We start from the raw sequence: 1,133,584 nt of genomic DNA on the forward strand, positions 1-1,133,584 counted from the left end.
GCTGGTACTCAGGGATGGCACAGCAGGGGGGGCAGCCTCAGGGGCACCTAGATCACCAGCTTTTAAATAAATGGCTTCAGAGATTAGCAGAGCGAGAAGAGCATGAAGCTTAACAGTGTCACCATCTCTCCTGCCTGCTGAGGGACATTAAATTAGCCCGGAAATGACACATTTGACAATAAAGGACATGAAGAGTTGGTGCCTGGTCACTCCGGAGAATTTGACGTGCACAGGTTCCTAAGTGGACACTCAAGTCCCTCGCCTCTCTCGGTGGCTCTAAATCGTCACTGAGGGGTCACCAGCACACAACAGTGGTGGGCTCCCCAAACCCATCACGGGGACCCTGCACCCCACACGCTGTCCCTTAGTGGATCGCCCCTGTCCCCGCACAGCCCACCATGTCGCCCAGCGGATCCAGAGCAGCTTCCAGTGTGTGCCCCGCCCCCGGCCGTTCCCAGGTGTAGTGGGCGGGGCCCCGTGGACACCTGTGGGCAGGTGGGAGCCGCCCAGGCAGGGCCTCCTTCCCCCCTGGCCCCGAGACTGGGTGACTTCTCAGGAGGGGGCCCTCCCCTCACACCAGGCGACTCTGCAGCGTCACCCGCGTCCTCCCACCAGCCTCCTGGGCCTCCCAGGGCCTCCAGCGGAGGCTCCCACGTGTCAGCTCCCGTGTGAGGCGAGGCAGGAGGAGGGGGAGAAGGGTGAGCGGCGAGAGCCTCAGCGGTCAGTGGCCGAGTCCCCTGTGGGAGTCACTGAGTGGGAACTGGAGGGCGCGGCCAGGAGGGGCATGGGGCGTGGCTCTGGGCGTGGCGTCTGGCCCCTGGAGACCCCGCCCTGCCCTCCCTCTCCCTCTCTCCTTTCTGATCATCCTGCGAGCCTCTTCCCTCTCACACTCTTCCACCGTGATGTCCTGGTCACCTTGAGCCTCAAGGAAAGTCACCTGCTGTCTATGGACTGAGACCTCTGAAACCCTGAGCCCCCAAATAAACTTCCCCTCTACTGTGGGGAGCCTCATGGAGTCACCCCGCCTTCCAGTGCTGATGCAGCAGGTCCCAGGGGTAGTGCCATCAAGGGTGATTCCTGTCTCCCGCTCCCCCTCCCCACCCCTCCCCCTCCCCCACCTCCCCACCCCCCTCGGATAGCAAGGCCAGCCTTCTGAGTAGCCATACCCCTGGGTTGAGCGACACCCACCTGTTCTTTTGTAATCCTACCCCTTTGCCCTGTTTGGGATAGAATGTTCCATGGAAAGGCCCTTCGTGTGTCCCCTTCTCCTGCTCTGCCTTCGGGTGTGGCCTTCCTAGGTGTCAGTCAACTGCTGACAGCAGACGTCAGGAAGCGAGACTCAGCCCCTGAAACCGACCCCTTGCCTCATTTGAATGGCTCCTCCCCTATAAAAGGGTTCATCTCTCTTTCCCCCACCTCTACGGTCAGAAGAGCATCCCAGGACCCAAAGGAAAAGGTGTCTCTGTCTCTGTGTGACGATTTCATGCAGCCCAGGTCACCTGGAGTGACCCTGAGTGTTTTAGTGGTGAAGAACCCGACATTCTACCATTGTTCTGGTCGAGTCTTTTACTCACAGCCGTGAAAAAGGGTCTAAAACACCACCAGGACCTTCTTGGGTTCTATCCTGTGGTGGACACTCACAGACCTCAGAGGAGCACTTGACCGACACTCACTCGTTTGTTACTCACAGATGAGGAGATGCTTAGGGTGAGGTGTGGGGAAAGGGGCATAGAAATTCCATGTCCCATCTAGACCCACCACCGTCCAGGACCCTCCTTATGTTCACTGCCTGGAAGTCCTCCCAACCCTGTGCAGTTGGATTTTTATGGAGGCCTCATGTCACCGGCATGACTGATTGCATGGGTTTATGTCTTAATCCAGTTTCTGTTGCTATAACAAAATACCTGAGACCAGACAATGGGTCAAGATAGAAGTTTATTTGGTTCATGGTTCTGGAGGTTGGGAAGTCCAAAGCACAGTTCTGGATTCTGGTGAGGGCCTCTCTGCTGTGTTGTAACACGGTGCCCAGCATCACAGGGGAGACAGAACAAGCATGCTGGCCCAGGTCTCTTCTTTCCTTATATAGTCACTAATGCCATCATGGGAGGTCCCATCTTTATGACTTCATCTAACCCTAATTACTTCCCGAAGACCCCACATCCAGATACCATTAACACAGGGATTAGGAGGCTAGATTCCCAGCATATGAACCTTTGGGGCACACATTAGTAGTTCATCAATTTGACCTTCAGCCCCTCTGCCCTGACTCATTTGTTATGGAGGCGCAGGGGTTGGGGGTCTGAAAGTTCCACCTTCTGATCACACATTGGTTTCCCTGGCAACCAGCCCCCATCCTGAGGCCCACAAGCCCCAGCCATCAGACACCTCATTCACACGCAAAATGACACTTATCAGCCAGGCATGATGGCACACACCGTAACCCCAGAGGCTCAGGAGGCTGAGGCAGGAGGATCCCAAGTTCAACTTCGTGAGGCCCTAAGCAACTCAGTGAGACCCTGTCTCTAAATGAAAAGCATCGCCATCTACCCTGGCTGGGGACCTAATGCTGGGTTCACAAAACCTGACTATTCCAGTAAGTTAAGAAAAACGGCAAAGCAAGCACAACAACATGCAGAATCGCCTTTTCAAAGCCCATGACAGCTCTCCGACGTTAAAGGTCCGCGGAAAGAGAGCGGGCCACCGGGATTCTTTATTCTTATACAGGGGACACACAGGGGAGGCTCCAGGGACTATTCTATCCCCAAAAGGGCAAAGGGGTGGGACCACAGAGGAACAGGTGAGTGGAGCTCAGCCCCACCAGGTGACACCTGCTCCTGGAGCCAGGCCCCACTATCGGAGCTGGGGCGATACCCACGTTATTGTGGGGCGCGGTGACGGCTCAGCATCTCTTGCTCAGGACTTAAGGGCGTGTATTTCCAGAGCAGCTCCCGACAAATCCCCAGCACCAAAACCCCAAAACACAAAGACACATCCCCTCATCACCCTGGAGATTCCAAGAGTCACAGGGGTTGTGTGTGTGGGAACAGGGGAGAGAAAAGACGGAGCACCGTGTGTATCTGTTGTGAATCTCAGTGTTGATGGGGACAGAGGAGGCGGGCACTGGAGGAATTTTCAGGAAGCAGGTGAATTGAAGCTGTGCAGCTGATGCCTGAAAAGTCTCTGGTCCCCAAGTCTGGAAATCCTGGGAGAGTCACGCTCAGCAGGGCGGTCACATGACATCGGCAGGTACAGGCAGGTACTCTTTGTCCCATATTCTTAGGTCAATCAGAGGTTTCACACGTTTTTACCAAGAAAACAGAGATGGTATCTTTAGCATAGCAACAAGCTCTCTCTGAGACAGAATCCATCACACCTTTTGTCTGTAAACCTGGCATGAACAAGAAAGCTCCCAACCACACTGAACTCTCTGCAGAAGCCTGTGAACTCTTGGTGATACTCTTTGTAAAATCCTAGAGACAAGAAGTGTATTTACGGGGAAGGGATTTTTAGTTTTTTTGTTGTGTGTGTGTGTGTGTGTGTGTGTGTGTGTGGTGCTGGGATTGGACCCAGGGCCTCAGTGCCTGTGGGCCCAGCCCTCTACCAACTGAGCTACATCCCCAGTCCCTATGGGGAGGGTCTTTGGAGAAGCTTAACTATGGTAAGGGTCTTTTGTGCAGTGGGGGATACTTGGTCCGCTTCAGTATCAACATCTGAATCAGATCAAGTTCTCCCCTACTCAGAATCCTCCCATAGTTTCCACTCAGAAAAAGACAGAGTGCCCCCCTATGGCCCAGGATGCCCCCACTGCCTCCTCACCTCTCCGAGTATTGTTCCTACCACTCTCCATTTTGCTCCAGCCCCATGGGTCTTCTTGCTCCTGGCTCCTGCCACAGGGCCTTTGCACTACCTCTTCCCCAGATATCAATTTGGTTTAATCCCTTATCCCTTCCAGATCTCAGCCCCAAAGTCAGCCTCTCAGTGCTGCCTTCTCTGACAGCCCTGCCTGAAACTGCAACCCCTCCCCCCATATTTATCACCCATAAATTTGTTCGCTCTCTCTCTAGTACTTACCACCCTTCTAGATTCTATTTATTTACATCCTCCCTTATCTATGGTCTCTTTTGTCCTGCAGAACATCAGCTCCAGGAAGGCACACACTTTGCCTGTCTCTTCCACTGCTCTGTCCCCAGTGCCTCGCCCGGGCCTGGCAAATATGTGGTGCTCAATAAATGCTTGAGGAATATGTGAGCAACTGTGTCACTTCCTCATAGTGTCATGGTTCCGTTGAACTAGGGGCTGCATGGGTCGGCCACGTAATGATAGTTATGCGCTCCGTCAGGAAGCCATTGCCCGGCTCAGAAGCAAACGGGGTGTCCTGTGTTGAACCCAGGAAGTACGTGAGCTTCTGTCAGAAGACCAGTGACTTGCCAGCTCCGCAGGGGTGAAAGGCCAAGGTTGGTCGTGGGGGATTAAAATGGACACACAGACAGCAGTGACAAAGATGAAGCACCTTACTGCAAACTGCTCTAGCTTACATAGAAAGTGAGAGTCAGTTGTCTTAAACGAGGAAGCTCCCGGGGTCAATCATAGTAAAGGTCAGGTCATCCCCGACGGTGCACGCCCGCCCGCCCCGCATAAGACTCATGGGGGGCACGAACTGTCCACGGAAAGACAGGGGGACCAATTAGAAGGTTTTCAGAACAACTTGTTATCCGCCCACTGGCAACTTGCCCACCGCCATGTTGCATTAGGGGCTCCTTATCTGAAAGGCCCGGGAGTTCTCAGGGAGACTCCCAACACGGGTGGCTCTGGGTGCACGGCCTCCAGATCCAGGGTCCCTGTCCCCCACACTGGCACCGTGATGCCTCAGTGAAAGAACTTGGTGGCCCGGGGAAGCCAGCTTCTGGTGGGAATTCTGTCCCTGGTATGTACCGCCACTGAGGAGACCCTCCGCCTTCCCCCCAGGGACTTGCCTGAACATCTTATAAGCCTCCTTCCATCAGATCTCTTACCTCCCCTCAATTTAGGGATTGCTACTCTCCCATTTCACAGATGGGAAGGCCGCAGCCCACCGCTGCTGAGGGAGCCAGACCTGGATTCCCGAGGGCTGCACCTGAACTGGCTCTTCCTTGCTGTTGGCTCATCTGGTCACTGGACAAAGGAGACAGTCTCATTGACAGGAGGGTTAAGTGGGAGCAGGTGCCCTGGGGTCTTGGTCCTTCCCCACCAGAAATCCGTGACCTTGGCACAGATCAGTAGGGGCGGCTAATAATCCCCCTGTTTCAGTTTTCAAGTGGGGTCCTTGGCTGGGGCTAGGAAGCAAATCGATGCAGGGCAGATTGACAGGAGAAAAACAGGTTTTACTTGGCACCCACACAAGACAGCAGGAACCTCAAGAAACGGACGGAGCCGAAACTTTTGTACTTTTTGCAAAAAGAATGATACATTTTGTGAAGAAATCACAAGACAGAGGAGTGTGGGCTACGGATGGAAATTCAGGGGGCCCCTAGGAGACCTATGGAGGGGTGCAAGGCAGTGGGGGAAGGGGGGGTTCACCTACCCACTCCCACTGCAGCACCGATTCTCAGTCACTCGAGATAAGTGTCACCTTCTAGAGTTGGCCCAGGGGAGGCAGCTTCCTCATAAGAATTTTCACAACTTGCTGAAGGTAGGAAAGGGCCGGCCAGAGGGTCCCTGCTGAGAGCCAGTTGCTCACGAGCTTGCAGCTTAAAATCAAAGTACCAATTCAGAACATTCTGGAACAGATCATTCCTGACTCCTTGTGGGCCTCAAGGAATTGTTACAAGTGTAGACTGAGAAGCCAGAGTGGAACCCTGGGGACTTTTGTTGATTTTGCTGTGTCTTGGTTTGTTTGGGGTTTTTTCTCTGTAAAATGGAGTTAGTGGTATTGAGGTCCAAGGGCTGTTCAGGAGGTTCAGGTTCATGAGGGCAAGAATTCGGAGAGAAAGTGGAAACAGCTGGTGAACAGAACCAATGATCCGGGCCCTGTTCTGTCCTGGCTTCGGGGGTCAGTCTGGCTGGGCCTTGAGGACTCACCTCCCCTGGGAACTGGACACTCCTGCCTGCAGTAGGCACCATCTTTCTCCTTCCACTTTGCAAACCCCAAGGTTCCAAGTCAGCGGCCCACACTGAATCCCTGCTCTCTCCCAGGGCAGGGTCAGAATGCACCAGCGCAGGTGTGATAACTCGAGGAGGTTAGTTTAGAGCACCTGCCAGCCAGCACCAGGGACCTCCTAGCACTCAGAAGAGATGAGTCAGTCTGAGGATTCTGAGCTGGTTCTCATCCCAGGAAGCACTGCTGAGGTTATTTTGAGTGTTACCTATTTTTAAGTATAAAGGAGACTGTGTTAGTCAGCTTTCCGTCACCGCAACAGATTACCTGAGAGAATCAACTTATAAGAGAAGAGGGTTATTGTGGCTCACAGTTTGGGAAGTTTTAGTCCCTGAGGGCCTGGCCCCATTGCTTTTTTTGAGTGACCTGATTTTTTAAAATATGTAAAAAAAAAAATAATAATATATATATATATATATAGATAGATAGATAGATAGATAGATATAGATATAGATAGATATAGATAGATATAGATATAGATATATTAGTTGTTGATGGACATTTATCTTATTCATTTATTGATATGTGGTGCTGAGGATCGAACCCAGTGCCTCACACGTACTAGGCGAGTGCTCTGCCCCTCAGCCCCAGCCCTGTCCCCGTTGCTTTTGAGCCTCCCACAGGCAGAGCGTCGAGGTAGCAGTGCGTGGCAGGGTGGGATGGCTCACCTCGTGGCTGGGAGATGAAAGACACAGAGGAAGAGGCCGGCTTCCCACTGTCCCTTCAAGGGCACTTCCCCAGTAACTTGGGGACCAAGGGTCAGTCCTGCTCTGACCTATGAGGCCCCACCTCGCAGAGATGCCACCACCCCCCACTTGTGCCTTGCTGGGGACAAGCTTCCAACACGTGGGTCTCTGGGAGACACTTAGGACCCAAACTTCAGCAGACACCAAAATATCTCTCCCTAAAATCTTGAGGACTGTGGAACTGAAGATAGTTAAGGGAGTCCTGTGCCTTTCCTCTGCCTGCCCCCAGCAGGACAGCAACTCACAAGAACAAAGGTCCCCCTACCTCCCTCCCCTCGCCCATCTAAAGACAGAGATGTCCTGTGTCGCTTGCTTATTAGCTCAGATCTGGGAACAGAATTTACTCCTCCCCACGGTGCTCCTGTCTCTGGAGCTGAGTGGACACTGTGCTTAAGATTGATTTATTGCTCTTTAAAATACTGTTATTTAAATACTACTTAAGGTGGGACCGGAAGCCACTGCTTTGAGTTTTTGTTGTTGTTGTTGTTGTTGTTGTTTTGTTTTGTTTTTTGTCCTGGGGATTGAACCAAGAAGCATCACTGAGCCACATCCCCAGACCTTTTTTTTGTCTTTTATTTAGAGAAAGGGTCTCACCGAGTTGGTTAGTGTCTTCCTGAGCTGCTGAGGCTGGCTTTAAACTCGTGATCCCCCTACCTCAGCCTCCTGAGGTAGGAGTGCTTTGGGTTACTTTGGAACTGAGGCTTCCTCCTGGGGTGGTGAAGGGGGAGGAAGCCTGCGCAGGCTCCTCCCCCTGCTGGGGAAGACGCCCCGCCCCCTCATGAATATGCATCACCATCCAAATGTCCTGCCCCTCCCCAGCTTCAGGCAGGTACAATTTGGGAAGTGATTTCCCTCCATCTCCTCATTCACTGCAAATAAATGTCACTCTATGTGACCCTGTACTTGGTGTCTGCTTCCTGATCCCCTCCTAGAGGCAGAGCCACTGAGCCTCTGACAGTGTTGGGAGGCCTGGGAGATGACTGCAGGGTCCGGCCTCTTCCTCCTTTTCTGTTTCCATTTCCCAGCCAGGAGGTGAGCCCGGTGCTCAGGAGAGCACTCCTGCCACAGTAAGCTGCCTCCCCACAGGCCCAAAGCCAGGAAGCCATTAGATCATGGAGGGAAGGAAACAGCCAACACTGGGACCCATTTTTTTTCTCTTTATAAGTTGATCGTCTCAGGTATAACTAGTTACAGTAAGGAAAGGCCGACCTGGACCAACTGCAAAAGTAGTGTTTCCCTGACCCTCTCCCCTCCCCACGGAGCCCAACCCCATTTCTGCCTCCTCTGCCTCTCCCAAAACACAGGGAGGGTTTTCTTAGTTTTTCCCAGAGTTCCCTTATCTGACTAGAGGAAACTCGTCCGGAAGGACTGAGCTGTCTGCAGCCCCATCCGGGCATTCCATGCAATGGGAAGGTCAACCCTGAAGAAGAAGAAACTGAAAGCCATCACCCAGAACCGGGAGAACTTTGTCCCAGGCTATGGCCTGTTCTTTGGGAGCTGCCTACGTATCTTGAAAAAAATCCCTAAGTAAAATTGCCTATGGCCCCACCCCTTCCCTCTGGGAACCAGGGCGCGGGGAAGCTTCTGTGGCTTTAGGATCTTGGGTGCTACTTTCCCCTCGGGCTCCCTGTACCTGCTGCTTTTCTCCTGTCCCCTAGGGTCAGTATGTTTAGTGGCCTCCATGACCTGTAATCCCAGCAACTTGGGAGGCTGAGGCAAGAGTATAGCAAATTTGAGGCCAGCCTCAGCAACTTAGTAAGATCCTGTCTCAAAAAAAAAAGGGGCTGAGGATAGGGCTCTATGGTTGAGACCCCCAGGGTTCAATCTCCAGTAACAATAGTCATAATCATAATGAACTGAAGTTTCTCCTGCAAAATGAGCACTGAATATAATAAGCTTATTTGGTTTTCTCTTTGTTAATCTGCCTTTTGTTACAAGAGTTTTATCCCATACAAACATATGAGGGTTAGAGAAAAACAGTATATTTCTTCTCTTCAAGTATAAACTACAGAAAATGACCAAAAATAATATTCTAGAGATACCTATGGATCTAACATTCAGATTTAATATGATCAACATTCTAACATATTTTTCTGTTTTCTTTTTCTAAAATAAATAAAGTTCCAGAGACATAAACTCTGTGTGAGTCAGCTTTCTGTTACTATAACGAAATACCTGAGATCATTAACTTATACAGAGAAAAGACTGATTGTGTCTCACCATCATGGAGATTTCACTCCATGGCCAGGTGGTCCTGGGGCGTTGGGCCTGTGGTGGAACAGCTCATCACAGCTTGGAGTCACAGAACTGCTCACCTCATGGACAGGAAGCAGAAAGAGAAGGAAGATGGGGTCAGGCTCCACAATAGCCTTCAAGGGTGTGTCCCCAATGACCTAAAGACCTCCTATTAAGCCCCACCTCTCAAAGGTTCCAAGAATCGAACACCCTTGGGAGACCTCCTAGATCCAAACCACAGCACCTTCTCTTCTCCCACCCGCACCAAGGCATAACCACTGTCCTGAAATAAATGGAAGGATGCACATTTCAGGAGTGTTGTCCTCTTGGGGTGACTGCCCCACATTTATGGCACAGCACTGTTGCGTGTGCCTCTATATAAATTTTGTATAAATGGCAGGGGGTGGTCACCACCTGCGCCTTCACGTTGGTGCTGAGGATGTGCTATCTGGATCCGTCCGTGTGGCCATCGGGGGACCCCGTGTTCTTGTGTCACAATATCACCAGGTCACCCAGGCACCACTCTCTGTCCATGCGGTTCACCGAGCTCTTCTTCTGTGCTCTTTAGTAAAGTTTATACATAAAGTCTTGCTCCTTTTCTACTGGGTTCATACTGCACTACCTTAAAGCTACCATTGCTTCTAGAAAAATGTCATTGTTACTCTTTTGCAAATAAAAGTTTTAATCGTGGTCAAATCCAGATAAGATAAAATTGACCATTTTTACCATTTTCAGGTGTGAAATGTGCTGACATCACTTTGTAGAAGGCTTCCCTCCTGAAGAACTGGCCCTCGGTCCCCATTACCAACACGGCCCCCTGCTCCCTGGGGGGACAACCACCTTCCAGGTCTCTGTCCCCCGAGTCCTCTAAGTTCTGCACACGGGGACAGACTCTGACTCAGACACAAGGACGTCCTCAGGCTCCCCACGCTGTCGCCTGTCCCGATCTCCTTCCACTCAGGGCTGAATCCTGCTGGTGGACCCTGGGCTGCTGCCCCTGCTGGACTGATGTCTCCCCAGAGCAGGGCCTGGCTGTTCAGGACCCTGTTCTCATTCTGAGGGGGAGAAACCAAGAGGCAGAATCGCCGGATCTTGGTGGCAGTCTGCCACGACCCGCCCGGGGGAGGCGACCTGGTTCAGAAGAGCCGGCTGCGACGTTAAGCTCAGAAAGCGGCGGAACCAGGCGACACCGAGAGCCCTTTTCAAATCAAGGGAGGGACCTGTGCGACCTTAGGGGTCAGCTCCCCGCTGGAGAAGAGCGTGAGCCGCGTTTTCTTTATTGTGTGGTGGGGACAGCGCCGGGGACAAGGCTTCGAGGGCGGAGCCTGCTCGGGGATGTCGGTGTCAGCAGGTTGATTGACACCTGGGCAGCCCCCCATCTCAGTGCTGGGCGGGGTCTCGGGCCGAGCTGGACGGGGAGGGGCACTGCATCAGGCCCTGACAGGGAGGTCCAGAGCCAGGCCTGTCCCCTCAAGGGGCTCCTGCGGGCAACACGATCCACACCCAGCCCCCAGGTGGCCGCTGACCTGGAAGTCAGATATTCCAACCTGTCGGGGCCTCCCTCCTTCCCTCTGCAGGGCAGGTCACGGAGCCACCGAGCTGACCTAGGGGACAGGAGAAAAGCAGCACCTTTATCAGGTACAGGGAGCCCGAGGGGAAGTGGCACCCAAGATCCTAAAGCCACAGAAGCTTCCCCGCGCCCCGGTTCCCAGAGGGAAGGGGTGGGGCCATAGGCAATTTTACTTAGGGATTTTTTTCAAGATACGTAGGCAGCTCCCAAAGAACAGGCCATAGCCTGGGACAAAGTTCTCCCGGTTCTGGGTGATGGCTTTCAGTTTCTTCTTCTTCAGGGTTGACCTTCCCATTGCATGGAATGCCCGGATGGGGCTGCAGACAGCTCAGTCCTTCCGGACGAGTTTCCTCTAGTCAGATAAGGGAACTCTGGGAAAAACTAAGAAAACCCTCCCTGTGTTTTGGGAGAGGCAGAGGAGGCAGAAATGGGGTTGGGCTCCGTGGGGAGGGGAGAGGGTCAGGGAAACACTACTTTTGCAGTTGGTCCAGGTCGGCCTTTCCTTACTGTAACTAGTTATACCTGAGACGATCAACTTATAAAGAGGAAAAAAAATGGGTCCCAGTGTTGGCTGTTTCCTTCCCTCCAAGATCTAATGGTTTCCTGGCTTTGGGCCTGTGGGGAGGCAGCTTACTGTGGCAGGAGTGCTCTCCTGAGCACCGGGCTCACCTCCTGGCTGGGAAATGGAAACAGAAAAGGAGGAAGAGGCCGGACCCTGCAGTCCCCTCCCAGGCCTCCCAACACTGTCAGAGGCTCAGTGGCTCTGCCTCTAGGAGGGGATCAGGAAGCAGACACCAAGCACAGGGTCACATAGAGTGACATTTATTTGCAGTGAATGAGGAGATGGAGGGAAATCACTTCCCAAATTGTACCTGCCTGAAGCTGGGGAGGGGCAGGGTATTGCATATTCATGAGGGGGCGGAGCGTCTTCCCAGCAGGGGCAGGAGCCTGCGCAGGCGCAGTCTGGCTGTGTGCTTCCCTTTCCCGGTTAGGGGAGGTGGAGACCAGGGTGTGTTACAGCCAGACCGAGTTCTTGTACTCCTTGGGCAGCTTGTGGAACATTCTTTCTAAGAAAATGACTTGATTTGCAGGATTAAAGGTACCAAGTGGGACAACCTCTGCTAACACCACCTTTTTTAAATATCTATATTTTTAGTTGTCCATGAACCTTTATTTTATTTATTTATGTATTTTCTGCGGTGCTAGGATTCCAACCAGGGCCTCACTCCTGGCCCCACCACTGGGCCACAGCCACAGCCCCTCTCACTCCACTTCTGAGAGGTTCTAAGACTTTTAGGGACCTCCAGAGGGACAAAGGGGACCTGACCCTTCACTTGGCCTGCTGGTGCCGGCGGGTAAGAGCGGTTTGAAGCGTGGCGTCTCCGCCTGGGCTGGTCCTGTCTCGTCTTCCCTTGACCTTGGGGTCAGGTCCCTGCTGCGCTCTGCGTGTGGCCTGTCAATCATCCAGGCCCTGTTCATCCAAAGCCCAAGGCACCGAGATCAGAGTCCTGGCCGCATTCTCAGGATTTGCAGGGACATCCAACGGCCGCCTCATACGACCTCCTGCCCAGACCCACTGGAGTGGCGCCTGGAAGTCCTCAGTCCTGTGCTGCAGAAAAACGGAGCCCCCCAGGCAAAAGGTCAGCCCATTGAGAGACCACAGCCCCCCAGCAGAAGCAGTCACCTCATGGGGAAAGAATGGCCCCCCTCCAGGTCCCAGGTCTGAGACATAAACAGCCGCAGAACAAATAAGAGGAGATTGTCCCTGGAGTGCTGAGGACTTGTCCAGAGCCACCTGGCAAACCCAAAGTGGCAACACCATTAGCCCCGCCCCAGCCCACCCGGCACCAGGGCGGCTCCTCCTGTCTTTGGCCAGCAGCCCAGCCCCTCCCCCCCCACCTCTCTCTCTCTCTCTCTCTCTCTCTCTCTCTCTCTCTCTCTCCTGTCTCCCTCTGCGTTTCACCCCATGAAAGCTTTGCGGGGCCCATGAAAGCTTTGCCGGGTGGTTTTAGATTCCTGACTCGGTTTCTGTTCCAGTGACACCAGGTCAGAAGTCCCCATCTCTGACATCGTCACCTCCCAATAGTGCCACACCAGGGACCAGGCCTTTAACACAGGGGCCTTTGAGGGACATTTACAGATCCAAGGTGTGACAATGTCAAAATGTCACACTTTGGGGTACCATTTTCTGAACCCACAAACTTCTACAGGTACCAAAAGTAGGGAGAACAGCATGATAAACCAGGAGCCCTGGAGGCTCAGAGTCAGCCATTGTCACTTAGAGCCAGGCTTCATTTGGGTTTCTGTCCCTTTGCTTTATTTTATTTTTTTCTTATTCTTTTTAGTCCTAGGGGTTGAACCCAGGGGCACTTTACCACAGAGCTACATTCCCAGGCCTTTTTTATTTTGAGACAGGTTCTCATAAATTTGCCAAGGCTGGCCTCAAACTTGTACAGTGAGCACCACCGCATCCAGCTTTAACCTTTTATTGAAGTGTAATAGGTGGGGAACACGCTCACCTACTCACACTCAAAGAATGGGCTCAGAGGCAGGGGGGACAGTAAAAATAGACTTTAATGACGGTCTTGCAAGATCCGGTGCCCCATGGTCAGGGACCCCCAGAATGGTCACAATCAGCATTTTATCCCCTGGTGTGCAGGGTCGCTCCCCCACTCCTCACTGGCTGAGTACTATGGGGTGCAGAGTCTTCTGGAACATCACCTAGGTTTTAGGGTCTCCCTTTGGGTTATGTGAAGAGCATACCTTTGGTTGTCCCTGTCTCCCTTTGTTCTCTGTGGTGGGAAAGCCTTCTTGGGTGAGTGTATTCCGACACAATGCACCTCTTACTTCCTTGTTTTTATATATATTTTTTAGTTGTAGATGGACACTTATTTTTATAAGTGCTGAGGATTGAACTCAGTGCTTCACATGTGCGAGGCAAGTGCTAGGGCCCAGCCCAGCCCCAGCCCAGCCCCAGCCCAGCCCCAGCCCAGCCCCAGCCCCAGCCCCAGCCCCAGCCCCAGCCCCAGCCCCAGCCCCAGCCCAACCCCAACCCCGGCCCCAGCCCCAGCCCAGCCCCAGCCCCAGCCCCAGCCCATCCCCGCCCCAGCCCCAGCCCCAGCCCAGCTCCAGCCCCAGCCCAGCCCAGCCCCAGCCCAGCCCCAGCTCAGCCCCAGCCCCAGCTCAGCCCCAGCCCAGCCCCAGCCCCAGCCCCAGCCCCGCCCCAGCCCAGCTCCAGCCCCAGCCCAGCCCAGCCCCAGCCCAGCCCCAGCCCCAGCTCAGCCCCAGCCCCAGCTCAGCCCCAGCCCAGCCCCAGCCCCAGCCCCAGCCCCGCCCCAGCCCCAGCCCCGCCCCAGCCCCAGCCCAGCCCCAGCCCAGCCCCAGCCCAGCCCCAGCCCCAGCCCCAGCCCATCCCCGCCCCAGCCCCAGCCCCGCCCCAGCCCAGCCCCAGCCCCGCCCCAGCCCCAGCCCAGCTCCAGCCCCAGCCCAGCCCAGCCCCAGCCCAGCCCCAGCCCCAGCCCAGCCCCAGCCCCGCCCCAGCCCAGCCCCAGCCCCGCCCCAGCCCCAGCCCAGCTCCAGCCCCAGCCCAGCCCAGCCCCAGCCCAGCCCCAGCCCCAGCCCAGCCCCAGCCCCAGCCCAGCCCAGCCCAGCCCCAGCCTGGCTCTGACTTCCTTCCCCAGGTTACTATTTCCTAACAGAGGCCCCTGTCCCTGCTGGTCGGCCGACCCCTCCCCCCTCCTGTTTCTCCAGGGGCTGTTCAGAGCCTGGACTTTGGATCTGCCACATGGTGGGCTAAGCAGCTACTGGGGGACTTTCCCTTCTACTCCATGTCCCCTCCCCCTGCCTTTCTTACATCCCAAGTTTACATTTAAGGCTAAATACTCTATCCTAAAAATGGACCACCAGACTTTCTGTTTCTCACACAATATACGTACAGAAAAGCCAAACTGAGCCTGTCTCTAGCCATCAGTGAGGCAGTGTCCCCAGGACAACTATCATCCTGGCCCCTAACATCACTCTTTTCCTAAATATATTAACGGAAATCACAGCATGTGCCGGGTGCAGTGGTACAATCCTAGCAGCCCTGGAGGCTGAGACAGGAGGATCATGAGTTCAGAACCAGCCTCAGCAATTTAGCAAGGCCTAAGCAACTCAGTGAGACCCTGTCTGTAAATAAAACACACAAAAGGCCTGGGGATGTGGCTCGGTGGTCCAGTGCCCCTGGGTTTCAATCCCCAGTACCAAAAAAAAAAAAAAAAAATCCCATCATGCTCCTCCTTTGTGTCTGACTTATTTCCTTAACTGTCTGCTTCCAAAGTCCATCCACTCTGTATTTAACTGAAGCTGGTACCTTCTCATGGCTTCACAGTGTTGATTGATCCATCTGCTGTGGGAGGACATTGACTGATTTCCAATTTGAGACTATGAGAAAGAAAATTGTCGTGGACATTCTCCTGTCCGTCTTCTGTCTTCTGTGCAGAGGAGCTCACATGTACACCCAGGAACGCCCCCAAGGTCACGGCCAGGCCTGCCTCCCGTAGGTGCTGCTTAGCAGTTTTCCAAGGCACAGGACAGTAACCCCGCTCCCACAAACCCTTTCAAAGGGCGCCTGTTGTTCCATGTTCTCACCAACAATGAGGGTTTGTTGGTTGGTTGGTGTTTTTAGCCATTCCAGATTCCAGTGTATGCGTAATCCTTTCTTCCAATTTGCATTCTTCTGCTGACTGAAGGGGCTGAGCGCCCTTTCCCGGGTTTTATTGGAGCTGTCAGATAAAGTGGGTAGGCGGCTGTTGGTCTGGGCCGAGCTCCTGCCCCAGGCCCAATGGACCAAACCAAAATGGAGTCACTCATGCTGAAACATGAATGGAAACTAAGTTGTTTATCTGATCTTCCAGGAGAGAGAGAAAGAGAGAGAGATAAAAGTCAAATTCCAAAAGGGCCAGTTTTCCTGGTCCTGATAGGGAACTCTCTGCTGTCACCTTTGCAAGGAAAGTAACTGAGAAACCCGACCCACCAGTCTGCTTTCTGTTGCGTCTCTCCTCGACTCTTTCCTGCCTATGAAATCAGCCCCTCTGCTCAGCTCATCCCATTACTCCATCTTGGTGAGCGAGTGTCCAAAGCAGGACACCCCTAGGAGTGGCCGTCCTCATCCCTGGAGTGCCATCAGCATTACCATGTGCTGGTAAAGGTGATCCTATATATTAAAAAACACTAATAATTCTTGTGACAACCGTATTGTGGTTACATTTTAAGAGGGAGACAGAATCTTTATCTTTTAAAGATATATGCTGAAATAGTTTTAGAGGAGATGATGCATCCTGGATTGCTTTAAAATAACCCAGTGGTGGGCAGGGGCCATGCCTGTTATCCCAGTGGCTCTGGAGGCTGAGGTAAGAGGATTGAGAGTTTGAGGTCAGCCTCAGCAATCTAGCTGGGCCTTAAGTAATTTAGCCAGACTCTGGTCTCAAAATAAAATGTAAAAAGGGATGAAAATGTGGCTCAGTGGTTAAGCACCTCTGGGTTCAAACCCTGGTGCCAAAACAAAACAAACAAACAAACACAAACACACAAAAAAAACAACTCAGTGGGGGATTGGGTGGAAGGATATATTTACAAAAAAAAAAAAAATTGATCATGAGGTTTCTTCCAAAAGACAAAACGCCAGGCATGGTGGACACCTGTAATCCCAGCAACTTGAGAGGCTGAGGCAGGAGGATCATGAGTTCAAAGCCAGCCTCAGCAACTTAGTGAGGCTCTAAGCAACTCAGCAAGGCCCTGTCTCTAAATGAAAAAAAATATTTAAAAAGGACTGGGGATGTGGCTCAGTGGTAAGTGCCCCTGGGTTCAATCCTGGGTACCAAAAAAAAAAAAAAGTGTGTGGCTTTTGTGGTCCTGGTTTGGTCTGAAGCGCTGTGCTGGAGGCTGGGTTGCACATGGGACTGAGCCGTCTCACACTCAGGTTCTCTGGGTCTCCTTCCTCTCCAGGGGACTCACACCAAGATGGTGCTCCTTGACTGACTCTCTGGGGGAGGAGTTTGAATATATACCACCACCTCCTCGGCCCACCTGCCCAGGCTGGTTCCTTGGGTCCTTCCTCTCGGGCGCTGGCCTCTTTCCAAACCCCTTCCCTGCCTTCTGAGAGCAGAGAAGGTTGGATGCTATTTAACTGTTGCTTCCAACCCTCGCAACACAGAAGTATCTATTCCTAGTTGTGTTTCTAGTCACACATACGCGACACACGGGCTGGTAACTGTGGGCTCTGGGGAGAAGGCCGGGCAGGGAAGCTGGGGAGACGGAGCTCCCTGGGCCAACGGGTGTGGCCCACTTACTTCCCAACTCCCAGGTCCAGGAATTTTCTACTTCTGCAATCCAGACAGGCGGGATTCTCCCTCCAGCCTCCCACCCATGCTCCAGCAGGGATCCTGCCCTGCACCGCCCCCCCCCTACTTTTCCCTCACCGTCCTTGTTGATCCAGCTCGTGGGAGCCAGTGACCTTGATTTCCAGCCAATAATTCTGCACATCTCCTCTCCTACCTTGAAATGAAGTTCTTAAATTACAAAACCTGTTTTCATGGGTAATTCTTCAAATGTTAATAAAATGACCTAACTATAGCTAAGGGCAAAATAAAAGGAGAGAAAATTTGTACTTCAAAGAATAGGTGCATAGATCAACATGCAAGAGAGACTTGTTTTGATATGATTATGACTCAGGTACCTCCTGGGAATGTGTTCCAAATGCAGACCTCAATACTCTGAACCTGTGCTTTTAGTATATCCCCAGAATGTTTGCCCTTTTATGTAGAATCCCTGAAGCAACAACTCTGTAAAACCCACAGCTGGTATGCCTACATGAGATGTTTTACTGAACAGAAGGATGTATTAGTCTGTTTTCTATTACCATAATGAAATACCTGAGGCTGGGTACTTTTATAAAGAAAAGAAGTTTGTTTTGGCTTTCATTCTGGAGGTCCAAGGTCTGGAGCCCATATATGGCCTTCTTGCTGGCTGCTTCTTGAGTTGGCACAGAAAATCACAAGGCAAGAAACAGAAAATGTGGGCTGGGGCTGTAGCTCAGTGGCAGAGCACTTGCCTAGCACATGTGAAGCCCTGGGTTCAATCCTCAGTACCACATAAAAATAAATGAATAAAACAAAGGTATTGTGTCCATCTACAACTAAAAAATATTAAAAAAAAAAAACAGAAAATGTGTGTGTGTGTGTGTGTGCGCGCGCGCGCGTGCATGTGCACATGCATGTGTCCTCTGGTTTCTCTTTTTATAAAGCCAGCAGTATAATCATAGGGGCTCCACCCTGATAACCTTATCTAATCCTAATCAGCTCCCAAAGGCTCCACCTCTAAACAGAGTCAGATTCCACCTTCTTCTTTTTTTTTTTTTTTGGCACCAGAGATCAAACTCTGTGCCAAAAAAGTTGTGCAAAAAAAGTGCCAAAGAAGCTGGCTTTGCTGAGGTTGGTTTTGAATTTGCAATCCTCCTGGCCGCGGGGATCACAGGTGTGCACCACCATTAAGAAGATTTCACCTTCTTAATTCCTTGCCATGGCGATGAAATTTCAATACATTGTTAAATAGGAAAGGACCAATAGTCCTTTCCAGGGGTAAGAAAGGGGGTGGGGATTGAACTCAGGGACACTCAACCTCTGAGCCATGTCCCCAGCCCTATTTTGTATTTTATTTAGAGACAGGGCCTCACTGAGTTGCATATCACTGAGGTTTAGCACTTAGTTGCTGAGTCTGGCTTTGAACTCATGGTCCTCCTGCCCCAACCTCCCCAGCCACGGTGATTAGAGGCGGGCACTACCTCACCCATCTTAAACTGATACTCTTGAGAGACAGGGAGATTTCCCAAATAAAAAATGTTTATTGAGCCAGATGCAGTGTTGCATACCTGTAATCCCAATGGCTCCGGAGGCTGAGACAGGAGGATTGCAAGTTTGAGGGTAACCTCAGGAATTTATCTAGGCCCTAAGCAACTTAGAAAAACCCTGTCTCAAAATTAAAAATAAAAAGGGTTGGGGATGTGGTTCAGTGGTAAAGCACCCCTGGGTTCAATTCCTGATACAAAAAAAAGAAAAAAAGAAAGATTTATTGAGCCTCTACAGATGCTAGCCAGAAAGAAGGGACTAGTCTAGTCCTAGGACAAGTTTCTGCAGCCCCCAGCAGTAAGGTCATGTAGCAGTTGGGAAAGTGTCCACTGAATCTAAACAACAGAGTACTTAAAAATGAAAATTTGGATGGTGGAGGTGGCCCATGCCGTAATCTCAGGGGCTCAGGAGGCTGAGACAGGAGGATCGCGAGTTCAAAGCCAGCCTCAGCAACTGCAAGGTGCTAAGCAACTCAGTGAGCCCCTGTCTCTAATAAAATACAAAATAGGTTTGGGGATGTGGCTCGGTGACCGAGTGCCCCTGAGTTTAATCCGCAGTACCAAAATAAATAAATAAATAATAAAAAGAAAATTTGGGGAAGGAAGATTTTAAATGTTTACATTGACCCCACTTGACTACAGGTCTACAGATGAGAAGGATGTTTACACAGAGTGGGGAAAGCTTTGGGATAGGAGGGACGTCCATAAGAAGCAATTGTTTCTGCATCATTTGGGTTATGATAGGATGAATTAAGGTGTTGTGATAGGATGTATTAAGTTTTTCTATTGTTCTTTTATGGGGGGGGGTTTGCAGTGTCAGGGATTAAACCCAGGGGTACTCTACCACTAACTAAATCCCCGGCCTATTTTATTTTGAGACAGGGTCTTGCTAAATTGCTAAATTACTAAGGAGCCTAGGCTGGCCTGGAACCTGAGCCTCTCCTGTGGTTGGGACTGCAGACTGCACCCCCACACCTAGCCAACGAGTTAAGTTTTTAATACAAATTCTAGAATGTGTATGTGACTCTGTTCAGCCCATAGCTTTTTAACTGGTCATCCTCCCCCATACCTCCTCCCTTTCATCCTCTGGCCCTTTATAATTAAATTTAAGACATTTCATAATTTTTCTTTTATCAACATAAACCTTCAGGGGACATATTTAAACCATGACCAAACCATAGCAGAAAAAACAAACAAACAAACAAACAAACAAAAACTGATAAAAGTCCCAAGAAAAGCCAAGGACAATCTTCATTCAGTGAACCTAGTATTTACATTTCTAGAAAATTCAGCATCTGTTAACACCTTTGACATTGTTGGGTTCAGATTGACAGCTTTCCTCTGTAAAATAAAATGCAGAGGGACCATTGTCTGGATTGAGCTCAAGAGACCAACCAAAGTGGAGCCACTCATGCTCAAGTCCCAAGCCACCAAGCTGACCCTGAGCTGTGGTCTTACTTCCCAGCCATCAGGAAACTGAGAGAGAAGAGCCGAATCCAGGAATCCCTTTGCTTTACAAGACAAGGAACTTTGAAACAACCACTCTGCCTCACCGTTCCTGGACTCCTGGACTTTGTCTCTCCTATCAACCAAACTCCTCTGCTCAGCTGACTGGAAAACCCATTCTATTTTATAGGCCGAGGCGTTACCAGATTCTAGACTTGCAAAAACAGCCAGTAGAGATCTTGACACTACAATTTGTCATGATTTTGTCTTTTGACACCTCCTCCATGAGAATGCACAGGGCATGGAATAACAGGAGTGTGACAGAGCCCCCTTTGGAATGGAAAGCTGAGTCCTCAGTTTCCTGATAACCAGTATCTCTCCATCCCAGCTCTCTCACACTGAGAAGAGAAACGGAAAATCTGCCCCACTGGGTGCCAATGAAACCACAATTAGAACAGATCTAGCTAGCGCCGCCGACCTCATCTACATATGCAGATTTCCTGGCTTTTGTTTCTATAAATTGCAATACTTCTGTAGGGGCCTGCAGAGGTAGGTTAGCTCACTATTGACCAAACTGCAACTTTTTCCTTGGTTACTTGTTTCTTACGGGGACGGGAGAGTGAATCCAGTCTGTGGGGACTCCAGCCTAGGGTGCCATGACTGTAGGAATTGGGACAACTCTCTGGGTGTGACCTTCCATGGGACCCAAACAGCACCCTCCACTACCCTGACCCATAACTTTCTCAAATGGCCCCTAGGTGCCTTGCCTCCTCCCCTCCCCTCCCCCACCCCAGGGATCATCACTTTCTAACCATTATATTCTAGGAACTAGAACCTTCTTGAGCTCATTCCTTGTTTTCCTTTTCACAGTGTAGCCTGGGATGTCACTGCAGAAACTGACAGAGGCCACCTCTGGGGAGGAGAATTGGGGACTGAGAGAGAAGGACTTTCCAGCCTCTGCCCTTCTGTCCCACTGAGATAGGATTTTAGGAATGTGTAGAGAGGTGTCCATGTTGCAATGCGGACCGGCTGCTGAGGGCAGCTGAGTCCAACAGAGGAGCCTCAGGGATGGAAAGAGACCTTTGACCTTGTGAAGCTAGGGGCTACCGTTGACTTGGACCATGAACATGACCCGTCAGCCACAGATGCGAGCTGAAGCCATTTGCCTGGCCAGCACCCGCAGTGGGGAAACTCCTTCTTGCTCAATATATGCCGTCCCAAGGGAAGTCCCACCACTGATCCCGCTTCCCCACAGGTTGAAGTTTGAACGTTAGAGAAGCGCCCAGGCAGGGTTTATTTAGAAAGGGGGTCACATAGACTTCTCTATGGGGGCCACAGCTGGTATCCGGGTATCCCCAGAAGCGAGGTGCTCTGCCCTTTTTATATGTCCTAGGCTTCCTTTGTTCTCCTGCCCTCTTCCCGGTGCACTGTGACTCAGTGCGGTGGCCAAAAGGTGGGAACCAGGTGGGCTGGAGCGGCCCAGGACACATTAATCAACCACCTTATAGCTCCCTTAGGGAGGGGCAATTCCTGGGACAGGTTACCTTGGCCACAGGCTGGAGAGGGGGAGGTTCTGGATAAGGGTGGAGGAAGGGCTCTGGAGGAACTAAATTTCAATCCCTGGGGGACAGCCTCCAACTTGCCAGATTCACTCAGAATTGGCCTCCTTGACCCTCCTGGCTGATTTACCTGTCTGTACTGACTGCTGTCTCATTCCGGCTTCAACACTCCAGGCCAGACCTATCCCACCTAATTCCATGCTCTAATAGAAACCCTGACCCTAAGCCTGGCCAGTGTCTCACTGTCGCGAGAGCAGCGCGCTCACCTTTCACTTCCTGGTCAAGCTCCTCCTCTCTGGTAAAACCCACCCATCCTTAAACTCTCCTCTGTGATGTGTCAGGAGCCTGGAAGATCTGAGCAGAGCCCTCCTTCAGCCCTCGAAAGACCTCCTCCCGCTCCCTTCCTTCCTCAAGCCTCATGGTGACAACATTGGTTTGTTTGTGGCAGAGAGTGAAGCCAGGGGTCTCCACCACGGAGCCATAGCCCCAGCTACTTTGAGACTCTGCCTGTAATATTTCATCAACCAGAGGCACAATTTTAAAAGATTTTTTTATTTCTTGTGCAAACACCCTGGCCTTGGGGAATGGGGGCTGAGTTTACCCCAGGAATTGCTGTGGATGCTGTCATCCTGCAGACACCCTGGCCTTGTGACTAGACCGAGCTGTTCAGCTGCTCTGTGGGCCCACGGTGGGGGTGGAGGAAGGCACACACCGTGCTCTTAACAAATAACAGGTTAAGGGCTCGGGAATGCATTTCTTTCTGTCCTTTTGTGGCAACCCACAACAGTCTCATTCTCTCATTCCAGTTCGTCCCTGGAGATGCTAAGTCAAAGGCATCACAGCTTTTATTCTGCACTTGGTGCGAAGATTGGAGTGAGGCCAGGAGCAGGCCTGTAATCCCAGCAATTTGGGAGGCTGAGACAGGAGGATCACGAACTCAAACCTAGCCTCAGCAACTTAGCACAAGGCCCTAAGCAACTCAGCGCTACCCGGTCTCTAATAAGATATCTAAAAAGGCTGGGGATGTGACTCAGTGGTTAGGTGCCCCTGGGTTCAATCCCTGGTACAAAAAAAAAAATTAAGCTTGGGAGTGAGAGAGAACTTAGGCCATCCTTTCCAAGGGTCATGAATTGAGTGCATCTACCTTCAGTCCCAATGTCCTTCACATTCCTGTTCCACTCTAAGGGATCAGCAGGAACCCAATACAATGAACCCCAGGAATCGTCCTCCTGCCCCACCCTAAATAACCCAGACCACTGCTCCAGCCCATGGCTATTTTCTGCTCGGAAAATGAGCCGTGCTAGGGTTCCACCAATTGACTCTGCCGCTAAATACTGGTGAAGAGAAGCCTGCTGACCCCAGGTCTGCCCCAGCACACTCCGCCTGGCCTTGCCCCACCCCCTTCCCTGCTAGGTTTCCACAGCTTTGATCACTTCCTAGCACAGGATGTCCATTACTCATTGCAAGTTGGTTCTTCATGGCCGATGTCCTCTATGGTCTGGCTCAATGCTACTCACTTTTAAAGCTTTCATTCTTTTCCACATTTGTGGAGAGTATTTGGGGGGGAAACTGGTCAGAGGTCTTATTTTTAATTTCCCCAGTGCTATATAATTCGCTTATTATGTCTGTTTGTTCAGATACCTCTCGCTCTAGAAGGAAAGTTCCAGGTGGCCAAGAATCCATGTCCAGTTTTGTTTGTTGGTGTTTAAAATGACATAAATGACTCATCGTGACTTTGATTGAGGAGACTGTGATGCTAAGTGAAATGAGCCAGACCCAGAGAGGCAAAGGTCCAAGGCCTTCTCTGATATGTGGGAGCCAGTCCAAAATAAGGAGAGCAAGAAAGTGCAGAGGGGCAGGGGAGACTCCATCAAAATAGAAAAAGCCCCTGGGCTAGAGGAAGGGGAAGGGGGCGGCGCTGAATAAGGGAAGAACCGAGGAATCAATCTGACCTAACTTTCCTATGTCCTTTTATGAAAGGCACCACAGTGAGTCTTACTATCATGGATATCCAGAAGACATTAATAAAAAAAAAAAAAAATCTAAGAGTAAATAACAGAAAGATGGAGAGAGAAGGGAAAAGGGAAAGGGAAATACTGGGAACCAAATTTGAACAAATCATAGTCTGCTTTTTTAAGTATGTAAAACTGAATCCTGATGTCATGAATAACTAAAAAGAAAATTTAAAAAACTTATTGAACAGAGCTGATACATGGGTTAAAATCGGGGATTCTGGAGGTAGACAGCGGGGTTCAATTCCCAGTTCTGTCACTACTAGTCTGGTGACCATGGGCAAGTCCCTTGGCTTCTGTTGAGCCTGTTTTCTCATCTGTAAAATGGGAACAGAGCAGTGCCTACTTCATGGGATTGCTACGCGGGCCCGCAGTGAGACTGTCCCTAAAGACTGTCTGGTGTTTGGGGTTAGAACGCTTATTTTTGGCGGTTGGAGTCTGTTTTTTTTCCTGGGGGAAGAGGATAACCATGACCCGCCTTAAAGGTGATGGAAAAGTTTAAACGAGATAACGCAAGGAGGTCTCCTGCCCGCATGCTGGACCGAAATAACCGCGGTTGCTCAGTGCCAGGCGCCTTCTGCAGAATTAGGGACATTGCAAGGTGCGGATCGCGAGAGACAGAGCCCGGATTCCCGCCGCCGGTTCCCCGCCGCGTCTGCGGTGTCCCAGGGGCTGAGTCGTTCCCCTGCCGCCCGCAGCCTGCGGGAAGGAGGTGGGTTTGGAGAGGAAGGCACCGGGGATTGGACCGCGGCCGGCAGAAGTGCGCCAGCCAGAGGGGAGGGGCCGGCGAGTAAAAAGGGAGCGGGAGGCAGAGCGCCGCACCGCGCGGCCCACGCGAGGGACATCGGCGGGCTGCGGGGTAGGACTCGGGGGACAGTTGGGCCACTAGGGCGGGCTGGATGGCGGGGAGCTGTGAGCGAGATGGGGGTTGGCGAGGAGGGGCTGAGGGTGGGGACCTGGGGACACGTGGGGGTGCGAAGGGTGGGCGGGAGGCTCTGAGTGCTTCGGGGGCTGTTCCGACTCCGGGACGCGCGCCCGGCAAGGGCGGGGCCGGCGGAGGTGGCGCGCCGCGGAGGCTGCCGGTCCCTGACGCCCTGACCCTTTCTCCCCGCAGCCGCAGCTGGCTCCGGCTGGGGGACCATGGGCGCCTCCGCCTCTAGGGGCCAGGCCACCCGGGTCCCCGGGCCGAAGCTGGACCTCGAGGAGACGCTGGACCTGAGCCAACTGCCACCCGAGCTGCTCCTGGTGGTGCTGAGCCACGTGCCCCCACGCACGCTCCTCACCCGCTGCCGCCGGGTGTGCCGGGAGTGGCGGGCCCTGGTGGACGGCCAGGCCCTGTGGCTCCTGATCCTGGCCCGGGACCACGGCGCCGCTGGCCGCGCCCTGATGTCGTTCGTCCGCAACTGCCTGCCCCCTGCTTGCGTCGCCAGGCCTTGTCCTCTGGGCCGCTTCTGCGAGCGCAGACCGTTGGGACGCAACCTCATCAGCAACCCATGCGGCCAGGGTGGGAGCGCCGGCCGGGAGCTGGAGGGGCGGGGTCCTCAGGGGGTGGGGCGGGGCGGGGCCTGCAGGGAGCTGGTGGGAAGGGGCGAGGTCCGCCTGGGCCTGCGGGCGGGGCGGGGCGGGGGCGGGGCCTGCAGGGAGGGGGTGGGAAGGGGCGAGGTCCGCCTGAGCCTGCGGGCGGGGCGGGGCGGGGGCGGGGCCTGCAGGGAGCTGGTGGGAAGGGGCGAGGTCCGCCTGGGCCTGCGGGCGGGGCGGGGCGGGGGCGGGGCCTGCAGGGAGCTGGTGGGAAGGGGCGAGGTCCGCCTGGGCCGGGGGCGGGGCCTGCATGGAGCTGGTGGGAAGGGGCAGGTCCACCTGGGCCTGGGGGCGGGGCGGGGGGCGGGGCCTGCAGGGAGGGGGTGGGAAGGGGCGAGGTCCGCCGGGGGCGGGGCAGGGGCGGGGCCTGCAGGAAGCTGGTGGGAAGGGGCGAGGTCCGCGGAGCTGTGAGCCGGGCTGGGGCGAGGCAGTGCTCAGTCTCCCGTGGGAAAGTGGAACTTGGACCCAGGCCTCAGGGGTTTGGGAGGCTTTGTTTATTTGTTTGTTTTTCCGGTACTGGGGATTCCATCTTCACTAAACTGCATCCCCAGCCCTTTTAATTTTTTTTATTTGGGACGGTCTCGTTAAATTGCCCAGGCTGGTCTCAAACTTGCAGTCCTCCTGTGTCAGCCTCCAGTAGCTAGGATTACCATCCTTTTATTTAACAGAAGGCCTCCGGAAATGGATGGTGCAGCACGGTGGAGACGGCTGGGTGGTGGAAGAAAACAGGAGAACTGTGCCGGGGGCCCCTTCACAAACCTGTTTCGTTACTTCCTTCCGGTGAAAGCCCCTTCTCTCCAAGGACTGGGAGGTGGGGGAGGAGAAAGATCTGCTTGTTCTCATGGACCCTTCTCCCACGTTCCTAGTTGGTGCCGCAAGAAGCAGGTCTTGGACCTGGAGGAGGAGGGTCTGTGGCCAGAACTGCTGGACAGTGGCAGGATTGAGATCTGTGTCTCTGACTGGTGAGTGTGGTAACAAGCAGCCCCTGTCTAAGACTGGCTGCCTGTGGCTTGGCCTTTGATGGGCAGCTTAATATGGGCTCCTAACAACCCCTTACAGATGAAGGAACTGCAGGTCAGGGAGGAAGAGGCACTCCTACCCTGGAGCCCTTTCCTCCTCTCCAAAGGGGTCTGGATTGGAAAACATGCGATTGGATCCAGTACTGGGCCTTGGGCCCAGCTCAGTCTTGTTGAAACAGAAGTACATGAAGATTCCCCCGGGGCGGGGGTTACATGACTCAGGTGATTCTAAGGAAGCCAAACCCCATAGTCTCTGTGGCTGTATATCGCCTATTCTGAAATTCATCTGCTGCAGATCCTGTCTGTGGTGGAAAGATCATGGTTGTTTTTTCCCTCTCTCTTCCTCAGTTCCCCTTCTTCAGCTTTACAAGGGAAGAAAAAAAGTCCTCACTGTCGTTTGTGGTCCCCAGATGTAAAGACTAATGGGAATCCAGGCCAACTGACTTTGGAATTTGGGGTCTTAGCAATTTCACTTATAGTCAAGGCAACATAACCCCTACCTGAAACTTAGATAAAAGATACGTTCCCAATAAATTTTATTTTTTATTTAATTACTATTTGTCAAATTGTGATACCTGTCTCTTATGATCAGGTACATCATTTGACTGTAAAGAATGAAGCAGGGTGCTCACCTGTAATCCCAGCGACTCAGGAGGCTGAGGCAGGAGGATCTCAAGTTCAACACCAGCCTCAGCAACTTGATGTAACTCAGTGGTAGAGCACTCACCCCCCAGTACCACGAAAAAAAAAAAAAAAAAGAAAGAATCAGTGGGTTCCAAATTTCTCTGCACATCACCCAGGTGGCTTTTCAAACTCCTGCATGTCCATTAAATCATGTTTCTGAGGGTGAGTGCCAGGCATCAATGTCTGTGAGAATTTAAAGCCAAGAGTTAGAAGGCACTGTCCCCAAGACCACCCTCACTTTTAATACCAGCTTCACGTTTAGAGGACTCCCAAAACCACTCTCACTAATTCACTTAAAGGACCCACAGGAAACTATTGTACAATCATGGTTTATTGCAAGGAAGATACAGAGTAAAATCAGTCAAAAGAAGCACATAGGGCCAGGCGAGGCGGCACAAACTTGTAATCCAGCAACTCGGGAGGCTGAGACAGGAGGATCGTGTTCAAAGCCAACTTAGTGAGGTCCTAAGCCACTTGGCAAGACGCTATGTCAAAAAAATTAAAAATAAGGGCTGGGGTTGTGACTCAGCTGTAGAGCACTTGCCTAGCATGTGTGAAGCATTGGGTTCGATTCTTAGCAACACATAAAAATAGGTAAAGGTCCAATGACAATTAAAAAAATTAAAAAGATGAAAGAAAAAATTAAAAATAAAATGGGCTTGGGGAAGTGGCTCAGTGGTTAGGAGCCTCTGGGTTCAATCCCTGGTACCAAAAAAGAAAACAGAAATTCCCTTGGTCTTTTCCCCTGCAGTTAGTACTTGTCACCCTCCCAGCACTGATGTATGACAAGACTCATGGACTCTCACCGTGAGTTTCATGGTGAAACTCAGGAGGCTCACTGAGTTTCATTTAGAGTTTGTATTGGGACTTCATCTGATAGGCATTATTGATTCACCGCCTGACCGTGTGGTTAATCTCAGCCTTCAGATCAATTGACATTGACTCAAAGCTACCAAAGCCTCATTGTTGGTCTTTCTGGAGTGACCAGCTCCCACTCTGGAGTGACCTGTAGCTATAAAGGCATGACCAGCCCCTGCCCTATGACACTAGTACCCTCAAGTCTCCGTCAAACAAAGACACCTCTCAGACACGGCGTTCCAGGGGTCCAGAGGTCACTCAGAAGAACACTGAGGAGCTGGATTTGTATATTTGGGGAAGGCCTTCAGGTAGCAGACACCCAGAGAGATGGAGGGGCAAGTCCAGCCTTCAAGGGCTCTCTCTTTCCACAGGTGGGGAGCCAGACATGACTGTGGCTGTATGTATCGACTCCTTGTCCAACTTCTAGACGCTAACCAGATCGTCGTAGATACATTCTCTGCTGTGCCTGACCCCATCGAGCAGTGGAACAACAATATCTGTTTTCAGGTGAGTCTGACGGGGTAGGGAAAGGATGGTGGGGTCCATACTGGTTACTTATTGCTATGTAACAAATCACCCCAAAACTTAGTGACTTAAAGTCAACAGCAGTCCTTTTGTTGCCTCTCACATCTCCTGAGTCGGTAGTTGGAGAAAGGCTGAGGTGGGCCGTGCTGGCTCCAGGCATGCTCAGACAGTGGCCTGCAGATGAGGCCTGGAGCTGAAGGGCAGGGGCAGGTGATGTGTGTGGGTGGCAACTGGTGACTGGCCAAGAATCTCTGTTTTCATTGAGTCCCAGAGCTTCCCGGGGGGTCTCTGGGCTTGGACTGCTTTGGGCTTCCTCACAGTATGGCGGCCTCAGGGCAGCAGGCTGCTTCCATGGTGGCTCAGGGGTGAGGTGCAAGAAAAGTGAGTCTGTCACCTTTTCTGACTTAGCCTGGGAAGTCACTTGGCCAAATCTACTCAGCATCACTTCTACCAAATTCTTGGTTCTAAGCAAACCCACCCAAATCCCAGGAGAAGGGGATTGGATTCCACCAATTAATGAAGGAGTAGCGAGATTCTAGAAGAACATGTAGGATGGTAGATGATGTTGCTGCCATCTTTGGAAAATACCACCTTCCAGAAGGTTCTGCCCGCCATCTCAGCCATCACATAACAGTACCAACCCCTTCCTCTATCTACAGGTCACCTATGTGTTCTCCAACATCAATACAGGCATCCGTTTCGTGTCTTTCGAACACTGGGGGCAGGACACGCAGTTCTGGGCTGGCCACTATGGAGCCCGTGTGACCAACTCCAGTGTGACCATACGAGTCTCTCAGCCCTAGTCAAGGGACGCCTGTCTTGTGAGAGAGCCTGACCATGCTGTCTAGGCGCCGGGACGTTTGGCTGGGACCCCTCGTTAACCAAGTGCTTCTACCTCCTGGCACCCTGAGAACCTCAGGGTCCAGCCAGGGTCCTTCTGGAGACCACTGGAAGCCTGGTCTTCCATCAGGTCTACCTACGGCGCTGCTTGGGTGGGCCCAGCACTGCGCAGTGGAGACCCACAGGCGACGCCTGAGGAGGCCTTCTCACCCCTCTCCCCCACCAGCAGTTCAGCACAGCCCCCTCTGCCCCGTCCCCTCTGTTGGTCTCTGTCCCCTCTCCTTTCTGCTTCAGGGCCTTAGCTGTCCTTCAGGGAAGCCCTGTACTGAACTCTGAACTCTTTCTAGCCAGATTCCAGCTGCCTTGGGTGGTGAACTTGACCTCTGGGGCCTTCTGAGCTGCAGGGCTGGACCCAGGCCTTGAAGCTAAAGGTCACCTTGGTTCAAACAGGATTTGGAGATAAATCTGCCCACACTGACTTCCCTGGGAAATGAGGAGGTACCTCAAGTCCAGCCCCGATCCTCAAGGACCTCTGTAATTGTGTGATATTTAAAATGATTTTATTTTTCATTTTGACATTTTGTTTTCCCGAACAGCAAGAGAGTAATGTCAGCTATAATATATAACGTATCTAGGAGTATCTGGTGATCATATATAAATAAATTTATTATTTTGCCAAAAGTGCCTCAGATCTTTGATTTTTGGTTTTTGGTTTTGGTACCAGGGATTGAACTCAGAGGCACTCGACCACTGAGCCACGTCCCCAGCCCTGTTTTGTGTTTTCTGTAGAGACAGGTCTCACTGAGTTGCTTAGCGCCTTGCTTCTGCTGAGGCTGGCTTTGAACTTGTGATCCTCCTGCCTCAGCCACCCTCGTCGCTGGGATTACAGGCGTGGGCCACCGCACCTGGCTCAGATCTTTTTAATAGATATATCATGTCACTGCCTAAGTTAATGACTTGGTTCAGAGGAACCAAGAAAATGTTTGCAGACAAAAATTTCCAGTCGGTGTCCTTGCATTAGGCAGATGGTGGGTGGGAACCAGATGGAGGTAGGGTCAAAGTGACACCGTATTCATGGCCTTAGTCATGAAGGTGACATGGAACCACACAGTGGCAGGATGGGGCCATTCCAGGGTCACTGCTAACTTGGTGCTGGGTGGATAAATGAGGTGTTTGAGGCCTGGTCACCTGAGCAAAGGCACTGTGCGGTGGCTTTTGATGTATTGCACAACGTCCACCTAATCTTGAATGGCTCAGACGTCCAGTCTCACCTTGCAATTCAGATGCTCTTTAAAACGTCAGATGGCTCAGTGGTAAGAGTGCTTGCCTAGCAGGTGGGAGTCCTGGGTTTCATCCCCAGGACCGAAAAAAAATCACAATGGGGCTACCCAGTGTAAATTGATACCATCAATCAAATATGCATTGACTGTACCTAATCTATGGAGCATCATGGCTTAGCAACAGCACAGTGTAGGCGCTCTCCATTGTTTTCTCTCCTGATTGTGACCGGGAGCTGCGGTCCACCAGCAATGCCCAGCATGAGGAGAGAGTGTTGGATCGCCCATGGCTAGTCCGGGGAAAGAGAATTCCAAATTCACAGCGCGCCTTCTAATGCATAGTCTCTTATGCCATTATAAAGTAAAAATAATAAATAAATAAAAATAAGCCAATCCATTGCAAGTCGGGGGCCAGAGTGGGGGAAGGAGCAGGGCGTGCTCCACTGAAGAGCCAACCCAGATGTGGGGAGTTGCGCCAGGATCATGAACAGGGGATTGTGGCAGTGTACAGCAGACCCAAAGGTCCTAACCACATGTGGGGGGTGGTCCCAGGGTACCCAGTTCCGCTCTAGAGGACATTTGTGGGTGAGGGGGGAATTTGAAAAGGAAGAAGGAGGTGAACCTTTACAGGAAGGGAAAGAGGGAACCCACTGCCTGGAAGACGTGTCTGTCACGTGCATTCAGTTTGCATTGTCTCATGCATTTGGGCTGCTGTCCCCAAGGACACAAGACTGGGTGACTTGTGACTTTTTTTGGTTTTTTTTTAGAGAATTTTTTTAATATTTATTTTTTAGTTTTCGGCGGGCACCACATCTTTGTTTGTATGTGGTGCTGAGGATCGAACCCGGGCCGCCTGCATGCCAGGCGAGCGTGCTACCACTTGAGCCACATCCCCAGCCCAGAGACTGGGTGACTTATGGACAACGGAAACGTGCTCAAGGTTCTGCAGACGGGAAGTACAAGATCAAGCTGCCCTCGGGTCTGTGTCTGCTGAGGGCTGGCTGTTTTCAAGATGGCGCCTGTCCTTGTCTGTCACAAGCTGTCCTGGGCTGTGTGTGTGAACTATTGTGCATCGTGGCCTCTTGAGGGGCTAGGCCTGCACCGTGGGCTCCCTGTCTGATCGCATGATGCAGGTGCGCCTGTCCCTCCAGCTCTGCCTAAGATCCCACGCGGCACCTGAGATGGGGGTGACTGCCCAGATGTCAGTCAATCTGCTGACCACAAGACATCAGGAAGCAAGACTCCACCCCTGAAACTTTATCCCTGACTCTGATGCCCCCTGCTATAAGATAAAGGAACCTTGGGCAGCGCTCTTGTTCCAGCGTGGAAGCTGACCTTTAATGTCGCAGAGCCATCCTGCCCTTGATTTGAAAAACTTCTGTCTGTGTTGGGTGATTTTTCGCCACTTTCTTAGTTCAAGGTTGCAGCCAGCCCTTTTAAACCCAGATCATCTCATCTGTGCGGATCATGGGCCAGACTTGTCTCCTCACTTGTTGGAAGGAGCCTGGGGCTTGCTCGACCCCTTTATAAAGGCACTAATCCCATTCATGAAGGTGGCGCTCTCATGACAATCCCAAAGTCCCACCTCTGAATACAATCACATTGGGTATTAACTTCCATGCTGCAAATTTTGGGGGGTACATAAACATCTAGACCACAGCAGGAATGTATGCACACACATGCGTGTTACACTGCATGAATATATATGGTGGTGACATTTTTGTATTTATTAGTGATTTTGCTTATCTATGTTTCTAAAGTTCTGCGTGTGTGTGTGTGTGTGTGTGTGTGTGTGTGTAAATACAAGGCTACAGATAGAGCTAAAGCACCCACAGTGCCATTTCCTTTCTCTTCCAGAAGTAACCCCATCTAGAAGACATCTTTGCTGACCGAGCTTTCTGTTATTTTATTTTGTGATTATGGAGAATTCCAAATACAAAACAAAGTAGAAGAGTGTGATAACCTCTACCGGTCTTTTGCCCAGCCATAGTAGTTGTCAATTTATAACCTATCCCTCTCTTTCTCCACCCGTCCCCTATCGATTCCCCCTATTATTTTATTCTTTTACATATATGGTATATATTAAAGAAGTGCATGGCACAAAGAGCTTTTTCCTTTTCTTCTTCAGTCCTAGACATGGAACCCAGAGCCTCATGCATGCTCAAGTATTAGAAGTGCATATCCCACTTGTTGCCTTATCAATCTCTCTATAAAATTCTTCACTGTATTTCCTTTTTTCTATATATTTTTAGTAGTAGATGAACACAATACCTTTATTTTATTTATTTATCTTTATGTGGTGCTGAGGATCGAACCCAGGGCCTCAGAATGTGCTAAGTAAGCACTCGGCCACTGAGCCACCACCCCAGCCCCTCTGCTGGGTATTTTCTACAAATAAAGCCGTCCTCCTACAGAATTACAACACAGCCATCAAAATCAGGAACCTCACATCAATTCACTAACCACCTGTTCAGAAAAGGATCCACAGAGCAGGTCCCAGGGTCCATCCTTAGAGAGGCCTGCGGGCAGGGTTGGCCCGTGGCTGGCATCTGGAAGATTCAACTTGGAAGTTTCCCACTGTTCTTCCCTGCTAAGGAGAGGGGCCTTTGTGACCAGTCCCCAGGAAGAGCTTTGGTTGTTAGGCCTCCAATGACCTTCCCTGAAAGTCACACACTCGTGACCTTCCTGGGAGACAGAGGTCAGAAGCATCTGAGTGTGGATTCCTCCAGGTTCTGCCTTGTCTTAAGACCCTGACTAACTAGAATATGCCTATCCCACCAGTGAAGGGAGAGGAAAACAGGGAGACGGAGAGGACACAACCCCATGCTCCAGTGGCCGGGAGGTTACCCATGCACCAACCTAGAAACTTCAAGAAACGAGTTCTGGGGCTGGGGCTGGGGCTCAGTGGCAGAGTGCTTGCCTCGCACATGTGAGGCCCTGGGTTGGATCCTCAGCACCACATGAAAATAAACAAGATATTTAAAAAAAAGAAAGAAAGAAATAAGTTCTTTCTGTTATTTCTTTCTGTTCAGGATACACACCTTCTGGCCATAGGTGTAGCCAGGCAGCCGGGAGAGGAGAAGTTTTTGTTTGTTTTTTGTTATGGTACCAGGGATTGAACCCAGGGGCACTTAACCCCTGAGCCACATCCCCAGCCCTGTTTTAGTGTTATTAGAGAGAGACAGGGTCTCACCGAGTTGCTTAGGGCCTTGCTAAGTTGCTGAGGCTGGCTTTAAACTCACAATCCTCCCGCCTCAGCCTCCCGAATCACTGGGATGACAGGCGTGTGCCACCAGGCCCAGCAGATGGAGAAGATTTTAAAGACAGAGAAGAAGTCCACGTAAGTCATTTCAAAACCAAAGTCACAAAGACTGAGGGCTGCAGGGAAGTTGGCGATCGCGGGAGGCTGACCACAGCCCTTGCGGGTGAGTGTTCGCGTGCACACAGCCTGTCAGAACGGTGCCTCTTGGGGAAGTTGGGTGACGATGGGAATCCTGTGGTAAGTCCTGTCATGGGAGTACGTGTCTGGGGACTTCCTTCTCAGGCCTCTTGTTGGATGTGCACTGAAGTGACTTTTACAATGGTATGAAACAGCGGGTGAGCTGCCGGTGGCAGGAGGCAGATATGACCTAGGGAACTTAAGACCATGGATTCAACATCTGGAGCCATGACACACGCCACCGTGGCCCATCTGGGTGGGAGCTCACTCAGAAAAAAACACAGTAGGGGAGGCCTTTGGCCCAGTCCCTCTCTGTCCCAGGAGGGAAGCAAAAGAGGTCAAATGCCCCCCACTGAGTTTTAGATGAACTAAATGTTAAAAGGTTGCATTGTTCTCCTCCAAATGAGAAGGAAAATGGTTAAAACCATTTGCAAGGGGCTGGGGCTGCAGCTCAGTGGTAGAGCACTTGCCTAGCATGTGTGAGGCGCTGGGTTGGATTCTCAGCACCACATAAAAATGAAAAAAAAAAAAAAAAAAAAGGTCCATTGACCACTAAAGAAAAAACTATTTTTTTAAAACATATTATGTCCATCTACAACTAAAAATTTTTTTTAAAAAAAACACACTACCTTTAAAAAAAAATTGCAAGGCTGGGTCCATACTTTAGATAACCCAGATGGAAAGAAAAAACAAAAAACAAAATAAAACACACACGATTGCAGGGATTTCCTCAGCCTTAGAGGCTGCTGAGCCCTCCCTCCTCCCAGCTGAAATCTCTGGGCCATTATGAACTCTGCCAAGTGTTTACGGCAAGGTGGGTGTGCAGCTGTGCAGGCCTGTAATCCCAGTGACTCTGAGGCAGGAGGATCGTCAGTTCAAAGCCAGCCTCAGCAACTTAGCCAGACCCTGTCTCAAAATAAAAAATAAAAAGGGATGGGGTGTGACTCAGTGGTTAAATGTCTCTGGGTTCAGTCCCCAGTGCCCAAGCCAAAAAAAAAAAAAAAAAGTTTACTCTAAACTCATGAGTAAACTTGCAGTGGGAACAGAGGAAGAGGAAAAATTGAAAAGCTGCCCTGGGGCTTGGGCTGGGAATGTAGCTCAGTGTGAGGCCCCAGGTTCAATCCCCAGCACACAAAAGAGTTGTGCTTCTAATGCACATTAGAGGTCACCTGAGCAGAGAGACCTGCAAGAGCAATCTGAGGGTGTGGCCTCTGCCTTGCTCTTTGCCACCATGAGAGGATTGGAATTTGAATAATCGAATGCTGTGCTGGTCTTGAGAACAAGTGCCAGTCTCCGTCAATGACGGCTTTACCATAATTCTGGCCTATTGGAGCCTTTGGGGGGAGGGAGACGATGTGAAGAGACATAATCTCCAGATGGGAATTCACTTTTAGAGTTTATTTATTTTTTTTTTTTAATTTTTTTTTAGAGAGAGAGAGAGAGGATGAATTTTAATATTTATTTTTTAGTTTTCGGTGGACACAACATCTTTGTTTGTATGTGGTGCTGAGGATCAAACCCGGGCCGCACACATGCCAGGCGAGCGCGCTACTGCTTGAGCCACATCCCCAGCCCTCACTTTGAGAGTTTAGAAAAGCAATTTAGAGCTGGCTAATGAGCCCCTGTTAAAAATCAAATGCCCGACCCCTAGAGGATGGTCATTTTCCAGGCTAGTGAACATTCTTTCTATTTTTTTTTTTTCATCCTAACTGCAATTTTTTTTTTTAACCTTTTTTTGTTTATTTTTTTAGAGCAGTTTTAGGTTCACACACACAAAAAAAAGAGTGGAAGGCACAGAGTTCCCAATATATATACCTCTGCCCGACACGTGCACAGCCTCTCTCCCATTAGCAAATCCCACTGGGGTGGTACCTTTGGTACCATCAATGAATCTACGTTGACAAATTATCACCAAAGTCCACAGATTGGTTCACTCTTGGTGTCGTACATGCCATGGACCTTCACAAACACATAATAATGGCTGGGGATGGTGGCACACATCTATGATCCCAGCAGCTGGGGAGGCTGAAGCAGGAGGATTGCAAGTTTGAGGCCAGCCTCTAAAATTTAGCAAGGCCCTAAGTACTTAGTAAGACCTTGTCTCAACATAAAAAATAAAAAGGGCTGGGGATGTGGCTCAGTGGCAAAGTGTCTCTGGGTTCAATCCCCAGTACCAAAAAATAAAAATAAAAAAATTTTTAAAAAGAAAGAAAAAATACACACACACACACACACACACACACACACACACACACACACAGAGTATCATGAAGAATGGTTTGACCATCCTACAAATGCTCAATGCTCACATATTCATCTCCCTTCTCTCAAACCCTGGCAGCCATGGATCTTTGTTCTCTCCCTAGTTTCACCTTTTCCAGAATGCCATACACTTGGAATCACAGAGCATATCATCTTTTCAGATTAATTCTTTCATTTAGTAATCAACTGACAGGAGAGAAAAGGTGAGTGAGGGCAGCCATGCGCAGCAAGGAGACTTGGAGCACAGCCTCTGGCCTGCAGCCTCTTGGCTTTGCTGCTGCTGAAGAGGAGCCCTGACTCTTCGCCTCCTGCAGCCGCGGTGCTAACTGCTCGCCTGGCTCCGGCCACAGCCTTCTGTCTGCTGTGGGCTCAGCCTCGGCAGGTGCTGTGCTAAGTAGAAAGCAGGCACATGCCAAAGAATAGGACTTAACTCTGAGACCCTCACAGATTTAGACAGCCCTCCGTGGGACCTATGCTGTGAAATGCCACAAGAGGTCCCTCGGGAACTTCTTCTACCTCCCCCCCATCACCCGGCCTCTGGTCAGGTTAAGTTGCAAGAGGCTCATGAAGTTGGTTGGACCCATAATGTATGCTAATGGCTTTGATCACTTGGTCCTGGGGGTATTTGCTGGGATTTTTCACTGTAAAACTAAGATGTTGCTCTTTGTTAATTGTAGGTCAGAGCTGGACCAGGTGGCTCAGGCAGGAAGACCACAAGTTCAAAGCCAGCCTCAGCGATGTCAAGGCCCTAAGCAACCCAGTGAGATCCTGTCTCTAAGTAAAATACAAAATAGGGCTGGGGATGTGGCTCAGTGGCTGAGTGCCCATGAGTTCAATCCCTGGTGCCCAATAATAATAATAATAATAACAACAACAACAAGTCAGATGGCACAGGGTGTGGGCAGAGATAGTTTGAGAGCTGCTAAATGAACATCCTACTTTCCATTCAACTGTCACCAAATGCTTTTAGCATCTTTAGAGAGACCAGTCTGCAAGGCCAGCTCCTGGCTGACATCTGGCACCTTGGATTCCAGGACTAATAAGCGAGTCTCACGTTGCCAGGGTTGCGTAAGCAATATGGTTTAAGTGCCCGCCCTTCTGGGAGTCTGCGCTCTTCGTGCACTCAGTGATCAGCCTGAACCACTTTGTTTGCACAGTCTAGTCACAATAAACTACCTTATCAGTCAGGGAGTGGTGGGAGCGCTTCCAAAATCCAGGCTTCCTGATGCCAGCCAAGGGCCAGCCTTGGCAGCATGCCCTTCTAAACACTGAAGCCTCACTGTCGGGGCCGGTGGCCCACGCCTGTAATCCCAGCAGCTCCGGAGACTGGGCAGGAGGATCACAAGTTCAACGCTAACCTCAGCAACTTAGGGAGGCCCTAAGCAACTCAGTGAGACCCTGTCTCTAAATAAAATAGAAAAAAAAAGGGCTGGGGATGTGGTTCAGTGGTTAAGCACCCTGGTTTCAATCTGCGGAACTAAAAATTAATTAATTAATTAATTAATAAAATCAAAGCTCATCTGGGCACAGTAGCAATACCTATGGCCCCAGCTACTAGGGAGGCTGAGATAGGAGGCTCACCTGAGCTCAGGTGAGCTCACCTGAGATCCCGACCCACCAAAAAAGATAAGAAACTTCAAGCTTGTATGTTGACTCTCTTCTGCACACTTCCAAATTGAGTTTCATGTGAAATGTGAACCTAGCTATACCCCAAATTTCTTTGATTGCTCTAAATATGTAGAACTTCCTCCTTTATCTGTCTGATTCTTAATTTTTTTTTTTTTTTTTTTTTTTTTTGGTACCAGGATTGAACTCGGGGTCACTCAGCCACTGAGCCACATCCCCAGCCCTATTTTGTATTTTATTTAGAGACAGGGTCTCACTGAGTTGCTTAGGGCCTCATTGAATTGCTGAAGCTAGCTTTGAACTCGCGATCCTCCTGCCTCAGCCTCCCCAGCCACTGGGATTACAGGTGTGCACCACCGTGCCTTGCTTGATGGTTGATTTTATATGTCCACTTGACCTGCTAGGGGATGCCCAGCTAGCTGGGAGGACTTGACGTCTGGGAGGGTGTTTCTGGAAGAGACCTGGCTTGACTTGGCAGGCTGAATAAAGAAGACCACCCTTGCCAATGTGGACAGGCATCACCCAGTCCATAGAGCAGAGGGCAGGCAAAGGGCCGACTCCCCCTCCCTGGGTGAGCTGGGACCTCCATCTTTGGCTCTCAGACATTGATGCTCCTGACCCTTGGTCCTCTGGACCCTGGTCAGGACTTTGACCATCACCTACTTTCCCTCCCCCAGCCCCCCGCTGTGCTCCAGAGTCCCAGGCCTTTGGACCCAGACCACATCCCCAGCTTCCCCGGTTCTCAGCTTGAGTAGGGCTTCCTGGCTCCATAAGCACTGAAGCCAGTTCCCACAGTGCATGAATCAGCACATGCATCCGCCTGCGGTCCTGTGTTCCATGCTGACGTCCCGTCAGCCAAGGACTGCACACACTTGGTGTCTCACAGAGTCTCACTGCCTGTTAACATCAGAGGTGCCTTAGTTTGCTAAATTCTCTCTGATGTTCACACAACAAAATCACCTCAGGATGCAGTTCCTAGAATGTCACGTCGTCAAGCAACGCATGACTATAAATAAAATGTATCTGATCTCCCGTTAGCTCTGTTTCTCTGAAGAGCCCTCACGAGCACAAACAGTATGTACCCCAAAAGGAGTTTCTCTAAGCATTTGCCTAGAAACCTAAAAGCTCAGGTGACCAAAGGTCTGATAACCTGATTATCACAGAAGACGTTTCTACAGTGTGTGTGTGTGTGTGTGTGTGTGTGTGTGTGTGTGTGGTGCAAAGGACGGAACCCAGGGCCTCTCGTGTGCCAGGCAAGTGCTGTACCACTGAGCTACACCCTTGGCCCCAGAACATTTTTCTTGACATAACAAGTCACCAGTGTGTCACCCTCAGTACCGGGTCTCTGCCTTCTGAAGACAATGTTTGTTTATTTTAATGCTTTGGAGTTAGCATCTCACTTCTGATATCAGTTTCTATATTCATTAAGTTGCAGGCAAGGCTGCCGGAACAAGCCCTCCAAAACCCAGAACCTTCAGTAGCAACAAACACATCTAAAGTTGAATGCCCCACAGGTTGGTGGGCAGGCTGGGCAAGTGGGCAGCACTGATCCTTGATGGGTCTTCTACCACGTTCCAACTCTAGGTTTAAGGAAACGATTGAAATCATTGCTATTTCCAATCCAGCAGGGAGAGGGCGACGAGGAAGTGTGGGAAACTGACTCGGTTTTAAAGCGGGTGAACTGGAAGTCACCCAAAATATCTCCACATCCATTGGCCTGGACTTAGTCACATGGGGACATCTAGCTGAGAGGAGCCTGGGAACTCTTACTGGGTGGCCCACTCAATACTGATGGCTTTTATGGGTGAGAGGAAGAAAAAGAAAACAGATGAAGAAACTGATGGAGGTAGCAGTTCCTGTCACAGATGGTGTGGGGTGACCCACCCGACGTCCTCTGACGTCCATTCTCGCCTATCAGTAGAGCAATAGAAACCATAACAATATCTCTGGCTAGAAAAATCTCCCTGGAATTAAAACTACACTTCCCAGCTTCCCTTGCATTTGACTTAAGTTCTGGTAATGGAATTTGGGGAAAGCTACTGTGGCTTTTGGGGGGGACGGCCCACTTTCCACCTTCTCTTCAACACTCTGGGTGCTTGGAATGAGTGTGTGATGGCCGGAGCTCCATTCTGGACTCTGAGGAGAGTAGGCCCTGAGGAAAGCCACATCCAAGGAACCGCAGAGAGAGGAGGCAGGCGCGGGTGAAGACAGCAGTGACGTGATCTTCTGTAGGGTGCTGTGATCTTCCTCGTCCGTCCGTTCCACATGGCCAGACCCAAGTCCAAGTGTAACAGAATGTCACCTTCATGGGTCTCCGGCAACTTGTTTTCATTCAATGTTACACTTTCCATCTTCAAACGTATTGAATTAAATATGTTGAATTCGTATTGTTTCTTTCTCCTTCTTTTCCTCCCCTCTTCTTTCTTCCTATTATTATCATTATTGTATTTTTTATGTGTTTTGTTTTTGATGCCAGGGATTAAACCCAGGGCCACGGTCCTTAATCACTGAGCCACATCCGCAGCCCTTTTTTATATTTTATTTAGAGACAGGGTCTTGCTGAGTTGTTTCGGGCCTCACTTAATTCCTGAGTCTGGCTTTGAATTCAGGACCCTCCTGCCTCAGCCTCCCAAGCCACTCACTTTTTTTTTTTCTTTTTGGTGGTGCTGGGGATCAGGGTCTTGTGCATGCGAGGCAAGCACCCTACTGACTACGCTATAGCCCCAGCCACTTTCTTTTTTAACATGATAATATATATATAAAACATTTAACCATTTTAAGTGTATAATCCAGAAGAGGCCTAAACCACACTGACAACACGGTGTGACCGTCCCCAGGATCCACTTCCAGAACTCCTTCATCATCCGGACAGAAACTCTGTTCCCACTACTAACCCCCATCCCACTCCACCCGCCTCCTGCTCTCTGGCTCCCCCTGTTGGCCTGTTCCAAGGACCTCGTAGATTCCTCGTGGGATCATACATTTTGTCCCCTCTGGTCATGGGTTTTTTTTTTTTTTTTTTTTTTTTTTTTTAGGTTTTTTCATGGGTCTTTTTTTGTTGTTTTTTATTTCATACTGAAAAAGTCCCCTGGGCTCACTGGGGCTCCCCACACTCATGGCTCCTTTCCCCAACATTCACTAGCCTTCTCTCCATAGCAAATCTATTTCAAGGAAAGCACTTTTTTTTTTTTTTTTAAATGAACAATTAACATTGAGTCTTGCTCTGCAGAACCAGAGGGCCTATCTGCTCTGTGTCCATCAACAGCCTCTTTATCCACACTAGGCATTTGTCTACAGAGCTGAATTAGAACCCCTTATCCACTTCCTCCCCCTCACATCTCCCCACATTAGCCACTGGGTTAAGAGGGAGGATTGTCAGGAATGTTTTTATCAATTCTAAATCCCAAATCTCCCACCCACCCTCTCAACCCCACCCATGAGATTTCATTGAGATTTCTCAATGAAATTATTTGGAAAAAAAGGCAAAACAAAAAAGGTTCAAGGTCTTAGTGCTCAGCCCAAGGGGCTCCATGGGCTGGGACACCAATGGGCAGGGGATTCTGCCTCTCCAGCCCGCGCCCAAGCCACCTCCTGACCCCTGGCTGCAAAAGCATGGAGGGGCAGGAGCCAGCACAGGACCCAGGAGGGCAGCGTCTCAGGATCTGGCAGAGCCCTGGGCAGCGTCATTCAACTTGGCCACCCGCAAGCTTGCTGGTGACGAGTGAGGACTTTCTCTGGGGCAGATCCTGTGGGGTGGGGATGTGGTCACCAGTCACCAGGTTCTTGTCTGGTCCTGCACTCGGCAGCTGCTTATTCTTCATCTTGGCTTTGGCCATGTTGTGGTCTCCTGAGTCAAAGCACTTTTGCCCTTTTTGAAGTTTCTTCATGAGGAACTCAGAACCTCCAGGTTTTTGTCCTAGATTTGGATATTTGGCCTTTAGCTTTGCCTCCTCAGCTCTCTCAGGGAGAATACCTTCTTTCTCGTGCGAGTCCTGCTTCTCCTTGCCAGTCTCCTCCGCAGGGTTCTCTTCTTCTAGTTTCTGGGACATGACGGGCCGGGACTGTGGAGTGTAGGAGACCCGGGTAGTTAACCGGAGAAGGAAGGGGGAGGGGAAACGGGGACAACCCGCCCTGCTGCTTGGGGACAACCTGCGCTGCTGCTTGGGCTCCCCTCGGGTCATGTTTAACCCGTCCACTTTGACTCCTCTGGGATGGGACAGGTCTCCTTTGTTAGTTTATCTTTGTCGTCCTGTGATAAGGCTCAGAGTTTAGTCCAAAAGAACAGGAAATCTTTTCTTGGCGTTTGGGCTAAGCAAACTTTGTGTTTTAGAAGAGAATAGAGGGGCTGGGATTGTGGCTCAGCGGTAGAGCGCTCCCCTAGCACGGGTGGGACCCGGGTTCGATCCTCAGCACCACATAAAAATAAGGGCATTGTGTTGTGTCCATCTACACCTAAAAAAATATATTAAAAAAAATAAGAAAATAGGATCTTTTTTAAAAAAAATAATTATGCTTTATAATTGTTCTGCTGTTATAGAAGTGCTATTGGATGTTTTTCTTAATTTGACCTTATATTCCGCAGACTTGCTGAAGTTTTGTGTTAATGCTTTAAGGGGATTAGTTTTCTCCTTCCTTCCTCCCTCCCTCCCTTTCTTCCTTCCTTCCTTTTCTTTCCCCCTCTCCCTTTCCTTCTCCAGTACTGGGATTGAACCCAGGGGTGCTTTACCACTGAGCCACATTCCCAGATCTTTTTTTTTTTATTATTATTTGGAGGGTCCCACTAAGTTGCTTAGGGTCTTGCTAAGTTCCTGAGACTGGCCTCGAACTTGTGGTCCTCCTGCCTCAGCCTCCGAAGTTTCAAGGATGACAGGCGTGCACCCCATGCCTGGCAAGGGGGATTTTTTAAATTAAGTTGGGCATTGGTTACTGAGTTTTGATAGGTTCTTTTCATCAGATGAAGATTCTCTCTCATTCCTAGTTGGCCGTCACTATTTACTATAAGAGAGTGTCAACTTCTATCAAATGTGTTTTTCTACTTTAATTTGTAAATATGGCATATTATATTAGATCTTTTGAAATTTCTTATAGGGAAACATGTCACAGGCACAAAAGCACAGTGTGTGCCGCCACGTGCCACACAGACCGCTTTCAGGTCTGAGGCACTCTTTCCCCCAGCTGCTGGAGTGTCGGTGGTTGGTGGCTCAGCTGTGCCTGTCTCAGGGCGTCCCTGCAGCCAGAGACAACAGTCTGGCTCAAGCTCACGACCCATCCCCAGGGCCAGCCACGTTCTATGTCTGTTCAGAAAAGTGTACAAAAGTCTGACGCCATTCCCCAACTGGGGACGACTCAGAGGGCTGTCCCCAGTCCCAAGTCCTGTAGGACTGGCTGAGGCTGGGTGGCACTGTACCTCCTCCCCAGGCCCAGAAGCACCCCCTTCCATACAAGCGTCACCCCACAGAGCCCCCCAGAACCATCTGCCTGTGAGTCCCCAGCTCAGAGTGTTTCCCAGGAAACCCTACATAAGAAACAAGCTCTGTGTGTGCGTGTGTGTTGTTCATGGTTTCTTATTTTTAAACAATAATAAAATACATACTTCCGTGTCCACTAAATAGTGACCGGTGCCTCAGAAGCCCACGGTGGGTCCTGCCCCTTTTGCCCTACTCAGAGATTGTCACTATCCTGAGTTCTGCAATAATATCTCTCCCCACCCCATTAGTGTTCTACCCTACAGTTTGTGTGCATCCATTTACACCAAGTTCAAGAGCACCAATGCCATCCATGAATTGTGTACCTGTGCACATGTACCTGCACGCACACACACTGGTCTACATGTATCATAGATGGCTTTGCCTGCTTGTGAACTTGATGTAGATGGTGGCTTCTTTCATTCAACATCACCCTGAGTCCACCCGCTTTGGTGAAGATAGCTGCTGTTCACTAATGTCCATCACGCAACTGGACTACGGTGTGGGAAGCCGTTCTCGCAGGTGATTTGAGCTACCTCCCTGGCCGGATGTGAGGCACTTAGACACACTGTGTCAGAGCCTTCCCCACCCTTCCCCAGGTGCGAGGGCTGGTCCGTGTGGGGGTGTGACTGACCACTGACCTGAAAACCAATCACTGACCCTGACCTTGGAATGCTGCCCCCCTGGACCTTCATTGGATGGAATTTTTTGTTCCCCATTAAAGCTCACTCCCTGGCGTGTTTCCCTCTCTCTTGCTGGCCTCTTGTGTAAGCCTCGCCACCGCATCAGGTGGCTGGAGGCAGGAGCTGGGAGGAGCGGTCCCTGAGCTGGGCATAAAAGGTAAATTGAGAGTCATGTGTCTTTGATTTGATCACTAGTTAATTTCTGTGTTTCGAACCTCTAGTATGAAGCTAGCGTGCTGGTCGCGTGGCTGCCTACGGGGTGTGCCACTCTTGACCACACACCGCGCTGTGGGCAACTCGGGGACGATGACTCATCCCGCTTCCGTGGCTGTTCCCTACATGCCTCTGTCCCAAGGGCGTGACAGTCTCTAGGACAGCGTTTCTCAGTCTTGGTCCTATTGACCTTGGAGGCTGGATGATTCTTGGCTGGGAGGGCCTGTCCTGGGGCTGGTCAAATATTTAACAGCATCCCTGTGCCCTCCTCACTACATGTCCGGGCCTCCCTTCCTCCTAATGTGACAACCAAAAATGTCTCCAGATGCTGCCAGATCCTCCTGGGCCCTGGGTGGGGCAGACTCACCCCAGTGGAGACCCGTTATCTTGGGCAAACCTTTTTGTTGGTCCCAGGAATTGAGCCCGGGAGCCCAGCCCAGACCTTTTCTGTAGGTCATTTAGAGTCAGGGTCTTGCTGAGTTGCTTAGGGCCCCACCGTGGCTGAGGCTGGCTTTGAACTCTCAATCCTTCTGCCTCAGCCTCCCGAGCCTCTGGGATTACCAGCATGTGCCACCGAGCCCGGCTGGCAAGCCACTTCCTAAGGGCCTCCTCCCCTCCACATAATGATGGCAGGGTCTCCCATAAGCTGCATCCTGTCCCCGGCCTCTCTAACAGGATGCAGGCTGCGGGGATGTGCGTGATACGCTGAGAACGAGCCTGGCTCAGAGGGATGATGGCTGATTATGGTAATTATAATTACTGCATGTAATTAATATCATGCACATCACAGATACGCCGGAAAGTGGAGGTGCATGCCAAGTGCGAAGGCGCAGCCTAACTCCTCTGGGGAGTCTGTTCCCTCACACAGACAAGCGCCATGTCCTGCTGTATGAACGTCCCCAGGGGACTGCAGAGCCACAGGGGAAGAGGCTGGGCTCTTGACTGACTTCCTGGGGATCTGGAACAGAGCCAACAGGTGGTTCAAATATGAAGGTCCTCTACACTGGTGGGGGACTGTCCACGGCCAAGCGCCCTCCTTTGTTCCCTCCTCAAGGTCCCCTTGACATCCCACCACCAAAGGGCCACCTTAGGAGGCTTCTGGAACCCAGTCAGTTGCTCCAGGCTGCATCAGGATTGATGGTCGCTGCTACACCACGTGGGAGATCCTGTTAACAGAACCCCACTTTTAATTCAGTGCAACAATACGTCCAGCCTCAGGCAATGAGTTGGAACCCTCCATCCATGGCTGCAAGGCTGCCTGCTCTGGTTTGGATCGTGTGTGTGTGTGTGTGTGTGTGTGTGTGTGTGTGTAATTGAACGTGCTGAAATTTAACTGGCCCATCTCACATGGCCCCACGCATTCTTAGCCTGTCCTGCCACTCCTGTAGCACGTGAGTAGAGCACACATGGTCCTCAGTCATCTCCAGCCACTTACTTATAGACTATCACACAGTGTCCTATCTCTGAGTCAGAATCTTTTAGGGACTCCTTGTTGCTGTAATTTACCTTGCTTCATTTTTATTTTATTTTACTTTTTACTTTTTATTTATTTATTTTTTTTTGTGTGTGTGTGTGTGTGTGTGATACTGGGGTCCTCTGCCACTGAGCTACATCCCATCTTGTATTTTTTATTTTGAGACATGATCTTGCTAAATTGCCCAGGTGGGCCTTGAACTTGGGATCCTCCTGCCCCAGCCTCTAGGGTCCCCAGGATTATAGGCATGCACCACCATGCCCAGCCAATTTTTAAAATATAATATGATAGAAAACATCAGAATACACTGCGAGGGGTGAGTCCTGCTGCAAAACTTCTGTCTAGTGATCTGTGGGTTGATTGTTCCCTCAGTGCGTTCCTTGCTCAGGTGATGGTGACAAAATCCAGACAAAAGGTCGGCCTTGAAGTTCAGAGCATGAGCCCAGAAATCTGATTTTGCGCCTCTCTGAACCAGTCCTTACCTGTTCCCTCCCCTCTCTAGGGAGATGTGTCTTCTTTTAGCCAACTGCCCTGAGCAGAGGCCCTGGCCTCCTATGTGGGTCCCCGCCCGTCCCTCCTGTCCTTCTCACAGTAAATCCAATTCGACAGCAAACTCTGCTGATTTTCCTTCAGAATTTATGCATAGGCTGTCCCACTTTTGCCACCTGTATCTACAACCCCTGGTTGACAGCTCGTCTACCTTCAGGAGGGGACCCCTGCACCCAAGGCTCTGCATATAATAGGTGCTGCCAATCACAGGTGCTCCTCCCGGGCTGATTGACAGCAGGGCTGGCTTTGGAGTCCTTTGGCCTGACATCTGATCTCCCCCAAGTGGGCCCCTGGCCTCCCCCTCCATTCCTCCAGCCTGTGGGGCCTCTGAGGTTTTAAGAAGTGGAGCCGGGGCTGGGGGAGGTCTGCCGGGGCTGGGGGAGGTCTGCCGAAGCTAACACACTGGATGGGGTGGGGGTGGGAGCCTGGTGGATTTCAGACTCTTGTGCTGTCTCCACACTCTGATGACACAGGGCGGGAGCTGAGCTCTCCTGGTGACAATCTGTGCCACCCCTGAGGGACCCTCAGAGCTGTGCCTGCTCCTCTCTGGGTCACCGTCAGTGACTTCAGCGCGGCCAGGAGCAAAGCCAGGCAAAGGGATTTGGAGCCCTATCATCAGCACACTGGGTGTCATTTAACTGTCCCCAGGGGTTGTTGCTGGACCCGACTGAATGAGACTGAATGTGGAAAGAATTTAAAGTAGCTTTGGGCAGTACTTGGACCAGCCCGTGGCCATCCAGGGTGAGTCACGGAGGGAGAACTTCACACATCCCCCTGATGTCACTGTTATGGGCCAGTCAGCAGCCCCCTACCCACTAAAATAGGGCAGATTCACTCCTGGGCCTTAACTCATGGCTTGATAGTTCTGAAAAGCATGCTATGGCTGGGCAATCCCAGCGGCTCGGGAGGTTGAGGCAAGAGGGTCGCAAGTTCAAAGCCAGCCTCAGCAAAAGCAGGATGCTAAGCAGCTCAGTGAGACCCTGTCTCAAATAAAATACAAAATAGGGCTGGGGATGTGGCTCAGTGGTTGAGCACCCGAGTTCAATTCCTGGTACCCCCTCCCCCCACCAACAAAGAAAGCACGCTACGTCCCTTTCCCTACCCTCTCACTCAGTCTCTCCCAAACTGCCGTATCAGTTCAGAAACCAGGGACACCATTAAAGCCAGGATCGCCTCACCAGGACTCTCCAAGAAGAAACAACATAAAGAATAAAACTATTGATTCCCAGCACTGTGGCCCACCTTGCAATCCTAGAGACTTGGGAGGCTGAGGAAGGAGGATTGCAAATTGGAGGCCAGCCAGAGCATCTTAGCAAGGCCCTCAGCAACTTAGTGAGACCCTGCCTCAAAATGAAAAATACAAAAAGTACAAAGGGCTGAGGATGTGGCCTCGGAACCAAAAAAAAAGAAGAAAAAAAAAGCTGTTGAGTTGACACCCAAACAGCAAATTCCCAGAATTCTTGACTTCTGTTAACTGGCAGGGTTTGAGCTTGCTCCTCCTCCCCCATGTGTTCTCTAAACAGCTGTAGCCACTCACCCTTTTCACAAGATAAATGTGAGGATTCAGGGAGAGAGAGACATTTGACCCAGGCTGACCGCCCCTCCCTCAAGGTTAAAGTGTTTACACCTCCCCCACACACACACACAAAACCACCTTAGGAAATGTGCACAAAGCCAGTTAAAATTCCTAGGTCTGCCACCCTGAGATCCTCACCCAGGAATAAGGGCCAGCACCTCCCCCGTCGGGCCATGCTGTGTCACCACGCTGCTCTATCGGAGTCCCAAGAAAAACCTTGTCCCTGGGTTTGTGCCTCCATCTGCCTCTTCTGCTAGAGAGCATGTGACTCAGGAGCCAGTCCTGGTTGGAAAACTGAGGGGACGGCACCCCAGAACCTGGCATGCAGGCCGCGGCCCAGACCCTGGCTGCCCAGGAAGTCCTTTCTTTAGGGTGACCACCGAAAAAGGACTCAGTCCGTGTCTTTCCATAACTAGGAAATCAAAGTCTCCCCTCCGGCTCCCGATCTCTGACCAAGAACGAACCTCCTCCCCGCACCGGGGTGAACTGTTTTCCTAAGAGCCTCTTTCCATGGGAGGCCCGGAAGGGAAGCGTGACTTTGAACAGAGGAATTGAAAGCAAGTGAAAGAGGATACAAAAAGAAGAGGAAAGAGAGGCCACCCTCAGCAGATCGCGACACTTTGTTCCCAGCCCTTTTTTGTATTTTATTTAGAGACAGGGTGGCACTGAGTTGCTTAGGGCCTCACTAAGTTGCTGAGGCTGGCTTTGAACTCGCGATCCTCCTACCTCAGCCTCCTGAGCCACTGGGATTACAGGCCTACGCCACCGCCCTGCTGGTCAATTGGTTTTGGTGGGTCAGGTTCATGAGCTCCCTTTTTCCCTGAGGGTTTTGTAAGTCTCTGTTTCCTTCAGGGATGACGGGAATCAAACCCACAGAATAAACACTTTTGTGTAATATATTTAAGAAACATTTGGGATGGTTGGAATTAAAACTATTTGTTAAGAAAATCCAGTACTGGGCGCAGTGGTGCACACATGTAATCCCAGCAGCTCGGGAGGCTGAGGCAGGAGGATCGCGAATTCAAAGCCAGCCTCAGCAACTTAGTGAGGTGTTGAGCAAATCAGTGAGCCCCTGTCTCTAAATAAAATACAAAAAAGGGCTGGGATGTGGCTCAGTGGTTGAGTGCCCCTGAGTTCAATCCCCAGTACCAAAAAAAAAGTGTGACAAATGTGAACCATAAATGTACATCTTCCCAGCTAAATTGAATAATTGAGTAATTCATTATTTTAGATTTGAGGGTTTTTTTTTCCACTGAAACATAAATAAAAGAGGTTCTCGGTCTAAGTTAGTAAAGGAAACTAGAATGCTTAACAGATCTTGATATGTTTAATTTATTATAAGCATTAAGTGCCTGGGCAGGTATTGCTTCTTAGAAACTTCTGTTGAGCTTCCGGAGAAAAATCGAACAGTTTAAATTTGCGAAAGCAGAACATTTCAGGGAATTTAATTAGCTAAGATTTTAAGTGGGATGTGGGGTTGTTGAAGCTCGAGTTGGTTGAACATTAATCAATCAGCTCCTGAAAGTGGCTGTTAAAATTTCTTAGGTTTATAAATAGAATTAATCCTTGTAAATAGAACTTGGAAGCTTACGGAAGACAATGTTTTAATTGGTAGCTTTAATACCTTGGAAATTAACTTCAAATATGAAGGCATGAGGCTTTCCTTGGCACAAACACCTCACCCTATAGCACCAGGAAGCTCACGGGGTCACTGTGGTCACCGTTGGGGTCTAGAAACATCGCTGTCCCCTGCATACATTCAACTGATTTTCCCCTTAGAGAGACAGTTCGGTGCTAGGCACAGTTAATAGTCCCCATCTTGCGACTCCCTTTTGTCCACAGTTGTAGGAGACAGTGTCTATCTGGGAGGGCGCTCAATGACCCCCACTTCCTGGTATCCCCGCCCCCCCCCCCGCCCCAGTGTGAACTGTACCTAGTGACTCACTTGTAACAAAAGGAAAGATGGCAAAATGATGCAGTGAGACTTCAAAAGGACAGTGACCTGTGTGTGTGTGTGTATGTGTGTGTGTGTGTAGTCTGACATGGAAATATATGTATACATGCATAATGATCAGATCAGATCAGGATGATTAACATATCACCATAAACATATACCATTTTGCCTGGTGAGATGGCACACTGCTGTAACCCTAGCAACTCGGGAGGCTGAGGCAGGAGGATCATGAGTTCAAAGCCAGCCTCAGGAACTAAGCGAGGCCCTAAGCAACTCAACAAAGCCCTGTCTCTAAATAAAATACGAAAGAAGGCTGGGGATGTGGCTCAGTGGTTAAGTGTCCCTGAATTCAATCCCTGGTACCTCCACCCCCCAAAAAAAATACCACCCATATTTGTTGTTTGTATTGAGAACATTCAAAACCCTCTCTCCTTTGTCAGCCTATGATTTCTGTCTTACTGGCCTTCTCTTGCTGACTCTCTTATTCTGTGGAGAGCCACATGGCAGTTTGCCCGATGGAGAGGCCCGTGTGGTAAGGAACTAACATCTGGCCAATAGCCAGTCAGGACCAGACGCCTGCCAACAGGCGTGCTAGTGATCTTGGAAAAGGATCCTCCCAATTGATTTGAAATGCTCGAAGTCCCAGCTGACATCCTACTTGTATCTTTGAAAAAGACCCTAATTCAGAGGCATCAGATTTCTGACCACAGAAGATGTCAGATAAAAATTATTGTTTTAAGCCACTATTTTGGGGGGGAGGGTAATATGTTACACAGCAGTAGCTAACAGATACAGAGTCCCCAACTTATGGTGGCAACATTTTTTAATTTTACCGTGGTGTGAAGCAATATGTCATCACTAACATATTTTAAATTTTGCATTTTGATCTTTTCCTGGACCAGCAACATGTGATGTGACAGAGTGGCAGCAAGTTACAATTCAGGGACCTAGGAGAAGCCCAGGTCCCTGAGTCACTTCTTGAACCAAGGCCATTTTATCAGTCTGGAGAGGAGTAGAGAAAGAGAAATAAACTTTTAAGTTGGATGCCTGTTACAGCAACTAAATTTTGTTTTTTTCCAAACTCCCATGAACATACCCTCTTTTTTTTTTTTTTTTTTTTTAAATCAATCCTGTTCTGATCAGTGATTAGCAAGTTCTTACCGATCTGGTGTGTTCAGTAAATTTTTGGCATTTCCCCCCAAAACAGAGTTCAATTGTTAATGAGTAGAGACTCTTTTCTGGAAATCATAAGGCAACTGTATTAGTTGGTGTCATGTCACTGAAATGAAATACTTGGCACAGGCTACTTAAGAAGTTTCTTTTGGTTCACTGATCTGGAGGTTCAAGTTCAAGATCAGGCGGCCCATTGGTGTGGGCCTTTGGTGAGGGTGGTGCATCATGACCAGAGCATGTGCCTGAGCAAATGTTCACATCTGGGTCCAGAAAGTGGAGAAAGAGAGGAAGGCAAGAGTCCACCACCCTCGCTGAGGGCATGTCCCTAACAACCTAGGGAGGGAGTCTCACTAGGCCCCACCTTTTACAGTTCATAGCACCTCCCAACAGCGCCACCTTTTTCCTACAGATTTGGGGGGTGGGGACACATCTAAACCATAGCAGCAAACCACCACCAGTACACATTCCACCCATCCTGTAAACACCTCTCCTATTTCTTTCCCTGGAGAGGTATCGTTTATGAAAGCTAGATCCTGTTTTCAAATTCTTTTCATGTCTTTTGAAATTCTCTTCTGTTAGCCGGCAGCCCTCTGGCAACCCACAGCCCCCTGGTGACTCAGCCGGCTGAACAAAAACCATCCCGCCGACTCTCTTCCCTGGTCTAGTTCTTCAAAGGAGACCCAGGCTGTTGAGTACTAATCACCCATCCCAGGTATTTTGTGATAGCAGCACAAATGGCCTAAACAGTCCTGTAGTACACTCTTACCTACACAGAGTGATGGGGCATCAAAGGACCATGGCAAAGAGATTGCAAAGGAGACCCTATTTGTTTTCCCACTGCTGTCATAACCAATCGCCTAACAAGGTGTGTCGTTTTTTGTAACACATTATCACAAATTCAGTAGCTTGAAACAACAAAAATTGTTCTTTTGCAGTTCTGGAGTTGGGAGTGGGACATAAGCTCCCCTGCTCCAATGTCAAGGTGTCAGCAGGGGCTGCCAGATGTGGTGGCCCACACCTGAAATCCCAGTGACTCAGGAGGCTGAGGCAGGAGGATCACAAGTTTGAGGCCACCCTGGGCAACTTAGCAAGACCCCCTATCAAAATAAAAAATAGAAAAAGGGCTGAGGATGTAGCTCACAGGTAAAGCACGCCTGGGTTCAATCCCCAGCAATTCTTCCTCCCTCTCCCCCACCAAAAAAGGTGTCAGTAGGCTGGTTCCTTCTGGAAGCTCTAAGGAAAGAATCCATGTTCTTACCTTTTTCAGTTTTTTGGGGTTTTTTTTTGAGGGGGGGGTGATTTTGTTGTTGTTTTTTGTTTTGTTTTGTTTTCTCTTTTCTTTTAAGAGACAGGGTCTCACTCTGTTGGCCAGGCTGGTCTCAAACTCCTGGACCCAAGCGCTTCTCCTGCCTCGGCCTCCAAGTAGCTGGGTCTGCAGCAGCGCGTCACCAATCCTGGCTTCCCTTTTCAGTTTCTAGTGACCCCTGCGTTCCTTGGCTTGTGGCCTTCTCCTTCTTTGAAGCACATCCCTCCGGCCCCGTTTCCACTCTCAGTCCACACCCCTCTGCCTAACTCCCCGGGTCCCTCTTGGAAGGAACTTTGCAATCTCATTCAGGACCCACCAGAGAATCCAGGATAATCTCTTGATCGCAAGATCCTTAACTTGACACATCTTCAAAGTCCCCTTTGCCGTGTAAGGTGATGTATTTGCAAATCCTGGGGCTCGGGGTGTGGATCTTTTCGATGGGCTGTTATTCAGTGGACCCCGGAGACCATCCGTGAATGAGAGACACCAACAGAACACATTTCTGGTAGACGAATCAGGTGGAGACAGCGACACGACGACATTTAGGACGGGGCTCAGGCATGAGAAATAGAAAGTCTGGGGGTCCCTCTTGAAGACGTAATACAGCCTTAATTGGAGCCAATTGGAGCCCTTCCCTTTTGCCCGCCCTAATTCTAAAGTTAGCCAATCACGGAGACTGAAGCCCGGAGCTCCTCCAATCAGAGTGGAGGGCTGCGCTGCGCTAGGTTTGAGGTAAGAGCTGGCAAACTGCCCGCCCAGGACCCTCCCTCGCAGGACTCCGGCTGTGAGCGGGCTTTCTGCAGAAGTGCATTTGCCTTGACGACCCGCTTCCCAGCACTTATATGATTTCTTGAGGATCGTTGTTGTCATTATTACTTTTTTTTTTTTTTTTGGTACCAGGGATCGAACCCAGGGGCGCCTAACCACTGAGGGACATCCCCAACCCTTTTTGTATTTTATTTAGAGACAGAGTCTCGCTGAGTTGCTTAGGGCCTTGCTAAGTTGCTGAGGCTGGCTTTGAACTTGGTATCCTCCTGCCTCAGCCTCCGGAGTGGCTGGGATTACAGGCGTGCGCCATGGTTCAGAGCTCACTCCTCATTATTTCTAACATGGGAATAGGGAGCCCAGAATGACCCAGGTTGTGGAAAACAGACAGGAATGCGACAATGGAGACAGAATGGCACCAATGATCGTCAGTCTGAGCTTTCCGCCATCTCCCTCCCTCTTCCCCAGGGCACAGGCCACCCAACATTCAGGAAAACCAGAGCTGAAGGGTGGTTTCCTAGAGACTCAACTCTACTGTCCCAGGTGGTAACTAGGGTGGATGCTGGCATCTGAAATGGAAAAGAAAAAAAAAAAACCCGGCAACCAGCCCTATCCCTGAAATTGTAGCAGAAGGAAGGGAAGCCAGAGAGGAGTTCCAAGACTCTCACTCACCCAAGGGAGTGACCAGCGCAGCAGCAAGCCTCACCCGCAGGCTCAAAGCACCCATTCATACTGCAATCCAGGGTAGAGACCTGGTGCAAAAACAGCCCACTATTAGCAACAGGAAATGCACCTCCATCACCCGCAGACACCAACTAGGTTCCTCTGAGAATACCAAGGGACAAACCCAGATGGGAACAGAAAATCTGCACTGAGCAGGAGAAAGCCTGAATCAAGGCTACTTCAGGACCCAATCGGGTTGCAACAACCATATTTGATTGTTATGACTCTCTGATCTCTTTTTTGGTTTTCATGTTAACTCTTTTTTGGGGGGGGCGGGGGTACCAGGGATTGAACTCAGGGGCACTCAACCACTGAGCCACATCCCCAGCCTTATTTGTATTTTGATTATAGACAGGGTCTCGCTGAGTTGCTTGCCATTGCTGAGGCTGGCTTTGAACTCCTGATCCTTCTGTCTCAGCTTCACAAGCCTCTGGGATGACAGGTGTGCGCCAGGGCACCCAGCCATATGTTTGAAGAGTCCTGGCCAGTTGTCTTGGGGACGTCTCCCATTCTCAATACCTGATTGTTTCCTCATTGTTAAATTGAGGGTCAACACTTTTTCTTTTCCTTCTGAAATAAAGAAATTCCTTGTCTCAAAGTTCCAGATGGTAGAAATGAAATCAAGGTATCATTAGGGCCATGCTCTCTCTGATGGCTCTGGGGAAGAATCCTTCCTTGATTCTCTGGATTCTGGTGTTTACTGGTAACCCTTGGCATTTGTTGGCCTGTAGGTGCGGTACTTCAGTCTCGCTGCCATCTTCTCCCAGTGTATCTTCACATCATCTTTCCTATACTTTCTCTGCACAGGGGATGTAGCTCAATGGCACAGAGCTTGCCCAAACATGCAGGGGGAGGCACTGGGAACCAGGATCGGTGGCACATGCCTGTAATCCCAGTGGCTCAGGAGGCTGAGGCAGGAGGATGGCAAGTTCAAAGCCAAACTCAGCAATTTACTGAGGCCTTAAGCAACTCAGCAGTGCCCTGTCTCCAAATAAAAAATAAAAAAGTCTGGGGATGTGGCTTAATGGTTAAGCCCCTGAATTCAAAAAAGATCTGCCAGATGCATTTGAAGTCAGGATGTCCCACTGTTGGGGACATCAGTTGGCCAGGAGGTGTCTTGCCTACCTCTCCCCACTCCACTAGAGAGGTACATCCTCCCAACACACACACCTTTGTAATGAAGTCATCTGTTGTGAATTTTGGACCGTTCCCTAACAACATTTTACCCATGGCTTTACCATCCATTGATGATTCCTTACTGGAATGAGGACTCCCCTGTGTTGTTTCTAATTGATCTGTAATAAATAGCTATTGTCTGTAGAAGTAAATAATTTAGTGACTGTTGTAAAACTATGTAGTCTGAGCTGGGCGCAGTGGTGCAAGCCTGTAATCCCAGTAGTTCTGGCAGCTGAAGCAGGAGGATCCCGAGTTCAAAATCAGCCTCAGCAAAAGCAGGGCGCTAATCAACTCAGTGAGCCTCTGCCTCTAAATAAAATACAAAATCGGCCTGGGGATGCGGCTCAGTGGTCGAGTGCCCCTGAGTTCAATCCGCAGTACCAAAAACAAAAACAAGAAACAAACAAAAAGCTATGTAGTCTGCTCCTGGTTCACAGACTCTGCTGGGCCACCGACGAGCTGTGCAGGGCCGCGGGATCTGAGCGACGCTGTGAATGGCGGAGGCGGCTTCAGCCCCGAGGCCCCTGAGAAGGGCTTGGGGAGCCGGGGAGCCCGGCGCAGCGCCACCGCGGGGGCCTGGGGGCGGCGGAACCCGCCGAGAGGAGGTGCCCACGGTGCGAACCCGGGTCCCGGATCCCAGGCAGCCACGTGGGGACAGCGAGGCTCCCGGGATCTCGAGCGCGGGACGGCTGCTGGCCCGGCCCTCCCTCCGCGCGGCGCCCGCCGCCCTCCGATCCCGGCGCCGCCCTCGCTGGCTCCAGGCGCAGCCGCCAGGGCAGGGCCACCTCCCGCCCGCCGGCCACCGCGCTCGGCCGCGGGTCCCGGCTCCGGATTGCAGCCGCCGGCCCCGCGGAGAGGACCGGCTGCCCAGAGCCGGGTCCCGGGGCTCCCTGGGCAGGCCGATCCCGGGGAGCCCCCCGACTGCCTCCCGAGCAGGGCGGGAAGACGATCCTGGTCCCCAGACCCCTGCGAGCGGGCCGCCCGGGGAGCGCCGGACAGGTAGGGACCCAGGTGTGGCCGAGGGCTCCGTCCTCACCCGCAGCGGGGCGCCCCCGGGGTGGGGTGGGTCCCCGGGCGGCCCTGCGCCCCCTTCCCAGGCCCCCCCTCCATCCCAGCCCCCGAAAACTCAGAGTTTTGCAAACGCTCGTTAGAAAGCCCCGCACGGTCCTGGGCTTTGCTCTTAAAACGGGCCCCCAACGCGCACCCCGCCACCCCGACCCCTCCGCGGCTCCGCGGTGTCGCTCTTCAGTACTCGTTGGACCGCCCCGGCCGACCCGTGTTGGCGGCTGCCTGCGGGCCCCTGGCCGCCGGTGCCCCGGTCCCCGAGGCTGCGCGTTAGGAGCCCGGGCCTCGGCCTGGCTCACGGCCTGGAGGGCGGCGGTGGCCACGCCTCCGCTTCTGAGTTCGCCCAAGTTACTTTGCAAAGCTCAGGATTTTTTTTTTTTTTTTTTTTTTTTTTTTCTCAATGAACGTTCTCCTTGTTCCCTCAACTTCAGACAGCATCTGTTTGCTTCCCACTTTGAGAGAGTGAAATATTACGAATGGGTTTTTAAATAAACAGTAATGGTTTAAATGTCCTGGGAAGCCACCAGAAGAAAAGACAGTGGGACCCAGGGAGCCTCGGAGCTGGGGTGGTGAGGGGGGACAACAAACAGCCGTTTAAATATTAGCTGCTCTCCTGCTGGGCAGAGATATCTATAATTTTTTTTTTTTTTGTAATTAATTTACTTTTCAAAAACGGATAAAGTAACTCGTAATCGATCATGCATATTTTTTAACTTTTTCTGCTATGTATTCCTTGGGTAAATGCTTCCAAATCTTAAAAGCAAACTTTTGGATTATTTCTTCATTTTTGAACTCTTAAACAATGTGTCCATTGACCCCTTTCTTAAAATAGGAGACGACTTTCATCAGCTCCACACTTCCTGTCTTTTCCATATAATCATAACATGATTCTTAATTTCTCTATTGACTACTTTCCTAACATAAAATAATTTCTTAAACTTTTGTATTTCTAGGTTAGGGGGATGGCTCAGTGGGCAAGCACTTGTCCAGCATGTGTGAGGCCTCAGGTTTCATCCCCAGCACCACAATAAATAAATTAATTAAAAAATGAACTTGTATTTCTTATTCCCATAAATATACCCAGTATCTGTTGATACCTCCTCTTGGTAAGGCCTGGCTAAGGAGCATACTTTAAAAGATACATTTAAAAAAAAATAAATGGTCTAAATATACATGTAAATTATAAAATGTTTTTAGCCAATCAGGTTGTATATACAGCTCCTAAATCAAATAGAAGATGAGCCTACCAACTTTTTTTTTTCTGTGATTAAAAAAATATAATTTCTTTAAGAAAAAATGAAATGGGCCGGGCATGGTGGCACACACCTGTAATCCCAACGGCTCAGGGGGCTGAGGCAGGAGGATTGCGAGTTCAAAGCCAGCCTCAGCAACTCAGCAAAGCCCTAATGAAGTCAGTGAGACCCTGTCTCTAAATAAAATATAAAAAAGGCTGGAGATGAAGCTCAGTGGTTAAGTGCCCCTGGGTTCAATCCCTGGTACCAGAAAAAAAAAAAAAAAAAAAAAGAAGAAGAAGAAGAAGAAAGAAAAATAAATAAAATAAATAAATGATAGTGGTTTGAATTAAGAAAATCAGAGCTGGGCACAGTGGTACAAGTCTGTAAACCCAGCAACTTGGGAGGCTGAAGCAGGAGGATCACGAGTTTAGGGCCAGCCTGGGTGACTAGTAGCGTAAACAGAGAGAGTACAGTATGGCAAAATGTTCATTTTACTATTCTTCAAAGTTTTCTACATGATGAAAATGTTAAAAATTGGGAAACATAAAGCAAAATTATCTAGAAATGAAGAAAGAGATAGAGGAGATTCATATAGTGGCACAATCTACAGATCCTGTACATTAGGATTCAAGTCCTGGCTCTTAAACAAAATGATGGGAGTCCTGAGCTAGGCCCCAAGGGACAGGACCCAACCAAAATGGAGTCACTCATGGCAAATGCTACATTATCACGGAAACTTTTAAAGAAGCAGATGAAACCCCAAACACACCATTTTTCCTAAAAAAAAAAAAACCCCAGACATTCCTGTCTACCTGAGTCAGTGTGTAAGGAAGTCCCCTTTGCCATAACCCCTCCAGAATGTATCCTAAATAGCATGATGTTGGCCAATCAGCTTCTTGGTCCTACTGTTTTGTTCCCTCAATCTCACCTTACAAAGCCCACTCTTCTCCCACGGCTGGTAGGACCTCACATTCCCTACTGTAGAATGGAGGCTGCCAGAGCCGTGCACAGAGGCCCGTAATCCCAGCAACTCAGGATGCCGAGGCAGGAGGATCTCAAGTTCAAGACCAGCCTCAGCAACCTAGCAAGACTGTTTCAAAATAAAAAATAAAAAGGGCTGTGGATGTATGTAGCTCAGTGGTAGAGTGCCTCTGGGTTTAGATCCCCAGTAACACACACACACACACACACACACACACACAAGGCCACCCTGATTTATGACTTGTGAATAAAAACTAAATCGATCTATAACTAAATGTGTTGTAATTTCGTCTTTCACCATGGCTCTACCACAGTCTTGCCAGGTGACTTTGAGCACGTAGCTTCTCTCCTCCAAATCTCAGTTTCCCCATGGGGAAAGCCATGTCCACCTCATGGAGTTGTTGGTGAGTTTTCCCTGAGGTTTTGTAAAGTACTTCCCACCAGCCCAGAGCACAGTAAATGCTCAGCTAACAGGAGTGTTTATTACTTGGTGAAGGAGTTTTCTCGACCACCACCCTCTGTTGCCTGTGAACACTGGTGACATCATGACCACTGTTGGGGACTCCCTTCCACTCTTTTTTGCTTGGGATGGGTTTTTGAACTGGGCATTTTTTGTCTTTTTTTTTTCCTTCTTAAAATTCCCGGTGTGGTTTTGATTGTGCCCTAGGGACAGTTCTGGGTCCTGCTGTGTTTCATCTGGTGATTTCCTAAGGCGTCTCCCTCCCACATTCCTCGTCAGAGTTCCTGTGAGGCATGATTCCCACACATGGAGGCCCACGCCGGGGCCCTAGCTGCTAATCATAGTAACACGCTCCTACCCGCAGCTAACATTTGTTGAGGGCCAGGCCCTGATCTCATCTGATTTCCCCACAACCCTGAGGCGAGGGAGTTACTAGAAGTCGGCTGGCGCATTTGGGAAACTAGACTTTTCCAAGATTAGGCAAATCCTGATAACCAGGAGCCCTGGGCAACCAAACACATTCATAGAGGGGTCCTCCTCCTCCTCCTCCTCTGCACTTTTGCTTGTTATGGTTACAATTACCCTATGTCAACGGCAGTCAGAAAATATGAAATGGAAAATTCCAGAAATGAGCAATTCACGAGATTGAAATGGCATGCTGGTCTGAGGAGCATGGCGAACTCTCTTGACATCCCGCTCCTTCCTGCCTGGGACGCAGATCCATCCTCTGTCCTGTGTTCGCAGCCCCCTCTTAGATCATTAATGATCAGGTGGCTTGTGGCAAAATCCCAGTGCTCTGTTCAAGTCGCCCTTACACAGCAGCCTAGGGTTGGGCCATGATGCCCGATGCCTGCTCTTTGCCTCTGTTCATCTTATCAGGCAGGCACCACGGCATCTCACAGGATGACAGAAGGCGAGGACAACCCCATGCAGATCGGAGAGAGACTGCATTTGAAACCGGCTCAAGGGCGCCTATCTGTGATCCCAGTGACTCGGGAGGCCGAGGCAGGAGGATCGCAAGTTCGAGGCCAGCCTGGGCAGATCCTGTCTGAAACTAAAATTGAAAAGGCTGGGGTTGTAGCTCAGTGGTAGAGCACCCTTGGGTTTGATCCCCAGTACCGGGGCAGGGAGGGAGAGGAAAAAAGACAGAAGCTGAGTTCAAATCACTTTTAAGACTTGGTGTTGTTAAAACTGTTGTATTTTATTATTGGTTACTGTTTTAATCTCTTACGGTGCCTAATTTATAAATTAAACTTTACCGTAGGTGTGTGCCCAGGAAAAAACATAGTGCATATAGGTCCGAGCACCATCCCTGGTTTCAGGCACCCCTGGGGGTCCAGGCCCCCCACCCATAAGGGCACTCCTGGATTTCTTCAGTGAAATGCCTGCTTGTCCTCGGGAAGACCCAAACCTCATGGCACTTCACGTCTGCCCCTGCCACCAAATGGGTCTGGGAATAACTCTTCAGTTTTCAGAGCTTTTGGGTTTGGGGGTTGGGGACATTTCCCACTTAACAGAGGACAAATCTCACACTCAAGAAAGGGAAAGCCGGTGGGGTGTGGAGGTGCGTGTCTGGAATCCCAGCCACTTGGAGGCTGAGGCAGAGGATCCCAAGTTCAAGGCCATCCTGGGCGATTAGCAAGATTCTGTCTCAGAATATAAATACATAAACAGGACCAGAGCTGTAACAGTCGTCGATTGTTCTGGGGCTCAAACCTAGTACTGCCCTCTCCCCCAAAATGTGTGTAAATAAATAACTAAACATCTCTCTATAAAAGCCACACAAGGCTGATCTGCCCAGGATGACCTCCTCTGCCACCTGTCATCAGCAATTCCCCAAACCCATGGCCCTGGCTAGCCCCGTGATGCCCTCCTGCCCAGAAATTTCCCAGGACTGAGATGATGCACATAAAGAAAGTCCTCAACAAATACGGATGATCGTTATTTCCACTAAGATACAATTAGACATGTCCTTCTCTGGTTTATATTATCCTGGTGTTCATGGATAGCACTATTTTTCTTAATTGCAAAATATAACCTCCATACAGAAAAGGGGCTAAATCCTGCGTGTACAATTTAACAAATACTTATAAAGCCACTACCTGAGGAACCTGCGTCCAGGTCAACAGGATCGTGGCTAGCTCAAGTTTTCCACTTGCTCCTTCTGGTTAGGAACCCTCTCTCTCCCCAGGAACCCACCTTCTGGACTTTGAGGGATCACCCTAATGACCCTGGGACGATAGGTTTAGCCTAGGAAGTCTGTGGGATTCTTCTGTTTAACAGCCTTATTAAAGGTGAAATTTAAAGCCGGTGCTGTACATCCCAGTGGAGAGGCTGAGGCAGGAGGATCATGAATTCAAAGCCAGCCTCAGCAACTTAGAGAGGCCCTAAGTAACCCAGGGAGATCCTGTCTCTAAAATAGAATATAAAAAAGGCTGGAGGTGTGGTTCAGTGGCTGAGCACCCTGGGTTCAATCCTCACTACCACAAAAAGAAAAAAGAGGTGAAATTTACAGACTTACGAGCTATACGTCAGCCCCCTTGAGTGGAAAACTCAGTGACTTTCAGTGATCTTGCAGTTGCTACAGCCATCATCACAGTTTAAGAGCATTTCCGTCACCTCCAGAAGCTCCTTTTGCCTATTTGTAGTCACTCTGTTCTCCCCCTGGCCCCACTGCAAAAAGGCAGTGTCTGTATCTATAGACTTGCCTTTTTCTGAACATTTCATTTAAGTGCTTGTGTAACAGGGAGTCTTCTCTGACTGGCTTCCATTTAGCACACTGGTTTGGGGTTCATACTGTAGCATATTTGTTCTTTTTTACTGATGAATAGTACTCCATTGAATGGACATACCACATTCTGTCTAGGTCACCAATGAATGGACATTTGAATTGTTCCTGAATGTTCAATGCTGATATGAACAGTTGCATCTGAGTCTTTGTGTGGATGTCTGTTTTCATTTATCTTGGGTAGAAAATCTACTTGGAATTGTTGGATCTCATGGTAAGTTGATGCTTAGCTCTTTTTTAAAAAAATATTCAATTTTTAAAGAAGGTTAAACATGGATATACAGGCTTACATTCCCACCAGGTCCCAGTCGTCTCCAGATCCCCCACAACACTTGTCAACAGTGTCAGTTTAAATAATAGACATTGTAATGCCTGTGAAGTATCTTCTGGAGATTTTTTTAAAAAATATTTATTATTTTTTAGTTATGGTTGGACACAATATCTTTATTTTATTTTTATGTGGTGCTGAGGATCAAACCCAGGGCCTCACACGAGCTAGGTGAGCGCTCTACCACTGAGTCACAACCCCAGTCCCTCTTCTGGAGATTTTAATTTGTATTTTCCTAATGCCTAATTCCATTAAGCAACTTTCATCTGCTTCTTAGTCATTCCTGCATCTTTTTAAATTAATGTCTATTCAAATCTTTTATCCATTTTAGTTGGTCTGTCTTGTTAGTGAATGTTCAGTGTTCTTTACATATTTTGAATACAAGTCCTTCATCTTTTTTGCAATCTGATTTGCAATTTTTTCTGCCGTCTATAGCTTGTCGTGTGTGTATGTGTGTGTGTGTGTGTGTGAGTGTGTATGTGTGTGTGTGTGAGTGTGACCAGGGATTGAACCCATGGTCTTGCCCATGCTAGGCAAGGATTGTTTCATTGGGCCATACTCTTTCTCTTTTCATTTTCTCAAAGGTTTTGTTTTGTTTTCTTGGTAGTGGTGCTGGGGCCGAACCCAGGCATGATGGGCAAGTGCTAATGGGGTCTTTTGAAGTACAAAAGTTTTATTCTTTTTATTTCTTTATATTTTTATTTAATTAGGCTTCTTTTTTGGGGGAGGGGGTGTTCTAATTAGTTATCCATGACAGTGGAGTGCACTTGGACACATTATTCGTAAATGGAGTGCAGCTTCTCATCCGTCTGGTCTCATCTGTCTGGTCGTATGTGATGTAGAGTTGCACAGGTCGTGTACTCATATATGCACGTAGGATGATAATATCTGATTCATTCTTCTATCCTTCCTACCTCCATGCCTCCTCCCCTCCCTTCACTCCCCTCTGGCTGGTCTAAAATACCTCTCCTCCCCGTCCCTATTGTGAATTAGCATCCGCATATCAGAGAAAACATTCAGCCTTTAGTTCTTTGGGATTGACTTATTTTGTTTAGCATGATATTCTTTATACCTTTCATTTTTTTTTAAAGAGAGAGAGAGTTTTAATATTTATTTATTATTATTTTAGTTTTCGGCGGACACAACATCTTTGTTTGTATGTGGTGCTGAGGATCGAACCCAGGCTGCACGCATGCCAGGCGAGCGCGCTACTGCTTGAGCCACATCCCCAGCCCCTAGCATGATATTCTTTAATTCCACCCATTTACCCTCAAATTATGTCATAATTTCATTCTTCTTTAAGGCCGAGTAATACTCCAGTGAGTATATATACCACAATTTCTTTATCCATTAATCTGTTGAAGGTCACCTAGGTTGGGTCCATAGTCTAGCTCTTGTGAATTGAGCTGCTATAAATGTTGATGTGACTGTGTCCCTGTAGTATACTGTTTTTAAGTCCTTTGGGTATAAACTGAAGAGTGGGATGACTGGGTCAAACGGTGGTTCTATTCCAAGTTTTCTGGGGCATCTCCATACTGCTTTGCAGAGTGGTTGCATCTATTTGCAGTCCCACGGCAAAGTATTAGTGTTCCTTCCCCCACATCCTCACCATCGTTTATTGTTGCTTGTATTCTTGGTGATTGCCATTCTGACTGGAGCAAGATGGAATCTCAGTGTAGTTTTGATTTTTTTTTCTTTTATCTTGGTGACTGGTTTGTCTTTTTTTTTTTTTTCTTTTGAAATTCATATTTTTGGGCGGGGAAGGTGGCATACTCCTATAATCCCAGCAACTCAGGAGGCTGAGGCAGGAGGATTGCAAGTTCAAGGCCAGCTTTAACATCTTAGCAAGGCCCTAAGCAACTTAGTGAGACCCTGTCAAAAAAATAAAATAAAATAAAAAGGCCTGTGGATGTGGCTCAGTGGTAAATCCCTGGGCTCAATTCTCAGTACAAGAGAGAGAGAGAGAAGAGAAGAAAAGAAAATCACACCCTTGGTATTGTATCTAAAAAAAATCTTTGCCTAAGTTGAAATCACAAAATTTTTCTTTCTAATAGTTCTGCAGTTTTAACTCTCCGGGTGGGCAGTGTGGTGCTGGGGGTGAAAGCAAGGGTCTCACACATGCTAAGCACATGCTCTACCTCTGAGCTGCACCCCCAGCCCCAGTTTTAACTCTGAAGTTTAGGTGCAAGATTAATTTTGAGTTGATAGAGTGTGAAGCAATGGTCTAAAATTCAGCTCTTTGCATGTAGATTTTCAGTTGTCCTAGTACCAGTTGTAGAAAAAGACACTCCTTTTCCCATGAAAACCAATAAACAAGCCGGGCAAAGTGGTGCACCCCTGTAGACCCAGAGACCCAGGAGGCTGAGGCAGGAGGATCGCAGGTTCAAAGCCAGCCTCAGCAACTTAGCGAGGTCCTAAGCAACTCAGCGAGACCCTGTCTCTAAATAAAATATAAAAAAGGGCTGGGGGTGTGTCTCGGTGGTTAAGTGCCCCTGCATTGGATCCCCAGTATAAACAAACAAACAAATAAAACAATAAACAGAGCCACTGTAAAGAGAACCCTCCTAGTCTCCAGGTCAAAACGATCCCTTTTTTAAATTTGTGGCCCTAGGGATGGAGCCTGCCAGTCCAGGGCTCTACCCCTAACTCACATCCCCATCTCTGAATCCTTTTTTCCTGGGCTGCATTAAACAGATTTAACACAAATAAGGTTTTAGTTTATTTCTCGAATTCTTGAAGGTCCCTGGTGGAGCTCAGGAGTGGAGAACGTGCCCAGCTCACTGAGGCCTTGGGTTCCGCTCCAGCCCTGCACCAGAGAAAAAGATTCTGGAGACCAAGGAATCTGTGAAGTAATGAGCCGTGTCAACTGCTGGCCAGAAAGGGCTGGTTTGGGGACAAGTTCCAGGAAGACCAGCAGCTAGGCCAGGTAACAGCTCAAAACCCACCCACCCACCGGAGCTGGCAGCCAGGAGCATCCCTGTGACTCTTGGGGAGCGAGGGGTGACCGTTTCCACTGAAGCCACCTGGGATGCGGTGGCCCAGCAGAGGGTTGGGAACCCAGGACCGACTGTGGGACGTACCTGTCGCTGGGTTGGGTTGGCTGCAGGCAGGATGCAGGGTGCCACCTGGTGTTTGAGTTAGGATTTCAACATCTGGTCTGGAATGTGGGGCTGGTGATTTTGCTGGTTTGGCCCCAGCTGTTAACCGGTGAGTGTCCCTTATCTCTCCTCCCCTCTGCGCTCTGGCCCTTAGAATTAACACCTCACATTTTTTTCCTCTTATTATTCATTGATTAATTAATTAATTATTCCCTTCTGCGAGAAGCTTCTTCCTGTTAGTAATCATCCAATCCACTTCTTGGATCTCTGTTCCTTCCCTTTATAGTATCGGCTGCCTGTTCTGTTGAGCACGTCTCAACCTAAGTGTGTTTAGGACTAGCTGCATCGTTTACGGGTCCCTGGGCAAAATGAAAATGTGGGGCCCCTTGTTCAGAAATTAGTTTACCTGTAATCCCAGCAACTCGGGAGGCGATTACAAGATCCAAGCCAGCCTCAGCAACTTAGTGAGGCCTTAAGCAACTTAGCAAGACCCTCTCTCAAAGTAAAACATAAAAAGGGCTGGGGATGTGGCTCAGTGGTTAAGCACTCCTGGGTTCAATCCCTGGTACCAAAAAGAAAAAGAAGAAAGATTTAAGCTGGGTCTGGTGGCACACACCTGTAAACCCAGCAATTCAGGAGGCTGAGGCAGGAGGATCACAGGTTGGAGACCAGCCTGAGCAATTTGGTGAGACCCTGTCTCAAAATAAAAAGGGCTGGGGCTGTCACTTGGTGGTGGAGCTCCCTGGGTTCAATCTCTAGACACACACACACACACACACACACACACACACACACACACACATGGGGCAGCAGCAGAATGTTAAACAAGCCTGGGCCCTTGTGCAGGTCCAAAGCCCAGGAGGCCAGCCCTAGGTGTCCCGTGAAGGCTTTTTCTTCTCTGTTTCCTCTGCATTGTCTCTTTGTCCTCTGGGGTCAGTTCTGCTTGTGGACTTCCGTATTCGGTCAAACGGCTCCTGTGCAGGTCACCACTTCTGGTGATCCTTGCTGTCCAAACACTTTTCCAAACAAGAGGCTGGGTGTCAGGTCTGGGCTTCTGTGTGTTTTGTTTTTGACGTGGAGCTATTGTAACAGAGTCCTGCTCCCCCACGCCCCTTGCTCAGGTTCAAAGGACGACTGAGAACTGTGTTTTGCAGGGGGCCCTGTTGGTGCGAGCGTGGAAGAAGCCTGGCTTTCCATCTTACTTCCTTTCTTCCTTTCTTTATTTTTGGCACCAGGGAATTGAACCCAGGGATGCTTAACTAACAGTGAGCCGCATCCCCAGCCCTTTTTATATTTTATTTAAAGTCAGGGTCTCACTAAGTTGACTTTGAACCTGCGATCCTCCTGCCTCAGCCTCCTGAGCCACAGGGATTATAGACATGTGCGCCACCACGCCTGGCTTGGAGGGTGACCTTTAAGAAGGAGGCCACACTGCCCAGACTCCAATCCCCACTCCCCTCCACTGCTTGGAACCCCCGGTCAGTTCCCGGGTCTGCAGATACATGTCTTATCTGGCCCATGTTGTACTTCGATTTTCTAAGATTTATCTTTATATTTAAAATTTGAGTGATTTCACATAAAAGCTGGGATTTCTGGAGAAGCTGGAAGATGCAGCCAAGCTGAGGAAGACCAGCAGCTGGTGAGCCCCGGTCCCGGCCTGCCTCAGGGCGACCTCTACTCCAGTGGGTCTCTGAACTTGGGGTCCCTGAGATAGCGTGTGGAGAGTCTGGCACAGAACCAGGCACATAAGAGGTGAGCCGGGGTGTGGGATCAGGGGTTCCCTCTGATCCCAGGCACCCACATTTGGTTCCTTAAAAACATGACGTGTCCACAGGCTCACACAGGCTGTGACACATCTTGATTATCAACAGCTCAGTTTGCCTTCTTGAAGGGGAAGCCATGCTGAATCTTCAAACATGTAAATCCTCCTAAAGAGAAAGGAATCTCAATCTTGTCTTACTGATGACCTCGTGTAACCATCTGTAGCAGGCTAGAAACACCACCAGCGACCATGGTGTGGTGGCACAGGCCTGTGATCCCAGCGACTCAGAAGGCTGAGGCAGGAGGATCAAAGTTTGAGGCCAGGCTCAGCAACTTAGCCATCCCTTATTTCGAAATAAAAAATAAATACAAAGGACTGGGAGGTAGCTCAGTGGTAAAGCATCCCTGCGATCAATCACAAGTACCAAGGGGAAAAAAAAGTTAAATATTTACCCCATGACCCAGGAATTCTACTGCTAGGTATTTACTCAAAAGAAATGCAAATGTATGTCCACACGCGTGTGTAAGGAATGATCATAGCAGCTTCATTCATAACAGCCTCAAACTGGAAACAACCCAGATGAGTGGACAGATAATGGTTTATCTGTTCAATGGAATACTACTCAGCAATAAAAAAGGAATGAACTACCAACGAACACACCCAACAATGTAGATGAATCACACAAATGTTATGCTGAAGGAAGGAAGTAGATGTGAGGAAGCACGCATTATATGTGTCAGTCAGGGTCCAATCAGGAGACTGAAACCACAGAGGAATTTGAACAGAGAATGTTTAAGCTACAGAATTATGAATTATAACAGGGAATCCGAGTGCAAGCGATTGGCTGCTAAAAAACAAAGAGAAAGAACAGTGATGAATATAAAAATAGCAGATTCGATGCTGGGTGTACCTGTAGCCCCAGCCACTGGGGAGGCTGAGGCAGCAGATCACCTTGAGCCCAGGAGTCTGAAGCCAGCCTGGGCCACGTGGTGAGACCAGGTCTGGGGGGGTGGGGGGGCGAGGATTAAAGAAAGAAAAAAGAAAAATAAATAGTAGATAAAAAGAGCAGCACGTCTAAGTCAGGGAGAGAGGCAGAGGAGGGCAGCCCCGGGAGAGATCTTGACCTTGTTGGAGCAGGTTGGCTGCAGCCATCCGAGGCAAAGGCGTCCCTGTAATGGGATTTGCGGTCCTCGGGGGAGTGAGCGCCACTGTCCGCCCCGCGCCGCGGGACCCACCTGACGCTGCGGCCAGGGAGCCGCCCGCCCCGCCCCGCCCCGCCCGCCCCGCCCCGCCCCGCCCGCCCCGCCCCGCCCCGCCCGGCCTCCAGCGGCGCCTCTCTGGCGCCATCTACTGACAAAACGTAGCATCGCGTCCGCTGCCCCCGGGAAAAAGATTTAAAGGGCCCCCTCCCATTTCGCGGCTTGGAACCAGGAGGCAGTCAAATGATACCCGGCACACTCTGTCCTTCTATTGCCATGGAATTATAGAAAGGAAAAAATCCGACTTCCAGCGGCAGAAAGCAGATTAGTCGTTGCTTTGGAATGGCAGTGGGGGGTTCACTGGGACGGGGCAAAGCCGCTGGATGGCGGCAGCCTCTTGAGCGTGGTCAGGGTTTCACAGCTGCCTTCTTGACCTGTGTGCGCTTTGGTGAAGGTCAACTACACATCAACGAAGCTCTTTTTTATTTAGCGGTGCCCATGCTAGGAAGTATAGGATCCACGTGCAAAGGATAAATGAAAAGATTTACACGGGCATGTGTACACACCCCAAGTCCCACCACCACCCAGCTTTCACGACTGTGATGCAACTCTGCAGGGTGGGTGGGTATTGATGGTGGTTTCTGGCTCGCTCACTGCTCTCCCTGATGGGTTCATGGTGTACACAGGGACCCACCTCCTCTTGCCCCCTTCCCCAGGTGAATCATCAGAGAGCATCTCACTTTCAGTTCTTTATTTGAGGGGGGGTACTTGGGATTGAACTCAGGGGCACTCGACCACTGAGCCATATCCCCAGCCCTATTTTGTATTTTATTTAGAGACAGGGTCTCACTGAGTTGCTTAGTGCCTGGCTGTTGCTGAGGCTGGCTTTGAACTCATGATCCTCCTGCCTCAGCCTCCTGAGCAACTGGGATTACAGGCATGCGCCACTGCACCTGGCATGAAATGACATTCTAAGGACAAAAATGTATAATATCACATCAAGTAAAAACATTTCTAATCATACCAAGACTATACGCAAGTTATTCTAATGGTTGTTAGCTGATACAGTTAATAAAAATAAAACTTACAAAGTAAAATCAGGACTATAGACAATGAAGGTGGTGTGTTGGGGATGCTGTCTGAATTTGGGGCAGGAGAATTCTTTGCTGGTGAAACCTGCCCAGTGCAATCAGCCTTGCAAATGAAATTATGTTAATTGATCGTTTTTGAAAGTGAACAGAAAAGCCTGAGAACAAGCACCAGCTCTTCTTGTCTTCCCATCCCAGGTGCAAGGAAACCCTCACTGACCCTGCCCCAGCCACTGTCTGGCACAATCTAAGCAGGGGTTACTCAGAGGAGCCCATCCCATCCCCAGAACCATTCATAAATAAATAAATAAAAATGATCATTACTCTTAAGTTTCTCAAGCAAAAAAAAAAAAAATTATTTAAACAAGCCAAAACAAATGCATCAATACTCATTGAGTAATAGGTATTTTTGTGCAAAATTTCTTAGTCACTATTAAAAGGTCTCTGGCTTCCATAACCTATACAAGTTAAAGAATTGTTAGGTAAATTTTAAAAATATATATTTCTTAGTTGTAGATGAACATAATTATTTTGATATTTTTTTATTTTTATGTGGTGCTCAGAGTTGAACCCAGTACCTCATATATGCTAGGCAAGCGCTCTACCACTGAGCCACAACCCCAGCCCCCTAAGTAGATTTACATGATGTTAAACTGTTCCTATGGATTCCTTCATTATAAAATAGTCTCATCTTTTGTTCACCATTTTGTGTGTGTGTGTGTGTGTGTGTGTGTACCAGGGATTGTATCCAGGGGCACTTGACTTGGAGCCACATCCCAAGCCCTTTTTATATTTTATTTAGACACAGGTTCTCGCTGAGTTGCTTAGAGTCTTGCTAAGTTGCTGAGGCTGGCTTTGAATTTGCAATTCTCCTGCCTCAGCCTCCCGAGCTGCTGGGATTACAGGCTTGAGCCATCACACCCAACCACCTAGCGAATCCTAGTGAATCTTGAACATGTAACCAGCCCTCAGATCAAGAAACAGAAAAAAAATATATGCTTTCTAAATAAGTAGACCTCTGCCCAGCTTGACATTGTAATGCTCTCAAATTCTCTTGGAAGGGAATCATTTCTGCTGTGGTTCAGCACATACCACCATCTCTTGAGATCCCCAGGAGTTGGTTCCAAGATCCCCTCCACTCACCCAAGGATACCAAAATCCTGGAATGCTCAAGTCCTTATAGGAGAGAGTGGAACTGGAGATGTCCCTCAGGGGTAGAGACTTGCCTAGCTTGCTTGAAGACCGGGTTTGATCTCCAGCACCACCAAAAAATAAATCAAGCAGCACAGAACTTATGTACACCTCCCTGTAAACCTTAAATCATTCCTAGATCACTTATAGTTCCTAATGCAGTACAAATGCTATATAAATAGTTGTTGTATTGTTTAGTGAATAACAACAACAACAAGATATGTCCTTCCCGCCCCCCCCCAAATATGTACCATTAGTGCTTGTTGAGTCCAAGGATAGAGAACCCATGAAGACAGAGGATAGACTCTCCATTTATGGAGAGTCATTGACCACATTCTCAAGAGACAAAATATCCAATTCTAGATTTTTAAATGAAATGAAACAAAGAAAGATATTACATAAACAAAAATAGCAGTCGTAGTACTTAAACCAACATTTTTAAAAAATCATGCTATTCCTGACTTATATTTACAAGGTACAAAGGAAATAAATATTTTTTCCCCAAATCACACAGGGGAGATTTGGATTTCCCCAAATCACACAGGGAGTTGCATCAGGATTTGAATTCAAATAGGTCTAAGTTTGGACACCCACTGTTTCTTATTGGGGGCTACTTCAGGGGTCTCCATCCCACTCAAGGTAGGTCCCCAAGCATAGTTCCATCTAGCTAGTGCTGCATAACAGCCTGATGAACAACAATTCAGGCCAGGCAAGGTGGTGCACACCTGGAATTCCAATAATTTGGGAGGCTGAGGAGGAGGATTGCAAGTTTGAGGCCAGCCTCAGCAATTTAGCAAGACCCTTTGTGACTTAATGAGAACCTGTCTCAAAATAAAACATAAGGGCCAGGCATGGTGGCACACGCTTGTAATCCCAGTGGCTCAGAGGCTGAGACAGAAAAATCACGAGTTCAAAGCCAGCCTCAGCAAATGTGAGGTGCTAAGCAGCTCCGAGAGACCCTGTCTCTAAATAAAATACATAAAAGGGCTGGGGATGTGGCTCCAGGGTCAAGTGCCCCTGAGTTCAATGAAATTATGTTAATTGATCTTTTTTGAAAGTGCAAACAAACAAATAAATAAAACAAAACATAAAAAGGTCTACGGTGTGGCTCAGTGGTAAAGCACCCCTTGATTCAATCCCCCTGCCCCAAAAAACTGTTATTTTATTATTATCTTTTATGGTTCTGGAGACTGACTGAGCCCAGCTAAGTGGTCCACATTTTGGGGGGAGAATCTCATGCAGTTGCCATCAGACACGGGCCAGGGCTGGGCCTTCCCAGGGCTTCTTCATTCCTGCATCTGGCGATGGGGAGATTGAAACAGCTGGGGCTGGAGCAGCTGGTACCACCTCCCTGTCTCCATCTCTCTGTGCATGAGGACTTCAGGGCACCCAGGCTTCTGCCATGACACGTGCAGCTTGCTCTAGCTAAGTAATTGTGCAAATCTCTTTCGAGCTCATTCCAACCCCACAGCTCAGGGATTTCACTTGGGCCGTTTGCAATCAGCCTTGGTGGGTATGATTTACCCCACGGAAAGCCACAGTCTATAAATCCAAGCTCTTCCCCACCCGGCTCCTAAGAGCCAGTTGTTAACCATTAGCAGCACACCCCTGGACTCAGGGCTCCAAAGGAGGGCCCATCAGGCAGGGGCCTCTTTGAGGTTTTGGAAATCCCTGGGCAACATCACTTCCACATTGCTCTGGAAGCTGAGGTGGTCACAAAGACCCTGCAACGTAATGAGAAATTATAAACTTGGGAAGAACATGTCAGCAGGGAAAGTCATTGTAGTTATTTGGGGCAAGTAGGGCAGCAGGAAGTACCAGGCTTGAAATTGGCCTTGAGGCTGCAACATGTTGGATATGAGGGACCTGGTGTGTCCTGAGCAACTGCTTGTGTGGTTTGTGTAGGATGGCTGAGAACGCAAGAAGTGCGTCTTTATATTGTTTGCTTTGGTACCAGGAATTGAACGCTAACCCACTGAGCCACATCCCCGGCCCATTTTTGTATTTTATTAGAGACAGGGTCTCACTGAGTTGCTTAGGGCCTTGCTAAGTTGCTGAGGCTGGCTTTGAACTCATGATCTTGCCTCAGCCTCCTGAGCCGCTGGGATTACAGGTGTGGGCCACCGTGCCCGGCAAGAAGCGTATCTCTTGGAGGTCTTTGCACCTTAATAGTGTCTGAGTGCCCTCATTGGCTGAGACAGTCACCCCAGCCCCAGATTGCCAAAGACCAGGACACTCCTAAGAAGAGTGGACCTGGTTGGTCTCATATCCCTGCCAGGCAAACTGGTGGCTGGTTTAGGAGTCACAGATAATTATGAATGCAACTAATAACCAAGTGGAGAAAAGCACAAACTAATCTCTCTAAAATCTGTCTCCATGACTTCAGTTCTTCTGTAGCGGGGATAAAGATGGTATCAGAGCTGGGTCTGATGATGTATACCTGTCATCCCAGCAACTCAGGAGGCTGAGGTAGGAGGATCATAAGTTTAAAGCCAGCCTCAGCTACTTACCGAGACCCTATCTCAATATAAAAATAAAAAAGATATATTAGAATTTTTGCTCTATCCATAGGACACCTGCCTGATAGAATCTTTTCTTTTTTTCAGTGCTGGGGATTGAACCCAAGGCATTGCACATACCAGGCAAGTGATCTACCATTGAGCTACATCCCCAGCCCTCCAGTCCTCTTTTCTTTCAAACAAAACCTTAATCAATCTGCTTAAAAATAATAATAGCTGACATGAACTGAGCACTTCCTGTGTGCGCCCATATGACAAGCATTAGCTCATTGGAGCCTCTTAACCCAGGGCGACCTCGGAGGATTGTTTCGCCTGTTAACAAGATGATCAGATTCAGTGAGATGATCCAGCTTAGACGCACAGTACCATGGCTTAATTAGGGCCAATAAATACACTGCATGAAAATATCACAGCTGAATAGTTGCTTGTTGCTTTTTTGTGAAGCGTAATAATAGTATTAGCAACTGACATAATTTGATGCTTAATATTAAATTAATATCACTCTTACTTATGAGCCCCCACAGGCTTTTCATAAGCACTTTATAAATAAATATTGATTTGCTTTATCCTCACTATTGCCCTATAAAGTTGGCACTTTTTTTTTTTTTTTTGGTGCTGGGGATTGAATTCAAGGGCACTTAACCACTGAGCCATATCCTCAGTCCTTTTTAGTTTTTATTTAGAGGCAGGGTCTCACTGAGTTGCTCACAGCCTTGCTCAATTGCTGAGGCTGGCTTTGAACCTGTGATCGTCCTGCCTCAGCCTCCCGAGCCACTGGGATTACAGGCATGTGTCACCACGCCCAGCAGAAGTCAGCACTTTTAACATCCCATTCTCAGAAGAGGAAACAGGTAAAGAGAGGAAGTTTGCCCGTGATCCTATAACTAGCTGGAAGCTTAGCTGGGACTTGGACCCAGGCAGGATGGGTGGGTGACTCTGTGCTTTCCCTACTAGAGGGATCTGCCTCAGGGTATGAAGTGAGTTTTGACTAGACCTTGAGCTAGTCACTGAGTTCTTGTTAAATAAATGTGTCCCACCTGGTTACACATGTGTGACATCAGTTCCCTCATCCGCGAAATGGTTTTGCTTGTATTTTTGTGGGGTTTTGTTTTGTTTCGTTGTTGGCAGCCATGAGGATAGAACCCAGGGCCTGACACATGCCAAGCAAGCGCACAACCACTGAGCTGCACACCAGCCCATTCGTCCGTTTAACATTCTCTTTATTGAATACTTAGTATGCATCAGGCACTGTTGTAGGCACTGTGGTATGCCATGTGCAAAAGAAACAATTTCTGTCCTCATGATGATTACGATATGGTAGGAAAGACAGATATTAAAGAGGATTAATAAGTTAATTGCATAGTCATTCTTGTTTTCTGTTAGAAGGTAATAGGTGCATTAGAGAAGTGTTAAGTGAGGAGAAGGGAAGGGGCGCAGGTAGTGGTGGTGATGCCCTGAAGTTGTAAATAAGGTTGTCAGGGAAGGCCCCATGGAAAAGCTGACATTTGAGCAAAGACCTAAAAGCATATTTGGAAGTAAGCAAAGAAATCATCTGGATCCAGGTGGAGGGGACAGCCAGGGTGAAGGCCCAGAGGCACGGAGGCCCCAGAGGCACAGAGGCCATTGTGGCTGGGGCAGAGTGACTGAGAGGGACATGAGAATAGAGAGGATGAAGCAGATCACAGGGGCCTTGTGGACCACGGGGAGAACTGAGCTTTCACCTAGAGTGGGATGGAGTCACAGGAGAGCTCCAAGGAGGGCAGGGCAATACCTGTGACTTGGATGCTTGTGAGGAGCAACCATGGAGGAGAGAAGCAAGGGGGAGAGGGATGGCAAGGATTGATAGAGAAGAGTTTCAGAGGCCCAGCTCCGACTCTGTGAGATCAGAGAGAAGAGAAAGAGCCAGCCAGGGAGACTGACAAGAAGCCACTGGAGAGGACAGGAGTCCAGAGGGGAGGTGGGGTGAATAATCAGCAGATGCTGCTGAGGTCAAGCAAGGCCACCAAGGGACAGTAACTAGGCCTCGCATCCTGGAAGTTGCTATTACCTCAACATCTCAGCCCAGGGCAGGGAGCAAGGCCAGACTAGAAAAGGTTGGCAAGAGAATGAAAGCTGAAGATGTGAGGTGGTGAGTCTAGACAATTGTTTTGAGAAGGTTTTTGTTTGTTGAAGATGGAGCCTTGCACATGCTGGGAGTGCTCTACCACGCTGGTTCCCGCGTTTTCTTTTCTTTTTTTTGGTACTGGGGATTGAACCCAGAGGCTCTCAACCACTGAACCAGTCCCCAGCCCTTCTTATTTATTTATCTTGCTGAGTTGTTGCTTAAGGGCCTCGCTAAATTGCTGGAATTACAGGTGTGGGCCACGGCACCGGCTTTTTTTTTTTGAGACTGGGCCTCTCACTAAGTTGCAAGAAGCTTTACTATAAAAAGAAACAAGGAAATGGGGCTGGGCCGGGGATGTAGCTCAGAGGAAAGCACATGCCTAGCATGCTTGAGGCCCTGGATAGAAAGCCGTAGCTGGACGAGGTGGGAGAGAGTGGTCAAGGGAAGGTTGGGGTTAGTTTTCCGCTGGGAGGGGTCTGTATCTTAGGGTTAGTGCGCGCCGGATGGGAGCTAGGGTTAGCGGCCTAATGGAGTCAGTCGGCCCAGGGAGGGGTCTTTTGCCCCCGAGGGAAGGAGGAAGAAGTGAGGGTCTCTCTTTCTCTATCAATGTTCAGAGCCAGGAGGCTGGAACCGAGTTCGTAGCTTCGTAGCTTCCGCGGCGTGGCAGCCCCTGGGTCGCTCAGGGACCCCATGACCTTGGCGCTGACTCGCCGCCCCCTCTCGACCTGCAGGACGCCGGCGGCGGGAGATGGGCGCTCGGCCGTCGCGGCGGCGGCTGCCCGTAGACCCGCCCGTAGCCCTGGATGTGCTGCCCCCGGAGCTGCTCGTGCAGGTGCTGAGCCACGTGCCGCCGCGAGCCTTAGTGACCCGCTGCCGCCCGGTGTGCCGCGCCTGGCGCGACGTGGTAGACGGGCCCACCGTGTGGCTGCTTCAGCTGGCCCGCGACCGCAGCGCCGAGGGCCGCGCATTCTACGCCTTGGCCCAGCGCTGCCCACCAAGCGACGACGAAGAAGAAGAGCTCCCGCTCTGCGCCCTGGCGCGCTACTGCCTGCGGGCGCCCCTCGGCCGCAACCTCATCTTCAACTCCTGCGGAGAGCGTGCGTGCCGGGGGCGGGGCCGGGCGGGGGGCAGGGCCGGGCGGGGGGCGTGTCCGGAAGATGTGGCGGGCCGGGGGGCGGGGGACTGTGGAGACCTGTGGAGTGTGAGGCCCCGCGAGACTGAGGGGAGGGCGGGGCCAGGGCAGGGCTGTGGGCAGGGCCTGAGATGTAACCAATAGGCAAGGCGGCTGGAGGGCCCAGGAGGCGGGGCTGAGACGGGAAACTGGAGAGGTAAGCCCGGTGGGCGTGGCCTAGGAAGTGGAGCCAGGGGCTTGCTGGGCAGAAGCCAATTGAAGGCTGGAGGAGGCGGAACTTGCCTAGAAGGCCTGGACCACCTTGCAGGGGCTGGAAACCCGGAGAGTGGGCGGGCGAGGAGGGAACCTGGGCTGTGCTGGTAGCTGCAGAGATTAAGGGGAGGGCAGCAGAGGGGCGGGACCGAGGAGGAAGGACCGAATGGGGCTGAGAAGCTGAGTGGACGGGCGGGTTGTGGGACGAGGAGTACCACTTGCCGGGTCTGGTGGGCGGGGCAAGTTGGGTGTTGAGGGGGACTCTGCCCGGCCACCTGGCCTGAGGCTGTCTGTTATTCAACTCTGTTGTGTTCTCACAGAGGGCTTCAGAGGCTGGGAGGTGGAGCATGGAGGAAATGGCTGGGCCGTGGAAAAGAACCTGACCCTGGTGCCAGGGGCCCCTTCCCAGACCTGCTTTGTGACTTCTTTCGAGTGAGTGACCCTTGTTCGCGGGGCAACGGCCTAAAGAGGGAAAGGGACCCGATTCACCATCCTTGTCCCTACCTTCAGTCTCTTTCCTCTTTCATCCATTTATGAAACGTTTGTTGAAAGCCTGCCAAGTACTCAGGTTCCAGGCAGTTTTATAGGCCAGAGATACAAGGAAAAATCAGAAACGTTGGCAATGTGCCCGTTTTTCTTTTTCATTTTAAATGTAGAGTTGGGGGGACAAACACAAACAGTAACATAACAACACAACAAGCATTTTAGAGGGGTTAGCCTATGCTACACGCTTTACATGTAACTCAATTTTGGCAACAACCCTATGACACGGTTGTTGTCCCAACAACCCTTGGGACACTTTATAATAGGACACTGAATCTTAGAGAGAAATTAATATCTAGTGATGGAGCTGAGATTTGCACCCAGGTGATATGGTCCCAGAGCTTCTGATTGTGATAAATACTATGAAGACATCAAAACTATTTGATTAATTAGTTGATTCTCTCTTGTCCTCGCCCCCCCACCCCACCCCATACTCATTCTGCTTGTCCTCTTCCTTTAGGTAAACGTTCCCATGTGACATTACTTAGCTTTTTAGTCATTGCCACTACATATGGGTGAAGTGATATCTCTTTGCTTACTTTGCATTGTTATGTTTACTAATAATGAAGCATATCTTCATGTGCTTGCTAGCTTTTAAAATTCATTCTTTTGTAAATTGCCTGTTCATATTTTCCATTAGGACTGAAATCTTTTTCCTAAAACATGCAAGAATTCCTTGTAGTCTTGCTGGGTGTGGTGATGCACGCCTGTAATCCCAGCAGCCTGGGAAGCTGAGGCAGGAGGAAGGCAAGTTCAAAGCTGGCCTCAGCAACTTAGTGATGCCCTGTCTCAAAATTTAAAAAGGGCTGGGGATATGGCTTAGTGGTTAAATGGCCCTGGGTTCAATCCTCAGTGAAGGAAGGAAGGAAGAGAGGGAGGGAATTCCTTGCAGTCTAGATGTCCCTTGTCCATTCTGGGAATGGCAGAAATTTTTTCCCAATCTGCCATCTCTTCTGTGTTCTTTGTTGGCAGAAATCTGTTATTTCTTTGTGATCTAATCTCTCTCTTTTTGCTTTAGAATATGTATTCTTGGGCTGGGGGTATAGCTTAGAAAGAAAGCAACTCTCTAGCATACATGAGGCCATGGGTTTGATACTCAGAACAGAAAAAAAAATTGTATTCTTGAAATTTTGTTTTAAAACAATTCCTCACCACCCTAGACCTTTTTTTTTTAATATTTATTTTTTAGGTGTAGATGGACACAACACAATGTCTTTATTTATTTATTTTTTTTATAATAAATTGATTATGTCTTTATTTTTATGTGGTGCTGAGGATCGAACTCGGGTCCCACCCATGCTAGGGGAGCACTCTACTGCTGAGCCACAATCCCAGCCCCCCACCCTAGATCTTGACAATGGTCTTTTATATGTCTCTTATATTCTCTTCTAGTAACCTCACAGCTCTTTACATTAGATCTTTACCCCTGAATGTGCTGTTATGTAAGGACCAACTCCCCACACACCATATTACTGAGCCAGTTTTCCCAGCACTGTCTGCTACAGAATCCTTCCATTCCCCATAGAATGGTGTTGCTGTCTATATCATTTATGACGTCCACATGTATACCTAGATCTGTCCCTCACACTCTTCTGCTCCACAGATCAATGTCTGTTGTATTCTCAAAGAGGGCTACACTATTTCTGTTATTATCTTACATTCAAATTAGGAAAAGAAACTGTTTGTAAATATTGGGCAGACTACAGGGGATCCTACCGGACCCCAGGGCTGGGCTAGTAATGAAGAAGAGGAGGGACATTGCCACCTCCAGCCTTCAGGGGAAGGGAGGAAGCAGCTATTAAAAAGGACAGAGAAGGCTGTAAGCAGAGGGTGCTGAGGGGCTGTGTCTTCCTTTGAGAGACACAGCTGTCCCTCAGGATGGACCCAGTAGGATTAGCCTGACTTTTACTCTGTTCCCTTCCTTGCATCTCCTGCTGCAGCACCCCATTGGCCCACCATCAGGAAGCAGAAAATAAGGGTGACAATGCCATAAAGATCATGTGACCTTGACCCTGGGACCCCACACATTTTTATTTTTCTTTTTGATTGAGACTGGATCTTGTCTCAAACTTCAGGTTGGTCTCAAACTGGGCCCAAGCAATCCTCCTGCCTCTGCCTCCTAAGTAGCTAAGACTACAGGTACCCACCACCATGCCCAGTGGGCCCCCACATTTTAGGAGGCCCAGGAACTCCCTGCTTGTGTGTCCACTGTGTGACCTCCATTTGCACTCATACCCCAGTCCCCCACAAGCACTCAGTGCCGCTGGTATATAGATCAGCCTCCTGGAGCCCTGAATAGGGTGGAAAAAGAGAGGGGATCTGAGGCACAAGGAGAGATGCCCAGCACAGTGACGCAGTGACACAGCCTATCGGGCATCTTCCTATCCTGGAAAGCACCCCTGAGCCGCTACTTAGGCATGGTGATCCGAGGAAGCGTCCTGGAGGAGGTGATTTCTAGGTGCAGCTTGGAGATCAGCACTGTGTGCTCCATCTCCTGCGTCTCCCCTCCCAGATGGTGCTTCAAGAGGCAGCTTGTGGACCTGGTGATGGAGGGTGTGTGGCAGGAGCTGCTGGACAGCGCCCAGATCGAGATCTGTGTGGCCGACTGGTGAGTGGAGTAGCAGTTTGCCTTGGAGCCACGGAGGTGAGCCACTGTGGTGGCCCAGCAAGACCTCAGTTCAGGCCTCCATCGGAGGTCAGGCTGGAACTGTGCACTCTTCGGGTGAAGCAAGACTGTCCTAGTTGCACAGCCAGGGAGGGGCGGACCCTTGGTGAGCCCAGGGCACCGGCTATGCCCGCCTCCCCACCCTCTTCCCAGCAGACCCCCTGGGTTGTTCACATGAGTCCAGCAACTGGTCTGATGTCACCATCATCCCCAACTCTGCGTTGACCCTAAGAACTGACGTTCAGAGGAAGCACAGTTGGGGTGGGGACCATGAGCTTATGCGTGCTCCCTCCTTCCAGAGCACCCAGGTTCCCCACACAGCACTCTGTCTCTTCCCTGGGGCTTCAGTTCTTTCTCCAGATCTTCGGGTTCCTCCCCTAAGTTGTGGCTGGGGCCCGGGGCGACACAGCCCACGCCCCCTAGTCTAGCCCCCCCCCACGGCCCTCCAGGCTCCACTCCACTCCGGGGGCACCCAGGCTCCCCCCACGGACTCTGGCTCCATCCCAGGGCCAGGCTCCGCCCCCCGAGATGCCCAAGCCGTGTAAGTGCGTAGGACCCTCATCTGGGTGCAGAGAAAACCAGCCTCAGCCTCCCTCCTTGATGCCCAACCCAGAAAGAGCTGGCTGGGTTGCAGGAGCATCAAGGCTCACTGCCATCCGGCAGGTGGGGCGCCCGAGAAAACTGCGGCTGCATCTACCGGCTTCGGGTCCGCCTCCTGGACATATACGAAAACGAAGTGGTCAAGTTCTCAGCGTCCCCCAACCCAGTCCTTCAGTGGACCGAGAGGAGCTGCCGACAGGTGGGTCCAGAGCGCCTTCCCCTCACCCTCGACCCCCTCCCTCCAAGGCCCACCCGCCCAACCTGTCACCCTGTGGGGCTCCCCTTCTCCGCTGTCATCGGCTGGACACCAGTAGTAATAGCTGAAGATTTCTGAACCCTTTTTACATCACATCCCAGGCCTCGTTCCAGGATGTTTGCAGATGTATTAGCACAACAGCCTTCAACAAACATTGAGCGCCTACTGTGTGCAGGGTACTGTTAAGGTGAACCACAGTCCTTACCCTGTGTGCTTGTCTTTTTTGCTGCTGGCCTCACTGCTGTCCCCCAGCAGGGCCCAGAGGTGCCTGCTGGGTATTCGGGAGCACCTACTGAGGCGATGAAGAGGCGAGCACAGGAACCCTCCTTTCCCCTCCCGCAGGTCTCCCACGTCTTCACCAACTTCGGCAAGGGCATCCGCTATGTGTCTTTTGAGCAGTACGGGAGAGACATGCGTTCTTGGGTGGGACACTATGGTGCCCTGGTGACCCACTCCAGCGTGAGAATCAGGATCCGCCCGTCCTAGTGACCAGCCTGACCCCGCAGTCCAGACTGCACTGCCACCTGCTGGATGCTGTCAAAATCAAGGGTGGCTTCACATCCCAGAGCCGGAGGATACTCAGGGAAAGTGGGTGTCCATTGTGACTTGTTCGGGGCACACCTCCCATAACCCACTTGCTGCTGCTTCAGCATGGCGGTCCTCATGCTGTGTGACAAACCAGGGACCCAAGGGGGCTCCTTAGAGCTTCCTCAGCTCCCCAGCTGGGGATGTCGTAAAAGTAACTGACATTTAGTTGGTTCATGTCTATAAATTATTTCCTCATGTGATGTCAGTGGGTAAACCATTCCCTGGTGACTGGTCTGCATGTTTTGGGGGAGCTGACTGCCGGCAGGGAGCAGAGGCTATTCAGAGCATCTGACCTGGAGACCAGCAAAGACCTCAAAGAAATCCCATTGTGGTTTGGGGAGTCTCTGGGATCCAGCTGTGGGGCTGTGAACCCGCCACTGCTGAGCAATGTCCACCCCGCTGCCCATCAGCACCTCCCCTGGGGCCAGGTCCCTGCCCTCAGCTCCAGCAGGATCCACCCTCCTTCCCTGCACTCACACCGTCTTGTATAGAGACTTCTTGAGCAAGGTGTGCCAGGAGCTCTTTCCCCATTTCTGGGCATGGCCAACCAACCAACCAGCTCAATAAAACTGGTGCTAAACATGAGGTAACGGGTGTTTTTTGTCTATAATCAGTATAATGGTTCATCTCCAGCTCTGGTCTTTTAAAGGACCCGTAGTTTCATGTTTACAATCTTTGGGCATGCTTCCGGCACAAAGATGAGCTTCCAGAACCCAGAGGGCTACAGCTGAGTGCCTCCCAGTTCTGCCCTCAGGGGTCTTCCCAACAGCTCTCATGCAGGTGTCCTTATCAATGCCATTTAAATGACCTATTATTATAGCTCACCAGGCCAGTGCAGGGGAGGCCTGGGCTCCAGAGCCCAAGGATGAAAACACAACTCCCACAGCTTAAATTCAAATATGGCCAGGCCTGCAATCCCAGGGGCCGCTACAGCTGAACCCAGGCGTGTGAGTCACTACATCGGGTCAGGCAGCACACCCCGTTTAATCCTTTTTCTTTTTTAAAGATGTAACTGGCTTTTGTTAGCAATTCATGGACCAGGCAGCATCCTCTCTACAGATCCAGCAAGATGCTCTGCTGAACTGAGGGGCTGTTAAACCCTTTCAGCACCCTTCGACCTCAGTGCTACAATGGCTGCCACTGCCCAGGTGCCCACGCTCGAGGGTGGGGCTGTCTGTGCCCTGCCCCTTGCTCAACCCGTGGAAAGGGTTTCAGTGCCGCCTATTTGACTTCAAAGCTTAAAACAGCCCTACACACATGCACTGTACACAGAGGCATGTAGTTTAATCTTCACCAGATGAAACTGCAAATGGGATTATTTTTTTTGAAGAGCAAACTGAGGCCCAGAGAGGATGGCAGCTGCCAGGGCCGCAGTGAGAAGGCAAATGCTGCACAAAGGTGGGGACGGTTTGCATCACAACCGTGGGGACCTGTGTGCTTCCCAGCAGAAGAGGCCCCTCAGGCCAACTCTAAACACGGAAGCCAAGGGTGCTGACAGCACCCAGGGAACCTTACGGGCTATGGTGGTCCTGAAGGAAGAGGCAGAGCTGGGCTTTGAACCCAGGGCCAGCTGCCTCTAGAACAGGAAGAGCTGACCTTGAAGGACCCGCTGGAGATCCCACAAGGAACGTCCCTGTTCTGCAGGTGCCCAGGCCTCAGCGCACTGGCTGGTCACTTCTTCTTCTGCACGTGGCCACAGTCATACTTGCCCCGCACAACTTTGAGCTTGACTCCCGGCAGGTCTTGGGTGCGGCCGCCCTGCACAAGGACAACGTGGTGCTCCTGCAGGTTGTGGCCCTCCCCGGGGATAAAGCAGACAGCCTCGCGGCCTGTGCTGAGCCGGACACGGCAGCACTTGCGGTTGGCTGAGTTGGGCTTCTTGGGCTTGCGGATGAACGTGCGCAGAACAACGCCCTTCAGCTGCGGCCGGCCTTCCGTGGGGCCCAGGCGCAGGGGTGGCCGCTTTGGGGGCCCCAGACGGTGCATCTGGTTCAGTGTAGCCATGGGGCGGGTGGCGCAGAGCTGGGGTACCAGGGCCAGGCCTGGAAAGACACAGCGGGGAGAGTGGAAAGGGGTTACCACCCCAGCACACAGATGACGGCATCCTAACTCCACGCTGGTGTCCTGGCATCGCACTGGCTTACCTCTGGGGGCATTAGGGACAACAGTGATGACAGCTATTTATTGAGCAACCACCTCCCATGAGATTGTTTTAAGCATTTTACATAAATTAACTCATAATATCCTTCCAAGAAGGGGCTCATCTGAATGCTGCTTAGACATGGTGACACGGAGCACAAGCACTTACACCGTGTTGCAGGGACAGACACTGTGCCATCGCTGCCGCTGGGTATTCCTGGAGGTGTTGTGACCCTCCTCTCACACTCCTGCCCAACCTGTGGGTACACCCTGGCAGTTCTGCCTTCACCTCAGGTCAGAAACCACCAGCTCTCTCCCTCCTGCCCACGCCCATCTGAGTCTGCCCCAGCCTCGTCCTCAGCCTGGGCTAATCGCACCTCCCCTCTCCCAGGTCTCCCTGCATCTGCCGTCTGCTCCTAAACACGCAACCAGGGGGAGTCGGAACGCAAGTCAGCTCATATCCCTACCCTATTCAGATCCCTGAGGTGGCTCCATCACCATCAGGGAAAGGTGACCCACAAGGTACAATCTGCCCATTACTTCTCTGCCCACTGGCTCATTTTCTCATGCCGCTCCAGCCAGGTCCCCAACACCAACAGAGCAGAGACCATTATGACTGTGGTGTAGTCTAAGAAAAGGCAGGTGGTAGGGGAGGTAGATATATTTCTAATAAAGACCACCAGGATTTACTCATAGACTCGATGTACAATATAAGAAATTTCAAAGACAACTGGCTTCTCAGAAACAAAATTTCACTGAGCACCTACTATGTCTTGGCCCCAATGATACAGACATAGCAGCAATCAGCAGTGGGCTGAGGTTACAGTGTCATACATCTATCCACCTCCTCTTCCTCTCTGTCACTAGCATAGATGCCCCATCAGCAGCACAACTTCATATTCCATATCCAGCAGGCCCTCGATCTTTTGTCAACTCCCGTGTCTCCTTCTGTAAGAGTGACAGTAGAGGGCTGTGTAGCTCAGTGGCAGAGTGCTTGCCTAGCTAGCACATGTGAGGCACTGGGTTTGATCCTCAGCACCATAGAAAAATAAATAAGTAAAATAAAGGGAATATGTCCATTTATAACTTAAAAAAAAAAAGTGACAGTAGAATCCTCAAAAGGAATGAGTCGTTTCTAGAAGTGACTGACTAGTGATGAGTCCTTGAGCAAGATTCTTGGCCTGTCAGTGCCTCGGTTTCCTCATCTGCATCCTGGGCACTATGACCATGTCTCCTCCTCAGTAGTGTGTATGAAACTCCCACGAATCAATGCATTTCCAGCTAGCTCTGATTCCCAAGGCAGGGAGCAGGCCTGTCCTGCCCACCTTTGTGATCCTCGGGGAATGGCAAACAGAGGGGCTTAAGAAAAGTGGGCACAGTAAATAGGTGAATGAAATGCCTCAGAGGGCAGGATGCCTGAGAAGTTCCTTCAGTGCTTGGCACCTAAGTAGGCTCAAGATAAACATCAATTGAATGAATGGCTAAAGGCCTTGCTTGGATGTCTAACCCATGAGAGGTATTTAATAATAACTTGCAGAAGGAATAAATATAGTCAGGTGAACTTAAGTGAGAAGACATTGGCCACTTATTCTTCCCATTGGTACAAACGACTGAACCTGGGGTGCTCAACTACTGAGCCACATCCCTTCCTTTTTTATGTTTTATTTTGAGACAGAGTCTCAGTAAATTGCTCAGGGCCTCGCTAAATTGCTGAGGCTAGCTTTGAATTCACAATCCTCCTGCCTCAGCCTTCCAAGTCTCTGGGATTACAGGTGTATGCCACAGCGCCCAGCATGGTAGCCAATTTCCTTGTTGTGCGATCTTATGTTGTTCTTAAACTAAGAAGGCTAGGACATCACCGGGCAATATAATCTAATGGGATCACCACTGCGTATGGTCCTCAACGTCGTTATGCGGGGCATGACTGGAATTAATAGTCACAGTAAATATCAGTGCGTCTACCTCCCACCACCTCTTGCTCTTGCACCCACAGCCCCGCCAAAAGCGGACCAGGTACGTACTGATTTAAACTCACTGATTCCATCGGGGCTCTGACAGAGGCGCGCAAGTCCCAAAGAGGAGAACTCTGTCCCTGCAGCCCAAGCCCCCAACTTACCACGACTTAGGGACATGTTGAGACCACGGAGAAGATGAGACCAGGACATGCCGCCGCTTGGTGCGTCCCTGTGTTAGGGATTAAGAGACTCAGAAAGGAGGATAAAGTGGCCGTAGTCGCAAAAGGTGTCAGACTCTCCCAGTCCCGCTCTCAGAACCTAAGGAGCCTCCTCTAAAGGTCTAACCACACAGCCAGAGTCCTTTCGCAAATTTAGCCTCGCTCTGACCAGGATCCCCGGGACCCAGACGCCCTCGTCCGCATGCAGAAGGAAAGGAGAAACTGGGCCGGGGAGGTTGGCAGGAGCTAAGGACAGCACTGACCTCACCGACCCTCGCACCGTCTGCAGACACGCTGAACAGTGCTCAAGCCCTTTCCGGGTGCTACCGAGGCAGTGATTGGCTCGTTCGTCCCTGACGGGGTGGGGCTCAGACGATGATTGGACAACAGAAGAGTCTATCCCAGTCCACGTTCCCCATTGAACAGTTTTTAAGCACTGGAAAGATAATGTCTTCCAGAGTCTGATTGGCTCATCCCGAGCAGTAGAGCTGCTTTTTAATTGGTGTAAATGCGGAGTGGGCGGGATAAAGAGTGCGTGACTCTTTGTTCCCAGTCCAAGATGGCTGCGTCCATGGCTCGGCGTTTGTGGCCTTTGTTGGCTCGTCGAGGGCTTCGGCCCCAGGGAAACTGTGTCTCCAGCCAGAACCCAAGGAGGAGTTTCGCTGCAGAGAAACGAGACCGGAACCTCCTGTACGAGCACGCGCGCGAGGGCTACAGCGCTCTCCCTCAGCTGGATATGGAGCCTCTGTGCGCATGCCCAGAAGAGGTCGCGCGTGCCCTGGACCTCCGCAAGGGGGAGCTGCGGCCGGCTGACCTGCCCGCGATCGTGAGTGCGCTTGCGCCGGCTGACTGGGCTTGCAAGACGTGCTTTCGGTGGCTAGGGGGCGCCGGGGGCAGCTATTTGCGGGAATTTTTAGTTTCTTTTCGAGTTGAGCCAGTACGTTGTGCTTGGCACTCACTTATGTGGCGCTTGTCCCTGCTGTATGCTAAGACCTTACTATATGCCAAAGATGCCTTCTGTGCCATCTTGCGTCTGTTTCGTAATGTGCGCGGGGTACCCACTGTGCTCTCGGAATTGACTCTGTAGTCCAGCCTCTCGCCGGGCTTGCTCTAAGTCCGCAAAGAAAAATTAGGGACGGGGTGTGAGTCAGATGGGGATGAGGGGTGAAGCTCTTGGGGAGAGCGAGGAACGAGCAGGTGAATAGAGTTTAAGAAAGGACGGTTCCCCGGGCGCGGTGGTGCACGCCTGCGATCCCCGCGGCTTGGCGGCGGGGAGGTCAGGGGGATCGCGAGTTCAAAGCCAGCCTCAGCAGTTTGGCACGGTGCTAATCAACTTAACAAGACCCTATCCCAGAAACGTAAGCAGAGCTGATGTGGCTCAGTGGTGAGTGCCCCTGGGTTTAGTCCCTGGTTCCAAACCAAAGAATGAGTGAATGGTTTCATTGAGCAGGTGTTTTAAGCAGCGCCTACTGCGTTTCAGTGTTCCAGGCCTTGAGAAAAGGCGGTGAATGAATACCAACGTCACTCGCACTTGTATAGCATTACAGGCTAGGAAACTAGACCCAGGGTCACCGTATCTCTAGTGATGGGCTGAATATAAAGAGGTCCCCAAGTCTTACCAGCCTTTCTTGGATTCTTTACTAGCTTGTTCTAAATGGTTTTTAGACTTTAGCCTCACTTAATTTTGCAACAGCCCTATGAACTAAGTGCTGTTATTTCCCTGATTACATCAGAGGGGAAACTAAGGCTCAGAGAGGTGAACTTACCCAAGATCATGACGTTGGGAATTTTGTGTCGTGTTCTTTTTCTTCTCCTTTTTTTTTTTTTTTTTTTTTTTTTAATGGTGCTGGGGATCGAATCCAGGCCTTGTGCATGCGAGGCAAGCACTCTACCAACTGCCCTATATCCCCAGCTTCATTTTTTAAAAAATTTTTAGTTGTAGTTGGACACAATACCTTTATTTTATTTTATATGTGGTGCTGAGGATCGAACCCAGTGCCTCATATGTGCTTGGCAAGCGCTCTACCACTGAGCTACAAGCCCAGCCCCAAACCTGTGTTGTCTTGACTCCAGAATCCAGTCTTTGCTCCATTATTCTCTCCCATGAGTAAGATGATCCGAGTTCAGTCTAGTAAAAGAAGTATTTCACATACAGTTATAAGTACGTAATTATAATCTGTGATAAGTGCTGTGGAGGCAAAGTAGAGCATGCCTGAGAGGGCTCAGGAGGTGGGTGGCATTAGGTAAAGATCAGTGGATTGCGTGAGATCCAGAAATTGAGGGAACAGGTGTGTTCCAAGTGGAGGGACCAGTGTTTACAAGAGCCAGTGCGTAATGGAAGGTAACTTAGAGTGTCCCAATCTTTGGTAGGGTTTTCCAGTCTTTGTGGCCAAAAGTAAGAAATACATTTCACACACCCACAGTTGAAACCAAAGTTTTCTGCTCTTAGCATGTGTGAAGAATTTTTTGTTTTTTAATTCTCTTTTGTTTTTAAAGTGATTGATTAGACCCTGCTATGATCTGGATGTGGTTTGTTCCCTCCAAAACTCATGGTGCAAACTGATCCTGAGTATAACAGCGTTAAGAGGTGGGGGACTTCCAGAGGCGATGACATTAAGAGGGATTAGTACTTTTCCCTCCAGAATGGGTCAGTTATCTTGAGAGAAGTTTGTTTTTTTGTTTTTTTGGTTTTTTTTTTTGGGGGGGGGGCGTACCTGGGATTGAACTTAGGGACAATCAACCACTAAGCCACATCCTCAGCCCTATTTTGTATTTTATTTAGAGATAGGGTCTCACTTAAGTGCTTAGTGCTTCCCTGTTGCTGAGGCTTGCTTTGAACCGGTAATCCTCCCGTCTCAGCCTCCAGAGCGGCTGGGATTACAGGCGTGAGTCACTGCGCCTGACTTGAGAGTGGGTTTTTAAAATATTTTTAGTTATCTATGGACACAATTTCTTTATTTAGCTTATTTATTTTTATGTGGTGCTGAGGATCAAACCCAGGGCCTCACATGTGTGAGGAAGCGCTCTACCACTGAGCCCCAGCCCCAGCCCTTGAGAGTGGTGTTTATAAAGACAGGCCACCGCTCCTGTTTGTCTCACTCACACCCACTCGCCCTTCCACTTTCCTGCCAAGTTGTGCCACAGCTCAAGGCCCTCGACAGATGCTGTCATCTGATTTTGGACTTCCAGCCTCTGGAATCATGACTGCTTTCTGTTATACATGACCTAGCCTCTGGTATTCTGTTATAAAAGCAGAAAGTGGACAGATGCCCTTTAGGATGGCTGTTTAAGAACAAAATAGGACTGGGGTGGAGCTCAGGGTAGAGAGAGCATTTTCCATTTCTCCATCACGGGGTGGGGGGGCAGAAAAATAAACATTGTCAAGAATCATGTTAGGAGGAATTAGAGTCCTCCACAACACAGATAGAAGTGTAAAACAGTGAGCTGCCACAGTCCTGTTGCCAGTTTTCAAAAAGTTAAATACAGAATTACCACGTGGTCCAGCCGTTCTACTTCTGTGAAATGCCTGGAATACTTCACAGAGACCGGGCCTGGGGTGAGGGCTGGGATGGGGAGTCCCTGTTCAAGGGTTTCAGTTGGGAAAAATGGAGCCACTCTAGAGCTGGATGTAAGTACACCCCAGCAGTGTACTTAACCTCACTCAGCCGTACACTTCTAAATGGCAGTAGTCTGGGATGCTGTAACAACACACAGACCTGGGGGCTTATATAAACAAATTTGTTTCTCAGTTTTGGAGACTGGGAAGTTCAAGATCAAGGCACCAGCAGATTTGGTATCTGGTTCCTAGATGTCATCTTCCACGTCCTCTTGGTGGGAGGGGAGGGAGCTTCTGTGATCCCTTTTACAAGGGCACTAACTGCACTCCTCAGGACTTCCCAAAGGCCCCACCTCTAATACCTTCACGTTGACATTTAGGATTTTCACGTGAATTTTGGGGACCGGGGACCCAGGCTGGGTGCAGTGGTGCATGTCTGATCCCAGTGACTCAGAGGCTAAGGCTGGAGGACCCCAAGTTTGAGGCCAACCTGGGCAGCTTTGTGAGACCTCAAAATTTTTAAAAAGGGCTGGTCATGTAGCTCAGCGGTAAATACCTCAGGGTTCAGTCCCCAGTAAGTACCAAAAACCAAAAAACCTGGGTCAGGGGACACTGACGCGCAGTCCACACCCGTTACTCTGGGTCACTCCTTAAGCCTGGAATCGGTTTCTGCAGGGGTCGGCCCTTCTCCGGGTCCATGGCCTAATCCAAGGGGATTGAGCAAAAGAAAGTCCGGGGTGGGGTCTTTATCTTTAGGGAGGTGACCCAAGAGTCACAGGCACGTCCATGTCTTGGTCACGCGGACAAGAGCAGCTGCCAGGGAGGATGGAGCTTTGTCTTCGTTGGGGCGCCACGGGCCACCAAAACATCAGGTCCCTTCTGAGTGGGGGTGGGGAGAAAGGCTGCTGGGGACAGCGGGGGCTCTGCCCGGGAACACCCCCGGGCCAGGTGACCAGCAGGGCGAGGCCGCAGAGAGGAGCCAGGGCTTCACCTTTTCTGTCCCGCGTCCACCCCCAGATTGCAGTGTGGCAGGAGCTGAGGCAGCTGCGGGAGCAGATCCGGAGCCTGGAGGCAGAGAAGGAGGCTGTGACAGAGGCCGTGCGGGCCCTGCTGGTGAGCATGGGCCCTGAGCAGGTGGGGAGCGGCAGTGAGGGTCCCTCCCAGTGCAGGCGCTTGACAACAGTGGCCAGGACCCGGCATCCCTAGGGGTGACTTAGCAGCTCTTCCCCGCGTCCTGCCAGGCCCTGGTCCCTCTGCACCTTCAGCATCGGTGCCCTGCCTGCCCTCGGTCTCTGTCCCAGCTCCATGGTGGCTGCCACAGTGCGCCATCACCTTGCTTGACTCCGCCAGGGGAGGAAATAGACTTCTCTGGCCTGATGCCTTTTCCAGGAGCAGGGAGACGGTTCCCTAAGCAGAGACCCCTCAGTCTCCTGGGCCAGGCCCCACCCCACACCCGTCATCAGCAGAGGGATGGAGACCCTGCTGCCCGCCTAGGCTGCTCCGAGTCGGCCTCAGCTGGATGCACCATCGACTGCCTGGGGAGGGCCCAGCGGAGCAGGTTCCATGGGGAAGGGGAAAGCAGGGATCCCGAGTTAGGAAACCAAGAGGTTCTGCCACAGCAGGCTGCAGCTCAGTGGTAGAGTGCACGAGGCCCGGGGTCCCGTCCCCTGCATTGCAGACATTACAGAGCCTTCAGTGCGCACCAGGCACTGGCCGGTGCTGCCCAGATTCCTCATCCGGGCAGCAGCTCTGCGACAGGAACAGTGCAAGCCCAGGGTTTCATCTGGGGAGACTGAGGCCCCAGAGGCAGATGTGCCTCAGTCCTGCAGTCAGGAATTGGAGAGACCTCGCCCCCCGGGGATTCCACCTCCCTGTGCAGGGCCCTGGGCTGTGCATGAGGCAGGTGGCCACAGACAGCGGAGCTCACCGCAGTGTTCAGGGAGAAGCTGCCCGGCTCCCTGCCAGGGAGGGCCTGCCATCGTCTCACCTCACAGATGGGGCGACTGAGGCCCAGAGAGGGCAAGAGATTGGCCTGAGGGCACAGCACTGGTGGGCACCTTGGCGTTTAGACCCGCACCTGTTGATGCCCTTAGCTGCTCTGGATCATGGAAAGTTCAGAACATCCAGGGCCCTTGGGGGCAGGCCTCTGGGTCCACATTCTCAGACTTTTCCTTCCCTGAGCCTCAGCTTCCTCATCTCCAAATGGGGATCACGTTGCGCCGGCCTCACAGAGTGGCCGTGAGGTAAGGTCATGTGAGGCCTGTCACCCAGAGCCTGGCAGGAGGGGCAGGTAACAAATGCAGCTGCAGCCGGCCGCTCACGTACACTGCAATGCCAGATGTTCAGGAAACTGAGGCAGGGGGATCTCAAGTTTAAGGCCAGGCTTGGCAACTTAGCAAGAATCAAACTAAAAGGTAAAAAGGGCTGGGGACGTGGCTCAGTGGTAGAGCCCCCCCCGAGAAAACTAAGGTATGCCCCAAATGAAAAACACATAAATAAACAAACACAGCCGCAGGTGTGGTCACTGTCGCCTGGCCTCTGTGGCTCCCAGCAGAAACTGGGGGAAGGCCCCAGCGGAGCAGTGACAGCAGAGCTCAGACCCCTTGGCCTCGGCTGACCTTCACCCTGCAAGTTGATCCTGCTAATCCCCCATCTCTTTCCACCAGGTGAAGCAGGACAGCAGCCAAGTGCAGCAGGTACCCAGGGCGTCCACCTCGGCCTGGTGGGTGGGCAGGGAGGCACCATGGTGGTAGTGGTTCGGGGGAGAGCCCAGCTCCTCGACTCCTGAGACTCCGAAGCCGCCTTCAGGTGTGGCTGCTGTGCTTTCCTGGTCCCCAGCCCAGCATCGTCCCCTTGGGGAAGGGGACGAGGGGTCAGGCACACAGTCCTGGTGGCTCCAGCCAGGTCCTGGGGTCGGGTCGGTCTCATGAGTTCATCTCAGGTCACATGTCCGTCTTGAGCCTGTCCCGGTGGCCAGAGCAATAGGATGTCCCAGGGTCCAGATGTGAGCCTCAGCCCGGGAGCTGCTGTGCGGTGGGGGAGGTTCCTGAAAGGCGGCTCAGGATGCGGGGCCAAAAGAAGTGTCCCATAGACCCTGCGGGAGGACTGAGGTCAAACTGGCTGGGGGACTCCACTCTGTCCTGGGCTGACCCCCTTTCCCTCCCCAGGACCCTCAATACCAGGGTCTACGGGCACGTGGCCGGGAGATCCGGAAGAAGCTTGCGCCCCTGTACCCCAGGGAGACCCAGCTCGAGGAGCGGTTCTACGTGCGGGCGCTGAGGCTGCCCAACCAGACCCACCCAGACGCCGTGAGTGCCGTGCTGGGTGGCGAGGGAGGACCAGCCCCCAGGCCGCCCCCCGCAACACCCTGTCTCCTTGCAGCCCATCGGGGATGAGAGCCAGGCCCAAGTGCTCCACGTAGTCGGGGAAAAGCCAGGTGGGCCATGCCCCAGGCCCAGGGCGCTGTCTGGGCCGGGCGCTTGGGGGGGCAGCACGTCTTCCCGTCTTGAGGGCTTGGGTGTCTGGGCAGTTGTCAGTTGTCAGCTCCTTCCCCCTCCCCTCCCCCAGACCTACACCCCTCCCCCACCCCATCCCCCCTCCCTCTCCCCCATCACCCCTCCCTGCCTCTGCGCTCTCCCCCTGCCTGATTCACTCTCCCTTCCTGTGCTTCCCTGTCCTTCCATGTCCCTGTTCCTCAGCTCTTCTCCCCAGCCTTTCCCCTGCCCTCCTCCACCCCTGCCCCGCTTCCCCCAGCCCTCCCCCCTCCCCCATCCCCCTGCGTCCCACCCAGCTGGTCTCCCCCCTTCCTTCGCTGGCCTCCCCTCCCCTCCCTTTCTCCACCCGCTCTCCCTCCTCCCGGACCCTCCTCCTCCCCCCACCCTTCCTTCCCCCTCACCCCTCTGCTTTCCACCCACATCCAGCTTTCTCCTTCCAACCCCGGGGCCACCTGGAAATTGGCGAGAAGCTCGACATCATCCGTCAGAAGTGAGGCCCTGTCCCTGCACCTGCCGTCCCCACCTGGCAGCTGGCAGCCGCTCCTGCCCGGGGCCCTGCCCAGCATGAATGTTTGATGCCAGCCTGCCTGGCAGCTGGGCCTCCCCAGGCGCCGAGCCCCCCCCACCAGCCCTGGCCCATGTGCACCCACTTGTCTTTTGTCCCCCAGGCGCCTGTCCCACGTGTCCGGCCACCGTTCCTATTACCTCCGCGGGGCAGGGGCCCTTCTGCAGCACGGTCTGGTCAACTTCACCCTCAACAAGCTGGTCTCCCGGGTACGGGCCAGGAGGGGAGGGCCACCTGGGGGACTCAGGGTGCCCGGCAGCAGTCGCCGTTCTGGGAGCCCTCTTGCACTTGGACAGACTTAATTGCTGTGATTACCCAATGAGCGAGTGCTGTCACCCCGCGTTAGAGACGGGGAGGTCGAGGCCTGGCGGGGGAGGCCACGTGAGCCCTGGACTGCTGGGCAGCTGCACTGTAGCCCTGCCTCTCGCTGCCCCTGTACGTGGAGGGTTTGGGGAGCCTGGGGCAGCGGGCTGATTGCAGGGGTGTTGGCTCTGGCGAGGGACTGGCCCTCTCCTGAGGGCACTGGGGAGGGCACAGTCAAACCTGTGCTTGTGAATGACAGCTCCAGCCGCCCCGGGTGGGACCACCAGGGGGAAGTGGAGCTGAAGGGACTGCAGCCGAGAGCCCCAGCACGGGGACACCCGGCCCAGGCCCCTGCTCAGGCCTTCAGCAGTTCCCTGCAGTGGGGTGGGCTTGGGGGTGACAAGGGGCGCCACCGGCTCACTCTGCAATGTCCCTCCTCTGGACTGAGCTTGGGTCTGCGGGGATCCTGACGCGATTACCACCCCCCCAGGGCTTCACCCCCATGACGGTGCCAGACCTTCTCCGAGGAGCCGTGTTCGTGAGTGAAGCCCTGGGTGCAGGCCCTGTGTGGGGGTCCCGAGGCAGGGGACCAGCAGCCCCCCTGAGGACAGTGCCCAGGGCTGAGTCCAGGGGGTCAGGCCATAACTGGGAGGCCAGGGTGATTCCTGATGCTTCTGTGGGGGACCAGGGGCTGTGACTTTGGACTAGGGGAGACCCAGGTTGCCTGACCCCATGGCCTTCCCCCAGGAAGGCTGTGGGATGACGCCAAATGCCACCCCGTCCCAAATTTACAACATTGACCCCTCCCGCTTCGAAGACCTCAACTTGGCTGGCACGGCTGAGGTCGGGCTCGCAGGTGAGCGCCTACCCGGATGGAGCGGTGAGGAATGGCAGGATTGTCAGGGGACACACAGTGATGGGGGAAGCTTGCCCAGGACAAGGCCCAACATGTACAGTTGTGTAGGTTGTTTACTGCTCAACAGAACAGTGACAGTCCAGCCACATACTCTGACCTGGCATTGCTTCCAGAGGAATGCCTTTCTGAATGTCACCCTGTGGGTGGCTGCAGCCTTGGCTGACCCCATCCTGCCCCCTTCTCCTCCCAGGTTACTTCATGGACCACACTGTGGCTGTCATTGACCTGCCAGTCAGGTGACACTCAGTTCCTTTAGACCCTACCCAACCTGTGATGTTCACTCTGCCCTGCCTGGTCTGACCGCACCTGTTCCCCACCAGGATGGTCTGTTCCAGCACCTGTTACCGGCCCGAGACGGACACGGGGAAGGAGCCCTGGGGGCTGTACCGCGTGCACCACTTCACCAAGGTCGGCACAGCTGGCACTGTGCAGGGGTGTCACCCACCCAACCCTGGCCTCCTGCCCCCTGTGCCCTCCCCCCTGGCCTCCTGACCCCTGTGCCCTCCCTGCCCCAGGTGGAGATGTTTGGAGTGACAGGCCCCGGGCTGGAGCAGAGCTCGCGGCTGCTGGAGGACTTCCTGTCCCTTCAGGTGGAGATCTTGACGGAGCTGGGCTTGCACTTCCGGTGCGGAGAGGGCCACTTCTGGGGGGTGGCGGAGGGCGGGGCTGAGGAGGACAAGGACCTGCTGGTGCCCCCATCTGGAGCCCCCTCTGCTCCTTTTCCTGAGTGAGGCTTACAGGACCACGTCCAGGACGTCTGTCTGTCTCTGTCCTCCTTCCCCGGAGCAGACGGGGCCTGGCTGCTCCCGTCCCCAGGGCCCTGCCTCCATTGCAGGCCCAGGACGCCTCTTTCCCACCCAGTGGAAAGCAGGCAGAAAAGGGAGGACCCAGGCGTCACTGTCCCCGTGTCCCTAAAGCTGAGAAAGGCACTTTTTTCCGGGTGACCGTTATAGAGCTGGGTGCTCCTGGGGGAGGTGGCTGCGGGGCTCGGCCTTCTCTCCCTCCACCAGTCCCCCGCCCGGCCCTCCTCCTGTGCCACCCGCTCCCACACCACTGCCCACCCCTTCCCCTCTGCCACTGCCTGTCCTCCGTCTGCTGCCCTCTGTCCTCCGTGGCCTCTGCTGCTCCCTCAGCCTTCCTCAGGCCTTGCCCTTGGCCGCAGGGTCCTGGACATGCCCACCCAGGAGCTGGGCCTTCCTGCCTACCGCAAGTTCGACATTGAGGCCTGGATGCCCGGCCGAGGCCGCTTTGGGGAGGTGAGCCCTCAGGCGGGCGCGGGAGGACAGGCCAGCCCCTGTGGCCACCTTCTCAGCCCCCTCCCACCCCCAGGTCTCCAGCGCCTCCAACTGCACTGACTTCCAGAGCCGCCGCCTCCACATCATGTTCCGCACCGAGGCCGGGGAGCTGCGGTTCGCGCACACGGTGAGGGCCGCCCGCCCAGAGCCGCCCCAGCGGCCTCCCGGCCAGGGCGAGGGGTCCGGGGCGAGGGGCCGGGTCTGAGCCGTCTCTCCCCAGGTGAACGCCACGGCCTGCGCGGTGCCGCGCCTCCTCATCGCCCTCCTGGAGAGCAACCAGCAGAAGGTGCAGGTCCAGCCCGAGCGCCAGGGAGGGGGCCGGCTGGGCAGGGCAGTGTCCTGAGGCCTCCTCTGTCCCCAGGATGGCTCCGTCCTCGTGCCCCCTGTGCTCCAGCCCTACCTTGGCACCGATCGGATCACGGCCCCCACCCACGTGCCTCTCCAGTACATTGGTCCCAACCAACCCCGGAAGCCCAGAGACCCTGGCCAGGCGGCCTCCAGCTGAGAACGTCGCACACCAGCGGTTGTCACTGCTGCCTGGGCTGCAGAGCCCCGGCCGGGGACCTGTTTTCCTGAACCTTCCTCATGGCTGAGTCACTCACACCCAGGCTCCAGGCTTGATCCCCCCCCACCCGCCCTCTCTGAGTCCCTGGGTGACCTGTTGCTCCTGGGTCCCACAGCAGGAGGCAGGATGGCTGGGACGGGAGGAGGACAGACAGACTTCTGTCCTCCGTCTTCCTTTCCTCCCTCGTGCTGGGCAGAAGGTCCTCAATAAATGGCCAGAACAGGGACCTCTGTGCGGCTGTGAGCAGGGGCAGAGCCTGGGCCGCCCGGGAGGCGCTGGGCAACGGCAGGGTCTGTGGCTGCGAGGACTGGGCTGGCAGCATCCAGCAACCCCAGACCACAGGCAGGTGCCAGGCCCCCAGGAGCTGCGAGGAGGCCGAGCTCGTCCCCCCTCCCCAGGGCAGGCCTCTGCTGGCCACTGGAACCCACCTCGCTTCACCCCCGTCCCCGGCTCCAGCATCGACCCTGAGGTTTCCTCAGCAGTTTTTCCCATGTCCCTGTCCAGCTCATTGGTGACCTTGGCCGTCCACCTTCAGAATCTTGCCACAGCCTGTCCACTGCCCTCTCCTCCCTGCCCGCTGCCAGTCCTGCTGACCAGTGTCTCCTACTTGGATCACCACAGAAGCCGGCTGTCTCCTTGACTCCCTGTGAACCCCCAAGTCAGGGCCTGCCCCTCCCTCCCCAGAGCCCCCACGGCTCCATCAGAGTAAAGGACGAAGTTATCATGGCCCCACGACTCTGCTCTGTCAAATTCACTGCAGTGTCCTCTCCTTCCCTGCGTAACCTGTGTGTATGTCGTTGTCACCCCTTCTCCAGTGTCAGGACTCGGGTGTTGGCCAGGTTATTCACTGCTGTGGCCTCAGGGCCCAGGAGGGGAGCTGGCCTGTAGAAGATGCTCAATAAAACTGAGTGGACTGGTGCGCAGACCCTGCAGTCCCCCGCGCTGGGCATTGCCGCACGAGCCGTACACACTATTTCACCCTCACCAGCAAGCTGTGGAGTGGGTTGTCACCAACCTTGGTTTATAAACAGAAATGCCAGAAGTTAAGCCATTGTCCCTGGGCTGCGTGTCTGGCAGGTGGCAGGACTGGAACCCAGGCCAGAGCCCAACTGCGGCCTCTTGAGCCAGTGGGGTTCCTTCCTAGATGAGGAGGATGGTTGCCGAGATGGGTCTGAGTGGCTGTCCCTGGACTCAACCCAGGGCCTCCTCCCGCTGGGGCTGGTAAGAAGCAGCCCCTGTGTCCGCGAAGAAGAGCACACAGCGCTCCAGGCCTGGAAGCTGCGGGGGCAGTGTGCAGGGCAGGTCCCATGAATAATTGAGGGTCTGGGGCAGGCGGGCTGCTCCACAGCTGTCCCTGTGCCACAGGCTGGGAGGGGTGGAGCAGGGTCACTCCCTTCCTTGCGGGGAGCTGCACTGGTTATAAGGCTCTGGCACCTGGCCCTACAACCAGGGGCCAGGGACATGTGTCCAGCCCAGCCCGCCTCCGCCATGCTCCTGCTGATGCTGCCCCCGCTGCTGGCACTGCTGCTGGTCCCTGGTGAGCACCAGCATCCCAGGGGTCAGGGGGTGGGTGGCCTTGGCGCTGGCCCAGGGAGCGGGGCCTGGGGTGGTGACCCCAGCGGTTCCGACTGGACTGCGGGTGGGGACGGTGCACCTGGCAGGCGGGCTGGGGAGGGTGAGGTGGTCGGGGAGCTGGTCAGTACCCAGGACGCATCACCCTTCTTCACAGCCACAGCGGCTCCCCTGGCACCAAGGCCCTCCAAGGAGGAGGTGAGACGTGTGGACCCCCCCATCCTCTGGGTTCCCCCCTCCCAGCCTCCTCCACGTCCCCCACTGCCCCCGTCCTCCAGTCACTCTCCTCCCGCCTCCGCTGCCCTCCACCTCCCCCCTGACACCTTGCCCCATCCCCAGCTGACCCGCTGTCTGGCAGAGGTGGTCACAGAGGTGCTGACCCTGGGCCAGGTCCAGAGAGGACCCTGCACAGCTCTTCTCCACAGAGGTAAGGAGGCCCAGGTCCCCCGGAGCCCGCTTCACCCCACCGGGGCTCTGCCCGGGTCCTCCCGTCCAGGGCTCCCATCTGGCCGAGCCTGGCCTGGTTACCCTGCAGGCTTCCCGCAGAGGGACGGGCTGGGCCAGGGACAGCCCCGCAGCTGGCCCCTCTCCCCATCCTGGACAGTCCCCCTGCGGGTTTCCTGGTGTGCGGCACAGAGAGCACCGTCTCTTTCTGCCAGAGATGTGTGACACTGAGCCCTACGGCTGCCGGTCACCTGAGGAGAAAGCCTTGCTGGGTGGGGACTTCAAGAAGCGGGAGCCTGGAAAGACACGGAGCAGCCAGGAGGTGAGGGAGGAGGAAGAGGAGGAGGCGGCCGAGAGGAGCCACAGGTCGGAGGTCCAGGAGCAGCTGCACAGCCGGCTCCGGCAGGAGGAGAAGGAGGAGAAGGAGGAGAGGGAGGAGAAGGAGGAGAAGGAGGAGAGGGAGGAGAAGGAGGAGAAGGAGGAGAGGGAGGAGAAGGAGGAGAAGGAGGAGAGGGAGGAGAGTGGCCCCGTGGAGACCTTCGAGAACCTGTGGAAGCACCAGCTGGAGGGCAGAGGGGGCCCCCAGAGGCAGGTGACAGAGAAGGCCAGTGACGAGGAGACGGCCCAGTTCGAGGCAGAGGAGAAAGGGCTGAAGATGCTGGGTGGGCACCGCGGCCTGTGGCAGGGGGCCGAGGTGGGCAGAGGAGAGGAGCACAGGGACCCGCCGCGCCACCATCACCAGCAGCAGCAGCCGCCAAGCCCTGGGGCCAAGCAGGAAGAGGCTTCAGAGAGGGAGGTAAGTGCTGAAGGGGGGGTCTCCAAGACAGGTCACCAAACAAGCTGCTAGTGCTGGGCCACATGGCAAGACCCACCGCCAGACGTGGTGGCCCCGCCTGTTATCCCAGCCGCTCGGGAGGCTGAGGCAGGAGGATCCCGGTTCAAAGCCAGCCTTAGCCATGTGAGGCGCTAAGCACCTCAGTGAGCTCTTGTCCCTAAATAAAATACAAAACAGGGCTGGGACGTGGCTCGGTGGCCGAGGGCCCTGAGTTCAATCCCTGGCACCAAACAAAACACAACAAATGCGTCAGAGTGACCAGGACGACACCCAAGCAAGGCCTCCGTTGGGCCACAGTGGCTCCCCTGAGATCACAGTTACCAGAAGGGCCACCATTATTCCCCTGAGGCACCTCAGTTAACCGTCACTGCCAGTCCACAATGCGCAAGCCGGCCACATGAAAGCCGCTGCGCACCTGGGCTAGAGGGGGACACCATTGCCGCGTCACCATGCTTAGTGGTAGTAACCAAAATGGCCATCATATCCCAAATGGGTCACCCAAATCGGGCGCCTTTGCCAGTCCTGTGGCTGCTCCTGTTGGCCGTGACAGTCCATAGGGACCTCCCTGCTGGTCACGTTGGCCAACCTCTCTTCTGGGGTTGTGGCACCAAGATGGATGGGATGTGGCAACAACTGGGATGGCCACAGTGGCCCGTCATCGTGAGCAGAGACAGAGCCTCCATTTACAGGTGACCACTGAGGTGGCCTGCCTGTGACTCCCGGTGTCTGGTCCCACCAGGAACACGACCTGGAGCGGCTGGAGCACGTGCGGGAGGAGCTGCAGAAGGCCGCTGCCATGCTGGGGGAGGGGGTCAGGAGGGAGGGCTGACCCTGGCTCATGCCCCCACCTCACCTGGCACCCCACTCCAGCCCCCACCATGATGGGGGGCAGGGTGTGCTCTGAACCAATCCTGAGGGACAAGTCCAAGCTGGGCGGGGTCTGGGCCGTCTCAGCTCAGGAAGCCCCCAGCCAGCTGGCCCACTGCCACCTCCGAGTGAATAAAGCACAGAGAAAACCACCTCGCCTGGCGTGTGGCACTGCACCCTGACGGCCGGCCCGGGAGAGACTGGACAGCAGTCTGGTCGCTGGTTGTCAGAATTGAGGTTTTATTAAATCAGAAATTATATTAACACAAAAAATCAGACGGGGTTGGGGTCGTCAGGAAGAGGTTTGGACGCTGGGTTGGGAGGTGGCCGGTTTTGGCTCCGGCCACTGTGGACCACGATGTCGTCGTATTCATCCTGGGGGTAGAGGGGGTGGCAGAGGGGCTCAGGCAGCTGCCACCTTGCCCACTGCCCAAGTCACAATACCCTAAGAACTGGGCCTTGGCTGGAAGCCAGTTCCCTTGCTCCTGGCTCTCAAAGCACTACTTAAGGTCATGGCTCCCAGGTGCGTGTCTCCCGCCACTGCCACTGGCACTCTGGCCCAGCAGCTGCTCCAGTATCTCAGCACTGAGGCCTCCCCACCCCGCTGCCTTCACACACTCCCTCAACCCCAGATTCCCGCTGTCTCTCGCCCAACGCCATGTCTGCTGCCGTGTTCCCCAACCCAAGGCCTCACTCCTCACTGCGACTGAGGTCTCCCCCCTCTGCAGTGCTCCCAGCGCTGCCCAAGGTCACCTGCCTACAGCCAAGCTCTGCAACTCCTGCTCTCCAGACTCACTCCCACGCGGCCATCAACCCCTGTGCATGTCACAATCACTGTGACCCAAACCTTTTCCCACGTTCGACTTCTGCAGCTGCCTAACTTTCCAACCTTGGCTGCCCACGTTCTTCCCGCCGCCCCGTCCATCTGTCCTGCTTGATACCCGCAGCCCTCGCGCGGCTGCCCGACTGAGTTTCTTGATAGTGGCCTGAGGCTGGTGTCTGCCCTGCCTAACTATCTCCTCCCCACCTCCAGTGCCAGTTTACCCTGACCCCCCAGCTGGGCTGCCCCGTGTCCCTCCTGACTCACGCCCTCATCCCTGCTGTCACTGTCGCTGTCACTACTGCTGCTGCAGGGGCTGGACTTGTCGTCCTCATCCTCAGGCTCGGGGGCTCCATGTGCACGGAGGAGGCGGGCAAGGATGGGGCTGGGTCGGAGGAGGGCACTGCCCAGGGGGGTGCGGCCCCCATACATGCGGGCAGCAGGGTCGGCACCTGCCCTCAGGAGGATCTCCAGCACCTCGGTGGCTTGTGCTTCCACTGCCAAGTGCAGCGGGCTCCGGCCACACGTGGGCTCCTGTGGGGTGTGCAGAGAGGTCAGAGGCCCCAGGAGGAGAAGCCTGGGCCCAACCATCGGATCCTCCCCTGCACACCTGCTCACCAGTTTGTTGAGGTCAGCTCCTGCATCCCGGAGCAACCGAACCATCTCTGAGTCTCTGTGGATGACAGCCACGTGGAGCGGGGTGTGGCCTGGGAACAGAGCAGCTGGTGTGAGACGATGGGTGAGGGGCCCAGCTCCCCAGTGCCATGAAGCTGGGGGTCCGAGAAGGGTCATGTTTGGGGTCTGGCTCCTGAATTCCTTCCCAGGCACGGCGGGTGGACCCTGAGTTCCAGGCAGGCTAAGTGTGTGGGCAGGTGCCGTTCCTGGGCTGCAGGATGTCTGGGGCCTGTGGGTGAAGAGCCTGGGATCTTGAGCTGTGGGCCCCAGATCTTGAGGCCTGGAGACCTGAGCCTCTCGTCTTATTTCACAAAGGACCTGGGTAGCTGAAGGGCCTGGGATCCAGGCTCTGAACAGTGGGCCCTAAGTGACCTGGACAGCCTGGTCCCAGGTAGCTGGCTTATAGATGGGGGAGCTGAGACACTCAGATGCCAGGAACCTTGGCAGACAAGTTCCTTCCCCATGAGGCCTGGCTGGGGTGGGCTGCCCCTGTAAGTGCTGCCCACAGCTGGGAACCCAGATGCCATAACTGCACAAAGTCTGGGTTTTGAATCCCCAAGTCCTGGCTGGGCTGGGGCCTGAGGCTTGTAGGTAGAAACAGGGATCCTGGATGGATGCACCATGCAGGTGAGAAGCCTGGGTCCAACCACAGGATCCTGGAAGCTCTGGGTGGCAGGTTTGGGTCCCAAGCTACCTGAGACCATTAGATGGAGGTCCTAAGTCCTATATGCCCAATTCTCAATGATCTGGGGCCTGAATGGTTGCAAGGCCAGGGTTCCTGAGGCCTAGGGATGATGATCCAAGGGGCTGGGTCTCAGCCCAGGAAAGCTGAGCCCAAGGCCTGGGACCCTCTCCTGCCTGGGAGCTGGCCTCCTTCCTGCGGGGATGCTCACACTCAGGGGATTCTCACCCTCAGGGGATTCTCACCCTCGGGGGATGCTCACCCCAGGGTGGGGGGTGGGGGATGGTCACCCTGTGGGGATGCTCACCATCAGGGATGCTCACCCCTCGGGGATGCTCACCCTCATAGTTCTCGGCTTCCAGCTGCAGCTTCCAGTCCTCTTCACTCTCCTCCTCCTCCTCCTTCTCCAAGTCGGTTTCAGAGCATAAGGCAACGGGGGTGTGGCTGGGGTTCGAGGTGTGGTCAGGGCTTTCTGCGAGGTAGGTGTCAGGGGCTTCTCGGGGGCGCTGGGGGCGGGGCTGGAGCAACGCGCGTGCGCAGCCATGTGCCCGCATGCGGCAGGCCAGATGCAGGGCCGTGTGGCCCGCGCGCTCTGCCACTAGCAACCTGGCGCCGGCTGCATACAACTTCTCCACCGTGGACGCCTCCCCAAGGATGGCTGCCAGGTGCAGGGCTGTCTACAGGGGCACAGAACAGAAGTTAAGATCACACCGGGACCCTGGTCCCCGTGCCCTACATGGTCCCCAGTGGCTCACTTGGCCTAGGTCATTCTGCAGGTCCAGGTACTCTGTGCCCGCGGAGAAGCCCAGCAGGAAATCCAAGAAGGGTTCATGCTGATGAATCACAGCCAAGTGCAGTGCCCTGGGGACAAAGACAGGGGTTAGTGGTCAGAGGTCACGTGCTCTTGTATTCCTTCACTTAACAAACATGGCGCACTCACTGTATAGTAGGCATGGTGACCAGAAATAGTTTTGGAAACAGTTGTCAGATGTCTGGGAGGATCCCAAAGGGATCCCAATCCAAAAGGATTAGAGGAAAGTACCCATCATTTACTGAGGGCCAGCAAAAGGGCCCATTCCTGCCAGGCCAAAACCTCATAATTAACAGGACACTGAGGAGACTACTCAGAATGGTCTTGCCTTAAGGTGGGGATAATAAGCCCTAGATGCAGAACTGTTCAGCACCAACCTAACAAATCATAAAAGCAAAACTCAAAGGGATCACACTGCTTCCAGTAACTTAACTGCACCCCAGAACAATACTCGGGAATATTTGCAGGAATACCAAACTAACAGCCCAAAAAGTAAAATTCACAATGTCTGGAATCTAAACAAAAATTATCAGGCATGTGAAGAGACAGGAAAACATAATCCATCAAGAGAACCATCGATCAACCCAGAAATGACATAGCTATTAGAATTAGCAAAGAATATTTTAATGTTCTTTTAAAAAAAAAAAGAGAGAGAGAGAGAGAGTGAGAGAGAGAGAGAGAATTTTTTAATATTTATTTTATTTTAGTTATCAGCGGACACAACATCTTTATTTGTATATGGTGCTGAGGCTCAAACCCAGGCCGCACGCATGCCAGGTGAGCATGCTACCGCTTGAGCCACATCCCTATCCCCAAATATTTATTCTTAAGTTTTAGGTGGACACACTATCTTTATTTTACATTTATGTGGTGCTGAGAATCGAACCCAGTGCCTTGTGCATGCTAGGCAAGCACTCTACCACTGAGCCATGACCCCAGTTAATGTTCTTTAATGTAACTTTATTTTAATGTTCTTTAATGTAACTTTATTCCATATGTTCAAAAAATTCAGTAGAGATAAAGATAATAATTTAAATTGAATTCCTAGAAATAAAAACTACAGCATCAGAAATAAAAAAACACACTGGATGGGATTAACAACAGATAACAGATAACAACAGCAGAAGAAAAGATTAATGAACTTGAAGACAAGATGAAAACAATCCAGAATTAAACAGAGAAAGAGAGAGAGAGAGAGAGAGAGAGAGAGAGAATAGCATTCATGAATTATGGGACAACTTCAAGAAGTCTTGTACACATGTAATTTAGGTCTCCAAAAGAAGAGGGAGGCAGAAAAAATATTTTAAGAAATTATAGCTGGAAATTTTCCAAATTTGATAAAAACCACAGGCCCAATAAGCATATGAATCCCAAGGACATAAAGAAAATAAGATTTGTCTTATTTTTTATTTTGCTTATATCATAAGCAAATTATTCAAAACCAGTAATAAAGACAGAAATCTTGGGCTGGGGTTGTGGCTCCGTGGTAGAGAGCTTTCCCAGCATGTGTGAGGCACTGGGTTCCATTCTCAGCACCACATATAAATAAAATGAACGAAATAAAGGTCCATCAACAAATAAAATTTTTTTTTTTTAAAAGACAAAAACTTTTTCAAAGCAGCCAGAGAAAAAAGGCACCATAAGTTCAGAGGCATAAAAATAAAGATGACAGAAGATTTCACATAGGAAATGCACAAGAAGACACAACAGAGACACCCCTTTCAAGTTCAGGAAAATAGACAGTCAACCTGGGATTCATTACCCAGCAAAAATATCTTTCAGAAACAAATACAGGTGACAAGGGCTGGGGGTGGAGGGTAACTCAGTGATAAAGCACTTGCCTAGCACGTGCAAGACCCTGGGTTTAAACCCAGCAGTGGGGAAAAAAGACAAAGATGTTTTGAGATATACAAAGGCTAAAGGCATTAATCACCAGCACACCCATGCTCCAAGAAAAGTTCAAGGAAATCGCAAGCAAAAGAAAAATTATATCAAACAGAAACAATTGATCTACCCAAAGGAATAAAGTAACCCTGAAAATGGTAACTATATGGGTGTGTTTTTTCCTAATATGTAAATATCTCTTTAAAGATACTTTAAAAATAATATCCATGTATGATGGGGTTTATAAGTAAGATGTATGACAAGAATGGCATAAAGACCAAGAGGGGATTTTTTTTGGAGGTGCTAGGGATTGGACCCAGGGCCTCACAAATATTCCACAAGCGCCATGCAACTCAGCTACCTCAGCCATTCTAAGGTTCTTTCCCTCATGCGAGGTAGCACAGGACTGCTTGAGGGACACTGATAAGATCATACATTATAAACCCTAAAGCAAGAGTCAACAAACTTTTTCTATAAGGAGACAGATAACTATTTTAGGCTTTGGGATCATACAGTCTCTTGGGTTTTTTGTTTGTTTTATTTCTCCTGGTGCTAGGGATTGGACCTAGGGCTTCAGGTATGCTAGGCAAGTCCCTACTACAGCTACAGCCGGGCCCTCACAAAATCTCTCTTCACTCCACTGCTGTAGTAAAAGCAGCCAGACAACATGTACATGAATGAGCCTCACCGTATTCCAATACAACTTTATTTATGGAGCCTAAAATTTGAATTTCTTTTTTTAAAATATTTATTTAGTTAGTTAGTTTTATTGATTTTATTTTTTTTTAAATACACGACAGTAGAATGCTTTACAATCCTTATTGCACATATAGAGTACAATTTTCCATATCTTTGTATATAGAGTAAGTTCCCACCAATTCATGCGTTTATATCTGTATTTTGTTTTTTGGGGTTTTTTTTTTTTTTGCATTACAATTCTTATTACACATATATACCATAATTTTTTATATCTCTGTTTATATATAAAGTATGTTGACCCCCAATTCGGGTCTTCATATATGTACACATATGTCCATCACATTCCACAGCCCTTGCTAATCCCCTGCCCCCTCCCTTTCCCTCCCACCCCTCTTCCCTATCTAGATAAAATTTGAATTTCTTATAATTTTCACTTCTCATGAAATGTTATTATGCTGATTTTTAAAAGCCATTTAAAAATACAAAGGACATTCTTAGCTCACAACCATACAAAAGCAGGTGGCTGGCTGGATTTTGTCTGGAGGCCACCGTTTGCCAAGCCCACCTTAAAGCAACCACTAAAATAACAAAACAGTGTGATAGTAAATAAGCCAGCAAAAGACATAAAATGGAATAACAAAAACTCTACTTCCAAAAAGTCAGAAAATGAAGAAAAATAAGGATAAGATACACAGAAACATATAATAGCAAGAAATAAATAACCATATCAATAATTAAATTAAGCATAAATGGTTTAAACAGTCCAGTTAAAAAGCAAAGATTTGAGCCAGGCTGGTGGTGCACCCATGCCTGTAATCCCAGCTATCTGGGAGGTTGAGACAGGGTTGCAAATTTGAGGGTAACCTTGGCAATTTAGCAAGATCCTGTCTCAAAACAAACAAACAAACAAACAAACAAATAAAGGGCTAAGGATATAGCTCAGTAGTAGAGTATCCCTGGGTTCAATTCCCAATTTAAAAAAAAAAAACTATAAAATTAAACCCAAAGCACTCAGAAGAAAGGAAATATAAAAAGTCAGAACAGGGACCAATAAAATAAAAACTGAAAATAGGGAAAATTAATGAAACCAAAGGTGGTTCTTTGAGATCCACTGAGTGCCTCATCCGTCAGACACTCCTTGAGTCACTGGGGATGCTACAGTAAACACAACAAAACCCCCAGGTACAGTCCCTTACATAGGACACTTCCACTTCCCAGGCACAGCCCCTTACGTAGGACCAACCACCCTTCCTTCTGCCTAGAATGTTCTCCTCAGTTTAAAAACTTGTCTCATTTTCCTACCTTTTCCCCAAAGCATTTACTGCCTTTAGACTGAATCTTCCTTTCTTTTTCTGTCTCTCTTCCTTCTTTCTAGCAATCTAATTGTCCTACTAAAATATGTAATCCACAGGACATCGATTTTTGTCTCTTTTCCTCACTACTTATCGCTAGGACCTAAAATAGGTCTGGAGTGGTAGCGTGGAACTTACTTAAGATTGTGTAGATCATTACTTAGAAGACAGGATCATAGATTTGGGGGCAAGTATTTTGGAAATCAACGTCTAAAAAAACAAATCAGGAGCTAAGGATCAAAGATCATATTTGGAGATTAGAGGGCAGAAGGAACCCAAGCCAGAGTTCTAACTAAGGTCTTGGGACTGGGGTCAGGAAGGTTCAAATCGGGTTTGGGGGTCAGTAGATGGGATGTGGATGCCAGGAGCTAAGAACAGAGTTCCAGAAAGGAAGGTCAGAAATTATTGGGATAGGATGAAAGCAGGAGAGTGGTTTTGTCACAAGTTAGAACTTGGGGATTAGGGTCAGGAAGTCCAGCATCGAAGTGAGACTTAGAGTAAAAGGTTAGGAAGCCACAGGGATCCGAGACTAATGGGAAACCAGACATCGGATCCCAGGGCTCGGCTTGGCAGTCTAGGGTTCACTCACGTGTCTCCATCTTCAGTGACGTAGCCAAAGACGAGGGGCGCCCACGACAGCCCCGGGCCCAGCTCCGCGCCCAGCCCTGGTCCTCCGGGAGCCGCTGCGTCGGGACCCAGAGAGCCCAGGCCACTATCGCACCATTCATCCGCGTCCGCAGCCTTCCCCAAGCACGCAACCCCGGCCATGGCCCCGGCCACCTCAGGGGCCCCCGCGGCCGCCGGTCTGTCGTTGGGCTCTGCCAGGAGCTCCGGTCTTCCGCCCTGTGGGGAATTCCCCAACACGCCCCCTCTTTCATCCAATCAGAGCAGGGCAAATCGATCACGCCCTGCCCCCTTACCGTGCTGTGACCAATCAGAGTAGTCAGATGGACTACGCTCTCTAGCCGACCACACATTTTCCGGACGCCCTTTACCAACATGGCTGCCGACTGCCAGGCCCTCTGGGACTCGTAGTTCGGTTCTCGCGTGTCTTCCTTTTTCAAGAACCGAGCGCGCCACGCGACAGCGCGCATGCTGCCGCGATACCTCCTGGGAATTGTAGTTCTCTGTCGCATCCCTGCCCCTCCTATTTCCGGTGCCGTCACGGGACAGAGCAGTCGGTGACAGCCCCGAGGGCCCCCGCCCCGCGCCCATGGCCGAGCCGGACCGTGAGTCGGGGGCCCCGGTGGGAGGGTCGGGCCGCGCCGGGGCCTGGCTGAGGGCTGCAGGCCCCGGGGCCCGAGGGCAGGCGCGGTGGGACGGGAGACAGGGGCTGCTTGAGGGGAGTGGGATTCCGATGGCCGTTGCTAGGTGGTCCACGTTACTAGGTCGGTGGACTCCTGGGCCGCGAAGTTTTAAGGGTCCGCTTAGTCTACCCGTTTGTCGAGTTACTAATGATCGCGTGTTTCTCGCCCCTTGGTTGACGGGGACCCCGTTACTAAGGACATTATGTTGCCGCGGTCCCGGTTGCTAAGGGTACCTGGTGATGGGGCAACTGTAGGGTTAGGGTGCCTGGTGTTCCCCCCTATCTCTTCCCTTTAGTTCCGGTGCCTCTCCTAAACCTACACCGCGCCTCTCTCCCAAACCCGTTTCCTAGCCAAGGTATCCCTTCTGGTCTCTCTTCCTCGCCAAACTTTTCTCTGCCTTGAAACTAACTCCTCCCTGCTCAGGCGCTCACACGGTGGCCTTCCTAACTCCCCTGCGTCTTCCTTCAGCACCCCTACTTCCTGCTCCCTCTTCTCCTAAACCTTCTCCTCCTTGGCCTCTTGGCCCCTCTCTAACCAGCCCTACACTCGAAGGTCTGCTTTGCCCCATCCCCTCCCTCCCTCTACTCCACGTTTACCGCCACCCCTGATTCCAGCATAACTAGGTTGGTGGGTCTTCTTGTCCCAGCCACTGCCACTTTGAACCCCTTCCTTCCGCCTTAACCATTCCCCCCACTGTAACCACCTCTGCTCCCCCTCCTCCCCAGCCTCTGACCCTCTGGAGAACCAGGCAGGGAAGGTGCAGGAGGCTCAGGTGAGATGGGGAAAAGGGTGGAGGGAAGGAGAAAGATGGACTTGTTCCCACATCCCAAACCCCTGGGGAGGTGGCAGAGGGGAGACAGTGACCCCAGGGCCCTCAGCTCATTATCCCAATCCCTCTCCCCAACTGGTACAGCCTCCTGGGAACTGGTGGCTTCTGGGGATTGTCAGGGAAAAAAAAAAGTGTGTGTCTCAACCCTAGGAATTCCCTCCAAACTTTGTTTTTTCTTTAGTGAACCCCCCCACACACCCCCGTACCCCAGTCTCTTTTGAACCTCCTTTTTTACTCATCTAGTAGATACAAGTATCCAAATCCAATTTGGTTCCTAAACTCACAGATCTCATGGATAAATGACAAGAAAGTGATGCTACAAGGTGATTATGAAAGTAGCTTGACACTTTGGGAGCCCAGAGCAAACTTTGTAGGTCACAAAAGGTTCCAAAAGAGGCTCTTTTCTGGAGGAACCCACAGGCTGGTCTAGGATTCAGAGCGATATATAGTCACAATGTAACAAGCGAAGAGTGGATTTCGATTATTTATTTATTTATTAGTACCAGGGATTGTATGCCAGAGCGCTTATCTATCTACTGAGCCTTTTTTTAATATTTTATTTAGAGATGGGGTCTCACTGAGTTGCTTAGGGCCTCGCTAAGTTTGCTAAGTTGCTGAGACTGGCTTTGAACTCGTGATCCTCCTGTCAAGGAGCCTCCCAAGCCGCTGGGATTACAGGCATGTACCACCATGCGTGGCTTGAATTTCTTAGAAACAGTGGGAAGTGATGTCCCGCACAGAGGGTACAGCTCATAGAAAGACCTGGGAGCAGGAAAGAGTGTGATGTGTTTGGTGTGTAATTGGGTAGCTGGAGGTGGTCAGCTAATGATAGCCATGGGCAGCATGTGTTGACTACTTACTCCAGCTGGGCACTCTGATTAATGCTTTCATGCATCATCTCATTTTAATCCTCCCAGTATCCCTATGAGGAGTAAGGCCTTTTTCCAGGTAGGAAAGGCAGAACTGTTGAGTAACTTGTCTTCTGTCCCTTGGGTAGAGAAACAGAAAAGGATTTCAAACCCATAATCTCACGGCCCTGGGCACACTGCCCTCTAGATGCTGCAGGAGAGGCAGACTGGCCTCTTCACAGATGTTTGAAGTCACCCTCCAGCACCTCAGGCCCCCCTACTGGGAAGATCCCATGTCCGACCCCCCACCACAGAGCCTCACTGTCTGTAGCCTGAAAGAATGCCAGCCCAGCCAGACCCTGAGAGTACGCTTCAAATATAGGCAGTGCAGAAGCTGGGATTTCAATACTCCACAGAGGCACAGCAGAGCCGTGCCGAGAGTGTGACAGCCTCCTGTCAGCCTTGGCATCCCCCTCGCTGGGCCCCCACAGCACAACCACTGCCAAAGAAAAAGGTCTCGTGGTAAGAAGGGATCCTCAGTCCCACAGAGATGCGAGGATGTAAATCACAGCATTGTCCACAATAGGGCGAGGTTGGAAGCAGCCCAAATGGCTGCCAGGAGACACCTAAAATGAACTATGGTTCATCTGTACAATGCGATGCTGTGTAGCTGCCTGAAAAAATGAGGTGGCTGCATGGTCTGCTGTTCCATGGAAAATGCTAGATGCAGCCTTGCACCACGATAGGACCGGTTTCTGCAAAAATAGTTTCTATATGCAGAGAAAAGCAATTACCATTGAGCTCCCAGTAGTGATTGTATCAAGGCGGGGGGCGGGGGGGGCGGGGTTGGGGGCAGGGAAATCAAAAGGCAACTGCCCAGGTTATGTGTTTTCTAATGGTCAGAGTTTTTGCAAAGCTTGTGCAATCTTAAAAAGTGATGAAGGGGCTGGGGCTGAGGCCCAGCAGTAGAGGACTTGCCTAGCAAGGTCCCAGGTTCCATCCCTAGCACTGAAAAAAAAAAGTGATAATTGTTTTTAAATATGTTTTGAAGGGAGGTTCTTATTCCAAACTTGGAACCAGAATAGCGAGTGGCCAGGAAGAGGCATTATCTGAGGGCCCTGAAGCTGAAGACTGAGTTGGTCGAGCTGTGAGGATTTGTAGATCCGCGGCAGGGTACGGCCCTGGCCTCTCACAGAACAGGCTTGCATTCAATGGTGGATGGTTCCAGAGGCCCTGCTCTGCCGCGCTCTCAACACAGGCATTCAGTGGTGAACAAACCAAGTCCCGGCCCCTTTGGAATTGACATCACGGGGGACTGTGGATGTGTTTGAGTGGCATGAGGAGCCTGCAGTCACCAGAGAATTCCCTGAAGCAGGGAGGAATGGGTTGACCCAGACAGCCATCACCTGGAGGGTCAGGGTGGTTGGAGGCAGAGACTAAGACCTGGAGTCTAGGAGGAGGCCAGGGAAGGACCCTGGAGAGAGGATTAGGCTGGACCAGGAAGAGCCCTGGGGTGGACAGAAGGGGTCAGTAGAGAGACTCTCAGGAGGCTGAGTGGACAGACCAGGGGCTGCAGGCTGTGCGGGCAGGCAAGGGTGGGCGGTAGGGGTGACTAAAGACGGTGAGATCCACCCCAGGGGGCCTGGGAGGAAGAGCAGGTTTGGGGGAGATGCTGAGGCCAATTTGGGACACAGAGTGAGGGACGCAGAGGTCACCTAGGGTGAGGCCTCAGGAACCCTGGGTCTGATGATGAGGTGGCATTATCAGTGACTAGGCGAGGCCATTGGTATAGATGTGGCAGTAGCCGAGGGAAAGCCAGGAGGGCCCAGGACAGATCCCCGAGAGCACAGTGAGAGGGGTTCAAGCAGGGGGACCCGGGGGTGGACCCAAGGCCTTCTGCTGGCATTGCCCATGGAAATGATTTCCGTGAGCAGGGGCAGCGGGCCACACTCCACAGGACAGGGACATAGGGTAGGCTGTGGATGCCAGGCCTGTGATACAGCAGCAGCCAGCACTTCCATTTCCGGAGCGCCCACTGGCCAGGGCTGTGCGGGCACCTCACCTGTGCCAATTCCATCCTCACGGCAGCCCTGAGCTCCATCTCCACCAGGAGGCACTGAGACCCAGAAAAGTAAAGCCCCTCGCGAGGTCATGCCCACGGAGCAGCAGGCCCAGGGGCCCCTGCCCGCAGCAGCCCATCCCAGCCTTCATGGTGGCCCCAGCACTAGGCCTCTCCTGCTCCTCCTCCCTCAGGCCACTTCCCAGCCAGAACCTTCCCCTCAAACCCAGTGTCACTGCCACGCCCACCCCTCCCTCCCTAACCCACTTCTGGGGCTTGGCCACCCCCACCCCACCCTTCCAGGACTCCGACTCAGACCCTGAAGGAGGAGCTGCTGGCGGAGAAGCAGAGAGTAAGTGTCTTCTTGGAGCAAGGGAGGGCGGGGCTGTGGAGTTAGGAACACTCCTTGGGGCCACCAGGAGTGACATTCAGAGTTTGTAGAAATGGGCAGAGCAGGGTCTGGAGGCCACTGGTTGGGCCAGACACTGTGCCTTCAGTGGAGGGGAGGATTGGGGACCCCAGGGCTGGTTCAGGGCCCTGAGAACATCTACATGCCCTGGCTGAATGCCCACCAGCCGCTGGCTCTCTTCTTTTTGGCCAGTGGATTTCCTGCGGAACTTCTTCTCCCAGACCCTGGGCCTGGGCACCCAAAAGGAGCGCCTGCTGGATGAGCTAACCCTGGAAGGGGTGGCCCGCTACATGCAGAGTGAGCGCTGTAAGTCCGTGTCCCCGCTGGTTGGGCCACTTCTCTCATTCCTGACGCAAATGACTTCATACCTTTTGTTTGTAAATAGTCAGAAACCAGTTCTTGGGGCTGGGCTGGGGCTCAGTGGTAGAGCACTTGCCTGGCATGTGTGAGGCACTTGGTTCAGTTCCCAGCACCATAAATAAATAGTCCATCAGCAACTAATATATATATATATATGAAAGAAAGAAACCCAGTTCTTAAGCAAAAAACAAAACCAAACCAAAAAACTCTGCTGACCCTAGAACCCAGCCTTGAGCACGGCTGGACCTAGGTGCTTCCATGGTCTCAACTCTCTGGTGCTGTTTTCCCCCACTGGGGCGTGAGTGACTCCCCGCAGCTCCAGATGCAGACTCCCCCAGGTTAGCAGCTGCTGCTACTCAAAGAACCTACACTTCAGTGGTTGAGGCAGAACACCAGAGACTGACTCCCATTGGCCCAAGATGGGTCACAACCTGAATCAAGCTCTGGGTCTCTGATTGGCCAGTCCCTTTCCTAGAATGAGGGTGAATAATTACACTTCACGGGGTTAGGGGTGGCGCTGAACAAATTGAGACTTTTGCTTGGAGGCCTGGAACCTAGTGTGGAAGTGTTCGCTGTGGCTGTCACAGGGAGCCTGTTCGGGGAGTGTGTTCTGGGTCACCACAAAATTTATATTTCTTGCAGTAAGTTGAGTCACCAAAGTCTGAGAAATCAGGCTCTCAGCCGTCCTCCAGGGGAACAATAGACCTTTTGAGGGTCCTGAACAGCCTTCTGTTGAGAACGCCTTCTCCAGTTTCCCTGTCCCCAGCTGCTGCCGTCTCCCCAGACCTGCTGTCCCTAGCCCGCCTCACGCCCTCCTCCAGTGTGGGAGGCCCCGAGAGGACCCAGACAGTGGCTGCACAAAGCCTTCATCTTCTGCCCCCCTGCACTGGGTCTTGAAGTGATTGGCACATGCAGGTGGCTGTGAGACCATAATAATCATTACCCCTGTGAGGGCCTCTCGGTGGGTCTTCACAGTCTACCCAGGAGACCATTACTGTAGGAGTGATCTGGACAAAGGAGGAAACTGCAGCCCTGAAAGGTTTTGACTTATTGTAGGATCAAAGAGCTGGCAGGACTGGATCCCAGGTCCCTGAAACCAGAGTACATGATCCCCCTGTTTCAGCCTCCACTGGGTCCAGCCAGGCCTGCTCGGATGGCATCCCAGAGACGAAGTAAGGGCCCAGGCTGTTGCCGACCTTGACCTCGGATTACCCTTTTTCTCTTCCCTTGGATTGGACACCCCAGGGGACCCAGTTCCTGGGGCATTGCACTTGCATCTCTGTGGTAGATGGGCAGGTGCCTGGGTTCCATGTGACAGGCTGTCCCCCCAGCCCTAGCTGAGACAGCCACTGGGCTGTCTCTGCTCAGCTGTGTGCTTGTGGACAGACAGCCACATCTTCCCATCTTCTTTTATGAGAACTGGTAAAAATTATGGAGCAAAATGCTTACAAGGATCCAAATTGTGGGTCTTGAGAAGTTTGGTACAATTGGCTCAAAGAATACGAGTCACACATAGGCAATGTCTGCCCCGTGCCGGGCGCTGATCTAAGCTTTACGTGAATTAATTCATTCTCTGAGCAGCCTGCGATCAGTACTGTAATTATGCTGATTTACAGAGGAGAAAGCTGAATCCTGGGGTAGTAATAGGAGCAGTGTAAGACCCCACAGCCACCAGGGAACAGGATGGCCATGACCTCAAGCCTGTCTCTCCCTATAACTTCGGGAGTGTGGCTGAGATGGCAGATCCTGAGACTTCACCTGAACTTGACCAAGCTTCAAGTGACTGATGTGTGTTTGCCTTCAGAGGAAAGGATATGAAAGAGTCTATAGAATGTGCTAGAAGTACAAGGTTATCCAAGGTTGTGTTCAGAAGATGAGCTGTTACCAGGGTTTGCCACGCTGGGGTGGTACTTAGGCCTTGAGCAGGCTAGGCCAGTGCTTTTCCTCTGTGACATCCCCGGGCGGGAGGCTTATATTAAAGTGCATCTCTTTCCAGGGACCCCGCCTTCTGTCCCCCACCACACCCACAGCTTTCTCAGAGGGAGAAACTTTTACTCAAGAGTCTCCTTCCCAAGTCTTCCTAAATTGGTATCATTTCAAACAGTGCATTCCTTTGTTTAAAAAAATATTTTCTTAGTTGTAGATGAACACAGTATTTTTATTTATTTACGTGTGGTGCTGAGGATCGAACCCAGTGCCTCCCACATGCCAGGCAAGCGCTCTGCCCCTGAGCCCAGCCCCAGCCCCTCAAACAGTGCATTCTTTGGCCCCTTGCTGACTCTTCTTCCCAGTGACTGTGTCCCCCAATCTGAGCCTTGGTTTCCTTGATCCTAACATGACGGTGCCAACACTGTCCCCCTGGAGATGGCTGGGAAGACCATCGTGCATCTGAAGTGCTTGCCTTGCACGGAGAAGCAGTGTCAGGGCCTGGGTGGGTGATGTCGTCGTAAAGGCTGAGCAAACCGTGTCAAGTGACCTTAAACTCCTGTCCTCCAGGCCGCAGGGTGATCTGTTTGGTGGGAGCCGGAATCTCCACAGGTGAGTGTCCCCTTTCCCCAGCCGCTGCCCCAGAAATGGTGGAGCACCTCCCAGGGGCTGGGGAGGGCCCTCTGAGCCCCGCCTGGGGGTATAGATGGGGCTGGTATCACTGATCGTCCCCCATCCCTCCTCCCCCAGCTGCGGGCATCCCCGACTTCCGCTCTCCATCCACTGGCCTCTACGCCAACCTGGAGAAATACCATCTCCCCTACCCGGAGGCCATCTTTGAGATTGGCTACTTTAAGGTATCCGTCTGTCATGAGGGACGGGGAGGGCTTGCCTGGTTCCCACTCATCTCACCTGGGGCATCGGCCCTCTTCCTGTCTTGCCCACAGAAACATCCAGAACCCTTCTTTGCCCTTGCCAAGGAACTCTATCCTGGGCAATTCAAGGTGAGATCTTTTCCTGCAGGGGAGGGTGGGCGAGAGGGGACGTGGAGAAGCCCTCTCCCGGGCCCTCAGCCAAATTTTATAAAGTCCTCAAGTACCTGGACTGCGGGGCAGCCTGCCGGGTTCAACCTCTGGCCCCTCCCTCCCCGCTGTCCCTGCCGCCTCCCCACCACGGGATGTCTTCTTCCTCATCTGGGAAATGGGCTGGTGCGGGGCTCCCTCATGAGGCTGTTGTGATGGTTCCACGAGGTGGAGCAGGCCGAGTGCTAGACGATTGGGGGGGGGGCAGTGCGCGTGGGCGTCACAGCAGCCTGTCCTCATCCCCTCCAGCCGACCATCTGTCACTACTTCATTCGCCTGATGAAGGAGAAGGGGCTGCTCCTGCGCTGCTACACCCAGGTAGGCGGGAAGGCTGAGGGGGCCTGGGGGGGCCGTGCTGTGTGCTAAGAGCTTGGGGGCAACTCAGCCAGATGTGGGGCCACTCTGCTCCCCTGCCACATGACCTACCGTGAGTCACTTCCTCTCAGCCTCGGTTTCCCCTTCAGAAAACAGGCTCCAGAACAGCCTCACCCTCTCAGGTGTGTGGTGAGGAGGCCGTGAATTCCTGTCAGGTCATCCCGTGGTGCTGCTAAAGGGCCCCCACCTAAGGGGACGGCCCAGACACCATGGACGGCCCAGAGTTCCTGTTTGCTTTTATTTATTGATTTTGTTACTAGGGATTGAGCCCAGAGGCACTTAGAGATGGGGTCTCCAAATTGTTTAGGGTCTCACTAAGTTGCTAAGCCTGACTTTGAACTCTCGAATCTCCTGTCTCAGCCTCCCGAGCTGTTGGGATCACAGGTGTGCGCCACCGTGCCTGCTCCTATTTGTTTTAAGAGCTTTCCAGCAGATGACACCGAAGTGATTAGAGCTGGCAAAATCACTGTGACAATTTTCAGGTGGACATTTTATCTTAAGGAAGTGGCACTTTTTATTCATTTGCATAATTATAAGTATGGCATCAAATGTGCCATGGTGTGCACAGGTCAGAGGCTTAACCCAGGGCCTCCTCGTGCCAGGGTACTTGGCAAGGGTGGCTTACACTGTGGCCTTCTGATTACTCCGCGAGATTTGTGGAGTCTTACCCAGTCACATATGTCTGTGCCTCTATCTTTGTTTAATCAGTACGTTTTGGAGTTACATGATGTATTGTAGCAGTGTGCACACACGCTAACCCATACCTCAAACACCAAATTGTAAAACAGAGATATAACACTTGATTACAAGTAGGTGTCATGGTCAGGTGGTGGCACAGGCCTTAATCCCAACAGTTTGGGAGGCTGAAGTAGGAGGATCACAAGTCCAGAACTTCTGGGGACAGGCTGGTTCTCATTGGGGCAGCGGTTAGGTTGGGGCTGTGCCATGAGGCCTGGGAAACTTCAGCTGGTAGCCGTGGGCGGGGTCCCTGCCAGCCCCAGTCTTGGCGGGTGCTTGGACTGTGGCTGTGTCCGTGTGCTCTGACGCCGTCTAATCTGGCTACTGGAATCCCCAGTAGTAAAGTAAAACGCTCAAGGCTCTCCAGCCAGATGATGGCCACACTGACCTTCAGTTTAAGAAAAGCCCTCCTGAGGTCCCTGAAAGGCCATTGCATTTGCCACTGTGCTGTTTTTGATTGGCGCCTTTCTCATTATCAGAGGCTCCCTCCTGCTGTCAGGCTACATTAGCTAAAGCGGGGAGGAGGGGCAGACCAGCGTTCCTGTCCTGGTCATTGGCATTCTGGTGTTCCTGCCAGGATTTTACCATCTGTGCACTGCCTACTGTGCACCTAAAAGCTACCGGGGTTACTCCTATGATGACATTCCAGACTTTGATGACTAACGCTCACTTCAACCCTGAGACAAGTCACAGTGGAATTGAACCCAGCTTTGAGATATTGAACAGAAACTATGGCTAAGGGCTGAGGAATGATGCAGTTTGCAGATGTTTGACAAAACAGTGGCCAGAGTTTGTGGGTCCATCCCAAAAATGTTCACTGAGCTTCCTTAGCTAATTAGGAAACACTGTGTTTTCATCTGGCCTTGGCAAAACTCAACAGGTTTTTCCAGATGAATTTGTATCATGGAAGAATGGCAATGCTAATTGGGAAAGCCAGGAGGTTATTCTGTAGTGGAAAGTGTTACCACTCCCTCCTCTTTAGATTGAGCATTTCTTTTAAATAATCTTCTTTGTCAATTTGTTACTGTAGCAAATGGAAGAGTGGGGTATGTCTAATTTCTTAGTTACTAAGTAATTTATTTTTAAAGTATCAAAAGCTCTTATCCCCTACTCTTAACTCTACCCAATGTACTGGTGGAAGACCTCTGTAAAATCACATTAGTGTGGATCCATCTGAAATATTTTTTACTTTGTTTCTTAGTGTCAGAAACCAGGAATTTTTTGAGCCTCAGAGTAAGTTTTCAAAGTATAAGCACCATCTCTGATACCCAATCCTGGGCCAGCTCTGGGCTTGTTTCCCAGTAGGTTGGCCTGCATATGATTTGGGTCATTCCATCCTTTGTAGATCAAGATGTTCTATATGCCAGGCCTTTAAAGACTGGACATTGGGCTGTTCCCTATTGAAAATGAAGATAAGTGGTTGCTATTCAGAGTGTCTAACCTTATTTCTAGCTCCTGGTACTGGAGGGTCATTCTGCTGAAGATCTCAAGACTTGCCTTAGATCCCTGGAGGACCACATCCTTAGGTTGATTCTGTTTCTTTGCTTGAAAAAAGTCACTTATATTTAAAAGAAATTAAAATGTCAGAATAATAATAAGTTTTAAAAGGCTGGAGACACACAGCTTGGTGGCAGAGCCCTTGCCTAGTAGGTGCCAGGTCCTGGTTTGAGTCCCAGCACTACAAGGTACATAAATAAATCCGTGTAGTCATCTTCCAGCACCCAGTTTGGCACCTGCAGTCTTAAAAACTGCCAACAGGGGGAGCATGAATGCTTAAAAGCGGGGTCCAAATTGCTCAAATGAAGTAGATGGGGGCTGTGGTGGCAGCGGGAGGGCATAGCTTCCTCCTTCCAGGAGCTGTCCAAGCCTAGGACAGACCTGACTCAGAGAGTCCACTTTACTCACAGGACATGATACTAAGAACTGACTTGAAGCCAAGTGCTTGCTTGCTTGCTTTTTCTTTTTCTTGTTTCTTTCTAGTACTGGGGATTGAACCCAAAGGTACTTTACCACTGGCTACATCACCAGCCCTTTTTATTTTTTATTTTGAAACAGGGCCTCCCTAAGTTGTCAAGACTGGCCTCAAACTTACAATCCTCGTGCCTCAGCCTCCCTAGTCGCTGGGATTACAGGCATGCGCCACTGCACCCAGCATAAGCCATGCACTCTTTAAGGGTGTTCACTGGTGCCAACCCAGTGCCAGAAAACAGAGCAGACATTTCTGCCTCTCTCCAGCTGATATTCTCATGTTGTGGGGGAGGTCCCAAGGACAAGATGGAGAAGTCACAGACCTAGTGTGTCAGATGGTGACAGGTCTCTGGGGCACATTTAGAAAGGGAGAAGAATCAGGAGGTTGGTGGTGGAGGTGCTGTTGTCAACAGGGCTGCCAGGAGAAGGGGACATTTAAGCAAAACCTGTTAAGGAGCAGGAAGGAGCCTTGGGGTTACCAGGAAGAGGTTCCAGGCAAAGGGAGGGGCCAAGGTCCCGAGGGGGCTGCGTTTAGTGCACAAAGAACCCCAAGAAGCTGGACTGAGTGAGCCCTGAGGGTAGGAGGAGGAGAGTCAGGGAGGTGACAAGGGCAGATCACACGGGTCTTGGGTCTGCAGAGGAGCCGCAGAGACCAAGCACGAGGAGAGAGTGAGGCCAGCCCTGGGGGCACAGAGAAGGGGGTGGGCATGCACCCGTGTGAAGGTGCTTCCCGGATTGTCTGTGCCAGGGAGGGAGGAGAGTCGGGGCCACCCGTTCTGAGCCGAGCGCCTGCTGCCTCGGGGTTAGAGCTGGGACCCCGGGCAGACAGGTGCAGGGACAGCTGGCCACGGAGCCTGGGTTTGAGCAGAAAGATTCTGGCCAGAGCAGCTGTTGTGGTTGGAGTTACTCATCCAACAGGAGGAAGAACTGAGGCCTCCATCAAAGTCATGTGCGAGGGCCGCTCAGCGTAGCCACTGATGGCACTTCAAGGGCAAAACCCAGCTCTGAATCCGAGCCGCTCCACTGTGGGCTCTTCTCACCAGGACGCCAACATAAGTATGTGTGGGTCGGTGTGAAATTCACAGGCACCCACCTGCTCCCTGCAATTTAAATCTAATTAACTTATTTATTTACTTGAGTTGGGGTCCTGCTATGTTGCCCAGACTGGCCTCTAATCCTAGGCTAATCCATCCTCCTGCCTCAGCCTCCCTAGTAGCTGGGACTACAGGAAACACACTGTGCCCAGCTTCCTGCCTGTGATATTTAATGCATGGATCTCACTCCACATGTAGATTTTAAATGGTTAATTATATAAAATATATCAAGAGTGGGGGAAAAATGTTCCACTCTCATGCTTCATGAAATGCTTCGTGTCGTCCTCTTCTTCCACCTCAGTCCCTATTTGAGTCACTGACCCAGTTTTCTGGAACACGCCATTTTTGACTCCTTCTGAATTGTGATGACGCAGCACTTTGGGAGCTATGTGCAAGGCTATATTTAGCTCAAGGCGCAAGTGCCATTCACACATTAGGACAGTTGTCGCCTTCATTCAAGTCACCGTGATCTCCACAGCAAGCAGCTTCGAGGCCTCGTGAATTATACACCGTGTTCACGCTGGGCTTGAAGTTCCGTATTTGGTTTTTTCCACTGGGCCCTTGTCTGGAAGAACCTTCTGTGTCCACATCCACATAGCAGCTTCATGCTGTTTAAAAGCTGATTCTTCACTACTCAGGTTGCTGCAGCAGAAGGATCACAAGTTCAAGGCCAGCCTGGGAACCTTAGCAAGACCCTGTCTCCAAATATGATGGTCTGGCTTGACTCTGCCGTTGTGAAGTAAAGGCAGCCCCAGGCAACGTGGAGATGAGCGAGCCTCGCTGTATCCCAGTGCAGCTTGATGTATGGAGCCTGGAACTTGAATTTTTTATAACTTTCACTTGCCCTGTACGATCATTATCCTGATTTAAAAAAAAAAAAATGTAAAAATGTAAAAGGTCATTCTTAGCTCACAGCCATACAGAAGCCGGTGGCTGGCTGGATTTTGTCAGGAGGCCACCATTTGCCACCACCCCGCCTCAAAGCAACCACTAAAATAACAAATAAGCAAATAAGCCAACAAAAGAAATGAAGTGGAATAAGAAAAACTGCACTTCCAAAAAAAAAAAGGCAGAAAATGAGGAAAAGGAAATAAAGATATCTAGAATGTGCATGATAGCCAGGTGATCCTAAGATCATATCAATAATCAAGCACAAATGGTAAACAGTCTAGCAAAGATTAGAGCAGGCCACGAGGCATGCCTGTGATCCAGCTAACCAGGAGGCTGAGATAGTGTCATGAGTTTGAAGCCAACTTGGACAAGTTAGCAAAACCCTGTCTCAGTTTTTGTGTGTGTATTTTTTTAGTGGTAGGTGGACACAATATCTTTATCTTTATGTGGTGCTAAGGACCAAACCCGGTGCCTGACCTGTGCTAGGTGAGTGCTCTACCGCTGAGCTACAACCCCAGCCCCCCCACACTCAAAAAAAAAGGGCTGGGAATGTAGTTCAGTGGTAGAGCACCTCCCCGCTCAGTATTTGCAGCCGCTGTGGCGGGGTTAGGTGTGGGGGGAGTATGTCAGCAGACACTTGAGCTGTACCCCCAGGCTGAGTCTCCTTCTGCAAGCACTTCACCCTATTTTCAGATTTAAATACAAACCTCACAGTTGGGGAGAGCCCCCAGCCCCCACTCCACCCTCCTTAATCTAAACTTAGTTCAGTGTGGTGGGAGCGCTGTGAAGGAACGGGCGTATTTTCAAATATGTCAGAAGAATGAACATTCCCGGAGGTGGCAATGGCAGCTCATGCGCTGGCTGCTCCCTATAAGACTGTGCCTGAGCTGGGCGCGGTGGCGCACACCTGTCAGCCCAGCAGCTCCGGAGGCTGAGGCAGGAGGATCCCAAGTTCAAAGCTAACCTCAGCAAAAGCGAGGCGCTGAGCAACTCAGTGAGCCCCTGTCTCTAAATAAATACAAAGTAGGGCTGGGGATGGGGCTCAGTGGTCGAGTGCCCCTGAGTTCAATCCCCAGTACCCCCCCAAAATTGTAATTGGAAAAAAAAGATTATATTGCGTGGCTGGGTGTGGTGACCTGGCCACATAGCAAGACCCTGAAAAAGAAAGGAGGGAGGGAAGGAAGGAAGGAGGAGGGAAGGAAAGAAAGAAAAGAAAAAGGGCTGGGGTTGTAGCTCAGTAGTAGAGCACATGCTCACTACACGTGAACCCTGGGCTCAGTCCCCAGCAGCCCTCCCCAAAGGTCACATAGCCTTAGTGACATTATAGCATAGCGACATTATAGCTATCCTAGTTTACGCAAGTACACTCCATGATCACTTAATAATGCATTTCCCAAAACATATTCCTGTCTCTAAGGGGCACATGACTGTGTTTCCACATCCTATACACACAGCTTTGTTTTTCTGTACCTTGTAACACCTTGGAGAGATCATATCAGTACCTACAGGTCAGCCTTGTTCCTTTTGTTAATTTGTTTCTCTATCAAAAGCGCTGTCGAGGAACAGCACAGAGGTACTGAGGTGCAGTTGTGCTCCTTTATTTTCAGTTTTGCTTTCTGTGGTTTAGGTTACCTGCCTTCAACTTCAGTCCAAAAATGTGAAATGGAAATTTCCAAAAATAAACAGTTCATCAGTTTTCCACTGAGTAGCATAATGGATTCCTTTTTTTTTTTTTTTAGAAAGAGAGAGAGAGAATTTTTTTAATATTTATTTTTTAGTCTTTGGCGGACACAACATCTTTGTTTGTATGTGGTGCTGAGGATCGAACCCGGGCCACAAGCATGCCAGGCAAGCGCGATATCGCTTGAGTCACATCCCCAGCCCAGCATAATGAGATTCTAAGCTGTGCTGCTCCACCCTGCCCAGAACATTCATCATCCCTTTATCTAGCATATCCACATGGTATATGCTACCTTCCCAATAGTCACTCAGTCATCTTGATTATCAGGTTCATGTAACCCTTATTTTATTTGTTAACAGACCCCCAAATGCCAGAGTTATGATGCAGAGAGACACAAGGACATAAAACATGAAAAGACAAATTAATTCTGGTTCTGTGTGGCAAAGCTGTGATGCTGGGCGGCGGTAGCAAGCCATTGCAAGCCACAGCTCCTGGTCAGCCTCATGCTCATGGAAGGCAATGACCAGTGCTGTACAGAGCCTGGGTGCAGCTGTGACGTCCAGCAGGGTACACAGTGCTCTCTCCACCTAGGTTATTTTCACATATGATAGACTTATCAGGACACAGCTTCATCATAAGTTAAAAAGCATTTGTATTTACAGGATTTGACACCATCCAAAATTTCAGTCATCTTCTGGGTCTTGGAACATCCCCCCCACGGATAAGGGGGTGGCTGCTGTAATTCTTGGATCTGTTAATTAGTTATTTGTAAGCACACAGTGTACTCACTCACTAGGGACTCAGACAGTAGACTGAGTCAGTTGCCAAAGGCAAAAGCAGAATTTCTATTACAGTATGGAGCAAGGACACGCCAGGGGTCTGGGAACAGTGGCTCCTGTCTCATGTTATGGGGACAAGCTGATCACTGCAGGGAGCTGAGAGGGGAGTCGGGCCATCTGCCCTTGAAAGGAACCCTTTCCATGGTTTACAGAGTCTGAGAGACCTTGTAAGTTCGGCCAAAGGCTGCACGTGACCAGCCATCCCTGTGTCACATCTTCTGGTGGCCTTCATCAGCACCTGCCTCAACAGCAGTTGTCAATGGGAACTGGGGTTGGTCGTTTCAAGAAAAATGAGAGAACATTCTGGCCAGTTTCATACAAAAATGCCTTAAAAGAATATAGGTTAACATGTCATCTGTGAAACAGACCATAATGCCTGCCAGGTAAGAAATCATTGTGTTTCAAACCAAATAAGCCCTTTTGATTCATTTATTGATGTCAGTGTATGGCCCAGCCACCATGTACAGATGTCCAGGTTGGGTACTACACAAGGATGCCACAACTGAGGAGGCTCCATCTCCAACAGACATTAGAGATTCACACGTTTATTTCAATAAACTTCTGGCAAAAATCAGTACAGTGCCTGGATCTCTTAACCAAATTACTGAAAAGCAGAAGCAGAGTGGCCTGAATTTGCAGAAAAATGTCCTATGAGCTGGTGGAAGCTGGGGGTGTGGCCTTTTGAGTCGTCGTCCCACCCCCCCAACCCCCTCCTCTGACTGTTTTGAATTTTTATTGCTTTGCTTTTGAGACGGGGTCTCGCTAAGTTGCCCAGGTTTCCCTCAAACTTGTGGTCCTCCTGCCTCAGTCTCCTGAGTAGCCCGTGTCTGGCTTGCCACCCCTACTGTTGACCCTTTGGTGGCCCCACTGGATGAACGGGACAGTTTCCAGACTCACCTGCCGCTGGCTCCTCCCTCTCCGGGCCTGTGCCCACCTTTCCACTTGCTCCCTGACTCACGTCCCCGCCATCTCTTTCCAGAACATAGACACCCTGGAGCGCGTGGCAGGGCTGGAGCCCGAGGACCTGGTGGAGGCCCACGGCACCTTCTACACCTCCCACTGCATCAGCCCCCTGTGCAGGCGCGAGTACCCGCTGAGCTGGATGAAAGGTGAGGCGCCAGAGCTCCGCCGCCAGGTGCCCACCTGGCCACTCCTAGAGCCGGAACAGGGTCTCCGCATGGTGGGCAGCCGTTCTGTCCTGCTCAGCTCTTCGGCTCTTTCAGCAGATGATCCCAGCCCTGGGGGTGGGGGGTGGTAGCAACTGTACAGCCAGGCCATGGTGCACGCACGCGGATCCAGAGCAGATTCAGTCACACAGAGACGGTCCTTAAGCGGTCACATGGCCTGTTCTGTGCGGTCACAAAACCCTAACTCTGTGTCCTTTTAAATGCACTGACCCCATCTTACATGAAAGGCCCATCGAGGCAAATTCAGCTGCACCTGGGAACAGCACTGTCCAACAGAACGTTGTGAGATGAGGGACACCTGCTGTGACCACACTCGTAGACAGCCACTTGTACACACAGCTGCTGAGCCCTTGAAGTGCGACTAGTGGAACCGAGGAACTGAATTTTTGGAGTGGGGATAGTAGGGATTGAACCCAGGGGTGCTTTACCACTGAGCCACATCCCCAGCCCTTTTCATTTTTTATTTTGAAACAGGGTCTCGCTAAGTTGCTGAGGCTGGCCTCAAACTTGTGATCCTCCTGCTTCAGCCTCCCAAGTCATTGGGATTACAGTCCTGTGCCACCGCATCCCCAGCCCTTTTTTAAAAATTTTGAGACATGGTCTTGCTAAGTTGCCCAGTCTGGCCTCAAACTTAGATCCTCCTGCCTTAACCTCCTGAATAGCTGTGATTACAGGTGAATGTGGATTCTTTTTTTTTTTTTCAGTTGTTGATGGACTGTTATTTTTATTTATTTTTATGTGGTGCTGAGAACTGAACCCAGTGCCTCACACATGCTAGGGAAGCGCTCTGCCACTGAGCACAACCCCAGCCCAAAAGGTGAATTCCTATTTTTTAATTCTTGTGTTTCTGGGGATGGAACCCAGAGTTTCACGCGTGCCTCACAAGCCCTCCCCACTGAGCTGCACCCCACCCTTCTTATTTTTGTACGGAGAGGGGTTCTCACTCAATGGCCCAGGCTGGCCTCAAATTTGCAACCCTCCTGCCCCAGCTCCCAGGCTGCTGAGGTTTCAGGCAAGTGCCACCACACCCAGCTTTGAACTTCTAATGTTGTTAAATGTTTTATTAATCTAAGTCGCACAGCTGCCTAGTAGCTTTCTTTGACTGCCATAGTGGATGTGCGAGCAGAATCCATGGCGCGGGAGGCTGGGGGCAGGCCTGGTGGGTTAGGGCTGGGGCTGGCGCGAGGGGACAGACCACAGGCTCGCTGGGGCTGTCATCCCTGTTCATGTGGGGACAGGGTCCAGGAAAAATAATGAGCAGTCCACACATCTTGAAGGCAGGGCAACCCTATGTCTGACATTTGGACAGAGAAGCCACCATCCGGCCGGGGGAAGCCATTTCTGGTACTCTCTATGCTGACCTAACAGAGCCTCGGTGTCCACAGCACATCAGGACAGCTGTGCAGTTGTGGCAGAGCCGCTGGGGGTGGCCTTTCTGAGCAGATGCCAGTCGACTGCCCCAGGGCACGCAGCTGGGGTGACACACAATGCACAGCACCCCCTTATGTCTCGCTGCGGGATCTTTTGCATCACCCACAAACAGCATGTGGTCGGTGCAGAAAGAGCCTTGGAAAGACAGCCTTGGAAACGCTGCTCTGAACGAGTGTGTGGAATGAACAAGTGAATAGTTGAACAAACGCGTCCAGTGTGTGGGGTGCAAGGGACAGAAGTGCTTCCCTGTTTCCTAATCATAAACAGCAAAAGGGTGATTGTCACAGGGGTGGGACGGGGGTCTGTCACGGCGCCCGAGGATGGGCAACAGCTGCCCTAAGGTTCTGTCCCATCCCGGGATCATGTGCCTGTCCTTCCCTCTCTCTGCTGCCACCAGGTTTGGGGGTCACCCGGCCTTTGTGACCCAGGGGGGACATAGGGCTGTCCTCCAAGACTCCCTGAGAGAGCTCCACTCCAGTTCCCCGGGCGGGCACCGGGTGGGCTGTGTCTGCTCACATGTTGGGGTTTCCACTTGGTAGCTGTGGGCAGTGGGGCCGCCCCTGGACGCCTGGGGGTGGCGGGACCTTCTCTAAGAGGGGAGGTCTTTTCTGAGCAGGGCAGCCATCCCAGGAGGGTCCCAGTGGCCGGGGTGACAGCCATCAAAACCCTGCTCTGAATGTGTGTGTTCGTGCTGGCCGTGAGGAGGGGCAGAGGGGCTGCGGCCCAGCCCCTGCCGGGTCTCATGTCCCTCTCCTCCTGTCCCTCCTGCCAGAGAAGCTCTTCACGGAGGTGACTCCACGGTGCGAGAAGTGCCAGAGTGTGGTGAAACCTGGTGAGCCCCGGGCCAGGGAGCCTGCCCCGCTGACCTCTCCCCAGCCCCGGCCACTCCTGCTCCCCAGCCAGTGCCCCCATCCGTCCTGGGAAGACTGGGGTTCTGTCCCCCTGCCGTCCCCGCTACTCCCTGACTCCACCCCCAGCCTCGGGTCTGCCTCCCCTCCTGCCTATTTTCTCTGTCCCCGTTTCACTGTGTCCTCCTGTCTCTGTGTCCGTCCATCTGTCTCCACCTCAGACATCATTTTTTTTGGCGAGAACCTCCCGGCGCGGTTCTTCTCGTGCATGCAGTCAGTAAGTGTCCCCGCCCCTGCTCCCCCGTGCCGGGAGGGTCACTTCCCCGCCACCCGAGGGGCCTGCTGCGGGGTAAGCAGAGGCCGAGCTCACTGCCCTCCGCAGGACTTCCTGAAGGTGGACCTGCTCATCATCATGGGCACCTCCCTGCAGGTGCAGCCCTTCGCCTCCCTCATCAGCAAGTAGGTGGGGGTCAGGTGGGGGGACGGCGGGGACGGGCCAGGACAGAGCCTGACCACCCCCCGCCCCCAGGGCGCCCCTCTGCACCCCGCGCCTGCTCATCAACAAGGAGAAGACGGGCCAGGTGGGTCACCAGTCCCCTCCTCCCTCCTCCCGCGCTGCGGGCCTCCCTCCCGCTGGCTTTCTGAGAAGGAGGGGACAGGTCCCTGAGAGAATTCCAGCTGGGGAGTCCTAGGCCTTGGGGGTGCTCAGCTCGGACCCAGGAGTCAAGAATTGGAGCGATCACGTTCCAAGCTGCCCTGACTCCACAGGACTCTGGTCACTCCGGACCCTTTCAAGCAAGCGACAGAGCCCACCTCAAACCTGCTAAAGCCACAAAAGAGGAATGAAGTGCTTCCTGGGACCCAAGAGTCAGGTCCAGGGCCTGTGACTGTGGCGACAGGCCAGCGCAGGCGGGGCTGCCCTCCTCCCCAGCTGTTTCCTGGGGTGGCTGCTGCCCTCGGGGAACCCCAGCTGGGCCTCGTGCCCTCCCAGGGAGGGGTGTCGCCCTGACTGACAGGGGACGCAGCTGCCAGGCCTGAGTAAGCATCCCGTGGGCTACTACTGTTCCCAGCATGGACAGTTGTCCCCAGCACCCCAGGGGGACTGCTCCAGGACCCCTGGTTACCAGAACCCAAGGAGGCTCCAGTCCTTATGTGGAGTGGTAAGGGTTCCCGGGGCCTGCGCTGGCCCTGGGGCGCTTTCCATCCTCTCAGGTGTCTTAGAACACGTCACCGTGTCGGCGCTGGGGAGCGCTGCTGTCGGGCTATTGTTTAGGGAATAATGACAAGAAAATGGGGCTGGACGTGTCCAGTGGAGACGCAGTTTTTAAAAACCTTTTTTGACCCAGTCAGCTGAATCCGTGGCGGCAGCGCCTGCAGGCAGGGCAGGGTGTGTGGCGTTGCAGCCCTCCCCGGGGTGCCAGGACTGTCCCCACCATACAGATAAGGCCCAGAGAGGCCCAGTCACTTGACCAAAATCCCAGAGCTGGGACACCGCCCAGGCACCTGGCCGTGGCTGTGCCCTCAGTCTCCCCTCCCCTGCAGACGGACCCCTTCCTGGGCATGATGATGGGCCTGGGAAGAGGCATGGACTTCGACTCCAAGAAGGCCTACAGGTGAGGCCGCGGGGCGTCAGCCCGCAAGGGACAGTGCTGGGGGGAGGGAGGCAGAAGGCCCAGGGACCCACAAGAACCAGCGGAGGCCTTCCTTGGCCTCAGCCACCACTGACTGTCCTGCCCACACTGCAGGGACGTGGCCTGGCTGGGTGACTGCGACCAGGGCTGCCTGGCCCTCGCTGACCTCCTCGGATGGAAGGTGAGGGGCTGGGGGACCCCAGCCTACCCTGCGCCCAGTCCTTGGACCCCACCCAACCCACGCGTCCTCTGACCCTCTGGTATGTGGTGACCTCTGACCTCTGTGAACTCTGCCCTGCAGAAAGAGCTGGAGGACCTCGTTCGGAAGGAGCACGCCAGCATAGATGCCCAGTCTGGGTCGGGGACCCCCAACCCCAACACCGTAGCTTCCCCCAGGAGGTCCCCACCTCCTGCCAAGGAGGGGGCCAGGACCGCAGAGCCAGAAAAGCCCCAGTGACAGCCCCGACTCGCAGGCAGGACACCCAGACCCTCTGGGACAGTGGAGCCCCAACCAGCGCTGGCCCCTCTAACTCACAGCTCTTTTCTGGGGAGAGCCGTACACCCCCTCAGTCTCCTAATGACTCCCTCCTAAAACTGGGGTCCTAGCCACACCCCACTTTATCCCAGCAAATCTCTAACATCCCCTTAAAGCCAAAGCCTAAGCAGTCTGACCTAACAGCCCACGACCTCTAAGGCGCAGCCTCCCCTAACCTCTAACTGCTCCCAGGAGGCCAGGGGTGCCCCCAAACTTCTAACTGTCACCAAAGGGGGCCAAGGGCCCTCACTCTCTACTGCTTCAGGGACCTGTGGCCAGTAGATCAAACCTAACCTACCCTAGACCAGGGGGTGGCCCTCCCAGGACAGCTCCCACCGTGTGTTGGGGAGGGTCTGAGCCTGATAGGGCTCCTGGGTCTCTGCCTCCAACTCCCAAAGTAGGTGCTGGGCCCCCTCCCCTTGGGACCCACTGCCCACGTGGGGATGGGCAGAGGATGTTGTTTGTTTGGAGACAAATTAAAAAACCAAAACCAACTAACCGTCAGCTGTCTGGTCTCTGTGTTCCTTTCTGGGGGTACTTGAAGCAGCCAGCGGGTGGGCTGAGGTCCTGAGCCACTAAGGGCACAGAGCTTCTCCAGGCTCTTCAGAGAAACAGCCAGGGGTGCCAGGAGGGGACCCTCAGGGTGGATGGGCCTCCTGACTTTGTGCTCTGGCCTCCAAACCTGTCAAAGTCCCTTCAGTGTCCGATCTCCTAAGCCCTGGGCCCCCGGAAAGAGGGGGGAAGGTTGATTTCAGATGCCCCCAGCCCCGCCTCTTCCCCCTGCCTGCTCAGCTTCCTCTCTAGAGGACACTTTCACTTCCTGCTACCCCAGGCATCGGAGACAGGTAGGGCCCCCAGGGACCCAGCATCTGGCATCTGCACCCCAGCTGCCCCCACCCAACCTTGGCCTCCACTACCCACATCCTCCCCCTCCCAGGGGACACCCGCCTCCTGGCTCACCCTCTCTGCCGTCTACTGGACGACGCACACACCTGCCCCTGCCTGCCTCCTTCCCAACCCTGGGCTCTGGGTCAGTGGGACGATTCATTCTCTTAGCTGCTGGTTGTCTGTCACACACCACCTCAGACGGGAAGGGAATCCTCAGCAGGGCCCTCCGTGCTCATCACCCTCCCTGGGGCACCGGCACCTAACTCTAGGCCTGAGCTCAGTCATGTTTTCTCCTTTCTTGTTTCTGGAACTGCTACAGGGAAATACTCAAAAGTGCTCTTCTGAGGGATACGCCCTTTTGGACTCTGTACCTGGGGTCTAGCTGGGTACAGTGACGCATGCCTGTAATCCCAGGCACTTGGGAGGCTGAGGCAGGAGGATCACAAATTCAAGGCCAGCCTCAGCAACTTAGTGAGAACCTGTCTCAAAAGGGCCAGGGGGCTGTGGGTTGTGGCTCAGAGGTAGAGCGCTTGCCTAGCATATGTGAGGCACTGGGTTTGATCCTCAGCACCACATAAAAAGTGAATAAATAAAATAAATGTATAAAAAATAAATTAATTAAACGGGCCGGGATGTAGCTCCTTGGTTCAATCCCCTGTACTGAAAGGAAAAAAAAAAAAAAAAAAAACTGCTGGGGTCTGATGGAGGGATTATGGCTTAAGAAGCAGATGTGTAATAAGGCAAATAGGGGTAAATGTTCACAGTGGATCCCCGCAGTGGGCATTCAGATACACTAAAAAATTCTTTTGAGATTTTCTGTAGGTTTGAAAATTTTTACAAGAAAATGTTGAGCCGGGCCTGGTGGCACATGCCTGTAATCCTGGCAGCTCGGGAGGTTGAGGCAGGAGGATCTAAAGTTCAAAGCCAGCCTTAGCAACCTAGAGGCCTTAAGCAACTCAGGGAGACCTGTCTCCAAACAAAATACAAAGAAAAGGCTGGGGATGTAGCTCAGTGGTTAAGTGCCCCTGGTTTCAATCTCTGGTATGAAAAAAGAGAGAAAAGGTTCAGAAAAAAATATTGTAGGGCCCCTCCGTAGTCTAAGAAGGGAGAAGAGGACCCATGGTCTTACATTGGACAAATGTCGCTGCACTAAGGACAGAGACCTCTTTCAGACCCTGGGTTTTGGCAAGGTCCACATGCAGTCAGTCCACATTGTCACGGCTAGAGCAGTTGAGAAAATCTTGGCATATTCCCGACCACCTGGCAAATAGCTTCTGTTGTGGGTCTTCTCCCCACACCAATGACACTAGCCTTTCTCAGGATCCCCAGATTTCTCCACCATCCAGCAATTAAAGAATTAAAACCTGGGGCACTGGAGTTAGTGGTCATGGAGTCCTTTCTGAATGGTCAGGGTCCCTGCTATACTGGTGGGGAGCAGCCTTGAGCCATATCTCCCTCCCTGTCAGAGGCCAGGCCATGGCTCACTGGCTTCCCATACCCTGAAGGTGGTCCAGCCAGACATGGCCTCCACGGCTCCCACCAGGGGTAGAGGTGAGGGCTGCCAGGGCCAAGGTCTCCATCTCTGGCCCTCGAACCTATAAATCCCTTCCATCTTCTATCCCCATGAGACCCTGAGCCCCGTCTCTGGCCCTTTGTCCCTAGGCTACCCCTGTCTGCACCTTTGACCCCAGCTCCATGTCACACTGCCCACTTCTGATCCCTGACCTCCTGGACTCCGTACATCATGGGCTGGTCCTGCCACAGGCAAATGGAGCAGGCAAGACTCCTCTAGGGGTCCTCGGCACCCCACTTCTTCGCCTGCAGAGGACGCGTGGTGCGTGGCAGGTCCCAGAGTTGGATGCCAATGATGCAAAGGCCCTGGTGGAGCTGTGGCCTCTAGGGGTGAGTCTCAGGGCTGAGGACCCTCCCACGACCCTTGGGACCACCAGGCAGGACCCTGTTGGTTGTGAGAAACGAAAAAACCCAGAAGTAAAAGTAGCTTCTGGAAGGTCTGGATTCTGAGCCTCAGACAACCTAGGACTTTCTCCTCCTCCCATGTCTTGGCTTTGCTTTCCACAGTGGGAACTCTGGATGTTTGGGTCTGTAACAAAGGCTCAGTCTATGGTGGCTTCAACAGACACTTGTCCCTCAACATAACTAGAAAGGCAGCTGCCACTCAGTGACATCAAGGCCAGCTGCTCTACAGTTCTTTAGGACTTCCCCCATGATTCCCCAGGCCCAGCCCACATGTCTTCCAGGCAGGAAGAAAGGAGTTCCCAGATGTGTCTGAATCTTTCTTTTTCCCTTTTTGACCAGGAAAAGCAAAGGCAGAATACCTGGGTTGGGTCCAGATGGCAATATTTAAAAAATCTACCTGGCCGGGTGCAGTGGCTCAGGAAGCTGAGGGGGGAGGATTACGAGTTCAAAGCCAACCTCAGCAACTTAGTGAGACCCTAATTCAAAAAAAAAAAAGAAAAAGAAAAAGAAAGAAAGAAAGAAAAACCAGCTGGGGAGGATGTGGCTTGGTGGTAAAGTGCCCCTGGGTTCAATCCCTGGTACTGATAAACAAATAAATAAATAAAAGCTCACCTGGAGGGCGGGGTAGAGCCCTTGCCCAGCATACACGAGGCCCTGAGTTCAGTCACTGTTGGGGGAGCAGGGGGTAAGGGGGGAACAAGCTCACCTGGGAGTTATATGGTCAAAGCTAAGAGCCACTCCAGTCAGATCATTTGGCCTTTCCTATGGCTCGGCATGCTGATGCATTGAACAAGGAGTTCTGCGAGGAATATGGGCTAGATTCGGAAAGGACAACTAACAGGGTCTATCACATCTTCCTCCTCAGGAGGACACTGTTTTGTGGTGACAAAGATGGTGACAAAGTCCCCAGATCAGCAATCTATCCCACCAACTCAACAACTTAGCAACCTCAGTGTAAAAAGAAATCTTTTGAGGGGTAGCATGCTACCTAACCTGCACAGGGCCCTGGTTTCTATCCCCAGCATTTAGAGAGAGAGAGAGAGAGGGAGGGAGAGAGAGAGAGAGAGAGAGAGAGAGAGAGAGAGAGGAGAGAGGTTTTCCAAAGAGCTCTAGCAAAATTCCCATGGAAGATGTCCACTGGCTAAGCTTGGTCACATGCCCTGAACCAAAAAGTAGGCAGAGAGCAGTCATAGTACTGGTAGGTTGAGTCACAGTCCCACGTCCTGAGGCTTGGGGGAACCAGTCTCACCCACATGGAACTCAGAGTAGGGGGAGAGTTTATATCCACAGGTACGCTTGTCAAGTTGACCTTTGCCTCCACCCCCGCCCCCAGAGTTTCCTGGTCACGGGACATGACCCCAGCCAAGTCCTGGTGTTGAAGACAGGACCTTCACCTGGAGAAGTCAACACCTACAAGATCCAGAAATTGCCTGGAGGTGAGGCACCTACCTGTGATTTCCAGTCCAAATGCATCCCCAGGATCTGTCAGCTTTCATTCCAGAATATCTCCTAAGTCGGCCCCACCCTGCCTACCTCGTCACCTAAGTCTGAGCCCCCATCACCTGTTGCCAGGATCATTGTGGTCTTTCTGAAATCCACTCTGAGCACAGCTACCAGGGTGGTCTTTTCAGACATCACTCGCACTTTGCACAACCCTTCCTAAACCCTGCCAATACCACGCAACATACTTAGATACAAATCTAAGCTTCTCATTGCGGCCTATAAGATGCTGTGCGATGGAAACCTCTACGTTAATGCCCCTCCTGCACTCTGTTCCCGCCATGCCCTGTCCTTTGAGCATGGAAAGTGTTCCCAATGCAGGGCCTTTGTATGCTTTGGGTCTTCCTGGAGTGGCGGATTTTCTTTCTGTCCTTTGGGCCGCTGCAGAAATGTAACCTTTGTTGACTACCAGAGCTAAGATGGTCCCCAGTCATTTTAATCACTGAAAATACACCACAGGAGACAGGAAGCCAGCGAATTTGTCTGCGGAATATTTGTCTGATGACTGAATCCTATTTGGTGGCATCAGTGGGATGCAAGAATCAAGAGGGAGGAAAAGATGGGGACTCTAAGGGATGGAACTGTCCCTGTTCTGAAGGCCCCTGCGGCGGGGGTAGATGGCAGGGATGGTGGTAGAGTGTCCCAGGAGAGACGAATCTGCCAATCCTCCAGTCTTGTTGCTTTTTTTTTTTTATTTTTTCTTTTTTCTTTGTTCTCATCCCTACTTGCTTCCTGCCCCCAGGTGTGTCCCTGGAGTCCTCCAACCTCTGCATGCCAGACCTGCCCCATCTCCTGGCCTTCTTATCAGCTAGCAGGTACCGGTCACCCATCAAAGGGGCTCAGGGGAACTGTCCTTAAGATGCACACTGTGGTTCTCTTCTCTTTTCTCAGGGATGTTTTGCCCAAAACACTGCTCCTGCCCTCTTCTACTCTGGCACCTGGAGAAAAATACAAAGGTAAAGAAGGGCGGGTGGCCTTGCTGGCCCACTACTCCACAGGGACTGGACTTGAGGGACCAGATCACTGGGTTTGAAAGAGGACAATGCCAGGGATCAGAGAGAGCTGTAGGCCTAGATTTGGGGGTCCTTTAGGGAGGCGGGCATGGGATCCTGGACTCCTGAGTCCTAACAGAGGACAGAATTGGAAAAGGAGGGACCCGGGGGCATTCAATTCTTGGCCTAGAGTGATGAAGGCAGGAACTAAGTCTCTTGGTGCTCTGAAGGGACCAGGGCTCACCCCAAGACTTGTGCTGGTCTCCAGATTCTGTGCAGGTTGGCAGGGTACGAGGTGACCCCTCAGGGAGGGTGCTCTCTGTGGTGAACCAGCTCTACCTGGAGACTCATGGAAGCTGGGGAACAGAGCAGAACCCCCAAACGATGGAGCCAGAGACTGCCCAGAGGCATGATCCAGGTGAGTTGGGGCCCTGGGAGAGATGGGGGCCCTGGGAGAGACGAGGGCGCTCTCCCGCTGCTCTGTGGAACCCAACCCTCTCCTCACTTCCAGCGGCCAGGAACCCCGTCCAGCACCGGGTCTCCTGGGTGGAAGGGCCGCTCAGCCCAGAGGTGCGCCCTGCTGGGCCGACTCTGGCCAGTCTGGTGGAGGAGAAAGAGGAGGACGACGAAGACAACGACCCCTACAAAGATGACGTGGAAGCCCCGGAGGATGTGCTCACTGTCCACGTCCGAGCTCTGGCCAGGGCGCGGAGCAGCTACGTGGCCAGGCAGTACCGGGGCTTCCGGGCCCGCCTCACCTCGGATTGCGTGGGTTCCCACAGGCCAGGAGACCCAGCCACCGAGCTGCTGCAGGATGTGCGGCACCTCCTTACTGACCTCCAGGATTACCTGTCAAAAGACCCCGACGTCAGAGCTGTCTTTGGGAACAGGGGCCTGGGGGGCCCCCAGAAGGACGAGGATCTTGGTAATGGGGAGGGCTGGAAGGGAACCCCCACGGCCTCAGGTGCGCATTCACTTGGCCCTACCTATGTGTTCGCATCCACCTTCTTTCTCCTGATCGGTGCGCACACCTGTTCCTCTCCACTCGCTGCCCCCTTCCTGCAAGTCACAGCCCGTTCACCAGCCGGGCGGGGTGGTGCCCGCCAGTAATCCCAGCGGCTGGGGAGGCTGAGGCAGGAGGATCGTGAGTTCAGCCTCAGCAAAAGCGAGGCACTAAGCAACTCAGGGAGACCCTGTCTCTAAATAAAAAGCAAATAAATAAAAGAACCTGTGCACCCCACGCACCGTCTCACACGTGCGTGGACAGCCCTACAATTCGTCCCAGGCGCATGTTCACACCTCTATCTACCCTGAGGGTGACCAGAAGCTGGGGAGGGGTAACGGCCTGCCAGAGTGGGTCAACTGGGTGGCCTGTCCTCACTCGCCCCACGCCCTGCAGGTCCCGCTGTGGAGACGGCCGTTTGCCGGGCGGTGCTGGAGCCCCTGAAGCCTGCACTGTGGACGCGACTCCGCACGCTCCGCGCCCAGGAACTAAGGCGACTGAGGCGGCGACAAATAGCCCTGCGGGTGGGGGCGGGGCCTCCAGGTGCTCAGGGGGCGGGGCTTGAGGGTCCAAGCCCCGCCCCCGCCCTGCGGAGCCGCATCCACGCGCGCCTAGAGCACCTGCACGCCGCGTGCGCGCCGCGCCGCAAGGTGGCGCTCCTGCTGGAGGTGTGCAGCGACGTGTACTCGGGCCTGGCGGGCGGCGACAACCAAGGTAAAGGAGTAAAGGAGCCGTGGGCATCTAACTGGGAGTGCAGTGGCTTAAGGGCTGGGGGAGCCAGGTAGGATGCATCTGTGCGCACGTCGAAGAAGAGGGTGACAGAGGGTGGCGGTCCTGGTAGGAGGTATTTGCATATTGGACAAGGTGGGGTGGCAGCCAGGGCTCGCGGTCCTGGGGATCGAGACAGATGTCTCCACAGCCCCCGCCACCTGAGGACCTGTCCTCTGGCTTTCCCAGAACCCCTGGGGGCCGACGCCTTCCTGCCGGCCTTGACCGAGGAGCTGATCTGGAGTCCGCACATTGGGGAGACACAGCTGGACGTGGAGTTTCTAATGGAGCTCTTGGATCCGGACGAGCTACGGGGAGAGGGTGAGTCCCCACCGCCAGAACACCAAGGCCCAGATATACTCCTCGTGCTGCAGCAGGAAAGGCGGGTGACCGGAAACCCAGAGAGCCACGCTGACCGCCCCTTCTCGTCCCCAGCCGGGTACTACCTGACCACGTGGTTTGGGGCGCTGCACCACATCGCCCACTACCAGCCTGACGCGGGCCGCGCACCCCAGGGGCTCAGCTCTGAGGCCCGTGACTCCCTTCGCCAGTGGCACCGCAGGCGCACGCTGCACGGACAGAACCCGCTTGGAGCCCAGGTGACCGCCAGTCTGGGATGCAGGAGGAGGGGGGAGTGGGACCTGTTTTCCTTCTGACTCAGGCTCCCTGCACCCCACAGGCCAACCTGCCATTTGAGGAGCCATGGGCAGTCGCCACTGTGCCAGGAGCCACTGATGATTAGCCGTCTCAGACCCTCTTTGCTCCTCAAGCAAGATACAAAGGCGGCTGGGACAGTGCGGTTTAGGGACAGCAAGAGGGAAGGGTTCCCAGAAAAAGGGAATGGCCACCTCAGGGCCTTGGCAAGAGCTGTTCCTGCTTCCTGGAGTGCCCTTCCCTAATATCCACAGTGTACCCTCTCTCCCCTCCAGGTCCTTAGCAGATGTCACCTCAGGGAAGCTCTCCCTGACAGTGCTCTGTAGAACCATGTCTACTCCCACCTGACTCAGTGATAGGCAAAATAATGACACCCCGGAAGGATGTCCCAACCTAATCCCCCCAATCTGTGAATATGCTACCTAATACACACAGGTGTGCTTACATCATGGACAGAGTGAGAAGGTTGGCCGTGTGCTGGCTCAAGGGTCCCTATAAGAGGGAGTCAGGGGGCTGGGGAGATAGCCCAGTTGGCAGAGTGCTTACTCCCATGCACAAGGCCCTGGGTTCAATCCCAGCACCAAAAAAAAAAAAAAAAAAAAAAAACGGAGACAGGGATGCTGTTGGCATAAGCCTTTAGTCCTAGCTACTTGGAGTTTAAGGCCCCAGTTCACAAAAAAAAAAAAAAAAAAAAAAAAAAAAAAAAAAAAAAAAAAAAAAAAAAAAAGTAGAGGGAGAGTCAGAGGAGCAATGATGCCAATAGAAATCAGAGTGATGTGGACATCAAGGCGGACACTCCAGAAGTTAAAAGACAAGGTATGGATTGTCCCCTGGGACTTCAGAAGGAACTCAGCTTTTGTTCTGGATTTCTGACCTAGAGAGCTATAAAATAATAAACTTGTTGTTCAAGTCATTGAGATTGTGGTGATTTGTTATAGCAACGACAATTTTTTTTCTTTATTTTTTTTTTCCTGAAGATGTACCATATAATCCAAGCATGGTGGTGCACATCTGTAAATCCAACAGCTCAGCTGACACAGGAGGATCAAGAGTTTAAAGCCAGCCTCAGCAACTTAGCAAGGCCCTAAGCAACTCAGTGAGACCCTGTCTCTAAATAAAATATTTTTAAAAAGGGCTGGGGATGTGGCTCAGTGGTTAAGCACCCCTGGGTTATTTCTACCATAGAACACAATATACTCCCTTTTTGTGTTAATTGTCTTCTGTCCCCGTAGAGTAGCACTTTTCAGTAGAAATACAATACAAACTATGAATAGAATTTTAAAATTTATATTAACTACATTAATAAAAATTAAAACAAAAGCTGGGGTGTAGCTCAGTGGTCGAGTGCTTTCTTGGCATTCCCCAGTCCCTGGGCTCCTGGGTTCCATCCTAGCACAACAAACAATGGGGAGAAAAAAAAGAAAAAAGAAGAAGGAAAGAAGAGAAAAAAAAACTAAAACCAGTGAAATTATTGAGCTATTTAAAACTCATGCTGAACCAGATGCAGTGGCACACAACTCTAATCTTCAGCTCTTTTCATATTTTATGTAGAGACAGGGTCTTGCTGAGTTGCTTAGGGCCCTGCTAAATTGCTGAGGCTGGCTTTGGACTCCCAATCCTCCTGCCTCAGCCTCCCCAGCTGCTGGGATCACAGGTGTGCACCGTTGCACCCAGTGATGGTAAGGATCTTAAAATGGGAGGAGTCTGGGACGGTTTTAGTGAGCTCCAAACTCAACCATGAAAGAGGGAGGCAGAGGGAGATCTCAACAAATAGGAGAGGGTGGTGTGAAGCCAGAGCAGAAAGCTGTTCAGAGGTGCTGGCCTGGGGCTGGGCTGGGGCTCAGGGGTGGAACGCTTGCCTAGCATGTGAGAAGCACTGGGTTCAATCCTCAGCACCACACAGAAATAAATAAAATAAAGGTGCTCGATCTAGAGTGATCCCATGAGCCAGGGATCACCAGAAGCTGTAGCCACCAGAAACTGAAAGGCACAAGGGACCAAGGCACCTCGAGAACTCCAGATGGAACGCAGCCCTGCTGACACCTTCACTTCCGGCCCAGAGATGCTGATTTCAGACTTCTGACGTCCAGAATGGTGAGTGAACACACCTCTAGTATTTGTTTGTTTGTTAATGCCAGGGATTAAACCCAGAGGTGCTTAAACACTGAGCCACATCCCCTGCCCTTTTTTTTTTTAAGAATTTCTTTTTTTAGGGCTGGGGATGTGGCTCAAGCGGTAGCGCGCTCGCCTGGCATGCGTGAGGCCCGGGTTCCATCCTCAGCACCACATATAAACAAAGATGTTGTGTCCGCCGAGAACTAAAAAATAAATATTAAAATTCTCTCTCTCTCTCTCTTTAAAAAAAAATTTTCTTTTTTTATTTGTAGAGGAACACAATACCTTTATTTTGTTTATCTATTTCTTTATGTGGTGCTGAGGATGGAGCCCTGTGCCTCACATATGCTGGGGGAGTGCTCTACCACTGAGCCACAGTCTCAGTATCCACCTACCCTTTTTTTATATTTTATTTAGAGACAGAGTCTCATTGAGTTGCTGAGGCTGGCTTTGAACTCACAATCCTCCTGCCTCAGCCTCCAGAGCCCTGGGATTACAGGCGTGCACCAGTGGACCTGGCATATGTCTACTGATTTAAGCCACCAAAAGTGTATTCATTTGTAACAGTGGCCACTGGAATTTAATAGTATATAAAAAAGAAAAATAGGAGTCCAACGGAGGCTCAATTCAGTCTCGTTGTAGCAACAGGGACATTCATCCACAGGTAGAAGGAAAATTAAGAAAAGCCCTCTCAGCTGGGTGCGGTGGAACACGCCTGTAATTCCAGCAGCTCAGGAGGCTGAGGCAGGAGGATCTCGAGTTCAAAGCCAGCCTCAGCAATAGTGAGGCACTAAGCAACTCAGTGAGATCCTGTGTCTAAATAAAAAGCAAAAAAGGGCTGGGGGTGTGGCTCAGTAGTTAAGTGCCCGTGAGTTCAATCCCTGGAACCCCCACCCCCCACACATATAAAAAGAAAAGCTCCCTCAATTCATCTCACCAGAAATGCACTGCCATTTAGATTTTCCAGTTGATAGAGTGGGGAGAGATGGAGAGAGGATGGTGAAAATTGGACAAGAGAAAACCCTTCTAATGTTCTACTGCACAGTTGGATAATTATGATTGACAACAATTAATTTTATATTTCAAAATAGCTCGTAGATTTTCAATTTCATTATTCCCAACATAGAGAAATGACAAATGTTTGAGATGATAGATGTGCCAGTTATCTGATCAGATCATTACACGTTATAGACATGTGTTGTGATACGACCCTGTACCCTATAACTATGGATAATTATTATGTGTCACATAAAAAGGTTTTAGAAAATTAAAATTTTACATTTTTATAATGATCAAAATCCTGTAATTTAGATGTCAACTAAAAAAGATGCACCAGGAAATAAAGTGTTTCATAATTTTTTTTTATACTTCAATTGCATTGAACCTGGGGCTTCACACATGCTAGGCAAGCCAGGGCTTTATTGCTCAGCTACATTTACAGCTCCCAATTATTTTTTTATTTTTTGATAAAAGTTTGTTCAGATTGAACCCAAGCATGCTTAACTGCTTCCAAGTCCCCAGTCCTTTATTTTATTTTGCGACAGAGTCTCTCTGAGTTGCTTAGGACGTCATTAAGTTGCTGAGGCTGGTCTGGAACTTGTGATCCTCCTGCCTCAGCCTCCCGAGCCACTGGGATTACAGAGGTGTGCCACCACACCCAGACTTGCAATCATTTTTTTTAATATTTATTTTTTAGCTTTGGGTGGACACAATATCTTTATTTTATTTTTATGTGGTGCTGAGGATCGAACCCAGTGCCTCCCGCATGCCAGGCGAGCGCGATACCACTTGAGCCATATCACCAGACTCTTGCAATCATTTTTGAAAACTAAAAAGCTTGAGGGTAGCAGAGCATAGTGGCATATGCCAGCTACTTGGGAGGCTGAGACAGGAGGATCTGCATGTTCAAAGCCAGCCTGACCAAAAAAAAAAAAAAAAGAAAAATCCCAGCAGCTTGGAAGGCTGAGGCAGGAGGATCTCGAGTTCAAAGCCAGCCTCAGCAAAAGCGAGGCCCTAAGCAACTCAGTGAGACCCAGTCTCTAAATAAAATACAAAGTAGGGCTGGGGATGTGGCTCAGTGGTACACATCAGTGATTATGATTACACTGATGTGTACCACTGATTGGCCGACTCGCAGCTGTGGCTTGCTGCCTCAGATTGCACCTTACTGCACCTGGCTAGTCCAGGCAAAGATCAAAATTCAAAATTTAAAGTATGGGTCTGGGGCTGAGCAGTAGAGTGCTTGCCTAGCATGTGTGAGGCGCTGGGTTGGATCCTCAGCACCACATAAAAATAAATAAATAAATAAAGCAAAGCTATTGTGTCCACTTACAACTAAAAAAATTTTTTTTAAAAAAAATCTTAACGTATGGTTTCTACTGAATGCCCATAGTTTTTGCACCAGTACAAAATAAAAAAAAAATCAGGCTGAGGGTGTAGCTCAATGGCAGAGTGTTTGCCTAGCATGCTGGGGGCCTTGGGTTTTATCCTCAGCATTAAAAAATTAAATTAAATTTAAAAATTCTAAGTGAAAGTTACCATCGAATACTAAGTTACCATCAGTCACTTGGGGACTGTCTGAATAAAAAGTTGGTTGCTTCCCTCAGTTCTGTGAGCCATGCTAGCAAATCCATCAGTTCTGAGGAGCAGATCATGGGAATCTCCCAGATGCTTGGTCAGAAGTACAGGTGACAACCTGGGACTCATGACTGGCATCCAAAGTGGGTGCTGGCTTGTAGGACTGAGCCTACAACCTGTGGGATCAGGTGCTCTCTCCAAGTGGATAGTGTCAGAATTGAGTTACATTACAGGACACCCCGTTGGTATCCGCTGCAAAGTTTGTGTGTGAGAAAAAGTCCCCTCCACATCTGGTGTCACAGGGTTAAGTGAACTGCATGGGGTTAGGAGAAAAGTGTGTTCAGAAAATCATAGGGAGAAACCTTCATGACTTTGGCTTTGGTCATAATTTCTTGGTTAAGTTCTCAAAAGAATAGGTCACAAAAGAAAAACTTGGACTACATCAAAAATTTAAAACTGCAGGCTAGTGGTGCACACCTGTGATCTCACCTATCTGGAAGGCTGAGGCAGGAGGATCACAAGCTGGAGTCCAGCTTCAGCAACTTAGCAAGACCTTGTCTCAAAATAAAAAATAATAAGGGGTGGGGATGTGGCTCAGTGGTAAAGCACCTTTGGGTTCAATCCCTAGTACCCAAAATCCAAAAAACAAACAAGAACAACAACAACAAAAAAAACCCCTCAGTTGACCTGACTTGAAAAACTGTGGTATATCCGTGTAATAAACTAGTACTTGGAAGTAAAAAGGAACAGATTATTTATAGACCTCAACATGCATGAATTTCAAGAGTTATGCTGAATGGAAAAGTCAGACATGGAGTACACACTGTATAACTGCATTCGGGAAACATGGACTCACCCTGATGACAGGAAGCAGGTCAGCAGATGTCTGGAGGTGTCAGTGAGTGTCTGTCAGGGGGTGGGGGACAGAGGGTTTACAAGGGGGCTGGAGGAAACTTCTAGAGTGATGGATAGCTTCATTATTTTATGGCCATCTGGATGTGGCAGTAGTTTTACAGGAGTATATGTCAAAACTCCTCACATTGTACAACTTAATTAATTAATTACAGTGCTGGGCACAGAACCCAGGGCCTCACACATGCTAGGGAAGTGCCCTACCACTGAGCTAAGCCCTCAGCCCCCAAATTGTATAGTTATTATTTATTTATTGGGACCAGGGACTGAACTGGGGACAGTCAACCACTGAGCCATATCCCCAGTCCTTTTCTGTATTTTATTTAGAGACAGGGGCTCACTGAGTTGCTTAGGGCCTTGCTAAGTTGCTGAGCTGGCTTTGAACTCACCATCCTCCTGCCTCAGCCTCCCCAGGCTCCCACAGTAGATTACAGGCATAAAGCACTGTGCTGGTTGAGGTTTTCAATTTGAGACCTTGAAGCTATTTCTGCTTGGAAACTGCAGAGGTGAAGAGGAAGAGGAGGAAGAGAATGATGGAGGAAGTGGAGCAGGAAGAGATGGAGGAAGCCAGGCTATTTCTGCTTTGGGGACCTGCCACATTTCTCTCCTGGGTCTCTGAATCCATTGAGAACCAATTTCTTGAATAGTGGAAGAGAACAATAAGACCATCAGCATCAGTCGGTGGAAACATGGCTGCTGGCCTGGCACTGGTGGGCAGGTGGAATGAGAGGGCGAGAGAAAGGGGATGGGATGTGGTGGGAGGTTGGCAGGAAGCAGGAAGAAGGTCACTGCAGGGAGTGAGGATGGGGAAGAAGCTGTTGGAGGTTGGAGGAGAAGGTGTGGTATATCGTACCCCCAAGGCCGGCGACCGGGACATGGGGCAAAGTCACTGAGCAGCATTGCGGGTCCCCTCAAAGTGAGTGAAATGGATTCAAGATGAGGCCAGTAAAAAATTATGTGGCAACATTTTCTCTGTCCATTCAGCTGCACAAATGCAGGCAAGCAGTAGGTGGAGCCTTAGATCCAGCGAAGATCAAGTTTCTGCACAGTATGGTGGGGAGGGGCGGAGGGGAGGAGGAGCAGGGGCAAGTGACAGGCCAGGGCCTTGCTGGAACCAAGCCTCTGAAGAGAAGGAATTGAAAAGACCTGTCATGGACAGAGATCAAATACAGGGACAGAGATTCTGTGAAAGCTGGGCTGCTGAGATGAGGTCTAGGTGTGACTGTGGGAGGGAGGGTCTGGGGGGAGCAGAGTCACTAGAGGAAAGGTCAGGGAACAGAGGCCAGAGAGATCCAGTGACCATTTACCTGGATGAGGAAATCACCTGGAACAAAAACAAGTGGCAAGAGAGACAGCAAGCTGAGAACTGAGATGGTGGAGAAGTGACCATCGTCAGCCTATCAATAGCAAAATATGGCATATCCCAACAGGGCACTATCACTTGGCCATAAAAATAAAAATAATAAAATAGCCAGGTGCAATGGCACATGCCTGTCAGCCCCGCCGCCTGGGAGGCTGAAGCAGGAGGATCGAAAGTTCAAGGCCAGCCTCAGCAACTTAGTAAGGCACCAAGCAACTTACTGAGACCTTAAATAAAAATTAAAAGGGCATAGGATGTGGTTTAGTGGTTAAAGCACCCTGCGTCCAATCACCAATACCTGCCTCAAAAAATACATAGTGACACATCCTACAATGTGGTGGACCTTGGGAACATGTCGAGTAAAAAAAGCCAGACCCAAAAGGTCATGTAGTGTAGGGTTCCAGGAACACTGAAAGTCCACAATATCCCTAGGATAGACTAGAGGTTGCTAGTTCAAAGCCAGCCTCAGCAAGTTACCAACGCCCTAACCAACTTGTTTCAAAATGAAAAATTTTAAAAAGGACTGGAGAGGTGGCTGAGTGGTTGAGCACCTCCAGGCTCAATCTGTGGTACCAAAAAGGGGAAAAAAAATGGTAACTGGGGCTATAACTCAGTGGTTCAGTGTCTCTGGGTTCAAATCCCCAGTGTCAAGGCAGGGGTGGGGGGAGATAAGTTTTGAAAAATAACAGCAGGAAAAAAATAACAACCGAGAAAGAAGTGATAATAAACAATAATGTGACTCATTAAATAAACTGTACCTCTTCTTTGAAGCAGCATTTGTCCTACAGATACATTTGCCAATGTGAAAACTGATAGATAGATATCAGGCCGATCATTTAAGTTCTCTTTGTGCTAGTGAAAGCCTAGTAACCGCCCCCATGGCCACCCACAAAGTAGATTACTGGACATCTTGCAAGAAAAACTATCCAGACATTGAAAAGAAGACGGGCTGGGGAAGTAGCTCAGCAGTAAACAAGTCCAGGCGCAAGGGCACCACACCTGTAATCCACAGGGCAGGCCAGGGCAGGAAGATCACAAGTCTGAGGACTTGGCAACTTAGTAAGACCTTGACTCAAAATAAAAAATAAAAAGGGCCAGGGATGTAGCTCAGTGGTAGAGCACCCCTGGGTTTAAGCCCAAGTAGTGCTCAAAAAGAAAAAGACTTTCTCAGAGACGCCGGCTGGAAACATGTCGTACTCACTAGAAAGCATCACTAGGAATGGGCAAAGAGCTTTTTTTCTTATAACCCAATACCCACTGTCAGAATAGATTGTGTTACATACCTACAATGGGATAATACACAATAATGAAAATGAGTGAACAAAAAAGGATTTAAAAAAATTTTTTTTGTAGTTGTAGATGGACAGCATGCCTTTATTTTATTTATTTATTTTTATGTGGTGCTGGGGTTCGAACCCAGGGCCTCACATGCGCTAGGCAAGCGCTCTGCCACTGAGCCACAACCCCGGCCCTAAAAAAGATATTTCAACCACCCTGGACAAATCTCAGCAGAGCCAGGCACAACGGCACATGCCTGTAATTCTAGTGGCTCTGGAGGCTGAGGCAGGAGGATCATGAGTTCAAGACCAGGCTCAGCAATGTATGGAGGCCCTAAACAACTTAGTGAGACCCTGTCTCAAAGTAAAAAAATAAAAAGGACTGGGGTTGGGTATTTCAGTGGCTAAGCAACCTTGGGTTCAATTCAAAGTACCAAAAGAGAAAAAGGGCTGAGATATAGAGCATGTGCCCAGCACTTATGAGACCTTGGGTCCAATTTAGGGCACCAAACAAAAAAAAAGAGAGGGAAAAAAATTTATGTACATATTTACAACATATGAATGTATATTTGCATGAAATAAATACGTATTACGTATAAATATATTTTATTATTTATTATAAATAATAAATTATACATATATAACATAAATACATATACTTATATATAAATGACTTAACATATTTATAATTTTATATAATTTATTATAATATATACTTATATTTGATAATTTAATTCATAATTGAATATACTATATTTATTGTTATATATAAACATAAACATATTTATATATAATACAAACAATGTGATTCCATTTTATGAGATCTCTGAACAGAAAAGATTAAACAATAAAGAAAAAAAGGTTTGTAATAAAACCAAAAAGAAAAGCAAGTATAATATAAAGACAAATTTCAGGACAGTGATTACTTTTTTTTTTTCTTTTTTGGTACCAGGGATTGAACCCAGGAGCACTTTACCACTGAGCCACATCCCCAGCCCTTTTTTATATTTTAATTAGAGACAGAATCTCACTGAGTTGCTTAGGGCCTTACTAAGTCGCTGAGGCTGGCTTTGAACTTGGTGATCCTTCTGCCTCAGCCTCCAGAGCTCCTGGGATTACCGGTGCGCCCTGCCATGCCTGGCTTAGTGGTCACCCCGTTGAGTGCAGAGATGGCAAGGCAATTCAAGGGAGACAAGGAAAAGGGCCCAAAGACACTAATATTTTATTTTTTTTAGGTGGGTGGGGAATATCTAGGCATTATGTTACAATTTTAAGGTAATGCTTTGGTTTATAAGATTGTTTAATAGTGAAAACAAAAAACAAATAATGAAGCAGTTCTTTATATACAAATACAAAATGATCCTCCAAAAAAAGTCAAAGACCAGAAACATTTGTATGAAATATGGAAAAGGGTATCCTACAATCAATGTCACACATAATCACTCTTTGGTCTACAAAATACCAATAGGCACTGCACATACTTTAGGTGTGTAGGTGGCCATGCCATTCAGGTTTATGTTAGAACATTCCATGATGCTCATGTGACAAAATTGCCCAACCATGCAATTCTCAGAACATTTCCCAAAGTTTCGTGATGGGGGATGTGTTCAAGAATCTGCTCTGTGCATCTAGGATATTTCTGGAAGGACACTCAGGGATTGGTAGCAATGGCTGCCTCTGGAAGAGAAATGAGGACAGGCAAGGAGACTGATCATTCTAAGTTTGATGTTTGATTGCTGTTTGATGTTTGCACCATGTACATGTATTGCCTAATTAACTTTTGTTGTTGTTGTTGCCGCCTAATTAACTTTTTTTGTCGTACTGAGACTCGAACCCAGGGCTCAGCACATCTGAGGCAAACGCTCTACGACTGAGTTATAGCCCTAGCAGGACTTCACTGTGGTGTCTCACACTGGTGACAGTAGCCAAAGTAAGGGGGGGGGGGCTTGGGCACCAGCCACTTTCAACCCCACAGGAGCGGTTTGGAGTCATGGCCCTGCCCATGGGCACCTCAGGGTCTTTACACTGGCTGTCCCTCTGCTTGGAATGCTCTTTTCCCAGTATCCACAATGTCACCTTCCCAAAGAAGCCTCCCCTGGGGACCCCTCTGAGCAGCGCACACTGCCCTCACACAACCCCGGGTCCCCTTCGCCTCATTTTTCTTCCCAGCAGTTACTGCTATCTCACAAGTTTTCCCCATTTATTGTCCTTCGAAAGTCATCCCCGAAGTGTTGATTTTAGCTCTGTTGTTGACATTGATGGTTTTAACCCACCTGCCCCAGACTGTTGAGTGCTTGAATGCCTGCAGAGAGGGTCATTGAGGAATGCGGCCTCACTTAAGCAGGGGAGGCCTCGGGAATTATGCAAACTTCAGTGTACTTACCATGAAGATGGCTGACATTGTTAGGCTAGACCTTCTTATGGGACCTCTGTGGGGTATGCATGCCATTAACCAAAATGCAATGTACAAAAAGGAAAGCATCCAAAATGTCATGTACACCTAAATCCCAGCAACTTGGGAGGCTGAGGCAGGAGGATCACAAATTTGAGGCCAGTATCAGCAACTTAGCAAGACCCTGACTCAAAATAAAATAAAGGGCTGGGCTACAGCTTGGTGCTGGGGCCTGCCTAGGCCCTGGGTGAAAGGAAAAGTGAGGAACCGGAAGATATAGGTGAGCGAGAAATAGATACACAAGAAAGGTAACTTGTCAGAGATGAAGGCCATCTCTCCATAGATGGAGAGACAACAGGCTTGGGATTTGGGACTTTTATGGGGCAGGTTCAGGGATTAGAGCCAGGAGGGTCCTACTGTGGGTGGTTCGGGGTTGGGTTGGTGTGAGGGGGTGATAAGCCTTTCTCAATTAAGATGGCCGTCCAGATGGTAAAGCAAGGACTTTACATCCCCCCCCCCCTTTTTTTTAATTATTGGGCCCCCTAAGGGACACGGACATAGATCAATCTTCTATAGCTTCTTCCTGCTGGGAAGGGGCGGCATCTGGACCCTTGTTAGGGGCGCTAGGTGTCACTGAGGCAATGGTGACAGTCAGGAGGAGCCAGATGATGCTGACCTGTGACAGAAGCCGGCTCATGGTTTGGGTAGAGATCCTTTGAATCTGGCCTTGAATAAATCTAAAGACACAGGCAGTGAGCATCAGCCAAAGGCCTATAAAAAGGAGAGAGGTCAGGAGGGAAGTGCCCACTGGAGAAGGAGGTCACTTAGCCACCATCTTCAGTTCCAATGGCAGTGAGAAGCTTGGAGGCCTGAAGTAGACGTTTAGAGTCTGCGGAGACGTTGAAGGAGGCTCCCTTTGCCAGGGTGACAAATAAAGGCACATCTCTCCATAGATGGAGAGAGGCAAAACAGGCTTGGGGTTTGGGACTTTGATGGGGCAGGTTCAGGGATTAGAGCCAGGCAGGTCCTAATGTGAGTGGTTAAGGGTGGGGTTGGTGATGCTCCCTTGGGCGGGAAAGAATGCAGGCAGTGAAGGGTTGGGTTGGTATGACAGGGTGGTGAGCCTTTCTCACTTAAGATAGCTGTCCAGATGCTAAGTAAGGACCTTACACTGGGTTCCATCCCCACTACAAAAAAAAGAATAAAGTAATGGGATACATAACTTACTTTTGGACCCCAAAGCCTGGACAGGTTCCTATGGCAGAAGAATAAAAAGGTAGTTAAGTGGGGAGCCACGACTAAAACTATGGAGAGCTGACAAGGTCGCACATCCCTGGCATCTTAGCAACTCAGGCTGAGTCAGGATGGCAAGTTCAAGGCCAGCCTCAGCAATTAGTGAGGCCTAAGCAAGACACCCTCTCCAAAAAAAAGGTGTGTGTGTATGGGGGGGATGTGGCTCAGGCACAACGGTTAAGTGTCCCTGGGTTCAATACCTGGTACCCAGACACACAAAAACTGTGTGAAGATTAACTAGGCTGGCACGGTCAAGACCTGACATCCCAGCCGAGGCAGGTCAGATAACAAGGGGCAAAGTGGGGAAAGAACATCCAGGTGAGGGGATCAGCTAAGGCAAAGGCCACAGGCAAGAGTGAACTTTGGCTATTTAACAAATAAAAGGAAAGGCAGTGTTTGTGCCAGGCAGAAAACTAGTAGAAAGGGGGTAGGTGTGGGTTTCCAAGAACCTGAGCAGCTCAGATTTCGCTTGGCCGCTGGGCGCGGAGTTGAGGGGAGTGACTTGCTCTTTGACAGGCGGCCCTGCCGTGGAATTTCCAGCTGTTCCGCGCACTCTGTGGGCTTGTTTTAGGTCATCTGTGAAATGGGGGTAAGCCTCTTAGGTCCCCTTTGTTCCATGCACCCAAGCAGTCCTCACGATCACCCTGGGGAAGGTGCTAGGACTGAGTCCCTAATGGGTGAGGAAACAAGCTCCGGATGGCTAATTCAGTTTCCCAAAGCAGCAGCCTCCTGTCAGAACACGGTACCGTGACCGCCGAGCCTTCCTCACCTCCACCTCTACTGCTGCCCCCAGAACACACAGGCACTGCAGGGCCGGGCTATGCATCTGCCTTGACGTCAGACACACCTGCCCGGGCACTGACACGCTGAGGCGCCTTGGGTCAGTCACTTGCACCCGAGTCCGTTTGGCCATCTGAACCACGCAACCCAACAAACCAACCCGGCACTTGGCTGACCAAGAGGAGGGACGACTCTCTGCCTGCGGGGGTGGGGGTCTGGGGAAGAGGCGCGGAGTTCGAGTGCGGTGTCCGGTGCTCTTCCTACTCCTTTCTGGCCTCGTGGCCTCCTCGGTCTTCCCCGCACACAATTTTATTTTCCACGCTGAAAAGAGGTCGTGGTCCCTTTAAGGCCCGCCCCTCCCTCCCCCAAAACTTCCCAGTGTCTGCTCTTTTCGATCCCGGACGGCCGGCCAGGCTCGCCGCCGAGCTGGTAGGGGACTGGGGCGCGGGGTCAGGGAGGGGCGCGGGGGCACAGGCCAGAGGCGCTACCTGCGGCCGTCCGCGCGGAGGGCTGGGGGTGGGGCGGCGGCCGCGAACGTGGGGTGCAGACGGCGCGGCCGCCGGGTCGCCGCCGTGGGCGCGCGCTGAGGGGAGAGCGGCCTGCGGCGCACGGCGCCCGGACCGGTTCCGTGGCGTTCAGTCGGCGCACGCCGGCGCGAGGGGCGTCCGGGCCGGGCGCGGGGGCGGGGAGGGGAGGGGCCCGGGGTCCTCCCCTCCCCCACCGCATTCCTCTGACGTCTGGGCCCGCGACCCCGCCCTCCTCACGTCACGTGCCCCAGAGGCCGTGGCGCCCTCTGTCCCAGTCCTGCCGGGTTTTGTGATCTTCCGGGTGCGACTTGGCAGTTGATTTTAGGGTCTCCTCAGATACTTTCCCACAAAACTTTAGTCCCCCAAACTGGCACGGTTCCATTCTTTCTGTGCCCTTGACCCCATTTCAAACTTAGTTTCCGCAGGGCGCAGACTGTGGGAACCCCTTCACCCGGGCGGAAAGGTTCCGGAGCACCTTTGGGCCCGTCCTCCGCCTTTCCCACGACCCCTAGACTCGCTTGCCTGCTTCTCATTATTTCTTTTTATTTAATTTTTGGTGATGGGGATGGAACCCTGGGCCTCGAGCAGGCAAAGCGAGGGTCCTACCCTGAGCCACACCCCTAGCTCGTCAGTGCCCCCCGCGGGGGTGGGGTCAGCCCGGTCACTGGAGGGCCCTCCGCGTGGGATCTGGGCCCGGCCCCTTCACTACTGTAACTCCGGCGCCCCGCCCCCGAGCCTCGCTGGAGGGTACCGTGCCGGGAGTCCTTTTAGGGCTGTCCTGTGAAAGCCAGTGGCTTGAGTTATCAGAAGGCAAATCCTGGGGGTCCGGGTGGGTAGGGAGCTGAACTCTCACTGCACCGATAGGGAGTTGACCCTTAGCTTCTATTGGAGGGAGAGCGGGAAAAGTATTCTGCGGAGAGGGGCGCACAAGGGCAAAGATGGAGAGGTGTGGGAAAGCTCCTTCCCCTTCTGCCTACTGAAAGGAGTTACTGTGGCCAAATTTAGAGGTGGAGAAATGACTGACGAACTGACAGGGTGAGAACAGAGTTAAAAAGGGAAAAAAAAAAAAAAAAACCCGGCCGTGAGTAGGTTGGCTGTGAAGAGGTACAAGGTACAGTGATGGGGATGTAGATAGCAGGGAATTGCCCTCTCTGTGGCTCTAGACTTCCGGAGCGGCGAACATCAGACAACCAACAAATACCCTAGATACTCCCGCGATTGCTTCCTTGAAGAGTCGCCCCGCCTCTGGAGGCCCCTAAAAGCACATAGGCGCATGCGTCCTTGCTCAGATCCGTTCCTAGACTGCGCCAAAGAGCGCCTATGGCTCCCCTTTTTCACCCAATCAGAGACCATCTGTAGTCCTACCATCTAGCGAGAGCGTACTCTTTCCACTCTCCATTGACCAATTGGGTGGTGACAGAAAAGATAGGCATCTGTAGTAACCACTGCAAAGAGACAAAAATGAACGCCTTCCTGCCTCCTTGCAGAGTGGCTCTGGAAGGTAGTCGTGACTGGGGAGATTGAAGATTTTCAGTTTGACGGACTAGCGACAAAACCAACGAAAGTGGGAAGGAGGCGGGACTTCTCCCGAAAGTTGGAGAGTCGCTCCTATTAGGCGCTCTTGGTGAGGCCGGGCAATGCCAGAAATCTGACCTATCAAGTTGGGGTTTATTTTAAGGCGGCGGGATTGGAGAAATGACTGGCAGAAAGCCCTGGCCAATAAGGAGTGTTTCAGACAAACGAGGGTGGGCCCTCCTGCAGAACGGCGTGAGCCGTGTCCAATAGTCGTGTAAGGCGTGCAGAAGCTTCCCCTCCCCCCGCGGCGGGGCCAGTGGCTCCCCCTATCGGGTGGGGGCGGCGGGTGACGGGCGGGTCCCTCCCCCAATGAGAGGCGGGGGGAGGCGGGTTCTGCGCCGCCATGTCGCGGAGGCTGCTGCCCCGGGCGGAGAAGCGGCGTCGGCGGCTGGAGCAGAGGCAGCAGCCGGACGAGCAGCTGAGGCGGTCGGGAGCGATGGTGAAGATGGCGGCGGCGGGCGGCGGAGGCGGCGGTGGCCGCTACTACGGCGGCGGCAGTGAGGGCGGCCGAGCTCCTAAACGGCTGAAGACTGACAACGCCGGCGACCAGCACGGAGGCGGTGGCGGCGGCGGTGGAGGAGCCGGGGCAGCGGGAGGCGGCGGCGGGGTGAGGCTAGGGCTTTAGACTCTGGGAAGGGTGGGAAATTTTCGTACTTTCAGGGTATTTATTTTGGGGGGCCCCTCTGCGCAGGCGCCTAGGCCCTCGCGCCGCTGACGGGAGTGGGGGAGGGGCAGGCGTTGGGCAAACGGCGGGGATTGCGCGAGGACAGGCACTTGCGCGTGCGCGCAATCCTGAGCGGGGGTTGAGGGGGTGGAGGAAGCTGCTCGCGTTGCGGGCAACGTATTGCGCAGGCGCCGCGGGCTAGCGTGTGGGGGTCGGGCACGCGGCCGGGCCGTTTTTCCCCCCCTTTATCATTTTCTTCTGTGGCCCGGTGCGCAGGCGCACTTCTCTCGCCTGGCCTCGTGGGCGGTTGGGGGGGGCCATCTCGTGAGCGGGAACGGGTGGGCGGCGGCCCTGCGGAGTGGGGAATTCCGGCCGATCGCTGTCCGATCCCAGTAGCGTCACGCCTTGACTCCCGGCCTCCAGTTATTGATTTATTGAAAAATATACCCCAGCGCAGAATATTTTCCCTATTTTTGTGGGCGTTGAAAATAAGAAGACTTGCGAGAGGCAGATTTAGTTGTCTGGGAGTTGAGCCAGACGTTGGAACCTTGACACGTTTGCTTACGATTTCAATTTCTTGGAGGTTGATAAACCCAGACATTCCCCGGTCGTCTGGCCACGGGAGGAGGGATTCAGCCTCTTAAATTTGCCACCCCCAAAAGAACACCAGTTGTCCCTTGTGGGTCGGGGCCAGCCCCATCCGTGGAAGTTATTAAAGGGCTTCTGCTCGGTCTTCCCGGGCTCTGTTTGACCTGCTCAGAAGTCCAGGAATGGCCGTTCTGTGGGTTTGGGGCAGGTATATGAATTCCCAGTTTCCAGAGAGGAAACTAGCAAAAGATAAGGGAGATTCCATCACATAGCTAATGAGGGACAATTCTGGAATTAGAACTCAGGACCCATAACCACCGGGAAGGGTGTGTCTCCTGTGGCTTGTGTAGTCGGTTCCTGAAATAGAATCCAGTTCTGTCCCTGTTCCATGTCTTGTGCCCAGAGATTTCTCAGACAGGAGGCTGGGCCCAGAGCCCAGGAGAGATGGAGGAGAAAGTTACTTTGCTCCTGAGTCCCAGAGGCTGCTATCTCTGTGACTGGAAAGACACTTCTCCTGAGAAGGAACTTAGTGGTGTGGGTTGAAGTTGCTCTTCTTTGAGTTTCCTCACCCCTTTTTCCCTAGTCCAGCTTAGGCAGATTTTGGTGGGAGCCATAAAAGGCATGAAGGAGTCAAAATTGTCTGATCTTCCACAAGTTTAAGGGCACATACTATTTTGCCCTGGCTGGACTTGGGGATGACTGGTGGAGAACAGTCGTGCCTGGTTTGCTCAACCAGGAAATACAAAGAAGGTGGGGCACATGCAGAAAACAGACTTCTGTTCACACCACAGCAGATAGCTGTTTAAGCCTCGCCTGCTAGGTTGCTTTCTAAGCCACTGTTCTGTGTTTCCTTGATTGAGCAGGAGGAGAGATGGTCCTTGGAGGGATGTAAAAGTTGAGATTTTTCCCTTCCACCTTTTTCCCTTTCTCAGAAGCTAGAGCCAATGGGCAAGTGGCTACCACTCAGGGCTGTTATTCTGCTGGTCCAGAATCCTTTTGGGGTGATTGGGTTGAATTGCTCCCTCTCTTCTGCCCCATGCATCTTTTCTGGGTGACATGTAACTTATTTGACTGGATCTCCAACAACACAGAGGACTATGATCTTGTATGTCACAAAATGAGGTGTTGTTTCTGTTTCCTTTTTCAGGAGAACTACGATGACCCCCACAAAACCCCTGCCTCCCCAGTTGTCCACATCAGGGGCCTGATTGACGGTGTGGTGGAAGCTGACCTTGTGGAGGCATTGCAGGAGTTTGGACCCATCAGGTACTGGGCCCAAAGACTAGGAGCTGGGTCTGAAAAGAAGTCAATTCCCTAGTGTGCTTTTGTGTGTGTGTGTGTGTGTGTGTGCGTGCGTGCACTGAGGATAGAACTTGGGGCCACTTGACCACTGAGCCACATCCCCAGCCCTATTTTGGATTTTACTTAGAGACAGGGTCTCACTGAGGTGCTTAGTCCCTTCCTGTTGCTAAAGTTGGCTTTGAACCCGTGATCCTCCTGCCTCGGCCTCCTGAGCTGCTAGGATTACAGTGTACCACTGGGCCCAGGTCCTAGTGTGCTTTTGTGACACTGGTTTCTGATTGGAAGTAGTGATTTTGCCTTTCTGGTCTGAGGTCCTTTGACTAGGTTTACATCATCTCTACTCCTGGGGTTGAACTTTGGATCCTCTTGTAGCAAGTTCCACATCCTTTCTTCTCTTTTTCTCTGCCTCATACTTTCTAGTCAACATTGCTTTACTCAGCAGCAAATTTTTGTTGACTATTTGGCACATGTAAGGTGGTGGGAATACAAAAGGGAACAAAATTATCCTAGATTCCTTTTTGCAGAAACTTGTTCATCCAGAGAGGTCAGCACTATTATAGGCTAAACTCTTGTGTGTGGGAGGCACCTGACTCAGTCTAGTGAGGAGGAGAGGTCAGAAGGAGGTCCCAGAAGAAGGGATGACTTAAAACTACACCTGTGGCATGGATTATTGGGGTTGGGTCATTTCAAAGAAAACTGGAAGGCATTCTCATAATTTCCATTTCCCCAAGATGATTGAAACCTATGTTCTCTCTGCCAGCTATGTGGTGGTGATGCCTAAGAAGAGACAAGCACTGGTAGAATTTGAAGATGTGTTGGGGGCTTGCAATGCAGTGAACTACGCAGCCGACAACCAAATCTATATCGCTGGTCACCCTGCTTTTGTCAATTATTCTACCAGCCAGAAGATCTCTCGCCCTGGGGACTCAGATGACTCCCGGAGTGTTAACAGTGTGCTTCTCTTTACCATCCTGAACCCCATCTATTCCATAACCACGGTGCGTGTCAGCAGGCATTCCTGTAGGCTCCTCTGCAAAGTGTCCTCCCTTCTTCATCTCCCGTCACTTCCCCACGCCAGACTGATTTCCCAGGACTCCTTCATCTTGCTTGTCTTTGCTTTTACAGGATGTTCTTTACACTATCTGTAATCCTTGTGGTCCTGTCCAGAGAATTGTCATTTTCCGGAAGAATGGAGTCCAGGCCATGGTGGAATATCCTTTATGGGGAAATAGGTGGCTTTTTGGGTGGGGTTCTCACAGGGTGTGGCTTAGGAACATTTTTTTGTCTAGCATGTGTATACTGAATGTCCGCCATATACCAGATGCCTTTATAGAGTTCAAGGTCTGATTAGAGAGATAACTAGAAACCAGACATATGTTGTAACAGTGAAAATCTTAAGAGTGAGTGAACTTTAAGGGCTGGGGTTGTGGCTTAGTGGTAGAGTGCTTGCCTAGCAAGTGATTTTGATTGGGTTTGATTCTCAGAACCGAGTATAAGTAAATAAAATAAAGATCTGTTGACGAGTAAACAATATTTAAAAAAGAACGAAAGGATGAATTGTGAGTTTTGTGAGATTTATGGGGAAAAGAGTATAAAAGGAGACTTGGACAGGTTCCCAAGGAAGGCTGTCCTATTTCCATGAGGAGACAGGAATGGGCATTTCAGGTGGAGGGTAAATGGCTTTTGCATAGGTCATGAGATAAGGAGGGGAGACATGAGGATTTGAAGAGCGTGGAGTAGCCCACAAGGGAGAGGGTTTCCTTTAGAGTATCTTGGACAGTAGCTTTGTCAGGGTTCACTAGGAAGCTGCTAATGGGCTTTTCAGGAGGAATTATAACCTGATGTTTCTGAGGTTACGGCAGCATGAGAGACAACTGGGGCAAAGAAGGTGGTGATGACTTGGCTTGGAGTGGTGGTGCTGAGGAGTTGTTACCATCTCTGATGATGTCAGGGCTAGTGCAGATCATGGGAGTACTCTGGACAGTGGCCACTCCTCCATGGGCAACACTCCAGTCCCATCTCCACAGTTTTGACTTGTCACCTGAGGCTGTGGCGGTAAGCTGACCCCAGAGCCCACATGCACCACAGTCTGAGAACTGTCTTGAACTCATCCCTGAGACAACTGGAAGTCCTTTCCAAAGAGCTTCAACGAGGGAACCTTCCTTAATTAAGCTCACATTTGACTCAGTGCAAAGTGCCCAGCGGGCCAAGGCCTCACTTAATGGGGCTGACATCTATTCTGGCTGTTGCACTTTGAAGATCGAATATGCAAAGGTAGGTTTGGGAAGTGATTGCTCCTTGGCAGCTTCTAGGTGAGAGGGGATGGCTGGTCTCAAGCTTTGTCTTGTCCTTACAGCCTACACGCTTGAATGTGTTCAAGAATGATCAAGATACTTGGGACTACACAAACCCCAACCTCAGTGGACAAGGTAATCCTGACGGCCACTTTGTTCTAAACATACCTGCCTCGCCTTCACTCGACTAGTGCACTTCATAGACCCGGGCTCAGGGTTATGTAATGCCATTGGGCTCCCTATGGACATGGGAGGGCCTTGGGGTCAGTTCTTGAAAAAGACACCCCAGTGATAAGAGGGCGAATGAGGGACCTGTGCAGGTCCTGCCTGGGGCCCTCTGAAGAGCTGAGGGTGCAGAGTCAAGGCTGAGGCTTGGACCAGGTGGGAACCATGGCTTCACTGAGGATGAAGCCTGGCAGGGGCTTAGAACCCAGTAGCAGCTCCCAGTTGGATATTGCTGCTTTCCTTCTAGAGCCTGGTTAGGGTCATTGACTCATTTCCACTGGGCCAGGAATGATCCTCTTGCTCTCTGCTGTTGAGAGGGTCTGGTTTTGGGGGTGACAGATGGAGCAGGTGATGAGGGCTGCTGGACTTTGCAGCAGAGCTTTTGAGCAAGCTGACCTTGTGGAGGTCAGACATTCTGGATTGGACCAGGGCGGACATGCCACACCTCATTTGTAGAGGGGACTCAACAACTCTGCAGGGGGCCCAAATGGACTACCCCCTTCCTAGTGTCTGCCAAGAATGGTTTGCCTTTGGTAGGCGGGAGAGGTGGAGGATTGCCTTTGAAAAACAGCAGCACCCCCTCTGAAAATCAGCAAGACCGTCCAAATCTTGGTCTGATTCGTCGGACTAGGCCATGGGCTGAGGGAGGAGGCTGGTTGCTGACATCGCAGAGGCTCTGGGAGCCAGAGGCCCCACTCCTAGGGAGGCCTGTTTTGCTCGCCTTTGCAGCTGGGAAAGCAGTGGGCAGGGTGGGCTAGACTCTCCCCAGGACCCTCACAATAGGCCCTGTGGGCCTGGCTGCTCCAAAGGTCAGAGACAAATTGGTGACCAAGTGAATGTACCAGAGCGGGCAATGGCATTACATGACTGCTAACAGAAACATGGCAACCAACCATTTCTTCTCCAAGGAACATAAGTAGAAGATGTGCAGACCGGCAGGGGCTAGTGGCAGGGGCTGGCTGTGCATTGGTTTTGATGCCTCTCAGCTTTGGCTGCCCCAAGGCTGGGGCCCAAAAAAAAAAACGAGGGCTGATGAGGTAACCTGGAGTGAGGGCGGTGCTTCGCCACCCCCTCAGGAACCATACTTCAGCGGCTCTGCCTCTGCACATTGCTCACCAACACACAGGGTAGAAAACCACTAGCTCTTCCTGGAGAGAACAGAACATGCAGCCTCCACCACGTCCCCAGAAACAGCCGCAGACTTGAGCTCACTACATCAAGAACACCACACCGCGCTCCAAGGAACAGCTACAAGCACAGAGACAGAGGCAGACAGAGACAAAGAGAGAAAGAAACGCAACATGGCAGCAGACACTGCTTTTTTATTAAACATTAAAAAAAAAAAGTCAAAATCCAAGCAAACTTGAACCCAAGAATGTACACAGAAGTAGGAAACACAGAGAACAGAGCTCTCCCAGCCAGCCAGCGGTGCTCTTTTCGGAGAACGTTTCATAGACTGAAGTAGATTCCATGGGCCTCCAAGACAATAGGATCCTCTCTCCATTCCTCGCCATATGGGTTGCTTTTTTAAGTCCTTTGGTTTGGGGAGGGCCTTCTTTTTTTCTTTTCTGTTTTGATATTTTTATTTTTTCTGCAGTCACCGGCTGCCAACATAATCTGCACCAACTGGAGATCAGAAACAAACCAAAAAAACTTAAACCACAACAAAAAAAAAAATCAAAAAACCAAAACAGACCTAAAACCAGACAGCCAAACAGCTCAGAGGCACACAGTTACCTGCTGGTGGGTAACCAGGTGCGCTCCCAAGGCCAAAAGCGCGGGCATAGTGGGGCCACTGGCACACTTCATACCAGGAGACACGCACATGGAGCGCTACACAGCCAGAAGCACCGCACTGCAGCACACAATGTGAGGAGGTGACAACACGGAGGGACACTACCCACTTCATACACCTTTATTTCCACTTTTCTGATATCTTCTGAGGACAGAACATCTGTGAGCCAATTTTGATTTAATCAAAACATTGACTTTTAAAAAACAATTCTTAAAAAATGTAGCGGATGTGTACCGTAACTTGTATTTATGACTGTAAAACCATGTGATGCAGGGTCGCAGTGTATGTTTGATGGGACGCCATCTTTCAGAACTGTGCTAACTCACTGTTGAAGCGTCCAATGGTAAGAGAAAATACAGATTTGTTTTTTGTGACAAATGGACATTGTACTCTGTACTTCTGCTGTAAGTAGCCCTTTTCCATCTTTGTAATGACTTGACTGTTAAAAAACAAAACCCAGGCCAGGTGGCAGAAAGGGGCATTGGTTTTGAGCCCTGGGTTTTGCAGTCTGCCAGACCCGGTTCAAATCCTGGCCCAGCCACTAACTTGCTTTGTGACCTTGAGCCAAAGTGTCTTTTAACTGCTCAGTTAAAAGGTAACTACTCAGTTTTTTTTTATCTGTAAAATGGGGCTAAAACATTAGTACCTACCTCATAGGGTTGTTGTGAGGAATTCAAGAAGCTGTGATGTCTGTAAAGCGTTTAGCCCAGTGTCTGCCACTTAAGCGCTAAATTAATGGCAGTGGTTATAAACTGCAGCTGGGGTTGGGGGGGTGAATCTGCGCCATTGTTGGGTCTGAGAATGTTAATGCCTTGTACATGACTGCTCACTTGATCTGATTCTGCTGTTGCCCTGCTCGTCAGCTCCTACAGTCTGTCTCCTTGGGCTGGATGGGACTGGGGAGGAGGGTGACTGGGCCCAGGGTTGAGAACAGAGGGACTAGAGAGCATAGGACAAGAGAATGGAACCTAGAGCTCCCAGAGCCTTGGGGTTTTGGTGGCCAGACTTTATCCTGTGTCTGCCCTTCCTTGATTATTTTATCGGCTTTTACCCTTTCCTCCCTTCATTGGGAATTACATTACAAAGCTGCTCTTGGCCCTTCCCTTCCATCAGTTCCATAGTAGCTCACAAGTTCCCCCAGAGGACCTGAGAGCTGGGCTTCCCCAGGAGGCTGGGGTGGGTAAGAGCGTGTAAGCAGAAAGCCTGGCCTTTTCTCTAAGAAAGGAAGCTGGCCTCTTTGTGGGCAGGGGGTGGGGAGTGGGGTTCCAGCCTTAAGGTCTGGGCTTCACGCCCATCCTGGGTTAGGACTTAGGAAGGCATCCCCAGCAGCCCTTGTAAGAAAGGGTTTGCAGTGAAACTCATGGGAGCTGAGCAACTTTGAGATTAGCCTTTCTAGTCAGAAGGGAGAGGGACATCCCTTTTCTTGAGTTCAACTTGTAACTATTTTCTCTATCTGCAGGTGACCCTGGCAGTAACCCCAACAAACGCCAGAGGCAGCCCCCTCTCCTGGGAGATCACCCCGCAGAATATGGTGAGGGCAGGGGGTTCCCCTCCGTGGACTCCCGTGGCTCATGTGCCCCTGCCCGCCGCCCGCCGCGCAAATTCTCACCCGTCCTCCCTCTCTTTCCTTCCCACCCCCCAGGAGGGCCCCACGGTGGGTACCACAGCCATTACCATGATGAGGGCTACGGGCCCCCCCCACCTCACTACGAAGGGAGAAGGATGGGCCCACCAGTGGGGGGTCACCGTCGGGGCCCAAGCCGCTACGGCCCCCAGTATGGGCACCCCCCACCCCCTCCCCCACCACCCGAGTATGGCCCCCACGCCGACAGCCCTGTGCTCATGGTCTATGGCTTGGATCAATCTAAGATGAACTGTGATCGAGTCTTCAATGTCTTCTGCTTGTATGGCAATGTGGAGAAGGTGAGCTTTTGCTGCGACAGTTGCTTGCCTTTAGACCCAGCAGGCCCAAGGAAGGCTCTGGGCCTCAGCTTGCCAGGCAGCGGAGGGGGAAGAGCCAGTGGGGAACAGGCCTACCTCTGAAGTGGGTGACTCAGGCGGCTCAAGTCGTCTTTGCAGATGGGTTTTGTTTTATTCTCGCTGTGTGTCATTGTGGTTTTGGTTATTTATTTGAATTGCCAGTGTCAATCCAGGATTTTATCGTGTTAAAAAAAAGAACTAGGATTTAACCAGTATGTGAACATAAAAATTCAAAAGGTATATAAGAATGTACCCATTAGAACATTAGGTAAGAATTTCCTGGAAAACTTTTAACTGTTCTGACAGTCCTGGGCCTTTTTGCATTCCCTGTGGGCCAGGGCTGAATGTTGGCTGACCTGAGACCAAGTGTGTGTTTTGTTGTTTTTTTGTTCAGACCAACTTGGTCTTAGAAGCCTTTTAAATCTGTAGCCCCTGGCTTGCCCATTAAAGATAAGTGGGCATGGTGGCACATGCCTATAATCCCAGGAACTCAACAGGCTGGAGCAAGAGGATTCCAAGTTTCAGGCCAGTCTCAGCAACTTATTAGCAAGACCCTGCCTCAAAACTTAACCAGCAGCTGAGGATGGGATGTAGCTCAGTGATAGAGGGCCTCTGGGTTCAATCCCTAGTACTACCCAAAAAAAAGGAAAAGGAGTTAATACAAGGCAAGGGTCCATGTGTACAGTTTTGTTGAAGATGTGGAACAGGTAGTAATTTGTTCAGTTTTTACAAACCTTAATGGGACAGGAAAGGATGGAGGTTAAATTACTTCCCATGTTCACATAAGCAGTACTTGGAGCTAAATAGCCTGGCCTCGCTCTCTGCTGCTTTATCTTGCTGCATCTCAGTGCAGTACCCACATAATAGGCCTGCCTTTGGGGCTAGGGGTGCAGCTCAGTGGCAGAGCACTTGCCCAGCACTAGTTTGGTCCCTGGCCCTGCAAAACAAAACATCCTTTACATTGTGACCAGGGCCTGCCTTGCAGTTAGGAAAACACTGCCTATACCCTGCTGCCTGGATTGAGCATGCTCAAAGGCCAGGGAAGTTTTCCAGGTGGCCCTGATTCCCCTCTTATAGTGAGAAAATATTAAGCCCAGAGCCTGAGCAGGCATTATTGTTTCTGACTAACTTTGGAGGGGTAGCTAACTTCATAGCTGGGCAGTAGTGCTGACTGCAGCTGCTTTTCCCCAGGTAAAGTTCATGAAAAGCAAGCCGGGGGCCGCCATGGTGGAAATGGCTGATGGCTATGCTGTTGACCGAGCCATTACTCACCTCAACAACAACTTCATGTTTGGGCAGAAGATGAATGTCTGGTAAGTTCTGTCACGCCAGGCAAAGGAGGGTTGTAGAAAGACCAAGGAGAAATGGGTGGGAGTGGGCCTAGCGGAGGTGTATAATGAGACTGAGATGGGTACTTGGGCTGGAATGGGGTGTGGCATCTGTGTTCTCTGCCCCTCTTCTGAGGCCATGGGAGAAAACAGGTCAGCCTTGCCTCTGCAGTGGAGCAATGTCCCCTGAGGCACACCACATTATCAGACAGGCACAAGGCCCACTGAGCCTCTGAGAGAGACCATAGTAGAAGACTTAGGAGATAACTGAGGGTCTGACAAAGCTTCCCTTTTATTTCTTCCAACAGTGTCTCCAAGCAGCCAGCCATTATGCCTGGTCAGTCATACGGGCTGGAAGACGGGTCCTGCAGTTACAAAGACTTCAGCGAATCAAGAAACAATCGGTTCTCTACTCCGGAGCAGGCAGCCAAGAACCGCATCCAGCACCCCAGTAATGTGCTGCATTTCTTCAATGCCCCTCTGGAGGTGACCGAAGAGAACTTCTTTGAGGTGAGTGCCATGGAGCTTCTCAGGCAGCTCGTCCCTCACCACTGGCAGAGTGCTTATTTTTGTTTTTCAACAAACTATTGAGTTTCTCTGTTGGTCTCTGGGTTGAGCTAGAACAGAGGAGGACAGGTGGGGATCCTTGCTCACAGTCTTGGCATGAGAGAGTGGCACCAAACTTCCAGCATCAGTTGAGTTTGCCTTGATCCTCCTGCATTTTTGGCAAGCTGGAGCTGCTGCTTATTCGCTGGGAAGGTCTTCAAGAGCCTGGTGACAGAATGCATTTTTGATGGATGCCCTGTCTGGGCACCTCAGTGTCTGCATAATACCCAAAGGGAGGGCCTAGATAACTTGGTCAGAGGGAAGTGGGACAGCTAGCCAGAGAGGAGAGCTAAAAGCAAGAGTTCACTTTGGACCCTACTGTGACCTCGGGTGATGCCCTGCACTTTTTCTTGAGCAAACACTTGGAGGATGTTGATACCCATATGGTGACTAAAGAGAGGAGATTAGAAAGGCATATTTTTAGTCAATCTTTAGCTGTGTTGAGAATTGAAAGCTGTGTTTCTTTTCATGTCACAGGGACGCTTTAAAGAATATATGATCGTGCCCTCCATATGTTTTCTTTAAAAAAAAAAATTGCATGAGATTAAGGGGCTGGGGTTGTAGCTCGGTCATGGAGCACTTGCCTAGTAAGCGTGAGGCACTGGGTTTAATCCTCTGCACCATGTAAAAAATAAGTAAAGAAATGTATTATATCCATCTACAACTAAAAATATTTAAAACAACAACAAAAAACTGGAAACCATTCCTCCAGAAACACTCAAGCCCTCGGCCATGTGGGCCCTGGTCTGCTTGAGTTCCCTTTGTGTAGTCCTTGTGCCCTGAATTCCTCCACCCCTCTGTTTCTGCTGCAGATCTGTGATGAGCTGGGAGTGAAGCGGCCAACTTCTGTGAAAGTATTCTCAGGCAAAAGTGAGTTGCAGCCCTGCTTTCCTCCACTGAGTCCTTGGCCAATGGTAGGCCCCTGCTTGGTGGCTGTCAGGTCCACCAAAACTCCTCTGCCTTCTCCTTGCTTTCTACTCAGGTGAGCGCAGTTCCTCTGGACTGCTGGAGTGGGAATCCAAGAGTGATGCCTTGGAGACTTTGGGCTTCCTGAACCATTACCAGATGAAAAACCCAAGTGAGTATCTGTGTGTCCTGAGTCATTCCCCTGGTAGCTTGGCTGGCTTCAGGCCAGAATTGTCCCTCCTGCCTTTGAGACGGGACCCAGGAGATTACCTCCCTGTCACTGGCAGGCAACTAGGACCTGGTCGCCAGGAGAGCAGTCTGATAATGCGTCTCCTGGGAAGGCCAGCTAGGCTGCTTGCTGCCATCCACTGTGCCTGCTTGGGAGTTGTGTGGACTTGTTCTCCAACAAGCTGTCGTTCTTTTTGTGTCAGACTGGCAGAGATGGTACCCCAAAGGGGGCTTCATTTGGCCATCAACTAGAATTTGCTGGGCCAGGCCCCATTGCATAGAACAGCTAATGTGGTAGGAATAAGCTCCTCCATGGGAGTGAAGGAAGAAAAGGGAAAATACCTTGTGTATTTGGATAATTTTTTTAAGTTTCATATCAGGCAGTGACAAGTTTAGACTCTGCACAGTTAAACTGCAGAAGTGGGAGGTGGGTACAGATGAGAACCAGGTCCAGGAGCGTTCCCTGGAGAGCTCAGCCAGACTTCTCTGTCCTTTCCTTTGCAGATGGCCCGTATCCTTACACTCTGAAGTTGTGCTTCTCCACTGCTCAGCATGCCTCCTAATTAGGGGCCCAGGAAGAGTCCCACCCGAGCAGGAAAACGTTTCTCTTTCCTTTATGCCGTTGTTTTTTTTTTTTTTTTTTTTTTTTTTCTTCAAAAGTTCTTGTATTCCTTTTTTTAATGCTAGGTTAGTAGAGGCTTAACCATAATGGAAATGCTGGAAGTCTGGAGGGGGAGGGGAGAGGGGGAACTGATATCTCCCAAGATTAACCTTCACTTTTTAAAGATTATTGTACATGTGATTTTTTTTTTTTTTTTCCTGTTCATACATTTGTGCTGCCCATGTACTCTTGGCACATTTCAATAAAATTGTTTGGAAAATAAACATAGCACTTGCTGGGATTGCAGGGTGTGTTTGCTTCCCTCACTCTTCTGAAGAGGTACTGGCGGGTCAGGGCATAGCCCTCAGGCTCTCAGGAAATGCAGGCCTAGCCCTCAGAAGTAAGGTGGGCTGTAGATGGGAAGGTGCAGAGAATGAAGGAGTCCTGTGGAGGAAAACCCAGCAGGCCTTAGCAGCATTCTTGGAGGGCTGTGCCCAAGCGAGCTCTAGTTGAGAATCATTTTCAGAGTAAGCTGTTAGAGCCCTGCACCATCACCATGGCCTGTTCCAGCTGTGCAAGAGACAGGTGCAGGAGGGTCACTTGAACTACAAGTTAAAAAAGACCGGTCTGGGCAATGTAGACGCCTCCATCTCAAATAAATGGTGTTGAGATTTAGCCCATCCTGGGTTTAATTCCCAATACCAAAAAAAATGTTAAGCTTCAAGGGGCCCTAAGGCCCTAAGCCTTGGAAGTAAATGTCTGCCTTTTTTTTTTTTTTTTTTTTAAATCCACAACTTTTTTGAGACAGGGTCTCAAAAAATCTGTAATCCTACTTGAGCCTCCTGAGACCTGGCCTTACAGACATGCTCCACCATGCTGGACATGTCTACCTTTTTAGAAAGTTGAAAAACAGCTCCAGAAAGTAAGTTCTGCTGAGTCCATTTACTCAATGGTTATGATCCCCACCCCCGTACTGGGGATGAACCCAGGGTGCTGTACCACTGAGCCCCATCCCCAGCCTATTTTTGTTACAGGATCTCACCAAGTTGCTTAGGCTGCCCTCACTTTTTTAGTCCTGGCCCAACTTTCTGAGTTATGTGCCACCCCAGTTTATTAACAACTACTTAGTAATTTTTTCTTAAGGAAGTTGTCATATCTGCATTTTTATAAAAAGAGAACCCTTTGTGCCATTTGTGTTGTGTTCTGAATCATACTTAGTACACAACCATCTCCTTATCTCTACCCCTGTAGAGTATCATTGTGTGGGTGTGTCCTGAAAGTAATTCCCAGGTCTATTTTGCCACTGCAAACATTGCAGGGTATGGTCTTTACACAAATATCTTAGAGAACATCTCTGATACTAATCTGGAAGTAAATTCCTAGCAGTGAAGTTACTTGGGTTAAAGGAGCTAAATGATTGTAGTGAATGGCAGAACTCCCCACTTGGCTATGTGAGCCCAGGAAGATGGCTCCAGTTAGCAGGCAAGGCCTAGGAGTCTGGTTGGTTAAATGACTTTGCTCATCCGGCAGGACAGATCACACTGACAACTTAGGATTGTACATAGGTGTGCTTTACAACCTGCTTTGAAAATTGAATCTGAAGTTTTAAAATTTACATCGTATCTATTGGACCAACCTACTTCACCAAGGAAAGCTCACTCCCAAATCAACTACGGTTTGCTTTTTAATGAAGGGGATGCAAAGTAAATTTTACCAGTTGGTCACCCAGCATCCAGTTTCATTCCCTGTTAGTCTCCTTCCATTGATGGTCCACAGGGGTCTCTTGGATATAAAGCCATTTACAACTATACTTTTTTACTCCAAAGAGTTATACATGTGTTAGGTATTTTTTTTCCCTTACATATTTTTATTTCTGTATAGAGGCTTCAGTGTTTTCCATAGCATGGATAATTAAACAGTCATCTGTTGATAGTTTCTGAATCTGCTTATATAGTCTAAAACTGGCTGGCAGACATGTTCATTAAGAAGGGAAGTTCCCCATAGTCCCACTGGCCCAGAAACATCTGTTCACCACCTTGGTGAGCATCTCCCTAAGCAGCCTACTTAACCAATATTTTTATGCTCTTGGGTGATGCATTTTCCAAGGGATTTTATTTTTTTAAAACAATGTATGAAATGGACTTCCCTGAAAAATGGGACCCTGTAATATTTTATTTTTTTTAGTTGTAGGTGGACACAGTGACTATTTTTTTTTTTTTTAAGAGAGAGAGAATTTTTTAATATTTATTTTTTAGTTCTCGGCGGACACAACATCTTTGTTGGTATGTGGTGCTGAGAATCAAACCCGGGCCGCACGCATGCCAGGCGAGCGCGCTACCACTTGAGCCACATCCCCAGCCCCCACAGTGACTATTTTTATGGGGTGCTGAGGCTCAAACCCAGTGTCTAACTCACGCTAGGCGAGCACTGAGACACAACCCCAGCTCTGGAATATTAAAGGGATGAAATTTCTCAGGGAAGAATGACACAGACAAGTAACTCTCAAGTCTGAGAAGGTTAACAGACATACCAGAAAATTGGGAATTAAAAAGTGGACCAGTCTTGGCCAGACAGGGTAGTGCACTCCTGTAATCCTAGTGTCTTGGGAAGCTGAGTGAGGCAAGAGGATTGCAAGATTGGGGCCAGCCTCCAACTTAAAAGGCCCTAAGCAACTAAGTGAGACTGTCTCAAAAAAAAAAGGGTGGGCGGGGCTGGGGTTGTGGCTCAGTGGTGGAGCGCTTGCCTGGCACATGTGAGGCACTGGGTTCAATTCTCAGAACCACATATAAATAAGGTTCATTGACAACTAAAAATATGTATTTTTTTACAATTATTTTTAGTGATGAACCCAACATCTTGATTTATTTTTATGTGGTGCTGAGGATTGAACCCAGTGCCTCACATGTGGAAGGCAAGTGCTCCACCACTGAGCCACAACCCCAGCCTTAAAAAAATATTTAAAAATTTTTTTTTTTAATTTAGGAGTTTCCAAGGCTGGGATTGTGGCTCAGTTGTTGAGTGCTCGCCTAGCAAATGCAAGGCCGTGGGTTCAATCCTCAGCACCACATAAAAATAAATAAATACAATAAAGATATTGGGTCCAATGACAACTAAAAAAAATATTTAAAAAATTGATGATCTTATAAAAAAAAAAAAAATTAGGAGTTTCCTATATTTTTCCAGGCCTGTCACTCCCAAATTCCTGGGAAATCTATAAATCTACATTTTGTACTGTTAAGAAGAAGTAATTTTTCCCACCAAGAAGTAGAGATATGACATTTTAAGAAGCTTATATTTAAGGGACTTTCTATGGTAATCTACTAATCACATAATGGAGACCACATGAGCCTAAGGACCTGAGAAGGACAAGACCATTGTAAACATCTTTTTAAAAATTGTTTTTAATTTGTTCTAATTAGTCCAGTCATACATGAGAGTAGAATGTATTTTGACACATAGTACACAAATGGAGCACAACTTCTCATTCCTCTGGCAGTGCGTGGTGCAGTCACACCGGTAGTGTCATCATACATGTATACTGGGTGACAATGTCTGTCTCACTCTACCGTCCTTCCTCACCCCTCCCTTCACTCTCCTCTGCCCAATCCAAAGTTCCTCTGTTCTTCTTAACCTGCCCCCCAATTATAGATCAGCCTCTGCTTAGCAGAGAAAACATTCGGCCTTTTTGTTCTTTGGGTTTGGCTTATTTCACTTAGCATGATATTCTCCACCCCCATCCATTTACCTGCAAATGCTATAATTTCATTCTTTAAGACTGACTAATACTCCATTGTATACATATACCTCTTGATATCCCTACATAATGCCCACACTCCTAAGTTTTATTCAAAAGAAGAGCCAGGAACCCCCAAAACACATCCCTCACTTTGGAGGTAGCTGCCTTCTCCCTTGAATGTGTTCTCAGCTTTCCTAAATAAATCTGTACCTCTGTTGACATTTGCTGAAAATTTCTTTTTCATCACGTGTATATGGGAACTCCCCTGAGTGCAGTTCCCTCTCTGAGGACCCTTCTCTGGTGATAACTGCTTCTCTCCCATGACTTCATCTCTTGGCGCCCCAGGTGGGAACCCTGAGGCCTGGACTTTGGAGAGTCTGAGCCCCTCCCTTTCTGCCCGGCTCTGATGTGTGTCGTGGGTGCTCCTTTCTTGGTCTTTCCCTCTGTCTCCTCCACTTCTAAAGACTGAAGAGCCAAACTGGAGTTACCTTACTTGCCATGTTGGATGTCTGGGGAAGCCCCAAGCCACGCAGATTGGAGTAGCAATAGGGGCTGGCTGACACCCACCCAGGGGTCTGGCAGAGTCTTTGAACTCTGAAACCACGAAGAAGCTCAAAGGTCTTTAAGTCTTTTCCCTTCCTCTCTGCTTTTCCCCTGCAGTTTGGAATGGCCCAGTCTCTCCTTGTTGAGCTAGGCTGTCACTGGCCGTGAGGTGCTACCTAAGTCCATTTGAAACCAAAGGCAAAAAGTGTCACTTTTCAATTCAAGCCGCTATAGGACTTGAACAGGTGATAGTTCTCTCTCTTCCTTGTCTAAACCCTTCTGGGCCCTTAGAAGAGAGGGCTTAGGGCTTGTTCATGAAACACTGGCCACAGGAGACACCTCCAGACCACCAGCCCCGGCCCTGGGTGGGTGGGAGGGAGCAGCCGGCACACGAGGGATGGGCCTCCCAGCATTTTGAGTTCCCCCTCAGTTCTTCAAATGTGACACCAGAAAGCAGCCAACCCAGTAATCCCCACAGTAGACCTGTCTTCCGGGTCAGCCTCTTAACTCTGGAAGCCTCTTAGTGATCTGAGTGCCAGTTTCCATGCCACAGCTAAGCCCATCCTGTGCTGCCGCCGTCAGGGGCATCCTGAGCCTGTGCTCTGACTGAGTCACGCTGATTCTTGTGTTTATTTTCACATTCTCTGTACTCAATATTTGAGAAAATAAGTTATTTCAATATTGACCTGTCTCTTTAATAGATATAGCCCTGAAGGAAAAGTGTCCTTCTCTTTGTCCTCTTGTCCTAATTGAGGATCACCCCACCCCACCCCCACCATTGTCTGCCTAAAAATGGTTACACCTTGGAAAAGTGCAGTTGCTATATAGGGTGAGCTACATCCCCATCCCTTTTTAAAATTTTTTGAGGGTTTCAGAAAAATAAATATTTTTTTACTTTGAAACAGGGTCTCATTAAGTTGCTTAAGGTCTCTCATTAAGTTGCCCAGGTTGGCCTTGAACCCGAGATCCTCCTGCCTCTGCCCCCTGATCGCTGGGATTACAGGAGTAGCCCCTGGGCCCAGCTCACTTGCTATACTCCAGATAGTTTTGTTTTATGTCACATCTCAAAACTGGGATCCTCCTGCTTTAGCCTCCCGAGTAGTTGTGGGTGCTCCTGTGGTCAGCTGCTTTTAGGGTTTTTCTTGACAAAAATAATAACTTTGGAATGTTAACTGTGCTTGTCTGACATCTTGGTTTCATGGGTAATCTCCAAATAGCTATTAAAATGGATAAATTAGGTAAGTATAAATAGAATAAATATTTATAAATATATATTTTAAAAGATCTGTGTTGTTTATGACATACTAAATCATCAGTTGCTAAATATAAATCCAAGTACACTTGATTTCATAAAAGACAGTATACTCATGTCTGTCAAATGTTTCCAATCATATACAAATATAATGCACCAATAAAAATATGCAAATTTTTAAGACAATATTGTATATATGTACAAATATGTAACAGCACATCCCACCATTATGTACAACTATAACATGCCAATAAAAAAATGAAAAAAAATAAACCAATTTTTCTTTTGTACTGGGGATTGGGATTGAACCAAGGAGTGAGTTTTGTCCCCAGCCTTTTATATTTTATTTATTTATTTATTTATTTATTTTTTTAAGAGAGAGAGAGAGAGAGAGAGAGGTTTTTAGTTTTTTTTTTTAAATATTTATTTTTTAGTTTTCAGCGGACACAACATCTTGGTTTGTATGTGGTGTTGAGGATTGAACCCGGGCCGCACTCATGCCTGGTGAGCGCGCTACCGCTTGAGCCACATCCCCAGCCCAGCCTTTTATATTTTATATTTTCAGACACGGCCTCACCAAGTGGTTTAGAGTCTCGATAAATTGCTGAGGCGATCTCCAACTTGTGATCCTCCTGCTTCAGCCTCCAAAATGTCTGGGATTACAGGTGTGCACCATCACATCTGGTGATTTGTCTACTTTAAAAAAAATTTTTTCTCTGTATGATTGCAGAAGTGGTGCAACTCTGCATCATGTACAACCAGAGAAATGAAAAGTTGTGGTCCATTTGTATACAATGAAACAAAATGCATTCTGCTGTCACGTATAACTAATTAGAAAAAAATTTTTAATGTTTGGCGTGAACATACTTGATATACAATAGAGTTACGAAAACTTGTGCTGTAAATGGGTAATAATGTGTGTAATACATTCCACTGTTATCATGTATATAATTTTTTTAATGTTTAAAATAAAGTAAAACAACAAAAAAATTTTTCCACATCTAATTTCAAAAAAAAATTTAAGGATTATTTCAAAATATAATTTTTTCTGGTGGTACTGGGGATTGAACCCAGGGCCTTGCATATGAGGCAAGCACTCTACCAACTGAACTATATCCCCAGCTCCTCAAAATATAAATTTTAAAATAATGTTAAGACAAAAGGAAACTCAATAAATAAGAAAATATATTTTTTAAAAATATTTATGGGGGGGCTGGGGTTGTGGCTCACATGTGCTCACTTAGCACAGGTGAAGCACTGGTTTTGATTCCCCAGTACCACACACAAAAATAAAGGTATTGTGTCCATCTACAGCTAAAAATATTAAGAAGAAGCAGCAGCAGCCCCTGCTGCCTGTAACTTGGGGGACTTTCCAATGTTACCTACTGATCTGATAATGGAGGCCTATCAGTTAAGGACCGGGAGAAGGCTGGTACCACCAAAACCATCAGACTGAGGTCATCCCTACATACCTTCCCCTCACTCTCCAGATGGCCCGCATCCTCCCTTGATTGTTTTGGTCCTAGGGACTGAACCCAGGGGGTTGCTTAACCACTGAGCCACGTCCCCATCCACCCTCCCTTTTTATTTTGAAATAAGGTCTCACTAAATTGCTGAGGCTGACCTTGAACCTGTAATCTTCCTGGCTCAGCCTCCCGAGCTGCAGAGATTACAGGCGTGTGCGCCTTGCCTGCTCTCCTTGAATGCGTATCCTTCGCTTTTCTATAAAATCTGTGCCTTTATTGACACCTGCTGAAAAATTCACTTCCATGACTTGTGCCAGGGACTCACTGATCCCGAGTCAAGTTGCCCTCTCTGTAAACTCCTTTGGACCCTCTTCTGGAGACACCAAAAGAGGTGTAAAAAAAAAAAAAAAAAAGTAATATTTTTTCTCTTAGATTAATTTACAAGTAATTTTTTTCCTCTTAGATTAATTTACACATGCAAATATGCACTTGCCGGGCTGCGGCGGCTGTGCTGTGGTTGTGTAACTGAGGCTCCGCTCCCCCACCACGGCCCCGCTGCGCGGCGGTGAACTTCACACACCCAGCGACGGTCGCGGGCGGAGCTTTCTGAGGCCGGGTTCCCACTGGGGCAAAGGGCGCCCTTTTTCCGGTTGCCCTTAGTAAAGATGGCGAAAGAAAGGCGTCATTGCCGGTTAGCCTGCGGCTTCGGTGCCCTCACCCAATGTAGGCTGCTTTGTCCCCGCCCCTTGACTTCCTCCTGTTGGTTACTCCGAAGAACCAGTCCCAGGGACAACGACGATGGCAGTAGCGATGGCGGCTTCTCGCAGTCTCCGCAACCTGCTGATGCGGCGTGAGTCACTCCCGACCTGTGTGGGGTCCGTGGCTGCGTCGCGCTGTCAAAGCAGCCGTAAAGCAGGAAGGCTGTCGGGGTTACCGAGGGTCCGAGCTGCCCGAGGAAGGGCTGTCCCCTGTTGCAAGCTGGCGCCTCGCAGTGTGGAGTCGCTGACAGCTTGTCTCCGTCCTGGGTCATGACCCACAATAAGTGTCCCCCAATCTTACAGCCTGTATCCCTCTAACCCCAGGTCTCCGAGGGCTTGTCTTCTCCCACCTAGAGTCACAGAGGTGTGTGTCCTCTGCTCTTGAAGATGTGATGTCCTCATTTGGGGGTCTTCCTTTCTCTCTGCAGGACTCACAGTTCGCGCCCAGCAGGACTTCAGTGTTAGCCTTCGCCCCCTGAGCTCTGCTGCCCAAGAGCAGGCCTCCAGAGCAGCCCCCTGCGAAGCCTCAGGCCACAGCTATGAGTCCCTTCTGGTGACACCTGCTGAGAAACACATTCTCCATGTGCAGCTAAACCGACCAGACAAGAGGAATGCCATGAACAAGGCCTTCTGGAGGTCTGGCCTGTAGATCCTGGAGGAAGGGGCAGCGGTAGAGGGACCGGTCAGAGTGGCCTTGGGAGAGATGGACATCAGGGCAGGGGGTTTGCACCCCAGATGTAAGCCTTCACTCCGTGCTTCTCCACAGAGAGATGGTGGAATGCTTCAACAAGATAGCTCAAGACTCTGACTGCCGGGCTGTAGTGATCTCAGGTGCAGGAAAGATGTTCTCTTCAGGTACTGTGCTCCCAGCACCCTGCTGCTGACAGAGCAGAAGGAGTGCTTCTTCATTAGGGTTTTAAGCAGACTCTAACTTAAATTTTCATCAAATTTTTTAAAAAACACTCAAATATAGAGGGCTGGGTTGTGGCTCAGCAATGGAGTGGTTGTCTGCCGTGCATGAGACCTTGTGTTCCTTCTCCAGCACCTCTACTTAAAAAAAAAAAAAAAAATGTTATACAGATGAGTCCAACAGAACATGACAGAGTCCTAGGCCCTGAAGTTTGGGTTTCTGTCATGGATCTGTGATCTTGAACAAGGCACTTAACCACTCTGAATCTATTGCTGTGTTAACCAAGTGTGTTATCATAAGAATATGTGTTGGGCATGCTAGTGGACATCTGTAGTTCTAGCAACTCAGGAGGCTGAGGCAGGAGGATTACAAGCTTGAGGCCAGCCCCAACACCTTGACAACTTAATAAGACCCTGTCTTTGAAAAAAGAAAAGGCTGGGGATGTTGCTTAGTGGTAGAACACCCCTGGATACAATCCCTGGTATTGTAGGGCAGGGGGGGAAACCAGGTATTGTGGTGCACACCTGTAATCTCACTGACTTGGGAGGCTGAGGCAGGAGGATTACAAGTTCAAGGCCAGCCTCAGCAATTTATTGAGGCCCTAAGCAACCTAATGGACCCTATCTCTAAATAAAGTATTTTTAAAAAGGGTTGGGGGGGGGGCTGGGGATGTGGCTCAAGCGGTAGCGCGCTCACCTGGCATGCGTGCGGCCCGGGTTCGATCCTCAGCACCACATACAACAGAGATGTTGTGTCTGCCGAGAACTAAAAAATAAATATTAAAAAATTCTCTCTCTCTCTCTCTCTCTCTCTCTCTCTCTCTCTAAAAAAAAAAAAAAAGAAAAGGGCTGGGGATCTGGCTCAGTGGTTGAGTACCCCTGAGTTCAATCCCTGGTACTAAAAACAAAAAACAAAAACAAAAAAATGGTCAATCACTTTGTGCCAAAAAAAAAAAAAAAAAAAGGATGAGGTTTCATTCTGGCTCTCATCTTTCAACTCCTGGCTGATTGTGGCTATCTCTTGCCCTGTGTTTAACAGCAAGCCCTTGAAGGTCAGAAGAAGAAATTCAGTGATCCAATGATAGAATGGACCTTGTGATCCAAGGTCCTATTCTCCGCCCCCGCCTCCCCTGGGATTGAACTCAAGAATGCTCTACCCTGAGCTACATCCCCAGTCCTTTTGATTTGTTGTTGTTGTTGTTGTTGGTACTGGGGATTGAACTCAGGGACACTCAACCCCTAAGCCATCTTCCCAGCCCTATTTTATATTTTATTGAGAGACAGGGTCTCACTGAGTTGCTGAGGCTGACCTCAAACTTGCAATCCTCCTGCCTCAGCCTCCTGAGTCCCTGGGATCACAGGCCTGCACCACCACACCCAGCAGAATCCTTGATCTTAAATCACTGCAACTGTGACCCAGGTGACTGTGGAGCTGGTTAGAAGCAAGGGGTCCAGGGAGTGGTGTGACAGAGGGAGAGTGTGTTATTAGCACAGATTAGGCCCTGGGTTCCATCCCTAAAATCAGAAGAAAAAAGAAAAGGCTCTGGCATTAGGCAGCCCCACTTCTACCACTTGTCATTGTCCCCTCACTTCTCTGCTGCTGGCACCTTATCTGAAGAATATGGATATCCCTCCAGACCAATCTCACTGGGTTTATGAAGATTAAATGAAAGAAGTTGACGTGCAGAACATTCCCATGTGCCCAGCGTCAACACTGCGACCTGTTTATTGCTGTGGCTTCACGGGGGTGAGTGACAGCAGGGTAATGAAGGATGTTTAGAAGTTCCCAGCGACTAACCTGCAGCGTTCTTGCTTTGGAGGGGGACACTTGGTCCCAACACCTGGGCCCTTTATTTCAAGCAGTGGCAATTGCCAGCCTCTGCAGGTCCAACCAGAAGAACTAGGGAGAAGTGGGGCACAACTGTGGTCCCAGCTACTTGGGAGACTGAGGCAGGAGGATGGCGCATTTGAGGCCAGCCTTGGCCACTTAGCATGACCGGGCCTCAAAATAAAAATGAGGGTTGGAGTTGCCACTCCGTGGAAGATTGCCCTGTGTAAAGTCCCTAGTCACACTCATGCACACACGCGCACACACACAGTGGAAGGTGGTGTCGCAAGAGGCCGTTGTACTGGGTTTGTCCTAGCTCTTGATGAGTCATTCAGGCTCCTCAGATGTAGTGTGGGAGCCCAGAGTCGCCAGCAGGCTGGTCAGATGCCGTGGCCTCTGCTGAAACGGAGCACACAGCAGTGGTGACTGACGCTCGGGCCTGTGGGGCTCCATCTCCACCACCTTGTAGCCCCATCTGCCTTCAGAAGGCTTTATTGTTGTTATTTTGGGTGCAGGGTGCTTGACCACTGAACCCCTTCTTTACCCAGAGGTGCTTGACCACCGAACCACATCTCCAGTCCTTTTTACTTTTTATTTTGAGGTAGGGTCTCACTAAGCTGCTGAGGCTGGCCTTGAACTTGCAGTTCTCCTGCCTCAGCCTCCTGAGTTGCTGAGATTACAGGAGTGCACCCCCGTAGGTGTTTTTTGCAGTCCTGGGGGTGGAACCCGTAGCCTAGGGCGTGCAGGTCAGGTGCTGTACTACTTAGCTGTACCCCCGGTGAGGACTTGGGGTTTTATTCTAAGAAAGTGGGATGGAAGGGAAGAAGAGGGGGTTCTAACCTGACTCCAGGCTTCACAGGCTGTGAGTGGGGACCAGCTTAGGACAGGTGGGAACGGGGGACCAGGAGTAGAGTGAGAGAGGATGGCTGGGGGGACAGAAGTCAAACTCAGGATTATCTTGAACGGGAGCCATAATATCTGCTCCATCTGGGTCTTGCCTTCTGAGGCAAGATCACCACCATTGACTCAATTTTGCCATAAAACTTGAGTCCGTGCCCACCTGGGATAAGAGGGAAATGAGTCTTCTGGAACCAGCTGTGTGGTCCCAGGGGTTGAACTCAGGGATGCTTAATTACTGAACCACATTCCAGCCTCTCCCCGTTTAAAAATTTTGAGACACGGGGCTGGGGATGTGGCTCAAGTGGTAGTGCGCTCACCTGGCATGCGTGCGGCCCGGGTTCCATTCTCAGCACCACATACAAACAAAGATGTTGTGTCCGCCGATAACTAAAAAATAAATATTAAAAAAAAAATTTTCTCTCTCTCACTCTCTCTTTTAAAAAAAAAAGAAAAAAAATAATAAAAAAAAAAATTTGAGACAGGGTCTCACTTGAGTTGCTTGGGCCTCATTTGGTTGCTGAGGCTGGCCGTGAACTTGGTGATCCTGCCTCAGCCTCCTGAGTCACTGGGATTACAGGCGTGTGCCATTGCACACAACCAAAACCTCAGTTCTGCTCACAGGCTGGTGGGACTTTAGGTGAGTGTGCACCTCTCTGTGCCTCAGTTTACCACCAGCAAACTGGGTGCGTCCTAGGGTCCACCTCGCTGGGTGGCTGAACAGACTCAGCAGTGCCTTGGTGGCAGTCTTTGTTCAGCTCACGCTCAAGGCCATCCCCTGGGAGTCTGTGGGACTTGCCTTCTGAACTGTGCTGATTTGGGGGTTCCCACCCATGATGTCTGGGTTCTGGCCCCCGCCAGGTGGTGGGTGGGTCCTGGTGGGCTGGGCGAGCCTCCGCCTGCCTCCTCTTCAGGTATCGACCTCATGGACTTGGCTTCAAACCTCCTGCAGCCCGAAGGGGACGATGTGGCCCGCATCAGCTGGTACCTGCGTGACCTCATCAGCAGATTCCAAGAAACCTTCAGTGTCATTGAGAAGGTGACTCGGGGCTGGAGGGCATCCTCTGTGGCCTCTCTCTGTGGCCCACCCTGACCCTGACCCTCCCATTCCCTGCCAGTGCCCCAAGCCCGTGATCGCTGCCATCCAGGGGAACTGTATCGGAGCAGGTGAGCCTGGGCCTCTGCCGCCACCGCTGCCAGGTGCCCACGCTGGCTGGCTCGTGCCCTGCCACCTGGGCCAGGGGCCCCCAGACACAACCAGTACCCTTAGACTTGGCCCCCAGATGCCACCCCACGACCCGCATCGTGACGTTCAGTCTCCCTGCCCCCCAGGTGTGGACCTCATCACCGCCTGTGACATCCGCTACTGTACCCAGGACGCTGTATTCCAGGTGAAGGTGAGTTACCCCTAAGCTCCTGCCCCCGGGGTCCTGCACACCACTGGGCAGTGAGCCGGAGCAGAGCAGGGCCAGGGTGGGCCAGGGGGCCTGCCCTGGGGCGTCCCGGAAGAGGGTCGGAACTGAACCTTCCGAAGCGAGGCTGGGCCGAGAGGAAGCCAGGGGCAGGCGGTCCCCATGAGGTCAGGAGCCGGGGAGGTGGGGTGTGGGGACGAGGTGACAGGCCAGAGGCTGGGGTCACTGCTGGGGGCCTGCGGGAGAGGGTGGGAGGCAGGATGGAGACCCTGATGTGGTAAAGGGGTCAGGAAGGGCGTCGCTCTGGAGAAAGATCTGGCAAAGGGAAGACCTGGTGGGCGGGTAACAGGGCACCTGCCTGGGTGCGCGTGTGGCCGGGGAGCCCCTGAAGGTGGTGTCCTGGGGGGCACCCCTGGCAGAATGACCCATGACACCTCTGTGCCCCCAGGAAGTGGACGTGGGCTTGGCTGCCGATGTGGGGACACTGCAGCGACTGCCCAAGATCATCGGGAACCAGAGGTGGGTGCGGTGAGGGGACCCCGGGAGGGGACCACAGGGCATCTCCCAGATGACAGCCGTCTCTGACCCACGCTTCCCTTTTGCAGCCTGGTCAACGAACTGGCCTTCACCTGCCGCAAGATGATGGCAGACGAGGCCCTGAGCAGTGGGCTGGTCAGGTGGGTGCGGGAGCGCCAGGCCGGGGCCCTGTGTGTCCTCACCAGGATTGTTTCCTTTGGGGGCCAGCACCCTCCTGTCCTCGGGCCCTTTTACTGGGGTCCTTTGTGAGCGGCCACACCCCATCGGCCCTTCCCCAGTTGCCTGTCCCAACCCCTCTTGTCCCTTCGTCGCAGTCGTGTGTTCCCGGACAAGGAGCTCATGCTGGACTCGGCCTTGGCCCTGGCGGCCGAGATTGCCAGCAAGAGCCCGGTGGCCGTGCAGAGCACCAAGATCAACCTGCTCTACTCCCGCGACCACCCCGTGGCCGAGGGCCTCAACTACATGGTAAGGCCGGGGCAGGTGGGGGGTGGGGCTCGGGCTGCACGTGCCTGTCCTCTGATTGGTGCGCGCGAGCCTCGCCTGTCCTCTGATTGGTGGCCCTGTCTGTGCAGGCGACCTGGAACATGAGCATGCTGCAAACCCAGGACATCGTCAAGTCCGTGCAGGCCATGATGGAGAAGAAGGACGCGAAAAGTGTCACCTTCTCCAAACTTTGAGAGCCCTCAGGTCCCCGGCCTGCGGCGCCTGGGGTCCGGCTTCTCTCTGCAGAGCGGATGGGAGATGGTCCCCCAGTGCCCCTCAGTGTATCGCCCTGAGACACCCATTTCAAGCCCAAGGCCTTCTCTTGGCTCTTTGGACAATAAAACATTATAAAGAACCTGTGTCTTTACTGGGAGGGGGCAGGAGGCAGGGCTAAGATGCTCCTGGGGCTCCAGGGAGGACGGTGGTGAAGGTGGTTTAGGGATCTGGCCCGCGGGAACGGTGACCTGCAGCTGCCGGTGGCCAGGGCCAACAGGACGTCCCTGGAGGAGGGAGCCGAGATTGTGGGGTTCCCTGGGCCTGAAAGTCCCCCAAGAACCTACCCCTGGTCTCCTCCCTGCGGTTGGGAGCTGTTCTCTCTGTCTGTGCCTTTCACTCCCCAGCGGAGGGGACCCTCTTTGGCGATAGGGGGATGGAGCCCAGGACCCCCACATGCTGGGCAGGTGCTCCTCCGCCGAGCCCCAGCCCCGCACTGGGTTTTCTTATGGTATATAATCCCAGCCTCCCTGGTTTATGTCCGGAATGAGTGACTAGACCAAACATTAATTGTGCGCCCTCTGCATGCCAAGCTTGCTTTGGGCATTTATTAGTTTAGCGATTCCTTTTAAGGATCTATGAAGTTGCTACTGTCACTTGCTTTTAGCCCCAGGAAAAGGGGCGAATCTGGGGTAAGGACCCGGGACGGCATAGCCGAGAAGTTGCGGAGGCAGGACCGGGGCCCGGAACCCCTGGCTCTGAGTGGGCTCTCACCCACTGTCCCGAGGATGCATCGTACAGCGGGGACCTGCCGGGCGCCAGGACTCGGGCCACCACCCTTCCACAGAGTCGCGAGCTCTGGCTGCTCCCACCGCCCAGCTGTCCAGGCCACTCCTGCGGCCCTGCCCTGGCCCTGCCGCCTGGTCCCACCCTCCTCTGCCAACAGAGTCTGGGCAGGGTTTTATGGGCTCTGATAAGGCCCCGGTGAGGCCGAAGTCTAGGAGCACTTCCTCTTTGGGCCCGGGCAGGTGGGGACGGGTGTCCACCAGGAAAGCCAGTGTGTGCTCAGGGTCCCTGGGAGAAGGACCTCGTGGCCCTCCCTGCCTGCCACTCCCTTTGCCTCTGCTATAAGGGCCACCCACTGCCTGCCACCTGCCACTTTCTCTCTCCTCTAGCTCCTCTCTAGCACAAGCCACCAGCGCAGCCTCTGAAGATGGCCTTTGTCCCTGCGCCCGGCTACCAGCCCACCTACAACCCGGTGAGATGCCAGCCAGGCCCCAGCCCAGGCCCTGGCTTACCTCCTCTCCGAGCCACCTCCAACCCGTGGGGACCCCTGACTGTCAGGCCCTACCATGGGGCTCAGGCTGGCTCTGGGCTCCTTCCCCCAGTTTCCTCACTCCAGTTTCATGTCCCCTGCTTGAGGGACCAGAAGGGGTTTCGGTGAGGGGGAAGGGCTGCGACTGTCCCATGGCCTCTGACACCCCTCACCGACCCATTCTCCAGACCCTGCCCTACAACCAGCCCATCCCCGGCGGCCTCAGCATCGGAATGTCCATCTACATCCAAGGAGTGGCCGATGAGAAGATGAAGCGGTAAGTGGACCCCCACCTCGTCCCACCAGGCTAGGCTGCAAGGGAGCCGGTGCTGCGGCCCACCTGTAGGGGGCCTTCTTCCTTTTCTCTGGGAGGGAGCTTTTTGCCACCTCCAAGATGAGAGAGAGGGAGGAATGGAGGAAGAGAGGAGAGGGAACTGCCAGTGCAAAGGCCCTGTGGCAGCCGGGTCCTGCCCTGTTGGAATAACTTCTGGTGTGATGGGCAGTGTGGAAGGTGCTCTGACCTAGGCGTTCCCAGCTTCTCTGGCTGTGGGTGGGGAAGGACTGTCGGGGTCCAGGAAGGAGCAGAGAAACTCCAGTGGATGTCAACTGTGACCGCAGGAGTCCCCAGAGCAAACAGTTGAAGCTGGGAGGGGTGGGGAAGGTGGTCTCGAAGGAGCAGCGAGCCAAGGGGCTGCTGTGGGAGTCCATCTCTGGAACTCAAGGTCACAACCTCCTCTCCTGGCTTGGTCAGTAGTGCCCGGGGCAGAGAATGTGGGGAGAGGGAGAGGACAGAGCTCCCTGGAGGGGTCCCTGCGGGCCGGCGGGTGTCCTCTGGGAAATCAGCCCTTTGCGTCTCACCAGGTTCCAGGTGAACTTCGCCGTGGGGCAGGACCCAGGGGCGGACATCGCCTTCCACTTCAATCCCCGCTTCGATGGCTGGGACAAGGTGGTCTTCAACTCACAGCAGGGTGGCCGCTGGGGCAACGAGGAGAGGAAGAGGAGCATGCCCTTCAGCAAGGGGGCCCCCTTTGAGCTGGTGTTCATGATCATGGCAGAACACTACAAGGTCTGGCTGGGCGCCTCCCTCAGCCTCCCCGCCCCCAGCCTCCTCCCTGCCTCCCTGCCTCCTTTTTCTTCCGTTTCTTTATTTATTTATTTGGTATCAGAATTGAACCCAGGAGGCTTAACCACTGAACCACGTCCCCAGCCCTATTTTATGTTTTATTTAGAGACAGGTCTCCCTGAGTTACTTAGGGCCTCACTGTGTTGCTGAGGCTGGCTTTGAATCCCATCTTCCCACCTTGGCCTCCCGAGGTGCTGGGATTACAGGCGTGTGCACCGCCCCGGCTCCCTTTCTCCCTTCTTTCTTTTCTTCCCTCTCTTCCTTCCCCCTCCCTGCCTCCCTTTCCCTTTCCTTTCCTTCTCTTCCTGCCTATTCCACCCCTTCTTGCTGCTTCCCTCCTTCTCCTCCGAGTGCTTGCAGATGCAGACTTTCTCTGCTCCTCGCTCTGGACTCACAAGAAAGGAAGCCCCAGGCACAGAGAGCCGAGTGGTGTGTCCCACACCGTGCAATGGCGTCTCCTCCTCTTCCACCAACTCCGCCTCCCCTGTTATTTAAAAGCAGATCCCAGACATTATGTCATTTCATTCATAAACGTCTCCATTTTAAGAGCACAGACACAATGCCACTGTCACACCTAAAAAGGGAAGGTTCTTCCTTAATATCACCTGCCTGTTCCAGCCGTCTCACAATGTTGTTTTCCGATCTGATCCAGGTCCAAAGAGGGTGGGTGCCTGCAGCTGATCAGTCACACACAGGGGTTGTTTTGTTTTGTTTTGGTTTTGGTACCAGGGATTGAACCCAAGTTCACTTAACCACTGAGCCACCTTCCCAGCCCTTTTTATTTTATTTTTTATTTTGAGACAGGGTCTCATTAAGTGGCCTGGGGCCTCACAAAGTTGAAGAGGCTGGCCTCGAACTTGTGATCCTCCTGCCTCAGCCTCTCAGTTGCTGGGATTACAGATGTGCTTGCCTTTGATTTAAAGTATGTACACAACAGCTCTGGGCCACTGCCTTCCATTTCTTTTCTCACTCACCATGTTGTGTGGCTTGGAGCCCCTGGTTGGTGACCTCAAATGGTTGTGCAGGGATCCCTGGCCTCTGCCCTCTGCCCAGGTCCCCTGTGTGGCCAATCTCCTTGTGCGTGTTCTCCTGGACCAGATGTGGTGGGAGACCCCCAGGCCCCAGGCTCTTGTAGACTTTGTCTGAGCACCAGATTTCTTCTTCCTCTCCTTCTCCTCCTCCTCCTTCTCTTTCTTCTTTTTTCCCCCTGTGCTGATTATTGAGCTCAGGAATGCTTAACCACTGAGCCCCAGCCCCAGCCTTTTTTTTAAAAAAAAAAAAAATATTAATTTTTTTTAGTTGTAGTTGGACACAATATCTTCATTTATTTATTTATTTAATGTGGTGCTGAGCCTGGAACCCAGGGTCTCCCATGTACTAGCCGAGCCTCTACCACTGAGCCCCAGCCCCAGCCCTGGCCCTTTTAATGTTTTCATTTCAAGGCAGGATCTCACTAAGTTGCACAGGGCCTTGCTGATTCCCTGAGGCTGGCCCCAAACTTTCGATCCTCCTGCCTCAGCCTCCCAAGCTGCTGGGATTACAAGCGTGAAGCCAAATTCCTAACCTCGGCATCTGGGCTGGGATTGTCCACTCTCAGGTGCCAGCTGGTCACTCTACACCTATAGCCTTCGTTTTCTTGGGCAATGGGAAGGATCCCTGAGCTGCTGAGGTCCCTTGTGGATGTCACCACATCCAGGGCTTAGCATGTGGGAAGTGCCCAGTCCCATGGAGCTGGATCCTGGCCCTGTGCCTGTCACTTAGCATCATGATGGAACCGGACGCCTGAGCTACACCGAGCCCCGGACCCTGGTCTCTACCTGCCTCCGACACACCCTGTCATGTCGGGTTCCTTCTTCCCGACCAGCTCAGATATGAGCAGGTTCCCAATTCACAGATGAGGAAACAGAGGCTCCGAGAGGTAAAGCAACTCACCAGAGGTCACACAGCCAGGGCGTGTCAGAGCTAGACCTTAACCCTACTCATCTGGTGCCAAAGCCAGGCCTCGCGTGTCCTCTCCTGATCTCCATCCCCAGCTAAACCCTCTTCTCTGGACCCCCCACGGCCTGACTTCTGACCCCAGCTTGACCCCTGACCCCTGGACTCCAAGGTCCCTGAGGCCCAGGCTCTCCAGCTACCTCACTGTGACACTCATGACCCCAAGTCGAAAAGAGGACGCCTGTTCCCCGCTCCCTGCCCCCACCTGCCCCGGTCCACCTGCTGACCCCTCTTGTCCCCGCCCCAGGTGGTGGTCAACGGAAACCCCTTCTACGAATTTGGACACCGGCTGCCCCTGCAGATGGTCACCCACCTGCAGGTGAATGGCGACCTGCATCTTCAGTCAATCAACTTTCTCGGGGGCCAGTTCACCCCAAATCAGGTGCGTGCTGGCCCCTCCCTTATTTGCTTCTTTCCTTCCTTAATCGGTCCCCACTGTCCTTCATCACCCAAGCGCCTGCTCTGCGCCAGGCAGGGACGTCATCCAGTGGTCAGGACCCCCGTGGGGAGGCGCGGGCAGAGGGACGGGGCCAGGGCAAAGGACACACAGGGGACTTGAGAGAAGAAACAGCTTCCTGGGGGAGAAGGGTGTAAACGGAGTCAGCAAGTGAGAGAAGAATCTGTGAACAGCAAGCACATTCACGACAGGTTGCTTAACGCCATTTGTCACCTGGGGACCTCAGTCAAAGCCACGAGCTGCCATTACATGCCCGTCAGGCCCTCAGGAGCATTCTGCGGTCAGGTGGGTGGCCCAGCCGGCCCTCCCACGTGGCTGGGAGTGCGGCAGACACAGTGTCCTTGGAAAAGAGCTGGCGGGCCTGGGAGAGCTGGCACACCAACTGCGATGGCCGAGGGACGGCACTCGGGGAACAGTAGGCAAAGGGCGGCCACCGTGCACCCCCAGCAACACCCCGGCAGCACCATTTACAGAAGCCCAGGGCTAGGGAGGCAGCTCAGGGGCAGAGGCTTGCCCAGCCTGTGCGAGGCCTGGGTTCCATCCCCGGCACCCTCAAAAGAAACAAGCCCCAGAGTCAGAGCTGCCCATGTGTTCCCCAACAGGTGACTGAGCAGACAGGGTCCACCACCCAGAGATGGGAGGAACGTTAACAGCTGCACACAGCAGCAGGGGGCTCTCCTCGTCCAATACGGAGTCCAAAACCACAGGCAGCCTCAGAAGAAGGGCACGGTGGCACAAGCAGCTCAGGAGGCCGAGGCAGGAGGATTGCAAGTTTGAGGCCAGCCTCAGCAATTTAGAGAGGCCCTAAGCAACTTAGTGAGATCCCATCTCAAAATAGAAAGTAAAAAGGGCTGGGGATGTGGCTCAGTGGTTAAGCACCCCTGGGTTCCATTCCCAGTAACAAAAAAAAAAGAAAGAAAAAAAGCACAATTTTTTTTTTTTTTTTTTTTTTACAGTTGAAAAAGCACATTTTGTTTCCAGGGGTCTCAAGAGATGTAGGATCAAATCACAGGAAGAAGGAACTCACTGTTGATCTCACTTTGGGTTGTGTCACCTATGAGGAGGCCAAGGGACAGGGTGGGGAGGGCACACTGACAGTGCCACATCCCTTTAATCCTCCCAGTGACCCATGGTGGTGAGATGCGGAACTGAGGCCCAGAGAGCTTTAGTAACAGGCCCAGGGTCACAGAGTGGGTGACAGGCGCAGGGCCTGCTGGGGCCTCCCCTGCCTCCTGTGCCTCTCCCCGGGCAGCATCCATTCCTTTCCAACAGGGAAACAGCTGCGTGGCCATTTTTAAAAGGCTTCAGAACAGGGGCTGAAACCAGAGGTCGAGGCAGAAAGGAGGCAATGAGAGAAAAGGAGGAGGAACCCAGAGAAGGGGGGCCAGGAGGGAGGGAGGAAGGTGGTCTCCTGGCCAGGGGGACAGGGAGCTCCGGGGCCTCCGAGGGCCCTGCCTGCCCAGTGCTGGGCACGTGGATGAGGGGCCATGGCGGCTGGAGATGGGGTGATGGGGTGGCTCGAGAGGCCGGGGCAGGGGTCCTGAGGCGCTTGGACTCTGAGATCCGGCCTCTGGGCTGAGAGGGCAGGACTGGGGACCGGAGCCTGGGCAGCAAGCAGGGAGGCCGGGAGCAGAGGGTCTGGGGGAGGCTCAGGGGAAACGGGGCCCCCTCCCAGGGCAGTCATCTGGGGCCAACCTTGAACTTCAGAGACCCCTGCATGGCGGCCATGGCTGCCCCGGGGCAGGCGCCCTTGGTGACTTCTGTCCTGAATTTGGGGTCCTGATCATCTCCTCCTCCTCTCTCTGCACCCGCAGGGACCCATGGGCCTGCCACCTCACCATGTAAGTACCTGCTGGGGCCAGGGCTCCCCGGGGCGGAAGAGGGGCAGCCAGGGAGGTGTGTGGGCGGCTGAAGGACCCGGTCCCTTACCTCCCCACCCACCCCGCAGGGTCCCGGGCCCAATCACCACCACCTGAGCAGCCTGCCTGTGAGTACCGGGCTGTGTGACCCTCAGGGGGATGGGGACAGTGGGGGCACACTGGGGGGCTGTGGCCGGTCCCACTGACCCAGGGTGGAGAAGGACGTGTGCACAGCGGGGCGTCCTGGCATTTGTCAACTGTCATGGAATAACTTGGCCGCCTCCTCACGTTCACAGACCATGATGGGACCCCCTACCTTCAACCCGGTATGGCATCCTGAGGGGCTTGGGGCTCGGGGTGGGTGGGCTGGGGGAGGGGGACTGGTGGGGGAGGGGCCTCGGAGGTCAGCTCTGTGGTGGGTGGAGGGTGCTTGAGACTGGAGGTGGGAGGGGCGCAGGAACCTGCTTGGGGACATTTCCCAAGAACAAAGAGGGCTGCACTCTGAAAACGGGTCTTTGGACCTGGCTTTTGGGGACTTGCGTGTGGACGGGACCCATCTCTCCTCCCACAGCCTGTGCCATTCACAGCGAAGCTGCATGGGGGGCTGACGGCCCGGAGAACCATCATAATCAAGGGCTACGTACTCCCCACGGCCAAGAGGTACAGAGCCTAGGTCCAGGGGGACCCCAGCCCTCCTCCCTCGGGGACCCAGGAGTCCAGGCACCCATTCCTCCTCCTTGGAGACCCGTCTGACGCTCCTTCTCTGTCCCCAGCTTTGCCATTAACTTCAAGGTGGGGTCCTCAGGGGACCTGGCTCTGCACATTAACCCCCGCATGGGGGAGGGCGCCGTGGTGCGGAACACCTGTGTGAGAGGCTCCTGGGGCTCCGAGGAGAGGAAGATCGCCCACAACCCGTTTGGCCCTGGCCAGTTCTTTGATGTGAGTCTGGGGTCTTGCTGGCAGCTCGGGAGGCGGAGGCAGGAGGACCACAAGTTTGAAGACAGACTCAGCAATTTATCAAGGCCCTAAGCAAATTAGCAAGACCCTGTCTCAGAAAAATAAATAAATAAAAATAAAAAGGCCTGGGGATGTGGCTCAGAGGTTAAGTGCCCCTGGGTTCAATCCACAGTACAAAAAAAAAAAAAAAAAAAAAAGTCTGGGGTCCCCTCCCCCATTTGCTGGCAGAGCATCTGCCCTGCCCTGGCCTCACGCCTGCCCCTTGCCCACAGCTGTCCATTCGCTGTGGCACGGATCGCTTCAAGGTCTACAACAACGGCCAGCACCTCTTTGACTACTCCCACCGCCTCTCGGCCTTCCAGACAGTGGACACGCTGGAGATCAATGGCGACATCACCCTGTCGTACGTTCAGGTCTGACCTGCTCTTGGCGAAACTCCTGGAAAGACAGAAGGATTCCCCAGGACACCTTCCTAACCCCTAATAAAATCTCTGAGGGTGTCTTCTGTGTGGCTGCATGGCCTCCCTCAGCTCTCCCCAGCTGACCGCCTGGCGGGCCACCGCCCATCTACCTGTCACCCATTCTTTCTCTCAAGGTCTCGGCAGCAGTGTGTTCTCTCTCTCTCCCAGTTTCTGGGGATTTGGTGGCTGAGGCTGGCTTTGAACCTGCTGATCCTCCTCCCTTAGCATCCCCTCCCACCCCCACCCCTGGAGCTGCTGGGATTACTGGCATGTGCCACCACACCCTGCCCAGACGGGGTCTTTAGAGGGATCCCCACAGCTATCTCTTGGAGTTCGGGTTCTCGGGAACCCAGTGGCAATGCAGGCAGGGACCTGGGAAGGGGACATCAGGGCTGGAGCAGAACCAGACCATGGGGAGGCGTGAGGCGTGACTGGGTGACAGGTCAGGGGACTTGTGTGGAAATCAGGATCCATCTCTGAGACAGGGAAACAGGTATGGGGCAGGAGGGGAGCCAGGACGGAGAGGATCGGGAGGGGAGGGAGACGTTCTGCAGGTTAGGGTGACTTCAACTACGTGGAGACTGCTGTGTGTCTGAGGTGACTTCCTGGGTGACGGGGCATCCCATGCCCTGGATTCCGAAGTTTTATACATTTTCCAAAACTTGCTGAAGGTACGCTGAAGATTCGTGCATTTTTTTAAGAGTTCTTTTTCTTTTAATTATTTTTTTCGTTGTAGATGGACACAATATCTTTATATTTATTTTTTAACGAGGTGCTGAGGATCGAACCCAGGCCTCATGCATGTGAGAGAAGCACGCGAGCCACAACCCCAGCCTAGATTTGTGCATTTTGATAGTATATTAATTTTGCCACAAAGGAAATTATTATGAGGTTGGGCATATGACTCTATGGTAGACTGCAGGCATGAGGCCCCCGGTTCAATCCCCAGCAGTGCCAGAAAGCAAGAGGGAGAGAGAGAAAATAAATAGATAAATGAAATGAAACTTTTTTCAATACTGGGGATTGAATCCAGAAGTGCTGTACCGCTGAGCCATATCCCCAGACCTTTTTATTTTATTTTTTTTAAATTTTGAGATAGGGCCTCACTAAATTTCATAGGCTGACTTTGAACTTGAGATCTTCCTGTCATAGCCTTCTGAGTCACTGGAATTACAGCCTGGAGTTCCACACCCCACTACTTTTTAAACTTTTGACACTGAGATAAGAACAATTGGGAAAAATATCCAAGATTTTAACAAGTATGTAATTGGCATCTCATGAAAAATTAGAAAGTATAAGTTTTTAAAAGTTATAACCCCTGGACTGGGGCTGTATGTAGCTCAGTGGTAGAGCACTTGCCTCACATGTGTGAGGCCCTGGGTTTGATCCTTAGTACCACATTAAAAAAATAAAATAAAGGTAGTGTGCCCATCTACAACCAAAAGTATTTTTCAATAATGTTTAGTCAGAAATCATGTAAAGAAAGTGAAAATACTAGCTAGAATATATTCAAAATAATACTGAATTGTTGTTAAATTCATGTGTGTGTGTGTGTGTGTGTGTGTGTATTATACAGTTGTTTATGGACCTTTATTTTATTTATGCTAGGCAGATGCTCTACCACTGAGCCACAACCCCAGCCCTTAAGTTGTTAAGTTCTAAACCTGAATCTCAATAAAATTTTAAAGCTAAAATAAAAAAAAAAGCAAATAGAATTCAGCTAAAGCAGTCTTTAGAGGAAAACTTATAGCTTTAAATATGTACTAGAAAGAAAGGGAAGATCCCAGACTGTATCAAACTTTTTTTTTTTTTTTTGTACTGAGAATTTAACCCAGAGAAACTCCACCGCTGAGCTTACATCCTTGGTCCTTTTGTTTTGAGACAGGGTCTTGCTAGGTTGCCTTGGCTGGCCTTTAACTTGGGATCTTCTTGCCTCAGTCTCCTGTGATTATAGGCACACATGCACACAATTCTAAAATTTTTAGAGCAGGAAGACTTAGTTTTAGAATTAGTTTTAGAGCAGGAAGAACTAGTTTGTGAAGACAGATGCAGAACTGATTAGAAACTGTCGCTATGAGCGTGTGGTGGCGAAAGGGAGAGGGCAATGTCCTCTGCCAGGTGCAGTATGAGCATGGCCCACAGCTGTGTTTACCAAATGCCTGGAACTGAACCTAGAAAAGGATGACTTTTATTGTATGTGGACTGGGTCACAAGGTCATTTTTAGGATGCAATTTCCCAGTGCTGTAGACCCCAGGTGTGCTTGTCAAGGCCAAATAAAAGTTAACTTTTAACACCAGCACAGAAGCACTGGGCGCAGTCTCCTGCTGTGAGTCTCAGCAGGGCCCAGGCTCCTGGGTGGGGACACAGCGGGGAGGTCACAGGTGGAGCCAGGATCGACCGCTTGTCCTTGGGGACCAGCCGCAATCAGATTCGGGCTAAGCCAGGAGCCGCTGGCCTGTCCCCCACCGGCTGGGGTCAGTGCGACAAGGTCACTGCCGACTGCCAGGGGGCTGGGCCCCGCCCCGCCGGGAATCTGGGCACAAAGCCCAGGGCACCTCCCTCCAAGGCGCGGCTCAGGACAAATATTCCTGAAACGTGGCTGCCAGACCCAGCTCCAGCCTCCTCCACCCGCGGCCACCACGCCCAGCGTGCAACCACCGCCAGGTGGTGCCGCCTCTCCCAGCCCGCCCTAGAGGGGACCCTGAAGTCACCCCAGGTGGTCGCTCCCCGCGGCCACAGTCTCGGGAAAGGGTCCGCTGGGTTGGAGGGCAGGGCGTGTGCTGATGGGCTGCGGGTCCCCAATGTGGCCGCGGGGAGCGACCACCTGGGGTGACCTTCAGGGTCCCTCTAGGGCGGGCTGGGAGAGGCCGGCACCACCTGGCGGTGGTTGCACGCTGGGCGTGGTGGCCGCGGGTGGAGGAGGCTGGAGCTGGGTCTGGCAGCCCATTTCAGGGTCCTGGGGGCCACAGAGCCACCCCTTCCAAGATTATTGCTGATGCCCAGGAAATCAAGACCCTCCTGTCCCCCCGGCAGGAATTGCCCCAGGGGCGCAGGTGCGAATCCCGAGTGGCCACGGATTCGCTGAGATCTCTGTGTCCTTGTCTTCACCTCTCTGAACCTCAGTGTCTTCATCTGTATTAAGTGGATCCTTCCACCCAGCCTCCCCGCGGCCCCGCAGGCTCTCGGGTTCTGCTCAGGAGACCTTCACTGCCCCAAGCCGCAGGGCACCACCCGCTCCTGCAGGCTCACGCCCACGCTCCTCTGGGACAGTGGCCTCCGTGGGCGATCACCACGCTTTCGGGGCAAGGGTTGGGGTTAGATTCTGGAGACCGACAAGGGGATCAGGCCCTGGGTCTACACTCTGAGTGACTCTGAGAAATCGCTCACCCCGCTAAGCATCAGGTTTCCCTCTAGGAAAACGGGACTCAAGTGGGTTCTAACAGGATCAGATGAGTTTCCACTTTCCTTGGCTCCCACTGGCTGCCAAGTCTTGTCCTCAGGGCTTAACTCCAGGAGCTGCAGCAGAGCACCCAGATCCCTAGTCTGGAGTCCAAGGCCAAAGGCCAAACCCTCACACCCAGCAGAGGGAGGGCTGGTGGACTAATGGCCTTGGATTTCAGATTCCAGATGCACCCAGAAGTTTATGGGAGCCCTGGGCACACATCTACCTAGGCTCAAGGTCTCCTCATTTCCCATGCTCCTGGGAGCTGCCAAGGAGCCCTTTGCTGATGGCCAGATTATTCCTGATGCCCAGGAAATCCCCAGTGCCCAGAAGACTAGGAACAAGACCAGTGACCCCACAATTCCCAGGGCACCCAGACTCCCAGGAGGCCTGAAGTCCTAGACCCAGAAAGTCCCAGGACTGCCTGGGAAGGCTGGTGGTGGCAGCACATGCCTATTATTCCAGCAACTTGCTGAGGCTGATCTTGAACTTGTGATCCTCAGGAGGCTGACCAGACCTCCCAGTGTCCAGCAGGGCCCTGGGACTCCAGGCATGTTTCCAGAGTCTCAGATATTCAGATGCAGAAGTCCTAGGACTATCCGAGGAACCCTGAGGTTGTCCTTGAACCCCCAGATCCTTTGGTCACGGAGAAAGCCAGTGGATATATCGGATTTCTGAATGCGAGCGACGGCCTGGGAATTCCAAGACTCTGATGGGCAGAGACGCGCCTGGGGCCACCACCTCTGGGCTGTGAGAACTGGGGATCCGCTGAGCCTGGAGATTCTACCCTCCTCTCCTGGCAAGGAAGGAGAGAGGGGTCCTGGCTGTTCCGCCCCGTCCTGTGCTAGCAGGGGCTGGGATCTTCACCACTCTGCCAGGGACAGCAGAAATGGTGACCCTGGGCAGGCACACCAATGGGGCTTCAGCAGGGGGCGGGCCGTTCCCCTCTTCCTGGGAGTCAGGACCCCTGTGCTGTTCTTGCAGGACATGCTGGTCTCAGGCTCCTCCTTCTCAGCCTGGAGCCTCCTGCCCCAGCTCCAGGAGACCCCCAGTTTATGGCTCTGTAACAGGACAACAGTAACAAGGACCATCATGTAGAAAAGGCAGCTCCCAGGGGCAGGATGGTGTCCTCTTTGTCCCTTGATGCACCCTGCACTGTGCTGGGCACGTGGTCAGTGCTCGGTGATTGGGAGTGGAACAGGGAAGACAAAGCAACAGCCTCTGGGCTGCCTGGACGACCACTGACCTGACCACAGCATACTGATCGGGGAGCGCCGATCAGCCCATTTTATAGATGGGGAGACTGAGTCTGGATAGGAAGCAATTTACCCAAAGGCAGGAGCTCTTCAATGGTGTGATCATGTCCCAGTCTTCCCTCATCTATCAGGTGTCTCTCTCTCTCTGGATCATTCTGTACCAAATCAATCTCCATCTCTCTCTCTCTCACAAATTTAGGGGTTAGGGATTGAACCCAGGGGTACCCTACCTACCACTGAGCTACACCCCAGCCTCCTCTCCTTTTTATCAATTTATCATCATTATTTGTGGTGCTGGGGAGTGAACCCAGGGCCTTGGGCATGCCGGGCGAGCGCTCTACCAACTGAGCTACACCCCAGCCCTCTCCTCTTTATTTTGAGACAGGGTCTCACTAAGTGGCTGAGGCTGGCCGAGCCCAGGTTGCTGGGGTCCCAGGCACACGTGGCTCCACCGCCCACATCTGTCCTTACTCCTCCTTCCAGAACTGCTCTCATTGTCAACGGGGTGAAGCAGGGAGGGGGAGTCCTAGTCCCAGTCCCAGTCCCCCAACCTCCCAGACAGAGAGTGATTCCCAGTGGGGACCCTGCCTCACTGAGGCTGCGGATGCCCAGCGGGACCTCAGGCAGGAGGAAGCGGGCACTGGCCTTCACTCTGGATCTGGCTCTTTCCTGGCTTGCATGGTGCCACGTGCTTGTTCTGCGCGGAGGTGTGCTCTTCGTCTAAGGAGTGTTCATCGAAAAACTGGTAACACCAGGTTGATCAGTCCTAGATTCACCCGAGGCCCCTTCAAGACTGACACAGGATTTGCAGGGACACTGTCAGCAAATTCTGTTCCGGAAGGGCCCAGATGCCTTCAGGCACCAACCACAGGCCCCGGAGCAGCTGATCCTGCCGGGGGCCACGCCACCACAAGACCCCGCTGAGCACAAGACCCCGCTGAGCCACGCCACCACAAGACCCCGCTGAGCACAAGACCCCGCTGAGCCGTCTGGGAACCCTAACTGCTTCCTTCCCGTTCACTTCCTCCTGACAGATAAATATCTTGAGCAGCAAATGGAGATTGTCCCCTCAAGTGACAAGACACCTTGCGGGTCCACCACTGAAATAATGATCAACCAGACCGCAAGCTGGACAAGTGACCATGCCAACTTCTCGCTCCTGCCCGACTGTCCCACTATTGAAACCTACAGCTCATGTGAGCACCCCACCCTCAGGGTTGGGGCTCCCTCTGCCTTCCCAGGATGGCCAGGCTGATGGAGTGAGGTTCCGTCCTTGTTTTTCTTTTTATTGGTACCAGGGATTGAACCCAGAGGTGCTTAAGCACAGAGCCACATCCCAGCCCCCCACCTTTTTAAAAAATATTATTTTAGTTGTAGATGGGCACAATACCTTTATTTTATTGGTTTATTTTTATGTGGTGCCGGGGATCCAACCCAGGGCCTCACGCAGGCTAGGCGAGCGCTGTGCCACTGAGCCACAACCCCAGCCCCTACCCCAGCCCTTTTTGATGTTTTATTTAGAGACAGGGCCTCACTGAGTGGCTTAGGGACTCACTGAGTTGCCGAGGTTGGCTTTGAACTTGCGATCCTCCTGCCTCAGCCTCCCACGCCACTGGGATGACAGGCGTGTGTCACTGCATCTGGCCCCAGTCTTGCTCTTCACCATTACCTTTTCTTTTTTATTTTTTAATATATATATATATGGGGCTGGGGATGTGGCTCACGCGGTGGCGCCCTCACCTGGCATAGTGCGGCCTGGGCTCGATCCTCAACACCACATACAAAGATGTTGTGTCCGCTGAAAACTAAAAAAATAAATATTAAAAATCTCTCTCTCTCTCTCTCTCTCTCTCTCTCTCTCTCTCTCCTCTCTCTCTCTCTCTTTTAAAAAAATAATATATATGTGTGTGTATTTTTAGTTGTCGTGAATGTTTGTCTGTAGGGCCTCACACGCGCCAGGAAGAGCTCTACACTGCGCTGTGACCCGAGCGCCATCACCATTACCTTTTCTGTGTGGCTTCTGGGCCAAGTGGCCAGGCCTGGGTATTGGACCCCCTCAGAGTCAAGACTCCGGTAACACTGGTCCCAGTTCCAGGCCCCTTGGGCCCAAGGCACCACAAGAAGAATCCCAGAGTGCAGAAGTGGAGGGGGGGCTGAAAGATGTTTCTAGAAGACAGGGAGAGGGAGCCTGGGGGACCTCAGCAGCAGCCTCTCCCAGCAGCCCAGTGGCCCTCCTGTGCTGCCCACTCCACCCCACTGCCCACTCCTGCACCACCCACGGGTGGCCAAGAGCCCTGGGGCCTGCTGGCACCTGCGCCAAGGCGCCCTGACAGGAGCAGGTCCAGTTCAGGGCAGCAAGAGCTCTGAGGGGGAGACTCGGGGATGGGCAGCCTCTCACTGTGGGGGCCGCACGCGCCACTCTGCTGAGGAGAGAACGGGTCCTACAGGGCACTGTCCAGGCCACACAGCAAGGGAGAGGCCAGGCTTGAGCCAGGGTCAGGAGACCCCTGGTGGCTCAGTGTGGATTTCCTGACACAGTGTCAACATAGTGTCAGCCGATGTCATGTAGATTTTGCACAAGTTTGTTTTTTTTTTTTAAGTGCCCTCCCCTGGCCCCAACCCAAGGACTCTTCATTCCTTTATAGGGACACCTCCAACTGCAGTTCACGTTCTCAGGCCTCGGGCTCCGTCCTTCCTTCTGGGAGCTGCTCCAGTTCCCATCACTGACCCAGGGCCACCTCTGCACCCGTCCCTGCCCCCCACCCACCACTTTCCCAACACCTCTGCGTGGCTACCTCCCTTGGGCCCGAGTCCATCCCCTCCTGCCAGCCCTTGTCAGCTGCCTCATCCTGCTCAGCCCTGTCCACCTCGGTGAGCCGGCGCTCAGGCAGCCTCCCTACCCATGACCTCCCTCCACCCGGGGGATGGCCTTGGGAGCTCATTTTTTTGGCAAAAGGAAGAAAGGGAAGGAAGAAGAGGGAAAGAGCTACTCAGTACATTTTACTGTTTGGGCACTGAAATTTACAAGAATCCCTTGGGAAAATGGATGATTCAAACTAAAAAATAAATATAGGGCCCAAGGCCATGGAGCCTGCCTGTAATCTCAGGGACTCGGGAGGCTGAGGCAGGAGGATCACAAGTTTGAGGCCAGTCTCAGCAGCTTAGTGAGGCCCTAAGCAACTTAGTGAGACCCTGTATCAAAATAAAAAATAAAAAGAGCTGAGGATGTGACTCCGTGGCTAAGTACCCTGGGTTCAATCCCTGGAACAAAAAAAAAAAAAAAAAAGACCACTGACTCCAATTAAAATCAAATTAAAGCAAGCTGATTATTTCGACCGGCCGGGCTGCCTCTCCCACCCAAAACGGCGGGAACAAGACAGCCCTGCAGCTTTCCTGCAGCCCAGCTTTACAGTCCAGAAAGTTACACAAAGGGGGGGTTAGAGATAACAGAACTCTGACAGCATCACACGAATGGTAGTTTACATTTTTGTTGTGGCCCCAACATCAGAATTTATGAGGATCATTAGAGCCTCAGAAAGGGTCATTATCTGGCCAGGGAAGGCCAATATTTATGAGGGGTCACTAAAGTTTCAGAGAGGGCTGCTATCTGGTCAGAGAGCCAGGCAGGGGTGAGTTCAAGGCACGGGCAGGCATTCCAAGCAGGTTCAGAATTTGCAGTCATTTATAATAAAGCCAAAATTATCTTTTCATGGCTTTGTGGCGAGATGGCTCCCAATTTTAAGAAGAGATCAGGTTGGGTCTATCACAAGCCCTGAATTTACTGTTACAAAATAAGTAAAAAGTCATGTGCACACTGACTCCAGGGAGCCTGGGGTTAAATTCCTACAGCCACTTGTGTGCAATTAGATGTTTTTTTGTTTTTGTTTTTGTTTTTTTTTAACCTAAATTGTTTCCTGAAAAAGGCCTAAAGTCAGAAAAAGCAGTCTGCCCAGCCCTCTTTATGTCAAGGCAAATGAAACTTCGTGGGTTTCCTCGGGGAGGGGGCGTCTGGCTGTTTGGCTGAACTGGGGAGGTGGTTATACAGGTCTCACACTTGTCAAAACGCATTGAACTATTCTGGTAAAATCAGCACCTTTCAGCCGGACATGGGGCACTTTCCTGTAATCCCAGCAACTGGGGAGGCTGAGGCAGGAGGATTGCAAGTTTAAGGCCAGCTTCAACAATTCTAGGCCAAACAATTTAGCAAGACCTTGTCCCAAAATAAAAAATAAAAAGGAGGCATGTAGTTCAGCACTCCTGGGTTCAATCCCTGGTAAAAGAAAAAAGAAAAAGGATAATTCCTATCTTGTTCCTATCTTGCCTCAGCCTCTTGGCACAACTTAGCTGCTTTTGCCCCTGTGTTCATCCTGATATAAAAACAGGCTTTGGAGCCTGGCGAGGTAGCACAAGCCTGTAATCCCAGGACCCCCGGAGGCTGAGGCAGGAGGATCAGGAGTTCAAAGCCAGCCTCAGCAACTCAGGGAGCCCCTGTCTCTAAATAAAATACTAAATAGGGCTGGGGATGGGGCTCAGTGATTGAGTGCCCCTGAGTTCAATCCCTGGTACCAAAAAAAAAAAAAAAAAAGACTCCAAACCAACAGGTTTTGTCTCGTGAGAGTTCCCTGACATGTGCAACTTACAATAAATGTGTAAGTGCGGAGCTGGGGTGTAGCTCAGTGGTGACAGCTTACACCAGTACGAGGCCCTGGGTTAATTCTGGCACCACCAAAAAGAAAAAAAAAAAAAAGGAAAAAAGAAAGAAAGAAAAGAAAGAAACCATCATTTTTAATGTTCTTCCATTAATCTACTTTATGTCAATCTAATTCTCAGGTCTAGAGGTACAATTTTGTCTTCTTTATAATGGACGTTTGGGTCACTTTTATCTTCTGTCCATGGTGAGTGGCGCTGCTCTGTCCCTCTCATGCCATCATATTGTGTGTGACTAGTTTTCTTCCCTTGGGAACATCCCTGGGGGTACACTGGCTGGCTCCCCAGCATTTCGTATCTTTTGTTTAGCCTACATTATTTTTACCTTTTGCAGAGTTGCCCACCTGACTCAGGAACTGGTAACAGCAAAGAAATTTCAAAGATCTGTCCCGTCCCCCTCTGGGAATTTGAAATCACCCTCCACCCTTTTTGGTTTATATGACACTGATTTTTTTTTTTTTTTGGTCCTGGGGGTTGAACCCAGGGCCACTTTACCGTAGAGCTCTGTGAGCCCATCTCTCCTTGGTTTTGTTGTTGTTGTGTTCTTTCTTTCCCTCGCCTCAGCATTTGTTTACTTATTTTTATTTAGAGACAAAACCTTATGAAGTCACTGACGTCATCACTGATTGCTCAAACTGGCCTCTAACTTGGCGATCCTCGTGCCTCAGCCTTCTGAGTCACTGAGATTACAGGTGTGTGCCACTGTTCCAGGCCTTGGGGTGTTTTCTTTTTAAATATATATTTTTTTTAAAACAATATCTTTATTTATTGTCCCGTGGTGCTGAGGATCAAACCCAGGGCCTCACATGTGCGAGGCGGGCGCTCCACCACTGAGTCACAACCAGCTCCCTTGGGGTATTTTTGATAGTTCAGGTACTTCAAAAACATAGCAGGCTTCCAGAAAATTCTCCAAAGAGCTCACCTGGAGATAATTCATGCATATAAAAGTTCTTTCCTCCTTCCTTTCTTTCTTTCTTTCCTTCTGTGTCCTGCTGATCCTGCTTGGACCTGAAAATATTCCCCGTTACTTTGGGGCCATTTGCAATAGCCCACCCCAACGGGAGGTAACCACCTTTGCCTGGTTTTTGCGGGTGGTCTCCCGGTCACTGGCAGGGCGTGCGCTGCCCCAGAGCCAGCTCAGCCTGTCCACACTCTGAACATAGAACCAAAAAGACTCAGAAAGAACAGCACCCATCGCTGCTCCCATGGGGAATGTGGGGGCAGTTTGCTTTTTCGACCCTTTAAGGCCACAGTCACAGCTATGTCCACAGCGAGGCAGAACCCCCACTCAGGAAAGATCTATCAGTTTCTCCGGTTTCTGCCCTCGGGCTCTCTGTCAGAACATTTCTAAGACCAGAAGAGCAGGGAAGGGGACCAGGGGGAGGGACGGGGCAGAGAAAGCTGAGGTACAGGGTCATGAAACTGGCCACATTTATTTTTTGTTATATTGTGCACATGTATAAAAATGTGACAACTGATCCCACTATTGCATGTAATTATAATGCACCAAGTAAAAAGTGAAATAAAACAAAAAAAATGTGGTCAGTGCACTACCCTGTCTGGTGATCAGTGTAACTTTTGACATGACCGAGGTGTTGTGCCGAGTCTATTTTCTCTCCATGTTAATATTGTCAAAGATACACCCGCATGCACTTTTTTTGTTTTTGTTATTATTTTTTGGTACCTGGGATTGAACTCAGGAGTGCTCAACCTCTGAGCCACATCCCCAGCCCTTTTTTTATCTTGTATTTAGAGACAGGGTCTCACTGAGTTGCTGACAGCCTCGTTAAATTGCTGAGGCTGGCTTTGAACTCTCAATCCTCCTGCCTCAGCCTCTGAGCTGGGAATACAGGTGTGCACCATCTGTCCAGCTGCATGCATTTAAACAGACATTTTTATGAAACAGCAGTCTATCCCCAACACCCTCCAGTTCCCCTCTCTGCAGAGGTCAAATGCTTGCTGTTGGGTCTTTATAGCTCTAAATAATCCATTTATTTCTTCTTCTGAATTTTTCCGTTTGGGGATTACCTGTTGATGTCCCACTAGGAGGAAGAGGATGCAACTGTCTTTCACGGCCCCTCCCAACCCCAATTGTGCCTGTGCCCTTTCTGTCTCTGATAGAACTGTTAATCACTTTGCTGAGCTCTGCGTTCAGTGCTGCAGTGACAATGTTGGCCTCACCCCCCAGCCCTGGGTAGCCTCATCCTGTCTCCTTTCCTGCTTCACTTTTTCCCTGGGGTCACAATCATCTGGTTGCTGGTTGGCTTAGTGTCCTTGGGAACTGAAATCCTGAGCTCACCCTCGACTAACCCTCCTCTCCCTCTCCGCACATTCATATGGGTCAGACGTTCTGGGAGTCTTACCTTCCCAGAGGTCTGGCCCAGACTGTCCCTTATGCCTGCCCTCCATTTCCTACCAGGTGGGAGGGTGGTTGGAGTCCCAAGGCCACTGTCACCCAGAATCTCCCTTCACCACAATCTTGGGGATTCCCTTCATCCCTGTCTCCTGTTTTCTGTACCACTCCCACCAGCATCTGGGGCCACATATTCCTAAGCCATTTGGGAGACTGTGTTAGTAAGTTCTTCTATACTTTTCCATGTCTGGCAAAGCATTCAGTTTGTGGAGTCCACTAAGAAGTTGACTGGTATTTACATTTGTCTCCTTTTTTTTTTTTTTGTCCCTAAGGGTTAAAAAAAAAATACACATGTATTAGACTTTTTTTTGTTACTATAACAATATACCTGAGCCAGGCTAATTTTATAAAGCAAATAGGTCTATTAGCTGACAGTTTTGGAAGCTGGAAGTCCAAACAACATAGTGCCAGTTCTTGTGAGGGCCTCATCGAGGATGGTGACAGTCAATTCCAAGAAGCCATAGAGAGATTGAGGGATCTGGCTTGCTCTTTAACACATTGCTCTGTAGAGAGCTCGGAGTCCCACAAAGGCCACCTTAAATTCCCTGCCCCACCAATGACCCAGTGACCTCACTCAGCCAAGGGAATGGCCTTAGGACCCCATTGTTCAGCAAAGGAAGGACAGGCAGCCAAAAGAGGCGGAGAGAGAGCCGCTCATTATACTTTATTGCTTATGCACTGAAATTTACAAGAATCACTTTATTACTTGGAAATGTTTATTGCAAAATTGAAAAACTGAAAAACGAATACATTATGCAAACCGTACATGCAACTTAAAATATTTAGGAGCGTTTAACCAGCTAAGTTTATAAATGGAACTGCGCACGGCAGGAAAGACTTCCCCTTTGCAGCGACTGGATTGTTCAATTTACTGCATGTCTAAATAGAATCATAAGACTTTAAACTGAAAAAAGAGCTTTCAAAAGGCAGATTTTTAAAATGTGGCATTTTCACCACTGGAATGTTAATTTACAAAACCAAAGCAAGCTCTGAATTCACTGTAGACAAAATGAATAAAAAAAAAAATTCACCTGCAAACTGACCCCGAGGGAGTCCCGAGGTTTGAATTCCTACAGCCACTTGTGTGCAATTAGAATGTTATCACCTAGGTTGTTTCCTGAATGAGGACTAAAGCCAGAAAAATCAGTCTACCCAGCCCTCTTTACTGCAGATGAAATTTTGTGTCTTTATTTATTTATTTATTTTGGTACCAGAGATTGAACTTAGGGCCCTCAACCACTGAGCCACACCCCCAGCCCTATTTCGTATTTTATTTAGAGACAGGGTCTCACTGAGTTGCTTAGCACCTTGCTTTTGCTGAGGCTGGCTTTGAACTTGAGATCCTCCTGCCTCAGCCTCCCCACCTCCCATTACAAATATGTGCCACCATACCCAGCCACTATGTGGCATTTAAATGTCAGGGATGACAGTAGTTTCCTGGGGCAGCGGGAGGGGGATAGCTGTTTGGGGACACTAGGGAACTAGAGATAACACAGGTCTACATGTTTGTCAAAACTCATTAAACTCTTATTTAAGGTGGAGTATTCATATATATACATATATATAAATGAGTATATTAAGAAATAAATTATTTAGAAATGAAAAATGCTCATGGAACTATTGTTCAGCTCTTACAAGAAAGTCCATAATCCCTTGGGAGGGGCCCAGGGGTAGGAAAGATGGAGGAATGAGATGGACGTCACTACCCTAAGTACACGTAGACACGAAGCTGTGATCATGAACTTTGTGTACAACCAGAGACATGAAAAATTGTGCTCTAGGTGTGTAATGTGAATTGTAACACATTCTGCTGCCAAACATAACACATTAGAATTTTAAAAATTAAAAAAAACAGAACTTACAAGGAAGACCATCAATCAAGGACAAAGCATATCTCAATTCCAAGAACTGAATGAGATGACAGGTTAATGCCAACACTTAGCCAATCGCCAAAGGCGAGTTTGGACTTGCAGGAGGCACATGAAGTCATATCCAGCCACAATGGAGAATCAGGTGAGACGGCGAGTCCGTGGGAAACAGAAATAATATAAAGAAGGAGGCATAGAGAAATTGAGACGGTTAGGGACCACCCAGGAGACAGAAAATGAAAAACCCCAAAGGCTTTAGGCTCTGACCTGTGACCCACTAAAAGCATGGTATCTGGAAAGGAGGGGAAATACCCAACTCTTACACCCCGACCTGTTATTCCTTAAAATTGGTATTTTTTTCCCTGTTGTGTCTTTCCTCCTTCCCTCCCAAGTATTTCAACAAGTTTATTGCTAGGACCAGGCAGGACAGACATCAGGTACACCACAAAAGACGGGATATTGGTGCCACCCAATCTCCAAGAATAAACCAGGTAACTACCAATCCGTGTCTTTCACAAGAAAAATATTCCTTATGAGCATACCACACTGATGGTCAATGAGAAATACCTGACCCACCTCAGCAACTCAACAAAAGTTTGTCCCTTCCTTTGTTTGGGGAGAAGCCTGGTCCACCTGGTTATGGTTGGAATCTGGATTGCCCCCCCCACACACACACAGACTCACGTGCTCAGGGGCCATGCTTTTAAGGAAAACTTGGAGCATGATCTGACCTCATCTGTGAATAGTGGAATGTTCTACTAGGAGGTGGGACTTAGTTGGAGGTAGTGGGTCGCTGAGGCTGTGCCCTGGAAGAACTTATCTTCTTTCTTCTTCTCCTTCTTCTTATTCCTGCCTGCCATGAACTGAGCAGCTTTCTTCTACCACACCCTTCCGCCATGATGTTTCTGTCTCAGAAACCATCAGTAGACCACGGACTACAGCTCCTGAAACCATGAACCAAAATGAGCTCTTCCTCCGTTAAGTTGCTCTTGTCGGGTATTTTGGTCACCGTAATGAAAATCTGACTGACACAGAAAATTGGTGCCAGGAGTGGGGTGGTTGCTGTGACTAACTTGACTATCTAGTTCAGAAACCTTTGGAATTGGTTTGCAGAAGGAGTTTGGAAAAGTTTGGAGATGGCAGGCTGGAGAAGATTTAAACTCTTGTAAACAGAGTTTAATGGGCCATTCTAGAGTGACCTAGAATGCTGCTAGGAAGGTGGACAGTAATGATCATGCTCATGGGATTTCAGAAGGGAATGAGGACTCTTACTAGGAGTTGAACTGGAGGCCATTTGTGTTACATTCTAGCTCAGAACCTGTCTGAATTTTTGACCATGCCCTAACACTTTGTGCGAAGGTGACAGACTAATTAATCTGGTGGAGGAAATTTGAAGGCAGCATATTTTTCAGGCTGTGGCATAGGAATTGCTGGCTGTTTTTTTTTTTTTTTTTTTTTTTTTTTTTTAATCAGGTTTACTGTGATTATTGGGAGCAAAAGGCAGAGCAGAAAGGTTTGAAAACTTTTTCATAGAGACTATAGGGAAGATGTCTTGAAGGCATCTCAGCAATCAGCCAGACCTCACCCTTCACAAGTTCAAGGTGTAAAAGTGAAAGTCCTTTTGAAAGATGTTGTTGGAAAAGAGAGCTGGGGTGTGCCCTGCTCCCACAGGCTGACGACGAAACTGTTTTCCTGGGATTTGTTTTGCTGTGTTCAGCCACCCAGGCACTAAGGGGCCACTGCAGCCACCGTCCAAGGAGGGATGGCTGTCACTCGGATCTTGGCGTTATCCATCTGATGCTCGTTTTGCAGGAATGAAAAATGCTGGATTTACAGGGTCGTGGAAGCTTCCACACAGACTGAAAAGGGAGGACACGGAGGCCAGAAAATGTGTGTCAGGGTTGGAATCTCTTCAGGTAGCCCCTGAAAGGATGATGCTTGAAGCTGTGATCATGAACTTGAAGCTCCAATGGATATTCCAGGAAGTCAGAGCTTCCAGGAAGATAGATCATCCGCCCCCAATCCAGGAGAGAGGCCCTGTGGGCCGTGACTGATAAGGCCATAGGGGTGCGGCTGCCATTTGGAACACACATCTCACCACCTTGAACGTCCCCTACGTCCCCTACGGAGCTCTGGGACTTAGCAGGTGCCCCTACGTACCCTACGGAGCTCTGGGACTTAGCAGGTGCCCCGCTGGGTTTCTGTATTGCTTTGGTACCATCCCTTCTCTCTATAGGCCTATTCTTCACTTTCAGGATGGGAGTGTTTGCTCTGTGCCATGGCACACAAGAAACGTGTGGCTTGTAGCTTGCTTTCTGACTGTTAAGGGGCTCACAATGAAGGGTTTGCCTTGAGTCTCAGTAGAGACCTTGGACTTGAACTTTTGAGCTGTGCTGGAACTGTTAAGGTTCCTGGAGATAGACTGAATCCTTCTGCCTTGTGAGATGGGCATGACCCTTTGAGGCCAGGGGCAGCCTGATATGGGTTGGATCTAGGACATCTCCCCAAGATTTATGTGTTCAATTATTTTCGAAAATAATTGGATTGTGAGGACTCTGACCTCATCTGTGGATGAGTCCATTGACAGCTGGATGGGTTCGTGGGAGGCAGGAGCCAGTTGGAGGAAGTGGGTCACTGGGGGTGTGCCCTGGAAGGCCTTATCTTCTCACTCATCTCTCTCTGTTCTCTGGCTGCCACAAGCTGAGTAGCTTTCTTCCACCACACCCTCTGCCATGCTATTGCTGCCTCGGAGACGACAGACCATGGACTGAAACCTGAACTCTGAGCCAAAATAGACCCTTCCTTTGTAAGTGGCTCTTGTTAGACTCTTGCTCCCAGTAATGAAAGCTGACCACCACACACACCCCTCTGCATCGGCTTTACCCTCCTTGCCTTCTGTGTCCATGACGCCCAGCCAGGTCTAGTTTCTATCATTTTGGTGATGACATATCCATCCCTACTACAAAATGTCAAAAGAGTCTGATTTATTTGGAGAATAACACTAGAATAATGGGACCCGCCAGTCACAGAACCACACATTGATGACATTGTACCTGAAACCCCTTGCTTATTTGGATCTGAAATGCACCCCCCCACCATGGCTCATGTGTTGAAGGTTTGGTCCCCAACGCAGCAGGGTTCAAAGGTGAGGCTCTTGGAGGTGACTGGATCATGGGGGCTCTGACCTCATCAGTGGGTTCCCTGTGGGGGGCTATTGGGAGACGGGCCCTTGGAGTCCTGCTCTACAGAGCTCCCCACCATGAGGTTCTGCCTCACCGCAGGCCCAGAGGAATGGGGCAAGGCTGCTGCAGACTGAAACTTGAGACCAGAGACCAAGATTTAGAGGCAAGGAGACCTTCTTTTACGTTATTTTTCTTGGGTATCTTGTTACAGTGACGGAAACCTCAGGAGCACCCCTGCGTCCTCCCGCTCAGTCCTCCGCTCAGGGCCTGGCCTCTTCCTTGCCATCTGGCCTCGGCTGATCTGCACCCCTGTGGGACTCCGTTTTCGCCTCCGTAGAATGGGGTGCTTGCAGCCCCCACAGTGGTGGGGCTGCCCAGTGTCCCTCTTGGAGCTCTTGCCACCATGAACTGGAGCTGCCCCTGGCCGGGGTGCCTTGAGTGGCGATGGGCACAGTCTGGAGGCCTGGGATTGGGGAAGGAGGAAGTGGATTCCCGTCTGCCCCTGCTGCAGGGCTCTGGGCCCCCCATGGGTGGGGCAGGGGTGGGTCTGCTGGGCCGCTAGGAGAGGTCTCTGCTGTGTGCCCCCTCTCTGCTTCTCCCCTGCTCTTCAGAAACTTCTTTCAGCCTTCTTCCTCCACTTCCCATTCTGGGATTCTTCTTCTGGGGCTCAAGGGGACTGGAATTTGGGCGGGTGGCAGGGTCCCCACTTTGATTCCTTCTTGGTCTGGGCAGTGGTGGGGACGAGGACACCCCGAGCCCATTCCCCTGACTGCAACTTCAGTGGAAAGGTGCCAGGAGTTCTGGGAGGAGGAGCAAGCGAGAGCCTTGACGGAGAGAAACAGGACAGATGTGGTGACAGGGTAGGAGGGAGACGGGACAGAGTAACGAGACAGATTCAGAGGCGAGGGGACCTAGAAGTGGTCAGCACGATTGAACAGCTTCTGCCTTTGGGCAAACTGCTTCGCTTCCAGCCTCGGTCTCCTTTTCTCTAAAATGTGGTGCTCTGAGCTGGGTGCACCCCTGCAATCCCAGTGACTCGGGAGGCTGAGGCAGGAGGATTGCAAGTTCAAAGCCAGCCTCAGCGATTGAGCGAGGCCCTAAACAACGTAGTGAGACCATCTTATAATGAAAAACAAAAAGGACTGGGGACTTGGCTCCACGGTAGGGTGCCCCTGGGTTCAATCCCCAGTATCAAACACAACACGAAGGGTGACCAGCGCCCTGTGTGCTGTGGCCGGGTCAGTGGTCTCTTGCCCACCAGGCAGCCCAGAGGCTCTTCCTTTGTCTTCCCTGTCCCACTCCAAGTCACTGGGCACTTACCATGAGCCTGGCACCCTGTAGAAACCCAGGATAAAGCAAGGGACAAGTGGGTACCATCCTGTCCCTGGGAGCCACCCTTCTCCATGAATTAACTGTCACTGTTGTCATACCATTTCACAGCCATAAGCTGGGGCTCTGTGCAGCTGTCCTCAGCCCAGGGCAGGAGGCTCCAGCCCAGTGGGGCCCTCAGGACCCAGCATGAACCCCGCACTTCTGCCTGCCAGGAGCGGGGAGGGTTGGCTGGCTGGTGGCAGTGGGGTGAGCCCCTGGCCCTACCCGGGTTTTTCTTATAAACCTGCCTTTTCTTATAGCACAAGGGGAGCCACAGGGCAGCAGGATCCTGCAGTGAGTGCGGGGGCCAGGCCAGAACCAGGGCCTGCCCCAGACATGCCAGCTTTGCCCCAGGGCCAGGGTCTGTGCCAGGTGTGGGTGATGGGAGGGATGAGTCACGGGGCCTGCCCCACCCAGCCTCTACTTAAGGTCCCCCAGCAGCTGGCTGCCACCACCGCTGCTGAACCACTTGCCAACCATGTCAGGGAGCACTGTGAGTCTAGGGGCCAGGGTCGGTGGGGGCTGTGGGTTTGGACACAGGCTCCCTGGGCCAGGTGGGAGGGCCGAGGCCTGGCTAAGGCCTCCAGTTCCAAGGAGAAAGTGGGTAATGCGCCTGAGAATTCCCCAGGGCCAGGTGTCTGGGCGGACAGTCCTTCCCAGTGATCTCTCTCCCTCTCGATGGCTTCGTCCTGGTTTTTCTCTTGAAACCTTTTTTCTCTGTCCCACCCCCGCTGCTCCCCTGCCTCTGTCTCTTCTCTCCTCTTTCTTGCTCTGAGACCCTTTCTCTTGAGCTTCCTGCCCATCCTGACCCTGGCATTTCCCTTTCTCCGGGTTGGTGGACCCACTTCTGTCTCTATCTCCGGGTTCCCAAGCCTCCCTATATCCGGAATCTTGCAGAACGTCCCCCATAAGACCTCTCTGCCCGAGGGGCTCCGCATAAGCACCGTTATAAGGATTCGAGGAGTCGTCCCTGAGAAGGCCAACAGGTGAGACCCGCTCACAGGAGGAGGGTGGGGACTCTCCAGGCTCAGCCCTTCCCCGTCCCAGTAGCCCAGAGACGGTGCCCCAGGGCGTCTCTGTCCACCAGAGCCTGGAAGTCTCCTGGGGGACCTTTGTCTCACATTCAGAAATCTGAATCTCGTCCACCGGGTGCCTGATTCTCCCTAAGATTCTGGGATTTCAGGGCAACCTCAGGGTTCCTAGGGAGGTCCTAGGACTTCCATGTCTGAGCCTCCAAGACTCTGGAAATATGCCTGGGCTCCCAGAATCCACCTGAGCACCTGGGAGGCCTTGGCAGTCAATCCTATGACTTTCTAGATCTGGGATTTCAGGCCTTCTGGGTGCTCTGTAAATAGTGGGGACCCTGGTACTGTTCCTAGTCTTTTAGGAATTGAGAATTTCCCGACAATCTCCTGGGAATCCGAATCACTCTGGCCATTAGTACCAGGACTCATCGGCAGCTCTTTGGAAATAAGGGGGGCTCTGGCCTAAGCACAGGGACCCTGGTCTAGGGGGATGTGTGCCCAGAAATCCCGTAAACGTCATCGGAATCTGCAATCCGTGGCCTTTAGTTGGCCTCCCCGCCTCGGCGGTGTGTGAGGATTCTGGTCCCTGGAAATTCTGGCGGGGTCTGGAGAGGGGCGGTCCCAGCACAGCCGTCCCTGAGCCCTGTCGCCCACCGTCCCCTGCAGGTTCCACGTAAACCTGCTGTGCAGCGAGGAGCCCGAAGCGGACGCGGCCTTGCATTTCAACCCGCGGCTGGACGCCACCGAGGTGGTCTTCAACAGCAAGGAGCGCGGCGCCTGGGGCCCAGAGGAGCGCGGCCCTGGCCTCCCCTTCCAGCGCGGGCAGCCCTTCGAGGTCCTTCTCATCACCACCGAAGAAGGCTTTAAGGTGCGGAGCACTAGGTCGGCTCTGCGCTGGGGGACAGCTTGGGAACATCGCCAGGAAGGGGCCTACGCAGACCCTCTCCTTGGCTGGGCCACTCCCCCGTGCTGGGCGGTGACAGAGCCAGGGCGAGGTGGACAGAGCCCAAGGGGTGGTGTCTTGGGGGGGGGGGAGTGACCCAGACCAGACATCTTCCACCCTACTCGGGGTCAGTCGTGCCAGATGTCAAGGCGTAATGGCCGGGAAGGGGAAGAGCCAGGGAGCGGCTTGGGGACAGCGACTAGGATCTAGTCCCAGCCGAGAGCGGTCGTTGACTCCTTCCCCAGGCACCCAGAGGCAGAGCTGGAACTTGGACCTGGTGTCCCCAGGCCGAGTCTAACCCCGACCCTCTCCCGCAGGCCGTGGTCGGGGACTCCGAGTACCACCACTTCCGTCACCGGCTGCCGCTGACTCGCGTGCGCTTGATGGAGGTGGGCGGCGACGTGCAGCTGGGGTCCGTGAAGGTCTTCTGAGCAGAACCAAGAGCCTGGGGTCGCGGGAGGCCGGGAAGAAGGATGGAAAATAAAGTATTAGACCCCAGTTCCTGTGTCCGTGTCCTTGCATCTGGATGAAGAAACGGGTTCAGGGGCGAAGACCGCGCTTCAGGGTCGCGCAGGGAACCCGTGTCCTAAGCGGGGTTCGCACCCGCACCCGCTCGGGCAGGGCCTGTCTGCTGGGGCGCAGGAGGGTCCCCATGTGGAGGGGTCGGTCCTGCGGCTGGTCTCGATGCAGCATTTTGCAAAGCAAGACCCAGGTCCCGGGGTCGGAGCTGATGCGCTGGGTCCAGAGCAGCGAGGGGCTCAGCCCATCACCTGGCACCACGTCGCGGGGCCAGCGGACGCCAAAAGTGGGTTCATGAGCAAAATGGGGAAATGATCACTTGGGCACCCTGAAACCACGCGGTGAACGTGTGCATGGCATGTCCCCAGCTCCTCTCTCCCGCCATCTCGTCTCCCCTGGCCCCTGGAAAAGCCGCGGGCGGGCGGGGCTGGGAACCCTAGTGGGCGTCGCCGGCTGCGCGCTGCGCCGAGTCGGGACAGGTCCCAGCCTGCGCGTCCTCCGGGCAGACGCGACGTCTGGCGAGGGCCCCGCAGAGCGGCGGGGATGCGAAGGCGGGTGTAGGGTCCCCGCTGCCAATCACACACGCCGCGCCCTGCCAACCCCACAGCCCGACCCCCGCCCCACCCCGAGCTGTGACCCATGGGAAGCGGCGCTGAGCGCACCCCGGGCCCCTGGCGCGATTTCCAGCGTCCAGGTCCGCGCTGACGGTCCCCTGGGAGAGGCCAGGGCCACCGAGTGCCCCGATCCCTGCACCTGGGCGCAGTGCTCGGTGGTGGCCGCAGGTCTCAGCAGCGGGAGGAGCGAGGCCGGAGGCCCGAGGAGAGACGGCAAGTTGGGTCTGGCAGCCCAGCTTCGGGAATTTTCGTCCCAAGCCACGCCTTGGAGAGACGCGCCTTGGGCTTCGAGCCCAAAACCTGGCCAACAGATGACGGTCCCCCCCTGGCGGCCGTCGCCGACATGGCCATCCCCACAAAGGCGGGCGCAGGACGCGCGGGTAGATTCTGAGCGTGGCGTCCTGGGCACCGAGATCCCTGGACTCCAGCCCTTTCAGCCCTGTGACCTGCAGACTGATCTGTCCCTTTCGATGCCCAACCAGTGGGGGGCGGGTGGGAAGTAGTAGACTGTCCCCTTCTCTCAGTAGCAAAGTCTGAATCTCCCCAGCCCTCCAAGGCTCACTGTTAAGAGGTAACTTTTATTCAGCTATGACAAGTACTTATACACATCTTAAAGTATTTAGATAAAGAGGTCTTCAGGGGAAAGCAAAATAGACAGTGGACATTATTGGCACAAGTGGAGAATAAATGGTAGCTGCCATCTGCCCGTTAGACCTTAGTGATCCATCTGTGTGAGTTCCTGCTTCTCGCTGTTGTCCTGCGATGGGTGTGGGGGAGACTTCTTGTTTGTGTCAAACACACAGTAAAGTATTTGGAGGTGACCAGACAGAGTGTTGGAGACTTATTCAGAAATTAAAAATTAGTAATAATTGCCAAATGTGGTGGTGCTCACCTGTGATCCCAGTGGCTCAGGAGGCTAAGGCAGGAGGATCAAAAGTTTGAGGCCAGTCTCAGCAACCTTGTCTCAAAATAAAAAACAAAAATGGCTGTGGATGTGGCTCAGTGGTTAAATGCCTCTGCATATTTGCTATTTGACACATGTGTACACAATATACATATTCTTTTGGGTACCCATGTTCTCACTTACTGTGAATCCTTCATCAATTCCCCTGTGGACTTCTAAACACAAGCACATATACCATTTTCCCTCCGTGAATTAATGATAGCACCCTCCGGCAGCTCCCCCTCTTGTTTGTCACTTAGACCCAGAGCCCTATTTGCGTTGGTCACTGTGCTAATCATTCTGTGGATCCCCAGAGCAACCCTCTGAACTTCATCCTCTCAGTATGCAATGGTTTCCAAATGTTGACTCTGATGCACCAGAAGGTTGATTTGTTCAAGCTCACACATCATCCAGAGAATATGATTCCACACAGCAGGGTCTAAGTCACCAGACATTTGTGTTTTGTTTAACATCAACTTTATTGCAGCATTCTTTACACACAATAAAATTCATCTTTTGGGGGTGCACAGTTGCATGGATTTGACAAGCAAATTCAGTTGCGTGACCACCACCACTATTAAGTTACAGGACATTTACCTCCCCCCTCTTGCACACTCCTGTCCCTTGACTGCCATCCACCTGCTGTCTGTCCTCATTATTTATTTATTGGGGATTAAACCCAGTGGCATGCTACCCCTGAGTTACATCCTCAGCCTTTTTTGTTTCTTATTTTGAGACAGGAGCTTGTTATGTTGCTCAGGCTGGCTTTGAACTTGCGATCTTCCTGCCTCGGACTCCTGAGTAACAGATTACAGGCATGAGCCACTACACCTGGTTTATCTTCATAATTTAGTTTTTCCTGTTTTCGAACTTGGTATAAAATTTCAGTACTCGGGGCTGGGAATGTGGCTCAAGCGGTAGCGCGCTCGCCTGGCATGCGTGCAGCCCAGGTTCGATCCTCAGCACCACATACAAACAAAGATGTTGTGTCCACCGAAAACTAAAAAAAAAAAAAAATTTTCAGTACTCTTCTCATAAAGGTCTGGTTGTTGCTTTTTGAAATTTTTTCAGATATTTTTCTGTTCAGTGGGGCACAGTGGCGCACGCCTGTAATCCCAGTGGCTCAGGAGGCTGAGGCAGGAAGATCTCAAGTTCAAAGCCAGCCTCAGCAAAGGGGAGACACTAAGCAACTCAGTGAGACCCTGTCTTTAAATAAAATATAAAATAGGGCTGGAGATGTGTCTCAGTGGTTGAGTGTCCCTGTCAATCCCTGGTATCAAAAAAAAAAAAAAAAAAAGAAGGAGGAGGAGGAGGAGGAGAGGAGGAATCTCTGCCCACTTACAGTCACAAGGATTTCCACTGATGTCTTCTTGTTGTAGCTTTATACTTTGATCATTTGTGTTTAGGTCCATGATCTAATTTTAGTTTCCAGTAGTTCAAGTTCAACGTTAGTATATAAAAATACTGGGTGTTTGTGGCTGCTGTAGGTGTTGTCTGTTGGTTGGTTGTTTTTGACTTTTTTTCTTGGTGTGTTGACTTTATATCCTTCGCCCTTGTTATTAACAATTCAGCTCTTGTAGCTTTTTCTGTAGTTTTTTTCCTAAGTTTTCTACAGGTTGACAGTCATGTCACCTGTGAGTTTTACTTCTTGCTTCCTGATCTTTCTTTCCTTCCCTGATTTTACCTGCCTTTTGCACTGGGTAGGACTTTTGGTGTGGGTTACACATTCCCCTCCAAAAAATCCAAATTCTGAAATGCACCAAATTGGAGATTTTTTTAATTTTTTATTATTATTTTTTTTGAGATGCTGGGGATGGAACTCAGGACCTCTTGCGTGCTAGGCAAGTGCTCTACCCCCGAGCTACACCCCCAAACCTCGGTATTTTTTGAGCATCTTGCTCAGGATGGAAAATTCCACATCTGACTTCCAGGCACAGATGACAATAAAAATACAGGCACACTGAGGATGATCCACAGGCTGGGGCTGAGGCAGGGGCTCAGCTGTAGAGCGCCCACCTAGCACACGCAAAGCCCTGGGTTCCATCCTCAGCACCTCAACAAAATAAATGAATAAAATAAAGGTGCTGTGTCCAACTACAACTAAAAAATAAATATTTTTAAAAAATAATACATAGGGCTGGGGATGTGGCTCAAGCGGTAGTGCGCTCGCCTGGCATGAATGCGGCCCAGGTTCGATCCTCAGCACCACATACAAACAAAGATGTTATGTCCACCAAAAAACTGAAATATTAAAAAAAAAAAAAAATCAGGTTTTAAAAAAAAATCTCTCTCTCTCTCTAAAATAAATAAATAAATAAGATAAATTTTAAAAAATAAAACATAATACATAGACTTACCTTTGAGCTAGGTGTATAAGATGCACAGGGAACATATGAAAGAAAATTCCATGTTTAGACTTGGGTCCCATTCCCAAGACATTTCATAACAGACAAAGATTCCAAAATCAAAAAAGAATAAATTAAAAATTCTGGAAATACTCCTGGTCTCAAGCATTTAAGATAAGGGACACTTTTCTTGTCCTGTGCTGAAAAGCTCTGGTAAGAGGAGGTGTCTTTGCCTCGTGTCCGATCGTCGGGAAAAGCATCTTCCTGTTCTCCATGAAGCATGTTGCTCTAGGATTTTTGTAGATGCCCTTAATCGGGTTGTGGGTTTTTTTACTTTGCCGGGAGCCTGCTTGCCTTTCTAGGGATTGAACCTAGGGGTGCTTCCCCTCTGAACCACATTCCCAGCCCTTTTTAAGACAGAGTCTCACAAAGTTGCTGAGGGTCTCACTAAATTGCCCAGGCTGGCCTCGAACTTGTGATCCTCCTGCCTCAGCCTCTCTAGTCGCCGGGATTACAGGCAAGCACCACAGCCCCCGACTTAAGGTTTTGTTTTGTTTTGTTTTTAATCATAAATAGGTTGTGAATCTTCCTCAATACTTTCTATGAGTCTGTTGAGATTTCCATTTGGCTATTTTCATTCCACAGTTTGGATTTCCAGTGTTAAAGCATCATGGCACTTCATGCACACACTCGATTGTACACACAGGCTGGATCCCGTCTCTTAACCTGTGGTTCAGGGTGTCTGCGTCCTTGTTCAGGGGAATATCGATCTGCAGTTTCCTTTTCTTGTGACATCTTTGTCCAATCTTGACTCAGGGCAACAACCACCTCATACAGTGATCTGGGAAGTGTTCTCTGCCTCCATTCTCTGTGTCGAAAGGGTCATTTTTTCCTTTGATACTTGATAGAATTTATCAATACCACCATTTAGACTTTGTCTTTCTTTGTGGAATTATTTTTAAATCACTGTGCTTGTTGTGGATCGATTTGCAAACCTGAGTCAGTTTTGGTAATTTGTGTCTTTCTGGGAATTTGCCTATTTCATCTAAATTGCCTAAATTGTTGGCATAAAGCGGCTCATAATTCTCATACAATGTTGGGGGGGGGGAATGGAAGGAATGGAACCCATAACCTTGTGCATGAGAGGCAACACTCCACCGCTAAGCTACATCCCTACCCCTTTTTATTTTTTGGAGACAGTGTCTCTCTAAGTTGCTGAGGTTGGATTCAAACTGTGATCCTCCTGCCTTAGCCTCTTGAGTTGCTGGGATTACAGGCCTGTGCCACTGTGCCCAGTTAGAATAACGGTTATTATTATTATAGCGGTGGTGATGGTACTGGGGATTGAACCCAGATGTGCTTTACCACTGAGCCCCATCCCCAGCCCATTTTTATGTTTTATTTTGAAACAGGGTCTCACTCAGTTGCTGAGGCTGGCATCAAACTTGCAATCCTCTTGCCTCAGCCTCTCAATTCACTAGGACTACAGGTGTGCACCATAGCTCCTGGCCCAGCTATAATATTTTTGAAAATATCTGTATATCATTAGTATTGTTCCCTTCTTAATTATTATCATTTTTTTTACATTGCTGAGGATTAAACCTAGGGCCTCAGGCAAGTGCTCAACCACTGAGCTGCACCCCCAGCCCTCAAGTAATTTCTTTGTGATTGTGATTTTCAATGTATATATTTCCCCACCCATCTACTATAAATTCTGTAAATTTTTTTTTTTGTCTTAGATCCAAAGTGTGTGTAGTTGTGAGCTGTTAGGTGCAGGACAGGCTGAGTAAGCTGTCTGCAGGGCACACCAAACAAAGTTAGCTGCAGGGTGACCTGCCCTCTTAAAACCTCTGTCTGGTTCTTTTTTTTTTTTTTTTTTTAAAGAGAGAGTGAGAGAGGGGAGGGAGAGAGAGAGAGAGAGAGAGAGAGAGAGAGAGAGAGACTTTTTTAATATTTATTTTTTAGTTTTCAGCGGACACAACATCTTTGTCTGTATGTGTTGCTGAGGATCGAACCCGGGCCGCACGCATGCCAGGCGAGCGCGCTACCACTTGAGCCACATCCCCAGCCCCCTCTGTCTGGTTCTTTATCAACTATTTACTTCAAGCCCAAATGCCCCCCCCCCAAGGCCGAGCACTTAACCCCCATGGGCCAACAAGGCAGCTTGCAGACCCAGAGACCCCATTAGATTTGAGCTATAAAAACTCCCTCCTACCAGGCCCCTCTCTTTCTTCTCTCTTGCTCTCTCTCTCTCTCTTTCTCTTGCTCTCTTTTTATCTCTGTTGCACTGCTGCAATAAAGATCTCTTGGTTGCTCCGAGTGTTGTGGTCACTTTCCTTTTATGAGCAACATATAGATGGCTCTTGCCATTAGTTTTTCTTACTGCATAACAAGTTACCCCCCAAAACTTAAAAACAGAAAAGAAACACTTAGGTGGGTATAGTGGCAAATCCCTGTAATACTAGCAAATAGGGAGGCTGAGGCAGGAGGATTGCAAGTTCAAGGCCAGCCTGGGCAATAGAGTGAGCAGCTCAGTAACTTAGTGGGAACCTGTTTCAAAATGAAAAATAAAAAGGGCTGGGATGTGGCTCAGTGGTGAAGCCCGGGTTGGTCCCCACATGCACACGTACAAAACCACTTATCATCGCACTCAATTTCTAAAATTAAGCCTATGGCAATGGCTACAGCCCAGGATTTCTCAGGAAGTCACAAACTGCCAGTGGCATTTCAATTGAGGAAAAGGGGACTTGGCCCACGGTGGCCATGGGCTGAGTCCACGCCCGGCCTGTGGCTCTTAAGCTGAGCACAGTGTGAAGGTTTCTAAGACGCCAGAGAATCGCCAGAGAAAAATTCAGGTTCATGACACTGGAAATTACATGGAACCCACATTTTAGTGACCATAAATTAAGCCTCATTGTCACTCAACCACCCTCGGTCACCGGCTGTTTTAGTCAGCTTTTCCGACACTGTGACCAAAATATCTGACAAGAACAAGTCATGGAGGGAAAGTCTATTTAGGGCTCACGATTTCAGAGGTCTTGGTCCCCAGACGGCGGCCTCCAGTGCTCGGGGCCAAACAGAGCATCTTGGGGGGTGTGGCCGGGCAGGGAGGATGCCAACCTTGGAAGGTTCCGGAAGGGCCCAGGGACGATGCAGTCTCCCAGGGCAGCCCCAGGGACCCGTCTTCCAGCCTCGCCCACCTGCCCCGAGCCACCCGGTCAGCGGGTTGAGACCTGGACGGGCTGAGGGGGCAGGGGCCCAGGCTGCTCGTTCACCCCATGCTCCTGGGGACAGCCTCACGGCCCAGCTGTAATGTGCAGTCCTGATGGCGGCCCTGGAGCTCCGTCAGTGGTGGCCATCACGAGACTGAGATTGCAAAGTCACCTGCAAAGTCGAACGTGGCCCTTTCCCTGTGGCCCTGTCCTGTGGCCCTCTCCTGTGGCCCTCTGCTGAAAAGGTGCCACCCTTGTTCCATAGGCCTGAGCAAGACGGAAGGACCCTCTTCCAAGATGACACTGTAAACGGCTGTTGACAGGAGGTTTCACTGTCCAGACACCTGGATCGGGGCCAGGGATGTGGCTCAAGCGGTAGCGCGCTCGCCTGGCATGCGTGCGGCCCGGGTTCGATCCTCAGCACCACATACAGACAAAGATGTTGTGTCCGCCGAGAACTAAAAAATAAACATTAAAAAATTCTCTCTCTCTCTCTCTCTCTCTCTCTCTCTCTTTAAAAAAAATAAAATAAAATAAATTAAAAGAGGAAAATAAATAGATATTAATAAGGTTTGTAAATGTTGACCCACAGCTGGGCACAGTGACACACGCCTGTAATCCCAGCTACTCTGGGGCTGAAGTAGGAGGATTGAAAGTTAGAGGCCAGCCTCAGCAACTTATTGAGACCCCAAGCAATTTAGCAAGACCCTGTCTAAAAATAAAAAGGGCTGGGGATGTGGCTCAGTGGTAAGGCACCCCTGAGTTCAATCCCCAGTATCAATAATAATAATAATAATAATAATAATAATAATAATAATAATAATAAGTTTACCCACATATTTTTCATTTCTGGAACCGTTTCTTCCTGTGGTTTTGATTTTATTTGGTGTTCTTTTCTGTGAGTGGGAAGAACTTGATTAAATATTCCTTAAGTCTGCTTGCCATGAATTCTCTCCACTTTCGGTTACCTGGGAATGTCTTTCTTTGGCCTTCAGTTTGGGGTTTGGGTCTCTGTGTTCTGCAGGGCTGGGTGTCCAAGTGTGGAGCCGCAGTTCCGGCCCGCAGGGCAAGCGCTCCACCACCGAGCTACGTCCTCAGCCCCGAATAGGGTTTTCTGAGTGTACAATTATGGGAGAATCTTTGACGACAGTTTGATTTTTCTTTCAGCACTTTCAGCAAAACATTCAGTTGCCTTTGGCCTCCATTGTTTCTATGAGAAGTTAGCCATTAACAGCACAGTTGTTTCCCTGTATATGATGAGTTATTTCCCATTTGCTATTTCTTCTTCTTCTTCTTCTTCTTTTTTTTTTTTTTTTTTTTTGAGACAGTCTCCCTACGTTGGCCAGGTTGGCCTCTACCTCCTGGGCTCAAGTGATCCTCCTGCCTCAGCCTCCCAGGTAGACCGTAGGCCTGAACCACTCACCTGGTGTCCACACGCTATTTTCAAATTTATCTTTGGTATTTTTTTTCAGCAGTTTGAATATAATAAGTCTAGAGAAGAACTACTTTGTCATCCCTTCTTGGAGTTTCTTGATCTTCTTGGGTCTGTAAATCAATGTTTGCATCCAATTTGGGAGTTTCCAGACACTCACGCTCCAACCGTCTATCTGCCCTTTCTCTCGCCTCCTTTCCGGCTCCCTTGGACACACATACAGTCCACTTGGTCTCTTCACCTTCCATCTTGTCTCTTGTCTCTCCAGTCCTCAGAGGTTTCTGGAGTGCTTTTGCTATGTAGCCCCTCTTCTCCAGAACTGTCCTTAGGAAACTTCTTTTGTTTTTGTTTTGGTACCAGGGATAGAACCTAGAGGTGCTGAGCCCCTGAGTCACATCCCCAGCCTTTTTAATATTTTATTTAGAGACTGGGTCTCACTGAGTTGCTTAAGGCCTTGCTAAGTTGCTGAGGCTGGCTTTGAACTGGCGATCCTCCTGTCTCAGCCTCCTGAGCCGCTGGAGTTACAGGCGCGAGGCCACAGGACAGGCCCCTCCCCTGCCTTCTACTTCTGAGCTACCTCCCCAGCACTCCCGACCCCCATGTCCATGTCCAGGTCTGTGTCTGCCTCCCCCTCCCCACTCCCCCTTCTTTAATTTTTGAGATAGGGTCTCCCTAAATTGCCCAGGTTGGTCTCCAACTTGCAATCCTCCTGCCTCAACCTCCCAAGTCACTGGGGTTACAGGCATGTGACACCGCATCCAGCAGAATCGTTTATAAGAATATGATTTACTTTGATTTTGAATGTACCAAAGGTTCCCTGTGGGGGACCCGCGGATGGGAAGTGCTGGGGGTGTCCCTGCTGGCCTCTCTCAGTGGCGTCCCTTTGGGGCCAGCGGCCTTGCCCACAGTTATGCCCCTCCCAGGGGTGGCCCCTGGCCAATGCCCAGAGGATGCCAGGATGCCAAGGCCTCTGGGGGCGATCCGGGGCGAGTCAAGGACCCTCCCACCTCCAGGGCTCCGTGGGGCCTGGCGGAGGCTCTTCCCACCACCAGAGGCCAGAAGGGACACCGTCCTGCCTGGCTCACTTGTTTCAGGGTGTCTCCCCCACACCCCACCACAGCCCTCTGCAAGTGACTTTTGTCTCAGAGACAGTTTCTCAGGAACCCAGTCTATGACACAGAGTGAAAGAAGTACTGTCACTTCAGCTCACACCGGGAGCCACAGTCCTCCCAGGCCAGGATCCACCCCTCCAGGGCAGCCAGGCGGCCGGTGTCCCACCAGAGGCCAAAGGGTCATCTGCTTCCATCAGTTACTTTTGAAAAGCACCTGAGAACTAACTGCCTGATGAAGGTCGGAAGCGGCTTTTCACCTGAGTATGGAGGGGCTCATTCATTCACAGAGTGAGTGTCGAAAATGCGTTCGTCTTGGCATCAGTGGAAATTGGCATCATGTGATGTCAACTAAGATATTTTAAATATTTCCTGCCCTTCTTTAAACGGAGTGTGGGCAGCTGGGTGTGTTGGTGCACATCTGTAATCCCAGCTACTCTGGAGGCTGAGGCAGGAGGATCGCAAGTTTGAGGCCAGCTTCAGCAATTTAGTGAGACCCTGTCTCAAAAGAATAAGGCTTTGGGGTTGTGGCCCAGTAAGGTAAGGGTCCCTGGGTTCAACCCTTGGTACTAAAAATAGATAAATAGATGAAATAAACAGAGTGTGTGCACCCAGTAAACCCACGTGGTTCACTCTCAGGGACAGCACCAGATGTGCGTTCTAGGATCCTGTGGAGCCCACGGTTCTGGACGGCTTGTGGTCAGCCGGTGCCAGTTATAATGCTATGTGCATATGGTCCCCAAGGATATGATGAAGTTCACCTCAAATGAACCTCTTCTTAAATGGGAGGGGAGAGCGCCCAGAGGGAGGGCCAGACCGCTGGGTGCAACCCACAGAACAGGTTGTTCAGCGGTGTCCTGACTGTGTCACCGACGGTTGCTGTATCCCCAGCTGGCCTCGGCTCTGCTGGCCTCTTTGTGGGCTTCATGGCTTATGCTGATCGGGTCCCCCCTCCCCCAGAATCCCTTCTTTTGGGTACATGTCGGTAGCTCCCTAGGCCTGGCCGGAGGTCCCCCTGCGCCCACCTCTCTGCCGGGTGATTTGTGACCCTGAAGCTCTCAAAAGGAATTCTGACACTGTTTGGGTTGGTTTGTTTTTGTAGTGCCGTGGGGGGACCCTTGGCCCTGCAAGCCAGGCGACCAGCCACTGAGCGCCCTCCCACCGCGTGTGTGATGCTCTGGAAACTGGTGAAGAAAGAACCGAGGATTCCTTCCACTTTTCCTTTATGAACTGTCCCTGAGGGAAACAGAGTAGATCAGGGAAGTGTCCCCTGGTGTAACACTCCAGTGGATGACCAGAGAGGACAGGGAGCAGCAGCCCAGCTCTGCCATCACAGCTTACATCAGTGGATGTGGTGATTGGGCACCTGCTGTTTACGTGGAGCCATGTGGGGGGGGCGCGCGCATGCTCGGTGGTAGAGCCTCTACAGGCATATGCAAGGTCTGGGATCCATCCCCAGGGATGGGGGAAAAAAGCATCCATGAGCTACAGTGAACCCATCTAATTTGAGTCCTAGATTGAAACGAAAAAAACCCCAATAATAATTATCATTAAACATGCAGCTCCACATTTTCAACTAACCCATAAATATCATAAAATTACTAGTGGCCTCCCCAGCACTAGTCAACATACCTTTTTTTGGTTTTGTTTTTTATTTGTGGAGCTGGGGTTGGAGTGCGTGCTGGGCAGGCCTCTGCCAAGAACTATAGCCCAGCCCCGCAGGTCCCTTGAGTCTAGATGCTCATTTTGCTGATGGTAGATATTAGAGTTGTTTTTCAGTTTTTTTTTTTTTTTTTCTGGCCTTGTTTTCTTTACAATCCATGCTGCTCTGGACTTTCTTGAACGTGTCGCCTGGGACGCGTGTTTGCATTTCTTTCAGGTACACAGGAGTGTCTGCAAGGGATCGGTTCCAAGGTTGCAAAACCTGCAGATGCCCAAGTCCCGGATGTAACGTGGCGTGTCATTTGCATATCACCTCCCAAGCCCTCCCATTGATTTAAATAATCCCAGCTGACCTCGAACCTAATCCCAGGTAACGCCATGTAACAGTTCGCTGCTGTGTTGTTTAGGGACTAATAAGAATAAAATCCTGGACACATTCAGCACAGTTTTTTTCTCAATCTCTCTGATCTGCCATTGATTTAATCCATGGTGTGGAACCTGCAGAAACGAGGCCAACTGTATACACACCTAGGAATGGAAGGATCCGGGGCAGACATTTACTGAGGAATGTCGAGTTGTCTTCCACAGTGACTGGACCAGGTTCCACCTCCATCAGCTGTTCTTTTCCTTTACATTTCTACTAACAACTGGTATTTTCAAATGTCTTAATTTTTCTTCCTAATCTAGTGGATATGATGTTAGTTCATGGGACCCTACTTAGCATACGGATTATATTTTTTATATCCTTATTGGCTATTGGTACTTTATGTCTTGTCATTTTTCTGTTGGAGTAATTGTTGTTTATTTATAGCAGCTCTTTATATATTCTGAATACTGACTTTTGCGAGGTAAATCAGACTATCTGAATTCAAATCCTTATTCTGTGACTCTGAGAACATGGGAAAATCACCACACTTTTCTGTGCCTCAGTTTCCTCTTGTAAGATGGGAGATCACTGTAAACCCTGCCTCTCAAAGCTCAGACGATGATTAAATGAGACGCTAGGATGAAGGGCTTGGAATACTACTTGGTGCACCGTAGCTCAGGGACCACGGTGTTTAGAGTAAGCACTTAGAACAGCGGTTACTGTATTCATTACCTATACACACTTAATAGTATATGTGTAAAAAATGTCTTCTCTTGGTCTGAGGTGGGTTTTAATGATTATTTTTTACTTTATTAAGCTGCATCTTTGGGTCCTGGGGATTGAACCCACGGCGCAGTCCTGGCTGGTGAAGCTGGAACCCAGCACGGTCCTTGAGAGGATGGAGAGGGGAGGAAGTGGGGCTGAGGCGCTCACCCTTACGAGGGGGCGTGGCCGGGCTGGCGGGGGCGTGGCCCTGGGCCGATTGGCAGGTCGGATGCCCTCCCTTTGGCTGCGGGGAGCGGCGGCCCCGCTGGAGCCTGGTGCTGGCTCTGAAGACCTCGGTGGCACAGCTCTTGCCCAGCAGCGCGAGGCCCGTTCCCTCCGCAGCGAGCAAAACAGCAGCCATCCCTACAATCGCGTCGGTGCGGTTTCTCCCCCGCTGTCCTGGGAAAGCGCATTTGGGGCCTGGTTGTAGGTGGTGTGTAGAACACTCTCCTGGGTGGGGTGTGACCAGAGCCCTGCAGCACCAGGAGTGCCCTTCAGTGAGGGGCAGAGGGCAGGGGCAGGTGGACCTGGGGGCGGAACAGGCAGTCTTTACAGGACAGGTGACTCCTGGTCATTGCAAGATGTCAGTCAGGTTTTATTGAATACTTGCTCCTAGCGTTAGTGGGACCTAGGGGCAAATGGTCGGGGGGAAGCTGGAGGGGTGGCAAGGAAGAGAAGAGACAGCAAGAAGACGGAGATGACCAAGGAAGAGGGGCATAACCGTGAGGGAACCTCAGGATGTGCTCAGAACATCTAAGGTTTATTGAGCAGCTGCTATACCTCAAATGCGCCTCTGAACACACCCCAGTTGCTGTTTACAACAACCCTCTGAGATAGTGCCTAGGATCACCACATGGTACAGATGGGGACACTGAGGCACTGAGGCATGGAGAGCTTAGACACAAGTGCGGGGACCACGTGATGCCTCCTGGGGGCGGCTCTTGGCAGTTCTGCAGGAAGAAAGCCTGCTTCACCACCCCTTTGGGTGGCCGTGCTCTGAGCGCCTGTGGGTGGCATGGGGTATTGTGGGCCCAAGGGACCCTGGCTCCCAGCACCAGACAGGTAGGTGTGGAGCTGCCCCTCTGTGGTCACCCCAGACCCGGCTGTCCACCTTTCCATGGGCTTAGGGGACGTGAGCCCAAGGAGAGCTGGGCCCGCTGTGATAGAGCCACGGGGGGATCACAGGGACAGAGGACAGGGTGGAGAGGCCCCGAGAGTGAGGCAGACACAAGACAGACAGGGACAAGGAGAAGCTGGTGGGCAGGAGGGGATCCACGGGGGCACACGCCCAGGACCCCAGGACCCAAGCAACTGGGAGGCGGGGAGTGGCGGAGGCGGAGGATCGTGATTTTGAAGCCAGACCCCACCGCCTCCGAGAACCTGTCTCAAAATGAATTTTAAAATAAATAATAAAGTAAACTATGAAAAATAAAGAGATTTTAAAAGGACTGGGGATGTGGCTCAGTGGCAAAGTGCCCAGGGTTCAATTCCCAGACAGGAAGGGGGGGACGGGGGTGTCCAGAGATGGTGACAGAGGGAGACACGGGGCGAGGGGCGGGGAGAGAGAGAGAGAGAGAGAGAGAGAGAGAGAGAGAGAGAAGTTCCAAGAGCCAAGAGATCTGAGGGAGACACAGAAGCGAGGTGGAGAAGAGAGGAAGAGATAAGGGAGCCACGGGCAGACAGGAGACAGTGAGATGGGAACACAGAGGTCACCTCGCCTCCCTCCCCATCCCTGCCTCGACAGCCCCACAGGTCACGCAGGCTGAAACACGCCCCCACACTGACCTCCTTCTGGCACTCCCATATTGGCAGCCAGTCCTCCCTCAGCTCTGCCCACCATTCCTCCTGCTGTTGGCCAAGCCCATTAAGCTGCTCTCCTGGCCACAACTGAAGGCCCCACGCCCCGGGGAGGAAACCACTGAAGAGGCGTCCTGCTCCTGGGCACCCAAACCATCAATTAGTGTTAACAAGGGAAGGCTCCTAAAGACCCCCAGCGGGGCGCGGAGGGGACCCAGGCCCCGCCTCTGTGACTCAGGAGGTTAAAGGGCCTGGGCCAGTCTGTGAGATCAGAGTGTCCAGATGGAGTGTGGCAGCAGCAGGAAGGTCACCATCCAGCTGGTGGACGAGGAGGCAGGGCCCGGAGCCAGGGGCCCCCAGCCCTTTCGAGGCCAGGTCTACGAGGCAATCCGAGCAGCCTGCCTGGATTCAGGGGTCCTGTTCCGCGACCCTTGCTTCCCTGCCGGCCCTGATGCCCTTGGCTATGACATCCTGGGACCTGACTCCGAGAAGGCCAAAGGGGTGGAGTGGAAGAGGCCCCATGTAAAGTGGGGCTGGGGCCGGACCCTGGGTCTGAGGGAGGAGGCTGGGTCTGAGGGAGGAGGCTGAGGGCCTGGACCCCTGGGTCTCAGAGCAGGTCCAGCCATCCGGCACTCAGGGAGGCCCAGGGAGGCTGAGCCCGGCTCGGGGACCTGCTGAGGTCCTGGTCAGAGGCCCCGTTACCCTGGAGCAGAGAGGGGCAGGAGGGGACGCAGCATCTGAGCTCCCCGTTCTCCCTCCCTCCGGGGCTGAGGTCTGGCCTCCCCCCAGGAGTTCTGCGCCGAGCCCCAGTTCATCTGTGAAGACATGAGCCGCACGGACGTGTGTCAGGGGAGCCTGGGTGAGACCTTCTCCCCGTCCAGGCCCTGTCCTTGCCTGCCGTCCTGCTCCTCCCTCCCCTCGGCCTGTCCCCTCCTTCCTCCTCACCCAGCCTCCCGCCAGGTAACTGCTGGCTCCTGGCGGCCGCCGCCGCCCTCACTCTGCACCCCCGACTCCTGTGCCGCGTGGTCCCCCCTGGACAGGGTTTCCAAGATGGCTACGCAGGTGTCTTCCACTTCCAGGTAGAAGCCAGGTCCTCTGTGCAGGCCTCTGCTGCCCTGTGGTGACATGGACTTCACAGTGGACACTGTCCCTGTGGGGCTATGGGCCTGGGGCAGCAGGGGCAGGGGTGGGGCTGGGGAGGACTGGCGTTGGGAGCCCGGTTGGAGCCGTGTCCCCTTTCCTGCCAGCTCTGGCAGTTTGGCCGCTGGGTGGACGTGGTGGTAGACGACAGGCTGCCCGTGCGCGAGGGGAAGCTGATGTTCGTGCGCTCGGAGCAGCGGAATGAGTTCTGGGCCCCCCTCCTGGAAAAGGCCTACGCCAAGTGAGGACCCCCAGACCCCACCTGGGCCCCCAAGTTACAGGGACCCCGAGTCCCCAACCTCCAGGGTCCCCCAGGCATGCCACCAAGGACCCCACGCCAGGTCACAACCCCAGAACCCTGCTGTTGCGACGTGCCGATGTTTAGGGGAAGCACTCCGGAGCCCGGCCTTCACCCAGTAGCTCTTTTTTGCAAACACGGAGTTTTAGGTGTCAGTGGACACAGCGCCTTTGTTCCATTCATTCATTTTTATGGGGCGCTGAGGATGGAACCCAGGGCCCAGGTGAGCAAGGCGAGGCTCCACACTGAGCCCTGGCCCGGCCCCCCAGCCCCAGCCCCTCACATAAGTCCCAAGGACCCTGACATCTCCTGAAAGACCCCCGGTTCTCCAAATCTTGTATTTTCCCCCTTGGGGACCTGTGATCTCCGGCCACCTCTCCTGTCTAGGGACTCATCTAGAGAACCTCCAAAACAGTGCATGTAACCCTGGGACCCTCAGAATTTTACTCGCCCATCCCGAGGCTCCGGATGCCTGACAAGCCCAGAAAAATCACCCCAAAGCAGACGTCTCCCCAGAAACTCTGGACACAGGGCCTGGACTCCCAGGACCCGTCACTGCGCAGCCCCGCAGTCCCCAGGGCTCTCTGTCGAGGCTCCGAGGGTTTCTAGCAAGTGTCATGGGTCCCCACCTCAAGCATCTGAGAGTTTCAGGGATAGCCCCTGGGGGTCCCCATAGGGGACAGAGGCCCCAGATGGGAGATTCTCAGTCCCCCGCCCCCGCGCCCACAGGCTCCACGGCTCCTATGAGGTGATGCGAGGGGGCCACATGAACGAGGCCTTCGTGGACTTCACGGGCGGCGTGGGCGAGGTGCTCTACCTGAGGCAGGACACTCCAGGCCTCTTCTCTGCGCTTCGCCACGCCCTGGTCAAAGAGTCCCTTGTGGGTGCCACTGCCCTGGTGAGAGCTGGACCCCCACACAGTCCCCTGTCAGGAGGACCAGAGCAGAGTCGGGGGGGTGCGGTGGGAGGGGAGTTTCCTGTCCTTCTCCTCTCAGCTTCTGCTGCTGGCTTATTCTCTCTCACACATCAAACTGGAGAAGGTTAGATGGAAATGTATTCCCTCTTCTAACTAAAAGCTTCAGGAACAGCTGGATCTAGGTGTTCAGAGGATATTGCAAATGTGTTTTTCTATCCTGGAATGGAGTTAGTCTCACTCTCAGGTAGGCTTTTTAGTCATTGGGATACAAAGGGGCCCCCATAGCTACGGGTATCCCATGCCACCCAAAAGCTCAAAAAATAATAATAAAGAGGGCTGGGATTGTGGCTCAGTGGTAGAGCGCTCGGCTAGCACCTGTGAGGTGCTGGGTTCAATCTTCAGCACCATTAAAAATAAATAAGTAAAGGTATTGTTTTCAACTACCACTAGAAAAAAAAATTAATAAGGGCTGGGAATGTGGCTCAGTGGTAGAGCAGCCCTGTATTCCATCTTCAGTGGCGAAGAAAAAAAGACAAGTTTTGAGAGCAGAAGCCCCAGGATTGATTCTCGTGGGCTTAGCCTGGGTCATCGTGTGTGGAACTGAGACCCCGCCAGGCGCTGGGTTCTCGGACCTACTCACAGCAGCCTCTGCTTGGCGCCTGCTCCTCTGTCTGGGTGTCTCTCCTCCTGGTCTCTCTGTTCTGAGTCTCCCCAGCCTCAGGAGCCTCTTTCCTCTCCCCTTGTCTGGTTCATCTCCCTCCCTCTCCCCCCTCCCCCTCCCCCTCCTGTACTCTCCAACTCCAACGCCCTCTCTGAGCCCCATGCCATTCAATGCTGGGCTTTGGGTGGCAGGAGGTTGGGAGCATGGGGACAGCAGTTGCCCTCCCCCACCCCAGACTCACTGCCTCTGGTCCCCTTCCCAGAGTGATCGGGGCGAGTACCGTACGGAGGACGGGTTGGTGAGGGGACATGCATATTCAGTCACTGGCACACACAAGGTGAGCAGCCCCCACTGGCAGGCTGGCAGGGGGTGTCCAGGTGCCACCCTACCGATACTGCTGTCCTTAGATGTCCCTGGGCTTCACCAAAGTGAGGCTGCTGCGACTGCGGAACCCATGGGGTCGTGTGGAGTGGACCGGGGCCTGGAGTGACAGGTGGGAAGGGCCTGGGGTGGGTGGGTGGCTGGGTCCCGCCTGCCCACCCCTCACACCCCCCTCTCCAGCTGCCCACGCTGGGATGCGCTGCCCGCTGAGTGGCGAGAGGCCCTGCTGGTGAAGAAGGAGGATGGCGAGTTCTGGTGAGTTCTCAGGGACTCAGCTCTGCCTCTAGGAGGGCACTGAATCAGGGGGCTCAGGGTGAGGAGGGACATGGAGATGTCCTTGGAGATGGGGCCTAACAGGGAGACACCGTCATTCTCAGTGGCAACTTGGGAGTCGGCTCTATTTGGCAAAGCCAAGAAGTAGTCGAGGTGATGTTTAGGGAATTGGGCAGCAAAGTCGTCTTTGGGGGAGTTTGGAAGGGATTGGGTAGTATTTAGGGAGGTTAGGTGACATTTGGCATTTCTTAAATTTTGGCAGAATTGAGGATTTGAAGGATACTTGTTGATAATTGGGAGTCTGAGGGTCTCAATGGTTGGGGGTTTTGTAAAGGCAATTTGACCATGTTTGGGGGGGGGGGACTCTGTGAATCTTGGCTACTTGTGGAGCATTTCTGAGGACTTGGAGACATTGGGGGACCTGGAGGCACAGCGATTTCTGGAGATCAAGGGGGTACCTGGCAGTATGTAAGGAATTGCAGGGCTTTGTGATTGCGGGAGTCGCTCTGGGGTCTTGAGCTGTTTGGGGTTGGGACTCTGGGGGTGGCCTGGGTGGCTCTGACTGCTGCCGCGTGCAGGATGGAACTGCAGGACTTCCTCCGCCACTTCAACACTGTCCAGATCTGCTCCCTGAGCCCAGAGGTGCTGGGCCCCAACCCGGCTGGGGGTGGCTGGCACATCCACACCTTCCAAGGTCGCTGGGTACGAGGTTTCAACTCTGGAGGGAGCCAGCCTAGTGCCGGTGAGGCCAAAGCGGGGACCCTGAGAGGCAAGCTGGGGTGGGGGCTTGCACCAGGCGGAAACCCCTTTTTTCTCTTCTCTGTTAGAAACCTTCTGGACCAATCCTCAATTCCGGCTGACCCTGCTAGAGCCTGATGAGGAGGAGGACGATGAGGATGAGGAGGGACCCTGGGGAGGCTGGGGGGCAGGCAGGGCAGGGGGCCCAGCGAGGGGGGGCCGCATCCCCAAGTGCACGGTCCTCTTGTCACTCATCCAGCGAAACCGCAGGAAGCTGAGGGCCAAGGGCCTCACTTACCTCACCGTGGGCTTCCACGTGTTCCAGGTGAGGCCCTGGCAGAGCTGAGGCATGGAGGGCAGGGGATTCTAGGGGTATTGCAGGGGCACGGACGGGACTGGGGATGGGTCAGAGGAGAGAGGGAGCTGAGGGAGGGTGTCTGGGAAAGACTGAAGGGCAGGATGGGGACAGACTGGGGACCAGGAGGGGGACCAAGAGGGCCAAGATGGGACTAAAGGGCACAGATAAGGGAGGGAAAAGTTGGGAAGGAGTCAGAGGGAACCTGGGTCAGGTACGGGGGTCAGAGGTTCAATAAAGGACCAGGACCAAAGAAATGGGAAGGGTCTGGAGGGGCAGGTGGGGGCTCTGAGCAGTGGCACCCCTGCTGCTGCTGAGTCCAGCGGCCACACTCTTCCTTCTTACAGATCCCAGAGGAGGTGGGTCTCGGATGTGGCCCAGCGCCCATCCCTCGACCAGCCCTGCGACCAGCCCTGGGGCTTGGTCGACCAGCGCTGGAGGGGAAAAGTCGGGGTCTGGGGGCCGGGCGGGCTCGGCCAGGTGGTCTGGGGTGCAGTGGGTGGGAGGTCTTGGGGAGGGAGCTCGGGCGGGTCGTGGTCATGCCCCGCTGCCCGCAGCTGCTCGGCCTCTGGGACTCCCCGCGCAGCCGCGCACTCTTACCGAAACTGCTGCGCGCCGACCGCTCGGTCTTCTGCGCCCGTCGCGACGTGAGCCGCCGCTGTCGCCTGCGCCCCGGCCACTACCTGGTGGTGCCCAGCGCCTCCCAGGAGGGAGACGAAGCCGACTTTACGCTGCGCATCTTCTCAGAGCGAAGCCACACAGCAGTGTGAGCCGGGGAGTCCCGCCCGGGACCACGCCCCGCCCGGGACCACGCCCCGCCCGGGACCACGCCCCGCCCGGGACCACGCCCCGCCCGGGACCACGCCCCGCCAGGGACCACGCCCCGCCCGGGACCACGCCCCGCCTCACTCCCGCCCCAAACCGCACCCATCCCACTCGGGACAACGCCCAGCCCCAGCCCCGCCCCACGATCCCAAGCCGGTACCCACCCCCGGCCCGGTCCCGACCCGCAGCCTGGCGGGGATGTGCCTTGAGTCCCAAGACCCCACCCTACCCCGCTGGGACCCCGCACGCCCCGCATCCCAGTCTTGGGGAACAGCCCCCCTCCACATTGCCTGTCCCTAATCTGCAGGGAGATCGATGACGTGATCAGCGCCGACCTGGAGGCCCTCATGGTGAGGGGCTGCTGTGGGAGGGGGCGACGTGGGAGGGATGGGCTTTGGGCTCGGACTAAGCGCCCCCTGTCCCGTTCCGCAGGTCCCCTACAAGCCCCTGGAGCTGGAGTTGGCACAGCTGTTTCTGGAGCTGGCTGGGGAGGTGAGGGGGCCCTGGGCTGCGGGGCAGTCCCTCCCGATGATTTCCTGCTCTCCAGACCCCTCGTCCTAGGCGGCTCATTTTGATTTCCCTCCGGCTCCCCCATGCGCTCTCTCATGAACTTCTTTTCTGGAGATGTCCAAGCCTCTTCCCGCCTTGAGCCTTCCTTCAGCAGTACCCTCTAATTTTCCTTCCTTTGCACCTCCTGCCAGGCTCATGCCTCAACTTTCCAAAGTGCCCTTCTATGGAAGCTGCCCCTGTCACCCAAAGGTGAACCCTGAGAAAGGACAGGCCTGGGGTTCTCCCAGTCTCTGTCACACCCCCAGCCCAGCCTAGCTTGGGGCCTGGCCCAGAGCAAAGGGCCTCACAAGCGACTCTTTCCCTGACCAGGAGGAAGAACTCAATGCCTATCAGCTCCAGACCTTGCTAAGCATTGCCCTGGAACCTGGTGAGTTCTGGTGGAGGACTGCTGGCCAGGGGTCCATACAACCCAGAGCTGGACCCCAGCGCTCCCCATGTGTGCTCCTCTATGATGCTGCTGGGGGTCAGGCCGCCGGAACCTTGGTTCAACCTGGCAGCCTCTCCCTGCACGTGCTCCATGGTGGATTCTGTGGCAAGCCCATGCCAAGGCCACTTGGCTCCCCCTCCTCTGAGGCACGTGTGAGCAGACTGGAGCTCCCTGCCGGGTTCAGACTCCAGCTCTGCTAGTTAGAGCAATCGCAGGCTCTCTGAGTCTGTATAGAATGCCTGCCGTGGGGAGCTATGTCCCACAGAGTGCTCATGATGGCTGGCATGCAAGGATTGATATTTTTCTTCTTGTAGCCAGGACCAACACCAGGGCCAACACCAGGACCCCTAGAGAGATCGGCGTCAGGACCTGTGAGCAGCTGCTGCGGTGTTTTGGGGTACATGGGGCAGTGCATAAGGGGATGTTGGGGGTCTCTCTTTTTTTCTGGAGACATTGATCTTAACCAGACTCCCCCATCCACAGCATGGGCCAAGTTTGGCCCTGCACCACTTCCAGCAGCTCTGGAGCCACCTGCTGGTGTGGCAGGTAAGTTGGGAGGGGGGCCCTGCAGGGCAGCCTCTCCCTGCACAGACACCCTGTGGGCCATCAAGGCCCCAGAGAACGGGGGATGGGGTGGGGATGGGCGGGGACTGGACCACTCTATGTCTACTTGGAGTGACCTGGCTGGGATGTCCCTAGCTGGTCCATCATCGCCCTGTGGTTGCTCTAGGGGCACTGAATGTCTCAGGGATGGAGAGTAGTCTCTGGTCCTGGGTTGAAATCTCAGCTTCCAGCTGAGCCCCTTTCTGGTGGTGACCCCAGCCAAGTCCCCTCCCTTCCTAGGGCCTTTACTTGGCCAGAAAGATCCCTGTGAGGAGGCAGGGATCAAAGATCTCTGCACAGATGACAGTGATAAGTCACCATTTACTGAGCCCTCCCTGCGCCTTTGTGGGTGGAAGCGCGACGTCCTCACAGGCCCTTGAGTTGCTTTTGTTCCCATGTCACAGATGGGGAAATGGAGGCCCAGAGTGGTTAAGCTGCTGGCCTGGAGCCTGTGGCAGGGAGAGCAGCTGCAGCCCAGGCTGTGTGGCCTCGGAGGCCTCGTTTAGCCTCTTCAGCATGCTCAGCCACTGCTCGAGGGCCTGGGCGGGGGGACGACTGACCTCCACTCCCCACCCAGGCCACGTTTGACAAGTTTGATGAGGACTCATCAGGGACCATGAACTCCTACGAGCTGAGGCTGGCGCTGAATGCTGCAGGTGTGGACAGGGTCCCTGGGGTGGCCATGGGGACAGGGCCTGGCCCTCCTCCTTCTACACCAGTCTCAGCTCTGGTGCCACTCAGCTGTGGCCAGTCCTTTGTTGCCATTTCCTGGCAGGGACTGGGCGACCCTGGAAAAGGCCAGATGGCAAGGCAGGGAGGGAGCCCCAGTGTAGTGGGGGGTGGCCTGGGAGGTGATGAGGTGGGTAGGGGTGCTCCAGGAAGGGAAGACTGGCAGCTGGTGCCTGAGAGGCCCTGGCTTTCTGGGCAGTGTGAAGGAATGTTCTGGATTCTGGTGAGCTGAGGTTGGAGTCCTCTGCCAACTTCCTCTGCTTGAGTCCCTATCTGTGACCTGGCGGAGCGCAGGGTGGCTGCAGGAGCCCGTGGAAGTTGGAAAAGCGAGTGAGAGGGCTCCTGTGTAGGGCCAAGGAGGGGTCGGCACTTGGAACCCCCGGTTCCTGAGCCACATCTCGGCCCTTCTGGCACCACAAAGTGGCTGGGTGACTGTGACCCAGTGGGAGTGACAGAGTGAGACCCAGAGTGGGGAGCCAAGTGTTCAGGGATGTGTAGGACAAGATGAGCTAAAGTTGCAAACCAGGGCACCGAGTGTGAGACAGGAACAGAGAGAGAATGACCCAGAACAGGGGGAAGGTCTGACAGTTTGTTCGTTGTCACCGAGTACCTGGTACCTGCCAGGAGTTATTCAAGGCAGAAGAAAACTGACCTCGAGAGTTTCTCTAGTAGGAATTCACACAGAGGGCAACCGCAGGGCCCTGGCTCTTTCTCAGGGCCTTCCGTCTGCCCTGGGCACAGCACCCACCACCCCAACACCTGAGGGCAGATGCCATGTCAGAGAGACCTGAAGCAGGTCACTCGGCCAGGAAGGTTTCCTGGCAAGGTTTTCCTGACCTGGAGACTCAGCTCAGCCTAGCACTACAGAAATATACTTGATAGATGCCTGGGGAGGGCTCTTTTTTTTTTTTTTTTGGTAGCAGGGATTGAATCCAGGGCTGCTTAACCACTAAGCCACATCCCCAACTCTATTTATTTATCTATCTATCTATTTAGAGATAGGATCTCACTAAGTTGCTTAGGGAATCACTAAATTGCTGAGGTTGACTTTGAACTTGCAATCCTCCTGCCTCAGCCTCCTGAGATGGGATTACAGACGTGTCAGGTGCCCATTTAACTACCTGTTAAATGGATGAGTGTGCAGTTAGGTGCAGTGGAAGCTGGTGAAATTGTCCTGGTAACTGTGTACCTGGACATGTAGGGACGGAGGAGGAGAGGGTCATCAGGCAACTCTGAGTGTCTGAGGGATGGAGGATCATGTGGCCTTTTTTTGAAAGGCTCTGTTAAGATTCTATAGCAAAGGTGACTTTGAAACTACTTCTGATGTAGAGCATGGAGAAACGACTGGTGTCAGACTGATGAAAATGTTTGCATACAGTTATTCTCCAGTGCTCAGTGGCAGAGAGAAAGTATTACAGCCCTTAAAAGGAACAAAAAGCCAGTAATGAAAAAGCACAGACATATAATACCAGCAACTCGGGAGGCTGAGGCAGGAGGATTATAAGTTAGAGGCCATCTCAGCAACTTAGTGAGACCCCCATTTTTAAAAAAAAATATATTTATTTGTTTTTAGTTGTAGTTGGATGCCATACCTTTACTTTATTTATTTTTATGTGGTGTTGAGGATGGAACCCAAGGCCTCGCACATGCTAGGCGAATACTCCACAGCTGAGCCACAACCCAGCACTAATGAGACCCTTTCTCAAAATATAAAATAAAAAAAGAGATGGGGATGTGGCTCAGGGTTAAGTGCCCCTGAATTCAATCCTCAGTACCAAAAAACACAGAAACAAACAAAAAAGGAACAATAATAGGTGCCTGCCACAGTAAACATGATAAGCCATTCCATTCTCACACTAGTGTGTAGGTCCAGACTGTCACATTACCCCTTCACAGATGGAGACGGGCTCAGAAGTGTAAGGTGCGGCCTGTGGCCACCCAGCTGGGACTTGAACCCAGGCCACATGCAGAACAAGGGGGAGCGGAGCCCTGTGGTGTCAGCATCTCCCCAGGACTTGGGTGGGCTCACGGGGGCACCTCCCTCTAGGCTTCCATCTGAACAACCAGCTGACCCAGGCCCTCACCAGCCGTTACCGGGACAGCCGTTTGCGTGTGGACTTTGAGCGCTTCGTGTCCTGCGCTGCCCAGCTCACCTGCATCTTCTGTGAGTGCCACCCTGTGCCCCTTGCTTGGGGCACAAGGAGAATGCCTCCCGTGGCTGGGGGACTGGGATGGGGGCATTCACCCGGCCCTTCTCTGCACAGGTCACTGCAGCCAGCACCTGGATGGGGGCGAGGGGGTCGTTTGTCTGACCCGCAGACAGGTGGGCCTGGGCTCGGGTACAGGGTGGCTCTGGTGCCCGCCCAGGACCCTGCCTCCAGCCTGCCTCTTCTTTCTCTTGCCCAGTGGATGGAAGTGGCCACCTTCTCCTAGGATGTTAGGTCAGGAGCACCGGCTGCTGGAGGCAGGGAGACACAAGGCCACCTCTGCTCCGAGCCCTCCGCCCCCCTGCCTGGAGACACCTGCCCTCACTGGGTGGCACCTGAGCATGGCTGAGGCCTGGCCACCAGTGGCTGGCCGAGCACCTCTCTGTGCACCTAGGTCTCCTTGCCTGCACACAGAGCCGGGTCTGCAGGGCCCCTCCTGGGCAGCCTGTGTGGACTGGGCCTGGCTCCCTCCTGGGAATGGAGGGGCCCGTGACACCCTCTTATCTAACTCCTGGATGGGATGGATGGGGACCATGGGCTCCTGTGCTTTCCTGAGAGAGAACAGAGACAACAGAGGGAAGGAGGACACAGGAGGAATCCTTAAAAATATTACATGTTTTATTATCCTGTCCCCAAAAGGGTGGTTTATCCAGAAACCAAGAAAAAAAAATCAATCAGAATAAACTCAAAAGGGGGTGGGGGGACCATCAACTACCAGGCAGCCAGTCCAGCAGCCCACCTCCACCTCAGGAGGCCCCCAAAGACCCCTGCCCAACCCAAACAAGGAGAAAAATCAGTGAGGGACCGGGGAGGGCAGCAAATCAGCTATGTCTTCATTACGAGAGCGAGAGGCGGCAAAGATATGTTGCTAGGTGAATATATATTTATATAATAAATCCGTAAGTTAATAAAGTAAATAGTAATTCTCTGAAAGTTTTTAATTTTTTAGGTTTTTTTTAAAATTTATTTTTAATTTTTTTTTTTTTGTTTTTTGGTGGATTTTAAAATTTTTATTGTTCTGTTTTTGTGGGGTTTTTTGTTTTGTTTTGGTCCTTAGAAAATCTGAGACCAGACCAAACAAGGCCAAGGCCGGCTGGGCTGGTGCTGGGGTGAGGGCCGGCTGCCAGACCAGGCCCTTGGGATCACAGATGGCGGGGAGAAGGGGGGCTGTGGTCCACTGGGCAGCTGTGGTGCCCCCTGCTGGACCCTTTGCAGGGCAGGGCGGTTCCTGGACAAGGCACATGGGGCTTTGGCCTGGATGTGGGAGGCCTTGGAAGGACCTCAGGGGCAAAGAAGGGACCTGGATGTGGAGGTGTGTCCCCAGGGCCCAGAGGGAACCTGTGTTGCTGTGGGGATCCATTGTCCCCTCCACATAGATTAAAAAAAACCAACACATCATATATATTTACCTGACCAGAGGTGCTGACCCCAAAAGTCTCCCTTCCCCCACCTGATGGGGGGACCTCTGGCCAACCAACGAGAGAGGACAGAGCCCGCCCAGCCCCTCCCTGCCCACCCCCACCCAAGGACCGGCAGAGAGTGCTTTGCATAGATACAGAGTCAGGGGGGGCTCCCGGCCCCTCCGGGAGGCCGTGAAGCGGGCGTCGGGGTTCCCAGGCAGGGCCTCACAGGTCACTCTCCCCGTAGAGGGCCGTGGAGAAGGACTTGTAGTCGAGGGCCCCGGGCACAGCATCGGGGCCCTGGTAGGGCGCCATCCGGGCGATGCAGTACTCGGCCTGGTCGGGGGGCAGCTCCCTCCGCAGCTCCTCGGCCGTGATGAAGTTCTGGGGGTGGCAGGAAGGACTCTGAGCCACCCTGTGCCCCAGTGCCAGCTTAGATCCCTGCTGCAGGGAACCCTCCTGCCAGCCCCAGGTCCCTCCAGCATCTTGCTCACCTTGTCCCCGGCCAAGACCTTGAAGGAGGCGATGACCTGGTCAGCGGTATCTGTGTCAGTGGTCTCCCTTGACATGAAGTCAATGAAGGCTTGGAAGGTCACAAGGCCGCTGTGGTTGGGGTCAACCACGCTCATGATGCGGTTGAACTCAGCGTCGCCCTGCGAGGTGATGGGGGCGGGTGACAGATGGCACTTAGTGGGGAAGGGGCACCGGGCTGGGACTGGTGGAGTGGGTCTGAGGAGAAGGGGAGGAGAGCAGGGCTGGAGTCCAGCCTGCCTTAATGGCGTGGGCCAGGCAGAGCTTGCACCTGGCGGCCCAGGGCCAGGCCCAGGCCTCGGTGGCCCCTCTGCCCACCCCATGGCCTCAGGATGCGGGGAGTCAGGGTCTACTGCCCCCCGCCCCAGGCTCACGAGGTAGCTCTGGAGGTGGGGAAGAAAGAAAAGAGAGAAAGAGAAAGGAAAAGGGAGAGAGCGGGAGGGCTGCCCCCCGTCTCTGGAGACTTCTGGGGAGGAGGGGCTGGGGAGTCATCGGAGGGACCCCAGCCCAGCAAGCGCAGCAGTGCAGGACGGCTGTGCCTTCTGGCGGAGGAGTGTCCCCGAGGACATGGAAGCTCTGCAGGCGTGAGGGGGCGGGAGGAGGAGGAGGAGCGGTGGCAGGGGAGGCAGAGGCTGCATACCAGGCTGTATCCTGTGGAGATAAGCAGAGCCCTGAAGTCATCGGAGTCCATGCTGCCTGTCTGCTTCTGCTCCCAGGACGCAGGCATAGCAGAGGAGGCCAGGCCCAGAGGAGGCAAGAAGGGCCGCCCCATGTGCACAGCGGGCAGACAGGACAGTGGCGGGAGCGGGGAGACAGGAGGCCAGAGAGACCAGGTAAGGGGGAAAGTGTCGGAGAGACACGAGGGCAGGGAGGTGGCAAGAGAGCCGTGAGATGGCACACACGATGGCAGGAGAGGCGAAGGGGAGGGGAGGAGAGAGAAGGAGAGAGAGAGCAGTTAATCGCTGTCCTCGGGGGCCCAGGGTGCGCGTACCTGCCGGTCGTTCTCCACGTCGTAGCCCAGGCTGATGAGGCAGGCCTTGAACTCCTCGGGCCCCAGCGCCCCGCCATGGTCCTGACGGGGCCATCCAAGGTGGGAGTGCGGGAGGGGTGGTGTGGAGACCAGGCCGCAGAGGTGGGAGGGGACCCAGCCACATGCAGAGGGCGGGGGGACACACGGGGAAGGGAAATAGAGTTAGAGGCAACACAGATGAGGGTATGGCCAGGGACAGCTGGGGCCTCGGCCCAGGGGGCCTGAGGCAACCAGGGACCTCCCTGGCCTCCTCTGGGCAGTGGTGACAATGAGACCCAGTCCTAGGTGGAGGAGGGAGCGGGGGCTCTTCTTGCCTTTGTGATTTGGGCTAGGAGAGAGGGCCACCAGGGCCAGAGGGGCAGTGCTAAGGCTGGACTCTACACATGGACGCCAGGTGGTGGCACATCAGCCCAGCAGGGCTCGGTGCTTAGGTCCTCTAAAGGACACAGTGTGTGGGGGCCAGATTCCCAGGCCAGGTCTTAAATCCTGGGAATGCTGGGACTTCGTGTGCCGCAGGGTTTCAGCCACAGGCAGCAAGGATGTGCCCACCCCACCCCCCCCCCCCCCCCCCCCCCCGTCACTGGCTAAGATCCCATCAGGCCTGAGTGGCGGCTGATGCTTAGAGATGTGAAGGTACAGACAGATGCAGAGATGGAGGGGCCAGACGGAGTGGTGACAGGGAAGGGAGGGACCGTGGCAGGGGGATGTCCACCTTGTCGAAGTGGTTGAAGGATGCCCGGAATTCTTGCATCTGCTCCTGGCTGATGCCCTTGGCATCCCGGGTGAGGATCTGGTTCTCCACCTCGTTGATAGTGCGGGCGATGGTGGTGAGCAGCTGCTCCCAGCCCACGCGCACGTGCTGGGGAGGGGCAGGGCAGGGGCAGGGCGTGAGCGCAGGTGTGGTGGCTGGTCAGGGTCTCCCCTGGGGCCTCTTGGGGCCTCTCCAGCCCCACACCCTCCTGCATGTGGGGCGTGGGGCCTCCCTGCCGCCTCTGCCAACCATTGGATTCATTCACTCCAGGGATGAACACGGCAGGGGGCAAGGACCTGACACCCTGTGCCAAGATTCACATGGCAGCTCTTTAGAGGCAGGCTGGCCAGTGCTCAACCTTGGCTCTGGGGATGGGAAACAGTGGTTTGTGGCATTTGTGGACCAGCATGATGAGACGCTGTCACCAGGGTTGATTTCAAGCCACTAAGGGGACCAGCTTCAAAACTCTCATCATGCTGGTACACTGCCCTTGCACACAGTCAGGGTCTGGGGGATGCTTCAGGTCCCTGGGTGAGTCTAACCCAAGATAGGTGTTGCCATGGTGATGGGGGAGTACAGATAGGACTTTTTTTTTTTGGTACCGGGGATTGAACTCAGGGGCACTCGACCACTGAGCCACGTCCCCAGCCCTATTTTGTATTTTATTTAGAGACAGGGTCTCACTGAGTTGCTTAGCGCCTTGCTGGTGCTGAGGCTGGCTTTGAACTGATAATCCTCCTGCCTCAGCCTCCCAAGCTGCTGGGATTATGGGTGTGCGCCACCACGCCGGGCTGAACTAGTCTTTAACAAATTTTAAATAGCAAAAAAACATTTCCACTGAGCGGCAGAGCCTGGCTGGGCCTGCGCACCTCCATGGTGTAGTTGGTGTGCTTGTTGTCGAAGATGAGGGCCTCCTGGATGAGCTGGTGCTGCTGCTCCAGCAGGTCCAGGTTGGGCTTGTAGTCCACGATGCTGCGCTCGTACTGCTTCAGGTGGCTCAGCTGGTCCTCCAGGGTCCCGTTCATCTCAATGGAGATGCGTCCGATCTCCTGCAGGAAGGCAGCGCCGCCAGGGGTGAGACCACTCTAGCCAACCCCGGGTGGCTCTCCGGCCTGGAGTCCTGGGCCACAGGACTGCTGACCTAAAGGGGTTACTCGCTCTGGTCCTCCTCTCAGGTAAAAGCAGCCACCATGGGGAGTCCGTGGGCCATGTGCGTCACACTCCTAAGCTCACTGGACCCTGGTCCCTCTGTGAGGCCTGCACCTAAAACAGGCCTGACCACAGACGTGGGAACATGGAAGCTCAAGGGGGCTAGTTATCGCAGTAAGAGGCAGCCAGGATTTGAGCCTGGGCCTGTGGCTCCTAACCGTGGACCCCCAAGTCCAAGGCTCTACAGGCTGCAGAGACAGTGCTGAGCCCCAAGGCTGGCCCTCCTAGGCCCCCTCCCCAGGCTTGCTGAGTTTAAAGAGGCTGCTCACTGTCGGCCTGGTCCACAGCGAACATTCACTAGGAGGTGGTTGGAGTTGCTATCAGCAGTGCCACAAACTCCGTGGCTCAAGAGGGTCCCTAGGGGGCCGCTATGAGTGCAGACTGTCTTGTTCACTGCTCTGTGGTATCTCTCCTGTGGGGCCAGCACAGAGCAGCGGCCAAATGCATTTGCTGGGGGGAATGGAGAGCTTCCACCCCACTCTGGAGACAGAACCAAGGCGCAGAGGTGCGGCTGGCGCGAGGCACAGTGCACAGGGAGGGGCTGCTCTAGCCTCACCTGTCCGAGCCTCGGCCAGGTTTCTGTCCAGTGCTGTCACTTTTGCCCACATAACTTGGTGGCCCTCCTAGTCCTGGAGGGTGATCAGGGGTCCTAACAAGCCCAGGGGCCACAGGGACCTTCTGACCAAGAAGTTCACCCAGGTGCATGCTCTACTCCACCCACGCCCAGGGCAAGGGGGGCACCCTCACCTCCATCTTGGTCTGGATCCAGGGCCCCACCACGTTGGCCTGGCTCGAGAACTGGCGGCGGAGGTGCTCGTTAGACTGCTGCTTGCTCTGCTCTTCCAGAAGTGCGCGGTCCCTCTTTGGCACCAGCTGTTGCACCTGGGGACACGCGGCAGGAGTGGTCAGGGCAGTGGGCTCTCCTGCCTGGCCGGCCCCACCAGCCCTCCCCTCGAGGGGCTCTGGCCCACCTTCTCCCACTTGGAGTTGATGATCTGGGGGGTGACGGTGGTGTAGGGGTTGCTGCCAGACAGCTTGATGTGGTTGCTCTCAGCGATCCTCTGGGCCTCCTTGTGGATGGCCAGGATGGCCTCTCGTTCCCTGTCGGCGTCTGGGAGGGTGGACTTGAACTGGTCGTGGGCTGAGATCAGGCCCTAAGGGAAGGAGTAAGAATGAGGGGGGCAGTCTGGACCTCCTGGGCCCCCAGAAGGGAGCAGGTTCCCGGGGCCGGGCAGACCTCGATCTCCTCGATGGTGTGAACGATGAACATGTCCTGCAGGTCCTCCATGGCACTCTCCATCCAGTTGTTGAAGGGCGCGGCCCGCTTGGCGTACTCCAGGTGCAACTGGTCAATGGTCTCCAGCTGCTTCTCTGTTTTCTGTGATGTTCGGACAGGGACAGAGCCAGGAGGGCAGGTCAGCGGGTGAGTAGAGGAAGGAAGAGTCCAAGGGGCACTAAGGGGGGTCAGGAGAAGCCCCTGGACTTGGGCATCATCCTCACTACCCACCATCCTCAAGGACAGTCAGGGCCCAGGGCTCCACCAGTGACCCAGCCCCTCCTCACCTCCAGGGCTTCCCTGCGGCTGTGGGTCAGAGAGCCTAGGGCGTCCCACTGGTCACAAATCTTCTGACACCGAGTGTTGACATTGTGGGAATCATAGTAATCCAGCTCGCTGTGGGCCAGGCAAATGGCAATGAGACCCCAGATAAGGGGTGTAGCTGTACCCTGCCCCAGGGGTCCCAGGGCCAACACTGGAGGGCAGTAGTAATCAGCTGCCCAGGGCAGGAGGAGTGGCGGGCAGTGCAGCCCTAACAAGCCTGGGATTTTGGCTGTTCCTTGATTTAAAGAACACCTGGCAGAGTGCAGAGGCTCAAACCACGGGCTCTGGAATGTGGCCGATGATGATTGACCCCTAGTGATCCTGGATGAGCATACTCCCTACTCCAGATGCCTCCATTTTCTTATCTGTGACGTGGGATGAGACTATGGGGGTGTCCAGTCAGTTCATGCACATGAAGTGCTCAGAGCAGCCTCTACACCTCGTTAATACAAGAAGCAACAGCTATTCATGAACGATTTAATTCATTTCAACGGGCAGTAAGAAAAAAAGATGGAACTAGCATGCAATCTCATGCTAAGTAACCAATTTGATACTCAAGAAAAAAAGTAAGGTGCCTTAACAGGCAAATAAATAATGGTACTGCAGACCCCTTATCTGAGGTTCGGCTTGCACAGTTATCTGTGACTTGAAAACATCAATGTTGTGACTGTTTCAAGAGAGAATGACCACATCCCTGTGAACTTTACTCCAGTATATTGTCACAATTGTACTACTTTGTTGATAATCTCTTAATGTGCCTGCTGTATAAATTAAATTTCACGATAGGTACGTATGCACAGAAAATATAGCAGACCTAAGGTTGGGTGTTATTCACGGCTTCGGGCATCCATTGTGCCCCTTGGTATGTTCTTGGGCTGTACCCCCGAGGGAGGGGGCTGCTGCTGTTTGGGAACTATTATTTGGATGACTGTGGCATGGACAGCACTCAAAAGACCCTCCCTCTCTCTTCCAGAACAGTTTAGAAAGCCCCAGGCCCCAGGTCAGGGCAGTAGGTCTCATGCAGCTGGCCCAGTCAGCTGGGGGCACCTGCCCAGGTCCCTATAGCCCCTACAGTCCCTGAGGGTACCTGCCTCTGGCCTTGCTGTCATTGGTAGGGACATGCAGGACCCTGGGGGGTACCTGTGGAAGCCCTTCAGCACTATCTGGGGCAGATGGGAAGCCCCAGAGCACCCCACAGCAAGGACAGGGGAGCAGGAGGGAAACCAGGGTGCCCAGTGCGGGGCTCCCTGGCATTAGCCTGGGTCCCCGTCTTCAGGAATAGCAGGACTTTGGGGACAACTGCGGCAGGGTAGGGGTGGCTGTGGAAGAGGCAGCTCTAGCCAAGAAGCCTATTTTTGAGCAGACGGCTATTTTGGGAGGCTTGCGGCCCCTTTAGGGCCTGTGGATTTTCCATGTAGTAATGGCCTGGGCCTCCCACCCGCCGGGCCCTCCCTGCCGCGGCCGCTGCGCTGGTGGAATAAGGCCCCATTCACGGGCTCCAGGGGCTCAGTGTACTAATTGTGCACACAAGTTTATCTGCAGGGTGGGGAAGGGAGGGGCGAGACCCGGCTGCCTGGAAGCCTTCACAATAAGTGTATTCTGAGCAGGAGGGAAGAGGCCGGACGGAACAATGGGCCTACTGTGCAGCCCGGTTCCTCGGGGAGGAGTGGCTGGGAGTGCAACAGACCAGCGGCCCACCCCGCCATGGGCTGGGGGCCTACTTGGTATGGTGGGCAGGGCGGGTGAGGCCTGGGGACCCCTAAGCCTGAGAACTCAGGTCAAGTGGTCAGCAAGCTCTTCTCTGCTGGAGGACCTAGAGTTCCTTGTTCCTCATTCAGGGCTGAGGCAGAAGGGGCCAAAGGTTTTACCCCAGAGGCCCTTCGTGGTATCTAGGAGGTGAAGACTCAAGGGCCCCATTCCAGGCCACAGCAGGCTGGACCCGGGATGCGTCCACCACCCCCCAGGGCAGGGTGTAGAGGGCCCACACATACTTGAGTTCCTGGGCAATCGCTGCAATCTGTTCCACGCGGTCCTGGTGTGCAGCCAGGTCACTCTCGAAGGCCTCGTGCTTGCGGATGAGGGCTTTGATGTCTGACAGGGTGGCTGTCTCATAGTCCCGGTGTTTCAGCATGGCCTCCTTCCCTGGGGGTGGGTGCACAGAGGCACTTGGACAGCAGCCCAGCAGCCATGGGCTGTCTAACTAGGAGGGGAAAGGGGATGTGGACTCCACATCCTTCCTTGCTGAGGGAGGTACTATGAGTCCAGAAACTTCCAGAACCTTCTTCCTTGCCCTCCAGGGATCTCTAGGCCCAGGTATGTTCTGGATGGAGTCTGTGGGCCTGAAAGCTAGACCCCGTTTCTGGTGGGACAGGACCTGGAGAAGCACCTGGGCCCAAGGCCCACTCCCCCAGCAGGGCCAGGGAAGGGGCAGCTTCAGGATCTGGGTTCTCCTGGGAGCCTGGCCCAGAGCCTGCACCACAGCCTTTTGGAGCCAGGCTCCTCGGGTGGTGATCCCACCACCCTTCCCACTGTCCTCTGGCTGTTTATATGCAGTGGGGCGGGGTCGCTGTGAGGCCCTTTGAAGGGAGGAACACTGTTATTAGTCCTGGAGCCTGACTAATGACATACCCAGCACAAAAGCTCAAGCCAACCCTGCAAGCCAGCGAGGTGACTGCAAGGCACAGAGGGGAGTGTGCCAGCCTGCGGGAGGGGAGTGAGGATCCTGCTCCTAAGGGGCCCTGCTTTAGCTGAGCTCTTTTGCTAGGAGTGGCAGCTCAGAGAGCCCCTTCTGGCTCTGCCCAGAGCACCTGACAAACAGCTGCCACCCCGTGTGGTGACTAAGTCTCTGGGTCCCATCCTTCATCTGTAAAATGGGGCCAACAGCAGCAGCTACATGGCATTGGGCTAGTCCAGGCTTCAGCGAGGAGACGTGAGAGTGGCGGGTGCGGAGCCAGTGCTATGCTCATCTCAGCCACCCACAGCCTCTTCTGTCCGGCAACTACCAGCCACCCCTCGGCAGGGCCTGGCACGCAGGCAAGCGGTGGGCTGCCTGGGAGACGCCGCTCCCTGGCCAGCAGCCGCCCCACCCCCTCAGGAGGCCTGACCACAGAGGCTAGCGGGCAGTTCCCCTCTCCAGACCGCCTTCTCCTGGGGTGGGAACCAGAAATAGCAGGTTAGCATTGGGCCTCGGCCATGCTTCAGCAGGCAGCTGGAGGGGCCGCCTGAGGAACCAGGGAGCGGGCCCAGCCACACCGTATCAGATCAGGCCAAGTGGCAGCCAGAGGAGGGACGTGGGGGTTCACTGGTGTTTGGTTTCATTTCCAGGAAATCCAGGTCCCTGTGAGGAGCACCTGCATGGACCCTCAGACCTGCAGCGCTGAGCAGTGATGCTCAAACCAGCCCGAGACCCCTAACTGGACTGAGGAGGTGTCCTGACTGCTGCAGGGGTGCAGGGCACTGCGGGGCCAGCCCCTTCTCTGGTTCAGAGGACAAGCTCTGGTCTCGGGCATGGGAGCTGGCAGGTCTGCCTGGGACTCTGGGCTGATGCAGGGCAGGGCTTGATGCCAAACGCCTGTGGCGGAGGGCACGCCTAGCCAGGCAGGGGTATGTGGAGGCTCCTGGACCAGCCGGGCCTGGGCCCAGGGACTAAGCTAACTTCTAAACTCCTTAGGTGAAGGCCAGACCCAGTCATTCCCAGGGACAGGGCTCTGGTGGGCCATCGCACCCACGCCCCTCAGGAAACCACTGCCCAGGGTTTCCTGGAGCCTTGGAGAGGGCACTGAAAGACGTGCCCAGAAAGGAAACCCATAGGCACGACACCCCAGCAGCCATGGAGGAGGAGCACGTGGAGCAAAACAGCAGGGGACGGCTGAGCCTGAATGCAGGACGTGGGTGCCGTAACTGCTCCTTGGTGTGGCCAGGGGTTCTAGGACAAGGGAAATGCAAACCTTCACTAGCCTGAGCATTCCCCGGGCAGGAAAGCTGCTGCGTACAGGCCTGTCTGGGAGAGTGGCTGAAGACATGTTTACTGAACAAACATACGGACTGAACGCCAGCCTCCTTCCCCAGGAGACGGCAGCAGCCATCATGCCCTCCTCCTAGGTACCACTTTTATGAGGCACAGGAGAGGGGCCTGCACCCCCCGTCCCTGCCTGGCCAGGTTCCTGGCCTCGCCATGTGTCCCCAGCAGAGAGGATCAGGGGATCGCTGTCGATCTGGCACTGCTGTTGGAGAAGAGCAGGCTGAGCTCATGTGCAGGGCATGAGCTGGCCACAGCCAGGGACAGGTGAGGTGGGCACAGGCCTGTGGGTCATGTGGAGCTGCCACGGGAACCTCTTGGGACAGGGGTGGGGTGGCCTGCCCACACAGCAGGGTGGACAGTGGCTAGCAGAGGTCCCAGAGGCTGGACAGAGATTCCGTGAGGAGTGAGGGGCAGAAGAGCCAAGGACCACACCAGGCGAGAAGGGGGATCAGCTGGGCCATGGTGGCAGGAGGGCCAGGAGGGCCAGGAGGGCCAGCAGGGCCAGGAGGCAGTATGGGCCATGAGCAGGAGCGAGGAGCCTGTGGAGGGCTTTTGTGTTTGTCCCCCACATTCCCACCGGCACCAGAGCTGGGGCTGAACCCAGGGCCTCCGTGAACCCCGCCCCTGGCCTGTGCATGCTTTCTTCTCTGGCTTTCCCAGGACTGGTAGTTTTCTGGCCCCTGGAATCTGGAATCTCAACCATGGTGTGGGTCCCGACCGAGGGCCAGGGACGTGATGGAATTCTACATCCTGAGCCAAGGCACAGGCAGCTCAGGGGCCGCCGGGAAATGGGAGGCGACACGAATTCCCTCCAAGTGGACCCATCCTGTAGGGGTCCAGGCCCCTGGCAGGAGGCCCTGAGGCAGGGCAAGGAGGGGCTCCTGCACGTGGCTGGCAGCCAGCGAGCGCCACCGCAGGTCCCGCAGCAGAGCCAGAGGCAGCTGGGAACACGCGAGCTCTTCAGCATGCGGCACCAGCAGTGTGAGACGGGGGCAGATTGTCCCAACACGGTGCCAGGGACAGGAGAGCCCTGCCCATATGCCTGACCTGGATGGGGATGGGAACTGCCCCAGAGAAGCCACGGCAGAGCTATACAGTCACTTCCCTAAAAGCAGGACAGGGCTTGGCTGCATTCCTGGATGACTGACCCTTCACAATCCAGGAAGAGGCCTGTAATAATCTCTGAGGCCAGCGCAGGTTGGGCAAGAAGGAAGACATGGCCCAGGTGCGCCCTGTTGCCTGGGGCTGGACGAGTCCCAAAGCAGCTTTAGACAAGACAGGAAAGGGGATGGACACACAGCCCCTGCACAGCAGGGGCTCCAGGTGTGCGTGCATGTGTGCACCTCTGAGCAGGAATGGGGAAGAGGCCGTACCGTCAGTCCAGGCCTCGTGGATGGAGGCCTTTTGCCGGAACTTCTCCGCCAGGTGGTCAAGCCGCTCCAGCCTGCGGATCTCATTCAGCAGCCACTCCTCATAGCCCTTCTCTGCCTGCTCCAGGTGCTGCCAGCCATTGTTGATGTCCTGTGGGGGCAGGAGAGGGCAGGGCTGTTATAGGAGGCTGCGGAAGGTCAGCGGCAGGGCCACAGTCCTGCCCGACCCCGCCTTGCTGTGTCCAGGTGCCAAGAGCCCAGCACACTCGGTCCCTGGGTTCCTCTGCATCAACTGAATGAGTCTGTGAACTGGTGAGTGAGTGAATGGATGGACGGACAGAGGGATGCTGTGGGTGAGGTTATGGAGTCAGAGGTGACCCCCGATCCTAGGGTTATAGCAGCCTAGGGGTCCAAATTCAAACTTCCATACACACCACTCAAGTGTGACACCAGGGAGTGACCCTCAGCCAGCCTGCCCCAGAGGCCATGTGTTCTGGTTGAGGGAGACATGCTGGCCGAGCAGCAGGCCAAGCCCAAGGGCTGTTCTGAGCTGCCGATGCCCCTCCCAGCTGCTCCTCAGTCCCGCGGGCATGGCCCCCTGGGGCGGGCGCTCACCGAGACCATCCTGCCCTCGGAGGGCATGAAGGCCGGCCGGTTGCTGAGGCGCAGCTTGGTCTGCAGCGTGTTGAAGTTGATCTCCAGCTGGCACTTCTCCTGCACCTTGGGCGGCTTGTGCACGCGCCGGTAGTCGCGGAAATCCTCCAGCTTCTGCTGCATCTCCTGGATGGTCTTCTGGGGCACGCGGTCCTCTAGCCAGGGAATGGTGCGCCGGATCCACTCCAGGAGCTGCGGGCCCACAAGAAGCCGTGGTGACCCTTGCAGGGGGCAGAGTGCCCACGGCCTGCCCCCAGCTATGGAGCATGGGACCTGGACACTGTGGGCCTGCCCCCAGGGCTTCCCCTCCTCCCCAGCCTGGCTCTCCCGTGAGTCCTGTTGGGACCCCACAGCACAGGATTCTGGGAACAAGGCCTCCTGGGAACCCCCATGCTGTTCTTGGCTGTACCTCTTGTCTCTTTCCCAGGTCCACGTGGGCAGCTCAACAAACACCCCTCCTCAGAAGCCCCTTCCTCACTGTCAGGTGACCCACTAGCCCTGGCTTCCCTGAGCTTATCTAAGAGCCTCTCTGCCTGGTTCAGGGATGGTAAATGTCACAAGGGCAGGGGTCCACAAGGGAGCATGGCCTGGGACCCAAAAAACATCAAAAAATTGAAAAAGAAAGTAATGTGTACTCCTAGCAGCTACTCTGATCTTTCTAGGACAATTCTAGGAAGGTAAAGCCAGTTACTGTCTATTGGAGAGCACTTGGGGAAGTGGCTCCAAACGCCAACCCCAGCCAAGTGAGGGGGCCGAGGACAGAGGCGTCTGCCTGAGAGTGCACCTTGACGGTCGGGCAGGGTCCCTCATAGGCAATGGCGTGGGACTCGGGAGCTCCGCTCTTTGCCCTGCCTGGTGTTGGGAAGGACGGCTGCAGCACTGGGGATGGGGGCACAGGCTCGTGCGTGGCAGGCAAGAGCTTGAGTACCGAGCCTCACCCCGGTTTTGCTTTTGTAAAATGTGTAGACTGGTTGTCAGATACTTGTCGAAATCTTCTGGTCTGTGAAATCTCAAAAGCTGGAAACCACTGGCCTCCAAAGAACAGTCACGTGACTGCTGAGCATCTCTGCAGGAAAAGCTGGCTGCGACAGGGACCAGGCTCTGACCCTGTACCACCAGGCCAAAGGGCTGCGCCCCAACCCGGCGACCGCACCCCTGTGCCCTCCTGCGCTCTGCTAGTCCTGCGGCCACACCTGCCATCTCCCTACTAGGGCTGCGGGGACCTCTGGCCAAGAGCAACAAGAGCTGACAGCAAAGTTGCAGGGCCGGCGGGGCAGGGACACAAGTACTCACGTCGCTGGCCAGCCGCTCGTAGTCCTCCATCAGGTGCTCGTTCTCCTGGTTGACGGCGAGCACCTTGCAGATGCGGTTGGCCGCGGTCTCGGCCTGGGACGGGAGAAGGGCAGAGTCAGGACTGCCTCAGGCTTGGGGACCCTCCCGCCAACAGCGCGTCCCTTGAAAGCAGCTTGTCCATGGCCCTCAGAGAACTTCCCGAGGAGGAAGGAAAGAAAGTGCAACTGCAGCAGGACGGCTGGGCCCTGCGTGCTCCTGCGGGAGCCTCCTGTCCTGAGAACAAGCCCTCACAAGAGTCCCCACGAAGAGGAGCACTGGGGCTGCAGTGGGCCCAAGTCCTGGAGGAGCCTCGGGTGGACAATAGCTGGAGGGAGCCACAGGGGGCTCTGGCCCCAGGAGCAGCCAGCGTGTGGGTACAACACGCCCGGTCCCCTCTCCTCCCCTCGGGCGGGTGTTACCACCTCGCGTGGGCAGAAATCAGCTGTGGGCAGAAGGGGCCGTGGCTCTGGAGAACACAGCGTGGGCAGCAGGGAGAGGCCCTGCCTTCTCTGCGGGGGGAGCGCAGGTGTGAGCAGGAGGGAGGTGCCACACCAGGGAGAGGCCAGGTACCTTTCAGGAAGCACAGAAAGGGTCCAAGAGGAGTTGAAACGGCAACAGAACAGGAACAGAAATAGTGAGGAGGGTCTACAGAGCGACGGGAGGAAAACAGAGAGGCTCGGGAGACGGCTCCAGGCACTCGGCCTGGCCTCTCCCATCCATACTGCAGGGCAGGCAGGGAGGGGCGCAGCCAGCCGGGCCAGCGTGAGCGCGTGCACACACAAGGGCACACACCCTGCACCCTGCCACAGGACACGCCAGGGACCTCAGGCAGTGCCCCTCAGAAGTGAGCTCTCAGGGCCTCAGCTGGTGACACCAGCCCCAGCGCACAGGAAGCACAGCCAGGGCAGCAGCGGCAGGGGGGGGGAGGGGGTCGCGGGGTCAGTTTCTGACCCCTAACGGGCAGTGACATCTGGCACCCCAAGCTTAAATCCACTCTCCACCAGGATGCTGCTGGTCACAGGGATGTGGGGTCACTGGATTCCTGGCAGCCAGCCCGGGGGTTGGGGGTCGGGTGCTCAGGGCTGGTGAGTGAACTGAGTGAGTAAAGGAAGAAAGAGCGGTGTTTACGGATGACCAGGAAAGAGGGCCACTCAAGGCCAGGCTGGGGTGACCTTGCAGTTATGAAACAAAACCCCCCAGAAAGCACCCTTAAGAGAGAGATGGGACCAATCTCTGGGAGATGACCACCGCAATAACAGGCATCAGGAGGCGACCTGAGAGGTGAATTCACAGCCCAAGGCCGATGCCCCCTGAGTCTAGCACTCTCCTTCCAGGACAGGCCCGTGTCCTGCAGCGGGGCCCACGTCTCCTCCACAGGAGGGGCTGCAACAAGCTTCTAGGCCCAGCTGCCCAGAAACCTCCAACCACTCTGACCCGCCTTTCTGTCAGCTCCTGCTCCCACAATCTCTCGGAACCCTTGACCACCACCAGAGTCCAGCTCCGAGCACAGGGGCGTTTTAGGAAGAGGAACAGCCACCTGATGAGGGCGGTGTGGTGGGCAGGGAGGACCACAGTGGGCAAGTCCAGTGGGAAGCGTGCGTAGGCCAGTCTGCAATGAGGACCCTCCTCCCAGGGGAGGGTGTGTCTTCCCTGGGTGTCCCTTGCCTGTGCCCTCCAGCAGAACATGGCAGACATCAGCCCCAGTCACAGGCCAGTAGAAGGGAAAGGGGCTCCACCTGGTCATGTGGCCAGGGGGACAGAAAACACCACCTGTGCCCACCTGGCAGGGAAGGGGCAACCCCACTGGCTACTGGAGTCCTTGGCCACTCACGGAACACTGGCTGTACCTGCAGGGCCTTGCTTACCCCAGAACAATCCTGTAAGAGGGGCTACTGCGAGCCCCATTTCATAGATGGGGAAACGGAGGGACGTGCCTTATCCAAGGTCACAATGATACAAGGTGGTCTACAGAAGGTAGCAGGAGCCATGGTCCTGGGACTTTAGAATCCCACTTCTCTTTAAACAAGGACTGATTCCTTGTCCTCTGCACCAAATGCTGACACAAAGTTAGCGGAACACGCCGCTGCCCACGATGCTTCAGAGACCAGGGAGGACACAGAGGCACCAAACGAGAGCCCCTGAGGGGCCAGGGGTGGCATACGGTCAGCAGGCTCAGGGAAAGGTGCCTGTGGGCACCTTTGCCAGCTCTACCCAAGCTGGCTCGGCTTCTGGAGGGCAGGTGGGAGAGCGCGGAGCTCCAGAGAAGGCCAGCCTGCACAGCTGAGCCCGGGTGGGGCCAGGGGCCAGCAGGCGGGAGGCCCTGAGAAGGATGCCACGTGGCCATCCCAGCTCTGCCACCTACTGTGGCACTGGGCTTCTCCTTGTCTGAGCAGGACGTTCTGCCTACTCACAAGGTGGGCTGCGCTCAAACACAGCACATCTGGGGACCCTGCGGAAGTCCCACACAGACAAATGGCAGGAGGCACTGGGGACACCAAGTCAGGGGACATCTGTCCTGGGTGGCCCTTCTGGTGCCCTGCTTAGCCAGGGCTCTGACCATATGTGAACAGACAGTGGTGACGTAGGGTGACAGAGGGCAAGTCCGCAGCCACAGCAGCAAGGGTCCTCCCACCCCGGCTCACCTTCTGGGCCCCCGAGAAAGCGTGGTAGAAGCAGGACACGTAAGTCATGATGGCCTTCTCATCTGGCCTCAGAGTGCCCACAATATCTGCGCAGAGAGAGAGGGAGAGAGAGAGAGAGGCAGAGAGAGTGAAAGACGCAGGCAGGGAGCCGGCGGCCGGAGGCTCATGCGGGAGGAACAGCTTGCTCTGGACTGGAAGCCAGCCCCCCAGGCCCAGGCGGTGCGGCTGCCTGGTGAGCAGAGGGAGAAAGGTCTGGATAAGCTGCTTCCTTTCCAAACCAGGACTCTGTGAAAGCAGCTTTGTTTGGGGCTGGAGGAACCAAGGCAGACTTATTTTCTGAAAATGTAAGCAGGGGCTTACATGTTGGGTGCGACTCCTTACTCCTAGTGTTCTTCTACACCTCCTCGTCCCAGACTATGACGAGCCCCAACAGTCTGGCCCCGTATCTCATTCTTCCCCTCACTCTCTTCTCTTTAGCCTTTCCTTGTAAAAGCTAATCCTCGCCTCAGGGCCTTTGCCTCACTGCCTCACTCTCTTTCTGGAATGCCTTCAACATAATCTTCAGTCCTTCTCCTCACCCCAAGAGCCTGCTCACATCACCCCTTCCTGTTCACGGCCAGTTAAGTCACCACAGCTATCTCTAGGCCACCATCCTGTCCCAAGTCCTCTACCACACTTCTCGCCACATGAAATAATTTTGTGTGCTGATCTATGGTGGTTCAAACAGGGCGTCCCTGCTCACAGAGCAGGGAACCTGCCTGACTGGCAACAACTCTGTCCTCACTGCCTAGAATACAGCCTGGCACGGCCAGGCACCCGACAGACACTAGAGCAAAGACTGAACAGGCAGTGATGCCCAGGAGTGGGGGGGTGGCTTCCAGTCGGAGAGAGGCCACTGCTGTCTGCAAGAGAAATGAGGTGAGCGTGGGAGGCGAGAGGCAGCGGCGGCATTGGGCAACGGCGGCGAGGAGGGCCTGCCCGGCCCTGCCCGGTACCTTCTGCGCTCCTGAGAAGGCATGGTAGAAGCTGGACACATAGGTCATTATGGCCTTCTCGTCGGGCCGGGCCGTGTTCACGATGTCTGCAAGTGAACGACAGGGGTTAAGCCGCCCGAGCAGGCTCCCGAGGCCACACTGTCCTGGGAGAAGGACCCTCAGAACTGACTGGGGCACCCACGGGTCTGGGTGCACCCTCCGCCCCGACCCCCAGGGTCTCAGGAAAGGCCAAGGCTGTGGGAACTGGGTCAGAAGGAGGCCACTTCCTCTCTCAGGGTGGCCTCGAGGGGCTGAAGGACAGTCAACTCCAGGGGCCTCCAGGGGCCACCAGAGGCCAGAGACATGGGTCCTTGTTGGGGGTGGTGCTGGCTGGAGTGAGGCCGGAAAAGGAAAAAACAAAATTCCACCCTGGCGGCCTGGACAGCAGGCGGGGGTGGGGGGCCGGCTGGGCGCAGGAAGCCGGAGCCAGTGCGCCGTGGCCAACCACCCTGCCCCAGGCCCAGAGAGCAGTCCCCCTGCTGCTTCCCTCCCGCCCTTCTCCACCCCACAGAGACCTGGTCGGCTCTCGCTGCCCCTGCTCCGGAACCAGGATGATGCGCCGTCCAGGTGTCCAGTGCACCAGGACTTATTCAGCCCTCACCCGACTCCACCAGCTGAGCTCCCTGAGGTTACCCCCAAGGTCAGGTGAGGCTGCGGGCTCTGGCCCAGTGCCAGGCCAGGCAGGCGAGGTGGGAAAGAAAGGTGGTCACTGAACCAAAAGGACATACTGACCCTCTGCATCCAGCATCTTGGGGATATCGAGGTATTTCTCAGCCACTTCGAAGGCATTGTTCAGGTTGGTGACTGGATCGTCCTGTGGGGGCGAGGGGGACAGGAAGTAGTCAGGGGTAGGACACATGGGCTGAGGGCACAAGAGCTGACCTGGGAGTGGGGAGACCAAGGGCAGGAGTCCCCAGGTGAGCTGTCCAGGGACGGGAAGGCCAATGCTCACCATGGGGCAAACCATGGAACTTTTAAAAACACTTTAGTTGTAAATGGATCTTTTATTTACTTATTTCTATGTGGTGCTGAGGATCGAACGCAGTGCCCCTCACATGCCATTGCAAATGCTCTGCCACTGAGCCACAGCCCAGCCCACCCATGGAACTTTTCCTCCATGAAAATGCAGGCACGCACTTTCCACAGAATTCCCAGCCACCCGTCAATCTGAGATTAACTTCCTGCCCTGAAACCCCACAGGTGCGGCCCAGGCCTGAGAGCGCACCGGGGCAGGTGTGGGGAGTGCCTGCGGCCCACCTCCTGAAGTGCCCCAGCCCCCCGTCCTCGCAGCCCCCCCGTCCTCGCAGCCCCCCATCCTCGCTTCCCCTTGTCGGTTTCTAGCTGGAGCCTGAGTCACATTCTCACTGTGACCAGAGCAGCTGCTTGAGGGCCTGTGTCTGAACGTGCCCTCCTCTGGCCTGAAGCTGTTCCTCCTCCAGGGCCCTCTCCAGCCCCTCCAGCTCAGGGGCACCATCCTTCTGCAAGTGACCTCCCGGCCTGGCTCACGGGGACAGCCTCCTGTGCTGGGTTTGCTGTGGACATGCTGCCCTGCCTTCCCCAGAGCCAGGAGCTCTGAGAGCACGGGGCTGGCTCTCACCCAGGAGGTGCTGGCCGGCGGTGACAGTTCAGAATCCCCCACTGTCCTCCCGGGGGCAGAGGGGGTGCTGCCTAAACCAGAATCCAAGGAAGGGGAGTCAGAAGGCCTGAGGGACAGGCCCTAGGAGCCCTGGCTGCTGCAATACCCATGGAGGGAGACGGGACAATCCCTGAGGGACTCAGGGAGCAAGTCAGCCACCAAGCCAGAGACCTGGGGAGCGGGCACGAGTGCTCCCAGCCTGCCCAACGGAGCCAAGATCCAGCCAAGGAAGCGGACAGCGGATGGCAGCCCAGAGTCAGGGCATCAGACTCAAGTGTGAGAGGCCACTGAGGGCAGCAGGAGACATACCTTTCTCAGCTTGTCGTACTCAATCAGCTCTGGCCGGTGCCGGTGGATCAGGGCATTGAAGGCAAGACCGTCCTTCCAGCTGCAAATGAAAAGCAAAGGTTATCCCAGTGGCTCAGGAGGCTGAAGCAGGAGTATCGTGAGTTCAAGGCCAGCCTCAGCAATTTAGCAAGGCCCTGAGCAACTTGACAAGACCATGTCTCTAAATAAAATATAAAAAAGGACTGGGGAGGGCTGGGGTTGTGGCTCAGTGGTAGAGCACCTGCCCAGCATGTGGGAGGCCTGGGTTCGATTCTCAGCACTGCTTACAAATAAATGAATAAAATAAAGGCCCATCAATATCTTAAATTTTTTTTTTTAAAAAAAGGCAGGGCTGGGATGTGGCTCAGTGGTTAAGAGCCCCTACGTTCAATCCCTGGTATATTAAAAAAAAAAAAAGAAAAGAAAGCAAAGCAAAGGTCACGAGGAGGGTGCCCTCACTGTGGTGGGAACATGGAATGGCACCAAAGCTGTTCGTAATTTCCAGGGTGGTGGTGAGGAGTAAATGAGTAAGTGCCTACACCAGTGTCTGACGCGTGACAAGGACTGTGTGACTGAGATGGCCTGACCCTCTGAGCACTGTACACCCCAGAGCCCTGAAGGAGACGGGCCCACTTCAGAGGAGCCCAGTGCTTGGGCTGTGTGACCCGGCCCCGTGGCTGACCTGACCCACGGAGGGCTGTGGTCAGGGGCTGTGGTCAGGGGCCATGGCGCAGGCCGGCAATCCCAGCTACCAGGGAGGATGAATCGGGATCACAATTTCAAGGCCAAGCCCTGGCAACACAGCAAGACGCCGAATCAAAAATTATATATACCCACAAAAGGCAGGGATGCAGCCCAGTGGCAGCGCACTTGCCCAGCACCCACACAGCCCTGCATTTGAGCCCAGGCCCCCTGTAGGAGCCCGCTGTGGCATGCAGGGTGTCTCTCCAGCAAAGAGATCCTCTACAGAGTCACAAGCTGGTCCTCAGCTGGACTAGCTAGAGTTTCCTCTCTGAGATCCTTAAAGAGCTGGTTCTTTCCAGGGTCAGGCTTGACGTCACCTGCTCAGAACGTCACCCCAGTTAGTGTTCCACTGCCTTGCTCAGTTGTACCGTATTCACATAGCACTTCTCACTCTCTGAAATGGCTACACTGCGCACCTCCAGCTGCTGCTCCCCTTGCCTTGGGGTCAACCGCCCATGGCAGGGCCTCATAGAAGCAGCATGTACTCCACAGATATTCACTGACTGAACACATAAACGAGTGAGAAGATCATCATCTGATGGCGAGGAAAGGAAGGAGACACATAGAGGAGTCATCAACAGAGGGACCACGGCCAGGCAAGTGATGCACACCTGGAATCCCAGCAACTCGGGAGGCTGAGGCAGGAGAATTACAAATTTAAGGCCAGCCTCATCAAATTAAAAGGACCTAAGAAGCTTAACAAGACCCTGTCTTAAAATAAAAAATAAAAAGGGCAGGGCGTAGGTGGCAGCCTGTAATCCCAGCAGCTTGGGAGGCTGAGGCAGGAGGATTGCGAATTCAAAGCTAGCTTCAGCAACTCAGTGAGACCCTGTCTCTAAATAACATACAAAATAGGGCTGAAGATGTGGCTCAGAGGCCAAGTGCCCCTGAGTTCAATCTGTATTACCAAAAGAGAGAGACATACAGACAGGTGGGGGGACCATGGAGCATGTGCTATTAACAGTGGAGTATGACGGGAAAGGTCCTCAATATCCAGCACAGGGATCTGGAGAACATACCAGGACCCCTGTGGAACCTATGTGCCGCCCCAGAAGCTTAGAGGGGCAAAATTACGCACCAAGCAGGACCTGATCTGAGTCTGTGCCCTAACCAGAGGGCCGCCCCACCTCTCGTGCGGCACTAGCCCTGCCTGCCTCGGTCACAGTGACGTCTCACCCTCTCCCATCACAGGGAGCGAGATCAAGCTGGGCCTAGTGCTGCTCTTCTTAGCAGAGAGTATATTTCCCCACCTCTAGATAATAATGAAGGATCAGTCCTCAAGACGTTAATACAGGAGGAGCTTGGTTGTTGTTTCTAAGTCACCTTGCTTGGGGCAGAAGAAGGTTCTAGAAGGCTACAGGAGTGCTGGGCCTGCCTTCAGGTGGCCACTGCTTCCTCCTTGGAGAAGACCAGGGCACCTTCCCGTGGGACCACAGGGGCTGGGACAGGGACATACTGAGGGCTGGTGTCTCATAGACCACAACAAAAACACAGGAAGTGTGGCAGGTGGGAGGAAGCCCCGTGGCTCTGGGGTGGCAACGGGGGTGCCCGAGTCATGTGCTCACCTGATGTGGAAGTTCTGCACGTTGACATTCTTATATGGCGCCGTCTTTCTCTGGCACCAGAGGAGGAGCCCTTCCTTGGCAGAGGTCTCTGCAAAACACAGGGGCGATGAGATGGGCTCAAAAATACACCTTGGAACTTGACCCGCGGAGGACACCTAGCCTCAGGTCCAGGGTAAACACCACCCACGGAGGGAGGATGCCCACCCTTACAGCTGCAGACCCCCGCCCATCCCAGCTGCCAGCCCAGGGCAGTTGACCTCAGACTGGGAGTTCTGTAAGCTTAGGGAACACCTATGTCCTGGTCACTCTGTGACCTAGCACCCAGGAGCCCCCTCCATAAAGTGGCCTGGCAGCTTTTCCCATCCTGTGCTGCACACGGGTAGTTGGAGGGAAGTGAAGCCCATTTCTGGATGGCCGGGGCCGACACCAGGTCCATGAGGACAAGACCCAAGGGTGGGGGGTTGGGCAGAGAGAGAACCAGCCCAGGCCCAACTTGGCACTTAGTCCATGACCAAAGTTCCTAGCTGTAGCTGGGCGTGGTGGAGCATGCCGTGATCCTAGTGGCTTGGGAGGCTGAGGCAGGAGGATTGCAAGTTCAAAGCCAGCCTCAGCAACTTAGCAAGGCCCTGAGTAACTCAGCGAGACCGGTCTCTAAATAAAAAATTGGAACGGGCCAGTCTCCCTTGCCCGCTTCATGGGGGCAGTGTGAGAGTCCACACCCTGGGGACCATGAGAACAAGGCCATGGGAGGGGGTGACAGACTCCTGTGAAAGGCCACCTCTGAATCACCCCAATGAAGCAAGGAAGGGGCCTGAAGCACAAAGACAAAGCTTTGGGAACTGACGTGGCCCGGGAGGTGGAAGGCGGCTGCCACCCTTACCTTCCACGGAGATGTCCTGGATGGCGAACCTGAGGATGATGGTCCAGATCATGCCCAGTGTCATTTTTGCATTGCCGTCTACGATCTCTGCTCGGGGGGGGGGGGGGGGGGGGGGGGGGGCTGTTAGGCTTCAGGGAGGCTCGTCTCTCCCAGGCAGCCTTCCAGCCCCACCGGGAGACCAGCTCAGCTCTCCGCTGGACCGGGGCTGCCCGCCTGCCTCCCTGGGAAGAGGTGCCACGCGCTGAGAAGACTGTTTTAAAAGCCTGCAGCTGCCGGGTGCCTCGCGTCCCCGTGTCTCCTAGGCCATGAAGACCTCTTCCCCAGGGACCGCTCATTGTCATGGCCCAGCTACGGAACTGCTCCGGGAGAACTGTCCTGGGTGTGTGGCCTTCTGCTCACACCTATGCCATGGCACGTAAGCTCAGGCCTGATTCTGCTTGTAAGTGAAGGCCCTGCCGTCCGCTGAGCTGGGCTCTGATGGGTCAGTGCACGGGGGGCTCCTCAGCCGTGCTGGGGACCTGGGCTGCTGCCACCCTTGTTGGTGCCCCTGCCATCTCCTGCAAAGCTGGCCATGCTGTCTCCTCCTAACCCCTACAGTCAGGTCACCTCTTCACAGCAGCCAGGAGAGTCGGATTTGTGTCACACCCCTGCTAAAGATTCCACTGTGCCCGAGATGACCCTGTGTTCCTCAGTGTGGCCCACAGGGTGACTGTCCCTCCCTCTCCTGGAATCCTCTGGCTGTTCAGCAAGCCAGGTTCTTCTTTGCTTCGAGGACCTCACACCTGTTCGGCGATGGAGGATGCCCCTGGGGCCTCTCCTCCCGAGAGCCTTCGCTCACTCACCCCTCACTGCCTGTCTCCAGGAGCCTTGCCCAGCCCCAGCTCCTCTGCTGCCTGCATCTCAGCGGGCCACACAGGGGCCTGCAAACAAGTTCAGAAGACAGGAGAGAGCATCTGGGGGCCGGCAAATGCCGCTGCAGGAGCTGGGGAGGCCAGGCGCAGCCCCCCAGGAACGGAAACCTGAGGGCGGGCGAGGCTGGAGGACGCAGGGGTCAGAAAGTGGAGGGGCGCACCTCCCAGGGGCACACCCGGAAGAAAAGGAGCACTGACAGCCACAGGAGGACAGCAGGTGAACCGCAGCTGACCCCACAGTGGCTCTGGACTTCAGGTTCCAGGATGAGGAAATGCATGTCTGCTGCCCGAGGCAGGGAAGGGACCAGTGTCTGTCCTAATCTTGTCTCAGGGTCCAAGTCCCCAGACACAGACACTGAGCAGAGCCACCTGCTCTCTCCCAGTTGTGGGAAAGGCAGCTCTTCCTTCAGGGCAGCTATGGGGACCGCCACCAAGATACAGCCCTCCAGGGCAGGGGACAGCCCAATCCCACACGCAGCCACTGGAAGTGCAGGCTCAGGACACGTCCACCAGCTGTTGTTTGACCTGCAGCTGTGTGTGCCCGACGGCTTCCCCCTCTCGTAAACCCCACAAAGAAGCCATTCTCCCCCAACTGCCCGGCTATGTGGAGGGGCGGGGGCTGCGGCCAAGGAAGGGCCAAGTTCTCAGATGGATGAGGCTCCACTGGGCTGCCCTCTAGCTTCGTCCCAGGGCCCAGTGGTTATAGGGATTGGAAGGGAACCAATCTGGGCATGAATGGGAACATTTCAGATCAAGTTTTTCTCCAAATGAAACTGAGGCCGCCCGGTCTCTCCTCCAACCCCTTCTAAGTACTAACAGACGCGCATTTGAGCAAAACAAATGCAGCCATGAGCAGCACGGGCTGGAGCAGGGCCCAGGGGAAAGAGCCAGCAGGACAGAACATCTCTGGGCCTGACTGAAATTTTGGGTTTTGATTTTTTTAAACAAACACCAACCACCTCGACTGTGGCATGCAGCGCTTGGCAGCCCTCCTGGGAGAGGTCCTGGGCCGGGGCAGGCCTTGGAACTCCATGTGTGCATTCTGGCCTGGAGCTCTGGCCACACTCTCAGGGCCTGTCATTAATGGCAATTAGTTTTCTTTGTTTTTCTAAAAGCTGGGACAACACGGATGTCAGGGCAAGAAACCCTGCTCTAATGAGCAGAACTGGAGCCCAGGCTGCTGGGAGCGTCTGGGCTCCATCAGGGCTCAGCTCGTCTCCCAAAGCGTCCGGGAGCTCAACCCTGGGGCCCTGAGGACAGCCCGCTGCCCCAGAGGGAGGGTACAGGGCTGGCAGAGTGGGGTCCACGGTATCCCTTCAGAACACAGCGGATCCTGGGGCAGTCCAAAGCCTGCTCTCGAAGTCTGGGCACTGACCTTTGTCCTTGTGTCCTTTCCCAACACCCCGACTGGGGCCACTAGGCCCCTTCACTCCTCTGCAATCCCTCCTGCTCACACATGCCAGGCAGGGCCCTGGTGGAGGTGCTCCTGGCACAGTGGGACCAGGTCACATGTCTGTCACTGTAGCTGGGTCCAGTGCAGGAACAAATGGGGGTGACCAGGGTCTAAGTCAAAGTCATTCCTCGCCCTGTCCCTCACGGCTGGGTCCATTACACTTCCCAGATTTGGACTGTATCCACCTGGACTTCCCTGCAAGGTGTGTGGGGGTTGCTGGGCCCAGTATCCTATGGAGGGCAGTCACTGTGGTCACTGGTGAATACACACTGGGGCTTTAACCCTGAGGGCTCCACCACTAGACCACTGCATGGGCTCAGAATGCAACGTCAGCCTCCAGGTCAGGAACTCGGTCAGGAGCTCACCTTCCGCTCCAATGGAGACCAGTTTGACCCCTTTGCTGGCGATGAAGTCCAGGGCTTTGTTCACGTTGTTGATCTTGTGCACCCGCATCTTCCCACGCTCGGGCTTAGGCAGCCGCTCCCCTGAGAGAAGCACAGAGACGGAGCGGACAGCGCCTTAGTGTCCCCTGCTCTCTGACACCAGGCCCCGCTGGCCCTCCTGGCCACTCTGCACCTGCCCACAGGCCAATGCCCAGACGCCGGTGGCAACGGGCAGTGTCTCTGGGGCCCACTGTGACGAGGCACCAGTCCCTGTGCGGGTGGCACTGCGCCAGTGGGAGGCTCACCTGAAATGACCTCCAGGAGCAGCATGAGCTTGAGGCCATCGCGGAAGTCCTCGTCGATGTTCTCGATCTGCGTGCCCGCCTTCCGCAGGTGGGAGTTACACCAGGCTGTGAAGGTCTGGGAGGTGGGACAGAGGGGCAGGGAGGGTCAGCCGGGCTGGTGTGGCTCTTACTAAAAGCGCAGGCTGAAGTCCAGGCCCAGGAGGGCAGAGGCTACCATGGGACACTGGCTCAGAACCAGGCCCTAGAGCCACCATCTATGTGCACACTGTTTGAGCTTTAGAGTAACCCGAGCAAAAATAAGGAAGCTGAGGTCCACGGCAGGGCTTGCACTTGAACCCACCCCGTCAAGCCTGCAGCAAGCGCCCTTTCCCCCACACGGAGCTCCCGTGAGGGAGCCCACGGTGCACCAGGCAGCAGCGCCCAAGGTGGCTCTTAAGTTCTACAACCCCAATGAAGCAGCAGGCCCTACAGGTGGCAAATGACAGGCAGGTCCCTACCCTCCAAGAGCTCAGGTCCTCATTTCTAGGTGGACATAGCTCCTGGCCAAGTACTGGCTTCTTCCACTGCCTAATGAGAGGCTGCAGAACCCCATCAGTGGCAGACAGGGCATGGCCCAAAAAGCCACCTATAAACATAGTTTCCTCACCGTCTCACACTCAGGGTGGCCCAGAGGCAAGCCCTCCTGAGAGACAGGAATACAGAGCCTCTGAGCCCTGCACACCTCATGTAGTGGGGCTTCCTGTGGCCCAACACCCTGGCCTCTCTCTTCCCTATAGAACGTTCCACGTCCCAAGCTTTTAAACATGTTTTTTTTTTTGGTACTGGCGAATGAACCTAGGGACATTTTACCACTGAGCCATTCCCAGCCTTTTTTATTTTGAAATAACATTTCACTAAGTTGCTGGGATTCTCGGCGTGCACCTCGGAACCCCACTCCCATCCTTCCGAATCAAACGCCTGACTTCTGACTTGTCTTAGAGCGGGTGGGCAGGGGAGTGGGAAGCAGCTACATTTGAAGAGGAATCTCTGAGGATTGGCTGGAAGGTGGGGGCAGGGGGCCCTGAACAGGAAGCCAGACCTGGATGCACCTATCATGATGGCAGAACCCCCAAGGACAGGGCCACTCAGCCCCGCCAGCTGGGGCATGTTATCAGACATCAGTGCCACAGAGGCAGCTCAGACCAGTTAATACCAACATGCCCAGACAACTCTGGGCAAACTGGTCCTTACCCTTCTGCAGCAAGGTCTTCAGAACACCCCAAGCCTCTGCTTCCCCAGGAGCTGCTGTGCCTCATGCCCCAAGCTGCCTCCTCAATCTGCAGGGCCAGCGCAGAAGTGAGCAGACTGCCAGGGACGTGCAAGAGCACATTCTATGCCCAGGACACAGGCAAAGGCCACATGGGGCAAGGGGGCTTCTGTGGGGCCTCCAGACAAGCACCATGTGCTCTGAGGACTCTCACCAAACCTGCTTATTCAGAGCTGATACAGGCCCCTCCCAAAGATGCTGCCTAATCAGCGCGCACCCCATCCAGGGGCCCAGCTCCAGGCTTCAGATCACTCCCCCCTCCTCCTTGCCTGGGAGACAGACGCTGCTGTTTCCCTGGCTACTTTTGCCCTTATCACGCAGCCACCATCGACCCATGCCCAGCCAGGCATGGGGCACACACCTGTGACCCCAGCAACCTGAGAGGCTGAGGCCCTGAAGGGCTTAATGACAGGCTGTCTCAAAACAAAACAAAAAGGGCTGTGGGTGCGGCTGCAGGTAAAGCTGCCCTGGCTCGACCCCCAGGGCAGACCGGACAGTGCCCTGAGGGCAGCTCCTCCTGGACTCCTGCCGCCATCTCCCCAACAGGTGCCGACCCACAACACAGGTGGCCCCGAGCAGACACTTTGTGGCACCTGTGTAGTCTCTCAGGGGACAGGCCACAGGCAGGCTCTCACTGATGAGAATGTCCACTAGCCTTCCCAGCCCTGTTCCCCTGCTGCCCTGTACGACTGACTCCGCATTCAGACAAACCAGGCCTAGCGCACTGGCTGTGGCTCCAGAGGGGCAGTTCCGCAGCCCTGGAAGGTCGCTCCCTCTCCTGTACAGATGAACACACTGCCTGGGTCGTGGTCTGCTCGGGGGCTCCAGGCAAGAAAGCCCACAGAACACACAGAAGGGCCCAGGCGGCAGCTGCTCCCTCCCCGCAGGGTCTCGGAAACCCTCCTGCCTTGTCCAGAGTGCTTGCCCTGTCCCCTGCCTGCCCACACCACCACACGGTCCTTGGCACCTCTCGGGGAGACACATCCTCCAGGCATTTTCTGTCTTAATGCACAGAACGTGCGCAGGAGCCCTCTCCCACCTCGCGGGAATCCCACGGGGCGGAGGTGCTTTCCATGGCTCAGGGCGCAGTGCCTGCGCAGTGGGCAGAGGCCTGTTGTGCAGAGGACAGCAGCAGGAGGGGCTGGGCAGGAAGTGGCTGGGGATGTCCAGCCTCTGCTATTGCCTGTGCCTGAAAGATGCCCTTTGACAACGAAGCGGCCAAGTCACATCCCTCAGCCTGCGGCTGCAAGACGGCAGTTCCCAAGGGTGGACCCTCCTGGTGCTCCCACGCTGCCAGGAGCCCAGGCCTAGGCACCTGTCATCTGCAGGGGATGTGGGGGGGCACATGTCTAAAAGACACTGCTCCTGGCCTCTGCCTGCCTGGGTCACCCCCTGGGAGAGGCAGACCTGGGGCTGAACGCCAGCTCTGACTTCCTTGTCTTGCTTCCAACGGAGTGACTTTACCTACGCAGCCCACTTCCTCCCCCGTGAACTCGGTTCATCAGAGTCCACCTCCTGCTGCTGTTGCATGGATGCCACCGGATGTGGGTGGACTGCACTCAAAGCCTCATCACAGTCCCTGGCCTGGAGTCTGCACCAGGTGAATCCCACACCTGCTCGCTCGCTGCTTCCGACCCAACACCCGGGAAAAGCAGGACCCCACCTCTGCTCTGTGAAGGCCCTCTGCCCTCTCCTGTAGCAGTGTGGAGGGAAATGTGATATCCAGGGCCCCGCACACAGTCCCCATTCCAACCTGTGGAGGCGCTGAGCGAACCTTGCCTCCTCAGGCCCAGGCCATCTGTCCTCCCAGAGCTGCTCACTACCTGCCCTCCAGCACATGCCCACCTCTGCCCGTCTACTCTGGGTAGTAAACAAAAGTTCTGGCCTAGGGATCGTGCAGACCTGGTTCCAGGCTCACCTTTCCCACTGGGGCAGCCGCCATAACCCTGGGCAAACGATGAGCCTTGTTTCCCTGGGTGGTGGTTGGGGACTGGGATCTCTGCTCAAGAGGATTAAACAGGAGGATGAAAGCAAATCACTGAGCACTGCAGCTGGCCCAGGTTAAGCTCTCAGTGTCACACGTGGTCAGGGAAAGGCCCACCTCTAAGTAAATGATAGCGGGCCGCATCTGCCTTCCTGACAGGAAACACGCAGCAGCCCGAGCAGAACACCTCAGGTGCTCAGGAAGACAACCCAGGGCGCTGGGGACAGGGTGGGGAGGAACTCCTTCCCAACCATGGACTCACTCAGAGCCAGGGAGCCCACTGGCGGCCCCCCACCCTCACCCATGCCTTGCTTGGCCGTGTTTCCTCCTCCTGGAAGGTGAGGGGCGCCTACAGACCCAGGGCTCAGGACAAGGACAACATGGGCTCAGGAGGCCACCTCTGGGACAAAGCAACTGTGAGTGCCGCTCCTCCTTGCAGTGAGAGGGCAGGGGCTGGATTTCCAGCAGGACAGTAGAGACTCATTGTTTTTTCTACTTGGTCACAAACATGACAACTCTGCTCAAATCCTTCCTCTTCCCCAGTTCAGAGGAACGTGGGGTGGATGGCTAGGGAGGTGGTTTCTATGCTGGAGGCCTCCTGTGCCCACCACAACCCCGCCACCAGGTGGGAGGCTCAGGGGGAGCTACGGACCCCCTGCTGACAGGCTCTGCCTGTTCCCAGCACCCTAGAACCTGTTGAGCAGACATGTTCCCTCGATAAGCACTTGCTGGGTGTCCACCAGGGCCAGGCCTGTGCCAAGAGCCCAAAGGCAAGCAAACGCAGACCAGCCGCACTCGCCCGGAGCTCCGCACCAAGGAGCGACAGCACTCACGACCCAGCCATGCTCCACCAAGAAAGCACAGCGTGAGGGACAGCGGGAACAGCAGTGGCCACAGCAGATACTCCAAGGCCCAGCTGTGCGCCAGGCACTGGTCTGGGCACTTTGTCCTGTATTAACTTTCTCATGCCCCCACTTTCCAGACGAGGAAACAGAGGGCCTGAGAAGCGAAGGAACCTGCCCGTATTAGTCACATCCCTAGAAAATTATAGAAGCTGGATTTAAAAAACAGGTATTGTGGCTTCAGAGTCCCCCCTTAGGTTATCAGATGGTTTGTGTCCCCTGCCTCATAACAGGAGCTGCAGAGGATGTCCAGCATGGTGGGGGAATGTCTCAGGAGTGGCGAGGGCAGGTGCATCGAAGTTCTCCTGAAAGGTAATTTTCAAACTCTGACCTGACTAATGTTAAGTTCAATAAGACAAAAATAAAGGACGCTCTGCAGAAAATGGGAACAGCATGTGCTAAGGCCCCGCAGCAGTAGGATCAGAACCTGGTCAGAGAAAGGAAAGTAAGAAAGGAGTTAATGGGGCCTTTAAAAGGCTATGCTTGCCAGGTACAGTGGCGTATGACTCAGGAGGCTGAGGCAGGAAGACTGCGAGCTTGAGGTCAGCCTCAGCAACTTAGTGAGACCCTGCCTTGAAACAGAAGGGCTGGGAATGTAGTCCAGTGATAAAGCACCTCTGGGTTCAATCCCCAGAAGGGAAAGAAACTGAGAGCAACTTCTTCCTGCTGGCAGAAAGAGGGGGGCAGAGAAGCCAGGTTGGAGGTACCTGTCCTGATTGAAACCACAAACCCAAGGTCTCAGTTTTGTGAGATCCTGGGAGGAAGTGGCCAGAGCACTGGGAGACAGGCAAAGCACCCGGAGCTCTTCTGGACATCACTGTCATTCACCAGAGAAAGTAGTAAACGTGACCAGCTGGAACAGGACAGTGCTCATCTAATAAGAACTCAGTGCATTCAGCACCTGCTTGGAGGCCCTACTATGTCCTGGACACAGCAGGAAGCCCAGCAGCCTGAACATTAAAGGTAATCACACAATGACGGCTCTCGGCTGCTTCCTATACTCACACATCACCATGATCATGCAGGACGCTATCATTTCTACTGAACAGATGAAGAAACTGAGGCAGGAAGAGTCACATGACTTGCTCAAAATCACACTAACAAACAGGTGGGCACTCACTCCAGGACGTGAGAACAGAGTGCAAGGTACTGGACCAACAGAACCCAGCGGGGAGGCCCAGCAGCTCCCAGCCTGTACCCAGCACCCAGGGGAGGCAGCTGCACCAGGCTCTTGGCCTATCTGGGGGAGGAAGGAAGGATGTGGCTGGTGCTTCACTCACACACACATACACACACGCGTGGAGACCCACAGACAGTGCCGCCTATGGTTGCCAAAACAGCTCGGGGCAAGGGTGGAGAGGGGAGGGGAGGGGCAAGTCTGGGATCCTGTCCTTACTCCATGTGCTCAAGCCCTGGTGGCAAGATGGGTAAGGGGGGTGGGCGGTGATTTCTGCTTTGTCACTCCTGTGTGTTGGAGGGGGCGCTGGCATTACTGGTCATAAAGTCTTTCCTGTGTCACAGGGACCCCTCCCAGCAGCCAGGATGTGGGGTGGCTGGGTGAATGAATGATGGATATTGTTTGGGAGATGACCTCAGCGGCCAGGAATGTGGCAGTGGTGGCTTTAATAAGCCATTCATGGAAGATGCCCTCCCCCAACCAGAGAGCAGAGACCCTCTGCTCTGGGCCATTGAAACCCTCTGCTCTGGGCCATCGATGAATAAGAAATGAGGAAGGCCCAGGACAGCCAGAGGGGCTCGGCGGGCAGCGTGACCCCAGCACAAGCCAAGACCAAGAAAAGACCCGGGAGAAGCTCCCTTCCCTTTCCCTCCTGACTTCCCGTCCCAAGACATGTTCTCGGGCTGGGGTGCAGCTTGGTGGCAGAGCACAGCCTGGCCAGTGCGAGGCCCTGGTTCGACCCCAGCACCACAAAAACAAACACACAAGTGGTGTGAAAGGAAATGCCTGTTGGCAGAAGGAACCCCACTAAAACCAGGACAAGGGGGGCCTCTTGCAGTCAGTCTAGGCTTAGAAGCTGGTCCAGATGCGCAAGGGCAAGGCAGCTGGGCCAGAGGCCTCCCTGCTCCAGGCAGACGCTCCCATGTGGATTCCACTGAGGCCAGGCTTGGTAAGACTTTAGGAAGAACTGCCGGCTGCTTCGAGCCACGCCCCTGCCTTCCACTGTGTCCAGGCTGCCCACCCGCCTGGCAGGATGTCACTACCCAATGCCTGGCAAAGAAGGCCCAGCCCGCAGGTGGCCACAGCCAGCTTCCCCCGGCACACGGAGGCCAAATGGGCCTCCCCAGGGTCCCGGGAGTTTTCAAACCTCATCTCTGAAATACCGTGTTGGGTCTGCCGCTCCGCTGGGGCACCAGCTGCTTTGAGGGGGAGGGCGCCGTCCCACCTCCTGAACTCCCACCTTGCCTGCTATGGCCTCTGCCGCTGCCCATGGCTCTTGCCTCGGCAGGTCCTCAGGAAGGGTGTCGGGGCTGGCACACAGGGGAGGAGCAGCTATTTATTTCTAGGGGAGCACCCACCCTTCTTATCACCCATCTGCCAGATGGCTACTAGGCCCAGAGGGGCACCTTTTCAGTTCCTGAAAGCAGAGACTGCTCCTGGGGCCCAGGTTCCATCACCAACTAAAAAGGTGCTTTCAGGGCCAGACATTCAGCCTTCTAGAATCTAGGTTACCAGCCACCCGGGCAGAGGGGTGATCACCCTGACCAGGAGCCTGAGAAGCTCTGAAACAGCTGGTGAGGCTGTCCCATGAGCCCTGTTTTGAAGATCCATTGCCTTCACTCCATTCCAAAGGAGACCAGAGACCAGAGTGAAATGAGCTGGGGGCAGCAGCTCAGAACAGACAGCCCTTCTGCAGGGGACCAGGGCTGCCCACCCAGGACCTGACTCGGCAAGGAGCAGAACGGGCGTGCCGTGTGCCTGCCCCGTGACAACACAGCCTAACGGAAAGCAATTACTGTGAGACACTCCACCAGGCAACCAGCACACTGGTTTCATTAAAGAGGTTCATGGCATGAAAGTTAACTAGTGAGATCAAAATAAAACACACAGACTCAGTTACCTTTTTCTATGACCAGGTCCGAGACGGCTCCCCCTCTGGCTCACACCTCGAACCACCCGGCGGGGCAGCAAGGCTTACTCAGGGCTAGCAGGGGAGGGAGGGAGAGAGAGAGAGAGAGAGAGAGAGAGAGAGAGAGAGAGAGAGAGAGAGAGAGAGAGAGAGAGAACGCCAGGGAGTGGCCTTTTATTGGGGAACAAGAAATTCAGGGGAAAATTCCATCCAATGAAGGTCAAGGGGGCAGCATTCCAAGGTCAGGGTCAGTGATTGGCCTCACGGTCAATGGTCAGTCACACCCCCACACAGACAGGCTCTTGCACCTGGAGAGGGTGGGGAAAGCTCCGACACAGTTTGGCCAGAGCGCCTCACACCCAATCTGGGAGGTGCCCAATCACGTGCGAGAATGGCTTCCCACAAGACACGGCCCGCTCTGACGTCTGGTCTGAGGTTGCCTTATTCCAAGTTTTCTCAGCCTATATGAAGAGGCCATCTTCCTAGTCGGAGGAGAGGGACAAATACCACGCAGAGAAGCTGTGAGCATTCCAAGGGTCCTGCGTGTCCATCCAGAAACTAGCTCTTCCCCCGACCCCCTCCCAGCAGTTACAGCCTGAGCCCTGGCAACCCTCCTGCGAGGTGCCAGAAAGCACGTGGCGCGGTCCCTCCTGAGTCCAAGACTAGCTCGTTACAGGGCCGGCTATGTGGCTTCCTGCAGGAGACCGCTCAGGTGGCCTTCCCTGACAGCAGCTCCACTGTCCACTGCCTCACTGTTTTGTCCACTGAACTTACTATCAGAAACTGTTAGCTGTTCACAGGCAGTCTCCCTCCTGAGTGTGACACAAGCCCGTGACAGGAGGGCACTGAGGCCACAGGATCCCACTGGCTGGAATGGTGTCTTATACACAGTAGGTGCTCAATAAATCCTAGTGTGAACGAACAGTACAGGACTGGGACTTCTTGGGTCCAGTTGTTATGACTTCATTGTTTCTAATTTAACTTTATACAGATGAGGGTCCGGCTCAGGATGAATCTGCTTGCTCTCAGGAGTCCTCGCAGACACTCTATGAACAGCCAGGGAAGGAAACATGTTTTGGGCTTGTCACCACCGTGGAGAGGAGCCTTGGCACTGCCCTCACTGGGGCTTCTGATCCCACTGAACTAGTGGGGACCCTGGCTGAAGCAGAGCTGGATCCGCACAACAGGTAGCAGCGGCTGGCTGAGTGGACAGACCCTCCAGACATCCCTCTGCCCAGAAAGGACAGAACGGCTCTGTGACCACAGCAAGACTCTGTCTAATCAGACACGAGTTCAAATCCTAGTTTCACCACTTAGTGAACGTGGGTGGATTCAGAAGACAAGGGTCCCCTCTCCAGGCTCCAGCGTTCTCCTTTGTAAATGAGAGTAACGGACACTTGCAAACACTCAAACGGGCAGCAGGGAGAGTGGACACCGCAGCCTGGCAGCAGATGTCCCATCGCCACCCGTCACTCCCCAGCATCAGCACTGCGGCTGGGAAGCCAGGCCTGCTGGGATTCGCCAGGTGGCTGGCTGCACTCTGGTAGCCAACACAAAGCAACTGTCCCCCAAATCTCCTGGCCCTTCAGTGTCACCTCCCGATGACCAAATGACCAAATGAATAAGGGGGAAAAGTTAATAAATAAATGAAATTATGCCCATATTCTTTTCTAAAGATACAGAATTTGAAGAATGAGTCCTGCTTTCATTGGAATATAATCCACGTACCACAAAATCCCATGCATCTTGGTATACTCACAAGGTGGGCCACTGTCACTGCTATCTAATGCCAGAACATTCCCACCACCTCAAATTTGTTAGCAGTCCCTTCCCACTTCCCCTAGCCACCGGAGGCGCACCTCTGCCCCCACCCCTCTGCATTTCCCTGTTCTGGGCATTTCTTACAGATCCAGTATGTGGCCTTCCAAATCAGCTCCTGGCACTCACTCTGCAGGTCTTCAGAGTTCACCCACATAAAAGCATATATGAGCACTTCATACGTCTTATGTCTGAATAATATTCCATTGCGTGGATATACCACATTTTAAAGCTCATTCTTGTTATTTCTACTTTTCAGCAATAGGAATAGTGCTGCGGTCTATATTTTGAAGTTTTGTGAGGACATGTTTTTAATTGCCTTGGACATACCCCTAGGAGTAGAACCGCTGGGTCATGAGGCAGCTCTGTTCAATCCCTGGAAGAAGTGCTGGCCTGCTTCCCAAAGAGGGTGTGCCATTTTACACACCTACCAACAAGGGGACAGTCCAATTTCTCCATATCCTGGCCAAAACTTGACAGTATCTAACATTCTTATTATAGTGGGTGTAAAGTAGCATTTCATGGTGGCTTTGATTTGTCTTCAAGATGCTGAGCATATTTTCGTGAGCTTATTGGCAATTTGCTTTAGAGAAATATGACTCAAATCCTTTGCCTGTTTTTTTCTTTATTTTTAAACTGGGCCATCTTTTGATTGTTGAACTGTCAAAGTTCTTTATACATTCTGAACTTGACCCTTATTAGATAGCTACATGATCTGCAAACATTCTCTCTGGTGGGGGTACTAGGGATTAAGCCGAGGGAGGGGGGGCTTTATCACTGAGCTACATCCTCAGTCTTTTTTTACTTTTTGAGACAGGATCCCACTAAGTTGAAATTTGTGATTCTCCTGCCTCAGCCTCCTGTGTAGTTGGACTTACAGGCATGGGCCATTGCACCTGGCTGCAAATATTGTGTGGGCTGTTTCATCTTTTTGTTGTCTTGTTTTTTGATACTAGGGATCAAACCCAGGGGCACTTTACCCACTGAGTTACTTCCTCAGTCTTTTTTTAAATTTTGAAATAGGTTCCCATTAAGTTGCTGAGGCTGGCCTCAAACTTGTAACCCTCCTGTCTGAGCCTCCCAAATCACTGGGATTATAGGCATGTGCCACTGTGTCCGACTGATTCACTATAATAGTGGCCTTTGAAGCAAAAGAGTTTTTGATTTTGAGGAAGTCTAATTTATCTATTTTTCTTTGGTTGCTTGTGTTTTTACTATTCTATTTAATAAGTCATTGCCTAACCCAAGGCCATGAAGATTAATACCTATGTTTTTTTCTAAGAGTTTTATAGTTTTAGCTCCTACATTTAGGTCTCTGATCCATTTAGAGTTAACTTTTTATACACAGTAAAGCAAAGGCCCAGCTTCATATTCTGCGTGTGGATATCCAGTTGTTCTAGCATTATTTGTTGAAATGACTATTCTTTCCCCCACCGGGATTATCTCACACCCTTGTTAAAAATCCAAAGACAATAAATATATGTGGGTCTTTGGAGATTTTTTAAAAATGACTAAATTTCTTTTTCTCATTTTTTGGTACTGTGGACTGAACCTAGGGGTACTTAACCACTGAGCCACATCCCCAGCCCTTTTTTTTTTTTTTTAATTTATTTTTATGTGGTGCTGAGGATTGACCCAGTGCCTCATGCATGCAAGGCAAGCTCTCCACCACTGAGCTACAACCCCAGCCCTCAGCCCTTTTTTATAGTTTATTTTGAGACATGGCCTCGCGGAGTTGCTTCGGGCCTCGCTAAGTTGCTGAGGCTGGCCTTGACTCGCAATCCTCCTGCCTCAGCCTCCCGAGCTGCTGGGATTGTGTGTGTTGCCCAACTGGACACCAATGCCTGATTTTCACAGGCTTAATGAATCAGACCCCCTGGAGGTAAGTCCTAGACAATGACATTTTACAAACCACATCAGGTGACTGTCACATGAAGTCAGGGTTGAGAACAAGCACTCTAATCCCTTCCTTCTAGAAATGAGGGGTCTAAGGCTTGGTGAACTTGAGAGGCCTTGCCACTGGACGTTAGACTGGACTGGACCAGGAGAGGAGCGGCTGGTAGGAAGATGCTCCCGCTACACCTCTTTTCACACAATCTTTTCCAGAGCCATCCCATACACGGAGAACACACCAACCCAAGCTACTCAGATCACAGTCCCAAGAACTGGGTCCTTCTCAAGAGGGAAGTGCCTGTTCCCATGCAAAGTTCACCTGCACAGGAAGACATGGGTCTGAACTGAGGGCAGGTAGAGCCCACAGGACAGAGGGAGGGGCGGGCTCACCCTCCACAGGAGCTTTCTAACAGGAAGTGGAGATGGGTGAGGCCTACCTCCATAGCTACTTTTAAAAGAGACAACATTCACTCCCAAAAGGCAGTTTTAAATGAGAACAGCAGCAGAGGCTGGGGCTCTGCCCTGCCCCGCCCCACCTCCGCCTCCTCTGGCCCCAGCTGGCATTGTGCTGTGAAGCGATCGGGCACACAGGGCCCTTCACCTGGAGAACAGGGAGTTCAAGCTACAAATACCCGACTTACTTTCAATGCTTACAGCTGAGCTCAGGTTTCCAGATGGGGATGGGGGATTAAAGATCTCCTGGTTTAAACTTTGATCCTTCAAAAAGATAGCCAAGCAAGCCAATGCTGACCTTAAGACTGTGCAGCTTGGAATCCTAACAGGTGCCTAAGAGGCCCAGTGTTCAGAATTAATATTTTAGTCAGGGTGAATCTATCCAGGGACATCTCATCCGGCCAAGAGGCACTGGGATCTAGGGGAAATTGAGTCAGAGAGCTGCCAAGCCTGCCCCCTGCCCTGAACTCGCCCAGATCTTGGAGTGCCACAGGACAGGAAATCAGGAGCAGGGCAGACACTCCCCTTCCTCCCTCCAGCAGGCAGCGTGCTTTCTCCTGGTGCTCACAGCGTCCCCTGCTGGGCCTGGCCGGTGGGAGAGCCACTGTGCCGGCCAGGGGGTGGTCTTGAACAGTGCGTAGTGTTCTGCCTTTGACAACTGAAACTCCTCTTGGGTGATCCTTTTCCTTTTTCCTGTTTTGGGAGGTTCTGCTTCAACAGTCCACCCAGCCAGGTCAGAGCCTTCTGACTCCAGCTCACGGACACGGGCTTGTCTCACAGACATTCCGTCCCCACTGACTTCCCTTATGCCTCCCAGAACTGAGGTAAGACAGGAGCACCGACAGTGCCCCCACCTCTGCGTGGAGTGGCACTGGCAGGGTCTGCCGAGATGCTCAGTACTCCCAAGCCTGTCTGCCCTTCCACCTGACACCCAGCAGGGACTCAGTGAGTACTGGACAAGGGGGTGAAGGAGTCCTTTAGTGAACCTGGGAGGTGACTTGGACCAGAAATTCCAGGCTTGAGGTCTGGAGTTTGCCAAGAGGCAACTGGTGGTACTCAAAGTTATGCATCTTGTCCCCCGCCTCGTGTGAGTGGGGCTGGTACTACCCTCTGGCCCTGGGATAGTGTGGGGCACACAATTTCAGTCAGTTAGGAAAGCACTCTGAGCCGGGGGATCGCAAGTCAAAAGCCAGGCTCAGCAACAGTGAGGCGCTCGGCAACTCAGTGAGACCCTGTCTCTAAAGAAAATCCAAAACAGAGCTAGGGTGGGGCTCAGGAGTCGAGTGCCCCTGAGTTCAATCCCTGGTATCCTCCCCCACCAAAAAAAGGAAAGCACTCTGAGTTTGGGGACTCTTTTTTTTTCTTGATCATATTCGCATCTCTCTCCAACCCCTTGGATATAGAACATAGATGGACAATAGTAACAGTGTCTTGGGAGAATTTTAAAAAAGGAAAAACCAAAATAAGGTTCTACAGTCAAAGAGTAATTACAGGACTGGGAGGAACCAGTAAGGAGAGAGTGAAACCTCTGACTCATAATTACTCCATTAAAAATGGTGAAACCATTTGCCCTGGCAAAGGGACAGGGTTAGACTCCCCCCACCTCACCGGGCTTGCCCCACCTACAAGCCTTCCTGGGCCTGGTATTAAGGCCTGGCAAAGCCACACACAGCAGTTCTAAGGGGTGGTTGTCTCCAGGAGCAGTGTGACGTCAGGAGGAATGGGCCCAGGCGCTCTGGGGGTGGAGCTCACTGTTGGCCCAGAACAATGGGGAGTGGCCTGTGTGGCATGGAGGGCAGGGTGACAGGGAATAAAAGAGGGGTGCACCCTGAGAAATGGGCTCTGTTTTCCAGGGAGTGACTCTTGGTCATTACAACACAGGAGGAGGACTGGGAAAGACCTGGGTCCCTTTCAACCATCAAAGGTACCCAGGGGCTGAGCCTCAATAAAGATGCAAGAGGTGTTCTGTTTTCTCTTTTTTTGAGGGGCGGGGGGTACTGGAAATTGAACCCAGAGAAGCTTTATCACTGAGCTCCAACCCCAGTTCATTTTTTATTTTGAGACAGGGCCTAAGTTGCTGAGGCTGGCTTCGAACTTGCGATCCTCCTATCTCTGCCTCCTGGCTTGTGCCATCATGCCCAGCTAGCTAACGGTGTTTTTTTTACAATTAGGTAGGGCCTAAGGTTTAGGTGTAAAAGTGATCCACATTTATTAAACACTTACTGTATACAAGGATTTCTTCTGAGTGCTGCAATTTTATGGATGAGGCTCCAAATGCTGGAAGGCTCTGCCTGTGGTCACACAGCTACTAGGGGCAGCCCGGATCCTGCAGGTCTCCCAGCTAAGCTGGTGCCCAGCCAGAGCTGCGTTTACATTTCTGGTGCTCACTGTGGGGCCCACGTGAGGCATTTCACATAGCTCCTCTCTACTCTGCAGAAGACGCAAGCCCAAGGGCAGTCCCAGAGGCCCTGGGAGGATTCCAGCAGCCCCAGAGCTAGGGGCCAGGCACTGAGCTTCAGGGTGAGTCATGCGAGAAGGAGGGAGGGTCAGGTGAGCTGGTGAGAATCAGAGCTATGCTGAGGTGGGCCGGTTACCTTGACATTCCTGTGACTCTGCCAAGGTAAAAAGTAACCCAAGGAGTTTACCTTATAAGGGCACAATGACAGATTTCAACGAGACAATGTGTGAACTGACCCGGTATCAAATCCGTTCCCAGGTTGCACAGGAGACGCCTGATAAAGCTGCTCTGAAAGTATAGGAAATAACAATTTATGACAGGCTATTATGACAGGCTATCGCCGGTGACTCATAAAACAAAGCTGAGCTCGCCAGCCTCGGTGTCTTTTAGAGAAGGGGGGTGGCCTCCTGGCCAAGTGAGCAGCTATATGTTCTCCCTTCCATAGCAGTGGGAGAGACCCGGCTCCAGGCAGGGCCTGGAGGAAATCAATTTCAGGCGCAGCTGAATGAAGTATCTTGTGTGGGTCTCCCACCTGCTTGCTCTGGGAGGAGCCCAAAAGGAAGAGGCAAGAGCCACTTCAGGAGCCATTCAGGCCAACAGGGAACTACACAGTCAGGTCTGAGTACAGCGACACCCTCTGAGAACCAAGGAAACCAATCTCCCAGGAGTCCAGAGTCAGCTCAGACTGGCAGTGAACGCGGGCACCCGGCAGCCACCGCCCCCCCAGCTGCTCCAGGCCCCAGAGGGGGAGCTCACTGCTCCGCCTCTGCCAGCCCGTATCCACTCCAACTTAACCCTGTACTGAGGGTCTACCTCAGGCCGCCTGCGATCCTGCCCACGGGGTTAAATCAACACACACCCGTCCCTCCTGAAGCTCGCGTTCCAGTGGGAGAGAGGGCAGGAAAAACTAAGGTGCTTCTACAGAGACGGGTGGACAGGGCAGAGAACCCTAGTAAAGAGTAACTGCAGGAGAAAGAGACTTGAGGTCAGCCAGCCAGGGAAGTCCTCTCCGTAGGAGGAACAAGCAGGAAAAACCACCTGCAGCAGAATGGAGATCATTCTCAGGAAAGGTCCAGGCAGGCAGAGGCCCAGAGGGAGCTGGAGGGATGGGAGGGTGGCCGCACAGAGCTCTATGCCCAGGGCGGGAGCTTGGCTTCATTCTAGGAGCAACAGGAAGCATGGGGAAGGTCTCGCAGGGGAAGTAGCATGACCAGAGATGTGAGAAGAGCTCCTTTGTCCCCACACTCCTGTGACAGGGTGGCAGCTTGGACCAGGTTTCCAGCAGTGAAGATGGAGAGAACTGGGCCATCTGCCACACATTCGCAACACAGAATGGACAGCACCTCCTGCCCTCTCCTCTACGGCACCGTTCTCCCCACCGGGGACAGGAACCATGGGTGACCACTGTCCAATCTAACATGAAGGAAGGTGCAGCCAAAGCATGGCCTCCAAACCCACCTGGCCTGCCATGTGCTCTACCTGCACACGGGCTGGCTGTGACCCACAGTGGACTGCACCCCAACCCCAGCCCCCTGGTTGAGCCAGCAAAGAAGTAGAGGAAATGGAAGTCATATCACAGAGTGATTTTCCTTTTTGCAGGACCAGGGACTGAACCCAGGGCGCTCCACCATTAAACTACATTTAACATTTTTTTAGTTGTCAATGGACCTTTATTTTATTTATAAGTGGTGCTGAGAATCGAACTCAGGGCCTCACACATGCCAGGCAAGCGCTCCACCACTGAGCCCCAGCCCCAGCCCCTCCCCCCAGCCCTTTTAAAATCTTATTTTGAAAGAAGGTCTCATGAAGTTGCCAAGGCTTCGAACCTGCTGTCCTCCTGCCTCAGCCTCCCAAGGAGCTGGAATAACAGACATGTGCACCCGGTGGCACCTGGTGGCAATCTTCAGAGTTCCCCAAGCTCGCTGCCTTGGGGGTCGGGGTGGGTGCTCCTCCACTCACATTCCACCCCAGAGGCTCTTTTATCTCGTGTACCCCACGCCAGGTCCCAGTGAGGCCTGCCTGGAAAAGCCACTGCTGGACTGGAAAGCCGCAGCTCTATCTCTTAAATCATCTCCACAAAATCTGTTCCAAATGGTTGTGGCGCCTGTGTCCCACTGGTCAGGGGAAGGCAGGGCTGTGGGCCTAGCTATAGGAGTGGAAGAGGAGCTTCTGGTTCGCTGCAGTGAAAGCCCTGCCTCCCCTCCCTGCAGAGGCCTGGCTCCGTGGGTGGGCAGGAGGAGGGAGGGAGCAGGCACCACCCGCGGCGCTGCGCCTCCCCGGCTGCTCCTCCTGGCTGAGGTGAGGCCTGCTCCTTTCTAAGAGGGAAGGACAAAGGCAAGACAGGAGGGCCTGGACCCCACCCACCCCCCATGGGTTTATTCATTCAGAGACAGTCGCCAGGTAGAAGCCATTCTCCCTGCCTCAGCGTCTCCAGGCTCCCAGCATCACCTGCGAAAAGGAAGAACCAAGGCAGGAGTAGAAACGCCCCCTGACTTCACCCAGCGCCACTCAGCCGAGATCGGGCTTCAAGCAGCTGCCCATCTCCTGGGCACAAGACCATCGCGACCAGGGTCTGGAGAGAGCCCACAGTCCTTTGCCCTCAAAGCCCAGCGGGAGGGACACGGGTAAGCCAGTTACTGAGGGCAGTGTGACACAAGGACAGCAGAAGCCAGGCGACACCTGATCTGGGACTTGAAAGAGGAACACTGTTGATAGATGGTGACCTGGGAAGAAGGTCATTCCACATGGGGGACACCAAGAGAAAAACAACACCAGTGCAGGAGATGTCTGGGGACCCCAGGAGAAGTGGCGAGGGATGGACAGTGTCGGCTGACGTCAGAGAGGGGAGAGACAGAAGAGCTCAAAATGTGTCCTCTGGGCATTTGGGGATAGAGAAGGTTTCCTCAGAGTGACCTGATTAGATATGACGGAGACTAGAATCAAGCCAGTTAGGAGGCCATGGAGGAGACAGGCACAGATAATGGTGAGAGCCAATATCGGGGCGTCCTGTGTGCCAGACATGACCCTCCCAGAGGGGCAGAGTCATCTTCCCAGAGCCCCACAGCTCGGGGTAGCTGGCAGATAGAGGCCTTGACAGTCTTGCACCTTTTCTAGTTTGTTTTTGTTCTTGGCGATACTGGGGATTGAACCCAAGGGGGCACTACCACAGAGCCACATCCCCAGCCCTTTTTATTTCATTTTTAGACAGGGTCTTGTTAAACTGCCCAAGCTGGCCTTGAATTTGGGATCCTCCTGCTTCTGTCTCCTCAGTAGCTGGAATTACTGGCCCAAGCCAACACACCCTGCTACAATCTGCACTTTTAAAAAGCAACCAATAGGGCTGGGGAATGTGGCTCAAGCGGTAGCACGCTCGCCTGGCAGGCACGGGCGCTGGGTTCAATCCTCAGCACCACATTAAAAAAATATATAATAAAATAAAGATGTTGTGTCCACCAAAAAACTAAAAAGGCAACCACTATGGCTCAGCATGTGGCACATGCCTGTAACCCCAGCAATTTAGGAAACTGAAGCAGGAGGATCACAAGTTCAAGGCCAGCCTCAGCAACTTAGAGAGGTCAAAAGCAACTTAATGAGACCCTGTCTCATAAAAAGGGCTGGGGATGTGGGTCAGTGGTTAAGGCCCTCTAGTACTGGGGAGTAACCACCCCCCTCCCCCCAACACTCAAAAGCAACCACTGTATCCTGAGTTAGGACAATGGCAGGAACACGAACAGGAGGCAGGAATAAAGAATGGCAGGAGGAAAGCTCCGGCTCTGAGAGATGCTTGAGAAAAGCAAATAAGGAAAACTTGGGGTCTGTCACAGGATGATGAGCCAAAGTCGAACTGGGTATGGAGAACCCAGAAAGAGGGACTGGGACCAATAAACTTGAAGTATGTGCTGAGTGGTGGCACATATGAGGACACTGCGGTCTGCAGCTCATTAAAAGGGCATTTGCTCAGCACGTGTTCATTCTGCCACTCATTCAGCCATGTCTTGAACTCCTACTATGTGATGGAGCTAAAGACACAGGAAGAAGACAAGCTTCCTCCAAGAACCATGTGCACGTCTGATGGGGAGGCTGTGGGTCAACACAGGCCGCAGCGGTCAGGAATGCATGTGGGAGCAGCTGCCAAGAAGGATGCTCACGGCCAGAGGAGGGGTTGCCAAAGGCCCCCACAGATAAGGATGTTAGGAGGTGGGGAAAGAGGATTCAGGGAGAGGAGATGAGAAGGAGGAGCTGTAGAAGCAGAAGAGATGTCAAGGAAGCTAAGGGGTGTTTTTGTTTTCCCTCCAGACATGGTCAAAAGCAGTAAATGTCACTGTGGGGTATGTTAAAGAGACACACAGTCACTGGGCATGGTGGTGCCAGCCTTCCATCCCAGCGGCTCAGGAGGCTTGGGCAGGAAGATCGAAAGCTCAAAGCCAGCCTTGGCAAAAAGCGAGGTGCTAAGGAACTCAGTGAGACCCTGTCTTTAAACAGGGCTGGGGATGCGGCTCATGGTCAAATGCCCAGGAATTCAATCCCTGGTACTAAAAAAAAAAAAAAAAAAAAAAAAAAAAAATGCACCACCTAGAGGCTGGGGGTGCAGCTCAGTGCAGACACTTACACAGCAGACACAAGGCTGGGTTTCACTCCCAGTATCACAAAAAATGAAAACAAACAACAAAACACAAAAATGCCCTTATCTACTCAGAGAAGCATGTGTGACGTCTGGGAGGAGTGTGCGGGAAGAAGCTGATGAAACGAGCCTGGCAGGATGTTGACGGTCACTGATGCTGGTGACAGGGACCTAACAGCCATCTCTCTCCGTCATGAGTATTTCACAAGAGTGTGCATGCACGTTCATGAGTGTGCACGTGTGTTTGCGTGTGGTTTAAGTACCCTGCACTGTAGAGAGGCTGCCAAGAGGGAGGCGGGGGCGCCACCCTTAGCACACAACTATGAAGGGCTGGGGTGGAAGGTGGGGGCCTTGAGAGACATCTGGCCTCAGCGGACCTGTGGGGGCTGAGAGGTGAGAAATGGGATCCCAAGCAAAGGCTCTCACATTTTACAAGCACACCAAAGCCCAAGTCCAAGCACAGTTCTTCCCAGGGTGTGATCTGGCTGGTGGCCACACAGCCCGCTTCTATTAGAGGAAGACTCAGCTGCTCTCAGGTAAAAGCTGCACTTCCCACCTTCAAATCCCCGCGGAGTTCCCTGTGTTTTCCTCCCGCATTACCCAGCAGAGGCCAAGGTCACTGGGGCAAAGCTGCACCCTTTTCAAAGGTGCATTGGAGTACACCCACTATCACCACCGAACAAGCCACCTCTTTCTCCTCTCCTACAGAACAAGGTGGCATTTAAAAGGACAGACAGTCTCAGGTTTTGTCTCCCAAACAGAGCAGAGGTCCCAAGGGCAAAGAACAGAGTGGCTGGTTCCCCAGAATCAGTCACCAATGACAGTGAAGGAGGCGCGGAGGGACATGGGAGACAAAGCCCAAACCTGAGCAGAACAGCAGGGAGAAAGGACAGCAGTGTTGTCCTGGGCCCCATGGCCCGGAAAGAGCAGAGGAGCAATCAGATTCTGCTCGGCCACACCTTGGGCCTTCTCCCTTTCATGGTATTGACTTCTCTGCCAATGTCCCATAAATAACAATGGTCACCAACAGCCCAGACGGCCCTTCCCTTCCCAGCACTGTAAGTCTAGCGCCCCAGCCCGACCAATGGGGACCCGCGGGCTGCCCCAGGACACAGCAAGTCAGGTTTCAGGAAGGGGCTAACCAGAGAAGCCACAGGGCTGGCTTAAGGTTCCAGCTCTCCCCAGGAACCAAGCGCTTCACTGTTCCTTCCGCTGGGTGTTGGTTTTCCCTGGAGGTGGCGATTTCTTTTCTATTCCTGTCTTCTCTCCTTTCTTCTTTCCTTTCCTTTTCTCTATTTTCTTTTTTTTTTCTCTTTTTTTTGGGGAGTGGGTAGGTGGATATGTAGGACTGGGCCCAGGAATCCACCACTGAGCTACCTCCCTAGCCTTTTTTATTTTTTGAGACAGAGGATCTAACCTCAAACTTGCAATCCTCCTGCCTCAGCCTCCAGAGCTGCTGGGATTACAGGCGTGCGCCTCCACCCTGGCTTCCTCATCATTTTTTAGACATCATTTCTCGCCTTGCTACATGCAGGGTGGTCATGCCCCACATTTCCAGTCTCCTTTTAACTCTAACTACCCTTTGGTCTCCATCCCCCATGAGACTGCGGGGCCCCTGCCTGGGACAGGATGTTTGACAAGTACAGGAGCCGAAAGGACGCATAAACAGCCAGTGAGACAGGCAAAATGCACCTGCACTCTTCTGTCCATCTCTTGATGGACACTGGAACAGCCACTCGGTTTGGTGTTAAGGGTACAGACTGATGGAGAACCCATGGTCTGTGGGCACTGCCGCCATTACCATCCAGGCCCAGCTCACCTCGGCAGGCCTGTCATACGTACCCCATCTAAAAGCTGGTCATACTGTGTACACTCTGACAGGTCCTACGAAGTCCTCCTTAGAACCAGTGTGACAGCCAGCTGTCTTTGCAGAGTTCTGAAGCAGTTCTGAACCTGCCAATTCTCTGACAAACAGGATTCCTTCCTAGTAAGCACAGCGGGGAGACACCACTGCCACCTGGAGAGCTGGGGAGTTGCTGTTAGTTCATCTTAATTTGTTCAAATATTTGCTGAGCTACATGTTCACATGTTCAGGTATGCCGTGACAAGGGAAGCCCCTGTCCGCAGAAAGGATATGTGACTAAAATGCAGGTGACCATCATTTTTTTCCTTCTTTCTCTCTCTCTCTCACATGAACATGCATGCACACTCTTGTAGAATATTCATGAAAGAGAATATTCTAGGTTCCCGTCACCAGCATCAGTGACCATGAACATCCTGCCGGGCTCGTTTCATCAGCTTCTCTGCACATTCCTCCCAGACGTCACACATGCTTCTCTGAGTAGATAAGGGCATTTTTGGTTTTTGTTTTGTTTTGTTTAAAACTTTTTCCTTTTATGCAGAAATCACTACCTCTAGGTTTGGTATGGTCGTGTGTGCCTGTAATCATAGCGACTTGGGAGGCTGAGATAGGAGGATTGCTAATTTGAAGCCAGGTTGGGCAACCTAACAAGACCCTGTCTCAAAATAAGAAAGAAAAAGGGCTGGGAATATAGCTCAATATAGCTCAGGGGTACAGTGCCCCAGGCTTCAATCCCCAGAACTGCCAAAAAAAAAAAAGGGCAGTGGGGGGAATGTTGAGGATCTGGGTGGGGGTGTGGAGGGGGAACAAGCAGGGGCAGAGGCCGGCATGACGGCCCCAGGCAAGAAAGAGCAGGCCACAGAGGCAGCTGTGTGCCTGAGACCAGAGGGAACAGACCCTGCAGGGCTCTAGGGACGAGGGCCAGGGATGTCCCCTGCAATTTTGAACAAGATGCTGCTTGGCTCCATGTGCAGAATGGGCTGGAGGGGGCCGGGGGTGAAACCCAGCACTGGCACCTGGCCCACAGGGGTTCTCACTGGTGTCAGAACCTGAGCCTGGCTATGCTCTTGCAAAAGGGCAATAAGGCTGCTTCAGGAGAAGTGGTGGGACCTCAGGGCTTCCTCAGATGAGAAGCTACACTAGGGCCCTTCTGGGCTGTCTGTGGTAAAGGGCAGAGGACTGCCTGTCACCTCTGACATAGGGCTGCGGAGGCCCTGCCTGGTGGAAGGCTTCCCAGAGGGAAGAACACATGTGGCTTCTACAGGGTAAGTCATAGTTCAGCGACACTCACATGCACCCTGGGGCCCAGAGGCCTCCCTCAGCGCAGTCTGCATCCCACTCTCAGGACCTGCACAGCATGAGACGCTGGCCTCTCCCATGAAGCCTCCTGCCCAGCAACAGCAAGAGCAGGCCCCCGGCCAAGGGGTTCCACCATAGAGTCTCAGTTGATCGAGCAGAGATGGCTGCTTCTTTCAAGGAACTGCACTGCTGGGAGCCCAACCTCTGACATGCTCAGTGCTTCCTCATCGAGCAGTTGGGACTGTCTGAAACTCAAAGCGCAGGTGGCTTCCTCTCTATTGCTTCAGTTCTTTGGCTGAAGTTTCCTAGTTGAAGAGAGGTTCCCTGACCCCCAAGACCCCAACAAGTAACCCCTACTGGGACTCGAGCTCTCACGGGACAGGGCCCCATAGAGACTCCATCCATCAGCCAGGGGCTGGGAGCGCAGCTCAGGAGCAGACTGCAAGCCTAGCACCCCCAGGCCCCTGTTCAATCCCCAGTGCTGCAGAAAACAGAACAAAAGACTCCATCCTTCCAGATCCCGACCACCTGTGGTGGGGCATTACTGGCCCTGTGGAAACTGAGGCTTCCCTGCCTAGGGTCCCTTGAGCAGTAAGGAGCGGTGCCAAGAAGAGAATCGGATTCTCTCCAGCTTCATGGCGTGTGTTCATGAGAAACCAACAGGCAGCAGCTCAGAGCCTGACAATACCTTGGAACAGCTAGGACAGGTCAAGGGTGGACCCTGATTGGCCCATCTGTTTACTGAGGGACCCCTGCTGCCAGGCCTGCACCCTCTAGCTAGGAGGCCTCTCGCTTGGGTGATGAAGAGCTGGGCCCACCTGGCTGACCTTTCACCAGGACACCTGTCAGCCAAAGCGCACATGATCACAACTCAACTTGGACTTGAGCCCTTCCCATAGCTGCAGCCTCCGCCGTCAGCCCGGAAGAACGCAGCTCAAGGTGTTCAGGAGAGCCTCTCCTTGAGAGAGTCCTGGGCTTGTGAAAAGTAACAAAGTCAAGAAGGCAGCACCCAAGTCAGGTTGGCCACGCTCTCACCATCTGCTTTTCAGACCAGAATTAATTCTTCGGCTGGTTTCAGACCTTCAATTTCAAAAATATCCAGTTTGTGCTTGTCTACAAAGGAATGTGACTGGGCACCTCCCACCAGCAACACAGAAAACAACTCCCACTGCCATCACCTGCTGGAGACCAAGCCACAGACGGACAGGCCCAAGGCGGGTCTGGCCAGAGAGTGAGGCCGACTCTCCGGCGTCTCGCCACAGTTCCGACTGGCCTCCAGACGCCTCAGTGGACCAAATGCTCATCTGCAGCCGAAGATGTCAAGGTGGCGGTAAAATGCACCAAGACTGGCACCCCATGGGCTACCGAGGCTGAGACACCACAACCTCCCTCTCCTCTCCCTGTCCCATCCCACAGGACCTGATGCCATCCCTGCCTGAATTCTCAGAATCACTAGAAGCCCCTGAATTTTAATCTGAGCCTTGAAGTGAGAGGAAAAACAGCCGACGGCTCCGTCATGAAATGGAAAAGTACCTAAAAGGGGGAGAGTCCAGTTCAAGTCTTGGTTCCGTCATTTACAGGCTGAGCACCTGGGGCAAGACAAGAAACCTCTCTGTGCCTCAGTTCCCTCTCCCGTAAGGAGAGGCAAAGTGCCCAGTTGGTGGAGCTCAGCTGAGGCAGCAGCCGGGATGATTCTGGGCTTCTCCGCTGTTACGAACAGTGACGGGAGCACAGGGAGTTATCTGTGGACTGAGTGCTTTCTCATTGCACCCAAAACACAACCCTAGATCCCGCAGGAGGTGCATTTTGGCTGCTGTCACCTCTCTAACCCCACACTGCCCTGTCTGCTTGCTCCTGGGTGCTAGGCACTAGTGTCATTTTATTTGTCTCCTCTCACACACCCCAGGGGCTCCTGCCTGGAGCAATCTTCCCCCTCCCAAGCTGGTTCCTTCTTGCCACCCTCCAGTTTATTTGATGGTAACCACCCCAGACAGGGCACCCCAACAGCGCTATCCAGCTCACACCGCGTCCCCACAGCCCCCGCTGCAGGGCTCTGCTCTTTTCCTTCATGGATGAGATCACAATCTGAGCCAGGTGTGGTGGCACACACCTGTGATCCCTGCGACTCAGGAGGCAAGGGGCAGGAGGGGTCCAAGGACAGCCTAGGCAACTTGGCAAGACACTGTCTCAAAATAAAGAGGGTTGAGGATGTAGCTCAGTGGTACTCTGGGGTTCGACCCCTGTACAGGGTGGGGAAAGTCAGTTCTGAACTCTCTGCCTATGTGAGGTTTCCGTGGTGGTGGTGGTTGAATGCCTCCCTCCCCCACTAAGGCTGCAAGCTCCACGAGGACAGAAAGGGGGACATTGTGTTCACATCTCTTTCCCCAGCACCTTGTGTGTTGTACATAAAGGATAAACGCTCAATGAACACTGAGCAGACCACCTCACCCCGTCCATCAGTCATGCTGGGGTCGACTATTAGGAGATGGTGAGGGGCTTCCTCTCCTGTCAATCTGTTGCCCCGCCTCTCCCTTTCTCCACACATTCTGAATCCACCAAGAAGGACACCGCCCAAAAAATAGAACCTTGCATAACAAATGCAGCTCCATCGCCCACACAGCTGGCAGCAAAGCCCTCTGAGAAGTCCCTGCACTCGGATCCCTACAGTGGAGAACAAGAAACTTTCTCACCCTAATAGCCGCAGCGCAGCGGAATGGTGTGACGGGCAGCAGGGTGAGGACGTCCCCCCTGCCCAGCTGCTCTTCTGGCCACAGAGCCCTTTCCCTTGCTGAGAGTTTCCATCCACAGATAGGCAGTGAGCAATGCAAAGCATCACAACCATTTTTCCTCCAGCTATTTCTAGGCACATAAATAACATCTGAGGACTCAAGGCCAGCCTGAGAAAACAATCGAGCAGGAAATGCTCCAACCAGTGCAAAGGCAACGCGGCCCAAAAAAGCCGAAAGTTGAGGGTGAAGTCTTTATGGAGAGTTTCCTGGCTTTTCCCAGGCAGACAGCTCCAAATGCAAAGTTTGATAAGAACCATGAAGGACCATGGGGCACTAATCCAATCAACAGGGGACTCCATTAGAGCTTGGGGGCGGGGTTTCTCAGGGTCAACTCCCCGCTCCCCAGTCAACAAATTGACTGCACACCCATTACGTCCCATTTTCCTGAAATCTATCAACTCTCTCATTAGAGAGAAATGCTGTGTTTGGGCTTTTCCACACACAAAAGATCTTACCATTGATCTTTTTCACAAAACCTGTACTGCCAACATCTTCCAGAAGTCAAATTTAGGCGACAAATCCTAAAGAAGTATTTCTGTACATCTGCCACTTGGGTGCAGGTTTTGAAGTGGCAGTTCATTTTGAAGGTTGGCACAGTCCACCAGGTTATTGTGCGTTCAGAATAGCTGCCTTCGGACCAAAGTGTTGCTTTCGGCCTTCTAAAACAAACAAACGCAAAACCTTCCCACTATTCTCGTTCATGGAAACATGGAGCCAGATCCTAAAAATATTCGTGGCTGAGAGGAATTTTGAGGAGCCAACTCTGTTATCTAAGGTAACAGATAGGGGGTGGTGGAGGTAGGAAAACATGAGGCACAGACAAGGCAAGCCCCTCCCACCCGCTCCCCCACCCCTTGCCGGGGCACTGTCACTAAGGAGAAAAGAAAATGGATTCTTTCCCTCCCAGTAAGAGGATTAAGCAGCAGCACTTCAATCAAGAAACCAAAGGAGAGGCAGAGACAGAACCAAGACCCTGAGAGGTCAGAGGTCACAGATGGGGAGCTCCTGGAGCCCCATTTTGCATAGCCTGCAGGGGTGTTTTCTTTGGGCTTTTGCTGATTTTCAATTGAATCAATGATGCCATAAAACTCTAGATTTCTAGCTTCTTAGAAACTAAAGTCCCAGGTCCCCATTCCTACCTGGCCACAGTCAGCTGGGGCTGTCTGGGGCTACCAGGCTGCGTCACTGGCTTCTGTCACTTGCTCTGTGATAATCCAGGACCACAGTTTATCAGTCCCAGAAGAAAACCAGGGGCACCTACTTATGTCCATTCCCCTCACAACTGCCCAAATGACAGGACCACCCGGCCCGAGTAACAAGGTACAAGCCAGGTTGTGGCCACCCGTCCCCACAGTTCCAGAGGAAGGACTGTGGACAGAGCTGCTCTGGTTCAGCCTCCTTGAACCTCCCACAGGTGGCCTGAAATCCCAGGTGGGAGTGGGATCACTGACTGCTAGGAATGGCAACCCCAAATTTCCCAGGGGACCTAGGACACGTTCTTTCCTGGCACCCTAGCCAAAAGAGGGGGCTGAGAGGCTGGGATGGGGCAAACGAGGAGAAAGGTGTGGTCAGGAAAATGTTGAAAACGCCAGATACACTGGCTCTGGGAGCCCCTGAGGAGATGAGCCCCTTCAGCTGCCCACACTTCCCAACTGGTGCTCAGTGAATAGCTGTTTCCACCTGATCTTCCTGGTTGGAAGGCTCTGGAGTTTCCGCACATTGAGGGGGAACCTGGGATTCTCGGCTGGCCTCCAGGGCCTCACCCTCCTGCCCAGCTCTGTTTCAGGCTTCTCATGGGCCCAAAGAACCAAACCCCAGGGCTGCAACCATGATGGAGTCGCCCTCGGTACTGTCACCAGTCCATCAAAAAATGGTGCTAATCTCATGGACTTCTTGAGACCACACTGGGCTCAATTTCCTGGCAGTTACCACAAAAATGTGGTTCCAACTGCACCAAGGCAACTACTCAAGCAAGCGGCAGTTCAAGCTATCTAAGAGCAACCATCTTCCTTGGTAATGGATGTGGCTTCTGCCACCCATACCCACCCAATTCTTCTCCAGCTCCTTCCTGGCTGCCGAATATACACACACACAGCCGAGTAAGATCAGCAATCCTGCGACCTCAAGGCTCACCCCTACCTTGACCATCCTCGCCAAACCAGACTGGGCCAACAGTTTTCATTGTGGAAATTCTAGCAATGCCACTGATGGAGGACACCTGCAAACTCAGGCCTCCTTGGCCCAGGTGAGGCATCCTTCTTGTCTAGATCCATCCATCACTCCTTTCCAGCCACAGGTCCCAAGCCAAGAAGAAGGAAAAGGCTGGGATCCCAAGGTGACTTCTCAGCAGTGGAGAGCCCAGGAAACCCACACCACAAACTTTTCACTGAGGACCAACCTGGAGGTCAACCATAAGGAATGTAGCCCTGAACATTTGAGGCACCTCCCTCTCAAATCATGCTCAAAAGACCCTTTCTGAACCCAGGAAGGCAATGTCAATGGGCCTACATAAGTCAGTCGGCATGTGGTGAACCAAGGGCCACACTCAGCCCACTTTCATCATTTAATTCATTATCATCCCTTTCAGAATGGAACTGCTATAAGGACAAGGGTGGGGCTGGTTTTCTTTCTTGCTGTATCTCCAAGCTTAACAGTGTGGTAAATGAAAAATAAGAATATTAACAGATCAAAGGGTGTAAACCACAGGAAACGTGCGGTAGCTCTCCTGTTTAATCTTCAAGCTTCCTTCTAAGGTTGTTAGGATGTGGGGAGGGGCATGAGGAGGAGGAGGAGGGGGCCCTGGAACTGTGTCTGGATCCTGCATTAGCATTTCTGAGGCCACTGGTTCTATCAAGACACCCAACTATGCAAAGCATGAAAGGAGACACCACGTTACAGCCACATCCGGGTAATCGGGTAATTGGCCCTGGTTTATTTGGAATTCTGAAGAACAGACACCTCAAAAGATGTAACTCTCCCTAACCAGGCCTGGATCTTCTTATGACTGCCTTCTGCCATATAAATAGTAAGCCAGCTTGCATATTTTGCATTAATGTCTTCACGCAGGGCTGCTTTGAGTTTATTTTTGTTGCTTTCATTTTAAGACTGTGTTTATGCCTCTCTGTTCGTCTTCCAGCAAGTGGAAAAACGACAAGATACAAAGCTTGTTCTTTTTTTCAGAGACAGTCCAGACGGTTCCTTGAGGCACATGGAAAGATTAACAACTTATAGTTGCCAACTGGCTGGCAATGGGTAGTTTTCCAAACTGTTTTTTTTTTTTTTTTTTTTTGTGTGTGTGTGTGTGGAAGAAGCAAATACATCAAACTAGTCCTGTGTGTCAGCTTCCATAACTTCAGCATGACGGAGTGAGCATTTACCTAGGGCCTAACTGCTACTATGCTGCCTGTGGGCCACAAATTCCACACTGTGACACACAATTACCCAAAGCACTAAATGGGGGATGGCTTAGAAAAGGATGTCTCTGGAAAGCAGCAGCATTTTGAAGAGCAAGAATAGTAAGAGAGGATTTTTTTTAACTTAGAAGAAAAGGTAAGCTGAACCTGGCTAAGACTGTTTCCAAGACTCCCCTGTGACTTCTCTCCCACCCCGCTTTTCACTTGACTTGCTTCTTCTAAAGGCAGCTAAACACACACACAAACTCATTTTTTAATCCCACCAGCCCTCCTCCCCCAAGGTCAAAGGCTTGGCAGTGACAGCCTGGAACAATGACATCACCCAGGTTTGCCTCCTTGGCAGGGTCACCAATATTGTTTGCAGTGAATTTCCTGTAAAGGCCCTTAAGACAGGAAACTAGTCCTGTGCCTCAAGTCCTCCCCTGTTCTGAGCCATCCTGTCAGGTTCAAACAAAGGCTTTTTGTATTTTTCCCTTAAAAAACAACAACAAAACAACTTCCCTGCACTTTTAATGAGCACCTTAATTACAAGCTAAAGAATTAGATATATTTACGGATGACCTCATGCTTGCTGATAATTAGCAATGTGAAAGACCCAGCACGTCACCCCTAGGCCGCTGCTCCCCTCCCCCAACCTTAGGTTAATTAGGAAGCTTGACCTTCCAAAACCAGTAGGCATGGCCCAGCCAGCCCCCTTCCTCCCCTAGGCCTCCTGACACAGGGGGCCTGCTCCTCCTGCCCCCAGTCCAGAATGGAAACTGCTTCAGAGAGGGCTGACTTCCTGGAATAATGATGTAGGAGGGGTGACAGGTTTCTGTGGGGCCCAGGCCCTAAGTGTTGACAAGTTTTAATTAACGCCAGGGATAATTTAACCCTGGCACAGTCAAGGGGAAGAAAACTGCTCATCTCAGAGGCGAGAAGTGTTTGTATGTGCACGGTGCCGCCATGCCATGCCATGCCGCCATGCCATGCCGAGGGGAGGTGGCTGGGCACAGGCTTGTGCTCACAGGGCCGTGAGGAGGAGCAGGCGGCTTGGGCTGCACTTCCCATTCATTCTTTTGCTAGAGAGGTGTCAACAGCCTGATCTGGAAAGCACAAGCCGGGTGGCCCTCCCTCAGGGTCTTGTCCGCTGCCAACAATGGGAGCTCCTGAGCGTGGCTGCCGGCTGGGCCATCAGTTGTCACTGTGCTGTAACATTTTCCAAATTTGTTGTGGGCCTGCGCCCTGTTAGGGGAGAGGCTGGGAGGCGGACATTCTCCTCATTCTTTTGCCTTATTAGGTTGTGGATTTGATTGCTTTTGAGGGGGGATAGGGGCTAAGTTGAGGAATGGCATCAGGAAGTGACCCCATGAAGGGGGGTGGTGGGAGGAAGGAGGAAAGGAGGATGGAGCTGCCCGCTAGAGTCCCACGTTCAGGACGGAAAGCTGGCCACAGGCTCCTGTGCATCTCTGCCCCACTTGACAGACGTCCTGGGCAGTTATTTTGGGGTTATCGCGTGAAGCCCTTCCTGTTTCTACATCACTTAACAGCTGAAGAGAGGTGGCTGGTGCTGGGCTGCTGGCCGCTTCTAACTTGAATGGATTTTTTTTTTTTTTTTTTTGCTTTGGAAGGAAGGGAACAGAAATAAGGGGACCAGAGGAAAGAGCCCCTCAGCTGAGAGCAAACTTAAGAAGTTGACTTACTCAGGAAAGAGTCTCCCTGGTTCTGCCTGTGCCTCACCCAGTCACAAAACTGTTCAGGGCCTGAAACTCTGAAACAAGAAGCCACTTCCCAGATAATCAGGTCCAGATGGATGCAGAGGCCAGGGAAAGGGTTACAGTGTGTCAATCGCAGCCCAAGTACGTGTTGCCACTTGATGGAGGATGTTTCTTTGAAGTTGCTGGCTGGGTGTAGGCTCCAAAACTCCCTGGGGGAGAACTTCAGGAAAGCTGGTAGATGTTTGGGTTTTCCACCCGGCTGCACACTTGGGCAGGCCTTCTCCACCTCTTTGAAGAGACTGGAGCAGCAGACCCCACCTGGGTGCAGGAAGGGAGCCACTAGAATGATCACTGAGCACTCACAATGTGCCAGGCACTCTGCCAAGTACTTTGCACACATTATCTGTTTAATCCTCAGAAACACCTTTCAAAGGAAGATACTGAGGCCCAACCCCTCATACCTCCCCAGGTGGAGGAGAGGTGAGGAGCCCAGCCCTGACCAGCCCCCTGTCCACCCCACACCACCTCACTTCTGTTCTGCTGCCACGGACAAGTGTGGACATGAAGGTGCCATAAGGGCCCCCCTCAGGCAAAGAACACTCTTAACACGGACTCCTGGTGTGCAGCTGCTGGGGCCAGGAGACAGCCTGAATCCCAGTGTCATTTGAGCAGCCTGCAGTGTCTGGGGAGCAGGCTGGGTGCTACGGGCCAACCTGCCAGCTGAGCAGGCGTCTCCTCCAGAATATGGTTCATGCAGGAAAGTGACCCTGAATGTTCTGCAGTTTCTCCCCGAGAATGCTCTCCCAGAATGGAGGTGAAGCAATACACTCCCCAACTATAAGCAATGAGCTCCAGGTTCCCTTCTTGAAAAATACCCACTTCCCCTAACATCTCTGCCTTTCAAACAGGGGTCGGGGGAGAGACACCTCATAAAGACTGTCAGGGAGACCCAGCCTGGAAGCCTTAATGAGGTGCAAAAGGAAATAGAAATTAACTGTGCTAATATTCTTGGGACCTCTCTCCCTAAAGTCACCCGAGCTGCAGAGAGGAGCTTAATCTACACAATGCCAGCCACGCTCACCACCCCCACCAAATCCTCCCACCGAAAGCCTACTGACCCTGGCAGGCTAAAAGATGAAGGCCAAGCTCCACTGGCTGAGTTCAGCCACTACTTCACTTGCTTGAGCTGAGCGATGCCACAGTTTTCATGCTCCAACTGTAGGGGTGGGGACGACACACCTGAAACCACATGGACAAAGAAAGGCACAGCGGGGCTCTGCCTGCCTCCTTTCCCACAGGCCAGGATGCAACTCGAGGCTGTGGATTTGGGGAAAGCACACCAAGGGCACTACGTTATTTGAGCATGTGAATGAATCTTTTGTTTTTTTAAACATAGTGAAATATTTCCTGGGATGTGAATTCTTAGGTTCCACAAGCCAGCTCCATGACATTTACCTTTAAACTAGAGCAGTACCTAGAACCCTCAATGTGGCAGGCAAAATAAACTCTCACGACAGAACGCTTCTGGGCTACCCTCACTGCAGGGACAGCACACAGCCAACTAATAGGCACATGCCTCAGAGTGCAGCCAGAGAAAACTGCCACCTGAGGAGCCTGGCCCCCCATCCCCAGTGCTATCGGTGGAAGTGACAGGACCCATGAGTGGGTTCAGATCCAGAGCCTGGGGGCTTGCTATTTACAGGTTCCCAGGCATGGTGGCGAACACATGTAATCCCAGAGACTCAGGGGGCTGAGTGAGGCAAGAGGGTCGCAAGTTCGAAGCCAGCCTCAGCAACTTGGCAAGCCTATCTCAAAATTTGGGGGGGAAAAAGAGACATACAAAAGCACCCCGGGTTCGATCCCCAGGACCCAAAACCAACCCCAAAATAGAATGAGCATGACTCCTAACTTCTCAAACCTGAAGCTCCCAGAGACTACTGCTCATTGGGGAGGACCTTAGCAGGCTCCTCCAGAGAGGCAGCCAGGTCTCCAGGTTGCACCAGGGACCCTCTAACACTGCTGCTGGCAACCTGCCCGCTGTTGGGGCAAAGGCCCACCCCTCCTGACACTCACCTCCTTTATGAAAGTTTCCATGACTGACCCCACCGGCCCTTAGTCACCCCTTTCCTCTCCCGGGACAGGGCTAGAGTGCTGTGGCTTGTCGGTGTGCCGCTTAGTGTCCTTCTGAGGTCTCATGTGGCTTTGCTCTCTCCCCAACCACACTGAGCTCCTTGAGAGCGTGGGCCAGGTCTCCGGTTTCTCATACCCCCAAAGGCTCGGCATGGCGCTCCGCTCTGCACAGGGGCCGGGCGAGGGCTGCTGGCTGGCTCTGGCGGTCATGTTTCTACCTGAGAGCTGGACTCCAGGGCCCACGAAGCCTCCACTCATGTTACCCGAGAAGCTGGTTGGCTATAAAACACCCACCCACTCTGGTCAGTGGCTCCTCGTTCTGCTACCCAGAAGGTGTCTTCCATGCCTTTACAGTGTGACAGAGAGTGGCAGTTTCTCACACACACCCCAAAGCCTTTTGGATCTGCAGGAACGACATGGAGCAGATCCAGCTGAACTCAAATGCATAATAGGCCACCCACCATGGAAACTGACAGCTGCGTCCCAAACATGGGGTAGGACTCAATAGAATTTGACAGATTTTCCATTTGCCGTACCCTTTTTGCCCATTCTGAATCAATTTTACAAAAGGGAAGCTTTATTTTTGTATTTAAGAGGCTAAGGATACACACACACCCCTCCTACCCTATACGGCTACTTAAAAGGTTTCGCGAGTTCTCCAGGGTCCACAGCGGAGAGCGCAGACCTCGCCATCTCCTCTTCGGGAGGCAGCTGAGCTGGCTCTGCCATTCCAGACCCCTCACTCCCAGCCACTCCTTTCTACTCTGGGACAGGGAAGATGTTTGCTATCAGATCTCCTTGAGGGTAGGGCAGAGAGAATCCCAGTCTGTGTCCACAATATGATCCAGGAACTTAAGTTCTTGCTGGGCACTGCGTGCACAGAGGCAGGAGTGTGTACTGATAGCCCCAAGCTCTCCGTCACTGCTCCTCCCTCCCCAGTAAAAAGCCACATAACTAGTTTGACAAGCTGTGCCTTCAAATGGAGAGCTATGGCCCAGTGAAATCTGGACTGGCTTCTGAGGGACACAGAAAGCTCAGCGTCTCCGGCTGACTCGACTGAACCAGAACCACTTAGCTCCACCAGATCAAAGGAACGAGGCAGGAATAGAGTGGGTGAGCAAGGGGGTGAAGAGCCCAGTTTACGCCAGTTTCAAAAATCAGGCTTCCAGGTCTCCCCGTTTTATCAAAAAACAACAAACAAAAAAGATGCTTCCTAAAGCAAGTGGCACCTCAGCAGGCAGAAATGGCCTCCTGAGGGATGGAACGGGCTAGAACTTACTCATGTGGTAAAACTCAAGCTCTCTGAGAGTCCGCACTACAAAGCCTTGAGGACACAGGCCGTAAAACTCCAGATTCAAAAGTCACCAGGCTTTAATCAAACACAGGTGCCTGCTGCAGCAGTGATCACAGAGATAATTGAGGCTTTTGTCTGTTTTAATGTCTTGCAGTCATGGGGTTCCAACTTGGAAGTCTGGCCTCCTGGGGTGGGGGCCAAGAGGGAAGGGCTGCAGTGCCAGAACACAGGCTCCTGGTCCACCAGGCTCCAGACCTCTGTCAGCGATGACAAAGCTCTGCTTGGGGCTGTGCCTCTCTTCCCAGCCCCTGCTCCTCAGGGGCGCCTCTTGGTTCCCTCTTCCTCGTTTGTTAGGGAACAGCTGAAACGCCATCTCTTCAGAGAGCTTCCTTCCTCTCCCCAAAAGAATCCCACTGCCCTCACCACCCTCTCCCAGTCCTGCTCACCAGACTACAGCGCGTCTGTAACCAGCACCTGGGAAGGCTGAGACAGGAGGATCACAAGTTGGAGGCCAGTCCCAGCAACCCAGGGAGACCCTCAGAATCTTAGCAAGACTCTCAGAAAACTGCAGACTAGGGATGCAACTCAGTGGTAGGGGTCAATCCCCAGTAATAGCCCCCTAACACCACCGCCAGATGTTATGACCATAAACTTGAAAGTCAGACCATCTAGACTTGAATCCTGGCACTATCATTTGGGCTAGTGGCTTTAACGTCCATGGGTCCTTTTCTGCAGGTGTCCTGCAAGAGTAACAACCTTTACCTTATGAGTTACTCTTCAATCCACATGAAACACTTGGAATCCTGTCTCACACAGGTAAAATGCTCACTATTATTAATTTACAGCACATGATTCTGTATGAAAGATCTTGTGTGTTATTTACATGCCTATCTTCCTCTAACCTGTGAACCGATCAAGAACACACAGAAAGCAGACGGAAGCTGGTCTGCATTTGGTCATCTCATTTCCTGGGTGATCACCAGCCAGTCCCAACTCAGGGAGCACACTCCTCAAAGACCCTCACATTTTGACATAATTGAACCCACAGAGCTTGAACTGCTACTTGGAAATCTCATGTTTAAACTATGCTTGGAATGTCTGATAGGAACATGCATTTATTTTTAGGCAAAAAAAAATTGTTTCTTAAGCTAACCCTGTGGCCCTTCAGCAGGCCGTATTTGGCAAGGATTGCTATGTGTTTGTTTATTAAAGAGGCTCAAAACCTTCTCAAGTCCAAGGTAGCTGCTCAGAGAGCCCAGTGCACTGTCTTCTTCTGTTGCTGCTCCTTCTTTTTTTTTTTTTTTGTACTGGCGATTGAACCCAAGGTGCTTTACCCACTGAGCTAAAATCCCAGCCCTTTTTATCTTTTATTTTGACATTCGATCTCGCTAAGTTGCTGAGGGAGATCCTCCTGCCTCAGCCTCCCAAGACACTGGGATTACAGGCATTAGTCTTCTATATTTATGGTCAAAACTTGTTTCCTTTGAATCTCTGCGCAGCAGGAGCTAAGGGTCACAACCCGCTAACCAATCATCTTTAAATTGGTTCACAGTTCTCGACTGACTGAATTCTCTTGCATGAGATGTCCCTTGTCAATGAGTTATGAAAGCTACAAAGGGAAAGGATAAATTAGCTTCAAAAAAATGGCCAAGAAGCCTCACCCCTAACCAGCCTAAGCATTTCCTCTCATCCCACTGGTGGAGACAGTGCTGGGCGACCAAAGCCAATGTCTCTAAAAGACGTCTTGATACAGGCCTTTCTGTGTTATAGAAAGTCAAATTCTACCACAGTCTTGGCAGCGAGGTTCAAATGATCCAAAAAAAAAAAAAGTAACTGCCTCATAATCCTGGTGATGTTTACGTCTGGATACCTTCCAGAACTTGAAAATCTAACCATGACCAACCAGCAAACAGCCTGTAAGAAGGGCCGATTCATCAGACTGCCCTTGAGCCAGCCTGGCAAGTCGCTGTTCCCAGACATTTTGAGTTTTGAACTGAGTTTACTTCATAGGCTAGAACAGGACGACCATACAAGTCTTCAAGCAAAACACGAAACAACAGAGAAAAACTGGCCCTTCCGAATGCAAGCCGGGTCCAGTAACAGCCGAGAAGCACTCTGTGAAAGCATCTGATGGCTACCTCAGACATTCGGTTTAACGGAAAGCCACTCATTTTCTTAAAGGAAAGAAAGTTGGGGGGGGGGTTATAGTGAGAGAAAAAAAAAGTTTATTTATTCTCAGAGTTGGGAGGATGTGGATTTTTAACAAAAGTTATTTGCACTCGGGATTTGCTGGGAACTTTAGAGTTCTTTTTAATTTGTCGGTGTTTGTGAAATCAGGCAAAAGACACAGACACATTTTGCCCTGCTATTAAGAAGTCACATAGCTGAGATTCCAACTCTAAATGCCTAGAGAAAAAGCACGTGGCCTGGCCACAAAGCCATCAGATGCTTCAAATGCACACCCTCATCAATAAAGTAGACTGGCCCAACGTTTCCCCAGGGGACAAGGTCCCTCTTTCCCCCACCTGGCAAGGCCAGTGTGCTTGTGGGCATTTTCCTATGAGGCCACCTGGCTGTCCCTTTTTTCTGACCAGTGTTGCCTCTGAGTATGGTGGCACTCCCCAAATAATAAGCAGGCGACCTCGTTTTCTTTTTCTTTCTTTGTTAGGTACGAGAGACTGAATGCAGGGGCGCTTTATCACTGAGCTACATCCCCAGCCCCTTTCAGTTTTTGAGACAGGGCCTCACTAAGTAATTGAGGACTTCAATAAGTTGCTGAGGCCGCCCTTGAACTCTGGATCCTCCTGCTTCAGCCTCTGAGAGGCTACTGCGTGTGGTGAGACTGTGTTTTCTTGGTGATAGCAACTAAATACCTGTTACTCACTCCCAGATTACATTCAGGACTATAAGCACTTATGTATTAACGTCACATACCAAGGCCCTGATGACACTGATTGAAGTCAGCCTCCAGCACTGCCTTTGGCCTTGGTAATGGAAGGTCTGTCATTCCCATAGAGATATGCAAGCTGTGGACCCGCAATTCTTATTGTGACATCTCCTCAAGCAACATCCCAGCGTGCCTGGATGCTGAAACGATCGCAAGCTTCCTCCCATGATGTTTCTCCTAATCTCAAATTGGCCTTCTCTACCATCAAACCAGAATGTGTGTGTGAGAGAGTGAGAGAGAGTGAGAGAGAACACTGCATCCATTTCCCTTCCTGCTGTGCCCTCCTTCTGGAGGGCTGCTAATTAAGACATTCTCAGAATTGGATCAGTCATTACTACTCAGGAGGTAAGATATAGAAACTTTGTATCTTGGGCTTTTTGGAGACTAAAGAACCAAATGTGCTCCCTTCAGGCTCAGAGGAGGAGGAGGAAGGCAATACCAGCCGCCTCCAATCCACTTCGGCTTCCACCCACTCTTAAAAGCCATTGGGGAGGGAAGAGATGAAAAGAAAAAGCCACTAGAAAGCCAGCGAAAGGCACCGCTCAGCCCCACACCTTTGGGGGAAAACTTTAAAAAGCATAAAACAAACCACAATGTCGGTCTTTATTCCTGCCTGAAGCGGAAGACACAAATGCTATTGTATTGCTGGAGCTCCGCATCCCGCCAGGACTGGCTCACCCTTGCCAGAACTTCCCAGGATGTGCTCCGCAAGGCAGTGACTGCTGTTTCCAGTGACTTTGGCCCGTCACAGTTCTATTGGGAGACAAAGAATCCCTTCTGCTCTGATATTTGGAAGACAAACATTTAAATAAGGTTTCAGAAGGTAGGGTTCACACACCCAGGTGGGCAGCAGCGAGCAGCCAGACCTAAGGTATGTGAGAGACCACGGAGCCTCAGGAAGAAGCTGAGGGAGGGGAAGTGAGCAGCCCACCACGCCGGAGGAATGCACAATGTGGCCTGACGTCACAAAACCCAAAAATCCCTAACATTTGAAAGCAAAGATGAGTCAAGGATCGCCAATCACCAGCAGTGTGTTAGAGCCTGGTGTGGTGGGAGCATGCGCAAAGCAAGGGGCGTGTACTCCCCTGCCTACCTCTGGAAACCCTGCCAGGGTCAAGAAGGATAAAATTTTGTTGTTGCTGTTTTTTCCCCAAATGCTTCACGGGCTCATGGAGATTTTTAAGGAGTACCCACACCCTACATTAAATCTTGACTCACTTGAGGATGTTATTCCTTTTGATTCACTAGTAACCTGATGTCTGGGCTGGGGTGCAGCTAATTGTAGAGCTTGCCTAGCGTGAGGTGAGGCCCTGGGTTCCATCCTCAGCACCACACACAAAGGTAAACTATGAGGACTTCACAGAGAAGTACTGGTAGGTCTTCAGCACCTCACCAACACCTGCCAATTCCCCCCCCCCCTTTTTTTTGATTTGTTTGATACCAAGGATTGAACCCAGGGACACTTTAACACTGAACCACGTCTCCACCCTACCCCTTTTTTGTGGTAGGGGTGCCAGGGATTGAACTCAGGGGTACTCAACCACTGAGCCATATCCCCAGCCCTATTGTGCATTTTACTTAGAGACAGGGTCTCACTGAGTTGCTTAGTGCCTTGAAATTGCTAAGGCTGGCTTTGAACTCACCATCCTCAGGTCTCAGCCTCCAGAGTGCTGGGATTACAGCCTGGCCCCAGCTCCTTTTTAAATATTTCATTTAGAGACATTTACAGAATGGGTCTCACTGAGTTACTTAGGGTCTCCCTAAATTGCTGAGGCTGGCTTTGAACTCATGATCCTCCTGCCCCAGCCTCCTGAGCCACTGGGATTACAGGTAACCACCACCACACCTGGCCCAATCTGCCTTTTAACAAAGGGAGCAGGCCTTAGGCCAGAGTCTTCAGCAAGATAGCACCTGGGTAGAATTTAACAACCCTGTTTTGTTCTCAGTGTGTTTATTTTTGCAGTTGTCTTCTAATTATGGCCAGGGAAGCTGACTTTTCCCTTTACCCATGATTGACACTTAACTTTTCTTTTTAAAATGCAAGTTTAAAAATTCAAATTGACTTAAAAATATGTATTAAGCATATAAAAGTAAAAGCAAGTATGGAAAAAAAAAATCACACTCCAAATTACAAAGCACAGAGATAAGTGCCAGGAGAATGCTCTGACTGGATAACCATCATCCCTCCTAGAAATGCAGAATGGTCTCCCCTTTCTTGGTGGGTGTTGGGGGTGGGGAGTCATCCCAGGCAGACAGGAGCCAGCACAGCAACAGGTGGCAAATAGCAAATCCCAAGTAAATTCAATCCACTGGCTTTTAGATAACACTTCAATAAATCACATCTAAGAAAAAGGGCACTGGCCTCTTCCAGAGTAAATGCTGCTTCAACTAAATGGAAGGCAACAAGCTGCACCCACCAGTTCTTAAAGGTTTTCCATGGACATTCCAAGCTGATGCCTCTGTTGTTTACAGGGGAAAAGAGGAGGGGGAGGGAACACGAGAGAACACCACCAAAAAAGGCACAAGATCAAGACCAATGTCTCGGGGATTTTTATAATCCCAGGGAGACTGCTACTTGGATAAAACTTCCCAAGCACTGATGTGAGGACACTCTTGCCTGTTAAATATATGCAAAGATCTCGCTTTCTGGAAAAGTCGGGTCTTGGCCCTCCCGGCCAGCTGGCTTAGCCGCCCCTCCCCCTAAGATCCCTCTTTAAACTGAAGCTGGAATGGATTTAAAAGGGTTCTGTTCCTCTTGGATTCATTGAACCTTACACTCCAGGATACCTGGGATCCAGCCTAAAATGTAACTCATCAACCTTCACGGAAAGTGATACTTGTGCTACTTTCAGATACTTTATAACAAATCCTGGCAGCCTCCACTGCAACACTGTGAAACTAAGTTTCCTTGTAACTCTTCTTTGATCTTTCAAAGTTTAAACCACCCTAAAGGAGACTAATCTTGAGCTCTCAAACTACCAGTGGGATAAAGACTTCTTTTACATTTCCATAGACGATGGTGTTGGTGTGGGTTTCGGCTCAGGCTCAGGCAGACTTCCGACTCCCCTCTACCGGGTCAGCGTTTCAGCTCCCTGGCCACTGAATTCCCAGGTTGCTATCACTAGCCTCCTATTTCCATGAAAAAAGAAACGGAGAGGGAAAATCTTGAATGAGGTAACCCGAGCATTGCTGTAAACTAAATACTCAAAGAAAGGGAACAGAAGCAAACTGAGGGCAGGGAGCAGAATATGACTGCTGAGCACATGGACATCACCGAGTGAGGAAAACAAGGGTACAGCTGGGGAAAACGATGGCCTAGAATACACTAAATGCCAGGGAAGAGATCAACATGTTGATATTTTGGCTGTTCAAAAAACTTGAATGAGCAAGTGGTACCAAAGCAAACAGCTGTTCACTTAATTTTTTTTTTTTTTTTTTTTTTTTTTTGGCCTTTCTCTCCTTCAAAAGATACAAGCAGCAGCAAGGGAACCATTTTTTAAAGGACAAGCCTAAGAACTGTCAGAGGCTTGTGCAATTCCTAGGACACTATAAATCAGTACCGTCAACGCCCACAGCGGTCATCTCCACAGCCTCCTTTCCTCAGGCCTTCCCAGATCAATTCTTCCTTGGCCCCACTCTCCTGGCTGTCACTCACTGGTCGGCACTGCCAGATGACCTGCGCTGCACACTGGGGCACTGCTGAAGAAGAGCACGGACTGCATGTGTGTTCTCAAGATGGAACTCATGCTCACTCCAGAAGCTCAGCCAGGAATCCAGGCTCTTCCCTGCTCCTTCTGTCACCTAAGACCACCTGTTCAAAGCGCAAGTCTACTTTTTTTTTTTTTTTTTTTTGTCCTGGGGAGTAAATCCAGCAGCACTCAACCACGGAGCCACATCCCCAGCCTATTTTGTATTTCATTTAAAGACAGGGTGTCAGGGCCTTACTAAGTTGCTGAGGATGGCTTTGAACTTGTGATCCTCCTGCCTCAGCCTCTGGATCCCCTGGGATTACAGGGGTGTGCCACCGCACCCAGCAGGTGTGCAAGCCCGTGTTTTAACTGACCTCCCTGAGATGTCTCACCTAGATAGGAAGACCCACCCTTGCTCCCTGGGCTGTTTTCCCCCACTTTCCCCACACCAGGCCAGGCAATCAGCTGCCATTAAAGGAAAGCCTGTAGCACAGGTTCCGACAGGAGGGTGAGTCAGGCCTGCTGCCCAAGCAGCCTCCCTTTGGTCTTGGAAGCCAGAACTAGGGAGGGTGTTTCTAAAGGCAGAGGGTGATCCTGGTCCACGCCCTGAACCGCCTAGGATCAGGTGAAGTGGCAGGCCCCACTCCCCTGGCCACAACAGGATCTCAGCTCTGAGTGCAAGTGACCCTGTGCTTCAGGCCAGCCTCCCACACCTACTTCTTCAGTCATTAGGAAAATTAGATTCCAAAACACATTCTCCAGGAGAAGGAGGGAGGGAACAGAACAGGAGCAGCTGAGGGACTGAGGCGCTTCCCCTCCCCTCTCCCAGGAGGGCAAGTTCACAGTCTCATTTCTAGAGACAACTAAGTTTGGTTACCTTTTTTTTTTTTTTAATGTATGTTATTCAATTTTGACAACTGCTAAGGACCTCTTAGTCTTAGCCAGATCCTAAGAGGCAAGCAATTAGAATAACGGAACAAAATAACAGATGGCTACTTTGGGGCCTCCATCATCAGCCTAAAAAAAATGGGAAAAAAAAAAAAAAAAAAAAGACTTATTTGGAGAAAGACAAAACACCATCAGAACTTCCAAATAATTAACTTACACCGAATACAGCCCAAGCCAAAGGTCAAGGTCTAAACACTCAGGCCCTGTAAATAGTGATGTTTCAATGACCACACAAGTTTAGCAAGCAAGGCCTTTCCCTTTGCTGCTATGAGAAGTTTTGGGGTAACTGTCAAGAGACCTCACCCCTCCATGAGAGCAGGAGTTGGCAGGGCCACTCAGACCCCTTTAGAAATTGAGAGAGGGAACTGCAGACTGTAATTACTCAAGAATTTACTCCCAGCTACCAGAGAGGCTTAGGCGGAAGGATCATCTGGGCCCAAGAGTTTGAGAACAGCCTGGGCAACTGAAGACCCTGGCTCAAAAAAGAAAAATAAATAAATAAACGAATAAGTAAGTCAGAATTTTTCTCAAAGACCAGACCAATCCTCCAATCCCCCAGAGAACACTCAAGGCCTTCCCATGTAAAAACTGTTGCATAACCTACTTATTAGATAATGCCTTGATTAGTATTTAGAGGAACAAAACTATAAACTTCCCTAGGTATGTTATAAAGCCGTTTGAAAAGTAACTCAGAGAAAGGCTCATGAACGGAAACACGGTGCCCAAGTCCCATTCTGTTTTAAAGGATAATAAATACAGATGAGTTTTTAAAATACGTACTGTCTTGGTTATAGGGCCCTAGGAGTCAGGTAGAGGGAAACACATACCCTGACTCAGGCCAATCCCTGCTTGCACTGTTCTGGACATAGACTTTTGTCCAGGACACTTATGTGAGTATATGTGTACGGGAAACTCTCTCTCTGTGCCAGTGTCCTGGCCTTGGAGGCAAGAAGGGCAATCTGTTGTTCATAAAGTGACATTGCAACACAGAAAAAAGTCCAGCAAGCTTGGTGTACCCGTCACCACAGGGACTCAGGAAGGTGGGGCAGGAGGACTGTAAGTTCGAGGCCAGCCTGGGTAACTTTGGGAGATCCGGCCAGTCTGTTGTGGGTGGGGAGATTCTCTTACATGGGACGGAAAGAACACTAGCGGGTGTATTCCCTCGCCTCACTCCTTCACCCATGCCATAATAGATTCCTGCTCCAGAGCGGGAAAGGGCAGAGCTGAAACAACACTTTCCCCCTAAAGAAAGCTAGGCGTGAATATTTGCTAGGGTAGGTATAAAGCAGGACATGCTAGAACCTGGCCCTTCCTGAGAATCTAAAGCAGCTGGTATTGGAGGAGGTCGGGAGCCAGCCTTTCCCTCAACTGTGCTGGCCAGGAGGAAGGCAGTTAGGAAGTAGGAGGAGACAGTGACACATGCAGCAAGGCTCTGGATTCCGGTGAGTCCTGGTTCCCACCCAGGGTCTGAATGTGCCCAGCCTCGCCCTGAGGCCAAGGGAGGCCAAGGGAGACTATGACCACGAGCAAGCACACACCCTAACTCCCAGGAGGGAGTGGAGAGCTAGCAAAGGGAGGCACTGCCAAGTGGGAGACAGAAAAAGGGAAGTCCTGCTACAACACCTGAGAAAACAGGGACAGGAGGTCTCCCCGAGGAAGAAAGACCACTCAAAATCCACCCCTGGGTCCCTGATCCCCTCCCGACTTTCCAAGTGCCTTGGCAATTCTCAACCTTTTTCCACCTGGCACTGACTGTTGAGACTCCAGCCTAGAACTCCCCTTTTCTCTCAAAAGGCATTTTTATGTCAGCAATCTCTATAGGACCACCCTGCAGCAGGTGGAGCAATGGAGGACAACACCCCCACCAAGCCGCTGCCACTCTCCACCCTCATTATGACAGATGAGGACATTCACGCTGACGTTGGTAATTTAGCCAAGGTTATGCCAGGCCCCACCTCAGGCTGCCCTGGAACGGCTGCTCCTCCACCCTCGCCCTCCAGACTGGGCAGCCTGAGCCGTCCCAAGCACCAGCTCGCACCTGCAAAGGGCTTCCGTCACTCTCTGTGCACACCCCTTGAGTCAGCCAGTGGTCCTGAAAAATCTCCCCCAGACCTACTAGGACCTGGCCCTTCCTGAGAATCTAAAGTAGCAGGTATTAGAGGAACTCAGAGTCCTCTCCCCAAGTCCCAACTGCACACAGTCCACCTTTGTGGAATCTCCAAAGGAACTCTCTCTATCCCTTCTCCTTTGAGGAGACAGACTGCCTGGGAGATGGGGGGTCTTGCCCAAGGCCACAGAGACATCAGTAAGAAACCTGGAAAGAAAGCCTAGGCCTCCAGGACACATTAAAAGCTTCTAAATTTGAGTACCTCCGCCCTCTTCCCAGTGACACTGCTGAGCAGCCCCCTCCCCAGGCCGCCCACTCAGCACCTTCTTTCTTTAGCTCTCCCTGCACACACTCAAACCTCTTATGTCACTAAGAGCTCCCCCTCTCAGCCACGCTGATTATCCACCCCACACACCAACACCTTCCCGGGCTCCTACTTACCTCCCTTTCACTAGTGTGGGCCCCCCTAAGTTGTTTCCACACCCCAAAACACACTCACTGTGGGATTCCTTCACCTGTCCTCCCCAACCCCGTCAAAAAAGACACAATTCTGGGGACACTCTCTTCTCCCCAACCTGTTCCCCCATTCCTTCCTCAGTTTATCCATCATCCTAAGGAGACTTTCATTTTCCTAAACTCACCTCCCTCCCACCATCCTCACCTTGCCCAGACCCCATCAAGCCAGGCTCTCCAACCCAGGACTGGGCTTTTCAGCCTCCCACCAATGCTCCAAAATCCTCCCTGTGTCCCCCATGGCTTTCCCTTCCATCAACTCCCCTTCCAGTTGTCTTCCTCTTCCCTTTAGAATGGAGTACCCCAAATAAACCTCACCCCCTTCAAAAACGTCTTATTCACAAGCCCCTAACTCCTCCCCTGAGCACCCTAGTACCCTAGGCCCCAGTCCCCCCAGACCTCCTCAGCACTCCTATCCACCCTCACACCCCATATCCGTGTCTTTTCACACCTTTCTTGCTTAGCCTTGCATCTCCCCAGACTCCCTAATCCTCCCCCAATTCTTCACACCTCACAGTCCCTTTCTGGGTCCCCCCACTCTATCTTCAGACTTCCTGGTTCTTGGTGTCCTTTAGAACTCCCTCACCCTAAAGCTCCCCCCATTCCAATCTTCTGACTTTCGGCGCTCCGAATAATCCCCTCCACACTCGGGCTCCCGAGTCCCACATTCTAGTCTGGCCCACGCATTCCCTTCCCAGGCCCCATGTCTCCCCTTGGCCCTCCCAATCCATTCTGCGACCCTGCAGTCCTGCCTCAGGTCCCAATTCCATTTCAGCTACCCCAGTCCTCGCCCCGGTTCCAATTCCCCGCCCAGACCCTCCGATTCTTCACTAGGCTTCCTGATTCCTTTTTTGCAGATTCCCATATTCCCTACCCCGGCGCCAATTTTTGCAGATTCCCAATTCCTTCCTCAACCTTTAAGATTCCTCTTTGGGACTTCAAAGCCCTTCCTGGGCCCGCCAATTCCTTTTCAGCACCCCCAATTCCCATCACAGACCCCCCAATTCCCTCCAGGACCTCCAATCCCCTTCCCATCCCCCCCAGGAAGACCCCCTCCAGCCTGTCCGGCCCGAGGGCCGCGCACCTTGCGCTGCTGTTTCTCCCAGGCCGGGTCCAACAGCAGGTCTCGGTCCCAGTCGTCCTCCTGGGCCATGTAGTCGCCCATGCCACCCCCGCCGCCGGCACCATTGCCCCCGCTGCTGGGGCCGTACTGGTACGACTGGTTCGCCGCGTGGTAGTCCACCATTCCGCCGCCTCTCGCTCTCCCACCAGCCGGTCCGCTCCCGCCTCAGCTCCCGCCCCTATGCCGGAGCCTCCGCCGCTGCCGCTGCTGCTGCTTCAGCTGCTTCAGCCCGCCCTCCGCCGGCGCCTGCGCACTGCCCGCCGCGCCTGCGTACCGAGCCGCCGCCGCCGCCCTCCCGCGCGCGCGCACCTGATGAATTGATACCACCCACCCGGAGCTCGACGCCTGCGCAGTCCACCTGCTCCTCCACTCGAGTACGAGAGCGCGCACGTCATTCGCGTTGTGGGCGGGGCCAGAGTCATGAATGAATCATCGGTTCTTCATCGTTCGGGGTTGAGAACGTAATCCCCTTTGGGCAACGCCGAACACAACCAGTGTTTATCCAACGCCTGCTGTGTGCCAGACCGTGTTTTATGCCTCGGCACTAAAGGCAGAACGAAATGTTAAGAAAATGTGCATAGTGCCGGGCGCGATGGCGCTCTCCTGTAACCCCAGCTACTCCGCAGGCTGAGGCAGGAGGATCCCAAGTTCACAGGCAGCCTCAGCAATTTGGCGAGGCACCAAGCAACTCAGAGAGACGCTGTCTCAAAATAAAAAATAATAGGGGCTGGCGTTGTGGCTCAGTGGTCAAACGCCCTTGAGTTCAATTTCCAGTAACAACAACAACAAAAAAATGTTTTTGTTTTTTATAAAGGTGATGTGGGGTGCTGAGGATATAGATCAGTCGTAGAGCGCTTGCCAAGCATGTGCCAGGCCCTGGGTTCAATCCCAGTACCAGGAAGGAAAAAAAGTATATAGTATATTCCAACATTGTGGCCAAAAGTCAAACATAAACTAAATGTAAATGAAGTACTCAGGGTAGGTTTCACGGAGAAGCCACACGTTTGTCTGTTTTGTGGCACTGGGGATTGAACCCAGGGCACTTTAATACTGAGCTATATCCCCAGTTCATTTTTCATTTCATTTTGACGTAGGGTCTAACTAAATTGTCCAAGCTGACCTCGAACTTTGTGATCCTCCAGCCTCAGCCTTCTGATTTGCTGGAATCACAGGCCTGTGCCCCCACACCTAGCAAGGATGGCATTTGCACAAGAACCTCAAGGCTTTACAAAATGGACATGGAAGTTAGACTGGAATAGGTACCAGCAAAGTGGGAAGGTAGAGGATTTTTTGGGCTTGGCTACCTTCATCATTCATTCAACAAACAATTAATGAAAACCTACTCTTACCACATACTGTTCTTGGCCTCTGACCATATAGGGAAGAGCATGATATGCCTGGTCAGTTCTCAAGTGGCTATCATTATAGTAGGGAGGGCAACAATAAATAAGCAAACAAATATAGATAAATGATATTGCAGCTGGGGGTGGTGGTGCACCAGCAGGAGGCTGAGGGTAGAGGATCACAAGTTCAAAGCCAGCCTCAGCAACAGTGAGGCTCTAAGCAACTCAGTGAGGCCCTATCTCCAAATAAAATATAAAAATGGGTTGAGGATGTGACTCAATAGTTGAGTGTCCCTGAATCCAATCCCTGGTAAACCCCCCCCCCAAAAAAATGATATTGCCACATTAACAGGCATCTCAAGTATAAATAGTGCACACCTGTTATCCCAGCAACTCAGGAGGCTGAGGCAGGAAGATTGCAAATTCAAAGCCAGCCTGAGCAACTTAGCAAGACTCTGTCTCTAAATAAATAAATATTTAAAAATAAAAGTTAAAAAGGGCTGGGGATGTAGCTCCATGGTAAAACCCCACTGGGTTCAATCCAGAGTTGAATTGATCTGCCCCCCAAACCAGATCACCCTGCAGTCCTCAGTTAATGGCGTCTCCATCCTTCTGGCTATTTAGCAAAAGCCTTACAGTCATCTCTCACTCTCCTGTCCTACCTGCAGACAGTTCTCCGGGAAACTTTGTCATTACATTTTCAAAGTACATGCAGAACCCATCCACTTCAGAGCCCTATCCTGATTCTGCCCACCCTCACTCATCTTCCTTTGGACCTCTGCAGCAGTCTCCTCCCTGTACCCAGCCCCCAGCCTGCATCCTCATATGCTCTTTCCTGTAAGGAGCCAAGTGATGTCCTGAGAGCCTGAGTCAGATCATGTCCCTCCCTCCTTTGCTCAGAACCCACACTCAGAGGAAAAGCAAAAGTCAAAGAAAGGAGGAAAAGACGCAGAGGAGCCTGTGGGGCCCTGCCTGGCCCAGCCCAGATTTTGTAACAGTTCAAAGTCCTGGGGCTTCAGCCAGACCTGGGTCTTCCGTGTCCTGGTCCCCACAGCTCCTAGCTCACCTCCCTCTCCCCCTAGCTTGCTGACCTTGCTGTTCCTCCAACATGCCAGGCTCCACCCTCAGCCTCAAAGCCTTTAAACTTGGTGACACGTTGTTACCACTGCCTGACACACTTTCCCCAGATTCTAGATCTTCGTGGCCTATGGTACCTCTTCTGCAGGTCTCTGCAGAAATGTTTCCTCCTCTGCAAGCGCTTCCCTGACCATTTTATGTAAAATGGCATCCTGGGGCTGAGGGGTGAGCCAGGGGTAGAGCACTTGCCTTGTATGTTCGAGCAGGAGGTTCAACCCTCCTGTACCTTTGTCTACAGTACCTCACCATCTACACACCACCCGACATATTCCCCGCCTTGTATCTTGTGCATTTCTTCTCCAAGAATATCAACCCACAAGGGAGAAGGTCTTGTTTTGGTCCCTGCTGTATGCCTGGTCCCTGAAGCAGTGTCTGGCAGAGTTAGGAGTTCTGAATGAATGGGCTTAAAGCATGGTGTAGAATTTTTTTTTTTTTTTAAGTGGTGCTGGGGATGGAATTCAGGGCCTCTCACATGATGGGCAAGTGCTCTACCAGTGAATTAGACCCTTATCCCAGAATTTTATTCTAAATGCAATGGGAAGATGAGATTTTCAGTAAGAGGCTGGGATGTTATTCAGCTGTTCACGAGGCCCTTTGGCTGCATGAGGGCCATAGAGTGGAGAAGTTCAGGCACAGAGAGCCCAGTGAGGGGGCTGCTGTAATATCAGGATGGAGCTGGACAGGACTAGGGCCAGAGCACAATGCCATAGAGGGAGACATGGAAAGATTTGGGAAAGTGAAGCTTATTATACTGCCATATATTTGGCTTTGTTGGGAGAATCAGGGTGGCTTCCAGGTTTGGGACCTGAGCAAACAGGGAAGTATGCAAAGTGTGAACTTCATTGAAGTAGGAAGGAAATGAGGGGAATGGCTGTTGGGAAGGTGAGGTATGAGTTAAACTACAACAAAAAACTGAAAATGAGCTGAGTGTGGTGGCACATGCCTTGTAAACTCAGTCATTTGCGAGGCTGAGGCAGAAAGATTGCAAATGTGAGGCCAGCCTCAGCAATTTAATGAGATCCTCAGCAACTTAGCAAGACCCTGTCTCAAAATAAAAAATAAAAAGGACTAGGGATGTAGCTCAGCAGTCAAGTGCCCAAGTTCAATTCCCAGCACCAATGAACATATACTGTGTGATAGGAAGGGATTCTGTCCAAGTCCAATTACTTGGGGATAGGGATTAGAAGACAGGGCTCCCTCAGGTATAGGAGCTTCAGGGACCCTGTTCCCTTGTCCCACAGGCATGTGAAGGACACCAAGGGTAAGCAGCCCCAATTGTGGCTTGTTTTCCCAGGGGATGCAGCACCTGGCCGAAGCTCCCAGGCCTTTTTGCTGCTCCCCAAGCTGGGCTGGGGCGGGGCAGCCTCTACCTGCCTCATTTGAACTCAGAACTCTGGCACTGATCTTGGTGAGGAAGGTCGGGGACAGGGATGTCCCTCAGGTGCAGAGCCACCAGTCTCTCCCTACCTGCTCGTGGTGGATACTGAAACCTCCCAGACTAAAGGCCCAGAGCTGGAGCAGGTGACCCCAGCCAGTGAGGTCCTCTTGATTGCCAGCCTTGGGGCTACACCTGGCAGCCATCTGCGGACAGTGTAGTGGTAACAGCTGGCATGTCTAAAGGTCCCAGGGAGGGGGGTTCAAGGGGGCAGGAAGGGGCCAGAAGGGGGTTTAGTTCTCAATTTCTATGCCACTGAGACTTCAGTCAGAACTAATGCTGTTCCATAACCATTGGTGTGGCTCTTTTGGTGCTGGGGACCAAACCCAAGACCTCATACATGCCAAGCCTGTACTCTACTACCGAGCTACACTCCCAGCTCCTGTAAAAAACAATTTTTTGCCATTGTCATTGCAGTATCAGGGATCAAATCCATGGTTCTCTACCGAATAAACCCCACCTTTTTTTTTTTGTACCAGGGTTGAACTTAGGGGCCCCCTGACCATTGACCCACATCCCTAGCCCTATTTTGAATTTAGAGAGGGTCTCACTGAGTTGCTTAGTGCCTCTGTTCTGCTGAGGCTGGCTTTGAACTCGCAATCCTCCTTCAGCCTCTGAGCCACTGGGACTACAGGCGTGCCCGAACCCTTTGAAACAGGGTCTCACTAAATTGCCCAGAGGGCCTTGCACTTACAATCCTGCCTCAGCTTCCCAGACTGCTGGGATTAGAGGTGGACCACAGGGCCCAGCCTCCATGCCATTGTTGCAGCTAGAACGCAGCACCGAGCCAAAGCAGGCACAGAACAATCACCAGAATGGAATTTGGAGAGAGCAATGTTTATGATCTCTCCTAGGTGCCAAATCTGTCCTGAACTCTTTGGAGGCGTTAATTCACAACTTGAGAAGGGGCACAAACCCCAGGCATAGCACTGAGGCACGGGAGAGATGACCCAACATGCCCAAAGCCACGAGGCTTGAGTCTGAGTCCAGGCAGTCTTTAGCTACTGTCAGCTCAGAAGACGCCCCTGTGAGGTGGAGTGAGAGCAGGCCAGACACAGCTTCCGAAGGTCATTCTTTTTTTTTTTTTTGGTACTAGGGCCTGAACCGAGGGGTGCTGTACCACTAAAATACATCCCCAGGCCTAATTATCTTTTAAAATCTGTTAAATTGCTGTGGGCCTCACTAAATTGCTGAGGCTGGCCTTGACTTGTGATCCTCCAGCTTCAGCCTTCTGTCACTGGGATTACAGGTGTTAACCACGTCAGATGGCAAGGTCCTTCGTTCTCATGCAGAGTGGCCATGGCCAGATTTACATGTTGTCTCCTATATGATGGCTCCTGCCAAGTAGGTGCCTGGTGATTGTCACCACACAGAAGGGGTATCTGAATAATCTGCACAGTCCTGTGGGTGGGGGTAGCTCCCAATCCTCTTTCATCCCCTTCCTGGCTCCACAAGTTGCATAAGCAAACATTCACTGTGTCCCCAGGGTCAGGACACTTCCTAGTTCCTGGTGCCTGCACAGGTCTGGAACCAGGGGCAAAGGTGCCAGCCCCACCCTCTCTCCCCAGGACAGGGCCCTAGGAGAAATGCTCAGGGCCAGGTAGCCAAGCGCTGGTGCTCTGCTGCCTCTCCGCAGGCAAAGCTCACAGGCAAGATGGCTCTGCGTCTTCTCTGAGGCTGGATCACCACCATGGCATTTCAGTTCCTCCACCTCCCCAGGACAGACTCAGGGCGGCTGGTCACTGCCAGGATACTTGGAACACCTGTGTGTGCCGCGAGAATGAAAGTCACTCTGCTAGGGATTAAGTGACACGAGCTAGGACTCAGGGAGGATGACTGCCTGGCTCTGACACTTTGCTCTGAGGAGCAAGTCCCAAATGTCTGGTGAAGTCTCTCCGCACAGAAGGTGCTGAGGAATAGTTTGCCACCTTGGTGACAAACCCTTTATGAGTCTGAAATGAACACTGGCTCCCGCTCTTCGAGCAAGACCGCGGGCCCTGGCTTAAGAACTTCACTGAGAGAGCGCCTGAGTCCCGCCCAAGGCCAGCAGAGGGCACATTCTTCCAGATGAGGAAACTGGGGATTAGACAGACAGGGCACTGGCCCAAGGACGCAGAGCAAGCCAGGATGTGGAGAGAGAGAGCTTCCCTGGGCTGCAGGGCTGGGCGCCCACAGCCACGCACACCCTCCCCTCCTGGCTGACTCACCTCGCCTTCCCCACAGAGACCTGACAGGTCAGGAAGGTGGGGGTGGCTGGCTGGCTGCTGTTGGGGTGGGGCCAGGGAGGAAGTGGGGTGGGGGGGTGGGGGGGTGGGAGGAAGGGAGGTAAGAAAAGAGGAGGAAGGCCACAGGTTGCAGGCAGGGCAGAGGCCTCCTCCTGGACTCCCCTGGAGGGCCAGGCAGAGACAGGAAGCCTACAGGGAGGAGGCAGGGCAGGGCTAGGTCAACACATCTTTATTAAATGTTGGCAGTCACTGGGAGGAGGCCATGATGCTGGACACACCTGTTGAGAAAAGAAAGGACACTGGGGTCAACCTGGGAACCGAGGGAGGCAAACTTCCAGCTACCACCCTGGCGTCACTAATCCTCCAGGGGCAGATCACAGTCACCTTCTGGGTTTGGGGTTCCAGCTCAGAGGCAGAGCGCTCACCTAGCATGTGTGAGGCCCCGGGTTTGATCCTCAGCACCACATAAAAATAAATAAAAATATTGGGTCCACCTACAACTAAAAAAAAAACCTTAAAAAAAAAAAAAAAAAGAAAGAAAGAAAGAAAAGAAAAGAAAACAGGACTGTGAAGCAGAGAGGCCTAGGTTAAAACCCCAGCTCGACTATTCACAGCTGGGTGACTTTGGGCAAGTTACATAACATCTCTCTCTGTGCAGCAGTTTCCCCATCTGTAAGAAGGGCCTATCCTTGGGCTAGAACTGTAGCTCAGTGGCAGAGCGCTTGCCTAGCATGTGTGAGGCACTGGGTTCAAGTCTCAGCACCACATAAAATAAATAAAAGAAGGGCCTATTCCACAGGACTATCACTTTAAAAGAAGTCCTTGTGGGCTGGATGCAGTGGTGCACGCATCTTGAGGATCGTGAGTTCAAAACCAGCCTCAGCAAAGTGCCCGATCACGGGCACAGAGAGAGCGGTCACTCAATCCCACTTCATTCAGTTCCAAATTAGTGGGTTGGTTATGGAGAAGCCACACTGTACCAACTCCCATGGCTAAACCACCAGAAGCACATGTAGGAGCTGGGAGGAGACTCGGGCTCAAGAAAGCAGCCCCGTGCTCTGCATAGATGAGGCTGCTCCTTGCATGTGGTGTGTGTGTGTGTGTGTGTACTGGCGGTGATGAACTCAACGCGCTCTGGACTGAATGCCTGGCTTTCTGCTACCTCGCCTCTTGTGCGTGGGGTGAGCAAGGTGAAAGTCACAATGTTGCTCAGCCAATTACAAGAGGGCTGATGTGAGGAGCAAATGGCTTAAGTGTAAAAAACGACAGTGTTTTTCTTAATTATTGTTGCTGTCATCTCCATTTAAAGAATTTTTTTTAGCTGCAGATGGACACAATAGCTGTCTTTGTTTATGTGGTGCTGAGGATGGAACCAGGGCCTTGCCTGTGCTAGGCAAGCGCTCTACCACTGAGCCACAACCCAGCCCTGTCGTCCCATTTTTTACATAAGAAAATAGAGGCACAAGCGGTCAGGTCGCCCCAAGTTTGCTGTTCAGTAGAGACCCCAGAGACAAGGGAAAGCCAAAGGGACAGAGCCCCTGGGGCCAGCAGGTGTGGAGTCACCTGCATGCACCAAGGAAGGCCAGCTGGCATCATGTGGCCGCGCCTCGCTGGGTGGGTAGCCCCTGGATAGATCAAAGGAGCGTGGCAGACACGAGTTCTCCGGCCTGGACAAGAACAGCTCTACCTGGGTTTCGGGGCCCCATTCCAGTGTCTGTCAAAGGATGTCCCCTGAGCCCCACAGCCGAGACCCTGGGCCACTACTCACTGTCAAAGTCAATCTTTTCCACGATGTTCTTGGGCTTAATGCTCTCCTCTTGGCTACAGATGAAGATCTGCCCCGACTCGTCGGCGCTCCAGCCGTACTTGCTCATCCACACCTTTAGCTGATTGTCTGCGAGGAGCACAAACAGGGTGTGAGCCAGCTGGACCCCACAGTAACATGGGGTGTGGGAGGCAGGGGAATCAAGGCTACTAGGCCAGGGCTCCCTCCTTGCCTGGCCAGGCCTGCCATCTCTGGCCAGCAGAGAAGCCAGGTGGGTCTCCTTGCTGTCACCCTGCCCTTTTGTGGCTCATTCCCTACACAGCAGCCAGAGGGCGCCCTCAGCCCTGCCTCCTTCCCATTGGAGGCTTCGGTCTTCACTTCTTTCCTGTCTGGCCCTTCTCTCCCAGGGCCAGTCCTAGTTCTTAATAAGAGCAGTATATTTATTTATCTGCTTTTTGCCACAGAATAGATGAAATGGTTGCAAAACTATATCATCATCACTAACAATAAGTCTTTTTGGCCCTAAGAAAATACACCAGTACGGTGAGGCATATGTAGTCCCAGTGGCTGGGGAGGCTGAGGCAGGAAGACCACAAGTTTGAAAGCCAGCCTCCTTAACACAGCGAGTCCAACTCAAATTAAAATAAAGAAGGGTTGGTGAAGCTCAATGGTAAGGTTCTTCTGGTTTAAACCACCAGCACCATAAAAAGAAAATATGCAGTTACAGGTGCTGCTACAGTGGGGTTCAATTATGTTAAATGATTTCTGTGGAACTATTAGTGTTTTGATAGATTCACCTAATCCTCCTTATATTAAATCCCAAGTTGTGTTTCATATTCTTTTTCTTTCGGGGCGGTGGGGGGGTACCAGGGATTGAACTCAGGGGTGCTTAACCACTGAGCCACTTTTTTATGTGTATGTGTGACAGGGTCTCACTAAGTTGCTTAGAGTCTCACTAAATTGCTGAGGCTGGCCTTGAACTTTCGATCCTACTGCCTCAGCCTCCCAAGTCACTGAGATTACAGGTGTGGGCCACTACTTCCACCATTTTTTTTTTTTTTTTTTTTTAAGAGACTGGGCCTTGCTATGTTGCCTGAACTGGCTTCAAATGATGCTACCCCAGCCTCTCAAGTAGCTGGGACTACAGGTGCACACCACAACACCCAAATTTTAATTTTACTTTTAAATATGCAAAACATCTATCTGATGCATTTAGTATGTGCCAAACATAAAATGTCCAGCAAAATTAGCTCCCACTGGGAAAAAAACAAAAAACAAAAAAACAGACACACACAACCTACATCTAAAGGCAAAAATTCCACAAGAAGATTCTCCCAAGACTCAACCCACCCTCACCTCTCTTCCCCGCCCCTGCCTCCTCTCCCATGTGATCACCCCCTTAGTTTCTTATCTTCCCTTCCTGCATTTTTGGGGGGATCTTTTAAAAACATGGATCTGATCACGGCTCCCTGCTCAGAGGTTCCTATCTATGGTTATTTCATTCAAGAACAAGGAGACACTCATCCTGAGACCCTGCATGGGCTACAGATGCCCCTCTAACCACCTCTCTGCCCTCACGACCCCTCTGCACCCACAGTCACTCTGCTTTGGCCCACAGTGCCCAGGCTGCCCTGTGAATGACAGGCAGGCCGCTGCTCCGAGCCCCTTGTCCAGTCTGCTCTCAGCCGCCCCGTGAGCAGGCTGCTGTCCTCTGCAGCATGAATGGCCACCAGACACACACATGCTCCCTCCTTGAAAACGAACCCGAGCCCTTCTGTTTTGTTCATTGTCACGTGACCAGAATCCAAACAAAATCTGGCACAAAGTTGGCACTCGACCAGTGGATACAGAGGGACTGAGTGGCACAGGGTGTCCCCGAGGAAGGGAACCACCAACACCAGGCCCTGCGTCCTCCCTGGGCTGCACCTCCAGTAATGACCCAGAGAGGCTGGAGTTGGCGGAAGTCCACTGCCCCAACCACCCCCAAACCCCCAGATTGACACAAGGGACCCAGAGGTCTTACCTGTCAGATCCCCAAGCATCTCGGCCAGCAACCAGCGGTCAATGTGCTGGTATGTGATGCCCACGACGTGGCAGATAACTATGGATGAGAGGGAATGATGGAGAGAGACCATCGCCACTCCCCAGCCCTCTCGGTACAGAGCCCAGGCTCAGAAAAGGACTTACACTTCCGGACAGAGTCTTCAAAGCCAGTTATACCTTCCAAGAGGTCCATGTTTTCATCCAGGGCTTGCTGCAGGGGAGGGATGGCAAGCACAGTGTCAGTGTCCCTAAGGACGGCAGCAGCCACCAACACACAAGCGCTGACCTACACACTGCCACCCCGCCACGTGCAACATGTATGATGTCACTGTTCTTAGGCCCATTCCAGACATGGAGACCAAGAGGACTCAGCTGAGAAATGATCCAGGCAGAAGCCAGACACAGGGCAGCTACCTATACTCCTTACCTGTCCTGGCCGTTGTCACAGGGAAAAAGCCAACCTTTCAACCAAGGGCCAGGAGGCCCGCCCACCCCCCACTCATGCGCAGGCACCTCCTCCCTGCTTCCAACGCCCCTCCCCCCCTCAGGCCCTTTGCACTGCTGTTTGTCTGGAACTTTCCTCCTCCACAGCTGGCCCTCCTGCCTCCTGCAGGTTTTTGCTCAAATGTCACTTCTTCATCGAGGGCTTCCTCCAAAAGGAGTGGGAGAAAAGAAGAGCCCCACAAACCCTGAGAAGGGAGGAGCAGCCACGAGGCAGGAGGAAAACCAGGAGGATGCTGTACTGGGAGCCAGATGGCAAAGGGTTCAAGGGAGCGGAGTGTGACCACCTGTGCCAGGGACAGCTGACAGGGCAGGTGACACAGGCCTGACTCTGGCTTATCGGACCCAGTGACATGGTGGTCTCTGTATCTGACACGCAGCTTCAAGGGGCATGTGTGCACAATGGGGGTGGGCTTGAGGTGACAAAGGCCTGAGTGGGTTGACTAGAGCGAGGTCACGCGAACAGGGCTAAAGGAGGCCCGGAGCACAGGAGCCTCTCCCACAAGCAGGTGACCCCCGGGACTGACTCACTTATTTGAAATGAGTTTCCTGAGACAGGGAACTTTCCATTTTGTTTGTTTTTAGCAGAGAATTGTCTGAAACTTCCATGACCTTGCTCTGGATGAAGCAGGACGAGGCCTCAAACCACCTCAGCACTGCTCTAGTCAGCGCTGTGGGAACGCACGGGGCCACGCAGACCCAGCACGCAGAGGCTTGCTAGGGATTTTTGGTCCAGGGAAGAGCTGGGTGGAGTGGCACATGCCTGTAACCCCAGTGACCCGGGAGTCCGGGGCAGGAGGGTTACAAGCTCGAGGGCACCCTGCCAACTCAGTGAGACCCTGTCTCAAAATAAACAACCCAGGAAGGGCAGGTTCTTGTTTGAGGAGTCAGAAGGGCTGGTGTGGCAAGGGGAAGGGGTTCCCATGCTTTAGAGGAGGGTCGCCTCAGCCACTTCACCTGCTGAAACGGCAGTTACGCACTAAGTCACTCCTATGTCAGGGTCTGGGAAAACACGTGAGCTCTGCTCTGCTCTATTTCTATTTCTCACAAGGCAAGAAACCAGACCATGAGCTGAGGTGGGAAAGGGGTGAGAAGGGGACGTGTGAAGGGAGGTCCGTGAGTCCAGGGGAGGAACCGGGGCAGGAAACGAGGTCACTCGGAAGGGCTGAGGACCCGTGCCTTCCCAGGAATCTCGCGCCCCTGGAGTTTCTCTCAGCCATTTATCATTTCAGATGCGGCTGCGCAGGGGTAGGTGGCCATTTCAGAGAAGGGAGCAGAACCTGAGCAGCCCAAGCAGGCCCAGAGCACTGATCAGGCCCAGGTGTTGGTGGGAGAACTCACAGGGTGAGCTGGGGCTGGAGGAGGGGGCCGGTGGGTGGAGTGAATTCAGGAGCAATTGTTGGTGAGGACAAGTCAAAGGCAGCAGCTCCCAGGCTCTGCTCCATGTGGCACCTCCTGGGTAGCCCCTCAGAATCGTAAAGCCCGGGTCACACCCGCATTCCCACTTCAAACCTCCTCAGAGGCTCTGCATGCTGAGAAGAGCTGGCACAGTCATGACCACAGCTCCTCTCAGGCAGAAGATGAGCCAGGAGGACAAGAGGTCACGGAGGGCTGGGGCTGGGGCTCATGGCAGAGCGTTGCCCAGCATGTAGGAGGCACTGGGTGGGATTCTCAGCACCACATATAAATAAATGAGTGAAATAAAGGTCCATCAAAATCTAAATTTAGATATCTATATCTATCTATCTATCTATCTATCTAAAATCTAAAATACAGAGATCATGGAACCTAGAGGCTGGTGTCAGTGGGTAGCCTGTGTGGGTTTTCAAACATCGCAGAATCAGAAGCAGTAGGAGTGACAGTAAGAAGGACTAGATTCTTTAAGAAATGAGGAGCAGTCACCCAGGGGGCTGCTACCAACAAGGCAGGGAAGGTGGGAGCCTCAGAACTTGGAGCAGCGATTTTGAGGAGCAGGGAACTGGCTTTGGGAGAGGCAGTTAGGAGCAAGGAGGCGACCTAGCCTCCCACTTGGAGCCTGTTTGTGAGGGCTGAGCTCTGGATGCCACAGGAAAGAGGGGAGGGCACTGAGAGCATGTGAGGAGCTGGAGGACTTCTGCTAAAGACAGAGGGACTGTACTAGAAGGCCCAGTGGAAGGACAGGAGAAGGGGACAGGCTCAGGCCAAGCCTTGTGGGCACAGGGGCCATCTGAGACCTGGCTCCGTGAGGACGAGCACTGAGGACAGGGCCCTTCGCCAAGCAGAAAAGCAACAAATGCGCACCACAGGGCCAGCCACCACCCTGCCCTGGGCCCCTCTTTACCCAGAAGGCCTGGAAGTGGCAGGTCTCCAGCAGGTCCCCGAGGTACAAAATCTGCCTGATGGGCCGCTCTTCTTGCTAGCAGAAGGAAGCATTAAGGAAAAAGGTCCTGGAGCCTGCATGACTAAATCCTGGTCACTCTCTCCCCACAGCCATCCCCTTCTACCAGAGACAGCTCAGAAACAGAACTGGGAATCGAGGCCATCTTATTTTTGCTGTGGATGTATGGAGAAGAAAGGGTGTTACGGAAGTACTGTTTCTTGTTTTCCTTTTTGGTACTGGGGATTAAACCAGGGGCACTGGCATCCCTAAGCCTTTTTACTGAAGACAGAGGTTCACTAAGTTGCTCAGGGCTTAAGTTCCTGAGGCTGGTCTCAAACTTGTGATCCTCATGCCTCAGCCTCCCAAGTTGCTGGGATTATAGGCACAAGCCACCCTGCCACTGTAGCCCTGTTTGTAAGATTCAAAGGTGAGAAACAATCCAAGGGTCCAACAGTGGGGACAACACAGTAAACTGTGGTCTGCCACATAACTGGGATCAAGTCAAGGCTTATGGACACATCTTATGGACACTTTAGACACAGCTAGCAGAGTAAGTTCAATGAGTCATCTGCCATCTCTTGGTTCACCAACCGATGAGCAGGCAAGTAAGAGGGCTGGGCCCACAGGTTGGGGATTCTGCTGAGTTTGTCCAGTGATCAAATATAAGCTGAAGCGCACCTGGTCAAGCCCCGGATCAGACACCAACCAGTGCCAGGGTGATATTTCCACTCGACATTCCTAAGGATACATGTGCATTAAGTTCCTGCGCTCGGAGCTGACAATATAGTTCTTCGTGAGCCCAGCCAGGCCCTACTGCCTCTCACCCAGTGTCCTCTATGCAGCTGGCATAAATCTGACCACAGCAGCCTGCAGCTGTACAGCTCTCCACATGCCCTGGACCCTGGCTGCATTCCACTTAGAAATCTGTGCTGTCCTAGGTCCCGCTGCTGCTTCTGTCTCTAAAGGACAGCAAGGAGCTCTTTCATCCTTTAGGCCTTTCCGGGATTGCCCTCACTGCCCATCCACCTAGCTTTCACGGGTTCCCTCCAGTCAGGGCCAGGTACCTCTGCTGGCTTCTCTCACCCTACTCCTGACAGCTCCAGCCTGTCACTGACGGGGGACCTGCCTGTCACCTCACTGGACTATGAGAGCTCCACGAGGGCAGGGCCCGTCTCAGTTATGGCAATGTCCCAGCCCTGCCCAGCAGCTGAGTCTGAACTCACAGACCACTCTGCAGGCTCTGCCTCCCACCTCCACTCCCAACCAAAGGATACGTGTGCCTGGTCGATCATGCACTTGCACAGGGTGAAGTCCGTGTGGGGAAGGTTGGTGAGGGCCTTCAACAGGATCTGGGCAGTGACGGTGGTCTGAAAGAAGGCTGGGTTGAACTGGTACCTAAGAAGGGAATAAGATATACAACAGTGGTGATAACTCCAACCCCCCAAACTTCACCAAGTGCCAGGCAGGAGGCCACTGCTTTAGTCTGGAGCCTGGGGTCAAACCTGCCTGGGCTCCAACCCCAACCACATTTTCTGGCTAACCTCCTTGAGCAACTCTGCCTGCTCTGGAGATGGGGATAGTTGATCCTCACAACCACCCCACAGGGCAGACACAGCCACGAGCCTCACAAAGAAATGAGGCTAGAAGCAAGCTTGGCACGGTGCTCATGCCTATAATCCTAGCAACTCCGGAGGCTAAGACAGGAGGACGACAAGTTCAAGTTCAGCCTCAGCAACTTAGTAAAATTCTAATGTCACAAAATAAAAAATAAAAAGGGCTAGTAGAAGAGCACGCCTGGTTTCAATTCCCAGTAGTCAAAAATAAATAAATAAATAAATAAATAATAAAAAGTAAACGAATCAAGGCTAGAAGGAGCAATGTGGAGCAGTGGTTATGGCTCCGCCCCAGGCTCCCTCTCCCAACTCCCACCGCCTGGCCTTGGACTGCCTATTTCAAATTCTCTGTGCTTCAGTTTTCTTTCAATAGAGGACAAAACTGAAGGTGTAGCTCAGCGGTAGTGTGTGTGCTTAGCCTGTGAGCTCTGGGTTCAATTCCTGGTGTAAAAACAAACAAAAATAAGATGAACCCATATCAACCTCCCAGGGCGGCCCAGCAGTGGGCTCGTGCCTGCATCCGCAGCACAGCAGCCGACACGTGGTGAGCACTCGTTCAGCAGTGGCAATCACCAGTAACAACCTAAACCACCCACGGATATAAGTGGTCTCTCCATTTTATAGCCAGGAAAGCTAAAGTTATGCCATCTACAGAAATTACAAGCTGATAGTTGTTAAAAAAAAAAAAAAAAAATCACCTGAGGGAGAAGAACCCAAGTATCCATCAACAAGGAACAGATCATTAGGCCATTAGGACAGTCACACAGTGGAACACTACACAACAATGACAATAAACTGCAACCACACACACACACACAAATGGATGGGTGTCACAAACCCTACGCTTGGTGGAAGGTACTAGGTGCAAAAGGGGACTTGCTGTATGATTATGGACCTGTCAAGGTCAAAGCAAGCAAAACTGAGCTAAGCAGATCCAGATGCAAGCATGTGTGGTAAACAACCATGCAAAGCCACACCATCAGACTATGACAATGGTTACCAAAGGTGGGGGTTTGGTTGGGACAGAGCATATGGACAAAGGGCCTATGGTGCTTCCAACAGTTACACAACACGAACAATGGAAACCTGGGTATTCGTTCACATCCGTTAAACTAAGTGTGTTTTATGTACTACCTTGTAAGTGTTTTGCAATTAATTTTTTTTTAAACTCCCCTCACCCCAAATGTCTCATCTTCCTTGGCTTGCTAGTCTTGCACACGAAAGAGAAGCCACATCCTGCAGGTTACTCCAGACACCCCTACTGCCATGCCCCATACTGGGACTGGAACCCCGCTAGCCAGCCAATAGCATGGGGATAGGGACAGGACACTCACAACTTCAGGACAGCTAGGTTGGCTTCCAGATCATAGGCATTCTCCTTGGCCTGGGTCTCCACATAGCGCTCCAGGGTGGCCAGGTTCTCTGGATTGTATCTAGAGAAGAATTGAAGTGGGTGAATAAAGAGAAGACAGGAGCTGAGGCCAGTCCCTTTGTAGGGCCAAGGGTCCACTGTAATCTGCTTCTCCTTTCTTTCCCCTCTGAATCTGGTCCTGGCCACTGGCTCTACCCAAATAGCAAGTTAGCTTTATAACCTCTAATAAAACCTGTCCATAACCCACACCTCTTGTCTGAGCTCTAAACACCACTGGAGCCCTGGGGCTTGTCTAGCACGTTTCCCAACTTGCCAAGCAGTCACTGTTGCCTGTATACATAGTCTTCTGAAATTCTCTGCTACCCAACCCTGTCAAGCTCCCACCAGTCCAAACCATCCTCTCCTGCCGGGGTGGGTACCTTGTTTCCTCTATTTCAGCAATGAACATTTGGGCCTTTGCTTTCCCCTGACTTGCCCTGACCACTCCTGGCTGTCAGTACTTGTTGCTTGTGTCCCCTCTGATAGGAGAACTCAGTTCATGAAAGCATGTCTTGTGGCTGTCTTGGTCGCCTCTGGTTTCTAACACTACTGAGCACTAACACAATGAAGGTCGGTAAACAGTGTTGAATGAATGACATGAGGGGCAGAGGAGAAAGAAATGCTCCGGCACTGAGACCGAGGAGCTGGTGGAGGAAACTGCGGGGGGCTGAAAGACGGACGGCCGAGGGAGAAGAGGGGAAACTTCAAAGTAATCAAAGACACGCGTGAGCGACAGGCTCTCTTGTTAGGCCTTTCCGGTGCCTTTTCCTTCAACACCTCCTCCAGGACGACCTCCCCACATGCCGAAAGACGGAGAAATCCCGGCCAAGGCAAGCCCAGAACTCGGACCACCCCTTGCGGTCTCCGGAAATCTCCACCCCGCTTGGCTACAGCGCTCCCTCCGACAGAGCTCCGACCTGTCGATACCCTTGAGCAACTTGCCCACGTTCGCTCTCATCTGCTCAAACATGGCCATGACTCCGGGCGCCTTCCACAACCACCGCCGGAGTCAAACACCAGACCAGAGCAGCACCCGCGAGGACCGGAAGAGGAAGAGGTAGTGGAAACGGAAACTACGTCATTGCTCTCGCTCCAGAGCCGGACAACGAAGAAGGGGAAGGCTCTTCCGGCAGCTGCCACGCTTTCCGGCTGCCACGTGATTTCTTCCCAGAAGGCGTAATTGGCGCGTGCGCACTCGCTCCACCCGGCGGAGAGCGCCAACAGCGTGAGAAAAAGCTTAGTCTACCGCAAAGCGCAGGCGCTTACTCTGGGGCAGTAGGCGGGGCTAAGCTTTCCTGGGTTTGCAGGACCCAGTCCCAAGCCTGGGACGCGCGCGTGCACGAATTTTTCGGAAAGGAGACCGAGCTTCCGACGGCGCGCGCGCACGTTGAGTTGCGCACCGTAATCTCACAAACGTAGTAGCCCTCCATTTGAGCCATGGCCAACTCCCTATAGAAATGCTCTTGAAAATCCTTCTTGCCTCAGGCTTGGGCCCCGGAGGCCGGATCCAGCTTGCAGACCTCCCCAGTTTCAAGTCCTGGACCCTTGTCCCCACCTTCCCCCCCAATTCCATGAGTATGGAACCATAAAGCTATTGTGCTCTGCCGGGAAATTCGGGATCGAGCCCAGTCTCCGTTAGGCTCCAGACTGGGGACAGAGGCGACCGCCCATGTGTGCCGTCATGAATTGTTTGTGTACTGATTCTGTGCACTGCAGGCGTGAATGCACAGACATGTACCATGAATGAGTGAGTGTATGTGCTGTGAGGACATACACATGTGTACACACGGGTATTCAGGCATGTGCACTGCCCCTGCACCGCCATGTGCATGCAGGAGCTGACACTTTTAAATGCATGTACTTTAAAGGTGAACAGCATGTGAGCTACGTAGCCTTCCTATGTAGACCTGCAACCTCTGCTTGTGGTCAAACTTTCAAGCACCCAGCAGAGTTCCACTATGGTTTGTAGCCCCACCCAGAACGGGAGCAGGGGGTGCCAGGGCACCCCCTACCTTCAGTAGAATCAAGATTGTTTGCATCTCATTTACATCCAGCCCTGGGCCATAGAGATGAAAACGGGGGTCCCATGGGTCCCCAGGATCTGAGGGCCCAGGGGACAGGGGGGTGGAGCCCGTTGCACAGTTCTGCAGCTAGGGCAGGAAGCGAGAGTGGGGAGGGGGAAGGCCACAGCCCTCAGAGGCAAGGCGGGAGCAGGGCTTGTGGGGAGGGAGGGAGGTGCCAGCGCTCCTAGCTCCAGCCCTGAGGCCCTGCTGGCCCCTGGGCACAGGCCTAGCTCAGGCCTCCAGGGATGGAGCTCGTGGACCCCGACATCTTTAACAAGGATCCCCGGGACCATTATGACCTGCTGCAACGGCTGGGTGGCGGCACCTATGGGGAAGTCTTCAAGGTGAGGAAGCCCCTTGGTCTCCATCACCCTCAAACCAGTGATCTTTAGTTTGAGAATCAATAAGGGATAGGGTGCAAGAGGGTCCCAGTCCTGGCCTTGTGGAGGGATATTGAGAAGGACTCATCGATGGAGGCGCCTAAGAGCCAACTTCCCCTTTTCCAGGCTCGAGACAAGGTGTCCGGAGACCTGGTAGCACTGAAGATGGTGAAGATGGAGCCTGGTGAGAGGGACCCAGAAACTCCTTCCCCAACCCACCCCCACCGGCTGGGGGGGTCCCGTTCCCTTCCAGTGACTCTCTGTCTGAAGCCACCTTTTTCTCCTGCCGCTCCTTGCAGATGATGATGTGTCCACCCTTCAGAAGGAAATCCTCATGTTGAAAACTTGCCGGCATGCCAACATCGTGGCCTACCATGGCAGTTACCTCTGGTGATCAACCTCAGGGACCCAGCCCAGCCCCTAACTCAGAGTCTTCACTTCTGATTAGACACCCCCTAACCTCATCCCCTGTCCTAACTTCCACTTTGACCCAGATACCCTAACCTGACTCCAACCTTGGACTCCCACTTTTAATTGGAGCACTCCCTAGGTTGATCCCCAGACCAAAGTCTCTGACCAGGTCACTCCTAACTTAATTCCAAATTCAGAACTCCCATTTCTGACTCAGGGTCCCCCAAATTGATCCCTTCATATTAACCATATCTGAAATCAACTCCCTTCAAATAAATCTCTCATCATTCTGCCCTTTGGGTTCCCCAGTTTTATTCTTCTCCTTTAATATGAACCCCTAAATTCTCTGACCTCCAAAATAATGTCTCTCCTGCCCCAATAATGACCTCAGTTCCCCAGATCTGACACCCTAGGCCTGTCTGTTCCATCTAAGCCTCCACAACCTGCATCTCAGCTCTGTCTTCTCAGAAAGCCTAGGACAGCAGAAGGTTGCCCTGGATTTGAAGCCCAAAGACTTAGGTCCAAATGGAATTGTCCAGAAAACAGATTTCCTGTCTGACCCCCAATTTCCTTCTCTGTAAAATGGGAATGAAACAGTCTTACTCTGGTGGGCAAGGGGAGACAGATGACACCCGTACATTCAAGTTCTAATTGAACTAGAACAAGACAGTGTACCAGGGGCTCTCTCCTATAAATAATAATATAGTTACTCTTGAACTTTCATAGGTTGCAGAAGCTCTGGATCTGCATGGAATTCTGTGGGGCTGGCTCTCTCCAGGACATCTACCAAGGTTAGAGGAGGAACAAGGGATCTAGGCCCCCTTGACCCTTCAAATCCAGCTTTCCTGTTCAGTGTCTCAGTATTTGGGTTCCTGGGAGCTGTCTTCCTGTTCCACGTTTCATGCAACAAGCCCCTCCCTGTCCTGGGCCTGGCCTGGAGGATGCTGAGGAGCCTGTGGTGACTGAGCAGGTGGGGACCCTGCTGTCCAGGCTCAGTCTTTCTGTATGCAGTGACGACACCCCCTGCCCCCCTCCTCCTTCCCTCGATGTCTCATCAAATGAGTGAATGGATTTCTGGTTCTCTTCCTCAGCCTGCCTTTTAGTCTCAGAAAATTTGAGAATGGGATGGGTGAGCCTCTGATGGCCATCACCTTTCTCTCTTTTTTTCCTTCTTCTCCTTTTTTTTTTTTTTGGTGGTGGTGCGCAGGGAACCCAGGGCCTGATGCATGCTGGGCAAGGGCTCTCCCACTGAGCTACTCCTCTCTGTATTTCTGAGTTTGCTTCTGTCCTCCATGATCCCCTGATTCCCTCTAGCTCAAGACCTCAAAGGTCAGAAAACGAAGGACCTAATTAAGAAGCTCTCAGGGGGCTGGAGGGTAGCTCAGGCGTAGAGGCTTGCCTGGTGGATGGAGGCCCGGGGTTCCATCCCCAGCACCGCAAAAAAAAAACCCTCCGAAGAGGGGGAAACTGAGGCCCACAGAGAGGAAGTGACTCACGCAACAGGTCTCTCAGGCCTGGTTTCTGTGCCTCCCCTATCTCTTGTCTCTATTGTCCCCTCTTTACCCCTCCAATGTCTCTCTCTTTCAAAATGTCTGTCATACCGCGTTTGGTCTCTGCCTGGCTCTTTCTATGTCTCAGTTGGCTCTGTCCCTGTTTCTGTCTGTCTCTGTCGCTCTCTGCCATTCCTCATTTTGCAGGCAATCACGTCACTCTCTTGTTGGGAGGCCTCCCAGGGCTCCTGTGTCCCTCTGAAGCCCCACTCTTCATGGCCTTTTGCCCTGGCCCTGGTCCACCCAAGCCGACCGGCCTTTCTCCGATGGCTTTTCTCCTCCCTGCTCTGTCCCCCCACTTGGCCATTTTTCAGCCCCAGAAACCGTCCTACCCACCCCCCACCCCTGCCCTTGCTATTCCTCTTCTCCCTCTGAGGAGGTCCCTCATGTCCCCCGCTGTCACTTTCGTAGCTTTATGACAAAGTAGTGTAAAATGTCATAGTCGTTCCTACACATATTTCCTGTTATCTTTATCGCTCTGTTTTCCTGTTTATTGTTTGTGAGCACATATATGGGTGCATACCCATGTGCATATATATAAAAATTTCCCCACTGGTGCAGGGGATTGAAGCCAGGGCCTGGCACATGCTTAGCAAGTGCTCTACCACCAAACCACAGGCCCAGCCCTATGTGCTGTGTGTTTTACTTGCTTATCATCTGTCTCCCCCACTGGAACATTCTCTCCACGAGGGCAGGGATGTGTCTCTTGGTCACGGCTGTGTCCTTAGATGCACACAGTAGACGTAAATAACATTCAGTGACTGTCTCCCTCTGGCCAGTGTCCCTGCATCACAATCTTTCTCCCAGCCTCTTGACCTCCCAGCCTCCCCTCGGCCTCCCCTCCGCCTCCCTTGGCCCTCCCTCTCTGACTTCCCACCTGTACTGTCCTGTGCCCCCTCCCTCTTGGGCACTCTCTCAGATGGTGTGGGTAGGTGGAGCCAGGGAACCCCCAACTCCACCCCCACTTCCTGGCTCCCTGTCCAACACCTGGCCTGGCCGGGGTGACCTTTGCAGTGACTGGCTCCCTCTCAGAGCTCCAGATCAGCTATGTCTGCCGGGAAGTGCTCCAGGTGAGGAGGGGGGGGCCTGGGGGCGGGGCTTGCTTCATCCCGCAGGCATTCCCAGCCCCCTTGTCTTCCTCCTCCCCAGGGGCTGGCCTACCTTCACTCACAGAAGAAGATACACCGGGACATCAAGGTGGTCTGGGGGTGAAGGTGACACTAGGGGTGGAGCTCAGGAGGTGGGAGTGGCTTTTGGGGGGTTCAGGGATAGGGTAGCTTGCCCTGTGGAGTGCAGGACCGGGAGATGGGGTAGCGTGGCTGGAGAGGGGGTCTGACAGCATTGCATCCTTCCTCTTGTCCCCAGGGAGCCAATATCCTCATCAACGATGCTGGGGAGGTCCGACTGGGTGAGTGTGGCTGTCGCGAGTGACAGGGAGCTAACTGGCACCCAGGGGTATTGACATGCTGTATCTCTCCCTCTGTCTCCAGCTGACTTTGGGATCTCCGCCCAGATTGGGGCAACGCTGGCTAGACGCCTGTCTTTCATTGGGACACCTTACTGGTGAGGGTTTCCCCCAGACTTGGGGGGTGTTCCTGCCCTGGCTCCTGGGACTCTCCTTCCAGCCTCATTCCCAGCCTGACTACCCCCAGGAGCCTCTTGGCTCTCCGCGTCTGTCTGTCCTTTTTCTGCCTTTTTCACTCTGTTTTTTTTTTAAGAGAGAGAGAGAGAGATTTTTTTAAAAAAAATATTTATTTTCTAGTTTTCGGTGGACACACACATTATTTTATTTGTATGTGGTGCTGAGGATCGAACCCAGCGCCCCCTGCAGCCAGGCGAGCGCGCTACCGCTAGAGCCGCATCCCCAGCCCCATGTTGGTCTTTATCCTGATCTTTTTCTCCAGGTCTATTTCTGAATTTCCTCAGCCTGTGGCTATCTCTGTGTTTCTGTCCCCCACCCCCATAGAATTACTTATTTATTTTTTGGGTGCTGTGGATGGAACCCGAGGCCTCACACATGCGAGGCAAGTGCTCTGCCCCTGAGCTGCACCCCAGCTCTGTTCCTGTGCCTCTCTCTCTTGTCCCTCGGTTGGTCTCTGTCTTCCCGTCTCTCTCTGCCTTTACCTCTTGATGTCCGTCTTTGTTTCTGTGGCCCCTCACCCATACGTTGCCTTCCCCTCCTGTTCTGCTCCACCCTGTGCCATCTCTGGCTCTCTGAGACTCTCTGCCCCCAGGATGGCTCCAGAAGTAGCTGCTGTGGCCCTGAAGGGAGGGTACAACGAGCTGTGTGACATCTGGTCCCTGGGGATCACGGCCATTGAGCTGGCTGAGCTGCAGCCACCACTTTTTGATGTTCATCCTCTCAGGTAGGCAGGTCCCCCTGGTCCCCCTGAAGGAGACGCCCGAGGGTCCCCCAGCACCGAATGCCTTTTCTTCAGCCACCGGGTCTGGCTCCCTTGGGGGTCTGAACCCCATGTGCTTCCCCTGCTATTCTAGAGTTCTCTTCCTCATGACCAAGAGTGGCTACCAGCCTCCCCGGCTAAAGGAAAAGAGCAAATGGTAAAGGAGGTTCATGTTGAGGGACAGGGTGGGCCGGGCCAGGGCTGGAAGGTCTGATGGGAGAGGCCTCTAGTCTCACCCCGGAACCTGGCTTCTTCCTCCAAGGTCAGCTGCCTTCCACAACTTTGTCAAAGTCACACTCACCAAGAGCCCCAAGAAACGACCTGGCGCCACCAAGATGCTCAGTGTAAATCCCCTTCCCTGAGAAGCAGCCCACCCGCTCCCCGGTTCTCCCAGCCCAGGATTCCTTCATTCATAGTTTAGTGCCACAGACCCCCGTGGCCCCTCAAAATTTCCCAGGACCACTCCAGACCCTCCAAATCATATCCCCCAGACTTTTCTGAAACCCCTGATTATTAGAACTCACAAATTCCCAAGGACACTAGGACCCACTCCTGAGAGTCCTCTGGAATTCCAAGGAAAGGCTGGTCTCATCTAAGGCCCCCCTGGAATTCTCCAGGCCTCCCTGGAGGGCCCTGTATTCTTCTAATCCCTTAAAGCTTCTCAGAGTTCCGCAGATTTCCTGCCTTCTCCCCCAGCAGGCCCCTTGGGCAGCTCTCAGGCCCTGTCCCCGCCCTTCCCGCCACGCCAGTCCTGGTCTACTGACTCCCTCTTCCTTCCCCAGCACCAGCTGGTGTCCCAGCCCGGGCTGAGTAGGGGCCTGATCCTAGATCTTCTGGACAAGATGAGGAATCCTGGAAAGGGGCTCCCCATTGCTGAGACTGAAGATGAGGATCCCGAGGTGAGGGTCCTGGCTGCCAAGAGGGCAGGACCCTCCTGGCCTCCACCCAGGCCCATCCCCTGCCGCACCTCCCTTAGGATGGATGGGAAGAGGGCGGGAGGCAGGGAGCTTGGCACAGGGCTGGGTGCAGAGGGTCGTGGGAGAGAGGAAGGCTCACGGCTGGACCCAAGCTGCTGGCGGGGGCTGCTTGGAGGCCATGAGCCCTGATTTGGCACCCTTCCACCCAGCCACCCCCTGCCATCCCTCGGCGTATCAGGTCCACCCACCAGTCCAGCTCTCTGGGGATCCCAGACGCAGATTGCTATCGTGAGTAGAAAATCCTACAGTTGGGGGACATCTGATAGATCCTATAATAGATCCAAGAGACCCCCTTTGCCTACCATCAGGCCACCAGAGACCCTTATCACCATCTGATCTCACAAGAGACCCAAAGAACCTCATCAGAGACCCCAAAGAACCTTATCACCACCTGACCCACATAACAACCATAGAGACCCCCACCCCTCCGAACTGCAAACAGACCTCATGAGGCCTCCCATCCACCAAGGAGACCTCAGGAATCTATCAGAATCCCTGATACCCCAAATGGATTCTTTTTTTTTTTTTTTTTTTGTACAAGGGATTGAACTCAGGGGCGCTTAACCACTGAACCACATGCCCAGCCCACAAATGCATTTTGAAAACACGCTATAATTACTTTGAGTTCTTCTATCTCTCTGATCCCAAATACTGACCCCCAAAGGGAGACCTCTATAAGCCAAGACCCTTCCTCTAAGGGACAGTACCAACCCCTGAGATCCTGACTCTAACCTCCCCCTTCTTCCTCTTCCCTCTGCCGTCTTGCTGCCTGCTCCTGGCTCACGGTTATCTTCCTCACCCGTGCCCAGGGAGGCACATGGAGTTCAGGAAGCTCCGAGGAGTGGAGCCCAGACCCCCAGCCGACAGCACTGTGAGACGCCCTCCCCCTCCCCGAGAGCCCCCTCCCCTGGGCATGGCTTACCCTTCCCTATCCCACAGGCTCGCCTACAGCCACCCGCAGACTTCAGGAGCAGCAGTCCCAGGTCAGGCCCCCTGGGGTGGGAGGGGAGGGCACTGGGTGTACCTGGGAGCTGCCTGAAGCTCATGCCTGTCACTCTTCAGGAGCCACCTGTCAGAGTCCGATGATGATTACGACGATGTGGACATGTGAGAAGCCCAGCCCCAGGCCCTCTCTGCAGCCCTAGCTGCCGACACATGCCCAGTTGACCCTACCTTCCTTACCCCTGGTCCTTGAGCCCTGACCTGACCCCCAGCGCAGCCCCTACCTGCCCTCACCCCAGGCTTTGCCCCAGTTCCCTCCAGGATGTCACCTGCCCCAGTCACACATCTTTCCCCACCTATCCGCTCAGCCTGGTCCTTCAGCCAATCCCAGATGTAGCTCCCAGATGGGTGGGTCCAGCCCCTGGAGCACCCCCGACATCAACTCAGCCCTAGCCCCAGCCTCAGGACCTGATCCTTTGGTGTCTCTCACCCAACCTCTAACTAAAACTCAGTTCCTGAAAAATTTCCCCTGAGCCCCAGACCCAGAGCTGCACCCCAGTGTCACTCCACCTTCCCCAAGCCCCGGCCTAGGGCAGCCCCAAGGCCCATCCTCAGGCCCTCCACATATCTCGTGTGCAGTGGGGGCAGTCGCAGAGTGAGACCTGCATCCCGCCAGGGCAAGCTGTCTGTCACTGGGCTTCAGGGAGTCAGAGGCTCCATGTGTGGCCAGTGCTTCCCGTCCCAGGGTTGCTGTCACTGTGGCTCTTGGTCCTGTAGTCCTCAGCTCCAAGGAGACTTCCTTCCCTTGGAGCTGAGGCCCCCTTCCCTCCTGGCCTCCCAGCCCCAGGCCTTAGCCTTTCCTGCACCCCGCCCACTTCCCCCCATTGTGTTACAGCCCCCCCTCTGCAGAGGACACTCCCCCGCCACTGCCCCCCAAGGTAAGGCCCTGCAGGCCGGTAGCCAGGTCCTTAGATGCAGGGACACTGGGCTGTCCGGGGCTGGGAGTCTGGGAATCCTGGACAGTGGATCCATTCAGACCTAGGTGTCCCTCAACCTAGGGATGGGGTATTTAGCTTGGCTTCGTGGACACTGGTCAGTAGCTGATCCTAGGAGTGCCCTGCCACCCCCAGCATTAACCTTTGGTTTCTGGAGTGCGTTGCTGTCTGGGGATGGGGTGTCCAGGGGAAGCCGGGGTCAGATGCAGGACATGGTGGGGAGGGTCAGAGCCGTGGCTGGTGCGGTCTTGGGGGAGGTAGGGTTGGGTGGAGAGGGGTCCTCTCTCTGAGATCATCTAATGTATGTCCTCCGTGTTCTTCTCCTGTCTCCAAAGCCCAAGTTCCGTTCTCCATCAGATGAAGGTCCTGGGGTAATGGGGGACGAGGGGCAGCTGAGCCCAGGGGTGCTGGTCCGGTGTGCCAGTGGACCCCCCCCACGAACCCCCCACCTTGGTCCTCCCCCAGCCACCCGCAGCCCCCACCTCACTGCCCATTCAGGTAACAGGGTGGACCAGGAATGGAGGGTGAGCAGGGACGGGGGTCCTGGGGCTAATTTCCTCCCACCCCCTCTCAGAGCCCTCACTCTGGAACCCAGCTTCCCGGGAGCCTGACCAGCCCCCACTGCTGCCCCCTAAAAAGGAAAAGATGAAGAGAAAGGTGAGGCCAGCTGTGTGCCTTGGGAGGGGGCCGGGACGCCCAGGCGGTATGGGGGGGCGTTGAGAGGACTAATAATCATAACGAGGGACATTTGTTGTTGAACACTTCTCTTCTTCTGTGCCGAATGCTGATACCTTGTCTTTCCGTAGTATAACCCTTCAGAGAGACAGGCAGTCATCACAGGTCAATGCAGTCCCAGCCATTCAGAGGGTGGGGCAGGAGGAGCATGAGTTTGTGAGTTTGAGGCCAGCCCTGGCAACCGCGTAGGGAGGCTCCAACTTACACACATAAGAAATAGATATCCCAAAGGTAGAGATCATTGCCCATTCACGGATGGGGAAACTGAGGCACAGGGCAGGTAGGTAGCTTGCCCAGGTGGTTTATATAGCAGTGCCCCTGATCCATGGGGGTTATGTTCTAAGACCTTCACGGGATGCCAGAAACTATAGTATCAAACCCCACATATGTATTTTTCTTATATACACAAAATTATGATGTTTAATTGATGAATTAAGACACAGTAAGAGATTAACAACTATAATAATCGACTAGGATAACTTGAACATTACACTGTAGTGAAAGTTGTATGAAACTTGTGATTTCTTCTTTATCCCTGGAATTTTTCATGTCATGTTTCTGGACCATGGCTGGCCATGGGTATCTGAGACCATGGAAAGCAGACCGGGAAGTGGGTGAAGAGGCAGAGGTGGGGTTTGATCCCTGGCACTCTGACGACAGAGTCTTAACCACTGCATCTTCCTGTACCCCGCTCACTTTGGCTGGATCTGCCGTCGGCCCCTCCACGGCCTGCCCAGGGATGTGCCCTTCTCGTAAAGCTGTTCAATGGCTGTCCCCTCCGGATCCACAGCACAGCAGCCTGGACACACCCCTCCACCAAGGGTGGGTCTTTCCTAGAGTCTGGCAGGGCCTGGGGTGGGGTGGAGAGCCAAGGGGTGAGGCCCCCCCACCCCCCCACAGAGGAGCTTTAATGGCAGCTCGAGGGCAGGGACAGGGGAGGGTCTTGGTGGGGTGGGAGTGGCAGGATGGAATTACAGTGGAGACCGCAATTGCATTTGGCTTTGAGGATCCAAGAGGGGAAGAAGAAAGAGGAGTTGAAGAGTTAAAACTGGAAAAATTAGAGTTTGGGGGTCAGGGTACCCAAATCTCACAGAAAGGATAGAGTTTTGGGGACAAGATGGATGTACAGAAGGTCAGCTGGAGGTTCATGATAGACTGTGGTCAGCATTTCGTGGTTAGGAGCTTTAGAGATCAGAAAGCTACAGAGAAGAAGAGTTTGGGATCAAAGATGTAGAGACAAGGGGTCAAAGTTAAAGGAATAGCGTCAGAGTTCAGGGGTGATGCTGGACAGATAAAGTTGCAGTTGAGGTTGTCAGAGTTTGGAGATCAGTGTGAAGACAGATTAGCAGCTGGAGGTCAGAACTGGGGCAGGCTATCTGGGGAGGCAGGTCTAAGGTTGGGGGAAGAACTAAGGAGACAGGGCCAGATTCTGTATGTCAGAGAAGAACCACTTGAAAGTGGCAAGTCACTTTCACTTTCTCAGGGGACCCTGAGACTGGCTTAAGGGACTGGGCAGGGTTTGAGCTCAGATTGGGGGAAACAAAGGCTGGGATGAGAGATAGAGAATAAAGGGCTAGAGCTGCAGCCTCAGGGCCAGTGTTTGGGTTCAGACAGGCGGGGATCTGGGAGGTCCCCAGGATGAGGTAGGTCCCAGTGTCCTCCCTGTCTGTCCTTTCCAGACCAGCACCTGCTCCTGGGGGCTGAAGAAGGCATTTTCATCTTGAACCGGAATGATCAGGAGGCCACGCTGGAGATGGTGAAGGACGGGACAGCCCCAAGGGTTGGGCAGGGCTGGGGGTGGGGGGCACTGGGGTGTTACAGGAGCCATCTCCCCATCCTCTGCAGCTCTTTCCTAGCCGGACCACCTGGTTATACTCCATCAACAATATCCTCATGTCCCTCTCAGGTCTGTCTGTGGGTTGTGGGGAGAGGCGGGTTCAGAAATTAAGGGCCAAGGGTCAGGGGGTTGGGAGGTAGATGAGCAGAGCTTAAGAAAATTTAGGCTGCCCTTGAACTGAGCCATGGCTTCAAATCCCACCCAGTTTTCCACCTTGGACATAAGGCAAGAGCCTCAGTTTCCTCGTGTGTAAAACAGAGCTGGCGCTAGGCCTCAAGTCAGTCTTGAGGTAATTTCTACAATAAATTAGTGTTTAAATAGCTTCAATATTCAAATGGTCATCAGAAGTTATTCTGACTTTATTAAAATAAAACGAGCAAGTTATAGATTTTTAAAAATCTGTGTCATTGTTTTGTAAATATTTTGTGTAAAAGAATTGCTAGTCTTGAGAGAAACACCAAGTCAAATAGGATTCATGAGCCACTTAATGTCACATCTGTTATAACAGACTTTAGAATTTCTAGATTTTTTTTTTTCTTAAACTTTAATATGTGTAACTCCATCTTACTGGTTAAGTGTTCACAGTTTAATTTCTTACGTGGCCACAAGTACTATGAGGGTAGGGAACATATTCAGTACTTTTTACCGGAGCCAAGTACAGCACCTGGCCAACTCTAGGCCTTTAAAATGAGAAAGCAATGAATGAAAGGCGCTCTCTTTGTCTGAACAAACTCCCACAATTTGCAGTTGTGGGAGTTTCAGACAAAGGTCTGGGGCCCCGTGAAGCAATGGGGGGAAGAGGTGGTAGCGGGGTCCTATAACTGCTTCCCCCCACATACACACACACTGCAGGAAAGACCCCCCACCTGTATTCTCATAGCATCCTGGGCCTTTTGGAACGGAAAGAGACCAGAGCAGGAAGCCCCATCGCTCACATTAGCCCTCACCGGCTACTGGGAAGGTAACAGCCCCCAAACGACACCCCAGGCCCTGTGATCTCCCCTCCCCCTGTTGTTCCCACCCATTCACACCTACCTTCTCTTCCAGGAGAAACATGGTCTCCACCAAGATCCAGGACACCAAGGGCTGCCGGGCGTGCTGTGTGGGTGAGCCGGAACCCAAGGGGCGTGCCGGGAGGCGGGGCGTGCCGGGAGGCGGGGCGTGCCGGGAGGCGGGGCGTGCCGGGAGGCGGGGCGTGCCGGGAGGCGGGGCGTGCCGGGAGGCGGGGCGTGCCGGGAGGCGGGGCGTGCCGGGAGGCGGGGCGTGCCGGGAGGCGGGGCGTGCCGGGAGGCGGGGCGTGCCGGGAGGCGGGGCGTGCCGGGAGGCGGGGCGTGCCGGGAGGCGGGGCGTGCCGGGAGGCGGGGCGTGCCGGGAGGCGGGGCGTGCCGGGAGGCGGGGCGTGCCGGGAGGCGGGGCGTGCCGGGAGGCGGGGCGTGCCGGGAGGCGGGGCGTGCCGGGAGGCGGGGCGTGCCGGGAGGCGGGGCGTGCCGGGAGGCGGGGCGTGCCGGGAGGCGGGGCTTGGGCTACATCCTCTCTGGAAGATTGCAGAGTTCGTGCTTTGGGCCTCGCGGGAGGAGAGCTGGGAGGAGAAGGAATTGAACCTGACCCATCCTTGCCCACCCCCACAGCCGAGGGTGCTACCTCCGGGGGCCCATTCCTGTGCGGGGCGCTGGAGACCTCCGTGGTCCTGCTCCAGTGGTACCAGCCCATGAACAAGTTCCTGCTGGTCCGGGTAAGGGACTTGGGACTCCGGGTACTGTGGACTCTGGACAGGCAGTGACTAGGGCCTTCCACCCTAGGAGCTTAGGTGGAGAGCTCCCTGAAGCCCCGCCTCCATAGAGGCCCCGCCCACCCCTCGCACTAAACAGGGCTTCTTGATTCTTAAGCTCCGCCCTTCACACCTGGCCCCAAGGATTTCTCAGACTCTGTGCCCAGCCCCAGATTTCTAAGGAGATCCCATTCAGGACCAGTTGCTTTCTTTGAATATCTAAGAAGACAGGATTTTACTGTCCTTAAGGCCCTGTACCTTGGGGGTCCCTGCCTATCTCCAAGTTTCAATCAAAGCCACACATACTCTGAAGCCACACCCCTCGTTTTCTGAGGAGGCCCCAAACACTCTGAGGCCTCTGACACCTTGAAATTTCCAGATAGCACCTCTCAAGGCTGTGGGCCCAAGATATACTTCATAAGTCCTAGGCCTGCGCAGGCGCTGTGGTGCACGCCTATAATCCAGCGACTCCGGAGGCTGGGAAAGGAGGATAGCAAGTTCGAGGCTAGTTTGAGTAAATTGGCCAGACTTAGCGAGACGGTCTCAAAATTAAAACAAAATAGGAAGGGCAGAGGCTGTGGCTCAATGGTTGAGCGCCCCTGAGTTCAGTCCCCAGTGCGACAAAAAAAAAAAAAAAAAAAAGTCCCTAGCCTTATAGCAACGCAAGCCACTCCCTGCTCCCACTGATCCCGCCCCTGCCCTGTGGCCAGCAGCAGGTGCTGTTTCCACTGCCCACGCCTCTGCCAGTGTTCGCGCTGCTGACCTCGCCAGGCTCTGACCTGCCGGCCGTGTGCATCGGCGTGAGCCCGGGCCGGCTGGCGAAGTCAGTGCTCTTCCACACCGTACGCTTCGGTGCACTGTCCTGCTGGCTGGGCGAGATGAGCACCGGTGAGTGGGTGGAGCTGAATGGGCGTGGGCGGGGCTTATCTTGAGGCCCTACTGACCCAGGAGTGGGACAGTGGGTTTTATTTAAATGGTGAGATTTTCAGGATGGGGCTTGGGTGGTGGGCGGGGCCTGGCCTAATTGCAGGGGACTTGAGCGCTGCCTAGTGAGACCCTGGTCTTTGGGGACCATGTGGGAGAACAGAGAACCGGGTGGAGTTTTTTCTTGACTCCCGTCCTCTAGAGCACAAGGGAGCAGTGCAGGTGACCCAGGTAAAGGAAGACATGGTGATGGTGTTGATGGATGGTAAGAGCCCCTGCCGGCCCTCGCTGTTTCCCTGTCCAGGAACCCTGAGCCCCTCCGGGCCGCGCCCCACGGCTCCCCACCCCCATTTCCTTCTTGGCTTTTCACACTGAATTTATTGCCTGCTCATCAGCGATGCCCTGCGCCCTGCCCTCGGTTCTTAACACCCTCGTTCTACTTGGCCAGGCTCCCTGAAGCTGGTGACGCCAGAGGGGGCCCCAGTCCGGGGACTTCGCACATCTGAGATCCCCATGACCGAACCGGTGGAGGCCGTGGGTATGTGCAGAGGTGGGGGCTCCTGGGGGCGGGGATGAGGCTTGAGTGAGCCCCAGGGGTAATGGCTGCTGCTTCTCTCCAGCTATGGTCGGGGGCAGGCTGCAGGCCTTCTGGAAGCACGGAGTCCAGGTGTGGGCTCCAGGTTCCGACCAGGTAAGCTCCTCCCCTCCACGCCAATCGGCCTGCCTCGGTCAGGGTCATCACTGACATCTAAACATGGGCTTGGCGTCTTGGATGGAACCTTCCTCCAGTTTCAGTGCAGTCAGAGCCCCTTCTCTGCCCCACGGTCTCCCCAAGCCCAGTCTTACCATAACCATGTGATACTGTGCAAGGGAGTTTCCTTCTCTCTGAGCCTCTGAGCCCTGACTGTAAGGTGGGGGCCAAGAGCCTGGACCAGAAGCCTGCACTGGAACCAGCTGAGTGACCTTAGACACATGACTTCACTGTCCTGTGCCCCACTGTCCTCCTTTGGAAAATGGAGGGGAAGTGGGGCTTATCTCATAGAACACGGTATCAGGCTCTACCCTTGCATTTTAATGTTTTGTTTAATCTTTACATTAACCAATCAGATAGGTTCTAAGATTTTGCAGGTTAGTAATCTGAGGCACAGAAAAGTTAAGTAACTTGCCGAGGTCACACGACTGGTACCTGGTGTTGGATCTGATGGCAGACACACAGAAACCTCTTCTTGTTCTCCTTAAGGGAGACGTGTTGGTGGGGAGTGGGGAGGGGTCTTCTGTCACTGACACACTCATTTTCTCCCCAGCTGCTGCAGGAGCTGAGAGACCCAACCCTCACCTTCCGTCTGCTTGGCTCCCCCAGGTACAGTGGTGGGGAGGGGGATAGAAGGTCCAGAGAGGGAGCTTCTGACGTGGAGAGGGCTTCCTGAGGTGTCACAGCCACCCACACCTTTTTTGAGGGGACACAAGGGGGATTGAACTCAGGAGCACTTGACTACTAGCCACATCCCCAGCCCCATTTTGTATTTTACTTAGAGACAGGGTCTCACTGAGTTGCTTAGTGCCTCGATTTTTGCAGAGGCTGGCCTTGAACTTGCAATCCTCCTGCCTCAGCCTCCTGAGCCTCGGGATTACAAGCCACCCATAACTTTGACCTGGACAGTCATGTCTTCCTGCTTCCATCCCTTTTCCCACAGTTTACTCCCTGCACAGCAGTCAGGGGGCATTTTCATTTTGTATTTTTATTTTAACTTTTAAGCCATTAAAATAATCATTTTAATTTTTATTTTGACATAAACTTAAATTTGCAAGAAGTTGGAAAAATAATACAAAAAAAGAATTCCTGAATCCCTTTCACTCAGATTCCCCAAAGAGTAACTTTAAAAAAAAAACAAACAAAAACATCATTTTTGTTTTATCCATTTTTTTCCCCCTTTGATCCTGAGGACTGAACCTAGGGCCCCTCACATATAAGGCGCATGCTCCACCAGGGAGCACAGCTCCAGTCCCCTTCCTCTCTTTTTATTCTTATTTATTTAGTTAGTTATGGGGATTAGCCCCAGGATGCTCTTTATCATTGAACTATATCTACTTTTATTTTTTATTTTGAGACAGGGTCTCACTAAATTGCTTAGGGCCTTGCTAAGTTACTGAGGCCTCAACCTCCAAGTCAGTGGGGTTGCAGGTGCGCACCACCACACCTGGCACCTTTTTATTTATTAATATCAGCATCATCTCATGGATTTCTATTTCACTATTCATCCTGTAATCTATTATAATTTTTTATCTTGAGGCACAAATAGTCTCGGATTTAGCCAATGGGAGGCCCTGTAAGGGGCTCCATTTTTTTTTTTTTTAGATAAAGGAATTTTAATTATCAATCCTTTCAATGGTTACATAGTTCAGAATTTACATTAAGATAATGATTGGGGCTGGGGCTCAGTGGTAGAGTGCATGTCTAACACGTGTGAGGCGCTGGGTTTGAGCCTCAGCACTACGTAAAAATAAATAAATAAAATAAAAGTATTGTGTCCATCTACAACTAAAAAAAAATTAAAAAAAAAGATAGTGACTGCAAAAGGTTGAATGGATATGGATATAGAGATATCTGTTTTTAACAGCTTTACTGAGATATAGTTCTCATAGCATGTTCCCTGTGCTGGGGGGGCCTTTTAACAATCCAGGTCTGACCATCTCACTGTCTCTCTGCTTCAAATCCTCCCGAGGCCTCAAGGGAAACACTCAGTCCTGGCCTCAACCCACAAGTCCAGCCACACCCAGCCTCTCCTCATCAAAGGCTTTGCACATCTGTTCTCTCTGCCCAGAACACTCTTTTTTGTGTGTGTGTGGGAAGATGGGGGTACAAGGGATTGAACCCAAGGACACATAACCACTGAGCACATCCCCAGCCCTTTTTTTTTAAATTATATTTTAGTTGTAATTGGAGACAATATCTTTATTTATTTTTTTGTGCTGCTGAGGATCAAACCCAGGGCCTCACACGTGCTAGGAGAGCACTTTACTGCTGAGCCCCAACCCCAGCCCCCCCCAAGCCCTTTTTATATTTTATTTAGAGGCAGGATCTCAGTAAGTTGCAGAGGCTGGCTTTGAACTTGGATTGTCCTGCCTCAGCCTCTGGAGCTGCTGGGATTACAGGCGGGCACTTCTGCATCTGGCCCAAAACTCTCTTTCTTGTTCTTTTACCGAATTCCCTTCTGAACCACCTCAGGCTCCCCTGTACATTCTTTGGGGGAGCCTTACCTGTCCTCTTGGGATGAGTTTCTCTGCCATGCACCCCCTGATTCTTTGCACCCATGTGATCATTGATTTCTGTTGCCCTCCCTTAGATGGCAGGCTCCACAACCGTAAGTGTGGTCATTGTTCCCCCCAGCATTGGGCCGCAGGTCCCTATTATCTTGTGAATGAACAGATGACCTGCTTCTCCCTCCCCAGGCCTGTGGTGGTGGAGACGAGACCAGCGGACGACCCCACTGCCCCCAGCAACCTCTACATCCAGGAATGACTCTACAGGGTCTTTTCGGAATGGGTCCCTGCATCCACCTCTCCAAAGTACACACTAGTGGTCATGTCATAGCCTCATCTTCTAATAAATGTGACTTTAGCCTCTGCGGTCATCTTGTTTTTCTGGGGGGAGGCAGAATTTCTGGGTGTCCTCTCCCCCCAAATTTCAACAACCCAACAGTGATGCCAGGGGTGTAGCACAGATTTTATTTCTCCAGTGCAAGGTCACCTCGCCCTCAACTTCCTTGAGGGCAGGGGCTGCGGGCTTTCTGTGAGTAAGGCACTTGAGGTAGGGAGGCCCCCGCCTCAGCTGAGCTGGTCCTCGTACTGCTTGCGGAAACAGTCGCCGGCCGGGAAGAAATCCCAGCATCTCTCCTGGTACATCTTCCAGACATAGGACTCCTGGGTTGGGGGAGGAGAAGAGTCCTTTGGTCACGTCTTGATATTGACTTAAGCTTTCTACTGTCACCTTTCATTGGCCTGATAACGTCCCTGCCCATTGTCGTTCATTAGCGCCCCTTACCTGACCCGTGTGTTCCGTTTCGTCCTTGTTTATCAGGTACATCAGGAAAAACCTGAGGGAGGGAGGACACAGGCCAGAACCGCTCTTACCTTCTGATTGGCTGGCGGGGAACCCCACCCACGTGGACGCCACACCCCCTTCCCTAACCCGCCCCGACTCAGTAGCCCACCCCTGGGCCACTGGCCACGCCCCCGCCCTCCCGATTGGCCAGCGGGCCTGCGCTCACATGTAATTGGCCAGGTTGTGCTCCTCCAGCGTGTGGGTCTCAAATCCGTGCGGAGTCGTGTCAAAGTAGTCGCTGCCTATTCCGCAGATGAAGCACTTGGTCTGTAGGTGGTGAGAGACAGCAGAGTTGAGGCCCATTTGGCCACCCAGCATCCCATAATCCCTCTGGGTCACCCCAGAAATGACCCACCTCCATATCCTCCTTCACTTGCTCTTGCTGGTCTCGGAGCTCACCAAAGGCATCGATAATCAGACCTGGGGAGGCAGAACGCAGGTCAGGCAGACCCAGTTCGGACTCCTCCTAGTCCCAGCTACCTACCTTTGGGCCGGGCCTTCTACCCCCTAGCTCCCCACTCTCACCCTACTGGCTAAGAAGAATAAAACTAGGTGTTTATTAAGCACTTACTACAAAACACTTAAAAGGTATGGACTTAATTCTCATGCAACCCGATGAAGTTAAGCACCATTAATACCCCCATTTGGCAGATAGAGAAACTGAGGCCACTTGCCCAGAGTTTCATATAGAGAGAATGTTTCAGAGCTGAAACAGGAATCCACGAGACTGGCTCGTGGTCTGCACTCTTAGCCATGGAGCATCTGGGCATTGAGTGTCCACTCCCACCCACCACCTCAGCCAGCACTGACCTTGGATGATGGCCAGCAGGATGATGATGACGAAGAAGAAGAAGGTAATGTCGAAGACCACCCGGTAGAGCTCGTATTCGTCGCCCGCTGGGTCCTCAATCTCGTCCCCGATGCCTCCGCCAGCCCGGACACCCACATACATGTGAAACAGGTAGCACTGGGGATGGGGGGCATGTGGTCACTCACTCCACTGTGCAGTGGTCATTCACTGAGTACCAGCCAAGGCCCTGGGCTAGGCCAGGCTGGACACCAGCAGTGACAGTGACAGCCTAGAGCCAGTCCTCTAAGGGCTCGTAGATACTGCTTCAGTGACAGCCCAGAAACGGTCAGGGCTATAATAGGCAGGAACAGGTCGAGGCCAGGCCTGGGGGAGGCAGCCATGTGATGAGTGTGAGCTGGAGAAGGACAGGAAGCCTCCAGAGCTCGCTGAGCTCCTGACCCCTTCTCGGTGATCAGTGAGGCTTCCTGGAAGGGGGACGCGTGTGAGTGGAACCTGAAGGAGGTGTGAGGTGCGTGGCTGGTGGGAAAGAGGGTTCCAGGAAGAAAACCACAGGTGCAACATCACAGTCGGGGAGGAAAGGCTCAATCTTGCAGACGGAGGGTGCAGCTCAGGGGAAGAGCACGTAGCCCTCCGTGTGCAAGGCCCTGGGTTCCATCCCCAGCACTACCAAAAATAAATAAAATCTTATTCCCATGGGGAACTGAGAGGTTTGGTGGGTTGAGATGTGGATTTGCTCTGGGCAACAGCAGGGGACAGGAGCAGGAGAGAGATGCTCAATAAAACAGAGTCTGGTCACATGGGCACTACAGGCCCAGGCCCAAGCAGTGGTCAGGGCGGGCTTCCTGGAGGAGACAGCATTTGAGTTGAAAGGTGAGGGGTCATGTGAAGGGATGTGCATGTTGTGCCTGGGATGGGGGCACCGAGAGAGATCAAGTGCAAAGGGACTGAGTCAGGAGGAAACATATGGTCTTAGAGAACTGAAAGAGGAACAGGCAGCCAGAAAGTAAAAAGCAAGAGGGATTGTGGTTAGACTTACATAGAGTAGACTCAGGATTTACCCCTTGCCCCCGCCTTTGTAAGCCATAATGAGGCTTAAGTAAGAGCTAAAATCACTGACTGATGGGAACAAAGCTGTGGGTGGGAGTGCCAGTCTTACAGGGCCTCAAATGTCAGGAGGAGCTGGATTTACAGGTCATTTCCTGAGATAATGCCCTGAAATGATTCTTTTAATTGTGTCCCTGCCTCTAGTAGGTTAAAGCCAATTTGGGTTATGATCACTGTTATTAGAATAGAAGAAAAAATATAACTATCTTCACGCTAGTACTTTTATTTAGGAGCACTTAACCATGGAGTCACACCCCCAGCCCTTTTTATTTTTTATTTTTTGAGACAGGTTCTCATAAGTTGCTTAGGGCCTCACTAAGTTGCTGAGGCTGGCCTCAAACTTGCAGTCCTCCTGCCTTAGCCTCCCTAGCTGCTGGGATTACAGGTGTGTGCCACCACAATCTTGGGCATGCTGGTGTTTTAATTACAGGTTGATAGTGACTAACATCTACGTAATCTTAATGCATGTCAGGCACTATTCCAAGCTTTTTTTCCCTTGGTGGTGCTGGGGATGGAACTCAGCACCTTGCACATGCTAGGCAAGTTCTCTGCCCCTGAGCTGCACCTGCAGCCCAGTAACACATAGTTTTAACGTCTCAAATAATATCAAAACCACGGCTAATATCTGGGGAGCACTAACTGTGGGTCTGGCACCTTAGACATATCAGCCATCCGAGCTGTCTCGAGCCCAGCAGGCAGCTGCTGCTAATAACCCCCTTTACAGACAGGAAAACAGAGGCCAGTGACCTGCGGGGGGTGGGGGTGGGCTCACCGTCATCATATCGTCACACTTCATGTCGGGCTCGTCCTCGTCCTCACTCTTGTTGTAGAACTTGCGGAAGAAGTTGAAGGCCACCACGGTGTACAGGTAGACCACCACAGCCAGGAGGCCCACGGTCATCACCAGCTGGGGGCAGGCAGGGGAGGCTCAGCCCACAGGCCTCGATGCTCCCTGGGCACAGCCCGCCCTGCCCTGCTCCTGCTGGTCCCCAGCCGCCCCATCCCCACAGCTCCACCCTGCTACACTGCCACCCTTGTCCCTCCCAGGTCCTCTCCACCACACCTGCTTCCCGTTGTGGGTGACGGAGGAAAGGATGGTGCGCAGCGTCTTGACTCCCATGGCGATGTCCAGGAGGTGAGCGGCAAAGAAGAAGTTGTTGTAGTGGCCCAGGACGGACATCACCATGTACCAGCCCAGGTACAGGAAAGACTGCGGGCACAGGGCGCCTGGGTCAGGGAGCCTGCAGGCGCTGAGGGACTGGGCTGCCCTCCCTGGGGAGCGGGTGTGTGGAGGGCTGGGGGCCTCTGAGCTGGGGACCTCGGGGGCAGCGGGGACCCTCTGCAGAAGGCAGGGTCTGGGTTCCAAGCTCACCCCGAGGAAGCTCAGGGCTGAGAAAGTACCTTAGGATCACAGGGGCTCAGGAGTCACCCTGAGGGTGGGGACATAGGACTGGAGCCCCCCCCCCACCGCCCCACCCTGCTGGGCCCTCCCCCACGGCCCCTCCTCACGTTGTCCGTGAAGATGACACCGAACTTCCAGATCTGGTACTTGACATCGATGGACATGAGCCTGTGCAGGGGCGAGGAGGGCCGGGATGGCGGGGTGCCTGGGGGGCGGGCGGCCTCCCCTTCCCACCCAGGCCCCGGTCCCCCCCGCTCACCAGGTCAGCAGCCCTGGGGGAGGGTCCGGCTTGCGCTCGTTGTGCGCTGTGATCTCCAGCGTGGCCAGGTCCATGCCCAGCAGCTCCGCAATCCGCTCCCGCCCAAAGATGTCCCCGTGTTTGTCCAGAACCTGCGCGAGAGTGTCAGACCCTGCGATGTGACTAGAGGAGCGGGTGTCACGGTCCCTGGGAGATTCAGGAGACACTCTGAACTTGGTATAAGAAATGGGGGCGCTGGGCTGGGGCTCAGTGGCAAGGCGCTTGCCTAGCATGGGGGAGGCGCTGGGTTCCATCCTCAGCACCGCGTAAAAAAAATAACAAATAAAATAAAGGCATTCTGTCCATCTACAACTACAAAAAAAAAATTTTTTTAAAGAAATTGGTGTACATTTTTCTGAGGAGAAGGGCCGGAGCTTTGTTCAGATAATCACAGTGAGGGATCAGCACGATAAAGGTGCAGCTGATCCAGCAGCCAAATTAGTTGGGATACTTTATTATTTTAGGCAGGCAGGCAGGGAAACCTCTATAATTGGGCCACGTCATCATCTATGAACCTGTTCCCCCCTCATTCACACAGCCACACGGGCCTCCTCCACGTTCCTTAAACCCACCAGTGCATTCTTGCCTGAAGGACTTTGTCCTGACTGATCCGTCACCTAAGACACTCTTCCCCCAATTTCCACCTGGCTCACCTCCTCAATTCCTTATGAATTAGTATGACCTTTTCTGAACCCGTTACATAAAACAGCAACCTCCCCTGGCCAACACACAGGCATGCTCCCCACTCCTCTTGTCTGCTTTATTTATTTGGGGCATTGGGGTGGAACCCAGTGCCTCACACACACAGGGTAAGCACTCTGTCACTGAGCCACATCCTAGCTCTGGGACTTCGTTATTTTTTCCACAGCTCTTATTACCATCTGCACAATATCTCTCTTTGCAAATAAAGTGTCAGAATCACTGTTTTGTTTACTGCTGGAACCCAGTTTCCAAAAACACTTCCAGCACACAGTAGCTACTCAATAAACTCTACTAAGTCAATCAATGATAAGAACAACCTTCACTTATCTTTTGTTTTATATGTGCCTTCTGCTTGTGTACTAGGACATACAATCTTTACAACAATCTTGTGGGGTCGGCCCTGTTATTCCTCCACATTTTGTTTTTATTTTATTAAAATTTTTTTTAGAGCTAGGGTCTTGTCATGATGCCCAGACTGGCCTGACCTCCTGGGCTCAAGTGATCCTCTTGCCTCAGCCTCCTGAGTAGCTGGGACTCCGGGATTACCCATTTTGAATGTGAGGGAAACCGAGGCACAGACAAGCTAGGAGTGGAAAAGCAGGCAGCTCTGAACCCTGAGCTTTCATCAGCGCTGCTACCCTGCTCCTGCTCAGCCCCGTTCAGCGAGCGCTCACCCCGCGCCAGGGGCTCTGCCCTACGTGGTCACCTCGTGTGAGCGGGAAGCGTGACTATCATGCCCCGTGTCCCCATGGCAAACCCATGCTCCTCAGAAAGGCAATGGCCCTTGCCCAAGGTCACGCATGAAGCAAGTCTTTGGCAGGCTAGGATGCCCCGGTGGCAGGAAGGGACCCAGCCCAGAAAGCCCTCCCGATCCACGTCCTCACCTTCCGCTTGACAAACTTGTCCCAGTAGTTGCTGGGGAAGGACCTGCCAAGAGAAAGCACCTGTGAGATGTTCATAGAGAGGCTGGGAGCCTCCCGCCGGGCCGGAGAGACAGGAATCCCAGTGCTGTTCGCCTTAGACTGACCGTTATCCAGGCTGGCCCTGAACTCCTGGCTCCATGGCCCCAGCCTCCGCCCCACAGGAGCTGGGACTGGAGACGGGCACCACCTTCCCAGCCTGTGCTTTTCCCACAGAGGACCCTGCTCAGTGGGGACCCTGCTGCCATGTTTGGTGGAGCCCTGGTGAGGCAGGGGGCTTGTATCCAGAGCCAAGCATGCAAAGACACCAGAACTGCTCCGGGGGAGGCTCTGGGTGGTGACCAGCAGGGACAGCCACATGCTGCAGGGGAATGGCGCACTTCCTCCGGCTGCTTCATACACTGTGCTTGGTGATTCTGGACCTGGGTTTACCAGCTCTCCCAGTGACAAGCCAGAGAGTGCGAGGTGGGAAAGGGGGTGAGGGTGGGGTGGCTAGGAATCCGGGGACCTGCACCTAGATGACGTGTCCAGTTCTGCACTTCCTACTCCTCTGGATGCTCGGATTGTCCTGGTCGTGTCCAGAGTGAGCCCGTCAACCTCCCAGCATGTCACCATTTCCCACGGAGCAGGATCTTGCTTTCTAGCTCAGTAAAATAGCCTCGGCTCATTTTTTGCCTGGCTCCTTCTTTTTTTTTTTTTTTTGTTTTTGTTTCTTTTTTCCTCTCTCTTTTCTTTCTTTTAAAGATGTTTGTATTTATTTATTTATTTATACATACATACATACCAGGGGCTGCATCCAGAGCCCTCCAACACTTATCTACGTCCCCAGTCCTTTCTATTTCGATGGGGTCAGAGCAGTCTCCTTCTACCTGGCTCATTTGCTAAGTTGCCCAAGCTGGCCTCAAATTTTGTGGGGTTTTTTGGTCCTGGGAATTGAACCCAGGGGGGTTTTACCACAGCCCGTGTTATTAATCATTTTGAGACAGAGCCTCGCTGAGCTGCCGAGGCTGGCTCTGAACTCACAATCCTCCTGCCTCAGCCCCTGAGCCGCTGGGAATTTCTTTTCTTTTTTCTTTTCAGTACCCGGGATTGAGCCCGGGGGCACCCTACCACTGAGCTACACCCCCAGCCCTTTCTCTTTGAGACAGGGTCTCACTAAGTTGCTTAGATTGGCCTTGAACTTGCACTCCTCCTGCCTCATCTCCCAAATCCCTGAGATTCCAGGTGGGCGCATGGAGCCCAGCTCACGTTCTTATTTACTGTTCGTGGTACTGGGATGGAACCAGGGCCTCGCCTCTGCTCACCAGGTGCTCTGCCACTGAGCTACACCCGGTCCCTGGTTTTCTTACTCCAGAGATGAGCCCCTAATAGTGCAGCTGGCTGGGGGTGCAGCAGGCAGCCAGAGTCCCCTCACGGCCTCGCACATCCTCTTTCCCTCCCTGGGTCCAGGCTAAAAACCCAATGAGCTCTTATTTCCCACTCCCAGCACCTGGTGAGAAAGGCCCCCAGGATGAGGCTTAAAATACAGTCCCACTGTACACACATTGGCCCACGCCCTCCAGGGTGGCGCCCAGGAACCTCCATGTGCCTTCAGAATGCCCCAGAGGAACTTTTTTTTTTTTTCTTTTGTGGTACCAGAAATGGAACCCAAAGCCACATGTGTGCCAGGCGAGCACTCTACCACTAAGCCACATCCCCGGCCTCCCCTGGGGAACTTGATGCATGGGGAATTCTATTTTATGGGGAATAAAACCAGGCGTGGGGAGAAGCGTCGCGGGGGCTGGAACCTGCTGTCCTGAGCTCTGGGCCTCCACCCCCTGCCCACCCTGGGCGGGCTGGGCCTTACGGTGTGTTGAGCACCAGGCGGTCCCACTGCCCCTTCACGTCGTCATCCTCTGGCTGCTCTGTGATGTAGAGACCGTCGAACTCCAGCTTCCGGGCCAGCTCCTTCTCCCGCTTGAAGATCACCAGGGGCACCTAGATGGTGGAGGGGGACAGAGGGCAGGTGTTAGGGTCTCGAAAGACCAGGGTCTGCAGAAGCCAAGAGGTCCCGCTAGCATCTGCCCAGAGGCTGAAGGGGCCTCCCCAGGATGGTCAGGGCTGAGACAGGAGGTGCAGGCAGAGGGTCACGTCAGGAGGGACCAAAACAGAGGGGCTGGGGAGACCCAGCAGGGGTGCCTGGTGCAAGCCGGGGCTTCTACTCGGACCTTAGGCAGGTGGGAAGGAATGGACGTGGGGCCGGGCATTGCAAGCTGTGGGAACAGCACTGCCAAAGCGCAAGGTCAAGAGAACTCTTGTTCATTTAACAGTAACAAGATTTATGAAAACTGCCAGACCTCATGGAACCCAAATGGACCCATCATAACACACACCCGTGAGGCACTGAAAACCTCAGGCACCTGTGGCGTCAGAGCCCACATCCTGTTGACATCCATGTTATGTCCAAGACCCCAGGGACCCCTAGAGGTCGTAGTTGACCAACTGACCAACGCGCAGAAAGCAACATTCCCAATGACAAGTTTGCTTCCTGACCCAGAAATCATCACAGTCGCACAAGCACGGTATGGAAAATTCTAGACTTGGCTTCGCGGCTTCCGTTCCCAGTTCAAATGCCATCCTTGTTGAAGACCTCAATCCTGCACCCAGTGCCTCAATCTCCAGCCCTCTGTCCTCACCACTGTGACAGCCCCTGCCCCTGTCCCCGCCCCAGCATCCCCACTCCCTCCAAAGCTCTGCCCCAGGACCACGGTCATGGCCCACCTTGAGGCAGTTGTAGCCGATGATGCAGAGAAAGGCCACCAGTGTATGCAGCAGGCTCAGACACCGCAGCGCAGGCGCCATGTAGCCCGTGCTCTCCTCCAGGAAGTAGTACACCATGTTCTCATCCTCGTCGTCCTCCGCCTCCTCCCCTGCTCCCGAGCCCCAGCCAGAGCCTCCACCAGACCCTGCACCCATCAGGTCCCCAGCTGCTGACCCCTCCATGTCGTCCTCCCCTGGTGGAGAGTCTGAGACCTGAGGAGGGGAGAGGAGTCCATCAGGCTGGGGACTCTGGTATCCTAGCACCTCGTCTGCCACAGCCAGAACCCGCTAACACAATTAACAGCCTCCATTCCTGAGGCTGGATTGGGCCCCTATCAGGATCACAGGACTGTCAATCAAGATGGAGGGGAGGGCCCAGGGCTGAGCTTGAAAATCAGACTGTCCTGGGAATGTGCCCATTGAACTGAGCGACAAGAGGACCAAAAACAGAATTGGTTTTTTTTTTTTAATATATATATATATTTATAACTTTATTTAAATTTTTTAATGTGGTACTGAGGATGGAACCCACTGCCTCACCTGTTCTAGGCAAGCACTCTACTACTGAGCCCCAGCCCCAAATTGGTTCATCTTGATAGCAGAGTCCTAAAGAGACTGACCCAAATGACACTAACAGAGATGACTGGTAGCAATTGCTCAGCACTTTCTATATTCCAGGTACTGGGCTAAGTGCTTTGCACATACTAATCATCTTTTAATCCTCACAGCTCTAACTGGTAGACACAGTGACCAGCCCATTTTGCAGATGAGGAAACTGAGGTTAAGCACCTGGCCTACCATCACGCAGCCTCTCTGGCTTGCCTTTCTGTCCTGTTGTTTAGACCCCTGGGAAGATCCCTTGTCCTTCAGGAGGCCTGGTTCTTAGCCCTTGCCGTTCCTTAGACCCTGTGAGTTGCCCACTTGAGCCTCCCCATGAACGTCTCTTTTGGGGACATGAAAGCAGCAACTGTGACTGAGTCAGTGAGTGGCCCAGAGGGAAGGGTCTGCACCTGAGCACAGGGCGGGCAGGTGGCAGAGCTGGGCCAGGAACACAGCTCCAGCTGGCTCCTGCTCTGACACCTGTGGACACTCGGGCCTCCTGCCCAGAAGGACCCAGAAACCACAGCCCACCCCTCTGGGGTCCCGAGATCCACTGTCCAGGCCCCAAGATCTTAGGGTCCCTAAGAATGCTGAGCCCGACACCCTGTCCCTTTGCGGCGGGGGCTCTGGGAAGCTATGGGGGATGGAGCCTCCCGCCCCACACGGCCAGCACCTTGTAAAACAGCAGGATGAAGTTGATGGCAAACGCCAGGAAGAGGGCAAGGAAGCGCAGCGTGTAGAAGTTCCGGGAGAGGTAGTTCTGGAAGGGAGAGAGGGAACTCACAGCCCCGCTTCTTTGCTAGAGAATCCATCCCATCACTTACCCACAATCAGAGCACCCCGTTGCTCAATAGTTGGTGCCACAACTTCCTGCTTATTAAGTACTTGCTGTATACCAAGACCTGGGCTAAGAGCTTTATATAAAATATTGATTAATTCTTATAACCCTATGAAGTGGGTACTGCTCTTACGCCCATTTTACAGATGAAGAAACTGAGGACCAGGGAGGTAGTGTCTTGCTGAAGCCCACATAGCTAAAGAGTGGCAAATCTAGGATTGTGAGTGGTGTGCATGCACACGTGCACAGGCACTGGAATTGAACTCAGGGCCTTGCACACGCTAGGCAAGTGCTCAGTTGCTAAGCTACGTCTCCAGCCCAGACCTGGGATGTGAACCCAGGCAGTCAGACCCCAGAGCCCACCCATCCTCTGAGCTATGCTGCTTCCAGTGAGGTCCCTGTTGGCTTCACCCCAAGCAGGGCACATCTTCTCCCACCTCTCCTTTCTCCCTCCATCCTTTACTCCTACCATGAATCCTCACTGAACCCCCCCATCCATTATGCCCCCCACCCCCTCTCTGGGGTGGTCTGGAGAGGAGACAGGACCCTGCCTCCCAAACACCCTCCCTCCTTCTGGACCGATGAGGAAACGGACCCTGCCCAGAAGATTCGAGAGCTCAGGCCTCCATAGGAGGAGGGAGCTGGGGCGGGTGTGGGGCTCAGACCCAAGAGACTGGCCACGGTGGAGGGCAGAACATGGCCTCAGCTGGGTTTCGCTGTGACTGGAGGCTGGGGAGAGGTCTCCAGATGAGCAAAAGGGTGGAAGAGACAGTGAGGAGCCAAGTGGGGGCCACCTGGAAATGCTGCCTGTACCAGGTCCTGGCTCCTCTGGGCACAGTTTTGCCTTCTCACCAGCCTGGACTCCTCTTGGAGAGGGGCCTGGAACGGTGAGCTCAGGACCAGCATGGGGTCAGAGGCGGCTCTCCCTGGGAGAGGACTTTCAGCAAACCCCTGCGGGGACTCACCAAGAATTTCACCCTCTGCACTTCCAATTCCTCCCAGAATTCCATCCCAGCACTTCCGGCTTCCTCCTTCTTTGGAGGGGGAGGAGGAGGTGCTGTCTTCTTGGGGGGCTCGGGCGGGGGCTCAGGGACTTCTGCCTTCTCCCCGTTCTCCGTACTGCAGGGCAGGACACACACGGAGGTCAGGGAGCACCTGAGCAATTCATTCATTCAAAGCCACTCTCTGGGGGCCCATGCCATGCCGGGTCTGGATGGTGCTGGAGACTAAGGCACCCTCAGGTTCTGCCTTCATGGGCATCCTGCCCAATGGGGTGACGGGTCCTTGGTAGGACAGGAGAAGCTCAGGGGGTGGCGGGAACCTAGAGGAGATACCTGCTCAGCTTAGAGGGGCGGGTGTCAAAGCAGGCCTCCTGGAGAAGGAAGCCTGGGAAAAGTGTTCCAGACAGAGGGAGGCGCACACAGGCTGGCGGCAAGTGGGGAGCAATGTATTCTCTATCTTTTTTTTTTTTTTCAGTGCTAAAGATTGAAGCCAGTGGTGCTCTTCTACTGAGCTACGGGCCCTGTCCTTGTCCAGGGTCTCACTAAATTGCTAGTTGCTCAGGCTGCCCTAGAACTTGCCTGTCCCGGGCTAGCCACAGGGTTGTGAGTGAGCTATGCACACCTGAGCGTATGGGAGGAGCAGCCTGGTGTCACATGTTCTTTGGGCCCTGCAACACACTTGGGCACTTTCCTCTCGCTCTGCCTGTGTTGCCACACAGCACCTGAGATGGGTGTGACTTGCCAAGATGTCAATCAATCTACTGACCACAAGACATCAGGAAGCTAGACTCAAGCCCCTGAAACCTGACCCCTTGCCTTATTGGGAAAGAACATTCCACTGAGTCTCCCTTTGTGTGTCCCTCCCCTATAAAAATAAAGAATCCAGGCGCAAGCTCTCCCTCTTTCCAACGGATCCCCAAGGTCAAGAGCCACCCAGATGTTGAAAAGGCATTCCCGATTTCTGTGTGCTTCGCGCCTTCTTCACCTGGCTATTGATGTAGCCGGATCTTGTGAACCCGGCATAGGCCGCCAGCCCTGCTAGTTGGAGCTACTTGCCACCCTCCTGCTTCGGCCTGCGGATTGTGCCCTGCTTCCCTGATTCCTTCCACAGGTCCCTCCCTGTGCTTGGGTCTGGGCTGGATGATGCTCTGGTCACAAGACAACTTAGGACACGGAACTCAGGAGGCTCCCAGTCCAGAAGGGAAGCAGTGACAGGGGCTGGGACGCCCCAGGGCACTCACTCGGCTTTCTCAGGCTCTGGCTCGGGTTCTGGTTCTGGAGGCAGCTCCTCCTCTTCTCCATCCACCTGGGGATAGGACACAGGTCTAAGCCTTCTCTGCAGTGCTGACTACCTGTCCCCCTCTGTCCCTGCTTCTCACACGGACTGGCAATCCAAGTTCTACACCTGCCTCACCAAAAGGGCTTATGATTCCCACAGTGAAGAGGGGACCAAGGGGACCAAGGGGACCAAGGTGAAGGCCTGGCCCAAAGCCCTGCAGGGTAAGACTGACTCCAAGAGGAGCTCTGGTCGCCTGGGCCTCTCATCACCTCGATACCTGTGGCAGACACCTGCGGCAGTCACCGCTCCATGGGCCTCAGGACACTTTGGGGACCTTTCCCACGTGGGTTGCTTCATTTCCCACAACCATGTGTCTCTGAGAGTCTTTCCCAGTGTCCAGGACTCTTGTCTCGGGCTCTCCCAGACTGGGAGTACCTTTTTCTCTCTCCCAGCACCCAGCAAGCCTTTCTCCAGGTGTCTGTCCCTGAGTCTCCCTGTCCCTGTCTCTAAGGTCCTGGTCTGTTCCTCCTGACTCTCGCCCCCTCCCCGCGTGCTCCCTCCACCCACTCCCTGAGCCTCCTCTCTCCCACCCCCTCTCTCCACACTGACACCCTGCTGTCCCCTCACCCCCAGTTTCCTCTTGAGAATGGGGGAGCCTTCTGGCGTGGGCGGCTCCGCCGGCGTCGTGTCGCCCATGTCCCCAAGACCGCCAGCCCCTTCGGGCCGGAAGGGGCTCCCATCGGCCACGGCCACAGCCCCGTCGGCGCCGCCCGGTCCTGCCTCTTCCGCAGCCACCTCCTCGTCACCGGCGCCCTCGGCGGCGTCGCCCTCGCCCTCGCCCGCGCCCTCGCCGTCCGCATCGCCGCCCGGCCCGGCGGGCTGCTCGCCGTGCACCTCGTCGCCGGTGGGGTCAGGCATGCCCGCCAGGAGCTCGGTCACGGTCACCTTCTTGGCGCCCTCCACCAGGCCGCCGCCGAAGAGCGAGCCCCAGAGCAGGCGCAGCGCGCCCGCCGCCGCCCCGGCGCCCGCAGCCCCCGCGCGCGCCAGCAGCGCCCAGAGCAGCACGGCCACCGCGGTCGCCGCCTCGCGCGCAGTCAGCCGCCGCAGCCGCCGCACGCGCCGCCGCAGGCTCCGGTAGCTGAGGCCTCGCAGCGCCCGGTTCGCCACCGCCCCGAGCCACGCGCTCATGCCCGCCGCCGCCGCGCCCGCTGCGCCCTCGGGGCCCGCGGCGCTCTCCTCTGCGCCCTCGGCCGCCTCGCCGCCCTCGTCTTCGTCCGCCTCGGGCTCGCCCTCGGGCTCCGAGATCTGGGCCGCGATCTGCATCTCGAAGATGGTGTCCTCGCAGAAGCTCACGAAGAGCTCCATCTTCTCGGCCTCGCCGCCCTCGTTCACCACGTCGAAGATGAACTGGCGCTTGGACTCCTTCACCTGCGGCAGCGGAGGGGACAGGAGGGGGCGCCGTCAGTAGGGGCTCCGGACAAGGGTGACCTTGGCAGCGACAGGTTCACTGTGCAGGCACATTCCGACTTTTAAAAAATGATTTTCTACAGGGCATGGTGGTGCACGCCTACCATCCCAGAGACTTGGAGGCTGAGGCAGGAGGCTCGCCAGCCTCGGAAATTTAGTGATACCTTGTTTCAAAATAAAAATAAAGGCTGGGGATGTAGCTCAGTGGTAGTTTGCCCCTGGGTTTCCTTCCCAGTACCACTAGATAATTAACAAATATCGTGTTTGTCACACACACATATACATACAAAACTATGTGTATATTTTTACTTTTAAGAGACAGGGCCTCAATATGTTGGCCAGGTTGGGGTCTAACTCAGTGAATAAAGTGATCCTCCTGCTTCAGCCTCCTAAGTAGTGAGGACCACAGATGGGCATGACTTTGCCTTACCTAAAGATGATCACTAGTGGCCTTTTACAGCGCCCACTGTAGGAAGGCCTATATGCTTCAATAAGAGCCAGGCCCCAAACTAAGCCTTTTAACAAAACTCTAAGGGCCATTGTACAGATGGGAAAAGGGCTCCCAGGGAGTCCTGCACCTAGGGTGACACAGATGAGAGGTGACAGAGGTAGCATTGGCCTCCCATTGGGCTGGCTCCAGAATCGTGTTTTTATTTTCTTCGAGACAGAGCATTGTGGTTGAGGGGGAGAGTTCTAAGTGCTGGGGTTGGATGACGTTGACTGAACTCTCTGGGCCTCAGTTTCCCCCTCTATAAATGGGACGTAAGAGTAGGACCTATAATCATAGGGTTAGTATGGAGATTAAATGAGTTAGTAGATACTTGGTGATTGGAACAGTGCTCCACACCCAGTAAATGCTATGTATTGTCCATGTCCTCGAACTGCCTAGTGAGCCATCTAGGCCACACATGGACGCTTGAGGAGTGGAGGACATAGGAATGAGAAGGAGTGGCAGGATTAGTGTTTGGAGGAATGATACCAAGGGAAACCGGGCACCCTGGGAACGAGGGGTAGGGAGGGGCAGGACCCCCACGGTGTGTACAGGGAGCCAATGTGAAGGCCAGGGTGAGTGGGGGCTTCTTGTAGATGCACAGAAACGCAGACATCCTGGGTACAAAGATGTGCAACCACACAGGGCCCGGATGGGACAATGATGCCACACGGGACATGGGGGAGTGTGAAAGATCTAGAATGTGAGGCACCCAGACCTCAGGGGGGAGGCAGGTGTGAGGAGGCTGTGGTGGCACGGGAAGATGGCGGAAGTAGGAGGCCACAGTCCACATGGAGGACCTGGGCACGTGCGGCAGGCATGCAGGGCCAGGGCCCCTCTGCAGGGCAGCAAGGAGCGTGGCAGGGGAAAGCCTGAAGTATGCAGTCAGTTGCCCTTGGGGCCCGCCATGCAGCTCTGAGCCTTCCAGGGAGACCCGGGGTCAATATAAGAGGCCCAGAGCAGGAGTACAGGGCTCCATGTAGGGCGGGAGCCCACATGTGCCTGAGCCTGGCGACAAGTGTGGACAGATGCGAGGGGCCAGGTAGCTAAGGTGGTGAGAAGTGTCCCAGTCTTGTGGGTGACAAGACAGGATAGATCAAGCAAGAGCACGGGGGAGGTGCCTGCAGAGGCAGGGGCTCCTGCAGGACAGAGGGAGGTGTGGAGGGCAGACAGGGCTGTGCAGGCTTGGCAGGCAAGGTGAGGGCATGCAGGAAGGCCACCAGGGAGACAGGCAGGGCTGAGAGGGTGTGGGGTCACATGGGGAGTGCAGGGGGGATGGGAAACCCCGGGGCTGGATGGCATGGTAGGCGGGGACTCCCCCCGGGTGCGCGGGTAATCGCGGTTGTGCCAGGGCTGCAGTGAAGTCACGTGGGAGATGAATGACACACACTGGGGCTGAGGGAGGTCACAATGACCAGCTTGGGGTAAGTGTGCATGAAATGTGCACCCACGCATGGGCTCAGAATAAATGGGGGCTTCTGAACCGTGTGCTAGGACCCTAGAAGGCGTTTGAGGGCACGTGTGGATTGGTGAGGGGTCACCCATCATATCAGGGTACCCAAGAGCCCCCAAAGTGAGTGTGCAAAAGACAGGAGGCCAGCCAGGGACAAGAGAGAGCCCATCCGGGACTGCTGGGAAGGTGAACAGGCGTGTGAAACCGCGTGAGTTCAAGAACAAGACAGAGTGGGCGTGGCCGCATGAGGGCTATAAGGACGCGCCAGAGCTTCAGGGTAAGTGTGCAAAGGCATGGTGTGCGTGCAAGCACAGAGGGCACATCAATCCTGCCATTGCATGCACAAAGGGTGTACATCCACGTGGGGTCCCGGCGTGCCTGGACCGGCCAGCCATGGGAGGCGAGCAGGCGCACGGGCAGATCTCCCACCTGCGGCATCTCCCACTGGGCGCGGTTGGTCTCCGAGATCTCGAAGTAAATGCGCTCGATGCGGCGGGAGGCGCCCATGATCTCGATGCGGCCCAGGTAGGGCCGGAAGTACTCGAGGATGCTCTCGGCCAGCTCCAGGAAGGTGCGCAGGCGAGGGTCGTGCGGCACGTGCTCGGACAGGTTGGTCAGCAGCACGGCCACGTTGAAGCCGATGTCGCGGGCTGGCTCCTGGAAGCGGTTGGCGAACTCGTCGCAGTTGATCATCTCGTTCTCGTCCGCTTCCGAGCAGGAGAGCAGGAACTGGATCTCGGGCCCGGAGAACTGCTTCTGGCTGTCCATGGCCTGCGGGTGGCAGGGGCGGTCAGTGGGTGGCCTCAGATGGCTCCGTGCTCTTCCTAGAGTAACTGTGGATTTCTCTTAGAGATGGAAAAGTCCAGAATCATATACCCAGCACCCAAGGCTGACTCCTGGCTGGATGATGGCTGGTACCGTCTTCCCTAAGACGGTACCAGCCATCAAAATGTGAAACGAGGCCGGGCGCAGGGCCCACGCCTGCGATCTCAGCTGCTCGGCTGACGGAGGCAGGAGGATTGCGAGTTCAGAGCCAGCCTCCGCAATGGCGAGGCGCTGAGCAACTCGGGGAGACCCTGTCTCTAAATAAAATGCAAATCGGGGCTGAGCATGTGGCTCGGTGGTTGAGTGCCCCTGAGTTCAATCCCCAATACTTACCCCCCAAAAAAGTGAATTGATGTCCCCCAAAAAACAAAAAAAATTCTGAACTGCCATCCACTGTCAGAGACCCTACATTTTCAGAGATGGTAAAAATGTGGAAATTGTGTCCTTTTGCCCATTCCCCACCCTCCCTGGAGGTAACCACTATATTGGTGTGACTTCTTCCAAACCTGTGTCAGTACTTCTATTCCCTACATCCAGTTGTTGCTCACAAAAAGCATGTGATTCTGGGGCTGGGGATGTGGCTCAAGTGGTAGCAAGCTCGCCTAGCATGCGTGAGGCACTGGGTTCGATTCTCAGCACCACATAAAAATAAAATAAAGATATTGTGTCCATCTGAAACTAAAAAATAAATATTAAAAAAAGCATGTGATTCTGTACATTTGTGGCGGGGGGCTACCAGGGATTGAACCCAGTGGTGCTTAACCACTGAGCTACATTCCCTGGCCCTTTTTTATATTTTATTTAGAGACAGGGTCTCCCTGAGTTGCTTTAGGACCTCTCTAAGTTACTGAGGCTGGCTTAGAACTCACGATCCTCCTGCCTTAGCGTCCTGACCTGCTGGGAATACAGGTGTGCGCCACTGTAATTTTAATTTATACAATCACTGTTATAATCATGCAATTTGAAACTTCCTTCTCCCATTCAACTTTATGCATTTAATATTGAGATACAGCAAACGAATTCATTTTCACTGCTATGTAATATTCCTGTTTTATAAATATAACATCTTTATGTTCCCTGTGATGGACGTTTAGATGGCTTCCAGCTGTTTTGTTTTGTTTTACTTTACAGACAACACTTTTATGGGACATTCTTGTGCTGATCTCCTATGCAACCTGGCAAGTGGTTCTCAGCGGCAGTTTTTCAAAGGTTCTTGAGCACACAGCAGTAAGAAAGCATTTTACAATGTGACTCAAAAAAAAAAAAAGTTTCAAGACACAATTCTGACTTTTGCTGTGCATCACACTCTGCAGAGTTCTCTTTTATCTTTAAAGATGCTGGTCATGACTTACTAAGTTAATTTCCTGATCTACAGCTGGGCTGCAAAAGGCAGTCTGAGAAATGCTGCTCTGAAGTCTGAACAGAAGCGAGATCCTGGGGCTGTCAGGAGGGCTTTGTCAAAAGCCAAGAACTCTGCAAAATGCTTTCTAAATGAGTAACACTCTTTGCAAATCATGGAGGGCTCTAGAAACCGCAGAGTGTGGAGACATCATCACACAGGAACTCCTGTCCTCTCCCCTAGTGCCACTGACCTACCTCCCCAAGATAAATGGTGGGACTGCCTCCTCTCTAAAGCCCACGCCTCCACGGGGGGCCTGGGACCCTTTCCCCTCCATTCATTCCTGAACTCTGCTCCTGCGATTTGCTGATCTCTCTGAGTCACCCTCCGTTTGCTCATGGCCTTCATTTGAAATACCTTCTTCTCTAGCTATTATTCATCCTTTGCTGGAGTCTCTCTTCCAGATCTCTAAAGGTTGATGGGATGGTGCAGGTAGGGGATTTGCACCTTCTTCTTCTTTTACTGGGAATTGAATCCAGGGGCCCCTAACCATGGAGCTACAGCCCTTTTACAATATTTTATTTAGAGGCAGGGTCTCGCTAAGTTGCTTAGGGCCTTGCTAAATTGTGGAGGCTGGCATCTGCACCTTCTTCTTGAGATATACATTTTCCAGGAAATAACACTGAGGCCCCAGGCCCTGCCACTCTGCAGTGATGGTTACCAAGTTTGTATCTCTGGGGCCTGAGCGCTCTCCAGAATCCAGACTCTTACAGCAGAAGCCCTACCTGACCTCCCTCTGTAGTGTCTCCCCCACCCCCCAATGGAAGCATCCAGAACTGAACTTTTTATGTCCAGATCTCTCGGCCCACAGTCTTTGGCCCATCCACCTAGGTGCCAAAGCTAAGCTCTTTGAGTCATCCTGGAGTTTCTCTTTTTTCTCACCGCCTACATCTTATCCCTCCGTTGATCTGTCAGTTCTGCTTTCTAAATAGATCCAGGACCCACCCACTTCTGCCTGCTCCAGACTCCCACCTCGGCCACCACAGAAGCCTCCTTCCTCATCTCTGATCCCCCACTGTCCCCACACCCAGTGGGTCACGAGTCCTCCCTGGGCTCCATCTCTGTCAGGGTAACAGTCAAGGTCCCCCTGGAGCCCAGTGGCCCTGTACATCTGTCCCTCTCCCCCCTCAGACTCTCCCTCGTCCCTCCCCTCAACCTCCCCCTGCACCACACTGGCCTCTTTTCTGTCCCTCTGGTTCCATTTTCCTGCCTTTACACTTGCTGTCCCCTTGCCTGGGACACTAGAATGTCCCTCTCCTTCATAGGACACAGCTCCAACACCCCCCTCAGAAAAGTGCCCCCAGCCACCTGGAATGCAGGGCACGCTGCTGCGGGCTGGTCGCCTCCAGACCACAGATTAGAGCCTGCAGTTCTTCTGCTGATTTACTGACTTCAACTGTCCCCTCCCACAGGACTCTCAGGGACTCTCAGCTTCAAGGCAGGGTCTCTGTTTGGCTCACTGTTGTGCCCTGGGGACTAGGGCCGCGCCTGTCACCCAGGATGTATTCACCTAGTGCTGTGGTCTGGAGTGGCCCCCCAAGGTGCTAACGGCTTGGTACAGAGGTGGCACTGCTGAGAGGTAGATGGGACTGATGGGAGGTCCTTGGTCATTGGTGGATACTCTTGAGGCCTTCCTGTCTCGATTTTGCTTCCTAGCTCATGAGGTGAGTGTGCTCTGCCATGTGTTCCTGCCATAATATAATATGCTGGCTTCACCAGAGGCCCAAAGCCACGGGGCTGCTGGATCTTGGACTGGAACCTCCAGAAGAGTAGGCCACAGGAAATCTTTGCTCTTTATAAGTTAATGGCCTCAGGTATTTCATTACAGAGACAGAAAGCTGACTAATACGTTCACATTTGTCTAATGCATGAAGTGTCTTAAAAGTTGAGAAGAGTTTTGAAGTTTATCCCACTTTTTGAAAAGTAGTAAGTCTTGTAAATTCTGTACATGCCTTTTAAACCATAAAGAAATGGAAAAGCAAGTTTGGGGAAGCACAGGATGCTTTGTGTTTGGGAAACCTCATGATGCTTTGTAAACAGTCCAACATTCAGAAATGAGAATATCACCATTTTGCAATCTCTAAGAAGCCAATGTTTATGAACATTGAACATCAACAGCTGCTCACAATACAAAAGAAAAAGTGACCGGAGGGGTGCATCTCCTAACAGATGGACACACAACCACATAAGGATCCCGGCAAACAAACAAAAAACCCTACACACCCCAAACCAGGATCTGATTAAACACCTCCAACTTAAGTTCTAGTTTATAAGAAACAGGGACAGAGGAACATGTGAAGTGAAACCAGGAGGTTGCATCCACCAGACTCAGACCACAGGAAACTCTGCGACTAGGACACCATTAGCCCATGAGAGACGTCAAGGGGAAACAATGCAAAATATCCAATTGATAATTTTGAAATCATGGGCTGGGGTGGTGGCTCAGTGGTATAGCGCTCGCCTAGCACATTCCAGACGCTGGGTTCGATCCTCAGCACCACATAAAAATAAATAAAAATAAAGGTAATGTGTTCAACTACAACTAAAAAAATTAAATAATAATAATTTTGAAATGATGCTTTGGAAATACTAAGTTACACACACATAATTCTTCTTACTCTAAAAAGTGTGGTTACTAAAAAATTTTACGTTATACATGTTGCTCCTACTCTGTTTGTTGGGCAATGCTGCCCTATAGGACCAAGCACCTGGGTGTTCAGCAGATAAAAGGGAAGGACAGAGAAAAGGGCACCAAGGGGGAAGCAATAGATTAAAGGAAATTGAAGGAAACATCAACCAATCACAATGGATAGATGGTGTTTGGATTCCAAGAAACTGAAAAACAGTAGATACAATAGCTGAAAACTTGAATACTGACTAGATATTTGATGATTTAAAGAATTATGAGCTGGCACGGTGGTGCACACCTGTAATCCCAGCACTCGGGAGGCTGAGGCAGGAGGATCCCGATCCAAAGCCAGCCTCAGCCATTTAGCAAGGCCCTAGCAACTCAGCGAGATCCTGTCTCAAAATAAAAAAGTCAAAAGGGCTGGGGATGTGACTCTGGGGTTAAGCACCTCTGAGTTTATCCCTGGTATTAAAAAAAAATTACAGATACTTTTTGTTTCATTTTTATCATTTTGCCTTTGGTTAGCAGTGCTAATGCCATTGTGGTTTGTCAAATTAAAAAAAAAAAAATCTTGTAAGATGACACACTGTAGGACATCATTGATACAAAGTGTCCAGAAAAGGCAAATCTACAGAGAGACAAAGCCCAAGAATGGATTGGGGGGGGGGGTTGGGGGAGAGGTAACAGGAAGTGATGGCTAAAGCCCTGCTAAGTAAAGCAACTGCTGCTAAAGGTGTACTCACAACCACTGCAAATAAATAAATAAAATAAAGGGCATGGGGTTCCCTTTTTTGGGTGCTTAAAAATGTTCTGAAATTAGATTATAGTGGTGATGGCACGATTCTGTAAATACACTAAAAGCCACAGAAAGCACATTTGAAATGGGTGGGTTTGCTGGCATGTGCATTATATCTCAATGAAGATACTTTTACTTAAAATGAAGTCTTTTTTCCTTTGTTTAAAAATTTTTTTTTTTTAGTTGTAGTTGAACACAATACCTTTATTTTATTTCTTTGTATGTGGTGCCAGGGATTGAACCCAGTACCTCATGCAAGCTAGGCAAGTGCTCTACCACTGAGCCACGACTCCAGGCCCCAACCCCCCCAAAAGGCTTTTTAACCAAAGAAGATGTTTTGGAATCTGCAAAGTCCTTCATCAGTGGAGACATGTTTTGTAAACTGTCAAGAACCAGATCAACCAGGAAGAACTTGTGAATTATAAAGCATTGCTATGTTTGATGCAAATTTGCATATGAATGAAATGCAGAAAAAAAAATATCTCGGGGGATATTCACCCCTGTGTAACAATGGCAGCCTTTGGAGATGTGGGATGACATCAGGACTGGAGATGAGGATCAAAGGTGACAGTAACCATGACTATAAATTCTTAACTTTTAAAAGAAGAATGTATTCCTGTTTGGCTAATATTACCTATTTGGTTAAAAATTAATAAAAAATGTTTAAAATATAAGCCAGGTGCAGTGGTGCACACCTGTGATCTCAGCAACTTGGGAGCATGAAGCAAGAGCACTGACTGCAAGTTCAAGGCCAGCCTCAGCGACCTAGCAAAGTCTTAAGTAACTTAGTGAGACCCTGTCCCCAAATAAAATATAAATAGAAAGGACTAAGAATGTGGCTTAGGAGTAGAGTGTCTCTGGGTTCAATCTCTAGTAACAAAAAATAAAAAAATAAAAAAATACAAAGTAAAATTAAATATTTTCCATATAAAAACCAAGTATTTTGCATCACCAAAATAACACCAGAAAGTAAGTCAAAAGACAAGTGATGAATAAAGAAAAATAGACACAACTCCTACCACTAACAAAGTTTTAACCATTCCAGTATATAAAGAGCCCCTGGAAAAAAATACCAATGTTTCAATAGAAATGAGTCAAGATATGGTCAATTCACAGAAACAATTAAGATAAAAGAAATAGCACGCAAAGAGCCTCAGCCGCCTCATGGGAGGGAGACATGCAAGTTAAAATTGCACTGTGACCCTATTTTTTACCTATCAGATTGGCAAAAATCCAAAGATTTGAGAATGCAATCTGGTGGCAAGGCCATGGGGAAATAGGCACTCTCAATGTCACTAATAGGAGGGGAACATGAATGGCAAGATCTGTCCAGATGACAAGTCCATTTATTTTACCCTCGAGCCCAGCAGTCCTCTTGGAAATCTATCCTCTGATATAAACTACTCATGCACAGATGGTGTGTTCTTGAGAGCCGGCACTGCTAGTGGCTCATAGAGCCTTTCTTAGCATGCTCACTTCCACCTGCTGGAGCTTGGCAGTAATACATCGACAAATGTACACTGTCTGTGCTATAAACTGCACCCTTATGCAGTGCACAACTTGCAAAACCATCCATGGCAGCCCTGACTGCCGCATGGGTTGTATTAGTGAACACTAGGAACAAAGCAAGTGTCCCTTGACAGGGAACAGGCAAATAAACCATAATATACACACAAAGTAGAAAATTGAGCACCTGTAAAAAAAGAATGAGGAAGCTCTTCAATCTCCAGAATATTTTGTTAAGTAATACAGACTGGCAAATAGTACCCTATTATGAAAGGAAGGAGGAAAATAAGAGTATTTGTATTTTTGTGGAAAAAATGATGGTAGGATACAAAACTAATAGAAGGGGGAGGGGGGAAAGGGTACATTGAAAAAAAATCAGGTGAACAAATCATTCAAAAATGATGACACAAGAACAACTTCTCAAGTTCTGCATTGGAACTCTGTGAATGTTGAGCTATAAAACGACACCAAACCTCGGATCTGGGAGGCCCCACACCTTGGAGGGATCCTTACCCATTTAAAATGAATGATGTGAGCCAGGCACGGTGGCGCACGCCTGTCATCCCAGCGGCTCAGGAGGCTGAGGCAGGAGGATCTTGAGTTCAAAGCCAGCCTCAGCAACTTAGCAAGGCCCTAAGCAACACGGGGAGACCCTGTCTCTAAGTAAAATACAAAAAGGGCTGGGGATGTGGCTCAGTGGTTAAACCCCGGGTTCAATCCCTGGTACCAAAAACAAACGAACGAATGAATAAATAAAATGAATGATGCGCACTTTACCTCCCTCATAGTGCTTTTGGGTTCTCTTTTTCCTCTTTCCAGATATTTTTCTTTTTCTCTTGCAGCCTCCTTCTCCCAGAACCTCCTGCCAGTCTCTTGAATCACATCCCCAGCCCTTTTTATTTATTTTTAAATTGTGAGACCGGATCTTGCTAAGTTGCTGAAGCTGGCCTCAAACTTGTGACCAGCCAGCCTCCGCCTCCTGAGTCCACGGGACCAGATCCTAGGTGTACTCTGCATCTGGCTCCCTGGGCTATTTATGTATTTATTTATTTTTGTGGTGCTGGGGATTGAACCCAGGGCCTTGTGCATGTGAGGCAAGCCCTCTACCAACTGAGCTATAGCCTCAGCCCCTTGGACTGTTTATTAGACTAGATTAGAAGATGGATCTGGGCCAGTGTACTCTAGTATGGGGCTGTCTAAGTTCTAATCTCAGCTTTGTCACCTAGCTGGGTGACCTGGGCATGTCACATCACTTCCCCAAACCTCAGTTTCCACATCTGTAAAATGGGAAGACAAAGCGGCCCTGACCACCAGGGACTGGGATGAGAATGAAATGAGCTGATTCATTTCCACGCGGGACCTGACATGGAACGAAAATATCATAAATATTAGCTCTTTTCACGACAGTGAAGTGCTCGGGGTCCGTGAGGTTCTTTCCTTTCTGTAGTGATGAGGATGGGACTCGCGGTATCTTGCACGCTAGGCAAGTGCTCCACCACTGAACCACAGTGACATTTACGAGGCTAGAGAGATGGGCTGGGAAGGCGGGTTCCCAGGAGTGTGGGGAGAGGCTAGGGAAGCAGGCATTGCCCTGGGGAGCAGGGGAGGCTCCTGGGCTGGATCTTGACAAAGAGAAAAAAATCTCTTCACCATGAGAGAACTGAATGCCATCTGAGGGTATCACTGTGAGTTGCCTGATTTGCATAATTGTTCTGTGGTTATGTAAGAGAATGAACTTGAGCTCAGGAAATACACACTGCAGTATCTAGAGGTAAAGGGAAATCGTGATGGAGCAAATTTGGTAAAAAATTAACATTCAGGCAGCCTGGTGGAGGGTATGCAGAAATGATGTTTGTGCAACTCATCTATAAACCTGAAGTTATTTCCAAATGCACAATTAAGATGGGGATGGAAGAGATCTGGGGGGCTGGGGGGCCAGCTCAGTGGCAGAACCATGCTCAGCATGCTCAAGGCCCTGGTTCATTCTCAGCAACCCCCGCCACAAATTCAGGCAGTAAGCATAGCAGCCGCCGTCTCTAGGGTGTGCATCGTATCCCAGGGGCTGCTACCTCCACTGTAGTTTCTGTGATCAACCTACTCCCCATTTTACAGAGGAGAAACCTGAGGCTCACGGAAGACAGTGACTTGCCCGGGTGCATTAGGACAGATGGCAGAGAAGCCAGGCATAGTGGTGAACGCCTGTAATCCTGGCAATGTGGGAGGCTAAGGCTGGAAGATTGTGGGTTCAAAGCCAGCCTCAGCAATTTAGCGAGGCCCTAAGCAACTCAGTGAGATCCAGTCTCTAAATAAAATATAAAAAGGACCAGGGATGTGGCTCAGGCATCAAGCATCATGGGTTCAATCTCTGGTACCAAAAAAAAAAGGTCAGATGGCGTAGCTGGCCTGGGAGAGGCAGACAGAGAAGGATCCAGCTCCCGAAGAAGCTGGTTCCATTCCACCCCTCCCAACAACTTCATTCTTCAGACCCATAGTGGCCTAGTTAGTGACGGCTTAACAGGGCAGAGACGAGATCCCTAAATGCAACTCCAAGTTCTGGGTTGGATCCTTGACAAAGTAAAAAGTTTCTTCAGGATGTGAAAATTGAATGAAGGCCTACTCAATTAGACTCTAATTCTCTGGAGGCAGGGGCTGTGTCTGTCTTGGTAGTTGCTGGGTCCACAGGACAGGGCTAGGCTCAGAAAAGAAACCCAGTAAATGTCTGTTGATTGAATAACAGATCCCTGTTCATAATTATGATAATGTTAAAACTATTAAGAAAGATAACAGTAACAATGGTTCTCATTTACGTTACTGTTGATGCATTTCATCCTCAAAACAACCCAAGTCCTGTTCTGTCCCCATTTTTCAGGTAAGGAAACGGAGGCTTCCAGAGAGGTCTCCTGCTCAAGGCAGGGAGCCAGGAAGCCCCGACTGGTAGCTGGCAACCCCCGCTGGACCCAGGGCCCCCCCGCTACCTGGCACCCACCTTCTGGAAGTCCTTCTTGGAGATGAGACCGCGAGGATCGGTGACGTAGTCCTGGAAGGCCTCAGAGCCCACGATGTCCTTGAGCTTCAGGAACATGTCAAAGAACTTGAGGATCATCTCCACGTTGGACGAGGACTCCACCAGCATGTCCACCATCTGCCGGGCAATCATGCCGTTCACCACGTTCCCTGTGGGCAGCCCCAGGTCAGTGCAGCTCGGCGGAACCCCTTTCTGGATTCCCTGGGCTTGTCTCTCTCCTGCTCAGAAGCCACCAGAGGCTCCCGAGGTCCCCGCCTCTATGCAGGTGGAAGCTTCCCCGCCAGCTCCCAAACCTCCCTCCAGGGTCACCTCCTGATCTCCATAAGCGCTACTGGCCAATGGCTGATCTCACCTCCGCCTAGCTCCCTCGCTAGCTGGAGACATCACCAATAAAAAGGGAGGGACACAGGCTGGCAGCGGGAGCCAGAGGCTGCGCAGGTGATGTCCTAGCACTACACCATCTCATGACAGCCTTGTAGGGAAGTGGGTGCTCCTCTCTGGTTTTACAGATGAGAGAACTGAGGCTCAAGAGAAAATCACCCACTCAGGCCACATAGCCAGTAAGTGGGTGGGGAAGGATTTGAACCTAGAGCTAATGACTCACAGCCCAGACAACTAAAGGCTTCACTGGTCCACAGAGGTCAGCCCGGTCCACGGATGAGGAAGGTGGCCCAGGGAAGACAGCAGGGAGAGGTGGAGACTACAGCAAACTGGGACCCCACACTTCCTCTACAGGCAGTGGCTGGAGTGTGCCTCCTATTCATTTTCTCATAGCTTTTCATTATAACATAATTCTAAATTACATAAAAGTTGCAAGAATAGTAAGTACAAGGGACCTTCATATATTCCAGATTCATCGATTGTTTACATTTTGCCACATATGATTTAAAATTCTCTAGGAATGTATGTTTGTGTGTTTCTTAAACTGTTTTATTAATTAGTAAAAATATATGGTTTCAAGTTGTTTTGTTTGGGGGATATCTGTTACACAGCAAAAGCTAACTGATGTTAATAAATAAATATGAATACATTATACAATATGTTGTTACACTTGACAAATAAATATTATATATATAAATACAGTACCCACTTTTATAATAGGCCACACACTTTTTAAGATTTTTCTGGGGACTCAATAAATTAGTATAATACACTCAGGGCCCCCCTATAGTACAAGCTCAGTAAGTGTGTGCTGGGCTTGCTATTGCTTACTGACAGCTTACTGACCCTGACACTAATGTCATCATGTCAGCTAGGGCTGAGAGATGGAGTCTCCCGGTCTCCGAGGGTCAGGTTCAGCCTTGTCTGAACCTCTGTACTGTCCCCACACCCACCCTCTGGCATTTACCTTCCAACAATGACAGCAACATCACCACCATGTCCTTCTGAAGGTCCAGCAGCTCCTTCAGCAGCTCGATCTGGCTGGAGTCCTAGAGATCCCATGTCCCAGGCGGGTGAGAGGGGGCCTCTGCAGAGACACTTCCCCCACCACCAGCTGCTTCTGCCCCCCTCACTTACCCATTGGGGCCTAAGACCCCCTTTTTTCTCCCTTCTTACCTCCGAGGGGACCCGAGTCCAGACATGTTCCTCGGAAGCAGGGGAGGGGGCAGAGAGACAAGATTGTGGGGGTGGGACTGGCACTTGGGGGAAGGGAGCAGGCCCAGCAGATGATGTGACGGGTGTGGGGCTGGCAGACAAGGAGCAGACATTCTGGACAGAAGCAGATGGACAAAGGGAGACACAGGCCCAGATCTGGAAAGGGGTGCCTGGTTGTGGAGGGTGCTGACATGCATGTGTGGAATATAACGTGTGATGGGAAAGGTGGGACTCGGAGTTCAGGAGGAAGGCTGGGGAGATAGCCCCGTGCTTCCTGGTAAGCTCTCTGAGGGGAAGATGGTAGTGCCCCGTGTTCCCTGCCACAGAGCCTGGCGTAGGGCCAACAGAGTCAAATTTCCACCTCCTGGCATTCGCATTAGATTGAGTCACATGAAATTGCCAATACGTGACCATTTGGACACAAAGAATGGTAATGTCATATGGTTCCACCTAAAAGAATGGACAGGACTGGGAGGAGCTCCTTCGTCCTCCACGCTATTCTAGAAGGTGCTGATTCTGATCCTAACATATTTCCATAGTTCCAAAACCCTGCATTCAGATTCTAAGGTTCTGACACTCCAGGACTTCAAAATCCTAAAATGAATGGGTGCCTGCAGTTTGGGTCTGATCATGATCCAGTCCCTCTCTCCTTTTAATTCCTCAACTGGGTGGGGCTCCAGATTCTACTCTCATCCTGGATTCTAGGGGTGGGTATAAGACTAGGTCTGACCAATCAGCACTTTCTTCCCTTTGATTCAGGGATGGGTCATATGACTCAATGTCCAATCAGATGGAAACCTCAGGTCTTTTTTTGGTGCTCTAAGCAAAGAGATGCTCTCTTTCCCACTGGACATGTTAGGGGAAGGGAATCCTGAGGCACCATTTTTCCTGCCCGTGCAAAGAGCCTACCTGAGAATGAAGCCAAAGAGGAGACAGACTTTCCTGCTGACCTCAGCCTAAGCCCAGATCTGTGATGCAAACTCCTAAATTCATTTTCCCACTTTAAGCCCCACTTGGCATTGGATTTCTATACCTTCCAACCTAGACCTAGACCTAGACCTTGGCCAATGAACTAACGCTGCAGGATTTAGAGGTGGACTTCCTCCAGCATTTTAAGATGACAGCAACGTCCTGACACTGAGGAACTGCGCTCCTAGTTGACCTCCTTTCCCAAAGTCAGAGGACAGCGGAAAGGGTTGCTGCCGGCCCCTGTGGCACCTTTGGGTAAATTAGAAAAAGGTTCCCGTCAAGACATTTCCTGCTGGGAAACTGCAATATACAGGATGCTTCACTGCCACCTGCTGGGAACTACTGTAATGCAGACACCGCTATGTGGATGATGTCTAGGTCGAGGACAGTGCCCTTCCTGACGTCAGGCGTCCTGATTCCGCCCAACTCTCTATGGCAGCCTCGAATATGCTTATCAAACGGAAACAGAGCAAAGGAGAAGCGTTGGCAGGGCACTAGCGAGGCTGCGAGGCACAAGGGGGTGGGGAAGACGGGAACGCGCGAGGGTTCTGGGGTTGGGACCTTACATCACCGAGGCCGGGCACAGGCGTCATCTGCCGCAGGCAGGACAAAGGGAGCAACGCTCTTCACCGCTCTGCTCTAGCGGCGCACCCCACCCACCCCAGGGCTCTTCTCAGAGAGAAAAGAACATCGGCCAATCATAGAGGAGCTGAGACCAGAAGGGGTGGAGCCCAGCACGATCAACCAATGGAAGTGCGGGTGGGAAACTGGCGGATTGGTGGGCGCAGGGAGGGGGCGGGCTCATGCGGGAGGCAATCTGGGAGGAAGATGGATCGGGCCAGGGGGCGGAAACCAGTCTGGAACATGCCGGGAGCGTTGGAGAGAGAAATTGACCCAGGCGGCAGGTCTTGGAAAGGGACCAGTCGGAGGATGCCCGGATGCAGGCCGAGGAAGATCAGAGGGGCTCGAACCTGAGCGAGCTTCATCATCATGTGGGCGAACACGTGCAGGAATCCCACCACTGCGTCCCAGAGGCGGCTGTGCGCCAGGCTCTGCTGGTTCCCGGTGCAGGGGCCCTGGGGCAGGGGGCTGCGTGAGCCCAGGCAGGGCACTAGATGCAGGGCTGCCCCCTCCTCCCATCCCCGCGTGCTGGCCCTACCTGTATGTACTCAGTGAGGCTGTTGAACACCTGTTTTGCCACCGACATGGCCTTGGAGAAGTTTCTCTTGCCCTGCTCCTCAATGACATCCTTGCCCGAGTAGTACCAGTAGAAGTCACTGATGGACTCCTGTGGGGTGGGCAGGGTGTGAGAGGTGCTGGGGTCAGTCATGGTCCCACAGCGGCCCTGCGGCAGGTCCCACCTGGGAGGTCTCATCCTCACCTGCAGCCGCAGGAGGTAGTCCACTGTGCAGATGATGATGTTAATAGTGTTCGTGTTCCCTGTCTGTGTCCTTAGGTAGTTTTGGAAATCTAAGGAGATGAAAAGGCATTCATTCATTGAGCACCTAATGTGTTAGGGGAGGTGGACAGGGAATCATTTGTTCGTTGTGCAATAAATATTTGAGTGCCTATGGTATGCCAGGAGGTTAACTAATATAAACTAATTTATTAGTTAATTTTTAACTTTTGTAGTGAGGATTGAACACAGGGGCACTTCACTACTGAGCTACATCTCTTGCCTTTTTAAATTTTTCAGGACAGGGTTTCACAAAGTTGCTTTGGGCCTCGATAAATTGCTGAAGCTAGTAATCCCTTTGCCTCAGCCTCCCAAATTGCTGGGTTTACAGATGTGTGGCTTGTGCCCGGGAAGTAATGAATTGTTTTGAGGCACAGCAGAGATTTTTTTAGAAAAGCAAGAATTATGCACTAGAAGAGAAAGAAAGTGTGAGTTAACTCAAGAGTGAGAAACTTCATTAATTTATTTAATAGCTATATATCAAGTACCTATTATGTGTCAGAGAAAGATGGAAGATTATTTATCTAAAATTACTACTGAGGGCCTACTATATACCAGATATTGTGGAGGATCAATCATTTATTCATTTGTTTTTTTTCCTTAACAAATTTTTTATTGAGCACCTAGTATGTGTAGTGAAAATAAATTTTTTGAGTGCTTACTATCTGTGGGGAAGATGCAAGAGTGGTCATTCATTTATTTATTCAGCAAATATTTATTGAGTGTCTCCTTTTAAAGGCCAGGGGAGATAAGGATTGGCATCAAGGAGATGAGGATCACATATACATGTGTGTGGGGGGTGTACTGGAGATCAAACCCAGGAACTCACACATGCTGGGCAAGCCCTCTACCACTGAGCTACCTCCCAGCAATATTCAATATATTCTATTTGCTAACAGGAAGTGAAGAGTGTCACTTATTCTTTGACACAACAAATTTTTTGAGTGGTCACCTTATGCCAGGCACTGTTCCAGACTCTGGATGTAGAACCGATGAGAAAACAGTCTCAGCCCTTGTGAAGTTTATATTCTTATGCAGTAATTTCTCAGTGTTTCCTAACTGCAATCTACAGCAGGAAAGCCACTTTACATTGAGACCCAGTGCCCCTATTCAATCTGAAATTATATCTGCGTATACTTGAAACAAAGTTTTATATATCCTTTTTGTATGCCAATCCTCTGGCATTTTTTCTCTTCTGTACTGTTCGAATGAACTACAAAAGAATTCCGACCACAGCCCACTAAATCTGTAGTTCCCAACCTCTCAACCTCGGCTTTCAGTGTCTTAAAGCTACACAGGAATGCCAATGGGCTACCAGGAGGGGACACTTCTGCATTAAACTGATTCAGAATTTCAAGTGAGCTGATGTCACTATTTGAAAAACATTGTTCTATTGCATAAAGTTGCTATTTTTTTTTTTTTGGTACCGTGAATGACTAAATCCAGGGGTGCTTAACCACTGAGCCACACCCCAACCCCTTCTTTGGGTTGAGTACCAGGAATTGAACTCAGGGTTACTCAGCCTCTGAGCCACATCCACAGCCCTATTTTTTTTTTAATTTAGAGACAGAGTCTCAGTGAGTTGCTTAGTGTCTTGCTTTTTGCTGAGGCTGGCTTTGAACTCGAGATCCTCCTGCCTCAGCTTCCTGAGCTGCTAGGATTACAGGTGTGCACCACTGCACACAGCCAGAAGTCTGTATTTTCACAAGGACTCTAGGTTAGTATGAAAACCACCTCTGTGGACCCATTTGCCAAATGACCAATTCATTGAATTGTCCAGGCAACAAAAGTGGGCTTCAGTCGAGTCCTTTCGATGTCTGTAGCAATGTCACCTTGTAAGGATGGCTTTCACAGCCCTTGAGAGTCCCCTCCCCCACTAAGTTGTTCTTTCTACCTGATCTCCTTGGGGACGATTCTTAATCCCTCCATCAGGTTGGCTCACCAAAATGCCCACTTTGTCTGGCTTCATGTTATAGAGGAAAAGCATACTCAAATATTCAAGATTTTTTTAAAATAAAAAAACCCAAAAGCACAGCCTTCCCCATCAACTCTGTTTTCTAAGTCCTTTGTGTTATTTTAAATGGCTATATGGATTCATGCTCATTTGAATTGGACTATATGCCTAAATTGTTAGATCTATGCTGCTCTAAAGAATTCATCCAACAGAGAACACTGTCATAGAAAAGGTATAAAAAAAGAAGGGACATAGTGAATACTCAAGATATGCAAGGTGTCTGAGAATTGGAAGATATTTCAAATATGTATTTGATCGAGCTGGTTAGTAAATTTATGAATTTAGGCAGAAGACTGGATTGCAAATTTATTGGGAGATAGAAATCCCACCTGTAAGAACATTCTCACTTTCAAATAGTCACAGCACAGGGATAAAATTCATTTTACACTCAAAGGCTGATTCCACTTTCATTAAAAATTAAAGAATGAGCCAGTACAGTGGCATATGGCTGTAATCCCAGGGGCCTGAGAGGCTGAGGCAGGAGGATTTCGAATTCAAAGCCAGCCTCAGCAAAAAGGGAGGTGCTAAGCAACTCAGTGAGACCCTGTCTCTAACTAAAATACAAAATAGGGCTGGGGATGTGGCTTAGTGGGCGAGTGCCCTTGAGTTCAATCCCTGGTACTAAAAATTAATTAATTAATTAATTAATTAATTAAAATAAAAATTAAAAAATGAGCCAGGCACCGTGGTACACGCCTGTAATCCCAGCAGTTTGGGAGGCTGAGGCAGGAGGATTGCTAGTTCAAAGCCAGCCTCAGCAACTTAGTGGGGCCCTAAGCAGGGCCTAAACAACTCAGCAAGACCCTGTCTCCAAATAAAATATAAAAAAGGGTTGGGGATGTGGCTCTGTGGTTAAGGGCCCCTGGGTTCAATCCCTGGAACCAAAAATTAATAAATACTTAAAATTAAAGAATGAAAATCTTAGTCACATGGCACAAAGATTTTTTTTAAACCTTGAAAAATTTGGATCCGTGAGCTTTTGAGAATGTGGAACAATGGATTGTGTCTTATCCTTTATTGAAAAGGATAAAGGAAATATCTTGGGACTCTAGGGCACTCTGCCACTGAGCTACAGATACAGCCCTTTTTATTTTGAGACAGGGTCTTGTTAAATTGTCCAGGCTGATCTTGAATGGGATCCTATTGCTTCAGCCACCTGAGTCACTGAGATAGATTATAAGCAGGCACCACTGCACCAGCTGGAAGTTAGACTTCTAATCACTCCAATTTTTGCATTGAAAGTTAATTTCCAGGTAGTCTGTGGTTTCATAAGCACCTGCTAAGCATTGTAACCACAATCTTGAGATTGCACATGTTTGTTATAGGAAATGGCCTTGGGTAGAATGTCTGTTGTACAGAATTTTGACTGTTCCTTTAATGCTGCGAACTTTGTGTGCCACATGGGGTTACATGTTCCCATTAGCAGTGTGTTTAATTAACTCACTATGGCATCCTTGATCTTGTTAAATTGACTGAACCAGATCAAAACTCATGGAAACCCTTGCTTATGTTAGGAAAGGATCTGCAGACCTTCTTCCTGGCAGTGCATTTTAGATGCAAAATAAATGAATCAATTAATCAGTTCATTTGAAAATACAGGCAACTTTTTTTCTCCTACAGACCCAAAGTATGGAAATCCGCCCCAGGCTGAACCTTCCAGGCACTACCAAATGCCTATGGGAAAACGAGTGTGACTAACTGCCCATTTGGGCAAATTGATTTGGGGCCAAATTGGATTTTGGCAGATTACATTTGGGGACTCAGAGTGCTGGGGGGAAATGAAAATGAAGTCAAGAGGCTAAATTTCAGGACTTCCAGGGGGATTTTGGAAGGTAGGCAGACTGAGATTAGATGAGGTCTGAATGGCTGGTGAGGCCATCATTGAGAAGGGGAAAGGGGAGCTGGAAATTAACTCAGGCAACCATTCCAGAAGACCCCCAAATGCAGCTTCCTCTGCGCCCCCCCCCCATGTCCTCACCATTGTTGTGTCCCTCGCAGAGCAGCTGCAGGAACCGGAACAGGTCTTGTGTGAATTCATCATCAGCCATGACCTTCTCTCCTGAGTGGAAGGGACAGGGCAGGACCCAAAAGGGGTCAGGTGAAGCCAGCACACAGCACATCCATGCACATGACCCACGCACACTGCACACACATGCGCAAAGCACGGGGGTGCTGGGAGGAGCGGCCACTACTTCAAAGACACTATAAGGGTTGTAGGCATCCATGACACCAAGGGTTTTGACCTCGAGTCCACGACATCGCAAATGGAGACTGGAGGGACCCTGGGTCATGAAGCTGGGGTCTCAAGTGTCTTTCTATAGCATCAGGATCCCTCTGATGTCACTACTTGAGTGACACCTGGGAGTGTCTGCTGACTCCATAGACATTCAGGCAACAGTTATTACCCTCTGTCCCCTTCCAGATTGCTGGGGTTAATGGATTATGGGGGTTGGGGTCACTTTCCCACAAAAGCTCTGAGCAGGGGAGGACTGGGCTGGGATAAGAGATAGGGATTGAAAGCCAGCTGATTGGCCCAGATGCCTCAAAAGTACCAATCCAGGGTGGGTGTGTAAACATGGGCCAATCGGAATGGGCATCTGAGAGAAGCCAATCCTGGTGGGCTGCAAGGGAGGAGCTGGACCGTGAATGGGTCAACCGGCGCAGGCGCGGGGGAGGCAGGCGCAAACCAATCAGAGTGGATGCTGGGGGCAGCCGGTGAGGTTGGTGGATGGGAGATTTGCTGACCCACCAAGCTGGGGTCGGGGCGCAGAGAGCAGAGAAGGTGGGAGTGGGGGGTCGCCCCACACCGGGACTGCGAATCTGGGTCTGGAAGTCCGACAATGTCCAGCTAGAAAAAGACCTTTGCTGTCTTTTCTGGCTTCTACTTTACATATGGAGAAACAGGCTTAGGGAAGATAAAGAGGCGTATCCCCCATGTCCCCCATGCCATGTTTCGTTGGGGACTCATCGGGGCCCTGAATCTTGGTCTCCGAGCTCCTTATCTCAAGACTTTCCTCGGCCATGGTACCCCCACCACTCCCTATGCCCCAGATCCTCAGTCCCCAGGTGGGGGGGTGGGCAGGTGGGGTTAGAAGGGAAGGGCAGCGGCACAGCAAGGCGCGGGCGGGCGGGGGAATTACCGTTCTGGCGATTGATGACTGGGGCAGCCAACAGGATGGGAGGAGGAAGCAGGAGAAAAGAGGGAAAAAAGAAAGACGGAGACGGACAGCAAAACAGGGACACGGTCAAGGACAAGGACAGGGACACACAGAAAAACAGTCCACAGAGAGAAGGAGCCAGAAGACAGAAGGAAGCAGATTAGCAAGAACAAGAGTAGGAAATGAGGGTGAAAGCCAAGGGAGGGGGAGGGGGGAGGGAGGGACGGGGGAGGACAGGTGGAGATGGAGAGGCAGGAGGCGAGGTCAGGGAGAAAGTTAGACACGTCAAAACACAGCAAAGAGGAGACTCCATTAACCCGGATTAGGGACATTAATGAGAGAACAGCAACCAGGGCAGGAGACTGGGGCACGAAGAGGGCGGGGCCGTGTGGTGATGGGTGAGAACACAGGACAGAATGACACCCAGGGGTGGGGACCACGGGGGACAACCCTGGAGGAATGGGAAGCCAAGATGGGGCCCCAGCAGGGAGGAACCCAAGGAAGCTCTCGGGCAGGGGGTGTCTTAGGGGCAGGGAACTCTGGGCGGTGGCCGGGGAGGGGCAGGGGCTTCCTGAGGGAGGACTTCCCAGGGAGAGGGCATCCCGGGAGAGGGTCTCACCAGTTCCGTCCTCGTTCACCATGCCTAGCCCCTCCGCCTTGTTCTGTCTCTCAAAGGCATTGAGATCCAGGACACTGAGGAAAGAAAGGACGACGGCAAGAACGTGATGACACTGAGTCCCCTTGGACCCTCCATGACCTTCGGTCCACTGCCCAGAATCTATAACACAACTCATTCCTGTTTTTGTTGTTTGGTTGGTGGGTTTTGGAACCGGGGATGGAGGTCTGGGTTGCTCTCCTGCTGAGCTACAGTCTCAGTTTTTTGTTTTTTTTTTTTTAATTCTGGGACAGGGTCCCCTCAAGCTGCCCAGGCTATCCTTGAACGTGTGATCCTCCTGCTCCAGCCTCCAGAGAAGCACATCTGGGATTACAGACGTGCGTCAGCGCCCCCTGCAGTTCAACTCACTCTTTTATATTTTCATGAGTTCATTATAGATATCCATGACCTTGGGATTCATTCTGACACAATTACACAGGCATGGAATACAACCCGCTCCGGTTCAGTGTCCACTCCTTCACCCTTCCCTCCCACTGTTCCCTTCCCTCTAGTCCACTGATCTTTCTTCTGTTTGTAGTTTTTAAAATCAATGCCTTATGGACATACATAAAGGTAGAGGTCACTGCCACGTTCACACAGGCACATGTGTGCCTCTCCCATTCCCCCCCCAACTCCACTGACCTCTTCTCTGTTTTCCTGGGATTCCTTCCCCCTTTTATCTCTCTCCTTTTTTCCCTTATTTTGGTCTAGTTTTTGCCCATGAGAGAAAACATTCGATCCTTGACTTGGGATCTGGCTCTTTCACTCAGCATCATGTTCTCCAGTTCCATCCATTTACTAGCAAATGCCATAATTTCATTTTTCTTTATGGCTGAGTAAACTCCATTGTGTGTGTGTGTGTGTGTGTGTGTCACATTTTCTTTATCCATTTGTATGTTGACAGGCACCAAGGCTGGTTCCTCGGATTGGCTACTGTGAATTGTGCAGCTATCCAAGTTGAGTGGCTGCGTCCCTCTAGTATCCATTCTCATTCCCTCTCTCTCTCTCTGGTGGGGGCGGAGCTGGGTACTGGGGATTTTACCCAGGGACACTTAACCACTGAGCCACATCCCTACCTGCATGTTTGCATCAGCGCCTGGATACTCTGGAAGAAGCCAACTTCCTTCTTGTCCTTCAGATAATCCAGCATTTTCTGCAGAGGGAGCAGCAGGGGAGGGGGTCTGGGGGTCACATGGGACACTCCCACCTCTTAGCCCTCCTCCCAAGTTCCTGCACCTTGGTTACCTGCTGCACGTCAGCATTGCCTCCGTTGAGGATGGAGATGCCCAGCTTCAGGGTGGAGGACACCATGGCCCCTGTCTCTCCTGGAGGGAGTGGAGGAGAGGCAAAAGATGGTCCACCCCGCTTGGGGGCACCACCCACCAGAAGGCAGCGTCCCAGGGATGGGAGAGCAGCAGGTGGAGCTGTGTGCCAAGCAAGGTAGGGGCCATGGTGACTGAAGGATGGGCGGGAAATCACAAGGCAAGTGTGCAAGGGGAACTTGGAAAGGCTAGGTGTGAGTGCAAATCCTAGGCACGGCCGCCATGATGGCCAGGTGTGTGTGCTGAGTCCACAGGGAACAGGGCGCTGGAGAGAGCGGACAGGTGGGTGTGCGCAGAGCCCCTGCACTTGCTGCGGGTGGGCACCTTTGCAGGCGCTGATCATCTGGAGCACCATCTCTGCGGCCCCGCGATTGTGCAGGCGCGACTGCTGGTACAGCAGCCTCTGCTTTTCCATCTCCTTCTCCTGCATGGACAGCAGACAGTGGGCCAGTGAGCCCCAGCTCCCAGCCCAGCCCTTCCCCCTCAGCCTCAGCCTCGCCCTGCTCTCCCAGCCCAGCCCTTCCCCCTCAGCCTCAGCCTCAGCCTCGCCCTGCTCCAGCCCCGCCCACGCTAGCACAGGGCTGGGCCTAGGGCAAGATCTACAGGCATCAGGGCTGGACATGGTGCAGCCTTAGCCTGGGCCCAGAGACCGCCAGAGAGTCATTAGATAGAGTCCAGGGCATCTGTGGACTTGGGTGATAACAAGAGTCCCGTGTTCATGTTCACCACCCTCTAAGGGACACTCAGCATCTCTTTCCATTACAGATGAGGCCACTAATCATAGCAGTGTTTGCAGAACCTGTGGTTTTGTCACCAAGAAGACTCAAGTTTCTGCGTCACATTCTTGTTGCTACAGACAACTTGAAATGTCACTTACGTTCATCAGTACTTCGCAAGAACAGTAGGTACTGGACCCACTGCTAGATCTTGTCATTGGATGGATGAATAAAGAAGTGCACGTATTACAAAATCACCACCTTAGTTTCCAAATATCTTCATGACTGTTTCGTGTCTGTTTCCTCTGATATGTGTTTACTTTATACTTTATTTATTTTGTACTGAGGATTGAATTCAAGCGCTTAACCACTGAGCCACCTCCCCAGCCCTTTTTGTATTTTATTCAGAGACACGATCTCAGGGAGTTGCTTAGCGCCTCACTAAATTGCTGACGCTGGCTTTGAACTTGCATCCTCCTGCCTCAGCCTCCAGAGCTGCTGGGATTACGGGCATGTGCCACTGCCCCTGGCTGTTTCACACATTTAAAAACATGATTCTGAGAATCACTTTGCCAGATGCCAGAGGGGACCCTGATATAAGAAAAGTTAAGAGCCTGGAGCAAATGTTAACAGGTTGGCCGGCTGCACATCTGCTCTCCTCTCTGTCTGGCCTTGCATATGCTGTCCCTCTGCCTGGAACATCGGTCTCCTATTCTTCCGCGGCACATTCCCTTTGTCCTTCTGCTTGGACCCCTCCTCCTCTGAGAAGCCCTCCCTGATGCCCTCCCGCAGGCTGGGCCGAGCACTTGCCTGGGCTGCTGTACACCTTTAAGCCCCCCCCCCTGTACCCCTCCACTGCCCCCACACCTCTGTCCCATGGGAAATACCCTGTTACTCTTGGTTGATGTGTCTGTCTCCCCAGCAGGTTGGCTTGGTCACCACCGTGTCCCTAAGAACTGCTCTATGGTCACATGCTGAATGAATGGGAGACAACCACAACCAGGGTCCCCCAACCCTCCCTCTAGGACCTCCTGGTCCCACCTACCTCAAAGGAAACCTCAGCCTCCTCTTCCTCAGCCTCACCGCTCTCCCCTCCCTCCTCCAGGTGGCAGCTCTGGGAAGGGGACATCAGTAAAGGGGTGGTGAGAGGAGAACCCCATCCACTCCTCATTGTGAGTGAACAGGTACTGCAGCTGGGGAGCAGGGTGCCTGCCCTAGCTGGTGAGAGGGCCTCACCTTTGCCATGATATCCGCGTACGCCATGTACAGGTAATCCTCGTCCAGTTTGCTGAGGAAGTGAGCAAGCAGACAGTCAGGGCCAGTGGAGGGGACTCCTATTCTTTTTTTTTTTTCCCCTCTTTTTTGGTCCTGGAGATTGAACTCAAGAGCAGTTGACCACTGAGCCAATCCCCAGCCCTTTTTAATATTTTATTTAGAGACAGGGCCTCACTGAGTTGCTTAGGGCCTCGCTAAGTTGCTGAGGCTGGCTTTGAACTTGCAAACCTCCTGCCTCAGCCTCCTTGACTTCCCAGTGGCCCTTTCAACTAGCAGTGGCCTGAGGTCAGAATGCTGGCCAATGAGCTACGTGGAGAAGTCAGAGAGAGCTTCCATTGCTGGATAAAAAGACCTGAAGTCTTGCTTAAAGGAAAAAAGCCTTTCCCTTTCTTTCTGCCTGGCATGTGGTTGGGATGCATGGAGCTGGAGCATCTATTTTGTGACCATAAGACACAAGCTAAGAATGGCAGAGCAAGAAGTGAGGAAGAGCCTGGGTCCTTGTTAGTGTCACTGTGCCATTTTCCAGCTCCTGGCTGTCCTGCTGCTTCTGACCTTGTATTGTATGAGAAAAATAAATCCCCGTGCCTCCATTTCCCCATCCACAAAAGGAAGTTAGAATATCTACCTCAGAGTTTGAAGATTAAGTGAGCACTTGCACGCGCGCGCGCACACACACACACACACACACACACACGGCAAGTGCTTAGTGGGATGCCCGACACATAATAAGCACTTCATAAATGTTGCCTCCCGTTACTGTTATTATCATCATTATCAGTAGCAGCCTTGCTACCATTTATTCCTGAGACTCATTAGCTCATATGAATGAAAGCTTCAAGTGAATTAGAAAAATCCACCACTTCCTGTGGATCCCTGTGAGAATTAATTGTTTAATATAATTGGAAAGTTGTCATTTTTTTTCAAAACATCCTGATTTAGTTCAAACACGACATTTTTCTTCTATGAAAGTCTATTAAACCCACATTGTCTGGGATGTGAACTGTCAGATGAGACAATCTTGGGACATGTCCAGCTTGCACAGTGGTACGGGGTGGCCCTGCCTAGCAAAGTGACATAAAAGGTCAGACTCCAGGTCTCTTTCATAGGACACGGCATGTGGCTATGATGCCTGGAAGTGCAGCAGCCATCTTGTGACCATAGGATGTACGCTTGTGGTCACTCTATTTTGGCAGGCCCCGTGAGAAAGGAGCTTGGGCCACACTCCCAGGTGGAGGCCATTTCTGAAGCTGGGCAGGGTCCCCACCTCTTTTCAGTCAGGGCAGTGCGACTGAAGTGCAGGACCAGCTGGTGCAGGGGATCTGGCTTCTTCTCCTCCACTTCCTCCTCCTCCTCCTCTTGCTCCCCAGCTCTCTGGGGGAGGGAGAGGGCTTGGTTTGGGGTTTGGGGGAGGGGTTTCTGGAGTCCCCTCCAGTCTCCCCCCTAGCCCTGCTGCTCTGGAGCTTCCCCAGTCCCTTCAATCCTACACCCTGTTTCTACCCAAGCCAGGAGCTCCCATTTTTATCCCCCTCAGTGGGGAGGGCTCCCCTGGACTTATCCAGCCCTGCTCCCGCAGCCCCCAGGCCCCAGCTCACTGAAAGGTCATCTATCATGCGGTCCTCAAAGCTGTGGTCCTCAGTCAGGATCCAGGCGGCCTTGTAGCTCTCCAGGAACATGTTACATGCCCGGTGCCTGCAGAGTAAAGGCCTGCGCTCACCGAGACCTGCCTGACTCCGGCCTCAGCCCCTGAACGGCCACGCACCTGCCACCTCCACCATGCCCAAGACTCCGCGGGGTTGGCACTCTGCCCGCCAGACCCCTCAGCCCCTGTGCTGCCCTGGCGCGTTCCCCGTCCGCCGGGGTCCTTACGTGGGCAGGTTGTACAGGGGCGTCATGCGGAAGCAGGCCACGACGGCCCTCCGACGCTGCTTGGATAACAGCTTGTGCCACACGGCCTTCTTGGACTTGTAGGGGTGCTCAATCTGTGGAGGGGGGCAGTTTGTCATGTCCTCAGACTGAGCCCCTGGCCAGGTTCCTTCCCCCAGCTCTACGTGAAACTGTCCTCGTGCAGGTGGCATGCACCGCCGAGGGACCATCTTGGTTTCACCCGGAGCTAAGGTTCTGGCTCTGCCTCTGGGCCTAAACTTTCAACCTTGGGGTGACGTCTCCTGGAGGCCCTCCGTCTGGCTTCCGGATGCGGGATGCAGCCCCGCCCCCGCTCCCCCCTCCCCCCTGCTCCCCCCTCCCCCCGTTCCCCCCTCCCCCCCGTAGATCCAAGTTTCCATTCTAAGCCCCGCCTCCCACTCCAAGCTCCGGGTCCCCACCCACAGCCACAGACTGCCGCAGGCCCCGCCCACAGACTGAAGGCCAGCCCTAGGCCCCGCCCACAGACTGCCGTCTGGCCACTCAGCAGTCGCCCTCGCGCCCCACCCACCTGGTCCAGGTGGTAGAGCACCGCAGACACCTCCTGCACTCTGCGCACGATTTTCTCGGGGTCGTCGGCTTCCTCCTCGCGGCCCGGGAGGCCCCGGTACAGGGCCATCTGCCAGCGCAGAGACGGGGAGCCTTCGACCTGCGAGGAAAGGATGTCCGGCGTGAGGGCAGCTCCGAAGCCCGCTCACTCCTTGCTCAGCCCAGCTTCTCTGAGGGCGCTCCCCGCAGGGTCAGCCTCCCGGCTGCCCTGCCTCCTCTCCAGAAGGCCAACCTTCCATTGGGTGAGAGCCTGTTAACGTTCTGCGGTGCCTGGTACACAGTAGGCGCTCAAACTTTGGCTGTTATTGCAGTTATCTTCTGACCGAACCTTTTGGTGGCCGATGAGAGGCTTACCTTTCCCTGAAGGTTGAGGTTGTTTTGCAGGAACTCTCGGACCTCCTCATCTGTGTCTTTCTGGAAGACAAGGCCCGCTGGGTCACTCAGAGGCCAGCGCCTCCCTCTTCTAGGCCCGGGGAGAGGTTTGTGTGGGGAGGTCCCTGGGAGAAACTGAGAGGCCCCCCAGGAGGGCAGTGGGCAGTGGTGTGTCCTAGAAGGACAAGGGGGTCACAGGGGCACCTTGAAGGGACAGTCAGGATGAGAAGGGCCTCACGGAAAGTCTGAGAGGAGGGAAAGGGTGACAAGAGAATATCACCAAAGGTCAAATCAGGCCAAAGAGGGGCTGGGGGCGGGAAGAGGAGGGCTGGGGCGGGATGGGCAGATTTGGAGATCAGAAAAGGTGAGGAGGGCTTTGCAGGGAATTGGCAAGGTCAGTAGAGGTCGTAGGGATGAAGCAGGTCACTTAAGTCACTGGTTAAACAGGGTCCAAAGGAGGGTTCAGCAGGGTAGGGGTTACTTCTGGTCCCAAGAGGGGGTTCCTGAGGACCAGTGTGAGCAATCACAGGGCCCTAGAGGACTCTGCAGTCCTGGCAGGACTCACTGGGTCCTAGAAGAAGCTCGAAGTCCTGAGGGAAGGGGATTTGGGAGGCCCAGGAAAGAGGTCCTTGTGATACTAGGGGCCAAGTCAGTGGTTTTCAGGCCGCAGGGTGGGAACCAGTAAATTGCCAGGGGGTTAGCGAATTCTGAAGAAGGTAATAGGAATCCTAGGAGGCGTCCTTAGGGTTCCTGAAGCTAAGAAGAACCTGAGGGGGACTGTCCTTGCTGTCCCATACAAGGGGTGAGCGAGGCCTCCCTGGGGTCCTGGAAGGCTTAAGGACCTGGGGGCCTGGTCTCTTGATGCCTAGGAGACTGGAGTCTGCAGAGGTTTGCGGTGGTCCTGGGGAAGAGGGCCTAAGTAGGATCTCACGAGTTCACTGGGCCCCTGAGAGTCCTTGGGGGCTCAGTTTGGTTTCAACAGAGTCTAAGTGGAGGGGTCAGGAGGGGCCTGAAGGCAAGAGGAAGTGCGCTGGAGGGCGTAGTAGGAACCCACAGGTCCACTCCTGAGGGGTACAGGAGAGGGCAGGGGGCATGAGAAGTTCAAAGGGTCCCAAAGCATCAGGGGTGGGGGTCCTTGGTAGTCCTGGTAGAGGGCTCAGAGTAGTCTGAGAGAGGCTTATGGCGCCTCAGGGGATACCCAGGGTCTCAGCAGACTTGGCAAGGTTCTGGTAGGATTCTTCAGAGCTCATTAGAGTCCCGAGGGTCTTTAGAGTTTCCTAATTAGGGTCCTTAAGTATGTGGAGCCTTGGAAATATGTCGAGTGGGGGTCCTCAGCACCCTGGGGGAGAGCTTGGGGCATCCCAGAGGGCTCAGTGAGTATTCTGCGTCCTGGAGGAGGGCTTAGTAGGGTCCTGAGGGGTTCCATAGGGCCCTGGGAGTTCACTAGGGTCCCCTGGTCCCATGGGTGCTGGGGGCTGCTAGATAAGCACCAGAGCATAGCGGGCTTTGGCTAGCACCATGAGGTCCTGGTCAGTGGGAGCACACATGTTCAGGCCGATGGGCAGCATCTTCTTGAGCGTGGCCACGATCAGCGACGTCTGCACAGAGTACCGGTCCCCCCGGCGCTTCTTCTTGGTGCGTTCCTGATCGGAACCACCTGACTGTGGGGACACAGGGCTCAGTCCCAGCCCAGGCCCCTGCTCCAGCCCCAACTGTATACATTGTCCACACTCCAGCCCCCACCCTTGATGCCAGGCACCCCTCCCCAACTTCAAAGCCCACCTCATTTCTACCCCGACCTTGCTGATCTTGCACCTCCACTTCTAGCCATGAGCACAGACTCTCTCAGACCCAAGCCCCCATTCCACATTCCCAACTTCAATCCCAGCCCTTCCAGATTGTCCCAGATCCTGGGCTTTCCCCAACTTCTGATGTCCCTCCCCAAGAATCCTCTAAGATGTTCCAGTACAACCCCCTCTCCCAGCCACATGCCCAGCCCCACACTTCAGATTCCAAGATGGAGTTCCTGAGAAGGAAATAAAGAAGCAGACCACCCAGAGTCCCAAGAGACAAGAAAAGTTGAAAGAAAAAGAGACACAGAGAGACTGGGACAAACAAGGAGATGAGGGACAGAAGACGCAAGAGAGATCCCGAGGGATCTGGAAGCAGAAACACGGGGCACAGAGTCCCACAGCCGTGTTCTGGAGTCTTGGATGCAGACCCTGGCCAGGGCCACTCCCGTCATGCCAGTGAGAAGCTCCGGGGACAAGCTGCGGCCAGAGCCACATCCACGCCGGCTGGCAACACCGAGCATGACCCAAGTGCCAGGCACTGCTGAAGGGCACACATGCATTTCGCTGAGGCCTCACAGAGCCCAGACGCTGGGGGCCACTGGCTGGATGCCACCAGACGCTTGAAAGATAACACTTGGCCAAAGTCACACAACTAACTACCAACACAGGAGTCTAACCCAAGTCTGTCTGAGTCCAGAGCCCAAGCCTTACACCACCGCACAGAGTGCTGCCTCGCCCACCATGCGCCTCTCCAGCCCCGTTCCCCTTGACCTCAGCCCACGATGCTTTGGGGAAAGCTGAAGTTTGGGGGTTTTTTTGTTTTTGTTTTTTTGGTAACAAAAACAAAAACAAAAACAAAAATTTTCCAACAAATTTGCCAAAAGCTGAGGATTGGGAAGGGAATGGGGGGTTGGGGAGGAGGAAGAGGAGGATGCGGACTGGGGGCTGAGAGGGTAGGAACAGGGGCAGGGGTTCTGGAGAAGTTGGGGTTGGGGTTGGGGGAGGGAGGTCTTAGCCAAGAGCCATGCGGAAGGTTCCAGATGTGGGGCTGACCTGTTCGTCTCCCGCCTGCTTCACCGGGGTGCAGACAGACACAAGAAGGGTTACCCCGGTCCACAGAGGACCCCCAGCCCAATTCCAAAGTGGCAGTCCCCAGCTCCTCTGCCCCACCCTGCCACCCATCCCTTAGCTAGGCATCTCCAGACCCTGGGTGGAGGGGGCTGTTCTTTAATGACCCTGAGGAGGGCATCATCCTGAGAAGGGTGGTGGGGGAAGAAGGAAGGGGGATGGGAAATGGGGAGAGTTGGAGGAGGAGGATGACCAGGAAGGAGAGGGGAGGAGGGAGATGAGGAAGAGATGGAGAGAAGGCAGGGAGGGGAGGGGAGATGGGACAAGAGGAGCTGCCCTAAGAACTGCTCTCTGACCAGGACAGGATGGTGAGGAGGGTCAGGCGGGAGCCCTGGGGGCTGCCCCCCTCCCCCACCCCTCCCCCACCCCTCCCCTTACTGGTCCCCACAGCAGGGCACTCACCTTGGCCATCTTGCTCTTGTTGTCAGCAGTCAGAAAGGACATGTTGTTGATCTCATTCTGGACCACAAAGTTCTGCTCCTCGCGCTTAAAGTTCTGGTGGGGGGAGGCAATGCTGGGGGTCAGAGAGGGCATGGGGGGAAGGGCACCTGTGGACAGCAGCTTCTCTGAGGACAGTGGCATGGCTGGGGACTCACATGGGATTTGGACCAGTAAATGAAGATCTCGCCCACCATCCTGAACAGCTCCTCTGCGTTGGGATTGGGCTCCGTCAGCCAGTGCGCCCTGGGATCAGGGGAAGCGGCAGGTGAAGTGGGGGTCAGGATCTCCAGGGAAGGGGACCACCCAGAGAGCGCTCGGGAGGATTTTTCCAGGGGAATCTGGCCATTCACATGGACTTTTCAAATATTCAGTGACTATTCCTTTTCTAATTCTTTCTCTTTCTCTAACCTCTTCACTGATATACAACACACATGTAAATAAGTATCTACCTGGCCAGCTGTCACAACGGAAAACACCGTCCTCCACCTAGACAAAGGACAGGACATTTCTAGTCCCAGAGTATCTTCATCCTCCCTCTCTGTCATGTCCCTTTCTTTCTCCTAAAAGGGAGACCTCATCTGCTGTCCAGAACACACATTATATTTGTCTATTTTTAAACCTCATATAAATAGACTATTATAGACTATAAATAGGCTATATATTGCTTTTTGTTTGTTTGTTTGGTACCAGGGACTGAACTCAGGGGTGCTTAACTGAGCCACACCTTCAGTCCTTTTTTTGAATTTTATTTAGAGACAGGGTTTTGCTGAGTTGCTTAGTGCTTTGTTAAGTTGCTGAGGCTGGCTTTGAACTTGCGATCCTACTGCCTCAGCCTGCTGAACTGCTAGGATTACAGGTGGGTGCCTCTGCACCTAGCTATCTTCTCTCTCTCTTTTTTCTTTCTGGCTTCTTATACTGGAGCTGGTTTGTGAGACCCATCCACTTCCATTGTCATTGTATGAACAGAACACTGTTCAAATCATTTGAACCTTCACTGCCATTCCTAGCACCCTACCATACAGCAGTGCCCACTCATGAGCATAAAGAGGATGTTAGTAACAAAGAAATCAGAAACAATCTAAATCTCCAACCACAGGAGATCAGTTTTTATAAAAATCAAACTATATCTAACTGCAGAGAATGCAACCCAACTCCCAGTGGATGTGTGAAACCATGAATAACCCAAACTCTCTTATATACTGTGTTTATCCCATGACTGTCAATCTGATGAGCAAGATGGCTAGTGAGTTACTAATGGTGGGTAGCATATTCAACATGGATACACTGGACAAAGGAATGACTCATGTCCTGGGCAGGATGGAGTGGGACAATGGAGATTTCTTCTTGCTACTCAGAATAGTGTGCAATTTAAAACTTAGGAGTTTTTAAATTCTGGAATTTTTCATTTAATTTTTTCTGACTGCAGGTAATTAAAAGCATGTGTAATGGGGGGGATTACTATATATTCTTTTATGGTGTACTGCTATGTTAAAAAAAAAAAAAAGCTGAATGCAGTGGGTGGTACAGGCCTATAATCCCAGCAATTTAGGAGGTGTAGTTGGATCGAAAGCTGGAGGTCAGCCTCTGCAACTTAGGCCTTAAGTAATTTAGTGAGACCCTGTCTCAAAATAAAAAATAAAAAAGGGCTGAGGATGTAGCTCACTGGTAAAGTGCCCCTGGGTTCAATCTCAGTACCCCCCACCCCCCCCAAAAAAAAAGTGTTGGGGAGGATAGAAATGAGCTGCCAGAGCCTTTTTCTTTGATTGGAAGGACCTATGCCTATCAAGTCTTCCCTTTTTCTCCTTAGACATAAAGGGAGAAACAAACTAGAACCAAGCTTATAGACCTGTAGGGAAGTGGAGCTGTTCCTCAGACACAATAGCATGTCTATAACTGAAGGTTTCTAGAAGCTCTCTATTCCTAAGAACAGGCCAGGGTAAGCTGCTGTTTATTTAAGCATATTTTGCTAGTAAAAGTTAAGTAGCAATTGATAACAGTTCAAGTTTAATCGATTCCTGGCACTTATGCTGCGCACACACCATAACTACCCATTTCTGCTCCCGTGGCAGACAGGACTAGTCAATCACAAAGCCCTTGATGCAACATTGGAATCTTTTTCAACTTGAAGTTGAACCGTATTTGCTAACCCTGGGTCAGAGGGTTAATAAGCCTAGGTAGAGGGAGGGGTGAGTGTGGCCCTTGGGTCTGGAGGAGCTTGGAGCAGGTCTGGAAGGGAGGGCCCAGTGGGGTCAAGGAAGCGACCCGCTGACCTGTTATTGTCCACATAGCGGATGAGCAGCGGGTAGAGGGCGTAGAGGTCCCGGCAGAGCACCGAGAACTCGTCGCGCACCAGGAGCTCGCCCTCCTCGGCTTCAGCCTTGGCCTCCAGGCGCAGCTGCTCCTCCTCCGCCACCACCTTCCCCGCGCGCTTGCGCAGTCGCCCGATGGTGGGGATGAAGTGCGAGCGCAGGAGTTCGGGCCTGGCGCGGCTCACGATGGGCTGGGCGAACACTGCAGGGGCGAGGGGTCACTCGCACCTGACCTCTGACCTCCGACACAGCCCCTCACCTCCATTCTCAGCCCGTGACTGCTGATCTATACATCGTCCCAGTGACTATCATTTGACCTAAACCTGGGCCGGGCTTTGTACCCCAGGATTTTCTGATCCCATTCCCCACCTCACTCCTGACCTCTGTCATAGCCCAGAATGCTAATCCTAACCAGGATCCCTGAACTGAACCTGTGACCCAGTCCCTGTCCTGTGACCCCAGCCTGATAGAGTCTCTGACCTCTGAACCCCCCAAACTGAATCCTAACCTGATGTCTTACCCTTAACCAGCGTGACTCCAACCTCTGACCTGGCCCACACCATGTTCTTACTCTGTGATTTCAGACTGGGACCCCTGGCTTCTTATAGAGACCCTGATCTCTGACCCTGACCTTCAATCCACCCCCGGATCCCCAGCTTGACTCCAATCTAAAACCCAATTCCTAACACAGGGAATTTCTGACCCAGGAATCCCAACAATTTAAAGACCGATCTCTGGACCTCTGACCTAGAACCCTAACTGTTCATATCAGGGACCCCAACACCTGATCTAGTCCTCTGATCCTCTGTATAAAGAATTCAGGCTTCTGACTCTGCTCCTAACCTCTGATCTATCCTCCTCCAAAGCTCCAGAAATTCAGAATCCAATGTGGAGGGATCCAGGAACCCAGTCATCCACCCTAGACCCTGTGAACCCTGTGAACCTGTTTCTGACCCATGGCCTTTGACCCGGGAAAACCTACACTCTGACTCCTCCCAACTCCTACAAGGCCACGGGTCCCCAGATCTCCCTCTCAGACTATCTGGTCCAGGGACCCCACCACATTCGCCTCCCCCAGAGGCCTCGTGCCCCACCCACCAGCGAGCCGCTTCATCCACGAGGCCTCGTCAATGCCCAGGTTGTTGACGATGATTCTCAGGATATTCCCCAACAGGGAGTTGAGGTGGTCAGAGGTGACAGCTGTACAGGGTGGGGGGGCGCCGGCGGGCAGCGCAGGAGGGGGTGCCTCAGGGCCGCGTTCCCACCAGCGAGGCAGGTAGCTGCACAGCATGGGCAGTGTGACTTCAATGACGTGTGGCATCTCTGTGTAGCGGGCCCCGGACTCAGCCAGTCCTCCGATTTCTGCCATAAGCCGTTCCAGCACCGGGATATCAGGACACATCTCCTCCACACTGTTGGGGAGCCCCAGGACTGGGGTACAGAGAGAGGTCAGGGCATGCCAACACATCACCCCGGACCTCAGTGTCCCGACCTCCCTAAAACACATCAGGTACCACTGAACTGCCACCCACCTGCACTAGTCTCCCAGTTTCCATTCCTCTGATCCCACCCTCCAACCCCACCACCTCTCACACCCTGACTTTGACACTCAGTGGCCCAAAAACCACACTCCCAAGCTGATCCATTCCTGAAATTGCACCCAAATTCTAGAAACCTCCACTCCTAATATCTCCCATACTGCACCCCAGCTGGGTAGCAAACTCCAAAACAACTCCCTTCCAGCCCAGGTTAGCCCCACTTTTTTTTTTTTTTTTTTGTGTGTGTGTGTGTGTATGTGTGTGTGGCGCTAGGGAAGATCAAAACAGGGCCTGTGTCTCTGTGTCTCCTGGGCAAATGTCTACCACTGAGCTGCATCCCCAGCCCCCTTTTAAAAATCTGAGTCAGAGTCTCACTAAGTTGTCTAGGTTGGCCTCACACCTTGGCCCCCCTGCCTCAGCCTCCAGAGTAGCTGAGGTTACAGGCATGGACCATCTCACCCAGCGAATCCCTCCAACCCTGTGTTCTAAATCCCACCCCCAATTCTGTCCCCTGAAACACATGATCCATGGCTCACTTTTTTGGCTGCCATGGACAAGACATGGTGTTGGGATTACATTAGTGACTCAAGGAACAAGTTTCCTGTCTGGAACTTCTATTCCTGAGACCCATACCTCAGTCCAACCTCTAGACTGAGACCTCGGAGGTATACAGAACTCAGGCTCGCGCCCCCACCCACCAGCAAGCTGCTTCATCCACGAGGCCTCATCAATGCCCAGGTTGTTGACGATGATTCTCAGGATATTCATGAGAATCTCAGGTGCCTAGGACAGTGCCTCATCCCTTGTGGGTGCTCCATAAATATTTGTTAAATGAGTAAATATTGAATGAATGAACCCACACCTTCCCTAATGCTCTCACACCCAAGTGCCCCTCACCCAAAGTGAGCTTTGGGAAGTCCCATTGACCTCATATTTTACTACTTCTAAAATAAACCCCATGGCTCCAAATTCCCTCTTTGACCTCCTAATGCTCCTAATTACCACAGAACCTCAGTGTCCTGTAACAGCCTGGCAACAGGCCTGCAGCACAAGCCACGGCCCCACGATGGAGCGCCCCCACCCTGAGGAATGCTTAGCCCCTCACAGTCCAGATTTGGGAGGCATCTATTCCCAAGGGAGCTTTCCCTGAGCCCGGTGCTGGGTAAGACGCAACTCCCACCGCTGCTCCGACCCCACGCGACTCACTGGCCCGCTCCCGGGGAGACTTGGTGGTGTACACAGAGCAGGCGTTGTACTCGTTCAGCTGAGGCTCCAGGAACGCCACGGGCATGGCCGCTGCCAGGCGGGCCAGGCACTCCCCGAGGGCTGGCCGCAGCCTGGAAGAGAGGGCTATGTTTAATTCCCAAGTGCCTCCTCGGGGTCCTGGGTCCCAAGCCCGTCCTGCACAGAAGCACCCCTCCCACAAACCACCAGCACTCTCCAGCAGCAGTGTCCCTAGGAGGAACTTCTGTTCTGGTTGAAACGGTCCCCCCCACTGGCCCTCGGCATGCTGTGGCTCCTGTGTGCTGCTCCAGTTTCCCCAGGTTCCCCAGGGCAAGCTTGATCCCCAGCAGGAAGCAACCAGGCACCCAGGCCAGTGCCTACTCCCGTAGGCCCCAGATCCAGTGGCCTTCTCCTGGGCGCCCTCAAGTGACCGCCTTGGGAAACTGCAGCTGGCATGGATACTGACTGGTTGTTGAAGATTTTGAACATTTCTCTCTTTATTAAAAAATATATTTTTAATTGTCATTGGACCTTGATTTTATTTATTTATATGCAGTGCTGAGCATCGAACCCAGTGTCCAACACATGCTAGGCAAGCGCTCTGCCACTGAGCCACAGCCCCAGCCCCTCTCCCTTTTTGCTTAAACCCCCATTGTCTCCTGGGCTGCCTCCCTTCCCCTCCAGCTCCACAATACCCACCCCTGCCCCAAACTGTGTCACTTTTTTTCTTACTTTTCCACATAGGGGTTCCTGGTGGTTCCCAGAGAGTAGATACTGCACAGCGTTCGGTAGCAAGAGACCTGGACGTCATCCACTGAGGGAGAGAGGGGGGCTAGGTCTGGGGTGTGCTGCCATACCAGGTAGATCAAGCAGTGGGGAAGAGCAGGGGCTAGTGCCAAGTGCTCTTGGGACATGAGCAATGGCCAACTCTTGGCTCATTTCTGTATCTGTAAATTGGGGATAATTACAGTACCTTCACTAGCACCTTCACCATGGGGTGGCTGTGAGACCAAATGAATTAATTCCTTTTTTTTTTTTTTTTTTGGTATGGGGGATTGAACCCAGGGGCATTTAACCACCGAGTCACATCTCCAGCCTTTTTAATATTTTATTTAGAGACAGGGTCTTGCTGAGCTGCTTTGGGCCTCCCTAAATTGCTGAGGTTGACTTTGAACTCGCCATCCTCCTGCCTTAGCCTCCCAAGCCACTGGGATTATGGGCCTGCGCCACCACACAGGCCAAATGAATTAATTTTTGACAAGTAATTAGAACAGGACACGTAGTAGACCCTCAGTAAAGGCTAACTGGTTTTTCCTTGGATTTCTGATGAAAGCACCTCCTTCAGAAAAATGCAAATACACATGAAGCCTGGCTACAATTTTGGGTTGTCCACCTACCTCCCAGAAGGCCAACTGAAGACCCTCACTGACTTCACAAATGTCATGAGGCCAAAAGAGGGAGGGGCTGTCCTAGATTTAAAAAGAGGCTACAGAGGCCAGGTGTGGTGGAACAAACCTGTAATCCCAGTGGCTCAGGAGGCTGAGGCAGGAGGATTGTGGGTTCAGCAACTTAGTAAAAAAAAAGGGGGGGGCTGGGGTTGTAGCTCAATGGCAGAGCACTTGCTTTGCACATGTGAGGCACTGGGTTCAATCCTCAGCACAACATGAAAATAAATAAAGATACTGTGTCCATATCAAAAAAGATCTTTTAAAAAAAAAAAAAGGCTACAGCGGTATAACCAAATTTGACAGGATTCTGACTTCTTTTTTTATTCTAATGCAATGGCCCCTGCTTCTTTTTTTTTTAAGATTTTTTTTTAAGAGAGAGAGAGAGAGAATTTTTTAATATTTATTTTTTAGTTTTTGGCGGACACAACATCTTTGTTTGTATGTGGTGCTGAGGATCAAACCCTGGCCGCACGCATGCCAGGCGAGCGCGCTACCGCTTGAGCCACATCCCCAGCCCGGATTCTGACTTTTTTTAAAAGTGGGAGATACTATTTAATACAATATATTCATATCAATATAAATGGCAAAAATAGCAATATTAATGGAAGGAATACTAGTGGTAGAAAGTGTAATAACACAAAACACAAATTATTCACTATCTATTGTTTAGAAAAAGTATCAAATGCATGAAAGAATTCACATACATATGATTCAATCTGATATTCGCATATTTCCCCTCTTTCTCTCTCTCTTGCTTTCTTTCTCCATATATACTGGATGTCGTAAATGCCACAGGCAAATTATTTACATTTAAAAAATTTTGAAATCAGATATGCATTTAAAATTAATTACAGCTCGGGGCTGGGGTTGTGGCTCAGTGGCAGAGCGCTCGCCTAACAAGTGCGAGGCCCTGGGTTTGATCCTCAGCACCACATAAAAGTAAATAAATAGGGGCTGGAGATGTGGCTCAAGCGGTAGTGTGCTCGCCTGGCGTGCATGGGGTGCTGGGTTTGATCCTCAGCACCACATTAAAAAAAAAATTTTTTTTTAAATAAAGATGTTGTGTCCACCAAAAACTAAAAAATAAATATTAAATAAATTCTCTCTCTCTTTAAAAAAAGTCAATAAATAAAATAAAGGTATTGTGTCCAACTACAACTAATATATATATATATATATATATATATATATATATATATATATATTTAAAAACTGAGTTACAGCTCACTCTTATAGTTAGGAATGACCTTTTTTCTTACAGCACATCAACTTAAAAACACTTGAAATATTGAGCATTTCCTTTCATAGTGTTGTTTTCAGTCTCCTCTTTATTTTCAAGTCCGTTCAATCTCCTAAAATACAGAGGAGGTTTTACTTCATAATCCTTTAAATGCTGCGTTCTCGCCTTACTCTCAATATTGACTTTTACGAATATTTTTTTAAGTCTCACTTAAAAAAAAAAAAAAAAACAAAGACAAGCCAGATGTAGTGGCTCCCAGCTACTCGGGAGGCTGAGGTAGGAGGAACGCTGGGGCCCAGGAAACGGAGACCAGCTTGGGCAACACATGGAGGCTCTGTCTCAAACAAACAAACAAAAATAAGTCGCAGACACTGTGTGGGTGACAGGGGTCTTTCACGTGATCAGGTTGGTGATGGTGATGCTGCGGTCACGGTGGAAGGTTCTGGTTCCGGGACGCGCAGCCTCAGCATTCAGACATGAGGTGCCACTTACATTCAGAACTTCAAAAATTTTGTAGACATTTTTGTGGGAACCCAACCTTCCGGGTGACTGAGTTACACTCCCCAGCTGGGTGCTGAGGCGCTCAGTCACAGAAATGGGTGTGTCTTGCTACAGCCCCATGGGTGAAGCTACGCTCACCTGTTCCTTTGTAATATAACCCCTTGCCCTGTTTAGGATAGAATCTTCCATGGAAGTGCCTTGTGTGTGTCCCCTCCTCTTACTGTGCCCTTGGGTGTGGCCTACCCAGGTGTCAGTCAACCTGCTGACAGTGGACATCATGAAGATAGACTCAGCCCCTGAAACCTGATCCCTTGCCTCGTTTGAATAGCTTCCCTCAATAAAAGGGGTCAGCGCGTGCCTCGCTCTCTCTTTCTGCAGACCCTTAAGGTCAGAGGAGCTGTCACAGCGACCCCAAGGAAAAAGGTCTTTGTGTCTCTTGTTGGTTATTTCGTGCAGCCCAGTTAGCCCAGTGTAACTAGAGTGACCCCTGAGCCTTTTAGTCGCGAGAACAGAAACCCGGCACACTTTCACTAGTGCAGTGAAAGGTGACGCAGAGGAGAAAACTCTTCTTTTTGACTTTTTTGTTTTTTTTAAAAGTTTCAAATAAAAAGCTGGACCTGGGGGGCTGAGGATGTGGCTCAAGCGGTAGTGCGCTCGCCTGGCATGCGTGCGGCCCGGGTTCGATCCTCAGCACCACATACAAACAAAGATGTTATGTCCTAAAAAATAAACTAAAAAATAAACATTGAAATTCTCTCTCTCTCTCTCTCTAAAAAAAAAAAAAAAAAAAAAAAAAGCTGGACCTGGGGAAGAACGCCATCCAAGTGCTACCTTTCTTCCATTTTTCAGTAGGGGTGTGTGTGTGTGAGAGAGAGAGACAGACAGACAGACAGGCAGACACACACTAGGGATCAAGTCCAAGGGTGCTTTACCATTGAGCTACATTCCCAGCTATTTATAAAAATATTTAAAAATTTTGAGACAGGGTCTCTCTAAATTGCTGAGGCTGGCCTCAAACCTGTGATCCTCCCACATCAGACTCCCAAATAGCTGGGATTACAGGCACATGCCACCAACCTGTTTAGCAACGGACTGTAATTTCAAATAAGCAGTGGGCACAGTGCCTCACTATCTCTCCGTCCCCAGAGCCCACTGGCCCTATGCTCCATAACTGGACAGGCCTCCCTTAGTGTCCCCAGAGGCCCTTCATAACTCCTGTGTCCCAAACCGACTTCAGCATCTCCCCAAACTGGCCACATCTTCCCATCTCCAGCTCTATAAAGGACCCATGTCCCCAGGTCCCCAGTCCCCGGCCTCATTCTGGACACCTCCCTTCCCTAGCCTGTCTTCTCCATCTCCGAGTGTCTCTCCCCTGCCCCTCCTGCCATCCCCCTGGTGCCACCCTGGTCCCAGCCACTTCTTAAAAGGCTCTTTTGAATCCCTGCCCACACGTGTCATGTCAAGCCACCTGGCCTTCCTATGTCTCAGTGACACCGCACTGCATGTCCAGTGTGTCCCACACAGCACAGTCTCGGCTGCGTCATACCCACGTGTGTCCCATGGCCGGACAAACATGCAGACGCTGCTCTCCGACTCTCAGCCCTGCCCCGACCTTCTTTCTCACAGAGACCCCCCATGTTGAGCTCAACACCTGACCTCCAGGAACAAAGGCCTCTTTCCCAGTCTCTTTGGCGGTGACAGGTGGCTACGTGTCACGTTCTGACTAGTCTGACATAAGCAGAAGCGACAGGGCTGCTTCTAGGTGGTTCCTTTAAAAGAACCGAAGTGGGGCTGGGGATGCGACTCAGGAGAAGCTCTTTGGAAGCCGGGCTCCCAGCAGCGGGGCCTTCCCCCACAGCCTCCCCGGGCACAAGCTCCGTCTCTACTTCCTCTCCTCTCCGGCTGCCTGGAGGGAGGTGATGGCGAGCCACCTTGGAACGGCAACATTTCACAGAAGGCAGAGCCGTGAGAGGGAAGGGGCCTGGATTTCTGACCCTGTGACCCACTTACGAGTCACTGTTAGATGAGAAAGGAATGTGTGGCTTCTCCAGGTTCCAGTGACCTGGGGTCTTGGGTCAGAGCGGCTAACGCACATCCTAAGGGACTCATTCTGTTACCTATGACTCAACGACCATGAGCTCTGCTTTCAGCAAGGAACCACACACCCTGCCCCTGGGGACTCTGGCCACCACCTGGGGACTCTGGCCGCCACCTGTGATGGACCCCCGCCCCTGAAGTCATGGCTCTTACGGATGACGTCATCTCCGAACTGGTGCTGGGCGATGTGCTGGAAGAGGGTGGTGAGGACGGGCAGCAGGGCCACCGTGGTGTAGGTGAGGTTCTGGCCCACGCCCTTGACCTGCGTGCGCGCCTGCGACACCTTGCCCAGCCGCAGGTTCTCCACCATCTTCTCGATGTCCTCCGAGGCGCTCTCGAAGAAGGAGCGGAGGCCGGCCTTCACGATCTCGGGGCCTGACTTCATCACCGTCCTAGGGGGGAAGCGGGGACCCGGTTCTAGAAAGAAAGTCTCCATGTGGCGGGTGTGAAGGACAGGGGCTGCGGCTGGCGCAGGATGCAGTGGGTGCCACCCCCCTCACCCTACCTGGCATCCAGGGAGCGGGCCAGGATGTGAAGACAGTTGACCACGGCGGGGGCGTCCGTCCCTGGGAGGGGAAGGTGGCTGAGGGGAGGGAAGGGCCAGAGGACAGCGGCCCCCTGTCTCAGTCACTGCCCTGTCCCCAGGACTACCCAGTCCACATCCAGGTCCAGGAGAAGGACACAAGGAACGTTCCTCAAATGAAGGCCAAACCCGGGAACTCCTTCCTCCAGGGGCTGGCGGGAAGCTCAGGGGGGGGCCACTTACCAAAGAGAGAGACGCGGTGGCGGACAAGGGCCGCGAGTTTGCAGAAGAGGCTGGAGGAAGGGACAGGACAGGGGAATAGAGAGTGAAACCATGGAGACAGGGCAGCGGTGGCACAGAGAAAGGACAGAGAGGACAGGGGAGGGCGGCAGGCAGCCTGAGCAGGAGACTTCAGGAAGGGGATCCAAGGAGTGACTGGCCCGGGAGCCACAGTGGGTGTCTGCCTTCCTAACAGGGTGACCAGTTTGTCCCAGTTTACCTGATATTTTAGGAGACCCTACAGTCTTGCAAACAGGGACAGCTTGTCACCCCAGCCCACCTATTATCTCTGCAGGAAGAGTGACCAGTGCCCAGTACCCAGGACAGAGCCCCCAAAGACCAAGCACAGGAAGTCAGGGGTCCAGGACTATAACCCTGTGAGGTCAGGGGTCAGAGGTCGCAGGCAGCCCACCTGGTGATCATTTCCTTTTCCTTATTGGAGGCGTGGCCACCACTGCCCAGCACTTTGGCCGGTGTGGACAAGAAATAGAGGCAGTGGTTGTTGAAGTACTGATTGATCAAGGGGAGCAGGATCTGCAGGTGGGGAAGGAAGACGGGGTGGTGAAGAGGGGGAGGCCCACAGCTCCTGGCCCCCTCTGCCTTTCCCAGCCCACCTCTCACCTTGGCAAAGAATTTGATCTCCTGTTCATGTGGGGATTTTTCCACTCGTCCACTGCTGACCACGGCCTCTGTCGGGAAGGACAAATGGGGTCACAGAGGGGTCAAGGCTGGGGAATCCAGTGTGATCTGATGGGAGAGACTCTGGGGGAAGGGCTAGGAAATGATGGGAGATAAATTCTTGGTATGAAGTCACTTCTGTTGTCTGTCAGATAAACCTCTCTCCCCTTCTTTTGTCTGATCTCCCCTATCCCTTGATCAAACCCTTCCTGAAACTGAAAATAGGGAGGAGAACAAACTGGAAGGAAGGTGAGGCCATAGACCATCCTCTCCTCATTCATCACAAGCCTTTCTTATTTCTGAACTTCAGTGTCTACCAAGGAGTCAATTTAGATTTAATAAATGAAACAAATGAGACGAGAAGTTGATATAAATACATTAGAATAATTTTTAAATAAAGACCATTTCAGACAAACATGGTAATAGGAATAATTAAGCTATTAAAATAATAATACTGGCTCCAATTATTAAACATTTGATATGTCCCTGGCACTTTGAGAAATGTCATCCTTTTAGAATCTCTTCCCAACTTGGTAGTAGTTGGTCCCTCTCCTCCATTTATAGATGAGAAAACTGGGGTAAAACAATTCACCCTGGGTCACCCAGCCAGTAAGTGACAGAACCATGGCCAGTTATGTTGAACAGTACCCCATATCACAGATGAGGAAACTGAGGTTCAGAGAGACAGAGGTATGCAGCAAGGAGGCTCAGCATGTGGGCCTTGGGGTGAGATTTGTGGGACTGAATCCTGATCTGTCTCTCACCATCAGGAATGTGGGGGTTTGGGGGCTGGGGGGGTCTCTGAGGAAAACTGAAACAGACTGTGGGGGCCCTAGCTGTGACTCTTGGTGATGTCCAAGAAACACCCAAGGGCAGCCCAGCAGTCTCAGCCTTCAAAATAAATCCAGAATCTGTTCAGTTTCGCCCTCTCTGTTCCCAGTCAAGTCAAAAGGACCCTGAACACCTGAGTCAGGTCCCTTCTCTGTTCAGAGGCCTCCTGTGGCTCCATCTCACTCAGGGGAAAAGATAAAGTTCTCACCATGGCCTGCAAAGCTTTACGTGATCTGTCTTGTCACCTCTCTAACATCATGTCCTCTCACTGTCCCCCTCAATCACTCTGCTTCATGGCATCCCATACTAGGGACCCTCCAGGACTCTGCACTTGCTGCTCCCTTGCCTGGAAGGAACAGATGTCTCCAGATGTCCAAATGGCTCTCCAGGAATCTCCTTTAGGTCTTGACTCAGATGTCACTTTTTTTCCCAGTGCTGCTGGGGATGGAACCCAGGGCCTTTGCACATGCCAGGCAAGCACTCTACTACTGAGCCACATGCAGCCCATGTCACACTCTTATCCAAGTCTTCCTTGAATATTCTATTTAAAATTACAATGGGCTTCAGCTGGGGCTGTAGCTCAGTGGTAGAGTGCTTGCCTGGCATTCATGAGGCACTGGGTTTGATCCTTGGCACCACATAAAAATAAACAAATAGAATAAAGGCATTCTGTCCATCTACAACTACAAAATAATAATAATAATAACTATGGGCTGCACACTCCCAATCCCCTTCAACCTGCTCTATTGATTTATTCTTCCCCAAACACTAACATACTAAATGTTATTAATAGTGATGGTGTAAACACCACAGGAACACAGTGGCAGATGGGCTGGATCTTTGTTTTGGTCAGTGTATCTCTGACATCCAGAACAGTGTCTGGCCTAGCAAATAATTAGATGAGGGGCGGAAGGAGAGATCCGGGGCTGGCTCCCCAGGCGCGTCATTGCTAGGGAGGCAGAAAACAGGAAGGGCATTCTTCCTACCCAGGTGGGCGATGAACTCCTGGGAAATGTCCATCCAGCGCAGCAACTGCTGCAGGAAGCCAAACGCAAACCGCTTCTCGATGGAAGATGTGTCCAGCTCCATGTCCTTAAGGCCTCTGGGTGGACAAGCAGAGAGGTCGGCCCAGAAGCAGGGCCTGGGTGCGTTTCTGCTCCAGCAGGTCCTTCCTCATCCCAGGTCCTCAGCTTCTCTCAGGGCCCGCCTCCATGTCCAGGCCCCGCCTCCATGTCCAGGCCCCGCCCCTTGGACTGGCACGGTATGGCCCCGCCCCCGCACTCTGGCCCCGCCCACCCGCCGCCTCCTCCCGCGTGGCCCCGCCCCTGAGCTTGCCTGGTGACCGCGTAGCCGTTCATCTGCAGGAACTTCAGCAGCTCCTGGGCCTTCTCCCGATCTCGTGCTTTCTCCTTGGCCGTGAGAGTGTCGTAGGGCACCAGCAGGGGATGGGACCCACCGCCTGGGGAGGCAAAGACCAGAAACTAGGGGCTGGGGGGGACCAGGCCGCTCCCTGAAGTGGTTCTTGAGCTGAGGTCGCAGGATTCTGGTCATAAAGATGGACATCGTAACAGAAACCCCGCTCTCAGAGGCTCGCCTCACCACAAGCCTGTGGTGGAAACCGCTGTCACCATTTCCAGTCTCCAGGCCAGAAACCCAGGGGCGGAGGCAGTTGTTCAGTCGCACGGGAAGGCACGGTCTGACCCAGGCCCTCAGACTCCGGAGCCTCTGGGGGGGGGACTGCAGGGGCCTTGTGGGGAGCGGGGCCACTCACCCTTGGCCTCCAGCTCTTGCTTCTTCTTCCGCCCCCACGTGTTGTGGTAGTTTTCTGCTAGTTGTTCTGCCATGGCCTGCGGGGGACGCAGACAATCCAGGACAGATTCAGAGAATGCCCTTCCCCAGCAGATGCCCTGGGGACCCCCAAATGCAGGGTCAGAGGTCTCACCTGCAGCTCGCGGGACAGGGTCACTCCGCTGAGGTCGGGGGGCTGGGGGTTGTAGCCTTCTCGGGGGTCATAGGTCTGAGAGGGTAGGGGGAGACGGGGGCTGGATGAGCAAGCAGGAAGCCCCAACCAGCCCCTGCCTGGGGCCCCAGACACCTCCTCTGCACCCCCTCCTTAAGACCCTGTCTCTAAACCACCCCCTCCTCTCCTCTGCCCCATGAGTCTTTAGACCCATGACTCTCCTGTCCCAGACTTCTTGGACTTCTGTCCCTTCTTCTGGCCTCGCCCCTTCTCCTGACTCGTCCTTCTCCTTAGGGCCCCCTCCCCTCACAATCCCAGCCCCTGTCTGGTCCCACAGGCCCCTTACTGGCCACCTCCCTCATGACCTCACCTGGGCAGTTTGAGATATCTTCCGTGTTTTCTTCTTCTCCGTCTTCTCCTCTTCACCCTCCCTCGCCTTCTCTATGGTCCATTCCCAGGCGATCATGGCCTTCAAGGACTCTTTGATGGGCCAGCGGTAAATCTCTTTGTCCTGAAGTGGACAGGAGGGGACAGAGTAGGTGGAGTGGGGCTGGAAGGGGATAGAGGAAGGAGCCCGCAGCCCAGACTCCCTGGCCTCCAGAGTGGGAAGTCCCCACCGGGTGGCTATGAAGTGCTCAGTGGCCCAGCCACCCTGGAACCCAGGTTCTTACCAGTCTGGAATAGAGCATCCTAACCATTCTCTCATTTTACACACGAGTCCCAGTGACGGGACTCAGGGTCAAGGAATCAAACTCAGCTCTGACCCTTTCTAGAGGAGGGGCATTAGGAATCTGGGGCCCTCAGGGGGAGGCAACCCAACCTGAGGGGAGGCAAAGTCCATGATGGGAACCCTAATCCCAGACCTGTCTGATTCAAACCCGTGAAGCTTCCTTATTTCTTCCCTACCCCAGATTTGGGGTTTCATTTTGAACCCCAACACAGGGCCCCAAGGCTTGGTCACCTTCTCTGAAAAAGTCTTGTAGGGCCTCAGCATGGGGTGGGTCTTCAGCTCCTCGTCTACGTTCTCCCCGTAGGACCAGTTGTTCTGGATCTAGAAGTGGAGGCGGAGGACAGGTGAAGGCAGGATGAGGGGTAGCAGCCATGTAGGGCACCCAGCAGGTACCCTGGAGCACTGAGGGCTCCATGGAAATCTGGGGATCCCTGGGAGAGTGGGGGTCCTTAGGGAAGGCCGGAGGCCTCAGGGAAACCTGGGGCCTCAGGGAAGACCTGGGCCCGGGGAAAAGCTGAGGTCTTGAAGGAGGGACACTTCTGGGACTGGGGGACCCTGGTGCCGACCTTGTCAAAGGCCCACTTCTCATGTGTGTACTCTGCAAACTTGTTAATGAAGGAGTCGAGCTTCTCGGGGATGATCACACTGTGGAGGGAGGGATTGGCAGATGTTGGGGCATGGAGAGGGAACCTTCCTCTTCCCCAGCCCCTGAGTTCCACCCCAGGTCTCACTTGAGGGTCTCCACAGGCCGGGGATCAAAGTTGCCTTCAGCGTCCACAGTGGCCTTTTTCTCTGCCTTGGATGAGTACGAGGCATCCACGTAGTCAGGAGGCAGGGCCCCCGCGATGGCACACAGACAAGGCATGGCCATGCGGTACAGCTCCTGGTCGTATTTCTGAGGATGCCAGGGGTGGGCGGGTTGGAGGGTGTCACAACGGGCTTCAAGGAATATCCCAACCTTGGAGTCTCAGAAGTGCCAATCACACCCTCTAATCATCAACCTTCCTCCCTGGACCCCCAAACCCAAATTATGGTCCCTCTCTCTGAAATCAAAACCCTAGACCAAGATGGAACCCCAAATCACCTCCATATTACCCCTTCCAAGCACCCCAATGAAAGGCACATCCCCTCTTCTATAACCCCCAAATTGAATCCTCAACCCATAAATCTTCCTACATCCAAACTTGCAGAGCTGCCTCTCTCCTGGAACCCATCAAATTTGGAGATTTCATTCTGGATTCCCAAGTTTGAGGCCCAACCCTCCCCTTTTGGGTCTCCTGGGTGCCCAGACCTTATGTGCCAGAGAGTCAAAGATGCCCCAGAATAGTTTGCGAGTGAGGTGTAGCTCTTCCTCGGAGGTGACCCCGAAGTTGGCCCAACCCGTAGGGAGGCAGTAGTACTTCCAACACCGCTCATAGTGGTTGGTGAGGAGCTGAGTGGGAGCAAGAGGGGACACACAGGAAGGGGCATAAAGCAGATGGCAAGCAAATGAAGGCCCCAGGAGGCAGAGGGTGCAGTGCTCGAAAACTATAAAGGAGGTGTAGAAAATGCAAATTATATGCTAATAAAGGAGGGCATGGTCTGTTTATTGGGGAATGGTCCTGGATAGTTTATTATGCAAAGTTAGCATTTTAATTTGGAACCAGGATGGTCATTAAACCAGAGCTGGGTTTGTCTGTCTTTTCACATAAACAAGCATGCTTAATAGTCCACGGGTAGGGTGGTGTGCAAATGGGCATATGGATGGAGTGATCTGTGCTTATGCAAACTAGCACGCCAGATAGAAACACAGGCAGCGCTCCATGCAAATATATGGAAATTGAAAAGACGGCCTCCACTATCCAATATGCAAACTTGAAGTAGGGGCTAATTTAAGCATATTATGCAAAATAGCCAAGATATCTGAGTTGGGGGTATCTCCTTATGCAAATTAGCCATGCAAATGAAAAAACAGGAGAGACAGTGTGCAAATATTCAGAATAGCTATGGTTCTGTTTATTCAAATAAACGAACTCATTTGAATAGTGGAAGGCTGGTGGTCTGGGCAAGCGAATAAAATGCTAATTAGGGGAATTGGTGTGCCCCATGCAAATATATGCTAATTTAGGCGGGGGCTGGCTTCGTTTGGTTAGGCAAATTAAGCGCTAATTAGGGAATGTTAGCGGCATCAGTGACGCAAAGTGAATGTCCTGGGAATCCTAGTATGCTGACAGGGATGCCAACTAGCTTCCGTGAATCCGCTGCCCTCACGCGCGCAGGGTGGCTGGGGTGGGCAGCGTTGATACACACGCGCCCCCTAGTCTGGGGCTAGAGCAGGGCGGTGAGTGGGTGAGCTGAGGAGGGTTAGCGCTCACCTTAAGCGGCATCTTGGCGAACTCATTCAGGATGGGCACGTCGAACACCAGGCGCCGAAGCAGGTGCTGCAGCATGGACGGGCGGATGTACCTGCGGGGAGAGCACAGGGCGGGGATCGCGCCTCGAGGCCCGCGCGGCCTGTGGCCCCACCCCGCCCCGGGCCGCACCCCACCTGCAGAGCGCCATGAGGCAGTCCTCGATGACATCGCGCTGCGCCTTGGTGAGCGAGCGGCCCCGGGACAGGCGGTAGATGGTGTGCAGCATGGAGTCCACCATGATGGCGCGGTGCTCGGTTCCCGCGAAGAGTGGCGCACACTTCGTGATGAGCGGCAGCACCGCCAGGCACAGGTAGCGGTTCAGCGCCAGGGCCATCTCCGTGGTGCTGAAAGTGGCCTGCGGCACAGGGCGAGGACATCAGGCCCGCTGCAAACCCTGGGGTGGCCTTGGCAGCCATCCTGGACAACTCTGGCCAACGGACCCAGATCATTCCCCCAAATCCTGCTCCTCGGCTTCTGTACCCCACTCCCACTGCTACCTTGCTGAGCAAAATTTCGAACACACTCAAAAGTCCAGAAGCTAATAATGAGCCCCATTACTCGGATTTGGCTGTTGTGCAGATACTGACCTTGCGTGTGATTTTATTTCCGCTCTAACCTTGACCGTCTGTCTTTCCTGTAACATTTTCATGCAAACCCCAGCCATCTGCCATTGTACCCACAGATGCTTAGCTACACATTTCCATTCAGAAAAGCAAGTCTATCTGACAGTCCAGAAAATACTGCCATATCCCTGGTGACAGAATTAACAATCTCTTGATTTTCCTGATCAACTTTCTCTGGCTGTGGCAAAAACTGCTTTGCATTCAGATGGTACTGTTGAGATCAGGGCCCCAGGAGGGTCCACATGCTGCATTTGGCCGGCAAGTCTCATAGACATTTTCTTTTTTTATTTTTAGGTTTATTTAAATGTAAATTTGTTTTTATTTATATATGACAGCAGAATGCATTACAATTCTTATTACCCTTATAGAACACAATTTTTTATATCTCTAGTTGTATACATAGTATACTCACACCAATTCGTGTCTTCATATATGTTCTTTTGATAGTAATGATTATCCCATTCATTAATAACCCCCTACACCTTCCCTTCCCCTCCAACCCCTCTGCCCTATCTAGAGTTCATCTATTCCTCCCATGCTCCTGCTCCCTATCCCATTATGGATCAGCCTCCTTATATCAAAGAAAACATTAGGCATTTGGTTTTTTGGGATTGGTTAACTTCACTTAGCAATATCTTCTCTAATTCTACCTGCAAATGCCATGATTTTATTCTCTTTTATTGCTGAGTAATACTCCATTGTGTATATATGCCCCATTTTTTTTTATCCATTCATCTATTAAAGGGCATCTAGGTTGGCTCCACAGTTTAGCTATTGTGTGAATTGAGCTGCTATAAACATTGATGTGGCTGTGTCCCTGTAGTATGCTGTTTTTTAAGTCCTTTGGGTATAGACGGAGGAGAGGGACAGCTGGGTCAAATGGTGGTTCCATTCCCAATTTTCCAAGGAATTTCCATACAGCTTTCCAGATTGGCTGCATCAATTTGCAGTCCCACCAGCAGTATATCAGTGTTCCTTTTTCCCCATATCCTCGCCAACACTTATTGTTTTTGTATGCATAATAGCTGCCATTCTGACAGAAGTGAGATGAAATCTTAGAGTGGTTTTGATTTGCATTTCTCTAATTGCTAGTGATGATGAACAATTTTAGACATTTTCATCTTTTCTTTTTTAATGTGATTTACTTGCTGGAGAAACCGGGTCATTTGTTCTGTGATTTTTTTTTTTTACATTTTGGCTTTGGCTGGTCACTTCCTTGTGGTGTCAGTGAACTTGTTCCTTTGTACCCACACTTCCTATAGTGGTTATAGATTCAAGTCCCAGTGTTCCTTTTTCCCAGCTAATATCAAGCAGTTAATTCTCCCCCTTAAGACCTTGCTGGGGTTGACCCCCAGCAGTCATCCCTCCTCTGCCTCCTTCCCCTGCCAGAAACTCCTAAAGAATGGCTGGTACCAGCAGAGGAGGCTGAGGCAGGAGGATTTTAAGTTCAAAGGCAGCCTCAGCAACTTAATGAGATCCTAAGCAGTTCAGTGGGACCCTGTCTCTAAATAAAAATAAATATATAAATAAAAAGGGCTGGGGGTGTAGCTTGGTGGTTAAGGGCCCCTGGCTCAATCCCTGGTACCAAAAAAAAAAAAAAAAAAAGGAATGGCTAGTACTCCATCTCCGATACCTTACCTCCTGTCCCTCTCAAGCCCCCTGCATAAGGCTGTGGCCCTTCACCTTACTAAAACTGCTTGTCAAGGTCACTATGATCTCCATTCCTCTAAGCCAGTGGTCAATTCTCAGTGGTCACCTTCCTTGGCCAGTCACCTTCTGTTACGATCATACGCTGTGGGTGCCCACAGTGCTGAACGAAGAATGATCATTTTCATACCTGGAGGACTCCTACCCACACTCCATCGGTTTTCTGCCTTTCCTGGCTTTGCTCTCTAATACGAAAATGCTGCTGTCACTCTCCCATGACCCATCTCATGTCCTCTATGGGGCAGGGAGAGGGCCAGGGTGGATGGGGCTGCTCACCGTGTCCAGCGAGGCAGCCGCCCGCATGTCAGGAAGGAACCCCACATCCAGCACATGCAGCAGGAAGTCCTGGTTCTCGATGCCGTACACGCGGTCCAGGAAGAGCACCATGGACGCTTTGTGGTCCGGCACAAAGGACGCTGACATCTTTGGCTGTACCAGTGCCCCATCTACGGGAAAGGGGGGTGGGGGGTGTCAGGATGCCCACAGGACCCACTGGCCCCCTCCCCAGCATCTTGCCCTGGCCAGGCCCTGGCCCCTCCTACCTTTGCCCAGGGTGGGGATCTGCAGGGGGAGGCTGATAATGCCCACGAGGTCATCCAAAGGCACGAGGGAGCGTAGGATGGCGCGGATCCTCAGGGCCTCGCCCTTACCGGCTTGGATTAGCTGGGGGGGTGGGGAGGGGGATGGGCATGTTACCCAGCACCCGTTCTCCTTTCCACCCCTTCCTGCCACACCGATGGGTACCGCAGGTCTCCCTCCCAAGGGACTAACTCAGTTCCCTACCCTCCGCCTGTGCTTCCCCATCCCTCCCCTGTCCACTCCATGAGATCGGGGCCTGGGACAGTGCAGGTCACTGTTCTGTCCATGACCACCCACATGGTGAGAGTTCAATCAAGATCACCAATGTCTGAATGCAGGAATTCAAGGTGACCATGCATGCCCATCCCCTCCCATCTGTCCCACCCCAACCTTCCGGGTCTCACATGCATCTCTGGTGCACAGCGTCCCAGCAGGTCAATCAGGGCAGCATAGAAGGACATAATGGCATGTCCCAGGTGCACGCGGTTTTCTTCAGGAGGCTCCTCCCCGAAGCTGTCGCAGGGGGTGGGTGTGAGGGAGGTGGAGGGGCACAGGGAGGGTGGGCTGTCCCGCTGGGGAGGGGAGCAGGAGACTCACTGTTCACGGCGCCGGTCCCTGCGGACACCTGGCCCATCCCGTGCAGGATCCTCAGAGATGCGGATGGCCTCTTCGATGGCGGCCAGCAGCCCTGAGCCACCCTCACCCCGCAGGGCAGGCCCAAAGCACTCGGGCTTGCGGATGAGAAGGCGCACCACCACGTTGGCGTTCTCCTCCACGCTCTCACCTGGCACGCGGCAGGGTCAAGAGGACCCGTGAGCCATTGCCCAGGGACCCCACGCGGCCCCAGGACCTGACACCCCCAGGGGGGATGCCAGGTCGGCCCAGAACCTCTTGGAAGAATCCCTGCTCAGGCCAGGCCCAAGGCGCAGGGTGTGGGCTGTCACCCTGAGGGAGGCTTTGGTCAGAGGCCCCCTGACTCCCACCTGCCACCGCCATCCCCTGCCTCACCATTGACGAAGACAGCGAAGCGCAGGAAGTCCAGGTAGCGCTCACCGCCGCAGGGGTTCCAGCCGATGTCCGGGTACCCTTTGGCCAAGAGCATGGGACAGCTTTGGAGGCCACAGCCTGCCAGGTAGGACACGACCTGGGGGGCAGGAAGGGGATTCAGCCAGAGCCACCCCCTCTTCCCTAGGGCTCAGTGTGCCAGCCCTGAGCTCCCCAGCCCTGTTCATCTCTGGATCCCTGAGCAGAAAAAGCCTGGTCCCACCCATCTTCATCTCAACCTGGGCCACTGCAGCAGCCCGTCTTCCCCTTCCTCTCCTCTCAGTTTGCTCCTCACACACACCGATCAACACCTGAGTCAGGTCATGTCCCTCCTCTGCTCAGATTCTGTGACCTCATCTCATTTAGGAGTCCTTGATCCCACACAAATTCCTACTACTCGTCCCTCACTGCCTCTGCGCCAAAGGCACTCTTCTCTCTACTATTCTGCAAATTCACGAGGCTCACTTCTGCCTCAGGGCCTTTTCACTAACTGTTCCCTCTGCCTGGAATGCTCTTTCCCCTGATATCCATTTGACCCCTCACCTCCTGAGCTTTACTCAAATGTCATTTTCTCAACAGGGCGTTCTCTGACTACTCTAACCCGAACTCAGACAAACATGTGACCCATGATATTTCTCTCCTTTGCTTGCTTTCTTTCTCAACATCTGTTCTAGCTAACACACTAGATGTTATTCCTACAGCATTCATATTATCCATCCTCCCAAATAGAATGTTGGCTACTTGGGAGCAGGAATCAATCTACCTATCTACCTACCTTCCTCTCTCTCTCTCTCTCTCTCTCTCTCTCTCTCTCTGCGTATCAAGAATTGAACCCAGAGATGCTTAACCACTAAACCACACCCCAGCCATTTATTTACTTATTTATTTATATGCCAGGGACTGAACCCAGGGTTGCTTAATCACTGAGCCACATCCCCAGCCCTTTTTCAATGTTTTATTTTGAGACAGGATCTCAGGAAGTCCTTAGGGCCTTGCTAAGACATGCTTTAAACTTGCAATTCTCCTGCCTCAGCCTCCTGAGTTCCCGAGATTATAAGTATGCACCACCACGCCCAGCCCCTTTTTTGTTTATTTTGAGACAGGGTCTTGCTGCTGGGGCTGGGAGACAGATTTTTGTACTATCACTGCTCTGGCCTTGGACAGGTCCTGACATACAGTGGTGCACAAGAAATGCTAACTGGATAAACAGCAGCTAACCATTATTGGTCATGGTGTTTAGTTCATTTGTTTTGAGAAAGGGGGTCTCTCGCCACAGTGCCTGGCTTGAGTGCTGTTTTAGAAATGCTTTTATAGATCATCTCATTTAACCCTCAAAACAACTCTATGCGTTCGTTCCTACCACTGTGTGCACTGTGGAGATGAGGTGGCAGAGGGCCGAAGGAGCTGTCACTTGTCCAAGGCCTCTCAGCAAGGGAACTAGGAAGCTGAACCCAACATGATGAGCTCCAGAGCAAATGTTCACCCCCCTGCACACAGAAGCGGAGGCACAGAGGGCACGACACTCGCTAGGCCACTGGCCAGGCAGCATAGAGCATGGATGTGCTGCAGCCCCACAGCCCCCAGGAGTGACCACGGGTGCTGTTCTCTCCCTGGAAGTTATTCCCGTCTGATTCAGCCATGGACGGTCTAGAATGTTCCCCGTGGGGGCCCATAACCAGCAGCTGTCCCACACTGCCCGGCCTCCCCTCTGCACCTTTTCCAGGTCCTGTTCCTGCAACGCCAAGGCCAATTCATTGTTGTCAATGACAGAGGCGGCAGCCACGTCCAGGGGCGTGGAGCCCTGCATGCCTGTGGAGCGAGAAGTGGTGAGAACACTCTCAGAGCTACGCGGCCACCTGTCTCACTCCTGAGTGTGTCACTCCTCCTTTCCCAGGCAGGACCAGAGGCCTTGTCTCATCTGTGGATCCCCGTCCCAGCCCTGGCCACTCCGGCTGTTGCTGTCTAAGCTGGGGCCGTCTTCCTTAATGCACCGTGAGCCCAGGGAAGGCCATGCAGGGCTGCCTGGGTCACTATGTGTCCCTGCCCTACTCATCACAGGGAGGGTTGAGAGTGTGTTTGTTGAATGACTGAGTGAGTGAGCTGGCAGAGAGGGGGCAAGCCTGGAAGGGCTCTGGGGGCAGGTTCTTGGCTCAGGGGTCTCTCACCCAGGCCAATGCCGCTGTTCTCCAGCAGGTAGCTCAGGTGGTCGAACATGGAGCGCTGGTTCTGCCGGCTGATGCGGCAGAAGTAGCAGAGGAAGCGGCAGCAGCTTGTCACCATCTTGGGGAAGCGGATCTCCTGGGGCAGGCAGGTGGGCTGTGGTTAGTGCCTGCCTTCTGCGGCCCCCTCCTCTCTGCTTTCCAGCCCAGCCAGACCCTTACCTTGGACTCACCACCCCCAAGGACGTTCACCATGACCTCCATCACCGTCTCGTGCATGCCCAGGGCCCTCATCAGGTTCGGGTGTTGGTAGAAGACTTTGTTGTTCATGATGTTCCTGGGGACGGATCAGAGTGCGTGGAGTCATCAAAGGCTGAGTCACCGAGTCCAGGCAGAGCCACTGCCACCAACATGGTCTCAGTCAGCACCTACTGGCCTCTGCCCCCTCCAGATCTGCTCCTGTTCATTCTTACATCCTCTTTAGGAGGCAGGAACTGTGTCCCTATTTCACATGTGAGGAAACTGAGGCCCGTGTCCAGGGTGGGCTCTCCCAGAGTGGAGTTTTTTTTTTTTTTTGAACCAAGGATTGAACCCAGGGGTGCTTAACCACTGAACCATATCCCGAGCCCTTTTTTGATATTTTATTTTGAGACAAGGTCTTGCTGAATTGCTTAGGGACTTGCTGAGGCTGGATTTGAACTTGCGATCACAGGCCTGAGCCACAACATGGGGCTTCAGAGAGCAGACCTCTGTCGCGTTGCCCGCTGTGTTCCTAACGCCTGGAAAGGGCCCAGACATGGTGAGTGCTAGATAAGCCTTTCTGAGTGGAGGAATGAGACTCTTCGACACTCAGTGCTCAATACCACGCCACGACCTGCAGCAGCAGCACGAGCCCCCGAAGCCACACCACTCTCAAGGGGGTAGGTGTGGCCCTTCCCTAAGTTACAGATGAGGAAACCGAAGCTCAAGATGGCAGACCTTGGGCCCAGAGTCATGTGGTGGGGGGGCTGTTCCCAGAGTCGGTGGACAGGCCGATCGCTGAGGGAAGGCGACCTCGCTGTACCTACAGACTCTCCCAGGGGGCCCAGCTGGAGAAGGAGGCCCCCCACCTCCAGGGAAAGGTGCCCAGCACGGACGAGGTGCCTCACCCAATGCTCTGGATCATGAGGTTCTCCTCCTGGGGGCCCATCTGCACGATGAGCAGCGAGCGGATCTGGCCGAGGCACTCCAGCAGGCTCATGGTGTCCTCCACGGAGGACGGCGAGATGGTATAGGCCCGGGGCAGGGCCCGCAGCAGCTCGCCCAGCCCGTCGTACTGCCGGTGCAGGAGGCTGAACATGGCCCGGACCAGCTCGGGGCTCTGCACAAAGTCCTCCTGGGCCCAGCGCACCACCATGTGGGACACCAGCTCTTGCAGGGACCCTGGGAAGTGGAGACAAGCACCCGAACGCTGTACCGGGGCCTAGGGCCAGGACGGGCAGGAGAGGCCCCTCTTCCCAGAGGCTTCTCCGTTGCTAGCAGTCCCCTTCTTCCACCTGCCAAGAGCATGTCACCACGTCCTGGCACTGAAGCGAGGTGTCTGTTCAGAACCTGTGATGTGTGGTCCCACTTCCTTCCCCTGGCCCTATCTGATCTGGCTCTGTGACTTCCCTGCCCTCGGTGCTCACCACGGGCCCCTGGTTCCCTCTGCTCCAGCCACACTGGCCTCTAAATGCACCAGGCACGCCCCTGCCCCAGAGCCTTGGCACTGGCCATTCCCTCTGTGCCAGTCATCCTTCCCCAGGTCCTCCCGTGCCCTGCTCCCTCACATGGACCCCTCCATCTTCAGCCTCTCCTGCCTCTCAGATTGATTGTGTTCTTAGTCTTGAGGACCATCTAACACCGATACATCCCTATCTGTCTCTGTTATACTACTCTAAACCCCCTGGGGACAGGGACTCTGACTTCCTCCCCACTGGCCCAGCCCTGCTGACGGTGCCTGGCCCAGAGCTGATCCAAAAGAGTTTCTTAAATGTCATAGGATAACGTGTGGTGACACACGCCTATAATCCCAGCGACTTGGGAGGCTGAGACAGGAGGATCATGAGTTCAAAGCCAGCCTCAGCAACAGCGAGGTGCTAAGCAACTCAGTGAGACCCTGTCCCTAAATATAAAATGCAAAATAGGGCTGGGGGTGTGCTCATTAGATGTGGCTGATCCAAAGCTCGCATAATGGCGCCTTGGTCCAACATGTATCCTAACGGCTTTTCTGATTCCCTCAGCAGGGAAATCATCTCACCACAAGAGGAAGGAAAATCAAAAGCCACAGGGACACAGAAGTTTAGTGGTGCAGGAGTGGCCACCATCCCAAGGCTGGCGCAGCCCTCTGCTCTGGCCAGCTGTCCCTCTGTCCCTCGCACTGGGCAACACCCAGGGGCAGGCTGCGGCCCCCACAGCGAGCCACAGCTCCAGCTGACAGCCGCTCCCACCCAGCCCTTCCTGTCTCGCTCCTTCCCATCCTGGCCTCCTGCATCCCCCTGTGCCCTGCAAGGAGACAGGATCCCATGCACAGGGCTGCCGCCACTCTGGCCCCGTCCCTCATCCTCACGAGGTTTATGCTCCTCCTGCAGCTCCTCCTCAGATTTTTCTTCCTTCTTCTTCACCAGCCGCACCTTCTCCAACAGGCTCATGAGGCGGCTGCCCAGGGTGGTCTCTTCCTCTGGTTCCTCCTCCTCCCCTTCCAGCTGAATTCCTGAACGTGCACAACAGGGGAGGGAATGTCCCTCAGCAGTTTGCCTGGGCACTTTGTCATTAACCCACCCACGGGCCACTCATCTCTTACTCTGCAGCACTCGGGAGCTTCCCATTTACTTCTTAATATATTCATTTATTGACTCTATGAAGCATTTGCCATCTAAATTGGCTGTGGCAAATATGTTCAAAGAACTAAAAATGTCTGAAGAACTAAAGGGATATGCGATGACAGTAGGGTACTAACCAAGAGCTAAATAACATTTAAAAAGAAACATGAAGAAATTTTGGAGTTGAAAACTATACCAACTTCACAATAATGCTTCAATTAAAGCGTTTTAATTTTAAAAAAGAAAAAATGGAAAGTGCAATAACTAAAATTTTAAAAATCACTAGAGAGGCTGGTGGTGGTGGTGGTAGTGCACACCCAAAATCCCAGTGGCTTGGGAGGCTGAGGCAGGAGGATGGAGAGTTCAAAGGCAGCCTCAGCAACTCAGCAAGCCCCTAGCAACTCAGCAAGACCCTGTCTCTAAATAAAATATTAGAAAGGGTTGGGGATGTGGCTCAGTGGTAAAGTGCCCCTGGGTTCAATCCTCAGTAGCAGAAAAGAAAAAAAAAATCACTAGAGAGGTTCAACAGCTTATTTGAACTGGTAGGAGGAAGAAGCTGTGGAGTTGAAGGTAGGACATAGAGAGTCTCCAGTCTAAAGAACAGAAAAATCAAAGAACCTCAGAGACCTGTGGGCCATCCTCAAGCATGCCAGTATACTCATGGTGAGAGTTCCAGAAGGAGAGGAGAGAAAGGGGCAAAAAAATATTTAAGGGCTGGGGTTGTGGCTCAGTGGTAGAGCGCTTGCCTAGCACGTGCAAGGCCCCGGGTTCCATCCTTAGCACCACATAAAAATAAATAAGTAAAATAAAGGTACTGTGTCCAACTACAACTAAAAATAAATATTTAAAAAATATATTTGATATTTGAAGAAATAATTGCATAAAACTTTCCCAAAGAAATATATTGGTCTCCACATCCAAGAAACTCAACAAACTCAAAATGGGATAAACTCAGAATGACAAGTCATACCTAGATATGTCATAAGCAAACTGTTGAAAGGCAAAGACAAAGAGAAAATCTTGACTATCAGCCAGAGAAAAATGACTTATCATGTTCAAGAGAATCTCAATAAGATAATGTGCTGCTTTATCATGAGAATAACCGAGGTTGTCCATCTGTCCCTCCAGCCAGCTCTCCATCCACTCTCAATCAGCCCTCCATCTATTTTGCTAGCCAGCCAGCCATCTCTTCACCCATTTATTCATCCCTCCATCCCTCTATCCACCAGTTCACACTCCCGTCTACTCACCACCTATTCATCCTCATCCCCGTTCACCCAGATACTCACATAAGCACACCCTCCACGCATGGCCCGTCTGCTCCCCGGTACACTCATGCATTCATGCAACCCATAGTTATCTAACACCAACTCATGTGAGGCCAAGAAATCTTAGAGAAACTTCAGAAGTCTCAAGAGAAAGCCTGGGGAAAGGGCTCCCTGTCCTCTCTCCTCACCGCAGTGCGCCAGCAGGTCATGGTGAAAGTCAAGCAGATCCTGTCGGATCTCTTCAGGGAGGGGGCAATCTTCCTCGTCTGCACCATCCTTGAACTGCAATAGCATGTTGATCTAGGGGAAGGTCAAAGGTCAGAAGGAGAGGTCAGAGACCACAGAGGAAGAACTCTGAGGTCAAGGGTCAAAGATTCAAATCTAAGGCCCTGTCCAAGATAATGAGCCAAAGTGTGAGTTGGTGAAGAACAGCTGGGAGACTAGGGCCAGGGGTCTGGAAGGGGTCAGGGTCAGTCAGGTGACTCCCAGGTCAGGTTGGTTCACAGAGGGATAAAGAGAACATCAATAGGTTCAGAGGTCAAGCACCAGTTTTGAGATTGAGGAACATCAGGGTCTGTGAGGGGAGAGGTCAGGGTTGGGGGTTAGACAGTAAGACAGAGGACGTCAGGGGGCAGAGGACCTGCTCCTGGGGTGGGGAGCGGAACTCGCGGGTACGCCTTGCAGTCTCGGCGGCAGTCATGGTGAAGGCCTTCATGAGGTGGCCATAGCGGTCCCGCTGGTTGGCCTGGAGCTTGTCCACGTAGCGCTCTGCAAAGGCGGCCAGGGACTCCACGCGGTGCTGCAGCTCTTGGTCACAGAAATACTCCAGGAGGTGGCACATCTGGGGGAGGACAGTCATGAGACCACCGGGACTTCCTGAAACTTTTGTTGCTTCTTCCCCATTCCCTGACCCTGCCACGGTCCAGCCACCACCATCTCCTGCTCGGGTCTGAAGCCAGCCTTCTCCGTGGTCTCCTCTCACGTGGCACCAGAGAGATCATTCCAGGCCAGCACGCCCCCACACCGCTTTCTGCAGGTGCAAAGTCCCCCAATGCCTCGGGACACAGTGCAGACTCGAGCTCCTCCAGACCCTGGATCTTCCATCCAGGCAGATGGAGGCAGAAGACGGGCGAGCAGCCCACCTGTAACTTCACGGATTCCGGCAGCTTCATCTGCAGCAGGCCCTCCTCCAGGTCTTCCTCCTTCTCCCCCTCTGCTGCCTCCTCTTCCTCTTTTTCCTCATCTTCCTTCTCCTGTGCCTCTTCCTCCTCATCCTCCTCCTTCTCCTCCTCATCCTCCTCTTCCTCCTCCTCTTCCTCCTCCTCCTCTTCCTCTTCCTCCTCAGTGAACACTTCAGGCTCAATCATCTTCAAGATCTGCTTCACATCCTCATCGCTGAAGACTCCCATCACCTGCAGGACAAATTCTGAGTTCTTCACTATGGCCTGAAAGGCCTCCATGACCAGTCCCCAGCCTCGCTCCCAGCCTCACTCCCAGCCTCGCTCCCAGCCTCGCTCCCCAGCCTCGCTCCTCCTGCCATATGCCAGGTTCTTTCTCACATGGGCTGATGTGATTCCTCCCATAGAAGGAAATGGCCTCCCTCCTTGCCATTGACCTCATTGAAATTCCTCCAGTTCACACCTGTGCCTCGCCCACATGGCCCAGACCACATCAGCACCTCTCCCTTCACAGTTCAGTGTCCTTTTTCCCAAGCCTGAACACATGTGGCTCTGGGGCACCCTACACCTGACACAGGCCCACACAGCTCCCAGCACATGCCACATCACTCTCAGTCAACTCCATAAAGATGCTTCTAGACTGAAGTATGGAAGGAAAGATAGAAGGTAGATTAAAGGGAAGAAGAACGGGGAGAGAGAAAGGTGGAGAGAGGGAGGATGGGGTGGCTCGTGGGTGAATGGACAGCTTGAATGGCAGAGGTCTGGGAGATGAGGGAGTGGATCGTGACGGAGAGATGAAGGGGATGGTGTAGGCAGAGAGGGTGGGTGGGTGGGTGACAGGAAAAATGATGCACAGGTGAGCAGGTAGGTGGATGGGATGGTAGATGCAGGAGCAAGTCAACCAGGGCACTGGGAAACAGTGCAAATCGCTGTGGGAGTGGGCGGGTTAGATGGGTGGCCTTATGTGTGGATGGAGGAGGCTTGCGCACGAAAAGTTGGATGGATGGCTTCTTGGATGAACGGTTCTGCGAGTTTAGGAGTAAAGGAGTACATGAATAAAACCTGAATAGAGGTAGATCGACAGGTAGGTGAATTGGTGTAGATGGCTGGATGTATTTATGAGTACATGGATGGGTGGGTTTATATACATATGGATGAACAGGTGCAGAGATGAATGGAAAGGTAGATGGAGGATGGATGGACCTGTGAGTGGGCATATAGCTGGATACACAGGTGAAGGGAAACTGATGTTGGATATATGAAAGGAAACATATATTAATAATAAATGGGCAGATAAGTGGACGGTGAAGGGACTGATGTGTGAATGAAGGGAAAGAAGGATGAGTGAACACTGAAAGCTGGAGAGGTGGATACATGGATGGATAGATGGATGGATATATGGTGGAGAAGAAAAGAAAAGAAAGACAGACGGACTTTTGTGTGGGAAGATGAGGGCATATGAATGAATGAATGGATGAGAGGATAGAAAGGTGAGCGGAGGGTGGATGGATTGATGGATGGATAAATGACAGTTGGGTGGAGGAATGGGAAGAAGAAAGGTGAATAAACAGATGAACAGAAGACAGATGAGTGGATGGGAGGCAAAGTGCGTGAAGGTTGTAGGTGACGGGAGGCTAAGCTGAAAGGTGGGTGGCGGTACAGATGGAGAGACCTAAGGGTGGCTGGATGCATACATGGGAGGGAACTGATTACCGGATGGATGGGTTATTTTCAAAGTGAAGAATGGGGGAAGGAAGCAGGAGGAAGCCATTACCAGCAGAGTGGACACGAGCTTGAGCACGGGCACGAACTGGAACTCCACCGAGCCCCCGACGGGGTCGCGCGCGTGCTGCCCTCCATCGCGCACAGCCTCCCCCAGCATTCTCAGCGCCTTGTCCCGCAGGGCCTCCAGGGGGATGGCGGGGCTGAGGCGGGCCGGGGCTTCGGTGACCCCAGCAGCTGGCAGGGCCGCCACAAAACAAGGCGGGGAGAAATGGTGTGGGGGCCTTAGGGAGGTCGTGACTCCAACCCCAGGCAGTCCGTGGCGCCGGGGACCATCTTCTGCGCTCCTCCCAGGTGGGAAGAGCGTGATGGCGCGGGTCTCAGGCGTCAGGGGCACGATGTATTCAGAAAGCATGGAGCGCCGGCTGCGGCAGGCACTTTCCAAGTGGATGCTGATGAGGAGGTCATAGTAGCCCGCGCGCAGAGGGCCAGGCAGGTGGGCATCCTCCAGCGCGTGCAGCAGCTGCGCCTGGTCCACGTGGCTGCACAGAGCGTGCGCCACGCGGTTGTTGCCCAGGGCGCACACAGCGCGGTACAGGGAGAGGGTGTGCGAGTGGAAGCGCTGCAGGTCCAGGCGCTCAGACAGCTCCAGGATGTCCATGCACCTGTGGGAGAGGGGAGGGCCACAGACAGGGACAGGACCACAGAGGAGGTGGCAGACAGACACAGACCAGAGAGAGGCAGAGGTGCTTTAGCAGTAAATCCCCGTGTCCTGCAGGTCAGGGCTCCATGGGGGCTTTGGAGCAAAGTCTAGGAGTTTTCCAATGGTCTTGGGAGTTCCCAAGGGGTCTGGGACACCCTGGGAGGTCTAAGACTCTAAGTTTTCTGAGAATCCAGAGAGGTTCTGGTGACCCTCAAATGTATCTGGGATCCCTAGATTGGCAAGGTCAAGGCCTCTGGTTATGTTTAAGTGCCACTAGAATGTTAACTTCACCACAGCTGGACACCTGTGGTACACGGGAAGTGCTCAATAAATATTTGGTAAATGAATAAATGGGAGGGGGCCTGGGGATGGATCTGAGTCCCCCTGGGCAAGTCTGGGCACACTGAGATATATATGAGCATTACTAGAATGTCACTGGGTGTCAAAATCTTGTTGTCATCAGCCTAGAATGCTACCGATCCACATGCCAGAGATATTTGTCAAATGACAAATTAAGGAAGGAATGAATCATGTCAGAAGCCTCCTGGGTTGAGGCTGGGATCCCTGGCTATGCTCAGAGTCCTTAAGAATATTTCTAGCCAAGAGCAGTGGTGCAGGTCTGTAATCCCAATGATTCAGGAGGCTGAGGCAGGAGGACTGCAAGTCTGAGGCTAGACTAGGTAACTTAGTGAAACCCTATCTCAAAATAAAAATAAAAAGAACTGAGGATGGGGCTGGGGTTGTGGCTCAGTGGCAGAGCACTTGCCTAGCACATGTGAGGCACTAGGTTCAATTCTCAGCATCACATATAAATAAATAAATAAATAAAGGTTCATTGACAACTGAGAAAATATTTAAAAAAAAAAAACTGAGGATGTAGCACAGGTGAAGCACCTCATGAGTTCAATCATCCCCAGAATCAATCAATCAATCCCTCTCTCTCTCTCTCTCTCTCTCTCTCTCTCTCTCACACACACACACACACACACACTCACACACAGCCACACAGCATTCCTGGCATTTGTGTGAACACATCTGTAGTCCTGGGTGTGTCTGGGTCCCTAGAATGGATTTTAGATCTCTGTGGGACGGGTCTAAAGTCTCCCTGGGTGTGGCCAGAGACCATGGGGTATATTGAGCCTCTCTGAATAATGTCCAGTTCTTCTGGGTTGGTCTGGGCTTCCTGAGATAGCTTTGGGGCCCTGTAGTATGGGCCTAGATTCCCTGGGTGGGAGGTGGTCCCCCGAGGTGAGTCTGTGGCTCACAGAATGGGTCCAGGGCCTCATAAGGCAGGTCTGGAGCCTCCCAGAGTGTTATCGGGAAGCCTGAGCTGAGTCCAGATCCCCCTGCGTGGATGGTCTGGAGCCCCAGAGAAGTGGTAGGAGGAGGCACTGAGCTGGGTCCAGACCCCAGAGGACTGGCAGCACCTGCCCTGCCCCTGTGCCACCAGCCAGGCCCTGACCTGTTCTCCTCAGGGATGTGGAGTGCCATCATGGTCAGCGGCTCCTGGCACTGCACAGCCCAGCCCAGCCGCTCCCCAGCGCGCCGCATCTCCACCTGCAGGAAGTGGTTGGGCATGCGGCTCCAGGAGACAGGCATGAGCATCTGCACCTCCAGCCGCGGCGGGCACTGGGGGGCTGGATTCTTGCGCTCACTCAGGAACATGGCGGCTGACAGTGGCATGATGTTCTGGGGGTACAAAGGCATGCCTGGGTCAGGGTTCCCAGCCCTCCCCAACCCTCCACCCTACCTCCAGGTGTCCTCCCCACACACCCCGCCGCAGCCTGCCCCACGAGTGCCCCCACTCCTGCACTGTCACCTTCTGCTTTCCCAGCTCGAACTGGACCACATTCTGATGGGTGGGCAGGACAAAGACAGCAGGAAATAGCTTCGTGTTGGGCTCCACCTGGCAGGGGAGCAGAGGACAAGGTGAGGGACAGGGATGGGTTGGCCATGTGGAATCTGGACCTCAAATGCTGGGGCCAAGACTGCACAGTCACATGTGGACATCTAGAGGCTCCCCGGTGGCTCTGAGGTCACCCCTGGGACACACCGGCCAGGCCAGCCTCTTCCAGCTCCCCGGGGCCACCTGTCATCTGCATCTTGGTGCACATCAGGCCCCTCCAGGAATGCCTTTCCAGTTTCTCTCTGAGGTTTTCTCCCAAAAAACCCCACCCCCATCCCCAAACAATACCATCTGTGGAGCAGTCTTGCCAAAGCCAAACCTGGATCTAACTGCTCCTCTAGACCCAACCCCCTGTTTACAGGAAATGCAGGGGACAGGGGAGAATGTTCTAATGAAACCACAGGGACTGGGTCAATGTGCCCTGATGTTAAAGTGCACACGAAACTCCTGGGCTCTCCATGAAATGCAGATTCCGATTCAGTGTGTCTGGGGAGGGGCCTGAGAGTCTGCATATCCAACAAGCTCCCAGTGATGCTGGTCCTGCCTGTCCAGGGACCGCACTGGGGGGAGCACAACAGCCCGATTCCTTCAACCATCACTTCAAAGGGGGAGCAGGTGTGGAAAAGGAAACCGATGTACAAAAAGAAACCTACGGGACTTGGCAACCAATTAAAATACTTTGGGCTGGGGCTGTAGCTCAGAGGTAGAGCACTTTCCTGGCATGTGTGAGGCACTGGGTTCGATCCTCAGCAGCGCATAAAAATAAATAAATAAAGGTATTGTGTCCATCTACAACTAAAAAACATTTAAAAATATATGATCTTAGCTGAGTATGGTGGCGCACGCCTGTAATCCCAGTGGCTCAGGAGGCTGAGGCAGGAGGATAGCGAGTTCAAAGCCAGCCTTAGCCATGGCGAGATGCTAAGCAATTCAGTGAGACCCTGTCTCTAAATAAAATACAAAATAGGGCTGGGGATGTGACTCAGTGGTTGAGTGCCCCTGAGTTCAATCCCTGGCACCAAATTAAAAAAAAAAATATATATATATATATATATGTGTGTGTGTGTGTGTGTGTGTGTGTGTGTGTATAAAATCTTAGATTCCAGTTCAAAAAAAGAAGTGACAAAAAAAAAGACATTTTTGAGGTAACTAGAGAAATTTGAACATGAACTGGACATTTGATGGCGGTTAGAAACTCCTGGTTTGGGGTTTGGGGGTGATAGTGGTATTGTGGTTATGCATTTTAAAAATAATCCTTATCTTTTAAAGATACGTGCTTAAAAGAGATGAAACTACATGATGTCTGCAGTTTCCCTCAGAATCTTCCTGTGGGTGTGGAGGAAGTAGGCGTAAAGATGAAGCGAGATTGGCCGTGAGGGGGTGGAAGCTGAAGCTGTGTGCCAGGAACCTGGCGGTTCGCTGTGCTGTTCCATTTTTGTATATTTCTGAAATTCTCCATTTAACATGAAGTTTTACAAAGCTCACCTTAGTTGAATTAATGGATAGATAGGCGGATAAGTATGTGGTCAAGGCAGGACAGTAAGCATTTAGGATCATTTCTGCTGGTGGCTCTGTGGACAGTTCCTGCACAGTCCCTTCAGGGTTTCTGTGGGCTTAGAGTACGTGCATACTTTTTTGCATAATAAAATATTAAAAAGGAAAAGTCCATGTTAGGATTCTGGCCCTTCTTCGGGTCCTCCCTGATGGGTGAAAAGGTGGCGACTGGTGTCACCCATGAGGGAATATGGTCCTCTCTCCAAGGAAAAGGTTCTACTCTGTCTCCTCCATTCGGGGCCTTGGTTCAACTAGGTGTTCTCTCGGGGCCTCCTGAGGACAGACTAGGAGCTGGTTGTGTCCTATCTCTGTGGGGTCTGGCCTCGGGGACATACTGAAGGGTGGTCCTGGGATGCTGGAATGTGAGGGACTATGGCCAAGTTGCTGAGGGTTGGACTCACCTGGAAGAAGGTGTTGCTCTCTTTGCCATTGGCTGTGAAGGTCATTAGGCCAGTGGCCAAGTCCACCAGGCAGCCAATGACCAGGTCTGTATGGCTGATCCGGCCCTGCTGCCCGGGGCTCACAAAGTCCCCGCCCCACACCATGTAGCAGTTGCTGCACTTGAGGCTGGAGGAGACAGGAGCGGTCACTGCAGGAGTCCTCAGCCCAGGGGCTCCCTGAGCTCTCCAAATGCCATAACCTACAGCCCCGACCCCAATGCCCATCCCCTGCAGACCAGGCCTTGGCCTCTCAGAGCTAGAATTCTTAGGGGCTGGTGGGGCTTCCTGGAAGGAGGAGGAAGAGAAGTACAACAGCCGGAACAACTTGAAGGAAACAGGCAGGAAGAGAGGATGAAGAGGAGAAGGAGGCTTCTGAGCCCGGGGCCCAGACTCCCCAGCTTCCTCTTGCTAGGGGAGGCCTCAGGTCCCACAGCCAGACAGCCCCAGAGCTGGCCGCAAGAGCTCTGGCTCCCCACTGCCTGTTCTCCGTCCCACATGACCTCCCGCGCCCACAGTACCCCCCCACACACACTGGCACCTGCTGTGCACGTTGCCTTGCTCATCCCCCATTGTCACCGTCACAGCCCGGACCTTGCTGAGGTCGAAGTTCATGTCGTGCTGATGGTAGTCAGGGGTGACCCAGCCCACCCATACGCAGCTGGGCTCCTGACCAGCGAAAACTCTCACAGAGTAGTAGTACTGGGGACACAAAGAGGGGACCAGAGATCAGGCAGGGTGACAACATTCCCTGAGCTCTGCTTTGATCTCCTTGGATTCTCAGGGGCCTCTAGGAGTTTAAGAAGTTGCCAGATTCCAGACCCCCTTCATCTGTGTCTCTCTGTTTCTGTGGCTACTGATTTGGAAATCCCTTGGGAATATTTTGTGGTATCCCCACATTCAGGTCCCTCCCTGGTTATAGCAAAGGAATACATGGCCCCCGGCACTACTGCTTTCTCATAACAGATTCCATATTTGGAGGACCCCCAAACTATATTGACATGAATTGCGTATTTTTATACTCAGGAATATTTTAGGGTGGTTATCAAATATGGCTATTGTGTTTATGTGGGCAATTCCAAATGTTGGGGTCCACAGTCTATATTGGTTTACCCTCTGGATTTTGGGGTGCTGGGAGTTAGAGCATTGTGTCTGATAACTTCACTCTGCTCCCTGCCATTTTCAGGCCACAAGGTGTGTGGATAGAGGGGTTTGAAGGATTCAATCATGTGTGCTGTATTTTGTCTAGTACGTACTGGGGTATCCCCAGATATGAGAATTGCAGCACTAAGTTTGGAAACTGGGAGTTTCTATGCTATGCTGTGGAGGGGGCCCCCAAAGTGAGGGTTCCTGGTTCTCACCGTAGTGGTGTTGAGGATGATCTCAGGGTCATCGCGGTCATCCGCAGGCACCACGTCTCGCGGGAGTCGGGGCAGAGGGGGCGTGGCCGGTGGTTGGGTCATCATGGCGGCCTTCTTGGCCTTGAATAAGAACCTGGTGGTGGGAGGAGAGGAGGCCATGAGAACCAGCTCTCAAGTCCAGCCCCGACCTTCCCACCACAAAAATCCTGTCCCCCACATCCATCTTAACCACTCGCTGCTTGGGATACCCAAAGCCTCACCCCTAGAGGGCTGGAGGCCCCACTACCCTACATTCTGCCCACTGCTTGTGGTGTCCTGTCACCTACATTTCTGGGAACATGAAGGTCCCCTTTGGGACGTACAATGGTCCCTTCAATTAGCATTTCTCATTTGTGTTTGGCATAGCCGTGGCACTGTCTTATATGTCGCAAGGCATGAGGAACCCCTGGAGCCCCAGCAGCAGCACCCCCAAACTGTGATAACCAACAATGCTCTGTCATTTCCCAACACCCCCCGAGGGTCAGAACTGCCTCCCATTGAAAACCGCTGCCTCACAGGAGAAATGGAGGTTTCCTTTCAACTCAATATTGTCTGAGGGTCTCCCTGGAAGTTAGTGTTTTGGGGGTTGGTGTCCACTGAGAGTGTAGTACCCTCTGGAGCAGTGGAAACTCTCCCAAGACCCTGGATTCCCCAGTGTTCATGGCTAAGGAAGCCCCTTGGATGAAGCACTTTGGGACCCACTTTGGGGCTCGGGGAGAGGAGAAGTCTGCACACCGTGCTGTAGGGCTCCTCGATTTCACATTCTCAGGGAGATTAGAGCATCCCTGGGAAATCATGGGGACCCTGGAAATGTTAGGATCCCTCAGTGTTCTGACGGCACCTGGCATACAAGGGGCCACTCTGGGAAGCACTGGGGTTCTCAAGTTGGGAATCCCGAGAGGAACCGCAGCCCTCCCTGCCCGCCCTCCACTCACCCTCTCTTCTTGTTCTTCTCTGTGGTAGCGTCTTTCTCATTCTCTGCCCTGGCGGGCTGGGCCTCTCCCCCGGGCTGTGAGGTGCCCCCAGGGGTCCCCTCCTTGGTACTTCCTTCCTTGCCCCCTTCAGCCTCCCCCCAGCGACCAGCTGAGCGGCGCAGGTTTTCGTAGTCAGGGTCCGGTTCCGCTGCCCGGGCCTCGTCCTCCGCAGGGGGCTGCAGACCAGGGGGTGCCAATGGGGTGGCCCCTGCCGTGCAGCGGAAGTGCTGGTAGAACTGAACGGGAAGGCTCAGCCGCAGGAAGAGCATCTCCACCAGACTGTTCTGGGAGCCCCAGGTGCGGTGGGTCAGGCGCAGGCAGGGAGGTGTATCCACAGTGCCGTCCATGCGGGCCACCTGGGGGGGGGGCAGGAAGCACTGAGACAGGCCACTTATCCTATACCTGTGACCTGCAGAGCCACAGTTAGGCCTTAGAGGCCTTGTGTAAGAACTATCTAAAGACACCCCTCCTCTGGGCTGATGAAGCTCACTGAAGGGCACAAAACTTGCCCTTGGGTTGCTTTCAACCAACTCTCTGTCACCTTTGCTGGGTACCTTGAATAGCGGCAGCCCAGTCATACCCTGGAGTCACTTGGGAGAACCTTCAAAACCAAATGGCCCATCCATCTATTCATCCCACAAATATTTACTGAGCATTACTGTGTGCCAGGCCTGTTCTAGGTGCAAGGAATACATTAGCACATAGAATAAAACCCTGCCCTCCTGGGCTCTTAGGAGAGCGCTGCGGGGGAACAACTCGAAAAGGTCAGAATTTTGTAGAGTCCCCAGGTAAATTTTCCTTTATTTTGGTAACACTCAGAACAATGTGTGTATATTAAGTGTGTGGTATGAGTTTTCACACCGTCGACACACCTGTGTGCCTGACACCAGGTCAGGAGAACAGAACAAAGTCCCCAGGAGTCCCTCAGGGGCCTCTTGGAGTCACTACCCTCTTAAAGATAGTAAGGGGTTCTGATGAGGCAAATGTGCCTAACCAAGGAGCAGGAGCCCACAGAGGCCTGACCCAGGTGGTCAAGCTGAACTCACAGAGGTTTTCCAGACTCCATAAACCACAGAGCAGTGTGGACCTCCTCACGACCAGCTGCAGACTTAGACCTCTCTGTTCCTTGGCAGCCAGTGAACTGACCCCAGGACTGTGCCTACAAGATTCCGTGCTCTGGGCTGGTCTGTGGCTCAGTAGGAGAGCACTTGCCTTACACAGGTGAGACCTGGGTTCCATCCTTGTACCACATAAAAATAAATAGAATAAAGGTCCATTGACAACTAAAAAAAAATTTTTAAAACATAGATTCCCTGTTCCCAGATTCTGCAGGGTTTTTTCCCACCCCTCTCTTTCCTCTCTCTCTCCCTTCTCTCTTAGAAATCCTGATTTTGCTTTTGTCCCTTGACAAGAAATGCTCTCCTGTGATTTGTGTGCAATGAAATTAACAATGCCCCCAAGTTATTCTTTCACAGTCACCGATTCTCCATTCGTATCACGGATTAGTTTTGCCTGTTCTGGAACTTTCTATGAATGGAAGCCAGCATGTGCTCCTTGTGCCTGGGTGCTTTCATTCAGCACTGAGTCTGCATCTTCCGCATGGTCATGGGCATGTCAACCCATTCCTTCTCCCTGCTGCATGGCCTTCGGCTCCCTGGTGGCCCTCACCATTTGGCATCAGCGAGGACTAGGAGGTCCCCGTTGCTCCACTTTCCTGTCCCACCTCAGCCATCTCTGGGGCTTTCAGCCTCCACACTTGCCTCCTGTAATCCTCTGTCAGCAGGGGTCTTTCCAAAGCTCCACTCTCAACTGGACATCCCCTACTAAAAACCTTCCACTTTTTAAAAAAATACTTTTTTAGTTGTAGATGATGGACACAATATCTTTATTTATTTATTTGTATGTGGTGCTGAGGATCGAACCCAGGGCCTCCCACGTGGGAGGCAGGCACTCTACCACTGAGCCCCAGCCCCAGCCCCAAACCCGTCCACTTGTGCATAGTTTTTAAATATCCCCCTCCACAAATCGCTTATTAATTACAAAGAGGAAAAATAGTAACTTTACAGTAGAGAAACCTGGCAGATTCCACCTCCCTCAAATAGTCAAGTTAACAATCGGCACAGTTGTCCCTTGAAATCCATAGAGGATTGATGCCAGGGCCCCTGGCACACAGCAAGACCAACTGATGCTCCAGTTCTGTTGTGTTGAGTGGCACAGTATTTGCAGATCCCCTGTGAGCGCCCTCCTGAATGCTTTAAATCATCTCTACACTCCTTACAATATCAATGCTATGTATATTAGCTGTTATGCTGAATCATTTAAGGAATAGTGACCAAAAAAAATCTCTGCATGTGTTCAGTACAAATGCAATTTTTTTTTTCAAATATTTTTGAGCTGCAGCTCATTGAATCTGTGGCTGCAGAACCGCAGATACAGAGGGAGGGCTGACCGTAAGAGACACAGCAACACGCTGTCACGCACCAAGCACAGCACAAGCTCACTTCTGTGATATTCCTGCCAAATATGCCTTGTAGGCTTCTAATCGTGAAAAAGCACCCGACAAACCCAAATTAACTACAAAACAGTTAGCCTGTAGTCCTCAAAAATGTCAATGCCATGAAAGACAAAGAAAGACTTGGAAACTTTCTACATGGAGATCAAAGAGATAAAAACCACATACAACATGCAATCCAGGAGTGGATCCTGCACCAGATAAAAATAAGGGACATTACTTTACAATTTGACAATAACTGGCAAATTTGGGTATGAACTATGGATTACAGAATCATATTATTAGTGCTTCCTTTCCTGATTTTTGTAACTACTGCAATCGACAGAACACACCCTTGTTCTGAAGAAATGCACACTGAAGTTTTCATGTTTTTTTTTTCTTGGTTTGGTTTGGTTTTGGCACCAGAGATTGAAGCCAGGGGCGCTTAACCACGGAGCCACAAGCCCATCTCTTTTTTATTTTTTACTTTGTGAAAAGGTCTCAGTAAGTTGCTTAGGGCCTCTCTAAGTTGCTGAGGCTGGCTTTGAATTCGAGATCCTCCTGCCTCAGCCTCCTGAGCCACTGGGATTATGAGCACGTACCATCACTCCCAGATTCCACACTGAAGTATTCTGGGGTAAAGAGGCACAATATCTTCAATTTACTCTCAAGTTATTTAGGAAAAAAAGAAAGAAGCTGGGCCTGGTGGCACCTGCCTTGTAATTCCAGCGACTCAGGAGGTTAAGGTAGGAGGATCACAAATTCAAAGCCTGCCTCAAAATTTTAAAAGGCTTAATGGTGAAACGCTCAGAAAGAGACTGTCCCATGCCCAAGGTCACACGGAATGCAAAAGGCCAACCCCAGGTCTGTCTGATTCTAAAGTGCCAGCTGAAGCTCAGCCCCCCAGAGGTCAAGTTCTTTGCAGTCTGACTGTGAAAAGGACAACCAATGGCTTTGGTCTTTGTGGGGTGTTTACAGTCAGAGTCTAAACTTGACTTTAACCTTAGGGAAAAAAAGACACTCCAGTCTGAAAATTGAGTTGCTTGGATTAATGAAAAGTAACTAAAAACAAAATAAAATTAAAAATAAAAATAAAAACTAAATCCCAACACACTAATTACAATTAATAAGGAGGGTACCAAGATGTCGCCAGGACACTCAGAGATCTATATTTCTTTTTTTTCTTCAGTACTTGGGATGAACCCATGTCTTTGTGCATGCTAGGCAAAGCTCTGTCACTGAGCCACATCCCCAGCCCTTTTTATTTTATTTTGTGACAGGATCTTGCTAAGTTACCCAGGCGGGTTTTGAACTTGTGGTTCTCTTACCTCTGCCTCCCAAGTTGATGGACTTACAAGCATGCTCCACCATGCCTGGCTGGGTTTATATTTCTTTAAACCTTGCTCTAGGATCAAATAGTATCAGGGCTAGAAATTTCCATCGGGGTCACATTATCAAGCTTCTCTTTTCTCCCTTCTCCCATTTTGCAGGTGAGGCCCCTGGGGCCAAAGTTATACCCTAAAAGGCAACCTGGGGAGCCCAATATCCCGACCCCCACTCCTAGATGGCTCGTGTGCTAACATAGAAGGAGAAACTCGGGGAAGAAAGTTGTGAGAACAAGGTTTGGAGACAAACCAGAAGGTCCATTGCGCTCACCTCATAGTGGGGGTGTTCAAGGGGCACAGGTTCGAACTGAGGAAGGCTTTTGCTGAACCAGGTGGTGACTGGGCGCTGCATGTTGATGGCAAATGGCTCAAAGCCTTCCTGGAGGCCACAGATGGCAAAGAATCGCAGGGAGCTCACATCCTGGCCCAGGTTTAGGTGGCCCACCTGGCCAGGCCCCAAGCTGCAGACTGGGAGGAAGCCTGGGGGAAGGCAATGAATGGGCAGGGGTGAGCAGTGGGCAAGGCAGGGCGGTCACAGGGGGAGGTACTGTGAAAGGGATAAGAGAACCAGAGGCCGAAGGTTCATGGGGAGAACGGAGGAAAACCAGGCAGGCAGGTGAAGGGTCTCACCTTCCCCAATCTCAATCTCCCGGAAGGCTGTCTCGGAGCCAGAGTCCGACATGAGGACCTTGCCATTGAGGGTAAAGATGATGGTGTTCTCCGTGAGGTCGATCATGCAGCCAACAACATCGCCTGACTGCCAGGGATGCCCAAACGGCTCACTGCCCAAGTGCCAGCGCTGGCCCTGTGAGGAGCCCAGAGAAGACACGGTGCTAAGACACAGGGAACCGGAGGGAGGGGGAACAGGGAGAGGGTGACCCACACAACACGTCAGGAAGGGGAAGGAGAGGCACTGGTGCCCCCATCATCCCTGACATCTGCATCCATGGTCCTTGGAATTGCCTTCCTCATTAATCTGTGTCTTGTTCCTTCTACCTGGGTCTTGCTGTTTCTGTGGCTAGGGCGATGGGACCACCAAAGTGGTCGTGAGGTGTTAGGAGAAGCAGTAAGCAAAGAAAGGAGAAATGAACCCATCAGAGTCCTCCATACAGACCCATGTACGCCCACATAAGTCCCCAGAAGAGATGGGTGAAGAATAATGGATGGGTGTACGGCGGATGGAAGTATGGATAGAAAGGTAAGGATCCACATGGGCTGATGGAGGGAAGGAAGAGAGTGTAAGCAGAAGTATAGATGGATAGACGATGAATGGATGGTTGGTTGAATGGATGGATGAATGAATAGATGGATGGATGGGTAGGTGGGTGGATGGAGAGATGAATGGGTGGGTGGGTAGATGGCTGGTTGGATAGATGGATGGATGGATGGATGAATGGGTGAATGGGTAGATGGTTGATTAAATGGATGGATGGATGGATGCATGGGTGAATGGGTAGATGGTTGATTAAATGGATGGATGGATGGATAGATGGATGTATGGGTTGGTGGATGGATAGATGAGTGGGTGGATGGATAGATGGGTTGGTGGATGGATAGGGAGTGGAAGGTGGATAGATGGATGAGCAGGTGGATGGATGAATGAGAAGGATGGAAGACGCAGGGATGGACAGACAGAGTGAAGCACAGATGGAGGCAGGGCTAGAGTGCAGGACTGTGGGAGGGACCACGGGGACTGGCAGAGTGGAGCCCAAGGAGGTACTCACGCGGTGCCCATTGAAGACATAGGCCAGATCATCAGCTCCCAACTCTACATCAGGCCGCAGCTCAGGTCTTGCCCAGCCCACTCGCATTTCGCCTGTGGTGACTGCCTCAAACTCGAAGTACCAGCGCCCACTCTGTACCGCATAGGATTTCTCCGCCCGGAAGATGCGCACCCGGTCCCAGCGAGACTGGCTCTCCACCTGACCTACAGATGAGGCCAGGTAAAGTCAGAAAGGCTGAGTAGAAAGTGGAGGTTAGTGGAGAGACAGAGAAGGTGAGGGTGTTGGGAACAGGGAGAAGAGGGACAATTTCCTGGTGTTAGAGAACTGGAGAACCTTAGGAGTCAGAGGTGGGGAAGATCTATTGAGATAGACCTCCATCTTGTCAGTAGTCAGAGCTCTCAGCCAACAGAGATGCCGACAGAGACACAAAAGGAGAAAGCTGGGTCCAGACCTGGTCAGGGGTTAGGGGTCAAGTGTCAAAATCAAGGGTTGAAAGTGGACTGTGAATCAGAGTCAGAGTCAGGGTCAGGAGGGGCTAGACATTGGGGTTGGGGCCAGGAGTTAAGAATTTGAATGTCGGGGAGCATGGCCAGGGTCATAGGTCAAGGCTGGGATTGGAAATCAGTGAAAGGTCAGGGGTCATTTAGAAGGAGAGCAGAGACTAAATCCTTGGTTGTGTGGCTCCATGTGATGGTCATAGTCCAGAAGTTAGAGGTTAGGGGTCAAAGGTGAAGGCCAGGAACTGGAGTCAGGGTTGGGTCAGCACTCACTGGTCTGACTTCCCAGTGTTATAGCCAAAGCCCAGGCAGGGATTGGGTCAGATCAAGGTCAGTGGTCAGATCAGGGTCAGGGTTTGGGTCAGAAGTAAGGGTCAAAGTTAAGGGGAAGGGTCAGCGCTCAATGACCTCCTGATCACTCCACTCTGTTACAGATACGACTCATTCAAGGACTGCGTCAGGTCAGAGAGCAGGAGTCAGGGCCAGGGTCAAGGCAGGAGTTAGGGTGGGAGCCTCGGTCAACACTCACTGGGCTCCTGGTCAGGTGGCTCGATGTTGTAGCCGTAGCCCAGCAGGGTGCGCACTGCCTGGCAGAGGCTGTCTCGGTTGCTGCGCTTGGTGGCCTCGTCCAGCAGGCGGTAGGGTACGAGGCGAGGGTTCCTTCGTGCAGGGATGTCCTGCACAGCACTGTAGCTCCAGCCCTGGGCCACGCGGTCCCGTGCCCACACATTGTGACCATTCTCTGCCAGCCGATCCACAAGGGTCGTCTGTGCCGGTGTCAGCCGCACGTGGCTCAGGTCCAGTGGAGCCGGCTTGTACCCGTTGCTCATCATGTACCTGCGGGGGTAGCAGGCCACTGGGACGAGGCCCTCCTTCCCCTTTGGGGCTCTGTGCTGAGATCCTGACTTCCAAACCTTGGACCAGGACCCCAGGATGCTTAGCCAAGGGCTTCGGAATTTCTGACCTTTGGTCTCTGCTATCAGGGTTCTAGCACTTTCTAGAATAAGCTTTGAGGTCCCTGACCTCTGACTCTAGGACCCAAAGCAAGGGCTTTGCCAGCACTGATCTCTGACCTCTGTGACCTCTTCATCCTGACTCTAGGAGCTTTATTTTTGACCCTGAAACTCTTTGACCTATGACCTCCAGCTTTGAGGTTTCTTAATTCTGGCCCAAGACCCAAACACCCAATCTAACTCAGGACCTCTAATCTCTCACCTATTGCTCCAGAAACCTCTGGATTCTATCCTTCTGCCACTGATCCCTTGCCTCTAATGTAGGACGTCACCTCAGCTTTCTCAGGGTCCCTGACCCTATGTGCTGGACTTTCTGTCAGTCCCTCTCTCACTGGAACTCCTAACTCCTCAGTCCTGGCATTCACCTCTGACCCCAAAGCCCTGACCCCTGACCCTATGATCTTGACCCTAACCTCTGGCCCCTTCATCTCTGACCTCAGCCTTTCCACAAAGCCCTCCAGCCCCCCTCCCCACACATCCCAACGCCCCCTCCACTCCCCAGACAGGCCGGGGCCCCCGCTCACGTCTTGGGGAGTTTTGTCTTCTTGAGGTTGTCCTCGGCCTTCTCGTCGGCCATGCCCACGTGGCAACCCAGCGCCAGCAGAGTCCTAGTAGGAGCACAGGTGACACGGTCATAGTCCACAGAGCTCCCTGTCCCGTCTCCCCTGCCTCTAGCTCTGCCCCTAGCTCTGGCTGTTGGGGTGTCTGTCCCCTGGCCCTTGGTCTCTCTGACGTCTCTCTGACGTCTGTCTGTCCCTGTCTCTTCCTTTCCGATTCTCTTTGACCACGTCCAATTTCTCCTGTCTGCTTCTCCCTCGGTCCCTTTCTGTGTCTTTCTCCCTTTCCGTTGCTGATTTTCTCTCCCTTTTATTTTTTGAGACAGTGTCTTGCTATGTTGCCAGGCCGACCTTGAACTCCTGGGCTCAAAAGATCCTCCCGCCTCGGCCTCCCAAGTGCTGGGACTGTGGACGTGTGCCACCACGCCCAGCATGCTGCTGATTTTCTTTTGCTGGCTGTTTCCCTTCCCCTCTCTGTCACAATAACTGTCCCCTCTAAGTGTCTGTCTGTCTGCCTTTCTTTTCTCTGTCAGTCCCGGCCTCGCTTTCCCACCTCTTCCTCCCACCAGTGCTTGTTCCACCCGCTGCTCCCACTGGGTGCCCTCACTTGAGTGTCTCCCCTGACATCTGCAGGTTGTAGTTCCTCTCTGGCTCTGGAAGGCTGTGGAAGTCCACAAGACATGGGTGCAGCCTCTTGTTGTCATCCCGAACCTGGAGAAGCCCTGGCGTCAGCCTCTCGGGCTCCCTGCCCCCAACCCAGCACTCCCAGACCTCCCTGGACCACCCACCCCTAGTTCTGCCACCTGTAGCCCAAGAACCCCCTGGTATCCTAAATCCCAGCCACCGGCCCTCTCCGCGGGTCAGCCATTCCTGCCCCTCACCGGCCCGTAGGTCCAGCCCTGTTCGATGCGGGTCAGTGCCCAGAGCTCATGGATGTTCTCCGCCAGCTTCTCCCGAATGCGCTCCAGATGGGGAGGCAGAACAATCTGGGGACAGGAAGACATTCAAGGGGTTCCTGAAATCCCACCTCCACCTCCACTGCGACCTCTCTTCCTAAAACCATGAGTGAGTCCTGGTGTTCAACAGCCCTGCCCCCAAGCCCTCATTTTGATTCCAGGATTAAAGCCCCAATGAGCAAGGATGTAGCATTATCAGAATTAAGGATTATTTGGGGACAGATCTGTCTCCCCCGTGGACTGGGAGCTCCATGGGGGCAGGGCCTCGGCTACCTCAGTCTCTCCCAAGTCCTCGGCCCCACCCAGCCCAGAGCCAGACCCTGACCCAGAGGAGGTGCTCAAGAAATGCCTGCCGAGCTGAGTGGGGTGGCGCACGCCTGTAATCTCAGCAGCTCAGGAGGCTGAAGCAGGAGGATCACAAGTTCAAGGCCAGCCTCACCAATTTAGGGAGGACCTGTCTCAAAATTAAATAAAAAAAGGGCTAGGGATGTGGCTCAGCAGTTAAGCGCCCCTGGGTTCAATCCCTGGTACCCCCTCCTCAAAAAAAGAACATGCAGAAATATCTGCCAAATGAGTGGATGAGTCCCTTTCCTTCTCTGTATAATGAGACTTGCCCCAATGCTTAAATCATAATACTTGCCTCATGAGGATTCAGAGAAACCATTTATGTAAACTACTCAATGTTTACATAAATGTCTGGCACACAGTAGGTGCCTAATAAACATTAAAGCTCTTGGTGTTCTATAGGCAAGAGATAATGATGTTTCGAATCAGGGTGGGCTGTAGGGGGAAATGTGGTAGGAGGGCTAGCCAGGAGGTCAAGGGGACCACCCACTAGGTTGAGAGGTGGGGTGTGGTGGGAGGGAGAGGCGTCCAGGATGAGGCCCAGGGATCCCTCCAGGGACAAGGGATGGTCAGGTCACCCTGAGGTAATCTTACTGCCATTAATAATGGCAAGTGACTGCAGTGGGTGCTCAGGACTATGCTAAACTCTCAATCACGGTACATCTGCCCTCCCATGGGGACATCCTTATAGGGAAAGCAGGAAGTCTGGACTGCACACAAGGAGCATGAGAGGACTGATATGGAAGAGATTCCCCCCAAAACTGTAGTGGTTAAGACCTCAGAAATCGGAGTCAGAGCCCCTGAGTTCAAACCAGCCATGTGACTTGCACAGGATGGGGCAGGGGGGAACTACCAGGGATTGAACTCAGGGGCACTTGACCACTGAGCCACATCCCCAGCCCTATCTTGTATTTTACTCAGAGACAGGGTCTCACAGAGTTGCTTAGCGCCTCACTTTTGCTGAGGCTGGCTCTGAACCTTTGATCCTCCTGCGTCAGCCTCCCGAGCTGTTGGGTTGCACAGGTTTCTTAACCTCTCTGGGCCTTGCTTTACTCAACTATAAATTGGGGGCAATTACTGTTCTTTTTTATGGAGCCACAGAGAAGATTCCCTCTCTGTGGAAAGCTGGGATTCTGCCTTGAAAGAGTCCCTGGCCTCAGTTTTTCTCTCTGTTCAACAATGGGGTTCAACAAGGCCCTGGGTTCAATCCCCAGCACCACGCACACCCCAGCTCCCCACCTCTCCGACTCCTAAGAGAGCCTTCCTCGCCAGAAGACCCTTGTAGGGAAGGCGGTACCTGGACAGTGTCCACAGGGCAGGGCACGAAGTCAGTGTGTGACAGGCAGCGACTGGGGCCCACCAGGTGGGGGCCCCGGGGCCCTTCCCGACGGTACTCCTTGATGGGTTCAAGGCGGAGCCGCTCCCGAGGGAGCACAGCCTCATGGCACGGGGCGTAGCCAGGTGGGGGGAGGAACTTGAATTCGCCATGGCGGCCACCGAGGAGGAACCGCACCCTGGAGGAGGAGAATGGGGATCGCGGGAGGGGCCAGGGGACAGTCCGTGATTGGGGGGATCTGGAGTGATCCTGGGATCCATGGAGGGTTCTGAGGGAACCTGTGGCCCCTGCGCAGGCATCGGGCACAGAGGTCATCTAGGACCAGAAATTCAAGTCTGGGGTCAAAGGAATATCACAAGAGGACCTCACGGAGGACCTAAAGGAAAGTGGGACCATCAGGGAGTTAAGGGTGGGAGGACCTATTGTTAGGAGAGAAGAGCTCCCATCATTGCCAGGTCACGGGAAGGTCCTTTGGAGGAGTCCCCAGGTCACCAAAGCAGCTGGGAATGTTAGAAGGCTCGGTGAGAACAAGATGGTGATGATTTAGAGACACTTGGGATTTGTTATCACCGTTCCACTGAAGGGACACTTGGAGAACTTGGGGTCCCTGGAAAAGGATGGGGTCATTGATAAGTCTTTAAATTAACTGGGCAGTGATTACTGGGCAAGTCGGGGGCTACTGGACCACCTTGGGGAGATGCTGCATCCTAAGAGGTTACTGAAAGAGGATGGAACCATAAGGAGGGTCGGAGGTCATTGGGAGGCTATTGGAAGAGTCTTGGGTCATTGGAGCATCTCTGGATGAGTTTGGGGGTTACCAAAAGGTCACTCTAAGGTCTGGGGATACAGCTCAGTTGGTAGAGTGCTTGCCTAGCATGCACAAGGCCCAGGGTTCAATCCCCAGCACCAGACACACACCAAAAAAGGTTACTGTAAAATTATGGGGTCACTTGAAGGTCATTGTAGAAACATGGGGTTGGGAAGAATCTGAAGTCTTTAGGATCATGCAGAGGTCACTGAGAGTTTGAAATAAGGGCTTCTTGCCAGTCAGTCCTGAGGGTGAAAGGCTGTGTCCTTGACCCATAGGGTGACTGCAGAAGCTTTCTTGGGTCAGACCCCCCAACCCAAGACAACTGGGGCAGGGGCAGGTCCTCACTTGACACCGGCGGAGAAGCTGACAACAGGGAAGAAGAGCCCGTCGAGGTTGAAGGCCTCGAAGACGCCCTGCACAGGACAGCCGTTGATGCGGAATGAGATGGAGGGCACACTGAGGTCCAGACAGCAGCTGACCACATCCTCGGGGGCCAGGAGGTGCTGTCCTGGAGAAGTCACTGGGCGTGCCACGTGTCCTACACCGAGATCACCAGGGAGGGTTCAGAGGTCAGAGATTCCATGGAACCAATGATATCAAGAAGTTCAGATATCAGAAGATCCTGTAGGGACTGGATTTGGGAAAACCGCCCCCCCAAGGACAGGTGATCCCATGGATGGGCCCGTAGGTCTAAAGTTAGGAGCGAGGGTCAGAGTCCCCCTGGAGTTAGGATGCCTGGGAGCCTGATAGCTGCGTGGTCAGAGTTCACCTGAGTTACAATTAGGAACCTTTGAGTACATAAGTCCAAGATCAGAGGTCATAACAATCTGAGCAATCTTCTGGGATCTCTAGGGTCAGAGGTCATGCCTCTTCTGAGGTCAGAGTTTTGGAAATTATGAGGAAACAGGTCAGGGTCAGGATTCTGGAAGCTCTAGGATGAGGGTTTGGGGAAATTAGGAATATGAGTCAAAAGTTCCTCTACTGGGGGGTCAAGATCCTGAGAACCTCAAGGCGCCTAGTCAGACTCTGGAAGATTCTAAGGTCAGTAATAAGGGGTGAGGGTCACCTGGAAGCGTCTAGGTACCTGTCCAGAGATGTAGCCCATCAAAGCCGTAGGAATAGAGGTCATCGCCGACCCCATTGCCGCCCCAGCCCTCGCCGCCTCCAGGGTAGGGGCTGTAGCCCTCAGTGAGGGCCCACCCCACCCGCAGGTGGGTGGCCTGAGCTGTCAGAAACGGAGCCACCTCGTCCACCATCACTTCAAAGTACCATTTGCCGTACTGCGTGGAGCCCTCTGCTCGGCCCACAAAGATGTTGGGGCGGATGCTGCAGGAGAGACGGAGAGGAGAGATAGGTGGTGAGGAGGGAAATAGGGAGACATACATACAGACAGACAGAGAGCAATCAAAGACAGAGACGAGAGATGGAAGAGAGCCAGGGATAAGAAGATGGAAGAGAAATAGGAACAGGCAAAGACAAAAAGAGAAAACACAGACAGAGGCAGAAATGGAGCCCATACGAGAGAACAAGAGGAGTGGGGACCCAAGGAGGAACAGGGCAAGGTGGACCCCTGAGGAGGGTGACGGGAGAGGGACATTCACTTGGGGTGGAGTCTCTGGGTCAGGAAAAGGGTTGAGAGGGTCTGAGCCCAGGGTCAGGGGTTAGAAGCCACACCTGGTGACATAGTTGATGAGGTTTGTCTGTAGCAGAAGCTCACGACCAGGGAGCAAGTTCTCGGTAATGAGATCTTGGTTGGAGCGCACAGCCACACCATTGCACACACAGAGGGAGCACAGCACATCCAGGACCTGGAGGTCAAGGTCAGAGGTAAAGGGGAGTGAGGGTACAGGCAGGGGGGGATATAGGAGGACCTGGATGGGAAGCCAGAAGGCAAGAATGGTGCATCTGGACAGGGTATGAAATTTTTGCCTGAAAGGTGGTGAGAATGGAAAGTCCCCCAGAGAAAGGGGTCAAAGTAGGTCGGGAGAGACTGGATCACATGGGCTGAGATAAGGCATCAGCAGTGTAAGAAAGGACAGACTGAAATCATGAAGAAAGAGGTCAAAGGACATAGTGAAAGGGTCAGTGAGAGACACAAGAACCAAGATGTGATTTTGGATCAGCAGGGTTTGAAAATGTGTATCTTCAGAGGTCAATGGACATGGAAATGTGTGCAATGGTCAGGAATCATGCAGTAGGAACTGGCAGGGCCTATAGCAAACTGCAGAGAATATTTGCAGCCCACCTAACGGCTATATAATTTGAAATTTTTAAAGACATTTCAGAGCCTGGAGGTGTAGTGAATACCCGTAATCCCAGCCATTTGGGAGGCTGAGGCAGGAGGATCATAAGTTCAAGGCCAGCCCAGCAACTTAATGAGGCTTAAGCAATTTAGCAAGACCCTGTTTCAAAATAAAAAATAAAAAGGGCTGGGGTGTGGCTGGGTGATAAAGTGCCTCTAGGTTCAATAACCAATTTTTAAAAATTGGAGCTAGGAGTTTGAACCCCTCCCGCTGAGATGGAGGCATGTGAGGGGAGTCCAGGTAAGAGATGAGAGGGAGGAGAGGAATCCGGGGGCCACAGGGAGAGGTCAGGGTTCTGAGGTCAGGAGGACAGGCTGACCTTGTGGTTCCTCCCGTGCTTGTCCAGGAGGGAGATGATGGACTTGATGTGGTTCTCCTGGATGATGTTCAGGACCTCGGGACTCTCGATCAGGACACAGTACAGCACCTCCAGGATGCCTGCCCGGGTGCCAGTGGGAAGGCATGAGGCGGTGCGCTCTCCCCTCCCCGACCCCCATCCCACTCCCTGCGTTCTCCTACCAGACGAGGCCTCCAGTCGATCCAGCTTGCTGACCAGCCAGTCCAGGTTCGTGGAGAAGAGGGCACAGTTGGTCCGGTTGCCACGGATCAGAGAGGCTGAGGGTGGAAGAGGGGTCAGGCCTAAAGGGATTGGGGATCTGGGGTTCTCTTGAGGGAGTTAGGACGGAAGTCCCTTACCCAGGAGTTCATACAGCAAGTTCACAATCTCTTTCCAGGACTCAGCTGCCTCCTCCCCAGCATATTCGGCAAAGTGGGCAGCCGTGGTGTAGACATTTAGGCGGTCGATGCAATTCAGGACCAGGGAGAGCATCCCCTGGGGCGGGGATACAGGGGTGATCACAACCAGTGTCCAGGCCCTCCCTTCCTTGTCTTTCTTGGATTTACTAATTCATATCCCTTCAACAGCTGGTGGCTGGCTATTTGCTCCTTGATTTAAACCAGCCCCTTTAACCCCATGTCCCCATTCAGTTCCATTATCCTCCCCTCCACCTTGGCTCCCCAAACCCGTCCTTGCCCTCTCTGCCTCTGTCATCAGCATAGCATGCCCTTACTAACATCAGGGCTGAATTTGTGCTTCCCCTTCCCCCTTTCTGTCCCTGTGACTTGCTTCCAAGCAGCCCACAGTTTTGCCTGCTGCTGAACTTGGGACATACAGGCGTTCTTTGGCTCAATGGCTGCATGTGGCTGAAACTGAAACCGGTTTTATCTAAATTTCAGGCATCCACTGGAGGTCTTGGAATATATCCTCTGCAGATAAGGGAGGACAACTGTGGCTACATCTAGAAACCCCTATCGTTAGTAAGAGAAGCAGAGCTTCATGGCAGAGAATACGACCGTGTGGGAGTCTCACTGACTGCTTTCATCTCTCTGAGCTTCAGGAACCCCATCTATAATATGGGAATTACAATCCCCGCACGGGGTTATTGGGAGAATGACGTGGCTGTAGAGCCTTTATCACGTAGTAAGGAATAAATCTAAGGTAAAATAACCACGAATGCTTATGTAGCATCTACACTCCTAGAATTGTTCTAAGCATCTGCATATATTGTGGTAATTCTATCCTGAGGTAGCTTTGTTATCATTACTATTATCATTTACAAGTCTTTTTCCCTGGAGCCCCTGGAGGGTCCGATGCCTTTGAATGGACATGCTCCCTCCACTAAAGAAGGCATCAGATGCCCTGGCCTTTGGCCAGACTCGCCGCCACTCAGACCTCTGGCTGGTAGGAGCCGGCCACACCTCTTCCCTTAGTGTTCTTCTAACAAACTTCCAGCTCCAGACCCCAGGTGAGGTCCCTCCTATGCTCTCTTCCTTGCTGCCCAAGAACAGCCTCTGACCCTGTGCCCGCCACCCTTCTGGCCCGGTCCCCACAGACAGCCCCCAGAGCCGCAGCCCCACCCACTCAGCGTCTCCTCCCCAGCCTCCCCTCCAGGCCTGGCACAGGCCCCGCCCCTCACCTCTCAGCCCTCCCTCCAGTCCCGCCCACCAACTCAGTCCCGCCCCGGAGGCCACGCCCCTGGGGTTGGCTCAGGCCGAGACGTTCCTCGCACTCCTCCCCCGTCCCACCCGGCTGTCTGACTCCCTGTCCCCTGACACTCTGGCCCTGCTTTCTCCTTGCCGCAGCTCCGCCCCAGGCCACGCCCCGTGCCCACAGACCCCGCCCCTCCTACGGTGCGGTCCCACCTCCTCCTGGAAGAGGCTCTGGCGGTTGCGCAGGCTGCGCAGCTTGCTCTGCTTTTCTTCGTGCTGCAGCTCCTCAGAGGGCGGCTCGAAGTAACCGATGAGGTCCTGCAGGCTCAGGATGACTCCCTCGATGGGCAGCGCCGAGCCAGCCGGCGGCCCTGAACCCCGGGGCTTCCCGCTGAAGCTGTCCAGGCCCCTAAGGGGACCACCAATTGTCAGCAGGGCCCCTCACCACCCCACCCCTGCAGGACTAGCCTGGACTCCTGCTTTGCAGAGGGGGTGAGGGAGACAGAGACAGAGAAAGGCCTCAGCCCGAGGTCACAGGGCAAACAAGGACAGAGCTGGGACCGGGACTCACTCCTACGGAGGCACAGGGGGTGATGGAAGGAGCTGGGGAGGTCCAGGATCAAGCATCAGGATCTGGGTGTCAGAGGTGATGATCATGAGGGTGAGGTCAAAGGTCATGGTTGTCTATGGCAGATTAGGGGACAGGGGCTTAGAGATTAGGGGCCAGGGCATGTCGGACAGGGTGGTGGATCCAGAGGCCTGGAGATTACAGTCAGGTGCATGACCACTAGGAGCTGGGCCGCTGGGCAGGGCAGCGCGGCTTACTTGATGAACTGGTTGTACAGGCCAGCAGTGCTGTGGATCATGCGGGCAGCCTGGGACTCCTCCTGTTGGCACCGGGTCAGTGACAGCGCATCGTCCATGTGGCCCTCCTGGTGCAGCATGGCCTGGGTGTGGAGAGGTCAGAAGGGGATCAGCCACCCAGGGCCATGACCCACAGGCCTCTGCCCAGAGTTGAGTCCCACAGCTGCCCCCCATGCCACAGAATCTCTCCGCAAATCTGCCCCGTGTTTCTATTCCCCTTCGTCAGTCTTTCCTTTCCTCTCTCTTGGTCCTCCCCGACTCCGTCTGTCTCTCCCTGTCTCCCTCTTCTTTGCCTCTACCCCACACTCTCTCTCCCTGCCTCTCCCTCTCTTCTCTATTCCCCATCTCTTTCCCTTCCTCCTTGTGATTCCGTCTGGTCTACTCTGTCTCTCTGCATCCCTGTGCCTGTTACTGACTTAACGCCCTCCCTCAGAAAGCTCTAACGTCACCCCAAACTTCATATATCCCAGGCTGAATGTCTGATCTTCACAGTTGACACCCCAGACCTCGTCCAATCCCATGAGTGTAAATAACATCCGCCTGCTGCCAACTCCCACATGTCCCCCTCTGGTCCAGTCCTATCTACATCCTCAGCTTTTATGTCCAAACAAGTATCATTTTGTGTGTGTGTGTGTGTGCGTGCGCTCACATGCACACTCACACTCACACACACACACACCACATACATACGTATATATGTATATATATTTTCTATATCTCCTTCCTTTTTGGTTTTTCTCAGCCTATTTTTCCCTCTTAGTCTCTGTCTTTCTCTCAGTTCCATCTTCAAACTCCTGGAGGCTCAAGCATGACCACCCCAGCCCCCTTCCACCCCTATCTGAACCCCACCCTTGCCCATTCCAGGAGCTTACCTTCTTCTTGAGCACGCCGAGTCTCAGGGCCTTGGGGTCTGGGGCTGCATAGGTGAGCCACAGGCCCGAGGCCACGTGCTGCACAAAGCATAGTGACTCCCCATACTTGATCTCGGGTGGGCCCATGCCCTCCACATCCCGCTTGGGGGCCACATCCAGCTTCTCCTGCAGGGGCAGGGGACAGGGGTCAGCCTCCTCTGTCTGTGTGTTTAATGGAGGAGCCCCCCAGAGACTGGGGAGCGGAATCTGGGGTGGAGATCAGAGCTCCAGATGAGAGAGGGCACCCTGACCCCCACAGACCTTGGAGATGCGGAAACAGAAGGAGGTGGCTTTGGTGTGGGCCTTGCTGGCATCCACCACCACCAAGCCCTGGTCCTCAGTGAGTGCCAGGTAGCGCCCAGTGGTAACGTGCCGGATTCGCAGTGGCTGGCCCCAGCGCAGGTGACTCCCACTCCAGCTGTGGAGGGCGAGGGGAATCAGAGGACACCCGACCCTCCCATGGACACCATAGTCTTGGTCTAAACCTCCCTAAGCCCCTGACACCCTTCTGGGGTTCCCTGAACCTTTCTTGAGACTCTCAAATCTTTCACCCCCCCCATTCCTATCTGAAGTACTCCAATCCTCCCTCAAGCCCTCAAAGATTCCTTGGGGCTCCCCAGATGTCTCCACTGCCCTTCTACATTCTCCACTCAAGACCCCTAATCTTTTCCCCAGGAATCCCCCCCAACCCCCTAAGACCTCTTTTTGGTCCAGGACTCCAGGATCCCAGAGGACCTCCATCTCTCTTTTGATCTCCCCAGCCCCTCCCTCATCCCCTCCTCCACACCTGATTCTCAGGGGCTCCAGCCTCCAGAGGGACCGGGCGTGGGTGCACACAGAGCCTCCTTCGTAATAGACAAGTCTAGGGACACAGGAAAGAGTAAGGTCAGGAGTTCAGGCTCCAGTCCCCGAGAGTCCAGTCCTTCATCCCATTCATAGGGTCTGCTATAGTTTGGATCTTGAGCGTTCTCCAAAGACCCACATGTTCAAGATTTGGTCCCCAGACTGTGACGCTATTGGAAGATGATAGAAGAAGTGAGGCCTAGTGGAAGGCAGTTAGGTCACTGGGAACGTGCCCAAGAAGGAGATACTGAAACCCTGCTCTCCTCCACTTTCTCTTTTTTTTTTTTTAAAGAGTCCTATTTTATTTTTTTTAATTAATTAATTATTTTTTTTTAGAGAGAGTGAGAGAGGAGAGAGAGAGAATTTTTTTTTAAATTAATTTTTATTGTTGGTGAGAGAGAGAATTTTTTAAAATATTTATTCTTAAGTTATCGGCGGACACAACATCTTTGTTTGTACGTGGTGCTGAGAATCGAACCCAGGCCGCACGCATGCCAGGCGAGCGCGCCACCACTTGAGCCACATCCCCAGCCCCACTTTCTCTTATTTCTTCTCAGTTTCCCTTAGGTGAACCAGCCTCCAGTGTGTGCTCCCACCATGATGTACTGTCCTGCTACAGACCCAAAGCAACAGACCCAAACAACTATGGATTAAAACCTCTAAGGGGCTGGGGCTGTGGCTCAGAGGTAGAGCACTCGCCTAGCACATGCGGGGCCCTGGGTTTGATCCTCAGCACTACAAAAAAATAAATGAGTGGAATAAAGGTATTGTGTCCAACTAAAGAAATTAATATTTAAAAAATAAAAATAAATAAAACTTGGGCTGGGGTTGTGGCTCAGCAGTAGAGCGCTTGCCTAGCACATGTGAGGCCCTGGGTTCGATCCTGAGCACCACATAAAAATAAATAAAATAAAGATATATTGTCCAACTACAACTAAAGAATAAATATTTAAAATAAATAAATAAATAAAAACTTTGAAACTGTAAACCAAAATAAACCTTTTCCCCTATTAAGTTGAAAATCTCAGCTTTTTTGTCACAGTAACAGAAAACTCACTAACACAGGCTCCCTTAGCCAACCTTTTCCCTGCTTCATCTCCACCCCTAGACTCCAGGCCTGCTTGTCCCCAGCCCCAACCTGCGCTGGTCATCACTGTCAGCAGGGGAAATGGTCAGACATTCATCCATGTGTCCATGAAAGAGACGAAGGACATGGCCTCCTGTCACGTAACCTGTAGGGGAGCCAGGAAAGTTGGTCACTGTGAAGCAGGAGCCCCCAAAATCCTGGGAGCTAGGGTGGAATCCAGAAAGCCCACACCTCCCAAGGGCTGGGATGGAGGGTCTGAGTTCCAGGGTATTAAGAGTTCAAGATTCAGGTCAAATCCAGGCCTCAAGATGAGAGATTTAGGTTCTGAGACTATGTTTGGGTGGGTCTGGGTATGCGAGAGCTGAGGTTGGCAGTTTAGAGATCTGCGGTTAAGGGTTCTGAGTTTGGAGGTTGAGGTCAGAATCTGTGATCAGAAGGTTACCTCTGGTATGTTGGGATCTGACTTTGAATCTTGCACTTGGGGTCTGGGTTTAGAGGTGTGATAGTTTGGTCTGAAGTTGAAGTCTGGAGTTAGGGCCTGAATTCTTTTTCTGCAGTTCTGGGGATTGAACCCAGTTCCCTGCACATGCTAAGCAAGCTCTCTGTAACTGAGCTACATTCCCAGACCTTTTTAAAATTTTATTCTGAGACAGAATCTCACTGACTTGCTGAGGCTTGCCTCAAAATTCAAATCCTCCTGTGTCAGCCTCCGGAGTTACGGGATTACAGGCACGCACCACTGTGGTTGGCTCCCAAGGTCCTAAATTCCAAGCATTGATTTGAAGGTCAGGCTGTTCTCTGAGGTCTGGGGTCTATCTATGGTTTGGAAATCTGGGTTCTGGAGTATGCACTTGGAAAGAGCTGAACTTTTAGTTAAAAACTGAGGGTCTGAGTCTGGGATCTGTAGTTTGAGTCTCAGTTTGGTTCTGGTTTAAGAATCTGAAGTTTGGCGACTAAAAGATAGGTTCAAAGTTTTGGGACCATTCTTTGGAATCTTATTATGGGAATCCAAATCGGGGAGTTTGATTTCGGAGTCTTGGTTTTTGAGAATTGAAGCTGAGGCTGGTGGGTTAAAGTTTGGAATTTGAATTAGGAATCTTGGTTTGTGAATCTGAGGTTTGGATTTGAGAAGTAGGGATCTGAGGTCACGGTCTGTGCTTATTTCTGAGGATTAAGGTCTGAGGATAAGCTCTAAATTTGATGTTTATAAGCTTTGGATCCAAGTTTAGGGGTCTGAACTCTAGGACTGAGTTTGGTGTGGGAGCTTTAGGGACTAATACTTTGGGGTCTGGATTTGAGAATTTGACAGTTGGAGGTTTGGGGGGTCTGAGTTCTGGGGCTCAGGCTTTGGCACCAGTTGGAAATCTAAGTATGGAACCATAGTTTGGACAATTAGGTTTAAGAGTTCCAGGACTCAGTTTGGGCATGTCTGAGGGTTTGCTTGTGGTGGCGGGGGGGGGGGGGTGTCTCAGCTTAGGGACCAGAGGTTGGGAGCCCTCACCCTCTTCACAGCAGGAACAGATGGGGTTCATGTTCCACAGTGTCTGCATGAAGGAGGCATCAACCTGGAGCTCTCCACTCGCTGTTGACAGGTGCTGGGGGAACCAGGATGGGACAGTCAGAGATGACGGTAGAGATGGGCAAGAGTCCAGAGTCAAAGGCCAGAAATCAGAGAAAAATTCCAGGAAGCATACAAATTTAAGACAGAAAACTGGAGGTTACAGATCAAGAAACCAAGATCAAGTCAGGAAATGGGGGTTGAAAAATCAGAGAAATGGATATCACGTTTTGGGAAACCAGAAATTGTGAGTCGGGAAGTTGGGAGCCAGAGACCAGCTAGGTAAGGCAATAATGAGGAGGCAGGGCTGATCCCATGTTCCCCCAGCCCTCAGAGCAGCTGGAGCCCCCAGTGGGACGAGACTGCTCACCAGGTAGCGCTCGGAGGAGACACTGACAAGAATGAGGTCATCTCCTACGCGGACCTTCTCTCCTTCAGACCTCTGCTTGGAAGCGGGGTGCATTGTCCACCAACAAGCCTCTCCTGTGGGTAGGGGCATAACGGGAGGGTAGTTGTCAACATGTCCACTTGATGGCCTCCCAGAAGGTTCTTCCCTAGGGTGTTCCCTGCCATTGAGCCTCCCAGGTCCTGGGTCTATAGATCTCCTATTGCTGCCACCAACTCTGCCCAGAACTCCCACCCACGTGTCCACCCACATGCCAGACCCTCTGCCTCAAAGCCCCATTGCTGTCCCCAGAGCAGTCTTATGCCTGCCTCCAAAGTTCTGCCTGCTGACTCCCTGCCCTGCGGTCCCCATCACACCCCTATCCCCACAGCCCTGTACCTGTGGCATCCTCCTGCAGTCCCACGTCGAAGGCCAGCTTGTCAGTCATGGAGCGGGAGGTGGTGAGGCAACTCAGGTACTAGGGTTAGAGAGAGGTCAGCCTCCTCTGGCAGGCCTGGCCCCTGGCGCCGCCCATGCCCCATGTCCCCATTGAGGCACTCACCATGCGGCTGTGTGCGTGCCGGAGCAGGATGGCATGACCATACAGGAGCGTCCTGTGTCCCCCACCCTGGGATGACTATGGGGACAGCAAGAGCACAGAATAAGCACAGACCCCCCCGATTCTCAAGACCCCCAAGTCATCTGGCCTATTCCTAGGTGAGAATATGCTCTCCTTAAAATACCATGCTCAGGCCTGGAGGTGAGGAAGCCTCAGGGGAGACCCTCCACAGACTCTGCCTCATTTTCCCCTCCATGAAGCAGGGGCTGCGGCTCCAAGAAGCCTGAGGGCGTTTTCTATTCCCCAAGGCCTATCCTGTCTTCCCTGCGTTCTTTGTCTTGTTGACCAGGCCCAGAAGTCACCCAGGGAAGATGAACCCATTTTTCAATGCCTGGGGACTTCAGGGAAGCCTCAGGATCTTGTGTTCTACGGACCTCAGCTCCCTTTGTTCTGACCTGTCATAACTCCACCCACTGCGATAAGGTGACCTCCCGCTCCGAGGGACTGCCCCCTCCTGAGCACAGATGAGCCCTTTTGGGGGGAGGGTACATTCAGTGGCTCGATGGCATCATGCCTCCATCGTGGTTTTCACATGCCCATGCTCCAAGGGGGCCATGTGATGGGGCCACGGGATCACATGGCAGACCCACTCCTGAACTGGAGGGGACTCACACTTGGGATAGAGGGAGGTGGAGGGAGAGGTCCCATGCGGTGAGGAGCTGGGGGTCATGGCTGGGGGGAAAGATGGGAAAGAGGAGGAAGGAACAGGCGAGGGAAACGGGGCTCAGGAGCCCCACCTCTTCCTTCCTTCCTGTGTGCCTGGCCTGTTTGGGACTCCACAGCCCCTGACAGCTGGGGTGGGGGAGAAACCCCAGCCCTTGTGTGCAGGGTGTGGGCCCCAGCAGCAGGCCTGGGGTCAGGAATGGAAAGGACAGGTGACACCCAAGGCCAGACCTACCCACTTATCCAAATTGAGGCCCTGTGGGGGCGGGACAGAGAGAGGAAGAAGAGCAGATGATAAACGATCCCTAGGTCCCCTCATTCATCCCTGTCCCTGTGTCCTACCCCGAGGGGGGGAGCCTCACCTCCACACCCGCCTCCACAGTGTTGGCCAGCATCTCCTGCAGGGCTCTGACAGAGAGGGACTGCTCCAGGATGAAGCAACAGATGGCCAGATCAGGGGGCACATTCTGGGGTAGAATGGACAGATGTCAGTGTGGGCCTGAAGGGTCCCAAACACTCTTCCCTGGCACGTCCCCTCCCTTAGTCTCATAACCAGAGACACCCAGGCCCCACCCCAAGCCCACAAGAAGGCCCCGTCCACTGTGACACACTGAATCTGCACCAACTTCACAGGAGACACCTCTTCTGGACCCCTCCTTCAAACACCTACACCCCACCCAGAGTCCACAGAAGCTTCCATACTACCCTCTTCCCTCCGGTAGCCCATGTCTCCCCGATCTCATAGGAAGCCCCAGCCCTCTGCCTGCTCCCTCAGACACACCACCCCTGCTCCAACCGCAGGAATCTCCTCTGTGCCTTCCCCAGCAGATATCCCCAAATCTCCAGCCTTCCCGGGAGGATGCAGGTTCGTGCCTTCACTCTCAAACACCCGTGGACACTGCTTCACAGTCACAGGAGGTTCCCCCTCAGTCGCTCACCCCAGGCACCTCAGATGCCTGGACACCCTCCAGCTGAGACTCAAAACTGCTCAGACCCCTGCTCACCCAGACCCTGAGACCTCCTCCTCCCTCTCACAGCCCCCAGCCCCTTCCCCCCAGGTCCCTCTTCCCTCACCCTCAGAACTCCGGTTCCTTTGGTCTCAGCCTCTCCCTTCACCCCTTCAGGCCCATGCCAGTGTCCCCCTGAGCCCAGCCATTTCATCTTGGATCCAAGGCCCCTGGCCCCTCAGTCACTTGCCTCTCAGACCCGGACACTCAGAACCCCACGCCCTGATCCTGAGATCACCGTCACCTCAGACCTGCTGGGACCCTCAAGCCCCCGCACCCCTCGGAATCCCTTCATCTTCCCCTTCTCAGGACCCTCCCATTAAAGCCTCTCCCCTCTAAAACACCTGGGTCCCCTACCCTGTCCTTCAGTCTCCCGTCCCTCACTCCTGAGCCCCCCATCCCCTCCTAGACTCTCAGGACACTTCCTCCTTGGACCCACAGCTTTCTGTCTCTTCTGACAGATGCCAAGGGAAGTTCTGGATCTGCAGCCCCCATGACGCCCCATGTGCCCAGGAATCCGGTGAGGCCCGCGTCCCCTCCCACCTCAGATCCCCACCCCGACCCTCTCCAGGCCCCGCCCCAGACCCCGCCTCCGACCCCGCCCACCCGCCTCAGATCCCGAACCACCTGACCCTGCCCGCCCGCCTCCGACCCCGCCCCTTTCCCCAAGCCCCGCCTACGCCCCTCTCCCGCCAGCCCCTTTTCGGACCCCGGCGGCCTCTGCTCCCGCCCCAAGCCGCGCCCGGACCCGCCCGGCCCCCGGCGCCCGCGCCCACCGACCTGCGCGTTGCTGGTGGGCTCCAGGAAACAGAGGCGGTTGCCGAAGCCCTCGGCGGCCAGGCAGAGCTTGAGCTGCTCCTTGAGCACGGTGGCGCTGCACTGCAGGACCACCTCGTCGTCCTGCGGGACCGAGCGAAGGCATCGCTGGCGGGGGTCCAGGCCTCGCGGGCTCGGGGCGCCCTCCCACCCCGCCCTTGTGGAAAAGGTACCAGCGCCCCCCGGAGTCGGCCGAGCCCTCACCCGAGGGGAGCCAGCACCTCCCGTTCAACTGTGTTTTACTAGCGATGGGGCCTCGCTCTGCTGCCCAGGCTGGCACCGAGCTCCTGGACCCAAGCGATCCTCCTGCCTCTCTCCCGAGAAGCTGGGACCTCAGGCGAGCTCCACCGCGCCCGGCCTCATCCCATTTAAAAATGGGGACACTGAGGTTGGAGAAGGGACACGCAGCTATCTCCTCCCAGGAGGGGTCTGGAGGACGAAAAGTACCAACACCTTACAAGTTAGTTAAGTGGCTTTTTAAGTTCGTCGTTTCTAATTTCTCTTTCGTGTTTTGGTGCCATAACTGCTGTCATTGGTAGAGTGCTTCCTAGTGGCACCAGAATGCACAGCAAGGCCTGGATTGGACCCTGGGTGGAAGGGGAAATGTCATACAGGGACAGTGTGGAAACAACCTGTGAAAGTTGAAGAAGGGCTATGAATTAGATAATGGTGTCATATCAATCGGATTTTCCTAGCCGCCCTGTGGTTTTGTAAGAGGCTGTCCTTGTTCTTGGGACACGCAGACTGAAGTATTTAGGGGTGAAGGGTGTCACAACTGCATCTCACTCTCAAACAGTTCAGGGGGAATATGTATATATTATCTATTTTATATATTATTATGTTTATTATATATTTCATGTTATTCATATATTTCCATATACATATATGGAAGGAGAAAAAAGATAAAGCCAATGTAACAAACTTTTAACATTTGGGAGGAAGCTAGCTGTAAGAGGCAGGAGTTTTTTAATTCATCTTGCAACTTTTCTGTAAATTGGAAATTATTTCAAAATGATAAATTCAAACCTCGAATAAAATAAAAGTGTTTTCTGGGTGCTGGGTCCGTTCTAAGAATGTGACATGTATTAACTCATTTAATCCTCATTTAGTCCTGTCTTGTGCAAAGGAGGAAACCTAAGGCCCAGAGAAGTGGAGTGACCTACCCAAGATCACACAGCTCACACACCACATTAGCTGGGAGTTGAATTCCAGTGCTGTGACTACACAGCACCCTCTCAAAAACACTAGACAATCATGTATAACTAAAAAGAATGAATAAAATTAAAAAAAAAACACTAGACCACCTCTTAATATATGACAGCAGTAACCCATACCTAATACTAACAAACCAATAATATAAAAGTACTTGGGGGCCAGGCGTGGAGGTGCATGCCTGTAATCCCAGCGACTCAGGAGGCCAAATGTAGGAGGATCCCAAGTTTGAGGCCAGCCTGGCAACTTAGCAAGACCCTGTCTCAAAATAAAGAGTAAAGGGCTGGGGATGTGGCTCAAGCGGTAGCGCGCTCGCCTGGCATGCGTGCGGCCAGGGTTCGATCCTCAGCACCACATACAAACAAAGATGTTGTGTCCGCCGATAACTAAAAAATAAATATTAAAAAAAATTCTCTCTCTCTCCTTCCCCTCTCTCACTCTCTCTTTAAAAAATAAATAAATAAATAGAGTAAAAAGGCTGGGGATGTAGATGTAGTTCCATGGTAGAGCACCCCTGGGTTCGATCCCCAGTACCCCGAGAAGAAGAAACAATGAGGGAGACTCCAGCTCCTAACCACGGAGTGAGACAGTGTTTATTCCATTTTACAGTGGAGGAAACAGGTTCTAGAAGTTTCCTGCCTGAGGTCGTCACATGGCCTTCAAGCCTATGATGCAAACAAACATTGTTCCCATCCTGGGCTTCAACCCCCATGGGCAGCCCTCAGTCTGTCTGCCCACCCTGGGAGGAGCAGGAAGCATGAACTAATGGCAGGAGCCCTAAAGATCACTCTGTTGTGACTCCAACCCTGACATTCTGGCATGTGCTGGGTGTGTGTGTTCATAGAAATCATATAACTTGGACAGTATTCCGCATCTACTGGCTGCTGGGGCTTATGTTCAGGGCTTTACATTCATTCGACAGACATTTATTGAACATCTACTACATGCCAGGCTCCGTTCTAGGCACTGAACACAGAGTAGTGATTAAACAGAGAACATTGCTGCCTTTGATGAGCTGACCTGTCTCATGGCAGAGACGGGCCACAAACAGGTGGGTAAGTACATAATTTTAAAGCCAATGATAAGTGTTATGGAAAAAATAACCCAGGGTGATGTAAGAGAGTGACTTTGGGGTGGAGATGACATCAGTGAAGGGGTGGAGTGACAGCCTCTCCAAAGAGGTGACATTTGAGCTGAGCCTTGTCCAAATAACAAGAAGGAATCAGGCCTGCTCATCTCTGGGGAAGAAGGTTCCAGGAAGAAGGGCAGTCTATGCAAAGGCCTGTGACTAGAGGGAGCGGGGACATTGAGGAGCAGGAGGCAAAGTGGGAGACGAGGTCAGAGAGGTACTTGCAGGGACCCTTGAATTCTTATTGCATGTGTTTTTGTCCCCAATTTCCAGATGAGGAAAATGAGGCCCCAAACACAGGAAACAGGTGAAGGACAAAGTCAAGATATAACCCGAGACAAGGACCCTAATCACTACATTGATTCTCAGACTTTCTCCTGCATCATAGTGAAGTAGGGAAGGATGTGTTTTAAAGTGCAGCTTCCAGAATCAGGCTCTGTGTCTCACCTGTGATTCCAGCTACTGGGGAGGCTGAGGCAGGAGGATCACTTGAGGCCATCATAGGCAACATAGTGAGACTTCATCTCAAAAAAAGTAATTAATTAATTGATTTTTTTTTTTAAAAAATTTCTGTTCTGCGTATGGACCCAGGGCCTCACACGCTAGGCAAGGGTATCACTAAGCTATATCCCCAGGCCTTTTTAAAAAATTTTATGTTGAGACAGCATCTTGCTAAGTTGCCTCAGCTGGTCTTGAATCTGTAGTTCTGCTGCCTTAGTTTCTTGAGTAGCTGACACGGTAGGTGTGGACCACAGCAATTGGCATAATTTAATTTAATAAAATAATTTTTAAAAATGCAGCTTCCTCGCTGCTTCAGCCTCCCAACCACCAGCACCACCAAGATCTGAGTCAGTGGATCTGGGATTTGCAGGGAATCTGTACTATTAACCAGTCTCCTCCTCTTTGGAGATTCTGAATGGGGCCAGGCTTTGAGAAGCCCCAGCCTTGTGAGGCTAGAGGTTATCATCCTTCAAAGGGAAATGAAATCAGTTTGAGAAGCCATGACTACCATGCTTCAAAAAAGAAAAAAAAAAAAAAAAATAGAGGTTGGGGGTGTGGCTCAGTGGGACAGCACTGCCTACCAGGTGTGTGGCCCTGGGAGCAGATTTCTCCCCTCTGGGCCAGGTCTGCTGGCCCCAGCACAGCAGGGAAAAAAAAAAGTGAAGACGAAGAAGAAGACCATGATGATAGAGTATAAGAACAGAAAATACCGATGTACCTGTCCTGCTTCCAGGGTGATCTATATTTTATGAAACTTGTTCCTATTTAAAAAAAAAGAAAAAGAAAAAAGTGCATTTACTGGGAATGGTGGGTCATGCCCTTAATCCCCGCAACTTGGGAAGGCTGAGGAAAAAGATCAGTCTCAGCAATTTGGTGAAGCTCTGAACAACTTAGTGAGACCCTGCTTCAAAATAAAAATTAAAAAAAAAAAAATTTAAAAGGATTTGGGGATATAGCTCAGTGGTATTGTACCCCTGGGTTCAATCCCCAGTACCAACAGGAAAAAAAAAAAAAAGGTGTATGTGAATGTTCTCAGATGTTATTGAAAATAGCAAAAAATTGAAGACAGTGTGAGTGAAAGGATCAGCAAATGGCAGTACATTGCAATAGAGTCATACAGTAGAATACTATTTAGCAATAAAAAGGAACAAGTTCATGATAAATGCTACACTGATTAATATAAAAAACATTCTGAGCAAGCCAGGCACAGTGGCATACACCCGTAATCCCAGTGGCTCAGTCTCCTGAGCCAGGAGGACCACAAGTTCAAAGTCAGCCTCAGCAACTTAGTAAAGCCCTAAGCAACTCAGCAAGACCCTGTCTCTAAATAAAATACAAAACACTGGCTAGGGATGTGACTTAGTGGTTAAGTGCCCCTGGGTTCAATCCCTGTTACCAAAATAAATAAATTGTGTGTATGTGTGTGTGTGTGTGTGTGTGTGTGTGTGTGTGTGTGTGGAGAGAGAGAGAGAGAGAGAGAGAGAGAACAAAAAGAAACAAATGAACACATATTGTATGTGAAACTCTGGACATTGATGGAATCTAGAGTGATATAAAGCAGAGGAGCTGGACAACTATTCAAAGAGCATGAGGGAATCTTCAAGGATAGAAGAAATGTCCTATGTCTTGATTATGATGGAAGCTACGTGGGTTTGCTGTTTGTCAAACTCACTGAACTACAACACCTAAAACAAGTATAATTCATTGCATGTCAATAATATCTCAATAAAGTGTTTTCTCCCCGTGCAGGGATGAGCTCAGGGCCTTGCAGTGCTGTGCAGTTCCACCACGGAGCTACACCCAGCCAAGGCAAGTGTTCGTGCTATCCGTGGACCTGTGCATGCACCGAATTGCAATATAGAATAGTTTCTTACTGGGGGAATATGACCCAGAGAGTTCTGAGAAAAGCCTCATATGACCTTAATAACATTCAAAAAAAAAAAAAAAACAGACCCAGTCTAGGACCATGAGATGCCAGGGCCAGGCCTCTGGAACCCTAACACTGCCTTGGCACCTCTGGGCGCATTTTTTCTAGTGGAAGCAGCAGGACTGGGCCCCAGGGGCATCCAGAGATGCCACTTTCTGGCCTTGACCTTGGGCAAATGATTCTACCACTTAGGGCTTGGTTTCCCTCAAATCTCCAGGCAGATAAAGATAGGGCTCTACCTCAGAAGATAGGGCAGTGGGAATATAATTAGATGCCTGAGGAGGCTGAGGCCCTGGGCACCGGGCCGGGTGCAGAGTGACTGCTCAGGGGCTGATGGCCACAGCCATGGTCTTATTAGGGCTGGGAAAGGCCCAACCCATGGTGTCTGCTAAGGGGCTGGGCTGAACAGAATCCCTCCAGTGGCCTCACATCCAGCTGTCCCCATCCTTCACTACCAGTCCCAGCTGTTTGTTCCTCCCTCCCAAGAAACCAGACCTGGCTTGCCAGGGTCCTATTCTGGGTCCGGAATGCTGTGTCAGCATTTCCTGCATGGACTCAGGGCCTGGGAGGGGGTAGAGAGGGGCAGTGCAGGGTCAGCAGACCTGGCCCAAAGGAGAGGACATCTCCTCCCCTAATCACACCCACAACTCCTGTTGAACCACTGGGAGGAGACTGTGGGAAGGACTGGGAGATGGGCAGCCTCCACCCCCCATCCCCTCCCTGTCCCCTTGCCCAGCGCCCAGAAAAGCCGGCTATTCTGGGAGGGACACCTGTTGTTCCAATTCTTATCCCTGCCCCCAGCTGGGGACCAGAGATTCAGAGAGAGACAGAGCAAGAAAGATAGCAAAATGCAGAGGGCCTGAAGCCCAGGAAAAAAGACAGAGCCAGAGACAGGGAGACAGACACGGAGATACACAGAGACATCCCAAAGAGATGGATGGAGAGAGACACCACCCAGAGACCCTCAGAGACCATTCACAGACATATTTGATCCTCCTCAAAACCAAGGGGAAAGAAAGACCCAGAACCCAAGGGACCCTCGGGAGACCCTCAAGTGCTAGGAGGTGGAAGGAGTTGGGACCTCCAGCCCATTCCAGCCCCCTTCCCAAGAACTTAAATAGGTCAGAGCCTGGAGCAAGAAGAGAATGAGGGCTGGAGTGGGGGCGGGGGACAGCTAAATTAAGCCCAGGAATTAGAGCCAGGTTCCCCAAGTGCCTACTTTCAGGGTGGCTGGGAGGGGCTGCTCCCTCAGTGGCCGTCTTGTCAGGAACAAACCCCCAGTGTCAGCAGAGAAGGCGGCCAAAGATCCCCCTTCCCATTCTGTAGTCCCAAATTCTGCCAATTCTTTGTGGTGGCAAAGGTGGAGGAGACAAAAAGTGACAGAAACAAGGTGACAGTCACCCAAAGTGACAAAGGAAGAGACGTCGCCTCTCAGAGACCACAGCAAGCAGGGCAGAGATATTCATAGACAGGGAGACAGACACTCAGAGAAGTAGCCCCTGAGACCCCTCGTCCAGAGATACTCACCGTCCGCAGGAACTGGACCTCGTCCTCGCCCTCTCCTCCGTCACCCATGGTGTCGAGGCCCGAGGAGCCGGGGTCTGGGGATGGCGGGAAGGGGCTGCAGGCTGGGCGGGCGGGCTGGGGGCGGGCTGGGGTCGAAGACCTCTGGGGACGCCAGAGGCACCCGCGAGGTAGATGGAACTGCGAGGAGGACACGCGTGCTGGACAGAGGTGGGAGGAGGGCCCCGCCCCCTGCCCCTCATTGGACCACGAACTCAAGGCCACGCCCCTCGGCTGGAGCTCCGCCCCTAGACCTCAACCTTGGCTCGAGGTGTGCGCGCTGGGGCGGGGTGTCTAGAAGGTAGCTGCGTTCGCACGGCAGGCGTCCTCTTCTGTCATTTCACTTAGAGCAACCTGGATGTCACACAGCAGAGCTAGATGCCCGCCATGTCTCTCGACTTTATAAAGCACCAAAGAGGCGGGGTGCGGTGGCGCATGTCTGTAACCTCAGCGACTCAGGAGGCTGAGGCAGGATAACAAGTTCAAGGCCAACCTCGGCAATTTAGAGAGACTTTGACCTAAAATTTAAAAAATAAAAAATAAATGGGTTGGGGATGTAGCTCAGTACGTGAGGTCCTGGGTTCGACCTCCTGTACCCAGAGCCCCATTATCAAAATCAAAACATCACATATAGTGATGAAGAGCAAAGATTCTGAGCCAAACACTTGGTCTGAACACCAGCCTTGCCATTCCCTTGGGTTACATTAGACAAGTTACTTAGCTTCTCTGGGCCCTTCCCCTATCTGCTAAGGGGGATAATGGTTAATAGTACTTACATCAGGGTGTTGCTGAGAAGGTTAAATGAGATAATTTATTTGCTGCACTTAAAACATAGCTAGTACGTAGTTAATGTTATGTGAAAGTTGCAGTTAACTATGTCATTATTAAAAACTGTGCACCTGTTGCATTTCAGCTCCTAAGATCTGGAACAAGATCTTTTAAATATATCTCACTTAGTTCCCATAATAATTCTGCTATTATTCACATTGTTTGGAGGAGAAAATAAAAATATGTGATTTCTACCATGTATAGTTTAAGGACTGTACACTCAGATGAGTCATACAGTCCCCAACAACAGTGCCAGGAGGTCAGTACTCTCACAGAGCCCATTCACAGGTGAGAAAAGCTAAACACAGACAGTCACAGTGACTTGCCTTGCCCAAGGTCACACAGAGGCAGAACTCAGGAATTGAACCAAGAGCTAGAGTTTTTAACCACTTAAGAACCTTACTGCCTTGATATTTGCATTAAATCTTCTAATTACAACAGAAACACTCGCCTATGGCTACACCAGGACCTCCAGAGTTCTAAGAGTTCCTCCCCACAACCCTCTGTCACCACAGCTGAGCCACCCCTTTATAAAATTGAGAACTATGTGCTTTGTAAGTTAGGAATACAGAGCCCTAGGATCAGTTCCTTCCAGCTCCTGGCCGGCCCTCCCCCCACCTCCCCTGTGCTCTAGGGAGCTCAAGCAGGAGGACCTTGGCAGTTTCCTAAAACAGACAGCTGTAGGGTCTGGGGACCCAGGATAGGGACCACACACACTGGGACCTCCCTGCTAGGCAGGCAACTTTGTAACTCAGGCCTCAGTTTACTCATCTGACAACTGGGTTAATTTGGAAGAGTCCCTACTTCCTGGAGTCACGAGGAAGATTCCTCATACATGTTAACTGATCTATCAAAATTATTATCAACATGTAGTGGTATATACTACGTTACATAAAAACCATATCCTATAGTTCAACAAAATTATACTTAAAGTGTTATTCAATGCATAATAGATTGCTAGATGTTGCAAAGTTAAACATTGATGTTCATACAATTGTATTAAACGGCACATAAGTTTGTACTATATTATTGAATTATGTAATTAGATTATACATTATATAATTGCATATCTAGGCTGATAGGATTATATAGTACAAAATAATTTTGATATAATACAAAATTATATGTTAAATACTGTTTTCCTTAAAATTTCATATTGAATGTAAAATTACTCTGTGTCATTGCAAACTACATCAGAAGACACTAATAGTGACTCTTGTTTCTGGCGGTGATCACTTGGTGCCTTAGGACGTCCCCATGTTGTCCTGTGGACACCTGGCCGATGGATGCGGTAGCTTTGAGGACTTCCTGGGACCAACCTCTTCCATTTATCCACCCATTGTTCTGGGAATGGACACCCAGGCTGCCCCCAGCTCCAGGAAAATAGCACTGTCATGTCCCCTTACAGAGCTGAGGGAGAATGTTTGGTATGTGCCCATAGGAGGTGACATATCCAGGTGACATATCCAACCCAGGACTTGTCTGAGCAGTGCTGGGTGGCCCTGGGGAATGGCTGTCCACTGTCAGCACGTGAGGATCTGGGTCCTCACCTCCCCAGCCTCTGCTTGGCATTTTCCAACTTTCAATTTTGGCCAGACCTATGGGATGACTCCGTGTTGTCTTTTTTATTGTTAATAATAACTTTATTTGTTTGTTTGTTTGTTTGTTTGTTTATGTGTTGCTGAGGATGGAACCCAGGGCCTCACCCATGCCAGGCAAGTGCGCTAACTGCTGAGCCCCAGCCCTTCTCACTGATTTTTATCATTGTAAAGACTCTTCCCCTCTGTCATCTGATATTTGTCCCATGATGTCCTCGTTAAAGAAAAACTAATTTCCGAGTTACCAAATGGATCACTTCTCTGCAGCAGCGCCCTGTGATTCAGAAGCCTTCTCCCCTCTGGTCATCGCGGTGTTATTGCTGGTGATAACCATCCCCAGGGGCCCGAAGGCCAAGTGTTTATGTACAAGCTCCGGGACCTTTTCCGATCTCCTTCCCTGTGGTTTATCCAGGTCCCCAGGGCCTGGCGACACTCCAGCGCTGCAGGCTGGGCTCGGCCAGGAGCGGGCGCTGCAGGAGACGGCTCGGGACCAGCCCTGCCTGAGGAGGGGGAGAGAGCAGGAGAAAGAGGCAGGAAGAGAGAATCGCGAACCTCGGTATAGCATGGGATGGAAAAACTAAAGCCAAGGGGCCGGCGCCTGTCTAAATGCGCCAGGCATGGAAACAACAACAACAAAAAAATCCCATGGTGACTTACTTTTACTGAGAAAAAGAAAGGAACGAAAATGTAGCCGGAGCTGGACGTCGTGGCATACACCTGTAATCCCAGCGCTCTGGAGGCTCAGGCAGGAGGATCACAAGTTCAAAGTCAGCCTCAGAAATTTAGTGAGGCCCTAAGCAACTCAGTGAGACCCTCTCTCTAAGTAAAAATATTTTTAAAAGGCCTGGGGATGCGGCTCAGTGGCTAAGTGCCCCTAGGTTCAATCCCCAGTACCAAAAAAAGAAGAGAAAATAAGGCTTTTTGGTTGAATTGACTACCATACTAGGTTTGGCAGAACCATACTATGACCCATTTATTCCTTCCCTGAACACAGCCCTACAAAATTTTACACTTTATGTTTATCAAAGCCAAGTGCTCAAATATTCACAGGAGGGCTAGGGATGTAGCTCAGTGGTAGAGTACCCCAATTAGTATGTGTAAAGCCCTGGGTTGACCTCCATTACCAAAGAACTAATCAAAACAGTCACAGCATCTTTATTCATAAGAGCCCTAAGGAAGCCAGGCACCAGAGGCATATGTCTGTAATCCCAGTGACTCTGGAGGCTGAGGCAGGAGGATTACAAATTTGAGGTCAGCCTCAGCAATTCAGCAAAGCCCTGTCACAGAAATAAATAAACAAATAAAAAGGGCTGGGGATGTAGCTTAGTGGTAAAGCACCCCTGGGTTCAATTTCTAGGACACAAAACAAACAAACAAATCAGCCCCAAGGGAGCAACTCCACTGTCCATCACAAGAAAACTGACCGTTGTTACACAATGAAAGACTACAGACAGCAATGAAAGGAAGAAATCAGAATCAGAGAAAATAACATGGAAGAACTGTAAAGACAGTGTGCTAAATGAAAGAAAGCAGGTACAATACATGAGTGCAGACATCTACAGCTCAAAACAGATAAGACCTTCCTGTTAGACATCAGGCTCCTGGTAACTTGTGGCAGATGGTGCTGGGAAAGGCAACTGGGGACTTATGAAGAATGAAAGTGTTCTGTTTCTTGATTTGCGTGGAAGTCACTTGGGTTGGCTGGGTTGGTGACAGTTCATTAACCTAAATAACTTAGCAATATGTGCTCTTTTTGTGTATCTCAATTAAAAAAAAAGTCAAGCATGACACATTTAGGTAAAAGAATAAAACACGCGTAGTCAAAAGAAAAGTCTGTTTCCATGGACATGCTTTTATGTACGTCAACGCTCAAATAACAACCCAGATAAAACCTAATAGCCCGTAATATTGGTCACTCCTGCCTAAGGGGGACAGAGGGAGGGAGGAAGCTTCCAGATTGCTTACCTCCACCTGTAATTAGATAACAGTCCACTGAGATAATATTTTAAAAGCCCTTAGAGCAGAGTCTGCTACATAAGAGGTACACACAAGGGCTGGTTACAAGAAGAGTAATAAAGGAAAAATGTTTTCTCAGGGTACAGATGGTATCCTTAAAACCAGCCTAGAAACGCCAGGAAGATGGTTCACACCTGGCATCCAAGCCACTCAGTGGCTGGAGGCAGGAGGACCACAAGTTCAAGGGCATCCTCAGCAACTCAGTGAGACCCAGTCTCAAACTAAAAAATAAAAAGAGGTGAGGATGTAGCTCAGTGGTGGAGCACCCTGGGTTCAATCCTCAGTTCACCTCCTCTCCAGGAAAAAAAAATAAATAATAATAATAAACTAGGAATGAAAGAAATCGTAAAATAATTATGCAAAGTATATGAGTTTCTATTCAAATCCTTGTGCTTTAGGTCCATGGATATATCTTTATAGAAATACAGACTTTGCTTTTGAGTGTGTGTATGTATTTTTACACAGATTAGTCATGCTTTTTAAAAACTGCTTCTATTGAAGTGTGACAGTGACAGGTCTCAAGACCCAAAGATGGGGAGATAGCTCGAGAGCCGGCTGGGCTGGGGGGTGGGGGCCGGCAGCACCGGAAACCTCAGCCTGCAGGGATCCCCATGTGGGGGAGGGGAGCCTTTGGTCTCTCCCCAGCCTCTTCCTTCCCCCTGGCCTGGGGGTGGGTGGGGAGGGGCAGTTCCTCTTTCCTTCCCAAGCACGGAGGAGGCCCAGCTCCCGAGGGGCTGAGAGCTGGAGTCTTGGTGAGGGGGGAGGAGCTGTCCCGCGAGGACCACCCCCCAAGGAAGTATGAATAGAAAAGACAGCAAGAGGTAAGGGGCCCTCCCCAGGAGCCAAGCCTGTGCGGGAAGGTTGGGGAGGCACCCAGAGGGGCCAGGACGTCTGCCTCCTGTAGGATCAGGGGTGCCAGGGACAGATGCCCCAGGGAGCCCAGGGCCAGCCAGGGCTCTCTCTCTGGACTTTGCTTCTCCCCTCACCGCCCTCCCCGTCCTGCTCTCTCGGCTGCTGTCCTCCCTGGGGTCTTCCTGGCTCCCCATCCAGTCGCTGCCCCCTGACTGGAAACTCCAGCCTCCTCCTGCAGGGCCCTGCCCCAGGAGAGGGGTGTGTGATGCAAGATCAGCCGGTTCCCCTGCCTCTTAAACCACACCTGGCTGCTCCAGACACCAAGGGGGCTGCCGGTCCTCAGGTAGGGACCAAGTGGCTGCCACTGCCCGCGGGCTGTGGGATGGACTTCTAACTCTGGGCAAGCTTGCCCTCCTGTCCACACAGAGGTGGGTGGTGATTGGTTCCCAATCTAGATGACCCCTCCAACCTTCCCCAGCATGATTCTGATGAGCAACTGGACTTCCCTCCCCATACCATTCTGTAGTTTAGTGGTGGGATCCTAACTGCCTCATTGCTGGCTGTGTGACCTTAGGTAAGTTACTTAGCTTCTCTGGGTCTCAGTTTCTTCTATCAATAGAATAACTATAGATTGTATCTCAGAGGGGCCTCTAAGTCTTCAGTGAGACAGTCCAAACCACTGGTTCTCAAACTTGACCATGTGTCAGAACCACCCAGAGGGCTTATAAAATGCAGGCTGACGGGGCTGGGAATGTGGCTCAAGTGGTAGCGCGCTCGCCTGGCATGCACGGGGTGCTGGGTTCGATCCTCAACACCACATAAAAATAAAATAAAGATATTGTGTCCATCTAAAACTAAAAAATAAATATTAAAGAAAAATGCAGGTTGTTGGACTTACCCCTAGAGGTTTTGATTTGTGTGGGGTGGGGCCTAAGGATTTGTGTTTATATCAAGTTCCCAGGTGATTCTGTTAGAACTGGGGACCATATTTTGAGAATCACTGATCTAGAAGGAGTGGCCTGCTGGACATGGTGGACCACGCCTGTAATCCCAAAGGCTCTGGAGGCTGAGGCAGGAGGATCATTAGTTCAGAATCAGCCTCAGCAACTTAGTGAGGTCCTAAGCAACTCAGTGAGACCCTGTCGCTAAGTAAAATATTTTTAAAGGGCTGGGGATGTTGCTCAGTGGTTAAGGGACCCTGGGTTCAATCCCTGGTGCCAAAAAAAAAAAAAAAAAAACAAAACTTGGAGTGATCAGCCCTTGATCCGCTAGCTAATCAGTACTCAGTAATGCCCCCTATTATTCACCAACAGTCAGTGACAACTTACTGAGTCCTTAGGATGCACTGTCACCTTTGCCATGAGGGACTCCTGTTTCCAGTTTCACCCCAGCCACAGGCTCCTCCTCGGCCCCATCCCTCTTTCTCTCTGCATCTTAACCTCAGCTTTCCCACATCTGGGTCACTGACCAGCCTGGGCGAAAACCAAGTTTCATTACTTAGCCCCTTTGAGGAGCCAGGCATCAAATGTTTATAATAAATTCCTGGGGACGGTCCAAAGATGACACTCAATTTACATAAGGATCAGAGAAATTAAGTGACTCACCAAATGTCACACAGCCAGCAGAAATTTCTCGAACCCAGTTCTCTCCGACTCTAGAGTCTAAGTTTTGCTCCCTCCTGCTTTCTCCTGCCGCCTCTGTCTCTCCATTACCCTCTCTCCCCACCTGGACCAGGAGCCTCAGAGGAGCACAAGGCAAAGTTATTTTTAAACTTTCCTTGAAGCTGCCTTAGCTCCAGGGACCCCGCCTAGCTCTGGGGAGCTCTGGAGAGGTCCCTTTGTACTGGTACTTCCTCTCTGGGTTCCAAATCTAGGCACCCAGCTGGAGGCTAAGACTCCAGAGCCTGTGAAGGGCCCTTCCTGAGGTAGAGGGAGGCGAAGAGAAGAGATGGAATCCCAGGGGCCTTCCTGAGGGAGGAGGCGCTGGAGACCAAAAGGGCATTCTGAAGAGTTGGCCTGAAGCTGACCCTCCCGTGTGTCCTCCCAGGGAGGACAGCAGTGATCCTAGGTGGTCTTGTGTCTTGGTCTCCTGAGAGGTCAGGACAAATCCCAGGGGTCTGCCAACAGGAAATCTCTTCCATGATGACTTGTCCAGAGGAATTTGGGGGGAATGCCTGGAGGAGGGAGTTTTTAGGATTCCTTGGAGGGTCCTTAATAGTCCTGGGGGCTTCTCCCTTGATTCCTTGGGGAATCTGGAATATTCCTGGGGGCTTCTCCCAGGAGACTAGGGTAGGTCAGTGGTAATCCGGGGACTTTACCTGGATTCCTGTAGGAATTTCTCCCATGGTACCTTGGGGCATTGGGGTCAAGAGGAATCTGAGGATCTGCCCAAAAGAGGGGGCTCTCATGCTTCCTGGGGGTGGGGGGATGTGCATCCACAGGAAATCCCACCAGGAATGCTCGGGGAAGGCAGGAGGCCGGGGCCGGCCCCGCCAGGCCCCTCGCCGCCACAAGACCTGCCCCAGTCCCCGGGAGATCAGCAAGGTCATGGCATCCATGAATCTGGGCATGCTGGGCGAGGGCAGCTACAGTGAAGACGAGCTGCTGGAGAAATGCATCCAGTCCTTCGGTGAGTGTCCCCTCCCTGGCCAGCCTCCCCAGTCCCAGCCCTGCCAAGCACCCGCCTCTCTCAGCCTCAGTGTTTGGGGCTATAAAATGGGTGTGTGGGATGAATCCCAATCGCTCCATGAGGGTTGGAGAAACACCTGCGTTGCTTTTTCCTGGGACGAGGATGGGAGCAGGACTGGTGCCGTTTCCATCTCTGTGACATTGCTGGCCCATGCCTGGTGTGGAAAGAAAACTAAGGCACAGAGAGGTTGAGGTTCTTGCCCAAGTTGATGCCGGCATCACTTGAACCTGACGGTCCACCAAGCTCTGGAGACTGTCAGTCCACGCCCTGGGGCCATTCAGACAGAGTCCCCCTTGCCCCCCTCCCAGACTCCAGTGGCAGCCTGCGCCGTGGGGACCACGTTCTCAACATGGTGCTGGCCATGCACAGCTGGGTGCTACCTTCTGCTGAGCTTGCTGCCCGGCTGCTGGCTTTATATCCTCCATGACCATGACCGTGACCGTGACTGTGGCAGAGGGCGGAAGGGCAGAAACACAGAAGCCTGGGAGGAGGGGACAGGGGAGCGGGCAGGTCTGGACACTGGATAATGGAACCTTGACCAGAACTCAAGTACCAGGAGGCTGCAGAGGACACCCAGGAGCTGAGGCAGTTGCAGATCTGTCACTTGGTCAGGTAAAGCTGGGTCAGCCCTCTTCTCCCATATCCTGCCCTTCCCCCAATATCTCAGAGACTCCCAGCGCCACTCCCTAAAACCCCATTCGGAGACACCCTGGCTGGGTTCCTAAGACCCTCCCAGTTCTGCCCCTGAGAACCCCAACCTTTTGGAGACCCCCCAACCAGATTCCACAGACCCTTCTCCTTCTCTGATAGGCCTCCAGCTGATCCCCCAAACCCTACTTCCTATATACCCCAGTTGAGACCCTAAGACCTCCTGACATTATCTCCCCGCTAGAAACCCCAGGCTAGATCCTGAGACACCCCCACTGTCCTATTTCTGTGCAGTTCCACTTCCAAGAGATCCCCCCATCTACCTCCATAAATCTCCCCAACCCGTGTTGAGACCCCCTCATCCTATCCCAGAGATCCCCCTGTCCTGGTGCCCCTCTAAAACCTGCCCTTCCCAAGACCCCCTGCACACATGTAGACTCCCCACTTGGCATCTGGAGGTCCGTCAGCCCCTCCCCATGCCCCACCCTAACCTGTTCTCAGGTACTGGATGGCCCAACACCCAGAGGCCATGCGCCAGGAGCCCCAGCTAGAAGAGGTCATAGGTCGTTTCTGGGCCACGGTGGCCCAGGAGGGCAACTCAGCCCAGAGGAGCCTGGGAGATGCTTCCCACCTGTGAGCCAGCCCGATGTCCCCTTGCCTGCCCCACCCCCCTCCTGCCATCTCCCTTGGCATCCCCAGACCCTCAACTCTGAGCCACTCCAATACCCTGCCCCTCTTGGCCCCTAGCCTGAGCCCTGGTGGCCCTGGCCCCCCACCTCTCACGAGCAGCCCAGGCCTGGGCAAAAAATGCAAAGTGTCCTTGCTTTTCGATCACCTGGAGTCGGAGGAGTTGGCCCAGCACCTCACGTACCTGGAGTTCCGATCCTTCCAGGCCATCACGGTGAGGACTCCCTGGGCCTTCAGTGCCCTTCTGGGACAGGGGGAAGATTGGGGTAGTGGGAGGATCCCTGCAAGGCACCCAGCTGGGGTTCTTAAACTTCAAAGCTGGGAGCCAGAGGGTCCAGGAAAAGCTAGGTGGCTGAGCACAGGCCCCTCGGTTCAGATGCCATCACCTCCTTCTCACCTGTGTAACACAGAACTAGTGTCTCAGCCTCTCTGGGAATCCTCCTTTGTAAAACAGAGATCATAACCTTCCTTAGAGGTGGGAAAATTTTAAATCCCAATTACAAAATGCCTATTGTGGCTAGGTCCATTGGTGCACGCCTATAACCCCAGTGACTTGGGAGGCTGAGGCAGAAGGATCATAAGTTTGAGGTCAGACTGGGAATTTAGTGAGACCCTGTTTCAAAAAATAAAAATAGGGGCTGGGGATGTGGCTCAAGCGGTAGCACGCTCTCCTGGCATGCGTGCGGCCCAGGTTCGATCCTCAGCACCACATACAAACAAAGATGTTGTGTCCACCGAAAACTTAAATAAATAAATAAATATTTAAAAAAATAATAATAAAAATAAAAATAAAAAAGGGATGGCAATGTAGTTCAGTGGTAGAGTGTTCCTGCTGTACCAAAAACAAAAACCAAGCCTGCTAGGCTTAGTGGTGCACACCTGCAATCCAAACATCAAGCATCTTGGGAGGCTGGAGCAGGAAGATCACAAGTTCAAAGCCAGCCTCTAAGCAATTTAGCAAGACCCTGTTTCAAAATAAACAATAAAAAAGGCTGGGGAGGTGGCTCAGTGGCTAAGCACCCTGGGTTCAAAGAAGAAAAGCTTAACCAGTACCTGGCACATAGTAAGTGCTCAAAATATTTTCTTAATTATTTATTTAATCAACAAGCATTTCAATTTGTGGTGCCTCAGTTTCCTCATGTGTAAGAGGGAATGTTAGCAGTTCCCATCTTATAGGATATAGCACCAGGTCTAGAGTAAATTATACCTGGTGAACCATTTGAAATTGCCTTATTTTACCTACCCAAATGTCAGTTTTTAATTTTTCTTTTTTTGGTACTGGGATGGAGCTCAGGGTTACTTCACCAGTTGCTGAGGGTCTTGCTAAGTTGCCGAGGTTGACCCCAAATTTGTCATCCTCCTGCCTTAGCCTTCCAATTGCTGGAATTACAGGTGTGTGCCACCACACCTGGCCCAAATGTCCATTTTCCTGTGCTTTAGTGTAGATACATTAACTATTGCCATCTGGACATGATTGTTTCAAGGGAAGGAGAGAATCTGGTTCCCTAATGTGAAATTTTTCTGGTGGTTTTTTTTTTTTTTTTTTTTTTTTTTTTGTGTGTGTGTGTGTGTGTGTATCAATATAACATGCAGATAGTGCAGTGGATATGGGTAAGAAACTATTGAGCAGAACAAGTAGAAGCCGGTTTCGAGTCCTCTTCTCCATCCTTCCCTTTGCTGTGTACCAGTCAGTTAAACAGTTAATAGCACAAAGACTGGACTGGGCTGTATCTCAGCAACAGAGACTGACCGATTATTGCAAGGCCCTGGGTTCATCCCCAGCAGTGCCAATAATAATAACAACAATAATAATATTTTCAGCAGATAGACTGGTTTCCTGTCCTAGCTCATGCCTTTGTCTTTGCCTCAACTGCCTCATCTTTAAAATGGGAATAACAGTACCCATCTTGTAGAGTCATGAATATTAAATTATTTAATATGATAAAGTGCTCAGAGTAGTACCTGGCTTTATTTAAACATTTCTCTTCAGATTGAGGGGACATGTGGCAGCCTGTGGAGAGGCAAATGACAAAGTTTACAAAGACTGACCAGGCTAGGACATAGGAAATTACGACTGCAGGGGGATGGATGGCAAGTCAAGGCACTGCCGCCCCCCCACCCCGCCGTAACACCCACCTCGCCCCCAGCCCCAGGACCTGCGGGGCTACGTTTTGCAGGGCTCCGTGAGGGGCTGCCCAGCCCTGGAGGGTTCCGTGGGCCTCAGCAACAGCGTGTCCCGCTGGGTGCAGGTCATGGTGCTGAGCCGCCCTGGACCTGCTCAGCGGGCGCAGGTGCTGGACAAGTTCATTCACGTGGCACAGGTGAGGCCCGCCCACCTTTCCGCTCACTTTCTAGTTGCTTGCCCTGCGGCCAGGTAGTGACCTGACCCCTGGCGACCCAGCCTGTCCAAATTCCCTGGACCTTGGCTCCTGCAGACCAACCGGGTGGTGACGTCGCGCAACTCCTAGCCTCGCCCATCACATCACGTCCCACTCTGGCTCCACCCCCGAGGCCACAGTTACTTTGTTTTGTTTTGTTTTATTGATTTTATTTTTTAAAACAGTTCGAGTTTTCTAACCCTTGATTACGGCTTCTTCGGCCTTGATATCACCGCGTCAAACCCGCCTTGGCCGCTTGGCCTTGGAAGTGACAGTTGATTAAGTCCCTCCGGGCGCCATCGTCCAAACCCCGTCCCAGGGCGATGGCAGCGTTGCCTCAAGTGCCCGCCTTTGCACCCGCCTGCACCAGGCTCCTAGCTCCAGTCCCCAAACCCCAGCGGTCAGTCTCTTTGGGACGGTGACTGCAACCCTCCCCTCCCTCCCCCCGGCCCCGCCCCCACCCCCCCTCGCGCTGCGCCCCTCTGCTTCCCCTCCCTTCTGGGAAAAGGGAAGCCCTCCGCCGTGGCCACGCCCCCTTGCGTACTTCCACGTAGGCCACGCCCTTCCTCTGGCAGCTTCCACCACCCGCTTCCTCTTGCCGGGACCTTTAGGCCTGGGGTTTCCTTGGTCTGAGCATCTTCCTCTCCTCCGTGGCCCCTCTCTCCAGGCGACCTCTGCCCTTGAACTTGGGAAAGGAGATGGGGGGATCTCGACCCCGCACCTACCTGGAATCTTTCTCACCTTCCCTTCCCACCCTGGTCCCGTTCCTTCATCCCTTCATCTCACCCTGGTCCCCAGCTTCTGCCCAGAGCCCTCACCCGTGGGACTCTCAGAGCTGGCGGAATCCTCCCGCGCCTGTCTGAAGCACACCTGTCCGGCCAGCTCCCCGCACTTGCCTGGGGCTCGAACTCGGGGCCCCGCGCGTGCCCGCCGGCTCTCCACCACTGCCACATCCCCGGGCTCTCCCCACACTTTCTAACCTCACATTCTCCACCCCTTGCCTGACAGCCACCTTCCTCACCTGTCCCTTGCACACACTGGTCCACCCAACCCACCTGCCGTCATTTGAACTTGACCTTGCCTGTCCTTCTATGATACCTACCATCTCTGGCATCATCTCCCTTCCTAGAGACTCCGCCAGCTACAAAATTTCAACACACTGATGGCGGTCACAGGGGGCCTGTGTCATAGTGCCATCTCCAGACTCAAGGACTCCCAGGCCCACCTGAGCCCTGACAGCACCAAGGTGAGCTCCCAGATTCCAAGCGATCACCATTAATTTCCCAGCCCTCATCAGTCCCTTCCCAGGGGCTCTGGGATCACCTGAGGAACTGGCTGCCCCAAAGCCTGAGCCCCCAGGCCATCTGCATTCTTCCTCCGTCACCAGCGTAGATAGCAGTGACCCTCTCTGTCCTCCACGGATCTAGTCCTAAGATGGGCTGTGAGGGAGGCCAGTGGGAGAGATGCTAACGGAGAACCAGCAGTCCAGGTGGCAAGCTGTCTCACATCCAAGATAACCAACATTTGTGCCACCCAAGGGAGGAACATGGCGGGGGGGGGGGTGTTTGGGAAGTGTCCAGGAAGAGTCAGTCATTCATGCATCCGGTGTATGGCTAAGGGCAGGAAAATAGGCTGGATATGCCCAGGGAAGATTCTGTTGAACCCTGAAAGCTCAAGTTAAGGTGTTTGAGCTTCATCCAAAGGGCACTGGGGAGCTAGGGCAGATTTGAGAGTGATGCCAGTACCCACAATCAGATTCAATTTTGTGAGACCTCATTCTAACTTGGGGAATGGGGTGATAGTAGAGCTCTCTGAGTTGGAGACCCAAGAGGAAAAGCAGTTTGGGGAAATACTGAGGCCAGTGTGGGATATAGAAGGGGCTCAGGAGGTTTCGAAAGGTTCCCTGGGGTCTGGAGCCTAGAGGGGCTCAGGGAACATAATGGCTCTTCCCGATGACATGTTCCTCCCACCCAGGCCCTGCTGGAGCTGACAGAGCTTCTAGGCTCCCACAACAACTACGCCCGCTACCGCCGCACCTGGGCTGGCTGCAGCGGCTTCCGGCTGCCTGTTCTGGGTGTGCACCTCAAGGACCTGGTGTCCCTGCATGAGGCACATCCTGACCGGTTACCAGACGGCCGCCTGCATCTGCCCAAGTTGAACAGCCTCTACCTGCGGCTGCAGGAGTTGGCAGCCCTCCAGGGACAGCATCCCCCCTGCAGCGCCAACGAGGACCTGCTGCATCTGCTCACCGTGAGCTTCCCTGCTCCGCCCAGTGTGGGCCCCCAGAGGCTGGGCCTGGGGGTACTGAGACTGAGGGTCCTGGGCCTGTAAAGCTCTGCAGGACCAGGCGGTGCTGTGTGACATTGGGCAGGTTATTTAACCCCTTAGCCTCAGTTTCCTTATCTAGAGAGTGGGAATAATAGGACCCCCTTCAGAGGATACTTGAGGAATTGACTAATAAGTGATTAATATAAAGTACTTAAAACAGAATCTGGAGCCAGCTGCAGTGGCACATGCCTGTCATCCCAGCAGCCCCAAACACTGAGGCAGAAGGAGCACAAGTTCAAAACCCAACCTCAGCAAAAAGCGAGGCACTAAGCCACTCAATGAGACCTTGTCTCTAAATTTAAAAAAATACAAAATATGGCTGGGGATGTGGCTCAGTGGTTGCATGTCCCTGAATTCAATCCACAGTGCCAAAAACAAAAACAAAAACAAAAAAACCAGACTCAGGAATATAGGAGTACAGTGAGCTCTATGTATGTGAGGCCATTTTTCCCTGGATTCCTCTGACTAAAGTGTCTACTGACCTGAGCTCCAGGACTGCTCTGGGATTTTGTACTCCTGAACCAAGGTTCTGGACACTAGTTCACAATTTCAGGCCTTGACATAATCAGAATCTAGGCAAAAAGTTAACCGTGTTGATCACTTGCTCTGTGCCAGTTGTCACTTCAGGATACCTCACAACCCTATGAGGTGGGAACCCTTACTGCACCCATTCTGTGGACTGGGAAACTGATGCCCAGAGATATCTCACATATTTTGGATTCAATCCCCAGTATGACCCCGCCACACCCACCCCCCAAAAAGAGACAGAAGGTGACAGCAGGACATTAACCATGAAATAAAGCAGGGACCCTTGGAAGCAAGGGCCCTGCACAGGTCACTGGCTTGTGAAGCCTGCCCTGCCCTAAGATGACTGGTGCCTGAGACCCTTTTCTTTCTTTCTTTCTTTTTTTGGTGTGGAGGGTGGTACTGGACCACTGAGCCACAGCCTCAGCCCTATTTTATATTTTATTTAGGGACAGGGTCTCACTGAGTTGCTTAGCACCTGGCTTTTGCTGAGGCTGGCTTTGAACTCTGATCCTCCTGCCTCAGCCTCCCCAGCTGCTGGGTCACATGCATGCGCCCAGCCTGAGACCCCTTTCTTTGCTGGTTGTGAAAGGCCATCCCTCAGCCCCAGTGTTTACTGAGCACCTGCTGGGAGCCAGGCCCAGCTTTGGGCACCCGGAACATGGCGGAGGGCAAGTCAGCAAACCCAGTGGCCTTCTGGGGGGCAGATATTCTGGGGGCCGCAAACCACTCCAGCCAAGTCGGGAAGGCCTCTAGATGACAAGTGCCACGGAGAGGAGAGAAGGCAAAAAGGGCGCGGAGGGAAATGGGACTGTGGTCTTTAATAAGAACATCAGGAGAGTGGGAGGTGCTGGGCAGGTCTGGGGTCCCCCGAAGAGGCAGGCATGTGGGCTGAGGTTGGGGGACAGTGACAGGAGGCTCTGTCCCACCCCGCCCACCCCCAGCTCTCCCTGGATCTCTTCTACACGGAGGATGAGATCTACGAGCTGTCCTACGCCCGGGAGCCCCGCTGTCCCAAGAGTCTGGTGAGACCTAACCCCTGACCTCTGACCCCTGCCCGAGCCTGTTAAGTGTCTAACTGTGTGCCTCTGTCCCCCTCCAGCCGCCCTCTCCCTTCAAAGCACCTGTGGTGGTCGAGTGGACCACTGGTGTGACACCCAAGCCAGACAGGGTCACCCTGGGTCGACACGTGGAACAGCTGGTGGAGGTGAGGAGGGACTGGGCCCCCGCAGGTGGGTGCCAGGAGGGGACTCCTATATAGTCCTGCATGTGCGGGAAGGAATCCAGGATCCTGGGGCTGGGCCTCATCCCCTGTCTCACCCTGTCCCTTGCTCCTCCAAAGTCCGTGTTCAAGAATTACGACCCTGAAGGCCGAGGCACCATCTCGCAGGAGGACTTTGAACGGCTGTCGGGCAACTTCCCCTTCGCTTGCCACGGGCTGCATCCGCCCCCCCGCCAGGGGTAAGTGCCCTGACTCCTGGGGCCCCCAAAGCAGAGGACTCTGGGGTTGCTAGGACTGGGGGCCTGGGGAGGAAGGGACAGTCATGCTGAGGTGTCATCTCTACCCCAGGCGTGGCTCCTTCAGCAGAGAGGAGCTGACGGGGTACCTGCTGCATGCCAGCGCCATATGCTCCAAGCTGGGCCTGGCCTTCCTGCACACCTTCCATGAGGTCACCCTGCGCAAGCCCACCTTCTGTGACAACTGCAATGGCTTTGTAAGCACTCTGTCCTGTTGGCACCCCTAGGGCCCATCTACCCTAGAGCATCCGAGCTGGGACTTGAGAGCTAGCCCTGCCTTGGAGGGTGAAGGGTCTCCACAGTCAGATAATCCCCCGATTCCAGAAAACTCCCACTAAATACTAAATAAACTAAATACTGAATGCTCCAGTTGGAATAATCTCCAAATTCTAGATAATGCCCAAATCCAGATAACCCCCAAATCCTGTATAATCTCTACCTTGGACAACCACCAAACCCCGGATAATACCTAAAGCCCTGGGTAATCTCCAGAACAAACCTGGGTGGATCGTGTCCAAACAGAATCCATCTCCAGATCTCTAGACTCCTCACCATCCAAGGTCTGAACAATTTCCAAATTCAGAGCCTCCTCAAACACTTGATGGAGGACAGATCTCTCTGTCTCCAAACTGAGACTTACTTCACAAACCTTGGGTCACCTCCCAGATTCACCAGCCACAGTCTGTACTGAGTACCTTCCCTGTGACAAGCCATGCCAGGCCTGGGGACATCTCAGGAACAATAGATTCGGTCCCTGCCCATAGAACATGCACTCCACAGTTCACCGAATTCTAATATCCTGCTTGGCTCCCCAACTTCAGGTAGTTGCAGGTTCCTTTAATCCCAGTTAAATTCTCAAATTCTTGAAAAATTTTCAAACCTGGTGACTTGCACTGTTCCATCCTGTCCCTTCAGCCCACGCCTTCCAGCCTGTCATCTGAACCAGCTCTGCTTTCTCTTCCAGCTCTGGGGTGTCACCAAGCAAGGCTACCGCTGCCGGGGTGAGTAGGGCGCCCTCCAGCAGGAGGGTGCTGGGACCCACAGACTGGAGGATGGAGGGTACTAACCACTCCCGTCCCCCAGACTGTGGCCTCTGCTGCCACAAACACTGCAGGGACCAAGTGAAGGTGGAATGTAAGAAGAGACCAGGGCCCAAGGGTGACGCGGGACCCCCAGGAGCCCCTGTCCCACCCACACCACCTCCTCATGCCAGCTCTGGTAAGTCCCAGGGCATGGCAGTGCTGGGAAGGGGGCTGGTGGATGGGGTTCATTTCCAAGGTCATGGGTCTTTCCCATCATGCCAACGTCCCTTCCACCGTCACTCCACAAATAGACGCTGAGGAGAGTCTGTCCTACACACTTTCCCTGGAATCTGAGACTGGGTACCACCTTTGCCATGCTTGGACCCAGACAGAGTCCCCACACCCTTCCTGGGAACCAGAGACGGTAAGCAGGAACTGCGCTCTGCCCCAGCTGGCCATCTGGGAGAGACCAGACAGGTCTGGGGACTCAGGAAAGTGAAAATATGCAAAAGTCCCCCATTGCTTGGTGGGAGGGGATGGATACTGGCTAATTTATAATGTTGACAGGAAAACAGCAGTTTCAATATGTTGGGGGGGAGGAGTAACCACTAGATCAGAAAAAGGGTTTAGATAGAGGGCGAAAAACAAAAACACTTAAGATGGCAAGAATAATGCTGGGCACGGTGGTGCATGCCTGTAATCTCAGCAGCTCGGGAGGCTGAGGCAGGAGAATCGAGAGTTCAAAGCCAGCCTCAGCAATTTAGGAGGCCTTAAGCAACTCAGTGAGACCCTGTCTCTAAATAAACTATATAAAAGGGCTGGGTATGTGGCTCAGTGGTTAAGTGCCCCTAAGTGTTCAATTCCTGATACAAAAAAAAAAAAAAAAAAAAAAAGAAAGAAGAAGAAAGTCAAATGTATCAGGAACTACAATAAATATCAGTGGAGTAAATTCCACTCTTTAGAAGCAGAGACTCTTATATCAGGTTTGGGGAAAAAAAAAAAATCCACAAAACCCAGGGTCCATTCATTCATCACTGAGCCGGTCTGGGGGAGACCCTCTTCCCCACATCTGACACCCCCTCGCTACTATCTTCCTCCTTCCAGGTCTCTTCCCCAGAGCCGGTCCCACCACCCACCTCTTCCTCCAAGCCAGATTCCTAGACATCATCTTGGGCTCGTCTCTCCCTTACGGCCCCCACCCCAGAACCCCCAGACATCCCCTTCTCCACACCCACAGGGCCTTTGATGACGCATCCATCATCACTTGACCTCCCAGAAAAGTTCTTTTCTTCCCTCGTGTGGCAGGAGCTATTAATCCCACTCCATTTCCCACACGTAGCATGTGCGGCTCAGTGTTGGGCACATGTACACCGAGGCTCACCGTCGCCCAAATCTCCACTCACCGGGTTAGGAGGGAGGCTGGCGAGGTCAGGCTGCTGGCCAAGGGGGCAGAGCTCCCAGGGTAGGAGGCAGGATGCAAACCTGATCCGCTAAGAGTGAAGCTGCAGACCTGAGCGCAGTGCCCCGTGGACAGCCAGCGTGAGTGAAGGGTGGGCAGAGCTCCAAACTGGGGTTGCAGAGACAGGGGAAAGGGGGTGGAACTGTGGGCCTGTGAACCCATACCCTGAGCCACCCTCCGTTGGCTCAGGGTAAAAGCCAGTCCTCACCGTGACCCACAGAGCTCCGCACTCTGACCCTCACCTCTCTGACCCCACCCCCACCTCCCACCCCCTTACTCATCCTGCTTCTGCCACCCTGGCCTCAGTGTACCTTGAACATTCCCCAAAGAATCCTACCTCAGGGCCTTTGCACTACCAGGAAGGCTCCTTCCCAGGGCCCCATGTGGCTTATTTTCTGAAACAGTGCTCAAGGGACACTTCTGACCATTTCAGAGACCTGCATCTCTCTGTCCCCCACCCCATCCTGCCTCCCAGCATTATTTTTCTCCATGGTGCTTCCTCTGTGCGACAGATTCACATTCTACCTATATTTTGTGAAATGTCCCTTCCTCCTCACCAGAAATGTTAGCTGTCTTTCCCTACAGTGTCCCCATGCCTAGAACAGAACTGGCACACCAGGGGCACAGGATAAGTGTTTACCCCATGCCTCGATGTGTCCTCCCCACGCCCACAGGAAGGGAAAGGGTGTCGTGGAAAGGCAGAGGACCCTGTGCATCAGAGCAGTGGGGCCTGTCCAGACGCAGGGCAGGGCCTCCCCCCCAAGGCCACGCGCCCTTGGCTGGGCCTCCACAGAGACGGTCCTACAGCCATCAAAGTTAAATTTATTTTCCAGGGAACATTGTTCTTGGCATTGAGAGGTGGACGGGCACAGGACATTTGGGGGCCTCCAGAACCAGGGGATGGGGACTTGGGGGCCGGTACCAAGGGACCCCCAAACTGACTCCCCAGGGGTGACTGGCGCCTGGGCATCTCCCGGAGCCCCACCCCCGGCCCTTTACTTCTTCTTCTTCTTGCGGCCCCAGTGCTGGCGGCTCGCTTTCCCCCCGCCGCCGTCGTCCCTCCGGCTCTGCCAGCTGGGCATGGGGGCCTCCAGCTCGTTGGGGCGGCCACCCCGGTCCGGCATTTCACCCATAAGCACCTAAGGATCGATCAGACTCGACTTTCAGAGGGAAAAAAATAGAAATTGTGGACAAGGGGTCCAGAGAGCAATGGAACAGCATGAGATTCAAGAAGGAAGGGCAGGGGCTCGGGCTGGGGCTCAGCAGTAGAGCGCCCGCCTCGGACCTGTGAGGCACTGGGTTCCATCCTCAGCACCACATGAAAACAAATACATAAAATAGAGATATTGTGTCCGTCTAAACTAAAAAATAAAAATAAAATAAAAGGAAGGAAGGCAGATGGTGACTATTTGGGTAGTGGCTGGGGAGAAGGGGACCAGACTGATGGAAGACAAGAGCATCGAGCTTTTAAACTGGCTTCAAAGGTCATCAGAAAGTGGCAGAGCGTGGGGGTGTACACTGAAATCTGGCAGCCCAGGAGGCTGAGGCAGGAGGATCACGAGTTCAAAGCCAGCCTCAGCAACTTAGTGAGGCCCTAAGCAACTTGGCAAGACCCTGTCTCTAAATAAAACTTATTTAAAAAAAGGGGGGGGGATGTGGTTAAGTACCTAAGGCCCGTGGGTTCAATCCTGGTACAAAAAATAAAAATAAAAAAGTGGGGACCTCAGAAAGAGGGAAATAAAGAGAAAAATGGCAAAGGTCCAAGTCCCATATTAATGAGAGCCCCTCAACTCTATTTCATATATGGGCTTTGTGTAACATTTCCAGCATGTCAAGTGTTTTTTTCCCTAAATATCCATTATTTGTCCAGGCGTGGTGGCACACGCCTATGATTCCAGTGACTCAGGAGGCTGAGGCAGGAGGATCACGAGTTCAAAGCCAGCCTCAGCAAAAAGTGAGGTGCTAAGCAACTGAGAGAGACCCTGTCTCTAAATAAAATACAAAATAGGGCTATGGATGTGGCTCAATGGTTGAGCACCCCTGAGTTCAATCCCTGGTACTGAGGAAAAAAAATCCATTATTTGCTCATTGCAAGTTTAAGACTACTTTAGAGGGGCTGGGGCTCGGGCTCAGTGGTAGAGCACTTGCCTGGCATGTGTGAGGCACTGGGTTTGATCCTCAACATTACATAAAAATAAATAAATAAAATAAAGGTCTATTGACAACTAAAAAAATATTTAAAGACAACTTTAGAGAGGTATAAAGCTAAATTCTCAACCACTTAAACAGAGTGTATTTGTTTTCAAAAAACTTTAAGCTGGTGGATGGGGTGATGCACACCTGGAATCACAGTGACTTTGGGAGGCTGAGGCAGGAGGATCAAAAGTTTGAGGTCAGCCTCAACCACTTAGTGAGACCCTGTCTCAAGATAATGGGAGTGTAACTCTCAGGCAGAAATCCCCTAGGTTTCATCCCCAGTCTCGGGGGAGTGGCAGGGAGGTGGTAAGCCAGTTGCAGTGGCACACACCTGTAATCCCAGCAACTCAGGAGGCTGAGATAGGAAGAAGGATGCCAAGTTTGAGGCCAGCCTCAGCAATTTAGTGAGATTCTGTCTCAAGATAAAAAATAAAAAAGGACTAGAGGTTTAGCTCAGTGGTAGAGCACCTGTGAGTTCAATCCCAAACAATGCAAAAAAAAAAAAAAGAAGAAGTTAAAAACTCATAGACAGGGTAAGGTACTTGGGATAGAGTTTAAACAGCTGGTGAGGTGGGCAATAGCTCAGTAAACAGCTGGATTTTGTAAATAGCTGGACTTTGTTTCAGAGCACTAGAGAGCCACAGTACGGTTTTGAGCTGGGGAAGTCCATGATCAGATTTTTGAGTTTTAAGGTCCTTCTAGCTGCCATGTGAAGGGGGGTTGCTTAGAGGTGGTCAGTCCAGAGGCCAAGAACCAGAGAGCAAGAGGTCAGGTGTGGACAGGGCAAAGGCTGAAAGGCCAATTTGAAGGCCAGGAATGTCAGAGACCTTCCCCACCCAGGTGCCCACCTTGTTGATGGCACAGCTGGTCCCCTGGCGGGCAGCCTTGCTAGTTGCTGGGACCAGTCGAGAAAGGTCAGCTCGGGCAGCCAGAACATGCGCGATGGAGACGTCTGATTCTGGGCTCAAAACCTCTCGAATTGGCATCAACACTGCCTTCATGGCCTTTCCTTGGGCCTGGAGGGGCAGGGAACAGGGAGAAGGTGTCCAGGAGCCTTCCCTGCGTGGGATGTCATCTTGGAAGTGTCCCTTTCCCTCTAAGGCCTCTGCATGCTTTGAATGTGGTTCATGCACTGGACACTTGGTCCCCAGTGCAATGGTATTAAGAAATGGCGTAATCGTTAAGAAGTCGAGACTAGGGAGGTCATGAGGTCACAGAGGCACCACCCTTAGGAGTGGTTAATGCAGTCCAGTGGGAGTAGGTTAGGCCTCGCTGCACTGGACTAGTTACCAAGAGAGCTCACTTTATAACAAGTGAGTTACCCCATGTTTTGTTCTTTTCTACATGTGCCTGATTGCCACTATTATAGGCACCCCCACTCTGTGATGCCACACAGCATGGGCCCTGACCATATTTGACTGCCCAGACTTGAACTTTTCAGCCTGTAAAACCATAAGTGACAATAAACCTTATAAAGTACCCAGTCACAGGTACTTTGTCATGGCAACACGAAACAGACTAAGATAGCATCACTGCCCACACCTCTCTCCAAGGGGGATACTTCTGAAGACACTCCCAGCTCAGAGCTGGGAATTCTAGAATTCCCTGAAGGCTTGAGATTCTAGAAGCCCCAGATCTTACAAGATTCTAAAATGGTCTGGGCCTCAGAACTTCCAAGAGGATAATATTCCTGGCCCTCATTCCTCCACCTCACAGTTGTGGCCCCCACAAGTAGGCCTCCTGCTCCTTCCAGAGTCCTGTGCCCACACCTTTGCCCGATCACTCCAGTGGAAAGCAGATGTCGTGAGGTCCAGGCGCTTGAGGAGGAGGCAGCGACGGCAGTAGTACTGATCTGCCAAGCTTCGGGATAGAGACTCCAATGCTTTCTGGAAGAAAAGGTCTGTCACACCCGGACCCCTCTCATTCCCGTGTCTGGATGTCACCTATAACTGTATATAGTCTTACCCATTGGGGTGCGTTCAGTGGGTAGCTGAGGAGGGGCTGCATGGACTCTGGGGGCAGGGAAGGCAGCAGCTCTGAAATCTGATGGGAGAAGAGAGGTCAACTGAGGCAGAAACAGGATGAACCCCTCCATGGGCCCCAGTTCCCCTCGACCCCGAGGACCCAGGCCACAGAACCAAGAATGGTGACCTCAGTTCTAAAAACACAGCTATGTGATTGGGACACTCCCGCTAGGGCTTAGGGCTCCTTTTGGAAAGAAGAGCCAAGGAAGATGGGGTGTCTCTACCTTGGCATGTAGCTCCCGCAATATCTGGCTGGCTTGAGTCCCTGGCATGGGTCTGGGCAGCCCCAGGGCTTGCAGGGTGAGGAACAGTTCCTGGACCGTGCCAGCTTCCTCTTCTGCCCCATCCCCAAGGGGCGTCACTGAGCTGGAGTCCAGCAGGGGGCGCAAGCACAAGAGGCGGGCAGCCTGGAGCTCAGAGCAGAGAAAGCCTGGAAACAGGAAAGGGATCGGTGCAGGTGCAGCGGAGGTGCACTGGGCCCTGCCACCTTCCAGCCCTGCCCACCTGGAACACTGGCTCCGCCTCCAGAAGAAGCTTCACCCACTAGAGGCCAGGTGTCCCCCGAATTCTACTCCCGCCCACTTGAAAACAACCTGCGCTGCTCCATCTAACTTAACCACCGCGCTTCCAGAGTCTTTCGTCAAAATTCTAGCCCTGCCCCCGTCGGGGCTCTCGGCCGGCCCCAGCGCTGACCCCACCCACTTCGGACCCTCTGGCCCGCCCTAAAATTCTGACCACGCCTCCCTGGGAACCCGGGCCCTCCCTCAATGTTCCGAGCCCGCCCGCTCCGGCATCCCGGGGCCGCCGCGGCTCACGCAGCAGGCGCAGGCCGGCGCCGGGTTCCCGCAACGCGGCCTCGCGGCCTTCGCCGCAGAGCGCGCGATCCGGGCAGTGCAACGCCCGCAGCAGTCCCGCCAACTGCCGCAGGAATTCCTCGTCCGCGCCGGGGCCTGCAGGAGGAGGGAGGAGTCAGGGCGCGGCCGAGCCCGCGGCTCCCCGCCTCCCGCCCCGCGGCTCCGTCCGCACCGTTGCCGACGCCTAGCACTTCTGCACCCTCCTCTCGCGGCTCCTCCAGAGTGCCCAGTGTCACCAGCTCCGCTGCCAGCCGCGCGCACAGCGCCCTGAAGCCTGGGCATGAGGGGCCCCTTGATGCCACCTCCGGGAAGTCCCCATACCTGCGGCGGGGGGTGGGTCAGTGCGATTCCCTCTCCGTCGGAGTCCTGAGTTAAACCGCTCTCTGTCCCCCAGCCACACCACACACCGCCTTACCCCAGAGCTCGCAGGTCCCGGGCCACTGCGGCCCCCTCCTGCGCTTCTGCCTCCGCCCCCTCCATGGAGAAGTCGCCTTGGTGCGGGACTCGCGCCCCCTTCCGGCCGGTGGCAGGCTCCGCCCCGGGAGCGCCGCGCGCACCGCCACCCGACAGCGCAGTGTGGCGGCCCCGGCCCGTCAGCCTCTTGTCGAGAAAGGACTTCAGCGCTCCAATTGGCGCAGAAGGAGGCAGAACCCGCCCCCAAGTCCGCCCTCACCGCCCTTCAGGTAACCTGTCTGGGCTGTAAATTCCAGAGCGTTGGCTCAGGATCCCAGCTGTCGCGACAAGCTAGTAAGTGTCTCTACTGTGGCTACATAAAAGCAATTTGGGCCTCCTTTTTCTCAGTCTCCCTTGGTGGCCTTCTGATCTTAATGCACCCCAGTCCAGATGTTCTTCACACTTCACACAACTCCCGTCTCAAATCCAGAACCTTGCTTCCTCCTCTTCCTTATGAATGAAGTCAAAAATCTATTTCAGCTAACCTCTCACACCCGCTCCCCCACCTAGGCCCTCCTCAGCTATCCCAGTGTGCTCTTAGGCCCTCAACTCCCACTTCTCTAGCCTTTGAGTGATGGAGCTGGGGCAATCCATGGCCTTCGTGAATAAGAGATTGCACCCAAGGAGGCAGGCAGACAGGATTAGGGTTTGACTCTGCCCCTCACCAGTTCCTGCCAAACTGCTTCCCATCTGTATAATAGGGATAATAATAGTAACTACTCTTAGAGTTGTTTATGAGAATTAATTAGTCCTTATGTAAAAAGCACATGAGGGTACTCAAGAATAACAACTATGGCATTGAGTAATTCAGTTGTGCTACTAGGCTAAGTATCTTATCCCCGTTTTTCATAGAAGGTTCAGAGAATGTAAGTTACTTGGTGAACTCATGGTGGTGCCAAGACTCAAAGATCTAATTCCAGATTCCATGCTTTTAAACCCCTGAGCCTGTTATTGCTGCTGATGATTTTGTTCTTATCGTTAAACATCATAGGTCCAGTTCTTATCTTTCTGATTGTCCTTGTTCTCTGGAAGTAGATGTGAGTTGGGAACCCCAGGATAGAACAAGGGTCAGAACCGGTCCCTGCAGAGCCCTGTCTACCCCAAGGCAGGGCACTTAGGGGAGACATCAGTTGCACTAAATAAAACATTAAAAATTGCCCAGTCAGGCTGGGGATGTGGCTCAAGTGGTAGCATGCTTGCCTGGCATGCATGTGGCCCGGGTTCGATCCTCAGCACCACATACAAAGATGTTGTGTCCACTGAAAACTAAAAAGTAAATATTAAAATTCTCTCTTAAAAAAATAACAGTCCATTGACAACTAAAATATATTTTAAAAAAATAAATAAAAATTGCCCAGTCCCAAAACTTGTTATTTCTTGGAAATTGAATCCAGGGCCTTGAATGTACTAAGCACACTCTCTAGTGCTGAGCTACATCCCCAGTTGTGATTCTTTTTTTAAAAAAATATCAAACTCAGTATATAAACTGTGGACTCAACTTTCAAAATAGGTCCAGTGTCCTCACACTTCTCCCTCCCCCACCGCCCTCCCCTTGGTCCTACCCACCATGGTCCCTCCCTGGACCATTATGGCAGCCTCCACTGGCACCCTGCCTCCCCCAAGTACCTGTTACCCAGAGGGGGCCTGTGAACCTGAGTCAGGTCTCATCCCACCCATGCTTGAAGTTTTCCTGTGGTCCCATCTGACTCAGGATAAAAAAACAAAATCCATACAATGACCTGCAAGATCTGCCCTGTCCCTTCCCTCTCCTCCCCTCCTCCCCTCTAGATGCTAAAATCTCCCTTCATGTTCCCCAGACTTACCCGCCCCCAGGCACCTCCTAGCTCAGACCTTGTTCTGGCTTTTCCTTTTCCTCTGAACCAGACCACCTAACTTCCTCCAGGGCTGTATTTGAATGCCAGTTCCTGAATAAAGCCTTACTTTTCCACTCTAGCCAAAATCTTCTGTCCCCCATGCTTCTTCCCCACTCTGCACTGGGGATTGAACCTGGGGTGCTCTCCCACTGAGCTACACCCCCAGCCCTTTTTGATTTTGAGACAGGGTCTTGCTAAGTTGCCTAGGCTGGCCTGGAATTTATGATTCTCCTCCCCCAGCCTCCTGAAATCACTGATATTAACAGGTGTGCACCACCCCACCCATCTCTTCCTTATATTCTAATAGATTAGGTCTATTACTATCTCCCCACTACAAAGTCATAAACTCCAGTGGGAAGGGATTATTGCCTGTTCTGTTTGCTGCTTTATACATAATAGGTGCATAACATGATATATAATAGGTGCTCAATGAATGTACTTGAATGATGGAATGAGACTCTGCTGGACTTCTCTTGGGACTAAAGGATGTGGAGGGGAAGGGACAACTGAGGCAGGAGACTGGTATGGCAATTCAGGAACAGGAGTGGGTGGGGCACGCCAATGCAAATAAAAAACTCAGGCTGAGACTTTGTCACAGACATTTCTTGGAGCAGATCTCATGCCCCCTCCCCCGATGACAAGGCTGGGTCTTGGGCCCCCATCCTCCCCCCCACTTCAGCCTGCACTGACACTAACAATGTTGAGGTCACAGACTGGCTTGGAATCAAAATCAGGAAGATAAATGTTGGGGTGCCTCCCCCAAGCCTGGGGGCCAAGCATCCAATCTGAGGGCCAAGCAGCTGGGAAATCGGGCCTGGGTGCTCCAGGGTGTAAGGTCTTCCTGGCTCCCAGGGTCAGCCCTTCATGCACCCCTGATTTGGGGGTGATGAAGGGTAATCATGGATCAGAGGTGGGTATCAGCAGGGAACAGGACTGGGAGACCTGGGAGAGGCGGTGCTGGGAGGTGGGGGCTGGGCTCCCAGCCCCCACTGCTTCATCCAAAAATCCCACAGCACCATACAGCACTCTAGTCTCCTGTCCCACCCCTCCCCAAAACGAGGTAGGTTAAGAATGGAGCTTCCCCCCGCCCACCATGGAAGGGGGGAGACCGAGGCACAGAGAGGGGGATGGGGACCCAGGCTGCCCCAGCCCCCAGTCCCTCCGCCCTCAGCTCTGGTGGGTCTGACAGTGATGAGAGCTGGGCAGAGTGGGGATGGGAGGGACACCCCCCCTTTTCTCTCACCCATCCCAGGGTCTGGTTGGGAGAGCTGAATCTCACAGGTTCCGGATACAATAAATAGTTAATAATTTAAAGGAAGTGACAGTAGGATCTATCCTTTGAACCCCCACAAGGCCATCCAAGTCTGGGTAATAAAGAAAATGCACATTTCCAGATGCTTGAGGCCAGATGCAGGTCCAAGCCTGCAAAACATTGGGACTGTCTTGTTCTAAGGCCTCAGTTCCATCATACAGGACAACAGATCTTAAGGTACACTTGGACACCCTGCTCTACGCAAGGCAGAGAGACTGTGGCATCCCCCTTCCCTGTAAGGGGACAGGGCCATGAAACAGGCTTTTGTTTTCCAGAACACACCCCAACTCTAAGATGGAAAAGGAGGCTCTCAGAAGGATGGGCCTAGACCAGGGCTGGGCTGAAGGAGGGCCTTCGAGGATGGAGATTACAAGGGTCCCAGCAGAACCACAGAGAAAGGCAGGCCTTTCTGAGAGCCCATCTCAGCCAGCAGGCTTCCATGGGGACTGTAGCCCCAGCACACCACTGCAGCTGGGCACTTTGCTTAGGGACTAATCTGCACCATCCTCTGTGGTGACACTGGGCCCTGGAGGTGGGGATGGGGAGCTCCTGGGTAGCCCTGAATCTGGGCATCTGAGTTCAAGGTGATGAACTTTAGGATAAGGGCAATTCTGAGGATTGCTAGGGTACTGGGCTAGGGTCCTGGAAATCAGAATTCCAAAGTCCAGGAGCTTGGGGTCTCAGGGGCCTGTGCACGGCAGGATTCACAGGGCAACAGTTCCGAGCCAAGCCCAGGGAATCAGGCATAGAGGCATCTTGGGACTTCATCGGGTTAGACAAGTTTGAGTCCAAGAACTCTGGTGTCCGAGGGTGCTAGGGTCCTGGGTCATCTTGGATCTGAGTGACTGTGGTATGGAAGGACCAAGGTCTTGAATCAGGAACAATCCCAATGTTGTCAGGGCTCAAGCCCTGCATCTGACAATCAATGGCACCTTGGAGTCTGGGATCCAGTGCTCTTAAAGCACCCTGGGGTCACTCAGGAGCTGGAGGCCAAGGGGTTGAGGTCTGGATTGCCATCCCATCTTCTAGGAGCTGGACTTCCACCTGGCCTTTAGGTGACCGGGGATCTGTGGATAGAAGGAAGCCAAGGATTCTAGGGCATTTTGGGTCTCAACGTTCAGGTCCGAGGTGGACTGAAAGAGGGCTTTTTGAAGATTTGAGACAGTGTCTTTGGGCCCTGAGGTACTGGTGGCCTTCAGTGAAACGCTGGGAATATCACACACCTCAGAGTTCATATATGAGATTCAAAGCCCCCAAGAACACTGGTTTGGGGGGTGGGAGAACCTACAAAGATCTTCAATTCCTCATCTGCAGAGCATCTTGGTGTCTGGTACCCGTGAAGTTCTGGGACAGGCCTCCTAAAATCATTTTGGTCAGAGAACATCTCATGTTTGTGCATATCCAAGAACTCAATGCATCTTAAGTCTCCAGTCCTAGGACATCTGGGGTCACGTGTACAAGTTAGATCTTGGTGTCCGGAATCGAAGGCCAGGTCTGTGGGGAACTCAGTAGTGAATAGACTTGAGGCCAGCATCTGCTGATTCCAGGGTTTGATGTCTCAGGGGTCCTGGGACTATAAGAACATCTCAGATGTGGAGTACCAGGTCCCATATGAACATTCAGGGACTATTTGGGGGTGATTTGGGGACCTGTGGTCTCAAGATCTGGGAGTAACTGGATACAGGCAGGAACAGGTATTGGCAACTCCTAATTATGGGGCTATAATCTGAGGGTTATGGTGCCAGTGTGAAGGGGGTCTGAGTTGGTCAAATGCATAGGGAGTCAGGGCTCAAGGTCCCTACATCTCTCAAAGATCTGTGTGCTTCCCAGGCCCTCTGAAATGCAGTCCGGGGAATAGCGAGTGTCCTCAGTAGGGAAGAAGGATGGAGAATCCAGAACTCAGGCCTGGGTGCTCTTGACAGATATCCCAATGAAACTAGGCCTGGGGCTGCTCAGTCATCGCTCTAGGGTCCAGGTTCCAGGTCTGGGATTTCTCAGTCCAAACTCAAGCTTCAAGTTCCAAATGTGCCTAGGTTTGGGTTTTAGATTCGAACCAAGTCTGGAGTCCTGGACCCTTAAGTTGGGGTCCTTGGTCTGGTCCAGCAACCGGACCCACCAGGCAGTCCTCACCGCGCAGCTTCCTCGTGGCGACCCCCACAGCCGGCGCAGCCGCATCTTGCAGCGACCCAGTGGCACGCGCGCAAGGGGGCGTAGCAGCAGAGACAGGGCACTGCCAGGGAGAGCGCCGCCAGGGCGGCCCAGCGCGCAGCAGGGCGCGGGTGACCTGGCTCGCAGGCGCACGGGTCCGAGAAGTCGCCCTCGGCATCCGACAGGCAGTGATAGAGCAAGCTCTCGGCACACCACAGGCAGCTGAGTCGGCGCACCAGTAGGCGACCGGGGTCCGGGGCCTCTGCACAGCGGCCACCACGCCCGTCTGCACGGCGGCGGAAGAGCGCACGGCAGTGCACGCAGCGCGCTGCCTCCTCGGCCTCAGGGGAGGCCTTGGCGGGTGCAGGGGTAGGGCCTGGGCCCGGGGGTGGGCGGGCTGGGGGTGCTGGGGGCGCAGCCTCGGTGAGAGGGGCAGGTAGTGACACCGGGGGACCCAGGGCCGCACCCCTCAACGTGCCAGTCTTGGCAAAGCGCACCACGCAGGTGGACAGGGCCAGGGGCGGGGGAGGCCCGGGGCGCCTGTAATCCTCATAGCCGCGTCCGCCCCAGCCCTGGCCGACGGCCCCCGCCACTGGCTCCGCCAGCTCCGGAAGCCCGGTGAATGGTAGAAGCGGAGGGTAGCTCTGCAGGACGAAGGAACAGGAGATCAGGTTAGCCATGCCTCACCCACACCACCACCACCTCCCAACCACAGAAGACCCAGAACTCCACAGCCAACCACCGAGCCGCAGGACCCGTCACCCAGGGACCCGGGGCCTTAGGACACTCCTGGCCTGCGGATTCAAACCTCAGGACCCAGCCTGCCCCTCGCCCAAGGCCCCTCGGCCGCCCCTTTCCCACGGTCAGAGGAGTTCAGGCCTGACCATACTTGAAGGACCTCTTGGCTTCAGCCTCCCTGTCCTGGTCGCTCTCCAAATCCGGGAGTCCCAGAGCTCCCAGATCCCAGCCAGCTCCCGCTTCAGGACTAAGAAATCCAGACTCTGGGTCCCTTTTACTTTGAGTACCGAGCTAACTAACGAGTGAATTAAGTCGTTTAAGGAGCCCTTCCGCGAGTACCACCACCACCACCACCACCACCCTGATACACTCCAACACTGTCCCATAATCCCCCAAGTCCCTCTGGAATTCAGAACTCCCCCAAATCTCCAAGAGCCCCCCAGATACGGGAAAACCCAATCCAACCTCAGGTCAGGCTTGCCTGGCTCTGGGCGTCCTCTTTTACCACCCTCCACCCCCGCCCCTTAGGAACTGCGGCACCCAAACTTCCACTGCGGGGCAGAGGTCGCACCTGAGCCGAGGAACGGCGGCGCTGGGGGGGCGTGGCCGGCACGAAGGCAGAAGCTGACTCCAGGGTGATGATGGGAGCTGCTGCTGCAGCCGGTGGTGTCTCCTGGCGGCTATGACTAGAGGAGGAGTCGCTGTCCACGTGGGACTGGGGGAGATTGGCAGTCTCAGCACGGAGACACGCCCCTCTTCCCAGCAGCTGAAGCACTTACATAAACCCCCTCCCGTTGAGAGCAAGGGCTCTGAGGCCAGCCAAGCCTGGGTATAAGCCCAGCTCTGCCACTGGCTCCTGCAAGTGAGCTCACCTCTGAGCCTCAGTTTCCACCTCTGTAAAATGGAGGTAATAATAATATCTATTCATAAGGATGTAGTTAGGACCCACTATAAAGGACACCACCCTTGTCCTAAGAACAGAAAGAGCTGGAAATGGTTATCATTAGACTCCTTTTTTTTTTTTTTTTTGTACTGGAGATTGAACCCAGGGGTGCTTAACCACTGAGCCACATCCCCAGCCCTTTTTGTATTTTATTTAAAGGCAGGGTTCTCACTGAGTTTGTTAGGGCCTCGCTAAGTGGCTGAGGCTGGCTCTGAACCCACAGTTCTCTTGGACAGCCTCCAGAACCGCTGGGATGGCAGATGTTCGCTACTGTGTCTGGCCCCAGTCCCCTTTTATTTTATTTTTATTTGATATTGAGACAGGGTATCCCCAAGTTGCCCAGGCTGGCCATGAATTTGTGATGCTCCTGCCTCAGCTTCCTAATACCTGGCATTACTAACTTTGACTGCTGCTCTTCTTAACTGCTCAGCTCTGTGACCCACTGAACACGGAACCATCTAGCTTCCCTTTACCCTTCTCCCTTGGCCAATCAGCCATCTTCCTGCCTCATTCTCGCCACTACACCTTTATGGGGGAATCACCACCACCTGGAATGCCTTCCTTCCTGTCCAAATCAGGTTGTCCTTTACCAACTGAAGTCCGTCACTTCTCAGACCCTCTGTAAGCTTTCTGTAAGGTGAACATAATTCCACCTCCTCTGTTCTCTGCATTCAATACACATTCATGGCATGCTAAGCACAAAAGCCCCTGTGCAGATTGAGCTGAAGCAAGGACAGCAGCATCTTTCAAGTAAGGGCACCATAGACAGGAAATGTGGGTGACTGCTGTGGACCCACCTCCATCTCCCATTTCCTGAGATTCTCCCCTTTCTGCTCCAGGAACAAGTTTTGTTTCCCCAAGTGCTCTCAGCAACTCCCACTGTTCCCAGCAAGCACCAAAAGGTACCTGAGAGTCTGTGCATTCATTTATTCAACCTATTGATTCAACACACTTGTTCAACTGGTACCTGACACTGTCTTCGGCATTAAAATTGCAGCATGAAACCTACAAAAGATCCTTACCTCCCAGAGCTGACACGGGAAGTGGATGGTAAACAAATAGATAAGAAAGATGCTTTTTCAGAAAACAAAGAAGGAAAATGTCTTAGATGGAAAAAAATTAGAGCCTGATAAGGGGCAGTAGGAGATTGTGATTTTAAAAGGTTACTCAGAGAAGCCATTACAAGGTGATATTTGTGTAAAGCCCTGAAAGAAGAAAACGAGCCAGGTAGGAATCTGGGGAAAAAGTGTTCCAGACAGCAGGGTCAGTGCAAAGGCCCTGAGACAGGCATGTGCCTGCCCTGTTGGAGTGAGAGTAAAGAGGCCAGTGAGGCTGGGGCAGGGAAAGTAAGGGGGACAGCGACTCAGGGCCAGAAGGGGGGGATCTTATGTGCCACTATGAGGACTTTGTCCTTTACCTAGAGTGAGACAAAGCCCTGGGAGGGTTCTGAGTGGGGGAGGGGTAAGATCTGACTCAACTGCCAACGGGGTTCCCTGGGCTTTGTGTGGGAAAGAGATGAGGGGGAGGGGAAGGGAAGAGGAGAGGAGATAATGAGACCCTGAGACCCTGTTGGGACAGTGCAGTTGGAAGATGGGGTTGGACAGTACATGGGCAGGGGGAGGCAGATTCTGACCATTCTGAAAGTAGAACCAATAATTTGCTGACACATTAGACGAGAAGCATAAAAAGGATGATCCTTCCCCAAGGTTTGTAGTCCGAGTAACTGGCATATGGAATTGTCTTTCATTTGTTCACCCATTTACCTTTTTTTTTTTTTTTTTCTTTTTGAGACAGGGTCTTACTAAGTTGCCAGGGCTGGCCTCCAACTTTCAATCTCCCTGCCTCAGCATCCCAAGCAGCTAGGATTATGGTGTCCACCACCACATCCAGCCCCATTTCCTTTTAATATTTAATCACCTATAAAATATATCCTTTTCTGGCCTTTCCGGCACGAGAATAGAAGCTCCAAGAAAAAAGGAACTTTTTTGTTCACTGATGTATCTCTAGTGCCTAAAACACTGCCTGGTACACAGAAGATGCTCAATAAGTACCCTGGAATAAGGTGTAAATCATCGTGAACAACAACAACAAAAAAAACTAGAGTAACTGGAATTGAACTGACACTAATAGTTTGGGCCTATTTTGTGTCCCCAGCATGTGGCCCGGCGCCTGCTACACAGGAGGTGCTAAGGGAGTTTCTAGATGAGGAACCAAGCCCAGCCCTCCCAGCAGAGGCACCCAGACTCACCGTCAGAGGGCAGGGAGTCTCGGCAGTGTCCTGGGAAGGGGAGGAGGAGGAGGAGGAGGAAGAGGAGGGAGTGAGCGAGCCTGGGGCAGGGAAAGAGGCAGAGAGTGAGTCCCCAGGCGCCAGCTTCTCCTGGGACTGCCCCCAGCCCCAGTGCCTTCTGCCCGCAGCCTGCACATTCACCTCGGCCCAGAGCGGCCAGCGCGGCCAGCAGGCTCTTCTGGAACTCGTCAGCCTCTGCAGGACTCTGAAATGTCAGTCCGAACTTGCAGTCTCCCAGGCTCCAGTGGTGGAAGATGGGGTTTACTTTGTTGTAAACCAAGCCTGGCCGCAGGGTGCACTCCAAGGTGGTCTGAGGGGCAGGAGGGGGATGGGTGAGACACAAGACTTAGCCACAGCTGCGACTTCCCCTCACTCACCCCTGCCCCTCTGCATACCCCAGCATCCTACCAACCTCATTCCCCAACCCTGCTTATACCCCTGAACCCTGATACAATCCTCCAATTTTATGGAATGCACCTCTGATACTTCAATATTTCCTCCAATCATTTGATCATTACATTTTCCTAATATTCCCCTGTGATACCCTGGTAGGAATTTTTTTCTTTCTTTCTTTCTTTTTTTGGTACCGGAGATTGAACTCAGGGGCACTCAACCACTGAACCACATCCCCAGTCCTATTTTGTATTTTGTTTAGAGAAAGGATCTCACTGAGTTGCTTAGCACCTTGCTTTTGCTGAGGCTGGCTTTGAACTTGTGATCCTCCTGCTTCAGCCTCCAGAGCTGCTGGGATGACAGGCATGCGCCATTGTGCCCAGCAGAATTCCAAATTTTATTGACTGTCTAAAGCATTGTTAATACCTTTCCGATGACCCAACATGCCCCCTTCAGACTCAAAGCACTCCAAGAAAAAAGGAACTTTTTTGTTCACTGATATATCTCCAGTGCCTAAAACACTGCCTGATACACAGACGGTGCTCAATAAGTACCCTCAACCTTTAGTGAACATGGTGGTGCATGCCTGTAATCGCAGCTCAGGAGGCTAAGGCAGGAGGATTGCATGTTCAAAGCCAGCCTCAGCAATTTAGTGAGACCCTGTCTCAAAATAAAAAAATTAAAAAAAAAAAAAAAGGGCTGGGAATGTAACTCCGCAGTAATGCACCCTTGGGCTCAATCTCCAGAACCAAGAAAAAAAAAATTATATATATATATATATATCTCCATCCTCTTCTGATGTTTCAATAATCTTCTAAACTCTTACCCCAAATTTTTATTAAACTTCCAAATTCCCCCTCAGTGTTGGCCAGCACCCTTGATGTGCCCTCATGTTCTTGTCTAACATGACGACATTCCTCCATAGCATTTCAAATCCCCCTACATTGCTTCTAGAAACCTCTGCTCTGAAATGGTAGCCTTCCCTCAAAACCTTTTCAAACAATCCAAATCTTCCTACTACATCTCCAGCTGAAATTTCCACACTGTCCCTCCACATCAGGCCAGACAGCCCAGTGATTCCTGTTGAACTCACACGCAGAATTGTCAACTATATTTGGCAATTCCAAGCAAACACCCACTGAATGCCTCCATATACTTGGGGTACACAGGGGTCAGTTGGATTAGGCCCTCTGGCAAGGGTCTGTGAGAAAGATGGAGCTGGGGAAGGGTTCTGAGTGGAGGAGGGACATGATCTGAGGTGAGTGTCAGCAGTGCCCCTGTGGAACAGACAGGGGATGAAGCAGGAGCAGGAACCAGGCAGGAAGACTAGTCAGGAGGTTGCTGCAACACACTAACAGGCCACGTAATCGAAGGACCTGCCTGATACCCCAATACTCCCCCAATTCCCAGCTCTCATCTGTAGGTCAGGGTCATTTCCAAACTCCACCCGAGGTCCCAGTTTGATTCCCAGGCTGGAGGACAGCCTGCCTTCTCTGCACGCCAGGCCATTCCCCTGCCTCCCCAGCCCCACCCTACCCCACGCCCCAGGGTGGCTCACTTTCTGGTCCCGGAGGCGCTCCCCGTGGATGACGTAGTGCCCCTGGCGGGCCCCCCCCTCGGGCCTGGCCCCTCGGACCCGACATACGCTCACCTGGCTGAGGCCCCCGCCCCCCACAGGCAGCCAGCCCCCACTGGAGTCATCTCGGGCCATCACCACAGCTCGGACCCGCACCATGTACCTGGAGGAGGTTGGGAGGACAGGGACAACTGTCAGTGAAGTCAAATCCTGTTTTCCCCCTCAGTGTTCTCCCAGCCCTGGTCTCCCTGGCTTCATGGCTCACATCCGGATGCCCTGTACCCTCAGCCACCAGTACCGGCTGTCTCCCCTCCTGTCCACTTTATTCTAGCATGGCTTCTTTCTTCCTTGTGACATCTCTTCTCTCCCATGTCTACCTTCTCCCAGATACCTATCTTTTCTCTCCATACCCACCTTTCCCCCATCTTTCCCATCACCAGCCCCAGAGCCTTAGTTTTTCATTTCCCCTCCCCCTCCTGCTCATCCCCTCAACCCCATCTCCTTCCCTCTCAGCAGAAACCCACAGCCCCACCCATCGTCCCCCCTCACAGTTGGGTTCCTGCGCATATGTATTTCTCAGGGCCCATCAACTCAGCTCCAGTTCTCTCAACCTGCCTCTGCACCCTGACACCCAGGCCACTGGCTGGGTGAGAAACCCTGGCTCTCTTCCCCCCACCCCTTCCCGGATTTATGAATGAGACCGGATGCAAAGCTCACTGAGTCACCCAGCAACGGGGAGATGGACAGGGAGCAGGGAGAGAACCAGAAATGGCCAGAAAGAGGCCGAGAGAAAGAGATGGAGGCAGAGGAGGAAGCCAGAAACCGGCAACTGAAGATATCCTGGGAGCATTTCATTCACAAAAATCAAGGCTGCTCCCTCAGGTCCCAGCCGAGAGAAGCCAAGGGGAAGAGATGGGAGGTGGGTGGGGAGATCAATACCCCTCCCCAGCATCCTTCAAAAATATTTCATCCTGCCCACCCCCCAGCTCAGGGGACAGAGCCCTCCCCCCAGTAATTTGGATTAACGTCCAGCCCCTCACTGCCATCCAGCGCAGGGACCCAGGCGTCCCAACCTTAGGATCCCAGGCAACGAGTTCTAGCCCCCTCCCCCACCTGCTGGCTGCCGGGTTTCCCGGGGCCTTTGGGAGGGGAAGGGGCGGTCGCAGCGCCCCCAGCCCCCTTTTCTCAATGGGATGGGATTTTGTGAATGAGCAGTCACGTGACTCTGCTTCCTTTGTCCGCCCGCCTCCCCCGACAACAGGTGAAGCAGGGAAAGAGGACAGGGGGTCCCCCCGCAGGGCCTAGCTGGGCTGGGGCACCAGTATCTCGGGGTGCCCTACGCTCCTCGCACATCTGTGTTTCCCCGGGGAGTGGTCCTCAGAGTTCCTCAATGGTGAGGGTCCAGGACGGAATTTTGTGAATGAGGAGTCCTTGGAGGAAGTCCAGGACCCCAAATGGAGACCGGTACCCTAAATGGCTGCCGCGCAGTTTGGGGGCCCCCATCCCCTTGTCCTCCCAGCCGGGGTCCGCGGGGCGCCGGGGTGGGCAGAAGGCGCTGCGCGGTCCTGGCCGCCCCCTCACTGGGGCAGGCGGTCTGTCAGCCCCCGCCCCCTCGCGGCCCTCTGCACCTGCCTGGGAGGCTCCGGCCGGGCTCCGAGCGGCGGCGACGCGGCCTCCTCCTCCTCCTGTCCGCTCCGGCTCCCTCGCTGGCTCCGGCGGCGCTGGAGACGGGCACCGGGAGCCGGGTGAGGGGGGAGGGAGGGGGAACCTGGAGGACGGGTGGGGGGGAGGGGGCGGTTTGGGGGAGGGGTAAGAGAGAGGCGGGCATACTCGCCCGCTGGGTCCTAGAGCCCGGCACAGGCCGCTACAAACAGCCCCCCAGCCCCCATTTTCTCAGGATGCAGAGCGGATCCTTCACTTTTCCACTCACACGCCTCATACGCTCCTTTGGTCCCCGAGGATATACGGAGGGGACCGGGACAAGGCTTGGTCTCAGGGTTCTAAAGAGGCGGTGGTCTACAGTTTGGGCTCTAAATGGGAGGGGCTGGGTGCCTGGCAGTGTTCGAAAAGAGGTGGGGCAAAGGGAGAATTCGCAAGGGGGCGGGGTTGGAGAGACTGAGTAAGAAGAAGGTTTGGATGCTAAAGGAACCGACTAGAGGGTGCGTCATGGAAGGGGTGGGTCCACCGAGGATGGACCTCCTGGGCTGGCGGAGGGAAGGAGAGGGTCCAGGAAAGAGGTACTGCCAGATCCTAAAAAGGCGGGGCTTAGAGATACATTGCCTTGGGGACGGGGCAAAGGAGAGGTCCCAAAGGGAGGAGCTACGTAGCAGTGGTCGTAATGGGTGGGACGGGGGTGAGGGAGATAACGATGGGCGGGGCATTCTAAAGGGGTGGAGCTAAAGAGAACGTTCTAAAGGGGTGGGGCTTATGAACAGATGGCCTGGGGGCGGGGAAGAGGACTTCGGAGTGTTTCAAAGGGAGATCCAGGTTGGTAAGGGCCAGCAGAGGCTGGCTCACAGGAGGGCGGGGCCTCGAGCCCGGGGGCGGGGCATAGATCTCGGGGTCCGCCCTCGCTGTCTCGCCCACTTGCCTTCACCCGCACCCCCGTTCTTTTCGGTTATTTTCTGCTACGGCCGTTCCCTGCCCTATCCTGGGCCCAGGGGGCTGCGGTCTGAACTTTGGTCGGCTGGAGAAGTCGGTGAGTGGGGTCTTCTGGACGGAGACAGGGCGGAGCTTGGGGGAGGGGCGGAGCCCGAGTGTTGAGACCGCTGGTAGATCCGGAGCGGGAAAAGAAGATTGAGGTTTGAAGATATGCCGCTGCCTGCGAACAGGGAGGGATCCAGATGATCGACAGAGACTGGATGGTCGGAGGGTTAACATGCTCAGAACACCCGGTATTTGTTGGTCAGAGGCAGGGCCAGACAGCAGGTGGGGGCGGGGTAGGGTCGAGGCCAGATTCCCCCGACAATCGGGGGCGGGACCAGAGAGTGGGGCGGGGCCTAGGCCCCTGGAGAATGATTGGAGTGCTGGGAGAGAAGCCTGAGCTCCTGTAGGCTACAGGGCACAACCATCACTGGCGGTGTGGCCCGACAGACAGACCGGAAGGCGGGCAAGACCTGAGTCTTGAAGTCTGGAGACCCTGGGCTTGGCCAAAGTGTAGGGATGTGCTTTAAGGAACCAGCCAAGGAAATAGGGGTGGAACATTAGAACTTTAAGGGGTTGGGGCCTAAATTTCTTACCAGCAGCTTATGAGGGGTCACGGGGAAGTAGGCGTGAGCGTCGAGATTCTGGAAACAGAAGACTGGAGACGAGAGCTGAGTAGATATTGGAGGACAAGGGCGGGGCCAATGCAGACGGATAAGTTCTGGAACAGACAACGTCGTGGGGTCCCCATTGCCCTGGCAGACTGACTGGCTAAAGTTTTTCTGACCGCAGTCCTCGACCTCCGTCGGAAATGGGGAACGTGCAGTCGGAGCCATCCGCGGGCGGGGGCTCCCGAAAAGAACAGGCCTCGGACCGCGCCTCTGACTCCCGCCGGACGTCCCTGGTGGAGCCCGAGGTGACCCCCTCCTCCCCGGCCATGCGCCTGGCTCGAGGGCTGGGCGTCTGGTTCCCTGGCAGCTCCGCGCCCCCGGGACTCCTGGTACCCCCGGAGCCCCAGGCCTCACCCTCACCCCTGCCCCTGACCTTAGAACTGCCCTTGCCAGTGACGCCCCCTCCAGAGGAGGCGGCTGCAGCCGCAGTCTCCACACCACCCCCGCCCCCAGTGGGGACCCTGCTGCCCGCGCCGTCTAAGTGGCGAAAACCCACGGGCACTGCGGTGCCCCGGATCCGCGGCCTGTTGGAGGCGAGCCATCGCGGACAGGGCGACCCTCCGAGCCTCCGCCCGCTGCCACCGCTGCCCAGGCAACTAACTGAAAAGGACCCTGTCCCGAGAGCCCCAGCCCCTCCTCCTCCGACGCCCCTGGAGCCACGAAAGCCACCACCACTGCCACCTTCAGACCGGCAGCCCCCAAACGGCAGAATCACTCCAGCTCTGGCCACATCTGCCACAAGCCCCACAGAAAGCCAGGCCAGGCACATCGACGAGGGTCAGACGGCCGGTGGGGCCCGCGGAGGGGCTCCTCCCCAAGCCGGCGAAGGCGAAATGGCTCGGTCTGCGGCTTCCGAGTCCGGCCTGAGCCTGCTATGTAAAGTCACCTTCAAGTCCGCACCCACTTTGTGCCCTGCGGCAGCCTCGGGTCCCTTAGCTACCAAAGCCTCGCTCGGGGGCGGTGGAAACGGAGGAGTCTTCGCTGCTTCAGGTGCCATCTCTTACGCTGAGGTCCTGAAACAGGGACCCCTCCCACCTGGAGCTGCTCGTACCCTGGGAGAGGTCCCTCGTGCGCCACAGGAAACGGAGGGAGGGAATGGAGACGGCGAAGGGTGTTCTGGTCCCCCAGCGGCGCCTGCGTCCCACGCCCGGGCCCTACCCCCGCCCCCCTACACCACATTCCCAGGCTCAAAGCCCAAATTCGACTGGGTTAGCCCTCCCGATGGCCCTGAACGCCACTTTCGCTTCAATGGGGCTGGCGGAGGCGTCGGGGCTCCCAGACGGCGCGCGGCTGCGCTCTCTGGACCGTGGGGCTCCCCTCCGCCACCACCAGGGCAGGCTCACCCAACTCCCGGGCCCCGGAGGCCCGCGCCTGCCCTGCTGGCGCCGCCTATGTTCATCTTCCCGGCGCCCACCAATGGCGAGCCCATGCGCCCTGGGCCACCGGGTCCACAGCAGTTGTTGCCGCGTCCGCCACCGCCCACGCCACCAGCCACGCCGCCACCAGTGCCGCCACCCACACCGCAGCCTCCAGCGCTCCAGCCAACGCCGCTGCCAGTGGCCCGTCCACCCACCCCATGCTCTGGCCATGTGGAGTCAGCCCTGGCTCCCGCCCCAGCCCCTGCGATGCCCCCTGCTTTGGCTGCCGAACAGGCCCAGGCACCGGCCCAGGCCCAGGCCCCATCCCCAGCTCCAGCTCCAGCTCCAGCTCCCATCACCGCCGAGCCGTCACCGCCTGCGCCCCCACCCATCAAGGCTCGAACGCGCAGAAACAAGGGTCCCCGCGCGGCCCGTGGAGTGACCCGTGAGGACGGCGCCCCTGGAGATGGTCCTCGCGAACGGACTGCAGCTACCGTGACTGACAGCGGCGGTGGAGGGGGTGGTGGCAGTGGGACCCCTACAGCTGGGGCAGCTAGCTCGGGCGCCGCGCGCCACTGGCCGCCCTTCCAGGTGCTTAACTCTTGTCCCTGCAAGTGTTACTGCCGCCACCAGCCGCGTCATCGCAGACTGCCCCGCAACGTGTCTGCCTGGTGAGGGGAAGTCTGGAATGTAGGGAGGGGAGGGCAGACCTCTTTTAAGTCCTGAACCAGATTTTCCAAGATAGACCCTCCCTTACCTACAACTCAAATCTACCCGAGCTCCAATCCTTCAGGACCCTGAGAAGCTTTCCTGACACCCTGACTGGGAAGAGGGGACACCTTGACCCAGCCCCTTGGTTTCAGACCCCCAAGCTGACCTGTGGCCCTCCAGCTACCCTGGAGCCATCAGGGAGGGAAGCTGGTTCCAGCTGGCCTGACCTTATTCACTGCCTTGACCCCTGTGCCTGACAGCACCAAATGGGGCCATGTTCCAAGCTCTTCAGGGACGGGAGGAAGATGGCATCAAAGGGGTAAATGTAGATCCCCAACTTCTCTGGACAGGGGAAGCCCTGACCTAGCCCCTTGTCTACTTTGGCAACTTCTGACTCTGGGAGCCAAAGTTTTAACCACCAGGGAGCACTGATGCCCCAGCCCTTGTGCTACAAAGCCTACTGCAGAGTCCCCAGAGCCAGGAGGGCTCCTGTATCCTCCAGCACCCCTCCTCCCAGGCCAGATCTCTCAGCCTTCAGGAGCTTCTACTCAGGGAAAGTGAAGCCCCAGAAGAGGTAGGGGCCTCACAGGCCTTTGTGGATTTTTCCCTCTTCCCAGGCTAAGCACACCCACCAACCACCTGAGCGAGCCACCCTGGGTCGCCACCATCAAGCTTGCTGGCTCCCTGGTAGCTGGGCTGGAGCACTACGACTTGCAGGCCACCCATCCCAACTGAGTGCAGTCAACGCCCTCTGCCTTCCCCTCCATGCCAATAAAATAACCAATCCACGTGCCTAGTTGCCTGTCAGTCACCCACTGTGAGCTGAAAGAGTAGGGTGGGGACAAGGCAGAAGTCCATCATAGCACCATATAGGGTCCATTTATCCAGCATCTGCACCAATGGGGGGGGGGGGCATCTCATTTCCCATCAGCTTTTTTCATTTCTGAGCTGACCTGATGCCAAGCTCACATTCTAGAACAAATCACTCTGGAAAGGAGCATTCCTAGTTTACAGTGGGGAAAACCAATTCTGGATGACTTTCTTGAAAATTCCACAATCCACAAATGGCTCAGCCAGATTTAGACTAGCACCTTAAAACATCTTCCCAAGAACTTCAGGCAGGAATGTAGATTGGCGTGCAGGGTGGTCCTAGGTCACAGCACTAGCTCACAAAGAGGGACAAGTAGGGCAAGCCTATGCAGGGGCCACACTTTTTGTTCCAGTGGTAGCCCACAGATTCCATTTTGCATGTCATTTGTAAAATTATTTAATCCGCTGCCAACATGGGACACTTCATACCCTTTGCCGAGAGATTCAGATACCCTGGCCCAACATTCCAATGTGTCCATTTGGAGCCTGTGCTCTTTGTGGGCCACAGGGCGTCTGTATTTGAGACCAGGAGCAATAGCCAGTAGCCACTGGACAGAGGCTGCCTGGATGGTGTTATCTCAAACCCCCAAATTCCAGGTTCTCCAGAGATGATAGTTTCTCTGCCATCCCAACTGGGCATATACAAGGGTCTGGAAGAATGTCAATCCACCTTTATTGGAGGACAGGTTGCACTGTGACAGTTTTAAATAACCAAGGGCCAGTGGGCTCAGACAATCATCTCCAGCTGCCGGGCATACTCAATGACTTGCTTGGCCAGTTCTGTAGAGGGGATGATGGTGTCTTCTGGCTTCTGCTGCTGGCTGGCAAAACTGTAGTAGTTGTTGGGGCCCAGGACCCACCCTCGCTGCAGGAAGGGAAGAATAAAAGATGGGTGATGTGATCCCAAAGGCTGTCTTCCCACCCCATGGAGCCACCACTCACCCATGTGTGCCACGGCTCCCTCTCCTCATGACCCCCCCACCTTGCACAACTCTAGGCAAAGAAATTCACTCTCTCTCCTCTGGTTTTTCCATGTTCAAGACAGATACCCTCTGGATCCACTGTAAGGATTCAGTGAATCAAAACCTTTGAAATGATATTTGGCCTAGAATAAGTGATCAACAACTGCCATCATCACCCACACTCAATTTCACCCCTTTTACAGTCTGCTCTTGACTCTCCTCCTGCCTCCTAGGACACCAGGATCACTGTGCACCATGGGTCACCATTTCCAGAGGCAATCTCCTGCTCAAATGTTCCATACTAAAGGAAGCAAAGTCTTACAGAAAAAGTTGCCACTTTTAAGGAATTCTAATAAAGGCAAAAGCCAGTCCAGCATGGTGGGGCACCTCTCAAGTCTCAACTACTTAGAGGCTAGGGCAGGAGGCATGCAAGTTTATGGCCAGATGGGGCAAACTGGTGAGAACCTGTCTCAAAATTTAAAAAATAAAAGGACTGAGGATGTAGCTCAGTGGTTGAGGGCCCTGGGTTCAATCCCCAGTGCCAGGGAGGCAGAAAGGGGGCAAAAGATAATATGTGCAGTGTACCACCTCCACCTGAAGCCAGGTGCTAGGCTAAGCTCATCCCACATATTAAAACTCTATGGATACACAAGCTCAGGCCACTTGCCTAAGGACCACATACTACACACAGCTGGATTCAAATCTGCACAGTCTTGTCCCCCCAGACTGCCCCACTGCTCACTAACACATGCTAAGAGCATGCCCCCCTTGGCTCCAAAGCCCCTTGTCCTGCACCCCAGCCACCTTCTTAGCGTAGTCTGTCATCTTTTTGGGTGTGTTGAAGAAGAGGATCCGGGTGGCCTCAGTGAAAAGGATTTTCTCGTAGGCCTTCTCAATGCACCCTGCAATCTCGTCCCTGGGGGAAAATAATGAGGTTCATGTTACTGAACACAACCCCCCAGGTCCCGTCCTCCTGGGCCTGACAGGTGCCACCTCTGAACTTTCGGTGCAGCATTGATGTCTGGAATGTTCCTGCCCTATTTTACTAGCAGAGGCTTAAAGAGAGGAGTAACTTGACCAGAGTCACAAAACAAGCAAGGGCCACAGGGGATCCACATTTAGATCTCTCCAACTCCCGGAACTGTGGAACCAAACTCCAATCCCACTCCCGGAACTGAGGAACCAAACTCCAATCCCACTCCGAGATGGGAGGATTTGAGACTCTCTGAAATCCAGCCTGGGATTCCCACAAGGGGCTTTCTTCCCATAAACCCTCCTCACAAGAGTGCTGCATCCTACTTCACAGAGCCCAAGGGGTCCCTTGAATCCATGAACAGCAATAACGTAGCAAAACAGCTATGCACCAAGTTCTGGAATGGGGTTGGGGTGAGCCCTCGAGAAAGGTGGGGATAAGGAAGAGCACGGGCATTTTCTGCAATGTCACATCTCTCAGGAAGAGGGTAGGTATAGGCTCTCACAACAAATGAGGTTTGGGAGAGGTATGTCTTTCACAACAAATACCCTGGTTTGTTAGAATGCTTGCCCAGCATGCATTAAGGGCTCTGGGTCCCACCCTCAGAATCTTATTTAAAAAAAAAAAAAAAAAAGACAAGTCCCTATACCAATCAGGCCTTTAGTCCCAGCTAAGGCAAGAGGATCACTGAAGCCCAGGTTCGAGGCCAACCAGGGAAACTTAGTGAGACCCCCATCTCCAAAACCAACAATAACAAAACACTATTCCATGTCTGTACACTTGCCTTTGTCACCCCAGAAAATGGTGGGGCTGGTGATATAGCTCAGTTAGTAGAGTGCTTGCCTTGCACGCACAAGGCCCTGGGTTCAATCCCCAGCACCACACACATACACACACACAAAAGGAAACCCATTCCAATCTGGTACTTCACCCAAGTGAACCAGCTGTGCCACCAACTCTGACACCCTTTTATTTTAACTGTATTTTATTTATTTATTTATATGTGATGCTGAGGATTGAACCCAGTGCCTTAACCGTGCCAGGCAAGCGCTCTACCACTGAGCCCCAGCCCCTTGACACCCTTTTATACCTCAAAAGGGATTTATATGTCATACCCACCTGCCCCTGTGTACACTGCAACCCCAGGGGCTGACAGGACTTGGTGGCCCCATTCTAGACAAGGGAAACTGACTGTTGCAGAGTTTAGGTGCCCTGAGGTGAGGTTATGTGACTCACTGGATGCATCTTTGGCCCAGAGATGGACTGGAACACTTCTCAGAGAGGTAGCATGGCCCCCATCTGCTGAGCTGTCTGGGTGCCACACCCAGGCTCAAGTTCGACCCATGGCCAACCATGTAAACAGCCCGAGGGACAAGCGGAGAGCTGTTGTCCACAATGGCATGACCAGTTCCATTTCACAGAAAAGAACTAAAATGCTAGAATAGAAACATGCCCAGCCTACCCAGATCACGAGTGGCCAGAAAGGATTTCAAATTCAGGGCTGTCTATGCGAGAGGCTGAGCTCTTTCTGAACCTCACAGAGTTCTGGTCCCCCACACACCTGATAGTGTCCAGCAAAATGTCGATGAAGAAGGTGTAGCTCTCAGCAGGGATGTTGCCTTTGGCCAGGAACACCTTGTTGTAGCTGCCCTCCATCAGGTACTGCAGAGGCCGAGGATGGAGAAAAGAGGATGAAGAAGAACAGCACAGGGACACCCCAGAACTCCCCACCTCGGCCTCGTTCTCTCCCCCCTAGCTTGTCCTGAGACTGCATCCCCTTTTCTCAGCTCCAATCATAAAAAGGAGACCAAGGGCTGGGGCTGGGGCTCAGTGGTAGAGCGCTTGCCTAGCATGGGCAAGGCTCTGGGTTCGATCCTCAGGACCACATTAAAAAAATAAACAAATAAAGGCATTCTATCCATTTACAACTACCAAAAAAAAAAAAAAAAAAAAAAGAGAGAGAGAGAGAGACACCAAACTGGATCTACTGGGGTTTATCCACCCACAACTTTGCCCAAACTATGCTGCCTGCCCTCCTGCCCTCCCCTCCCCCAGCCAAATCCTGTGCAACCTCAGCTTCAGGAACTATTTCTTAACCCCAGCTCCTAAAGTTCTCCCCTGGCCCAGCTCATTTGTTTCTCAAACACAGCAGGCAGTTTCTTTCTTTTTTTGAGAGACAATTTTTAATATTTATTTTAGTTTTTCGGCAGACACAACATCTTTGTTTGTATGTGGTGCTGAGGATCGAACCCGGGCCGCACGCATGCCAGGCAAGCGCGCTACCGCTTGAGCCACATCCCCAGCCTACAGCAGGCAGTTTCTGCCTCAGTTTATACTGGCTGGTTGCTCTGCCTGGATTGTCACATGGTTTCATTCTCATCCTTTGCAAGTCTTGCATAAATCCCAACTCTTCAGAGTCCTTTCTGACCACCCCACATTAAATTTTGTCCCCTGCCCATTACACCCCACCCTCCTTCCTTATTTTTCTCCACAGAACTTACCTGACCACAGGTTACTTCCACTTTTGCTTACTGTCTGCTTCCTCACCTCACTGTCAACACCCCAAGATCAAGAAATTTATGATTCAATGCACAGTCTAAAAGCTAACAAGCACCCAGCGCACAGCTGGAGCTCAATATTTGTTGCATAAATGAGCAAATATTAATGAACCCTGACCACTCCCCTAGTACTTGTCCTGGTACTACCCACCTTAGCCAAGCCCTTCTTCCCTGCCCAGCCTCACCTGCTCAAGAGATACAGGGTGCTTGATGTAGACATTGGTCTGGATATCCTTGGCAGGTAGGCGCTCCAACTCTGTATGAAACTCAGCCACCCGGTTCTGGGACAGCAGGAAGAGGAGATTGAGGCCCAAAAGCTGGTGCATGTAGGCTGACTCGGGGAGCTGCTCCCTGTGGACCAGGAAGGGGAATCCAAAAAAGGGAAGGCTTAGGGACCTACCAAGCACCAGGGACCCTCCTTTATCTCCTTGAAGGATTATAGGACCCTGGGTTTTCAGATGAAGAAGAAGCAAGAAGTCCCTTATTAGTCATATCAACCCAAACAAGTGACCTCATTTCAGAAAAGTGACTTGATTTCCCCAAATGTAAAATGGGTTATCACCACAGTATCCATCTCATATAGATAGGTTAAACAAAGGTTAAGTGAGTAAGATGATCTAAAATGACTAGGTAAAATGACTAAAACAGAGTCTTACCCAAAAAAGCACTATATAAGTGTTCAATATGATTATGCCAAGAATCATCGCCCTCACTTTAAGGGGGAAACTGAGTCAGAGAGGTGACCACATTATCAGAAAGTGGCAGGATGTTTTAAACCAGTCTGTCTGCTATCAAATTTTTAATCATTAATCCATACAGATATCAAATTCTTAATCATTAATCCATAAAGATGCCATTCAGTTTTATATTCTCCACACATCAAGTCCCTGCTCTGGGCCTGGGCTGGGCCTGTAGTAGGCAGTGCTAAAAACCCAGCTGTGACCAAGACAGTTCCAAACTCTACCTTTAGGAAGCTCCCAGTCCAGTGGGAGAGACAAGGCTGGGATGGAGAAATACAATCCAAGGCTGGAGCCAAGGCAGGTAAAAGATAATGGTGGCTACACTGGGCAGAGGGGATGTAGTGTGGGAACAGGTAAGGGAAGTCAATGGATTAGATATCTACAGAAATTAGATCATACAACCCATCTCAGGACCTCCAAGTCAATCTCCTGACCCTGAAATCTCTGGGTACATAACTAGGCAGATCAAGGGCTCCCAATAGAAGGAAGAAGCCCATTTGAATGAAACAAAGATATAAAAGTAACCAGTAACCACCATCCCTCCCCAGTGGCAGGGCCCAACCTCACTTGTAATCAAAGTAGTAGCATTTGAGCTGAGCCATGTAGCGCTCGAAGGAGGGGATGTCCTTGCGAAGGATGCTCCACTGGGCCCCGATCTCCAATATGTCACCTGTGAGTGACAGGGCGAGCTCTCAGGAGATGACTGGGTTCCCTCCCCCAAACCACAGCACCATTCCTGCCACAATCCTCAGCCCATCACCCCCCCCAACCCCAGGGACACTTACGGGCCAGAATGAGCTGTTGTTTGGTCAGCTTGGTCCCTGTGGTTGGCAGGAAGTTAAGCTCCAGCAGAACCAGCTGACAGGGAGGAAAGGAGGGAAGGAAGGAAAGATGGGACTTCAAATATAGGTTACTAGGCTGGGCACGTAGCTTAGTGGTAGACTGCTTGCCTAGCATGTGCAAGGCCCTGGGTTTGATCTCCAGAAACACACACATAGAGGCTACTTACCCTCTCTGGGGTTTGTTTTTTCCTACCTGGAAAATTAAACTAACCATCATCCCTGACTCATAAAACTGTTTTGAGTACTTCAAGGAGCCAATCCTCAAAAAGCACTCAGAATAGAACCTGAACACAAGCAAGCACTCATTTAGGATGACCTCATATCATATATATTAATAGCGCCGCTGGGGAAACAGGAAAGACACTCCAGTGCCTGATCCAACGAAGTCACCGGGATGGGAAGGACACCAGTACCTTCTGTTCTTGACAGATTTTCCCTACACTCTTTGGGAAGGGGCAGCTGGGCTACCCCAAAAATCTACAGGTAGGGAGAGGCACTAATCTCCTCCCAAACCCAGCTTATACACCATTCCTTATTAAACTCAGTAACTTGGCCCAGAATACTCTATTTATACTCTTTCCCAAACAGACCTAGTCTGAAGCACCCTGAACCCCATATTATTTTTCTTGTAGGTTCTGCCCTGCCCCTTTGCCCCCTTTTCCAGAGATGCTCACTTAACCTCAGACCCCAGCTTGGCCAGGTCTCACCCACACATCCCTACACGCCCCATCATCTCAGACTTGTTCTGCAATTCTCATTCCCCATTTAGCGTTGTCATGAACTCGCCATCGGGAAAAACCCGATACTGCATCCGGCCCCTCTGATCAGCAGGGCTTCCGACCGGCAAGACTGGAACTCCTCGCTTGGTTCTGTCCTGACCCATCTCTCCATCACTCCCTCCCCACTCTGCCCCCCTGGGGCAGCACTTGGTCCGTTCCAGCCCTCTCCGGCTCCTTGACCCCCTTCGAGTTCGCACTTAGGCTGTTCCGAATGTTTTGTCGTTTGGATCTCCAGGCCGCCCGGTTTCCATCGGCACCGAAGCCTCTCGGGTGGCCCGGAACTTGGTTGGGACCAGACCTCTCGTAGCACCCCCTTAAGCACTTGGCTTCCTGGGCCCGCCAACCCCTACCTTGAGGCGGCCCAGCTCTTCTCCGCATTTGCTAAGATTGGGGCTTTTCCGGTTCCACTCGCCCTTGAGTTGCTCGTACATGCCGGCCGCGGCCTGCAGGATAGCGCCCGAGGCCGCCGCAGACCCGGAGCTCGAGATGCCTGTCGTTCCGTTCATGGTCGCGGCCGCCATCTTCCGTGATTTGGCGAACCGCCGGCCTCGTTTACGGCAGCGGCGCCTACGGACTTTCGCCCGGCGGAAATGGGGCTGGGAGGTGGAGCCCAAGGGCGGGGGCGGAGCTACGACTGCCCGCCTCTCCCCGCCGCGGGTGGCGAGCCGTAGCTCTCTGGGAGAAGTCCCGGAAGCCCTGCCCTTAATGAACATACCAGTTGGAGCTCCGCCTCTGTTGTCACTCAAGCTGGTGACCGGAAGTCGGCTGGCCCTAACGTCTCAACGCTCTCCTCCCATTCCAGTAGTCAATATGGCTTTCCTGGCTTCAGCCCGTGCGCTGGGGACGCTGTTACTGTCTGGAGGTTCCACCTTCAGGGTAGCTTCTATAAGCCAAGAGGTGGCGATGTGGAGCCAATAGGACAACTTTCTTTTACATATATTTACATAAACTTATACTATATTTAAATAATGAGATTTCATTTTATAGAGGTATGAAGAGGCTGGGTAACCTTCCAAAGCTCTAGTAGCTGGGATTTGAACCTACATATCTAGTCTCTCTGTGCATCTGTCTGCATTTTTTCTCCAAATTTATACAAATAAGCACAAACTATTTACAAAGAACATCCAGCCCTATGGCTTTAAATGCCACATAGAAGCAGATAATTTCCAATTTTTCATACCAGCTTTTACTTTCTTCATTGCTGCATAGACACTACACCCGCCTATTCAGCCACTTTTTCTCGAAAGAAACTCAAAATTCTCCTTCCCCCCCCCACCTCACCAGCCGTGCAGGGGCCCCCCAGTCTTCTATGACCACCTCCCGCAGGCATGGCGCAGGGCCCCCCTCTCATTAAGGCAGCAGCAAGGCACAGCAGGCTGGACTTCATTTTCCAGGAGCAGAGGATGGCGGAATCGGTGCCCACCTGGCAGGAACCATGGCTATTTAGCAACTTACACAAACAAAAATAGCAGCTTTTGCCAATTTGAGAATGTATCCATATGGACTGGTGTCGCTGGACCTTCAGAGTTAGGACAGTGATGCACAGGACAAAGAAATGGACAGTCTTCTGAACAAAGTGGAAGAAAGAATGAAAGAATTAGGTGAGGACAGTACTGGGCGAGTGAAATGCATACTATCCATAGTTGGAGGAGGGGCCATCAGCAGATATCAGGCCTACTGCTGATGGGCACATCTTACTGATGAGTACGACAGAGATGAGGAGGAGTATGATGAAGACCCACCTTATCCGAACATTAAAATTCTACACCCGAAGCAGTTCGGAACTATTCTTGACCTTAGCGTGGATGTTAATTTGGCAGACAGTGATCTTGCCTATACCTGGGCTATCATGGGCAGAGGCAAAGAAGATCACACTGGCAAAGATGAGCTGATTCTGGGAGGCAAAGAAGAGGGTGTATTATGTGAAATAGTCAAACTGAAACCAAAGATGGTCACTGTGGTAGAGATTGATTTGATGGATGTAAGAAATATATGCAAAAAAAAATGTGCTAAGGACCTTAGTCTTAAAGGAGACTGCTATCAGGTTCGGTTTTTTATTTTTATTTTTTTTTTATTTTTTTTTTTGTGTGTGTGTGGCACTAGGGGTTGAACCCAGGGCCTTGTGCATGGTAGGCAAGCACTCTGCCAACTGAGCTGTATCCCCAGCTCCCCATCAGTTTCTAATAGAAGAATGTATTCCAGGGGCTGGGGATGTATCCTCAGCACCACATAGAAACAATGTTTGTATATAAAAAAAATGTTGTGTCCGCCGAAAACTAAAAATTAAATATTAAAAAAATCTCTCTCTCTCTCTCTCTCTCTCTCTCTCTAAAAAAAAAAAAAAAAAAAAAAAAAAAAAAAAAAAAAAAAGTGTATTCCAGTACTGAAGAAGTATGCCAAAGAAGGGAGAGAATTTGATTATGTGATGATTTCACAGCTGGTCCAATCTCCACATCTCCAGAAGAAGATTCCACATGGGAGTTTCTCAGATGGATTCTTGACCTATCAATGAAAAGTATTGAGACAGGATAGGAAATATTTTACACAGGGCAACTGTGTCAATTTGATGGAAGCCCTGTCCTTCTTAGCTCAGGTGCCTCTGTTGTCCTGTGGAATTCTCAAAGGAGATTGTCTGTGTCCCTTTGTACTTGGAATTGTGGGTATTTTATATTCCCCTAATCATGTGTGCTGCAAACAACTTTCTTAACCTCCGAATGCTGTACATCAAAATAACTTCCTTAAAGTTTTCTTTTTATATACATATTTTTTAGTTGTAGTTGGACACAATACCTTTATTTTATTTATTTTTACATGGTGCTTAGGATTGAACCCAGGGCCTCACATGTACTAGGTAAGCGCTCTACCACTGAGCCACAATCCCAACCCAAATTTTCTCTTTTAATTATTAATTTTAATTTTAAAAAAGCAAAGGTAAAATGTATATTTTGATGAGTGAGGGTGTTATTTTTTGAAAGCCAGCTGAAGGGCAGTTAGATAGTTCAGCAAAGATTGCCAAGTACACTGACTGCCGAGAATGTAGTTTTTGTTACTTATTAGTTCTGTATGCGTTTTTTCTGTTTTCTTTTTCTTTCTTCCTTTTTTTTTTTTTTTTTTTTGGTTTTGGTTTTGGTAGACTGAAATTTGGATGTCTGGAGGAATGAGCATCATTGTTCTGGAGGGAAGTTCTTGATGGTGATATGTTTTCCCCCAAAAAGGATTTAGATATTAAAATTACAAAGGAGACAAAAAAAATTCTCTAATTCAGCTCCATGGGTTTTCTGCACTGTTGAATTCCTATCTCCACGTTTGGCATGTATTAGCACACAGTCAATAAATATTCGTTGAATGAATGACTATGTCAAATAAATCATGGCATTTAAAGCCTTTTAAACAAAGAGCCGGATGTGGTGGTACACGCCTGTAATCCCAGGGGCTCAGGAGAACGAGGTAAGAGGATCACAAGTTTAAGGCCAGCCTCAGCAACTTAGCAAGACTCCAATCTCAAAATAAAAGGGGCTGGGGATGTAGATTAATGGCAAAGAGTCCCTGGGTTCAATCCAGGGGATGGACTGCATTGAGACTATTGGCTAGACAGGGGATGGAGTACGGAAGCCACTTCCCTTTTTTCAGGTCCAATCTCCTCTGTCCCTTCCAGAAAGCACAGTTTCCTTCTAACTGCCCTCCCCCACACATGAGCAAAAGTGGGATCTGATTGGCTTAACCCAATCATTGCCCCATCCCTTTGGTAGTGTGATTGGTAGGGTGGTGCTCTGTGACCCAAGTTCATCCACTCAGAGTGGCTGACAGGACTCTGACAATGTTGGATCCCAGGCCCTTCTTTCTCTGGACAAGAGGATGTACAGCCTTAGATGATGAGGATGGTTGTCTTGAGGTCAGAGCACACTCAGAAGAGAGTAGCAGAACAGGGTAATCTACCAAGAAATGATGCCAGGATCCTGCAGACATTGAGATCTGTATCTGTAGCTTCTGTTGGGCATGGTGTCATACACCTATAATCTCAGTGACTGGGGAGGGAGGCTGAGATAGGAGGATTACAAATTCAAGACCAGGTCAAATTTGAAGTCAGACCTTGTCTCAAAATTAAATAAAAAGGGCTAGGGGTGTAGCTCAGTGATAGAGTGCCCCTGGGTTCAATCCCTAGTACCAAAGCTGGTGGGGGTGGGAGGAGCCCATGAATTACCATCTCCATGTAGACCATCTGAGTGAAATTTTTACTATTTGCAACTAAAATTAAAATCCTAACCTCAGATGTTGTTGTTCAAAATATTTAATCAATCAGAACAGATTACAGGCCACAGCCATGGGCCTCAACCATGGAGGACCATGCCGGGTAGCAGGGAGGCCTGAGACACTCTGGGTAGAAATGACAGCAGAGGGAGGCAGCTGACCTGATTTGCAGTCATCTTGAGTCATAAAGGTCATGATTGCCCCTGAGGAACCCTGACCTGTTTTCCTAGAATTGTTTTCCAGCACATTTCAAATAAACGAAATCACTGGAGGGATGTGTGAAATTTTACAACTGGATCCCAACATCAGCACCAGAAATGTGCCTGACATCTTGGATGTTCACTTGAGATAAATCAAGTATATTCTGGCTTGGATGAAAGACACTCTGTCCTGATTGCTCTACAAGCTCCCTTCCTCTGACCGGCTGAGTCTTACTGCTGTTCTTAAACATGCTTATTTCAATGGGTCCCCAATACATTTCATCCGTACAATTCTGGATCTGTGTCTCATGGCACAATTCACTTATGGTAGCTGATTCTTTTGCCATGGATTTTCCTGGAATCGGATAGGCAAACAGAGAAGCAACTATTTGCTAATTGGCAACAGATAGATTTTGATTTTTTCTTTTTCTTTCTTTTTTTTTTTTTTTTTTTTTTTTTGAGACAGGGTCTCCCCTAAATTGCTGAGACTGGCTTCATACTCATGATACTCCTGTCTCTGCCTCCTGAGTAGCTGGGATTACAAGTGTGCACCACCATGCCCAGCGCTGGATTTTGATACTTCAGCAATCTGAGCAGCTATACTGGAACAAATCAACTGAATATAAACCTCTGTGAGGACTCATGGATGGTCCTGAAATGAGGGTTTATTTGAGTCTAAATTAAAGAAGTAAACATTCAAGCAAAACTGAAACAAAAGCAGGGGCAGGTGACAGGCTGCATTTCTAAAGAGAGAGCTAAAGGAGGTGAGGGTTGGGGCGGGTAGTAGACTCAGGTCTATGGTTTCTTTTTCTCGGCTGGCTCCAAATCAGCCTTGTGCTTTTGATCTTGGACCTTGAAGTCATCTACGGAGGGGACCTGGGAGAGAGGCCCAAAACTTGACTGAGATGATACGCTAAAGGCTCTGGAAGAGGTGGCATAGGTGTAGTAGGATTCCGAGGCAATGATGTTATTGATCCTCCAGCGGAGATGGTTGCAGGCGTTCACCGCGTAGGGCCATAGGAGGCAGAAGAGGATGTAGAGGATCACCATGCCCACAAGCACACTGGCCGACACCTGTAGGCCACACAACAGGTTTGGATGTGCAGCCTGTGGACTGGACCCCCTGTCCAACCAGCAGGGCAGCTCCCAGACCACCACTCACAATGACAATGAAGAGGGCCCGCTTAGCACTGAGCGGGAGACCATGGATGTGCAGCAGGAAGATGAGCTGGTAGTTGCAGTAGGTGCTGTTGTCCACACCTCTGGTGGAAGATGGAATCCAAGACTCAGGAAGTAATCAAGCACCCCACAGGATACTCTCACCCCCATCTGAACCACACACGGCGGGCTCACCTGTTACTCACTAGCACCTTGAAGAAGAATTCAGGGGCGATGATGCCTTGGGGGGTCATGTCATAGCATGGGGAGTTCTCCAAACACAGCCACCTGGGAGCCCAAATTAAAGCACTTGTGCTGCCAACCATGGGTGCCAAGACCTGATTCCTTCCTACACCCCACAGGGGATTGGGTGAGCATGCTTGGTGCAGCCTTCTCTCATCGATTCCTTTATCCATCCATCCAGCGAAGCTGCCCAACGCCCGCCATGCTGTGGGCTGCTAATTTATTCACTCATCTCCTGCAGCCTTCACGCCTCCATCTGCTCTTTCTTTTACCATGCATTCATCTGGATTCTGGGGTCAGGTACCCATTACGTGCTATCTCCTCATTCACCCCTTGCTGCCTTCACTCCTTCATCCACAAGTATGTCTTGAACACTTACTAGTTACAAAGTCCCACCTTTTTTCACTTATCTCCCCCTGATTCAGTAAACAAGCTGAACCCTGAGGAGGTGCAACCCTATTGATTCGCTTGTTCATTCTTTGCAATTCATTTACTCCTGGCAGCATTTTCTGCATTTTATTGCCTCTAAAGTAGTTATTGACCCCTATATGCTAATTTGCTCCCCCATTGTTCGATTCATTCATTCACACCTCCCTTTAACTGTCAATAAATGCCTACATGAATTATTCATGTGTTCATTCATTCATTCAGAAAATACTATGCAAAGTCTATATTCAGGATGTGATCATGTAAAGGGAGATAGACCCCACACAAGACAGTGGCAGCTCAAGGGGCTTAGGGATGGGGTGGGGAGGCATAGGCAGGTGACCAGTTGTGGGGAGTTAGTGGGGGCCAAGAAGAGGCGACTGTCCCAAACTGAAACAGTGGGAGAAGTCCTCCTCCTTGAAAGGGCATCTGATCTGAGAACTGAAGAAAGAACAGGAGGACCCAGCATTCCAGAGGGTCCCACTCCACAAGGTCAGTGTCCCCCACCTCCCTTGAGGAACACAAAGGCAGTCCCCTGGTTGCAGGCTCTAGCAGCCTCTCAGAGGCATAAGGGATGGCACGCCTGATGGGCAGGTTCGGGGTCAAGGGGGTGTTGCTCACTCACTCGATGCCGGATCTCTCATAAGACATGATGTAGAAGGCCATATCGTGGGTGGTCTCTGAGGTCTTTGTGGTCCAGATTCTGCTACCTGTTCTGTGCAGGAAGGTGTAATTTTAGCTTGGGTGGATCATGGCCTCTGTCAGTACAGAGGCCAACCTTGTGCTCGGGGGCGGGACCTGGGTGGGGCTTAGCTGCTGTTTGGGCGTGGTTTGATTTGTGGGCGTGGTTTAGTGTGTGGGCGTGGTCTTAGGGGAAGAGTGGGTTGGGCTTAAGGCAAGGGTGAATCCTGCTTGGCTCCAGGGCTGCAGGGGCAGGACGACTGATTGTGGGCGGGCCCCAGAGGGATTACTTGTCCAGCGGGCTGTTGTAGCGGTAGATTTCCTCCTCGTTGTAGTCTACCATACTGTCCAGCGAGGGCCCGCCTCCCACTATCTTCAGCACGTAGCTGCCGAGAGCAGAGGAGTAAGCACCAGCTTGGGGTCCTAGGTACTTCATCCCGCGCTGCCAACCTCCGGATCCCCCCGCCCGCCCCCGCAGGCCGGTCTCACTTTTACCTTCCCTTAAATTTGCCAGAGTCTCCCGTTACCAAATCTTGAATCAAGAAGAAGGGGTAGAACACTGTGGAGTCAGAGGGGTTGGGACCAAGAAGAGAAGGAATTAGCTTGGTCCGAGGAGTGGATGGAGGAGTGAGAGGAGCGGTAGGAGAGACAAAGGGGGAGGAGGGTCAGCACAAAGGAAGGGGGTGGGTTGGTGGATGGTGGGGAGGAGGGCCGGAGGGAGGGAGGGAGGGCAGGGCGGAGCCGTGGAGCAAGCGGGCAGTGAACTATGGAAAGAAGGGACCAGACACACTGTCGCGGTAGAGAAAGCAGGGCATCTCGGGGTCCACGTGCATGCAGTCGAAGTAATGTTTGTTCTGCTGGCGCATGTACTTCAGAGTGTAGGTGATGTCGAAGGCCAGGCGCTTGCCTGGGGGACAGCCGATAAACACTGGCACCATCAGGTTGCCCTGAGTAGAAGAGAAACCTCGTGCTGGGGACAGCCAGACTGGGTGGGACAGGGAGCACAGCATCCCTTTGATACACACCACCACTCTGCCTGGCTCACTCCACAGTGACGTTCCTTATTATTATTGAAACAATCTTCACTCCTTTTTTTTTGGGGGGGGGTTATGGGGGATTGAACCCAGGGGTACTTAACCACTGAACCACATCTCCAACCTTTTTTTTTTTTTTTTTTTTTTTTTTTAATTTTGAGATAGGTTCTCGCTAAATTGATTAGGGCCTTGCTAAATTGCTGAGGCTGGCCTGGAACTTGCCATCCTCCCGCCTCAAACTCCCGAATGGCTGGGATTACAGGCCTGACCACCACAGGAAACAATATTTTTAATAGCTTATGTAGCTCTTCCTACGAAGAAGCCCCTCAGTGATGCTCTAAGAGCTTTACATGATCAAAGTCCCTTAAGCCTCACACAGCCCTGCATGGTAGACTTTGAATAATCCTGTTTTAGAGATGGCAAAAGTGAGGCACAGAAAAATCAACCAACTTATCTATTACCTAAATAGCGCAGCTGTTAAATGATAGAACTGGAATTAGAATAGAGTGATCCAGAAACCTTTAGTATATGATGTGTAAACCAATTGACACCTAACACCCATGGAGCGTCAAACTTTTAGTCACATATTATAGGTCTGAACTTGAGTTTGAATTCTCCAATTACAAACCTGCAAAAGAGTCATTAAATGATGGAAGTAGAGTCTATGATGGGGGTCGGGGTCAGGGTCAGGGAACACCAATGACACTATCTTCAGAATGAAGAATCCTTGGGCCCTTTTGGAGCGATGGTGTAGGAGTTTCACCCAATTGTCAAAGGGACCCAGTTATCCAGGGACTGTGGCCTCAGCTTGACAGTGGCTGGGAAGAGGGGCTGGTGGCCATAGAGTGAGCATTTTCCATTCTAGGCCTGGGCCAAAGACTTTACACATATAAGCTCACTCACTCTGGGAGGCCTAATGGGCACATCTGACACTCAATGTGTCCAGAACACATCTTGGTAAATTGCACCTCCATCCCTTCCAGCTGTTCAGGCTGAAAGCCTTGGCCTCATCCTCTCTTTCACACCTACATCCAGTCCATGAAAACATCCTGCTGTTTCTTGCCTTTCGAACAGATCCAGAGACTTAGGGATGTAGCTTAGTGCTACAGCACATACTTAAGACACATGAGACCCCAGGTTCCATCCCAACATCACAACAAAGAAAAAAAAAATCCAGAACTCACCCTTTGTTTCCTCCAAATCTTCAACTCCTTTACCCCCACCCTTATTTTGTCCAACCTGGTCTCCCTGCTTCTGTTTTCCCCTCCTCCATCTGTCCCTTACATGACAAGCAACCTGATGGATCCTGTGAACACCTGATTCCCTCATCTGCTCAGAGTCCCCACCCCTGTGGAGCCAACTCATCCCCCAGGGCCCAGACAATTGGACCTCCATTCTGCTGTGACCTCTTCTTTCTCCATCTTCCTCTTTGTTCCCCCCCGGATTCAGCCACACTTGCTCCTTTAGTTTAACACATGAAATCTCATGTAACCCAAGGACCCTGGGGATATTATAATTGGACTTTTTACTTCTGGGGTCATTGCAAGTCAGAAGGGAGGAGCCCCAGCATCTGTCTGCTGGTGAGTGGATCAGGGAAGTTGGAGAGAATAAGAACTCTGGGTCAGCTCCCTCCTCTATAGCCTCCTGAGTTACTCAGAATAGATGTCTGCACCTCTCTGAGCCTTAGGTTTTGCCTGTGTACAAAGGGGATACTGCTTGTGCAAACTAGTGAAGAACCAAGAATCCAAAGGAGTCAACACAGAACACGTGAGTGGGCAGAAGTAGAGGCACGTGTGAAAGAAAGGCCAAGCCGCTGCTGCCTTTGTGCCAACTTGAAAAAAGAAGCCCTGCCTCTGGGACACTTTATTTCTCTTTGCAGAAAAGAATCTGAAAGGACACACGCCTTTTACTTTCTGAAACGTGGATGAGGAAAGGAGGGCATGGTGAGTGTGTGAACGATGAAAACCAGTGAGAAAGGGTGGAGCTACAAACGCATTCATGGGATTCTAGGACAAGCACTGGGATCAGCCCTGTTGAGACCCGACACAGCCCCTTCTCTCCCACCACGGGGCCCAGTACCCCAAGCTCCAATACTTGCAAGCGAGGCCCAAGGTGTGTGTCCTGGAAGCAGAATCCTGAAGCACCCACCACCTGTGGGTAGGAGCCGGCGATGATGATGGTACCCATGGGCCCTGTCATTCCCCTCATCCCATGTCCCCTCTCTCCCTTCCGATCTTGGACCGCACCTTGACCATCATGGAAGTCTTCATGAGGTGATGTCCACTAATGCCCTGGTCATAGCAAAGGCTTTTATCCCTGAGAGTAACCTGGGATGATGGGAAAGGAACAGGCAGAAATAAAGAATAGACAGGCCTGCCCGAGATCCAGAGACGGTTCTAATAGGACAACGACAACGGGGCATCATTTTCCACGGGGGGGGGGGGGGGGGACTAGCGCCACCCCATTAACTCGGCGTCCACCTTCGTACCAAGACTCCTCGCCAGGCCTCACCAAGAATACGACCGAGTTGCGTTTAACGAGAACCTTCTGCTTAATCAAGGATTCCGTGCAGCTGGGGTCAGCCAGCACCACGCCCACCGACACCTTGCTCTGCACCTTAAAGGCGCTGCCTGCCAGGGACAGAAGGAGGAGTTCAGGCCGGCACCTCCCGAAGAAGCACACTCAAGCAGCCCTCGCCCTGCCCCTCGGCCTTCACTTTGGCTTACACACCGACATCAGTGCCCATCTCGAAAGAGTACCCCCGTACGGTCAGGAAGATGGAGAAGTGATATTCGCCGCCCTTGTCCAGGAAAATGCGCTCGGGCAGCCGGTAGTGGGACTTGAGGTCGTAGATCTTTTCATAACTACCCATGTCGATGTGCACGCCACCCGCGCTCAGCCAGTTGCTCGCCAGGTAAAAGTAGTAATCCTGGCGGACAAGATGAGCCCCGCGAAATCAGCGTCAGCGAGGGGGTCTGGTCAGGGGTGTCTGGGCGCTGTCCCCTCCCACTCCCAACCCTCTCCACTTACCTCGTCCTGTTTCTTGTTTTTCCACCAGCGCCAGGTGGGATCGTGCACCGGGTCCGCGTAAGGCTGCAGGGACCGCGGTACACCGTGAAGGGGTGGGAACAGAGACAGTCCCTAGCCCAGTGGCAGCGGCAGACTCCTTCCCAGTCCCGGTTCCATCCCATAGCAGAAGATATGCACCCCTGGTCCCAAATCTGGCTTTCCATTCAACTTCCACACTTCCCAAACCACTCTGCGAGGACCCGCCCCCCGGGCCGCCCCGCCCCCCGGGCCGCCCCGCCCCCCGGGCCGCCCCGCCCCCCGGGCCGCCCCGCCCCCCGGGCCGCCCCGCCCCCCGGGCCGCCCCGCCCCCCGGGCCGCCCCGCCCCCCGGGCCGCCCCGCCCCCCGGGCCGCCCCGCCCCCCGGGCCGCCCCGCCCCCCGGGCCGCCCCGCCCCCCGGGCCGCCCCGCCCCCCGGGCCGCCCCGCCCCCCGGGCCGCCCCGCCCCCCGGGCCGCCCCGCCCCCCGGGCCGCCCCGCCCCCCGGGCCGCCCCGCCCCCCGGGCCGCCCCGCCCCCCGGGCCGCCCCGCCCCCCGGGCCGCCCCGCCCCCCGGGCCGCCCCGCCCCCCGGGCCGCCCCGCCCCCCGGGCCGCCCCGCCCCCCGGGCCGCCCCGCCCCCCGGGCCGCCCCGCCCCCCGGGCCGCCCCGCCCCCCGGGCCGCCCCGCCCCCCGGGCCGGACCTCGGACACCTATCCCGGACCTCGGACACCTATCCCGGACCTCGGACACCTATCCCGGACCTCGGACACCTATCCCGGACCTCGGACACCTATCCAACTGCGCTCCGTCCGGGCCTCGGACACCTATCCGGGACCTCGGACACCTATCCGACTGCGCTCCGTTGTACAGGCCCCGCCTCTAGGCCGGTTCCCCTCGGTGGGGTCTTAGTGCCCTGTTGAGGCGCCCACCTTGTGGTACTTGGAGTGCAACCGGAGCAGGTAGTAGACGAGACCTTGATAGACCGCGAGGGAATTCTCGCTGTGGAAGCCCGAGGGATTCAGGACCATCGGGGGCCGAGCCAGGTAGCGCTCCTGGCGCGTGTAGGCCTGCGGGTTCGGCAGGTTCCCCAGGCGCATCGCCTCGAACGGGCATAAGTTGCTGAAGGAGAGCGTCGGATGACTCCTGGGCAGCAGTGGGGTGGGGGGGGGAACAGCTGACTCTTCCACTCTCAGCGTCCCAGGAGCCTCCCCAGATCTAATCCAGCCCCGACCTTCTCCTCGGCTTCAGTTCCTCTCACCCAGAGGCCTCCGGACCCTTGGCTGTCCCTTCATCCCTCAGACCAAAGCCCCTTCCCCTCTACGGTTCTCTGTGGTTAGTTCCACTTGTCTGACAGTAGACCTTCTGTTTATAGCACTCCCGTTGCCTCCTGAGCCCCGCCCACATAGCCCTACCCCACCCCCCTCCCACCTCCAGCCGCCTCCCTGGGTTCCCAGGACCCACCCTCTGCAGGTGACTAGAAGGATCATTAGGAAACGTGGTAAAATCTGGCTCTGCATCCCACCACTGAGTCCCAGCCATGGCTCCCCAAGACCTTCAAGATGAAGTTTCTAAGAACACCAGGCTCCCCTTGTCTCCGCCCCTCCCACCACCCCCATATCCCTACTGTGCTCTTTCTGGCCAGGACTTTATCTGGGTTCTTGAACACCCAAACCTCTTTCCTCCTCAGGCCTTTGATGGTTGTCTCCCCCGGCCCCATGGAGCACCCTTCTCCACCTGTCACCTGGCTAATTCCTCCTCAGCTTTCAGGTCACACAGCCCATTCGTCTCCTTCTGAAGCCTTCCTCCGTGCACCTCCCCCCAGGCTGGGTCCTGCTCCTCCTTTGAGCTTCCAGGTATCTGTACCATGGCTCCCCCATCGCAGCCCAGGGTCATCACTGGGATGGCTTCAGTCCCACCCCGGGATGGGCGCTCTCAGCCCGCGGTGTGGTCCAGGCCTTCTCACCCATCGCGCACCGTGTGGATCTGCTTGTGCTGCTCGTACATCAGCAGCTTCTCCATGGGCACCAGCCTCTTGACCAGGTGGTCCTGCTTGCCATGTGTAAGGTATACCAGCTGCGGAGACAAGGTGGTCAAGCAACTGGCGTCAGCCCCCCGTCCCCCCCCCCCGCACCCCCACAAAAGGCCTGCTGGCACCTGGTACAGCTTGTTCTCTTCATAGAAGAGGGTGACCATGGTCTCCTTGGAGGCATACAAGGAGGACTGCTTCATCACCTGCAGGCTGACGTGGATGTCCCAGCCGTGGGATGGGAAGATCCTGTACAGGTGGTAGGTGCCCTCCAGGAGGTACCAGATCTGAGGGTCCACCAGCGAGGTGTGTGTGCAGGCCACAGGGACTTCCTGCCCTATCTCTCCCTCTGGCCAGTGTATGAGGAGTAAGGCTTGGAGCTCACTTCCAGGTGACAGGGACCAGAGGAGCCCACAGTACCTTCTCTGTAGTGCCATCTCTCAACTTTTGGAGGCTGAGCCCCTGTGTGCAGCCCACCCCCCACCTGCCATGACCCTGTTTTTCACTGTTTCGGCCTACTTGAGTTTCTTTTACTTGCAACTGAAGCATTCCTAATACGTATGCCCCTTAAAGACAGGGTTCCTGCCTTCTCACTCTTGGCAGCTTCCAGGGTCTCACCAGTCCCTGGACCTCAGTTTCCCATTTCTACACTGATGGACGCTGCTCTACACACATCTGATTCCAGATCTCCCCTTCCTGAGCTTCGGCTGGGGGATCCCCTCCAAGAAACCCTCCCTGGTACGCACACCAGATGAGGTCAGGCTCTCTGGTGCTATTTCCCCCCTGACCACACTGAGTTGTCACTGTCTGGGTACAGACCTGTATTCCCCAGTGAACAGTGATCCTCTGAGGACAGGTCCCAGGGCTGACCTGGTCACCATTGTGTCCCTAATACTAGTCAGTTAAGTGCTTAGTATTTATGGAACGAACAACTACACCGTGGAATACAGTGGCCTCCCCTGGAAATGAGGTCATTGCGCGGGTCTTTCACTCTTCTGTGTGACTTTAGAAGATTCCTAGTTTAAGTTCCAGGGTCTACGACTAGAGATGTGAGTCAGCGGGGGAGCCCTTGCCAACCCCCAGTACCCCAAACACCAACGTGTGTATAAGTTCTAGGATTCCCAGTTATAGATGGAGCTTCTCCTGTCTTTCCTGAGGTTCCCCGAGGGCGGAGGGTTTGGGGGTGGGCAGAGAGGGAGCAGAGAGAGGGGCAAAGCAGCCCACCTCTTCAGTCTCCGTGACAATAGCTACATCCCCTTGAAATGAATTGACCATGTACTTGATAGATGACTCTTTGGGGAAGTCCGCCAGGTAGATGAAGTTTTCTGCGTTGTAGCTGCAGGGGATAGACATGGGGAACTCAGGGCACCGTGACAGCTGGGTGTCCTGGATACCTGCTTCCCCTGTTCCACGTCTGATACAACATAGCCCCCACGGACTCCATTTCTCCACAAGTAAAAAGGGAGCCTGGAATTCTAACTTCTGTCCCTACCTCATATCCCCAAGGTAACCTTCTGCCCTCAAATTCTCCATCTCCCAATCTCCTCCGGGTGGGTAGATGGGAAGAGTTCTAAAGTGTCCCCAGAAAATAATTTGCTATTGCTCACATACATTGGGTCTTTCCATAAGATTTCATTTTAAAAAAGGGCTCCCAGGGTTGCGGTTGTAGCTTAGAGACAAAGTGCTTGGCTAGCAGGCATCAGACACCTTGACCACACACACACACATACACACCCAGCTCTGCCCATCCCCATCCTGACCATGTCTGCATTTGGCCTCCTTTGAAGGCTTGGTGACTTCAGAAAGAGCCCTCCCCTTAGTAAGACTGAGCAGGGAGGGCATGTCTGGGCCACACGGGGGGGGGGGGGGGGGGGGGTGACGGGCCCGGGGATGACGGGGCCTACCTCTGCAGGAGGAAGTTGCCCCAGATGAATAGCAGGTTGTTGTACAAGTTAAAGGACAAGCCCTTGGGGACCATGGGAGTGTTAGTGTAAGACTCTGTCCCGAGGATCATCAGGAACTCTAAGCCCCGTGCTGAGCAAAGCAGAGAAAGAGGACAGCAGAGAGTGGGGTCGCCGGGGCCCCTCTGGCCACCCCTCCCTGGAAGTCACCCCTGCTTTCCCCTCCTACCATCAGGGATGAACAGTGGTACGGTATAGAGGGTGGTCATCTCCTCAGTGACTATAGGTGGGGAAAATACAGTAAAATCTGAGAGGCCGAGCTTCCAAAACCTGAAGTGAAGCAAACCATCAACTTCCCAACTCCTCAGAAAATCCTTCCCATTGGCTTCCCACTTGGGCCTGAATTTCTTAACCTGAACTATAAAAGGGTCCTGCCTCTGAAAGGATACAGTTCTGTTAGGGTGCAGGGCTTGTGGGTGGGGATTTTGCAGTGCACAGCCTATACAACTATATTTGGTAGCCCTGTTCTTACTGCCGGTAAAATCAAGTCAAATCTTTTTTTTTTTTTTTTTTTTCCATACTGGGGATTGAACCCAGGGGTTCTTAACCACTGAGTCATATCCCCAGTCCTTTTTTACATTTTATTTAGAGACAGGGTCTCCCTGAGTTGCTTAGGGCCTTGCTAAGTTGCTGAGGCTGGTTTTGACCTTGCAATCCTCCAGCCTCAGCCTCCCGAACTGCTGAGATTACTCAAATCTTCTTGTGGAGCAAGAGGCCTTTCAGATCTGGCTTCTGCTTACCTCTCCAGTCTGGGTCCCTGTCTGCTCCCCTATTCCAGCCACACTGGCTTACTCTGAGTGTCTTCAGCCCACTCAGTCTCTACTCTGCTCTCCACTGCAGACTTATCTAGCAACACTGCCTTTCTGTGTGTGGGGGGGCATTTGATCCCTTGGGAGGGGCATGCAATCCACAATCTGGGCTCCAGATCCTCGCCACCCCTCTCCCCCAGCCCATCACCCTGGTACTCAGGTCGTAGCTGGCCAGCTGGTGATATTTCTGATCTGAATCATCATACTGGGTCTCCACCAGCATCATCAGAATGTTCTGCCCCGGGATGAAGATGGCCCAGGTTATGGAGCATCTGTCAACTGGGGGGGAGGGGAGAGTCCCACTGGGGCAGCTCCATTTCTGCGATGCCATGTCCCTCCACATAACGCTCCACCCATCCCCAAGACATTGCCTGTCCTTTCCGTGACCCCTCCTACCCTTCCTTCCTCTCCCACAGCCTCAGGCCCTGCCCTCCTGCCACTGGCCCATCAGAGAGATGAATACCGAACATCCTTTTGCACGTGGTCTGATTCCTGGGCAGCAACTCAAAAGACACCAGGCCATCTGTGGAAGAAGGTCGGGGCCACACACAGGCCCTTCTGGTTCCACCAGTTCCACCTGGCACCTCACCAAACCAAGTCCCCCTGCTGTCTCCACTGCTTCTGCCCCCTACCCTTGGATTCCAGGGAGCAGGCCTCACCCTCTGGCCCTCACAAGTGGTCTATCAGAACATGGCTCCATCAGGTGGTGGGATTGACCAAACCTTATCTGTACAAATGCATAACCAACCCCCCTTGCCACACGCACACACACATACATAGAGGGACAAACACACACACAGCCTGGAACCCGTCCTGAGGGGACACGGTGAGTAACAAGGGCCTGAGGTGAGAGGGCCCCAGGAGGTCTCTCGGGCTTCCAGAGGCCTCAGCCTTACCTGTGATGGTCCCGAAGTGGAGATAGCCCTCATTCTTGCCAGTGGTCAGGGCTATTACGTGGTCAGAACCATTGCTACTGAAATACACGGGGCACAGCCTCTTGATACACTCGCTGGCCAGGACACGAACCCATTTGTCTAGGGGTACAAGCATGAGGTCTCAGGCCCAGGCGGCTGTACCTGGTGCCTGGGACCCCCATCCTCATTCTGCTGGTCTGGGGAGACCTGTTATCTGGCTGGGATACCTGTTCAGTGTGGTGTTGGGGGGCCCTTGGCAGTTGCACCAGTTGCCTTTGGGAAAACCTCCCTTGCTTGTCCTCTACCCCTCAAGTCCAGATTGAGGAGAACTCTCTCTTGGACTGTCCTGGCGAGAGCAATTGGTTCTGAACTGGGTATGTGACCAAGGTGGGAAAAATCAGACTATTCCACCTTGTAACCAAGAGATATTCTTCCCTGGGATCACTGAGGAACATGAAAGTAGACAACTGCTAGGATCACCATGGCCTCCACAAGAAGAGACTGGCTGGCAGTAACAAGCCCCTGGATCCAACTGTTCCTGAAACCAACAAACCATCAGCTACGTAAGCCAATACACACCCATTTTCTTTGGCTTAAGATTATTTTAATTTGTTTCCTCCCACTGTCAAAGGACCCTAAGAACTGGGTGCAGTGGTGTACACCTGTAACCCCAGGGCCTCAGGTGGCTGAGTCAGGAGGATTACAATATAGAGGCCAGCCTCAGCAACTTAGCGAGATCCTAACTCTGAATAAAAAATGAAGAGCTAAGAATGTAGGTTGGTAGTTAAGTACTCCTGGCTTCAATCCTTGGTGCAAAAAAAAAAAAAAAAAAAAAAAGGACCCTAAGCCAGGCATAGTGGCAGCTTGGGAGGCTGGGAAATGAGTTCAAAGCCAGCCTCAGCAACAGGGAGGCCCTAAGCAGCTCAGTGAGACCCTGTCTCTAAATAAAATACAAAATAGGGCTGGGGATGTGGCTCAGTGGTCAAGTACCCCTGGGTTCAATCCCCAATACCCCCAAAAAAGGCCCCTAAAAAGGAAACAAGGATGTGGGGGACACGTATTAACCAGCATGATATACATTACAGTGCCTTTTTCTATAATGTCATAATTGACACCTCTCTTTTGGTTGTGGGGGGGACTAAAAAAACTGGGGGGCTTTAGTATTCTCTAAAAGATGAGGCGGAACCAAAAGTCTCCTCCCTCTGCTGGTTCTCCCCCTGGTCCTGCTCTGCAGCCTCTGGCTCCCACGCCCTCCTTGCCTCCACCTTTCCGTCTTTCCTGCGTCTCTCTAGATGCGTCTTCCTGCCACTCTGCTCAGGGCACACGTGGCTCTCAGGCTCCCTCTCCCGCCCCCTCCTCCTGCAGTGGCTCACAATTCTCAGGAAGGTCCGCATGTCACATGGCCAAGTAAAGGACCTTCCTTCAGGCTGGTGATGTTTCAACACAGTGGCGGGGCCCTCCCCCACCCACCCACGGAAATCTCAGTCCCAGGTGTCCCCATGGATGACCTCACTGTCCCTCCCTGCAACTCTAATGGTGGGTCCCCTGGCCTGAGGTGCCAAGGACCTGGGTGTGGCCGCTGCCCGGTCCCTCACCGCTGCTGTGGCTGCTGTCGTACAGGGTGGTGTAGGTGCCCGTGTAGTAGTAGATCAGCTGGTTCTGCCGAATGAAGAGCGTGCTCTCCGTGGAGATGGCGTCGTAGATGGTGGCTGAGAAGTCAGCCTGGGGACAGTAGAAGGAGCCTACCCAGCAGCTGTCAATGCTCAACTGCAGGGGAGCAGAGGCTGGGGTGAGCAGGTGACCTGGGCCTCAGCCCCATGTCCTGCTTGGGGGGGTAGTTCTTGCTCTAACTGCTTGGCATGGACACAAGCAGCCGCCCAGGGTGCACTCCCTGCTCAGCCTGCAGCGGCGCCTTGGTGGCCAAATGTCTCCAACATGGGCCAGAAAGCAGAGGTCAGAGACCTGAGCCAGTGTGCACGTCAGGTGCCCCGGAGTGCAGCATGCTCAAGGCACTCAGTGTCCCTGCGCCCCTCACTGCAGTCAGGGCTGTGTCTACGTGGATATAGAGCATCCAGGCTCACACCCCCGTCTGCCCAGAACACACGTGGCTGTAGGTCAACACTACCTGATCCAGTGGCCAATTACTAACGACAATGTCATTAACAGCGGGACAGTGGAGGGTTCTTAGATTCTATGAGACTGAATCTAAATTAATCTAAATTTAGACTAAATTTCCAGAGCTGGTGTCCAGCTTCAGGCCACATGGACTAATGCAGACTGAAATGTCCCCCCCCATATGCTGAACCCTTCACATGACTGAATGGTAATAGAGACCTCAGGGAGGCAACTAAGAATAAATGAAGCTGGGTGTGGTGGCGCAGGCCTCTAACCCTGGTGGCTCAGGAGGCTGAGGCAGGTGAACTGCAAGTTCCAGGCCAGTGTGGGCTACTTAGCAAGACCCTGTCTAAAATGAAAAATAAACAAAGAGATGGATGTGGCTCAGTGGGAGACCGCCCCTGGCTTCAAAAAATGTGGCTGGGGTGTAAACCCGGGTTTGATCCCCAAACTACAAAAATAAAAACAGAGAAAAGAGGAAAGCCAGGTGTGGTGGAGCACACCTGTGATCCCAGTGACTCAAAAGGCTGAGGCAGGAGGATTGCAAGTTTGAGGCCAGCCTCAGCAACTTAGCAAGACCCTAAGCAACTGACTGAGACCCTGTCTCAAAAAATAAAAAGAGATGGATGTGGCTCAATGGGAGAGTGCCCCTGGGTTCAATCCCTGGTACCAAAATAATAATGATGATGATAATAATAATAATAATAATAATAATATGATGATGATGATGATAGTAATAATAATAAATGTTTCAGAAAAAAGGGCAAAAGGTTGATAATTATTAAGGCTGGTTCATGTCCCATTCTCTCTCCTTTGGTGCATCTGATTGAAATTTTTCACTAAAAAAGGAATTTTCTACTATTTTTTTTTCAAAAAAAAAGTATAAATCAAAGCAAAATTCTAGGCTGTGCTGCTGAAATTTCATCAAGTCAAGGAAAAAATATTAATTTCTTGCTTTCTCGTCCTATTTAACATCAGAAAAAAGACCTTGAGAATTTACTTCCAAAAAGTCTTGCTCAAACCGCCGAGGTCATGGCGACACTATTTTCTGCATAAAATGTTTGTGACTGGGGCTGGACTGGGGCTCAGTGGTAGAGCGCTCGCCTTGCAGATGTGAGGCCCTGGGTTCGATCCTCAGCACCACATAAAAATAAATAAATATATTGTGCTATCTACAACTAAAAAAAAAAAAAAAGTTTTGACTGATGAGTTGCCATGGTAATGTGTAGTCCTGTTAATAATATTCAAATTGATGGCTCTGTTTTCTGGAAGAAATACTTAGACATTTCCTTTGTGAAACTGGATACTCATTGCACTTCCTTGTTCTCCCACATCTATGCACAAAAGGAAAGCTGAGGCTCAGCTGAATTTTTTTGTTTGAGCAAAGCTTGAGGGTTCTGACTCATTTAATTTGGGGGGGGTACCAGAAATTGAACCTAGGGGCACTGAACCACTGAGCCACCTCCCCAGCCCTTTTTTGTATTTTACCTAGAGACAGGGTCTCACTGAGTTGCTTAGGGCCTCACTAATTTGCTGAGGCTGGCTTTGAACTTGCAATCCTCCTACCTCAGCCTCCGGACCTGTTGGGATTGCAGGTCTGCGCCATGGCACCCGGCTCTGACTCGTTTAATTTAATAAGCACTATGTTGGGTTCCCCTGCCTCGGGGAAGCAGGCAGATGCCTGAGCCAGGGGGATGGAGCTTGAGGGATGTAGGAAAAGATCTTTCCCACTGGATGTGGTCCTGGGAAGACAGGGCCCCTCAGCCTTCAGTGCCAGAGGGTAGAACTATTTTGAGCAAGAAGTCAAGACAGAGGAACCAGGTCCAAGACGTAGAGAGAGAAACCCAGGCTGGGTGGTGGCATTGTTAAAAATCCTGGGTTGGGCTAAGCCAGAAGTCCTGAATTTCTTTTTTAATATTTTATTTCTTTATTTACTTATTTTAGTTGTAGTTGGACACAATAACTTTATTTACTTATTTTCATGTGGTGCTGAGGATCGAACCCAGGGCCTGGCAGGTGCTAGGCGAGCGCTCTACCGCTAAGCCACAACCCCAGCCCTCCCGAATTCTTCAATTACATGAACTTATAAGTTTCCTTCTCGATCTTTTATTTTGAGGCAGGATCTCACTGTGTTGCTCAGGCTAAGCTCAAATTCCTGGGCTCAAGCGACCCTCCTGCCTCCGCGTGGGTGGGACTCCAGGCACAGGCCCATGCCCAGCCTCCTCTCCACTTTTGGCAGGTGGTTATTTCCATTTTCCCGCACTCTTTGGTAATTGGGTTCGGCATGTGGCATCCAGCCTCCTTGGGCTGGACGTGATGCTGTCACTGATGGAATGGGATTTTGCTTACGTGAACCACTGGATCCATTTTTCTGCATGAACCAACCTGGGCTCATGCAGGTGGCTGTTACTCACTCATACGGACATGTTTCTGCCACTCAACCCAAGAACCTGACTTCAGATGCTTCTTCCCCATCCTGGGACAATGCAGGCTTGTGACTCCTAATTTGAACCCTCAGGGCCACATGTATGTCCATTCTGAATTTTCCTGAGTGTAGAAGGCACTAGGGCACATGGATGCCACTCATGATGGATGCTATTAACTTACCTTCACAATGATTTTATAAAATAAAAATAAATATAAATATTTTTCCCCATTTTACAGATGGGAATCTGAAGGCCGGGTTGCTCAAGGGTTAGCGAGGAAGTGGCAGGACTAGAATTTCAACTGGGTCGCCTGTCTGCAGTTGCTATCTGGTAGGGACTGGTGTCTTTGGGGTCCCGTCTGCAGGCCCAGGCCCCCTCATTCAGGGGCTGAGGCCCAGCTCCTTTCAAGGGACCCCAGCCCACTGTCCCCCCTGTACCACTCACTTCCACAAGAGAGAATTCCCTGAAGTTGGTGCTGGTCATGAGGAGGGCCTTCTCGTTGGGAATGCCACCCAGGATTAGAACAGGTGACTGGTCCACATTGTACCACAGGGGTCTCGACGAGACATTCACGAAGTATCTGGGCTTTATATCAAAGAGCTGCCAGGGGAGGGACAGGAGGGATACTCAGAACTCCTGCCCCATGGCTCTGACGCATTCAGGGAAAAGCCACAGTCCTTGCCCTGACCTTATTCCCCACCACTTCCCCCCTCCCTCACTCTCTTCCTGCCCATCGGCCTCCTCTGTGCTTCTCAAATATACCAGACACATTGCCACCTCAGGGCCTTTGCACAGTCTATTCCCCCTGTATGAGATGACCTTGTACCAGTATCCATGTGACCCCTCTCCTCGCCTCCTCCAAGTCTCTACTCAAATGTCAACCTTCTCAATGAGGCCTTCTTTCATCGGTCTATTAAACATGGCACTCTCGTCCCAAATAGACCCATTCCCCTCAGCCTGTTTGGTTTCCCTCCAGAGCGGTTGGTTTACCATCTTTTAATCTTCAATGGAATGGAGGTGTCATGCTGTTTGGTGTCACAGTGACATTCAGGCAGTGCATGCTGAGTGAACAAATGCACAGTGATTCAGATGGAGCAGCAGGCAGGCTCAGTTTTAAATCTCCTTCCGTGTGTACACGCTGAGAGGGCAAATGGTCCCCTCCCTTCTAAACCTCACATTGAAATGAGTATGTGAGAGGACCCCCCAGGCTCCCCGCGAAGATGTAAGGCTCTGGTGCACTTAGGAGAACCCTGCTCCAGGCCTGGTGTGAGTCCTCTTGTTTGGGAGGAAGCAGGGCGCCTGGCCAAGGCCCAGTTCGGTTGTCTGAAACCCAAGCTTTCCACCTTTCCTGCTGCCTGCAGGACCCCTCACCTCATCTCCCACTGTGAACTGGATTCTGTTGTCTGCCCCCATCTTCAGGAAGCCATTGATGTTCACGTGGAACCTAGCATCAGGGGCAGGGCACGGGGAGGGCTGGTTCAGAGCTCACCCAACAGCTACAGCCACCTTCCCTGGCTCCTTGGGGATGGGGATTAGGGATTCCCCCCAGAATGTTCCCCCCCATCACCACCCAGGCCTGGGGCAGAGGCACCTTTTACTGGGAATGATGGGCCCGAGGCCGTTGCTGCTGACATCCACGCGCATGACCACACTGCCGTTCTTGATGGGCATGGGTGTGTACCAGCTCATGACACACACCTCCGTCGCCATGCATGGTTCTGCTGGCACAAGTGGGCAGAGGTACTGGCATCTCCCAGGATGTCCCTCCAGGCCCCAGAACATCCGGGGAGTGCCCTGCCGCTCCCTCTCCCAGGCCAGGGGGCCCACCTTTGCTGCGGAAGGGGGCTGCCTCCATCTGGATCTGCAGCTGCTCTATCTTCCAGCGGTAGAAGTTGACGGGGGCCTGGAAGGTGACCAGCACTAGGGGCTTCAGCCCCATCAGGTGGCCACTGCGGACCAGGTCCTCGGAGTGCTGAGGGAGAGATGGCCCCATAGGCAGATCCTTAAGACAGTTTCTGGGCCCTCTGGGTCCCCCCTGCCTTAAGCCCCCTTTAGTGGCCCATATTCCTGGGCAGGGTGGGGAGGGCAGGCTCTGCACCATGGGAAGGTCAGCAAACAGGGCTGGAGGTCTTCCTGGAGGAGGTGGGTCAGGACAGAAGGTGCGTGCAGGAACTGGGGAGGGCAGCGGGCAAGGCAAAGTGGAATGAGCATGGCAGAGGGATTCCCAGCAGCCTCCCCTGACCTCAGGGCACCCAGCCCCCATCAGGGGACTGCCACCTTCCCTTAGGCCCCTGCTCACTCTCTGGGAGAGCACAGCCAGGCACTGGGCCCGGGGTCTGAAGGTGAGCATTGGTAGGGCCATTGGAAAGGGACTGAGGAATGGGGTGAGGTGCATCTGGGGACAATCTCCCAGATGTGCCAGGATCCTGGCTGTACTGAGGGTCAGACAAGGCTTCGAGGGTGGGTGGCATGAGGGACAGAGAAGTGTTAGGTGTGAGCAACAGCCATGTGCCCAGCAGTTCCCGGACAGAGGCCTCCCTTGGGCTGGGGAGGAGGACAAGGGGGAAGGACTCGGTGTGACCACCATTGCCAGGAACTTCATCCTGAGGGAGCCCTAGCCAGGGACCTTTGATCCTGTGCCTACACCTGCACCTGGCCCTGCCTTGAGGTTCCCAGGCACAGGGGAGCAGGTGCTGGTGGGCAGGGACCCCCTCCCTGTCAGGACAACTGGCTACCACCCTGGTCCTGTCTTCCCTCTTCTGCGTGGACAGGGCAACAGCCCCTCCCCGTCTCTCTGCTGCCACCTGAGCCAGGAAGCCCAGTCAGATCACATCCTCCACTCAGAGCCTTCTATTTTCGTAATTTTTATTTTTTGGTGTTGGGGATTGAAACCAGGGGCACTTAACCACTGAGCCACATCCCTTGTCCTTATGTTTTATTGAGAGGCAGGGTCTCCCTAAGTTGCTTAGGGCCTCACTATGTTGATAAGGCCTGGAACCTGTGATCCTCCCACCTCAGCCTCCCGAGAGCTGGGATCACAGGGGTGCACCACTGTGCCTGGCTTGCTCAGAGCCTTCTTGAGGCCCCATGTCACTCAGAGTCAAAGCCATATCTTCACCATGGCCCAAGAGACTTTATTTATTTCTCTACAAAATTATTTTATGTACTTGACTCAAGAATTGCTCTCCTGGTGGTCTGAATCTGCAAGAAAAGCGTGACCATTTTGTTGACCATTTGCCATGGTTTAAATGTGTTCCCTAAAGGTTCACGTGCTCAAAGCCTGGCCCTCATTGTGGTGATGGTGGAAGGTGCTGGAACCAGTGCAAGGTGATGGGGTCACTGTGGGACCTAACGCTAGTCTCCCAGAGTTAGTTCTCAAGAGTGAGTTGTTACAACACAGGTTCCCCACATGCTTGGCCTTTTCTCCACACAGCAATTTCCATTCCCTCTTTTCTGCCATGTTGTGACACAGACAAGGGGACCCTCACCAAAGGCTGAACAGATGGTGCCAGCTGATCTTGGAAGTGAGCTAAATAATAAAGAAGCCTCTTTTCTCTAAAAATACGCAACTTCAGGTATTTTGATATAGTAACAGAAAATAGATTAATATACCATTGTATCATCTCTAACAAAAAGAGGGGCTCATTCATAGTAGGTGTTGAATGAACAGAAAGAGGTATTATTTCCTCACTCTGTAGCTAAGGAGAAAAGATTCGTGGGGTAAAACACTTAGTAACAAGTTGCTAACATTCACTGAACCTTACTATAAACCAGGTACTGTGCTAAGTGTATATATTTGATCATATTAAGAAGTGGGCTGGGTGATATAGCTCAGTTGGTAGTGATTGCCTCGCATGCACAAGGCCCTGGGTTCAATCCCCAGCACCACACACACACAAAAAAAGTGGGTATGATTATTAACATTACCTTATTAAGGATGAGGAAATTTTGACGCAGAGAGGTTAAATAACTTGACTCAGATCACACAGCTGTTATGTGGCAGAGCTGGACTTGAACCCAGGCAGTCTGGCTCCAGAGCCCAAACAATGAACATGCTGTATTTTCTGCCATACTTTTTCAAGTAAATCCTAGTTGATTACAGACTCAAACCCACATGTACTGGCTAGAGTTGGGGCTCATTGGTAGGGTGCTTGTTTAGCATGTGTGAGGCACTGGGTTCCATCCCTCACACCATATAAAAATAAAACAAATAAAATAAAGGTATGTGTCCATCTACAACTAAAAAATATATTTTAAAGTAATTTAAAAAAACCCTAAATGTACAAACTCCAGTTCTGAACCATAATACTCCACTGTCCTCCAAAAACTTACTTGAATAAAAACAATGTAGAAAAAGAAGAACAAAGTTGTATGACTCCAACTTCCCAATTTGAAAACTTATTACAAAATTACAATAATAAGACTTTGTGGTACTGGCATATGAATAACATATAAACAACCAAATAAAATTGAGTCCAAAAATAAGCTCCTTCATTTATTGCCAATTTATTTATTTATTAGTTATAGGTGGACACAATGTCTTTATTTTTATATTTATGTGGTGCTGTGGATCGAACTCAGTGCCTCACGCATGCTAGACGAGCTCTCTACCTCTGAGCCACAATCCCAGCCCCACCAAATGATTTTTAGCAAGGGTGCCAAGACAGTTCAATAGGGAGAGAATAATCTTTTCACCCAATGGTGGGATAATTGGATATTTAAATGTAAAAGCTGGACTTCTACCTCACACTTTATACACAATTAACTCAAAATGGATCAAAGACCTAAATGTAAGAGCCAAAACTAAAAATCTCTTAGAAGAAAACATAGGAGAAAGTCTTTATGACCATTGGTTAGGCAAACCCTTATGATACCATAAATGCAAACCACAGAAGAAAACTCATATTGGCTGGGCTGGTGGCTCATTCCTGTTATCCCAACAGCTTGGAAGGCTGAAGCAGGAGGATCTAAGTTCAAAGCCAGCCTCCCCAATTTAATGAGGCCCTAAGTAACTCAGCAAGACCCTGTCTCTAAATAAGAATCAAAAAAGGAATAGGGAGGTAGCTCAGTGGTTAAGCGCCCCTGAGTTCAATCCCCAGTGCTGAAAACAAAACAAAACAAAACAAAAAACAACTTTTACAGCTCAATAATTTTTTAAAAAAAATTTAAATGGGCACATGGAACACCTGTAATCCCATAATCCTAGCTATCCAGGAGGATGAGGCAGGAGGATGGCAAGTATGAGGCTATCCTGGGCAATTTGGAGAGACCCTATCTCAAAATTAGATTAGAAAAAGGACTGAGATGTTGATGTAGATCTGTTCATCTGGTAGGTCCTGGGTTCAAACCCTAGTATAAAAAAACAAAAAAATAAGGCATGTGGCCCATGCCTGTAATCCCAGCAGCACAGGAAGCTGAGGCAGTAGGATCCAAAGTTTGAGGCCTGCCTCAGGAATAAAAAAGGATAGGGAATATAGCTGAGTGGTAAAAGCACCCAGGGTTCAATCCCTGAACCAAACCAAACCAAACAAAAAACAAAAGACCTGAATAGAGGGGGGCGGGCTGGGGCTGTAGCTCAGTGGCAGAGCACTTGCCTAGCATGTGAGAGGCACTGGGTTTGATCCTTAGCACCACATAAAAATAAAGGTATAATGTCCAACTACAACTACAAAAAAAAAAAAAAAAACTTAAGACATTTCTCCAAAGAGATAAGCAACCAGCCAAGTAGATGAACAGATGTTCAACATCATTAGTTATAAGGAGGAGGCAAATCAAAACCATAACATTCTACCTCACTTTTTAAATTATTGATTTATTTTTTAGGTGTAGATGGACACAACACAACGCTAGGGGAGCGCTCTACTGCTGAGCCACTATCCCAGCCCAAATTCTACTTCACTTTTAAGCACATGATATGTCCTTAAAGGGACACTGGGAACTGTACCTACATAATCTTCTTGAATCCTAAGGTCCCAGGATTGCATGACATTATCATTATTAAAATGTTAAAATGGGGGCTGGGGTTGTGGCTCAGTGGTAGAGTGCTCGCCTAGCACTCATGAGGTACTGGGTTCAAACCTCAGCACCACATAAAGATATAATAAAGATATTATGTCCACCTACAACTAAAAAATAAATATTAAAAAAAATGTTAGTGGCCAGGGTTGTGGCTCAGCGGCAGAGCGCTTGTCTAGCATGTGCAAGGCCCTGGGTTCGATCCTCAGCACCACATAAAAATAAATAAAATAAAGGTATTGTGTCCAAGTACACCTAAAAAATAAATATTAAAAAAATGTCAAAATGATGAGAGCCTGACACGGTGGCACACACCTGTAATCCCAGTGACTCAAGAGGCTGAGGAAGGAGGATCCAAAGTTTGAGGGCGGCCCCAGTAGCAAAACCCCATCTCAAAATTAAAAAATAAAAAGGGCTACTGACAGGGCTCAGTAGCTAAGAGCCCCTGGGTTCAATCTCCAGTACCAAAAAAAAAAAAAAAAAAAAAGTTAGGGATGAGGAAATTGAGGCTGACAAAATCATCCAACCCCCACTACACTCACTCACCTGTCCATGGCAGGAGTAGTTGATTTTCAGGTAGTAAGGAAAGCCCAGGTATCTCTGCAAGGAGAGGTAGGTGACATGTGCAGAGCCAAGTGGAGCACTGGTTCAGGACCTCTCTGGTTCACTGAATCCTGGATCCCTCACCTCGCGCCGGTCGATGGGTGAGTCCACCAACATGTTGAACACACCGCGCACTGTGTCCACCGGTTCTTGATGAACGAATTGGTCACTCTCCAAGTTCTCACCCACCCTCTGGAACTTGTTCAAGACAACATGCCAGGTGCACTCGTGGAAATCATAGATGACTGCCCACAGCCTCCACGGTCCCAGTAGCACCGCGAGCAGTGCCCACAGCACCCGCAGGACTCGGACTCTTAGCCACACAGGGCTGGCAGGGGACATGGTTTGGCAGCGCACATGTAGCTAGAATCTGGAGAACGCGGGGATCAATACCCCCGCGAAAGACAGCACTTTGGGATTGACCTCGATGACCTCGCCCTGCTGCTACTGCTCCAGCACTTTGCTTGGACCCAGCCCCTGGCTCGGACCCCCGTCTTGCTCAGGGCCCCACCTCTGCTCTTACTCGTGGCTCCGCCCCTGCTCTTGCAACTAGCTTCCCTCTGGCTCTTGCTCTTGCATCTGCCCCTGCTCCAGCTCCCGGCTCCCTCCGGGCTTCTACTTCCGGATCCCTCCCTGCTCCTGCTTCTGGATCCCTCCCGGCTCCTGCTTCTGGATCCCTGCGGACTCTTGTTCCTGGATCCCTCCCAGCACTTGCTCCAGGATCCCTGCCGGGTCTTGCTCCTAGCTCTCTCCCAGCACTTGCTCCAGGATCCCTGCGGGCTCTTGCTCCTGGCTCTCTCCCAGCACTTGCTCCAGGATCCCTGGCGGCTCTTGCTCCAGGATCCCTGCTGGCTCTTGCTCCTGGCTCTCTCCCAGCACTTGCTCCAGGATCCCTGCCGGCTCTTGCTCCTGGCTCCCTCCCGGCTCCAGCTCCTGCTCCTGTCTCCCTCCCAGCTCTTGCTCCAAGATCCCTGCCGGCTCTTGCTCCAGGATCCCTGCCGGCTCTTGCTCCAGAATCCCTGCCGTCTCTTGCTCCTCGCTCCCTCCCGGCACTTGCTCTGGGATCCCTCCCGCCTCTTCCTCCTGGCTCCCTCCCAGCACTTGCTCCAGGATCCCTCCCGGTTCTTGCTCCTGACCCTAGCCCCGCTCTTGCTCCTGGCCCTAGCCCCGCTCTTGCTGCAGGTCCCAGCCCTGCTCTTGCTCCTGACCCCAACTCGGGTCTTACTCCGGGTCCCAGCCCTACTCTTGCTCCTGGTCACGACACTACTAGAGCACCTCTTTTCGTCCCGCCTCCTCATCTCTCCCTGTAACTTTGCTCGGCCCTTGCTTCTTGCTCGGCCTGTTAGTATTCTGACCCGGCTCTTCACCAAGTCTCGGTTTCTGTTCCTCGCTCTGACCAAACACCCCCTGTTTTCTCCTGTTCTGCTGAAATCTGTGATCATACTCTTGTTCCTGCATCTGGCTCTGCCATCATTTCTTGTCCGCCCCCCAACCTTCTTTTCCTGCCTTCCCTTTCTCCTCGCTCGGGCGCTGCTCCGGCAGCGGGACCTACCCTTGGTCCCTCTCTCCGGGTCCTTCTCTCGGGCCTTCACCACGCCGCGCCCTTTCCCCTGTCCCCGACCCTGTTTCTGTCCTAGGGCTTGCTCCTCACTCGGCTTCTTATCCTTGCATCGACCCAGTTCTTCGACCCGTTGCTTTTCGACCCTCCCTTTCCCCTGGTCTTTGGCGAGCTGTTCTTCCCGCGCCTGCTCCTCGCCCCGCCCTTTCCTCTTGCCCCGCCCCCTTTCTGCACCCCGCTCCCTTTCCTCGCCACGCCACGCCCCGTTAGAGACCCGCTCCTCCCCTCCCAGTCTCTCATCCCAGCTTACTTTCTCCTCGCCTCGCCCCTTCTCGTTAGAAACCCTTACTTCACCCTGGGATTTCTCCTCGCCGTGGGATCTTTGCTCGCCACCCGCCTTACTCTCGTCCCGGGATCTCTCCTCGCCACGGGATTTCTCGCCACGGGCCTTCCTCTGGCCCCGGAATCTCCCCTCAGGACGGGTCTTCCCCCGGGATCTCTCCTCGCCACTGGCCTTCCCCTCACCCTGACATCTCTCTTCGCCACGGGATTTCTCGCCACGGGCCTTCCCCTGGGCCCGGGATCTGTCCTCGCCCGGGGATCTGTTCTCGCCTGGGAACCTGTCCTCGCCTGGGGATCTCTCCTCGCTCCGGGATCTGTCCTCGCCCCTGGATCTCAGCGCGCCGCGGGCCTTCCCCTCGCCGCGAGACCTCTTCTCGGCCTGCTCCCTCTCGTTCCACTCCAGCTCTGACTTCTCAATCCTCACCTTCCCGAGCCGCGACTCCTTCACCCCCCACCGTTTCCCTCCCGCCTTTTCCATGCTCCTAACACCTACTAGCTCTATGCCCCGCCTCTTCTAGCCCCGCCCCTATTCATCGCCCTGCTTCTTCCCTTAACCACGCCCTGCTCTTCGCCCCGCCTTTTCTCCTCCTCTCTCCTGCCTCTCGCTCTCCCTCCTCTGCCCGGTCCCCGCCTTCCCCTGCCTTTCCCCGCCTTACCGCCCCCTCCCCTCCCCTCCCCTCCCGTTTTTAGCCCCTCCCCACCCCCCGCATCCCCCCCACCGGGATGGCACCGCCCTCTTCTCCCCGTCCCTCGGTACCAGTCACCTGGTTAAAACCGGTCAACCGTTGCTTGGCAGCACCTGTCCCGCCCCGGTTTGCCCGGTCTCAAAATGGCCGCCCGCACTTCCACAACCAACTTCCGCCTTTCCTGAGACAAGTCTGCGTGACACCCCTGTCACCACGGTAACGCGCATTCCTAACCGACGCTAGGGCTTGTGGGCGGGGCTCAAGCGCCCGGGGAAAACAGTGCGTGGCCTACCGAGGGCCTACGGAGGGCCGCTGGAAATGAGATTGTGCTAGGAATGCCTTCAGATAGCTCCCAGAGACTGTTCTGGTACCAGTCTGAATGCATGTCCTTCAGCTCAAAAATTCTACCTCTGAAAAAAAAAATCTGACCTCTTAGGGATCTTGTGGGAATGAATTAAACTGCTAATTAAGGTTGTCTCATAGGGCTGGGCATGTGGCTCAAGCGGTAGCGCGCTCGCCTGGCATGTGCGGGGCGCTGGGTTCAATCCTCAGCACCACAAAAAAGTAAAATAAAGATGTTGTGTCCACCTAAAACTAGAAAATAAATATTAAAAAACAAAACGTTGTCTCATCCAAAATATGTACATGGTCATCCATCACCAACATTATTGTGGGAAGTCAAGAAAATAACATCTGAAGAGGGAAGCACAGTGCCTGCGAGAGTAAACGTTCAACTATGGATCTTCACTTGGGTCTGCACAAGTGTTAAATGAGCGACTTCTTTGATGTCAGGAACCTGAAAACTCCACCTTCAGATCATACTAATGCTGCCATTTTCTGGACATATGTCCTATGAAAATTGGTTGGGCATGCGTAGACCACAGATACTTCACCTCCAATCAGACATCCCCATGTCTCCTGTTTCTTTCTCCCATATCCCAAACCCTATCCTTACTTTCCACCTGCACACTAGCCACTTTGTGAAGAAAGTCTTGCAAAATTCACCCTGAGATTTCCATGATTGGCAAGTGTGCACTGGGCAGACCAGGTCTGGTTCAGTAGTAACTGTAGAATCACAGAGGAATGCCATTGAGAGCTTTAATCTAAATTTGTTTTCATTTTTAAAGTCTCTGATTGTGACTTTATATTTTTTATTATTATTATTATTATTATTAACTGTGCTTGGGATTGAATCTCATGCATGCCGAGCAAGCACTCTACCACTGAGTTACAGCTCCAGGGAGACCATGACTTTTCAATGAACTGCAAACCTGACTTCAAACCAGTCGTTTTCAAATTTGAGCTCTCATCAGATTCACAAAAAGACCTCATTCAAACAGGATGGTGGGCTCCACCCTGGAATTTTTGATTCAGTAGATCTGGGGTGGGCACGAGAAGTTTTATTTCTATCAAGTTCTTAGGTGATGCTGATCCTGAAGTTCTGAGGCCCACACCTTGAGAACCAGAACTCTAAAACCTTCCAAATCCCAGGACCTCAGGAACATCCAGACTCCTCAGATGGCTTCCAGACGCTCATCCCTGTTGTCCCATCCAGATCGCCTCATTCCTCCCCATAGATTCCTGTATGCCACGGCCCAGTCACACAGAGTGATGGAATGTCCTTTGCTCAGGTGCCATCTCTTCTTCAGACCTGTGCACACACTGTAATGTGCTCAAATACCAGTTCCTTTTTTGTCACCAAGCTACTTTCCTTCAAGTTTCTGTCATAGTTTTGTGGCGCTGGGAGTGGAACCCAGGGGCGCGCACACGCTAGGCAAGTGTCTACTACTGAGCTACACCCTAAGCCCTCCTTCAGATTTTTTTCTGTGATGCATGACAAGCCCCCATAAATCCTTCAGCCCCTTGAGGACACCTGGCTAGAGACAGACCTGTCTCTGTCACTGGATGGAGAGATTCAAGCCCTGCCCAACAGCACAGACCAGGTACCCTTATGTAAATGGACAACAGGTGGAGTCTGTCTTTCCCACCAGTCCACCCCATGGGCCAGGGAGGGTGACTTCATCCAAAGAAATAAACTCAGCAGCCATGTACCTAACCCATCTAGATCCACCAGTCAACACCACCAGGTCTCCCAGTGACATGCCCAGCTTGGGGACACAGCACCCTAGGGAGGGACAGTGCCTTCATTAGGTCCCAGTGCACAAGGCTTTTGCTGCACATTGTTTTACCAACAAAAGTTGAAATCACCCACACACCTCTCCGGGATGCCAGAATGACTCGGGGACATGTGTCCTAGAGGAGGCCCCGCAGATACAAAGGATATGAGGCTAGGCGTGTGCCCCTGGTGTAATGTCTGAATTATACCGTGATGAAAAAATACAAGAAGCAGTGATGTCACAGAATGTGATGTTGAAATGTGAATGTTTTTATATCATCTACATAATATTTTACAATGAGAACAACAGCAATATGAGGCAGCATTGCACGGAGTCCCGCGCGATGGGCGCTCTCCAGGTGGTGAGCTCGACTGCTCCATCCATGAGGTAGACGGGTTGGCATCCCGTGTCACAAATGAGCAACTGGAGGTGACATCACCTGCCCAAAGTCCCCCAGCTTGGGAGTGACAGTCTGTGATTCTCACCACCTCAACATATTAGGTACCATTTGTGTAGAATGGGAAATAAGACACGTGTGCATGTTGCCGGCGCAGCCTGGGAGGAAACCTGCGGACCCCCGCAACAAGTGCAGGAGGAAGGAGGAAGGCTTCTCCTCCGCCGCCGGGCTCTCCGCGGTACAGTTGGCATTTCTCTTTTCCTTTTTCTCTCCTCCCTCTCCTCTCTTTTCTCTCTCTCTCTGTACCAGGGATTGAACCCAGAGGCGCTTACCCGCTGAGCCCCAGCCCCAGCCCTTTCTATATTTTATTTAGAGATAGGGTCTTGCTGAGTTGCTGAGGCTGGCTTTGAACCCACGATTCTCCTGCCTCAACCTCTTGAGCTGCTGGGATGACAGGCGTGTGCCACCGTGCCCAGCTCCCCTTTGGAATCTTTAGCACATCCCTTTTTTGTTTTTAAATATTTCAAATGGAACAGGACCTGGTAACTCTTCCTAGAGGAACCTGCAGAGCAGCAACAAGCCCTGGAAACCAGATTAACAGGCACCTCCCTCAAGGAGATGAGAAGCAGCTGCCCAAACCATCCACCCTGATCTGAGTGCCAAGATCCAATGTGACCTTGATAAGAAGCCCAGAAGGCCGGGAAGCTGAGAAGAGCTGGACAGTGGTTGTTTCTGAGCTCCCATAGGAAGAGGTGACCAACCAAGAGCCCGTTCAAATTCCAGTTTTGCACTTTCTGTGTGACTTTTAGCAAGTTACTTAACCTTTCTGAGCCACTTTTCCTCATCTGTAAAAGGTAGAGAATGTTCATAACTCACAGGTTTGCTGAGAAGGTTGAATGTGTCAAGGGCTTAGAGCTGTGCTTGGCACATGGTGAACCCTTTGTAAGTATTTTCTATCACTTATCACAACATCATGTGGAACTCAAAATTCTCTTTTCTTTTTTTTCCAAATATTTTTTAAAAATATTTTTTAGTTGTAGTTGGACACAAATACCTTTATTTTATTTATTTTTATGTGGTGCTGAGGACTGAACCCAGTGCCTCACATGTGCTAGGCAAAAGTGCTCTACCACTGAGCCACAACCCCAGCCCTAAAATTTTCTTTTCTTACCATTTTACTGTCCACCTTCCTGGTTTTCCTTATTCCTCTTTATCCTGTGCTCTTTTTCTGTCTCCTTTGTAAGCACTTTTCTTTGGTATCACAATATTCATTGAAGGGTCATTGCTCACTAGAGAAGATCATGTCCAATTGTGATGCCTAGACCTCTGGCAGCTACTTTGGGACCATGAGGGGAGAACACCTGCGAGGCAAGCCTTCAGCTGAGGGTGGCAGAGCAGAGATACAGGGACCCTGGGATCACTAGGCTCTCGCATAGCTGTGGAGAGTATTTCCAGAGGTCTCCCTGACTCTGATGAGGAGCAATCTAACCTTTGCCTTATTAGAACCCCAGAAAAGCCAAAATCTTTCCTAATTGATATCAATATGTAAACACCCTGAGACTGTGTACTTCTCTCTTCATCCCCTCCCACGGCCTCAATTCCTTTATCTCTGTCTCCAACTTTGACCACCACGCTGAGCCCTAACCCCAGGGCCCTGTGACACCCCCTGGATGTCCCTGTAGCCCCTCAGACTCACCATATGTTAAAATAGCCCCCAACTCTCCTCAGAGCTGTCCTGCCTCCTAGGTCCCCAGGCACAACTGACCATGGGCCTGGTCCTTCCCAGTCTGCAAAGTCCATGCACCAGCTCGGGGCCTCCCTGATCCCATGACCCTGCCCAGCCCATGCTCGCCCTCTGTTCTCCCCCAGCCTCCCCCAGCACCCTGCCTCAGTTTCCCCCACTTACCCCCTGCACACACAGCTGGAGGGCCTTCCTAAAGTCCAGACCTGACCACCACTCCCCTTCCCCAAACCCGTCCATACCTCTCCAGTGCCCTTGGGATGAGGCCACCCCGGGAGTCACTCCAGGACTCAGACCAGCTCCTCCCTCTTCCCTGCCTTATTCCAGGCACAGGAGCCAGAAGCTGCTGTCCCACATGCCCCAGCGCCAGGCCTGGGCAGGCTCTTGCTTCTGCCTGTCCTGCCCTACCTGGCTCTAGTGCCCCGTGGTCCCTTCTGTGACTAAGGCACAGGGTGTGGTAGAGCTAGGAGCTCAGTCCAGAGCCCTTGGCAAAAGGCTCTGCGACAGCCCATCTCAGGAGCGGCAGATCCGAGGGGCTTAAACCTACAATCAATCACTTCCTCGCCTGTGGCCGGGTCAAGGGACCACCTTCCCTTGCCTCAGTTTCCTCATTTGTGGAAAGGAGATAACCAACATTATCTCAGTTCCTGTAAAGTATCCAGAAGAGAGCCTGCCAAAGAGTGTCACAGAGTAACAGGGCAGTCCCGGCCACATCACCCCTGCAAGTGGCGCTATCCTGGTTGCCATTTCATAGGAACAGTCTGAGAGGTAGAGAAACTGCCTAAGGACACGGGCAGGACACGGCTGCGCTAGAGGGAGCCCACAGGCTCAGTGAAGGGGGACCTGGGCTGAGATGCTGAGGGAGGTCCTGCCACCCGGCCTGCCCCAGGATGGCCACGCAGGCCCTGGTCCCTGGAGGTACCTGGGAACATGAATCAAGGACAACTTCTTCCTCTGACCATTCCTCACATTTCCGTTCTCAGTTCTGTCACTTCCTCTCCTGACCTTCCAGCTGCAGCTGGGCTGGTGCCCTGACCACTCACTCTGCCTGTGCTGTCTGGGACTTCCACCAGGTGGGGCCACATCTGTGAGCCTCATAAAAGTAGAGATCAGGGCCACCTCCACTACTCCTGTGTCCCCAGAACTGTGTAGCCCTGGGCCAGCACAGAGGCCGGTCTGAGGGTGACCGGACGGCCCCCTGACAGCCCAGGAAACCGAGGCTCAGAGAGGACTGCCACTGAGCACCTGACCTGCTCGAAACAGGTCCAGGACGGGTCTGGGACAGCCTCGCTGGAGGAGCGGGTGGGTGAGCGGCTGATAGAACCTGGAGACTGAGGCACGAAGGGACAGCAGGAGGGGAGGACGGATGTCAGGAAACCAGAAAGGGGGGGCAAGGGGGCGAGGGGACAATAGGTGGGGAGAGGGGCGGGGGGGGGGGGGGGGGGAGGGGGACAAGGTGCTGCTGGAGCCCCAGGGCCTGAGGGCCGAGCAGCCCCTGCCTCGGCTCCACCTGCGTGGACGTCGGGTCCTGCCCTGGGCTCGCAGCCACCGCCTGCCTGCTACCTGGGGATGGAGGCGTAGTCGGCGCGGGCACCAGCGGAGAGGTGCTGGTGCAGCTCGGGCTGGGCGCCCAGGATGTCCACCCGATCGTCCCTGTCGTCGCCGAGGCTGGCGGGGCACGGGTTGGGCAGCAGGACGAGCTCCGTGAGGCCGTGGAGGTCGGACACGTGGCGGAAGGTCTGCAACACCAGCACCATGGCCACCAGGCCCAGGAAGAGGTAGGCTGCGGACACGGGGAGGGTCGGCTGGCGCGCCCACGGCTGTCCCCCGCAGCTGTCCCCCGCAGCCCTCTGGCCACCCGCCCGCCCTCGGCGCCAGCCAGGCCCAGCTCACCTGTGACCAGCACCTTGTAGAGGGCCCGGTGGGGCTGGCCGGGGGCCTCGCCAGGGACATAGTCACCCAGGCCGATGGTGGACAGAGAGATGAAGCAGAAGTAGAAGGCGTCCAGGAAGCTCCAGGCCTCCTCCAGGTGGGCGAAGACCGCGGCCGGCACCAGAAAGCAGACGGTCACGATGACGCCCAGCAGGGCCACCAGGTGCCAGCGCGCGGCCTGTCGAGGGTCCCAGCCCCAGCGCCAGCTCAGCCAGGACAGGGGCGCGTGGGTCAGCAGCAGCGACAGGCGCTGGGCCGAGGCGGTGAGCAGCAGCATGGTGGTCGGCACGCCCAGGAGCGCGAAGGCGATGGAGAAGGCCTTGCCCGCGTCGGTCAGCGGCGTCGTGTAGCCGTAGCCTGCGGGGAGGGGGCTGCTGTCCACCCAGCGCTCCACGGAGCTGGCCGAGGTGGCAGGGGACATCCGAACCACACCTGACTGCAGCCCAACCCACCCCCTGCAGGGCCTCCTGTCCCTGAGTGGCCGCCACCCCCCACTCAAGCCAAGAGCCGGGGTTGCTTGCAAACTAAGAGGAGGCTGAGGAAAGCCCCGCCCGACTCGCCATATTTGCTTTCAGTTACTTGCTTTTAAGGATAAAGATCACTGATTTGAGCTGGGTACGTGGCACACACCTGAATTCCCACGACTGAGAGGCTGAGGCAGGAGGACCACAAGTTCAAAGCCAGCCTCAGCAACTTAGTGAGGCCCTAAGCAACTTAGCCACCCCCCTCAAAATAAAAAATAAAAAGGTCCGGGGTGTGGCTCAGCAGATACCAAAATAAAAAAATACAAAGGGCTGGGACATAGCTCAGTGGTACCCTGGATTCAGTTTCCAGTACCTCCCCACCACTGACTTGGGGACTGGGGTGTAGCTTAGGGATAGAGTCCCTGCTGGTATGTGCAAGGCCCCAGGTTTCAACACCAGCACTGAAAAAAAATATATATCACTAATTTTAGAGGTCACACAGCTAAGTAATGCATTTTTAGTCTCCCGCTAGCTCTGCTGAGAGGACACCTCCACTGTGTGGGTCATGATGCTCACGGTTGCCCAGGTAACTTCTGTGGGACTTGGAGGCCGCTTTGGCTAAAACCCTGACTCTTGCCTCTTTGCCTAGGGCAAACTTCCCCTTCAGGTCATGCTAATGCTTCCATTTTCCGAACATATGTCCCATAAAGAGCCAGGAAGACTGATTAGTCACATGTAGACCACTAATGGCTTCACCTCCAGTCACCTTTTTCCACACCTCATGTCACCCTGCTTCCTTCTCCCGTAAATGTCCCCAGACCCTCTCCTCTGGGAAGCATTCACATTAAAGTTGAGACGCTTTCCACACCAGTCCCCATGAGTAACTCTCTTGCAAACTCCTCATTTCAGTGACTGGCCAGCCGCACTTTCACCCTGGACTTCAGGAACATCACATTCCATGTGTCAGCGTGGCCTGTCATCTCAGCCCACAGCCACCTACTTCTCCCCCTAACGTAGCCTCATAGCCCTGCCCTTGTCCCGCGGACCACAGCAGCCTCCCCCAGACCTCCCTTTTCTTCTAACCAGACCCACAGTCTGTCCACCTCACTCAGACTGAAGGACAAGGGCTTCACCCAACTCAAAGGGCAGTATGCTCCTACCTCAGGGCCTTTGCTCGGGGCCAAGGCTCTTTCCATACATCCCCGGATTCCCCTCTCTCCAGTCCTTCAGATCTTTATCCAATGTCACCCTCTCAGTGATGCCTCCTCTGACCACTTTATTCTGGGTTGAAACCCCCTCTCACCTCCTGCCTTCCCACACCCCAGTTTCCTTATTTGGTTACTGCCTCCCCGAGGGCATCAGTTCCAGGAGGGCAGCGGATTCTGCTCTGTCCCTGCTGTGCGCATGATCATGTGGGTACTTAATGAAGGACGCAGGCTTCTGCCTGGCCTCAGTTTCCCCTACTCTTAAATGGGTGTGACAAGTCCCAGTGGACTCCTGGAGGGCTATGGGAATCCAGCAAGGCCCGCGGGGACATGAGTTCTGCAAGCAGAAATATGTCAAAGAGGACCTCAGGTGTGGGGGCACTGACTAGTGAGCGATAAAGAACAATTTTAAATCTCTCTTTATTTCCCTATTAAACAAAACAAAGGGTCAGGTCTATGACTGGGTGACGAGGACCCAGTTATGCCACAGTTAAAAGGCTGCAGACCCAGCACTGCGATGCATAATGCAGTGTGGACACCTGCACCAGCCGGTGTTCACTGAGCCTGCTCCCAAACAAAGGGATCCCAGGTTTTTTATTTTTCCTTTGTATTTTTTGTTTTTTTGTTTGTTTGCTTAGTTGGTTGATTTTTTGCAGCGCTGGGGATGGAACCCAGGCCTCAGGGCTGCTAGGCAAGTGCTGTGAGCTACACCCAGCTGCTGATCCCATTTTTTAAATATATATATACTTCAAAGAACCAAAAGCAAGCTCTAGAAGACAGAACTGCTCACAATAGTTAGAATGAGGAAGTAACTAAAGTTCCCATCCACAGATTAATGGACCAGCACAATGCAGCACACGTTGATATTCGGCCTTGAAAAGAAGAAATTCTGATATGTGCTGTAACGTGGATTATCTCTGAGAACTGTTGAGTGACCAGTCACTAGAAGATAAGTTCTGTATGATTGCCCTCAGTAAGGCAGGCAGGTGGTCAGATTCAGAGAAAGCAGAATGGTGATTGCCAGGGCTCAGAGGGAGAGGCCATCAGGGAATTATTGTTCCAGGAAGGCACAGTGTCCGGGTTTTGTTTTTTTTCCTCCTTTGGCACTGAGAATTGAACCCAGGGGCACTTTACCACAGAGCCATAGCCCCAGCCCTTTTTTGAGACAGGGTGTTACTAAATTGCTGAGGCTGGTCTCCAACTTGTAACCTTCCTGCCTCAGCCTCCTGAGCCACTGGGATTACAGGCATCAGAGTTTCCCTTTTGCAAGATGAAAACAGTCTTGGAAGTAGATGATGGGGAGGGGTACACAATAGTGAATGTGATCAGCGACATTGAACTATGTACTTCAAAATGGTGAAGATGGGCCTAGGGCTGGGGCTCAGTGGCAGAGCGCTGGCCTAGCATGTATGAGGCACTGGTTCGATCCTCGGCACCACATAAAAAAATAAATTAATCAACAACGATATTGTGTGTCCCTCTACACTAAAAAATATTTCTAAAAATGGTGAAGATAGTACATTTTATGTTATGTCTATTATATCACAAAAATTGAAAAAAGGAAAAAGGATGTCAAGTGTGGCGGGTGTGCACCTGTAACCCCAGCTACTCAGGAGGATTCCAAGTTCAAGGTCAGCTGCTGGGATTACAGGCAGGGCCACCGTGTCTGGCAGATGCCCCTGGTTTGTGGCTGGATGCTCAGCCACCTGAAATAGGGACATTCCTCCTCCCTTGCAGCCAGATGTGACTCTGTGACTAATTTCTGGACAATTAATTATACATGAAAGAATCCAGGTCCTTCTCCTCTCTGAGGGGGCCCACTCTCTCCCTTGAGAGCGTTCCGTTTTCCCCGTTTCTGTCTCCTCTAATAACCTCATGCTGTTACTCAAAAAAGAAAGAAGGAAAGAAAGAAGGAAAGAAAGAGAGAGAAAGAAAGAAAGAAAGAAAGAAAGAAAGAAAGAAAGAAAGAAAGAAAGAAAGAAAGAAAGAAAATGAATGAATGAATTAATTTAGGGACTTCTAGGAAGGGTCATGAAGGAGAGGGGTGATCCCCATATCGTCCCTTTTCTTTCCTGTTCTGTTGACTGGAACACAGACATGAAGGCTGGAGTGCAGCAGTCGTTTTGGACTGTAAAGAGACCTGGGAAACAGAAACTGTCCAGAGCAGATACAGGGAGCAGGGTTTTGCTGAGGAGTCTGGGTCTCTGACCCCCAGAACCCCTCTGGTCTTGGACTGACCACCTCGAATGTGAGCAAGGAGTCAGCATCCATCTTATTTAAGCAACTGTGATTGGGAGCTTCTCCTTCATGACTCCAACCCTCAGGAACACAGGTTCTAGTTGGGTGCAGTGGTGCAACCCGCAGTCCCAGTCACTTGAGGCTGAGGCAGGAGGACCCTGAGCCCAGCAGTTTGCACAGCCTGGGTAACAGAGCAAGATCAATAAATAAAAAAATAAAACAAGGCTTTGTGTTATGGTGTGTGTGTTCCTGGGGATTGAAACCAGGGTGCTCGACCACTGAGTCACACCCCAACCTTTTTTATTTTTTGGACAAGTTTTCTTTCAATGGCCCAGGCTGGCCTTGAACTTGGAATCACCCTGCCGCAGCCCCCCAAGTAGCCGGGATTACAGGCCTGCGCCACCACACCCAGCAAAAGGAGGGTTTGGTGGAGAACCTCCCCTGACCCGGCTGAAACAACCGGTTTGCAAGCCACAGGACATCCTCATAAACAAGAAAACCAGAGTTGGGATTGAATGGGGCTGGCGGGCCTCCACTTCAAAGAGCTGAGTCCGAAATAAGTGTTTTCCATTTTTTTCCTGCATGACCTTGGCTAAGTGACACCTCCTTTCTGAGCCTCCGTTTTCTAAACAACAACAAAAAAAAAAAAAAAAAGAAAAAAGAAAAAGAAAAGAAAAAGGGCTCAATAAATAATCCCCTCCTCAAATGTGGTAGTGATCCTACCAGGCAGGGGCGGCGCTTAGCACCCAGTGCAAGTGTGGAGAGGGTCATGGTGTGTGGTACTACAATCCGTGTGTGTGTGCGTGTGTGTTCAGGGGGTGGATCAGGGCCTCATGCACGCCAGGCACCTGCTTTACCATGGAGCTCCGCCTGCAGCCAGCTGTGACCACAAGCGGGACTTCCTTTTCCCTCGTCCCAGTTCCCTATCCCCGCTGCCCACACCTGGCCTCAACTTCTCACTAGGTCTTAGGATTTGGGCCTGTGACAAAATGAGGGACACTGAGAAACAGGTCTCTCGGAAGGATATCCAGTCTGTATTCCAAGGCTCCAGGTACATTCAGGGTTCCTGGCCCCACCCAGAACCATCGGGGTGACTGAGGCTCTGTCAACATGAGCTGTACCAGCTCACCCTGGCAAGGACGCCTCCTTGACCAAACTCCAGGCAGCTTTCTCTGAGCGCTGTTTATCTTACAAGACTCCTAAGAATCCCCACCCTGGATATCGCATCAAATTCCTCATCTCCCACTTTTTTTTTTTTTTTTGTACTGGGAATGGAACCCAGAAGAAGTGCTTTGCCACTAAGCTACACCCCTAGTTTTTAAATTTTTAAAAAATTTGCAACAGGGTCTCACTAAGTTGCTTAGGGCCTCACTGAATTGCTGAGGCTGGCCTTCAGCTTTCGATCCTCCTGCCTCAGCCTCCTGAGTAGCCAGGATTATAGGTGTCACCACACCCAGCCTCATCTCCCCCTCCCTTCTTTTTCACCCCCTCCCACTCTTTTGAGACAGGTCTCGCCATGTTGCCCCAACTGGCCTGGAACTCATCATCCTTCTGCCTGAGGCTCCTGAGGATTTGGGACCACAGGTGTGAGCACCACGTGTGGCTGATTGGCCTGGGTCTGGGAGGTAGAGTGCTGTCCCCGGTATGTGCAGGGCCCTGGCCTCCATCCCCAGGGCCAGAGAAAAGAAACTGTCCAGCCCAGTCGAGGAAGCCTCCTGCCCTGTCCCTCCCAACTGACCCCTCGCTCCGCTGCCTTCACGTCTGAGTTCCTCTAGGAAACACACACATTGCCCTCTTCAAGCCACGCAGTGCTGAAACAGAGCCATTCGATGGCGACTTCCCTGTTCCTAAAGGCACGTCAGGCTGTTTTTCAGAACTGGCACGGAACTCTGGGATCTGACCTAAGATGGCCTCAGCAGCCTGGAGGAACCCAGGCTCTGAGGAGCAGAACCAGAGAACAGGCCCCCAGCCCTGGACTAGACCAGCGAGGGCCACTGTCAACAGAGGCAGAATAGACCAGAATCATCCCCAAGTGCCCCTGGACCAGCCGACTGTCAAACCCCATCCCCAGCCACTCAGGCTCCTCCCCTACTGGCCAGTCCAATCTGGGAAATGGACTTGAATGCACCTCCTGCCTCCTTGCTCTTGGCCTTCAATAAAGCTTTCTTTTTGTAAAAAAGAAAGGTCAGGCAGTGAGCCCTTGCTCAGTAGCAGAGTGGTATGTTGGGTAAGAGCACTGGATTCTGGAGATTTGGTTCAAATCTCTGCACCTTTCCAGCTGTGTGACCTTGGGCCAGTGGACCAACTTCTCTGGGCCTCAGCTACACACACACACACACACACACACACACACTCACTCACTCTCTCTCTCTCTCTCACATTTTCTCTCTCTCCAGGCATTACTATGCAGAGTGCTATTACCTCCCCTTTTTTTTTTCACTAATGGGAACTGAACTCAGGGGTGCCCTACGACTGAACCACATGCCCAGCTTTTGTTTTAAATTGCTAAGGCTGACCTCGAACTTGGGATCCTTCTGCCTCAGCCTCCTGAGTCACTGCAATCACAGGTGTGGGCCACTGCACCCAGATTTATTACCCCATTTTACAGATGAGGGAGGACACGGAGCAGCAGCGGAGCCGAGATGCCAGGTTGCATCTGCCTGGTGTCTGGCCTCCCTCACCTGCTCCTCCTCCAGGGAGGATGATGCAGAAACCAGGATCTATGAGGAGACAGCAAGGCGCTGACCCAGGGAAGGTCAGAGGCTGGTCGGGCCGGCCCTGGCAGGCACTGCAGTGTGGGGGAGAGCACGCCCCAGGCAAGGCGGCTAATCTAGTCTGGGAGGAAATCACCCCGCTTTGCCGCCAGTGGCCTCTGTTGGCTGATCCATAGGATGGGGCACCAAGGGGGACAAATGCCACCCCTTTCTGCTGCACTACCAGCTGGAGGCCATCAGGATTCTGGACCATCCTCCTCCACATTCCCAAAGGGGCAGCTGGTGGCTGGGGAGGGGCTGGGGAGCAGCAGAGCGTGATGGCAGAGGGACTTCCCAGGTCTGTGAGGGGACAAGGGACTTCCCCCAGGGCCAGGGTTCTCAAGGGTTGGGGGTAGGGTAGATCCCAGGGTCCCACTTGAATGAGGGCTCAGAGCAGGGAGTCTAGGGGTCAATCTTAAATCAAGGGCCAGTGTCCTTGTTTGAAATGAATCCTGGGGTCCTGGGTCAAAAGGCCAGCAGCAGCTGGTGACGTCTGGCAGAGAAGTCCTCAGGCAGAGAGGGCTGTGAAGCCCAGGGTCCCCGAGGGCAGGTGGTAAGGGAGACGCTGCTAAGGGATAGGGCAGTGTCCCAGGCCCTTGCTGACCGTCCAGGGTAGACAGTGGTGCTGGGGAAGGTCCTGTGCAGAGGCCTGGCGCAGCCTTCATGGAGAGAATTTCAGAGACAACACAGACTGGGGCAGTTGGGTGGAAGGGACGTCCCCGCTGTGAGTCTGGGCAAGGTCAGAGGGCTCCCAAGTCCCCAGGAGACCCCCTTGTTTGGGAAATCCACAGAGGGCAGGGGACCTCAGCGCCAGGACAGAGGCGGGAGAGGACATCTGGGCTGGCATCTTGTGGGGCCAGGGAGGCGGATTCTGCTGTCCACAACAGTGTGAGGGGCGCTAGGGTCCCCACAGGAGGTCCTGGTGGTTCTGGGGCTCTCCCTGAGGGGTTTCAGGGTGTGGGGGGCGTGGGAGTCTCAGTTCATGGTTTAAAGAGGACTTCCTGGAGAGTCCTGGGGTTTCAAAGGGCTAGAAGTCTGCAGGAGGTGCTTAGGGGACAGAGCGGTGGGAGTCTGGGAGTGGGCTTCTGGTTGGACAGTCTGTGGGCCTCCTAGAGGGTGCTCTGCCTCCCTCCATGGGGGTCCCTTTCACACACCCTCAGTTGTTGGGGCTACTGAATTGGGGTCACAGGTCCAGAAAGAACAGAGAGTGTCCCAGCTGGGGGGAAACCCTGCAATGCTGGGGGCGCTGTCAGGATGGCTGTGGGAGGTCCTGTCCTGGAGGGGGAGTAAGAGGCCACAGGCATGGCGGCTGTCCTATGTGGGACCCATGCAGAGAGTGATGGAGGGCCAGAGGGTTGGGAGTCCCAGAGCAGCCACAGGTTCCTGCCAAGTGTCCCCCTGGAAGGCAGACCTTTGGTGATGGTGTGGGGCGGCAGGGTCCTGGCTGGGGTCAGGAGGAAATGGGTGTAGGGACAGTCGGTGGGTGTAGGGACAGTCGGGAGACAAAGTTGGAAGCAATGGCTGTAGCAGCCCAGAGATAGGTACTAGCCCGAAGAAGGCTCCCAGCCAGAGGGGACAGGATCTCAGGTGGAGGCTTCCAGGTCCTCCTTGGTCTCTGGAGAGACCCAAATCCTCACGGGGGTTAAGACGGGGAGGTGAGGTCTCGGGAGGTGAGGTCCCGGACGCTTGCTTCCCGACAGAACTGGGGGGGGGGTTCCCGCTTAAGAGGAAAGGCCTGGCTGAGGGTCCCCCAGGGGCCTGGACGGGTGGGCGTGGGTTGAGGGGCTCCGAGGCCCGGGAGGGAGGGGCGTTTCGAAGGACCCGCGAGTCCGAAGGGCCAGGACCAGGTGGGGTCCGGGCGCTGGCTGGCCGGCGGGGCGCGCTCACGTACCCACGGTGGTGACCAGCGTGCTGGCGAAGAAGAGCGCCGAGGCGAAGTCCCAGGCGGGGTCCGAGGCGTTGGCGGGCCCCGACGCGTTGGCCAGCGCGGCGCGCCCCAGCCGTCCGGCCGCCAGCACTCGCTCCACGAAGGCGTCCAGGGCCGGGGCCGCCACGCACGGGCTGCGCCGCAGCAGCTGCTCCCGCAGCGTCCCCAACTCGGCTCGGAGCCGGGCTTCGTGCGGCGCCTCCAGCCGCGCCACCAGCAGCGCGCCCAGCACCAGGTACACGGCGTACGCGGCCAGGGCGCCCGCCAGGAGCGCGCCCCGCCGCATGGCGCCCGCCGCCCGCCCCCGCACAGCCCCTGGCCGCCCGCTGACGTGGCCCCCGCCGCCGCCGCCGCCCGCCGCCTGGGTTCAGTTCCGGGAGTCCGACGCTGGGCCACTGATGCCCCAAGAGGAAGAGGAAAAAGGGGAGGAGCGGGGCTGGAGGAACGCCCAGCCTCCGGGAAACTGAGGCACGCCCAACTCCAGGTGTTCTGCAGGGCACCGAGGGCGGAGCCCAGCGCTCCTGGCCAGGAGCCCGACAGGATCAGAGGGTGGGGAGATCGCGGTTCCCCAAACTGGAGAGAGTCAAACTCTCCTGGTGGATGGAACAGCCGCTCCCCAACTCCTCGGCGCCGCTGCGCGAGTCTGCTCAGGTTGTGCACTGCATCAAAGAACGTGGCTCGGCTCAGGGGCAGACTGAAATCCATTTCTCACCCTACTCGCCAAGTCTTGCGCCTTAGATGGGATGGCCACCACCCTGTAGGAACGTCTACACAGAGGCAGACATGATAGGGTCAGGTGTCCCCTGTGCCCTCCTGGACAGAGCGAGGATCCTAACCCATCCACCACATCTTTGCTCAGATCGCACTTTGTTCTGGTTAGTACTGAGAACAAAGCAGTCTTGGACCCTGCCCTCATTGGGTTCCCAGTATATTAGGGGAAACTGACAGATAGTAGAGTGACAGCCAGGGTGATCAGGTCCCGCAGCCCATAGCGTATCAGGGGTAGGATGTTGGAAGCCAGAGGAAGCCATAACCCAGCTTAGGGAGGTCAAGAGAGTGACCTGAAGAAGGGGGTCATCCTAGCTGAGACACGAAGAGTGACTAGGAGTGAGACAGGGTCTTTGTGAGCCAGACTCAAAATTATTGCATGAAGCCCTGAGTTCAATCCCAGAACTGAAAAAAAAAAAAAAGAGGCGGGTAGGGTTGTGGCTCAGTGGTAGAGCACTGGCCTAGCTGTGCGAGGCTCTGGGTTCCATTCTCAGCACCACATAAAAATAAATAAATAAAATAAAAGTATTGTGTTCAGATATATATATATATATATATATTTTTTTTTTTTTTTTTTTTTAAGAAAGGAAGCAAAGAAGAAGAAAAACAGCCAGGTGACTGCAAAGGCTGAGGCAGGAGAATTCCAAGTTCAAGGCCAGTCTTTGCAATTTAACAAGACCCTCATCAAGTTAGGGAGACCCTGTCTCTAAATAAAAAGAGCTGGGGATGTGGCTCAGTGGTAAAGTGCCCCTGGGTTCAATCCCCAGTGCCCCACCACAAAAAGAAAGTCAGGAATCATAAATATATGCCTGGGAGGGAGGGCTGGGTGGAGCTCAGTGGTACAGCACATCCTAGCGTGAGCAAGGCCCTGGGTTCGATCCCTGTAACAACAACATCATCAACAACATTCCTTCAGTGTCCTTCCTGAGGCTCTCCCTACATCCCTTTGCAGCCAGAAATGAGTACCTCCTGGCAGCCTTCTGGGAGGCAGCCCAGAATCTCAACCCCATCTTACCACAGAGGAGTAGGGCTGGGGGCCAGAACAGACCCAGCCAGCTGGTTCTATTTATAAAAACCATGGCAATTCTTGGGACGGAGGCCAATTTTGGGTTGACAATCCACAGGAAGAGATACCTGTTAATCAAGATAGCAATGAACTGGGTCAGGCACTGTGGAGCATGCTTGTAATCTCATGAGTTAGGATGCTGAGGCAGAAGGATCACAAGTTCAAGGCCAGCCTCTGCAATTTAGCAAGACCCTGTCTCAAAAAAGGATGTATGTGTGATGGTGTAGTTCAGTGGTAAAGCAACCTGGAGTCCATCCCCAGTAACCCCCCAAAAATAGTGATGTATCCCCTCCACCACCACCACCAAAAAAAAAAAAAAAAAAAAAACTCCAAGAAGTAATATAGAGTGATTTAAGGGGCTGGGTGTAGTGCAATGATAGAGTGCTTGCCACTTTCTAGCATGTATGACACCCTGAGTTTGATCTTTGGCACTACATATTAATAATAATAATAATATCATTATTATTATTATTTAGAGTATACAGGAGGTGTCTCAGGAGGATGAGGAAGGAGGATTGCAAGCTCAAGGCTGGCCTGGGTAGTGAGACCCTGTCTCAAAAATAAAAATTAAAAAGGGCTGTGTGGCTCAGTGGTAGAGCACCCTGGATTCAATCCCCAACACAACACAAAAGAATAGAAACAAAGTATACAGGACTATGTGTACACAAAAACTAGTTCTCTCCCCCCACGGGATTGAACCCAGGAGCGCTTAACCCCTGAGGCACATCCCCAGAGCTTTTTAATATTTTATTTAGAGACAGGGTTTTGCTGAGTTGCTTAGGGCCTCCCTAAATTGCTGTGGCTGGCTTTGAACTCTCAATCCTCCTGCCTCAGCCTCCGAGCGCTGGGATTACAGATGTGCGCCACCGCGCCTGATTTACCTTGTTTTACATAAAGGGCTGGAGTGTTTGAGGATTCTGGAAGCTACAGGGTCCCGAAACTAATCCTCCACAGATACCGAAGGATGACTATAGTCACAAAAGGCCAATAGGAAGCCAAAATATTTTATTAATAATAATTAAAAAATAGTCGAGAAGAGATCAGTCTTGCCAGGTGAGTGGTGCCCACCGGGTGAGTAGTGCCCAGTGGCTCGGGAGGCTGAGGCAGGAGGATCGCGAGTTCAAATCCAGCCGCAGCCCTTGAGCGAGGCCTTAAGTAACTTGGCGAGTCCCTGTTTCTAAATAAAATCCAAAAAAAAAAAAAAAAGAGATGGGCGTGTGGCTAGTGGTTTAGGTGCCCCTGGGCTCAATCCTCGTGCTCCCCCCACCCCCCAAAAAAGAGATGGATCTCGACGCAACAGGAAGGGCTGAGGCTGAGGAGAAAACGGCGGTGAAGCCGAAGGGGCAGATTCTAAACCCGAGGTGAGAAGAGAAATGGGACATCTCATACAAAAGGACCTCAGTGCAGCCTGGACTCGTTATTGAGAAGCCAGAGGCAGCCTTTCAAGGTCCCCAGAAAAGACCCACATCCGAGGAGGAAGGGGAAGCCACAATGATAGGGTCCCCAGCTGACATCCTTCCGGAGCGCTATCACTGCCCAGATGTCACCCCCACCGTTGTCTTTGCCGGAGATAAGTGGAAGTTAGAGAGCCTCTTTGGTTTTAGAGAAAACCCAGTTGAGAGAACATTTTAATAAATTTCTGGGAAACTGCCTAAAGCTGTCTTCCAAGAAAGACACCGGTTCTTCTCACCTAACCTGTTGGGTGTCTTCTTCCTACTCTAAATATTCACTTTAATACTTAAAGAGTGCCCAAAGCGTCAAAGCTCGCACAACTCCGATCAGCCCCTCGGAAACACAAGTGCACCTCTTCTCCCCTTCTTCACACCCTTCGCTGGCTCCCGGGTGCTCTCAGCGACCCAAAAAAGTCCCAAGCGGCAGAGAACTCCATTTCCCATCGCCCTCTTCGCTCAACACGTGACACCTACATTTCCCGTCATGCCCAACAACGCCTACTCCTAGGATTGTTCCCGGCCCCGCCTCCCTAACGCTCAGGTTCCGCCCCTCACGCCGGAGAGCCCCAGTTCCCGCCTCTTACGTAAACCCCAGCCCACTCGTCCACGCCTCCGTGAGAGAGAGGGGGCGCGGCCATCTGAGCAATCTTGAAGACCATTGGCTGTCGTGTCACCGCTGGGGCGTGGCTACGGGAGCCGGGCGGCCACGTTACGAACCGCGGCTGAGGTGGCGGCGGCAAAGGATGAACCCGGCAGGCTTGGCGGCGGCGGCGGGGACGCCCCGGCTGCGTAAGTGGCGTACGTGGCTGACCGAGGAGTTCGGGCGGGCGGGGGCGTGGCGGGGCCGCGGCGACGGTTGGAGAGGTCACTGCAGGTCGGAGGTCACGAGATTGAGGATCTGGAATTTGGAGGTGTGCACAGCGCAGGGATGCCAGGTCCGGGTAGGGGGCGCCTTGTGGGTAGATTCTTTAGGAAACTGCTGTGGACGAAAACGACTTGGAGAAGGATATTGTGTGATGTGCGGAGAAACGCGACTTTCATTCATTTGGAGTTAGCGGTCTGCCTTCCCCTGCTCCCCACCCTGCCGTGGCTCCCCAGTGCCCACAAGCTGTCGCCCGTGCTTCTTACTACGGCCTTCAGGGCCCTGCGTGAGAGGATCATGCTCACACTCATTTAAAATTGAACTTGTACTGATTGTACTGTTAATCTCCTTTTTTCCCCACCTTTGAATTTGTAACTCTCAATTCCTCTTCATCTCCATATGAGTGCAGTGCGTTTCATTTCTTCATTCAGCATACCTTGCCTAAGCTCCCCCGTGCCAGGCCCTATGCTGGAATTTGGGTACTCAGAAGAAGGTCTGAGGACTCTGGTCCTTGCTGTCTTAACAGCTCAGAATTCAGTGGAAAGGCAGACACACTAAAAAGCAAACGAAGCAACAAGATAATTTGGGGAGTAAAAAGAGCTATAAAGAGAATAACCTTCGGGCTGGAGTTGTGGCGCAGTGGTACAGCCAGCACTTGCCTTGAATGTGTGAGGCACTGGGTTCCATTCTCAGCACCACATATAAATAAAAAATAAAGGTCCATCAATAACTAAAATGAGGGCAGGGGATATAGCTCAGTTGGTAGAGTGCTTGCCTTGCATGCACAGGGACCTGGGTTAAATCCCCAGCACCACACACACACACACATAATATAACTAAAACGAATAAAATAAATAAAACTGAAAAAAAAAAAAGAATAATTTGCTCTCCCCAGGCACACCTTTAATCCCAGTACCTATAATCGTAATGAGGATCAAGTCATGAAGATTGAAAAATGAAGGCCAACCTGGTCACCTTAACAAACCCTGTCTCAAAATTTAACAAGAGCTGGAGATGTAGATCAGTGCTCTAGGCCCCAAGTTTAATCCCTAATACTGGGGTTGGGGGGTACCTAGTCCAGGATGTGATGGGTTGAGGAGGACTCTTGGGGGAGAGGGCAATGTCTCTCTACCTCTTCAACCTTTGGTAAGTTCCTGGCTGGCCCTGTGGTGTGATGTGCAGGAGATACGGCATTGTCCAGAGAGCACTCGTTCCTGCCCTCATGGAGCTGCTAGTTACAGAGCAGAAGTGGCAGCGTGAAGTAATGGAGATGTGATGAGAGCAGTGCAGAACAGGGATGGGAGGCAGAGGGGGCCTGGCCTGGGGGGGTCAGTGCAGCTTGTCTACCAGAGAGGGTACATGTAATGATGAGTTATCCAGGAGGAGACTTGTAGGAGTGGGGAAAGCACTGGAGGCCTGCACTAAGGACACAAGTATGTGAGTATCTGCTTAGAAATTGAGATGTGCACTCCGAAGGGAGGACAGAACAGGCGGGGCTCCTGCTTTGTACCAGGACTCGGGAGACCTGTGAGAAGGAAGCCTCTAGGCCAAGGACTGGGTGTGATATTGGCAGGGGTCGAGGAAGGAAGTGCTCCCAGGTGACAGTACTGCACATCCAAAAGCCTGCAGGGCAAGGGGCTGCGTGGACAGGGCCTGAAGAGACCATTGTGGCTAGGACAGAGGAGTCTGGCAGAGCTGGGTCACACAGGGCCATTCCATGTTTGGAGCTGACTCTCAGCACAAGGGACACTGATCTTAGGCAGAGGACGTGTGGCTTGCTGCGTGCATTTGAAAGGTTCACTGGCTGCCCATTAGAGGGAGGTTGGTGGAAGTCATGGGTCCACCGGGGAGGTGACAGAGTCAGAGAGGGGGACCTTGGGACATAGTGTGTGAGAACTAAGGAATTGTTGACTGGTTGTGAGGCAGAGGGGAATCAAGGTTTGGACGCTGAGGTCAAGACCCAGGGGCAGGCAGCCAGAGGGAATTCTGGGAAGAGGTTAGACCTGGATCTGGTGCCAATGGAAAAACAGCGGCTAGAGATTGAGCCCAGAAAGCGAAGGCACCCTGTGGTGGTCAGAGCTGATTGTGGATTGTGGATGGGATTGCTGCAGGTGAGAGGTGGAAGACAGGGCAAGGATGGAAAATTGGGTCATACGTTTCAGGGAGGGACCATTCGGGAGCCTGTGAGCTCCTGGAGGCAGGAGTGCTTCTGTCCCTGCCCCGTGCTGTGTGCGCTGTGCCTGCAGCAGGGCCTCTCATGCGGGCTCTGCTCCGCAGATGCTTGCAAGGTCTGACAGATTTGAGAAACAGGTGCATGCAGTGTTGCAAAAGCCTCAGAGTTGGAGATTGGCATTTGGGGCAGTGACACCAAAAGCTTCCAGGGGATCGAGTTAGATAAGAGTGGAACAATGGCCTAGGCCTGTGACAGCAGAACCCCACATACCCAGTGCCAAGGGAATGACAGGGAGGGAGGAAGACTTGCCCTGAACTTTCAGGAAGTCACTCGTCTGGCCAGAGGTGAAAGGGAAAAGGGAAGGAAAAAAGGGGGAAGGTCAGGGCCAGTGCTGCTTCTTCACGATTAAAGAGACCTGGTTTGTGTTTTAGACTACTGAGGAATTGAGAAGGGGCTAGTGCCGGGGCTCGGTGGAGAGCACCCGCCTCGTGTGTAGAGGCCTGGGCTCCACCCCAGCTCTGCAGAGGGGGGAAAAGGAAAGAAAGAAAAATTGAGAGGAAGAGCTGGGAACATGGTTTTGTGCAGCTGAGCAGTTTGTGAGCGGTCACTTTGCCTCACACCAGCCCTGCACCAGGGGGCGGGGGGGGACGGGACACGACAGTTAACTCCATTCTACAGAGGGGAGAACCCAGGGATAGAGGAGGCTGTGACATGGATAATTGATTCTTCTCCCGCATCCCAGCATGGCCTTATCTCCTGTCCCCTGTGCCCGAAACAGTGCCTGGCGTGTAGCAGTTCTCAGCAAATGTCTGCTGGGTAGCACTGCTCTGTGGCCAGGAACAGGAGCCCAGGGCCAGGTTGCTGGTCTTCCACGCCCCCAATCCACCCCACTGCTCAGTGTTGATTCTTCCACTTCCTCACCACCTCCAGCAAGTCCCCGTCCCTCCTACCTGGGAGATGTACCCAGAAACAGCCCATCCCCATACCCCACCCCCTGGGGTCCTGCCACTACTCCTCTCTGGGCCACCTCAGCAGTCTCCTTTTCCTGCCCATGCTCCTCCACCATCCCCCCTCCCACGAAGCCAGAGGGGACATTTTGTGGAGTTGTGTGCGTGTGTATGTGTGCACGTGCTGCTTAAAACCTAGGGTCTGGTGTGTGCTGGGCGAGGACTCTACCACTGAACTCCACCCCCAGCCCTTTTTATTTTTTATCAAGTCAGGTCTTGCTAAATTGTCCAGGCTGGTCTTGAACTTGTGATCTTCCTGCCTCAGGGTCTGTGTCACAAGGATTACAGGAATGTATCATGGTGCCTATCTGTCAGGGTTTAATCATTGTCATCTTTGCCAGAGAGACCTGGGCTGGGCTCCATGCCAGTCAACTCTGTTTGGTCCTTTTTCACCATGTTGCTCTCTGTGCCTTGGTTTCACATCTGTCAAATGGGGGTGGCCATTTATTCACACTGAGCACCTGCTTTAGCTCTGAGGTTCATCTGTGAACATGGTGAAGGTCCTCACCCCAGGGTCTCGCAGTCCAGTGGGGAGACAGTGAGTAAAATAAAGAAAACAGCTGATCCTTCAGCTTTTGCCAAGTTCCGTGGTCAAAATGAAGTAGGGAAGGTGGGTCAGGTACCGCCCCAAAGGGAGATACAGCTGTGGGCGGGGTGATCAGGGAAGGCCCCATCCGCAGGCGGAGAGGGGGAACTGTGTGCGCATGGTGGGGAGAGCATTCCAGGCAGAGGCACAGCTAGTGCAGTGGCCCTGAGGTAGGTGTGTGCCAGGTAGGTGGCAGGTATGTCTGCTGAGCATTGAAAGGCCAAAGTGGCTGGACCTGAACGAGTGAGGGAGAACGTGGGAGACAGGGACAGAGCCCTTGTTTATAAAAGGCTTGGTGCGTATTAGACCCCAGAGTAGCTGTTCATGTCACCATCATCATTTATTATTTTGTAGATGAGTGGATGGGTGACAAAGATGGATGGACGGATGATGGGTGGGTGATAGGTAGGTGATAATGGACGGGTAGATAGGTGACGGATGGGTGGGTAATGACAAATGGATGATGGAGGGATGGGTGGATGTGGAGGGGTAGATTGGTGGATGGTGGACCGATAGGCAGAGCCTGCGCCTGAGAGCCCATGTGACATCAGCACTCTGCGGGTGACCCCAGCCCCTGATTGGCAGGAGCAAGAAGGAGAGCTGCAGAATGAGTGAACATCCACTCTCTTCCCCTGCAGCCTCGAAGCGGAGGACTCCAGCCTCCCCGCCGGGCATGGCCGACCCCCACCAGCTTTTTGATGATACGAGTTCAGCCCAGAACCGGGGCTATGGGGCCCAGCGGGCACCTGGTGGTCTGGGCTACCCCAACACCTCTGCCTCCGCACAGGCGGCCTTCCTGGCAGATCCTGTGTCCAACATGGCCATGGCCTACGGGAGCAGCCTGGCTGCGCAGGGCAAGGAGCTGGTGGACAAGAACGTGAGTGGACCGGGGCTGGGGGGCGGGACGGCAGGGGCTGCAGGTTCTCAGGCTTGATCTCTGCCTCCGCAGATTGACCGCTTCATCCCTGTCACCAAGCTCAAGTACTATTTTGCCGTGGACACTGTGTATGTGGGCAAAAAGCTGGGCCTGCTCGTCTTCCCCTATCTGCACCAGGTTGGCACTGCGCTGCCCGGCGGTCGGGGTCAGGGTCCCGGGGTCAGCGCTGTAAGCAAGGCGAGAGGAGCCCTGCTCTAGGGATCCTGCCCACTCCCCCTTTCTCCCCACAGGACTGGGAGGTGCAGTACCAGCAGGACACCCCAGTGGCCCCCCGCTTTGACGTCAACGCGCCTGACCTCTATATTCCAGGTTTCACCCTGCCCAGCCCTGCCCACACCCCCCTCCCTCTGGGTGGGCAGAGGTTTGGGTACCGAGGCCCAAAATAGCCCTTCCTCTGACCACTGTCTTGTGTCTTCTCCTACAGCGATGGCTTTTATCACCTACATCTTGGTGGCTGGCCTTGCACTGGGGACACAGGATAGGTAAGGGAGTGGGGTGGTCTTGGGGACCAAGGCACATCAGGGAGGTCTCATTCCATCACCCTCACTGTCCCCTTCCTCCCCTCTCTTTCCCAGCCACATGCAGCCCATCACACCCTGTGCAGGGGAACCTCTAAATCCATCCTTTCTCTTAGCCTCCACCCGAGATCTGTCCTTATCCTCACTTTCCTGAGCACGCTGCCCCTGCCGCCCTCACTCCAGGGGCATCTGGGAAGGTTTTATGTGAGCTGTGGGCCAGGCCGCACCCCACCTTGACCCATACAGCTGCCAGCAGCCCCCAAAATTGAGCCCCAGCTCCTCAGCCTGGCATCTCCATCCCCTTTGCTCTCTCTGCCGTGCCACTCTGTCCCTTTCCACTCCAGGGGGCCTGGTGCTGCCCCAGGGCCTGGGCACTTCTGTTACCTTGGCTCAGAAGGCTCCTTCCCTATGTCACCTGCTCATGCCCCACCCAGCATTGATGCCTCTCCTCCGGGGCGAGCCCCTGTCTCTCCCTCATAGTCCCTGGTCCTTTCCTTTGTGGCACTGAAAACAACTGTCATTAGAAGCAGTTGATTAATTCTTGGGCCCTGGGGATAGGGCAGAGACCACAGCCCTTCTCTGACCACTGCTTACTCCTTCAGACCTCAGCTTAGCTGTCCTCTGTTCTGGGAAGCCCCTTCTGCCATCCCTTCCGGCCTGTGTGCCACAGCCCCCTGTGAGTGTCACTGCCTGGGAACAGACAAACTGGAATCCTGGAATGGGATGTCTAGAAGGGCAGGCCCAGGTCCCTCTTGGTCACTTTTGGGTCTCTAGCCTCACCTACCACAAAGCTGTCTCTAGGCCAGTGCTCGGGGGGGGTCTGAGCCAGCAGCTGAATGACAGAGCTCGGTCCCACAGGTTCTCCCCAGACCTCCTGGGCTTGCAGGCAAGCTCAGCACTGGCCTGGCTGGCCCTGGAGGTGCTGGCCATCCTGCTCAGCCTCTACCTGGTCACTGTCAATACTGACCTCACCACCATCGACCTGGTGGCCTTCCTGGGCTACAAATATGTCGGGTGAGTACCCCCAAACCTGCCTGCCAGCCAGCCCCGCCCTTAGGCCCTGTCCTCAAATCAGCCTCCATTCTCCCTCTCTCCAGCATGATCGGCGGGGTTCTCATGGGCCTGCTCTTTGGAAAAACTGGCTACTACTTGGTGCTGGGCTGGTGCTGCGTGTCCATCTTCGTGTTCATGGTGAGCTGGGGCTCAGGGTGGGTAAGGCTGAGGACACAGGCCTCCTGGACATAGTTGGGCCCTGGGGCATCCAAGCAGAGGATGTCAGAGAAGGAATTTAGACGAGAGCTGTGTTGCCAAACTGAGGGGCATGGAGTGGCTACCCCAGCCTGGGTCAGGAGGGCTTCTTAGAAGAGGAGGTATCCAAGCTGGGTCAGGCAGAGCCGCAGGAGCTGGCATTGGGGCTGCGGTGAGGATCCCCACCCAGGCTGGGGCCTGGGTCCCCACCCTTCCCCTTATGTGGGGGACTTTCCCACCAAAATGTCCCTGGAAAGAGATTCTCTAAGAGCCCTTCCATCCTGAATGGGGGTGCTGGCAAAGGGCCCTGGCTTGGGTTGACCCAAACTTCATGCCTCAGATCAGTTCTGGGGTTAAACCTCAGTTTCCCCTTTTATAAAATGGGATGGTGATGTCTGCATGTCAGGGTGCTGGGAGAGGTCAGAGCCAAGGGTGCACATGGGGCGCAGGGCTACTGGGCTGTAAATGACCCCTAAGCAGATATGCTGATGTCATCATTTCAAAGTTAAAAAAATACATTTCAAATATTTTAGAAAATAGCATTTCTAGCTGGGCACATTTCTAGCTGGAATTCCAGCTACTTAGGAGGCTTAGGTGGGGAGATCTCAAGTTGGAGGCCAGCCTCAGCAACATAGGGAGACCCCATTTTAAAAACGCTGAGGTGGGGTGGGGGCAGCCTGAGGCAGTGTCAGTCCCACCTATAATCTCAGTTACCAGAGGCTGAGGCAGGAGAATGAAGGCCACCCGGGGCAATAGTGAGACCTTGTCTCAAAAAGGTTGCAAGTATAGCTCAATGGTAGACTGTGTCTGGGTTCAGACTGGGATTGGGGAGGCAGAGTTGGGGATCTAGTTTTTTCTTTAAAAATGGTCATCCCGGAGGGTGCCTTGTCTAGCACGTGAGAGGCTCTGCATTTGATTTCAGCACCAAGAGGGGAAAAAACCGTGGCTGGTAAAGCTGTCTTTCTGGCATTTGAGTCTGGAACCCTCATTTTTTGCTCAGGGGCCCTGCTGGAGTTGCAACTGCAGCTGCAGAGGGGCAGGATCTTGGCCCAGGCTGCGGATTCTTGTGGGCAGAGGCTAGAAGTCTGCTCAGTCCTCCCGCCACCCAGTCCTCCCACTGCCCAGTCTTCCCGCCGCCCAGTCCTCCGGCCCGGGCGGGTTGGTGGCGAGGGTAAACCCAGCGCCCTGTCTCCCCTCCCCTCCCAGATCCGGACGCTGCGGCTGAAGATCCTGGCCGAGGCGGCAGCTGAAGGGGTACCGGTGCGTGGGGCGCGGAACCAGCTGCGCATGTACCTGACCATGGCCGTGGCGGCGGCACAGCCCCTGCTCATGTACTGGCTCACCTTTCACCTGGTGCGGTGAGGGCGCCCGAGCAGCCGCCTGCCGCCCGCCCACTGCCACCGCTCATCTCCGCCCCCCTCGGGCCACCTGTCCGGGCAGGGCCGCCGCCCGCGCCCGCCCGCGCCCCTCTCCCCGCCAAGGTGCTGAGATCTCCAGCTGCACAGCGAAACAATAAAGCCTGATGGACTGGGGCCGCCTCCGTCCTTGGGACGTCGGGCAGGGGCCTGGCCGCCCGGCAGGGGGCAGCGCCGGGCCGGGGAGCGGAGCGACGGGCGGGAGCCAGGAGCCAGACACAGCGCCACCATCGGGAGGGTTTAATCAGTGAGGGGACTTCTTGCCCTTCTCCTTGCACTTCTCCTTCTTGCCCTTCTCCTTCTTGTCCTTCTTCTCCTCCTTTTTCTTCTTCACCTTGAGCTTCTTGGCCTGGCCCGGGGTGGCTTCGTGCAGCTTGGCGCCCGCAGCGTGGCACTATGGGCAGCGGGTGGGAGGGGAGATGTCCAGGCTGTCCTGGGACCGGCCCCGCCCAGCGCTGACCCCCACCCTGGCCTGCCTTGGCCCGGGCAGCCCTTTACCTTCCCCTCGGCATCCGAGTCGCTGGAGGAGCTGCTGCTGCTGCTGCTGGAGTCTGAGGAGCTGCCGTTGCCATGCTGGGGGACAGGGATGACAGTGGGGGCGGGGAACCCCTTCCCAGACCCCCACCCCAAGTCGGAAAGCCGAGGTGCGATAAGGTCTAAGGGCCAAAGTCGAAGCCAGGTCGCCCCATCCCCCTGCATGCCTGGTGGCGAGGTGACTTACCCTTGGTTTCTGAGGTGCCCCCGCCCCTGGTGGGCCCTGAGCCTTGGAGGGATCGTGCCTGGCGTCTCTCACCTGGCCTGTCCCCGCTGGCTTCTTGGAATTAGAGTTCAGGGCTGCGACACAAATAAAGTTGGGTGGGCTGGCGGGTATCGGAACCCCTGGCCCCGCTGAGCCTGCCCCCACCCACGGGGACCCCCCCCCCCCCCGCCCGGAGCGCACCTGTTGCCAGGTCGAACTCCATGGTGGTGAGTGAAGGTGGGTCGGAGGAGCCGGCAGTGCCCGCAGGGAGGAGGAGGAGCGCCCGACCTGTAGCCCCAGGAATTGGGAGGAGTCCCACCCTCCCAACCTTTGTCCCTGCAGCAACTAGGTCCTGACTCACCGCCCCTCCCTGGCCCCACCCACACTTTCCTCCGTAGGAAGGGGGGAGGCGGACAGTCGATTGCCTGTTCCGGATCTGGGCCACCGGTGGACGGGCTGGGGTCGGGGCGTGTCGGGGAGCTGCAGGTTTCTGGGGAGAGGATGGAGAGCTATTGTGAGCTTCCCCTCAAAAGGTCGGATGGCTGCCCTGGAAGGATGCCCGTGCAGGCCGCCGGGGTCTTCACTGTTTAACTGAGGCTCACAACCCCTCTCCCGCCTGGAGAGTAACTGGCTGGGGTGAGGCACCCAGGCCGGATGGGGCCTGTGCATTCCAGGCCCAGCTGTGTCAGCAGCAGAGAGATTTCCAGAAAGTTGTTTCACTCCCGGCCTGTGAGTGACAGCTGCCGCTGGGGCTGTGAGATCTGGGTGGGTTGGTTTCCTAGACTGGAGCCTGGCACAGAAGGAATAATGCACATGGAGGATATGATGTGGTGCCTTTGGTTTTGTTTTGAATAAAGGCAGGTGTCTTAGCTTGGGCTGCTATAACAAATACACCACAGACCCAGCTGCTTACTCCACAGTGCATCTCTCAGTCCCGGGATGCTGGGAGTTAAAGACCAAGGTACAGCAGAGCTGGTGTCTAAGGGCCACTTCCTGGCTTGTGAACAGCTGCCTTCTTTCTGCCTCCTCAGTGCCCCAGAGCAAGATCTAAGGACACTAATCCCATTCCTGTGAGCTCCACCCTTCTGATCTCACAACCTCCCTAGAGTCCCACTTCCAAATACCATCACGCTGGAGACTGAGCTTGAGCAGCATCCAGCCAGACAGCAGGCCCTGTTACTACTTATTTTCAGATAGGAAGGCCGAGGGAGTAACCATAAGATGCAGGACGAACAGGGGTTCAGGCTCTGGCAGAGTGGCTGAAGTCAAAGCTCAGCTTGGCTTTCTGACTCACCCTAGGGACTCTAAACTGAAGGGGTGTCCAGCTGAGCCCAGCCTTTTTACCCCTGAACCAGGCTTGAGTCAGACTGGGAGAGGAATGGGGGCCTAGCCACTGTGACAGTGGGTGTCCTGACTGCACAAAGGGAGATTCTAGGCAAGAAAAGTGGCTGTATCCTCAGATATCTGCTCTAAATGTCCTCAGAGGTGTCTGCCCTGTTTGTCATTCCATCCTTTTCCCCTGCCTGGCATAGCCCCTGCTTACCACCATCTGAGGTTATCTTCATTCTTTATTCCTTTGGCATATATTTAATTGAGCACCTTTGGTATCTAGTACAGTTCAAGGGCTAGGGGTACAGAAGTGAACAAAATCAGTCTCATGGAATTGACAATTCTACTGAGGAAAGCAGAGTAAAATGTACATAGTATGTTAAGGAAAAACCTAAAAAAATGTCTGTCATTTGGTGAATGGATGGACAAAATATGGCATGCCTATCAGTGGAATAATATGCAGCAATGATAAGGAACAAGCCCCTGACACCCTGCATCACGGATGAACCTCAAGCACACAATGCTATGGAAAAGCAGCCAGATGCAAGACTCTAATGCCTGATGTCATTTATGTGAAATGTTCAGGGAAGGCAGTTACAGAGACAGTAGTTAGTAGTTGCTAGAGGGCTGATGAGGGGGGACTAGGGATTAACTGTAAATGCACAGGAGGTAATTAAAATGTTCTAAACAGCACAGAGTATGGTAATGGCACCTACAGTTCCAGCCACTTGGGAGGCTGAGGTAGGAGGATCCTTTGAGTTCAGAAATTTGAGTCCAGCCTAGGCAATATAGTGAGACCATATAGGAAAGTGAAAATGTTCTTTTTTCTTGCGGGGGCGGGGGGGGGGGGTACTGGGAATTGAATTCTAGGAGTGCTTTACCTCCGAGCTACATCCCCAGTCCTTTATTTCATTTCATGCTATTTTGAGACAGGGTCTTGATAATTGTTGAAAGTCTCACTAAGTTGCCAGGGCTGGCCTCAAACTTGCCATCCTCCTGCCTAAGCCTCCAGAGTGTCTGGGATTGCAGGTGTGCACCACCAAATCCAGCCATATTGTGGAAATATTCTAAAAACTGATACATAGTGACAGTTGCATCACTTGGTAAATTTATTAAAAATCACTGAATTCAACTAGGCATGGTAGTGCACACTTGTAATCCCAATGACTCCGGAGGCTGAGATAGGGGGATTGCAAGTTTGAGGTCAGCCTCAGTAATTAAGTGAGTCCCAAAGCAACATAGTGAGACACTGTCTCAAAAAAGGCTGGGGATGTGACTCAATGGTTAAGCACCCCTGGTTTCAATCCCTGGTACCAAAAAACCCCACTGAATTAAATATTTGAATTGGGTGAGTTTTATGTAACTTATACCTCAATAAAAGCATTCATACATAAAATTAAAAATTAAAAAAAAAAAAAAAAAAGGAAAATGGCCAGTCACAGTGGCACATGCCTTTTATCCCAGCTGCTCGGGAAGCTGAGGCAAGAAGATTGCAAGTTTAAGGCGACCTTGGCAATTAGCAAGATCCTATCTCAAAATTAAAAAGGGTTGGGAGTGCAGCTCAGTGGCCCCCGAGTACCAAAAACAGAATAAGAAAATGCAGCTGAGGGCAGGCCCGTGAGCCCTGGGTCCTAGCTACTTGAGGGGCAGGAGGATCACTTGAGCCCAGGAGTTTGAGGCCAGCCTGGTCAACATGGAGACCTTGTCTCAAACAAACAAACAAAAGCCCCAAGGGGCTGGGCTCAGTGGTAGAGCACTCACCTAGTATGTGTGAGGCCCTGGGTTCCATCCTCAGCACCACATAAAAATAAATAAAGGTATTGTGTTCAACTACAAATAAGAAATATATCTAAAAAAACAAAAGACAAATACAAGAGGAAAAGGTAATAATTATTTGGTATGATGGGGAAGGGTTGGATTTAAAGTCACCAGGGAAAGCCTCACTGAATATATATATATATATTTTTTTTAATTTCATTGAACCCAAGGGCACTTTTCCACTGAGCCACACCCCCAGCCCTTTTTATTTATTTTTTATTTAGAGACAAGGACTTGCTAAGTTGCTGAGGCTGGCTTTGAACTGGCGATCTTCCTGCTTCAGCTTCCCACACTGCTGGGACTACAGGTGTGAGCCAGGAGCCCAGCTGTTTTGTTTTATTTAGAGGAAGTGTCCTGCTGCTGTTGTCCAGGCTGGTCTCATAACTCTTAGGCTCAAGCAATCTAATCCTCTTGCCTCAACCTCCCAAGTAGCTGGGAGAACAGGCAAAAGCCACCACTCCTCTCAGCATTTTTTTTTTAAAGGTACAGGGGATTGAACCACCTGACTTGTTTGAGTCTCTTGAGTAAAAATCTAAAGATATGGGGGCTGGGGTTGTGGCTCAGGGGTAAAACGCTCACCTAGCACTTGCAAGGCCCTGGGTTCGATCCTCAGCACCACATAAAGATAAATAAAGGTATTATGTCCAAATACAACTAGAAAATAAATATTTAAAAAAAAAAAACTAAAGATATGGAGGAAGAGTGCTCTAGGCGGAGGAAGAGTGCTCTAGGCGGAGGAATCGTGAGTGCAAAGGCCCTGAGGTGGGAATGTGCCTGTGTGTCCAAGGCATTGCGAGGAGGTCCGAGTGGAAAACAGAAGGCAGAGGGTGGAGATGAAGTGGTGAGGTGAGGAGAGGAGGCAGGATGGGGTGGGGATTGTAAATGGGTCTTTCTCCCGCTGAGTGAGTGTGGCTTTGTCCACAGCTGAGGGCAGGATATGAGAGTGTGTGTTTCTCCTGGTGGAGCATGAATTCCATGAGGGTGGGGACCTGGTCTGGGGTGCTGTCACCTGATCGGTGTGACTCAGCCTTGGTGCTATCATTTGGTGAATCAGTGAGGTTACCTGAGGCCAGGGAGTGTGCTAATGGCAGGTTAGAGCCAGCACACAACGGCCTGTTTGGGACCTGAGGTCAGTCCGCTGATGGGGCGTCCTTGCTCCGCCCCTCACTGCTCGGTGGTAAACAGCCCCCGACTTCTCTTTTCTCCTAAGGGGAAAACTTCCCTCGCAAGTTTTGCACAGTCTGCCTGGCACAGGTCGATGGAAGCCCAATAAAGGTTAGTCTTTATAATTATTTCCCCAAACCTTGTTATTGATCATGAAATTGGCAATAGGATCCTCAAGTTTATCTGAGGCGATGAGCCTGAAAGCAGTGCAGCTTCTTGCCCCGGACTCGGCTAGTGAGTGTGCACCAGCAACGGAGACCTCCCAAGATGAAGCTCCCTGCTGCGTTTCAAGGCGGGTGAATGGGCACAGGGGGAACGTGGCCCTGTCCGCCTCTCATTCACTGTTGGATTATGGTTAGGAACTGAGTCTGGAATCTTTTCAGAGACCCAAAAGATGGAGGCTTAGAAGATGGTGCCATTTTCTTTCACAGGAAAGTCTGAGTTGAGGGGAGTCAGAGCTGGTGCTCCAGGAGATGGTCCAGGGACCCGGGCTCCTTCCCTTTATTACTGCCCATGGCAGCGGGCTTCTACCACTGGGTTCTTGGGAAGAAAAAGGGCAGGTGGGGAGCACAACCTGACCTAGGGCTTAGCAGTGTGGCTCCATGGTAGAGCTGTCGTCTATCATGTTCAAGGCCCTGGGCTCTATTTCAGCTACTAAGGAGGCTGAGGCATGGGGTTTGCAAGTTCTAGGTCAGGCTTGGCAAGTTAGGGAGACTGACTCAAAAATTTAAAAAGCCGGGGATGCAGCTCAGTGGTGGAGCACCCTTGGTTCAATCCTGATGACCAGGAAGGCAGATGTACCCACGTGCTCACAACCCATTGGCCAGGACTTAGACAGATGGTTACATCTAACTGCAAGGGAGGCTGGGAAATATCATTCCTAGCTGGGCAGCTGTGCCCAGGAAAAACCTGGGGGCTTCTGTTACTGAAATAAAGGAGAAATGGATGTGGGATCCCATCTCTGTTGTCACTCCCTGTTGGTGGAGTTAGTGGCAGTGAGTGCCCCTTTCTCCCTTGCTCTGCCGACTTCAGGTTTACAAATGGTGGCCAGCTGGGGAGGTGGATGAGAAACAGGTGTGAGGTCCAAAGACAAAAAAGGCCAGCCAGCCTTCTGCTGTCTGGAAAGTGCCAGCTCCTCACCACTCAGTTGTCATCTGCCATGGCTAACAGGCCAGGACAGTAGCTTGTCTGTCCCAGGCCTGTCTGACCTTGGCCTCTGCTCACCTCTGGTATAGAACTCCCTTGTTGGCATCTGATGGGCCTGCCCTCCCCTGCTCATTCCCTATCATTTCTACATAAAATGCCCTGGAGCAGAGGCTCAAGACCCTTCCCTCTCTTTACAGGAAAAAGGGGCCTGCATCCCGACGGGTCTGCAGCAATATTGTGTTGTCAGCTTTTCATCACTGTGACCAAATGCCTGAGAAAACCCACGTACAGGAGGAAAAGTTTACTTTGGCTCACAGTTTCAGCTCATGGTCTCTTGGCTCCCTCGTCCCTGGGCCTGTGGTGATGCTGGAGCACATGGTGGAGCAAAGCTGCTCACCTAGTGATGGCCAGAAGACAGAGCTCCATCACAAGGACAGAGCTGGTGACACAATACCTCCTTCAAGGCCATGCCCCCAGGGACCTATTACCCCCACCAGGCCCTGTCTTCTGAAGTTCCCATCACCTCAGTAGCATCAACAGATGGGGACCGTGCCTTTGGGGGACAGTCCAGATCCAAACTGAAACAGATACTGACTCCTTGGGTCAGCATCCTTTCTAAAAAACGTGTCACCTGAAGGAAGCAGACATCCTCAAAGGGTCACTACAGTCCTGAGGCTTTTCCTTTATTGCTACAATTTAGGAAGAGATTTCTGGATTCGACTTGGAGAACAGGGAAGCCAGGTGTGGGCTGGGGAAGGGCAGGCCTCTTGGCCTCCTTGGCCTCGTGTGCTCCTGCACATCTGGGGCCAGCCGCAGCTGACTGCAAGAGCATCTGAAGCCAGCTGGGTCTGGTCTTTCCTGGAGTTTACGAGAGTGGACTGCCCGGTCCATAAACATCAGGATCCACATCCGGGAATGTTTTCTTTGAAATCAACCACATCCTAGGGAATTCGTGACCTGATGCACACCGTCTGCAGAGACTCAGTTTCCTTTCTCAGCAAACGCTGCACTGGCCTTTGCCTGCAACCCATCTGGTCTGGCCCTTAGGTCCTCGGATTCTTACCAATAATCAGAAAATCTGGACAGCCCTTCTTTGGGAAGTGCCAAGGGACTGCCAATCCAGCTGGGGAGGTCCAAGCTTGGCCTCCACCCAGCTGTCAGCTCTGGGATGGGTTTTATTACTTACCAACTAACATGCTGGCCTGTTAGTGTTTCAAACAGTGCTGCAAACCCAATCCTGGGTAAAGAACGGTCAGAGTCACACTTTTTTTTTTTTTTTTTTTGTACTGGGAATCGAACCCAGGGGTACTCAACCACTGAGCCATATCCCCAGCCCTTTTTCATATTTTATTAGACTGGCTTTGAACTCATGATTCTCTTGTCCCAAGCTGCTAGGATCACAGGCATGCGCCACTGTGCTGGCTAGGGTTACACACTCTCGCCCACCCAAGACCTGCAGGAGCAGAGACGCTGTGAGAAGGCTGTTTCTCCTAAGAATCTGCTCCTCGATCCTACAGCACATTGGCTTCTGGTGAAATCTCAAGAATGTGCCATGATATTGGTCACTGATGAATCTGACCACCAGAGGCTGGGACCAAATATTTGTTTGCTTTGTCTCCCACAGCTACTATAAACAGGAACCCAGGCAGCAGCAGGAGACCACCATGTGGCATACTAAGCCTGGATCATGCCACCCAGCAGCCTGGGGAGGCTCCAGGTCTTATTTCATAGGTTGGATGTGCCTAATGCTAGTGTAGACCCCACACGAGGGAGTTTAGACTTACCTATGGATCTTTAGTGTCACCACAGGGCCAAAAGGCAACCGTCTTTCCCAGCAGAGAGACATTCATGGCCCAGCCTCCAAGCATTTATACAAAACCTGCAGAGAGGGGCACAGGGTCCTTTGGCTCTGGAATTGTTAAACTTGACTTGGAAACTTGGGTAATGATACTGAGATGGTCTCAGGTGCCCTGTGAATGCCATTGCCCAGGACTCCTCAGGGGTCAGAAACATGACTTTGCATAATCAAAATTGGAACAAGGTAGCTGGGTGTGGTGGAACACATCTGTTATCTGTTATAGCTGTTATGTATCTGTTATAGCTCGGGAGGCTCAGCAACTTAAGCCCTAAGCAACCTAGACCATCTCTAAATAAAAAAATGAAAGTGGCTGGCGATGTGGCTCAGTGTTGTTAAGCGCCCCTGGGTTCAATCCAAGATATAAAAATAAATAAAAAATTTTAAAAAGTCAAACAAGGCTGTGCCAGTACATGCTTTTAGAAACCACCTGGTGGGGGTGGGTCCCACATTCAGAAGCTGCCATTGTTGGCGAACCTCATTATAGCTCCCATTTTGGCCCACGTGGGGGTCTTGGCAAACAGGACACTCACCTGAGTGGTCACTGTCTTCAAGGCTGACCTGAGCTGATCAGATACCCTTCGAGTCAAGGCTTGATATTAGGGATAAGAAAGACTTATCACAACAGGGGTAAAAGTGCTCTAGCCAGGCATGATGCACATGCCTGTAATCCCAGTGACTTGGGAGGCAGAGGCAGGAGGATCACAAGTTCGAGACCAGCCTCAGCAATTTAGTGAGACTCTATCTCAAAATAAAATTTAAAAAAGGCTAGGGATGTGGCTCAGTGGTAAAATCCCCCTGAGTTCAATTCCCAATACCCCAAACCCAAACAAAAAATTCCATATAACCTCAATCCTTTTATCCTGATCCTCACCCAGATGACCTGGGTGAAACCCTTTCTGGGAACAGCCACACTCTCTGCCTTAGTTAAGTGTGTGCAGGAGGAGGAGGAAGAGTGAGAAATCTGATTTGTGCGTAGAGGTGTTGGGGATTGAACCAGGGTCTTGTGCTTGAGTTCAATCCCCAGGGAACCTCTCTACCACTCAGCTGCATTCCCAGCCCTTGCCATCACCTTCTCCTGAGTACTGGGAATTGAACCCAGGCTGGTCTTGAACTTAGGATCATCCTGCCTCAGTCTCCCTAGTCACTGGGAACATAGACCTAGTTGATTTGGGGGGGACAGTACTGGGGATTGAATCCTAGGAGTGCTTTATCTCTGAGCCACATCCCTTGTACTTTATATTTTTTACTTAGAGACAAGGTCTTACTAAGTTGCTCAGGGCCTCACTAAATTGCTGAGGTTGGCCTTGAACTTGCATCTTCTCCCTGGGATTGTTGGGATTACAAACGTGGACCACCATAGCCTGGCTTGGTTGATATTTTAAGAGCCCATCTCTCAGTGATGCCAGCAGCCTGGGATACAGAGAATGTGAAATGTTCACTGAATGCTGTAGCTATTGGCCACCTTGGGCAGCCTTTGCAACAAAAAAGCACCATTATCAGCCAGGAAATGGTGCAGAAAGTTGAAAGCATGACAGTTATGCTCCAAGTGTCCTGAGGGCATGCGGGAGTCCCCTGAGCAACCTGCAACAGCAACCTGGTGACCAGGCCAGTGCCCACCATGGCCAGACCCCCTGGTATTCTGTGAGAAGCAGCAGCCAGGGCAGCCTGAGGGAGGATCCCCTGCTGGCAGGGAGATCTGCTTCTGTGTGCTCAGGTGGCCCTTCCGACAACACAGGGAGCTGGAGAACCCCTGGCCAAATCTCTTCCCATACCCAGCTCTCCAGGAGCTCTGGGCTCTCCACGTGCTGGGGATGCCGCAAGCAGGTCTCACGCTCACCAGCTTGGAGCCAACTGGCACAGATGCCTGGATGGGCAGCTAAGGCCGCCAGGCTCAGTGGGGAGAAGGCCGGAGTCCACCAGCAACATCCATCGTGGCAAAGGGGCTAGGGAAGGAGCCCAGCTTGCTTTTGGAATTGGTTTTAAGGCTTTAAGGGATTTCTAGGAAGGGCCAAGGGAAGGACGCCAAGTCCTTTTGTTGCAAGAAGAGTCCAGAGCAACATCTCAAAGTGTCATGCCGCACTGTGCACCCGGAATGAGGGCCAGGCGCCCACCCCATGTCGGGGGGGGGGCACAGAATGCCCGCCTGACCTTGAGGACTACCTTGTTTGGAAAGAGAAGAGAAGAAGGGGGCTTCCAGTCCAGAAGGGAAAGTCACAGGGAGGCAGCAGGACTGAGCCTGGCTGGAGACCCAACTCAGCAGAACAGGACTCTGTTCTGTGTCAACACAGGGGCATGCGGGAGCCTAGAAAGAAGAGTTCCAGAAGGAAAGGCCGCTCCCTCCCCTCCTATAGGAGAGACTGCAGAACTGAGGAGACAAACTCAGACACCAAGTAACTCTGGTGAAACCACTGCACTCTCAGGCAGGTCCTCCCTGGACAGGAGACTCACTATTCTCACCCGCAGGTGACCTCCAAGGCAGTGTTTCAAAGGGTGGGTCACAGCAATCAATTGGTAGTTGGGGTCGAACTTTTTTTTCATTTGAGACAGGGTCTTGTTATGTTGCCAAGGCTAGCCTTGACTTCATGATCCTCCTGCCTTGGTCTCCAGAGCCACTGGGATTACAGGGGTGCACTGATGGGCCTGGCGTCAGTATCAGAATTGTCCACAGATGTAAGGCTGAATGTTGTCTGATGAAACTTCACAGGCACGTAGTAATGTAAAATTTATTTCACGCTGTGGGTTATATTCAAAAAGATCTGAAAGATGATACTTAAAGGGTCAGTATCTGGAATGGGATATCCCACATCGAGTCTTAATATAATTTTGGTGGAGTATAAATTTGTAGATCAATTAAGATATAAAGCACATGCTCAAATTCACTTTAAAAGGGAAGATCCTTTTTTATTAAACTTACATGTTTTGTTTTCTTCCTTTCAGAATCCTAATTTCTTAAAAAAAAAAAAAAAAAAAAAAAAAAAAACCTTTTGTTTCTACTTAAAAACAACAACAACAACATCAACAACAACCATGAATCAAACAAACCAAGGAAACTATTAAAACATTGCTTTTGTGGTGGGCAAGGAGGCAGTGGAGTTCAACATGAGCATAGAAAACTACACCTGGGGCACAGAAAGAAGTCACCACCGTGGGATGCGGTGGGGTGGGATGGGTGGGGTGGGATGCGGTGGGGTCGAGAAGCAGCGCTTCACCGTCCAAGCAGACAGACAGACCGAAGCCCTAATGATCTCACAGATATAATCAATCAGTCTAGTTTTTAAAAAAGCACACATTCTCCCCTCCTTTCCCCCGTGCTCCTGGCGACAAGGCCTTCACAGAACATATGTGTTCTTCACCAACTGCTCCTTGTCATCTGCCGAGCTCCAGACAGTGCGGAGAGCACGCTCCTGCTTCTTGCGTGCTATCCGGATCAGGCAGACCACAGAGGCTCCCAGGAGGAGGATCAGGACCATCACAAACAGACCTGCCAGGACCACCGCTGGGGACAAGATAGGAGACCAGTGAGGCAAGGAGGCAGAGAGGAAGCAGGCGGCTCCCCAGGGACACATGACAGCCTTGAGTGAGCAGGACAAGGAACAGAACTTCTCACAACCCAGAAAGGGCTTGCAGAACTGGAACTAGGGAGACAGCCTGCAGGGAGGTCACCAAGGAGAGTCCCTGAAAAGAGGAGGTGCCGTGCCATGTGCACACGGTGGCTCTTTGTGCTCATCCTTTTTGAAAAACACCACTTCTACTCCAAATCCCCAGCCACCAGTTGGGGCAAACTGTATGGGATCCTCAGGCAACAGATGCACACCAGGGGTGCAAAACGCTTACCTGTAGTGTGTAACATAAAACCCCAAAGGTTCCAAGTCCACACATACTCCTGGCCAGCAGAGAAAAATGTGACCCTGCGGGTGCCCAAAAGGTCTGCTGGTGGAGTGACGCCAGGGTGGAGCTAAAGGTACACCTGGAGCAGGCACTGGAAGGGACCCAGGTGCTCCTAATTGCTGGGTAGATGTAACAATGGATTGACTATTCGTCCCGCTGCTTAGTGAGGATGCTTTCTTTCTGGGCAGGGCTCTGTCTAAGGTGTGTGACTTCCTGTGCGGCCACTTGACTTCCCCTCCTCCACGGCTAAAGAACTTCAGACTCTGGCTTTGGAGCATTGCCCTGTCCACCTCAACCCCCGACCAACTCTTAAGGCCTGGGCAACTTCCCACCACCATACCCGGGAAACCAGGTTCCAGTTTCTAGAACCAGGCAGACTTGCAGGCCAGGTCTTGGCTCCTTGGCTGGTAAACAGGTCAAGAAGAGGCCAAACCAGTGTGGCAAGTCATCTACGCCAAGATTCTCAACTCGGGCTCAGAAACAAAAGTGAGAGGATGCTGAGCTTCCACAAAGGCCAGACTGCTGGGGGACAGTGGGACTGGCCTGTCGCCCATGCGGCTCTCCTCTCTGGAACCCTGACCAGCTGTTTATGCCCTACAACAGTAGAGCTCTCTTCAACCCTCAGGTCAGCCTCAGGTGGCAGAGCCCCCAGGCCTCGTGGTGGAGACTTGTCCTCGCCCACCCCTGGCTGCCTGGGCAGGGATGGCTCTGGAATTATTGACTCACATCAGCCGATCTGTGTACAAAGTGTGCTGGGCGAATGGCCACCACATGTTCCAATCTCATGTAAAGACAAGAGTTTTCCACCAAAAAGATGTTTAGAGTGAAAGATAACGTGGGCAAGACAACATGAGCCTGAAGAAACCGCAGCTGAGCAGATGGAGCTCAGCGGAGGAAGGAAGGCGGGAGGCAGCTGGAGGACAGCAAGAGGTCACTAACCTTTGGTGCCAAGGGGCAGAACAGGGTACATCTCCTTTCCTGGAAGAGAACACACAACTCTTGAGAGGTCATCTCACAGTCCTTCCAGCTCATGGAGTGGCCACCAACCCAGGCTGCCCCTCAGGCTCCTCTCAGCCTTGGGGTCCTCGCAGGGAGCTTTTTCTAAGGGACTTCTAACTGTGGGGCTGAGGCCTTGCCATCTGGTGGGATTCAAAGAACAGCCTTCCCACAGCTCTCTTCTGAGGGAAGGAGAAAGGGACTCGAGTCCCTGGGGAGGGCCAACCACCTAACTCTGTCTTGGACTTGGGTCGGGCAGACGCACCAAAGCAGCGCTGCATGCAGGCCTCCTTGGAGAGATAGCTGTTCTTATTGCCCCGGCACCCTCCGTAGATGAAGTTGTCACAGGAGTTCTTCTCAGCATCATAGTACCAGCGTAGGAAGGCTGCCCGGCAGGGCCCCGTGACGGCCTTGGCAGCGCAGTATTCTGTAGGCAAGAGCAGGAGCGCCACAGCAGCACCAGTCAGCAGGACCCCAGAGAAGGGGAAGAGCTAGAAGGTGCCTCAGCAGACCCAGCGGAGAAATTTCCGTGGAGAGCTCTCTCAGAGTAAAGGACCTGGGTGAGTTACAGACAGGGCCACTCTCCCAGCTGCCGCTCTGCCCTACATCCTCACATAGCTTCTTCACAGCCAAGACTGGGTTCCCGTACAGATGACACTATGGGAAAGGTGCCAGGGACTGTTCCCAGCACCTTTCGCATACTGACTCAGATTCCACCAGATCTGTCCTGGACCCTCACTGCACACCCAGGAACTGTGAGGTGGAGCTGCAGCAACTCGCCCACAGTCCCACAGCAGGTGGAAGGCAGAGCAGAAGGTAAATTCTAGAACTCCACTCCATTCCCTTTCCTGTAAATCTTCTCCCCTGGCACATCCTTTCTCTGCTAGTGGAGCACCTGCTGAGGACTGTCACCTCCCATCCTAGTCCAGAATGCTACTACCCAGAAAGGCCAAAGAGCTCTGTTCTACTTCCTTTTTTTTTTTTTTTTGGTACTGGAGATTGAACTCAGGGGGACTCAATCACTGAGTCACATCCCCAGCCCTGTTTTGTATTTTTAGAGACAGGGTTTCACTGAGTTGCTAAGCACCTCGCTGTTGTTTAGGCTGGCTCTGAACTCGCAATTCTCTTGCCTCAGCCTCCGGAGCCTGAGATTACAGGTGTGCATCACTGCACCCAGCTGCAATTCTTTTACTTTTCTTTCTTTTTTTTTTTTTTTTTGCAGTGCTGGGGGTGGAACCCAGGGCCTCATGCAGGCTAGGCAAGTTCTCTACCACTGGACCCCATCCCTGGCCCTCCCTCAGTAGATGATTTAATTGCCCCTTAGCAAGAAATCATGCATAATTTTTCTTTAGAAAGTTATACCTTCATAGTTGAAAACATCATCAGAGAGGTCATCAGAATCCTGCCTTCTGGGAACTGAAACACAAACATCTTTGTCAGGGAAGCTGGGATGGACACAAGACACATGTCCTAGTGGGGACTAAGTCTATAAAGGCCCACTAAGAGAGCAGAGACATAAGTGTCACCTTTAAGGAAGGGTGTGGACCACAGGACCTCCTAGTCAAAGCACAGGACACAGTGAATGAATAATCCCACCACCTAGAGATCACTATGGAAACTGACCCAGACACCATTTCCGGTGCCATCAGGACACTGTCGTTCCTACTTTCTGATGCAACTAGAAATTTCATTCTCCTGGGGAAATTTTTCTGAAACAGGATGGAAACCTAAGTTACCATGGCGGGACCAGGTTCTGGATGAGCTTGAGAGGCCAGCCAAGGGAGTGAACAGTGCATCCAGGCAAAGAAGTGCCGGAACAGGTACAGGACTCCTGGCCTAGCACAACCAGAAAGCAACTCTAGCTAACCCTGGCATGCTGCAAGCCAGGCGACCTCTCATAGCCACCTAACTAAAACATTCTCATGTGGCACATGTGTGGCACTTATGTGAGTCAGAGGCAAGGTCCAGACTACAATTAGTGTGTGGGCACCCCGGGATTTCTTCCTTGAACGGGTGGGTGGGGCACAGTCCCTCCCTCCCTGCATGGCAGGTTTCTCTGCCCCGTCCCCCAGCCCACTGCCTGGAGATTGGCCCCTGAGGTGCCTTTGCTAGTGCAGGTACCACTCACCCAGGCTCCTGCTGCAGAGTCCTTAAGCATAAAGGAGGAGTGGGGCAGCTGCTGTGAGCACTACAAAGCAAGCTAACGCCAAGCTTGAGATCAGGACTGCAGCAGGCCAAGAGGCGGGCGGGCGGCAAAGGATGGAGCCCAGGAGACAGCAACACAACAGGGAGCAGAGGAGGGAGAACAGGCGAGAAAGCTGGGGTGGGGGAGGAGACAGCATAGCAGGGCGAGACCCGCAGGCAGGGACCTGAGCCTCCTCTGGGCAGCCAGGAAGCACCACAGAACCCTTAACCCTCCTGTGCGCAGGACAGGATAGCTCCCAGTGGCAGAATGTCACAGCCCAAAGCCGGCTGCCCTGGCAGAGCCATGTTTACCTATTTTGAGCCAACAGGACCAGGAGATAGAAGCCCTCTACAACTCCCAAATTACAATGTCCTTTCTCAATTGCCATCCAGGTGGCCCTCATTCCCTTCGGGGTCCTTTTAAGAACTTACCACTTGGGACAGAAGAAGCTCCTCCATTCCTACTGGAGTCCAGATCATAAATGGAATTTTCTGCAAGGGAACAAATAAATAATGCAGAAGACAGTGCACCTCCCCGCTATGTGTGAAGAAAGGCCAGCAGGTGTGGGTGGTCCTGGTGCCCTCAGGTGCTCCTATCTCTTCTTTTTTGGTTCTGGGGATGGAATCAAGGGCTCTTGACCACTGAATAACATCACCAGCTCTTTTTATCGCTAAGGTATTGCTAAGTTGCTGAGGCTGACTTTGAACTCCCGATCCTCCTGCCTCAGCCTCTGGAGGGGCTAGGGTTATAGGTGTGTGCCTGGCTCATTTCTTCTGTGGGTGGTGTGTTCAGTCGCATGATTGATTTTGACATGAAGAACCCAGGCTGGCTCTGAGAATTCAACTTTAAGGAAATCAGAGCAAAGACATGCTGAGTGACTTTAAAAAGCAGAGAGGCTGGACAGAGAGGCCAGCCTGGGCAACTTAGGGAGACCTTGTTTCAAAATTAAAAAAAAAAAAAAAATTAAAAGGTTAAGGGGCCTACAACGGTGTAAACTTAAAGCAGTGCTAGGTGTGGTAGCACACTCCTATAATTCCAGCTACTCAAAAGGCTAAGGCTGGGCTGGAGCTTGGGCTCAGCAGAGGAGCACTTGCCTAGCACGTGTGAGGCACTAGGTTTGATCCTCAGCACCACATAAAAATAAATATATTTTGTCTACCTACAGTTAAAAAATATTAAAAAAAAAAAAAAAAAAAGGCTAAGGCTGAAGGATCACAAGTTCAAGGCCAACACAGGCAACTTGGCAAGACCCTGTCTCAAGAAAAAATAAAGAAAAGGGCTGAGGACATGGCTCAGTGGTAGAGTATACGCTTAACTTGTGCAAGGCCCTTGTTTCAAACCCTAATACTGCCTAAAAAAGAAAATAAGGTTCAAATGACTGGTTTTATGTGAAGTACCTTTTATTCCCACCCCCCACACACAGGTTAAGGGGGTGGGTGAAGAGACTGGCTGGTCTGGGAGTGACCTTGGAGAGGATCAGGGCTGGCCTACCTACCCTGATGCTGCTCGACAATCACCTCATAAAACAGCTCCCCTCGTTCTGCCTCTCTCCCCACCAAGCAACCTCCCAGCAATCTGGCTGAGAGGCTTGTCTACGTGGACTCAAGCGTGGGCAGAGGGACATGAGGGTTGTCCCCTAGGCGTTCTAGTTCTCATTATAAATTAATAAACATTCTTATCTGGCTCCCCAGAGCTCGCCTACCTAGGAGAGCGGACACGCTGGCAAGAACTCCCAGGACTGAGGCTCTGGCAGTTTCCAGCTCTTCTCAGGCTGCTGTGAGAGAACCCGACAGTCACAGCTGGTGCCACACATGAACTTTCTAGGCCCCTGCAGCTGGTGCCAGGCTCTGGCCCAGCTCCAAGAAGTCAGCAAACCTGCCTTCTCCCAGCAAAACACAACCCTTGCCCCAAGTAGCAACATTTCTTCTTACACCCATTGGTCCCCTGTGTGTCCCCAACACCTCAATCCTCCTCCTGAGAAGATGGGGAGAGCACAGCGGTAAATTTCCCCACATGGCATCATTGCTGATGATGGAAAAATAAATGACATTTCCCTCAGTTGCCATCTTGGGAAGTTCCAATTACCCCCAGAGATGAGGGACTGATCTGTCTGATCTCAGCTCACACTCTGCCTCCTCAGCTCTCCAGACTCTTGCTGAGAGAAAGGCAAACTGCCCCTCAAGAGGTGCATTGCTGGGTTGTGTGCTCCTGCACTGCTTTAGACCTGAGGTCACAGCCAAGACCACTTTTGTCCTCTCTTTACAAACTTAAATAAGCTTATCTGATCTCTGAATACATAGCTCAAAGCAAAGAGGGATTATAGCCAGTGGGTGACAGAAAGCTGTGAGCACCAGACAAGGACAGGCAGGGCAGGCTCAGGGGCTGACAGTAGGTGCTGAAAGGGCAACACAGGGTCCACACTGAAGAGTCCCAGCCTCTAAGCTAAGTCAGCTGCATGAGCCTGGCATGGTGGCACACACCTGTAATCCCAGAGGCTTGGGAGGCTGAGGCAGGAGGATCAAGAGTTCAAAGCCAGCCTCAGCAACAGTGAGGTCCTAAGCAACTCAGTGAGACTCTGTCACTAAATAAAATACAAAATAGGGCTGGGGATGTGGCTCAGTGGTCGAGTGCCCCTGAGTTTAATCCTTCCACAAACAACTAAAAGAGAAAACCTGCATGAAGTTATATACTTTTTTTTTAATAATTTTTAATTTATTCTTTAGTTTTCAGTGGACACAACATCTTTGTTTGTATGTGGTGCTGAGGATCGAACCTTGGCCCCATGCATGCCAGGTGAGCACACTACCGCTTGAGCCACATCCCCAGCCCCATGAAGTTATATACTAACATTAAGATAGTGCTTATAAGACTGTCCGGCCAGGGCTGGGGCTGTGGCTCAGGGATAGAACACTTACCTAGCATGCATGAGGCACTGGGTTTGATCCTCAGCACCACATAAAAATTATTGTATCCACAAAAAAAAAAAAAAAAAAAAAAAGACTGTCTGGCCAGTCACGGTGGCCCATGTCTGTAAACCCAGCAGCTTGGGAGGTTGAGACAGGAAGATCACAACTTCAAAGCCAGTGTCAGCAAAAGCAAGGCGCTAAGGAACTCAGTGAAACCCTGTCTCTAAATACAATACAAAAAGGGGCTGGGGGTGTGGCTCAGTGGTTGAGTGCCGAATTCCATGCCTGGTACCCCCCACCCCCCAAAAAAAGAGTGTCTGGACAGTCCCATCTGCGGGCTCTGGAACACCTGGGAAGGATCAGGTCCCAGGATGCCAACACCTCCCTGCCATTAGCTCTCAAGGAGTCCTCCCAGGCTGGGGGTGGCCAGGGCCTACTGGCAGCATGTTAGGTTTTTATTTAACTGTTAGGCTGTCAGGATCAACATTATCTTGATCCCATGACCCACATTCCAGTGTTAACTCATAATTTGGCTGTATGAACTTTTGTGTCCTTTGTCCAAGAGCTAAAAATAACCCAAAGGCCCAGGGAACGGAGGGCAGCCTGTAAGCAGGTTGAAGGTTCCATCCTCCAGGACTGTGCAGGCGGGCACCTTCAATCAGAAGAGGTCTGTTCTCCCTTTCAGGAAGAGGAGGTGAGGCCTGTGAACAACTGTGAGGCTGCTGCACACTGAGCTAGTTTGTTCTGCTTTTTAAATCTCTGGAAGGTTCTGCAGTGAAGCAGCAGCATACAGCAGAGAGTGTCCACATCCAATAAACTATTTTTAAACAGTTAAATTTCCCATACTACCAAGGTCTCACCTGTAACACCAGCACATTTCTCAAGACACTCCTCCTTGCTCTGGTAATTGTTGTCATTCCCTTCACAGCCACCATACACGAATGGCTGGCAAGACCCCTCAGTGACATTGTACCACCATCTGGGGATGGAGGCCCGGCATCGCCCCACCACCTTTGCAACTCGGCAAAAGTCTGAAACACAAAGCAGAACCCAGTTGCTGGTGACAGGGCAATATGGCTTCAAAGGACATGCACATTCCTGTAGGAGGAGGCCCACGATCTTCCTATCTCCAAGAGCACCATAGCCTTAAGATCCAGCCAGTCCTTCTGTGAGCTGTTTCTAAAGCCTGAGCTGCCTTCAGGCCTGCTGAGTCCTTCCTTGTACAGGAAGAACCATGTCATCCAGCAGGAGCCATCCACCCACTCGGCTGTGGTTCAGCTGTGTACTGCTTCTGCCCCTGGTCCCCCTTATCAAGACATACACAACCAATATAGAAAAATGACCTGCAAAGGCAAACACAGACTCCAGGACCCTTGTGGATGCTGTACCACCTAACCAGGCCAAGGGGAGCTTAGCCCTGAGAGATCAGAGCTGGTGAAGTGGGGCTAGGAAGGAGATGTGCTGCTGGTGAGTACAGCACCCCCAGGGGCACCTTCCCTAACTTTTTCTGTCCTCTCCCAAACCAGACAGGCCACTCAAATCACAAAAGCCTTAGAAACAACCTTCCTAACTCTAGTTATCTCATTGACAATGTAGGCCACACCACCATTGTTTCCATTTGAGCACAAGGAGATAGACCTGGGTTTCAAGAAGTCCCAAAATCTGGCCCTACTCTAATCAAAGGGAAATAAAAAACAATGTTATAAAACTCCAACCAGATTATTTGCATATAAAAGACTAGAGGTTGGCCTCTCAGAAAGGGAGAAAAAAACTAGCCTAGAAGAATCACCTTTCTCTGGATGACTCTCAGGAAAGGAAACCACCAAAAATAACTTGATCATTGGATTCCACACCTCCCTGCACTCCAGTCCCCACTAATACTGATCTGCATAGGGTCCGCACAAAGGTGCTTGATAACCAGGTCTCCATGCAAGCATCCAGGGTGGCAAACACAGACTCTAGGACCCTTGTGGATGCTGTGCCACCTAACCAGGCCAAGGTGGGTCGTTTTACCCATCTCTAGTTGTTTTGACGTTTGCCTGGCTTATTTCACCAACTGGGAATAACCTCTGAAAGCATACAGGACTGCTGTGTCTCTAAAATACTCCCTGATAGGCATGAAACCAGATGTTTCTCAAAATACCAATCTCTCCATGAAGAAGGCTGCTACTGTACAAAAAGCGCACTCCCTTCCCCAGGAGCTCCCACACAAGCCAGGAAGTCCCAGGTAACTAACTCACAGAAAAGGCATGTTCCCAAGCAGGAAGTTATCTAAAAGCAACCATCCATTAAATCAGTCAAAACGCTCCTTATCTGGACGTTTAATGTGAATGAAATCACACAGTATGTCCAGAAAAGGCAAATTGACTGGGACAGGAAGTGGACTAGTGATTCCCTGGTGCTGGGGGTGGGCTGGGCAGTGACTGCAAATGGACACAGGGATCTTTGGGGGATGATGGAAATATTCTAAAATTGGACTGTGGTGATAGCTGCATGAATCTGTAAAATGTAAAAATCTTTGGAATGTATACTTAAATGAGTGACTTTATGGTATGTAAATTAAAAACAAAAACAGGGGACCCGGTGCAGTGGCATGCCTCTGTAGCCTCAGCTGTTTGGGAGGCAGAAGCCAAAGATTTTGAGGCCAGCATGGGCAACATAACAGGACCCAGTCAACCAGAACCAGAACCACCTGGTTTCTACCTGCAGCAGGTACTTTTGATGATGTGCCCAAAGGTCACTCAATAGAGGATTAACAAGGCCCAACTCACACCCGTCAAACCCCAGAGGCAACACGGCTATCCACACAAGACAGAAAGGACCCACTGGATTCCACTACAGTCCAAACTGAAAACATCACCTATGCAGGGAGCGGCCAGTAGCAGCCTGCCACACTGAGCACCCTGCCACACTGAGCACCCTGGCAATCACTCTGCTTTATGTCAGTCACACTTTCTAAGCAGTTACTGGTAATAAAAAAAAAACTTGAGGGAGGAATTATTTGCCTTAAATGGATGAATCCCATAGAACATGAATTAAATCTCCAAGCAAAGACCAAAGTCCAGAGGGAGGGGCCGATAAGCTCAAGGCAGCCAGGAGGGAACCACCAGACACTACAAGACCATGGCATAATGGTAGAAATTGGTGGCTTTAAATAAGCAAGGGTGACGGCTACATGCTAGGTGCTGGGAAACAAAAGCCTAGCATATATAAAGAGGAAAAACAGGGGCTGGTGTTGTAGTTCAGTGGTGGAGCGCTTGCCTTGCACACGTGAGGCACTGGATTGGATCCTCAGCACCACATAAAAACAAATAGAGGCACTGTGTCAATGAACAATTATAAAAATTAAAAAAAAAAAGGTGTGTGTGGGGGGGGACAAAAAAGATCTACCTAAGGATGAGTGAATTCCACACTGCCCAGAATGTAGCCCTCATGTTATAGGTTCAGATCTGCAGGTGTACCATGGGCCATGGGCATGCTGACAGAGCTAACAAGGCACAGGAAACCTAGACACTCAGTAACACGTCCAAGAAGAAAATCCACGTGGAGCACACCAGATGTTTGTGTTTGCCAGCACACCACCTGGGAAACCAGGCTGACATGCAGCAGGTCACTGGGAGCCACCTGCTGTCAGAATAATGATGTTAGCTGAATAATTCTAGTGCAGTTCTCGCCAAGGGGATCCAGCAATGGAACAGAGGCTCCCCCAGACCACTCCCAATAGCATCAGGGTCTGCCTCAGAGACACCTCTTACCATAGTGCTGCCCAGCACCCCATGGGACTGCAAAACTTTGGATGCGCTAGCACCTGCTCAATCTGTTCTAAAGTGCTGCACACGAACTTCCCAGATCCAAAAAAGCAGCCTTGTTTTCAGGTTTGCTTGGGTGAGGAGGAGAGAAGAAAGAACTTCCCTGATGTCCCACAGGAAGACAGAAACATATATTAAGAGAAAACTTAATATATGTTTTAAGAGGAAACTCAAGAGGGCTAGGGCTGGGGCTGGGGCTGTAGCTTAGTGGTAGAGTGCCTGCCCAGCATTTGTGAGGCCCTGGCTTCAAGCTCTCATTTAGGGGAAGACTCCTTTCTGTGAGTATGAAAGGAAGTGTCTCAAAATGAGGAGTCTCTTTTTATTTTTTTAATATATTTTTTAGTTGTAGATGGACACAATGTATTTATTTACTTGTTTATTTGTTATGTGGTGCTGAGGATCGAACCCAGTGCTCACACATGCTAGGCAAGCACTCTACCACTGAGCCACAACCGCTGCCCCTCCTGCCTCAGCCTCCCAAATAGCTAAGGCCACAAGAGAGCACCACTACGCCTGGCTACTAAATTGCTTTTAAACTTGTATGGCATGAACCTTTATTCTGTAGGCTTGAGAGAAATGAGGTCATGGAAAGCAATTTTGTTTTAGTCTGTGTGTTTGCTTTAAAGGAGGCAGTGTTCCGTCATAAAACACATACAGTCTTCACTTCACCACAAATAACACCAATGAACTTTTTCTTTCATTGCTCTCCAAAAAGCTTTTATAAAAGCCAGAAATATTTTGGTATTTATGATGACTTCTATTATTTGTCATCTTTCTTAATTTTTTTTTTTAAATTAAAGTACCGTGGCAGATTCAGATTAAAAAAATGAGCAGGCATACAGATGCACCCATCATCCCAGGAACTCAGAAGGCTGTCGGGGGGAATCAAAAGTTTGAGGTGTGCCTCAGCAACTTAGTAAGGTTGTCTTCAAAATAAAATGCAAAAAGGGTTAAGGATGTAGCTCAGTGGTAGAATGCCCCCAGGTTCGATCTCCAATACTGGAGGAAAAAGGAAAAGAACTGAAATGAAGAGCATTACTTACTTTTTGACACCCAATTATTTGCTTCCACCTAACATTATGCCTCTCATGTTATGTGCCTATTTCTAATGGTCACAATAAAAGTAAACCATGAGGGCTGGGGTAGTGAGTGGTTCAGTGCACTTGCCTAGCATGTGTGAGGCACTGGGTTTGATTCTCTGCACCACATAAAATATAAACAAATAGAATAAAGGCATCGTGCCCATCTATAACTAATGAGAAAAAAAAAAAAAAAAAGTGAACCATGGCCAAGGATTCAAAGCCAGCTCCAGCAACTTAGTGAGGTCCTAAGAAGCTCAGTGAGACTCTATCTCTAAATAAAAATTTTAAAAAAGGGGGCTCAGCGGTTAAACGACCCAGGGTTCAATCCCTGGTACCCACCCTCCAAAAAAAAAAAAAAAGAAAGAAAAGTAAAAAGAAAACGAACCACAAAGTAACACCCCTACTTTTTAAATAAGGACTCTGAGCCTTGGGGGTGGATAAAGTAAGGCAAACAATAAGTAGAGCTGGGGGTCTAAATTTCCACTCCTCTGCTCAGAGCACTTGAGTGCTAAGGTAGGTTTTTTTCAAAGGTAGCACAAACACAGAACTGAGCTGCCTAAAAGCCAAAGAATTCCTCAGGGCTGTTATCACAGTCTGAGGGCTCACCAAGGCCAATTCCCTTCTTCAGAGGCCTCTTTGGGGCCTGGTTTTAGTCACACTTAAATGACAGGGTCACAGACAGCAACATACCAAAAACACTGGACAAGGCTGGGGGTGGGGGTGGGGTTTGGTTGGACATAATTTCAGAAAGTTATTCCTTAATAAGTTCTATTAAGAAATGACAACAGGGGCTAGGGTTGTGGCTCAGCAGTAGAGCATTCAGCTGGCATGTGTGAGGCCCTGGGTTCGATCCTCAGCACCACATAAAAATGGATAAAGTAAAGATATTGTGTGCAACTACAACTAAAAATAAATAAATAAATATTTAAAAAAAAAAAGAGAGAGAGAAAGAAATGACAACAGCCAAGGGCAGTGGCACACACCTATAATCCCAATACCTTAATGAGGCATGAGAATCACAAGTTCAAAGCCAGCCTCAGCAACTTAGCAAGGCCCTCAGTAACTTAGTGAGACACTGTCTCAAAATTAAAAAAAAAAATAAAAATACTGGGGATTGAACCCAGTTACTCAGGAATGCCAGGCAAGCACTCTATTACTCAGCTATTTTTTTAGGTGTAGATGGACACAACACAATGCCTTTATTTAGATGTGGTGCTGAGGATCAAACCCGGGTCCCGCCCATGCTAGGCGAGCGCTCTAACACTGAGCCACAATCCCAGCCTCCGAACCTTACTTTTTAAAACTCACTGAAACACTGTCTCAAAATAAAAAATAGCTCAGTGGTAAAGTGCCCTGGGTTTAATACCTGCTAGGAAAAAAAAAAAAAATCTAACAAAAAAAATAAATAATTGGTCTTAGAATACTATTGAGAAGCAATCAAGAATGATATGTCAAGTCCTATTTCTATGCTCACAAATGCAAAATTAAGTACATGTCTTCAAAACATGGGCAAGGGCCAGGCATGGTGCATGCCTGTAATTCCAGCAACTCAGGAGGCTGAAGCAGAAGGATGACAAGTTTGAGGCAAGCCTAGATAACTTAGTAAGACCCTGTCTTAATTTAAAAAGTACTGGAGATGTAGCTCAGTAGTAAGCACCCCTGAGTTCAATTTCCAATACTGCAAAAAAAAAAAAAAAAAAAAAAAAAAAAACCCAAAAAACAGGAAGAACAGGAAAAAGCTGCGGGAACCAAATTTGGAAGTACTCACTTCATAATATGTGAAATAAAAATGGATTTCATCTTTAGAAAACAGTAGCATTCTTTTACAAAAGCATCAAAAATGGTTAAAATCACGTATTATCTAGGTTGAAGATGTAGCTCAGTTGGTGGAGTGCCTGCCTTGCATGTACAAGGCCCTGGGTTTGATTCCCCAGCACAAAAAAATATATATATTATCTAAAATATGACCCTAACTTAAAATCCTGGCAGGCATTTCGAACATTGGCTATTATCAAATTGGGAAACAGACTGGTCTTCTCAACTACTAAATGATACCATGGAAAACAAGTTTCTCTGGTTCTGCAGTCACTAGAACATTAACCAATGCATTCAGTTGATGGCTCAGATAAATTCACTCAACACAGCCAGCTTGAATGATTTGCTGTCACCTTCTAACAAGGATATTAGTGGAATTTTTGGCTCCGGGGCACTACCAATCCAATTTTATTTTACAAGCTTGAGAAGATAGTACCTAATCATTCTTCAAAAAGGCAAGTTGGAGCCAGGTCTGGTGATACAGCCTGTTTATCCCAGCTACTCAGGCGGTTCACAAGTTCAAGGCCTCAGAAACTTAAGGAGATCCTGTCCCCCCAAAATAAAAAAGCACAGCTGGAGTTGTGCCTACTTGGTTGCAAAGTACAAATTCTACATTTGAAAGCACTAAAATATGAACAGAGATGAAACCATATATTTCTTACTTCAATCCTGCCTGTTCTTTCTCTGTCCCAAATTAATGATCAACTTGAACTTGTTGTTATCTTTTACTCATGTTATCCATTCAGAGTATGTTATTGTATTTTTGATGTGTGGTGAAGGGATTGCTGGGGATTGAACTCAGTAACTCAGCATGCTAGGTAAGTGCTCTATCACTGAGTTACCCTAGCCCCAAAGCTTTTAAAAACAAGCAAAGATAACTTTCCTAAGGGTTCTAGTCTTTAATACACTTTTTACTCCCACGGGTGCTAAAAACTGAAGCACAAGGTCTTTTTGTCTGACATACATGACATTTCCTGGGCTTACAGGCGTGCACCACCACACCCAGCTCTGGATCATCTCACCAGCCTGAAGTCCATCAAGAAGAGGTCCTTCGGCTATTTCCACTCTGCCCATCTGTTTTTTGTTTGTTTGCAGTACTGGAGACTGAATCTAGGGGTGCTACTACTGAACTACATCCCCAGACCTATTTATTTAGAGACGGGGTCTCACTAAATTACCCAGGATAGCCTGGAACTTTCAATTCTCCTGCCTCAGACTACCAAACTGCTGGAGTTACAATGTATGTCACTATACCTGGCTGTTTTGTTTTCATTGTTATTTTTTGAGGTACCTGGGATTGAAACAAGGGGCACTCTACCACTGAGGTACATTCCCAGCCCCCCCTTTTTTTTGGGGGGTGCTAGGGATTAAATTCAGGTATACCCAACCACTGAGCCACTTAGCACCTTACCATTACTAAGGCTGGTTTGGAACTCAAATCCTCCGCCTCAGCCTCCCAGACTCCTGGGATCACAGGCGTGTGCCACCATGCCTGGCCCCAGCTCTTTTTATCTTTTCTTTCTTTCTTTTTTTTTTTTAATATTTATTTATTTATTTATTTTTAGTTTTCGGTGGACACAACATCTTTGTTTGAATGTGGTGCTGAGGATCGAACTCGGGCCGCACGCATGCCAGGCAAGCACGCTACCGCTTGAGCCACATCCACAGCCCTATCTTTTCTTATTTTAAGACAGCGTCTCACTAAATTGCCCAGGCTGGCCAGGCATGGTGGGCATGCGCCTATAATCCTAGTGACTCTGGAGGCTGAGGCAGGAGGATCTCAAGTTCAAAGCCAGCCTCAGCAATTCAGTAAGGCCCAAAGCAATTTAGTGAGAGCCTGTCTCAAAATTAAAAATAAAAGGGGCTGGGGAAACATGGCTCAGTGGTTAAGCACCCTATGTTCAACCCCCCCCAATACTAAAAATAAATAAATAAATACCCTAGGCTGGCTTTGAACTTTGGATCCTCCTGCCTCAGCCTCTAAACAGCTGGGATTACAGGTGTGCCCCATCTCACCCAGCAATATCTGTTTCCTCGAGCATGGGTCAGGGCCAAACAGTAAATACAGGCAGTAACCTGTAGTGCTGGGGTCAAGCAAAGCAATCTTTCAATCAATGGAGACTGTTCCATGGCCTTCAAAGCTGGGTGTGATGGGGCATGTCTATAATCCTACCTACACAGGAAGACTACAAAGTTCAAGGCCAGCCTACCTAATTTAGCCATATCCTGACTCAGAATAAAAACTGAAAAAGGTATGTGGGGGGTTGTCAAAACATTATTAAACTTTGTTACAAGTGTGAAATGAGTATTTAGTACACAGTATGCTGAATTATGAGAATTAAAAAGTGTTTAATTTCTTCTCCCCCAATGAACAATGTTTGCAGTATGATTCTCAAATGACATGGAGCCAGCAACACTGTAGTCTTTTCTAGATCTGCACTGGCTTCCAGCATTTTATCCTTTGCTCTTTCTGTGTTCCTAAGAGTTGCTTCCCTGTAGGTGTTTACTGGCATGACTTGCTTTGGGACATCACCCACAAGTAACCTTCCTGGTTTCTGTGAAGTAGTCACTAAACTCCTCTGGCCACATAGCCACAGCCTCTGAAATGGCAGCAGTGTCAACATTCCCACAGCTGGCTGGTCTTCTGTCACTTCACTTATGCTTGGCTGGAATTTCACCTTCAGAAGTTACCACTTTGCTGCACTCTTGGGTTTTATCATAGGGACAAGGAGACAAAACACGTAACTACACGCTCTGCTATGAACATATGAAACAGGGATAACACGCAGTGGCCAGGCTCTATGAGACTACTTCTCACTAACACAGGTATAACTTACAGGCCTGAGATCTGAACAGCCAGCAGCTGGCAATTCTACTTTACCCAAATTGTCACTGTGGTAACTGAAATTTGAGCCCTGCTGTTAGGGGTCAGAGGTAATTTAATGGAGTTGGGAAATGAAATTCATATGCTGAAAACTGTGCCTTTATTGTAGCTCTGTGGGTCACAGGGTCTCTGTTGCAGCTGTGCTCATCATGGCATAAAAAGCACCATAAACAATATGTAAATAAATGTCCATGGCAATGTTCCAATAAAACTTATTTATGGACACTAAAAACCAATTTTATAAAATTTTCAAATGCCACAAAATGTTCTTCTTTGGATTTTTCTCAACCATTAAAAATAAGTAATAATCAGACCTCTCACTCACAGGCCACATTAGAGGGCACTACAAGCTGCAGTTTGCTAAGCCCTCTTGAGAGAAGGTTTATAAGAACACTGCTCAGATGGACTCTCTAAGTCTCTTCTGTGGGACCAAACCTACAGCCCAGATTCCTGGGGTTTATATTCCTTAAACAGACCACGCATTCCTCAGGTTCCTCCTTTGCCAAAAATGCTGCAGCACACCTATTCACTGCTAAACACTACTCTTCAGAAAAGCCACCAAAAGGAGGTTATTTGCTACAATAATCATCACGTATTTGGAAATCGTATTTTATACAGAAAAGACAGATAACAGGCCTTCTCAGTATCAAAAGGAAAAAAAATGGGGCTTGGGTTGTGGCTCAGCGGTAGAGCACTTGCCTCACATATGTGGGGCACTGGTTTCGATCCTCAGCACCACATAAAAATGGATAAATAAACAAAATAAAGGTATCATGTCCATCTACAACTAAAAAAATTTAAAAAGGGAAAAAAGAGTCATTTAATTCAAGAATTACAAAAAACACGGGCAAGGACAAGTATTGCCACATACACAAAGGGCTTGGGTGTTCACAGATTTAAAACAGCTGAAAATTTACCACCATGACATCTTGTTTGGCTAAATAAGACACCCACAAAAGGAAATACTTGGAGCTGTTAAAAATAGGCAAATATGGCAAATGTGATGGCGCAAGCCTGTAATCCCAGCTACTCAGGAGGTTGAAGCAGGAGATCAAAAGTTCGAGGCTAGTATGATGAACATAGTGAGACCCATCTCAAAATATAAAGCAAGCAAGCAGATTTTAGAGACTTTGAAGATAAAGCAAAGCTCTGATTATGGAACCACCATGTCCCTCTGGGTTAGGGTGAAGGCTGGGAATGTTAGACAACTAAGACATTATAAATGGGCCTAAATTGAGGTGAAGGCCTTCCTTACGTGATTTATATGTATTTGAACCTAGTTAGCACCAAAGTATTCCTTGGTACGTTTGTTAGCAAATACTACCCTTTGGCTGGGCATAGTGGTGCACATCTGTAACCCCAGCTGCTCAGGAGGCTGAGGCAGGAAGATAGAAATTTTGAGGCTAGATTTGGGTGTGGTGGCACAAACCAGTAATCCCAGCAGGTTGGGAGGCTGAGGCAGGCAGATCAAAAGTTCAAGGCCAACCTCTCAGTACCTTGTTGAGGCCCTAAGCAACTTAGCAAGACCCTGCCTCAAAACAAAAAGAATAACTAGGGATTTGGGGAATCTGACTCATGAGTAAAATGTCCCTGGGTTCAAACCCTGGTATAAAAAAAAAAAAGGAAGCAGTTTGAGGCTAGTGTGGGTAATTCAGTAAGAGTCTGTCTCAAAAAAAAAATAATAATAATTAAAAAAATAACTCTGTGTGTGTGTGTCTGTGTGCTGGAGAAGTAGCCCAATGGTAGAATACCCGACTAATGCAAAAAAGAAAAAGAAAAAAAGAAACAACAAAAATTGCCTTTTGTGATCTCCTTCCTTCCCTATTAATCTTGGGCTATCTCCCCATCCTCCATCTCTGCAGTGCAGGGGATTGAACCCAGGGCCTCATTTATGTCAGGCAAGTGCTTTACAACTGGGCTACATCCCCAGATCAATCTTGGGCAGTCTGGGGGAATTAGCACACAGAATCTGTAACTTGAATTCACTTGTAAATAACAAAGTGAGGAGACAGCTGGCTCTCTTCCACAGGCCCCATACCGCAAGCTTGCAGATTCATTTTTTAAAAACTATGCAAATGGGAAATTTTTCTCTAACACAAACTACCAACATCCTAAGTGTTTTGAAGATTAAAGGAGCTTTTAATCCATTATAAGTGCTTAAAATAATATTTGGCAAAATATTTTTTTTTCCAATACTAGGGAATGAACCCAAGGCTTCCTCATACATGCTAGGCAAGTGCTCTACCACTGAGCTACATTCCCAGTGGCAATAGCTTTTTTTTTTTTTTTTTTTAATATTTGTTTTTTAGTTGTAGTTGGACACAATATCTTTATTTATTTTTATGTGGTGTTGAGGATAGAACCCAGGGCCTTGCCCCTGCTAGGTGAGCGCTCTACCGCTGAGCCACAACCCCAGCCCGGCAATAGCTTTTAATAAATAGTAGATGCTGTATTTTATGAACACTGGACTTTAATTTAGGAATGGAGGGAATGAAGATGAAGAACAAAACATTTCACTAAAAAGTGCAACCAAACATGGTGACTGAGGACATCAAACCTTGCATCACCTGTCCCCTGATTTTCTTGCTGCATAACCATCTGCAGAGCCTCCAGGGACCAGAATAAGAAGGGACAAACAGCCCAGAGTGGTGCCACATACACGTAATTCAGTGACTCAGAAGGTTGAAGTTTGAGGATCCCAATTTCCAGGGCACAGTGAGCAATTTAGTGAAACCTGTCTCAAAATAACAAAAAGGCCTGGGGATGCAACTCAGTGGTAAAGCCTGTCTGGGTTTAAACCCTGCACCAAAACACCACCAGGAGGTGGGGGAGGGCTGGGGATGCAGTTCAGTGGCACAGGGGAGTAAATATAATTATGCTCTGCTTACCCATCTGGACATTGAGTGCCTTTTCCCTAAAGAATGAGAAACACAAGGTTTGTGTGAATAAAGAGTACAGAACACCAAGGAGGTACTTGGGCTGTTTCTGGCTTTTTGCTTTTAAGATGGGATTTTGCGCGTTGCCCACGCTGGTCTCAAACTCCTGGGCTCAAATGATCTTCCAAACTCAGCCTCCCAAAAGGCTGTTTTAATTCTACCAGGCAAAATTCCAAAGCTTTTTTATAATCAGACTTAGTTTACAGTGCTCTATGAAGCCACCTATTTTGGTTAGGTGAATAGATTGTACATATTTGAGCGCTTCAGTTTCCAGTACAGAAAGCTATACTACCTACCTATCACCTCTAGGCTTGGGTGTCTGCAAATTGTCATTATTAGGACAAATAATTCAGAAACTCTAAAACAACCTCTATTTATGAGGTAAGAACATTTACAATGACAAATCTAAGTTAAATTATAAGAGTTATAAAATCTTTGTGTTTTAGATATAAAATTTTGACATGTTTAGGAATGAAATTTTACATTTCATAAACTATCAACACAAAGCAAACCACTACTCCTACCATCACTTCACATTTATCACTGAAAAAGGACTATAAATTCTACCCTTACCAAAGTCCACAGCAAGAACTAAGTAGCCCATCAGAGTACTTGGAAGGAAACAAGTTGTTTCCAAGTCCTTCCCATACTATGAATTCATTCAGGGGTTCTTCTTCTTCTTCTTCTTTTTTTTTTTTTTTTAAGCTGTCAATGTTTGTTTATATGCTGATGCTGAGAATCAAACCCAGGGCCTTCTTTTTTTTTTTTTTAAAAAAAAGCTGTCAATGTTTGTAAAAATGGATGGGAGTTCATAACCCACTTGAATCAAATGTATGAAATATGATATGTCAAGAACTATGTAATGTTTTGAACAACTAATAATAAAAATTTTTTAAAAAATAAAATCTTGAGAACTCAAAAAAAATTAAGTTTGACAATTCAATGAAAGAAAAAATAAGAAATATCTTGAAAGTTAGGCAATCCCAAAAAACCAAATACCAAATGTTTTCTCTGATATAAGGAGGCTGATTCATAGTGGGGTAGGGAGAGGAAGCATGGAAGGAATAGATGAACTCTAGATATGGCAGAAGGGTTGGAGGGGAAGGCGGGAGAATGGGGTTAGAAATGATGGTGGAATGTGATGGACATTATTATCCAAAGTACATGTATGAAGACACGAACTGAATTGGTGTGAATATACTTTGTATACAACCAGAGATATGAAAAATTGTGCTTTATACGTGTAATAAGAATTGTAATGCATTCCACTGTCATATATAAATTTAAAAAATAAAAAAAAATAAAGCTGTCAATGGTTGTTTATTTATTTATTTGTGATGCTGAGAATCAAACCCAGGGCCTCAAACATGCTAGGCAAGTACTCTACCACTGAGCCACAACCCGAGGTTCTTAACCGTTTGTGAAGCAAGAACCAGTTTTGAAATTAGTGAAGGCTAATGAAACTTGAACAATGATTTTCAACCTTTTTTTTTCACCATCACTCCTTTAAGGAGCTTCTTTAGATACTTTTTTCTAATCAACCCATGAAATTTTATTATTTTAATTTACGCATTTATTTTTCTGAAGCCATGGTCCTAGAACCCGGTTCAGAGTCACTGTGAGCCAGGCATAGTGGCAGACATCTGAAATCCCAGTGACCTAGGAGGCTGAGGCCAAAGGATCACAACTTTGAGATCAGCCTCAGCAACTGCCTTAAAATAAAAAGAACCGGGAATGGAGCTCTGTGGTAGGGTGCCACTAGGTTAACCCCCATACTACAAAAAAAAAAAAAAAAAAAAAAGGTAAAATGGCTTTCAACGAGAAATGGATTTCAAATAAACTTCAAAGTAATTAAAATTTTAAGTTCCTGGGCCTCAGCATCCAACATTCTGACATTTCATTCTCTCACAAGAAGTTTTCAAAAAAAATCTTGTCAGAAACAGCTTGTGAAATATACTCGTGACCAGGATCATACAATGAACCCATAATCCATACTCTGATGCTTCTGGAGTCATCTGCAAAATTTTCAGTAGTCCTATGCCCACCAGGCCAAAGCCTCCTTGATTGACCAAGTCATTTCAGTGCGACCCCTGCAGGGCAACTCATCCCTTATCTGGCCTACCCTGTTGGCTTCAGAACAGACAAATAAGAGGCTTGGCTGCCTGGCCAGCTACCCTAGGAGAAGTCTGAGTGTGCACATGATTTCGACCACAGGTAAAATGAGGGAGAGTGAAAGAAGTTTGCTTTCTCCATCCCAGGCTGAGCAAAGGAAACGAATGTTTCTGTTGGAAAGAGGCCACTTTCCCTCAGTGGACATAAAGTCAAGGCCCTCATCATCCTGTAGGGACTGTAACCCGTGAGCTCCCAAAGCCCGGCTGTCAGCAGGAAGCATAGCAACCCTAGGGTACTCACTTCACGGCACTCACCACCACCACCACCACCACCACCACACACACACACACACACACACACACGCTCACCTGACTGAACTATCTTCCTCTCATTATGGCGAAACAGCCAGGTGTGTGTGTTTTGTTTAGTGTTCTATTTCAAGAACCTAAAACAGTGCCTTGGCACTTGGTGGGTGCTCAATAAATATTTGCTGACTACCCAGGCATTGTGGCACACACCTGTAATCCCAGCTGGTGGGTAAAGGCTGAGGCAGAAAGTTTAAGGCTCACCTGGGCAACCTAGTGAAACCCTGTCTAAAAAAAAAAATAGATGGGATGTAGCTCAGAAGTAAAATTTTCTTGAGGTTCAAATCCCAGTACTGAGGAAAAAATTGTTGGCTATATCAGTGAATAAGCATTTCAACATGGCATGCCTTCGAGCAGGTCAAGCACCTCTTCCATAAAGGACAAATGTTACATAAGATGTTGATCAGCTACTAACTCTAGGCACACTTTAGTTCTTACATGTCATCTTAAGTTTGACCACCTGTCACAACTACCTGTGGGAATAAGGAGGAAGGGAAAGGAGTGGTGCCTGACGTACTCCCTGGAGATTTTCTGGAAAGTCCACCTTGTGTTGAAGGGCTGGGAAAGCTGTAATTAACCCAAGAGGTTAATGGAAACTGAAGATCCGCTTGGAAGCCAGTGGAGGTTGTGGAGTGAATGTTGACTTGCCAGGCTCCAGTGGAAATTCCCAAGAGCAACCCACAAAGAACCCTAAGTCAAGTAACCATTAACACAAGCTGATGCCCAAGGCCAGGCAGAAAGTTACTGGCAGCAGGAAGTACACTTAAAGGATAGCTTCTAAAGCAATTTCCAAGGTTAAATTCTGAAATATTGTACTGATCAAAAGTATGTACTTCAGGGCCTTTAAATATCAGGATTTAAGCTGAGAGTGGTAGCACACACTTGTAATCTCAATTCGGGAGGGTGAGGCAGGAGGATCACAAGTTCAATGCCAGCGTCAGCAACTTAGAGAGGCCCTAAGCAACTTAGTGAAAGCCTGTCTCAAAAAAATAAAAAGGGCGAGGGCTGAGATTGTAGCTCAGTGGTAGAGCACTTGCCTAGTATGTGCGAGGCCCTGGGTTCTATCTACCGGAACGAACCACATAAAATAATTAAACAAAATAAAGCATTGTATCCATCTACAACTAAAAAATATTTTAAAAATAAAACAAAAAATAAATAAAAAAGGTGAGGGATGTTGGTCAGTGTTTAAACATCCCTGAGTTCAAGCCTTGGCATCAAAAACAAAACAAAAAACCCTAACTATCAGGATTCATCACATGGAAAGAAGAGGAAAAAAAATTATGCCTATTTGTATGACAAAGTGTTTTCTTTTTCCACCTTCCTTATAGCACTAGTACTGCACAATTTCTAAAAGCTGTTAGGTGTTATCTATCTCTTTTACTAAATAAAGCATATCCTCAAGGTGGGGGATACATCCCAAAGGCCTATAGATATAAAAGGTAGGCAAATAAATTAGGCACAGTGGTACATGCCTGTAATCCCAGCTATTCTGGAGGCTGAGAGAAATAAAAATATTAAAAATGGGTTCAATCCCCAGTACCACAAAAAAACAAAACAAAACAAAACAAAACAAAAAAAACAGGCAGGTAAATCTATGAGCATAATTACAGACTGGGGGAAAAGCATATGTCCTTCCCAAGAGGCTCTGGGCTCCAGTCCATGAGTGCCAAGGGGAATACAGGCCTGTGTTCTGGTCAGGTCCTACCAGATCTATTTTTCAGGCAAAGCCAAAAGCCAAATGTCTTAAATAAGAAATTCCTGACTCTGCAAACCACCAAAGTCACCAAAAGATTATATGAAGCTTCCCAGGAGAGGCCACTTTCTTTGGAATACAAATTTGTCCCTGGAAAATCTAGCACAAGACAAAGTTTCCCTACTTGCCTGCAGGTTTGGAGTCAGGAGGACTCTTCCTCCAGGGCTTCAAGTGTATACCTGCCACACCCTTCCCACTGCCCTCCACCACTCAAGAGCCTCACCAACATGGTCAGTCTCAGATTAGGATACACTGATCACAGACAAGAAGTCCCAGTCGACTCAGGAGGCTGAGGCAGGAGGATCACAATTTCGAGACTAGCCTCAGCAACTGAATGAGACCCTTTAAACTAAGACTCTGTCTCAAAATAAAAAAAATCAAAAGAGTTGGGATGTAGCTCAGTAGTAAAGCATTCTTGAGTTCAATCTCTAGTACCAAAAACAAAACAAAAACCACAGCCTACAGCCTACTGGGAGTTAATCCTCATCCTCACACAGCCTGTTTTGTCCTATTTCCATCTCCCAATTCCTGGACCCTCTGGATTACCTTTAGCAAAAGCTCGCTTCTTCAATTGATTCTCTGAACATTCTTTTTTTTTTTTTTTTTTTCTTTTTTGGTGGTGGCACTGGGGATTGAACCCAGGATTTTGTGCATATGAGGCAAGCACTCTACCAACTGAGCTATATCCCCAGCCCTGACTCTCTGAATATTTTTTTTTCAATATATTTTTAGCTGTAGACAGACACAATACCTATATTTTATTTCATGTGGTGCTGAGAATCAAACCCATACCTTACATGTGTTAGGCAGGCTCTCTACCCCTGAACCACAACCCTAGCCCCCTCTCTGAACATTCTTGTCACATTATCAGAGCAGACTGTTCACTGACCACCTTGTGTATCATCTGACCCAGGTCCCTACTGCTCACTGCTCCACAATCTTTATCTGGGTTCACCCCTCTCAGGCTGTTTTTAGCAGGCAATATCCAGACAGATGATCCTCTGGCCTCAGTTCCTGACTTCCTCTCCTCCAGTAAACTTGTCCTCCCAACTCCTCACTCTTACAGTCACCCTAGACCTTGTCTCCAACAACACCAGGCTCTTCAGAACCGTATTTTCATTACTGCAGTCACCGCCCACTGTGTCCTACTCTCTAGTTCTTTCTCCCTAGAACCTCAACTGCAACAAGCTGTTGGCCCTACCATCCTCATGTTCCTCAGCCTGCTTGCGTCTTTACCCAGAATAAGTTCCATCACCAACTATTATAATCACTCCCTTAAACACAAACACATTCCCTATTCTCCTCTCTCCACATATTCACCTGGCAGCACCTGTGCAGTTCCATGTGCCAGGAGAAACACCTCACTCAGCAGGTGGCCTTTCTGTGTGAGAAAACCAAAGCAATTGGACTGCTTCCTGCCTCAGATGAAGTTGTTTGAGCTTTCAAACAGCACTTCAGATAAGTGAGGGCAGCAGTTCACCCAGCCAGACACTAGAACTTCTGAAAGGTCAGTAGGTCCAGCCAGTTGCAGCCATCAGGGGAAAAGTGGGATGGGGAGGGGGAGACATGAAGAACAGAGAGGTCCTCTGCAGTCAGACCTGGCTTTGTCAATGACTGCCGTGTAAGCAGGCCTGTCATGTCACCACCACTCCATGCCAGGTTACATCCAGAATTAAACAATACCTACAAGCTCAGAGTAAGCTGTAACCACATGTAGTCGCAGGCCAGGTAATTGGAGATAAATCTTAACATTTCTTTATCTGAAAAAGCCCAGAATTGACAAATTCTGATTCATACTGTGACCTCTAGGAATGTGCTTCTCCCCGTTGGCACCTGACAACTTTTTAATTTCCTCCCTGCCTCAACAATAGGGCAATTAACCATTTTCCAGAAGTTACCACAGGGGATGAGGACCTAGCAGGCCCACATCCTGCTTCCTTTCTCTTTTCACCCAATGTCCTGGCCTGCACAGCCCTGGGCCACCTGGTTCCTACCCACTTCTCCCACCTCCCATTTCCCCCTTTCTCACTTCGGCTCCAGCTCTGGGGGTTCCCTCTTTTCCTTGAATACAACAAGCTTGTTCCACATTCAAGGCCTTTGTACTCAATCATCCAGAAAACTGAACACTAGTGTCCAAGGTCTTTGTGTGTGGCTGCCACTTCCTCATTCTTCATGTCGGAGCTCAGATGCCACCCTCCTCAGAGAGACCTCCCCTGACCACTGGAGCTAAAGGAGCCCCCATCATCATCTGTCACCCTGTTCCTGTATTTCAGCCTTTTTGTTTACCTCTTAGTCATTTAATCTTATGGTCAGTGCTCTTTATTTAAACATACACCATCTTTCCTGCTCAACTACAAGCTCTGTGAGCGCCAAGAACCAGGCCTATGGAATCAACTGTTGTCACCACTGCCAGCAGTTTCTGACACATGGCAGGGATTAACTTCGCTGAATCAATGGATTCTTCTTCCCAGAGAGCTCTTTTCAAAACCCTTTGGTACTTGTCTGAAGTGGTTAAGGTTATAACAACACTTGAAGAAGCCAACCCCAGCGGCTGCTTGCCAATGCTGTCTCGCTGGAAGGCACCTTCGTCCCTGCACCTTGGCAAGGTCTCCCCCCCCTCCACCAGTTGCTCCTCTTCTCTTCCTTTCTCTGCCATCACTGAAAACCCATTCTTTCTGGCCACCAAACCTACTGCAACTGATCTAGAAAATTTTCTGGAGACTGTTGCCCAATATCCAAAGAGATGAGGATAGGGGCTTCTTCCTTGAAGCCAAAATTGCCACCAGGTCACCAAATCCAAGCCACAACCCTCAGAGGCCTTGCCTCCCTTGGCTTTCTTTGGCCGAGGAACTTTCCGCTGTCACGAAGAGTACTCGGTGCGGCTCCTCAAACCCTTCCTGCCACAGGAAGGGCCAAGGCCACTCCTTGTTGGTCAATACCCAACGTCCCCTCCCTCCTCCGAAGGAACTTTCCTGTCCTTGCTCCTCCGCCCGCCGTTCACTCCCAAGGGCCCCCAGACCTCCTGAAGGACCAATCGCTAGGGCCAGCTGCTCGCCCTACACGCCCCGACCACCCCCAAGTAGCCCCCAATTTCTCCCCGCTCCAATTCCCAGGCCCAGACCCACTTCACCCCCGTCCCTGCCCCCCGGGCCCCGCCTCCGGCCCCCGCTATCCATTCCTCCCCGGACACCCATCAGGCCCTCACCATGGATGCTTCGGCCTCCGTCGGCCACCTCGGCCCCAGAGAGGAGCAGCGATGCCAGCAGGGCGAGGAGCGCCCGGCACCGCCGCGGCCCATACAGCTGCGCCATGACGGGTGCCTGGGATGCGCCGCCGAGGCCTCGAGCCGCAGGCCGTTGGGGTCTCGCGATCAGGTGCGGGAAGACCCTGGGCGCGCACGCGCGCTGGAGGTCCACAAGCTCAGGTGCGGTCGCCCCCCACCTCCCCGGGATCCGCGAGGTGCCCACGGCTCCGAAAGTCCTTTCTCAGACCTTCGGTGACCGGACACTGTCTTCGAGCGCACCGCTTCGGTCCGCTTTTCACGCGTCCCTTTGCCCCTCGCGGTACTCAGGGACCCTTCCCAACTCAGAACTGCGCCACACCGCCAAACTCCCAGGGGGGCGCTAGAGCCAATGGCGGGCGCCTGGAAGCGGCTGGAAGAAGGCAGCCAGGGAGGCGGGCGGGGCGCACCTGGCGAGGCGGGGCGAGCATAGCGCAGGCGCAGAGGGCCGGCACCTGAGGAGATGCTCCCCCGCCCTTGGCGCACCTGGGCCCGCCCCTGGCGCAGGAAAAGGGGCGGGGCTCCAGATGGCTCCTCCCTGATGGGACGCGGGCAGGCGGGGGCTCAGTCTGGTTGAGTGCCAAGACTTATGGCACATTTGAGGTTGGGCTTTGGCGACGACCTCTGAGTGCCTTCTCTTTCACCCTAGGCCTCTGAGTGGGAGGCAAATATTTCTTGGAAACCTGTTGCATTCTGCCTTTTTTGCTTTAGCCTTCCTTCGTGGGAAAAGGGTTTATTCCTAAATTCAACATTCACTGAGCGCCTGAGGACCCAGCTGTGGTCCTCGCTTACTAGACAGGAGCAGTCTGGAGTAGTGATGACAAGAGTGATTAGGACCGTGCTGCAGAAAGCCTAGGGTTTAGTGAACAGGGGCTGGGACGGTAGAATACCAGGGCAGCTGATGGACCCCATTTCCAGGATTCCCAGTACAGGTAAGAAGAGAAATACACCACCAGCTAGCCACAGACAGGCATCTGGGCTGGGCTGAGGAAGCTCAAGGCAGAGTGATCATACCTGAAAAGGGGAGAGCCAAAGAAGACACCCAGGTTGGGGATGTGGCTTAAGTGGTAGCGTGCTCGCCTGGCATGCGTGAAGCACTGGGTTTGATCCTCAGCACCACATAAAAATAAAGATACTGTGTCCACCTAAAAAAAACTAAAAAAATAAATATTAAAAAAAAAGAGAAGGTGGTCAGGGAGGACTTTCTGGAGGTGGGGCTATATGAGCTGACTGTTAAAGTGGGATGGAGGAGCTGGGGGGCGCTGGCACACACCAACAGGGCCTATCCCAGCTGCTTCCAAGGCTGAAGCAAGGAGATCTCAAGTTCAAAGCCAGCCTCAGCAATTTAACGAGGCCCTAAGGAACTCGGCAAAACCCTGCCTCTAAGTAAAATACAAAAAAGGGCTGGGGATGTGGCTTAGTGGTCAAGTGCCCATGAATCCAATTCCCGGTACCCACCCCCTCAAAAAAAAAAAAAAAAAATATATATATATATATGGCTGGGATTGTGACTCAATGGTTAAGCGCTCCTGGGTTTAATCCCCTGTACCAAAAAGGAAAAAAGAAAGGGGGGGGGCAGTGTGGAGGGGCAGACAGAAGTAGAGGACATTCAACATACAGTATTGAAATAGTAATAAAATAATAAAAAGGGTTGGGGATATAGCTCAGTTGGAGAGCACTCCTGGGTTCAGTCCCCAGTCCACACACACACAAAGAAAGAAAACATTGTCTTTATTAAAAACAGTGGGACGGGGCTGTGGCTTACTGGTAGACACTTGCCTAGCAACTGGGCTCGATCCTCAGCACTGCATAAAAATAAATAAATAAAATAAAGGCATTGTGTCCATCTACAACTAAAAAATATTTTAAAAAGAAGTGGGACTTAAATTTGACGGCTGGGATGTAAAACAGCAAGAGACCTTTTGAATTGGGATGTGGAGAAAGAGATTGATGGAAGTGCCTTTGATAATGAACTCTGAAAGACAAGAAGGAACAAGGACAAATATTCGAGCATCTGGAACACAGATGCTAAGGTCTTAAGGGGATAGTCATCAGTGTGTTCCAGGAATCAGAGACACTCCCAGTGTGCAGCCTCCTCTGTGGCATGACATATGAAGAACCTTAACTGAGTTATCAAGTATGGTGTTTACCTTAGTGTTTACAATTCCGGTTTTTTGCCAGTCATCTTTTTTTGTTGCTGGAGATGGAACCTAGTAGTGTTTTACCACTGAGTCATATCCCCAACCCTTTTTAGTTTTTATTTTGAGACAGAGTCAGTGAGTTGCTTAGGACCTCACTAAATTGAATAAGTGGGCCTCGAACTTGCCTCGGCCTCTTGAATCACTGGGATCACAGGTACAGTGCCAGCCACTTTTTAAAATCTTGCTGTTGAGAGCAAGAGATATACATGTGTTAGGCAGAGGGGGTTAAGGGTCCCCCAGCCTGAGGAGCTTACAAATGAAGTAGACAGCTAGTAGCCAGTGACTCCAGAGCCTGAAGGAATTGTGAGCCAGTCCCTGATCTAGCCAGAGTGGAGCATGATTGACATCCTGTTTATTGGTTAAATAAACACTAGGTGCCTGGTATGACTGGACTCAAAGACCCACTTCTTTAAAATCTCTAGCCTATGGTCTTCAAGGCCACCTAACTCCCCTCTAACCTTATCGTATAAACCCATCGATAACATCCACCCAGCAAAAACCTTGCCTCCCCTGCTAGGGTTTGGCTTTCTTTCTGTTGCTTTAATAAATCCTGTTACTTTGCTTTCACCCTTCATAGCTAAGGATTTCATTCTTCAAAATTAGAAGACAAAGAACCAACAAATCTGGTGTCTCACAGTGAGGTCTTGAGACTCAAGGTCAATAGTCTGAATGTTTCTGCCATCATTTGAATCCCCCATTTCTATTGTCTCCCAACAAGCCCTGGCTTAGGTATGAAGGCAGAGAAGAAAGTTGTGGCAGGTCGAGGCTGGGGAAAACACAGGCCTCTCCATTCACTCGCTCACTCACAGGTCCACTATTCAGCACATTCATTTAGCACCCGCCTTGAGCCAGGTACTATTGAACTTACTGCAGAAGCTAAGGGAGTGAGCAAAGCAAAATTCCCGCCCTGTCAGAATGCGGCATAAACTTGGGGCAAATAGTAGAGATAGCATATTTAAGACCTGGAGTGAGCTCTTAAAAATACCCCTCTTCTCTACCAGAAAATAATTTGCAAAAATAATCTTGTAGCCAGACTTCATGTCACCCACCTGTAATCCCAACAACTCAGGAGGCTAAGGTGGAGGATCCCAAGTTCCAGACCAGCCTCAGCAACTTCAGAGACAGAAAATAAAACATAAAAAGGGCTAGGGGCCTGGGGTTGTGGCTCAGTGGTAGAGCTCTCGCCTAGCATGTGCGAGGCACTGGGTTTGATCCTCAGCATCACATAAAATAAATAAATAAATAAATAAAGGTATTGTGTCTAACTACAACTTAAAAAAAGGGGGTGGTGCTGGGGTTGTAGTGGTTAAGCACCTGTAGGTTCATTCCCCAGTACTACAAAAACAAAAGTATAATCATGTAAGAACCATATTTCATTTTGCTCTTTAGTTTTAAAATAATTAGCAATGATAAATTAATAAATTCTAATTTTATTTTATTTTTCTGCCAGGGATTGAACCCCAAAGGGCTTAAGCATGGAGCCAAATCCCCAGCCCTTTTTGTTTTATAATTTTGAGACTGGGTGTGATAAATTGCTTAGGACCTTACTAAATTGCTGAGGTTGACTTTGAACTTGCAATTCTCCTACCTCAGCCTCTAGAGCTGCTAGGATTACAGGAATGTGCCACTGTGCCTGGCTCTAAATTTGTGTGTGTGTGGTGGTGGTACTGGTGTTGGAGTAAACACAAGTCAGTGCATAGAAGGCTTAATGTTTCTGAAGGTGAGCTAAGAAAACTCCCAAGAATATGTTGGAGGAAACAAAGAGGAAGGAAAGTGATGCCTTCTCTAATCTCCAGTATTTAGGTGGGGATCAAAGTAGAAGAAAAGTCATGTTCTTGGTTGTAAATTCATGTTCTCATAAAACACATGAAGAAACCCATATGTGCAGTTGGCATGCAATCTATCCTGTATATGTTGTCCCCTGCTTCTAGGTGTGGGATGCACTTCCATTGTATCCTGGCCTGTTGCTGCTTAGGAGAGTGTGTATAATAAAATGCACAGGGGCTGGGGATGTGGCTCAGGCGGTAGCGCGCTCGCCTGGCATGCCTGCGGTCCGGGTTCAATCCACAGCACCACATACAAACAAAGATGTTGTGTCCGCCGAAAACTAAAAAAAAAAAAAAAAAATTAATAAAATAAATAAAATGCACAAACTAGCCAGGCATGGTGGTACACACCTGTAGGAGGCTGAGGTAGGAGGATCCTGAGTTCAAACCCAGCCTCAGCAACTTAACAAGGCCCTAAGCAACTCAGGAGACCCTGTCTGTAAATAAAATACAAAAAAGAGCTGGGGATGTGGCTCAGCGGTTAAGCGCCCCTGGGTTCAATCTCTGGTTCAAAAAAAAAAAACAAAAAACCCACCAACTTCTTTGGTACTAGGGATTGAACCTAGGGGCACTTTACTACTGACCTACCTCCCCATGCCCTTTTTTATTTTGAGACAGATCACTAAGTTGCTCAGAACCTTGCTAAATTGCTAAGGCTATCCTCAAACTTGTGATCCTCCTGCCTCAGACTCTCAAGTCACTGAGTTTGCACACATGAGCTACCATGCCTGGTCACCAAGTTCTTACTTTGGGATTAGAAAACAGCCCACTAGGGTCTTTCCAGCGCTGGTGTTGAACAACTGGGGACTAAACCCAAGAGTGCTCTACCTCTGAGCTAAATCCACAGCCCTTTTTATTTTAAGACAGGATCTTGCTAAATTGCCCAGGCTGGTCTGGAACTTGTTCGCCTCCTGCCTCAGTCTCTCAGGTAGCTGGGATTACAGCTATGCACCACCATGCCCAACCTACAACCCTCAATATTTTTTTTTTCTTTCCTAAATATCTTAATTGATTGTATTTTCATTTCTAGAATTGGACCACGTTTCATTCCATAAAGCAGAATAAGTGTTTTGAAGGACTGAGCAGAAGAGGTTGGTTTTATAGACAGAGAAGGGCTGAAGAAAGCAGAAACAAAGAACAAAATGGACTGGTAATTCCAAAGTTACCTTATTAGACAGGAACAGGGAGACAGACAATAGGAAAATAACCCTTTAGTTAAGATATGGTTATTTCTGGTTACCTCTTTTGTATAGCATTAACTTCATTATCATTTCAATTGAAACTAGCCTATGTGTAAAAATTGGCTGTAATCTTTCTAATCATCCTTTCTCCAAAGGTCAGATAAACAGCTTACGTTTCAGCTTGGTGACAAGGAACTTCAGCATGAGTTACTCCTTTTGTGTGTGTGGGTGTGGGTGTGTTACTGAGGATTGAACCCAATGGTCTTCTACCACTAAGTTATACCCCAGGCCCCCATTTTTACTGTTCTGTTGGGGCCAAGTTGAAAACAATGACCTGTTGTTTTTATTTAACAAAATTGTTACTCAAATTCAGTAAAATATTTTATGTATGAAAGAAAGTTTGTACTTACCAAAACAAAAATATTATACATCAAAGTTCACATCCTTTTCCACTTTTATCTTTTTGTTTGTATTTTTTCAGTGCTGAGCATGAAACCCAGAGCCTCATGCATGCTATACAAGTACTCTAACCCCTGAACCACACCCCCAGCCCTGTTTTAAATTTTTAAACATGAAAACTCCAAAGGAATGTGTAGATGGTAATAGATGCTATTTTTTTTATTTCTAATCTTATTTAAATGGAAAAAATACATAGAGTCAGAGGCCTGAGACTCACCCCAAATGTCCAAAGTGTTAGAAACATATTTTCAAAAAAGAACACATATGGCTGAGTCTGTATGTGTTGAGTCAACTGTATACCTGGGAATTCTCTATATAGTCTTTATTTTTGGTACTATGGATTGAATCTAAGGGTGCTTTGGTGCTTTACTACTAAGCTACATCCCCAACTCTTTTTTAATGTTTATTTTGAGACTAGATCCCTCTAAATTGCTGAGGCTGGCCTTGAACTTGCTATCCTCCTGCCTTAGCCTCCTGAATTGCTGTGCCATCGTGCCCAGCAATTTTTTTTTTTTTTTTTTGGGTGCTGGAGGATTGAATCCAGAGGCTCTTTATCACTGAGCCACATACCCATCCCACTTTATTTTTACTTTTTAAATTTTGAGTCAGGGTCTCAATAAATTGCTGAGAATGTCTTCCAATTTGTAACCCATTTGCCTCAGTCTCCTGAGTCGCTGGGATTATAGGCATACGCCAACACACCCAGCACATTGTTTCAACTATGGGGATTTGTTCTGAGAAATGCATCATTAGTCACTGTGCAAATATCACAGAGCACAAACCCAGATGGCAAGGGTTGATCACTTGTCTGGCCTTTTGATGCAATCAAGGTGTGCCGTGGAGAGCCTAAAAAGGTGGTTGCCTATAAGCCCAGCAACTCAGGAGACTGAGGCAGGAAGATTGCAAGTTCAAAGGCAGACTCAGCAATTTAAGGAGGTGCTGAACAACTTAGAAAAACACTGTCTCAAAATAAAAAATAGGCTGGAAATGAGGCTCAATTGTTAAACACCCCTGGGTTCAATCCCTAGTATCAAAAATAAGTAAGTAAATAAATAAGATATGCCATGGAACCTGATGCAGTGGCTGGCCTGTAATCCCAGCTGCTCAGGAGGCTGATGCAGGAGGACAGCAAATTCAAGGCCAGCCTCTGCAACCAAGTGAGGCCCTAAGCAACTTATGAGACCTTGTCTCAAAATAATAAGGACTGGGAATTCGGCTCAGTGGTTAAGGGCCCCTGGGTTTAATCCCTGAGACCAAAAAGAAACAGAAACTGTTCTGGCTTCAGGAAGTTAGATGCCAGAGTGGGAGAGGACCCATGAAGGGGGCCACACGGCAGGGAACCTACCACAGGGTCTGTGATGGGCCCTGATTGATGGCCAGCAAGAAAATGAAGGCCTCAGTCAGACATAGTGGTGTTCCTGAAGCTCCAGCTACTGGGGAGGCTGACTCAGAGTTCAAGGCCAGCCTGAGAACACAGGGAGGCCCCATCCCCCCAAAATAATTAAAATAAATAAATAAACCTGTTTTGTTTTAACCTGCTAAGTTTGTGTTAATTTGTTATGCAGCAATACAAAACTAACACAAATGCAATGTTTTTTACTAAAGGACAGAATACTAAAATATCTCATTTGAAGCTTGTATACATATTATTAAAATGAGATTACCAGAAAAGAAAAGAAAAAAAAAACTCTACTATAATTGCATCTATTATTAGCAAGCACACCAACAAAATAATTTTTTCCTGAGGTTGAAAGATACTTTTAGCATTGACACTGTTGAAATTGTCATTGAAACGTTTGATGAAACCTAGACCGAGTGTTGATCAGTTTTATCTTTATGTTATCCACAGATGGTATTACCCACTCCATCCTTTTTTTTTTCCCCCTTCTGATTGCTTTGTTTTGTTTTTGGTGTGGTGGGGATTGAACCCAGGACTTGGTGCATGCTAGGCAAGCTTCTGCCACTAAGTCACATCCCCAGCCTAGATTCCCTTTTGCCTGTACCCAGGATGGATCCCTGCTACCACCCTGCCTTTGGTAAACCACAAGGTGGGAAATAGACAATAAATTAAAGTAGTAAATAATAATAATAATAATAATAATAATAATTATTGAGATTGAACTCAGGGGTGCTCTTCTACTGAGCTACATCCCCAGCCCTTTTCACTTTTTTTTTTTTTTTTTTTTTCTGAAGCAGGGTCTCACCAAGTTGTCCAGGCTAGGATCCTCCTGCCTCAGCCTTCTGAGTAGCTATGGTTACAGGTATGTGCCACTGCACCTCACCTCACAATTCAATGATTTTTAATATATTCCAAAGGTTTTATCATTACGACCAATTTTGGAAAATTTCATTATCCCTAAAATAAACCTCTTGGACAGGGTCTCACTGAGTTGCTTAGTGCCTCGCAGTTGCTGCGGCTGGCTTTGAACTCACAACTCTCTGCCTCAGCCTCCCAAACTGCAGGCATGCGCCACGGTGCCCGGCAGCAAATTTAATCTTTTGAAGAGCTGCCAGACTGTTTTCCAAAGTAGCTGCACATTTGCATTCCCACCATCAATTTATGAGGTCCTAATTTTTCTAAATCCTTGCCATTCTTTATTATTTACTATGTTTTAGAAATTATAGGTTAGGTGTGGTGGTGCACACCTGTAATCCCAGCAGTTTGGGAGGCTGAGGCAGGAGGATCTCAGGTTCAAAAGCAGCTCAGCAATAAGTGAGGTGCCAAGCAATTCAGTGAGACCCTGTCTCTAAATAAAGTACAAAATAGGACAGGGGGCTGGGGATGTGGCTCAAACGGTAGCACGCTCGCCTGGCATGCGTGCGGCCCCTGTTCGATCCTCAGCACCACATACAAAGAAAGATGTTGTATCCACCGAAAACTGAAAAATAAATATTAAAAAATTCTCTCTCTCTCTCTCTCTCTCTCTCTCTCTCTCTCTCTCTCTCAAAAAAAAAAAAAAAAAAAAAAAAAGGAGCAGGAAATGAAACTCCATGGAATAGTACTTGCCTAGCACATGTAAGGTCCTGGGTTTAATACCCAGTACCACGCACATGTATATGCGTGCCTGTGCACGCATGTATGTACACACACACAAATAGTCACCCTACTTTGATTTGTATTTCCTTGATGGCTAATGGTGTTCAGCTTTTTTTTTTTTTTTTTTTTTCCCTACTGAGGATTGAATCCTAGGGGCACTTTACCATTGAGTTACATCCTCAGTCCTTTTTATTTTTTATTTGAGACATTCTTGCTAATTTGTATTATTATTATTTTATCCATTTTTACATGACTTCTACATGCTAGGCAACTCCTCTACCACTAAGCCACATCCCCAGCCCCAGAATCTAAGTTTTAAAGTAACATTCTTGCTGCATATAATCAAAAGTTGGAAGATCTGTGAAGTGAGGGGCTTCCCTAATCACCCTTGTTAAATCCCAACCCTTCCCTCACTCGGGTTCTGTTTCTCCTTTTCTGCTTTGTAGTTCTCCACGAAGCTTATCGCACTATAGCAAAGTGCATAACATGCTGTACTTACTTATTTTTGAGACGGGTTCTTTCTATGTTGCCCAGGCTGACCTTGAATTTGAAGTTCTTCTGTCTCAGTTTCTCAAGAAACTTGGATGAAGGGCCTGTGCCACCAAGCCAAGTTTCTTTCTTTCTTTCTTTCTTTTTTTAATGCCTTTATTTCATTTATTTATTTTTATGTGATGCTGAGGAACAAACCAGTGCCTCACACGCTCCTAGGCAAGCGCTCGACCACTGAGCCACAAGCGCAGCCCCCCAGGACAGGATTTTTACGTATTATATTTACTATCTGTCTCCACCGAGTGCCAACTCCACGAAGCCCGGGCTTCATTGTTCCAACTCTCGTTCCCAGAAGGCGCTCAAAATGTGTTGACTGGGGCAAGTGAATAAATTGATGGACGGTGGATGAGTGAGTGAAGGAATGACCCAACGAGCAAACGACCGTTTTGCGGTTTGCCTAGAATACGATAGGCCAGCACCGCAAAGAGCGGGGAGAGAGAGAAAAGGAAAATAGAAGGAAAGATGGCTCGAAGTCTTAAGGCTTGACCCGCCCCCGCCCCCTCCCAGTAGCGAAGGCTCCTGCACGACCAGCCGCGGCCACCAGAGGGCACAGACTGCCCGGGTCCCCGAGTCCGTCCCGGGACCCCGCCCCCGGGATGCAGGTCTGGGGAGCCCCAGCGGCCCGGCGGGGCTCCCGGACCCTACCCATACCTGAGGCTGTCAAGTCTGCGGGCTTCCAGACCCGGAAGTGGCCTGTCCTCGACGCTGCGCGCGGAGAAACTGAGGCTCGGGCGGAGGGGGCGGGGCCGCACTCCCCCCCCCCCAGCGCGAACCCCCGCCCCGCGGCCCCGCCCCTCCGGTAAGAGGCCCCCAGGCGCCCGGCGGAGGCCACAGCGCGGCGCTGGCCGGCGGCTGCGGGATGGCAGCGCAGAGGCTGGGCAAGCGGGTGCTGAGCAAGCTGCAGTCCCCATCGCGGGCCCGCGGGCCCGGGGGCAGCCCCAGGGGGCTGCAGAAACGGCACGCACGTGTCACCGTCAAGTACGATCGGCGGGAGCTGCAGCGGCGGCTGGACGTGGAGAAGTGGATCGACGGGCGCTTGGAGGAGATGTACCGCGGCCGGGTGAGACGCGGAGGGTCCCGGGCCGGGCTGCAGCGGGGTGGGTGGCCCGGGTGCGGGGTCCGGTCCGCGATGCACGCGCATCCCGCTCCACACCGGCGGTCGCATGCCCCCTGGGCAGCACTCATCCAGGCACTCACCCGCCTGCACTCCAGGCAGGGCACTCTGCTTGTGGACAGAGACACACTTGGGTCCCCAAACATGTGTCCAAACACCTGGGAAGGGCCAGGGGGTTCGTCTACAGGAGGCGAGGAGGTAAAACTGAGGAACCAGGGCCATCATATCTGGCGAATGGGTGGGGGGAGGGGTGTCTTAAAGCCAAACATAGACATGGTGACCGAGGAGATAGGACCACAGGGACACGCACAGCAAAGGAAGCAGCAGTGTACACAGATGTGTACGGTGATAGAAGCTGCAGCCACACATAAACAGAAGTGACAGCCACTCGCAAACTCACGAGGACACGAGATGTGGGCACTTGTGGATCTGCATTCGCCAGGAGCTGCACCCCCCACCCAGGACACACTTGCATTGGCCACCCAAACACACACCCTCAACACAAGCACACTGAACACAAAGTGCTCGTTGGTAGAAGCTGTAGGGACACTCAGACAATGCAAGCTCCAATAGCTAGTCTAGGACACAGAGTGACTCAAGTTACACACATGTGTCTATTATCATCATCTCTTCTTCTTTTTTTGTTTCCGGGGATTGAACCCAGAGTTTCACACATGCAAGCCTCTGACAACTGAGCTGTATCCTTGGCACAAGCATCCATTACTTCTTCTTCTCTTTTTTTTTTTTTTTTTTTTGGTACTAGGGTTTGAACCCAGGGGCACTTAACCACTGAGCCACATCCCAGCCTTTTTTTTTTTTTTTTTTTTTTAAATCTTGAGACAGGGCCTCACTAAGTTGCTGAGGCTGGCTTTGAACTCATGATCCTCCTGCCTAGCCTCCTGAGCATCTGGGATTACAGGCATGCGCCACCCCACCCAACTGCATCCATTATCTTCTAAAGAAAAAAATTCTTGCCACCTACAAATCCAATGACAAATACCACCACCACTCACAGACACAAATCTATAGCAATTATAGTTATACCATGACACAAATTACACCATTATACAAGTTTATACTATTACACAAAATTGAGTAAGCTGTAGGTGCACCCAGACACAGAATTGCAGCTGCCCTCGGGCACGCAAGAGCATCAGCCACCCCTCCATATGTCCACACATAGCAGACAGGGCACTTTGTCATTTGAGTCTGCTCAGAGTCATGAATGCAGAAAATAGCCCCAGGTTCCCAGTGGTCCTACAAGCACACAGCAGGAAGGTGGTAGAAGCCATGTCCCCTCACAGTGACACAAGGACCTCTATCCTCAGACACATGTATGGACTCACGGGTGATCAGACATTCCGTTGCTTGTGGTGGCATCCTATAATAATAATGGACAGCAGTCCCACAACTGGCCATGGATGTGTAACAATGAGACAAATACACCCAAGCCCCAGCCACATGATGGACACTCACTCAAGACTGACAGGCCCTTGTAGGAAATGGCCCAGATGATGCCACCAACCTCTGTGCTTCAGCCAGCCTGGACCCTTGGCATCAAGGTCTGTGGCAGGGCCAAACTCCCATCCGTCACCCATCCAGACAGCAGGACTTCGGGTGGGGAGGAGAGACTGTAGGCACAGGGATCCCTTGCTGGGGACAGCTGGGCCCTGTTTTCAGCAGGGGTCCTGAGCCAGACATCTTTTGGGCCACTGCCCAATGAGGCTGAGCACCCACTGCCCAATGAGGCCGAACACTGTTGGCTCACTCCTGATTATCTCACAGCCCACCTCCGGAGGCCCGGGTGGTCATCTTCCTGGACTCACCCAGTTGCACTTTGGCCTCTAGCCCCATGGGCTGGCCCTGGGCCCTATTCCCACTTGTGTCCCTTGGGGGAAGGGGCCCGCCCCCTCAGGCTCCCCTCCCCCGGCACCTAGTGCTAAGACTTTTCCTTGAAAGGGCACAAGCCAGCCCCTCTCCCGAGTCCCAGAATATGACATTCCAAGACTTGACCAGGCCTGTTTTCCACAGGCGGAACTGCGGCCAAGGGGACAGACCCGTGCCAGCCCCGAGGCTCACGGGCCCAGGGGCCTAGGCATGGGGCTGGTCCAGGACTCTGGGCCTCCATCAACCCATCTGTCACCCCTCCCCCCCAGCACCCAGATGTCCCGCCTTGGTGGTGCTGTCCCTGACTGCCACATTATTGCTCTAGAATCCGCCAGCTGGGCCCTGTGTTGGTGGGGCTCCCCCAGAGTCCTGGACAAAGGCAGGGAGGGAGGGAAGGGCCCTGACCAGCCCTGCTCTCTTGCCTTAGGAGGCAGATATGCCCGATGAGGTCAATATTGATGAATTATTGGAACTGGAGAGTGAAGAGGAGAGAAGCCGGAAAATCCAGGTAGGTGGGGAGAGCTGCCTCCCTGTCTTCCACTTTGGCCCTAAAAAGAATAGCCCTAGTTGATGTGTTCATTGAGCACTTTACTGTGTGCTGCACACTGTGCAGTTACCAACTGTTCATCCCCACAAAACCCTAGAAAGTAGGTGCGATTGTTATCTCCTTTGAGGAAAATGAGGCCCAGAGAGGTGCGATCATTTGCCCAGGGTCACACGGCTCAGTAGGAAAACAGCTATGATTCAAACTCAGGCAGTCTGGCAGCCATATCCTTTTGGTCTTCGCTTTTCCAGGGTTAGAAAATGCATGAGTTTCTCACCCCCTGGATCTGGTGATTCAATCCTGCCCCCATTCACTCTGTGAAGTCCCCCAGGCAGTGTTCCTCCCTTGAAACAGGTGGGAAGTCCACCCTGGGATCTGACTTCCATTTGTCTTGCTGTCTTGGGGCTCTGTTGGGAAAGGGAAGGGGTTGGAGAGGAATAAGTATTATATATTTACTGGGGTTTTTTGGTGGGGTGGGTTTTTTTAGGGACTCCTGAAGTCATGCAGGAACCCCACAGAGGTGAGTTTTTGTCAGGAGTCCCAGGCCTTGTCTGGTCCCCCGCACCCTGATATTGGGGGAGGGAGTGGAGTGGGGTTGGCCAGTGGGGCTCAGCCCCCCCCCCAGCTCTCTGCTCTCCACTGATGCCCTTTGTCTCTTCCTCCTCCTCCCTCCTCTCCCCATCTGCCACGGGGGCTCCAGTATAGGCTCCCTCTGGGCGCCTCCCCATCTGTCTCCCCTCCCTGCCTCTTGCTGGGCCTGTCCTGGGGCTGCTGCCCAGAGCTCAGCCTCTCTCCCTTCAGTGCCTCCTCTGAGGGGCCTCCTCCAGGCCCCAAAGCTGAACCTCCAGCTCCTCCCACTTCCTTCCCTGCTTTAAAAGGGAAAAATATTCACGTTTCTCCAACCAGCTCCGGGCAGCCTGAGGGACAAACGTCACTGTGTCAGTCTGGCCTGAAACTATCTCAGGCCTCTGTCTCTGGGGACCCTCCTGGTCATCTCTTGGCCTGCGAAACATCACATGTCTCTGTGTCTCTGTGTCTCTCCATCTCGGTCTCTCTCCCTCTCTCCGTCTCTGCCCCATCTCTGCCTCTTAATTTCCCACCGTCCCTCCCTAACCCCGCCCCCCGCCCCGACTGACCGAGCAGGAAGCAGAGGAGAGCCCCGTGCACGGGCCCCCTGCCTGAGTCTCAGCACCCCCCCACCCTGTCCCCAGGACTTCGTCCAGGAGTTGCTGGCCAAGTTGCGGGGCCTCCACAAACAGCCCGGCCTCCGCCAGCCCAGCCCCTCCGACGAGGGCAGCCCGAGCCCCCTCCAGGACCAGACCCGGACGGCACCCCCCTGACCCTCCTGGCCTCGCTGACCCCGCCCTCCCCCCAGCACTGCCCAGCTCCCCAGCTTGTGGATAAGTTGTATTTAATGGTTCTGTGACAATAACACCACGTGCCTGTTTTTCCTCTCGGTGTTTGCCTCCGTGTCCCTGCAGCCCCTGCCCCAGCCTCCCTCTCTCCTGCTGGGGCCCGCAGCTGGCCCCACCAGATGGAGGCTCGCTCCTGGCCAGAGAGCCTGAGAACAGGCCCTGCTGACCCGGCCGCGCCTTGGGACTCACATCCTGTCCTCCCTGCCTCCCCTCCCTCGGCTGGCCCAGTCCCAGCCAGCAGGGTCCCTGTGGGCTGCCCAGGACTGCTGGGGGCAATGACAGCCTAGACCTCTGGGCGGGGGGAGATACACATGACCCAGTGTGGCCCTCATCACCCCAGCACGGGTGGTCACAGAGCAAAGGAGTCATTCGCGAGGGCGTGAAGTGTGCCGGGCGGTCACTGTGTGCCGGGCGGTCACTGTGTGCCAGGTGGTCACTGTGTGCCGGGCGGTCACTGTGTGCTGGGCGGTCACTGTGTGCCGGGTGTAGAACTGAAACCACCCAGAGTCTACTCTTGGTGGCTGGAAGGTGCTCACTCGCTGGCCAGAGAGCAGCACCCGGGTCTCAGGGAGGTACACTGAATGGCCCAAGGCACTTGGGAGAAGCCATTTCCCCTTGAGGTGGTAAAATCCTGGAGGAACTTGAAGGCCAGACTTTGGAGGATGGGTGACATGGTATCTTGAGGACCCTCAACTTGTGGGAAGGGGGATGGACATTGGTGCTGAGCCAGGGAAAATACTGGATATTGGCAGGGCCTTCCTCCAATCAGGACAGACCACTTCCCCCTTAGCAAGGGTTAATTAAATCCTCCTGATGGCGGGGAGGCTGGAGGTCAGGGGAGGGGCTGGCCCTGGGAAGTGGTTAGTGGCTGCTAGCAAATTTTCAGGAGGCCGATTGCCTGAGTGGTTTCCAGCTGGGTCAGTTCAGAGACAGTGGCTGGGCTTAGCCTGGGCAGGGCCAGGGCCAGGGCATCTCTCATCTCTCCTCTACCAACTGAGGCTGGGCTCCTCTCCCCTCCTGAGCCATCCAGCCAGGATCAGCAGCTATCCTGGAGGCTGGGCCGCCCAGAAGAGCGTCTGGGAGTGGCTGGTCCAGTCCAGCAGGAGGCCACACTGTCCCTGCACACAGCCACCAAAGCTTCCCTGTCTGTCCAGATCAATGCAGAGAATGTGAGAACGGAGGAGTCCCCCACCATCAACTGGTTCCATGTCCCAGAACACCCACCTTGGGCCAGGGATCTCTTTCTACTTCCCTCTCACAGAACCTGTTTTTGGTTCCTCTTCATTGTGGGGACAACATGTGCTCGCAACCCAGGTTTTGCTGGGTGCAATGGCACAGGCTGTGATCCCAGTGACTCCGGAGGCTGAGGCAGGAGGTTCTCAAGTTTGAGGTCAGCCTCAGCAATTTAGTAAGACCCTGTCTCAAGATAAAATAAAAGGGCTGGGGATGAATCTCCATGATGGTACCCTTGAGTTCAATCCCCAGTTACCTTCCCCACCAACCAGGTTCTAAAGTCCTGGGGTACCACTGTTGGACTTGTCAGTTTCCTCATCTGGGAAATGGGAACTTAGGAGGAAACTGCGGTCAGGCAAACAATACACATCGTTATCAACTTTATAACTAGGGGGAGGGGTGGGTCATTAGCTCCTGCAGCCGCCATCCCACAGCAAGATTTGGAAACACTGAGTCGGAGGCCCTCTGATATGGAAAAGCCCCAAGGAACACAGTGGACCTGCCCCACCGCCCCCACACTGAGGCCGCACTAGTGCCTCCCTCCCACAGTCTGTGGTCTCCTCCCCACACCACAGCAAGATGACACTTTTTGTCATACCCCACTGCACCCCCCCTCAGTCTCCATCGGCCCCATTCCCTGTTCCTCTTTCTGCCAAAGATCACCGTTTTTATATTATTTATTTATTTAGGTACTGGGGATTAAACCCAGGGTGCTCACCCATGGGGACACATCCCCAGCACTTTTTATACTTTATCAGAGGTAGGGTCTTGCTGAGTTGCTGATTGAACTCGCAATCCTCCTGCCTCAGCCTCCCAAACTGCTGGGATTACAGGCATGCGTCCCCGCGCTCCGCCTTTGTTAAATTTGAAATGATCCATGAGTTTATTTTATGGTCTGTCTACACTTCCACGTCTACAGAATACACACTCCTCGCTGGCTTCGAGGTCCCTATGTATTGCTAGCGTGGAGACCAGCGCCTAGCACACAGCAGGTACTTCTGCCCCAACAGCGCCCCTGGTGGTCACACCCCGCGTTGCAACCTTCCCTGTGTGGACGGGTGGGTAACGGCGCCCCCTGGTGGCCATGTGAAGTGGTGTTAAACTACACGCGGGCGGCGAGATACTGAAGAGTTCTCCCAGCTGTTGCCATTTCATCAAAAGAAGAGCTCAAGCACCGTTTGACTCAGGAGGCCAAGGCAGGAGGATCGCCAGTTGAGAGCTAGCCTCACCAATTTACGGAGGCTCTGAGCAACTTAGTGAGACCCTGTCTCAAAATAAAAAATAAAAAGGGCTGGGGTTTGACTCAGTGGTTAAGCACCCCTGGGTTCAATCCCTGGTACCAATAAATAAATTAATAGCGGTGGGGATATGGGGATATTGTTCAGTGATGCAGGACCCTGGATTCAATGTCCAGTACCAAAAAAAAAAAAAGAAAGAAAGAAAGAAAGAAACTCCAACAAAACAAAACAAGCAAACAAACAAAAAACCACAGCGAGTTCCAGAGGTAGATGCTGCAAGGCACTCATCCATTCTTTTTTTTTTTTTGTACTGGACATTGAATCCAGGGTCACTGTATCATATCCCAGTGCTTTTTATTTTTTATTTTGAGTCAGGGTCTTGCTTAGTTGCCCAGGCTGGCCTTGAACTGGTGATCCTCCTGCAGACTCCCCAATTGCTGGGATTACAGGTGTGCACTACTGCGCCCAACCACTCATCCATCTTTACCTCTGATCAACACGAGAGTCAGGGGATCTCAGAGTCAGGCCATCCTTGAAGATATGACTGGGATTCACCATGGACTGAAATATCCCAGAAATGCTTCTTACTCTCATAACAAAGAGGACAGGAAGGTCTTAGGGAGGGTTTCTTATTGTTGATATATAAGCCTATCAAAACAATCAATATTGGGGCTGGGGCTGGGGCTCAGTGGTGGAGCGCTTGCCTAGCATGTGTGAGGCACTGGGTTTGATCCTCAGCACCCCATAAAAATAAATGACTAAAATAAAGGTCCACAACAACTAAAATTTTTTAAAAGCAATATCATTTTGATAACACTGTCATTAATAATCAACTGAAACATAATTTTTAAAACCAGATTGTTCTCAAGAGCAACAAAAATGAAAAAGTATCTAACAACTTTTTTTTATTTTTTGTGATGGGTTGTTGCAATGTTGCCCAGCCCAGGCTGATCTTGAACCTGGGTCTTACAGTGCTCCTCCCACCTCAGCCTCCTGGGTATCTGAAACCACAGGCAAGTGTCACGAAGGCTGGCTACCGATTGACTCAATCAAGGAGGCATAAAAATCTTTTTTTTTTTTAAATGAAATTACTGCTGACTTTTTTTTTTTTAAGAGAGGGAGGGGGGAGAGAGAGAGAGAGAGAGAGAGAGAGAGAATTTTAATATTTATTTTTTTAGTTTTCGGCAGACACAACATCTTTGTCTGTATGTGGTGCTGAGGATCGAACCCGCGCCGCACTCATGCCAGGCAAGCACACTACTGCTTGAGCCACATCCCCAGCCCGAGGCATAAAATCTTGATGGGAAAAACATTACCAATAAACAATATAAAGATAATCTGGGGAAAAAAAAAAAGAGAAACCATCTTTGTCCTGAGTTAGGATATCGAAATATTCATTTGTCACTTAATTAATTCATAAATCCAAAGCAATCTCAATCGGAGTTACAGATGAAATATTTCCCGCACTCAATAAACTTATTCTAAAGCTTGCTTGGAGGAGTAAAGTTGTTCAAATAGTTAATTCAACATTAAAAGGGGGAGGGAGGGCTTCTCAGCCAATATGGAGACACTGCAAAGCTCTCGAGATGAACAGTGTGATTTGTACCAGACCGAAGCAGATACCAAAGGAACAAAGTAGAGTGCTCTCCACTGACCCAGGTATGTGTAGGGACAGAAAATTACATGGGGGGCTGGGGATGTGGCTCAAGCGGTAGCACGCTTGCCTGGCATGTGTGCAGCCCGGGTTCGATCCTCAGCATCACATACAAAGGAAGATGTTGTGTCCGCCGAAAACTAAAAAATAAATATTAAAAAAAATTCTCTCTCTCTCTCTCTCTCTCTCTCTCTCTCAAAAAAAAAAAAAAATCAGAATAAACCTTCCAACTTCATTTCAAAAAAGAAAAAAGAAAATTACATGGAGCTGGGACTGCATCTCAGTGGTAGAGCACTTACCTGGCATGTGTGAGGCCCTGGGTTTGACCCTCAGAACCACATAAATAATAAATGAAAAAATAAATCTATGAAAAAAAAAGTTACCTCATTTAAAAAAGGGGGGGATATTGTGCTCCTTGTCTTGAATAAAGGCCATCGTAGTGACTTGCTTCTGACAAATCAACCTGAGGAAGTGGTTTTGAGTAAATTCTGAGGCTAGGTCAAAAAAGGCTTCTGCTTGGTCCTCTTGGGACACTTCTTCTTGGAACCAGTGGCCATGTTGTGAGGAAGCCCAGGGCACAGAGAAGCCGTCTTGTGTCACAGCCCACAGGCAGCACCAGCTAGCTACCAGATGCTGTGAGCTAGAAAGTGAGGGGACTCTGCCTTGGATTTGGTTAGACTGCCGTGGTGTGACAACAGGAGACCCCACATGAGAACGACTCTGACAAGCCATCGTTCCCCATGCTGTTTGAGACAGACTTAATAAATGATTGTTTTATGCTACTAAAGTTAGGGTAGGATGCTTTGCAGCCAATCATCTTATTCTGGGCTGCTGTAACAAAGTATCAGAGACCTAGTGCCTTAAACAAAGAACATTTATTTCTAGTTCTGAAGGCTGGGAAGTTCAAGATGAAAACTTTAACAGATTCAATGTCTTTCTCTCTCTCTCTCTCTCTCTCTCTCTCTCACACACACACACACACACACACACACTCCTGTGGATTGGACCCAGGGACCCTCTACCACTGAGCTAACTCCCCAGCCCCTCCTGCTTTTTACCCCAGTGGCTTGGACAGAGGTTTATTTAGGGAAAATGTGCGCCATCTCTAGTGGGAGAGTCACCTGCGGAGTGGGTGCTAGCACTGACAGAGGCCAGGGCTAGGGCTGGGCTAGAGATGGAGCCAGGGAACCTACACAGTTTCACACCAATTACACAGGGCCTTCATGTTCAAGAGCATAGGTCAAGGGCACTGACCAAGAGCAGTCACTCAGGAGCTGTAATTGTTCCCAAGTGCTTTTTGCATCTCAATGGATCATGGGCATTTCCTTTGAGATTCAGTACACCTCACTTCTTTATCCCTAATCCCTGTTTCACATCAGCTTTTCTTTTTATTTTTTTTCTTTTCTTTCTTCTTCTTTTTTTTTTTTTTTTTTTTTTTTGGTACCAGGGATCGGACTTAGGGGCACTCCAGTTTATGATCCTCCTGCCTCAGCCTCCCAAGTCACTGAGATTACAGGCACATGCCACGATGCCTGGCTTTGAAAGCCTTTTAAAGAGGGAGGAAAGAGGGCTGGCTTGAGAGAGAGGAGGTGTGATGTCAGAGGCACAAGTGTGAGTGGTGCTTCTAGAAGTTAGAAAAGGCCAGGATGTGGGTCCTCCCAGACAGCCTTCAGAGACAATGAAAATCATTCCATACCTCTGACTCCTAGTACCATAGATGACTGGTGAAGTTTAAGCCTCTCAGTTTGTGACAATTTGTTACAGCAAACTTAAAAAACAAATGCAAGTGGTCCAGAGGAGTCATTAGCAATATGATATTGGAGCAAAGAACTGAGGCGGGGAGAGGGAGAGCTACATGAATATCTGGAGGAAGGGTATTTTGAAGAGGAAACAGCGTCTCACTGAGTTGCTAAGCACCTCGCCATTGCTGAGGCTGGCTTTGAACTTGAGATCCTCCTGCCTCAGCCTCCTGAGCTGCTGGGATTATGAGGTGTGCACCACTGCACCTGGCAGGGCTTGCGATTTATTTACGATCTCCAACCAGAGACTGTGCCCCTTTGTGAGGATTTTTTTTTTTTTTTTTTTTTTTTTTAGTGCTGGGGTTGGAAGCTCTAGCATGCTGGGCAAAGGTTCCACCCTTGAGCTATATAGCCCAGATCTTTTTTCATCATTTTTGTTGGGGGCTGGTGATTGCCAGTATCTATCCCTCTGGGTTATTGACATGAACATAAAACACTGAGCCGCAGACCCAGCCCATAGCTGGTGCTCAGTCATGGGACTTGGGAGGACAATGATCACAGCAGATAGTTTCCAAGTGCCCCCAAGCTTCTGGCACTATTCTAAGTGCTTGTTCCCAGGGTCCTCACCTTGGATCCAGAAGGCTAGAACTCCTACTCCCACTTTACAGGTGAGAACACTAAAGGACCCCAGAGTATCAGCAAATTTCAGCAGAGCCTGGAGGGATCACAGGAAGCTGAGCCCTTTTATGGCTCTGTGGCAGCCCCTACCCGGCCCAGCGCACCGGAGGCTGGCACCATCTCATCTTTGTTTCTTCTGTTTGTCTCTGGACACCAACCCAGAGTCTCAGGCCCTTGGGTTCCTTTGAAAGGGTTGGGAACTTACTAAGGACAGGTTCTGGGATCAACCTTTGGACACCCTGAATCTACAGGACTGGGAGGTGGGGGATGGCGTTTTCCTGACACAGGAAGTCTGCAGCCCCCCCTTCCCCCAAGGAATTAGCTTCTCCCTGTCACCCTGTCACCAGGGATGCTGAATCTGGATGAGGGCCTGGCCAGAGCTTCCTCCCTGGTCCCTGGGGAACTGAGTCCTGCTGCCCCAGGGTGGGTGGTGAGGGGACCTGTGGGGTTCAGTATTCAAACTTATTAAAAAAAAAAAAAAGAAAGAAAAAAAAAAACAAAACAAAACTCTGTCCCAAGCTGATGCTCAGGAAAAGTTAAGCAGTGGCCCTGACTGTTATTGTTACTTTACTGGTGCTGCCCCGGTACCGTGTGGCCACAGCAGCCCCACCTTCTTAGTGCCTTAGTGCCTTCTCTAGGCAGAAGAGCTCTTAAAGCCCTGTCTCAATGTCCCAAGGGCAGCTCAGGCGTTCAGGGCTGCAGCCTCTGAATATTAGAGGGACTAGAGGGACTGGTGACGGTCAGCAAATGCTGGGCTCCAATGCCCATGCTGTCTGGGACAGTTTCCTAGGGATTCCAGGTCCACTGAAGAGAGAGAGGGAGAGAGAGAGAGATATGAGAGACAGAGAGGTGAGAGAGAGAGAGTCTGGAGCCAGGTCCTGGACAGGGCTGGAAGCTCAGGATGGAGGGCCAGTGTCTACTCTTCTGGCCCCAGGCTTCCTCCAGCTCTCCCATGTCCCAGGATGGGGGAGCTGCCTCTGCCAAAGACTGGAGCACAGTGCCCTCTGGTGGTCACACCCTTCGGTTCCGGGGTTAAGGGAAAGGACCCATGGTTGAGCTGACTGCTGGGATCTGGGTGTATTCCCAGGACTAGATCAGGCATCAGAGACCCAGGAGGTGGGAGCAGAGATGCTGCCTGGTGTCTGGGCAGGTCAGGGGTCAGGACTCAGGATGATTTGCACATAGATCAGGGGTCCCTCCTCTAGAAAGGCCTCCGGGACCCTCAGTATGGGTCAGGAGCTGCCTCTGGGATCCCGCCGCCTCCTGTACCTCCCAGGTCCCTGAGATCTGTGGGCTGCCATTACCAGTTGATATATTTGTCACCCCACTGGACTGGGAGCTTGTGGCAGAGTCTGAGATCACCTCCATCACAGCTGTGATCTCAGCACGTGCCCACAGGGCTGGCAACTATAATGGTCTAGGAATAGTGAACGTGCTGTTGATCTCTCCCAGCTCTCTGCCTTGAAGTGACAGCTCTAGATCCTCTGCTGGGGGGTGTCCATTATAGGACCCCCAGCCACTTCAGGTTGTCCGCAGCCTGAGACCCACCTTACCCTCTCTCCCTGCTGGGTCCCTGGCTTGGAGTTGCACATCAGGGAGGGACATGGAGCATTATGACTAAATGGGACATTTGTTTGTTCATCAAATAATTTGGAATACCTGCTATTTATCATGGCTTTTTTTTGGGGGGTGGGGTGGGGACTTGATCTCGCTATATTTGCGAGGCTGGCCTCAAATTCCTGGGCTCAAGGGATCCTCTTGCCTGAGCCTCCCGAGTAGGACTTCATGTCCTGCTTTGGGTAGTGGGGATGAGACAGTGTCCTACTGTGTGGAGGCAGGCTAAAGAACTAAATATACACATAAGGTGGTAACAGACTATGGTATATGTTCAGAAGAAAAACATAGTATTTCAGAAGACAGAGTTATGGGGGCTGCTATTTTACCTAGGGTTGTGTCTGAGGAGGTGACATTGAATCAGAGACCTTAATGACGTGAGGAATGGAGCCATGAGGGCATAATAGGAGGAGCATTTTAGGCAGGGGAACAGCAAATGCAAAGGTCCTTGTGGCTGAAGTGAAGCTGGAATATTCTGGGAACAGGGTGAAGGCTGGTGTACAAAGTTAGCCAAGGAAGTTGGAGAAGGAAGGAGGGAGAAGAGGTCAGAAATGTGATGGGTGTTGGGGAAGGTTGGAGCAGAGCCTGGAGGGCATTAAGACTCTGTATTTTAATCTAATTGTGTCAGAAGTCATTGGAAGTTTTTTTTTTTTTTTTTTTTTTAAGAAAGAGTGAGAGAGAGTGAGAAAGAGGGAGAGAGAGAATTTTAATATTTATTTTCTAGTATTTGGCAGACACAACATCTTTGTCTGTATGTGGTGCTGAGGATCGAACCCGGGCCGCACGCATGCCAGGCGAGCGCGCTACCGCTTGAGCCACATCTCCAGCCCCTCATTGGAAGTTTTGACAGTTTCATGCAATAAATATTTTTGCACAACCTGCTTCAGCTATGTGTGAACAGGTTTGGTGGGCAGGGAGAAAGACCACGGATGCAGCTGCTGGGACTGTGCAGGCAGGTGACAATGATGGACAGGACCAGGGTTGAGGTCATGGAGTGGAGGAGAATGGGCCCATCCTGGGTCTATTTTGTGAATATAGAAATAATAGAATGAGCTTGGTGTGCTTCTGGAAAAGGAGTCAAAGATGATTTATTGCACTTAGTACAATATCCATTTTCTTTATACTGGCCTGCAAGCCCCTACATGATCTGGGTGCTCACTCTCGTCCCAACCTTGTCTTGTTCTCACTCTGCTTCAGTCACATTAGCATTCTTAGCAAACTTTGAACATGCCAAGCTTTTTATCACCCCAGGGCCTTTGCACTGGATGATCTCTGTGTCGGACATGTCCCCCGGGCCCCCTGTAGTATAGAGCTGGTAACTTCCATGTCTCAGCTCAAATGTCAGTTCAGAAACTACTTCTTCAAATCACTCAATTTTATTTTCTGTATAGCACTTATCACTCTGAAACAATCTTATCTAATTAATTTCCATTTTGTCCTCTGTCTTCCTCAACTTTTTGATAGCAGAGACTTTGTTTTGATCATTGCTGTACTTTTAGGGTCTAGTGGAATGCCTGGCACATAGCAGGTGCTCAATAAATAAACAAAGGCATCGATTAAATCTCTGCCTGTTCCATGCTGGTTTACACGTTAGAGACAAGAAGGCACACATGAGAATACACGACAGACCCCACGGGTCATCCACATACCCTGGGGAGATTCACAAGCTGGGGACAACCTGCTCCCGCGTCCGCGGTGCCAGGAGGAAGGAAAGAGCCCCTGCTGGGAACCGGGCACCTCCAGGGAGGGGCGGGAAGGATGCTGTGGTGGGGAGGAGCCCCGCCCCGCCCTGTATCCTCAGCAGCCAATGGGCGCGCTGTCTTCCCGACGCCCCCTGGGACGTGTAGTCCCTGCAGGGGCGCCCTCGGGCGCAGCCGCTCGCCCCTAGACTCCACGTCCCGTCGTGCGCCGGGAGGCGCGGGGATTGGCTGAGCCCCGCCCCCGGCCCGCCCCGCTCGGCTCGCGCCGCAGCCCCAAGAATGAATGAAATCGTAGCGCGCTGGGCGGCAGAGCGGGCGGCGCAGGCCGGGCTGGGCCCGCGCGCGGCGGCAGCGGCGCCCCGGGCCGGAGGCGGCCCAGCCGAGCGGGCCATGGCTACCGCCATTCAGAACCCGCTCAAGTCGTGAGTGTCCCCGCCGTCCCCGCCCCGCGTCCGGAACCCATCTCCAGGAGCCCTTCCCCCGCCCTCCCTGGGGCTGGGGAGGGGGACCTCAGCTCGCGGATGGGAGTTGAATGGGGGTCCCCAGATCGCCTCCACGCCTCTGGGGGCCTGCCACCCCCAGTCGTCCCTTGGGGTTAGGGACGGGAGCCCTTCCAGGGTCGCGGGGGCGCCTCTTCTTTGTCGCTGTCAGTGAAGGAATGTGGCGCGGGCTAGGGGGTGGCGGAGGCCTTTTCCCCACCCAGAGTGGGGGTAGGGGCTTCCCTCTCCTCCATGTCTCCTCCTCAGTGTCTCTGGGGGAGGGGGCCTGCCCCAGACGGGGCTGGAAGCACCAACACCGAAGTCCGGACCTCGGTCTCCAGGGTTTCCATCTCCCTCTTCCTCCCGTCAGAGCATCTTTCTCCTTCCCCCTCGTTGTCCGGGGACCCCGACCAGTGCGGCCGCAGGGTGGGGGCTGAGACATCGGGGATCCCTCGTTTGATCCCTGTGGTCTCCGCTCTTCCCTCCCCGGGTCTCCAGGACCTAGAAGCCCCGACGCCGCGGTCAGCTTGAAGCGGGGCATCCCTCCCTCTCCGCCCATGCACATCTAAAGAGAGCACCTCCTGCCTATCCCCTGGGGACGGTGCCGGGAGGGGTGCTGGGAGCGCCCTCAGTCTCCGGGGATTCCCTCCCTCTCCCAGTGCCTGCGCCTCTCCTCCGAACGTTAGCTCCTCTGCGGGCCCAGCGGCTGGGAACTCGTCCGTCTGGGTCCGAGCCCAGCCCCTCCCACCGCTCCCAGCTCCTGGCCATCCCCTGCTCTCTCCACCTCTCCTCTCCTCTCTCCGGCTCCCTCTCTCCCTTCCTCTTCGGAATCCCGGACTCCCGGGTTCCAGCGCTCCCCCGCCCCCTTTCCCGGGCGGTGACAGCCGGCTTCGAGTGACAGGCTCACGGCCACTCCCGCCCTCTCCCCCGCAGGCGAGCGCGGCACTCCCCTCCCCCTCCTCCCGGGCCTGCTGGAATAGGCGGAGAGCGAGCGCCCGAGGCGTCGCACAAAGGGGCCGGGGCGACCTCCCCCCTCCCTCCCAGCCCCGTGCGCTGGCTGCCTTGACCTTGAGCACACAGTGCTGGGATGGACGTGTGGGTGGGGAACGCCCCCCACTCATTCACTAGGAGGGCTGTGTCTGGTGGCGGGATCAAAGGCCCCAGTCACTTCTGGTTTCTGGAGTGGGTGGATAGGGTTGCGGTGGGAGTTGGGGTAGGGGCCTGGGGGGCGGGGACTTACAGGCACGTGCCTATACTTGAGGTGGCTTTTCTGTGAGCCGAGGGCGGGGAGAGGTGTCTGGGGCTTCGGTCAGTGTGAGCTGGTGGATGGTGGTGATACTTCTGCCTCCCTCACCCTATGTCCCACACCCAGACAGATGACTTTCCTGTGAGGGGCCCCCAAAATGTCCGGGGAATTGGTGGCTTTCCAGACATCCAGGCCCCTCAGACTGACCGAACCTACACGTTTGCGCTGGAGGAGGCGTGGTGTCAGCTGCAGGGTCCTGGAGGCCAAGAGCAGGAGCCAGCTGGATGCTGGGCTTGGGGGCCCTGGAGAGGGAGAGTGCCGCTCTTAGGTCACCTTCCAAGGGGTCCGCAGGGGTGAAGGTGACCCATTTGCTCCCAAAGAATGCTGGAGTCAAATTCCCGTGGTAGCTGGAGCCTGGAGCTGCCTGAATTCACTCTCTCTTAAGCCATTAATTTTCTCCTTCTGAGCCTCAACGTTACCATCTGTGAATTGGGGAGTCTAACAGTTATTATACCTCATGGGGTGGTGGTGAGGCTTAAAGGACATTAATTGATTGATTGAACCCAGGGGCACTTTACCACTGAGATTTGTCCCAGCCGCCCCCTCCCCCTTATTTTATTTTATTTTGAGACAGGGTCTCACTAAGTTGCTGAGGCTGGCCTTGAACTTGTGATTCTCCTGCCTCAGCCTCCCTCCCCACCCCACCCCCGTAACTGGGATTACATGTGCTACTTGCAGAGTAGCAGTGATTACTGATAGTAGTATAAATAGATTAATCAATACTGATTTCTATTATGGGCCAACTCCCAGGTAGGGTACTGGGACTGGGGCTGGGAGATTGTTTGAGAATTGACTTGTGAGGTGAAGTTCATGGGGAAGTGTATGGGAAAGGGTCTGCTAAGGTGACAGGGTAAGGAGAGGGAGGGAGAGTCCTCTACAAGGGGCAGCCTGGACTTCTGGGGAGGTGATGGAGTATCTGTACTGTGGCTCCACTTGGTGGATTGGAAGCTGAAAGCCTGGGGTGGGGCAGGAGTGAGCTGGAGCTTCTGAGGCCTGAGGTGTGGGGAGCAAGCGAAGGGGGATGTGCTGGGGTTCTGGAGGGTGATGGGAGGGGAGAGAGGAAGGCGAAGGTCACCCTCTGAGCCCAGCAGTGTATCTGGGGTAGGTCTTATGGTGAATAGGGTAGGGTGGCTACTAGAGGGACCAGAGACCAGAGTGATCAAGGGGATGCCTATGTCCCTCACTCAATCCTCTTGTCACTTTGGGCTGGAAGTGAATCCAACACCTACCCCCTCATGAGATTGAGGAGGGACAATTCAAGGTCTTACCTGGCTTAGCTGGGGGGCGGGCGTAGTTTATGGGAATCTATAGGTTATGGGGTGTGTGTGTGTGTGTGTATAAAGACTGGATGAGCTTTGTGTGACTTAGTAGGTCAGCTCATTTTCTGGGGATCCTTTAGGTTAGAGTCTGAATGGGTGATAGTGGGAGAGAAAAGGTTAAGTCTCTTGGGAATGGATGTCTGAGTGTGTGAGTCCTTTCCTCAGTCTCATCTTCCAACAGCTGCTAGGGCCTAAGGGCATGTAAAGTCCCCTTCCTCAGATTCAATTTTAAGGTCAGCCTTAGCAACTTAGCCAGGCCCTCAGTAACTTAGTGAGACTTTATCTCAAAATAGAAAATAAAAAAGGCTGGTGATGTAATTCAGTGGTAAAGTGCCCCTGGGTTAAATTCCCAGTACAAAAAAAAAAAAAAAAAAGAAAAGAAAAAAAAAGAAAAAAGAAATGGAGAGAACTGTCTTGCACATGGTGGGTGCTCCATGTATTTACTCAACATATATTTATTGAGCATCTACCATGTGCAGGCATTATTCTTTCTAATAAGGTATCACCATTTTATGTCTCAAATTTTTATATCAGATCCTTTCTGTACATCTCAGATCCTCTCTGGGGGAATACATGAATATATTGAGAACTTTTTACCTGCCAGGTACATTGCATTTACTTGTTTATTTATGTGTTTATTTTTTGGTGCTGGGGATTGGGCCCAGAGCCTGCAGATACTCACTGTACTACTGAGCCGCACCCAGGTCCCTTTAAAAACACTTTACCCATGTTTTGTGCAACCGCCCTCTGGTTCCCTCTCTCCCTGCCTGAGCTCTTTCTCTTTTCTTCTCACTTGAATAAATCCTCCTCTTTTATGCTAAAACATTTTTTATTCATGTTTATCATTTAATCCTCATGACAGTCCACGAGCACGATCCTTATTTTATAGATAAGGAAACTGAGGCCCAGAAATGTTGTCCAAGATCCCAAGCCAGCAAGTAGCAGAGCTGGGATCTGAACCCAGAGGTGTGGCTACAGCTCCTAAGAAGGACTGCTGCTGTCGGGCCAGCGGGAGGAGTTGAGCAGGGTGGGGTGGTTGACGGTGGCTGGGGTGAGCGAGGACCCTGGGGCAGGGCAGGGTTCTCTAAGTTGTGGGTTAGGTGCCAGTGAGCCAGGCGTCTGTGCGGGCACCTGCGAGATTAAAGTGTGTGTGCGCGAGTAGTTGTGTGAGTGCCTGTGAAAGTGCGTGAGTGGGAGTGTGCGGGAGGCTGCGAATGTGTGTGTAAACTGCGATGTGCGGGTGTGCGCGAGGCCAGGTGTGCAGGTGCGAGCGTGTGCACGTGGGACGAGGATGTGTGTGAGTGAGCGTGTGTGAGTGACGCGAGCTCCGCCCTCCCCCCGGGTTCCGCGGGGCCGGGTCGAGACTACGGCTCCCAGCATGGCTCGGGCGGGCCCGCCCCGCCGCCGTGATTGGCTGCGGTCCGCATGCTCCCGCCCCCCGGGAATGAATGGATGGGCGGCCTCAGCGCCCGCCCGACCGCTGGGAGGACCGACCCGCCGGGGACCTGCTGGGGGCAGGACCCGGGGAGCAAGATGGCCACGGTCATCCCCAGCCCCCTGAGGTGGTGCGGGCCGGCGGGAGGCGCGGGAGGGCGCGCGCGGGTCTGCGCCTGCTTGTGTGTGTCTGTGTGGCGGCTGGGGGTGGGGCCGATGGGGTGTCAAGGGGGCTGTCACCGTGTGCCGGGCTGTGCGGGGGTGCGAGTGTGTGTGACTGTGGGTCTGTGGCAAGAATGGTGTCCGACGCGCTGCCTGGAGGGGTGGAGGACGTGGAGGGACTCTGGGTCCTTTTTGGGAAAGGGGGTCATCGTCCCTGCCCCGCAAACCCTGGGTTTGGGAGAGGGTAAAATGGGCTGGGGATGCCAGGGCCTTGGTAAACTCGAGTGGAGTCCACACTACCTTTGTTTTGGGATGTGGAGTGTATGGAGTATGTATGTATGACTTGTGTTCTTTTTTTTTTTTTTTTTTTTTTTTTAATTTGTGTGTGGTTATGAATATGGTCTCTTTTATTCTACACTACATGTCTTCGGATATTTGTGTCTTTGAGTGTGTGCATATGTACGCCGGGTTTGTCTTGTGTCTTGTGCCTTTGGATATGTAGGTATGTATGTATTTGTAAGTTTTTGTGTGAATATGAGTGGATCTGACTGCTACTGTGTTTTATATGCGTGTATCTGTATGTGTTTGGATATGAATTTTAGATATTGGTTTCTATGTTGTGTATCTTTCTGAATATGTGTGTACCTGTGTGAATCTCTGTGATTTCTTTGTGCCTGGATATCTATGTGTGATTTGTGTTGTGTCTTTGGATATGTGTGTAAGTGCATATGTGCGTAATTTATTTCTATAGTCCCTGTCTTTTGGCATTTGTGTAACTATATGTGTTCTTTGGATGAGTGTGTGTGATGTGCTTGTGGGTCTTTGTGGTGTGGGTGATTTGTTCAGTGTTGTGTATTTGGATATGTGATGTGTATTTGTGCATAAATATTTGTGTAGTTTTCTACACTGGGTAACTTGGATTATTTGTGTTTTTCAGGAGATATTTGTGTGTGCACGTGTGTGAGATTTGTCTGTTTCTCCTTTGTGAGTATTGGGATATGTCTCTCTTTGTGTGTGAATCTCGTGTGACTTTGTGCGGTTTATGTTGTGAGTTTCTATGTGTTCATGTATGGATGGGTCCCCGTGTGGTTTTGTCTGCTTCTATATTATCCACTCCTTAGCTGGAGGCCCGCTGGAGTCTTAGGTTGGGGGTCCCCTCCCCCACCGGGGGTCCTGGAGAGACGGGAGGGGAGATTTGAGGTTGCAGGGGGTTGTCTATCCTCCCAGACCAGCGGGAGCTCAAGGCCGGGGGCGGGGTACTGGGCTTCCTTGCTCCTGCCCTTGCTGACAGCTGCCCGCCCGCTCCTCGCCCCGTAGCCTAGGCGAGGACTTCTACCGCGAGGCCATCGAGCACTGCCGCAGCTACAACGCGCGCCTGTGCGCCGAGCGCAGCCTGCGCCTGCCCTTCCTCGACTCGCAGACCGGTGTGGCCCAGAACAACTGCTACATCTGGATGGAGAAGACCCACCGCGGGCCCGGTACCTGCTGGGAGGGAGGGGTGGGGCGGAGCCCAGCCTCCGGGCTGCATTCTTACCGCCCCTGTTGCTCTAGGTTTGGCCCCAGGACAGATCTACACCTATCCCGCCCGCTGTTGGAGGAAGAAACGGAGACTCAACATCCTAGAAGACCCTAGACTCCGGCCCTGCGAGTACAAGATCGGTGGGTGGAACTGCGTCCTTGTGCCTGCTGTGGCCCCATCAATGCCCCCAACCCCCTGATGAGTGTGTGAGAGCACTGCTTTTTATCTTCCTGAGTGTCTGAATAACCGGAGGTGTCTGCTCCGGAGTCTTGGGTTTTACAGCTTTCTTTGAGTCACTGAACTTCCAACTGTGTCTCCTCTTATACCTGCCTGGTATGCAGGACATAGAGGTGTGTGTTAGGTGTGTCTAAATGTATCAAGTCTCTGACCACATCTCCTTGCCTGGGAGCTGGGATGCATCTGAGTTTGGCAGTATTTCCTTCTGTGGTTGCCTCAGAGCATCCAGCTGTTTATCTCCACGTGTGCATGAGTGTGTGTGTATGTTTAGATATGTCAGTGCCTGGCCATAACTTTCCATCCACAGCGGAGTGTATCAGTGGGTGTCTATTTCTAGGTGTTTCCAGGTGTGTCCAATGGTGTATTTCTTCTTGGGCATGTCTGGTGCATTAGCACAGCCAGCTCTAACAGGGTGTCTGGGCACATCAGGGCATCGGGCTATCTCTTCCTGTGGGGGTCCGATGCTTCCCCATGTCTAGGGGATCTCTTTCCATTAGTGCCTTCGTCTGTCCTACTACGTGTATTTCCTCACATGGGTGCTGGTCCACAGAGTGTTTGGACTGAGCACTTCTTGAATGGATCCAGGAAATCAAAGACTCCAGTGGTTTCTCTTCCCCTGTCCTGGTGTCTCCAAGTGTCTGGATGTCCTCAGGATTACTGCACTGCTCATCTGTCTGTGTCTCTGCCTGTGTCTGACTACCTTGCCGGGACTGTCTGTATGTCTATGTGTGTTTGTCCATCTGAGTGAGTCTCCCTGGGCATGTTTGTATGTGTCTAGGTGGACTGTAGGGCTTGGCTGTGTGTTTCCCATGGAGAGTGAAGTATATCTGTGGGTCAGATTATCTCTTTTTGGGTGTCTCTGGATCTATCCGAGGGTCTGGATCTATCTTCCTGATGTGTCCAGATATATCTAGGGTCTGGCTGTGTCTGGGTGTATTTGAGAGTCTGGTGTGGCTCTTCCTTTGTGGGGTGAACTGTTGCAGCTTATCTGTCTGCATCTTCCCTGTGTATGTCTATGTGTATCCTGTTGTAGTTATGGATCTGTTTGGGTGTATCTGAGGGACTGGCTGGGGTCCCTCGTGTGGATGTAGGTATTTGTGAGGCTCTGGGCATGTCCCATGGTCTGTGTTGTGCCTAAGGGTTTCTGGTGTACCCAGGATTCTGACCTAAGTGTATTCAGTAGATGTGAGGGTGTGGCTGTGTGTGGTTGTCCCCCACCCCCATCCTTCCCCTAGCTGTGTGTTGAATGTTTGTGTTGGTTGCTGGTTCTGTGTGGGAAAGACCATTGTCCCCCAGCCTGGGCAATCTGAGGACAGTCTCTTCACTTGCCACTCCTTCTGCCTGGCACCCTGTTTCCAGACTGTGAGGCACCCCTGAAGAAGGAAGGTGGCCTTCCAGAAGGGCCAGTCCTGGAGGCTCTGCTGTGTGCTGAGACAGGGGAGAAGAAGGTCGAGCTGAAGGAGGAGGAGACCATTATGGACTGTCAGGTGGGACTGCCCTTTGGGGACCCCAGCTGTAATCTCCTCTCACCCCTGTTACCTCCCTGGCATGTCATGTTCCTGCTCTGAAACCTCCCCTAGCTCCCTAGGGCCTTTGGGTTCCTTAAATTTCCATCTTCTCAGACCTCCTTGACTTTTGGGAAGACCCCTGACTTGCCCTCTGACCCCCAGTCTGCAGCAGATCAGGGGCCCCCATTCCCTTGACGCTAATCGCCCTTCTCCTGGTGCCCAGAAACAGCAGTTGCTGGAGTTCCCACATGATCTCGAGGTGGAAGACTTGGAGGATGACATTCCCAGGAGGAAGAACAGGGCCAAAGGAAAGGTATCACCCCACAGCTTCTTCTTGCCTCGTCCCTACAGCGACAGATCCCATTTATTGAGTATGCATGGTGGTCAGCCCCTGCCACAAGTCTGACGTCATTCAATCCCTAGAGCAGTCTGAAGGGGTAGGAGATTAAACACCCATTTTACAGTTGAGGAAACTGAGGTTCATGTAGATTAAACTATTTGAAAAGCAGAGATCATGTGGTGGGGTAAAATTGTCTTCATATCTGTACTACAGGTGAGGAAACCCAACTTCAGAGGTTCAAGTCTTCATTACTAGCAAGTTCACAAGTTGCTTGGGGGAGATTTATTACTTATTATTATTATTGTTAATCATTATGCTGTGGATAGAAGCCAGGGCATCATGCATGCTAGGCAAGTGCTCTACCACTGAGCTACACCCCAGCCCCATAAAACAGAATTTTGTATTTTGGCAAGTTGATGTTCAAGCACAAATGATGAACATTCTCTAGGGCTCCTCGCTTTCGGGGTCCCTCACTCCTGACCCTTCCCCCAGGCATATGGCATCGGGGGTCTACGGAAACGCCAGGACACCGCTTCCCTGGAGGACCGAGACAAGCCGTATGTCTGTGATAGTGAGTCCTTCTGAAGAGGGGGACAGAGAGAGAGAGAGAGACAGAGAGAGAGACAGAGAGAGAGAGAGAGAGAGAGAGAGAGAGAGTGTGGCCCAGAGACCTCTCCCCTGGCGGCGGTGCCCTCCTGTCCCGGGGTGGGGATGGGACTCCAGGGAGGGGGCCGGGGGCCTGGGGTGTGATCGGAGGCTGGGTGGAGGCTGGGTGGAGGCTGGTGGAGGCTGATGGAGGCAGGGTGGAGGCGGAGGCTGACCCGCGCCCCTGCCCTGCAGTCTGTGGGAAGCGGTATAAGAACCGGCCGGGGCTGAGCTACCACTACACCCACACCCACCTGGCCGAGGAGGAGGGGGAGGAGCACGCCGAGCGCCACGCCCTGCCCTTCCACCGGAAAAACAACCACAAACGTGAGCCCCAGGCCGGGTCGCGGGTGGTGAGGCCCCGGGTGGGCAGGGGGCGGGAGGAGCCTGGTGGCGGCCTGGGAGGGGGTGGGGGCCCTCAGACATTTCTGGAAAATCTCCAGCCCCGGCGGTTCCCTCCCCCACCGACCATGGGGGATGCTGGCTCTGGCGTTGCCATGGCAACCAACCATCTCTCCCTCGCTCCCGGCCGGGCGTAATATTTCTGGGTCTGATTTATTGTTTCAATTAGAGCTTGGGGAGGGGGTGATAGATGATCCCCTCCCTCCCGGGCCTCCCTTCCTCCTCTCGGCTGGGCTTTGACCGAGGCCAGGGTGGGTGACCCTGCAGCCCTTGGCGGCGCCTGGTGCCCACCCCACCCCGCCGCCCAGCCGGGAGGGAACTGTGGCCCCCAGCTGTCGGGGGGCAGGGCAGCGTCCCCGCAGGCCCAGTGCTCGCCCAGGCGCTTCTCGGTTTTTCTTCGGGTGTCTTTTTCCACCCCAGCCTTGGCCAGCGGTACCCAACGGATTTTTAGCTGGGCAGGGCCTGTTCAGGGCGTTGCCGGCGGACGGGTCCTGAGGGGCGCAGGGCTCCTCCTAAGACTGAATTCACTTGCCAGGTTTATTATCCAGTAAAGAGGACACGGGGCTGGGGTGTAGCAGCAGAATCTGCCTAACATGCAGGCCCCTGGGTTCCACCCAGCACCACAAAAGCAAATAAACAAATAAATATATATATGGTCACATCGGTTGCCCAAAGTTGGGGTCCTGATGAGAATTATCTGACCCCCTCCCCAGGCTTTTTTTTTTAAACTACTGCCCACAGATCAGGGTAGCTCCTCTCTCTCCACTTCCCCTATGCCTGGACTGAGGGCCCACCCCTGGGGCTGAGGCTGGGGGCAGGTGGAGCCTTGCCTATGGTGAGAGCCCCTCTCTCTGTCCCCCCCACCCCAGAGTTTTACAAAGAATTGGCCTGGGTCCCCGAGGCACAAAGGAAACACACAGGTAGGGACGCCTCCCTCCACTCCTACTTCTGCAGCCACCTTTGACTGAGTGCCCCGCCTGCCCCACCTGAACCCCGGGCCTGCTGTCTTTCAGCCAAGAAGGCGCCTGACGGCACTGTCATCCCCAACGGCTACTGTGACTTCTGCCTGGGGGGCTCCAAGAAGACGGGGTGTCCTGAGGACCTCATCTCCTGTGCAGACTGTGGGCGATCAGGTGACACCCCTCACTAGAGTTTTCTGGCAAGGGGGGGCATCCAGGAGTCCAGGCCTGGAGGATGGGGGCAGAGGAGTGAGGTTCCTGGGGACTCAGCCCATCCCTGGGCTGCAGCTAAGCAGAGCAGTGGAGTTGACACAGGTGATGGTGACCACGGGAGCAGTTGGGTCAGTGGAATGATGGGACATGGTTGTCGTGGCATTGCACACAGTGGCACATGCTTATCTGGCATGTAGAGCAGTGAGAAGGCTCAAGGCATTGTGGGTAGGGGCTGAGACGCGGGAGTGATGGATCGCTACTGCACGGGTCCTGTGGGTAACAGGATGTGCTTGCCATTGGACTGTGGTTGACGAATGTGGGTCCCCATGGTGGACTGTGTAATGGACAGGTTGCTTCACACACTGGGTAATGAATTGTGTTGTCATGGTATCCTGGAGAGTGAAATATGGTTGCCATGGCAATTTGGTATAATGGAATGTAGTTGTCATGGTGCTGGGGCAGTGGCTGGGGGTGTCAGGCACTGGAGGTAGTGGCTATGAGTGTTGGGCACCATGGCCCTGGCTGTAGGCACCGGGGTACTGGAGTGCAAGTATTGTTGGCGACAGTTTGGTTGCTGGGGCATCATGTTGTAACGGGCTTTGGCTGTGGAACAAGGTATGGGACCTGTTGTGGAAGGTGGTTGCCATGGTGTCGTGGCTGGGAGAGCGTGGTTGCCATGTCACTGTGGTTAGCCCGCCTGGCTGGCCACTCTGCTGTGGGTAATGGAATGTGGCTTCTCAGCACTGTGGTTAACAGATTGTGGTTGCCACAGTGTTGTGGGTGGTAGAAAGTGGTTGCCACAGCACTGCGGGTAATGGAATGCGGTTGCCATGGTATTCTGGGGAGCAGAGTGCGGTTGCCGTGGTGGCTGGGCAGGAGGCTATGGGGACCAAGGTCCTGCTGGTTGTGTGTGGCAGGTCCCTGGCAGGGTGTGCAGGGCTGGGGTCAGGCTGTGGACCACTGAGGCTCTTCTTGGTCTTATGAGCCAGGGGTGGAGTCAGAGCCATTTTCCCTACAGGGGTCAGTAGCCACCAGGATCACGGTGACTCCCTAACCACACATTCCTGCCCCTTGGCCCCCAGGACACCCCTCGTGTTTACAGTTCACGGTGAACATGACAGCGGCTGTGCGGACCTACCGCTGGCAGTGCATCGAGTGCAAGTCCTGCAGCCTGTGTGGCACCTCGGAGAACGACGTGAGTGCCTGCTGCCTCCAGGGGACCTACCCCAGCCACCCTCCCCACCTGGCCCCTTCACTTTGCCTGTGGAGCCTGAAACCTTTCCCAGAGCCGCTCCTGGGGAACACCAGTAACGAGCATCATTGTCATTGTTAGTGTCCATTAACTGAGCCCGGCACTTTATACTCCTCATCTCTGACACCTCCCAACCACCCGCGAGGTAGGTGCCCTTGTTCCCACTTTACGGAGCAGAAGCCAGTTCAGAGAGGGATGTGGCCTGCCTGAGGTCACCTGGGATGCGAACCACATCTCGCTCCCAGAGCTGGTATCAGGGTGTCTTAGTGTCTTCCTCAGTCTGCGAGGCCCAGAGACCTCGACCGTGAGCTCAGTCCCCAGGGGTGTCTGCGCATGGCCCAGAGCCTGCTCTCGGGAAGGGGCCACCTCCCCCAGCCCCTTCCACCTCGCCCCTGCCCCAGCCCCCCACCCCGGTTTCTGGTGCCCGTGCCCCCAGGGTGCCAGCTGGGCGGGTCTCACCCCCCAGGACCAGCTGCTGTTTTGTGATGACTGCGATCGGGGTTACCACATGTACTGCCTGAGCCCCCCCATGGCGGAGCCCCCAGAAGGTGAGAGAAGGGACAAGGTGGGGGTGGGTGGGCTGGAAAACTGCACCTGGTGGAGACCCTCTGGGTGGGAAGGGGCAGGCCACCCTCCCGCACTGTGCCTAACTTGGCCCTCCGCCACCCGCCTGCCCCGCAGGGAGCTGGAGTTGTCACCTCTGCCTTCGGCACCTGAAAGAAAAGGCCTCTGCCTACATCACCCTCACCTAGGCCTGGCTCTGGTTCTCCGGACTCCAGGGTGGTGCTTGCCCACCTGCCTCTTGCCCCACCCTGCACCCCAGTGTGAGGGGAGAGGGTGACGCCCAGAGGCTGGGCCGCCCGTCCCCTGCCAGTGAGATGCTGGCCTGTCCCCTGCCAGTGAGATGCTGGCCCTGTGGGTGGGTGGCCCCCGCCCCTCCCCCCATCCCTTGGCAAATGGGCACCAGGGGCTTCTGCTCCCCTCAAAGCCATACCCCGCCTCTGGGCGGGCACGAGGGGTAGTGATGCCAGCCAGGGGCATGGACAGAGCCTTTTTCTAAAGAAAAAGACAAAAACTAAAAAAAAGAAAAAAAGGAAAAAGAAAAAAAAAAGAAATTAATATATGCGAAGAGTCCTGTGAGGCCTGGCTGGGTGGAAGGGCACTGCCGAGCGTCCACTGGGCACCCTTCTAGGCCAGCTTCCTGCCTGGCACCCCACCCCCATTTCTGGAGTCGCAGCTGTCCCACCTCCCCACCTACGGTGGGCACCATTCCCCTTGTGCCCAGGGTGGGTGGGCATGGTGTCCACCCTTGCCCCCCTCCTGGTGCCCACCGTGGATACTGCATGACGTGAACCATGGTTTTGAACTCTGTTCCTGCCCCTCCCTGACAGCCCCACCCCGTGCCCACCGGTGCCAGCCGTGCCATGGGCACCGTGGCGCAAGGCGGCCCTACCCAGCGCCCGCTGGGACGAGAAGCACAGACCTGCAAAGGACTCGTTTTTTTTTCCTCCTTCCGGCTCCCCGTCCCCGCCTGGCCAGGCCAAGCTGCCCCCGCCGACCCTGCTGGCCATTTTGGGGGCAGCAAGGTGGCGCAGTTGTTTCTTGTGGTTGTGTGTGTTTGTTGTTCGGGTTTAAAAAAGGGAAATTGAGACTGCAGGTGGGGGTGGGTCTGGGGGTCCCCCCAGTCCAGGAGAACCCTCCTGTACCCGAGTCTCCTTCATTGCCTGCCTCTGCTGTGAAATACCTTGTTCTGTGTATTAAACTGGCCTGACCCCTCTGCCCACCACTGCCTCCTTCTCCAGCTTGGTTTGGGGAGTCACCAAGAAGGGGAGCTGGGGCCTCCTTGGGGGAGAAGCAACTGCAGGGCCTCTACCTCCACCACCACCTCCTCCCCTGCACCCCGCCTCCCTCTGGCTTTGTCCCAGCTCCTCCCAGCCTTGCCGGAAAGGAGAAGAGGGGGATGGGGCGGAGGGGGCTCCCGCCCAGCCAGCTGTGGTTGCCCTGGCAACGGACTGCTGCAGCTGCAGCGGGAGGCGAGGAGGGAGGCGGGAGTGAGGATGGGGGAAGGGAGGGATGGGAGCCTGGCGGTCCCTCCCAGGCCAGAGTGGGGAGTGGGGAGTGGGGAGTGGGGGTGTCGGGAGGCACCTCAGTCCCACTGTCCTAGATATGGGCAAAGAGGTGGGGAAGGGGAGAAGGCAGGTGGGAGGGGAGGCCGGAGGGAGGAATGTTTAGACCCAGGGACAGGAGGAGAAAGACTGGGGTCGGGGTAGGCAGGGTAAGAGGGAGAAAGAGGTTGAGAGTCACAAATTTATTAAGAGAATCAGAAGAGGACAGAACAGGACAGAGAGATGAGGAGAAAGCCACAGGAATTAGGGAAGAGCCCCGAGAGAACAGAGATTTAGTGAGAGAGGAAATCATAGTAATAAAAACAGCAGCCACGTTAGGAGACAGGCGGGGAGGCTGGCGGGGTCTGGAGGGAGAGGACCCAGGAGTGATGGACATCAGGGCGGCCTTGCCCAGGAGAGCGGGGAGGAAGGCCCACATGGGGAAGGCAAAGTCCCTGGACAAGACAGTGGTGTGGACTCTGGGGGAGGGACAGACCCAGAATCTAGGGGAACAGCAGAGAAACCTGGAGATGGGTAGAGGTGTGGAGGCAGTTCAGAGTCTGGGCAGAGGCTTGGCTGGAGTGGGTGGTCAGTGAGTTGGGGGCCAGGACGAGTGGGGAAAGCTGGGGAGGGCCGGGTGCAGCTGAGGCTCTCTAGGGGCTGGCCTTGTGTTTGGGTTGCGGGGTGCTGGGAGCTGCTGGTGTCTGCTGGCTCCAGGGGACGATGTGAGAACAGTTTGTTCCAGGTCCCACCCCCCTTGGCCCCTGCTGGTGGGGGGAGGGCAGCAAGGCCTAAGGATGGGGCCTGGAAGAGGGTGGAGAAAGGGAGAAGTGGACTCTAGACTGCTTAGTGGGAATGGCTGCTCTCCCCTCCACCTACTCCCCACACTTTTGGCAAAATATACTTGGGGGGAGGGGCCTGAGTCTGAGAAGTATGGGTTTTGAGATGACAGGTAAGTGGGCGGTGAGGAGGGGTGCACAGACCCAGCCACATGGCCAGCCCCTTCCAGAGGCTTTGTGAAACCCACAGGAGCAGAGCTAAGACTTCCCACACAGGCTGGGCCTTGGATCTTCACATGGAATTCCCAGAATTGAAAATCAGTTTGTCCAAATTCCCACCCAACTTCAACAGATGCAGATCTGGGACCATAAGTTCAAGTCCCCTGCTCAGCTAGAAGGGCCCCAAAGGAAGGCCTTGCTCTGGCTGAGGTCCCAGGGGTGTATTGTCTTTCTCACACGGAGGGAAGGGAAGCCATGTTTTGCCTCCCCTTTGCAGGAAGAAGGGGCAGCCTTGACCCCGCACTGCCCATTAGACGGCTGGCAGAGGGAGACCCCTCCACCAGCACAGAGAGAAAGGCTGTGGTGTGGCAGGAGATGCAAATAACCTCAGACACTCAGCCAGACTCTCAAGATAAAAATTAAAGGGGGCTGGGGATGTGGCTCAGTGGTAAAGCACCTCTGGGTTCAACCCCCCAATACCAAAAAAAGCAAAAAAAAAAAAAAAAAAGCAAATGAGCTGGCACTGGGATGTGCCATCTGCCTAAAGAGGCGGAGTCTAGCCACAGAGGACTAGGCACCAAAAGGAAATGTGTCCCCTCCCCCTGTCCCCAATACTTGGAATTGAACCCAGGAGCGCTTCATCCCCAGCCTTCTTGGTTTTGAGACAAGGTCTGGCTAAGGTGCCAGGCTGGCTTCAAACTCAAAGTCTTCCTGCCTCAGCCTCCCAAGTCTCTGGGATTACAGTGGTGTGCCACCAGGCCCAGCAGAATCTCGCTCTTTTAAATTTGGGGTCATTTCACATTCTGAGGTTGGCTTCCGGCAGGAGGGGGCTGATGTGGACCAGGCGGCCGCCCAGCTAGTGAACACACAAGCCATTTCTATGAAACATTTATTTCCTTTGAAACCTCCAGAAACATGCCAGAAAATCTCAAGACAGGGATGGGAGGGGGGAAAAAGACAATAAAGAATAATTAACCAAATGAATCAAATCAACATGAAAAAAAGCCTACTATCTCAGCCATCAGATAGAACACCAACCTCAAATTAAATAGATTTGTTGTGCAGAAATTCTTTAAAAATAACAAAATAAAACCAAAATCATAATTTACACTTGTCAATGTGCATGATCAGGTCCCCAAATGATCGAATGATCTGAAGATATGAGAAAAAAAAATAAAGGCTCCAGATTAGGGTCTGGGGGTGGGGGCCTGGAGAACCCCGGAGAAGGGGACCAGGGAAGGAGACATCACAGTAGTTGGCCAGGGCTGAGGAGGGCTGCTGGGCAGGCCTGGCCTTGGCAGGCTGGCCTCTCGCCACCGCTGTGGGGAGGGGAGGTGGCAGGGCTGAGGTTTTACTCTCAAGACTGGGGGATGCTGGGGGCCAGAAGCAGATCATAGGGAGACGCAGTGAACACCCTCTTCTCGGGCCCCCGCCCCTCCAGCCTGGCACCTCCCTGAGTGCCTGATCTATGCAGTCCCAGAAACACCCATCTGCCTGGGTTCCTGGGCCTGAAGAGAACCTGGGGGGTCTCTGGACAAGTGCCGGCTGCCTGGCTCGGGCTCTGAGCCCAGCCCACGCTGCCAACTCCTTCCTGCCTGGTGCTTCCCAGAAAGGGAAGCCGCCTTCCCACCACCCTGACTGTCCCTCTGGGTCCTCTTGCTGACCCCCTGCCCATGGGGGACACACCTTGCCTCGATCCTCAGCTTGAGGTTGGGGGAATCCACAGACTGTGGCCATCCAGACTTGTTCTGGCGCAACTCTACATGAAAAAATAAATATATATATATATATATATTTTTTTTTTGTTTTTAAAGGAAAAAAAAAGGAACTCGTGTTTCCTGGGTGAACAGCGTAGTACCACACTGGCCTGGCTGCCCGCCAGCTGCCCCTTATTGCCTTTAGAACAGCGTCTCTGGGGTTCGCACTGCGAGTGCTCCCCGGGGAGCACAGTGAGTGTGTCTGGGTGGCCGTCGCTGGGGGCCTGCAAGATGGGCTTGCGAAGGAAAAGGAAACCAGACAGGAGATGAAGGCTGTTGTTGTCCAGCCCTGTCCCAAGGCTCCAGGGTGCCTTCTGGAGCCCAGAGGCGGCCTGGCTTCTGGTCAGGGCTTGGTCGTGCTGGGAGGAGAGAGAGCCGGGCGGTCTGGCCCGGCCAGGTCAGTAGCTCAAAGGTGGAGGGACCTGGGGGACCCAAGCCCAGGCATGTGGCCTCTGGTGGGAGAGGAACTGATAGAAAAAGATCGTATAAATTGTCCTGTTTGTACAAATATTTTTTCTCTCAAAGAAGTGGCCTCTGGATGCTGGGATTTCTTCTCTCCATCCTAGGGCCTCCAAGAAAATAATTTAAACTCTATGAAAGTGCTCCTGGCTGCTTTGTGGAAGGAGGGGGCTGGGAAGGGATGACATCCATGCTTTTTGGAGCTAGTACACTGGGGACCAAAGGGTCCTAGTCTGTCGCCCTGAGGGCACTTGCTTCTTTGGGGTGTGGGGGTAAAGACTGAATCATTTCACGCCATATTTTTTCATGCAGGGGCTCTGCCCATGAGCCAGGCTGCTGGGTGCAGTGAAGAAACCTGGCGTGTGGGTCCTGGGCACTGTGGAGGCTGGATGCTGACCTCTGCAGCCCCTCTCACTTTCCCACAGCCAGGTCCTAGGCAGTGGCTGGGTGACCCCAGGGACACAGGGGTCAGTGCGGAGGCCTGAGACCAGGAGTTGACCTGACTCACAGCCTGGGGAGGCTCCCGCAGGCCCCACTGCTAGCTGGGGTTTCTGAGTCCACGTGGAGAGCTGCGGGGGCAGTAGGTACCAGGCCTGGCTAAGTGACCTGTCATGCCGGCCACCAGGGGCCTACAGAAAGAGAGAAGAGGACAGGAGCCCACGGCCTGCCTGCAGGCAAGGTGCCAGGGCCTGGTGGCCTCTCGGCCTCAGAGCTCCTTCTTCTCCCTGCAGAAAAGCTCGGCGAACTTGCGCAGCTGCTCGCTGGCGGCCTGCGACTCCTCCTGCAGCCGCTGGTTGTTCTGCCGCAGGCTGGCCACCTCTGACTGCAGCACCACCTTGTCCTGCTTCTCCTGTGAGGGGGGAGGGCTGGGCATCAGGCCATTGGCCTTGGTAGCCCCCAGAACAGCCAGTGGCCCTGGGGATCTGTGAGCCCTGGCCAGAACCAGTTGCAGGGGTTCAAATCCCAGCTCTGCTTCCATAGCTGAGTAACCCTGGCCCGTCACATCCTATCTGTGGGTCCCGTTCCCTCAACTCTGACAGGGTGGCTCTGAGGGGTCCCTGAGGTATGCAAAGTCCAGAACATAGCCTGCCTGGGAGTAACTGAAGAGCATCGTGATACTGTCATCACCTCATCCTGCCCCCACCCAAGGGCCTGGGGATGGTCATTATCCTCATTTTCCTGGAAGATGAAACCAAGCCTCACAGTCTGAGCAGGCCCTATCACCTATTCTAAGAGGCTCTTCCTGGGTTACAGAACACTGGCTAAGCCAGTGACTTGCTTAAGGTCACACAGTACTAAGGGTGGGACAGGGTTTGAACCTGGGCCACTGTGATTCCTGGGCTGGAGGAGTACATTGTGCTCTACTTCTTTATTTATATATATATATATATATATATATATATATATATATATATATATATATATTTAATTTTTGTTTATTTTTTTATTTTTATGTGGTGCTGAGGATCGAACCCATGGTCTCATGCGTGTGAGGCAAGCGCTCTACCACTGAGCTACAACCCCAGCCCCTTATGCTCTGCTTTTTAATTTTGACCTCAAAGTATATAAATGACAGACAAAAGTCTCCTCTGCCCTGTTTCTCCTCATTCTTGTACACCTTAGGGACAATCCATTTGGAATGCCATCGCCTAGTGTCCCTCCTTTTTTTGTGTGGTACAGTAGATGGAAGCCAGGGTCTCGTGCAGCCACACAGGCACTCTACCATGAACCACATCCCAAGCCCTACATGTCCCTCTTAACCCGTAGTTGTTAATAATTAAAAACAAAACAGAAGCACATGAGGCTGGGACATAGCTCCAGGGGAAAGCACTTGCTCAGCATGTGTGAAGCCCTGGGTTCTATCCCTAGTGTGGACAAGACCAAAATAAAAATATATGAGAACGTTCTAGGAAACAGCCCTGCAGCTTGCTGTGTTTTGCACCGGAGTTCCCGGCCTTCTCCTGCACATCAGTCAGGGGGTAGATTTGCTATTTTAATTGGCTGCAGACCATTCTGCTGCATGGGTGTCCGTGATTTACGTTACCCTTCTCCTTTTGATGGACAGCCATCTGGTCCCATTTTCATTGCCAACAGTGCAGCAGTGAACATCTCTGCTCATGGATCTCTCTGTACCCAAGCTGGAGATTCTCACCAATTCCCACAGGTGGAATTGCTGGGTCAACTAGATCCACGATTACATTTCTTTTTTGTGGTGCTGGGGCTTGAACCTAGAGCCTCGGGCATGTTGGGCAAGCGCTCTATCACTGAGCTGTAATGTAGTCCCAGACCTCCAGTTACACTCCCCACACCCCAGCGGGGCAGCGCACCCAGGGGTGTTCCCACACTGAGCTGCATCTTCAGTCCTTTTGACTGATTAATTTGAGACAGGGTCTCACTAAGTTGCTAAGCCTGACCTGGAACTTATGATCCTCCTGCCTCAGCTTCTTGAGTTGCTGGAATTATGGGTGTGCACCACCATGTTGCTCTACGATTACATTTTGGTAAATACTGCCCAATCGCTGTCCAAAAAGGTTGGACCAATTTATTCTACAAGAATGTCTAAGAGTGTCTCCGTGAGCTCCCTCGCCTTCTGAATTGTCACTTTCTCTGTTTTACTCATGACTAGACCCAAGGAGGGAGGGTGGATAGGTGCCGAGTGGCCTCAGCAGGCGCCTTGGCGGGTCTGGGGAGGGGCAGCAGGCGTGTGCGCGGGCCCTCACCTTCTGGAGGTCCGTGTGCAGCTGTTTCAGCATCACTTCCAGCTGGTACACCTTGCCCGTCAGATCCAGGGGTGGCTCTTCACTGGAGAGAGGGAGGACAAGGTCAGCCGTGTGGCACCTGAAGCGGGCGTTTGCCCCAAGGATGGGCCGTATCTGGGACTTTTGGGGAGAATCTCTTCTCTGTATCCATGGGATACAAAAGTCTACCTCCCCAAAACACCTACTGACCATCTGCAGGTCAGGCGCTGCTCCAGGCACAGGAAGGAGGAGGATGGACAAACAGACACAGGGTCTACCATGGTCAGTGTTGGAAATGATGACAAGCCAACTATCCCCACTGCTGTGGGCCAAGCCCTGCGCCACCCAGCAGTTTGTGAGGTCAGTCTAAGCTTCTCAGCCACTGTCCTGTGAGGGGACCTCACGTGGAACAGAGGAGGAGGCCTGGGCTTGGGGAGGGGGTGTCGCCACCCACTTTCCTCCCTTGTGCTGATGCTGGGATTTGAATGAACCCCATTCTCTGAGGCTCCTCCTCTGCGCGGATTCTTCCAGCCCTGAGCTCGCCTGGCACTGCAGGGGAGAAACAGGATCCCCTCCCTGCTTAGAGCAGGTTTGAGGGAGGTGCCCGTGGGCAGGTGCCATGGGCTCACATGCCTGAGAGGATGGGGTGCAGGGGAAGGGGTCGGGTGAGCTGCACAGGGGCGAAGGAGGTGGGGCCTGGCCTTCTGCCTCTCCCTCCCAGTTCTCCTCCCCCATAGTTCTCTATCTTAGGGACCTGCAGGGGGAGGTGGGAGGCTGAGGGGAGGTCGTCACCATGGGGTTCAAAGTGACTGAGCAGTGAGCCCCGGGGCCACAGGTCCTGCACTTCCCACACCATGGCTCCTGCAGAACCAGCGCTGCGTGCCCATCTCATCTTTACGGTGGGTCCCACTTTCCATGGAGGTTGGGCTGGGGCCAGTGTGTGGAGCAGAAAACACCCAAGAATCAAAATTACCCTCAAAAAAGGCTCCCGTTGCCCACAGAGCACACAGGTACTGTGTGGTACACGGGGCCCTGTGCTGCGAGGCCAGCAGAGCACGTCAACACGTCTTGCAGGCAGAGGGCCGTTACATTCTCTGCCTCCTTCACTTTCTGCCGATCAACCAGAACCAACACACCACACTGACGGTGAGAAGCCCGTGTGCCATGGCCAAGCGAGACACCTCTCTGTCCTCTCCCCACCAGACTCCAGAGGGCGGAGCCTGGCCTCAATCCTGCAGGGGTCCCCTGGCTTAGGCCTTGTCAGGGCAGATGTGAAAGGTGTTGGGTGCCAGTCTGCACCACCTGGGGATCTACACAGGAAACCAGGAGGGGACAGATGAGTAGGGCGGTTGTGGGACACTAGTTAACATTTTTCAAAGTTGGAAGTGAAACAATTGTGTAACGTTGTGCAAAGTGTCCTTGCCAGTGGACTGAGAGATCCACAAGGGCAGGCGAAGAGTCTGTCTTGGCCACAGCTGGTCCCCAGTGCAACGCTGACATCCTGTCTGTTAGGCGAGGGGACCTCCTGCCCAGGGAGTGGTGGGGGTGACCCACCACAGCCACCTCCTCACTGCACAGACCTCTTGCCTGTAGGGACCTGGGCTGCAGGGCCACTGGATGTTTCCAAGGAAACCTCACCTCATGGTAGGGGTGGTCCTGGGGGTCGGAGGCCCCCGCTCCAGGCTCAGGTGACTGTGGACAGGACTGTGTGCAGGTGGGATATCTGGGCTCAGGGCTGGGTCATTTAGAGAGAAGAGCGAGACGGCTCTTTGCACTGCCAGGGAGAGGGAGAGAGAGAAGAGGGGCTGAGTTCTCATGGGTGGGAAGGCAGGGCTCCCATTTCTCCCAGCTGACTGACCAAGCCCCCCACCCCACAAACCTCCTGCCCAAACCTCCATGACATTTTCTTTTTTTGTGTGTGGTGCTGGGGATGGAACCCAGGCTCTTGTACATGCCAGACAAGTGCTCTGCCACTGAACTACGCCCCCAGACCCTGACATTTTCAATTTCATTTTGATATATCATGAAGGCATTTAGGATGGATTTTTGCCAAAAAACCCAACCAAATAAAATGAGAACACAAGCAATAAGATCCCATCCTGAGGGGGTCAAGCCTCTAGATCCAACTGCCGTTTACACAGCACTGAAGGCACAGATAAGTGAGCTCAAGGACACTGCGGGGCAGTGGCCAGATTCAGAGCTCACACATTCTTGGTATAAATGCCCTGGTTTTGTTAACAAATAAAGGGTCTGAAAATAGTAGCCCAAAGTGGATGGGGCTGAAGCTGGGTGATGGGTCCACGAGACTCACTGCACTACTCCACTTCCTCCCGGGAAGGTTTACAAAATTTCAGCAAAATGAAAAAGTCAAATAGAAGAGGCCCAGTGAAGAGAGGGGACGTCATGGGGCCGCCAGGGAAAGCGAAGTCCCCGGGCCCCAGCACTTGACTTGCGCGTTCTTAAACACGACTGTTGGGTTCTCTTTCTGTAACAGCAAGAACTGGTGACGGCCGCAGTGTCCTTAATCACTGGACTGTAAGTCATGGTGGCCATGCAAGGGAACACTCAGGGGCATCAGAAACAAGGTGACTTTGTGCCATGTATGAAGAGGGTGGACGCTGTCATTTGGGTCTGGAGGGTTTCCCAGCTCAGCCTCTTCCACTCTCTCTAAAACAGCACAGTAAAGACCGGAGGAGCTTTCCTCAGAGCCACTCCCTGCTGCCACCCTGGCTTTCTCCTCTTCCCATCTCAGTTCACCTTCTCCCTGAACCGCCGCAGAACACGCTGCAGGGGTGGCGCTTAGTGGCAGAGCACTCACCTAGCACGAGGCCCGGGTTCCATGCCCAGCACCACAAAACAGAACAATAACAAAACCAAGCTCTGCGGTGCGCTGGAGCACCTTCCCTCCCACTGCAGGCCCTCCCCTGCTTCCAGGGAGCTGGGGTGTCCCCCTCCTCTCCTGACTCTTTCTCTGTTTCTGTGCTGCTGAGGGTGAACCCAGGGTGCCCTGCTACTGGGCCACATCCCCAGCCCTTTTCTTTTGAGTCAGGGCCTAGTTAAGTTGCCTAAGCTGTCCTAGAACTTGAGACCCTCCTGCCTCAGCCTCCTAAGCTGCTGGGATTACAGGCCTGTGCCACCATGCCTGGCTCCTTCCGGGCCTTTCTGCTCTTTTCTCAACTCTCTTTCCCAACCTTCTGTGGCTCATCTATTATTATTTATTTTCTTGGTACTGGGGATTGAACCAGGGGCACTTAACCACTGAGCCGCATCCCCAGCCCTTTTTCATATTTTATTTGGAGACTGGGTCTCACTGAGTTGCTTAGGACCTCACTAAGTTGCTGAGAGTCTCTGAATTCACAATCCTCCTGCCTCAGCCTCCCAAGTCACTGAAATTATAGGCATGTGCCACTGTGCCTGGCTCTTATTTTCATTGTTATTTTTTTTATTTTGTTTTTGGTACTGGAGATGGAACCCAAGGCACTTTGCCATTGAGCTTTTCTGATTTTATTTTTATTCTTTAAAATATTTTTTAGTTGTTTGTACCTTTGTTATTTATTTATTTCTATGTGGTGCTGAGGATGGAACCCAGTGCTTCACACATGCTAGGCAAGTGCTCTGCCACTGAGCCACAACCCCAGCCCATCTTATTTTATTTTGGGACAAGTTCTTGCTAAGTTGCTGAAGTCAATCCTCCTGCCTCAGTTTTCCGAGTCACTGATTACAGGTTGTGCCACCAGCATGTCCACACATGCCAAAATTATTAAGAACTTAGAACTGCTGGGCAAACGGGGTGTGTACATTTAAAATTTGTAGTAGAGGGCTGGGGATGTGGCTCAGGCGGTAGCGCGCTTGCCTGGCATGCGTGCGGCCCGGGCTCAGTCCTCAGTACCACATACAAACAAAGATGTTGTGTCCGCCGAAAACTAAAAATAAAAAAAATAAAAAAAAATTTTTAGTACGTATGGAAGAGTTGACTTCCACGGAGGGGCTGGCAAGCAACTGGCATTGTCCCCAGGTCACAATGCATGCCTTCTCTCACCCTCCCTGGCAGGGTCATCAGACCCTACCTCGGCAGTTTTTCTGGTATTGAGGACTGAGCCCAAGGGTGCTTTACCCCCGAGCTGCATCCCCAGCCCTTTTCATATTTTGAGACAGGGTCTTATTAAGTTGCTGAGTCTGACATTGAACTCGTGATCCTCCTGCTTCAGTCTCCCAAATGGCTGGGATTATAGGCATGCACCACTGTGCCAAACCTATGCCTTTTTTTTGTGTGTGTGTGTGTGTGTGGTGCTGGGATTGAACCCAGGGCCTTATACATGTGAGGCAAGCACTCGACCAACTGAGTGATATCCCCAGTCCCCTATGCCTATTTTTATTTGGAGGATGTACAGTCCTGGGTTCAAATCCTGATCCCATGTGTCAGGTGACAAAACACAGTCAACTCTGTGGCAAACTCAGCCTCAGTTTCCTCATCTGCACAAGGGAGTCCTAATATATTCCTCAGATGGTGGTGAGTTTGCCAAGTGCTAAGTGCTGGATGGAGTGTGGCCTCCTCTTGGAAGCGCACCAGGTCACTGGAGAGCAGAGATAAAACACTACACAGTGAACAAGTGACGTGGCTCCCCAATTCTGGGACCTGGGCGCAACTGCCTGCGAAGCCACAGGCCCTCAACCGATCGTTCTAGTGCAGCAGAAATGAGGCTCCGATGGGTGGGGTGGAGGCACCTACCTTCGTAGGCCTTGGCTGCGTTTACCAGGCTGGACCATTCGAGACCAGCAGCTGTATCAGGCAGGGGCATCATCCCGGGGTCCAGGCGCCGCAAGGGCCGGTCCCGTCCATCAGCCAGTGAAAGTTCTGAGGCGGAGATGGCAGCTAGGTGGGGAGAGTTGAGCACAATGTGAGAGGCAAATGAATACTTTCCACTGCTTATCAGAAGATCCCGTGAGGGAAACCTCCAGTGGGTGAGGTGCAACTTTTAACAGGATGGCAGGGACGCCTTGCTCAGGTGACCTTTGAGCAGATCTGGGGAAGAGCATTTAGGGCAGGTGCAGTAGCCAGGGCAAAATCCCCGGGGCAGGAACATGCTGCAGGTTTAAGGAACACTGAGGAGGTCCAGCTGGGACAGGGTGAATGGGGAGAGATGTGGCAGGTTAAGTCAGAGGTGACAGGGCTGTGGGGCCCTGTGAGTCCTGACCAAGCTGTTACCCTGTTATCTGGAGTGCCACCCTGTCGTGGCAGGCTGGGAGGCTCCCTCTGGCTGGAGGGAGGACAGTAGACAGACTGTGTGGCGGGGGGCAGGAGGAGGGGGCAGGGAGACGAGACGGCGGGAGGCTGCTGTGGGATTCGGAAGGGACAAGGGGTGGGACCGGGCAGGCCGTGGGTGGTGGGTGGGGGGGCAAGTGAAAAGGTTCTGGACCCACTCTGCAGGTGGAGCCCCCAAAGTCTGAAGAATGGACGTGGGTGTGAGACAAGAGAAGGGTCCAGGACGTCATCAGGTTCTGCTGGGACAGGGCACAGCTGATGGATTGGTTTCAAGTGGGGAAGGCTGGGGTGGAGGCATCAGGCACAGGTGCATCAAGACACCCTCAAGGCAGCAGTGGGAGGGGGCCTGCCAGAGGAGTCTATAGAGTTGGGGAGAGTGTCGGGGTGCAGAAATTTGGGGCACCAGTTTATAGACAGTGTTGAGATGTGGCAGGTCACTGTGGGGAGACCTGGTGGGTTGGATTTGACACAATGGGCAGAGGAAGAGGCTGTGAGGCCTCAAGGTGCTGGGAATGGCAGGCGGCGGGAGCATCGTGCCAGCAGCAGCTCGAGTCCTGTGTGCCAGGCTGAGGTCCTGGGCCTGACTCTGGAGCCCTCAAAGGGAAGGGTCAGAGGAGGATAATGAGGCAGAGAGGGGTCAGGGGCCTGACCAGGTCTGCGCCATGCCCCCAGCACACTTCCTCTGTGCGGGATAAGCTGGGCTCGGGGGTCATCTCACAGCCTTGCTGTGGTGGGGGAAGGGAGGGTGGCATTATGACCTCCACGTACGCAGCAGGAAAACCAAGGCTGGAATTTGGGATCTGAAGTGGTGGTGGGGACTAGTCCTGCTTGGAGCCGGACCCCACAGGCCTAGAAGGTTTGGAAAGTCCAGGCTCCTAGTGTTTTAACCCTTGTTCTCTAGTCTAAAGGGGCAAACCTGTCTCATGATGCTCACTCTAGCGGGGAGGTGGGATGGAAAAAGCTGACCAATAAGGACTAAGTTGTTGTAAGCAGCAAGAAACTCTGGTGAGGTACTGCACACCAGGGTGACTGTATCACAATTATGTACTATATACCCCCCAAAACTAGAAGAAAGATACTGAATGCTTTTACCACGGAGAAATGATAGGTAGTAGAGCAGACTCATGTACACTAAAACATCACATGGCACCCCATTATTATGTACAATCCTTATGTCTTTATGTATCAGTTGAAAAATTAAGTGTTCAGTGGTACAGTTTTGTCTACTATGACCACGGTCCTGGGTTTGATCCCTAGCATTACATACACAAAATAATTAAAATAAAAAATTAAAAACACTAACAAGTTGGTGGCATATACCAGTGACTCTGGAGGCTGAGGTAGGATCAAAAATTGGAGGCCAGGGCTGGAGTTATGGCTCACTGACAGAGAACTCGCCTGGCATGCGTGAGACACTGGGTTCGATCCTCAGCACCACATAAAAATAAAATAAGGATATTGTGTCCACCTATAAATATATATTATGTATATATAAATTCCATTTAAAAAAACTGGAGATCAGCTGGGCATGGTGGTGCACACCTGTAATCCTAACAGCTTGGAAGGCTGAGGCAGGAGGATCGAGTTCAAAGCCAGCTTCAGCAATTTAGCGAGGCCCTAAGCAACTCAGTGAGACCCTGTCTCTAAATTAAGTACAAAACAGGGCTGGGGATGTGGCTCAGTAGTTAAGTTCAAACTCTGCTACCACCCCACCCGCCGCAAAAAAAATGGATGCCAGCTTGGATAATTTAATGGGCTCATGTCTCAAAAAATGAAAAGGGCCGGGGATGTAGCTCAGTGGTAGAGTATTCCTGGGTTCAATCCCCAGTGCCTCAAACACAACGCAACACAACAATAAAAAACAAAATCCCCCAAACCCCCTATCAGCCAGTAGATTTTCAGTACTAATGACACATTTAGATGTTATGCTGGGTTTGCTATATGCTAATATCTATCTTCCTTCCTTCCTTCCTTCCTTCCTTCCTCTTCCTCCCTCCCTCCCTCCCTCCCTCTCTCTCTTTCTTTCTTTCTTTCTTATCTTTTCAGTGGTGAGGGTCAAAAACAGGGTTTCACACCCTAGCTAACACTACCACTAAACTTCATTCCCAGTGCTTCTGAGATAGTCTTGCTAAATTGCCCAGGCAGGCCTCCGGCCTCCAGAGTTGCTGGGATTACAGGCGAGGCAAGCGCTCTACCCCTGAGTTTTACCCTCAGTCCTCTGGTGAGATTGTGCATCTCTAACCCTAACCCTTACCCTAACCCTGAGTTCAATCCCAGGTACCACCCCATTAAAAAAAAAAAAAAAATATATATCTATCTATATATATATATATATATGAAGGGATTGAACCTAGGAGTGCTTAACCACTGAGCCACATCCCAGCCCTTTCTTCTTTCTATATTTTTAAAAATATTTTTTAAAACTGTCAATGGACTTTGGTTTATTAATTTATTTATTTGTGGTGCTGAGAATCGAACTCAGTGCCTCACACATGCTAGGCAAGGGCTCTAACACTGAGCCACAATCCTTTCTAACACAAGCCCTCTCCTTTCTATTTTGAGACAGGGTCTCGCTAAGTTGCTTAGGGCCTCGACAAATTGCTGAGGCTGGCTTTGAACTTGCGATCCTCCTGCCTCAGCCTCCAGAGTAGCTAGGATTACAGATGTGCACCACCACGCCTGGCTCCTCCTGCACCTGGCTCCTCTGGTGATATTTTACAGTCAAAGAAACTGAGGCACAGAGAAGTCCCATTGGAGGGGTGGGGAGAGAACTCACTTGGTACAGTGCTTGCCTCGTATGCACAGGCCCTGGGTTTGATCCCCAGCACCACCAAAAAAAAGAAAAAGAAGTCCCATTGGTGGTAGAGGCCTGGGACACGAGCTCAGGCCCCATTTTGTGGCCTGATGGAGGTGGTACGCATACTGTCCTGCTCCTGGGGATACTAAAGACAAATAAAGGTGTGGAGAAGTCCCACACCTGCACCTTCCTTACTATGGCAAACTTGGGGGAGCCCTGTCAGTTAATAAATGTTCACCAAACTGCCTGGTACCAGAACTGGGAGCTGCAGGGTGGAGCTGGGGGCAGCTGCTGCAATCCCTGCCCTCAGGCCTGCACCCAGAGGGGCTGAGACCTTGTCTGGTCTCAGGAGAATCCCAGGAAACTCCCTGATGCTTGGCGAGCACCCCCTGCTCTTGGGGTGACACCCAGTGCCCAACCATCAGGCACCTCTGAAATTCACAGGCAACCCAGTCCCCTCCCTCAGGTAACTGACCCAGACAACCTCCAGGCGACCAGAAGGGTGCCCAGGCTTACATTTCTTCTCTGGGAATCCGTTGCCAGCAGCAGGGATGGCACTGGGGCCGCCGCCGGGCGGGAGTGGGTGCTGGTGCTGGCGGCGGGCGGGCAGCGTGCTGGAGGGGAAGGTGCTGGTGAAGAGCACGTCACTGGGCAGGCCTGGCTCCAGGCTGGCAGGGGTGGCAAAGCTGGGCTCCCGGCGCCCGCTGCACAGGCTCTCGTCTGACAGTGTCCGCTGCAGGCTCTTCTGGGGGGACTGCTGCCAGGACGGGGGGAACATGGGGACAGTGTCATAGGGGGCCCCAGTCAGTCCTCAAGGGCTTCCTGCCCACCTAGCCTCCATGGGCTCCCTTCCCTGACCAGCCCTGGCCTCTGGCCGGCTGACCAGCTCCAGACAAGTGAGGCTGAGGCCGGGCAGGGGAGGGGAGGGAGTGAGCCACACGGGCCTGCGAGAGCCAGGCTGGGACTCCAGCAGGCACCAGTGTCCTCTTCCCCCGTGCTCTGAGCTGGTGGGACACCACCCGGGGAGCCTGGGGGCCATCTTAGTCCCCTCAGAATGTGCCTGCCTGACAGTGAGGCTACCTAGGGCAGGCAAGGATGAGATGACAATGGAGCCACCATGGGCCTGCTCTTCTGGCCTTGCCCTGTCCTTGGGGAATGAGAGCGCGCTGGAGTCTCCCCTGGGACCCCTGCTCCACTCCAGGACCCCGAGTTCTGGGCAGGGGGCAGCTGCTTCATCTTGGGATCTGGGGAAGGATGTGAGCCAGGCCTTCCTGGCGCCCTCCTGAGATGGCTTAAACCCCGGTTCTGTTCCTAATCAAAACAGGGCCCTCACTCACACACCCCAACAGGGCCGCAGATGCGCTCCCTCCTCCCCGCCCTGCCCCAGGCCACCTGGCCACGCACCCCTGTATCCCTCTCCTGCTCTGGCCCCAGGTTGTCCATGATGATGAGTTTCTTCAGGTCGTCCTCAATGGTGGACTTGTAGTTCTTCCGAGGGGACCGGAGGTCTCGCAGGGATGCCCTTAACCGTGGTTGCCCAAAGACGTTCTTTGTGTTGGTGTCCACCTGCCTGCAAGCAGAGCGCGGGGGTCAGGGGCCGAGAGCTCCTTCCAAAGCTGTGGGGACTCACAGTCAGCTGCCTCTGGTGAACGGTCACACCTACTCCACCTGGCCAAGGCGCACAGCAGAGCCCTCACCCACTCCGTACACTTATCATCCAGACACTTCTTGGGAACACCTCTGGCTGAGCCTGTTCCAGGGACTGGGGAATAGCCGTGATATGGAGCCCACGTCTAGGAAGGGCGACCAACACTGATCAAACGAACAGAGAGACCCTGTGGGTGAGCTAGAGAGATTTTTTTTTTTTTTTTTGCAATACTGGGTGTATTGAACCCAGGGTGCTCCACCCCTGAGCTACAGCCTCCTTTGTGAGATAGGAGGGTCTTACTAAGTTGCTGAGGTTGGTCTTGAACTTGGAATCCTCCTGCCTCAGCCTCCTGAGATGCTGGGATTATGGTCGTGCACCACTGCACCTGGCTGAGGGAAATGCTTTGAGGAAAACAAAGCCAGGTACCGGGGTGGGAACCGGGAGGGCTATTGTCAAGGGTGACACCTGGGGGCTGGGGTCTGGAAGGAAGGAATCCCATGGAAGGGCTTCCAGGTGGAGGAAAGAGCCAGAGTTGGGGCCATGAGGGGCGACGAGCTTGGTGAGCTGGAGGAATGGGGGATGAGGGGGCAAGAGGTGGGAGGTGAGGTCTCGGGGAGCAGGGGCCGACGTGTGGGACTTGAGTGACACGGGGACTTGGGACTGCATCTGAGGAGCCCTGCAGGTTCTGAGCTGAGGAGTGTTAGGTCCCAATCTGCAAGTACTGGGGACATGAGGCTGCCCTTGTGACAGCTGACATGGACTCAAGAGGCCCCTGACCTCTGAGATGCTCAGCCCTGTGTTCCTGCTGTGGGCGGGGCTCCACCACTGTCCCCTGGGGCTCCAGGTTGACAAGGCCGCCCCCTGTCCTCCACTCAGCGGCCCCCAGGGCCGGGCCTCTTGCATTTAGACTGTGGCCTAGCTTCTGGGCTCAAGACTGAGCTTCTTGGTAAAAATATTCAAGCTTCCTGGTGAAATGGGGACCTGACCTAAGGCACGGCCACCCCTAAGAGAAAAAATGACAGTGACCAGGTACACCATCCTCACCAGACACCACAAGGGAGCCCCTCTTCTGATCATTCCCATTTCACAGATGAGAACTGAGGCAGGAGGTGGGAGCCTGTAACACTGGCCCTACCTTCTACCACGGTCCCCTTTCCCTTTCTTACAGCAGCTGTTGTGACCTGTAGCTGTCTTTGTCTCTGGTCTGTCAGCCGAGCAGAAAGAGCAGCAGCTATAGCAAGGCCCGGCTCCCTGGGCACATATGCGCATCCCCCAAGCTGCCCTACTCAGATCCCATCTCGTGGATGAAGAGATTAAGGCACAGAGGAGTTAAGCCACTTGTCCAAAGTCACACAGTTTGTGGAGGGAGGAGTCAGGATTCAAATTAAGTCAACGGGTTGAGGAGTCTACAGTTGCCACCACCAAGCTTGACTGCCATGTTTTTTTGGTTGTCGTTTTTGATTAACAAGTTTTATGCCTTCAAAAGATAAGAAACAAATGCATGCACTCTTTGAAAACATTTCTGATCAGATCACTGTAACTATGGAAATTCCAGAAACACCTAGAGAGATAATATCAACTTAGAATTTATATGGGCATAGTGAACATCATAAAGGAGTATCCTAAACAAGCCAGCTGTGTGAGCTCTCCTAACATGACCCAGACTCTCTAGAAACCTCACTGCCTGACAGACCCCTGCGTCGTCTTAGAATTTCTTGCCCTCTCATGCCACTCACTTACTCTGGCAACTGTCCTGCCAAAGAGCCTAGGGTAGCTGGTATTTCTAAGTCTTTGGAGCCTATCATCATGATGCTGGCATTATGTCCCCTGGGTGGGAGGACAGTCAGTGGCCATGCATGTAACTGTAGGACAGAGACAGTGATGATGGGACACCGGGAAGGTGCTGTGCTGCCCCTCCGTTTCCCTTCCAGGGTGAAAACCACCTTTTTCTCTGGTGTCTTCTGATGGCAGGGATAGAAAACAAAAGCATCGGTGAGCACTGTGGCCTTCTAGGTAGCAGAGCTGAATTGGTTTGCTCCAAAAAGAAATCCCACCCGGCACAGCATCATCGAGTAAAGCTTAGGGTACTGAGGACCTTGTTATTCTTCCAAACCCAGCCACCTTGACCGCCATGTTTACATCACACGTGTGATGAAAACCTGTACAGTGCATGGAACATGATCATGTTTGATTAAAAATATGCTTCTGGGGCTGGGATGTGGCTCAGTGGTAGAGCACTCGCCTCGCATGTGCGAGACTCTGGGTTCGATCCTCAGAACCACATAAAAATAAGTAAGTGAAATAAAGGTATTTTGTTCAACTACAACTAAAAAATAAATGTTCAAAAAAAATTAAAAAGATATGCTTTTATGTGCAGAAAAAAAATTTCTGGAAGAAATGAACAATGATTATCCCTGGGAAGTAGGAGGTAGAAAAGTGGGACTTTTACTTTACATCTAATGCCCTTTGAGCTATGAATTTATTTCACCATACTAATGATGATGATGATAACAAAAACAATAACAATTAGTTTTAAAAAGGCTGATACCTGACCTTCATCGTTTTGTAATACAAGAAAGAGTGTCTGAGCCTACAGAAGAAATAAGATGTCTTGGGCTCCCGAGGGTTTTGAAGTCTGCATTTTCTTTCTCTTTCTCAGTTGCCAACCTTGGGATTTTAACAAAGGGAAGAAGAGAAGGTGCCAAGTTTTCTTTTTTTATCAGGTCACATCCCTCCCCAGCCTAGAGCTCCAGGTGGGGGTAATGCTGGCTCCACCCAGATTAGGCAAGTATATTCTCCAGGCAGATGAGAAGCTTTAGGTCTGGAGGACAGAGAGACAGACAAAGAGACAGAAAGAGATGCACACACCCCTTCACCATGGAAGATGAAAGGGGCCTCCTTTTCCCCCACCTTTGATTTTGGCATTTTCCAGAATCTTCCCTCAGCACAGGCCTCTGCCTTGGAGAGGCAGTAGGTCTGGCCTCAGTGGTGGAGTCCTGATAAGCCCTGGATTCAATCCTTGGCACCAAAACCACACACACACACACACACTCCTTCCCTGTTCTATTTCACTTATGTTTATTTCCTAAAATCACCTTCCCAGACTCCAGGAACTCTAGTGCTCTTAACAAGACATTCCTAGTTCTTAGGAGGAAGGCTGGTTCACTAGAGGACACCATGCTAGAACCTTCTCCTGTGACCCTCTATCTGCACCATCCCACCTATGGCAGCCTGTGTTCTGATGCTCCTGGGGGCTGCTGAGAACACGCCTACAGGGGAGAAGCACGGCAAATCCAGCTCAGTTGATCCCCCCACCCCTCTGCAGTCCTAGGGCTTGAACTCAGGGCCTTGTGCATGCCAGGCAAGTGCTCCACCAACGGAGCTGTGGCCCAGCCCTTAGATGACCATTTTTGCTTTTTTTTTTTTGGGTATCGGGGATTGAACTTAGGGTCACTCAACCACTGAGCCACATCCCCAGCCCTATGTTGTACAGGGTCTCACTCAGTTGCTTAGCATCTCTCTTTTTGCTGAGGCTGGCTTTGATCTCGTGATCTTCCTGCCTCAGCCTCCCAAGGTGCTGGTGTTGCTTTTCTTACCCTCTTCTTTCTGAAGAATCTTCAGATTCTTTTTTTTTTTTTTTTTTGGTACCAGATATTGAATCCAGGGACACTTTACCACTGAGCCACATTTCCAATGCTCTTCCTTTTCCACTTTTTTTTTTTGGAAATAGGGTCTAAGTTACTGTGGCTGGCCTCAAAACTTGCGATCCTCGGGGCTGGGGATGTGGCTCAAGCGGTAGCGTGCTCGCCTGGCATGCGTGTGGTCCGGGTTCGATCTTTAGCACCACATACAAACAAAGATGTTGTGTCCGCCAAGAACTAAAAAATAAATATTAAAAAAAAATCTCTCTCTCTCTCTCTTAAAAACAAACAAACAAAAAAAAAACCAAACTTTCAATCCTCCTGCCTTAGCCTCCTGAGGTGCTGAGATTACAAGTGCATACCATTGTGCCTGGCTATTTTCTTTCTTTCTTTTTTTTGGTGCTGGGTGTTGAACTCAGGGCCTCCTGCATGCTAAGCATGTGTGAGCCCCTGGGTTCCATCCCTAGCATCAAAAAAGCCAAGCCAAGCCAAGCCAAACCAAACCAAACCAAACTAGGCCTACACATCCCTAATCTTTTTTCTCTAGATCTCTGGTCTCCATAACTGTCAAATCCTAATGACCTCTGGGGATAAAATGGGCTGCTCTCTGACTGCTGACAAGAGCAAGGTCACCTTCTATGCCCTAATTTGGACCAGTGCCAAGAGATGTGAAGAGAAAAGAGCAAGGGAGGAAGGCAGAAGACAGGTGGCCATGCTGATGTCAAGGGGCGCAAAGGAAGAGCATGTGTCACCTGTGCCGGGTCTTGTCAGGCACCTGTCCTTCCAGAGGCAACATTGCTTCTAGGAGGGAGCTATGGGACCGGGTTGGGGGAGAGGCTTATTTTTCAACACAAATCCTTTTGTGAATTTTTTTTTTTTTTACCGCGCTTCACCTTTCAAAGCATAAATGAAGAGAACATCTCCAAGGTCCTTTCTAACGGAACCGGACAGAGTACCTCTGACTCACCCATGCTGTCTAAGGGTGCACTCTGCCATGGCGCAGGACGCTCCGGGGCAGAAAAGGAAGGAAGGCAGAAGGAAGGCTGTGCAGTCAGGACAGGCAGCAGCAGCTCCTCCTCCCACAGTCGGGCCAGGAGCCGAAGGCAACCAGTGGCCAGACATGGCTGGGCTGGTCCCAGAGGACTGGAGTTCTGGCCTCCAACTGGGGTGGCTCCCTCGGGCCCTGGTTAATTAAGCTAATTAGCACTGCCCGCTGTCAGCCCGGCTGAGCTGGGTGTTCTGTCAACGCGGTTGGCAAGGAGACTCTCCGGGGCCCTGCCCCAGGCAGCGGGCTCGTTGTCCTGGAAGGGCGGCTGGGAGAGGCCAGAGAGCAGAGGCGGGGACAGCCCTGCTGGGCGCTGGGGCTGGGCTTGTGGAACCAGGCCTCCCCTGGTCCCTCCTGAGCCAGAGCCAAGGGCCTCTGGACCTGCGTGCCAGGGGGAGCACCGGCATCAGTGCCCGCCAGCCCTGGGCACCCTCGCACCACCCCTGGGACGTAGGTGCGCCTTTCTTCCTTTTGCGGCTGGGGAAACCGAGGCACGGAAGTCGAGGACACTCAACCCACGTCCACCTGCTGCCCTGCGTCACCCGGGCTGTGCTTGTGGTGAAAGCTGCGGTCCACACACAGCACCTGGCGCTCTGGGTTCTCAGCTGGGGTGGTTGGGTGTTTCATAGGGACCATGGGAATTCCTCATGGCAGCCGTGGGACAGGACCGAGGACCACCTGTGCGTTCCAGGTGAGGGACTGACCCTCTAGGAGCTTCCATCATGGTGACATGGAGCCATGACACCATCCTCTGACCTGTAGGGCTGTGTGCTCAGGTGGGGCCATGACACCTCACCCACCTGGGGAGCGCCATCTCTCCCAGGCCCCAACTCCCTCACCTCACATCCCCACGTGAGGGGGTCGCCTCTAGATGAGATTGCTTGGGGGTCGGGTCTTCCCAGTCAGCACCCTGCCCTGTGGTAGGCCCTGAGGTGACGGCAGAAGCTCTTCCAAGACCCGTTTCCTCCTTGGTTTCTGGAGATGACCACTCACGCGTGGCCGCCCATCAGCTCAGCACTGTGCAGTGGCCCATGGTGGCTGTGCCGGCCATGAGGCTCTGGTGCCAAAGAGTCAGCTGCCTGCAGTTCAGAGTATCTCCTCCCCATGCCACAACCTCTACAGCCCCGTGTTGGTCAGAGCAGATGCCAAGTGCCTTACATGAGGCCACAAGACACGCCACCATCTGCCCCACTGCCACCCTGACCTCATGTCCCACACCCTCCCCTTGCTCACATGGTTCCTGCTACTGGACCCTCCTCCCAAGGGCCACACCTCAGGGTCTTGACTGTTGCCTCCTTCTGCCTACCAAAGCTCTTCATGCAGATGCCACCATAGCCGAGCCCCTGCTGACCCACCGCGTGCCCTCCGCCCCTCACCCAGACCTGAGCATCAGTTCCCGACAGTGGGGACCTCCACCAGGTTCCCTGCCATATCCCCAGTGTATGGACTTGGCTTCTCATCGAGTGAGCATCACTCTCTTCTCGGACCAGAGTGACCCACCTGGCCTCACTGCCCACCCAGGCACTTACTTCTTGGGGTCGGTGAAGGTGAGAGGCCGTGGCGGGGGTTCGTCCGTCCTCTTCCACCCTGTTGGGTGCTTATTGCGCACAGGCTGCTTGGAGAAGAAGGACTTGGGGACAGAGGTGGAGAGCTGGAAGGGGCTGGCCTGGGCCAGCTGGGAGGGCCGAGGAGTCTCTGCGCTGGCAGTTTTGTAAACCTGAGCAGGGTAGCCAGCCCGTGAGCCCATGTCACTGCAAAGAAAGAGTGAAGGGAAGAAGTTCACGGACCCTAGACAACTGCTGCAGGATGTTCCACGACACGGAAGCCTAGAGAAAAGGGGGTCCCTGCAGAGACCCGTCCCACTCCAGCAATGCCCCCGCACATCTGCCCTCTCCACGGGAACCTAAAAAGGCACCCTGGCCCCTGCTGTGGGAGCTACGCAGTTGAAGGCGGGGTCCCATCAGCCCACCTTTCTCTAGGTGACCTTGGTTGACAGGCTGCTCTATTTCCTTCCTTTTCATCTGGGCATTAAAAACAGAGAAGGTGGCTTTTACTCGGGGGAGGGGAGGTGGGAGGATTTTGCTTTTCCATTATTTGGATCATACCGATTATTTTGTAACTTGTGATATTTTTTTCCAGGTGTTGAGGACCAAATTCAGGATCTTGTACATGCTATGTATAATTTTTTAAGAATGTATTTTGCAGGGCTGGGGATGTGGCTCAAGCGGTAGTGCACTCATCTGGCATGTGCAAGGTGCTGGGTTCGATCCTCAGCACCCATAAAAATAAAATAAATATGTTGTGTCCCCCGAAAACTAAAAAATAAATATTAAAAAAGATTCTCTCTCTCTTAAAAAAAAAGAATATATTTTGCTATGTATGCTTTTTTGAAGCACTTAGTACATGTCAGATACTATAGTTAGCTAGTCTAAGACCACAGCTCCCTAAGCTAAATATTAGATTTTTGTTGAATTAATGCTACAACGACCTACTGATATCAACTGAACCTAAACTTTAGGGACACAAATGCTGCAGGAAACCAACTTTAATTTTTTTTTTTTTTTGGTGGTACGGGGAATTCAACCCAGGACCACACACACGCACTAGCCAAGCGCTCTAATACTGAGCTACATCCGCAGCCCTTTTTAAAAAAATGTTGAGTCAGGGTTGCACTAAGTTTCTCAGCCTAGCCTCAAACATGCAATCCTCTTTCTTGCCTCAGCCTCCCAAGCAGTTGCAATTACAGGTGCGCACCATTGTGCTTGGTCAATTAAAGAAAAAAATTTTAATGAAATTCTATTCCAAATAAGAGATATTTAATGACAAAATAGAAGATACCTTTGAAATATAAGCTAGTAAATCCTTTCTGAAGGTCGATTTAGTGGATGGGACTTTTGACTATGGCCAGAGGAGGAGACTGGCAAATCCTCTTCCCAAAGAGGCCCAAACTAACAAACCAAAAACCCTTTCAAGCATTCTGAAAAATGACCAAAGGCATGCAACAATCTGGAAAGCACTAAGCTTGACAAACTGCTGAAGTGGGTAGGAACCAAGGGCATCTGTGGCTCCAAGGAGACATTAAGAGTATACAACAAAAAGACAGGCAGTGGCGCACGCCATAATCCCAGTAGCTCGGGAGGCTGAGGCAGGAGGACAGAGAGTTCAAAGCCAACCTTAGCAACGGTGAATTGCTAAGCAACTCAGTGAGACCCTGTCTCTAAATAAAATACAAAATAGGAATGGGGATGGGACTCGGTGGTTGAGTGCCCCTGAGTTCAATCCCTGGTACCAAAAAGAGAGTATATAATGAGTTTCAAAAGGAGATGAGAGAAAGGGGCAGAAGAAATATCTGAAGAAATAATGACTGAAAACTTCCTAAATCTGATTTTAAAAAATCATTAATCTATACATTTAAGAAGCTCAACAAACCCCAAGCATAATAAATAGAGAGACCCACATCTCAAAAAACACCTGAAAGTAAAATACTAAGATAAAAATCTTGAAAGTATCCAGAGAAAAGATTCATTGCTTACAGAAAAGCTGAAAAAATTAACTGCTGACTTTTCATTTGAAACAATGGAATAAAATGTCATTTTCAAAGCACTGAAAGAAAAAAAAAAAGTTAACCACAATTCTATATCCAGACTAACTATCCTTGAAAAAAATGAAGGCAATCTAGAGATGTTCCCATATAAACAGAGAGAAAATGTGTGTTGCTAGCACATTTGCCTAATAAGAAATAATATCAGGAAGTCCTCACACTAAAAGAAGTTAATCCAGATAAGCAACATGCAATTTTTAAATTAAAAAAAAAATTTTTAGTTATAGGTAGACATAATATCTTTATTTTATATTTATGTGATGCTGAGGATTGAATCCAGTGCCTCTACCTGAGCCATAACCACAGCCCAACATGCAGTTTTTTAAAAAAATATATTTATTTTTTGGTTAGACACAATACCTTTAAATTGTTTATTTATTTTTATGTGGTGTTGAGGATCAAACCCAGGGCTTCGCGCATGCTAGGTGAGCGCTCTACCGCTGAGCCATAACCTCAGCCCCCAAAATGAAGTTTTTTAAAAAATATATTTATTTTCAATTGCAGTTGGACACAATACCTTTATTTATTTATTTTTACATGGCGCTTAGGATTGAACCCAGGACCTTCCACTTGCTAGACGAGTGCTCTATTGCTAAGCCACAACCTCACCTTTAACATACAGTTTTTTAAAAATGACTATAGATTATGCTTTCACATTTCTTCTCTCACCCTTACTTAAAGACACAAGGCAATAATTAACTCTATTGTTGGGCTTGTAACATATATGTGATAAAACTGCACAAAGAAGGGAAAAGAGTAGGGCTATACTAGAGAAAAATTTTCATGTATTACTGGAATGAAGTTAGTATTAACCTGAATCGCACTGATAGATGCATATTGTAATAACAACAATAACAACAAAAAACAGGTACATAAGAGTGAATTTGCAAATGACACACTAAATTAAATTTAACACAGTATTAAGCAATAAAGGAAAAACAGAAGCTAGAAAGATAGTAAACATAAAGAAAACAAGTAGCAAAGTACCCAGTGTAAAACTATTATCAATAATTACATTAAGCCAGGCGCAGTGCTCATACCTGTAATCCCAGTGACTCAGGAGGTTGAGGCAGGAGGATTGTAAATTTCAGGCCAGCCTCAGCAATTTAGAAAGGCTCTAAGTAACTTAGCAAGACACTATCTCAAAATAAAAAATAAAAGGGCTGGGAATATATAAAGCACACCTGGGTTAAATACCCAGTACCAAAAAAGTTAAATTAATTAATTAATGTAAATGGTTTAGTGGGGTGCAGCGGCACATGCCTATAATAGTGACTCAGGCATCCCCAGGTTTAATCCTCCAGTATACAAAAACAAAAAACAGCTTAGCAAGACACGGTTATGCACAGCTGTAATGCTAAAGGCTGAGGCAGAAGGATTGCAAGTTTGAGGTCAGTGTGGGCAATTTAGTGAGAGCTTGTCTCAATAAAATAATACTAATAAAAAGGGCTGGGGGATAAGCTCACCCGAGCTTGCTTACCTAGCTTGGCCAAGGCCCTGTGTTCAATCCCTAATACCACAAAAAGGGAAGAAAAGAAGAAAAAAGGGAATGGTCTAAACACTCTATTCAGAAGGCAGAGACTTGTAGGCTGGATTTAAAAAGCAACATATGCTTTCTACAATTCAGCAATGTCTATTAATTGACAAAGGTTGCACACTGTGAGGAGATATCCAGGAAGCCCCGAAGCACGTCACCATGAGCATGGACCTCATAACACTACGGAGGTGCAGGGAGGCTTCCCCAAGGAGGCGAGGGATTCGGAGCTCAGAAGCGACCCAAGGGCGTCAGCCTAGTGTTTGGCCCCCCACAAACCACACCACAGAAAAGTCACACAAATACTCATCTGTACACATGGGGATGCTCACAGAAGTGCTGTTATGATCAAGAAAAACTGGGAAAAAAATAAAATGATAAGAAAAGGTGGAAATGGTCTGAATGATTGAAATGGAACCCAGGGACTATATCCCCAGCCCTTTTTACACCCAGCCAGGCAAAAATCTATATATACATAAACACATATATTTGTGTTTACATATAATATGTATATATGTATATATGAAATATGGTTATGATTTTTTTCTTTTATAGGAAGGAAATTAGCAGTGCTTCTCCAACTGCAGGTCATGAAATAGACTTAGTGGGTCTTAATTTGTTTTTTTGGTGGTACTGGGGTTTGAACCCAGGGGATTTTTACTCCTGAGTCACATCTCCAATTCTTTTTATTTTATCTTAAGACAGAGTCTTGCTAAGTTGTCCAGGCTGGCCTCAAACTTGGGCTCCTTCTGCCTCAGCTTCCTGAATGGCTTAGATTATATGTGTGTGACATTGTTCCTGGTAGGTCTTAAGAGTTCTATTCTTTTATTTTTATTTTTAGCTACTGAGGTAGGACCCAGAGCCTCATACACATTAGGCAAGTACTTTACACTGAGCTACACACACCCAGTGCAGGGGAAAAAAAAAAGAAATAGACTAAAAAATATGTCAGTGTGATCACATAAGTTAAGTATTTAGTGAAAATTCCAGATGTCTGTGTTGGATTATAATGTAAAATGTTTTTCTACTTTGGGGAATGGTCAAAATGTTTTAAAGAACTGGGTTGGTACAGGTTTGGAGAAAAATCTCTGGAGGAGTGTACACCATCTGATTACGTCTGAAGGGAATGATAGTGGGGAGGTGTCAAGGATACAAGTCAGGTTAAACTATATAACTTGGCACAGGGCAAACAGGACATGGCCACCTGACACCTCAGTCTAGGTGTGGCTCAGTGGTAGAGCACCTGCCTAGCATGCGTAGGCCCTGGGTTCCACAACCTCGGAAAAATCAAAACAAAACAAGACAGGGAAAGAACTTGGGTCCTGGAGTCAATAAATGACCCAAGCTTGGGGCCTTCTCTAACCTTGAGTTCTGGGAGGTGATACATTTGCCTCAGGAGAGAGAACTGGGGAAAGGGAAAATATTGATCACAGCAGACAAAGTTTCAGATTGGGGGAGTCAACTTTAGTGATCTATTGCACTGCACAGTGACCATGTATAATGTATATTTCAGAGCAATATTGGTGCCAAAATAGACATGTAGACTAATGGTACAAAATAGAAGACAGAGAGACAAACCCCATAAATACAGTTACCTCATACTAGACAGAGGTGCCAAAAACATACATTGGAGAAAATACAGCCTATTCAACAAATGGCGCTGGGAAAACTGGAAATCCATATGTAGCAAAATGAAATTAAACCTTTCTCTCTCACCCTGCACAAAAATCAACTCAAAGTAGATCACAGACTTAGACACTAGAACAGAGACCCTGTGCCTAACAGAAGAAAAAGTAGGCCCAAAACTTCAGCATGTCAGCTTAGGACCCGACTTCCTAAACAATAGGATGGATTCAAACCATCATCTCTAGCAATTAGAGGAATACAAATCAAAACTACTCAAAGATTTCATCTCACTCTACTTAAAATGGCAATTATCAAGAATATAAGCAATAAAAAATGTTGGCGAGAATGTGGGGAAAAAGGCACACTCATACACTGATGGTGGGACTGCAAATTGGTGCAACCACTATGGAAAGCAGTATGGAGATATCTCAGAAAACTTGGAATGGACTTGGAATGGAACCACCATTTGACCCAGCTATCCCATTATTTGGTTTATAGCCAAAGGACTTCAAATCAGCATATTACAGTGACGCAGCCACATCAATGTTTATAGCAAGCAGCTCAATTCACAATAGCTAAACTATGGAACCAACCTAGGTGCCCTTCAATAGATGAATGGATAAAGAAAATGTGGTACATATACACAATTGAATATTACTCAGCCTTAAAGAAGAATGAAATTATGGCATTTCCTATAAATGTATATAAAACTAGAGAATGTCATGCTAAGTGAAATAAGCCAATCCCAAAAAACCAAAAGCTGAATGTTTTCTCTGATAAATGGATGCTGATTCACAGCGGGGCAGGGGATAGGGAAGAATGAAGGAACATTGGTTTATGTAGAGTAGAGTGAGGGGAGGGCTGGGGCTGTGGGGATGGGAAGGACGGTAGAACAAGACAGACATTGTTACTCTATATACATGTGTGATTACACTACTGGAGTGATTCTGCGCCATGTATAGCCAGAGGAAGGAGAAATTTTCTCCATTTGTGTACAATGTGTCAAAATGCTTTCTATTGGGGCCTGGGGTTGTGGCTCAGTGGTAGAGTGCTCACCTAGCACGCTTGAGGCACTGGGTTTGATCCTCAGCACCACATAATAATGAAATAAAGATAGTGTGTCCACCACCTACAACTAAAAAATAAATATTTTAAAAAATATTGTAAAATATTTCTATTGTGAAATAAATACATTTTAAAAATAATGTATATTTTTAAATTGCTCAGAGTAATTTTAATGTTCTCTCTCTCTCTCTCTCTCACACACACACACACACACACACACACACACACCTACCTACATACACACAAAGGTAAGCTGGAGCTGGATATGACGGTGCACGCCTGTAATCCCAGACTTGGGAGGCTGAGGCAGGAGGACCCCAAGTTACGTGCCAGCCTCAGCAACTTAGTGAGGCCCTAAGCAACTGAGTGAGACGCTGTCTCAAATGAAACGTAAAAAGGGTCAGAGATGTGGTTCAGTGGTAAAGCGCCCCTGGGTTCAAGTCCCAATACCAAGAAAAAACCAAAACAAACTACCCTCCACAAAATGGTAAGTTGGTTTAAGGTGAGAGACACATTAATAATTAGCCTGACTGAATCTTTTGGTAATGTAAACATAAATCAAAGCATCAGGCTGTACTGCTTAAACAAATACAATTGTTATTATATAAAAATAATAAGCCAACTTCTGCCAATTGAGCTGGGACTTTGTTACTTGCAGCTGAAAGCACTCCCATGTCAATGTCTTCAGTCCTGCTAGCTCAACAGGGCCTTGCGAGATCATTTTTCCCCTGAAGCCACTGTGCATCTTGATCCAGTCCCTCTGTGGGAGGGATCACCCCTTCCCACACAACCCATAGAACATGAGCCGTGTCAGGTGCTACGCATGCATGTTGCTTCTCTGTGTGCTGCACAGGGTGGAATCCTGACCCCGTCTGTGCATCAAGAGAGTAACGGTTCTTTCAGAAACACCAGCTGTGGTCATGTGTGTTCCTGTGGCCTCAAGAGCGAATCTGAAAAAATCAGGCAGCGTGGTGTGGTGGATAAGGATGGCTACCTGACCAGGTTCCAAGCTCAGGGAGGACATATGCTTGTCCGCCTTGTATCTCAGTGGAGCATTTAAGATTTTGTGGCAGTAAACAGTTCTGCAGCTTGCCAAAAGAGCAGAGACTAGGTAGAGAATCTATATGTGCAGTGCCTCTGATCTGTCCAGCCCTGGGACTCTGCAGGGGCCCTGGTCAGTGGTCCTGGGTGGGTGACAGGCACAAAGGGAATGAGCTATGGCCCCTCAGGAGGAAGAGCAGTGGTAGTGCAGGTGGCACTGAGCTCAGTCAGCCCCATTTAGTTGCCCGCAACCCCCGGGTCAGGATACTACTACCATGTTTCAGGTGGAGAAACTGGGGCCCAGAAAGACTGAAGACATTGCTCCAAATGATGCACCCAGTAGGGGCAGAGCCAGGATGCACATCAAGGCAGTCAGTTTCAGTGGTTCTTTTTTAAAATATTTTTTTAGCTGGTCACGGTGGCTCACACCTGTAATCCCAGTGGCTCGGGAGGCTGAGGCAGGAGGATTGCGAGTTCAAAGCCTCAGCAATGGCAGGGCGTTAAGCAATGCAGTGAGACCCTGTCTCTAAATAAAATACGAAATAGGGCTGGGGATGTGGGTCAGTGGTCGAGTGCCCCAGAGTTTAATTCCTGGTACCAAAAAATAAAAAAAAAAAATTTTTTTTAGTTGTCAATGAACACTTATTTATTTATTTATACGTGGTGCTGAGAATTGGAGCCAGTGCCTCACACACGCTAGGCATGTGCTCTTCCACTGAGCCACAACCCCAGCCCTGTTTCAGTGTTTCTAACCACTACCCTGAACACCCAACAATCCCAATGATGAACACACAGTAATAAAAGCAAACAGCAGCTCTGATAGCTCCAAGCCCCAGCGATGTCTCAGGTCCTGGGCTGAGTTCTTCAGATTCATGGTCTCAGTGCATCCTTCCAACCTTAGACCACGCTCCCACCCTCATCCTATCTGACAGGTGGGAAATGGGCAAGTGGGGAAGCTGCGATCTGGACATGGGCAGCTGGGGGCAGAGCTGGGAAATCACACTGCACACCTACACCCAGGGAGCCACCAGAGGGCCTGGGCCACCTGGCCTGAACTGCTGGACCAGTCTTGCTTTCTCTCTCTGATGTGGCTGGAACGTGTAGAGTCATGGGTGGCCACACCTGCCCTGGGCTTGAGGAGCAGAAGTGACAGGCCTACAGGAAGTGCAGAGAGGACATGAGGGAGACTCAAAATGGAGTCGGCTGTGGTGGTGCACACTGGGATCCTTGCGATCCCAGTGACTCTGGAGGCTGAAGCAGGAGGATCCCGAGTTTGAGGCCAGCCTCAGTAACCTAGCAAGATCCTTTCTCAAAATAAAAAATAAAAAGGAGCGGGACGTAGTTCAGTGGTAAAGTGCCTCTAGACTCAGTCTTCAGTACAAACAAACAAAAAACAAAAGGGAGAAAGAAAAAGAAAAAAGAAGAAAGAAAGGACTGGGGATGTAGCTCAGGAGTAAAGTGCTCCTGGGTTCAATTCCTAATACTGACAAAACCAAACCAAACCAAAACAAAACCCCCCAAAACCAACCAGCCAACCAACCAAACAAACAAATCCAGAGGGGCTCAAAATGGATCCTGATCCAGTTGCTCCGCAACCCCCTGCCAAGCACTGCTGGTCCACCAAGACCATCACAGTGGCCTGCTCTTTGGGCTCCTGCATCCTCACCAATCTCCTCAGCACTCAGGACTCTCTTCTGCTCAGGACTTAGGTTCCAGCTCCCTCAGGGAGAAAACCAGAGTCCTCCCATCAGTCCCGTCTCCTTCCTGCCCTCAGGTCCTCCACTCCCCTCTGCCTCCTCTGTGGCAACCACCTGGAAGCTGTTCAGCAAACATTCCAGAAACGTTTCTACCTCAGGGCCTTTGCATGACCCCTCTCTCCACAGATCTCTGCCTGGCTCCTCATTCCTTTGAGTTCTAGGACACAGCCTGGAACAGTTCCACTTCCCAAGCTGATTGTGACTCTGCACAGGTCTGCCATCTGTGGTCCCGACCTCACACACACAGGCAGGGCAGGCCCTAGCAGATCCCAGGGCCCCCAGATTACCTTTCAAGGCTGTGCCCCTAGATGGTATCCTGGAGACTGCTGGCACAGCCTGGGGAAGCCAGGCCACGTGCTTCCTGCCTGCTGGGAACGCCCAGCTGCGTCAGCTCCACGTGGAGAGGAGTCTCTGATTGCCCCTCAACAGCCCTGACAAATTGCTGTGGAGCCCAGGGAGCTGTGGAGCGTGAGCTGCCTTGGGGGAGGGTGGGGGCCAGGTGGCTGCCCGCCTGGCATCACCCAGCCCACTGTGGTGCCCAGCGCAGGCACTGGCGCCTGGCAGCATGCCTGGCAGCCGGGCTCCCATGACGAATGTCTGGGGGGAGGGTCTGGGAAGCCATGGGAGTCATCGATGGGCACAGGCTGCAGCAGCTTTCATGGCAGGGGCGGGAGCCGGGGCGGAAGCGAGCGAGTGGGGTTCCCTGCTGGGGCACGGCAGGGCCCATCTCTTTCCTGGCAGCCCTTGGATTTTGCCCTCCATTCTCGGTTCCCCTCTCCCCCCAAAACAGTCCACTTCTCCCAGACACCCAAGCGATCATTTTAAAGACCAGTTAGATCACGGCTCCAGTGTCTTCCAAGTCCCCAAGCACGTGACCATAGTCCTGAGCCTGCTAGAACTGCTCCTGCCCACCTTGCCCATGTGACCTTGTGCCACTCGCCCCTTGGGCCCCTGCTGCGCCCCCGCTGGCCCCCTGAGCACTCCTGGAGCACAGCGAGTGGTTCCTGGGTCCCGGGGGTGTTTGCTCCTTCAGCTGCATGGACCTCGCCCTGGCTTCCTACAGCACATTCCCGCCCTCAGGGGGCTTTCTGGGACCCCCACAATGTTCTGTCGGGTTTTTCTCCCCTGCACTCACTGCCACCTGGCACACCACATGGTGGTTTAGTTGTCTGTCTGTCTGGCTCTCCCTGCAGAAACACGTCAGCCCCAGGAGGGAGCAGTGTCTGCAACGTTCAGCTTGGCGGGCGCTGCCATGGCCAGAGAACTTGAGGACTGTTCCTCTGGGGCTGTCCCCCTGCCTTCTCTTCCTGTAAACATCTCAAGCACTCCCCTCTGCAGCAGCCCTGGACACCCAGGAGTCAGCCTAGATGTGTGGTGCCTCCCTCCTCACACGGTGTGTGCCTGCCCAGGGGCGTCACCACACATGCACACACGCAGCTGCTCTGTCCCCTGCTCCAGGCCCCAATCCTTCTGACCTCAGCCAGCCCCTCCCTCGAGGCTTTACCTCTTGTCTTGCCGCTAAACTACCTTTCAAAACCCAGGTCTGCCGTCACCCTCTCTGCTGAAACCTTGCCTGGCTTTCCTCTGTGCAGGATCCATCCACACTCCCGTGATGGCGCCAGGAGGACTGGGAGTGCTCTGACCTCTGATAACCTCTCCGACCCTTGGTTTCTACACCAAGAGCTCAGAGACCTGAAGGTGCCACCCTACTGTCCTTCTAAGGGACTTCACTCCTGTTCCCTCTCAGAAGTAAACCCTCTAGCTGTGCGGTGAGCACACCTGTAATCCCAGAGCCCTGAGAGGCTGAGGCAGGAGGATTGCAAGTTTGAGCACAGCCTAAGACCTTGGCGAGACCCTGTCTCAAAATAAAAAATAAAAAGGGCTGGAAGGGCTGGGGCTGGGGCTCAGTGGTAGAGCACTCGCCTAGCACATGTGAGGCCCTGGGTTCCATCCTCAGTGCCACATAAAAATAAAGATATTGTATTTACCTAAAACGAAAAATAAATAAATAAATAAAAGGGCCAGGGAGGTGGCTCAGCAGTTAAGCACCACTGGTATCAATCCTGGTACCAAAAGAAAAAGAAGGAAAAGAAGAAGGGCCAGAGATGTAGCTTAGTGGTAGAGGGTCCGGAGTTTGATCCCCAGTACCGAAACAAACAAATAAATAATAAAGAAAAAAAGAAGTAAACACTCTATATACTCCATCTTTCCTGTTTTTTTTTTTTTTTTTTTTTTTAATTTCAAAAAGCCAAGGCTGGGGGTAGCTCAGTAGTAAAGCATCTAAAGGCCTTGAGTTTTACCCCCAGTACCTCCCCTCAAAAAGTGTTCAACAGGGGCTGGGCTGGGGCTCAGTGGCAGAGCACTTGCCTAGCTTGTGTAAGGCACGGGGTTGGATCCTTAGCACCACATAAAAATATTAAGCACATAAAGGCGTCCATCTACAAATAAAGCTGTCCATTTACAACTACAAAAAAAAAAAAGTGTACAGCAGCCCCTATGTGGTGAAGTGTATGAAACATCACACACATTCATCAACATACATTCATTAACGAACAGTTACAAGGCGAACCTGCATGACTATATCCTAGATCAGGATACCTGAGCAGCACCCCTGAAACCTCAGCCCCCTTCAGAACCTCTTCCGTCCTCCTGTCCCTCTCCCTGGCATAAGTGACCCCTCCTCAGGGACATTACCCTTGCCACCAGGCTACATCAGAGCCAGCTCTGACCCACACCATAGCCACTCTCAGATCCACCGGATTTCCTCTGACACTGTCCCTGAGCAGTGACTGGTCACTGTGTGCTTGCAGTCTCTCCTAGGCGCCTGCCCTTGGGGTGCCGCGCGCGTGGGCAGCAGGTTACGCCTCCAAAGGACTGGACTGGTGTCCACAGATACAGAAGGTTGCTGGGCTGCCTGTGCAAGGGGCAGTGTGGCCAGCAGGGGGCAGAGGCACCTGGGTTCCCGGGGCCCAGGCATGGCCCCAAGCTGGTGCCTGCTGAAGTGGGAAGATGGGGAGGGCCGGCAGGGGGAGCTGGGGGAGCAGGGCGTAGGAACCTGCTGCTCTCTGCGCTCTTCCTTCCTAATCCCCTCCCTCTACTCTTCCCAGGAAACCTCTGCACGGCTGGGTCAGGCCCTCCTCTGGGCTCCCTCATGGCAGCCCAAGCACCTCTGCTGGGCTCTCCCACACTGGCCTACAGCCCTCTGCCTAGGCCTCCCCACTCCAGCCTCGACCCCTCCCGGCTGTCACCCTTGGGGATGGACTTTGAGCTCTGGGAGGGCAGGCCTGGAGACATCTCAGTCCCTGTTGTGCCCCCAGGATTTCCTATAAGAGGCTTTGGCCCAGAAGAGTTGTTCTTAGTCTGAGGCAGGGTCTCATTGAACTCCTCCTCTCCCATTCTATTTTTTAGGGTCTCTCTGAGTTACCTACGCTGGCTTGCAACTTGTGATCCTCTTGCCTTAGCCTCCCAAGTAGCTGGGATTACAGGTGTGTGCCACTGCGCCCAGGACCCCACCCCCTCCCTGATTCTAATGACAGCTAGGCTTGAGGACCAGGCATTGCGTGTGAAGGGATCATTGAATCCTCATTCCTATAAAGGAGGTATGGGATTTATTCCTGATATCATAGATGTGGAAACAGACCCAGAGAGGTCCAGTCACTTCCCCAAGCCACACAGCCAAAGCCCAGCAGAGGCAGGGCTTGAATCTGGGTGGGCTGACTCTGGGGCCCACACTCTTATCCATCAAGAATATTTCTTTTAATCAACCTACTTGATTCCCCCTAACTTGTCAGAGGCAGTATCTGTGGAATCAGGGGATGGGTTTGAAAGGCTTTTTTTCCCCTAATACTCATTAAAACAAACATACATCCATTTAAGATAAAACATTTCCCTCCCAGTACCACCCGAATCACCTCCAGTACCCCATTTTGGGAAATGCAGTTCCACACTAAAGCCTGGTTGCCTAGGAGAAAACTTCAGGAAGCAGCTTTAATGAGTAGATAAGAAAGATTTGCAATTAGCATCAATTGTCTGTATGCAAATTAAAGCTCCCAACCGCAGGGCCCTATTTTGTAGCAGCCCCTCTCCCATTTCACTCCCCCCACTTCTGGGTTCAGCAAATCTTCTCAGACACAGGGTAATTTTGTACCCAGCCCCCTGCCTCTGTCACCACCTACTCCAGGCACAGCTGCCTTTATATATCACTGATTTTAAAACCCCAAGATTATCCAGGTTCACTAATGTGGCCTGTGCCCAGAAGAGAGGTCACCACAACCAAGGCCAGAGACACCCTGGTTTTACCCTAGTCTCAGTGACAAGCAAGTGGATCCTTATCTGCAGTGAGGGCTGGGCCGCATCTGCATTTGCTGATTATTTCTCCCTAGCTCACAGCAAAGGTCTGGGACAGGACAGCTCCTCAGGAAATATTTTTCATTTTATTTTATTTTCTTGTTATAGGGATTATACGCAGGATTGCTTAACCACTGAGCCACATCCTCATTTTTTTTTTTTTTTTTTTTAAATTTAGAGACAGGATGTCACTGAGTTGCTTAGGGCTTTGGTAAGTTGATGAGGCTGGCTTTGAACTAGAGATCCTCAGGCCTCAGCCTCCAGAGCTGCTGCGATTACCCACCACGCCCAGCTCCCAAGAAAAATTTATGAATGAAGTGAGCACATGAATGAGTGAAGGAGCTGTCCAAAGCAGTCCAGGAGTTCCAAAGATTGACTACTTAAACAGGAAGGTGACCTGAGGAGGAGACCTAACCCACTCTCCCTCTCCTCCGCCTTAGCTCTTCTCCAGGGCTCTTTGACTCAGGAACTCCAGGGATGATGGCGCCCAGAGCAAGCACTGCCACCACAGCTACTCTCAACTCAGTTATTAAATCTGCCAAGAGACAGGTATTTCTACACAGAAACCTGGATGCCACTGTGCTGTGGGCAGAGCATTCTGAGGCTGCTGCCTGAGGGCACGAGTCCAGAGGGGAGAGAAGCTGTGGATTTGGGGAGTGGGGAGGGGGGCCCTGCTCCAGTCAGTTGGTGGAGGAATGTGAGGCAGGTGGTGGCCTGAGGGGCCAGCACTGGGGATTTGACCACAGCAGGAATCTTTGCTTGGGGCACACACCTCAGAGGGGGTCCCCGGATGGGACTGGGCCTATGACTCAGTGAACCAATTTTCTTACTATGCATTTTTGGGGAACTTAACTCTACTTTTAGCAGAACCTCCAGGTACACGTGGTTTAGACTTCAGGCTGCTGGGGTTCTCACCCCTAGTGCCTCCTCAAAGTGTGCCTTCCCAGACTTCCCTGTAGCTGCCATGTCACCTGACAGCACCCACTACCATGGGTTCTGGGAAAGTGCTTGCTTTCTCCATACCAAGGGCAAGCTGCACAGAAGGGACAACCCTTCCCCCTCCTCTGTCCCTAGGTACTGCTGGGCACCATATCCATCTTGAGGCTAGCGACTCAAGCCAGCTTGGTAAATTTGGTGGAGCAGGAAGTTCCAGAGCACCAGTCCTTGAAGCCTCCCTGAGCCCCTGCACTGACCTGGCTCTGCCCTCTCTGGACATCAGGTCAGGGGGCTATTAAAGTGTTATTTAAGTCATAGCCAAATGCACTCCTGACAGATGCAGTCTATGACTCCCAGAAAGCATAAAAACCACTGATCTTAGTAGGAGAAAAAGAGATAAAGGGTCAGAGAACCAGAGACAGATAAGGTCAGAGAGATAGTCAGGGGTTTCTCTCCCTCTATCCGGGTCCTCAAAGGCTGATGGATGGGCAGCAGAGGTGGTCTACCAGTCTCTGAACCCTGTAAGCAAACTGGTGTGTCAGTGCAAGTATCTGGCATGTTTCTGAGAGGGTCCCCACCCAGGATGTGACAGGTGGTGAGGATCCCCTGTGGGCCGGGCTGCGGTGGGGCCTTACCTGGGCTGCCTTGGTGGGTCCCGGCTGCCCCCGGCCAGGCCTGTGGGAGTGCTGGAGCCCGAGGAGTACAGCTTTGGTCGGTAGCCCTTGCTCTGGCCAGCAACAGTAGGGGCGGGTGAGACCTCCCGCCGTCTGTCTGTGTGGTGGGACCTCCCGGTGGCCTCATGACCTCCGCCACAAAGGCCCATACTTCCTGGGGGCTTGTGTGGCTTGGTGGGCCGTGGCACCTTGGCCAGGGACATGCAGCTGGGGCTGGAGGTGTAGAGGGTGGTGTCAATGCCGCTGTCACTGGAGCCACCCTTGGAGAGGGGGTCTTGCTCTGGCTCCAGGGGGTCCAGAGGGTCGAACCAGCGGTCGTCACTGTGGCTGCTGGACGCGTTGCTGGAGAGGGTATTGCTGCTGGAATGGCTGGAGTACTGGGGCTCGCCCTGGAAGGCAGGGAGGTGTGTCATCCGAGCCTTGGGGAGGCCTTGGCCCCACCCTCCTCCATTCCAGTGTGAGCCCTGAAACCAGAGAGCTTCAAATCTTGGCTCCCCACTTACTGGCTGAGTTGGCGTGGGCCTGTGATCTGCTCCTCTCTAGCTCACTCCCGCTCTGTGAGAGCTGTGGGGTCCGCAGCCCTGCCTGGCCAGGCTCGGGAGCGGCAGCCGCTGTGTGAACAACAGGCCCAGCCCCGGCACCCGAAACACCGGCCTCCTCCCCTTCTCAGCAAGGCTCCTCCACCCTTTCCACGGCCCCACCCACCCAGGAGCCAGGGACGCACCCTGTGCACCCTCTGCTCACGCTCCTGCCCGGGCCCACAGCAGACTCCAGACTCCGCTCCATCTTCTAAACTCACTCCTTCCTCCACAGCTCCCTGGTCTTGCTCACCACTGCCTCCTGCTGGGCCACTCAACAGTCACCTCTCCGGCCCCCACCACATCTTTGTTCCCCTCATGTTTACATGGTGTCCCTTCCTTGCTCAGAACTGTTTTGTGGTCCCATCTCACTCTGGGGGTACGCTAGGGTCTCACTACAGGCCTCGGGTCAGGTCTTCAAGGTCCGGTCTCTAACTGGCCTCTGTTCTGGTCTCTAACTTCGTCCTCCCGTTCCTCTTGGTCACTGCGGGTCAGCCAGATTGCTCTTCTAGAGCTTCTCTGAACATGTCAGGCGCAGTCCCACCCCAGGGCCTTTGCATTTGCTTGGGTGCTCTTCCCTTGGTTATTTTCAGGGGTCACCTCTGACCTTTTTCAAGGTTCTGGGCTTAAAGATCACCTCAAAGGGCATTGCTGACCCTAAAACAGCAGGGTTTGTGGTTTCTTCCTTAATGGTGCTTTGTTTCTCTTCCACAGCGAGGATCCGTTAGTGGTATAAAACATCTCTGTTCCTTGGCTCACTGCTTACTGTCTGCACTGGGATGTCAACTTCCTGACGGGAGCTCACCTGTCCTCTTTGTCACTGTGGTCTGAATGCTCAAATGCCTACTGAATTAACAGAGGCAGAGAAACTGCCAGGAGCTCCCCCACATTAGCCTGTCTCCTGACCACAGGCTGCACTCCCAGCCTCCCTTGCAGTGGCAGAGTCCTGTCACTGTACAGTGACTCTGTAACTGAGAGTGGTTCCTGGCCTGGCCTCAACACCTCCCCCATGAGCCCCTTTCCTTCCACCCCCCACTGCAATAACACAGGGACCCAGCAGAGAGGTAGAGGTGCTTGGGGGGTGGGGTGACAGCAAAGCCCCACGAGGGAAGGAGCCTGGGTCCTATCACCCTTGGAGCTGCTCCCTGAATACCTGCACTGCACTGTCCCAGGAAGGGAACTGGATCCTATTGCGTGAGGTCACGGAGCCTCAGGGGTGGCAGTTCATCTACCAGGATTGGTTCAATAAAGAGGACACTGAGGCTCAAGATGACCTGGCTGGTGAGGGTTGGAGCCAGGGCATGAGCCTCAAGAGCTCTAACTCCAGACCAGATGTTTAGCCCTCTGCTGGGGGAAGGTGGTGAGGTGGAGGATGTGCTCTAGAGGTGTTCACAGCCAGGGAAGCTGCCCAGGCCCCAGCGGCCTGTGCCCAGGGCGGGGCAGGGCGGGGCCAGACTCACTTTGGAATGCCTGTTGGGGGAGTCTTTGCCTGCTGCATCCTGCCGGGAGCTGTGCTTGCTCATGCTGCTTCCAGCCATGGCTGACAGCCGGGCCTGGGCTGGCACATGCCACAGAGGCTCTGCAAAAAAACAGGAGAAACACCAGTGGTTAGGAGGGTCACAGACAGGGCCTGAAGAGTTGGCCCTGAGTATGGCTGGGTGGCCCCCGCTTTGCCAGCCTGTCTGCTCACCTGGCCCATCAAGTTACACTTGGGGTATAAATTACCTGAGGGTGGGAATCATCAAAGCCAAACAACCATCATCCCCGAATGAAGTCCAGCATGCTTTTGTATCTACTGGCCATTGGATTTTCTCTTTTGTAAATTACCTGTTCATCTCCTTTCACTATCTATCTATCATCTATCCTTCCATCGCTCTGTCATCCATTTACCTATCTTATTTTTTGTGTGGTACTAGGGATTGAACCCAGAGGCCCCTTACCACCCAGTCCCACCCCCAGCCCTTTTTGTTTTATTCTGAGACAGGGTCTTATTCAGTTGTTGAGGTTGGCCTCAAACTCGAGATCCTCCTGCCTCAGCCCCCAGAGTAGCTGGGTTTACAGGTATGTGTCACTGTGCCAGCTCCTTCCCCTATTTTTCCTTTTTATGTAGCGCTGGGGGTTGAGCTCAGGGCCTTATGTGGCTAAACAAGTGCTTGACCACTTCCTGAGCTACATTCCCCAGCCCTTCTTTAAATTTTATTTTAATAAAAGGAAATTGTTAAATTTTCCAGGCTGGCCTCGAACTTGTGATCCTCCTGCCTCAGCCCCTGCGTAGCTGGGATTATGGTGGGAGCCACTACACCCATATTTTTCTATGATTTTATATTTTACCTTATTGGTAGTTTTTCACAAATAAAAGGTAGCAATCCTTTGTTGTTTTAAATGCCTGTACATTTAACCAAACAAACAAACATGCGATCATAATAAACAATGTCCTAAAATTTGATTTTCACTGATGACGTCTCTACACTTGCTTTTCATTTCACAGCTTCACAATTCATCAACGCAACTGAATGTGAAGCTGCTGCATTTTTAATAGCTGCGCAGTGTTCCATCAAGGGAATATGTATCAATTATTAACCAGTGTCTACTGATGGATATTTAGCTTATCTTTTTTTTTTAAATTATTTTTTAGCTGTTGATGGACCTTTATTTTTTATTTATTTATATGCAGTGCTGAGAACCTAACCCAGGGCCTCACACATGTGAGGCAAATGCTCTACCACTGAGCCACAAGCCCAGCCTGATATTTATTTATTTAATTTTTTAAAAATAGTTTTTAAAGCTATTTGTTATTTATTTGTAATTGGACACAAGGCTGTTGTTTTATTTATTTATTCTTATGTGGTGCAGAGGAGCGAACTCAGGGCCTTGCACGTGCTAGGCGAGCGCTCTACCGCTGAGCCACAACCCCAGCCCCTGATATTTAGCTTATCTTAATTTTGCTGTTGCAGTGGCCTCTCCTCTATTTGCAACTTGGAGCAAGTGTGAGATTGTGCCCAGGACTGAGTTCTCCCAGTGGAACTGCTGGTTCAAACAGGAAGCAGGTTTGAGGCTGCGATGGTGCACACTGGCCCAGCTCCCAAGGCTAAGCAGCGGGCCTGAACTGAGCCTCTGCCTCCAAGTCCACTATGTCCCATTGTCCTATACAGAACTGAAAACTTGGGACTTAAAAATCTGACCAACATCAATGAAGGGCATGTAGTTAACGTCTAGCACAACTGCATGCTCTGAACCCAGAGGTCTAACCCCAAAGTCCACACTTATTCCCGACTGTGTTCAAGATAATTGTGATCATATTGTTGAGCAGTGTTCTGTGTCAGGCAGGACTCTAGGTGCTGCGCATGCTTCATCTCGCTCAGTGTCCCAACACTCCCGTAAGGTGGCTCTCAGTAACCTCTCCAACAGAACATCAAGATTCAGAGAGGTCAAGTAATTGATCCAAGGTGACAACAAAAGGGACAGGCCACAGAGCAGCTGAGGTCAGTCTGGTGTTAGAGCCTGTGCTCAGGCCTGGCACCCTCCTGGGACTCCGCACCAGTGACAACACTGGCAGTGACAGGAGGGGAAGGGCTTGAGAAGCAGGAGTCCGTTTTCTCCTAACCATGGGCTGCCCCTGCTGAAGGCATGATCTCACTGGACCCCTGAACTGCCCTGGAAGGAGAGACCCGTAGGATGTGATTGAAGCTGAGAGGGACGAGTCATGAGCCGTGCTCAAAACCTTGATGCCATGCCTCCAGGAGCCCGAGCTCACCGCTACACCTCCGCTGCCCCCAACACAGCACTGGGTGCTCGAGCCACCCTCTTGTGGAGGAAGGGGTGCCTGGGGGCCAGGCAGGATGCTCAGGGCCTGCAGAACAGTTGGCTGCTGCAGCCTGGGCCTGCTCCGTGTGCTGCTGCCTGTGTGGCTTTTGCTCAGGACCACGGATATGAGGAAGAAGTGGGGCTGGCTTCTTTCCCTTCTCTTGTCTGCAGTTTGTCTTTGGGGTGTCCTACATACCCAGGATATGTCTGGATACCCTGGGAGGTGGCCAGTCCATGCAGGGGAGCCACATGTCTACAGAGTCAAGGCCGAGGCAGTCACACCCAGCCTGAGACACTCTGCTCTCAGGAGACAACCCCACAGTGTCTCTGGTTGGCCTGGACTTCCTCTGGACTGCAGGCGCCTCACATCTAAGTAGCTGCTGGGTACCTCACGGCCACCGTTCCCACACCCCCACCTCTCAATCTCTCCTGCTGCTCAATGGCTGCTCCATCCTTTTAGCTGCTGAGGTTCAGATCCATGCTTGCCTCACCCGCACCCAGGCATTCGGAAATCCACTCAGCTCCACCTTCAAAACACCACACCAGATTCTCCCACCTCTCCCTGGCTCTGTCCCACCATGTCTCCTACCTGGCAGGAAGCCACAGCCAGAGGGACCCTGGGACTTTGTGAAGAGCTTCAAGTCCCATCTCTCCTCTGCTCCGAAGACTGAATCTGTGGCTCCCATCCATCCTGGGTGAAGGGCAAGGCCCCACCAGACCTATAGCATCCTCCTCCCTTGACCTTGACTCCACCACCTCTCCGGCCAGAGGAGGCCTCCTCCCTGATCCTTGCACACAAGCTTCAATGCTGTCTCAGGTCCTGGACGGGCTGTTCCCTTTCCCTAGAACGTTCTTACCCCAGGTGACATCTTTGCATTCTTGCAGCCTCCACTGGATGTGATTTGCTCAGTGGTTCCCCTAAACTGTCCATCCTTCTGGACGCTGGTAGTTTCTACTGGTATTACTCTGTCATCCCTGTCCCCTGGGTGTGGTCCGCCTCTCCACTATTAGTCCCAAGAAGGCAGGGAGCGTGCCCACTGGGCTCCTACTGCTCCCAACACCCGGCTGGTCATATCAGCAATATCGGGAAGGAACGGAAGGGTGAAGGGCCAGGTCCTTCCCATCCTGGCTGTCCAGTGTCTTCTTGCCCCTGCCTCTGCCCTCAGCAGGCCCTGATCCTGGGCCTTGGCCCTTCACTGGGCCCTTTGAATTGGCCTGGCTCTCCTGTCCCATCTTTGACATGAAGGACAGATAACAGGATGGCCAGGCATGAATTTGTGGCCGCTGATCGGGGATGCTGTCCCAACCTGGGTGTTCTCAGGCCTGGAAGATGGTGGCAGGTCCACACTGGGTGCCTGGGGTGGTGTCTGAGGAGCCTGGAACCAACAGACCTAGTTCACATTCCCACTGTGTTGCTCACCATCAGCAGCAGCAACCTTTCTGTGCTTGGCTACCTCCCTCATCTCTACACAGGGCAGTCACATGCCCACTGTGTGCCTGTGGTGACTCACTAGGAAGGTATGTAGTGCCCGGGACACTGCCTGGCACATGACAACCATACAAAGCCTGGCTGCTGGTTACGGCTGCTCATTGCACCAGGGCTGGCGAGCGCCTGTCTGTGATGGTGCCTGGTCCATTCGCCATCTCTTGCGCCCCACTGAACTACCTTTTCTTTGGCTCCAGGATACATTCCAGAACAGACTTCCTCATGATTTCTGAACACAGATTCTCTAATTTGTGTGTGTGTGTGCACATGTACATGCAGGACGGTGGCAGGGAAGGTGTTAGTCAACTTATAACAAAGTCCCAAGGAAGCGAGAAGGAAATCAAGCTCTAGAGGACAAAATGGAGGATGGGGGAGAACAACAATGAGTTCTCTAACACCCATCTGGGGCCTATGATGGATGCTAGAAACATTCCCTCCCCATCTTACACTCTGGTGTAATGAAACAGCCAAGCAACACTTCTTTTTCTGAACTGAGTGAGGATAAAGAAAAAAAATCCAAATCTGTCTGTTGTGGGACCAAGATCCCAGACCTGTAGGCAGGATCAGCTGCGGAGGAGGGGGACTGGAGGAGGGGGACCGCCTCTGCAGGCCCCAAGGCAGCAGAGGAATGCTAGGGACAGGTGGGTCTGCTTGCCTGGGGTTCACCCATTGACCCTGCTTTAAAAGAACCCTGGCCTGGGGTGTGAGGAGCTCTCCAGGGTCCTCCTCCTTGGGCATGCAACCTCTCCTATACCCTAGGGTGCCTGAGGAGCTGGGGAGAGGCTGGGGAGGGGCCACGTCACCCCTCACAGCTGCCTGGAAATCCTCAAACGTCCTCCAGGAGGACATCTCCCCCTCCGCCCCCTATGAGGTCAGTGCTCTCCAACACTTCATTTTTTCCCCCTTCCTTTTGAACCCATCTCACCATTCATCTGGAGGTCCTCAGACTTCAAAGGGGCTACAAGTTTGTTTCATGAGAATATGTTTGAAATATTCAACTAAGTAGTACAATTTATTATATGAGAATAAACATTTGGGAAGATGCTCAATCTCATCAGTCATCAGAAAATACAAATTGAAAACACAATGTGACAGGGGCACGGTGGCATACTCCTCTTAATCCCAGTTATTTGGGAGGCTGGATTGGGTAACACAGCAAAAAGAACCTGTCTGAAAACAAGGCACAACGTGATGGCACAACATGCCCACTCAAATGGCTGAAATGAAATAAAAAAAAAAATTAAAAACTTAGTTAAAATATGTATGTACGTAAGTACTAGGGATTGAACCCAGGGACACTTTACCACTGAGCCACCTCCCCAGTCCTTTTTATTTTTTATTTTGAGACAGTGTCTCACTAAGTTGCTTAGAGCCTTGCTAAATCGCTGAGGCTGGCCTCAAAATCGTGATCCTTCTATCTCAGCCTCCCAAGTTGCTGGGATTATAGGCATATGCTACCGTGCCTCGTGGGCAGTTTCTTATATATGACCTAGAAGAAAAACGAGCATTCTCTGCCAGAAAAACGAGCATCCATTCATCAAAATCCAGGTGCAGTAACATTCCCAGTGGCACTCCTCTAAGCAGCTCTGGAAGTAGAAACAACCCAAATATCCATCAACACAAGAATGGAGCAATAAATTATGGTTCATTCAGACAGTGGAACACTACTCAGTAGTTGCACCACTATACAGTCTTGCGGCGGCTCTCACAAATAAGACATTAAGCAGCAGAAGCCAGATGCATATGCACAAAATATATAGAGACTGACTATATACTCTATGAAATAAAAAACCAGGCAAAATGAACTTAGGCCGAGAGAGGCAGGACGGGGTGGTCTCTGTGGGTGACCCAGAGGACGTGGGGCCTTGGGAGGCTGACCATGTTGTTTTTTGCCCTGGATGTGTTCACTCTGTCTTATGCCATCAACTGCATGCTCGTGATTTGGGCTCTTTCCTCAGCACATGTTACATGTCCATCAAACTTGAAAAGCAGCCTGGCAGGGTTTCATAAAGGAGAGTCACGGGATGCAGTGGGCTCTGCTCCCCTTGGAACAACCCTGCCAATCCCCTTCAGCTACCCTTCCCGGCTGCCATCATCTCCATGTTACATGTCCCTCCTCCATTATCGGGCTGCAATAAGGATCATGGTTCACCTGCTCCCCAGTGACCCCTCTGCCTTTCCTATGGTTCTTATAGCTTTTTGTGAGTTTCATTCATCACTGATAGGAAGCGGGGGTTACCTGTTGAAATGTAGGTAAGAGGACCTGCTGGATGAGGTGGGCCAGGAATGGCTGGCCGGGGAGGCCCTACCTGGCTTCTGGCGCTCCATGGTGCTCTCCTGGCTGGTCAGGCCGCCTGAGGAGGAGTCGCCGCTGGACATCCCGTCGTGGCTGAAGTGGGGATCGAAAGACAGCAATGGGTGTGGGGCGGCTGCATATCTGCAGGGGAGGACAGGGACAAGAGCACAGGGTGAAGGACAGACTTTATTGTCCTGAGTCTTGCTCACAGTGTGTTCTACACCCGGAGGCTCTGCGTGGCCTGAGGCGAGAAGCTGCTGACCAGGCTGCAGGCTCAGGAAGACATTTGCCTGGAACCCTGTCAGGGAGGTGGCGGTACAGGGAGCACAGGGCATGGCGGGCTCCTGAGGAAGGAGTGTGCAGAGACGTGGGGCAGCGCCCTGTCCTCGAGCTCCTTCTTGGCTGTGAATGGGGTGAACTATCTGGCTTTGCCAGCGCCTGCCACTCAGGCAGCCTCTGTAGGCATGGGAGGCCCTGAGGGTAGGATGGGTTTTACACTTCACTACTGCCCTGTGTCCAGCACCTTCCAGCCCTGAACCTCAGTTTTCCCAGATGTCAAGGGGCAATCACAGCAGGCCCCTTCTCACAGTACCTAGCCCAGGGCTGACATGAAATGTGTGTCACTCAGCCCACAGGCTAGAACTCTGTGTCCTTTTGTGCTGAGGAAGGCACTGCCTGGGGAGATCATGGGCTCAGGCTTCAGAAGGAGGGAGATCTAGGATCAAACCCCAGGCCCACCCCTTACTACCACATGACCTTGATTAGGCAAGTGCTTCTGGATTTGAGCTCTTGTTTTTCCACTTAAAAAAACTAAGGCTGTACTGACTGAGTCCCAAGGAGTGTGCAGAGACGTGGGGCAGCGCCCTGTCCTCATGCTCCTTGGCTGTGAATGGGGCGAACTACCTGGCTTTGCCAGCTCCTGCCACTCAGGCAGCCTCTGAGTCCCAAGTTCTTGGAGTTGATGAAATAACAAAATTGTCCCCTAGGCAGAGGTCCTCCTGGGTGCTGGCTCTGCACACCCAAAGGCAAGGCAAGGACTTAAGGGAGGCAGTGGCAGATGGTTCTCCCTGCGGGCTCAGGGCCACTGGCATTTTCCATGCTATGGGGTCAATCTTGTGGATCCCTCCCAATGTCTGACCTACCTCTGCTCAGAGCCATTGTGGTAGAAACTCTCCTCTCTGCCTGAGGTTGGTTCAAGGACAGGTGCAGCATACAACTGTGGCTAAGGATATGTGAGGGTTTTGAGATTTTTTTTTCTTTTGGATGCTGGGAATTGAACCTGGGGCACTTTCCTGCTAAGTTACATTCCCAGCCCTTATTATTTTGAGACTGGGTCTCCTTGAGTTGCTTAGGGCCTCACTTGAGATCCTCCTGCCTCAACCTCCTGAGTCTCTGGGATTTCAGGTGTGCCACTTGCACCAGGTTGGTTTTGTGAGTTATTAAGACTTCTGCAAAATATTCCTGGCTTTCCACCTGCACACACTGCACAGCTGCACTTTCCAAGCCCTCGAGACTGGTTGGATGTGTCATGTGACTAGTTCTCGCCATCAGGAAAGTGACCAGAGGCTCACGGCTGCTTTCCTGTCCCATTAGCAGTGGAACTGCAGAGTGGGAGAGAAATAAACCTTTAAGCGCACACTCTACCACAGAGCCACACCCTCAGCCTTCGTTAACTTAAGTCACAGAGATCTTCAGGTGTCTGTTACCCAGCAAAACCTGATTGTGTTGGAGAGGGTCCCTTGGGGGACTTCTGGGAAAACTTTCCTTGCTCCTACGAGAGATGACAAGAAATGATGGCCTTGTTTCCTCCAGATGTTGCTGGGTCCAGACAGCACCACAAACAGCTGTTGCCTTCCCAATGGCAGCCAGAGGAAGGCCAACACTGAGGTGGGAGAGCTGAGCTGAGGGACCGGCGCGCCTCATGCTGTGGTGATGCTGCATGAACCTCTGCGCAGCCTGCCCTGCCTCTGAGCTTCCTCTGCCGTGGAGAACGTGTTCCTACCAGGTATGAGGGGTCCTGACTTTGTTTTTTTAGCCAGAAGCACCCCCTTAATGTGAACCATGAGCCCTGGGGTGGGGGGTGTCCCTGAACTTCCACTGATAACGCTGATGGTATGATTCCCCCACCTGGCCCTTTGCACCTGTGACTTCAACATGGGAGGATGTGTCCGGGAGGAGAGGTGATAAACTCAAGTCCAACAGGGGTAGGTAAGCAACTTCTCCAGGGTCACCTGCCAGCTCAAAGTCAGGGCTTCTCTGCAAAGACCACACTCTAACTTCCAGGCTTAACTCCCCTAGGACAGCAGAGGGCTGCTTCAGAAGGGGCACTGGAATTTCTGGAAATTCCACTGCCCTGCCAAGAAAAAACACATTAACCTCTCTTCCCCCAACTAGATTTTGACCTCTACCACCACCTGAAAGACAGACAGAGACAAAACACAAACCTAATTCTTCCTGTCCTTCATGAACGTCCCAGTTTTGGGAATTCAAGGGATTTTACAAAGGCGGCTCTGGCTCTGAGGTGACCTTTTCTTCCCTGGCTGCCTCCACACTTGGCCACAGCCTAGTAAATGTGTCTCCACTGCTGCTGGAGACAGAAGTGTTGACACATTTATCGTTTTCCCAAAAAGTCAATATAGAATTCCGAGTACAAGGGGAAACATTGGCAGAGGCTCTCACGAGCCAGAGAAGAGGGGAAAGCATGAGCGGCCCAGGCTGGTCTGCTCCCCAGGACCTGCTCTGAGCCGTCTTTCCTGGAGAGAGGAGCCCAGCTGTATTTGGACAGTGAAGTGATTGACCAACAGACTACACTTCCCAGGCTCCCTTGCAGAATTGGCCAATGAGTTAAAAGGGAAAGAGCTGGGGCTGGGGATGTGGCTCAGTGATTGAGTGCCCCTGAGTTCAATCCCTGGTGCCCTCCTCGCCTCCAAAGTAAAAGAGCTGTATGTGGCTTCCAGCCAGAAAACCCCTCAGGGGTGAGCTCTGGGCGCCTCTGCCTCGTCATGCCCTGAAGGCCACAGCTTGAGCACTGTGGGCTAGGAGGCATCAGGCCAAGGACAGCGATGCATCAAGGAGGAGCTGGGTCCCTGACAACATGGGAGAAAGAAAGAAACCCTCCACTGAATCACTGCTTTCCATGTCATGCAACTAAGCCTAATCCTGATAGACCACCTCAGCTGGACACAATGCCAATTCACCCCTCAGCTACTGTCCTCAAGCAAGACAATCTGCACTATATCAAGTACCATTCTCTTATTATAAGACTTTCTATTATCCCCATCAAACGGATGGACCTATGTTGACCACTCACTGGAACTGAATGTCCCACTTGGGGCCATTGCTATGACTGTCAAACTGGGTGCCCAAAAGTACAAACTGACTGAAATCCAGGCATCTGCCCATCTCCCCATGCACACGCAGCTCTGGGCAAACGTCCCTGGAAGAAGAGGAGAGGGAATGGCTGTCTTCCATCTCATCTGAGATATTTTAGAGGAATTACTCTATCTTTTCTTGGAAGATGAAATCACTTTGGAGATGAAGGATTTGGAGTTTTGATGAGGGACTTACTTACTACAGTTTTGGGCATCTCCAGGCTTCTGCCGGAAGTGCCAACTCTGGGGAGGTTGAGCTGGGGGTGCCCAAGTGAGCCTCAGAGCAAAGTACCAAATAAGTGTGAATGTGAACATGAGCTTCACCAGAGCAGAGGGCTCTGGCCTCCTCTGTCAATCTACCCTCATCAAATTACAGGATGGTTGGGTAAAAGGGTAGACAGATGATGTAGTCATTATTAGCAGCCACCCCAACAATCATTGCCTTCTTTGTCCCTGTTGATGGAGCAGATTTTGCTCTGGCACCATTCCTGTGTCATATGACTTGAGTAAATCCTGACAACTTAAAAGGCAATCATTGGGGTCCAAAGCAATCTTCCAGGGTGGATAAGTGACTCAATTCCTTCTTCTTCTTATGTTTTTGGTACTAGGGAATGAACCCAGGGGCACTTAACCATTGAGCCACATCCCCAACCCCTTCTAAAACTTTTTAATTTTGAGACAGGGTCTCGCTAAGTTGCTGAGGCTGGCTTTGAACTCCCGACCCTCCTGCCTCAGCCTCCCAGAGTCATTGGGATTATAAGTGTGCTACTGTGCCCAGCAGTTTCTTCATTCTTAAAAACAAAAAGTAGTTCTTCCCTCTCCTTTTGCAGGGCACTGGTTTTACATGGGGCTCTGAGTAAAGCCAGATAGTTGAAGACATCCCTGAGTGTGGGAGATGATAAATCCCCACCTCATGCCTTCTTTTTCTTTTTAACTATACTAGGGACTGAACCCAGGAGCACTCTACCACTGAGCTACATCCCTCGCCCTTTTGATTTTGAGACAGGGTCTCGCTAAGTCATTGAGACTGGCCTTGAACTTGTGATCCTCCTGTTGCTGGGTTACAGGGCTGTGCCACTGCACCTCCCACTTCATGTCTTCTTGAGTTAGGTTGAGTCACTTGTGGTCAAGTGCCTCCTAAGGGATGTACTATTCTTTATGGAGTTGGCTGAGGAAAACAGAAAAAAAAAAAAAAAAAAAAAAAAGACCCTCTAGGGCACCTGAGGGCTCATCCTGCACACAAGTGGCAAACTTCTGGGAGCAGGGACTGCAGCACCAGGCTCTACTCCAGCTGCCAACATGGGCCCTTCCTCAGTGCTGGCAGTAGCAAGCCTTGTGGAGCACTTCCTACGTGCTGGGCAATTTTCTGGGTGCTCTCCACAGTCTAGGAGACAAGCATATGGAGATGCAGACAAACCGACCTGCACACTCACTCAGCCGGCAAGGGACTGTGTCTGGTTTTGAACCCTTAATGATCATGTCATCCTGTCTCTCAGAAAGGTCACAAGACAGGCTCTGTCTGTCTACCTTTGTGTTCCTAAAAGCTTGAGTTCATCCAGCAACTTGTAGGCCTGCTGGATATAACAGAGGGTCCTCACTGGGGACAAATATCCCTGGCTGGGCTGGCATGTCTGATTGGATCACATGGGCTCAGGATATCATGAGACAACTGTGCAATAGGGAGAGGGAAGAAGCTAAGGCCAAGGCTACTAAAAAAGCTTTGACCTGCTCTTGGGCCTTTTACTGCAGGCTGGTGACTGACTGTGAGAGGTAGTTCTGGGGGTTTAGGGCACGAGGCGTGCTAGAACATTCTGTGTCTGCCAACTAAGCTGTTGACAGACACAGTAATTTAAAAAAATTTTTTACGTTGTAGATGGACACAATATCTTTATTATTTATTTTTATGTGGTGCTGAGGATCAAACCCAGTGCCCCTCACTTGCCAGGCAAGTATTCTGCCACTGAGCTACAACCCCAGCCCAGAGATAGAAAATTCTGAGATTTAAGTTGCAGAGGGCAGACTCTTGAGCATTAGGAGAGAGGGGTGGGCTGAGAGGAGCTGGATTCTGGAGAAAAAGGGATATTTTCCCACTTGGTAATGCCAGAGAGCCTGAAATGCAAACTCACAGCCCTGTGAGGGTTTCTGTGGACTAGGATTCCAGAGGGAACTGGGCATGTAGCCTTGAGTTGGAGGAGATGAGTCTGTGGGAAGGCAGGATAGCTCTGAGGTCAGGGTCAGGCCACAGTCACCGACTCTGCTTCCTGGCATAGTGACCATAACAAGTTAATTCACCTCACTGAGCCTCAGTTTCTCTCTTCTAAAAATTTTTTAGTTGAAGAAGGACACATATCTTTATTTTTATTTATTTATTTATAATTTAATTTATTTAATTTTTTAAATATTTGTTTTTTAGCTATAGTTGGACACAATACCTTTATTTCACTTAGTTATTTTTATGTGGTGCTGAGGATTGAACCCAGTGCCTCAAAGCATCCTAGGTGAGGGCTCTACCACTGAGCCCCAGCCTCAGCCCTTATTTATTTATTTTTATGTGGTGCTGAGGATCAAACTCGGGGCCTCATGCATACAAGGCAAGCACTCTACGCCTGAGCTCCAGCTCCAGCCCTCAGTTTCTCCTCTTTAAAATGGGGATAATGAAACAACTAGCTCAGGGAGTTGCTCAGAGGACTCACTGAGATCATGCATACAGATTTGATGGGACAAATTAGAGAACCTAGAAACAGATCCACCCAAATATGCCCAATTAATCATGCTCCTATTATTAATTTTTGGGATACCAGGGATTGAATTTGGGGTGCTTAACACCAAGTCACATCCTCAGCCTTCCCCGCCCCTTTTTAATGTTTTATTTTGAGACAAGGTCTCACTAATTGCTGACGGCTTCTCTAAGTTGCTGAGGCTGGCTTTGAACTTGAACCTCCTGCCTCAGCCTCTGAGCCACTGTGATTACCAGTGTGTGTCACCGCGCCCACCTAATTTTTGTTTTGAGGAGCAAAAGCAATGCGGTAGAAGAGGGACAGCCTTTCCAATAAATGGTGCTGGAGAAAATAAAAAAAGGAACCTCAAGTTCAACCTCTTGTCTAGATAGACAAAAGCTGAGCGAAAAAGGATTAAGGACTTAAATGTCAAACCTAAAACTTCTAGGGAATAAAAGCGGCAGGGGAGGGAGGGATCTTCAGGATCCAGGACTAGATAGGGTCTCAAACAACACCAAAAACATGATTAAAAAAAAAAAAGAATGATAACTTGGACTGCATCAAAATTTTAGTTTTGTTCTGCAAAGGACCCCTTAAAGAAGGTAAAAAGGAAACTTAAGAATGGGAGAAAATACTTGTAAATCATGTGTCTGACAAAGGACTTCTAGAACATATAAAAGTCTCTCAAACACTGCAAAGCATGGACTCCAATTAGAAAATGGCAAAAGACACACACAGACATTTCACTGAGGAGAATATGCAGTTGGCAAATCAGCACATGAAAAGCTGCTCAACACCCTAAGCCATCAGAGAAATGCAAATTGAAACCACAAGGAGATATCACTACATGCCCATCAGAATAGCTAAAATGAAAAATAGTGACAACACCAAATGGTAGCGAGAATGCGGAGAAACTGGATCCTTCATCCACTGATGGTGGGAATGTAAAATGGACTTACCAGATGGCAAGCAATTGTACTCCTGGGCACTTGTCCCAGAGAAATGAAAATTTATTTTTGCATAGAAACTTATATGCCTGAACGTACATGTTCACAGCATGAATATCCGTAATAGCCCACACCCAGAGACCAACTCGAATGTCTTCCAGTGGGCGAGTAGCTCAACTGTGGTACATCCATGCCGTGGGACACAACTCGGCACAACAAGGAATCCATTAGGAGACAATTATTTCCAAATGAAGAATTGAAAAAATACTACACGGGGGAACACCAAGACTTTGGGGGGAAAAGCTCCTAATGGTCCTCAGTAGGATTCCCACCTTTTGGGTCCCCTTCTTCCTCCGGGAGAAGTCTTTTCTGCTGTCCTTTAATAAATTTCTAATTTCTACTCTGAAAAAAAAAAAAAAAAAAAACTAATGGTCCTCAGTAACTCTGCCACCTACATCATTGGCTTCATGCCAACTGCCATGTCTAGGCTGAGACCTTGCTGTGGCCCAGGGGTCCTTGCAGGACACATCTTATATGGACCAGATTCTTCCTGGTTCCTCCTGCATTTCATGCCATCCTTCTGACTCTGTTTGTGGCCTTGTTCCATCTAGAATTACCTTGTTCCTCCTCTCGGTGGCCAACTCCTACTAATCTCCCCAAGTTCTGTTCAAATGCCCCCTCCTCCAGGCAGCCCACTTGGACCTCAGGCCCTGGGCTGTGCTTCCTCCTCCTTTGTGGAAATGCTCTGTAAGACCCTCTCTCCACCACGATCAGCAGGAAGCCCACTGGACCTGGAACCAAGCAGCTTGAACATTTCTCCTGGCACCAGATACACAGAAGGCTCTTGGGCGCATGCTGAATGACAGCTGAATGGTGGCCACTGGAAGGTGAAACAGTGGGTATATCGCTCCAATTTTGCAACAGAGGCTCAGAATCTAATGATGGCACAGCATGGCAGCTCCGGAGCACCCAGTTCCTGGGCGAGCACCATTGGTACAATGTGCTCTACTGTGGACCTTCCAGCTCAGAGAGGCCAACACTCGGGGTGAGGCCCAGTCATCTGTACTTAACTAGTCCTTATGGAGGTGACTGAAGACTGAGAACCTCTGGTTGGTGGACTGGTCCTGGACTAAAAGCAGATGGTTTTGTTTAAACAAACCCGCCCACACTGTCCTTTCATCAACTATGTACCACAGACAGTCAGTCACATGTCAGTCCCTGTGCTCTGTGGTGAGAAAATGAGGAGAGACTGGCACACTCCTAGATGCTAAGTACGCTGCCGCCCCCATGTGTGTGCATACACATACGCGTGCACACACGTACTCTTAACTTGCTCAAGGCCACGTTCAGTAAGCTCGCTGGGAGCAGGAGCGGAGGAACCCAGGGAAGCACCTCCTTCATGCTGAGGAGGCTCGGGGAAGCTTTCCAGGGTGCAGCGGAGCTCAAGCTGGAAGCAGGCTGGGTGGGAGGGAAATGTGAAGGACTTCCATGCTGAGGACAGGACACAAGTGAGCGCTCTGAAGAGCAGACAGCCCACCTAGGACCTAGGAACCTGGAAGTGGACGGTGGGGCTGGCGAGTGGCACTGCGCTTGACTTGCAAGGTGCCAGAGGCCTTGGTGGCTGTATCGGGAAGTTGTAGGAGGGTCTGGACAGATACAGAAAGAGCTCTCAGGTACTGAGTGCAGGGTGGACCAGAGGAACGGACACAAAGGCTGGGCCATAGAGGCGGCTAGGCCAGGGCAGCAGGGAGAGGAGGAGAGTGCAGGGATGGAGACTCTGCAGGCCCAGCAGGCGGACCACAGCAAGGGGCGGAGGAGGGGGGCATCCAGGAGGAGGCCCACAGTCCTGGCCTGAGGAAAGGCAATTGGTGGGGTTGCCCCTGACACACAGCCCTGGGGAGGATAAGCCTAGGGCACTGGAGGTGACGGTGGTTGGGAACAAGTTCAGTTGGAGTTGGATCAGGGTTTGATTAGTAGACGGGACGCCGGGACAGTACTGGGGAGCCATGGAGGGTTTGGGAAGATCTCTCAGGCTCCCAGATTGAGAATGGTTCCAAGGGAGGGGATTAGGTAATGTGGATAGTCTTAGGGGTGGGGGCTAAGGAGTTAGGTGGAAGGTGATGGAGGATGGTCTTGCTCAAGCAATACATGTGTCAAAAAAATGGCACCCCCAAATCCTGCTGCGAAGAAAGCCAATGGAGAGCCCCACCCAACAGAGCCATGCCCAACCCTAAATTTTAATGTGGACAAAGACAACCCCCTGGGATGGGACCTCTGAAGACCTCCAGGAATCCAGAAACTCCATAAAATGGCAAATAAAAGTGTAGAGAGTACATTTCCTAGAGAAGAAGGCTCCCCAGCTTTCAACAGATTCTTAATTTGAGAAGCATGAAGAGACTCTGACCTTTCTGGGGATGGCTTGTATCTTGCGTAGGTGGCTGAGCCGGGGGTGGAGAAACTCCCAGAAGGCTGTCGGTAGGGAGGGACTCTGTCGGCCCCTGCTGGTGATGCTGTGTAAGGGGTTTCTGGGAAGCTGACAGGCCTGGAATGAGAGGGGAGAGATGGAGAAGGCAGGGGTGACAGGGAGGGTACCCCTCAAGAGGCAGACAGACAGGCCTCTCCCTCAGGCTCAACTGTACCCCGCTGCAATCTGCTCCCAAATGGTGAGGTGGATGCTGAATAAAGGGCAGTGGGAAGCCCTGACCCTTGGGCCCCCCCTTACTGGTTCTATGGTCCCCACCCTCAGCTTCTGCAGTTGAGGCTGCTGAGGATAGTTCTTGACCCTTTCCTGGGACAAGCTGTATTCCTTCTTTTTTCTTCTTCTTTTTTTGGTAGTGAGGACTGAACCCAGGGTGCTTTTCGAACAAACTACATTTCTAGCCCTTTTAGGTACTGGGGAATGAACTCAGGGGCATTCAGCCACTGAGGCACAAACCCCAAACCTTTTTAAAATTTTTATGTTGGGCTGGGGATGTGGCTCAAGCAGTAGCGCGCTCGCCTGGCATGCGTGCGGCCCGGGTTCAATCCTCAGCACCACATACAAACAAAGATGTTGTGTCTGCCGATAACTAAAATAAATAAATATTAAAATTCTCTCTCTCTCTCTCTCTCTCTCTTTAAAAAAACAAAAATTTTATGTAGAGACAGGTCTCGCTAGTTGCTGAGGCTGGCTTTGAGCTCGTGATCCTCCTGCCTCAGCTTCTCGAGCTGTGAGAATTACAGGTGGGCATTGCCATGCCTGGCTAGGCTCTTTTATTTTTTGAGACAGAGTGTTGCCAATTTGCCGAGGGTCTTGCTAAATTCTTTAGGCTGGTCTTGAACTTGAGACCCTCCTCCCTCAGCCTCCTGAGGTGCTGTGCTTACAGGCATGCACCATAGCGGCTAGCTAAATATTTCTTTCTTTTTATGGTGCTGGGGATGGAACACAGGGCCTCACACTCAACCACTGAGCAACATCTCCAGCCTTTTTTATATTTTAATATATGATATATTCAAAAGAGTAAGCCAAACGTCACCATCAAACAAACTCCCTGAAGCTCCCACCCAATTCAAGGACTAGAGGGAGGCAGTAGCACCCACCTGTGGCTCCTCCCCTTTCTACTCCCCTGCCTCACTCAAAAGCCATTGTCCTGCATTTTGAATTTTGGGCCCCTTCACTTAAAAGAAAACAGTTTTAGTACGAGACTGAAGGGTAAGAAAGAAGGTAGAGAGACTGAGGGGAAAATGAAACGGAGAACGCGGAAAGAAGAGCAAGAAGGGGAAGTTCAGGTCTGGCAGGTGAAGACGGGACTGAAGGGGTGGCCTTCAGGGATCCTTACCTCTTGCTGTGCAGTGGTTGGGATTCTCGGAAAGGTACCATAGACGTCTGTTTCGGGAGCCGGCTCAGGGACTGAGCGTGGCCGGGGGTGGCCGGGGCTGTCCACTTGGAGGCTGGTAGAGAGTTGTGGGATGCAGGGCCACTCCACTGCCAAGGAGCGTTGCTGCGGTAGGGGGGCCGGCCCCCAGGGGTGCTGCTTTCCGGTTCAGTTTTGGGCTCCGAGGTGTTCATGTCATAGGTCTCTGGCCAGCCCCTGGGAAGAACAGCTCCATTACTCAGGCCCAGCCCACCAGCACGCGGGCCTGCTGCCTGGGAGGGACCAGCTATCTCGCTTACACGGGACCAGGTTGTCCTGGTTAAATCTGAACCATGGTGGCCTATTTTAAGGCCAAGCAGTGGCCTTCAAGTTAGGGTCTGAAACTTACCAGCTCAAAGTCCTAGGACAGGGGCTCTAGCGCCTGCCACCTGTCTACCTCATCCCCTGTCCCCTCCTCCTCCCTCTCTCAGTTTCCCTGCCTCTCCTTTCTCTCTGGCCCAGGCCTCCAGTCAGTCAGTGCCCTCTGCATGCCGGCTTGGCCCCCCCTTAGCAGTACTTGGGGCCGGAAAGGCGGATGCCCTCAGAATCAAAGGACAGTCTCTGCCTTGTTCCAAAGAATCTCAAAGGCTGCTGGAGGAGAAGCAGGTGACCTACTTTGCAGGGTGGTTAAAAAAAAAAAAAAGCTACAAAACCCAGAACCTTGAAATAGATGCGCTGCCTGTGAATCCCCCCAGACCAGGGCTGGCACGCGCAGCAGTGATCCTGGCTCGAGGCGGGGAGACGGAGGGCTGGTGGCACCCTGCACCATGCTGCAGCACAGCACAGGAGGGGCCGCGTGCCAGAGGGCTGTGCTCAGGAAATCCACCTCCTGGCAACTGTGAGAGCTGAGCTGGGGAGCGCTTGGCCTAGAAGCCCTCGTGCCCCTATCGGCCCATCCTCTGAGGCTTCTCTGGAGCTCAGGGAATCGTCACAGTCACTCAGCAAAAGATCTGGTAGCCCGGGTGACTCAGGCTGTGACCCTGGACGTGGCTGCTAAGGAATCGTTTAAAGGTGACCTGAGGATATGCTCTAGCCACTGGGCCGAACAGGATTAGCCCCTTGGTGTCATTGTGGTCAGAGTTGACAGAGCAGTTCCTCCAGGCTGTCTCTGTGGACCGGTAGGTGTCAGTGCCTTACCAGGCAGGGAACAGTGACAATGCAAATGTCTGGCAGGGCCTGTAGACAGGCCAGGCCCACAGAGGAGAAGGAAGGTGCCATCCTCCCCAGGCAGTGCACACCTGCTGCTCCTGCCAGCCCGGCTTTTACACCCGCTTCTCCTGGTAACAGCTATGTGCTCCAGGTGGGGTGCACCCCACTTCCTGGCTCCAGGTATGAGCATGTGACCCAGGCCTGGCCAATAAGAAACGTCTCTCTCCCTGAACACAATGATTAGCACAGGATTGTCATGTGCCCTAAACAGCTCCAGTCAGAGCAATGAGATCACCGTGGAGCTATTCCTGGAGTGACTGGGGGTGGGGTGGGAATCTACTTCTGTTGGGGCTGCTGAGCTGGGGGACAGCACAGTTCTAGTGTAGAGCTGTGTCCCCACAAGGCAGAAGTCTGCCTGAGAATAAAAACGACACAGAAAAGGAAAAGGGTGATAGAGACTCCTGAGAAGGGCATCAGAGGCCCTGGACAGCCATGCCTCATCCTGGCTACCTCCTAATCTCATCAGGTGCACAAACTGGCAAAGACTCCTTTTTGCTTCACGGGGCTGGTTCTAGTATGGGTGCACAGAGTCCTGATTGGTGGGTCACCTGTAAATTAAATAAATCAAGGCACAGAGAAGTTCAGTAACCTGTCCAGGTCACACAGTCAGCAAGAGGTAGAAATTGGATTTAAATATATGAAGTTGACTCCAAAGCCCCTTTCGCCATCATGCACACTGGCCCACTACAGAGTGGTTTGGGGGCCAGTGGGTAGATTTCTTGGGTCTCTGATTTCTCCTTCCATTATTGACAACTTCATCTTTGGTCAAGAGCCTCTGGTGGGGCTGGGGCTGTGGCTCAGTGGCAGAGCGCTTGCCTCACACACGTGAAGCACTGGGTTCAATCCTCAGCACCACATAAAAATGAATAAATGAAATAAAGATATTGCATCCATCTACAACTAAAAAATATAAAAAAAATTTTAAAAAAGAGCCTCCTTCAGGAGGGAAATATCATTCACTCAGTTTGAAAGAAGCACACAGTGGTGGAGAGCAAGGCTCATGGGCCACAACGCCTGGTTACCCCCTGAGTGGCTCTGGGAGAGGCAGCTCCTTCTCTGAGCCTTAGTTTCCTAATCTGTGATTTTATGAGCATTAGCACAGGGTCGGGCACATGCCAAGTGTGTAATAAACAAGAGCCAAGGCCAGCACCTTCTCCAGATTATTCTGTGCCCTGTCAATCTGTTCTTCCTATAAAATCAAAGGCTGAAGTCTCCCATTTCTTCTCTAAAGCCCAGCCATACCCACCCCTGGGCTTTGGAGAACACTCCTCTCTAGCTTTCCCCAGTGATTTGAAATCTCAGCTTCTATCACTTGTAGTGTTCAGTTAAGAATACAGATTCCTGGGCTCCATCTCAGATTGCCTGGGTGAGAATCTCCCTCAAGGCAGGGCCTGGTATCCTACATGTTACTAAGCTGTGTAGTAAAGATGCTGAGACCCACTTCACCAGTGTAGCTTCTGAACTGTTTTTTTTTTTTAGAGAGAGAGAGAGAGAGAGAGAGAGAGAGAGAGAGAGAGAGAGAAAGAGAGAGTTTTAATATTTATTTTTTAGATTTGGCGGACACAACATCAGTTAAGAATACAGATTCCTGGGCTCCATCTCAGATTGCCTGGGTGAGAATCTCCCTCAAGGCAGGGCCTGGGATCCTACATGTTACTAAGCTGTGTAGTAAAGATGCTGAGACCCACTTCACCAGTGTAGCTTCTGAACTGTTTTTTTTTTTTTTTTTTTTTTTAGAGAGAGAGAGAGAGAGAGAGAGAGAGAGAGAGAGAGAGAGAAAGAGAGAGTTTTAATATTTATTTTTTAGATTTGGCGGACACAACATCTGTGTTTGTATGTGGTGCTGAGGATCAAACCCGGGCCGCACGCATGCCAGGCAAGCGCGCTACCGTTTGAGCCACATCCCCAGCCCTTCTGAACTGTTTTTAAGAGAGTTTTAAAACTCCTCTGTGTTTGAAGAACAACAAAAACTGCCCAGGCCCAAATCACACAAAATTATCCCAAATTATCCTATTCAGACTAGAAGTCAAGGAGCTAGATATCAAATCAGAGACTCTGCGTCTGATAGAAGAAAAAGTTGGCTCGGATCTACATATTGTGGGGTCGGGATCCAAATTCCTTAATAGGACACCCATAGCACAAGAGTTAATAACAAGAATCAACAAATGGGACTTATTTAAACTGAAAAGTTTTTTCTCAGCAAGAGAAACAATAAGAGAGGTAAATAGGGAGCCTACATCATGGGAACAAATATTCACTCCTCACACTTCAGATAGAGCTCTAATATCCAGAATATACAAGGAACTCAAAAAATTAGACAATAAGATAACAAATAACCCAATCAACAAATGGGCCAAGGATCTGAACAGACACTTCTCAGAGGAGGACATACAATCAATCAACAAGTACATGAAAAAATGCTCACCATCTCTAGCAGTCAGAGAAATGCAAATCAAAACCACCCTAAGATACCATCTCACTCCAGTAAGATTGGCAGCCATTAGGAAGTCAAATAACAACAAGTGCTGGCGAGGATGTCGGGAAAAGGGTACTCTTTGCTGGTGGGACTGCAAACTGGTGCGGCCAATTTGGAAAGCAGTATGGAGATTCCTGGGAAAGCTGGGAATGGAACCACCATTTGACCCAGCCATTGCCCTTCTCAGACTATTCCCTGAAGACCTTAAAAGAGCGTACTACAGAGATACTGCCACATCGATGTTCATAGCAGCACAATTCACAATTGCTAGACTGTGGAACCAATCCAGATGCCCTTCAATAGATGAATGGATAAAAAAAATGTGGCATTTATACACCATGGAGTATTACGCAGCAATAAAAAATGACAAAATCATGGAATTTGCAGGGAAATGGATGGCACTAAAGCAGATTATGCTTAGTGAAGCTAGCCAATCCCTAAAAAATAAATACCAAATGTCTTCTTTGATATAATGAGAGCAACTAAGAACAGAGCAGGGAGAAAGAGCAGGAAGAAAAGATTAACATTAAACAGAGACATGAGGTGGGAGGGAAAGGGAGAGAAAAGGGAAATTGCATGGAAATGGAGGGAGACCCTCAATGTTATACAAAATTACATATAAGAGGTTGTGAGGGGAAGGGGAAAATAAACAAGGAGGGAAATGAATTACAGTAGCTGGGGTAGAGAGAGAAGATGGGAGGGGAGGGGAGGGGAGGGAGGATAGTAGAGGATAGGAAAGGTAGCAGAATACAACAGTTACTAATAGGGCATTGTGTAAAAATGTGGATGTGTAACCAATGTGATTCTGCAATATGTATTTGGGGTAAAAATGGGAGTTCATAATCCACTTGAATCTAATGTATGAAATATGATATGTCAAGAGCTTCGTAATATTTTGAACAACCAATAAAAAAATAAATAAAAAAAAAAAGAAAGGGATACTATACTTTTGTGAGTGTGTGTGTGTGTGTGTGTGGGGGGGGAGTTTCGGGGACTGAACTCATGAGTGCTCTATCACTAGCTACAACCCCAGCTCTATTTATTTATTTATGTGGTGCTGAGGATTGAACCCTGTGCCTCACATGTGCAAGGCAAGTGCTCTACCACTAAGCCACACCTTCAGCCTTATGCGGCTCAGGAATCTGCCCACTCTCCCAAGCTATGTGGCCCAGAAACAGGGGCTCACTCACAAACTCCCAGTCTTGGGCTGGGGATGAAACTTGGTGGCAGAGCAGTTGCTTAGCATGCACAAGGTCCCTCTTAAGGAGCATGGGGTCTCATGGCATGCCATGCCATCTGGCTAGTGGCAGTAAGTACACCTCTGCCCATCCTGCATGTGCTTACTGTGACATTTGAGCCAGAAGCCAGGATTGCAGGAGGCTGGAAGGTTGGGGAGCTGAGGTCACCAGCTTTGCAAATGAGGTCAGCTGGCCTCCTCTGTGTTTGAAGAACAACAAAAACTGCCCAAGCCCAAATCACACCAGCCCTGCAAATGGGAGATCCCATCCCCCTGTTGGCTACCTCTGAAGGCATCAGGGGGCAGATCTAGTCTGGCTGCATGCTCCCTGTCTCCCAAAGCCACAGGATGCAGATTTCTGCTTCCACTTCTGTCTGTCCCTACCTGCATGTCCCACAGGCTCTCTCATGTTCCCTAAACTTTGGAGAGTCAGTCACAGGTGAGCTGGCAACAGTGTGCACGGAAGTGAGTGTGTGTGCAGAGTGAGGAAGAGGGGTCCTGTCCTTGCCCGAGGAGCATGAACAACTGCCGAGGAACTGCCTACAGGGTGACCTCACCTAGACTTGGCCACCTACAGGATGGGTGGGATAGGAGAGCTGACATTGGGTGAGATACACATATCAGTAACCCCAGCGGCTCAGGAGCCTGAAGCAGGAGGATTGCAAGTTCAAGGCCAGCCTCAGCAACTTAGTGAGAACTTTTCAAAATAAAAAGTAAAAAGGGGGCTGGGGCTGTAGCTCAGTGGTAAAGCGCTTGCCTCACATATGTGAGGCACTGGGTTTGATCCTCAGCACCACAGAAAAATAAAGATACTGTGTGTCCATCTACAACTAAAAATATATTTAAAAATAAAGTAAAAAGGGTTGGGGATAGAGCTCAGTGGCAAAGATCTCCGGGTTCAATCCCTAGTACCAAACAAACAAAAATGAGAGGTGAGCCTTGGCTCTGTGCAGAGGTGGAAAAGGGCATGGGAAGAGGGCGGGGGCGGGGTATGCCTGGGGCGTGATGGGAGCCTGAGGCTGAGGAACCCAGGGTATAGGCAGAGGCGGCTGTGCCCTTGGTGTCAGGGCTGAGGGCCTGCCCTGTTTACAAGCACATGTTCACAGGTGGACTTGGAGGTTGAGAACTTGACTTTCATGCCTGAGCTCTAGATGGCTTTTAGAGTCCACAGAGTACAACGAAGACTGGAGAACTAGGATGTGAGTTTTAATTCACTACTTACTAGCTATGTACTCTGCAAAAGTGACTTGGCCACTCTGGGCCTTGATTTTCTCTGTAAAGTGGAAATTCCATCATACTGGTGGAAGCCCACCCAGGTTAAGTGTGAACACAGCACTCAGTGTCACCTCACCTCATGTCCCCCTTTTGGCCCAGTCTGCTCGGCCATGCAGGCCCTCCACTGGTCTGTCAATAGGGCTAAGAGCCTTGGTTCTCCCCCTGGGCTGCCCCTCTGTCAGCTCCTGTGCCCTTCTTCTTCCTCAGGCCCAGAATCTCACAGCCAGTGTCTCCAGAGTGTCTCCTAGGAACAGAGTGCTGTCCTAGAAGCTTCATGGGTCTTCCTGCCTTTCAACCACCTTGGTGGGAAGGATCTACTATGTTCCCAGTTTTATGAATGAACAAAGGGTGGTACAAGGAGGTGAAGCCATTTGCCCAGGGGTCACAGGTAATAAGAGGGAGAGAGCTGGGAATGCAGTTCAGTAGTAGAGCATTTGTACCGCATGTTTGCGAGGCCCTGGGTTCCATCCCCAGCTCTGCAAAAAATAAATACAAAAATAATAAAAAGGGAAGAGCTGGGATTCAAACCAAGCATTCTCATTGCAGAGCCCACCTTTTCTTTTGCTATTTGAAATCATCTTATTTATTTGTTGTTGGTCTATTCTGACTCACTCATTAGCTCCACAAGGACCAATGCTTCGACTGTCTCTGGTGGCCACTGTGTTCCCAGAGCTCAGAACACAGTGCCATTCATTTTCTCTCTCTTGTCGGTCATCTCTGGAGGTTGCTAGGGTACCAACTCATCATTCTGAAAACTGCATTTATCCTGCCTTCCCTGTTCAAATTACACTAACCAAATGCTTCCTGATGGAAAGTTCTTTTTAGGAGAATGCCAGCTGATCAATGAGGAAGGATGACAGAATTGAGACACTGCTCCTCTGTGACCTGTAATGAAGTAATGGATCTAGGCAGTGACTGAAAAGGGCTGCTGTGCCATAAGGTGGAGGGCTGGGGGATGAAGGAACCCACAGGTCACTCTCTGAACGATAAAGACTTGCAATGCCTTTTGGTGGAGACACACTGAGGAAGCATGGCGGCTGAGAGGCTTTCAACCCAAACCTGATTGTGCCCCTGTCTGGAACTCTAGTTTGCAGAAAATACCTGTGCTAAAGGGACAAGTTAAAGGGCACCACAGAGAGGCAACCAGCTAAATCCTAGAAGTGGAAAACTATGAGGACAAATGACCTTGTTTCTTCCCAATACAAACTTTGAAAAAAAACAAAAACAAAAATAAATAAACAGAAAAGGGACGCTTACAGAAAAGAACCTTAAGAGAGACATCAACCAAGTGCAACAGGAAGATCCTGATCAATAAAACAACTTAAAAAAACATATCTAGGCTGAGGCTGTGGCTCAGTGGCAGAGCGCTTGCCTAGCATGTGTGAGGCACTGGGTTCGATTCTCAGCACCACATTTAAATACATGAATAAAAGAAAGGTCCATCAACATATAAAAATATTTATATAAAACTATATATTTATGACAATAGGGAAAATTAACAAATATTAGATAGCTGATATTAAGCAATTACTCTTTAACTTCTTAGTGATTAAAAAGATCCTTAATGTGCAAAAATACATTCCAAGGTTTAGTCTGTTTTAGATAATATAAGGTGGGGGTGGGGCAGGGGAAAGGATGTAAAGATTATAAAAACAATCAAAAAACTGACCACACATTAATGAGTGTTCAAACTGGGGGCTTAGTACAGTCATCCCTGAGTCTCTGTTGGAGACTGGTTCCAGGATCCCTCTGGGATACCAAAATCTGAGCATCCTCAAGTTCTTTATGTAAAATGGCATAGTATTTGCATCTAATCTATCTACACACACACACACACACACACACACACAAAATGTGGTTTGTGTGCATGTATATGTGCGAGTGTGCGCACGTGTGCACATTAGGGATTAAACCTAGGGCTTTGGGCATGCTGAATTAATTACATCCCCAGCCCTGACTTCTGTACTTTAAATCATCTTTAGATTACTTATAATACAAGGCAAGTGCTATATAAATAGTTGTTATACTATATTGCTTATGGAAAAATGATAAAAAAAAATAGTCTCTGTGTGTTTAGTACAGATGCAACTCCCCTCTTCTCCCTGACAAAATTTTGATTTACATTTTGTTGAATCTACCAACATGGAACTAGCGGATACAGGGCCTGCAGATGCAGAGGGCCCACTGTACACCTTTACTACATTTTAAAAATGAGGGTTAGGGCCAAGCGCAGTGGTTGGCAGGCTGAGGCAGGAGGATCATGAGTTCAAAGCCAGCCTCAGCAATGGCGAGGTGCTAGGAAACTCAGTGAAACCCTGTCTGTAAATAAAATATGAAACAGGGCTGGGGATGTGGCTCCGTTGTTGAGTGCTCCTGAGTTTAATTCCAGTACCAAAAAAGAAAAACAAAAAAGAAAAAAAAAAAAAGAAAAAGAGGGCTGGGGATTTAGCTTAGTGCTCGAGTGCTTGCCTAGCATGTGCAAAGCCTTGGTTCAATCCAGTAGGTGCACGCCCATAATCCCAGTGACTCAGGAAGCTGAGGCAAGTTTGAGGCCAGCCTGGGCAAATTAGCAAGACACTGAGCAACTTAGCAAGACCCTGTCTCAAAATACAAACTAAGGCCTGGGGATATGGCTCAGCATTAAAGCATCCCTGGTTTAATTCCAGCTCTGCAAAACAGAACAAATCAAAGAAACAAACCCTCCTCTGACTTCCCACTGAACTGAGAATAAAACCTAAAGGGGTCCAGAGGCCATGAACCCCACACAATCTGCCCTGCCACCTGTCCTTTTCTCCCAGTTCTCGCCTTGGCTCACTCTGTTCCAGCCACCTGCTCCTCCCCGTGCTCCAGGTATGTGCCACACCATGCGTACGTCAGGGAGTCTGCCCTGGTTAGTACTCAGGAATCCATTCGATGGCTGCCTAGGCCATGGAGCCTATCTCAGCCTGCTCTGCCCACCATAAACAGCTATCCTGTCATACTGCAGCCCTTCTGTTGACCATTTTCTTTCTTAAAACTGGTTGCTACCCATCCTGTATCACACGTCTACTTTTTTTTTTTTTTTTAATTTTTTCAGTTGTCGATAGACCTTTATTTTATTTACTTATATATGGTGCTAAGGATTAAACCCAGTGCCTCACACATGTTAGGCAAGCGCTCTACACTGAGCTACAATCCCAGCCCACACATCTACTTCTTTATTGCCTGCCTTTCCCCGAAGAACACTGAATCCAAGGGAGTGGGCGCTTTATTGTGTCTACCACTGCATCCTGGGTACTGTGAATGGAGCTTGCACATAGTAGGGGCTCAATAAACAAGTGCTGAACAAATGAATGAAGTGTAGTGTGCCCTCGGGCAAGCTGCTTTTCACACTGTGTGCTTCACCCAGAAAATGCAATTAATTAATTTAATTAATTAAATGCATCGACTTCCTGGGGCTGCTCCAGAGACTACATATGAATAAAACAAAGAATTTACACTAATAATGGGCACACAAGCATTCACTTCCACCCAGCATCATTATCACTTCCTGAGGAGTCAGGACTTGTCTATTCCTCTCTACCGAAGCCTTGGGCCTTGCGTTAGTCCTCTGGGAGTTGCCCTTACCTTCGGGGCGTGCCATCCTCGAAAGGTGGGATGATGACAACCTTCACGGTGACAGAGGTGCGCAGCAGGTCAATCATCTGGTCGTGGGTCAGTGTGACCACAGCCACCTTGCAGATCTCTACTAGCCGGCTGCCTTGCCGGAGGCCGGCCTGCCAGGCAAACCCATAGTCCTCCACCTCGGCCACTGTCCCATCGTACTTCACATGGAAGCCCAGCTGCCCAAGCCCATTTCGCCGCAGGGTCATGTCCACCGTCTCCCAGCCATTGGTCATCACCTGTGGGCAATAGGCAGGACTGAGTCTTAACAGTTTGAGTTATTTCCCCTTTGAGATGAAAGGCCAGTCTACTATCCCAGGTGACACCAGGGCACCAGGAGGGTGAGCATCAACTGAGCCTGGTAAGCATCCTCCCATCCAGTGCCTGGTTTCTGGAAGGAGATGTGGATGTGCTACTCTGTGCCTTATCACCTCATGGACAGAGCAGTGTTTTGCTGTGTTCGCCAATGTCCCCACCTCTCTCCTTCCTGTGTGGTGAGACTGTACCTCTTGGCCACTGTGGCCAGGTGGGTGAGCTGTGGGTAGAATGGACATGTGCTCGGGGTGGGGCGTTTTTTCCCTCAGTGTGAGCCCCTGAACAGGTCTTTTGTCTCTGCAACAGAGACCAGTAAGATTCTAGAGGGTAGTGGCTCTCTGGGAGCTGGGGTCCCAGTGGGGGAATAATGTGGAGCAGAGCCCCCAGCCAAATCCAGGATGGACATGTAGTATGAACAAGAAATAAACCTTTGTTCTTTTTTAAAATATTTTTTTAGTTGTAGATGGACACACAATATCTTTATTTTTATGTGGTGCTGAGGATCGAACCCAGTGCCTCACACATGCAAGGCAGATGCTTTACCACTGAGCTACAGCCCCAGCCCTTTGTTCTTTAAAGCCACTAGTGTCACATCCTGACTGATGCAAAGATCCTACCCGAAGTGGGAGAAGCAACAGACCTGCTACATGGGGACCTTTTCTAGCTCGGGGGCTCACATTATATTCTTCTACTTTGTGATTATCACCAGACCACACAGGGTCTCACCTCCAATCACTCCCTGTTTCGCTTGAGTGGAGATTCCCCATGACACCTGTGAAGGTCAGACAGGAGACCCTGCTGAACAGAGCCCGAGGCCCTCTGTGCGCCATTAACGGCTCCCTCCTTTTCTTGGAATACAAAAAGATGAACTTCAGAAGCTACTGCTATTAAGCAAATTCTATCAAGATCAGCCTGCCCTCTCCTAAAATTACATTATGGAACGTGAACAGGTAATGGTTCAGATTTCCCGTGAGAAGCCACTGCCTGGCTAGAGATCATGCTATTTAATGTAGGTATTAGAGTGCTGGCTTTCACACCCTGCTAACTACCACTTGAGATCCTTCTATGTCACAAAATACTCTGTACATTCATTTTTTTTATACACGTCCAGACACAAATATTTCTTGCAATCCAAATTGACCACATTCTTTTTTTAAAAAAATTTCATTGATCATATTATTATTATTTTTTTGATCACTTTCTTGAGCGTGAAAGTGTCATCAAATCTATTTAGGTCCTGATTTACATAGTGAGAATTTGGAAAGTAGTAGACTTATGTATGACCATGCCTCACAAAATAGTATTTATTTTTGCTCATGGTACCAGGAATAGAACCCACAGCCTCTTGGATGCCTGGTAAGCGCCACACCATTGAGCAACACATCCAGGTCATACTTTGATGCATTTTATTCTTTCTTATCCTACTAATATAAGCCACATGGATGCCCTTATAAGAGAGGCCCAAGAGGGTACCATTTGTGAAAGAGATTGGCCCTCACCAGAATCAAACCTGTTAGCGCCTTGATTTGGGTCTCCCCAGCCTCCAGAAGTGTGAGAAGCAAATTCCTTCTTTTACACATCCAGTCTAAGGTCTTTTGTTAAAGCAGACCAAAGGTACTAAGACAACTATCCTTTACAACTGTTCATCGAGACTCAGGAATTAACTTCATAGCCCATTCATGGGTGACAATCTCTTTGACAATAAAGATTTTTTCAAGTGTGATAATAACAAAGCTGTTATTTTTAAAGTCGATCTTTTAGAAATAAATATTTAAACATTTAATGATGATATGATGTTCAAGATCTACTTCAAAATAACAAGGGGGTAGAGAGAGAAAGAAGAAATAGGGAGGTAAGTGTGGAGCTGGTAACGCAGATGGGCGTCATATGTAGTTCTCTCTACTTTCATGTATGTTTGAAACGTTCCATGATTAAAAGGTAAAATTGGTTTGAAAAGAAAGCTGACTGCTGCGTGTCTCAAAAGAGAAAGCTGTCCCCAGAGTTATCCTAGCCCACTGCTTCTGCTTTGAGAGTCAAAATCTTTGAAGCAGTCATTCCGTGTCTAAACAGTTTGGCTGTGGGTTATAAAAAGTTCTGTGTGTCCATGCCCATGACCAGTTAGGCCACGCCCATCCGCAGAGGCCCCAGCTGTTCATGGAGAAGGTCCCAATTTCCAGAGAGGCCCAGAGTCAGCGTAGGCAACAGCTGGCACTCACAGCCGTGGCTGGGACTGTCAAATGTCTCCCCCTCTTGTTCTCCTCTCCCCTCTTCCTTTGGGGAAAAGACCCTACCACAAAATAGTTTCAAAATTTTTTTGATTGTTTGTGGTACTTGGATTGAACTCAGGAGCATTCTACCTCTGAGCTGCCTCTGCAACCCTTTTTATTTTTAGACAGGGTCTTGCTCAATTGCCCAGACTGGCTGGATGTAGTGGCGCACACCTGTTATCCCAGTTATGTGGGAGACTGAGGCAGGAGGATTTTAAGTTCAAGGCCAGCCTCAGCAACTTAGTGAGGCGCTAAGCAACTTAGTGAGGTCCTGTCTCCAAAAAAAAAAAAAAAAAAAAAGAAAAAAATCAAAAAGGTCTGGGGACATGGTTGGTTCAGTGGTAAAGTGCTCCTGGGTTCAAACTCCAGAACCAAAACAAAAACCAAAATCAAAAAATAAATTCTCAGGCTGGCCTTGAACTTCTGGCCCTCCTGCCTCAATCTCCCGAGTTGCTGAGATTACTGGTCTGTAGCACCATTCCTGGCAGCAAAAATAGTTTTTTAATCTTTATCTTTTTGGTACTGGCAACTGAATTCAGGGGCACTTCACCGCTAAACTACACCTCCAGTTCTTTTAGTTTTTTAAAACAGGTTCTTGTTAAATTGGTAAGGTTGGCCTTGAAGTTGCAATCCTCCTGCTTCAGCCTTCTTAGTCACTGGGATTGTAGGAGTGTGCCACTGCACCTGGTCTGGAAAACAGTTTTGATGGTCACTTGGACACCTTGTTGTGGACCACATTTCTCAGCTTCCCTTGTGGCTGGGTAGGGACACAGGACTCAGTTCTGGCCAAATAGATCTGAAATAACAGAATGTCTATCTTGGGTGGGTCAGCTATTTATTTATTTAAACTATTTACTTTTTAGTTGTAGCTGGATACAACACCTTTATTTTAATCACTTATTTTTTATGTGGTGCTGAGGATGGAACCCAGGGCCTCGCATGTGCTAGGCAAGCGCTCCACCATTGAGCCACAACCCCAGCCCCTATTTATTTATTTAAACTGAATTGGAGTCTCACTAGTTGCCCAAGTTAGCCTTGGAGTCTCACTCCTGCCCTCCCACAATCCTCCTGCCTCGGCATCCCTAGCTGGACTATAGGCCAGCACCTGGCGTGCCTTGGGTTATTAAAAACAAAACTGCCTGCTCTCCACACTTATGTCCTCTCCCTTCCTGTAGAGAGCAACATGGATATGGGGAGACTTGGCATATACTGTGCAGATAAGAATACATCTCTCCATCATTATGAGGAAAAGGAGGAGGCATAAGATGAAGGCACTGTTCCTTTCTTAAAATGTTTTATTTTTAATTGTAGTTGGACACAATAACTTTATTTTATTTGTATGTGGTGCTGAGGATCCAACCCAGGGCCTCGCACATGCTAGACGAACGCTCTACTGCTGAGCCACAACTCCGGCCCTGACATGTTCCTTTTAACATGTGAATCAGTTAAGATGCAGGAAAACACCTCATATTTGGGATCACCCAATGGGAAGACATGTCTAGGAAGTGATTCCCACATAGCTGTGTGATTTGCGACAATTTTTAACACTATTATGACAGCAACTGTTCTACCACAAGCCAGGCTGTTTGATGGTGCTCTTTGAAGCACTTTCCTGAACTGAAATTCCTTGATTGCTCTTTCCAGCTGTGTGATCTTAAACTCTGTGCCTCAGTTTCCTCATCTGTAATATGGATAAAATAATAATAATACTTCACAGGGTTAATCATTCAATAAATTAGTATATGTTAAAAAAAAAAAAAAAAGATGAAGGCACGTGAGCCTCTGAGCTGTCCCTGCCAGCCCTGACTATCCAGAGCTCTTGCTAGAAGAGAAATAAGCTTCTACCCTGTTTCAGTGTCTGCTTCAGCAGCCCAGCCTGTGAGTACCTACTGCACTGCTTTGGGTCATTCTTCATGAGCAAGGGGGAGCTGCTTTTGCTTAGCATCCTGAACCTTCTGTCTCCATTGCTTTTGTAGCAAATCCAAGGAAGCCCACAGGAGAGAGATTAGATTCCTGGTGTTTACGAAGATGTTCTTAAAAGATCACAGGGCACAGGGAACAGCTTACAACACCCAACCCACATGCTAATTTGAAGAAACTTCTGCTAGGTCCTGCAGTCACCTTGCTCTGCTCCAGTCTCCCACCGAAGTTCTTTTTTCTGGGTGATGATTTGTGTGCCAGGCACTGGGTTAAGCCCCTTTTCTGCCTGATGACACTGATGTCTCACTTCTGAGGTAGGGAAGGTTATTTTGCCTACTTGACAGGGGAGGAAACCCAGGGTGATGCTAGCTGCAGCTTCTTGCCTTTGGCTGTGACCCAGCATCCCCTGCGCTGTGCTGTTCACCCTCTACATCTCCTTTATTTATAGCATTAATTGCAATTATTTAAAAACTCCCTTGTTCCTTATCAGGATAATTATTTTTTAAAAATGTTCTTCTAGTTGTTGATAGACCTTTATTTTATTTCTTTATATGTGGTGCTGAGAATAGAACCCAGTGCCTCACACATGCCAGGCAAGTGCGCTACCACTGAGCCCCAACCCTAGCTCCAGGATAATTCTTTTTTTTTTTCCCCCCACTTTTATTTATTTATTTATTTTTAAATATTTATTTTTTAGTTTTCGGCGGACACAACATCTTTGTTTGTATGTGGTGCTGAGGATCGAACCTGGGCCGCACGCATGCCAGGCGAGCGCGCTACCACTTGAGTCACATCCCCAGCCCCAGGATAATTCTTATTTATTGTTCTAGTCTCAGTTTAAAAGCCATTTCCTCAGAGCAGCCCTCTGCGTCCCTCTGGTCTGGTTCATAAGCTTGGTGCTTGGGGGTAATGTGCATGTGGTGGGAGTCAGGGCCAAATGACACTTGTTTCCCATCTGAAGAGGCAGCCACTATCCCACTTCAGCTGAAAATGTGGGCCTAGTGTAGCCAGACCCCCAGAATTTTCAAGAGAAGCCATAAAATCAGATTCATTTGGAATCCTCTAGTTCAGCTTGGGCCATGTGTCATGGCACAATCCGTAATCTGAGAGACTCAGGAGACTCAAGCAGGAGAATCACCCGTTCAAGGCCAGCCTCAGCACCTTAGTGAGGCCCTGTCTCAAAGAGTGAAAAGGGCTGGGGATGGAGCTCAGTGGTAGAGCACCCTGGATAAATCCCCCAGTACAACAGCAGCAGCAGCAGCTTTGATAACCAAGTATGCCTGGAGCTGTCGCCAACCTGTGGACTGGAGACCTCCTTGTCTGGCTCAGGTCCCTGTGGTAGGTTCCCATGATGTTCTCAACACCTTCCTTTTAACCTCTTGGCACTTGCCATTGCTCATTCAACATGTGTCCAGAGCGGGAGTCCCGTGAAGGCAGGCCTGGCCCCGTTTCGGTCACTGCTGTTGTGTCCCAGCACCGCCCGGCCAGGGCCAGCACAAAATAAAACTTGTGCAATAACAAAGGAAGGGATGCAGCTTGTTCAGAATTTCTGGGTGGTGGAGTCGCTGTGCCCACACCTCAATCCTAGCTCTGCCAGGGGAGGATGTGGACAGCTCACCCTGCGGACATCACACAGGAAAGGGTCACTGCCATGGGAATTTAAGATGGCCTGCCTCTTTGCAGGAGAAGGTCCTCATCACATTTCCTTGGCAGGTTTGGGTGCAGAGACCAGGAATGGGGGATGGTTGTAGAAATGTGCACCAAAAGGGCTGCACGACAGTAGGGTGGACATGGGGCAGAGTGGAACTGGGAGGAGATGGTGAAACATGTAACTTGGCACGGGGCCTACCACGGTCCCTGATCAAGGCACGCGAGCTGCTGTTAGGATCTAGGGAGGAGGGATTGCCTAATGGCTCAGGCTCTTCACTTGCTTTGGGGCCTGGGCAAGTTCATTCACCTCTCTGGGCCTCAGTTTCCTTATCTGTGACATGGGGATAATGGTATCTATCCTCTCTAGTGTTTGTGTGGAAGAAATGGTTCAGATGTGGTGTCCCTCAAAAGCTCACGTGTGAGACAATGCAAGAAGGTCTGGAGGAAAAATGATTGGTCATGGCCTTGACCCAATCAGTGAACTAATCCCTGATGGGATTAACTGAGTGGTAGCTTGTGGAAGACCAACCTTGCACTTGACTGAGTCACACTCCCCGGCTGGGTGCTGAGGCGCTCAGTCACAGAAATGTGGCAGAGCTTTCCCCACCCTTCTTGGGTGCGAGGGTCGGTGTCTCGTGCATGGCTGTGTCTTGCTACAGCCCCATGGGTGAAGCTACGCTCACCTGTTCCTTTGTAATATAACCCCTCACCCTGTTTAGGATAGAATCTTCCATGGAAGTGCCTTGTGTGTGTCCCCTCCTCTTACTGTGCCCTTGGGTGTGGCCTACCCAGGTGTCAGTCAACCTGCTGACAGTGGACATCATGAAGATAGACTCAGCCCCCTGAAACTGACCCCTTGCCTCGTTTGAATACCTTCTCCTCAATAAAAGGGGTCAGCGTGTGCTCTCGCTCTCTCTTCCTGAAGACCCTTAAGGTCAGAGGAGCCATCACAGCCACCCCCAAAGAAAAAGGTATTTGTGTCTCTTGTGTGGTTATTTTGCCCAGCCCAGTCAGCCTAGATCAACTGGAGTGACCCCTGAGCCTTTTAGTTGTGAGAACAGAAACCTGGCAGTAACTGGAGGCAGGAGAGATGTGGCTGGAGGAAATCGTTCACCGAGGGCCATGGTTTTGGGGTACACATTTGTATGTGGCAGGTGGAGACCTCTCTCTGCTTTCTGATGCTTCCTTCCACCACACTCTTCCGCCATGATGTTCTGTCTCACCTCACGCCCTGAGGAATGGAGCTGGCCTTATATGGATTAAGACCTCTAAAACCAGAAGCCCTCAAATAAATTTTTCCTTCTCTACTGTTGATCTGGTTGGGTCTTTAAGTCACAGCAGCAAAATAGCTGACTAAGCAAAAGGCATGGCCACATACAGGCTGAGCGAGTGTGACACGCAGGGGGTCCTTCATGAGCGCTCCCTAATGCTGTTACTAGGATGGCCCGCGTCCATATAGCATGTAGCTCCCCTTACTAAGTGTCTCTGTGTACCAGATGCTGGCCTGGGCACCGAGGACACAGCAGTGAACGGAGAATACGGAAGTCCTTATCCAGAGGCGAGGCAGGCGGAGCGGATGGCCACGCCCTCTGGGCCAAGTCGGGAAGGGGGTCTGCAATCTTCACACAATGAGCCTTTAGTGACACCTGACCAAAGGCCTGTAGGAAGGCAGGGAGTGAGCCACAGGGGTATGTATGGAGGGAAGTGTTCCAGTGAGGGGCTGTGGGCAGTACAAAGGTCCCGAGGCGGGACACTTGCCCAGCACATTTGAGAAACAGCCGAGGTCTGTGTGGCTGGGCGGCGAGTGATGGGGGAGGACGCCAGAGGAGTCAGCAGGGAGCTGACCACACGGGGCCTCATGGGTCAGTGTAAGGACTTTGCCTTTTAGCAAGAGGGAGCTGAGGGTTTGGAGCACAGAAGTGACGTGACCGGATCCCTCTGACATCCACACTGCCAACAGATACAGGGAAGCACAGCACGGAGATGGCCTCGACCACCCAGAAGACATGGCGGCTGGGCTGGGTGCAGGCTGTGGGAGGGCGACAGGCTGTGAGGGTGTGGGTCAGAGAGGAGCCAGGTTGATGTCGAGATTTTGACCTCAGCAAACAGAAGGATGGACTTGTCCTTTACGGCGACAGGGAAACCCAGAGGGTGGGAGGGACACCAGTTTGCTCTCAGCCATGCTGTTTCAGGGGTTCTTAGCCCACTGGAGACGCCGAGGAAGCAGATAGAGAGCAGTCTTGAGTTTGTGCACAAGTAGGTTTTAGAGACAGAGACCTGAATTTAGATTCCAGTTCTGCCACCTACTGGCTGTAGGATCTCATGTGAGTATCAATACCTTCCTGTGCCTAGTTTCCACAACTACCAAGCGGGGACAAAACAGGACCTATACTTGGAGGGTGTGTGTCAAGATTATGTGACATTTGCATGTAGACCACTTAATACAGAGAAAACGTTCAAAAAACTCCTCCAATCGACCAATCACTACTCTGTGTTTACTGAACACCTACTATGTGCCAGTCCTAGTTTAAGCATATGAGACCAGCAAGTGGGCAAAGAGACAGAGGCCTCAGTGCCCAGACTCACCTCCTAATGGGGAAATCTAAACACCAGCTGTTATTTCCTATGAAGCAGCGTGAATTGTGAGGTCAGGGAGCTGTGAGCAGGGCTCATCAATCTAACCCGAACATAACGGGAATGCAAAGGCCTAGAAAGGTGAGGTCAGCCACAAGTCACAGTGGCACGGCAGGTCCCTGCCACCAAGTCAGGCAAGTTTGGGCAACACAGCTCATCCACATGATAAGGGTGATTCTCAGTCCCATTTTTCAGTTAGGGAAACTGAATCATACAGAGGTTAAATACCTCACTGGAGGTCACACTTAGAAGGTGACAACGCCAGGACTCTAGAACCCGTGCTCCTAGCTGCTGTGTACGCTGTCCTCTAGCTTCAGCTCACCTGACTTGCTGCTCTGTCACACCTGTGGTGGGGTAACTGCTGCAGGACCCACAGTGGACCTTCTTTCTGAATACTTCTTGGCACAATGCTTCAGGCAGCCACTGTCAGCTGGCTACTAACTCATGTGCCACTCTGGCTGTGGCCAATGGTCTAAGACTGAGATTCCCATTAGGAGTTTGGGTAAGGTTTTTAGTTTTTGTTTTATATTTTTGATGGTGCCTGGGGCTCAAACCCAGGGCCTGTGCATGTCAGTCGAGTGCTCTACCTCAGAGCTACACCACAGCCCCACTTGCTTTTTTTATTTTTGCATCTTTGATGTAAGCTTCAACTTGTATTTTCTATCAACTCCTAGGGTTAATGAGTATGCCTTTTGTTTTTCCAAGGTGACGATGGCACGGAAAGCCTCAAATCCCTGGCCCAAACCTTCCCCATGAAGAAGCTGGGCTGCAGGACCCACCAGATCCACAGTGTGTAAGTGACAATTCTGGTGCTCCCAGGGCCGATTCACATCAGCCTGACTGACTGGGAGAGGGAAAGCGTTTCAGTGGTTCCCGGGGCCTCTGCCAGCCACACGATCACATGCCAACCACACGCCACTGCTCAGCCCCCTCTTACCTTCAGCCTCTGGACGATTTCCCTTATGTCCTCCACAGAGCCCTCTGTGGACTGGACGAAGATGTGGTCTCCTCGGCCATAGAAGATTTTCAGTGTTGAGGCGTCCGGGGTCCAGCCAATGACATCCCCGCAGTAGCAGTTGAACACCACCTCCTTGGTGCGAAGGTCCAGGAGCACCACAAACTCGTTGGAAATTCCCAAAATGCAGTCGATTTCCACCCCCTGGGCAAAGTCCTGAGCTGCCACCCGCCAGGCGATAGCCCCCGCACTGTGCTGCTCGGCGCCTGCCCGCGCCTTCGTCTTCTCCTTCTTCTTGGAGGTCAGGGAGATGAGGTTGAACTTGCCGGTGGAGTCGATGGGTGTGTTGGAGACACAGTTTTCAGCCAGGTCCTTGAGGTACTCCTGGCGGGTCCTGGTGGCCATGGTGTGGAACTTGTCGGACTTGTGGGCAGCGTTCTCAGCATTAATCACCTTGGCCAGCAAGAAGTCTCTGAAAACGTCAGATTTGCGGAATGTGGTTCCACTGGGGATGGGGGGACCGAAAGGAGGAGCATCTTTGGATCGGGTCACAGCCATGCTGGGGAGGAAGAAATCATTTAGATGTGGAAAGGAAAGCACTAAGACTGTCTTTAGAAAGAAAATATATGATAAAAAATTAAAAAACAGGAGTTTCCTTTGCCCTACATTTTTTTTAAGTGTGAGGAATAGAACTCACCCCAACCCAGGAGTTTCCTTCTTATGAAGAGAAGTCAATATCTAATTAATAGATTAGAAACTTAAAGACATGTCTTAGGCCCATACATACATTTTTACTGTTGATATAGAATGCGTTTGAACATCTACCAAGACTGAAGGACGGTTTCACAAGAACTATTCAAGTTCAGCTATATTTGTTTTATATACATATAAACTGTATATTTGTTTTATATGCATATAAACTGAAGTTTGGAATAAAATTCTTTCCATCCTCTCCACCTTTTCAAGAAGGAAATGCCCACCCCTCCACCCCCATCCTCGGCCTGGGCATGTGACCTGATTTAGTCAATGGCTTTCAAAAAAGGCTTGAACTGTGTGTGGGGGTCAGGGGAGAAGCTACCGTCCTGTGCTTCTGCCATTGCCACAGGATAGACAGTCTATTGGTCTCAGAAGGAGAGGAGGACCTGGGGACGACCTGGAGCCAAGTCCAGTCAGATCCAAACTGAGCTGCAAGTGCACGAGCCAAAAAGAGGAGTTGCAGAGTGGGTGGGTACCCAGCCTCACTATAGAGCAGCTGACCGATACGGAACATTTATGTGATTTGGTTCTTTTAAACACTTGTGTCACACTAGTATAATTTATAAACCATCTCAACAAAGGTTATTTTGAAATTGATGTGTAACAGTAAGTTACAATGGGACTCTTTCTTCTCTAGCATTTTTTTCTGGGGAGTTCTGGGGATGGAACCAGGGCTTCATGCATGCTGAGCACATGCTCTACCATAAGCCACACTCCTCGGCCTCTTCTTCGGTTTTGACAGAGATGTCGTTGTGATAGAAGTCAGATAGCAACTTGGGAAATGATCTAAAAACCTGCTCACCAAAACTCTTGATCCCCATCACCCACTATACGAATCACAGAGACGGGGAGGAAACCTGGAGACAGGGCTGGAGGCGAGGCCCATTCTCTCCTTACCAGGGCTCCAGATAGGGGCCTCCAAGCTGCCGCAACAGTCGGGAGGAGACTGTGGTCGCCTCCTGTCTGTAAGACCTCAAGGGTGTGCAGGGGTTGGCAGGGATTCAGGACAGGGTGGAGAAACAGGGACCAGCCAGGCTTCCCAGGTGGAAGTGGCTCTCAGGTGGGAGCAGGGGGAGATTTGTTCAGAGTCAAGTTTAGAGATTTGATGAATATCTTGGATGTGACATTCTAGTGATTAAATGGAGTTAATCCTCAGCGGTCTGTGGGTAGACAATTTCTGAAAGTCAGCAGAAAGGTCAAGGAATCTGCCACGGTCTTCATGTGAGGGAGGTGGCTCTCATATACAGTGACAGGAGCTGATAGAAGGGAACAAGTGATGAGTTAAGTTTTCCTTTAAGTACAACATGCATTAGATTTGTCCGCTATGGATGCCTCAGTTTGTGGGTACTAAGTTCCTATTCTCCTCTTCCTTCTTAGGATACTTTTTAAATAAAGGGATTATAGACTGGAAAACATTCCATGCAAACCAAACACGATGTAATGCTTATTCAGGTTTGGCTAATTCCCTGTCCCCTGCCCTGGGCACTGGGACGGTGCAATGTGCATCCATCTGTCTGACGAGTGCTTTCTGGATGCCTCTCTGTTGGTTCCTTCCTTCCCAGAGCTTTAACTTTAGGAGGAGAAACATACTAACCAAGCACATACATGAACTTATACAAAGGAAGTTTACCATGACAGACGAGAAGTACCTGATTTTGACAGGGGGTATTCTGGAAGGCTTTTCTGAGAAAGTGACAAGCTGAGGGCTGCCAATAGAGGGCATGGCATGTGCTGCGACTGGGTAGGAAAGGGCATATAAAGGGTGGAATGAGCCTGAGGGGGTCAGAGCCCAGACAGCAAGGAGGAGGAGGCTGGGAAGGTCACCAGGGGCCGGACCACACGGGGCCCTGGTGGTGTGTCCCACTTTCCATCTGCCCTGCTCTAGAAGGAAGATGTTTAAAGTGTGCATCTCCTGGTTTCCCCTGACCTCTGGTTTCTAATGAGCTTGGCCAATGCAGGAGATGGGAAGGTGGAGGAGAGGTTGGAGTACAGCCACATACAACGTCATGACATCTGGGACAATGAGGGGCCACACATGATTGCAGCCCCATAAAACTATACTGCCCAGCTATGTGCATGTACAAATATGGCACAGCAAATCCCACTGTTATGTGTAATTATGATGCCCAATAAAAATTTAGAACACGCACACACAAAGATGATATGGCCTGTGACATCACGGCCACCTCAATTTGTATAAGACATCCTACCACGTCTGCATAATGAGAAATCAGTCAACGATGCATTTCCCTTTTATAAAGGACCCTTTCCTACAGCCACAACTCTTACCAGCTTCTAGAAACTTCTATCATCCTCATCAAGCCTGGGAGGTAGGGTAATGGCTCCCAGATGTTGCTTGTTCCAGGAAGCCTCCCCTTCCCACAGTGATTCCCCTAACCCACCCACACTTCTGTTACCTGTTCATGAATTTCTTTCATCTAAATTCCTGAAGGTGGGGTCAGGGGGTAGGGAGTGCCTCTGCTTCTTGCGGGATCCCTGCTGGATGCAGGTGCTGGCCAATTATGACAACAGGCTGGCGACCTGCAAAGATCACTGTGACTGCCTCACGTAGAACAGAACAAGTGCAGGAGGCCCGCAAAGACGCAACCACAGAGCTGAGTGTGGTGGTGCACACCCGTGACCCCAGTTACTCAGGAGGCTGAGGCAGGAAGATCTCAAGTTCAAGGATAACCAGTACAACTTAGTGAGATCCTGTCTCAAAATAAAAAGGGCTAGTAGAGCACTTATCTGGCATGTAAAAGGCCCCGGGATTGATCTCTAGCCTGCAAAAAAAAAAAAAAAAAAAAAGACAGACACACACACACACTAGAGCACAAAAGCGAGAGTGAGAGATTGCACACTTGCCACTGCTTGACCCTGGCAGATTAGCCAACGCCCTGGCTCTCTACCTCCACTGCTCACTGGTGTCCCTTTGTACTCTAGGAGTGTCGCATGGGCAGGTACCACCCTGAACTTAGCATATTAACTAGCATCAGTACAGGTGCTTGATATTTTAACGTAATAACTGAGACTTGTACAGACAGAGAAGAAAAAGATCTCTCCCAATGTGAAGCGGTGTGCGCTCAATGTTTCCTGAAAATGACCTTTACCAGTGCACATGTTCTTCAAAAGCCATGAAAACCAGGCAGGCCTTCCTCTGTGGGAACTTTTGTGGGCATGAACTTGCCCCCAGGCCAGGGGATAGATGAGCCGACTGACCCTGCCAATCCCTCCGTGTCTAGTCTGTGGTGTGGTCTAATTGTGCTTCACAGATGGGAAGAGCTTTGCAGCTTCATTCAGTACTTGGCTGCTTAGTGACAGATTTTGGCTTTTCTCATAGTCCTGATTCACGATTTTAAGAATTGTGAAACTGCAGCTGTTGAAGGTTTCTGGATAGCCAGAATGGCTGGTCCCTCAATTTCCAGCAAAGGGACAGGGGGCTATTTACACTCCACAGGGTGCAGGCAAGAAGCAAGAGTGCCACTCAGCAACAGCACACTTGAAATATGAAAGGGTGACAACTCATCACAAGATCGGAAGATGGTAGGACCTCCAGGCTGCCTGATCTCTGCAGCTCAGCAAGTATTTCTAGAACATTCACCATGATTTTTTTGGTACTAGGAATACCAAAAAAAAAAAAAAATATATATATATATATCACATGAAAAAAATTATCTATCTATCTCTGAATGTCCTGAACTCAGGACATTCAGCCACTGAGCCACATCCCCAACTCTTTCATTTAATTTTGAAACAGGGTCTCACTAAGTTGCTGAGACTGGCCTCGAACTTGCGATTCTCCTGCCTCAACTTCCCTAGACACTGAGATTACAGGTGTATGCGACTGCACCCAGTCACCTCAGTGACTGAGCCAGACATTAATCTAGCTAGCCCTTTGGGGTCTACTATGTGCCAAGTACCACGTTATGATAGGTACAGGAAGGTAAATATGTCATGGGTTATTTTGGAGGGAGGCAGGAGCCACATCAGTTGTTTTTATGCTGTGACAAGTGCTGTTGTAGAAACATGTCCGAAAGAGCACAGAGTGGGCAGCACCCACTGGAGGGTGGCAGAGGTGTGTATGGCGGAGCCTTGAAGGACAACCAGGAATTGCATGAAGAGGGAGGCGGGGTGGAGAGGGCAGAGGGCAGGTCAGGCTGGTGCCCCAGGCTCCCTCCCACAGGGGAGACCCAGGTTCCAGGAGGGGCAGCTTTGGCTGTATCTTAACAGCTTCTTTCTTTAAAAATAAAGAAGAGGGAGAGATGAAACAAATTAAGGCAAAATGTTAACATCTGTTAAATCTGGTGGTGGGCACATGGAACATTATTTTCTGCACTTTTCAGAATGTTTAAAATATTACATAATAAATGCCTTTTTTTTTTTTTTAAAGTGCTGGGGGTGGAACCCAGGGCTTTGTGTGTGCTAGGCAAGTGCTCTACCCTTGAGCTACACCCCAGACCCTAATAAAAATATTTTAAAGTAAGTTAAAAAGAAAGAAAGAAAGAAACATTTGTGCAACAGATAGAAGTCACCTGGAAATGAGCAGAGGCTGGCCTGAAGACACGGGAGGTGGGGGGACAGGTGACTGGGAGAAGCCAGGAAGGAGGGAGGGCAGAGTGGGGAGGAAGGGAGAAGGGAAGAAAGGCCACCAGACCAAGCTAATCACCATCTCTGATGCACAAGGCTGCTTCCTCTGTGTGTGGTCCTCTCCTATCTCCCCTCACTGGGGCCACCTCTCAGCTAACTAGCACAATAATACCTCTAAACCCTGGCATCATCCACCTGACCTCTGCTGCACGCAGAACCCAAGGTGATGGTGCTCTGTGGCTGCTGTTGTATGTCCTGGGAACAAATGAACTGGGAGAGAGGAAATTTCAGGCCTCGGATGTCCTAGTTAGGTGGCCCTGCCACACAGCGTGTTGGCTCCCAGCAGCCACTGGGCAGCACACCCAGCAGTTGTTCTCATCAGTGAGCCAAGCACACAGGCATGCACAGTTAGCAAAAGAAATTGGTAAAATTTGGTGATTGCACCAAGACTACCAGTGCACATGTACACACACCTGTGACCCAGCACTTCCATTTTAGGAGTTTATCCTGCAGCTGCACACTTGGTCACGGGTGCAAGAGGCACAGAAACAACTGCAGGCGCCAGGAAGCAACCCCAGTGCCCGTCAACGGACAGCGCATGCGATGGGATGTTCAGCACCATGAAGGAGGAGACACACTTTACTGGTATGGAAAGAGCTCAAAGATGTTGGGTTTAAAAAAAAGACAGGACATGGAGCAGTGTGCAAAGCTTGCTTCCATTTATGTTTAAAAAGTGGAAAAGAAATTTACATGTATTTGCTGCGTGCGTGAAGCATCAGGAGACCCAAGCGGGGGCTCACCTGGCCACCTCTGTGCAGGGGACGGGTTGACTGGGAGACTGTTATCTGCACACCCTCTTGCATCTTTTAAATTTGAAATCACTCTCAAAAAATGGCAAGTAGCACACCTTGCCCTGTTCCAAGTCTCCCAGGCCACGCTGACAGCTTGGGCCTGGTTACTGAGTGCATGGTTTCCAAGGACCACAGCCGCCCTCCTGTCCACTCCTCGAGGCACTGGTGCCAAGGAGGTCATAGAACAAGGACATAGAATAGGTTTGAGGGCTGTGCTATTTGTCCATTTGTGAAATAAACCCCTCAACTCTACCGCCCAAGTGGCAACTACCTTTGTAGGGGTCAACCTGCCCTGTCCCCGTCCTTCCGTCCCCAGATTTTCCATTAGGCCACCATTCCTGGGCCTCTGTTCTTGCAGCCTGGTGCCTGGCCTGGTTGATCATTTGGCTCTAGGAAAGACGCCTGTCTCCAGCCAGGTCAGTGGCCTTCCATTATGGGGCTTCTGCTCCACTCCTGAAAAGGAAGAGCTCTTGCTGCCAGACCTGCAGCTGGGGGGTGCTGAGCTGAGAGCGGCCAGAGCGTGGATGCCGTGCGGGAGGTGCAACGCCCAGCTGGGCCTCCCCACATCATTTTTAGAGCCAACACACACAACTGCCTCTTTGTGCTCAGCCAGGCCGAGTGGGTTTTCTGTCATTTGCAGCAAAAGATACCAGGTCTCTGGAGATATGCCATATCTCTGCGTGTGGCAGACGCCAGGTGTAATCCCTACTGGCTTCTTCATCAGAACTGCGGAGTGTGTCCCTGGGGGCCGGAATCCTCTGAGGTGGTGTGGGAAGGTGGACAGAGCCCCGACTGGGCAGCTACCAAGCAGCATAGGAGGTGGCTGGCCTGGCAGAGCTGTCCACCCTCTCTGCGTGCTGCCTGCTGCTGGTGACTAGCCCCAGTGTTCAGTGGGCGTGGACAGCGGGGACAGTGGCACGTACCTGTAGCAGACATTATCCGTACAGGGGTTGTGGACGCGGACGATGATGAAGACATGCTGAAAGTGTGAGCGGATGTTCTTGGGGGTGAAAGGTAGTGCTCCAGGCTCCTGGAAGATGATCGTCACAATGTCGTTCCCTATGTGCCTCTTCCTCAGCAGCTGGTAAACAGGCATCGGAAGGGAGAAAAGAAACGTCACTGGCTGGATCAGGGGGTCCTGCCCGGACCATCACAGGAGCTCCCCATTCCTGCTGCACCCGTGGCCGGTTCCCGCATGCAGCGAGAGGGAGCCTGTGAGCACCTGAATCAGGTCCTGTCCCTGTCCTGCTCAGAGGAGCATCGTTCACCCTCTTTTACTGATGAAAAAACAGGTTCACAAGGTTAAGTGGCTCGTCCTATGTCACCCAACGATGGAGAGCAAGAGCCAGAATTCCATCCACTGCTGTTGAACTCTACCAGTCAAGCTTTCCCCACTAGGTCCCCAGAGACCCGGGAGCAGGCACTTCCTATCTCCTGTACCCTCCCTGGGCTGGCCCTTTCTCAAGGACCATGGTGCTACCGCTCAGACCATTTGGCACAGGAGGGCCCAAGGCTCAGAAAGAAGACATCACTTACCGAGGTCATGCACAACTAGCAAGTGTCAAAGACAGAACTAAGGTCTAATTCCAAGACAAATGCTCTTCACAGTTAAGGTAACCTCGCAGTCAATGATATGTGACCACTTCTGGTCTAGAAAACCTATGATGTTACTTGTACCATCAGGGAAAAAATGCACATTTTCTAAATTCTCAGCACTCTGTGGGGCTTCTGTTCCCTAGAAATTAGGAATTTTCTCCCCAGGCGCAGTCCACGTGGTGTGTCCAGGAGAGGAGCTGGCAGCACCGATGGCTCCTGGCAGCTGGTGTCTACTGTCGGTGCCCACCTGGTACCCCTTCTTCTCCCTTTAGTCACCCATTTCCTCTGGGAAGCACTTACCTGAACTGTGCCCCTGTTTCAGGTTGAGTGGACCCCACCCACCCTCCAGGACGGGCACCTCGGGCTTGGCCTTTTGGCTCATTCCATCCCCATCCCAGGCCCAGAGCCTGGGCAGGCAAATGGTTTAGCGAGATTCAGCCCTGAAATGTTCCTGGGACAACTGGAAGGAACAAATCTCTTTCCTGTGGCGTGGCTAAGATGGTGGGATGAAGCTAGGGCTGCTAGGGGGCACCTTTGCCACTATTCAGGAAAATTCATGAATAAAGTCACTACAAAGAAAAGCAGGGGTGAGAAATGAGAGGATTCCTAAGACTCTCTGAACCCCTGGATTCAGCAATATGTAAAGTCAGCCTTCTCCCTCAGTTATATAACCCAGTAAGTCCCACTTTTTGTTTTTATGCCAGTTTGGTTTGAGTTGGCAGGAAAAATAATGCTAATTTGCTCTTCTTTCTCATGAGGCCAGTGATGACTCAAGAGACCCTGGAGGAGTGGGGATAGGTAGAAACAGGCAGGGCAGCCAGGAACAGCAGAAGAACCGGTGTCAACCAGACTTCACACCCGGCTTAGCCTCTAGCTCCCAGATGAAGTGACCATGAGACTGAGGGTCTCTGAGGCCAATGGCCTCCCTCGGATGGCCCCAGGAGAGCCAGTGCTGGGTGGGCAGCCAGCCAGTGGCCCCGGGCAGGGAGAATGCCCTGAACCCAACTGTGCACCAAATGGAAATACTGACCTGCTGCCTGTTGTTGGGGGTGTAAGGGAGCAGGGTAGAGACGTGGAACATGATCTCGTAGTCCTGGTACGTCGTGTAGAGGGAGTGGGTTCCCGTGGAGTCGGCTGGGACAGAAACATGAGTTAGTACCACATTTCCAAAGCCTCTGGGTTTTTGCCATATCCCACGTACCATCTGTGCTAGTTTTTAACTTGATGCTTTTACTTAAATCCATTCTTTGAAATAAATTAAAATAAAAAGGAAACGTCCCGCTATACACCCAACAGACTGATAGAATTAAAAAGCCTGACAATACCAAGGGTTGGTGAGGATGTGGACAAACTGGAACCCTTGGTGTGGCAGGTTAGGTGTATAAATTGGTGCAACCATACTGGAAAACCTTCTAGCAATTTCTCTTAAACCTGATAGTAGGCTTAACTGACAGCCCAGAGCTTTGTCTCCTAGGACAGAGCTTTGAGCATTTAGGCACACATTCCCTTTGATGTGGGTACAAGAATCTTCAAACATCAGCCAAAAAGAATGGATCAACACACTGTGGTATATATATATATACTGTGGAAAAATATACAGCCAGGAAAAAGAACAAGGCACAGGTGCAACATGGGTGAAATCCTATGAGTATAAGATTGCGTGAGAAACACCAGACACAAAGGAACACACATTATGGTTCTGTTCATGGTTCCATGCAACAGCAGGCCAGACAAGTTATATTGTTTAGGGATGCATACAAAAGGAGCAAAGCTAAGGAAAGCAAGAAATGATTATCACGCGAGTCAGGATATTGGTTATCTCTAACAGGAGGGGGGGGTTATGATTGGGGAGAGGCATACCTGGTTATTGACCCCATGTTTCACAGGGGGAAACTGAGGCACAAAGAGGTCACACTGCAATGAGTGGTGGAGTCTGGATCAGAATTCAGGTTAGCTGACTCCAGATCTGATTTTTTTTTTTCTTTTTGAGATGGGTCTTACTATTGCCCAGGCTGGTATTGAATTCCTCGCACTCATCGGGGCTCCCATCTCAGCCTCCCCAGTAGTTGGGTCTACATCCTGCACAACCACGCCTGGCATACGGTTTTGTTTTGCTTTTCCCCAGTGCTGGGGATGGAACCCAAGACCTGTGCCTGCCAGACAAGTGCTCTATCACTGAACTATAAACCCAGCCTCTCTAGAGCTACTTTTTTTCCCATTTTTAGTACTGAGGATTGAACCCAGAAGTACCCTACAACTCAGCCATATCCCCAACACTGCCTCCCCATTTTTTGAGATAGGGCCTCACTAAGTTGCTGAAGCTGGTCTCGAATTTTCAAACCTCTTTTCTTAGTCTCCCAAGCTGCTGGGATTATAGGTGTGTGCCGCTGCGCCAGGCCTCTAGGCCTCTCGATCTGTTTTTTTAAACAGCATCCTATGCTACCTCTTAATGTCAGATGGGGACACCAAAGTCACAGCTGACTAATGCCAGAGCCAGGCAACTTCCAAGTAGCTCCTCAAGTTAGGGGCATCCCTGCTTTTAGTGAGGGTGATTCTGCCCTGGGATACTATGCTTTCTGGGGTTCTCTGAGAACACCTGCTTGTCACATTTACCCCTCGCCATGCCCCTAAGGTAAGTGCAACTATTACCCTTGCTCTGCAGATGAGGAAGCAAAGCCAACTGGCCCAAAGACCACAAAAGCAGCAAATGACACTACAGTATGCTTATTCTTATGGCCTCCTTCAGTGCAGATGAAGGGATAATGACAGCCACATGTGCTGGCTAATATTTTATTTAGCTTTCCCAGATTGATCTCCTGACCCGGGCCTCCATTTTCCAGCTTGGGGCGGTGTGGGGGAGAACAAGTGATTCAGGCATTCTGGGGCTTTTTCTTTCTTTCTTTTTGGTGCTGGGGATTGAACCCGTGGGTGCTTAACCACTGAGCCACATCCCCAGCCCCTTTATTTTTTATTTTTAGACAGGGTCTTGCTAAGTTACTTAGGGTCTTGCTAAAGTGCTAAGGCTGCCCATGAACTTGCGATCCTCCTGACTCAGCCTCCCAAGCCTCTGGGACTCCAGACATGTGCCACCACTCCTGGCTCATCCTTCCAGCCTGAGCCACTAACCCACTGACAGCCCACCCCTCAGGACAATGGCACTCCATTTCCCAGGAAACTCTGACACCCATGAATGTCATCCATCCCTGTTCCCAAACCGCTCATCATGAAGCATTTCATTCCTGCACATCAGATGCATTCCCGTGTGCAGATGCATCTGTGCAGAGAGAAGGCCACCAACCCTCTACCATGAGCACCGTCTTCCAGTCACATCCACCTGCTCCTTGCAGAGCTGCCCACTGGCTGGGACGTGGCATCTCTCATTCCCTTGTGTTTCCTTAGAGTTCTGCTATTTAAGAACAAATTCCCAAACAATATGCTGTTATGTGTTTTAACTAACTGGCACGTGAAAGGCACCTTTGGTGCCTGCTCTCCTGAGACCTGCTGCTAGTGCAACACGGGGCAGGCGGCCCTCCTCCAGGCCAGTGTGGCTCTGCTTGTGACTATCCTAGGATTCCGCAGGGCGCAATCCAGGGCTCACGTCTCCTGAGGCCACGTCCAGAGCCTGCAGAGCACATGCTAAGATAGCAACCGCCGATTCATAGAACAGGATGTCTTCAGACTTTACTAGAATGCAGTACACTGCCTTCCCAAGTGGTTGCACTATTTGTGCTCCCGCCAGTGGCACCTGAGATGTCCCATATCCCATGTCCTTGCCTTGGCTGCACCAGTCCCTGTAACTCCTTCCCATCGGATCTACGTGGACATCACTTACTCTTCACGTCCAGCTGGGCGGCGTACTTGGTGAAGCCCTTCAGGCAGACCTTCTCGCCCAGGAGGGCGAGGAACTCCTCAAAGGCCGGCCCAGCCTCCTCGTTGTTGTACATCTCCTCCTCGGAGCTCTGGCCAGCTTTGCAGTACAGGATGCCCACCTTGTGTTTCCGGCACAGCTGTGGAGGCAAGAGCAGCTGTGTGGGCCTGGCCTGGCCAGGCAGGGGGAGGGTATGGAACAAGGGGAGGTTCTGAGGTGTTGAGCCCAGGAGCTGCTGTGACCACCTGGGAACTCAGCCACGGCTGGGAGGAAGGAAAGAGATGTGGGGTAGAGCCCAGCTGTCTCTCTCCACCCGCCCTTTCCAGAGAAGTGCAGGGAGGTATCTCTGCTGCCTGCTCTCTCTACTGTGGACGGAGGGTGGCTGTCGATGTCACTCTTAAGGCAGAGATGGTAGCATGGCCAGCTTCCTACAAGAGGTGGATGGGCATTGGCTGAGCAAAACCTCGGGGCTCCAGGCTTGAGGTCCAGGCTACTTTAGCGGGGATGGCCCCAACTGACCATGCTTGTTTCTGGTATCCTTGATCCTCCTGGTCCCTGGACCATGGAGTCTGAATCTGATTTACACAGGGGCTAATTAGTGACTCTATGGCACCGAGACTCAGCTAGCTGGGGTCTGCATGTGGCTGGAAGTCCAAGAGCAATGCTGGCAGCTATGGGAGGGGCCAGAGAGACACCAGGAGCCAGTGTGCAGAGGTGGCTTTCCCTTTCACCCTCTCTCATGTGGCAGTGTGCATGTGTGACACACACACATGCACACTCGCACCAACTTCCTGGTGGTTGTCTCCCTTCCAGGACGCTGTTTTTGCCACTCCTAGAATCTGATCACAGATTCTTCCTGTTGCTGACACTAAATCAAGTGAGTTTTGTTACTTGCCAAAAATCAATAAATAAAATGAGGAGGAAAGAGGGGCTGGGAGTGGGACTGCAGGTGGTGCGCCCGCCCCGAGCCCTGCTCACCCCTTGCTCGTCGAGCTTCAGCAGCTGCTCCGTCACCTTGGGAGTGTTGAGAGCCAGTCGCAGGCAGTGGATGTTGAGCTCAGGGATGACGTACTCCAGGGCATCCTTCAGGGGCAGGCCCCGCCCAGTCCCATGCTTGGTGGCTGTGGGGGTCGCATCCTCCAGGATGGAGCCCCGAAGGGTGATGAGCTACTCAAGGAAGAGGAGGGAAGGTTAGGAGGTTCTCAGGCCTTGAGACAAGAAGCATGTGCGAGGGATTAGAAGCTCTGAAGGTAAGCCGGGCATGGCGGCACACGCCTGCAATCCCAGCTACTTGGAAGGCGAAGGCAGAGGAATGCAAGTTTAAGGCCAGCTCGGGTAACTTAGTGAGACCCTATCAAAAAAAAAAAAAAAAAAAAAAGCAGAGTGGGGCAGGGGTAGGGATGTAGCTCAGTGGTACAGCACTCTGGGGTTCAATCCCCAGGACTATGAGGGGAAAAAAATTTCTAGGGGCTGATCAAATGTCTTGGGTCAGAGCCAGACTTGCTGCCTCTTTTCCACATGATCTTGAAGTCCCAAGTGACTTCAGATCTCTGAGCCTCAATGTCCTCTTCTGTGGTACAAAAACGGGCACAGTGATAGTACAATCACCCTGACAGGTTGTTGGAACGTTATGAAATACCATGTGCCTTCCTTTGTCCAGCACATGACAGATGCTGCCTCCTGGGTACTAGTCCTGTTCATTTTATTCTAATTTGTTGTACACAATGGCAGAAAGCAATTCGTTTCTTATTACATGTAAAGAGCACAATTTTTCAAGCCACTGTACACAAAATATTTTCACACCATTTGTGTTTTCATACATGTACTTAGGGTAATGATGTCTAACTCATTCCACTAGTCCTGTTTTAAGAATGGGAAAAGAGCTAGGACCCTGTCCTGTGGGTTACAGGAAGCACAGCAGGAGTTAAACAGGCTCCATGAGGAGGCGGCTTCCCACTGTCATCATCACAACAACATTATGTTATAAACGTAGCCAGGTGTGGTGGTGCACACCTGCAATCCCAGCTACCTGGGAGGCTGAAGCAGGAAGATCTCAAGTTGAGGCCAGCCTCAGGAAGACCGGATCTCAAAATAAAACCCAAAAAAGACTAAGGATGTAGCTTACTGGTAAAGGGCCCTGGGTTAGATGCCTAGCACCAAAATAAATAAATAAATGTTATTACCATGAATGCTCATGTGGAATGCCTGTTGGTCCTGCATAATCGCATCGGCTTACATATAAAACCATGGTGCCATTTTTTTCTTTAATATTTATTTTTGTATTTTATTTATTTATTTTTATGTTTTGGTGAGGATGGAACCCAGGGCCTTGCACTTGTGAGGCGAGTGCTTTACTGCTGAGCCAAAAACCCCAGCCCCAAGGCACTAGTTTTTTGATGGTTTCATAAAGACAAAAGAAAAAAAAAAAAAAAAAAACCACACACCTGAGATTTATCGATTTATTTCTTTCTCATGGTGCTGGGGTGGAACCCAGGCCTGGTGCATTCTAGACAGGTCTCTACCACTGAGCTACAGCCCCAGGGGCAATCTGTATTCTTTGTTATCTGGTTTCTGTTTTCTTTCTCTTAACGCTGTGTATGTGAGATTCGACCATGTGGTAGTGAGAGGTAAGTAGATGTTTTTACCCTGGTGGATTTATTCCTTTCTACTGCTGAAGAGCCCAAACTGCTTCCAGTATTTGACAACTGTGAATGGTGCTGTTAGAACATTTACAGAAGCACCTCTTGGTGCACATGAACATATTTTCTTTTGGGTTTACACCTAGAAATTGCTAAATCTCTAGGCATGCGAATTTTCAATTTTACTAAACTGCCAAGAGATTTCCAAGTGGCTGTACTAATTTACATCCTGCTAGCCTGTCTGGGAGCCTCCACTGCCCCACGTCCTCACTAACACCAGCCATGCTTCCAGCCACGGAGTGCTGCTGGCCATGAGGTTATGCCATGCCCTGGGTTGGGCACAGCAGGTCAAAACCATACCAAGAATGCATGGCAGAGGCCTGAAACACATCACAGAGAAAAATCCCTCCCCCAGGGGCTTACTTCGGCACCTAACACACACTTGGAGCTGTGGTTTAAACACTAAAGGAGATCAGTGTTAACTGCAAAAACATGCTCACCTAAGTCAACAGACATGGGAGGCAGCAAAATTGTGTCATGACCCCACCTCCAAGCACACAGCCCACCCTTGCCAAACAGGACCTGGGCAAGAGGTGAGCATGGAAGGAATGGAATGATCTCACGGTTGGGAGTTCCCAGTTCTGGCCCCGCTGATTAATAAACAAACAAATCTCTCATATCATAAGCAAGGCAGTCTTGAACAGCAATGACGTCAGGCGCTTTGCCCTGCCAGTCTGGGTGGCTGCAGGGCTGTAGGTTTTAATTAATGCACCAACAGGATGAGCATCTTTGATTCCTATAGACACTGTCCCACAGTGCCCTCTGCTGGGGACAAAAGACCTCAAGGACCAGAGATCTTCATTCTGGCCTGGTGGCACATGCCTATAATCCCAGTGACTTGGAAAACGGAGACAGGAGGATGGCAAGTTTGAGGCCAGCCTCACCAACATCATGAGACCCTGTCTCAAAATAAAAAAGGGCTGGGAGTGTAGACCACTGGGAGAGCATCTCTGGGTTCAATTCCCAGTACTGAAAAACCAACCGACAAACTCTATTCCTCCACGTGGCGGGCAGGTGTCCCAGGCTCATGTTTGGCTTTGGCCATTTCACCAACATTCACTACTTAAAAAGCTCCCTGCTCGTCCTTCTGCACTAAGGAAAAGAAGCAGGGCACTGTTGGGTCACAAGTGCCATCCCCCACCACACGGCTGCCTCCTCCCTCCGGGTTCCCCGACCCCGTCCCACTCCCATCCTCTCCCCTGGAGCAGTCAGGTCACCGGTCTCTGCTCGGAACCCAGGGTCATCTGGCATCATCTCACTGAGGGGAACAAACCAAGTGAGTTGTGAGGGACACAGTGCCACATAAGAAAGGACACTATTTGTGTGGGTTAGTCTCTACCCGCTCCTGGCTCAGATGCGTTCCTGCCTTTCTGCACGGGAGGTGGCTATAACCTTCAAGTGCCCCTCCCTTGCTCTGTGACTCTGAACTAGCAGCTTAATTTCTCTCTGTCCATTTCCTCATTGACAAAACGCGGATGAGAATGCCTACTTCAAAGAACTGCAAAGATTCAAAATGAAAGCCCACGTGTACTGCTCAGCACTATATCTGGAACACAGCGAGAGTGCAAATGTGTCAGCCATTACTACATGCAGACGTGCCAAACGTACACGCACAAAGTCACACAGACACTCAGGAAATGCTTCAGCCTCAAGAGGAAACTCCAGTTTGCTCTCCTCCTGCTTAACAGTATGCTTTTGGGAGTTTTTAGGTAAGCTCACATGCACACACGCACACCTATGCACACGTACACACTCAGATGCACCTGCTGAACACAGACAGGGTCCCTCTAGACACCGGGGCATGGCTTTCTTCACTTACTAACATGTTCCCCTTTCTACTTTGTATACTGTGTACTGTTTAAATTATTAACAATGAGGTGTTGTACATTATTAATAAAAAAGAAAAAGTGATGAAGAAAATAAAAACCCAAACTTCTATTCCTGTCAAAACTAAGGCCCATCAAAAACTTACCTTTGGCAAGCCAAAGAGAGCCCACTGGGCCCAGTGGGCCAGGCAGCCCGGTTGGCTGGGGTGCCTCGTGTTCCAGCTGAGCCAGTGCCAGCAAGGAGGCTTGGGACAGGGCAGCCCTGGCCAGCCTCGTCCTGTCCAGGCTCACTGGGAACTGGCATTTGGGCATGTGGTGCCAGGGCCCAGCTCCCAGTCTGCTCCGCCTCCGTGGGGAGCTTGGCACCGCCAAGGCTCACACCCCATCTGCTGGGAGATGCAGGCCCACTTGGGGCTGTCTGCTTGGCGGCTAGGGGTGGCCATCTGGGGCAGGCCAGCTGGCTGACCTGGAAGGGAGCCTGGACCCCATACCTGGTTAACCAGAGCCAGAGGCACATGTGTGTGGACAGGACGGAGCCCTGTCTGTCCATGAGCTGGACCCCACACTCCCAACAGGGGCCTCCAACCTCTTGGCAAGGAATGACAGCCATCCGTCCCGTCAGTCACATGGCACCCAGCAAGCAGAGCTCTTGCTGCCCTGCAGTCTCTGCTGTCACTTCATGGGGACCAGCCTGAGAGCACTTTGTACCTGCCCAGGCATAGCTCACAGCCCATCTTACAGATGAAGAAATTAAGGCACACAAAGGAAAAGCCACCAGCCCTCGTTAGGGAGGGACAGCACCAGACACTGACCCCAGGGATGTGTGATCCCTGAGCCAGAATCCAAACTTAATCCAAAAGGTACTATAGGCGGTGGCGATGGGCCCAGGAGCAGGGCAGCCTTGGGCCATGTCCTGGTTCTGCTGCTGGTGGATTTGACAAATGATTTTCTGTCTGAGATCCAATGTCCTTTTCTTTGGAACGGACATAATAATGGGATGGACGCCCTCTATCTGCCATCATGGTGCAGTGGAGGAAGGATGGGTCGATGCCTGCTGCTAACATGTGCTGTAATTATTAGTTGTCACTACTGCTACCGTCTTTGGGCTCCTTTATTTTCTGCTCTGCCTCCACGAGGGGAAGGGCTTCAGGAAGGAGTGAGGCAACCCTTGAGGCCACTGCCCTCCCACCAACTCCAGATGATGAAGGTCTCAGGCCTGACCAGGAGGCTCTGCCAGGGTTGGGCCTGGATGAGTCTGCGTGTGGCCAGTGTGTGCAAAGACAGAGAAGGGCCTGCTTGTGGGTATAAGCCTCAGGGCAGGCCAGCCCACACGATTGAAGGACAAGGGGACAGCAGGCTGAGACCCAGCACTGCCTGATTTATGTGTACATGTCACTGAGCCCATACAGGTTCTGTGAGCCTAGGATTGCTAAGAGGGAATCTGAGGCTCTGAGAAAGGAAGCCATAGGCCCAGTGTTCTAGAGCTACAGGTGAGAACCAGAATTCACAGACCAGGATTCTGTACAGCAAGCATGTACCTGCCTCAGGACCTTTGCACTGCCTGTTCCCTTTACCTAGAATGTTTTGCCAGGTCTGTCTCTGTCACAGGAGCACATCGCTGCACCTCTCTGCTGCTCATTCACTGCTATACCCTCAAGCCCAGGGAGGGCTGACAGGGGGATGGATGAATCCTGGCCCAATGACCATGAGACTTGAGGGTTCCTGTGCCCAGCATGGGGTGGACTGGAGCCCCTGGAGACTGGCTTGGTGGGTGCTGGGGGTGGGAAGTGGGAAGAAGCATGCACAGTCAGGAATAGCGCAGAGCCAGTTTCCAATTACTGAATAGGAAGCCTAGCAGGAAGATCCCAAGCTGACCCAGCATGGACGCACGAAGGCCACAGTACCTGTGAGCACCGGCATTTAAAACACCCACTCCACATATTCTTTTCATTAAAAACAAAAATGCTGGCACCAAGTTAGCTGAGTTCATGACTCACAAATGGGCCTAACGTGTAGTCTAGGCAGTCAGGGGACTCCAGGGGCAGCCCAGAAGTGGCCAGAGCACAGACAACACCTGGCCCTGTCACTTAACTGGAGGATGCTTTGGGCAAGTCCCCAACTGCTCTGAGTCTGTTCTGTCATATATATGAGGACAAGGGTACCTTCGTCACAGAACTGAGAGATGAGTAAATACATATCAATGACACAAACAACGCTGGACTCAAGTGTAGAGCAGTGTGTGGTGACAACAACAACTGCAGCTTGTATCACTTCATGAGTGTGGCTGTCGTTTCACCCAGCAGTGTCCACACGTCCTAACGCAGTCTGATACTGTGTGAACTGTCACCTTGCATTCTGAAGAAGTGCTCATTTGGCCAGAAAGGTGAGCAGAGGGAAGAGGGGGCTGGGGACCACCTGCAGCCTGGACATATGGTTTTGGGGCCCACTCCCAGCTGCCACAAAGCCTCTGTGAACATCTGCGTCAGGGGATGGGGCAAGGACCCTTGGTGCGGCATCTGCCAGCCTGGATGAAGTCCAATGCTAGGTTGGCCCCAAACTCAAAATCCTTGGCGGAGCCTAGTGAGCTCCCACCCTTAAGCCAAGCCCAGGCCCACAGGGCTGGGGATGCAGGGCTGAGGGAGACCCAATTTGGGTGGCCTGCCTGATGACTGTCCATTTTCTGGAAAGGTCCTCCTACTCGAGCCTTTTGGGAGTCTCTATCATTATTGCTTCCCCGACCTGCTTTTTGCTGAGGATCTGCCCTGACTCCTCCGGGTGGCTCCCAGAGAAGAGGGAACCACCAATCAGTGCCCTTGGCCTGGCCCCAGGTGGAGCACAACCCCACAGCTAGTCAGTTTCCTCCATTACCCTTGACCACAGTGACTGCCCGCCCCAGGGAAGCTTGTGATCCACCCACAGCCGGAGATACAGCAGATAAGAGTCCTTCCTTCTTGATGGGAAGTTAGAGAAGATCCAAGCAGCTGGTCTCCTTTTTCCAACCACATGGAGACAGCTTGTTGGTGGCAGGAGAAAATGACACTAGCAATGCTAAAGGAGGCAGAGCCATGCTGAGCTGAGAGCTGAGGAGGTGAACTCTGGAGACTTCGCTGGAGTCTGAGTCCAGCCAAATCTGAAGCTGGCCCTACCCTGGATTTGTAGTTACGCAAACCTGTTAATCCTCTTGTATTAAACCAGTAAGAAATAAAATTTTTGTCGCATTTTAGACTCACACTAGAGCAAGGTACACCCTCCAGGCTTCCTTCCCTAGCTGCAGCTACTCTTTAATCTGGGGGAACCTCTGGCCCAGCTGGACAATGGAATTCTCCGCTCTGAATGGAAGGACGCAGCTGGGGGTGTTCTGAGCTAACAAGCACAACAGCAGGGCCTGTTGAGACCCTCCAATTCCTGCAGGGCCTCGGGCTTGCTGCCTTATTCTTTCCAATATGAGGGACACCTCATATCCTGAGATGATCCCTCACCTCCCCCCTTTATTTTTATGCTAACTAGAGTTAATCTCTTGCAAAGAGACCTGCAATCCGGGTCTCTGGAACACACCACTGGGTTCAATCTAAGCCTGGCGGCTTTTCTCTGATTCCATCCAAATCAGCTCTGAGTCTTAGTTTCCTCCTTTGTTCAATGAGAGGCCAACAGGACCGCTTCTCCTGGGGCTGCCGGAGGCTGATGGAAGCTGAAGCAGGAGTGCCTGACCCCAGAGCCTGGTTCGGGGCGCACAGACACGAGGAGTTTACTCATCAGGATTTAGAAAACAACAATGATGACGATGGGACCTACCTCTCGGGTCCGGAAGATGATCCTGTACTGGTACTGAGGACCGTGGTCCTTGTGGTCTTCCAGCTTCTCCCGCTTGATGCTCACAGCCACTGGTCCCAGCTTCTCGTCCACCCCAAAGTAATTGGCATGCTCTGAGTAGGAAGAGCAGGTGGGCAGGGTCAGCTGGTGGGAAGAGAGTTTCCGACCCTGCTGATGGGAGGGTGGGGGAGGGGCGGGACCCTGGTCACCCAGATTTCCTGTTTCATTACCGCCCGGGGCCCTGCTCAATAGAGAAACCAGAAGTAAACGCCCAGCTTTCTGCACCAACTATGTTCTCAGTTATAGACCTTTCCTAAACCTCTGGTGCTCTCATCTGAGAAACGGGGGCCCTGATGCTTCCCACAGTTCAGAGAGCCCATGTGAGGTGGAATGAGGCTATAAATGTCAAATGCTCAGCACACGGAGTGTGACACACCCAGCACCACTGTGATTAAGCTTGCATTTGCCAATGGTCCGGCCAGCCCTGGCGAAATGATTACGACTAGTCCAGAGAGCCTCCCGCTGGCCCAAATCTGGGGAGGGATAAGATACATGGCCCAGGCCAAGCTGCTCAACAGCCTTCTCAGCATAAGATGGGCTTAAGGACAGCTGTGAAAAGTAAGTGAGGTGACAGGCTCCGTCCGCGCTGGGCACTCAGTAACCACATGACTGAAGCGTTGGCTAGCACCACCCAGGGCGTGCGTGATGCTTCTTCTGGACCCTAAGCAGCACCTCTACTTGACCGTGGTTCTTTAAACTCTGCTCATTTCCCTTAGGTGACAGAGCTTTCAGCAAGTCATGGAGCAGGTCTCTAGCTCTTTCTGCTCAATGACAGCCATCTCTCCTTGTCCCTAAAACTTGCCACTGTTTATCTCATAACTGTTTCAGGGGACAGTTCTTCCCCGAGTCTCAGCTCCACAAAGTCAGCATCTACCGTTGCCAGAAAAAGGGCCCTGTGAGTGGGTGTCCTGGAACTTGAGATCCTCCTGCCTCAGCCTCCCAAGTCCTTGCAATTATAGGTGTGTGCTGCTGCTCCTGGCTAAACCTGATTTCTTTGGAGCCCAGGAAGCTCATAAATTACTCAGTCATTAGCAGTGTTCACTGAGTGCCCACTGCGGATCTGTCCGTCTGCATGCGGCCTTCTCAGTTTATTTCCCCAGCCCTAAACCAGGCTGCCAGGTTCCCAGCTTCCAGATCTTTGGTGAATTTAAAAATGAATATAAATGCCTCCCCCCCACCGCCCCACCCCCTGTTCCTCTAAATGGTACTTTTAGCCTCAAATCCATTCTGTGTGGCACTGATGCTGCCTCATCAGCTTTCTTTCTCCTGATCAGCAACCATCTGGAACTTCTTTTCTCATCCTCTTATTTTCAATCTTGGTGTTATTTTGGTCTGGGCACGAGATCCTAGTAGGATCAGCTCCGCTCCTCACATGCAGATGGTTTGAGGGGGAAACGTAGCGCACAGCTCGTAAGCTGTGGAACACACCCCGAGACCCAGGGCTGCCTCACTCCAGGCTGGAACTCCGGGTGCACCCTGAGCCCTGCGGGATGGCCTAGTTGACACCTGTTATGTTTTCTGGGACACTGCTTTTTTTAAAAAAAATTTAAATAAGTGGCTGCAGAGTACTAGCTGCCTATCCATTATCCATTTTCCCCTCCTTTCTAAGATAAAAAATAAAATAAACCCCCTATTCTTGGAGAATGAAAAGAGAGATTTTGCCTAGCTAAAAATCTACCCTTCCAGCCTCTTTCCAGACAGGAGTGGTGAATAAACACAAACAGCTGCATTGAGTTTCTGAGAAATCTCTTCAAAGGGGCCTGATTTCACATGAGTTTGCCTTTTTATTCTTTCCTTTTCTTTTTGCTGGCCTGGAAATGGATGTGGTGGCTGGACCTTCAGCAGATAACTTGGCCTTGGGGGCAGGCAGTGTGGGGGCTGGAGGCCATATACTAAGTCTGGCATTGCACTGGTGCTAAAGAGTAACCGTACCAGTCCTGGGCTGGTGATCACTGGCCTTCTTTACATGAGAAAATATGTTGGCCTTTTTTATATTGTTTCAACTAGTTCTGACCAGTTATAAGCTATTCTCAATACAGTTGACAGAACTTAAAAATTAGGAGTCAGCTGGGCATGGTGAGGCATGGTTGTCATCCCAGCAATGTAAGAGATTGAGGCAGGAGGATGGCAAATTTGAGGCTAGCCTCAGCAATTTATTGAGGCCCTAAGCAACTCAGCCCGTTGTTGGGTTGGGAGAGGAAAAAGGAAACCAGGGAGGAGGCTCTGGAGTGGTTGAGAGGAGGAGATGGTATACAAGTTCAAGATGGGAGTGCTGGTCAACCCTACACCCCCAGGCTCATAGCTGTACCAAGCCCATGTTTGCTGAATAACTGGGCTTCTAAAGTCTCCCGTAGAATGAAAAATAAAAAGAGCTGGGGATGTAGCTCAGTGGTAAAGTGCCCCTGGGTTCAATCCCCAGTACCAAAAAATAAAAATATGAATAGGAGAGTCCTCACTAAACAACTGGAATTTTAGGAGAATCTTGCAAAATTGCAACTGCTGGCAACACTAGATGTGTCCACCTTTCTCGCAGGACAATAATCGCAGGAGCCGAGCTGGAGCTGCCTACGTCCTGCCTAAAAGGGTTCCTTCTGCATGTTTGCTGCCTGGGCCTGTGGTCTCTGTACTTTGCTGTGCTGCCTTCAGGGAGTGTCGCCTAGCACAGATGCTGCACAAAGCCCCTCTCTCCCTGGTGGTACCCTCACTTCAACTGCCTCACCTTCAAAATGGACCCAGAACCTGTCAATGAGATGGTTCTCGCTCCGGGGCTCCCATCCTGAGCTTGTGCAAACCATCTCCTCCTCGAAACCACTCCAGGGCCTCGCCCTGGTCTCCTGGTTCTTCTCCCAATCCAACACAGCCAGAGCGGGACCAGGAGCACAAATCAGATTAGGGCCCTACTGTGTTCAGAGTCCATCTAAGTGTCTGTATCTTAGGGTAGAAATGAATCAATGAATCTTCACCACAGTTCACAAGAATCCTATATGATTTGTCCATGTCACCATTCTGCCACAGCTCTCTCCACTCTCCCTGAGTCACTGTCCCAGCATGCTGGCCTCCTCCCTATTCTTCCAGTGTTCTAGGACTCTTGTACTTGCTGTTTCCCAGCTGCACACCTCTCCTTCCCTCCACCCAGGACTTAAATGGCACCTCTGAAGAGACCCTGGCACACATCTTCCTCTTCTCTGCCTTACTCTTCTCAGTGGCACATGGCACCCTCCAACCCTTTACCTATCTCAACTGACATGAGGTGCTGGTCAATCCTACACCCCAGGCTCATGGCTGTACCAAGCCCATGTTTGCTGGATGACTGGGCATCTACAGCACCCACGGCTCTGGGTTTATGGAGTGCCAGCCCAGCCTCAGACTCGGGGCTCAATGAATCCCCAGAGCCCTCCAGCACGCAGATCCCATTTCCACAGCATCCTGGGAGCTGGGAGCAGGGCCTGGCAGGCCCACCCACTCGCCCCCCAGGTCACCTTTGCCTACAAAGTAGTCCTGGTAGTAGCGGGCACCCAGGTCCACGTGCTCTATGCTGTACTGCCGGGGCCGACTCTGTGTCCTCTGCTGCTCCTTGGGCACCTCCAGCACTGAGATGCTGGCATTGGTGCGGTAGGCACTCAGGGTGGGCTCCACCAGGTGGCCCTCTGCCCCGCCTGGGGAGCCCACGGAGGCCCGGGAGAAGCTCACGTTGCGCTCGCACTCCCCTCCTATCTCGTTGCGGAAATGCGGGCAGCTGAGCAGCAGGTCGTTGCTGTTGTCGTCGCCAAGGTCCTGCTCCAGGTTCTCTTTGCAGTTCAGGTCCTCTGTGCTGGTGAAGGCTGGGTCCAGGCCCCCGAGGCTGTGGGCCCGTGATGCTGTGACGGACGCCATGGCGGAGGCGGCGGAGGCGGCGGAGGCCCCGGTGGTGGTGTTCCGCCGTTGGGCCACGGTCGCCCGGTTGGCGGCCGCCTCGTTGAGGTCGAACAGCATGCTCTGCACGTCGAAGTGGGCAAAGCTCTTCTGGCAGACCCACGGCCTGCTTGCTTCTGGGGGGCTCCGGCCCTCCTCGGCCTCCCCCAGGGGCCGCCCGGCTTCCCCGTCAGCTTTACTGCTTCTCAGCTTTCGGAAGATGGACGAGTCCACTGTGTCGCCACTGCCCAGGCCCCGCACGGGCTTCTTTCGGGTCTTCTCCTTCTCCTTCAGAGACTGCAGGAGGAGACTGTCTTTGGAGGGCTGCCCATTGCGGGGGTCCCCCTTGGCTCCACAGCCGCCCCCTGAGAGGTGAGGGCCAGGGTCTGCCCGCAGCAGCTCGCTGAGGGTCTGGGCGCCCCGGGCCTCGGGCTGCTCGCTGCGGAACTCATTGAGGATGTCGAAGAAGCTCTGCTCGGGCACGCCCTGCACGTCGATGGAGGAGGTGCTGCCGTATTCTCGGAAGAGGGGCAGGGCCCCTGTGTGCCGGCCCCCCCGAGGCTCCCCTGGGTCCTCCACATCACACTCACTGAGGGTGATCTCACTACTGCTGCGGTGTCGCAGAGGGAGGAAGGTCCTGCCGGGGGACCGGGGCCACCCATCCTGGAATTCCACATCTTTGGACCTTCTCCTGGAGAGTCGGTGGAAGGCTTTAGACCCTGAGGAAGCTGAGGTGCTGGCAGGGGGCTGTCCATTCTGTATGCTCCTCATGGAATGGGCCACCTTGGTGGCCTTTGTGACTTCTGTGTCCTGTGAGGGGCTTGGGTTGTTCTGCTCTCTCAGGGCCTCTCGCTTGGGTGGCCAGTCCGCCACTCGCGCACGAACGCCCATCTTGGGCATTGCAGGGGTGGTGGGGCTGGGGCGGGTGGTGGCAGTGGCTGGGCTCTCACCAAGAGGCTGGGACATGCTGCCATTCTGGGCCCAGAATCCCATGGGAGTGTAGTCCCCTGTGTGTGGCCCAGGGAGGACATCGGAGCCCCTGGCCCCACAGCCAGCTGCCAGATCCACGCCATCACTGGGAAGGGGCCGATAGGTGGTCATAGTCCACGGGCACTGGAATGCTGCGGGCCCCAGGAAGCTGTGGTGCAACTCTATGGGGTCCCCTGGCTTTCAGCCATTGTTCAGGGCCACCAGTCCCAGGATGAAGGATGCTGGCCCCTGAAACCTGACGCAAAGGTTATGAGACTGTGGAGTCCAGCTCTCCACCATCGCTGTGGACAGCTGAGCCAGGACAACTTCAGGAGGCAGGTGCTGTCCCAGGGGCTCCAGGCAGAGTGGCTCAGCAGGGCAGAGCAAGCAGCAGCTGTGGGCAAGGGCTGGCCAGCAGCAAGGGTGTCCTTCCTGCCATGCTGGAAGGGGAGAAAAGGAAGATGTGAGAGTCTTGAACATGCTACTGCTCCCACAGAAGGGGAACGTGGCTTTTCTTTTTTCTTTTTGACACCTTCACTCCAAAAAAAAAAAAAAAAATTATTATGGACATTTTCAATCATACTCAAAAGCAGAGAGAAGATCATAATGAGCCACCCGCCAGTTCTGACAACCATTAGCTCTTTGCCACTTCTTTTATCTGTTTGCCCAGCCAATCTTGATTTGTTTTTGAAAATATTTTATTTTATTTTTCATTAGTGGGGAGAGAACCCAGGGACTTGTACAAACTAGGCAAGTGCTCTCTAGCTGAGTTACGCCCCCAGCCCCAACAATATTTTAATCTCAGACACCGGGTCATTTCACCCATAAATACTTTAGCTTATCTCTCTAGCGGAAAGGTCTTAAAAAAATAACCATGATAAGCACTATCATATCCGTGTAAGTTAACAAAGATTCTTTATTATCTTGCAACTCTGTGAGCATTAGATGCTCCCCACCCCAAAGTGTCTTTTGTTGCGCTGGTTTGTTCAGATGAGGATGCAAACAGGATCTGTACTCTGCTAGCTCGGCAGATGTTTCTCTTGTCTCCTCCGCTCTAAGCAGCCGCCTTCCTCTATTCTGATGCTGTTTACTGGTTGAAGGAATGGGGTCACTTGTCCTGTGTAATTTCACTTTTGGGATCCCTGCGGTGCCACTTAACATGTTCCTCTTCCCCTGTATTTCCTGTGAACTGGCGGTGGCATGTAGAGGGCAGACTACTATCTATTTGCTCTGCAGTCCGCCCCACTGGCCACGCGGCCAGAAAGGAAGTGAAAGGGGTGGACTAGTCACCAGGAGCTGAGCCCCTGGAGCTAGGGGAGGGAAACCGCAGCGCATACTAGGCGATTAACAGGCGGTATGAGCCTCCCAGTAAGGTAGATCCCACTGCTGCTTTGCTGAGATCTCCCTGGCGACTCCTCACTGCACTAAGGTGAAATCTACACTCCTCTCCCTGGCCCACAGCCCGCAGGATCTGGCCCTCGCCAGTCACCCTGACATTTCTCCCCATGTCTGACTCAGCTCCCACCTCGCTGGTCTTTTCTGTTCCTCTGACACACAAATCCAGGATTTCTGGGGATCTTTCCTTAGTTTCCACCAGGCTGGCTCCTTCCTATGATGGCAACTCTTCAATGAAGCCTTCCGGAACCACTCCGTGCAGACAGAGAAGCCTCCTCGAAGTCTTTTTACCACCCACAGCTTTCTCTCTGCTTTTCTTAGCAGTTGTCAAAAGCCAAAACTATTTTGGGCTTTATCTGCTCACTATCTCCACCACTAAGCTCCAGCTCCGGCACGGCAGGATTGTCTGTGCCGTTCACGGAGGGATCCCCTGCACCCAGGTCACCTGGTCACTGCTTCTTGTATGAATGAGTGAAGAGGTGGCCTCTGCCTAATGTGGGGTTAGGCACCTGCCGGTCTGCAGGCCTCTGGGAGGGAGTTCTCGCTCCTGTCCACAGGGTGAACCACTGCGCAGGGCCACCTCTTTGTCTTTACTTTGAACTTGTAGAAGATGAAACGCCCCTCTGGACCCTCTGGAGAGCAAGGGGAAGTGGCTCACCATCTGAGGCTGAGCCTGTTGGCTTCCCTGGCAGCCTTGCCCCTTCCACCTGCCAACACAACTGGCAGGAGTGTGCTGGGAAGGGTGGGCACTGGCTCAAAATATCCAATAACTTTTCTGTCCTTTGGAATCTAGAGACAAGCACAATGTGACCATCCTGGCCAACGACCATTGCTGCTTACGACGCGAGGTTTGGGGGGGGGGGGGTGGTCCAGGGGTAACGGTGAACCAGCGAGAACAACCAAGAGGGACGTATGAGCAGATTCATGGGACAAAACAGAGAGGAGGCCCACAGCCTCCGAGGAAGTGAGGACCAGAGGTGAGGGGAGGGCGGGGCACCCCTCTTGCTGGTGTCCCATGAGCCCAGGAACATTCCTGAAGACATCCAGGAAGGCAATACAGGAGACAGGCCAGAAAAGGGGTGGAAATAGGGGAACCCACAGGGTCAGATTACTTGAGGGAGACAGAGAGGCCAGGAAAAGCCCCTGGTGAACCATTTGCCAAGAAGCCAGTGGGCCTCAGCTTCCTCCAACTGAATCTTTCAGGAATAAGGATGCCAAATCACCGATTTTTAAAGAGAAATCAGAGATCTAGAAATGTATTCAACATCACCCAAGTTGAAAAGCAAAACAAACAGTGACAACGATATCAATAAACTACCATGCATAGATTTCTAGAAGGATTTTTGAGCCGGGCACCAATGTGCATGCTGTAAATTATAGCGGTCTGGAGGCTGAGGCAGGAGGATGGAGAGTTCAAGGCCAGTCTCTACAACTTAGTGAGACACTATTTAATAGACAATAAGCTCTCAGTGGTAGAGTGCCTGCCTACCATGCAGGAGGTCCTGAGCTCCATCCCCAGTACAAAAGAAAAGAAAGTACTAACAGTAGTTGCCTCTGGTGAGGAGAACTGTGTGTCTGTCCCCTCATTCCCATGCTCTCCTCGGTTTCATTTTTCCCTTTGCTTTCCTTATGAACATATTTGCTTATTTCTCTTATCCATTTACTGGCCTTCCACCCACTGTGAATGTGAGCCACCATTGTGTACCCAGTACCTAAATGTGTGTCACAGAAAGGGGAGGGAGGGTCTTACTTTTTTCACTGGACATCATTGGCTATTTTCCAATTTCTTTTGCATGTATTTCTGGTCAATAATTGAATACTTTTTAAAAACATTACTGATCAAAGAACAATGAGGGTCCACAAAGTATGCTGTGGGCGGGGTCAGGAAGCCACTGCTGGTTCTGCAACCTCCAGTGACTGGGGCTACAGCTTTGCCAGAGAAAAATCAAATGCTGTTTTCTTTTTTGGTTCGTCTCATTATCTGTTGCCTCTACCACTAACCAGTCAGCTCCAGAGCAGCAGGGAGCTTGCTAGAAGGCTTGAGCCCAGCCCCACTCTGCAGGGGCAGCTGCCTGCCAAGGGCAAGGGCACTGCATGGATCAGCTGCCCACCTTGCATGTGGCCCCACCTGGTCAGCCTAGCATGCTGCAGAGGGAGGCTCAGAGCTACACTTGGCCTGGGTGGAAAAACCAGTGGTCCAGATGTGACCATGACTTGCTGCCACGCACAGATGAGCTCTACTGATGGCATTTGGTCTCAGAAAACCTCAATCCGCTTGTGCCTTCTATAACCACATACAGATGTTCTAGCAGACCCTGGTCTCTTTGATAAATCCCTTCCATAAGCAGGTGCAGCTCAGTCTCCCTGTGACTTTTTTTTTGGTACCAGGATTGAACTCAGGGGCACTCAACCACTGAGCCACACCCCCAACCCTTTTTTGTATTTTGCTTAGAGACAGGGTGTCACTGAGTTATTTAGCAACTCACTAAGTTGCTGAGGCTGGTTTTGAACTTGTGATCTTCATGCCTTAGCCTCTCGAGCCACTGGGATTACAGATGTGTGCCACTGCATCCGACTCCCTGTGACGTTCTAAGAGTGAGTGGCACCCATAGCCTCTGGAATTCCGGGACTGTGCACACTAGTCGCTTGTCAACTGTCTGATGTAGCACGCTCTTTCCTAAACACAACCGATCTTCCTCACAGGGAGCCCCTGTTATGAGAGGAGAGTAACGTGCACACAGGAATCAGACCCCTGGGCTCAAACTCCAGAGTGCCATGGAGCCAGTTTCAATCTGTAAAGTTCCTCACTGTCACAAGCTATCACAAGCTGATTGTCCCTAATATGAAAATCTAGAATCCCTCAAAATGCTCCACAGATGGAAAATTTTCACACCTGAATTCAGGAGCCAACTGAAATACTCCATCAAATTACCTTCCAGCTATGTGAGCAAGGTGTGTATAAAACATACATGCATTTCACCCTGTGAAATGGGTCCCACCCCCAAGACATCTTATTATTATGCATATACAATATTCCACAATCTGAAAAATCCCAAATCCGAAAACACATCAGGTCCCAAGCATTTCAGACAAGGATGTGCCACCTCCATTACCATTCTTTGGTGCATCTTTGGTATGAGCTCTTACCCCAATTATGGAGTTTTAGGTGGGTGGACAGAACGAATGGGCTCAGCGTCCTCTGTGAGCTCTGTGCAAGGTTCATAAGAGCTTTTGCATGGTGTGAGTTTTGCTGGGGATCCAGGTTCCTTCCCTCCAGTGCTCGCTGGCACTTACGGTTGCTCCTGGGACCTCCTGGCCTCTAAGGAGCCTGGCTAGCTCAGGGCTGTGTGCAAGGAGGGCGGGTGGAAAACAGCAGGGTAGCCTTGGAGACAGCAGCAAAGCGAGAAGCAAGTGGCAGTGGTGGAGAGTCAGCCTAGGTACACTTGATGGCAAGTCGCAGCAGTCAGTGGTGGTTGGGACAATGTAAACATGTAGCCCGCTAGGAGTCAGATACGGGCTCCAGGCTTGGTGTGGCCAACAGGCAAAGGCGCTCTTTCCTTTCTGCCCCTGCAGTGTAATGCTGGCTAACCGATTTTGTCTTGTTGCCTCACGGTCACAAGTTGCCTCATGGCCACACTTCTCAATGAACCACTGGCAAGGGGACACACAGGGATGGTCTAAGAGCGCTCTTCTTATCTGACTGACCTTGAGGAGGAAGGAGAATCTTTCCCTGACCTTGAACAGCCCCTGATCTCTCACCTCCTACTACTTCTTCCCCTTTTTTGCAAGGGGTGGGATGGGGAGGAAACCAGGGTCTTGCACTTGCAAAGCAAATGCTCTATCACTGAACTGCATTCCCAGCACTTTGTATTGATACAGTGTCTTACTAAGTGGCCCAGGCTGTCCTTGAACTTGTGATCCTCCTGCCTCAGCCTCCTGAGTAGCTAGGATTACAGGTGTGCACCATCATAGCAGGCTGACCTCAGCACTTTCAGGTCCACTGGTCAGAAGGTGGTCCACAGCCCCTCCAGTTGCAAAGGAAGCTGGGACAGCTATAATCTGTGATCACACCGACTACCTGCGGACCAGCGGGGACTTAACCAGGGTCTGTTAGCACAGCAGGCAATCAGTGGTTGTCTGGGTTCCCAGACTAGGGCTTATTTTTAAAAAATTCTTTACAGTACTGGGACTGAACCCAGGGGCACTCTACTGCTAAGCTGTATCCTCAGCCTTTTTTATTTTTATTTTGAGGGTGCTGCTAAGTTGCCAAAGTTGGCCTTGAACTTGTGAATCTTCTCTCTTAGCCTACTGGGCTGCTGGGCCTGTGCAGACCTGGAGAGCTCTAAGCTGAGAAAGCAGCCCCACTTTAGCGGGCCCTCAAACTCTGGAGGCGGGAACAGCAGACAAGCACTGCAGCCTCGGTGCCCTCACTTCAGCAGGTCCTGCTCTGTGGACGAAGTCTGCTGGAGCCTCTGGGGCAGAGCGGAAGGGGAGTCTTCCAGTGGTGGACATTTATGGGTTTGCTTCCATGGCCTCCTTGACTCCTTTCCCAACAGAGTTCCCTTTGAAAATCTGCTCTCTCCAAATGCCACCCAACATGCTAGAGATAAGGGAACAAACTACACAAGCCAGTCAGAACCAGTGGTGATGTTTTGCCAGGGAGGCTGGAGTTGAAGACTGTGCTTTTCCTTCTCACTCTAACAAGATGTGAAGGATGGAATCACTGCAGCCACCCTGTGACCAGGAGGCAAGCGTCATCAGTAAAGGGAGCTAAGTTAGAATCTGGGGGCTACAGTCATCAATGGAGTCTCCACATCAAGGTGGACATAAAGCCAGCTCTATTCCACTGCCCACCAAGGAACATTTTAGTTATACAGCAAAATAACACACACAGACTCACAAACTTCACCTATAACAGCAGCTACCATGAATGCAGTCCTTCTATGAGCCAGGTCCTTTTCTTAGCACTTCAGATTTGTTAAGTATTAAGTGCCTCCTCTGTACCACTAGTGTAGGTGCCAAAGATACAGCTCAAGCAGATGAAGAGACGCCAGGAAAATCAGACAGATGATTTGAGATGGGGTGGGCAAGGCTCACTGATCTGCTGAGGGCAGGGCACTTATATTAGTCAGCTTTCTGCCACTGTAACCAAATACCTGAGATAAACAACTTAAAAGGAAGAAAGGATTATTCTGGTTCACTGTTTCTGTCCGTGGCTGCTTGGATCTGTTGCTTTGGGCTGGTGGTGAGGCAGAGTATCAGGCAGCGGGTATGTGGTGGGAACCTCATGATAGCAGGGAAGCAGAGACAGAGGGAGGAAGGAGGGGGCAGGTCTCAATATCTCCTTCAAGGACATGTCCCATGACCTATCTTCCTTGTACCAGACCCCACCTCTTTTTTTTTTTTAAGAGAGAGAGGGGGGAGAGGGGGAAAGAGGGGGGGAGGGAGAGGGAGAGAGAGATAGAGAATTTTTTTAATATTTATTTTTCAGTTTTCGGCGGACACAACATCTTTGTATGTGGTGCTGAGGATTGAACCCAGGCTGCACATATGCCAGGCGAGCGCCCTACCACTTGAGCCACATCCCCAGCCCCCAGACCCCACCTCTTAAAGGTTCCATCACCTCCCAACAATGCCAAGGCCGGTGACCAAGACTTAAGCATATGAGACTCTGACAAACATTCCGGATCTAAATCGTAGCACTATCTACCTTGCCCTGGATGTGCACATGAGCACTGCCGCTGTGAACGGGCAGGAAAGCAGGCACGGTACATTCCACTGTCCAGGCGGCGTTGGGCACGCAGTGGTTCTTGCCCCCAGCTCTACCTCAGAGGCACCAAAAGAGCTTATAAAAAATACAGGTGTCTGTCCACACCCCATCCCCAGAGATTTTGTGTCAGCTGCTCTCGGATGGGACCCAGGGCCAAAGGTCTCTTAAAAATCTCTGTAGCTGATCCTAGAACAGCCAGCACTTAGGACACAATGAAGAGAGAGCAAAGCTACGAGGGCCTGACACCAAGTCCTAGAAACTGTAAATGTGAGAGGGTGGCCGGGAGAGGAGAGCCAGACGTGAGTTGGAGCAGGATCCGCAGCAGGGAGGCAGGACAGCAGGTGTGACAGAGCCTGGGCAGTAGCTGTGGTACCAGTGGTCAACCAGGCTGGAGGCTGCTAAGAGGTGACATTATGGCATGACATTGTGCATGGTGACATTACTGGTAGGAAGGGCCCTGGCAATCTTTGCTGGAGGTATTTCAGGGAAGCACTGTTCCCGGGAGCCTTGTTCACACTGCCCACCCCCTGACCCCCCAGGCTGCCCACTGACTGTCGTTCTGCTGGTCCTTGTCCTTCCATACCCCAAGCTGAATTCCTCCCTCTCCCCGCGGAGTTCCCACGGGTATATTGAACTTGGTCTGCTGGATTTTTAAGCTTCTGGGCATCTTTTGTGCTCCCTGGACTCTGGATAGCGCCCACCTAACCCTGTCCTTGCACACAGGTCAGGCTGGGAGAATAACAGCAGCAATGACAGCCCTGACAAGCTGACTCTGACAAGCTCTCTGAGTGCTAGGCTCAGGGAAACACACCGGCGTGTGCCGACTTGTGTGTGCGCACAACCCCACACCACTGGGACAACCACTATCCCACCTCACAGCTGAAGAAGGGGACGTGGCCAAGTCAGGCAGCTGTTAGGTGGAGCAGCTGGGCCTCAAACCCTGACAGTCTGGCCACCACACTTTAGAAAAGAGGGGGGGGCAGCTGCAAGGAGTGTGTTGTGGATCACATGAGTGATGAGAGTCTCTCTGAAATCAATTCACACGGACAGAATTCTAGAAAGTCATCAACAGCTCAGTGACTGTAGGTTAAGAATCTGTTTTTTTCTTGATGTCTTCCCTACCTTATTGGGAATTCACACATACCCGGGACCATTTTAGAGCTCCCTCAGGAACCAAGATGGATGGAAATCTTAGAAATCTCATTAGGAAGGGCTGCAGCAAAGACTGTTTCATCTGCCCAGGAGCTATGAGTGGGGCCTCACCACGGTCATGAAAACCTGCACTCTCATATTTAATGCCAAAAAACCCGAGGATTGGTGTTTCTAATTGAAATCTTCCCTGGCATCCTGGAGGGGCCCTCATTTCCATGCAAAGAGTAAGGGGGATTCACACAGGGGCAGGAACAGCTGTTTACAGCTGTTACATTCCAACCAGCAAGACTCCCACAAAGGTCAGCGGTCCCAAGCGACTTGACCTGCTTACAAGTGTACACACTTCCCCCTGGGGGAAATAGGAAGAATGAATTGGAATTATGCATCAAAATTTGAGGTATACATTATATTTTGTTTTAAACCAGCAATTTCTTTCTCTGAGAATCTATCCCTCAAGAAGATACCTCATCACACACTGGACACAGGGAGGCTCACGTTGCTGTAACACAGAACTGTGAACAGCCCAAATGTCTATCAGTGGAGGCACCATCTGGGTCTCTATTCTAGGGGGTGCAAGGCACTGTAATAAAGCAAGGCAGAGCTACGGATAATTTATGCAAGATGCCCACAGTGAATGAGCATAGCTCATGCCTAGCGAGTGCCTGCTGCATGCCAGCATGCAGAGCGCTCTACATGTGCTCACCCATCTGATTCTCATGACAGCCCTGGGAAGGAGGGACCAACACCATCCTCACTTTAAAACCAATGCAAAGAAGGTCAAAGAGGCTCAGACTGTTGCCCACTTTCAGCTAGAAAGCGATGACACTGCGATTCAAACCCAGGCAATCCAGCCTGATGGTTTATGCTCATTTACTCTAGGCCTCCACTTAAGAAGGGACAGAGGCAAGGTGCAGAACAGTTTGTATGTAGAGGGGATGGAGACCTAGTAAGTGTGTTTTGCAAGCTTCCAGAACTTTCTCTGTGACTGCAAGGAACTGCTCATAATTGCAAAGGGGAGAATGTCAGGGGGCTGGGATTCATTTTTAGTTTTAAAAGTGAGCATGTAAGGGAAACTCTGGCAAGTTAAAATCACCACCCCCAAAAAAGCCTTCCCTTCTAGAATGCAGTCTGAATGAGAGACTCACTAGCTCCATGGCTGGGGACCAGTCCCCACACTGGCTTTGCTGCAGGCCCGCGGACTAAAACACATACATCTTTCCAAAAAGCAGATTCCTCCAAGGTCTGGAGAGATGCTCACACCCCATTTTTTCTGGTACAGGGGATTGAATCAGGGCTGCTTTACTACTGAGCTACATCCCAGCCCTTTTTATTTTGGAGACAGGGTCTCACTAAGTTGCTCAGGCTGGCCTCAAATTTGAGATCCTCCTGTCTCAGACTCCTGAGTTGCTGGAAATCCAGGCGTGAGCCTCTGTGCCTGTTCACACCCCTTCTTGTGTTCATGTTCTCCTGGTGAAGCAGAGGCTGCGCTCACCCCGATGCTTAAGTTATAATGTTTTTATTTTGTTCCTTCATTTGGATGAAGTCATGTAAGTTATATCCTCATGTGATCACATGCTTGTAAATAGATGAAATTAAAAAAAAAATCAGTGGGTTAATGGGTTAACGCCGTCAATGCTTTTCTAACTTATCCTCAGAACTTGAAGATTTTTCCTGATGTGGCAGCTGCAGCAGAGTGGACACAAGCAAAGACTACCCAGGTCAATGCCCAGCTCTGCACTTAACTTCCTGGACTTAGCCTTTCTATGCCTCAGTTTTCCCATTTGTAAAATAAAAATAATAATCCGGCTTAACTCTCATATAGAGAGTTAGAATATTCCCAGCACAGCCTGTAATCCCTTCCACCCCTACAAAAAAAAAAAAAAAAAAAAAAAAAAAAAATCCCCTGGCACAGAGTGATATAATGTAATAATAATTAAAAATATTTTTGAGCAAACCAAATGTGGCCTTGCAATGACCTATTGTTCCCCTGGACTCAAGGGCCAAGCAGTTCAAGGTGGTTCCCCTTGAACAAGAGGGTCAAACCTCTCCTTCCCAGCAGCCCCAGAGTCTGAGGCAATGGGAGGTGGCCCTCTGAGTCTCCCTCTGAGTGGGGCCGGGAGTTGCTGCCTCCCGGAAGCACATATGGCTCGAGCATCTTGTTCCAATTCTGGGCTCAATCCCACTTGCTTCAAATGAGACTTTGAAACGTACAATTGGAAAGGGATGCTTCCTGGTATGTGCGCATAGCCAGGCCCACCCAGGAGCTGCAGCATGCTGTGGAGGGGGGTGAGGTGATGGAGCCAGGCCATGGGCCTGAGAGGCGAGACAGGGGTGACCACTTCAGGGGAGGTTTAACTGGGGCATTACCACTGCTCCAGGCTGCCCTTGAAGGATCTCACTGGCTCTGGTCAAGTTCGGTATCAAGCCACAGGCACTGGTGTGGCTATATGGCTTATTTTAATACTGGAACTTTTTTTTTTTTGGCAAATGGGTACAGACCTGGACCCCTAGTTCAATCATGTAGGTTATGCCTACAATCATTGTGTAGGCAACACGAGGGCCCATTGTGGCTGCTGGGATCCTACTTTGGGATCTGCTCCTGACGCCATGCCACTGCCTGGGCCAGACTGATGGTTAAATATTTAATGTGTCCCCATACAGGGATCGCTCCCGTGGCCAGGCCAAATCTCCTGCGTAGGAGATGGCGTCTTGTCAGCACGGAGGAGTCTGACTTGCAAACTAATCCCAGCTAATTGCCACCGAAACCTGCTAACATCACATCTGTTGGGCCTGGAGATTAAATCAATATTTGACAATCTTGATTAAACAGAGTCAGGGAATCCTTGTAAAAGAACATCTGTTAAAGCCCTGTTCTTTCCAACTTGCTCTTGGGGGGCCAGGCCCAGGGTGTTGGCTCTGCCTGTCCTCACCTGAGGATGATTTTGGACTAGAGGGGATGGGGTCAGCAGTGGAGGCCTCAGGAATGCCATGGCCAGGAAGGTTTCTAGCAGGGGGACAGGAGGGGATGGGAGGGGAGGAGAAGGGACATCCACATGGCTGGGCCTTGTTCTCCTGGGTGGCACCCAGCTGCTAGCAGTGATTATCCATCACCATAACTGCCCCTGATCCAGGTTTGCCAAGAGCCAGGCCCTGTGCAGAGCACATGACTCGAACACAACACGAACCCCTGAGCTCGAGATTTCTAATCACCCTCTGAGGGAGGTTACGGCCCCTCACAATGAAGAAACTAAGGTCCAGGAGGATCCACAGAGAGAATGAGAGGAAGAGCTGGGATCTGAACCCAGGCTGGAGGCTGCTCTGCTGGTGCGGTTCCTGGGCTTCCTCTAGCAAGGGCTGCCCCATGCAGCAAGCTCTGGCCTCACACCTGGCTCCCCTGAACCTGGCAGCCGCCGAGGAGGCGGCCCCATGAATCTCTCCAGTTTACAGAAGGGAACACCGAGGCTCAGAGCAGCAGGTTACCTGCTGAAGGTCACCCAGTGAGGTGAAAGGCAGAAATGGGACTTGAGTTCAGGAATGTGGATCTACGGTCATCATAACCACTGTCAGCTCCAAAAAAGGAAAAAAGCAGGGACAGAGCCATGAACACAGTGGGGACCCAAGTACCCAGCCAGCCACCCCTTGGTGATTTAGGCAGAATCAGGCTCCTACTCTGCACAGGTTCCCTGGGATCAAATTCTAGCCCCAATATGTACCAGAGAGAATGACAGTGACACCTCCTAGACTGTGAGAAGTCTCTGGTGAGGCAGTCCGCACAGTAAGTGGCACCTGACAAGCAAGCGATACATCCTTATTCCAGACTTTAAAAGAGCACCAACAGTGACAATGGCAGCTGCACTCACACTCTGATGGGGTGAGCAGCGGGGGCTGGTCAAACACCCACACACCTGCCAGACACCATCTCTGCTCTGTTCCCAGCACCCAGAACAGTGCCCAGGTCAGGGTGAGTCCTTCCCAAGTAATTTCTGAATCCATGAAAACAAACAAACTTACCCAGGCCAAGTGTGGAGGCACACCCTGTAATCTCAGCTACTTGGGAGGCTGAGGCAGGAGGAAAGTTCAAGGCCAGCCTCAGCAACTTAGTGAGACCCTGTCTCAAAATAAAATAGAAAAGGGTCTGAGGAGGGAGCTCAGTGGTAGAGTGAACCTGGGTTCAAGACCAGCACCAAAGAAGGAAGGAAGGAAAAAGAAAAGGAAGATCCAACCCAGTCGACTAATCAATTAGCCAGTCAACTAGCCCAGGCCAAGAAGCCTCGACCTGGTCCCCGTTACCTCTCCTGGAGTCCAGGTTCCCAACATCTGCAGGGAGGGGGGAAGCTGAGGAACTGGCAGAGACTACTTGGCGGTGGGGTGGATGAAGCAGATACTAAACCATCCACTAAACAAAACAATCACTGGCATGAGAGGCAGGCATTGTTCTAGCCCCCAATTTACTCCAGGGAGAACTCATGAAGCGCCTGGTCCAGTCTCACCCTGATCCTGAAGCAGAATCTTACAGGGATCTGATTGCTTTAATCAGAGGAGAAACTCAGCCCAGGAAGTAATTCAAAACAATGGCACAATCTTTCACACTAAAATTTAAAAAGAATATTAAGTGACATATTTGAATCTCTTCACCTCCCTTTCCTTCCTCCGTATTTAGGTCAACGGGAGGAATGATCTGCAAGGCTAATGGTAGTTCCCCTTGAGCAGGGTGCCAGAATGTGACTTCAGATCCATTCTCCACCCTGAGGCTCCCAAACTTGCCCAATACCTTCCACTGAGGCAAAGCACAGCCCACTTGTGCTCTTTCTTAAAAATGGTTCTTTTCAACATCTCATGTAGGAAAGCCTTCATAATACCAGCGTTGGATTCATTCTGGTTTTTTTTTTCTAACATTCATTAAACAAAGTGCACAAGGAGTAGCATTTGTAAAGCTTGCCTGTGTCAATGAAAATGAGCTTTAGGACCAGAAACGACCTCAGCCAGGACACATCTCCCAGACTCAAGGCTAAGCCAGAAGCCAGAGACAGCAAAGTACACTGATTCTGGTTCTGTTCACAGGAAGCTCAAAGCCATGTCACTTAGAGGTGCTCACATACGGGAAGAGACAGCAAATGGTGACCACAGATGCCTGAAGAACGGTGGGTGAGGGAGGCAGTCCTGGGGCTCTGGGTGGTGGGGTGGTTGTGAATTTCTCCGCCTGGGCTGATGTGGGCACTCACTCTTTCATTCTTCACTAAATGGCACGTAGCTGTCCCTGATATCCACAGAGATGGGTTCTAGGGCCCTGGGAGGACACTGAAATCTGCAGTTGCTTAGTCCCTTATACAGAAAGCCGCATCTGGCCTGTGCTCAAGCTCTTTGCCCTTTAAACTACCTCCCCATTACTCGCAATACCTAGCAATATGGGAGCTATTAGATTGTGGTATTGTGTTTTTTATTAGGAATAACAGCAAGAAAAAACTACATGTTCAGCACAGAATTTTTTTTTCTTCAAATATTTTTGTTCCATGGTCAATGCAGAACCCACAGACACAGAAGGCCGAGTATATATATTTTACACATTTCTTGATTAACTATGTTATATTTCACAGTAATTTTTTCCCCCCACAGTAAGTTTTAAAGTCTTTTGTATTGTGCAGGTTACTTAGATAGGTACTTAAAAAAAATACATATGTGGGGCTGGGAGTATAGTTCAGTGGTAAAGTGCTTGCCTCGAATGTGTGAGGCACTGGGTTCAACCCTCAGCACCACATAAAAATAAATAAAGATACTGTATGTTTATCTACAACTAAATAAATATTTTTTAAAAATACATACATATATATATATATATATATATATATATATATATATATATATATATATATATATATTTTAAAAATCTCAGCTGTGTGATCACCCTCTTTGAAGCCCAGAGGATGAGTTTTGTGGACCTGGCGTGTGCACCGCCTCACCCCCCTCTCCTGGCAGGGGGTTTGTTTCTCCTGCACAGGGCTTCCACCCCCAAACCTGCAGGGACACTCCACCTGCCTGAGCACCAGCCCCCTGGGCATGCTGGGAAGGTGCATTCTTTTAGCCAGGAGCAGGCAGGGAGAGCAGGGCTGTACCCACAAAGGTAGCCTCAGGGCAACTCACCACAGGACAGCTGGGGACAGAGGGGAAAGAGCTGCCATTCACCTGTCAGGCAGAAGAGACAGGTGGGCAGAAGGGCTGGGGGCCAGGCCACTGGAATGTGCATCCCAGCTCTGTCCTTGCAGCAATGTCACAGAAGGTTCTAGAGGAGCTTAGTTCTGATCCTCGACTGGATGTAAAAAGCCTCTTCTCAGGCCTCCAGGACTGGCTGGCAGATGGTGCTATTTGTACAACTCCATAATCAAACACCCCACCCTGGACCACACATAGGACAGGTACACAGGCCCTCAGGAGAACAGGGGCATGGCATTCCTACAGCACGAAGGAGATCAAGACACCGGCAAATCAGCCCCTCTTCCAGGACAACAGACTTAAACTGCTCCCAGTTGGTGGAACCTTTCTAGAGGCAATTTGGCTCAAAAAATGTTCCTACCCTTTGAACCAGTAATGCTACTTCTGGGAATTGATCCCAAAGAAATAATTACAGATGAGGAAAAAATAATTTCATGGGGGGCTGGGGCTGGGGCTCAGTGGCAGAGTGCTTGCCTCGCACGTGTGAAGCACTGGGTTCGATCCTCAGCACCACAAAAAAATACATAAACAAAGGTATTGTGTCCACCTACAACTAAATACACACACACACACACGAAATAAAATAAATAAGAAAATTTAAAAATATGATTTCATGGCATTGGATATAAAGTACAACAGAACAACACAACAGAACCATCCCCACAAATGGCACCAGGGGCCTGGAGAGAATGCATGTCCCACGTCTGTGAACCACCACACACATGTGCAGATGCAGACACAGTCACAGCAAAAAGGCTGCAAAGAAACACTCTCAAATTTGGTGCTGGGATGACCAGGGATTTCTGAAAGTGTGTTCTTTATACCTTCCTGTATCTTTTCAAATTACTTTCAATAAATGTGTTTTCATACTCAGGCACACAATAAAGGTTCCACTGATTCTACTCACTGAACAGTTCTGAAATCTTACTATGGAATACAAAGAGATGAGTGCACGAGGTGGCCCCTTCTGCGCCCTCTGTCTACAGGGGAGACAAACAGTAATTCTATGCATTTACCAAGTGCACACATGTCAGTACAGAGCAAGAAAAGGAAGGGAAACACTGAGGAAAGAAAGGAACAGGGTGCTGTGGAGTGGGCAGTGAGGAGACTTCTGAGGGGGGCAGTGTTTAAATGAAGCCCTGAGGATGAGGAACTGGCCACACAGAGGAACACTGGTGGGGGAAGGAGATAGACAAACAGCAGGTGCAAAGGTCCTGGGGGTTTAAGGAACCAGAAGTTTACAGGCTTGGAGGGTCATGGCCCCACTTGGCTGCCATGGACATAACCTACCCAATGAGGGGCAAAGAGTCCTATTTGGAGGCTGGAAATTTGTCCTATACGTCCCTGTAGGGGACAAGAGTAGCCTGGCCCTGAGTAGGGGTGGTGCTGATGCAGAGAAGGGAAGGTGCTAGCCACAGAGATGTGTCCGTTGCTCTGGCTCTGCCCTCACGGTTCAGACCAGAGTGGGAGAGAGGAATAAGTGAGCTGCTTCAGGCCAGTAAGTTGGGCTCTGATGGTAACTGGTAAGGCTGGGTTTGGTTTTAAGAAAATCAGACAATTTTCCAAACAAAAGCCAGCCTCGGCCCTCCTCCAGATGGAATGTATGTCGAAGAAGTTCCTCCTGCCCAGGTCCCTCTACTCTCACTAGTGCTCCTCAGCAGACCCCGGGGTGGAGGGCATCACTCCCAAGGGCAGATGAGGCAACAATGCAGTCAGCAAGGGCATTCCTTCATGTGGGAACCGGAACTTGGCCCACAGAGTGTGACTCTGGCACCCTCCACTGGCCTGGGCGTGCTGGGGAGGGAATCCAAGGCCACTCTCCTCTCCTTCCTTGAGTGAAGTCCAAATCTGTTGGAGCAGCGGGATGCCCATCCAGAAAGTTTGCTTTCCCAGATTCCTTTGCAGCTATGGCTAGCTATGTGCTCAATTCTGGCCAAAGAAAGGGAAATGAAAGTCTGTTGGGGGCAAGGGAAGAAGCCTCTGGCAAAGCTGCTGCTTACCTAATAGAGGGGAGCCGTGTCAGCTGGCATGCCTCTGCACCCTCTCCTTGTATCTGGCTGTGAATGCCATTATGGGAAGGCATGGCAGCCATCTTGTGAGCATGGGCTGAAAGTCACGTGCTGAGGACAGAAGGTGAGGAGACAGGAATGGAAGGAGCCCATGCCCTCCCACAGCAGCCCTGCCCAGCCTGCCTGCGCTCCCTTTCCTTGCTAGGTACAACAGGCTGATTGTCTCGCTCACGCCTCTGCTCGCTGGGATTCGTTACATGTAGCAGAGTGCAATCTTGACTGACGGTGGTCCCACCATGCTCTCGCTCTCATTTTATAGAAACTGAAGCTCTGTAGGGAGGTCACCAGCTTAGGTCACATACAGGCTGGAAGGAAGAAGACTGGAAGGTGATCCTGTATTCCTAAGCACTTCACTGCAGCACCAGAATCTTAACTGCCAACGCTGGCTTGTAGAACCTGGGTGTCCACCTGCTTCTCCATGAGTTGCCTGTTTGTCCATCTCCCCTTCCCCACAGAGCACCAGCTTCTCAGAGCGTGGACTCTGCTCGCTCTCGTCCCCTGGAACCCACAGCAAGTGTTCACACACCCACTGAATGAGTCAGGAGTGGACCCAGGAAGGCTCTGCTACTCCCCTGGAAAGACGGACACAACACTGGCTTCCCAGCAGGACTTGCAGGTCCACAAGGGAGCAAAGCCCAAGGCCCGCGGTCCCGGCAGAGTCCGGCAAATCTGTCCTAAAACCTCCCCTGTGATTGATTGGGGGTCACCAACTCTAGATGACTTTTTTTTTTTTTTTTTTTAAACTTAGGTCTCGGGACAATTTCCCTGCCCAGAGCAAGCACCTCCCAGGACTTCCAAACACCCTCCAAAGGCTCTGCAGGTGGATCAGCTGCTCCCTTGCTGGTGCTGAGCCTGTGGGAAGAGCCACTGCCTGCTCTTGGCTCTTACTCTCTGTGACTCCCCTGTGGTATACCCACCTGTGAATCCCCAAGTCTGGACCATTCAGAGGACTCTCACCCATCTGCCTAGTGACAGGGTTTGGCTGTCTGATGTGGAAAGGCCATCTCCCTGGCATTTCTGTTGGGTGCTTTGTGTAGACACACTGCCCCTCCCCCACAAGTGGCAGGCAAATAGGCGTGGCCTGCCCCACAGCAGACCAAGGCCTGCACCTGTATTAACACCGACTCAAACATCCTTCAAGATGGGCTTTGACGGTCCCCCGTTTTACATACGAGAAAGCTAGGCACAGAAGAAGAGTAATCTACTTAAGTAACATGCACACAGCCACAGCTGGTGAGTAGCAATAATGGGTTCAAATCCTGTAGGCTTTCTGGCCTTGCACGATGAATAAAGGCACAGCCCACCATGGCAGGAAGATAGTCCTGGAGTCAGGTTTGACAAGGAGGGAAAGCTTAGTTCCTGATCCAGAGCAAACACTCTCACCGGCTCCCTATGGTATTCTAACTCTCTTGCCCTTTGTGCATCTGTCAATATCAAGGCTGAAAAAGCCACTGTTTTTCTAGTTAAGAACCCCAGGGAGACGCTTCTGGGAAGCTTCCTAACAGAGGAATACTACTGTCCTGCCTCAGACTGTGAGAAGCTGTGATACCTGAAGCCATAGCAGCCATCTTGAAGTCATGAGGAAAGGACAAGATGACTTCAGAAGCACAGACTGGGGACCTGACATATGGAGCTGCTGAACCAATCCTGGAACTACCTTCTTTCTTGGCTTCTAGCTAAAAAATGCCACAGTGAGTTGAGCTGTCTGCCACAGGAAATCAGAATGGACAGCAGCTTTACCTGTATCTAAATTACACTAGAATGGGAGCTCCTTTGAGGGCTGGGATCAAAGCAGCTTTGTCCACTGCTGTCCCTCAGCACTAGCACAGTGACTGTCACAGCAGGCTCTCAGTCAACATCTGGTGGGTAAGCTCAATTTATATACTTTATATCCCCTGAGATCATATACAAAGTCACTAGAGTGTGGTGCCAGGACCTCAGTGCCAGCAACACTTCCTCTACTCTGAACGAAGGCATTTTACCCGGAGTCTCGGTTTCCTCAGATGTATTGACCTCCAGGCTTCACTAATCATACACAAGGACCCCTCAGCACGGACCTGGAGTGACACTGGGGAGGCCTGTTAGCTGATGTCACCACGGCCTCTCACCGTTTCCTTGCCTGCAAATGGTGACCATTGTATAGTTGCTTGATGGCCTCTAGTGGGTAAGAGAGAAAGCGTGGAGTGCAAGGCGCTGGGCGGGCTGGTGCGCAGTCCTCTCTTTCATGCAGGACACAGCAGCAGTTCAGGGCACAGGATTTGAACGCCAGCTCTGCTGGGGGGCCTTGGACAAGTCACTGATCAAGCTGTCCTTAAGTGGCCTCATCTGTAAAATGGAAATGAGACGCTCCTTCACGGGGTTGTGGTGAAGATGAAATGAGGCGACGTGATGCTCCGAGGGCAGAGCCTGGCCCGACGCCTTAGCCGCTGTTCCTCCAACTCCTATTACGTGGACTCCTGGCGTGTCAACCCCTCCACGTGTGATCTCTGGCAAGTCACTTGCTGCTCTGGGGTGAGTGTGTCTACCTCAAAGGATTGTCATGAGAACTACGTTAACGTGTATAAAGGAGCTGAAACAAGGCCTGCCTTCTAAGAAGGGCCAGCTCATGTCGGCGAGCTCCGTGGCTTCTGGCCAGGGGTCTCCTGGGCAACTGAGCTTCTATGCTTCTGCCCAGCCCTCACACTGCTGTTGGGCTCCCTCATTTACATATCTGGCACTATACCTCTCCCCCTGCTGCCCCAGCTTCTAGGAAGCCGCCCCTCCACTTGCCCAAAGCCCACTCGAGTCTACAGCTGCCTGCAGACGCCGCCTTGTGCTGCTCAGTGCTGGAAAGCTCCCCTGGCGTCTCTCCTGGTGCAGAACACGGCTCTCTAGGGAGCTCTCCAGGCAAGCAGGGGGCTCTGTCTGCTGGTACAGTGTCCTTGGCAGGGACTCCTTAGCCCAGGGCACAACCTAGACCAAAGGCCACAGCAAAAGTCAGTGTCTGCTCTGAGCATGCACTGGGGAGTGGGTTTCTTTAGCAAAGGAAGAGCTGGTAGCCATGGAGGCCTGTATAGCAGCAGGGCCTTGGCAGCCAATGCCCAAACCTGCCTCAAGTTACCCTAGCAAGGGGCCAGGGTGTCAGGGGTGGTGCTTATCACTAAATTATGTACCCGACAGGCCATTTAAACCTTCTGTTTTTTCTCATCTATAAGACAGGGATCAAGCTCCCTGTTTGATCCATTATCTGTCCTCCCGCTGTAGGAACCACATTTCTCAGGATTCCTGGTTAGCTTCAGCAAATTCTGGAAGGTCATTCCTCAGGCCCTCCACCATGGACAGCATCTGCTGCTGCGGGCTGTGGGCTGTGTCCCTGCAGCTCTGGCTGCTCATTTAGGGGCTTCCTCTCTGCACCTTTCTGTTTCTCTGTTCTTCCATCTGTTTAACCAAATTGTTGAAACTCAATTCCCTTCACCCAAAACACCTAAAATGGATTCTGCCTTCCCAACAGGTACACTGCCCCACTGGTACCGGGGATTGAACTCAAGGATGCTTAACCACTGAGCCACACTCCCAGCTCCTCACACTGTGTGTGTGTGTGTGTGTGTGTGTGTGTGTGTGTGTTTGTGTGTATGGTGCTGGGGACTGAACCCAGGGCCTTGTGCATGTGAGGCAAGCACTCTACCAACTGAGCTATAACCCCAGCCCCCCAGCCCTTAGTGAGACAGGGTCTCACTAAGTTGCTTGGGGCCTCACTAAGTTGCTGAGACTGGCTTTGAACTCACAATCCTCTTGCCTCAGTCATTGGGATTACAGGCATGCACCACTGCGCTGGGCTTTTCATATACTTTTTTATTTTTTTAAAGTAACATATCACTTTTCTTAAAATATTTTTTTTTAGTTGTTAATGGAGCTTTATCTAATTAATTTATTTACATGTGGTGCTGAGAATCAAACCCAGTGCCTCACACATGTGAGGCAAGCACTCTACCACTGAGCCATAACCCCAGCCCCACACATCACTTTTTAAAATATACATATATTTTAAAAATATTTTTTAGTTTTTGATGGACCTTTATTTTATTTATTTGTATATGGTGCTGAGATTTGAACTCAGTGCCTCACACATGCTAGGCAATCATGTTACCACTGAGCCACAACCCTAGCCCCTTAAAATATTTTTTTAGGTGTAGACAGACATAATATTTTAATTAATTAATTAATTAATTAATATCTTTATTTTTATTTGTTTTTATTTTTATGTGGTGCTGAGGATGAAACCCAGGGCTTCACACATGCTAGGCAAGCACTCTACAACTCAAGCCCCACATATCACATTTTTTATTTTATATTATTTTTTAGTTATAAATGGACACAATACCTCTATTTTGTTTATTTCATTTTTATGCAGTGCTGAGAATCAAACTCAGTGCCCCACACATGTGAGGCAAGCACTCTACTGCTGAGTCACAATCACATTTTTAAAAATTAAAAAGCACACCCAAACATGGGGAAAGCATACCATGCTTCACATTTTTAAAAATTAAAAAATTTTATGTGGTGCTGAGGTTCACACATCACATTTTTAAAAATTAAAAAGCGGGGCTGGGGATGTGGCTCAAGCGGTAGCGCACTCGCCTGGCATGCGTGTGGCCCGGGTTCGATCCTCAGCACCACATACAAACAAGGATGTTGTGTCTGCCGAAAACTAAAAAAAAAAAAAAAAAAAAGCACCTACATAGACATGCATACCCATCGCCCCACCCAAACATGGAGAAAGCATGCCATGCCCAAGCTCCATGGGTCTTTTTACAACTCTGACTCTCCCATCTCTCCATGGTTTCTAAGAACAGCCCCAAATGCCTCCATAAGTGACATTCTGGTGTGAATTAAGAGAGGATAAAATATTTGGATATTTAGACAAGTTTTAAATGATCACTATAATCAGTGATCATAAGTGCTAACACTTTCCCAGCACGTACATAAGAGGCATGGTCTTAGCACTTGACATTTATTACCCTGTTAGATCCTCAATATTCCTCATGCTATTATCACTTCCATTTTGTATTTAAGGAAGCTGTGGGGCTCAGGCCACTTGCCTTAAATGGCAGGGTCAGAACTGGAATCCAGATCATCCAATTCCAGAATTTGACCTCGGTGACTGTGTCCTCCCCCTCTCTGCATTTCTGACTGGGTCCCTCCTGGAAAGGTGAGCCTAGAACTCAGTCAGATCCATCATTAGTGCATTAAAACTCAAGATCCATTTTACATCCATCAGGTGCAAATTAAGAAGCAGGGTTGGGGCTGGGGTTGTGGCTCAGCGGTAGAGTGCTCGCCTGGCACGTGCAAGGCCCTGGGTTCTAAACCTCAGCACCACATAAAAAATAAATAAACAAATAAAATAAAGTTATTAAAAAAAAAAAGATGAAGAAGCAGGGTAACAGCAAAGTGAGGACCAAATGGGGGAGATGGGCCCTCCTGTGATCTGCAAGGAGCATGGGCCAGGGCAGCCTCGTGGGAAGCAGCCTGACCATCCCTGGAGAAATCAGAATGTTCATCCCTAGATAATGCTATGACTTTGGGTATAAATCCCTCGGGTTCACACCCAGGAAAGAGGGGTGTCACTGCAGCTCTGTTGCAGTGGCTGGATGCACCCAGAGCCACGTGGCCAGCACTCAAACACATGCTATTTGGTGAAAACCAGAAGAATCATGTGATATGGAGCCTAAACCATTTCTGAAAGTTGACTCTTCACTCAAGCCTCAACATATATTTTGCAAAGATATGTACAAAGCTCCAACCACAGCACACAAGAGGGGGAAGGGACAAAGGAGGGATGAAGACTGAAGAAGGAAAATAAAAACCCACCCAGCAACAACGGGGGGGGGGGGGGGGGCGATGCACACTCACTTTCCCCTCTACCACCAGCCATGTGGTCTTTGGCTGCCAGACCCACTTGCCCCTCTTCTGGGGGCAAGCGAGGGTGGAAGAGGTAGGAACCAGACAGTCACTCTGCTATTAAAACAAAACACCACACTTCTTTGTTCTCAAATACCACAAAATCTGTTGGTCCAGATTCAACTGGTTAACTCAGTAAGCACTGGGCAGGGACCGGGCTTCAGAGGCCTCTTCCACTGTGGTGGGCATCTGGTGGTCTACTCAATGCCCACTTCCCCTTTCCCAGTTCCTAGAAGATAGATTCCAATTGGTCAAAGGCAACCAGTGAGGCATTCCTGGGTGGGGCCACATGACCTAAGCCGGACCAATTGGAGCCTGAAAGGAAGTATTTAAACCCAAGGGGGGAGGAGCTTCGCTTCCCTTTTCTCTTCCTCTCTTGCTCTATCTCCCTCCCTTCTCCCCCACCCCCACATTAACCCTTCTGTCTCTCCCTCTCCTGATGCCCACAGACAAGAAAGCAAGTGGCCTTAGATGTCACTTGGGGGCCAAGTGTCGTGTACAGAAGCCTTAGGAGGAAGTTAAAGTTGAGCACCTGAGTCCTTGACAGAAGTGACAAGCTGCTGATCCTACCCTGCCTGATGCCACCCACCCTGGACTGCCAAAACATACTAAATGTCCCTGCTGTTTGGCCAGATAGCACCAGGGTTTCTTGCAATTGAAGGCATCCTAACGGAGACCCACACTGGAGCAGGCCTTTCTGCAAGAAACGAAGGGCATCAGAGGCAGGAACGGGAAGGACCAATTAATCCCTAGGTAAAGACAGTGTCTACCCGTCTCAGGTTGCATGTCGCCGCCCACCCAGAGGACAGTGGTTGCACAGTCCTCTGTGCAGGAGGCTCAGGACACCCTCCGCAGTGGGTTACTGCGTGTGACTTGGTCTGCCTCGTCCTTTACCACAGCCGCCTGCAGCCAGCTGCCTCTGTTCTGTTTCTCCTGACAACAGCAGGGGGCTAATCCCCAGCTGGCTGGAGAGTGGGACCAGAAAGCCCGCCTGGCTCTCCCGCAGCTGCTTTGTTCCTGAATCAAAGGTCGAACTTCTGGATCTGGGCTACTGCTGGGAACTCTGAAATGACACATGGCCCGAGGACCTCAGCGAGGGGACCTCCGGGCTGCAGTGCACCGTCACTCTGTCAGAATAAAGGGCAAGTGAGATGTGAGGAGACAAAGGAGCACGCACTCTGCAGTCAGCCCACCCAGGGTCCAATCACTGCTTACCCAGAGACAGCTCTGCGCAAGTGGCCGAGGGACAGCACGGGATTGCCTGGTCCATAAAGCACATTCCTCACAGAACTGCCGCATTACCAGGAAGGAAGTACTCAGCACAGGGCCGGTGGCACACAGCTATTTCATTAGCACTATTATTTGCTCGGTATATATCTACTTATTTAATTGTTGAAGTACAATTACAGTAAATTGTGCCCGTTTTGAGTATACATTCAATCGATTTTGACACGTCTGCAGTCATGTGTAACCCATGTGCCAACTGTGCTCCTAGTTCCCTACCCCCAGGCTCTTCTTCCAGGTTCCTCAGCTCACAGAAGGGTCCCCCAGGGCACACCTGTGTGAGGCCTCCTGGTGGCCCCGGGTCCATGATCTGGAGGCTGGAGCCAAGGCACTTTCCCTGCCCACCAAGCTGTGGTGTGGCCAAACTCAAGAGGAGGGCGGGCCAGTCAGGATCCTAGGAGTTATCCCTGATCCTGTTTTGGGGACTGCTCTATGGTCCCCCTACAGGTACTCCTGTTGCTTGACTTTTCCCTGCACTCGGGGTCCCTAGCTGCGGCTCTCTCTCACCTGATTCTCTGACCCCAATCTCAGTGCAGTGTTTTGTCCAGGTCCCTACCAAGCCTGAAACTCTCCATGGCTGGCCTCAGGGTCAAGTCCAACTTCCTGCCTTTGGCCATCAAGGCCTGTGCTCTGTTTGCCCTGCCCTCCCAGCCTGTTCCCTATCTAACTGGCAACTTTTTCAAATGAAATTTTTATTGAGATGATTGTAAGACACATGGAGTTACAGGACACAGAAGAGAGAGATAACATACACTTGACCCAGTTTGGCAAATGCTAACATTGTGTAAAACTCTAGTGTAACACCAACACAGATACTGACACAATCTACTGATTTTATTCAGATTTTCTATGCTTGTGTATATCCTATGCAAATTCACCACAGTAAGTTTGTGTATTTACCACAACTGAGACTGGAACAGGGGCCGGGGAAGCAGCTCACTTAGAGCACCTGCCCAGTGTGCACAGAGCCCCAGGTTCCATCCACAGCACACGCAAAAAAACAAACCAAAAAACAGCTCTATCACTGCACAGATCCCTTATGTTGCTTTTTTGCAACCACACCCACCTCCCTTCAATCCTATTCCTAACCAGGGACAACCAGCAAGCTGTACTCCATTTGTATAATTCTACATTTAGAAACTGTTAGACAGACGGAATCACACTGTAACTGGTTCAGATTGGCTTTTCTCACTCAGCATAATCTCCTTGAGGTTGGTCCAAACTGCTCTGCATATCAATACTTTGTTCCCTTTTATTGCTATTAGCACTCCATGATCCGGACACTCCACCGTTTATCTAACAATTCATCTGCTACGGGGTAGGTGGGCTGTTTCCAGTTTGGGGCTACGAACAATGGTGTACAACAATGGTGTACGGGTTTTGTTTGATCATTAAGTCTAATTTCTCTGGGATAAATGCCCAAGGGTGCACTGGCTGGTTATGGATGGCTTGTGCAGCTATCTATTAGGTTTTGAAGAAACCATCTATCTGTTTTCCAGAGTGGTTCAGCATTTCACATTTCCACCTGCAGTGTCTTGAGAGATCCAGGCACTCTGTATCTTTGCTGCTGGTAACTCCAGTTCATTCGCTCTATAAAGATTTACTGATTAATATTTTTAAAAAATGATTTACTGAGCAGATGCTATGTGCCAGGTCCTGGTCTAGATGCTGGGATATAGCAATGAAAGAGATACACAAGTCATATGATCAATGGGAGCTTACAGGCTTGAGAGTATGGACAGGCAACACACAAGGCAACTGATCCACACTGGTAAGTGCTGAGAGTGATGTGGTAAGGAGGGGCCATGGGCTCGCAGGAGGCAAGCAGAGTGATTATGCAGCCAGACAGGTTGGGTTCGAATCCTAGGTCTACTTCTACCTGTGTGGCTTACACAAGAGACCTGACTTATCTGTGCCTCAGTTTCCCCAGCAGCTAGGTGGTACCTAGCCCCTAGGGTTGTTGGGAGGATTAAGTGAGTCAATACCTATAACCCACGGCAGCAAGGGGCCAGCCTGGCGAGGGAATCCAGCTGCCCTCAGGCACGCAGGGGACACTGCTAAGAAGCCACCGCTATAAGCTGGGTGGCTTTCCTAAGACACACACGACATACCGGAGCACCCTGAAGGGAAGGCCCCTCCCTGTAGGGCCAGAGCCTAGCTTGCTGAGGAGGCAGCCAAGGGCACAGCAGAAGAAGGAAAGCCAAGTCCTCCACTTACCCACAACAGGCAGAGGCTGCTCGGGCAGAGGAGGTGCCACAGCACAGGACCAGAGGGCTGCTCAGGGCACCGGGGCCTCTGCACACCCTGGGGATTCAACTGCATTCCCCGGCTGGTGGGTGCTGGCAGGCTCCTGTGGGCCTTCCTTGAATGCGGGAGGCACAGGGTCTTGGCCCACACAGGAGCTGTTTCCTGTGTGGTGCTCAGGAGACAAAAGTAAGCTGGAAACTCCCTCCTGGCTTGCTCCACCTCTCTCCAGGGCTTGGCCCACAAGAGGGAACCGAGAGAAGCAAATTAGTTGGCATTTTACAAAAGAAATAGGGAAATGAGGGGAAGGGGTGGGCAGCTGGCAGCTTCAGGCCTGGGAGGAAACAAGGCCCTCTCTGGGGGGAGCGGGCCGGGGTCCCTTCTCTGAGAGGAAGGGACTGTGAGTCACGGCAGGCTGGAGGCGTTCTGAGAGGCAGCACTGTTGGGACCTGTTTTGCAGGCCTCCCTCCAGGTGGCGTGGGGTGGATCAGCAAGCTGCTTTCCTAGACTGGATTGATAAGTCTGGAACCAGGGCACCTCCTTTTTCCTTTACCAAAATCTAAGGCCGCAGAGCGAGCGGTCAGATGTCAGCATGAAGCTTCAAGGTGCCATGTGGCGGGTCTGGAGGGGAGTCTCTGACCCTGACCCTGGCTTTGTGCAATCAGTACAAGCTGTCCTAGGGAGGAAGGGAGTCAGGACATCAGGCCTTGAGAGTGTACACAGGAGTTGAAATGAAACTATCACTTCTCTCCTCAAAGCCCTTCTGTGGCTCCCAAGGGCTTTGGGAAGAAAGTCCAAATTTCTCATTATGGTTCACCAGGCCCAGTGTGGCCAACCTTGTGGTTCTGATACCCCTTCCCTTTCTTCTCTCTGTTGGGGGTCACATAGTTTGTTTTTCCTTTCTACCCCAGGGCCTTTGAGCAGACTACTCTAGGTGCTGGAACACTCTGGCCTCCAGCCCGTCCCTGCTGGAGTTGCTGTTCACCCTTCAGGGGTAAGCACACAGCCTACTTCTTCAGAAAAGCCTTCTCAGACCCTGCCCCACCCAGCCTGGAAGAAGATCCCACGCCTTTCTTTCTCAAGGCACTCTATACTTTTCCCTTCTGGCTTAATTACCTCAGGTAAATTATGTGTTTATTTCAGTGATTATTTGATATCCACCCCCCACCCCAAGTGACAAGGGCCATGAAGTCAGAAGGATGGTAATGCTAGTATTACTTTTAACAACAGCTCACTTTATTAAACACCCACAGTGTTTTACAGCATGATCTCCACTCCCTACAGGAGCTTCAGGAGGTCAACACAGTTGATATTCCCATTTTACAGATGGCGATGCCCATGGCACCAGGCACTCAGTAAACTGTTAGTTGGGGGGAGGGTGCACCCAGATGTTTGGGTTGTATTTCCAACATCCCTCTGCCTTAATGCCCATTGGGGACAGGAGCCCAGGTTGGCAGAACATTTTGGCACACTTGGGGTGAAAGCCAGAGGCACTCTCACAGTCCCAACCTCTCCCCAATCCCGGAAGACACCAATTTAACACATGCAGACCGCACAGCTGTTTTGTGTCGGGCGTGGCCTGAGCACTAGCCAGGCAGGGCCACACATTCCTACCACACACGTCTACTGGGGAAGTGGCCACAAAGTTCTCTTTGAAACTGCTGCCACTGGCCATCTGTCACATCGCAGGGCCCCTCACTGCTGAGCCCCCACCTCTTTCTCATGGGCCCCCTTATTCTGGTCTCCCACATCCTCATGGTGTCCTCTTCCCAGCCTCTTTGACAGATTCCTCACCATCTGTTTATTAAACATCTCCACTCACACCCCTATTGGGTGGAGGTCCTGGGCTCCTGGCTTCCAATGCCTTGCCTTTGTTGAGGACCCATCCATTTCCCTCTCTAGCCAGGACTGCTGCCCTCAACCCTAGACTTGTAAATCCACCTGTCCTCCCCATCTCTCATGGCTGCCTAGCACTTATCTCACACTGATCAGAGCCAGGGCTACATTCTGGATCCTTCACATCCGCCTCTGTAGCTCCTTGTAAGACTCTGCCCCATGTTCCTAAACTCCACACCCCCAACCATCCATCTGGAGTTCAGGCCAAAACCTCAAGGTCAACTTGGGCTGTCTCTCTCAATCCCACATCCAGGCCAGTAAGATGCATTGTTGGCCCCACCTTCAAGATATAAGTGGGATCTGCTCCCCACTCCCACCATCTGCAGCTTGGACCATGGGCCACGGAAGGTGCTCCTGACCCAATTTTCTGGCTCCCACTCCTGTCCCCATATACAGCCAGAGGGACTCTATTAATTTGTGGGTCAGATCACACCCCTCCTCTGCTCAGAACCCTCCCACTAGCCAGCCAGGGAAAAGGCCCTCCAAGGCCTCACTTGGAACTCTAACCTCATCTCCTCCAGTCCTCTTTTTATTTTTGAGGTGGGTGTGTAAAGGTACTTCATTGTGATTATCATTTGCATTTTCATAATGATGACTAAGCTTGGTGAGGTATTTACTTTAAATAATAATAATAGTAATAATAACAACACATGGTCAGCATTTACACTGACTATGCGCCAGGAACCAAGCTAAGGGCTTGACTTACAGCTGCATGCTCCCTTTCCAAACCTCCAGGGCCAGATGTATTTTGGAATTCTGAGTAATCTGATTAGAAAGGCGACCCAGCCGAGTCTGGTAAGCCATGCCATCATTCCTACAGCGACAACATGTCAGTGTGGATCACAGTCCACCTGGGATCATGGCTCTGAAGGAAGTCCCCAAGTGCCACTGTATGAGTTAGGTGGCATCAGCTCCCCTACTTTACCGATGGAGCAACTGAGACACAGGAAGGCTATGTGTTTTGGCCAGAGACACAGAGCTGGAAGTGGAGGGCTGGGATTCTTCATGACTGTCTACCCTGGGTCTTAGGACAGCTGACAGGGAATACAGTATTTCTCCTTCTCTGCAGGGGATGTCACCCCAAGACTCCAGGGGATGCCCGAGACCAGATAGTGAGTACTGAATCCTAGATACACTAGGCTTCTTCCTGTACCTACATATATACCACCTATGATAAACTTATAAATTAAGCACAGAGAGTAACAACAATAATAAAATAGACAAATTATAACAATATAGTGTGATAAAACCAATTTAAAACCTATGAATCACGTATTTTTGGAATCTTCCATTTAATATTTTAGGCCATAGTTTACCACAGGTTAACGGAAACCTAGGAAAGCAAAACTGATGATAAGGAATAAGGGATGTAGCTCAGTGATGGAGCCCTGGCCAGCATGTGCAAAGTCCTGGATTCACCTCCAGTATCACAAAACAACACCCCCACACATACATATAATCAAGGTCAAGGGATGAGTGCGAATGAATGTAAGGGGACGTGGAGAATTCGGTCTTGTCAACTAGTTGTAGCTCACAGCAGGAAGATAGTACACCACTGAGCTAGTTATTTATGTCTGACTAAGCTCATTTATTTTGGATACAAGATCTACCCAAATATAAAGCAAGATTGTCCCCCGAAAGTTATCCTCAGAAATGATAGTTGTCTTTCAGAGTCTTTTTTACTGTTTTCTTTTTAACAAAGTACTCTTTGGGAAAGACACAGTAGGATCTAAAAACTCAAACGATGCTAGTTTGGGCAATAATTTAAAGGAGGGATATATATAATAGACATGGTAACTGTTCCCAAGGGCTTAGCCCCATAATTTTCCAATGTTGCAAGTCACTCACTATAAACAGGCCCTTTTAAGATTAAAAAAAAAAAAAAAAAAAAAAGGCAGCGGCGGTGGCAGGAGGAGACAAATAATTGTAAGCAACATTCAGTCAAGTTTAAATCCTTGAGGCAAAAGTCTTACTGTATACAGTGGAGCATTTAGCTAGAACTTTAATACTTAGTCAGGTCCAGTAGCAACGCCTGTAATCCCAGTGGCTCAGGAGGCTGAGGCAGGAGGATCACAAGTTCAAAGCCAGCCTAAATAACTTAGCAAGGCCCTAAGAAACTCAGTGAAACCCTGACTCTAAATAAAATGCAAAAAAGGGCTGGGGAAGTGGCTCAGTAGTTGAGTGCCCCCGAGTTCAATCCCCAGTACTAACACACTAAATTAATTAATTAAATTAAATTTTTAAAAAGTGTGTGTGTGACAGACTACTGAAAAATGTCTGGGAGCCAAGTACCACCATATGGGATGAACTTAAATGGAGAAATTTAATTTTCTTAAGTCATTATTTATTATTCATATTGGAATAATTAGTCTGATTTAGAAACAAGTGCTTTTGTATGTTTACATTTATCCAGCCATTTATTCCTTTCCAGTAACTGTCCTCAAGAGCAAAGTTTTTGTTAAGTAATATTTTTTTAAAGTAATATAATTTTTTAAAGTAACAGGTTAGTGGCTATACTTCAAGATCACCAGTATACAATTGAGATACTTTCTTTTTGTTTTCTGCAGTACTGGGGCTTGAACCCCAGGGCCTTGGGCACATTAGGCAACTGAGCTACATCCCCAGTCCCACAGGGTTTTTAAAAAGCTCTGCCTGAGTATGAGTGGCTCAAGGGCTGGGACACAGTTTAGTATAAGATAATATACAAATTCAGGAAGTGCCACACCACAAGCATTCCTGCATTTTGGAAATGTGTAGGTGACACCAAGTGACTAGATAAGGATGTCTGTGAAGAATGGGAATAATGCTGTTTAGGATCTGTGAGGGAATATAAATAACATTTTGAATTAACATTTTTGATTCAGGATTTAGAATGTCTCACAAAACTAATAAATTAAAAAATATAAACAGGAAGCTAACTAGGCCATTTGTAACCTTAACATTTCAAGTGGGCCCCAAGACTAGATTTTTAAAAATCTATTCTTGGGCTGGGGATGTGGCTCAAGCAGTAGTGCGCTCACCTGGCATGTGCGTGGCACTGGGTTCGATCCTCAGCACCACATAAAAATAAAATAAAGATGTTGTGTCCACCGAAAACTAAAAATAAATATTAAAAAAAAATAAAAATCTATTCTTTGGAGGACTGGGGATATGGCTCAGTTGGTAAAGTGCTTGCCTTACATGAACAAGGCCCTGGGTTCAATCCCCAGCACCAAAAAACAAACAAACAAACAAACAAAAAAAAACACTTCTCCTTGAAAAGACAGAGAATCTGCTTGGTTTGGGACACACTATTAATTTGGAACAAGTATTTTTAAAAATCTGGAAGACGCACACTAACTTCAGCTTTTAGAACTGATTATCTTGAGGGACCTGGGTTCTTTGATTTCTTTTTATAAACAACAAGCAAGTGTTACTTTGATAATCAGAAATGCAGAAAGACAAAGTTTTACAATATGAAATTCACCCAAGGAAATGATAAAGTAGCACTTTTAACCCTCAACCACATACTAGAATTAGCTAGGGAGCTTTAAAGCAAGCGAGGGAACAAACCAATCAAAAAAATCACAACAAACAAACAAATAGCCCATGCCTGGTCCTGCAGTTGGTAATTCTAACTGAATTGGTCTGAAGTAGGGCCCTTTAAGGATGGCATTTAGGCCTGAGCCTAAGCAGGTCCATTTGAAAAACTCCAGTTTGAAACCTGCAGTCTCACCAGGCACGGCCTAGGACAGAATCCTCCAGTATGGCCCTCAGGCACAAGTCACTTCTCTCACTTCTCTCCACCCTGACAAACTCAGAGTGAAGTCTCTGGTAAGAGCAAGGAGAAGCAAGAAAATCAGTGTGGGGACCACCAGACCAGATGTTTTAACTCCAGGGAAAATGACATCACTGAGAAATCCAGTGGCAGCTGATAGGGATTGAAAGGGTGGTCAGAAGCCCTCAAGTTTAGTATAAGTGATGGAGCAAGTGAGCAGACACTGGAGAGCCTGGTGAGGACCTGGGCAGACATCCCAACTCCTCTCATCATTTGCCTAATCCTCTGCATCTTCCTCACCGCTCTCAAACTCTACAGCCACATCTTGACCCTGCTGAGAGCCCTGACTTCTCCCTTCGACCTTTTCCTTAGCCAGCCATCAACTCCACCCCAGGAGAAGCCTGCCTTGGCTCCTGATCTGATCACCACGGTCTGAGTGAGTGTGCATCTGCTGCACTTAGAGCCTAAGGCTTGAGACTTTTGGTCTGACACTTGAGCTTAGCAGGCAGAAGGAATGTCTGTCATGATTAAGGGTGTCTGCAGTGCTTAGAATTAATCTAGAATTGTTTGCTGTGAATTGATTATGTCTATTGCAGTGCCCAGCATTAAGGATTGTCATTTTCTTGATTAAGAACCTATGGAGCGAAATGGTATTAAGTGATGTGAGTGAATAAAGCATTGAAAAGGGCAGAAGCGCGTGGACACTCTTTATTTCTCCCCCTCAACTGCATAAGTTGCATCTTTTGCCCATCATGACAGGCCCAGACCTTGAAATTTCTTAAAGCACCTCATAAAGCAGGAACTCAGCATTTGCTGAAAGAATGACTAAGCTCAGTTAACTCATGATCCTAATGTGCAGTGAGGATGAGAATAATTTTTAATGCAAAATTTCACAAATTACCATGTGTTTTCAAAAATAAAAGAGCTCCATGATCAAAAAACAGGTTTCTTTCCCATAGGATTTCAGTCTGAGAAATCAATGATGAACAAAACTGCTGACCAATAAACAGGATCATGTAACAGTGCTCCATGGCTTATAAGAAGACACAGCACAAGTTGGACGTACTGTCCTGCCTGGGCGTGGCTGCAGGCCTCCTCCGGACTCTCTCATTGGCTCCTAGAATTCTCCGGCTACCAAAGCAGGCTAGCAGAAGATCCTCAGGACACTCAGGGTTTGAAAAAGCTTCTTCTCCTACCCTGAGGCCACCCGTGTCATCCCTTGCTTATGCTCTATGACTGTGGAAGGACCTGCCTTCAGGTGAAGGCAACACTGTGGACAGTAGAGCTGTGGCTGAACCTGCCTGAGTCTCAATGCCACTGCTGAGCTGCTGTCGCACCAGCCCAGAGGTGATCCAAAGAACCCCTGCACTTGGAGTTGGGGAGCCTGGACAGTTCCTATTCAGGCTTACATGAAAGGGTTTTGTTACCTGTAGCCAAATGTCTCCAAACTACATGCTCCTTATTACATTATCCTATTTATTAATTGACAGTGTTTTTTTATATATATATATTTAGTTTTAGGTGGACACAATATCTTTATTTTGTTTTTATATGGTGCTGAGAATCGAACCCAGTGCCTCATGCATGCTAGGCGAGCGCGCTACCACTTGAGCCACATCCCCAGCCCTCAACAGTGTTTTTCACTAAGAAAAATTGTTTTTCCTGTTTATTTTGTTTCCCCTTCTAGAATGCCAGCTCCATGAGAACCGGGATACTTTGCAGGTCTTGCTCACGGATGTGTGTGTAGTACCTGAAATGCCTGCCAAAGAGTAGAAACTCAGCCTTTTCAGAAAAAATGACTAAGCTCACTTAATTCTATCAATGGCTCTAAAAGATAGGTGCCATCTGACCCTAAGTTTGCCCCACCCATCTCTCCCCTTCTTGTGACCTTCTTTCAATTCCTTCAAGAATCAGGCTCTTCTCACGTCTGGAAGTCCACCAACGCTGTTCCCTATGAGGCTATTCCCTCTACTGGGCACCCTCTCCCTGCTTCTTATCCCACTCGGTTACGATCTACTCATCCAAACGTCAGACCCATGACAGATGTCTCCTGACCTCTCCAAACATGTCAAGAGCCCTTCCCTAGGGTATACTACCACAGCCCTCTGGACTCCTCTGTCAAGGCACTTAGCAAAGATGTATTTACTCCGTGACTGCTATAATTACTTACTTAAATTCTGTTTCTTCCACTGAACTATAAACTCCAGGAAGATGGAGACCCAATGTTATTTCCAGAGCACTGAGAAGACTCAGCATATACTAGGTGCTAAATAAATATCATCCCTGTTTATTATGGCCATGATTATTTATTACTCACTGAACTAGGCAACCACACATTTCCACCCCCCTGCAGCGAGGCAGGGTCTTATGACTAGTTTCAGGTACAAGCAAAAGTGAATGTGTTGCTTTCAGGTCTCATAAGCCCTGCTTTGTGACCCTCCAGTTCTCTCCTCCTGCTGTGATACCCCTGGAGGCTGAATGTCTCAGCTGAAGAGTTTCAAGGCAAGTCTCCCACCTGCCCTGCCATGTCATGAATAAGAAATGGTCATTTCTAGTGCCTAACCTCTAGGATTTCAGCATTATTTGTGACTGAAGCACAGCCTCACCCATCACTCACATTCTGGTGAATGAATAAAAGCAGCTAGAGGCAGAGCCGCTGTGATCAGACTGGGGGGTGAGGAACAAGGCAATGGCCTTCAGGTGCCAGGACGGAGCCTCAGTGAAAGGAGTGGGGAAGGAGACACATCAACTACTCCCAGCAACTGCCACTTTCATTCTCTGATGGGGAGGATGAAAGGACCCAAGCCTTCAGACAGGGCACACAACTCCATGGGGATCACAGCCAAGTCCCAGCCCCTGGGGATGTTCAGAAGCCAGTGACACCCTGGAAACCCTATTAGCTGGAAGACGCCGAACCAGCGAGGCTACATGAAGGGCCTGGGCTAATTCGGACTGACAACCTTCCCGCAGAATCATCCACTGGGGCTTTGCCCTCCCGACTCTGTCCCAGAGAATAAATCACACTGTCAGGTCTAATTTAGGACTTAGCTGATGGGCTGAGCAGAGCATCCATGCGTTCTGACCACGGAGGTCAAGGGCAGCCCACTGCTCTGGAGGCCAGGGCTGAAAGGCCTCGAGACTACATGAGAAAGGGGACTGAGAGGCCAACAGCTGTGGTTTTCAATACACAGCAAGGAACTTCTGTTCCCAGCCCAGGCTGCAGAAGTCCTATTCCCAAAGTGCAGTCCTGCTCCAGCCAGGCACCTTGCTAGCTCAGGCCCGGCACAAGGCAGACACTCTCATACTGGGTAGGGCAGTGATCATGGCGGCAGCAGCTAACCCCACCTCACAGGTTGGCCACTAAGCCGCCTCGACCCTGACGCACAGCAGGGACTGATGAATGAGCTGTCCTGCACTATCCTGGTGCTTCCATCCACTGTCCTGCACTACTGTGGCACAAAGTACTTGAAATTCATAAGCACATTTTAATCCTCAAAACAACCTTAGTGGATAACAGAAACCCATGCTCTTGGCCACCATGTCAACTCGTTTTTTTTTTTTTGTTTTTTTTTTTAATATTTATTTTTTAGGTGTAGATGGACACAACACAATGCTTTTATTTTTATGTGGTGCTGAGGATGGAACCCGGGTTCCGTCTGTGCTAGGCGAGCGCTCTACGGCTGAGCCATAATCCCAGCCCTCAAATCATTTTTTAAACTTCTCCATTGAGAAACTTTTCCTAAAACCCCGAGTGAAGGCTCAGTATCTGATCTGGGTTCCTGTGGCCCTGTGGTTTCCGGGTGAGGATGCTCATCACTCTGGCTATTCACCTGCAGGGCTCTGCCAACACCCCGGACCCAGGAGGCCCATGCCCGGTACAGGACCAGGCAGGTGGGAAATGCCCAGTCACTGCTGGTTGACTGCTTAGTGGAAACCTAAGTTCAAACCTTTCATTTTACGGAGAAGACAACACAAATTCAGACAGGAAAACTGAGTGAAAAGAGTTTCACTGAAAAAGGGGAGGGGGTAAGAAGGGAGAAAATGCTCCATGATAAATCCCTATTCTTCCTCGATGGCCCAAAAAGCTGTTTCAAGGAGCCCCCTACCTCCTACCCAGAGGCTAGGTTGGACCCTTCCATTGCAGACCCACAGACTCCTGGGCTTGCCCACTACAGCAGTGACCACTCTGGGCTACTACTGTCTGAGGGCTGCCTCCCTTACTAGTTGAAGAACCTAGGAGGGCAGGCTATCCAGCCACAAGACTACCCCAGCTACTCCTGCATCGCCACGACACCTCAGGGGCAAGCACAGAAAAGGTGCTCATTAAATGTGCGTTGAACCAGTCAGCGGAGCTTCAGAGAAAGTCGCCAAGGCTAGAAGCCCCATTCTGGGGAGAATAATTAAAAGCACAGGTACTGATTATAAGAGGAAGGTCAGGACCTGTTTCCTTCGCCATCTGAAAGCCTCTGAGGGACTTCCAGGAAGACGTGTGGCCAGGGGAGCTCTTCAGGACTGGACCAGGACCACAGGGAGACAGTTACACACAGGTGGAAGTGAGTCACAAGAAGGTATGTCAATGATCACAACTTCCCCCAAAGCAAGATACCCTGCCTTGTTTTTCCAGATGAAAGAATTTAAATGGAGGCCAAAGAGTGGACTGGGACCCTGGATCTCTCATGAAGCAACCCAGGGTAGTGGCTGAGGGTCCTGAAGACAGCTCAAGTATTCCCACCCCAAGTCCTTTCTGCAGCAAGTGGCTTCATCACTCTCTGCCTCAGTTTCCTTGTCATTATTATGGGGATGGATATCACAGCAGTGGTGGTTGTAAGGACTGAGATCATGCACGTAAAGTGCTTCCAGCAGGGCATGGCACAAAGTCAGCACCCCTTAATGTCAATTATTATCACTCTTCTTCCCTTGAGGGACCAGATACTTGGCTGGCCAACCCATTCAACACTCAGTTTCCCCTTTCTCGAGCTGCCTCCTCAGCAAAGGCTGAGAGTTGAATGGACTTTCTCACCTTCCTTGGAGAAGAGGAGGCTATGTCACACATTGCTGGCCAATGAGATGGAAGTGGAATCTTCTGGGGGGATCTGGAGAGTATTTAAGTGGTCCAGAATGGAGACACGGCATGGGAATCAATCCTTCCCTGTCTGCAGCTACAGCAGCAACCCTGCAACCACAGGGGAAAGGCCAAGAGAATCTACAGACACTACTCGGCCACCAAACTCATGCTGGCAGTCAGGAACCACCAGGTTTGCTGCTCTGGGAGAGAAATCAATCCCATGGTCATTGTTTGCCAACCTCAGTTCAGGCCTCCAGTTGGGAACCCCTGGTCTACAGGAAGAAGAGCAGAAGGCTGGGCCAATACAATGTACTCCACCTGGGCAACTATTACTAAATAATCTCTTTGAATCAACTCACTTTTAAGGAATCTTTATGGCCACTAAAAATGGAAAATTGCTATCTTTTACCACAAGAAAAAGTAACTTTAAAAAAATGAAATGAAAATGATACATTTGAATTTGCCTGGTGTTTCCATGTCTTGATGTTTGATTCAGCTGAGGTCACAGAGGTCATGCCCAGAGCAGCGGACTAAGCTCACATTCATCATGCTGGGTCCAGATTCATTCATGTACCACGAAATTGACCTGACACAGCAGTTTGGGTTCAACACTAGCAAAAATTCCTCATTTTTCTCCTTTATGGGGAAAAGAATATAAGATCTGGACATACCTGGCATTTCCACAGGGTTACATTTAGCTCTACGCTGAGCAGGGACAATTCCTAAAGCCTTGTTCATAAGTGGGGTGATTTGTCCAAGATCTCCCAGCTGGTACTGCCTCAGTCAGGGTCCCCTCTGAGAGCCTTCCCTTACCACCTTGTCTAAATTCCCCTGGCACCTTTCCCTGCACTTTATTTTATTTTATTTTTTGTGGTGCTGGGGATTGAACCCAGGGCCTTGCGCATTTTAGGCAAGCGCTCTACCCACTAAGCTACATCCCCAGCCCTGTCCTCTGCACTTCTGCAGCACTCATCCTCATCACACTCATTCTATACTCATGTCTTATTTCTGGACTGATTTGTCCTGCAGTGAAATCTCAGCTCACTCAGGGAAAAGATTTTGTCTGTTTCATTCCTACAGAATGTTTAAGAGGCAATGCTAGGAATTCACTTGAAATGTGGAATCTTCTACCACATTAAAAAGGAACGTGCTAGATTAAAGCCTGAGTCCGTACAATATAAATTAATAACTGAATAAAGAAATGTAAAGAAATAACTGTCTTCCTTATAGAATTCCAGTTAACACACAGAGATGGGACGATACCCAAAATCACCCTTAGGGAGACACTTCAGTAATTACTGTTGCAGGCAAGATCCATCCACCAATGGAAGTTTAAGTTGCAGGACATAACACAGTCTCAAAGTATCTCCCCCAATGTATCTATTAGTTATAAAGAGAAAGAGTGGCTTGACAGTGGAGACTCCTGGCAGAACCCATCTTAACCAAATGATCCAAAGTGCAAGGTCATGAAGGGACTGTTACAGACTGGAGGAGATTAAGGTGACTTGACAACTGAATGCAGTACAAGATCTTGGAACAAAAAAGGGGCATCAGTAGAAAGACTGGTAAAATCTGATTATTAAGTAATCAGATTAAAAATACTGGACCAGTGCTAATTTCTTGGTTTTGATCATTGTGCTTCAGTAGAATAGGATGGGAACATCAGAGGAAACTAGTGAAAGGGTAGCATTTTTGAACTTTTCTGTAATTAAAAAACTTTTTTAAAATTAGAGAGCTAGCCACTTGCAGTGGCACAAGGCTATAATCCCAGCTACTCAGGAGGCTGCAGGTTCAAGGCCATCCTGTACAACTTGGCCAGACCCTGTTTCAAAATAAAAAATAAAAGACAGCTGGGGATATGGCTCACTGATACAATGTCCCTGGGTTCAAATCCTAATACTGCAAAAGATAAAATAACATAAAAAATAAGAGCTAATAGAAATTACGGTAAGAAGCATCCTTTGATGGAAACCTGGCCCTACACATTGTCCCACGATAAACTCCAGGTATCCAGGAAGAGCTCTGGCAGGACAAAGGAATATGACAAGACACGGTGAACAGCCAAGAGACAGTCCACGTGGATTCACGCAGGTCCCACAGCTTGCATGACTGGTCTCTGCAGCTCAGCCAACCACTCTGTGCCCAGAGTCTGCCTGCCAGAATCTTCTTCCATGTTGTTAGGGTCTCTTGGTCCCTCAGAGATCAAACACCCCCACCAAGCACCTTGTCAACAAAGGTTGACATCCTCATTTAGGAATGCCTCCCATGCTGGAATAACACACAGCCCGAGACCTCCTCCACTGCTTAGATTCCATCTCACAGATATGAGAAAGAAGGATGTTCATTAGCAAAAAACCAAAACCCAGAAACCTAAATATAGCCTATTCAAAATCCATACATACGGTAGGTATTTGCCATCTGTTTATATTCTAATTATATGCAAAGACCTGCATTATATTTTTGACCTACAGAGAAAACAGTACACTCACACAGTGGGGTGATGTGGCCATTCTTTTTTTATTTCTGGGTACTGGGGGTTGAACCTAGGGGCACTCTACCACTGAGCTATACCTTCAGTTCTTTTTATTTTGAGACAGGGTCTTGCTAAGTTACTGAGGGTCTTACTAAATGGCTGAGGCTAGGCTTGAACTTGTAATCCTCCCTGCCTCAGCCCCTGGCACCACGGGTCCTGGTTCTGTATTGACTATAGTAGCAGTTTCACAACTGAATACCTTTGTCTAAACTCAAAGAACCGTATACCAGAGACTGAGTTTTACTCTATGTAAAATTTCAAATCAATAAAACAAACAAACAAAAAGCAGTGCAATACATTGATTTATGCTTATGAAGACCTCCAAGACACACTGCTGTTGAGGACGGGGAAAGCATGCTCCAGAAGCATCAATATAGCACAGTTCCTTTTTCTTACACTGCAAATTAAAATTTAAAAAAATGTATATATTCGTAAGTAGGATTGTTCCTGTATGGGAAAAAGATTGGCAGGATACCCACTGGAGAGTCAACTGTAATCACTCTAAGGGGAATGCTGAACTCACGGGTGATGGAAAGACAATTAAGATCACTTCCATTTTTCCTTTGATACCCTTTAATAAACATGTTTAGATACGCTCATTATAAAATTTAAACAAATGAACAGCCACACTGTACTCACCCTTAGTATGTTCTGGAGACTAGTATGCCTTGAGGGTCCCAGGAGAGCCAACTTCAGAGTCTGTGCATCTATGCAGAGAAGGAAAAAAAGAGCTGATTTCTTTGATTTAACTCAGTCATCCTGCTATAGTACCCACCTGTCATTCACATATTCACTCTCATAACAAATGTTTACTGAACCCCTGCTATGTGGCAGTCACCGAGAATGCACCAGGGCCAAGATAAGCTGCTCTCCCCAGGGACCAGACCTTCTAGTGGCAAGGAAGTCAATAAACAAACAAACCCACAATACAAGGTTGGGAGCGAGAGTGACAGGGCTGCTATTTCACATGGGGCGCTTAGGGAAGGTCTCTATGGGGAGAGGCTAGTTACCTGAACAGGTGAGTCAGGTTGACTATTTGAGAAAGAGCCTCCTGGACACAAAAATGGCCAGTACAGAGGCCCTGAGGCAGGAGCCAGTGTGGAACACTTCCAGAGCAGCCAGGAGGCCAGAGTGGCTGGTGCCAGATGAGTGAGGGCAAGTGGTGAGAAATGAGGGCAGATAGATGGGGGACCATGGTAAAAGGACATTTCTGTTAGACAACTGTGAGCAGAGGAATGACAAAGAAATAGCACTTGTCCTGACTTACAACTTTTTATTATAAATTTATGTCTGAATATTTAATATGGTTAAAATACACACACCATTATTATTATTATTATTATTATTACTACTACTAGTACTACTAGTAGTATTGGACTTGAATCCAGGGGTGTTCTACCTCTAAGTTACATCCCCAGTCCTTTTTGTTTTTGAGACAGGGTCTCACTACGTTGCTCATGCTGGCCTTGAACTTGCAAGACTCCTGCCTCGGCCTCCCCATCGCTGAGACTGCAGGTGTGTTCCCATGCTACCTCACTTCCTCACTTGCTCATATTTGAATGGCTACTTCATAAAAATGAATGTCTCCAGGCTGAGGAGCCATAGTTGGTACTGTTCTCCATCACATTCCAGGTACCAGCACAGGACAGGCCCTAAGTCAGGAAGATGAGATCTAAAACAACCCAGAGCCACCCTATATGAAATGGTCACTTGGTAATGACCCTTACTCCCTTTGTGCTGGTTCTGTCCTGTGCTGACTCACTTCACTCTCCCAGTAGCCCCAAGGGGTAAACTAGTAATCCTTCCATTTTAACAGATGAGAAAACTGAGACACAGAGTAAGAAACCCACTGGTGGAGGCTGCCCTGTCAGTAACTAAAGTAGACTATGTCACTGGGCATGAACCCAGGCAGCAGCCCGACTCCAGAGCCTGCTCCAAACCCCCAGGCTGGCCCATGTTCTGTTATGGCAGCGAAGGAGGGCTAACCACAGGCTGGCGATGCCTCCCTGCCTCACTTCCCTGCCTCACCACCCAGACCAGCCCTCGCCACTGCCAGGCAGTTCCTCCAGAAACCCTCCCTGAAAGGAAACCCAACAAGCAGCTGCTCCAACTTCCGGAGTCCAGGAGTCAAGATCTCTTTAAAAATCCCTCTCCTGGAGAATGGGGTCCTGGAGCAGCCCACAGGGGTTCTTAACCTTTCTTATGCCAGGGACTCCTGTTGGCAGACTGGTGAAGAAGGGTGCAATACCAAGAGTACAAAGGAAACCAATTACAATCAACTCCTCTGTAAAACAAAACCAAATCTGAAATATGATCCTATCCATGCTTCTTGATCAACACTTCAAATTATGAGATCTAGTGGTGGGTACAATAACTTCAGTGATTCAGAAAAACGAGTGTGACACTTTATGATACATTTTATGATACTTGCAATTACTGTAAAGTCACAGGTGTTGTTAACAATTGTGGTTTGTTGCTCTCATTCTTAAGGAAATGCTAGATTTCAGTGACATGGTAGAGAAAACAGAGATGTTTTTTCCCAGCTAACTTCATGATCCTCTTCACTTCTACCCTTCTTGAGTCCATACACCCAAGATCAAGAACCTCCTAACTAGGGCTGAGGCTGGGGCTGGAGCTCAGTAGCAGTAGTGCTTGTCTATCATGCACAAGGCCCTGGATTCGTCCCTGGCACGGCACGCACACACAGAACCCTACACTCAACTTGGAACAAGGCAAAGATGGAGCAGTTTCCAAGAGGAGACAAAAACCTGGGAGTGTGGGGCAGGTTCAGCCTCATGAAGTCGGTATGGGAAGGGTTCTAAGCGCTGGGTGTTTCCGCCCACCCTGCACCATTTCCCTCCCTGGGTCAGCTCTCTGAATCTCCTCTTTTCTCATTCTTGGCATTTCTTATGTGGTTGGGGGTGGAGGTGGGACTCACCTGGACTGATAATAAAGCCACTGTATCACTTCCCCTGTTTCTGGAATGGGTGCAAAAATGATCAGAGCCAATAAACACTTACCCCAGGACAGTGTTGGGACTACAGGGAAGAAAGATGGCTTATTTTCCCTGAGCCTCTGAAGCTGGTTAGACCTACTTACATTGGTGACTCAGAGCCTGCCTGAGGGTAAACCAACACAGAGGAAAGCAGAGCCCAGAGGTAGAAGGAAAAGGATCCTGGCAATTGCATAGGAAGCCCTAGATCCTACCATTCCTGAAGCCCGTATAAGACTCTCCCAGGCTACTGAGTCCAAACATTTCCTTTTATACAAAAGCAGGCTGACCTGAATTTCTATTTGTTCATACAACCAAATGATTCTGAACTAACATAGAAGGGCTGAGGCAACCACCATTCTCAATGATTCCCACAGCTCACCATCAGGCCTTTGGGAAAGTAAAAATAAAATTAAAAAATAGTTATATACATAGAAACAGCAAATACAGAAAAACACACACTTGTAAAAAACTCAAAAATAGCCTCTTGAGCAGTTGCTGTCCCTCAGCTGGTGTATGAAGTGCTAAAAATTTTGATTTTCAAAATGTTTGGCAGGGCAAGGGGGGACCAGAAGCATCCAGAACATTTTCCTTTATCACAAGACTTTCAATTAAAAAAATTCCTGGGATGATCAGGAAGCCCCTGTAATAAACCTCTTGTAAAATTTTAATAGCTGCTTTTAAAATTGCAGAGGAAATTGCTTTTCTGCATCTCTAATTTCTCTCCCTTTCTCTAAAGCAATACACATGGCTCTGTAAAGGCAGATCAGCAGTAATGTCAACTGCTGGGCCAGGAACTGTCTCCTGCTGACTGCAGTAGGCTGTGGAGACCCATCAGTCAGGGATCCCTCCCACAGGAAAAGAAAATGCTTGGTTGTGGAAAGGAGGGCTCAGGCCAAGAGTCCGGCCAGGACCTGCTATTCCAGAACCTCACCTGAGACTACTGGGAAGGGAGGATGCCCTTGGAGTTGTCTTGGCAATCCCAGCATGGCCATGGCTGTGGCTGTGGCTCATCTGTCACACACGTTACACCCACAGACCAAGCACTTCACTTTCCATTGGTTTACACCAAGAACAGAATCCCAGAAAAAGAATGGGCATGAGGAAGTCTGCTGGCCTGGCTCCTAGGCCACATGTTTCCTCCCTTGGGCCACAGGGATTGGCTCTGGGAAAGGTAACTGGGCCAAGCAGGGCCAATCAGAGTTGGTCCTGGAAATTTTGCTGTGATTACTGGGTGAGAGAGATGAGCTGGAAGGCAGGGAGCTGAGGGCTTCCCAGGGGCAAAGTCCTGATGAGAATACTTGAGTGGTGACTCCATTTATGGCAGTTTTGGGATTTTCAGGTCCCTGAGCCATTAACTTCCCTTTGCAGTTTAAGCTGGTAGATACTGTCACTTACAACAGGAATAACAGAAACACGCAGGGACCTCAAAACTCAACACGATGCTCATGCTTCATGTTTGAGTGTACATGGCTCTTCCAAAAAATAAAAATTAAAAAATAAACTGTTCCATCTCTCAGGCAAAACAAAAATCCACAAAATACTGCACACCTCAAGATATCAAAGACCTCTGAAACCCCTGTCCAGAGGAACTGAGTGAAGACTACTCTGATCTAGTCTGGCCTCCACTTGCTGGATAGGGACACTGAGGTTTGGGATGCTTAAGTGAATTCTTTGGGGCTCAGTGTCAGCTGGAGAAGACAGCAGGATGCCAAAAGCCCCAGGAGGTTTCACCTTGAACTCCTCAGAGGGTAAGGACAGGCAGTGAGTGAGCCTCTAGGCCTCTAGAGCACTGTTTTATCTACACTGGCTCCAGTTTTTTCTGTTTTATAAAATGGACTTTCAGGGAAGTGTCTTCAAACAGTTCCACAATTTCATAATTAATGTGCTGAAAATCAATCTCCCAAGTAATGGTTCAGTGACCTTGGTTTAGAGCCTCACTGAGACCCTCTCAACAGGCCACAACTGGTGAGGTGTTCCTGCACTGTGCCTGGCTGGCCAGGGCGCTGCTCCCTGACTCCAAGGCCAGGGAGCACACCTGTGCTTTTCTGTCCCTGTACTTATAGACCTGACTTTTCTATTCCATCTCATCCCCAATGGAAGGGATCACCCACTCACACCACTCCACACCTGTCACAGTGTGGATTTGGGCCCCCAAAGGCCCATGTGTTAAAGAGGCTTGGTCCTCAGCTTGGTGCTTAAGAAGGTGGTGGATCCTTTAAGAGGTGAGGCCTAGTGGGAGATTTTCAGTCACTGGAGGTGCTCCCTTGAAGGGAAATATGGGACTCTGGCTTATTCTCTTTTGCTTCTTGGCCAACATGAAGCCAGCTTCCTCTACCACACAGTCCTGCCATGATGTTCTGCCTCGCCACAGACCCAAAAGCAACAGGCCAAGTAACCATGGATTGAAACCACTAAATCTGAGCCAGAATAAATCTTTCTCTTTTTAAGTGGATTGTCTCAGACATTTTGTTACAAAACAACTCCTCTTTACCTGGCCCTCCCTGAGGAAGAAGGGATGGCTAATCTAACTGGTCAGAAATTGTGACTGTTACTGGCACCTGCTTTCAATGAGCAGGATTCCTAGCCCGCTAGAGTCAAGCCAGAGATGGCAGGAGGTTCTTTCCTGTTTCCTGTCGAGGAGCAGGATACACTCCTGGACAGTTCCATGTGACCTATAAGAGGGCCTTGGCCATAGGCATCCTGTCTTGCCAGGTGATGAGGAGGGACAGCCAGGCCTCTCCTCTCCACAGAGCCGGCTATGGAAGTAGCTGGTCTAGGCACGTTCATCTGAGGTGGTGGAGAACTATACCCCGCGAGGCCTTCCGCCACAAGCTTCCTTTTTGGAAGTTACCAGAGCTTCACGTTGGGCGTCAGAGGTTTACTTACCCAACTAATAAAGTGGTTTTCTTGTGCTTCATTTAGAGAAGATTCCCACTAGACCTCCCCTGCCCTGTCTTTGAAGTAGTGACTTAGGAAAATATCTGCTCATCCCCGCTTCCACCCACACCGCGACCAATAAAAGCTGATCTGGGAAGAAAGGAGTTTGCTTTGGGAAAATCTAGGCCCTCAACAGCCACAGAGAACATCTTGCAATTAATCATATTTTCTCTTATGACCTATATTCTATTAATAACCTGCACTAACGATTTAGCACTGGGTCTTTCACTGATGGATAAAATATCGCTCAGGCTGGGTCACTGGCTCTGAGGATTGCACTTCCTCATTTCCTATGCCCCAACACCTCACCTGCCTCCAAAGATAAGTGGGCCAGTGCAGGGCCCAGGACATGGAGCTGTGGGGACTCCACTGTGCCAGGGGCCTGATGGCTGTCCTGCCTGCAGCCTAGCTCAGGTAACGCCATGGTGGAGTGGCTCGCAGATAGATCTCTGCAGGGAAGCCGCTCATTTCACATACAGCAGATTGGTCAAAATGTCAGAGTCTGACAACACCAAATGTGCTGAATTGTGGAGTAAGGGGAACTCTCAGTCACCGTGGGTGGGAGTGGAAATTGGAACAAACATTTTTGGAGAGTAGTTTGGCAAGTTCTTGTAAAGACAAAGAGGAACCTCAGTGGTGCGCTTCACTTCTCCCACTGGCTGGTGCCAGGGTCCTTGCTGAGCTCCCAGTCCCAAGTGCAGCCTTGTAAATTCTCATTCCAGGTTCAAGCACAGGTTGATGTTTTGATTTTACTACATTCCAGGCACCTTTTCAGCTCTGTAAATCAATTCATTTAACCCTGTAACAACATGGAAATTCTACTAGGATCCCTAGGTAGCCCACCAGAAAATGGAGGCACAGAGAGAGAATTTGCCCACGCAAGCTGCACCCAGTAAGCAGGTGGCACAGCCAGGAAGGATCTGATGCAGGGGCTCTGGTTCCAGAACCTCCACCAGTGCAGCAGTGAAGAGCGTGGGCTTAGCCTCGAGCCCCAAATGTTGATGGGGAAAAGATCCAAAGGTAAACAGAAGAATACAAGTGTGTTTAGAAGATACACAGAGCACATCTTCATAACCTTGGGGTAGGTCATGGCTTCTCACCCAAGGATTCTAGAAAAGTGCTTGCTCTCCTTCCAGAAAGGATCAGACTCATCTACACAGCCCATTACCCCTCATTAGTCTGCTTTTTTTTTGTTTTTTTTTAAGCTTAGAATGTGGATGTAATAGCTGGATTTGAGAGGTCCCTCTATACCCCAGAACACTACCCTGCACAGAAGAGAAGGATGAACCTCTGGCTTCCTGGTGAAGATGGTTGCAGCAGCCATCCTGTGGCCATGGGGTTTCAAGAGAAAGCAGTGCTGGTGCCATGTGACACAAACGACTGCAGGTGCTGTCATGTGACACAAGCCCATGTGCTGAGGCGACAACGCCACTTGGGGGGTCCTGTTACTTGCAGCCAAATGCATTCCTGGCTGAAGGACCTGCTAGAGTCAGGCTCCAGCAGCCCCAGGCTATGCCCCCACCCTGGAGAGTTGGCTGATGGCCACTGACAAGGGCTGAAAGGTGTCTCAAAGACTTGGGTCAGAGATGAATTTGGAGAACCCAAGATTTCCACTGAGCAAAGTTGTTCAGATGACCAGGCACCTGAATTAATTCTCAGAGGGCCTGAACTGGGAAGAGCTTCCTTCTCCCCACAGACTTTTAAGAGAAGTTGGGGTGACTGTCATTTCACAGGCTAAGTCCAGCCTGCTGGCACAATTGCACTGTGGTCTGCTGGCCCCTGGCTCCTGGACTCGGGAAATCCTGCATAGCTTGTGGATCCTTTTTCCTCCTGTCACCAGACATTTGCTGGATGTGCCAACAGTTAAGCCCCTTCCTGCCCTCCTGTAAAAACAGCTTGTCAATGTGGTTTCGACTGCTGGGTGCTTTTCCACAAAGCATTCTCCACATCCCAGCTAATCAGACAGAGTTAGAACAGTGATCAATCTACCAAAATAGGTCAGGCTTTATTTTTTAATCCTCTTATTCATAATATATTGAAAGGGAAGAATGAAAAAAAAAACGTTAATAGTGAAAAAGTCTCTGGATACTTAACCTCTCAGTTTCTTCATCTATAAAGTGGGGATAATAACAAGGGTGTTGTGAGGATTAAGCACAAAATAACTCCATGAAGAGCTGGATCTAGCTTGCAGTAAGCGTTTACTAATAAGAGCTATCATCATTCTTATTGCTGGTGGCATGGAGGATTTTCTGGGCAGGTGGGACCTTGGAAAGACCTTCTGGCCATCCAGATAACACAGAGAAAGTCACTGCTCTGATTCTGACTGCTCAGGGAATAAAGGAGGCTGAAGGTCCAGGCCAGTGCAGAAGCTGGCTGCCACAGCCAGGGACCTGCGCAGAAACAGACCTACCACAGTTGCTAACTGCCCACCATATACAGACTCTTCCCCTCCTTCCCCGCAGTCAGGGATGGTTAACAAGGGGTATGGGGAAGTTGCTGTGGACCTCTGAGGAAAGTTCCCCAACTTGTGGCTGCAGCAGCCCCATTGGGCCATGAAGCCACGATAAGGATGAGAGCTTTGTCACAAGGATGGTGAAGCAAAAAGATTTGAGATGAAAGGATCCTGCTTTTCCTGATGACCAAAAAGCTGCCACCCCATCCCTGGACTGCCGTTCTCTAGACATTTTGCTCATGAGAGAAACCACCCTCTGTTATTTTTTTCGATATCCTGGCAGCCAAATGATCACCACTGGAAAATCCCCTTTCCAATGAGACTGGGTCTTACACAGCAGGCAAGCAACCAGGGGGTCCAGCTAGCAACTGCCATCATTTCAGGTGGCCTCATGGTTTAGGACCCCAGGAACCCAACTGTTTCCTCAACACCAATGGAAGCCAGACATGGAATCATTCTGCCTTAAGAGGAGGTGAAATGAGAAATGAGAGTTACGCTACGCCATTCATAGCAACTGTTAAGTACTAGCCTGCACTGGACAGGGTGAGCTGGAGGCCAGATACGAAGGACAAGAGAGGATATGGGACCTGCCATTACAAAGCTTCTGGTCCAGAAAAAGGGCCAGAAAATAAATAGGCAAACACATACTGGGCAGGACACCGCACGAATGAAGCCCAGATCTAAAGAAAAACGGAGAGGGAGGCCAGTGAAAAGAACAGGTCAACAGAATGTGCTACATCCAGACCAGGGAGCGTGACGCCGGCACAAGAAGAAGGACCGGTCCTGTGTGATACGGATGAGCCTTGAAAACACGATGCTGGGTGAAAGGAGCAGGCCAAACGAGGCCACACATCATGATCCCACTAACACGATTCCCCAAACTGGCAAATCCACAGGGACGGAGAGTAGATTGATAACTACCAGGGACTGGGGAGGGAGAAGTTGGGGGGTGACTTGTAAAGGGTATGGGGTCCCTTTCTGGGTCAATGAGAACGTTCTGGAGTTAAATACTAGTAATGGTTGTACAATGCAAGAATACACTTAAAAAGTGGTGAATTTTATAGTTGTGTGAATTATATCTCAATTAAAAGTTAGCTGAAAGGCTATATTACTGGATTGGTAATAAAAGACTCTAAAGGGGAAGGAAAAGGAGAAAAGGAGAGGAGAAGCAGAAGAGGAGGAGGATCTGAGGAGACTGATGAGTTCTGATTTCCATTTTTGAAAAATCTCTCTGGCTGTTGCATAGAGACTATTGGGGTTCAAAAGAAACAGGCAGAAACAGTGGGGTGGCTGCTACCCTGAGCCAGCTACTAGGCCCAGGGCCAGGGCAGTGGAATGGAGAGGAGGAGGCTGGTGAGGATCTATTTCAGGTGACAGACAAACCAGCCTTCCTGATAGACTGCCACAGAATGAGGGAGAGAAGCCTCATGAGTTTCCCTATGCAGTTTTCTGCTAGATTCAAACTATATCCAAGATCAAGAGCAGTTCACCAAAAGCCTATTAAATGAACCGAGTAAACAGTTGCTGCTTCATTTTTGGTAGAGCACATTTTTGCATTTTCAATCAAGATGTGACTTTTCATAGATACACATGTTTTCTGGTCTGAGTAAATGAGGGTTAATGTCATTTGTCAAGATGGAACCTTATTCGGACAAACAGGTGCAGGTGAGGACAGTGGCTGTTTTGAACTGAACGCAATCAGGGATGTAACTCTGGCAGAGCACTTGCCGAGTGTGTGCAAGGCCCTGGGTTCCAACCCCAGCACCACAAAAAGGGAAAGTACAGTCAACTGAAAATGTACCTGTCCTTAAAATGATTTTAATTCCTAATGTTAAATGTTATTAACTTAAGTCCGTTAAAATTGTGGCACTGACATAACCCTATTTCACACTGGTCATTTGTTATCTGGTGTGACAAACCAGGAGAGGGCCGACTTCACAGGCAGGAGACCAAGTAGCTACACAGGCCCTCAGCTTGATCTAGTACTCTGTCACTGTCTGGAAAACTGTAACAATTTTATCTTTAAACTTCTTTCTTTCTTTTTCTTTTTTCTTCCTTTCTTTTCTTTCTTTCTTGCCCCCCCCCCCCCCCCGCCAGTGCTGGGGAATCAAACCCAGGGCCTTGTGTATATTAGGCAAATGCTCTACCACTGAGCTGCGTCCCTGGCTCTGAACTTGTATTTTTAAGGTGAAGTCCAAGAGCTAATGGAGCATGCATGTGTGAAGGGGATGCACTCCTGCAGCTGCTGCTCCTGGCCACAGCACTCACATGGAGTATTCCCAACGCCCATGAGCACAGATCTCAGGGGACTGATGACCACAGGGGCCCAGCAAAGGGAAGATAAGGAAAGTCATATCCATAAGAGAAAGTGAGGACACTATCAGCCCCCAGAGGTGCTTCCTTTAGAGCCAGGACTTGTCCAACACAGGAAGAAGGGAATGAGAATCTAAACTCTAGGGGGGGAGCACTACCATAAGCTTTCCTATTAGCCACATTTCCCTGAATTAGCCAATCAGGTAGGGGGATGGAAAGAGAAGGATACAGCAACTCACAGTCCTTTTCTTTTTAGTAAGGCACAGAGAGTGTTGGCAGAATGGGTACATAACAAGGTGAAACAAAACCAGGGGTGGTGGCGCATGCCTATAATCCCAGCCACTTGGGAGGCTGAGGCAGGAGGGTCGCAAGTTGGAACCTAGTGAGTCCCTGCCTCAAAATAAAAAATGATGGGGCTGGAGATGTAGCTCAGTATAGAGCACTCCTGGGTTCAATCCCATAGTGTTGCTTCCCCACCCACCCCCCCAAAAAAGAGACAGAAACATCTGGAGTGGTTTTTGCAGCCTTTCCGCTGTTCTGGTAGGAGTGAAATCAGCATGCATGTCAGAGCCAGGAAACACCAAGTGTGCAATTTAGTGATTCCACACACAAATGAAACAATCTGCTATTCACATTAAAAACTGGCATGACACAGCACAGACATGAAGGGAAAATTCATGCTAATAATTTACACTTTTAACTTTTCTTTATATTACCTCAGCCTTACTCCTTCAAGGATCCAGCTCTTTCTGTTTTCTCCACTCAGTTGCCCAGAGGGTCCCCGCATCTCAACACTGGCTGCCCTCCCTCCTGTGGCCTCGCTAGTCCTGGAGTGTCACCCCCCTCATCATTCCCCTGCTGCCCACACCTCTGTAAACGGAGCCCTCACACTGCAGGCTCTTCCACATCCCCAGAGGCACGATGCCCTCGGCATCCCTCCAGGATCCCGGCCAACCCTGAAGACACCATATACCTGAGCCAGACGAACCACAGAGCCAAGACCAACTGGCCTCCCCCTCGGAGCGGGTCCAAGGAACAGACAAGCCAGTGAGAAGAGCCCACAGGAGGGGAAGGGAGAGATGCTGCGGTCAGGACAGGAAGGACTCTCATCTCGGTGAGGGGAGGGTACAGGAGGGACACTGGGAATAAAGGCGTTCTAGTCAGAGGCTGGGGAACGGCTCAATTGACCTGCAAGCCTTTCCCTATGAGGACAAGCACTGAGCAAGTGAAGCCCAGCAGGAGGCAAGCTGTGACTTACGGGGCCAAGAGTGCCATGCCGCAGAGCTCCACATGCCTTCTGAGGAAACACAAGGCCTTGGAAGGATGTGTCTGCTGGAAGCAGGGGTAGGAAGGGAAGGGGCGGGGGCAGAGTCCCCCAGAGAACAATCCTGGGCTCCTAACTGGAGACCCACGGCGCTAAGACCCCTGGAGTGGTCCGACGAGACTGTTCTGTGGGGCGCCCACCCACTGCCTTCCTTCCAGGTCCGCGATCCCATGTAGGAATGGGGCATGAGAAGTGGTCCCTGGTGGCTCCACGTGGTGGCCCAGGGACGACTGAGGTAGGCAGTTGCTGTGTTGCCAGCTCCTCTGGGCTTCACCTGGAACACAGTCAGACCTGATGCCTTGACCCAGCACCTCCGCGGCTCCCGTGTCAGTCTACGAGTGGCAGCCTTGGCACTGCCTGGTCACAAGTGACCAACTCTTGCTTATTTCATTCCACCCAAAGACTGGGAAGTGGATCAAACTGTTGCCTGTCAAGGTCTGAGAAACCACTTCTCACCATGACACCTATCACGGGAACACACTAGCCTCTCCCAGACCGAGAGGCCCAGTGAGCAGGAGCTGACGCATGAGCTCTGCGCCCGTCCACCCTCCCCGCTGGGCGTCCAGTACTGACTCGCACGTGAAATTGTTTTCCTTTTATTTTGCTGCAGATGCGAGGCAAGTGCTCTACCACTGAGCCACAACCCCAGCCTGGGAGGTCTGTTTTGACCACAGATCAGGACAATGCCAAGTCCCCCAGCTGAATGCTAGGCTGAGTAGACCAAGTGAACCCAGAGAGTCTAGAACACTCATCACCCCAAACAAGATGACAATGACTCCTGCCATTCTATTGTCTACAAACAAGATATCATATTAATTTTTCAGAATATTGCTTTCCCCAAAACACATCAAGGACGTGCCTCCAAGTCAGCTAGGAGTGCTCTTACCCTCTCCTTTCTTAGCAGCTGATATTCCAATGATATACATGTGCCATATTGTTTTAATCATTCCCTAAAAAATGGGCATTTGTTGTATTTCCAGAGTTTTTAAATTAAAAAAAATTTTTTGCCACTGCAAATAATACTGCAATAAACATCCTTTGTTCTGGGGCTAGTGTGTCTGTAGGGTAGCATCATCTCAGGAGGGGCAGTGCTGGGGTGAGGACTACCTGTGGACTATTATATTTGGATGATTTCCAAGCTGAGGTGCAGATATGCATGTAGATTATACACTTTTTAATATTTATTTTTTAGATGTAGTTGGACACAATGCCTTTATTTTATTTATTTTTATGCGGTGCTGAGGATCAAGCCCAGGGCCTCACTCATGGTAGGCCACAACCCCAGCCCCTATACTTGTTTTTTTATTGAATGTGTGCCTGGAAGAACACACCTGAGAAGTCCTGCCGAGGAGGGCTGTGGACAGGGGAGGGAGACTTCTCACTGAATGCTTTTGTGTGTCCTTTTTATCATATGCATGTACTGCTCATCAAACAAAACAAAAAGAAAAGTTTTTCAGAATGTCTTCTGAAAAGGTCTTGGTGATTTGCGTTCTCCCCAGCAACCTGGGAGAATACTTTCTGAGCTCACTAATGCCCTATATTTTTCTCCTTCAAGGTTGTTTCTCCTTTTTTTTTTTGTACCTGGTGTGAGCTAAACATGTCAAATTTCCCCTTCCTGTGACCTGCAATTGCTCCTAATTCAAGGCTCTTGGGCAGGCAGGAAGCCAACTCCCAGAGGTGCCAGTGTGGACAGGTGGCCTGGCCAGCGCATAACAGCAGCACAGAAGAGAAAGCCAGGCCAGAGCTGGCGCCAGGTATGCGGAGATTTGAGGACTCTGTGGCAGGAGGAGGGGAAGGCGGCTCTCTCTCCTCGTGTGTGCTCACAGGTCACGTGCTGTGATTTTAAACTCACACTGGATAAGCTGCTCTTACTAGCTGAGTGAACTAAAGCTCCCCAAATGCCCAAAGCCCCTCAAAAAGACAGAGGGAGGCCTGCAGCAGCAGCCACATCAAGGGGCTGAACTGACAAGAATAAGGCCAGAGAAACCAGAGGACAAAGAACTTAGGAGAACCCAGCTCACAGACACAGAGACATTCTCACTGCCTGCAGGACAAGCTCCCTCCAGTGCTGGCCCAGAACCAAAGGCTTGCCCAGCCACTACTCTGAGCCCTGGGAAAACAAAGCTGAGCTGAGTGCAGAGACTAAGGCAGGAAGGCCATCAGGGTGCCTGGGGTGGGGTGGCTGTAGTGTTGGTTCAAACTCTGGACCCACCTGGGGAGGGGTAAGGGAAGAAGGCATGGGCTTGGCCTCAATGAGAAAGCAGCTCCGGAGAAGGCAAGGGTAGGAGAGCATCAAAGAATGTCAAAATGGCCAGACTCCACATGATTGATGGCCGACACTCCCCAGCCCACCATGGCCTGAGCTGAAGTGAGGGGGAGGCTCCTTGTACAGCCTCAACGCGGGGCTCCCGCCTATGCTCTGTAATGCCTTTGCCCTTGATCTTTCAAGATTTAGCCTCCTGATCTGAAAGAAAACGGGTGGCAACCTGAGAGTCCACTTAGGGGCAAGCCAAAAAATTGTGCTAGACACACAATAGACTTGATGATGTTCCTCCTTCTCCAATCCTCCACAGCAACTGCACTAGCAAGGCCTGTTGCCATCACCCACCCAGATCTCTAAAAGTCTGCTCTCGACTTTCTAGAAATTATTCTAACCGGAGGATTCAAATAAAAAAGGAGACACATCAGGCTGCTTTCTTGCTTAAAGTTCTCTGACACCTTGGCCAGGCAAGTGGCACAGGCCTATGGTTTCAGTCATTACAGAGGCTGAGGCAGGAGTCACTTGAGCCCAGGAGCTTGAAGGCAGCCTTGGCAAGGCCTCTTAAGACCTTGTTTTCTCCTTTACCAGCACTCAAATGCTCCCAGCACAGTAGCTGCTTTTCTTTAAGTTTATTGCTGCCCCAGGGCCTTTGCACATTTAGCCCTAGCTAGTCTCATAGCCCACTGCTTCTTGCCAGTCAATTCTCCCTGCAACTGTTCCCTCTCAGGGAGGCCTCCCCTGAGCACCCTAACTTAGGTGGCCCCTACTTCACCTTGTTTTTATACCTTGCAATGTACTTGTCAAAACTGTTGGGTTTTGTTTTTTAAAATCTGTCTCAATGAACTCCATGGGTGCAGGGCTATTGTTTTATTCACAATGATACCTCCAGACCCTGGGCAGCATGGCACCCACAAGATGCTCAGAGGAGGGGCTGGGGGTGTGGCTTAAGTGGTAGTGCGCTCGCCTGGCATGCGTGCGGTCCGGGTTTGATCCTCAGCACCACATACAAACAAAGATGTTGTGTCCGCCGATAACTAAAAAATAAATATTAAAATTCTCTCTCTCTCTCTCTCTTAAAAAAAAAGTTTAAAAAAAAAAGATGCTCAGAGGATATAAGCTAAATAAAGGCTCTTGCTGCTTTTAGAAAAATTAAGACACATCTATATATACCCTATGCCTTTTCATTCAGTGAATGAAAAAGAAGACTAAGTAGAGACACATATTTCTACGTGCGTAGAAATTTCTGAGACTCAGGCTGGGGCTATAGCTCAGCTGGTAGAGTGCTTCCCTTGTATGCACAAAGCCCTGGGTTCAATCCCCGGCACAAGAAAGAAAAGAAATTTCTGAGACTCTACCTATCCTCCATGGAATAACTTCCCGGAACAAGCATCAATTAATCATGCCACAGGGACAGACTGGCCAGGTGGCTAAAAGAAAAGCACGGTGTGGCACCCTCACAGCCTCACAGGCAGGGCCCAGCAGAAGAGACCCAGCCTGTGCCCCCCTCTCAAGGTGACTCTGCAAAGGGGCTGAGGGTGAAGGGAGGACTTCACTAGCTTACAAGGCAGACAACGGCCCTTTCCTGACCAGTCAGAGCAGCAGTGGGTCTTCGTTTGTTTCTCTCTCTCTTTTTTTTTTTTTTTTTGTGGTGCTGGGGACTGAACCCAGGGATTGTGCATGTGAGGCAAGCACTCTACCAACTGAGCTATATCCCCAGCCCTGATCCTCATTTCTTAGAATTTATGCAAAGAGGGAAAGGCCTCTGGGGCCTTGGGCCCACTTGTGAAACGTGAGGACGATGGTCCCTATCCAGGCTTGTCACCCAGAAAATACAAGCAGCTACTATGGGCCATACTTGGTGCAGACATGAGGAGTCCAGCAAGACCTCTGCCTTCCCCGAGCACGGGCTCTAAAGAGGATGGTTCAGAAGGCAAATAAACCCAACAGCTGACAACAGGCAAAACAGAGAAGCAAAGGCAGGAGCAGAAAATGACAGTGGCAGGAAGGGTTGCTCCAGACAGTCCTCTCTGAGGCAGCATTTCAGCCATTCAGGCAGAGACCTGAATAAAGAGATTAAATTTAATTACACAAACACGTACGTACTTGTGGTTGGGTCTGTGCATGGCTATGCATACGGACATGTACCACACACATGCGCAGACACATAAGTACTTCATACATATTGCTACAAACATGGTGCCTGATTCCTGAGGTGATGGAATTTGAGAGCTCAGGGTGCTCCAGAGGCGACTAGAATTGAAACCTTCACAAGACCTATACTCTCCCTCCGATTTCTGCTGTGCCCTCCTGCACTGAGGATTAGGAATGAAAGGTGTCCTTTCCATTCTATCACTTGAGAGTAGCACCTGGTAGACGGGGAACTACAGGTCTCATTCCACCTTCCCAGCTGCACCATGTTCCCTCTCAGGGACAGCCCTAACCACAGTGCCCTTTGTAGGACACTTCCCATCTTTTGCTCTGATAAGCACAGTGTCATGAATAACCCTCAGCAAGGGTCAGTCCTCACACCTGGGAACATCTGTAGGCAAAAATCCCCAGAGTGGAACCACTGAGGCAAAGGAAGGGCATCTGCAGAGTCATGTGGGTGACACCATCCATGTCCCCTCCCAAGCATCGGTTCCAGGTCCCTTCCCACTAGCAGTGGATGAGCTGCCTGCTTCCCCACACCCCTGACAGCAGCGCATGCAATGCCTTCTGCTCTGCCCTTCTGAGAGGAGAAAGATATTATCTCAGCATGATTTTAATTGGCATTTCTCTCATGCACAGTGTCGAGGATCTTTTCGTGTGTCTAAGAGGCATTTCCTGTTTTTACAGACAATGCCATGGCAATGTGGCAGACATGTCATCTCCCTAGATGGTTTTCTCATGCATGTATTCAAAGTCCTCCTACTTTCCCCGCCCAAACTCCCTTACAGTCCCCAGAATGTCAATGGCTTGAAGCCCAACATTCTGTCCAAACCCAGAGAGTCAAGCATGACCTGGCCATTGTCTACTTCTTTCACCTTCTGTCGTGCCCATCCCCCTTCACACATGACATTTCTGTGTTCAGGTCTTTTAGCTCTTCCCCACCTCAGGGCCTTTGCATGTGCTGTCCCCAACTCATACCCTGAAATCACCACTGCTGCCACCTCTTTCCCAGATTGGCAACTCTTACTGTTGCTCTTAGTCTCAGTACCACCTCTCCAACTAGTAGTATAGTGTTTTGGCACCCATTCTTTCCCTCCACAATTGAGCTTGTGTTTGCCTGGGAGTTGCTTGTTTAACATCTCCCCCCTGCCACCACACACATGCACACACACACTCGACTAAGCTCTATGAGGGTGGTGACAGGACTCTCTAGTTTAGAGCTGAGTTCTCCACCCGGAGCCTACACAGAGAAGCGAGGTCAGGGCATGTTTATGGACTGACTGACAGACACATGCTCAGGAAGAACAGGGTGGCCTGAGGATACAGCATGAATAACGGACTGCCTTCTTCTGGCTGGTCCCCTCCTCCATAGCACATAGCTTAAGAGTCTCCTGGCAACTTTCCCAGATGCCACACCTTCCCTTCCCCTCAGTGGGTAAGGTGCTTCCTCGGGGCCCCCCCGGCACCATCCCATGCCTCCTCTCCCCTTGCCCTGAACTTTCTGGACAGTTGTCTGCTGTCCCCCCTCCCTCTTAAAATAGTAAGCTCAATAGTACAGGTTCTGGGGCTCTTGTTCACTGCTTTGTCCCAGCATCACACAGCATAGGGTTGGGCCTGGAGGACTGGCCAATAAATGTTTGTAAACAAATCAACAGTATATGTACCTTCCTAGGAGAGGAAATAAACATTATGCACTTGTTCCCAATCATCCATTTAGCCATAGTGCACTCTACGCCATTAAGGAGAAATGCAGGACAGGTACACAGGGAGAGCTGTGAAGGAAGGAGGCCTTGACCCGGGGTGGGAGTCAAGGCTGATGGTTGGGTAGTAGGCTCTTGACCCACCACCTCAACTGCCCAATAGAGATGACATCAACACTGGCCTCCAAGGGCAGTTACAAGGATCCAATGAGATGATACAAGCAAAGGATTTACAACAATGGCCAGTCTCATCATTCCATAAATTACTATCCTCATTACAATATTCTGGTGATGGGAGTAATCATTTAATGCTGTACATAACAGGGCTTGATTCTGGGCCTATTGTGAAGTAGACATTCAAAAGAAGCTACTGTTTTTATTATGTTACTACAGATTGAGCGTCCCTAATCTGAAAATCTGAAATTCAAAATGCTCCAAAATCTGAAACAGTGCTGACAATTCCACACCTGACCTCATGTGACAGGTTGCAGTCAAAAACAGGTGTATTAGCCAGGTGTGATGACACACGCCTGTAATCCCAGCAACTTGGGAGGCTGAGGCCTTAAGCAACTTAGCGAGTCTCAGTCTCAAGATAAAAAATTAAAAGGGCTAGGTAGTAGCTCAGTGGTTAAGCACCCCTGAGTTCAATCCTCAGTACTACAAAAAAAAAAAAAAAAGTACATTAAAAATACTATATAAAATTACCTTCAGGTTATATATATATATATAAAATATAAATAAATTTTGTGTTTACAGTTGGGTTCCACCCCCAAGATATGTCACATATAGGTAAATGTTTCAAAATCTGAAATATTTCTGGTCCCAAGGATTTTGGATAAAAGATGCTCAATATTTATTATCACTAAGTCATTCCCTTAGAAGAGTCTAGTAAGCCTCATGTTTGGGGGAAGAGGTTTACTTTTCATGAAATGGACTTGGTTCCTGCCTTTATGGAGTCATCACAGTAGGGAGATCCTGAGTAGATCAGAGAAGGTGGGCCCCTTGGAGGAACATGGAAAGGAAGACCTAATAGTGGAGCCAGTCTTAGGCTAGAAAGGGAGAGGGCAGGGGTGGCAGGGGAGCCAAAGCAGCACCAAAAAAACACAAGACATAAGCTATGTGTTTGAGGGTGCAGGTCCTCTGCACCCCGGATGGCAGGATACTCAGGACCTGCAGGATAAAGCCAGGGTCAGACAGCAGGCCAGAGCATGCTGGGTCTGGTGGGCCATGCTGAAGAGCTGGTGTTCCACAGAGGGCTGCTTCAGGAATCTAGAAAATGCACATGACTCTCCTCATCTTCTAGGAGTTTGGGGGTGAAATGAGGCTTTAGTGTCACTATAATCAAGAAGTGTAATTCAACCACCATCTTTTTGGATCTTGATTAAATGACTGCCAGCTCAGAGATTCAATGAGGAGGATACAGTAGGCAGGCCCCCAGGAGAGGACAGAGGGAACAATGACCTGATCCCTGTCTATAGTGCACTGGTCCAGGGAGAGCACCTGTCTCAGCTGACCCGTCTCAAGAACTGCTGACCCGTCCCTGGTTGGTCTGAAGGGAGACACTGGCCCTTCCTTCCTGGGCTGTCGTGGCTTGGGCTGAGAGAACACAGCGCACCTCTCTGGGAGACTATGCTGTAGGATGGAGAGCTCAGCAATGTGTGGGTTCCCGCCAGTGCAAGGAAAGGCAGAAAGAGAGCACGTGAATGTGGGAGAACGAATAAAGCAAGATACAGAGGTGGGAGGGAACGGGGAAGAAGGGATTCCTGACAGTGGCTTCTTTGTTCTGGTTCTGATCTACTTGCTGGCTGCTTCCCAGCACCCATTCCATCCTTTCCTTATGGGTGCTTTTGAGCGGGAGCAACTAGTCTACTACTGTGATTCCCACCCTCTGATCAGTGCTTGGTTCCAGGAAGGTCACATGACCTGGCTAGTCCAATCTGAGAGGAGCCCTGAAGCTTTCTCTGCATTACAGTCGGTCGGGACAAACCCTCTCTCTCAGAATAGGGATAAGGACATACAAGTGGTGCTAACCAGTCTGCAATTTCCGGGGAGCCTGGTTTGAGAATGACACCGACACCAGAAGGGCAAATGGGGGCAGGGGTCATATAAGAAAGTGGATCACTGGCAGTGGCTCTGAGTTCCTGGACCAACCAGCCCAGACACTGGCTCACTGCCGGGCTTTCCAGTAGAGTGAGCCCATCCTTTTCCCTGGAGCTCATGCCACTTTGACTTGGTATTTCTGTTACATGTGACCAAGGAACTGACTGAGTTACATGCTCCTTCCTGAGGCCATGCTTTGGTCCTCAGGGCTGCTCCAGCATCCTCTGCCTTAATCCCTCCTTTTTGCCTGAACTGCTATTTAGAAATTTGGCTAATGACTTAACTTGCCCCCTGCCACAATTTCTCCAGCTGCAAAAGGGAGATAATTATAATCGTAAGACTGAGTTGCTAAAGGGATCAGAATGATTTAAAGACTACCCAGCACACTGACGCTCGGTCAGGCACCATATGACATTCCGCACTGCCTTGGTTTGTGTAAGTATGCTCCACGAAGTAGACACAACTGTATTTTTCTAAAGCACTAAAGGGTAGCCCAGAGGTCTCAGTCACAGTAAGCAATTAGCCACAGCCCTCCCCCACCGTGGCTGCAGTTCCTTTGTTCAGGTCAGCAAATCCCTTCCTCAAAGTACCGTTTCTGCTGGAAAGGTGGCAAAAATCTGGTCTCAGTGGGGGGATTTGACTCAACTTCTCCAGCAGCTGGGTCAGGAAGGAAGCCCTCCTGCGCTCATTTCTCCACCAAATACAAGCTGGGCTCTAAAGTTTCAAAACACAGGCTGAGGCATGCTGGCACAGTCCCCAGGGGGAACAAAGGAAAGAGTGCCTGGTGGAAGAGAAACTGCAGGTTCCACAACTCACTCCGCTGGGAGGAGACTCCGGGCTGGATTCCAGCCACATCCGCTCTCCCTGCAGTGACAAGGCAGCAGGAAAAAGGGACCTGCCACGTCTGTATTTACAGCTGGGAACTGGCACCAGCATGAGAAATTCGGAAATAAACTCAGTCAGGAAGTGAGAAGTGGAAGATGCTTCCATGGCAACGCCCATCTGGAGAGCCCTGCCCGCAGCTGGAAGCGTTCAGAAGGGGCTTATCTGGAGAGGTACACGGGCTCATTTTTTCCATTTGCACCCGGACTGTGATACGTCAACTATACTTCCTTGGGGATCTTCTGTGAAGCCCCTGTTCTGCTGCTCAAAACATCCATTCCTTTTTGGAACACTGAGAATGCAGTCCTCATCCCGCCGGCTGCCATTTCTTGTGTTCTCTCCCTGGCTATGGCTCCCTAAAGGAGCAGCTGCCTGCCCTGCTCACCAGTGCCTAGCCCTGAGTACGTGCCCATCCATGTTTACTGAATAAACAAACCAAGTGTCCTATTTTATTGTTATTCATGACTTCAACTAACTCATAAGTGCTGGTGTCCATGGCAGTGGGCGGGCAGTGCTGGCCCCACTGAGGTGCCTCGGGTGGGCCATTTCAATGCCAGGCTCCCTCTCTCAGCGGAGGCTCCCTCTCCCACAGGCAAAAGAATGAAGTGGGACCCCTACTTACACCAGATGCCAAACTTAATTCCAAATGGATGAAAGATCTAAATGTAAGAGTTAAAACTATAAAATTCTAAGAAGAAAAAGGGAAAAGCTTTATGGTACCAGATTTGGCAATGATTTCTTGGATACAATACAATAGCGCAGGCAACAACACAAATGGACAGATCAGACATCACCAAAAGTAAAACCCCCTGTGAATCAACAGACACTACTGAAAGGGCAAGAGAGCAACCTGGAATGAGAGGAAATATTTGCAAAGTGTATCCAGGTGAGGGGCTGACCTCCAGAATATATGAAGAGCTCCCCAAACCCAGCCACAACAAAAACGAACCATTCAATTACAATATGGACAAAGGACCTCAATAGACATTTCTCTTAAGTGGACATAAATGAGAAAGATACGAAATGTAAACCAAATGAGGTCCTCACTTCACAGCCATCAGGATGGCCATTATTTAAAAAGAAGAAGGGGCTGGGGCTGGGGCTCAGTGGTAGAATGCTCATCTTGCACGTGTGAGGCCCTGGGTTCAAACCTCAGCACCACACAAATAAATTAATTAATTAAATAAAGGTACTGTGCTCATCTACAACTAAAAATATATTTAAAAGAAAAAAGAAGAAGAAGAAAATCAGAAAGTAAACCTTGATAAGGACATGGAGAAACTAAAAATCCTTGTATATTGCTGATATGACTGTAAAATTAGTTGCAGTCACATGGAAAACAGTTCCTTACAAAATTCAACATAGAATTACCATACGATCCAGCAATTCCACTTTTGTATACAACCAAAGGAACTGAAAGGACTCAGACAGATCTGAACCCCATGTCCTTCACAGCACTATCCACTAAACCAAAAGGTAAAAGCGACCCAAGTGTCCATCAACGGCTGAACGGGTAAACAAAATGTGGTATTTATATACAATAGACTATTACAGGCCTCACAAAGGAAGTGACCTCTGACCACGGATGAATCCTAAAGACATTATGCTCCATGAAACACCCAGGCATGAAAGGACAAATACCGCATGATCCCACTCAACTGAGATATTCCGAGGAGTCAGTTCCATAAAGACAAAAAGAATGGTGGCTGCTGAGGGCTGGGGCATGGGGAGCTACTGTTCAGTGGGTACAGAGTTTCAGTTTTGCAAGATGAAAATTGTTCTATGGATGGATGATGATAATGGTTGGACAATAAGATGAATGTACTTAACTGCACATTAAAAATGGTTAAAATGATATTTTGGGAGTGACTATATCAGTAGTGTAACTGGATATAACAAAATGTCAAAAAATTATATACTTCAACTGTAGGTTACTGCAGTCATGACGGCACATGCCTGTAATCCCAGCAACTCAGGAGGTGAGGCAAGACAATCACAAGTTCAAAGCCAGCCTCAGCTACTTAGCAAGACCCTGTCTCGAAATAAAATATAAAAAGGGCTGGGGATGTGGTTCAGTGGTAACTAACCCTCCCATCTTTTAAGACATAGTTCTATTTATGAAAGTGGTACAGCATGAGTGTGCATGTGTGCGTGCACTAACACACACTTGTACACATTCCAAGAAAATTTGGGAAAGAAAGAAATATGCAATAAAGAATATAAAGCTATCAATAATCTCCCACCAAAGGACAGCCACTGTGACGATGTTGGCTCATTTCCTTACAGTGTCTTCCCCTACTGTGTGTAGACAGAGAACCAGGGAGACACATCTTCCCCTTTGCCTGGGCTTTCCTAGAGTTTGAACAAGTGAAAAACAGTAGTATTTTTGTTTTGTTTTGTTTTCATGGTGCTGGGGACTGAACCCAGGGCCTTGCATTCACTAGACAAGTGTTCCCCTGAGTACATCCCGAGCCTAAGTGATATTTTTAAATCATGGAATTAAACTAATTTCCCCAAGCTACAAACTACTGGAAAAGAAGGAGCTTCCTTCTTCCTCTCCTCTAATTTCTGTTTCCATCCAAACTTCTAGTGCAGACCATAACAGGACACTGTTAGTCTATATGCCACAGTCCATATTAACTGGGCAAGTACTAAAGAAGAGGCAATTTCAGATACTTTACAAATAGTATCTAATTTTATCCTTACAATCCTATGAGGGAGGCACTCTCATCATTTACTAATGAGGAAAATGAGGTACAGAGAGGTCAAGTGACTTTCCTAAGGTCACACAGATATTGAATGGTGTTGCTGGGACTTGAACCCAGGACATCTGGCCCCAGGTGCTCTTTTTCCCTGGTCAACTATGAGCTATCAACTAAAAGCCTTAGGGCCAGACTTCCAGTATCTCTATTGCCAGGTATGTCATCATGATTATTCATACTTCTATTCAGACTTAATCTATTTCCTAAAGGAAATGAAAAATTGCTAGAATTCAGCAAAAGTGAGATAGGCGGAAGCTCCAGCTGACCACAGGCACACATGGGTCTCCTTCAGGGCTGCCCAAAAAGCATTCTTAAACAATGACCTTACTGGAGAGACCAAGGTCAGTTCCTGGGTGGATCACCCTCTGCTGACTGCAACCCACCCAGCACCAGATGTGAGGAAGGTCCCTCCCTCACTTCCACAGGACGGTGGAAGGGCGATGTAGGGGGCTGGAGAACCTATGCTCGCGTGAAACTGGACAATAGGCTACGATGGATGGGCAAGGGCTGCTTGCGTGTGTCCAGGGGATTAGAGGAGCTGAAGTCAGTGTTTAGTCACCGTGGAGGACCAGCCAGCTATGTTCTTGCCATTGTCACACAGATCCTTAGAGAAAAGCAGATCATGGCTCCCTCCACCCACTGGTAGAACCAGACCTCCAGCGAGAGGGATCCACAAATTAATCACCAGGGAAGTCTGGTCTCCTCTCTAGGCCAGGAAGGAGATGAGAAATCCATCGCTGTTTTGTCTAAAAAGCCACTATCCCTGCAGCTGCTGAGTGAAAATATCCTCCCCACTAAGGGAACCCTGGAAAGAAGGACTAGGGTGGGCAGCCTGCAGGTTTGTCCTTATCCATCATCCATCTGGCTTGGAGCTTCCAGATACCCATGTGCAGCAGGACCTCAGGAACTTTTCACCACTGTGACTTTCAGGCGGTGTGTGTGTGCAGGTGCACACATGCTGGAAGTATAGAGGGGCGGGGTACCAGGGATTGCACTCAGGGGCACTCAACCACTGAGCCACATCCCCAGCCCTATTTTGCATTTTATTTAGAAACAGGGCCTCACTGAGTTGCTTAACGTCTCACCATTGCTGAGGCTAGCTTTGAACTCAGTGATCCTCCTACCTCAGCCTCCTAAGCCGCTGGCATTACAAGCTTGTACCACTGCACCCAGCTCCAAGGCTGCTTTAAAAAAAAAAAAAAAAAAAAAAAATATATATATATATATATATATATATATATATATAAAAATATATATATTTTTTTTTATAAAATATATATATTTTTTTTTATAAAAATATATATATTTTTTTTTTTTTTTCCTTAAAAAAGGAGAGAGAAGGGCTGAAGTTGTGGATCAGTGGTAGAGCTCTTGCCTTGCGTGCATGAAGCACTGGCATCAATCCTCAGCACTACATAAAAATAAAGGCATTGTGCTGTATCCATCTACACCTAAAAAATAAATATTTTTTAAAAAAGATTCTACCATATTTGTTTAATCTATTCCTCATACATTAATACCTTCCTCCCACTTTTTGTTCTTACTAAAGTATTTTAAAGCAAACCCTAGATTTTGTGTCATTTCAACTTTATGCATTTCAGTTTGTAGTTCTGAAAAATACATTTCTTACATGTCTGTAATATTAGGCTGCTTTAGTTACTGATCAAAATTAGTATGGCTTTCTTCCTAACAGATAAGACCCAGAACTGACAGTGTGGGGGGAAATGGGTTGTGTTGGCTTCTGGTGGCGGAGTAATGCCTTTCTGGAAGGCCTCTTGGCAAATGCAAATCCAAAAAGGTTTAATAAGCCCTGAGTACCTTCTGACTCAGCTTTTCCATTCCTAGTCATCAAAAAAATATTTACTAATGTCTACCATGTGTTTGGCAACCCTAAGCATTTTTCTCCCTGGTACAGACATGAAAACTGAGGCACACAGAAGTCAAGCCATTTACCCAGGGTTCTCCAATTCTTTTGTGCCAAATCCAGGGTTTGAACCCAACCAGTCTAGGTTTAAATGGTGATACCAGATCCTGGCAAAGTGCCATTTGAGGCCTTAAAATTAAGATGCCATCACTCTCCCTAACCATACTGATGAATGCCTACTATGTGGAATCTTCCCCAAACTCTACATATAGAGACAATTATATTATTCTAACTTTTCAGATAAAGAAGCTAAAGTGCAGAAGGCACCTGCTATAGGTAGCACATGTACTGGCAAAAAAAAAAAAAAAAAGAAGAAGAAGAAATAGAGAGAAAGTGTGCCTAGAGCCTACCTTATTCTGCACCCTCTATCCCAAACACCACCTTCACGGATAGGTCTAAGGCCAAATTAATTCTCCCTGGAGCTGCTATAAAAATATTGAAGAGGGGCTGGGATTGTAGCTTAGTGGTTGAGCACTTGCCTTGCATGCATGAGGCACTGGGTTCAATCCTCAGCATCACATAAAATAAATAAATAAAACAAAATATTGTGTCCACCTACAATTAAAAAGAAATTTTAAAAAATTGAAGAAGAGGGTGGGGTGGAAGGACTAGGGAGATGTTGAAAAAAGAACACAAAATTTCAGTTGGACAGGAGGAATTCGTTCAAGAGAGCCATTGTACATCATGCTGGAAACAGTTAACAATATACAAAATGATATTTGCAAATTGCTGAGAGTACACTTTAGGTGTTCTAAACACACACACACACACACACACACACACACACACACACACGAATGTGAGATGATTCACATGTTAAACACCTTTATGTAGCCATTCCAAAATGAGTATATACATATGCCAAAACATCAGGATGTAAGCCGTAAGTATGCACAAGGCTCTGGATTCAATACCTAGCACCAAAAAAAAAAAAAAAAAAAAAAAGAAAAGAAAAGAAAAGAAAAAGAAAGAAAGAAAACTAAAAAAACACAAATGTATACAATTTTTACTCAGCAATATTTAAAAATATATTGACTATAAATCCTCTTTTCTCTGGGTTGATAAACCAGGAGGGTTTGCACGTGGATGCAGCCTGTCAGCACAGGGAAGTTGAGCAGAACCAGGGACAAGCCCCAGTGACACAGGCTACCTAAAGCTCCCTCTGCTCCTAAAGGATTCCCAATAACATAAGACAAATTCATCTCACAACCCAAAGAACCTTGAGTGACCCACCTAGCATGCACTGTCCCAAGTCACTCTTGTTCATTTTGTGCCACCTACCTATGGGCCTGGCAGAACTCCAGCTCACCTTCAAAGGTCAGCCGGTGGCACCACCTCCCTCACCCCTCTCACTGCAGGGAGAGAAGGTGCCAGCAACAAACACCTGGTACCAGTCGTCCCCCATCTTGCCACCTCTGATAGAGGAAACTGCAGCTACGGGGCTGCTGTCCACTCTGGGGGTGGCAGTGATCAGACCTTTGGAAGCATTCGAGAGTCAAAGAGGAGAGGGGCAAAAGGCACCCAAGGGCTCAGCAACTTCCTGAGGAAGCTGCAGCCCTCCTCTCCTCTGCTGAGGAACACTAGTGTTAAATGCCCAGGCTGACCTAGTTGTCCCCATCCCACAGGAGTCTCCAGCTGCCAGGACCCCTGTGCACCTGTACCATTTGACCCTGTCCTCAGACCCCTGATACTTTGACTTGCTTCATACTTCTCTTGAACTGTACTCACTTTTATTTTTGGCTTAAATCCCAACGTTAGTCCCACCCAAAGCAGAACAGCCATGGAATATTAGGCTTGATGTGCTGTTTAAATTCTTTTCCTGTTACGCATGAAGCAAAGTACAACTATTAAACACTTAAATGTTTGTTCATACACCACCTCAGATCACTCTGTGGAATGCTCTACCTTGGGAAACCCGTCCCTGTGGCAGCAGACATCACACCTGCTGGCTGGCTCCAACCCCTCCTTCGCACACTGCCTCACCTGCTAGAAACAAATGCACAGGTTTAAATGCGGCTCCCAAGCTCCGCGGCTGAGGCTCTGTTCCCCTAAATGCACCCAGGGCTTCCACATTTGCCCTGCACTGTTTTCTAGGACAGGTTAATATTAACAGCCAACGTGCACTGCGGGCTCTCTCGCACCGGCTGCTGCTTTGGGGGCTTCATGAAAAACAACTCGGGATCCTCACAGAGCACATGAAATGGGTGTTATCATCCCCTTCTCACCGATGAGGAGAGTGAAGCTTAGAGGGGACTCAGTCACTTGATTCAAGGGGTCGCAACTCAGAAGTGACATAGTCAGGGCAAGAACCATGGCTGTGGGGCCCACTACCAACCCCCTCACTGCTCTGCTCCCCCAGAACAACCCGCACTGACCCAGCATGACCTCCAAGCAGGGTGCTGTGCCAAGCACTCTGCCTGACACTGAGCGAGTCTGAGGCTCTTGCTGAGGTCACAGAGCTTGGATCCTCTGGGACCCAGGTCCAGTGAATTTCTGTGCTCTCACTCTACATAGCTGACCTCTGAGTCAGCATGAAGGGGAACCTGAATGGAGCCTTTCCTGACTCTAGGCCTCAGCCCCACACTCCTAACTGATAATTATCATCATGATGGCTCATGATTCCAGGACTCACTGTGAGCGCCAGCCCCTGCGCCAAGTGCTCCCGGGGTGCTGACTCACTGAGTGCTCACAGCACCCTTACCAGGTGGGAACATTCTTTTCCTTGTTTTGGGATGAGAAAATGCAATCCCCACAGAAGTGAAAGCTGCTTATCCAAAGCTCTGAGAGTAAGTGGTGGTTCCAAAGGGCCAGCCCATAACCACTTGGTGACATTGCCTCCAAAAGACAACCTCACAGAGTGTCAGGCTCTGGATTAGACTTCACATCAGATGACCTCAGAGAATTACCCCTTTACCGCACCCCCCCGCCTCCAGAACTCAGTGAGATAGGAATTTAAAAATGAAGAGCTGGAGGCTCAGAGAAGCTCAAAAGTCATCTGCCCAAGATCACAGTGCAGGGTGGAGCTAGGACAGCTGCCTATAGGGTAACCCCAAAGCTATTAGCCACAGGCTCCACAGGCTCACACTCCAAAAATGTCCCTAATCTCCATCCTGTTCCCATAAGCCCCTAAGAGAAACCAGTCAGTCTCTGGCACTAAGAAATCAGGGAGGAGGGTCACCTCTGCAGCAGAGCACAAGGCTCCTGGAGGGGGTTCCATAGGGCAGACAGGTCCGACAAGCTACCCTCCTCTATGAGCAGCTACTTCGCATGCACCACTGAATCCACAAGGGGTCCAGGAGCCAGGCCAGGGCTTTCTTAGGGTGACCCTTACTGACCACTGTTATGGCTCTCTCCTTGTCCTTAGGTTCCTCCTCTTTGGACACTGCTCTAAGGAGTTGCACAGGTGGCTCTTCTCTGAGCGTCTAGGATTGAAAGGTCTATTCCCTCCCATGCTGTCAGGCCCTTCCTCCTGCTCACAGATCAGCCAGCTTGCCCTGCCCAACCACCCCAGGTGTTCGCAGAGTGTTTGTGGACTTTGACACTAGGTGGCCTGGCTTTGTCATTTACTATCTGTGGGACATCAGACATACTATTTCTCCTCTTTGTGCCTCAGTTTCCTCATCTGGAAAAAAACACCAACGTTAGAGGGTTGTTATGGGGATCTTAGAGTAGGGTCTGATACTTCAAGTATTGGCTACTGTGGCCCAATTAAGCACATCTGTGGGTACGCAGAGATGTCCACTGGGCCTCTGAGACCCTGCAATTAACCACCAGCTTTAAGGTGGGTCAACGGAAAGCACACTCTCTTCAGGAACCCCACCGGTGGCAAAAGGCACATCCACCTGGAGTTGGGGCAAGGTGTTGGTTCCTCCTGACCAGATGTGAGAGAGGTCATCATTTAGCTTATTTGGCTATGTATGTGTTTATTCCTCATTTCCACCCCAGCCAGAGAACTCCAGGAAAGTAAGGAGGATGCTCCAGATCCCGCAGGACCTGGTACCAGCCAGAGTCCCATAAATGTTCACCCAGTGATCCCAAGATCTAGTTTTTTTGCTTGCCCCTCATAGGACCAAGGCACTGCCCTACATGTGAAGCTCCCAAACCTCATTTAGTGATTGAATGAATGAATGAATGTTTGCTTTTGGACTTGTATAACAAATACTTAGTACCAAACAGGCATAAAAGAAACTAAAAAAAGATGTCTCCATCTCCATCCCAGGGATCTCATCCACCTTGTCAGAGAGTGAGATGTGGGTATGAAATGACTTGGAAATACACCCAGGGTTCTCAGAGCCAGAGGGGAGCTGCCAGTGCCCTAGAATCTTACAGAGGAAACACCAGAGAGGGTCCAGTCCGGCCAGCCCCAGACAGCCCCAGACAAACGACAGGCTGCACTTGTGCCAACACAACACCAGGCCGGCAGGGGTAGGGTGGCCCAATGGGCTATCTTTCTAAGCAACATCAACAAACACAACACTGAACCCCAAATCCTCTCTCCTCTGAAGGCTGGCTCAGTAAGGCCCCAGTCATGTCACTTGGTGGGTGGGAACCCAAAGCACAATCTGGATGTGCCACCCGACAAGCAGTACAGTGGTGTGGCCAGTGAATGAATTCACCCTGAGGAGGGAGGCCCGGTGTGGTCCTGAGGCTACCCCCGATCTGAAGGAGCCCCCAGGGAACTTTCTCAGTGGGAACCTCCATTTCCTCTTTTGTAACATGGAGCTCAAGGCAGCACCTGCCCCATGGAGTCAGAGGTTTCAGTGGGAGGAGATGCAAGGCTAGGCACAAAAGGGGCACTTGCCAGCAGCAACTCACTCATTCACTCACCAAAGACAAACGGCGCTCCTGCTACATGACAGGCACTGCTCTCTATGGGGACTGGGGGCACAGGTAAGCTCCGTGTTCTGGTGGGGACTGATTCCATGGGAGGATATGGCAAGCAAGTACCTGCCCTTTTATTTGGAGGGTGAGAGGTAAAGAAAGCCCCACTGGGGGCTGGAGGGGCAGCTCAGTGGTAGAGCGCTTGCCCAGCATGTGTGAGGCACTGGGTGCGATTCTCAGCACCACGTAAAAATAAATAAATAAAAACACAGGTATTAAAAAGAAAGCCCCACTGGGAGGGTAGCTTCTAGAGGAGCCCTGAGGGAGGTGAAGGAGCTGATAAAGAGTATGTCTGGGGGTGGGGATGGGGTGAGCAGCCAGCGCCAAGAGCCTGAAGAGCGTGTGTGCCCAGTGCATTCTAAGACAGGGAGGAGCCACTGAGCAGGTGTGGGGAAGCTAAAGGCAGATCGTGTGCAGCCTTATGGGTCATGGAAAGGACTGTTGACTTTTCCTGAGTGACAGGGAGCTAAGGAGGTTTCAGAACAAGGAGGGATGTGACCTGACTCAGGTGCTCACAGACAGCCTGTTCTGCCAGAGTCCAGGGGCAGAAGGCAGAAAGAACCAGCATGGGGGGAGAAAAAGTAAAGAGGAAGGGGAGGAGTGAGAGAATGTGGGATAATTTTCAGAAGAGTTGGTACCAGTAAGCCCAGAACTTTCTCTGCTGTTACTAAAAGAAGAAGCTATGGTGACCTCGTTTTGATTTCCACTCTCCTAACACAATCACCCAACACAATTTACTATCCTTTCCTTTGCTTGCTGATCCAGATCCAGCCACCATGTACCGGGCAATAAAGGGGCTGGGACAGGGAATAGGAGACCCACCAGGAGCTTGCATCTGTCACCACAGAATGATGTGGCTGAGACCAAGGCTTTGGGCCCTGGTGGATGCTGCTGCTTGTAACCTGCTGGTCTGGGGAGTCCCAGGCAGGATGAAGTTTGAGGGCACTGGGGCCACTGGTTCAGCTTGGGTCACTACGCCACCCCTAATTCCAGGGCACATTTGGAGACCTTTTTTGTTTTTTTGGCTGTGCTAGGGATGGCACCCAGGGACTGTTGCATGACAGGCAAGCAATCTACCACTGAGTCACATCCCCAGCACTTGGAGACATTTTTGATTGTCAGGACTTGAGGCTGGGGGGCTATTGCTGCTGACATCTAGTGGGAAGAGGTCAGGGTGCTGCTAAACATCCCACAATGCACAGAACCATTCCCCACAACAAAGAATGATCGGACCCAAAGGTCAAAGGTCAGCAGTGTTGAGGTTGAGAAACTCTGGTCTAGTGCTCACACTCTAATGAGTAGTCAGTCACCACAGGGTTTGGAAAAAATGCAGATTTTGTCCAAGATTCTGCAGGTCAAACTTCTAGGCCCTTGACCCTTAAAGCTGAGCTCTGGAGAGCAGCAGCCCCCTCCGTCTCTTCTCAGAACTGCATTTCAAAATATTCCCTGGTGATTCTCAGGCCCAGCAACTGAAAAGCCTGAAGACACATTAGGGAGAGTGTGGTGGAGGCCACCTGTAACCCTAGCTACTAGGAGGCTAAGGCAAGAAAACAGAAGTTGAAGGCCCCCTTCAGCAACTTAGTAAGTCTCCAAACCAAATAAAATAAAAATGGTCTGGGGGTACCACCCACCTGACTCCAGAGTGGGGCCAGGATGGAGAAGCTGAAGAGCAGCGTGCGTCCCTGCAGGCAGGAGAGGCACCATCACAGAGGCTCCACTGGGTCCTCACTCTCTGGCACCAAATATCTACTTCCTGATATCAAATAACCTGCCCCCCAGAAGCAGGCTGCTTTTTGGCACCTGAAACTGGGAAGTCTGCCAGACTTCACACTCCTGGGCGAGAACGAAGCTGATGTGGAGAAATGGGAGTCAAAACCAAGTGTCTTTTAACTGTTGGCAAGAAACTACAGGAGAGAAACTCATCTCATTGTGACTTCAAACTGGAGTGTAATTTCTTCCATGGTCCACTCCGTGAGCACCTTTCTAGGCACAGAAACCACTATCCCCCTCTTACAGAGGAGAAAGCCAAGGCCAGGCAGTTTAGAGTCACCTGGCCGCGGGCAGCCAGGCGGCTCAGCTGCTCTATTCCACTAGGTGCTGTTGCTTTAACACCTTCCTCCCTTGACCCAAAGAAGAGACTGGAAATTTCCATCCCTTCAGCCTCCCAAGCAGCTTGCTCAGTTTGGTCTGGCAGTTTTCCGGGGCTTCACCAGGCCAGACGGCTTTCAGGTGATCGACTCCAAGGAAGGAGAAACGGGGCTTACAGCACAGAGCACCGTGGATTCACTTTTAGCACAGTTGGGACATAAAGGAGAACCACACTCCTAGCTGTGAGGTCGGAACCCGCCCAAGGGGCAGAGGGTCTCCTCCCACTGTCTGCAATCCTTGTAAGGACCTTGAGAAGGTTGGTTAGAATGAGACAGGCACCAGACCTCTGGTCCCATTCGTCTCTTTCTAGATGCAAAAGTTCTTCCCCACAGTACTTATTCCTAAACTCCTTCAGGTTAAAGAAAATGGAGGCTTCAGGGAGTGACCCCAAGACCCACAATCCCTCCCACCACACTGTCATCCTTGTTAGCCCAACTCAAGGCATGGCCACCTCCTTTCTGGTCCTCCACTTGCAAAGCTTATTCTTACCTCAGGGCCTTTACACTTGCTGTTTCCCCTGACAGGCACCTCCCTCCTTCAACTTGGCAAGACTGGTTTGTTTCTTTTCATTCTTTAACACTCATGTCAAACATCACCTCCTTAGACACAGCCTTCTTGACTTTTTAAGGGAGCCGCACAACCACTATTCACATCACATTCTCCTGGTTTAGTTTTTTTTTTTTTTTTTAATATTTATTTATTTTTTAGTTGTAGTTGCACACAATACCTTTATTTATATGTGGTGCTGAGGATCGAACCCAGGGCCTTGCACATGCTAGGAAAGCGCTCCACCACTGAGCCACAACCCCAGCTCCTGGTTTAGTTTCTTAACAACACAACCCCTTATAGATGTTCCCTACCAGATCTCACATTCCAGGAGAACAGGCGGTTGGTCGTCTTGTCTGCGATATACTTAGGCCCTAGAAAAGTGCTTGGGCTGGGTGCAGCACTGCGTGCCTATAATTCCAGAAACTTGGAAGCCGAGACAGGCAGATCCTAAGTTCAAGGCTAGTCTAGGCAACCTAGCAAGACCCAGTCTTAAAATAAAAAAATAAAAAGGGCTGGAGATGTAGCTCACCGGTACAGCGCTTGCTCAACATGGGAAAGGCCCTGGGTTAGACCCCAAGTACCAAAAAAAAAAAAAAAATTTTTTTTTTGCCTAGCGTGAATCTTTTGCTTCTGGTCAAGCCAACAAAATAAATGTACTCTCTTGAGGCTTTACCATGACCACATGCTCTAGTTTGCTACAGGACATGTGGAGTACTAGACCAGTCACATCCACAGCAACCTAGAGAACAGCAGTAACTACAATTATGACAACAGTAAACCGCTAACATTAACGCACACCAGTTATGCGCCAGGACCTGTACAAAGAGCTCTTCCAGTTCAAAGCTCATTAATAAGCTGGTGATGTAGTGACTCGAACTTCTCAGCTTTTGGAGATGAACATCAGTGCTTGGAGAGGCTAGTTCATTGTCCAAGGTCAGGTGTGTGTTCCAAATCTAGCTCTTAACCTGTGCCATGCACCGCCCTGCATAGAGCCTAGGGCCTGCTCCCTGAAGGTGTAATGAAGGGGCATCCATAAAAGTGACTCATTGTTCTCAGAAGGTTCAGCCAGGTTGTGTCTTTCTCCCACAAAGAACACAGAGTTCCTTATCACTCCAAAAATCCAACTCTATATTAGGCAAGCTTATTGACCCTGGTTAGACTCATAAGTTCACTTTGGTGCCTAGCAGCTTTTTTTGACTCAAAATACTGGTTTTCCGGCTGGGGATGTGGCTCAAGCGGTAGCGCGCTCCTCTGGCATGTGTGCGGCCCAGGTTCGATCCTCAGCACCACATACAAACAAAGATGTTGTGTCCGCCGAAAACTAAAAAATAAATATTAAAAAATTCTCTCTCTCTCTCTCTCTCTAAAAAAAAAAAAAAGAAAATACTGGTTCTCAGGCTCACAGATTGCACATCAGATCCCCTGAATCTGAGCTTGTGTTTCCACATACCTGAAACCACAACTTGATCATTCTTCATAGCTATTACTGCTACATAACACCAAAGAGCAATAGCTAGCTCTTACAGGTATACTGTTAAAAATTCCAACACACGTAACCTTTACAACTGCCCCATGGAATAGGTCCTGTTATAATCCCACTTTACAGGTGGGAAAACTGAGGTCTTGAGAAGTACAGTCCCGTGCCCAAGGTCACTCAGCAAGTAAGTGAAACAGCCAGATTTGAACCCAGCACATGGCTCCAGGCTCTAAGCTTTCAACTGCTACCTTCCACTGCCTCTCTAAACCAGCTTTGGCATTTGTCCAGAAGATACTGCAAGCAATTGTTTGGCTGTTTAACTGTGCCTCATGAGTCACTTGTGACTCATTCATTCATTTTGTTTTTTAAAGTGGTACTGGGGTTCAGTACCCAGGGGTGTTTTACAATTTAAGCTACATCCCCAGTCCTTTTGATTTTTAATTTTAAGACTGGGTTTTGCCTTGGAATGTAACTATCAATTGACCCAGTGGTCCCACTCCTCAGCATATATCCAAAGGACTTAAAAATCAGCATACTATAGTGACACAGACACACAGATGTTTATAGCAGCTCAATTCACAATAAATAATGGAACCAACCTAGGTGCCCTTCAATTAATGAATGAATAAAGAAAATGTTGTACATATACAAAATGGAATATTATTCAGCCATAAAGAAGAATGAAATTATGGCATTTGCTGGTAAATGGATGGAACTGGAGACTATCACGTTAAGTAAAATAAGCCAATACCAAAAAACCAAAGGCCGAATTCTCTCTCTGATTTGCAGATGCTAACTCACAATAGGCAGACGGGAGGGAGGAGTGTAGGTTCACTGGATTAGGGGGGTGATGGTGGGAAGAGAGAGAAATGGAAAAGACAGTGCAATGAATTGGGCATAACTTCCTGTGTTCATATATGAATACATGACCAGAGTAACTCCACATCATGTACAACCACAAGAATGGGAAATTATACTCCATATATGTATATGTCAAAATACACTCTACTATCATGTATAAATAAAAAGACCCCCCCGAAAAAGACTGGGCTTTGCTAAGTTGCCATCTGGCCTCAAACTTTCAATCCTCCTGCCTAGGCTTCCAAAGCAGCTGGGATTACTGTTGTGCATCACCAAGTCTAGAAAACCATGTTTTAAAACCCATCACAGGACAAGGACTGGGCTAAGGAAAGTAGAGGCAAGGCCCCTCCCCCTCCAAACACTTCTTGTAGGAAGACTGACAAATGCAAAGGCAACTTCACAAGCCTGGCCAGGGATGTCACAGGGAGAGGAGGCAAGGACACTATGGTGTGCCTGATGGAGAGCATCTCTCCCAGGAAGGCATCGCTGAGAGGCCATCCATATCCTTGCCTGCCTACCACATAATCTTCATCACTGCATTAATGTATATTCATGAGTATTCTGTGCATCCTAATCTTGCACCAAAGACAATTTAGTAATAAATAATTTTTAAGTAATACCAGCATAATTTTTTAAAAAAAGCTTCACATAATGACACCTCAATTTTTTGCAAAATATTGGCATAATATCTGAGACAATTATACAGTGATACATGGTGACACTCATCTCCTCTTCTGGTTGCTATGGGTCACAATGAGAAAGCCCAGGTTTCCCTGTGTACCTCCTCTGCAGTCACATTTACTAGCGACATTAACTAGGAGAGCCATAAACTGATACAGAGACTTTTCAGGTAAGGATTTCTGAAAGAGCCACTATAGACAGACTCCCAAGGAAGTGTGCATGGCTTGTAAAAGTTGCTAAGCTGTTAAAAAGCAAGACTTTCACTCAGACTGGAGAGATTGCTCCGAAGTAGCTAAGGGACCTTGAGCAAATGATAAGTAGCCCTGGTGTGTTTTCAGGCCTGCCGTGGACCTAACAGTGCCCTACCTCACAGGGATGCTGTGAGGGTTAAATGAGTTAATCCAAGTACCTTCCAGCTGGGCACACAGTGAGAGTTCAGCATGTGTTACCTATCACAATCTGTAGTACCTTGGACAGCACTAGACACACAGTAGGTACTCTCTGGCCCCAGGGGCTCAATCATCTGCCAGAGAGAATGGTCCAGCCACAGGGAGGAGAAGACCTGGAAGGCCTTTAGTACCAATGGGACTAGGCTATCAGACAAACAGGTAAACAGACCTGCCCAGAGGAAACCGGTTCTGCAGCCTCCCTCTGGTTGGTTCCCAGAGCCTGTTTTGATCTGGGAGGATTATTTCCCTGATTAGAAAGATACAGCTTCCAAGGTTCCAGAACAACTATGTCTCTCACAGTCCTCTTCCTGCACTCTGGTGGGGGTCTAGTATTTGGCAGAGAACCACAGGTGACATTTTGCAAATTGATCACAACACAGATATATGTGTAAAATGCTGGGCAGACAGCTCCTCATGATGGGTATATTGGTAAATGGTTCATGTGCTTGCAAATATTTTCTGGCATGACTGTGATTATGACATTACATTCTATAGGGGGAGATTAATTAGGTAACTCTTGATTTCTGGGCTTCCCCGTGGTTAAGGATGGTCATGTGGCTTCATACAGTCAATGACTCATAAAGTGAAGTTTGGTAGAGTTGACAAGACAACCCTCTGCTCCAAGCCCTCCTTCCCTAAATATCCACATCCTAACTCTACCAACCCCCTTCAACAGAAAAACATTTGCAGATGTCCTTCAAAAAAGGGGAGGCACTATCACTGATGGAGGGCACTGACTTCCTGGAACGCTGATGAGCTAAATCAGTGCCATCGAGTCCCCTGAGTTTACTGTACAGTAGAACTCCAGACGGAAAGCAGAGAGTGTGAAATAATAGTAATTATAATAACAGCTGGCATCCATTGATGTCACTACATGCTGTGCACGATTTTTCAGAACACTACAAATGTCATTTCATCCTCAGCAGAGGACCAAGAAACAGGTATTCGTATCTTCATTTACAGATAGCAAAAGTCAAGTACAGAGAAGGTAAATAATTTGCCCAACACTAAAAGTGGCAGAGGGGGTGCCAAACTCGGGTGATCAGGAACCAAATCAAAGGTTTTTTTTTTTTTTTCCTTCCAGTACTGGGGGTTGAATCCAACGCCTCTCCCATGCTAGGTAAGTGACCTACCATTGAGCTACATTCCCAACCTTCTTGCTAAATTGCTGAGACTGGCCTTGAACTTGTGACCCTCCTACCTCGGACTCCTCAGTAGCTGGGATTACAGGAGTGGGTCACCATGCCTGTCCCTGTAATCCCTGAAATGAGTTAAGCTAACAAAGTAGGAGCCCAAGCCAGTCACAATAAAAGATCCTGAGCCATCACTATCACATATTAAGTACTCATTCGTGGGCCAACCGTGCAGTGTTCACGTCAACCTCCAAACAACCCATGGCTGGCACTGTGGCCTTTGTCTACTGAAAGATGAGAGGTGATGGGACTCGCCCCATGTCAGATAACTAGAAAGGATGTGGGGGTGGGAGGTACAGGCCTGCAGACCTCAAGACCCAAGATTATCCCTCCTGGGAACAGCTTGCAGGAGAAATTCTTTCATTATTAACCACGGTCAATAACCAGCTCTCAAGGACATTCTTAGCCCCTTCCTGATCACATGCAATGAAGGCCATGTGTGCTTGTACACAGAGAAAAGCAGAGCACAGAGGAAACAGAGCAGAACCCCACACCTAAATGCTCCCAGAATTAAGGCCATGATCCCTTCCTCAACCATCTAGGCCCCCCACCCCTCCTGCTGTTCACACTAGGATGCTCTCCCCTACCCCCACCCACCTTTCTCTTCCCCCTAATTAACACTACCCACACTTCAATATCAGTCAGAAGCTGAAGATAAAGAGATATCTCCTGGATGTGCTGTTGAGTAAGAGAGCCAAGTGCAAACAGGGTGTGGAGCAGGTTACCTTTTGTTTGTGAAAGGAAGGGAAGATAAAAATAGATCCCTCTATTTGCTCCAATTTGCAGAAGGACACCCAAGAAACAATATAAATAATTACTTAAAGGGTGGAAGAACCAGGTGGGCAAGGAAAGGGGAAGCAGAAAGACCTCTCAGTGTTCATATCTTTACACACACAGAATTGATTTCTGCTGTAAATAACTGCGTAGCTGTATTTTTTTTTTTAAAGTGCCCCAAGTAAAAACAAAGCAGGAACAAGAGGGAGGGTCACAGAAGTCCTGTGAGAGCAGATCTGAATAAATACATCATCCATCCCTGAACTACCAGATAGGCCCCGCCCCCGCCCCGCCCGCAGATTCCTGAGGGCAGGCCTGGACCTGCTCTGGCTGCCAGCCAGCGGCCTGCCCTGCAGCTGGTGCCCAAGCAATGCTCAGAGCCAGTGTGTGAGCAGAGGCAGCAACAGACCCACCTGCGGCCACACACCCAGGTTTAGCCCACAGCTTGCAGCTGGGCTCTGCCTGGGGACAGGGGGTGGGGATGGAACACAGGAGGCAAGAAAAATGCTAAGCACCAACCATCTCTAAGACACAGGAGTGAAGAAAAGTGCGGATGCAGGGATCAGCCAATTTTTTCTACAAAGAGCCAGAGAGGAAATATCGTAAGTCTGGGGACCATACTGTCTCTATTGCAACTGTTCAACTCCAAAAATCAGCCGCAGACAAGACAGAACCAAACAAGCACAGCTGTGTTCCATAACACTTTACTTATGGACAATGAAACCTGAGTTTCATATAATCTGACATGTCACGAAATCTACTTTTGATTGTTTTTCAACCTTGTAAAACCATAAAACCCATTTTTAGTTCTCAAGCCATACAATAACAGGCAGTAGGCCAAATTTAGCCGGTGAGCTGTAGAGTCTGCTACCCCTCTTATGTTGAGTACGGCTTGCGATGTTTTCTTGCTTGTTGTATGTATGTACAGAATTTACAGAAACAGAGATTTAAGAAACAGGTCACAGTGGCTGCTTCTGTCGAGGTCTCAGTTGTGGAAGGGAGAATATTTTTAAATATACCATGTACGAATTAATTTAAATAATTTAATTTTTTTAATTAAAAAATTTGTTTTGGTGCCAAACAAGGCCCCACGCATGCTAGCATGCACTCTCTACTACTGAGCTACACACCTGACCCAAATAATGACAATGTTGAAGTTAGTACTGAAGGGAAAAAGGGCTATACATGGAATGGAGGGAAGAGCCCAAGCTTTTATGGAGACTACAGCCACATTCCTAGCTCAATTCTTCTCTTGCTCTGCACCCCACAGGCAAGTTACTTTACTTCTCTGACTCTCAGAACAACCGGGATAAGAAAGATCTGCTGTGAGGACTCCACGGGTTCATCCTTTTGCACAGTTCCCGGCATCGGAAAGTGGTGGTTACTATTTTCTTATTATTAAGAGTCATTTGGGGACTAGAGCTCAGCGGTAGCACACTTGCCTGGCATGTGTGAGGCACTGGGTTTGATTCTTAGCACCACACATAAATCCATAAAATAAAGGTCTATCAACTAAAAAATATTTTTTAAAAAGTCATTTGGTGGGGAAAGCCCTCCTTCAAAGGGAACCCCTAATCATTAGTGTGGTTATGAGAATCCTCTCAAGAGCCCACCCCATCAACACTGTCCACATAACAGACACCTGTGACGCAAGCAAGCTCATTTGTATTAGTAACTGCATTCCAGAGAAGCATCCTGGAGCCTCATCTGCACATCCAGTTCAACAGAGAATGCCAGCCAGCTCCCCAACTTGGGATTTGCCCCCAGCTGTCACACAGGGTAGACTGCAGGACTGTGCATCTGACACATCATCCAGTTCCTAGTTACTAACCACCTACTGTGTACAAGAACACACGGGTGGCGGGTGGAAGATCCTCTGTACCTCACTGTGGAGGCTGCAGTTGCAAACACTATTTTCTTTTCAAATTTCTGGCAAGGTGCTTTGGTTGTGTATTCTCATAAACCCCTCGCATTTCCCTGTGTTTATTCATTCAACAAATATTTATTAAGGATGTCCTCAAGGCCAGGCACTGTTCTAGGCACTCGATCTTAACCAGGACCTTCATTTTCCAGCTGTTTGTCTCTGGGCTGTGAGACCTGTGAAGAAGGGACTTTGCAAATCAGTGTCCCTCTGTGTCTACTGTGCTCAGCACAGCCATGGCACAAGGCAGTAACTATATGTGTTGTAACTAATATTTGTTGGGTGAAATTACTGAATATGGAGGCCATCTGCAGACTAAGCCCAGAGTTTCTGCCCCAACTTCTAGTGACAACAGCCCACTTCTCCTGGGGAAACTGCTGCTCCCCCATTCCTAATTCAGAGGTAGGGAGACAGGCAATAAATAGAACTCACCCACCCACATGATCCAAACTGGGCCAATCAGCTCCTCTTGCTGAGAAATTTTAATTTCAAGTTGCTGATAATAATGGGAATAACAAAATTAATAAAATAAAAATAATAGCAGCTAACCATCTAGCTGCATACTCTATACTAGGCACTGCTCTATAAGCCTCAAGAATCAACTTATTAAATCCGCATGGCAATCCTCCAATTTTTATCCCCATCTTGCAGCCCACAAACCAAGGCACAGGAAGGTTGGGAAACTTATAAGTGGTGAGGTCGGGATTCATGCCCAGGAGGCCAGCTGCAGAGTCTTAAGCTCATCAGTGCTACTCTCCATGAACTCCTCCACCCCTGGGAGAGCAGGGCCCTAAAAAGGTGCCTCTGAACATCCACCTGGAAAGGTTCCAGAGTGGCTTCCCCTTGGTTTCCTTTTAGGGTCACAGGTGACCTGAGATGGTTCCTGTTGCTTGCAACCCAAGAATCCTGACTGATAAAGGATCACTTACTTGGTTTCACACTTTCTGCCAGACCAGCCGGCAAGGCTTCCAGGTGTCACGGTGCATGGGCACCTTATAAACATTTTAGGAAGGGGAGTCAGTATCAGGGCATTTGGGGGCAGCCTGCATCTCCAAGAGCAACCATCCTTCTACCCTGGAGAGAGAAACCCAATAGGAGACACAGCAGGAAGGAGAACCAGAGGAACAGTTAGGGACCGAGTTCCTCATGGGCTGCTGAACAATCCTTTGTTACTGGACCAATTCTGTGCATTACAGGTCATTAGCATGACCTTGGCACCCAGACCCTAAACTCTGGTTTCGCACACCCCCTACTCATTCTGAGATCAAGAGCATCCACTCCCAGAGTCCTGAATGCCTCCTGGTCAGCTGCAACCCTGACCCCCCACACCAAGTCCCCACTTCGGGCTGCCTCTATCAAGCACTTACTTGATTTGGATTTTGGACTTAGGCTGGGTTAATGTTTTTTATTAGTTGTTTTTTGTCCCACAGCAAATTTTAATGACTTATTAAGATGCATAGAACCCTGTGTCACCTGCCAAGAGAAGCCTTACATCCATCAATGCAATGAGGACCGTGACCCTGATCACTCTTCATACAGATCAGGCTGTGTTCCAGTTAGTAGATGGGGGAGGCTGGATGTGTGGCCATCTCCTTAGACTCCCATGGGAGTAGGGACTATGATGGGTTTTACAGATGGCCTGGGGGTGCTGTGCTCCAGGCCCCAGCATGGACGTGTGCTTTGCACCACCCTCACTTCCACCCCCAGTTCAAGAGCCTGAGTTCCTCGTGCAGACATGTTCTAGCCCCCTTCCTCTTCCCTTTAGGGTATTTATCCCAGCTGCAAGAGGGGCTCTCAAGTCACTTGCAGGACATCTGTGACTCTTGCCTTCCCTCCAGACTATTGGTTCCAGGAGGGCAGAAACTTGCTTGATGACATACAGGGGCCCAGATCTGGCACCTGGTAGGCACTGCGTAACATCTGCTGAGTAACAAACAAACTCCTTTTATTTATTTATTTTCAGGGTGTTGGGGATTGAACTCAGGAACTCGCCAGTACTAGGTAAGTGCTCTGCCACTGAGCTCCACCCCCAGCCCAACTCTTTCTTAAAAATTCATGTTCAAAACTAGGACAGAAAAATACTGGCGCTTACAAACAGAAACCAGGGTGAAGGGTTGGCCTAGAATCAAAGGAAATGGAGAGAACAGAGCTGGGTGTTGAAATGGTAGCACTGGAGCAGGGGATACACACCTCTGGATGATGGAACAGGGGCAAGAGAGTATGGGATGGCACAACCACATAAACTCTAAAGTCATCATTAAAAATAAACACCAGGGAAACAGAAGCATAAGTAAACACCAACTCCCCTGTCCAGAATTTCAGGTCTCTTGCTCCTGCGTCTTATCTTCCACCCTTACCAACATTAAGGTTCATTAAGGATAAAGGCCAGAACCAGGCCCTCCGTTCAAATCCCCCCTCTGCCACAAAAAATGAGTATGTAATCTAGGGCGGGTCAATTAGCTACTGGGCATGAGGAAGATGGGTGTCTAGCAGCATGCATCTCAAAAGGTTGTTGTAAAGTATGCTCACCCGAGAACGCTACCAGGCACATAGCAAGTGCTCAATAAAGAACAGCAGTTACCATAATTAGCCTCTGCATCACTCTCTTCAGCCCCTACAACCAAGAAATAAGGTGGTCACTTTACCAATGGGCCTTACAGGCTGTTTGCTACTACGAGGCCCAAGCTCCCTACTATCTTCTAGGACTCTGGGCCAATCAGTGCCTCTTCTGCCTTGGGTGATGGTGGAGGGTTTTAACACAGTCAAGAGCTGGAACATAACATCACCATCCAGTCATCTGAGAAGCCAACCATACATCTTATTCTACAGTAAAAAGGCACAGAGAAGTTGTATCCAGTGTCTACCTCAAATAAATTAAATTATGTACCTGAGCCCCCACCCCTTATTAAAAGACAAATAGTGGAATAGAACAGATGTCAGCATTCCACTTCATGAGCACTTGCTCTGGTGTGAATAGGAGATGGGCAGCGAGCATATGCCATTGCCTTAGGCAGGCTCAGTTCATCAGGGGCCCAGCTCCCACTTTGAGTAGCATCTATTGATTCAATATGTACAATTTTTTCCTCATACAACATGGCCTCTAAAGAGAAATAAACTCCTTTGGTTGGTGCTTATCAGAAGAAAAAATTGGGGTTCTGAACCTGGGAGAGAAACTAGCTGCAGCAGGTGTAATGCAATATTGACTTCTGACCTCCAATACCTCTCCATTCCCCGCTTTTCCTTTAATAACGGAACCCTGATAGACATATGGCTAAGTTGAATGAAGACCACATTTCCCAGCCTCCCTTGTAGCTAGGTATAGCCAAGTGACTGAGTTCAGATTGATGGGGTGAGAGTGGAAGAGGTGTGTGTAACTTCTGGGTCCTGCATAAAAATTACCTCTTTATTTCCACTAACCTTTAACTGAAATTCAGCATTTCCTTTACTTAGGAGCATAAACAACCCACAACACAACACCTGTGAACTTGTCACCAATAGAAACTGCAGGTATTTTCATCACATTACAGTTCTTATAAGACATCTCAAAATAGCATTTATGTCGTTTATTCCTTGGAAATGATACTAATTATCAGATTAACCATTGAATTTTGCCATTTATCATCATATTTGGAAAAGGATTTCTTTTCTTTTTTTCTTTTACTTTTTAGTTGTAGTTGAACACAACACTTTTATTTCACTTATTTATTTATTTTTGTATGAGGTGCTGAGAATCGAATCCAGGGTCTCACACGTGCAAGGCAAGCGCTCTACCGCTGAGCCACAACTCCAGCCCTTGGAAAACTATTCCAATACAACTGGTTTCCTTTGTAATCTCATGTTTTATGAATTTAGAAACATGAGATTATAAGAAAGAGTCTGAGGCACAGAGATATTATTAGAACTTTGCCTTATTCCTCAAAAAGTTATACATACTTATCACATGACCCAGCAATTCCACTCTTAGATATATATCCAAAAGAACTGGAAAATACAATTTGTGGTCGAGTGGGGTAATGCATGCCTATAATCCCAGCATCTCAGGAGGCTGAGGCAGGAGGACCCAGCTTCAACAAACAGCAAGGCTCTAAGCAACTCAGTGAGACCCTGAGTCTAAATAAAAAACAAAAAGGGCTGGGGATGTGGCTCAGTAGTTGAGTGCCCCTGAGTTCAATCCCCACTACCAATAAATAAATAAATAAATAAATACAATTTGTACATAAATAAGCATTCACAGCAGCATTATTTATAATATCAGAAAGGGGAAACAACCCAAATGTTGAAGAATGAATACCAAAAATGTGATATATCCATACACTATATAATATTACTTAGCCAACAAAGGCTCATGCAGGAGGACTGCAAGTTCAAGGGCAACCTCAGTAAGTTCAACTTAACAAGACCTTTAGCTAATTAGTGAAACCCTGTCTCAAATTAAAAAATAAAAGCACTGGAGATGTGCCCCAAGGTTCAATCACCAGTACCAAAACAAAAATGAAACCCCCTGAACTGTATATTTTTAAAGGGAAAATTTTATGCTCTATGAATTATATCTTTAAAAAAAGAAAATAAGAACCCCCTAGTCAGGCACAGTGGCTCACTCCGTAATTCCAGCCGCTTGAGAGGCAAAGGCAGGAGGATTTCAAAACCAAAGTCAGATTCAGCAACTTAGTGAGACCCTATCTCAAAATAAAAAATAAAAAGGGCTGGGGATGTGGCTTAGTGGTTAAGTGCCCGATACCAAAACCAAACAACAACAACAACAAAAACCCCTGCCTTAAAAAGAAAGGACATGGGCTAGGGCTATAGCTCAGTGGCAGAGCACTTGCCTTGCATGTGTGAGGTACTGAGTTCGATCCTCAGCACCACATAAAAATAAAGAAAGAAAGAAAGATATTGTACCAACAACAACTAAAAAAAATAAAATAAATAAAAAATAAAAAGAAAGAAAGAAAGAAAGGTCGTGGGCTGGGGCTGTAGCTCAGTGGTAGAGCACTTGCCTCGCCAAGTGTGAGGCACTTGGCAAGTTCAATCCTCAGCACCACATAAAAATAAATAAATAAAAATATCATGTCCATCTACAACATATATATATATATATGAAAGAAAGAAAGAAAGGACATGTCTCTTTTCTCATCGCCTCCCCTCACTTAGGCCAGAATGTGTACATGTTGATAGGGAATCATTTTGGACCAATAGCAACATCCCAGGAACAGGGAGCAATAAGATGACAGGGGCCTCAGTCCCCAACACAGTACAGCTGCCTTGTCAGCCCTGGGCTGCTCACTCTCAAAACATTTTCATTTCTCAAAAGAAATAAATTGCTCTCTCATTTAAGCCGCTGCTATTGTAGGTCTGCCCAGCAGCCAAACATACATCCAACTAACTCCTGACATCTTGAGCAAATGCTACAGGAGATCTTAACTCCAAGCACTTTGGCTTTTACCTGATGAGGGCTGAAGTTAACTCTTCCATGAGACATACCAGCTGCACATCCTCAAGGGTCCCCACTCCTACCTCCCGCTGGAGAAGAAGGTTCATTCACCTTGCTGTCATGCCAGTCTAATGACCTTTCACTCTGCACTGAGGCTGAGCAGATGGCTTCCGTGAGAATTAGAGGTTCAGTGAGAAAAGTACGACCTGGAAAAAGGCTTCCAGCAGCAGGATCCTTGATGGACTGAGGAGATTCAGAACAGTGTGAGCCTGTCAGGTAGCTCCTTAGAGGTATTCAAATAACCAAGTGTCAAAATGCTCTGCCTGGCCTCTGCAGACACAGATGACTCCGAGGCTAGTTTAAAAAGTGTGTCAATCACTGTACTCTAGTTAATGTGGTGAAGTTTTATTGTTGGGAAATAGTAACTATCTCAACTGTCCCAAGATTCCAAAAGGTAAGTCACTTTGGGCATCACTAATGCAAAAAATATGGCCTATAAAAATATAGCCAAAACATGTATTCATTTCATCTTGTAAAACTCTCACTTTGAAATTTCACCGCCAGGGTTTTTAAAACTTCTGACCAGACTTCATTCCTGCTCCAGTTCAGTGACACGCTAGCCATAATTTTAAGTGAATAAATCATTCCACTTCAACCACACTCATTCAATAAAGATTATTTTTTTAGCACCTAGTATGTAGTGTAGTTGCAATGCAAAGGGAAAAAAAAAACAGGTCTGGGCTTGAACTCCTGGGACTTCCAACCCAGTGGGGAAGATAGGCATTAAACATGTGAAGACAAACATAACATGTAATTAAATATTATGATAACTGCTATGAAGCTTTGCCAGGCAAGAATAACAAGGAGCTCGCTGAGCTTCAGCACGGTCCAGGAGGGCCTCTGGGAAGACTTGATATGTAAGCTGAGATCTAAGGCAACAGGAGCGGGCAATCAGGAAAAGCATTTTGAGCACAGGGAAGAGCATAAACAAAAGCAGGAAGAAAGTGAGACTTAAGAAACTTAATGAGGGCTAGGGATGTGGCTCAAACAGTAGCGCACTTGCCTGGCATGCGTGCAGCCCGGGTTCGATCCTCAGCACCACATACAGACAAAGATGTTGTGTCCGCCAAATACTGAAAAATAAATATTAAAAAATTCTCTCTCTCTCCCTCTTTCTCACTCTCTCTCACTCTTTAAAAAAAAAAAAAGAAACTTAATGAAAGACTGGCTGGTGTCCCCGGGCAAGGGTGGCAAAGGTTATACCACAGGAACCTATAGGCCATAGCAAGGATTTTTTATTTTACATATATCTTTATTTTGTTTATTCATTTACATTTGGTGCCGAGGATCGAACCCAGTGCTTCACAAGTGCGAGGCAAGCGCTCTGCCACTGAGCCACAACCCCAGCTGACAGCAAGGATTTTTGAATGTTATTTTTTCATATTTTTATTGGTGCATTACAGTTGTACACAATGGTGGGATTCACTGTTACCTATTTGTACATGCACACAACATAACAATATAATTGGCTAATATCATTGCCCAGTATTTCTCTCCCCTCATTCCCCTTGAATACTATTTTAAGTATTAGATTGTATTAGCAGATAATTAATTTGCCCCCCACTGGCATCCATTATCTCTTTTCCCAAAAAGCATCCTATTTTCACTTCTGACCCAGATGGCTTCCACTTTCAGGTTATGAGGTGTCAGTGGGGCTTCCCGCCTGCCCCAGGCCTAACTAAGCCACCTTCCCTGGTCACAGCAATGGTAAGAGTTGGACAGATGACCTACTCTGGCTCAGAGTTTCAGCACTTTTACAGATGTTCCCACACAAGAAAGGGGGGGGGGGCGGCTCTCTTCTTTTTCCTCTGAACCTGAACTTCACAATTCGAAGCCAGAGTTGTTACCAATCATCCTGTAACTACTACACAACAACCAATTTGAGGTTTGAACCAACCAAGAAATCAAAGATAACAAGTTCTGGTGACAACATTACTTGAGCTCTGGATCATGTGGCACCTATAGCAACTATCCCTGGACTTAATTTTGTTAAGCCAATAATTTCTCCTTTTCCTCATGCCAGTTTGGGTTTGGTTTTCTGTCACCTAAGACTCTATGATCCTGACTGCTAGAAATGGGAAACCACTGAAGGCACATATATGCATGGGGTACCCATAACATGATTTGCTTTCTGATTTTGAAGAACAAAATAGAGTGGGCAAGAGTAGAAACAGTGGGCCAATGAGGACTGCTCATGTCCTACTGAGAGAAGAGGGCATCAAAATCCATAATAAGACTAATTAGAGGGGCTGGGATTGTGGCTCAGCGGTAGAGTGCTCACCTAGCACATGCCGGGCCCTGGGTTCAATCCTCAGCACCACAAAAAAAATAAATAAATGGATTAAAGGTATCGTGTCCAACTACAACTAAAAAAATAAATAAATATTTTTTAAAAGGCTAATTAGATATTGTCTGAGCACTTGCTAGGTAACAGGAACTGAGCTAAATACTTTACTTGCATGAATTAATACATAACAACCCTAGTGCATGGATACTATTAACAGTGCTACTTTTTATTTCTGCAATGGAGCAAATCATGTCACCCCCAAATTCATATGTCAAACTCTCAACCTTCAGCTTCTCAGAATGTGACCTCATTTGGAGACAACATTGTTGCAGATGCAGGAAGTTAGGATAAGGTCATGCTCCAGTAAGGTAGCCCCAATTCAAACTGACTGGTGTCCTTGAAAGGGGAAATTTGCGAGGCACAGTGGCAATACGCTTGTAATCCAAGCAACTTGGAGGACTGTGGAAGGAGGATCACAAATTCGAGGCCAGCCTCAGCAACTCAGTTAGACCCTGCCTCAAAGTAAAAAATAAAAAGGACTGGGAATGTAGTTCAGTGGTAAGACGCCCTCAGATTCAATCCCCAGTCGAAGAAGGAGAAGGAGAAGGAGAAGGAGAAGGAGAAGGAGAAGGAGAAGGAGAAGGAGAAGAAGGAGAAGAAATTTGAACACACTGAACACAGACATGCACACAGGGACAATGCCTCATGAAGAAGAGGATAGGGATAGGGTGATACAGCAGAAATCAAGAACACGAACATGAAACAAAGCAGTCAACTAGCAGAAGTCAGGAGAGAGAGTGCTGAGAGAGGCTTCCTCACTGACCTCAGAAAGAGCCAACCGTGAACTCGGAATTCCAGCCTCTAGTACTTTAAAACAATGTATTTCTGCCTTTGTTATGGTAGCCCTAGCAAACTACTACTGTGAAGAGGACCAAGCCCAGAGGGGTGCGGTCACCTGCTCCAAATTCTCCAGCCAGCAGTGGGAGTACTGGGCCTGTCTCCCTGGAAGCCTGTGTACTGTTGTCCCTGTCTTGTGGGAGCTGTCCCACCCCCCTCCATGACTCCTGTTCTCCACCTGACACCTTCCTCCCCCATCCCCCACCCCCCACCCCCAGGGCCTGGGCAGGTGAGGAGAATGAATGGGACTGAAGTGTGTTCCTGGAGGCTGCACTGGAGTGGGACAATCCTGAACAGTGTTCTGAGCAGAAGAAAACACGGGGAGGAGGGTGGAGGCGGATTAAAATCCCCTCCCTGCCCCAGATGGCTGGCACGAGGCAACACAGCCTCTCCTGCAGCAGACTAGAGAACAGAGCCAGTCCCAGACGGATAATGTGGAGGGCTCTGTGCCACTGGTAGGGATCATCCAGAAGACCTGGGGATACTCTTGGATCACAGATCAGGAGTCTGAGACCCACCACTCCAAGCTGGTCAAATGACATTCCTCCCACTTCCACAAATCCATACAAGGAGGACACTCAAGGACACTCTGTCCAAACCTGCCTTTGCCATCCCAAGCAAGTTGTTACAAAACATCCCTTCCTAAGCTTGAGGCAGGGGGCATATGTGGCTGGCAGAGGCCCAAGGCTACTGTGACAAGCTGGGAAGGAGAGAGCTTACCAGCTTCCTCAAATGCCAATCCTCCTTCTAAAGAATATTTCTTCAAACAGATCAGTGTTTCTGGACCAAGGCTGCAGTGGGCAACATTCAAATCCAAGTGGAATTGAAAACCAATTAGCACTTATTTCTGGAAAAGCAGTAAGCTGTGGATCACACAGCAGGGGAGTGGGGGGGATTCTGTGTCTAGACCAAATGGTGCTGACAGAGGGGGTGGAGAACCGAGCCTGGAACACACTTGGGCCATGCAAAATAAGGTGCTAAATTAGTTTGCTGCTTCTAATGTACACATTTCCCCCAAAGTGCCCACCACACACAAAATCAGAAACGTTGACAGGGGCTTCTGAGGTGGTTGAGGATGTGGCAATCCCCAGATGCACTGAAGGCTGGCTCCCTGACATGAACTTTGGAGAGACAGAGCCTACTGCAGAAGGACTGAAACGGCATTTGATATCACCCAACACTCTTGATGAATCTGATATCAGAAAACATTCCGAATGTAATGAAGGATCCAGAGATGTATCCTTAATTATATTGTAACTGGGGCAGGGGTGGGGTTGAGGGTGGGGCTAAGAGAACAATCTGCTGTTCTTTTCCTCAACATTTCATGACAACATTTTATGAAGAAAACATGAATCTAAATGTTTAAAACAGAGCTGGGGTTGTAGCTCACTGGTAGAATGTTTGACTAGCCCTGGATTTGATCCCCCAAACTGGAAAAAAAACAAGAAAATTTTATTTTAAAAGTCATTAGAAACCTAAGAAGAACTTACAAAATCATAAATGGTGTGGGAAATACATACTATTTCTTTTCAGAAGAATAATACATAAAGTTAACCAAAATCATGCTAGAGAGAATTTGCATAACACACACTGGTGACTGGGTTTTAAAGTTTATATAAAGCTCTTTGCCAGAAAACAGGTAAGACTCAATCTGTATAAAATATCCATGGAATATTCATAAAAGCTGATCCTTATTAGAAAATTTTTTTTTCTTTCATATTTCCCTAAAGTAATTTGGAAAAGGATAAGGAAAACTCAATGGTTTTCTATGTCAGGAGCATGTCACAATTACCTAAGGAGCTTAATATATGTTGATGCCCAAGCCTCACCCCCAGAGAGCCTGATTTCACTTGACTGGGCATTTTTCAAGGTTTCACAAGTGTATCTGATGATTGTAAGTAATTACTGTTGTTTGAGCTGTAATAAACACAGTTTTAGCTGTGTTTAATGTGATAGTGACATTATTGTTATGCTTCTGAAGAGAGACCATCTCCTTTTAGAACTACATACAGAAATATTTATGGGTGAAATGATGTGATATATGTATGGTACTTGTTCAAAACAATGGGCAGGGGAACCAGCAAAATAAAAATATAAGTAAACCAAGATTAGTCATGAATAATATATGCTTTACTTCTGTATGTTTGCAATTGTTTTTAATAAAAAGTAAAATGTTTAAAAAAATCAATAATTTAGGGGCTGGGGTTGTGGCTCAGTGGTTGTGCACTTGCTTAGCATGTGTGAGGCACTGGGTTCAATCCTCAGCACCACATAAAAATAAATGAATAAAACAACAGGTATTGTGTCCATCTAAAACTAAAAATATATATTTTTGAAAGCAACAATTTACAAAATTTTCCCATGGACTAAAATATGTAAGCAGGATTATATATTTCAAATTTGCAATCTGGAAGGACCTCTGGGCATGTCTTAAAGAGGAAATCAAAAGTCAAAACTGGCAACGAGACCTCTGGAATGGCAAAGTGAGGTGCTTTGTTCTCCCAAATGTCCTCCCAAAAATCAACAATAAAATAGACAAAATTGTCAAACACAGCTATCTGAAATCAACCAAAGACAGAACAATCTAAAAAGCATTTATTCAAGAAAAACTGCTGAACTTCCAAGTAAGAACAGTGGGAGAACACGGCATTTTATTTGAGGTTGCTCCCATCACGCACACCAGCTCCATCAGTTTAACCAAAGCAGAGTAAGCAATGAAAACTCTGCTGCTGGAGGTGGGGAGCTCGACCTGCAACAGAGCAAGGAAGCCACACCGCTTGAAGTTATGCTGAACAGCAGCACAGAAAAGGAGACGATGAACATCACAGACAGACCAAGGTTACAAATTGTTGGAGGGTGCAACAGACCTTTAGACTAATCTGAAGTTTAACAGGAAGATCCACGGAATGAGACAGCCATACTGGGCCTTATATCCCTGCGGTCTAAAAGAATGTATGCATGTGCAAGGTTGCAGGCAAACTCCAGAGGGACTAGACAGGGCCTAGCTATCTACACACGCCTAGCTGAACAAATCTTGAATGTATATAAGAGAGACACCAGATGGACAGGCAGAGAGTAATAGCTGGGCAGACTCATCAACTGCTTGAACTTTGAAAAAATTCCCCAACCCACACACAGATCTGCTGGCAAAGGATGGATCTAGATCCAGGTGTTTCGGCACAACCTCTGATTAAGTATATGCTGCCCACTAAATCACGATGAACCATGGGCAATCAGGCAACCCCTAGTAAATTATGCTTAAAATTAAAACAAGGTTTAAAAAAGAAAAGAGCTAAGACAACAGTTTCCACACCACAGGGAGACAAACTGAAGAATTAGCCCAGAAAAGTCATTAAATAAACAAAATGAGAAAAGAAGCAACAATGACAATGGTCTAGGGAGGGTGAGATCAGAATCCAGAGCTGCTCTAGGACCTAAAACGTTCAGATTTCAAAACCAAACCAAACCAAAACAAACCATGAGACATGCAAAGAAATAGTCAAGTATGACTTTTACCCAGGAAATGAAGCAGTTAACAGAAACTGTTTTCAGAGTGTGCAGACTTACCAAAGACTTCAAATAGCTGTTATAAGTGTGCTCCAAAACCAAAGGGAATCATGTTTAAGGAATTAAAGAAATATGGAAACTATAGAAATTAGGGGAAAGAAGTAGAAATTCTGAAGTTAAAAATTAAAACAACTGAGATAAAAGTTCACCAAAGGGGCTCAATAGCAGATTTGAGATGGAAAAAAGAATGAATTAATACTTAATGATAAGCAACAGGACAAATGGAAACAAAGAGGATTGAGTAAGAATCAAGAGAGGGGCTGGGGCTGGGGCTGAGTGGTAGAGCCCTCACCTAGCACGTGCGAGGAGCTGGGTTCCATCCTCAGCACCACATAGAATAAATAAATAAAATAAAGGTATTGTGTCCAACTACAACTAAAAAAATAAATAAATAAAAAATAAATTAAATGGGCTGGGGATGTGGCTCAAGCGGTAGCGCGCTCTCCTGGCATGCATGCGGCCCGGGTTCGATCCTCAGCACCACATACAAAGAAAGATGTTGTGTCTGCCGAAAACTGAGAAATAAATATTAAAGATTTTCTCTCTCTCTCTCTTAAAAAAAAGATACTGTGTGCTTATCTACAACTAAATAAATGTTAAAAAGAAAAAATTAATTAATTAATTAAAAAAAGAATAGAGAGGCCCTTGGAGATCTGAGGACAACCATCACATAGGCATAATGGGAGTTTTAGAAGGAGAGGAGAGAAAGGCCAGGAAAAAAAGCATATCTGAATAAATAATAGCCAAAAATGCCCAAATTGATAAAAGATATTAGTTTATACATCCAAGAAGCCCAACAAATTCCACACAGGATAAATAAAAAGAGATCCACATTCAGACACAGCGTAGTCAAGCAGATGAAAACCAAAGTCAGAAAAATCTCTAAAGTAGGGAGAAAAAAACAGCTCACACACAGGGAGTATCAACACAATCAACAGTTCATTTCCACCAGGAACCAGGGAGGTTAGAGGACATCAGGATAACATATTCAAATAATGAAGAAGGCTGGGGATACAGCTCAGAGGTGGAGCATTGTCTAGCATGCACAAGATCTTGGCATCTCCTGAGCCACAAAAACAAAAATAAAATAATGAAGAGAGGGGGAAAAACTGACAAGTAAGAATTCTACATCCAGTACAACTGTTCTTGGAAAATTAAGGTAAAATAAAGGCATTCCCAAAGTTGATCTGTAAGAAATACTACAGAAGTCCTTTAAGCTGAAAGGAAAGATACCATATGATAACTTCAATTGACATGGAAAAAGGTAAAAACAGGCAAATATAAAAGACTAATTTTTTTGCTTTTCTTATCAATTGATTTGAAAGATATGAGATCTTAAAACTGGGGCTGTAGCTCAGTGATAGAATACCTAACTAGCATGCAAGAGACCCTGCGTTCAATCCCCAGTACCCAAAACAAAATCAACAATAAAAGATGTAAGATTTTACAAAATAATTATAAAACTGTATTGTAGGGCCTATAACATTTAAAAATATATAACAATAGCAACACAAAAGAAGAGGGAGAAATGGAGCTATATTAGAGCAAAATTTCTAATTTAACTAGAACTAAGTTTTATATTAATCAGAAGTAGATTTTGGGGGGGGTATTGAGGATTGAATCCAGGGGTGCTTAACCACTGAGCCACATCCTCAGCCCCTTTTATATTTAGAGACAGGATCTCCCTAGATGCTCAGGACCTCGAAAAGTTGCTGAGGCTAGCTTTGAACTCGTGATCTTCCTGCCTCAGCCTCCAGAGTTGCTATGATTACAGGCGTGCACCGCCATGCCCAGCCAGAAGTAGATTTTTTAAGAACCATCACTACAGCCTAACCCTATAAAATTTTCATCATGCCAAAAATAAATTCTGGATCCTCAACAATCACTCTCTTATATAGCATCTCCAGCTACGGGTGAATATGAAATCTCCTTTCGTCTCTACAGATGTGCTTACTCTGAATATTTCAAATCATATAATATGTAGTTTCTTTCATTCATGTGTTTTCAAGGTTTACTTACATTATAGAATATATCAGTACTCCTTCCTTTCTATGGCAAAATAGTATATCCTTGTTTGCATATCACATTTTATTTGGCCAGTCATCAGTTGATGGATGCCGAACTATCTAAGAAGTCCAGCAAATTCCACACAGGTTAAATAAAAAGAGATCTGCACTCAGACACAGCGTAGTCAAACTAAAGAACTATTTCCCCCTTTTTTTTTATTTTTTGGTACTGGAGATGAAACCCAGGGTGCTCAAACTGAGCCACATTCTCTGCCCCTTTTTATGTTTTATTTACAGACAGAGTCTCACTAGGTTGCTTGGGGCTTCGCCTAGTTACTGAGGCTGGCACTTTGAACTTGTGATCCTCCTGCCTCAGCCTCCTGAGCTACTTTTACTTTTTGAGTATTATGAACATTGCTGCTATAAACATTTGGGTTCACAATATATGAACATATGTTTATATTTCTCTTGAGAGTATAGCTAGAATAGATCATTCAGTAACTATATGTGTAACTTTTTGAAGAACTGCCAAATTGTCTTCTAAAATAGCTATGCTATTTTACAATCTCACCAGTCATATATGAGTTCTAATTTCTCCACATTCCTACCATCACTTGTTATTACTCATCTTTTTAAATTATATACATCCTAGTTGGTGTGAAATGTTATTTTGTGGTTTTGATTAGGACTACCCTCATGACTAATAATACTGGCCATACTTTCATATATTTATAGGCCACTTGAATTTAGTTTTTGGAGAAATACCCATTCATATGTTTTGTCTGTTTTTATTTGTTTGTTTATTTATTTATTTATTTTTGGTACATGGGTTGAACCCAGGGGTGGTCATTCTATTATTGAACCATACCCCAAGTTCTTTTATTTTGAGACAGGATCTTGCCAAGTTGTTGAGGCTCACCCAGAACTTGTAATCTTCTGTCTTAGCCTCAGAAGTTGCTGGGATTATAGGCGTGTGCCACTGAGCCCAGCTGGGTTGTTTTTAGACAAGCTATAAGCATTCTTTGTATATTCTGTACACAAGTCCCTTATGAGACATATAATTTGCAAATATGTTCCCCATTCTATAAGTTGTCTTTTTAAATTTTTGATGGTGTCCTTCAAATCACAAAGGTTTTAATTTTGATGAAGTCCAATATATCTTTTTTTCTTTTGTTGCTTGTTCCTTTGGTATCATATCTAAGAAACCACTACTTAACATATCATAAAGATCATAAAGACTACTCCTATGATTTCTTCTAAGAGTTTTATAGTTTTAATTCTTACATTGAAGCTTCTGATCTACAGCATGAAGTAAGTATCCAAGTCCTATATGTAGTATTTTTTTGCGATTTCCTCAGGGGCTGAAATTATTTCAAAATAAAAGGAAAAATAATTGCTTTAAAGAAATGAAATCATTCAAAGTATTTTAATTATGGAATTAAAATTTAAAATGGGGGAAGAACAGGGATGAAAATGGAGTGGGGTCAGATTCCATGCATGTATGATTTTGTCATTACAAAGCCAACTCCTATGTATAACTATAATGCTCTTACAGTGAAGGAAAAAAAGGCAATGTGGTAAACCTCCAAATATTTGGATTAAAGAATATACTTTGTTTGACACAGTCTCACCATGTTATCTCAGCTGGTCTCGATCTCATGGGTTCAAGTGATCTCCCTCCTCAGCCTACTAAGCAGCTGGGGCAACAAGTGTGTGCCACCACACCCAGCAAAGAAGATGCTTATAAATAATTCATGAGTCAAAGAAGAAATTGTAAGGCAAATTAGAAAGTATTCTGAATAGAATGATAATAAAACATCTATGGGACCTTGCTAAAGCAAGGCAAACAGTATTTATAGCTCTAAATCAATAATTTAAGCTTGGTTTAACATCTATAAATCAATAACATAACATGTTACAATAAAAACAAAAAGTGGATGATAATCTCAATAGACACAGCAAAAGAATCCGACAAAATCAAATACCCACTCATAATAAATGACAAAACCAAACACCAAAAACCCTTTCAAGATAAGGAAGAAAAGGTAACTTGTTCAACCTAAAAAAGCACATACTTTAAAAAAAAAAACACCCTACAATTAACATGATAGTTAATGTTTTTCCCTTTAAATTAGAGAATAGGGGTACTGGGGCTGAGGCTGAGTGACAGAGCACTTGCCTAGCATGCATGAGGTTCGATCTCAGCACCACATTCAAATAAAACAAATAAAATAAAGACATTCTGTCCATCTACAGCTACAAGAAAAAAATTTAAAAAGAAAAAAAAAAAGGGAACAGGGAAGAAAGTCTACTCTGACTATCCTATTTAGTGCTGTACCACAGGTAGTCCTCCATAAGGGGGAAAATTGTTTAAAATTAAAGGCAGTCAAATTGGAAAAGAAAAAAGTAAAACTGTCCATATTTGCAGATAATATGACCCTGTATATATAAAATCTTAAGGAATACACGTGTGTACCCACACACATATACAACTATAAATATTATACAAGGTCAAAAGGATCTAAGATAAATATACAAAAATCAATCGTATTTCTATGTATTTGCAATGACAATCAAAAATGAAATTTAAGAAACCTATTCACAGCAAATTCAAAAAGAAAAAAAATACATGGGAATAAACTTTAAGAATTGGAAGACTTATACACCAAAAACTATAAAACAAGCCTGCTGAGAGAAATTAAAGAACATCTAAATAAATGGAAAAGCATTCCTGTTCCCAGACTGGAAACTTCAGGTTTGTATCCTTACCAAATTGATACACAGAGTCAACATAAAGTCTATCAAATCCCAGCAGGTTTTTGTGCAGATGAGATAAATGATCCAAAAATTTACAAGTAAATACAAAGGACCCACAAAGGCCAAAACAATTCTGAAAATGAATGATAAAGTGAGGACTTACACTCCCTAATTTATAAACTAACTATTGTAACGAAGACTGTGGTATTGGCAATAGGATAGACAAATGTCTGTTAAAGAATATATTTTGTTTTGACACAGTCTCACCATGTTACCCAGACTGGTCTCGAACTCATGGGTTCAAGTGATCCTCCCTTCTCAGCCTACCAAGCAGCTGGGGCAACAAGTCTAGGATGGATCAGAATTGATGATCTAAAAATAAATCAGATTAATGGTGAATCAGTTTTCAACAAAAATGCTAACATAATTCAAAGTAGGAAAATCATCTTTTTTTGATAAATGGTGCTGGGACAATTAGATGTTCACAAACAAAAAGATAAATTTAGACCTTTGATTCATAATATACAAAAATGATCTCAAAAGGAATTATAGATCTAAAAGTAAGGTCTAAAAGTATGAAGCTTTTAAGAGAAAACATAAGAAAAATCCAGGGTTTTTTGTTTTGTTTTGTGGTACTGAGGGTTAAACTCAGGGGCGCTCTATCACTGAGCTACATCCCCAGTCCTTTTTATTTTAAAACAAGTTCTCACTAAGTTGCAGAGGTTGGTCTTGAACCTGTGATCCTCCTGCTTCTGCCTCTCAAGTCGCTGGGATTATAGGCATGTGCTACCACCTCTATGACAATGAGTTAGGCAAAGAGTTCTTCCATATTGACATCAAAAGCATAATGCATAAAAAATTTGATAAAAACTGAATTTCTAAAAATGAAAAACTTTGATTCTTTGAAAGACAAAATTAGGAAAATTGAAATATTTTCTGAGAGAAAATTTTGGAAATCATACATCTGATGAGTGGTATCCAGAACATATGAACAACTCTTCCAACCCAGTAAGGATGACAGGCCTAAGAAATGTGAGAACAATCTGAATAGACATTTCACCAAAGAAGATCACAGATGGGCAATAAGCACATAAAAAGATGACCAACACCATTAGTCATCAGGGCAACGTAAAAACAAAACCACACTGAGACCGCTGCACACCCCCAGGACGGCGGGAGTACCAAGCCATTTCAGTGAGGATACCCAACATGGACCACTCAATTCACTGCTGATAGGACCACAAAGTGGTGCAGTCACATTGGAAAACAATCCGGCAGTTTCTTAAAAACTTACAGAGTTACATGATCCAGAAGTTCCATTCCTGGGCAGAATGAAAACATATCCACACAAAAGGTGGTGATACATAAACGTCCATAACAGCATTACTCATGCTGGCACCATACTGGAAACCATCCAAATACCCATCAACTGGTGAATGAATCAACAAAATGTGGTATTCGCACACAATAGAATACTATTCATCAATAAAAAGAAATGAACTACTGATACATGCTGCAACATGGAGGAACCTCAAAAACATTACGTTAAATGGCAGACACCTGGGGAAAAATACACTATAATTTATGACTCCATATATTTGAAATATTCAGAAAAGGTCAATCTAGAGAGACAAAAAGCAGACTGGTAGTGACATAGATGAGTGTGAAAATAAGAACTGAACTTGGGGGGCAGGCGATGGTGATATGCTAAAACTAGATTGTGGTGATAGTTGTACAACTTCACAAATTTACCAAAAATCATTGAATTGTACCTGGGTTGGGATACACATGTGATATATGTATATATGTATGTATATATGCACACACACACATACATATATGGATGATGGTAACCACAATTTCTATAACTACCTACCTCTGGACTTCCCCCTCCAAAAGAAAATGCTGTATTTAAGCCAACAGTCTTGAGGCTGGATATGCTTATCTCTGGGGGTTTATGGAAACTTTTAATGGACCCAACAGAAATGTTTTCAAGGGAAACAATATTCTGATCCTCCAGCCTGCCTTCTTTTCAAGGGTTCACTGCAGTAACAACTTTCCGTGTCTCTCCAATGGATGGCACCTATGGAGTGTATGAACCTCTAGGACTCTAAACAACAGAAGACACCAACCACCTTTAAAGAACAATAAAGCTCCTTAAGCCCCCAGACTGCTTGTCCTTCTCTGATTTATACATCTGTCAAATATGAAATTTGGACTTAAAAACAGAATATTCTGACTCATGTTAGGATCATGAACAGCCAAAGCACTATATGCTGGTGGCCCTGACTCAATTAAAAGTATGGTTTTCAGGGCTACCAAATTTTTCAAAAGTCACCAGAAAAAAATCTTCAGGGAAAAATTTGTGTGATTTCTTTTGGATTTTGTATGCTCTATTTTATTAGTAAGGTACTGCATACCCCCCCCACACCCCATTTCTTTTCCATTTTTTTAAAAAAATATGAGATCTCACTATGTCAATCAGGCTGGTCTTAAACACATGGGCTTGAACAATCCTCCTGCCTTTGTCTCCTGTATAGCTGGGATTACAGATGCTTGTCACCATGCCCAGCTGTGAAAACCACTTTTTCTAACAATATCACACAATATTTATTTCAATTAGTCAATCTTCATTTTAACTAATCTTTTTGGGGAGGCGGGTACTGGTGATTGAACTCAGAGGCACTCAACCACTGAGCCACATCCCCAGCCCTATTTTGTATATTATTTAGAGACAGGGCCTCACTGAGTTGCTTAGCATCTCACTTTTTTTTTTTTAATTTTTATTTTTTTTAATTTTTTTAAAAGAGAGAGTGAGAGAGGGAAAGAGAGAGAGAGAATTTTAATATTTATTTTTTAGTTATCGGCGGATACAACATCCTTGTTTGTATGTGGTGCTGAGAATCGAACCCGGGCTGCACGCATGCCAGGCGAGTGCGCTACCGCTTGAGCCACATCCCCAGCCCCTAGCATCTCACTTTTTACTGAGGCTTGCTTTGAACTCATGATTCTCCTGCCTCAGCCTCCCCAGCCATTTGGATTTCAGGAATGACCACTGCCCGCCCAGCTTCATTTTAACTCATCTTATAAATGATGTACTATTTTCTTTCTCTCATAAATAAGAAAAAAAAATACTTACATAAGATTATTTTAGATGCTAGCCTTACAATGTACAAGGAGATACAGGCTTATCAGAACTCAAGGATTCACAAACAAAAATGTTTGAAGATGATCAGTTTAAATTTGAGTAATCCTAGCTAACCCATGTCCTAATTCCTAGGGGATGAGCTGCAGAAACAGCACAGGATACAAATCCTGGGGGGAAGAGGCTTCCTACAATGGCAAAATTACACGTGCCTTGGGGGTAGGACCAATAGGGCGGGGTCAGTCAGGCCTCAGATCCCCTCTCCCCCAGCTCATTCAGGGGCTTCAAAAGCAAAGCTGCTACAGGAGAGTGTTTGAAAAGGGATTTTCTGGCCCAGTGGATCAACTCAAAGGATTCTCTTTCATTCAAGTAAAAGGGCTGTCACCCTCCCTTTCATCTCCAAGTGTGTGTGTGTGTGTACACATACACACACAGAGAGAGCATTCACCATAAATTACCTCGGACTAAGCCAGTGATCATCCTCTTGAATGATTTCCATATTAGCAAAATTCCTCTTCAAGAGTAGACTTTGTTCTAAATCTATAGCAACATTTCAAGCATGGACTACATCCAATTCTTTGCAAAATTACTTATGAGAGGGGGATGCATTCTGGCCAAGTCATTATACTAATAAAGCTCACCTATCTAATGAAATTCCTCCTAAAACACGATGCTGTGTGCTAACTTTATGTCAGAGGCTGGTGTATAAGACTGGGTAACAGGTAGGAAAGGCATGACTTAATTCTAAAAAGGATCTAAATTCAAAGTCCACTTGAATTCATCTAAGAAAGATCCTGGCCCCCTCTATGCATAAGGCCCTAGGATGCATGTGATTCATGCACTTTATCAGAGGGGTTCTGAACTGATACACCCAATCCCCCAGGATGTCACTCAAAACTCAGATGCCCAGGCCCTAGCCCCAAACCAGAATTTACTGCAATGTGGAGCAGTACCTCTGTATTTTTATCAAGTTCCCCCAGGAAAATCTGTTGCTTACCTAAGTTTGAGAAACACTACTCACAAAAGGCTAGCAAAGTATTTCCCAAACATTTGATTCATATAAATTACTTGTGGAGAATTTTTTAGACCACAGATTCTTGGGCCCATTAAAATAACTGAATTACTTATTACTTTTGATTGCAAATGTCAGAGATCCAACTCAAACTGACTCAAGGAGGCAGGAAGGCAATTTTTTGGTTCCTGTTATTGAAAAATTCTGGGGTAATTCCAATTTCCAGTTATCCAAAGAATTTATCAGTAACCAATCATATCCATCTCCTTTCCATCTTGCCCTTTGGGCAAAGATGGCTCTCAGCAGCATTAAGTTTATGCATACAACTTAGCACCCCAATAGAAAGCAAGAACAGCCTCTACCCAAGCAGCTCCAGTAAACACCTGGAGCTGGATTGGACTGTCTAGACTCCTGAGCCCTCCCTGAACCAATTACTGTGGTAGAAAGGGGAGGAATGTTGTGAATGGCCCATCCCTGCCATGAAGGTAGTTCTACATCCAAGCCACATGGATCAGAACACTCCATGGTGAGGCTTTTCTCTAGTTGTTTTCCCCTTCTGTTCTAAAAGTTCCTTCTAGGAAATGTGAAAAATATATAAAAGTATAAAGAAGAAGGGCTGGGGGCTGGGATTGTGGCTTAGTGGTAGAGTGCTCGCCTAGCACATGCAAGGCTCTGGGTTCGATCCTCAGCACCACATAAAAATAAATAAATGGAATAAAGGTATTGTGTCCAGCTATAACTAAAAAACAAATATTTAAAAAAAGGAGGAGGAGGAGGAGAAGGAAGAGGAGGAGGAGCAGCGGCAGCGGCAGCGGCAGCGGCTGGGGCTCGGGCTCAGTGGTAGCGCACCTGCATGGCATATATGAGGTACTGGGTTTGATTCTCGGCACCACATATAAAGGCCTATCAACAACTTTAAAAAAATTTTAAAAAGCATTAAGAAGAAAATGAAAATAACCTACAATCAACCCAATAACTAAAATATTTAGAACTGTAGGAACTGGGCATATGCACCTGTAATCCTAGCTACTCAAGAAGCTAAAGACGGAGGATTGTTTAAGCCCAGGAGTTCAAGACTAGCTGGGCAATACAGCAAGATCCACCTCAAAACTAATAATATTAACAATAATATTAATATTTATTTAAATTATAATACTATTATTATTTAAATAATAACTTATTATTTAAATAATATAATTATTATTATTTTAGAATATACACTCAAAGCTATGCACATGAGCATTGATTTTTTTGAATAGAACTCTATTCTGTACCAAAAGCATTTCTTTTTTTTTTTTTTAATAATTTTATTTTATTTATTTATATGTGGTGCTGAGGATGGAACACAGGGCCTTGCATGTGCGAGGCGAGCGATCTACCTCTGGGCCATAACCCAGCCCCTGTACCAAAAGCATTTCATTGTGCCTGAGCCTTTAAAACAATCCCCTACAAACTGAAAAAAAAAAGGATAAACATTTTAGTCATTTCATGTTTGTTCAGCCAATACTGTTTCTTCTCTTCTTTCATGAATTTGTTCTTGTTTTAACTATCAAAGGTGCCAGTGGGTATTTCCTAAGAAGGATGATATTTTCTCAACCCCAGAACAAGTACCCAAATCAGGAAGTGACAGTCATACAATACTGTTATCTAATTTACAAACCTTACTCCACTCTCAACAGGGCTTTCTGTATGATTCACTGCCACAGCCCCAATGCCTGGAGGAAGCAGTCTCAGTAAATGAATGGAAGGGATAGTGGAAGAGAAGTTCCCCCAAGGAAAACCCAAAAGAATGACGGATGGTTGTTGGGTGGACCAACCAGCGGATGATCACCACACACCTGCGGAAGCAGCTGCTCCAAGAGCTCGGCCAGAGAATTCCAAGCAAGATCATCAAGTGAGGCTAACTGACAGCTAGGCTTAGGAGTCCCTCTCTAGGGCGGGGGTTGCAGCTCAGAGGTCCAGTGCTCATTTAGCAGGTTGATAGAGAACAGGGAGGTGGGAAGGAAAGGGGGAGGAAAAAAAATTAAAAATCACTCTCCGAGGAATGGATATGACCAGACACAAACACATTCCTCAGTAGCTGCTGTCCGGTTCTGTTCTTCACAGGCAGGAAGAATGCTGCAGTCCCTGCTGTGTATATGAGGGACCTACATGAGCTTCTATGGGTCCTAACATCAATCCCGCCAGCGGCTCACAATCATGGGGTGTGATCACAGCTAGGGCTGCACCAAACCCTGACACTTTTTTGTTTTCTCTTTCAACATTTTTAAAAAGTATTTATTTTTTAGTTGTAGTTGAACACAATACCTTTATTTTATTTATTTATTTTAGTGGTGCTGAGGATCGAACCCAGGGCCTCAGATGTGCTAGGCGAGTGCTCTACTGCTGAGCCACAACCCCAGCCCTCTTTCAACATTTTTATTGGTACACTGTAGTTGCACATAATGATGGGATTTGTTGTTACATATTCATAGATGCACACAATATAACTTCGTCAATATCATTCCCTGGCATCTCCCTTCCCTTCCCTTCCCTCCCCTCCGCCCACTTTTTGATCCCTTTCCTCTACTGATCTTCCTTTGATTTTCATGAGACCTCCCCTCCCACACACACACCTTTCATTTTCTTTTTCCTCTTTAGCTTCCACATATGAAAAAATATATGACCCTCTGAGTTTGGTTTATGTAGTTTGCTCTACATAATGGCCTCAAGTTCCATCCATTTTCCTGCAAATTATATGATTTTATTTTCTTTATATCTGAATAAAACTCAATTGTTGCATATATGCCAGATTTTCTTTATCCATTCTTCTGGTGATGAACACTTAGGTTGGTTCCATAGTTTGGCTATTGTGAATTGTGCTGTGAACTCTTATAAATTAAAAGTTTTGGGTTTGGGTTTGGATTGAACCCAGGGGTGCTTTATCACTGACACATCACCAGCCCTTTTTATTTTTTTAAGACACGGTCTTACTAAGTTGCTTAGGGCCTCGCTCGCTAAGTTGCTGAGGCTGGTCTCAAACTTGTAGTCCTCCTGAATCAGCCTTCCAAACCACTGGGATTATAGGTGTATACCACTGTGCCCCTGACATTCTTGAATTGCCAGTCACCCCGAATTTCAGACAACAAACATACATCCTGCTTGTTATTCTCCATTATGCAGATGCAGAAGCCAAGGCTCAAAGGGAAATTCACTTGGCCAACACCACACAGCAGGCTGGTAGTGAAGCTGGGATCAATACAAATGTCTCATTCCCAAGTTCCAGTTTCAACTACAGGGCACTGTCCTGCCTAGGAAAGACAAATAAGGATGAGAATGAATCCTTCCTGAGTGCTTACTATGTTCCTGGCTCAGACTAAGTACTTTACATAAATTTAATGCTTTTAATGCCCCCCCAAAGTAGAAGCCTTTAAAACACATTCTCAATTTTATAATTCTGAGAACATAAAAAGTACTCAAATATTATTTCAAAGTTATCATAAGTGGTATATTTGTTGATCAATCTGTTTATAGGTGTTCCTTATTTGGGATGATGTGACAAGACAGATTAACATTCTCATTTGACACAAGAGCAAACTAAGGCCTTGATAAGTGAGGACCTGATGCTACATAGATATCAAGTGGCAGAGCTTTGAATCAGTCCACAGCATTGCTTCATATATGAGAAGGGGAGTGATACCCTGGCCAGGGAGCGCATGAATTGGATCTGCAAAGCTTCCTAGAGTCAGCTTTTCATGACACAAGCACAGGTGAAAAGGCTATGATTGGATGAAAGGTGGTCACCTGACCAAAAGCTGGGTCAATCGGATCTCTTTCCTGGGATGCAGATAGGCAATCAATTCTTTGCCTGTGGATGAGAACTGGAAACCCCATCAAGGAAGGAGTTCTAGAACAATCAAATGCCTGGAAACCCCCAGAGAGGAAAAGACTCAGAAAGAAGAGGCAGAGGTGGGAGGTAGAAAGAGAAAACCATGTGAGCCCTGGGCCTATTGCTCCTCATGATGGAGATGATGCCTGTCCCAGGTTTCAAGAAGCTCCTCAAAATTCCTTTAGGTTTCTATTATGTTCAACCAAAATAACCTAGGCTAAGGTCTTCCCGCCCAGCTCCCTCTCTGACGCTGTCTCCTGCTTCTCTTCCTTTCCCTCTGTGCCCTGGAGTCACACTGGCCTCCTTACACTTTTTAGAAAAAACTCAGCAAGTTCCAGCCTCCCGGCTTTGCATGCGCTGTTCTGCTGTGGAATGCACTTTCCCACAGGGTTCCGTGGCTGGCTCCTTATCTTTCAGGTCTCCATTCAAACATTATCCTTCCAGACCTGCCCTGATAACCTCTGCAAAACCGCCGTCTTGGTTGTTCTCTACCCTTCCCCTCATTGATTTCTTTCTTTAAAAAATACATTTATTTATTTATTTATTTGTTTGTTTGTTTTATGTGGTGCTGAGGATCGAACCTGGTGCCTCACACATACTAGGCAAGTGCTTACCACTGAGCCACAGTCCCAACCCCCGCTCATTGATTTCTTAAACTCCTACTTAGCATGACATTATATGTTTGTTTAGTGTCCACCTCCCTTCTAGAATGTCAAAGAGCATAGAGGACTGTGTCCTCCCTGAGCCCTGCTGCAGCGCTAACACTATGTGCCGTATTGCAGGTGTTTGGGAATATGTGCTAACCATTCTTCTAAGCACTTAACATTACTTGATTAATTAAACCCTCAAGAAAACCTAGGATAGGTGCTACCATCACCCCATTTTACAGAAAATGAAACTGAAAAACAGGTTACCAAAGTCTACCTCATCAGGAAGAGGCATAGCGGAGATGTGAAGCCAGAAGTCTGACTTCTTGCCTCCTGACATCCAGATGGACCACAAATGCCACCAAGGCAGCAGCCAACCAGCTCTGAGACTACTCCTACATGTCCTGGCTCACTGTGCTAGTTTCCTGCCAGGCTCCCTCAGTCTGCTGGGCTTTCTTCTCTTTTTTTCCTCATATTAACAGCCCCAGAACATTGCCCAGATGTTGAGAGTCCAAGCCAAAGCGCCCCAGCAAACTTCCAGCTGATTGGCTCCTCTGCAGTGATGCTCATTGGGCTGTTTCCCGGCCCTTTCAGACCATGGAGCTGCTCACTGGGGGACTCTTTTGACTCCGCCCATGCGCCTCAAGAGGGGAGTGGGGAATTGAAAATGACCTAAGAGTTCAGGTTGAGGTGCTTGCTGGAGGTGGCGGTTGGGCTCTCGGGAATCCCTGGAGAGCTCTGCTGGTACTGCGTGTGTGGTGAATTGTGCCCAGCCAGACTGCGGCATTTGGTGGCCCATACAGGGATCGAACCCTCAACCTTGGCATTATCAGCACCAAATGCCACAGACTGGCTGGGCACAATTCAGGAGCCACTTGTCAATCAGGAAGGAACTTTATTTTTAGCACCCACGCAGCACCAAGGGAGCTCTCCAGGAATTCCCCTAGAGCTGGCACTTCCAGAGAGCACCTCAACCGGAACTCTTAGGTCATTTTCAATTTTCCCCCTCTTGAGGCAGATTGGCTGGGTCGTGTGGGCGGAGCCAAAAGAGCCCCCCAGTGAGCAGCTCCTGGTCTGAAAGGGCAGGGAAACAGCCCAATGAGCATCACCGCAGAGGAGCCAGTCAGCTAGAAGTTTGCTGGGCCGCTTTGGCTGTGGCTTTCAATACCCACTGAAGCTAGTACTCAAATTGTCATGCTTGATGCAAGTTTCTTCCCTAGTTTGGATCAGCCATGGGAAAAGATGTCCTCCATGACATGGGCACTGCCTGAGTAGCCATCATGGACTTCTTTTTTCAGGGGCGGATGCTGGGGATTGAACTTAGGGGCACTCAACCACTGAGCACATCCCCAGCCCTATTTTGTATTTTATTTAGAGAAAGGGTCTCACTAAGTTACTTAATACTTCACTTTTGCTGAGGCTGGCTTTGAACTCGCAATCCTCCTGCCTCAGCCTCCTGAGCCACTGAGATTACAGGTGCTTATCACCAAACCGGGCCATCATAGACTTCTTTTTGTTTTTAAATATTTATTTTTTAGATATAGGTAGACACAATGTCTTTATTTTACTTTATGTGGTGCTGAGGAGCAAACCCAGTGCCTCGCACATGCTAGGTGGATGCTCTACCTCTGAGCCACAACCCCAGCCCCATCATGGACTTCTTAAGGGAATCCAGAAACATCCTGATCCCTGCCCAACCAGGTCCCATAGAGGGGGCCCTGCAGGATAAAACATCCAGGACATCACACCACCAACACTGACATTTAATGTAGTAATGGAAGTCCTGGCCAGGGCAAAGAGGCAAGGAACAGGCCTCAAAATAGAACCACAGCATGGGACAATAAAAATTATGACTAGTGAACACGAAATGCAGGAAGAGAAGCTGAAAATACATTAAAAACAAGAAAGCTGGGGGGGCTAGGGTTGTGGCTCAAAGGTCGAGCGCTCACCTAGCATGTGCGAGGCACTATGTTCAATCCTCAGTACCACATATAAACAAATAAATAAAAATAAAGGCATTGTGTCCAACTACTATCTATCTATCTATCTATCTATCTATCTATCTATCTATCTATATGTGAGGCTCGTTATTATATAACTCCTCAATATTCCAAGCCAGGCTCTGCCTCACCCCAGTTGTTCAATGTTCAGCAACCTCATTGCTTGGGCATGGGTTCCTCACTGTTAGTGGGAACACTCTCAACCTGCCTCGCTGGGTTGGGGTAGAGGACTGAAAGAACACATTAGAATACTTAGACCAGGGCTTGGCTTTTCAAATTAGTGGAAAAGAATGGATTGTTCAGTCAAAAGTAAGGAACAATTGGTAAACTTCATAGAGGCGGGTGAGATCTTTATCTCAACCTAAAGCCAAAATAAATTTCAGATGCTAAATGTTAAAAAATGAAGGCATACAGCTGGGGGTGTAGTTCAGTGGTACAACAAGGCCCTGATTCAGTTCCCCAGTATCAATAAAATTTTTCTTAAAAGATATAAATTATGGCTAAACACATAACTAGGAAGAAAATATAACATTTATCTCATTTTAAATTAAAGGGCAAAGCATAAAGGCAAAAAGCTAAACCACAAAGGAAAAAATAGCTCTAACTACATAAAAATTAAAAAGGCTCAGTATGTTTAATCACATAAAGGAATTAAAAAGGTAAACAACCAGGAATTCAAATCTGTAACAAAATGATTCATATCGTCAATATATAAATATCTCCTACAAATCAAAAAGAAAAAAATACTCCACTATGAAAACTCATAATTAGTAAAGAGATACATATGATTAATAAATATATAAAATATAAGCTTTGATAGAAATCAAATAAATTAAAGTTATTTGGAACTGGTTTTTGATCAAAGTAGCAAAGATGAAGAAGCTTTCTGAGCCGTATTATTGGGGATCTAGGAAGATCTGGACTCCCAATCAGGCTGACTGGACTGGATATTGTAGAACCTTTCCAGAATACTTAGTTTCAGCAATTACAACTCTAAGATTTTGTCCTAAAGAAAATCTAAGATGCAAACAAAGGGGTGAGGGGTTTTGTATGTGCCTGAGATATTCACATAATGAAAGGTAGAAACAACCAGCATGTCTAGCATCAAATCACTCACAGGATGAAATGCTGCACAGTCATTAAAAAGAATGCCACAGACCTTCACCCTGTGTGGTGGCAGGATTGCTCCATGACAGACTACAGAAAGAAAGCAGCATCTACAGAACAGCTGAAGAGGACAAACAGCTACAGGTAACAAAAACAGGTGACAGGGTGGGGCTGGGGCTCAGTGGTAGATACAGCGCTTGCCTAGCACATGTGAGGCACTGGGTTTGATCCTCAGCACCACATAAAAATAAATAAAGGCACTGTGTCCATATGCAACTTAAAAAAAAATAAAGATATTGTATGCATCTACAAATAAAAATATATTTTTTTAAAAAACACAGCTAACATGTGAATACACTCCAGGCACTACTTTTGCATACATTAACACATGAAATCCTGACCATTCTATGAGGCATGGACCATCACCATTATTTTGCAGATGGGGAAATGGAGGCAAAGAGATTTAGTGAAGTTCTAAGTTCAGTTAGTTATGTACCAAAACCAGGATTTGAACCCAGGCACTCTGACTCTTCACAAAACAATCCACTGCACATAGAAAAATGTGAAAGTATGTACTTAACATCCACTGAGCAGAAAAAGTGGGGGAAGACAAGCCACAGAGTCAAAGCAGTGAAGAGAGGCCAGGCACTCCTGTAATCCCAGCCACTGGGAAGACTGAGACAGGAGGACCACAGGTTCAAGGCCAGCGTCACCAATTTAGCAAGACCTTGTCTCAAAATAAAAAATAAAAAGGGCTGGGGATGTGTTTCAGTGGTAAAGCGCCCCAGGTTTCATCCCCCCCCAAAAAAAAGGTGGTAAAGAAGAACTTCCTTGCTTCACATGCTGTTCTCCTGTTGGAACCTGTTGGCTTCTGGAAGTTTTATAAAATTTTTTAAAATGATTTTTAAAAATCCCTGAATATAAAATTCTTACCATGAGGCCTAAATGCAAGTAGGAGCAGGGATAACTGGCATCTGTCAGTGCCACCAAAGGGCGAACAGTGGGCAGAGAGGCAGTACCAATCTTGAGACTACCTTTCAAAGAGGCCACATGTGGTGGGCTGGGTCACAGCCCCCTTTTAGAAGACAGCAAGAAATTAATTTGGCTGGTGAGGTGCCATATAGAACATAACCTATGAAAGGCAGGTTCCCTTTACTTGCAAAGCACTGGAAAAGGTGATAAGGAGGCCTTGAAGGGTGAGGAGACTCTCAGCCCATCAGTTAAGCAGGTTCTGGAGTTCAAAGTCGGGGGTGTACACACCTTATCTGGGCCACGTGTAAAGTGAGTTATGTCAGTAATGGAAAAGTCCCTGTTTTCTGCCCTGTAATAAATACTGTAATAAAAGGCAGGTCAGGATCTAGCTTAGAGGGGAGAAAAGCCACCAGGGTGGACATGGGCTCCTCCTGGGCACGGGCTGTGTCATCAACATGCACTAATGACTGTGGGTGGAAGGAGGGAAAAATGGGAATGAGGTCATGCTATGGCTTGAGCTACTCAGATTCCAACTCCAACTCACAAAGCTGTGTGGCAAGGATCAAGGCTTCACTTCTCTGGGCCTCGGTTTCCTCATTCGCAAAATGGGAAATAAGAGCCTACCGCAATGACGATGAGAGGAGGTGCATAGTGGAGCGTGTAGAACATGCCAGCTCGTGTGGAAGGGGGCTGGGCTGTTATCACTACCCCTAGAACCTGCGGGCCACTGCCTGCCTCCAGGAAAATCCTTCCCCTGCTGTCCACCCCTTGGTGACGTTCAGCTGGGCACACACTTTTCTCCAGTGCCACTGCTGCGTGTCAAACCTCTCTCCTCATCCAGGCCAGGCCGCCTCCCTGCCACAGCCTCACTTCTACTTCCTCCTGTTCAATCTTCCAGTAGCCAGAGGCACTTCCCCAGGCCCTCACCTCCCCCACCCTCCAAGCGCATCCTCCAGGGCTCCGGCTGCAAGGCTGCAGGCTGTTCCCTGAGACACCACACTGATTCCTGCCTCAGCACCTTCCCACCTGCTGCTCCTTCTGCCAGGACATCTCCTCCCCAATCTTCCACAAGGCTGGCACCTGTGTTCCATTTCAGTCTCTGCTGACACCCAAGGAAGCCTCCCCCAACCACCCCAGGTGTCCAGCCTCTCATGACCCCTCCACCTGCCAGGTGTGTCTCGCTCACCACTCTGCTTTAGTGACTTCACAGGATTATTCATCCCTCTGTGGATGATCTTATTAATCTTTTTGCTTCTTTACTGTCTGTGTCCCCCACCCTAAACAGAAACTCCAGGAGGAGGAGGGGCTTTCTCAGGCTGGGTCCCCAGCCCCTGAATCACATGATGCTCAATAAATACTTGCAGAATAGGTCAACAATTAAACGAATTAATGAACTGCACATCACTGCACATGAAATATTCTCCTCCCAGAGGGAATGAATGCGTTGTAATCTCCAGAAGTCAAGAGGTCCTTAGATATCCTGCAATATAATGTGTAACCGATCCCAAAGCATCCAAATGATTTCAAGCGTGCGGTTACCCTGAAGAATTTATGACCCAGACAATGGTGGCTGGGGTCAGAGCTCACGCCTGGCCAGGCTACTAGAAGGACTAGCCTCTCCAATGCAGCAGAGCCCTTTATTGTTCTTTTGTCTAGGAATGGAGGGTCAGATCAGAAAAATCCAAATGCTCCAAAGCCTCTGGCCCTGAGCATAAAGAATTAATCCCCTGGCACAGAGCAAGAACTCTGCAGACTGTAAAGTCTGAAAATATATGGCTGGGAGAGAGAGAGAAGGAAATGTCAGCAGCAGTCTAGAGTCGCCTCTCTTGGTTTCGCTGACAAACTCGAGTGAGGCCCCACCTGTTCAAAGGTGAGGCCTGACCCTGCACAGGAGAAGGCTGGGAGCAGTTTATCAGTCCCCAAGCCCAGGACAACACAAGCAGAGGCAGAGACCAGTAAATGTGAAGTGGATGAACCAAAATCAAAGACAAGATCTGAACCACCAAAGGAAATAATAAGCAGATTAGGAACCAGCAGCCCAACTGCTCAATACTCATTTCCAATATAAACAAAAGTCAGAAGAGTCAGTACCCTCAGGGTAACTGAATAATAGATGAAGGGAGTTTCTCTCTGGAGAGATATTCCAGCTAATAGATAAAGAGAGGATAGAATTACAATGTCACAATTTTTGCAAACCACAGACATAATGTATCTAGGCAATAGAGTCACCCATGGCCACTAGCATACTGAACACAGAAAGAGACAACGAGTTTTACGTACCTTCCAATGGACCTGAGTGCACACATGGCTACACCTAGGAGAATGCCCTGCTCTCCCTGCCAAGGGTGTAAGCGTGTGTGTGTGTGTGTGTATACACGGACATTTCAAACCTGAATCTCATCCAGTCTCACTGACAGAAAGACACCGAGACAGAAGGACACATTACACAGCACAGCAGGGCCATATTCAGTCAGATCCAGATTAGATCACATACAGGATAAACGACGTGGCTTTTTTCAAAATATAAACTACAAGAAAGAGACAGAGGGAGGGAGGGAGGGAGGGAGGGAGGAAACCACAGATTAAATAAGACTTATAAAGCATGAGAAGTAAATCCGTGGGAAACTTATGGGGTCCTGACCAGGACAAACCGATTCTAGACAGACATTTAGGATATCTTAAGTGTTAACCCTGACTGGATACTGGATGACTAAGGAGTTACTGTTACTTATCATGACAATAATCTTATGGTTATGTCTATTAAAAAAATCCTTTTATAGACAAAAATATTATTTATTTAGCTTTAAAATAATCCAGGGCGGAGAGGATAAAGGCAGATACAGAAAAGTCTAGAGCTCATAAGTTAATAATTGAAACTATTTCTTCATTTTGAAAGGTGTCCACAAGTGACGACAAAGGAGGGTGACTGGAGACAGCTCAGGATTGCTCTCACTAACAAGTGCTAATTATCAGATCACGTCCCCCTCCAGCTAAGGACCCCTCCAAGCTCCAGCTCACTCTAGATAAAGCCAAAAGCCCTCCCTGCAGCCCATAGTCCACAAGATCCGCCCTAGTCACCTCTCACTCTCACTGTCCACCCTCTGGAGAGTGGCTGACAGGGTCCCTCAAGCCCATGAGGCACCATCTGGCCTCAGGCCTGCATACCAGCCTTTCCTCTGTCCCAAGAGCTCTTCCCCTAGATACCACATGGCTCCCTCATGAGGTGAAATGTCCCCTCATCAAAGAGGCCTTCCCTGGCCACCAAGTGGAAAACAGCACTGTGCCGAGCGCGCTCATTCTGCCAGCTCCTTTGGATTCTTCGCATCTGCCTCCGTCTGACGGAGCTTGGTTGCTCTCTGCCCTTTTATGACGGAAGCTCAGCAAAGGTGCAGGCTTTGTTTTGTTCATTACCGTCTTCCCTGCTCCTGGAATAGCTTCTGTATACAACAGGTGCTTGATAAATATTTGTGTAATAAATCAACAAATTAAAAAGGGCATCATGTACAGGTACCATCCTGGTGTCTGGCAACTCCTTTAAATTCCATTACTTAGAGGCTGGGGATGTGGCTCAAATGGTAGCACGCTCGCCTGGCCTGCCTGAGGCACTGGGTTCCATCCTCAGCACGACATAAAAATAAAATAAAGATACTGTGTCCACTAAAAAATAAATATTAAAAATAAATAAATAAATTTCCATTGTTTAGGGAACACTGCAGAATAGTGAAGCTGCTGACTACCTATGCCTTTCATCTCCCCTTTTTAAGAATGGAATTAAATTTTCAGTCAAGAGTAAGACCATGTGATGTAAGGCTGCATTTCCCGGATTCCCTTTCGGCTACTGAGATTAAATTCTGAGCAAGAGTATAAAAGGAATTATTGTGTGCAACTTCCATAAAGTCTCTTTAAAGAAACAAGAGTGCCCATCTTCATCCCTTTCTTTTCCTTGCTTATTGTGATATAATGGCTGGAGCTTGAGCAGCCATCCTGAACCATGAGGTGGCAGGATAAAGATAACAGAACTAGAAGGTAGAAGCAGCCTGGATCCCTAAAGAGTACAGCTCTGGCCTGTTAAATGCAGGGCTCCTTAATTTATGGAAGAGAAAGATAAACTTCCATCTTGTTAGTCTATTTATTTTGTTTTAGACCATTTTCTATTATCTACAGTTAAAATTAATCCTAACTGATGTATCTGTGGCAGAGTGTATAGAACAGGTTTAATCACATACTTACACAAATGTATACAAACACCCCCAAATTGAAGATCATTTCAAAGAATCACTAGGAGCTGGAGGTTGGCGGTGAACAAGAGAGAGGTGACACTAAGGAAAGGACAACCAAAGAATCATAAATTTTTCATTAGGTTTAACAGTCTGCTACCCCAGGATCACTGCCCAGAGAAGATAAAGAACACCTACAAATTAATATATTAACAAAAAGTGGCAAAATAGATGAACAAGCAATGTCCAGGAGAAACAAATGTAGAGATTCTGCCTACTAGCCTTCGGAGGACTGAAAACTAAACACAATGAGATTTCATTTCATATCCATCCAACGAGCAGCAATTAAAAAGCTTTATTAAACCAAGTGTGACAAGACATAGGACAATAGGAACTCTTATATGGCCCTATTTTTGTTTTTCTTTTCTTACACATCTTTGGTGGGTATGTTTAGAGAGCACCTGGCAAAGTTAAAATATGATCAAACCCAACAACTCAGCAATCTTATATCTAGTAAATACCAAAAAGAAATTCCTGTCAATGTACACCAGAAAATACATGTGACATTCATAGTAGCTTATGGATAACAAACAAACAAACAAAAACAAAATATCTAAAAACAAGATGTCAACTGGCATAGAAATGACTAAAACAAAAATGTGATGTATCAAATAGTAGAATATTACACAGCAATATAAAATGAACAAACTACAGCTATGCCCAACAGTCTGAATCAATCGTAAAATCATTAAGTGAAAAACATCAGTCCCAAAAGACTACATACCAAGAATGATAACATCATGGTACTGGTCACATCTGAAAAAATAGGCAGGGGGTGATACAGGCAGTAAACTAATGGTTACTTGTTATTATGATATACATTTTTGCACGAACCAAAAGCATCAATGTAGCATGCACCAAGGATTATATTTAAGCCAATTTTATATGACCAAAGGTCAATTTTTAAAATTGGATACATTTAGGGATGGGGATGTGGCTTTAAGAGTGCTTGCCAAGCCTTGCAAGCAAGGCCTTGGGTTCAATCCCCAACAAATTGCTACCTTTAGATACAGGTGAGGAAGTAACAAGTTATTGACAGGTCCATCAATGAGGCAGGAAGTGGGAGTGGAAGGGATGGAGCAGTGAGTGGCTTCTTTTTTAAAAAAATTTTTTTTAGTTGTAGATGGACACAGTACCTTTATTTTACTTATTATTTTTAAAATGTGGTGCTGAGGGTTGAACCAGTGCTTCATATGTGCTAGGCAAGCGCTCCACCACTGAGCTAGCATCCCAGGCAAGTGACTTGTTTGTAATGTTTTGTTCTACTGTCACTTACATATCCATTTCAACAAGAAACCTTTCATGCAATAACTAAAATAGTATAGCACAATGTTCAGTACGTGACCTCCAGAGCCACACCAGCAGAGAAGCATGTCAACTCTCACTGGAAGACAGATAGCAAGTTATTTAACCTCTCTGTACCTCTGTTTCTTCATCTGAGAAAGATCATGATAACTGCATCTATTACACAGGGCCACTGTGAAGTTTACAGATCAGTTAATGAAAAGTACTCAAGACAGTATTACTACAGCAGTTTAGCCCTTAATGGAATCAGCTACTATTATGACCATGAATCTAATCTGGAGTGTCTATGTGAGACATAGGAACTGAGCAATTACCTGATCAAGGCCTACAAATGATCCTCGTCAGTTAACCCCCAGATGTGTTCACTATCTTGACCCTTACTGCCTCTGTAAGAAACCCAGTATCTTGCCCACCCTAGGACTTACTAAATAGTTGATGAATGTATACTACCTAAGTCTACCATCCCGCCCCCCACTTCTATGGTCATCTGAATAGACCATTGTAGGTCCCTACCCAACATGCCCATTCTCCTCTTCCTTTTCTATTGACTTTGCTCAGAGTGGCAATATACCTTATTAATAACCTGCATTTGGGCTGGGGCTGGGGCTGGGGCTGGGGCTCAGTGGCAGAACACTTGCCCAGCATGTGTGAAGCACTGGGTTTGATCCTCAGCACCACATATAAATAAATAAAATAAAGGTCCATTGACAACTAAAAAAAATTTTTAAATAAAAAACCTGCATTTTTCAGACTTCTTTGCAGCAGGGGTGGTCATGTCACAAAGTACTATCCCAAGAGACACAGTAGATGTCTGCTCAGGACTTCAGGGAAGGCTTGGATTTCCTAAACAGAGGTGCTGTCTCCTTCCTTAGAACTGTGCTTCTTCCTGCCTATAACAAGGGTTGGGGCTGAAAGTGGAGCAGGTGTCATATGACCATGGGATTAATGATGGTGAAGCAGATAGAGAGGACCAGGGCATGAGAGGTGACAGCAGACCTTACCCTGCTAGCTCTGCTCTTCTCCTGTAAGAAAATGAGCCACATGCTAGTCAAGCCCCACAGATGGCCCCCAATGGGCCACAATTCCTGAAACTCAAGTCTTACATCATCCCTTCCGCACTGAATCTGGGCTGATACTATGACTCACGTTAACCAATAGACAGAGATAGAAGTGATCTGGGGCCAATTCTAGACCTAAGGCTTAAGAGAGTCACGAGCTTCCATGTTATAAATCCAAGCTATTGGCTGTCAAGGCCACACAGAAGAGGACCTGAGACTACATGTGAAAATGGACCCAGTTGGGGCTGGGGATGTGGCTCAAGCAGTAGCGCACTCGCCTGGCATGCGTGCGGCCCGGGTTCGATCCTCAGCACCACATACAAAGATGTTGTGTCCACCGAAAACTAAAAAATAAAATATTAAAATTCTCTCTCTCTCTCTCTCCCCTCTCTCTTTAAAAAAAAAGAAAGAAAGGAAGAAAGAAAATGGACCCAGTCATCCCCAAGGGACCAATTGAGGAAAAACATCTTAAACATTCCAGCCCCCACATCTACCTCTGACTGTAGCCATATAAGAGGCCCCAAGAGGGCTGGGGATGTGGCTCAAGTGGTAGCGCGCTCGCCTGGCGTGCGTGAGGCCCGGGTTCGATTCTCAGCACCACGTACAAACAAAGATGTTGTGTCCGCCGATAACTAAAAAATAAATATTAAAAAATTCTCTAAAAAAAAAAAAAAAAAAAAAAAAAAAAAAAAAGAGGCCCCAAGAAAGACTTGCAGAGCCATCCAGCTGAGCCTCAGTCAACCACAGATTCATGAGGAAGAATAAACTGTTGTCTCTCCACCACGATGACTTGGGAACCAACTTCCTCTACAAGACTCCTGAAGCACAAGAAGTAAAATCAAGAATCAATAAATGGGGACTGGGGATGTGGCTCAAGCAGTAGAGCACTCGCCTGGCATGCAGGGGGTGCTGGGTTCAATTCTCAGCATCACATAAAAATAAAATAAAGATATTGTGTCCATCGAAAACTAAAAAATAAATATTAAAAAAATTCTCTCTCTCTCTAAAATAAATAAATAAATAAAAATTGTAAAAAATTAAAAATAAAGATATTGTGTCCACCTAAAACTAAAAAAAAGAATCAATAAATGGGATGGTCTCAAACTAAAAAGCTCTTCACAGCAAAGGAACCAATCAAAAATGTGAACAGAGATCCTACAGAATGGGAGAAAATCTTTGCCACCTGCACCTCAGATAAAGCACTCATCTCCAGGAAACATAAAGAACTCAAAAAACTCAACCCCTCCCCCCCCAAAAAAAAACAACCTAGTCAATAAATAGGCTAAGAAACTGAACAGGCACTTCACAGAAGAAATATGACTGGTCAACAAATATATGAAAAAATAAGCAACATCTTTAGCAATTAGAGTAATACAAATTAAAACCACACTGAGATTCCATCTCATTCCAGTCAGAATGGCAATTGTCAAAAATATAAGGGACAATAAATATCTGTGAGGATGTGGGGAAAAAGGAAAACTCATACATTGCTGGTGGGTATGCAAATTGGTGCAACTACTCTAGAAAGCACTATGGCAATTCCTCAGAAAACTTGGGAATGTAACCACCATTTGACCCAATTATCCCCCTCCTTGGCATATACCCAAAGAACTTAAAATCAGCATACTATAGTGACACAGCCACATCAATGTTTATAGCATCTCAATTCACAATCGCTAAGTTATGGAACCAACCTAGGTGCCCTTCAACAGATAAATGGATAAAGAAAATGTTGTACATATACACAATAGAATTATTACCCAGCCATAAAGAAAAATGAAATTACGGCATTTGCTGGTAAATGGATGGAACTGGAGACTATCATGCTAAGTGAAATAAGCCAATACGAAAAACCAAAGGTCGAATATTCTCTGATATGTGTGCAGATGCTAATACACATGGGGGCAGGGGGACTGGTAGAAATTCATTGGATTAGACAAAGATGAATGAAGGGAAAGTAGTGGGGGTGGGAATAGGAAAAGACAATAGAATGAATCGGACATAATGTTCCTATGTTCATATAGGAATATACGACCAGTGTAACTCCACATCATGTTCGACCTTGAGAATGGGACGCTGGGCTGGGGTTGTGGGTCAGCAGTAAAGTGCTCGCAGAGCATGTTGTCATTTTTAAGGCATTAAGTTTGGGGGTAGCTCACTGTGTAGCAATAGATAACTAGGACAAATCTTATCTAAGTACAACACTGCACAAATCGCATGAAATCAAAGACACCACCTAAAACAAGAAACATCCCAACAAAAATCTCTTGCATATTCTGATTTCTAACAAAGATGGTTAACAGGAAAACACATAAGCCTGCCCTCTCTCTGATTCTGCAGTAAGTGCCCATCAGGCACAACTAATCTGTATAAGAGTGATGAATCTATTCATCATTTCTATAATTAAAAAGCATTTAAAGTAGATGGTTTATCATTGTGCTGGGCCTGGTGAGAACCTGCAGAAAATACCCTTCCTCTGTGGACACACAGCATCATTATGCTGCCATTTCATGTTCATTCTGAAAGGCTAGAGCTCAGATGAACAAAGTGGTTGAGCAAGTTGGATATCTGTGATCTAATTAAATAATAAAACAAATAATTTTGGGAGAGGGGACTAGAAACAAAGGGAATGCACATCAGCAACACCCTGGTCAAATAAATTTGGAATACCTATACCACCATGTGCTACACAGCCATTCAAAAGAGCAAATTCAAAGGGCTGGGGCTCATTAGTAGAGTGCTTGACTAGCATGTGCAGGGCCCTGGATTCAACCCCCAGTACCAAGAAACAACAAGAAAGAAAAAAGACACTATTTTAAGTGGAGCAAGGTGGCACACAGTCACTTGGGAGACGGCAGCAGGAAGATCACAAGTTAGCGGCTAGCCTGGGCAAATCAGCAAGACCCTCTATCAAAAAAGGGGTTGGAGCTGGGGTTGGAGCTCAGGTGGTAGAGTGTTTGCCTAACATGTGCTAGACCTGGGTTGAATGCCCAGTGCCTAAGCCACCCCCAAAATTTGGGCGAAGGGGGTGTAGCTCTGTGGTAGAGTGTTTGCCCAGCACGCTCCAGGTCCTAGATTACATCCCCAGCACTGAAAAAACAAAAGAAAGAAAGAAAGCAAATTTGAACCCTACTCGAGGACTCAAAAGGCATTTCCACACAGCACTGCTACCTGAGAAAGCAAAATGCCGGAAAATAAAAGTATTATTATCCCTTGTAGAATAATATTTCTCCTCTATAGCGCGCTATACACACACACACACACACACTCACACACACACAAAAATCCACAGAAAAATGTGGAAAGACACCTATAGTACTTGGTACCATCAGCAAAGAACATGGGAGGATGCTAACATAGGTGGGCCAGAGAGCAGAATAAAGAGAAGGAGCCCACAAAAAAGGGCCAGTGTAAAAGTAGTAAAAAGGGACTTGAAATCAATTCATAAAAATAACTGCCATTCCCATTTCTTGAGTCTTCCCATGCGTTAGACCCAGTGCTACATTGCCTGATCTCCCTTTAACTTCTCACTTAATGCGGGTACTTTTTTTTTTTTTTTTTAATTGAAGATCTTTTTTTTTTTTTTTTTAAAGAGAGAGTGAGAGAGGGAGAGAGAGAGAGAGAGAGAGAGAGAGAATTTTAATATTTATTTTTTAGTTATCGGCGGACACAACATCTTTGTTTGTATGTGGTGCTGAGGATAGAACCCGGGCCGCATGCATGCCAGGCGAGTGCGCTACCGCTTGAGCCACATCCCCAGCCCAATGCGGGTACTATTAATTAGTCCCATTTTCCAGGCAAAGAAACTGAAGCCCAGAGAAGACAGGTACTATGTTCACAGCTTAGTCAGTGCTAGGACTCATGCATTATATAAAACAGTCTTTCCTCAACTCAACCCCAAAACCACTATACTTAGAGCTTAGAAGACACAGTTACCTCTTGTAGGAGCAGCTCCTCTACCACCCTGCACATTCTTAAAACAGCAGCAGGTCCTGAAGAATGATAATGTGTGATAGAGCAGCACCACATCCACGGGCACCTCAGTGTTCATGCTGCTGGGAGAAATCTTAGAGGGCCACTGACCTCACTCCACAGAGCTCGGGGAAGCCCTAACCAGGAGATCTTTATAGAATCAACTGCTGACACCAAGAGTCAGAAAACAGATGAGAGTGTGTCAACTATTACACAGCCAGACTCTTCGAGCTCACCATTTAATTAAAACCTGCTCAGCCCAGAGCAAGAATTATTGCCTATTAAAGCAGGGGAGACCGATAAACTGTGCCTGGCTGGTTCATTCCTATTTCCCAGGCATCTTCTGGCCTCGCTGCTGCAGAAGTGCCGAGCAGGATCTGGAGATAAAGGCTGACTTTCCATGTACACTGAAGGAGTATATGGGGGTGGGGGGAATGTCTTCCACACCCTGAAATTCACTCCCCACCGAAATTCACTCGACATCCTCCACACTCAATAGCACCAAGGACTTCTGTGCCATATCACATGTTCCCAGGATACCCAGATGAGTCATTGCTAGGGTCAGGGCTATAGCCTGAAGGGGCCGAGGAAAAGGAAGCCAGAGGGCCAGAGCCTGCACAAGACCCCAGAGAACTGCTGGGTGCCCATGGGGAGAAGGCACATGGGAGTGCACCTCTTCAACTACCACAGGCTCCTCTACATACTGACATTCTCATCAATCCCCCAATAAGGCCAGCCACTCCCCCTCAGACAATGGGGTACCTAGTATCACAGATTCATTTCTTACCAGGTGCCAGGCACTGTCCTCCAAGGACAGAGACAGAAGGGCCTGTGCTTTCATGGAGTACAGAGCTGAGGACCAGATAATAAACAAATATAAGTCAAGTGTGAATAAACGCTATAAAGGAGAGTGAAGGGCTAGGGCATAATCAACATGATCAAGAAGGCGCTATTTAATTTCCTTACTGAGAAAGAAAGGAAGAAAGGAAGAAAGAAAGAAAGAGGGAGGGAGGGAAGGAAGGAAGGAAGGAAAGAAGGAAAGAAAGAGGGAGGGAGGGAGGGAGGGAGGAAGAGCAAGGCCTCACTGGGAAGGTGACATCTGAGCAGAGACTGGGAGGAGGGAGGCAGCTTAAGGAGGGTCCTGGGGGTAAAACTCCAGGCAGAGGGAAGAGCCAGAGAGAGGCACCGAGGGAGAAAAAGCAAGAGGTCAGAGTCGCTGGAGTGTATCAGGCAAGCAGATGCAAAGTTACAGATAAGGTCAGACTGAGAATGTTGGGTGCGGGGGTCAACACACACAGGGATGATTGACATGTGAGTACCACTCCATACCCAGGCTCTGAGCACTTTACCATTATGACTCAGTGAGACCTGCTATTTCCTATTTCATAAGAAAAAACTGAGGCCCAGAGAGGGAACAGGACTCTCCCAAGACCCTACAGCTCATCTGTACCACGCTGGATGTCCCCCATCTCTGGCACAGAAGTCTGCATCCAGTAGGAGCTCAACTAAAGAGTTTCTGACTCCTTCTCTTGGGATGAATGTCCTCCATTCTCTTCTCACTTCCTCAATACTCCGCCTACCCTTCTCCAGTTAGGAGCAGACAGGTAAACATTTCATGGCAGAAGAGGGAAGGAAAAAAAAGAACAAAAAATCCACTGGTCTAAATCCCACAAAGAAACTTTCTCAACAAGTCACTACCAAAGTTTATCAACACTGCTCACCTAGAAGGCGTCCCGGAACACAGCCCTGATCACAAAATGGGCAGCTAACTGTTAGCCCCAGGTGTGGCTGCTGTCCCGGGTCTTCTTAAGGTGAAGGCCACCTGCCTAAGCCCAGCCCGACCTGGGGTGGTGCCTCCCCCAAGCTGCTGTGGGTGTCTGGAATGCGGAAATGGGAACCTGCCGTGCCAGCTTCTAACAGGGACTTATTCAACAGCCACAAGAACACGCCAACCACCGGAGTCCCCAAGAGATGGCTGGTCTTCACGAACAGGCACATTCCCAAAGCTTCTACCAATAGTCCCTTTGGGGAGGGAAATAAAGGACACGTGGTCCAGGCAGTCTGAATGGACTTAAGAAAAAGCTCAAAGGTAACAAAGACAGCTCAGCTAGCTTGTTACCTCCAATCCAGGAGCAGGGCCACCTATTCACAGATGGAGCCAGGCCTGGATCTGTGCCCTGCAGCCCCTGCCCTGCCCTTACCCACCTGGCTGCTTCATCCACCATCTCACCTGCCAAAGGTGGGCTCCCTCACCTCGAGGGAGCCAGCTCACTTTAATGATTAAACATCCCTGGTGGACCCCTTGAACCAGCTTGGGAGTCACCATGGAATGGCTTTGGCTAAGAACAACCACTAACACCCTGGTGCTCGCTATGCACAGGGTGTTGTTCTGAGCACTTCATGTGAACAAGCTCTCCTCACCCTTACAGTTACCCTCTCAGTAATATTAACCTTTCCAACTTTACAGATAAGAAAGCTGAACAGAGAGAAGTCACAGGCTGGAGGGTCACCCAGAAAGAAATCTGACAGGGTGTAGATTCAATCCAGACATAGTGGTTCTAAGATTCCAGCTTTTAACCTTAACACTAGACTTCCTCTTGTGAGGAGAGGCAGGTACCCCACTGGGCTGCAGTTTTCTTATCTATAAAGTGGAATGGGGATGAGAGTTAGTGAGATCTTCATGGTGAGCACTTTGCTCTGGCCCACAAAAATGTTCAGTAACTATCAGCTGCTGTTATTACATGCTACTCTCAGATTCAAACGATCCACACTTATACCTCCAAAACAAGGAGCTATCAACTCGTGGTCATGGGGCTTAGAATTAATTAAGGCTTTTATCACCCTTCTTTTCATATACACACACAAAACAGAATGCCTATTCTGAGTCAGGCAATGGGACAAGTGTTAAATAAGAACCGGAGCTTACAGTCCCCTGTGGATGAAATGGCAGAAAATATTCAAAGACTAGCAGCTCACTCATGCAGTGAGCACTCACTATGGGCCAGGCACTGCAGTGTTCTATGCCTGGCCCAAACGCTCCACATGCTTTCCAAGCACTTGAATCCTACCTATAACCTAGGAGGACAGTACCATTGGCAGTACCATCCTTCAGACATGGAAACTGAGTCACTGTGAGGCTAAGTGGCTTGCCCAATGTTCCACAGGAGCCCAACATGGACCCAGGGCACACACATTCCTTGTCCCCTTTGAAGTACTGCAGGGCCATGGATTTACATTATGGCCATGAGAGACTGCCACAGGTAGAAATGTAGAAATGACTTATCTACAAAAGGAAAGTAACTTTTGAAGATTTTGGGGTGGAGGGAGAATGAAGGATTATTAAATGACATTTAACTATTCAATTAGTGAACCACACTTAATGTATTAATAGCAGAGCCTGCAGTCTTGAGCACTGGGAGTAAGCACTTGATCTGCATCCTTTCAGAGGCAGTCCTCAGAGGGGAAAGTGAGCACTGTGCACAGGAGTGGGGGAGGGGCCGCGAGGGGAGATCTAGGTGTTGCTGAGCAAAGCAAGTGCTTGCAAGAACCCTGCATACTACCCTTCAGCTTGCTGCCTAAATTTTCAGATGAAATATTTGGTATCTCAACAAGATCAAGGTTCCCATGATACAGGGACTCTCTGTTGCACATTTTCAAAGGTGGACATAATTAAAGACAAAAAGCTAAGTCCTGATTAAGGTAATTACAGAACAAAGTTGATACAGATAACAACAATGCATGGATATCATGGATTCCATTTTGTTTCACTCATTTTTTAAATTTGTTCTAATTAGTTGTTTCACTCATTTCTGTGACAGATCCAGTTGTCTAGCCAATCCCCACCCCGTTTCCCCAGTCTTTTCCTAAATAGTATTCTGAATTTATTACTGCAGTCACTCTCCTCCCAGTGCCACTCAAGTAAGACTGGCTCCAGCCTCAGCCCAAATTGAGTAAACCATGATTGGCTCTTGCCTATGATTTGTCCAGGCACGGACAAACTGTGTCGGTTGTAAAGTGTCCCAGTGCTGACCAATGAGATAATGAGGGGAATCTGGAAGCCTTGGCATCAGTGAAAGGATTCCTCACTTTAAAGAGACAAAAAGTAAGAGATGCCCTCTTTTTGCTGCCGAATATGACCCTATCAGGATGTGCTAACTGAAGCCCTGGCTGTCATCTATGACTATGCAGGGAGCCTGAGAACACAGGAGGCACACCATGATGGCAGAATGGCAGAAAGGAGAGTCCTTACAGGCATAGTGGGAACTGCTTAGTCAACCTATTTACTACCTATGGGCCTTTTTGTTATCTGAGATCATAAATCTCCTTATTTCAGGTTAACTTCATGTGGGCTTCCTATTACAATAGATCAGGGTTTTCAAAGTGTACTTCCTGGATGAGAAACACTAGTATCATCTAGGGGCTTGTTATAAATGCAAATTCTCAAGCTGGAGTCAGGGTGGGGCTCAGCAGTCTGTGTTTTAGTAAGCCCTCCAGGGCACTGTGATGCTCCTCCGTCTGGGAACCCCTGCAGGAGCACGCAGGGCTTAGGCTTTGAGAGCACAGCCTCAGGAGTCAGACTGCCTGGCTCCAAATCATGTCACCATCGGTTTCTAGCTATGTGACCTTGAGCAAGTTATTTAAATTTAGGTGCTTCATCTGCAAAAAAGGAATAATAAGAGTACTTATCTTATGGGATTCCTGGGAGGCTTACATGAAGTTACCTTCGAAGAAGCGCCTAGCACAGGGTCTGGCATACACTAGTATGGTAAATAAATTAAATAAATAAGTGGTAATATAAATTACCTATTTGCTGCCGCTACTACTATTATTAGTGTTTGCAGTCCCCCATACCAACTGTCCATAACTTCCTAACTGAGCTCTCCCTCAGCTGGATCCGTGCAGCCTTTAGGTTTATTTTACCCATCAGGCTGCAATCCAGTGCCTTAGGTCTCTGCAAGGACTCCCAAGGTAGTCTCTGGTCAGCACAAGAGGAAGACCAATAGGACGGACTGACAGCCTTTCTCGAGACCACAACCACGCAAGGGCTCCTCAGGCCTCTTCCCATAGGGTCCTAGGAAACACTGGCACAGGCACTCCAAGCTGGGCACTCTGCAAGATGCTCTGCTCAGTGACTGTCAAAATGCCCCAAATTTTGCCTGCTCCCAGAGAGCATATTCCCACAATATGGGATTCACACCAAACATCCAGCAAGACATGAAGCTAGACATGAATTCAAAACGGTGGTCCCAAGATGCAGAAAGTCAAAGACTGACTAATGCTACTAGCCAGGTAAGGTCCCAGTAGGAAGAGGCAGCCCCTTGTCAGGCTTCCCAGAAAGCCTGGGTTTGGGGCGAGAGACGGGGCAGGAGTTTTCACTTACTGTTATCAGAGACACGACTGGGCCTATGACTGAAAGAGAAGGGTGCCCCTCAACTCCTGGAGCAAAAAAGGATTGACCAAATGCCTCCTGCTCCTGAAAGGAAGCCATTAGGTTGAACCTTGTAAAACTGCCAACATTCAGCCATTCCTAGGCCACAAAAAGGCAGTTCCATATGGTTCAGTCTAATATCAGTCTGGAAATTAAATAATACAGTGTCAAGGAATGAGTCACCAGCAAGAAGCTCGGTTGTGGTAGCCTCCAGAGAAGGGAACCGGGTACGTTATTTTTGTTCTTTTGGGTCCATGCACTTGGGGTCATGATTCAAAATTTAATAAATCATTCAACCTCGCAATATCTTCCCATCTCAATCAGACAAAAGACAAATCCATGTTGGATCCAAAGAGATATGCAAACCTGTCAGCTGTCCTTCATCCCTCCCACACGGCCAGAAAATACTGCTAACAGCTACAGGAGCCTTCTGATGAGTTCCCCATTCCCTGGCCCCTGGCCTTGGGGCTTTGCATTGGCTGCAGCCTCAGTGCAGAAGTCCCCAATTGCTCACACTCCCTCACCTCCTTGGGGCCTGTCCTCAGGCTATTCTGCCTGAAATTCCAACATCCTTTACCTTAATTCTTCATCTCCCCTTCCATGTTTAGTTTCTTCCCTTTGGCTCTTACTACATCTAACACCACATAGAGCTATCTTGCTTTTTTTTTTTTTCCCAATTGCCCACTTGAACTCGAAGGGCGAGAAGTGTTGTCTGTCTTGCTCACTGCTGTATCCCTTGTACCTAGAACAGAGCTCAGCTCCGTGAGTACATACTGAATGAATAAGTTTAAAAATCAGAGGCACAGGGTCAGCCCTTGGTGTTTGCCACCTTCAGATCCAACAAGAGCAGGTCCACACTAAGAAAAGACACAAGTCAAGCCCCCTACCCTGGAGATGTTGCTCCCAACGTCCTCCCCACACCAGACTCACCTTAGAGCTTCTCTCCTGAAAGAACTGTAAAACAAAGTGCCTTTGAGAGAAAAAGCAAGGACAGATATGAAAGGGGTCCCAGGAGCAGAAGTTGGAGGGAGTCAGAAGGGCTACAGAACTTCCCCTGCCTCCTCCCTGCAAACCAAGCCCAGCAGGGCACTGGAGGAAAGAGTTAATCATCAGATGTAACAAAGGGCACCAGGACTCTAGCAGGATCAGACCAACGAGCACTCCTATTCACATCAACCATCCCGACCTGCGAGAAACATACCACCAGCAGACACCCCCAAGCTTCTGTTCCCCTCTTTGTCTGCCGCTTCCACCTGAAGAATCCATCGCATAGTGGTTAGCTGTGAAGTTACAGACCCAAAATAATAAATGCAACAGGAGCTTCTCCTTAATGTGAATGGGGAGTTCACGCTGCTTGTAAAGGAGGTTTAACCGCTGGCTCTATTTGAGGTATTATCAGGTCCCACATACTGTCACAAGCTTTATCTTGCCCCTTTTCTTATCGACAAAAATCAAAAATGAAAAGGGCATTCTCCAGCTCTTCCACTGCAGTGCTGCAGGCGAACACCAAAGGCTGGATTCTGGCTCCTTGAGGGACTGTAACAAAGATTCATCAGAGAGGAAGGCCAGTATCAGAGGAGCTGTGTAGTCTGTCCTGAGGGGAGAATCAAGAGAGCATAGGAGGCCTCCAGTTGAAACAAGTCTTTGAAAAAAATGTGGGAGGGGCCCCCAGTCAAGTGCCAGAGGGAAACACATCTCAGGGGAAGAGGGACCTCAGGAAACTTGGAGTCCTCAGGGACTCCAAGGCCCATGCCACTGTGGCCTGAGCTCCAGACAAGCTGCGAAAGTGGTAGCCCCAGGAGCCTCGCAGGGTGTAGTCACTGCAGCCAGCCGCCTGCTGTACCAAAGGGCTTTCCAGAGCCTCAGGCCAAGTACTGACTTGCATAAAAGGAAAAAAAAACATCCACTATTTTTATTATATAAATGAACTAGGCAGAAGCAGGGAATTTCCCCACATGTACACTTGAGCTTGAAACACACAAATGCTTGGTTAAATTTACTGTATTTGTTTTTAACTTTTCATGATGGGATACTTCAAACACAAGTAAAAGGAAGCACATAATAAGTTCTCACTGCCCAGCTTCAATAGCTGTTGACTCACGGCTCTTGTTTCATTCCATATTGTCCCCAGTCTACTCTCCACCCATCCAAAAAGATTTTGAAGAAATCCATAGGCATCTTAACAGCTTATTCATAAGAATTTCAGAATGTACATATTAACAATAACTTTTTTTTTTCTGAAACAGAACCACAGTATCATTATCATATCTGAAAAATTATCAAGAATTCCTTAATACCAAATATCCAGATTATTTTTGTTATTCTGAAGCAAGGGGAAGAACAAGTTCCAGAATCACAGGCACAAAGAGGCTCAAGACACAAAGAGGCCTGGGATCTGATGTGGGACTCTGCAGAACAGGATATCAGAGGCCACATGTGGGCTGGAACTAGTGCAGGTGATCCTGCTTCACCATCCCCTCCATTGGAACTCCATGAACAGACCACAGAATATGCATCTAAGAGCCTGGACTCTAGAGTCAGTGGCCTGGGTTTGAATCCTGGCTTTAGACTCACTGGCTTTGTGATTTCAATTTCTCTGAACCTCAATTTCCCCATACAAAAAATGGGTGTGCTACAACAAATCCCATCATTATGTACAACTATAACACACCAACAAAAGTAGGAGAGCTGGGATTATAGCTCAGTGGCAGAGTACTCACCTCACACGTTGGAGGCACTGGATTTGATCCTCAGTACCACATAAAAATAAAAAATAAAAAAGGTATTATGTCCATCTGCAACTAAAAAAATATTTTAAAAAAATGTTGGAGGAGAAAAAGAAATGGGAACACTACTCCATGGAACTGATGGATAGATTAAATAAGGTATCCTTATATGAAAAGCCCCCAGAACAGTGCCTCGTTCATAAGGAGCCCAGTGAAAGCTGGCTGGTAAGGTTCGCGCAGTCAGCAGTTTCTTGCTGAGCACTTGCCAGGTGCTGTCCAGCAGCAGGAGGTGAGTGTGGTGAATCACCACCTGGGGGCAAGAACAAACTCAACCCCCAGATCTTTGTTTGGGTAAGAGGCCCAGATCCATCTTGCCCCTGAGATGGGGAACTTGAACCACATGAGTACATAAAAGCTTGTAACAGTGACCCCCACAGAGCTGGCAGAGGGAACCACAGTGACATCCTTCCGCTGCCCACCCAGAGACATCTCTGGCTTGGGGCAAGGCAAGACTCACAGCAACGCTCAGCTGTGGAGGAACTGCTACAGCTTCCACAGGGTACCCAGCCATGAGAGGCAATCAGCAGACTCATGGAGAGAGAGGATCCAGCCCCCAAGGAGATCAGAAATAAGCTTTCCAAATGGTGCTTCCTTACCTTCCTCTCTCCCTGCCCATCTTCCTGTTTCCTCCCTCCTCCCCAAACTCCCCTCTTTCCTAGGAGGTAAAGTCCCTATTTCCAGCAAATCTAGAACTCAATTTAAGGAATAGTTCTGGTAATCACTCAGGTCTCAACCAGCACCTCAGCGCCAACATAAACTCAGGGATCAATGCTGACAATCTGGAGTCCGGTTTATATAAAACATCCTTCCTATGGCTTTCTTCACTCAAAACTTGGATCCCATCCCTCCCAAACACCGTCTAATGCAGCATCTACAAAGAGATTTTAAAAATATGGACTCTGAGGCTGAGGGTGTAACTTGTGCTTACTATGCATGCACAAGGCCCTGGGGTTGAATCCCCAGCATCAATCAACCCCCTGGACTTGAGCTCAAATTCTATCTCCACCACTACTCAACCTTGACTGAGCAGCATCTTGGTCCATACTTCAACTTCCTCATCTGTAAACTGGCAATAACCATAGTACCTGCTACCTGAGAACACAGGTAATACCTGTAACACTAAGCACAGTTCCAGGTACACAGGCACCTGAGATGGATGGCAGCTATAAGGCCCACCGTGCTGCTTACAAATGGTAAAGATGCTTTCTATCTCTCATTTACTCTTCTTCACCAAGAGAAATCAGGGATGGGCTGGGGGTGTAGCTCAGTGGTCATGTGTTAGGCCCTGGATTCCATCCCCAGCACAAAAACCAAAAAGCCCAAAACCCAGGGATACCATCATTGACCTATCAACCACCACCCTTGATATTCTTGAGTCTCACACACCAGAACTATGCAGTAGCCATCAGCTGAACCTACCTCCCAAGCACTTGAAATGTGGCTGGTGGAAACTGAGATGTGCTGACAGTGTGAAACACAAATCTTAAGCCAGGCACGGTGGCACACCTATAGTCCCAGCTACTTGGAAGACTGAGGCAAGAGAGGAGGATCACTTGAACCCAGGAGTTGGAGGTCCTGGGCTTGATGGAATTTTAAGACCCCATCCCAAACAAAACAAAACCATTATAATTTGAAGGCTTAATATGAAGAAAAAAACATAAAATATCTCAATTTTTATACTGATTATATATTGTAATGTTATTTTGGATTAAATAAGATATATCATTAGGGTTGAGAGTATAACTCAGATAGAGCTCTTGCCTAGCATGCCTGAGCCTGGGTTCTATCCCCTGCAAGGAGGGTGGGGGATCATTAAAATGAATTTGTTTCTTTTTACTTTTTAAAATGTGACCACTAGAAAGTGCTACATTACATTAATGTGGTCCTCATCAGTGGCTCACATTCTCATTTTCTTTTAAAGTGTTGGGGATCAAACCCAGGCCATCACACATGCTACGCAAGTGCTCTACCACTGAGCTATACCCCAGTTCTTCACACTTTTTTTTTTTTTTTAGTTGTAGATAGACGCTATTTATTTATTTGGTACCAGGGATTGAACTCAGGGGCACTTGACCACTGAGCCGCATCCCCAACCCTATCTTGTATTTTATTTAGAGACAGGATCTCACTGAGTTGCTTAGCACCTAACTTTGTTGAGTTTGGCTTTGAACTCATGATCCTCCTGTCTCAGCCTCACGAGCCACTGGGAATGCAGGGGTGCGCCACTACACCCAGCTATTTATTTTTATTCCATGCTGAGGATCAAAACCAGTGCCTCACACACATGTGAGGCAAGCATAGCTCTACCACTGAGCTATAACCCCAGCCCTTCACATTATATTTCTGATGGACAGCACTACTGTGGACCTTAAGAACCAGTGTTTTATTCAACTTTATGCTCTCAGTGTCCAGCGTGGCACCTGGCACAAAGGCTAATTAGAAGAAACGTTTCATGGATGGATGGATGGATGAATGATGCTCTCCACACTTCTGGTCTTCAAAGCACCCACTACTGTCCTTGCATCTAACCAGGGCTGCCCTTCATTCAAAGTATTTAACAATCTGTAAAGCCGAGACTACACCAAATCAAAACGGACATGGGTCATGGTGCTAGATAAGGAACCTGGGACCCCTGAAGAGCCAGGCATCATTTTAATTGCTGAGTTGTAGTGTGATACTTTAACAATCCACAAGGTTGGCTAGGTGCTTAACACCTTGTCCCCTGCAGCCTAAGTCCCCTTGCAAAATTCACCTAAATGACACACAAGCCCTGCTCACTCACTCAGCCCTGCTCACTCACCTCAGTATGAAATACACCTTATTTCATACTGATGTGACGGTCAAGCAGTCAGCTCTGCTGAAGAGCCTTTGGTTTTGAAGCAACCAACAAGCCATTCCAACAGGAACCCACCCTATCATGTCTTGTCAGCAGAAGTGATGCCACAACATCCCAGATTGCTCCTGCAGCGCTTTGCCCGTCAAGCAATATTGGAAGGAAATGCTTTGTCCACTTCCTCGATTTGCCTCTGCCTAGTACAGAAGGCCTTGGAAGAAAGAGTGTGAAGTACAGGAGCCTGGAATCAATTTCCTCATTTGTAAAATGAGTTCAATAAAATTAACTTATGATTGGACAATTATTGGGATTAACTAAGGACATGTGTGACATGCTTAGAAGGGCATCCAGCACAGAGTAAAAGTTGGTAAATGTTAGTGCTATCATTATTACTATTTAACAAAAATTAAAGTAGGATAAACTTGAAAACCAGAAATGTACCCTTTTCCAATCATGCTGATATTATTTTTGTCACAATTGCACTTTTACCTTTACAGCACATGTAAAGGCCCAGGGGTGGGCCTTCTTCCAGCTCCTGGCATAGTCAGTGCCTCTTGCTCATTCAGAGCTCAGCTCACATGACTTCCTGGGAGGCCTTCTCTGACCACGTGAGCTACAGTAATCACCCCTTCTCTGCCACTATTCCTGCCCATCGGCCACTTTCTAGTCTTTACCCTATTATTTTCTCCATCATACTTATAACCATCTGAAAGTGGCAGGGTCAGTTTTTCTTTTTTTAATTTTAAAAAATATCTGAAATTATCTTGTTTTTTATGTGTCTCTCCAGCTAAAATGCAAATCCTATGAGTGCATGGATCTTGTCTGTCCTGTTCCCGGATGAATCCCCAGTGCCTAGAATAGGACCTGGTACAAGGTAGGAGCTCAATAAATTTGTCAACTCAATAAGAATACTAGCTAATGATACACAGTTAACGAGAGTCCAGTGTGTTAAAGTCTTACAGAACTTCACCAGTCTCCAAAAACCACTGAGGTAAAGACTAATATCATACATATTTTGTCAATGAAGGGAAAAAGTTCAATGCACACCTTACAGTAGCTGTACTGGGATTTGAACCCAGATCTGTCTGTCACCTAAGCCACCTTTCAACCACTACACACTTTTTATAAATATGAGGAGAGATGTTTCCTACTAATGCTATACCTCTGCTCCTCACCCCCACCAGACCACCCTGCTGGCTCCTACCTTCCTTTTCAGACCACTTCTCTCTTCATACCAAAGCAGTTAGATCTCTTATCCTAGATGCCCAATGTCTTCAAAGTAGATAGGTTCCTGTTTTTTTTTTGTTTGTTTGTTTGTTTTTTTTTACTTCTACCTGGCATTTCCAATAACTGGCTCTTCCTGCAAGCCCTGCCCCAGAGGGCTTTGAGTTACTTAGGGACTGAAAGATCACATGTAATAATGGTTTCAGGCTCTACCATAAAAGCACAGATTATTTCACTGAATCCTCTCTCAACAACTGCCCCATTGGGAAAGTACCAGTATCATGCTCATTTTCAGATCAAGAGACTAAGACCCAAGAGGACTAATGACTTGCCCAAGGTATTACAACTAGCACAGGGGCAAAGTCAGAATAAATGGAAGCTATATAGCCCCAGAGTTTGCATTTTAGCCACTATGCCACACAGCTTGTGTTTAAGCCATTTAAGCCTTACTGGGTTTATGTTTGGTAAGGTATAAGAGATCTCAGGAACAACCTCAATGTCTACCAATAGGGGAATGGTGCAGTAAGACATGGTTCTTTCCATACTGAAGGATATAGGCACAAGGCTGGGTGTGGCTCAGAGGCAGAGCTCTCACCTAACATGTATAAGGCCCTGGGTTCGATCCTCAGCACCTCATAAAAATAAAATAAAATAAAGGTATTGTGTCCATCTGCAACTAAAAAAGAAATCTAAAAAATTTTTTTAAAAAATACAGGTACACCCTATAAGCAAATAAGTCAAGCCCACATCTGTAATCCCAGCTACTTGGGAAGCTGAGATAGGAGGATAGCAATTTCAAGGACAGCTTAGGCAACTTAGGAAGACCTTGTGTCAAAACAAAATAAAAAAGGACCAGGGATATAGCTCAGTGATAAAGTACCCTTGGGTTCAATCGTCAATATTGAGAGGCTCAGGAGGGGCCTATATGTAACAACTGGAAGGGATAGCCTCAATCATTAATTTAAAAACTCAAGTTACAAATACAGGTAGTTTGAGTGCATAACCATTTTTTTTTTTCATTCTGAATCTCTAAAACCTGACAACAGACAATTAATACTCAATCTGAATGAATGGATGGGAATTTTGGAATGAAGGGTGCACTTATTATTTTTCTATCTCTTATCATTTGACTTGTCATAATGATATGTATTTCTTGTATAGCTTTTTTTAATATTTATTTTTCAGTTTTCGGTGGACATAACATCTTTATTTTATTTTATGTGGTGCTGAAGATCGAACCCAGCGCCCTGTGCATGACAGGTGAACATTCTACCGCTTGAGCCACATCCCCAGCCCCTTGTATAGCTTTTTTTTTTTTTTAAATTTTTTAGTTGTAGATGGACACAATACCTCTATTTTTATTTATTTATTTTTTTATGTGGTGCTGAGGATTGAACCCAGTGCCTCACACATGCTAGACAAGTGTTCTACCACTGAGCCACAACCCCAGTCCTCTTGCATAGCTTTTTAAAAGCCAAATTCAAGCCAGGAGCAATGATGCATGCCTGTAATCCCAGGAGGCTGAGGTAGGAGGGTCGCAAGTTCAAAGCCAGCCTCAGCAAAAGTCAGGTGCTAAACAACACAGTGAGACCCTGTCTCTAAATAAAATACAAAAAAAAAAAAAAAAAAAATAGAGCTGGGGATGTGGCTTAGTGCTCGAGTGCCCCTGAGTTCAACTCCTGGTACATACCCACCCCCCAAAAAGCCAAATTCAACCAATCTCATATACATACTTGAATTAAGGCCATGACCAGAAAGAGCAATCCTAGAAAACAGGAGTCACATCAGTGTTAAAGAAAATATCAATACACAAAATGGTCCAATCCTCTCATTCTAACAGCTAAAAACAAATCCTTTAAAGGAAATAACTGTTAATTCCTCTTTTTAATATTTATTCTTAACTTTTAGGTGGACACAATATCTTTATTTTACATTTATGTGGTGCTTAGAATGGAACCCAGTGCCTCATACATGCTGGGTGAGCATTCTACCACTGAGCCACAAGCCCAGTCCATGAATTCTTTCATTTAAACATATGTACATTTAATTTAGATTTCACAAAATAGTAAACCTAAGTTTGAAATACATCTGTATAATGTGCTTTATAGCAAAAAAGCACCAATCACTGCACATTCTAAAGTCCATTTTTGATTAACACCTAACAACTGCAATGTCTGAAAAACATACTCACATTTAATTCTTTAACCATTCTACACAGACTGCTAAAAAAAACCACATGCTGTTGTCACTAACAATGGAGACCAAGCAAAAAATTTTTTAAAGTCACCGCCTTCTTTCCACACACACACAAAAAAAACTTAGATAAATTTGATGGTCATCACAAATTTGATTGAGACCACACATTTCCATCACCAAAAGAAATCACAGCCAGGCACAGTGGCACACACCTGTAATCCCAGTGGCTTGGGAGGCTCAGGCAGGAGGATTATGAGTTCAAAGCCAGCCTCCGCAAAAGCGAGGTGCTAAATAAAATACAAAATAGGGCTGGGAATGTGGCTCAGTGGTCAAATGCCCCTGAGTTCAATCCCCAGTACCAAAAAAAAAAAAAAAAAAAAAATCACCATGACAAGTTTCTGGAATTCTGATCTGACAAGAGTATAAATTTTCAGAAAGAAAATAACAACTCAGCTGATTTTTGCCAGGCTAAAAGTCAAGAAATGGGACCCCTGAAAGCCAGGCCTTCCTGCTACATTAGCAGCCACTGAGCCACTGCAGTCTAGCCAAGTCCATATTGTCTTCTCTGACCCTTATGAATATCTGTGTTTACCTACGTTAACCTTTGGTGACTTAAATAACTCAACCCTACCAGAAAAGGCCACCTCCAGGGACTGGAGGAACTTCTAGTGCCCATCATATGGGAGACCAAGGAGGAAGCCAATGAAATAGTGTTTCTCTGACATGGCAACTCCATACTTCTTGCCAATGAATTGGATGTGGGAAGGCTGGGGAAGGAGAACAACTCCAGAATTTTTGGCTTGGGCAAGTGGGTCAAGGTTGGCCCATTTGCTGAGATACTACTGACTACTGGATCTGAGAAGAAGAGGAGTTCAGGTTGGTCATGTTGAGTTTACGGTGCCCAAGTATAGTCATCATGGACATCAAGGAAGCACAGGTTCCACAGCTGGAGTTCACGGGATTAGGGTGGCTTTGAGACACAGTCAAGAGCTGGCCACTCGGGGACAATAATTAAAGCACTGGGGCTGAAGGCATAGCTCAGCGATAGCATGCTTAGCATGTACAAAGTCCTGGGTTCCATCCCAACACCAAAAAATAACAAGGCACTGGAGTGAAAATACTGGCTTGGAGGGTAAGACTATATGCAGGGGACTGATGATGACATATCGCCATGATCTCTTCTTGGGCCTTTATACTACAGAATGTTCCATTATTTAGTTCTTGGTGAGTATTCTTTGGGGGAAAGGGAAAGAAACACTGACCTCATTTCCACTCTCTAGGTTCAAACAGAAGAGGAAAGGGCCTACTATGGAAAAAAGAAAAATGATACATTTGTTAAGCACTTAATATGTGCTGGGCCCTGAGCTAAACATCAAAGATGATTATCTTCTGGAAAACAGAACAATCCTGGCACAAAAGTCCTATGACTACCATTTCACAGATGGGACACTGAGGCTGGGAGAAAAAGAAAGGGGGAGCTCAGGGCTGTCATGTCACAGCCCACAGTTAGGCATCTCTGGGCCAGATGGAGAATATTGAAGTAGAACAATTATAATACACAAGGGCTGCTACTTAGTGAGGGATGGTTCAAACTGGGAATACAATCTCAGCAAATCCTTACAACCTTCTGAGGGTGATATGGTTATTGTCCATTTTTATAAACGAAGAACCTGAGATCACAGGAGGGGAAATTAACTGGACCAGTGTTACGTCTGACCCGCTGGGAAAACCAAGACTACAGCCAGAGCCCCACTCTCAGAGGGTCTATGGGCCACTAGGAAAACGTTGAATAAATGATACCATCCGCTCAGTACTACACACCAGCTGCAGCGCTCAGCATTTCAAAGGTGGTATGTTCAATACATTTTCAAAGCAACTTTATGAAGTGGATGCTATTTAACTCTCCATTTTATAGACAGAGAAACCGAGGCACTGAGAAGTGAAGTCAGTTGTCCAAGGTCACTGGGCTAAATCTGAATCTGAGTCTCTCTGCTTCACAAACCAAAGTGCTTCACAAAATAATCTAATAACCGCAACTACCTGCATTGAGTGCTAACTATGGACTCGGCTCCTCACATGAACACGCTCAACTAACCGTCACCCTAAGCAATCAATACCATCTTCGCCTCATCTCTCCAGAAGCCAACAACGCAAACACATAATAAGTACATTCTGTGAAGCAAATGCTTTATTCGCCAGATCTCAGCATCCCATCAGAATCCCCAGCAAAAGACAGTCTCCTTCCCCGTTTTATCGAAGGGAAAACTGAGGTTCGGCGCGTTTTCCCCGGACCACAGCTCCCGAGTGGCGGAGCCGGGACGTGCACCCACAGCTCCCCGACTCCAAGCTTCTCCACCACAGCGCCGGGTTGGTTGCACGTCTCGAAAGTTGAGCCATGCCGGGCCCGAGTCCCGTCGGGTCGGGAAGGCGTGAATCCCGGAACCGCCCCCCCACCCCAGCCGGTGCCCATACCCAGCCGGTCGCCCTGTCGCCCGCCCGCACTGACCCCCCGGGGTCCAAGCATTCTCCAATTCCTCACCAGCCTTGCGCAAGGCCGCTCCTGCACCTGAAGCCACACACCTGGGCGTCCCGGCTGCCCGCCCCGCGGGGCCCTGGACCGCGGCGTCCGGCTCCGCGCCGCTCGCTGGAGACGCCGCCAGCTCCAGTGGCCCGAGTGACTTCCAGGCTGCCCACTTCCAAGCCGCCTCGCGCAAGGTCTCCTGGGAACTGTAGTTTCTCACTAAGAGGCAGCGAGCTGAAAAAGAGCTGGCTTGGCGCGCGGGGGCTGCCGGGAGCAGTAGGCGCGCCACCGCGCCACCTTTTGGGAAACGTAGTCCACTGATAGCCTCCGTGTGGCTCCGGTCTCCAGAGAACTTCCGCAGCCCCGAGGGGCGTGTGTGTGTGTGTGTGTGTGTGTGTGTGTGTGTGTGTGTGTGTTGCGTCTCGTGCCGACGCCAGCCCTAGAGACGCGCTCGTTGCCCTGCCAGAGCTGTTTCTCCTTTCCCCCAGAGCCGTCAGCCTCCTCCCTTCACTCGGCTAACCCTCTACCCTTCTTTCCGCAAGGCGTGAGTCACTTACCCCGAGGGCGCGAGCTTCCAGAAGCGCCTAGGAAGCCTAGCCGTGCGCTAGACCCCCCTCGGAGAGGGCCGGTGGGCGAGAGCGGCGATTCGCGCACGCGCGCTCACCGGCCGACTCCGGCCTAAATTAACGCGGGACGATTTTTGTTGTTTTTTAACCCCTCCGAGCGCGTTCGCGCGCTCGCGCTCCGGGAGCGCGCCAGAGCGCACGCGCACTCACGCCCCTCACCTCTTTCAGTCTGCTGGGCGAGGGGTTGCGGGGCTGACCGTTTTATTGACCGACTTCTCTCCCAGCAAGGTAGATTCTCAGACGCTCCCCCTAGGTCTCCTAGTGAACCCTGAGGAGCTCCTGGGTGCTGCTACACACGTCGTACCCATCCCTTGTAGGGAATCCCGCCGGAGGTAACTGGCGCGGCCCCTGCGGTAAAGAGGCGGTCACGCCTACCCTCCCGCCCCCGCGGAGGGCCCAGACGCCGGAGTGCTGGGGGCCTTGGGTCTGTGGTCTCTCCCCAGCCTTGGCGGCTGCAGAACTCTCCACCGATGAGAGCCTCAGGCCCACGACCTAGAGGACTTGCCCAGGCTTTATTCTCCATTCATTCATTGGTAACTAAATTACCCTTGGAAGGTGTTGAGTATTCACAGCCTGGGAAATTTTGTCCCAAATTAGACTACGTGCCCACAAAATCAAACATTCGATTTTTTTTTTCTTGATACTGGGGATTGAACCACTGACCGACATTCCCAGCCCTCTTTTGTATTTTACTTAGAGACAGGGTCTCACTGAGTTGCTTAGCGCCCCGCGGTTGCTGAGGCCGGCTTTGAACTCGCGATCCTCCTGTCTCAGCCTCCTGAGCCGCTGGGACTACAGGTGTGCGCCACCGTGCCCGCTCTTTCTTTTTTTCTTTCTTTCCTTTCCTTTTCTTTCTTTATTTTAATATTTCCACTCCTCTATCTGGGTTACTGAGGAAATTGACTGGAATTCATGACTGTGGTCAAGAAGCCCATCAGTACCCTTCCTACCTCAGCCTGCTGAAGATGCTCCATCCGAGTTGGAGCTGGGAAGCATGTATTTCTTCCTGGGAGTGGGCAGAGGGTCATTCATTGCCCATTCATTAGATAAAAATTTATTAACCATCTACTCCATTGTCAGGTACAGCTCCCGTCTCCAGAGCTCTTCTGCACCTCTGAGAGGCCTGACAGATTAAGTTCCTTCCTTCAGAGAGCCTCAGTTCAGTAGGGATATAGGCCACCACCAGACAGTGACAAGGACAAGCAGTACTATTTCACAGAAAGGTAATGCAAGTTACATGTGCAATGTTAAATTCTGCATAAAACAAGTAACAATTTGAATAACTTATTTAGCCCAAATATATCCAAAATATTATTCCAAGTTACACAGAATGGAAATATATTTAAATATGTTGAAAGGAAATAGAATGGCCTTATGTGCATTAATAGACAATCGGATAAATAAATAATTCAGCCACACAGTAGAATGCCCTCCTGCTGACAACTTTTGAAAAATGAGGTAAAGCTATATGTATGAATGAGTTAATCCCTACTTATGAGGGAAAATGTGTAGAACCTTGCACATAGTATACTATCATATAAAAAAAAAGAATCATTTTCACACATATGCTTATGTATGTACAGAACACCTTTAGAAAGACACAGGAAAGCTGGATTAGGTGGTGCATGCCTGTAATCCCAGCAGCTTGGGAGGCTGAAGCAGGAGGATCAAGTCCAAAGCCAGCCTCAGCAATTTAGAAAGGCCCTAAGCAACTCAGAGAAATGTTCTCTTTAAATAAAATATAAAAAAGGGCTAGGGATGTGTTTCGATGGTTAAGCACCCCTGGATTCAATATCTAGTACCAACAGAGAAAGATAGATACAGGAAAAACAACCAGGGTCACCTCTGTGAAGAGGAAACAGGACAAGGTGATTTTCTGTTCCTTATAGTGCCCTTGGGATGTTTTTAATTTTTACCATTACCTCTTAAAAATGTATTAAAAGAGCCAGGCACAGTGGTGCAGGCCTGTAAACGCACCACTTGGGAGGCTGAAGCAGGAAGATTGTGCGTTCAAAGCCAGCCTCAGCAATTTATTTATTTTTTTAAAATATATTTAGTTGTAGATGAACACAGTACCTTTATTTTACATTTTTTTATGTGGTTCTGGGGACTGAACCCAGTGCCTCACTAGGCAAGCACTCTAACCACAGAACCACAACCCCAGCCCCTAGCCTCAGCAATTTAGCGAGGCACTAAGCAACTCAGTGAGACTCTGTCTCTAAATAAAATACAAAAAAGGGGGATGTAGCTCAGTAGTAGAGTGCCCCAGGTTCAATCCCGAGTACCCCAACCCACCAAAAAAAAAGTATTAAAGGGAGAGGGGATAATAGCTAAATTATGGAATCATCCTAAGAATTTAAACAATGTGTAACATGCCTGGTTACCACTTTACAGTAATGATAGCTAAATTATGATTCCATAATTTAGCTATCATTACTCCCAAAGATACTGGGTAACTCTTCTACCCAAAAGAAACTAGCAAACCCTGTTAATGTATTTGTCAGCCTGGAAAATTGTTTCCTTCCATAAGGTTAAGTTAATTGCAGCCCCAACCCTAACTATGAAATTGCTTGAAAGCCCTGGGGACAAACTTGGGCTCCTTATCAATAATGTCATTTAAGAACAGAGTAGGCCAAGTGTGCTTCTGTGATTGGGTCATTCTGGTGCCAGCTGGACTTTGCACCCTGTGAGACATTACCTGCAAGGCTGTATAAACCAAGCATGGCCCTACCTCAAATTGTGGAGCACACACCATCCTCCTTTTGGATGGTCAAGTTTTCTTGTTATTTGTACTCACAGTACTTGGTATTTTTAAACAGATACAAGTCAGTCACAAGCAATTTGGAGGCTGAAGCAGGAGAATCACTTGAACCCACAAACCCCTGGGTTTTGAAGGCCTTTTCTAACTCACTCCCCAGTCCTGTTCCAGAAGTAGGACCCAAAGAAGATATATGGAACAACAAGAACTAAAGGTAGTGACTGCAAATTTGCTATAGAAGACTACTTTCAACTCTGGGGCCTCCAGAAGGAACTAGTGAGGTAAGCCCAAGCTATAGGGCTGGCCCATATAGCCATCCACTGATGTTCAAGATCGAAGCAGATCATGCTGTCTCCTTAAATATGGTCTAAATGAGGGCCTGGGTTGTAGCTCAGTGGTGAAGTACTTGCTTAGCACGTGTGGGACATTGGGTTCCATCCTCAGCACTGCATATAAATAAATAAATATGAAAGTCCATCAACAACTAAAAAAATAATTAAAAAAAAAAGACCGTCCAAATGAGTATTGAATGTAGAGATGAAGGGAAAGAAAATGGGGGGAAAATAGGAACATAGCATTCAGCCTAGAAGAATGGAAAGAGAAAGAAGGAACACTAAAGTCCCCAATTCCCACTGTGAGTGGATTTGGGGGTCAGAGAGCTTCCTTAGTATCATCTGGCAGAACCTCATCCTCTTCTAATATAGAATCCAGAATTGTGAAATGGCTCTTGGTCTTAAATCTTCCTTATATAGCATCAAATGCATCCAAGTGCATGTTGCTCATGTGTACAATGAAAAGAAGATCAACCACTCAGAATTACTTCAACTAATGAAAGCCATGTGCAGTGATTGCATGCCTGTAATCCTGGCAACTTGGGAATCTGAGGCAGGAGGATTGTAAGTTCAAACCCAGCCTCAGCAACTTAGCAAGACCCTAAGCAACTTAGTGTTGCAAAATGAAAAACAAAAAGCGCTCAGTGATTAAGCATCCCTGGGTTCAATCCCTGGTACCAAAAAACAAAAACAAAAACAAAAAAACAACAACAACTAAGGAACCATGCATGGTGGTGTACACCCATAATCACAGTTACTCAAGAAGCTGAGGCTTCAAAGCCAGCCTTAGCAATTTAGCAAGACTATGTCTCAAAATAAAAGGGCTGGGATATATCTCAGTAGCAGAGCATTTGTCTAGCATGCTCAAGGCCCTGGTTCAATCTCCAGTACCACTACCACCAAAATAATAACAACTATGATGTAATAAACGTGAAATTTTTTTTATGGGCTCTACCACTCTATACATGCAAGATGATGATAGTAGTTTATTTTTTTAATAAAGGTCATAGACCTTTATTTTAATTATTTATTTATATGTGGTGCTAAGAATCGAACCCAGTGCCTTACACATGCCAGGCAAGCACTCTACCACTGAGCCACACCCCCACTCCTGATGGTAAGCTTTGCTTGCTGCTTTCCCCCAAATCCCATCATCTAGTCTCTGTGCAACTTAAGTCATACCAGGGGATGGGTTCTACTGACCTTGCTTGGGGAGGCCCAGGCCATACTGATTGAGAATTCTTTTTTTTTTTTTTCTTTTTTTTTTATTGGTTGTTCAAAACATTACAAAGCTCTTGACATATCATATTTCATACATTTGATTCAAGTGGGTTATGAACTCCCATTTTTTACCCCGTATACAGATTGCAGAATCACATCGGTTACACATCCACGTTTTTACATATTGCCATACTAGTGTCTGTTGTATTCTGCTACCTTTCCTATCCTCTACTATCCCCCCTCCCCTCCACTCCCATCTTCTCTCTCTACCCCATCTACTGTAATTCATTTCTCTCCCTTGTTTTTTTTCCCTTTCCCCTCACATCCTCTTATATGTAATTTTATATTACAATGAGGGTTTCCTTCCATTTCCATGCAATTTCCCTTCTCTCTCCCTTTCCCTCCCACCTCTCGTCCCTGTTTAATGTTAATCTTTTTCTCATGCTCTTCCTTCTTGCTCTGTTCTTAGTTACTCTCCTTATATCAAAGAAGACATTTGGCATTTGTTTTTTAGGGATTGGCTTGAGAATTCTTAATACACTAAAAAACAATAACATCACATGTGAGGGTGCAAAAGATCTGCAGCAGAGCTTGTTGAAACCCAGATTGTTGGGCCCTACTCTCAGAGTTTTCAATTCAGTAGTTCTGGAGTTTGGCTCAATAATTTGTATTTCTAACAAGTACTCAGGTGATACTGATGCTGCTGGCCAGGGAACACACTTTAGGAATCATTTTTCTAAACTGCTGATGTTTTCTTGATCTAGCAGGCAAGGTTGACCTCCATTGCCCTCTGCTGGCCAGACTATAAACTCAGCTGTTATGTTTCCAGAGGAACTGAAAAAGTAGAAAGTAGGAAAGGAAATGAGTAGTCATCTGTCTCAGGACTAGGTCAGCCTAAAACCAGCAATTGTCATTGTTCTGCATCAGGGTATATTTAAAGGGGTTTTACATGAATAATCCTATTTGATCTTTGCACCCATTCTGCAAAGTATTAAAGATTGGCATTTTCATTTCACTAATGAAAAAAAGCAAACCCATTGTCACACCAGTATGACAAAGTGCTTGACAGAAGGCATTGTTAGAAGTGAGATTTATTCACAATCCAACTATGAAACATAGAAGTTTGTCCTCACAATGGCCAAGGAGAAGTGAACAGGGAAGCGGGCAATGAACAGATTATCTTCTATAAGGAATTATTATGTGAATGGGGGCTGGGGCTCAGTGGTAGAGCACTTACCTAGCACATGTGAGGCACCACATAAAAATAAATAAATAAAAATAAAGGTATTGTGTCCAACTACAACTAAAAAACAATATTTTTTTAAAAAGAATCTGTAATTGAGGATGTTGCTCCCTCTGACAGGAATCCTGGTGCAGGAGATCCAGAGACCACACTTTGAAAACCCCATAGTCCTCACAAAATGCTCTCCTGATACACCACAACCAGCAAAGAACCATCATTTGCCTGTGAAGGTGTTTTTTCCTAGCCCCTCTTCTAAGTTTGTTTCCTTTGCTTATAATATCCTAGATAAGAAAACGCTAAGATTCAATCCCAACTCCTTTATTTATCCTCTCCAAGAGTCAGTTTTCTCATATGTAAAATGGGGTAATACCTACCTCACTGAAGCATAATGAAGATTAAATGAGAAGATATGTCTCGCGCATAGTTTCTGACATTCACAAGGTGTATAAGAAACCCATGTTCAAAGTTCTTGCTTTCTGATGCCTAGGTTCCTTGAAAAGTAACTGTGATTAAAAACCTTCTTTTGGATTCCCACAGATTTTTAAGCAACAATCCTGAAGAGAGGACCAAGGGGAAATCTAGGTGATGTCGTCCCCCCGACTCATTCCCACATGGAAGGATTTTAAAAACGCTGTAAATGACATCATAGAAGAAAAAAAGGTAATGTGGCATAAACATGCTATTGGCTAGCCTCTATCTTAACAGTAATAAGCACTTCAGAAGAGTCATAGACTCTCCATGAAAGCAAGAAGTAAACAGAGTAGACCATCAAGAGAGCTGTCCCCTTAAGAGGAAGTGGGCCATCAATTTCTAAATAAGTTTACAGACTTCTTTTTTTAAAAATATTTTTTAGTTGTAGTTGGACACAATACCTTTATTCCATTCATTTATTTTTATGTGGTGCTGAGGATCAAACCCAGGGCCCCACATGTGCTAAGCAAGTGTTCCACCACTGAGTCACAATCCCAGCCCCAAGTTTACAGACTTCTTAAAAGGACATTTTTTTTTTTTTTTTTTAGAGAGAATGAATTTTTTAATATTTATTTTTTAGTTTTTCGGCAGGCACAACATCCTTGTTTGTATGTGGCGCTGAGGATCGAACCCAGGCCGCTCGCGTGCCAGGCGAGCGCGCTACCGCTTGAGCCACATCCCCAGCCCTTAAAAGGACATTTTTAAAGAATATTTATTTTTTAGTTTTAGTGGACACAATATCTTTATTTTATTTTTATGTGGTGCTGAGGATCAAACCCAGTGCCTCGCTCATGCCAAGCGACCATGCTGCCACTTGAGCCACATCCCCAGCCCCTTAAAAGGACATTTTGATGTGGGAAGTGAATACTTTGAAGCATTGTCATGGGAACCAACCCTCTGGGAGAGAGAGATCCTAAAAGGAAGTGCTAGAAAGAACATTTGTCAACCTCAGTTTTGCTGTTGCTGGCTGTGTACAAATGGATTCCAGGTGTACATTTCACAGCTCATGTTCCATCACTATAAGATAATACATATCATATATGTGCTGTTCTTCTGCCAGATAGGTTGTCCTAAAAGTCTTATTTGTGCATTTTTAAGATTTAATAACTTAGAGCTGCATTGATTTTTGGGACACTGTAATATTACACATGGCTATAAGGTGATGTGTACTTACTTGGGTAATTTGTTAGATGTTATGCCTTTAATGACACATGTACTTTTGTGAGGACAGGTGTAGCTAATTTCTACACCTGTAGACAGAAAAGAACCCTTGGAAAGAACATAGTTTTTCCTTTTGCTCACACTATAAAATCTGCTCATACAGGACCTAGAGGAGTCTGGTTCCTTCATGTGTTAGGAGATCCATTACACTCTTGTGAAGTGGAGATGTCCTCTAAATGCTAAGATGTACACATGTAGATGTGGCAGGAGTTAGGAGGGGCAGGATAAATTATTTGGGGAATTGATTTGTGACATTTTTTTTTCATTATTGAGGATTAAATACAGGGCACTCTATTATTGAACTACATCCCCAGCCCTTTTTATTTTTAATTTTGAGACACATATCATTAGGTTGCCAAGACTGGACTAAAACTTGTGATCCTTCTGCCTCAGCCTTCCTAGTCACTAGGATTATGGGACTGTGCCAAAATGCCTAGTCAACGTGATTTTTTGACAATTTATGTAGTGTGTGCCCTGGCCTCTTTGTTAATGCCATATCTCTCTCCCCTATAGCCTTCAGATGACTCAAATAAAGAAATAATTGTGCTGAGTGACCGGTCCCAGACACTGTTTAAAGAATCTCGTTATCCTCAAAATATGCCAGTTGTATGTCATTACTTCACTGAGGCCTACTTCTTTGCCTCCCTCTCTTGGGTGACATCCTACACAAAAGAAATACAGGTAAAACTGCATTTCTTCTCCTTCTTAGTCTATTTTTCAAGGGACCATGCCCAGATAGCTTTCAACCTTGAATATATTAGACCCATGGTTCCCCTTTCATCCTTCCTCCAATTACAGTCTTCATGTTGAGTAAACTTCTGGGGTCCTCTAAACAGGCTAAGTATAGGAAAAGGAGCCCAAGCTTCCCACCTCTCCCTAGTTTCACCTACCATCACCATGGGTAAAATTCCTCCTTAGCAAAAGAACAGGGAAAAATAGCTGAATATCTGGGCCTTTCCTCCTTTCCTATCATTTCTAGGCAGTTTCCATCTTATTATCTTCCAGGCTGTAGTATGGATGAAGAGCAAATCTGAGGACATGGTTGAGAAAAAAACATTCTCCATGACTGAGCGACTGCCACCCATTCAGTCAATGGTCCACGCAGGTTCCTTTCATATCCTCGTGGTCTACTGTGGTGACCTGCTCCTGCGGCTTTTTGGAGACCACTTTCGGGCATTCAAGCCACTAGGCATAGTGCCCTGCCGCTTCAATATCAACTGCCTCTGCTATGACCCAGAAGTGAAAATGCTTCTGTCTGGCATCCTGGGAGGCGTGGTCACCTGGGTCATTGAACAAAGTGGCAGGGGCCTCCAAATAGCCAACATGTTTTCCATGCCTGGTGACGAGGTTGTCCAGGACATCGTGCTGAATGGCCCCAACGGCTCCCTCCTAGCTCTGTGTGAGACTGTAGTGAGGGTCCTTGAGCACCAGGGCCAAGGCCATCTGGGAGAGGCAAAGAAGTTCCTATCCAGCAGTGGCTCCTCTATCACCTGCTGCTTCACCTGTATTGATCAGGGCTTTCTCTATGCTGGAAACAAGAGTGGGGAAATCCAGGTATGGAGCCTCACTCGAAGCCATCCCCTCCACAGTTTCAAGGCCCATTCCTCATTAGTGGTATGTATTCACAGCCGGCCAGAGGCCCACACCTTGCTAACAGCTGGCAGAGAAGGCACAATCAAGGAGTGGAACCTGACTTCAGGTAACCTGCTTCGGCGACTAGAACTTGGTGAGGAGCTGTATGACCTCCAGTTCATTGATGACACTACTTTCTTCTGCCAAACTACCCATAGTTTTTCATTGCGCCGACTGCCCTTCTTCTATACCCTCTTCAACGTCTGTGGTTCTACTCCACAGCAGGTGCGTCGAATCTGCTGTGGAGAAAACTGGTTCCGGATCTTGTGTACTACAGAGGATGGCCTGTTGCGTTTTGTGTCCCCACTAACAGGGGAGCTTCTGATTCTCACCTGGCCCTTCTCAATCTTGGACAATGCTGTGGATTGGGCCTATGATCCAGGAAAAGAGGAGCTCTTTGTGGCAACAGGTGGCTCAGAGGTGCTGGTGTTTGACACAACCCGCTGCCCTTGCCCAGCTAAGTATCTTTTAGGCACATCACCAGATTCTCATGACTTTGTACAATGTCTGGCTTATGGGCATTTCCACCTGGGGCGGGGGCTAGAAGGACTGATATTCTCTGGGCACCAGAGTGGTATGATAAGAGTGCTCTCCCAGCACAGCTGTGCCCGAGTAGAGAAATTAGTGCATTTTGGGGCTGTACTGGCACTTTCTACAATGTCTGGAGGGATTCTTGCTAGCCGAGAAAACACTTTGCTATGTTCCTATGGAATGGATGACTATATACACCTGTCAGAAGCTGTGTTATCTGAGATCAGAGTACAACTGCAGCCCCTTGCCAGCATTCTCAGTAGCTGTCACCTAAAACACCTGATACTATTGCCTAAGTCTGTGGGTGCCATCACAGACACCAGCCGCCTGCGTCTCTGGAAGTTCCATGATTTTCTGTCTTCCGTGTCACAGGAAAGCTCAAAGTTCATTGAGACTTTGCCTCTGCACCAATGTGCCATCACATCCTTTGATGTCTGCTTGCCCTTGAGTCTTTTTGTCACAGGTGGTATTGATGGCTCTGTCCGGATATGGGACTTTCATGGTAGACTCATAGCCATGCTGGACTCTTCACTGCACTTTGGCCCACTCTGCTTTGCTAATGATCGGGGTGACCTACTTGTGACTTTCAACCAGAGTCTGTATCTGGTATCTTGCTTAAAACTGCTTCCCTCGTCTGTGCTGTCCCGCCTTTCCTTTATGACTATGACAGATGAAGTACTAGAAGCCCCTAAGCCTTTTATACCAGGCTTTTTCTTCTCCTTTGAGACCATGTTTGTGCCCAAGTATATCTACCATGTTCGTAGAAAACAGGAATTGGTGGGTCTGAAGACTCTTGTCAATAAGCGGGCCATTGCCTTTGACCATTCTGTGCCACATGTCATAGAAGAAGATAAAAATGGAGGCCCTGTATTACTGCACACCACCACACATGATACTTTGGAAAAGACGGGAACTGACGGGACAGAGATGAAAAAACCTCACCATACCCATTATGTGGCTCCTCCCCAGTTACAGCTGACTTACTGGGATGGACTCAACCCTTATCAGATATTGCGATGCTACTTTGGTCATGGGAGGAAATGGCTCCTTGCCCCTGATTGCTACATCCCCAACTCAGTGATCCGTGCCCGTCTATGGCCAGAGGGATGTCCAATATACTTACAGTGCAATCTGCACTCACCCATGCGGGAATTGGAATGGGAAAAGTCCGAACCATTCTTCTTTTGGCATGGCAGGGGAAGAGCTGTAAGTGATCTAGGAGAATTTGCACAGGAGGAGGATGAAAGCCTTATAAAATCAAGAATAATCAGGGATATAAACGAGGGTCTTCTTACAGATGCAGCAAATCGCAGTTGGCTGGGAAGAAAAATGAGTGAAATGAATGAAATAGCTGTTAGTAGCCTGATTGAGACAATCCTTAGTGTTATGATCCATGCTGTCCCACTGAAGTACCAGTGCTGCATTGGTGCACTAGGGCAAATCTTTGCCTCTTATCAGGTGTCTCCACCCCTGCGCTCTGAGACAGCCCATCGTCTGCTGGATGATACGACCAATTCTAACCCATTGATCCGAGAATTAGCCTGGGAAGGGTTGAAGCGTCTAGGAATGATTACTCATCTCTTTGCCTTGCCTTTGGCTCAAGGATTAATGGATAAGGACCAAAGAGTGAGGAGCAAGGCACTAAGTCTTATGGCCGATACTGGAATCCACACTAAGACCTCACTCTTAAACTTGATCCAGAAAGAAGAAACTTACAGGGATATGCAGTAAGTTTTTTGTGCCTTCCTCAATTATTTACTACTACTGCTGCTACTAGTATTATTTTCAGTCTGGGGGCTGAACGCAGGGCCAGTGAACTAATCCCCAGCCCTTTTATTTTATTTTGAGATGGGGTCTTGCTAAGTTACTGAGGCTAGTCTCAAACTTTTGATCCTCCTACCTCATCCTCCCAAGTTGCTGGGGTTTTAGACGTACACCACCACACCTAGCTCCTTCCTCATTTCTATTTTATTTTCCCCTTCCCACATTTTCCCCTTCCTTTTCATTGCTAGAGTTTCCTCATCCCTGTTTATTAGCGCTTCCTGATCTTTCTTCTCTTTATAACCTTTTTCTATTCTTAGACTGTCTTTGATGGCCATTTCTTTCTTCATTTCTTTGCCTATTTTTGTCTGTCCTCTACTCCCTTCAAGTTTCACTTTCTATTTTTTTCTGCTCCTGATAGAGCCCTCATATAGATCCCTCCAGTCACTGCCATCTTGGCTTCCTAAACTTTTTTTTTTTTCTTTTTGGCCTTCATTTACATCTACCTACACTCTCTCTTGTGGTCACTTCGCCAAACCCCCTGACTGTTCCGCAGCAGTTCTTTCCTCCCCATTTTCCTTCTTATTCTTGATTCAGTAAAGTTCTTCCTCTCCTTTGACTTTCATAGGCAAGAGATGGTTGGGGAGGAATCCCTGGATCTTCTGCTGGGGATGCGACCCTCAGATCTCCAAATCCTTCACACTCAAGTGGAGCAGCGACTAAATGAAAATCTGACCTTGGCAAAAGGAGATAAAAAGCCTGATTTCTCTTTGGATGTCTCAAAGATTTCTGAACAAATATACCCTCCTACACAACATCTTTCGTTTTCTGAAGAATATGAATTCAAGCCCAGCAAAGGTCCAAAACGGAGCCGAGGAGGAGGCAGAAAGCAGAGTATGTACAGGGTAATCGGTTCCAAGCCTCGGGGTCTCCAAGAGGCAGGGTAGTTAGGGATATGATGGGTCAAGAGATAATAGATGGGAAGAGAGAAAAATGAAAAGATCTTTCCTAGAAGAGAATTCTCTTTGGAAGAATCCACCCAAACCCAGGAAGACTCCAAGGCCTATCTCTCTAGGATTGTGGGATATGCTGAGAATATAGCAAGAAGTATGTTTCCCCCCACCCTTCCCTTTAAAGGCCTAGCCTTCTCTCTTGCTACTTCTTCTATAGGAGTTCCTCTTAGCTCACTTTAGATTTGGGAAGAGTTTCATTTAGCTTCTTATACTTTTCTTACCTCCATCTCCTGATTTTCCTTGCAGCCCGAAAATGGTTGCGAAGTCTCAGAAGGATGAAAGAGGGAGACACTAAACAGATTGGCATAGAGCCAGGTCCTGTAGAGGGTGAAAGTGAAGAGGTACCAATTGAGATAGAGGACATAATTTCCAGGTCTTCAACTGTCAGTTTAATAAAAGGCTCAAGAGAGGCTGAACTTTCAGATAGAGATTCCTCAAAGGAACACATTGCTCTGACCCTGAAGATGCTGAAGAAAACACGTGTCAAAAGAGGCAAGAAAGCAACAGCTCAGAAACCCACAAGAGTGCACAAGAAGAAAAGATCAGAACCTGAAGAGTTAATCGAAGAACCTCTACATCCTGTCGTGGAAAAACAAGTTGCAAAAAAAGTTAAAGTCTCTGGGCGGGGTGCTTCTGGAGTGGCTGGCCAGAGGGTTATCCCTGGAGATATCTCCACATGGCGGGATGACTTGTGTCGTCTTATGACCCTGAGGATATCTGGTTCCCAAACAAAAATGTCAGAAGATCTAAACAGGGAGTTAGTGACTGTGGCTCAGGAGATGCTGGCAGATCGGCGACCCAGCTGGGAACTCTTTCAGAAGATCTGCCCAGTGCTGAAGAAAGAAAGTGAGGAAGTACTTGAGGATGAGGACTGGGATGAAGTCTGGCCAGAGGAAAGAACAATTTCTATCCATGAAGAAGCAATTAGAGAAGACATGGTAATTAGAGGTAAGGAAGAGATATCAAAGGAACAAGAAGAAGAGCAAAAGGAAGAAAAGGACATGCAAGGCTTGGAAGAAGTGATAACAAAAAAAGGCAAAAAGAAGAAAGTTTTATTTTTAGAATCAGGTGACCTAGTCAAGGGAAAACCAAAGTCAAAGAAAGAAGAAAAGAAACCTGAAAAGAAACCCTCTAAGAAGGTATCTAGGCAAGAGAAGAAAATAAGTCAGGAAGAAAAGAGAGTAAGTAAAAAAGAGAGGGAAATGATCAAAGGAGAGAGAGAGGTAATTGAACAAATTAGAAAAAGGGCTAAACCCAAAAAGGAAGTGGTTGAGCCAGAAGAAAAAAAAGATAAGGTTGAGAGGAAGTTGTCATGGCAGGAATGGAAGAAATCCTGGGATCAGTGGAGACAGGCCTACAATGAGAGGAAGATACCCTGGGATCAATGGAAGCAAGAATGGGACAGTAGCCATGTTCAGGAAGAGGAGGATGAAGGGGAGCTAATGCCAGATGAGGAAACACAGAAGGGGAAGAAGAAGCTGACATGGGATGAGTGGAAACAGATATGGGAAAGATTGATGCCATCCAAATCCAAGGATGAGAAAGAATGGACCCTGGAGGAAGAAGTGTCTGAGGAGTCGGAAGAAGAAGAAGAGTTGGTCACAGCAGAGCAGAGACAGATCCAGGAAGAACAGAAACAAGCCAGGATAAACAAGGAACATGCCAAAGATGAAAGAAAACGAGCCAAAGAAGAGAGAAAATTAGCAAAAGAAGAAGAGAAACTTGCACAAGAAGAGAGAAAACTGGCTCAGGAAGAGAGAAAACTTGCCCAAGAATATCTGAAAGCATTCCTGAGAGATGGGAAAATGGCCCAGGGAGAGGGGACATTTGCCTATAAAGAGGAAAAACTGGCTGAAAGGGAAGAGAACCTAAACCAGGAAGCAGAACGAGTAGCCCAGAAAAAGAAGAAACTGGCCAAGAAATCAGAGAAAATAGCTCAACAAGAGGAGAAACTAGCCAAGAAAGCAGAGAAAATAGCTGATACAAAAAATGTATTGGGCAAGAAAATGGACATACTAACCTTTAAGGAAACGAGTCTAGAAGGGCAAGAAAAGGAGCTGGGCAAAGAAATGAAGGGACTAGCATGGGACATGGAAGAACTGGCTAGGAAAGAAATTCCACTGATTGAGGAAGAAGGAAGACTGGTTGAAGAAAAGAAGAAACTGGATCAGGAGGAGGAGACACTGGCCTCACAGGAGGTGAATCTGATTATGGAAGAGGATAAGCTGGCTCAGGAAGAAGAGCTGCTGATCCAGGAAGAGGATAAGCTGGCCCAGGATAAGGAAAAAATGCCTGAGAAAGAGAAAGATCTGGCCAAGAGAAGGGAGAAACTGATGCAGAGCAAAGAGGAACTGGCCCAGGAATGGCAAACACTGAACCATAACAAGGAAGAACTTGCACAGAATAAGAAAAAACTGGATCAGGAGGAGGAGACACTGGCCTCACACGAGGGGAATCTGATTATAGAAGAGGATAAACTGGCTCAGGAAGAAGAACTACTGATCCAGGAAGAGGATAAACTGGCCCAGGACAAGGAAAAAATGCCTGAGAAAGAGAAAGACCTGGCCAAGAGAAGGGAGAAACTGATGCAGAACAAAGAGAAACTAGCCCAGGAATGGCAAACACTGAACCATAACAAGGAAGAACTTGCACAGAATAAGAAAAAACTGGATCAGAAGGAAGAGACACTGGCCTCACACGAGGGGAATCTGATTATGGAAGAGGATAAACTGGCTCAGGAAGAAGAGCTGCTGATCCAGGAAGAGGATAAGCTGGCCCAGGACAAGGAAAAAATGCCTGAGAAAGAGAAAGACCTGGCCAAGAGAAGGGAGAAACTGATGCAGAACAAAGAGGAACTGGCCCAGGAATGGCAAACACTGAACCATAACAAGGAAGAACTTGCACAGAATAAGAAGAGACTGGTCCAGAAAGAGGAGAACCTCGCCGAAGAAAAGAAGAAATTGGCTCAGGAAAAAGAAAAATTGGCTCAGAGGAAAAATAATTTCCTCCATATTAAAGAAAAAATTTCCCAGGGGAGAGAGCAATTAGCTCAATTAAAGATTAAGATGGATGTGTACAAGGAGAAGATAGTTCAGGGAGAGCAGAGGCTGAAAAAGGAGCAGGAGGCAGTGGCCCGGAAAAAGGAAAAACTGGCTGCTAGAGAGAAGAAACTGATTCAAACAGATGCAATTTTGGGTGAAAAACAGGTGAAATTAGCCCAGGAAAAAATGCAGCTGGCTGAGGAGAAGAAGGCAATGTTTCAAGAGAAGAAACTGCTCAGAGAAGAGCAGGATATTGCTAAGGAAGAAAAGGCATTGAACACAGAAATGCAGAAGGTAGTCCAAGAGAGGACAAGGTTGAATGAGATAGAAATGCTCTCCACAAAGGGAGAAATCCCCGAACAGGCAAAACTGACTGAGCTTGAAATGGCACAAATGAAGAAGAAACTGTCACTAGAGGAGAAGATACTAATCTATGAAGATAGAATTTTGGCTACAGAGAAAAGGAACATTGCCAAAGAAAAACTGGAATATACTAGAGGGCAGAGACTACATGCTGAAGAAGAAAGGAAGTTAGCCAAAGCATTAAGGAAAGAAAAGGATATTTCCAAGCAAACAAGAAAAGTCAGCAAAATCTTAAAGGATCTTCAAAAACTTATCAGTGATGAAAGGCAACTAACCCAGGAAAAAATAAAGTTGACCAAGTTAAAGAGGTCACTCTTTGTTAAGGAGAGCATGTTGAGCACGGAACAGAAGAAACTTGATAGCAAAGAGTGGGATTTTTCTAAGGAACATGAAGAAATGACCACAGATGAGAAGCAACTGGCTAAGAAACAGAGAAAACTGGCCAAGGAAATGAGAAAAGTGAGAAAACTAGAGAAAAGAGTGGCTGAGGAAGAAAGAAGATTAGCCAGGGAACATAGAGAAATTGCACAGGCTGAAGACAGGGAAGAAATAATAGAGGATATAAAAGAAGAAATTGCACTCCTTAAAGAAGAGAGGAGAAAAAGAAAACAGGTAAAGGGAGTTGTTACCCCAAAGGAACAGGTTTATGGTCAAACAGATGAGGTGGAAAGTGAAGAGATATTTTCTAAAGAAATAGAAAACCTATTAGATGAAGTAGAGCAAGAGAGTTTATCTGAGGCAGAGGAGAAAAAAGGAGAGAAGGAAGAGGAAGAGAAAGAGGAAGAGGAAGAAGAGGAGGAGGAAGAGGAGGAGGAGGAGGAAGAAGGAGAGGAAGAGGAGGAGGAAGAAGGAGAGGAAGAGGAGAAGCTAAAGGAGGTGGAGGAGATGGAAGAGGAGGAGGAGGAGAAGGAAAAGAAGAGGAAGAAGATGAAAAAGAAGATGAAGGAGAAGAAAAAGATGAAAAAGAAGGTGGTACAGGAGGAGGCGGGAGGGTTTGAGGAGGAAGAAGAAAGCATGAGTGAGGAAGAAAAGGAAGAAGAAAGTATGAGTGAGGAAGAAAAGGAAGAAGAAAGCATGAGTGAGGAAGAAAAGGAAGAAGAAAGCAAGAGTAAGACAGAAGAGGTAGAAAAAAAGAGATCACTGGAAGAAGTAATGAAGAAAAAAGAGATCTTAAAAAGAGAACTACTACTTAAGTTACAAAAAGAAAGAGGAAAGCAACTACTAGGAAGGAAAATTATCCTTTCTGTAGTACAAGGTGTCCCTCTAGACAAAGGCAGTGCTATAAAGTTGGATGTTTTCAAAAGCCCTTCTAGGAAAAGCATCTCAGAAGCTCTGGAGATGGGAGAGAAGATACCCGCACCACCGATGGTAAAACAGATATCCTTGGGAGAAAAGGCCACAAGCCCTTCCAGAAAAATCCCTTCCAGAAAAAGCATCTCAGTAGCTCTGGAGATGGGAGAGAAGATACCCGCACCACCGATGGTAAAACAGATATCCTTGGGAGAAAAGGCCACAAGCCCTTCCAGAAAAATCCCTTCCAGAAAAAGCATCTCAGAAGCTCTGGAGATGGGAGAGAAGATACCTGCACCACCGATGGTAAAACAGATATCCTTGGGAGAAAAGGCCACAAGACCTTCCAGAAAAATCCCTTCCAGAAAAAGCATCTCAGAAGCTCTGGAGATGGGAGAGAATATACCTGCACCACCGCTGGAAAAACAGATATCCTTGGGAGAAAAGGCCACAAGACCTTCTAGAAAAATCCCTTCCAGAAAAAGCATCTCAGAAGCTCTGGAGATGGGAAAGAAGATACCTGCACCACCGCTGGAAAAACAGATATCCTTGGGAGAAAAGGCCACAAGACCTTCCAGAAAAAGCATCTCAGAAGCTCTGGAGATGGGAAAGAAGATACCCGCACCACCGTTGGAAAAACAGATATCCTTGGGAGAAAAGGCCACAAGCCCTTCCAGAAAAAGCATCTCAGAAGCTCTGGAGATGGGAAAGAAGATACCCGCACCACCGTTGGAAAAACAGATATCCTTGGGAGAAAAGGCCACAAGCCCTTCCAGAAAAATCCCTTCCAGAAAAAGCATCTCAGAAGCTCTGGAGATGAGAGAGAAGATACCAGAACCACTGTTGGAGAAACAGATATCCTTGGGAACAGTACTCAAGACATCTAGAACATTCCCAAAGATAAAGGTGATAGATGAAGAAAAAGAACTGTTACCAATATATAAGCCCACATCTCTATATGTTTTAGATAAAATTTTGGAGTCCCCAAAACAGGACATAAAGACACCACTCAAGCCCCACATATTTAAAGAGACCCTGGAAGCTCAGAAACGCAAACTACTACGATCGAAGTGGAAGTGGTTTTTGCAGCGTCATCCATCTCTCATTGGAAAGACTAAGGTACAGTTCTCTCTCGCTCAAATTCTGGCTGGGAAATATCCAGAGGCAAGCCTCTCAGATGTAGAGTGGATCCACAATGTTCTAGAACAGATGGAAGCAGGAGAAGAGCTTTCCAGGGATAGTTTCCATAGACTGTATCAGCTCCTTAAAGACCTCACCTCAAAGGGAGACTTAGAATGGCTGCATCAAGCAAAACTTGAAGCCATTGTGTACACTCACGAGCAGGCCATGGAATCACGAAGCACAGGGACCTTAAAATCCAGTAGGGAGTTCATGAGTCAAAAACGCCTAAAAGTGATTCCTCCTATAAAAAAAAAGGAAAAGGAGAGTTGGCTAGAACCTTTGGCTGTCCCCACACCAAAGCCCCCATTAGTGACCAAGAGGTTTACAGACCCAAAGGCTATAAATTGGCATCTTCTGGGGGAGCCTTACAGAAATAGACGAATACAGCAGTTATCAGATGCTCTCAAAGAGATGGAGACACAACACTTTTATCCTACCACAAAAGACATTTTTCTGGATCCCCATGCTTCTGTGGAAAAACAAACCCTGGCACTAGTATTTCAAAAGGACTTATGGGATATTAAGGGTAAGGGCAGGTTTCCCAAATTGCCCAAGTTGGAGAAGAAGACACAGCCCATCTCTAAAAAAAAGGAAGAAGAGGTACCACGATGGGAGACATTTGTGGCCATGTACCACGTTTTGCGGATGCTTCAGCAGCGATATGCCAGTGATACAACTGCATGGATGAAAGAGTTCCACCAGCTCATGGACCTGTACCAGCTTAAGTCCCCCCAAATCCAGAGGCTGCTACAAGAGCTGCTTCTGAGAGAGGAACCTCAATCCCAAGGCATCATTTACAAAGAGGCCCTAAAGGCCATGGATCTAGTACCTGGGGAGCGGTTATTCTATTGCTTGGTTTGTGGGGGCTCTCACACCCAAAGAAGACCTCTTAAGTTCCAGGGTGTAATACCCCTCCCTGGACAGAATAACGTGCATACTATCCTTTCCATAGGCATTGCCCAGTATGGAATCTTAGAACTTGCCTGGAAGAGCCTGCCCCAGGCTGATATTCACCTGACCAAGGAATTGCCCTACATCTTTACTCCCACTCTCTAATTCAGGACTGGCTGGATGTCAGAACTTTTCATTCTCAGCTGGAGAAATGCCTGGTAATCAGAATATAGACCCTCAATGCTAGGGCCCATAAAGATTTAGAACCAGGTCAAAGCCCTTTCCAACCCAGATCTGGAAACTAGTTTCTATATGGGAAATAAAGAGGAGATTCTTATTTGCCACAGTGATTTGATGTGTTCCTTTGGTCCAAGCTTTGTTTCTCTAGGAAGGTTTATCAGACGTACTTCTAAAAATAGGAAAACTCAGAATCCAGTGGTGCTCACCCTCTATAGTCCTGGAGGCAGAAGAGTCTTTCCTTGTCCTCTTCCTTCCTGGCCTCCCATCCACCATCTTACAAAAACTGTATGATGGAAAGTACCTGTCACAAAAACTAATGTATATTTGCATTGATATAAGAAGTATTGATATAGTGGAAAAATAATGGATTTTAGAATCAGACGACCTAGCATTCTGCCCCTTAGTATTTGGGGGCCTATAGTGGGAGCTGACTCTTATTCGCCTAGTCATAGCTCTGCATGCTGTTGGCTTTGAGTCCCTAATAACTGAGTGTTGAGGAAATAAAGGAAAAAATTTCATCAAGATCTAACGGTACTGTCTGGTGACTTCACCATTGGATCACATTAAGGGGTGAGGCCATTTGACATTAAAACAGAAAGAAAAGGAGGGAAGCCTATGCCTTTCACTTCTTTTTTTCCCCCTTTCACTTTTTTTTTTTTTTACTACCAACTGGACATGGGGTTTGAGATAATGATATGATGAGAATTAATCTACATCTAGGTGAAGACTAAGTGTAGGTTCAAATAGGTCCACAGTTGTAGACCAGAACTATCAGACAGGATTTTTAAATAACTTGTAAAAATGATGCATGCAGGCATACATACAGATATCAAAACAAATGTAAAACCTGAGGTATATTTGAAAAGAGCCAAATAGAAGTTCTGGAAAGTAAATGAAGTAAATGAACTGTCATCAAAAAATAATAGTGTCGGGCGCAGTGGGACACACCTGTAATCCCAGCAGCTCAGGAGCCTAAGGCCGGAGGATTGTGGGTTCAAATCCAGCCTCAGCAAAAGCGAGGTGCTAAGCAACTCAGTGAGACCTGTCTCTAAATAAAATACAAAATAGGGCTGGGAATATGGCTTAGTGGTAGAGTGCCTACCTAGTATGCATCCCTGGGTTAGATCCCCAGCACCACCAACAAATAAATGTAGTAGATTAGACCCAAGTGAAGGGAGAATAGTGAACCAGAAGGTACTTCTGAGAAAATTACCCAAGAGCAGAACAGGGAGAAGACTGGATTAGAGGCAATAGTGGGTTCAAGGAAACATGTTTAGTTGTTCATGGCTTATAACAAGGTAAGTGGATGAGTGAAGAGAGAAGTAGAAAAGGTGAGGGAGAACAAAGAATCAAGGATTATGCCCAGGTTACTTATTGAATACTTGTATTATTGGTTATGAATAATTTTGTAAATGAAATTAACAGCTTACCATCTTTTCTAAGACTCAACAAATATTTTCTGAGAATTTCTACTCTGTGATAGACTGTACAAAGTATTCAATATACATTAATATTCTGAGCAGCAAGGTTTCTACTCTTATGGAATAGCACTATAATGATCAGGAAGGTCAGGAAACTATTAGAATATATATCAGAAAAACCTGTCAGCAGCATCTAAGGAGATGGAGGTTTCAGATAAGATTTAAAAGGTACAAAGGAGTTAGAAAGTTGGGGTATATGTAGAAGTGAGAGAAAGCATGGCATATTGAAGACAGAAAAAAAAAGCAAATAGTGTGAAGAGTCAGAGAGAAAGAGTGAGAGTGAAATTAAGCTGAGGAGGCTGGAAGGGGCTAGATAATAGAGGGCCTTGAAGGTCTCTTTAATGGCATAATCAGATCTGTTTTAAAGATCCTTTTGACTTCCAGGTATAAAGTAGACAGAACAGGGAGAATCTGGAGTTAGATGCAGTATTTTAGGAGATGAGAATGGACTGGAGTGGAAGGTATAGAGATACAAGAGGATTTCCCCCCCACCCTTGGTAGCTTTTTTGGAGAGCTTTAATAATAACCCATATACCATAGAGTATATAAATTTAAAGTGAATACCCATTTAAAGTGAATACCCCAATAACTTTTAGTATACTCACATAATTGTACATCCATCACTACAATCAATTTCAATATTTTCATTATCCTCAAATATGATGAACCCCTCCATCTCCCAATCCATCAGCCCTAACCCCAGGCAAATGCACTAAATTACTTTCTGCATCTGGTAGATTTGCCTATTCTTGACATCTCCTATAAAGAGAATCATAAGATATATGACCTTTGTGACTGTCTTCTTTGATTTAGCTTAAGTTTTCAAAGTTCATATTATAGCATTGACACTAACCATTCATTACCAATGCTAGAGGACTCCAGCTATTAGGAGAATAGCAAAGATCATTACTGCGTCTTGGTACTAGAGTTGCCAAGGAAACAGAGTCAAGCATTAGATGGAATAACACTTCATCTCTAAGTGTATCAGTTCCCCATGGCTAATGGGTCCTGCTATCAGCCAAAGAAGGCAGCAAAAGGAACCCTTGCCCTTCCCTGTGGAGCCTAAAATACTCCAAAGTGGTCATGGACTTGATGCATACACTTAAGTAGAATAAAGTAGTACCTTCTGAGTTCACAACTGGTATTTTGTAGGTTCTTTATATCTGGGTAAACAAGTGATTCGATCCCAAGGTCCATTCTTACTGCTTCCCCAACATGTAGCATGACTCAGTACTTCAGTTTTTTAAATTGCCAAATAATATTTAATTGTATGGATACACCCTACTTCATCCATTCATCATTTGAATGACATTAACATTTGAATTGTTTCTACTTTTGGGTATTTATTTATTTTAAATTTTTTAGTTGTAGACAGACACAGTGCCTTTATTTTACTGATTTACTTTTATGTGGTGTTGAGGATAGAACCCAGTGCCTCACACATGCTAGGTGAGGGCTCTTCCACTGAGCGACAGCCCCCACTTCTTGGCATTTATAATGCTACTTACTATGAACATTTGTGTATACATTGTTGTGTGGACATGTTTCTTGTATCTTAGGTATGTACCTAGGAGACAAACTCCTGGATGAGAATGGAGATTTTGAGAAAAAAAATTGTCAAGTAGAAAAGCTAGAACTTTGGAGATAAGGGAAAGAGTATAGGTCAATTCTGGGCCTCTGCCTTGGGTGTGGTTGACTGTTGATGGATCTCTGAGATGAGATTCAGGAAGAACAATTTTGGAAGAGGGGAAATAAAATATAGGAGTATGGGGACAGTTTGGACCACAGTTGTAAGTGTGGCAATTATTGGTATATAGAATACACCTGAAGCCATGAAATGACCAAGGGAAGGAGTGTGGACAAAAAAAGAGGACTAGTGATTTAATCATAAGGAGCTCTAACATTAGGAGATCAGGAAAAAGTGGAAGAAGCAACATAAGAGAATAGTCCTATTAATAGGAATGAAAGAAAACCAAGAATGGATGATATTATGGAAACTAAAAGAAGAAAGTGTATTTAAAAAGAGGGAGTCATCATTTGTGTCAAGTGCTCCTAACAGAATTAAGTAGAATTCAAAATTCACTATTAAATTTAACAAGATGATTATTGGCTATGTATTTTTTTTTATTCTGGCTATGGATAATCTTGTCAAGAGGAGTTTTGGAAGAGTCATAGGTGCTGAAGTGTAACTCTAGTTGGGTTCAGTAGAGAACCCTAGTTGGGTTCAGGAGGAGAAATTAGAGGCAGGAAATATAGAGTTCTGCTAGAAATGGTGTAGCTGATCACAAAGGGGAAAAAGTGTGTGTGTGTGTGTGTGTGTGTGTGTGTGTGTTTTGTTTCCAAAGTGGGAGAACTGCAAGCATCAGGAACTTTGAAATGGGTGAAATTCAGTGCCTAACTGGAAGGACTTGGAGTCCCAAACGTAAGGGAGAATGGGAACTTTAGTCCCCCTATTATCTACTAGAAGGGACACTAGGGGTCAGGTTAGACTAAAGGAAAACGCGAAATCCAACGAACTAGGTAGGATCGTACCTGAAACCGCAGTTTCCGCAAAACAGAGCAGTATTGTGGAAATATTCTCGCCGCCACGCCCCTGGAGAGACAGACACTGCCCTGGGAGCGCGGGTCCCGGGCGCAAGGAAATGCGCTCCACCCAAACTGGGAGTCTTAGTTCTCCTGCCATCGCTGAGCGCGGTTTTAAGGAGCCATAGGATGAAGTCTCCTAAACAGGGAAATCTCGCACTACGGCAGAGGTAGGGGCTTGCTTCTCCCTTCGACGGCCTACCACCACCTACACTCTGCTCTCCTAGTACCTTCCTGCTAGTGTCCGCCTCTGAAGGCCGGGCGCTTCGCCCTGTACTGACCTGGAGAGGGGAGCCCAGAGGAAAAAGGATGAAGAGCGCCTGAGAGGTATACGAACGCAGCACGAGCGGAGAGCCCCACCCAACCTCAGCGGCAGGCAGGGGCGGGGCGGGGGTGCGGGGGGACTCTCGAACATCGCGGCCCCTCGTCGGCGCGCACAATCTGCTCTGAAGCCCTGCTTCCCGAGGTCACCTAGAGCGTCCTGGTCCCGCTCCGGGTGTTTGCACCCACAAGTAGTTGATGCGTCTCTCGTGCTTTCCCGCCAAAATGTGGTAGTGGCATCTGCAGACTCAAGGTTATCACAGTATGCGGGCAGGATGCGATAGATCTGCCCCAGACACGATAGATCTGCCCCAGACACGTGTCCCTGACCCCAGTTCCCCTCCCTGGGAAACGGTTCACCCAGGTCTTCCACATCAAGACGAAAAAAAAAAAAAAAGAGCATGGGGCGAATCCGGACTCTCAACTTAGCCTTCCAGTGGCCTCCTTGCCCCACCTATTTACCTCTGTAGAGGGTAATGTATGTTCTATTGTTTTTGTTATAGAGTTTTATGGCTTTTTCAGATTGCTGGCGCTTGGGCGCTACCATTGTAAAAAGCAGCCTGGAGACCCCCTTCTAAGCCACAAAGAGCCCGCTGAACAGGTGGGCTGCTGATGCAGGGGTTCTGTCATAAAGGCCAGAGCCTCATACGCACATCCCCTCATATCCAGTGATAATGGCATAATAGCTGAGAACATGCCTGGAGTCTCTCAGGTCCTGCCACTTTCTGTGTGGCCTCACTTGTAAAATGGTGAATAATAGTAATTTTAAATACAATTGTCTCATTTTACTTAGCAAGCAAAAATGCAGGACACCCAGTTTTTGAATTTCAGTGGATAAACACAATTTAGACTAAGTGTATAACAAATCACATGTGAAATTCAAATTGCATAACAGATTCAAGTTTAGCTGTATTTTATCTAGAGCTCTACTTTAAGACATTGTTAAGAGACAGTGTACAAACAAGATCAGTTTAAATCCCACCACTGCAATATACTAACTTTTTATCCGTATCACAAAACATTAGATCCCCCCAACCTCCCAGCACTAGGCAGAGTTCAGATGGGGATTTTCAGGTCCTTAGTAATATTAGTCACTTGACACAGCATGTGTGTTGGGGGAGGGGATTGGGGAGTCTGTTGCATTATGATGTTGGAGCCAGTGACATACTTCTATAAGAAGCTGTAACTAGAGTTCATCTCTTCTGGAATTAGGGATATATATAATCTCTCAAGGCCTGTGAGCTAGGAGGAAATGAAAAATGAATGGGAAGCCTATGATATTGTATATTGTTAACAACAGGTTTTCCCAATTGGGAGAGAGTATAGTGAGTGGAATTGGTTCTAGTGAATTCATTAAGAAATCTACCGTATGTGAAACAACACTATTCAGTCTGAGAAGTCTAAAGGGAAACGGAAACAGAGAAATGGCACAACCTAAAATTATAAATGTAAGTCTCTCATATTTGTTTCATTTCTCTTGACCCTTTCACAGTAATAACATTTTGAATTTATACTGCATTCTTTATAATAACAACTTTTGAATTTCATTATCTTACTTGTGTTTTTCTAAATGCTTTAGGAGGGGAAAAGAGAGGAGTACCTCCTGGAAGTCAAGAGGGATTAAAGCGAAATGCCTGACTCTCATTGCAAACCTCATCAGTTTTATCCTAGGATTTAGAATGAAGAATCAGGCAAGCTGCATTTCTCCAGTCATAACTCCTAGTCTTAAATTATCAGAGGAAACATTAGGGAGGTTTTGAGACTTTAATCTCTCTCTCTCTCTCTCTCTCTCTCTCTCTCTCTCTCTCTCTCTCTCTTCCACATCACCACAAGGTATATTTGTGTTTGTTTTTGTCAGGTATCCCAAGGCTTCACCTGTATGGGTCCAAGTCTAGCTGTTCTTTTTCCAGGGTGATACTACACAAGCCACTAACTACGAGAGTCAGTTTGGGGCTCTGATAAGTACACTTCCTCAGGACCATCATAACAGCAATTTGTACTTAGTTCTGTAAGGTGCTCCACTCTCATTCCCTCTTCATTTCTGCCTTCTAGAGCTCAGCTATTTGTTAGTTTATCCAGAATTTCTGGGAATTCATAGTGTAAGGTTTTCAGAAAGATTATTTTAGAACTGGGCATCATTTTGGCACATTTGAAATTCTAGTGACTCTAGAGGCAGAGGCAGGAGAATCACAAGTTCAAGGCCAGCCTGGGTAAATCTGTGAGACCCTGTCTCAAAATAAAAAAGGGCTCAGTGGTAGAGAGCCCCTGGGTTCAATTCCCAATTGAAAAAAAAAAGTTATTTTAATCTGGCATCTTGACAAAATTGGACAGCTATGTCAACTTGTTCACTCTCTGCCTTCTATACTAAATAGTTAACTTCTTGCAGGTAGATAATCATTCTTGTTCAGTATTTATCTTCAGCTCTCATCATAAAGCCTGGCACATATTGAGCATTAAAGAAATATTTGTTGAACAAATGAGTAACTTTTAAATTCATGAAGGCAAGAAGGACATTGGCTAATAGATACAATTATGTTTACAAACATGAGCTTCCCCATGAGGGATGTTGAGAGGACTGAGAAGCCAGAACTTGTATTATTTCAGCTGTACAACAATGACTCACCTAAGCTCACCTAACAAGTTACCTCCAGCTATAGGTTTTCCTGTTTCCAGACTTCATAAAACTCCAAGTTTACTTCTATTTTTGTAAAAATGAAATGTATTTAGATATAAATTTGCACATAATAAAGTATATAAAATTGAAGTGTGCATTTTGATGAATTCTGACTGAATTATAAACCTATGTAACCACTGCCATAGTCAAGATATAGAGCATTATCAACACTACCAAAAGCTCACTTTTATCCTTTCCCAGAAATCCCCCAGCTTTGGGCCCCTTATAATCATTAATCTGTTCTGTCCTTATAGGTTAGATTACTGTTTTCTAGAATTCCACATAAATGAACTCATATAGTATGTACTCTTTGTGTCTGCATTTTTTGAGGGGAGATAACTGATACACTCAACCACTGAGCTGGGCACCCTTTGGCCACATCCCCAACCCTATTTGGTATTTTATCTAGAAATGGGGTCTCATTCAGTTGCTTAGGGCCTGACTAAGTTGCTGACTCTGGCTTTGAACTTGAGATCCTCCTGCCTCAGCCTCCCAAACTGCTGGGATTAGAGGCATATGCCATCATACCTGGCTTTGTAGTGTTTTTGAGATTCATCCATGTTGTTGTAAGTATCAGTATTTCATTCACCTTCCCCCGCCTTTTTAAAGCATTCTTTTTTTAAAAAAAACTATTTATTTATATGCAGTGCTGAGGATTGAACCCAGTACCTCACATGTGATAGGCTCTACCACTGAGCCACAACCCCAGACCCCTCACCTGTCTTTTTAAATCAAAGAAGTTTCTCCTGTTGATAGAAAAGTCTTATGTTCCTTCTCTTCTCTGGCTCACCCTGTTCTTCCCTCTTTCTCAATTCCCCTAATTTCCAGTGTACCATTGGATATTGAGATTATGTCATCCTTAACTTTCATAGGTTCTATAATCCAAGATGCCTATGAAGAATTGGAATGTCACTAGGATATCGTCTTCACACAGAGACTTATTCCTGAGTGGAAGGATTTGAAACTCCTCATAAAAAAGACCCTGCAGGGCATAAAGGTAATGTGTGGGAGAGCTATGCATATGATGGGTTTGGACTAATTGCCTGTTGCTGCACAGGGCTGTGGCATGGACAAGATATGAACAGCTCTGAAAAGGTCCTCCATATTCCCCAGTTTTCATTTCTACATTAAGATTAGAGCATTAGGTATAATTAGAATACTTTCTGTTGCAAGTAACAGAAAATGGACATACATAGATTAAACAAATAAGAAGTACCTTGTCTTAGATGACATCAAGGACCTAGGTTTTTTTCTTTTCTACCATCCTTAATATGTTAACTTATTATCTTAAGGTTATAAGATAGTTGCTGCATTTCCAGATATAAAGCTTCAAATTGCAGGTCGGAAGAAGAGGGAAGGCTGTGCCAGCCTTGGAGTACCATGGTAGTCCCTCTGCAATGGTCACTGTATACAAAATCAGAATTTTACTGGGATGGAAGGACAAGGGGAAAGGAAGAAGAAATGACAGAGTATGCAGAAGTAATATCAGACATGGATACATTGCTTGAGTTTAAGATATTTTTCGGGGCTGGGGATGTGGCTCAAGTGGTAGCGCATTTGCCTGGCATGCGTGCGGCCCGGGTTTGATCCTCGGCACCACATACAAACAAAGATGTTGGGGCTGGGGATGTGGCTCAAGCGGTAGTGCGCTCGCCTGGCATGCGTGTGGCCCGGGTTCGATCCTCAGCACCACATACAAACAAAGATGTTGTGTCCGCCAAATACTAAAAAATAAATAAATAAATATTAAAAAAAAAAAACAAAGATGTTGTGTCCGCTGAAAACTAAAAAAAAAAAATTAAAAAAAAGATATTTTTCATCTTTTAAAGCCCTTTATAGAACAGCCTTCATATATGAATGAGTAAATGAATAGTTTTTATATGAAGAATGGGAAGAAGGAAGGAAATGGCAATTAACTAATAGAACAGGATATGTAAATGAGCTTTCTGATTCAGTGAAGAGGAATGGGCTGTTGTGAGTTCAGACATGAGGGTCCTTTCTCTTAAGTCTGCTCCTGCCACTGAATAAGTAAAGACAATAGGTGCTAGAAATCCTTGAGCTTTGAAAATGAGGAATATAGGGCTGGGGATGTGGCTCAAGCAGTAGCGCGCTCGCCTGGCATGCGTGTGGCCCGGGTTCGATCCTCAGCACCACATACAAACAAAGATGTTGTGTCCGCCAAATACTAAAAAATAAATAAATAAATATTTAAAAAAAAAAACAAAGATGTTGTGTCCGCTGAAAACTAAAAAAAAAAAATTAAAAAAAAGATATTTTTCATCTTTTAAAGCCCTTTATAGAACAGCCTTCATATATGAATGAGTAAATGAATAGTTTTTATATGAAGAATGGGAAGAAGGAAGGAAATGGCAATTAACTAATAGAACAGGATATGTAAATGAGCTTTCTGATTCAGTGAAGAGGAATGGGCTGTTGTGAGTTCAGACATGAGGGTCCTTTCTCTTAAGTCTGCTCCTGCCACTGAATAAGTAAAGACAATAGGTGCTAGAAATCCTTGAGCTTTGAAAATGAGGAATATAGGGCTGGGGATGTGGCTCAAGCAGTAGCGCGCTCGCCTGGCATGCGTGTGGCCCGGGTTCGATTCTCAGCACCACATACAGACAAAGATGTTGTGTCCGCCAAATACTAAAAAAAAAAAAAAAAAAAAAAAAAAAATTAAAATTCTCTCTCTCTCTCTCTCCTTCTTTCTCACTCTCTCTCACTCTTTCTTTAAAAAAAAAAAAGAAAATGAGGAATATAGAGAGAAGACTGATTCTGAATTATAGATATTGGCCTCAGTATAGTCCCAAATCCTTTAGGGATGCAGGAAGCAGCCACGATGGACATTCTAAGAAAAGATGTATAGTACTTCTATTTAGTTTACTATTTTGATTTCCAGCTTATATGGTCAGATAACAAATTCTGATGCAGAGAAATATGGAGAGTTAAGTTCATGGAGCACTATTTAGGAGGCAGGTATAGCCCAAATTTCTGCTGAGAAGGGCAATTCAGGAGCCTCAGTTTAGGTTGATTGGTATGGGGAGTTCATGTACATGTATCACAGATATATGCTACATTATGGAAGGAAGTGTATATTATTTTGTTCTACTGTGTAACATATTAAATGGTCTGTATAGCCAGGTGCAGTGAAGCACACTTGTAATCCTGGCTACTCCAGAGGCTGAGGCAGGAGATTCACAAGTTTGGGGTAGTCTGGGCAACTTAGGGAGAACTTATCTCAAAATAAAAAGGGCTGGAGATGTAGCCCAGTGGTAGAGCACCTCTGGGTTCAATATCCAGTAGCAAAAAAAAAAAAAAAAGAAAAAAGAAAAAAAGAAAAAGAAAAAAAATATGCATCTCCCTTGACATACACACTCCACTAGGTCAGAATACAGAGTTTTAGAGCTGAAATACAGCTAAACCCATGTTATGAATAACACACATTCCCTTTGATACACAAAAGGATAGTGAGGTAGTGCATCCCACAAGATCTGGTTATCACATATGGTGGGTGTTTGTTACATTTGTGTGAATTATGAGTTCCCCATAAGCAATAAATTGTGCCTGTGTGATTATGACAGGAGTGTTCCTTTGGCTGTAGGCAGGAGCGCTGAAAAGTTGTTCCAACTGTGACAGGTATGAATATCTGTCATGTTTGGATTCCTGTGTCACATACATATAGAACTGTGTAGAATTCCTGTCTTTATTTGCTTTATATGTTCAGTTGTTAATTTGTTTATTGTCTGTTTTCCCTGGACAGGACTCTGTGTGTGTGTGTGTGTGTGTGTGTGTGTGTGTTGTTGTTGTTGTTGTTGTTGTTTGTAGTTCTAGGGATAGAACTCAGCTTGACTTTGGGAGTTTCCTTGTCCAAGGCACTGGACGTCTCTAGCTCTGGACTCTTAAGAGCCAAGACCATGTTTATTTTGCTCAGTACTGTATCACCAGTGTCTTTTATAGATCTTATCAGCCTTTCTCAACTGTGGTTCCTTATCTGAAACATGGAACACAAAAAATTATTTGAGGAGCCGTTTTATCAATGTTACATAAGTAGTAGTGTTCTAGGTGACTGAGAGAGAAATTATTTTCTTATGGAAACTCAGTCTAGAAAGCCTAGAAGATACTCTGATCAATAAGGACGATTCTGTTGCAAAGTGAGGGTGGGGGAGAAATGCCTCCTAAATAATGCTTTCCAGCTGCAGATGAATGAATCGTGAGTAGCTAAAAAACAAATGACCACTAATCTCTCAATAACTATTTATTAAGTAAATAAATGAGTGGGGACTTAGGCCTCTTAGATAAGGTCACTTCTTTTCTCTCAGATTGATGAAGAATCAAAGAATGAGGTAGTTGTCCTGAGTGACTGGCCTGAGAGACTATACCAGGAATCTCACCATCCCCAGAACAAGCCTTTTGTCTGTTACTACTCATTGATGTCAGCTGTTTTGTGTCCTTAAACTGGGTAGAACTATATGGAAAACAAATGCAGGTAATGCTCCTTGTTTTTTCCTCCTCCTCCTTAATCCAGTTTCCATGCATCATACCTAAACTACCCTCATTTCAGGATGATGGAGATGACTCGGAATTAGTTTATTTTAGTACCCATCTCCACATCCCAATTTGACCTAGATGCAGTACTCCTTCCTCATCTCTAGTTATCAGGCCACAGAATTCATATTCCCTATGAAGTAGACTGATGGCCAAGAAAAGGGCCTTAAACCTAGTGCTTCTATAACATAACCAGTGCCTAAGACAAGGAAACTCCCAAAGTCAAACTGTCATGTATTTTCTTAATCTACAAGAGGAAACAGGGACTAAATACTCAGCCCTTCCCTACCACACCCTTTTGGGATGATCTGCCCCCATGATTAGGCTTTCATCTATCATCCTTTTTTAGGCAGTACTTTGGATACAGAAAAAAAAAAGATGCAGAAATGAAAGGAACAATTGAGAAAAAGAAGTTTCATATCATGGCTAAAGTGCCACCTGTCCAAGCAATGGTACACAGGTTCCTACCACATGTTAATTGCTTACTGTGGTGACATGCGCCTGCGACTCTTTGGAGATCACCTTTGAGCGTTCACATCTCTGGGTATAGTGCCTTGTCATTTCTCTATCAGTTGCCTCTGCTATGACTCAGAAACTGAGATGCTGTTGTCTGGCACCTTGGGGGCTGTGATTACCTGGTTTATCTTACCAAATGGCAGGGGCCTCCAGAAAGCTCAAATGGTGCCCATGCCAGGTCATGAGTTTGTACAAGGTTTTCCCCTGAATGGTCCCCAGGGATCCCTGCTGGCTCTGTGTGAGCATGTGGTGAGGGTCTTTACCCACCAGGGTCAGGGCCAGTTGAAAGAAGTAAAGAAGTTCACTCATGTAACCAGTGGCTCCTCCATCACTTGTTCCTTTGCTTGTGTGTCTCAGGGCACTTTCTATGCTGAAAACAGGGCTGGAGAGATCCATTCGTGGCATTTAGACCAAGGTAACTTCCTCCACAGCTTCCAGGCCCATCCCTCATGTGTGTCCACAGTCGTCCAGAAGCTCACACTTTACTAACAGCAGGCAGTGAAGGCGTACTGAGGGAGTGGAATCTTGCTTCTGGAAACTTGCTGAGGCAACTGAATATTGATGAGAATCTGAAACAATTACATTTTATTGATAATGCACTTTTTTCTGCTAGAGTAATTCTGCTTTCTCCTTGTACTGCTGCCATATTTTTATAGCCTCTTCAATGTCTGTAGTTCTACTCCCCAGCAGATGCAACGAATCTGCTGTAGCCATAATTGGACTCGGATCCTGTGTGCCACTGAGGATGGTTTATTGTTCTTCTTGTCTCCAGTAAAACAGGGGACCTCCTGGTTATTACCTGGCCTCTACTTGACATGGACTTGGGCCTATGACTCAGTCAGAGAGGAGCTCTTTGTGGCAATAGGTGGCTCAGAGATGCTGGTGTTTGATGCAACCTGCTGTCCGTGTACAACCAAGTATTTTGTATGTACTTCAGAAAACCCTGGGGATAAGGTAACGTGCCTGGCCTATGGGTGGCCTCATTTGGACAAGGGCCTAGAAAGACTGATGTTCTGTGGACCCAACAGTGGCAATGTTAGAGCCCTCTCCCATTATAGTTGGGCCCGAACAGAGAAGACCATTCACTCTGTGGCAGTGTTAGCATTGTGTACTCTGGAAGGCTCCCAGAGAAACTCCTTACTCTGTTCCTATGGCACAGATAACACTGTATACCTGACAGAGGTTTTGCTTCAGGTGAGCAAGGTAATCCTGAAGCCCATCAACAAAATTCTCTGTGGTGTTCCCCTACTACATGTGATACGCTTGCCAGGTTCTGTGGGTGCCATCAGTAAGAACCGCCATTGGTGTCTCTGGTGCTATCAAGACTTTCTGACATCATCAGAATCAAAACAAAAATGGACATTTGGAGAGAAAAAATGCCTGCATGAGTGTGCTATCACTTCATTTGATGTCTGCCTTTCTCTGAAACTTTTTGTCACAGGATCTATAGATGGCTCAGTCCGGGTCTGGGACTTCCAAGGTAGACTTGTAACCGAGCTGGAGTCAGCAATGCATTTTGGTCCAGTCTGCTTTGCCAATAATCGGGGTGACCTGCTTTTGACTTTCAATCAGAGTATCTACATAGTATTCTGTTTAAAACTGCTCCCTCCACCTCGGCTGATTTACCTAGATAGCCTAAACAATGTAGATGAAATACAAGAAGTCCCCAAGTCTTTCCTGCCCAGCTTCTTCTTTTTGTTTAAAATGGTATTTGTACCTAAATTTGTCTATCTGGAACAAAGGGTGCAGGAATTACAGGGGCTAGAGATCCTTATCAACAAACGGGTCATTGCCTTTGATAATTTTGTGCCTCATGTTGTAGAGGAAGAGATATATATGTCCCCTGTGATTCAAAACAGACACAAAGAACAGTTTTTGAAGGATAAGGATATTGATTTGTCTGCTCTTGACCCCAAGTATAATAGACATCCACGTGTGCTTCCTGCTCAGTTACAGCTGGCTGGCTGGGATGGATTAAACATCTATCATATGTTATAGTGTTTCTTTGGTCAAGGGCAGCAATGGCTCTTTGCTCTTGATTGCTATATACCCAACTCAGTGATCCGGGCCCGCCTTTGGCCTGAGGGTACCCCAGTCTTCCTACACCATGATCTGTACTCACCCTACCTTGATAAGGATAGGGACATGACTGAACTCTTAAGACTCCTGGCACCATCACCTGAGACTCTAGAAGAAAGGAAAGTTTCAATGAGTGAACAGAAGGATAAATCCAAGGAGCATGAAAGAACTTCCTTGGCTTTCCTTAAAAGCATGACAAACTAAAACTTGGTGAGAAGAAAATTAAGTGAAGAGTTCATAGAAAATTTAGTAGAGACCATTCTCAACCTCACAGTTTATTGAACTGAAGAGAAATACAAGAGATATTTTGATATCCTGGTACAAATGTTTGCCACTTAACAAATACCATTAAGGTTGTTCACTGAGACAGCCTATCACCTGCTGAAAGATACAACTCATTCCAATCCACGTATCCGTGAGCTAGCCTGGGAGATGCTAGAGAGACTGGACTTCATAAGCCATCTTTTTGCTATTCCATTGGCTATGGGCTTGATGGACAGTGATAAGATCATGCTGACTAAGGTCTTATACCTTATGACAAGTTTCACAGGCATCCAAACCAAGACCATGTTGATACGCCTGCTGAAAAAACAAGAAATTCTTCAAGAAATGCAGTAAGTTGGATGGTAATCATCCCCTCTTCTGATTCCTTCTAGCTGATTCTGATTGCTTCTCACCCTTTTCCACAGCCCCCTTTTTATTCTTTTCCTTCTATTTTCTCTTTTTCACCAGTACCCACGTCTTTTCCTCTGTCCACTGACTAGCTTATTTCTCCATTATTTCTTCATTTCAAGATTCTTCAAGACAGATCTACAAATCCCCCAATCAAGGAAGTATTTTGTGTCACCTTGTTATTCTTCATTCTTTTTTTTTCTTCTTCTTTTTTGGCACTGCCAGGAATGGAACTCAGGGCCTAGAACATGCTAGGCCAGCACTCTTCCACAGAACTACACCCCCAATCTTCTTTCCTTCTTTATCCATCTTTTACTTCAGCCTGTTCTGAATGACTGTTTTAAATGACTGCTTTCTTCCTGCCTTTTACATTGTAGCTCCCCCAACTCCCCAATTTTGTCTTATCACTATCTCAGTACTATCTTTCATAGACTTGAAATTATTGGGGAAACCTCTCTGGGCCAAATGCTGGGGATTCAAGCTAGTGATATTCAGTGCTTATTTACTCTGGTGGAATGGCGACTGAATGAAAACCTGACCTTGTCACATAAAGAGAAACCATTTAGTTTTTCTTTGGATAGACCAGAGGATGATGAACTTGAAATCATTGCTAAAGAGACACTCTTACCTTTGTCAGAACCTAAAAAGACTACTGAACTGAAGAAAAGGAAGAGACATATAGAAGCAAAGAGCAGAATCTTAGTACATATGGGATGATGTATAGGGTATGTTTGGGGTCAATTGCATGAAGGCAGGCCCAGAGGACCGGTTAAGTGGGAGTATCTTATTCACAAAATATAGCCTTCCTGGGAAAGATCAATCCACAATAAGTAACAAGGCCTTATTGAATTTCTTTTTTCTTTAATATTTTTTTGTAGTTGTTAATGGACAGAATGCCTTTATTTTATTTATTTATTTTTATGTGGTGCAAAGTATTGAACCCAGTGCTTCACATGTTCGAGGCAAGCACTCTGCCACTGAGTTACAGCCCCAACCCACAGGCCTTATTTCTTAAGGACATGGAAGCCAAAATGAAACAACATTTCTAAATCACAATTCCACAGTCCTCTTTGCCTTTGTATCTCTAATAGAAGTTCACTGAACCAGATTTACAAAGGGTCTCAGTTAGGATGTTAATGTTTTTTTAATTTTTCTCCCATTATCTCTACAGTTAAAAAAGCCCTGAGAGTTGCTAGGAAGCACAAAAAGATAGAATTTAAAAAGATTAGCTCTGTGTCGGTTCCCTCCAGAAGATGAAGGTGAACAAAGTGAGGCCAGGGAATCAGGGCAGATTGACACCCAGGATGCTGCCTTGGAGTCAGAGCTTCCACCAAGTGCTTATAGCCCAGTAAAACCCCAGGAAGACGCTGAAACAAAGGAAGTTATGCTAGAGGCTATGGAGGTCAAGGAGGCCCCTGAGGTCACAGAGACCACAAGGACCATGGATCAATATAGCATGAAAGATGATGGGGGGGGGGTGATCCCAAAGCTGGAAAGACATAAATGCATTAAAAGATTTTGGAAAAGGTAAGTGAAAAAAGGCCAAAGAATAGCAAAAATGAAATGGGAAGAGAGAAAGGAAGAACAACCCATCATAACAAACGATATTTCAGAAATGAGTATAGAAGAGCCCAAAGAAGAAGTCACAGAGGTTTCTAAGCCAGAAGAAGGTACAAGGAAGAAACCTGGACAGAGGAGACATGGTTTAGCTGGGGCCCCTGGACATGCAATTCAGTCAGACACTAGGTCTTGGAGGGATGACATTTACTATCTTGGTACCTTGAGGATAGCAAGTTCCCATCCAGGAATGTTAAAGGATCTGAGTAAAGAATTGGTGGACCTGGCTCAGTGATACTTGATGATCAAAAGCCCAGCTGGGAACTCTTCCAAGAGATCTGTCCCCTTTTAAAGGACTCGAGTACCCTCTCACCAGAACTGGATGAAGGAGAAGTAGAAGAACCACCTATCATAACAGAAAAAGAGATTAAAGGGGAAGTCAAGAATGAAGAGATGGTGGTATTTAGAGAACAAGAGGCTACATATGTGCTAAAGAAAGATGCAAAATTTTCTCCAGAAGTGAAGAAAAAGGAAGTTGCTTTCTTAGAAGATCATCAAGTCTTAGAGCAAAGGAAATTTAAGACGGCATTAAGGAAAATGGCCAAGCAAGAAGAGGAAGTAGTTGACAAAGAAAGGAAACTGACAAAGTCTGAGAAAAAAATCAATGCAAAGAAAAGAGAAACTGACCCATCCAAAAGAAAAAATGGTGTGGGGAAAAGAAATACTTACTCCTTTACAAATGAAATCGACTGTGGGAGAGTGGAAGTCCATCCTAGAAAATAAGAGAATGGCTGGAAAAGAGGAGAACCTGTTTGGAAAAGGAAAGAAAGTGGTCTGGACAAAGAGGCAGCCAACTCTGGAAAGGAGAAAGTGGGACTGGAGAAAAATGATGCAGGCCCATGAGGAAGACATAAGAGCCAGGAAAGAGAAGTTGCTGTTCCAAGAGAGGAGACTGACCCAGGAAGAGGAGGAGCTGGGTGAGGAAGAGAAGGAACCTGGGGATGAAGACCAGGCCTGGGAAGAGGAGGATCTCATTCTGGGCATTGAGGAACAAGTTGAAGAAAGGAAGAAATGATTCCACAAAAAAAAAAAAAAGAAAGAAAGACAGTTGGGAAAAGGAGAAACCTGAGGAAGAGGAGGAAGAAGAGGGGGAAGAGGGGGGGACAGGGGAAGAAGAGAAAAAGGAAGAGGAGGAGGAAGAGAAAGAAGAAGAGGAGGAAGAGGTCTGGGAACTAGGCACATTGGATCAGGGTCATTTGCCTGGAGAAGAGAAGAACTGTCTGAGGATGAAATAAAAAAAAAAAGTATTGGAAAGGGAGAGCTTGGCAGAACAAGAGAATAAATTGGTCCAGAAAAAGAAGAAATGGTTTTAAAAGGAGGAAAAAGAGGCCCATAAAAAGAAACAAACCCAAATGGGGGAACAGGATGAACAGGAGAAGCAAGAGCAGAAAGAGAGGCACACAAAGAAAGAGAAGAAAGAGGCCAAGGAGAAAAGAAAGAAACTGGACCTGAAGGAAGATGAAAAGTTTGGTGAAAGGGAGAAATTATCCCAAGAAGATAAGTGGGCCTGGAAAAAGGCAAGAAAAGCTTGAAGAGAAGAGAGAAGAGCCCAGAGAGAGGAGAAACAGACAATGGTTCTGGAATAAAGAGAAAGAAGACCAAGAAAAGGAGGAGCAGGCTGCAGAAATGAAGAAATGGTCACTGAAAGAAGAGAAACAGGCTTGGGGGGAAAAAGATGGGTCCAGAAAAAGGAGAAACTGGCTCCAAAAGTAAAGGAAGAGGTTCAGAAAATAAAGGCTAAGAGAAAAAACGAGACTAGTCTCAGAAGAGGAGAAAAAGATGGAGGATATTGAGAAAGTGTTCCAAAAAGAGAGAGAGAGAGACAGAAACAGGTAATGGAAAAAGTGAAACAAGCTAAGAAAAGGGAAAAATGTGTAAGGAAAGGAATTGAGGAAAAAAAGGAGAAAGGAGAAAGCAATTGAGAAAAAAAGAGAATGGACTCAGGAAAAAGAGAAATTCGTCCTACAAGAAACTGGCCCAGAAACAAACAGTACCAAGTCAGAAAGAGGAGAAAGTGGTTCAGCCAAAAGAACAATGGGCCTGGGGAAAAGAGAAATTGTTTCTAGAAGAAGAGGGACAGGTTGGTGAAATGGAGAAAAGGTGCCAGGAAGAAAAGGAGGATACCAAAGAGAAAAAGAAAAGAACATGGAAAAAGAGACTGATCCCAAAAGGGGTCCAGGAAGAGAAGCATATTACTAGGGAAAAAAGGCAATAGCAAAGGAAGGAATTGATATAACTAAGAGAAAGGAGAAAGCAACCCACGCAATAATCCAAGACAAAGCAATTACAAAAGAAGAAGATAAATTGTCCCAGGAAGAAAGGACATTGGCCTATAAGATTAGAATCAAGAAGAGGCATGCTGCCAAGGGAGGAAAGGTAACCAAAGAGGAAAGAACATGGTCAAGGAAGGAAGTGTCTATAAAAAGGGGGATTGGTTCTAAAGAGAAAGAAGTTAGTTCTAGGGGGAAAAATATAGCAATGAAAAAGAATCAACTGTTGAGGGTTCTGGCTGAAGTAATTAAAGAAATGGGCTCAATGCCTTTAGGGGGGAGAGAAATAATTGAAGAGAGATCATCTGTTTTGAAAAGGAGTGAAACTCATGGTCACAGGTGGGGAATTTTTAAGGATCAGGAGGAAATAACCAAAGAAGAGAGGGAACAGGCTCAGAAAGAGAGAAAACTAGAAGACGATAGAATGCCTATCAAAGAAATAACACTGCCTTATAAAGAGAACTTGGAAGAGGACCAAAAGCTAATAGAGAAGGGACAAGAATTCTTTTTTGATAAAACCCAGGTAGAAACTGTGTTAAATAAAATCCAGGAGCAAAATCTATTAGAAAAATAGCAGGTAGAAGAGCTTCTGAAGTGCATTGGGGAGGACAAACTAGAAAAAACCCAGATGAAGTGGTTATTACAGAATATCAGAGATAAGCTCTTTGAGGACATATCAGAGAGTGGGACTGAGAAGAAAACAGAGAAAGGTCTAACTAAGAAGGGAATAAAGGAGGAGAAGGAGGAGGAAGAAGAGGAGAAGGAGAGTCTTCCCAAGAAAGAGAAAAAGAGACATTTGGTTAAGAAGAAGAAAAAGATGAGTCTGAGTGAATAGAAATTGGAGGTTGGCTAAGGAGGGTTGGAAAGAGAGCTTGGCCCACAAAAAGAAGAAGGGAAAGAGTCTGACTAAGGAGAAAAGAGACTGAGTATGAAGAGAGAAGAAGGAGAGACAGAGCACCTTACTGATAGGGACAGGGGTACTTGAGTGAAGAGAAGAAAGAGAGCTTGAAAAGGAGGAGGAGGAGGAGAGCCTAACTGAGGAGGAGAGTGAGGAGGAGAGTCTGCATGAGGAGGAGATGAAGAGAAGAGCCTGAGTGAGGAGGAGATGAAGAGGAGAGCCTGAGTGAGGAGGAGAGTGAGGAGGAGAGTCTGCCTGAGGAGGAGAGTGAGGAGGAGAGCCTGAGTGAAAAGGAGATGAAGAGGAGAGCCTGAGTGAGGAGGAGAGTGTGGAGGAGAGTCTGCGTGAGGAGGAGATGAAGAGGAGAGCCTGAGTGAGGAGGAGAGTGTGGAGGAGAGTCTGCGTGAGGAGGAGATGAAGAGGAGAGCCTGAGTGAGGAGGAGATGAAGAGGAGAGCCTGAGTGAGGAGGAGAGTCTGCGTGAGGAGGAGATGAAGAGGAGAGCCTGAGTGAGGAGGAGAGTGTGGAGGAGAGTCTGCGTGAGGAGGAGATGAAGAGGAGAGCCTGAGTGAGGAGGAAATGAAGAGGAGAGCCTGAGTGAGGAGGAGAGTCTGCGTGAGGAGGAGAGTGAGGAGGAGAGCCTGAGTGAAAAGGAGATGAAGAGGAGAGCCTGAGTGAGGAGGAGAGTGAGGAGGAGAGTCTGCGTGAGGAGGAGATGAAGAGAAGAGCCTGAGTGAGGAGGAGATGAAGAGGAGAGCCTGAGTGAGGAGGAGAGTGAGGAGGAGAGCCTGAGTAAGGAGGAGATGAAGAGGAGAGCCTGCGTGAGGAGGAGAGTGAGCAGGAGAGTCTGCGTGAGGAGGAGATGAAGAGAAGAGCCTGAGTGCGGAGGAGATGAAGAGGAGAGCCTGAGTGAGGAGGAGAGTGAGGAGGAGAGTCTGCGTGAGGAGGAGATGAAGAGGAGAGCCTGAGTGAGGAGGAGAGTCTGCGTGAGGAGGAGATGAAGAGGAGAGCCTGAGTGAGGAGGAGAGTCTGCGTGAGGAGGAGATGAAGAGGAGAGCCTGAGTGAGGAGGAGAGTGAGGAGGAGAGTCTGCTTGAGGAGGAGATGAAGAGGAGAGCCTGAGTGAGGAGGAGATGAAGAAGAGAGCCTGAATGAGGAGGAGAGTGAAGAGAAGAGCCTGAGTGAGGAGGAGATGAAGAGGAGAGTCTGCGTGAGGAAGCGCAGAGGCTGACTGAGGATGAGGAGGAGGAGGAGAGGCTGAGCCAAGAGGAGGAAAAGGAGAGCTCACTTATGGAGGTGATGCTTTCAGAAAAGGAGAGAGTTTTGAAATCAGAGCACTCAAAGGAAGAAATGGGCTTATCAAAACTAATGATGGAAGAGAAGGGTCTTGCTTAGGAAAGGGAGGATATAGGTAGAAGAAAAATGCTTTTTAAGAAAGCGACCTTGCTTGATGGAAAGAAAGACTCCAGAATTATGGACCAGAGCCCCAGGTAGCACTGGGTAAAAAAGAGCCAGAGGATCATTTGGATCTGAAAGAAAGACAAGACACTCAAGTTCTTGACATTCATCCCAGGACAAGTTCACTGGGAAGACAAGAGAACATGCTCTTGGACAAAGCTAGGGGTATATTTTTACAATCCATGGAAACAGGCTTAGAGCCCCAGATCCCAGATGGTCTCCACAGGGCAGAGTTCCAATTACCTGATATTATGGAACCACAGAAACCTGAAAACAGACCCAAAGATGATGGGTGGAGGGGGAGTGGTTATTGCATGATCGGGATTCTCTGATGGGGAAAACTGAGGGCCAGGTTCCAGCTCCAAGTCCAGCAGCAGCCCCACCCCCAGCCACTTCACCTGAAAAGCCAGGTAAAAGCCACCAAAGGCCAGCTGACTCAGAAGCAAGTATCTCAGATGAGGACTGGATTAACAATGCCTTAATAAGGCTGGAAGCAGGATAACAATTTTCCAGGGACAGTTTCCATCAATTGAGGCAACTCCTCAGAGACTTGACTTCGAAGAAATACTTGAGATGGATACATCTGTTCAATCTTAAGGCATTGTTAAACACCTCAGGCAGAACCTAGACTTAAGTCACACTGATATATCACAACCCTGTAGGGATTTTTTGAGTCCAATGCACTTAAAAGTGATCCCTCCAATTGGAAGGAAACAGAGAGAGCTGGCTGGAACCATGTTCTATCCCTGAACCAGGGTTACCATCAGCCACCAAGAGGTGCCATCTCTTAGCTGAGTCCTATGGGGAGAAGCATTCACAACAGTTACCCACTGCTGTCAAGGGGAAAAATCACCTTCATCCAACCATAAATGATGTTCCCACAGCTGTCTGTCCCCTTGTGGATAAAAATCCCTTGGACTTGATGTTCCAGAAGGACTTTCTAGCCTTGAGGGGGAGTGTTGAGCTCCCCAAAATTTATAAGGCAAAGAATAAAGCACTGATTATCCCTGTACCAGTGCTACCATCAACCACTAAGAGAATTCAAGTCCCAAAAGCTATAAATTGGCATCTTCTGGGGGAGCCTTACAGAAGTAGACAAATACAACAGTTATCAGATGCTCTCAAAGAGATGGAGACACAACACTTTTATCCTACCACCAGAGACATTTTTCTAGATCCCCATGCCTCTGTGGAAAAACAAACCCTTGCACTAATGTTTCAAAAGGACTTATAGGATTTTAAGGGTAAGGGCAGGTTTCCCAAATTGCCCAAGTTGGAGAAGAAGACACAGCCCATCTCTAAAAAAACAAAAAAAGGAAGAAAAGGTGCCTCAATGGGTGACATTTGTGGCCATGTACCATGTTTTGCGGATGCTTCAGCAGCGATATCCCAGTGATACAACTGCATCGATGAAAGAGTTCCACCAGCTCATGGACCTGTACCAGCTTAAGTCCCCCCAAATCCAGAGGCTACTACAAGAGCTGCTTCTGAGAGAGGAACCTCAATCCCAAGACATCATTTACAAAGAGGCCCTGAATGCTACAGATCTAGTGCCTGAGGAGCGGTTGTTCTGCCACCTGTTTTGTGGTAGTTCCCATGCTCCTGCAGGTTCCAGGTTTCAGAATTTGGTACTCCTCTCTGGACAGAATAGGGTGCATACTGTCCAACCTGGGTATGGGTTTGCCCAGTATGGGTTCCTAGAACTTGCCTGGAAAAGTCTGCTACAAGTCAACCCTTCCTTTTTTAGAGAGGCTGCCCAGAATCTACTCCCACTCTCTGATTTAGCCTTGAGATCCTACTGGAAAATGAGCTTGGGCCACAGATTTTGAGCCTCCTTACTTGTTCATCATTTCAAGGTGGGGCTAGATGGGGACTCATGTTCAGTCAGCTCCGTTTACCTGCTTCTGTGTGGTGAATAAAATGACACTGTTCATTTGTGAAAAATATTCTGGGTCTTCCTCTCCCAAGTTTAGAATTCCCTAGAAAATGGCTAGATAATGCAGATATGCTTTGTCCTAAGGGAAACAATTTTTTCTGTCAATGGAATACATCCTTTGGAGGGCAAGGGCCACTATCTAATCACCTAACCAGAAAAGTCTGTCCCAGCATTGTATTTTTCCCTTTGGCCACTATTTACTTTCCTCAGAGGTAGAGTGTCTGGCATAATTGGCCTTTTATTTTTATTTAGCACTAATATGAAAGAAAGCTCATTAATTTTGCATCAGAACAGAGACCTGAGAGGTGTCATATTCCAAGAAAATGCTTGGGAGATCAGAAGATCAGAAGCCTGGGAGACCAGGAGATCAGAAGCCTGGAAGTATGAGGAAGAAACCCTGGAGTAAGAGATCTTAGAGGAGAGTGTCTGAAGGTCAAGAGGAATAGCTGGATTTGACAAGGCAAAGAAGCTAAAAAGTCCAGGGAAAATGTCCAGGACTCAGGGAAAGCATAAAAGAAACCAGCAGAAAAGGATTCTGAGGTTGGAGGAGCCAGGGAACCCTGGGAGGCAGAACCAGATCTCAGGTAAGATGCATGGAAGCCTAGGAGGAGGGCAATAGTGCCTGAAGAAGGAAGAAATCACATCACAAAACAGGATACAGGGGTGGGGCTCAGGTGAATTCATTCCAGGAGACCAGCATTTCACTCTGAGTGCAGTGCCTACAATGACCAAGGGCTTCCCACTAACCTCCACTTCTGAAAGGTACATCATCTCCCATTGCCACACTGGGGCAAGCTTCCACACATGAACCTTTGGGGGATGTACATCCAAACCATAGCAGAAGGATTATGAATGAAGTTGCTGTGAATATTCTTGCACAAGTCTTCCTGTGAATTTTTTTCATTTCTCTTGGGAATACCTCAAAATAGAATTTTGGCTCATAAGAAATATTTTCCCAAAGAGTTTGCATCATTTTATGCTTGTCAAAACTATGACAGTTAAACTTGCTCTATATACTTGTCAAGATTTCTTGCTGGCAAACTTTTATTTGATACCAGGGATTGAACCCAGGGGTGCTTAACTACTAAGAAATATCCCCAGACCTTTTATTTTTTGAGACAAAGCCTTTAAATTGCTGAGGCTGGCCTTAAACTCACAATCCTCCTGCATTAGCATCCTAAGTCGCTAGGATTATAGGTGTGCACCATCACACCCCGCAGCAAACTTTTTTATTTTATTTTTAAATATTTTTTTTAATTGTAGTTGGACACAATACCTTTATTCCATTCATTTACCCTTATGTGGTACTGAGGATCGAACACAGAGCCCCACACATGCTAGGTGAGTGCTCTACCACTGAGCCACAATCCCAGCCCCCATTTTTTTAAATTTTTACCCATTCTAACAGGCATAGATATTTCAGTAGGCATAGGCATATATATCATTGTGGCTTACTGCTGCTGAATAATGTTGAGTACTTTTTAAAGTGCTTATTGGCCATTTGTACATAATTTGTGAAATGTTCAAGTTGTTTCTGATCCTTCTCCTTTCAATTTTTTTTTAAAATTTTGATCAAAAGATAGTCAAACTGGGCATGATGGCACATGCCTGTAATCCCAGTGACTTGGGAGGTTGAGACAGGAGGATCACCAGTTCAAAGCCAGCCTCAGCAAAAGCAAGGTGCTAAGCAACTCAGTGAGACCCTGGCTCTACATAAAATACAAAATAGGGTCGGGGATGTGGCTCAGTGGTCAGGTGCCCTTGGGCTCAATCCCTGGTACCAAAAAAAAGATAATCTTGTTTATTCATTTTTCTACTAATGTTTTTTGATGAACAGTATTTTGATAAATCTCTACATATCACTTTTTCTTCTATGGTTAGTGCTTCAGTGCTTTTTGCTTTTCTTGTTCTATAGACTTGCTTTCTTCAACCAATGTCATAAACATATCTATGTCTCCTTCTAGGTTTATAGTTCTGGGTTTAACATTTAGGTCTATGATCCATCTCAAATTGTTGTGTATCCTGTGAGTAGAGGCCAAGATTCACCTCTTCTCATACAGATATCCACTTTTTAAAGCAAGGGATTGAACTCAGGGGCTTAATCACATCCCCAGCTCTTTTTTAAAAAAAATTTATTTAGAGACAGGGTCTCACTAAATTGCTTAGGGCCTTGATAAGTTGCTGAAGCTTTGAACTTGCAATCCTTCTGCCTCAGCCTCCTGAGCTGCTGGGATTATAGACTTGTACCACTGCACCTAGCCAGATATCCAATTGTTCCAGAAACATTTGTTATAAGACTTTCCTTTCCCATTGAATTAGTTCTGTCAAAAACTGATACTAATTTTTGGACTCTGTATTCTGTTCCATTGATATAGCTATCTCCCCTTACAATACTACACTGTCTTGGTTACTGTAGTAAGTAGTAAAATTTGGTAGTGTTAGTCAGCTTTTCATCATTGTGACAAAATATCTGAGAAAAACAAAAGAAGGAAATATTTATTTTGACTTACAGTTTCAGACAGTTGTCAGTTGGCTCCATTGTTTGTGGGCTTGTGGTGAGATAGTACATCATGGTGTCCATGAGTGGCAGAACAAAGCTGCTTATCTCCTAGCAGTTGGGAAGCAGACAGCATGAAGAGGGGGCTGGGGACAAGATATACCTGTCAGGGCACCTACTTCTTCTAAGTAGGTCTTACCTCCTAATATCCCATTCAGGTATGAACTCATCAATGGATTAACCCACAGATGAAGTTAATGTCCTTATGATCCAATCACTTCCCCAAAGTTCCACCTCTGAACACAGCTGTATTCCAGACAATGTGTTCAACATGTGGGTCCTTAGGAGACAATTCCGGATCCAAACTTCAGCAGACCTGCACTCCTAACTGACCAGCTATAAATCAGAGTTCCTATGCCCCTCTCCTCGGGCTCAATTAATTTGTTAGAATAGCTCACAGAACTCACAGAAACACTTTACTTATATTTACTCATTTATTATTTTTGGTATTACAGAGTTTACAATGAAATTAAGATGGAAGAGATGCACAGGGCAAGATATGACAGAAGGGACACAGCATCTATACCACCATCCTCCTGACACTGCATGTATTCAACCATCCAGACACTGTGTGAACTAGTCCTTTTGGATCTTGTTGAATTTCATTGTGTAGGCATGCTGAGCAGATAGCTGGTCATCAACCAACCTTCAATTCTCCCCAGATGTTGGGACTTTCAGCCCCACTCCTTTAATTATACTTAATCCTTCTAGATGCCAGCCTCCTCCTAAGACTCTCTATACTTAATCCTTCTAGATGCCAGCCTCCTCCTAAGACTCTCTAGGGACTGCCAGCCACTAGCCATCTCATTAACATACAAAAAACCACATTGTTCCAGAAATTCCAAGGGTTTTAGGACCTCTGCATCAGTAAATGGAGATGATTTACTTTTGTATCCTAATGTACATCTTATTAAAAAAATACCACTGTCTGCATCCAAATGTCCTTTTTATAAGGATATCAGTTATATCAGAGTAGGACCCACTCCAACAACCTGATTTTAATTCTATTATTTCTTTAATAACTACCTCCAAATACCATCATATTCTGAGGTGTTAGGGGTTATGGAATTTTGAAGGAATATTACAATTCATCCCATAACAGTAGCCCACCACAGGTTTCTGAAGCTCTTTTAACTTTTATTCATTTTATCTCTGTTCTTCATTTGACTAAGTATTTTCCTGTTTGCTGATTTTTCTGTCAGTGCAAATCTGCTATTGTGCCCCTCTAGTAAAATTTTTAATTCAGTTTCAGCTTTTATCTCCAGAATTTCTAGTTTTACATAATTTCTCTTCATTGAAAATTCCCTATATGATTTCTTATTATCATGATACACTTCTTTAATTGTTTGAGCAGGTTTCCTCTAGATTTTTTAATATATTTGTAATAGCTGTTTTTAAATCTTACTAAGTGCAACTTCTAGCCCTTTCAGAGCCAATTTCTGTTGACTATCTTCCCCCATTTTAGCTAGTCTTTAAATTTTTGTACACATTAAGAACAACAGTTTTCCCATAAGATGTTGTAGCTATTCTGGATTCTGATTTTCTCTTCCTTGGGGATGGCAGTTATTACTTTTTGTTTGAGTTGGACAGAGTCTGTTTTCCCCACATTGCAGAGATTTGGATTTCTTGACTCATTTTGAAAATCCTTATTATTTTTAAGCCTGGCTTCCCAGGGATTGCCAAAATCAACTCTGTTATTGAAGTCAATTATTGGTCAGAGGTTATACTATTTTGATAGGTCAAGTCTTCTACCATTTGCAGTTAAAAGCTATATTTATGTGGCTTAAGGAATGCTTTTAAAATTTTGAGTTAAAAAGACCTCATTGTTTTTGTTTTTTGTGTTGTTGAAGTTTCATGGTTAATGAGTAGCTAACTAGGGACTTAAGTTTTCTCCTTTCCAGACATAGAAATATGGGTATTAACAAGACTCTCTTTTGCTGATTCCCTGGATCTTTTAACTGTCAGATTTACTTTGTTGATTACGTCAACCAATATGGACCTTAGGCTATTATTGGCATTCCCTGACATGTTGCCATTGGGATCTCTTTTTATTTTTTCAATGCTAGGGATTGAACCCCAGAGCACAGCACATGCTAGGTAAACACTCTACCACTGAGCCATACCCCCAGCTGCCCATTATTTCTAACACCACTGGGCATGGATTTTTTTCATGCTTGCTTCTGATTACAGTCTGCCCTCTCTGGTAGGGAAACAGAATTGCTATTCCTCATAGTAGACTTGGTAGAACAGGATGGTAACAGCACTTAAATATTTATAATGTTTCTGATTTTCAATGGATATTCTGAGAGTTAGATTTGCAATTGGTAAAAAAAGGACGTTTAATTTGTTAAATATTTAATATTTAGTTTATTGTTTGTTTAATTAGAGCAAGTATTTTGAGAAATGCTGATTGTTAAATGCTTAGTAAAGACTAATGTGAAATGTTGATGTAATTTCCACTAAGAGGAAAAATACTGAAAGCCTGGTATCACTACCAATGCAAAATATAGCTAAACCTATTTTAATAAAATTAAAGAAATAATCAATACAAATGTTGCAGATTGACTATTTAGAAAACCAAATGTATAATAAAATCATGAATAGAAATAATAAAAATATTTGTTAAGACTGAAAACTTATATTGAAATTTAAATTGGCAATGAGGGTAATACACACAACCACACACAAACCAATAATTAAATTAAAAAATCTTGTTTAGGACATCCCATGGTGGTTGGTCTCCAAGATTCCAAGGTCCTTGTAAGAAAGATTTCTATAATTATATAAATTAGGATTTGAAAAATGAAAGCAAAACTGAACTCCTGTAAGTGTGGGATAGCAGTATTCACTATCCTCCTTCCAAAAGTGTACTGAAACAGAGAAACGATATATTCTCTGAATCAAGCCCTTCTAGGTATAACACAACAGTTTACAGAAGGAATAGACCTGTGCAACCTGGCTCTGCTGATGCATCATTCCCCAAGATGCCCTTGAACGTCACATCCTCTAATTTCACAGAAATGCCTTTTCACGGTGACTCACAAAAAATGACTCTCCAAGGAACATTTATTTTTTTTAATATTTATTTTTTAATTGTAATTGGATATAATACCTTTATTTTATTTATTTTATGTGGTGCTGAGGATCAATCCCAGGGCCTCACATGTGCTAGACAAGTGCTCTACCGCTGAGCCACAACCCCAGCGCCGTTTTATCTCTAACAACTTTTCTACCTATAAGGGAGGGGAAACACCAAAATATCTAAGTAGAGAGAAGAACAGTTCCTGAAATTTGAACATTAGAAATAAACTGCACACTAAAACTATGATCTGAACACAAGCAATATGTGTGAAATGTATAAATACATATGTATATTCAACTGAAATATACGTGTGTGCATGTCTATTCACTGCATACTTCTCATGTGCCAGACTCTAATGCATGTTGATTTGACAGTGGACAGGCAGACACCAAACAGCCCCAAAAGCCCTTCCTTTCACTGTGTGTCAAAGATGCAAGAGATTATATCACAGATTAAATATTAAGAATAAAGTTTTTTTTTTAAATCTAAAAAAAAAATCTTGTTTAGGATCCAAATCCTAAACATCCATGTAGTAAGCCCAAATTACTTACTTTTTGGCAATTTTATTTAATTTATTTATTTATTTATCTATTTATTTTGAGAGAGAGGGAGAGGATTTTTTTTAAATTTATTTTTTAGTTTTTCGGTGAACACAACATCTTTATTTTATTTGTATGTGGTGCTAAGAATCGAACCCAGCACTGCGCACATGCCAGGCAAGCACACTACCACTTGAGCCACAATCCCCAGCCCCTACTTTTTGGCAATTTTAGATTGTAGATCTTTACTATTGGTCCTTTAAGAAATGAAAAAAATTCCTGGCCTGTGGTCTAAATGTTATTAGTTTAAAACAATCAACTCTGTTATTGAAGTGAGAAAATACTCACAGACAATATGTTAATGAATATAGCAGTATTCCAATAATTTTTTTCTTTCAACAAAACAGGTGGTTGGACCACAGAATAGATTGCTGGCTGCTGCTGCTGCTGCTGCTGCTGCTGCTTTCTTTTTTGGACCAGGGATTGAACTACGGGCACTTAACCACTGAGCCACATTCCTAGCTTTTTTAAATTTTGAGAAAGGGTCTCACTAAGTTGTTTAGGACCTTGCTAAATTGAGGCTGGCCTTGAATTTGTAATCCTCCTGGATTGCTGGCTTCTTATTTGAGTTGGATCAATGATTTTATCATGTATCAGGATTTATAACTAAATCAGAAAACTTAAGTCCTGGATAGTCTAAATAAATATGTTTTTCAATTTCATATTCTTCTGGTAGATCCTGGTTCAGTTTGTATATAATACATTTAAATTTTCTATGCTCAATTTCATAAATCAATTTAGCTTTTTATTTTTAGGAATTATTTTCATAGAGATGTTATACATATGTGATCCATGTAACAATTAGCTGGGATAATTTTGTTAGAAATAATTTTCCTGCTTTAGGTCTTACCTGAGAGTGAACATAATATAAGAGCTGTACTTTAAAAGGAGAGTTTGCCTGGTGCAATGGTGCATGCCTGTAATCCCAATGGCTCAGGAGGCTGAGGCAGGAGGATAGCAAGTTCAAAGCCAGACTCAGAAAAAGCAAGGTGCTAAGCAACTCAGTGAGACCTGGCTCTAAATAAAATACAAAATAGGGCTGGGGGTGTAGTTCGGTGGTTGAGTGCCCCAGTACACCTCTCACAAAATAAATAAAGGAGAGTATTTTTCTCTTTGATTTAAAAAAAACCCTAAATTTCAAAAATGCCCAATATCATCTTTTTTTTTAACCTTTTTTTTTCATATGGTGCTGAGGATCAAACCCAGTGCCTCACATGTTCTAGGCAAGCACTATGCCACTGAGCCACAAACTCAGCCCCCCAGTATCATTTTAAGTCAATTTTGATAAACCACATTTTTTTTCTAAGAGGATAATTTACTCTTTAGATTTTTAAATATACTGAAATAAACTTATACCTTATAATGAAATTTTTATCTCCTATTATTTATGAACATGTCCTTAAATAATGATGCCATGATATAATCATTTTTATTTTTTTCCTGGGCCAGATTTGCCAATATCTACTTGATATTAATATATTTTAGCAAAAAAATTAAAAATCATGGGTTAAATTACTACTTTATTTCAAAATCCCTAAACTTCTAGACATATTCATTGGTTTCATGGAAAATAAACAAAACTTTTAAAGAGTCTCATGCTCTACCAAATGAGCTATCCAGGCACCTGTAAAATTTTAAAAGAAGAATTTCCAATGAGTAGAGGACTATCAACATTCTAAAGTTCTGATATATGGGCATTTTGGAATAGGCCCTCATTTCTATATTAATTTTTTAATCATTTTAGGGCTTTTACATGAGTTTATAATTTTCAGAGAGGTGACAAAATATCACCATGATGATTAATAATATAAAATGGATCTTTATAATCAAGTAGTCACTTCTATAATCAAGTGATAATACCTAGCATCATTAATACAGGTTGAGTATCCTTTATTCTAAGTGGTTGGGACTAGAAGTGTTTCAGATTTAGGATTTTTAAAAAAATTTAGAATACTGGCATATGCATAAGTGAGACATCTTGAGGATGAGATCCAAGTCTAACACTAAATTCATTTTTCCATATACATAGCCTAAAGATTATTTTGTATAATATAGTCATGAGACACAATATGACAATGGTCCTGTAAGATAGTATTGCCTACTGATGTCATAGCTGCCTTAATTTGTGTAACTACACTATGATGTTTGCACAACATCTAAATTGCCTAATGGTGCAATTTAAGTTATACATGACTTTATTTTATTTTTTCAATATATTTTTTTAGTTGTTGATGGACCTTTGTTTTTTTTAAGTATTTATTTTTTAGTTGTAGTTGGACACAATACCTTTATTTGTTTATTTTTAAGTGGTGTTGAGGATCAAACCCAGGGCCTTGCACATGCTAGGCCGAGTGCTCTACCACTGAGCCACAACCCCAGCCCCTATTTAATTTGTTTATTTATATGTGGTGCTGAGAATCGAACCCAGTGCCTCATGCATGCTAGGCAAGTAATCTACCGCTGAGCCACAACCCCAGCCCCATCATGACTTTATTTTAAATGCACATATTTTGACCTGTCACATGAAGTTAGGTATGAAATTTTCTACTGGTATCATTATGTTAGTGCTCAAAAAGTTTCCGATTTTGAAGAATTTAAAATTTTGGGTATTTTTTTTGGGAGAAAAGGGGAACCAGTTTTAAACCCAGAGGCATTCAACCACTGAGCACATCCCCAGCCCATTTTTTATTTAGAGACAGAGTCTCATCAAGTTAATTGGGGCCTTGCCAAGTTGTTATGCTCTTGCCTCAGCTTCCCAAGGTTCTGTGTGTGCCACTAGGTCTGGAAAATTTTGGATATTTAAAAAAATACCTTTATTTATTTATTTATTTTTATGTGGTGTTGACAATTGAACCCAGTGCCTCACATGTGCCAGACAAGCACTTTTCCACTGAGCTACAACCCAAGCCCCAAATTTTGCATTTCTGGATTTGAGATGCTGAACCTCTACTGGGAAAACTCAACATTATATATTTTTAATTTATACACATCAACTACATGAATCCTTTTGTTTAACTCAGATTTACTGGAACTAATAGAGATTGAAGAAAAGATAAATGGGCTGGGGGCTTAGCTTAGTAGTAGAGTACTTGCCAAGCATGTGTGAGGTCCTGGGTTTGATTCCCAATACCACAAAAACAAAGATAAATGCTTCCCAAGAAAAACAATTTTAAAAATCGACAAAGTATTCTATACCCTTCAAAAATCCAAAGTCATAAAAAATTGTAGGGAAGTTGCTTTGAAACAGGAGTTAGCAACTTAAAAAAATATTTTAGAATCTGGATAATAGAATTCTCTGTTGTAACTATCCAACTCTGCTAGAGTAATGCAAAAGTAACCAGACACTATATAAAGAAATATATTTTAGCAGAACTCCAATAAAACTCGTGTTTTAAATCCTCTTTTAAAAAATTATGCTATATTTTAACCAGAAAGGATTATTTTAAACTAACAAAATACAAGAAATTACATGAAGCTTTTATAAAATCATTATCAGTATATGGACTTTATTCTCATAATAATTCATCCATAGTAATATAAATAGTATAAAATAGTATCTATTACTTATTCAACAGAGACAATGTGAAAAAGCTTTCCAACTTTTCTCATTTCCAATAATGGCACTATAATATATTTATTATTGTTCTTTGCACAGGACTCCCAGAAGGACAAACGTTGTGACCAATGTCATACAGCTGTAAATAATAGCATGGAAACCACAAGTTTTTCTACCTTTGTTAGATCAACACATGCTTCCTGTGGTGTGAGCTTTCTTGAGTTAATAAATGATACAGGTGGAAGACTTTTATAATAAAGCATAAAAAACAAAGACATTTCTACATTCTCTGAATTTTCCTCTAAGGTGACTGACTATACTAACAATTTATGTATAGAGAAACATAAAAGATTTTCTTATATTACGTAAAAATAAATTAGAAATTCTCTGAATAGGAACAATATTTGGATCACTGCTTAAAAATTTGAAATATTATTTATATTGTGAAGGGTTTCACACCATAAACCATTTAATGCCTTAGAAGAACCATATTTAAAAGCATTCCCACATTATTTTCTTTTCTCTTTTTTTCTTTTGGTACCGGGGATTGAACACAGGGGTGCTTAACCAATGAGCCACATCCCCAGCCCTTTTTACCTTTTATTTAGAGACAGGATCTTACTGAGTTGCTGAGGCTGACCTTGAACTCATGATCCTCCTGCCTCAGCCTCCCAAGCTCCTGGGATTACAGGCCTGTGCCACATTCTTTTCAAATTGTTTGTTATGAATACACTGATACACTACACACAGCCCATTGCATATATGTGCATTTCTATAGAACTTTCATCCATAAAGTTTTTTTCTAGTTATGAATTCTTTGATGTACTTTAAGACTTGACCTAAGTCTAAAGGATTTCCCACATTTATTACATTCAAAAGGCTTCTCATCACTGTGAATACTCTGATGTCGAGTAAGTCGTCCACAGACAGTAAAGGCCTTCCCACATTCCTTACATTCATAGGGTTTCTCACCAGTATGAATTCTCTGATGTACAGTAAGTTGATGGCCACTCTTAAAAGCTTTCCCACACTCTTTACATTCATAGGGTTTCTCACCAGTATGAAGTTTATGATGCATTCTAAGGCTTTCAATATGACTAAAGGCCTTACAACAGTCCTTACATTTATATGGTTTCTCACCAGTATGAATTCTCTCATGTCTAACAAGGTCTGAGGTACGACCAAAGGCCTTCCCACATTCTTTACAGACATAGGGTTTTTCACCAGTATGAATTTTTTGATGTGTCCTAAGGCTACCACTATGAATAAAGGCCTTCCCACATTCTTGACACTTATAGGGTTTCTCACCAGTATGCATTCTCTCATGTTGAATAAGTGCTGAGGCACGAGTGAAGGCCTTCCCACATTCATTACATTCATAGGGTTTCACACCAGTGTGCATTCTCTGATGTGGAATGAGTTGATAGATACGACTAAATGTCATCCCACATTTTTCACATTCATAGGGCTTCTTGCCTGTATGAATTGTCTCATGTTGAACAAGATTTGAAGCACAACTAAAGGCCTTCCCACATTCTTTACATTTACAGGGTTTCTCACCAGTGTGAATTCTGTGATGTACTTTAAGATCTATACTGCGACTAAAGGTCATCCCACATTCACGACATTCATAGGGTTTTTCACCAGTATGAATTCTGTCATGTTGCACAAGGTGAGAAGCTTGACTAAAGGTCTTCCCACAAGCCTTACATTCATAGGGCTTCTCACCAGTATGAATTCTCTGATGAATTTTAAGTTTTCCACCTTTACTAAAGGCCTTTCCACATTCATGACACACATAGGATTTCTCACCAGTGTGAATTTTTCCATGTTGAGTCAGGTAGGAAGCACGACCAAAGGCCTTCCCACACTCTTCACATTGATAGGGTTTCTCACCTGTATGTATTCTCTGATGAACTTTAAGGTCTATATTACGACTAAAGGTCATCCCACATTCCTCACATTTATAGGGTTTTTCACCAGTATGAATTTTCTGATGTTGTAACAGGTTAGATGCACGATTGAAGGCCTTTCCACATTCCTTACACTCATAGGGCTTCTCACCAGTATGAATTCTCTGATGTACTATAAGGTCTGTATGACGAGTGAATGCCTTCCCACATTTGTCACATTCATTGGATTTCTCACTATTGTGAATTCTTTGATGTAGAGTAAGAGATGAATGTTTTCTATAGAGGTGTACTTTCTCAGAGCTGATTTTTTCATATCTTGACTTCAAATCTAAAGGAAATAAAAATCTTTTGTCTTCCTGGATGCCAAAAAATAAATGTTCCATAGATTCTTAAAGATTTTTAAATGCTACCAATTAGAGATGACTACTTGAAAGAACTCTAAAATCAGCTTTTTAACTTGTAGTTATTACCGATAATGTCTCCATAACATTCACCTATCACATTTTATTACAGTGATTAAATGTATTCCTTCCTATATCATTCCCATATACAATGTAAATATATTAAAAGCAACTATTTATTGATTTTTCACCAATTATATTTCTCCATAAAAATAATATTATGATTCCTTCCTATGCACAGCCATGTAAACTTTTTGTGGTTTTCCATATCAAATGAAGCACTAAGTTTTTATTATCTTTGCTGAGATTTTCTTATTGTTCATTCTACAAGTGTTTCATCTATTTTATGCCTTCATATTTTTTCTCAGGTCTTCTCTCACTTTCCTTTTTAATCAGGGTTGATTGTTCTGGTAATTCCCAGATGAGTCTGTCAATGAGTTTTCAGGTAAATACTAGGTTTATAACCTAATGAAAATCTTAAGGAATTCTGAGCTTCTGGGTACTTCAGAGGGATAAAAAACAAAAAACAGAAAGTGATCTAAATAGGAATCTAGAGGAAGAGTGATAGGAAATATATGAAAAGGAATTGAAACATTTACCTTGGAGGATAATAATCTAGAAGGAATAGCTTAGCTGGGCACCATGGCATATGCCTGTAATCTCAGCTATTTGGGAGGCTGAGGCAGGATTATTGAAAGTTTGAGGGAAGCCTGGGAAACCTTACAAGACACTGACTCAAAATTTAAAACAAAAATTTTAAAGATCTGGGTATACCACTGGGTTCATCCTCAGTTCTGAAAACAAAACAAAAAACAACAAAAATTTAAAACCATTAAACAACAAACAAACAAATTTCAAAGATGTGAGAATAAAGAAAACATACGAATAGAATATAAAAAGAAAAAAGAGACTGGGGCTGGGGTTATGGCTCAGTGATAGAGTGCATGTCTAGCATGTGTTAGGCACTGGGTTTGATCCTCAGCACCACATAAAAATAAACAAAGTAGGGCTGGGGTTGTATGGCTCAGTGGCAAAGTGCTTGCCTAGCATGTGTGAGGCACTGGGTTTGATTCTCACCACCACATATAAATAAATGAATAAAATAAAGGTTCATCAACATCTAAAAATATTTTTAAAAATAAAGTATTGTGTCCATCTACAACAAAAATAATATTTAAAAAAATGAAGTAGGTAAAATGATGCTGGGGAAATGATGCTGATAATACACTAAACTTGATAAAAGTTTACAACCACAGTGGGCTGGGGTTGTAACTCAGTGGAATAGTATTTGCCTAGTATGTGTGAGGCACTGGCTTTGATTATCAGCACCACATAAAAATAAATAAAATAAAATAAAGATCCATTGACAAAAAAGTATTTTAAAAAAAGCCCAGTGAATGCCAGTTATAACAGGCGAAAGTAAACCCTGCCTAGACAAATAATCAAACTACTGAAAAATACAGATAAAAAAGTCTTGAAAGCAGAAAAAAATGTCGTCTTATATTCAGAGGAACAATGATTCTAACATCAGAGTTTGCTCATTAGAAACTGTGGAGGCTACAGCTGAACATGGTGGTGTATACCTATAATCCCAGCTACTCTGAAGCCTGAGGCAACAGGATCCCAAGTTCAAAGCCAGCCTTGGCATCTTAGTGAAACCCTATCTCAAAATAAAAAAAAAAAGGCTGGGGTTGTAGCTTAGTGGTAGAGAGCTGTCTTGCATTGTGAGGCACTGGCTTTGATCCTCAGCACCAAATAAAAATTAAAAAAAAAAGGTAATTAGGATTTACACTGGTTGTGTAATCCTATATCATGTACAACCAGAAGAATGAGAAGTTAAACTCCATTTATGCATGATGTGTCAAAATGCATTCTATTGTCAGGTATAACTAATCAGAACAAATTAAAAAATTGAAAAAATAAATTTAAGTAAATAAAAGCAAGTTTTAAAAAATAAAGGTATTATGTCCATCTGCAACTAAAAATTTTTTAAAAAGAATCTTTTCTAATCACAATGGGACAAAACTAAAAAAAAAAACAACAGAAGGGCAAAACAACCAATGCTTCAGACAAGAATTGATCAAAAAAACACATGGGAAATTAGAAATTATTTTAAGGCAAATGAATATGAAAATAGAACATACCAAAATTTATGGATTCATCAAAAGCAGTGTTTTCAGTCTTTCACCATGGAGTATGATATAAACTATGGGCTTTTCATATATGACATTGTCTTAGCCTATTTTCTGTTGGTATAAAATACTGGAAACTGGGCAATACATGAAGAATAGGAATTTATTTTGGCACATGGTTCTGGAGGCTGGAAGACCAAAATTGGATAACTATGTGTGGTGAAGGCTTCCTGCTATATAATAACATGGCAGAAAAGTAAAAAAGCAAGTTGGACTGTGTAGAAGAAACAAAACACAAAGGGTAGCCTTACAACAACCTGCTCTCCACTTATCTAATTCATTCCTTCTGAAAAGCATTACACCCTCTTAACAGAATTAACTCTAAAAGGTCTCACCTCCCAATACTGCCATAATAACAACCATATTTCAATATGAGTTTTGGAGGGAAAAAAACATGTTCAAACTGTTTTAGATTTTATTATATTGAGGTAGATTCCTAGTTCGTTGAGTTTTTTAATCAGGAAAGTGTACTAAATTTTGTTAAATTATTTTCCTGTACCTCAAGAATTAAGACAATTTTTCCTTTTATCTTGTTAATGTGATGTATAACATTGATTTCATACGATCACTATCCTTGCGTTCAAGAACTAAGACCCACTTGGTCATGGAATATAATCTTATTAAGTGCTGTTGACTTCAGTTCATTAGTATTTTTGCTGAAGACCTTTGTATCAATATTCATAAGAGATATTGGTCTATAGATTTCTTGTAGTGTCTTTGGTACCAAAGTCTCATAGAAAGGGTTTGTGGCCTAAGTTCATACACTTTACCTCTTTGCTCAAATTTCATCTCCTCAGAGATGATCAACCGTTCTTTTTTAATGTGTGTGTGTGTGTGTGTATGTATGTGTGTGTGTGTGTGTGTGTGTGTGTGTGTGTGTTTAGTTGTAGTTGGACACAATACCTTTATTTTATTTATTTATTTTTATGTGGTGCTGAGGATCAAACCCTGTGTCTCAAATTTGCTAGGCCTGGATTCTATCACTAAGCCACAACCCAAGTCCTTATCAACAGTTCTTGATCATCTTACCTAAATTTATCCTATTAATTTTTTTTGTACCAGGAATTGAAGCCAGGGTGCTTAACCACTGAGCCACATCCTTAGTTCTTTTTAATATTTTATTTAGAGACAGGGTCTGCTAAGTTACTTTATTTAGGGCCTTGATAAATTGCTGAGACTGAATTTGAACTTGCAATCCTCTTGCCTCAGCCTCCAGAGCCACTGGGATCACAAGCATGTGCCACCACACCTGGCTGCCTGTTCTTGGTTAGTTTCCTTCATAGTGTATTTCACTACTTGATACTACTTATCTATTTATTTTTTATAGTGTTATTATGTCTTCCCTAATATATTAACTCCATTAATTTCTTTGCCAAATACAGGAATGAATACACTTTTAGGCAATAAAGCCACACATATATAAATCTAAGTGAATACACGTTTGGAAATCAGTTGGGTCCAAAATACAAGTGAAAGGGCATTAGGAAAGAATTAATGAATGAGGAGGGAAATATGAGCCTAAAAAATTGTGTGGTTAATTAAGGTGAAGATGGAGCTCATTATAGCTCATGTAGAGTATTTATCTCTTCTCTACATCAGAAGCCTTTTCTTTACTATGAATGAATATTTCCAACCAACATTTCAAGTGTGACTCTTCCTTGACTACTTGGGCTACTGCTTTTAGATGGCTTTCCATAGCCAGATTTACTCTTATTTATTTACCTTTACGCCATTTTCTTGTTTCTTTCTTTACAATCATCCAGGGCTCTTTTCCTTGCTCCAATAATGTGATAACATCTGGCTTAGAAATGGAATGGCCTGTTTAAAAAGAAAAAAAAAGTGCAATGCAACATGATACAAAAGAATACATTATTGCCAGGCATGATGGCACATGCCTATAATCCCAGCAACTCAGAAGGCTGAAATAGGAAATCTGAAGCCAGACTAAGGAAATTAGTGAGTCCATGTCTCAAAGAAAAAGGGTTGGGGATGTATGTCTGTGATAGAGTGCATCTGGGCTCAATCCCTAGTACCACAAAAAACTAAACTAAACAAACCCAAAATTGTACTAAAGTAAATTAAAGGTCAAAAAAATATTGAAGCCAGGCATTGTAGTACCCATCTGTAATCCCAGTGACTTAGGAGGATTCTAAATTCAAAGCCAGTCTCAGTAACTTATTGAGAATTAGGGGTGTGGCTCAGTGTTAAAGTACCCCTGGATTTAATCTTCAGTATCCACCCCCAAAAAGATATTGAATGAGATTTTTAAGAAGAGAAAGTAAGGAAATTAAAGAATAAAACATTAAACTGGGTACAGTGATACATGCCTGTAATCCCAGAGACTTGGGAGGCTAAGGTAGAAAGATTACAAGGTTTGAGGCCAGCCTCAGTAACTTAGTGAGACTGTCTCAAAATTAAAACAAAAAGGGCTGGGATGTAGTTCAGTGTAACATACCCTTGAGTCCAATCCCCAATACTGGGAAACAAACAAACAAAAACCATAATATACACATTTGTATCCTCTTTTTCTTTTCCTTTTTTTTTGGGGGGGGGGGTAGCAGGGTACCCAGGGGTGCTTAACCACCAAACCACACCCTAGCTCTTTTTTATATTTTATTAGAGACAGGGTCTCACTGAGTTAGTTGCTTAAGACCTCACTGAGTTATTGAGTCTGGGTTTGAACTTGTGATCCTCCTGCCTCAGCCTCCTAAATTGCTGCGATTACAGGCATATGCCACCGTACCTGGCTGTATCCTCTTTTTCTTTATAGCATATATAATACCATGGTTGAAAATACTGTGGGGCTGGGGTTGTGGCTCAGTCGTAGAGCACTCGCCTAGCACATGTGAGGCCCTGGGTTCTATCCTCAGCACCACATAAAAAATAAATAAATAAAATAAAAGTATTGTGTCCAACTACAATGAAAAAATAAATATTAGAGAAAAAAAGAAAATACAGACTCTACTGGGTGCTGTAATCCCAGTGACTTGGGAGGCTAAGACAGGCTAAGATTGCAAGTTTGAGGACAGTCGCAACAATTTAGTGAGGCCCTAAGTAACTTAATGAGAACTGGTCTCAAAATAAAATGTGAAAAGAGCTGAGGATGTAGCTCAGTGGTAAAGTGCCCCTATGTTCAATCCCCAGCACTAAAAATAAATAAATACAGAAAGAAAGAAAATATAAATTCTGAAGCCTATTAACAATTTCTGTCTTTGCCACCTTCTAGCTGTGTGTGAACTTGGGCTAGTCACTTATGCAAAATGTGTTGCAGTATTTTCATTTGGAAATGGGAATAATAATAAGGTTGAATTTAATAAGGATCAAATATATACATAGGTATCTGTAATATAAAGTACTTAGAGCACTGCCTCTGTAAACATATTTATAGATTACAATTTTTAACTACAAATCAGATAAAATTTGCCTAAATAAATGAAATGTGTTTGCTTCATTTTAAATGAATTCTATTTATTTAATTCAACAAATTGTAGAGGTTCTTTTAGTAATTAGAGCAATTTAGGACCCTCTGTCAAGCTGTTCTCCCTGTGAATAAATCAGACAGATATTCTGAACATAAATAGGGAACCTGGATCCTTTAATAATTGTTATATAACATGTCACAAAATCCTAATGTGTCTCCTTCTCATAAACGAAGAGAGTCGACTCTTAAGTAGAACCAGACAAGGTGTTCTACTTAAGAAAGACAGGGAATGAGTCAAAGATATGATATGTCAAGATCATTGTATTGTCATGCGCAACTAATATAAAAAAAAAAGAAAGACAGGGAAGATGAATATGTTTATAATAGAATTGCCTCTTCTAACCCAACAAAGTTCAAGTTGCTCTTTGGGGAAAAGGGAAAAGAAATGTAACCAGTTTCTTAAAAAACTTGCCTTGAAAATCAGAATTAAAAAAACACATAGAGAGCAGATTCTAAGTTATCCTAAATTATTCAAGGCCAAAAACATACCCAGTGAGACTAAGTTACCATAGTTCTCCATCATCACATCCCGGTACAAGGTCTTCTGGAAAGGGTTCAGACATTCCCATTCCTGCTGAGAGAAGTCCATGGCCACATCCCTGAATGTCACTGACCCCTGAAATGGCAAATCTGTGTATTATTGCAGAGATTAAAGGAACATTGTGAAGATGGTACAGAAGACATAAAGATTGCATTGCATGAAGAAAGCAATAATACAAGCCTTTGGGCTACACATCTATAATATGGAGGGGACTGAAGCAGAATGTATACATGATTTTGAAGAAAATTGCCAAGGAACCATCAACAACCACTTAAGTGAGCTTTGAAACATCCATCCAAAGTTGAGTCTTAATCTTACTACATTCTTCAATAACACTTTCATCATCTTTTTAAGAGATCCAGAGGGGCTAGGGTTGTGGTCCTTGGCACAGCATAAAAATAAATAGGCTGGGCACAGTGGCACACACCTGTAATCCAGTGGATCGTGGAGGCTGAGGCAGGAGGATGGGGAGTTCAAAGCCAGCCTCAGCAAAGGCAAAGCACTAAGCAACTCAGTGAGACCTTGTCTCTAAATAAAATACAAAATAGGACTGGGGATGTGGCTCAGTGGTCTAGTCCCCTTGAGTTCAATCCCCAGGACCAATAAATAAATAAAAATAAAGGTATTGTGCTCACCTACAACTTAAAAAAAAAAAGCAGGTGATGAATGGGGTGGATCCAGAGCCAGAAAGGTAAAGTTAGTCATGTCTAACTGACCCACAGAAACTGAAATAAATGTTTGCTACTTTAAACTATTAGGTTTCAGGATAATTTATTATTTAGTAATAGATAAAAATATATTAGGGGATAGGTTGTGGCTAAGTGGTAGAGTGCTTGCCTAGCACTTATGAGGCACTGGGTTTCCCAGCACCACATATAAAAAATTTTTTTAAAAAAGTGTTGTATCCATCTAAATACCTAAAAAATTAAATATGTGTGTGTGTGTGTGTGTGTGTGTGTGTGTGTTGTGTGTAAAAATGCTGAGGAAGGAAAATAAATATACATAACACCCAAGTTAGTATGTCCCATTTAATATCAGAATACTCTTTTTTCCTTTGGTATTGGGATTGAACCCACAAGACCATCTGGTCATTCAATGCCAAATTTCTATCTTCACTATTTGGCAATCTCAAATCTGTGAAAATTTCAATTTTTTCATGTATGTCAATACTTTCAATTGTCTATCTCACCAAACTAGACTTTGACGTGGAAGGTATAAATCTTTACTTCAAAGGACTTAAGTCCATCACTGCCCTTCATAAATAAATGGGCACTTAAGACATGTTGAAAAATTTGGTCAGTAATTATATGATCACTTGTAAGTTTATTATTTAATTTTATTTATTTATTTTTTTGGTACTGGGATTGAACCCAAAGCTGCTTAACCTCTGAGTCACATCCCCAGCTCCTTTTATTTATTTATTTATTTAAATTTTGAGACAGGGTCTCACTAAGTTGTGGAGGGGCTTACTAAGCAAAGTTTAATTTTTTTCTTTTGAATTTTTGAATTTTTCTTTTTTCCTGCAGTATTGGGGATTGAATCCAGGGCCTCCACATGGTGAGCAAGCACTCTACTACTAAGTCATATCCCTAGCCTAACTAGTAAGTTTAAGATGAGCAGGTAAGTTCAGGGAGGATGCTGGGTAATTTGTCATGACAGTTCAGTGGAAGAACAAGAACTAGAAGCAGGTTATTTGAAGAAAATTTTTCCTGATTGGAAACTTTTGGGAAAACTACCTACATATATAAATCAACAAGGAGAGAAACATCAACTTACATGGGCCATGGTTTAGTCTGCAAGAGTAGATCGGTCCTCAGGTTTACTCTATCAGAAAGCACAGCCAGAGCTGGGAGAAGAGGAAGATCTTGAGTCCACTTTTGCATTAGTATTCCTAACAAAATGTAAGTTTCTTAATATTGTTGTTATGCACTTCCATTCCAAGTTCCAAACTATTTCCTATCACATACAACTTGGGCAGATTAGAGTTCTAAATCACAAGGGTATCACAGAACAGAGACATTTCTGCACTGAACTTAGCATATGTTAGCATAAGTTTTCTGGTCACTGAATGAGTCTGGTGAGGCAGATGTATAGATCTGAAGTTAAACAACAGAGTATTGACCTGAGCAGATCATCTTCCTTCTATTGCTACCTTCCAAGACTGAAAACAGCCCTAATCATCCAAATCACAACCTCTTTTGTGGCTTTGCAATTGAAGTTGGTTAAGATATTGGAAATACAAAGGCAGTGCTCTGTATTTTAAGTTTGGCAAAGCTTACTAGAATGCAAAGTAGACATAAAATGTGAAGTTGGGGGGAAAATTTTAAGGATGTGGAAAACATTCCAGATATACTGCCAGAGGAAAAATCATACTGACCAACATAATAACTATTGATGTGAAATATATGAAAATATCAATCAATAGAGAAAAAAATAACAGACCACAGAAATCAGTAGACAGAAGTCTGGAAGGTTATATAGCCATTTATAAACAATGTTTTTGTTTTAAAGTTTTTCATAATAATTGTAAAAATGACTAGAGGTCAACTTGAAATATGTAGTGTATTCTTAAAAACATAACAAGAAGATGTTCTCCCAAAATGAAGAGACTTTAAGAAAATTCTTTGTAAATTTAAGTTGTTTGACTTGAATGGCTTTTCTTAGTTTCCTATTGGATATCAATATCCAAACTCACTTTATCATTTCTTCTCAAGTATGCTAGAGAGTTCCACTTAGAGAAAATGGAGAGCAGACTTCATTCGCATCATCAATCTGTAGGACATGATCTGGTAAAATGAAGAATCTTAAAAAAAGAATCTTATGCTCCTATACAAAATGGGGATTTAAGTGAATATAAATATTAGAGTCTTCAAACTAAAAAGTTTTTTCTCAGCAAAAGAAACAATAAGAGAGGTAAATAGGGAGCCTACGTCCTGGGAACAAATCTTTACTCCTCATACTTCAGACAGAGCCCTAATATCCAGAATATACAAAGAACTAAAAAAATTAGACAATAAGATAACAAATAATCCAATCAACAAATGGGCCAAGGACCTGAACAGACATTTCTCAGAGGAGGACATACAATCAATCAACAAGTACATGAAAAAATGCTCACCATCTCTAGCAGTCAGAGAAATGCAAATCAAAACCACCCTAAGATACCATCTCACTCCAGTAAGATTGGCAGCCATTAGGAAGTCAAACAACAACAAGTGCTGGCGAGGATGTGGGGAAAAGGGTTCACTTGTACATTGCTGGTGGTACTGCAAATTGGTGCAGCCAATTTGGAAAGCAGTATGGAGATTTCTTGGAAAGCTCGGAATGGAACCACCATTTGACCCAGCTATTTCCCCTACTCGGTCTATTCCCTAAAGACCTAAAAAGAGCACACTATAGGGACACTGCTACATCCATGTTCATAGCAGCACAATTCACAATAGCAAGACTGTGGAACCAACCTAGATGCCCTTCAATAGACGAATGGATAAAAAAAAATGTGGCATTTATACACAATGGAGTATTACTCTGCATTAAAAAATGACAAAATCATAGAATTTGGAGGGAAATGGATGGCATTAGGGCAGATTATGCTAAGTGAAGCTAGCCAATCCCTTAAAAACAAATGCCAAATGTCTTCATTGATATAAGGAGAGTAACTAAGAACAGAGTAGGGACGAAGAGCATGAGAAGAAGATTAACATTAAACAGGGATGAGAGGTGGGAGGGAAAGGAGAGAGAAGGGAAATTGCATGTAAATGGAAGGAGACCCTCAGGGGTATACAAAATTACATACAAGAGGAAGTGAGGGGAAAGGGGGATAAATATAAGGGGGAGAAATGAATTACAGTAGAGGGGGTAGAGAGAGAAGAGGGGAGGGGAGGGGGCAGGGGGGATAGTAGAGGATAGGAAAGGCAGCAGAATACAACAGACACTAGTATGGCAATATGTAAATCAATGGATGTGCAACTGATGTGATTCTGTAATCTGTATACGGGGTAAAAATGGGAGTTCATATCCCACTTGAATCAAAGTGTGAAATATGATATATCAAGAACTATGTAATGTTTTGAACAACCAACAATAAAAATTAATTAAAAAATATTAGAGTCTTCAGAAAATATTATATGTACTTGCAAGACAGCTTGACAGCAGACATTGGTGACGTTTTTTCTGAAAATTATTTTTAAAACATTATTAATTCTGAAAGAATGTCTATGTTAATTGAGTTTAAAATAACATTTCTAATACCTAAAGTTGTAAAGTTAGACTTTTCAAACAAGGAGATCCTTGGCTGCTTCTTTCAGCATACACAAAGGTATATGAGTGATTCAGATTTCTTTTGCAAATTAAGAGAACTCTTTGCCTCCTTTATTTGATCAGGTCTTTTATGTCAAGACAAAACCAAAAAGAAATATAAACATAAAAATTGTAAATGTACAAACCAAAATATTAATAGTTATTATCTCTAGGCAGGGAGATTAAAAGACTAGTCTTACTTTCTTCTTCATTAATTCCTTAAGGAATGAAATTTTTTGGCAAAGCTATATTATTTCCGTCATCTAAATACAACATAAAGATATTCCAAAGTATTAAAATTTATAGATATCATTATTAGAGGGCTGGGATTGTGGCTTAGAGGTAGAGCACTCGCCTAGCATGGGCAGGACCCGGGTTCAATTCTCAGCACCACATAAAAATAAAGGTGTCCATCTACACCTAAAAAATAAATATTAAAAAAATACTTAAAAAAGATATCATTATTGTAAAAGCTAAATTTTTGACATTAAAAATCTCTGTAAATACTAGGTCTGTCATGAAAAATCAATGTGATTGAACCAAACAACACTTTTTTTTTTTGGTCCTGGGGGTTGAATTCAGAGGCCTGAGCCACATCCCTAGTACTTTTTTGTATTTTGTTTAGAAACAGGGTCTCACTGAGTTGCTTAGCACCTTGCTAAGTTGCTGAGGCTGGCTTTGAACTGGTGATTCTCCTGCCTTAGGTACCGGAGCCACTGGGATTACAGGCATGCGCCACCACACCTGGCACTTAACTATTCTTGAATATCCTTTAGCCCCACAGCACTGATATAATTAGACATATTTCATTACAAAGATTCTTCAATTAGTATATGGAGAGAATGGCCTTTATAAGCTAAAGAAATGTGTATGACAAGCAGAAAAGTTTTGGGTATAGAAAAGATGTTCAATGAAATGTGGCTACACCCCCATCTATTCTTCTCTAAAGAGTTAATTAAAATAACCTTTTGTACAATACTTCTAAAAGACTTTTTCCAAAATTATATTTTTAAAATTAAGCTGCATATATAATTTAAAATTTTATTGAGTCCTTTTTTCCCCCTAGTACTGAGGATTGAATCCAGGGCTTTGCTTATGCTAAGCAAGAACTTTACTGATGAGCTACTTTTTATTTTGAGACAGGGTCTCATGTCCAAACTGGCCTCCAAGGTAACAATTCTCTTGCCTCAGCCTGAGTATATGGGATTATAGGCATGTGTCCCCATGTCCAGCTACCTTGAGTACCTTCATGCACGTATGAAGACTGTTTAACATTAGCTTATTGTGCTTTCTTACTTAAAATTATTAATTTTTATAAAGAGAAAATTGTATTATCTGCAAAATATTCTATCCAATGGAGTCTATGTGCTTTTCTTAACTATTCTCACAATCTCAATGACAAAATCTGTACAAAACCAAGATGTAACAATCTTCGATTTTATATCAAAAATCAGTCTTGAATCTTCTGGGTTATGTACACTCTTGAAAATACAAATTTACAGCAATTACCTATACAAGTTCAAGTGTTGTGGTTCCCTATATATTTATAAATAGAGACAAAATACAACTGGTTAAGAATGCCTGTTCACCGGCTGGGGATGTGGCTCAAGCGGTAGCGTGCTCGCCAGGCATGCGTGCAGCCCAGGTTCAATCCTCAGCACCACATACAAAGATGTTGTGTCCGCTGAAAACTAAAATAAATGAATAAATATTAAAATTTTCTCTCCCCCCACCAAGAACACCTGTTCTGCAAATTTGGAGCCAAACTATTACAAATACAAGGGCACAAGATAATTAACTTCGTATTTCGTTACTTCTGACTATAGAAACCTAAAAGAGAGCTAGAGGCAGTGGGGGTTTGCCTATAATCCCAGTGACTCCAGAGGCTAAGACAGAGGATCCCAAATTCAAAGCCAGCCTCAGTAATTTAGCGAGGCTCCATCTCAAAATAAAAAATAAAATAAAATAAAAAGAGCTGGGGAGGGGCTGGGGATGTGGCTCAAGTGGTAGCACGCTCGCCTAGCATTCGTGAGGCACTGGGTTCCATTCTCAGCCCCACATAAATGTGAAGTAAAGATACTGTGTCCACCTAAAACTAAAAAATAAATATTAAAAAAAAAAAGAGCTGGGAATGTGGTTCAGTGGTTAAGTGCTCCTGCATTCAATTGCCAGTAACAACCACAAAAGAGAGAGAGAGAAGGAGGAGGAGGAGAAAGAAAGAAAATGAAGCCTAAAGAGAAGTGATCCAGAATAACCACAAGGTTCAGTATTTATTACGTTACTTCTTCCTTAGTTACGCCTGTAGTGACCTCATACAAAGGCCTGGGTGAAGTTAGAAGAGGGTTAACCTATATCAGCGTTCACAGCAGTTCCTTGAGTGAGAGCTCAGGGAAAGTCGCAGTTGTCAAGCAGAAGACTGCAGAGTTCTCCCAGATAGGAATCCCATTTCTAATTCTATTCCATCTAGTTCTAGGAGCCTGGTTCCGGGCAATTCCCATCCTAACCGCAGGTCTGTAGCTTCTTCTGGAAGCAGTTATGTAGAATATCTGATTTCCCACTTGGGACCATTTCTCTGTGGCAGTCAGTCAAATGTGGCTGTTAAAGGATGCAGGAAGCGACAGGGAACCTGCAGCCTCACGTCACAGGGTAGCTCACCAATCTCAGCAATGCACGCTCAGGTAATGGGCACGCACCCTGTGTCCCCGCCACAAAAGGACAACCACGCACTGCCAGTGTCAACCGCACCCACCGACACCGAGGCACGCGCGGCCCTGTCAAGAGCAGCACCGTCTCACCTTCCCGGCGGCACACCCGCCGCTCCTCGGCAGCTGCAGCACCCACCGCCTCGTGGGCAGGCAGACCCGCCCTGCGCGGTCGGGGCCTCCGAGCCTTGTGTGCCTCCAGCCACTAGGCTCTCGCGGGTCACGCAGGGCCTGGGGCGGCTGCGTCAGCAGAGTCTTTTTTGCAGACACCCACTCCGACTTATTTCTCAGGTGGGACGAAGTCACAGCGCGCAAGGAAAGGTATCAGAAACGGAGCCAGAGGTCGCAGTTATATCTGTATCTCGTGGGAAATGTCCACACTAGATTGTCTCGGCCGCAGCCGCCTGTGGGAAATAGAGTCCACGGCCGACAAAAACTGAGGACCGCACGCCCCGCCCACCTCCGAGTCCCGGCGCCTTCTGGGAGTGGCCTGCTGCATCTAGAGTGCGCACGCGCAGGTGCCCAAGTGCTGGAGGCACTGCCCTGAGAGGCGGGGCACCGTATAAGTGGTTTTCCGTGGTCCAGAGGAGGCAAGTCTAAGTGGATCTGGATTGGGGTAGTCTCAGAAGGGAATTCTGCAGTTCTATTACCAGGGCTCAACCTGATGTGTGAGGATCCACCTTGTAGTCAGTGCTGTGAACCCGAAGGTGATCTCGTGGCTTGACAGGTGCCAGTTAGTGAAGATGGGATGCTGGAACCCTAAGGCACTGGGATAGTACAAACTTGTTTTTTTGTTGTTGTTGTTTAATTGACCAGATTTATTTATTTAAATTTATACACGATGGACAAGTTTGTTTTAATATATATGGAACAGTAAACTTTTAATATCCCCGGAAAGATCTAGCTTGCCATATAAAGTGTTAGGTTGAGTTTTGAGCTTAAAAGTGAAGTTCCATTACATTCTTAAATAATTAACGTTTTTCATCCCTGGCAACATTAGATGATTTAATAAATTTGGTTAAAAAATCATCTGAAGAAAAAACCTACATAATTTTAATATTTTGGTTTTGGAATAGGTTTTCTAAATATAAACAAGTTTTTTTTTAATTTAGAAACTTGAGGTGGTAATTTTTTATAAATCTTGATAGTAATCTATAAATATTCAAATTATGCCAATGTAAAAATAAAACCTTCAGATAAATGAATTGGGGAAATAGTTATATCAATAACATAAAATGTATGGTTAGTAATAATCTTAATTTACTTTTACTCTGGTTTAATATTAGTGAATATACCCCAAGAGGAAAAGGAGCAAAGTCTAAAAATTCACTATCAACAATATACATAGGAGGGGCTGTTGTTCTGGCTCAGTGGTAGAGCGCTTGCCTAGCACCGGTGAGGCAATGGGTCAACCTTCAGCACCACATAAAAATGAAAAAAGGTATTATATCCATATACATCTAAAATATTTTTTAAAAACCAGTACACATAGTAAAAAAATCAGTTCTTAGATCATTGCTCCAGAATCTCCTGAGTGAATCTCAGAAGTATAACAGAAGAATACACACATAGATCAGATAGATTAATGGATTAACTTAAGTCCAAGAATGAACTTTCATACATATATAGTCAACTAATGTTAAACAAGGCAATTCAAGGAGGGGGGAAAAAAACCATCGCTTTCAACAGACTAGAACAACTAGATAGCCATATGGAAAAGAATGAATTTGGATCTCTACCTCTTACCGTGTACAAAATCAACTCAAAATGGATCGAAGAGTTAAAACAATAAAAATTTTGGAAAGAATATAGGCATAATTCTTCTGATTCTGTAGTTAGCAATTATATCTTAAATATGATGCAAAAGGGCTGATGTTATAGCTTGATGGTAAAAGCACTTGCCTAGCATGCATGAGGCACTGGGTTTGATCATAAGCACCACATACAAATAAATAAAATGAAGGTACAATGTACATCTACAACTGAAAAATTTAAAACCTGCTTTTAAAAAAGAAATAAATAGTTTATTTTTAAAAATGACACAAACAATCAGAAGCAACAAGAGCAAAAGAAGAAATTGAACATAATTAAATTTTAAAACTTTAGATTTCAAGGGCCCTCACTTCAAGAAAGTAAGAAGATAACACAAAAGAAAATTTTGTAAATCGTATATAGGATAAGGAATTTGTATCTAGACTAAATAAAGAATTCTTTCAATTCATCAAGAAAAAGATAACCCAAACCAGGTTCTGTAATTTATGGGAGATGATAATATTAAGGTTTTTCAGGGAATAGACAAAATAATAAAGTTTTTCTTTGTACTGGGGATTGAACTAGGGGCACTCTACCACAGAACTACACCCCCAGCCCTTTTTAATTTTTATTTTGAGACAGAGTCTCTATAAATTGTTGATATAAGTCTCTTTAAGTTGCTGGCCTTGAACTTGTGATACTCCTGCCTCTAATCTTAACTCTCCCAAATGGCTGTGATTATGGGAGTGTGTGTGGCCAGAGTTTCTTTCTTCAATAAAATAGCATGCAACATCATACTGCCTGCAAGGTACTAAACTCTTGAATGTTCAATAAATATTCTAGGTATATTCCTTTTAAGGAAAAAACGTTTAATACTGGTGTACTTTAAAGTCTTAGAAGAGCACTATTTCCTCAATATTTAGTTATTTACTTACAACTCAAAAGATCACTATTATGCCAGATTCAATAAAGCATTTTTCTTTGATAATTTGTTGATTATATAACATATATGGATTAGATGATTCCTAAAATGCCAGTACTTTCCAAGTTGACCTGTAGACTGTTGAGCTACAGACTGAATAACATCTCTTTTCCAGCAGGTATGTAGAAATGAACAGACTGATTAAAAATTTTATGTAGAAATTAATATGGCCAAGTATCAGCATGCATAGTATTGACTTTTTTCAGTGACTAACCAGCAACAGTCCCTCTCACAAAGAATGAATCTCAGTCTTATAAGGTAGAGTATCTAAATTGGGTTCTCAATCTCAACATGCGGCTCAAGGAACACTTTCTTGATTTTTGTACCAGGGATTGAACTCAGGGGCACTAGGCCATTGAGCCACATCCCCAGCCCTATTTTGTATTTTATTTAGAGACAGGGTCTCACTGAGTTGCTAAGCACCTCACCATTGCTGAGGCTGGCTTTGAACTTGGGATCCTCCTGCCTCAGCCTCCCAAGCTGCTGGGATTACAGGCGTGCAACACTGCGCCTATTAAGGAACACTTCTTATATCTGTTAATTTTATTTTTTTTTATTATTTGCTGGCTAATCCCTCCTTATTCTAATTCTTTTAATAGTACTAACTACTTTTATTAATTGTTCCCTGTTAAATTACTGTAAAGACTTTCTCTTGATAATACACATACTGATGATTGCCTACTGAGGACTCCAATTATTATTTTTTAATTATTTTTTTATTTAAAAAATTTATCAGTTGTAGATGGACACAATACTTTTATTTATTTTTATGTGGTGCTGAGGATCGAACCCAGTGCCTCATATGTGTTAGATGAACGCTTTATAACTGAGCCACAGCCCCATCTCAGTTATTGTTGACAATTTTTATTTTTCATTTGTCATTTTTTGTTCCACTTATTTTGTTGCTGTGCTGTTAAGTACATTCAAGTTTCTAATTGTTATACATTACTGATAAATTGATCCTTGCATCATCAGAAAATTGCCGCAGTCTGGCTGGGCACAATTCAGGAGCCACTTGTCAAAAGAAACAAACTTTATTTTTAGAACCACACACGCCAAAAAAACAGCTCCTCAGGAAAAACCCTCAGAGCCCAACTGCCACCACCGGCTTCCCACAAGCCTCTCCACCTCCCACAATCCTTCTGCTCTTGAGGCCCATTGGCTGGGTCGTGTGGGTGGAGCCAAAAAAAGTCCCCCAGTGAGCAGCTCCATGGCCTGAAAGGGCTGGGAAACAGCCCAATGAGCATCACCGCAGAGGAGCCAATTAGTTGGCAGCTAGAAGTTGCTGGGGCCACTGTGAGCCAATCGTCAGCTGGCAGCTGGAAGTTTGCTGGGGCCCCTTCGGCTGTGTCTCTCAGTCTCTCAACAGAAAATGTTCGTTCCCCTTTCATTTTGAATTGAAGACTATTTTGCCTGATGTTGGTAGAGTTACTTCAGTTATCTATATATCTGCATGGTATATTCTCCAACCGTTTTCCTTCCAACCTACTTGTCTATCTAGATCTAAAGTATATCTCTTATAAAAAAGTAGTTGGGTATTTTTTGTTTTGTGAAACTGACAATCTCTTCCATTTATCTATCTAGATATGTATTTATATGGTACTGGGGATTGAACCTAGGACATGTTAGGTAAATGCTCAATCATTGATCCATACTCCAGCCATTTTAAAGTTTTATGACAGGGTCTCAAAATTGCCCAAGCTGGCCTGGAACTTACCTGAGCCTCCTGAGTAGTTGGGATTACAGGTGCACACTACAGCATCCAGCAGTCATTCAAGGTTGTTTTTTTTATTTTAATTTTATTTTTTTTTGGAGCAGGGGTGATGTTGGAGATCGAACCCAAGGCCTCATGCATGCTAGGCAAGCACTCTACTACTGAGATATATCCCCAGCCCCTCAATCTGTTGTTGTTGCTTTTTAATATATTTTTAGTTGTTGATGGACCTTTATTTACTTTTTATTTATATGCAGTGCTGAGAATCGAACCCAGTGCCTCACACAGGCAAGTGGTCTACCACTGAGCCACAACCCCAGTCCCCTCAATTTGTTTTTGGCTGGATTTTTTTGTTCTAGGAATTGAACCAGGGGTGCTTTATCACCACCAACAACCCCAGTCCTTTTTATTTTTTATTTTGAGACAGGATCTCACCAAGTTGCTAAGGGCTTCACTAAGTTGCTGAGGCTGGCCTCAAACTTGAGAACTTCCTGCATAAACTCCAGAGTCACTGGGATTACAAGCATGTACAGTCACCATACCTGCCTAATACAGTCACCATACCTGCCTAAATAATCTTCGTTTTAGTAGTAACTTCCAATAAAATACAGAAGTGTGCTTCAGTGAACCCCCATTCCTTCCCCCTTGTGTTACTGTCATATATATTACATCACTATTTAAGACTAGTAATGTCGTTTTACAATTAATTGTGCAGTTGTCTTTTTAGTCACAGAGAAAAAAAAATTATTTTGAATGTTATCTCACTGCTTTCTGGCCTTTGTTGTTTCTGATGAAAAGTCAGCTGCCAACCTAAGTCATCTTTCTCTTGCTGATTTCAAGATTTTACTCTTGAAAATCTTGTTTGGCTTTTTATTCATCCTAGTTGAATTTCATTGAACTTCTTGGATGCACAGATTTGTTTTTCATCATATTTGGAAACACTGAGACTTATTTCTTTAACTTTCCTACCCCTTTCAACCCTCTGCTTTAAGGCCCTTCTTTTACCTGTGGATTCCAAGCATATTATATGTATGCTTGTTATGCTTGATTGTGGTTCCATGGTCTTAATTCTGTTTATTTTTCTTCTTCTTATCTTTGTTTTCTATTTGTTGGATAATTTGTATTGATTTATCATTGAGCTCAGAGATTCTTCCTTCTGCCAGTTCATTCTATTGGTAAACTTGAGAACTTTTCATTCAAGACATTAAACTTTTAAAAATCTAAAATTTCTACTTGGTTCTTTTTAAAAACTAATTTCAATCTATTGATATTCTCTACTTGATGAATCATTGTTATCATAATTCCATTTAATTTTCTTTTTTTTTTTTTGATACTGGGGATTGAACTCAGGGACATGCAGCCACTAATCTACATCCCCAGCCCTATTATTATTTTTTTTAACTTTTATTGAGAGACAGGATCTCACTGAGTTTTTTAGTGCCTTGCTGTTGCTGAGGTTTGCTTTGAACTCATGAGCCTCCTGTGTCAGCCTCCTGAGCCGCTGGGATTACAGGCCTGTGCCACCGTGGCCAGCGTAATTCCCTTTAATTTTCTAAATATGGTTTCATTTCAATCTTTGAACGTACATGTAATAATCAATTTAAAGTTTTGCTGTGTTCGATGTCCTAGCCTCCTCAAGGACAGTTTCAATAGACTTTTCCCGAAGCATGATCACATTTTCCCTTTTCTTAGCAATTTTTATTTTTTTCATTGTTGTTAAAAACTAGATGTTTTAGGGCTGAGGTTGTAGCTCAGTGGTAGAGTGCTTGCCTAGCACAGGTGAGGCACTGGATTTGAGCCTTAGTACCACATTAAAAAATAAATATATAAACAAAAAATAAAGATTAAATTCTTTTAAAAAGCTGGATATTTTAGATATACTACTATAGTAACTCTGGATTTTGACCTTCCCTTTCCCAAGAGTTGCTATTCTTGTGCTTATATTTTGGTCTGTTTTCTTTTTAAAAAAAAAATTTTTTTAGTTGTAGATAGACACAATATCTTTATTTTATTTATTTTTATGTGATTCTGAGGATCGAACCCAGTGCCTCATGAGCGCAAAGCAAGCACTCTACCACTGAGCTACAACCCCAGCTCTTCATCAACTCTTCCTCAACCCTTCATCATCATATAAAATATTACAATTTTTGTTACCCTATTAATTATGTGAGTCAATTTTTTCCTCATTATGTATCAATATTTTCCTGGTTCTTTGCATGTCTTCTCACTTATTTTGCTACCAGGGATTGAACCCAGGAGTGTTTAACCATTGAGCCACTTTCCTACCCCTTTTTATGAGACAGTGTCTCATTAAGTTGCTTAGGGCCTTGTTAAGGCTGGATTTGAACTCGGGACCCTCCTGCCTCCCAAGCTGCTGGGATTAGAGGATGGTGCCCGGTGTCTTCTTGCCTTTGGTTGGATGCTAAATACTGAAATGTTACCCTATAGAAAAATATATATTCTAATATATTTTTAAATATTTTTGAGCTTTGTTCTGAAATATATAATTCAGTTATTTGGGAACAGTTTGATTCTTTCAAAGGGCATTTGTTTTGGGGTGTTGGTGGGGCTTGAACCCAGGGCCTTATGCATGCCAAGCAGATGCTCTACTACTGAGCTGCACCCCAGTCCCTTAAGGATCACTGTAAGCTTTGATAGGCAAGATCAGAACACCCTTAGTTCTATGTGAATTTTTCCTAATAAGGCAATACCCTTCTGAGTATCCCATGTCTTATGAATTATGAGGTTTTTCCTATTCTGATAACACCAACTATTACTGGACCTATAGGAGCTACAAGGATTATCCCCTATACTCACTACAAGTGTTTCTTTCCATAGCTTTGGGTGTTTTCTACATACATATGAACTGCTCAGTTCTTAGCTAAAGATTCTAGGTAATCCCCTGACAGCTTTACAGGTCTTTCCTGTCTGTGCTCTCTTCTGCATACTTTGACATCCCCAAACTCCAGTGATTGTGTCTCAATTCTGGAAGAGGACTGGTTTCTGCTTACATTAACTACCCCTGGAATATAGACTGGAAACTTTCCATGTATTATGTTGGGAGAAATAATAGTGCTCATCTTGATTTCTGCAATGGGGATGAGGGTTTTAAACTCCTTGCTTTCTAGTATCTGAAAAGTGTCATTTATTGAATTGTTTAAGATAGGATGGTATATCCTAGCCTGATATTGTATCCTAGGAGGAAGCAACAATCTAAAAATGTATCTTAATATTTCTCAGTAATGTTTATAAAAATACATAAAGGAAAAACATTTAGTGTTCTAAGCCATAATATCAAGACCAAGATCCTAATATTGAAAAATGTGGTTGATGGGCTGGGGGTGTGGCTCAAGTGGTAGCACGCTCGCCTGGCATGCGTGTGGCCCGGGTTCGATCCTCAGTACCACATACAAAGATGTTGTGTCCGCCGAAAACTAAAAAATATTTTAAAAAAATTCTCTCTCTCTCTCTCCTCTCTCCTCTCTTTTAAAAAAAATTCCTTAAAAAAATAAAAAATGTGGTTGATAAACCTAGATTCTAAAACTTTTGTGATTACACCTTTTAGTTTGTGTATCAGTTAACATGGAAACTGCTGGGTGCAGCGGCCCAAGCCTGTAATACCAGTGGCTCGGGAGGCTAAGGCAGGAGGATCACGAGTTCAAAGCCAGCCCCAGCAAAAGCGAGGCACTAAGCAACTCAGCGAGACACTGTTTCTAAATAAAACCCCAAAATACAGCTGGGTATGTGGCTCAGTGGCCAAGTGCCTCTGAGTTCAATCCCTCATAGCCCTTCCACCCCAAAAAAGAATATGGAAACTAGAGGAATATCTAAAAGTGTCCACTTACTATAACAGCTGGGGGAAAATGGGAAGAATTAAGAATAGAAGTAAGCGTAAGCATAAAAAGGCTAATAATAATACATTAAACCATATATATTTGTATGTGTATGTGTATATATGTAACTATAATATGTGTGTGTGTGTGTGTGTGTGTGTGTGTGTGTGTCTCCTGGGGATTGAAACCAGGGGTACTTTACCACTGAATTATATCCCTAGTCTTTTTTATTTTTTTATTTTGAGACTGGGTCTCAAGTTGCTGAGGGTTTCACTAAGTTGCCCATGCTGGTCTCAAACTTGCAATCCAACTGCCTCAGTCTATCAAGGAGCTGGGATTATAGGTGGGTGCTACCACACATAGCTTATCTATACTTTTAAAAGATATTTTTTCAAATTTGCTTACCATTTAAAAAATATTATGTTATTTTTACATACTTTTTAATTTTACTTTAGAATATTTAGGAAGCTTTCAAAAGTTCTGTTAAATATTTATCACTTATGATTTTAATGTATGTCTTAAACTACTCAATTAATTTGCAAATGATGATTAAGTAGCAATATTTTAAAAAATTTATTTTTAGTTATAATAATATCTTTATTTTTCAATATCTTTATTTTTATGTGGTGCTGAGGATCAAACCCAGTGTCTCATGCATGGTAGGCGGGCACTCTACCTCTGAGCCACAACCCTAGTATTAAGTAGCAATATTTAACTTAGCAATATTTAGCTGATTAAATCCAAAATACTCTCTTTATTCTTTGAATAGAATGTAGTCATTTAGAATATTCCTTCCCAACAGAAAAGTTGTATATTCCTAAATAAAAGTTGTATATTCTTAAATAAAAGAAAAGTTGTATATTCCTAAAGTTCAGTACACAGGACTATTAAACACTTGACTGTAGTACCACCAATGAACTCGATTTTAAATTTTATTAAATTTTAATTAGTTTAAAATAATCAAATGTAGCTAATGCTACATTTAGATAGTATATCTAACTGCAGATCTAGAGTAATATTGATTGTTTAATGTTTAAAGGAATGTTAATTCTTCAACAAAGAATTAACAATTTAATTTAAAGCATGGGACAAAAACAAAAGTAAAACTATTAGTGGACAATTAAAATTCTGAACACAGGGCTGGGGCTGTAGCTTAGTAGCACAGCACTTGCCCAGCACGTGTGAGGCACTGGGTTCGATCCTTAGCACCATATAAAAATGAAACAAATAAAATAAAGGCGTACTATCTGTCCATATGTAACTATAAAAAGTTTTTTAAAAAATCTTTAACACATTAAAGAATCTATCACTATTGTTAAGACTGCTGGGGGCTGGGGATGTGCTCAAGCGGTAGCACGCTCGTCTGCCATGCGTGCGGCCCGGCTTCGATCCTCAGCACCACATACAAACAGAGATGTTGTGTCCGCCGAATACTAAAAAATAAATATTAAAATTCTCTCTCTCTCTCTCTCTCTCTCTCTCTCTCTCTCCCCCCCTCTCCCTCTCCCTCTCCCTCTCCCTCTTCTCCCTCTCTCCCTCTCTCACTCTCTCTTTAAAAAAAAAAAAAAAAAGACTGCTGATAAGTGTCCAAATTTGTCTAGCAGTCAATAGCATTTTATATTCATGTAGAAGAAGCCTGAGTTCCCAGCATCGTATTGCCAAGAATACATGATAGTTGATCTTCACTGAAGAGCTGATTTAAGAATGTTCCTTGTACATGGAACCCAGTGGTAGTGTAGAGATGTGTAGTGCTCAAAGAAATGGTGCTGGGGCAGGTACACAGGTCAATTAACCTGTAGGGTCCAAGCAGAGTAAAAATTAAAACATAAAGTACCAGATGGATTTGGAAAAGTAATTAATATTATGAAAGGAGATGGGGGTGTAATATGGAAGAGCATTTGTCTTCCATACCCAAGGCCCTGAGTTCCAAACCAGTACCACAAAACAAACAAAACTCTTTAAGAGGGAAATTCCATTAAATAATAAAAAACAGGACCATATGGGTTTAGACCAAGTTTTATGTAACTTAGTGAATAAGTAATGGCAAAAACAAAAAATTAATATTATATTCTCAACTTTAATAGTAATATGTGAATGCCAATATTAATGTCAATTTTGAATATTTGTTTAAAAATTCTGAACAAAATATTCACAAGAAAAATCAAGCAGTTTATCAAAACAACAGCATACTATGGCAAAGCACGTTATATTCCAGAGACAGCTTAAAACAAGAAATCAGCATAAATGACCACATTACCATACTAAAGGAGAAGTCTGAATCCTGGAATAAAATTGGATACAAAAGAAAAAAAAAAGCAAATACGAGTTTCTGGCAAAATATTGTGCTAATAATTTCTATTATATTGGTTAAAAGACTGAAATATGGACTATTACCTCAATACTGGACATAACCATATTTATCTTTTTTTTTTAGTTGTAGTTGAACACAATACCTTGATTTCACTTATTTATTTTTATGTGGTGCTGAGGATCGAACCCAGGGTCTCCACACGTTCGAGGCGAGCGCTCTACCACTGAGGCACAACTCTAGCCCCCATATTTATCTTAATAAAAGAAAAAATAATTGTTTGAAAATTTCATTTCTATTCATAGATGATATGAATGCTTGGAAATTCCACATTCTATTAAAAATAGATTATCAGATTTTCATTAGATTGAAAATAGTAACATCCAAATATAACATGAAGGGACAAGGGGAGGATACTCTTAACATGGTAAGGAAAATCATGAGTGTACTTTTGAAAATCCATTACCAGGAAAAGGAAAGTTGAAAAAACGGACAAAAGGAATAACTAGGAAAGTCAGTGAAAACTGGACTCTCCAATAAGTTTGAATAAAAGATATTTAATAGATTAGTTAAAAATAAGTATATTTAAGTTTATAAATTAACAATAGTAGTAAAGATCCAGGTATAATAAGCCACGACTGCAATTAGACACTGTTGCTTATAATCTCTATTTGAAACTCACAATATTCAAGATAGAGTTTGAAAAATTGTCAATAACCTGAATACTGATCCCCATAGGAAGAGTTTAAACACATTAGGTATATATTTACACAGCTTCAGCTGGAAGGCCTTTTGTTTTGTGAAAAGTAATAGTACTGGAGTACAGAGAAGGTAGCTAACCACATATCATCATGCGAACTGACTGCTGTCTCACCAAAGCTTACCACAAGACATAGTGCTGAAATTCAATTTTGAGGGTTTCTCCTTTAAGTTTTGGCAGCATTTCAACATATGGTTTCACATCCCAAATTTTAGTAGGTAATAAGGAATGCAAGTTCCAAAGTCATATTTAGATATGCTAGATTACACTTAATTTTCAAAATTCACAATTGCAGGGGGGAAAGGTTAATATTCAGTAATGAATTGCAGACAGAAGAAATATTGAAGAGTAGATAGTAATGCATGATAAAACTATCATTATAGACATTTGGCTGACAGTGCAGAATGTGATGTTCCTTAGTTTGAAAAGCTAGTTACTTTTTCTGTCAGGTTAGAAGTGATTTAAGGAAGCAATCAATTGTTATTTTGAATTTCAAAATGTTAAAATTTTGTTTTTTGTTTTTTTTTTTTAATAATCAACAGTGTCAGGATGGGATTATGGCTCAGTGGTAGAATGCTTGCCTAGCATGTGTGAGGTATTGGGTTTCATTCTCAGCACCACATATACATAAATAAAATAAAGGTCCATTGACAACAAAAAAATATTAAAAAAATAATAATCAATAGTATCATGTACATATGAAAATTCATCCTATTTAAAAAAACTGTATATAAAGCTCAGAAAATTTGAAGGAAAAAAAGAAAATATCATTGCATTTTTCCCTTAATTTATCAAGAATATATTGAACCAGAAGAATTTTGAATTAACTTTTCCAAAAAATAACTTTTTACTACATAGTTGTTTTAAAAGAACCTTGGAGTTTGATGATATAATGTCCAGAAAATTTCTTTTTACCTTAATAAGTGAAATTCATGAAACTTGATTTTTTTTAGGAGCAACTATCAATAGTTTATGACAAAAATTCTATTCAACATATAACAAAGAATGAAAAGTGTTATTAGAAATTATATCCTTCCTGATGTTTTAGCTGAGGAATGGTCAGACTATGCATATAATTTTCAATTGTCTTTTTTTGGGGGGGAGGGGGATTGCCAGAAATCGAACTCAGCATACTCAACCACTGAGCCTCTTCCCCAGCCCTATTTTGTGTTTTATTTTGAGACAGGGTCTCACAGAGTCGTTTAGTGCCTCACCATTGCTGAGGATGGCTTTGAATTTACAATCCTCCTGTCTCAGGCTCCCCAGCAGCTAGGATTACAGGTGTGCGCCGCTGTGCCTAGCTCAATTGTCTTTTTAAAATTCATATTTCCTATAATATCCATGGTTATGTTTGATAAACTACATTATTTTACAAATATAATTCCTCAAAAATATATTAAAGGGGGCTAGGGTTTTGGCTCAGCGGTAGAGTGCTCACCTAGCACAGGCAAGGCCCTGGGTTCGATCCCCAACACCATATAAAAATAAATAAATAAAGACATTGTGGTCCAACTACACAACTAAAAAATATTTAAAAATATATATTAAATATTTCTAAATATTTTTGTTAACTTTTAACTTAAAATGTCCTTCATTTCTTCAATTTTATCTACTTATTTGTTCATATTCCACAGGAAGAGGAGGTAGTGGAATTTGAATAAAAAGCTATAGTTTTGTGTGTGTGTTTGTGTATGTGTATGCAGTACTCATGATTGAACCCAGGATTTTGCCCTGAGCTACACATCCCCACCCCAAAACTATAGTTTTATTTCATAATCATTAGTCTTTATATTTAGTTTTATTAATCTTTTCTTAATTATTATAGTTTCTTTCTGCTAGTTGCATAAATTGACTGTTTCTTTCCACAGCGTTTATTGTGTAGTATCTAACAGTCATTTTAGATATGTCATAGATACAGAGATGAATAAAATAAAAATAAATGAATAAATTTTTATTTATTCCTGATTTCTAATGCACTAAAGGGATTGTATTCAATGAAAAGTAGAGTTGCCACTTAAATAATATTTTACAATGCAGAATTAATAATCATGTAAAAACCTTCCATGTGATTTCAGCAATATGCACCACCATTCATAGTCTGTCTAAAAACCTAAACCTAATCTCAACCTAATTAATTCTCTAGACCTAAATTCTAATTATAGGGGAAATGAGGGACAGAACAACAGGTAACATATCACAAATGAGTGATATACTTTGAGATTAAAAAAAAATCATAAGCATGAAAAGTGGAGTGTAATACCTTAGAAAAGAGAGAATAATTTTTAAAAATACAGTAAGTTGGGCTGGGGATGTGGCTCAGGCGGTATCGAGCTCGCCTGGCATGCGTGCGGCCCGGGTTCGATCCTCAGCACCACATACAGACAAAGATGTTGTGTCCGCCAAATACTAAAAAAATAATAAATATTGAAATTCTCTCTCCCTCTTTCTCACTCTCTCTCACTCTTTCTTAAAAAAAAAATACAGTAAGTTAACCTAGAGTGGATTCTGATTAGAAAATAAATAGCTATAAAAACATCAATGGATGAATAGCTTTCAAGAATGTTTTTCTATTGTGATTATCAGGAAAAGTGCATATATTTAAGGGTGAAATGTCATAATATTTGCAACTTATTCTCAAATGATACAGAAACAATTCATCAATAATCAGATATAAAAAGTTAAAAGAAACAGATACAGCAATAGCATGAATGTAAACACGAGTTGCTGAATATTTTTCAAATTTTCTATATATCAAATAAAAATACAATTACAAATTTAGGAAAGGTCTCCAAGAAGACAATTTACTTCTTGCTATCCCATTACTAAGCCCTACTTTATCTTAAATGGTGAACACAGAATATAAATTGTTGGCTATTAATCAAATCATTATACAAACTAAATCATATACTTTTATTTCCAAAATTTTGTAAAATTTAATGGATGAGAGTCTTTGAGAATGTGTTTTAGTTACACAACTAGACTCTTACATAATAATTAATCAGCAATACAATCTGATAATAACTCATATTTTCTGAGTATAAGACCATATGCCATATAATCTTCCAAGGTATGTGTACCACTTTCATCCCATAATAGGGCTATAATGTAGGTTTTTGAGTAGCATTTTATAAATGATGTCTGTAGATGATAATTATCTTTGACAATGACACATGGGGGTAAGGTGGGAGAATAGCACTGATAAGGCTTGCATTATATGATATTACTGCCTATGTGACATTAACAAATTCATTCATAAGTTTTAAGAGTTTATAAATGAGTATTGGAAGGTGTAATGATTTAAAAATATGTCTGCAAGCCAGGCATGGTGGTACACCCATGTAATCCCAGTGACTTGAGAGGCTGAGGCAGGAGGATCCCAAGTTGGAGGCCAGCCTCAGCAACTTAGTGAGGCTCTAAGCTACTTAGCAAGACTCTGTCTCAAAATAAAAATTAAAGGGGCTGGGAATGTAGCTCAGTGGCAGAGCACCCTTGTGTTCATTCCCCAGTATCATAAACTCCCCAAACACAAAAAATGTCTGTGAATGTTTTGACCTTCTTCTCTTTTAAAGGTGAAACTGAAGAGACCAGTGGGTAAAAGGGGATAAGGGGAGAGGGAAGAGAGGAGCGGAGGTAAAGGAGTGGTAAACTGAAGAATGAAACTGGTCAAATTATGTTATGTATATGTACCAATATATCACAATGGAACTCACCATTCCGTATAATTAATATATACCATTTAAAAAATGTAGAACTGAATTCCTCTTGAGAGTAGACTAGATTTATTGTCATGCTGCTTACAAACAGAGTATGGCAGAGGTGACTTCCAAACCAAGAATATTAAAAAGATCATTTCTGAGCATAGCCAACTGTCATGTCACAGGTACACTTAAGAAGCATAAGGAGAGCTAGGTGTGGTGGGACATGTCTATAATTCCAGCAGCTCAGAGACTGAGGCAGGAGGATCACAAGTTCAAAGCCAGCCTCAGCAATTTAGCAAGGCCCTAAGCAATTTACTGAGACCCTGTCTCAAAAAAGGGGGGGGGGTGGGAGCTGGGGATGTCACTCAGTGGTAGAGTGCTCTTGGGATCAATCCTCAGTACCAAAAAAAGGAAGAAGGAAGCATAAGGAGAGGCCCCATTGGAGAGGAAACAAATTGCCCCTGAAAACTTATCAGTCACATAACTAAACCGTCTTTGAAAGCTCTTTCTCCAGCCTCTGTCAAGTGTTTAGATAACTGCAACCTCTGGAGACACAGGATCTAAACTGCCCAGCTTAGTTGCTCCCAAATTCCTGACTCACAGAAACTGTGAGAAAAATACATACTTATTGGCAGTTTGGCTACTAATTTTTAGGGAGCTTTGGAATGTTAGCATGATATTATCAGATTTTGGTACCTTGTCAGGGATACTATTGAAAGCTAGAAGTGTCTTGAAGATAAAGATAACTTTTACTAGGAACCTGGAGAGTTCTGAGGAGGCAATAAGTGAGGACTTATGGAAAACTGAACACTGTTACTAGAGACAACAACTCATTTTTAAGAGTTTATAAATGATTGAGTAAGGTATAATGATTTAAAAATAAGTCTGCAAGCCAGGCATGGTGGCACACCATGTTATGCAGTAGTAGCAGAAAACCTAGCAAACTCGTTGCATGTGGTAACATGAACAGTAGAAAATAATACCTCATGAACTTGGGTAATTTAGCCAAGAAGGCTTCCAGGAGACATGCTGAAGATGCCACCTAGGTTCTTGTTGTTTAAAAGAAAGTATAAGAATTTGAGATAAGCTAGGAGCTGAGGTTGTGGTTCACAGGTAGAACGCTTGCCTAGCACATGCGAGGCGCTGGGTTCAATCCTCAACACCACATAAAAATAAATAAATAAAATAAAGGTATTGTGTTCAACTACAACTAAAAAATATTTTTAAAAAATAATTGAGATAAGCTAAAGAACAACTAAACAGAAGTGGACCAGGGGGCTGCAGTTGTGACTCAGTGGTAGAGCACTTGCCTAGCATGTGAGGCACTGGGTTCCATCCTCAGCACTGCATAAAAATAAAGGTATTATGTCCATTTAAAATTAAGGAATTTAAAAAGAATGCCTTCCAACAATGATGACCGGGACTTGGCACTCTGTATACAATAATTTACATTTGCATAATTTGCTCAAGAAGCTCCCCAATTCTTATTCATTTTACAGCATCATTCTCAGTCCAGAATTTCCTCAAAGATGAGGATGGCTTTTTCCTAGCACTCTCACTGTTCAAATGGATTAGTCAGTTTTTCATTACTATAGTGAAATACATGAGGCAAGTTAGCTTTATAAAGAAAAGAGGTTTATTTACCTCACAGTTTTGGAGGTTCAAGGCATTGCACTGGCATTGGCTTAGCTCTTGTGAGGCTCTCATGGCCAAATGTCCTTAGAATGGTGGTACACATAGGAAGAAGAGATCACACTGCCAAGCAATAAGTCCAGGAGCAGCTAGGGTTATACAGTCCCTGGAGTTTCACAGCCTCTTCTGAGAGGACACCTTCAACTGACATAAGGACCCCCCACTGGGCCCTACCTCTTAAAGGTAGCACTAGCAAACTGGAGACCAAGCTTCTAACACATGAGCCTTTGGGGGACACTTACTTCAAACCATATCCAAACCATATAGAATGTAAGAAAGTAACCAGTATGACTCCTGGGGAACAGGAGCCTGACCCACAGTCAAGCCTTCAGATGATTAATCTCATGAAAACCTCAATAGCCCATAAAACCTGTGAGAAATATTTATTATTGTGTTAAGACATTAAAATTTGGGGTAATTTGTAACAACCATTAATGTCCAGTAGAGAAGGCTCCCTTTAGTATAAAATTCCATGCCATGGACGTTGAAGGCATATAGACATGAAGAAATTGGGAATTCTATTTTGTTTTAAATTTGCCAAGAATCAGATATTTCATTAAAACAGAACTGACATGGAAAGCTTTCTAATGTGTCAAGAACTGTATTATGAAGTCTCATTTGCTAAATTCATACCTATAAGACTAATATTAAATCATTTCTCACCAAAGTGATTTATCCATGCCTATTCTTTGACTTTCACACCTGTATGAATTCCTTGATGTGATTTAAGGGCTGAACCGTATCTAAAGGTCTTCCCACACTGTTGGCACACATAGGGTTTCTCACCTGTATGAATTCTCTCATGTTGAACAAGGTTTGAAGAACGACTAAAGGCCTTACCACACTTCTTACATTCATAGGGTTTTCTACCAGTGTGAATTTTCTGATGTTGTGTAAGGTACCCACACATTTTAAAGGCTTTTCCACATTCTTTACATTCATAGGGCTTTTTATCAACATGAATACTCTGATGTGCAGTAAGGTGTGAACTACGTCTAAAGGTCTTCCCACATTCTTTACATTCAAAAGGCTTGTCATCAGTATGAATACTCTGATGTAGAGTAAGATTTCTATAGAAAGTAAAGGTTTTCCTGCATATCTTACACTCATAGGGTTTCACACCAGTATGGATTTTCTAATGTTGATTAAGATATCCATGCAAGCTGAAGGTCTTTCCACATTCTTTACATTCATAGGGCTTCTCACCAGTGTGGGTTTTCTGATGTTGTACAAGGTTTGAGCGAGTACTGTAGGCCCTCCCACACTCCTGACAAACAAAAAGTTTCTTCCCAGAATGAATATTCTGATGCCGGGTAAGATTTCTATATAAGGTAAACGTTTTCTTACACTCCTTACATTCAAAGCGTTTCATACCAACATGAATTTTCTGATGTTGATTAAGGTATCCATACAAGCTAAAGGCCTTCCCACACTCCTTACATTCATAAGGTTTCTCACCAGTATGAGTTTTCTGATGTTGAAAAAGTTTTGAGCCAGTAGTATAGGCCTTTCCACACTGCCCACATTCAAACAGTTTCTCACCAGTGTGAATATTCTGATGTCGAGTAAGATTCCTATACAAGGTAAAAGTCTTTTTACACTCCTTGCATTCATATGGTTTCCCACCTTTATGAATTCTCTGATGTAGAACAAGGTATGAGGCAGTGGTATAGCCCTTCCCACATTCTTTACACTCATATGGCTTTTTGCCAGTGTGAACACTCTGATGTACAATAAGCTGATGACTTCTTCTAAAGGCCCTTCCACATTTCTCACACACATATGGTTTCTTGTTAGTATGAATTTGTCTATGTTCAACAAGGTTTGAGCACCTACTAAAAGCCTTCCCACATTCCTTACATTTATAGGGTTTTTCACCAGTATGAATTCTCTGATGAATTTTTAGGTGTCCACCTTGACTAAAGGCCTTCCCACATTGCTGACACTCATAAGGCTTTCCACCAGTGTGAATTCTCTCGTGTTGGGCAATGTGTGAGGAATAAATAAAAGCCTTCCCACATTCCCTACATTCATATGTTTTCTCACCAGTATGAAATCTCTGATGTACAGTAAGTTGATAACCACTTTTAAAGTTTTTCTCACAGTATGTACATTCATAAGGTTTCTCACCAGTATGAAATCTTTGATGGAGAATAAGTTGATAGCTGCTGCGGAAGTTCTTCCCACACTCTTTGCATTCATAGGGTCTCTCAACAACATGAAACCTATGATGTAGAATTAATTGGTAGCTACTCCTAAATTTTTTCCGGCATTTCTTACATTCATAGAGTTTCTCTCTGCTATATATGTTCTGATGTTGTATAGAAGATACATCTTTCTCATAAGTGGGCATTTCTAGATAGCTGATTATCTCACATTGTAAACCCCAATCTGAAATAAGAAAACAAAAAATATTTGTATTTCTGTATCAGATGACATAAAACATGTATAAAAGAAATAAGCAACATTCCTAGTGAGTGAATGGCTTACAAAAAATCTAAAAACACAATAAAGTGTGAAAAAGGCCAAAAAGAATTCAGAGATGTATGGGACTGAATATCAGATAATGAAGTTACTGTTCAAGGAAACAGGTAATGTTAGGGTGTGGGTCAGAATTTGTGACAGACTTGTTATAAATCTGCTATCTTGGCACTATTAGAGACCAAATGAATTATAATTCAGATGAGGAAAAACTTCATCTTTATTTAGAATCTATCATTAATTTAGATTCAATATTTAAGAATTCATCCTTTTAAGTTTTTTTAAATTTTTTTTAGAGAGAGAGAGAGAGAGAGAGAATTTTTAAGTATTTATTTTGTAGTTATCAGTGGACACAACATCTTTGTATGTGATGCTGAGGATCGAACCCAGGCCACACGCATGCCAGGCGAGCACGCTACCATTTGAGTCACATCCCCAGCCCCATCCTTTTAAATTTCTTTAGTGATTTCTTTTATTCTAAGAATAAAATTCACACAATAGCCTCAAATAAAATAAAATACCTGGAAATCAATCTAACAAAAGAGGTGAAAGACCTCTACAATGAAAACTATAGAACATTGAAGAAAAGGAAAGATCTCCCATCTCCTGGAGAAAGGCAGAATTAATACTGTCAAAATGATCATACTACCAAAAGCATTATACAGATTTAATGCAATTCCTATTAAAATCCCAATGACATTCTTCATAGAAATATTTGAAAAAACAAGAGCCAAGAATAGCCAAAGCAATGTTTAGCAAGAAAAGTGAAGCAGCAGGCATCACAATACCAGACCTTAAACTATACTACACAGCTACAGTACCCAAAACAGCATGGTATTGACACCAAAATAGACTTGTAGACCAATGGTACAGAATAGAGAACACAGAGAAAACACATAAATGTGGTTATCTCATACTAAACAAAAGTGCCAAAAACATTTGCTGGAGAAAAGATAGCCTATTCAACAAATGGTGCTGGCAAAACTGGAAATTCAGGGGCTGGGGATGTGGCTCAAGCGATAACATGCTCGCCTGGCATGCGCAGGGCGCTGGGTTCGATCCTCAGTACCACATACAAATAAAATAAAGACATTGTGTCCATGGAAAACTAATATTAAAAAATTCTTTCTCTTTCACTCTCTCTCTCTCTTAAAAAAAACCTGGAAATTCATATGTAGCAAAATGAAATTAAACCTTTATTTCTCACACTGCACAAAAATCAACTCAAAGTAGATTAAAGACCAAAGCACTAGAACAGAGACCCCGAGCTTAATAGAAGAAAAAGTAGGCCCAAATCTTTAACATGTCAGCCTAGAATATGAATTCCTTAACAAGACCCCAAAAGCACAAGAAGTAAAATCAAGGATCAATAAATGGGATGAATTCAAATTAAAAAGCTTCTTCTCAGCAAGGAAACAATAATGTGAGGAGAGAGCCTACAGATTAGGAGAAAATCTTTACTTACATGCACCTCTGATAAAGCATTGATCTCTAGGATATATAAAGAACTCAAAAAACTTAACAAACAAATAACTCAATCAATAAATGGGCTAAGGAAGTGAACAGATACTTCACAGAAGAAATACAATTGATTAACAAATATATGAAAAAGTGTTCAATATCTCTAGCAATTAGAGAAATGCAAATCAAAACTACACTAAGATTTCATCTCCAGTCAGAACGGCAATCATCAAGAATATAGGCAACAATAAATGTTGGTGAGAAGAGGAAAACCTTCAGCATCTTTACTTGGAAAAGGTACACTCATACATTGCTGGTGGGACTACAAATTAATACAACTACTAGGGAAAGCAATATGGAGATTCCTCATAAAACTTGGAACGGAACCACCATTTGACCCAGCTATCCCACTCCTTGGTGTATACCCAAAGGACTTAACATACTACAGTAATGCAGCCATGTCAATGGTTACAGCAGCTCAATTCACAATAGCTTAAGTATGGAACCAACCTAGGTGTCCTTGAATGGATGAATGGATAAAGAAAATGTGGTATATATTCAACAGATATTACTCAGCTTTAAAGAAGAATGAAATTATGGCATTTGCCAATAAATGGACAGAGCTGGAGAATATCATGCTAAGTAAAATAAGCCAATCCTAAAAAGCCACAGGCCAATTGTTTTCTCTAATATGTAGATGTTAATTCACAATAAGGTGGGGGACACTAGAGAAGAAGAGTGTTACCTTAGATTAGGTAGAGGGAAGTGAAGGGAGGGAAGGGGAAGGGATGTGGGGATAGGAAAAATAGTAGAATGAAACAGAGATTATTACTTTATGTATATATGTGACTGCATGACCAATGTGATTCTACACATTTTCTACACATTGATTCTACACATTTTCTAAATGTGAAAAATTATATCTCCTCTATATATGATATATAAAGTGCATAAATGCATTCTACTGTCATATATAACTAATTAAAACAAATTTAAAAATTTTTTAAAAATAAAAAGAACATAAATGAAAAAAAAAATCAAATCCCTCCCTTTCCAAGCAGATCAGCAGGACTCCTGCTACCTATGAGGCTACATGTCAAAACAGCAACCTGTTTGCTCCCTATATTCTACCACATTCCCTCTTTTTGTCACATAGAAAACTGTAAAAATTTCCTCATTATTAATGCTTTCTATGGATGGTTTAATCTTCCAAGAATCCTTGACACTTTGTAGATTGGATTTTTCTCATTCTTTAGGTCCCAGGATAAATGTTCTTTTTTTAGAAAGGCTGTACCTGCTAACTCTGTCTCTTTGTTTTCAATTATTATATCATTTTCTGATTTGATATTCTCCTTATTTACAATTCCCTAAACTTCCTAAAGAGCAGACACTATCCCTCATTGTTTTTATCACTTAAATTACCAGGTCCTGGCATATCCAAAGTGTTAAATAACTTATTATACTTACTTCAACTAAGTTGTATTGTGCCACATCCACTCTATATATGCTAAATCTGTGTTGTTTCATATCCTTACCTGTGTCCTCATGTCCCTTCTCTTATTGTCCAGATTGGCCATTCTAAACTTCCAAGATAAACATTCTGATGATTTTCATCAGACAATTCAGACAATACACTTGGATGAAAATTATAAGGCATTCTTTCCATTTGTAAATGCTGGCAAGAATAAATAATAATATAGAGGAAATTTCTACGGTACCAGATGCCTAGAACTGCATAAAAAAAGGACATATTAAATATACACTGAAGGATGGCAATCCAGATTAGATGCAGGAAAGACTGGGCAAAATCCATACAGAATAAAAAGAGTATGGTCAAAGGCAATAGGATTTTTCAGTGACTCAACTGTGTAAAAACAAGAGAAACAAACATTTCCTAACCTCAAAAAAAAAAAAAAAAAAACAACAACCTGAATATCAGCAATATCACAAAACAAGGAGGAGCACTCAATCTAAAAATATTTTCTAACTAAATGCTACGTTGGTAAGTACCATGGACATCAGAGAAGCAGGATGGATGCTCACAAAAAAAAAAAAAAATGTAACTTGGTTGTCAAGACTGAAGATGCCACATGCATACACCAAGAATATGTGAAAAGGTTTACTACATGCATAATGAGGTTTTCTAGAGAGGGCAAGGTAGTTTCTGAGAAGTTGAAAAATAATTGAGACTGGTATGGAGTTTTTATTGATGCTTAGGGTAAGGTGCTGAGCTGAGAGCTCCTACAGTTGGGAGGGGGCTTGCGTGGTTTGGAACTGCCTCCTGGAACCAAAGAAGAGAGCACCTAGGTTTTTAATCAGATGATCCATAAAAAAGAAAAAGGGGTTAAAAAAAAGAGGAACAGGTCTTGAAAGTTATCAGCATTCAAAAATCAAAGAGTCAGATTCTTGGGGCTGAGGCTGTAATCAGTGGTGGAGTGCTTGCCTCTCATGTGTGAGGCACTAGGTTCAATCCTCAGAAACACATAAAAATAAATAAATAAAATAAAGTTACAAAAAAAGTCAGATTCTTTATTATACTACTGAAATAGTGAAATGAGAGAAATACAGGTAAAAAGAAAACACTACAATTCAAAAAGTACATTAATCAACTACAATGCTTAGAGAAAAAGCTATTACCTCAACATAATTAAACAATTGATGAAAAAAATCTAGAAAAACCAACAAAGTAAACAAAAGTAGAAGGAATAGAGATAAATCAGTATGTAATGAATTCTGGAAAAGAATAAAACCAATTCAAATTAAAAAATAACCTTTAAAAGAAAAACAACTGCAATCTAAACACAGTGAAAAAAAAAGAGGGAAAAAATTTTTAAATTACACTTAAAATTTTGAACAACATCGACATCTCAATAATGTCTACGTGTAAAGAATAAGCCTAAAAACAGAAAGAAAATAAAAAAGAAAGAAAGAAAGAAAGAAAGAAAGAAAGAAAGAAAGAAAGAAAGAAAGAAAGAAGAAAGAAAGAAAGTGAGTTATGGGGCAAGGCAAGTAGTTCCATGATATGGTATATTCTTAGCATATGCTGAGCTTTGGGTTCAATTCTTTTTTTTTTTTAATTTTTTTCTAGTTATAATTGGACACAATATCGTTACTTTTTATTTTTATGTGGGGCTGAGGATCAAACCCATAGCTTCACACATGCTAGGTGAGCACTCTACTGTGAGCCATAATCCCAGCCCCTTTGGGTTCAATTTCTAACTCTCCTCCCACAAAAAGAAGACTTATAAAATTACTCACAAACATATTAGTATGCAAGTAAATTTGAAAATACAGGTGATATTAATAATTTTCTAGAAAAGTATTTGATCAAAACTGACCCTATAAAAAGTTAAAAAGCAGCCTAGTGCAGTGATGCACACCTGTAACTCCAGCTGCTTGGGAGGATAGGGCTGTGGATGTAGCTCTGTAGAGCACACCTGGGTTCAATGTCCAGTACTGCAAGGAAAAAAATAAAAGACAAAAAGCTTTAACAAATTTCCATAGGAAAAGGTAAAAAAGTCTAGCAATAATCAACACCCTGATCCTTTACATGATTGTCTTTCCATATTCCCCACTAGTATAAAAATCTTTATCTTTACACATACTCCACTAAAATAGGATAATATCCTTGTATCTTTGAATTATCTTCTTAATAAACACTAATATCTGTTTCTCTGACTAGTCTCCACTAATATCAGAAAATTCTTCAAGAAATGTTTGATTTCAAGAATGGAACCAAGTAAGATACAAGATAAATCTTGGAATCTTAGGCTAAAAGGTAATGAAAATTAAAAGATTTATGGCTTTTTAAAAAAACATGTGTCTGGATATTGAGCTGAGTATTCTGATTATGTGGTATTAAACACATTAAGAAAATGAAAAATGGATAAATCCATAATTATTTTTGGAAAACAGAAAACATTATTAAAATTTTTTTTGTAATATTTTTGAATGCCTTTATTTTATTTGTTTATTTTTATGTGGTGCTGAAGATCGAACCCAGTGCCTCATGCATGCTAAGCAAGCGCTCTGCCACTGAGCCACAGCCCCAGCCCCAGAAAACATTTTCAATACATCAAGTCCAATACATCAAGTCAATAATAGAAAAATCATATATATTTTCCTTCCCTCTAACATACTTGTTTCAAGGTAACCAAATAGCTTCAGTTGATCATTTCAACAAAAAAAACTACAGGGCTGGGGCTGGGGCTCAGTGGTACCACACTTGCCTGGCAGGTGTGAGGCACTGGGTTCAATTCCTAGCACTGTGTATAAATAAATAAAAATAAAAGGTTTATCAACAACTAAAGAAATATTTTTTAAAAAATGGAGGGCTAGGGATGCAGCTCAGTGGTGGAACACTTGCCTAGCATATACAAGGCCTCGAATTCAATCCCTACTACCACAATAAAAAAGATCTGCAGACATAATAGGGCTTTTTAAAAAACCACCTGGCAATTCCCAAGCTTATTAAGACAAGTATAAGCTGGGTTTGGTAGTCCACACCTAAAATCCCAGCGACTCAGGAGCCTGAGGCAGGAGGATCTCAAGTTCAAAGCCAGTCTACGAGGCCCTAAGCAACACAGTGAAACCCTGTCTCAAAAATAAAGAATGAGGGGCTGGGATTGTGGCTCAGCAGTAGAGCGCTCGCCTAAAACGTGCGAGGCCCTGGGTTCAATCCTCAGTACCACATAAAAATAAATGAATAAAATAAAGGTACTGTGTCCAACTACAACAATAAAAAAATAAATATCATCCCACTTGAATCAAATGTATGAAATATGATATGTCAAGAACTATGTAATGTTTTGAACAACCAATTAAAAAAAAAGAAGCTGTCAAAAAATAAATAAATAAATAAATATTAAAAAAGAAAGAATGAGCTGGGAATGTGGCTCAGTAGTTAAGTGCCTGAGTTCAATCCCTGGTACCAAAAAATACAAAGTAGAAAAAAAAAAGATAAGTATAAAGAGTGAGAATAGCTGCAACAGAACCGAATGCTACTGTTATACCCAACAAAATCAGGGAGACTTCAGTAATCACAGGAAAAAGATAACATCAATGGAGGAACCCAATTGTTATCCTAATAAAGTATAACATATACTGGATTGTACCACTGATTTGTCTTTTGACAGAATATGCATAGCCAATTATTTACCTCAGCAGCAAATACTTTAATGTGAATTCCCCTAAGAATAAAAATAATGTAAAGAGTAGAGAAAAAAATAAATTATTCCATACAACAATACCCAGATACATTCAGAAGATAACAAATGTCAAAATATAAGTGGTTTTGTCACTTTAAAATGTCTGTGTCATAAAGGGAATGTGTTAGATTAAGGAGAATTTTGTCACTGCAGTAACCAGGTGAAATGAACAATCTTGCATTGGGGTGTTGATTAGAACAAACTAAATTGGGCCAAAAGGGGTAATGCAAGGACAGTTTGGGTTTTGAAGATGCAGTAAAATTAAAATACATTAGAAAGAGAAAATAGAAAAATCAGTGACAAAGATTATAAAATAGTTGAGAAAACAGTGAAACTTTGGTCAAAAGAAAAACAAGAATATCTATGTGTCTATATACTAAGGTATTACAAGTGGTAGGGATTTGAGATTTTAATTTTTTAAAAATATTTTACTTGTGCTCACTTTGGCAACACATATACTAAAATTGGAAAGATACATAAAAGATTAGCATGGCCCCTGCGCAAGGATGACACACAAATTCATGAAGCATTCCATATTTTTATACATAAACCATCATAAAAATATTTTACTTTTTTTCTTTTTTAAAAAAATATTTTTTATTTTTTTAAAAAATATTTTTTAGTTGTAGTTGGAAAAATACTTTTATTTTATTTATTTTTATGTGGTGCTGAGGATCGAATCTAGTGCCTCACACAGTGCTCCACCACTGAACCACAACCCCAGCTCCATACTTACCTCTATTTTCTAATGAACTTCAACACACATAGAGGATTTCTTAATCAGGGTTATTAATTTTATATTCATCATGGGCTGGGGATGTGGCTCAAGCGGTAGCACGCTCGCCTGGCATTTGTGCGGTCCGGGTTCGATCCTCAGCACCACATACAAACAAAGATGTTGTGCCCGCCGAAAACTAAGAAATAAATATTTTAAAAAATTCTCTCTCTCTCTCACTCTCTCTTTAAATAAAAATTTATATTCATCTAGTAAAATGGCATGAAATAAAGAAACCAAATCATCAATACAATCCAAAGTCTGAATAGAACATTTGATCAACAATGATCTAGAACTTCATCAGTATAATTCAAATATTACAGAATTCAATTACTTTCCACTTATACTATAACTGCTTATAAAAATTGACCATTGGGCTAGGGATGTGGCTCAAATGGTAGCGTGCTTACCTAGCATGCGTGAGGCACTGGGTTCGATTCTCAGCACCACATAAAAATGAAATAAAGATATTGTGTCCACCTAAAACTAAAAAAATAAATATTTTTTAAAAATTGACCATATAAATACAATGAGGCTATAAAGCCTCATTGTATTTCAAAGGATCAAAATCATACAAGAGTATATAGCCTGACCACAAAAAATTATGCTAAAATCAACATTATAAAGACTAGACAAAATAAAATTAGAAATTAAAGAATGCTTGTGATAAATATACTGAATAAACAGTGTCCTGTAATATGATAATAATTATGAACCTTGGAAAATGATGTTTTGAATGAATATTATAAGGCTATAGACAAAAGAAATTGTAAAATTAAAATACATTAGAAAGAGAAAATAGAGTTCATTTGTTTCTCATTGAGATGGGTTAACAGTTCTAAAATGTACACGGGGGCTGAACAAGTAAATAAATGAATGGTGGGTGGGGGAAGCCAGTTTTCTCATTATTAAAGAAGGTGGGGGGGCTGGGGCTGTAGCTCAGTGGTACAGTGCCCACCTTGCACGTGTGAGGCACAGGGTTCGATCCTCAGCACCACATAAAAATAAAGAGATTGTGTCCAAATACAACTAAAAAAAAAAAAATTAAAAAAAGTTATAGACATGTACCCTGTGGTACTGGATGAGAGTTGAAGACATCAATATGAACTCAAATTTAGCTTAATATGCAAATCGATGGGCACAGAGAAAAACCTATGTGTAAGTATGTATCACTGAGTATGCATACATGTTTTCTTTGGTAGGTCTCTAGGACGTCATAGAAGCTATGAGCATAACAGAACCCAGATCTTGATTTCTAAATACAATTCTCTAGTAAAAGGATCAGGGAAGGAAGAAAATAAGATAAATCTGAAATAGTACTAGGAAAGAAGTTCCCCCTCAAAATTCAAAGAATGGGGGTTTGAAATGGACATAGGAACCAACTGCAAAGGACTACCGATATTCAAAGCTGGAAAAATATGGGCAACAAAAGAAATAATGTAATATTTAACTATAACTTGAAATATAAAATAAATACCAGTCCGCACTGATAAAACAAATGAGAAGAAATAATTTTTCTTATAGAACTCCAAGTAATATTAGATATTGTACCCTATAAAATGTAGTTTACAGCCAAGAATCCTCCCACTTCTTTTAATTTTTACTTTTTAGTTGTAGACGGACAGAATGCCTTTATTTTATTTGTTTTTATGTGGTGCTCAGGATCAAACCAGTGCCTCACACATGCTAGGCAGGTGCCCAGCCACTGAGCTACACACCCAGCAGCCCTTCTCCTACTTAAAAAAATTTATTTATTTATTTATTTTAGTTGTTGATGTTATTTTATTCATTTATTTATATGCTATGCTGAGAATTGAGCCCAGTGTCTCACACATGCTAGGCAAGCACTTCACCACTGAGCCACAACCCCAGCTCCCACTTTTTTCTTATTTTGACGTATTCATATTTCCATAAACCTGCAAGTAAAAGATAAGGTGTTCAATAAAAGCATTTCATATATATAATATACAGAAACTATTTTAAAAGTCTGTTTGTATAATGGTACTAACAAAAAATTAAGATAAATAATTGACTAGAAATGAAACCAACACTAAACCAGGACACAGAAGAACTGCACTTCATCTCAGGAAAAAAAAAATCTGAATAACTCCTACTGTGTTAGAAGAATAAAGAACATTTGTCATAGTATACATCATCATATTCCCTTAAATCATGAACTATTTAACTTTTTTTAAATGAAAAATGTTCAGGCTTAATTCTGTTTGTACATTCAGAAACAGTCATATCATTGGTTACATATAATTCTCTCATCAAGTAAAAAAGCTCAATGGTTTTCTAAGGTCTAATTAACTCAAATGAACTAACAATAGCAATTTAATTAGCACACTGTCAATAAGAGAGGTGTAGAAACTGAGCAGTTGAATTTTATTTCCTGCCTATAGTATTGCTGCTACTCAAATGTTTTCTTCATCTTAAGAACTAATAAGGGGCTGGGGTTGTGGCTCAGTGTTAGAGCTCTTGCCTAGCATGTACGAGGCCCTGGGTTCAACCCTCAGCACCACATAAAATAAATAAATAAAATAGAGATATTGTGTTCGACTACAACTAAAAAATATTTTAAAAAAAAGAATAAGAATTAATGGCCAAAATGAGACTTTCATTATTGCAGCAACGCTGTGATCCTTGAATACAATACTTACAATCGTCTGCCTGTGTGTAGAAAGGAACAGAAAACAAAAGCAAGAGGTTAAACAGCTCTGTAAATGGAACACTGATAGCTATAATTATATCTGTTTATTTATCTTAAATATTTTTTTAGCTGTAGATGGACACAATACTTTTATTTTGTTTATTTTTTAATGTGGTGCCAGGTATGGAACCCAGTGCCTCACGAATGCTAGGCAAGCACTCTACCACTGAGCCACAATCCTGGCCCCATAATTATATTTACTGAAAAAAAAAACTGATCTGGTCTGCTCAGTGTACCAAAACAAGCAGTTAGAGCAGACATTAGTGCAAATTTAACCTGATAATTTGTTTTTTTGTTTTTAGTTGTAGCTGGACACAATACCTTTATTTTATTTATTTTTAATGTGATGGTGAGGATCGAACCCAGGGCCTTGCATGGGCTAGGTGAGTGTTCTACCAATGAGCCACAACCCCAGCCCTGATAATTTATTTGTGGGAAAAAAGCTAGTTCTGAGGAGAAATTTTTCAATCCTTTCCTTGTAAACACAACAGGAATTTCAAAGATAAGATAGTAGGCCCAAAAATACAACAGTAATGCTTATAATCCGTCTCAAACAAAAATCAAGTTGAAGACAACTGTTAAAATATCCTTCAGTCTGAATATATATCAGCCAATATATCTTCTTGTTTCAATCAGCTTTTGATAAAAATAAACAAAAAAAAAACCAACAAACTTTTCATAAGAGGTCTCACATCTAGAAGTGATAAAAATAAATTAGTTCCTCTTCCCCACCAAGATGTTGTTTAACTTCTAAGATATTATATAAATTAAACCAGTGTTCTTACAAAAGTAAAAACCATTGGTCACTCAGAATAATTCCTGATATGATTCTTCAACATTCATGCTTTCTCCATCTGCAGTCTCTAACATTTCTTCATCTTCATTGTCATGTAGATCTTTTGAAATTAGTGGAGTAGCTAATTTAATATTGCGACCTTCATTGTAGTGAAGCTTCCTCTTCATTTTCAAATTGTCACTTTTTTCTCGTCCTTCAGGTGAGAGGTCACTATCCTCCTCTCCACTGCTTTCTGGTTCCCCAATCCAATGCTTTGGTTCCGAGGCTTCAGCAGCAGATAATTTCTTAGCTAAGGCATCAGGAGTCCTGGTCAGTGGTTTCAGGGTCACTCTGTGCATCTACATCGTCACCTCTCATGCTATGGGAAGCAGTGCCTGGGTCATCTGTTTTCATTAAACCCTAGTCTTTGTCTGCTGGGTGATGTGTTCCCAGGATATTCATTTCACCCACTTCTGGGATTTTTCACTCAGCCCCTCTTTTACTCTGATGGGGCTGCTCGGCTGAGGCCACCACCGAGGGAATTGCAGATGTACTGTTCTTCAGGATCCCCTTGATGGGCCACTGCGAGGTCAAGGCAGTCCAGACTGTGGAGGCCACCATTCCGTCTTCTCGGGTGTCTGCTCAGGGTCGCTGCTGGCGTAGGGTCCAGGAAGAGAAGGTTGGTTGCTAGCAGAGACAGCGGGGGAGCCCATTTTAACAGCTGCATCTGCTGATGCTGTCACAACACTGGCACACCAACGTCACTGTCACGACACAATGACCAATGCCACAGACAGTGCCGCCAGGCAGAGGGCGCCAGCAGGCCCTTTACCAATGGGCCACGGAGACAGGGGCCTGCTGCCCCAGCCGGGCGCGACTACGACCAAAATTCCCACTCTAGTGCACCTAGACCCTGGAGGGGCCAGAATTAATGAGTTGTTTCTACATTTGATTTTTTCTTTCCTCCGATATTGGACACTATCACTGAATTACATTCCCAGCCCTTTTTCAGACAGAATCTTGCTAAATTGCCCAGGCCAGCCTTGAACTTATGATACCCTGCCTCAGCTTTCCAAGTAGTTGGGATCTTGGTATGTATCACCACACCTGGCAAAATGCTTCTAAAGAATATAGAATTGGGCCTGGGGTTGAGGCTCAGTGGTAGAGTGCTTCCCTCATACCTGTGAGGCACTGGGTTCGATCCTCAGCATCACATAAAAATAAATAAATAAATAAAGATATTGTGTCCATCTACAACTAAAAAAAACATTTTAAAAAAAAGTCAGAAACTTGGCAGACACAACTTTGGCAAATGATAAAGGATATCCAAGTGTTGTCACATGGATGTCATATACCCTGGATATAGTGTGATCAGAAGAGCATTTCACCTCTGTTACTATCTAAGAACCTATATCTCCAGTCTAATTATAAGAAAAACAACACACCTGAATTGAGGGATATTTTATAGAATACCTATTGAAAGTCTGGGGAAAAAACTGTTATAGAACAGAGGAGATTGGAAAACCAAATAAATGTATGCAATTTGGTAACCCCAGAATAGATATATGATCAGAAAGAAGACATCAGTGGAAAAGGTGATGACATCCAAATAGAATCTAGAGTTCAGTTAATACCAGCCTCAGTTTCTTAGTTTTAACAAATGTGCTTAAATGATATAATATGCTAACAATGATGGAACTGGGTACAGCTTATAAAGAAATCTCTATTATCTGTGTGACTTTCCATAAATCTAAAATTGTTCAAAAATAAAAGTTTATTGAAAGAAAATTATATCCACCCTTTAACTATTCATGGCACAAATGTTTAACCTTATTCTAATCATGAAGGGAAAAGTCAAACCTAGAAAGTAGATATTCCTCAAGAAAACTGGACTAACCACATTAAAAGAAGTCAAAATCACAGGGGAAAAAAATGGTAGTATGATACAAAACCTAACACCGAAATGCAATGTATGAACATAGTTTGGATCCTAAGCATTTTTTTTTTTTTTTTTTTTTTAGTACTGGGAATTGAACCCAGGGGCAATGAACCACTGAGCAACATCCCCATCCCTTTTTTGTATTTTATTAGAGATAGGATCTTTCTGAGTTGCTTAGTGCCTCACTAAATTGCTGAGGCTAGCTTTGAACCTGTAATCCTCCTGCCTCAGCCTCCCAAGCTTCTGGGAATAGAGGTGTGCACCACTGTGCCTGGCCCTAAACAATTTTTTAATATATTTATTTTATATTTACGTGGTGCTGAGGACCGAACCAAGTGCCTCACGCATGTTAGGCGAGCGCTGTACCTCTGAGCCACAACTCCAGCCCCCTAAACAAATTTTATAAGTGGCATTTCAAAAATTTAAATATGGATCCTATAGTAGGTAAGACTTAATTACTATCATAACATTATTGTGGTTATGTAGAAGAATGCCTTTATTCTTAAGAGATGGACATAATGAAGAGGTAAAACTCAATGATAACTGCTACTTACCATCAAGTGGGCCAAGAAGAAAGTTGCATATACAGAAAGAAAAGTAAGGCAAACTATTAATTAACCAAAGTTAAGTCTATGTGAAGGATAATTAATTATGTATATTTTTAAATATTCTCACTTGGCTTAATAATTTTCAAAATAAAAAGCTGAAGAAGGAAAAAGCCAATCAGGATATAAGAAGATGCTTTCTAACTTTTCACATAGGAATGATTTTAAACCTAAGGATAGTATGTTTATATCCAATTATATTTGATGCAGTTAAAGAAGTAGAAAAATAACTTATAAAGTAAATGTAAATATATGTAAGGAAAGAAGAAAAGTGAAAACGGAAACTCAAAGCTCGATGATTTTCTGGCATATTTCCTCAAACATTACAAAAGGAGAAAAAGTTAAGAACAAGTAAGTCCAACTCAAAATTGTAACAATTACCATAATAACAAAGATGTAACAATAAGATATCTTCAGACAAAAATCAGTTGCTTCCAAATATATCAGTAACTGATTAGGACATATTTTATATATGTATTATAGACATTGCAATGTTTTAATTTATCAATTGTAACCTGAAATTTTATTAAAAATTAATAAAATATAAACATGTATTTAAAGATTTTTTTTAACTATCCTTATTTTTCAATCACCTTACTTTTGTTAGTCTTATAGTTTAAATTGGAGGGTAAAATATTGTATTGCTTATCTTTTTGCCCTAATTTAAACATGGGAAAACCTTGACTAGTTTTTGATTATTTTCATTGCAGTTGGATAAAGGATTAGATTTTTATGCCAGTGAGGCCATTCCTTTCGTATATATACAATATGAACATGATGAACTAAAAAAAAATATATATATATTTTTGGTGGTAAGAAATTCAACTGCCTTTAATGTGTTTCAAACTATGAAGGCTGACGTTCACACATGTGATTTGGAGCTTGAACTTCATAGAAAGCTTGTTTTGGTGTTGCAGCTTTCAAACAACAGGAAAATACTCAGAAACAGTTAGCCACATCACCATACATAGTAACACACTACCCAGCTGTGTCAGCTGAAGAGAACCTAGTAGCTAAAAGGGCCCAGGAGCAATAAGCAATACCTAGTGTCTCGATCTGGATTTCTAAATACCAGTTTCCAATAAAAGGAACCTGGGATCCTTGGAGAAGTCACTGATTCTAGGGCTGGGGCAGAAAAATATGATCCTAGAATAACATCCATAGTGCCAAAGAGTAAGACATGCTCACCAAAGGCTGGTACATGTTGAAAGAGCACTGGAGCCTACCTGAAAGAGCTCCCAAAGGTCAGAGCTGAATAAAAATAGACACAGTACTGGATTATAACCCAGGAATAAATACACATCAATGAGTCTACACCAATATAAACAGTGGAATAAATAAGTGAAAAGAGAGAAGAAAGAGTTCTTCCTCATAGAAGAATTCCAATTAATAAACTTATAAAAAGGAAAATACAAAAACTACCATTAGGCAAACACTGAAGTAAAAACTGGTGCAAGCAAAATACACTAATGGCTGCTGAAAGTCAGTGGGTTGGAAATGAAATAGGATATTCATATCGTTTCAGAGAACCTCCCCCAAGATATTTAGCAGTTTTAAAGGGAAACGTAATAATTTTGCTACAGAGAAACCCAACAGACCTCCATTTACCACGATCAATTTTAAGAGCACCAGTAAAAACACACATAGCACCCCACTGACATAATGCACTGAGAAGGATACACCATTCTCTCTATGGGATTATTACCAAAAATACAATTTACTTATAAGACAGTTATTAGACCAAACCAAATTGAGGAATATTCTGCCTCCTAGTAACTATCCTCTCAGAAAGTGCCAAGGACATGAAAGACAGAAAGTCTATGAAACTGGCATAGATTGGAAAAAGACTAGAGAAACATGATGACTCAGTGACTAAATAGTATTTTGGTTCAAGTCCTAAATCAGAAAAAGAAATCCGTGAAAACACTGATGAAATGTGAATAAAGCCTACCATTTACTAGTATCAGTAGTATAGTATAAATGTTAATTGCTTAGATGCCCCCCCGCCCCCCGCCAGAGGAAGCCTCACTGAGCATGGAGTCCAAGCTACCCTCCTCCCTCAGCCTCCACAGTAGCTAGGAATACAAGTACATGCTTTGTTTTGATAAATGATTATGATTATACAAGCTATTAATAATTGGGAAAGCTGAGTGAAGGGTAAACAGTAACTATATCATCTCTGCAATACTTACATAAATTTAAAATTATTTCAAAATAAAAAATATTTTTAAATAATAAATAAAATTTGAGGGCTGGGGATGTGGCTCAAGAGGTAGCGTGCTCGCCTGGCATGTGTGCGGCCCGGGTTCGATCCTCAGCACCACATACAAAGATGTTGTGTCTGCTGAAAACTAAAAAATAAATATTAAAAAAAATTCTCTCTCTCTCTTAAAATAAATAAATAAATAAATAAATAAATAAAATTTGAAAGCCTGTAATAATTAAAAATAAAATAAAAACCAAGAGTTCTTCATAAAAGAATGACAGTGAAAAAAATAAGAAAAAGAATGACAGTGAATATAGAATGAAATGACAGAAAAGTCACTACCATCTTAGACTGCTTCAGTCATTACAAGGGAATACTTGTGGGGAAATACAGTGCCCACAGTATCACACTGCAGATTATTTATTGGTAAAAAAAAAAAAAAAAGAGAAAATGGCACATTCTTAGCACTACCTGGGGCACAAAGTTCCATTTACCTAAACTATCATATTAGCATTGCCAATGCAATAAACTATCATTGTTTTGTGATGTGGTACAATGGGAAGAATACAACACCGTAAATTGAATCTAAATCTGATTAAACTTCGTTTTTTGTTTTGTTTTGTTTTGTTACCAGTGATTGAACCCAGGGGTGCTTATACACTGAGCCACATCCCCAGACCTTTTTTATATTTTATTTAGAGACAGGGTCTCACTCAGTTGTTTAGAGCCTCACTAAATTGCTGATTGAGGCTGACTTTGAACCTTGGATTCTTCTGCCTCAGCTTCAGAGCCACTGGGATCATAGGCATGTACTATGTGCCCAGCTGGGATATTGTTTCTTGAGCAAACAAATGGTTAGGAACAAAAAGAGAGAGAGAGAGAGGAAGATGAAAAGGAAATTTAGAGATTAAAGAAGACTTAAATGACATATAAAAAACTGGAGGAAGAAAAACAGGAAGAGGTTTATCACTATTAAAATTACAATAGTGGGGCTAGGGGGATAACTCAGTGGAAGTACTTGCCAAGCATGAATGAAGCCCTGGGTTCCATCCCTAGGACTAATTATATTATTGGTTCTAAGCATTCAAAGAAACAAGTGGAAAAAAAAACAGCAATAGTGGTTGCACCTAGCAGGAGAGAGAAGACTGAGATTGGGTGGAGATGTTTGGAGCATCTAAAATTGACTACAAAAGTTTATCTCCAGACTGGCATGGTGGCACATGCCTATAATCCCAGTGAATCCAGAGGCTGAGGCAGGAGGATCTCAAGTTCAAAGTGAACCTCAGCAATTTAGCAAGGCCCTAAGCAACATATTGAGGCCATTTCAAAATAAAAAATGAAAAGGACTAGGGATATAGCTCAGTGGTTAAGTGTCCCTGGGTTCAAGCCTTGGCACACAAACACAACACATATTCACACATATGTATATTCTTTGAAGGGTGTAGAGAATCTTGTGTGCTATCATCATCACCTTTTTGTAACTATGAGATTGTATTAAAATAGTTTCTAAAAAGTTTTAACTCAGGCTGGGGCTATAACTCAGTGGCAGAGCACTTGCCTACCATGCATGAGGCACTGGGTTTGATCCTCAGCACCACATAAAAATAAAAAAAGAGATGTGTGGAGCATTTTAATACAAAAAAAAATTTTTTTTTAAGTTTTAACTCCTGAGTATAGTGACATGGTCGTTTAACATCTATAACCCATTAAGCTACACATTTGTTTTCTGTCTTCGTTTGATATTTTAAAAAATGGCTTAAAATGAAAATGAAAAACTAATTATATTATTGGTTCTAAGCATTCTTATCACTAACAATTCAAAATCAACAATTCCTCATCTGATCTGATTCTCCTAACAGTGTGACTTTATTTCTTGTCACTCTCAGAATCTCTATTTTGGTCTATCTGATGCTGCTTTAATTCACATAGCTCTCCCTCTTACCCTCTATCTACTTTTCCTGATTTGCCCCAGCAAACCCCTGAGGCTTCTGAACTCTTCCTTCAGCTTGGAATATTCTCCTCTTGGGCTGGGGATGTGGCTCAAGTGGTAGCGCACTTGCCTGGAATGCGTGTGGCCCGGGTTCGATCCTCAGCACCACATACAAACAAAGATGTTGTGTCCGCCAAGAACTAAAAAATAAATATTAAGAAAAATTCTCTCTCTCTCTCTCTTAAAAAAAAAAAAGAAATGGAATATTCTTCTCTAGATAATATCTCCTCAAATACCACTACCTAAGAGAAATCAACCCCAGTCAGTCACCTTATCTAAATGGCCCCACCTCTGCTCTTCTGCTCTCCTTCCAACAAATGGTTAGGAACAAAGAGAGAGAGAGAGAGAGAGAGAGAGAGAGAGAGAGAGAGAGAGAGAGAGAGAGAGATATGAAAAGGATGTGGTTGTCCGTTTATTTCCATATCTAATGCAATGTCAATTTCTTGGAAGCAAGGGCCTTGTAAGTTTTATTTACTATCACTGCATCGATACATGTGTTTGTGTGTATACAAAAGGGGAACTGAAAAGTAGACTCCAAAATATAGTTAAAATACTGAACCCAGGAAAAGAGCCCCATCACTGAAAATGGGTTTGAAAGATAAGAAAAATATGGTGATTGGTAAATGGGGAAAAGCTGAAGTTCCTTCCCTGGCTCACACCAAGATCTTCATTTCCTCTCAGGACACAGACCTATGTTCCATGAGTCTACAACACAACCAGGTCGTAGACTCCCTAACCAAACAGGTTGTTACCAGCCCTGTCTGTTCCCCCTTTCCCATACCTGTGTATTGTCTTTGTGTTTCTTCCTTTAGAAACATCCAGGGCTCTTTTCCTTGCTCCAATAAGTCAACCACATCTGGCTTAGAAGTGGAATGCCCTGCTTACAAGAAAAGAAACATCATATGGATTAAAAATAAAAACAAAGTCACAGAAACCCTGGAGCTTTAGTTAAATTTGTAATGAACTAAAGATTAAATGTTAGTGATAAAGACTTCAGATAAAAGAGGGGTGCAATGATTTAAGAAATGAGGGCAGGTGTGCCTCATTTTATTTTAATTTAAACTCACACAGGCTCTGTCTCTTTTGTCTTCAGGGTCCTGTTGTTTTTTCCTGGCTGACCTTGAGCTCATGGGCTCAGAAAATCCTCTTGCCTTAGCCTCCCAAATAACAGCATATGGGTGGCATGCACCACTGTGCCCAGGCAGGATTTGTCTTTCTCTCTTTCTCTCCTTCCCTCTCCATCTCTCTCTCGTGTGCTCTGTTTCTTATTCCTCCCTCCCTCCCTCTCTCCCTCCCCCCCCTCTCCTTTTTTATTTTTTTGGTACTGGGGATTGAATAGAGGGGCACTTTACCACTGAGCTACATCCAGATCTTTTCATTTTTTATTTTGAGACAGGGTCTCACTAGCTTGCTGAGGCTAGCCTCAATCTTGCAATCCCCCTGCCTCAGCCTCCCAAGCTGCTGCAGTTACAGGCTTGTGCCCAGTCAGCTTTTGTCTCTTACAAGAAAGTTCAATAATGCAAAATTCTCTGGAGTCAGAGGTCTGGGGTACAAATTCTTCCTCTTAAACTTATCAGTCTTATGATTTTGGCCAGGTTGTTTCAACTCACTATTTCCCCAATGTTGGCAAGAAATTGGGTATAATACAACTACTACAATGTAGTTGTTTTATGATTGAATCATTTTATTCATTTTTTTCCAGAAAAGTGCTTGGGACATAATAAACACTAATTATAAGTATTTCATTTCTATAAGAGGAAAACAAGGGGCTGGGGATGTGGCTCAAGTGGTAGCGCGCTCGTCTGGCATGCGTGCGGCCCGGGTTCGATCCTCAGCACCACATACAAAGATGTTGTGTCTGCCGATAACTAATAAATAAATATTAAAAAAAAAAAAAAAAGAGGAAAACAAGAAACATCCAGATTGACTTACAAAATCTTCATTCAATAATTAAATGCAAAATTCATAGACTGAAACTTTCAACAATAAATCATAAAAATTGGTTACAGGAAATGAAATGTGGACTTCAGTTTTTTGTGAGTTATTTTTAAGAGGGTCAGGAGACAGGGTCTCACTAAGTTGCTTAGGGACTTGCCAAGTTGCTGAGGCAGGCCTTGAAATTGCAGTCCTCCTGCCTCAGCCTCCCAAGTCACTGGGATTACAGGTGTGCAACACCCATACCTGGCCAGAATTCTTCAGTTTTAACGAATACTAGTCATCCTATCCACTACTGTATAAGTCAGAGGCTCTTTTCATATAAAGAAAAATCAGGACATCTTCACCAAATGTTGTCCTTGCAGACGGACCAGAGGATGAAAGAGCACATCTACAGAAATTTTTGGAACATGGGAAATCATAGTTATTAAATAAATAAACATGCAGAATTTTATCCTGGCCCCTTGTATATTAAAGAAGGTAGGCTACTACTATAAATGTCAGAGGAAGATGTGAATGTCATTAAAGGATGGAGGAAATGATGATGCTTAATTGCAGTGTCATTGTCATTCTGGAAGAACTTAGGGAGATTTGAAAATCATTGTGTTAACATATCATAGTTCACATTTTAAATTACTTCAAGCAAATAAACTTACCTAGAGAGACCAGGTTCCTATAGTTCTCCAACATCACATCCCTGTACAAGTCCCTCTGAAGAGGGTCCAGGTATTCCCACTCCTGCTGAGAGAAGTCTATGGCCACATCCCCGAATGTTACTAGTTCCTGAAACTACAAACCCATGTATTATGAAACTTAAAAACCATTTTCATAAAGCAGAAGAGAAGAGCACCTTTTAGGAAAGCTGTGATATAGTCAAGAGGCTATTAACTGCTAGCAGACTAAAGCAGAGTATCTACACATTCTTGAAGAATTCTATTGCTGCAGGCAAATCTTTCTTTGAATTAGAAGTAACCACAACAATTTAGGTTTGCTGAGCAATGGATAAAATAAAATTCAAGTTCCTGTATTCAATAAAGTATTAGACATAATCACAATTTGCTAGGGGCTTGATGCATAAATTAACAATAAATGTAAATTTCTAAATTATTTTACCTTTAACAGTAAAATATAAAGAACCAAAAAGGTACGTTCTTCTCAAATTTAATATAAAAATCTCTATATTCAAAAAAGGTTTTACAGAAAAACTTAGATATTTCCCCAAGTCTCAAGTTCATCATTATGTCAGAGCGCATAATGGCAATTTTCTTTGTTTTGATAAATTTTGTGTTTACTGTGTAACAATCCATTTTATTATGGATATCTCAGACTTAATTTATCCTTTATGTTTATCTACTTGATTGGAAAAAAAAATTCAAAGTCCTTTTAGAAATCAGGAGAGGAAATCCACATGGTTACTCCATAGGAAAATACTCTCCCCCACTGCCATCCTCCATCTCTCACTCAACACTTCCCTGTCCGAGTATATAATAATATAGGATAACTCATGATCAAATAAATGTCACCCAAATTCAACAGAATACATTCAACCACAAAAAAAATATATTTGTCATTCAGTAATTCCTTGACGAAAGTCGTGACATGTCCAACCATTCTAAAAACCTCAAAGGACTTGAGATCTCATCACATAATAAGACTGTGACCAAGTGATAACCAAATTTCCTCTTATTTGCCTTTAAAATAAGAATACACATGTGCATTATTTCAAAGTCTACCTATTATACTCAAATAGAGCCAACATTTCTAATTCACCAAACTAGGGACATATAAGGGAATCTTATATTTACCTGATGGGACTTAACTCCTTTACTGTTCTATAAAATTTGATTGAAGAATAAGCACAAAAAATATGTAAATTGGACAACTGATACACAAACTGGATAGCAAATACTTGTAGGGAGGAGTCTGAATTATTTGCTTTCATAATTCACTGCATTAGAAGAAACTGGAGAGCAGATAAATGAACTAGGGAGGCCTTCTTAAGTAGGAAGATTTAGGTTAATGAAAACAATCCATCTTACCTAAAATAATATTGCAAGAAAACACAAACAATCAACTTACACAGGTCATGTTTTAAAAATGTAAGACCTGATCAGTTTTCCTCAGGGTTCCACTACTAGAAGAATTCAAACTCCAGAGCATCCAGAGCTGAAAGAAAAAAGAAAGTTTTAGTGTTACATTATGACATAGTTCAGAAAGATCTTTCTGCTCTTCCATTGCTCCTTCCAAAATTAGTATCCTATGGCTGTACATATAATTTAGGAAAAACCAAAAAGATGGATCTAAGCTAAACCTCAGGAAACCCAGCTACAAGATAGTTGCAAAGTAAGTAACCTCTGCACTGAAACCAGATCCAGACATGATAGCAGGAGGTTTCTTGGACAAGTCCCCATCTTGGGGGTTGATCTAGACCCCAGTCTTTCTATGAATAGATCCTCTAAGGCTGAAAGAGGCCACATCACCCAAACTAACACATCTTATGGCATCAGAATCAGCTGAAGTTGATCACATATGGAAGACAATACAACCCAGAAGAAATTGCTTGGGCCTGGTTCTGAATAGAGTCCAACCCAGCTGTGTAGTTAATTATGGAACCTACATGTAATATAATATAAAATAGTCATTTAATGCAAGTAGGGAAATATATGTAAGAATATGAAAAATATTTTATATATACTGTCAACAGAAATTAACATTAAAATGTAGAATGCACAATATGATTTGATAGACAGATAGATAGGGAGTGTAGTTCAGTGATGGAGCACTTGCCTAGCATGCAAGAGACCCTGAGTTTGATTCCCAACATTGAGGAAAAGTAAGAGCAAGAAGAAGTAGAAGGCAGTAATGATAAATTACTTTTTGAGTATATTACTGTCCTTTGTGACCTTGCTTTCAAGCTTTCAAGCAAGGTCACAGGACAGTAATATATTCAAAAAGTAATTTGGGGGGCTGGGATTGTGGCTCAGTGGTAGAGCACTTGCCTAGCATGTGTGAGGCACTGGATTTGATTCTCAGCATCACATATAAATAAATAAAATAAATGTCCATTGACAACTAGAAAAACATTTTTAAAAAGTAATTTGTTCTGTCATGTTACAGAATTCTATGCTACCATTACTTTTTTTATTTGTAATCTTGATTTTTTTGTTTTAAAGTATATTTCATAATTATAATATTGTTACACTCTAACTTGAAAGCATACATGTGTAGGTTCATTCACATGCACATAGATGTGTGCATATGCACACATGTATATGCAAAAAAGCGTGTTTCAGTGGCTGGAGTTGTGCCTCAGTGGTAGAGGGCTCACCTACCACGTATGATGCCCTGGGTTCAATCCTCAGCACCACATAAAAATAAATAAATAAAATAAAGGTATTATGTTCAATACAACTAAAAAAAAAGTTGAAAAATTTTTAAAAAGCGTGTTTCAATGAAATATTGTATTCCTGATAATTGCCATTCTTACTGGAGTGAGATGAAATCTCATTTCTCTAATTGCTAGAGATGTTGAACATTTTTTCATATATTTGTTGACCAACTGTATTTCTTTTACTTTCTTTTTTAATTTTATTATTATTATTTTGTATTTTATTTAGAGACAGGGTCTTACTGAGTTGCTTAGCACCTCGCTTTTGCTGGAGCTGGTTTGTATTTAACAATCCTCCTGCCTCAGCCTCCAAGACACTGGGATTACAGGCAGGCACCACCACACCCAGCTAACTGATCATATTTCTTCTTCTTTGAAGTACCTGTTCAGTTCCTTTGCCCATTTATTGATTGGGTTGCTTGTTTTTTTAGTGTTCAGTTTTTTGAGGTCTTTATATATTCTGGATATCAATGCTCTGAGGTGCAGGTGGCAAAGATTTTCTCCCACTCTGTAGCCTCTCTCTTCACATTCTTGTTTCCTTTGCTGTAAAGCAGCTTTTTAGTTTGATACCATCCAATTTATTGGTTCTTTTTTGAAAACTATTTTTTATTTATACATGGACACAATACCTTTACTATTTATTTATTTATTTTTATGTGCTAAGGATCGAATCCAGTGCTTCACATGTGCTAGGCAAGCACTCTACCACTGAGCTATAGCCCCAGCCCCCATTTATTTATTCTTGATTTTACTTCTTGCACGTTAAGAGTCCTGTTGAGGAAGTCGGTTCAGAAGCTGACATAATAGAGAGTTGAGCCTCCATGTCCTTCTAGTAGGTGCAGAGTCTCTGCACCTACTAATGCATCTACTAATGTCTAGGTCCTTGATCCACTTTTGAGTTTTGTGCAAGGTGAGAGGGGTTTAATTTCATTTTGCTACATACTTATTTCCAGTTTTCCCAGCACCATTTGTTAAAGAGGCTATCTTTTCTCCAATGTTTGTTTATGGCACCTTTGTGTAGTATGAGATAACAGTGCTTATGTGGGTTTGTCTCTGTCTCTTCCATTCTGTACATTGGCCTTCATGTCTGTTTTGGTGTCAATACTATACTGTTTTTGTTACTATAGCTCTGTAGTATAAGTTAAGGTCTGGTATTGTGATGCCTACTGCTTCACTTTTCTTGCTAAGAATTGCTTTGGCTATTCTGGGCCTCTTATCTTTCCAAATGAATTTCATGACAGCTTTTTCTCTTTCCATGAAGAACTTTATTGGAATTTTAATAGGAATCACATTAAATCTGCATAGCACTTTTGGCAGTATAGCCATATTGGCAATATTAATTCTGCCTATCCAAGAACACAGAAGATCTTTCCATCTTCTAAGGTCTTCTGTAGTTTTCATTGCAGAGGTCATTCACTTCTTTTGTTAGATTGATTCCCAAATATTGTTTTTTTGATGCTATTGTGAATGGGATAGTTTTCCTAATTTCTCTTTCAGTTGATTCATCACTGATGTATAGGAACACAGTTGATTTATGGGTGTTAATTTTATATCCTGCCACTTTGCTGAATTCATTTATGACTTCTAGTAGTTTTCTGGTAGAGTTTTTAGGGGGGTCTTCTAAATACAGAGTCATGTCATCAGCAAATAGGGATAGTCTGAGTTCTTCTTTTCCTTTTCATATCCCTTTAATTTCTTTCTTCTTCCTATCTGCTCTGGCTAGAAATTAAAGGACAATGTTGAATAGAAGTGGTGAAAGAGATGGAGCTGGGGCTGGGGCTCAGTGGTAGAGTGCTTGCCTAGCACATGTGAAGCACTGGGTTTGATCCTCAGGACTACATAAAAAAATAAATAAAATAAAGATACTGTGTCCACCTACAACTAAAAACAATATGTTTAAAAAAAAAAGAAGTGGGCTGGGGATATAGCTCAGTTGGTAGGGTGCTTGCCTTACATGCACAAGGCCCTGAGTTCAATCTCTAGCACCACAAAAAAAAAAAAAAAAAAAAAAAAAGAGGCAAAAGAGGCATCTTTGTCTTATTTCAGTTATTGGAGGGAATGCTTTCAATCTTTCTCCCTTTAGAAGATGTTGGCCTTGAGTTTAACAAATACAGCTTTTACAATGTTGAGCCCTTTCTATTTTTTGAGACAGGGTTTCACTAAGTGACCAAGGCTGACCTCAAATTTACAATCTTCCTGCCTCAACTTCCAATGTAGCTGGGATCAGAGGTGTATACCACCATGTCCAGCCTTATCTATTATTATTTGAGATGAAGAACCTCACAAATTCCTCAATTTACTACTTTACAAACATAATTCTATTAATTTCACTTTTTCATACAATAAAATTATTATACCAATAAAATCTCTAGATAATTTTCACAGCTTATAATAACTGTCAATTGCCTTCAAGGATAATTTTTTTTACCTTGCAAATAACCATCAACTGTCTTCATATTTCTGTTACTACTGAACCCCGAAGTGCCCAGAATCATGACATAACAGTTAATATTAGTTGAGCATTCCTTATATTCCAGGCTCTGTTGTCATAGGATTTACATTTTATCCTGATGACACCCTATGAAGCAGGTGCTATTATAATATACATCTGGGAGCTGTGGAACACAGAGCCTGAGTGCTAGCCAGGCTCGTATATACAGGAAGTAACACAGCTGAGATTCAAACCAAACTTAGGATATCCAGGGCCCATTCTCTTCAACATCACACCACACTGCCTGTCACAGCCTAAATGATGATGTACCTGAAAACCTAAGGCACATCTGATCAGCAATAACAACTACTTCTTAGAAATCGCCTGAACTTATTCCTTCCCTCATTGGTACAGACCTTTAGGCTCACTCAATTATAGTCCCACGTCTAAAGTTCCATAAAGCTGATGACATTGTCATTTATTAATTCTTTGGCCTCTAGATAAAGAATATCTAAGCTATCTGGTGTGTGATTCCACACACACCCATTTTGCCTTCCCTACTCACCATCTAAAATACAGCCCAAATGCCTGATCTGAATGATCTGCCAATCAAATATGCAACTATGACCTGGAGAGGAGAAAGAAAATAGCCACTGTGAAGGAGGATGTGTGAGGCACTGGGTTCGATTTTCAGCACCACTTAAAAATAAATTAATAAAATAAAGTTATTATGTCCGCAGATATCAAGGTCCTCTGTCAGTATATGTGGAAGGAAGGCTTAAGGTTGTTTCTTCAGGCAAAGAAAATCAAACATTTTCATATCCAAACAGAAATTTGGAGAACAAAAAATGAATCCACCATCTTGACCTGGCCTTGGCTCTCAACATTTTTTATATAGTTTTTAATTGTTGATGGATCTTTTTAAAAATTTTTTTAGTTGTAGATGGATATAATAACTTTATTTTATTAATTTATTTTTAAGTGGTGCTGAAAATCGAACCCAGTGCCTCATACATCGTAGGCAAGCACTCTATCACTGAGTCACATTCCCAGCCCCATGGACTTTTTATTTTATTCATTTATTCATATGCAGTGCTGAGAATCCAACCCAGTGCCTCACACATGCTAGGCAAGTGCTCTATCGCTAGGCCACAACCCAGCCCCACCTGAATCTTGATTTTTAGGCAACAACAATATTACTTTACCTTTAGTATTTTTGTAATGTAACAATTCTTTCCTCCTTTTGGGGTTTCCTTTTGGAAGATGGCAAGGACAGAGGAAAAGTAAGTCATGATCTCACATATAAAACGAGGAAATATTAGGGTGGCATAAATCTGTATGTGAGTCCACAGGAGGTACCTGGGGTCAGAGCTATGGGAATGGTGCGATTACACGATGTATGCACTGAAAGGGTCCAAGGGAAAGGTTTCCAACAGGATGCTTAATCCAAGGAGCCTGGTTTTAGAGGTAACTCGCAGCTTAAAAATTCCTATTCCAAGATGATATGTGTGCTTTCCTGTGCCCATGCTAGTGCTCAAAAGCGTGACTTCTCTCTTGGTGCCATTTCTCTGCTTAAGCCATAAATGACTGTAAATTGAGAGGGCAGAGGACTGGGTAAGTAACCAACTCAGTGACAACTAAGCCCAACAACCCACACTCACGTATGGTAAGGCCAGCCTTCCTAGTCATAAAAGCGCTGACAGAACCACAACTGCCTCCGAGGTCCTGGAGCCCCGTCCTGGGCTATTCTGCACTCAGGACACGCACATGGCACGCTCACTCCTGCCGTGGTCACCCCCGGTAATCCCTCTCCTGCGCTCCTCAGCCCATACAGAGGAGGGTCCTGTCTATACCCCGGATGTCTTCAAGTACACAGCTCCAGGATCATGCACTCCATTTTTGCTGCAGATTCAAGTCTGGCTTCAACTTAGGTCTGAAGAACACCCATGACCTGTCGTCCTTCCTCTGACACAACCATCTGTGGCTCACCATCTCACTGCCTGACTCAGAAAAAGCCCACATCGAGGTTACTTCAGCTTTAGTCTCCTCTGAAAAATGTGCTTTTCAAGAATTAATAAACTAGTGGGAATCCAACATCAGCACCAAGCCTCAGGGATTTCCTGTCTGTGCAAGCACAGTGAGCTGAGGGTGGTGTTTCTGGCCTGCCCCTGGCAGGGGTGTCCAGGGCCTGGGACTTGGGCACCCTGCAGTAAGTGAGGCAGTACTGAGTGACCCTGAACTCACAGCAGCATTCTTACGTTGGAGCCAGGGCAATGGAGATATTTTGCATTTTGGTCGCTGGCAAAGCCCTTGTACCTTTCAGATATGGTTGTTTTCTCACAGTGCATGTAGATTTTAGGCTAAGAATGCTACTAATTTAATATGCCAAAATTGGGGGCCTGGGGTTGTGGCTCAGAGGTAGAGCACTTGCCTAGCATGTGTGAGGAACTGGGTTTGATCCTCAGCACCACATAAAAAAATAAAGTTATAAAAAATAACATTAAAAAATTTGGCCGATTTTTTCACTGCCATTGAATTTTTCTTTTTCTTTCTTTCTTTTTTTTTAAATTGTTGCTAGATCTTTATTTTTATTTATTTATATGTGGTGCTGAGAATCGAACCCAGTGCTTCACACATGCCAGGCAAGTGCGCTACCACTGAGCCACAGGCATAGCCTCGCCATTAAATTTTTCAAACTTCAAGCTCAGGCCATCCTTTTGTACTTTACCAAGGGGTAAGAATGTGCAATATAAAGATGTACTTTTCAAAAATGTTATCCGGGTTTGTATGTACTCCATTTAAATGTCAGGGGCAATGATCTTAAACCTTAGCTTTCTAAAATTTGGCCTTTGCATCAATACAATGAACTGGATTCTATTATTCCTATTTGTCCTCCATGTCAGGTTAAAGAATCTATCACATCATATATGTCATTAGAGAAATGCAAATTAAAACAACAACGAGATATCACTGCATACCTATTAGAATGGTCCCAATCCAGAAGAGTGACAATACCAAATGGTGGCAAGGATGTAGAGCAACTGGAACTCTCACTTACTGCTACTGGGAATGTAAAATGGTATAGCCACTTTGGAAGACACTTTGGAAGTTTCATACAAAACTAAATATACTCTTATTATACTATCCATCATTCATGATCCTTGGCATTTGCACACATGAATTGAAAACTTACATCTCCACAAAAACCTACACACAAATACTTAGAGTGGCTTTCTTTGTAATTTGCAGAACTTGGAAAGAATCAAGATATCCTTCAGTAAGTGCATGGATAAACTGGTACATCCAGACAGTGGAGTATTATTCAGCCCTAAAAAGAGCTATCAAGTCATTAAAGGACAGTGAATAAACTTACATGCATATTACTAAATGAAAGCAGCCAATCTGAAAAGCCTGCTTACTATATAATTCCAACTATATGACATTCTAGAAAGATCAAAACTATGAAGATAGTAAGATCAGTAGTTAACAGAGGTTTGAGAAAAAGAAGATGAATAGGCAAAGCACAGAGGAATTTTAGGAACATGGAATAGCTTTATATGATACCATAATGGTGGAAACATGTCACCGTATATTTGTCCAGACCTATAGAATATACACCTCTAAGAGTCAAACTGGATGTGAACTACGGATTTTGGGTGATATTAATAATGTCAGTGTTAGGTCACTGGCTGTAACAAACATACCACTCTGTGCAAGATGCTGACAGTGGGGGAGGCTTTGTGTGTATGTGTATATGAACATGTGGCATGCAGGAACTCTGTCTTTTCAATTTTGCTTTAAATCTAAAATTGTTCTTTAAAAAAAAAAGACTTTAAAAGGGAAATAAAAGGGGGCTGGGGTTGTGGCTCAGTGGTAGAGCGCTTGTCTAGCACATGTGAGGCATTGGGTTTGATCCTCAGTACCACATAAAATAAATAAATAAATAAAATTAAGTTATTTTTTAAAAAAGGAAATAAAAGTCTGGGGATATGGCTCAGTGGTAGAGTGTTTGGCCAGCATGTGCAAGGATCTGGTTTCAATTCCTAGCACTGAAAATAATAATGGAGAAAAAAAAACCCTTCATCTATGATCCATATTAAAATTATTTCTCCAGCTCATTTTGGTTCATTGTGTCTCAAGTATATGTTTTCCCACTTCCAAAAAACATTTATTAATGATTGTGTCCCATTAGACAACATAATTTCAAAACTTTATATAACATCCAATGCCTTCTCCCTATTGTGTTATCCACAAATTTCGGTATTTTATATTAAGCTTATTTCTATCATTTAACTTCATATTTCATTGAATTTCCTTTCTGTTGCTCTTAGCTTTCCATTTCCTGGACCAAGTTTTCTACTGTTAATTTAAATGTTATATATTCTGACATATTTTCAGTAAGTAGTTTAGTATGCTCTCAGTATACTATATATCTAAAGAATTAGTTATGAGCTACTAAAATATATATTTGTTATATCTTTTCTATGTGCTTTTTTGTAAATGATAAACAATATTTTTAATTGATTTTATTTTTTAAATACACAACAGCAGAATGTATTACAATTCTCATTACACACATAGAGCACAGTTTTTCATATCTTTGTATAAAGTATTTCACGCCAATTCATGTCTTTATACATGTACTTGTTGGCTTTTTTTGCATTACAATTCTTTTACACATATATACCACAATTTTTCATTTCTGTGTTTGTATGTAAAGTAGGTTGACACCCAAAGTACAATACATGTATTTTGGATAATGATGTCCATCATATTCTACCATACTTGCTAATATCCTGCCTCCTCCCTTTCCCTCCCTCCCCTCTTCCCTATCTAGAATTCATCTATTCGTCCCATGTTCCCCCTCCCTACCCCACTAAGAGTCAGCCTCCTTATATCAGAGAAAATATTTGGCATTTGTTTTCTTGGGATTGGCTAACTTCACTTAGCATTATCTTCTCCAATGCTATCCATTATCCTGCAAATGCCATAATTTTATTCGCTTTTATTGCTGAGTAAAATTCCATTATGTATATATGCCACACTTTTTTTTTCCATTCATCCACTGAAGGGCATCTAGGTTGGCTCCACAGTTTAGCTATTGTGAATCGTGCTGCTATAAACATTGATGTGGCTGTGACTTGTAGTATGCTGTTTTTAAGTTCTCTGGGTACAGTCCGAGGAGAGGGATAGCTGAGTCAAATGGTGGTTCCATTCCTAGTTTTCCAAGGAATCTCCATACTGCTTTCCATATTGGCTACACTAATTTGCAGTCCCACCAGCAATGTATGAGTGTGCCTTTTTCCCCACATCCTCGCCAACACTCATTGTTGTTTGTCTTCACGATAGCTGCCATTCTGACAGGAGTGAGATGAAATCTTAGAGTAGTTTTGATTTACATTTCTCTGATTGCTAGAGATGATGAGCATTTTTCATATATTTGTTGATTGACTGTATATCCTCTTCTGAGAAGTATCTGTTCAGGTCCTTGGCCCATTTGTTTATTGGGTTATTTTTTTATTATTATTATTATTTTTTTAGTGCTTAGCTTTTTGAGTTCTTTATATACCCTAGAAGTTAGTGCTCTATCTGATGTGTGAGGGGTAAAGATTTGCTCCCAGGATGCAGGCTCTCTGTTCACCACACAGATTGTTTCTTTTGCTGAGAAAAAACTTTTGAGTTTGAGTCCATCCCATTTATTGATTCTTGGTTTTAATTCTTGTGCTATAAGAGTTTTATTAAGGAAGTTGGGGCCTAATCTCACATGATGAAGATTAGGGCCTACTTTTTCTTCTATTAGATGCAGAGTCTCTGGTTTAATTCCTAGGTCCTTGATCCATTTTGAGTTAAATTTTATGCATGGTGAGAGATATGGGTTTAATTTCATTTTGTTGCATATGGATTTCCAGTTTCCCAGCACCATTTTTTGAAAATGCTATCCTTTCTCCAGTGCATGTTTTTGGCACCTTTGTCTAATATAAGATAATTGTAATTTTGTGGGTTAGTTTCTGTGTCTCTATTCTGTACCATTGGTCTACCAGTCTGTTTTGGTGCCAATACTATGCTGTTTTGGTAAACAATATTCTTACTCCTACATTTCTTGCAATATCTTCTTGGATTCATTTTCTGTTTGTGTTCAGTATTTTCTCCTCTAAGATGATTTATAAAGTCAATTTCTATAAGCAAACTAAAAACATTTGAAGTAGTTTTAATTTGCCTTCATATCAAAACAATTTTGACTAGCTACAAGATTCAAGATCTCTTAGTTGTTTTTTATATTTACCTATATTAATTCATTGTGTTTTTGCACATGTAATAGTTATTTGAGGAATCCAAGATAGATCTGATTCTTCTTTGTAAGTGGATCTCCTTTTTAGAATTCTTCTAGGATGTGGTATTTTCATGCTTTGTATTTTAATATGGTTTACTTAAATACACTTTTCTTTTTTCTTAAACATTTATTTTTTTTAGTTGTAGGTGGACACAATATCTTTATTTTATTTTATCTGAGGATCGGACCAGTGCCTCATGAATGCCAGGCAAGCACTCTACCTCTGAGCCACAACCTGGGCTGTTGAGAGCCACAGCCGAAGGGGCCCCAGCAAACTTCCAGCTGCCAGCAAACTTCCAGCTGCCAGCTGATGATTGGCTCACAGCGGCCCCAGCAACTTCTAGCTGCCAACTGATTGGCTCCTCTGTGGTGATGCTCATTGAGCTGTTTCCCTGCCCTTTCAGACCACGGAGCTGCTCATTTGGGGACTTTTTTGGCTCCGCCCACACGACCCAGCCAATCGGCCTCAAGAGCAGGAGGAGTGGGGGGAGGTGGAGAGGCTTGTGGGAAGCGGGTAGTGGCAGTTGGGCTCTGAAGGTTTTCCTGAGGAGCTGTTTTGTTTGGCCTGTGTGGTCCTAAAAATAAAGTTTGTTTCTTTTGACAAGTGGCTCCTGAATTGTGCCCAGCCAGAGTGCGGCACCAGGCCTCTATTTAGATACATTTATTTGGCATTCCATGTCTGCTCATTTTATTCTAGGAACTCATAACCTGGATGCAACAGATACTCTGTTACTGATATATGCTTTCCTAATGTAGACTTAAGTGTTTAATTAATTCAAGGGAAATTTTCATCATTTTCTTGAATATTTCTTAATCTTTATTTTTTTCTCCTAATTCTGGGGTTACTATTTTCTATATATTTGTGCTACTTTCCCCCCCTCTATCTTTATGCAATTCTGTTTTCTAATTTCAGTCTTTTTCTTCTTTCCTGTGCCTTGTGTGAAAGTCCCTCAACTATATATTTCAACCACCAAGCCATCTTTGGTTGTTTGCTTCCTGCTGTTATGACATATTTTATATCCCTAAAATATATCAACTTAAATGTTTAATGATTCCTTTCTTTTTTTTTTTTTTTTTGTATTGGGGATTGAACCCAGGGGTGTTTCACCACTGAATCACATCCCCAGCCCTAATGATTTCTCATTCCTGATACAAATCAATAATATCTTTCCTTATTCTAAGTATATTTATTATGTCTATTTTAAATTATTACTTTATTGTATCAGTAATTCTGCCTCATTATGTAGATGATCCTTAAGGGTATTATGCTACGTGAAATAAACCAGTTACTTTTGAACAACCAATAATAAAAATTAAAAAAAAATAAAATAAAATAAACCAGTTACAAGATGACAAATACTATATGATTTTACTTATATAAGATAGTTAGGGGGCTGGGGTTGTGGCTCAGCGGTAGAGCACTCGCCTGGAATGTGCGAGGCCCTGGGTTCGATCCTCAACCCACATAAAAATAAATAAACAAAATAAAGGTATTGTGTACAACTAAAAAATAAATATTAAATTTTTTTTTTTTAAAAAAAAAGATAGAATAGTTAACATCACAGAAACAGAAAACAGAATGGTGGCTTCCAGCAATGGGAGGGAGAGGAGTATGTGGAGTTATTGCCTAATAAGTACAGAGTTTCAGTTTTAAAAGATGACTGATATGGTAGTGATTGCAGACATTATGAATGTTTTAATGCTAATGGATTATATTCTTAAAAATGATTAAGGTGGTAACTTATATGTATCTTACCACAATAAAAAGAACAAGCTGAGCATAGCGTTACCCTTGCCTATAATCCCAGTGACTTGGGAGGCTGAGGCAGGAGGATCACAAGTTCAAGACCAGCCTCATCAGTTTAGCAAGGTCCTAAGCCACTTAGCAAGACCCTATTTCAATATAAAATAATTAGAAAGGGCTGGGAATATATTTCTAATCATTTCTTAGATATTTCTGAAACTGACCGTTTTTTAAATTTTTTTTTGTTTCTTTGTTTTGTCTTTGTTTTTTTTTTATACTGGGGATTAAACCCAGGGGTATTTTTACCACTAAGCTAAAACAATACATATTTATATAACCCAGCAAAGAAGTATTCAGAGGTAACAGCTAAAATTCAAAACACTGAAAATAAGAAGGATGGCAAATATATAGAGTCACTGGAACAAGTGAGTGAATGGTACTAGTGAGAATGTAAAATAATTAAAATAATTTTCTATTTATTTATTTATTTATTGTTGGTACTGGGAGTTGAATCCAGGGGAGCTTTAGGACTGAGTTAAATCCATAGTCCTTTTTATTTTTTATTTCGAGACAAGGTCTCACTAATTTGCTCAGGGTCTCATTAAGCTGCTGAGGCTGGTCGTGAACTTGACATCCTCCTGAGTCACTAGTATTACAGGCTTGTGCTACCATGCTGAGCTAAAATAATTGTAAATATTGGAAATATGGCAATTCATTATAAAGTCAAATATACACTTGTCATACTATATGTATCTTACCACAATAGCAATTTCATTCCCAGGTGTGTAAGAGAAATCAAAACTTATAAGCACCCCAAAACTTATATGTGAATGTTCCCAACAGCTCTATTCATAACAGTACCAAATGGGAACAACCCAATTGTCTATAGGAGAAAGGATAAATAAATTGTGATACAGCCATACACAATTAGCCCTCTGTAGCTAATCAACTGCAGAGCAAAAATATTTGGGGAAAAAACCTTGCGTCTGGGGCTGGGGCTGGGACTCAGTTGCAGAGCACTTGCCTCACATGTGTGAGGCACTGGGTTCAAAACTCAGCACCACATAATAAACAAATAAAATAAAGGCATTCTGTCCATCTACAACTACCCCAAAAAATTTTTTAAAAAGACCTTGCATCTGTATTCAACATAGAATGTTTTTCCTTAATATAGTATAACAATTATTCATGTTTATATTAGGTATTTTAAGTAATCTAGAGATTGTTTAAAGTATATAAGAAGATTTACATATGTTACATACAAATACTATACTATTTCATATAAGGAACTTGAGGATCCATGGGGTGGGGTTCCTGGAACCAATCCCTAGTAGATACAGAGGTACCCCCATAATGGAATACTACTCAGCAATACCACGGAATCAACTATTGATATATTAAACAACATGAATGAATCTCAAAATAATTAATAAAATAATAATGCTGAGTGGAAGAAGCCAGGCATAAAGTGTATTGCTGTTTGATTCCATTTATATACAACTCTAAAATAGTACAAGCTACTTCAAGAGAAAGCAGATTGGGATTATCTGGAGGCAGAGTGGGTAAAATGAGGAAGGGTATGAAGGAGGGATTACAAAGTCTTTCAGGAATAATGGATTTGTTCGTCTTGATTGTGGTGATGGCTTCATGGGCACACAACATTTCAAAATGTACCGTCAAAGTTACACTTAATTTAAATATGTGCAACATACTACATGTCCATAAACGTGTTATAGTTTTAAATATATATAGTTATAATTGACAAATGTAAATGGACTCACAAAGTTGCAAGGTTCTTATATTTTATGTGCAATATTAATTCTAAGTAGATTGTAAGAGAGAGAGAGAATTTTTTTTAATATTTATTTTTTAGTTTTCGGCGGACATAACATCTTTATTTGTATGTGGTGCTGAGGATCGAACCCGGGCTGCACAAATGCCAGGCGAGCACGATACCGCTTGAGCCACATCCCCAGTCCCTTAATATATATTTTAATACACAAAGATCACTAAAAATATGCCAAAAGTATAGCCAAAAAGCAAGTTAAAGTAAAATTTTAAATATTTAATTCAAAAGAAAGGAAGAACCAGAGGAACAATAAACAGATGTTAAAAAAAAAAAAAGACAAAAGGCGGAGGGGATAAGCACCTATAATCCCAAATACTCAGAAAGTCAAGGCTAGAGGATCGAAAGTTCAAGGCTAGGCTTAGCAACTTAGCAAAATCCCATTTCAAAATAAAAATAAAAGTGGTGGGGGTGTAGTTCAGTGTCAGAGTGCCCTTGGGTTCAATTCTCAGCAACGGCCTCCGACCAAAAAAAAAAAAATTACAATAAGTGTAAATATACTAAACACTTGAACTGAAGGCAGAGGTTGTCATGAAGATACAAGGTATGAATAAAACTAAGAAATGCCATCAATCTTCTGTCTTTATGGTAAATGTTATCAAAAGAAGTTATAAAATTTTTTTATTGATGTATTATACATAATAATGGGATTCATTATGCCATATGTATACATCCATATAACATAATTTGATCAACCTTATTACTCTAAAATAATTTTTAATGGCTACACAGTGTTCCAACTTCCTGTTTTGGTAGAATTAATAATTTGTAGCTAATTAGATTTATATATATTAGGTTCTGACAACACTTTTCAATTCTTGGTTTATTTCAACTTATGATTTTATTGACTTTTCATTGCCATCATAAATCTCTCACTGAACACTTTCCTAGTTGCTAAGTTAGAAGATAATAATGTAGGATGGTCTAGAATTATATCAAAGATATTTAATATCAGTAAATCCTAGTCAGTAATAAAATAACCATGACACTCATCATTAAGGGATCCTTACCAAGAAACATATATATGTGGTGACTATGCATACATATATAATTGCCACAGAATCATTATACTTATATAGACAGATCTGGGGACAGAACCCAGAGCCTCATGCATTTTAAGTACATGCTCGACCACTGAGCCACACTCCCAGCCCCATGTTCCCTATATTTTGAAAGTCCTATGCTTACTGCTCTGCAATTCTAAAAGCCTCACAAAGCAATAGATCTTGACCTACATTAAGATCAGGACCATTCATTACCAGGCTTTATCATATGTGCCTAGAATAACTCATACATGTAGAGAATTTTGAAGTCTTCCTCTATTTGGCCAAATGGGATCCACTTTTCCAATCCATCCAAGGACAGGGAAGTTCAAGTCTTTTCTTTCTGGGACTTGACTTCTTCACTGTTCTATCATTGATCTTAATATATGATTTGGTACATAAGAGATAATGAATAATCCAGTCAAATATATAAACACTGGTTAGAGAAGAGTGGGCCACAAAGGGTACCTAGGTTATTTGGATCCACTGTTCACTGGTAAAGGAGGAACAGGTGAATTGATAATTAAATGGGTACAGGTAGAACTTTTCAAAATAATTAATGAAAAAATTTTACATAACATATTTCATTGAGAAGGAAACACCAACTTACACATGCCATGGTTTCACATTGAAACTAGTAAGTCCTCCTGAAGTTCCTCTGTGGGAAAATAAACAGCATCCAGAGCTGTGAACAGAAGAGGACACCAAGAAAAGAGACACAGTTTAGTGTTACTACCTAGAAAATTAAATGTTTTGCTGTTCATTCCAGTTTGAATACAACTACACACCATAAACACATAATTTGAAAGGATTAGAAGAGTTTTAGTTAAGTCTAAATTCTTCCCTAATCCCCAGGAAAACTAGTAGGCAATTTTCTAGAGTTCTTCCTTTGGGGGAAGCTGCTTTATGCCTGAGATTAGGCTGCTCAGTCTTATCCTGAACAGATCCTTCTCCTTTCATTCATACTTTGCAGAGCTGAAAAGGAGCTACACCATCCAAACCACATCTTACTTTATGGCCTTGACTTCAGGTGAGGTTGAACAAGGTTGCAGAATAGAAAGGACACAAAATTGTTCAGGCAGTGTTCCACATTCTACTTCTGGAAGAAATGCTTAATAAATTATAAAATATTCATGTAAGAAGTGTTACGCAGGGAAAATATTAAGGACCACAGAAATATTCTAGGAATACCATCAGTGGGAAAATGAGGTTACAAAACTACATGTACAAATGATACTATTTGTAACATCTATGTGAAAAACTGACAGACATCAGATTAAAAAGCTTTAGAAAGTTATACACTCAAACAGTTGAAAGTACTTATCTTTTTTTTTGTCTGCTCATGCAGTGTCCATGCCTTTACTTAAAATATATATGTAGGTGAATGTGTGTGAAGGGAAAGCTGCTCCAAGAAAGTGGGAAGTTCATTGATTGATTGATTGATTGATTGATACCAGGGATTGAACCCAGGGGTGCTTAACCACTAAGCCACATATCCAGCCCTACAGAGTGCCACTAAACCCTTAAGGCCTCTCCAAGGATTGTTTATTTTTTAAAACAACCTACATTTTACCTGAATCTCTATAATTGCTTTAATGCATTTATTCCCATTCAGGTGTGACCTTTCTTATTAGAAGCAAAAGAAGGGCAACTACATCATTTTAGTCTCTTTATCACCCCCAATACTAAGACTGTATGACTGGCAATTAGTAAAGGTTTGATTATATTAATTCAAATTCTACTTCTAGGAATTTATTTTAAGGTAACAGTATAGAAAGTTTTTTAAACATTCTTTTTCAGATTGAATCAAAGAATGTATGAAAAGCAGAAGTACAAAATACTTGGGTAATAAAATGTAGCCACATCACTCCCCTACTTTAATAAAATAATTAAAATGTTATTTGGAAAAAAAATATTTAAATTCAAAAGTGTGATTTGGATTCAATCCTTGCAAAACCACCTTATTAAATGGGATTGATATATAATTTTAATTTTTAAGTACTATTACTTATAAATTTGACTATTGCTTAACATTATGTACTATATATTTTCCTTCATACATCTAATGCTGTATAAAATTTACTAGCTGCACAATATTTAACCACATGGGTTTATCATTAATCATTAAAATAATCCTAAGCACAAATTTTGCACATAATCACAACAAGAAAATTGTTGTCCTTGACTCTAGATCACAAGAGTCTAAACCTTTTTTTTTGTTTGGGGGGACAGCTGGCGAGGATGGAACCCAAGAGCTTAACCACTGAGCAACATCCCCAACCCTTTATATTTCTATTCATTCATTCATTCATTCTTGATATCAGGGATTGAATCCAGGGGCGCTTAAGCACTGAATCACATCTCCAGCCCTTTATATGCGTGTGTGTACATCTTTATTTTATTTATTTATTTTTATGTGGTGCTGAGGATCAAACCTAGTGCAACACACGTGCTAGTCAAGCAGCTCTACCACTGAGCTACAACCCCAGCATCCCCTTCTTTTTCTTTTGAGATAGGGTCTCACTAAGTTGCTTAAGACCTTGTTAAATGGCTGAGGCTGGCTTTGAACTTGTGATTCTCCTGCCTCTCACCCTCCTGAGCCTCTAGGATTACAGGTCTGAGCTACCAAGAGACTAAGTCTTTTTTAGATCTGCTTACAATAAGAAAACATGGAAGGTTATATGCCAAGTGAGAATGTCTGTGATATTTATCTCAATTGCACCCAATATCCACTGGGGAGGGGGGGAATAGATCAAGATCAATATACCTCCCACATATTTCCGAATAAGGAAAGCATACCCTAAACCCGATAATTTTAAGAAGAAAAAAAAAAACTAGTCTAAACGTTGATTTTTGGAAGTGAAACAATTCTTTACACCTCGTCAGGCTCCTTTTGGGGAATGGCAGGGCCAGGGAGAGACAAAGGAGTCGTGATTATCCGGCCTTTGAGGAGCACTGATGACTTAGGTGACTCCTCGCCAGGTCCACACCTGCCTGCTCACCCTAACTACCCTCAGAGATCCCAAAGAAAGAACGTCCCGGGCATCCCCAGTCCAGGAGCACGTCAAAGCCTCCTTGCTGGAAAACTTGGCTTAGGTTTCAGTATCCAATGTCCCTCGCTGAGGCATTTCTGTGTCAGACCCAAATAGCTCTGAGGAGAGGGGGCGGAGGAAGCCGAAGAGAACCTCTGGCGGGTCACAGTAACCCGTAGAACTCAGCTAGTGACGCACACGGGAGGGACGTGCCGCTCACGTGCCTGTGACGCGAGCGCAGCCACGCACCTGTCGGGGCCTCTCAGCCGTACTTACACGTGGCACGTCCCATCTCCCTCCCAGGCAGTCTCTCTCACATACACAGAGAGGCGCTCACACATTCCGCATCAAGACACAGACAACCATGCTGCTTTGCCGTCACGCACCCGCGGGCCTGAGACTCCGGCAACAGGCCCACCATGTTACGGACTTGCACGCTTTAAGGGCTTCCTCTGCCACTCCGGCCGGTTCAGGCCGGACTCCAATTTAATCCGGTTTTCCAGGCTCCTGACCAAGAGCACTCTTGGCCTATAAATATCCTGAGATGAATTCAACTCACCTTGCGAAGCACAAGAACCAAGCGAAAACGGAAACCAAGCCATAGATTGAGCGTGCCCATTGCCCGCTGGGAAATGTAGTTCAAGTCCGCTTAGCTCTGGCCGCGGTGGCTTTTGGGAAAAGTAGGCTCGCGCCCGAAATTCTCCCGGGATTCCACGCGGGTTGTAAGCACCACGGTGCGCCGGATCCCTGAGGTTTTTGTTCTCTCTATGCTAGCAATACGCAGATGCAAAGACGTGTTGCTCTGGCCCAGGCGTTTTAGAAAAGCACGTGTGCGATGTGTCCTAGGAGGTCCAGAAAATGCCAGGGGACCCAGTTTCCCAAAGCTTATGGCCTGATTGCGAAGAGCGGGCTCTGGAAGGGTCACTGGTATGATCGGGAAGGCGAGCGCCCAGGACTGGATTTCAGCTCCTGAGGGCGTGGACCCTGTACTTATGTCCCATGATGTATGTCCAGCCTTGCTATAGGTATTTTTAAAGAAAGTAACTATTAAAAAATTGACCCAGATAACAATTCTACATATTATCTAAGTATGGGGTATAATGTATTTTGATATTTATTTACATTGTGATTAAATCAAACTAATTAAACCCATCACCTCACATTCTTATCCCGTTTTGGTGGTGAAAACTTCTTGCTCTGGCAGAGCTAAGAATTGGCAGTGTGTACACTTAGATGTATGTCACCAACTCACAGGTGATAAATATGTTACATTATTTTCCCCTCCTTTCATACATTTTATTGCCTATTAAATCTAATTAACCAAATTTTAGTAGATTTACCAGCAAATTATCTAATTTTGCTTTTCATGCTAACCTCTGAAAGCAGGAGGAAAAAACAATTTGAAATATAAATTAAAAAGCAGAAAATGAAAATATTCTGAAAAATGTTTTGCAATACCATTTCTGGAAATAGAGATGCTGACATATACATTACAGACTTTGACCAAACTGTCCCATGGAAGTATTTGCCCAGGATATAGTCTCTGGATTCATCCATCCATACCCAACTACACTCACTGGTACAGGTTCTCAGGCTACCAGAATCCACAAGGTGAGGAGCAGTGAATGGGCAGAGCAACTTTATGGAGTCTTCAGGCACACTAGCGCTCCTACAACCCCTGAGCTTGAAAACCCATTTAGTATCCTCCGCATTTTGAACTGGGTTGGGAATACTAAGAAGGACTGGGAAGAGACTTGATCCTGAGAAAGAAGAGGGATAGAGATAACATTACTTTTCTGAGAGGCCAGCATCTTGCATCTACTTGGCCAGAACCAGAACCCTTGGTAGATTGGGAGGGTAGCAAAGAGTTCCCACCTGGCTGGGCATGGTGTTACACTTCTGTAATCCCAGAAATCTGAGAGGCTGAGGCAGGAGGATCAAAAATTTGAGGCCAGCCTGGACAATTTAGCCAAGTCTGGTCTCAAAGTTTAAAAGGGTTGCGGGTGTAGCTCAGTTGTCAACTGCTCCTGTATTTAATCTCCAATATTACAAAATAAATAAAATTTCTGGGTGAAAATTTAAAGAGACATGACTATGTGCTAACAAAATTTATTATCTAAGAACCAGATGCTGAACGTTTTGTAATGCCAGGACAGTTTCACCCAACAAATAACTTAAAATGTTTCTTGCTATGAAACATATCAGCTGATGCCATATTTTTCCTTATCAAGAAAAAATACTTTGCTAACTATTTCATATTATGGAAAGAGGATTGCAAAAACCTGGCAGAAAGGACTGTCCAAATGCCTGTACTAGGAGACTTTAGCATGGCTTTCTAGTAGTTTAAGGTTGTCTGTGATGATTTCATCCACCCTCCACCCCCACCCCCGCCCCCATAAAGTGCCTGCCTAAGAAAGCTGAAAGTTGCTATAAGAATGTCCTGTTTGCTTCAGCCAAAATGTGAACATAGGTTGACAGTTCCTTAAGAAAATTATTTTAGAAAGTTTGCAGTTATAGGCCAGGCTTAGTGGTGCACTCCTGTCAACTATTTGGGAGGCTGAGACAAGAGAGAGGATCACAAGTTTAGGGCCAACCTCGCTCAGCGACCCTGTTCTCAAAAAATAAAAAGTACTGGGTTGTAGCCCAGAGATGGAAGGCGCCTGGTTCAATCCCCTGTACTGGGGGTGGGGAGGAAGCGTGTTTGGGGTGTTTTCAGGCCGAGGATACACGCGATCTTCCCACCAGCCCTCTTCAGTTGCTCGAACTTCACACCTCCACCCTGCAGAGCACTCCTGAAGCCAGAGACTCCCACTTCTGGTCCTCAGATCAGAGAGTGGTCGAGTTACTGAGCAGAGCTCGCAGCCTGTGAGGGGCTCTGGGAAATACAGTCCAGCGCTGGAAGACTAATGGAAGGAACTACCAGAGCCAGCCCTGAACTGTACCGTTTCAGAGTTTCAGAGGAGACCACATCCAAGGTTGGGACTGCCACTCATACCCATGCTTCTCTTCAGCTGAGCATGCCCCTCTGAACCTGTGTGCCCCGGAAAATTCATAGTTGGAAACCTCATCACCAATGTGATACTTTGGGAGGTGATTGGATGGGGTTAATGCCTTTATGAAAGATATTTCCCCTTACAGAATTTGAGAACACTGAAGTTTCATTTTATGAGCTGGAAATGGGTCTTTACCAGACACTAAATCTGTTGGCACCTTGATATTGGACTTCTCATTCTTCATAACTGTCAGAAATAAATTTCTTTAATTTATAAGCTGCCCATTTGTATTTTTTCAAAGCTAGAAGGAATAAAATATGACCCTGTATTGCACCTAACCGGTGTCAGCTGAAACTTTTGGTTTTCAAGTTTATGGTTTCCAAAGGTTTAGGACTCAAATTATGGAGATCAAAGTCTTTATTTCTCTTATTTTCAAGAGGCAGATGAATCCAGAGAAACCTCTTTATAGACAATGGTACGCAATTACTGTCTCTGTGGGAGTAGAGGGCATGGGATGTGGAATAAATTTCTGGGGTGAGGTTAGGGTTGGCAGATAGATTAATATGGGATCAGGTGTGAGGCAGGGAGAAGTTCTTAAGATCATTGACCCACGGGGTGAAAGTAATCACTAATAGTGATTAACCCTGAGTCACAGCTCTGGCCTTGGGCTAGAATATTTATTTTTTATTTAGTTTTGTTGTGCTTGAGATCCATCCCAGGGCTACTAGGCAAACACTCTACCATTGAGCTACATCACAGACCTTGGGTAGAATTTTAGAGCTGGAAGAGATCCCATATCACAAAGGGAGACACCAGAGAAAAGTGACCAGGAATAGGAATTCCCTTGTGTGACTCTTTGGAAGGGAATTCTGTGAGGGGAAAAAAAATAACACTTCTTAGAAGCCCTATCAGGTCCCAAGTAAGAATCTGAGACCTTTGATAAGTTGCAGCCCCAGGTAGCTTCCACCTGGGTTTTTCTTTCTCTTACAAAGGTGAGTCTCCTTTCCCTTTTATCTGTATACACAGAAGGTGTGGAGAGCAGGTCTTAGTTTGAGACAGAACTGTTTACTCCTAATTCCATTCTCCTTCTCCAGTTTTCTGTTTCACTAGAAGAGCTCGAAGGAGCAGGGAAGCATGGCTATTGTGGATTTAAAAACCATGTTCAAGTTATGGTGAAATGTATTTCTTCCATTAACTACTTTCTTGCTTGTTTTTCCTGAAATGCACTTTCCTCTTTTTGATAGTAACCAAGCCTGGTTTGAGATTTGCCAGCATGATTTTGTTTTATTCATAAATCTCCTTGGACTCCGAAAGGCAATATTCTTTTGTTTGTTCATTCAATCATCTACACTGGTGCCTCGAGAGAGGCTCAGAGCAAGAAAATATTGTCTCTCAAAGCACCAATGTAATATTGGATTTCCCCCATGACTAACCCATTAATTCATTCCTTTAGCCCCAGCTGCTATTCCTCCTTCTCTCCATTTATCATTGATTTTTATCCAAAGTTTTCCACCTTTGGAAGTTAGGTTCAGCCACTGTACCATCCAAATTGCTGGCAGCAATATCAGTCTAACATGTGCTGACCTCTTATTCCATTCCCATTCATATAGTATAAAGTTACATAGGTACAGAGCTAGTGGGCCATCTCCACCACTAGGCACCATCCTTGCATGCACTGCCATCCCCAGTCTTGCCAGATGGTCTGCAAAGACAATCGATCCCATCAGGACCTCAGGCATTCTGGCATAAAGATTGAAAGGTAAAGTTACATGCTCCATCTGTGTGTGGGAGCCTTCCCCAAGGGAGTAAGTCCTATCTTATTCCTCAGTTGCTGATATTATATCATCAAAGCAATGTATTGTTACACTTGTCACCTGAATCAAGTGTATTCTTCTTCCTAACCATATTAAAACAGTAAGCTGGTGTTCAAACAACCCTGTGACAATAAGGTAAATGTCAGTATGGATCTTCACTAGAACGCAAACTAAGGTTGACTCTCTTCTAAGATGGAGATCAAGGGATCTCATTTTTCATCCTGAAATACTCTTCCTTCAGGTGTTCCCCAGGACAATATTTCAGCTCACATTACACGTCACCATCTCTACAGCGTCCATTCCTTCACTGTACTGCCACTGGGATTATCTCCATTATTACATCACTGTATCATTGTATCATTGTCCATGCCCCTACCAGTACGTCAGTTCCACAGGGGTAGGAATTTCTGTTCGTTGTTTAGTTTTCTCTCTCTCTCTCTTATATCTCCACCATCTTTGGCTTTATTTCCTACAAATTCCTCTTTTAGAAAGTCTGCAAAACAGCTCTTGGGAAAGGCAACGACAGGTTGATGGTCTGAGACTGGTTCAGGTTAGGTTCAGGTATCAGGGTCCCAGGAGCTGTGGGTGCGTTGGGGCTGCTGGAGGAGCCGCTAGTATCCTGTGTATCCCGCTGAGGCGATCACCCTTCAGAGCGGCTGGAGCTGTGGTCCAAGCCCTGGGGTAGACAGCGGCACACCCCAGGTGCACTTGCCTATCACCGCGCCTCTGCTGCAGGGACCACAGCAAACAAGGCTCAGGAGTGCAGGCGCAGGTCACAGTTGGTAAGCCATAGATGGGGTTCAGAAGCAAGTTGGCCAAGGCTTGGCCCTGTTACCTAATATTTTTAAAAGATTTTTGCACTAATATCCATGAGGAAAATCAATCGTTTTCTAATGTCTTTTTCTTGTTTAGTAGCAGTGTAATGTTGGGCTCCTGCAATGAGTTGGGAGTCATTTCTATATTAGAAAAGATGGTGTGTGGAACTGTTATTATTTCTTCCTTACTTGGTAGAATTTACCAATGAAGCCATTTGGGTCATTTTTTTTACTTGGGGTAATTGCTTTCTTTCTTTTTTTTTTTTTTTTTTAACCACAAATCATCTTCGGTGATAAAACACACAACTATTCATGGCACCTATTCTTGATCTTTGATAATTTGTGTCTTTCAAGGAATGGATCATTTTTTCCCCTTTTTTGTATTTATGGGCATGAAACAGTTCATCTATCTTAATTATTTTTATTATTTCTTTTAGGATTTGTACTTAGAAATCCTCTTTTATTCCTTATATTTGTGTTTTTCTTCTCTTTTATTCTTTTTTAAAAATACTTATTTTTAGGTGTAGATGGATACAACACAATGCCTTTATTTTTATTGTGGTGCTGAGAATCTGACCAGGATCTGGATCGTTTTAGGCCAGCACTCTACCACTGAGCCACAATCCCAGCCCCTTCTCTTTTTTTCTTGATCACTTTAAGGGATTTATGAAGCTTGTTGATCTTTTCAGTTGAACCAGCTTTTGGCTCTGGTATCTCTTCTGTTTATGAGTTTCATTTATTGACTTCTTGTCTTTATTTGTTTCTATTGACTGTGAGTTTATTTTGCTTTTCTTTTTCTATTGTCTTACAGAACTTAAATCATTTGTTTTGTGTTTTTCTAATATAAACATTTAAAATTATAGATGTCTAAGTACTACCTTAGCTAAATTACACACATTTGAATATGCTCTAAATTTGTTATGGTTCATTTATAAATATCTTCTATTTCCTGAGTGTATTGTTTATTTTGAAATATTGGGAGATTTTTCTAGATATTTAGTTATTTCAAATTTAGCTTCATTGTGATCAAAGAACATATTCTGCATGATTTTGGTCCTTTTTAGTGTATTAAAACTTTAATGGATCAGCATATGGTCTATTTTGAATGTGTATGTGCACTTGAACAGAATGCACATTTTCTGGAGTTTTTGATGTTATGTTTTATAAATATCTACTAGTTGAAACTGTTAGTGTTATTTATGTTTTCTATATTTCTTTACTGACATTTTTGGGGGGCTGAGGTTGGTTTGTTCTATAAGTTATTGCTCCAACCAGAGTTGTAGAATTGTAGAAATTGTCTATCTCTTGATTTATGTCAATTTTTGCTTTGTATATTTTGAGTCTCTGCTATGATGAACCTATACATTTCTGATCACTAAGTCTTCCAGATGAAGTGACCATTTATCATTATGATAAGATTATCTTTGATCATATAGATTATCTTAAAGTTTGGTTTATCTGATATTAATATAACCATTCCATTTTTAAAAATATTTATTTTTAGGTGTAGATGGACACAACACAATGCCTTTATTTTTATGTGGTGCTGAGGATTGAACCTGGGTCCCACCCAGGCTAGGCGAGTGCTCTACTGCTGAGCCACAATCCCAGCCCCAACCATTCCATTTTTTTTCCAAAGTGAATGTCAATATTTGAAAGTTATCTAAATCCATTTACCTCTTAAGAGCATTATTTACTCTTTGTTTCTAATATAAAATTTAATTTCTCCTAAAACAGGATATTTATTTTCTTTCAGATTTGCTGTCCAGTTATGAAACTAAGGTATTATTGTAAAAAATGACGTTTTTAAAAAGAAATTGTTAAAATACAAAATAATGGAAAGAGAAGTTCTTGCCTTGAGGAACTATTTTCTTGGAGATGATTGGAAATGCAGGGAATTCTTTGAGCAAAACCAGGAATCTAAAGAAGACTATTTCTGGCATGTGAGAGTCACATTTGAAAAAGTAGCAACCAAATTCATTCAGCCTACATCTCTTGTTCTAAATCAAACAGTTCACACTGGAAAGAAACACTGCACAGAAAAAATGTGAAAACCTCACCCAATAGGCAAGAATTCATCAGTGGCAAAGTTGATGAAATGTGTAAAAAGGCCTTTATATCTTACATAAATCAGATGAAACATCAACAGTTTTACTGGCATATTAAGGAATATGATGGAGAATCTGTGTATAACTTCCAACTTAATAATCAAATAAATTTTGTGGTATATATGTGTAATAAGAATTGTAATGCAAAAAAAGTACATGTATAAAGACATGAATTGGCGTGAACATACTTTATATACAAAGATATGAAAATTGTGCTCTATATGTGTAATAAGAATTGTAATGCATTCCATTGTCCTGTATTTTAAAAAAATCAAATAAATTATAAATACTAGCTGTGTGGAAAAATCTTTAGAAAATATCCCCACCTTATTGAACATAATATACTGATGAGAAACTATATGGGTGCAAAGAATGTGGGAAGGCTTCCATTTGTGTTTCTGACTTTAGCCGACATCAGAGAAGACACACTGGTGGGAAACCCTATGAATGTAAAGAATGTGGGAAGGCCTTTTATAATCTCTCAACTCTTATTCAACATCATAGAATTCACACTGGTGAAAACCCCTATGAACACAGGCAGAGCGGAAGGCATTTATCTCTTGTTCAACATTTTTTTCAGCCTCAGAGAACACACACTAATGAGAAGACCTATGAATGTTAGGAATGCAAAGGCCTTTAGGCAGAGTGCACATCTAAATAGACATTGAAGAATTCACAGTGGTGAGAAAGCCTAGGAATGTAATGAATGTAGAAAGACTTTTACTTGGCTTTCAAATTTGAATAAACATTAGAAAATTCACACTGGTGAAAAATCCTATGAATGTAAAGATTGTGAGAAGGCTTTTCTCTGTTAATCGACATTTATTCAACACCAGAGAACGTAAACTAAGGAAAGACCTTACGGATGTCAGGAAAATAGGAAGGCCTTTAGATAGAGAGCACATCTTACACAACATCAAAAAATTCACATAGGTGGGGCAGGGGTTGCGGCTCAGTAGTAGAGTGCTTGCCTAGCACATGTGAGGCACTGGGTTCGATCCTTAGCACTGCATAAAAAAATAATAAAGTTATAGTGTCCATTTACAACTAAAAATAAAAGAATTCACACTGGTGGTAAACCATATGAATATAAAGAATGTAAGAACTCTTTTATTGATGGTTCTCAACACCAGAGAATTCACACGGGTGAGAAACCATATGAATATAAGGAATGTAGTCTTTCACAGGTGAAAAAGTACCATAGAATACACACACACAGTAAGAAATTCTGTGTATTCAAATATTGTCTTCAACACTCCTTTTTTAACATCAACAAATACATTGTGGATAGAAATATTAGAAGTATCAGAAATGTAAGAAACACTTTCATCTGGCATCCAGCTATCCTTTTATTTATTTATTGGTACCAAGGATTGTACTTAGGAGCACTTAACCACTGAGCCACATCCCCAACCCTATTTTGTATTTTATTTAGAGACAAGGTCTCACTGAGTTGTATAGGGCTTCACTAAGTTGCTGAGGCTGGCTTTGAACTCATTTCCTCCTGCCTCAGCCTCCTGAGCCACTGGGATTACAGGCATGCACCACAATGCTCAATTTCTCTCTCCTTTTATATAATAGAATGTATACTGGGGAGAAGCATTATTAAAGTGAGGTGTGTGTAAAGACCTATTCTCAAACTCAACATTATATAATTTATAATATGATTAATGTAGGAAACTATTATTTTTCCAGCTGTCCATTATAGAACAATTTGTAAGAGAAGAAAAGGTGACTATGTAAATTTCCTTTGCCTCATAACTCACAATTTGTTCAGTATCAGGATTTACATAGAAAAATGAAAAAATTAAAATGTAGTTGTTTGATTACATCATAATTATAGAGAATAATATATATGGGAAACAACCATGTTGGATTTATGAATGTAGAAAAGCTTTTACCTACAATATGAATCATTTCCAGCTTCTTTGTATTTTCAACATTTGCTACTTTTTTGTAACTCCTGGAGTTACAATTAAATTTGAAATATCTAGAATAAACTATTTTATAAGAATATGTGAAGAGGCTGGGGTTATGGCTCAGCAGTAGAGTGCTCACCTCGCACATGCAAAGCCCTGGGTTCGATCCTCAGCACCATAAAAAATTTAAAAAAATGAAATAAAGTTATTGTATCCAATACAACTACAAAAAATATTAAAAAGGTAAAGTTTTCTGATTGATTCCCTGGCCTGTAAAAAATTTGAATAAAGCTAATATCTCTTCAAAAAATTTTTGAAAAAATTTGTCAAAGATAATTATTTAAAAAGGAAAAAGCAGAGAATTCAAATGTTGGTCTAGAGGAAGGCTGCATTCCTAGTTGCTCTGTGACTCTGGTGCAAGCAGTAGGAGTACTGCTTCTCTACAAGGTGGGTGAAAGGGATTGACTGGGTGACCAGCACCATGAGAGGGAAGGTTCCTGCTCAGGAGGTGTGAGCAGCCTAGGAAATAAAAAGTCTGAAATAATCAGCAAGAAATAAAAACAGAGCCAGAAATTAGATATGAAAAGGGGAGTGTCTTCCAGTCCTGATGGGAGCTGGAACTGAATGACTGAAAAATGGCTGATTATTTAAGAGGGAGTACATCAAAGGCAGGGATAAGGTTTCAGCAGGAGGAGTGTTGGTTTGGTGTTTGCTTCTCGGTGTGGCAGGGGTCTTGCAGTAAGCAGGGTGACTGGCATTTTGGCCAGTCACACCCATCTCTTAGAGGCTGTGTGGCTCAAGTGGGTCACCCCATCTCTGGTGCTGTGCTGAACTTGAGTTGGAGCTAGGGAGGACGTCACATGAACCAGGCGTTCTCAAATTGGTGGGGTTACTACTGGGAGTTCCTGGTACTGTTATGGGGAGCCGCTTCAGAAAACACTCTAAGTCCGAATTCAAATTAATGAGAACTAGGACTGTGCTTGTGGCTCAGTGGTAGAGTGCTCACCTAGCATGTACGAGGCACTGGGTTCAAGCCTGAGCACCACATAAATGTAAAATAAAGATATTGTGCCCTCCTAAAACTTAAGAATAAATATTTTTTTAAAAATCAATGAGAGCTTTATTTACTTGGCCAGGGACTGTCCCCACCCATAGAGACTGAAGCTCTATGGGAGAACAGCCGCTTTCTGGCCTGTATCCTGGGAACTTAAAGATGAAAATGTGAATATGGATAATCTCTATTTGTACATAACCATTAACATGGCCTCCATTAAAAAAATAAAAAGCAAAGGTTGATAAAACTAAAAAGAAAAAAAGCTAAATCTACAGTTTGATTTTAACATACCTTTTTCAAGAAGGGAGAAAAATTAGAGAATAAGCATTTGATTCACTAGTATTTAAAAACTTGAGTGGCTAGGGTTGTGGCTCAGCGGTAGAGCACTCGCCTAGCACGTGCAAGGTGCTGAGTTCGATCCTCAGCATAAATAAAATAAAGATATTGTGTCCAACTACAACTAAAAAAATATTTTAAAAAAACCTTGAGGGGCTGGGGATGTGGCTCAAGCGGTAGCGCGCTCGCCTGGCATGCGTGCGGCCCAGGTTCGATCCTTAGCACCACATACAAACAAAGATGTTGTGCCTGCCAAAAAACTAAAAAATAAATATTAAAAAGTTCTCTCTCTCTTTAAAAAAAAAACAACTTGAGAGTGGATATTTATAGACCTCCCCAAACTTTCAAACTATTCTTTTATATGAGAAATTATTTATTGTACCTTGAACCATATAAAGCAAGTCTGAACAAATATCAAATGACTGAAATTATACACAATATCTCTTACATATGACTAGAAGTCTCTCCATATGTTTGGAAATATACTTTCTTTTTTCTTTTTTGGCAGCACTAAGGATCGAACCCAGGGCTAGGCAATTGCTCTATATCCCCCATACTGGAAATATACTTTTAAATAATACTTGTGAATAACCACTGATTAAAGAAAACATTCTAAAGGGAATGAAGTTTTTATGAAAAAAAAAATCTCACCTTTGAAAACCTATGGAATGCAATCGTACTCTCTAGTAGGAAATGCTTCCAGGAAGCTGAAATCGATGAGAAAATCATCTATCATCTTCTCTTTTTGGTGTGTTTTAGGTGGTCACACAGTATCTTTATTTTTTAATTTTTGTGTGGTGCTAAGGGTCGAACCCAGTGCCTCATGCATGCTAGGTGAGCACTCTACCTCTGAACCACAACCCCAGCCCATCATTTATCATCTGATAATAGAAAAATTTAAAATTCAAAAAAGAAAATAATAGATTAAACACAAATATAAAGTGGGAAGCAAAATTCAGTTAAATTAAGAGCTTAGTTAAATTAAGAGTTGACAAGTTGAGTGCTTGCCTCACATGTGGATGCACCACATAAAATAAAACAAAGATTAAAAAAAAACATACATTTGGGCTGGGGTTGTAGACAGTGGCAGAGTGCTTGCCTAGCATGTATGAGGCACTGAGTTTGATCCTCAGCACCACATAAAAATAAATAAAATACAGGTCCATCAACAACTAAAATTTTTTTCTTAAAAATTAACTACATTTTATAATTCTTGAAAACTGATTTCCTTGAGGACATCTTTATTGAAAATGAAATGTATAAAAGAAAGTACAGGGGCTGGGGTTGTGGCTCAAGCGGTAGAGTGCTTGCCTAGCACTATGAGGCACTGGGTTCACTCCTCAGCACCACATAAAAATAAAATATTGTGTCCACCTAAAACAAAATAATAAATATTTAGAAAAGAAAATATAGAACATTTTCCTCATTGGTGTTCTGTCTGCATAGTGTTATTAGTTAATTGAGTCAGTCCCTTATTGAGGTACATAAATATTTTTATCCCTTGAAATAAAAATGAGATGACTATCTTTGTATATATTGCTAATGTCCATATGCAAATATATTAAAGCTATATTCATGAAGTGGAATCGCTGTGTCAGTGCATATGTGCAGTTTTTCAAAGGCCAAATTTCAGTCCCACATGGGAGACAGGTTAGGGCAAGTCTTTGTCATCCCCCATGTGACTCCATCTGCTTATGCATGATAGGGTTTGGACTGCTGTCCATTGTATGGGCATTGCAGACTCTCATGGCTATGCCACCTGGGCCTCCAGCTCCTCTGAACTTTCCAGAGCCCTGTGCCAAGCCCTCACTTGGTTCCAGCACGTCCTTTCCCTCTGTCCATCTTCCCTGGAGAAGCCTAAGCCAAATGTGACTCGGGAAGCTTTTCAACACTCCCACTGGGTTCAGCCCATCACTCCCTTTCTCTACTACAGCTAACATGATCTCCACCATCTTAGCCTAGAGACTCAGCCTGATGGGGAGCTGGGAGAAAAAATTGACCTAGTGAGTAAGGAACAGCTTCTAGCCAGAAACCTCTGCTCTAAGAGCCCATCTTTCCCATTGATGGCTTTAGGCTTGACCCTTCTGTCTCCCATGGAGGCAGGATTCTACGAGCATAAGTCACTGATCTTTCCCTCAGTTTTACATGCTAATAATGGATGATAATCTTGAATCTTTCAGCATCTCTTCCATTGAATTAGAATTATTTTCTCATAGTTTATATTAGAAAGATGTTCAATATACTAAAGCAAAAATAAATAAATAAATAAATACATAAAAGGCCAAATTTCCTTTGTTTAGTTTCACTGATTTACATTCCTTTCTACAATGTAGTAGAGTGCCCATTTCCCCATACTTTTTTCAAAACAATTTTTAAAACTCTGATTTTGGCCAGCCTGTTAAGTGGCAAATGTTATATTTTTAATTTTCCATTTTTATCTACGTTTTCCTATTTTTAAATACCACTTACATTTTCTGTGAAATGTCTTTTGATGTCATTTTGTGTTGGGTTGTTTTTCTAATTGCTTAAGACTTCTGAATATGAGGGGTATTAACTTTCCCCCCAGACTTTGGTCTGTTATTTATCTTATTTTGATTTCTTAGAACTGAGAAATTGGGGATTATCTATAAATTTATCAATTTGTACTTGGATGGTATGTGTTTTGGTATTATATTTAGAGATCATTTTTTCCACTTGAATATATTTTTAAAAATCTTTTGTTTTCCTCTTTTACGGTCAGATTTTAAAATGTAATTAATTAATCAGAGTTTTAGGTATTTACAATATTATTTTTCATAGATAGCTACCTTGTTGTCTCAGCACTATCTACTTATATATCCATATTTGCCTAACAGGCACAAAGCCCTGGCATCAATCCCCACTAGCTCACACAAACAAAAATGTCCACCTTTGTCCTAACAATTTTAAATGCAGACTTTATCATAGGCTGAGTTCCAGTATGTGTTTGGGTCTGTTTCTTGACTATTCTTTTGTCCTGTTGATCTACCAATTTCTTCCTGCATCATAATCAAATTTATTTTGGACTCCCAACATTATAAAATGCATTGATAGCTGGCAGGTCTAGGCTCCACTCCATGCATTACCTTTTTTTAAAAAAAGATATATATTTTTAAGTGGCAGTGTGGCCCTTCCTTTTTTTTTTTCAATTTTTTTATTTTTATGTGGCACTGAAGATCGAACCCAGTGCCTTACACATGCTAGGCAATCACTCTATCACTGCGCTACAACCCCAGCCCCCCAGCCCTTTTTATATTTTATTTAGAGACAGGGTCTCACTAAATTGTTTAGGCCCTCACTAAGTTGCTGAGGCTGACCTTGAACTTGTGATCCTCTTGCCTCAGCCTCCTGAGCTGTTGGGATTAGGCATGAGCCACCACACCCAGCATCATGCATTACTCTTATTAATTTTCCAGAATGTTCCTGGCTATTTTTTCTTACCAGTCTTCCACATTAAATGCCTTTCTACTGTCTTCTTATAATTTCCAAGCAGCAGAAGTCAATACAATTGAAGAAGGGAAACAGCGTAAATTAATGTTAGGTGCTTAATATGTATTCTAGAATATAAGTGCTGAACAACTATTATTTTTTAAAAATTTTGTTCTTATTCTTAAATATTATTAAATTTTAAACAACTCAGTATTCCAAAATTAAGTGACCCTGGATCAAAGGCTCACAAATCCCAGTAGGTTAGCTTGCTAGGCCTTTGGATAGAGAAATCTTACAAAGAAATGAATTCCTGTTTGCTGAATTCTCAACTCAATAAACAGGTATAAACTGAAAAAAAAAAAAGAAATGAATTCCTATCATATGCCTCAATAAATGTATCTGAGGATTGCCAGGAGCTATCTGTGAAATGTGCATTAACCCAATCCACACGGAAGCCATTGACTAGGAAAGCCTGGGATCTGGGAACTCCTAGGGGTACTCCTGCTGATTTGCCACTGCCGAGTACATGTGATATCCTACTTAGCTCTGCCAGGTTCAGCACTGCACTGGAGTTAGGGCGACCCGCTGGACCTGCTGGAGCTACATAGCCACACAACTTCTCAGATGGGTGTGGCTTGCCAAGATGCCAATCAATCTGTTAGGTGCAAGTCCCCTGGCACACCTAGAAGCAAGACTCCTCCAGCTGAAACCTTATCCCTGCCTTTGATGTACTCTCCCTTAAATAAAGTATTGGAGCCATTTTCTAGTTGTTCTGTTCCAGTTCCTCTTTGAACCTAATTTTTGGCTCTGATTCTTATTTCTTTTCTCTCATTTTCTCAGGTGGCTTATCACCTTCTAATCAGGAAGGCTTGCTAGGCCTTTGGATAGAGAAATCTTACAAAATTTGGCAGGGTGCTGGCCGCCCCGCAGTAGAGGATCATCTCCTAAAAGCAACTACATTAAACAGTTATATTCATAAAGTAGATTAAACTAAAATCATTATATCCATAAAAAAGGTAAATCTCAGATTATCAATATAGTCTACCACTTAAAATAAACTGCTAAGGAACACACCACTCAAACTCACAGCATGTTTTTCTATTATGTATCAGCAAATAGTACACATATAAATTCTTAATTTTCATTAGGTCCTGACCATTTTCATAGTCCTCAAGAAAGAAATCCACCAAGGACAAGGCTAAGCACAACTTATTCATTATAGAATTTGTTCATACATGTACTATCTCAATTTATTTGTTCCACCAACTGTGGAAAGCAGTGACTTGGACCATGGTCTTTGACTGCCTCAGCGCTGTGGCTACACTTTGTCCTGAACATTCTGTGTAAAGGTGCAGGATAAGATTGCCCAGGAGCTATGGCAGCACCCTGCCTGAGGAAGTTCATGCAAAGCAGGGAACAATAACAGTTTGACTTTGAGTTTAGACACCAGCTGCCAGGAACAGAGTTCTGAGCATAACAAGATAACCAAAATAACTTGCAAGTGCTGTAGCCTTCAAGCCTCCCTACTTTGCAGAAACTTTCCCTCAAATAACCTTTTGATAATAAAATCTACATAATAAACATGCTATGCCAGCTCTGGGTCACTATTCCTCCATCAAAGGAAGGTATCCCACCTGGTCCCAGCTTTCTCTTTATAAATGTTTGGGTGTCTTTCTTAATCCCCCATTGCCTCTCCCTGTCTCTAGGGTTTGGCCATGCAGGTTGCAGCAATGAACTCTTTTTGGCATTCTGGTGAAGCCTGTGATAGTCAGCAATTTATTGTTGTTGTCTTTTTTATTTTATTTTATTATTTTTTTTTGAGACAGAGTCTTTCTAAGTTGCCCAGGCTGACTTCAAACTCCTGGGCTCAAGTGATCCTCCAGTCTCAGCCTTCCTAGTAGTTGGGACTGAGACATGCCATTATGCCAGAAAGGAATATTTTTAAATATATGCTGTAATGTACAAATGACTAAAAATTAAACAATTTAAATATTTTCCTAAAATTTTTTTAAAATTTGAGGCCTTGCAATTTATGTATTTATCAACATACAGAAAATATGGCAATAAATCTATTAACTACTAAGTTTCAAAGTAATGAAATATAAATGATATCTTAAGGTAATGAAATATAAATGATATCTTATATCTTTAATACTGTAATGTGACATGAAGATACATGATTCTTCTTGGCAATGAAGTATTTCTAATAACTGATTTGTTGTCCTCATTCATAAAAGAAAGCATGTTAATTTCATAACAGAATGAAAATAAATCTAATTTCTTCCAGAGTTCAAAAACTACCTTGAATTCTATGCATAGTTTCCCCAGAATAAAATATCCCTTGCCATCTACTTCCCAATTCATAGGTCATAGGCACAGCAGACAAAGACATGACAGCACAGAACACCAAGCACAGCTCAATATGGGAAATACTTGGATTTCTCATCTTTGGTAAACTCATGCTAGCTCAGAAAGTGTAAACCTGGTCTGTATTCAGCCTTGGCAGGTGATGAATGGGTAAGAGTAAAAAAAATCACCGAAGCAGAATTAATTCTGATAAGAGTTATTTTCTAATTTCTATAAGAAAATAAAAGTAGGAGCAGGCATGGTGGGCACACCTGTAATCCCACTTACTCAGAAGGCTAAGGCAGGAGGAGTGCAATTTTGAGGTTAGCGTGGGCAACTCAGTCAAACCTGTCTCAAAAAATAAAAAGGGCTGGGATCTAGTTCCATGGTAGAATGCTTACCTAGCTTGCGGAAGGCTCTGGGTTCAATCCCCAGTACCACTGCCACCCACCCACCCACCCACACACACACACACACAAAAAAAAAAAAAAAAGGGGGGGGGTGAGGAGAGAGAGAGAGAATACTTTGGAGGTTGGGGGGAACAGGTGTATGGAATGGCTGTTGAAACTTAAGTCAGATAAGTGGTTTTCTTAGTATGTAGAATGAGAAGATAACAGTAAAGGCTGGTTATGTTTCACTAAACTGAACTCCTACAATGAACTGATTGCTTCTATCTAAAAGACTTGATTGTGGGGCTGGGGATGTGGCTCAAGTGGTAGCACGCTCGCCTGGCATGCGTGTGGCCCGGGTTCGATCCTTAGCACCACATACAAAAACAAAGATGTTGTGTTCGCCGAAAAACTAAAAAAAAAATTAAATAAATATTAAAAAATTCATTCTCTCTCTCTCTCTCAAAAAAAAAAAAAAAAAGACTTGATTGTAACCTTGCGGTAAGATGCAAATCAGATACCTTCAGATCATTTAGTGAATGAGAAATACTGGTGTTACCCATGTATCTTCCCCTTCAGGTTTTTGTTACATGTATTATAGAGATAATGTTGAAAGGATCCTTCTGTTTCCTCTTATTGTAATTGTTATTATTATTAATTATTACTATTTCGCCTTTACAGCTAGAACAATCCCAAGAAGTCCTTGAGCTTATCCTATGCTGAGGTTTACTAATTTGCCCTTGGGCTCTCCATCCAAATTGCACATACACTCTTTCCTCAGCTAATACCACTGGCCCTTCCTTCTCTAAATTTAAAAAGCAGTATGAATCATTTCCTAATGAACCTTTGGCAACTCACAATAAGGGTTTGAGGACTAAAGCATTGCTTCCACATTTGAGGTAGCAATTGTGAATGTACCCTACGTTTAGGTCCCTTTGTCAAAACACATGAAAACTTAATGTGTGTAAAAGTGTAAAAGTGATGTGCATCATTTGACATATACCATAATAAAGCTGATTTAAAGAAACCAGATGGATACAAAAATAACTACAATTATATGTTAAAAGACATTATGCTTTTGGTAAAGAATAGAAACTCTCTTATGAAAAATAAATACAGGGGTTTGGGGTTTAGCTCAGTGGTAGACTGCTTAACATGTGTGAGGCCATGGGTTTGATCCCTAGAAGAAGAAGAGGAGGAGGAGGAGGAGGAGGAGGAAGGCGGCGGCTACAAAGGGTATATACATAAATTTAAAGTAAATGAATTAAACAGACATGTTGAAGAACATAGTAAATACAGTTGAAGGGTAAATTAACCTACTAGAATTGAAGACATAACATCCAGTCATTTTATGAGGAAAAAATTAATAGAAATAGTGAAGAGAAAGTATAAGCATAAGGTATATAGTAATGAATTATAGCACAAGGAACTGGGATCCTAGAAGGATAAGAGATGGTGAACATTTCAGAGGCAATATATAGAGATTAAAGAATGAAGAGCTGACTCCAATTTTTAAGAAACACCTAGCAATATAAAAATAAATTTAATTTTTAGAAAAAGTACTTAGAGCCAGGTGTGTTGATGCACACCTATAATCCCAGTAGCTCAGGAGGCTGAGGCAGGAGGATTGCAAGTTCAAAGCTGACTCAGCCTTAGCAACTTAGTGAGGCCCAAGCAACTTAGCCAGACTCTGTCTCAAAATTAAAAATAAAAAGGGCTGGGGATATGGCTCAGTGGTTAAGCATCCCTAGGTTCAATCTCCAGTACCAAAAAAAAAGAAAAGAAAAAGGAAAGGCACTTAGAACCCTAAAAAGGGTAGAGAAAGAGAAAGAACCGAAAGAAGTAAATGGGTGGTGGCCAAAGACAAAACTGTAGAAGACTGTAGAGAAAAGGGAAGGTGGTTGAACAGGGTACCAGTTATGCTGGGCACTGCCTCCTCAATCAAGAGCGGAAATCAGAAGAGAAGGTGTGCATAGGAAGTAGCTAGCAGCCAAACCAGAATCTGATGTTACTCAGGATATAGATGGAAACTGTCACTGTACAGTGACACCCCCCTCCCCCCCCAAAAAAATATCACATACACAGCTGCAAGGCAAAAGAAGTAACAGATAAGGTCCAGAGGCCCACAGGTTTGAGGCCCAGAAGAAGTGCACTTGCCCCACCCAGTACTTAGGCACATAGCTCCTTGGGCTCTAGGGTCTTCCCAAGCACTAAATCACTTCGGGGAGAAAAACAGCCCCAAAGCACATGTGCAGTCACTAAGAAGACTCCCCAAAAGAGAGTCACATGCACATCCCCAATGCAGTCCCAATGCTAGGAACCACACCCAGACCCAACAAGGCTCCCAATCCCACCTTTGTGGCCTGAACTCAACCACCTGCTTTGACCCACTAAAATGTACATTCTAAAGCCAGGTGCCTTTGCAATGTCTATAACCTGCACCTGCACACTGCCACAGAGGTTTGAGCTCGACACATACCCTGAGTGACTCATGACTCAGTACCCAGGTGACCACTGTGATGCAAGTGCTTCCTGTTATCTATGCAACTACACAAGAGGTTCAAGGCACATTTGAACTACCAGAGGCTTACATGAGAGGCTGAGGTCCTCTGAGTTCTCAGAGATCTATTTACCAGCTGTGGGTCACTTGTGGTTATCACCACAGTTGCTAGACTTTGATCTGGATCTAGAACCACCTGGGTGGAGATGAAGTCAGATGGGGCAGTGATTTAATCTGGTGGGCAGGGATGGAAATTCCCTGAGTTTAGTAGTGAGTATGTCAAGTAGAAGTTCCTGCCTGTGACATGAAGACCACCTTTAGATGTGACAAGTAAGTTCCCTATTCTAGAAGTGTTCAAAGATCATGAGTTCAAAGCCAGCCTCAGCAACAGCAAGGCACTAAGCAACTCAGTGAGACCCTGTCTCTAAATAAAATACAAAACAGGGCTCGGGATGTGGCTCAGTGGTTGTGTGTCACCGAGTTCAACCTCTGATATCCACACTCCTCCATTAAAAAAAAAAAAAAAAAAAAACCCACTCAGGTATCTGGCTTGGCTTTGGTGAGCATAGTCTTCCAGGTAGGTCACAGCAGCTGGCAGGTATTACCCTTACTTCTTTGACACAGGCATGTACACTTCTTACACAGAAGCTTCCTGAGTCAGCACTCTCTGCAGTAGGTGATTGATTGCTTCCTGGGAGGGTCTATTCCCAGGGAAAAGCAAGGCTGACCTTTCACTGGAAAGTAGGAAAAGTAGGAGGTACTGCTCTGCCTTGAATATGGGGACTCAGTGAAAGGGCAGGGCAGGGCTTGTTCGGGTTACTTCTGCCAAAGGCCTCTAGGCTCATAAGGTTTCTCTCTTTGACCTCTGTGTATTTCTCTACCATATGTGCCCTAGGAGCAGGAAAGCAGGGCTGCTGCCTACTTAAACAGCATGTTGGTGGATACAAAGAATTTCATCCTCAAAAATGAAAACCTGGAAGGCTGAAGAAGAAAACCATAACTAGGACCAGGTATATACTGAAGGCCTACCCAAGGCCTTGCAAGCCAAGAGAGTATATTAAAATACACATGGGGATTTCTAATGATCAACCATCACATTAAAGAACTCAAGGACTGACCCGTCCATGAAAACGATGAAAGAGAGAAGGTTGAGTGCTCATAAGCCATAAGTGACACCTAAATTGGAATTAGACATTAATGAATTTGAATGAAAATGAAAGTGAAGGGAAAAAATATGGAAGGCAAAGAACAACTAGTGCTGGATCCATGTCACAATACTTCCATTACTCAACTGTATGACTGGCAATGAAAACCCAAGTTATGTGTATATATATATATATATATATATATGAATGAACATACCAAGCTAGAACTCTAGGATGATTGCATCAGCCTAGAAGAAATAGATGTTACTGAGCTGAGAGCGATGGAACTGACACCAAAGAATTACATCACCCTTTTCCATGGAAAGTCTTTTTTCTTTTGAAGGGTATCCTAAAATGGAAGTCCACCAAGCTTATGGAAGATGAGGAAGGACTGAGGAAAAATGTAAGAGTACAAGCAGCTGAGGAGATAGCATTACCCTGCCATATGGATCCCCAAAGTCTGCATTCTAGTTAGTAATATTGCCCAAGCCACTCTCTTCTTAGTCTCATTAAAATCATGAGTTAAGACATTAGCTAACACTAGAGAATGGTATGATTAGAGATAGAACCACTTCCTTTGACCTGTCTTTATACCTTTCTGTAACTTCAAAATGAATTTGTAGCCAGTGGCACATACATGCAATCCCAGTGAGTCAGGAGGCCAAGACAGGAGGATCATAAGTTCAAGACTGTAGGGCATGATGTAACGTGGGCATGTTGCATCAGAAAAGAGGAAACTTAACTTGCTGGTTGCACCCGCTTCCCAGTCCTGGGGTCACATGTGGCTAAGAGAGCACCTAGCGATTAGCCAGAAGGCATTGCCCTGGGTTGTGATGAAGAATCGGACCACCTCTAGGATAGGCTCAGAACCCTTCTGCCCTCACAGACATTACTGCCTGTAGGATGGGTGTAGATGTAAATTCTCCCCACCCTGCTGACCTTTATCCTGATTGGCTCCTGTACATTATATTAGCTGTGTATGTTTTCTTATTAAAAGAGATCCTGCTCTGACTGTTCTCCCTGGCCTGCCTGATTGTCTTAGGGAAGGGAGGGCTAGGTGTGGGCGGCCAGTCGTCCTGGTCGGAGCATGCTTTCCCCATCTCTCCCGCAGGTCAGGAGGAAACAGGAGGCTAAAAAACCCTGACACAAGACCTGCCTCAGCAACTTTGCAACATACATGGTGCCAGAGCTAAACACTGGCACACAAAGTATTATCAGGAGAAAGAGCATGGACAACAGAGAAGTTCAAGCTTCAAGCACAGGATCCATCTATCTCCAGAAGATCCACACACAGGCAAGGGCCCACATGCACATGTATACACACACACACATACGCACACATACACACACACACACACACACACACACACACACACACTGAGGCAGCACCATCATGTACAGGCTCTGATCCACATGCTGGGGCTTCACTGGAAACAGCAGCCACAAGGCTCACGGGCAGTCCCACTCTCCCTTGGCCCAGGGCAGACTCTAGGGATATTCACAGGCACATCCTCACTCAGGCCTGAGGAAGGGGTACCAGGCCTGTGTTGAGGCACCACAGTGAGATTTCCCTCAGCCTTACTGGGTGGCCCCATGTACTTCCAGGATCTGCAGCCATCCACTGTAACATCAGGAGTTCTCAGGACTAGTTCTTCACAAAGGAGCAAGAGCTATGCTCACACTGGCAGGAAAGCTCTTGTTCTTCAAATCCTTGGGGACAGTTGCTTAGCAACCCTGGTGGTCATTGTGATACAAGCTCAGGCCAGTGGCCAATCACATCAAGTAGGGCCCTGAAAACTCCAGGAAGCTGGGGTAGGGGGCAGGCAAGGCTGACTTTCTCTACTTGGTGCTAAAGTCACTATACTTCTGGGTCACCTCAGCCATCACACCACTTTTTTGACCACATACACTGTGATACAGGCACTCTGTATACCTCTGTGGATCCAAGTACAGCCCGGGATAGCTGGGAATGGGATCAGATGGGGACAGAAACAAAATCCATTAAGAAAGCAAGATAAAGAGCTCAAATCCTGGAGTGGCAGTGTCAACCAAAACTTCAGTGATCCTGTGACCAGTACATTCCTTGACAAAGGCAGAGGACAAAGGAAGCAGACCCTGTGGAGGTGGCAGTACTCTAGGCTGGGGATGAGATAGAGCCATAGATGCTGTTAGGTTGGTTTGAGGTGGCTAAGGGAACAAAGCACCAGGCAACCTGCACGGGAAAGAACAACCAATCAGGTGCTAAAAGACACTTCAGGTGCTTTCTGATATCACAAGGACATTCTCCATCATGCTGACATATGCTTCCTCCCTGCACACTAGCACTGTCTAGAGGAGCTATTGGATCTTTGCTGCTAGGTGAATACTGAAGCTTATAGTTTGGGGTTCCTGGTAGAAACACCCTGCTCTATGCCTATCCCTTTCCTACCTGACACTGCTATATGTTCACTTGGTAAATCTTCTGCAGTCATCTGTCTTGACAAGGATCAATATTGCTTCTCCTGGGACATAAAGTTCAGTCTTGATATTAGTATTTCCTGGAAGTAAAACAAAACAAAACAAAACAAAAAAACCAGCACCTGTCAAATAGTCCTGATCTCACCAGACCTGAACATGAAAACAGCCAGGTGAAGAGACATAGGGAAGGGGCATGTCAGGGAATGGAACAGGAAATGAGAACCCTTTATGACTTAAAAATAAATAAATAAAAACCAGAACCAGAAGGATTTCCCAGACAAATACCCCAAGCATTCAAAATATGAAGCAAAGAATTGTAGAGATGTAGAGATGGATGTGAGACCAGATTAGACACACCTAAAGAAAAACTGAGGTCTGGGATGTAGTGCTCAGTAGTGAAGCACTTTCCTTGCATGCAGGAAGCATGGGTTCAATCCCTAGCTCAAAAAAAAAAAAAAAGAAAGAAAAAGAAAAATTAAACTACCTGGAATGGAAGACATATATTATAAAATATGAGAAGTAAAGTGTTGAAAATAGTGGGAAAAAAAACAGCACTTGTCAAATAAATAGCCCTGATCTCTCCAGACCTGAACATGAAAGAGTTTTTTAGGTTTTTTTTTTTTTTCCCCCCTATTGGGGGTTGAACCACTGAGGCACATTCCCAGTACTTTTTTTTTTTTTTTTTTGTAATTCAGTAAGTTGATTAATGCTTAAGTTGCCTAGGATGGTTTCAAACTTTCAATCCGCCTGCCTCAGCCTCCCAAGTCACTAGGATTACAAGGGTGCATCACTATGCCCAGTTTGAAAGTTCTTAAGAAACAAGAATCAAGTCAACTCCAGATATATTGGGAACAGGTTAAAAAAAAAGTGTCATTGTCCCATCTATCAACTTCAACTCTTTTTATTTAACTATGTTTCTAAATTACAAAAATAATTTTATGTCTGCCCTGAAATATAATTATTTTAATAATATATAAGACTATTTTAATAGCACAGTGTTTTAAAGTAGACTTGTATCAGTGTTTCTAGAAGGACACCATATGGATGGAAACGCATAAATTGTTTTTGATAGTCAATATTAAATCTTTGGATATGTAAAAATCTAAATCAGTGTTGTTCTCTAAGGAGAGAAAATAGATGGCTGAGGAAAGAAGAAGTTGGTTATTTTATACTTAACTACAAGCATTTTTATATATTTTTAAAATTTTGGTTCACATGATGCTAACATGAATCCTAATCTTTTTTATTCAAAAATTCTGACTCGGGTTGGGGATATAGCTCAGTTGGTAGAGTTCTTGCCTGGCATGCACAAGTCCCTGTGTTCGAACCCCAGCACCATCAAAAAAAAAAAAAAAAAAAAATCTGACTCATTTGCCTCAGTAGGAATTTCCTTGATACACCTTACCTTCATCTATATTGTTAGTTTACATAGGCAATTTTTAGTAGTTATCTCAAAGTACCACAGTAAATATGCTGTATTCTATTATTTCTTTATTATCTCAGTGTCCATAACAAAACATCTTTCTTTCTTGTAGCCCACAGTCTCCATTGTCAAATTTTTTTTTCCATTTATTTACGCAGTTTTTACCTCTAACTTATGCTTTCACTTTATGAAATAGTTTTCTTCTGCTTCCATTGAAATATCATCAATGCATGTCTCATTTATGCTTAAGTGCAAAAAATTGTAAACATATTTAATTTCTTAATTTTGAGGTTTAAAAAATATACATTTTAATAAACAATTTTGATTCTTAAAATATGACAGTTTAATATCACTTAACCGTAAAATCCTTCATCTGATCTGTAGATGAAATATGGCTCCTTTCTATTTCTTTTTTTTTAAATTTTTTAAATATTTTTATTTTTCAGTTCTCCGCGGACACAACATCTTTGTTTGTATGTGGTGCTGAGGATCGAACCCGGGCGGCACGCATGCCAGGCGAGCGTGCTACCGCTTGAGCCACATCCCCAGCCCCATCCTTTCTATTTCTTTAACTTTATTTTAGTACCCTGTCTTACTTTCCACACTTTAGGCTAGGTAACTAAAAGTCCAAGGTGAGCCTGAAACTTTTTTTTTCCCACAATATATGGAAATAGTAAAAAGTATCAGGGGGTTATCAAAAGGATACAATAGCCAGCTTTAGAGGCTCCCAGTGGCCAATTATTAGGTAATCCAAGCTTCAAAATGAAGTAGACAGGTTATAATTCATTGAATAACATAAAATGATGGCTGAGAAAGGAAAGATCTTCCTTATAGTAAAATGTCAACTATTAACTATAATAAGAAAAGTAATTAGAAAATCACAACACAACCATTGTAGACATTAAATGGCTCATCATCAGGGATGCTAAATTAGTGGGCAAGAGTTTGAAGAGGAAGGATATTTACATAATTTTAAAATACCTTCCAAACAAAACACTGTACTACTATAAAGGGGAATTTGATAATTGGACAGTGGATAAGCTGCAAGAACACCTTAATTAAGAGAATGGAGTTAGCATCACTGACTTCCTAATGTGATGAACTAAAAAGGAAAAAGCATTATGCACATAATATACTTGCCAAAGCACCACAACATGCATTTTACTATTAGGAAATATTAGATGAACACAATTTAAAGATATTTTACAAAATAAATGGCCAGTATTTTTCAATAATGTCAATGTCATGAAAGACAAAAGTGATGTGACCTACTCTTGTGTGATTCATTAAAAATATATAAGGGTATGGGTGCAATGGCACATGCCTATAATCCCAGAGGCTTGGGAGGCTGAGGCAGGAGGATTGCAAGTTTAAAGCCAGCCTCGGAAACTTAGTGAAGCCCTAAGCAGCTTAATATATATCTCCAATATAAAAGGTAGAGAATAAGCTGTTTTTTTTTTTTTCCTTTTTAGTTCATCACATTAGGAAGTCAGTGATGCTAACTTTGTTCTCTTAATTTGATTTGGACAGAAAAGAGAAATGAACATGGAAGTGCTTTTGGAAATTAGAAATGATCAAATAATGAAGCTAGAATATAGTAAAAACATTTTTTTACAAAGTCAAAATTCTTAGAGCAAAGGTATAAAGAAAACAGGGAGGCTGGGGATATGGCTCAAGTAGTAGCACGCTCACCTGGCATGTGTGAGGCACTGGGTACGATCCTCAGCACCACATAAAAAATAAAAATAAAGATACTGTGTCTACTTAAAGCTAAAACATAAAATTTTTTAAAAAATAGGAAGAAAAAAACTTAGAGGCAAAACTCACAAAATGTCCTCCCATTAAATAAAAATTCCCTTAAGAGAAAAAAATCAAAAGTAGAGAAGATTGTGAAAAAGAAAAAAAAGAGGGGAGGAAGAGGAAGAAAGAAGAAAAAAGTAAAAAACTCTCAGAGCTGGAACCTGTATAGACAGCATTAGACTTGACTGCACTACTACTGGAAAACTATGAAGTGACGTCTCCAAATTTCAAATCCAGGCAAAGTAGGATAGTAGAATAAAGACGTTTGCTATGAACGAAACATAAAAACTTATTTATATAGCACATGCTGTATCTTAAGAAATTTACTGGAAAAAGAACTTTAAAAAATTTTCAAATTACAATACAATTTCAAGTTACAATACAATTGGAGCCACAGAATGAAGGATTGAAATACTACTTGAATGTTTGAACAATTGAAAAAAAAATCATCCGTGAACATTTATTATGTGTTTCAAATATTTCTGGAAAGTAGCAACAGGTACAAAAAAATAAAACTTTTGATAAACAAAAATTTAATGAACTCCATACTGACTTAACCAACAATTGAGATATAACCATATTTAGAGGTGGTCAAAAGAGAAAGAAGAGAACAGAGGTTTTTGTTTTGTTTTAAAAGAAGTCTATTGTTTAGTATAATGAATAATTTTATTTCTAAAGGTATTTCAAACTACTAAAATGAGACCTTTTCCTTTCCAACATTTTTTTTTAAGTCAGTAATTATTTGTCTACCAATCACAGCATCACAGTCTGAGGGCATACTTAATGGCCAGATTTGGAATATCCAAATCCCAGCACTCGTCTCACAGAGACCCCCTATAAGGATGGCTTTAGGCCTAAGCAGTTACATCTTAAAACAAACCTGCAATCTCACCAGGCAAGTCACGGAGCCCTCCAATGTGTCAATCAGGCATAGCCTGATAAAAGCAAGTCACTTTCCACAAGTCAGGTAGGAGTTAGGGTGAAGTCACATGTCATCTGTTATAACCCTGATAAGAGTCAGAAGTGTGACATCAGGACGGAAATCACCAAACCACATGTCCTAACTCTAAGAATGAAAGATGTCACTAAGAAAGCTGGTAACAGTTGATAGGGACCCAAAGGATGAGCAGCTCCCCAAATTTAATATAAATATTAAATTAAATAATCTAATTTTATATTTATATTAATCAAATGAACAGACATTCAAGCCAGCTGACACTGATGCACACAAAGCCTGAGAGCCTGACGAGGACCTGGACTGACATCGCAACCCTTCACATCTGCCTGAACCTCTTCTTTGTCCTCACTGCTCTCAAACTCTCCAGCAGCTTCTTGACTCTGGTGAGAAAAGGAAGTCTCCTTACAACCATCTCCTCAGCAAGCCGTCGACATCACCCCAAGGGGAAGCCTCTATTGGTTACTGATTTGATCGCTGGGGTCTGAGTGAGTGTGCATCTGCAGGAATTAAGACCAAAGACTTAAGACTTTGAAATCTAGCACTTAAGCTTAGCGTGCAGAGGAAATGTCTGTAATAAGTCTGTCATGATTATGTTTGCAGTGCTTAGAAGTTAACATAGAATTGTTTGCTTTGAATTGTTTATTGCAATGCCCAGCATTAGGATTGTCATTTTCTTGATTAAGAACCTATAGATTTATGTATTAGGTGATTTGAGTGAATAAAACATTGAAAAGGGCAGAAACGCGTGGACATTCTCTCTCGCCCCTCTCTGTCGCCCTTTTGCTCATCGCCACACCCGCAAACAGAACTCATGGAAAACAAGGACCAGAAGCCGCTGGCCTGGCAGACCATCCCCAAAATAGCATAGGATGAGATAGAGCCAAGTTCACAAAATCTCGGAAACTTCACAGACCGAGACACAGCTTGAAATATCCGAGACCCCAACACCAGCGTCAGAATCGGGCAGAATTATATGACATTTTCTAAGGTCCACCATATCCCAGTCCCCCACCCAAAGAATGGCACGCGCTGAGAAACAGCCCCAAGCACGGAGACACAACCTCGCGGTCCCCTGCTGGGCCTGGCACACGCGGACCCCGGCGGTCACTCAACAAACGCCACAGGCCGAGCGTCTCGCGCTGGACCACGCTCGCGGCTACCGGGGTTTGCTGGTCCCGACCACAGCTGGGGTCCTAAGTATTTGGCCACTGTGGCTCACTCTGGCCTTTTGACGCCAACCTTCTCTCCCCCACTGAGCAAGTGGAGCCCCCCTACCCTCCCTCGTTCCCCAGCGGGGGCGGATTTGCGCCGGTTTCCCCGCGCGCCTGCGCAGTCCGAAAAGAAACAAAATCCAGGATCCTCCGGGTCCCGTCGTTTAGAAGCGGCGCGAAGCCTTGGACTGAGTGAAAGAGCCAGAGCACACGGCCTTCTGGTTTGGAGCTAGAGCACCCACAAGGGAGCAGGCCTGGATTATTAGCAGTAGCACGGGCCATTCACAAGGCCACCACAGGACGCCGGCTCCTCCGGGCGCTGCTTCCCTGCACAGCCTCCTCGTCTTCCAGCCCAGAGGAGCCCGGGACGCGCCCCCGTCCCCGCGCCTGCGCACTGAGGACCGAGCGCTCCCGCATCCCCGCGTCTCGGAATCCGGGGCTGGGCAGCTGTCGGGTCCGGTGAGGATTGAGCGCGGTGAGCCAGGATCGGGTGTGGCAGCCGTGTTTCTGGGGGAAAGGAGCACGGGATCGGCCAGGCTCTGCGGATCCTGAGCCCCTGGGGCCTGAGTGGCAGTAGCGGTGGCCCGTCCCGTTTTGTGGGTGCGGCCTATCCTGCAATATGAGAACCGCAGACCCCGCGCACCACCTAGGCCTGGCGGTAAAGAAGGCCCTAGAGGGGCTCTGGTCAGAGCTGGAGGGCCACAGTGGAAGTCCCCAGCAAAACCCCGGGAACTAAATTCCGGTCAGGCCTCTGGGGACTAGGAGGACCCGCTGGACAGTTCTGAACAGGATGTCGTGGCGGCCCACCGCGGTGGGAGATAGCTCAGGTGTCCAGCTACATCTTATTTACAGATGTGAACCCAGATAGGGGTGACTGCGAGCCTTCTCCCATCTCCTCGTTTGTATTCATGCATGCATGCAGGTGGGGGTTATCCAGAGCCATTGGAGCATGGAGGGTGGGTTCCCAGAGTCCAGAAAAACCCTGGGTGTCATGAACCCTCTCTGCTTCCCTTGTCCTGCCAGTCTCCAGAAAAGAGCCTTGGAAAGGTGAAGCGCATCGCTGTTGCCCCTCGAAGAGCCAGATTTCATATGAGTTTGTGTGGCTTCTTTGTTTCTGTGAAATGCATTTCATTTTCAGAACACAGGATTATTTGATTACCTTTCCTTGAAAGGACTTAAGAGTGATCTGTTCATTGCCTTAGGATTTCCCTACATAGTCAATGGCAAGGGACCTAATTAAGAGATTACTTTTTGAGCACTGATTTTCGAAGGATTATGACGATCAGGAAATACGCCTGCGTGAAGGTTAATATTCATGCTTTGTTTTGGGCTGTGATTTGTTAAGTAGTATGTAGGGTTTATATATCTCAGTGATTCCGGAGTAAGAGTAAAGTTTTGGGGTTTTTTTTAGGTTTTGAGACTTTTTTTTTTTTTTAATCCAGGAAATTCATGAACGAAATTTTGGTATCAGGGCTAGGGTTTGTGGCTCAGTGCTAGAGCGCTCACCTGGCACCTGTGAGGCACTGGGTTCAATCTTCAGTACCACATAAAAATAAATAAAATAAGGGTATTGTCCATCTACAACTAAGGAAATTATTTTAAAAAAGAAAATAAATGAAATTTCAGCACTAGACAGGTGTGGTTTGAGGTTTGGTGTATCTGTGGATGGACCCAGAAAGGTGTTAAATGATAGTGGCTAAGAATGTTGCACCTAGATTAAGAGGATTTGAATTCCTTCTTTGATAATGTTGAATTTGTAAATTCCAGATGAGACATATAAAACTGTTTTTTGTATGATTTTTCTCGGAGTTTTGGAAAGCTATTAGCCAGGATCTTGATGTAATAAGACATAACATTTTTCTTAAAAAAAAAAAAAATTTAGATGTGTGTGTAGAGTTAAGAACCTGTTGTATATTTATGTTTAAATAATTCTAAAGGTGAGGGGCCAGGGGAGCATTTGAATCCTGACTGTGACCCAAATTTGAGTGACTTTGGGTTGTTTCATGCCAGTTTCTTCATGTGTAAAGTCAAAATTGTAATAGTATATACTTCAAAGGGCAGTTTTTTTAAAGGTATTTTTTAGGTTTTTTTTATTTATATGCGGTGCTAAGAATCAAACCCAGTGCCTCACACATGTGAGGCAAATGCTGTACCACTAAGCCACAACTCCAGCCTTCAAAGGACAGTGTTTAAGATTACATGAATTAATATCTGTATAACTCATACCTGTCACTTAATCCCAAATTAATAATATCTCTTCCTATTAAATGGTGATGGTTAGTCATTGCCTTTATCAAGCATTTGGGAAGTTAACAATTATTTTCCAAGCTTACAAAAACGAAATTAGCCAGGTACAGTGGCGCATGCCTGTAATCCAGCTGCTCAGGAGGCTGAGCCAGGAGGATCATGAGTTAAAACCAGTTTCAGCAAAAGCAAGATGCTAAGCAACTCAGTGAAACCCTGTCTCTAAATAAAATACCAAAAAAAAAAAAAAAAAAAAATAGGGCTTGGGATGAGGCTCAGTGGTTGAGTGCCCCTGAGTCCAATCCCCAGTACCCAAAAAACAAAAACAAAACAAAAAAATTATTTCGATTTCAGAGAAGAAAAAGACTGTGTAAGGATGGCAGAATTGTCTGAGTATAACTCAGTCTATAATGGTGACATAACCACAGTAAAATAAACTAAATATTCATTTGCCCTGAAAAGGAATTAAAACCACCATATTGGAAGGATAAGGGGACTTCAGCTGGGCATATGTGGGGTTGAGGTAGGTGACAAAAGATAGTTTAAACTATACCTTTCACAATAGGAAGTGAATAAGTAATGATTAAAGCCAAAAATTCGGAATAAGCATTATAAGTATGTTATTTAAATATACAAAATGTAATGGGCTGGGGATATAGCTCAGTAGTAGAGTGCTTGCTTAGCATGTGCAAAGCCTTCGGTCCTGTCCCCCATAACATCTCCATGAAAAGAAAGACGTACAGATTTTAAATACCAAAAGAAGCAAACTAAAAGAGGTAAAGATGGTTATCTTTACATTTGGAAGATGAGGGTCAGGATATCAGGAATAGAACTTTTATAATATTTCTTTTACAGCTATTTTGAATTATGCCCAGGTTTAAGTGACACAGACTTGTAAGTTTTTAATTAACAAATTCAGAAACTCCAGCAAAGAACAAAGTAAAGATTACCTGGGGGCTGGAGTTGTGGCTCACTGGTAGAGCCCTTGCCTAGTGTGGGTGGGGCACTGGGTTTGATCCTCAGCACCACATAAAAAAATAAATAAAATAAAGTTATATTAAAAAAAAGATTACCTGGGAACCCATCTCGTAGTGGTAGAAATTTTATAAAATACAATAAAATTTTATTACAGTTCCTAGGTTATTTTATGCACACTCATAGACATGCATGCAAGTGTATGGAGTCTTGCCAAAATACAGTCACACTACAATACTATTTTCTTTTTTTTTTTAAAGAGAGAGAGAGAGAGAGAATTTTCAATATTCATTTTTTTTTTTTTTTTTTTTTTTAGTTTTCGGGGGACACAACATCTTTGTTTGTATGTGGTGCTGTGGATCTAACCCGGGCTGCATGCATGCCAGGCGAGTGCGCCACCACTTGAGCCACATCCCCAGCCCTACAATACTATTTTCAAACCTGCCATCTTCCCTGAGAAATATGTAGTGATCATTTTCCTGTGACATTAATAAAGAATTTGCCAGGTGTGGTGGCTCACGCCTGTAATCTCAGCAGCTTGGGAGGCTGAGGCAGAGTTCAACGCCAACCTCAGCAATGATGAGGTGCTAAGCAACTCAGTGAGACCCTGTCTCTAAATAAAACACAAAATAGGACTGGGGATGTAGCTCAGTGGTTGAGTGCCCTTGAGTTCAATCCCCAGTACAAAAAAAAAAAAAAAAATTACCTTCATTATTAATGGGTATTTCATTTCCATTGAGAGAATACATAATAATTTAACATTCTTGAAAAACATTTAGCTTTTTGGTCTCATTATAAACAATTTCTCTCTGTACACCATTTCATTCTTTGTGTCAGACCAAGAAGTACCATCTATTTTTCAGATTTGTTAAATCATTTCATTTAATATGTGTCTCCTTACTTATTAGTAGGTTTTAACTAATATATAGATGAGTTATTTTTTTACTTCCTAAAAAATAATTCATGCTCAGTGTTCACAGATTTACTTGTATCCTGTCTGGGTACCAAGGAAAACTGGATAGTAATTGAGATCATGCAGGCATTATTGATGATCCCCAATAGGAAAATAGTGAGCAGTGAACTCTGAGGATTCTGGGTTAGTTAAGCCTAGGGAAAGGGACCAGTGGACAGCTGCAGTTTTGCCGTGATAAAGGTTCTCCACATGGTCTGCACAGGTGGTTCTTGAAATGTGGCCTCTGGACCAGCAGCATCAGCATCACCTGAAAACTTTTTAGAAATGCATATTCAGAAGGGCAATCCCAAATCTCCTGAATACCAAACTCTGGGAGTAAAGTTCAACAGTCTTTTTTTTTTAAAAAAAATTTTGTTCAATTTAGATATATATGACAATAGAGTGTATATTTTGAACATATTATACATACATGGAGTGTAACTTACTCTAATTAGGATCCCATTCTTGAGGTTGAACTTGATGTGGAATTTCCCTGGTCACGTATTCACATATGAAAATCATGTCTAGTTTATTCCATTGTTTTTCTTATTCCTGTCCCCCTTTGTCTAATACTTCATTCCCCTTTGTCTAATCCATTGAACTTCAATTCTCCCCCCACCTAAGTGTTAGCATCCACAAATAGGAAAGAACATTTGACCTTTGCTTTTTTTGGAATTGGCTTATTTCACTTAGCGGATAGTCTTCAGATCCTTTTATTTATTAGCAAAGGTCATAAAGTCATTCTTTTTATGGCTAAGTAATATTCCATTGTGTAGATATAACCACATTTTCTTCATCCATTCATCTGTTGAAGGGTACTAGGGTGGTTCCATTGCTTAGCTATTGTGAGTTGAGCTACTATAAACATTAATGTGGCTACAACACTGTAGTATGCTGATTTTAAGTCCTTTGGATATATACCAAGGAGTGGTATAACCAGGTCAAATGTTGGTTGCATTCCTAGTTTTCTGAGGAATCTCCACACTCAGCAATCTCTTTAACTAGTCCTCTAGTTGATTCTGATATGCACTTAAGTTTGGTTGCCAAATTTTGCTGCCCATTATAATCTTCAAAGGGGATTTTATAAAAACCTGTGGAGGTATTTTAAAATCCTGATTTCCAGGTCATGTACTATACTGATTAAATCAGAATGTTTCAGATGGGAGTCAGCATATTTTAAAGATCTCCAGGTTATCCAATTTACAGCAAAGCTTGGGAAATTTTTGTCTATGCTATTTTCTATCTCTAGGTTTGTGGAGGTCAAACAGATTTCTAAATCCAAGAAGGAAGTTCTGGATTAGAAAGTGTAGACTGCATTTAACCAAGAAAGTGGGAATGGAGGGAGGAGGATCTACTCAAGACTCTGTGCAGTGCATTGTCAAGTCCTCATCCCTGGGTGTGGCATAGAGACCACCTGGTAGCCCTCCTGTTGAAGTGTCTGAGCATGTGCTTTGAATCAGGAGAGTCCGCTCTGTGTCTATTCCTTGTACAGCAGATTTCCCTATAGTTTTGGGAAGAGTTCTTAATTACCTCTTACTTTCATGACCTGTCTGTGTGTTGGGAGCCACAGTTGCATGTAGGGATGGGAAAATGGTATATATGATTTTTAAATTTTGGAAACTGTTCTTAATGACCTTACATTGTTCCTATAGCTCCGGCCTCTGTGGACTCTGCTTCTTCAATAAATGAACCTTGAGGAAAACTGACCATTTCTTGCAATTCTAAAATCATGGCTCATGTAAGTTGGTTTTTCTATTTGAAATTCCATCTTTATTTTTCCAGGGTATGTGAACATTTTTATTGTTATTCTGAAATTTCTTAAAGAGCCCCATCCAATAACTGCTCCCTTGTGAGGGATGGAGCCTAACATCTCAAGTACCTCCTGTATACTCCTCTCTTTTCCACCTTGTCCACCTGTGCATTGACCAAATCATTCAGCATCTCCTTTGTACTTGGTCTCTGTCTAGAGCAGGTGAAGCAGAAATGAATTCCCTGGGTTGGGGGATGGTATTTGATCTGAGGCTTTTAGGGTCAGAGAACACTGATTCTAAGAACACTGCCCAAAAGAATTATAATGTGAGCTATATATGTAAGTTTAAATTTTCTCTTTTTTAAAAATCTTTTTAAAAAAATATTTATTTTTTAGTTGTAGTTGGACACAGTACTTTTATTTTATTAATTTATTTTTATGTGTTGTTGAGGATCGAACCCAGGGCTTCACATGTGCTAGGTGAGCACTCTACCACTGAGCCACAACCCCAGACCATAAGTTGAAATTTTCTAGTAGTCACATTCTAAACATATAGAATGATATACAAGGCAGGTATATAATTTAAATATCTTAGTATTCATATTAAAAAACAGGTGCAGTTAATTTTAATGTTTTATTTACCCAGGATAGCCAAAATATTATCATTTCAAAGTATAATTAATATAAAAATTGAGATATTTTACTTTCTTTTTTTTCTTTCTAAAGTCATTACTATGTGGTATGCATTTTGCATATACAGCACACCTGAATTTGGACTACTCACAATTTAATTGCTCAGCAACCACATTTCTAAGCTAGGATGTTTGATATTGCAGCTTTAGAATTTTGTATAATGTAAATTCAAAATATCATTTAATATATTTAAAAGTATAGAAATATCTAAATACATTTAGGGGAAATTTTTCTTTTTTTCTTTTTTTTTTTCTTTTTTAGTTTTCAGCGGACACAACATCTTTGTTTGTATGTGGTGCTGAGGATCGAACCGGGGCCGCACGCATGCCAGGCGAGCGTGCTACCGCTTGAGCCACATCCCCAGCCCTACCACCGCTTGAGCCACATCCCCAGCCCCTAGGGGAAATTTTTCATCAGTTGTTTTTTTCTGATTCTTAAAGGAAAAGATAATAGATTCTTATGGGCCTATTTCAGTTAATAGGGAAATTCTGATAATTACCTGAACATGTCGGAAATTAATTAAGTATTCCATTTTATATGGAAGTTTTAGCTATAGCAATTGTGGGCAAACTATAAATACTATACATTTGAAGTTGTAATCAAATTTGGCCTGAGAACTGTATTTATACAGCTTGCAAGCAGATGGTATTTTGAAAGAACTGGTTTTTAAAAAAGAATATGCAACGTGGATGTGGTATGCAGAGCCTACAATATTGACCTCTTATGGAAAATGTCTGCCAACCCCTCATACACATTAAGAAATCTTCAAGAGGCCTGGGAATGTAGCTCACTGGTAGAGTACTTACTTAGCACATGCAAAGCCCTGAGTTCGACCCTGGTACCAGAAAGAGGGAGAGGAAGAAATCTTCAAGAATATGTAGCTATTCTGTTTCCGTCAGACTTATTTCCTTATTCCTACTTACCCACATCATGGGCATCCAGCTCCAGCCTATTCACTTAACATATAAAATGAACATATAGTCAAGACCCTTCCACCACCTTGAAAACATTTTGTTTTAGTTGTAGTTGGACACAATACCTTTATTTTATTTTTATGCAGTTCTGAGGATCAAGCCCAGGGCCTCGCACGTGCTAGGGGAGCGCTCTACTGCTGAGCCACAACCCCAGCCCCTTGAAAACATTCTTTTATCTTACCAACAATACATGGGTTTGTCATTTCAGGATTTGGTGATGTTCAGAGATGTGACTGTAGACTTTTCTCAGGAGGAGTGGGAATGCCTGAACTCCTATCAGAGGAATTTATACAGAGATGTGATTTTGGAGAACTACAGCAACTTGTTGTCACTTGGTAAGCTTATCTGGATCAAATAATTTAGAAATTAACAAGACTGAATTTTCAGGCTCTCTTTGTAAAAACTAGCTGAATATCTCTTTGATAAAAAGAAGGACTTTTATCTTCTCCCAAAATTCAGTGACCTTTACATCTTCCTTTGTCTATTACTACTGCTTTTTTTTTTTTTTTTTTTGGTACTGGGGTTTGGATCCAGGGGCGCTTTATCACTGAGCCACATCCCCAGTCCTTTTTTTATTTTTTATTTTGAGACAAGGTCTCACTAAATGGCTTAGGGCCTCACTAAGTGGCTGAGGCTGGCTTTGAATTTTCAATCCTCCTGCCTCAGCCTCTGGAGCTGCTAGGATTACAGGCATGTATTACTATGCCCAACTGTTATTATTGCTCTTTAATGGCATCTGGATATGAATTCTTAAACACAACAAAAGTATTGTCAAAGAAATAAAATTCCATACTACTAGTCCATGTTATTTGTGGACTCACTTGTAATGAGAATAGGAAGATAGAGATTCTGCCTCTGCCTAACTATTAAAAAGTCTTTACATGTACATGGTGATGAGTTGAATCGACAGTTTGTCAAAACCCAAGTGGTTGCCAGGCATTGTGGCACACACCTGTAATCCCAGTGGCTCAGGAGGCTGAGGCAGGAGGATCAAGAGTTCAAAACTAGCCTCAGCAACTTATTAAGACCCTGTTTCAAAATAAAATAGGGCTTGGAAGGTGGCTCAGTAGTTAAGTGCGCCTGGGTTCAATCCCCAGTACCAAAAAAAAAAAAAAAAAACCAAACCTCGATTGGACATATTCAGTTTCCTGAAATAGACATATTAATTTTTTTTGAAGTAGTGGGGATGAAACTAGCAGCACTCTATCACTGAGCTACATCCCCAAACCTCCTTTTTATTTTTTATTTTAAGACAGACTCTTGCTAAGTTGCTGAGGCTGGCCTCAAACTTGTGATCCTCTTGCCTCAGCCTTCCAAGTTATTGGGATTACAGATGTGCACCAGCTGACATATTATTTTACAACTTCTAAAATAAATGAACTTTGCATTTAACATTAGGTAAATATTCTGGAAAAAAGCTTGTTATTTTTCTCTCAGCAAAATAATATCAAAAAATACCTAATAAGCATATGGTTGTGATATACTAGGGAGTTATCTTAACAGACACTAAGTCAAACCTCACATCAATCCCATGTATACACAATACCATTGTCTCCTTTTTACAACTGAGCAAATTGAGGCACAGAGAGATCATATTATTTGCTTTGGTGACCCACCTGTCAGAGGCAGGATTTGAAACGAGTGTTCTCAACTATAATTTTCTCTCAAAAGACAGCCTAGATGAGTTTAAATTAAAATAAGACCATGTCCCTACCTCTCAGTTCTTGTTTTTCTTTGTGATCCTGAAGTAATTCTAATTTGAGTGTTTTTAATCCTGATAACCTTTTTTGTTCTGAAAGCTTGATCAAATAAATTCTTTCTGTAATATGTTCTATTCTCTTCTGTCAAGCAGGATGTTCCATTTCTAAGCCAGACGTGATTACTCTGTTGGAACAAGGGAAGGATCCCTGGATGATTGTGAGGGATGAGAAAAAAAGATGGAGCCTAGGTGAGTGAGTGCTATTTGGGTGTTTTAGACAGCATGGCACAGACCTGCTGGGAAGATTTGTTAGAAGAAAACATACCCCATAGATCTTGACTGTGAAGAAGAGACCAAAAACTTGGGAAGGAAACTTAGATCTTCTCAGTGTGTCATCAAAGAAACTTCATCCCCACTCGACTTACCCCTTGTTTCTTCTCTCTCACAGTAGGGGAAAACTTTCTTCCCTAATAATAACCATTTTACCTGTATTTTGGATCTAACTTCTTCTAGCTCACCTTTTGTATTTTAACTTTTATATTTTATATTCATTACTCTATTTTTTAGTTTACACTGTAGTGGGGTAGTCTACAAACAACAAGTAAACACTGGGGGTGTAGAGTACTTGCCTATCATAGGGGAGCCCTGAGTTTGATGGCCAGCACTGCAAAACAGGACAACAAATAAGAGGTTTACTAAATATCCTGCAATGATTAAGTACTATAAAGATAAGTGAACAAGGTAATGATATGGAAAATTAGAATGAGTGATTTTTAGGTAGAGTGTTCAGGGAACAGGAATCAATTTGAGGAAGCTCCAATTGACTAAAGATGGAATCATTTGAGCATTAACACTCTTAATAACAGTAATGATAGAATATACTCAGTTCCATAATTTTGTGTGTGTCTGTGGTGCTGGGGATCTAAACCAGGGCCTCAAGCATCCTAAGCAAGCACTGAGTTGTATCTCCAACCCCCTCCATAAACTCCTAATGAATATTAATAGCAAATTATTGACCATTGGAATATACTCAAGTGTTGTTAACTTATTTTAAAAACAGAAACTCAAAGGAAAAGAAGCATTTATCCTCTTAATAAAATTATTCAGTGACTAAATGAAAAAGGAATGATAGAATGTTACCAAATTTGTTTATGCTTATATTTATTTTGTGCATTGTCTGTTCACTTTCTTTATTCTTTTTCGTTCTTTAATGTTTCTTTTTTTTTTTTTTACTTCCCAAATATCCTTTATTTCATCAATCTGGAGAGAGTTTTGGTTTTTGCTAAGACAATCAAAAAGTATTTAGATGTGCTTTCGTAGATCCAGATTTTCAGAGGGCTCAGTGACTGCTTTAGAAAAATGACCTGGTGCAGTATATCAATTACCATTTAGTAAGTCCCATAGTGTTATTGCTGCAGGAAGCAGAGTGGCCCAAACAGGAGGGCTTAATCAGGAATCAACATGTGGGGCTAGATGAGGCCTATAAATATCTGTATTCCTTATATAAGACACTTTCTTCTCTGTACCAGTTTTGTCCTTTTGCAAATGGAAATAATAATATCCTGTCTGTTGGATATGCTTTTTTAAATCAAATAAGATGCCATATGTTCTAGCAGTTTTAAACTTTTAAATGTTAATCTGACTCTTAATTCTGAAACAGCCTTGCAGAAGAGCAGCGAATCAGCTATAATGCTGTGTGATTCATTTTTCACCAGAAAATAAATCACACAACATTATAGCAACATCAGCAGTACTGTGTGACTTTATTTTCTCAATATATAAATCTGCCATGTATATTATGTGCCTTTGTGTGACTGGCACTGTACTAAGCAATGGAAGCACCAAAAAAAAGAGAAGTTGCCTCAATGAACTTGTTTGTAGACAGAAAAAAAAATACAATAATTACATTGGGCTATTAGGAAATAATGCAGAATATACAACTGAAACAAAAAAATTAGGGTCCAACATGCTGATTTAATCCATCCTTGGAAGTACTTGTTAATGTTTATACTAGTAACTTCAGAGAATCCATTTGCATATATTTTAATGCTGTCTTCATGAAGCTGGAAGAAAATATGCTGAAGTTTCCATTATGTTCTGAAAACAGACATTTGGAAGATACCCTAGTGGTCAATATTGACCACAGCAGAGTTCATGCAGCAGTTTCCTTTTAAACGTTATCCCTTTAAAAATCAAATTGGGTGGTTCTATGTAGACTTCAAAGGTTTCAGATTTCTGATTTACTTACTGAACATTTACTATGTTCCAGAAATAAAATTGAATTTTTTCACTGTATTATCACATTTAAAACCTAAATAAAGATGGTGGTAGCTTTAACTTAATTCCATTATAAGCTTCTGTTCCCCATCATGAAGCCATTTCTATATCCTGGCTCACTGCCCACACTCACACTACTCTGCAGGGATTCTGTTTAAGAAATCTGTTCTAACCAAATTATACCAAATAATTTAGCTGCTAGCCTGTGAATAAGATAATGTGTGTTGGGTAATGATTTTTTTAAAAAATAACTATATTTTGGATAGCCACATATTAATTTTTCCTAATAAAAATTTCATGCTCTTCAAAGTCTTCTGTTAGATTGTTCAGCAACTTTGTAACTAGAAGAAGGGAATTTGTTGGTGTATTAGTTTTCACAGGCTTCCATGTCAAACTACCACAAAATGAGTAGCTTAAAGAACAGAAATTTCATGTTCCACAGTTCTGGAAAGTAGACGTTCAAGATCAAAGAGTCATCGTGGTTGGTTTCTTCTGGGGGCTATGAAGGAGAATCTGATCCATGTCTCTCCCCCAGCTTCTGATGGCTTGCTGTTAATTCTTGGCATTCCTTGGTTTGTAGAAGTATCACTCTGGTCTCTGTTTTGATCTCTTCATCTTCATATAGCATTCTCCATGTGTTTGTGCATTTGTGTGTGTATGTGTGGGTCCAAATTTCCGGTTTCAGAGGTCTTAGTCCATAGAAGGCCGGCTCCATTCCTCCAGGCTCAGGGTGAGGCAGGACATTGCAGCAGAGGGAAGCAGCTCACGTGGAGGCAGAGAGAGAGAGAGAGAGACCCTTTAATGTTTCTTATGTCTATTTGTAGGGGCTTTTGTGATGTGAACATTTATACCAGGGTGGCCTGTATCCAGATACAGTAGGTTCCTGCTCAGGAAGTGTAAGGTGCCTGAGAAATAAAAAGTCTGAAATACAATCAGTAAAAAATAAAGAAAGAAGCAAAAATTAGATTTAAAGAGAAGCGCCTGATGAGTCTTCCAGTCCTGTTAAGAGCTAGAAATGAACAACTGAAAAAAGGCCCCAATTCTTTATTTAAGGGGGAGTACATCAAATTCAGGGGTAAGGTTCTGCAGGAGGAGTCTTAGTTTAGTTTGGTATTTGCTTCTTAGTGTGGCAGGGGTCTTGTAGTAAACAAGTTGATTGGCATTTTGGCAAGCCACACCCATCTCTGGGGGTTGTGGGCCTCCACAAGGTCATTCCATCTCCCAGGCTGAGCTAGAACTTGAGTAGTAAGCTAAAACAGGGTGCCAACCTGAAGTAGGCATTCTCAAACCAGGGGGTTCTGCCTGGGAGTTTTTACAACTGAGTTTCCTTTCCTAATGGCTTAAGCATCACTCAGTTTACCCATGGGTCCCCACAAACATTAACATTTGCTTGCTTTTCTTATGAATGTTTTAGCACTTTATTTTGATTTGGATTATGATTTCCTTTTTATATTGCTCATTTAACTTGCAAGTAAGTCCCACAATTACCATCTTAGGTTTATCATACCTTTTTGCTTTTGATAGCTGGGTTCATTTTGACATGATCATACATGCATGCAATTTAGTCTACTCCATTTTAGCCCCTAGTGTCTCCTATTACCCTTTTCTCATCCCTTCCCCTTTTCCCTTTTTCATACCTTGTTAACTGCCTACTCATTTACTACTATTATATAGCCAGTCATGGTCATCTATCATTTATGTCTTTCTTATTGAGACCCTAAATTAACTTTCTCCGCAAAATAATACAAAGTTGCATTTTTTTTTGTTTTCTTAAGTAGGAAAATAGAGAAACAGATGTATAGTTTTTTTAATAGTATTTTGTGCACCGTTCATTTACCTTTCTCCACTCACATTTTACCCATACTACTGAAATTTTTATAGCCCTTTTAGTCTTTTTAGTATGTCCTTTTTCTTTTCTTTTTCTTTTTTTCTGTACTAGGGCTTGAACCCAGGACCTCATGCATGCTATCACAGAACTATATCCCTAGCCCTTTTTTCCCCACATTTTTTTTAATTGGTGCATTATATTTGTACATATTGATAGGATCTGATGTTACATATTTGTACACACACACACACAATATAACAATAACATTTGGCCAATATCACTCCCCAGTACTTTCTGCCTCTCTCCCTACCTCCCACCCCTTGATCTCTCTCCTTTATTTATCTCTCTTTTATTTTTAGGAGATCCACCCCAACCTTTATTCCTTTTTCTTTCTAGCTATTGAATATACTTTTAAAAAAATATTTAATTTTTAGTTGTAGTTGTACACAATACTTTTATTTTATTTATTTTTATGTGGTTCTGAGGATTGAACCCAGTGCTTTACATGTGCCAGGCAAGTGCTCTATGATGAGCTACAACCCCAGACCAAAAGTGAATTTTTTTTTTTTTTTTTTTTTTTTTGGTACCAGGGATTGAACTCAGGAGCACTCAACCACTGAGCCACATCCCCAGCCCTATTTTGTATTTTATTTAGAGACAGGTTCTCCCTGAGTTGCTTAGTGCCTCTCAAAGTCACTCCTGCCTCAGCCTCCCGAGCCACTGGGATTACAGGTGTGTGCTACTGTGCCCGGCCCAAAAGTGAATTTTTAAAAATATAAATATACGTAAGAAAAATACACAGATCATTAGTGAGCAGTTCATTGAATTTTAAGAACGTAATCACACCCATCTTGTCAACAGACTCAGAAATAGAACTTTCCTGGAATCCTATAGCCTCCCCCAACTCCTTGCAGTCATTCTTACACTCTACAGTTAACTACTCTTTGGACTTTAACAACACCATAGATTAGTTTGCTTACTTTTTACTTTATAAAAACGAAATCATACAGTATATTTTGTATTATGTCTGACTTTGTTTACTCACCAGGGTGTCTGGATTTGTCCTCATTGTTGCATGATTGTAGAGTGTTCTTCATTTCTTCTGTATACTCTGGTGCTGTGCTGATGTGCCATAATTTCTTAGCCATTCATCTGTTGATGAACACTGAGATTCTTTCCAGTTTGGGCATTTTACAGATAATATTGGTTTATTTTATATATATGTATATATATATATATATATATATATATATATATATATATATATATATATATTTAAATGCTTTCTTTTTAGAAAGCATTAAATTTTTATCACAAAATTGCTAAGAAAATACACATCTTTTTGCTCAGAATTTATTCACCTTTTACTATGGAATAAACCTATTGTTAAGCATGAAAAATCATTAAGATACACTAAGAAGTACCCCCAATGGATTTGGCTATGAGGACTTCAGGGACGTTATGGAGAAGGGTATGGAGTATACAGGTTGAGTATTTAAAACACAGATGTGCATCATTAAATAACTCAAATGAAGATAAATAAGTAGAACTTCTCATTACCTGGTTATAAAAGGAGACAAGTTCTCTCCTTACCATGCCAAGTAGGACTTCAGCTGCAGTGGAGATATCTGCAAGTGTAAGTAGAGAGGCTGTCAAAAGGATTGTCAGGTGGAAATAAATCACCATTTTCTATTTATTTAGTTGGTGAAGGTAGCTTAAATGTGCTTGTTTTCCATCTCTATAGGAAATAATAAAAAGAATACTTAAATAAGCTAGGTACAGTGGCACACTCCTATAATCTCAGATACTTAGGAGGTTGAGGCAGGAAGATTGCCAAATCTGAGGCCAGTTCAGGCAGCTTAACAAGACTCTGTCTCCAAAAATAAAAATTAGAAGGACTGGGGGTGGAGCTTAATGGTAGTGCACTTACTTAGCATGTGCACTGCCCTGGGTTCAATTCTTAGTATTCAAAGGAAAAAAATGTGTTTAATCAAGGCATAGGTTTGGAGATTGGGCTGCATATTTATTGTTAACTACTTATGGGAATTTAATAATTAGCAGTTATATGTACTATTGGTCTGTTAATCAGTGGTGAGTGAATATTTGTTTCTGTAAGAAAATAACAAGAATAATCAGAGGTATATACATGAGTAAAAAAAAAAAAATTGAGAAAATATTAAGCCAGTAACTAGGATAGAAAATAAAGAACATAAAATAGAAGTCAGTGGGGATAGTTTTCTGAATTTTCAGATGATACATGACTAGTGAAAGGAATCTGGCCCTGTAAACCCAAGTTGGGATTCCCAGGAGATCCAACAGCTGATGAAAAGCTGTAAGAAATGAAGATTGTCACATGTTCTAGGAACTGAGAAGGAGGCAAGTGTGACAGTAAGAGAGGCAGCAAAGGGGACACGGGGTGAAGCTGATGCATGATGGTGAGCTGAAGCCCAGCTATTCATGGGGAAGTGTTTACCCTTTTTTTTTATACTTTCTTTTTTATTTTCAAGAAGATAAAAACTACTTATTTTTTATCTTTAAGAAGATAAAAAAATAAGTAGGGATTAAAATTAAAAATTAAAGTAGGGGGGCTGAGGCTGTGGCTCAGTGGTAGAGTGCTTGCCTAGCATGTGTGAGGCATTGGGTTTGATTCTCAGCATCATATATAAATAAATGAATAAAATAAAGGTCTATAGATCTAAAAAATATTTTTAAAAAATTAAAGTAGGGATTCTCAAACTTTAGTCTTCATCCAAATAATCAAGTCTTAACTCACCATTTCTCTATTCCTTTTTGCTTTTTTGGTTTTTTTCCAATTATATGATTATTTTAGGTTTATTTAGCCCATTTGCTTCAAGTGAGATTTATTTTCTGTGGTGTTTTTGTTTTCTATGGTAAAATTTTTATTTGCTTATTTATTTCATCAAGGATAGAAAAATATTGTGTTTATCTTATTTCCTTTCAGATTTGGAATCCAAATATGACACTAAAAAGTTATTTCAAGAAAAGGATATTTATGAAATGAATTTATCTCAGTGGGAAATAATGGAAAGAATTAAAAGTCGTGGCCTTGATTATTCTATTTTTGGAAAAGATGGTGAATATAAAAAGTTTGAGGAACAAGAGGGTCCTCACAAAGTCTATTTCAGGCAAGTGACAAAAAACACCCCTGAAAAAATACCCACTTACAGAAAACTCACATCTCTTGCTCTATATCAGAAAAGTCATAATAGAGAAAAGCCCTATGAATGTGGGGAATGTGGGAAGGCTTTTAGAGTACGCCAACAACTTACTTTCCATCAGAGAATCCATACCGGTGAGAAACCCTATGAATGCAAAGAATGTGGAAAGGCCTTTAGACAATGTGCCCACCTGAGTAGACATCAGAGAATTCATACATCTGACAAACTCTATGAATGTAAAAAGTGTGGGAAGATCTTTACATGTAGCTCAGACCTTCGAGTACATCAGAGAATTCATATTGGTGAGAAACCCTATGAATGTAAGGAATGTGGGAAAGCCTTCAGAGTGCGGGGACAGCTTACTCTCCATCAGCGCATTCACACTGGTGAGAAACCCTATGAGTGTAAGGAATGTGGGAAGACCTTCAGACAGTATGCACACCTTACTCGACACCAGAGACTTAACATTGGTGAGAAGTGCTATGAGTGTAAGGAATGCGGGCAGGCTTTTCTGTGCAGTACCGGCCTTCGAATCCACCACAAACTCCATACAGGTGAAAAACCCTATGACTGCAAGGAGTGCGGAAAGGCCTTTAGGGTACGCCAACAACTTACACTGCATCAGAGGATTCACACAGGTGAGAAGCCCTATGATTGTAAGGAGTGTGGGAAGACCTTTAGTCGTGGCTATCACCTGACTCTCCATCAGAGAATTCATACAGGTGAGAAACCTTATGAATGCAAGGAATGTCAGAAATTCTTTCGTCGTTACTCAGAACTTATTTCACATCAAGGTATTCATATTGGAGAGAAACCTTATGACTGTAAGGAATGTGGGAAGGCCTTTAGGCTGTTCTCACAACTTACTCAACACCAGAGCATTCATTTTGGTGAGAAACCCTATAAATGTAAGGAATGTGAGAAGACTTTCCGACTGCTCTCACAGCTTACTCAACATCAGAGCATTCACACTGGTGAGAAACCCTATGACTGTAAGGAATGTGGAAAGGCCTTTAGACTTCATTCATCACTTATTCAACATCAGAGAATTCATTCTGGTGAGAAACCCTACAAATGTTCAGAATGTAAGAAGGCCTTCAGACAACATTCACACCTCACTTACCATCAGCGAATTCATAATGTAACTTAGGTATGAGAATCCTTCAAATGTGAACGTAGTATTAAAGAGCATTAGAAAATAAATTCTAGAGGAAAATTTTCGAATGTAGGAATCCTTTTTGTTTCATGCTCACAACTTAGTATAAAGTTTGTATTTAAAGAAAACATGTTAATTTAATGACTATGTAGAAGCCTTTTTTCACATTCAAGCCATGTTAAACTATAGGAAAGGAACTTTGTTAAAGAAGGGTGAAAAAGCTTTTGTCCTTACCTTTTATCATCCCTTTTCTTCTATCTGTGTAGTGTACCTATGAAAGTTGACAGGGCACCATCTCATTCTGAAAATAGATAAATAAAAAGAAAGAAAAGTCATTTAGCCTGTATTTCCTATGTAAACTGTATTTCAGGAAAACCAGAAGTTGATGAAGTAGTTGATGATGTAGAACCAATTCTTCATAGAGGTCAAAGCCAGTAAGTGAAAGGTTGACTTGAACGTTATGGTGATAGATCAGGCTGTCAACATCTGAATCCACTGATCAGAAGTAGGACAAGAAAATGTTCGGTGCCTCCTAATGTGATGCAATAAAATACAAACATCTCACCAAAAATGTTGAACGTGAATTTAAGCCTGAAGATTCAACTCCAAGTTTAGAAAAAGTAGGGAATGGAAGAACAAATTCCATGACACAACAAAAAGCAAATGTAAATGTGGATGTTCTACAAGAGGAGTGACCCGGCTTCTCGACCAATAAAAGAACATTGAAAAAAGGAGCTAGAACTCCTAAGATATTGAAAAACTTTAGAGACATATCAATCAAATGCAATGAATGGATGGTTCTTTTTCAGGTCATGACATTTTCACAGCAACTGAGAAAATAAGACTGTTTCTAGTAGTAAATTAAGAAACCATGTTTTTATTGGGTGTGGAGAATAGCGTTTTGGTTATATAAAAAAAGTCTGTTCATTAGGGATAAATTCTGAAATTTATATACACAAGATGTTGTGATACCTTGAATGTTCTTTAAATGTTCATTCAAAAGAAGTGAGGGCCAGGCATGGGAGGACACGCTTCTAATGCCAGCAGCTCGGGAGGCTGAGGTAGAAGGATCACAAGGCTAGCCTAGCAATTTAGTGAGACCCTGTCTCAAAATAAAAAGGGCTGGGGATGTGGCTCAGTGGTTAAGTGCCCTTGGGTTCAATCCCCCATACCAAATTAAAAAAAAAAAAAAAAAGAAAAGAAAGCAAAGTGAGGGGGATAATGTAAGTTTGGTAAAAAGATAGCCAACTAGATGTTGGGTGCATGGTTTCTATTTGTTTTGTTTTTGTAATTCTGAGTTCTTATGTATTTGAAAATTTCTAAAATGTTCTTCTAAAGAAAATTAATGATGAATTTATAGCCAGTTTGAAAAGGATAATTTTTAAATGCCTAATATTAAAATTTTTGGATGTTGCCAAAGGTCTGCACATTGGCATATTAAATACACTATAATGTATTGAGAAAGTTGTGACAAAGGTTTCAAATTTTGCTTATTCACATCCTGTCTCTGTATCTATTACAGTACCTGTCACACAGTAGGCATTTCATATGTACAAAAAATAAGTGAAGAAAAGCAGTGACTATAACTAAATGTGGAAATGTGAATTTGACCTGCATTAATATTGTAGTCACTAGCAACATGTGGGATCACTTGAAATTGAGTGTTGAACACTTGAAATGTGGCCAGTCCAAATTAAAATGGTGTTAAATGTAAAATACAAACAAGATGGTGAAGATTAAGTTCTAAAAAACAGTTTTTCTTATTGAAATGATAATATATTAGATATATGGCTCAATATATGATACATTTTAATGATATAGTATAATGAATTTTAAAATACATTCAAATTAATTTCATTACTTGTTGCTTTTTAATGTGACTATTGGAAAATTTTAAATTATGTAGTTTGTATTTGTCTATTGTCAGCATTGATATAAAAAATAAAAATATAGACTTTAGCCAATGGCGTTTTCTTTTAAAATGGCATCAATACATCAAGAACTTGGTAGTTTGCACCAAAAAAAAAAAAAAAAAAAAAAAAGGCAAATAAGAAAGATAATAAAATTAAAGCTATATGAATGGGGAAATGACAGTGATGGATTTTTTTAAATTATAAATTGTCTTTGCTGGATGTGCACATCCCTGTAATACTGGCAGCTTAGGAGGCTGAGGGAAGAGGATTGCAAGTTCAAAGCCAGCCTCAGCAACAGGGAGGTGCTGAGCAATTCAGTGAAGCCCTGTCTCTAAATAAAATACAAAAAAAGGGGGGTGGGTTGGGAATGTGGCTCAGTGATTGAGTCCCCTGAGTTCAATCCCTGGTGTCCCTACCCATCCACCCCCCACCCCCGCCCCCACCCCCTACCCCCGCCAACAAAAAGGCAGCCCCCAGCAGTTTAGTGAGGCCCTCAGCAGCTTCAGGAGACCCTGTCTCAAAAATAAACAGGGCTAGGTATGTGGTTCAGTGGTTAAGCACCGCTGGGTTCAATCCATAGTACAAAATAAAAAGGTGGTTCTGGGGCTGGGGTTGTAGCTCAAGAGTAGAATACTTCGGCCTGGGGATGTGGCTCAAGCGGTAGCGCGCTCGCTGGCATGCGTGGGGCTCTGGGTTTGATCCTCAGCACCACATACAAATAAAATAAAGATGTTGTGTCTGCCAAAAACTAAAAAATAAATATTAAAAAATTCTCTCTCTTAAAAAAAAAAAAAAAAGATCAGGGTTTGATCCTCAGCACCACATAAATAAATAAAGGCTTTGTGTTCATCTACAACTAAAAATTTAAAAAGGTTGTTTTACTCTATAAGTATACAAAAGTGTGTATTCTTATATAGAGTATATATTTATACACTGTATTGTATTTTTAAATATCAAAAAGTTATATAATTATTTTCTGGAAAAAAATTTCAAAATTGTCTCAACATGCTGAAGAAAACCTAAGTAAACAATAAATGAAGGAAAAATTAAGACAGTTAAAAGATATCCCTTCTAAAAACTTACATTTAGAATCTGATTTTTTATGAGAAAAAAACTTAACTACATCTTTTCTAACATTCTATAAGACAAACCTAAAACTGATTATAAAACTAGATGAGGGGGCCCACAAAAACAAAATGTAGACTTTCCTTATGAAGATAAATCTAGTAATTAAAACTTCTAGTAAATTGTATCCAGTGGTTTATTTAACTAAATATAGAATAGTAAATCATGTGTGGAATATCTTGGGCCTGATTCATCCTACCTTAATTATACATTGCAGGCATTCTACCTTCAGTAGAATTCTACCTTTACTTTTATCACAGTAAAAAATCCAGCCCTAGTACCTTAATTCTTTGGGGGGTTTTCTAGCTGTCTGTATGAAGAATAGGATGAATTCTGTGTTTGCAAAATTATAACCAAATGCTTTTAAATTCCTTTGTCAAAATAATGAAGACAATTTTTAAAAAATACTTTTATTTATCTTTTTTAATGTGGTACTGAGGATCAAACCCTAGTGCCTCACATATGCTAGGCAAGTGCACTACCACAGAGCCACAGCCCCACCCAAAGACTAAGACTTGAGTGACTGCACTGTAGCCATTCACTGAACTGCATTGCTCTTGCTATAACTAGGAGGTAGTGAAATTCAGCGTATTGCAATGTTACATATTGATCTCTCAGCTTCTCTTCAAACATACTACAGAACAAAATTTTAGTGTTTTTTACTTACATCTAGCATATTGGCCTATTTAGGTCTTCAAGATATGACAATTAATCCAACATTTCTCAAATGGAATATGAAACTTGATTGTATTTGAAGATATTTTCCAGGAAAGGGTCTTAAAAGTATGTTCTGTATATTAAAATCAATTCACTTTTTAGAAATAAAGCTATAAATTTATCCAAAGTATGAGAATTCATTTGACTTGATTTAACCTCCAGAGCACTTTACCATGTCCACTTTGACTCTCAATATCTACATGAAGATTTCTTTGGAATATGAATCCACGTAAGCAGATATTGCTATAAGCAAAATAGGTGATTGGGGAGACAGGAAAATTTAGACTTTTTGTCAAGTGGTTAGCTATGTTAGAGGGTGGTATAAGGTATGTTTCCCTGGATGTAACAACATGTCTTATCATCATTTATTTCTGAAGATTGGATTGATGTTTTTCTTTAGAAATGAAGGTCAAAAGTCAACCCAACACTGCAGTGAGAACCACCTGACTATGCAACAATACAGATAAATCTCAAAAGCACAATATTGGGCAAAAAAAGATAGGCAGAAAAGAGAACTTGTTGTATGTTCTTGTTATATAAAATACAAAAATTCTACACAGAAGCCAGGATAGTGTTGGGGAGGTGGTGTGTGGCATTCAAGGAGTTGTTATGGAAACAGCGTGGGGTTTTCTGAGAATGTGAGTAATGTTTTGTCACTTGAGCTGGGTGCTGATATAACTAATGTATTCAGTTTTTGAAAATTAATCCAATTGTACATCTATTTATACACACTTATGTAACAGCTTAATTAACATTTTTAAGTTATGGGAAGGAAAACCATGAGTTCATATTAATACTTTCAATTCAGATTAATATCATGATTTTTAATCTTTGTTGTAGCTTTTTTTTTTGGTACCAGGGATTGAACTCAGGGGTACTTGACCACTAACCACATTCCCAGCCCTATTTTGTATTTAATGTTTAGAGACAGGATCTCACTGTGTTCCTTAGTGCCTCTCTTTTTGCTGAGGCTGGCTTTGAACTCACGATCCTCCTGTCTCAGCTTCTCAAGGCGCTGGGATTACAGGCATGCGCCCCGTTCCCAGCTGTTGTAGCTTTTTCTTTTACACTGAAAAACTTGATTTTCAACAATGCAGTCATTGCTATGTTCTATAAGAGGTACAAAATAGCTACAGCAACTTAATACCATGCTAATACTAATAATAAAGGCTGAGTGAAGTTAAAGCTATACATCACTACCTGTCCTTGAAATGTTCACTAAGAAAGTAGAGTCAAAATAGTAGGGGCTGGGGTTGTGGCTCAGTGGTAAAGTACTTGTCTAGCCAAGCATGTATGAGGCACTGGGTTCAATCCTCAGCACCACACAAAAATAAATAAATAACGGTATTGTGTCCATCTACAACAAAAAATTTTTTAAAATAGTTGTTTTAGCTAATTTGATTCACAGTTAGATTCAGTGTTTCTTTTATTTTCATTGTTTAAGGACTGCTATTTTTTAAACATTTATTTTTTAATTGTAGGTGGACACAATACCTTTATTTTTATTTTTTCTGTGGTGCTGAGGATCGAACCCAGTGCCTCACGCATGCCAGGTGAGCACTCTACAACTGAGCCACAACCTCAGCCCCAAGGACTGCTGTTTTTAAAAATATTTTTTTTTGGTTGTTGATAGGCCTTCATTTTATTTATATATATGGTGCTGAGAATTGAACCCAGTGCCTCACACATACTAGACAAGCGCTCTACCAATGAGCGATAACCCAAGCCTCAGGACTGCTGTTTATATATCCAAGTTAATGTTTTTAAAATGTAAAATACTTCCATGACTTTAAAGTTAAAATCATAAAACAAAGTATATTTGGAGAAATTTTGCATCAATCTGTATCCCATACAACCCATTTCATCAATTCCCCTTTTAAAAGCCCCGTTATCACTTTGTTTTAATTTCAGTTTTCTTAAGAAAGACTTACCTATTCTGCTTATTGTTTTATAACGCACCACCCAAAATTGAGTACCATAAGGCAACAGACCATTTTATTATGCTTATAGGTTCTGTGGCTCAAAAAAAAAAAATACATAGAGGGAGAAAAATGTTGATTTTGACTCAGGGTTTCAGAGGTTCAGCCCATGATCCATCAATTCCATAGCTCTGGGCTAACATCATGGCAGAGGGCAAGACAGAGGGAAGCTGTTCAGGACATAGCAACCAGGAAGCAGACAGCTCTGCTCATCAGTGACAAAATATAAACTCCAAAAGCACATGCCCATTGACCTATAACCATACCCCACCTGCCGAAAGTTACCACCCAGCTAGTTGATCCATATCAGTGGATTAATCTGCCTATTAGGTTATACCTCTCATAACCTAACTTTACTCCTAAAATTCTTCCATTATCTTACCACATGAGTTTTTGGGGGACACCTCAAACCTAAACCACAACAGCTAGATATTTTATAAAGAAAAAGAGCTTATTTAGCTCAGTTTTGGATATTTAAGAGCATGGCACCAGCTTCTGCTGGGCTCTGGTGAGGCCTACTATGGCTGTCATGACGTAGTGAGTGGCATCAGGTCAGAAGCACATGCAAGAGGGAGAGATCACTGGGCGAGACAGGAAGCCAGAGTGAGGAGGGACCTGTCTCTTATAACAACCTACTCCTAAGGGAACTAACAAGGATCCTGTGAAAACTATGTTGATCTCTTCTGAGGGCAGTGTCCTAATGACTGGACTACTTTGCACAAAGCCTCACTTCTTAAAAATTCCACCACCTCTCACCATTGGCCACATTGGGGACCAAACTCCAACACAGGAATCCCTGGGGGACATACTCAAACCATATCCAAACTTATAGCAAAATGAGACTGAGAATTTCAATTTATCAATCAAACAAAAAAATTAAGATCTTGGGGCTGGAGCTGTAGCTCAGTAGTAGAGCAATTGCCTAGCATGTGTGAAGTGCTGGGTTCAATTCTTAGCACCACATAAAAATGAGGCAAATAAAATAAAGACATACTGTCCATCTACAACTACAAAAATGCATTTTAAAAGGCATTAAGATCTCTAAAGTAGCAGAAATAAAAGTTGTAGTGATAAGAAGAACTGCGGGCTAGGATTGTGGCTCTGTGGCAAGCACTTGCCTAGTATGTGTGAGACATCGGGGTCCATTGACAACGAAAAAAAAAATTTAAAAAAAGAAGAACTGCAATTTGTGGTGAGACTGAGCATCTGATTTCCACCTATCTCCTCCTTTATTCATTCATATAAATCTTTTTATTTCCTTCGTTTCCATTCTTTCTTCCTTTTCCTTTCTACCTTTCTTTTTTTGCAGTACTGGAGATGGAACCCAACACCTTGCACATGCTAGGCAAGCACTAAGCTATGGCCTCTGCACTTTTTATTTTGAGGCAGGGTCTCACTAAATTGCCCGAGCTGGTCTTGAACTTGAAATCTTCCTTTTAGACTACTGGTGATGTGTTGGTGTGTGGAGGAGAGTGGATGAGGGTCACAAGTAAATTTTATGGAGTGTTAAGAAATGATCTACATCTTGATCTGGGTAGTGGTCACCACAAAGTTCCAATTTGTAAAGAAAAAAAATAAAAAATCATCAAACTCTGTATGTAGTGAACCTGATGAACATTTTTGTATTTGTGTTCTTCCTTAATTTTTAAAGTCAGGGGGGAAAGCCTAGAAGAGTTAATGGTAGCCTTTTAAAATTTTATTTATTTATTTATTTTACAGTAGAATGCATTTTGGCATATTGTACACAAATGGAGCACAACTTCTCATTCCTCCAGCTGTATGTGGTTCAGAGTCATTCCACTAGTGTAATCATACATGTTAGTGGCAGCCTCTTTATGGCTCCCTTAAATATATATAGCTTGATGTGGATGTGTCCTGGGCGCATGGCCCTTCAACAAGGTCTGCTAATTGGCAGTTCTTAATCTCATACTAGGTTTTGATAAGTTTAGTTTTTAACCACCAAAAAGAGAAAAAGAAAAAAAAAAGGTCTAGATCTAGTGGCATAACTTCAACATCTTTATTCTGGGTACTGAGTGGTGCATGCCTATAATCACAGCAATTTGGGAGGCTGAAGCCAGAGGTAGGCAAGTTTGAGGTTAGCCTGAGCAATTTAGTGAGACCCTCATACTAAAAATAAAAAGAACAGAGGATGTGGCTCAGTGATTCGGTACCCCTGGTTCAATCTCCAATCTCTGCCCTCCCCCAAAAAAGAGAAGATGGGGAATGCCATGAACTGGGAATATGGAGTGTTGAGCCCCAAGGCCTCTGAGAGTTGGGAACCTGGCTAGGAGGGCTCCACCTGGGTAAGTATAGTTGCCTGCTGATCATGGCCTGTGCAGTTTTATCATTTCAGATGTGGAAGGTCAAGCAGGTTCCAGGTTCTGTATGGGTGAAATGACTCCCTTGTGCCCTGGAAAGGCCGATTGATTTCCTTCCTTCCTTCCTTCCTTCCTTCCTTCCCTCCCTCCCTCCCTCCCTCCTCCTTCCTTCCTTCCTTCCTTCCTCCCTCCCTCCCTCCCTTCCCTCCCTCCCTCCCTCCTTCCTTTTTTTTTTTTTTTGTACCAGTTTTTGACACCAGGGGTGCTTAGCCACTGAGACTCCCCCACCTACCCTTTTTATATTTTATTTAGGGACAGGGTCTCACTAAGTTGCTTAGGGCCTTGCTAAGTTGCTGAGGCTGGCTTTGAACTGGAAAGACAGATTGGGACAGGCTTGTCACAAGTACCTCTGGGGGTCCCAGAACGGGGAACTGTCTAGAAATCCTGCTGAAGTGCTCAGACCTTTGTTTTGATGCAGGACAAACTCTGCTAAGGGTCCATCGGTTTACATTAGGTGTGGCTAGGATTGGAAGGGATTTCTTGGGTGTTGTGAGATTGCCCCAACTGGGATGTAGCTCCTTTCAATGGGCAGGTCCACTGTCAGCTCTGGTGTAGTGCTCCCAGCTGTGGGGTGTCCACCAGTTTCTGTGGGTCATGTTGAGGTAGAAGGAAATAAAAAACAAGTACAAAGGAGTCAAAAGGAAGGACAAGGGCTGGGGCTGTAGCTCAGTGGCAGAGCACTTGCCTAGCACGAGTGGGGCACTGGGTTTGATCCTTAGCACCACATAAAAATAAACAAATAAAATAAAGGCATGCTGCCCATCTACAACTACAAAAAAAAAAAAAAAAATGGAGGAAAAAAAAAAAGGGAAGGAAGGACAAGGGAATTATAAATTTAACCTAAAAGGCTTATGTTAAAGTTCAGCACACATTTCCTCCCAGGCCAGTTCTCTCTCCCAGGCCTATCACTACTAAATTTCTGGGAAATCTATATTTATAAAGTTATTGGAAGTTCACCCACTTATGAAAATTTCCTTGTACATTATTGTGCTTTTTTGTTGTTGTTTGTTCTTGTTACTGGGGATTGAACTCAGGGGCAATCGACCACTGAGCCACATCCCCAGCCCGATTTTGTATTTTATTTAGAGACAGGGTCTCACTGAGTTGTTTTGTGTTTCACCATTGCTGAGGCTGGCTTTGAACTTGTGATTCTCCTGCCTCGGCCTCCTAAGTTATTGGGATTACAGATATGAGCCACCGCACTGGGCTGAGGTTTAGTCTTAACTAATTTATTTTGAATGCTTTCCTAAATAAATCTGTGCCTCTAATGGATACATCCTTAAAGTCATTTATGCAATGTTTGTCAAGAACCTCTCCCATCCTAATTTGAGGGCCCCCTCCAGTGACTCCTTGGACCTCTTAGGGTGACAGTGTGAGGGTGGGGCCACAGCACTTGATCCAGGTAGTTGCCACACAACACACCCAGAAGCAGCAGGGGGTACCCATTAGGGACTGAGGATTGCACCGGAAAGTTTGCAGCAGCAGTGACCATGATAAGGAACCTGTCAGTATCTGAGGGCTGCATAGGTGACTTTGCAGGGAACTTCCCAGCTGACCTGCTCAGGGAGATCTGCCCAGATGCTTCCTGGGCCCCCTGGGGAGGTCTAGCATCTGTTTCTCAGGACCTCAGTGGGCCTACCTGGTGCTAAGCCACCCAGAAAGGTCTGTTCAGCTACTTACCAGGCACAGGTGAATGGGCAAGGTTGCTTGCTGCTTTCTGGTTAGGGTATGTGGGTGAGTCTGTCTGTTTTCTGGGGTCTTCTTCAGGCCAAGTCACTCAAGGGGGTCCCAGGTGCTTCTCTGAGGATCTCTTGGGGTCTCAAGATGAGTGGGGGAGGACACAATGTGGGCTGGACTCTTTCTCCCACAGTATAGCAGTGTGGTAGCCTAGCAGCTCCCCTATTCCGTTCCACGACTAACACTCAGGGTCACTCCAGGTGAACTGGGCTGCATGAAATAATCATATAAGAGACAGAGATACTTTTTCTTTGGGTCCTGTGATCTGACCTTGGAAGGCCACACCCAAAGGCAGAGCAGGAGAAGGGGACACACAAAGGGAGTTTTGATGGAACATTCTATCCCAAACAGGGCAAAGGGATAAGATTTCAAAAGAAAAGGTGAGTGTAGCTCAACCTCAGGGGTATGTGTACTCAGAAGACTGGCCTTGCTATCCGAGTTGGGGAAAAGACCGAGTCACTAGTCATGGCACTACCATGTCAGATTAGAGTGATCTTTAGGTCTCCGTGGTACATCAGGATTGGAAGGCGTGGTAACTCAATGTGGCTCTCCAGGCTCTCCAAAGTGGGCTCAGAGCCTGTGAAAGCCCTCCAGCTCTGCATCCCTCAGGTGTCACACACACAATTGGGGACTTCCAGGGGCTTTCTGCTTACCCTTCCCTGCTGAGCCAGGTCCCTCTTAGTACAGGGTTGATCTCTGGAGGCAGGGAGCAGTAGGTGCTGTGTTTAGTTCCCTTTTTATAAGGCTACCATGTATCTCCATGCTCAGCAACATCTCTGCCACATCCCCACTGCAATCTGATATGCTTCAAACATTACAGAGAAACAGGTGTTGATTCCCCACCGTTTTGGTCCTTTGTTGTGGAGGTGTGTGCTGTGTACCTCTAGTCAGCTTATTTCCACTTCTTGCCCTGGTTCCTGATGAATGGGAATGTTACTATGCTCTTCATTAAATGAGATGTTTGTTATAGATTTATGCTTAAATTAAAAAAAAATCCTTTAAGTAAGAAATTATGGCTGGGCGTAATGGCACATACCTGTATAATCCTAGAGGCCAGGAGGCTGAGGCAGGAGGATCGAAAATTTAAAGCCAGCCTCGGCAAAAACGAGGCACTAAGCAGTTCAGTGAGACCCTGTCTCTAAATAAATAAAATATAAATTAGGGCTAGGGATGTGGCTCAGTGGCTGAATGCCCCTGAATTCAATCCCTGGTATCCCCTGCCCCTACACACACACAAAAGGAAAAAAGAAATTTTGCTGGGCGCAGTGGCACATGCCTGTAATCACAGCAGATCCACACACTGAGGGCTGGGGTTGTGGCTCAGTGGTTAAGAGCCCCTGAGTTTAATCCCTGGTGTGTACACACACACACACAAACTGTATGTAACTCCTATCTGGCCTTTTGTTGAATAAGAGCCACCACACTCTGTTTCTGTTTCCATTTGGAGTCCCCTTTCCTTATCCATATATTCTATTTTGATACCACGTGGAACTTTATTTTGAAACAGTGGTCTTGAGTTTTTGTATTCAAGTTTATTTTAAAAACCAATTTGTTTGCCAACTTTTTCTCTTGTCACTTCATTTATATCGTTTACTTATCTTTATTTTCCAATAGCCTCCAGTAATATATTAAAAGTTTTCTGAGATGGGTAATTTAAACAAGAGTTTGGCATGGTCTGGCAGTGCAGGTAGGTACAAAACTGTTCTAGTTTTGAAGATCTGCTCCATTGTCTTCTTACAAAAGTATACTTGTAAGAGGCTAATGTTAATCTGTTCCTAATTCCTTTGTAGGTCAATTTTAAAATCTTTCTTGAAGATTTTATATGTTCATTCCTTTATTTTTTATTTTTTTGGAAATTTTGCTAAATGTTCATAATATTTAACTTTTTAAAAGCCATAAATTATTTTATTTACCAATGAAAGTAGTGTCAATTAAAAAATGGCATTTCACAGATATAAGACACATTCCAATTTCATAGATGCTAAGATGGAAAATATGTGATAGAATATTTCAAATTTTACTAACTTGATAAGTAATTTGAAAGAGGGCTTCTTAACATACTTTATTCTGAGGAAGTTTTCCTTGGTGATTACTTCAAGCATTACCTCTCAATTCTATTGTCTTCTTAGGATGCTATTCAATGGATGTGGGAACTTCTATTTCTGTCTTTCATGTCAAGTTGTTTTATGAATCTTTTTATTTCATTTGGTTCCTTCTGGATTGTTAACCTTCTGGCTTCCTAATCCATATTTCTGCTGTATGCATTTTGATTTTCAGTCCATCTGTATTGAAGCTTTTTTTTTTTAAAGTAAACTTTATTTTTACGTGATACACAGATACACAGGAAGTTGTAAAGATAGTTCACAGAAGTCCTGTATACACAGAGTTTTTGCCAATGGCTACATCTCACATTATTACAGTACAATATCAAAACACAGCATTTGACATTGATACAATGTGTGTAGATAGTTATATGCCACTTGATTACATATGTACATTCATGCAACCACCACTGCCAATCCAGATCCAAAACTATTCCATCAACACAAAGCTCTCTCTCACTGTACCTCTTCATGATCACACCTGCCCTCTTTCCCAATCCCTGGTAACCACTAATGTGTTCCACCTCTCTATAGTTTTGTCATTTCAGGAATGTTACATAAGTGGAATTGGCCAGTGTGTGATCTTTTGAAATTGTCTTTCAACATATGGTCTTGAGATTTAAGTAGTTGCTGTGTGTATCAACAGGACATTTCTGTTTAATGCTGAGTAGTATCCAAATGTTTATATGACTTATAGTTTTTTTTTATTGAGACTTGTTTTGTGACCTAACATCATCTATCCTTGGAGAACATTCCATGTGTACTTGAGAAGAATGTACATTCTATTGTTGTTGAGAATGTACATTCTCAGATGTCTGTTAGGTCTGGTTTGTAGTATTGTTCAAGTTCTCTATTTCCTTACTGGGTTTCTGTCTAGTCGTTCTATCCATTAGTAAAAGTGGAGTATTGAAGATTCCTGTTACTGTTGGGCTGTCTATTTTGCCTTCAATTCTGCTAGTATTTGTTTCATGTACTTTGTGACTCCATTGCTAAGTGTATAGGTTTATAACTGTTATTTGTTCTCCATGGGTTGACCCTTTGATCCTTAAGTAATGTTCTTTGTCTCTAGAAATAATGATTGACTGAAGGTCTATTTTGTTTGATATTTGCATAGCTACCCCAACTCTCTTTTAGCTACTCTTTTATAAAATACCTTTTTATATCCTTTTGTTTTCAATTTGTATCTTTGGATTTAAAGAGAGTTTCTTGTAGATGGCATAGAGTTCGATCATTTTAAAAACTTGTTTTAAAATCCTTTCTGCTACTTTCTTCCTTTTAATTAGAAAGCTTAATCCATTCCCATTTAATGTAATTTCTGATGAAGAACATATTTCTATCCTTTTGCTATTTGTTTTCCATGCCTTGCTGTTTTTGTTCCATAATTCCTCCATTATTGTGTCCTTATTGTGTTAGATGTATATTTTTCTTTTCTTTTTTTTTTCTTTCTTGGTACTGGGGATTGAATCCAGCAGTGCTTAACACTAAGCCACATCCCAGACCTTTTCATTTTTTATTTTGAAAAAGGATTGTACTGAGTTGCTTAGGGCCTTGCTAAGCTGTTGAAGCCAGGGATGTAGCTCGGTGGTACAGCACATGTTTACCATGTATGAGGCCTTGAGTTCAATGCCCAGCATCAAAACAAACAAACTTAAAGATTCTTTTCCAAGAGCTGAATTGTGTGTCTTAGTTTAGATCACTTGAACTTATCCTATTTGGGATCTGTTAAGCTGCTTGGGCAACCTATATGTCTTGTTTTTCATCAAATTTTTGGAACTTTTCAATCATTAGTTCTTCAGATATTCTTTCTGTCCCTTTTTCTGTCTGAGAAACTTCTGGATACCCTTTATCTATCCATAAAACAAATGCATATGTTTGTGTTCATTCTTAGGTTTGATGATATTCAATAAGTCTCTGAAGATCTGTTTTTTTTTTCTTTTACTTTTTTCGTGCTTCTAAGACTAGATAATTTCAGTTGCCCTATCTTCAATTTGCTAATTTTTTTTCTTCTCTCTGCTCAAATCTACTGTTGAATCCCTCCAGAGAATTTTTCATTTTGGTTATTATACTTTTCAAGTCTAAACTATTCAGTTCCTTTTAAAATTTTCCATTTCTTTATCGATATTCTCTATTTGCAGAGTCATTGATCTCAATCTTCTTTAGTTTTTCATATGTGGTTTCTTTGAGCTCACTGAATATATTTAAGACAGCTGATTTTAAACTTATGTCTAGAGGCTAGGATTGTAGCTCAGTGGTAAAGCACTTCCCTAGCACATGTGAGGCACTGGGTTTGATCCTCAGCACCACATAAAAAATAAATAAAAATACAGTATTGTGTTCATCTATAACTAAAAAAAAAATTTAAAGACCTTTTGTCTAATTACTGTGTTTTCTCAGTTCCTATTGATTTTCACATATGCTTCTGGTTTGCTTGCCTGCTAACTTGTGCATGTGTGTGTGTGTGCACGCATGCACATAAAATTGGACATTGAATATTATCATGTGGCAACCCTAGAAATTAAGAGTCTGCCATCCTGTAAGTTTTGTTGGTGTTGCTGGTTGTACCTTTTCTGAATTAATTTCTACAGTCTATATTTTTTGTCATGTGTGAACACTGAAGTCTCTGTTCCATTAATTCTGTGCCCAGCTAGGGCTAACTTAAATGCCTGGAATAAAACAAAAACTCCCGGTCTTTGCAGATAGGCTGTGTGTTAGGGCACATCTTCAATCCTCAACCAGTTTACAATTCTGACTTAGCCTTTACTTTCTGCTTGTACAGAACCTGAAGGTCTGACAGAAAGGTAAGAGCTATGGCCACCCCAATTTTTTTCCTAAATATATGCTCAGTCCTGCTTATTCATGTGGCCTTTTAAATTCCTAGGAATATTTGGGAGCTTTTAAAAGTTCTTATTCCCCAAAGTATCTTCCTCTTTATCCTTTCCTGGGCAAAGAGGACTATTCACTGCCTGATGGAGATGAAAGGCCCTGGATTCACAACAGGCTTTTTTTTTCTTCCTATCTGGCGGGACATTTGGACACTCTGTTATAGATTGCAAATGTAGAAATCTAGGCTCTTCATTTGGATTTCCATGTCAGGAGTGGTGGTAGATCCACAAATTTTTTAAAATAAACATAACTCTTAAGAATATTGTGAAGAGAATGAAGCTACAACTACAGATTGGGAAATATATGTATGTATATTTGCAAAACACACATCTAACTAAGGGACTAATTTCTAGAATATGTAAATAAGTTCTAAAAAAAAGTAAACAATCAATTCATACACTTAGGAAAAGGATAGGAAATGTAAGATATCACGAGATTTTTTAAAGAGGATATATAGATGGCAAAGAAGCACAAGAAGATATTAAACATCATTAGTTATTAGGCAAATGCAAATTAAAATGACAATGAAATATTACTACAGACTTATCCAGATGACCACAACAAAAACACAGTGACAAAGCCAAGGAAGGAGGATGGACAAACTATCACATGTTGCTGGTGAGGATGACCAATTGGCACTACCAATCTGGAAAACTGTTTGGTAGTTTCTTAAAAACATAAACATGCAGATACCATAATATCAAGAAATTACATCACTGGGCATCCTTCCTAGAGATATGAAAACTATGTTCACATAGAAATCTGCATATGAATATTTTATAGTAGCTTTATTTGTAATAGCCCCAAATTGGAAACAGCTCTGATGTTATTCAGTGAGTGAATGGATGAACCATGTCACATTCATACAACGGAATACTCTTCAGATGACAAGGAGCAAACAACTAATATATACAAAAACCAAGCTGCAGATTTTTTTTTTTTTTTTGGCTGGAGGGGTTATTGTCTCAATGCTTCCACTCTTGCTCCACTGTCCCTTCCTGTTTATTCGGCTAGAAAGTAGACTTTTCCTGAGGCTCTCCCTACCCTATCTCTGCCTGTTGGCATTTCAGTATTGCTGTCAGTCTTTAGTTCCAAGACTGGGGTATAAATCCCATGGAATGCCACCACATCATCCCTTGGGTTTTGTGTCCCCTAGCAAGTTTGTTTTCTTCTCTCAATATTTCCAATTTTGGGTTTGTTTGATGTATACTACCTAGGGGTTTGAGATGAATGTAGTGGGAGGAAGAGGGGGAACAAAAGGACATCTACTCCATCTTTCCAGCTATAAAAATTCCTTTAAGTTTTTATTTCAATATGACTGTTTGAATAATTTGTGTAATCACTTGTTAATTCTGTTGCAGAGATGTGCTATATCCCATCACACAATTTCACAGATAGTCCCAAGCAATTTAGTGAGACTCCATCTCAAAATTAAAAAAAAAATAAAAAGGGTTAGGGATATAGCTCAGGGGTAAAGTGCCCCTGGGTTCAAGATTGGCACACTGACAGAGTTTCTGTCTGTTTTTGATATTCTAATAACCAGAGCATGCAAATAGATAATAAATAAATAAAATGTTTATGTGTGTGTGTGTGTATACAGATGTATATGTGTATTTCTGAAAAAAATAGCAAATAGGCAAAGTACAGATTTTCAAATCTAGCCAGAGGGCTAAATGGGTATCAGAATGTATTTTTCTTCTGTCTGAAAATTTTCATAATAGAATTGGGGAATATTTATAAGTTCTACATTATTATAGGTAAATTCTATCACATCTCTCCTTGATATTTCAGCAGTTATGAATCCTTAGTTCTCTTCGAGCTTTAATTTTCTGGTAGAACTTACTATGGTTTGAATTCAAACTTTCTCATTTTCTGTGTTCTAATAGATTTCCCCAGTTAGTTTGGGCTGCTATAATGAAATACCATGGACTTAGTGTCTTATAAATAAGTTTTGGATGCTGAAAGTATAAGTTTAGAGTGCCAGCATGTTTGGATTTGGGTGAGGGCCCTCTTCTGTGTTGCTGATTCCTCACTTGTATCTTCCTGTGGTTGAAAGAAGATGAAAGAGAACTATCTAGGTTTGGAGGATGTTCTTATCATGGAAATACTCCTATTTGTGAAGACTGTACCCTCATGACCTAATAACCACAGAGGCCCCTCCTCCAAACACCATCTGGTTGGGATTGCATATCCTATATGGATTCTAAACATTTAGTCCATAACAGATTTTTATCAAAGATAATCTGCCCAAAACATAGCAAGTGTTGAATGGTCTTTCTATGTTATTTCCTCCACTTTTATCTTTCTATTTTAAATTCACTAATAGTAATGCTGATAATAATGAAAACAATAATATCCAATATTAATTCAAAAACAGTTTGGGGCCAGACAGTTTTCACAGTATCACACGTTACAGTATACTGTATAACCATTATTGATGATGTATACACCACTAGCCACACTTTTAGGTAGGTATCATTTTACAACTGAGGCAACAAGACCTACATGTTTTGCTTGATATCACACAGGTATCAGAGTAGTGGAAAGGCAATGATGATAGTATATCATTGCTAACAACACTTTTCCACAATTTTTACATCGACAGATTTATTTTCTAGTATGAATTCCTTTAAATTCAACAAGGACTGAGAGGCATTAAAAGGTTCTTACACAATTATTAAGTTAACACATCTAAAGAAAGATTGGCACACTGACAGAGTTTCTGTCTGTTTTTGATATTCTAATAACCAGAGCATGCAAATGGAAAGGCAGTATTATATTAAGTTACATTATGGGTTTTCTGATGCTGATAAAGATGTGATCGCTGTCTAAAGGCCTTCTTACATACCTTACACTCATAGGGTTTCTCACCAGTATGAATTCGCTGATGTTCAATAAGGTGTGAATTAAGTCTAAAAGACTTTCCACATTCTTTACACCCATAAGGTTTCTCACCAGTATGAATCCTTTGATGGATTCTAAGGTCTCCACTGCGACTAAAGGCCTTGTCACATTCCTTACATTTGAAGGGTTTTACACCTGAGTGAATTTTCAGGTGTTGAGTGTACTGACCACGCCAACTGAAGGACTTTCCACATTCTTTACATTCGTAGGGCTTTACACCTGAATGAGTTTTCAGATGTTCTTTAAGATTTCCTCTACGAATAAAAGCCTTTCCACATTCTTTACATTTATAGGGCTTTTCCCCAGTATGAATTCTCTCATGTTCACTCAGGTAGAAACCAAATCTAAAGGTCTTCCCGCATTTTGCACATTTGTAGGGTTTCAGGTCAGTATGAAATTTCTTATGCAGGCTCACTTGGGAGCGCCCTCTAAATGTCTTCCCACATTCCTTACATTCGTAGGGCTTAACGCCAGAATGAATTCTCTGATGTTCAGTAAGGGCTGAACGAAGCATAAAGGCCTTCCCGCAGTCCTTACATTTATGTGGTTTCTCACCGGTATGAATTCTGTGGTGCACTCGAAGGTCACCATTATAACCAAAAGCCTTCCCACACACCTCACATTCAAAGGGTTTTACACCACTGTGAATTGTCTCATGCCGAGTAAGCTGTCCACGGACATTAAAGCTTTTCCCACAATGCTTACATTCATGAGGTTTCTTTCCTGTATGTATTTTTTTGTGTTCAGTGAGATATAAACTGAGTCTAAAAGACTTCCCACATTCCTTACATTCATAGGGTTTTGCACTCATATGAATTTTCTGATGGCGGGTAAGCTGTCCAATTACAGTAAAAGCTTTCCCACAATCCTTACATTTATAGGATTTCCCCCCAGTGTGGGTTTTCTGATGTTCTGTAAGGTAGAAATTAAGTCTGAAAAACTTTCCACAATCCTTACATTCAAAACACCTCTTACCAGTATGCTCTTTCTCATGCTCAGAAAGCTCTGAACTACTACTAAATCTTTTCTTGCATTTCTTACATCTATAGGGTTTTTCACCAGTATGAAATTTCTGATGTCGACTGAATTGTGAGAAAAGAGTAAAGGTCTCACCACATTCTTGACATTCATAGGGTTTCTCACCACTGTGAAATTTCTGATGCAAAATAAGCTGATAGTGATGACCAAAGTACATCCCACACTGTTTACATTTATAGACTTTTTCACCACTATGAGTTTTCTGATGTAGATTAAGTTGGGAGACACTACTCAAAGTTTCCCCACATTCTGGACAATCATGCTTTTCCTCAGGAGTATTTTTTTCACTTTGACCCGAGTTAGAGGCAGAACTAAGGTTTTTCCCACGTTCCCTATCTTCACTAGCATTCCCACCACTAGATGCTCTCTGATTCGAAGATGTCTGCTTTCTCTCTGTTGGCCTTTTCTTATAAGTGCTTTTCACTTGCCTGAAATTCTTTTCTTGAGGTCCCTGTTGACCCTTAGACTCACTTTTGTTCTGCGACTCATTTCTTGAAGTGGTTGCCTTAAGTCCAACAGTTTTTCTTCTTTCTGTTGACTCCGATTTGGACGAACTAGCTTCATCAGCATCCTTTCCTGAAGGTAATTTCTTGGTCTTGTATCTGGAGAACAATCCTAAAAGAAAAACAAAAAAAGTACACAAAAACTATTTTTCCTGTAGTCAGAAAAACATAAAAGCTTCCATCTTCAAAATAGTAGACAAAAGTGAAAATAATTCTCATTAGAAGTAAATGGCTTGAAAACTTTACAATAGAGTTCTGTAATTTGAAAGCAGACCACATGAGTTTGAAGAATGAAAGATAATATACAATTGTGGTGATGTGGCAAATAGTTTATATAATGGTTCTGTAATTTTTGTGTGGATCAGAATCATCTGAGAAACTTATTACAAATCCTGTTATTCTGGTATCACTCCAAGCTGTGAATCAAGTCTATACGAGATTTTGAATTTTTTTGAAATTTTTTTTGTTTGCGTAGTACTGGGGATTGAACCCATGGGCACTTTACCACTGAGCTATCCCTTCAGACATTTTTATTTTTTATTTCAAGAAAGGGCCTCACTAAGTTACCAAGACTGGCTTTGAACTTAGGATTCTTATGCCTCAGTTTCCCAAATTGCTGGGATTACAGGCATGTGCTACCATGCTCAGCTATCTGAATTTTTAAAACTCTACTAGATGATTCTGATATAAATAAAAGTTTGAGAATCTCCATTTAACAATTTCAATAGTTTTCTCTTTCTCTCAGAATAAATTTCAAACATTTTACCATTGAATATAATAAGGCCTTTCAAAGATAACATCCTCTTCAACTCCCAAATAGGACTGTGCTCCCAGATCACGCTACAATCTTTTCTTATTTCATGCAGCTTTCCACAAGCTATTTCATCTCCTAAAAATCCATCCTGGGCTCTATGAAAGGCTGACTCCTCCCTATTTTTCAATCTTAGGTCAAACATCTCAGAAAGGCTGACCCTACTGGTTGTAAGTCACATCCTTTACTCTCAATTCCAGCGTCATGATAATGTTGAAAATCTACAAAAACTACACTTAATAACTTCTAATCAAACAGGAACTGTCCGTTTAAGTGCATCACAGGAGCATTTCTAATAAAAGAAAAAAGTCAAATATCAACCAAATCTCACCATACATATTTTTTAAATTTATTTTTTAGTTTGAGGTGGAAACAATCTCTTTTTATGTGGTGCTGAGGATCAAACCCAGTGCCCCATGCCTGCCAGGTGAGCACTCCACTACTGAGCCACATCCCAGCCCTCACTGTACAGACTTAAAACTAAAAAAAAGTAAATGTAGACTACATTATGGAGTGAAATGATGTAAAACTGTACACACTCTTATATGTGTTTCTCTGATTCCTTAAAACCCATTAAAAAGAAATAAAATTTCTATTTCCTTTATTTTTGATAAAGAAAAAAATGCATGCTCCTAACAATATGACCTCTGCCCATTGATCTGCATCTAATTGCCAGTTTGCTAAATGGAGTAAGATCCTCTTCTGAACTTTGGCCCCTAAGACCCTGTATTCCTGATTTTACTTTTCTTTCTCTCCTTCTCTCCTTTTGTCACTGTACCTCTTTCAGATTTTTCCCAAGAGCATCCAGTGTCCACATTACCATCCTGACTTTCATTTAAGTATATGATCAGTCACTCTTTGCTGAGTATCGAACCCAGGACCTTGTACATGCTAGGCGAGCGCTCTACCGCTAAGCCACAACCTCAGCCCCCAGATTCCCATTTTTGACTGAAATCTTGATTTAAAAGTTTAAACTCTTCTTCCTTTAAAAACATCCATATGTACTGGCCAAAAAGGAGCCATTAAATAAACATGTGTTGAAGGCATACTCATTTGTTAAGAGTAAAGATTCTTCCCAGGTACAATGGGGCACAATGTAATTCCAGCAATTCAGGAGGCAGCCTCAGCAACTTAGTGAGGCCCTAAGCAACTCAGTGAAACTGTGTCTCAAAACCAAAAAATAAAAAAGGGCTGGGGATGTTGCTCAGTGGTGAAATGCCTCTGGATTCAATCTCCCGAACAAAAAGAAAGAGTAAAGATTCTTGAGGCATACCGAGTCTGAATTCCATCTCTATTACTTTACCTTATGTAAGGTATATGTAAGGTATATTACTTCTATGTGTTCCTGTTTCTTTATTCTACAAAATAACAATATAATAATACTTTTTTTGTGTGTGTGTGTGATAGGGTTTGAACGCAGGAGTACTACCACTGAGCTACCCTACTACTTCAAGATTTTTTATTCTGAGACAGGGTCTTACTAAGTTGCCAAGGCTGGCCTCAAACTTGTGATCCTTTTGCCTTAGCCTCTCAATTAATTGGAATTGCTAGCCTGTGTCACCATTCCTGTAATCTCTGGAATTATAGTGGGTAACAACCCTGCTTAGTTCATAGTACTTTACTTATAGCCATTATGAGGACTGCCTGAGCTATGTAGATTAAGTGCTCTGTTAACTATTATTACTTTTCATTGGTGGTCCTCAGAACACAAAAGGTACACAAGCCATTTAAGTGTGGGTAAACTGAATACTAATATTGTTGGGATCACCCCAGCTCCAAAGACTAACTTCCCCATTCCCCCAAGAAGAGCTGTCCAATGGTGAGCCCTGCTGGCTCACATGATCCTTACCCACCAATCAGACTAGCCCTGCTGGCTCACATGATCCTTACCCACCAATCAGACTAGCCCTGCTGGCTCACATGATCTTTACCCACCAATCAGAAAGCACCCCATGCCAACTGTCAAACCCTTCAACCATTAAACTGTCATAACTGTCAAACCACTCCCGGCTCTATAAATATGCAGAGCTGTTCCTCAATAAACTGGCATTTTCTCCGACTATGAGCCTTGATTGTTCTTTCAAATATTAAAAATATATTTAACACCTTTTTACTTCAAACACACTTTCCAATTCTTCCAATTCAAACACCCTTCCAATTCTTAGCTGATGATTTCTCTTACTCCTCTAATAAAAACAGAGGGCTGGGGTGTAGTAGCTCAGTGGTAGAGCATTTGCTTAGCACAAGTGAGGCACTTGGTTCAATCCTCAGCACCACAAAAAAATAAATAAAAATAAAGGTATTGTATCCATTAAAAAAAAAGAAGAAGGAGTTGGGGCTGTGGCATAGTGATAGAGTGCTCACCTTGCATGTGGAAGGCACTGGGTTTGATCCTCAGCATCACATAAAAATAAAAATAAAGTTATTGTGTCCATCTACAACTAAAAAAATATTTTAAAAAAGAAATAACCATTTCTTTGTCGCATCAACTCACCTGTATCCATATCGTATTTATAATTCTCTTAATTCTTCCTTATGAACTGGATCCTACTCCTCCCCAATTTCCATAATAATCCTTTTTTCTACCTCAATATTTTTTCTTTCTATGGACTCATTCTCATCTTTTGTTTTAATATTTACTTTTTAGTTATAGGTGGACACAATGTATTTTACTTTATGTGGTGCTGTGGATTGAACTCAATGCCTCACGCATGCTAGTTGCATTCTCTACCTCTGAGCCACATCATTCTCATCTTAAAATTGACTCATCATACACCACACACCCTTCTAGCTTCTAAACCCATCTCTAGTTCATTTCTTAACAAAATCTCTTGTTATCTCACCATCACCAGTGGCTCACCTCCTGTTCTGAGTCATACTTAGCAAGTTTCATCCTCAATACCATTGACACCTTATCCCCTTGACACAAGGTCACCAAGAATTTCCTTCCTGCCATATCCTGTGGGTGAAGCTCAGTCCAGTCCACCTGTATCTACTGTTCCTTCCTGAAACATTTTCCTCATTTCTTTCATAGCAACCATTCTCTCTAGGTCTGTGTGACCAAAATCTATATGCTGCCTCTTCTTCCTTCTCTAAATAAAGGGCCTCCATCATCTCTGTCTCTTCTGGCCTCCTTTAATACCCATTCCCTAGGGGAGGGGCCAATACATTTTTTTCTGTAAAGGGCCAAACAATAAAAATTTTAGGTTTGGGCTGGGGATGTGGCTCAAGCGGTAGCGCGCTCGCTTGGCATGCGTGCGGCCCAGGTTCGATCCTCAGCACCACATACAAACAAAGATGTTGTGTCCGCCGAGAACTAAAAAAAATAAATATTAAAATTCTCTCTCTCTCTCTCTCTCTCTCTCTCTCTTTAAAAAAAAATTTAGGTTCTGTGGGCCTCAACTACTCATCTTCCACAGACAATATGTAACTAAATAGCTATGGCTACGTTCCAATAATACTTTATTTCTAAAAATAGGTGGTAGGTTATAGCAGTCCTAAATATTCTCATCTAGTCCCCTGGTTGGACACCCAAATTTATATAACTAGTCCTAACCTCTCCCTGAATGCTAAACTTGCTTTTTTCAGATGCCAGCTTAATGTCTCATCCTTGATGACAAATAGCCATTTTGTGTATGTATGTATCTGCGTGTGTGTGTGTGTGTGTGTGCATGCACATGTTATCGGAGATTGAATCCAGGGCTTTACACATACTAGGCAAGAGCTCTACCACTGAACCACATTCCCAACCTACAATTTTCTATATCACCATCACCAGTGCCTCACCTCCTTTTCTGAGCCAAAGCTAGCAAGTTTTCATCCTCAGATACCACTGGCACTGGCATCTTAACTGTAATATATCTGCAGGTTCTGTATCCATGGATTCAATCAAATGCAGATTAAAATATGTGAAAATAAATTGTATCTGTACTGAACACATACAGAACACATACATCTTTTTTCTTGTCATTATTCCCTAAAAAATATAATGTAGGAACTATGTATGTAGCATTTTACAGTGTCTTAGGTATTATAAGGAATCCAGAGATGACTTTAAGGGACTTGAACAGATTTTGAGATCAGTTGGAAACCCCAGAACCAATCCTCCATGGATACCAAAGGAAAACTGGATACCTAAAACAGGACTCTATTTCCATTCCCCAAGCCATCTTTCATGTCTGCCTAGATCAGCTGGATTCTATTCATCTTTCACCTATACCTCATAGCAGGTCTATTAGCTCTGCTTCCAAAGCACAAGATGAATACACCACCCTTTCACCACCATCCTAATCCAAGTTACTATCATTGCTATGACTAGTATAGACCTCTGAAGTAGTTTGTTCACTGACCTTTCTACTTCCAATCTTGCTCCCATTTAGTATATTCTCCACTAGTATATATTATGATCATTTAAAAACATATGAGATTATGGCTTTCAATCTTTCTTTGAAAAGAAAAATCCAAATTTCCCACTGTGGGAAAAAAAAAACTAAGATTTGGCTCCTGCTCAACTTTAACTCTTATTTAGTATTCTTCCCCCCCTCTAAATATGCTCTGAGCTTTTTGCTGTTCTGCAAACATACAAATCTCATTGCCCTCTTCACATGAGATGATTTCTCTCCAGTTATTCACAGGATATAAGCCCCTATAAGTCCATATTTCCTGCCTCTGCACAAATATCCCCTCCTTACAAAAGGCTTTGCTGAGCATCGAGCCCAACTCCACCTCCTCACCCTTCATACTTTTCCTTTATAGCATGCATCATGATTTCACATTATATTATCTATTCATTGGTTTACAGTTTACTGAGTGTCTCCCATTTGCCTGTTTGCCAAAATATATGTTATAGTTGGCACACTGCCTGGCTCAGAGAAGGCAATCAGTAAGTAAATATATGCTGAATAGGTAAATGAATGAACTTTCAGGAATTGGAGACAAGCTTAAGAATCACTGCAGGAAAAAAATATGGAAATCAATTGGTTGCACCGGGAAAGAGCATTTTCTTTTGAATTTTTTAAATTAGTGCATTATAGTTATATTTAATATTTGGGTTCATTTTGACATATTCATAAATTCATGTAAGCGTTTGCTCCACTTTAGTTCCCAGATCTTCCTCTTTCCCTCCCTTCTTCCCTCCTGACAATCTCTAATTGAAATTAGAGGGTAATATGAGAAGGGGGAAAAACAGACAGTGATAACTGAGAATGCACATAAAAGTTCTTTTGGTACTTTACACTAAGAAAAATCTGTTTTCTTCCCTCTCTTAGGCCATAACAACATGCAAACCTGTGACCCCCACCTTGACCATCTGGCCTTTGTTGGCATTTACCTGGTGAGCCCTCACTTACCTGCACACCGTCTTCCTTGCACATCTCCAATCACAATGAACGGCTCTTTGCCTTGCTCCAATAAGGTAATCACTTCTGGCTTTGAGGCAGAATATCCTGATTACAAGAAAGAAATACAACAAGATATAAAAGTGATATGATATGCCAAGTTCAAAAACATTTTAAGACTTGATATATACTTCAGAGAAAACTAAGATTAAAGAATACTCAAATTAGGGTAACCGCACGATCCTAGAGTATAAAGAAACTTGATATGCAGGGAAAAGGTCCCATTTTATAATTAAAACTCCTGCAGACTCACTCTGTTGAGAGACAGTAGTAACTGAGAGCACCGACTCTGGAGCCAGACTATAAGGGTTCAGATTCTGCTCTTCCATCTACATACCAATGATTGTAAGCAAACCACTTAAATTCTCTGGGCCTTAGTTTTCTCACTTGTAGAATGAAAATAAAAGTAATACCTATTTCATGGCTAATATTTAGAACAATTCTTGGTATATGGTAAGCACTCTATTAGCTATTAGTATTTTATTGATACTAATTTATTTGGAGCAAAAGAAGCTTCCTAAGATAGTTTGAAGTTGTTGTTGTTGTTCTTCTTTTTTTTTTTTTAGGTGTAGATGGACACAACACAATGCCTTTATTTTTATGTGGTGCTGAGGATCGAACCCGGGTCCCACCTGTGCTAGGTGAGCGCTCTACCGCTGAGCCACAATCCCAGCCCCAAAGTTCTCTCTTTTTGAGTTGTTTTTAAACAAAGTTGGTGTTATTTTATTTGGACCTTTATTTTGTCCATTTATATACGGTGCTGAGAATCAAACCCAGTGCCTCACACATGCTAGGCAAGCGTTCTACCATCGAGCCACAACCCCAGCCTGAGATTTTTTTTTTAATATACCTTTATGAGTCCACAACCCCAGCTCTAGTTTGAAGCAAGAGCTAAGTTAATGGATTTTAATTTTCAATCACAAGGTGTTTGTTGTGAGAAACAGTATGCATTCATTTTATTTTTAAATACATTACTAATTTAAATTATGACATAAGTCGTGACACTGGGTAGGACTGTTATTCTGCCAAATAGAACAACCATAAGCAATTCTATATATTTTATTTTATTTTTTAGAGAGAGAGAGAGAGAGAGAGAGAGAGAGAGAGAGAATTTTTTTTTTAATATTTATTTTTTAGTTTTCGGCGGACACAACATCTTTGTTTATATGTGGTGCTGAGGATTGAACTCGGGCCACACGCATGCCAGGTGAGCACACTACCGCTTGAGCCACAACCCCAGCCCCCCATAAGCAATTCTAAGCTCAACTTCAATGTGAAACGTTATTTCTTTGAAATTGACTTTGGAATAAATATCCCATAATTCAAATCTAGTCCCTTAGTCATCAAAAAAGATGCAACTATAGCAACGGATTAAGGAAATGGTTCATGAAGATCACTATAGTGTGGTGAAATGGTATTTACATACCAGTGAAGTTCAATTAATTCCTTGAGTAACAGGGAAGAAATTCAGTTACTTTCTTAAAAAACAGTCCTAAAGGGCTAGAGATATAGCTCAGTGGTAAATGATGTGTTTAGCAGGATGAGGCCTTCAGTTTTAATCCCCAGTACCACAAAATAAACAAATGTTCTGAATTCATGTAAGAAAAAGCTATTATTTCAGAGAGCAGTGTTTAAATTATTTGAGGTAAATGACCTTACCCAGTGAGACCAAGTTGCTATAATTCTCCAGCATGACATCTCTGTACAATTCCCTCTGAGCAGGGTTCAGGCACTTCCATTCCCTTTGAGAGAAGACTACAGACACATCACTGAACTTCACTAGTTTCTGAAATGAGAAACGAACACATTACTGGTGAAATTATAAAATGCATACTTAAGGAAAAAGAGGAGATAAAATATTTCATTGCAACAAGTGGGAGACTATACAAAACAAAGGCTAGGGCTGAAAGCTTATGACAAAGGTAAGAGATAGGAATGACACTGGTGTTTGAGTAGAATGGCCTTATTTTCTTGAAGAATCTAGTTGCTACATGCAAAATTTCCTATATATTATGGGATTCTTTGATTACTCAAAACATTTCTGAGAACAAATTAAATGTTGCCCAATTAAATTAAACAGTGGATATAAGCAAATTCATCTTTTCCTTTATTTAAAATCATATAGATTTTTAAAAAAATACAATATAAGGGCTGGGGCTCAGCAGAAGAGTACTCGCCTAGCACTTGCAAGGCCCCAGGCTTGAGCCTCAGCACCACATAAAAATAAATAAAGTTATTGTATCCAACTACAACTACAAAAAATAAATATAATTATTATTATTATTATTACTACCACTACTATTATCAGGGATTGAACTCAGGGGCACTTAACCACTGAGCCACATCCCCAGCCCTATTTTGTATTTTATTTGGAGACAGGATCTCACTGAGTTGCTTAAACACCTCACTTTTGCTGAGGCTGGCTTTGAACTCTTGATCCTCCTGTCTCAGCCTCCTGAGCTGCTGGGATATAAATTATTTTAATCAGCTAAGTAATAGTCAAGCAGGCTAGGAGTGTAGCTCAGTGATAGAGCACTTGCCTAGCCTGCACAAGACCCTGGATTCCATCTCTAGCTCTGCAAAATAATAATAATAGTAATAATGATAATAATAATAATAAAAATACAATCTTATGGATATACCAAACTTAATTATAGAATCCAGAAAGTAAGACATTTATGTTAGATAATCTCTCTTAAGGTTTCTCTAATCATGGGAGAATACAAAGATCTAATATTTATGCCTCTGGGTGATTTTCTTATAAATACTGTACACTTTCTTTGTTCCTGGAACAAAGAATCTTGATGTAGAATAAGCCAAATCACACAGATGTCAAGACCAGCTTATTCCATTCAAACTCAAAATGGCTCCTATTGTGGATTTTCACCTCTTGGAGATTCGCAGAAAAGATCTCGATTGCTCCATACACAGAACCCAACCATATAGTGAGAATGAAGCCAATCAACACTAAACTGCATTTTGCCTACAGACACAGTTCCCTGGAAAATTTTAGTTTTCCTGTGTGTCATCAGATAAGCTCATCCTTTGTTTGATTACACTTCAGCTCTGATGAGGTAAAATACTTCCCTCCGGAGACTTCGTTTTTTGCCCCATTTGTGCTGCAGACAGAGAATGCATGCACAGCAGATGCTGCCTGGTTTAGTCAGGTTCAGATGAACATTTGTTAAAGAAAACAGGGGCATATAAGAGCCACTGGGGCAATTAGAGATGAAAGAAAACTTCAGTTAAATAAAAAGGTTCAGTATAAAGAATGAAAATTCTTTCCCGTGACCCTAAAAGGGAGTTGGGGAATCTCAAGAAAGAAAGACAGCTTACGTGAGCCATGGTTTTAGGTTTACAAGAACTGGCCAGTCTTCCTCAGGGTTCTTCTAGAGAAGCAAAGTTCTGAGAAACCTGAATTGGATGAGAAAAAAAAAAAAAAAATGAACCAATGACAAGAGGCTGTTTCAAAAGTAACAAAAGGATGCAAATAATCTTTTCTTCTCTATTCTTGCTTGTAAACACTGGCACCCATACTTCCCTCACATGCTCCTCCCTCGTATTCTCCCTGTCAAGGAAGTTGGGCTACTGTAAAGAGCAGAGGCTTGCCTGTATTAGAACTCATGATCAGTATCTTCAGCAGGGGAGTTCTGGGCAATCCCCACTATGAAGATGCTGATCTCGGCCCAAGGCTGGGATGTTCAGAACCGCCCTGACTAGATTCTCCTTCCTGATTCTCAATTCTAAAAAGTGACCACACAAACTAAAACAGACGGCAGTTTTCCTTGCTTTAAGCCTTTCCTGGCCTCCCTGGACTTGAAGACAAAAGGCAGAACAGACTGGGAGTCTGCAAACTATGGCCCATGAACTAAATCTGGACCATCCGTTTACTCTTGTCTATAGCTACTTTCAGAAAATTCCAATAGCCATTTAACAGAGTTATATGGCCTATAAAGCCTAAAATACTTAGTATTTGTTCCTTTATTGATGTGACATTTGCTGACCTCCAGCATGGACAATGCATAAAGCTTTTATCACTGCAAAACTGTACCTGCCTACTGGGATTCCTACCCTCACCTGAACTAGAACTACCAGAATTCTCAGGGCTTGCAGCTCCCCATTTCCCCCAGTCAGAATCATCCACAGGATTTTTCTGCTTGACATCCTTCTTACTCTTTCTTCATACCCAAACTTTGTGAAAAATGAATTTATCATCCCTACATCGGTTAAAAAATAAAGTCAACTTTTATATGATTGATACATGCCATATATCTCAGAATAGCCCTAAAACACTGTTATCTCCATTTCCAACACTAGAAACAGAAACCTAAATCCAGTTAATTAATGGCACATATGAGTTCTGATTCCAGAATTGTCCAACTACAAAGCCAGTTTGTTTTCAACTCTGCTCTTGCTATGGATATGCAGAATTTCTCATGACACATTAGGAAACCTGAGCATGAACAATAATAAGTAACTTATCAGGAAGTATTAAATGTTGCTAATTAAGAAGATATGTTAAAGGGACAAGTAACATTTTATGTTTAGTTCACAGATGGATTTAAAAGACTGATTACATGTTAGCAAGGTTGGAACAAAATAGACACACAATGTCAAACAATGGTATCACTTACAAGAGGATAAATTTTCTAATTCATGTTGATGTGATATAAAAACAAACAGAGGAGGATCTCAGGTATTGGTAAAATAAAATAAATATTCAGGAACTAGTAGTAATTTATTTTTTTCAGTTACAAGAATTTCTCTACAAGCTGAGCATGGTGGCACACGCCTATAATCCCAGTGATTTAGGAGGCTAAGGCAAGAGGATCACAAGTTCAAACCCAGCCTCAGCAACTTAGTGAGGCTCTGAGCAACTCAGTGAGACCCTGTTTCTAATATAAAAAAAAGGGCTAGGTGGTACTGGGGATATAGCTCAGTTGGTAGAGTGCTTGCCTTGCATGCACAAGACCCTGGGTTCAGTCCCTAGCACCCCCCCCCCCCAACACACACACACAAAAGGCTGGGTATGTGGCTCAGTGGTTAAGCATTCCTGGGTTTAATCCATGGTTCCAAAACAAAACTACAGAAACCAATACAAGCCAGGTGTTTAACAATCCTATATTTAGAACCCTAAAGAAAATAATTTATATGTGGGCAAAAAGATATATGCAAACAGGGGCAAATAAACTAATTTTAAAAAGGAAAAGACTGGGAAATAATAAATAGCCTTCCATAAAGAATAGGTTAAATAAATTCTACTGTATACACATACCAGAAAACAACAAGTCATAAAAATGATATAGACTGGGGGTAAGCAAACTTTTCCTGCAAAGGATGAGATAACAAATATTTTGGGCTTGGGGCAGGGGTTGTGGCTCAGTAGTAGAGTGCTTCCCTTTCATGTGTGAGACACTGGGTTAGATCCTCAGCACTGCATAAAAACAAACAAATAGGGCTGGGGATGTGGCTTAAGCGGTAGCGCGCTCACCTGGCATGCACGGGGCAGTGGGTTCGATCCTTAGCACCATATAAAAATAAAGATGTTGTGTCCATCGAAAACTAAGGAATAAGTATTAAAAAAATTTCTCTCTCTTATGTTCATTTATAATTAAAAATATGTTTAAAAATTTCAAAAGATATCTTGGGCTTTTTGAGTTACTCAAAATGTTTAATTCTGATGAAGTCCAATTTGCCTATTTTTGGGGGGTAGGGATGTGGCTCAGTGGTAGAGTGCACACCTAGCATGCATGAGGCACTGGGTTCAATCCTCAGCACCACATAAAAATCAATAAATAAAAATATTGTGTCCACCTAAAAATAAAAAAAATTTGCCTGTTTTTGTTGTTGTTGCCTGAGCTATTGATACAATATTTTAGAATTCCTTGCCAAACAAAGACTTATCCTTTTATTTTCTTTTAAAGGTTTTATAATTTTAGTTCTTACATTTAGTTTTTTTTTTTTTTTTTTTTTTTAATGGCACTGTGTGGCAGTCAACCACTAAGCCACACCCCTAACACTTTTTATTTGAGACATGGTCTTGCTAAGTTACTGAGGTTGGCCTTGAATTTGTAATCCTCCTGTCCCAGTCTCCTGAGTAGCTAGGATTATAGCCAAGCACCACCACATCCACTTAACTTTTACATGGGGTGTAAGGCAGGGGACCAACTTTATTGTTTTGCATGTTAACTATCCAGTTTTCCCAGCACTACTTGTTGAAAGGACGATTCTTTCCAAATTGAATAGTATGGGCTAATTTCTGGACTCCCAATTCTACTACGATGATCTACCTATCTATTCTTATGACAATATCATTGCCCTTTTTAACTGATGTGAAATTCATGTAACTTAGAATAAATTATTTTAAAGTGTAGAATTAAGTGGTGTGTTCACAACATTGTATAATTACAACCTCTCTCTAGTTTCAAAACTTTCTCATTGCCCCCTAAAAATAAATACTATCCATGAAATAATTACTATTCATTCCTCCCTCCCCCATTTTCTGGTAATCTACTTTTTGTATCTATAAATTTGTCTACCGTATATGTTTTATAAAATGGATTATACAGCCAGGTGTGGTAGCACACACCTGTAAACTCAGCTACTCAGGAGGCTGAGTGGGATTAAAAAAAAGAGAGAGATTATACAATAATATTCAATGTCCTTTTGTGTCTGGCCTTCACATGTTTATGAGGTTCTTCTAAGTTGTAGCATATATTGACTCTTTGTTCTTTTTGTCCATTTTCATATTTCCAAATATCAAATCAATCCTTTAGAAATCTGACTGAGCACTTTACAGAACCACAGTGAAGAAAATTCTGTGTCCCAGAGGGCAGACTGTGAATTATGGTATGGGAAATATTCTCTTAAAAATCCAGCTAACTGGTTTAAAAATTAGCTACTTCTAATATCAAAATTGGGCGGGTATAGTTGCCTGTATTTTACTTGGTAGAAGTTAATGCCACATTCCTAAGTGCTCCTACTTTGAAAGAGAAAAAAACAAATTCCCAGTACAGAAATTGGGAGTAATTCAGCTTCATAGGACTAAGAATGGCTGGCTAGTTCAATACATTATAATAAATCCACATAATGGATCATAGTTATTAAATGCTAAATTGCAGAACTGGTTTGAATATGGAAAAAAAACAGTATATCCTGTCAGGGTTAAAATCAGTTTATAAAACATGACACACAATAAAATAGTCAAAGAGACATCAATAGGTAGCAAAATGAATAGAAAGTTATGCACTCATCCATTACCATGCCTGTAGGTGTGTGTGTGTGTGTTTTTCAATACTGGGGACTGAACAAAGAGCCTTGTGCTCTACCGCTGAGCCATATTCCCAACTTTTATTTTTTGAGACAGAGTCTAAGTTGCTTAGGCTAAATTACTAAGGCTGGCCTTGAAATTTTGATCTTTCTGATTTAGCTTTCCAAGTGTTTAGGATTATATGCATGTGCCATCTCACCCTGCTTCATGCTTGTATTTTAAATGAATTGCTTTTCATACTTTCCTTTAGCTCCCAAAATGTAAACCAATTCTATTATTCCTCCATTTGATTTTCTAGGCATATTTTTCATACCTAGGCATGGCCAAAATTTCCAAAAGACATCGTACACTTGATAAGTCTTCCTGCAGGTTCCTTTTTGTATCTTCCTGGTATATGGGTTTATTTCCAAAAAAGTCTTTTAAAATACAGCTTTGCCAGGCATGGTAGCACATGCCTGAATCCCAGCAGCTTTGGAGGCTGAAGCAGGAGGATTGTGAGTTCAAAGCCAGCCTCATCAAAAAGCGAGGCACTAAGCAACTCAGTGAGATCCCGTCTCTAAATAAAATACAAAATAGGGCCAGGGATGTGGCTTAGTGGTTGAGTGTCCCTGAGTTCAATCCCTGGTACCCCCCAAAAACAACAACAACAACAACAACAATAATAAGCTTTATTGGAGATATGACTTATATAATACCACTTAAATGCTCTATTAATGATTTTTAGTAAATTTTCAGAGTCAAGCAATCATTATCATGATCTGACTTTAAAACATTTCATTGGGGCTGGGGCTCAGACACTTGCCTGCCATGTGTGAGGCTCTGGGTTCAATTCTCAGCACAACACATAAATAAAATAAAGGTCTATCAACAACTAAAATAATAAAATAAACCTCATACCATCTGTAGTTACTTTCTGTTTCCAATTCCACTTTCTAGCAATTACCAATTTACTTTCTATCTTAGTTTCTTCTGGATAGTCCATATATATACAACTGTACAATATATAGACTTTTGTCTTTCATTTGTTACTTGGTATAATGGTTTTGAGGTCTGTTGATGCTGTTGCATGTATTAGTACTTCATTCTTGTGAAATGTCTATTTAAATCATTTACACGATTTATAGGCTGGGATTGTAGCTCAGTGATGGAGTGCTTGCCTTGCACATGTGAGGCACTGGGTTTGATCCTCAGCACCATATAAAAATAAGTAAAATAAAGGTATTGTGTTGGGCAAGGTGGCACATGCCATAATTCCAGTGGCTTGGGAGGCTAAGGCAGGAGGATTTCAAGTTCAAGGCCAGCCCCAGCAACTTAGTGAGGCCCTAGACAACTCAGTGAGACCCTGTCTCTAAATAAAATATTTTTCAAAAGTCTAGGGATGTGACTCAGTGGTTAAGTACCAAAAAAAAAAAAAAAAAAAAAAAAAAAAAATAGTGTGTCTATCTACAAGTAAAAAAATATATATTTTTTAAATAAATCATTGTCCAGTGGGGTGGCATACACCTAGAATTCCAGTAGCTCTGGAGGCTGAGAAAGGAGGATCACAAGTTCAAAGCCAGCCTCAGCAACAAACAGTGAGGCACTAAGCAACTCAGTGAGACTCTGTCCCTGATACACTAAATAAAGAAAAATTTAAAAAGTATTTACACATTTTAAAACTGAGTTACCAATCTTCCTATTGAGTTGTAAGTCTTCTTTCTATGTTCTAGACACAAGCTATATATTATATATGATTTTTTTCAAATATTTTTTCTTGATTTATGACTTGGCTTTACTTTCTTTTGTTTTTGGTTTTTGCAGTCCTAGGGATTGAACCCAGATCTTCATGCATGCTAGGCATGAAGGACAAAAATTTTAATCTTTATGACCAGTTTATCATTTAAAAAAGTAATTTGTGATTTAGCGATTACATATAAATCTTTACATATGCCAAAGTCATGAAAATTTTCTCCTATATTTTCTTCAAGGGCATTATAATTAGATTTCACATTTATACCTATGATCTATTTTGTTAATTTCTGTCTATGGTATGTAAGAAATAAAGTTCACCATTTACATATGTTTGTCCAATTGTTCCATCTTAATTTGTTGAAAGGATTATCCCCTTCCTATTGAATTGTCCTGGCACATTTGTTGAAAATTAATTGACCACACCCCCTCCAAAAAAAGGAAATTATTTTAAAAATAAATTATTACCATAATTGCAAAGTTTATTTCTGAACTGTCAATTCTGTTCCATTAGTCTATGTTTTTCCTTATGTTAATACCATATTTTTAGATTACTGAGGCTTTGTATTGTTTTCCTTTTTAGAAAGGGAATTTTTAAAATATTTTTTAGTTTTCGGTGGACACAACATCTTTATTTTTTTTAAATTTTTATATGGTGCTGAGGATCGAACCCAGCGACCCGAGCATGCCAAGCGAGCGCGCTTCCCCAGCCCTGTATTATTTTTTATTATGTAAAGTTTTCTTTATTTAAAAGATCATTCACAAAATACTATATCCATTTACTTTTTGTCATATAGCTGAATGTGTTAAGTGTTCCAAATTCCATTATTTTCTTATATTTAATGAATCTGTTTTATTCTTTACCTTTTCATATTTAGGGTTTAAGTATTAGTGTGACAAAAATGCTATCTCAGAAGCAGAGAAAATAACAGGCAGAAGGAAGGAGAGAGAGTTCTGTATATTGCTGAGGTAACTCAGGACTACAACTATCTGGGAACCACCACCTAACAACACTAAGTAAAGGCCCCAGCCTTCCTGGCCTCTCTCCTCCCCAGGGCGGAGAAGCTAAAAAATATTCCCTCTGTTCATACGCCGATGTTCAATCTCAAATGCTGTTGTCTAACACCTTACCCCCAGGAGAGTGCTAAACATTGAACATGGAACAATACTGTCCCAAAGACTCAGCAGCAAACCTAGACATTTATAATTACCTACAGTTATTACATGTTTTGACAGCTATGCAAATGAAGTACTGGATTTTAGGCCCATTTTCACTCTGAATTCACAGGACGGTGGGAAGCAGAGCCTCTCAACATGTTATTTCTACTAGGGGACAGATGGACTCACGGGAGAAGGGGAAACACCACGCGGAGGCGGGGAAAAGCCACCTCAGCACAATATGACACTAGCCCAGCTTAGCGCCTCCACCTGGAGGAAAGGCGTTAGTTGGCTGCCCGCTCCACCAGGGCCAGGAAGGACTGCTCTGCCATGGTCTTGAAGGAGTGGTAGCAAAACTGCGTGAACACACAGAGCGCGATCACCTCGGCGCCCACCAGCCTTCCCACTACTCCTCTTAGGGCTTCCGCTGTGATGAGCCTCTTTGGACTGGACAGTCCATCTGGGAAGGGTGAGGGTGAGACTTTTAAATAGGAACAGGAAGGAATCTGCAGGGTTCAGCAATTTTTTTTCCCTTGTTTTAAAACAAGGTGCCAATTTTTGTTTTAGATGCTGGTCAATCTGCCAGCAACTTCCGCTCTGTTCCGGAAGCCATAGCAACACGGAACTCAACGCGCAGGTCGGAAGAGAAGCACTGAGGCAACATGGAACTCAGCGCGCAGGTCGGAAGAGTATCACCGAGACAAATCAAAGGGAGCGCCCGGAGTCTGGACAGTGTCTAAAGTAAAAAGAAGAAGCGAAGGAAAACTGTGAACGGGCCGCTTGGTGGACACTCCCACATGGCGCAGCCGTCCTCCTGCAGATCCCCGTGTGCTGGGAAGAAAACCAGGCGGGCTGGGGCTGAGGCTGAGTGGTAGAGCATTTGGCTAGCACGCGTGAAGCACTGGGTTCGATCCCCAGCACCACAGTAAAAAAAAAAAAACCCTAATAAACAAAATAAAGGCATACACACACACACACACACACACACACACACACACACACACACATACATGCGCAGGGAGAAAGGCCAGGAGGGAGACGGTAAGAATGGGGTGGGGAGGGGCACCTAACAGACACCAGAGAGACCGAAGCCAAGATGTTCACAGCCCACAGGCGTCACCAGGTCCGTGTTTCCGTTTTAAGAAAGGAGGACAACCTCAGGTGCGGGAATGGTGACTGCGGGGTGGCAGGTTCAGGCCACCAGGCTGTGGTCCTGCTCCAACTCCCCCACAGCCCCATTTCCTCCTGACAGCCAGCACCTTCTCCTGAAGGCCTCCCACTCTGGGTCTGGCTGCCCTAGGATGGCGGATTTGGGACTGGACACTTAGATTGAGGGGTATCGCGGTATCTGCGATCTTTCCTCTTCCGTTGGTTCTCTGAAATCCACGTTGGAATTTGAAGAGGGTCATCACCGAAGCGGCTCCCCATTGGAGGGCCTGCTCACGGGTCACACGGGCCTTCACGTCATCCCTGAAACCGGAATTGATGTCATCCCGGGAATCCCAGCCACCTCCAGATTCCGGAGAGCCACCCATTCCTCAGCCATCTGGTCCACTTTTCCTAAATCCAAAGCCATCTTAACCTTGTTTCTGTTTTCTGCATTGCCCACATGAAGTGACGGAGCACTGGTGGTACGTGAGGACACGGACTCGCCACACCGAATTCTACGTAGCAGAATCCTTTAAATCTGCGTGTCTCCCACTAGCCACATTCCCTATGTCGAGATCCTTAGAGATAGCATCTAAGTCACCCTGAACTGTAGAAAGGTAGATTTTCTACATGTGCTGGGTAGGAGGACTCCGTGGGCAGCTCCTTCTTAGCTTCAGCAACCATGGCCACGCGATTTGCCGCGGGATCCTGTGCGCCGCGGGAGCTGCTGTAGGCCGGAACGTCGTAGGTATGTGTCTATCAAGCTTTGAAATCGAGGTATGACTCTTTTGTTCTGTGTGTGTGGGTGGGTGTCTGGATGGGTGGGTGCGTGGGGTGCTGGGAATCAAATTCAGGGCCCCTTGCATGCTAGGTAGCTCTCTTCCTCTTTTTTAAAAAACGGCTTTGCCTACTCTCGGTCTTTTGCATAACCATATGATTTTAGGGTTAGTTTGCTGTTTTCTGAAGGAAAAAAAAAAACCAGCTGGGATTTTGATGGGATGGCGCTTAATCCTGAAATCATTTTAGATAGTATAGCCATCTTTAAAATATAAATATATAAATATATATATATATATATATATATATATATATATATATATATATATATATATGGTGAGGGCCTGGGGATTGAATTCCGGGGAATTCTACCACTGAACCACATCCCCAGCTCTATTTTGTATTATTATTATTATTTTTTAATGTTTAGTTTTTAGTTGCACACAATACCTTTATTTTGTTTGTTTATTTTTATGTGGTGTGAGGATCCAACCCAGGGCTTCGCGCATCCTAGGCAAGCGCTCTACCGCTAAGCCACAACCCCAGACCCTGTATTTTGTATTTTATTTATAGACAGGGTCTCATTTAGTTGCTTAGTACCTTGCTTTTGCTGTGGCTGGCTTTGAACTTGCGATCCTCCTGCCTTAGCCTCCCAAGCCACTAAGAATACAAGTACTGCCATCTTAATGATATTGTTATTCACTCTTTCAATAGAGAATAGGGGATGTCTCAACATTTATTTAGCTCTTTCATTTAATTCTAGCAATTTTTTATGGTAGTTTGGTTTATATATTTTGCATTTAATTTTTTCCTTTAGATATGGCACATGAAAATTATTTTAATTTCATTTTTACATTGTTCCTTGCTAATACACAGAAATACAATTAGTATTTTTATATAGATCTTGTATGTGACCTTTTTGACTACTTCTAGTATGTCTTATATTACTTAAATATTTTCTACATACATGATTATGCGTCCATATAATATAGACAATTTCAGTTCTTTCTTCCCAGTCTGGATGATTTAATTTTTTTTTTTTTTCCCCAAAAGTCTGAAGAAACTCGGTAGGAGCAAACATTCTTATTCCTGAACCTAAAGGTAAAGCATAATGTTAAAGGAAATTCCCTTTTATTCAGACCTGAGATTTCCCCCCATGAATAAATGTTAACCTTACGCCAAATACTTTTTTATAAAATAAAATACTTTAAAAAAGAAGTACGCAAATCAGACAAGAAATAACCAAGAAATAAAACTCAGTTGAAGCCGGACACTGTGGCACACACCCACTTTTTGGTACTTACGGAGATGATAATGTGGTTTTGCTTTTTCTGTTGACAGAATTGATTTTTAGGGTGTTAAACCAATCCTATATTGCAGGGATAAATCCCATTGGTCATTTTTTTGTGTGTGTGCCCCTCAATGTAACTTCCTAAAAATATGGAGGATGTCTGTCTTATATTCACAAGGGATATTGGTCTATGGTATTCTTCTACTGTCTTTATCAGGCTTTTGTAGCTGTGTAATAATGGATTCACAGATGGTTTGGAAGTATTTACTCCCCTATTTTCTATAAAAGTCTGTGAAGGATAAGAATTATTTCTTAAATGTTTGGTAAGATTCCACAGTGCAGCTATAAGTCTGAAGTTAACTTAGTGAGAAAGTTTTAAATTAAAAATCCATCTCTTAAAAAAGTCCACTCAGATTTTGTATTTTTTAACAATTTCTTCTTCTTTTTGGTAATTTGTATCCTTCTAGAAATTTACTTGTATCATCTAATAGATGTCTAATCTATTTGCAGTCATTTATTTCTTTATTATTTCTTGTCTGATTTGCATACTTATTTTTAAGTATTTTTAAAGTATTTTATTTTATAATAGTTGTACATGGACAAAATACTTTATTTTATTTATTTATTTTTATGTGGTGCTTAGGATGGAACCCAGTGTCTCATACATGCAAGGCAAATGTTCTACCACTAAGCTATAACCCCAGTGCCTATTTGCAGTCATTTATAATATACCATTATAATCTATACTTTTTATTTTATAAGATATTTAGAGATGAGAAATGTTCCCTCTTTTATTCCTGTCTTTAGTACTTTGCTTGTTTTTCTTGGTCAGTCTGGCTAATATCCTAATATCCCTTGTAAATATAGACTTTAATTAGTTTTCTTCTACTCTTTGTGTCACTTTTGCTTCAATCATTTGTTTCCACTTTATTTTGCTCTTTGTGCTAGTGTTCGTGTTATTATATCTTTGTGTTATAAGCACCAAAATATAATTTTGTAATTGTTTGGTGCAATATACTTTTAAAAACTCAGTTGAAGCTGGACACTGTGGTGCACACCCATAATCCAGTGCCTGGGGAGGCTGAGGCAGGAATTCAAAGCCAGCCTCAGCAAAAGGGAGGCACTAAGCAACTCAGTGAGACCCTGTCTCAAAAAAAAAAAAAAAAAAAAAAAAAAAAAGGCTGGGGATGTGGCTCAGTGGTTGAGTGCCCCTGAGTTCAATCCCAGTACCTGCTCCCTCCATCCCAGATAAAAACAACCTCAGTTGAAGGAAAAGAGTAAAAAGTATTTTTTATATTTACTGACATAATTATCTTTACAGGCATATCTTGTCTGTGTTCCTTGTAATTACTACTTGTACTGATTTCCTATTGCTAGTAATAACAAATTAAAATAACAGAAATATACTCTCATATAGATTTATTTAAGTAAGACCTGCTCTTAGATGGGTCTCACCAGGTGATATTGTTTCACCACCTTTTTTGGCTTCTAGATACCATCTCATTCCTTGGGTAATGGTCTCACATCACAGCTTCAGTTCTCCTCTGCTTCTAGTATCATCTAGTTGCCTTTCTCTTTAATTCACTCAGCCTTTGTCCATCTCCAAAAAGTTTTGAAAGATGGTTTTCCTTTAAAAACTCCTTATTGAGTTTTCTCTTTAGCACTTTTAACAGGTCATCCCACTGCCTTCCTTAGCCAGGTGAGGGGATAACACGTGTAATCCCAGCTACTCTGGAGCCAGAGGCAGGAGGATGGCAAGTTAGAGGCCAGTCTGGGCAATACAGCAAGATCCTGACTCAAAAAGGAAGACAGGTTTAATTTTACTGCTTCTCTGACAGGTGATGAGTTTTTCATCAAAATTATGTTTTTAGCTATTATTCATATTTTTTTCAGCCTTTTTCCTCTCTCCTCTCTTTATGGTATGGTCACTATACATATATATATATGTATACACACACACAGTTAATAGCATTCCACATATACATTTCTCTGAGACTTCTTAAGAATTTTTTTTTTTAATAGGCTCAAGTGTAGGCTGTATTGGTTCATTCTCAGGTTTATTGTTTTTTTTCCTCTACAAATTTAAATCGACTGTTGAGACCCTCTAGTAAATTTTTCCTTTTAATTATCATACCTTTTAAATTCTTTTTTAAAGATATATTTTGCATCCTTATGTCAAAAGGACATTGAAGTTAATATAAAAAAACTCTCAATGGCCACAGCCAGGACAACTTGACCAACAAAATAAATAGCCGTAGTATTGGATTATATATAAAATAGTATTGGATTATATATAATAAGGAAATATTTATGAATCCATACAAATGTAAATGATTTAATAAAGCAAGAATTGGGGGAGAAGGAACAAACAAAAGTTCCTTTCAGATGAATTCCAATTGATGTATACAGAAGGAATGAGGAAGATAGAAAATCATGATGAATGCATCCCAGTAATAATTGTTACAGGCAGGGCATCTAGGCATGAGAAAATATTAGATAAATCTAAACTAATGGATATTGTACAAAATACCTGACAATGACAAATAAAATTTATACATAATTTTTTCTGTCTTTAGAAGTTTCAGAGTTTTATGTTTTACATTAAAGTCTATAATTATTGTTGCTATTATTATTTTGATAAAGGGTGAAGAGTATGCCAAGGTTTTTTTTTTCTTTTTACATGTGGATGTTCGATTATTGTAGCACTGTTTGTTGAAAAGACTGTCCTTTTCCCACTGAATTACCTTTGTATCAGTGTTAAAAATTACATGTGAGTCTATTTCTGGGCTCTCCAGACCTTTTTTTTTTTTTGGTACCTGCGATTAGGGATTGAACTCAGGGGTACCCAAACACTAAGCCACATCCCCAGCTCTATTTTTGTATTTTATTTAGAGACAGGGTCTCACTGAGTTGCTTAGTATCTTGCTTTTGCTGAGCTGAGGCTGATTTAGAATTTACGATCCTCCTGCTCAGCTTCCCCAGCTGCTGGGATTACAGGCATGTGCCACTGCATCTGGCTCCAGCCTATTCTTTTAATCTGGAATTATTCTCTCACGTGTACTACACTGCGTTGATGTTTTAGCTTTCTGTTATAACAAATACCTGAGATAATTGACTTATAAAATGCTTATTTTGGCTCGCAGTTTGGGAGGTTTCAGTCCATGGTCAGTTGGGCTCATTGTTTGGGGGCCTCTGGTGAGGCATATTGTGGTGGGGCATGTGGTAGAGCAAAGCTGCTCTCTCATGAGGAGGATGCAAAAAGAGGAGGAGGAAGCGTTTGGGGATTCGGCAGTCCCCTTTGAGGACACAGTCCCAATAACATAAAACCTCCCTTTTAAAAGGGAGGCCTTTTATTTCCCAATAGTGCCAAGCTTTGACCAAGCCTTTAACACAGGGGCCCTTGAGGGACAAACCAGATCCAAACTACAGCACTTGATTATCGTGGCTTTATATTGTTTTGAAATAGAGTAAAGTGAAGCCCCCAGAATTCTTTTAGAATTATATTAGCTATTTTGGTTCTTTTTCCTTTCCATAAAATTTTAGAATCAGCTTGTTGATATCTATGAAAAAGTTGTCATTTTGGTTGGGACTGACCTGAATGTATAGATCAAATTAGAAGATATTGTATTAGTATTAATTTTCTAATTCATGTACAAAAATCTATGTATGAATACATGAGTACATTTATTTCTTTCATCAGTGTTTGTAGTTTTCTAATTTTGTTAGATTTATCTCTGAATACTTCACTTTTTAGACAGTTATTAAAAATGGTACTCTTTTTTTTTTTGGTACCAGGGATTGAACATGGAGCACTTAACCACTAAGCCACATCCCCAGCCCTTTTTTAAAAAAAAAAAAAAACATTTTTTTAAAAAAATTTTTTGATAGATTTTATTTTACTTATTTTCTTACTTATTTATATGTGCTGAGAATTGAACCCAGTGCCTCATACTTTCTAGGCAAGCACTCTGTGAGCCACAACCTCAGCCCCATCCTTTTTTTTTTATATATATATTTTATGTAAAGATAAGGTCTTGCTGAGTTGCTTAGGGCCTCACTAAGTTGCTGAGGCTGGCTTTGAACTCACATTTCTCCTGCTTCAGTCTCCCAAACTGCTGGGATTATAAGCATGGACCATGGTACCTGGCTGAAAATGATACATTTTAAAAACTTTAACTTTTAAATGTTCATTACTGGTATATAGAAAAATGATAACCTTTATATATGAGCTTGTATCCTGTGCTCCTGCTAAACCCACTTATTAATCCTAAGAGTTCTTTTGGGGGGCTGGGTATGTGGCTCAAGCAGTAGCGCGCTCGCCTGGCATGTGTGCGGCCCAGGTTCGATCCTCAGCACCACATACAAACAAAGATGTTGTGTCCACCGATAACTAAAAAATAAATATTAAAAATCCTCTCAAAAAAAAAAAAGAGTTCTTTTGGTACTTCAGATTTTCTATATTTACAATCATGACTAACAATACTAATATATGAATTTTAGAGCTAAGTTTGGAAAGTATAGTTCTTTTTTTATATTTATTTTTTAGTTGGATACAATAGTTTTATTATTTTTTTTAATGTGGTACTGAGGATCAAACCCAGGGCCTCAAATGTGCTAGGCAAGTGCTATACCTCTGAGCCACAACCCCAACCTGAGAATGTAGTTCTCTCAGGAAAAAAGATAACTTAGAGGCTAAGACAGAAGGATTGTGAGTTCAGAGCCAGCTCAGCAAAAGCAAGGCGCTAAGCAACTCAGTGAGACCCTGTCTCTAAGTAAAATACAAAATAGGGCTGGGGATGTGGCTCAGTGGTTGAGTATCCCTGAGTTCAATTCCTGGTACCAGGAAAAAAAAAATTCTGATGTGATCCCAGCATGGTGGTGAGTTCTTGTAGTTTCAGCTACTTAGGAGGCTAAGGCAGGGGGGATTGCTTGAGGTTAGGAGTTCAAGGCCAGCCTGGGCAACATAGCAAGATAAGCATCAGGGAAAAAAAAAATTTCTGATGTGATAAAATGGCACAGAGGGAGTTAATGAAGCTTGCAATCTTCCTATCTCAGTCTCCTCGTCCAGGGTACCACAGTGCCCAACATAAAGGTTAATCTTATTACCCTGTCTGAAACAGGGTATGTGAATATTATAGCTATTACTATCTTATTCTTTAAAAAAATTTTTTTTTGATATCTTTATTTTGTTTATTTTTATATAGTGCTGAGGATCGAACCCAGGGCCTCACATGTGCAACGCAAGTGCTCTGCCACTGAGCTACAACCCCAGTTCCTTATTCTTTTTTTTTTTTTTCCTATTATTAAAACTATGTTATTTGAATTGTCTTTAAAAAAAAATACTTATTGGGCCGGGGATGTGGCTCAAGTGGTAGCGTTCTCGCCTGGCATGTATGCGGCCCGGTTCGATCCTCAGCACTACATACAAACAAAGATATTGTGTCCGCTGAAAACTAAAAAATAAAACTTATTTTTTTAGTCAAAAGTGGACACAATTATCTTTATTATGCCAGGCGAACGCTCTATATCTCTAAGCCACAACCCCAATCCCTTTTGAATTGCTTTTATTAGAGAGTTTTTGTAAGATACTTGGATTTCAGAGATTATATTGCTAAAATCTGAGAGTATTTGTTTTTTCTTTTATCCTAGGGACTGAACCTGGAGTGCTTCACTACTGAGCTACATCTGCAGTCCTTTTATTTTGAGACAGGGTCTCATAAGCTGCCCAGGCTGGCCTTGAACTTGTGATCCTCCTGTCTCAGCCAAGTCACTGGAATTACAGGTGTGTGCCACCACACTTAACTTGTGAGAGTAATTGGAAATCTCAAAAACATGAAGTAATTTTGAAAGGCTGTTCTATTAATTGCTATCCTGGCATTGACATCTCTAACATCTAAAAAGGTTTTAGATATTTGGAAGGCTTTTCAAATCAAATTAGGATTATTGGTGTTTCCTTTTCATATGCACAGAGGTAAAATAAAACCTACAACTAGCTTGCAGTCCTCTGTCTCCTTTGAATTAATTAATGTGATTCTTTCTACATGCTTTTTGCTCATTAAGACAATTAGAGTAAACAGGTCCACAATATGGGCGCAAATAACCAGGAAGTCAAGGAACTGAAATAAGCATCTCACTGTTCTTGAACATTCTTTTGCTATATCACATTAATGTAATGAGACACTTCTCAAATCAATATTATCTGTGAATGTTCAAAATTTAGGTAGGCAAAAATTTCAGTCACAGTCAAGTGAATGTATGCAAATGAAACATTAATGTGTTTGGTACCAAATCAATAAAAATGGCTTTATCTTTTCTCCATTAAACAACCAGTTTAGTTATAATTCTTGAAAAAATCCTTCAAATTACAATATGAATAATGTAACTCACATAATTTAACAATTTCCTGAGAAACAGTTCATATTATTAATATGGTTTAACATTACATACAAATCATTTCCTATGACTGTATCTTTAAAAATTTTATTAGCTGCATACTATTGTATAATACTTTGATTAACTTAACATTTTCCATATTAGGAACAAATTTTATACATATATATATATATATATATACACAACAGATATATTCAACAATCTATATACAATTTCAAGGGGTTGTTGTTTTCTAGAAACATAAGTTTAAAAAAATGCTCTTCTATATGACTTCAACATTTGCTTCATTTTCTTACCCAAGAGTGCCAACAAAAATAATTTCACATTGTTTTTTTTTTCTTGATGTACAGAAAGCTGAGGGTGAATGACCCAGAATCATTACATCAGAATAACAGGTAGTGTTTTCTGAGGATTTAGAATGTATGGGACATAGTCAGAAGGACTTTCCACTATTAACTCATCTAACCCTCATAATTCTATGAGGTAGGTGCGATTATTATTATTAGCATTTTCACAGTTAAGAAACTATGGCAAAGAGAGGTTGAATAAACTACCACTCAGGCTCACCTATCTAGCCAGCATTTTTGCCCAGGAGTTACCCAAGATATTCCATCCATACTTTTAGCCATTATACCATACTGCTGCTTACATATACCACACATAAGTGTATTCTAAAACAAACTTGTACTGCCTGATTAGAAAAAAAAAAAAAAAAAAGACCTCACTATGGATTGCTGCTAGAGTAGGTTGGATGTCTACCTTTGTTTAAACAGACCTCTGCCCAAACCACCAAATTCTTAAAATCTAAAAGTCTCAAAAGCAAAGTCTTTGTCACTGTTAAAATTCATCATATCTTCCCCTTACATTGCTTTCTAATTCAAGCCTGTGCAGAAAATTAAGAATATATTTAAGAGTATGTTTTCTTCTTTAATGAATTACCGTCTAAAATAATGGTCTAATATTATTTTCTAGAGTTGTATTTCTATAACATATGAATGCTTAATAACAGAGTTAACAGGAAAAACTGAAAGATTTGCAAAACGGATATGTACACAATTAATCTGAAAGACATGGTGGTTCCAAAAAAGAGCGGGATCTACCCCTCCAACGTCTGATTTCACTGTGGAAGGAAAACTTAAGATTAAGGGATATATTACATTTCAGAAGAATTCCAGACGTTTCCATGTTCTGAAAAACAAAATGCGATTTAATGGAACAAAAAGTAACCAAAACCTCACCTTGAATTTAATTTTCAGATACGCAGCAATGATTCTCCTCTGCTCCTCACCAGCCTTCTTTTGAAAATGGCAGGCCCAGCGGGTGGGGAAAAAATGGATGCGTGAGCTATCTGACCTTTTTTGAACCCAGTCTCTGCCGCCATCCCGTCACGACTCCCACACGCATGCGCAGAGGAACACTAGCCTGTTTGCTTTTCCAGAGGTTAGCCATGCTGAAAACCGCCCTTAACCTTTTCCATGGAATGTCCCTACGTGCCCTTCCAGCCCCAGCCGCCCGCCCTGAGTCCAAGCCCCAACGTTTCGTTGAGGACCTTCATTCTGGGGTTCCACTTTCAACTTTCCCCTTAGGAATTTTTTCTGCAGCTGATTTCAGAGCAGAGGATAGGAATCAATCTCGCATTTGGATATGAGCTGCGCCACAAAAGGGCCCTTGCATCAAATTACTGCCACAGGAGTTCAACCCTGCGCCATCCCGCGCCAACCCGCGCCAATCCGCGCCAATCCGTTAGAAACCAATAGAAACGTAAAGTAGCCACAGGCTCCATCCACACAAGCCAAGCCAAGCCCTGAGCCCTCCCTCCTCGTTCCCAGACAACAGACTCGACCTGCCCCTGCCCGCACTCATTCCTCTCAGAAAATCCACGGCCGCAGAGATGCGGGGCTCACCATCGTAAACGGTGGAGGACTCCAGGATAGCGGTTCCGGAGGTGCGCAACGTGTGAGTCTCAGTTCAGGTCCAAGACCGGAGCCTTTTCAGAGCCTCCTCAGCGCAGCGAGAGGGCGGCTGACGACCGAAGAGGCAGGCAGGCTGACTCAGACCTGCAAGATCAACTCGTGACTGATGCTGCAGAATATAATAGGGGCCCGAAGCCTCTGGGAAATGTAGTTCAAGGCCGAGAAAAGTCGTAGACCAAGGGTATTCTTCAGTCATAGGCTCCGCATCCAGTTCTCCAGGGCCGTGCCGCAGAGGCTGCCGGGAATGTTGGTGCAACGTGGACGCACACGCGCAAAAGCGAATGCTCGCCCTTCCCGCGCCTCCCACGCCTCCCCAGGGACTGAGGGTTCTCTGCCTCAATCCTGGTGGTGAGGCCCACCCCAGCGTTGTGGGGTGCCAAGATTATTTAGTGAGACAGGATGTTAAATAGTGTACTAAACCGAATGCGTAAAGACTGGACTGCGTTGCTTTTTTTTGTTTCCCCCCCTGTGCGTGGGGCTGTTCTTGCGTATGATTGTTTGAATGATGCACTGCAATGACTGCGCAGAGAATGTTGCGCAGTTAAGCTCAATTCTGACGCAGATGTAGAGTCTGCGGTTATGGCTTGGTTTGACGCATGCCTGAGGCTATATTTATCTGTGAATGCCTGGGGATGGTTTTGATAGCCTGCACTTCTGGTTGTTTTCCAGGGGCACTGTGCTCGTGAATTACTGTGTAACTATAAGAAGCTGGGTGTGGCGTTCTGATGAACTCCATGTTGGTTAGGTTGCCTTCAGGACTCTGGCAGTTAAGAGAAATAAAATAATTTGAAGCAAAATTGGAAAGGAGGAAGTAAGGTCTGTCATTATTGTCAAGGTGTTAGGATACCAAAATGTTGAAATAAGCAGGATTCTGTAGAAATAAGTGTTTCACTGTTTCTTCCTTGAATATGAAATCTTAGATGAATCCGACAAGTTCCTAAGTCACTCGTAGATAATAAGAAATCTTAACTCTTTAGTTAAGTCATTTTAGTGGTTAAAATAAAAGACGTCATGTTTAATGATGAGAAAACTTAAGACTTCATTTAAAACAAGAAATTTGAACCTTCTCTTTCCCAGACCCACTTTGAAATACAGCCATATTACAGTTATTGGTTAAAGCAATAGTTGATGTTTATAAACTGATCACATATTTTTTTTTTTGGCCTTAGAGCCAATTATATTCTCACAATTTTTCGCTTAACCTGGATTTAATTGGCTTGTATGTATATGGTGGGTTTTGTGTGTGTGTGTGTGTGTGTTCCTCTTACTGTCCCTTTCCAGGTATTACAACAAAAATGTAAGACTCAGCGATAATTTTTCTGAAAGCTCAAATCTTATCCCATAACTTTTTTGTTCTTGCAGAATCTCTTTCACAGTCCTTATCATAGCCTATCTGGATTGTAGAATTGCTTTAAGGCTTCATTTGTCCCTTTTCTTGATTTGGATTTCTGTGTCCTAACTGTTGCTAATTTTACATACTTCTCATTACTACTGACTGCCTCTCTACTACAGCTCTCCTAAAATGCAGGCTTTTGATGTAAATATTTTAAGTTGAAAGTTGTCTGAAAATATCTTCATTGTTTTTGTTTGATAGTTTTTGTTGGAGTGAGAATTCTACAAATCAGAATTTAAAGGTATTACTTCATAATCTTGTGGCTGATGTTTATAAAAAGACTCTTGTCATCTGTTCCCTATTTGTGTGAATCTTGTGTTCCCAAACCTCCTGGAAATGTTAAATTATATTCCCAGTGTACTGAAATTTCATAATTTTGTGTCTGGGTGTGGATCTTTTTCAAGTTTTTTATGTGGATACCAGGCAAGCACTTTTAGTCTAGAAACTATTGTATTTATGAGCTGTTAAATTTTCCTTCCTCCTTCTTCCTGAAATGTATATTATTTGATAGAAATTTTTCGTGGGTTGAGCCTCTAAATGTTTTTCTCCTATCTTCTCTCTTTTTAAAAAATATTTATTTATTTATGTATATTTAGTTTTAGGCGGACACATTATTATTTTTTTTTTTTTTAATGTGGTGCTGAGGATTGAACCTAGTGCCTCATGCATGCCAGACGACACTCTGCCACTGAGCCACAACCCCAGCTCCTCTCCTATTTTCTCTTTTATCTCTTTATTTAACTCAAGAATTTTTTTTTTGAAATTTTGTTAACTTTATCTTCCAATAGTATTTAAATTTTAAATTATTTATATTGTTAATTTCCTAGAACTCTTTCCTGGTTTTTATTTTTTCCATCTTCATAGCAATCTGTTCTGTTTGGATACAGTATTTTTCCTTATATAATTATGTATTTTAAAATATTATGTAGTATGTTTACTGTCTGATTCATAACCATATGAATTACTGATTTGTAATTACTGATTTGTAATTACATTCATTATTATTTATTTGGAGTTCTCATGGCTCCATGTATACTCTCTTATGACCAAATTCCATGTCCCTATTTGACTTACTCTGTTCCTTTCATATTGGAATTTTTCTCAAATACAAGGTAGTCTTTCCTTCTAATCATTGGTTAGTGCTTGTCAATTGACAAGAGTCCTGCTCTAGCCTTTTCTTTGCAAGATCCACTAAGGTCAAATCCCTTTGCCATTTAATTTTTCTTGAGAGGACTTCCACCTGTGTGGGCTAAGTTTTGAGTTGCTGGTATCTGGGAAAAGAAGCCCCAGAAGGCTTCTGAGTGTGGTTTGTTGTCTAACTGTGCCTTAATTGGCCCTTCTTTGGGTATCCGCCATATCCTGTTAAGATCAGTTTATCCAGAGATCAAAACAAGGAGGCAAAATAAAGTGGGAAAGGCTGGAGTACAAGTTCACGTATATACTTTCAACCAGAGGCACATGTCACCAACTGCCCTTTCTGTGGATTCTGGGCCTTGGGTTTGTTTGTTTTTTGGTACTGGGGTTTTAACTCAGGAGTGCTTTACCACTCAGCCACACCCCATTCCATTTTTTTTTTTTTTTTTTTAGTTTTGAGACTGGGTCTCAGTTCCTGAGGGCCTTGATGAGGCTAGCTTTGAAATTGGGATCCTCCTGTCTCAGGCTCCTGAGTTGCTGGAATTACAGGTGTGTGCCATCATGCCCAGCTGGAACTTGGGTTTTACACAGTGAATTGCCTCTCCTGTGTCATTCATGTGCCTTCTGGTATCAGAATTCCTCAAATTTTCAAAATCATTGTAGTATCTCTCATTTGCTTTTGTTCTTATTGCTGTTTTTTTTTTTTTGCCTTTTGTAGTGTGATGAGAAATAAATATGTGTGCTTTACTTACTCTGTAAACACAAGTTTTACTTTTAGTATTTTCTATGACAAGAATGGTCACTTATTTATAACTGGTTGTGTGTCCTATTTGTGCTTTTAAATTTTCTGTTTAATTATTTTCTAGTTTTATCTTCATCAAGTTCTTTTACATGTATCTCTGGGTTTCTTATTCTTCCGTACTCTTGTAACTCTTGTGTTTTAACCGTATTTTTTGGCTTGAACTCACTAAAATAATTCTTCAGCTCTGACATTATTTTCTCCCCATTTCATTTTGGACACACTACCTTAAAATTCTACACACAAATATACATATAAACGTAAGTGGAGTTTAGTGGATAAAATTATTATACTGTACAGATCTGTACCTGGTTGATAACCAGGTTAAGAAATTCAATTCCATTGAAGCTGTTATATGTTCTTTCCCAATCAGTCCTATTCTTTTTTCCACAAAGATAACTATAATTTGAACTTAGTGTTACACATTCTGATTCTCTCTTTATACTTACCTTCCCATAGCTCTCCAAATAGTTTACATTTGCATGTGTTTGAAATTTTGTGAAATGACATTCTGTGTATTCTGTCTCTTCTGTTTTATTTCATTTTTTTGGTACTGGGGATTGAACCCAAGGCCACTTCACCACTGAGCTGTACACCTAACCCTTTTTATTTTTGGTACCTGGGATTGAACTTAGGGTCATTGAACCACTGAGCCACATCCCCAGCCCTTTTTATATTTTATTTTGAGACAGGGTCTTGCTCACTTGCTTAGGGCCTTGCTATGTTGCTGAGGCTGGCTTTGGACTTGCGATCCTCCTACCTCAGCCACCTGAGCTGCTGGGATCATAGGCATGGATCACTGTGCCCAGCACTTTTTTTTTTTTTTTTAAATTTTGAGACAGGGCCTTCCTAAGTTGCTAAGGCTGGCCTTGAACTTGTGATCCTCCTGCCTTGGCTGTTAAGTCACTGGGATTACAGTTGTACACGACTGAACCCAGTCTATCACTTTTTTAAACCCAAGATTATGTTTTGGGTATTTTTTTAGTTCATTTTCTTGCTGCTGGGTGGTATTCTACTGTGTGCCAATTTTTATTTAATATTCTACTCTTGACAGACACACCCTCCCCACTCCCCATACTAATGGTGCTGCTATGAAGAGTTCTGTGTGCCTTTAAAAGTGAATATGTATGGGCTGGGGTTGTGCTTCAGTGGCAGAGCACTTGCCCTAGCATGTGTGAGGAACTGGAATTGATTCTCAGAAATGCATATAAATAAATAAAATAAAATAAAGGTCCATTGACAACTAAGAAAATATTTTAAAAAAAAGGTGTATATGTGTTAGGATAACTCTAGAGTATAATTCCTACAAGTAGGATTTACTTTTGGACTCTGCTAAATCTTCTGGATACGTACCTTTGGCTTGTAGTTTTATAGTGGTATTCTAGTTCATGACTTGGTTTTTACCTTCTTTATGGTGTCTTTTTGACCAATAAGAATATTTATCATTCCTTTAAATATCATTTATCATTCCTTTAAAAACTCTTCCCTAGTATAAGGTTGTAAAGATACTCTGTTCTCTTACAAGTTTAATAATTTTCTTTTATATTACTGTACTTAAGCCATATTAAATTGTTTTTTCAAATAATGTGAAGAATCTATTGTATTTCCCATATGATAACAAATTATCTGAACATTATGTTAACTTTATAATATTCTGATAACATTACTGAAAATGTTTATAGATATTCATAATAAATTGATTTTCCAAAATCTGTAGTGCCAGCTTCTGTATATAAAATTTCTATAAATACACTTACATTAACAATTCAAGTATTAAAATCCACAGTTCAAGTATTAAAATCATATATTCATTTGCAGACTATTACTAATAATTTACTTTTTTAAATGTCACATAAATTTCACAGTAATTTCATGGTATATGAACATAGCTGGAAAAAATGAAAATGAAACCATGGGGACAGTACAGGTTGGAAAAGCAAAGCAAAGCAACTTCTAAATGAATGTGATGTAAGCTTCCTCTGGGACAGACCAGTCAGTCTAGTTTCCTGGCTTTGTGCCCCAGCTAGCCTTCTGCTCTGCCCTGCAGCTGAAGGGATTCAGATTTCCACTCTAAAAATAGTGTGCTTTTCTCTTTGAGCCAATATTTTTGCAGTTTTTAGATGGAAGCAGAGGGCATTGGTGGCTCTGATATTGGGCTACAGGTTGTAGAGGAAATAGTGGGCTGCGATCTGTCTGGAAAGTGAGCAATAATTATATTGGGGAAAGACCCATTCCCATCATAACTCTATCTTCCTACCACAAAATTCTGCAGAGATTCAAATAAACTAGTTCTAGAAAATCATTTTAACTTCTGCCAGGCCTTCTTTCTTGTTACCATTTGAATGTCCCCACTAAAACTCAAATTCAAATTTAATTGCCATTTTAACAGTATTAATATCAGACATTTGAGAGATGATTAGGCCTTGAAGGCTCTGCCCTCACAGGTAGGATTAATGCTTTCATAAAAGAGTGAATTTAGCCCCCCCCACCCATTTTTTGTCTCTTTTTTATCTGAGACCATCTCAGTACATAATACAGGCTCTATCTTGGAATCAGAATTACCAAACCTGCCAGCGTCTTGATATTGGACTTCCCGGACTCTTGAACAGTTAGCCAGTAAGTTTCTATTCTTGACAAATTATCCAGTCCGTGGTATTCTGTTAAAGGAGCACAAATGGACTAAGATATGTCTCTTTAATCTCTTATAGGAAATTAATTGAAAATTTATTTACTTATATGTATGAATGAGAACAAACTTTAGTATTATTTTTAAATCCATATTACTTAAACTGAGGGTAGAGATCACTGGATAGAAGCAAGGTTTAAAACAACTTCTGGAAGGATGATCAGTGACAATGTTACTTAGTACAACTTTGTTATTAAGGAAGCATAGAAAGGTGAGTTCATTTCTCACCTCTCTGGGCAGAAGGTGATTGCGAGCTAGCAGAGTGGCTCACATGGGTAATCCCCACAGCTTGGGAGGCTGAGACAGGAGGGTGACAAGTTCAAGGCCAGCTTCAGTAACTCAGATAGGTCATAAACAACATAGTGACACCCTGTCTCAAATGAAAAAATAAAAAGTGCTGAGGATGTAGCTCAGTAGTAAAGTGCCTCTGGGTTAAATCTCCAGGCTGCCTGTTCCTTCCCCTCCAACATACACATAAAGAATGTGACTACAGGAAAGTAAGATAGGCATAAAAACAGACGACCAGGGCTGGAGATGAGGCCCAGTGGCAGAGCACTTACCCAGCATGTGCAAGATCCTTAGGTTTGATCTCTAGCAACACACACACACACACAGCATATCATTTTACTACAAAAAAAATTAACCTCTATGATTCAAGCAGGCCTACATATTTTCATTCATTAATTCTTCCAAATGTTTGAGGGAATTAAAAATACCAAATACAAATTTTTACAAACAGAAAAACCAACTTTATGATGCCAAAAATGTCTTTAAACTAACCTTGGACATTTCAGGCTAATATCTCTCATAGTTGTAAAATCTTAAACAATAGAGCTAACCAAATTCAGCAAGTAATAAAATAAGTGCTGACTAAGTGGAGTTTACTCCAGGAATGTAAAATTGTTTAACATTCAAAAACCAATGTAATTTACCACTTTAACAAAATAAAGGAGGAAAGTATGATCATGTCGTACTTGACAGCAGTACATTTGAAAAATCAAGTATTTATCATCATAAAAACTCTCAATAAAAGTAGTGTAGAAGGAAATTGACTCAACCTAATAAAGAGCATTTTAAAATAACCTTCAGGTAACATACTTGATGGGTTACTCAAGGGAATGAAACAAGGGTATCTTCTATAACTACTTATACTTGAGATTATACTGGAGGCCCAAACCAGTGCAGTAGGATAGGAGAAAGAAAAAATGTACAGGTTGAAAAAGATGATGTATAGAAATATTTGCAGATGACATGGTTTGTATATGCAGAAAAACCAAAAGAATTCTAAAATTATTTGAATAAATTTAGCATGATCACTGGATGCAAATATAAAACATAAATTACATTTCTATGTGTCAATTGCAAATAATTAAAAAGTAAAATTTAAGCTGAGTGTAGTGGTGCATGCCTGTAATCCCCCAGCATCTTGGGAGGCTGAGGCAGGAGGATTGAAGATCAAAGCCAGCCTTCAGCAACTTACTGAGACCCTAAACAACTTAAGCAAGACCCTGTCTCTAAATAAAAACATAAAAAGAGCTGGGGATGTGGCTTAGTGTTTAAGTACCCCTGGGTTCAATCTCTGATAAATGAAAGGAAAAGAGTAAAAATTTAAAATAAAAGTACTTATAGCAAGAAAAATACAAAAAATAAGAGGCACAAAATCCTCACAAAACCGAATCAAACAACAAATAAAGTTTATATACTATGTGTTATGATTTGGACATAGTTTGTCTCATTTTCATGTGCTGGGAAGCTTGGTCCCTAGTGCGGTGGTGTTGAGTCGGGAGAGCTAGGACCTGTGGAAGGTGGTTAGGTCACTGGGGGTGCTAAAGTCAGAAGAGATTAATGTAGTTCTCAAAGGACCCAAGAGGAAAATACATTGTTTTAAAAACAGCAAGCCTGATCCCTGAATCCCTCTAGTTTCCTACCTCATAGTGTCATCACTTCCTTCCATTTCTTGCTGTTTCTCCACCACTGTATGAGACAGCCAGAAGGCCCTTGCCAGGATGCCAGCACCATACTGTTTAGACAATCCAGCCACCAGATTTACCAAACTTAGATAAACCTCTTTATAAAAAAGTCCCCAGCCTCTAGTATTTCTTATAGCAACACAAAACAGACTATATACGATGAATAATAAGTGGAGACCCAAGAATGCAAATTTGGATTAACATGCAAAAATCAATGTAATACACCACATGAACAGAATAAAGAGAAAATCAACTTGATTAACTCAAAGACACAGAAAACACATTTAACAATATCCAACATCCTCTTCATGATAAAAATACTCAACAAAGTTGGAATGGAGAAAAAGGTCCTCAACCTAATAAAGGGCATTGTCTTAGTCTGTTTGAACTACTATAACAAAATACCACAAACTCTTTGGGGTATCAACAACAGTAATTCATTTCTCACAGTTCTGGAGACTGGAAGGTCCAAAATCAAGGTGTTGGCAGATTCATGTCTGATGAAGGCCTGCTTCCTCACAGGTGATGCCTTCTTGGTGTGTCCTAGAGTAGTGGAGGCGTGAAGGGTTTCTCTTGGGTTTCTTTGGTAAGGGTGCTAATTGCACTCATGAGGGCTCAGGCCTTAAGACCTAATGTTATTCTCTTATACCAACAGAAAACAGACTCAGGATAGTGATTCTATGGGTTGGAGTTGTGGCTCAGTGGTAGAGCACTTGCCTAGCATGTGTGAGGCACTGGGTTCGATTCTCAGCACTACATAAAAATAAATAAAGTTCACTGACAACTAAGAAAATATTAAATAAAAAAAGATAGTGATTCTCCCAAAATTGATCTGCAGATTGAACATCATCCCAATGAAAATTCAAGCTAGCTTTCTGGCAGAGATAGATGAATTGATCCTAAAATTCATATGAAAATATAAAGGACATCTTAGCAAATACCAAGTTTTCCAATTTACAAACACGTGCACGTCCCTGCATTGCTTCTACTTTCTTTTTTTTAAAAAAAATTTTTAGCTGTAGATGGCCACAATACCTTTATTTTATTTATGTATTTTTATGTGGTACTGAGGATTGAATCCAGTGCCTCACCCATGTGAGGCAAGCACTCTACCACTGAGCCACAACCCCAGCCCCATGTCTCTGCATTTTTTTAGGTCTTTATTAAGTTACTCTCACTAATGTTATGTAAATTTTAGTGGAAAGGCTTTTTACCCTGTCAAAAAAGTTTTACTGAAATATAATTAATGTAAAATGCTCCCATTTAAAATAATCACTAATTTTTAAAATATTCACAGGTGTGCAAACATTCCTATAATCTAATTTTAGAACATTTTAATCACCTAAAAAAGAAACTCTGAACCCATTAGCAATCTTTCCCAATTCTTATCTCACACCCTCCACACCCAAGCAATTATTAATCATCTATCTCTATAGAATTTCCTATGTGAACACAAGTTTTCAATTCTTTTGCATACCTAGGAGTAGAATTGTTAACTCATGTGGTAACTCCATGCTTAGCTTTTTGAAGACAGCCAAACTGTTTTCTATAGTGATTATACCATTTTAAATTCTACCAGCAATGTATGAGGGTTCTAATTTCTTCATATCTTCAACATACTTGTTATTATTTGTCTTTTTGATTCTAGCCATTCTAGTAGATATGAAGTAATATCACATTTGTCTATTGACTAATATAATTGATCATATTTTCATAGGCTTATCAGTCATTTTTCTTTTTTTTTTTTAAATTTTTTAAAATATTTATTTATTTTAGTTTTTGGCAGACACAACATCTTTGTTTGTATGTGGTGCTGAGGATCAAACCCGGGCTGCACGCATGCCAGGCAAGCGCGCTACCGCTTGAGCCATATCCCAAGCCCCTTATCAGTCATTTTTCTGTCTGGAAAAATGGCTATTTGAATCTTTTGCCCATTATTTATTTTTTAATTGTTGAGTTATAGCAGTTTTTTATATGTCTGGTATTTGTTAATTCACCCTATATTTATAGACTCAAGGAAAATCCAGGGAAATTCAGTTTTATTTGGGTAAATCAACCAATTGGTTCTTGAAATACATATGGAAATGCCCAGGACCAAGAGTTGCCATGTTAAGGTTGCTAAGGAATATAGTTTAGGGGATGGGGCAGTGGCTCAGTGGTAGACTGCTTGCCTACCATGCGTGAGGCACTGGGTTCGATCCCTGGCACCACATAAAAATAAACAAATAAAATAAAGGTATTGTGTCCATCTACAGCTAAAAAAATTTTTTTAAATTAAGAGGAAAAAAAATAAAAGAATACAGTTGAGGGCTGGGGTTGTAGCTTAGTAGTAGAGCCCTTGCCTAGCACTTGTGAGGCACAAGATTCGATCCTTAGCACCACGTAAAAATAAATAAAAGGTATTGTGTCCATCTACAATGAAAAAAAAAAAAAGAATACATGGGGCTGGGGTTGTGGCTCAGTGGCAGAGTGCTCACCTGGTACGTGTGAGCACTGGGTTAGATCCTCAGCACCACGTAGATTTAAATAAATGAAATAAAGGTGTTGTGTCCATGTACAACTAAAAAAAAAAAAAAAAATCAAAAAGATTACAGTTTAGGGGTTGGGGCTGTGGCTCAGCGGTAGAGCACTCGCTTAGCACGTGCAAAGCCCTGGGTTCAATCCTCAGCATCACATAAAAATAAATAAAATAAAGGTATTTAAAAAGATGTAAGCATAATATAAAAAAATTACAGTTTACAATTTATATCATAAAATTTCAATACTTAATCTTATAAAGATTATGTACATATAGGAATAAAACAAAGTAGAATATAGAAATATACCCACACACATAGGTCACATGATCTGTTAAAGAGGCAGCACTGAAAATCAATAAACAGTGTCAGCAACAACTTATGAGAAAAAATATATCTTGACCTCTACATAAAAACAAACAAAAAACTTAATTTGAGATGGATTACAGTCCTAAATTTTAGGAAAGGTAAAACAATAATGTTTCTAGGAGGAAAATAGAATACCCTTATTTTTGGTCTATTTTGTGCTGGTATAACAGAGTACCTGAGACTGAGTATTTTATAAAGAACAGATATTTACTTCCTTACAGTTCTGGAGGATGGGAAGTTCAAGATCAAGGCACTGGCATCCTGTTTCTGGTGAGGGCCTTCCTGCTACAGGGGAAGGCAGAAGGGCAGGTGGAGACAAATGCTGTGTCCTCATAGGGCAGAAGAGCAAAAGAGAGAATGAAAATCCAGTACAGCAAGCCCTTTCTTTTTTTTTTTTTTTTAGTACCGGAGATTGAACTCAAGGGTACTCTGCCACTGAGCCACATCCCTAGCCCTGTTTTGGTTTTTATTTAGAGACAGGGTCTTGATGAGTTGTTTAGCACCTTGTTTTAGCTGAGGCTTTGAACTTGTGATCCTACTGCCTCAGCCTCTCCAGCCGCTGGGATTATGGGTGTGCCCCAAAAGCCCTTTATATAGTGTCATTAATCTGTTCATGAGGTCTGGGCCCTGATAATTTAAATACCTCCAATTAGGTCCCACCTCCCCAAACTGTTACATTAGGGATTAAGTTTCAACATGAATTTTGAAGAGGACAAAAACATCCAAACATTGCACTTTGTCTGCAATGGCAGGGAAAAGTTTTAAACAGAATGAGCCATCAACTACAAATAAAAGACTAATAAACTGATTTCATTCAAATGAAGAGCATATGTTCTTCAAAAAGATTTCATTATTAGAGTGAAAAGGCAATTGATAACCTGGGGGAAAATACCTGTAACATGTATCAATACATATATCCTACAAGGGCCTCATTTTCAGGATATGCAAGTACCTATAAATAAACAGAAAAAAGAACAAATTGATTTTAGTAAAATGGTTAAGAGCTGAAGAGGCAGTTCGACATAGAGGATATTCAAATGGCCATCAAATGGCTAACCTGAACGTTCATCAGAGAAACACAAATCAAAATCACACTTAGTTACCACTACTCACCTATTAATATTACAAAATTTAAGAAGACGGAGAAGAGCAGCTGAAATCCTTTACTTTGTTGATAGAGGTGTAAACTGGCACAACCACTTTGGAAAGGTATGTGAAGGTATATAGATATTTGGCAGTATCTACAAATATGTATATACACACATATTAGAGAATATATGCCTACTTATGACCCAGCTATTACACTATTAGATTCCCCACAGAAATGAACGCTAAGTCTACCAAAAGATATTTCAAGAATGTTAAATGTCATAATAGCAAAAATACCAGAAGACACACAAGTGTCTACCAATATAAAATAGATTAAATTATGATAAGGATTGAACAACTACAGTCTGTAGACTAAAGCCAGCCCATCACTGTAGTTTTGCATGGTCATTAACCTAACAATAGTTTTAAGTGGTTAAAAAATAGCATTTTCTGATATATCAAAATTATGTGAAATTCAAATTTCCATGTCCATCAAGCTTTTTGTTTTATTTTTTCTTCAGTACCAGGCATTAAACACAGTACATCATCCATGCTAGAGAGGTACTTTACCACTGAACTACATCCTCAATCCTTTTTAAAAATTTTATTTTGAGATAAGGCCTTGCTTAGTCATCAATGCTGACTTTTGATCCTCTTGCTTCAGCCTCCCAAGTAACTGGAATTACAGATGTGTGCCACCAATTCTAGTTCCCCATAATGTTTTGTGAACACAGTCATGTTTATATGTCATCTGTGACTGCTTTCATGCCACTTAAAGGGGTTGAACAGATGTTACAGAGACCATTAGATCTACCAAACCTAAAATATTTACTAGCTGGTTAAAGGAATTATTGCTACACCCAATAAAAAAAGACAATTCAGAGTTATTGTGGATGGCAACAAGACAGACATATCATTTATCTGACTGCATTCACGTGAAGTTCAAGAATACCCCCAAACTGCTGGGCTCTTTGGTGCATGCCTATAATCTCAGCTACTTGGAAGATTGAGGCAAGAGGACCGCAAGTTCAAGGCTAGCCTAGGCAACTCAGAAAGATCCTGTATCAAAATAAAAAAATCAAAATGGCTGGGGGGGTACAGCTCAGAGATAGAGTACCCCAGATTCAATACCCAGTACCACAGAACAAACAAAACAGAGAGAAAGAAAAAGAATACCCCAACACTAACCTATGGTTTTAGAAGTCCAAATATTGGTCATTTCTGGGTGGAATCTGGGGCAAAAGGAAGTTTTTTTTTTTGGTATTTAGAGACAGGGTCTCACTAAGTTGCTTAGGATCTTGCTAAGTTGCTAAGGCTGGATTTGAACTTGTGATCCTCCTGCCTCGGCCTCCTGATCAGCTAGTATTACAGACATATACGATCATACCCAGCACAAAGAAACATTCTTGATCAGTGTGTGGCAATTGCCTGTGTATGTAAAGGATCATTGAGATGAATATGCAATATTTATGGATTTTATATAAATTATTCCTCAATTTTAAAAAAAGAAAGACTAAAGTTCAGTTTGAATTTCCTTTCATCTCTTTCCCATTTCAATTTTCAAATATTTGCTATGTGAATTACTTTAACTTTCATCTCCTTCAAATTTTTAAGGCAAATTGATGTTCCAGGTTGCACTGTCCAATAGTAACACTGCAAGTCACATATAGCTGTTTAACTCTAGGTTTATCAGAACTAAATCAAATTAAAAGTCCAGTTCCTTAGTCAAACTAGCCACATTTTCAGGTTCTCAATAGCCAGATATCACTAGTAGCTACAGTACTGAATAGCACTGTATTAAAAAATGGGATCCAGTTTTATCCTACTGGACAGCAATGTTCTAAAGCCTCACATGACTGTTGTTCTTATTTTAAAGGTGAGGAAATTGATGCTTAGAGTTTTAATGATAACTCTTAACAATTTCTCTCATTCTCACAATACTATGTTCACATACTTCTTTTCCCACAATCACTACCAAAGGTCAATCAATTCTCAACGTAATTTATAAAATTCTGTAAGAACCCAAATATCATTGTCTTTCTTTCTAAGTCTGATAACATCCACAAAGCTAGTCATACAGAAGTAGACCAGGTAACCCCACCCAAAAGACCCTTGCCATAATTAAGATTCTCTTCTGGGCAGAAAGATTTTTAGAGTGTCAGCAGGTTTTCACATGAGTACTGCAGAAAGCTCAGTGTGGTCTGAAGCTTTCTCTTTCTTGTAATGCCAGGTTTGCAGACAAAACATGTGAAATTATGGTCTAGCCTAAGAATACAGGACAGAGAGTAACTGTTATGTGAACCCCCAATCCCCACTAAGTACAAATCTAAAAGAATTTCCAGACTCGGAGTCCAAAAATTTTTAGGCACTAGCTCCTCTGGACCGCTGCAGCTTAAATAAGCCTGCTTCCTGAAAATTCCTCAGGTATCCAGCCTCATCTGTCCTTCCCAAAGACCCTCTCATGCACAATCCCAAATGGACCAATATCCCACCTCAGTCTCAAACTCAAGTTAATATGCACCACATTCACAAGGACAGCCACAGTCTTTCCCCACAGGGGACATTGGGACAGATAGACACACACACACACACACACACACACACACACAGGGCTGTGAAGCAGGTATCACCCCCCGCCCCGGCCCGGAAACGTTCATCAACCTGGTTACCGTGGCGACCGCGTCCTAGTCGTAGATCTATCTGAAAGAAATCCAGACCCTGCCCCGCAGCCTTTTGCAGTTTTTCCAGTTACGGACTACATTTCCTTGAAGGCCTCATAATAAGATGTAACCTTTTTTGTGTGAGATTTTCTAGAAGTTCTGGGGAGCCAGCTGAGTAAGACCGCTCAAATGGGATTCCAGCCCGGTGTCCATTCTGGACCTCACCACCAGGCCTGGAATCACCCTGATCCTGCTTGTATCCCGCTGTAGACCACGTTTCCCGAAGGCCTTTGCGTTTCTGCGACATTTCATACACGAATGCCCTTTCGTCTTGACGCAAAGATCCGGTGTGCGGCGGTCATGGGAACCGGAACCCTCTCTAAGACCCGCGCCCTGTGTTAGGGTTGGAGCACCAGACAGCTCCCGTAGAATGCGGGGGGAAAAGCGGTGTGCTGTCAGCTCGATGCTGACAGCAAAGGGGAGAGCGCTGGCTCTGGAGGACATTTCTTCTAGATCTGAGTGCTTCAGACTACTTCCAGGAAGTCGGCTTTGCCGGGGTGGGATAGCGGTGTCTCCCTCCGTCAGAAAACAGACACCCTCACTTTAGTTCCGAGATCAGCGAGGGCCTGTTGGTACTAGGTGTGTTCCACTGCTCTGAAATTGTTGGGTGTGGCCGCTGGAGAGACCTCGGGCACGATCCGCACCGTTATCTTGGCAAACCTGGGCCAGTCTGAGGAGGGAAGGGTATAACTTGTAGTGTTTTAAAGCTGGATGCATGTGTGCGTGCGCTTGTAGGACGGCGAGGGAGGCTAATGTTCGTGGCCGCTGGTTTCCTCTCCACCTCTCTAATGTCCCCCTTCGTGTAAAAGGGAGGAGTTCTGCCAGCTGAGAATTGCTTTGTTACAGCTGCCTCGGTTCTTTCACTTTACAGAGAACGAGGCTCTTTTGAAGGATGTCTTTTAATGTTGATTTAACCCCTGAAAGCATCAAAGGAAGATGCTAGTGTGGTAGTAGGAGCAAATGTGACTCCATTTTGTTTTATGACTTCATCCTGTAAAACAACCATGCCAAGTAGAAGAGTCATAACTGGGGCAAGATGTTCTTTTCCTTTTGCTATAGAACCCTTTAAGAACATGGAACTACCTAATGGGGCATTGTTTCTGTAACTAGGGCAACGGGGGGGGGGGGGGCCCTCTGTTTCTGTAACTGGGGGTGATTGGGCTAACTGTGATTGGTCACTGTCTCCCTGGAGGTCTCCCAGTGTGACCTCATCTGTCTGCATCTGGGGCCCACTGGAGGCCTCCCTGGGAGGCCCCATCTGTCTGGGGGAGGACCAGAGTTTATGAAACCCTAGGAGGAAGCTTTAACTATAACATTAGTAGATGTCCCATTCTACCTTGAGAGCCCTTTGGGGTGGGGAGGACGGCTTTCTTGCCTGAGGTTGGGTAGAGATGGTCCTAAATAGTTTTGTAGACTCTGAGGAAGATTTAGTGTCCTTTGGTTGTTTTTTCTTTATTCTGCTTTTTCTAAGAGAGGTACACAGGGAGGACTTACGCATTTGAAAGCTGTTATTTTTAAAAATCTTTTTAAAAATATTTTTTAGTTGTAGATAGACATAATGTCTTTATTTTTATTTATTTTTATATGGTGCTGAAGATTGAAACCATTTCCTCACATGTGCTTGACAAGTGCTCTACCATTGAGCAGCAACCCCAGCCCTGAAAGTCTTGCATAAAGTAAGTTAACATTTTCTTTCTTCCCTCAAATTTCATTCTTTTCAAGGCATTTTCTGTGTCCTACAACATCTTCCTGAGGAGGAACCAGCCAGCCTATAAAGCATACTATAGTTATGCTTTCTAGCTACACTAAACTTCTCCTTTCTACCCAGTTACATATCAATCCTTTCTGAGCCAAGATTTTGATAAAAATAATTACACTTCTGGGAGGGAACTTGAAGACCTTTTAATTTTAACTTTATTAAAATTTCAAGCAGAATAGAAAGTATAAATCTTAATGTTTCTAACAGTGTAGCTATACAGTATAGCTATAATAAAGAACATACCTTCTATCAATCTTTACCCATTTTCTTCCTATGATAGTATGAAAATACTATTATGTCAACTAACAGTGGTTTCATACCATCATATAACCAGTCCATATTCAAATTTCCCTAGTTTCATAGATTGATTTTTACAGTTGATCCAGGTAAGTTCCATACATTGCATTTTGTTGCTAAACTTTAAACCTTGTTTAATCCATGTCAGTTTCCTCCTGTTTTTTGCTTTTGTCTTCATATAATTGGTGCTACTGATTTGTACAAAACCTGTATCATTTGACCTGTAGACTAATCCCCATCTTACTTTTGGATAATAGATTCCTTGTAGTGTATAAATTTGTTACCACATCCCCTATATTTCTGCAAAAGTATAGCTAGATCTAGATTCAGATCAGATTTTACCTAAATCACCTTTTTAGGCAAAAATAGATCATGGTTGGTACCTGTTGCATCACATCATGAGGTTCTGAAAAGTGTGGTGTCCCACTTGTGAGGTTATACCCATTAGTGTTTACGTGCTATCTGCATAATGTTCCCTTTATAAAATTTCCTCTCCTCTTTCTCCTAAAACATGCATTCTCAAAGGAGGAAAAAAGTGAGTATTGCCCATGAAGGGCCTAAGAGAGGTTAAGTTGTCCTACGTGAGCCTCCAGGAGTAGCTGGAATTAAGAGATTTGCACCACCACACTCAGCTCTTCTATATATTTGTTTTGTTTTTTTGGTGGTGCTGGGGATTGAACCCAGAGCCTTGTACATACAAGGCAAGCATTCTACCAACTGAGCTATATCCCCAGCCCTCTTATGTACATTTTAAATCATGATTTTCATCTTTTCCTCAATTTTTTTCTTTTGTTTTGTAAAATGAAGCTCATTTGATCTTGAAAGTTACCCTTTTCAATATAAGTTTTGAATCCCCCCCCAATTTGTCATATGTCTGTATGTTTTTGTGTCCCATGCAATTTTTTTTTTAAAGGTTTTTATTTTTTTTTAAGAGAGAGTGAGAGAATTTTTTAATATTTAATTTTTAGTATTCGGCGGACACAACATCTCTGTTTGTATGTGGTGCTGAGGATCGAACCCGGGCCGCACGCATGGCAGGCGAGCGCGCTACCGCTTGAGCCACATCCCCAGCCCCTGCAATTTTTAAATGTAGTAAAATTTATCCATATAATTTTAAGTCATAGAAAGGTTTTTTCCCCTCTGGAGTTAAGAAGAACACAGCGAGTTTTTTCCTTCTAGCACTTTTATGATTTTGTTTTATAGTATTTAGAGCTCTTATTTATTTGCAGCTAATCTTAGTATGTGGTATAAAACATAGATCTGATTTTACCTTTTTTACTAACATTTATTAAATAGTCCATCTTGTGCAGAGATAAGAGATTTTTATTATATTCCACTATCCTGTATATCTATTTATATGCCAAGATCTAGCATTTCAATGACATGGACTTTATAATTTTCTTTTTTAAATCTCTGTTCTCATTTTTTTTTCAGGTATTTTCTGGCTATTCTTACTTTTTAATTTTCTTGCTCATTGAATTTAAATTTAATGTTTCTGGGTCCATACTTTTTGATGCTTTATTTGCATCTCTATCATATATCAAATATCTTATCCACTTGTAGGGAATTTACATCTTTATATTAATTTTAGCCCATGTATTCTCAGTGAGGATGTTATTACCTCCAATGGGTGAAAATTGGTCATGGGAGTCAAAATCTTACTATAATGGCTTCTCACTCTTCAAACTACATTCTACCCAAGAAAATTTTGTTCCTTATTATTTACTTTCTCATTAGCTTTTCTTGGGTATCACTCAAGCAACATTGAATTCAAGAAAGATGCATATGCAAGATCAATATTTCGGAAAAAAAAATCAGTCCTACAAAATTATGGCAAAAAAAGTGACTGTAATTTGAGGACTTTCACTTGTTCAGTGTTTTTTTGTTGTTTCTTGGTAGTTGTAGATGGACAATATGTCTTTATATCATTTGTTTATTTTTATGCAGTGCAAGGATCAAACCCTCACACAAGCTGGGCAAATGCTCTGCCACTGAGCTACAGCCCCAGCCCACTTGTTCACTCTTGAAGTCATACTTCTGTTTTTTTCAATTAATTTTTTTTGTGTATGGTGCTGGGGATTGAACCCAGAGCTTTGTGCATACAAGGTAAGCACTCTACCAACTGACCTATATGCTCAGCCCTTGAAGTCAAACTTCTAAAGGTGGCCTGCTGTGTGTACTTTCACCGTCTTGTGAATCTTGTTCATATTTAACCCTCATTGCTTTTGTAACCTGAGCTTGGAGAATTAAATAAAAATAGTTTTATTACTTTATAAAAATATTTTATTATTTTATAAAAGTTATTCAACCTGTTGAATAAAAAATTCTGAAATGAAAGACTTTATGCAAAGGATCATTGCTATAAGGGAAGGAAACTGCTATAATTGGGAGCATACTACAACCATAAGATCTGCAACCATCTCAAAGTTCAGGCAAAAGGAATTTTCTTTTATGGGAAAGAGCAAACAGGCAAAAAAGAACTGATATAGGGGAGTGGGAAGGGTGTAGACAGTGGAGTTGGAGATGTTGTCGGCAGTCATTTGGGCTTGAGTCACTGTTCAGGGGGTTATCACCATGCTGAGGGACTGGAGAACACATTGAGGTCCTAAGAGGGTGGCTTTTCTGGGAAGGGCATGAAAGCTGGGTAAAATACTTCCATCTCATACCTTGCTTATGCATCTTTTCCATTTGGTAGTTCCTGAGTTGCAGGTAAACATAAGTAAAGTACCTTCCTGATACTAAATAAAATTGTAGGAGGCCATAATATTGGACTAGCCTCCTTCACTAGACCTTAGCATATATATCAAAATGGAATCAATCATGCTGAGGTTCCTTGCCACCAAATCAAAAACAAGTTGTCCTCTAATCTTCAGAGAAATCAGGAGGGACAACCCAGTTTCTGAAACAGGCCAGGTTCAATTGGTATAATAACCAATTTTCCTCTACTTTAATCCTTAAATCATTTAATCCTTGTAAAAAAGTAACCTAAAGTGGGCTGGAGTTGTAACTCAGTGGTAGAGTGCTTGCCTTACATGTGTGAGGCACACTGGCTTCAATTCCCAATACCACATAAAAATGAATAATGGTATTATGTCCATCTACAATTTAAAAAAAAGTGGCCTAAAGTAATCTGATGTTAACCAGTAATTTTTCTATTGTTTTCTCTCCCTGTTCCCACTTTACAAGGACTTTGAAATGACAAATCTGTTTGATGTGCTTTGTTTCCACTTTTTACAGCCCTTATCTATAAAACTAAGCTCTGTGTTTGGGGATGTCAATCAGTGGTAGGGTATTTGCCTATTATGCACAAGACTCTGGATATGGGATTTCCTGGGCATGCTCTTTCCTATGCTACTGTAGAGTGAAGGTACCTTAGGAAAGTAGCACCTTTAGCGTCCTGTTCGACATCATGGAATTAAGGAAAATTCTGTCCTGAATCTCTTCTGCTCTAGCTGGTTTTCATTGGATTTGTGAGAGGGCTGAGATTTTTCCAAATTCCCTCAAAGAGGGAAAGTTTAAGTACTTCAGAGTCACTCATTTTGTGAGCTCTGAGGCAAGTCTGATCTCATGGCTTCTTTTATTTCTCCAGCATTGGCATCTTTGGATTCTGCACATTTCCAGGAGAGAAACTCGGAGAAAAGATGTGTACTGACAATTTTAAAAACTATGCCACATGTGAGTCATTATTCCTTCTTTCCTTCTTGAAGGACAATCATTTCATTGTGTGATGTGAATATTGGACTTTTGTATCCCAAAATTTTCTGCCTTTTTTGGTTCCCTAAGAGAACTGATCCCAAACATTTCCTATTCCAATAAGTGATACTAGGAAAAAACCACTGACTTCTCTAAACATTTTCCCTCTGTCCATTGTTTAGATGTTCATTCATCAGATCCTTTTACATTTTTCAAATGCATAGTCTCTTACTAGGAGCCCTGAGGGAGCAGAAATAAGTCCTCTTTTTTTTTTTTTTTTAATGGGGTGGTGGGCAGGGATTGAACTCAGGGGGCACTCAACTACTGAGTCACATCCCCAGCCCAATTTTTGTATTTTTTATTAGAGCCAGGGTCTCTCTGAGTTACTTAGTGCATCACCCCCGTTGCTGAGGCTGGCTTTGAACTCGCTATCCTCCTGTCTCAACCTCCCAAGTTGCTGGGATTATAGGTGTGTGTCACCAAGCCCAGCTGAAATACCTCCTCTTAAGAGCAGTCTTAGTACCATGGCTTGATGAGTTAGAGATGAATTGTTAAGAGGGACATGTAGTAAACCTTGATCTTCTCTACATAGTTTTTCCAGTTGGAAATGACAGCATTTCTCTTTGGATGTTCTCTCAGTGTGTGACAAGATTTTCTGTGAAAATTTTAAAATTGAGTGGGAATGGAGTCCTGTGAAGAAAGAGATCTTGACCCTTGTATTCCTGTTATTACTGTAACAACAATAAATTTGTCTAAAAAAACAAAACAAAACAACAAAAAAAAGAAATTACTGGACCCAGTGGCTCACACCTATAATCCAAGCTACTCTAGAGGCAGGAGGATCACAAGTTCAAGACCATCCTCTATAACTTAGTAAGATCCTGATTCAAAAAAAATAAAAAGAGCTAGGGATATAGCTCAGTGGTAAAACGCCCCTGGGTTCAATCCCCAGTACCAAAAAAAGAAAAACAACAAGTTTATTCTTAATACTTTTGGAGGTCAGAAGTCTGTAATGGGTCGGATAGGGCTTCAGTCATGGTATCAGCCAAGCTGTGTTCTTCTGGATGTTTTAGAGGTGAATCTGTTTCCTTATGTTTTCTAGGATCTAGAGAATGCCCACAGTCTTTGGCTTGTGGCTTCCTTGCATTCTCAAAGTCAAGAATCATATCATTTTGACTTTAATAAGGCCTCCTCCTCTGACTTCCCTGTCTTTTCAATCATTTATAAATACCCTTGTGATTACATTAGGCCCAGCCAAGTAATCTAGGATAATTTCCCATATCTCTGGATCCTTAATCACACCTGACAAGTCCCTTTTGTCATGTCAGGTAATGTAGTTACAGGTTCAAGGGAATAGGATGTGGACATTGCAGGGCGGGGCGCCGCCTCCCGCCTCCCTCTCCCCCCCATTATTCTACTTATCATCATACCAATCTCACCCAGGAACCAATGAGTGAAGATGGTTTTCAGTGAGGTTTGCCTTGGAGATGGCCAGAATGTGCCAGTCCAGAGCTTTTAAATTTAAATTTTTATTTTGAATAGCTTCAATAAAAAAAGGATTTCATAAGGTTATTTACAATGCTAAATGTACAATTATGAATGTATGTCTTTTTGACAACAGGGTACCATTCTTGAGCAGCAATACAATTTTTAAAATATAAAGATGTAGTATTATTTCTCATATAAAGTTATTTTAAAAAACCAAGGTCTTAAGGAATTCACAAGTCATAATAGGAAGTAACTATTTTATTAATTTCATATGCACATAATTAAATCTTAATACATTAAAAATATGTGTAAATGCCCATAGACTGTACAAAAATTAACATCCCACTTTGTTGAAAGTTACCAAATACTTCCCACTATAAATATACAAAAACCTATTTTCAGATGTCAAAATTACATGCATGAAATATTAGAATGTTTTCTAAAGACTGCATTTTGCTCTTCATGGACCAGAATTTCTTAAGTTATTTTCAAATTCTATTAGTCTAGAGACCTGGCAAAAATTGTTTGGAAAGAGTCTATCAATTTTGTTTATCTTTTTGTTTAAAAGGAGAAGGGAAGACTTATTTTCATAAAGAATTAATTGTTGGGCTGCAGTTGTGGCTCAGTGCTAGAGCACTTACCTAGCATGTGTAAGGCACTGGGTTCAATCTTCATTACTACATAAAAGTAAATAAATAAAAGTATTGTGTCCATCTATAATTAAAACAAAAAAGATTTCATTATTGTTTATTAGAATTAGAAAGTTTAATGTTCTGTCTGATTGCATTCAGTATTTCATGTCCTCATTCCCCTTTTTTACTTCCAGACCTTTCTGATTAATTGAATTGTCCTATTATACACAGAAGGTTTGTCTGTAGCAATACGAGTACTTGAGAATCATGTTGCTACTACAGTTTAGGCACACATATTCCTTCAATGACCAATAATATTAATATTATCAGCCATAGCCTATTGTCTATTGTGTCTTACCACCTCCTTCCATGACCTCTTCCATCCTTTCTCTTTTCACCTCAAAATTGTTACCATATTTTCACAAATAAAGAATGAATTTTTTATTCTAATGGCCGGTGACTTTCAGTAATATGTCTGTCAACTTCTCTCGGGAGGAATGGGAATGCCTGGACCTTGCCCACAGGGATAGGGATAGGACATTAGAGAACTATAGCAATCTAACCTCACTCAGTAAGCTCTTCTTATGTAATAATCAGAATTTGTCCCTATATAATTTCTTTTTTTTTCTTTTTTTTTAGAGAGAGTGAGAGAGAGAGAGAGAGAGAATTTTAATATTTTTTATTTTTTAGTTTTCGGCGGACACAACATCTTTGTTTGTATGTGGTGCTGAGGATCGAACCCGGGCCGCACGCATGCCAGGCGAGCGCGCTACCACTTGAGCCACATCCCCAGCTCCCCCATATAATTTCTGCCTCCTTCATTGTGAATTTCTAATTTCCATTCCCAAGGAAAGGTTTCAGTTTGTAGAGGTAGAAATGGAGTAGTTCACTGTGTACTTTTGTGTTTATCATCCTTTGGATCATGATGCCTTCCTTTGTCACTGTCTCTTCATTGTTGGCCAATGAACCTGATTTAATTCTAGAACTCCTGTAGAATCACCATGTTCCATTTCTTTTCTTTTAAGCTGGATGTATCATCCCTAAGCCAAATGTGCCTTCCTTATTGGAGCCTTGGATGGTGGTAAGAATCAAAACAGCAAGACAGTGCTCAGGGAAATGAAGGTTGGTCACCGCAAATCATCTGTTGCTGGTAGTATTATGGTTGGTCTGTGAAGTAGCAGCTCTTTGAGATGTTTGTGTGAAACTCTCATGAAAGGCCCGAGGAAAGAAGGCCTGACACCTGGGGAGAGCAGGTACATTATATCAGTGTGTGTGTGTGTGTGTGTGTGTGTGTGTGTGTGTATACCACTCTTCTCTCCTATTTCCTCTCGTTTTAAAAAGGAAAACTACCTTTGGTCTCTCTCAGGGGAAATCATTCTATTTATTTTTTGAATTGTTTTTTCCTCCTAGATGTTCTTTTATATTTAAACTTGGACACGTATCTCCAACTAGGTCTATTGAGAATTTCCTGTGTTCTTAGATTAGGATGGTCAGGATAATCTGTCAGGGGAGGTAATCTTTGAACTAGGACCAAAATAAAGTTAGCCATGAAAAAAAAATCAAGGAAATAGATTCCGGTAGAGGAAGCAGAAGTACAAAGTCCCAGAGATAGATTGAACTTTGCTTATTTAAGGATTAGTAAGAAAGCCAGGGCAATTAGAGCAGAGACAGTGAGAGTGGAAAGGAGAGGTGAGGTAACCAAAATAGATAGAGATTTGATCTTATAGGACCTTTTAGGCCACTGCAAGTAATGAAATTTTATTCTGTATATGGAAACCAGCCCCTGACTTATTTTGTGCAGATGTAAGGGAACTTTGTTTAAAGATCCTGAGGTACTGGGATTGTAGCTTAGTGGTAGAGCACTTGCCTAGCACATGTGAGGCACTGAATTCAATCCTCAGCACCACATAAAAATAAATAAAAAATAAAGATATTATGTCCGTCTACTACTAAATATATTTTTTTTAACTGGAAGGGGGGTGGGCGCGGGGGTGGGGCTGGGTTTGTAGCTCAGTGATGGAGTGCCTGCCTTGCACTACATAAAATAAACAAAGGTATTGTGTCCCTCTACAACTAAAAATATATTTTTTTAAAAATAATGAAAGCAGGACTGGGATTGTGGCTCAGTGTCAGGGCGCTTGCCTCACGTGTGTGAGGCACTGGGTTTGATTCTCAGCACCACATAAAAATAAAGAGATAAAAAAGTATTGTATCCATCTAAAAAACTAAATAATAATCATAATAGCAGGAAGACCATTAGAGGACTAGTTCAGAATTTCACATTGGAGGTAGTGGCTTGGAACGGGGTTTAATAGATGAAAATTGGTGATATTTTAAAAACAGAATAAATACTTTTAAAGTCAAGTACTTTGAAGGTTGGAAATAGAGTCATCAGGGTTGAGAACCTGTCAGAAGAAAGTCAAGTTGTGTATTTGAGATGCTCATTAGATATCCATATGGAGAAGCTAGATAAGCATTTGGAAGCCTTCAGGTGGTGGGGATAGTCAGGACCAATAAGAAATATGGGATTAATCTAGTATCATGGAACCGGATGTGATTATGGAGGACTTGATTTAGACTGAAGGCAAGGCAAAGTGCAAGTACTAAACCATAGGCATTTCAGCATTCAGTCAAGAAGAGGAGACTAGTCTAGCAAAGGAGACTGAATAGCTTGTTATCAAGGAATGTAGTGTACTAGGAACCAGTGACAAACAAAAGGAGGGATTTGAGTTGGGTGTGGTGGTGCATGCCTGTAATTCCAGCGATTCCGAAGGCTAATGCAGGAGGATTGCAAGTTTAAGATCAGCCTCAGCAACTTAGTGAGGCCCTGTCTCAAAAAAAAGAAAAAGGCTAAGGATGTGGCTTAGTGATAAGTACCCCTGGGTTTAGTCCCTGGTACAGAAAAAAGGGGGTGGGGAATTTGCTGAATGAGAGATTCTGCCAATTGGTCAAGTAAGATGAAGGCTGAGAATTAGCTATTGGATTTGGCAAGACAAAAGGATATTGGTAACCCTGACAAATAGGTTTGGAAATGAGAGGAACAAAAAACCTGGTTTTAGAGGATTAAAAAGAGAGAAGAAATGAGCCAACACTGGGACAGTGAATTAGTTCACCAGGCAGTGTTAAGGCCTTTTTGAGGAGCTCTCAAAGATATAAATAGAGTTTAAAAATGTTTTAGAATTGCCAGATACGGTGGCACACACCTATAAACCAGGTTAATCAGGATGCTGAGGCCGGAGGATCACAAGGTTAAGGCCAGCCTTGGCAACTCAACGAGAGTGTCTCAAAAAATAAAAAGTACTTGGGGTGTAGTTCAGTGGTAGGGCACCCCTGGGTTCAATCCCCAGTAACACACCCAAAGATTAATATCTATGTCCAAATATATAACATATTAAAACTTCCATAGTAGATCATGTAACAAAAAGTGGAACTAGTATGGATGTTATTGAGAAGCAATCTAACTTGAATTGAGCATCAATCATAAAGTATTTATTTATTTATTATTTATTTATTTTTTAGTTGTAGACAGACACAATACCTTTATTTTATTTATTTTTATATGGATTGAACCCAGTGCCTCACACATGCTAGGCAAATGCTCTACCACTGAGCCACAACCCCAGCCCTCAATTATAAAGTTTGAATAGACATTCAGTGTCAATTTGAAATGAATAAACATTAGGGTTGGAGTAAAGCTTGTGGCAAAAGCATGTGAAATAGAAGTCTTCACATGGTGTGGGGAAGAGGTGTTTTTATAAATGTTAGTGATTGTTAGGGTAATTGGTTAAAATAAGGTAGCAAATGAAATTATAATGGGGGAGAAAATAAATGTATTACTTTTATTTGGAGTTGCATCATGCTTTTCACTTCTAGCCAACTGATTACTTCTATCCTTTGAAAGGTGAGAAAGCCGTGTTGTTCTATGTGAAGGAATGATATGGCAGTTCTTGCATACTTTCTTGGTAAATAGAGCTTTTTGTTGTTATTTTAAATATATTTTTAGTTGTCAAAGGACCTTTATTTTATCTTATTTTTTTAATCTATTTAATTGCAGTGCTGAGGTTTGAACCCAGGGCCTCACACATGCCAGGCATGTGTGAATTACACCACTGAGTAATCACTGAATTACACCCCCATCCCTAAATTCACATTCTAGTGTTTTATTTAAACTCTATTTACAGTATATAGGTTCTAGAATAATTTTGGGGTTAAGTGATAGATGTAATAGTGGTAGGAGATGTAGAAATACAAGAGCATTTTCTTGTGTGAATGATGTTTGTTATTATTATTGTGACTTGTGAATTTTCCTCATTGTGTTGTGGTTCATATATACAAGGAATTCAGGGCTATAATTGTATATTAAGTCCTCTTAGAATAGTGGTAAAATTAGAACATAAGTGCTGGAGGTGTAGCTCAGTGGTAGAACACTTGCCTAGCATGTGCATGGCCCTTGGTTCAATCTGTATTAGACCACCCAAAAAAATAAAAGTTAGATCATGAAAATATACTATAATTCTCCACTTAGGTAAATAGTTGGTAGGAAGGATAAGTTAGTTAGGCTTTCCAATACTTGCTTTGCTATTAAAGGAAATAACATCTAGTCTTTAAGCTAATAGTATAGTTTGGCTATAGATTTATTCGTAGTTTGAATTTGCAAGATAAAATAATATTGAAGAGCCCCGGCTTGCCTCAGAGCCTGGAGGCGCACCCCGCTCCCCTAGCTCGCTCTCTCTTGGCCCGCAAGCCCCTTGGGCGTAGGGGGAGGCGCGGGGATGCGGGGCAGAGCGGGCGGGGCCCGGCGCTTGTCCCCTGCGCCCCGTGCCATGAGCGGCTCCTCGGGCACCCCGTATCTGGACCGCAAGATCAGCTTCATTGCCAAGGCGCAGATCCGCTACGAGGGCATTCTGTACACCATCGACACCGACAACTCCACCGTGGCGCTCGCCAAAGTGAGATCCTTTGGTACCAAAGATCGTCCTACAGATAGGCCTGCTCCCCCAAGAGAGGAAATTTACGAGTACATCATTTTCCGGAGAAGTGACATCAAAGATATCACTGTGTGTGAACCTCTGAAAGCTCAGCACACTCTCCCTCAGGACCCTGCCATCGTTCAGTCTTCTCTGGGCTCTGCCTCCGCCTCGCCCTTCCAGCCGCATGTGCCTTACAGCCCCTTCAGAGGGATGCCGCCCTACGGCCAGCTGGCAGCCAGCTCCCTGCTCAGCCAGCAGTATGCTGCGTCCTTAGGTCTAGGAGCTGGCTTTCCTTCTGCCCCTGTTGGCAAGAGCCCCATGGTGGAACAGGCTGTCCAGACTGGCTCTGTCGATAACCTGAATGCCAAGAAGCTGTTACCTGGCAAGGGCACCACAGGGACGCAACTCAACGGTCGCCAGGCCTAGCCAAGCAGCAAGACCACTGGCGATGTAGTCCCACCGGCAGCTGTGCACACTCAAGGGCAGGTGAAGGACGAGAACCGAAGACCTCAAAGGAGGCGGTCAGGCAACCGGCGAACAAGAAATCGCTGTAGGGGGCAAAACCGTCCAACTAATGTCAAAGAGAACACGATCAAATTTGAAGGTGACTTCGATTTTGAGAGTGCAAATGCTCAGTTCAACCGAGAGGAGCTTGACAAAGAATTCAAGAAGAAGCTGAATTTTAAAGAGGACAAAGCTGAGAAGCGGGAAGAGAAGGACCCAGCCGTGGTGACTCAGAGTGATGAGACTCCTGCTCAAGAAGACCTCCTGGGGCCCAACTGCTACTACGATAAATCCGATAAATCCAAGTCATTCTTCGACAACATCTCCTCTGAACTCAAGACCAGTTCCAGGCATACAACATGGGCTGAAGAGAGGAAGCTCAACAGGGAGACCTTTGGCGTGTCAGGGAGGTTCCGCCGCGGTCGTAGTTCCCGTGGTGGGTTCCGTGGAGGAAGGGGCAACGGGACAACCCGGAGCAACCCGACTTCCCACAGAGCTGGGACTGGCAGGGTGTGAAGATGCAGCCTGAGCTCCTGCTGAAGAGCACAGAAGTGACGCTGTGTACATAAGGATACCACAGAAATGCTCTGCACTTAACAGGGAAGGAGTGGGTCCCATTTACTGAGTTGGAAAATTCCCATACTGCTACTTATGTTTTGGACTTAACTGAACTTAGACGTGGTCTGAGTTAAAACCACTTATTTTTTGGGAAGTATTCATGGGTAACCTCTTTGAGGTACCTTGACCTACGTTTCCTTTTTGGTTGCGCATAGCCTAATTCTAAGGTTTTGGCATTTTCTATAGCGAAGGTTTGATCCTTACTTTGTGCCTTTTCTTTTTTTATGACAGCTTTGACTTTTAAAGTGGAATCAAATCTCATTTGGCACATGTGGCCAAGTGCATTTCTGTAACCCATCTGGCTCCTGGTGCTGCTGGCCTGGCACCCCACCCCTCCACCGTCATTGGTAGGGTCTCAGGAGCCTGGCAGGGCCAGCACAGGGTGGGCCGGACATATGCGTGGGTGGGGCAAAGGCAGGGAAAGGGATATCCCATGGATCATGTTGTGTAACAAACCGGAGTGATGTTGTTAGGGTTGGGGGCTGGCAGAGGGTGGTGGACTTGGTGGTACTGGGAAGGGACCCTGAACTTTACCTATGCAGAGCCTGGCTTCCACAGGCACTGAGGCTAAGGGTTCAAACCTTGAACCACCCCATACAATGTTCCCCTGGCTCTCCTGTCCTGTCCTTACCAGCCTCTGACCCAGGTCAGTGTTGGACTCTTGTCCTCATCCACTTGACTCCTTTAAATAGCTATGAAGGCTTTACTTCTGTATTAAGTCATTGTAAATGCTTGGATTTATTTTTGTAGGACTTCATGGCTGAGAAGTAGAACATAGCATTGGCACTGCTTTGTTGGGGAAATGTAAATTATAATTATAAATAAATATGCAAACCCTTAAAGAAAAAAAATAATAATATTGAAGATGTGAGGTCAGAGATGATTTTTTTTTTTTTTTGTACTGGGGATTGAACCAGGGATGCTTTACCACTGAGCTGCCTCCCCAGACCTTTTTTTGGGGGAGGTACGGGGTACCAGGAATTTAACCCAGGGGCACTTCACCACTAAGCCATATCTGCAGCCATTTTTATTTTTTATTTTTGAGAAAGGGTCTCACTAAATTGTTTAGAGCCTTGCTTACTAAGTTGCTAAGGCAGGCCTCAAACTTTGGATCATCCTACTTCAGCCTCCCAAGTTGCTGGGATTACAGATGTGCACCACTATGCCCAGCCCTGAGAACTTTTTAAATTTTTATTTTGAGCTAGGGTCTCACTGAGTTACTGAGGCTGACCTGAAACTTTTGATTCTTCTGCCACACCCTCCTGAGTAACTGGGATTACAAGCATGTGCCATTGTGCCTGGCCTCTAGGTGACTATTAGGGCTCTATCTCCTATAAAACTTAAAGGCATTTGGATAATAATATCTGCAATTACTAGTGTTATTATAGGTGAATAAGTCTGTTGGATGTAAACAAATAGACTTTGTTACACTTATTCCACTTAGGAATACTCTGAAATGGATAGGCTGTATACTTTGAATGCATTTAAAATAATAGTAATTCATGTTATGTCATAACTCCTAATTTTTGTAATAGCAGCTTCAAGAACTATAAACCCAGCATTTGAGGGTTTAAAGGTATAAACACACATCTACATTTGCTTTTTTTTTTTTTTAAATATATAGTTGTAGGTAGACAGAATCCCTTTATTTATTTTTTATTTTTATGTGGTGCTGAAGATTGAACCCAGTGCCTCAAGCATGCTAGGCAAGTGCTCTGCCACTGAGCTACAGCCCCAGCCCCTACATATGCTTTTGGTAATGAAAAGTAGAGGCCATAATGGACCATTATTATGCTTGCTAGAATATGAGTTTGGCAGTTTTTTAATTCAGTACAGTTTATTGAAAATTTAGTGAGTCTTTAAGTTTTGAATGTAGATTAATGATACAAGCAGTATAAAGAGCCAGTCAAGGGCTGGAGTTATGACTCAGTGGTAGCGCGCTTGCCTAGCACATGTGAGGCACTGGGTTCCATCTTCAGCACAACATAAAAATAAATAAATAAAACCAAGGGTTTTTTTCCTTTAAAGCCAGTCAATATAGAGAACAGGAAATAAAACCCTGCATTTAATTGTTCTGTTTAGTTTCCATGTCAGGAAATTATTATTTACTGATAATAATAATAATAATAATAATATTATTAAGATAATTGTTAGGAATCATTATACCCTGATAATTATTTCCTGATGGGATTAGTATTGCTTTAAAAGAATATAGAATAACTGGGCATAGTGGTGCACACCTGTAATCCCAGTGACTTGAGAGACCGAGGCAGGAGGATTGCAAGTTCAAGTCCAGCCTCAGCAATTTAGCAAGGCCCTAAGCAACTTAGCTAGACCCTATTTCAAAATAAAAAGGACTAGGGATTGTCTCAATGTTTAAGTGCCCCTGGGTTCAATCCCCAGTACAAAAAATAAAAAGAGAGAGAAGGAAAAAAGGCATTCATGGCAGCTGGGGTAGCATGTGGAAATTCTAACTGGGAAAGAAGAAAGAATTTGATATATTCCAGGATCTTACATCAGGCCAATAAGAGTAGAGCATCATTCTTGAATACAGTAGTGGCTCAGAATGAAGTAAAATGTATTCAAGAACTGGATCATGCAGCAACCTTTAAGACTTTTAAAAAGTATATATTTGTAGTTATAGGTAGACATAATACCTTAATTTTGTAATACCTTTATTTTTTATACCTTTATTTTATGTATTTATCTTTATATGGTGCTGAGGATTGAACCCAGAGCTTCACACATGCTAGACAAGTGGTCTACTACTGAGCCACAACCCCAGCCCCAACCTTTAAGACTTGAATAGGAGTTTGGATTTTATTCTAAGTTAATGTATAAATCATTTGAAACATTATGAATAGTACTCTCAAATTTTGTTTTATATCAGAAGCATCTGAGGAGATTGATGAATACAGGTACATTTGCATTTTTAAGTTGTTAATAAGTATTAAATATCAACAACATTCAAAAAAATGGTACTAAGCACTAGAGACAAAGCAATGGATGCAACAAAGTCCTTGCTTTAATTAAGCATTGGAGAGAAAAACAGTAGACCAACTTTAAAAATAGTCTATTAGTGGAAAATACAGTAGAGCTGCAATTACGTATTGGACATTTTCATAACATGACTTTTGAGCAGACAACTGAAATGAGGGGATAACAAATATAGATAGGGACTGGGTTGTGGCTCAGCAGTAGAGTGATCGCCTAGCATGTGTGAGGTCCTGGGTTCAACCCTCAGCACCACATAAAAATAAATAAACAAAATAAATGTATTGTATACAAATAAAAAAGAAATATTAAAAAAAGAAATATAGATATTTGGGGGTTGAGGTTGTAGCTTTGTTGAAGAGCACTTGCCTCGCACAGGTGAGGCACTGGGTTTGATCCTCAGCACCACATAAAAATGAATAAGCATGATGGGAGAGGAGGGGAGGGGGAAGGGGGGATAGGAAGGGCAGCAGAATAAAATAGACATTATTATTGCTGTATGTAGATGGGTGACTGTATGACCAATGTGATTCTGCAACTTGTACAATCAGAAAAATAAGAAATTATACCTCATTTGATTAAAAAAATGAATAAGCAAATAAAGATTAAAAAAAAAAAAAAGAAATACAGATATATGGAAGAAGAACATTCCAAAAAGATAAGTAAGGTAGTGATTTCCCCTGGCTTAGGATGGTTTCTCCATGTGCATGTATTGATGACTACTTACCTGAACATTAAGGAAGACCCTTCTTTTTCCAGTTGTTGGGATTGCAGACATGTACCACCACACCTGGCCATTTCTTTCTTTTCCTATGAAATATCTATTTATGCTTTTTGCCTAATTCTATATCATACTAGGGGTCTTTCATATCTCAATTTATCATTTTCCCATTTTATATTGTTTTAGACCTACAAAAATTTGACTTCCTTGTTTCTGCAGGGTTTTTGAGTCATAGTTATTTTTGTTTTTGTGATACTGGAGATTGAACTCAGTGCTTTGTCCATGCTAGGCAAATGCTATATAAATGAACTCCATCCCCAATCCTCTTTCTTTCCTATTCCCTCTTCCTTTTCATTCCTCTTCCTTTTTTTTTTTTTTTTTTTTTTGTTGTTGTTGGTTTGTTTGTTTTTTGAAAATTTGAGACAAGATGTCTCCAAGTTGCCCAGGATGACCTTTAACTTGCAATCTTTCTCCCTCAGCCTTTCCAGTTGCTGGGATTACAGGTGTGCACCACCCTGCCTATCTTCAAGTCAATAGTTATTGGTATCCCCATTCTATGGTTATAAAAGGTACCAGCCATGTTTTCTTGTCATACTTGTGAAGTTTCTTTTTTGTATTTTTATTGTTATATTAGGTCTCTTGATTTGTCAGAAATTTAGTCTGATTTACACTACCAGGAATAAATTTAATTTTACTTTTTTTCCCCCCAAAGGTTATTTAGTCCTTCTTTTTCAAAATGGTTCCAATACAGTGACTCTTGCAAAGAAAGGTGGTTAGGGAAGAATGAGGGTAGTTTGTCATCTGTGAGGTATACTAGAAAATTATCAGTGTTCAGAATACATAGAGGATAATGGAGAAGCCCAAATGATGCGTTAAAGGGTATCCAGAAATTCACTGTGAAGATTAAACACTGGTAATTAACAATTACCCCAAACTTGAGAAGGCAGTTTGGGCCTAAGGAAAAAGGAATGAATTATACTTTTCTATAAATGTATGACCCGAACCAGTGATGGGGTCAGCGATTCATCAGATAACCTCTAAATGATATTTTTCTCAGTGTACATATCACTTTGGAAAAGAAATCTAGGGACTGGGGTTGCAGCTCAGAAATAGGGCACTTTCCTTAAATGTGTGAGGCACTGGGTTCAATCCTCAGCACCACATAAAAATAAATAAAAATGAAGATATTATGTCCATCTACAACTAAAAAAAATATTTAAAAAAATAAAAAATAAAATAAAGTTATTGTGACTGTGTTACAATTAAAAAATTATTGGAAAAAAAAAAAAGAAAAGAAATGTAGCCAGGCATGAAGACATACACCTGTAATTTCAGTTGAGACGCTGAGGCAGAAGAATCACAAGTTCAAGACCAACTTGAACTCTGGGCACTAAGCAAGATCCTACCTCAAAATAAAATTGAAAAAAGAAATGAAGATGTATCTCAGAGGTAAAATGCTCCTGGGTTCAATCCCCAGAATGACAAGCACACAGCATTAATGAAAATGGCCAGTTTATCATAATAAAGTTATATAACAATAAATTACTTTCCCCACAGTTGTAAAATTCCACCTGTTAAAGATAGGAGTTATCAAAGTACTAAACGTGTGCACTAGAGCGATTGTCTAGCATGTGCGAGGTCCTGGGTTCAACCCTCAGCACCACATAAAAATAAATCAATTATTTTACTTTTTTTCCCCCAAAGGTTATTTAGTCCTTCTTTTTCTAGAACAGTGACTCTTGCAAAGAAAGGTGGTTAGGGCAGAATGAGGGTGGTAATTCTAAAAGGGAGAAGAACTGCACTTAGGGACTGGGGTTGTGACTCAGTGGTAGAGCTCTACAGCATGTGTGAGGCACTGAGTTCAATCCTCAGCACCACATAAAAATAAAATGAATAAAATAAAGGTATTGTGTTCATATACAACCAAAAAATCTGCACTTAGAAGAAACTGAGTAAGTAAAAACTAAAAGTACATTTTCATTCAGGATTCTCATCCATCCAGATAAAAGATTTGTAAGCATATTATAAGCATAATATATTTTAATTGTATATTATTCTTTCATTAACTACTGGGTTCAGCTATTGTTTTATTCATGTATCTTCCTGAATGAAATTTTTGAATTTGTTGTTCAGAAGCTATTGTCATCTAATTATAAGAATTACATCAACATAAACTGGCAAGTTTGCTGTAGAATTTTTTTGTTCCTTGAGGGTGTAACTATACAATTATCTAGTCTCACATGATTTTTAATTATAATTTTTTGAGGTTTTTGTTTTGTTTTGAAAGGTTGTGCAAAAGTACTGTATTTATAAAAATGGCACAAAAGAGAATTCAACAGTCAATGCACATGCATACTTCATTTAAAAAAAAATATATTTATTTATTTATTTATTTTTAGTTCTCGGCAGACACAACATCTTTGTTGGTATGTGGTGCTGAGGATCCAACCCGGGCTGCACACATGCCAGGCGAGCGCGCTACTGCTTGAGCCACATCTCCAGCCCCTGCATACTTCATTCACATCTTCAACAATGAAAGTATTTAACACTACAAAACTAAATAAGAATACTAGCTTCAATGGCAGCTGTTAAGCACTGGATTCACGTAAGTTACACCAGAATGGGCAAATATTGCCCAAATAAAATTCTATTGTTAAAGCTGAAACAGGTTTAAGGCCATTCAAGTTCAAGCACAGTTATACAGATCTTTCAAAGCCCCTCTTATTTTCATTTGAATTTGTGATCTTTCTTCAAACTTGTGGTCTTAAACTTCTGTTTGACAAAATCCAGAAGGAAAATACAGAAGAAATCAATACAGAGGTAACATTAAATAAGAGTAACATACACAGCTATACTTAAGATAAGCGAGGAAGGCAAAACATTAAAATTGTAAAATTTGCTTATTACTTGTGGGAACCTTTATTAGGAGTTAAGTAATATACACAAATACTTTCCAAGTAGATTACTTATGTTGCTCTAACATGTCCTTTTCATCAATGCACTGTTAAAACTAATCAAAACCTCTACACATGTATATTCCAGCACATACTATGGCTACCTGCAAAGCCGCCAGTCTCATTTAAATGGCTTAGTGAATGAAAGGAATAAAAGGTGGATAAGTAACATATGAGGAGAAATAATGGGAATTAGAAAATTCATGCAGGTCAGCTTTTTTAATCAGCCAGCCAGCTTGCTAGCAACAAGGGATGGTTTCCGTTGAGGAAGGTCCTGGGGAGTAGGAATATGGTCACCAGTGACCTCTTTCTTATCCGGACCTGCAGGGGAAGTTGCTTGTTCTTCGTCTTTGCTTTTGCATGTTGCAATCCCCAGAATCAAAATATTTTTGCCCTTTCCGCAATTGTTTCCTTAAAAAATCTGAACCTCCAGGTTTTTGTCCCAGGTGAGGATACCTTGCTTTTAAATTTTGCTTCTTCAGCTTTATCTGGATTAGTCACTTTATCTTCTTCCATTTCCTTCTACTCCTCCGCCGGGGCTGCCTCTGGGACTTCGGTGGACATAGTGCTCCCTCTGCCCAGCCAGCCTCCTCTGGCTCCGTGACAACCAAACACTTCCTCTTTCCTTCAAAGGTCCTTGTTTTTGTTTTTGTTTTTTGCCTTTGGGGGCTGTTTTTAAAAAAAAATCATTTAATAATATTTCCTAGAAAATAAGTCCTCTTCCTACAAAAATCACACTTTATATATTTTAAAAATACCCCTAAGAGTATAGGTACATCCCTTTCTTTATCATAATGATAAAGACAGAGGCATTACCAAATCTGGTAATAGTTTTCTTCAGAGAAACAGGTTTTTTGTGTGTGTTTGTTTTTTGTTTAATCTGGTACTGGCGATTCAACCCAGGACTTTGTGCATGCTAGGCAAGCATCCTACCCAGCTATATCCCAGCCCTCAGAGAAATGCTTTGGATAAACCTTTATTGTTCCTCATTCCATGATTTGGTCTTTATTTTTTAAAAAAACATATTCATCCACTCATTTGGGGCATTTGATTTGTGGTGCTGGGAATTCATTCCCAAACTTTACACATGGTAAGCCTGTCCTCTGTCACTGAGTAACATCTCCAGCACAGATACTTTTTTCTTCTTCAAACTTGCTGAGTAATCATTATTTAATTCAACAAATCCTTTGAGATCTTACAATATTATAGGCATTATTGAAACTGCAAGAGTGGTGACAAGACACAGACTGCCATCTGCCTTCCTGGTTGCTTACATGGAATAATTTCTACTAAGAACTGTCTTGGTCTCATTCATAAAAATTGAAATACAGAGGTCTAATTAACATTCACATTTAAATAGTCAGCAATTTCACCTTTTGTTCTTTAAGAATTGTTTATATAAGTAATACTAAATTTCCAAGAGGTCAGAATTCATTTGGCTATCCATTTGCTGAATTTTAACTATGATGAAAAAAATAAATGATATGACATTTGGTTTTAGAAACTATTGGGACAAATTACATCCAAATGCCTTTGTTTCTCCACCTTTGGTACTGAGGATTGAAGTCAGGGGAACTTTACCACTGAGCTACATCCCCAGCCCTTTTTTATTTTTTTATTTTATTTTGAGACAGGTTCTCACTAAGTTGCTCAGGGGTCTCACTAATTTGCTGAGGTGCCCTTGAATTTATAATCAGCCTTTTGAGTCACTGGGATTACACGTGTGTGCCAACAAACCTGGCTACCAAATGCTTTTTTTTTTGGTGGGGGCGGTACTGGGATTGAACCCAGTGGTAGTTAACCACGGGGCCACATCTCCAACCCTTTTTTTGTATTTTATTTAGAGACAGGGTCTTACTGAGTTGCAAAGCGCCTTGCCGAGTTGCTGGGGCTGGCTTTCAATTCACAGTCCTGCTTTGGCTTCCCAAGTCGCTGGGATTATAGGCACACACCACCATGCCTGGCCCAAGTGCTTTTTAAAACAACTATTGAACACTCAACAATTCCACACACACTAAAACCAGTAAGTAAGAATTTTTTTTTATAGTCCAGGTCCTTTGAAACAGCATATGAAATTAACAGTGGTCAAGGCTTTCTAACTTTCATTATAATCTACTGGTTTCCATTCAGAATTAACATTATGATAAGACATACAGATAGCATATTTGTCATCATTATGCCCTTATAGTCCTGCACTCGGTAGAAATGGCAGTACTAACACTAATAGTGGTCATTAAGTTATCAAGTCTCAAAATCATCCAACCCTTGTAATCTAATGACTAAACAAACAGATCAATTGAAGTTACTTTCCAACAAATATAGAGGCAGGATGTATTGAAACCAAGACATGCAAAGTAAGTTAAATGACATAGTTTAAGGCTTTTCCAAACTGATTATATAAACAGCCTCTGTATGAGATTTTTGGAAATGCAATAAGATTCTGGTAGTGATGGAATATTTCCCACATGAATTAAATATAAATTCTTTATAAAAGATATAAAATTATCTCTTTAGAAAATGATCCAAAATCGGGGTTGTGGCTCAGCCATAGAGTGCTCATCTAGCATGTGCGAGGCCCTGGGTTTGATCCTCAGCACCACATAAAAATAAACAAAATAAAGGTATTGTGTAAAACTAAAAAATAAATATTTTAAAAAAAGAAAATGATCAAAATCAATTCTCTCCCAGTGATTCAGGAGGCTGAGGCAGAAGGCAAGTTTGAAGCCAGTCTTAGCAACTTAGTAAAATCCTATCTCAAAATTAAAAAAAAGGACTAAAGATAGCTCAATGGCAAAGTACCCCTATTTAATCCCCAGTACAACAAAAAAGGGAAAAAAAGGAATCCATACTCTGATGTCATTCATAGCATTTAACCATGATGTTCCATAATTGATGATGAGCAGACTTTTTTCCTAAATTATCATAGATTGCATGGTGTATTCTTTGATGGGTGTACTGTGTGACCTGTCAAAAGGTCAATATTATACTTCTAGCGTTTCTCTAAAGAAGGAACTAACAGACTGAATTAATTTTTTATGAATAAAGTCTTTTTTATGTTTTAATCTGGGAAAATCTTGTCTCTAAATCTTCATATTCATAGGATTTCTTAAAGGTGTAAATATTCTGGTGTTGAGCAAAATTTAAGACTAAAGGTGTTCCCATAGTCTGTCCATTTACAATGATTCTCACAATTGTGAATTTTCAGCTCTGTAAAGAATGAATGGTGACCAAAGGCCTGGTCAGTTTTCTTACATTCATAGGGTTCTGCATCAGTATGTATTTTCCTATGTCGAGTGAGCTGTGAGCCCCAGACAAAAGGATTTCCCACATTTTTCACTTTTGTAAGGTTTCTCACCAGTGTGTATTCTCTGATGTTGAATAAGTTGTGAGCCCGAGAAAGGCTTTCTCACATTCTTCACATTCATATGGTCTCTTTCCAGTAAGGATTTTCTTATGTCAGTTCTGAATCATGAAAAAAAGGTCTTTTTACATTCCTTGCATTCATAATTTCTCTCACCTGTATGTTTTCTGATGTCCATTAAACTTGAGCCATGAAGAAAGGTCTTTCACATTCCTTACATTCATGGAGTTTCCTCTCAACATGACTTTTCTCATGGTGAGCAAGATGTGAAGCCCAAATAAAAGTCTTCCCATATCGCTTACATTCATAAGGTTTCCTACCAGTATGAATTCACTGATATTGAGGAAGGTGTGAGCTCCAAATGTAGGGCTTCCTCCCAACATGAACATACTGGTGTTGGGCTAGATTTGCACTATGAATAAAGGCTTTTCCCATTACATTTATGTGATTTCTCATCAGTATGAATTGTCTGATGTTGAGTTAGGTGTGAGCCACAAGTAAAAGGTTTCCTGCACCCCCCTACATTCATAAGGTTTTTCACCAGTGTGAATCCTGGGATGTTTAATGAGATGTGATCTTTGACTAATTGTCTTTCTACAGTGAGTACATTCATAGGGCTTTTCACCTATATGAATTCTGTGATGTCGGGTAAGGTCTGAACCACAACTGAAGGCCTTCCCACATTCTTTACATTTAAAAGATCTCTCCCCAGTATGAATTCTGTTATGACCAGTAAAATTTGAGTACATTCATTTTCTCACCAGTGTGTAGTATCTGCTGTTAAGTTCTGAATCAGAAAGAAGTGTCTTCCCAGGGGCTAGGGATGTAGCTCAGTTGGTAGAGTGCTTGCCTCACATGCACAAGGCCCAGGATTCAATCCCCAGCACCACACACACACACACAAAAGGATTTTATTGTACATCTTAGTTTTATATATTTCATATATGCTTTTAAAGCTTCACTTAACAGTTCAGTGGTTTTCAGGCACAGAACTCAGGATATTGGAGCAAGTCTTTTCCTGGCATATAATGGACATTAACCATGATAGTGGATAGTTTCCTTCTGACCTAGCTGCTTTCTTGATTGAATTTTATTAGAACAGCTTTAATACATTACTGCTAAATGGAAACAATAAGATTGAAAATGTTTATAACCTGTATTTTCTTAAAGACTTTAAGATATAAATGATTACTTTTCTCCTAAATTAGGACCATTCAGTGAAAATAATATTGTCCACAAACTATTTGGAACAACTGCCTAAGAATCCACTGTCTTCAAGCCTTACAGAATGAGGTAATGGTGTGATAGATTTCTGTTTGGTATCCCTGGAAAGTGCCTTACTCATATCATAAGCATCCTCATCAGGCTCCCCATTGCTGGCTGAATAGTACTCTAACAACTGTCCTGTACACACTGTAGGCCAACTGCTTGTACATGTTGACTGCAACTTGGTTATACTCTTACAAAGAGATCAACCAAAAAAAAAATCCACTTCTTTCTGAAATATCCGCTAATAACTCTAAGTTTAGCAGCCAAACCAAGGTGTTGAAATTCAGGGGCATCAGACAGAGCTGTGACATGCCCATGCCATTCTGCCCTGGCTACTGAGCCTTCTGCTTTACCCATAATGTAACCCATTAATTCTCCACCAGGTGCCTCTGCAATGATGAAATACTCTGGCCACTGAACACTGTACTGTAAGTAAAAGGAATCCCACTGTCATATAGAAATTAAAATAAAAAAAAGGAATCCCATAGATTTCTGTAAGAGGTTCCAAGTTAATGTTGAAATGAAAATGGTTGTCACAGATGAAGGTTGAGGGCATGGTCCTTTTACCACGGCCGCCATCCCAGAAAGCCAGCTTATCTCCTCTTCACAGAATTTCTTACCAGTATAAATAAACTGATGTTGAGCATGGTGAGAGGCAGAACGGAAGGTTTTTTTCACAGTCTTTAAAGTCATTCTCTCCTATATTGAGTCTCTGGTGTTAAGTACAACCTGTGTGCTGGTTCATAGTTGGCATTTTTTCATAAGTCAGTATCACCTGCTGGAAATATTCTTCCTGATTTTCCTTTTGTACTTGAAAGTGACCGTTGCCTTCCCATCACCTAGAACACAAACCTTCAATGCTGTGGTTTCTATAAATCTGCATTATCTCCCATGGGATAATTCTCTTTCAAAAAGTTAGTTTTTGATAATAACTTCTTGGTCTGACACCTGGTCTGTGTGGCTGGAAGACAAGAAGGTAAACACACACTATTTTACTGTCCAAAAGAAAATTAGATGTCCAGTATAAATATAGAAAGTAAATCCTAAGTTTCACAAGAAGAAAATGATTTTTAAAGTTCACAGATTCTGTGCAATATGAAAAAAAGGCAAGAAATAAGTCAAACTTTTAAAGTGCTAATAAAAGTTTTAAAAAAAGTTTAGTCAGGTGATGAGAGATAAAGTTTTGTTTTGGCCATATTCATCTGAGGAATTTGATAAATGATTCTCTGGGGCTCAGATTATGGCTGAGGAGTAGAGCTGAGCACCACATAAAAATAAATAAATAAATATATTAAGTAAAAAATAAATATTAAATTTTTTTAAAAAAATGATTATCTTCATACCTCTTCAATAACAGAATAACAAACTAAAGACTTTTAGTATGGTATAATGAATTCTTAGCATATGTTAGTTGTTGGAAAATAATTATAGAATAAACACATTATAAGACAAAAAGAGAATGAATGGTACCTAGGATGGAGTAGGGGATGCTAGGGACAAAGTAGCACAAATGGAATAATCTAATCATATGATCTATCTTACAGTTTAATCCCTTGCATCTCTATGTAAATTATTATGCATAGTACTTCCACAAGATAATAACATTTCCAGGTGCTTAAGCAGTCAAAGAAAGATATGAAGGACGGAATGTGATTAGATCTTCTTATTCTCCATTTGCCATTCTACATGTAAATATTTAACCTTGCTCATTTCTTCTACTCTGTATAGCCAAATCATTTTTCGTCATATAATCCCAACCAAAGTGTTTTATTTATTCTTTATACCGTGGTATTGCTTACCTGTTTTATAGTAGCTTTGGTTGTTTTATGCTTTCAAACCTCTTCTGAGATCTTCTGTTTCCCTTCCAGTCAAGGCCATGGAAAGTATTTCAGAAAATAGCTACAAATACACAAGTAATGTGTGAGACACTATGATGAACATCTTATATAATTCTAAGTTTAAAAATGGGAAGGTTGGGAAATAACATCATTGGTTTAACATATGGAAAGCATATAGTCCAGAATCACCACTCTACCAGGAACTCCATGACACACGGGGTAGGTTATATTTACATTGATTGAGTTGGTTTTGGGTGATATTTCAGATAGGAAAATAACTTGAGAAATATGCCAAAGCAGTATGAATCTGGCAGGAGCTAGAAATTAAGTAGAAGTCTTACTATTTTGAGACTTAATTTTTCTTATGTATTTAGGATTCAGTAAAAGCATCATTTGGTTGTGCTATAATTTTTTTCTTCAGAACTTGGGAATTTTTCCTGGAAACAGAATTTCTTAGGAACTGAGCAAGGATTCAAGCAAAAACCAGATGAGTTAAAAGGCAGTTCAGTCACAAGATATGAGCAGTATAAATTAACCACAGCAGAAAGATAACAGTCCTCAGTTTGAGATTATTTTAGTTTACTGATGTTATCTTTTGGTGATGGGAAAATTAGTGACCTTGACAGAACTTTTGTTTATTTTCTTATTTTTTAAAAATATTTTTTTAGTTGTAATACCTTTGTTTATTTTTATGTCGTGCTGGGGATTGAACCCAGTGCCTCATGCATGCTAGACAAGCACTCTACCACTGAGCCACAACTCTGGCCCCTTTTGTTTATTCGCTATATGATTATCAGAGGTTTGTTGAAGAAATTGGGAATAAAACACTATTTCTATGAAGCACCTGGGACAGAATAAGTGCTGACTCTAACCCACATCCCATGTGTGAGGTGGGAATGGAGTTCCTCTTGGTGTGATGGGCTGGCTGCAGGGAAAAAGCTAAGAAAGAGTAGCAGAAAGTAAAAAGCAGGGGTGGAATAGGCTAGCCGATCTTAGGAATCGAGCTTCCAAACTAAAAAGAGCAAAATGGAGCCCACACTTGCTTTATTTCTATCAGGGAATACCAAAGGTTTTCCATGGAATGATCTTTGCCAAATAAGGTAGGAGGTGGGCTGTCCAGTTCCCAATGGGTTATGCCCAACTCTGGAGCTACAAGAAGGGTCTTCCCAGAAGACCCGCGATATAGGTCATGTGCCTTGGGCCATCAGATAGTTACCAAGGATAAACCTAAATCTCCATGGCTCCATACCAAGAGAAGACCCTCAAGTAATTCATGGTTGGGTCCCTGCACTGAACAGCTAATAAGCAATCATCATCATTAGAGAAGTAAATGGAGAATCTAGGGAACTGGACAAACCAGAGCTTGTCTCTTCTGAGGCTGCATTACCCTGGTTGTCTTCTGTTAGCTTTAACCTCTCTTCTGCCTCTTCCTCCTTACTGGCCAGAAATTGTTAACACCTATTATTCTGATTTCAACCATGCAGTCTATTGGGTCTTTTCTTACTGTAGAAACTATTATGCAGATTTGTGGCCATGCTCTTGTCATAGGAAAGAATAAAATTTTCTTAATATTATATACTCTTTGTTAACTCTTCTAAACTAAAATGAAATTTAAAAATCAGCTAGAAGAGTGTCAACTAAAAGCATGAATTAATGAATGCAGGAAATACATAGGAAGGAAAAAGTAGGTAATATAGGAAAACTTCAAGAGGTAGTAGATACAATAAAAACAAAACCACAATTTGTTTGAGAATGAAGAAATTAACAAAAATATAAATGAAAAAGAGAAACTTGACCCAAACCATTCATAAAATAATTACCACTAGAAAAAAGAGGAACATTTACCTTTTTGTAACACAAGGGAAAATCTAGAGCATAGAAATAGAGAGGTATCTGGAGTAAAGAGAAAATTCTCTTGCAAAAGGCTTTGTGTGGTGATTTCAGGCCTTTATCAGAGATTTTTGGCCAGTGAAGTGATATTCAAGCTGGATATTTCAGAGGTATTGCTGCCTCACCAAGCAGCTGAGCTGTTATCTACAGTGATGGCTATCTGATGCCTCTTCAGCCCACACTCACCTGGGCAAGGTCCTCTTACTTCATTCTTCAAAACCATCCAGGAATCTTGGCCTTTTCCTAATAAGAACACATCTGGCTGATAAATGTATAGTCCTGCCCAGAAGATAAAATATTAAAAAATGACCACATGAATAAAATTTCCATCTGGAACCTTGGTTATTACAAAAGAAAGATAATGACAGGACAAGAAAAAAGGCATGAAGGATGAGGAAGATGGGTCACCAAGAATGAAGAGGACTGCTAATAAAATACAAACCAGAACTGGGCTTGTGGCTCAGTGGTAAAGCACTTGCCTAGCATATGTGATGTGAGGCACTGGGTTTGATTCTCAACACTACATATAAATAAATAAAATTCCTTCAATAACTAAAAATATATTTTTTAAAAAACCCAAAACCATATTCCCAGAAACAGAAGTCAGAAATGCCCCTAGATATTTAAAGATAATCAAAAAATTGAGAGTAATAGAAAGCAGGAATTTCTAGGTTCAAATTCTGAATCTTACCCAGTGAGATGAGGCAGTGTAGTTCTCCAATGTTACGTGTCTATACAAATCCCTCTGTCCTTGAGACTAGGCACTCCCACTCCTGAAAAAAATTCATTCACATTCTTGAATATCATCAATGGCTAAAAGCACAAACAGAAAAATTAATGGTGAAATCTGATGAAATATTTTAGATGGAAAGTGGAAAAGGACACTCCAGGCAACTGGGACATACTAGGAACAAAAAAGTGGAGTTGGCAGCCTGTGGTATGGGAGGAAATGATATATTAGTGTGACTGCAGCTGAGTGCTTTCAGGCTCTCA

At 48.0% G+C, this 1,133,584-nt stretch overlaps 35 protein-coding genes, 1 long non-coding RNA gene, 4 other non-coding genes and 8 pseudogenes across 84 annotated transcripts; 24 read left to right on the top strand and 24 right to left on the bottom strand.

The window, feature by feature from the left end:
* The first annotated feature begins 24,687 nt into the window (after positions 1-24,687).
* On the top strand, positions 24,688-29,727 carry Fbxo27 (F-box protein 27). Its single transcript, XM_076838232.2, has 5 exons — positions 24,688-25,087; positions 25,830-25,941; positions 26,028-26,123; positions 28,094-28,229; positions 28,907-29,727. Exons 1-5 carry the CDS (start codon positions 24,724-24,726, stop codon positions 29,048-29,050), a joined length of 852 nt encoding a protein of 283 aa, XP_076694347.1. The 5' UTR covers positions 24,688-24,723; the 3' UTR covers positions 29,051-29,727.
* Positions 29,728-41,167: 11,440 nt separating this feature from the next.
* On the bottom strand, positions 41,168-41,740 carry LOC143383882 (alpha-endosulfine pseudogene; annotated as a pseudogene).
* A 13,799-nt stretch (positions 41,741-55,539) lies between these two features.
* Fbxo17 (F-box protein 17) lies at positions 55,540-81,187 on the top strand. Of its 4 annotated transcripts, XM_077105829.1 has the most exons (8): positions 55,540-55,747; positions 61,356-61,491; positions 64,345-64,531; positions 75,298-75,663; positions 76,271-76,382; positions 79,006-79,101; positions 79,822-79,957; positions 80,357-81,187. In XM_077105829.1, the coding sequence occupies exons 4-8, from the start codon at positions 75,315-75,317 to the stop codon at positions 80,498-80,500; spliced, it is 837 nt and encodes a 278-aa protein (XP_076961944.1). In that variant the 5' UTR covers positions 55,540-55,747; positions 61,356-61,491; positions 64,345-64,531; positions 75,298-75,314; the 3' UTR covers positions 80,501-81,187. The 4 variants fall into 4 exon arrangements, with proteins under 4 accessions (XP_076961944.1, XP_076694609.2, XP_076694614.2 ...); XM_076838494.2 differs by lacking the exon at positions 61,356-61,491; XM_076838499.2 differs by lacking the exons at positions 61,356-61,491; positions 64,345-64,531.
* A 675-nt stretch (positions 81,188-81,862) lies between these two features.
* Mrps12 (mitochondrial ribosomal protein S12) lies at positions 81,863-85,246 on the bottom strand. The gene is made up of 3 exons (XM_076838500.2): positions 85,178-85,246; positions 84,858-84,925; positions 81,863-82,644 (listed from the first exon to the last, which is right to left on the bottom strand). Exons 2-3 carry the CDS (start codon positions 84,904-84,906, stop codon positions 82,274-82,276), a joined length of 420 nt encoding a protein of 139 aa, XP_076694615.2. The 5' UTR covers positions 84,907-84,925; positions 85,178-85,246; the 3' UTR covers positions 81,863-82,273.
* Positions 85,247-85,439: 193 nt separating this feature from the next.
* On the top strand, positions 85,440-96,336 carry Sars2 (seryl-tRNA synthetase 2, mitochondrial). The gene is made up of 16 exons (XM_076837448.2): positions 85,440-85,740; positions 89,488-89,583; positions 91,137-91,166; positions 91,638-91,778; positions 91,852-91,906; positions 92,391-92,454; positions 92,633-92,738; positions 93,323-93,370; positions 93,580-93,688; positions 93,939-93,984; positions 94,069-94,156; positions 94,264-94,373; positions 94,911-95,004; positions 95,078-95,170; positions 95,264-95,329; positions 95,405-96,336. Exons 1-16 carry the CDS (start codon positions 85,474-85,476, stop codon positions 95,546-95,548), a joined length of 1,557 nt encoding a protein of 518 aa, XP_076693563.2. The 5' UTR covers positions 85,440-85,473; the 3' UTR covers positions 95,549-96,336.
* Positions 96,337-96,424: 88 nt separating this feature from the next.
* On the top strand, positions 96,425-99,478 carry Ccer2 (coiled-coil glutamate rich protein 2). The gene is made up of 5 exons (XM_077105757.1): positions 96,425-97,145; positions 97,338-97,378; positions 97,520-97,607; positions 97,840-98,420; positions 99,199-99,478. The coding sequence occupies exons 1-5, from the start codon at positions 97,070-97,072 to the stop codon at positions 99,286-99,288; spliced, it is 876 nt and encodes a 291-aa protein (XP_076961872.1). The 5' UTR covers positions 96,425-97,069; the 3' UTR covers positions 99,289-99,478.
* A 71-nt stretch (positions 99,479-99,549) lies between these two features.
* Positions 99,550-107,097, bottom strand: Nfkbib (NFKB inhibitor beta). Its single transcript, XM_076837449.2, has 6 exons — positions 106,839-107,097; positions 102,259-102,364; positions 101,844-102,180; positions 100,765-100,853; positions 100,414-100,680; positions 99,550-99,701 (listed from the first exon to the last, which is right to left on the bottom strand). Exons 1-6 carry the CDS (start codon positions 107,015-107,017, stop codon positions 99,600-99,602), a joined length of 1,080 nt encoding a protein of 359 aa, XP_076693564.1. The 5' UTR covers positions 107,018-107,097; the 3' UTR covers positions 99,550-99,599.
* Positions 107,098-107,388: 291 nt separating this feature from the next.
* On the top strand, positions 107,389-128,785 carry Sirt2 (sirtuin 2). Of its 3 annotated transcripts, XM_076837854.2 has the most exons (16): positions 107,389-107,478; positions 108,282-108,328; positions 111,596-111,644; positions 111,894-112,007; positions 114,558-114,599; positions 114,738-114,844; positions 114,935-114,991; positions 115,319-115,387; positions 123,635-123,764; positions 126,046-126,105; positions 126,343-126,398; positions 126,504-126,580; positions 126,651-126,702; positions 127,664-127,734; positions 127,867-127,933; positions 128,054-128,785. In XM_076837854.2, the coding sequence occupies exons 1-16, from the start codon at positions 107,463-107,465 to the stop codon at positions 128,207-128,209; spliced, it is 1,170 nt and encodes a 389-aa protein (XP_076693969.2). In that variant the 5' UTR covers positions 107,389-107,462; the 3' UTR covers positions 128,210-128,785. The 3 variants fall into 3 exon arrangements, with proteins under 3 accessions (XP_076693969.2, XP_076693970.2, XP_076693971.2); XM_076837855.2 differs by lacking the exon at positions 108,282-108,328 and having other exon boundaries at positions 107,445-107,478; XM_076837856.2 differs by lacking the exons at positions 107,389-107,478; positions 108,282-108,328 and adding an exon at positions 109,042-109,063.
* On the top strand, positions 116,000-116,845 carry LOC143384116 (transmembrane protein 230 pseudogene; annotated as a pseudogene).
* A 2,226-nt stretch (positions 128,786-131,011) lies between the features above and the next one.
* Positions 131,012-136,157, top strand: Rinl (Ras and Rab interactor like). Its single transcript, XM_076839211.2, has 10 exons — positions 131,012-131,077; positions 132,486-132,588; positions 133,395-133,467; positions 133,544-133,608; positions 133,913-134,062; positions 134,156-134,569; positions 135,044-135,361; positions 135,605-135,736; positions 135,851-136,014; positions 136,095-136,157. The coding sequence occupies exons 3-10, from the start codon at positions 133,424-133,426 to the stop codon at positions 136,155-136,157; spliced, it is 1,350 nt and encodes a 449-aa protein (XP_076695326.2). The 5' UTR covers positions 131,012-131,077; positions 132,486-132,588; positions 133,395-133,423.
* Positions 136,158-149,113: 12,956 nt separating this feature from the next.
* Positions 149,114-163,695, top strand: Hnrnpl (heterogeneous nuclear ribonucleoprotein L). 3 transcript variants are annotated; one of them, XM_076839265.2, is made up of 13 exons: positions 150,993-151,484; positions 153,277-153,395; positions 154,192-154,429; positions 154,557-154,642; positions 155,609-155,705; positions 155,788-155,860; positions 159,205-159,276; positions 159,388-159,668; positions 160,917-161,038; positions 161,362-161,563; positions 162,472-162,529; positions 162,642-162,737; positions 163,298-163,695. In XM_076839265.2, exons 1-13 carry the CDS (start codon positions 151,221-151,223, stop codon positions 163,354-163,356), a joined length of 1,767 nt encoding a protein of 588 aa, XP_076695380.1. In that variant the 5' UTR covers positions 150,993-151,220; the 3' UTR covers positions 163,357-163,695. The 3 variants fall into 3 exon arrangements, with proteins under 3 accessions (XP_076695381.1, XP_076695379.1, XP_076695380.1); XM_076839266.2 differs by lacking the exon at positions 150,993-151,484 and adding an exon at positions 149,114-149,204 and having other exon boundaries at positions 159,205-159,668; XM_076839264.2 differs by having other exon boundaries at positions 150,989-151,484; positions 159,205-159,668.
* Positions 163,696-169,974: 6,279 nt separating this feature from the next.
* On the bottom strand, positions 169,975-170,045 carry Trnam-cau (transfer RNA methionine (anticodon CAU)). The gene has a single exon. It is a non-coding gene; the product is annotated as a tRNA-Met (tRNA).
* Positions 170,046-171,131: 1,086 nt separating this feature from the next.
* Positions 171,132-177,570, top strand: Ech1 (enoyl-CoA hydratase 1). The gene is made up of 10 exons (XM_076838153.2): positions 171,132-171,241; positions 171,578-171,785; positions 171,916-172,004; positions 175,698-175,822; positions 175,902-175,950; positions 176,116-176,180; positions 176,644-176,714; positions 176,801-176,872; positions 177,047-177,197; positions 177,305-177,570. Exons 1-10 carry the CDS (start codon positions 171,190-171,192, stop codon positions 177,407-177,409), a joined length of 987 nt encoding a protein of 328 aa, XP_076694268.2. The 5' UTR covers positions 171,132-171,189; the 3' UTR covers positions 177,410-177,570.
* A 1,071-nt stretch (positions 177,571-178,641) lies between these two features.
* Lgals4 (galectin 4) lies at positions 178,642-185,553 on the top strand. 3 transcript variants are annotated; one of them, XM_076839426.2, is made up of 10 exons: positions 178,642-178,686; positions 178,932-179,020; positions 179,605-179,809; positions 182,109-182,243; positions 184,133-184,159; positions 184,267-184,305; positions 184,474-184,503; positions 184,749-184,837; positions 184,951-185,116; positions 185,407-185,553. In XM_076839426.2, the coding sequence occupies exons 1-10, from the start codon at positions 178,642-178,644 to the stop codon at positions 185,551-185,553; spliced, it is 972 nt and encodes a 323-aa protein (XP_076695541.2). The 3 variants fall into 3 exon arrangements, with proteins under 3 accessions (XP_076695541.2, XP_076695542.2, XP_076695543.2); XM_076839427.2 differs by having other exon boundaries at positions 182,109-182,228; positions 184,118-184,159; XM_076839428.2 differs by lacking the exon at positions 184,133-184,159.
* Positions 185,554-204,239: 18,686 nt separating this feature from the next.
* Lgals7 (galectin 7) lies at positions 204,240-206,294 on the top strand. Its single transcript, XM_076838265.2, has 4 exons — positions 204,240-204,328; positions 204,733-204,821; positions 205,527-205,728; positions 206,121-206,294. The coding sequence occupies exons 1-4, from the start codon at positions 204,314-204,316 to the stop codon at positions 206,232-206,234; spliced, it is 420 nt and encodes a 139-aa protein (XP_076694380.2). The 5' UTR covers positions 204,240-204,313; the 3' UTR covers positions 206,235-206,294.
* A 14,556-nt stretch (positions 206,295-220,850) lies between these two features.
* Positions 220,851-230,917, top strand: Capn12 (calpain 12). Its single transcript, XM_076837539.2, has 21 exons — positions 220,851-221,090; positions 221,358-221,427; positions 221,529-221,647; positions 221,816-221,949; positions 222,736-222,904; positions 223,846-223,920; positions 223,991-224,076; positions 224,145-224,219; positions 224,816-224,979; positions 225,065-225,300; positions 225,678-225,689; positions 225,888-226,096; positions 226,463-226,505; positions 226,588-226,647; positions 227,035-227,096; positions 227,483-227,549; positions 227,636-227,698; positions 228,333-228,411; positions 230,532-230,648; positions 230,749-230,807; positions 230,891-230,917. The coding sequence occupies exons 1-21, from the start codon at positions 220,851-220,853 to the stop codon at positions 230,915-230,917; spliced, it is 2,166 nt and encodes a 721-aa protein (XP_076693654.2).
* A 371-nt stretch (positions 230,918-231,288) lies between these two features.
* On the bottom strand, positions 231,289-301,049 carry Actn4 (actinin alpha 4). 2 transcript variants are annotated; one of them, XM_076839424.2, is made up of 22 exons: positions 300,762-301,049; positions 256,470-256,584; positions 256,147-256,266; positions 253,418-253,504; positions 252,538-252,625; positions 250,211-250,289; positions 248,998-249,079; positions 248,227-248,312; positions 244,551-244,643; positions 243,219-243,449; positions 242,607-242,754; positions 239,204-239,354; positions 237,176-237,284; positions 236,850-236,990; positions 236,584-236,766; positions 236,360-236,494; positions 235,273-235,452; positions 234,365-234,511; positions 233,614-233,694; positions 233,263-233,328; positions 232,586-232,744; positions 231,289-232,475 (listed from the first exon to the last, which is right to left on the bottom strand). In XM_076839424.2, the coding sequence occupies exons 1-22, from the start codon at positions 300,921-300,923 to the stop codon at positions 232,317-232,319; spliced, it is 2,802 nt and encodes a 933-aa protein (XP_076695539.1). In that variant the 5' UTR covers positions 300,924-301,049; the 3' UTR covers positions 231,289-232,316. The 2 variants fall into 2 exon arrangements, with proteins under 2 accessions (XP_076695539.1, XP_076695540.1); XM_076839425.2 differs by lacking the exon at positions 233,263-233,328.
* A 6,105-nt stretch (positions 301,050-307,154) lies between these two features.
* Positions 307,155-317,694, bottom strand: Eif3k (eukaryotic translation initiation factor 3 subunit K). The gene is made up of 8 exons (XM_076837921.2): positions 317,550-317,694; positions 316,556-316,654; positions 314,883-315,003; positions 313,570-313,644; positions 310,893-310,959; positions 310,729-310,806; positions 308,709-308,834; positions 307,155-307,218 (listed from the first exon to the last, which is right to left on the bottom strand). Exons 1-8 carry the CDS (start codon positions 317,606-317,608, stop codon positions 307,187-307,189), a joined length of 657 nt encoding a protein of 218 aa, XP_076694036.1. The 5' UTR covers positions 317,609-317,694; the 3' UTR covers positions 307,155-307,186.
* On the bottom strand, positions 311,840-311,969 carry LOC143384603 (small nucleolar RNA SNORA9). Its single transcript, XR_013089395.2, has one exon. It is a non-coding gene; the product is annotated as a small nucleolar RNA SNORA9 (small nucleolar RNA).
* Positions 317,695-318,932: 1,238 nt separating the features above from the next.
* Positions 318,933-335,190, top strand: Map4k1 (mitogen-activated protein kinase kinase kinase kinase 1). Its single transcript, XM_076839061.2, has 31 exons — positions 318,933-319,039; positions 319,202-319,259; positions 319,375-319,465; positions 320,213-320,277; positions 322,051-322,106; positions 322,186-322,233; positions 322,402-322,444; positions 322,527-322,599; positions 323,271-323,402; positions 323,533-323,595; positions 323,701-323,782; positions 324,221-324,337; positions 324,565-324,643; positions 325,225-325,286; positions 325,355-325,398; positions 325,478-325,522; positions 326,253-326,295; positions 326,688-326,850; positions 326,927-327,009; positions 327,825-327,909; positions 328,767-328,843; positions 328,933-328,993; positions 329,777-329,885; positions 329,972-330,030; positions 330,553-330,656; positions 331,406-331,580; positions 331,819-331,881; positions 332,065-332,154; positions 332,237-332,307; positions 332,921-332,976; positions 335,067-335,190. The coding sequence occupies exons 1-31, from the start codon at positions 318,941-318,943 to the stop codon at positions 335,134-335,136; spliced, it is 2,466 nt and encodes an 821-aa protein (XP_076695176.1). The 5' UTR covers positions 318,933-318,940; the 3' UTR covers positions 335,137-335,190.
* Positions 335,191-335,319: 129 nt separating this feature from the next.
* Ryr1 (ryanodine receptor 1) lies at positions 335,320-448,897 on the bottom strand. 4 transcript variants are annotated; one of them, XM_076839059.2, is made up of 106 exons: positions 448,728-448,897; positions 442,396-442,515; positions 440,971-441,075; positions 439,889-439,963; positions 439,726-439,804; positions 439,312-439,424; positions 438,885-438,978; positions 437,435-437,528; positions 436,241-436,315; positions 435,715-435,871; positions 435,415-435,579; positions 434,504-434,625; positions 433,892-434,087; positions 432,386-432,521; positions 432,209-432,304; positions 432,009-432,127; positions 431,061-431,194; positions 430,471-430,712; positions 429,732-429,924; positions 428,537-428,753; positions 426,820-426,924; positions 426,546-426,649; positions 425,906-425,989; positions 424,898-425,205; positions 423,872-424,074; positions 422,778-422,952; positions 422,419-422,627; positions 418,233-418,627; positions 417,259-417,391; positions 416,439-416,599; positions 415,862-416,027; positions 413,820-413,906; positions 413,463-413,689; positions 411,350-411,962; positions 409,540-409,809; positions 409,038-409,238; positions 408,586-408,697; positions 406,877-407,020; positions 405,438-405,711; positions 404,512-404,626; positions 404,296-404,428; positions 403,845-403,939; positions 402,095-402,230; positions 401,684-401,870; positions 401,491-401,599; positions 401,050-401,170; positions 400,784-400,953; positions 398,312-398,532; positions 398,139-398,229; positions 397,076-397,216; positions 396,516-396,679; positions 396,351-396,429; positions 396,016-396,105; positions 395,425-395,565; positions 395,037-395,111; positions 394,866-394,941; positions 394,430-394,553; positions 394,081-394,196; positions 392,207-392,274; positions 391,998-392,119; positions 391,550-391,599; positions 391,289-391,349; positions 390,937-391,175; positions 386,230-386,311; positions 385,480-385,610; positions 383,834-384,166; positions 382,697-382,937; positions 380,582-380,669; positions 380,388-380,480; positions 379,911-379,925; positions 378,555-378,725; positions 377,047-377,106; positions 376,655-376,792; positions 376,090-376,202; positions 375,816-375,912; positions 375,488-375,594; positions 374,185-374,236; positions 373,994-374,062; positions 372,557-372,656; positions 372,156-372,235; positions 371,987-372,063; positions 370,875-370,948; positions 370,238-370,255; positions 369,076-369,156; positions 365,009-365,097; positions 364,787-364,915; positions 364,599-364,703; positions 362,411-362,492; positions 361,024-361,211; positions 351,312-351,653; positions 348,100-348,900; positions 347,435-347,499; positions 346,158-346,311; positions 345,028-345,114; positions 343,716-343,967; positions 342,802-342,932; positions 340,920-340,962; positions 339,295-339,425; positions 339,143-339,203; positions 338,697-338,843; positions 338,406-338,540; positions 336,529-336,685; positions 336,074-336,138; positions 335,885-335,985; positions 335,659-335,710; positions 335,320-335,537 (listed from the first exon to the last, which is right to left on the bottom strand). In XM_076839059.2, exons 1-106 carry the CDS (start codon positions 448,773-448,775, stop codon positions 335,442-335,444), a joined length of 15,108 nt encoding a protein of 5,035 aa, XP_076695174.1. In that variant the 5' UTR covers positions 448,776-448,897; the 3' UTR covers positions 335,320-335,441. The 4 variants fall into 4 exon arrangements, with proteins under 4 accessions (XP_076695174.1, XP_076695175.1, XP_076961981.1 ...); XM_076839060.2 differs by lacking the exon at positions 379,911-379,925; XM_077105866.1 differs by lacking the exon at positions 370,238-370,255.
* A 5,075-nt stretch (positions 448,898-453,972) lies between these two features.
* Rasgrp4 (RAS guanyl releasing protein 4) lies at positions 453,973-467,221 on the top strand. The gene is made up of 17 exons (XM_076838144.1): positions 453,973-454,026; positions 456,498-456,685; positions 457,054-457,154; positions 457,296-457,357; positions 457,895-458,026; positions 458,141-458,294; positions 460,228-460,401; positions 461,588-461,704; positions 462,433-462,708; positions 464,256-464,336; positions 464,414-464,518; positions 464,654-464,772; positions 464,882-465,026; positions 465,794-465,830; positions 465,913-466,047; positions 466,163-466,275; positions 466,956-467,221. The coding sequence occupies exons 1-17, from the start codon at positions 454,004-454,006 to the stop codon at positions 467,010-467,012; spliced, it is 2,019 nt and encodes a 672-aa protein (XP_076694259.1). The 5' UTR covers positions 453,973-454,003; the 3' UTR covers positions 467,013-467,221.
* Positions 467,222-468,112: 891 nt separating this feature from the next.
* Positions 468,113-472,908, bottom strand: Fam98c (family with sequence similarity 98 member C). The gene is made up of 8 exons (XM_076838453.1): positions 472,800-472,908; positions 472,557-472,705; positions 472,346-472,480; positions 471,755-471,960; positions 471,472-471,549; positions 471,276-471,392; positions 470,355-470,522; positions 468,113-468,449 (listed from the first exon to the last, which is right to left on the bottom strand). The coding sequence occupies exons 1-8, from the start codon at positions 472,862-472,864 to the stop codon at positions 468,306-468,308; spliced, it is 1,062 nt and encodes a 353-aa protein (XP_076694568.1). The 5' UTR covers positions 472,865-472,908; the 3' UTR covers positions 468,113-468,305.
* Positions 472,909-478,149: 5,241 nt separating this feature from the next.
* Spred3 (sprouty related EVH1 domain containing 3) lies at positions 478,150-484,267 on the bottom strand. Of its 2 annotated transcripts, XM_077105904.1 has the most exons (5): positions 484,091-484,267; positions 482,281-482,449; positions 482,101-482,180; positions 479,481-479,624; positions 478,150-478,815 (listed from the first exon to the last, which is right to left on the bottom strand). In XM_077105904.1, the coding sequence occupies exons 1-5, from the start codon at positions 484,265-484,267 to the stop codon at positions 478,150-478,152; spliced, it is 1,236 nt and encodes a 411-aa protein (XP_076962019.1). The 2 variants fall into 2 exon arrangements, with proteins under 2 accessions (XP_076962019.1, XP_076962020.1); XM_077105905.1 differs by lacking the exon at positions 479,481-479,624.
* A 3,250-nt stretch (positions 484,268-487,517) lies between these two features.
* On the top strand, positions 487,518-490,226 carry Ggn (gametogenetin). The gene is made up of 2 exons (XM_077105911.1): positions 487,518-489,451; positions 490,109-490,226. The coding sequence occupies exons 1-2, from the start codon at positions 487,563-487,565 to the stop codon at positions 490,224-490,226; spliced, it is 2,007 nt and encodes a 668-aa protein (XP_076962026.1). The 5' UTR covers positions 487,518-487,562.
* A 791-nt stretch (positions 490,227-491,017) lies between these two features.
* Positions 491,018-497,928, bottom strand: Psmd8 (proteasome 26S subunit, non-ATPase 8). The gene is made up of 7 exons (XM_077105756.1): positions 497,566-497,928; positions 496,380-496,452; positions 496,162-496,264; positions 495,040-495,205; positions 493,858-493,958; positions 492,128-492,239; positions 491,018-491,226 (listed from the first exon to the last, which is right to left on the bottom strand). The coding sequence occupies exons 1-7, from the start codon at positions 497,926-497,928 to the stop codon at positions 491,089-491,091; spliced, it is 1,056 nt and encodes a 351-aa protein (XP_076961871.1). The 3' UTR covers positions 491,018-491,088.
* A 678-nt stretch (positions 497,929-498,606) lies between these two features.
* Positions 498,607-500,927, top strand: LOC143638146 (spermine synthase-like; annotated as a pseudogene).
* A 1,459-nt stretch (positions 500,928-502,386) lies between these two features.
* On the bottom strand, positions 502,387-525,497 carry Catsperg (catsper channel auxiliary subunit gamma). Of its 2 annotated transcripts, XM_077105833.1 has the most exons (28): positions 525,204-525,497; positions 525,063-525,116; positions 520,329-520,473; positions 520,093-520,219; positions 519,873-519,945; positions 518,946-519,101; positions 515,556-515,727; positions 513,943-514,080; positions 513,510-513,569; positions 513,203-513,325; positions 512,407-512,457; positions 512,181-512,310; positions 511,501-511,612; positions 510,405-510,563; positions 510,214-510,323; positions 509,180-509,393; positions 508,236-508,298; positions 507,936-508,134; positions 507,717-507,835; positions 507,452-507,532; positions 507,300-507,356; positions 504,962-505,118; positions 504,667-504,730; positions 504,462-504,557; positions 504,116-504,205; positions 503,017-503,109; positions 502,826-502,925; positions 502,387-502,737 (listed from the first exon to the last, which is right to left on the bottom strand). In XM_077105833.1, the coding sequence occupies exons 1-28, from the start codon at positions 525,459-525,461 to the stop codon at positions 502,459-502,461; spliced, it is 3,480 nt and encodes a 1,159-aa protein (XP_076961948.1). In that variant the 5' UTR covers positions 525,462-525,497; the 3' UTR covers positions 502,387-502,458. The 2 variants fall into 2 exon arrangements, with proteins under 2 accessions (XP_076961948.1, XP_076961949.1); XM_077105834.1 differs by lacking the exon at positions 513,203-513,325.
* A 7,982-nt stretch (positions 525,498-533,479) lies between these two features.
* Positions 533,480-542,765, bottom strand: Kcnk6 (potassium two pore domain channel subfamily K member 6). Its single transcript, XM_077105906.1, has 3 exons — positions 542,444-542,765; positions 533,854-534,249; positions 533,480-533,743 (listed from the first exon to the last, which is right to left on the bottom strand). Exons 1-3 carry the CDS (start codon positions 542,763-542,765, stop codon positions 533,520-533,522), a joined length of 942 nt encoding a protein of 313 aa, XP_076962021.1. The 3' UTR covers positions 533,480-533,519.
* Positions 542,766-546,429: 3,664 nt separating this feature from the next.
* On the top strand, positions 546,430-554,627 carry Yif1b (Yip1 interacting factor homolog B, membrane trafficking protein). 5 transcript variants are annotated; one of them, XM_077105714.1, is made up of 8 exons: positions 546,430-546,562; positions 551,031-551,269; positions 551,342-551,446; positions 551,560-551,638; positions 551,754-551,811; positions 552,706-552,861; positions 552,945-553,038; positions 554,302-554,627. In XM_077105714.1, the coding sequence occupies exons 1-8, from the start codon at positions 546,508-546,510 to the stop codon at positions 554,455-554,457; spliced, it is 942 nt and encodes a 313-aa protein (XP_076961829.1). In that variant the 5' UTR covers positions 546,430-546,507; the 3' UTR covers positions 554,458-554,627. The 5 variants fall into 5 exon arrangements, with proteins under 5 accessions (XP_076961829.1, XP_076961830.1, XP_076961832.1 ...); XM_077105715.1 differs by having other exon boundaries at positions 546,431-546,553; XM_077105717.1 differs by lacking the exon at positions 546,430-546,562 and adding an exon at positions 546,597-546,675.
* Positions 554,628-554,741: 114 nt separating this feature from the next.
* Positions 554,742-555,571, bottom strand: C18H19orf33 (chromosome 18 C19orf33 homolog). The gene is made up of 4 exons (XM_077105719.1): positions 555,451-555,571; positions 555,232-555,344; positions 555,009-555,083; positions 554,742-554,904 (listed from the first exon to the last, which is right to left on the bottom strand). Exons 1-4 carry the CDS (start codon positions 555,470-555,472, stop codon positions 554,755-554,757), a joined length of 360 nt encoding a protein of 119 aa, XP_076961834.1. The 5' UTR covers positions 555,473-555,571; the 3' UTR covers positions 554,742-554,754.
* Positions 555,572-565,439: 9,868 nt separating this feature from the next.
* On the bottom strand, positions 565,440-593,079 carry Spint2 (serine peptidase inhibitor, Kunitz type 2). The gene is made up of 7 exons (XM_077105767.1): positions 592,504-593,079; positions 573,400-573,570; positions 570,065-570,124; positions 568,811-568,864; positions 567,714-567,875; positions 567,392-567,430; positions 565,440-566,060 (listed from the first exon to the last, which is right to left on the bottom strand). The coding sequence occupies exons 1-7, from the start codon at positions 592,607-592,609 to the stop codon at positions 565,894-565,896; spliced, it is 759 nt and encodes a 252-aa protein (XP_076961882.1). The 5' UTR covers positions 592,610-593,079; the 3' UTR covers positions 565,440-565,893.
* Positions 589,916-589,988, bottom strand: Trnam-cau (transfer RNA methionine (anticodon CAU)). Its single transcript has one exon. It is a non-coding gene; the product is annotated as a tRNA-Met (tRNA).
* Positions 593,080-602,613: 9,534 nt separating the features above from the next.
* Ppp1r14a (protein phosphatase 1 regulatory inhibitor subunit 14A) lies at positions 602,614-606,824 on the top strand. 2 transcript variants are annotated; one of them, XM_077105849.1, is made up of 4 exons: positions 602,622-602,891; positions 605,260-605,340; positions 605,864-605,896; positions 606,588-606,824. In XM_077105849.1, the coding sequence occupies exons 1-4, from the start codon at positions 602,691-602,693 to the stop codon at positions 606,714-606,716; spliced, it is 444 nt and encodes a 147-aa protein (XP_076961964.1). In that variant the 5' UTR covers positions 602,622-602,690; the 3' UTR covers positions 606,717-606,824. The 2 variants fall into 2 exon arrangements, with proteins under 2 accessions (XP_076961965.1, XP_076961964.1); XM_077105850.1 differs by lacking the exon at positions 605,864-605,896 and having other exon boundaries at positions 602,614-602,891; positions 605,260-605,344; positions 606,560-606,824.
* A 10,213-nt stretch (positions 606,825-617,037) lies between these two features.
* Dpf1 (double PHD fingers 1) lies at positions 617,038-629,174 on the top strand. 13 transcript variants are annotated; one of them, XM_077105737.1, is made up of 12 exons: positions 617,038-617,069; positions 622,665-622,825; positions 622,899-623,006; positions 624,463-624,590; positions 624,835-624,924; positions 625,444-625,522; positions 625,792-625,923; positions 626,868-626,918; positions 627,012-627,131; positions 628,253-628,365; positions 628,859-628,970; positions 629,104-629,174. In XM_077105737.1, exons 1-12 carry the CDS (start codon positions 617,038-617,040, stop codon positions 629,172-629,174), a joined length of 1,197 nt encoding a protein of 398 aa, XP_076961852.1. The 13 variants fall into 13 exon arrangements, with proteins under 13 accessions (XP_076961852.1, XP_076961854.1, XP_076961857.1 ...); XM_077105739.1 differs by having other exon boundaries at positions 628,889-628,970; XM_077105738.1 differs by lacking the exon at positions 617,038-617,069 and adding an exon at positions 621,285-621,313.
* Positions 629,175-632,400: 3,226 nt separating this feature from the next.
* Positions 632,401-868,628, bottom strand: Sipa1l3 (signal induced proliferation associated 1 like 3). Of its 3 annotated transcripts, none has more exons than XM_077105705.1 (22): positions 868,495-868,628; positions 770,988-771,055; positions 729,659-731,479; positions 726,102-726,232; positions 718,763-718,951; positions 717,749-717,923; positions 714,947-715,050; positions 713,244-713,401; positions 706,109-706,685; positions 696,350-696,624; positions 686,472-686,723; positions 685,058-685,195; positions 675,632-675,759; positions 669,493-669,611; positions 667,416-667,843; positions 652,403-652,624; positions 645,944-646,109; positions 645,056-645,293; positions 641,209-641,352; positions 638,118-638,253; positions 636,462-636,543; positions 632,401-634,591 (listed from the first exon to the last, which is right to left on the bottom strand). In XM_077105705.1, exons 3-22 carry the CDS (start codon positions 731,169-731,171, stop codon positions 634,448-634,450), a joined length of 5,319 nt encoding a protein of 1,772 aa, XP_076961820.1. In that variant the 5' UTR covers positions 731,172-731,479; positions 770,988-771,055; positions 868,495-868,628; the 3' UTR covers positions 632,401-634,447. The 3 variants fall into 3 exon arrangements, with proteins under 3 accessions (XP_076961820.1, XP_076961818.1, XP_076961819.1); XM_077105703.1 differs by having other exon boundaries at positions 645,056-645,296; XM_077105704.1 differs by having other exon boundaries at positions 645,056-645,296; positions 868,454-868,628.
* Positions 868,629-875,200: 6,572 nt separating this feature from the next.
* On the top strand, positions 875,201-888,176 carry Wdr87 (WD repeat domain 87). The gene is made up of 10 exons (XM_076837642.1): positions 875,201-875,275; positions 875,554-875,556; positions 876,821-876,988; positions 877,313-880,197; positions 880,860-881,125; positions 881,491-883,442; positions 883,947-885,524; positions 885,597-885,756; positions 885,814-886,088; positions 886,845-888,176. Exons 1-10 carry the CDS (start codon positions 875,201-875,203, stop codon positions 888,174-888,176), a joined length of 8,694 nt encoding a protein of 2,897 aa, XP_076693757.1.
* A 33,334-nt stretch (positions 888,177-921,510) lies between these two features.
* LOC143383327 (uncharacterized) lies at positions 921,511-937,035 on the bottom strand. Its single transcript, XM_076837737.1, has 6 exons — positions 936,716-937,035; positions 931,398-931,467; positions 929,570-929,696; positions 927,328-927,417; positions 926,547-926,553; positions 921,511-923,240 (listed from the first exon to the last, which is right to left on the bottom strand). The coding sequence occupies exons 2-6, from the start codon at positions 931,404-931,406 to the stop codon at positions 921,896-921,898; spliced, it is 1,578 nt and encodes a 525-aa protein (XP_076693852.1). The 5' UTR covers positions 931,407-931,467; positions 936,716-937,035; the 3' UTR covers positions 921,511-921,895.
* Positions 937,036-952,016: 14,981 nt separating this feature from the next.
* LOC143383307 (uncharacterized) lies at positions 952,017-995,895 on the bottom strand. The gene is given in 6 exon segments (XM_077105698.1): positions 952,017-955,752; positions 974,292-974,387; positions 976,102-976,234; positions 977,525-977,611; positions 992,839-992,913; positions 995,820-995,895. Coding segments are annotated over 4 exon segments (1,947 nt in total). The 5' UTR covers positions 977,534-977,611; positions 992,839-992,913; positions 995,820-995,895; the 3' UTR covers positions 952,017-954,043.
* On the top strand, positions 962,945-963,051 carry LOC143384565 (U6 spliceosomal RNA). The gene has a single exon (XR_013089366.1). It is a non-coding gene; the product is annotated as a U6 spliceosomal RNA (small nuclear RNA).
* LOC143384118 (protein phosphatase inhibitor 2-like) lies at positions 966,733-967,391 on the bottom strand (annotated as a pseudogene).
* A 28,475-nt stretch (positions 995,896-1,024,370) lies between the features above and the next one.
* On the top strand, positions 1,024,371-1,043,488 carry Zfp30 (ZFP30 zinc finger protein). Its single transcript, XM_076837706.1, has 5 exons — positions 1,024,371-1,024,450; positions 1,029,799-1,029,884; positions 1,031,772-1,031,898; positions 1,033,416-1,033,511; positions 1,040,330-1,043,488. Exons 2-5 carry the CDS (start codon positions 1,029,876-1,029,878, stop codon positions 1,041,694-1,041,696), a joined length of 1,599 nt encoding a protein of 532 aa, XP_076693821.1. The 5' UTR covers positions 1,024,371-1,024,450; positions 1,029,799-1,029,875; the 3' UTR covers positions 1,041,697-1,043,488.
* Positions 1,043,489-1,057,305: 13,817 nt separating this feature from the next.
* Znf540 (zinc finger protein 540) lies at positions 1,057,306-1,103,802 on the bottom strand. 11 transcript variants are annotated; one of them, XM_076837671.1, is made up of 10 exons: positions 1,103,553-1,103,802; positions 1,100,908-1,101,035; positions 1,100,687-1,100,746; positions 1,094,821-1,095,309; positions 1,088,859-1,089,011; positions 1,088,193-1,088,246; positions 1,070,525-1,070,602; positions 1,068,848-1,068,974; positions 1,067,141-1,067,236; positions 1,057,306-1,061,093 (listed from the first exon to the last, which is right to left on the bottom strand). In XM_076837671.1, exons 7-10 carry the CDS (start codon positions 1,070,531-1,070,533, stop codon positions 1,059,316-1,059,318), a joined length of 2,010 nt encoding a protein of 669 aa, XP_076693786.1. In that variant the 5' UTR covers positions 1,070,534-1,070,602; positions 1,088,193-1,088,246; positions 1,088,859-1,089,011; positions 1,094,821-1,095,309; positions 1,100,687-1,100,746; positions 1,100,908-1,101,035; positions 1,103,553-1,103,802; the 3' UTR covers positions 1,057,306-1,059,315. The 11 variants fall into 11 exon arrangements, with proteins under 11 accessions (XP_076693786.1, XP_076693795.1, XP_076693796.1 ...); XM_076837680.1 differs by having other exon boundaries at positions 1,088,193-1,088,249; XM_076837681.1 differs by adding an exon at positions 1,080,238-1,080,365 and having other exon boundaries at positions 1,088,193-1,089,011.
* Positions 1,078,669-1,079,226, bottom strand: LOC143383187 (eukaryotic translation initiation factor 4H pseudogene; annotated as a pseudogene).
* Positions 1,103,803-1,103,910: 108 nt separating the features above from the next.
* LOC143383328 (uncharacterized) lies at positions 1,103,911-1,112,763 on the top strand. Its single transcript, XR_013089124.1, has 4 exons — positions 1,103,911-1,104,182; positions 1,105,200-1,105,279; positions 1,109,249-1,109,334; positions 1,112,498-1,112,763. It is a non-coding gene; the product is annotated as an uncharacterized LOC143383328 (long non-coding RNA).
* A 3,532-nt stretch (positions 1,112,764-1,116,295) lies between these two features.
* Positions 1,116,296-1,117,554, top strand: LOC143383314 (protein LSM14 homolog B pseudogene; annotated as a pseudogene).
* A 6,747-nt stretch (positions 1,117,555-1,124,301) lies between these two features.
* On the bottom strand, positions 1,124,302-1,124,797 carry LOC143383324 (cAMP-regulated phosphoprotein 19 pseudogene; annotated as a pseudogene).
* A 4,037-nt stretch (positions 1,124,798-1,128,834) lies between these two features.
* LOC143383188 (N-alpha-acetyltransferase 20 pseudogene) lies at positions 1,128,835-1,129,435 on the bottom strand (annotated as a pseudogene).
* Between the last annotated feature and the right edge of the window lie 4,149 nt (positions 1,129,436-1,133,584).

Source organism: Callospermophilus lateralis, chromosome 18 (genome assembly GCF_048772815.1).
Source record: "Callospermophilus lateralis isolate mCalLat2 chromosome 18, mCalLat2.hap1, whole genome shotgun sequence".
Classification (NCBI taxonomy): Eukaryota; Metazoa; Chordata; class Mammalia; order Rodentia; family Sciuridae; genus Callospermophilus; species Callospermophilus lateralis.

Excerpts from the sequence above, each read along its gene's own strand:
- Yif1b (XM_077105714.1), top strand. The coding sequence starts at position 546,508 with ATGAACCCGGCAGGCTTGGCGGCGGCGGCGGGGACGCCCCGGCTGCGT. Across the intron at positions 546,563-551,030 it reads GCCCCGGCTGCGTAAGTGGC|CCTCGAAGCGGAGGACTCCA; the intron begins GTACGTGGCTGA and ends CTTCCCCTGCAG. Across the intron at positions 553,039-554,301 it reads TGTCCATCTTCGTGTTCATG|ATCCGGACGCTGCGGCTGAA; the intron begins GTGAGCTGGGGC and ends CTCCCCTCCCAG.
- Ryr1 (XM_076839059.2), bottom strand. The coding sequence starts at position 448,775 with ATGGGTGACGGAGGAGAGGGCGAGGACGAGGTCCAGTTCCTGCGGACG. Across the intron at positions 432,522-433,891 it reads AGAGCCTCTTCCAGGAGGAG|GGGATGCTCTCCCTGGTCCT; the intron begins GTGGGACCGCAC and ends TCCCCGCCCCAG. Across the intron at positions 396,430-396,515 it reads CGGCCTGTGGAGACCCTCAA|TGTGATCATCCCCGAGAAGC; the intron begins GTGAGACCTGGG and ends CTCCCTCCACAG.
- Capn12 (XM_076837539.2), top strand. The coding sequence starts at position 220,851 with ATGGAGTGTGGCAGCAGCAGGAAGGTCACCATCCAGCTGGTGGACGAG. Across the intron at positions 224,077-224,144 it reads ACCGGGGCCTGGAGTGACAG|CTGCCCACGCTGGGATGCGC; the intron begins GTGGGAAGGGCC and ends CCCCCTCTCCAG. Across the intron at positions 228,412-230,531 it reads GCTGGCGCTGAATGCTGCAG|GCTTCCATCTGAACAACCAG; the intron begins GTGTGGACAGGG and ends ACCTCCCTCTAG.
- Mrps12 (XM_076838500.2), bottom strand. The coding sequence starts at position 84,906 with ATGTCCTGGTCTCATCTTCTCCGTGGTCTCAACATGTCCCTAAGTCGT. Across the intron at positions 82,645-84,857 it reads CAACATGTCCCTAAGTCGTG|GCCTGGCCCTGGTACCCCAG; the intron begins GTAAGTTGGGGG and ends GTGTCTTTCCAG.
- LOC143383327 (XM_076837737.1), bottom strand. Across the intron at positions 927,418-929,569 it reads TGGTAACTTAGTCTCACTGG|GCCATTCCATTTCTAAGCCA; the intron begins GTATGTTTTTGG and ends CTTTTTAAACAG.
- Sipa1l3 (XM_077105703.1), bottom strand. The coding sequence starts at position 731,171 with ATGACCACCTATCGGCCCCTTCCCAGTGATGGCGTGGATCTGGCAGCT. Across the intron at positions 667,844-669,492 it reads CCCCCAACAGGCATTCCAAA|GGCGAGCCCCAGTACTCCAG; the intron begins GTGAGTCTGGCC and ends CCTGCCTTCCAG. Across the intron at positions 645,297-645,943 it reads AGCAGGAGAGGGATACAGGG|CAGTCCCCCCAGAAGAGCCT; the intron begins GTGCGTGGCCAG and ends CCGTCCTGGCAG.
- Ech1 (XM_076838153.2), top strand. The coding sequence starts at position 171,190 with ATGGCAGTAGCGATGGCGGCTTCTCGCAGTCTCCGCAACCTGCTGATG. Across the intron at positions 171,786-171,915 it reads ATGAACAAGGCCTTCTGGAG|AGAGATGGTGGAATGCTTCA; the intron begins GTCTGGCCTGTA and ends GCTTCTCCACAG. Across the intron at positions 172,005-175,697 it reads AGGAAAGATGTTCTCTTCAG|GTATCGACCTCATGGACTTG; the intron begins GTACTGTGCTCC and ends CCTCCTCTTCAG.
- Fbxo17 (XM_077105829.1), top strand. The coding sequence starts at position 75,315 with ATGGGCGCTCGGCCGTCGCGGCGGCGGCTGCCCGTAGACCCGCCCGTA. Across the intron at positions 76,383-79,005 it reads TGCTTTGTGACTTCTTTCGA|ATGGTGCTTCAAGAGGCAGC; the intron begins GTGAGTGACCCT and ends CTCCCCTCCCAG. Across the intron at positions 79,958-80,356 it reads CCGAGAGGAGCTGCCGACAG|GTCTCCCACGTCTTCACCAA; the intron begins GTGGGTCCAGAG and ends CCCCTCCCGCAG.
- Fam98c (XM_076838453.1), bottom strand. The coding sequence starts at position 472,864 with ATGGAGGGGGCGGAGGCAGAAGCGCAGGAGGGGGCCGCAGTGGCCCGG. Across the intron at positions 472,706-472,799 it reads CGGGACCTGCGAGCTCTGGG|GTATGGGGACTTCCCGGAGG; the intron begins GTAAGGCGGTGT and ends CCCCCGCCGCAG. Across the intron at positions 471,550-471,754 it reads TGCGGGAGCTACATGCCAAG|ATTTCAGAGCTGCTGCCTTC; the intron begins GTAGAGACACCC and ends TTCTCCCATCAG.
- Sars2 (XM_076837448.2), top strand. The coding sequence starts at position 85,474 with ATGGCTGCGTCCATGGCTCGGCGTTTGTGGCCTTTGTTGGCTCGTCGA. Across the intron at positions 93,689-93,938 it reads GGCTGAGGTCGGGCTCGCAG|GTTACTTCATGGACCACACT; the intron begins GTGAGCGCCTAC and ends TTCTCCTCCCAG. Across the intron at positions 93,985-94,068 it reads GTCATTGACCTGCCAGTCAG|GATGGTCTGTTCCAGCACCT; the intron begins GTGACACTCAGT and ends GTTCCCCACCAG.
- Ppp1r14a (XM_077105850.1), top strand. The coding sequence starts at position 602,691 with ATGGCAGCGCAGAGGCTGGGCAAGCGGGTGCTGAGCAAGCTGCAGTCC. Across the intron at positions 602,892-605,259 it reads AGGAGATGTACCGCGGCCGG|GAGGCAGATATGCCCGATGA; the intron begins GTGAGACGCGGA and ends CTCTTGCCTTAG. Across the intron at positions 605,345-606,559 it reads AAGCCGGAAAATCCAGGTAG|TCTCAGCACCCCCCCACCCT; the intron begins GTGGGGAGAGCT and ends CCCCTGCCTGAG.
- Spred3 (XM_077105904.1), bottom strand. The coding sequence starts at position 484,267 with ATGGTGCGGGTCCGAGCTGTGGTGATGGCCCGAGATGACTCCAGTGGG. Across the intron at positions 482,181-482,280 it reads GCTGGCCGCTCTGGGCCGAG|GCTCGCTCACTCCCTCCTCT; the intron begins GTGAATGTGCAG and ends TCCCTGCCCCAG. Across the intron at positions 479,625-482,100 it reads AGACTCCCTGCCCTCTGACG|TCCCACGTGGACAGCGACTC; the intron begins GTGAGTCTGGGT and ends AATCTCCCCCAG.
- Ccer2 (XM_077105757.1), top strand. The coding sequence starts at position 97,070 with ATGTGTCCAGCCCAGCCCGCCTCCGCCATGCTCCTGCTGATGCTGCCC. Across the intron at positions 97,379-97,519 it reads CAAGGCCCTCCAAGGAGGAG|CTGACCCGCTGTCTGGCAGA; the intron begins GTGAGACGTGTG and ends CCCCATCCCCAG. Across the intron at positions 97,608-97,839 it reads CACAGCTCTTCTCCACAGAG|AGATGTGTGACACTGAGCCC; the intron begins GTAAGGAGGCCC and ends TCTTTCTGCCAG.
- Kcnk6 (XM_077105906.1), bottom strand. The coding sequence starts at position 542,765 with ATGCGGCGGGGCGCGCTCCTGGCGGGCGCCCTGGCCGCGTACGCCGTG. Across the intron at positions 534,250-542,443 it reads CACGCTGGTCACCACCGTGG|GCTACGGCTACACGACGCCG; the intron begins GTACGTGAGCGC and ends CCCTCCCCGCAG. Across the intron at positions 533,744-533,853 it reads CTACAAGGTGCTGGTCACAG|CCTACCTCTTCCTGGGCCTG; the intron begins GTGAGCTGGGCC and ends CCGTGTCCGCAG.
- Hnrnpl (XM_076839264.2), top strand. The coding sequence starts at position 151,221 with ATGTCGCGGAGGCTGCTGCCCCGGGCGGAGAAGCGGCGTCGGCGGCTG. Across the intron at positions 161,039-161,361 it reads GGGCAGAAGATGAATGTCTG|TGTCTCCAAGCAGCCAGCCA; the intron begins GTAAGTTCTGTC and ends TTCTTCCAACAG. Across the intron at positions 161,564-162,471 it reads CCGAAGAGAACTTCTTTGAG|ATCTGTGATGAGCTGGGAGT; the intron begins GTGAGTGCCATG and ends TTTCTGCTGCAG.
- Map4k1 (XM_076839061.2), top strand. The coding sequence starts at position 318,941 with ATGGAGCTCGTGGACCCCGACATCTTTAACAAGGATCCCCGGGACCAT. Across the intron at positions 322,234-322,401 it reads AGATACACCGGGACATCAAG|GGAGCCAATATCCTCATCAA; the intron begins GTGGTCTGGGGG and ends TCTTGTCCCCAG. Across the intron at positions 322,445-322,526 it reads TGCTGGGGAGGTCCGACTGG|CTGACTTTGGGATCTCCGCC; the intron begins GTGAGTGTGGCT and ends CTCTGTCTCCAG.
- Wdr87 (XM_076837642.1), top strand. The coding sequence starts at position 875,201 with ATGTCGTCCCCCCGACTCATTCCCACATGGAAGGATTTTAAAAACGCT. Across the intron at positions 880,198-880,859 it reads GAAACTTACAGGGATATGCA|GCAAGAGATGGTTGGGGAGG; the intron begins GTAAGTTTTTTG and ends TGACTTTCATAG. Across the intron at positions 881,126-881,490 it reads AGGAGGAGGCAGAAAGCAGA|CCCGAAAATGGTTGCGAAGT; the intron begins GTATGTACAGGG and ends TTTTCCTTGCAG.
- Zfp30 (XM_076837706.1), top strand. Across the intron at positions 1,031,899-1,033,415 it reads CAGCAACTTGTTGTCACTTG|GATGTTCCATTTCTAAGCCA; the intron begins GTAAGCTTATCT and ends TCTGTCAAGCAG. Across the intron at positions 1,033,512-1,040,329 it reads GAAAAAAAGATGGAGCCTAG|ATTTGGAATCCAAATATGAC; the intron begins GTGAGTGAGTGC and ends ATTTCCTTTCAG.
- Rinl (XM_076839211.2), top strand. The coding sequence starts at position 133,424 with ATGCCAGACCTGCCCCATCTCCTGGCCTTCTTATCAGCTAGCAG. Across the intron at positions 133,468-133,543 it reads GCCTTCTTATCAGCTAGCAG|GGATGTTTTGCCCAAAACAC; the intron begins GTACCGGTCACC and ends CTCTTTTCTCAG. Across the intron at positions 135,737-135,850 it reads GGACGAGCTACGGGGAGAGG|CCGGGTACTACCTGACCACG; the intron begins GTGAGTCCCCAC and ends TCTCGTCCCCAG.
- Sirt2 (XM_076837854.2), top strand. Across the intron at positions 112,008-114,557 it reads CTACATGCAGAGTGAGCGCT|GCCGCAGGGTGATCTGTTTG; the intron begins GTAAGTCCGTGT and ends CCTGTCCTCCAG. Across the intron at positions 123,765-126,045 it reads CCCGCTGAGCTGGATGAAAG|AGAAGCTCTTCACGGAGGTG; the intron begins GTGAGGCGCCAG and ends CCCTCCTGCCAG.
- Actn4 (XM_076839424.2), bottom strand. The coding sequence starts at position 300,923 with ATGGTGGACTACCACGCGGCGAACCAGTCGTACCAGTACGGCCCCAGC. Across the intron at positions 252,626-253,417 it reads CCAGGACATCTCCGTGGAAG|AGACCTCTGCCAAGGAAGGG; the intron begins GTAAGGGTGGCA and ends TGTGTTTTGCAG. Across the intron at positions 236,495-236,583 it reads TCAACTCCAAGTGGGAGAAG|GTGCAACAGCTGGTGCCAAA; the intron begins GTGGGCCAGAGC and ends GCGTGTCCCCAG.
- Ggn (XM_077105911.1), top strand. The coding sequence starts at position 487,563 with ATGGGGAACGTGCAGTCGGAGCCATCCGCGGGCGGGGGCTCCCGAAAA. Across the intron at positions 489,452-490,108 it reads CCCCGCAACGTGTCTGCCTG|GCTAAGCACACCCACCAACC; the intron begins GTGAGGGGAAGT and ends CCCTCTTCCCAG.
- Psmd8 (XM_077105756.1), bottom strand. The coding sequence starts at position 497,928 with ATGTTCATTAAGGGCAGGGCTTCCGGGACTTCTCCCAGAGAGCTACGG. Across the intron at positions 492,240-493,857 it reads ATTTTGCTGGACACTATCAG|GGACGAGATTGCAGGGTGCA; the intron begins GTGTGTGGGGGA and ends ATTTTCCCCCAG. Across the intron at positions 491,227-492,127 it reads TGACAGACTACGCTAAGAAG|CGAGGGTGGGTCCTGGGCCC; the intron begins GTGGCTGGGGTG and ends CCCTTCCTGCAG.
- Lgals7 (XM_076838265.2), top strand. Across the intron at positions 204,822-205,526 it reads GTCCCTGAGAAGGCCAACAG|GTTCCACGTAAACCTGCTGT; the intron begins GTGAGACCCGCT and ends CGTCCCCTGCAG. Across the intron at positions 205,729-206,120 it reads CCACCGAAGAAGGCTTTAAG|GCCGTGGTCGGGGACTCCGA; the intron begins GTGCGGAGCACT and ends CCTCTCCCGCAG.
- Znf540 (XM_076837679.1), bottom strand. Across the intron at positions 1,067,237-1,068,847 it reads TAGCAACTTGGTCTCACTGG|GATATTCTGCCTCAAAGCCA; the intron begins GTAAGGTCATTT and ends TCTTGTAATCAG. Across the intron at positions 1,061,094-1,067,140 it reads GCAAGGAAGACGGTGTGCAG|GATTGTTCTCCAGATACAAG; the intron begins GTAAGTGAGGGC and ends TTTTTCTTTTAG.
- Catsperg (XM_077105833.1), bottom strand. The coding sequence starts at position 525,461 with ATGTCCCCTGCCAGCCCTGTGTGGCTAAGAGTCCGAGTCCTGCGGGTG. Across the intron at positions 514,081-515,555 it reads CGACAGCAGCCACAGCAGCG|ACAAATGGGTTCGTGTCCTG; the intron begins GTGAGGGACCGG and ends TTGTACCCCTAG. Across the intron at positions 502,926-503,016 it reads AAGGTGCTAGTGAGTAACAG|AGGTGTGGACAACAGCACCT; the intron begins GTGAGCCCGCCG and ends ATCTTCCACCAG.
- Rasgrp4 (XM_076838144.1), top strand. The coding sequence starts at position 454,004 with ATGAATAGAAAAGACAGCAAGAG. Across the intron at positions 461,705-462,432 it reads TGAGCCCTGACAGCACCAAG|GCCCTGCTGGAGCTGACAGA; the intron begins GTGAGCTCCCAG and ends CCTCCCACCCAG. Across the intron at positions 464,773-464,881 it reads CATCCGCCCCCCCGCCAGGG|GCGTGGCTCCTTCAGCAGAG; the intron begins GTAAGTGCCCTG and ends TCTCTACCCCAG.
- Dpf1 (XM_077105737.1), top strand. The coding sequence starts at position 617,038 with ATGGCTACCGCCATTCAGAACCCGCTCAAGTC. Across the intron at positions 617,070-622,664 it reads ATTCAGAACCCGCTCAAGTC|CCTAGGCGAGGACTTCTACC; the intron begins GTGAGTGTCCCC and ends CTCGCCCCGTAG. Across the intron at positions 624,925-625,443 it reads AGAACAGGGCCAAAGGAAAG|GCATATGGCATCGGGGGTCT; the intron begins GTATCACCCCAC and ends CCCTTCCCCCAG.
- Fbxo27 (XM_076838232.2), top strand. The coding sequence starts at position 24,724 with ATGGGCGCCTCCGCCTCTAGGGGCCAGGCCACCCGGGTCCCCGGGCCG. Across the intron at positions 25,088-25,829 it reads CAGCAACCCATGCGGCCAGG|AAGGCCTCCGGAAATGGATG; the intron begins GTGGGAGCGCCG and ends TTTATTTAACAG. Across the intron at positions 28,230-28,906 it reads ACAACAATATCTGTTTTCAG|GTCACCTATGTGTTCTCCAA; the intron begins GTGAGTCTGACG and ends CTCTATCTACAG.
- Spint2 (XM_077105767.1), bottom strand. The coding sequence starts at position 592,609 with ATGGCGCAGCTGTATGGGCCGCGGCGGTGCCGGGCGCTCCTCGCCCTG. Across the intron at positions 573,571-592,503 it reads CGGAGGCCGAAGCATCCATG|ACTTTTGCCGAGTTGCAAAG; the intron begins GTGAGGGCCTGA and ends TTTGTGTTTCAG. Across the intron at positions 567,431-567,713 it reads CTGCATGCAGCGCTGCTTTG|GAAAGGAGATGTACCCTGTT; the intron begins GTGCGTCTGCCC and ends GTTCTCTTCCAG.
- Lgals4 (XM_076839426.2), top strand. The coding sequence starts at position 178,642 with ATGGCCTTTGTCCCTGCGCCCGGCTACCAGCCCACCTACAACCCG. Across the intron at positions 179,021-179,604 it reads GCCGATGAGAAGATGAAGCG|GTTCCAGGTGAACTTCGCCG; the intron begins GTAAGTGGACCC and ends GCGTCTCACCAG. Across the intron at positions 184,160-184,266 it reads TGGGCCTGCCACCTCACCAT|GGTCCCGGGCCCAATCACCA; the intron begins GTAAGTACCTGC and ends CCCACCCCGCAG.
- Nfkbib (XM_076837449.2), bottom strand. The coding sequence starts at position 107,017 with ATGGCCGGGGTTGCGTGCTTGGGGAAGGCTGCGGACGCGGATGAATGG. Across the intron at positions 102,181-102,258 it reads TGCAGAATGACCTAGGCCAA|ACAGCCCTGCACCTGGCAGC; the intron begins GTGAGCCACTGG and ends GTGCCCCTGTAG. Across the intron at positions 99,702-100,413 it reads GTGACAGCAGGGATGAGGGC|GATGAATACGACGACATCGT; the intron begins GTGAGTCAGGAG and ends CTCTACCCCCAG.
- Eif3k (XM_076837921.2), bottom strand. The coding sequence starts at position 317,608 with ATGGCCATGTTTGAGCAGATGAGAGCGAACGTGGGCAAGTTGCTCAAG. Across the intron at positions 316,655-317,549 it reads TTGCTCAAGGGTATCGACAG|ATACAATCCAGAGAACCTGG; the intron begins GTCGGAGCTCTG and ends ATTCTTCTCTAG. Across the intron at positions 315,004-316,555 it reads AACCTAGCTGTCCTGAAGTT|GTACCAGTTCAACCCAGCCT; the intron begins GTGAGTGTCCTG and ends TTCCCTTCTTAG.
- C18H19orf33 (XM_077105719.1), bottom strand. The coding sequence starts at position 555,472 with ATGGAGTTCGACCTGGCAACAG. Across the intron at positions 555,084-555,231 it reads GGGCACCTCAGAAACCAAGG|CATGGCAACGGCAGCTCCTC; the intron begins GTAAGTCACCTC and ends CCTGTCCCCCAG. Across the intron at positions 554,905-555,008 it reads ACTCGGATGCCGAGGGGAAG|TGCCACGCTGCGGGCGCCAA; the intron begins GTAAAGGGCTGC and ends CGCTGCCCATAG.